The following is a 1,110,802-nucleotide window of genomic DNA, read 5'->3' on the forward strand; positions in this document are numbered from 1 at the left end:
TCTATAGGTATGGCTGTGGGAGGTGGTGGGTGTGGGGGAGCGGCAGCGGGGGATCATTTGTTATTGTATCTGAAATCTAAATATAAACTCAAATAAAACTTACAGTTTAAAAAAAATTGCAACTAGCAAAATTAATAAACATAAACTCACCAATATCTGTCTCCACCACCACATATAGCTCAGGAACTCCAGCAAGCCCATTGGCTAATGCAAACAATATAGGCTCCAGTAAAATAATCTGCTTTATTTAAAATCCATTAAATTATCAATATGGCAGGACAATAAAATGAAATGTTGACACTTTTCGACCCTGCGTTCTTAATCATAATATATACAACATATTCCATTAGATCATTTATAAAATCATCATCTATGACTTAATAAATTACGAACATATGTGAAACAAAAGATTTAGAACACATTCAAAATACATACAGTCATAATTCTTTTCAATAAATATACATTTAATTGTTACGATAGTTCAATCCCTGTGGCGATCTCATATTAAGTTTCATATTCCACGATGCTTTGTCTCTAAGTAAAACTTTTCCAGTCTCTTCCCAATTTAGGTTTGTTAACCCTAACAAAGCCAAAATAGGTAAATAAATTCAAACTACCTGCATGTTTTTTCTGAAAAATGTTTTTCAGTACCAGAAGTATTTATAAATTATTTATTTATATTGGCAATATGCGTCTAATTCTATTTCTCAGTTTTCTAGTAGTACAGCCAATGTACATCAAACCGCACTGTGTGCATACCATTGCATATACAATATGTGAGGTATCACAACTAGTAAATGAATTAATCTGAAATACTTTGGAATCCCTGCTTTTTATTGTATTAGTTTTAACAGTATATCTGAACACAGTGCATTTACAGTAGTTCCTCCAAATTTGAAAAATCTCATTTGGGATAACCATGTTTTTCTATGATGGTAATAATTTTCATGTAGGATAGGTGATTAAATATCCCTCAGAGATCTCCCCTTGTTGGCAACAAATCCAATCCTGTTTAAAGGGGTTGTCCGATCAAACTCTGTGTGACTGTAGACTTATGAATCCCCATAGCGCATGCACTGTGCTTCGGGGATTCACAGGTTTCAGACCTGGGAATGGAGGGTATGAGCTATACGTACCCCAGGGCAGTGGGTGCAGCCTCGCTTCATACACTTCTATGAAGCCGAGGCCACTCCCCGACCAGTGACACGGATGGCCAGTGGGGGTGTCTGACTAGAGTAGAGAGCGCAGCCTTTCTTCATACAAGTGTATGAAACTAGCAAATCCCTGCAGCGCACAGTGCGTGCACCGGGGGGATTTATAAGTCTGCAGTCACACAGAGTGACTGCAGACTTATCGGTTTTGACCGGACAACCCCTTTAAGGATTTTTTCCAAAATGTCATCTTGATTCAAAATGAGTAAATATTTTACAATTATGTGCCTAGTAGAATTGAATTGTTCCCTGTAAGACGTGGTAAAAGTCAAACAATTGGGGACACAATTTCTACTTCTAGTTGGATGATAGCTTAAATAAAAAATCTCTCTCTTTAAAGCAGGGCTGTGGAGTCGGTAAGGCAAACCTGCGACTCCGACTCCTCAATTTCCCTTACACAGACTCCGACTCCATGACTCTGACTCCGACTCCCACATGTATTGCTTATATTTAAGTGAAAAATTTATTGTAGTACAATGTGAACATCAGACATTTAATCATTTTTATGATACAATAATCAAGATATTTAGATAGAATATAATGATGGATAGCTGGAGGGATAGATGAATGGATAGATAGATAGATAGATAGAGGGATGGATAGATAGAGGGATGGATAGATAGAGGGATGGATAGAGGGATGGATGGAGGGATGGATGAAGGGATAGATGGAGGGATAGATGGAGGGATAGAGTGTGATAGACAGATGACAGCTACAGACAGCAAATAGTACATTGCACATATCGCATATATAGTTCACACACATTGTACAGAGAGCACATAATAATCATCTACAATATTAGCATTAGTTACCTTCCTGTGACAGAGATGAGCAGTAGTACTTTCATTTTCTCCAGCTCGGGGCCCAGGAATCGGATCCTGTGCGCGGTAGGCACCCCTCCCCCTCCTCTCTCTGGTGAAGACCGCAGAAGACAGGACAGAGGAGGGGAGATTGCCCCCTGCAGTCTGGAGCCAGTGCAGGACGGGAGCACTGCAGCATACAAGTGAGTTTTGATAGGTGCGTGCCCCTGCTTCTAGGGGGGGGGCAGCTGCCACCCCCGCCCCTCGCTGGCTACAGCCATTATTCACACACAGCGTTTTTGCGGATCCGTTTTTTGCAGTAAAATGCAGTGTCTCTGGGCATCCCAGCAAAGTCAATGGCTTTCAAAATATGACATTCAGACACATTGTTTTGTGAGGATCCGTTTTTGGGCTCAAAAACGGATCCTCACAAAGAATGAGCATGTCAGTTTGTTCAGCGTTTTTCTAATCTGCTTTTGCTATTGAAAACATTATCTATGAGCTCAAAAACCTTTCAGGTGATGCGTTTTTTTAAAAAGCTGATCTGCTTTTGCAGCTGAAAAACGTATCCTCAAAAAACGCAGCAAAAACGCTGTGTGTGAATGTAGCCTTAAATCAGGAATAGAACAGCCATTTATAGGACATTTCATAACTTTCCCAAATTCCTATGAAAAAATATTCCCCACAAACTGCATTGATCTACTGCACCCAATTTATTACATATTTTAGGAGTCGGAGTCGGTCCATTTTATACACCAAAATGAGCACCAACTCCGACTTCACGACTTCGACTCCACAGCCCTGCTTTAAAGTTCGGGTCCGCTCATCCCTACTGATTACCATTTATGTATCAATAAAAATTGTTGAGTTTCTGGTGTATAACCTATATGTCGCAAGATAATGGGTAATGGCTGTAAGTGCCATATGGTGAGGAATAGTTGCCTATATATTAACCAAATCATATGTAAAAAATTATATATTATCTGACCATACGAAACTATCAACATTTCTCACTACTTCAGAACCATCCTTTAAATAACTTGGAATGATAATGACCAATGGATGTAAATAAACATCAACCAAGGCACTGAATCTCTCATTGAGCCTGAGATGATGGGTCTCATTGGAGATGGAAACACATCCTTATGGATCTTAGGTAGGCCATGAAAAATGGCCATTATAGAGTGCTCCACAAATAGATATAAACACCACAGTCACAACCATATGTCAAAAGTTTAATGTTACCCTAATGGATGACATCAGATCCTGTGTTAACTTGTGATATGTAAGAATATCATCCGATATGCACAAAACCTGTTTGTTATAGAGGTCTGCATTAAGCACCACTGCAGAACCAGCTAACCAATAGCCAAGTTTTAATTTTTTCATTTCTTTGATCTCATAAGATTCTTTGTTACGTAAATAATTACCACAGTGTAACTCTTTCAGCTCTTTTTCATTTTGCATCTGGAAGTGATTACAAGTAAGATTTAGTTTGAATAGGATAATATGTTGGATTAGGAGTTTTGAAACTAAGCTGTTTAAAGGGAACCTGTCACATGCCATAGCCATAGATAAACTGTTGCTTTCTCCTACGTCTTCCACAACACAGTCTTTATGTTACTATACTACTTGCTATGTCTTACCTGTATTATATTTCTCTTTTTTTTCTTTGTTTAAAAAAACAAAGTAAAATAAAGTGAAGGAATAGTGTTTGGGCTCAAAGATTGCTAAATGGGATGCAAAAATACACATAGAAAAGCTATGGGTATTTACAGTATGCCAATTTTTAAAATATATTTTGAATAAATATTATATTCTATGGATGGACTAGTTACTCCACGCTTTCTTCTGTATGAAAGGGTATTTACAGTAAGTTCATCTTTAGTGTATCTCACTTCATATCGGTGAGTACAATGTTCATCCTTGAAGAGTCTTTGTTGTTACAATTTCTGTAATGTTCCAGTGAGGTAAGCAGTCACATCGTCACCAATTCCACACTATTGCATTCAGTTTACATTGGTCCTGAGTGGTTGTGAAAGTCCCTGTTACCTCATTGTGTTCTGTATTGGTAAGAGACTTTGCAGTCTTCAGTATCATCATATTTCTGTGGGGTAAGAAGGATAGAAACAGATAATGTACATTTGTGTATACATATACAATATATATTATATATCATACTAAGTTCACTACAGATATAAACATAAGGAAAAATGTAGCTAAAGAGATCTTGGATCAGTGGGAAACCTCTGCTAATATACATAATAAAGCTGGAATACCAGGCACTGACACTTGTACAGCCAAGGTAATGTGCCTATGTAAATAATGAAGGTGAAGCATTGCTGTCAGGAGTGTCCGTTCATTGTGCTGATTGTCTCAAATCCCGGGTATAAGGACCTCACTGATCAATATTAATAATTAGGTCACAGAAAATCACTTTTATACAAATCACTACAAGTTATTTATGGGTCACTTTTATTGTTTGTTCGGCAAAACAAATAATCTCAAACAATAAATCACTCACAGGTAATAATCATCATCAAATGTCTGCTCTCAGCTCTACTGATAAAAGTTTTAGTCCAGAGCTTTTTTAACCATTGGCGATTATAAACTTAGCAGCTATAACTAGAATATTGCTCAATTTATCTTTTATTTGTCTCTACAAATTACAAAATAAGTCAATTATGTTGTTAAACAAGATCTGTAACCAGATTTCACAATATACACTGTGTAGGATATGAAATGGATCTCAGACCTGAGGAGGATAGTTTTCTTACTTTGGAAATCCATGGCTGCATAATCCTTAACATTTTATGGGTCCAGAGAGAGAAAGAACTCATAAATCCAAATGTGCTCAATTTCTGCCCACTCAGCCTGATTGACAGCTGTATGTTGTGCTGGGGAGTGTGGGATTTCAGCAGTTGGAGGGACATTGAGGAGTTGTCAATTAGGATAGGTGGATGGAGATTTTACTTACCTATCCAGGCTCCAGCACCAGGCTTTGTGTGCTTCCCCTATGGCTGATCCCCTCTCTAGTAGCCTGCGAGTATCTTTGATGTCATCATCCAAGGCATTTTAAGGCTTGCTTGCTAAGGTGGCTGTGCACTGCCTGAACATTGAAGTAGTATTGCACTCTGCAACCATGTGTTTTCCTTAGTTAGGCCACACTTCCCACTTAGTTCTGTTCCACCTAGGTGTATGATTATCTTTTCTGCTGCTCCAGACTGCTATACGTCAACAAGCTACTACTACAAGCTCAAATCATGGTATTCTGGTGCCATCTGCATCTTCAACTCAGCTATCAATGAACTTGCAAATAAAGTAATCTCTGCTATTTCTGGTGTTGTTCACATCTTCAACTTTGTTGTGTCAAGTAACCTGACAACCATCTCCTCTCACTATTCCTGGTTCTCACCGCTGACCACATCTTCCTCTTTGCTGTTACTGTCTTCTTCTGAATGCACATGGGTACACAATTCATCAAGATTCGCTGCTGGCAGCTCCCACTGCAATTGTTGACCAATGATGTCCTACACATGCTCAATGGTAGACAAGTCTGTAGATGCTGCAGTTCATGGTAGCATGTTTAAGCCGCACAAAATGATAACAGTAGTATTAACATCATCTGGCCTAGCATTATAGTATTGAAAAACTGCTCCTGCATCACTTTTGCAATCCCTTGTTATGGTGTCTTCTTGGAGTTGCCCATGTGGTCTCCAGCTCAATCTCCAGCTGTTGTTGTGTTCAAGACAAAAGGGAGCCTCAACACTGAAGAGGCTAGACCTCCATTAAAGCCTCCATTGCCATCTTGCTCTGAACCATGATACTCTTTGAGAACTGTGGTGTGAAATCAATAGAACACCTGTATCCTGTTGTCGGCTATGAGCCAAATACGTTCAAATAGTTTGTGTAGACATTGTTAGACACTGTTTGACATCTTAGGCCTGGTATGAGACAACCAATCTCACTTGCGGTACAGAATGGATTAGACTCCATTCTTCAAATCTGACAAGGTTTTGTGGACAATGCCATATATAGGCCTTCTCGAGGGAATCTCACATCAGTACTACTCCCAGGAGTATGGTGTGGTGTGCCATAATGTAAATTAGCTGAACCCATCTAATCATCATTCGAGATATACTAACAGTTCAGTACTACATTGTTTTCATCCTGAAACCAGTGGTATGGCCACTTCTACAAAATGTTCCAGGAGTCTTTGTTCCACACAACAATGCCAGGCCTCAAGTACCGTATTTTTCGGACCATAAGACACACTTTATATCCCCCAAATTTGGGAGGAAAATGCGGGGTGCGTCTTATGGTCCGAACGCAACTTACCGGTGGTGGTGGAGCGGGATTTCAGGGCTGCGGCGGAAGAAGAGGTGAGGCGGGCCGGTATCTGGCTGGGGGCCGTGCCTGGCCGGGTACAGGAGCCGGTGTCTGGCTGTGAGGAAGAGCAGAGTGAGCGGCTTTCCGGTGGCCGCGGCCATGTGCCTGAAGCTGTGATCTACAGGAAAATGGCCGTCGGAGCCGGCACATGCGCTCTGCCGCCCCGGTGGCCATTTTCCTGTAGAACACAGCTTCAGAAAGATGGCTGCGGCGACCAGAAGCTGCTCACTCTGCTCTGCCACTCCGCTCACAGCAAGACACCAGCACCAGGTCACCAGCACCCCAGGCCACCAGCACCAGGGCACCAGGCCACGAGCACCAGGTCACCAGACCATTAACACTCCAGGTACTAGGCCACCGGGAAGGGGTTAAAATGTGTATTTGTTAGTCTTTGCACTATTGCTGTATATGGTAAAAATGACAGTCTCCTTGATGGCCAGCTACAGAAGAGATGACATGAGAGGTATGTGGGCATTCTGCCAGCCCCCGGCTGTCATAATTGATCATCAGCTCCCCTCAATTGTATCGCAGGAAAGGGGGGGACAATCGGCGCCTGAACTAATGTTTAGGTTGGATTATGGCTCTTCAATGCAATGTCGATGATTGACAGTGGCATTAAAGAAGTTAACAGCAACGATCGGCAAGCGTGCTGGTCACTGCTGTTAGTTGCAGGTGGCAGTTATTTAATATAGCCGTCTATGGAGCAGACTCTGCTTTTGAGCCTGCTTCAAAGTCCCTTCAAGGAGCATGAAGGGGTTAACAGTTGATCAGTGGTGGTTTCGAGTGTCAGATCCCCATATGTCTGATATTATTAGGATAGGTCATCAATATTATATGCCCTGAGAACCACTTTAATTATGAATCAGCTTAAATTAGATTCCCTCCTACATTATCTGCCATAAAAATTTAAGAAACATCTCACCTCTTCCTGCTGATTTTGCAGATACTGTGAATGCTTCAGTTCTTTTATTTTTTTCATTTCCACTAGTTGGCTGGATTCTTGCATATGTGATGTCTTAAAAGGAAGTTTCAAAATTGTCTTAGTAAATGTGGTAGAAAAACCTACATGTACAACCATTATAGGCCAGCTTCACACCATGTTTTGGCTATGCGTCAGTCGGGGCTTCCGTCTGCATCCCTGAAAAACAGTATATGGGTGGAAGCCCAGACGATGCCATTAACTATAATGAGACAGATGGAATCACTTTGTGCAAGAGTGTATCTAATGGGGTGAGTGGGGCATTTGCCCTAGGCACAGACGGCAGGGGGGTGCTGTCGGGACACCTGATGTATTTTGCGGCCCCCGGAGTGGGAGTTAGCCACTCTCTGTACCGGCTGTCAAGCTGACAGCCGACTCAAGAGAACCAATCAATTGTACTCGTGTCTCTCACATGAACACCAGCACTTCCGGGTCAGGGCAACGTCAGCAGAGTGACCAGGTCATCTGATCACTCTGCTGACATCCCTCTCCAGCGCCGCAGAGGCGCAGTGAACATTGGTCTGGTAAGTGCTCCCCTGTAGATGAAGAGATTTATTGTAATTGGGGAGGGGGAGGAATTTAAGCAGACATGCCGAGCAAGACACACACAGTATTGGTGCGGACACAGTATATAGAGTGGGGATTGGTGCGGATGAAGTATGAGGAGTTATGGGAGGATTTCTGTGGGCACACTATAAGGAGCGGGGTGTGGATTGATGTGAACACACTGAGGGAGGGGGTCAGGGGATTGGTGTGGACACAGTATGTGGAGGAGGTGGGGGACACAGTATGAGGAGTAAGAAGGTTTTATGAATGAGGGGTGAATGTGTGAGTAGACAGTTAAGAGGAATAGTGTGAGGGGACAGTATGGGGGGAAAAAGTGTGAGGGGGCACATAATAGAGACTGGGTAGTGTGGGAGAGCAATATAAAGAGGGAGGAGCATTAGGGGGAGTGTCTGAGGGCACAGCAAGGAGGGGACAGTATACAGAGGAGCACCAATTGACTTTTGGAGTGCAAAATTGACTGGAATCGATTGCATTTGCAGAGCCCCTGTTGTGCCTAAACTGTGGAAACCCCCCACACGTGCCCCCATTTTGGAAACTACACTCCTCAAGGACCTTATCTAGAGATGTGGTGAGCACCTTAAGCCCACAGGGGCTTCACTGAATTTGATAACGTTGAGCCGTGAAAATGAAAAAATACATTTTTCCCACAAAAATGTTGCTTCAGCCCCAAATTTTTCATTTTTACAAGGGTAACAGAAGAAAATGGAAAATGCAATTTGTTATGAAATTTCTCCTGAGTACACCGATGCCCCATACAGTAGTGTTCAAAATAATAGCAGTGTGTTCAAAAATATGAGTTAAGCACAAAATCTTTACACCAGTTTTTATTTCCATGCATTGGGAACATTGCACACTGTTTTTTAAGGCTGAGTGCACACGATGCGGTTTTAATGCGTTTCCGTGGCAGTTATTCCGCCGCGGAAACGCATTGGAATCGCTTGGTAAGAGGTCTGCCATGTATACCAATGATAATCCGCATGTGCTGTGCACATGATGCGGAAATTTCCGCTGCGGATTATCACTGCAGCACAAACCGCAGCACAACCAATTCAGGCACGATTTCACGGCAAAATCACGCCCATTGACTTGCATTGAATCGCAGCAAACCCACATGTATAATATCTATACATGCAGATTTGCTGTGTTTCAATGTAAATCAATAGGTGCAAAATCACGCCGGAATCGCGCCGCGGCTGGTACCCGGGTCGGGAGAGGAGGCTTCTACTTCTCTCATCCGACGGCTGGCTGATAACAGCGAGATCAACGTGGATGGGAGAAGCAGCAGCCTGCTCCTCCCACCCCGCGTGCCAGCGGCAGTTAAAAAAGAATAGAAAAGTGAAAGTTAAAAAAAACCTTCATACTCACCTATCCGGCGGCCCCCGGTGTTGACCTCTGCAATATCGTCTCTTCGGCGGCTCGCGGTACACTGCTTGCGCCCCGCCATGTACTTCCAGGACCTGTGGTGACGTCACTGATCACCTGATGGTCACACGACCATCAGCAGATCAGTGACGTCAGCGATCACCTGATGGTGGCGTGACCATCAGCTCATTGCTGAAGATGGTAATCAGCTGATCGGCATCATGACCGATCAGCTGATGCTTACCGTGGAAACCTTCACAAGAAGGTGCCCACGGTCTCTAGCTCACCGGGGCTCATCAGCTGATCTTCAGCTGATGAACCCCAGTGACCCCCTGCATCACTGTATACTAAGAGGGGTGATTCTACACCCCTGTCAGTATACAGTACTGTATTCTACAGCTGTGACATCAGTGATGGCTGATGTCACAGCTGTAGAAATGATCCGGATCATCATGGGACAGTCGTGATCGTGGACTGCGTCGTTGATGGCGGACAGGTGAGGGATATTGTTGTTTGTTTTTCTATGTTTTTTTCAGGAGATCGAGGGCTTCGCGGAGGCTTGTAATAAAAAAATTGTAGAACCGTGTGTTTTATTTCATTAAAATATTTTATTCTGGCCGTGTATTTTATTGAAGAAGCGGCGACCATTTTACCACGCGGTTAGTAATGGGGGCGTCTTACGGACGCCCTCCATTACTAACCTGGGCTTCACGTCAGCCGCCAATACAAGGCTGACGTGAACCCCAAACCCATTACCCCCTGCCACCGCTGCAGGGCAGTATGGAAGAGCGAGGCTAAGCGCCAGATTTGGCGCATCTTATGGATGCGCCATTTCTACGACTGCTGAGGGGTGATATTGATAGCCGAGGAGGGGGTTAGTATTCATGGCCACTTCCATGGCTATTAATATCAGCCCGCAGCTGTCTAGTTTAGCCTTTGCTGGCAATATTTTATAGGGGGAACCCACGTAAATTTTTTTCTGGGGTCCCCCTGTAATCTATCCAGTAAAGGCTAAACAAACAGCTGTGGGCTGATATTAATAGCCATGGAACATTGTTGGCTAATGGCCCCTTCTGCGGCAACTAATATCCCCCAGCGGTCGGCTTTCCCTCTGCTTGTTCTAAAAATGACACGGGAGCCCATGCCAATTTTTTTTTTAATTTTAGGCTTTGTGCCCACAATTCAGGTGTAGCACCGCTTTGGACGCTAATTTTTGCTGCATCCAAAATGTTGCATTCTATTGAATGCAGGTAAATTCACATGTGTTCGCTGAACCATGCGGATTTACCGCATTCTATACATTCTAGTGGTCAAATTTCTGTTGTGGAGACTAGCGACTCCACAAGAGTCGCTAGTCTCCACAACAGAAATTTGACATGCTGTGGTCCTGAAATATGCACCGCATGTCAGTGTCCGCGGGTGATTCGCAGCCTCAGATGCACGCATAGCAGACATGGGATTTCTAGAGATCCCACCCACTATGCTGTAACATCTGGACGCTGAGGGTTTGACGCTGTATAAACACGCAGCGTCAAAACTGCAGCGGCTCCTGACCGTGACCACGTACCCAAACTCACCCGCAGCATGTCAACTTCTGTAGCGGACACACTAGTCTCCGCTGCAGATTTTGACCGATTGCAGTGTAATTATATGTGGTGGATTCACATGTACCGACAACAAAAGTGCGGTATTAGAGCATCACGTTTTGGACGCAACAATATACGTTTTATCCAAAGTGCTGCTGAGTGCTGATTGGGAGATGTAGTGGCTAATGAACCATCTGTGAGATGTTATTTAATGGCCAGGGAAATGTTTGCCTAGGTGCACCTTCCCAGGCTAAAAAAAACAGCTCACAGCAGCCGCATAAATTACATGAATAGAAATGCTAATGAAGAATGGGGGAATGGGACTAGCTGACACCAAGCTCTTTTGTTTGATGATGTCAAGGTGTCAATCAGACCTTTTCATGACCAAACAAAGTAAAGAAACACACAGGCACAGTGTAAATACTTAATTTGAAATGCAACAGACCCATTCTTTAATCATTTAAATGAACCAATATACTCACCCCAGTTCTTATGGTAATCCAAGGGCTTAAGCAATGTTCCACCAACTTTATTATTAGCTCCAAAAATCATTCATTGATGCTCAAAAAAACTTAAAAAAACGCTTAAAAAATGCATGTAAAAAAGCATCAAAAACACATGTAAAAACTGCATGTGTTTTTTTCTGGCAAGGAGAGACAAAAACGCTCAGGAAATTTCTGCTTCAAATCTGCCTATAGGCACATACCCTAATTCAAAACATGAAGAGAAATGTATATAATTTTTAACTACTTTTACAGAAAATAACAAAAAATGAACATTGGGCTGTTCTAAAAAATAGCACAGGATTTAGGATTCCTGTGAATCACTAACCCAATATTTAGTTGTATACCCACAGTTTTTTAGAACTGCTTCACATCTATGTTGCATAGAGTCAACCAACTTCTGGCACCTGTAAACTGTTATTCCAGCCCAAGATGCTTTGACTGCATCGCACAATTTTTTGGCATTTGTTGGCTTTGCCTCAGAAACGGCATTTTTGATGTCACCTCACAAGTGTTCTATCGGATTAAGGTCTTGGGATTCGGCTGACCACTCCATAACCTCAATTTTGTTGGACTGGAACCAAGATTTTGCTTGTTTATTGGTGTGTTTAGGGTCGTTGTCTTGTTGAGACACCCATTTCAAGGACATATTCTCTTCAGCATAAGGCAACATGACCTCTTCAAGTATGTTAATGTATGCAAACTGGTCCATGATCTCTGGTATGCAATAAATAGGTCCGGCACCATAGTAAGAGAAACATGCCCATATCATGATGCTTGCACCACCATGCTTCACTGTCTTCAGAGTGTACAGTGGCTTGAATGCAGAGTTTGGGGGTTGTCTGAGGAACTTTTAGCGGCCCTTGTACCCAAAAAGAACAATTTTACTTTCATCAGTCCACAAAATGTTTCTCCATTTCTTTTTAAGCCAGTTGGTGTACTAAGAGGATACCACTTGCCAAAGAACACATGTCTTTTTTTTATCAGTGGGACTTTGCGGGTACTTCTTGCTAAGAGATTAGCTTCACACAGGCATCTTCTAACTCTCACAGTACTCACAGGTAACTTGAGACTGGACAGTTATCCTGGAGCTGATCATTAGCTGAGCTTTTGCCATTCTGGCTATTCTTCGATCCATTCGAATGGTAGTCTTCCGTTTTTCTCCACGTCTCTCTGGTTTTGCTTTCCATTTTAAAGCATTGGAGATCATTTTAGCTGAACAGCTTATCATTGTCTGCACTTCTTTATAAGTTTTACCCTCTCCAATCAATTTTTTAATCAAAGTACGCTGTTCTTCTGAACAATGTCTCGAATGACACATATTTCTCAGGCTTTCAAGGAGAAATGCACGTACAAAATGTGCTGGCTTCACCTTTAAATAAGGGCGACCTGATTCACACCTGTTTCTTCACAGAATGATTGACCTCACTAATTGAACTCCACACTGCTATTATTTTGAACACACCCCCTTTCAATTAATTATTCAAATACACAGACTCAAAAACATGCAGATAATGAATGCTGAGTCTGTTGGTTTTCTTAGAATCTACTGCACCAACTCGTAAATTGTTTGACATGTGGTAATATAATTTATATCAAAAACAGTGATTAATCTGGTTAGTCATACTGGACTGCTATTATTTTGAACACTACTGAAAGAGGCATAAAACTACAGTTTGGGCACACATCAGGGCTTGGAAGGGAAGGAGCGCCAATTAAATTCTGGAGCGCAATTTTGGCTGGAATACATTGTGGATGCCATGTCACATTTGAAGAGTCCCTAACATGCCAAAACAGCAGCACAAAATGGTACAATTTGTTACACAATTTCTCCTGAGTACGCCAAAGCCCCATATGTGGTCAAAAGCTATGTCATATTTTAAATTTTTTTTTTAACTTTTTTACTTAGTCCCTCATGAGACTAACTTTTATCAATCTGATCGTTGGTATAATGCATTGCAATGCACCAGAATTGCAATGCTTTTTACCTGTCAGTGTTACATTGACAGATGCCTCTTAGACCATGCTCCTGTCATGGTCTAAGCAGGCTACAATCGCTGGCAGACCCGGAGTTCGTTATGATGATCTCTTGTTGTCATGACAATGACTGGGTCTCAAGATGACGTCGCCAGGGCCCCGATCGGATGGGAGAGGGAGTCCCCTCCCTCCCCTATCCTCCTAAATGTCGCGATTGATATAGAAAACGGCATTTAGTGGGTTAAACAGCCGGGCACTGCTACTGGCTGTGAGAGCCGGGGCTCGATTACCACGTAAGCCAAGCTTCCAAAACATGCAATATTCATACTTTCAATCACTTGACAACTAGCTTCTCTTCCTGCTTCTCTCAGTGAAGCAGGGGCGTGACTCTACCTATCTCATTAAAGTGAATGGCCTCGTTGGGGTTTCAGAAGGAGCCACTAACTTGTGGCCCAAAGACATTGTGAACTCGGCCTTATAGAGCTGCAAAATGACACACTTTAGTTGTTTTCTTCAGAAGCAAAGGCAATAATAAAGTCATTTATAGAACTGCAAAGAACCAGGGACGTAACTACAATAGGTGCAAGGGTTGCAATCGCACCCAGGCCCTGGAGCCTAGGGGGCTCACATTTATTCTTATTGCTTTTTATAATTATACTTTTTGTATGATAACTAATTATATAGATTTAAAAGTTGAATGAAAAGTTTCCTGTATTCATAAACACAAATGTTACGTCGGCTTACCATATCCAATACACTATGGTTACTGCAGCTCTTTTTCTGCTTCTGTATATGCAAAACAGCATCATGGGTAGTCAGGAAACAAACGTCAGTCTTGATTGCGTCATTAAAGAAACAGCATCTTTCCAATTGTCTTAATACATTATCTGTTATAGAGTGAAAATCAATTGTTATAGATCACTTGTAACTTTAAAGCAGATACAAGAAGATACGCAGAGGGCACCACCAAATATATATGAGCGATCAGCCTAAAGCATGCCAGACAAAGTCAATGCAAATAGAGAAAAGAAATCCATAGCTGCAAACCTAAAAACCAATGATGAACATGGAGAAGCAAAAGGATAATTTGGGGTCATCTAGGTAAAGATAGATAAATAGAGGAGGGAAAAAAAAAACTAAGCGTATCGCCACTGGCGTTGTGGCTTCCTCAGGGGTAAATAAGGAAGCCACAATGCCAGTGGTGATACCCGTGTTTTTTTTTTTCCTTCCTCTATTTTCCTCTCCCACATTATGCTTGTACAACCCCTGGCAAAAATTATGGAATCACCGGACACGGAGGATGTTCATTCAGTTGTTTAATGTTGTTGAAAAAAAGCATATCACAGACATGGCACAAAACTAAAGTCATTTCAAATGGCAACTTTAGGGCTTTAAGAAACACTAAAAGAAATCAAGAAAAAAAATGTGGTACTCAGTAAGGGTAATTTTTTTCAGACCAAGCAGAGGAAAAAAATTATAGAATCACTCAATTCTGAGGAAAAAATTATGAAATCATGAAAAACAAACACACAAAAGAACACTCCAATACATCACTAGTATTTTGTTGCACCACCTCTGGCTTTAATAATTTTTTGCAGTCTCTGAGGCATTAACTTGATGAGTGACAAACAGTACTCTTCATCAATCTGGCTCCAACTTTCTCTGATTGCTGTTGCCAGATCAGCTTTGCAGGTTGGAGCCTTGTCGTGGACCATATTCTTCAACTTCCACCAAAGATTCTCAATTGGATTGAGATCCGGACTATTTGCAGGCCATGACATTGACCTTATGTGTCTTCTTTCAAGGAATGTTTTCACAGTTTTTGCTCTATGGCAGGATGCATTATCATCTTGAGAAATGATGTCATCATCCCCAAACATCCTTTCAATTGATGGGATAAGTAAACTGTCCAAAATAGCAATGTAAACTTGGGCATTTAGTGAAGATGTAATGACAGCCATCTCCCCAGTGCCTTTACCTGACATGCAGCCCCATATCATCAATGACTGTTGAAATTTGCATGTTCTCTTCATGCAGTCATCTTTATAAATCTCATTGGAACGGCACCAAACAAAAGTTCCAGCATCATCACCTTGCCCAATGCAGATTCGCGATTCATCACTGAATATGACTTTCATTCAGTCATCCACAGTCCACAATTGCTTTTCCTTAGCCCATTGTAACCTTGTTTTTTTCTGTTTAGGTGTTAATGATGGCTTTTGTTTAACTTTTCTGTATGTAAATCCCATTTCCTTTAGGCGGTTTCTTACAGTTCAGTCACAGACATTCACTCCTGTTTCCTCCTATTCGTTCCTCATTTGTTTTGTTGTGCATTTCCTGTTTTGGAGACATAATGCTTTAAGTTTCCGGTCTTGACGCTTTGATGACTTCCTTGGTCTACCAGTATGTTTGCCTTTGACAACCTTCCCATGTTGTTTGTATTTGGTTCAGATTTTAGACACAGCTGACTGTGAACAACCAACATCTTTTGCAACATTGCGTGATGATTTACCTTCTTTTAAGAGTTTGATAATCCTCTCCTTTGTTTCAATTGACATCTCTCCTGTTGGAGCCATGATTCACGTCAGTCCACTTGGTGCAACAGCTCTCCAAGGTGTGATCACTCCTTTTTAGATGCAGACTAACGAGCAGATCTAATTTGATGCAGGTGTTAGTTTTGGAAATGAAAATTTACAGGGTGATTCCATAATTTTTTCCTCAGAATTGAGTGATTCCATATTTTTTTTCCTCTGCTTGGTCTGAAAAAAATTACCCTTACTGAGTACCACATTTTTTTTCTTGATTTTTTTTAGTGTTTCTTAAAGCCCTAAAGTTGCCATTTGAAATGACTTTAGTTTTGTGCCATGTCTGTGATCTGCTTTTTTTCAACAACATTAAACAACTGAATGAACATCCTCCGAGCCCGGTGATTCCATAATTTTTGCCAGGGGTTGTAGTATATCTTCATTGTAGTTAAGATTCTCTGCAATTGTCTTTTCAAATATGACAACATACAGGAGGTTCTTCATGCTGCGATTCTCCAATGTGCATATACTATATATGCTGATTCTGTTGTGTGTTTCCATGCCAATAACAATGTATGTACCTCATTTTGGGTCTAATGTAATTGGTAATATTGTTCTTTATCATCGTATGTTTTGAGATACTGCATTAGGTACGGCAGCTGAGTTATAGCATACTTTGGTTGTCTATTTATTGGAAATGTACTCATATTAGGGGTCTTAAATGGCATTAGACTTTAGACATTAGCTCCGTTATGAGAATGAGATTGTGTTTCTATACCCTTTTGGGTTTTTTAATCGTTTTTATATTCATGAGATGTCTGTCTTTTCTTATAAAAAATGTTTTGATATTTCATATAAACAATATTTGTCATTTTGAAGGTGATCCCTTTTTTGGTATGGTTCTTTCTTTCTCTATTAGCATTGTAAAGCAGATACAATAGCACTTTTTTCTATAACCACTTGTGCCGAGCTGGGAAAGGAGTCAATCAGCAGCACAGTGGCTCAGTGGTTAGCACTGTTGCTTTGCAGCGCTGGGGTCCTGGGCTCAAGGCCCACCATGGACAACATCTGCAAGGAATTTGCTATTTACCTTCAGTTATAGGGTTAATCTGCAAGTAAATAGCATTAAAGGGACTCAAAGTGCTGGGGTGTGATTACAGCCACACTCTCTGTAATCACACCATAATGATTATTACTGTATATTCTAAAACACATAATAAGGCTCATTATAAAACTACTGGCCTATGCAATTATTTTTATGGTATACAATATCATTTATTCTGATGTGGACACACTGACCAAAATTGAATTTAGCAGCAGAGATAACTTACCATCATACTCTGCTATATATACATCTACATCAATCCTCTGAAATTCTTTAAATATCTGAAAAATACATAGAATTACTCCTTATAAATACACTTCAAAATCAAGTTTCCAATAGATTATTTAGACTAGGACAAAACAATTTCATAACAAGAATTTTTATATTTATATTTTACATTTTTTACGGATATCAGGGAAAAAAATTAAAAACGTGTCTGTTTTTTTTTTTTTTAAAGACCACAAAGCGCAACAATAATATAATTTAAATTGTGTTTTCCTTTCCATTACAAGTGTTTTTATATTATCAGATATATGTTGTTGTTTTTTTTAGGCGGCGGAGGGACTTGGCTAGTAATAAATCAGCGTCTGCCTGCTTAAATGAACTTCCATATTGTTTTTATCTCATCCACGTGTCTTCAGAGCAAAGCTTGGGATATATGACGGCTTTGGCTATTGTCACTATGACAATTCTGCATCACAACCTTATCATGATGACTGTGAATCTACATAGTCTTGTTGTGATCTACAAGTAACCAGGACTGACAAACTCAAGTCGCAAGTGATCCAAATTCTCTGGAATTCTTATGACTTGCATGTCACGCCAAGTTGTGGGTTGTATACAATCACATTTACTTTCATTATGGTTCTATGTAGCATTGCTATAGTGCAGCCTTTGGCTGCTTGACATGTGTTGGGGTCAATATTGCCAGCTAATCCTAACCTCATAAGAAGAAGAAGAATATGCATTACTTAGTGGTAATTAAGGGAACACATAATATATTACATTGACACAAACCTGTAAGTGCCCACGATGCAGAAATGCTGCAGATTTTTTCTGCATCTCCCTGGCAGGAAAAACGCATGCGGATTTTACATGGATTTTTCCTGCCAGGTAGAAGCGTTCTTCACATGCATTTCAGCATGCGGGTTATCAAGCGCTTTTCCAAGCGATTTTAGCATCACTTGGAAAGTGCTTGAAAACTTGGTCACATTATATAAATCCATGCAACCAGCATGAATTTATATAGTGTGACCAAGTTAATAGTTAAAAAAAGAATAAAAATGGTAAAAAATAAAAAAACAACAACATTATACTCACCTTCTGATGGCCACAGTCTTCTCTCCGGTGCGTCAGGTCTCTTGTACGGCTCCCGGTGGTGTAAAAGGACCTTCCATGATGTCATTTAGTCATGTGACAGGTCACGCGACCGCCGAAGTCAGCAGTCGCGTGACCTGTCATATGACTAAATGACATCAAGGAAGGTCCTTTTACACCATCGCAAGCCACAGGGGAGCCAGGACACACCATAGAGGAGAGTGGGGAAGATCGGAAGGTGAGTATAATGTATATTTTTTATTTTAAATTCTTTTTTTTAACAGGTACTATGGTACCCAGCTCAGGAGGAGAATCCGCACATTGAATCGCTTAATATCCACAAGTGCACACGTAATCATGCGGATATTAAGCAATTCAATGCAAGTCAATGGCGTCAATTACGCTGCGTGTCCACAAAATTAATGGACAAGCTGTGGATTTTTCCACAATGATAATCCGCAGCGGAGATTCCCGCAGCATGTGCACAGCACATGCGAATTATCATTGGGGACCATGGGACATGTATTACCAAGCGTTTTTTAAGCGTTTTCACTGCTGAAATTCTGCGGCAAAAACACTTGAAAAACGCATAGTGGGCACGCAGCCTAACTTGGCTTGATTGCATTTTCGCAGTTCTTTGAAACCTACTTTCTATTTTTTACATTAAAATAACGACTGCACAACCTACCCCATTATAGTTAATAGGCGGCGCTGCTTGTGTCTCTCATTAAACGGATCTGTTTCTTGAACCCTTACTTTTGTGACATCTGTTATTTGCACCTTCTACCCCTCCCTTCCACACATAAGCAGGAAATCAAACTTTTCATCTTCCAGCCTGACTTTAAACAAGTGCTGAACTCTGAATACATATATACTTCTCTCAGATAACTTTTGTTGGAGGAGGAATTAATTTTACTTACTCCTTTCAGACAATCCACAGCGACCACATCAAGGAAGCACACTCGTCCAAAATCAAAAATTATACTGTGAATGGTAACCACTGGGATAGACACACCGTCAGGGAATTCTGTATCCCAGTCTACTTGCATATTTAAGTCATGTGCTTTGATCTCTCTGCCATTATAAGTATCCATGTCATCGTCTGATTCTGCATCTTCATTAGTGGTGGAGTTTCCTTTGTTCCCATTCTGAAACAATATATAAAATCTACTATAAGAATCTGTTAGTGCTTGAGTATAAATCAAAGGTCTAGCTTATGTTCACTTTATATGAGCCCTTCTAAACAGGCCGGAAATCACCTGACCAACGAGCAAAACAATTGTTCACTTAGTGCGATGATTTTTATGCTGGTATAAAAATTGTAGTCAGCAGCACATCTTGTGTAAATGAGTGATGTGCTGCCGATAACATGATCTTGTATGCTCATAGAATATTCATGTTAAAGGGGTTGTCCAGTCTAAAATGATAAGTGTGCAGTCACTCTAGTGGGCGTGGCCTTTCTCAATATAAGGCTATGTGCCCATGATGCAGAAATGCTGCATATTTTTTCCGCTTCTCCCTGGCAAGAAAAACGCATGCGGATTTTACATGCGTTTTTCCTGCCAGGTAGAAGCGTTTGTCAAGCGTTTTTGCATACTGGTTATCAAGCGCTTTTCCAAGTGATTTTAGCATCACTTGGAAAAGTGCTTGACAATTTGGTCACACTATATAAATCCATGCAACCGGCATGGATTTTTAAATAGTGTGACCAAGTGATAGTTAAGAAAAAGAATAAAAATGGTAAAAAATAAATATAAACATTATACTTACCTTCCGATGGCCCCCGGTGTTTTCTCCGATGCGTCCTGTCTCTTGTACGGCTCGCAGTGGTCTAAAAGGACCACCGGCGGTCGCGTGACCTGTCACACAACTAAATGACGTCAACGCAGGTCCTTTTAGATCACCGCGAGCCGTACAAGAGAAAGGACGCACTGGAGAAAACACCGGGGTCCATCGGAAGGTAAGTATATGTTTATTTTTTATTTTAAATTATTTTTTTTAACAGGTACTATGGTACCCGGCTCTGGAGGAGAGTCTCCTCTTCTCCAGACCCGGGTACCATCCGCACATTGAATCACTTAATATCCACAAGTGCACATGTAGTCATGCAGATATTAAGCGATTCAATGCAAGTCAATGGCGGCAATTACGCTGCGTGTCAGCAAAATTAATGGGCATGCTGCATATTTTCCGCAATGATAATCCGCAGTGGAAATTTCTGCAGCATGTGCACAGCACATGCGGATTATCATTGCGGCCACGTATTAGCAAGCGGTTTTTAAGCGTTTTCGCTGTGGAAATTCCGCGGCAAAAACGCTTGAAAAACGCATAGTGGGCACGCAGCCTAAGTGTATGGAGCAGATGTTTAACAGCATGAACCGGCTCCTCTAAATGGGCCATTAGTTTTAGTGATCGTAAATGCATTTAGATTTATTCTATAAACTTTGTCACTAGGTCATGCCTTACCTCATTTGCCAGTGACTGCTTTTTTTTGAGAAGTTTATTTAGTTTTCGTTGTGCCTTTGTTCTTTTGTTGAAAACTTCAACAGCATCAAACCCAACCTGTGTAAAATGATTATTAAAATTTTCTAAATTGCTGTCACAATGTAATAGCAAAAAAAGACAAAAATCTGTAAAATCCACATGGAGCAAAATATGCAATTACTAATATATTTGCACTTTTGATATAAACATACTCACAACTGACTTAATGCCATCTTTCAGACTTTCGACATTGCCATAGAATATAGGACTAGCGAATCTGATTATTTTAATTCCTTCTGGTTCATCAACCTTTGAAAAACAAAATACTTGCATGAATATGTAACTACTATATTTTATTACAGTGGCGGGGAATCTTTTTTCCTGCCAAGGGTCATTTGGATATTTATAGCATCATTCCCAGGCCATATAAAATTATCAACTTAAATATGATCCTGCTATATTTGGTCAAACGTTTAAAGGGGTGTTCTGAAGGCCAAAGACATTTTAATCTAAATCTCTATCTTTTTAGTGCCGTAATCTAAATTAATTTCTAATATACTTGCATAAAAATTCCATACCGTTCCCTAACTACATTATCTAACTGTAATTGTACTTTTTTCCCTATTTCCTGTGTGATGATGCTTCGTTTGAGAATCCCAGTGCATGCTGGGATACTCAAACAAAGCATCATCAGAGCAGGAGGCAGAGGCTGCGATCACTGTCACAGCCTCTGCCCCCTCCCTGAAACGAAGCGTCATCAGAGACGCTAGTTTCAGGGGCTGGGCTAGTCCCTGCCTGCTGTTACTGTGCGATGTGCACAATGACACTGTGCTCTGTGTTGCTGGTTCAGACCAGTAGTAACGAGCTAGCAACAGAGCAGCACGCACTGTCACTTGCGGGCACAGCACTTGTCTCTGAACGCTGGGTATCCTGACATCATGCACTGACACTATGCGCTGCTCTGTTGACGGCTTGTTACTATTGATCTGAGCTGCACGCTGTGGTTGTGCACATCACACAGTGACAGCACGCAGGGATTAAAATTACTTTGATCTTTGGTCCACCCCTTTAATTAACTCACCCCTAATGCGATGGTGAGGCGCGTGATTCTTGGCGGTATTAATGATGTTGCTATTCGCAACTCCTTTTACAAGTTTGTGTAGGTCAGTCTGCAGCACAGTTGACACTTTGCAATAGTAAGTTTTGAAAAGAGCTGCTCACAGCAGTAAGTTGTACTGAACACAGATGTATATTTCAATGCATGTCTCCTTAAAGTGAAAAATTCATCACGGCTCATGTAACATTATAGAATTCAAGCAGTGGGTCCTCTGCTGTATACATCACATAGGATACACTGATACTGCTGTATACACATCACATAGGAAGCTGCTGTGGTGCCATTCTATGAGGACAGAATTAGTGCGCTCTGCGCTTCTACCTGAAATGTATGCAGCAGTTGCAGTGTCTCCTATTTGATGTTTGCAGCAGTCGCAGTGTCTCCTATTTGATGTATATGAAGCATAGTTTTAATGTATCATATGTGATGTATAGATAGCAGTCTCATTGTCTCCTATTTTATGTATCCAGCAATTGCAGAATCTCCTATGTGATGTGTAAATACAGCAGTCTCAGGGTATCCTGTGTGATGCATATACAGTGGGTACGGAAAGTATTCAGACCCCTTTAAATGTTTCACTCTTTGTTTCATTGCAGCAATTTGGTAGATTCTAAAAAGTTCATTTTTTTCTCATTAAAGTACACTCTGCACCCCATCTTGGCTGAAAAAAAAACTGAAATGTAGAAATTTTTGCAAGTGTATTAAAAAAAAACATGAAATATCACATGGTCATAAGTATTCAGACCCTTTGCTCAGACACTCATATTTAAGTCAAATGCTGTCCATTTCCTTGTGATCCTCCTTGAGATGGTTCTACTCCTTAATTGGAGTCCAGCTGTGTTTAATTAAACTGATAGGACTTGATTTGGAAAGGCACACACCTGTCTCACAGTGCATGTCAGACCAAATGAGAATCATGAGCTTAAAGGAACTGCCCAGGGAGCTCAGAGACAGAATTGTGGCAAGGCACAGATCTGGCCAAGGTTACAAAAGAATTTCTGCATTACTCAAGGTTCCTAAGAGCAAAGTGGCCTCAATAATCCTTAAATGGAAGAAGTTTGGGACCACCAGAAGTCTTCCTAGACCTGGCCATCCAGCCAAACTGAGCAATCATGGGAGAAGAGCCTTGGTGAGATAGGTAGAGAAGAACCCCAAGATCACTGTGGCTGAGCTCCAGAAATGCAGTAGGGAGATAGGAGAAAGTTCCACAAAGTCAACTATTACTGCAGCCCTTCACCAGATGGGCCTTTATGGCAGAGTGGCCCGACAGAAGCCTCTCCTCAATGCAAGACATATGAAAGCCCACATAGAGTTTGCTCAAAAACACATGAATGACTCCTATACTATGAGAATTAAGATTCTCTGGTCTGATGAGACAAAGATAGAACTTTTTGGTGATAGTTCTAAGCGGTATGTGTGGAGAAAACCAGGCACTGCTCATCACCTGCCCAATACAATCCCAATAGTGAAACATGGTGGTGGCGGCAGCATCATGCTATGGGGATGTTTTTCAGCTGCAGGGACAGGTCAACTGGTTGCAATTGAAGGAAACATGAATGCGGCCAAGTACAGAGATATCCTGGATGAAAACCTCTTCCAGAGTGCTCTGGACCTCAGACTTGGCCGAAGGTTCACCTTCCAACAAGACAATGACCCTAAGCACACAGCTAAAGTAACAAAGGAGTGGCTTGAGAACAACTCTGTGACCATTCTTAACTGGCCCAGCCAGAGCCCTGACCAGAACCTAATTGAGCATCTCTGGAGAGACCTGAAAATGTCTGTCCACAAACGATCACTATCCAACCTGACGTAACTGGAGAGGATCTGCAAGGAAGAATGGCAGAGAATCCCCAAATCCAGGTGTGAAAAACTTGTTGCATCATTCCCAAGAAGACTCATGGCTGTACTAGCTCAAAAGGGTGCTTCAACTCAATACTGAGCAAAGGGTCTAAATATGTATGACCATGTGATATTTCAGTTTTTCTTTTTTAATAAATTTGCAAAAATTTCTACATTTCTGGTTTTGTCAAGATGGGATGCAGAGTGTACTTTAATGAGAAAAAATGAACTTTTTAAAATTTACCAAATGGGTGCAATGAATCAAAGAGTGAAAAATTTAAAGGGGTCTGAATACTTTCAGTACCCATTGTATAGCAATCATCCTGTGTGATGCATATATAGTAATCATCCTGTGTGATGTATGTATAGCAGTCTTAGTGTATCCTATATGATGTATAAACAGCAGCCTCAGTGTCTCCCATGTAACATCCCTGGCGGTGTGCTTGCATAGTGCACCACCTCCCACTATGCAAGACAGCAATCTTACCCATGAGTCCAGCCTACAAACCTTGCTCCAATTCATGCTGTGTGCATGTCTCTTGTTTGATTGCTTAGGGCGGCGGCCTGGTTACTTCCTGATTCTTATAGCTGCTGTGGGCGCGCACCTAATGCGTCCCCAGCCTATTGCTGTGAGTCACTGGATATTTAACCCCCCTCCACCCAGAAGGAGGAGCCTGAGCAACACCTTCACTCAGTTTGTCTTTGCAACTGAATTGCCAGGTCCTGGCCTGTATCTTGTCTGTTTCCGCCACTCTGGGGGCTGCATACCCAGACCTGTTATCTCTGACTTCTAGTCTGTTTCCGCCACTCTGGGGGCTGCATACCCAGACCTGTTATCTGTGACTTCTAGTCTGTTTCTGCCACCCTGGGGACTGCATACGCAGGCCTGTTATCTTGTCTGTTTCCGACACTCTGGGGGCTGTATACCCAGGCCTGTTATCTCTGACTTCTAGTCTGTTTCTGCCACTCTGGGGGCTGTATACCCAGGCCTGTTATCTTTCACTTCTAGTCTGTTTCCGCCACTCTGGGGGCTGTATACCCAGGCTCGTTCTTGTATCTCGTTGCAGTAGCAGTTCCTGTCTGAATTGTATCCTACCCTGTTACCTGTTTGTCTCTATGTCCGTACCTTCCCCTTTCCTGCAGCATCTGAACCTGCACCTAACTTCAACTCGTTGTCTCTGTACTTCTGTTTGCAAGTGGACACAAAACTCACTACTTCATAGTAAGTACCTTGTGTGTATTTGGTTCTGCTTGTCCCTTTTCCCTTCCTCCGTATCTACTTCCTGTGTTCTAGCCATCTCCCTGTATTTTCCAGTCTGTTCCATGTGAACAGAGCCCTGTCCTCTCTGCCTGCATCTTCAGCCCTGTTCGGCTCTGCTTGCTCACCGCGCCAGCGGTTTCTCTCTGCTCTGACTTGCCCACCGCTCCGGCGGCTTCTCTCTGCTCTGCCTTGCTCACCGCGCCTGCGGTTTCTCTCTGCTCTGACTTGCCCACTGCCCCGGCGGTTTCGCTCTGCTCTGCCTTGTCCACCGCACCTGCGGTTTCGCTCTGCTTTGCCTTGTCCACCGCACTTGCGGTTTCGCTCTGCTCTGCCTTGTCCACCGCACCTGCGGTTTCGCTCTGCTCTGCCTTGTCCACCGCACCTGCGGTTTCGCTCTGCTCTCCTTGTCCACAGCACCTACGGTTTTGCTCTGCTCTGCCTTGTCCACCGCACCTGTGGTTTCGCTCTGCTCTGCCTTGTCCACCGCACCTCGGTTTCGCTCTGCTCTGCCTTGTACACCGCACCGGCGGTTCCTCTCTGCTCTGCCTTGACCACTGCTCCGGTGGTTCCTCTCTGCTCTACCTTGTCCACCACTCCGGCAGTTTCGCTCTGCTCTGCCTTGCCCACCGCACCTGCGGTTTTCGCTCCGCTCTGCTTGCTCACTGCACCGGCGGTTCCTCTCTGCTCTGCCTTGTCCTCCGCTCCGGCGGTTTCGCTTTACTCTGCTTGTCTACTGCATCTGCGGCTCTGTTCCTGTCTCCCAGTCTGTACTGGACCCTATCCAGCCTGCGCTCCAACCTGCTAGTACCTCCCTGTCTGCACTCCAGCCGTACTTGCCAGTATCTCCCTGTCTGCACTCCAGCCGTGCTTGCCAGTACCCACCTGTCCACATACCAGCAATGCTTGCCAGTGCCCACCTGTCTGCATACCAGCCGTGCTTGCCAGTGCCCCCCTGTCTGCATACCAGCTGTGCTTGCCAGTACCCCTTGTCTGTATACCAGCCGTGCTTACCAGTATCCACCTGTCTGCATACCAGCCGTGCCTGCCAATACCCACCTGCCTCTATGTCAGTCTAACTTGCCTGTTCCTGCATTCCCCAGTGTGGGTCAACAGGTGTGACCGGGTCTGACCTGGAGTAGCACCTGGTCCCTCTGCTCGGTTCTTCCTTGGTTCACGGAGTCGACTGAGCCGCTGTGCGACCTTGGTCGGATCGGGTTGATACTTAGTTACGCCCCTCCAGGCACTCCTCGGATCATGGTACAGTGGGATCACTAATCACGCTCACGCCAGTCAGTCCGGGCGCGAGCATAACATTCCATATGATGTGTACAGCAGGCTCAGTGTCTCCTATGGTGTTATAAACGTGTACACACACACGGTAACGAAAAAAGGGAAGTTCAACCACAGGGAGAAGCCACACCTACACCCTATTGGTCCCTGTACAGACTAGAAAGGCCCTAGCCGCACAACTAAAAACACCTCGGACCTAACTCCTTAAAAGGCCGTTGATGGGTCCCTTCTTCCTCCTAAGGAACCAGAGGGGAGGCAGCAACACACTGCAAACAAGGGAAGAGGAAAGTGTAAAGTAAAATACGAAAACCCAGGGTGAGAAAGTAAAGCAAGTTCATATTAAGTATTAAGGGGAAACTAAAGAGAACCAAAATAAAAGGGAGAAGTGACCTCCCAGAAACTTAACAGTGATAAAAGGAAAAGGTGCTGATTAGGCAAGCAAACACACTCACTGCAGGAATACAGCTGGAGTTTATCAAACAAGTTAAACCCCTTAGCTGAGGGCTGGAACTCCTGGATACACATCTACCAAGAGGTATAGCCAGCAAGGAAGTGCAGTGAAGGGTGAATATATAACACCCAACCAAGAATGTGATGGCAAAACAGGAAAATACGAAACACCTGAAGAGAGGCAAACCAAGAAGGGAAAACAAATGTTTGACCAAATATAGCAGGATCATTTTTAAGTTGATGAATTTGTATGGCCCCCAAATTATGTTATAAATATACAAATGGCCCTTGGCAGAAAAAAGCAGTGTCAAACAGACAAAGATATCGCCAAAAGAGTATGCCAGTCACAGATTTCCTTTAAGGTGCCACCCTACATTGGCTGCCAAAAGGAACATCTCTCAAGCCCTCTTAAATTCCTATTTACTTGAGGCTTCCAAAATTTTAAAGCTTGTAAGACATCTGCCCTAAATGTGCAAGGCTTGAAAAAGTTCCAGTGACAACATAATTATACACAAAGATTTACAGTCGTTTCCCTGAAATGCATTTTTCCTGGTAGGCATTGGTCCAGACCACGGGAACATTCAGCCTAAGTAGCAATATGCAATGACTTCACTAATTTTCTCTATGTTAATAAGGGATACAATTAAAAGTCATTTTCTACATACATTTCTGTAGTTCTGGATATCTTTATAAATATCCGTACCAGGAATATTTCCAAGAGAACTGTATGATGGACTGAAAAAGAGAAACAGAATTGAATATATTAAAGGGAACCCGTCATGTTCCCAAATACTACTATCCTGCAGATTAATAGCGTTTTAAAGCTGTGCTGCCCCCACACTAAAAGCAGGGCTACCCGGAGGCAATGAACTTTATTCCTCTCAGCAGCCTCTGGCTTTCAATCATAGATGTCGCTATTAATCTGCAGATATGGGATTAATCTGCAGGTTAATAGCGTTCTAAAGCTGCTCGGCCGCTGCACTGAAAGCCCGGCTACTAGGAGGAAAAATTCTTTCCGGCAGGCACAGAGAAGCAGCTGGCGCGGCTTTAGTCACTGCTCACTACACAGTGGGTGGCGGCTGTAACCACGCCCTGGCACATTGTCTGACAGCTGTTTCAGCATTAATACACTGCAGAGCCTGCTGTCAGTCAACTGCCAGGATGTGTATTGAGCTGTGACTAAAGCCGCGCCGGCTGCTTCTCTGTGCCTGCCGGAAGGAATATTTCCTCCTGGTAGCCAGGCTTTCATTGCAGCGGCCGAGCAGCTTTAGATCGCTATTAACCTGCAGATTAATCCCATATCTGAAGGTAATAGCGACTGAGGACATGATAGGTTCCCTTTAAAAGCCAAAACAATTCCACAGCAATACTACAAATTGTACCAATGTATTATTATTATTATTATTACATACTACAATATATTATTATTACTATTATTACTTTATTATAGATAATTTACATTATCATAATATTTTCTAATATTTAATCACACCTTAATTAAACAGGATCTCTAAGACCTCCTTCACACATCAGTGTCTAAACACGCATGTGAAAAAATGGTACTGGTGTCATCAATATTTTGGATCAGTGTGTCATCTGTGTGTTCGTTTTTACCGTGGCCATCAGTGCTTTTCCAGTATGGTTAAAGAAATTACAAAGCTTCTCCTATACTTTGCAATGTTAAACATGGACGGCATACATACAGCACATGAAAATGTATATAGCACCATAGGTTATAATGGGTACATGTGGTGTCCCTGAAAAAAACGGATTCCACGCGTACTGGAAGCATGGACATGTGACGTCATAACATATTTACTTTCTTAAAACGGAATGTATCATAAAAGAACAGATACTGAGGCATATATTTTTAATCTGTTTTTATCCAGTGTTATCTGCCTCCAGCTTTATATTCTAATAGAGATGTTACCTTTTCTTGTAATACTGACTGTGATAATAATGAGGTGACTACCGTTTTTTTGGACAATAAGACACAAAAATTTGGGAGGAAAATGGGGATGTGTCTTATAGTCCGAATGTAGTTACCAGGGGGGCAGCGGCAGTGGAGCGGGGTCACAGGAGGCAGGGTCACTGCTGCACGAAGCCGGCGGCGGCAAGAGTGGGGTGATGCTGCGGGCCCTGGGCTGGGAAGAAGGGGTGATCCCGGCGGGGAAAGGCTGCAGGCCATGGGCTTGGTGGTGAGGCAGGAGCAGAGTCCTCTCTCTTTACATTTATTTTCCGGCAGTGGGCTTCAGGAAAATGGCCGCCGGAGGTGCCGCATGCGCAGATTTAGATCTCGGCTTGTCATTGATCTTGACTCGGTTTGCAGCCACATTCCAAAGCCATACTGATAGGGAATGTAGATTGTGAGCCCCATTGTGGACAGTGACGATGATCTCTATAAAGCTCTGTGGAATTAATGGCGCTATATAAGTGAGTAAAATAAATAATATCTTTCTCTTTTTCTTTCTCTTTTGTTTCTATTTATCTCTCTTTCCCTTTTTCTCCCTTTTCTTTCTTACTCTCAATTTCTTCTGATATAAAAAGAAGTAATCAATTTTTTTCATTTGTCATATAATATATTGTTCTTCTTGGTATACTTTGCCAATAACAGAAACTGTCATACTCACTATTGAATACGCAGAATAACAGTAAAAAGTCCAAACAGGATGCCAGCGAGTAATCCCAAATCAATGTCCAAAAGTAGAGAAGCAAAAAATGTGAAAAGCCAGATTGCCTGGAAAGAAACGTGTATATATAATCTTCATGTTCATTGGTTTGTGCCAATAAATAAATTATTCACAGTACAAACCTATGTGCACAAAACAAGGGTTTTACTTACTAGACATTCTGATAAGCATGAGAATTTATAGGCTACCACATTACTGATCCATCACCTAGATCCACCACCAAATTGGATGAGGTCATTAGATGATGTCTTTAGGGGTCTTAAATGTACCCTCTATACAGTATGTAGACGATTCACTGTGGCGGCACATACAAAGTTACTTACTGTTGGATTTTCTATGAATTAAACAGACAAGAAAATTTTGAAACGTTTGCAACTAGTATTATATAGCTATTTTCCCCTATTAGCAGTAACGGGTACCAGACAGATGCTATATAGCACAGGGAGTGATCGCAGCTCCATAGTACAAAGCCACAAGGGCTACCGTGTGCCTCTGTACAGCCCCTGCTGAAATGATCCTACTGTTAGGTTTGCGTCAAGTTCGCTAGTAAGAATTTCCTGAGAGGGAAACCTGGCCTCTAAATTGGTTCAAATATATTCATATATGTTAGTGAAGGGCAATTGTCAGTAAAAATATAACTACTGTAGCAATTTAAGGGAAAAACAATGCTACGAGATAACAGGAAAGAGTAAACAGAATAACAACTTACGGTATCCCACTTGTTTTGTCTCCATAAATGAGGAATATCAGACACTTGCCAGAACATCCCCTTAAGGTTAGCTATAACTATGGCAGCCAAGACCGACTGTAATAAGAAGGAACTCATCTTATCAGTTTATAAGCTACATTACTTCAGTATTTTTAATAAAAAAATGTGTTATTCTACAGTTGAGTTATATAGTTCATCACAAGGCAGTGTAATGCTGAATACAGTGCTGTCCAATGCCATATTCACCATTATTGCCTCGTTTGTACAATTAGGTAAAGGAAAGCAAATTCAAGATACTGTTTTGAAATTAGTATAGAGTTTTATTTAAAGGGAACCTATCACAAGAAAAAACGCTATTAACCTGCAGATATCAGGTTAATCTGCAGGTTAATAGTGTTACTAACCTGCCCTTAGCTGAACACTGCGGGGAGAAAATGAACTTTATTCCCTCCGGTAGCATTCAGGCTTCAGTCACGGGGGCGGCGCGGGTTCAGTTACCGTCCTGAGTATACAGAGTGGCCACTGTAACCGCACCCCCTGCACTGACTGATATTGGTTCTGTATTGGGGTTGGCTGTCAGTCAGTGCTGAGGGCGCAGTTACAGCAGCCACTCTGTATACTCTTGACGGTAACTGAACCCGCGCCGCCCCCGTGACTGAAGCCTGAATGCTACCGGAGGGAATAAAGTTCATTTTCTCTCCGTAGTGTTCAGCTAAGTACGGGCACCGGGCAGGTTAGTAATGCTATTAACCTGCAGATTAACTCCATATCTGCACATCTCCATATCTTCTAGTGACAGGTTCCCTCTAAGTATCACAGAATGGTCGCAGTATACAGTCTCTCCCTTCAGTTGGCTCCACCTTGTACATTCGGATTGGTCACAGACGGACCACCTGGTGTGCATATTGCACTTTGTGTGCTGTGCCGCTACAGGAACCTTTAGACACACCTTGACTCCTATTAGGCTTATTGTGCTCTCCGCTCGTCATCGTGATGCTACCTGCTGTCTGCCAGAGTAGTTTTGGTTGGATTTCCCTGCTGCCTGCTAACTGCTGTCTGGATATATGAATGTGATATAACTTAACCCCTTCCCGACATATAATGTAATGGTATGGGATGTCATATGTCTGGTCCTGTTCTTTGATGCAGACTCAAGAACTGAGCCCGCATCTTTCCCAGCAGATGATCGCTGTGTTATCAAGTGGCTCTAACAATCATGCCCACAGCTGTTGACCTGTTAAATGCTGCTATCAATCTCTGACATCGGCATTTATAGAGTGGTCTGTTGGACACCCAGTCCTAAATGCCTAACGCCCTACCCGCAAAGAGAAAGAAGTGTGCCGATGGTTTGCCATGAAAGGAGGAGGTTTCTGAAGACTTCCATGCCTGTTATACCGATACTCATATGAAAGCCAGCCTGTGGCTGGTGTTTATAGGAGACCATGATTTTTGCTATGTACAACAATACTATGGTATTGTTGTATATAGTACAAGCGATCGTCTGATCACATCATGAAGTACAAAATGCAAATAAAATTTAAAATAAAGAAATCTAAAAAATACATATATACTGTATATATATTGTCCATAAAAGTGCAATATATCAAAATATAAAATTAATGAACTCGATCTGCAAATTACATAATTAAAATGTAATAAAAATGGCAGAATTTAGTTTTTTCGACCTCCACAACACTGCAAAAAAATGCTGTAAGAAACGATCAAAATATATTATCTACTTAACATGGTATCAATGAAAACGTTAGCTAAACGGCACAAAAAGCAAGCCCAAATAGAGTCCCATTGACTGAAAAATGAAAACTGGGAAAATGACAACACAATCAAACTTTGTTTTTTTACTATTTTCTGAAATTTTTTCACCACTTAATCCGTTCAATATTCAGTGATTTTCTGTTTTTTTTTTTTTGTTTTCATTATTTTCTTCCCTTCTTCCAAGAGCCATAACCTTTTTATTTTTCTGACCATTTAGCCATATGAGGGCTTTTTTTTTTTGCGGGTTGTAATTTTAAATTACTCCATTCGTTTTACCATATAGTGTACTGGAAAAGGGGAAAAAAATTCCAAGTGCGGTGAAATTGCAAAAAAAAGTGCAATTCCACAATTGTTTTTTTCTGTATTTTATTTGCCATGTTCACTATATGGTAAAACTGACCAGCCATTATGATTCTCCAGGTCAGTATGAGTGCGCAGATACCAAACATGTATAGTTTATTTTATTTAAGTGGTGAAAAAAATTAGTAAATTTGTAAATAAAATAAATTTGCTGTTGTCGGCATATTCCAAGACCCAAAACGCTTTCATTTTTCAGGATCTAGGACTGTGTGAGGGCTTATTTTTTGCACCCTGATCTGAAGTTTTTAATAATACCATTTTGGAGTAGATACAATGCGATGTTGCCGTGGCCAAAAATAACTTTCTGCCGTTTTGATTTTTTTTTCTCATTATGGCGTTCACGGATCAGATTAATTTACTTTATATTTTGATAAAGTGGACATTTCCGAATGCAGCGATACCAAATACGTGTATTTTTTTATTGTTTTATTTTTAATGGGGCAAAAAGTGAGGGGGGGCTATTTGAACTTTGTTTTTTTATTTTTTTCAGATTTTAAAAAATTATTATTTTTTTTTTTTACTTTATACTGAATTTAATAGTCCCCTTAGTAGACTTGAAGCTGCAATCATCTGATCACTTGTGCTATATGTATAGCAGTGCTTCAGCATGAACGCCGGTTCGTGATGACAGGCACGGGGGTAATCAGCAGACCCCCGGCTGTCATGACCACCCATCAGCGCCCCGCGCTCACATGACGAGGCGCCAATGGGCGGGATGCATAGGCGGGTTATAATGAGGGCAATCTGCGCTACCGCCCGGGGCCCAGGGGCTCCAGGGGGCCCGGGGCTCCGGGGGGTCCATGGCCGGATTGCGCTCATTATAATATGTGCGGCGCCGCTGCACATACCGGCAGTCAGAGGCGGGGGGCCCCTGGACCGCTCCCCCAGCAGCGGCGCACGGCCGCTACTTCTTCTTCGGCCGGGCCAGCACTGCACCTGTTAACTTCCCTGTGTGCTGGCCCGGCCGCGTCACTGCTAGGAGACACGGCCCTGTGCGCGGCCGTGTCTGCTAGTGTGACGTCACGCAGTGGGCGCTGCACTGCTGCACCGAAGAGGAGCTGGAGGACTGGAGCCGAGCCGGGGGATGGTGAGTGTGTGTGTGTGTGAGTGTGTGTGAGTGTGTGTGTGTGTGTGTGAGAGTGTGTGTGAGAGTGTGTATGAGTGTGTGTGTGTGTGTGTGTGAGTGATTGAGTGAGTGTGTGTGTGTGTGTGCAGGCAGATATCATTGTGTGATGTCTGTTTATATGTATTTTTGTGTTTCAAATGTGTTTATGCGTGTATGTACAGTACAGACCAAAAGTTTGGACACACCTTCTCATTTAATGATTTTTCTGTATTTTCATGACTATGAAAATTGTACATTCACACTGAAGGCAACAAAACTATGAATTAACACATGTGGAATTATATACTTAACAAAAAAGTGTGAAACAACTGAAAATTTGTCTTATATTCTAGGTTCTTCAAAGTAGCCACCTTTTGCTTTGATGACTGCTTTGCACACTCTTAGCATTCTCTTGATGAGCTTCAAGAGGTAGTCACCGGAAATGGTCTTCCAACAATCTTGAAGGAGTTCCCAGAGATGCTTAGCACTTGTTGGCCCTTTTGCCTTCACTCTGAGGTCCAGCTCACCCCAAACCATCTCGATTGGGTTCAGGTCTGGTGACTGTGGAGGCCAGGTCATCTGGCATAGCACCCCATCACTCTCCTTCTTGGTCAAATAGCCCTTACACAGCCTGGAAGTGTGTTTGGGGTCATTGTCCTGTTTAAAAATAAATGATGGTCCAACTAAACGCAAACCGGATGGTATAGCATACCGCTGGCAAGATGCTGTGGTAGCCATGCTGGTTCAGTATGCCTTCAATTTTGAATAAATCCCCAACAGTGTCACCATCAAAGCTCCCCCACACCATCACACCTCCTCCTCCATGCTTCACAGTGGGAACCAGGCATGTAGAGTCCATCAGTTCACCTTTTCTGCGTCGCACAAAGACACGGTGGTTGGAACCAAAGATCTCAAATTTTTTCTCATCAGACCAAAGCACAGATTTCCACTAGTCTAATGTCCATTCCTTGTGTTCTTTAGCCCAAACAAGTCTCTTCTGCTTGTTGCCTGTCCTTAGCAGTGGTTTCCTAGCAGCTATTTTACCATGAAGGCCTGATGCACAAAGTCTCCTCTTAACAGTTGTTGAAGAGATGTGTCTGCTGCTAGAACTCTGTGTGGCATTGACCTGGTCTCTAATCTGAGCTGCTGTTAACCTGCGATTTCTGAGGCTGGTGACTCGGATAAGCTTATCCTCAGAAGCAGAGGTGACTTTTGGTCTTCCTTTCCTGGGGAGATCCTCATGTGAGCCAGTTTCTTTGTAGAGCTTGATGGTTTTTGCAACTGCACTTGGGGACACTTTCAAAGTTTGCCCAATTTTTCGCACTGACTGACCTTCATTTCTTAAAGTAATGATGGCCACTCGTTTTTCTTTACTTAGCTGCTTTTTTCTTGCCATAATACAAATTCTAACAGTCTATTCAGTAGGACTATCAGCTGTGTATCCACCTGACTTCTGCACCACACAACTGATGGTCCCAACCCCATTTATAAGGCAAGAAATTCCACTTATTAAACCTGACAGGGCACACCTGTGAAGTGAAAACCATTTCCGGTGACTACCTCTTGAAGCTCATCAAGAGAATGCCAAGAGTGTGCAAAGCAGTCATCAAAGCAAAAGGTGGCTACTTTGAAGAACCTAGAATATAACACATATTTTCAGTTGTTTCACACTTTTTTGTTAAGTATATAATTCCACATGTATTAATTCATAGTTTTGATGCCTTCAGTGTGAATGTACAATTTTCATAGTCATGAAAATACAGAAAAATCTTTAAATGAGAAGGTGTGTCCAAACTTTTGGTCTGTACTGTATATGTCGGTATATGTTTGTGTGTGTGCGTGACTGCGTGCGGCCTCCCGCTGTGTATAGATGATGCCATGCGGCCTCCTGCTGTGTATAGATGGCGCCATGCGGCCTCCTGCTGTGTATAGATGGCTACGTGCGGCCTCCTGCTGTGTATAGATGGCTACGTGCGGCCTCCCGCTGTGTATAGATGGCTACTTGCGGCCTCCTGCTGTGTATAGATGGCTACGTGTGGCCTCCTGCTGTGTATAGATAGCTACGTACGGCCACCTGCTGTGTATAGATGGCTACGTGCGGCCTCCTGCTGTGTATAGATGGCAACGTGCGGCCTCCTGCTGTGTATAGATGGCTACGTGCGGCCTCCTGCTGTGTATAGATGGCTATGTGCGGCCTCCCGCTGTGTATAGATGGCTACGTGTGGCCTCCTGCTGTGTATTGATGGCTAGGTGCAGCATCCTGCTGTGTATAGATGTCTACGTGCGGCCTCCCGCTGTGTATAGATGGCTACGTGCGGCCTCCTGCTGTATATAGATGGCTACGTATGCTCAATATTATGCCATATAATTAATGTAAGGCTATGTGCCCACGATGCAGAAATGCTCCGGATTTTTTTTGAGCGTTTCTGCTCTCCCTGGCAGCGGATTGTACATGTGTTTTTCCTGCCGGGACAAGCGGATGTGAAGCGTTCTTCACATGCATTTCCGCATGCGGGTTGTCAAGCGCTTTCCAAGCGATTTTAGCATCACTTGGAAAAGTACTTGGCAACTTGGTCACACTATATAAATCCATGCAACCAGCATGGATTTATATAGTGTGACCGTAAAAGAATAGTAAAAAAATAAATATATACTTACCTTCTGATGGCCTGCCGACGTCAGCGGTCGCGTGACCCTTCACATGACTAAATGACGTCACCACAGGTCCTTTAGTCTACCGCGAGCTGCCGGCAAGCCAGGATGCATCGGATAAAGACACCGGGGGCCATCAGAATGTAAGTATAATATTTATTTTTTATTTTATTCTTTTTTTAACAGGTTCTATGGTACACGGGTCCGGAGGAGAGTCTCCTCTTCTCCAGACCCGGGTACCATCCGCACATTGAAACGCATGGATTCTGCATGTACAGATGCAGTTATGCGGATTCCATGCGTTCCAATGTGAGTCAATGGCGGCGGAAATGCCGCGCTTCCGCAAAATAATTGGTAGTGCTGCAGATTTTTCCGCAATGATAATCCGCAGCGGAAATTTCCGCAGCATGTGCGGATTATCATTGGGGAACATGGCAGACCTTCTACCAAGCGCTTTTTAAGCGTTTTTGCAGCGGAATTGCCGCTGCGGAAACGCTTAAAAAACGCATAGTGGGCACACAGCCTAAAAAAAATTATTATAATTAATATATTAATATTGTGCCAAATTAATTTCACGTGAACTATCACATGATCTATCACAGGGGATCATGTGACATGTGATACATCAGGTGTGTGTGTTGGGGGGGGGGGCGCGTCTTCTAAACTGCCCGGGGCCCTTGCTACTCTTAATCCGCCCCTGGCGGGATGGATAACGCACTTCCGGCCATTCATGTGGCTAGACCCTAGCCCTAGATTATCTGATTCTTTACCTATAACCTGTTAAACTGTATACATATATTTAATTTTTCAATAAAATTCCATTTATTATTACATGGTGGATTTATGACTCCATGTTTTTGTAGGATTTATATATCATATTGGAGTTTCCCCCTACAGTGACCAGCCCTATTTGGGCCTATGACTTTCTTCCTTTATTCTGGTATTACTATATCAGTTCGGATTATATTGATTCTATACAATTTATTTGTAGATCTGCAATGTCTGTATGTGAAAACATGTACTAAATGAGAATCTGAAGGAATACACCTACTGTATATAGCTCTGTATAGATCTGCATAGAAAATGTACAAATATTCTGTCTTTCTTTTTTGAAAAACATTACAAAAAGTATTTCCACCTCTTTGTGCCTTTCTAATGACAAAATGGAACATGAACTACAGTATTCTGATATGTTCAAAATTATACAACCGTAATTAGACTTTCTAATACGATATAGACATAGATTTGAAAAACAAGAAGGCTGCGCAATAAAGCTAGACATAAATCCACAAAATAAAAATCAGGTACCTTCTGAAGGGGCTCCAGGTATACGCCAACTGACAGCAAGCAAATCATAACTACTCCAGCGGTAATTAAACCTGCAATCTAAAAAAAAGGTTGATATTACCATTAATTAATACATGGATACACATAGCTGAATGGTATGCAGCAAGTGATTACACAAACATGAACTAAAGGGATTGTCCACTGTATCTTTATTTTAACAAATGTGTTGGGAACATGATTTTGTAGCACTTACGAACAGAATATTATAGTATCAACCTCTTTGTGAAGTTCTACCCACTTGTTACTACAGTCTTTGTCAAAGATTGCACAGTATTCCTATTCTCGAAATGGCAGTGACTAGACGAGACGAGAAGAGCATGAAACTAGACCTGTCCATCAGCTCCTTCCAAGTAAAAGACACTGCTATTCAGAGATATAATTCACTTATAAGTGGCTGAAGGACAGTTCTGGTCTCTTGCCCTCCATCAGTAGAAGGCTAGGAGCAGTATTAAATGGAGCAATGGAGCAATAGTGCACTTGTGTGTCCACCATTCCATCCACAGTCTATTCGAGCGGTGGCCACATATGAACAATACTTCTCTATCATAGTTGCCAACTGTCCCAGATTTCCTGGAACACCTTGATGAGTTTGAGGTTTATATTAACCCCACATGCATGGGGGTAGATCAGGTCATTACCAGGAGTGATGGGGAATTCTTGGGAGTGGCAGCATTGAGAGCAGGGCTTTAACTACCCCAGAAATATTGACAAGCGTACTGTATTTGCATGAAACTTTAGGACTCCCATTCTTGGGATTGGTTGGGGTCCCAGCTTGGATTCAATACACTAAATAAAAAGCGTGGACCATTTTTCACATATGAGGAAAAAGTCCCTTCTAGTCTTTCGTACCTGTTCCCATCTTCAATATACCAGAAATAGCTAGAAAAGTCCTATCAAACAAATACTGGCCAATATATAGTATCAGTTAAAAGTTTGGACACACTTATTCATACAATAGTGTTACTTGTTCTTATTGAAATGTGCACATTGTAGATTCAGACTGAAGTCAGCAAAATCACATATGGAAACAAGGAGTACAGAAACAAGGAGGAACACATGGAAATAAAGAGTAAAACATAAAAACATGTGAAACAAAACAGAATGTTTGTTAAACATAAGGGGGGCAATGTATTAAGGTGTTAATGCAAGAATTTTGATATAAAACACCTTAATAAGTAGCAAAATGTTTGTGCACAGTGGCGTACCGCCAATGGCGGCAGACCACGCCACTGCTATGGGGCCCGTGACCGCGGGGGGCCCGTGAGCCGAGGGGCCCCAAGCAGCGGGGGGACCCAAGCAGCGTGGGGATGAGTTGTATAGGTGAGTATTGGTGGATAGTAGTGGGGGGAGGGAGGTTGCGGCGGAGCGGAGCACACACAGTAGCCGCTGAAGCAGCTATCACGTGTGCCCGCTGCTAAAGGGACATGAATATTCCCTCTTCTCCACTCCCATGGGCATGGAGAAGAGGGAATATTCATTCTCTTTAGTAGTGGGCACGGAGGAGCGCTGAGTCGCAGCTCCTGCTGACAGTGCCTGCTACTAAAGAGAATGCATATTCACGCTTCTCCACGCACATAGTCCTGGCGTGGAGTGGAGTGAATATGCCGGCAGTAGCAGCTCACCTCGGGATCTGAGAATGCGCGTTGCTCAGATGCCGACATGAGCTGCAGCAGACAGGACGCAGCGCTGGAAGAGAGGTGAGGAAGGAAGGTGAGTATTAGTGTTCATTTTTTTTTTGAGTGTGCAGTGATTGGGGGATGAGGGGGCCATATATACCAGAATTGGGTGTTTGGGGGGGCCACACATACCAAGATTGGGGGATTGAGGGGACCACATATACCAGGATTGGGGAATTGAGGGGGCCACGCATACCAGGATTGGGGGATTTAGGAGTCCACGCATACCAGGATTGGGGGATTGAGGAGGCCACGCATACCAGGATTGGGGGATTGAGGAAGCCACACATACCAGGATTGAGGAGGTCACACATACCAGGATTGGGGGATTGAGGAGGCCACACATGCCAGGATTGGGGGATTGAGGAGGCCACACATACCAGGATTGGGGGATTGAGGAGGCCACACATACCAGGATTGGGGGATTGAGGAGACCACACATACCAGGATTAGGGGATTGAGGAGGCCACACATACCAGGATTGGGGGATTGAGGAGGCCACACATATCAGGATTGGGGGATTGAGTAGACCACACATACCAGGATTGGGGGATTGAGGAGGCCACACATACCAGGATTGAGGGATTGAGGAGGCCACACATACCAGGATTGGGGGATTGAGGAGGCCATACATACCAGGATTGGGGGATTGAGGAGGCCACACATACCAGGATTGGGTGATTGAGGAGACCACACATACCAGGATTGGGGGATTGAGGAGGCCACACATACCAGGATTGGGGGATTGAGGAGGCCACACATACCAGGATTGGGGGATTGAGGAGGCCACACATACCAGAATTGGGGGATTGAGGAGGCCACACATACCAGGATTGGGGGATTGAAGAGGCCACACATACCAGGATTGCGGGATTGATGAGGCCACACATACCAGGATTGGGGGATGAGGGGTGCCATACGTACCAGGATTGGGGGATGAGGGGTGCCGTACGTACAAGGATTGGGAAATTTACTATTAGCTGCTGCATTTCCCACCCTAGGCTTACACTCGAGTCAATATGTTTTTCCAGTTTGTTTGTAGTAAAATTAGGGGCCTCGGCTTATACTCGGGTTGGCTTATTTAAAATATACGGTATTTAAAAAATCAGTGAGTATGTGGTGCCCATAATACTGCAGGACTGTGGGGTGCATTATACTATATGGGGGCTGCATTTTACCCTATGGGGAGTGAATTATATTTTATGGAGGACCATGGGAAGTTCATTATACTATATGGAGGAATATGGTGGGTGCATTATACTATATGGAGGATTATGGGGGCGCATTATACTATATGGAGGATTATCAGTGGCGCATTATACTATATGGAAGGCTATGTGGGGCCATTATAATATTTTGAGGGCTATGTGGCGGGCCATTATACTGTTTGGAGGGCTAGTGCAGGCCATTATACTGTATGTAAGCCCATTATAGTGTATGGAGGGCTCTGTGGGGGTCACAGTTGGGGGATCATACTGTATTGGTGTCACCATACTTTGCCTTGGGAGTTGAAGTGGGGTACTGTAGGGTCATTATACTGTGCATGTGGAGGCTAATGTGGAGGAATGCACCATGGGGGTATCATACTGTGTTTGGGGGGCACTTTTGTTGGCATCATACTTTATGGGGAAATTAAAGAGGGATCTAGGACTTTAGCAGGAGGAAAATTACTATGTAAAGGCTGGAAAGTTGTGAGATCTGCTCTTGTGTGACACAGACAAATATTTATTTATTTATTTGGGGGGGGCCCAATTAGAGCTTCTGCTATGGGGCCCCATAATTTCTATGTACGCCCCTGTTTGTGCAACTTGGAAGTTGCCCAAAAGTATTGTGACTTTTGACGTTTTTACTCCAGTCCCAGCCATCTATGCCAATATGGGATGAGCATAGGTGGGACTGGGCATAGCTACACCCACCTGTCAAATTCATGAAAAGTTATTCCACTTTACTGGCATAACTCACTAATGAAATATACTTTAGTCCATGACTGAAGTACATTTCTGGCGGAGGTGCAACACTAATCTTAATGAATCGGCCCCCATATTTCTCCCCCATATAGTGCCTCAATATTTACTCTTATGAAAGCTTTACAAGCTCTTAAAATTCGCTGAAACAGTCTTGAATGATTTCCCAGAGGTGCTGAGCATTTGTTAGATTCTTTGCCTTCACTTTGCAGTCCAGCTCATCCAAAACCATCTCAATTGGGTTGAGGTTAGGTGATTGTGGAGGCTATGTCATTTGACGCAGCACTCCATCCCTCTCATTTTTGGGTTATATAGACCTTACATAGCCAGGAGGGAGTGTTTTGGGTCACTGTCCTTTTGCAACACAAATAATGAAATCACTAAGTGCTAACTTAATAGGATGACAAGTTGTTACAGAATGCTGTGGTAGTAGTGCTGAGTAAGTGTTCCTTACATTCGATGAAATCACCAACAGTGTCAACAGCAAGACACCCCCCCTCACCCACCAACACATTCACAACTCCTTCTCCATACTTCACTGTGGGCAGTACACATGCAGAAACCATCCAATCACCTTTTCTGCATCTCATGAGGCCATGGCAGTTAATACCAAAAATCTAAAATTTTGACTCATCTTTCCATAATTCAGTTTGCACTGATCTACAGTCTAGTCATTGTGTCGTTTGGCCCAAACAAGTCTCTTCTTCTTGTTTTGGTCCTAAATAGTGGCCTTTTTTGCAGCAATTCCACTATAAAGGCATGCTTCTCGCAGTGTCTTCTTGACAGTTGATGTTGAGATATGTCTTCTACTTGATGTCTGTGCATCATTTATGAGGGCTGTTATCTGACGTGCTGTGAATTTGGGGTTTCTGAGGCTGGTAACTCAGATGAAATCTTATCCTTTGCAGCAGAGGTAATTGTTGGTCTTCCTTTCCTGAGGCAGTCCTCAAGAGAACCACTTTTATCAGATATCTTCAAATCTTTAGCAATTTTTCCAGATTGACTTATCTTTGTGTCTTAAAGTAATGATGGACTGAAGTTTATGGATAATTTTTACTTATTTTAGTGGTTCTTGCCATATGCTGGCTTAGAACAGTTTTGTAATAGGGCTGAGTCAGCACTGTATAGAACTGTGTACCAACACTAGCTCTCCAAAACACACTTTCTGAAGGTAAGTGATTCCACAAATGAACTCTTGATGAGGCATACCCGTTCATTGGCAGCCATTCCTGATGAAGCTGTTAATAGAATGTCAAGGGGGTGTAAAGCTGTTATTAGAGTAAAAGGAGAGAACTCTAAGGAATCTAAGGTTTAACACATATTCTGGTTTTGTTTCACACGTGTTTCTTTATACCTTTCATATTGCTGTCTTCAGTCTGGATCTACAATCTGCACATTTTAAAAAAAAAGTAGCTAGTGATTGACTGAGTGAGAATTTTGGGCCATTTCCAGTACGCCAGGGATGATACATGGAAACACAGACCATGATGGACTGGGTAAGTGTTGGAAAAGGAGGTATCTCAAAGTTCAGCGCAACCAGATTACATCTATACTCTCCCTCACAGGGTATTGCCCTATTTTGTGCGCTCTGTTCCCATTGTAGTATTTCATCAACAGTACAATGTTGACGCGGTGTGAATGAAGCCTTACTACATGGATCTTTTTGCTATGTAATCACTTCAAGAGAGTAGCTGACGTGCTAGTGCAAGGTCATCTAAGGCATGAAATAACTATGTCTCTAATTAATCATTGCTGCTTCTCCAGTAATATGCTCATTTTAAATAACTTTAGTATTTGCGCCTTATTTGCAATACGTTTTGCAACACTTTTATGTTGTCTTTCTTTTCCTCGACAGCTTTGCTAATCCAGATGGTTTCAACACATTGACGAAATCCAGTTTATACCAAAAATTGCATTTTTTGTGCATCTCCCTCAAGCCCCCTAAAACCCATGGAGTAGTGTTTCTGGGGTCTTTAATTTGGTGCATTTTTGCTGCTTTTGGTTCTAAAAAGCAAAAAACGGTAAATGACAAAAGTGAAGAGAATTTTTGATTTTGCATCAAATTCAGGAATCGCATGAGTCATTTTGAAGAATTTGGTGCAAAAAACATGAGCAAACACCACAAGATAAACAAAAAAGTGACTTATATCAGAAATAATGAATAGGGATCCATGTGTTTGTATTCTCACCTGGGTTTTCCCCCCAGTACTTTCTTGCACCGCAGTACGCGAAAGGGCGGTAGAAGCACAAAAGCAAGAGAAACAACCACTGAATATATTACTGACTCCAAATGCAATGAATTCCTGTAAATACAAAGTAATGTGAAATATTTATACACTACTTTTTGGTATATTATGGTCTCTATTCTCCACTTTCATTACAAAAACAGTGGCTTGCGATATTCAGCCCCCTTGGCTTTTTACCTATTTTGTTACATTACAACCTGTGTTTAAATATTTTTGTAATCTCATTTGTGTTTGATGCATCAGCAGCACTAAATAGTCTAATTTGGTGAAGTGAAGTGAGAAAAATATAGGCATAAATTAAATTTATGGGATCAAATAACTAAACATTGACTTGTGCATATGTATTCACCCCTTTTGCTATGAAGCCCCTAAAAATTTCTGGTGCAAGCAATTATCTTCACATGCTTAGCCACATGCTTAGAGAAAGGAAGTCCACCTGTGTGAAATCTTAGGCTGTGTGCCCACTATGCGTTTTTTAAGCGTCTCCGCAGTTGCAAAAACGCTGCAGAAACGCTTAAAAAACACTTGGTAGAAGGTCTGTCATGTTCCCCAATGATAATCCGCATGTGCTGTGCACATGCTGCGGAAATTTCCACTGCGGATTATCATTGCGGAAAAATCCGCAGCTCTACCAATTATTTTGCGGAAGTGCGGCGTTTTCGCCACCATTGACTTGCATTGGAACGCATGGAATCCGCATCATTGCATCTGCAGATACAGATTCCATGCATTTCAATGTGCCGATGGTACCCGGGTTTGGAGAAGAGGAGACTATCCTCCGGACCCGGGTGCCATAGTACCTGTTCAATAAAGAATAAAATAAAAAATATACATTATACTTACCTTCTGATGGCCCCCGATGTCTTTATCCGATGCGCCCCGGCTTTCCGGCAGCTCGCGATGGTCTGAAAAGGACCTGCCATGACATCATTTAGTCATGTGACGGGTCATGTGACCACTGACGTCGGCAGGTCCTTTAGTCTTCCGCGAGCTGCCGGCAAGCCAGGACGCATCGGATAAAGACATCGGGGGCCATCAGAAGGTAAGTATAGATTTATTTTTTATTTTTTACCATTCTTTCGGTCACACTATATCAATCCATGCCGGTTGCATGGATTTATATAGTGTGACCAAGTTGTCAAGCACTTTCCAAGTGATGCTAAAATCGCTTGGAAAGCGCTTGTCAACCCTCATGCGGAAATGCATGTGAAGAACGCTTCACTTCCGCTTGTCCCTGGCAGGAAAAATGCATGTACAATCCGCATGCGTTTTTTCTGCCAGGGAGATGCAGAAACGCTCAGGAAAAATCGGGAGCATTTCTGCATCATGGGCACTTAGTCTAAGTGTCGCTTGGTCTGACAGTATATACACACTTTTTCTGAAAGGCTGCAACTCCATTAATCAAGAGGCACCACTAACCAAACAATACCATGAATACAAAGGAGATCTCCAAACAAGTCTGTTGAGAAGCTGTTGAGAAGTATAAGTCAGGGTTGGGTTATAAAAAAATAAAAGTCCCAATCTCTGATGGTCTCCGGGAACACCATCAAAATCCATTATTATCGAATGGCAAGAACCACAACAAACCTGCCAAGAGAGGGCTGCCTACCAAAACTCTCAGCTCGGGCAAGGAGGGCATTAATCAGAGAGGCAGCACAGAGACCAATTGAAACCCTGAAGAAGCTGCAGAGTTCTCAAGCAGAGACTTGAGTATTTGTCCATACAACCACAAGGAGCTGTACACTCCATAGAGGTGGCCTTTATGGGAGAGTGGGCAGAAAAAATCTTTAACTTGCACACAAAAATTGTAAGGCTCATTTTGAGTTTGCCAAAAGACATGTGGAAGACTCCCCAAATGTATGGAGGAAGATGCTGTGGTAGGATGAGACCAAAATTTAATTTTTTGGCCACCAAGGTAAACGCTATGTCAGGCACCAAACCAACACAGCACATCACCCCAAGAACACCATCCCCACAGTGAAACATGGTGGTAGCAGCATCATGCTATGGGGATATTTTTTCGGCAGCAGGAACAGGGAAAATGGTCCGAGTCGAGGGGAAGATGGATGGTCCGAAATACAGGGATATTCTTCAGCAAAACCTGTTTCAGTCTGTCAGTGATTTGAGACAGGGATGAAGTTTCACCTTCCAAGAAGACAATGCATTCTGCTAAAGCAACACTCAAGTGGATTACGGGGAAACGTGCAATTTTTTTGGAGTGGTCTAGTCAAAGCTCAGACCTTAATCCAATTCAGAATCTGTGGTCAGACTTGAAGATTGCTGTTCACCATAGGAAAACATCAAACTTGAAGGAGCTGGAGCAGTTTTGCCTTGAGGAATGGGCAAAAATCCCAGCGGCAAGATGTGGAAAGCCCATAGAGACTTATCCAAAGCTACTTAGCAATTGTAAGTGTTGCAAAAGGAGGCTCTAAAAACTACTGACTTTAGGGGGATGAAAAGTTATGCACACTGAAGTTTTCAGTTATTTTGTCCCATTTGTTGTTTGGTTCACAATAAAAAAGAAAACCAAATGTTCACAGTTGTAGGCATGTTCTTTACAAGAACTGATGCAAGTCCTCAAAAAAACTGAAATTCCAGGTTGTGAGGTAGCAAAACACAAAAAATGTCAAGGGGGTGAATAGTTTTGCAAGCCACTGCATATTTTTATGTATATTTTAAATAGTACATGTTACTATAGTGTTGTATTACGGACTGTAGATATTGTATAGTAATTGTAATGATCATTGTCTTAGTAAATAGCTACAATTACATTATTATTATACTTTACCTGATTTCCATCAATCTCATAGTTATACTTTGTAGCATAAACTTTTCCCAAAGAAACAGCAAGGGCGTATCCTAAAATCCCAATGGAGAAAGCTGGCACAAACAATTGAGAAAAGAGACTGACGTCTGGTGCCACGGGTGGAAGGAAGCTTAATTTTCAAACACAGAAAATGTTTTTTTCAGAAATTATTGAAATTTTATACACAGTACAAAACTTATCAAACATTTCAAGATACTTCGTCCTGTGGAATAATGACCGCTCCTGCTATAATGTACTGAATAATAAATGAATTGTTCCTTCTGTAACAATGCAATTACCTATTCTCTATGCCATGAGGTTTTATATATATTGACATATTGAAAAATACTGTGCCACTTGTACTCCCTAAATATTTATTTTTTTTAACAATCAAGAACAATAGGAATTCATGACCTCGCATGAAGCATTTGAGTATTTTCCCTGAAACACTTGATAAAGCTTTAGGCTATATTGCCATGATGAGCTTTTCATGTGTTTTTGATGCTGCAGAATTTCTGCACCTATTATTTAAATTAGGTTACGTGCGGTTTTTCATTGCGTTTTTTATATATGCTTTTTTATGGCGTTTTTTGACGCTGCGGTTTTTGTCTTTTTGGTTTGTCATGCTTTAACATTGCTTATTGTTTATACTTCCCGGTATTTGGCTTTGACAAAACCTCATTGACACTCAGGTGCGGATTACATGAGTTTTTGATGTGTTTCTGCTGCGGAGACACACTTAAAACACATGTGCGTTTTTTTACCTGTGGAGTTTCCTCACCTAATGCAAGTCTATGGGGAAAATCATCACAGAAACCTCTGCAAGAGAAATTAACATGCTGTGGATTTGAAATACGCACCACAGGTGAGTTTACGTAGAGTTAAAAAGAAGCACCGTGGGCAGGAGATTTATATAAATCCCATCCACTTTGCTGTAACTGTAAGAAGCTGCGTTTTTTGAGGCACCAAAAATACGCAGCATCATAAAAACAGCAAAAATTCATTGTGGGAACATAGCCTAAGTGTTCCATTTTATTCTTGCCTACACACTGTTCCCCCTATCCAACACTTGTAATGATCAGAAGATTCTACGAGGTTTTATAGAAGAAGAAATGGAAACAAAGGGACACTTTAAGGGCTCGTTCAGGCGTGTGCTGACCAAGTAAAAATCGGACAACACACTGACCAATGTAATTCAATATTGCAGTTCAGATGACAGTTTATTCACTTGGACTGAGTGTACGTGTGAGAAAAAAACAAAGCATGCACGTATATTGGACAATTCTCACCCATTCAAGTCTATGGGTGCGCAAAAAATATCAGATCCCATATATAGCACCTGATTTTTACAGATATATTTCCATTATTATCCTAGGAAACCATATTTGATCATGTACATTTTAAATTGTTGATGTATAAAAATCGTATGTCAAAATAAGGACACCTGGATAGCATGCGGATAACAATGTGAATAAAAATCGTCCACGTTTTCTGGATGAAAATCCAACGATTTTTCATATTTTTCATATGCGTGTCTGAACCCAGCCTGGGGCTAAGATTCACACATATCATATTTGGTGTGGATTTTCTGCATGTAAAATCTGCAGTAAAGTGGATGACTTCTGACTTAATCTCATCCACATTCTGTATTTTTTTCCTTTTTTTGTGCAGAATCTACACATAAATTGTCCATTGTTGCATCTTTTAAAGTAACAAGACATTTCCAAAAGTAAGCAGTTTTATTAAAAATAAGAGGACAAAAAACGGAACTGAAAAAACTGCAATTAAAACATACAAAAATGCAATGAAAAATATGCAAGTAACCTAATTTAGGTAATTAAGTGAGAAATGTTGCAGTGAACTTAGTGTTTGTCTGCCAGTAGCTTAATTTTACTATAATGATGGGTATTTTCGTAGTAACATTTCATTATACTCTTTCTATGATTCTACATTCATAGGACACAATAACTGACTTGGTATTTGAGAAATAGAAATAAATCTGCAATATGTTTTTTTCAGGCTATGTTCACATCTGAGTAAGAGCCTCTGTTGCAGTTTATGTCAAAACAGCAGAACCCAGTGGACCCGTTGATAATCAGTAGGGTCTGTTGAGTGTTGCTGATGTCAGTCTTTTCAGGACTCCAGTGCTATGTTGTGGTTTCCAACAGAACAGGGCATAAGATTTTTTACTTACCCACTTGGAACATTCTTCACAATGGCAGCATTATAAGTCTCCTCCAAGTTAACTCCATATGAAATCCCTGTAGCAACCACTGCCTGAGGATTAAAGCAAAGGGAATGAGAATTCTTAAAGACAAATGGATGACATTCACTTGTAATTTTACACACAGTGAGGAAAAGGTTTAGTAATTAAACGTCCTGTAATTGCTACAGCTATAGATGGAGAGTTCTGATATTGTCACTCCCCTATTATCTGTTATCTGTAAGAAAATCGACATGAACTTTATAGAAATGGGAAATCATTTGTAAACTCAAATTTTTAGCAAATACAGTAACTTGTAAATCTTTAATGCTAGTTTCTTGAAATGGATGACATTCACTTGTAATTTTACACACAGCGAGGAAAAGGTTTAGTAATTAAACGTCCTGTAATTGCTACAGCTATAGATGGAGAGTTCTGATATTGTCACTCCCCTATTATCTGTTATCTGTAAGAAAATCGACATGAACTTTATAGAAATGGGAAATCATTTGAAAACTCAAATTTTTAGCAAATACAGTAACTTGTAAATCTTTAATGCTAGTTTCTTGAAAAAGTTATCCATTTTTGTAGGGTATTAACAGCTCACCAATTTCTACAAAAATAGACTAAATCTGATAATAAATGACCAAGGCTCCCAACTATTCTAATGCTGTGTTCACACCACCATATTTTTGGTCTGAATGCTATCCATGGAAAAACTGACATCACGCGGACTGCTCTACAACCAATGTTTTTTAATAGGGCTGTTCTGATGACCATCTTTTACATGGACTGAACGTCCGTATGGAAAAATCACAGCATGCACTAATCTCTTCCATATATTGGACAAGACTCGCTTATTCAAGTCTATGGATACACAGAAAAATTGGATCCCATATGGATCAACTGTATAGCATCTGATTTTAACGGATACATTGTCATTATTATCATAGGAGGCTATATTTGGTCTTGAAAATTTTATTCACTGATGTATAAGAATGAATGCCATTCAGAAACAATATAGATGAAAAATCATCCTATTTTCATCCAGAAAAAAACAGACAAATTTTTTTTATACACCTGTGTGAGCTTAGCCTAAGGGTGCTTTTACAAAAAGCACTTTTAGGAAAAACAACATTTTTTATGCATTGTTTATCATGACACTTTTTAGAGGATTATTTGTGATTTCTGTGTATTTTTCAGGTCCATGACATATGTTTTTGAAAATGCTGCACGCTCTAGGAGTAATAATTTTTCCAACATTTTACAATAAACTTAAAAAAATATCGGAAAAAAGTGCATGTTAAGGAAGCACTCATCATATTATATGGCACAAAGGCTAATTTTTCCTTTCTACCAAGTTAATTTTTCTCTTTTCCATTAGGTCTATGGCGTCACATGATTAAAAACAAAAACTGACTAGCTGAATCCTTCTAAGCCCTATGTAGAAACAGGAGGTCCATTTTCCTTGATGAATCATCACTGAAAAAGTCCCTGGCAGGGGATGAAGGCAGCAGCTTGGTCAGGAGTTGAAGAGAGAGATGACTCATTCAGGGAAAGGAGACTTATTCTTTCTACATAGAACAGGGAAAATAGAAAAGTGAAGAATTAAATGGGTAGAATGGCAAAATGAACAATAGTAAGTACACAGTGCTATATAATATGATTGTAATTTATTAAAAGGATAAAAATGTTGATAAGAGTGCTTCATTAAATATGGATGAATAAAACGTCTTGGGAAAAAATGCAAAACAGTCATAGCATTTTTACAGTTCAAAATAAACTACAAAAAATGAATAAAGGAAGTCTAGCAGCTGTATATTAATTGATTAAACCTTTACTTTCATGCATAAACACATTGTATTTTGGAAGACCAATACCCTGATCTTACAAAACAGTAAATAGCCTCATATTTAACTCTTCCAATATTTACTGCATGTGAGGAAGGTTGTGAAAGTAGTAGGGATAGCTCAGATCCATCACAACACCTTCTCTTTGCTATTTAAAATGTTATCCTGGATTACAGACTGAGTAAATTACAGCCTGCAGTCAATGTTCAGTCCTTTGGCTGTCTCTGTCCAGCCCACGAGGACGGGAACCCCAGGTGAAATGAAGAGGCAATGGCACCTGAGGGATGATTACTGCTGCAGATAATGTTGATTAGTGGCTACTGCTAATATATGTTACTAACATTTATAGAATGAATACGAGTACTTTCCCAATACAGATGTCAGCTCGGTCACATTAATAGAAGTTTAGAAGATTTCCACTAGAGGGCAGTCTTATTCTCCATAGGTCCTATTGCTTCCCTAAGTGGCACATCTTCGGAAACTTAAAGGAAACTTGACAGCTGATACATGCTGCCTGATCCACAGGTAGCATGTATCAGACACTGGCTGTATAATCTCAGCCAGGTATGCAGAGAAAATAATACCGTATTTTTCATATTATAAGGAAAACCTAGGTTTTAGAGGAAGAAAATAAAAAAAAATTGAGCAAAAAATGTGGTCATGATGCATTGTTATGGGGGAAGGACTGCTGCTGACACTGTTATAGGGGAAATGTCACCCAATTCTGTACTAATATCCCCCATCCTGGTGGTATATATGGCCCCCCTGTCCTGATATATATGATCCCCATCCTGGTATATATGTCACCATCCTGGTATATATGTCCCCATTGTGGAATACATGACCCCCCATCCTGGTATACATGCCCCCCATCCTGCAATACGTGGCCCCCCCATCCTGGTATACACGGCCCCCTTCCTGGTATATATGGCCCCCCATCCTGGTATACATGGCCCCCCATCCTGGTATACATGAACCCCATCCTGGTATACATGCCCCCCCATCCTGGTATACATGGCCCCCCCATCCTCGTATACATGGCCCCCCATCCCCATCCTCGTATACATGGTCCCCCATCCTGGTATACATGATCCCCATCCTGTTATACATGGTCCCCCATCCCCAACCAGGTATATATGGCCCCCCATCCTGGTATATATAGCCCCCATCATGCTGCACACATAACAAATTAAACAATTTGAATCACCTTTCCTCTGCTCCCTCTCAGCCAGTCATCCTGTTCTATTGCCAGCAGCTGATTTCAGTGTGTAAGCAGCACATGATGTCACTGCCATGCGCCCTCACACGCTGAGGTGAGCTGCCGGAATATTCACTGCTCCCCATTCCCGAGACTATGGGAGTGGAGAGGAGTGAAGATTCATTTTCTTTAACATCACACTGTTAGCCGCAGCCGCCGTCTCCTGCAGCTACGTGTGCCCACTATTAAAGAAGATGAATATTCACTTCTCCCATAGTCCCGCCCACATCTCGGCGCCGGCTTCAGTGCATAAAGGTGGGAGGGATTATAACCGTGGGGAGCAGTGAATATTCATTTTCTTTAACTGGGGGCACAGTGTTAGCTGCAGCCGCTGGCTCTTCCTCTTGCGCTGCCTCCCCCCCCCCAATCCACAGCCAGAGTCAGACTATATGACGCACCCCCCCACTTTCCACCAAATTTTTGAGGAAAAAAGTGCGTCTTATACTCAGAAAAATACTTTAACAGCTGCAGGGGAGACTAGTCAGACAGGTCTGCTTCTCCCCATCCGCTCCCCTTGAGTAACAGGTTTCTTTGTGTGTGTATTTTTCTCTAAAAGCCGCAATGTTTCAGGGTCAAGCATGCCTGGCTGAAATCTTGCATGTTATCCGTTGATCTGGCAACATGTATCAGCTGTCAAAACACTCTGTCAGCATATAAATGTGAACCATTTAATCATTTACTGTATGGTAATACTATTTTGGTATTTGACTAATATTTCATGTGCTTTGTACCTTTTATTGCTGGACTTTTTTTCTAGATAAATGTGATGCTCTACAGTACTTGGTACAGTTGGACCTGCCTCTTTATAGATATATCCTCCTCCACCCTCTGTTCCTATGTGTCTCCAGCACTGCTGTCCGTGTTATTATATAGTACTCTGCATTGTTGGACTTGTCCGCTTATAGATATAACCTTTTCCTTCCCTTGCTCTCACATGCTTCCAGCACTGCTGTCTGTGTTCATACATAGCACTCTGCACTGTTGGATCTACCTGTTTATAGATAAATCCCTTTTTTTTTTTTTTTCCCCCCTTGTTCTTATATATCTCTAGCATTGCTGATTGAGCTTTTTTGTACAGTACTTTGCATTTTTTGACTTTCTTGTTTGTAGATATATTCTTTTGCATCTCCTGTTCTCACACACCTCCAGTGCTGTTTTGTGCTGTGGGTGTATTCCTGCACCTTCTTCCTATTGGTCCACATTCCTGCCTCCCCTCCCTTGCCAGTGCCTCCAATGTGGAACACATGGCTGAGGTGATTTATTTCCTGTCTCTGCCCCTGTGTGTCGTCACTTCTGGGATTCCCCTGGTCACGTGCATGTACTGATACATGTGTGCTGGGAAATCCCCTATTTGCCTGGGCTCTTCCTGGTCTGTGTGTGTGTGGTGGTGCGCTCCACTGTGAACCGCACGCCATCCCCCTCCAGCCAGGTGCCGACCTCATTATGAGACACAGTCTGTTTGCACATGTTCTCAAAGGGGAATACTAAAACATGGATATGGGACTATTTCCTGGGATTCTCTCATCACTGCAAGATATGTGGACTTTGAGACTACCTTAACCTTGCATAATCCATCTCACACTTTGTCCTCAACCTCTCTACTTTGTCCATTTGGGATTTTTGACTTTCCTTCAGTATATATACCTCCAGCATCTGGGACACCAACATCACACCCCCTGATGAAGCCATAAGTATTTGGCGTAACGTGTAGGTTATTTATACTTTTTCCTTTTCTCTGTGCATCTTTATTTTCTGGTACTCTCCTTATTACTATATTGCTTTATACTTAACTTATTTGTGGGCTTGATAGTGGAGCATAGATATTTTCTACTATGCTCTCTTACCAATTGATTTATCTATAACATGCCATATATATTTTAGCGATATTTGGAATTATGTACCATTGTTATTGAAGTACATTTATCTTGCACAGTTGTGTAATACATCTTTGACATATCTATTGATGATTTTTTTCCTTCTTTGTCCTGTGTATGTTTTTTAATGTCCTATGTAGTGTGCTTTGAGACTAATAAAATTTTGTATATTTTTGTAAATTAGTGTCTTTATATCTATTTATTAATTGTATTTGGTGCCCTGGATTTGTCCCAATCCCCCTTGTCTTTTTCTTATGCTTGTTTGCATTCATGGGGACATAATTAATATTTAGTGTGGTGCTAGGTCTGCCCCTTACTTCTTACTTATGTATCAGCTGTCAGGTTCTCTTTACGTGTCTACCTAGGTTACACCGTGCCTGAATTTCTTCTATGAATCTTATTAGAAAGCACAACTAGCTAACAAGATCAGACTATTTCTAAATATAATTTGACATCCAGAATGACAGTACAGAATTCCACTTACCACGATGACTTCAATGGGAATAGGAATGCGAAAAATATGTTTATATCTCTCATTTAAGTCTTTCACGACCAAACATAACACTAGAGTTATCAATCCAGCCGTAAGATCTGCAAAGTTTGTTTTACTAATTTTTGCAAAGATATCAATGACTGTCTAAAAAACAAAAACAGATACTTAGTATTGCACCAACAAATATACAGCATGAAATTTCATTTGACACATTTCAGGATGACACAATACATACTTCTTTTAAGCACAATATACTGAGTAATACAGGTCAATATCATGTGAATATAAAATGAGTTTTTCTTCTGGATACAATGTGTAAGATATATAAGAGGACTTGGTGTAATACTGTAGAATTGGACGTAACCACCGCTCAGTAACAGGACTTACATAAACTATTGACAGTACTCCGCTGTAGTTTATTGAGGGGATGTTGAAAATCAGTTTGATCTGTGAGATGAATACTTGGAAAGCAGCAGCTGTGGTAAATCCTCGAACTAATGGATCTCCCAGGTACCGGACAACAAAGCCAAACTGCAGTGCTCCCAATACAAGCTGGTGATGAAAAAAGAAAAACTCAAAGAACAGTTAAATCTCCAGCTATGTCTGTAGAAAATACTGCATGAACAATATGCATGCTACATAGGTTAAAGGGAACCTTAAAGCGCATACATGCTGCTCGATCCACGGTCAGCATGTATCAGGCACTGTCTATATGATTTCAGTCCGATATGTTTGACTCTGAAATGCTGCGGTGTTTCAGAGAAAAAATATAGCTTAATAGGAGACTTGTTGAACAGGTGGATCCCCAGCGGGTTCTCCCCACCCGCTTCCCTTGAGTGACAGGTCTTTCTTTATACTCACATGCAGAAAGAGACCTGTTACTCCAGGGAGGCAGGCGGAGAGAAGGCACTAGGAACCCGCCTGTCCAACTCGTCTCCCGTGCGGATTGGTACCAAGTGGCTTCTAAGCTTGTTTTCTTCTGAAACGCCACAGCATTTCAGAGTTAAACGTATACGTCTAAAGACATACAGCCAGCATCTGATACATGTTGCCTGTGTATTGAGCAGCATGCATCAGCTGTCAGGTTCCCTTAAAGGTGTCCATACACCCTCAAAAGCTGTGGTCAACCTCTCTTTTGGCCAGTAGGTATTTCTCCCGACTCCCTCATATACGTAACTGCACAGTTTGCTGAGTGTGCATGTGTTCTCTATAGGAAGAGGGGAATGAGACATTGCCAGACTACTTTGGCAGCTGCTTGTAACCTTTAAAAACCAAGGGTTTAGCATTGAAAAGATATCCAACACTCCTAGAGTGGACTAGTGGACAGTTTTGCTGACTGAGCTGTCTTGTCTTTATGTTCCTGAAATAAATTGAAAATTTTAGCTCACTTGCGGAGTGCCGGATATGTTTTCACCGTTAACATCTGACAAGCTCATGTGCCCGTGTACCTGTAGGAGGTGTCATGTATCTGAGTTCAAACCCTGGAGCCTGTGCTTTGTGGTTGGCTTCTCTGTCCGTTGAGCCACAGCAGATACACCTTTTCTCTGGGTGTTTAGTTTCTGTCATCCTTGCTTCAGTCTTTTTAGGGTAACAGGTGTTTTCATTTATTCATTTGTCTGCCCTTTCGGTGCAACATTATATACTTTCCCCTGCTGGTGTTTCCTGCTGGTGATAGTCTCATTTGGATGTCCAGGCATACTTCTGTAGTTTAAGCCACGCAGTGAAAGACCATCTAGGGCAGTGTTTCTCAACTCCAGTCCTCAGGACCCCCCCAACAAATCAGGTTTTCATGATCTCCTTAGTATTGCACAGGTGATGGAATTATTATCAAGGCAGGATCTGTTCAATACTAAGGAGATCCTGAAAACCTGATCTGTTCAGGGGTCCTGAGGACTAGAGTTGAGAAACACTGATCTAGCGTTTATCTCTCTGCTGTTTATGTTCTTTTACCCTGCACCTATCTTCTGTTTCTTTTAAGGAAGTAGGTGGCGTATTCTCTAACATTACGTATTTAATCCTTTATTTTGTATTTCCTGTTTTGTTTTACTCACTCTGGGATCTCTTTGTAGACTCTCCTCTGTCCTCCGGTTCTCTAGGAGGAACGTGAAGCGCTCAATGGCATTTCAGGCAGCATAGTTTCGAGTTGCCATCATCTAGTCTGTAGTTAGGGCTATCTCAGCTCATGCAGGAACTGCGGGGTCAGGATCTCTAGTCTGTACAGGAACCGGCAGAGTCAGCGGCAGTTTTTAGTGTGTTACCTATTTTTTCCGTTTGAGTAGGTACACTATCATAACAGTAGGATTATATTGCAAGACTGATGAGCATTCAAATCTTCATTCAAAGAATCTAGCTTGTTGAAATTCTACATGGCTCAATATTTTTTTAAACGTGCTGCTGGCGCATCATTTGTGCTGTCTGTGCACAGAAGAATAAACTCTTCGCCAGCTTAGATCTGCTGTAGATTCCAGGTGCAATCTAGAATTTTGCACATATACCACATTTGCAACTTTATGACGCCAGAAAACAGGCATGAATGGGATAATGAGGAAGTGAAGATGGATACAGCTGACAGCCAGTGTTCAAGAGTTTTTCACTCGAAACACGTATGGTATATTTTATACACACCACCCCATAATATATGCTTTGTCGTCTGAGATGTCCATTTTTTGTCTTTTCTACAAGTTTTTAAAAGGATTTGCCAATAAAGATTGTTGAATTTTAAATAATTGCCGGTGTGTTGAGCTGGATCCATCTTCACTTCCTCATTGACCCAGGCACTGTGCAGCAGCGAGGACGCCGTGCTCCATGCCGGACTGGGATTACATCTCAGGGGTGAGCTGAAATTTTCGCTTTATTCATGAAGGGGATAATAAATTCCCACCATATCCTCCCATCCTGGCTACAAGCTCATGAAGCTGACACTTCACTGTTCCTTTAGTTGCTGCCAATAAACCTTTCACAATACGATAAAAAATAAAAATTACTTCTTTAGTAGAGCAACTGAAAAAACAAACAAAAAAAGGAGCGCCAGCCGAAGAGCATGGTAGGTCCACACGGGTAGTTGGGGAGTTGAAGGATTGAAACTCCACTTACTTAGTAGGGGGGAGGAAGATTCATATCCCCCTTCTTCCAGATTAACCTCTCTTCCTGGCACACCGAACAATGCAGTGGAAGTTAAATCATATAAGCGAGTGATTGCCAATCCAGCAAGAGACTTGCATAATTAATTTCATAGATAAAAAGACTTTTACAACCCAATAACAAATAAACAAACAGAGCCAAATATACCGGTTTCAGGTTCCTCCTTCATCAGGATAGACAAATAACTTTCTAACTGCTTTATATACTACAGCACATGGCTTCCTGAGATGTCTCTGACAGGAAATGATATATCTTCATTCTGGCAATCACTCCCGTATATGGTTTAACTTCAACTGCATTGTTTAGTGTGCAAGGAGGAGAGGCTGACCTGGAAGAAGAGGAGATAGGACTCTTCCTTCGTCCTACGAAGTAAGTGGAGCTTTAGTCCTTCAACTCCCCTTGTGGACCTACCTTGCTCTTCGGCTGGCACTCCTGTTTTTGTTTGTTTTTTCAGCTGTCCTACAATACGGCACCTGATTAGGATGTCTGGACCTGGCAGCAACAGGCTGATTGAGCTGTAACAAAGTTGTCTACATTCAAGATATCTATCTAGTGTGTTTTGTTGTTTTTTCTTCCCCTCCTCCCTCCTCAGAAGCACTCCTTTTCAGCCTTTTTTCTTGCTTTTTCTTTGGTAGAGCAACATCCTTTTTTTCCTCCATGAAGACAGTAAATTGACTCCAAATTGAAAAACAAAATGGCTACATTGCCAAAAGGTTAATTAATAAAAAACAAAAGCTGCATAAAAATACATTTACATGCAGCAAATTATTCTACTGTGGATTTAAAGACAAGAAGCACATTTTAAAAATTGGAGCATGCCTTTTATGTTGCAGATTTGCTGTGCATTTACTCATCTGTAATGCAAATTTCTCTGCAGATTATTCTGAAGAATCTGACCATACTTGGACAATGCAGAAATAATGAGAACAATTGTATTGTTTAGGTGATTATCAGAGATATAAAATGTACTACCTGTATTATTCCTATTAAGAAGCACAAAGTGCTTGATATGACAACTCTTGCAGCATCCCGGGCTTCATAATCTATCTGTGTTTCATTGAATGTAGAATTTGCTATTCTGAATTTTTCATCAGGAGCCAAAGCAAGTACAACTTGTCCAACCATTAAACAGATAACTGGAAATGGTCCTGTTGGCATAAATGTTTATATTTATGAATTAAAACATGTTTTTGAGATTTATATAAAAAATGTTCTGTGTATGGGAAATGGGTACTCATCAGGGGTTTAGTGTAACTGCTATATTTGGTTGAATCTATCTCCTCTCTTGGGAACCCAACACAGGGGATGTCAACATAAGGTTGTTTCTAAATTAAAAGCAAGTATTGTTCTGAAAATGGATTGTATAAGAACTTACCAACTGAAATGTGCCGAGATGTTCCCAAGAAGAAATATGTCAAGATGGGAAAGAAGGAGGAATATAGTCCATATCCCACTGGAACCTCAGCAAGTAGCGCAAATGCCAAACCTATAAACACATGGAACACTTTGTTGGTTTAAAAGAGATTATACTTACAGCAAATTTTACATAAATCAATAGTACAGACAATTATAAGAAACTTTGGTATCTAATAAGAAAAATCTATGAGAACTTATCAGACACTTCTTCCCCTCACCTCTTAACACCCCCCTACTCTTCAACTTTGCATCCATTGTGAAATAGCAGCTCAAGTCTGTCTTGCTTACAATATTGTCTCTGCATACCCACAGTTGATTATGAATATTTAAAGAGGTTGTCCACTATTTTAACATTGATGACCTATCCTCTGGATAGGTCATCAGTTTCTGATCGGTGGGGGCACCTCTGCCAATCAGCTGTTCTCAGTGACGGTGGCAGCCAGAACTGACCAGTTACGAAGCTGCACAGCATAGCTCCATCTACTGTATAGTGGCCGCTGCCGGGTACCGCACATCCGTCTCCTACTGCACATCCGCCTCCTCTTGATTTGAATAGGGGGCAGATGTTCAGCACCCAGCCACAGCCAATATACACTACACAGAGCTGTGCTGTCAGCTCTGTAACTGGTCAGTTCCAGCCACCGATACCAAGAACAGCTGATCGGCAAGGATGCTGGGTTTTGCACCCCCACCGATCAGACATTGATAACACTGGGGAACAATTTTAAACATAAGTTTTGTTAAGTTTGATTTGATTTTTCTGCTGATCTAGACTAAAATAGGTATGCTGATTTCAAAACTGCAGTTTTTTTCTATCATGTCAGTTTTTTTCTCTACAGCTTATCTTAATGCGATTACTCTAGGCTGGATCGAGGGTATAACTAGTGCTCTCCTACTGGCCAAGAGTGACCTGCCCTCGAGTGCGGAGTGGTGGAGGATGACCTTGGTGACCGACAACAGGTTGTTATTTGTCTAGGCTATTCAGTTATATGTGAGACAGTGTGCAAGAGATTGTGTGCCGCTCTATATACAGTAGTGAAATGTATTCTGAACATCTGTATACAAGGGGTTAGCAGAATACATTTTTTTATTTACACACTTATTTCCTTTCTTTCAGATCACGTCGGTCTCTGCTATTTCTTGTCGGAACTGCCCTGATTCTTTTTGTTATATCTGTGGCAGTTTCACGATTCACAGTCAAAGGACAAACACCATCACATTCATCAATCAACCCTATTTTGCATATTTCAAAGTAAAACTTGGTGACCAAGAGTCTTGGGCCCATCACAAGGTGTGCAAGCAATGTGTCGAGAGTTTACGAATGTAGGTGAAGAGAACACGCAATAGGATGCCATTTGGTATACCTATGGTTTGGCGAGCGCCAAGAGATCATTCCAGTGACTGTTACTTTTGTAAAGTGAAAATTTCAGACTATAACAAGAAAAATAACTATAAAATAGAATATCCTAGTCTACCATCAGCTATACGTCCAGAGTCTCATTCAGCTGAAATCTCAATGCTAGTTTTCCTTGAACCACCCTCTTTTCAAGAACAACACTATGGTGAAGAACAAAGTGACAACAGTGATGAAGAAATTGAAATTGAAGATGTCTCAGTTCGTAACGGATTTGACCAGCATGAGTAGAACGATTAGGCACAAGATTTGGGACTATCAAAAAAGGCTTCTGAGCTCCTAGCATCAAGAATGCATGAGAAAAACTTGCTCGAAAAAGGAGCAAAGGTATCCTACTTTTGATCCACAGAAAGTGCGTTTCTGCAATACTTTAGAAGTGACAGTGGCTTTGTGTATTACCATAACATACATGGCTTAATTGAGGAATTGGGAATTCCAATCTATAACTCAAATGAATGGCGACTGTTCATTGATAGCTCAAAGCGGAGCTTAAAGAGTGTCCTCGTCCACAATGGCAGTTTATGTGGTGCAGTCCCAAGTAGCTATTCAGTTTCTCTTTGTGAAGAATACGGAGACATAAAGAGAGTCATTGAGTTGTTGCAATATCACAATTGGAACATCTATGTTGACCTTACAATGGTATGCTTACGTCTTGGTCAGCAATGCGGATACACCAAGTATCCTTGTTTTCTGTGCATGTGGGACAGCAGAGGTTGTGAGAAGCATTAAGCTGAGAGGAATTGGCCTCTAAGATCTGAGCTTTGGTGATCCAAATATTCTTCATGAGCCACTTGTTGACAGAAATAAACTTGTTGGGCCCACTTGTTGGGCCTCATGAAGCAATTCATTAAAGCAAAATGGCCATAAAAGAGAATTATCTGACTCTGAAACGTCAAAAATTATTAGAAATCTTACAAAAGGATGCGGCACTCCATTTTGACTGATGCTAGCAAGGTGGAGGTGGGGTACTGGGCTGGTATTAATACAAATAAACTATTTGGACCTTTTCAGGTTGAAGAGGGTCTCAAAATGGACTCCCAAACCTACTGCCAGTTCTTAGAAGACACTTTGTTCAAGCAGTTGTACAGGAAAACGTTTGTATCTTTCTAGAAAACTATGATTTTTATGCAGGACAATGTTCCATTATATACATAGAAGTATCCACTGCTCGGCTGGCCAGTAAAGGCTTTAAAGATGAAAAAATAATAACCTGGCCCCCTTCCTCACCTGACCTAAACCCTAATGAGAACGTGTGGGCCCTTTTTAAACGGGAGATTTACAGTGAAGGAAAACCATACACCTCTCTGGTAGGATTTGGCTGGTGCTGCCCAAAAAGTTGAGCGTCAACAGATTAAGAAACTGACAGACTCCATTGACGGGAGACTTATGACTGTTACTTAGAATAAGGGTGGCTATATTGGTCACTGATGTTTTTGAAATGTCAGAAATGTATCTTTGTATATTTTGAATTGTTTGGTTATTAGTTTCACTTTAATAGATGAAAATAAGCAACGCAGATGGGAAAATGTACATTTTTCACTTGCATAATAATTTTGCACACTAAGGCTATATGCCCACAATGCGGAAATGCTCTGGATTTTTTGCTGAGCGTTTCTGCATCTCCCTGGCAGAAAAAACGCATGCGGATTGTACATGCGTTTTTCCTGCCAGGGACAAGCGGATGTGAAGCATTCTTCACATGCATTTCCGCATGCGGGTTGTCAAGCGCTTTCCAAGCGATATTAGCATCACTTGGAAAGTGCTTGACAACTTGGTCACACTATATAAATTCATGCAAATGGCATGGATTTATATAGTGTGACCCAAGAGAATGTAAAAAAAAATATATATATATATATGTATATTGTAAGGCAGCGCTAGTCATCATACTGGGGGATACTCGCTGCACCGGGTAAATTAAGCACACGTGCAATGTCCTTCCGGTATTTTCTCAATACAGCAGTTTATTATGTTATCATAAACCGCTGTTCACACACGTAATGTCTGCGAGCCTTTCCAGTGGCAGCTATGCCCACTTGGTTCCAGGTAAACTATAACACTTGGCTTCAGCAAATTATAACAATGTCCATATATTACAATGTCCCTATAATGTACCGCTTTTACCTTTTGCAGGGTCTTAACGGGTTCAGGTTTAGTTTGCTACCACTTCAGCTTTTAGGCTTCCCAGGTGGGGGTCTCCAGCCCTCGTACCTTCGAAGGCTACTGGTATGTTTTCACTCACATCCAGCCTGCGCCTTTCAGGACTCTTCAGCAAGCCTCTGCCTTCCAAGGCCACTAGCATCCACTCACCGGATCCAGGCTCGACCTTTCAGGCACCAGGCTTCACTCAGCCTCACTAGGCCTCACACGAACGGTGTCCCACACATATGGGGAACAGGCCTCATGCCTCTCTCACAGAACACCTGTCTCCCATCAAGCAGGGTTTATATATGCATCCCGTGCACACACACACACACATACTGACAGGACCTTAACTGTGTGCATAAGGACCTGTGTGATGTCACGGCCATGTGACCAGTCAGTTAAAGGGGAAGGTACATGGTCAGGTAAAACACATCCTGGATCATTTACAGTAATGCTAGCAAGCTGCTGCATTACAATATATACTTACCTTCTGATGGCCCCCGGTGTCTTTATGCGATGCGTCTCGGCTTGCCGGCAGCTCACTGTACACTGAAGGACCTGCCGACGTCAGTGGTCGCGTGACCCGTCACATGATTAAATGACGTCACCGCAGGTCCTTGAGTCCATCACGAGCTGCCGGCAAGCCAGGACAAGCACACCGGGGGCCATCAGAAGGTAAGTATAATATTTATTTTTTATTTTATTCTTTTTTTTACAGGTTCTATGGTACCCGGGTCAGGAGGAGAGTCTCCTCTTCCCCAGACCCGGGTACCATCCGCACATTGAAACGCATGGAATGCGCATGTACAGATCCAGTGATGCAAATTCCATGCGTTCCAAAGCAAGTCAATGGCGGCGAAAACTCAGGGCTTCCGCAAAATAATTGGTAGTGCTGCGTTTTTAGGCTGTGTGCCCACAATGCATTTTTTAAACATTTCCGCAGCGGCAATTCCACTGCAGAAACGCTTAAAAAACGCTTGGTAGAAGGTCTGCCATGTTCCCCAATGATAATCCGCATGTGCTGTGCACATGGTGCGGAAATTTCCGCTGCGGATTATCATTGCGGAAAAAACGCAGCACTACCAATTATTTTACGGAAGTGCTGCGTTTTCGCCACCATTGACTTGCATTGGAACGCATGGAATCCGCATCACTGCATCTGCAGATGCGCATTCCATGCGCTTCAATGTGTGGATGGTACCCAGGTTTGGAGAAGAGGAGACTCTCCTCCAGACCCAAATACCATAGAACCTGTAAAAAAAAGAATAAAATAAAAAATAAATATTATATTTACCTTCTGATGGCCCCTGGTGTGCTTGTCTTGGCTTGCCGGCAGCTCGCGGTAGACTAAAGGAGACCTGCGCTGACGTCATTTAGTCATGTGACGGGTCACGCGACCGCTGACGTCGGCAGGTCCTTAAATCTACCGCGAGCTGTCGGCAAGTAGAGACAAGGACTCCGGGGGCCATCAGAAGGTAAGTATATATTTATTTTTTAACATTCTTTCGGTCACACTATATAAATCCATGCTGGTTGCATGGATTTATATAGTGTGACCAAGTTGTCAAGCACTTTCCAAGTGATGCTAAAATCGCTTGGAAAGCGCTCGTCAACCCGCATGCGGAAATGCATGTGAAGAACGCTTCACATCAGCTTGTCCCTGGCAGGAAAAAAGCATGTACAATCCGCATGCGTTTTTTCTGCCAGGGAGATGCAGAAACGCTCAGGAAAAAATCCGGAGCATTTCTACATCGTGGGCACATATTACCAACACAGTTCCACACATGGAATTCCGAAAGTTTATCATAGGTTACCAAACTCATATACCATATGCACTTTTTCCTTTCTCAAATAGGACACTTGTCCTCCAAGAAAAGACCTGAAGCGAGTATTTAAACCATAAAATCCATATTTTATTGACACATATTAAAATAGAAAATTAAAACAAATCACAGTGCTTCAATAATGCAAATGGGCAAATATTAGTATTAAATCCTACTGATACTCAAGGTATAATATATTCCGGTTTGCAATGTGGCTCACAATCAAAACCTATTGCTGTCCCCACACAATAAACTGTATAGAAGTATTAAATATTGCTTATAGCACCTTTTTGTCTCCAATTGCTATAATAAATTCATGTGGTGATAGTTACCATAGGTATACAGTAAACAGTATACAGGAGACAAGAGAATGCTATTACTAGCATGCATGAAGGGGCTACTCTAATAAGGGTTGTGAATTCATAAGGAAGTATCCCAAAACAAATTAAAGCAGGGAACCGACTGTCCACCATAATGTAGCCCGAAAGAGGGGGAGCCAAGGGGGAGCCAAGAATAGGAAAAAACCGATTGAAATACCTGAGTCAGTGTACTGGTACTATCGCCCATCCGTAACCCCGACGTACGTTTCGAATATTTCTTCCTCAGGGAGTTCAAGTTTATTGGTCGCGTGGTGGTATATATATGTGGGTCGATCACCGGTGAATGTGTGCGCTGCTACTTCCGGTCCTCTCTGACCTCCAATGGCGCATGCGCACAAGTGACAACCTCCAAACCGGAACTTCCGTTACCGGCCGGTGAGACGCAAGCTGAAGGTTGCTACGCAACACTTACACGCTCGCGGGCACGGAGGCCGAGTCGGGAAGAAACCAGGAAGTGGCCCTCATGCGCATGCGTGCCGGTCCGAGACAGGACAGATGTGTACGGAGTTATTAATAAAGTGCTGTGAATGAATAGATAAGTAAACCCTGAATAAATACATAGTGTATGTAGTGTACAAAAAAAGGGAAGTAATAGTATGTATATTGTGCAGTAAAAGAAAACAAAATTGTGTATGGTGTGCGTATGTGTGACGAATGTGAATGTGAGATAAAGAGAATGTGCATATTTGTGAAGACTGTTGTGTGAAAAAGTGTATAGTGTGTAGATGAGAGAATAAATATGAATAATACGAGTGTGTGATGTTGTGGAATGTGCGGAACAAAACAATGTGAAAAAGTGAAGGGAATGAAAGTGATACAGGATGCATTGTGTGCTGAATGAATGTGACTCAGGTGTGATTGATGCCAGGTTATGTATTAAACAGTGTGAAAATATTTGTATTTGTATATATATTCGGGTGGAAAAATAATTTCGTACCACAAATGAATGTGTACTAAACATATAAATACATTGACCTCACAATATTCATGATAGGCGATTACATACATAGCATTAAATATTAATCATAAAATACAGATGAAATCTTTGTGATAAAAATTAACATGACAAAATTTAGACATTAAATATCAAAAGCATTAAATATGAAATATGAATATTGCATGTTGGCATTCAGTCCAAACATCATCGACGTAAGTATTGTAACAATAATAGATATTTGTGAGTCCCTTTATATTGCCATACACCATCATGATTATTCATAGGGATTGATTAAACTGGAACCTCATGAATACCGACAGCGTCACAGTCTGCGATACGTTCCCACCGATCATGTGTGACCAAGTAAATATACATCTGTGTAAGATAAACTTGTGTTAAAACCACATAAAAAACAACGTTTAAAAACGACAATAAAAACGTAAACTCAGAATGGCGAATTTTGGAGACCGTCAGCAAGCTTCACAAAAAAGAACTGAACCCAAAGTTCTCATTTAATCCGTATGGGGAAATAGTGTTTAGGCGATATATCCACCTACTCTCTACCTGTGCCAAAGTCCTAAACAGGTCACCACCTCTGGTGCCCAACGATACCTTATCAATAGCTTTCATCTTTAGACCTGTTGTGTCGGAGTCGTGAAATGCTTTAAAATGTCGCGGCAGAGTTTTGAGATGTTCGATATCTACAGCATTTTTGGACTTTTCGATGTCACGTACATGTTCACGCACTCTCACACGAAATTCTCTAGTGGTCATGCCCACGTAAATCTTATTACATGGGCATTCCGCTACATATATCACTCCTCTAGTGGAGCATGTGAGGAATTGTCTAATAAGAAATTCACGATCTCTTGCTGCATTGTGAAACACCTTACTTTTTACCATGTTGGTGCAAGCCTTACACTGTCCACACGGACAGAAACCCTTTATTTGGTCCATGAAGGATGCTGTCTTATTTGTTGTGGGTTTGTATTGGCTTCTCACCAGGAAATCCTTCAAATTCTTAGATCTTTTGGCTGTAATACATGGTTTAGATGGTAAGATTTTGCCTAGAATAAGATCAGTGTGGAGAATGCTCCAATGTTTTTGAATAATTTGCTGGAATTGATTCCATTGACTATTATATGGGGTAATTAGTCTAATTTGATTATTCTCCTGATTACATTCCGATTTTTTGTTAGAATAGAGTGTCTGATCTCTCTTCAACGCTTTGGCTCTTTTGTAACCACGTCTGATCTGCCTATTTTTGGGAGCATGGGAGAGGGACATCTTCCAATGTTTTCCAATTGTGGGTATTGAGAAAACCCACAATTGGATAAGATATATTGATGACATTCTGTTTGTATGGGAGGGTTCGGAATTGGAGCTCCATGAGTTCATGCACAATGTCAATAATAACAATTTAAATATAAAATTGACCTACCAACATGGACGTAGAGTCAATTTTCTTGACATTGATATTGAGATCACACCGGACGGAATGATTAAAACGGATATATTCCGTAAACCGACGGCTACGAATTCTATTTTGAGGGCCGATTCTTCGCACCTACCTTCCACTATACGGGGTATACCCACTGGCCAATATTTAAGAGCAAGGAGAATATGTTCAACAGAAGCAGCTTTTGAAAGGCAGGCCACTGATCTATATAGTCGTTTCAGAGAGCGCGGTTATGGACATAGGCAGATCAGACGTGGTTACAAAAGAGCCAAAGCGTTGAAGAGAGATCAGACACTCTATTCTAACAAAAAATCGGAATGTAATCAGGAGAATAATCAAATTAGACTAATTACCCCATATAATAGTCAATGGAATCAATTCCAGCAAATTATTCAAAAACATTGGAGCATTCTCCACACTGATCTTATTCTAGGCAAAATCTTACCATCTAAACCATGTATTACAGCCAAAAGATCTAAGAATTTGAAGGATTTCCTGGTGAGAAGCCAATACAAACCCACAACAAATAAGACAGCATCCTTCATGGACCAAATAAAGGGTTTCTGTCCGTGTGGACAGTGTAAGGCTTGCACCAACATGGTAAAAAGTAAGGTGTTTCACAATGCAGCAAGAGATCGTGAATTTCTTATTAGACAATTCCTCACATGCTCCACTAGAGGAGTGATATATGTAGCGGAATGCCCATGTAATAAGATTTACGTGGGCATGACCACTAGAGAATTTCGTGTGAGAGTGCGTGAACATGTACGTGACATCGAAAAGTCCAAAAATGCTGTAGATATCGAACATCTCAAAACTCTGCCGCGACATTTTAAAGCATTTCACGACTCCGACACAACAGGTCTAAAGATGAAAGCTATTGATAAGGTATCGTTGGGCACCAGAGGTGGTGACCTGTTTAGGACTTTGGCACAGGTAGAGAGTAGGTGGATATATCGCCTAAACACTATTTCCCCATACGGATTAAATGAGAACTTTGGGTTCAGTTCTTTTTTGTGAAGCTTGCTGACGGTCTCCAAAATTCGCCATTCTGAGTTTACGTTTTTATTGTCGTTTTTAAACGTTGTTTTTTATGTGGTTTTAACACAAGTTTATCTTACACAGATGTATATTTACTTGGTCACACATGATCGGTGGGAACGTATCGCAGACTGTGACGCTGTCGGTATTCATGAGGTTCCAGTTTAATCAATCCCTATGAATAATCATGATGGTGTATGGCAATATAAAGGGACTCACAAATATCTATTATTGTTACAATACTTACGTCGATGATGTTTGGACTGAATGCCAACATGCAATATTCATATTTCATATTTAATGCTTTTGATATTTAATGTCTAAATTTTGTCATGTTAATTTTTATCACAAAGATTTCATCTGTATTTTATGATTAATATTTAATGCTATGTATGTAATCGCCTATCATGAATATTGTGAGGTCAATGTATTTATATGTTTAGTACACATTCATTTGTGGTACGAAATTATTTTTCCACCCGAATATATATACAAATACAAATATTTTCACACTGTTTAATACATAACCTGGCATCAATCACACCTGAGTCACATTCATTCAGCACACAATGCATCCTGTATCACTTTCATTCCCTTCACTTTTTCACATTGTTTTGTTCCGCACATTCCACAACATCACACACTCGTATTATTCATATTTATTCTCTCATCTACACACTATACACTTTTTCACACAACAGTCTTCACAAATATGCACATTCTCTTTATCTCACATTCACATTCGTCACACATACGCACACCATACACAATTTTGTTTTCTTTTACTGCACAATATACATACTATTACTTCCCTTTTTTTGTACACTACATACACTATGTATTTATTCAGGGTTTACTTATCTATTCATTCACAGCACTTTATTAATAACTCCGTACACATCTGTCCTGTCTCGGACCGGCACGCATGCGCATGAGGGCCACTTCCTGGTTTCTTCCCGACTCGGCCTCCGTGCCCGCGAGCGTGTAAGTGTTGCGTAGCAACCTTCAGCTTGCGTCTCACCGGCCGGTAACGGAAGTTCCGGTTTGGAGGTTGTCACTTGTGCGCATGCGCCATTGGAGGTCAGAGAGGACCGGAAGTAGCAGCGCACACATTCACCGGTGATCGACCCACATATATATACCACCACGCGACCAATAAACTTGAACTCCCTGAGGAAGAAATATTCGAAACGTACGTCGGGGTTACGGATGGGCGATAGTACCAGTACACTGACTCAGGTATTTCAATCGGTTTTTTCCTATTCTTGGCTCCCCCTTGGCTCCCCCTCTTTCGGGCTACATTATGGTGGACAGTCGGTTCCCTGCTTTAATTTGTTTTGGGATACTTCCTTATGAATTCACAACCCTTATTAGAGTAGCCCCTTCATGCATGCTAGTAATAGCATTCTCTTGTCTCCTGTATACTGTTTACTGTATACCTATGGTAACTATCACCACATGAATTTATTATAGCAATTGGAGACAAAAAGGTGCTATAAGCAATATTTAATACTTCTATACAGTTTATTGTGTGGGGACAGCAATAGGTTTTGATTGTGAGCCACATTGCAAACCGGAATATATTATACCTTGAGTATCAGTAGGATTTAATACTAATATTTGCCCATTTGCATTATTGAAGCACTGTGATTTGTTTTATTTTTCTATTTTAATATGTGTCAATAAAATATGGATTTTATGGTTTAAATACTCGCTTCAGGTCTTTTCTTGGAGGACAAGTGTCCTATTTGAGAAAGGAAAAAGTGCATATCGTGGGCACATAGCCTAATAGTTGCCCAATAATTCTGCATACATACATATTCTCCTAGGAAGGACAAAAATTCACTTTTACTTTCATAAATCTTGAGGTTTATTAACAACATTGTCTGATTGTCTGACAGCACTTTTAGTAGTCCTTCATTATTTCCCTAACCAGACTACTGTATTGTCAGGACTATTACGCTTACGAGAAATAAGGTTTTTTGGTGAGACCTCTCTTTATTTTATGTAAAATTCATTCTTTAATAAAAATATTTTTTATTCATACATAGTGGGTATTCTCTTTTTTTTTGTTATCTTTTAAAAAATATTCATAGTGGGAAAAATTTACCTTGTAATGTGCCAACAAGCCCTGTACATAGTCCTGAGATAATATCATGGACAAACCACTCTTTCCATCGGTATTTTGGCAACCAGTTAAGAACTGGGAAAAATTGCTTGAGCTTTAGATGAGCTGTTGTTGGAGTACAGCTGTCAGAAAGAGAATAAACAAGTACAATTACATTTGCTATTAGTAGAAAAGTAGTAATTTACTAATATCAGCATCAGTTATTAAATCCTATTGCCCAGAGACTGATCTTAACAAGACATTGTGGAAACATCTACAGTATGTAATGGTTTATTGCAAATGCTGCAATGAAAAGTTGCGGCGTTTGGCTGGAATCACATGTTTAGTGACTGATTTATTATGACTGGCGTTACGCACATCAGTCTTAATGAAGAGCTCGCTGGAGTTCGATGCGTTGAATATATTAAGAGGTGAAGACCACTTACTGAATTTGGCACATTTTGCCAGTGTGCACCTTAGTGCGCCTCGCTAGAAATGACACTCCTGCCATGTTTTAATGTCACAACTTGTCTTGCTCCTCCTCCTCTCTGCTCATTTTGCCGGACTTGGCTAAATCTCGAGTGAAAATGTTAAAACGTTGCAAAATTCTTGCACGACACTGTGTTAAGAAAAAAAATTGTGACTTTTCAAAGTGTTTTATGCCAAAATAATTTGCATAAACACTTTGATGGATCGGCCCCTTAATCTTTTTTTCTGGTAGACAGATATTTTTCTTTTTTGTATCTATTTCTGTTCGGCTCAAAAACTGCCAACAGTGTTGGTCACAATGGTCAGCAGTAGGACCCTTGCTCATATTCAGCAGATTGAATCAGATTTCTAAGTAATTCGTCTGAATTGGAATAGTTACAGTAAGCCTCTCCTAGATAATATCTTTTCTAATGGCAGAATACAAATTTAGAGCTCAGAATAAGTTCTAGAGTTACATTAGTTTTATGCAAATTCAACCATCTTACATAAAAACAGAAAACTTGTGATTAAGAAAATTATTTTAGAATTTTATTTTCAACCTGCAGTTATTTTTTATTTTTTGTGAAATACTTTTCTGTACAAGTTCTGTCTTCTCATTTTCCTCTTGGAAAGTTGTTTCAGAGTATATGGTTCGAGATACATGATACTGTTCACACACAGGCACGTCCATCCTGTCTTTTATCACCTGTGAATGACACACAATAAGACTTTCACTTAACATGTAACTGCTCATTCATATCACTTTTTAGTATAACCTGTCATGGGTATATACATGAGGAATAGTGCTATTTGTGGCCATAGTAGATCTTGTATTCTGCAATTTTAGCAGTTTTTTCCTTTGCATTAGAAGCCTTAGCTTTTTCTTATTGTATACCCTGCCTATTTCCACCTCCAGCTTCCCCTCCTTCTCTAGAGACTATTATAGGCACTTTGACAGATGTAAACAGATTTGTTAACAGATTTAAATAGTAACTGTAGTTTTATTAAACTTTGCATAAATCAATAATACAAATGAATATAAAAAACATTGTTATATATCCTCTCAGAGAAATCTGCTTCTGTCTCCATTTATGAGCTACTTCTTCTTCTTCACTGTGCCTCCTGAACTCACCATCCACTTTTTAAAAAAAGCAGCTCAACTCCGTTTGGATCAAGACAACAGATTGGCAGCTCAGAGAGGTGTCACATAACACATTACATGTAACATACCTGGCGGCGTCCTTGCATAGTGGTCCATCTCCCACTGTGCAAGAGCGCGCTCTTGATTTCAAGTCCAGACTGCCACTTTGGCTTCTTTCCATAATCTCTGCTTTGCTCTGCTCTGGCTGCTTAGGGCGACGCCCGCCGAACTTCCTGTTTCTTGTAGCTGCTGCAGACACACCCCTAATGCGTCCTCAGCCTATTGCTGTCTGCCACCTGGTATTTAAACCAGCTCCTCCTTGGAATCCATGCCTGAGCATCTTGTTCTGTCAGTTGGCTTCTTGTCACTGATGTGCCAGGTCCTGTCTATGTTTCCTGCCTTGCGGTATCAGTTCCCGTGTCTGAACTGTGTCCTGTCTGTGCACTCTAGCCAACTGTCTTTCTGCCTTTCCTGGAGGCTGTATTTCCAGGCCCGTGTGAACACGCTCCTAGCCTGTTCGTTTCTGCCTCTGGGGGCCGCATACCCAGACTCGCTCCTGTATCTCGCTTCAGTAACTGTTCTTGTCTGAACTGTCTTCTAGCTTCTTACCTGTTTTGTCTTTATGTCCGTTTGCTCCCTTTTTCTGCAGTGTCTGAACCAGCACTTGGCTTTACCTAGGCTCGTTCCTGCATTTTGTTGCACTAACTGTTCTTGTCTGAACTGTCTCCTAGCTTCCTATTTGTTTTGTCTTTATGTCCGTTTGCTCCCTTTTTCTCTAGAGTCTGAACCTGCACCTAACTTCTACTCGTTGTCATTGTACTTCCGTTTGTGAGTTGGAGTCCTTTTGCTACTTCTTTGCAAGTACCTTGTGTGTATCTGGTTCTGCCTTTCTTTTCCAGTCTGTTCCGTGTGAACAGAGCCCTGTCCCCTTTGCTTTGTCTTTGTTTACCGCTTCGGCGATTTATCTCTGTCCTGTCTTACTTACTGCTCTGGCGGTTCCTGCCCTCTCAGCCTTGTCCACCGCACTTGCGGTTTCGCTCTGCTCAGCCTTGTCCACCGCACTTGCGGTTTCGCTCTGCTCAGCCTTGTCTACCGCGTCTGCGGTTTTGCTCTGCTCAGCCCTGTCCACCGCATCTGCGGTTTTGCTCTGCTCAGCCTTATCCACCGCGTCTGCGGTTTTTCTCTGCTCAGCCTTGTCCACCGCGTCTGCGGTTTTCCTCTGCTCAGCCTTGTCTACCGCGTCTGCGGTTTTGCTCTGCTCAGCCCTGTCTACCGCGTCTGCGGTTTTGCTCTGCTCAGCCTTGTCCACCGCATCTGCGGTTTTGCTCTGCTCGGCCTTGTCTACCGCGTCTGCGGTTTTGCTCTGCTCGGCCTTGTCTACCGCGTCTGCGGTTTCGCTCTGCTCAGCCTTGTCTACCGCGTCTGCGGTTTCGCTCTGCTCAGCCTTGTCTACCGCGTCTGCGGTTTCGCTCTGCTCAGCCTTGTTTTCCGCGTCTGCGGTTTTGCTCTGCTCGGCCCTGTCCACCGCGTCTGCGGTTTTGCTCTGCTCGGCCTAGTCTATCGCGTCTGCGGTTTCGCTCTGCTCAGCCTTGTCTACCGCACCTGCGGTTTCGCTTTGCTCTGCTTGATTACCGCATCTGCGGCTCTGAACCTGTCTCCCAGTCTGCACTGGACCCTACCCAGCCTGCGCTCTAGCCTGCCTGTTCCTGTATTCCCTGGTGTGGGTCAACAGCCGTGTCCGGGGTCTGACCTGGAGTAGCACCTGGTCCCTCTGCCCGGTTCCTCCCTGATGCACTGGCGTCGTATGCCGTCGTGCGACCTTGGTCGGATCAGGCAGATACTTAGTTACGCCCCTCCAGGTACTCTCTGGTTCATGGCACAGTGGAATCACTAATCATGCACACGCCAGTCAGTCCGGGCATGTGCATTACATTACACACATATAATACTCTATAAAGAGGGGGTAGTGTAGAAGGAGTGAGGAGCAGAGTGAGGAAACAAGCAGAGGGAAACGGGTTGATCGTGCTGAGCTTTCTAACAATTCTTTTACCTCAACCTAGAGCTGGACTCACAACTACCTTGATAAGTAATGCTATATCATTTCTTCCAATTTGCAGCTACACCTGTCTTTGTGCTAATAAAGGAATGAAGAGCATGAATCCCTCTCTATGTGCTGCGCTGTATATGGGACTTGAAAACGTGTTGATTATGATGTCAAACAGAAGGAGGATGTCAAACAGAAGGCTGAAGCCACATAGGGTGCCCAATTGCCAAAGTGACATCAGCTAATCATCAATCACAAAAGAATTATTAAATTAGTAAGTAAATAAATATGCAGTTAGCATAACAATAAATCTTCAGAAAAAAAGAATGCCAAATGGCAAATTCCAAAAGGATATCAAAGCATAAAAGCAGCATAATAAACCCAGTGCTTCATGAGAATAGACCATGGAATGAATTTCTATGAGTTCTATGCAGGTACAACTTGAGAAATTGTGATGTATATTAGAGATAGCAAAAATACTAAAGAAAAGCTAAGTAAAAAGTGACTGATGCTTCAGTAATTATGAAGTACAGAGCAGAGTCAAGAAGGACAAGACCTGTGTGGGAATCAGCCAAGAAGAACACCCCTGACTCACGTTTCGCGCACAGCTTCTTCCAAGGGGTGTTCATCTTGACTGATTCCCACACAGGTCTTGTCCTTCTTGACTCTGCTCTGTACTTCATAATTACTGAAGCACATTTTATGTGTTTTTTACCATGGTTGTATTTTTCATTAATAAACATTTATTAATTTTAGCTTGGCTGATGTTTTTTTTTTTTATCTCCACTAAAGAGATTTGAAGGGACTGAGACATTGATGCAAGCACTGCAATCTATTCAATGCTTGCACTGCTCTGTATGCCTAAAGTCTGTATGCTTATTAGCGACCCTCCTGGTGGTGGCACTGTTGCTCTGTTTACTTCAATGTGGTAACATTGCAATACCAACCACAGTCACAGCTAAGTCAATGGTGTGTAGGTATCCAGAGGAGTAAATGTTGAGGAAGCTGCAGCACTTGCACGAGTGTCATGGCCCCTTCAAACAAGCGATAATCAGGAGGAGAATCCCCTAAGGATGGATCGGAACCATTTTTATGTGTACAGAAGGTAAAAAAAACTCTTAACAGTGTCCGATTACCTATTTTTGGCCATTTGGCACAATAGGTATATAGGTATCCTCAATGGATATATCTAAGATTTAAATAAACACTAATATAACTACAACTTACCAGAGCTTTCGTAACAGTTAAGAACAGCAATTTTAAATTTTAGCCTCTAGGTGTCACTGTTTTCACCAATAAATTTCAAGATATCATAAACTTCCATTACGTTTATTATGTAAGCATTATCTAAAGATTGTACATGAGTAGCGGATATATAAATATATGTTACAGACTATTACAACAAACGTTGTTAAATCAATACTAACCATAGAAATAGCTAACAGACGGGTGCAAAGTCAATGCTGAAATGCATCTTTTGTGGTCCTACATACACTTACTTTTGTATATACGCAACATTATTTAGGTCCTCATAATATATGTACAGGTCAAATGTGTAAATATACAGAAAATTGTTTAAAGGGGTTTTCTGGGACTTTGATATTGTTGATATAAGAGTTAATGGAAGATCAAGAGTGTAATGAGTAGACAGAGGTCACATTGTGTGCCATGCTTTCTCATGTAGCTGCAATATTTTCACGGGAAATTCATACAAGTAGATATGTTTGTCCTATCATCTACATTTTTAAAAAAACATTTATCCCAGCAACTTTCATCAGCAAGAATAGCGCTGCAGACTAGTCTACTTTTGTCATAAGGATTTAAACACAACAGTGATGTGAATACGTTTCCAGAAAAATAATTAGTTGAGACTCTTGTAGCATAAAGTGTTAAAAATATGAAATTCTCTTCACTACAAAATTTATCCTGATATGTTCAGGTAACTTTATGATAATTCTTATATTTTCTAAGAGATGTAACAGAATTAAAAAAAAACTTTTCTTTTTGCCTATATTAATATAAATGTATATTTTCATACATATCAATCTTCCAGAACTAATTCTTTGGTAAATACAGACAATTGCCAGTATAATATAATAATATAATATTTATAACATTTGCAAAGTAAAGCTTATTACTATACCGGACTGTTTCCAGCACCCAGGAGCCTTAGACTGAGAGGTGTAAAACCAGAATGTATAAGAATCAGAATACATAGACCCTATAGCCTGAGGAAAGCAGCGTTTTTGGAAAACCAGTTTAGGTAAGAATAAACCTGTCAGTTGACACCAGCATTCTGATCTTCATAGATTTCCTCTGCAACAGTTAATCCTTCAATCATTAATACCAGTAGATGTATGTAGAATGGATGAATATATACAATCAGTAGCTGCCAAGGATTCAGGCTTCGAAATCTGTAAAGCTACTGAAAGAAGTGACCTGACCATTTTTGAGGAGGCTTATGCTTGGAAGACGCAACTATCCTCTACATGAAATTAAAGAAAAAATCTGTCTTTCCTGCAAAAACAATGCAAATACATCAAAGAAGACACTTCAGAAAAAACACTGCCAGTATTTTCCTGAAGCATCTTCGGCTTCACAAACGATGCCTAAAAGATGCTGTGTGCAAATACATTAAAGCTAACACACTCTGATAGGTTTTGGAGGAGTTGTAGTCTGAAAAAAACATACTGGTGGGACTGTCCATACTGGTAAGACTGGTGTTAGGTATTTAGAATTATTAGCACTTTTATAGATTCCCCAATGCCTCCACGTACCTCTATGTAAAATCACGGTTTCATATCTAATTGTGGCTTAGGGACGCCTTGAGTGACAGCTCCCTATGGGATCTGGAGTGTGCTGGACTGTCAGTGTTGTGAGTGACAGTCCAGTCATCCAAACTGATGCAGAAGCATGCTGGGCTGTCAACACTTTGATTGGCTCAATCTGGTCTAGTATGCGGCCATTTCCCTAGGTACCTCCTATCTTTCATTTTTTGCAAGCTATTTACCTGGGTTGTTGTCTGCAGCCCAGTGTCAGATGTAGCTTTGCTTCAGTTAGGTGTGTGTACTTGCTCTGTGTCTGACTTCTTGATCTTGTTGCTGACCTCGAATTTGTTGTGACTTTTCGTGTGGATTATCATTTCTGTTTTTGATGCTTTCTGACTTCAAGTATCTGACTTAGCCTCTATCTGTTTGTTGTACTGCCTGGTCTTGACTTACCTCCTGGCATTTGACCCCAGACTGTTACCTGACCACATCTTTATCTTACCCCTCTGTACTTCGAGCCCTCCTAGTATCGGACCTTCGGACTACCCTGTCTCACGGCTTTCCCATGAGTACTGACTCAGTGTCACAAAATGAATGCTCAAGGGTATACTGGGCATATTCAGATATCTACAGTAAGTGGCCTGGTCAACCTTCATTAAAGGGAATCTGTCATTAGATTCATGCAGCTCCAACCACAAGCTGCACAAATCATAGTCTGGCTGCACAATTACCAGGCTGTTTCTTGAAATGCCAGCCTGGTACTATAGGAAGAGATCTGATGATGTATTACTTTTGGCTGCAGACACCATATACTTTTAAAGACAAGGTCTATATATTTTATTGTATCTATTAAAGGTTAAGTCTTGCTGGTCTTGCCAAAGCGTGAAGTTCTCTTCACTCCAATACTTATTCTGATATGATCCTGTAACTTCATGACAATTTTTATACTTTCTAAGGCAGTGTTCCACAACTTCAGTCCTCAAGAACCACCAACAGGTCATGTTTTCAGGAGAATGGCCTTAGTATGGCCCAGGTGATGGAATTATTGGCTGTGCTGGTGATGCAATTATCACCTGAGCAATACTAAGGAAATCCTGAAAACATAATCTGTTGGTGGTTCTTGAGGACTGGAGTTGGGGAACACTGTTCTAAGAGATATAGCAGAATAAAAAGGACATAGCTCGACTCTGCATTTTGCTTTTATTGAAACAAATTCATATTTTCATAAATATTAATGTCCAGGAATTGATTCTTTTGTTAAACTAAAGAATTGAAAGAAATGTTACAACATTTCAAAGTAGAAACTTCTTATAATAACTGATTCGAGCCACCAGGAGCCTGAAAACAAGAAAAGTAAAACGACGATGTATAAGAATTAGTATATATAACTTTGTAGCCCGAGGAAAGCAGTGTTTTGGGAAAACAAGTTTAGGCAAGAATGAAGCTGTCAGCTGACACCTCATTCTGATCTTCATAGATTTCCTAAGTTTAGAGAGAGGGAGGTTGGGTACTCGTCTATTCCACTGGTATTGGAACCTTAGCTGCACTTCATAAATGCGTGGTCAGGTTGTGCCTACAGTAGATGATGTGTAGTTTCTGGAGGGCATTGCGATAGAAATCATGTTTAGTGATAGTTTACAGTTGGTATTGGTAACCTTTTAGATTATTAGTTGAATTTGGTCCAGATCCACCAAAGATGGGAAGACGAGTCAATATGCGTTAAACATCTCCAGCATTTGTTTGAGTCAGATAATTTATAGACGAAGCGAAAGTCTGGCGTTCTATACCATCTAGATAAAATAGTTTTTTCATATTCTCCGAGAAGTACACTATCTTGACTGAAAATATGGTTGCATAAACATACTCTAACAAAAATCATATTCACCTTACCTGCACCCCGGTGATGGGCCAAAAACTCACCTTCTCTCTGCAGCCTGCGTCTGGGTGCAGGTGGCGCAATGGTGTAACATGATCACGCCGCCTGCGCCAGCTGCAAGCTTCAGGGAGAAGAGGGAGGATCTGACCACTCTTTGTCTTTGTGAGTTTTCTTTTAGTTTTATGGTAAATAGAATCATGGGGACATCATTAATGGAGGCAGGAAAGTCACATATCTTTTGTATGGGAGAATAAAAAGGGCATTATTATTATATGGGGAAAAATTTATGTATGGGGTGCAAAGGGCAATTATTGTATGAGGGGCACAAGAGAGGGATTATTATTACATTGGGACACAAAAGGGACATTATTATTGTATGAGTGCGCAAAGAAGGGCATATTGTTGATAGAGGTGCAAAAAAGTATTATAATTGAAAGGGAGTGCAAAAGGGGCATTATTATTGTATGGAGGTGCTAAGGAGATCATAATTACTTTATGAGTGTACAAATAAAAAATTTGCAAAGGGGGCATGGCTTCTCTGTGAGGGCATTATAAGTATGTTAAGGTAGAAGGGGTTTACTGTTAGTTGTGGGGCACACAAAACTGGTGTACAGCAATGGACAGTTAAATTATTACTATGCAGTTTGTTTAGAAGTGGTTAAAAGTGTTGATCCAAAGATTTCTGTCTTTTACATTCTGCAGAACAAAGTGGATGGAAGAAGTTGCAATGTTAGTCTGGGACAGATGTGGAAGAACATGGGGAATGAATGACAATGATCAGAGAGAATGTCAGCAGTAAGTCACTGCATGTACAGTGGTGTGAAAAGGTGTTTGCCCCCTTCCTGATTTCTTCTTTTGCATGTTTGTCACACTTAAATGTTTCAGATCACAAAACAAATTTAAATATTAGATAAAGATAACACAAGTAAACCCAGAATGCAGTTTTTAAATGAAGGTCTTTGTTTTTAGGGAAAAAGAAATCCAAACCTACAGGGCCCTGTTTGAAAAAGTGATTCACCCTCCCTCCTTGAAACATAAATTAACTGTGGTTTATCACATCTTTAGGAAGTTGAGTACTATTTCCCTAGCCACACACAGGCCTGATTACTGCCACACCTGTTCTGGCAATTTTTCACACCACTGTATGATACAAATATCACTGGTGAGCAACTCATATCTACCACTATATTGTCATAGTTTGTGGCAATATCAGTCTTGGTATAGCGGTTTTTGTTAAAGTGTAACAGTCATTTTATAAAAGGTTTTATATATGACAGGCGCTATACATGGCTGCTCATCGGTCAGGATGTGAGAGGGTAATGAATAGACAGGCAAATTATAGTGTATTTTGTAGAACACTCTGGGCCTATAGGTTGTGCAGCACAGGGGTCCTAGTCGACTCTAACTAGGTGTGTATGAAACGTTACTGTGTTTTCCTTTTTGTTGTTTGAGGAACTCAGTTGCTGTTTGCAGTAAAGAATAGTTCCTTCACAAGTTGTTTGGTCATGTCCTTTGTCCATGGCCCACTGTATCCTGGCGCGAACACCCCGGTACACAGTCTGCATGGAGTTCGCAGCTCCTGACTGAATTGTGCGAACAGAGCTGTGTACAGGCTCAATAGTAAGTCTATGGGTCTGTATATTCACTCTCACAGAGCTGTCTATGGACCCATAGACTGTCTACTGAGTCTGTAAACAGTTCTGTGCACATAGCTCATTCAAGAGCTGTGGACTTCAGAGCAGTCTCAAGACCTGGAACCCAGCAGCACTGTGCAGAGCCGGTCATATATAATAATGTTGTTGCATTTTAATGATCAGTATGGTGGTAATATTCAGTTGCTATGTGGTTGTCACATGTGGTCATGTTGTGAAGGTATTATACTACATTTTATAGTGGTATTGTTGGTACAATTGGTGTTAACACGACGTAGAACCCCTTCACAACCTATGACGTATAGGTACGTCATAAGTTGTGTCTCTCCCTTTGATGAAGGCTCCGGGGCTGAGCCCGCATCTTTCCTGGCACATGGCAGCTGATCTGATCAGCTGTCATGTGCCTCTAGCAGCTGCGGGTGGAATAGCGATCGACCTGTGGCTGTTAACATGTTAAATGGCACTGTCAATCTCTGACAGCTGCATTTAACTCGCGCCCAGCGGAAGTGTGTCACAAGACACGCCTATCGGCGCCCCTGTCACATGATCGCTGGGCGCCGATGGGTTGTCATGACAGCCGGGGGTCTGCAGGTTGTGGTTTTTATTGCCGGTCTGCTATGAGCGCCGCCCCATGGCCGGCGCTCATAGTAGATGAGAATTTCTGATACACACAGCAGAGCGGAAGCCCAAGCGATCAGATCGCAGCTTCAAATCTCCTAAGGGGATGATTGAAGCAAATAAAAAGTAGGAAAAAAATGTTTTAAAATAAATTAAAAAAATATAACAGTTCAAATCACCCTCCTTTAGGCCCATTCAAAATAAAAGAATAATAATAAAAATAAAAATTGGTATCGATGGGTTCAGAAACACCCAATCTATCAAAATGTAAACAAAATTATTCTAATCGTAAACGGCGTAAAGAGAAAAAAAATTGAAACGCCAGAACTACGATTTTTTGGTCACTGCAACAGTGCAATAAAATGTAAAAGAGACGATCAATACATTGTATCTACCCCAAAATGGTATCAATTAAAACGTCAGATCGGCGTGCAAAAAATAAGCCCTCACCAAGCCACAGATCCAGAAAAATGGAGACGCTACGGGTTTTTGGAGTTTTTTTTTCACCATTTAAATAAAAAGAACTTATACATATACATGTTTGTATCTATGAACTCGTAATGACCTGGAGAATCATAATGGCAGGTCAGTTTTAGCATTCAGTGAACGTGGTAAATAAAAAATGCAAAAAACAGTTGTGGAATTGCACTTTTTTTGCAATTTCACCACACTTGGAATTTTTTACTCCGTTTTCCAAAACATTATATGGTAAAATCATTGGTGTTGTTCAAAATTACAACTCATCCCTCAAAAAACAGGCCCTCAAGTGGCCATATTGATGAAAAAATAAAAAAATAATGGCAAGCAAAGAACGAAAATGCAAAAATGGAAAATCGCAAGGTCGCGAAGGTTTTTTTTCTTACTTTAATGCATGCAATTGGGGCTAAAAATCATTTTTACAATTGGGTTTCAGTGCCACAAAATCATGCCCTCAACACATCTGTTAAAATAAAGATAATATGGCTGACCCCATCAACTCATTCTGCAGCCAGCAACAAACTGTGTTATACAGCGGCTATAAGAAGCAAATGGTGCAATATTTTTAATGAAACCCAATTGTAAAAATTATTTTTAGTTCCAATTGCGTTCATGTAAGGAAGAAAAAAAGTGGTTGACAAAGGTTGACAACCCCTTTAAGGACATTAGTTGATTTTTTTTTAATTTTTAGATGGACTAAAATACTAAATGAAAATTTGTAGGACAAAAAAATGTCCATAGTCTTTATGCTGGCAATGCTACATTATAAAGGAGAAGTAAAGTAAATACTAAATTGTTCTTGCTATATATTTCCATGAAGGGTGACCTATATTCTCATTGCACTACAAAAATGTGTCAGAACATCTTGAGTATTGGATGCAAAAATTGTTATTTAAAAAAAAATCTAGGAAAGATATTGATCAGTTTTACAGGCCTCACATAAAACATTGTATCTTTGAAACAATTAGTGAAAACATAATGGAAGAGATTGATAAAGGTAAATATGCAAAGTGTTTGAAACACTTTTGCACGTTGTTTGACAGGAGGGTGTGGTAGCGGCTTCACTATAAAGGGGCATGGCTTGGCATGTATGTGTTGTGTAACTTAACTTGCGACACCATGGGCAATAAAATGCACCAACATTTTGCTTCAATTTTCTAGCAAAAAGTCAACTAATAGACGGCATAAACTTAGAGTAGACAGTGTAAAGATGAGCCAGATTCATCAAACAAAATGAATCATTATGATATATTTGGCATATTTTAAGTCTAAAACATAATTAATATTGGTATATATGCCCCATTATTTTTCTAAAAAATAAGGTGACTTTACAAGGACTGGCATACAAGTGCAGTTATTTTTTTAGTCTGATAGAGCATTGTATTGTAATTTGTAATAATTCATAAAGAGCCTGGTTACAGATGAAGTCACGCTGGTCTGACACTATGAAATGTCTATAACAACAGACCTATATTAATTAAATGACATCAGAAGATTATACTTTGCTGTATTTCAATACATCTATAAAACCTTAATAATATAGCTGGCATAAATTGACTCAGCAAACAGTAACATCCAATATACTCATTAGTGTATATTGGATGTTACTGAGTTTTCCACCACTCCTGAAAGTGAACCTGTCACCAGGTTTTTACCATATGAGGTAAGACCACCACCTTTAAGCCCTTATATACAACATTGTATAATGCTGTATATAAGCCACCGAGCCGACCTGCAAGATGAGAAAAAGACGTTTTATTATACTCACGTGGGGGGGGGGGGGTGGTCCGGTCTGATGGGCGTCGCTCATCTTTGTCGGTCACCTCCTCTCATCTAGCAATGCCATCCTTCTTGCTTAGTGTGGATGACGCGTCCCGTACATCATCCACACAGTCTCCTTGGCATCGCGCTCTTGCGCAGGCGTACTTCTCTGCCCTGACCAGAGCAGTGTGCATGCGTCGGGGCTCTTTCACCTTTTCTGGAGACTGTGCACTGCAGTACTTTACTCTGCCCTCGACATGGCAGAGAAGTACGCCTGCGCAGGAGCGCGATGCCGGGGAGACTGTGTGGATGACGTAGCGACGTGTCATCCACACAAAGCAAGAAGGCATCACAAGAAGAAGGGAGGCGCTGAACCAAGACGAACGACACCCCTCAGACCGGGCCGTCCCGCAGGTGAGTATAATAAAATGTCTTTTTCTTGTCTTGCAGGCCGAATTGGGGGCATATATACAGCATTATAGAATACTGTATATCAGGGCTGAAAGGTGGTGGTCTAACCTCATATGGTAAAAACCTTGCAACCAATCCCCTTTAAGTAGCAAACACATTGGTATATTTTAGGGGTTTTAAGCTTATTTGTAGCAAAAACATGATATATCTCAAGTACCAAGTACTAGAGTTCAGCAAATCGATTCGCAGGACCGTGATCCAGTAGTCAGGTCAGTATTCCATGACCGCTAAATTGGAGCACTACAACCCGCATCCTACCTAATGATGCTGATCCTCTTTTGAGGACACAAGACTTCGTACAAAGCCAGCTAATCAAAAGAAAGGCCATGGATGCCAGAAAGTAGGATGTGGTTCTTAGGGTTCCCGTGGTGCAGCCACAGAGTGCTGACCTGGTTTCAATATTTATTCACTCATCTCTTCCAAGATAGATATAAGTAAAATTGCAGACATTGTATGACATTGAGTCCATGCTTCAGCACCTACCTTTTTTAATGAAAATCCCTCTTGCTTGTAGGAATCTCTACAAGTTCCAGTGTAAAACAAGGACTTGCAAACTGCCTGTCCCAAATGTCCTAGCCAAGCAGCCTCAGTTCTACAAGAAGCAGTTGCAGCTATCCCCAATTACAGGTCATCATGACATCGTAATGTTATCCAGTAACTACTCAATTCAGTTATTATGTTATGTATTATCTACTTTTGTAAGAAGATTGCAAACATTTTTTAATGGATTTCACATCAAGATATCTAGTAAAGCCGAAAAAAAAATATTTTGCTCAATAAATTTAATTTCAATGTAAAACTGAAATGCTAAATGTGTGCAAATGGTCAAGTGCCTTTGTATGTCCTCTGCATTAACTGGAAGGACGTTGATAATGCGAAAATACAAAAAATATACTATGGTAGAGACTGTATTGAAGAGAATAAATTAAATAAGGTGGGGAACATTTATTAAAAGTGTCTAACTTTTAGACAATGAAAGATTAGACTAGTCAGACTTAAATTGTATCATATTTATCATAGTGTTTCACGCTGTTTTATAAATTTCATGCATTTTTAGACTTTCTTGTCTAAATTTACACCAACATTTTGTCTCGATTTATGATTTGGTGGATGACAGCAGGGTCAATAGGCCTAAGGGTGGGAGGTGGGTAAAATTTCTCAGTGAGCCTCCAGTCAGGTAGCCATGTTTACAAACATGGACATAATTTCACACAATACCTCAAAAATAATAGGCAGGATAAAATTGTTGGCACCCTCAACTTAATATTTGGTTGCACACCCTTTGGAATAAATAACTGCAGTCAATTCCTTCCTATAACCATCAACAAGCTTCTTACACCTCTCAACTGGTATTTGGACCACTCTTCTTTTGCAAACTGCTCCAGGTCTCTCATATTTGAAGGTTGCCTTCCCCCAACAGCAATTTTAAGATCTCTCCACAGTTGTCCAATGGGATTTCGATCCAGACTCATTGCTGGCCACTTCAGAACTCTCCAGCGCTTTTCCATTCATTTGCTTCTTGAAGTATGTTTGGGCTCATTGTCCGGCTGGAAGTGCCATGACCTAGGATGCAAACCCAGCTTTCTGACACTGGGCAATACAATCCTTTGGTAATCTTCAGATTTCATGATGCCTTGCACAGAGTCAAGACACCCAGTGCCAGAGGCAGCAAAACAACTCTAAAAAATATTTGAACCTCCACTATATTTACTGTGTTATTTTCTTTGTAGTCCTCATTCCGTTTTTGGTAAACAGTAGAATGATGACTTTTACCAAAAAGCTCTATCTTGGTCTTACCTATCCTCCACAAGACACTTTCCCAGAAAGATTTTGACTTACTCATGTACATTTTGGCAAACTGCAGTCTATCTTTTTTATGTCTCTTTGTCAGCTTAGCAATGGGCTCCTCCTGGGTTTCCTGCCATAGCGTTTCATTTCATTCAAATGTCGACAGATAGTTCACACTGACATTGATGAACCCTGAGCCTGCAGGACAGCTTGAACCTTTCATCAATTTTTCTCTGACGTCCACGTCCAGGGAGATTAGCTACATTGCCATATGTATTAATCTTTTTGATTATGTTGCGCACTGTGGACAAAAGAACGTCAAAATCTCTGGAAATGGACTTGTAACCTTGAGATTGTTGATATTGTTCTTGTTACGACTGCCTTAGCACATTCACACAGGTAATCTCCAAACCAGGAAGACAAATATCTGAACCTGACAGTTCCCTGTTCAGACTATGAAAAACCCTTCTCTAACCCTGGTCTGTCCCTGCCTAACTGCAGAAGTTGGCACCCTAAGGTAATGCAATGGCGCCCCCACTCGATTTCGGCTTATCCTGAATGTCATTAGCAGCTCCTAGTTTCAGTAGAATAGCAGTTCCCTAAGGAGAAAAGGAATCACACACAAAGCAATTGCAACCAAAACAAACTACAGCACAGTGAATGAATCAAACAAAGTCTATCACCAGCAGAAAACACCAGCAGGGAAAGGTATTTAAAGCTGCACAAAAAAGGTGATAGGACAGACAAGCAGAGTAAATGAAAAACACCTGTTACCCAAAATAAAGATAACAGAACTAAAACACCCAAAGAAAAGGTGTATCAGTTGTGGCTCAGCGGAAAGAGACGCCGACCACAGCATTAAGGGTTCGAATCCAGAAGCATGACAGTTCAACAATTTTGGTTCTCAAGTCCTCAGACAGTTCTCTTCTCCTCTTTCTGTTCTCCATGCTTAGTGTGGCACACAAAGACATACACTGAAAAGACTGAGTCAACTTCTTCCCTTTTTATCTGGTTTCAGGTGTGATTTTCATATTACCTACACCTATTACTTGCCACAGGTAAGTTTGAACGGGAATCACATGCTTGAAACAAAGTTGTTTACCCACAATTTTGGAAAGGTGCCAATAATTTTGTACAGCCCATTTTTGGGGATTTTGCGTGAAAATATGTCCAATTTGCCTTTTTTCTCATGTTTTTGTGTTGTTTATGTTAACCAATCCTATGCAATCCCATAAAGTGTATAGAAGGTATTCTGATGACTATATACAGGATAGTGTTAAGGTGAAATTGAGGACATGTTAGGTTATAATTGGTTTATTAAAATTATATATATAGCTTTAATTGGGTTTAAAAATGTATTACATTAAGAATGATAAATAATCAATCCAGAATTATATCCAAATTTATCTTTAAGTTCAATAGTCATAGTCAATGATTATATGTAATAAAATTAAATACACTACACTAATTTAAATCATATAGATCCATTCAACATAAATTACCCAAATTCATGTTTTTTTTACATATGACCCATAGTGAACAACCACCAAGATTTCAAATAACTCCACCAATATGACCAGATTTACAATCAGTTCATATTATAACAATTCTAAAGTAATATCCAATTATACTATCCTTATTAATTTTAATATGGTAAAAGGACACCTATGTGTCTCATGAGACCCAGCATAAGGTTCAAAACGAATAATACCGACTACAAAAATCAGCCAAAATTATAATTCTCATTTAGGCCGTGTGGATTAACTACGGTAAATTCATTAAAAAAATCCATTCAATTTCTTTGAACAGAATCAAGATTACCTCCCCTAATGTCCAGTTTAATTTGACATATGGCCCATCCCCGCAGATCTTTCCACAGAAGATTATGTTGGTTTCTAAAATGTTTGACAATAGGAGTTGGAGTAAATAATATTTTTTGTTCCTTGCATGTTTTTTCATTTTTCTCATAGTTAATAATGCTGTTAATATGTTCCCTAATACATGTTTTAAGGTCTCTTGTGGTTTCCCCATATATCTCAGACTACAGGGACATTCTAAACAGTAGATTACTCCTACAGAGGAACACTTAACTAGAGGAGGCCTGCGATGTTACGTGGTCCTGAAGATCTCTATGAATCAATTATGAAGCTCTTTTGAATATTGAATTTGAATAATTCAAAAGTAGAGCAATTTTAATTAGAATATATCATTTATGCTGGCTATGGTTTTATGGTTTACATAGTCAGTTTATATTAGAGGAACATTGGTTATGATTGAATAAAACTATATTGCTTTCTATATCACAATACTGAGAATTTTGTTGGAAGAATGCGGCAATTTTGAGTAAGCTGCTCATAACAATTAGATATTTCCAATAAATAGACACTAGTAACCTATTTTATTGATTAATTGTAATAGTTATTTAATAAAAGTTATATTTTAATTCACATACTTTCCCACCTTCCCCCTTCCCCATGTTATAGAATATAAAGGTGCCCATGGCAACAACACAGCAAGAAAAAAAACAGAAAGGTCTCACTCGTATCCTTTGTACTGGATGTAGCCCATTGAAAAAGGCGCTGGAGAATAGGGAGAAGGTAAAAAAGTGCACCTAATATCCCCTCTGGTGCCCCATACATAGACTCCTGCATTGACAAGTGGCACTATACCCTGATGAATGCACATGGGATATAGCCTCTACGATGAGTGTCCAGAGGCTATGATAGTGCAGGCACCTGTATGTGACGTCTGTTCTGCCGGGCACTCTATTATGTCAAAACAGATTTTGAAATTTTGGACGTCTATAATGGTAAGTATTTGTTGAGTATTGGATCCACTTAGAGTAATATCCAATGTCTTGCTAAGATAACATGGACTTCACGCTATATCAAGTTGCATGAACTGATGAATCTCCCCTTATTATTTATTTGTCCATGTGAGGGTCTGCCCGTTCTCTCTGCTCGCAGGTAGCCATGTTGAATAGAGTCCACCAAGTAACATTATTCTTTAAACCTCATCCTGAGATCTCTGCTTTTTCTTTGAAAAGATTCTTCATCTGTGCAGATTCTGCGCATACATAAAAATTATCCTATAGTAATGCCATTTATCAGATTTTTGGGATCTGAGGAAGTGGCATGCAGGAGTGTATTTGCCAATATATGTTTCTAAAAGACATCAGTCTGAGTAATTACTCTATTGTCCACCTGTTGTAGGATATCCAGAAACTCAAATGTTGGTTCTATCCATTTTGTAGGGTATGTTCATCTGGTTTTGGTTTAGATGAGTCATAAAAAAATTTAAGTCCTCGGCTGACCCTTGTCAAATACAGCAGATGTTGTCAATGTAGCGACCTCAGAATTGAACCTTTTCAGTTAATTGGTTCAGTGAAGATCTTCCTCTCCCAAAGCTTGAGGAACCAATTAGCATAGGAGAGGACACAGATCACTCCCTTAGCTGTGCACGGCAGCTGTGAGAGGAATTGATCTTTAAATTGGAAGAGATTGTGAGCAAGCATTAATTACAAGAGTTCCACAATTAAATAATGGAACTCACCATCATTGTTGGACATGAAGAAAAATTGACGAATAGCTTCTTTGTGTTGAATCGATGTGTACAAAAATTTGATGCCACTAAAAACAGGTCTTCTTCTAAGTGTAGACCATCGATCTTCTATAAGACATTACCTGTATCTTTGAGATATTATGGTAAACAGTGTCGGACTGGCCCAGTAGAGCATCGGAGGATCCTCCAATGGGCCCTCCCCCTTGCTTCTGTATGTTTGGAGCAGATTCACTTTGGCTGAAGTCTAGAGCATCATTTAAGTTAGTACTTGCATCTACATTGTGTCACGATTCCTCCGCTCAGTGTGTCTTGTACGCAGTGAGTGACAGCTCAGTCGTCCAATCAAGTGCAGGGGCGTGCTGAGCTGTCAGTATTTTTATAGACAGCTCAGTCATCCAGTCTAGTGCAGGAGCATGCTGAGCTGTCGATAGATAGCTCAGCCATCCAATCTGAGACTGGGAGGTGCTGAGCTTCCTTCAGGTGTTACCTGTTTAAGTGATTACCCAGCTACTTAGCTAAGCAGTCAGTCCCAGATCTCTGTCAGTTGTAGCATTTGCTCGGTGGTACATGTTTGCCCGAATTCCTGTTCTCTGTTTGTTGATTGATTGCTGCTTGACCTTGGACCTCATTCTGACCATCTGTTTGCCTAGCCCCTTTGCTCTTATCAGTTGTCTCCTGGGTATTCTGACCTCGGACCTTGACCTGACTACACCTTTGTCATTCCCCTTTAGTTTTCTATGTACTCTCTTGGTATCTGACCCCGAAACATTTGAATCATCCGTGAGTAGTGACTAACATCACACATTGAGTTCTGTAGTACTACCTTAATAAAACTCCCTTTGCCACCTTAATACCTCCTTCCTTCCACCTAACACACACACTTCTGTCTTCATTGCTGTAAGGGAAGATAGAAGGGTGGGGTATCCAAGCTGCAGCTACACAGAATGGAGCCTTTTTACCTACACTCAGCAACTCATCTGTAAAGTAAGGTTTTCTGTGTATATATTTATTTTGGTATGTGTTTATTGTGTACATTGTGTCAGAGTACTTATACTTACATAGAATATGTGTATAGCTATCAGTGTGAGTGAGAGGGGCCGTCATTCAATGAGGGTTGATATGGGTGGTGGTGGATGGACCCCCATCCCACAACACCTATATCATCTTTTACTGAATGAGTGCCCCTACACTCACACTGACAGCTATACACGCATTGTACATGAGTACAGTCATACTCCATATATATATGTACACACCCTGACAGCTTTACACACATTGTACATTTGTATAAAGATTCATTGTCACGGGTGTGTCAAAGGTGACAGACAGTCGCCCTGCAGTGGGTTGCAGAAGATCTCCACGTTTGGCATTACAGACAGCTGCTTAGATAGGAGGCTGTCTTTAGGACTGAGCGACTACTCTCTCTTGCTAATTTGCTCTCTGGCCTGGGTGTATATATACCTGGTGTGTCTGAGAGGGCGTCGCCGGTTATATTAATTTCTACTTATGAAACTTAGCAGGAGCTGTACCTCGTCCTCTCTGGAGCTTGAGGCCGTGTGCACATTTGGAGTTCATCTAAAGCTAAGCCATTTCCCCCTATTTTGTCTACCCTTGTTGACTTTAGAGTTTTAGTGGAGGTTGACTAGTGCTCATCTCCTTTCATCCCTAGCAGTAGCCTTTTGCAGTGTGTCTTCAGCAAAATGGCTCTGGACAACACGGTGTACAGCGTGAAAGGGATGAGGGGGCCACACATACCAGGATTGTGGGATGAGGGGCCCATGCATACCAGGATATGGATGAGGAGTGCCATGCATACCAGGATGGGGGTGAGGGAGCCATGCATACCAGGATTGGGGATGACGGAGCCATGCATATCAGAATTGGGGATGAGGGGTGCCATGCATATCAGGATTGGGGATGAGGGAGCCATGCATACCAGGATTGGGGGTGAGGGGTGCCATGCATACCACGATTGGGGGTGAGGGGTACCATGCATGCCAGGATTGGGATGAGAGAGCCATGCATACCAGGATTGGGGATGAGGGAGCTATACATACCAGGATTGGGGATGAGGGGTGCCATGCATACCAGGATTGGGGATGAGGGGTGCCATGCACACCAGGATTGGGGATGAGGGATGCCATGCATACCAATACTGGGGATGAGGGAGCCATGCATACCAGTATTGGAGATGAGGGAGCCATGCATACCAGGATTGGGGATGAGGGGAGCCATGCATACCAGGATTGGGGATGAGGGGAGCCATGCATACGAGGATTGGGGATGAGGGGGCCACACATACCAGGATTGTGGCATGAGGGGCCCATGCATACCAGGATAGGGATGAGGAGTGCCATGCATACCAGGATGGGGGTGATGGTGCCATGCATACCAGGATCAGGGATGACAGAGCCATGCATACCAGAATTGGGGATGAGGGGTGCCATGCATACCAGGATTGGGGATGAGGGAGCCATGCATACCAGGATTGGGGATGAGGGGTGCCATGCATACCAGGATTGGGGATGAGGGGAGCCATGCATACCAGGATTGGGAATGAGGGGTGCTATGCATACCAGGATTGGGATTGAGGGAGCCATGCATACCAGGATTGGGGATGAGGGGTGCCATGCATACCAGGATTGGGGATGAGGGGAGCCATGCATACCAGGATTGGGAATGAGGGGTGCTATGCATACCAGGATTGGGGATGAGGGAGCCATGCATACCAGCATTGGGGATGAGGGAGCCATGCATACCAGGATTGTGGATGAGGGGAGCCATGCATACCAGGATTGGGGATGAGCGGTGCTATGCATACCTGGATTGGGGATGAGGGAGCCATGCATACCAGGTTTGGAGATGAGGGGTGCTATGCCTACCAGGATTGGGGATGAGGGAGCCATGCATACCAGGATTGGGGATGAGGAAGCCATGCATACCAGGGTTGGGGATGAGGGAGCCATGCATACCAGGATTGGGGATGAGGGAGCCATACATACCAGGATTGGGGATGAGGGGTGCCATGAATACCAGGATTGGGGATGAGGGGTGCCATACACACCAGGATTGGGGATGAGGAAGCCATGCATACCAGGATTGGGGATGAGGGGTGCCATGCACTCCAGGATTGGGGATGAGCGGTGCCATGCATACCAGGATTGGGGATGAGGGAGCCATGCATACCAGGATTGGGGATGAGGGGAGCCATACATACCAGGATTGGGGATGAGGGAGCCATGCATACCAGGATTGGGGATAAGGGGTGCCATGCATACCAGGATTGTGGATGAGGGGTGCCATGCATACCAGGATTGTGGGATGAGGGTCCCATGCATACCAGGATAGGGATGAGGAGTGCCATGCATACCAGGATGGGGGTGAGGGAGCCATGCATGCCAGGATTGGGGATGAGGGGTGCCATGCATACCAGGATTGGGGATGAGGGGTGCCATGCATACCAGGATTGGGGATAAGGGGTACCATGCATACCAGGATTGGGGATGAGAGAGCCATGCATACCAGGATTGGGGATGAGGGAGCCATACATACCAGGATTGGGGATGAGGGGTGCCATGAATACCAGAATTGGGGATGAGGGGTGCCATGCACACCAGGATTAGGGTTGAGGGAGCCATGCATACCAGGATTGGGGATGAGGGGTGCCATGCACTCCAGGATTGGGGATGAGGGGTGCCATGCATACCAGGATTGGGGATGAGGGGTGCCATGCATACCAGGATTGGGGATGAGGGGTGCCATACATACCGGGATTGGGGATGAGGGGTGCCATGCATACCAGGATTGGGGATGAGGGGTGCCATGCACACCAGGATTGGGGACGAGGGGTGCTATGCATACCAGGATTGTGGATGAGGGGTGCCATACAAACCGGGATTGGAGATGAGGGGTGCCATGCATAACGGGATTGGGGATGAGGGGCGCCATGCATACCAGGATTCGGATGAGAGGCCATGCATACCAGGATAGGAATGAGGAGTGTCATGCATATCAGGATGAGGGATACCATACATACCAGGATAGAGATGAGGGATGGGGTACCATGCATACCAGGATAAAGATGAGGAGTATCACACATACAAGGATTGGGGATGAGGGGTGCCACGTATACCAGGATTGGGGGTGAGGGGTGCCATGCATACCAGGATTGGGGATGAGGGGTGCCATGCCTTCCAGGATTGGGGTTGAGGGGTGCCATGCATACCAGGATTGGGGGTTAGGGGTGCCATGCATACCAGGATTGGGGGTTAGGGGTGTCATGCATACCAGGATTGGGGGTGAGGGGTGCCATGCATACCAGGATAGGGATGAGGGGTGCCATGCATACCAGGATGGGGATGAGGGGTGCCATGCATACCAGAATAGGATGGTGTGGACAGGATGGGGACAGCACAAATATCAGGAGGGGGGCAGCACATACCAGCATGGGAGACCATATACCAATAAAAATGCTCGCCACCCGGGCGTAGAACGGGTTCGATAGCTAGTTTGATATATACATATGTACCTATATGTGATGTGCGCCCATTTTCATCATGTGTGTATATACCCCTCCTCTCCCCTACCTCTGGTCTTCTAATAAGCTTTAGTGCATTGAGTATCATTTATGGAAATTATATTGTTTTTCTTGTTTGTTTGCCCTTCTCTGTTTACAGACCTAGTATTTTATTACTATACTGGTCGCTCTGCTGCATTATTGGGTCCGTAGCGGATTGTGGGCCCATTCTATTAGATGGCGCCTTTGTGCTGTTCATATGTTGTCTTGTTTCTGATATGTATCATTAACGTTTGGAAATACATTCTGGAGATTGCATTTGTTAATGATCCCCTACAGTATATTTCATTCATGGTATATGTACTTCTGTTTTGAGTTATCTTCTAGCACTTACATTGATGACTGTGCTGAGCTCTGAACCTTTTAAGTAATGCAATATGAGATTTCTTTCATTCTTCTTATTGTCATGTTTTTCTAGGGCTTTTACTTTTTGCAGGTTTACAGTTTGGTCTACATTGGATTTGATGGACTACATTGGACCAGCATGGGGTCCATGTCTTTAATAAAATGATCACAGAGGAGTGGTTCCAGGAATTCAGTGGTTTCCACTGCTTCTCTTCTGCTGTGTTGATGGGGCATGACTTCCAACGTCATGCTGATTGACAGCGAACTCCCTGATGCATAACTGCAGTCAGCCGGTTCTCACTCAGCAGAACGTCAGAAGTCATGACCCGTCAACAGAACAAAGTGGAATAAAAACATCTGACATGGAGCAGCAGAATCGCCAGCAGGAGCGGTCAGTGACCGCTCTGAGCTGGCGCCGGGTAGAACAGGCAAGTAGTTAGCAATTACCTGTCTGTTAATTTCTAGGCCCATAGTAAAAAGAAATTCTGGATAACCTCTCTAACCAAACAAACTCAGGGGTATTGAGAAGAGCAGAGATACCCTCAGGGTTGGACCACTTCTGGGGTAACTGCTGGCTTTGTGTTTTCAGGGTGTGAAGGGATCAATATCCATGGAATTTTCCATCCTGCTAGCATCAGTTTGCTGCTGTCATTTTTACCTTGGTTGGTTATGTAAAATGAGAGAAACCCATGTTATTTTTGTTTTCTAACTCTTAATTTATGCCGAATCGAGCAGTCTGTATCCACTGTACTGGGGCCATTTATTGTTATTTATTTTGAATAGAAGTAGATCATTTTTGCTTTCTTGAGTCCTTGGTTATATTTTCAAGCTAACACAGGATAAAATATTAACATGTGAAATAACCTAATTTATTTACTCATTTTTTTATGTGGGTCCACATATTTTTATAACCGTCCCAAACACATAAACCAACACCAACAAACTGATCTTCTCAGGATGGGAAGGTCCTTAAATACTGGTTACTTTCTATTCTAAAAGTAATGGCTTGCAGGTGTCCCAGGCACAAACTATCACATTGAATGATTTGTTTCTGGGGGGGTAACCAACTCCTCCCCAGTGAAGTACTTTAGGGATTTTCAAAGTACCACTTTCTGATTGATGGATCGTATATGTCTGTAGAATTCATATATGTATGTAGAATAAAGTACTCCCCTCTCTTCTTCTTCCCCTCCACCCCCCCTTCTTTTCCTCCCTCTCCTCTCATTCCACCTTCTGATGATACAGGTTATAGTGTATTTTAGTGTTCAAAAATTCAGTTCCTTTGCCACATTGTACTCAAGGGATAGTGCACGTCTGTCAGATACCTCCATTACTAATGCTTTAATTGTTACAAAATTCAAAAATCACTACCTTACATCATCCCCCTTTGGTGGACATGTATTTTTATTATCTCATTTTTTAGCATGTGGAAGGGATTATGAGCCCGCTACCTGATCGAGGTAGATCAATCCCACTCTTTTCCACATACAGTGGTGGCCAAAAGTATTGGCACCCCTGCAATTCTGTCAGATAATACTCAGTTTCTTCCTGAAAATGATTGCAATCACAAATTCTTTGGTATTATTATCTTCATTTAATTTGTCTTCAATGAAAAAACACAAAAAGAATTAAGACCAAAGAACTGTCTGAGGACTTGAGAAACTAAATTGTGAGGAAGCATGAGCAATCTCAAGGCTACAAGTCCATCTCCAAAGACCTGAATGTTCCTGTGTCTTCCGTGCGCAGTGTCATCAAGAAGTTTAAAGCCCATGGCACTGTGGCTAATCTCCCTAGATGTGGACGGAAAAGAAAAATTGACGAGAGATTTCAACGCAAGATTGTGCGGATGGTGGATAAAGAACCTCGACTAACATCCAAACAAGTTCAAGCTGCCCTGCAGTCCGAGGGTACAACAGTGTCAACCCGTACTATCCGTCGGCATCTGAATGAAAAGGGACTGTATGGTAGGATACCCAGGAAGACCCCACTTCTTACCCCGAGACATAAAAAAGCCAGGCTGGAGTTTGCCAAAACTTACCTGAGAAAGCCTAAAACATTTTGGAAGAATGTTCTCTAGTCAGATGAGACAAAAGTAGAGCTTTTTGGGAAAAAGCATCAACATAGAGTGTACCGGAAAAAAAAAGAGGCATTCATAGAAAAGAACACGGTCCCTACAGTCAAACATGGCGGAGGTTCCCTGATGTTTTGGGGTTGCTTTGCTGCCTCTGGCACTGGACTGCTTGACCGTGTGCATGGCATTATGAAGTCTGAAGACTACCAACAAATTTTGCAGCATAATGTAGGGCCCAGTGTGAGAAAGCTGGGTCTCCCTCAGAGGTCATGGGTCTTCCAGCAGGACAATGACCCAAAAGACACTTCCAAAAGCACTATAAAATGGTTTGAGAGAAAGCACTGGAGACTTCTAAGGTGGCTAGCAATGAGTCCAGACCTGAATCCCATAGAACACCTGTGGAGAGATCTCAAAATGGCAGTTTGGAGAAGGCACCCTTCAAATATCAGGGACCTGGAGCAGTTTGCCAAAGAAGAATGGTCTACAATTCCAGCAGAGCATTGTAAGAAACTCATTGATGGTTACCGGAAGCGGTTGTTCTCAGTTATTTTGGCTAAAGGTTGTGCAACCAAGTATTAGGCTGAGGGTGCCAATACTTTTGTCTGGCCCATTTTTGGAGTTTTGTGTGAAATGATCAATGATTTGATTTTTGCTTCATTCTCTTTTGTGTTTTTTCCTTGCAAGGAAATTAAATGAAGATAATAATACCAAAGAATTTGTGATTGCAATCATTTTCAGGAAGAAACTGAGTATTATCTGGCAGAATTGCAGGCGTGCCAATACTTTTGGCCACCACTGTAGGACACCATTCCAGATATCACAGTTCAGTGAGGATTTTATTATGACAAAGTGGGGTGTGGTGTGGCTGTCATAGGAAGGGGACCGTAGCAACCTCCGTGCCTCACACCAGACCAGGTCATGCCTGATGATTAGGTATCGAGCAGAGACTTGTGGGGCCCTCGTAGAGTAGCATATGTAGTGGATGTGAGACCACTGGGTAGTAGTGATGGATAATCTCCCAAAGGACTCTCAGCGAATCCTTCCTTTTACCCCCAAACAACACAAATGAGAAAGCTGAGCAGCCCAGTAGTATAGTTTTGAGTCTCATCCAGGGATACAGCAATATCCGATGCCGGATCCTGGCCCTACGGCCCTGCCAGATAAATAAGGTGAATAAGGGGTTCTAGCACTTTCAAAATAACAATTAATTTAATTAGGCTGTTGCAGACCTTAGCCGATAAGGGCAGCTTCTCCCATCCCTTTATCTTCATCTAAATAAATGATGAAAGAGGAAGAATATTCAGTTTGTAAAAGTTTCCTAGGATCCTGGAGACCTGTTCCACCAGATAGAAAAATTGGGTTACCTACTTTAGTGGCAGTAAGAAGACATATTTAGAGGTGGCCATTAACGCAATGAGAAGGACACAGTATTTATCCAAGTAAATCAATAGGCTAGAGAAAATATCAATCTCATCTATTGTGTACAGAAGGAATACGTCGGCATCTTGTAGGAACAGGAGGATATCATCTGCATATAGACTACTGTAATTTTATCATGTAGCAGGCCATGAATGAAGCTTATGAAATCCGGGAGAGACTCGATAATGGATGCCAATGGCTCCATTGCAATAGCATATGACATTGGGGATAGTGGGCATCCCTGTCGGGTGTCCTGACGTAGAGGAGCATAGTCTGACACATATCCATTGACCCGTACGGGCACCACCAGGTCCTTATATAAAAGTTATTCAGTAAATACAGGTCCAAAACCCATCCTTCGCTTTGTCGCCCAAAGAAACTCCCACTCGATGGAGTTAAAAGCCTTACTGGCATCCAGGAAGATATGCACTCATCCCCCAATTTTCTCTAGTTGACTGATGGGACATAAATAGAGGTCACTTGTTAAGGGCCATTGATTTTTCCAGCATAAACCTAGTTTGGTCCCCATGAATAATTTGAAGGATACAAGACCGCAGTTGATTATCTAAAATTTTTGCTAGGATTTTGACACCAGATTGTAATAATCTATATGAAGCACAGCTTTGGGGATGGTAACAATTATTGCCTCCCACATGCCGCTAGAGAGCACCTCTCAAGAGGTTCTTCAAAGAGAGACTTTAGAACTGGAGGCAAACATTGCATGTATTGTTTGTAATTGTTATTATTGTTTGTCCCTGGTGAGCCTATGAGACTTGTTATTTGGTAAATCCGCTATAACCAATTCTATTTTTTGTTTAGTGATTGGTTGATCTGACGCGCCCCCTGGGCCTGTGTTGTGCAGGGAATACCCGGAGCCGGATCGCTGGGGGTTGTAGTCTCCGTGGCGCTGACCCGGTCCGTGCCCAGGGTGGTCAATTCAGTGGCAGTTTTAGTATTTTGATAATTGTCCGACTACGCCACCCGTGGATTGCGGTCAGTGGGGACCGCCGCTGCAGGGCAGACCGCTGAAGCTGGTATTATGTGTGCAGCTTAGAATGGGATGACTCCCCACGGGAGGAGTATAGCCTCAGGGCAGTTAGAGTGGATGATGGGAGTGATGGTGCACGAGCGTCCCAGTACTGATGGTGCTGGTGCGGCGATGAAACACAGAGACGTGTGGTTGCAGTTTCCAATGCTTTACTCACAGTTCTTTACTGGTCCTAGTCACCTCGGTACCGGCGGTGACTGCCCAAGCCGTGCTGCGTCCACCAGGCAAGGGGCTCGACCAACTCCCAGGCAATTCCAGAGCGTGGCACAGGGCTCCCTTCTATTCCTTTCTCTGGCCGTCCCCACCAGTGACCCACCTTTGTCCAGCTTCATCGGGCCTTCTCTTGGCGAAACCTATCTCCGGTTTCCCTGACCCTATGTGGTATGCTTTCCTGGTGGATGTAGTGAGGGGTCACACCAAGTTGTGGTCACAACCTCCGGTCTTTGGCTGAGGAATTTATTGCCTCCACCAATTTGGGTTTCGGTACCCTGTTCTGCCAACCAGTCACCCGCAATCTCCTGGGCCTATGGGGTTCCTTCTTCTCTCGTGTCTCTGGGCCTCTTTTGAAGTTCCTTTTCTTCTTTCCTTTCTGTTCCTTTCTGTTTCCGTTCTCTCTGGCTCCGGCCTTCACCCTAGGCCTGCCTCGTGGAGCTGGGCCCAGACTGAGCCACAGCTCCCTGTCAGCCCTCTCTGGCTGAACTCCTTCTCTCCTCTGACTGTCTGAACTTCTAAGATGGTGCCCACCTTATATACCTCCCTCTATGTGTGAGCCCAGGTGACTAGCAACCAATGGGCTCCTACCTATGCCCAGAGACCCACCCCTATCTGCTCCTACACCACTGGGTGTACTTTCCCCTCCCCACTCCAGCCAGGGACAGATTCTGTCGTGCCTGCACTTCTGTGGGAGCACCGTTGAGCTGTCCCTCGGAAATGGGGTGTGTGTGGTGCATGCAGCCTACCGAGTCCTGGTCCACAATCCATCCTTACCCGGGAGTGGAATATCACACCTCTGGTTTGAGGTGCAATACCCCTGTAGCAGCCGAGCCCTCGGGGTGCTACAGATCTAACAAGTCTCTTGCTTCCTGATTCAGGGAAGGAACAAATACCTGTGCCGCTTTTGAATTTACAAGGGAGATTGTATAAATAGTCTGCTGAAAGTACACAAACTTAGCTAGCACCCTCTTAAGTTCCCCTCCCACTCTTTCGGTCCCCACCACTCCCTCCCTTCCATCCTTAATCACTGTAATAACCAAAGGCTCTGAGGTGCGAATTGCCAAATGAGCTAGCAGCTTGAAAAAGTTATAGCCGTTTTTCAAAATATCCTGTCTCATATAGAAAGAGCTACATTGCTCCTTTTCTCTAATCAAAATTGACCATACCCTTCAGGGATAAGGGGGCATCCATGACCATAGTGAGGCATGGCATCCGAGTCCGATCCCTATTCTTGTCCCAGACATAATACTGTAGAAGTCCCCAAACCAGAACACCAAAATTATGCTGTAACATAACTCAGGTGTAAAAAGTGGGGAAATATATATTCCTAATAGACTATCAAGAGGTGTAAATATTGTGTAGTGTTCAAATATGTATCTGTCCTCTTTGTAGATTTCAAGGTCATGTGGTGGGAAATTTATAGAACGTCTAACAAGGATCAAAACTCCTAGAGTATATGCAAAAAAAAACTGAGCATTATGCTCAGCCCAACCATGACTTCTTAAAAAAGTGTTTTGGAACAGACTAAGGGGGTATCCTGCAGGCTTTTTTTGTTTGAAGATATCTTAATTTTAAGCTCCTCCTATCCTTATCTCCAAGTCCCTGCACATTCCACAAGAGGGAAGTGACAGATTTACAGCTACACCGATGGGGCTTTCATATTTCAGCCATGTGAATAAATAAGTGAAACTTATCAGGATGACAGTCCTACCCGGCCTGGCCCAGCTAACCACACCTCTGAGTGAAGTAGTAAATCGAACAGCAAAGACATCAAAAACATCACTAACCTCAACCCTCCCCATCTCACTCACCGAACACAGTGAGTCCTGCATCATATTTTTATAGTTCAGATAATTAAACACTCAGCTATATGAAATGTTATTTTTATTTATTTTTTTAGATTTTGCTTTTTGCATTTTTCTGTATATTTTTCTCCTCTACTTTTATAGTTCTACTAAACATTTATTATATGGTTATTTGTCCTGTATTGTCTAGAGTCTTAATTACCTTACAAAAGGTCTGATAATTGAATTAGCTCAGTTACCATCTGCAACCTGAATGTTTCCTTTCAGTGACAGTAAGCAGAGCAAGACATGTGGGGTGGATCTCATGTATACATAAGGCGTACATTAGTATTTCTGGCCTGCATCTGGTGGGGGCATGTGTGTATTTGTTCCTCTCTGCAGGGGGAATCCCTAAATATACAAAACCCTGAGGACAGGCTGGAGACTTGCTTCTGGAACATTCTTCATTCTTTGAACTAAAAACAAATGTTTAAGGGGGAGGGTGTGAACACCTCTGCCCATCCAGGAGACTTATCCCAAGAGGGGGAGAAGAATAAGCCACATGTTTAGTGAGACATAAGATAGATCCTTTGTGGGATGCTGATGCTAAGGCCAGCACCCCAGAGAGACTTGAAGAAATTCTGATTACCCTGCAAAATATTGCTGGAGAAGCCTATACGAAGAAGCATCTGGAGCTGCACTGCCATATCGATCTCTAAGCGGAGGATTGTGACCCTCATCTCCTGGGGCATTTATCCCATTACTTGGCTGTATCCGTGTTCCTGGACTATTTCATTCTCTGTGTGGTAGATTGTTTTATAGACCTTTGTATAAAATAAAGGCTCTTGGGACTGTTCACTCATTTCTCACTCTGTTAATTGTGTGATACCGGAGTAGGACCCTGTGACAAGTTGCATAGGCTTTTCCCTTGTTAATCCATCATCAATTAAACAGGTAAAAGGTCTGGAGCTGATTCCAGGTGTGGCATTTCCATGTAGCCAAAGCAGTTTTTAATGGAAGAGAAACAGACCATCATTATGCTGAAAAAAAAGAATAAACTCCATCAGAGAGATAGCAGAAATATTAGGAGTGGCCAACAGTTTGGTACATTCTGCAAAAAGAAAAAAGAGCGCACTGGTGAGTTTTGGAAGTCAAAAAGGCCTGGACGTCCACGGAAAACAACAGTGGTGGATGATCACAGGATCCTTTCCAATGTGAAGAAAAACCCTTTTACAACATCTACCCAAGTGAAGAACACTCTCTAGGAAGTAGGTGTTTCAGTTTCTAAGTCTACCATAAAGAGAAGACTTCATGGGAGCAAATACAGAGGGTTCACCACCCCAAGGTGCAGATCATTAATCAGCCTTAAAAACAGAAAGTCCCGATCAGACTTTGCCAAAAAACATCTAGAGAAGCCATCCCAGTTCTGGAAAAGCATTCTGTGGACAGATGAAACTAAGTTCAACCTGTACTAGAATGATGGGAAGAAGAAAATATGGAGAAGGCTTGGAACGGCTCATGAGACAGTGTGATGGCCTGGGCATGCATATGTAAGAGGGTGTATAGAGATATGTGTGTTGGTGATGACTGTGAGTGGAGGCCACACCTGTAACGATGACATCTGACCACTAGATGTCAGTGAAACTCACTATTGATCTAAATTTTATTAAGTGTTAACAAAACAATACTTGAATAATTTTATGAATGCTGCGATGCAAATAATAGACGAACTGTGCAGTGAAAATGCAATTTTGCTGCTTGAGTTATAAAATACTTTCATTGCATCATTGCTCCGCCACTCAAGCTGAGGATGGATAAAGTTTGTTTGGTGGAGAGGGGTTGGGTTGCCAGGAAGATGCAGCTGGTACGTGATGCGTGTGGTCTGAGAGCTCCTGGTGGATGAGAAAAAAAAGGAAGGTCCGGAGTAGGCGAACCTGGTTCCCCCTTGGAGTGCAGCGGTTTCGTGCTCCTGTGATTGGTGACGTCTGGGACAATAATCCTCTATTTCTGTTCGGTGAAGAGCGCTGGGAAGTGCAACAGTGGGATAACATTGAAAAGAGCCGGCTATCTTGTGAAGTGTGACACGGCGCCCGCGGAAGGTAAAGCACCCTATGTTTTAAACAAGGATGAGGTACCTCATGTTCTTCTTCTTATTTTAAATTCTCCCTGACCGGTCCAACAAGTTAGTTAGGGTCAGTTAGGTGTTGAGACCAATCTAAATGACTAGTCTCTATGAGACGGTGTCAGTGAGGCACGAACTGTTGATAGCGCGGTGCGAAGTTCAGAAAGGCCACAGTCCGTGGTGAAGCTCCCAAGGCACCCACTGTTTGGATTGAATTTCCCGCAGAATTTGCTATCATCTGTGTTCTTGTAAATGGGAATTGAATATGGTTGTTTATTTTATATATTATTCCTGTTAGGTGAACTTGGGCTGTAATACGCCTAGCTGTAAAGCTAAGTTTGGTCATATTGGGATCCAAGAAAGTTTATGGATTGGGAATAGTATTAAGATTGTGAACCAGGAGAAAAGACACATATTACGGCTTCCCCTTAGGAACTAGCCCTGTTTAAGTCCGGACACATTTAGGGGAGAAGGGTGGCATTATTGGCCCAAGGGAAGACATCCCCTTACTGGGACCAGGGATATGTGGCTGTTCTGGTAAGAAAAATAAAACACAATTCTTTTGTACGAGTTGTTGGATTAAAAATTTTACTGTTTATTTTATTCACTTTTCTTCCCCATACAAACAGGGGCGAGTTTTGTTACAATAAATCTTGTTATTGTTTTACCACCATTTTTCTTTTGAGCTGTATAAAAACGGAATCTTACCCCCGCCGTTAGTAGTCGGGGCCTTTTACACATGCATGGCTTCCAATGGCACTGGGTCACTAGTGTTTATTGATGATGTGACTGTAGACAGAAGCAGACAGATGAATTCTGAATTTCTACTTACATTCAACCAAATGCAGCAAGGTTGATTAGAGTCACAGTACAGATTGGCAATGAAACAAGACATACTGTGAAAGCAACCCAGGTTTTTTTTCAGGCAAAGAAGTGGAATATTTTCAGCAGTGGCAAGTCATTCACCAGATCTCAACCCCATCGAGCATGCATTTCATGGCTTCCAGACTTCAGGCATTGCCTGCAAAGGAACCTCTACAAAGTATTAAATATGAACATTTTATTTATGGTAAAGTTAATTTGTCCAATCACTTATGAGCTCCTGAAATGAGGAGGATTTGTAGAAAAATGGTTGCAATTCGTTTCACGGGATATATTATAAAGTCTGTATTTGACTTTCATTTTTCTAGTCAGCTTTCATTCCAACATATTAATACAAAAATTATTAACACTCTATGGGAGTTAACACCCAAGAGTTTCCATAATTGATCCCATGTCTCTAAAGATTATTTTTAGAAATTAACATTGCATTGTAATCCTGAAGCAAATATGCCACTTGCACAGATTATCTAAATATGTATTAGATAGGATTCTATGGTGTTTTATGCTGCGTTCAGTTGATCTTCTTGTAGTTCAGGTTTTGGAGATGTAAAACAAACTTCATTAACCCAAAGATTGAAATGTTTATCTTCTGACTTGTTTTTCAATGTTAGTAGAGGAGTGGCAAGGCATAGAGGAACCGGTTACATATAGATATAAACATAGTTTCATAGTTTTAAGATTAAAAGAAGACATAAATCCAATAAGTTCAACCTATGACCTAATATGTTGATCCTGAGGAAGACAAAGTGCCCATGAGGCAGATGCTAATTGCTCCATATTAGGGGAAAAATTCCTTTCCAAATCCACATACAACAATCAGACTAGCTCCCTGGACCAAAATCTAGTTCTCATATAACCTTCAAAGCTGTAATATTATTTTTTTTCAAGATGGTATCCAAAGCCTCCTTGAACTTGTTTAGTAATTTTGCTGACACTGTCATTGTTGCAGGTCTAGGTGTAAAAAGATCCTCAGAAACATCTCTGTACTGTCCATTCATATATTTGTACATTGTAGTAAGATTGCCCGTTAAATATTCATTTTTCCAAACTGAGTACTCCCAAGGTGAATAACCTGGACATAGATGCACACTCTCACAAACTTTAAACTCCACAAAATAAAAGAAAGCCACCAGGGAGAGTATCAAATCAAGTCTCCGACAACAAGAGACATAGTGGCTTAATGGCAAAAAAAACTTTACAGAACTGACCAATTCGCCAATAATTCTGGTGGTATGTTGGGTAGCTTGCAATAGCACTTTTCATGTGCTTCTCTATCTAACCTGTTCTAGGGGTATCTGGACAATAACATTAACAGCACCTCCTCATGCCCTGCACTACCACATCAGGGTCCCCTTCCCAACTTATCTCAGGCATGACAATTGGGTGTCCAGACTGGCCTTCCTTATCTCCAGTCATAGCTCCTTCAAATTCTTTCTTTCTGCTGTTGCAATACATCTCAGACCCTCTGGTCTCAATATCAGCAATGTACCCTATGACTTGACAGTGGATGCTCAGCTTCAGGCACAGATCCCCAGTCAGAGGGTTAGAGCATACCCTTCTTGCATATGGTGGGAAATGCAGTCCCAAAACTCAGGAACACCACTGGTTCACACTAGCAATGCTTACTTTGTTGGATCTGAGGTGAGAATGGCGTCACCTTGGGTTTGTGCAAAAAATGTGACTTTTCAAAGCTTTTTTCAACAGATTTCTGGCGAAAAAGCTGTGATTAATCACCCCCCCTACATAATCCTTAAACATAAATGATAAATACAATTAGCCTGCGGCACATTACTAATATACATAATAATACATAATGACATATTGTATCCAGGGGCATCTCACTAAATTAGAATATCATCAAAAAGTTTATTTATTTCAGTTCTTCAATACAAAAAGTGAAACTTATATATTACAGTGGGTACGGAAAGTATTCAGACCCCTTTAAATTTTTCACTCTTTGTTTCATTGCAGCCATTTGGTAAATTCTAAAAAGTTCATTATTTTTCTCATTAATGTACAGTCTGCACCCCATCTTGAGTGAAAAAAACAAATGTAGAAATTTTTGCAAATTTATTAAAAAAGAAAAACTGAAATATCACATGGTCAGAAGTATTCAGACCCTTTGCTCAGACTCTCATATTTAAGTCACATGCTGTCCATTTCCTTGTGATCCTCCTTGAGATGGTTCTACTCCTTCATTGGAGTCCAGCTGTGTTTAATTAAACAAATAGGACTTGATTTGGAAAGGCACACACCTGTCTATATAAGACCTCACAGCTCACAGTGCATGTCAGACCAAATGAGAATCATGAGCTCAAAGGAACTGCCCAAGGAGCTCAGAGACAGAATTGTGGCAAGGCACAGATCTGGTCAAGGCTACAAAAGAATTTCTGCAATACTTAAGGTTCCTATGAGTACAGTGGCCTCCATAATCCTGAAATGGAAGAAGTTTGGGACCACCAGAATTCTTCCTAGACCTGGCCGTCCAGCCAAACTGAGCAATCGTGGGAGAAGAGCCTTGGTGAGAGAGGTAAAGAAGAACCCCAAGATCACTGTGGCTGAGCTCCAGAGATGTAGTAGGGAGATGAGAGAAAGTTCCACAAAGTCAACTATCACTGCAGCCCTCCGCCAGTCCAGCCTTTATGGCAGAGTGGCCTGACGGAAGCCTCTCCTCAGTGCAAGACTTATGAAAGCCTGCATAGAGTTTGCTCAAAAACACATGAAGGACTCCCAGACTATGAGAAATAAGATTCTCTGGTCTGATAAGACAAAGATAGAACTTTTTGGTGATAATTCTAAGCAGTATGTGTGGAGAAAACCAGGCACTGCTCATCACCTGCTCAATACAACCCCAACAGTGAAACATGGTGGTGGCAGCATCATGCTATGGGGGTGTTTTTCAGCTGCAGGGACAGGACGACTGGTTGCATTTGAAGGAAACATGAATGCGGCCAAGTACAGAGATATCCTGGATGAAAACCTCTTCCAGAGTGCTCTGGACCTCAGACTTGGCCGAAGGTTCACCTTCCAACAAGACAATGACCCTAAGCACACAGCTAAAATAACAAAGGAGTGGCTTCAAAACAAATCTGTAACCATTCTTGACTGGCCCAGCCAGAGCCCTGATCTAAACCCAATTGAGCATCTCTGGAGAGACCTGAAAATGGCTGTCCACCAACGTTCACCATCCAACCTGACGGAACTGGAGAGGATCTGCAAGGAAGAATGGCAGAGGATCCCCAAACACAGGTGTGAAAAACTTGTTGCATCATTCCGAAGACGACTCATGGCTGTACTAGCTCAAAAGGGTGCTTCTACTCTATACGAGCAAAGGGTCTGAATACTTATGACCATGTGATATTTCAGTATTTCTTTTTTAATAAATTTGCAAAACATTTCTACATTTTTGTTTTTTTTCAGTCAAGATTGGTTGCAGAGTGTACATTAATGAGAAAAAAAATGAACTTTTTAGAATTTACCAAATGGCTGCAATGAAACAAAGAGTGAAAAATTTAAAGGGGTCTGAATACTTTCCGTACCCACTGTATATAGAGTCATTACAAACAGTGATCTATTTCAAGTGTTTATTTCTGTTAATGTTGATGATTATGGCTTACAGCCAATGAAAACACAAAAGTCATTATCTCAGTAAATTACAATACTTTATAACAACAGCTTGAAAAATATTTTTAAAATCCGAATTGTTGGCCTACTGAAATGTGTGTTCAGTAAATGCACTCAGTACTTGGTCGGGGCTCCTTTTGCATCAATTACTGCATCAATGCAGCGTGGCATGGAGGCGATCAGCCTGTGGCACTGCAGAGGAGTTATGGAAGCCCAGGTTGCTTTGATAGCAGCCTTCAGCTCGTCTGCATTGTTGGGTCTAGTGTCTCTCATCTTCCTCTTGACAATACCGCATAGATTCTCTATGGGGTTAAGGTCAGGCGAGTTTGCTGGCTAATCAAGCACAGTGATACTGTTGTTTTTAAACCAGGTATTGGTACTTTTGGCAGTGTGGACAGGTGCCAAGTCCTGCTGGAGAATTAAATTTCCATCTCCAAAAAGCTTGTCGGCAGAGGGAAGCATGAAGTGCTCTAAAATTTCCTGGTAGACGGCTGCGCTGACTTTGTTCTTGATAAAACACAGTGGACCTACATCAGCAGATGACATGGCTCTCCAAACCATCACTGATTGTGGAAACTTCACACTAGACTTCAAGCAGCTTGGATTGTGTGCCTCTCCACTCTTCCTCCAGACTCTGGGACCTTGATTTCCAAATAAAAATTGGAACTCTGGGACATTGTGGAGTGTGTCAATAACTGCCTTTTGGATATCTGTCAAGTCAGCAGTCTTCCCCATGAATGTGGAGCCTGCTGAAACAGAGTACGGGACCTTTTTAAATGCTTAGGAAACCTTTGCAGGTGTTTTTTGTTAATTAATAGTGTTGAGCGAACATGCTCAACACTGCTCGGTACTCGCCCGAGCATCACGCTACTCGGGATGTTCGGCGAGCACCGAGCATTTCCGGGTTACTCGGGCGGGAGCTCGGGTCTCTGCCCTGCATGTTTGGCGCTCTTTACAGAGCCAATGAACATGCAGGGATTGCCAGCCAGTCACTGTAATGCCGCAGCCATGTTGTTTGTGGGCATTACAGTGATTGGCTGGCCGCACAGCGTCACCTCGAGTATTTAAAACCGGGCGCCGCCATCTTGGACACAGTCGCTCCGGATCAGACAGTGTAGGGACAGCGCTGCTGATTTAGGAAGAGATATATCCTGCAAAATAGTTAGTGTAGGGTCTGTAAAGGCTGCCAGATCAAACAAACAGTCCTTCTCAGGACTAATATCCATCCCAGGTATATCAGGCAGGCAGGCTGTATAGGAGACGCAGTGGTTATACCAGCAAACGCTGCATTACAGTCCTGTGTGCTGCTCCTGTTGCTGAAATTGCTGGACTTAGCTCCAGGTCCCGGGGGCCAGGAAAAATCCTTTTTTTTAATCTAAATCCTCTTTTTTTTTCCCTCCTTCACAATGTACAAATACCCATCTTATTAACCTTTTGGTGCCCCCCCCCCCCCAAAAAAAAAAAGTGTACCTCTGATTTTTCAGACACAAATATATTTGTTGAAAATAGTCTGGTGTAGGCCAGAGAAATAGAAGTGTGGTTTTGCAGTTCTATGGGCCATTTGTATCTAAAAAAAACAGTTTGAGTGTGTCGCTCACTGTTCAGCCGCAAATATATATATATTTTAAAAAGCCTGGTATACACCAGTAAATTATTACTGTGGTTTTGATGTTCCACGGTAAAACATCTCTATTATCCTGTTTTTGGCATTTTTTGCTGTATAAAAATAATAATAGTGTCTCCCTGATTTTTCAGACACAAATATATCTGTTGAAAATAGTCTGGTGTAGGCCAGAGAGACAGAAGTGTGCTTTTGCTGTTCCACGGTAAAAAATCTCTATTATCCTGCTTTTTGCATTTTTTGCTGTAAAAAAAAAAAAAATAGTGTCTCCCTGATTTTTCAGACACAAATATATCTGTTGAAAATAGTCTGGTGTAGGCCCGAGAAATACAAGTGTGGTTTTGCAGTTCCACGGTACAAACCTCTGTATTATCCACTTTTGGGCCATTTGTATCTAAAAAAAACAGTTTGAGTGTGTCGCTCACTGTTCAGCCGCAAATATATATATATTTTAAAAAGCCTGGTATACACCAGTAAATTATAACTGTGGTTTTGCTGTTCCACGGTAAAAAATCTCTATTATTCAGGTTTTGGTAGTTTTTTCCGTAAAGAAAAACAGTAGTGTCTCCTGACTGTTGTGACACAAAAATATATCTGTTGAAAATAGTCTTGTGTAGGCCCAACATCCCAGTGTGGTTTCGCAGTTCCACGGGTCAAATCGCTGTACTATCCAGTTTTGGGCCTTTGGTATCTAAAAAAAAAGCAGTTTGAGTGTGTCGCTCACTGTTCAGCCGCAAATATATATATATTTTAAAAAGCCTGGTATACACCAGTAAATTATAACTGTGGTTTTGCTGTTCCACGGTAAAAAATCTCTATTATTCAGGTTTTGGTAGTTTTTTCCGTAAAGAAAAACAGTAGTGTCTCCTGACTGTTGTGACAAAAAAATAAATCTGTTGAAAATAGTCTTGTGTAGGCCCGACATCCCAGTGTGGTTTCGCAGTTCCACGGGTCAAATCACTGTACTATCCAGTTTTGGGCCTTTGGTATCTGAAAAAAAGCAGTTTGAGTGTGTCGCTCACTGTTCAGCCGCAAATATCTCTATTTAAAAAAGTGTGGTATACCCCAGTAAACAATAACTGTGGTTTTCCTCTTCCACGGTTCTAATCTACTCTTTATTACCCTTTTTCCATTGATAGTGCAAGTGTAAGCTATTTTACTTCATTTACAATGGGCAAGGCGCGTGGCAAGGGACGTGGAAGTGGACGTTCTGGTGATGGTTCGTGCAGAGGACGGGGCCGTGGCCAAGGTGAAAATGTGCCACAACCAACAGCCACATCTTCTCGCTCCCACTTCTTGACCGAATTACTAGGGAAGCACAGAACAACACCAGTATTGAGAACTGATCAGTGTGAACAGGTTATTAATTGGATAGCAGACAATACTTCCAGTTACCTGGGCACCACCACCTCCGGTCTGTCTTCCACATGGTCAACTCTTAGTAGCCGTGAGTCTCGACCGCATACTCCTCCTCACCCTGATGCTCCTTCCTCCCACCATGCCGAGTGTTGTCAGACAGCAAGTGATCCCACACTTGGACACTCTGAAGAGCTGTTCACTGGTCCATTTCCATATTTGGGCCCCTCGCCTGATACGCTTGAAGTGGTGGAAGAGGAGATCCCATGTTGCGATGCCCAAATATTTGAACAGCCATGGCCACAGGAAGTCGATGTTGGCAATCTGTCACAAGAGGTGGACGATGACGAGACACAATTGCCAGGAAGTGAGGAGGAGGATCGTGGTGCGCAAGTGGAAGAGGAGGAGGTGGTGGATGATCTAGTAACTGACCCAACGTGGAAGGAGGACATGCAGAGTGAGGCCAGCAGCACACAGGGGGAGGGAGGCAGAGTACCCCAACAGGCAGGAAGAAGCAGTGTGGTGGCCGCAGACAGAAGGCAGGCAACCGTTCCCCGTAACACCAACACGAGGGACGTTGCCAGTACAAGCGGTAGGTCTTCCAGAGTCTGGAATTTTTTTAAAGACTCTGCTGATAACCCCAAAAAGGCCATATGTTCCACCTGCCATGCCAGCATCAGCAGGGGTGACAAAACTACCAGCCTGACCACCACCAGCATGATCAGGCACATGGCAGCAAAGCACCCGACTTTGTGGGGCGAAACCCAGGGTCCACGACCAGTGTCAGCGGGTGTCACCACTGCTTCTTCCACTGTTGTGCGTGCAATAGAACCCCCTGTTGTGTGTGCAAGGCAATCCCCTGTCCATACTGCATGTAAAGATGCCCCCTCCTCTCAGTCTTCACTTGTTATGGCAGTTTCTCAAGAAACAGCATCAACGTCCACGTCCCACCGCTGCGTTCAATTGTCCATATCCCAGACCTTTGAACGAAAGCGGAAATTCGCAGCTAACGCCCCACAGGCCACAGTCCTAAATTCGCACATTTCACGACTGCTTGCATTGGAAATGCTGCCTTTTAGGCTGGTGGAGACGGAATCCTTCCGCAATCTTATGGCGGTGGCTGTACCTCGGTACTCGGACCCCAGCCGACACTATTTTGCCCGGTGTGCCATCCCCGCACTACACAAGCACGTGTCCCAAAGCATCTGCCGTGCCCTCAACAACGCAGTTACTGGGAGAGTCCACCTGACAACGGATACGTGGACAAGTGCTTGTGGCCAGGGACGGTACATCTCTCTGACGGCACACTGGGTAAACATAGTGGAAGCCGGGACCCAGTCGGACCTTGGGACGGAACACATCCTCCCCACACCGAGGATTGCGGGCCCTATGTCAGTCAGAGTTGCCCCCACAGTGTACAGCTCCTGCGCATCCTCCTCCTCCTCCTCATGTTCAGCCTCCATCTCAGATATCACCACATCAGTTACAAGCTGGAAGCATTGCAGTACTGCCTCCGCCAAGCGGCAACAGGCTGTGCTGAAACTCATAGGCTTAGGTGATAAACCTCACACTGCTTGTGAGTTGTGGACAGCTGTGAAAGAGCAGGCAGATCTGTGGCTGAGACCGCTGAACCTACATCCCGGCATGGTCGTGTGTGACAATGGCCGTAACATGGTGGCGGCTCTGAGGTGAGGTGAGATCACACACGTACCATGCCTGGCTCATGTGCTTAACCTCGTGGTTCAGCGGTTTCTTAAATCGTACCCCGAGTTGCCAGATCTGCTCGTGAAAGTACGCCGCCTGTCAGCTCATTTTCGCAAGTCGGCTACAGCTTCCGCCGCCCTTGCTGTGTTGCAGCAGCGTTTGCAGCTTCCGGCACACCGACTGGTGTGTGATGTCCCCACACGTTGGAACTCTACCCTCCACATGTTGCAAAGGATTTGTGAGCAGAAGAGAGCAGTTGTGGAGTACCAGCTGCAACAAGGCCGTCGATATTCAGGTCAGACTCCACACATAAGACCTCAGGAGTGGACCTGGATGTCTGACATATGTACCATCCTGACAAACTTTGAGGAGGCCACCAAGATGGTGAGTGGCGATGACGCCATCATTAGTGTCAGCATCCCACCTGTCTGTCTTTTGCAACGCTCTCTGCAGAGAATTAAAGAGGAGGCATTGCAGCCAGAGTATGATGAGATGGATCAAGAAGCCGTAGCGGGCGATTACACACAGCCCAGCCTCATCTCATCCCAACGTGCATTGGGGGACAATGAGGGAGAGGAGGAGGAGGAGGAAGAATAGGAGCTGCTATCATGCGTTGTAGACGGTAGTACCTGTACAAGTGTCGTACCGTCGGTTCAGCGTGGGTGGCCTGAGGACAGGGGGGAGGAGGAAGAGGAGGAGGAGGAGGAGAGCATGGTCAGTCGTCATCTTACCAGTCTGGCACGCATGGCTGACTTTATGTTACGCTGCCTTAACCGTGACCCTCGCGTTGTCAAAATGTTGGGTGACAGTCATTACTGGTTGGTGACACTTGTAGACCCCCGCTACAAGGAGAACTTTCACTCTCTTATTCCTGAGGTGGAGAGGTCTACAAAAATGGGGCAATACCAGAAGGCCCTTGCTGCAGAACTCTTAAAAAAATTCCCATCTGAACACGCTAGCGGCAGAGGTCACAGTTCGTTGCAAAACCAAGGCGTACAGGCGAGAGAGATGCAACTCCAATCCAGCAGAGGCAGGGGAACACTGTCAACGTTCTGGGACAGTTTTCTGACATCCGCCCAGCTTACAGGCCCTGAGGCGCGGGGTACTCTCACAAGGAGTGGAAAGTTTCAAAAGATGGTGAGGGAGTACCTTGCCGATCGTACCAGCGTCCTCCGTGATTCCTCTGTGCCTTTTAATTATTGGGTATCCAAGCTGGACACTTGGAATGAACTCGCTCTGTACGCCTTGGAGGTCCTGGCCTGCCCTGCCACTAGCGTGTTATCGGAGCGTGTTTTTAGTGCCGCTGGGGGAATTGTAACTGATAAGCGCACTCGCCTGTCAACTGACAATGCTGACAAGCTGACCCTTATCAAAATGAACAAGGGCTGGATTGGGCCAGACTTCTCATCACCACCAAATGACAGCAGAGTAACATAAAGTCAAATCCACTGTGTTATTTCGGGAGGTGTATTCACATGCACCGCTTCACACCCACACATGGGTATACGCTTCCTCGTTTCGGCTGTTTAATCTTCTTCTCCTTAACCTCAGCCTCCACCACCACTATACCACCAGGGTGCCAGTATTGCAAGTTCCTCCGTCCTAATTTTTGGCAGCTTTTGCTGGGAAAGCATAAGCAAATACCATGGGACACCCACTCCCCAATAATGGGACTTATGTTTGTAATATGCTGTACTGCATGGCTCTTGTAAGGGGCATTGCAAGTTGCTCCGTCCTAATTTTTGGCAGCTTTTGCTGGGAAAGCATAAGCAAATACTATGGGAGACCCACTCCCCAATAATGGGACTTATGTTTGTAATATGCTGTACTGCATGGCTCTTGTAAGGGGCTTGCAAGTTGCTCCGTCCTAATTTTTGGCAGCTTTTGCTTGCAAGGCATAAGCAAATACTATGGGACACCCACTCCCCAATAATGGGACTTATGTTTGTTATATGCTGTACTGCATGTGACGCGCCCCCTGGGCCGTGTGTACACGTGTGTGGGATACCCGGTGCCGGGTCTCTGGGGTCTGTAGTCTCCGTGGCGTTGACCCGATCCCATGGCTCAGGCTGGCAATCTTTGTTAGGTTTTGAGGTTAATTGTCCGACTGCGCCACCCGTGGATTGCGGTCAGGGAGTACCACCGCTGCGAGGCAGACCGCTGAGGCTGGTGTTGTGTGCGCAGCATAAAATGGGATAACTCCCCTCGGGAGGAGTATAGCCTCAGGGCAGTGAGTGTGGATGATGGGGGTGATGGTGCACGAGCGCAGCAGGAATGACTCAGAGTCTTTGCAGTGCAGTTCAGGGTCTTTACTGATGATTATAAGGTAGACCCTCCCGGGAGTACTGGCTAGCATAAGAGGCCTGGTCAGTCTGTGAGCAAGCAGGAGTTCTCCTGGCCAGGTGGAGTTGTAGGCCTCCCCGTCTGTCTGCACTCTTCCTGGCTACCTTGCTGTAAGCGGGTAGAAGTAGCCCACGTCCCTGAGTGTACCGTGTAGTGCTCACCCGTATGGCTGGTGACTCGGGGCCTTCTGTTAACCTCCGCTCCACGACGGCGGTGCTGGTCCCTTGCTTGTGACTGAGCCTCCGGGCTTCTATGGCCAGAGGACCTGAAATCCCCTGCCGGCTGGTTTCTGCTGCTGGATATAGAAGTCCTCACAGCTTCGGACTCCTGTGTCCGGTTCCTATTGTCTTCTGCCAGGGCGAGCTCTGCTCAGCTTCCAGCCCCTCGTCTTTAGCTCCTAGCTCCTACAGAGCTCCTTGCTGTTACTTTCCCTTGCTCTCACTCTGACTCTGACTGTTCTCTGTTCTCTGACTCACTCAACCCCACCCCAGATCCAGTTTATAAGGGCAGAATTCTCCCCTCCCAGGACTGGGGCAGGAGGATGTTGCATGTTTAAGGGATCCTGACCAGGAAACCTCCCACTTGCTCTCCGACGTAATCTCTATTACTGTGGTGACCAGACCCCTGGGGTGCCACACATGGCTCTTGTAAGGGGCATTGCAGTACCTCATAATTTTTGGAAAGCATTCCATTCACTGCTTAGGCCAACAGTGCACAGGAGACCCAGTTGCTATAAATGGAAAAAAAGGTTTAGTTAACGCCCTCTGACCTCCATGTCTTTTCCAAGGGGCATTGGAGTGCCTCGAAATTTTTGGTAGGCATTGCACTCACTGTATGCCCTATAACTGTGTAGCTGAACCGCTCTTTTTGTTACAGAAACATATCCTACAAGACATATCTGGTTGACTGGCCTGATATTGATGTGAATGGTCCCTGTTCCTCCTGCTCTTTCTCCTTTGCCACTACCTCATTCATCATTTATCACCTGAAGCTTTGCTTTAACGGGAGTCATAGAACTTGGATAGTAGCAGGAAAACATCCAGCAATCCTCTGAGTAGGTAGGATATGCGCCAAAACGCTGACCTCCTCAGGCCTAGCCGCTACTACATACATGCGCTTGCATTACAACAAAACAAAGCAGATGCTAACTTCTATCATCCTCATCATGCTCCTCACCTTGGCACTCTCAACTCCCCTGATGGAGAAGCCAGGGCCCACCGGAGGAGTCTGATAGTCCAGTGGGCTCGGCCAATGCTGCCCTAAAGCAGGCCAGGCTAAGAAAAGTGTGGGAAAGGTTACCAGTACAAATAGGGGTGGCTGGGGACCGAGTATGGACACCCGGCCACCCCCTGGAGGCTGGGGAGCAAGCGGGGACACCCGGTCACCAGGCAGCTGGGGACTGAGTATGGATACCAGGCCGCCGACACAGCCATGGCGTGGTGGCCAGATTCCGCCTCCACATGCCTAAAAGGCCCAATTTAAAGTGCAAGCAAGCAGTATGGTATTGCAGCCTGGGGGTGGGTGGGTGGCAGGCTGCATACTTACGCTTGCATTGCAAGGAATGGGAGAGGTACAATTGAACACTGCTCTGGGACAAGGACTTGAATGGGGATAGTTGCAAGTCTGCAAAGACAGGTGCAAGGTGGGAGGCATCTTCGCATGTACCATGAACAGGGGTTTGGCATGCACACACTACAGCGGAATAGGCTCTCCTTCCCACTAAATGCACTGGGGAGGGTACAGGTAATGTTTTGGTATACGCGCTTAATCTTATGTATAAGGCACACCAGGACAAATAGGGGCGGCTGGGGACTGAGTATGGATACCTCGCTGCCGAAGCAGCCATGAGGTAGTGGCCAGCTTCGGCCTCCTCTAAACTAAAAGGCCCCATTTCAAGTGCAAGCTAGCAGTATGAATTGCAGTCTGGGGGTGGGTGGGTGGCAGGCTGCACACTTACACTTGCATTAAAAGAAAACATAGCAGATGCTAACTTCTGTCATCATCATCATGCTCCTCACCTTGGCACTCTCAACTCCACCGATGGAGAAGTCAGGGCCCACCGGAGGAGTCTGGTTCTCTGGTGGGCTCGTCCAATGCTGCCTAAAGCAGGCCGGGCTAAGAAAAGGGTGTGGGGGGATGTTCCAAGGAGAAATGGGGGCGGCTGGGGACCGTTTATGGACACCCGAATGCCCCCAGGCGGCTGGGGACCGTGTAGACACTCGGCCGCGGGGCGGCTGGGGACTGAGTATGGACACCCGGCCGCCGGGCGGCTGGGGACTGACTATGGATTCCAGGCCGCCAACACAGCCATGACGTGGTGGCCAGATTCCGCCTCCACATGCCTAAAAGGCCCAATTTCAAGTTCAAGCAAGCAAGCAGTATGGTATTGCAGCCTGGGGGTGGGTGGGTGGCAGGCTGCATACTTGCGCTTGTATTGCACGGAATGGGGGAGGTACAATTGAACACTGCCCTGGGACTAGAACTTGCATGGGGATAGTTGCAAGTCTGCATCTTCTGATGCGGCAAGGATCACTTATGATGGGCACACTTTTAGACAGTGACCTGGGAGTCAGAGATGCTTCCAGGGGTCTTCCCCATGCTGTTCCCATGTCTTTTCAGCACTTTATGCATGTGTCACACAGCACATGGCCTGATAAGGTTGTAAAATGTTAAAATGACATTTCCCGGTGAATGCATTTGTCATAGTTGAAAGCAATACAAAAGTGCTAAAACACATAAAAAATGCTACTTGTGAACATAGCCGAAGGTGTGGAGGAGTATTTTTGTTTTTGGTCATTTATTTTAACTTATATACAAGTCTTTTCCCTGGAAAGGATGTTCCTTAACATATTTCACAGGAAAAAAGTTTCACTTTCGTTTTATTGTGAGCCTGTAAAAGTGGCTTAATACCTCTGACCACGTTGTTGACAGCAGTGACCTGGGGGTCAGAAATGCTTCCTGGGGCGATCCCCATGCTGTCCCCATGTCATTTGAGCACTGTCACTATCATTTTGGGCACTTGTTAGGCTTTTAAAAGACTGCCGGGGGTGCCACCGCAAAAATGCTCAAGTCTCCCATAGACTAACATTGGGCTCGTTGGTCGGGTCGAGCACCCGAGTATCACGGCGAGCTCGGCCCGAGCTTCGAGCACCCGAGCATTTTAGTGCTCGCTCAACACTATTAATTATTTTAATTTACTGAGATAATGACTTTTGTGTTTTCATTGGCTGTAAGCCATAATCATCAACATTAACAGAAATAAACACTTGAAATAGGTCACTCTGTTTGTAATGACTCTATATAATATATAAGTTCCACTTTTTGTATTGAAGAACTGAAATAAATTAATGCTATTCTAATTTAATAAGATACACCTGTACATATGACATCTCCCCTGCAAGGAATACATTAACCCCAACATAGGCCGGTAATAAAGGGCATATACAATTAACAAGCAGACATCGTAAAACAAATGCAGATTTCAATCAACGATTGGAGGTCCCTCCACACATTACATTGTGCAAAAAACTTGTTCCCATTCATTGACCTCAATCAGTCTTGTTCTGCAGGGACAGACCTGAATTCTTTGTATACTAGTTTTGCTGTGAAGCGTCTGAATTCTTTGTACGCTACTTTGTACTTTCAGGTTAAAGTTGCTTGTAAAAAGAGCATAAAAGAATGTGATGTAACAGGCTGGGCAACAACATACAGTACATACTGGATGGTGAAAGTTGTCTCTGTAATATATAGTATATGAAGAAATTGCAAGGACTCAGATTGTAAAGCAAAACACTGCATATATTGCATGTAAGACTGAAGTGCTAAAAATTACCAAAGATTCTTACTACTGATACCATCTGCTCACTGCTGTTTCATGTTGACTTTTTAATTATTCTACAGTGGTGCTTAAAAATTTGAGAACTCATCAGAATTTTCCATGTTTCTGCATAAATTTGACCTAAAATTATATCAGACTTTCACACAATTCCAAATAGTAGACAAAGAGAACCAAATAATACAAATGAGTAAAAAATATTAGGCTTTTTTACTGAGGATGTATACTGAGGAATACATCACATATCTGTTAGTAGCAAAAGTATGTGAACCTTTGCATTCAGTATCTAGTATTACCCCCTTGTGCAGAAATAACTGCATCTAAACATTTTCAAAATTGTTGATTAGTCCTGCACATCAGCTTGGAGGAATTTTAGCCCATTCCTCCTTATAAAACAGCTTCAACTCTGGTATATTGGGGGGTTTTCTCCTATGAACTGCTCTGTTCAGGTCTTTCCACAACATTTCTATAAGATTAGGGTCAGGGCTTTGGCTTGGCCTTTCTAAAACTTTAACTTTATTCTTCTTTAACCGCTTCGCGACGGCCCACTGTAGATAAACGTCGGCGCTTGCTGGGCTCTGTGCAGCGCCGACATTTAAAAACGGTGGGTGGTCTCGCAGCGCTCAGGACCCCCAGGGTCCTGCAAGCGCTGCGATTCCGGTGCAGAGCGTTAGCTCTGACAGGGAACATCATCAGTGATGTTAACCCTTTGCTGTCCTCTATATGCCGCGATCTATCGTGATCGCGGCATATAGAAGACAGCAGGAGGAGAGGGGGTCGTCCACTTACCTCTCCGACGGCCCCCTTATACCTTCCAGGACCTGGCGTTGCTATGGCAGCTGGAGGTCACATGACCGCCTCCAGATCTGCCATATATGGTGTCCTGCCTGGCTCAGCCTGCAGCTGAAGCCTGGCAGGACACACTGACTGTGAAACAGTCAGCAAAGATCTCATGTAATGTAATACATGTCTATTACATTACATGAGATCAGTGATCAGAAAAATAAAAATTAATGTCCCATACAGAGACTAAGTAAAAATGAAAAAAAAAGTTAAAAAAAATGTTTTTAAACTGTTAAAAAAAAAAAATCACAAAATAAATAAAAATAAATAAATAAAATATTAAACCAATAAATCCGTATATTTATGCAAAACCAAAAAAAGTACACATATTTGGTATCGCCGAAACAACCCGATCTATAAAACTGTCACACTAATTAACTCCTTCTGTGCACACCGTAATAAAAATAAATAAAAAACGGAGCAAAAAAATATGCTTTTTCATAATATCGCCAAACAAAAAGTGGAAAAAAATGCGATCAAAAAGCAAAATGGAAATAAAAATGGTAACGCTGAAAATGTCATCTTGTTCCGCAAAAAAAAAGCCACCATACAGCTCCATCAGCCGAAAAATAAAAAAGTTATAGCGCTCAGAATAAAGCAATGCAAAAAAAATATTTTTTCTATAAAATTGTTTTATTGTGTAAAAGCGCCAAAACATAAAAAAAATATACAGTAAGTGTAGTATCGCTGTAAACTTACTGACCCGAAGAATAACGCTGCCTGATCACTTTTACCACACGCAGTACGGCATAAAAAAACCCCTCAAAAAACAATTCCTGAATTGTTGGTTTTTGTTAATTTTACCTCCCAAAAAAAAGGAATAGAAAGCGATCAAAAAATGTCACGTACCCAAAAATGGTACCAATAAAAATGTCAACTCGTCCCGCAAAAAACAAGCCATCACATGACTCTGTCGGCCGAAATATGGAAAAATTATAGCTCTCAAAATATGGCGATGCAAAAACTAGATTTTGCAAAAAAAAAAGCGTCTCTTAGTGTGTGACAGCTGTCAGTCATAAAAACCCGATATAAATCTGGTATCTCTGTAATCGCACCGACCCGAAGAATAAAGTAATCTCATCACTTATACCGCACGGGGAACGGCGTAAAAAATAAATAAAACCAATTCTTCACCTGCTACTGATTTGTTTATTATGTCTCCCAAAGATCGCAGTAAGGCTCTGCCCACATTTATCCTGCGCTGAGCACTTACACCAGAGTTTCCGTGTAAATCTCTGAAATACGTGATTCAGATGGAACCCATGACGGAAGATTCCCTGTAATGAGGCAGATATAGGCCACTGTGGATGCCGTCTGGCCTGTGATCCCACGGTGTCATTTGTTTTAGGCATGCATAAAAGTGCGGTTGGCCACAGTTTTGTGCACTTCAGAAAAAAAGGACACCGCTAAACAGAGGCCAGACGGAGTCCAGAGTAACTCTGCTGCCTCATTACAGTGAATGGATCCCGCAGGGGTTTCATCTGAATTACATCACTTGGAAATTTAGATGGAAACCCCAATGTAAGTGCTCTGCCTAGAGCGCCGGATAAATGTTACGTAAAATGTTCCCAATAAAAGCTTCAACTCAGTCCTCAAAAAAAGCTAGTCCCCACTCAGGTCCGTCATCTGTTAAAAATATTCCAAGTTACTGGTAGCAGAAAGGCTCTGGAAAAGCGAAATTACCCTTGCCCCCCAAAAGAAAATCAGAAAATTTTGTGCTCCCAAATCCAAATGCCTATTCTACAATAATTTGTTCTCCAATTGTGAAATCGCTCCGTTCCCCCCAGATCTCGCCGTATGGCTGAGCGGTATGATACAGCCACATATGGGGTATTGCCACTTTTAGAAGAAATTGTGTGACACATTTCGGCACCATTTTTACCCATTGCCCTGTGTGAAAATGTAAAATCTGAGGGTCAAACATTTTTTTGTGGTAAAAATATAATTATGTTTTCTTCACTGCCCAATGGTATAAATTTAAAAATTAAAAAATACTCACTACTTCCCTAGATGAATTCCTTGAGAGGTGTAGTTTACAAAATGGGGTCACTTGTGGGGGTTTCTGCTGTTTCGGCATGTCAGCAACTCTTCAAATGTGACATGGTGTCTGCAACCTATCCCAGCCAACATAGCGCTCCTTTCTCTTCCGAACCCTGCCGTACACCAAAGCAGTGGTTTTCCCCCACATATGGGGTATCGGCGTACTCAGGAGAAATTGCACAACAAATTTCATGGTGCAATTTATCCTGTTACCCTTATGATAATGCAAAATTACGGAATGAAAAACATTTTTTGTGGGAAAAATGTGAACATTTTATTTTTATGGCTCAATATTATAAACTTCTGTGAAGCAGCTGGGGGTGCAAGGTGCTCACCACACATCTAGATAAGTTCCCTAAGGGGTCTAGTTTCCCAAATGGTGGCACTTGTGGGGGATTTCCACTGTTTAGGCACATTAGGGGCTCCCCAAATGCGACATGGCGTCTGCTAATTATTCAAACAAATTTTACATTCAAAAAGTCAAATGGCGCTCCTTCCCTTTCAAACCCTGCCGTGCGCCCAAACAGTGGTTTTCCTCCACATATGGGGTATCAGCGTGTTCAGGAGAAATTGCACAACAAATTTCATGGTGCAATTTATCCTATTACCCTTATGATAATGCAAAATTAAGTGATGAAAAATGTTTTTGTGGGAAAAATGTGAAAATTTTATTTTTACAGCTCAATATTATAAACTTCTGTGAAGCACCTTGGGGTTCAAGGTGCTCACCACACATATAGATAAGTTCCCTAAGGGGTCTAGTTTCCAAAATGGTGTCACTTGTGGGGGGTTTCCACTGTTTAGGCACATCAGGGGCTCTCCAAACGCAACATGGCGTCTGCTAATTATTCAAACAAATTTTACATTCAAAAAGTCTAATGGCGCCCCTTCCCTTCTGAACCCCGCAGTGCGCCCAAACATTGGTTTTCCCTCACATATGGGGTATCAGCGCGCTCAAGAGAAATTGCACAAAAAATTTTGGGGTCCATTTTTTCCTGTTACCCCTGTGAAAATAAAAAAAATTGGGTCTAAAGTAACATTTTTGTGAAAAAAGTTAAATGTTAATTTTTTTCTTCCACATTCCAAAAATTCCTGTGAAGCACCTGAAGGGTTAATAAAGTTCTTGAGTGTGGTTTTGAGCACCTTGAGGGGTGCAGTTTTTAGAATGGTGTCACTTTTGGGTATTTTCTGTCATAAAGAAAGTGACTTCAAATATGATGTGGTCCCTAAAAAAATGTTTTTGTAAATTTTGTTGGAAAAATGAGAAATCACTGGTCAACTTTTAACCCTTATAGCTCGCTAACAAAAAAAAATTTTGGTTCCAAAATTGTGCTGATGTAAAGTAGACATGTGGGAAATGTTATTTATTAACTATTTTGTGTGACATATCTCTCTGATTTAAGGGCATGAAAATTCAAAGTTTGAAAATTGCTAAATTTTCAACATTTTCGCCAAATTTCCGATTTTTTCACAAATAAACGCAAGTGATATTGAAGAAATTTTACCACTATCATGAAGTACAATATGTCACGAAAAAACATTCTCAGAATCAGGGGGATCCGTTGAAGCGTTCCAGAGTAATTACTTCATAAAGTGACAGTGGTAAGAATTGAAAAAATTGGCCCGGTCACGAAGGCAAAAACAGGCTCTGGTGCGAAGTGGTTAATCATTCTTTGTACAACGACTTGTGTGCTTTGGGTCATAATCTTTTCCATAACTCACAATCTCTTTAGATTCAGCTCAGAAACAGATTTCCTCACATTTTACTTTAGAATTTTCTGTCCTGGCTCAGATGCAGCAAAATAGGGCCAAACCATGAAGCTACCATCACAATGTTTCACAGATGGTATGATGTTTTTATGTTACATTGCAGTGTTTTTCTTTATCCAAACACTTTTAAAGCAAAAAGCTTTATTTTGGTCTCAACAGTCCACAAAATATTGTTTCAATAGCCATCTAGCTGGTCCAGGTGATCTTGAGCAAATTTCACATGGGCAGCAATGTTCTTTGTTCTTGAAGTAATCTTTGTCGACCATTCCCAGGGAGGGTAATAATGGTCTTGAATTTCCTTTATTTATAGATTACCAATCCACAGTCAGGCAGGTTGAGTCCAAACTCTTAAAGGGAACCGGTCACCAGAAAAAACACTATTAACTGGCAGATATGGGGTTAATCTTCAGGATAATAGCGTTACTAACTTTCTCAGAGCCTGCACTTAGCCAAACGCTGCTGGGAGAAAATGAACTGACTGACACTTGCTTTGCATTGGGGCTGGCTGTCTGTCAGTCCCGGCTGGGGGTGCGGTTACAGCTGCTGCTCTGTAAACTCAGAGCGGTGACTGAACCAGCGCCAGTGCCATCCCCGTAACTGAAAAAGGGAATGCTGCTGGAGAGAATAAAGTTCATTTTCTCTCCGCAGCGTTCAGCTAAGCGCAGGCAGGTTAGTAACGCTATTAACCTGCAGATTAACCCTATATCTGCAGGTTAAAAGCATTTTTTTCCCCTGTAAAGTGATGATTTTGAAATCTTTTCCAGCCTGACGAGCATCAACAACTCTTCAGGCCCCGTCACACCTAGCGACGCAGCAACGATCCCGACAACGATACGACCTGTCAGGGATCGTTGCTGCGTCGCTATGTGGTCGCTGGTGAGCTGTCAAACAGGCAGGCTCACCAACAATCAGGGGAGCTGCGACATCATGGAAAGAATCTTTCCACGATGTCCTGCTCCTGGTTACCAGCCTGCTGAAGCAGGAGCAGGCTGGTAACCATGATAAACTTCGGGTTACTGGGGGCACACGCGCACCTAGTAACCCGTTGTTTATCATGGTTACCACTCTGCTGCGGTGAGCGGGAGGTTACCGCTCACTTTAGCAGGCTCGTAACCATGATAAACATCGGGTTACTAGGGGCACACGCGCACATAGTAACCCGTTGTTTATCATGGTTACCACTCTGCTACGGTGAGCGGGAGGTTACCGCTCACTTTAGCAGGCTCGTAACCATGATAAACTTACCGCTCACTTTAGCAGGCTCGTAACCATGATAAACAACGGGTTACTAGGTGCGCGTGTGCCCCTAGTAACCCGATGTTTATCATGGTTACCAGCCTGATCGCTGCTCCCGCTGGTCACACACAGCGATGTGTGCTGACCAGTGGGAGGGCAACGACCAAAAAATGGTCCAGGACACTTTGCAGCGATCAGAGACCTCACAGCAGGGGCCTGATCGCTGCAAAGTGTCACACATAGTGACATCGCTGGTGAGGTCGCTGTTGCGTCACCAAAACCGTGACACAGCAGCGATCTCGCTAGCGATCTCGCTATGTGAGACGGGGGCTTTCTTCTGAGGTCCTAAGAAGTCTCTTTTGTTTGTTTCATGATACATCTCCACAAACATGTGTTGTGAAGCTCAGACTTCACAACACATGTTCTGTAAATAAAACAGCTCTCCCACTCATGCCTGATTGTCACCCCATTGATTGAATACAGCACACTCTAATTTGATTTTCAAATTATCTGCTAATCCTAAAGGTTCACATAATTTTGCAACTCAGAGACATATGATATTGGATAATTTTCCTGTAATATTTTTAACATGTTTGTTTGATTTGGTTCACTTTAACTTGTGTGTGTTGTAGTTTTAGGTAAAATGTATGCAAAAATATGGAAAATTTTGATGGGTGCACAACAAAAAGTCTGCAGTCTTGTCTATGTGGCTATAGACTGCCAAATTTTGACAACATGCAATGCACACACTGTCACGATTGTCCTGTATTTGCAACATGAGTGGGCGGTCACATGACCACATGTATGATATTTGCTTCCCTCTACTCACCTGCTAACTAGAATCTCTCAATAGTCTGTGAATACAGTGGAATCGTGACAGTGTGCGTATTTCACACTGTCATGATTCGCCAGTCTCATAGAGTGACTGCAAACTTTTCTAACCAGGCTGGAAAACCCGTTTAAGAAAGTATCAATAATAACGTTGTGTTTCTGTACAATATGTACTTTGTTCCTCCAGCTACAATTTCTATTAGTACAGTTTTTAACTCCATCATTCCTAAGAATTTTGATATGTACTACCATGATCTATGATGAGTAACAGACCTACCTCACTCACAGCTTCTAGGCACCAGGAGCGCAGCAGTCACAAGTCTGTTATCGGGATTATGGCAATGGTAACAGCTTTCCCACAACACACTGTCACACTCCTGAATGAAGAACAGTAACTGCTGAGTATGTGCCAAGTCACTCCTTGTTAAGCTCTTATATGCCAGATCACATCTTCCCTTACTTGTAAAACTCCATTTACATTTCCAGTTGTCACACGTTGGTAACGAATCCAGAATTTATAAAAATCTGGACCTGTTAGAAATGAAGCAAAAACGAACGCACACATTATTTTCCATTTTGCATCCATTTTTTTGTTCAGTTTGTAATGGATCTGTTTTTACTATAGAGGGGTCTCTGAACACCTTTAGTGTTCTGCACATGGTCAGTTCAAAAAAATTTCAGATTTTTTGGCTAGACAAAATAGTTGTACAGACTACGCTTTTCAATCCAGCTAAAAAATCTGATTGCAGATGGATTGCTATCAAATGGAAGATATTTTAGGACATTTTTGTCTCCAATCAAATAGATCCTGTACTGGATGATTTTATTTTCATTTTTGTTATTCCTAATCGGTTCCAAGAGTGGAAATATATACTATACATACATGTGAACATATCACTGACCAATACGTGCCAATCACCCCTTTTATCCACTATGCTATTCACCAGATCACACCACCTTGTCTGGTTACATAGCATATTTCTGTGTGTTAAATATACTACTTTTTCTCACAAGTTCCTTCTCTAACTCTTCTATGTGCTGTAATACTCCAACACAACACAGTGAAATGTTAATGTCAAATTGATTTTAAGAAAAAAATGTTCATTCAAATGAATCATTTGTCTTTTAAGATGGCTGAACCTTCTGATTAGGGAGGCAGGCTCCCAACTATCAGATGTTGGGGTCAACATATTGGGTAAGGTAATGATAAATGTCATGAGGGGTCTAGCTAGGGCTGGCATCACCATCCGGCGCACCCGGGCAAGTGCCGGGGCCCTGGACAAACGGACAGGCCCACTCAGTGGCATACTGCCAATGGTGGCAGACCACGCGGTCGCTATGGGGCCCATGAGTCAGGGGACTCGATGCCAGCGCTAGCACGGGGCCGCACCCCCGCATCATACTTTCAACTGTTTCGCTCCCTCTCCCATTATTCCCCTTCTGTGTCTGAGCTTTGTGACGTCTCAGTGCAGAGGGTCAGAAGAGCGGAGACTGCAGAGACCGTAACAGCAGAGGAATCTGGAGAGGTGAGCATTTGGTTATTTATTTTTAACGTATGGAGCACTATATGGGACCCATTATACTGAATGGGGCAATATAAGGGGCCCATTATGCTGAATAAAGCAATATATGGGGCTCATTATACTGAATGGAGCAATATATGGGGCCCATTATACTGAATGTAGCAATATATGGGGCTCATTATTCTGTATGGAGCAATATATGGGGCTCATTCTGTATGGAGCAATATATGAGGTCCATTATTCTGTATGGAGCAATATATGGGGCTCATTATTCTGTATGGAGCAATATATGGGCTCATTATTCTGCATGGATCAATATATGGGGCCATTATACTGTATGGATCAATATATGGGGTCCATTATACTGTATGGAGCAATATATGGGGCCCATTATACTGTATGGAGCCATATATGGGGCCCATTATACTGTATGGAGAAATATATGGGGCCCTTTATACTGTATGGAGGACTATATGGGCATCATAAATTGTGGTATGTGTGAAAGTGGCTAAATGAGACTCTTTCACCCCACGAAAATCTGAAGCCAGCCCTGGGTCTAGCAGTACCTTTCTTCTATCTTACTATTTTAATAAATCTGTTCACTCTGCTGAGCTTGCATGTTAGGGCTCGCTCTCAGTTGCGATTGAATCAGACGATAAAAAATCGGATTGCATTTGTACCAATTTAATCCTATGATGGTGTGCTCAGTGGCGTTTTTTTCCAGCTCTGATCGGATTGCTTTCGGGCTGTAAAAAAATTGCAGCATGCTGCGATTGCATGCTGGCTTCGAATCGTACGCACCCATATAAGCCTATGGGTGCGTGTGAAACATCGCACTGCACACGGATATCACCCGAGTGCAGTGCGACTCCCGCCGATGCAGGCAAGAGAGATGGAGAAATTGATTTCTCCGTCCCCTCCGCAGCTGTGCTGAGATCCTCTCTATGCGAGAGGATGGGAGCACAGAGCACTGACACTCGGCTCCCGCTCGCAGCAGAGCAGGAGCTGAGTGTCATTAGCATCTCGCATCCGATGCCATATGTTACTGGGACCCCGGCCTTAATGATATAGTTGTGGAGAAATAGCTGTTGTCCGAATCCCAACAGCAATCTCGTAAATATGGTTTTAATGACAATTTTGTATGTGTATTGCTAATAAAAATATGGATATCTTATAGCCTACATATTGTAACATATTGTTTATATGCTTTGATAAAGTGTGGTCATTAGACCAAGTGTGGAATGTATAGCAAATATGGTTGTCTGAATCCAAGCACTATAATATTGCAATATACTGCAGTATAATATTGATATACTCTGATACTGAGAAACTAGTTCTTTCACATGAACTGTCCTTGATGCATGCTATCCACAAAGGGTTTGCTAGGTGTCAATACAGTAAGACAATGTTAATTGTTCTATGGTCTATGAAGTTGTGTGTTTCAAAGATTCATTTTCTTGATTTGTACACAAGTGACCACTGTGATATTTGCTTTGACAAATAGTGTTATTGTAACCAAAATACTGATTCAAATAATGTGTGTATACTTACCATTATGTTCCATGAGAAATACACAGATCTATTGTCTAAAACAATGTTTATGGGTAAACTTCTCGAGATTACAGAACCTGGCCAATTCTGTATTATCGACAAATCATACTTATAAACATTAACCAGTTTTATGCTTCCATTGTCTAAACCTTATAAAAGTCACTGGAATCATGATACAGACAGAAGCTTTCTTGTGTAGACTTCTCAGGGGTTCTCTGTCAATTAGACAGATGATGCTCATAAACTCCTAGATGAAGAAGCCATAAGTTGTATCTGCACTGATGTGTAGTGTTGTATGTACCTGCCCATGCAGTGTTGTGAAGACTTCCAGGGGTTTCTCTGTCTTGGTGAAATTGCTTCTCTGATCTTCCAGACGGATGATGTTTAAAAGCTCCTTGGTGATGAAGTGAGTATATATATATATATATATATATATATATATGTACCTAACCTTTGTATTATAACATATACAAAAATGTTCGCAATATCATCATATCATACTATTCCTTTAATTATGTATTTTACCTTTTAAATCAACTATTATAAATAAAATTGCGTTATATCGCAAAGGGTTGCCTTCTTTAAAGCCGTATCCGAACCTTAGTGTTAAAAACTTGGCAAAACAGTATGGCTAGAAATGGAGTGCCCAGGGCAGGACACCTTCTTCCAAAAGTGTTTTTTTCAGTTTTAGACCTTCTCTTGTGTTCACGTGATAAATTCACATTTTCATTCTCAGGATCTAAGCAATAAAAGGTTTTTATTGAATGAATGCAAGCAGATATGTTGTCAATTGTGATGTATTGGTATGCTATGTACATGACGCGCCCTCTGGGCCGTGGGCTACTCTGTAGCCAGGCCGGTCGATGCTGGGGGATGTCACGGTGGCAGTGACCCGGTCCGTGACCAAGGGCGGTCACTAAAAGGGGATAAGTAGTAAAAGGGGAATAAAGTTTCTAGAGATAATGTTCGTGATGCCACCTGTGGTATGCGGCTACATGAGGCCGCCGCTGCGGTGCATATCCTCTGGAGCTGATGGTGACGCAGCAGAGTTGGTTCAGCTCTCCACAGGCAGAGCTTAGCACCAGGGCAGTGTAAGATGATGTTGTGAGGTAGATGTTGTTGGTGAGGTGTAGTGCAGGGCTGGTGATGGCGCAGCAATAATTCCAGGACACAGTGGGGTGCAGTCTTCAAGTTTTACTCACGGTTGTTCAAGACTCCAGGCTACCAAGGCCAGTGTGTAACCTCCCACGTCATCCTGTGTTCACCAGCGAAGGGGTTCAGCAACTCTCAAGTCTCTCAGGAGTACTTAAACGGGACCCTGTTCTATGTTCCTTTCTCGGTCATCTTCCCTGCGCTGGCTCTCGCCCTTCTGCCCTGCGCCTCACAATCCCCTGGACCCTACGCGGCCACCTTTTCGGCGATGTAATTGTGGTAGTTGGCAGCTACACCTTGCAAGTACAGCAGCCTCCGGTTATCTAGCTGAGCCTGGTTGTTCTCCACTAGTTTAGGGGCCGGTCCCCTCCACGTCCATGTAGATTCGGGCGCATGGGTTGCATCCACACTCACCGTGCCCCTGGGATCCCCTCCGTCTCTGGAGCCTTCCCTCTGCTCCCGTCCTCTCTCACTCTCTCTCCTGGGCCTCTCAGACTAGGCCCCGCTCCTCTCTCTCTCCACTCAACTCCTGCTCCAAGCACTGGAGCCAGGAGCCTGGACCTCCTACACTGCTCTCCTGAGCAGGACTAGCTGTTTCTAGATGGTTCCCTTTCTTCTTATACTCTTCCTGACGGTGCACCCCTGATATGCTTCCTCCACCCACACTCCCCTATCTTGGTTCCCCCCCTTCCAACCAGGGACAGGGCTCAGCAGTGGATCAGGTCATCTTACCCCTCCCTGCTGGTCTGGAATGGTGTAGTGTTGGATGCAGGTGTGTGGGTCCTGGGCAGTACTCCCTCCGTAGCTGAGAGTGGGGTACCACACCTCTGGGTGAGATGCAGTACCTCTGTGGCGACTGAACCTGCTGGGGCGCCACATACATAACACCCAGTAGACTTGTGAAAGGTGAAGTGCAGATCTCTCTCTTGTGCATGTTCCTATCCGGTATTAGCAAATACTGAGTCCCCTGTCTCCTGGTCTTCTTCCACTGAACTGGACAGTGTTGTGTTACCCAGGACATCTGCCACTAAATATACAGCATGGTAGTCTATGGAGCTGTGCAACCTTCAGGGAAGGCAGAGCTTTTATGAAGCTAGTAAACTCACTGGAGCCTGGAGAGCACAAATCAATATTAGGGCGCAAGTCAGACGGCCGTATAACACAGACCACGATCACAACGCAACACTCGGACTGGCCGTCAGCTCTCCTGACCCGAGCATGACAGCTGCTTAGAAATACATGCTGTCACAATCGGGTAAGCAGAGCCGCTGGCCAGTCCGTGCACTGCGATCATCGTCTGTGTTATACGGTCATCTGACTGCGTCCTAAAATGAAGCAAAAAATGCTTAGTGCCCTCTTGGCCGCAGCCAAACATTTCAGGGCATCTTCTTACTAAAAATCTATTTTTTATTCCATCAAAACAGGTTAAAAATGAATAACTTGAAAGGCGAGAAGTGCAGCAAGACGATGGCTGTTTAAAGTGCGGTCACGTTTCCTCTGGACTCAGACCATTTGCAAGATCACTGTCATCTTGCTGGACCTCTGCTCTTTCATGCTGTTCATTTTTAAGCTGTTGTGATGGACTGGAAGCACTTTTCATCAGTCGCCACTTGTGTTTTTTTACCTGTATCATAGGAAATCCCAAAATGTCAACTTTTATGGAAAAAGAAAGTTAAAGAGTAAAGACATCATATCCACAACCAACGGGCGTTCCAGTAATAACTTTTCACCACACAAGAATTCCTTGTTATACAAACAGTCAAAGTGCACTTTAAGGATTAAATACATATTATAAATCTGAAAATGGTCATAGGCATGCTAGATGACACACCACCTCTGCCTGGTAAGAGTCATAATGTTTCATGTGAACCATACACCTTTTGTTTAACCCTTTCACTACCCGGCAAGTTTTTCATTTTCGATTTTTCCTCCCCTACTTCCAAGAATCAGAACTTTTTTTATTTTTCTGTACACATAACCGTATGAGGACTTGTTTTTTTTGCAAGACGAGTTGAACGTTTGAATGACACCATTCATTTTACCACAAAGTGAACTGCAAAAGGGGAAAAAAATTCCAAATGGGTTGAAATTGCAAAAAAAAGTGCAATTCCACAATTGTTTTTTTGGGCATTTTATTTACCATGTTCACTATATGGTAAAACTGACCTGCCATTATGATTCTCCAGGTCATTACGAGTACACAGATACCAAACATGTATAGTTTTTTTTATTTAGGTGGTAAAAAAAACATTTGTACATTTGTAAAAAAAAATTATTTTGCTTTTGTCTCTATTTTCTGAGACCCATAACGTTTTCATTTTTCAGGATCTAGGGCTGGGTGATAGCTTAATTTTTGCGCCCCGAGCTGACATTTTTACTGATACCATTTTGGGGTAGATACAACGTTTTGATCGCCTTTTATATTGCATTTTAGTGCAATGTTCCGGCTGCCAATATAAGTTTTGATGTTTTTTCTCATTAGGCTTTTACCGATCTAATTAACTTATTTTATATTTTGATAGATCGGACATTTCTGAACTCAGCAATGAAAAATATGTGTACTTTTATATTTTTAAATAGTTTTTTTTAATGGGGAGCAAAAAGGGGGTGATTTGAACTTTTGTGTGTGTGTGTGGGGGTTAACTTTTTTTTTACTTATTACTGAATTTAATAGTCTCCTTAGGAGAATTGAAGCTGTGATCGTTTGATTACCTGTGCTATATAATACATAGCAGTGCTTAAGCAAAAATGTATATGTATAGCAAAAATCACGATCTCCTATAAACGTCAGCCACCTACCGGCGTTCACAGGAGATAGTGATGACAGGCACAGGCATCAGCAGACCCCTGATTATCACGTCATGGGGGCACCGATGGGATTGACAGCGGAGATTGACAGCGGGATTTAACAGGTTAACAGCCCGCAGCTGTTGGAGTAAGTTGATGGTTGATTAAATGAGCCATCAAGTGTCGGGAAAGATGCGGGCTCAGCTTGTGAGCCCGCATCAAAGTCAGGGACACTATTTTTGACGTTCAAGTATGTCAAAGGTAGTGAAAAGGTTAATATACATATCGTAAGTAGTGTTGCATGTAATAAAGTTATTAAAGTCAAATAAGTAAAATGGGCAAAAATTTCAGCATTGCAATTACATAAACCTGCAAATAAAAACAGTAACTATTCTTGGTGGATCATTCTAAGTTTACAAGAGCTGCATCCATAGTGGTATTCTGATAATAATAAGTTTACTACTGTCAATCGATGGGTGTAAGCAGGGCTGGCTCCAGGTTTTTCTGGACCCCGGGCGAAAGAGTCTCATTGGGCCCCTTTAACACATACCATGATTCATGATGCACAGATACCGCAGAGAAATATATATTATGTAATACTCTATATTATATATATAGAGTACAGACCAAAAGTTTGGACACACCTTCTCATTTAAAGATTTTTCTGTCTTTTCATGACTATGAAAATTGTACATTCACACTGAAGGCATCAAAACTATGAATTAACACATGTGGAATTATATACTTAACAAAAAAGTGTGAAACAACTGAAAATATGTCTTCTATTCTAATTTCTTCAAAGTAGCCACCTTTTGCTTTGATGACTGCTTTGCACACTCTTGGCATTCTCTTGATGAGCTTCAAGAGGTAGTCACCGGAAATGGTCTTCCAACAATCTTGAAGGAGTTCCCATAGATGATTAGCACTTGTTGGCCCTTTTGCCTTCACTCTGTGGTCCAGCTCACCCCAAACCATCTCGATTGGGTTCAGGTCGGGTGACTGTGGAGGCCAGGTCATCTTGCGTAGCACCCCATCACTCTCCTTCTTGGTCAAATAGCCCTTACACAGCCTGGAGGTGTGTTTGGGGTCATTGTCCTATTGAAAAATAAATGATGGTCCAACTAAACGCAAACCGGATGGAATAGCATGCCGCTGCAAGATGCTGTTATAGCCATGCTGGTTCAGTATGCCTTCAATTTTGAATAAATCCACAACAGTTTCACCAGGAAAGCACCCCCACACCATCACACCTCCTCCTTCATGCTTCATGGTGGGAACCAGGCATGTAGAGTCCATCCGTTCACCTTTTCTGCGTCGCACAAAGACACGGTGGTTGGAACCAAAGATCTCAAATTTGGACCAAAGCACAGATTTCCACTGGTCTAATGTCCATTCCTTGTGTTCCTTAGCCCAAAGAAGTCTCTTCTGCTTGTTGCCTGTCCTTAGCAGTGGTTTCCTAGCAGCTATTTTACCATGAAGGCTTGCTGCACAAAGTCTCCTCTTAACAGTTGTTGAAGAGATGTGTCTGCTGCTAGAAATCTGTGTGGCATTGACCTGGTCTCTAATCTGAGCTGCTGTTAACCTGCGATTTCTGAGGCTGGAGACTTGGATAAACTTATCTAATTGTTTCTTTGTAGCGCTTGATGGTTTTTGCAACTGCACTTGGGGACACTTTCAAAGTTTTCCCAATTTTTCGCACTGACTGACCTTCATTTCTTAAAGTAATGATGGCCACTCGTTTTTCTTTACTTAGAATTTGTATTATGGCAAGAAAAAAGCAGCTAACAGTCTATTCAGTAGGACTATCAGCTGTGGATCCACCAGACTTCTGCACAACACAACTGATGGTCCCAACCCCATTTATAAGGCAAGAAAACCCACTTATTAAACCTGACAGGGCACACCTGTGAAGCGAAAACCATTTCCGGTGACTACCTCTTGAAGCTCATCAAGCGAATGCCACGAGTGTGCAAAGCAGTCATCAAAGCAAAAGGTGGCTACTTTGAAGAACCTAGAATATAAGACATAATTTCAGTTGTTTCCCACTTTCTTGTTAAGTGTATAATTCCACATGCGTTTATTCATAGTTTTGATGCCTTCAGTGTGAATGTACAATTTTCATAGTCATGAAAATACAGAAAAATCTTTAAATGAGAAGGTGTGTCCAAACTTTTTTTCTGTACTGTATACACTGTGTGCCGAATTATTAGGCAAATGAGTATTTTGATCACATGATACTTTTTATACATGTTGTCCTACTCCAAGCTGCATAGGCTTGAGAGCCAACTACCAATTAAGTAAATCTGGGGATGTGCATCTCTGTAATGAGGAGGGGTGTTGACTAATGACATCAACACTCTATATAAGGTGTGCTTAATTATTAGGCAACTTTCTTTCCTTTGGCAAAATGGGTCAGAAGAGAGATTTGACGGGCTCTGAAAAGTCCAAAATTGTGAGATGTCTTGCAGAGGGATGCAGCAGTCTTGAAAATTCCAAACTTTTGAAGCGTGATCACCGAACAATCAAGTGTTTCATGGAAAATAGCCAACAGGGTCGCAAGAAGCTTGTTGGCCAAAAAAGGCGCAAAATAACTGCCCATGAATTGAGGAAAATCAAGCGTGAAGCTGCCAAGATGCCATTCGCCACCAGTTTTGCCATATTTCAGAGCTGCAATGTTACTGGAGTATCAAAAACCACAAGGTGTGCAATACTCAGGGACATGGCCAAGGTAAGGAAGGCTGAAAAACGACCACCTTTGAACAAGAAACATAAGATAAAACGTCAAGAATGGGCCAAGAAATATCTTAAGACTGATTTTTCAAAGGTTTTATGGACTGATGAAATGAGAGTGACTCTTGATGGGCGAGATGGATGGGCCAGAGGCTGGATCAGTAAAGGGCAGAGAGCTCCACTCCGACTCAGACGCCAGTAAGGTGGAGGTGGGGTACTGGTATGGGCTGGTATCATCAAAGATGAACTTGTGGGACCTTTTTGGGTTGAGGATGGAGTGAAGCTCAACTCCCCGACCTACTGCCAGCTTCTGGAAGACAACTTCTTCAAGCAGTGGTACAGGAAGAAGTTGGTATCGTTCAAGAAAAACATGATTTTCATGCAGGACAATGCTCCATCACATGCATCCAACTACTCCACAGCGTGGCTGGCCAGTAAAGGTCTAAAAGAAGAAAAAATAATGGCATGGCCCCCTTGTTCATCTGATCTGAACCCCATAGAGAACCTGTGGTCCATCATAAAATGTGAGATCTAGAGGGAGGGAAAACAGTACACCTCTCGGAACAGTGTCTGGGAGGCTGTGGTGGCTGCTGCACGCAATGTTGATCGAAAACAGATCAAGCAACTGACAGAATCTATGGATGGAAGGCTGTTGAGTATCATCATAAAGAAAGGTGGCTATATTGATCACTAATTTTTTTGGTTTTTGGTTTTGCATGTCAGAAATGTTTATTTCTACATTTTGTGCACTGATATTGGTTTACCTGGTGAAAATAAACAAGTGAGATGGGATTATATTTGGTTTTTATTAAGTTGCCTAATAATTCGGCACAGTAATAGTTACCTGCACAAACAGATATCCTCCTAAGATAGCCAAATCTAAAAAAAAAAACACTCCAACTTCCAAAAATATTAAACTTGAATATTTATGAGTCTTTTGGGTTGATTGAGAACATAGTTGTTGATCAATATTAAAAATAATCCTCTAAAATACAACTTGCCTAATAATTCTGCACACAGTGTATATGTATGTGTATGTATATATATATATATATATATATATATATTATATATTATATATAGTATATAGTACAATGCCGAAGATTTCACTTCTTGCATTACATGAGTGATATCTATTGTAAATTCCACAATAGCTCAGAAACCGGCGAATCGCTCCACACAGTATACTGGCCCCCATAAAATGCTCCATACAGAATACTGGCCCCCATAAAAAGCTCCATACGGAATACTGGCCCCCATATAACACTCCTTACGGAATACTGGCCCCCATATAATGCTCCATACAGAATACTGGCCCCCATATAACGCTCCGTACAGGATACTGGCTCCCATATAATGCTCCATGCAGGCTGTTCCCCGCTTATAATGCCCCATGCAGGATGTCACCCCCCCATATAATGCCCCATGCAGGATGTCACTCCCCCCATATAATGCCCCATGCAGGATGTCACCCCCCCATATAATGCCCCATGCAGGATGTCACCCCTCATATAATGCCCCTTGCAGGATGTCACTTCTACCCCCCCATATAATGCTCTATGCAGGATGTCCCTTCCCCCCCATATAATGCCCCAAGCAGGATGTCCCTTCCCCCCCCCATATAATGCCCCATTCAGGATGTCACCCCTCATATAATGCCCCATGCAGGATTTCACTTCTCCCCCCCATGTAATGCCCCATGCAGGATGTCCCTCCTCCCCCATATAATGCCCCATGAAGGATGTCCCTTTCCCCCCCATATAATGCCCCATGCAGGATGTACCTTTCTCCCCCATATAGTGCCCCATGCAGGATGTCACCCCTCCTCTTTATAATGCCCCATGCAGGATGTCACCCCCTCCCCATATAATGCCCCATGCCTCCATACATTAAAAAAAAAAAATCAAATACTCACCTCACCTGCTGCCGCTGCTCTGGTCCGCACTCCAGCGTTGCCGGCGTCTTCCCGCTCTGCGCTGCCTGTGACGGCTCAGGGGAGGGCGCGGTGGAAAGACGTCACCGCACCCTCTGACCTGAGACGTCACAGGGAGCGCACAGCAGGAAGACAGCGGATCTGCAGAGGCACGGGGAGAGGAAAGTATCCGGCTGCCGGGGCCCTGAGCAGGAGGGGGAGAAGGGCGGGCCCTGGCACCACTCTCCTCCGCCCATAGCCCGGCGGGGTGCCCGATCATCAATGGGCACCCCGCCTGCTCAGGGCCCAGGCACTTGCCCTCGTGCGCCGGGTGCTGACGCCGGCCCTGGGTGTAAGTTTAATGGACTGACCACCATTTTATTGAGTGATCACTCAGGGTCTTTGGATCAATACCCCTTTCTGCGAATTACATTTTTTATGCAGTGAGTGCAGCACTCTGCATGCCTATGTAATGCCCCAAAGTTGCTGCGTATGTGCCTTTAAAATGTAGCAGAGCTGGCAGCTACCTCATTATGTTTGCACAATGTTCACATTTCCCTTTGCAGATAATGTACATGAGGATTCAGAACATATAAGTAGTTTATATATGCATAAAATTATGTACTTTTTATGCTCTGCTATCAGGAGGTTATAAAGAGTTAACAAAGCAGCCCTACTTTCCTTATATAGCCATGAGGTCTTAGCACTGAGAGAGAATGAGACATTTTGTGTACACTTTGCCTAGGAAAACTGAAGGAACAGGTAGGAAAGTCAGAGCTCCTGTATATGAGAAACCACAGCCTCAGCAGCAGATAGCTGTGTGATCAGGACTGTACAGATAAGCAGAAGCTGGGACTCAGGAATCACTGCACCATTTATATATCTGCGTTACTATACTGGGAAGTAACTGCGCTTGCTACATTGGAATTGAATCTGTTAAATCATTGTTTATCTGGATGTACCTGTGTATTTGTGCAACAAGTAAAGCTTATCAACAACTTCACTGGCCTCCCTGTTTTTTTAGACAATTTTCAGTGCACCACATTACTTCACATTACCAGGAAACAGAGATTAATTGAGTGCACCCTGGCGTCACAAACTTTCTTTTATTTTTGTCACTGCCATAGCGAAGTGCTAACATCTGCACACCACATGGTGTGTGACCCATAGTATAGTAGGGCATCCCGGCATTACATCTGTATCTGATAAATCCTTATGATAGAGGAAGAAACGGGTTGAAAAGCTATTTGGGGTACTGAATTATATTATTGACAGTCCTACACTTGGGTACTGCCGTTGTAAGGGCAGAAGCAAACACATGGGTCACTACAGGGAGGTTTAGGCAAAGTATAAATGTCACGGAAGGTTTGGGAAAGAGTGCAACACAAAGGGAAGAGGGAAAGGGAGCCCAGACTCTAGGGAAAAGGGGGAAAGTGGAGACCTCCTAGGTTGATCTATCGTCACCCTGTCTCCCTTAACGTCCCTGTATTGGCTCTTAGCCAATCGCCGCACACGTACCTCGCCCTGTCTTTCCCTGGTGTGGCACCCCAGGGGTCTGGTTTCCACAGTAATAGCAATATTACGTCTGAGAGCAGGTGGGAGGTCTCCTGGTCAGGAATCCTATGCATGCCACACCTCCTGCCCAGTCCTGGGAGGGGAAGAACTTCCCCTATATAAAACTAGGGCTGAGGCAGGGTTAGGGAGAAGAAGAAGAAGAGGAGTCCCAGACAGAGACACAGTCTGGTCTGGAGAGGAGTGGCTATAGGAAAGAAAGATCAGGAGCTCAGTGGGAGCAGTGCTAAAAGGCAGGGGCGGACACAGACTGTAGTGGGCCCCTGTGCAAGAAATTTTTGGGGGCCCCCCCCCCTGCGCTTCATAAGGCAACAAAGTTATGTAAACATAACCCCCCCATGTGCAGCTCTCATCCCCCCCATGTGCAGCTCACCCCCCGATGCATCTCTCATCCCCCCCGTGCAGCTCTCATCCCCCCATGTGCATCTCTCACCCCCCATGTGCATCTCTCACCCCCCCATGTGCATCTCTCACCCCCCCATGTGCATCTCTCACCCCCCCATGTGCATCTCTCACCCCCCCATGTGCATCTCTCATCCCCCCCATGTGCATCTCTCATCCCCCCCCATGTGAATCTCTATCCCCCATGTGCATCTCTCATCCCCCCCATGTGCATCTCTCATCCCCCCCATGTGCATCTCTCATCCCCCCATGTGCATCTCTCACCCCCCCATGTGCATCTCTCATCCCCCCCATGTGCATCTCTCATCCCCCCCATGTGCATCTCTCATCCCCCCCATGTGCATCTCTCATCCCCCCATGTGCATCTCTCATCCCCCCCATGTGCATCTCTCATCCCCCCCATGTGCATCTCTCACCCCCCCCATGTGCATCTCTCATCCCCCCCACTCCTAGTTAATTAATTGTATTTAAGAAAAATAAAACTTGTTATACTTACCCCCATGCGATCCCTGCAGAATCCTGGCGCTCGTCCACGTCGCTGCCACCAGGCTCTCCTGACGTTCGGCCATGTGACGGTGCCACATACATAGCCAACAGCTTTTGTTTTGGCCAAAAGATTTTTAAAGCCGCCACCACGATAAGGTAGACTCTTCTGGCCGGGCCCTACTCTAACCTATTAAAATTTTCTTAAAATATCCAATACTCTTTTTAGATATATTTTTATTTAGTTTTCTTTAAGGGAATGTGTCATATACATTTTTTTTTAAATGACCAATAATACCACATACAGGGAATACCGCCACACCATCACCAGACCACATATTACCACAACATAGTGACCGAATAATACCACACAGAAGGGAGAAAAACTGCTACACCATGACCAGACCACATATTACCACCACATTACTAATATTACCACCACATTACTAATATTACCATAAGTGTCATTATACACGGGAGTTCTATACATGGTATGTATAATGTAAGTGTCCAGGTAATCTAGTGATCACCAGTGACATTATACACAGGAGCTCTGTATATAGTGTCAGTGTACAGGTAATACAGTGATCACCAGTGACATTATACACAGGAGCTCTGTATATAGTGTACAGGTAATACAGGGATCACCAGTGACATTATACACAGGAGCTCTGTATATAGTGTACAGGTAATACAGGGATCACCAGTGACATTATACACAGGAGCTCTGTATATATTGTCAGTGTACAGGTAATACAGTGATCACCAGTGACATTATACACAGGAGCTCTGTATATAGTGTCAGTGTACAGGTAATACAGTGATCACCAGTGACATTATACACAGGAGCTCTGTATATAGTGTACAGGTAATACAGGGATCACCAGTGACATTATACACAGGAGCTCTGTATATAGTGTACAGGTAATACAGGGATCACCAGTGACATTATACACAGGAGCTCTGTATATATTGTCAGTGTACAGGTAATACAGTGATCACCAGTGACATTATACACAGGAGCTCTGTATATAGTGTCAGTGTACAGGTAATACAGTGATCACCAGTGACATTATACACAGGAGCTCTGTATATAGTGTACAGGTAATACAGTGATCACCAGTGACATTATACACAGGAGCCCGGTACATAGTATATAGTGTAAGTGTACATGTAATGCACTGACTCACTGGTGACGTCTCTAGGTGAAGTCCTTCAGCTACGCTTTTCTCCTTCATCCAGCACAGACCGCCATCACGTCTTCCAGCCAGGACTCGTCTCTGCATAAAATAACACAGTTATCTAGAGCACATTCCCCAACTTCTACATTACGCAGCTGAATACAGACGTGCATCCACCATCAATATATGGTTAGTTATTATGCAACCTACCATTCCAAATATAAATTGTAATCCACCACGGTGCCCCCATTAACTGTAAATAGGCACTTAATATATAATTTAATTAGAACCTCTACTCTATACTTCCTGCTCCCCACATTCATTATTTACATGCACCCCCTGCCCCAATTCATTATATCATGTCCGTGCTCTCCCCACCCCATCGTCATTTATCATTTACTCTCCCCCACCCCACATTCATTATGTGCAGCTCATTATCCCCCTACTCCTAATTCCCCCATGTGCAGCTCATTTTCTCCCAATTCCCCCATGTGCAGCTCTCACCCCCCCATGAGCAGCTCTCACCACCCCACCATGTGCACCTCTCTCATCCCCCTCCCCCACATGTGCCCCTCTCTCATCCCCCTCCCCCACATGTGCCCCTCTCTCATCCCCCTCCCCCACATGTGCCCCTCTCTCATCCCCCTCCCTCACATGTGCCCCTCTCTCATCCCCCCCATGTGCATCTCTCATCCCCCCATGTGCATCTCTCATCCCCCCCACATGTGCACATCTCTCATCCCCCTCCCCCACATGTGCACCTCTCTCATCCCCCCCATGTGCATCTCTTATCTCCCCCCCATGTGCATCTCTTATCCCCCTCCCACATGTGCATCTCTTATCTCCCCCCCATGTGCATCTCTTATCCCCCCCCATGTGCATCTCTTATCCCCCCCCACATGTGCACCTCTCTCATCCCCCCCACCCCATGTGCATCTTTTATCATCTCCCCCCCCCACGTGCACCTCTCTCATCCCCCTCCCCCCACGTGCACCTCTCTCATCCCCCTCCCCCCACATGTGCACCTCTCTCATCCCCCCCCACCCCATGTGCATCTTTTATCATCTCCCCCCCCCATGTGCATCTCTTATAACACACACACACACACACACACACACACCTCCCATTCCTCCCACTCCTAGTAAATTGTATTTTGAAAAAAACAAAACTTGTTATACTTACCCCCATGCGATCCCTGCAGAATCCTGGCGCTCGTCCAAATCGCTGACACCAGGTTCTCCTGACTTCCGACCATGTGACGGCGCCGTCACATGACCGGAAATCAGGGGAATCATGAAGGCGCTGCCGCAGGAGCGCAGCGCAGCGCTGAGATGTCCCGGACCCGGCGCTTAGCATGGGGCCGGGGGCCCCATGAGGAGAGAGACTCACAAGAGTGGGCCCCCAACGGGGCTCCAAGGAGGCCCCTACCGGCTGGGCCCCACACTGGAGTCAGGGCAGACATGCCCTGATGGCGGCCCTGCTGGAGGCTGGAGGGGCCCCCTCTCCCTCGGGGCCCCCGTTCAATGAACCGGCTGCACGGGCGGTAGTTCCGCCCTTGCTAAAAGGAATCAGGGGCTGGAAGCTGTAGAGCTCGCCCTGATTGAAGAGTTCTTACCGGACCCGGAGTCCGAGGCTGTGGGGACTAATCCTTACCCAGCAGCAGAAACCGCCCGGCAGGGGATTTCAGGTCCTCTGGCCAAGAAACCCGAAGGCACGGTCACACGCAAGGGACCAGCACCGCCGTCGTGGAGCGGAAGCTACCAGAAGGCCCCGAGTCACCGGCCATACGGGTGAGCACCACACGGTACACTCAGGGACGTGGGCTACTTTTATCAGCCTCTAGCAGGGTAGCCAGAAGAGTATGATTAGTTGGGGAGGCCTACAACTCCACCTGGCCAGGGGAGATTCCATCTGGTCACGGACTGACCAGGCCCCGATCGCTAGCCAGTACTCCGGGAGCGTCTACCTTGGCCACCAGTAAAGACCCTGAACTATACCGCACCGTCTCTGAGTGTTTCATCATCCACGTCCGCTGCCCTGAGGCCATACCCCTCCCGTTGGGGGTTATACCATCCCCGCTGCACAACCGTATCACCGGCCTCAGCGGTCTGTCCTGCAGCGGTGGTCTCATGACCGCATTCAACGGGTGGCGTAGTCGAACATTCTAACATCTACTGCTAAATACTGCCGCTCGGTTTGACTCCCTGGGCACGGACCGGGTCACCGCCACGAAACTACTACTCCTCTCAGATCCGGCTCCGGGTAGGCCCCCGCGTGCGCAATGCTACTCAGCACAGGCCCAGGGGCGCGTCAACTTTGGCGTAGTCGGCAGGATTTCGTGCCCGCAACCACCGGGTACTGCGTGCCTGAAAAAGAGACTTTTCAACTTACCTGTGGTGAAGATTCCCGCCATCCGACGCCATCTTCTACCTTCTTCCCGCCATCCGTGGAGTTTTCCCGCCGTTGGACGCCATCTTCTGCCTTCTTCCCGCCATCCGTGGAGTTTTCCCGCCATTGGACGCCATCTTGAAGACGCCGCGCGGGAAGAAGAGGGGCGTGGACTCCGAAAAGCCCGCGAGAACTGAAGCCCCGCCTCACGTCCGGACGTTGCGTAAGGTCCTGGAAGGAGCCCAGCAGACGCCGACGTCATAGGAGCGTGACGGAAGGTCCTCGACCCTGACGATCCACTGCGGAGCCGCGGCCTACGGAAGAGGATCATCGCAAGGTAGGCCACGGTCCACTAGGGGGGAGGAAGATGTCGGATACGGAGGAGAGCTTCACTGCCGCAGCCATCGCCAGCGCCACCGCTGCTGCGGTCATGCCTTTCACTATGCCCTATATCCCGGGGGCAGCCTGGCTACCCCAGTACTCAGGGGAGTCACATACCCTGAATGACTTTAGAGAAAAGCTGGATAGCCTCTTCCAGGTGTACCCCCTCACAGAAGAGCAAAAAGTGAGCATCCTGGTGGTCCAACTAACCGGGGCAGCCCAAAGGGAGGTAAAGTCCTGGCCACCTGGGAGGAGGACTGTAGCAGGGATATTAACCCTGCTGAAGGACACCTTTGATACCCGCACCTCAGCTGAGATTAAGCTTAGATTCTACGGGTGCAAACAGCGAGCACATGAGAATATAAGGGACTATGCACTAAACCTACAAGAGGCCCTGAGAGCCATTAAGCAGACCGACCCTGACGGCGTGGGAAACGAGGACAGGCTGTTGACCGAACAATTTATAGAGGGACTATATTGCAATGCCCACCGAACCCAGTTGCGGGCAATGGCCTTACAGGATCCTCATCTGGACTTTGCACAGTTCAAGGACAGAGCCATTCGGGTGCTCCGAGAACCGGCACCGGGTGGCGTTGTGGCCCACAGGCGCCCTACTACCGCTTACCACCAGGAGGCGGCGCCCTTGTCGGCAGGGCCTGTGGGAGCTGATGCGCAGGCTTTGAACAATGACCCGGCTCCAGACCTGCACCATCAGGTCCAAGAGCTAGCTAAAAGCGTTGCTGCGCTAACCCGAACTGTGCAGTCGTTACAGGTTTCTGCTCCAGGGAAGATCCAGCTGGCATCCGGACCGGAGGACATCCCGTGGCATTGATCAAGGAGGACCCCACCGGCCAGAGGAAGACCCAGCGACCGATACAACGAGGACGGACAACCCATCTGCCGCCGCTGTAATCAACCCGGACATATGGCAAGGTACTGTCCTTTAAACTGGCACAACCTGGGGTAGAGGGCCAACCACTAGGAATAAGATCACCAGGCCCATCGAACTGGCGTGACAAATATGTGGGAGGACGTCCAGTCTTGCCTGTGGTACTGGATGGCATTCCTATGAGTGCCCTACTTGACACCGGGTCACACGTCACCACCATCCCGTACGTGCTCTTTAAGCAGTACTGGAATGACTCGGATATAACCCGCTACCCTGACGACGACTTGAGTATCATCGCCAGCAATGGTCAACCCGTGCCACAGATCGGATTCAAAGAGATGACCATTAAAGTCGGTAGAGTCGAACTGGCAGCACAGGGACTGATCATTGTAGACATTGACAAGCGTGAGAGTCACCCAAAGATAACGCTAGGAACTAATGTGATTGAAAATTGTCTTGCAGAGGTGATTTTCATTTTACAGCAGGTTGCCAAGAACGCCAGCTCCGGCCAGCAGCGAGTGCTCCAAAAAGAGATCCGGGCACTGATGCGGCGGCAACAGGTGGAACTCTCCGGTGGTGAGATTGGAAGCGTGAGAATGTGTGACCCTTTCCCAATTGCCATGCCCCCAAAAAGTGAAATGATGATTTGGTGCCGGGCAGCTATTGGTCTAAGAGGTAGAGACTACCAAGCAATGGTAGAACCCGTCTACTCAGACAGTAGGCCCACCATTTTGACAGCACGGGGGGTGGTTGATGTACGCCATGGGAGGGTGCCCGTTCGCATAATAAACATCGGGAAGAGAGAAGTACACCTGCCCCGGTATGCCACGCTAGCTAAATTGTTCACCATAAACCAGAATTCTGTACAGGCCGTGGAACCCTTGCCTCCATCTCAACCAGAGGAAGGTAACGGCTCTAAGAAAACAATAGAGGACTGGTGTCAGCAACTACATTTGGGTACTGACTCCACTCCCTCACACCAGAAACAGGGAGTCTATCGGGTGGTTCAAGAGTACGAGAGAGTGTTTAGTAAACACTCGTTAGACTTCGGGCGAGTAAAGGGGGTAGAACACCACATCCCCACGGGAGACCATCCTCCCATAAAGGAGAGATACCGACCCGTACCCCCTGCACACTACCAACACGCCAAGGAGATGCTTAGAGACATGAAGGAGGCTGGGGTAATCAGGGATAGCTGTAGCCCCTGGGCAGCCCCACTAGTCTTGGTTAAAAAGAAAGACAACACCATGAGAATGTGTGTAGATTACCGGAAAATCAACCGTATCACACACAAAGATGCGTACCCCTTACCAAGGATAGAGGAGTCTTTGGCTGCTTTAAAATCTGCTAACTTCTTCTCTACTTTGGATCTCACTAGCGGGTACTGGCAGGTTCCTGTAGCAGAGGCGGACCGGGAGAAGACCGCATTCACCACCCCGATGGGACTTAGCGAGTTTACCTGCATGCCGTTCGGACTCTGCAACGCACCAGGAACCTTCCAACGGTTGATGGAATGCTGTCTGGGACACCGAAACTTCGAGACGGTCCTGTTATACCTGGACGATGTCATCGTCTACTCCAAGACCTACGAGGACCACCTGAAACACCTGGCAGAAGTGTTCGAAGCCCTGGCAAACTACGGCCTAAAGGTGAAACCCTCCAAGTGTCACCTCCTGAAACCAAGGGTGCAGTACCTGGGACACGTGGTGAGTGCTGACGGAGTGGCTCCCGACCCTGATAAGATCACCGCAATTAAGGAATGGCCAAGCCCCTCCAGCGTAAAGGAAGTGCGGCAGTTCCTCGGGTTGGTAGGCTACTACCGAAGATTCATTCCCGGTTTCACCAAAAAGGCAGCTCCTATGCAGGACCTCCTGATAGGCCAGTCCAGGAAGGCCAAGAACCAGAAGCCGCCCTTCAGATGGGAGAAGCTGGAAGAAGAGTCCTTCCGCCAGCTGAAGATGGCCCTCACGGGGGATGAAATCCTGGCGTACCCGGATTACAGCCAGCCCTTTATCCTCTACACCGACGCAAGTAACATCGGGCTAGGAGCCGTACTGTCCCAGATCCAGCAGGGGAAGGAACGGGTAATTGCTTACGCCAGCCGAAAACTGCGACCCACCGAAAGAAACCCTGAGAATTACAGCTCATTCAAGTTAGAATTCCTGGCAGTGGTGTGGGCAGTCACCGAACGCTTTAAGCACTACCTCGCCTCTTCCCGGTTCACCGTGTACACGGATAACAACCCGTTGACACACCTGGATACGGCAAGACTCGGTGCCCTGGAGCAGAGATGGATGGCCCGCCTGTCCAACTATGAGTTCACGATCAAATACCGGGCAGGACGCTCCAATATCAACGCGGATGCCCTGTCCAGAATGCCAAACCTACCGGACGTAGGGGAAGATCCAGAGGAATTGGAAGAAGTTGAACTCCCCGCGTTCCACCATCATGGGACTATCCAGTATTCCCACCGTGTAAGGAGTAAGCAATCCGCTACGTTCAATCCCTTACCTCATTACAACTGGGCGGAAACGCAAGACAGTGACCCCGCCGTCCGACTGGTGAAGGAGATGCTGACTCAGCCAGATGCCCGCCTTGACCCAGACGCTCCGGAGGAGGCCAAGCAACTGTGGATTGAGAAGAGTCGACTGTTCCTTTACAAGGGGAAGTTGTGCCGCAGAATGGTTAACTCCCGGACGCATGAACTGATCTGGCAAGTAGTGGTGCCAAGAAGAGACGCGTCTATGGTACTGGAGGCATACCACGACGGAGCTGGGCACTTCGGGTGGAAGAAGCTGGAGTTCCTGCTGCGCGGGCGGTTCCACTGGGTAGGCATGAGAGGAACCATCGAGAGGTGGTGCAGAGACTGTGGACCGTGCCACCTAAGAAGGAAGGACCGTGCCAGCCAGAAGACTCCCTTGCAGCCCATCATCACCCGACAGCCACTGGAACTGGTAGCCCTGGACCATGTGAAACTGGCTCCAAGCAGATCTGGGTATGTCTACGCCCTCACAATCGTAGATCATTACTCCCGGTTCCTGGTGGTGGTCCCGGTCAAGGACTTAACGGCTCAAACAGCAGCTAGAGCCTTCCAGCAGCACTTCTGCCGTCCACACGGATACCCAGAGCAGGTGCTGACGGACCAAGGACCTGCCTTTGAAGCGGAAGTCTTCCAGGAGTTCTGCACTCTGTATGGCTGCCGGAAGATAAGAACAACACCCTATCATCCGCAAACCAATGGACTCTGTGAGAAAATGAACCAGGTGGTGATAGACCTTCTGAAAACATTGCCCCTGGAAGAACGCAATCTGTGGCCTGAGAAACTGCCTGATCTGGTGGACCTATACAACCACATCCCGGTAGGTTCTACAAACTGTACCCCGGCTTACCTAATGAGAGCAAGACCTGGTAAGCTCCCTGTTGATCTGGAGATGGGAGTCCTGACACCCGAGGACACTTCACCAGAAGCAGACTGGGACACAGAAAGGCAGCAGCAGTACCGGAAAGTACAGGAGAGCGTGGAGCGAAGTCTCTGTCAAGCTAGAGAGAGACAGGAGAAGACTTACAACCAATATGCTCCCGCTGTTCCCCTGGTACCTGGAGAGCAGGTCTTGAAGAGGAAGAGACGGCTCCACAAGTTGGACGACCAGTGGGAGAAGGACCCGTACACCGTACTACCCTCAAGCCATGAGAACCCGAAAGTCTGCACAATCAGTAAGGACGGAGGAGAAACCACAGCCATTGTATCCAGAGATCACCTGAAGAAGTGTCCCGAACAGCTACGGGACCCTGAAGAAGAACAAGAAGACCCTCGACCCGCAGAGGAAAGGGAGGAGATGGTTAGTACTGTACTCGGAGACTTCCCTCGGTCTTGGACTCAAGTCAATGGCGCTGTTGTGGTACCCGTCCTCACCTTCCTCCAACCAGCATCGCAAGTACCTACGGAGAAACAGGTAGAGCTGGAAGAGCAGCCGGTCCAGGAGGCAGAAGACCCCACACAAGCAGACCAGGAGGATCAACCCTCTGCTTATAGTGAGCCTGCCGTACCCCTAGTGAGCCAAAGAGCCCGTAGACAGCTGCCCAGTTTATCTTTGACAGCTCCTACACCCCGTAGCTCAGGACCAGTCAGTCAGCTCCGTAGGTCCACTAGAGCCACTAGAGGCCAGTTGCCCGTACGTTGGAGGATCTAAGTGTTTAGACTGCTTTATTTGTATTTACCTGTTTATTGTTGCCTGTAAATAATTGTGTATTTTTAGTTATTTTATAGGTGTCGTTTAGGGATTATCCGGAATCCTTTGTACATATGTTTGGAGCGTAACCCAGGAATGGACTAAAGACTGTTAAGGACTCGGGGCAGGACAGACCCCTACCTGGTTACGGCTCCCTGTTCCTTGGTGAAATGGACACCCTTGTTTTCTTCAAAAACTGCACCCGGTTGCGGACACGCCGTGACCATCCTAATGTGTTTTTCTTTATTATGCTGTTTCTGTTTATACTTGTTATGTTTACAAAAATATGTTTAGTCCCGGAGTACTAAATTTTACTAGGGGGGAATGTGGCACCCCAGGGGTCTGGTTTCCACAGTAATAGCAATATTACGTCTGAGAGCAGGTGGGAGGTCTCCTGGTCAGGAATCCTATGCATGCCACACCTCCTGCCCAGTCCTGGGAGGGGAAGAACTTCCCCTATATAAAACTATGGCTGAGGCAGGGTTAGGGAGAAGAAGAAGAAGAGGAGTCCCAGACAGAGACACAGTCTGGTCTGGAGAGGAGCGGCTATAGGAAAGAAAGATCAGGAGCTCAGTGGGAGCAGTGCTAAAAGGAATCAGGGGCTGGAAGCTGTAGAGCTCGCCCTGATTGAAGAGTTCTTACCGGACCCGGAGTCCGAGGCTGTGGGGACTAATCCTTACCCAGCAGCAGAAACCGCCCGGCAGGGGATTTCAGGTCCTCTGGCCAAGAAACCCGAAGGCACGGTCACACGCAAGGGACCAGCACTGCCGTCGTGGAGCGGAAGCTACCAGAAGGCCCCGAGTCACCGGCCATACGGGTGAGCACCACACGGTACACTCAGGGACGTGGGCTACTTTTATCAGCCTCTAGCAGGGTAGCCAGAAGAGTACGATTAGTTGGGGAGGCCTACAACTCCACCTGGCCAGGGGAGATTCCATCTGCTCACGGACTGACCAGGCCCCGATCGCTAGCCAGTACTCCGGGAGGGTCTACATTTGCCACCAGTAAAGACCCTGAACTATACCGCACCGTCTCTGAGTGTTTCATCATCCACGTCCGCTGCCCTGAGGCCATACCCCTCCCGTTGGGGGTTATACCATCCCCGCTGCACAACCGTATCACCGGCCTCAGCGGTCTGTCCTGCAGCGGCGGTCTCATGACCGCATTCAACGGGTGGCGTAGTCGAACATTCTAACATCTACTGCTAAATACTGCCGCTCAGTTTGACTCCCTGGGCACGGACCGGGTCACCGCCACGAAACTACTACCCCTCTCAGATCCGGCTCCGGGTAGGCCCCCGCATGCGCAACGCTACTCAGCACAGGCCCAGGGGCGCGTCACTGGCACTTGGCTCAAGCTAGGAAAGGGAGGAGATGAGCACTCGTCGATCTCCACTAAACACTATAGACAACAAGGAAGGACAAACAGGGGAAAAGTGCTTAGCTTTAGATGACTCCAGACAAATGCACAAACACGTCCTCAAGCTCCGGAGAGGAAAAGGTACTGCTCTTGCTAAGCCTTCACAAGGAATAATGAATATCGCCAGCATCTCCCTCTGGAACACACCAGGTATTTATACTCCCAGGCCAGGGAGTTAATTAGCTAGAGGAAGGTAGCCACTGGGTCTAAGAAACAGCCTCTAAGAAGATGTCTGTAATGCCAAACGTAGAGATCTCCTGCAACCATTTGCAGGGCGACTGTCTGACACTTCTAACACACCAGTGACAGTTTCCCCCCTCTGCGAGTGGCCTCCGGACACTCAGGACGGGGTTTCTCAGGATAAGAGGTGTGGAATAAGCTAATCAACCTGGGAGCTTTCATCTCTGACGCTCAAATCCACATCATCTCCTCTGGACCATAGCCTTTCCAGTGCTCCAGTATTGTAGAGATCGACGTTGGAGACGAGAATCTACAATCCTCGAAATCTGGAACTCCAGCTTACCATCAACCATTGCTGGGGGCGGTGGTAGAGGCGAGGGCTTAAGAGGTTCCACATACTTTTTGAGTAAGGACCTATGGAACATGTTGTGGACCTTAAGGGCCTGAGGAAGTTCAAAACGAAATGCTGCTGGGTTAATGATGGCAGTTAATTTATAGGGACCAATAACCCTAGATCCCAGCTTCCAAGAAGGAACTATCAATCTTATGTTCCTGGTAGACAACCACACAAAGTCATTAACATCAAGGTCCGTACCTGGCAAGCGTTTTCTGTCAGCCATACGTTTATACCTGTCTCCCATGATCTTTAAATTACTCAGAACACTCTGCCATACCGAGAAGAGCGACGAAGCAAACCGTTCCTCCTCAGGAACTCCTGAAGCTCCTTCCCCACTAAAGGTAGCAAACTGTGGGTGATAACCGTATGCACCGAAGAACGGTGACCTGCCAGTGGATTCTTGAGGATGATTATTAATGGCAAATTCTGTCAGCAGTAAGTAGGATGCCCAATCCTCCTTATTTCAGAGACAAAACACCTGAGGTACGTCTCCAAATTCTGATTAACACGCTTGGTCTGTCCATTTTACTGAGGGTGGAAGGCAGAGGAAAAGGACAGCTGCACCCCCAGTCAAGAACAGAATGCCTTCCAGAACTTGGAAATAAACTGGGTTCCCGATCAGACACCACATCGGAGGGAACCCCGTGAAGCTTCACAATCTCATTTATGAACACCTGAGCAAGTGTCTTGGCATGCATGAAATGAACCATTTTACTGAACCTATCTACAACCACCAAAACCACCATTTTGCCTGCAGAAACCGGTAGGTCAGTAATAAAATCCATGGACAAGTGTTCCCATGGCCTACTAGGGATAGGTAGCGGAAAAAGAGCACCAGACGGATGGGTATGCGAAACCTTACAACGTGCCCAAATACTACAAGCAGCTACTGTACATGTTCAATCACACCCCGATTCAACCCCGGCCACCAAAAACGACGAGAGAGGAGGTCCGTGGTTGCCTTACCACCTGGATGCCCAGCAAGCACAGAGTTATTATGTTCCTTAATTACTTTGCAGCGTAGATCAGATGGTACAAATAACCTTTCTAAAGGGCAGGAGGCAGGGGCGTACCACTGATTCTCCAACATCTCACCCTCCAGTTCAGGAAACAGTGCCGAAATGACTACCCCTTTCTGTAATATCGGGGCAGGGTTCTCATGGTCACCACCACCAGGGAAGCTCCGGAACAAAACATCAGCCTTGAAATTTTTGACCCCTGGACGAAAAGTGACAACAAAATTGAACCTAGTAAAAAACAGGAACCATCTGGCTTGCCTGGGGTAAAGACGTTTAGCTGACTGGAGGTATGACAGGTTCTTATGGTCAGTAATAACAGTAATAGGATGGACAGCCCCCTCCAACCAATGTCGCCATTCTTCCAACGCTAATTTGATTGCCAAAAGTTCCCAATTACCCACGTCATAATTTCTCTCAGCCGAAGACAATTTTTTAGAAAAGAAGGCGCAACGACACCATTTACCAGGGGACGGACCCTGAGACAATACAACCCCAACCCCAACATTCGAGGCATCAACCTCCACAATAAAGGGTTGGGAAACATCAGGTTGACTGAGTATAGGTGCAGTGGCAAAATGATTATTTAAGGAAGAAAAAGCCTGGAGGGAAGCATCCGACTATTTGGAAAAATCAGACGCCTTCTTAGTCATGTCAGTAAGGGGTTTCACAATAACAGACCACTTCCCTCTGGAACACACCAGGTATTTATACACCCAGGTCAGGGAGTTAATTAGCCAGAGGAAGGTAGCCGCTGGGTCTTAGAGACAGCCTCAAAGAAGATGTCTGTAATGCCAAACGTAGAGATCTCCTGCAACCACCTGCAGGGCGACTGTCTGTAACTTCTGACACACCCGTGACAATAGACTGGCATTAACCTTCTAGATCCCCTAAATGTTCCTGGACATCACAGGTCTGTTCCTGAAAATTGGGCGAGATCAAACCATTTTTTATCATGCACTGTTTTTCATTAACTTTTTTTCCCATTGTTGGACTGATTTTCCTGCAACTGGTAGCCACCGTTTGTTACGACGTGAATCAGCCCCTTCTGGGAACACTGGTTTAATTACTCTAACCATTTCTGTATCTCCTAATAGGCCTTTAACCCCTTTCACAACATATAATGTATATTACGCTACATATCGTGTCCCTGCCTTTGATGCCCACACCTTGCCCTGCACTTGACAGCTGATTTAATCAGACATGATGTGCCTTTAACAGCTGAAGGAGGATTAGAGCTCCACCCGTGGCTGTTAACCACTTAAATCTCCCTGTCAATCTCTGACAGCGGGATTTAACACACGCCAGCCAGAAGAGAGTCATTCCGGCTGTTTATCAGTACCCCTGTCACGTAATAGCGGGGAGCCGATGGTTTGTCATGACAGCTAGGGGTCTGCAGAAGATCTGCCGGCTCGTGGCTGGCGTTCATAGGAGATCGTGATTTCTGCTATACATAGCAATGCTAAAGCACTACTATGTATAGCACAGGCGATCGGACAATCACAGCTTCAAGTCTCCTAACGGAACTATTAAATACAGTAAAAGGTGAAAAAAGTTTTTAAAAATGTGAAAAAAAAACACAAAAGCTCAAATCACCCCCTTTTGCCCCATTAAAAATAAAACAATTAAAAAAAAATACACGTTTAGTATTGCTGCATTCAGAAATGTCCGATCTATCAAATATAAAATTAGATCGGTAAATTGTGTAACGAGAAAAAAAATCAAAACCTCAGAATTACACTTTTTTGGCTGCTGCAACATTGCAATAAAATGCAATAAAAGGCGATCAAAACATTGTATCTACCCCAAAATTATATCAGTAAAAACATCAGCTCAGGGTGCAAAAAATAGCCCTCACACATCCCCAGATCCCGAAAAATGAAAACACTATGGGTCTCAGAAAATGGCGACATAGACAAAAACCTTTTTTTCATACAAATTTATTTTTTTTCACCTCATAACTAAAAAAGAAACTATACATGCTTGGTATCTGCATACTAGTACTGACCTGGAGAATCATATTGCCTGGTCAGTTTTACCATATATAGAATATCGTAAATAAAATACCCAAAAACCTATTGCGGAATAGCACTTTTTTTTGCAATTTCAAGGCACTTGGAATTTGTTTCCCGTTTTTCAGTACACAGTATGGTAAAATCAATGGTGTCATTCAATAGTAAACAACTCATCCCGCAAAAAAACAAGCCCTCATATTGCCATATTAATGGAAATATAAAAAAGCTATGGCTCTTGGAAGAAGGGGGGGGGGGGAATGAAAATGAAAAAACACAAAATGGTCATGGAATGTGACACTCCCCATTACCTACAGGTTGTTGGTAAATTATTTGGCTGTTTTTATGTTTTTACAGTGCTCAATGTACTGTAAAAATGACATATTAAATTTATTCTGTGCATGAGTAGAATTAAACCAATGCCAAGATTATATTTCTTTATGTTTTACTACATTTATAAAATAAAAAAAAAATAAAAAAAATATTTTATTGTTTGTGGTATTATTCTAATATTATAAAACTTTTATGCCCTAAAATGTCAAACATATTATAGGAGTGATACCATTTTTGGCTAACAAGGAAAATTATATTTTCAAGCTTTCTGAGCACAGTGGTTCCTTTGTCCTTTGTGGTATTATGAAATGTATAACCCGAGATGAGCAAAAAGATTTGTGGTGCCACGTTCCAAGCTTTAGTGCTGTCCTCTGTTGCAGGCGTACTTCATTACTACCGCCAGTATACTCGACCTGGTACTCCTTGGCCGACTTGTTTGCTTCCTAGCCTTTACAGAGTTGTGACGCTACATAGGCCTGGTCACTAGGAAGTGACAGAGGAAGCAACAGAGGAAATGCAGGGCCACGGATGGAGCGGTGTGCTAGAGTTCCTGCTTCTCAATGCTTGGGGTGGTTATAGGCTTAGGCACAGGATGCAAAATTCTAAAGAAGAAGAATTTCTTCCGGAGATGAAAGAAACATGTTAAATCAATTTGCACATCAAACGTTGGCTCTGTATAAACTGCATTCATGGCTGTCGTGGGATGGACACACTGATCACAGTTACACTTTAATGATAGTGAGCCGAGGAAAGGCTTGAAGGCTTAGGTTGAAATTTTGACAATCAATAATTACTAATCAGTAAATAATTTCAAGAATGAATACATGGTTATACATTTCAGTGTTTTAAGGGTTTTTGAACATTTAGAAATGTGTAAATTAGAATTAGCTATAGTCACCTATTTAATTCCCTGCCCCTCCATAGCGTCTCTTATCAATCACCTGTTTTTACATGTAGGACACTTGAGGCCAGTGATTTGCTGCTGGGGTCACGTGAATAATGTAAGTTATGCTATCACTGCATCACCGGCAAGAATTGGTGGGGACAAACAGATCAGCAGCACTAGATCGGCAGGGGAATGAAGTGAGCATTTCTTATTTTATATTTTTAACACATTTCCTGCTCTCACAAAGTTTTTCTTTAAATCTTGTACAAATACTTTAGCATAGATGCTTATCTAATCAAAAGGAGGATAAGTGGTGGCATTTATCTAACAAGAAGCAAAAGATTAGGCATGTTGATAAACATGATCTTTTTTTTACATTTTTTTAATTGAGACATTGTGTGAATCACTGAAATTGCCAGGATCCAAAGACATATTAAAGGTTTGTAGCCAGCTCTACATGAAGAGAGAAAAAAAAGCAACTTGTGTGGAAAATTGTAGAAATAATAATAATCTTTTTATTTATATAGCACCAACAAATTCCGCAGCGCTTTACAATTCAGACAATTTACAGACATCATTATCACTGTCCCCATTGGGGCTCACAATCTACATACCCTATCAGTATGTCTTTGGCGTGTGGGAGGAAACCGGAGAACCCGGAGGAAACCCACGCAAACACGGGGAGAACATACAAACTCCTTGTAGATGTTGTTCTTGGTGGGATTTGAACCCAGGACACCAGCACTGCAAGACTGCAATGCTAACCAGAAATCAAGAGAAATAGGTGAGAAATTATTGTAAATATTCATAACTATTAGAATATTTTTTAGCAAATAAGTTATTTGATGTATGTTAAAAGGTATAACATTTTATGATGTATTTTGTATAGCAAGTTATTGCAGTTTTAAGGTCTAAACTGATTGAATGATAATAGACTCCAATGAGATGAAAATGTGTTCCAGTAATGCGATGCTCCCCAGGTTTATAGCTGATTATTGTTACAGCATCATCAGATTATAGAAGAGCTCTTGACTGTTAATTTCATAGAAAATAAATGGAGATATTGTCATTATGAACCCTGTTCTAGTGATAGGTGGAGGTCCCGGCTGTTGGACCCCATTGCTCATAAATTTATCACCTATCCTGTGGACAGATAAGTACAAAATTAGTAGAAAAATAGATAAAAAACATAATTGAATTCAAATTCAGCTTCCACATTATTGTTTTTTTGCATTATAAATCTCAAGTGTTGTGTGGCATGTAACATTTAACTAGACAAAACCTAAGATAGAAACAAAATAAACATATAGCCTGCTGTAAGTAAAAAGCAATAGTGCTTTTAAATAACATAGGTTACTTAGTAAACACTGTTTTCAATAAAAAAAAGGCGTAAAGTCCACCCCAATTAGGAGTACCCAATCAGGATAATAACCTCTAGTATTACAACCTTATTGTGTGTCAAAAATCACCGCAATGTGAATAAGGGCCGAGCAGGACCGAGGCCTGACTGTGAACACTAAGCACTGGGAAGCTATATACACGTAACGCCCAGCTTATATCCACTATTGCTTTTTCACTTACAGCAGGTTATACAGTATGTTCATTTTGTTTCTATCGTAGGTTATGTCTGTTTAATGGTGTAACGGGTCTGGGAGGTGGAACCTCTGAGCAACTATACAAAGGGGCAGTCTTTGTAAGGAAGCAGGTGGCTCCCAGGGAAGGCGGGCAGGTAGTCACGGCAAGTGACAGGGACAGTCTCTGGGTAGAAGGGCAGGAAGTCACGGCAAGTGACGGGGACAGTCTCTTGACAGGCGGGTGGTCACGGCAAGTGACAGCAGGGTAAGAGTCTCTAGATGGGCAGGTGGTCACGGCAAATGACAGCAGGGTAAGAGTCTCTAGACGGGCAGGTGGTCACGGCAAGTGACAGCAGGGAAAGAGTCTCTAGATAGGCTAGCAGGCAGGTAGCAGGTGAGCGCTCCCAGGTGAGCGGGCAAGAGTCTCTGGACTGGCAGGTGGTCACAGCAAGTGACGGCTAAGCCTCCAGGTAGGCTAGCAGGCAGGTAGCAGGTGAGCGCTCCCAGGTGAGCGAGTAAGAGTCTCTGGACAGGCAGGCAGGTATCTGGCAGGTACTTCCTGGTCCGCAGGCGGACTGATCCATAGACAGACTGGCAGGTGCTGGTAGGCAGGCTGTCGAACCACAGGATAGCAAGCAGGTAAGCAGATATCAGGCAGGTATCAAGCAGGAATCTGGCAGGTAACTGGCAGGTATCTGGTAACGGGACCTGAGGGCTGAAGCAGAGTGATAGGCTTTGCAACAACATTGCTCGGGCACCTCCATTTTGGAGGCGGTGCCTTATATATGGTGAGGTCCTCCGGCCATTGGCCGGGGACTCCTTAGGACGGCGCGCGCGGCCCCTTTAAGAGAGGGGGAGCGCGCGCGCGCCCTAAGCACAGAGGCCGGGAAGCAGCGCGCGCTGCCAGCAGAGCGGGAGGAAGCCGCCGGGCACGGAGCGGAGAGGTGAGGGGAACGGCGTCCCTGTCTGGCAGAAGGCAGGGACGCCGACGCTACAAATGGCCAATGTGAACATGGTCCTACACATTGCAGGTATACCAACTGGTATTCCAGTTCAATTCTTTCAGAAACATTTAACTAGTAAATGTCTTAGGCTGTGTGCCCACTATGCGTTTTCTAAGCAATTCCGCAGCGGCATTTCCGCTGCAGAAACGCTTAAAAAACGCTTGGTAGAAGGTCTGCCATGTTCCCCAATGATAATCCGCATGTGCTATGGACATGCTGCGGAAATTCCCGCTGCGGATTATCATTCGGAAAAATCCGCAGCATTACCAATTATTTTGCAGAAGCATGGCATTTTCGCCGCCATTGACTTGCATTGGAACGCATATCATCCGCATCACTGCATCTGTAGATGCGGATTCCATGCGTTTCAATGTCCGGATGGTACCCAGGTCTGGAGAAGAGACTCTCCTCCAGACCCAGGTACCATAGTACCTGTAAAAAAAAGAATAAAATAAAAAATATACATTATACTTACCTTCTGATGGCCCCCGGTGTCCTTGTCTCGGCTTGCCGGCAGCTCTCGGTGGACTCAAGGACCTGCGGTGACGTCATTTAGTCATGTGACGGGTCACGCGACTGCTGACGTCGGCAGGTCCTTTAATCTACCGCGAGCTGCCGGCAAGCCGAGATGCATCGTATAAAGACACCGGGGGCCATCAGAAGGTAAGTATGATATTTATTTTTTATTTTTTACCATTCTTTCGGTCACACTATATAAATCCATGGTGGTTGCATGGATTTATATAGTGTGACCAAGTTGTCAAGCAGTTTCCAAGTGATGCTAAAATTGCTTGTGAACCCGTATGCGGAAATGCATGTGAAGAACGCTTCACTTCCACTTGTCTCTGGTAGGAAAAACGCATGTACAATCCGCATGTACAATCCGCATGCGTTTTTTCGGCCAGGGAGATGCAGAAACGCGCAGGAAAAATCCGCAGCATTTCTGCATCGTGGGCACCTAGCCTTACTTTGTCTCTAAATGTTAACCTTTTGTATGCGCCTTTATTCTAACTATTTTTATGTGTGATACATAGGACTTGGTTTTATTGTGTGAGATATTTATCAGTCCTTTCTACTGTAACTAGTGATGAGCGAGTATGTTTTGTTAACCCTTTCGCCTTGTATGCTCGGCCGAGCACCGAGTATTTATAGCGTGCTCGGGCTTTAAGTTTTCGTCGCTCCATGAACAGGCAACACGGTGGCTCAGTGGTTAACACTGCAGCCTTGCAGCGCTTGGGTCCTGGGTTCAAATCCCACCAAGTACAACATCTCCAAGGAGTTTGTATGTTCTTGTTGTGTTGGCATGGGTTTCCTCCAGGTTCTCCAGTTTCTTCCCACATTGCAAAGACATACTGATAGGCAATGTAGATTGTGAGCCCCAATGGGGACAGTGCCCATAATGTCTGTAAAGCACTGTGGAATTAATGGTGCTATATAAGTGAGTAAAATAAATAAATAAATAAACATGCAACTGTTTGACAGATTTAATACATGTGAGGAATGCTGGAAAAAACAGGCATTCCTCACATGTATTAAATCTGTCAAACAATCACAAATCATGTTCACAGAGCGAGAAAACTTAAAGTCCGAGCACGCTATAAATACTCGGCAAAAGGGTTAACAAAACATAATCGCTCATCACTAAATGTAACCTTTCATATTGGACCTATTGTAAGCTAAAATAGCAGTAAAAGAGAGACATGGCCAAAAAAACCACAAAGTTTTATTGTAATATGTTGCCTGGAAAACTTGCAGAGCTTATTCACTGTTGTCTTGCAGCATCTGGGCTAAGGTTTTAATACAATTTATCCATTCATACCAACCAGGCAGGTACATGACTTGGAGATTTAAAGAACACAGCATGGAAATATAGCAGCTGCATGGAAAATTACATTTAAAGGGAACCTGCCCTATGGGCTATGATAGCCATGAGTAAGACCGCATAGGTCGAAACGCTTTGGGTTTTCTTACCTGCTGGTGTGTACTACTGCCATGCCTTTTAACTTTTAATCAATAAAGGGACTTTTTAATCACATTTCATCCGCTGGAACTTCTACTTGTATTTTGGATTTCAAGCCCAGTTCCAGGCTTTCTGTGCGGACTCTTCAGCTGTATCCTGATACAATTGGACTGGTGAGCTAACTCTCCCCTTCCCCTCCTCCCGCATGAGTTTGTCACCAGAAAAAAACACTATTATCCCGCAGATACGGGGTTAATCTACAGGTTAATAGCGTTACTAACCTGCCTGGCGCCTGCACTTAGCCGAACGCTGTGGGAAGAAAATGAACTTTATTCTCTGCAGCAGGGTTCAGGCTTCAGTCACGGGGGTGGCACAGGCGCTAGTTTAGTCACCACTCTGAAAATACAGTGCGCCCGCTGTAACCGCACCCCCAGACCTGACAGAGAGCCAGCCGGAATGCAGAGTCAGTGTCAGTCAGGACTGTTATAGTGGCCGCTCTGTATTACCAGAGCAGTGACTGACCCAGCGTTGTTGCCGCCCCCATGACTGTAACCGGAAGGCTGCCAGGGGGAATAAAGTTCATTTTCTCCCCACTGTGTTTGGCTAAGTGCGGGCGCCAGGGAGGTTAATAACGCTATTAACCTGCAGATTAACAGCAATTTTTTCCGGTGGCAGGTTCCCTTTAAAAAATGATTTACTTTATATGATGCCGTTCAGTCCAAAATATGGCCGTAAAAATTCAGCCGAATTATGTTCATGTGGAATTGGCCTTAAAATGGTTGTCCAGGTTTATCACAAAAGTTTGCTGTCACTCTATGTAACTCTATGTAACTGCAGACTTGGAAATCCTCACATTGCGCACAACATGCGCTGTCAGGATTCTACAATGCCGGAGGTGAAACTGGGCAGTCTACGTCCGTCCACATTCCAACTAGACATGTGCAGCCTCATTCAATTCACTTATATTAACCGAGGCTGCACAAGTCTAGCCAGAATGTGACCAGAATTATGTATATCACATACTTGTGGTCACATGACCACCAGTTCCCATGCACTAGAAAATCCTGACAGCACATGCCATGCACGCTGTGAGATTTCACAAGTCTGCAGTCACAGAGTGACTGAAGATTTTTATGCCAAACCAGGACAACCCCTATAAACCGATATCTCTCCCAATTCAGGCATCCAGTCCAGCATCTGTGGCGCCCTGCTGCGCATTGGTGCCACAGAACCCAGAAGGGTGCATGGATGGACTTCTCCACAAGAGGCCCTCACACATTCACACACCTCCACCCTACCACCTCAGACCAGTAGAGGGAGCCCGTTAGGGATATATATAGGGAGGGTGGAGCCAGGCAGCTCAGTCAGGTAGTTAGTTCGTAAGTCAGGAGTCAGACGGAGAGCTGAGCAGAGAGCGTGCTGATGCTCAGAGAGCAGCGAAGAGGCAGCACGCTGGCTGCCGTGCTTAGGCGAGCCAAGGCCTACAGCACGAGTGAAAGCTTAGTGAGGGCCCTGAGTGTGGCCGAAGGCGAGAGGAGAAGGAAGAAGTAGCAAGGGGGCAGAGGAGCATACCAGGCTCTCCCCGAGATATATACTGGACACCGGGTCTGCGCCTACGGGGTCCCTTTATACCCAGTAGGGACCACCGGAACCCCTGAAGGACTACAGGTCCCAGGTTTACCAAACGATGACTACAGTATCAGGGCTAGGAGTCACGGAGGCCCCAGCGTCCAGGGAGATTGATCTCCAAAAGAAGGCCCTACCACCAGGTCAGCAGGTGCAAGGAGAGAGACCGTAACCAAGCTAGGCCTAGTTCCAGGCAGGCCAGAAGCTTAGCGAGTAAAGCCACGGATCAGGAGGCCCTATACCCGCTCACTGGGGAGAGTCCAAAAGTGCGCCCTTCGTCCGGAGTACCCTGGACCGTGCCTGCATCATCACCAGTAAAGGTACTGAAGCTTACCCCCGTGTGAGTGTCCGTCTTTCCTCCGGGACCGTCCTGCCGTCTCACCCCAGCATCCACCATATACCCCTACACTGCCCTGAGGCCTGCTCCACCTGTGGGGAACCGTCCTAACCAAGCTGCCCAAACACCTGCCTCAGAGGACTGTCGCAGCGCTGGTAATCCTTACCAGACACCACAGGTGGCGTCACGAACTTATTACAAACACTTTAAATCCCCTATAAATATCCCCCTTTTACTGACCGCCCTGGGTCACAGACCGGGTCACCGCCACTGTGGCATCACCCCCAGCATCTACGGGCCCGGCACCGGGTACCCCACGGCCCAGGTGCGTCACATCCTCTAGGAGAGCACCACTGCCCAGACTTAGGCCCCCTTTACTTGTCTGTGTTTCCAGTACGTGTGACATCCATTTTCACACTTACCGTTGACACATACACACGCAAACCCACCATAATAATAGACATGTCAGTTTTTTTTCCAGAAGCACTGATGACAATACGTATGTGCACATGTGCACACAGATGACATATGTACCACAATAGAATGCAGAAGAGAAATGACAGATTTTTATATGTTAAAGATATGCAAAGATAGAGATAGATAGTTAGATATGAGATAGATAGATAGCTATCATTATAGATTATCATTATACAAACCCTGGCAAAAATTATGGAATCACCGGACTCGGAGGATGTTCATTCAGTTGTTTAATGTTGTTGAAAAAAAGCAGATCACAGACATGGCACAAAACTAAAGTCATTTCGAATGGCAACTTTAAGACTTTAAGAAACACTAAAAGAAATCAAGATTTAAAATGTGGTACTCAGTAAGGGTAATTTTTTTCAGACCAAGCAGAGGGAAAAAATTATGGAATCACTCAATTCTGAGGAAAAAATTATGGAATCATGAAAAACAAACACACAAAAGAACACTCCAATACATTACTAGTATTTTGTTGCACCACCTCTGGCTTTAATAACAGCTTGCAGTCTCTGAGGCATGGACTTAATGAGTGACAAACAGTACTCTTCATCAATCTGGCTCCAACTTTCTCTGATTGCTGTTGCCAGATCAGCTTTGCAGGTTGGAGCCTTGTCATGGACCATTTTCTTCAACTTCCACCAAAGATTTTCAATTGGATTGAGATTCGGACTATTTGCAGGCCATGACATTGACCTTATGTGTCTTCTTTCAAGGAATGTTTTCACAGTTTTTGCTCTATGGCAGGATCCATTATCATATTGAAAAATGATGTCATCATCCCCAAACATCCTTTCAATTGATGGGATAAGAAAACTGTCCAAAATAGCAATGTAAACTTGGGCATTTATTCAAGATGTAATGACAGCCATCTCCCCAGTGCCTTTACCTGACATGCAGCCCCATATCATCAATGACTGCGGAAATTTACATGTTCTCTTCATGCAGTCATCTTTATAAATCTCATTGGAACAGCACCAAACAAAAGTTCCAGCATCATCACCTTGCCCAATGCAGATTCGCGATTCATCACTGAATATGACTTTCATCCAGTCATCCACAGTCCACGATTGCTTTTCCTTAGCCTATTGTAACCTTGTTTTTTCCTGTTTAGGTGTTAATGATGGCTTATGTTTAGCTTTTCTGTATGTAAATCCCATTTCATTTAGGCGGTTTCTTACAGTTTGGTCACAGACATTGACTCCAGTTTCCTCCCATTTGTTCCTCATTTGTTTTGTTGTGCATTTCCTGTTTTGCTTTAAGTTTCCGGTCTTGACGCTTTGATGTCTTCCTTGGTCTACCAGTATGTTTGCCTTTAACAATCTTCCCATGTTGTTTGTCTTTGGTCCAGATTTTAGACACAGCTGACTGTGAACAACCAACATCTTTTTCAACATTGCGTGATGATTTACCTTCTTCTAAGAGTTTGATAATCCTCTCCTTTGTTTCAATTGACATCTCTCGTGTTGGAGCCATGATTCATGTCAGTCCACTTGGTGCAACAGCTCTCCAAGGTGTGATCACTCCTTTTTAGATGCAGACTAACAAGCAGATCTAATTTGATGCAGGTGTTAGTTTTGGAAATGAAAATTTACAGGGTGATTACATAATTTTTTCCTCAGAATTGAGTGATTCCATAATTTTTTCCCTCTGCTTGGTCTGAAAAAAATTACCCTTACTGAGTACCACATTTTTCATCTTGATTTCTATTAGTGTTTCTTAAAGCCCTAAAGATGACATTTGAAATGACTTTAGTTTTGTGCCATGTCTGTGATCTGCTTTTTTTCAACATTAAACAACTGAATGAACATCCTTCGAGCCAGGTGATTCCATAATTTTTGCCAGGGGATGTAGTAGGGCATTTAACCGGTTCCCGACCGCCCACTGTACATAAACGTCGGCGCTGCCTGGGCTCTGTGCAGCGCCGATGTTTAAAAATGCTGGGTGGTCCAGCAGCTCTCAGGACCCCCAGGGTCCTGCAAGCACTGCGATTCCGGTGCAGAGCATTAGCTCTGACAGGGGACATCATCGGGACCTGATTGGATCAGGTCCCAATGATGTTAACCCTTTGCTATGTTCTATATGCCGCGATCTATAGTGATCGCGGCATATAGAAGATAGACAGAGGAGAGGGGGTCGTCTTACTTACCTCTCCGACGACCCCTGATACCTTCCAGGACCTGGCGTTGCTATGGCCGCTGGAGGTCACATGACCGCCTCCAGATCTGCCATATATCGTGTACTGCCAGGCTCAGCCTGCAGCTGAAGCCTGGCAGGACACACTGACTGTGAAACAGTCAGCAAAGATCTCATGTAATGTAATACATGTCTATTACATTACATGAGATCAGTGATCAGAAAAATAAAAATTAATGTCCCATACAGGGACTAAGTAAAAATGTAAAAAAAAAGTAAAAACAAAAAGGTTTTTAAACTGTTAAAAAAAAACACAAAATAAATAAAAATAAATAAAGAAAATATTAAACCAATAAATCCGTATATTTATGCAAAACCAAAAAAAGTACACATATTTGGTATCGCCGCGTCCGAAACAACCCGATCTATAAAACTGTCACACTAATTAACTCCTTCTGTGCACACCGTAATAAAAATAAATAAAAAACGGAGCAAAAAAATATGCTTTTTCATCATATCGCCAAACAAAAAGTGGAAAAAAATGCGATCAAAAAGCAAAATGGAAATAAAAATGGTACCGCTGAAAACGTCATCTTGTTCCGCCAAAAAAAAGCCACCATACAGCTCCATCAGCCGAAAAATAAAAAAGTTATAGCGCTCAGAATAAAGCAATGCAAAAAAAATATTTTTTCTATAAAATTGTTTTATTGTGTAAAAGCGCCAAAACATAAAAAAAATATACAGTAAGTGTAGTATCGCTGTAAACGTACTGACCCGAAGAATAACGCTGCCTGATCACTTTTACCACACGCAGAACGGCATAAAAAAAAACAATTCCTGAATTGTTGGTTTTTGTTAATTTTACCTCCCAAAAAACGGAATAGAAAGCGATCAAAAAATGTCACGTACCCAAAAATGGTACCAATAAAAATGTCAACTCGTCCCGCAAAAAACAAGCCGTCACATGACTCTGTCGGCTGAAATAGGGAAAAATTATAGCTCTTAAAATATGGCGATGCAGAAACTAGATTTTGCAAAAAAAAGCGTCCCTTAGTGTGTGACAGCTGTCAATCATAAAAACCCGATATAAATCTGGTATCTCTGTAATCGCACCGACCCGAAGAATAAAGTAATCTAATCAGTTATATCACACGAGGAACGGCGTAAAAAATAAATAAAACCAATTCTTCACCTGCTACTGATTTGTTTATTATGTCTCCCAAAGATCGCAGTAAGGCTCTGCCCACATTTATCCTGCGCTCTGCGCTGAGCACTTACACCAGAGTTTCCGTGTAAATCTCTGAAATACGTGATTCAGACGGAACCCATGACGGAAGATTCCCTGTAATGAGGCAGATATAGGCCACTGTGGATGCCGTCTGGCCTGTGATCCCACGGTGTCATTTGTTTTAGGCGTGCATAAAAGTGCGGTTGGCCACAGTTTTGTGCACTTCAGAAAAAAAGGACACCGCTAAACAGAGGCCAGACGGAGTCCAGAGTAGCTCTGCTGCCTCATTACAGTGAATGGATCCTGCAGGGGTTTTATCTGAATTACATCACTTGGAAATTTAGATGGAAACCCCGATGTAAGTGCTCAGCCTAGAGCGCCGGATAAATGTTACGTAAAATGTTCCCAATAAAAGCTTCAACTCAGTCCTCAAAAAAAGCTAGTCCCCACTCAGGTCCGTCATCTGTTAAAAATATAAGGGACTTCCAAGTTACTGGTAGCAGAAAGGCTCTGGAAAAGCGAAATGGCCCTTGCCCCCCAAAAGAAATTCAGAAAATTTTGTGCCCCCAAATCCAAATGCCTATTCTACAATAATTTGTTCTCCAATTGTCAAATAGCGCTCCGTCCCTCCCAGATCTCGCCGTATGGCTGAGCGGTACGATACAGCCACATATGGGGTATTGCCACTTTTAGAAGAAATTGTGTGACACATTTCAGCACCATTTTTACCCATTGCCCTGTGTGAAAATGTAAAATCTGAGGGTAAAACATTTTTTTGTGGTAAAAATATAATTATGCTTTTTTCACTGCCCAATGGTATAAATTTAAAAATTAAAAAATACTCATTACTTCCCTAGATGAATTCCTTGAGAGGTGTAGTTTACAAAATGGGGTCACTTGTGGGGGTTTCTGCTGTTTCGGCATGTCAGCGACTCTTCAAATGTGACATGGTGTCTGCAACCTATCCAGCCAACATAGCACTCCTTTCTCTTCCGAACCCTGCCGTACACCAAAGCAGTGGTTTTCCCCCACATATGGGGTATCGGCGTACTCAGGAGAAATTGCACAACAAATTTCATGGTGGAATTTCTCCTGTTATCCTTATGATAATGCAAAATTAGGGAATGAAAAACATTTTTTGTGGGAAAAATTTGAAAATTTTATTTTTATGGCTCAATATTATAAACTTCTGTGAAGCAGCTGGGGGTGCAAGGTGCTCACCACACATCTAGATAAGTTCCCTAAGGGGTCTAGTTTCCAAAATGGTGGCACTTGTGAGGGGTTTCCACTGTTTAGGCACATTAGGGGCTCCCCAAATGCGACATGGCATCTGCTAATTATTGAAACAAATTTTACATTCAAAAAGTCAAATGGTGCTCCTTTCCTTTCAAACCCTGCCGTGCGCCCAAACAGTGATTTGCCTCCACATATGGGGTATCGGCGTGTTCAGGAGAAATTGCACAACAAATTTCATGGTGCAATTTATCCTATTACCCTTATGATAATGCAAAATTAAGGGATGAAAAACGTTTTTGTGGGAAAAATGTGAAAATTTTATTTTTACAGCTCAATATTATAAACTTCTGTGAAGCACCTTGGGGTTCAAGGTGCTCACCACACATCAGGGGCTCTCCAAACGCAGCATGGCGTCTGCTAATTATTCAAACAAATTTTACATTCAAAAAGTCAAATGGCGCTCCTTCCCTTCCGAACCCTGCAGTGCGCCCAAACAGTGGTTTTCCCTCACATATGGGGTATCAGCGCGCTCAAGAGAAATTGCACAAAAAATTTTGGGGTCCATTTTTTCCTGTTACCCCTGTGAAAATAAAAAAAATTGGGTCTAAAGTAACATTTTTGTGAAAAAAGTTAAATGTTAATTTTTTTCTTCCACATTCCAAAAATTCCTGTGACGCACCTGAAGGGTTAATAAAGTTCTTGAATGTGGTTTTGAGAACCTTGAGGGGTGCAGTTTTTAGAATGGTGTCACTTTTGGGTATTTTCTGTCATAAAGACCCCTCAAAGTGACTTCAAATATGATGTGGTCCCTGAAAAAATGTTTTTGTAAATTTTGTTGGAAAAATGAGAAATCACTGGTCAATTTTTAACCCTTATAGCTCGCTAACAAAAAAAAATTTTGGTTCCAAAATTGTGCTGATGTAAAGTAGACATGTGGGAAATGTTATTTATTAACTATTTTGTGTGACATATCTCTCTGATTTAAGGGCATGAAAATTCAAAGTTTAAAAATTGCAAAATTTTCAAAATTTTCACCAAATTTCTGATTTTTTCACAAATAAACGCAAGTGAAATAGAAGAAATTGTACCACTATCATGAAGTACAATATGTCACGAAAAAACAGTCTCAGAATCAGCGGGATCTGTTGAAGCGTTCCAGAGTAATTACTTCATAAAGTGACAGTGGTCAGAATTGAAAAAATTGGCCCGGTCACGAAGGCAAAAACAAGCTCTGGTGCGAAGTGGTTAAGTAGGACCATGCAATGGTGATTTCCTCGTCTCAAACAATTTATTGAAACAAAAGCCAACAACAGTGGTGAGTATACCTCAACAAAAATGTCAATGTCTCAATAACTAGTCATGTGGCCTTGAGTGTCAATTACAGCTGTACAACGACGTCTCATGATGCTCACAAGTCGAGCTATTGACTGCTGAGGCATGGCATCTCACTCTTCTTGAAAGGCAGCCCTCAGGTCATTTAGTTTCTGGGGTACAGAATTACAAGCCTCTACACAGCGACTCAGCTGATGTCAGTTTTTTTTATGGGATTCAGGTCAGGAGAAAGTGCAAACCAATCCATTTGAGGTACCCCAGTCTCCAACAGCCGTTCCCTAATGATACAACCTTGATGAGCTGGAGCACTGTAGTCCGAGAGGATGAAATTAGACCTGTTTTGTCCATGCAGAGGCAGTTCTGTATTGACTAGACACACCTGCCCACACTAATACCACCATCATCAAAGGCTCGTCTGGTGACAATGGCTGATGCGTAGCGCTCTCCTTGACGTCTCCAACATCATTGGTGGCTATCATTTCTGCTCAGCGTGAATCGACTTTCATAAGTGAACAGCGCTGAGGCCCACTGGTCCTTCGCCCAGCGTAGATGTCGCTTGTCCCTGGTGGTGTGGTCAGGTACCCTTGCAGGTTGTCTAGCACACAGACCACGCTAATGTAAATGGTTTCAAAAGGCTTGAGATGACACTTGGGTGCCTCACACGTCCCATAAATGTTCCTGCAGTTGTTTGGCATGCATCATCCGGTTCCAAAGGGCATTGTTCACAATGAAGCAGTCATCAGTGTGGGATGTGGCCAAAACATGTCCACTTCTCTGCTTTTCAGTGAGTCTTCCAGTCTTTCTGTATCTCTGTTGCAACCTGCTGGTGACACACTAAGCTGAGTGGCCACTTTCAACTAAGAACATCCTACATGAAGCCTTGCAATGGCGAGGTACTGTTGATCAATTGTTAGGCATCATATTGGTCTCATGATGTCAAAATGTGAACAGCATGATGAGGAGGACTGTTTAATTCAAATTCTAATTGAACCCCAAAATTTATTGGCCAATTCAAGGATCAAACACTTGTTATGAATTTTGCCATTAAGCTCCTTGTTAGAGAACAGCAAGTTACACAAAAAAGTATTGAAACTTTGAACAGTTGGAGAAGTGCATTCAAAAGTTTAGAGATGATCACATTAACTTCATCTAAAAAGGTTAAAGTGCATTTTATATAACATAGGGAGAGGGGGAAAGGAAAAGTCCGCTCACCAATTGGTATATAGGCTCCTTGCTGGTCCGGGTGGGAAACGATGCAGAAAATTGGAAGAAATCTCTAGCGATCAGGAAATAAAATGTCTAAAAACTTTATTTATGAAAATCCAATAAAACCATAGATATGGAAATCAGCAACCACCAAGTGTCCAATATTAAGATTGACACTTTTCAACTGCACCAGTCTTAGTCATGATCTATTGTAACATGTTAGAAACCCCATTCTTACACTAAGGTAAATTCCCCCTACAAGCACATGTGAGCCAGGTTAGCAATTAGATCTGGAATCAAATCCATTGCATATGGAGAAAACATTGCAGCAACACATCAGCTGAACAACAGAAAATGGATACACTGGTAAACCAATGTGAAAATCTAAGATCAAATCCATTGCAAATGGGAAAGACATTGCAACAGCACATCAGCTGAACAACAGAAAATGACGCATTGGGAAGCAGATGTGAAAAAAAAGAAAAAAGATCACACATATTTAAAAACTGACAATCAGTAAAATACACTCTATATTAGCTAAGGAGAGAGAAAATCCCCCATCCCCCCATACTTACACCTTGTTTCTGGAGAAAGAATTTCTTTCTTAATATACCTCAGGGTATATTAAAGACACTAAAATGATTGTTGCTACTCTTTCTCAACATACTTGGCTCTCCTCTTTCAGCTGGTTAAGCTGTGATGTAATTAATCTCTACCTATCTATTCTGCACCATATAGCCATCACCTGTTTAAAAAAGTCCCTAAAAAAATACAGTACATATACATCATCTATCCTTGTCAGGTCAGTCACTTTTTTCTTAAGTCACAATTATTTTTCTTTTGACAAGAAATTCTTTAAAATAGCAACTAATCCCACTTGTATTTGTAGCTGTGTGTAGTGGAGCTCTAGGAGCTAGAGCTACCAGACATTAGTGTTTCTTTTTATGTATCTTATATCTACTGGTCATTGTCTTGCCTATTTTTTCCAATGAATGGTTATTAATATACACAGGGACACTATAATCAATTCCACATATTATTAAGAGACCAGCTCACCCTAAGTATGGCTGTTGGAATCCTCGGCACAGAAGAAGCCACTCCTGCCAGATGTGTCACTACGTAGATCAAGGTAAGAAATCCTCCAGCCGTGTTCCAAATAAAAGAAATAGTAAGCTTTATTCCAACAAAATTAAATGAGAGACATTCTCAAGTACATCCAAATGTTGCATATGATTTTCATGCGGGTTTCATACTGCAGCTCAATCCTTTGTCAAGGATTATCAATTGCCTACTTAATATTATTCCAAACAACAGCAAGCAGGTTTTCATATTTCTGCCAAGAATTGTATGTTTGACTTGCCAACTATGTATTAGCGTGGAAATTTACTGCAAAATTAAGCAGTAAGGCTATGTTCCCACAATATTTTTTTGCTAAGTTTTTGATGATGCATATTTTCAAAAAGATACAAGTAACCTGAATATCGGAATTTTGCTGAAAATGTTGAAAATTTCACAATTTTCAAACTTTCAATTTTTATATTCTTAAACCAGTTAGTGATGCTGTACAAAATAGGTAATAAATAACATTTCACACATTTCTACTTTACATCAGTATTACTTTTAAACAATATTTTTTTTTGTTAGGAAGTTAAAATGATTAAAAGTTTATCAACAATTTCTAATTTTTCCAACTTAATTTACAAAACCATTTTTTTAGTGACCACAACACATTAGAAGTGACTTGAAGGGGCCTATGTGACAGAAAATACCCAAAAGTGACACTATTTGAAAAACAACATTCAAAAAGTTTATTAACCCTTTAGGTGCTTCACAAGTATTAAAGCAACATGGAAGGAAACAATTAACATTTTAATTTTTCCCACAAAAATGTTCACTTAGTCCCAAATTTTGCATTTTTACAAGGGTAACAGGAGAAAATGAACTATACAATTTGTTAAACAGTGGAAACCCTCCACAAGTGGTCCCATATTGAAAACTACATCCCTCAAGGAACTTTTCTAGAGGCATTGTGAGCACCTTGAACCCACAGGTGCTTTCCACAAAAATGTTGGTTTTGTCACAAATTTTTCATTCTCCAAGGGTAACAGGAGAAAATTTGTTGTGCAATTTCTCCTGAGTACCTGAATACCCCATGTATGGGGGAAAACTACTGGTTGGGCACACGGCAGGGCTCAGGAGGGAAGGAGTGCCATTTTACTTTTGGAGTGCAAAATTGGCTGGAATAGACAGAGGACACCATGTTGTGTTTGCAGAGCCCCTGATATGCCTAAACAAAGGAAACCCACCACAAGTGACCCCATATTGGAAACTACACTCCTAAGGAATTTATCTGGAGGTGTGGTGAGCACTTTGAACCCACAAGTGCTTCACAGAATTTTATAAAGTTGAGCTGTGAGAATTAAAGAATACATTTTTCCCACAACAATGTTGCCTCAGCCCCAAATTTTTCATTTTCACAAGGATAACAGGAGAAAATGAACCATACAATTTGTTGTGCAATTTTTCCTGAGTACACAGATACCCCATATGTGGTGGAAAACTATTGTTTGGGCACACGGCAGGGTTTAGAAGGGAAGGAGTGCCAATTGAATTCTGGAGCACAATTGTGGCTGGAAAAGATTGCAATTGCCATGTCACATTTGAAAAGCCCCTAACATGCCAAAACAGCAGAAACCCCCACAAGTTACCCAATTTTGGAAACTACTCCTCTTGAAGAATTCAGCTAGTGGTGTAGTGAGCAGTTTTAATCCTCAGGCGATTCACAGAATTGTATAACATTGGGCTAGTCAATGGAAAATTAAAATTTTTTCAACTAAAATGTTACTTTGACCCCAAGTTTTCAATTTTCAAAAGGGATAATAGGAGAAAATGGACCACAAAATGTTACGCAATTTCTTCTGAGTACGCCAATACCTCATATGTGATCGAAAACTAATTTTGAGGCACAGTGGAAAGCTCAGAAGGGAAGGAGCGCCATATTGTAGTGCACATTTTGCTGGAATGGTTTGAGGATACCATGTCACATTGGCAGAGCTTCCGAGGTACCAAAACAGCAAAACCCCCCATAAGTGACCTAATTTATAAACTACACCTCTAAATTAATTAATCTAGGGGTGTAGTGATCATATTGACACCACATGTATGTCAGAATTTTATACCATTGGGCAGTCAAGAAAAAATAATTACATATTTACCACAAAAAAATTGTTTTAGCCACAGATTATACTTTATCACACGGGGAAATGGGTAAAAATGCTATCAAAATTTGTCGCACAATTTCAGCTGAACGTGGCAATATCCCATATGTGGCTGTACAGTACTGCTTAGCCACACGGCCAGACTCAGGAGGCCACACAGGAGCGCCAACGGGAAGTTAGGGAGGTGAATAAGTGGCTAAAGAGTTGGTGCAAGGCAGAAGGGTTTGGGTTCATGGAGAACTGGGCCGACTTCGCGGTCGGCTACAGGCTCTACCGTAGGGACGGGCTGCACCTCAATGGGGAGGGTGCAGCGGTGCTGGGGAAGAAGATGGCTAATAGGTTGGAGGAGTTTTTAAACTAGAGATGGGGGGGGGGGAAACCAAGGAAATAGGTGGGATGTGAGGCAAGCAAGAGGGAAGGGGAGAAGTGAATATAATGAGGGTGGAGAGGGGGGGGGATAGTACAGTTAGATCGTTAGAGAAGAATAGGATGCTAAATAACCCCAAAGTTTTATCTTGCATGCTGACCAACGCAAGAAGCCTGACCAATAAGGCGGATGAGCTGCAGGCGCTTATATCGGAGGAGAGGTATCACATCGTAGGTATAACAGAGACTTGGCTAGACGATAGCTACGAGTGGGCGGTAAATTTATTAGATTATAGTTTATTTAGAAGGGACCGGAAACAGGGGAAAGGCGGAGGAGTCTGCTTATATGTAAAGTCATGTCTAAAACCCAGACTAAGGGAAGATATAGGAGAGGGAGAAGAAGGGGTCGAGTCCATGTGGGTAGAGATAGAGGGAACTAAAAATAATAATAAAATATTACTGGGGGTCTGCTATAAGCCACCCAATATAACAGAGGAGAATGAGAATCTGCTATTAGGACAAATAGACAAAGTAGCAAAACATAATGAAGTGATTGTAATGGGGGATTTCAACTACCCGGATATTGACTGGGAAACAGAAACCTGTAGATCTCAGAAAGGAAAAAGGTTCTTGACAAATATTAAGGATAATTATCTCTCCCAACTAGTGCAGGAACGAACGAGAGGGAAGGCCGTGTTGAACTTAATATTGACTAATAGGCCTGATAGAATAACTGAGGTACAGATAGGGGGGCACCTAGGTAATAGCGACCATAATATTATCGACTTCAAAATGCCCTTCAGTAGGGTTATCAATAAGGGAACAACAAAAACATTAAACTTTAGGAGGGCGAAGTTTGATCAGCTGAAAGAAAGCCTTCAACTTATTGACTGGGACAAAGTTCTTAATCAAAGGAATACGAATAGTAAATGGGAAACCTTCAAAAGAATTCTGAACACTCAGTGCGAGAGATATATACCGTATGGGAATAAAAGGGAGGCACTAATGTGTTACAAGGAAAAAACGAGAAACTGTAAAAAACAAATAAAAATAGCGAAGGAGGAAACAGAGAGACGTATTGCTAGGGAAAGTAGATCAAATCCCAAACTGTTCTTTACGTATATAAATAGTAAAAGGATTAAATCGGATAATATTGGACCGATAAAAAGTGAGGAAGGCAAAATCATAGAGAAAGATGAGGATAAAGCTAATCTATTAAATAATTTTTTTTCGACAACTTTCACAAAGGAAATCGAACTAACAGGAGAAATGAGAAGTGACAAACTTAATCCTCCACTAAGTATGACAAATCTAACCCAAGTTGAGGTACAGAAACGCCTCAGTAACATTAAAATAAACAAATCACCAGGACCTGATGGCATACACCCACGGGTACTAAGGGAACTAAGTAATGTGATAGACAGACCGTTATATCTTATATTTAAGGACTCTGTTGAGACTGGGTCTGTGCCACTTGATTGGCGACAGGCGAATGTAGTGCCAATATTCAAAAAGGGAGCGAAAAGTGACGCCGGAAACTATCGGCCGGTGAGTCTGACGTCCGTTGTGGGCAAAATTTTTGAAAGCTTCATTAAAGAGGCAATTACGGAGCATCTTGATGCTAATAATCTTTTAATCCCGAACCAACATGGATTCATGAGGAATCGCTCCTGCCAAACAAACCTGATTGACTTCTATGAGGAGGTTAGCTCTCGAGTAGATCAGGGGGAACCAGTGGATGTCGTGTATCTCGACTTCTCAAAAGCGTTCGATAGCGTGCCACATAATAGGTTGGTATACAAAATGAGAATGATGGGGCTGGGGGAAAATGTCTGCAAGTGGGTAGCTAACTGGCTAAAGGATAGAAGGCAGAGGGTGGTTATAAATGGAATATACTCAGATTGGGTAAGCGTCACTAGTGGGGTACCACAGGGGTCTGTACTAGGCCCAATGTTATTTAATATCTTTATTAACGACATAGTCAACGGAATAAATAGTAAAATATCAATATTTGCAGATGACACAAAGTTATGTAAAACATTTAATACAAAAGAGGACAGTGCAGACCTACAGAGGGATTTGGATAAGCTGGGTAGGTGGAGCATTAAATGGCAAATGAGGTTTAACGAGGAGAAATGTAAGGTCATACATATGGGAAGGAAAAATGGAAGTCACCAGTACTCACTGAATGGGAAATCATTGGGGAATTCAGAGATGGAAAAGGACTTGGGCATCTTGATTGATAGCAAACTAAATTGGAGTGGCCAAAGTCAGGCCGCTACTGTAAGGGCAAACAGAGTAATGGGATGTATCAGAAGAGGTATAGCTGCAAAGGATGAGAACATTGTTCTTCCACTGTACAAAGCACTGGTCAGACCACACTTGGAATACTGTGCTCAGTTATGGGCCCCAATATATAGAAAGGATATAAATGAGCTTGAAAAGGTACAAAGGAGGGCAACAAAATTAATAAAGGGAATGGAGGGACTGCAATACCCAGAGAGGTTGGCAAAACTAGAACTATTCAGCCTGGAAAAGAGAAGGTTGAGGGGGGACATAATAAATGTGTACAAATATGTTAGGGGACAGTATAGAGATCTTGCCCGGGATTTGTTCAAAAGGAGGGATATTACGGTAACAAGAGGGCACTCACTAAGACTGGAAGAGAAAAGGTTTCAGCACCAGCATAGGAAGGGGTTCTTTACGGTAAGAGCAGTGAGAATATGGAATTCACTGAGTGAGGAGACGGTAATGTCGGATTCACTACACCAGTTCAAGCGGGGACTGGATGCATTTCTAGATACCAGGCAGATTTCAGCATATACTTAAAAATAAAATAAAATAGTAGGTTGATACAGGGATTTATTCTGGCTGCTGGTTTCAGAGTCGGGAGGGATTTTTTCCTCAGGTGAAGATTGGCCAAATCATTTGGGGTTTTTGCCCTCCTCTGGATCAACTTTAGCAATTACAGAACTAACAGGTCGAACTTGATGGATGCAAGTCTTTATTCGGCTTTACAAACTATGTTACTATGTTACTATGAAGGAGCGCTATTTGACTTTTAGAGAACAAATTATCGTAGAACAGTTTGCGGACTCCATTTACAGAACCCCTAAGTGATAGAAGAGCAGAATCCCCCATCAAGTGACCCCATTTTGAAAATTACACCCTTTGGGGAATTTATGTACACATGCAGTGACGATTTTGACTCCATGGGTGTTTGCCAGAAACAAAAAGTAGCGGTTGTTGCTGAGTGAAAATTGCAAATGTGCCATTGTATAAAGCTCATGCCTCTGGAGACATTGACCCCGTAAATTAAGCAGGCTCTCATCGTTACAGAAATGCCAAACGTGGATGCTAAGTGTGGTTTAGACACACCGTGGAGCTCAGAATAGAGGGGGGCATTTGGATTTGGGAGCGCAGAATTAGCTAGATTTCTTTTGGGAGCGAGAAGCCGTAGTGTTTTTCCAGAGTCTTGGTGCTACCAGTAGCGTGGAAGCCCCCTATATTTCCATTGACAGGTGATGAAACTGAGTGGGGACTTGCTTTTTTTTGTGGATTAAGTTGAAGCTTTTATTGGGTACGTTTTACATAACATTTTGGATGTTTATCCCGTGCTCTATGCTGAGCACTTACATCGGGTTTCCATCTAAATTTCCTAATGATGTGATTAAGATGAAACTCCTGAGGGATGCATTCATTATAATGAGGCAGCAGAGTTACTCTGGACTCTGTCTGGCCTCTGTTCAGCAGTATCCTTTCCAGAGGTGCGCAATACTGTGGTCGACCGTCCATTTGTGCAATCTTAAAAAGATGGACACCACCGAATCATAGGCCAGACAACGTCCACAGTGTCTTCATCTGCCTCATTATGGGGAATCTTCCACCGGGGGTTCTGTCTGCATCACGTATTTCAGGGATTTACATGGAAACTCCAGTGTAAGTGTTCAGCATAGAGCGCAGGATAAATGTGAACCAAGCCTTACTGCATTGTTTGGGAGGCAGAATGAAAAAATCAACAGCAGGTCAGGAATTGGTTTTATTTATTTTTTATGCCGTTTCTCGAGCTGTATAGGTGGTAAGGCAGCTTTATTCTTCGGGTTGGTGCGATTACAGTGATATCAGATTTATATTGTTGTTGTTTTTTGCAAAACAAATTTTTTGCATTGCCATATTTTGAAAGCTATAATTTTTCTATATTTCTCCCAATAAAGTCATGTGAGGGCTTGTTTTTTTGTGGAACGAGTTGACGTTTTTATTGGTACCATTTTGGGGCAAATAAAAAAAAAGTTATCGCTTTCTATTCTGACTTTTGGAAGCCAGAATGAACAAAATCCACCAATTCAGGAAATGTTTTTTTGGGTTTCTTTATGGTATTAACCTTGTAGTAAAAGCGATGAGTCAGTTTTATTCTTTGGGTCAGTAGAATTACAGCGATGCCAGATTTATATAATTTTTTTATATTTTGGCTCTCCTACACAATAAAAACTATTTTACAGAAAAAAGAATTGTTTTTTCATTGCTCTATTCGAAGAGCCATAGCTTTTTTATTTTCCGCTGACGGAGCTGTATGGCAGCTTGTTTTTTTGCGGGACAAGATGACATTTTCAAAGATACCATTTTTATTACCATTTGACTTTTTGATTGCATTTTATTCCACTTTTTGATCAGGGGTAAGGTGACAAAGCATAATTTTTTGCCACTATTTTTTTTATGGTGTTCACTGAAGGGGATAGCTAGTGTGACAGTTTTATAGGTCAGGTCGTTCCAGACGTGGTGATACCAAATATGTGTACTTCCTTGGTTTATTTTTATTTTACATAAATATAAGCATTTATTGGATTCATATTTTTTCATCTTTTTTCTTTATTTTGTAATGTTTTTTGGAAGTGCATTGGGCTGTAGGTTGGATTGCTGCTAAAGGGGAAAAAAAAAAAAACAAACTCTTTAAATCTTCTTCCTTAGTGAGTGTGACTGTAGCGTAAATGGAAGTAAGTGTGTGACTTGTTTTTCAGTGAATAGGTAATTTGGAATCGTGTAGAAAATACCTGTGTGAATTGCTGTAAGTTGTTGAATTGTGAACTGCTGAGTGCTTTTCTACCTGTTTAGTTTTTAAAACCTATTTTCTCGCTACAGTTTTACAGTCTCTTATTTTACTACCTGTGTATTTAAGGTTTAACTACATTGCACTTAGATCCTGAGGTGTAGCTATACTGCTATACGCTATACTCACAAGGGGTTAATTAAGGGTGAGGGGTCAAAATTAAGGGTTTATAAGGGGCAGCTGGTTGGGGCATCCAGTCCTTTGGAAGAGCATTTCAGCTGTAGGTTGGATTGCTGCTAAACGGGGGAAAAAAAAAAACTCTTTAAGGCTATGTGCCCACGATGCAGAAATGCTCTGGATTTTTCCTGAGAGTTTCTGTATCTCCCTAGCAGAAAAAAACGCATGCGGATTGTACATGCTTTTTTCCTGCCAGGGACAAGCGGATGTGAAGCGTTCTTCACATGCATTTCCGCATGCGGGTTGACAAGCGCTTTCCAAGCGATTTTAGTGACGCGCCCCCTGGGCCTGTGCTGTGCAAGGGGATACCCGGAGCCGGATCGCTGGGGGTTGTAGTCTCCGTGTGGCGGTGACCCGGTCCGTGCCCAGGGTGGTCAAACCAGTGGCAGTCTTAATGTATAGCAAATGTCCGACTACGCCACCCGTGGATTGCGGTCAGTGGGGACCGCCGCTGCGCTGCCGACCGCTGAGGCTGATGTTGTTTGCGCAGCCGAGTATGGGATAACTCCCCACGGGAGAAGTATTGCCTCAGGGCAGCTAATGTGGATGATGGGAGTGATGGTGTGAGTGTCCCAGTACTGATGGTGCTGGTGCGGCGATGAAACACAGAGACTTGTAATTGCAGTTTCCAAAGCTTTACTCACGGTTGTTATTCTGGTCACTTGTGCACATGAGGGACTGCCTGAGCCGTGCTGCGTTCACCAGGCAAGGGACTCGACCAACTCCCAGGCAATTCCAGAGCGTGGCACAGGGCTCCCTTCCTTTCCTTTCTCTGGCCGTCCCCACCAGTGACCCACCTTTGTCCAGCTCCCTCGGGCCTTCTCTGGGCACGCTGATCTCTGCGTCCCTGACCCTATATGGTATGCCTTCCTGGTGGATGTAGTGAGGGGTCGCACCAAGATGTGGTAACAACCTCCGGTCTTTGGCTGAGGAATCTGTTGCCTCCACCAATTTGGGTTCCGGTACCCTGCTCTGCCAACCCTTCACCCTGTATCTCCTGGGCATATGGGGTTCCTTCTGTCTTCGTGTCTCTGTGCCTTTCTCTGTGTTCCTTGCTTCCTTTCTCCTCTGTTCCAGTTCCTTTCTTACTTTCCTTTCCGTTCCTTCTCCTCTCTCTTTCTGCTGTTTCTGGCCTCCACTCCAGGCCTGCCTCTGGAGCTGGGCCCAGACTGAGCCACAGCTCCCTGTCAGCCCTCTCTGGCTGAGCTCCTGTCTTCTTCTCCTCCTCTCTGAACTGGCTGGACTCAACTCTGTCCTAAGATGGTGCCCACCTTATATACCTCCTTCTAACACCCGAGCCCAGGTGACTAGCAACCAATGGGCTCCTACCTATGCCCAGAAACCCACCCCTATCTGCTCCTACACCACTGGGTATTCCACCCCCCCGCCCCACTCCAGCCAGGGACAGATGCTGTCGTGCCTGCACTTCTGTCTAGTGGGAGCACCGTTGAGCTGTCCCTCGGAAATGGGGTGTGTGTGGTGCATGCAGCCTACCGAGTCCTGGTCCACACTCCATCCTTACCCGGGAGTGGAATATCACACCTCTGGTCTGAGGTGCAATACCCCTGTAGCAGCCGAGCCCTCGGGGTGCTACATTAGCATCACTTGGAAAGTGCTTGACAACTTGGTCACACTATATAAATCCATGCAAACGGCATGGATTTATATAGTGTGACCTTAAAGAATGGTTAAAAATAAAAAAATAAATCTATACTTAGTTTCTGATGGTCCCCGCAGTCTTGCTTCGCTCCTTTGGAAGCCTAGGTACTGGAACTAAATGAGCAGCAGGCAACACTGAGATCCATTGACAATATGGAAAGGAGTCTGCTGCTCACTGAGCAGCTGCTCACTGGGGTAGATGTGGGGGAGGGTGGTAGTAGGATGCTGAAGGACAGTGAGGCAGCTAGCTGGGTGACAGTTAGAAGGGGGGGTAGAGGGAAGAGTGCCAGGGAGGCTAGTCCTGATCTGGCACACCCCAATAAGTTTGCAAAGTTGGCAGATGAGGGGGGTGTCAGTACAGGGTTAGCACTGCTGCAGCAAGGCATGTCCTCTGAAAGCCGGAGGAGTGTCTGCTCCAGTAAGGGGGGGAATAGGAGAGCAGGGCAGGCCAGGCAGGTGCTGATAGTGGGGGACTCAATTATTAGGGGAACAGATAGGGCAATCTGTCACAAAGACAGGGATCGTCAAACAGTGTGCTGCCTACCTGACGCTCGAGTCTGGCACATTGCTGATTGGGTTGACAGATTACTGGGAGGGGCTGGTGAAGACCCAGCGGGCATGGTGCACATTGGTACAAATGACAAAGTTAGAGGTAGGTGGAAGGTCCTTAAAGATGATTTCAGCGAATTAGGCTGCAAACTTAAAGCAAGGACCTCCAAGGTGGTATTCTCTGAAATACTGCCCGTACCACGTGCCACGCCAGAGAGGCAACGGGAGATTAGGGAGATAAATAAGTGGCTCAGGAATTGGTGTAGAAAGCAGGGGTTTTCGTTCCTGAAGAATTGGGCCGACTTCTCAGTTGGCTACAGGTTCTACGCTAGGGACGGGCTGCACCTCAATGGGGAGGGTGCAGCTGTGCTGGGGGAGAAAATGGCTAGAAGGTTGGAGGAGTGTTTAAACTAGGGATTGGGGGGGAGGGTATTGATTTTATAAGTGGGGAAGATAGTGCAGATAGTGACCTGGCCACAAATAAAGAAATTGGGGGTGGGGTTAGAACAGTCAATATAGTAAGAAGGAATAGAGGTACAGAGAGATACATAAAATGCATGTACACTAATGCCAGAAGCCTCACCAACAAAATGGAGGAATTAGAATTAATTTTGTTGTAAAATAATTATGACATGGTGGGGATATCTGAGACATGGCTGGACGAGAGCCATGACTGGGCAGTTAATTTACAGGGCTATAGTCTGTTCAGAAATGATCGTACAAACAAGCGAGGGGGGGTCTGTGTTTATATGTAAAATCATCCTTAAAACCCATTTTGCGTGAGAATATATGTGAATCTAATGAAAATGTAGAGTCCCTGTGGGTGGAGATAAGGGGAGGGGGAAAAAATAAAAAATTACTGATAGGGGTTTGTTATAAGTCTCCAAAAATAATGGAAGCAGCGGAGAATATCCTCATAAAGCAAATAGATGAAGCAGCAACTCAAGGAGAAGTCATTATTATGGGGGACTTCAACTACCCTGAAATACATTGGGGAACAGAAAGTTTAAGCAAAGGTAATAGGTTTTTGACAAATATGAGAGACAATTACCTTTCACAACTGGTTCAGGACCCAACAAGAAGGGGGCACTGCTAGACCTAATATTAACCAACAGGCCAGACTGCATATCAAATATACGAGTTGGGGGTCACTTGAGTAATAGTGATCACAAAATAATAAGTTTCATGTATCCTTTGATAGGATGTGTAGTAAAGGGGTTACAAGGACACTAAACTTCAGGAAGGCAAATTTCCAATGGTTGTGAGATGATCTTAGTGCAATAAACTGGGATGATATCCTGAGACATAAAACTACACAAAGCAAATGGGAGACATGTATTAGCATCCTGAATAGGACCTGTGCACAATATATACCCTATGGGAATAAACATGCTAGAAATAGGAGGAAACCACTATGGCTAAATAGAGCTGTAAGGGGCGCAATTAGTGACAAAAAGAAAGCATTTAGAGAACTAAGGCAAATAGGTAGTGTAAGTCAGTGCTAGTCATCATGCTGGGGGACACTCGCTTCACCGGGTCAACTAAAGCACACATGCAACACCTTTCCGGTATTTCACAATCCAGCAGTTTATTATTTATCATAAACTGCTCATAACCAAGACCATCTCAGTGGCTCGCCGACATATTACACATATAATGTCCAAGAGCTTTTCCAGTGACATGAAATCCACTTGGCTCCAGATACAGCCTTCAGCAAGGTAACAATATAAATGTCCACATCAAGCAGTGTTTTACCTTTGCTGGTTTTTAGCTGCTTCAGATTTGTTCTGCCACAGCTGTGGCTTTACGGCTTCCCAGATGGGGGTCTCCAGCCCTCGTACCTTTATAAAACAGCATTTTTAGTGCCCAATATTTTTTCATGCTTTATTTTATTTTTTATTTTTTTTACAATTTTATTTCCCCCAATTGGCCACATACAGTAATATTGTCTTACAATTAGCATCATATAGTAATAATGGAAAACATCTTGTACTAATGTGCCCCATCCAGGTCCCCATCCTGTGGCTATGTGCCCCATCCAGGTCCCCATCCTGTGGCTATGTGCCCCATCCAGGTCCCCATCCTGTGGCTATGTGCCCCATCCAGGTCCCCATCCTGTGGCAACGTTCCCCATCCTGGCGCCCATCTTGTACTAATGTGCCTCATCCAGGTCCCCATCTTGGGGCAATGTGCCCCATCCAGGTCCCCATCCTGTGGCTATGTGCCCCATCCAGGTCCCCATCCTGTGGCTATGTGCCCCATCCAGGTCCCCATCCTGTGGCTATGTGCCCCATCCAGGTCCCCATCCTGTGGCAACGTTCCCCATCCTGGCGCCCATCTTGTACTAATGTGCCTCATCCAGGTCCCCATCTTGGGGCAATGTGCCCCATCCAGGTCCCCATCCTGTGGCTATGTGCCCCATCCAGGTCCCCATCCTGTGGCTATGTGCCCCATCCAGGTCCCCATCTTGTGGCTCTGTGCCCCATCCAGGTCCCCATCTTGTGGCTATGTGCCTCATCCAGGTCCCCTCTTGTGGCTATGTGCCCCATCCAGGTCCCCATCTTGTGGCTATGTGCCCCATCCAGGACCCCATCCTGTGGCTATGTTCCCCATCCAGGTCCCCATCTTGTGGCTATGTGCCCCATCCAGGTCCCCATCCTGTGGCTATGTGCCCCATCCAGGTCCCCATCCTGTGGCTATGTGCCCCATCCAGGTCCCCTCTTGTGGCTATGTGCCCCATCCAGGTCCCCTCTTGTGGCTATGTGCCCCATCCAGGTCCACATCTTGTGGCTATGTGCCCCATCCAGGTCCCCATCCTGTGGCTATGTGCCCCATCCAGGTCCCCTCTTGTGGCTATGTGCCCCATCCAGGTCCCCTCTTGTGGCTATGTGCCTCATCCAGGTCCCCATCCTGTGGCTATGTGCCCCATCCAGGTCCCCTCTTGTGGCTATGTGCCCCATCCAGGTCCCCTCTTGTGGCTATGTGCCCCCTGTGCTGTTCTTCACACACATAAAATAGAAAAAAAAAAAGATGATTCTCACCTGTCCTCCGTTCCCTCGGCGGCCTTCCTGCAGATGTGGCCCGCAGGCACCACAGAGTCCGACCCCTTGACGATCCCGACCTGGTCCAGGAGGAGCCGCCGACAGCAGCGCTGCATTGCCGCACAGAGACTGTCTCCCAGCACAGCATTTTCAATGTCAGCCGCCGGCCAATCAGAGGCCAGCAGCTGACATCTGCATATGGCAATGACGTCATACTCGCTGCACCGACACGCATATATCAGCTGCTGGCCTCTGATTGGTCAGCGGCTGGCATTGGAAATGCTGTGCAGGGAGCCGGTCTCTGTGCGGCAATGCAGCGCTGCTGTCGGCGGCTCCTCCTGGACCAGGTCGGGATCGTCAAGGGGTCTGTGCCTGCGGGCCGCATAAAGCAGCCTCAGGGGCCGCATGCGGCCCGCGGGCCGCGTGTTTGAGACCCCTGGTTTAGACCATCGGAAAAACATGAAACAAAACCCTATAATGATTGTCCGACAAACCGGCCATATTTAAAAAAAGAAACCTTTATTGAAACATAATATGTGGTGTCACAGAAAAGAGCATCCACTCCATAGCACAATTAGACTAAAAAATAATAATATAATATATATGAGTAGCCAAAGCGATTTGCAAAACCCAAAACAAGTACTAGCACATAGATGTATATATGCATATGGATATAGAGGTGTCAGAATATATACAAGGCAGCTAATAAATCACACGATAGGTAGAGGACACCAGGAAGTATTCATGGTAGCAAAATTGAAAAATATAGATAGGAATGTACAAAGATTTGAATGTAAAACCCAATAAATCAAGATATACCACAATAAATCAATGGTGTATGGCTAAATTGGTGTATAGTATATGGATTAAATTATCTCATACCAAAGTAAGGGCTTGGGACGCTGGCTCAGCTTGTGCTCCTGCTATGTATGTGGACAGCTCACCCAGACGCGCGTTTCATTTGCGTCCTTCCTCAGGGGGTGATAGCAGGTTGTGACAAATGTGTGTGTTATATAAAAACTGTCAGCCAATGGGGATGAGGCGACTGGATCACGTGATCACTACTGTCGCGCCGCTCCCCTGTGTCAGCCCGAGCCCGGCATCATGCAGCTAAGGAGACCGGAGCACGTGAGGGGTCACCTGTCCAGTCACCTAGGAGACGCGGTCACGTGGGAGACGCGACCGCAGGTCCTGCACTGCATAGAGACGCCGATCACGGTAGACACAGGAGAGCGCACGGAGGTCACGCGTCACCGCTCATCAACATGGGATGAGAGGAGAGGGAGAGGTAAGTATATAAATGTATAGCCTGATCAATGTCAGAGAGAAAAAATATTAGCAGAACTAATGTAATATAAAGTGAGAACGTGCTAAGGGATGGATTATGATTATTACTATAGAGGTAATAATCATGTGAAATTAATTACCAAGACTAATGTAAAATAGCAACTAATATAAAGTGACAACGTGCAAAAGGATAGATTATGATTATTACTGTGGAGGTCAAGACAGTCATATCAAAGCATATAAAAAAATGGCACAATATAAGTAATTCACAGTACGTACATAAATAAATATACATCCACACGAAAAAATAATAAAAAAATTATATATTAATACAAAAATAAAATCATATAATCAAATTACTACTACAGATATCAAATCAAGTCAAATCACAGATCATGTGAGTAAAAATGTGTGCGACTAAAGTGAAATAACAATGTAAGAATGCAAAATGCATATATAGCATAAAAGCAGATAAATACAAGTAAAGTGATAAAGTGCATGAAGGGATTGTATGTATAATGCATAAATATATACAAAATGTGTAAAAAAGTGTACGTGAAGTGCATGTGTATAATATAAGCATGTGTATAATGACGCGCCCCTGGGCCTGAGTCGCGCAGCGTTGCGCACGCGGGAGCCTACCCGGAGCCGGATCTGATAGGGGTAGTAGTCTCGTGGCGGTGACCCGGTCCGTGCCCAGGGAGTCAAGCTGAGTGGCAGTCTTTAGCAGTAGATGTTAGAGTGTTCGACTACGCCACCCGTTGAATGCGGCTATGAAGCCGCCGCTGCAGGGCAGACCGCTGAGGCCGGTGGTACGGATGTGCAGCGTGGATGGTATAACCCCCAACGGGAGGGGTATGGCCTCAGGGCAGCCGACGTGAATGATGGGGTTAGCAGAGTTGCACGCAGGCACCAGGAACCACTCAAAGACGGTGCGGTGTAGTTCAGGGTCTTTACTGGTGGCAAAGGTAGACTCTCCCGGAGTACTGGCTAGCGATCGGGGCCTGGTCAGTCTGTGAGCAGATAGGATCTCCCCTGGCCAGGCGGAGTTGTAGGCCTCCCCAACTAATTGTACTCTTCTGGCTACCTTGCTAGAGGCGGGTAAAAGTAGCCCACGTCCCTGAGTGTACCGTGTGGTGCTCACCCGTATGGCCGGTGACTCGGGGCCTTCTGGTAGCTTCCGCTCCACGACGGCGGTGCTGGTCCCTTGCGTGTGACCGTGCCTTCGGGTTTCTGGGCCAGAGGACCTGAAATCCCCTGCCGGTCGGTTTCTGCTGCTGGGTAAGGATTAGTCCCCACAGCCTCGGACTCCGGGTCCGGTGAGAACTCTTCAATCAGGGCGAGCTCTACAGCTTCCAGCCCCTGACTCCTTTTAGCACTGCTCCCACTGAGCTCCTGATCTTTCTTTCCTATAGCTGCTCCTCTCCAGACCAGACTGTATCTCTGTCTGGGACTCCTCTTCTTCTTCTTCTTCTCTAACCCTGCCTCAGCCCTAGTTTTATATAGGGGAAGTTCTTCCCCTCCCAGGACTGGGCAGGAGGTGTGGCATGCATAGGATTCCTGACCAGGAGACCTCCCACCTGCTCTCAGACGTAATATTGCTATTACTGTGGAAACCAGACCCCTGGGGTGCCACATTCCCCCCTAGTAAAATTTAGTACTCCGGGACTAAACATATTTTTGTAAACATAACAAGTATAAACAGAAACAGCATAATAAAGAAAAACACATTAGGATGGTCACGGCGTGTTCGCAACCGGGTGCAGTTTTTGAAGAAAACAAGGGTGTCCATTTCACCAAGGAACAGGGAGCCGTAACCAGGTAGGGGTCTGTCCTGCCCCGAGTCCTTAACAGTCTTTAGTCCATTCCTGGGTTACGCTCCAAACATATGTACAAAGGATTCCGGATAATCCCTAAACGACACCTATAAAATAACTAAAAATACACAATTATTTACAGGCAACAATAAACAGGTAAATACAAATAAAGCAGTCTAAACACTTAGATCCTCCATCGTACGGGCAACTGGCCTCTAGTGGCTCTAGTGGACCTACGGAGCTGACTGACTGGTCCTGAGCTACGGGGTGTAGGAGCTGTCAAAGATAAACTGGGCAGCTGTCTACGGGCTCTTTGGCTCACTAGGGGTACGGCAGGCTCACTATAAGCAGAGGGTTGATCCTCCTGGTCTGCTTGTGTGGGGTCTTCTGCCTCCTGGACCGGCTGCTCTTCCAGCTCTACCTGTTTCTCCGTAGGCACTTGGGATGCTGGTTGGAGGAAGGTGAGGACGGGTACCACAACAGCGCCATTTACTTGAGTCCAAGACCGAGGGAAGTCTCCGAGTACAGTACTAACCATCTCCTCCCTTTCCTCTGCGGGTCGAGGGTCTTCTTGTTCTTCTTCAGGGTCCCGTAGCTGTTCGGGACACTTCTTCAGGTGATCTCGGGATACAATGGCTGTGGTTTCTCCTCCGTCCTTACTGATTGTGCAGACTTTCGGGTTCTCATGGCTTGAGGGTAGTACGGTGTACGGGTCCTTCTCCCACTGGTCGTCCAACTTGTGGAGCCGTCTCTTCCTCTTCAAGACCTGCTCTCCAGGTACCAGGGGAACAGCAGGAGCATATTGGTTGTAAGTCTTCTCCTGTCTCTCTCTAGCTTGACAGAGACTTCGCTCCACGCTCTCCTGTACTTTCCAGTACTGCTGCTGCCTTTCTGTGTCCCAGTCTGCTTCTGGTGAAGTGTCCTCGGGTGTCAGGACTCCCATCTCCAGATCAACAGGGAGCTTACCAGGTCTTGCTCTCATTAGGTAAGCCGGGGTACAGTTGGTAGAACCTACCGGGATGTGGTTGTATAGGTCCACCAGATCAGGCAGTTTCTCAGGCCACAGATTGCGTTCTTCCAGGGGCAATGTTTTCAGAAGGTCTATCACCACCTGGTTCATTTTCTCACAGAGTCCATTGGTTTGCGGATGATAGGGTGTTGTTCTTATCTTCCGGCAGCCATACAGAGTGCAGAACTCCTGGAAGACTTCCGCTTCAAAGGCAGGTCCTTGGTCCGTCAGCACCTGCTCTGGGTATCCGTGTGGACGGCAGAAGTGCTGCTGGAAGGCTCTAGCTGCTGTTTGAGCCGTTAAGTCCTTGACCGGGACCACCACCAGGAACCGGGAGTAATGATCTACGATTGTGAGGGCGTAGACATACCCAGATCTGCTTGGAGCCAGTTTCACATAGTCCAGGGCTACCAGTTCCAGTGGCTGTCGGGTGATGATGGGCTGCAAGGGAGTCTTCTGGCTGGCACGGTCCTTCCTTCTTAGGTGGCACGGTCCACAGTCTCTGCACCACCTCTCGATGGTTCCCCTCATGCCTACCCAGTGGAACCGTCCGCGCAGCAGGAACTCCAGCTTCTTCCACCCGAAGTGCCCAGCTCCGTCGTGGTATGCCTCCAGTACCATAGCCGCGTCTCTTCTTGGCACCACTACTTGCCAGATCAGTTCATGCGTCCGGGAGTTAACCATTCTGCGGCACAACTTCCCCTTGTAAAGGAACAGTCGACTCTTCTCAATCCACAGTTGCTTGGCCTCCTCCGGAGCGTCTGGGTCAAGGCGGGCATCTGGCTGAGTCAGCATCTCCTTCACCAGTCGGACGGCGGGGTCACTGTCTTGCGTTTCCGCCCAGTTGTAATGAGGTAAGGGATTGAACGTAGCGGATTGCTTACTCCTTACACGGTGGGAATACTGGATAGTCCCATGACGGTGGAACGCGGGGAGTTCAACTTCTTCCAATTCCTCTGGATCTTCCCCTACGTCCGGTAGGTTTGGCATTCTGGACAGGGCATCCGCGTTGGTATTGGAGCGTCCTGCCCGGTATTTGATCGTGAACTCATAGTTGGACAGGCGGGCCATCCATCTCTGCTCCAGGGCACCGAGTCTTGCCGTATCCAGGTGTGTCAACGGGTTGTTATCCGTGTACACGGTGAACCGGGAAGAGGCGAGGTAGTGCCTAAAGCGTTCGGTGACTGCCCACACCACTGCCAGGAACTCTAGCTTGAATGAGCTGTAATTCTCAGGGTTTCTTTCGGTGGGTCGCAGTTTTCGGCTGGCGTAAGCAATTACCCGTTCCTTCCCCTGCTGGATCTGGGACAGTACGGCTCCTAGCCCGATGTTACTTGCGTCGGTGTAGAGGATAAAGGGCTGGCTGTAATCCGGGTACGCCAGGATTTCATCCCCCATGAGGGCCATCTTCAGCTGGCGGAAGGACTCTTCTTCCAGCTTCTCCCATCTGAAGGGCGGCTTCTGGTTCTTGGCCTTCCTGGACTGGCCTATCAGGAGGTCCTGCATAGGAGCTGCCTTTTTGGTGAAACCGGGAATGAATCTTCGGTAGTAGCCTACCAACCCAAGGAACTGCCGCACTTCCTTTACGCTGTAGGGGCTTGGCCATTCCTTAATTGCGGTGATCTTATCAAGGTCGGGAGCCACTCCGTCAGCACTCACCACGTGTCCCAGGTACTGCACCCTTGGTTTCAGGAGGTGACACTTGGAGGGTTTCACCTTTAGGCCGTAGTTTGCCAGGGCTTCGAACACTTCTGCCAGGTGTTTCAGGTGGTCCTCGTAGGTCTTGGAGTAGACGATGACATCGTCCAGGTATAACAGGACCGTCTCGAAGTTTCGGTGTCCCAGACAGCATTCCATCAACCGTTGGAAGGTTCCTGGTGCGTTGCAGAGTCCGAACGGCATGCAGGTAAACTCGCTAAGTCCCATCGGGGTGGTGAATGCGGTCTTCTCCCGGTCCGCCTCTGCTACAGGAACCTGCCAGTACCCGCTAGTGAGATCCAAAGTAGAGAAGAAGTTAGCAGATTTTAAAGCAGCCAAAGACTCCTCTATCCTTGGTAAGGGGTACGCATCTTTGTGTGTGATACGGTTGATTTTCCGGTAATCTACACACATTCTCATGGTGTTGTCTTTCTTTTTAACCAAGACTAGTGGAGCTGCCCAGGGGCTACAGCTATCCCTGATTACCCCAGCCTCCTTCATGTCTCTAAGCATCCCCTTGGCGTGTTGGTAGTGTGCAGGGGGTACGGGTCGGTATCTCTCCTTTATGGGAGGATGGTCTCCCGTGGGGATGTGGTGTTCTACCCCCTTTACTCGCCCGAAGTCTAACGGGTGTTTACTAAACACTCTCTCGTACTCTTGAACCACCCGATAGACTCCCTGTTTCTGGTGTGAGGGAGTGGAGTCAGTACCCAAATGTAGTTGCTGACACCAGTCCTCTATTGTTTTCTTAGAGCCGTTACCTTCCTCTGGATGAGATGGAGGCAAGGGTTCCACGGCCTGTACAGAATTCTGGTTTATGGTGAACAATTTAGCTAGCGTGGCATACCGGGGCAGGTGTACTTCTCTCTTCCCGATGTTTATTATGCGAACGGGCACCCTCCCATGGCGTACATCAACCACCCCCCGTGCTGTCAAAATGGTGGGCCTACTGTCTGAGTAGACGGGTTCTACCATTGCTTGGTAGTCTCTACCTCTTAGACCAATAGCTGCCCGGCACCAAATCATCATTTCACTTTTTGGGGGCATGGCAATTGGGAAAGGGTCACACATTCTCACGCTTCCAATCTCACCACCGGAGAGTTCCACCTGTTGCCGCCGCATCAGTGCCCGGATCTCTTTTTGGAGCACTCGCTGCTGGCCGGAGCTGGCGTTCTTGGCAACCTGCTGTAAAATGAAAATCACCTCTGCAAGACAATTTTCAATCACATTAGTTCCTAGAGTTATCTTTGGGTGACTCTCGCGCTTGTCAATGTCTACAATGATCAGTCCCTGTGCTGCCAGTTCGACTCTACCGATTTTAATGGTCATCTCTTTGAATCCGATCTGTGGCACGGGTTGACCATTGCTGGCGATGATACTCAAGTCGTCGTCAGGGTAGCGGGTTATATCCGAGTCATTCCAGTACTGCTTGAAGAGCACGTACGGGATGGTGGTGACCTGTGACCCGGTGTCAAGTAGGGCACTCATAGGAATGCCATCCAGTACCACAGGCAAGACTGGACGTCCTCCCACATATTTGTCACGCCAGTTCGATGGGCCTGGTGATCTTATTCCTAGGGGTCGGCCCTCTACCCCAGGTTGTGCCAGTTTAAAGGACAGTACCTTGCCATATGTCCGGGTTGATTGCAGCGGCGGCAGATGGGTTGTCCGTCCTCGTTGTATCGGTCGCTGGGTCTTCCTCTGGCCGGTGGGGTCCTCCTTGGTCGACGCCACGGGATGTCCTCCGGTCCGGATGCCAGCTGGATCTTCCCTGGAGCAGAAACCTGTAACGACTGCACAGTTCGGGTTAGCGCGGCAACGCTTTTAGCTAGCTCTTGGACCTGATGGTGCAGGTCTGGAGCCGGGTCATTGTTCAAAGCCTGCGCATCAGCTCCCACAGGCCCTGCCGACAAGGGCGCCGCCTCCTGGTGGTAAGCGGTAGTAGGGCGCCTGTGGGTCACAACGCCACCCGGTGCCGGTTCTCGGAGCACCCGGATGGCTCTGTCCTTGAACTGTGCAAAGTCCAGATGAGGATCCTGTAAGGCCATTGCCCGCAACTGGGTTCGGTGGGCATTGCAATATAGTCCGTCTATAAATTGTTCGGTCAACAGCCTGTCCTCGTTTCCCACGCCGTCAGGGTCGGTCTGCTTAATGGCTCTCAGGGCCTCTTGTAGGTTTAGTGCATAGTCCCTTATATTCTCATGTGCTCGCTGTTTGCACCCGTAGAATCTAAGCTTAATCTCAGCTGAGGTGCGGGTATCAAAGGTGTCCTTCAGCCGGGTTAATATCCCTGCGACAGTCCTCCTCCCAGGTGGCCAGGACTTTACCTCCCTTTGGGCTGCCCCGGTTAGTTGGGCCACCAGGATGCTCACTTTTTGCTCTTCTGTGAGGGGGTACACCTGGAAGAGGCTATCCAGCTTTTCTCTAAAGTCATTCAGGGTATGTGACTCCCCTGAGTACTGGGGTAGCCAGGCTGCCCCCGGGATATAGGGCATCGTGAAAGGCATGACCGCAGCAGCGGTGGCGCTGGCGGTGGCTGTGGCAGTGAAGCTCTCCTCCGTATCCGACATCTTCCTCCCCCCTAGTGGACCGTGGCCTACCTTGCGATGATCCTCTTCCGTAGGCCGCGGCTCCGCAGTGGATCGTCAGGGTCGAGGACCTTCCGTCGCGCTCCTATGACGTCGGCGTCTGCTGGGCTCCTTCCAGGACCTTACGCAACGTCCGGACGTGAGGCGGGGCTTCAGTTCTCGCGTGCTTTTCGGAGTCCACGCCCCTCTTCTTCCCGCGCGGCGTCTTCAAGATGGCGTCCAACGGCGGGAAAACTCCACGGATGGCGGGAAGAAGGCAGAAGATGGTGTCCAACGGCGGGAAAACTCCACGGATGGCGGGAAGAAGGTAGAAGATGGCGTCGGATGGCGGGAATCTTCACCACAGGTAAGTTGAAAAGTCTCTTTTTCAGGCACGCAGTACCCGGTGGTTGCGGGCACGAAATCCTGCCGACTACGCCAAAATTGACGCGCCCCTGGGCCTGAGTCGCGCAGCGTTGCGCACGCGGGAGCCTACCCGGAGCCGGATCTGATAGGGGTAGTAGTCTCGTGGCGGTGACCCGGTCCGTGCCCAGGGAGTCAAGCTGAGTGGCAGTCTTTAGCAGTAGATGTTAGAGTGTTCGACTACGCCACCCGTTGAATGCGGCTATGAAGCCGCCGCTGCAGGGCAGACCGCTGAGGCCGGTGGTACGGATGTGCAGCGTGGATGGTATAACCCCCAACGGGAGGGGTATGGCCTCAGGGCAGCCGACGTGAATGATGGGGTTAGCAGAGTTGCACGCAGGCACCAGGAACCACTCAGAGACGGTGTGGTGTAGTTCAGGGTCTTTACTGGTGGCAAAGGTAGACCCTCCCGGAGTACTGGCTAGCGATCGGGGCCTGGTCAGTCTGTGAGCAGATAGGATCTCCCCTGGCCAGGCGGAGTTGTAGGCCTCCCCAACTAATTGTACTCTTCTGGCTACCTTGCTAGAGGCGGGTAAAAGTAGCCCACGTCCCTGAGTGTACCGTGTGGTGCTCACCCGTATGGCCGGTGACTCGGGGCCTTCTGGTAGCTTCCGCTCCACGACGGCGGTGCTGGTCCCTTGCGTGTGACCGTGCCTTCGGGTTTCTGGGCCAGAGGACCTGAAATCCCCTGCCGGTCGGTTTCTGCTGCTGGGTAAGGATTAGTCCCCACAGCCTCGGACTCCGGGTCCGGTGAGAACTCTTCAATCAGGGCGAGCTCTACAGCTTCCAGCCCCTGACTCCTTTTAGCACTGCTCCCACTGAGCTCCTGATCTTTCTTTCCTATAGCTGCTCCTCTCCAGAACAGACTGTGTCTCTGTCTGGGACTCCTCTTCTTCTTCTTCTTCTCTAACCCTGCCTCAGCCCTAGTTTTATATAGGGGAAGTTCTTCCCCTCCCAGGACTGGGCAGGAGGTGTGGCATGCATAGGATTCCTGACCAGGAGACCTCCCACCTGCTCTCAGACGTAATATTGCTATTACTGTGGAAACCAGACCCCTGGGGTGCCACAATAATAAAGTAAGTGCATGTGTATAATATTAAAAAAAAAAAAAAAAAAGGGAACAATGCTAAAAAATGTGATAAGAGATAAATGACATGAAAGTGACAAAGTGCATAAAGTGCATGTGCAAAAAATGCCAATACATAATATGTGCGTGTTAATCAGGATAAAAAATATATAAAATGTATATCCACATATACGTGATATCCTATATAAACATAATTCATCCAAAGTTGATTCATCTGAGAAATTTGAGCACGTTGTCAGTATCCATGTTAGGCCAGTCCTTGCACTTCAATGGAAATAATCCTATCAATCCCTCTCACCTTGAACCCAGAAGCATCACATTTGTGAGCCATTTTAAAATGCCTTGGAATTGTTTTCAAGGTGAGAGGATCATCAATTTCCTTAGCTGCAATAATTAATATGTTCCCTAACTCTTACTTTTAGTTGACGGGTAGTCAGGCCGACATAAATTTTATTACAGGGGCAGGTCGTAAAGTAGATCACGGCTGTAGAAGTGCACGTAATATTGTGTGTTATTTTAAAAGTTTTGGTATTCATGCTATTGTGAAAAGTGTTGGTACGGACAATATTCGGGCATGCAAAACACTTGCCACAAGGTGTACATCCCCAAGGGGGTCTTGTATTGTTCAAAAATGTCAACCAGTCGTTCACATAGTGGCTTTTCACGAGTGCGTCGCATAAGTTGTTAGCCCGTCTAAAGGTAATGCTAGGTTTAGGTCCAAGATATTGTGCCAAAATGGATCGGCCAGAAGTATTGGCCAAGATTTCTCAATTAGCTTACGTGTGACGTCAGAGTTAGCATGGTATTGAGTTATAAGTCTCACCTCATTCTTTTTTACCTTATTTCTGTCAGTATTTGAGTATAATAATTCATGTCTAGGACTATACTTAGCCTGATTATAGGCCTTTTTAACAGATCTTTTACTATAGCCTCTACTGAGAAATCTTTCTTTGAGGTCTATAGATTGTTTTTCAAAGTCGTCTGTATTGGAGCAAATCCGCTTTAGACATAAGAACTGGCCAATAGGGATAGATTGGATCAGTTTAGCAGGAGGAGACGATGATGCATGGAGAAAATTGTTTACAGATGTAGGTTTGCGAAACAGATCAGTCTGCAAACAATTCTGATTGTCCCTGTATACCTCGACATCAAGAAAGTCAATCACGTTGGTGTCACAACGATAGGTGAGATGGATATTGTATTCATTGTGGTTCAGTTCAGTCATAAATTGATTTAGTTGAATATCTGAGTCCTGCCAGACAAAGAATACGTCATCGTTGTACCCCATCCAGAAGGGGACACGGTCCATCGATGCGTACCTGTCAGACAGGAAGAGGTCCCTCTCCCACAGCCCCAGGAACAGATTAGCACTTTATTGGCCAGTTCTTACGTCTAAAGCGGATTTGCTCCAATACAGACGACTTTGAAAAACAATCTATGGACCTCAAAGAAAGATTTCTCAGTAGAGGCTATAGTAAAAGATATGTTAAAAAGGCCTATAATCAGGCTAAGTATAGTCCCAGACATGAATTATTATACTCAAATACTGACAGAAATAAGGTCAAAAAGAATGAGGTGAGACTTATAACTTGGGGATGTACACCTTGTGGCAAGTGTGTTGCATGCCCGAATATTGTCCGTACCAACACTTTTCACAATAGCATGAATACCAAAACTTTTAAAATAACACACAATATTACATGCACTACTACAGCCGTGATCTACTTTGTGACCTGCCCCTGTAATAAAATTCATGTCGGCCTGACTACCCGTCAACTAAAAGTAAGAGTTAGGGAACATATTAATGGAATTATTGCAGCTAAGGAAATTGATGATCCTCTCACCTTGAAAACAATTCCAAGGCATTTTAAAATGGCTCACAAATGTGATGCTTCAGGGTTCAAGGTGAGAGGGATTGATAGGATTATGTCTAATATACATGGCGGGAATGTCAGCAATCGTCTGGCCAGATTAGAAACAAAATGGATCTGGGCCTTGGACACGGTTCATCCCCTGGGTCTCAATGAAAGTTTATGCTTCACTCCATTTCTATGAAGTGGTTCCACCATATTGGTTTTTCCTTTGTCCAATTGATATATTCTCATGTGTTTTAATTTTTAATTTGTTGCATTTTAATGTTTTTAGTGCTGTCAGTCATTTTCCCTGACGGTTGTGATGAGGTCTTCTATCTTCCATCCTTATTTCCATTGAAGTGCAAGGACTGGCCTAACATGGATACTGACAACGTGCTCAAATTTCTCAGATGAATCAACATTGGATGAATTATGTTTATATAGGATATCACGTATATGTGGATATACATTTTATATATTTTTTATCCTGATTAACATGCACATATTATGTATTGGCATTTTTCGCACATGCACTTTATGCACTTTGTCACTTTCATGTCATTTATCTCTTATTACATTTTTTAGTATTGTTCCCCTTTTTTTTTTTTTAATATTATACACATGCACTTACTTTATTATACACATGCTTATATTATACACATGCACTTCACGTACACTTTTTTACACATTTTTGTACATATTTATGCATTATACATATAATCCCTTCATGCACTTTATCACTTTACTTGTATTTATCTGCTTTTATGCTATATATGCATTTTGCATTCTTACATTGTTATTTCACTTTAGTCGCACACATTTTTACTCACATGATCTGTGATTTGACTTGATTTGATATCTGTAGTAGTAATTTGATTATATGATTTTATTTTTGTATTAATATATAATTTTTTTACTATTTTTTCGTGTGGATGTATATTTATTTATGTGCGTACTGTGAATTACATATATTGTGCCATTTTTTTGTATGCCTTGATATGACTGTCTTGACCTCCGCAGTAATAACCATAATCTATCCTTTTGCACGTTGTCACTTTATATTAGTTGCTATTTTACATTAGTCTTGGTAATTAATTTCACATGATTATTACCTCTATAGTAATAATCATAATCCATCCCTTAGCACGTTCTCACTTTATATTACATTAGTTCTGCTAATATTTTTTCTCTCTGATATTGATCAGGCTATACATTTATATACTTACCTCTCCCTCTCCTCTCATCCCATGTTGATGAGCGGTGACGCGTGACCTTCGTGCGCTCTCCTGTGCCTACCGTGATAGGCGTCTCTATGCAGTGCAGGACCTGCGGTCGTGTCTCCCACGTGACCGCGTCTCCTAGGTGACTGGACAGGTGACCCCTCACGTGCTCCGGTCTCCTTAGCTGCATGACGCCGGGCTCGGGCTGACACAGGGGAGCGGCGCGACAGTAGTGATCACGTGATCCAGTCGCATCATCCCCATTGGCTGACAGTTTTTATGTAACACACACATTTGTCACAACCTGCTATCACCCCCTGAGGAAGGACGCAAACTAAACGCGCGTCGGGGTAAGCTGTCCACATACATAGCGGGAGCACAAGCTGAGCCAGCGTCCCAAGCCCTTACTTTGGTATGAGGTAATTTAATCCATATACTATACACCAATTTAGCCATGCACCATTGATTTATTGTGGTATATCTTGATTTATTGGGTTTTACATTCAAATCTTTGTACATTCCTATCTATATTTTTCAATTTTGCTACCATGAATACTTCCTGGTGTCCTCTACCTATCGTGTGATTTATTAGCTGCCTTGTATATATTCTGATACCTCTATATCCATATGCATATATACATCTATGTGCTAGTACTTGTTTTGGGTTTTGCAAATCGCTTTGGCTACTCGTACCTTCAAAGGCTACTGGTATGTTTTCACACCTAACATCCAGCGTCTGCCTTCCAGGACTCTTGCCTTCCAAGCCTCTTGCCCTCCAAGGCTACTGGCATCTCTTACACATAAGGATCCAGCCTCTGTGTTTCAGGCCTCACCAGGCTTCACTAGGCCTCACTAGGCCTCACACTCTAGCGGTGTCCCACACAGGGAACAGGCCTCACACCTTTCACACCTGTTTCAAAACTACCAGGGTTTATATATCTTCCAATGCACACAGGACCTGTGCTGATGTCACAGTCATGTGATCAGACCTTCTGTGTGCACAGGACCTGTGCTGATGTCACAGTCATGTGATCAGTCACCTGAGGGGGAGGTACATGGTCAGCCAAAACACACCCTGGACCATTACAGTAATGCCGCAAGCCGCTGCATTACATATCCCCCACTCTGTTCAAACTTGTGGGGTTGAACACATAATATACACAATCACATTATAACCCACCGTTCACACAGAGACCATGTACTTGACAATTGCGCTGCTCAGCCCCTGGAACATTAGTCATCGACATTAGCCCATTCCTTAGGGACCTACCATCTGTCATTGTCACTGACTTTGTCAAGTCACATTTCCGGGTCGTAACCTTGTCAGACCTCCCCTGCTCCCAGCGGTCAGTCGTAACCTTGTCAGACCTCCCCCACTCCCAGCGGTCAGTCATAACCTTGTCAGACCTCCCCCGCTCCCAGCGGTCCATACAGCAGTGTGACTCACACGCCCTGGGATCTAAGGTCCGGTTCGACTCCGTACTGTCCCGTACTCTATTGGGTCATTTGTATGGGCCACTCAGACCTGAGTTACTGGAGGTCTCACTACCTCTAAACCCACGCCCACTATCCTCAGGACATCTTGAAAGGTCCCTAACTTCAGCTGTAGCTGTTCTGTTATTTAGGGGGCCCTTTCTCTGTCTGGTCTCACAATTTCTAGACGGCTGCCACCTTCTGCTGCTCAGGCGATGCTGCCTTTCCATTTGTAGTCTGGCGAGATTCAACTGTTCTACCTCTCGCAGGTAGGTCACTCGGTACTCCATCAGCATGCGTATATATGCAATATTTTCTTCCTTTCCTACAGCAGAGAATGACACCATGCCGTCTTCATCTGGTATCCAGTCCTGTCGATCATGTGGTCTGCTTACTTTCATCACACCAGACTTCTTTACCATCATTTGCATGGAAATGGAGGTGCCCGAGCAAAAGTTGATGCACAGTATACTTACCTCTGTAGCGTCGGCGTCCCTGCCTCCTGCTAGGCAGGGACGTCGTTCCCCTCACCTCTCCGCTCCGTGCCCAGCGGCTTCCTCCCGCTCTGCTGGCAGCGCGCGCTGCTTCCCAGCCTCTGTGCTTAGGGCGCGCGCGCACTCCCCCTCTCTTAAAGGGGCCGCGCGCGTCGTCCTAAGGAGTCCCCGGCCAATGGCCGGAGGACTTCACCATATACAAGGCACCTCCTCCAAAATGGAGGTGCCCGAGCAATGTTGTTGCAAAGCCTTTCAACTCTGCTTCAGCCCTCAGGTCCCGTTACCAGTTACCTGCCAGTCACCTGCCAGATTCCTGCTTGATACCTGCCTGATATCTGCTTACCTGCTTGCTATCCTGTGGTCGTACAGTCTGCCTACCAGCACCTGCCAGTCTGTCTATGGATCAGTCCACCTGCGGACCAGGAAGTACCTGCCAGATACCTGCCTGCCTGTCCAGAGACTCTTACTCGCTCACCTGGGAGCGCTCACCTGCTACCTGCCTGCTAGCCTACCTGGAGGCTCTGCCGTCACTTGCCGTGACCACCTGCCTGTCCAGAGACTCTTGCCCGCTCACCTGGGAGCGCTCACCTGCTACCTGCCTGCTAGCCTATCTAGAGACTCTTTCCCTGCTGTCACTTGCTGTGACCACCTGCCCGTCTACAGACTCTTACCCTGCTGTCACTTGCCGTGACCACCTGCCCGTCTAGAGACTCTTACCCTGCTGTCATTTGCCGTGAACACCTGCCCATCTAGAGACTCTTACCCTGCTGTCACTTGCCGTGACCACCCGCCTGTCAAGAGACTGTCCCCGTCACTTGCCGTGACTTCCTGCCCTTCTACCCAGAGACTGTCCCTGTCACTTGCCGTGACTACCTGCCCGCCTTCCCTGGGAGCCACCTGCTTCCTTACAAATACTGCCCCTTTGTATAGTTGTTCAGAGGTTCCACCTCCCAGACCCGTTACAACCTCTGCTTCAGCCATCAGGTCCAGTTGCCAGCCTGACTACTGTTCCAGTCCGCCAGTCTGACTACTCTCCAGCCCGACAGTCTGCCTTCCTTTCTACCCGCCAGTCTGTCTGTGGGCAAGTCCGCCTGCTTACCAGGAAGCACCTGCCAGTTACCTGTCAGCTACCTGCCATGCCTGCTAGCCCGCTCACCTGGGAGCACTCGCCTGTTTCCTGACTGTTTCTGCCCGTTACCTGCCTGCTACCTGCCGTGTCTGCTAGCCCGCTCACCTGGGAGCACTAACCTAGAGACTTCAGCCTGCTTGGCCGTCACTTGCCGTAGCCTACCTGGAGGCTCCTGCTGTCACTTGCCGTGACCACCTGTCTGTTACCTAGAGACTTCAACCTGCTCTGCCGTCACGTGCCGTGACCACCCGTCAACTATCCAGAGACTTCTGCCTGCCTGTTGTGTCCATCCGCTATACCGGTCAGTCCCAGTCTGCTAACCTGTGGGAGCCACCTGCTTTCTTACAAGGGCGTCCCCAGAGTAGCACCTGGTCCCTCTGCTCGGTCCCTCCCTGGTCACGGAGTCGTTAGCCGCCGTACGACCAGGGTCGGTCTGAGTTGATACTTAGTCACGCCCCTCTGGGTCCCTCCTTGCACCGCGGCACAGAGGTTCCAACACCCGGATCTGTAACTATTTGCTCGGGCCATGGAACCCGGTGGCCCCCAGACCCCCGCAATCTCCGACCTGCACCAGGAGGTCTTACGGCAGAGAGCTCAACAGGAGTCGGTCCTGACCTACCTGCGGTCTGTTAACTCTCGCCTAGGTGCATTATCCAATCCGTCGGTGTCCTTCTCTGGTCAGGCAGCGCCTACTTCCGCGGCACCACAACCTAGTCCTATTATGGCGTCCGGCTATGGACCCCGGCTCTCGGCACCTCCACGTTTTGCTGGCAACCCCGCCTTAGCTCGGGGTTTCATAAATCAGTGCACCCTGCACTTTGAACTCTTGGCACATCAGTTCATCTCCGACGGGGCCAAGGTGGCATTCATCATGTCCCATCTCACTGGGGAGGCACTGGCATGGCTAAATCCCCTGTGGGAGTGAGGGGATCCCCTGGTGTCCGACCTATCGTCTTTCCTCGCTGCTTTCTGGAAAGTCTTCGATGAACCAGGACGAAAATCCTCTTCAGCCTCCTCTCTGCTACGTCTCCGCCAAGAGAGTCTCACCGTGGGCCAATATGCCATACGGTTCGTCCCCTCGCTTCTGAGCTTGCCTGGGATAACGAGGCTCTGGTGTCCGTCTTCTGGGAGGGCCTTTCCGGCCGGATTAAGGATGAGCTAGCCGGTCGGGACATTCCTACCACCCTGGATGACCTGGTCTCACTCGCTACCCGGATTGATATCCGGTTCCAAGAACGCACCAAAGAGACCACCCGGGAGAGAAAATTCCTCCGCCTTGCTCCTACTTTCCAGAGACCCGCCTCTCAACCAGTCACTCCCCGGGCGCACTCGCCCAAACCCATGCAGATCGACCAGACCAAGATGGTCAAATCTCGCCAAGAGTCACGTCGAGCCGAGGGGAGCTGTTTCTATTGTGGCAGTAAAGAGCACCTGATCCGTTCCTGCCCGGAGAGGCCGGGAAACTTCAGTGTCTAGGACCGCTCGGAGAGGTCGTCCTAGGCAAAAGTAAGCCCTCTCCATCCCTGACTTTGTCTGTCTCTATCTCCTGGGGAGGGAACCGCCTCTTTGAAATTGCTCATCTGGATTCTGGAGCTGCTGGAAACCTCATTTCCCAGTCCCTGGTAGAGAGATACCGAATTCCCACCAAACCTCTGGCTGAACCATTGTCCGTCGCCTCCGTGGATGGAAGACTCCTTCCGGTGACCATCCTGCTCGTCACTGAGCCCCTAACCCTGCAGGTGGGAATGCTGCACTCGGAGAAAATCTCCTTCCATGTGCTGTCCGGACTCTCTCACTCCCTATTGCTAGGTCTACACTGGCTCCAGACACATGAACCCGTGCTGAACTGGCAATCCGGAGAAGTACTCCGGTGGGGGCAGGACTGCCATAGGACCTGCCTGATTCCGGTTCGCCCGACTCGTCCTCCACCTACCCCAGCTAATTTACTCGGTCTACCGGCTCCTTACTGGCCCTACGCGGATGTCTTCGATAAAAAGGAAGCAGAGACACTGCCACCTCATAGGCCATATGATTGCCCGATCGACCTGGTACCTGGCGCCACTCCTCCCCATGGGCGTATTTACCCGTTGTCGGCGGCCGAAACCCAGGCCGTGTCTGAGTACATTAAGGAGAATCTGGCTAGGGGATTCATCCGGAAATCTACCTCCCCGGCTGTAGCCGGATTCTTCTTTGTCAAAAAGAAGGATGGTTTGCTACGCCCCTGTATTGATTATAGAGGACTCAATCAGATCATGGTAAAAAACAAATATCCCCTGCCGCTCATCTCCGAGTTGTTTGATCGCCTTAAGGGCGCCAGGATCTTTTCCAAGCTGGATCTACGTGGAGCATATAACCTGGTCCGAATCCGTGAAGGAGATGAGTGGAAGACGGCATTCAATACCCGGGACGGTCACTATGAGTACCGTGTGATGCCCTTCGGTCTCTGCAATGCTCCCGCTGTCTTCCAAGAATTGGTCAACGACATCTTCCGTGATCTTCTTTACTCCTGCGTGGTGGTATACCTGGACGATATCTTGGTCTTCTCTCCGGATCTTCCCACACACCAGAGTTATGTTCGTTAGGTCCAGCTTAGGCTCAGGCAGAACCACCTCTATGCAAAATACGAGAAGTGCCTCTTCGAGCAGACCTCTCTTCCATTCCTGGGCTATGTTATCTCCCAGACAGGCCTACGAATGGATCCTGAGAGGCTCTCTGCTGTCCTAAAGTGGCCCCGTCCGGAGGGGTTGAAGGCGATTCAGCGATTCCTGGGCTTCACCAACTACTATCGTCTCTTCATCCCGCACTTCTCTTCTCGGACTGCTCCCACATCTGCGCTCACCCGTAAGGGAGCAAATCCCAAGGAATGGTCACCCGAAGCTGAGGAGGTCTTCCTTTCCTTAAAGCAAGCCTTCTCCTTGGCCCCAGTGCTGCACCGTCCGGATTGCAACAAACAGTTCTACCTGGAGGTTGATGCTTCCTCCTCCGGAGCCAGAGCAGTGCTCACCCAAAAGTCTTCTTCCGGGATAATGGTAACCTGTGGCTTCTTCTCCAAACTCTTCTCTTCCTCGGAGTGCAACTACTCCATAGGAGACCGAGAACTGTTAGCCGTTAAATTGGCGCTGGAGGAGTGGCGTTACCTGCTGGAGGAGGCACTATACCCGGTGATCATCTATACGGATCACAAAAACCTGGCATATCTCCAGAATGCCCAAAGACTCAACCCGCACCAGGCCCGGTGGTATTTGTTCTTCACCCACTTCGACTTCGTCTTACACTTCCGCCCGGCGGATAAGAATGTCAAAGCCGACACCTTGTCCCGATCCTTCCTGTCCTCCGATCAAGAGGAGGAGCCTTTGCACATCATCGACCCCTCCAAAGTGATGAATGTGGCCCCCTTGGATCTGACTCGTCTTCCACCCGGTAAGACGTTTGTAGCTGTACCAGATCGTGTGAAGGTTCTTCGCTGGGGTCATTCATCTAAACTAGCTGGCCATGCTGGCCAAAAGAAGACCTTCCTGCTCATCGCCCGGCATTACTGGTGGCCTACCCTGCGCAAGGATGTGGTAGACTTCGTCTCAGCCTGTTCGTCCTGTGCCCGCAACAAAGTTCCCAGACATCTACCAGCCGGTCATCTCCTGCCTCTTCCCATACCTGATGCTCCGTGGCAACACATTGCTATGGACTTTATCACAGATCTCCCTGTCTCTGCCGGTTGTACAGTCATTTGGGTGGTCACCGACCGCTTTTCTAAAATGGCTCACTTCATCCCTCTGCCTGGTCTCCCGTCTGCATCAGTGCAGTGCTAAGGACTTCTTCCTCCACATCTTCCGTCTCCATGGCCTACCCCTCCACATCGTGTCGGATCGAGGGGTTCACCTCTCGTTTCTGGCGAGCTACGTGTAAGCTGCTGGATGTCACCCTGGATTTCTCCTCCCCTTATCATCCACAGTCCAATGGTCAAGTGGAGCGGATCAACCAGATCCTTACCAGCTACCTCCGGCAGTTTGTTAACGCTCACCATACTGATTGGGTGGATCTCCTGCCATGGGCCGAATTCTCCTACAACAACCATGAGAGCGAATCATCTTCCAAGTCTCCGTTCTTTATAGTCTATGGTCAACATCCCCGGATTCCGTTTCCCGTCTCTGCTTCTGTGGACAACCCTGCCGCGGAGTCTCTGGTCAGCGAATTTTCCACCATTTGGGAGAGTATTAGGTCCGCACTTCTTCAGTCCTCCGAGCGGATGAAGAGACATGCTGACAAGAGACGTCTGGATCCGCCTCAATTCCGTCCGGGAGACAAGGTTTGGCTCTCCTCCAAACATGTTTGGCTCAAAATACCCTCCTACAAGTTGGGCCCTCGGATCATCGGTCCATTTGAAGTCCTTAAGCAAATCAATCCAGTGGCCTACAAGTTAAAACTCCCAGCCACCTTACGGATTCCCAACTCCTTCCACGTATCTCTCCTCAAACCAGTTGTCTTTAACTCTTTTTCCAACAATCCAGGTTCTTCCCCTGCTCTGGTTTCTGCTGAGGACATGTTTGAGGTAGAGAATATTCTGGCCACCAAGAGGGTAAGAGGAAAAACCTTTTTTCTGGTGGATTGGATGGGGTTTGGCCCAGAGGAGAGAACTTGGGAACCCAGGGAGAACATCCATGCCCCGCTTCTCCTTGAAAAATTTCTTTCTGGCCTAAAAAAGAGGGGGCGTAAAGGAGGGGGGGGTACTGTAGCATCGGCGTCTCTGCCCCCTACCGGGCAGAGACGCCGTCCTTCTCACCTCCCCTCTCTCCGCGCGGCGTCCTCCTGTGCTCCTCTTCCTGCTGCTGCCGTCGTCCTAAGGAGTCCCCGGCCAATAGCCGAGGGTCCTCCCATATATAAGGCACCTCCTCCAAAATGGAGGTGCCCAAGCAAAAGTTGATGCACAGTATACTTACCTCTGCTTCAGCCCTCAGGTCCAGTTGCCAGCCTGACTACTGTTCCAGTCCGCCAGTCTGACTACTCTCCAGCCCGACAGTCTGCCTTCGATTCTACCCGCCAGTCTGTCTATGGGCAAGTCCGCCTGCTTACCAGGAAGTACCTGCCAGTTACCTGCGAGCTACCTGCTGTGCCTGCTAGCCCGCTCACCTGGGAGCACTCGCCTGTTACCTGCATGCTCCTGCCCGTTACCTGCCTGCTACCTGCTGTGCCTGCTAGCCCGCTCACCTGGGAGCACTCGCCTGTTACCTGCCTTTTACCTGATAGCCTACCTGGAGGCTCCTGCGGTCACTTGCCGTGACCACCCGCCTGCTAACCTAGAGACTTCAACCTGCTCTGCCGTCACGTGCCATGACCACCCGTCAACTATCCAGAGCCTTCTGCCTGCCTGTTGTGTCCATCCGCTATACCGGTCAGTCCCAGTCTGCTAACCCGTGGGAGCCACCTGCTCTCTTACAAGGTCGTCCCCTGAGTAGCACCTGGTCCCTCTGCTCGGTCCCTCCCTGTTCACAGAGTCGTTATCCGCCGTACGACCAGGGTCGGTCTGAGTTGATACTTAGTCACGCCCCTCTGGGTCCCTCCTTGCACCGCGGCACAGAGGTTCCACCACCCGGATCCGTAACATTCGCGCAGTCGTTCTAGGTTTTGTTCATGCCCAGAAACTTCATCCTGCTGCGCCTCCTTCTCAAGCTTCAACTGCAAAACCTCCTCCTTGGTTTTGCGGCGGTCCTCCTTAATTTCCTGGAACATTTCCTTCCATTGGTTAATTTCCTCGTTGCTTCCCTCCAGGTCTCGCTGTAAGTTCCTCACAACCTGGTATAATTTCTGCCATTCAGACTCCAGGCTCCGCTGGTCTGAGGACACGTTCTCCAGGTTTTCCCATAGTTGCTGCACGTCACTCTGACACTGCTGCCTGATAGGCTCCAGCTCTTGGTCATGACTGGCCACCTCCTCTTTCAGGGCTGTCAGATCCTGATCCTTCTGTCTCAGTACTGTACCGGAGGTTGCTACTGGCAACGTCACCTCCTCTTCTGCCTCTAAAGGAGGATCCATACTTGAAACAAAGGCACACAGTACTACATTTTCTTTATTTTCACTTGCAGCAAAGACTACAGGAGCAACCTTTTTGTGGCCCTTGCGCTGTCGATGACGAGAGGGGGACTTTCTCTCCTCGTCTAACTCCTCCTGACTGAACTCTCCTTCTACTTTCATGGTGTCACCATCAGCTACGGGGTCTGTGTCACTCCCCATGGTTTTGTGGACTAACAGGTCACCTCCCACTTTGACGTCAACCCCTTCTACTGGAGCTACCCCGTTATCAACGGTCAAATTCTCATTTTTAGGCGGTACCAAACCACAACCAGTAGCAAATTTTGGTTTTCTATACTCCATGTTCTTTTGAAAATCCGCCCCCTTTTGAGGCTCCGCCCCCTTTTGGACACCCACACCTGTAGGGGGAATTTTACAAAAAAAATCAGCAATAGTCTTAGGACCCAGTTCACAACATCTCTTACCACCTCCCCGGGCACTCTGGGACAATACTGGCGCCCCCGGAGAGTTCACAGAATGGTCCACTGCCGCCATTCTATACGGTGCCCACAGCTCCTATCGTTCCTGCACCATGTCCTGTAGACGTTTCTCAAATACCTGCTGCGGTTTTAACCGGCACTTTAATCACTCAATAGGTTCAGTTTCATTTGCTGCTCCGTTCACAGCCATCACGGTACACTATTCACACTAGACACTTCACACCGCTCTCCCCGGAAAATTTTCGCGGCCCCGCCGAGCCACAGCAAACCAGGTTTGAGTGCGAGGACAATTTTCATAACCCTGCCGAGTTACTGCCAGATGCTTTAATCTTCGTGACCCCGCCGAGCCACAGCAAACCAGGTTTGAGTGCGAGGACAATTTTTGTAACCTCGCCGAGTTACAGCTAGATGCTTTAATCTTCGTGACCCTGCCGAGCCACAGCAAGATGCTTGTATCCACACGTCGTCCTGTGCCGTTACCCCTAGCAACCTGGCTGCAGTTGCCCCTAGCAACCGGGCTACAGTTGCCCCTAGCAACCGGGCTACAGTTGCCCCCTAGCAACCAGGCTAAAGTTGCCCCCTAGCAACCGGGCTACAGTTGCCCGCATTCTCCAACGACATGTAAGGCAGCGCTAGTCATCATGCTGGGGGACACTCGCTTCACCGGGTCAACTAAAGCACACATGCAACACCTTTCCGGTATTTCACAATCTAGCAGTTTATTATTTATCATAAACCGCTCATAACCGAGACCATCTCAGTGGCTCGCCGATATATTACACATATAATGTCCAAGAGCCTTTCCAGTGACATGAAATCCACTTGGCTCCAGATACAGCCTTCAGCAAGGTAACAATATAAATGTCCACATCAAGCAGTGTTTTACCTTTGCCGGGTTTTAGCTGCTTCAGATTTGTTCTGCCACAGCTGTGGCTTTACGGCTTCCCAGATGGGGGTCTCCAGCCCTCGTACCTTCAAAGGCTACTGGTATGTTTTCACACCTAACATCCAGTCTCTGCCTTCCAGGACTCTTGCCTTCCAAGCCTCTTGCCCTCCAAGGCTACTGGCACCTCTTACACATAAGGATCCAGCCTCTGCCTTTCAGGCTTCACCGGGCTTCACTAGGCCTCACTAGGCCTCACACTCAAATGGTGTCCCACACAGGGAACAGGCCTCACGCCTTTCACACCTGTTTCAAAACTACCAGGGTTTATATATCTTACAATGCACACAGGACCTGTGCTGATGTCACAGTCATGTGATCAGTCACCTGAGGGGGAGGTACATGGTCAGCCAAAACACACCCTGGACCATTACAGTAATGCCGCAAGCCGCTGCATTACAGTAGTGATGAGGTATTAAATAAATACAGAAAATTAAATAAATTCTGTAAAAATCAAATCAAGGTAGCAAAGATTGAGACAGAGAGACTCATTGCCAGAGAAAGTAAAAATAATCCCAAAATATTCTTTAACTACACAAATAGTAAAACACTAAAAAATGATAGTGTTGGCCCCCTTAAAAATAGTCTGGGGGAAATGGTGGATGAGGATGAGGAAAAAGCCAATATGCTAAATGATTTTTTTTTCAACAGTATTTACACAAGAAAATCGCATGATAGAAAACATGATCAGTGATAACAAAAATTCTCCATTAAATGTCACTTGCTTAACCCAGCAGGAAGTACGGCGGCGTCTAAAAATCACTAAAGTTGACAAATCCCCGGGCCCGGATGGGATACACCCGCGAGTACTGCAGGAATTAAGTAAAGTCATAGACAGACCATTATTTTTAATCTTTAAAGATTCCATAATAACAGGGTCTGTACCACAGGACTGGCGTATAGCAAATGTGGTGCCAATGTTCAAAAAGGGGACAAAAACCAAACTTGGAAATTATAGGCCAGTAAGCTTAACCTCTACTGTGGGTAAAATCCTTGAGGGTTTCCTAAGAGATGCTATACTAGAGTATCTGAAGAAGAATAACCTCATGACCCAATATCAACATGGGTTTACGAGGGACCGTTCCTGTCAGACTAATCTGATCAGTTTTTATGAGGAGACAAGTTCCGGACTGAACCAAGGAAAAGCAGTGGATGTTGTGTATATGGACTTTTCAAAAGCTTTTGATACGGTTCCACACAAAAGGTTGATACATAAAATGAAAACAATTGGGATAGGGGAAAATATATGTATGTGGGTTAAGAACTGGCTCAGTGATAGGAAACAAAGGGTGGTTATTAATGGAATGCACTCAGACTGGGTCACAGTTAACAGTGGGGTACCACAGGGGTCAGTATTGGGCCCGCTTCTTTTTAACATATTTATTAATGACCTTGTAGGGGGCATACAGAGTAGTATTTCAATATTGGCAGATGACACTAAACTCTGCAAGGTAATCAATACAGAGGAGGACAATTTTATATTACAGGAGGATCTATGTAGACTAGAAGCTTGGGCTCATAAATGGAAAATGAGCTTTAATGGGGATAAATGTAAGGTAATGCACTTGGGCAGAGGAAATAAAATGTATAATTATATGCTTAATTGTAAAACACTGGGCAAAACTGTAACTGAAAAAGACCTGGGTGTATTGGTGGACGACAAGCTCATGTTTGGTGGCCAGTGTCAGGCAGCTGCTGCAAAGGCAAATAAAATAATGGGATGCATTAAAAGAGGCATAGATGCTCATGATGAGAACATAATTTTAGCTCTATACAAGTCACTAGTGTGACCACACTTAGAATACTGTGTACAGTTCTGGTCTCCGGTGTATAAGAAAGACATAGTTGAACTAGAGCGGGTGCAGAGAAGAGCGACCAAGGTTATTACAGGACTGGGGGGTCTGCAATACCAAGACAGGTTATTACACTTGAGGTTATTTACTTTGGAAACACGAAGGCTTAGGGGTGATCTTATCACTATGTACAAGTATATAAGAGGACAGAACAAAGACCTTTCTACTGATCTTTTTACTCTGAGACAAGGGGGCATCTTCTACATCTGGAGGAAAGAAGGTTTAATCATAATCACAGACGTGGATTCTTTACTGTAAGAGCAGTGAGACTATGGAATTCTCTGCCGCATGATGTTGTAACGAGTGATTCACTACTAAAACTTAAGAAGGGCATGGATGCCTTTCTTGAAAAGTATAATATTACAGGTTATATATACTAGATTCCTTGATAGGGCGTTGATCCAGGGAACTAGTCTGATTGTCGTATGGAGTCAGGAAGGATTTTTTTCCCCAATGTGGAGCTTAGTGCTTGCCACATGTTTTTTTTTTGCCTTCCTCTGGATCAACATGTTAGGCTGTGGGTTGAACTAGACTTAGTCTTCCTTCAACCGTAAAAACTATGTTACTATGTAATATTTCTACAATTTAAAAAAAAATTATTTTTACTTTTTTACCTTGGCCTTGTACATCAACTTTCTGTGCCCTTATCGCTTATCTAATACTCAATACTTAGCTCCGTGCATCACAGGTAGGAGGCGTGTCAGCTCCTGTTCTGAGCAGGAGCTTGCAGGACACCGTACCTGGGTGACTCCGTGGCCATCTTTCAGCCCGGGGTCACCATGGAGACCATCGGCACCAATGCAATTGCAACCGCGTTGTGCCGATCGTAGCAGAGAGCGAGCTCCCTTCTGCTATGCAGATCGATGATGCTGTCACTATTGACTGCGGCATCAGAGGAGTTAAACACCCGCGATCGTCACTAGCACTGATCGAGGGCATTGCCACAGGGTGTCATTTCTCATATAGTGCTGGAACCTGTTTTTGATTGCGCTATGCCGCACATGCACGGCGGTTTGCAGGAATGCACCTCTCTATGTCATGAAGGGGTTAATGGTTTATGACTATTGTAAAGCAGCGGTGTTCACACCATGCAGTAACTGAGGCAGTGACCCAAGCAAGTCCAACATAAGCAGCTTTTATTCAGCAAAACTTACAGGTAAACAGAAAGTCCTCCGGTTCGCAGCCGGGTTAACACAAGTCCATAACAACGGTTGCAGTGGGCAACGGCCGCGTCGGGCCACTCAGAGCCTGACGGGTGCAGAGCCTTCCCAGGCGTGGGTTCAGCTGCTCACAGGCCCTCCAAGCTTTCCTGCTATGCTCCTAGCAGGTCCCAATACTGAACAACACTAATCCTTAATGCAGGGTTTTTAAAGAACCTGTGGCGAGAGCCACTGGAAAACCCGGGTTGGAGGGAGGAGGCCGCCCCACTGCCTTCCTGTAGCCTCCTCAAAGAAATGAAGGTCCTGCCGGGTTTTTTTAATCTGCCTTAGCCAGATAGCCTGACCAGGTCAATGCTCACCTTCATCCCTGCATTGCAGCCGCAGGTGAGTTTGTGACTCCAATGGGATTAATAGGTCTTTGTACACATTCTGGGGGATATATAACGTCCCTCGTATACGATCCCGGTCACTGCCTCACACTATGTAAATTTAGCTACAAAATACTCTTACCTAAAATGGACTCATTCATACATATGAAAAACAAAAATAATATTTACCTTTATTTACAGAACAAATAGATTGAATAAAATAGCTTTTGTAGGCTAGGTTCACATTCGCATTTGTTTCTTGTTTTCTTTGGTTTGTTTTTTGTTTTGTTTTTTTACAAAAAAATTGAAGCAATAATGGATCCAAACAAAATTAAATGGAAATCAGTGACACTTTCCCTGATGAAGCTGGCATATTAAGGAGCGATATGCGTGGGGTGCTGTGGGAGCAGACCTTGTGGGTTTGCCCATGGGTGATTGGTCAATACCATGGCCATGTATCCATGGCCATGGTATTGATGGTATCATACTTGATTTGCAGGCAGCTCTATTAGGATGAATTCAATAGATGCCAGGTTTATTATACCTCTTTTTGTGAAATCTAGATATATTGGGACCAGACTGAGCATTGTTTACGGATAGAGTGATTAGGGTTTGGGTATATATGACTAAAGCAGCATTGTGCATATATCATGCTTTGAGCTGTTGTATGCATATACATTGCATTTATTTATAAATACCGTATTTTTCTGACTATAAGACGCACTTTTTTCCACCAAAATTCTGGAGGAAAATGGGGGGTGCATCTTATAGTCCGAATGTTGGGGGGGTATATACAGTGGGGGAAATAAGTATTTGATCCCTTGCTGTTTTTGTAAGTTTGCCCACTGACAAAGACATGAACAGTCTATAATTTTAAGGGTAGGTTAATTTTAACATTGAGAGATAGAATATCCAAAAAAAATCAAGAAAATCACATTGTATAAATTAGATAAATTTATTTGCATTTTGCAGTGAGAAATAAGTATTTGATCCCCTAGAAACCATTATGAGTTCTGGCTCCTACGGACCAGTTAGACGCTCCTAATCAACTCGTTACATACAGTAAAGACTCCCACAGTAGTCTTTTATATAGACAGTCACCTGTATAAAATACTCCTGTCCACAGACTCAATTAATCAGTCAGATTCTAACCTCTACAACATGGGCAAGACCAAAGAGCTTTCTAAGGATGTCAGGGACAAGATCATAGACCTGGACAAAGCTGGAATGGGCTACAAAACTATAAGTAAGATGCTGGGTGAGAAGGAGACAAGTGTTGGTGAAATAGTAAGAAAATGGAAGAAATACAAAATGACTGTCAATCGACATTGATCTGGGGCACCATGCAAAATCTCACCTCGTGGGGTATCCTTGATCATGAGGAAGGTGAGAGATCAGCCTAAAACTACACGGGGGGAACTTGTTAATGATCTCAAGGCAGCTGGGACCACAGTCATCAAGAAAACCATTGGTAACACATTACGCCTTAAAGGTTTAAAATCCTGCAGTGCCCGCAAAGTCACCCTGCTCAAGAAGGCACATACGCAGGCCCGTCTGAAGTTTGCCAATGAATACCTGGATGATTCTGTGAGTTATTGGGAGAAGGTGCTATGGTCAGATGAGACAAAAAATGATCTCTTTGGCATTAACTCAACTCACCGTGTTTGGAGGAAGAAGAAGGATGAGTACAACCCTAAGAACATCGTCCCAACCGCAAAGTATGGTGGGGGAAACATTATACTTTGGGGGTGCTTTTCTGCAAAGGGGACATGACGACTGCACCGTACTGAAGGGAAGATGGATGGGGTCATGTGTCGCAAGATTTTGGCCAACAACCTCCTTCCCTCAGTAAGAGCATTGAAGATGGGTCGTGGCTGGGTCTTCCAGCAAGACAATGACCCAAAGCATACAGCAAAGGCAACAAAGGAGTGGCTTAAAAAGAAGCACAGTAAGGTAATGGAGTGGCCTAGCCAGTCTGCAGACCATAATCCCATAGAAAACTTAGATTTAGAGGTGATCTGCAAAGAGGAGTGGACCAAAATTCCTCCTGACATGTGCGCAGACCTCATCATCAGCTACAAAAAAACATCTGACTGCTGTGCTTTCCAACAAGGGTTTTGCCACCAAGTATTAAGTGTTAAAATAGTACTGGTAATAATTTGCACTGCACTAAGAGACAAGGACAAAGGAATGTAAAATAGGTAGATAAAAGTGGAGAGATACGAATAGAGTAAAACAGTATCAGTTTATTAGATTAAGTTTAAAAGTAGAGTATTAAAATAACATAAAATGAGGCAGGCAAATCACGAGCAGTAGTGGTTATGAGCTCGGGGTCTTGATTAAAATCCAATCTGTCCAAATATTTAGTAGAGTATGCACCAATTTTGTAAGGTAGTGATCTTCCCCTGTAGGGAACAGAAAAAGGGGGGCGGATTAATTGAGAAAATGTAACTCTATAGAGAGTGTGCATAGGTATTTTAAGTGCCAGCGGTTATTACCTGGATATCTGATATTTCTGATATATACCGGTGGCGGGTTCGTCCACACTTGCTTTTAAGGAGGTGCTGGTTGGAATAAATTAGGGTTATTATTAGATATAGCATAAATGGAGAAAGTGGTCTTTCGATTAGATTATTTTTAGAAAATGACAATAATTACCTGTCTCTGAGATGGGGCTGTGGTGGTAATTAATGTCCTGTTCATGAAAGTGGTTAGCAGAAAATTGAACAGGTATAGTAGTGGTTCCTGCTACAAATCTAGGTGGGTGAAAATAGGCAGATGTAGTGACAACCTAGTCAGGAATAATATATATGGAACCAATAAGGAATACCTGCTAATTTAGAGTTGGATGACAGATAGGCGTCAGGGTAGTTGAGAGTACTGAAGAGAGATGTTGGTAGTTGTGGTACCTGGCTAAAGAAGCAGATAAGTGTTAAGCCGGTACTACTGAACAGTTACCACTCAGAGTAAGATACATGGTGACTTACTGAAGTTGAGGCTGAGGAGAGTATTGGTAACTATGCAGGAGGGACAGTGGGCCGTGGGTGGCGCACAGGACCGTAATGGTGGGCCCTCAGGGAGGGTGTCTGTCTGGGACACTATGCACTGTGGGGTACCTAGATATATGGAATGTATGGGTACCAGTCGCGGTATCTACTCTAATGGTGATAGACGGTGGAAGGGTATGCCTTTAAGTCGTCTAGCAGGAGATATAAGGCTTACCTCCACTTCGCTATGCTGGAATCGCCAGATATGCCGGGTAGGCAGTGGATGTAAGGAGCGGTGCGTGCAGGAGCAGAGTCCCGGCCGGTGACTCGTGCTCTGGTAGTTCCTTGCGCAGCGGTACGGTGGTAGTGCAGGGCCTTGCAGGACCTGGCGTGACGTCACTGTCACGTGTTGAGCACGTGGCCTGGTTAGGTACGAGTGGCAGAAGGTCCAGCAGCGGCTTTCTTCATCAGGGATGGTATAACTTCTGCCAGTGGTTCTTTATATAGAAGGTGTCCATTAGTCTTAATTAGCAAATCATTCCTCATTAGTGAGTCAATCATTAGGCAATCATTACTCATTGAAAGCGAAGATCTCCATCTCGCTATTGAGTCCTTTTGGCTTGAGTATATCCAATTCAAATATCCAAAAACTTTCAGCGCTGGACATGCTCTTTATGTAATCACCTTTCCGCCAGTTCCTTGGTACAATTTTTATCCCCATTATCTGGGTACCTGCTGTGCTTCCCCCATGTGTCTCTGAATAATGTACAGATAGAGGGTGTCCAGTAAAATGATTTCTAATGTTGCGTAGGTGTTCGTTAACACGTTTGAACATGGGGCGTTTGGTACGCTCTATGTACATTTTATGTACACTTTAGACAGTAGGTGACACCTGGTGTAGAACAAGTTATAAATTCAGCAATAGGGTGTTCTTTTTGGTCCTTTTTGATTGTTTTTTGTTTGGTGGTTAATGAATATTTGCATGCATTACACTTTTTGCATGGAAAGAAACCCTTCAAGTCTTTTGTGAACATAGTGAATGTACTGTTGGAATTATATGATTTCTCACCGATGGAGCAATTATGTTGCCCAAATTTTGAGCCTTTCTGAAGACAAACCTCGGGTTTGGTGTTATTTTACTTCTCAAAATTTTATCGTCCTTTAGTGTGTCCCAATGTTTTTTTACGATTTTCCGGATAATGTGGGTATTAGAATTAAATTGCAAAATAATCGGATATCTACAGTGGTATCCTGACATACAGGGTGGGATTTAACATTTTTGTCTATCAATAATTGATTCCTAGGGATTTCCTGGACTCTAGTTTTAGTTGATTCCAGGAATAGTGCTTGATAGCCTTTCTCTAAAAAATTTTTTGTTAGAGTCTTCGCTTCCACTTCAAAATCTTGAGGATGTGAGCAGTTGCGGTGGAGCCTGGTGTATTGGCTCCGAGGTATATTCAGTAGCCATTGGGGTAGGTGGCAGCTATCTAGCGGAATAAAGCTATTTGCATCCGTCGGTTTTGAATAAGTCCGAGTATGTAGGAGCCCTTGATCTATGTATAAGTTTAGGGCCAAAACATTAATTTGTTCGGAGCTGGTATGAGATGAGAATTGAAGATGGAAATCGTTTTTATTGATGTCTACAAGGAATTTGTTAAGTGAGTCCTGGTCACCAGACCAAATGAATATGATAATGAACCTTTGCCAGAGGACAAGGTTCGCCCACAGCGTACCCCCAGGGCAGATGGCAGACTGTTCCCACCTGCCCACATACAGGTTAGCGTAGCTGGGTGCAAACCTGGTCCCCATAGCAGTGCCCCACTGCTGGGTGTAGTGGTGCCCCTCGTGTAGAAAGAAGTTATGAGTCAGAATAAAATGCATACAATCCCTTAGGAAGGAGATTTGCTTTGGTGGTGTTTGCCTAAGAGTATCTAGAAAATACGCTGCTGCTTCGCAGCCTTTATCGTACTGTATAACACAATACAGTGAGGTTATGTCTAAGGTGCCTAGTATGTAATTGTCCTTCCAATTGAGTAATTGTAAAATATGCTTACTGTCCTTCAGGTGCGATGGGAGTTTGGGAACTAGTTCTTGGAGATGGTAATCAACGAACCTAGATAAATTGGAAGTGAGGCACTATATGCCAGATATAATAGGTCTACCAGGGGGATTTGAAAGAGATTTATGGATCTTCGGTAGATAATAAAAAACAGCTGTCTTTGGGTAAGGGATATTAATGTATTCAAACTCCTTTTTGTTTAGGTATCCGGATTGCAGACCTTTTAATGTAAGGTTCTTCATTTCAAGTTGGTATATGTCAGTAGGATCATAGTCCAGGATTTTGTAAGTATGGTTGTCATTTAAGAGTCTGGAGGCTTCATTTTGATATTGGTGAAGGTCCAAGAGGACAATGCCTCCTCCTTTATCAGCTGGTCTTATGATAATTTGTTTATTATGCCATGCATACCAGGATAGGGATTGCTGTGCCATGCATACCAGGATAGGGATGAGGGGTGCCATGCATACTAGGATAAGGATGAGGGGTGCCATGCATACCAGGATGGAGGGGTGCCATGCACACCAGGATGGGGATGAGGCTACGTATAATAAGAAGGGGGGCATATATACCAGGATGGGGGATATTAACAGAATTGGGCGACATTACCCCTATACCAGTGTCAGCAGCAGACCCCCTCTCCCTTAACAGTGCTTCGTGACTACATTTTTTGCTTACATTTTTTTCTATTTTCCTCCTCTAAAACCTAGGTGCATCTTATGGTCCAGTGCATCTTATAGTCTGAAAAATACGGTATGTCTCAGTACTAATGCATATATGTACCAATACTTGTATCATATGGTTAAAACCATTGTACCTGCATTCATTCATCTGTTAACCCTATGTATTACAATATTCGCAATATATATCTTGGGTTTAGTGCAACATATTGTCAGCTACTTGTACGATTATTAATGGGCATTCCCACTATGCACTTTATTATATGTGTGTTTTGTCTGCTACGTTGTTGTTGGTTTTATTATGGTTTTATCTTGTCACTTATGAAATTTGTCTAAAGAAACATAGTTTATATTACTTAAGTGTGCACATTTTTAGTGTATTTCTGTTCTTTCATTATAGTCTAGTGTCTATACATAATTGGGTACTTTATATGTGCATGATGGTTGTGCATTAGTGATGAGCGATCATTAAAATGCTCAGGTGCTCGTCGCTCGGGTCAAGGAAATCGTAATGCTTGGGTGCCCGACCCGAGCAACGAGACCAATGTAAGTCAATGGGAAACTCAAGCATTTTTCCGGCAGTCACCCTGAAGGTCTGCAGGGGGCCTAAAAATTGACCAAATCGATGGGAACAGTGCTCAAATGGTATGGGAACAGCATGGGGAAGTACCCTGGAAGCATCTCTGACCCCCACGTCACTGCTGTGAACAAAGTTGTCAGAGTATTACGCCACTTTTACGGACTCACAATAAAACTTTCAAAAACGAAGCCAAAATGGATTTTCCTGGAAAAAATGTTAAGGAACATTCTTTACAAGGTAATGACTTGCATGTAAGGCAAAATAAATAACCAAAAACAAAAATTCTCCTCCACGTAGTGTTTTTGGTGCGTTTTTGCACTTTTGCATTGCTTTCAATGGTAAAAAATACATTCACCGGTAAATGTACTTTTAACATTTTACCACCTGTAAGGCGGCGGTGTTCAGTAACTGAGGCAGTGACCCAAGCAAGTCCAACATAAACAGCTTTATTCAGCAACTTACGGGTAAACAGAAAGTTCTCCGGTTCGCTGCCGGGTTAACATGAGTCCTTAAACAATGGTTGCCATGGGCAACGGTCGAACTGCGCCGCTCAGAGCCTGACGGGTGCAGAGCCTTCCCAGGCGTGGGTTCAGCTACACACAGACCGGCCAAGCTTTCCTGCTATGTTTCTAGCAGGTCCCAACACTGAACAACACTAATCCTTAGTGCAGGGTTTTTAAAGGACCTGTGACAAGAGCCACTGGAAAACCCGGGCTGGAGGGAGGAGGCCGCCTGACTGCCTTCCTGTAGCCTCCTCCAAGAAATGAAGGCCCTGCCGGGTTTTACTAATCTGCCTTGGCCAGATAGCCTGACCAGGTCAATGCTCACCTTCATCCCTGCATTGCAGCCGCAGGTGAGTTTGTGACTGCAATGCACTCCAATGGATTTAATAGGTCTCTGTACACATTCTGGGGGATATATAACGTCCCTCTTATACGATCCCGGTCACTGACTCACATATGTGGCCATGTGGTGTGTGAGACATGATCAAACGCATCCTGTTTCATTTATGAAGAGGGGGCCTTATTTTTGTTAGAGGGCCATCAGCTGGCTATGCTTTGTTGTTCCCATTATTAAGGAGTGGGTCTCCTATACTGTTATTGCGTATGCAGTGACTGCAAGGGCTGCCAAAAATTAGGACGCACTCCAATACCCCATAGAAGAGACGTAGAGGAGGAAAATGTTCATCCATTATTAAAAAGTGGGTCTCTTATAGTGGTAATGCCCATGCAGTGACTGAAAGGGCTGCCAAAATATTGGACGCACTCCAATACCCTTTTAAAGAGACGTAGAGGATGGCCTCATTAAAAAAAATTGTTTCCATTGTTAAGGAGTGGGTCTCCTATAGTGGTAATGTCCATGCAGTGACTGCAAGGGCTGCCAAAAAATTGGACGCACTCCAATACCCCTTTGAAGAGATGTAGAGGAGGTCCTCATTAAAAAAATTGTTTCCATTGTTAAGGAGTGGGTCTCCTATACTGGTAATGCCCATGCATTTATCCCTGGGGGATAAATAAACATACTGTATAACATACAGAATGTTAGAGGTAGGCCTCTAAAAAAAATTCCTACGGGCATCATAAACACCCTTAAAAAATTCTGTGGGTGTTGCATCACAATCACCCTGGTGATATGGTGGTGGAGGATGAGGAGAAGGAGGAGGACAACAGAAAATAGACAAAGTCAGAAAGCATATACCCATGTCTGGGTGTGAAGAGGTGCATGGAAATAGACCCCCCCACAAAAAAAAACACTGGATTTGACTTTATGTTCCGCTGCTATCATCCAGTGGCATTGAGAAGCCTGGCTCAATCCAGCCCTTGTTCATTTTTATAAGAGTCAGCCTGTCAGCATTTTCAGTTGACAGGTGGATGCACCTATCAGTTATAATACCCCCGGCGGCACTAAAAATCCGCTCTGACAAAATACTAGCGACAGGGAAGGCCAGGACCTTCAAGGCGTAGAGAGCCAGTTCATACCATGTGTCCAGCTAGGATACACAATAGTTATCAATAGTTATAAGGCATGGAGGAATCACGGAGGACGTTGGAATGGTCGGCAAGGTACTCCTTCAGTTTCTTCCAAAACTTTTCCCTCCTTGTCAGAGTACCCCGCGCATCAGTACCTGTATGTTGGGAGGATCTGAGAAAACTGTCCCACACCTTTGACAGTAATCCCCTGCCTCTGCTGCATCGTATTTGTGTCTACATCGCCTGTACTCCTTGGTTGTCCAACGAACTGTGACATCTGCTGCCAGCGTTTACAGGTGGGAATTTTTTAAATAATTCCTCAACAAGGGGCTTCTGGTACTACAACATTTTATTAGACCTTTCCAACATGGGAAGGAGAGATAGAAAGTTCTCCTTGTAGCGTGGGTCTAGAAGTCTGACCAACCAGTAATTACTCTTGCCCAAAATGCGTACAACACAAGGGTCACGGGAAAGGCAGCGGAACATAAAGTCAGCCATGTGTGCCAGACTGCCAACAGCCAAGACTTCCCTGTCCTGCCCAAAGGATGACCGTCCATACTCTCCTCCTCCTCCTGGTCCTCCTCCTCATTCTCCCTCTCCTCAGGCCATCCACACTGGACAAGCGGTATGACTGTTGTGTGGGTAGTACCGTCTGAAATGCAGGAAAACCGCTCCTGTTCCTCCTCCTCCTTCTCCTCCTCATTATCACCCAGTCCACGTTGAGATGAGATGAGGCTAGGCTGTGTGGCATCACCCTGCATAGTTCATTGCTCCATCTCATCGTGCTCCGCCTGCAATGCCTCCTCTTTAATTGTGAGCAGCGAATGTTTCAGTATACAGAGAAGCGGGATGGTGATACTAATTATGGCGTCATCGCTGCTCACTATCTTGGTGGAGTACTCAAAATTTTGGAAGACGGCACAGATGTCAGACATCCATGCCCACTCATGAGCTCTTATGTGCGGAGGCTGACCTGAATACCGACAGGCATGTTGAAGCTGGTACTCAACAACTGCCCTCTGCTGCTCACAAATCCTTCCCAACATATGCAAGGTTGAGTTCCAATGCGTGGTGACATCGCACACCAGTAGGTGAGCTGGAAGGTACAAATGCTGCAAAAGTACGGAGAGGGCGGCGAAGCTGTAGCTGATTTTCTGAAATGGGCAGACACGCGGCGTACTTTGACAAGCAGCTCAGGCAGATCCGGGTAGTTTTTGAGAAACAGCTAAACCACTAGGTTGAGCATATGGGCCAGGCATGGTACGTGTGTGAGGTTGCCTAGCTTCAAAGCCGACACCAGGTTCCGGCCATTGTCACACACGACCATGCCTGGCTGTAGGTTCAGCGGTGAGAGCCACAGATCTGCCTGCTCTGTTACAGCTGTCAACAATTCTGCAGCGGTGTGCGGTTTGTCCCCTAAGCATATTAGCTTCAGCACAGCCTGTTGCCGCTTGGTCGAGGCAGTGTTGCAGTGCTTCCAGCTTCCGACTGATGTGGTCATTTCAGAGATGGAGGCTGAAGAGGAGGAGGAGGAGGTGCAGGAGCTGTAGAATGTAGGGGCAACCCTGACTGACCCAGGACCCGCAATCCTCAGCGTTGGGAGGACGTGTTCCGTCTTAGGGTCTGACTGGGTCCCGGCATCCACTATATTAACCCAATGTGCCGTCAGTGAGATGCACCATCCCTGGACACAAGCACTAGTCCATGTGTCTGTGGTTATGTGAGCCTGCCCCGTAACTGTTTTGTTGAGGGCACGGCTAATGTTCTGGGACACGTGCTTGTGTAAGGCGGGGATGGCACACCAGGCGAAATAGTGGTGGCTGGGGACTGCATACCAAGGAGACGCCGCTGCCAACAGATTGTGGAAAGATTCCGTCTCCACGATCCTAAAAGGCAACATTTCAAGTGCAAGCATGGGTGGTTGGCTGCATATTTGCGCTTGCGTTCAAAGGACTGGGGTAGAGACAACTGAATGCTGAACTGGGACAAAGACGTGGACATCGTTGCTGATGGTGGTGGTTGCGAATGTGCAACGACAGGTGCAGGGCAGGAGGCATCTTTGTCTGCACCATGGACAGGGGATTGGCGTGCAAGCACAAAAGCGGTACAGGCAGTGGTGTCACCCGCAGACACTGTTTCCTGCCCCTGGTGTTTGGCCTAACTAATCGCGTGCTTTGCTATTATGTGCCTCAGCATGTTGGTGGTGGTCAGGCTGCTAGTTTTGCTGCCCCTGCTGATGCTGGAATGGCATATTTTGCAAATGGCCTTTTTGGGGTTATCTGGACAGTCTTTAAAAAACTCCCAGACTCTGGAAGACCTAAGAGTTCCAACTTCCCTCGTGTTGGTGTTCCGGGGAGCAGTTTGCTTGCCTTGTGTCTGTGGCCACCCCACTGCTTGTTCCTGACTGTTGTGGTGCTACGCCTCCCTCCCTCTCTGTGCTGCTGTCCTCACTATGCATATCACCTTGCCAGGTTGGTTCAGTCACTTCATCATCCACCACCTCGTCTTTCACATACGCATCCTGGGCCTCCTCCTGACTTGCTTGAAGCAGGCCGGGTGAGAGGCCCGAATCTATAAGTGGGAAAGTGAACAGCTCTTCGGAGTGTCCAAGAGTGGGATCACTTGTCTCCTGGCATTCGGCATGGTGGGAGGAAGGAGGATCACGGTGAGGAATATGTGGTCCAGACTCACGGCTACTGAGACTGTACCATGTGGAAAACAGGGTGGTGGTGGTGGTGGCAAACTGACGGGAAGCATTATCTGCTATCCAACCAACAACCTTTTCACACTGCTCTGGCTTCAATAGTGGTGTTCCGCAGCCCACTACAAAGTGGGACAGGAAGGTAAGTCAACATGATGTGGGTGCTTGTGCTTTTTCAGCAGGAACAATTTTAGCTTGCTCATGGCATCTGCCTCTGCGTGCACCATCACCATCACGTCCACTTCCCCGTCCCTTGCCACGCACCTTGCCCATTTTAAATGGAGTGTAATATTTGGCACGCTCCAAAAAATGGCACGGTTATTAACGCAGTTATATCGGATAACGTCTGATGACCACGGTTTTAGGCAGTGGCCTTATAGATGTGGTATTGGTCAGCGACCAAATGTGAATATGGTGAACAACACACAACTGGCCGACTATAAATGGAGGGTAATATTTAGCAGGCTCCAAAAAATGTCACGATTATTACTGCATTAATATCTGATAACGTTTGATGACCAAAGTTTTATGCAGTGGCCTTATAGATGTGGTATTGGTCAGCGACCAAGTGTGAATAGGTTGAACAACTTTTTTGTTAAGTATATAATTCCACATGTGTTAATTCATAATTTTGATGCCTTCAGTGTGAATGTACAATTTTCATAGTCATGAAAATACAGAAAAATCTTTAAATGAGGTGTGTCCAAACTTTTGGTCTGTACTGTACATTCTTCTTTAAGTTTAGGGAGGGAGAGAGAGCTGCAGGAGCAGGGAGAGTGACAGAATACAGTCTGTAGACAGATATTAGGTCTGTGCAGTCCATTGGCAAATATATTGCAACTTTTTTTGTGGGGCTGAAAAAATGGAATATATTTTGCTTTGAGGTCCTTTTTGTGTTACATAACATTCCCAAAAATCGTTGAAACATTTTCCTGGGTTCCATATCTCAGCCACACAGTGTAACTTGGTCTGTGAACAGTTCTGTGATCTGTAAAACTGAACAAAAGCTGTTAAAAATTTTTAGGGTTCTATTTCTCAGCCATACAGTGTAATGTGGTCTGTGAATATTTCTGTGATTTGGTAAACTGATCAAAAGCTGTTTTTTTAGGGTTTCATTCCTCAGCCATACAGTGTTACATGGTCTGTGAACATTTCAGTGATCTCTAAAACTAAAAAAAAGCATTGAAACATTTTTCTGGATTCAATTTGATTTTCATCCAAACACTTTTGCATTTTTTCTGTTACATTACGGTGGAGTAAACTCCCAAGAACCACTTTGATTGATGCAGGTGACCAATTTTTTTCTTTTATTAAAAAAAAACTTGGTTTCAAGAGACTGAGCAATCCACGGGGAAATGGAAGTTCTGATGATGGCGCACGCAGATGCCGAGGTCGTGGGGCAGGTGCGACTACCCCCATTTCTGGAGCACAAGAAACACGCCCATACACGACACATAGGTTCCTGTCACAGGGAATTCAAAATATAATTGGCGTGTACTCTGTCGGTGGCGAGGTGCTGATGCAATGGGCAAGTATTGACCTATTAACAGTTCAAGATCAATTCATCGCACTCTCTGCTTTTGAACATGAGAGGGAGCGTCGCTCTATCCACTCCTGCACCAGGACGCTGGCACCCTACAGAGCCCAAGAGCGCTTTTGTTCAAAAGGCTTGATTAACCGCGCATATGCCTGGGACCCACATAAGCCCCTCAGAATTGTGGATATTCCTTTGCCTTCATTCTTAACCTGACTTGCACACAAACCAAGTAACAATAGCGACAGAAATGATTAAGGCCAAAATAGGCTGAAACGTCTTCTATTAGCCTTCAACGTTTGGTTTGTCTATTTCTTTTGTGTGTAAATAAATGAATTTTGCATGTTCAAAGCCAGAGAGTGCGATGAATTGATTTTCAACACTGCAGGGAGGCACGGTAAACTACTTCTAAAGCCAGAGCAGTGCGAACAGGTGGTTGATTGGATAGCAAATAAGCAAATAATGCTTCCAGGAGGCTTGGCAGCGCCACCCAGTCTTCCACACGGTCCAATCTTACCAGCCTAAAGTCTGGATCACTTAATGTCACGCTGTTTCGGCGTTCAGGAGGTCAGGAGCCTATGCTGACCCTACACTGGGGCCCTGCCTAATCCCTCTACCTGGAGGTACTGTTGATGGTACAGAGGTCCAGGCCGCCAGCGTAAACCTACCTCCTGAGAATCCCTGAACCTCAGTAATCTAGTCCTGAGAAGGACCCCGATCACAACAATTGGGGACAGGACCGTATATGCCAAACACAGTACAAGACGAACGAGACAGTACAAGGGGCGAACCAAAAACCACCTCGCATACAAAAAACTTACACCACTACAACGGAGGGAACACCAACGGGTAAGGGGATAAAGAATAAAGCGAGGAAGGGAAAAAACCACACCGAGTACACTTCGCTCCTAACTCCACAATACCACGTATCACTCTGATAGTCTGCATGAAAAGCTTTCACCGACAACTACCCTATCAGAACGGCAGGTATTTGAAGGAGTCCCAATACTGCAGAATTAACTGCAGCTGGGCGAGGCTGGGCCTCGTCTAGCACAGAGAGAGAGAATTAACTCCCTCCCTGCCGAAAAACACCAAACACCAAAAACTCAGCTGCGAGAAGTCAGGCTGTGTAATCGCGACGATCTTCATGGCGACACACCCGTGACAGTACCCCCCTTCTACGAGGGGCCTCCGGACCCTCAGGGCCAGGTTTATCCGGGTGAGTCGTGTGGAAGGCCCGAATGAATCGGTCTGCGTTAATATCCGACGCAGGAACCCACATCCTCTCCTCAGGACCATACCCCTTCCAATGAACAAGGTACTGAATGGACCGGCGATTAAAACGTGAATCAATGACTTTCGATACCTGAAACTCCAAGTTACCATTGACCACCACAGGAGGAGGAGGTAAAGGTGACGGTATCACCGGCGCCACATACCTTTTAAGCAAAGATCTGTGGAACATGTTGTGAATTTTAAAAGTAGAGGGGAGGTCAAGAAGAAATGCCACTGGATTAATTATAGAGCAGATCCTATACGGCCCGATGAACCTGGGACCCAGTTTCCAGGAGGGAACCTTAAGTTTTATATTCTTGGTAGACAACCATACCCGATCGTTCACACTTAGGTCCGGACCAGACACTCTCTTCCTATCAGCCATACGTTTGTATCGGTTCCCCATAGAACTTAGATTATACAGCAACCCTTTCCATATCGAAGCAAGTGATGACGAAAATCGTTCCTCCTCAGTAACCCCCGAAGAGCCCCCCCTACTGAAAGTACAAAACTGGGGGTGAAAACCATATGCCCCAAAAAACGGGGACTTACCAGTGGACTCACTCCGCCTATTATTAAGAGCAAACTCCGCCAGAGGTAAGAAAGAAGCCCAGTCCTCCTGGTTCTCTGACACAAAACACCGGAGATATGTTTCCAAACTCTGGTTCAGACGTTCCGTCTGACCATTGGTCTGGGGATGAAAAGCCGAAGAAAACGATAAATGCATCCCCCGCCGAGTACAAAATGCCCTCCAGAATTTGGACACAAACTGAGACCCCCGATCAGACACCACATCAGAGGGTACACGGTGAAGCCTTACAATCTCCCCAATGAACACCTGCGCAAGAGTTTTAGCATTAGGAAGAGCAGGAAGAGCGATAAAATGTGCCATCTTGCTGAACCTGTCCACTACAACGAGTATGACCGTTTTACCCGAAGATGGCGGGAGATCCGTAATAAAGTCCAAGGACGCTCCGGGATCTCCAAAGGTAAGAGAACCCCAGATGGACGGGTACGTGGGGTCTTAGAGCGCGCACAAACCCCACAGGACGCAACAAAAGTTCCCACTTCCCTATGTAAATTAGGCCACCAAAACCGACGCGAAAGGAGATCCACAGTTGCTTTACTCCCTGGGTGTCCTGCCAAAGCTGAGTTATGGTGTGCCTCGATCACCTTTTGTCGCAACTGATCTGGAACAAACAGTCTCCCAGGAGGTCCAACAGGGGCGTCCCCCTGAGCCTCCAATACTTCCTCCTCAAGCTCAGAGAATACTGCCGACACCACCACCCCCTCCTGAAGGATAGGAACCGGGTCATCCGTATTCCCGGCCCCAGGGAAACTACGAGATAAGGCATCCGCCTTTACATTTTTTGATCCAGGATGATATGTGACGACAAAATTAAACCTGGTAAAAAACAATGACCACCTAGCTTGTCTGGAATTCAGACGTTTTGCGGACTCCAGATATAGCAGGTTCTTGTGATCGGTGATGACGGTGACCGGATGGATAGCCCCCTCCAAAAAATGGCGCCACTCCTCAAAAGCTAACTTAATGGCCAAGAGTTCCCTATTGCCGACATCATAATTCCTCTCAGCGGACGACAATTTTTTAGAGAAAAAAGCGCACGGACGCCATTTACCAGGAGACGAACCTTGTGATAATACTGCCCCTACCCCTACCTCAGAAGCGTCTACCTCTACAATGAATGGCTGTGATGCATCAGGTTGAATGAGTATGGGTCCGAGGCAAAACATTTTTTCAAGGAGGAGAAAGCTTGACAAGCCTTGTCAGACCACCTAGAAAAATCCGTCCCTTTTTTTGTCATGTCTGTGAGAGGTTTAACCATGGACGAGAAATTACGAATGAATTTCCGGTAATAATTAGCAAACCCCAGAAAACGTTGTAGTGCCTTAAGATTCTCTGGCAGATCCCACTCAAGAACTGCCCGCACTTTCCCAGGGTCCATACTGTTAGAACTCTCCTGTTAGGTTTTTTCTAGTTTGCTGGTCACATGACCATTTTTGCCTATTTAATCCGGCTCCTCCCTCCTGGCCTTGCTGGACTTCATTGTATTTACTACTCTTGAGCTAGCTTGGTGCTCTGTTACCGTTCTCTGTTAGTTTTGCTAGGTCTTCGGACCTCTATGTTCTTTGTTGTGTGTTTGTCTTTGACTGCTACAATTTCTGCTAGGAGGTGTCCAACTTTATCCCAGTCCCTAGTTCTTGTAGGGATCCCTCCCTTGCATCTATAGGTCTTCGTACAGACTAGCCGAGGACTTTAGCGGGTCTGATCGCAGGATCAGGTTCCCCGTTACATCGTAGGGATCCAGTTTAGTTCTATTGTAGGGACAGATCTCCTGTCTTTCCTTAGTGCTTGTAGCAGATCATAACAGTAAGTCCAGCCCAAAAAATTTCTTTAAGGAAAGACCTCCAGTTTCCATCATGGTCTCGGTTCAAGATTTGGCTCAACGCTTGCAGGGACTCTCTCTGGAGGTGGCCGAGCTCCAACAACACGTGAGTAGCTGTTCTGGAGCACATTTGGTAGAGCCAAAGGTACGTCTGCCTGATCTATTTTTTGGTGAACAACAAGATTTTTTTTCTTTTAAAAATGCTTGTTTATTGTATTTTCGTTTAAGACCCGGATCCTCTGGTGATGAATCACAGCGCATAGGGTTCATAATGTCACTTTTGCGCAAGGATCCTCAGGGATGGGCTTTTTCTCTCCAACCTAGTGATCCGTGCTTTAGATCAGCGGATAGTTTTTTTTCTGCTTTGGGTTTGTTGTACGATGATGCTGATCGTGTCTCATCTGCTGAGTCTGAATTGAGACGTTTGAGGCAGGGATCAGGTAATGTGGAAAAGTATTGTTCTCACTTCCGTCGGTGGTCTGCCCAGGTGGGGTGGAACGATTCAGCTTTGAAAAGTTTGTTTCTTGCAGGGCTAGGTGAAAGGGTTAAAGATTTGCTGATTGCTTATCCCATACCTGGAAACTTGCAGGAGGCAATGCAATTAGCTATACGGGTGGACAGGAGACTGCGTGCAAGGGTTAATGAGAGCAAATCCTCTGCTATGTCAGCTCCGAGTCTTGAGAGGGTCTGTGCTGACAAAGGAGAGCCGATGGAGATTGGGGCAATGACACCCCGCTCTCAGGAAAAAGACCGCAGGCTTTCTGAAGGTTTGTGCTTCTATTGCGGAAATTCTGGTCATTTTATTAAGAACTGTGTGCTTCGTATGAACAAAGAAAAAAAAATGGTCAGTTATGCACGTATAGCCTGTTTAAATACAAAGGGAGTATTCCTATCTGCTACTACCGCTGCTCAGGAAGAATTAATTTAATTTCGGGTATTTGTGGATTGTGGTTCTACTCTGAATGTGATTGATGGGGGATTCTTGGAAAAACTTACATTAAAACCTAAACCTTTGTCATCTCCTATTGCTGTGGTTTCTGTTGATGACTCTCCCTTGAAGAGTGTTACTCACAAGGTCTGTGAGTTTCCCCTCACTATTAATGGTGTTCATCAAGAGAATTTGGATTTGGTAGTATTGAATAATTTGCCTTCTCCAGTAATATTGGGGTTGCCCTGGTTAAAATTGCATAATCCTGTACTGGATTGGTCTACCAATGAAATTAAGTCCTGGAGCCCTAAATGTTATGACAAGTGTTGTAACGGACGTATTGCTGCGGTGGAAAAAGGGGAATTACCTGTACCTATTCAGGATTTTTGGAGAGTTTTTTCTGAGGAGGAGTCACAAATTTTGCCTCCCCATAGAGACTATGATTGTACCATTGAATTTGTCCCTGGAGCGATTCTTCCTAAAAGTCGTTTATTTAATCTTACTATTCCTGAGAGAAAGGCTTTGGAGGAATACATACAGACAAGCTTGGCCGCCGGTCACATTAGGCCTTCCAAGTCTCCTGTGGCTGTTGGATTTTTTTTTGTTAAAAAAAAAGATGGCGGTTTACGTCCTTGTCTGGACTTTCGCGAGATTAATAAAATTACTGTACGCAATCCCTACCCACTGCCATTGATTCCTGATTTGTTTAACCAGTTAGTGGGGGCCAAGTGGTTCTCTAAAATTGATCTCCGGGGGGCATACAATTTGTTGCGCATGAAGGAGGGTGATGAATGGAAGACTGCTTTTAACACTCCTGTGGGTCATTTTGAGAATCTGGTTATGCCTTTTGGTCTTACCAAAGCTCCAGCATTTTTTCAGAATCTTATTAATGACATCCTTAGACCTTTGATCAGCAAAAATGTGGTTTTGTATTTGGATGACATTCTGATTTATTCGCCTGATCTGGAGTCTCATTGGCGGAGCGTACGTGAGGTTTTACAGTTATTAATGGACAATTCGCTTTTTGCTAAGCTAGAGAAATGTGAGTTCGCTGTACAGAGAATTAGTTTTTTGGGTTACATTATCTCCAGTGAAGGTTTTGAGATGGACCCGGTTAAAGTTCAAGCTGTGCAGGAATGGCCTAGGCCTATTGGTTTGAAATCGATACAGAGGTTTTTGGGTTTCGCCAATTATTACAGAAAATTCATAAAAAAATGTTCTATTATTGTCAAACCGCTGACCGATCTCACTAGGAAAGGTGCTAATGCGGTTCAGTGGACTTCTGAGGCCATTGAAGCTTTTGTGTTTCTAAAGGAGAGGTTCTGCTCTGCCCCCATCCTTATGCAGCCTGATGTGACTAAGCCGTTTTTGGTTGAGGTTGATGCTTCTTCTGTGGGGGTTGGTGCGGTGTTGTCTCAGGAAAGCAAGGATGGAGTACATCCCTGTGCCTTTTTTTCAAAAAAATTTTCTGAGACTGAACTTAATTACGATATTGGTAATCGGGAATTGCTGGCTATTAAACTCGCATTTGAACACTGGCGTCATCTCTTGGAAGGTGCTGAATTTCCCATTCAGGTTTTCACTGATCATAAAAATCTGATCTATCTTGATGCTGCCAAGCGCTTGAATGCCCGTCAGGCTAGGTGGGCACTTTTTTTCTCGCGGTTTAATTTTTCCGTTACTTACATCCCGGGTACCAAGAATGTTAAAGCGGATGCTTTGTCTCGCAGCTTTTCTCCCATGGTCAGTGCTGAGGAGGAGGAGAGCATTTTACAAGAAGGTGTTGTGATTGCTGCTTTGGACTCCATTTTGGAGGATGAGATTCTTAAAGCTCAGGAGAATGCCCCATCTAACACTCCCCATGGGAGGTTGTTTGTGCCTAGGACCTTTAGGAGAGATTTGTTTGTTGAGTGTCATGAGTCTCGATTGGCAGGTCATCCAGGAATTTCTGAGACCAAGAGACTTGTGGGTCGCAATTTTTGGTGGCCTGGATGGCAGAAGGAAGTCATTAAGTGGGTGCGTCAATGTTCTGTGTGTGCTAGATCTAAGTCTTCGCATGCTCCTGCTGCGGGGTTGCTTTGCCATCTGGAGGTTCCTAGTGCACCTTGGACACATCTGGCTATGGACTTTATTACTGACCTTCCCCCCTCTGAAGGTTTCACGGTCATCTGGGTGGTCGTGGACTGTTTTAGCAAGATGTGTCACTTGGTTCCCTTCATCAAACTGCCTTGCGCTAAGACACTCGCTAAGGCCTTTGTCAAGGAAATTGTCAGACTACATGGCGTTCCTACTGACATTGTTTCTGATAGGGGACCTCAGTTCGTGGCTCGTTTTTGGCGTGCCTTTTGTGACAGGTTGGGAGTTCATTTGTCGTTTTCATCCGGATATCATCCTGAGTCTAATGGCCAGACACAAAGAAAGAACCAGGATGTTGAGCAGTTCTTGCGTTGCTTTGTGGCAGACAATCAAGAGGGGTGGTCTGAGTTTCTGCCACTTGCAGAATTTGCTCTTAACAACCATACATCCTCTTCTGCTGGGTGTTCGCCTTTTTTTTGTTGTACTGGGAGACATCCGTCTTTTGGGTCATTCTCCAAATTGGTATCGGCAGTGCCGGAGGAGGAGAGTTTTTCCAGTGATTTGGAGAGAGTTTGGACGGATGTGCGTGATAATCTTCAGGAGGCTAACAAAAAATCTAAGAGGTACTTTGATAGGAAACGGCAAGAGGTTTCGTTTGCTATTGGTGACATGGTTTGGTTGTCCTCTAAGAATCTGCGATTGAGGATTCCTTCGAAAAAATTGGGTCCCAATTTGTAGGGCCCTTTAAGGTGCTTCAGATAGTTAACCAATCTGCTGTTAAATTGGAGGTTCCTACCTCCTGGAAGATTAATCCGGTGTTTCATGTTTCTCTGTTGAAAAAAGCTGATGTGTCGGTTGGTGACGCCTCTGCCACTGTTCCTCCGGTGGTGGAGGACGGGGAATATGAAATTTCCCGCATCCTAAATTCTAGACGGTATAGAGGGAGTTTGCAGTATCTCGTCGCTTGGAAGGGTTTCGGACCCGAGGATAACTCATGGGTGAGGGCGGATGATGTTTCTGCTTCCAGACTTGTCAGAGCGTTTCACAGGAGGTTTCCTGATAAGCCCGGTCCTAGGGGATCCGGAGGATCCTCTTAGAAGAGGGGGTACTGTTAGTACTCTCCTGTTAGGTTTTTTCTAGTTTGCTGGTCACATGACCATTTTTGCCTATTTAATCCGGCTCCGCCCTCCTGGCCTTGCTGGACTTCATTGTATTTACTACTCTTGAGCTAGCTTGGTGCTCTGTTACCGTTCTCTGTTAGTTTTGCTAGGTCTTCTGACCTCTATGTTCTTTGTTGTGTGTTTGTCTTTGACTGCTACAATTTCTGCTAGGAGGTGTCCAACTTTATCCCAGTCCCTAGTTCTTGTAGGGATCCCTCCCTTGCATCTATAGGTCTTCGTACAGACTAGCCGAGGACTTTAGCGGGTCTGATCGCAGGATCAGGTTCCCCGTTACATCGTAGGGATCCAGTTTAGTTCTATTGTAGGGACAGATCTCCTGTCTTTCCTTAGTGCTTGTAGCAGATCATAACACATACGAAAACCAGACGCTGACACCAGGAAGCCTAGAAACTGGAGTTCCTGAACGGCGAACGCACACTTTTCCCACTTGGCGTACAGTTTATTATCCCGCAAGATCTGTAACACCTGCCTAACATGCTCCTGATGAGACACAAGATCAGGCGAGTAAATTAAGATGTCATCCAGATAAATAACAACAAACTGACCCACCAGGCAGCGAAAAATGTCATTAACAAAGTGTTGGAACAACGACGGGGCATTAGTCAGACCAAATGGCATGACAAGGTTCTCATAATGTCCCTCCGGAGTGTTAAAAGCCGTCTTCCACTCATCCCCCTCCTTCATCCTAATCAGATTGTACGCCCCCCTGAGATCCAATTTAGAGAACCATTTGGCGCCCACGATCTGATTGAAGAGATTGGGGATAAGTGGGAGCGGATACGGATCTCGGACCGTAATCCGATTAAGTTCACGGAAATCCAGGCAAGGGCGTAGGCCACCATCTTTCTTCTTCACAAAGAAGAACCCCGCGGCCACCGGGGAAGATGAAGGTCTAATATGCCCCTTAGCCAGACTCTCTGAAATATAATCCTTCATGGCCTGCCTCTCCGAACCAGACAAATTATACAACCTAGATTTAGGTAACTTGACCCCAGGAAGCAGTTTTACCGAACAGTCATACACGCGATGAGGAGGTAGCTCCTGACACCCTCTTTCCAAGAACACATCCTCAAAGTCAGCCAGAAATGGGGGCAAGACCCTAGGAGCGACCGTACCGATGACCGTATTCATGCAGTTTTTTTTACAGAATTCACTCCATTGGCTTATCTCTCTAGATTGCCAATTAATAACCGGGTTATGCTTAGTTAACCAAGGAAGGCCCAACACAATAGGAGTGGGAAGACCCTCCAACACGTAACAAGACAACAGTTCTTTATGTATCTCCCCCACCTGAAGATTTATGTTATGCACCGCTTACGAAAAACTTCCCTGACCGAGAGGCCTGGCGTCGATCGAGAATATGGGGATGGGTTTAGCCAACACACTCAATCGCATACCTTGAACCCGAGCAAACCGAGCGTCCACCAGATTAGCCCCGGCCCCACTATCCAGAAGAACAGATAACCTCTCAGTTCTCGTACCCACCACCACCTCCGCCGGTACAAGAAACTGAGACGAACCTAGGGACGAAATACCTACTCCCAGATTGCCGTCCACCACACAACCTGGGATCAATATTTTTCCGACGACTCTTTGCTCTGCGAAGGACGGGAAGGACACCCCCCAATAAAATGTCCCTTTCTCCCGCAGAAGAAACACCTTCCTGTCTTGTGGCGCACCGCCGGTCCCCTCCCCCAAAAGGATGTCCCTCCTAACTGCATAGGCTCCTCTGGACTGACCAGGGGAACCTCCATATAAGGGACCCTTGTAGAAGGTGGAGTCATCACAGGGGGTGGAGTTATCCCGCACCTCTCCCGAAGCCGTCTGTCAATGCGAATAGCTAGGGCCATAGCGGCTTCCAGCGACACGGGAGAGTCATACTGTGCCAACATATCCTTTAATTTGTCAGATAAACCTTGACAAAACTGGCTCCGAAGAGCCGGGTCATTCCACTGGGTGTCCGTGGCCCACCTACGGAACTCTGAACAGAATTCCTCCGCAGGATGATCTCCCTGCTGGATCCTACGTAACTTAGATTCAGCAAGGGAGATCCGATCCGGGTCATCATATACAAGACCCAGAGCAGAGAAAAACCCATTCACTGTCCGGAGAGCCCGGGGGAAGAGAGAACGCCCAAGATTGGGGGTCCCCTTGAAGGAGCGAGATGACTATTCCCACCCTTTGTTCTTCACTCCCCGATGACCGAGGCCGCAGCCGAAAGTACAACTTACATGCCTCCCGGAAAGCAAAAAACTTGTCCCGCCCCCCCGTGAACCTGTCAGGGAGAGCTACTTTGGGTTCTGATCCGGCTTGCTCCAGGGGATACAAAACCTTGGACTTAACGTCCGCCAGCTCCAAGGACAAACTCTGCAACTGCCGAGCTATATTGGCTACTGGATCCATGGTGGCTGGAGAGAATCTTTTAGTGGGTCGGTGAAAATGTCACGCTGTTTCGGCGTTCAGGAGGTCAGGAGCCTATGCTGACCCTACACTGGGGCCCTGCCTAATCCCTCTACCTGGAGGTACTGTTGATGGTACAGAGGTCCAGGCCGCCAGCGTAAACCTACCTCCTGAGAATCCCTGAACCTCAGTAATCTAGTCCTGAGAAGGACCCCGATCACAACAATTGGGGACAGGACCGTATATGCCAAACACAGTACAAGACGAACGAGACAGTACAAGGGGCGAACCAAAAACCACCTCGCATACAAAAAACTTACACCACTACAACGGAGGGAACACCAACGGGTAAGGGGATAAAGAATAAAGCGAGGAAGGGAAAAAACCACACCGAGTACACTTCGCTCCTAACTCCACAATACCACGTATCACTCTGATAGTCTGCATGAAAAGCTTTCACCGACAACTATCCTATCAGAACGGCAGGTATTTGAAGGAGTCCCAATACTGCAGAATTAACTGCAGCTGGGCGAGGCTGGGCCTCGTCTAGCACAGAGAGAGAGAATTAACTCCCTCCCTGCCGAAAAACACCAAGCACCAAAAACTCAGCTGCGAGAAGTCAGGCTGTGTAATCGCGACGATCTTCGTGGCGACACACCCGTGACACTTAATAGTTTAATAGTCACCTTTATCCTCCTTCCTCCCATGATATTGAGTCACAGGAGACTAGTGATCCCACACTAGGAGCTCTTTACAACATAATTTCTTGATTGTCGCCCTCAACCTGCATGCTCCAAGATGAACAGGAGGACATGCTGTTTAGTGATGCCCAAACCTTAGAGCAGCCACGGCCATAAGAACATGACGATGGGGAACGGCAAATTGATGTTGATGAGACACAGTTGCCGCTAAGTCTTGTTGTTGTTAAGTCACAAAGTCAGGAGGACCAGGGTGCAGTGATGGAAGGTGAGGTGGTGGATGACTAAGTCACCAACCCAACCTGGGAAGCTGGCATGTAGAGTGAAGCCAGCAGCGCTGAGGGGGAGAGATCAGCAGCACCGAAACAGACAGGAAGAGGCAGTTGGATGACTAAAGGGAGAAGGCATGAAACTGTTCCGCAAAGCACCGACACTCATGAATTTCTCCGTTAAAGAGTTAGGTGTTACCCAGTTTGGGACTTTTTTAAAGAGACTTCCGAGAGTAACAAAATGGTCATTTGCATGTGCCATGCCAAGATCAGCAGGGGCCTGACCACTAAGAACCTAACCACCACCTGCATGATCAGGCACATGTCATCTAAGCACCTGACTCGGTGGGCCGAACACCTGGGTCCACGATTGGTCCCAGCAGGTGACACCGCTGCCTTTTCCCCTGTGCTAGGTGCTTACCCATCCCCTGTCAATGACACTGGCACAGATGCCTCCTGCCCTGTACCTGTCCTTGCACATTATGAGGAATTCCAAATCCTTGTCCCAGCACAGCGTTCAGCTGTCACTACCCCAGGCCTTGGAACGAAAAAGAATGGGCATGTGCACAGCTCCATAGAATATCATGGGTACAAGTGCTGTCCGTGAAAACCACAGATAGCACTCGTCCGATATAATCGGTCGTGTGCATGAGCCGAATCGTCATTGTAACTGCCATAGCCAGAGCATGCTGTGTGCTGAAAGTGGAGTGGAGTGTCCTGTGTGTGTAAGTGATTTTAGGCAAAATTTAGCTCTGGGCGGAAGGGTCAAATTACCTTTTTTTCATTCATGGGTGGATGTGGTTCACTTGGAAAAACAAAGTAATTCATCCAAAACTACAGCTATTTGTAAAAGCATGCTTTTTGTTCACTGTGTGGTTTTAAAACAAAAGGCTGCAAAGGTATTTTGGATTTTACAACAAATGATAACAGTTTTCGCAGTTATTGGCAGCAAATATTTTAAAGGTTGTACAGTGCTCCGCTGGGTGCCCCATGTATAGAGATATAACCTGTGGCTCCCAGTGAAGTGTAATAATACTAATAATAATTTTTATTTTTATAGCGCCAACATATTCCACAGCACTTTACAAATTTTTGGGGTACTTATACAGTCAATACAGAATAAGCATCTCATATCGAAAGGAGTGAGGGCCCTGAAGTGTACAATGGAGCCATGATTTTTTCTGTATACTCGGAACAGTAAATACATGCACTTTTTAGGTTCCCATCACAGTTGTGTACAGTTAGTATATGGCTGCGACTTCACTCTCTGGTTGAAAAAAAAACATACAGTCATTGAAGCTAACTTAATGACTATGTGAGTCCACTACTCAGAACCCACATTACATAAGGAGCTTTTCATCTTGCAAAACACCTTAGTTTTCAATCTTTGAAATACACAAGTCCTGTTTTTTTTTTCATTCTCTGAGAAAACAGAAGTTATCTGTCTGTAACAAATTGACAAACATTTATGGAAAAAAAGCCTCTTTTAGGTCACTGATCTCTGAAGCAACTGATAAAACATTTACTGATTTACAGCCTGCTACTGCTCAATTTGCAGCAACTAATAGCGCCAAACATTGTTTTATCCAAAGATTGCATCTGTTTTATATTTAACCAAGTTGGTTAATAAATCATTATTAAATGTTCTGGAGAATAGAAATGTCACACATTGTTTCTGATACTTTATTGTTGTATAGATTACACAGTTTGAACTCTTGTAGCCAAATATACAAATACAGGCAGAAGGTAAAGCCAGAAGCCAGATTATTACCAGTGATCTCTATTTCCAAAAAGTCTGGTTTACAAGAATGCAGCCAGCTACTGCACTTTATTTAACCTCTGACTGACCAACTCATGAGCAGAAGTTGTAGTCCAGGAGAACAAACAAACCGGCCATACAGGACGGGCTGAACAGTGACTGGCGTGTTGTATTAACAGTATAAAAGTGAGGTTTTACAGGACATAGAATGTAGAATTTCAGGCCTGGTTCACATCATGTTTTTTGCCAATACATCAATGGCTCCTTCAGGGTTTAAATCTGGAATTCAGCAGCATTTGCCGACAGGGCCATTGACTAATGAAGCTGGAGTCACTTTGTGCTTTATATACAATTTAGAGTACTTTCACACTAGTTTTAAAAAACTGACGTTTTTCAAGCAGAAGATGCTCCAGGAATTGGGCCATTTCTCTGGCATTTTCTTGGCATTTTATTCTCCTGAAGTGTTTTTTCTTAATGTTTTTTGGTCGATTACTGAAGCAGTTTTTTAAGCCAGCATTATTGGTTATATTTTTATGCGCTTTTTCTACCCTTGCCATTTGCTTTTATTGTGAAGTATGGAGCATCTTCCTAGCAGAACAGAAATCACCTGAACAATGTACATTTCACTTCCTTTAAACACTTGCCGTTTCCATAAACATGAATAGAAAAATTACTTTGAACATTTTGTGAGTGATTTTTCGGCATTTTTCAGAGTGGACTTACATAAAAAAACCACAAAAAACATAGTGTGAACATAACCATACAGATCCAATGAACAAAACAAGGCAGATAGTCATCTTCAACATCTTAGTAGAACTATGTGGCCATTTTTAATCCTATCAATTGGAAGATCTGTAAGGCTGTGTGCCCACGTAGCGTTTTTCAAGCGTATATGCTGCGGAATTTCCGAAGCGTAAACGCTTGAAAAACGCATGTATATCCGCACCCCATGGTCCCCAATGACATTCCACAATGTCAATGCCCATGCTGCGGATTTTTCCGCAGCGAATATGCTGCGGTCAAAAATCCGCAGCATGTTCATTAATTTTGCGGAAGCGCTGCGGAATCAATGTGCGGATGGTACCCAAGTCTGGATGAGAGGAGACTCTCATCCAGACCTGGGTACCAAAGAACCTGTAAAGAAAAGAATAAAATAAAGTTTATACTTATCTTCTGATGTTTTCCCTCCGTCGCGCTGTTGTCTGAAGGACCTGCCACGTCATTGAGTCATGTGACCCATCACATGACTCAATGACGTCACCGCAGGTCCTGCACACAACAGCGTGAGCCGCTCAAGACTCCGGACGGGGCAGAGAATGCATCAGAAGGTGAGTATAAAGTTTATTTTTTTATTTTTTACCATTCTGAACAAGTTGTCAAGCACTTTTTCAAGTGATGCTTGGAGAAGTGCTTGATAACCCGCATGCGGAAATGCATGCAAAGACGCCTCACAAACGCTTCTACCTGGCGGGAAAACCGCATGTAATATCCGCATGCGATTTTCCCGCCAGGGAGAAGCGTAAAAAATATGCTTCAGGTCCGCAACGTGGGCACATAGCCTAAGAAAAACTAGGGTGCTGCAGAGGTAGCAGCCACATATGGGAACTGAACTATTTGACACACAAAAAAACACCAGTCTTAGGAAGACACATGGCATTTGGTGCACTGATTTCTGCTCTGGGGCTAACAAGCTTGAAGTTACTTCTCTGATAATAATAATAATCTTTATTTTTATATAGTGCTAACATATTCCGCAGCGCTTTACATTCATAATCATCGCCGTCCCCATTGGGGCTCACAATATAAATTTGGAGTGTGGGAGGAAACCGGAGAACCTGGAGGAAACCCACGCAAATACGGGGACCCCAGCGCTGCGAGGCTGCAGTGCTAACCACTGAGCCACCGTGCTGCCCTATCAGATCATTCAATTGCCTATACATTTTATATATATATATATATAGATATATATATATAGATATACAGTACAGACCAAAAGTTTGGACACACCTTCTCATTTAAAGATTTTTCTGTATTCTCATGACTATGAAAATTGTACATTCACACTGAAGGCATCAAAACTATGAATTAACACATGTGGAATTATATACTTAACAAAAAAGTGTGAAACAACTGAAAATATGTCTTATATTGTTGGTTCTTCAAAGTAGCCACCTTTTGCTTTGATGACTGCTTTGCACACTCTTGGCATTCTCTTGATGAGCTTCAAGAGGTAGTCACCGGAAATGATCTTCCAACAATCTTGAAGGCATTCCCAGAGATGCTTAGCACTTGTTGGCCCTTTTGCCTTCACTCTGCGGTCCAGCTCACCCCAAACAATCTCGATTCGGTTCAGGTCTGGTGACTGTGGAGGCCAGGTCATCTGGCGTAGCACCCCATCACTCTCCTTCTTGGTCAAATAGCCCTTACACAGCCTGGAGGTGTGTTTGGGGTCATTGTCCTGTTGAAAAATAAATGATGGTCCAACTAAACGCAAACCGGATGGAATAGCATGCCGCTGCAAGATGCTGGGTTAGCTATGCTGGTTCAGTATGCCTTAAATTTTGAATAAATCCCCAACAGTGTCACCAGCAAAGCACCCCCACACCATCACACCTCCTCCTCCATGCTTCATGGTGGGAACCAGGCATGTAGAGTCCATCCTTTCACCTTTTCTGCGTCGCACAAAGACACGGTGGTTGGAACCAAAGATCTCCAAATTTGGACTCATCAGACCAGAGCACAGATTTCCACTGATCTAATGTCCATTCCTTGTGTTCTTTAGCCCAAACAAGTCTCTTCTGCTTGTTGCCTGTCCTTAGCAGTGGTTTCCTAGCAGCTATTTTACCATGAAGGTCTGCTGCACAAAGTCTCCTCTTAACAGTTGTTGTAGAGATGTGTCTGCTGCTAGAACTCTGTGTGGCATTGACCTGGTCACTAATCTGAGCTGCTGTTAACCTGCGATTTCTGAGGATGGTGACTCGGATAAACTTATCCTCAGAAGCAGAGGTGACTCTTGGTCTTCCTTTCCTGGGGCGGTCCTCATGTGAGCCAGTTTCTTTGTAGCACTTGATGGGTTTTGCAACTGCCCTTGGGGACACTTTCAAAGTTTTCCCAATTTTTCGGACTGACTGACCTTCATTTCTTAAAGTAATGATGGCCACTCATTTTTCTTTACTTAGCTGCTTTTTTCTTGCCATAATATAAATTCTTACAGTCTATTCAGTAGGACTATCAGCTGTGTATACACCTGTCTTCTGCACAACACAACTGATGGTCCCAACCCCATTTATAAAGCAAGAAATCCCACTTATTAAACCTGACAGGGCACACCTGTGAAGTGAAAACCATTTCCGGTGACTACCTCTTGAAGCTCATCAAGAGAATGCCAAGAGTGTGCAAAGTAGTCATCAAAGCAAAAGGTGGCTACTTTGAAGAACCTAGAATATAAGACATATTTTCAGTTGTTTCACACTTTTTTGTTAAGTATATAATTCCACATGTGTTAATTCATAGTTTTAATGCATTCAGTGTGAATGTACAATTGTCATAGTCATGAAAATACAGAAAAATATGTAAATGAGAAGGAGTGTCCAAATTTTTGGTCTGTACTGTATATATGTATATATATATATATATATATATATATATATATATATATGCACACACAGTATATATACACATACATACATACATACATACACTCGACGGGTGAAATAAGTAATGAACACGTCACCAATTGTTTAATTAAATGTATTTGTAAAGGTGCTATTGACATGAAATTCTCACCAGATGTCGGTAACAACCCATTCAATCCACACAGGCAAAGAAATCAAACCATACATGTTCAAAAATGAAGTTATGTGTAATAATAAGAAATGACACTGGGAAGAAATATTGAACACATTCAGAAAGAGAGGCGCAAAAAGGCATGGAAAGTCATGACAACAGCAGAAATCTATCAGTAATTAGAAAGCAATCCTGCCTCTTAGTAAAAAATAATATCAGCTTGTTGAATTGATGGCCTATAAAAAGGTGTCTCATTACTAAGGTGCCACACAAGAAACATCTCATGATGGGTAAAACCAGTGAGCTGTCTCAAGACCTTCACAACCTGATTGTTGCAAAACATACTGATGGTATTTCTAAACTACTAAAGATTCCAGTGAGCACTGTTGGGGCCATAAACTGGCCATGACCGGGTGCTCCCCATAAGATTTCAGACAGAGGAGTGAAAATAATTATCAAAAGAGTTGTCCAAGAGCCAAAGACCACCTGTGGAGAGCTACAGAAAGACCTGAAATATGCTGTGTCATAGGAAATATTAAAATCTCTGAAGCCATTAGTGAAGGGACATTCACCCCCCCTCCCTCCTCCCTCCTCCCCTCTCTCCGACCCACGCAAGGTCATCACAGGGGTGTGTGGATGTAACTCAGATGCTGATAAACGATCAAGGCAAATTATGATCTGTTTATGCTGTATTGTTTTGTCCCCTTTGTAAAATCTTTCATATATTGTTTATAAACACTGCCTATCGTTTTGGATTAAATATAAAATTTCATAGTTCTGTTTCTTTTGTTCTGTAACCCGCACCCCAAAGCCATATGCTACCAGAACCAGAAACCAGGCCTCCAGTCAGCCTGTATAAAACACGACTGGTGGTTACAGCAAGTAGTACTTGGGTTATTGTGAAGTTCGCAGTAACCATATCAGGGGTATATACATGTATTCCAAGCATTGGAATCGGAGGTGTATATACGATACTCTTACTGTTGGTTTCCCGATAATTGGTCTACTAGTGGAAACAGCCTGCGGGCACCTCCGTTAATCATCCAGACGATAGGGGGCAGCAAAGAGCTGTTCGCTGCAAAGATAACATTGGGTAGGTTGACCTACAACCCCCCAGGCTGCAATCTTTGACAAATTGGCGGCAGCGGTGGGATTCTGCGTGATCTCTCCAGTGTCATCCTTGACAATTGGTGGCAGCGGTGGGATTCTTTGTGACCTCTCCGGTGTCATCCTTGACAATTGGTAGCAGCGGTGGGATTCTGTGTGATCTCTCCGATGTCATCTTTGACAAGCGGATACAATTGTTTAAAAGTAATGCACGCTACCTCCATGGCCTTTATGCACGCTCATCACGCAAGGCTCGATTGCTGAACAGAAAGCATATTCAAGCGCATTTAAAGTTTGCTCAACATCATTTAGACAAGCTTGTGAAATACTGGGAGAATATAGTCTGATCAGATGAGACCAATATTGAACTCTTTTAATGCCTTAATACATACCATGTTTGGAGGCCAAAAGGCACTGCATATCACCCCCAAAACACCATACCAACAGTGAAGTTTGGAGGTGGGAACATCATGGTGTTGGTCTGTTTTTCAGCATATGGCACTGGCAAACTTCATATTATTGAAAGAAGGATGAATGGACAAATTTACCGAGACATTCTTGTTAAAAATCTGCTGCCGTCTACCAGTATGATGAAGATGAAACGAGGGTGGACATTTCAGCAAGACAATGATCTCAAACACACAGCCAAGGAAACTCTTAATTGGTTTAAAAGAAAATAAAGCTGCTAGAATGACCCAGCCCATCAACTGACCTAAATGCAATAGAAAATTTATGGAAGGAACCAAAGCTTCATAGAAGGAGCCCACTGAACCTTCAGGATTTGAAGAGTGTTTGTGTGGAAGAATGGGCCAAAATCAAGCCTGAACAATGCATTTCTCTATACAAGAGGCATCTTGAACCAATCACCAACAAAGGCTTTGAAGTTTTAACCACTTCGCGACGCCCCACTGTAGATAAACGTCGACGCTTGCTGGGCTCTGTGCAGCGCCGATGTTTAAAAACGGTGGGTGATCCCGCAGCGCTCAGGACCCCCAGGGTCCTGCAAGCGCTGCGGTACCGGTTCAGAGCGATAGCTCTGACATGTGGCATCATGGGGACCAGATTGGATCAGGTCCCCATGATGTTAACCTGTTCCTATCTTCTAGATGCCGCGATCCATAGCGATCGCGGCATTTAAAAGATAGTGACAGCCGGTGGTCGGCCATCGGAACCCCCCACATACCTTAGCAGCGGCGGGGATCCCAGTGCTGTGACCTCTGACATCATGGATGTTAGAACCCTCCTGTTAGTTTTTTCTATTTTGCTGGTCACATGACTTTTTGCCTATTTAATCCAGCTCCGCCCTCCTGGCCTTGCTGGACTTCAGTGTTACATTTACTCTTAAGCTAGCCAGGTGCCTTGTACCTTACTCTGTAGTTTGCTTGGTCTTTTGACCACTAGTACTTTGTTTGTCTTTGCTCTGCTACAATTTCTGCTAGGAGGTGTCCAACTATATCCCAGTCCTTAGTTCTTGTAGGGAACCCTCCCTTATATCTATAGGTCTGCGTTCAGACTAGCCGAGGACTTAGGCGGGTCTGTTCACAAGGAACAGGTCCCCCGCTTTATCGTAGGGAATCAGCTTAGTCCTATTGTAGGGACAGGTTTCCTATCTTTCCTTAGTGTTTGTAGCAGTTCATAACAGTAAGTCCAGCCTAAAAATAAAACACTCTACGGAAAGAAATCCTGATTTCAGCATGGTGTCGGTTCAGGAGTTGGCTCAACCCCTGCAGGGACTGTCTTTGGAGGTGGCCGAGCTCCAGCAAAACGTGAGTAGCTGTCCTGGAGCGCATTTTGTCGAACCGAAGGTAAGACTGCCAGATTTTTTTTATGGTAAACGGCAAGATTTTTTTTCCTTTAAAAACGCTTGTTTATTATATTTTCATTTAAGACCCAGATCCTCGGGGAATGAATCACAGCGCATTGGGTTTATAATGTCACTTTTGCGCAAAGAACCACAGGGATGGGCCTTTTCTCTACAACCTAATGATCCGTGTTTTAGATCTGTGGAAGATTTTTTTTCTGCTATGGGGTTGTTGTATGATGATCCTGATCGAGTCTCATCTGCTGAAACTGAATTAAGACGTTTGAAGCAGGGATCAGGTGATGTGGAAAATTATTGTACATACTTCAGAAGATGGTCGGCTGAAGTGGAATGGAATGACTCGGCATTAAAATGTTTGTTTCTTGATGGTCTAGGTGAAAGGGTTAAGGATCTGCTGATTGCCTTCCCAAAACCTGGAACCTTGCAGGAGGCAATGCAATTAGCCATACGTGTGGACAGGAGACTGCGTGCTAGGAGTAATAAAGAGAAATCTACTGCTATGGCAGCTCCTAGTTTTCAGAGGGTCTGTTCGGAGGGTGGAGAACCGATGGAGATTGGGTCGATGTCACCCCACTCTCAGGAAAAAGACCACAGGTTTGCTAAAGGATTGTGTTTTTATTGCGGTAAATCTGACCACTTTATTAAGAACTGTGTGCTTCGTTTGAGCAAAGAAAAGAAAAAAGAGGTCCGTTACGCCCGCCTAGCTTGTTTAAACTCAAAAGGAGTATTTCTTTCTGGAAGCACCTCATTCCAGGAGGAGTTGATTGAATTTCGGGTATTTGTGGATTGTGGTTCTACACTCAATGTGATTGATGAGGGTTTTTTGGAAAAATTTAAATTAGAATCCAAACTTTTGTCATCTCCTATTTCTGTGGTTGCTGTTGATGGCTCTCCCTTGAAAGGTATTACTCACAAGGTTTTTGAATTTCCCCTCACCATTAATGGTATCCACCAAGAGAATTTGGATTTGGCGGTATTAAATAATTTGCCTGCTCCAGTGGTTTTGGGGTTACCTTGGTTAAAATTGCACAATCCTGTACTGGACTGGTCTACCAATGAAATTAAGTCTTGGAGTCCTAAGTGTTATGATAGATGTTGCAACGGTCGCATTGCGGCTGTGGAAAGAGGGGAATTACCTGTACCTATTCAGGATTTTTGGAAGTTTTTTTCTGAGGAGGAGTCGCAAGTTTTGCCTCCTCATAGGGACTATGATTGTACTATTGAGTTTGTCCCTGGAGCAACTCTTCCCAAGAGTCGCTTATTTAATCTTACTATCCCTGAGAGAAAGGCCTTGGAGGAATACATACAGACAAGCTTGGCCGCCGGTCACATTAGACCTTCTAAGTTACCTGTGGCTGTTGGATTCTTTTTTGTAAAAAAAAAAGGACGGCGGTTTACGTCCATGTCTGGACTTTCGCGAAATTAATAAAATTACAGTACGCAATTCCTACCCACTGCCATTAATTCCTGACTTGTTCAACCAGTTAGTGGGGGCCAAGTGGTCCTCTAAGATTGATCTTCGGGGGGCATACAATTTGTTACGTATGAAGGAAGGTGATGAGTGGAAAACTGCTTTTAACACTCCAGTGGTCATTTTGAGAATCTGGTTATGCCCTTTGGTCTTACCAATGCACCAGCGTTTTTTCAGAACCTTATTAATGACATCCTGAGACCTTTGATTGGTAAGAATGTGGTGGTGTATTTGGATGACATTTTGATTTATTCGCCAGATCTGGAGTCTCATTGGCAGAGCGTACGTGAGGTATTGCAGTTGTTAAGCGACAATTCACTTTTTGCTAAGCTGGAGAAATGTGAGTTCGCTGTGCAGAGAATTAGTTTTTTGGGCTACATTATCTCCAGCGAGGGCTTTGAGATGGACCCGGTGAAGGTTCAGGCGGTTCAGGAATGGCCTAGGCCTATTGGTTTGAAACCAATACAGAGATTTTTGGCTTTCGCCAATTATTACAGAAAATTCATTAAGAATTTTTCTATAATTGTTAAGCCGCTGACCGATCTCACCAGGAAAGGTGCGAATACGGTCCAGTGGCCATTGAAGCTTTTGTGTATCTCAAGGAGAGGTTCAGTTCTGCCCCTATCTTTATGCAGCCTGATGAGACCAAGCCTTTTTTGGTCGAGGTTGATGCTTCTTCGGTGAGGGTCGGTGCTGTTTTGTCTCAGGAAAACAAGGATGGAGTATATCCCTGTGCTTTTTTTTTAAAAAAAAAATTTCTGAGACCGAACTTAATTACGATGTCGGTAATCGGGAATTGCTGGTGATTAAACTCGCATTTGAACACTGGCGTCATCTCTTGGAAGGAGCTAAATTTCCCATTTTCCCATTCAGGTTTTTACTGATCATAAGAATCTGATCTATCTTGATGCTGCCAAGCGCTTGAATGCCCGTCAAGCTAGGTGGGCACTTTTTTTTTTGCGGTTTAATTTTTCTGTTACTTATATTCCGGGTACCAAGAATGTAAAAGCTGATGCTTTATCTCGCAGTTTTTCTCCCATGGTTGGTACCGAGGAGGAAGAGAGCATTTTACAGGAAGGTTGTGATAGCAGCATTGGACTCCATTTTGGAAGATGGGATCTGAAAGCCCAGGAGGATGCCCCATCTAACACTCCCCATGGGAGGTTGTTTGTGCCTAGGAACTTTAGGAGAGATTTGTTTGTGGAGTGTCATGAGTCTCGGTTGGCAGGTCATCCAGGAATTTCGGAGACCAAGAGACTTGTAGGTCGCAGTTTTTGGTGGCCTGGGTGGCAGAAGGAAGTCATTAAGTGGGTGCGTCAATGTACTGTGTGTGCTAGATCTAAGTCTTCACATGCTCCTGCTGCGGGGTTGCTTTGCCCTCTGAAGGTTCCTAGTACTCCTTGGACGCATCTTGCTATGGATTTTATTACTGACCTTCCTGCCTCTGAGGGTTTCACTGTTATCTGGGTGGTCATGGACCGTTTTAGCAAGATGTGTCACTTGGTTCCCTTCATCAAACTGCCCTGCGCCAAGACACTCCCCGATGTTACTATGCTAGGGCAAATTTATGGACACCAACTAATGACCCGGAAATAAAAAATATTTTAGGACTTACATTTGCCATGGGGCTTGTTAAAAAACCGAGCATTCGATCCAACTGGTCCAACCACCCTGTTCAAGCCACCCCTATGTTTTCAGTCGTTCTTACTAGGACCCGTTATGAAATGCTCATGTGGTTTTGGCATTTTAACGACAATAGTCAATGCCTGCCCAGAAATGCCCCAGAACATGACAGGTTATATAAAATTAGACCCATCATTGAAAATTTGTCAGAAAAATTCTTAAGGCTCTACACCCCAACACAAAATATTTCTATAGATGAGTCCATTGTAAAATTCAAAGGAAGACTGCACCTCAAGCAATTTATCCCATCTAAAAGGGCAAGGTTTGGAATAAAGATCTATAAAATGTGCGAAAGTTCAACTGGATACACATCCGCATTTCGCATATATGAGGGGAAAGATAGCCAAATAAACCCACCAGGATGCCCTACTTATCTGGGGACATCTGGAAAAATTGTTTGGGAGCTGATAAGTCCATTTTTACAAAAAAGCTACAATCTATATGTGGACAATTATTACACCAGCATACCCCTATTTAAAAGTCTGGCTGAACACAACATCGGGGCTTGTGGGACCATCCGTAAAAACCGTCAGGGGTTTCCACAACCATTGGTCAACCAAAAGTTTCAAAAGGGGCAGTCAGGGGCTGTACGCAACGGAGAGCTGCTTGCCCTGAAATATAGGGATAAGAGGGATATTTTTGTCCTCAGCTCAATCCACACAGATGCCACAAGGGCCACTGTAGAACTAGGATCCACCACTCTGAAGCAAAAACCTGTGTCAGTCATTGACTACAACAAACACATGGGGGGTGTGGACCTTGAAGACCAGGTTCTACAGCCATACCAGGTATCAAGAAAGTCCTATACCTGGTATAAAAAGTTGGTTATTTATTTGTTTCAGGTGGCCACATACAATTCTTTTGTGTTGTACAAAAAAGCAGGAAATTCCGATCCTTTTCTTGATTATCAAGAAAAGGTAATTGAAAATCTTGTTTTTCAAAGTGTTAGCCCCGCTCATCCATTAGAATCTGAGGATGTGAAAAGACTCACTGAGCGACATTTTATTGCACTTATTCCAGCAACGGAAACAAGAAGGAACCCCCAGAAAAGATGTCGTGTATGTACTAAGAGAGGAATGAGGCGTGATACCCGCTACTATTGCCCACAATGCCCATCATTGCCAGCCTTATGTAACGGGTCTGGGAGGTGGAACCTCTGAGCAACTATACAAGGGGGCAGTCCTTGTAAGGAAGCGGGTGGCTCCCAGGGAAGACGGGCAGGTACTCACGGCAAGTGACAGGGACAGTCTCTGGGTAGAAGGGCAGGTAGTCACGGCAAGTGACAGGGACAGTCTCTGGGTAGAAGGGCAGCAGACAGGTGGCTGGTGAGCGCTCCCAGGTGAGCGGGCGAGAGTCTCTGGACAGGCAGGTGGTCACGGCAAGTGACGGCAGAACCTCCAGGTAGACTAGCAGACAGGTAGCAGGTGGACGCTCCCAGGTGAGCGAGCAAGAGTCTCTGGACAGGCAGGTGGTCACGGCAAGTGACGGCAGGGCCTCCAGGTAGGCCAGCAGGCAGGTAGCAGGTGAACGCTCCCAGGTGAGCGAGCAAGAGTCTCTGGACAGACAGGTGGTCACGGCAAGTGACGGCAGGGCCTCCAGGTAGGCTAGCAGGCAGGTAGCAGGTGAACGCTCCCAGGTGAGCGAGCAAGAGTCTCTGGACAGGCAGGTGGTCACGGCAAGTGACGGCAGAGCCTCCAGGTAGGCTAGCAGGCAGGTAACAGGTGAGCGCTCCCAGGTGAGCGGGCAGGCTGGTCCATAGACAGGCTGACAGGTGTCGGAAAGCAGACAGTCGGACCGCAGGCTTGCAAGCAGGTAAGCGGATATCAGGCAGGTATCAAGCAGGAAACTGGCAGGTGACTGGCAGGTAACAGGCAGGAATCTGGCAGGTGACTGGCAGGTAACAAGCAGGAATCTGGCAGGTGACTGGCAGGTAACTAGCAGGAATCTGGCAGGTGACTGGCAGGTAACTGGTAACGGGACCTGAGGGCTGAAGCAGAGTGAAGGCTTTGCAATAACATTGCTCGGGCACCTCCATTTTGGAGGAGGTGCCTTATATATGGAGAGATCCTCCGGCCATTGGCCGGGGACTCCTTAGGACGGCGCGCGCGGCCCCTTTAAGAGAGAGGGAGCGCGCGCGCGCCCTAAGCGCAGAGGCCGGGAAGCAGCGCGCGCTGCCAGCAGAGCGGGAGGAAGTCGCCGGGCACGGAGCGGAGAGGTGAGGGGAACGGCATCCCTGCCTAGCAGGGGGCAGGGACGCCGACGCTACAGTACCCCCCCTTTAGGCCCCCCTTTTTTAGGCCAGAGAGAAATTAGCAAGGATGAGAGGGGCATGGATGTTCTCCCGGGGCTCCCATGTTCTCTCCTCAGGACCAAACCCCTTCCAATTTACCAAAAAAAAGGTCTTTCCTCTTACCTCTTAGTGGCCAGAATACTCTCTACCTCAAAGACGTCTTCAGCGGAAACCGGAGCAGGAGGAGTACCTGGATTGTTGGAAAAAGAGTTAAAAACAACGGGTTTGAGGAGAGATACGTGGAAGGAGTTGGGAATCCGTAAGGTGGCCGGGAGTTTTAATTTTTAGCCAACTGGATTAATTTGCCTGAGGATTTCGAAAGGACCGATGAAGCGAGGACCTAACTTGTAGGAGGGTATCTTGAGCCGTACATGTTTGGAAGAGAGCCAAACCTTGTCTCCCGGACGGAATTGAGGCGGATCCAGACGTCTCTTATCAGCATATCGCTTCATCCGCTCAGAGGACTGAAGAAGTGCAGACCTGGTACTCTCCCAAATGGTAGAAAACTCGCTGACAAGAGACTGCGCGGCAGGGTTGTCCACAGAGGCAGAGACGGGAAACGGAATCCGGGGGTGCTGGCCATAGACAATAAAGAACGGGGACTTGGTAGAGGATTCGCTCTCGTGGTTATTATAAGAGAAGTCGGCCCAAGGAAGGAGGTCCACCCAATCAGAATGGTGGGCATTAACAAAGTGCCGGAGATAGCTGGTAAGGATCTGATTGATCCGCTCCACTTGACCATTGGACTGAGGGTGGTAAGCGGAGGAGAAGTCCAGGGTGACGTCCAGCAGTTTACATGTGGCTCTCCAGAAGCGTGAGGTAAACTGAACCCCTCGATCCGACACGATGTGGAGGGGTAGGCCATGGAGACGGAAGATATGGCGAATAAAGTCCTTAGCCAGCTCAGGTGCAGACGGAAGACCAGGCAGGGGAATGAAGTGGGCCATTTTAGAGAAGCGGTCCGCGACCACCCAAATGACAGTACACCCGGCAGAGACAGGAAGATCGGTAATGAAGTCCATAGCGATGTGTTGCCATGGGGCAACAGGTATGGGAAGCGGCAGGAGATGACCGGCTGGTAAGTGTCTGGGAACTTTGTTGCGGCCACAAGATGAACAGGCAGAGACGAAGTCTACCACATCCTTACGCGGGGTAGACCACCAGTAATGCCGGGAAATGAGTAGGAAGGTCTTCTTTTGGCCGGCATGGCCAGCTAGTTTAGAAGAATGACCCCAGCGAAGAACCCTCTCACGGTCTGGAGGCGCCACGAACGTCTTGCCGGGTGGAAGACGAGTCAAATCCAAGGGGGCCACATTCATCACCTTGGAGGGGTCGATAATGTGCATAGGCTCCTCCTCTTGATCGGAGGACAGGAAGGATCGGGACAAGGCATCAGCTTTGACATTTTTGTCCGCCGGGCGGAAATGAAGGATGAAATCGAAGCGGGCAAAGAACAAAGACCACCGGGCCTGACGTGGATTAAGTCTCTGGGCATTTTGGAGATATGCCAGGTTCTTGTGATCCGTATAGATGATCACCGGGTATAGAGCCCCTTCAAGCAGGTAACGCCATTCCTCCAGCGCCAATTTAACGGCAAGCAGTTCTCAGTCTCCTATGGAGTAATTGCGCTCAGAGGAGGAGAAGATTTTAGAGAAAAAGCCGCAGGTTACCATTCTCCCGGAGGAAGACTTCTGGGTGAGCACCGCTCCGGCTCCAGAGGAGGAGGCATCAACCTCCAGGTAGAACTGTTTGTTGCAGTCCGGACGGTGCAGCACAGGGGCAGAGGAGAAGGCTTGTTTCAGGGAAAGGAAGGCCTCCTCAGCTTCGGATGACCATACCTTGGGATTTGCTCCCTTACGGGTGAGCGCAGATATGGGCGCAGTCCGTGACGAGAAGTGAGGAATGAAGAGACGATAGTAATTAGTGAAGCCCAGGAATCGCTGTATCGCCTTCAAGCCCTCCGGACGGGGCCACTTTAGGACAGCAGAGAGCTTCTCGGGATCCATTCGCAAGCCTGTCTGGGAGATAACATAGCCCAGGAAAGGAAGAGAGGTCTGCTCAAAAAGGCACTTCTCGTATTTAGCATAGAGGTGGTTCTGCCTGAGCCTAAGCAGGACCTGACGAACATCCCTCCGGTGTGTGGGAAGATCCGGAGAGAAGACCAAGATGTCGTCCAGGTATACCACCACGCAGGAGTAAAGAAGGTCACGGAAGATGTCGTTGACCAGTTCTTGGAAGACGGCGGGAGCATTGCAGAGACCGAAGGGCATCACACGGTATTCATAGTGTCCGTCCCCGGTATTAAATGCTGTTTTCCACTCGTCTCCCTGACGGATACGGACCTGGTTATATGCTCCGCGTAGATCCAGCTTGGAGAAGATCCTGGCGCCTTTAAGACGATCAAATAACTCAGAGATGAGCGGAAGGGGGTATTTATTTTTAACCGTGATCTGATTGAGTCCTCTATAGTCAATACAGGGGCGAAGCGAGCCATCTTTTTTTTTGACAAAGAAGAATCCGGCTCCAGCCGGGGAAGTAGACTTCCGGATGAATCCCCTGGCCAGATTCTCCTCTATGTACTCAGACATGGCCCGGGTTTCTGCTGCAGACAACGGATAAATGCGCCCACGGTGTGGAGTGGCACCAGGTACCAGGTCGATCGGGCAATCATATGGCCTATGAGGAGGCAATGTCTCTGCTTCCTTCTTACCGAAGACGTCAGCTTAGGGCCAGTAAGGAGCCGGAAGACCGGGTAAATTAGCTGGGATAGGTGGAGGACGAACCGGACGAACCGGAACCAGGCAGGTCTTGTGGCAGGCCGGCCCCCACCGGTGTACTTCACCGGAATGCCAGTTCAACACGGGTTCATGTGTATGGAGCCAAGGTAGACCTAGCAATAGGGAGTGGGAGAGTCCGGACAACACATGGAAGGAGATTACCTCAGAGTGCAGCATTCCCACCTGCAGGGTTATGAGTTCCGTGACGAGCAGGATGGTCACAGGAAGGAGTCTTCCATCCACGGAGGCGACTGACAAAGGTTCAGCCAGAGACTTGGTGGGAATACGGTATTTCTCAACCAGGGACTGAGAGATGAGGTTTCCAGCGGATCCAGAGTCCAGGTGGGCGAGTTCAAAGTGACGGTTCTCTCCCCAGGAGATAGATACAGACATAGTCAGGGTTGGAGAGGACTTATTTTTGTCTAGGGCGACCTCTCCGAGCGGTCCTAGACACTGGAGTTTCCCGGTCTCTCCGGGCAGGAACGAATCAGGTGCTCCTTACTGCCACAATAGAAGCAGCTCCCCTCGGCTCGGCGTGACTCTTGGCGAGATTTGACCAACTTGGTCTGGTCGATCTGCATGGACTCGGGTGAGTGCGCCCGGGGAGTGACAGAAGAGGAGACAGGTTTCTGGAAAGTAGGAGCTAGGCGGGGAAACCTTCTCTCACGGGTGGTCTCTTTGGTGCGTTCTTGAAACCGGATGTCAATCTGGGTGGCCAGAGACACCAGGTCATTCAGGGTGGTAGGAATGTCCCGACCGGCGAGCTCATCTTTAATCCGACCGGAAAGGCCCTCCCAGAAGACGGACACCAGGGCCTCATTATCCCAGGCAAGCTCAGAAGCGATGGTGCGGAACCGTATGGCATATTGACCGACGGTGAGACTCCCTTGGCGGAGACATAGCAAAGAGGAGGCAGATGAGGTCCTTCGTCCCGGTTCATCGAAGACTCCTCGGAAAGCAGTGAGGAAGACGACAGGTCGGACACCAGGGGATCCCCTCTCTCCCACAGAGGGTTAAGCCATGCCAGTGCCTCCCCGGTGAGATGGGACATGATGAATGCCACTTTGGCTCGGTCGGAGATAAACTGGTGGGCCAGGAGTTCAAAGTGCAGGGTGCACTGGTTTATGAAGCCCCGAGCTTGAGCGGGGTCGCCTCCGAAGCGAGGAGGTGCAGAAAGCCGGGTACCGGGGCAGGATGCCATGGTATTGGTGGGCAGCGGCGCTGCCGGGTTGCGAGTCATGACACTAGCGGTGGTTGCTGGTGGAGCAGTCAGAGTGTCCAGGCGAGAGTTCACATTCCGCAGGTGGCTCAGGATTGACTCCTGTTGGGACCTCTGACGGGACAGTTCGGCATAGGTCCGAGAGCGAGGGAGATTGGGTGCCACCGGGTTCCATGGCCCGAGCAAACTGTACCGGGTCTGGGAGGTGGAACCTCTGAGCAACTATACAAGGGGGCAGTCCTTGTAAGGAAGCGGGTGGCTCCCAGGGAAGACTGGCAGGTACTCACGGCAAGTGACAGGGACAGTCTCTGGGTAGAAGGGCAGGTAGTCACGGCAAGTGACAGGGACAGTCTCTGGGTAGAAGGGCAGCAGACAGGTGGCTGGTGAGCGCTCCCAGGTGAGCGGGCGAGAGTCTCTGGACAGGCAGGTGGTCACGGCAAGTGACGGCAGAACCTCCAGGTAGACTAGCAGACAGGTAGCAGGTGGACGCTCCCAGGTGAGCGGGCAAGAGTCTCTGGACAGGCAGGTGGTCACGGCAAGTGACGGCAGGGCCTCCAGGTAGGCTAGCAGGCAGGTAGCAGGTGAACGCTCCCAGGTGAGCGGGCAAGAGTCTCTGGACAGGCAGGTGGTCACGGCAAGTGACGGCAGAGCCTCCAGGTAGGCTAGCAGGCAGGTAACAGGTGAGCGCTCCAAGGTGAGCGGGCAAGAGTCTCTGAACAGGCAGGTGGTCACGGCAAGTGACGGCAGAGCCTCCAGGTAGGCTAGCAGGCAGGTAACAGGTGAGCGCTCCCAGGTGAGCGGGCAGGCTGGTCCATAGACAGACTGACAGGTGTCGGAAGGCAGACCGTCGGACCGCAGGCTTGCAAGCAGGTAAGCGGATATCAGGCAGGAAACTGGCAGGTGACTGGAAGGTAACAGGCAGGAATCTGGCAGGTGACTGGCAGGTAACAAGCAGGAATCTGGCAAGTGACTGGCAGGTAACTAGCAGGAATCTGGCAGGTGACTGGCAGGTAACTGGTAACGGGACCTGAGGGCTGAAGCAGAGTGAAGGCTTTGCAACAACATTGCTCGGGCACCTCCATTTTGGAGGAGGTGCCTTATATATAGAGAGATCCTCCGGCCATTGGCCGGGGACTCCTTAGGACGGCGCGCGCGGCCCCTTTAAGAGAGGGGGAGCGCGCGCGCGCCCTAAGCACAGAGGCCGGGAAGCAGCGCGCGCTGCCAGCAGAGCGGGAGGAAGCCGCCGGGCACGGAGTGGAGAGGTGAGGGGAACGGCGTCCCTGCCTAGCAGGGGGCAGGGACGCCGACGCTACACCTTATGCGTCACTGACTGCTTTAAAATCTTCCACACAGAACCACGTTTTTAAACTGTAAAAATGTATCCCAATTTGTCATTCAAACATTTGGTTCATTTAGTGAATGACACATTCGAGTAGAGCTCACTTAATTTCCATGGGGTTGCTTCTGGAAATCATCCATTGAGTTAAAATGGTCACTAAACCCATAGATGAATTCCCAGAGGGGTGTCATTTCCAAAATGGGGTCACTTCAGGGGGGATTCTTTAGTTCTGGTACTTAGTGCCTCTGAAAAGTGCCAAAACAGCAGAATCCCCCCTGAAGTGACCCCATTTTGGAAATGACACCTCTCTGGGAATTCATCTATGGGTTTAGTGACCATTTACCTATCTACTTATTTTCCCACCACTAGATTAATTTATACAGAGGAGTAGATTGTAAAATTCGGTCACTTGTTGGGGATTTCCTCTGTTTAGGCACCTCAGGGGCTCTCCAAATGCAACATTCCAGTCAAATTTCCATTCCAAAAGTCAAATGGCGCTCCTTACCTTCCGAGCCATGCCGTGCGCCCAAACAGTGGCTTTGCACCACATATGGGGTATCAGCGTGCTCAGGAGAAATTGCACAACACATTTTGGAGTCCATTTTTTCTGGCTGCCCTTGTGAAAATTTAAAATTTGAGGTTAAAGTAGCAGTTTTGTGAAAAAAAGTTAAATGTTCATTGTTTTCTTCCACATTCCAAAAATTCCTGTGAAGCACCTGAAGGGTTAATAAACTTCTTGAATGAGGTTTTGAGCACCTTGAGGGGTGCAGTTTTTAGAATGGTATCACTTTTGGGTATTTTCTGTCATAAAGGCCTCTCAAAGTCACTTCAAATAAGATGTGGTCCCTAAAAAAATGTTTTTGTAAATTTTGTTGTAAAAATGAGAAATCGCTGGTCAACTTTTAACCCTTATAGTTTCCTAACAAAAAAAAATTTTGGTTCCAAAATTGTGCTGATGTGAAGTAGACATGTGAGAAATGTTATTTATTAACTATTTTGTGTGACATATCTCTCTGATTTAAGGGCATGAAAATTCAAAGTTTGAAAATTGCAAAATTTTAAACATTTTCGCAAAATTTCTGATTTTTTCACAAATAAACGCAAGTGATATCGAAGAAATTTTACCACTATCATGAAGTACAATATGTCACGAAAAAACTATCTCAGAATCAGGGGAATCCGTTGAAGCGTTCCAGAGTAATTACCTCATAAAGTGACAGTGGTCAGAATTGAAAAAATTGGCCCGCTCACGAAGGCAAAAACAGGCTCTGGTGCGAAGTGGTTAAATTAATTTCAGTAAGCATGTTCAATACTTTTTCCATGTGTCATTTGTCATTATTACACATAACTTACCGTATTTTTCGGACTATAAGACGCACTTTTTTCCTCCAAAATGTTGGAGGAAAATGGGGGGTGCATCTTATAGTCCGAATGTTGGGGGGGGGGGTATATATACCGGTGTGGGGGGAGCGGTAGCGGTGGAAGAGCGGGGCACAGGAGGCAGCAGCCACCCGCTGCAGCCTACACTGTCCCCGCTGCTAAAGAAAATGAATATTCATGCTCCTTAATAGCGGCACACAGCTTAGCCGCAGCGAGGCTCCTGCTGTTGCCAGAATCGCGTGTGCCCGCTGTTAAAGGACATGAATATTCAACCTCTCTCCATGCACATGGCCATGGGGAGGGGTGAATATTCATACCGTTTAATAAGCGGGCACACGCGATAGCCTGGCAGCAGCAGGAGCTGCGCTGCGGCTACGCTGTGTGCCGGCTATTAAGCAGCATGAAGTCACTGCTCCCCGCGCAAACAGTTCCGGCGTGGGGAGCAGTGACTTCCAGCAGCTGATCTCTCCTTGTGAGAAGTGCATGGTAGTGACATCATGCGCGGCTCACATGGAGAGATCAGTGCGAGCAGACAGGACGCAGCGCTGGAGGAGAGAAGTAAAGTGAGTAGGAGTGTTTATTTTTTTTTTATGTGCAGCTTGATGGAGATTAGGGGGACCATGCATAACAGCATAAAGATGAGGGGGCCATGCATACCAAGACACGGATTAAGGGTGCCATGCATACCAGGACAGGAATGAGGGGGTCATACATACCAGGATAGGGATGAGGGGTGCCATGCATACCAGGATGGGGATTACTGTGCCATGCGTATCAGGATAGGGTTTAGGGGTTCCATACATACCAGGATAGGGATGAGGGGTGCCATGCATACCAGGATGGGGATTACTGTGCCATGCATACCAGGATAGGGATGAGGGGTACCATGCATGCCAGGATAGGGATGAGGGGTGCCATGCATATCAGGATAGGGATGAGGAGTGCCATGCATACCAGGATAGGGATGAGGGGTGCCATGCATACCAGGATAAGGATGAGGGGTGCCATGCATACCAGGATATGGATGAGGGGTGCCATGCATACCAGGATAGGGATGAGGGGTGCTATGCATATCAGGATAAGGATGAGGGGTGCCATGCATACCAGGATGGAGGGGTTCCATGCATACCAGGATGAAGGAATACCAGGCATACCAGGATGGGGATGGGGACCACGTATAAAAGGAAGGGGGGCATATATACCAGGATGGGGGATATTGTCAGAATTGGGGGACATTACCCCTATACCAGTGTCAACAGAAGACCCCCTCCCCCTTAAAAGTGCATCATGAACAAATTTTTTGCTTAAATTTTTTTTATTTTATTTTCCTCCTCTAAAACCTAGGTGCGTCTTATGGTCCGGTGCGTCTTATAGTCCGAAAAATACGGTAATTTATGGACATCTATTGTTTGATTTCTTTGCCTGTGTGGATTGGATTGGTTGTTACCGACATCTGGTGAGAATTTCATGTCAATAGCATCTTTTCATATGTACTTGGTGACGTGTTCAATACTTATTTCACCCACTGTATATAATACATATATATTATGTATATAGGGAAAACAGTCTGATGTGGGTGATATTTAGTATCATGGTCATGCTGCTAAGATTACCTAGGATAAATCTTCTTTTTAGTAACGTACTGCACAGTATATTTCAAATGTATATGTATTCACATAGTAGGCTACTGACCTCTGGTAATTTCACTGGCCCAATCGCGCAATGACAGTTCCTCTGGACACCTTTGCCTTTAGAAATGAATATCCAAATGTGTCCAATCCCTCTGAATAACCAACAGAGTAAGTTAAAATATAACTGTGCTTAAATAACATTAAAAAGGAGAAAAACAAACTTTTGTCCCCAATGTTTATGTACTTTTGCAGAGCATGATCCCTGGTCCAAGCTGTGATATTTCAATGCCAAAATAAATAGGGATAACACAATTTTTGTTGAATTATTTAAAGGAGTTCTCAAGGGTTAGAGAAAAGGGTAGTTTATTTGCCTGTTTCTGGTAATGCAGCTAAACCGCAGACATGTCTTCAGCAGAATAAAGCGTCTACTGCACCTCTGTTCTTCCAATTAAGGCGTTCTCTGTTGTTCTACACCATTAATCTTACATTGTTCATCTGTGCCTTCAATATATGGCATTAGGGGGGCACTGTGTGGCTGCCACTATTATGGGAAGATCTGCTGAACTGTATGTCTTCTATTTCATTTGACTTAAAGGACTGATCCAGGCAAAACTATTCCTACGTTTTGCCTTTTGTAGAGCATGTTTAGTATTTTCTCTTGGGTGTTGATTCCCTGTAACGCATAATCCTTAGTGCATGAGTATTACCCAAGGTTCTCCTTTAAATGGGCATATCCAGAGGATATACCTTATATACATTATTGGGAACTCTGGCAAGGAGAGGTGAGATGTGGCAGTGTATACATGCAGCTCTCCATTCTGGTTTACGGAAACTATGTAAAAGCAGTTTCCATAATTCCCACAGTATACAAAGGAGATAACAGTGTGCATGTGTGGCCATCTTGTCTCCTTTTCTTTTTAGCTACTAAAACAAGAACAGCACTGGTAGGGAATAAGTGATGGGCGAGCACTAAAATGATTGGGTGCTTGATGCTCGGTTCGAGCAAATTGGAATGTTCGGGTGCTCAACCCGAGCAACGAGTCCAATGTAAGTCTATAGGAAACTCGAGCATTCTTCAGGCGGCTCCCCCCGGCAGTCTGCAGAGGGCCTAAAAATTGCCTAAATCGATGGGAACAGTGCTCAAATGACATGGGAACAGCATGGGGAAGAACCCTGGAAGCATTTCTGACTCCCAGGTCACTTCTGTCAACAATGTTGGCAGAGGTATTACGCCACTTTTACGGACAATAAAATATATACTAAAACGAAACCAAAATGGATTTTCTTGGGAAATATGTTAAGGAACATCCTTTCCAGGGTAATGACTTGTATATAAGGCAAAATAAATAACCAAAACCAAGCATACTCCTCCACACCTTGGGCTATGTTCACACGTAGCGTTTTTGCACTTTTGCATTGCTTTAAACAGTGACAAATGCATTCACCGGGAAATGTAATTTTAACATTTTACAACCTTATCTGGATAAGTAAGGTTTTTAATATAGGCAGTATAGGTACCGTCCCAATTTAGGGTCACCTTGCCGCTGGTGGGACGGCTTGTATACTTTTTTTGATCAAAAATAGTTCACTAAGTACCCTATATTTATTATGCAATTTTGCTTTACATTTATATATAATTATGGTAGGGTATGAGATATATTTTTGTCTTGCTTCTTTTTTGCTAGTGTGAACATGCCTCCTTTTCTTGTATGTCTGCCATCTTAGACCTCAGTTCACATTGTCTGGTTTTTTGACTTGTTTGCATTCTGTGCAATTTAAGGGTGTGGCATGCCCTTTGTTGAGCTGATTGGTATATATGTAGCTTACCACGGGCCTAGGTGGTCTGGAGTTGGGACCCGGTCCTATTTGTCTACCCTTTTATATGCATTACTTCAACTTTGATATACAGTAAGGTTTTTAATATAGGCAGTATAGGTACCGTCCCAATTTAGGGTCACCTTGCCGCTGGTGGGACGGCTTGTATACTTTTTTTGATCAAAAATAGTTCACTAAGTACCCTATATTTATTATGCAATTTTGCTTTACATTTATATATAATTATGGTAGGGTATGAGATATATTTTTGTCTTGCTTCTTTTTTGCTAGTGTGAACATGCCTCCTTTTCTTGTATGTCTGCCATCTTAGACCTCAGTTCACATTGTCTGGTTTTTTGACTTGTTTGCATTCTGTGCAATTTAAGGGTGTGGCATGCCCTTTGTTGAGCTGATTGGTATATATGTAGCTTACCACGGGCCTAGGTGGTCTGGAGTTGGGACCCGGTCCTATTTGTCTACCCTTTTATATGCATTACTTCAACTTTGATATACAGTAAGGTTTTTAATATAGGCAGTATAGGTACCGTCCCAATTTAGGGTCACCTTGCCGCTGGTGGGACGGCTTGTATACTTTTTTTGATCAAAAATAGTTCACTAAGTACCCTATATTTATTATGCAATTTTGCTTTACATTTATATATAATTATGGTAGGGTATGAGATATATTTTTGTCTTGCTTCTTTTTTGCTGGTGTGAACATGCCTCCTTTTCTTGTATGTCTGCCATCTTAGACCTCAGTTCACATTGTCTGGTTTTTTGACTTGTTTGCATTCTGTGCAATTTAAGGGTGTGGCATGCCCTTTGTTGAGCTGATTGGTATATATGTAGCTTACCACGGGCCTAGGTGGTCTGGAGTTGGGACCCGGTCCTATTTGTCTACCCTTTTATATGCATTACTTCAACTTTGATATACAGTAAGGTTTTTAATATAGGCAGTATAGGTACCGTCCCAATTTAGGGTCACCTTGCCGCTGGTGGGACGGCTTGTATACTTTTTTTGATCAAAAATAGTTCACTAAGTACCCTATATTTATTATGCAATTTTGCTTTACATTTATATATAATTATGGTAGGGTATGAGATATATTTTTGTCTTGCTTCTTTTTTGCTAGTGTGAACATGCCTCCTTTTCTTGTATGTCTGCCATCTTAGACCTCAGTTCACATTGTCTGGTTTTTTGACTTGTTTGCATTCTGTGCAATTTAAGGGTGTGGCATGCCCTTTGTTGAGCTGATTGGTATATATGTAGCTTACCACGGGCCTAGGTGGTCTGGAGTTGGGACCCGGTCCTATTTGTCTACCCTTTTATATGCATTACTTCAACTTTGATATACAGTAAGGTTTTTAATATAGGCAGTATAGGTACCGTCCCAATTTAGGGTCACCTTGCCGCTGGTGGGACGGCTTGTATACTTTTTTTGATCAAAAATAGTTCACTAAGTACCCTATATTTATTATGCAATTTTGCTTTACATTTATATATAATTATGGTAGGGTATGAGATATATTTTTGTCTTGCTTCTTTTTTGCTAGTGTGAACATGCCTCCTTTTCTTGTATGTCTGCCATCTTAGACCTCAGTTCACATTGTCTGGTTTTTTGACTTGTTTGCATTCTGTGCAATTTAAGGGTGTGGCATGCCCTTTGTTGAGCTGATTGGTATATATGTAGCTTACCACGGGCCTAGGTGGTCCGGAGTTGGGACCCGGTCCTATTTGTCTACCCTTTTATATGCATTACTTCAACTTTGATATACAGTAAGGTTTTTAATATAGGCAGTATAGGTACCGTCCCAATTTAGGGTCACCTTGCTGCTGGTGGGACGGCTTGTATACTTTTTTTGATCAAAAATAGTTCACTAAGTACCCTATATTTATTATGCAATTTTGCTTTACATTTATATATAATTATGGTAGGGTATGAGATATATTTTTGTCTTGCTTCTTTTTTGCTAGTGTGAACATGCCTCCTTTTCTTGTATGTCTGCCATCTTAGACCTCAGTTCACATTGTCTGGTTTTTTGACTTGTTTGCATTCTGTGCAATTTAAGGGTGTGGCATGCCCTTTGTTGAGCTGATTGGTATATATGTAGCTTACCACGGGCCTAGGTGGTCTGGAGTTGGGACCCGGTCCTATTTGTCTACCCTTTTATATGCATTACTTCAACTTTGATATACAGTAAGGTTTTTAATATAGGCAGTATAGGTACCGTCCCAATTTAGGGTCACCTTGCCGCTGGTGGGACGGCTTGTATACTTTTTTTGATCAAAAATAGTTCACTAAGTACCCTATATTTATTATGCAATTTTGCTTTACATTTATATATAATTATGGTAGGGTATGAGATATATTTTTGTCTTGCTTCTTTTTTGCTAGTGTGAACATGCCTCCTTTTCTTGTATGTCTGCCATCTTAGACCTCAGTTCACATTGTCTGGTTTCTTATCTGGATATGTGGTGTGTGAGACATGATCAGACATATCCTGTTTCATTTATGAAGGAGGGACTCTGAAAGTCACAAAGCCTATTTTTATAGGGCTACCAGGTGGCCTTTACTATTCTTAAAGGGCCACCAGTCGGCCCTCGCTATTCTTAGAGAGCCATCAGCCAGCTATGCTTTGTTGTACCCATTACTAAAGAGTGGGTCTCCTATACTGTTATTGCGTATGCAGTGAGTGGCAGGTCAGCCCAAAATTTGGACGATCCCCAATACCCCTTTGAAACTTTGGAAGCACCCCAATACCCCTTTGAAGAGACTTAGAGGAGGGCCTCCTGAAAATAATGTTCCCATTATTATGAAGTGGGTCTCCCATACTGTTTGCCTATGCAGTGAATGCAAGTGCTGCCAAAAATTTGGACTTACTCCAATGCCCCTTGGAAGAGACGTAGCGGGCCTCATGAAAAAATATTCCCATTGGAAAGGAGCGGGTCTCCTATACTTGTAATTCCCATGCACTAAGTGTATGGGCTGACAAACACCCTGGGGGGTATACATGAACATACTGTATAAAACATTTTTTTACGGGCATCATAAACACCCCTTAAAAAAATTATGCATCACGGACCACGGTCACCCTGGTGGTATGGTGGTGGAGGATAAGGAGAAGGAGGAGGACAAGAGCAAATAGCCACAATCAGGAAGTGTATACCCATGTGTGGGTGTGAAAAGGTGCATGAGAACACACCTCCCAAAAAAAGACACTGTATTTGAGTTTGTTACGCTACTATCATTCGGTGGTGTTGAGAAGTCTGGCCCAATCCAGCCCTTGTTCATTTTTATAAGAGTCAGCCTGTCAGCATTTTCAGCTTATCAGTTATAATTCCACCAGCGGCACTAAAAACACGCTCTGATAAAACGCTAGCGGCAGGGCAGGCCAGGACCTCCAAGGCATAGAGAGCCAGTTCATTCCACATGTCCAGCTTGGATACCCAATAATTATAAGGCACAGAGGAATCACGGAGGACGTTGGTACAGTCGGCAAGGTACTCTCTCAGCATCTTGCCAAACTTTGCACTCCTTGTGAGAGTACCCCGCGCCTCGGGGCCTGTGCGATGGGAGGAGCTGAGAAAACTCTCCCAGAACTTTGACAGTGTTCCCCTGCCTCTGCTGGATTGGAGTTGTGTCTCTCTCGCCTGTACTCCTTGGTTGTGCAACAAACTGTGACCTCTGCCGCCAGCATTTTCAGATGGGAATTTTTTTAATAGTTCTGCAACAAGGGCCTTCTGGTACTGCCCCATTTTTGTAGACCTGTCCGCCTCAGGAATAAGAGATATAAAGTTCTCCTTGTAGCGTGTGTCTAGAAGTGTCACCAACCAGTAATGACTGTCACCCAAAATGTTGAGAATGTGAAGGTCACGGGAATGGCAGCATAACATAAACTCAGCCATGCGTGCCAAACTGCTAACAGGCAAGACTTCTGTGTCCTCACCAAGAGGACGACGGACCATGCTCTCCTCTTCCTCCTCCCTGTCCTCTGGCCATCCACACTGAACAGACTCCTGTTCTTCCTCCTTCTCCTCTTCCTCATTGTCACCCAATACACATTGGGATGAGATGAGGCTGGGCTGTGTGTAATCACCCTGTATGGTTCCTTGCTCCATCTCATCATGCTCCACCTGCAATGCATCCTCTTTGATTGTGAGCAGAGAGCGTTTCAGAAGATAGAGATGCGGGATGGTGACGCTAATTATGGCGTCATCGCCGCTCACCATCTTGGTGGAGTCCTCAAAGTTTTGGAGGAAGGTATATATGTCTGACATCCATGTCCACTCCTGAGGTCTTACGTGTGGAGTCTGAACTGAATACCGATGGCCTTGTTGATGCTGGTAGTCAACAACTGCCCTCTTCTGCTCACAAATCCTTCCCAACATCTGCAGTGTAGAGTTCCAACGTAAGGGGACATCACTCACCAGTCGGTGAGCTGTAAGCTGTAAACGCTGCTGAAGCACGGCAAGGGCGGAGGAAGCTGTAGCTGACATTCTAAAATGGGCACACAATACTTTGACAAGCAGATCCGGCAGTTCTGGGTAGGTTTTGAGAAACCACTGAACTATGAGGTTAAGCACATGGGCTAGGCATGGTACATGTGTGAGCTCGCCTCAGAGCCGCCACCAGGTTCCTGCCATTGTCACACACGACCATGACTGGCTGTAGGTCAGCGGTGTCAGCCACAGATCTGCCTGCTCTTTCAGAGCCGTCCACAACTCTTCAGCATTGTGCGCTTTGTCACCTAAGCATATTAGCTTTAGCACAGCCTGTTGCTGCTTGGCTGAGGTAGTGCTGCAGTGCTTCCAGCTTGTGACTGATGTGGTCATTTCGGAGATGGAGGCTGAAGAGGAGGAGGAGGCTGAGGAAGATGAGATGCAGGAGCTGTAGACTGTGGGGGCAACCTTGAATGACCTAAGGCCCGCAATCCTCGGCGTCGGGAGGATGTGTTCCATCCCAAGGTCCGACTCGGTCCCGGCTTCCACTATGCTAACCCAGTGTGCCGTCAGCGAGATGTACTGTCCCTGCTCACAAGCACTTGTCCACGTGTCCGTGGTTAGATGGAATTTCCCAGTAACGGCATTGTTGAGGGCACGGCTAATATTGTGGGGCATGTGCTTGTGTAATACGGGGACGGCACACCGGGAGAAATAGTGGCGGCTGGGGACCGAGTACCGAGGAACGGCCGCCGCCATCAGGTTGTGGAAAGCTTCTGCCTCCACGAACCTAAAAGGCAACACTTCGAGTGCAAGCAGTCGTGAAATGTAGGAATTTCGTAGTCTGGCGTTGGCTGCGTATTTGCGCTTGCGTTCCAAGGACTGGGGTATGGACAACTGAACGCTGCGCTGGGACAAGAACGTGCTTGCTGATGGTGCTAGTTGAGAGTGTGCAACGGCAGGGCAGCATGCATCTTTGCATGCAATATGGACAGGGGATTGTCTTGTACGCACAACAGCGGAAGAAGCAGTGGTGTCACCCGCAGACACTGTTCCTGGACCCTGGGGTTTGGCTCACAAAGTCGGGTGCTTTGCTGCCATGTGCCTGATCATGCTGGTGGTGGTCAGGCTGGTAGTTTTGCTAACCCTGCTGATTCTGGTCTGGCAGGTGGTGCAAATGGCCTTTTTGGGTTATTGGCAGAGTCTTTAAAAAACAACCAGATTCGGGAAGACCTAACAATTGTACTGGCAACTTCCGTCGTGTTGGTGTTACAGGGAGCGGTTGCCCGCCTTTTGTCTGCGGCCACCACACTGCTTCTTCCTGCCTGTTGGGGTGCTCTGCCTCCCTCCCCCTGTGTGCTGCTGTCCTCGCTCTGCATGTCCTCCTGCCCGGTTGGGTCAGTTACTATATCATCCACCACCTCATCTTCCACTACCGCACCATGGTCCTCCTACTGACTTTCTGGCAATTGTGTCTCATCATCGTCCACCTCTTGTGACACTTTCCCACTGTCGCCTTCGTATGACCGTGGCTGGTCAAATATTTGGGCATTGCTACATGCGATCTCCTCTTGCCCCGCTTCAAGTGGACCAGGCGAGAGGCCCGAATCTATAAATGGAAAAGTGAACAGCTCTTTGAAGTGTCCAAGTGTGGGATCAGTGGTCTCTGGGCACTCAGCATGGTGGGAGGAAGGAGGATCAGGTTGAGGAATATGTGGTCCATACTCATGGCTACTGAGACTTGACTGTGTGGAAGACTTACCTATCCAACCAATAACCTTTTCACACTGCTCTGTGTTCAATAGTGGTGTTCTGCGGTCCCCTATTAATTGGGACAGGAAGGTCGAGCGAGAAGATGTGGGTATTTGTTGTGGCACAGTTTCAGCTTGCCCACGGTCTCGGCCTCTGTATGCACCATCACGTCCAGTTCCCCGTCCCTTGCCCATTTTAAATGAAGGACAATATCTTCCACGCTCACTACAAATGGCAGAATATTCAGCGCAATTATATGTGATCTGTGTGACGGACAAACCACAGTTTAAATAGCTGGCTTGTAGGTAACTATTTTTAACAGTGCCGACCTCGTGTCAATAAGTTCGCTGACACACTGCAACAAAATTTCAATGGAGGCCAGAAATGGCAATATTTTCAGCGCAATTATATCTGATCTGTGTGTCGGACAAACCACAGTTTTAAATAGATGGATTTTTAGCGCTGTAATATGGAAAGGACCTGGCTGTATTCTGCAGTGCCAACAAGAATATGGCGTATAAAAACGGTGTTCTCTGGATTGCTTTTTAAGCAAATAATCAGGCTTAAGATAAAAAAAAAAAATTATTCCTGGCCCCTGATACCTGGGGCTATTTCTACAAATATCTGTAAAAGCACCAGCAGACAGAACTGGAATGGACCCTCTTGCTATGTGCACTGCAGTCTGCTATATACGCTGCCTGCCTGGGTTATAGGAAGTTTCGCCCCCACAGTTCGCCCCCAGCAGTTTGCCCCCAGCAGTTCGCCCCCAGGTACATTTCTCCCCCGCACATTTCGCCCCTATCATTTCGTCCCCAGGAAGATTTGCCCCCGGACGTTTCGCCCCCACACGTTTCACACCCGCACTTCTCGCCCCTGGATGTTTCGCCCCCGTATGTTTCCCTCCCGCACGTTTCACCCTGCACTTTTCGCCCCGGATGTTTCGCCCCCTAGAATTTCGCTCCCTCACGTTTCGGATGTTTCGCCCTCAGATGTTTCACTTACAGCATTTTGTCCCTGGATGTGCCGCCATCTGATGTTTCGCCCCTAGCATTTTGACCCCAGATGTTTCACCCTCAACTTTTGGGGTCAACATGCATGGAACAAAACATCTAGGGCTGAACATACCTGGGGATTAAATATACAGGACCACAATTGCTGGGTATGAAACTTTCTAAAACCTGAGCTCGGTGAGTAGCAGTGGCAGGCTGTAGAATTGTGCTCCAGTGGAATCTGTGGCTGCCTTTTCAGCAGCTCACCCAGTGACTCTTCTGGCTGGCCTTAAAGGAGTATTATCACACTAGAACACAAAAAAACTGACATACTTACCTGTCGCAGCTGCAGCTCCTTGGGTCCCGGAGTGCAGTCTAGCGGTTCCCCGTGACGTCTTCTCCTGCTTCCGACAGTCTTTTCATCTTGCCAGGATCACTGATCCATGAAGCATGATGAATGCTGCGGCAGTGAGGCCGAATGTCTCCCGGCCGCTCATTGACATGACGTCACTCCTGCCCCATTTATCAGTCAATCCCGGGGGCAGGATTCCTCTCCACTCACCAAGACACTGTTGCGCATGCGCAGTGCCGCGATGAGATCTGGTTACATTTAATGGCTTCTTTTTGTCATCCAGTACATATCATACTGTATCTAGTGATGAGCAAACCCGATCTGGAAAGTTCAGTGTTCGTATCAAACATTGTCTGCTCGAGTTCAACCACACCGACCCCAAACAGGCAATGTTCGGAGTTTGCTCATCAGAAAATAAAAGTCGCTTCTCCGGGGGCGAACTGCTGGGGGCGAAACATCCGGGGGCGAACTGCTGGGGGCGAAACATCCGGGGGCGAACTGCTGGGGGCGAAACATCTGGGGGCGAACTGCTGGGGGCGAACTGGGGGCGATATGTGCGGGGGCAAAACATCCTGGGGGCCAAATGCTGGGGACAAAATGTGCGGGGGCGAAATGTACCCGGGGGCGAATTGCTGGGGGCGAACTGCTGGGGGCGAAACATCCAATTCCCGCCTGCCTGCCTAGCCCTGATATCTCTGCAGCTGGATTAGTCCTCAGAAGGAGAGATGGATATGTAGAGAATCTTGCAGAATACCTACATTAACTAATAAACAAGCAAATCTCTCCCTAGCTCAGCAGCAGCTCTCCCTACACTGCCTGATTACGGAGTAGACTGACAAGCACGGCGGCGCCAGGTCTGATATAGACCTGATGACTCTGTGCGGCCAGCCAATCACTGTAATGCCACAACCAGCATGGCTGCGGCATTACAGTGTGTGGCAGACAATCCTTGCATGTTCATTGGCGCTCTAAAGAAAGCCAAACATGCAGGGAGGGGACCCGAACTCCCGCTGAGCAACCCCGGAAATACTCGGCGAACAGTGAGATGCTTGGGCGAACGCCGAGCATGTTCGCTCATCACTAGTAGGGAACTAAAACCCGTGTACAAACAAACTGTTTTGACCTCAGATACAGTTTACATTGCTAGAAAAGGAACTTCAATTGAGCTGGCAGGTTGACCAGTGTTCCCAATACCAGAAAGTGCTCTTGCTTGCCACAGTAAACCCTGCACAATGCTTCCCCTTGGACCTTCAATGAAGACTCTTTTGCCGAACGCCTTCAGCATTAACATTTTGTGCATGCACTGGGTATACTACCAGGTGTGGCCAATGAGCTTGTGTACTATGTGTACACTTTGTTTGGCTCAAGGCTGTTTCTTAACACTGGCAGGCTGATAAGGTGGGAAAGGGAGCCCCTCCATGTGAGGACACAATTGCTTTTGATAGCAGCAAAATAAGGGTCACATGTCTAGGATCTGAGCTTTCTGTAACCCCGGCCACTGTTGCAGCTTAGCGGATTTCAATCTAAGTCGTTCTCACAGGGAAATTCATGAGCACAATCACTGTGCCCCCAAAATCACAGCACTTACGGGGTTATATTAAAGCAAGTAGTTGCTTGATGGAACAATTCATACCCATGTATAGATGAAAATGGTCAGGAGTGTATAAAAGCACAAGCAAAAAAAAATCAAAATAATCTAGGCAATTTGATAAAAATGACCGACTGCATTGTGATTATAATTGCAGCGCAGATCAATGCGTCTCCATGGTAATAGACAACAAATGAACCCTGTGTATTCTGATCCTGCCGTCATATTCACTTTTACCTTTACCCTACTTCTTTTTAATCTACCAAATCTATTTCAGAAGGAAGTAATTATCCAGATATAAACTGGCAAAAAATAAACAGAAAATGAGTATAAGCACAATGGTAGTTTCTAGGTATTGAGCATATATGTCTGGATGCTTTTATCGTGTTATAAAGACCTGACATAGTGACATAAACTGGCAAAAACTCAGAGCCCAAAGCTAAAAATGCATTAGAAAATAACACAGGAAGTATCAACGTGGATTTACGACATATAAATAGAGGTTACATAACACAGAACTTGCACTGCTGTATATATTGTAGCACTTTTATTAAAGGGGTTGTCTGGTCCAAACCAATAAGTCTGCAGTCACTCTGTGTGACTGCAGACTTATGAATCCCCCCAGCGCATGCAATGTGGGCTGCAGGAATTAGCCAGTTTCCGACCCAGGACCGGAGGGTATGTATGAGTTATGCATACTCCCAGCCAGTGGGTGTGACCTCGCTCTCTATACACTTGCATGGAGTGATCCTTGTATGGACAGAGAAGAGGCTAAGCCGATGGAAACTCCAAGAGCTGGCAGAGATTCAGGAGTCTCTGCGGTCCAGAAGAGGTACACTGACGCCAATTCCAGCGCACTGGGCGCAGAAAGGCTGTAGGATCTATGTAATGAACCATGTGGAAGAGCGTTGGAAAGCACATTAGTATCTGAGCCGTAGATCCAGAAATGATAGATAGGAAAAAGTCCTCCACTGAACCAGGAGATAATTAGAGGGGTAAAAAAAAACCTGAGTGGCTAGAACAAGTAACGCAAACCTAGGAAGGAGATTTACCAACTCCCTTGTGAGTTGACCATGGAGAAATTTGAGGCTAGAACCCAAGTGCTGAAGAACGATAGTGCAGAGTAAAGAGCCAGATAAAAAAAAGCCTGGATGGTGAAAGGAGACGTTACTGATGAGGACTCTAGTCGTTATGATGACTGAACCAGCCTAAGGAAACAAATACCGATGACCAGAGGCATCCTGGGTAGCTCTTGACTGATTTGGACCCTGTTATTAAAACAAGAATCGATACCTGAGGCGTGTTGGTTAGCTCCTGACTGACCTAAACCATCTTGCACAGAAAGGAGCAAGGATCCTTGTATATGGAACCGCTTACCCTGACTTGAGCCACAACACGACAGATAATTGCAATGAAGATCGAGAATGTCGTCAGCTGTAAAGGAGAACCAACAATGGCATTATGGTCAGCGATGTCCGATCAATCGGAGGAGGGATCCCGGAGAAACGCCTGGTGCAGGTAACTGGAAGGTAAAGATAGACTCACCGATCAAACCAGCTGGGCACAGGTGCTGATCCTGCGAGAGCAAGAGTCTCGGTAAGGAGAAATGAATTATCCAAGAAAAACAGAGTAATCACCGGAAGGAGAAAAACAGAATTATGACTCTAAATACAGTGAAAGGATATAATTCTTGCCGAAGTAAGGACTCGTCTTCAAGATGTTCGGAAATCAGATCCGGGGTCGAAGAGGCTCCCGTATTCTTGGCTGTAGCTTGCTAAGAGCCAGGTGTTAACCAATCTCTATAAGAAAAGAGGGGTAAGTACCAACAAACAGACAAAAGGCTGATGTGATGAAGGCACTCTAGACCCTTTGGACCGCACTACTAACAACCATGGGGATCATGGTAGATGTAGGATTCTCCAGACAGTTCTGGCTCGCTGGATAGCGGTATAGGTCATTTGGACCTTTGCTGCAACCGGTTATGTAGTACAAGATACAAAGTGCGTGTGGACAGAAAAAGTGGAACGCTGCTGCAATCCACCATGTTGTAAGTCGTAGATGGTGTACCTGACTCACTGAAACGTGGACCACTGCTTCAAACAACCATGGGCATCTGGTAAATGGTGCCTCTGACTCACTTGTTGGTGGACAAGAAAGGTGGGCCACTGCTGCAATCAACCCTGTGGTATGTGGAAGATGGTGCATCTGACTCACTGGATAGTGGACAGGAAAAAACATGGGCAGTAAGAAGACTAACCTGGCACGTGGCCCCTTGTGTGTGTGATTTTATTATTTCTATTTTTTTTTTATATAAAACCAAGTAAAAACCAGGGGAGGTTTTCCTGGAGGGGGAGATGACAGGCTAGGGATAGTTGTGAGTGTGTGTGTGTGGTTCCCACCCTCTATACAGCAGGGAACCACACACAATTATAGAGCAGATGTACTTCCCACCCTTTGTGGTGCGAAATTGGTCTCAGGGGAAGATGGCACTAAGGAGGGGGAGGGGTTCCAGCTCGTCAGAAAGAGCGCACAGGGTTCCCGCGTGTCTGGGAAGCAAGACGCGCTGTGGTTGGCTGAGGACGGTGCGCAGGGAGTGCAGGAGAGACTGCGCGAGTGATTGGATGAAATGCCAGGGGCCGTGTCCCGTGCTGGAGCAAGCCCAGAATGGAGCAGGGGACTAAATTTTTGAAACCTGGCCACCGGGCAGGGCGGCATGTGAGTGGAGTGGGACCAAGCGCAGCGGCTAGGCCGCATAGAGAACCGGGTCCTAGATTAGGGAGGGAGGCCGGCTGAAGGAGTGAGAGAGGCGTGGGGATGACAACATGGCGCTGGCAGGGACATTTGTGTGCTGTAGGTACACAGAGCAACAAGTGCCCGGCAGAGCCTATAAAGAGTCCCTGCATTCCGTCGGGCCCCTATACAGCATCGGGGGAGCTGTGTAGAGGGACTGTGAAGAAGAAAGATGGATGGTGATGTGAGTCCGGCTCCTTCTTCTCATGTGCGAGGATGGCATGAGGAGCCTCTAGGGAGAGGTGGGTCACTGGCAGGGAATGGCATCCTCCTTCCTGCAGCGCCATGGTCCTAGGCGGTGCAGAAGACGGTGTCAACCCCTGAAAGGGGGAAGGTCACTACTGTGACCACAGTCTTCCTCCCAGCCCGCTCCGAGGAGGGGGCTGAGGTGGGGAACGGGCAAGGACCAGCCACGGGGAATCACCCTGAAGCACTGTGAGGGTATAAAAAGGTCCTGCCCAGCAGGTCCGAGAATGGGCGATGTGGGTGACACCACAATGCTCTCTCAGTCGCACCTTTGCAGGAAAACAGGGTGAGACATTACACCCTGTTACCCGGGGAATGAAAAATCTGAAAGAAAAAGGAAAAAGATTAAAGAAGTTGTCCACTACTTTCGCATTGATGCCCTATCCTTAGGGTAGGGCATCAATGTATGATCGACTGGGGTCTCGCACGCAGCACCACCGCCGATCAGCTGTTATAGGTACCAGCGGCGGCCACAAGTCCTTACCTGCTTGGCCGTCAAGTTGTAGTGACCAGCGCTTGTTACTGCACATACGCAGTAATGCCAATTGAATGGGAGGCGGATGTGCAGCAAGCCGTGGCGGCCACTACAGGTAGACGGCCAAGCACCGCAGGTAAGGATTTCCGTCCGGCAGCCGTCGGCACCTATTACAGCTGATTGGCGGGGGTGCCGCTTGCGGGACCCTGGACGATCATACATTGATGCCCTATCCTTGATTGATAGGGCATCAATGTGAAAGTAGTGGATAACTTCTTTAATAAAACACAGCAGGGTACCTAAAAGGAAAAAGATGGATGTGGGATCAGATCCAGGTCTGCCTCCTACAGACACTAACCTAAAACTTATCGGTTTGACTCCGGTTGGTGGGTGTACACTACTGAGGAGAAGCTAAGTTTTTTATTGCATAGTGTCAGCATCCTAGCGACAGCAGCATACACCCATGGTTTCCTGTGCCCCCGAATGAAGCGATAGAGAAACTTCAAATTCTGGAATAATTTCAATGATGCCAACACTTTCGTCCATGACTGTATAAATACAAGCACGCACACTGCAATATAATGAGAATAACGTTCTGCTATGGAGTCCACCCACAGGCAGGGCTTTACAGGAGGACCAAGATGGCAGTTACAGGGGGCCTTTAGCTATTAAAACAAGTGCCGTTCAACATAAATAGTTCATTGTGTTCATTTGTGGGCAGAGATCGGGCCGTGTAAATGGGCCTTCACTTTATGAAAAAATAATGTTGATATGTAGTGCTGATACATACTAATTACAAATAGAATTAGAATACCGGTAATTCGGTTTCTAAGACCCTCCACGACAGCACCAAACAGGAGGTTGCCTCCCCATCCTAATTAGGGACAGGAAACACAAGAGGTTAAATAGCCCTCCCCTTCCCTCTATCCTCAGTGTTTTCCAAGGACCACACAGTATCAATGCTTGAATTATTTATTAACACCAAGGAATTTTAAATGAACATGAAGTTTCATAGGGGGGGAAATTACCCGTGCTGTCGTGGAGGGTCTTAGAAACCGAATTACCGGTAAGACTAATTCTATTTTCTCTAATCCCCTCCACGACAGCACCAAACAGGAGTAATACCAAAGAATATTGTTAGGGAGGGACTATAGCCTGCAAAACTTTTCTGCCAAAGGTTAAATCTTTTACAGACACCAAATCTAATCTGTAATGCCTGGTAAAGGTATGGACCGAGAACCAGGTAGCAGCTTTGCAGATCTGCTCGATGGAAGCGCTGGCCCTCTCGGCCCATGATGCGGACATGGCTCTGGTGGAATGAGCTTTTAGCGACACCGGAGGAGGCAGGTCTTGATTTTTATATGCCTCTGTGATTGCTTTTTTGATCCAGTTAGCTAGAGAACTCTTGGAGGCTTTCTTCCCTTTGTTTGGTCCCCAGTACTGGACAAAAAGGTTCTGATCTTTTCTCCAAGGCTCCGTCTGTTGTAGATAGTGAAAGATGATTCTTAACATCTAGAGTATAGAACTCTGATTCTCTGTTGTCTTTTGGATTCTGACAAAACGATGGGAGAATTATCTCCTGGGACATGTGAAAATGAGAGGATACCTTTGGAAGAAAAGAAGGGTCTAGGCAGAGGATTATTCTGTCGTCCAGGATTCTCAGATAAGGTTCCCTGATGGAAAGGGCCTGGATCTCGCCGACTCTTCTCGCTGTTGTGACGGCTACTAATAGAGCTGCCTTCCAAGATAATTTGTCCATCTGAGTTTGAGACATAGGTTCAAAGGGCGGGATAGTTAGACCTTTTAGGACTATATTCAGGTCCCAGGTTGGAACCATGATGGACCTTCTTGGACATATTCTAGAGGCTGCTGTCATGAACCTCCTTATCCACAGGTGGTCAGCCAGGTTTTGGTCAAAGAATGAGCTTAGAGCAGAGACCTGGACTTTCAGGGTGCTGGGTTTTAATCCTTTAGATAGACCATCTTGTAAAAAGTCCAATATCCTGGCAATATCAGGATGAAAAGGATCGATGGGAGTAGATCCATACCACGTAGAGAAGGGCTTCCATATTTTTTAATAGATGGCATTAGTGACCTGTTTCCTGCTTTTCTGCAGGATGTCTATTACTACATCAGACTTTTTGCTTTCAGGATTAGGGCCTCAGAAGTCAGGCTGCCAGGCATAAACTGTGGGGAGCCTGATGAAATATCGGACCTTGATTGAGTAGATCGTGGTCTGGAGGCAGGATATATGGGCCTTCTGGGTTCAGAAGGTTCAGAGCCCCAAACCAAGTTCTCTCTTTGGCCATAGAGGGGCGATCAGAATGGTCCTGACCTTTTCCACTCTGATTTTTGGCATGGTCCTCAGCAGTAATGGAATTGGGGGGGATGCGTAGGCCAACCTGAAGTTCCATGGGTGAGAAAACGCATCTACCCTTGTATGGGTTTCCCTGGGGTCTATGAAGAAATATCGATTCACCTTTCTATTCTGTTGATTTGTGAACAGGTCTACATCTGTAAGTCCCCATTTCCTGGTTATTAGTTGAAACATCCTTGAACTCAGGCTCCATTCCCCGGGATTTATTTCTGTCCTGCTCAGGAAGTCTGCCTGAATGTTGTCGGCTCCTTTCAGGTGAAGGGCTGATAGAGACAGGAGGTGATGTTCTGCCCAGAAAAAAATTCTTGTCGAGACTTCTCGCAGGCTTCTGAACCTTGTACTGACCTGATGACGAAGATGGGCCACCGTTGTCATGTTGTCGGAATAAATCATGATGTGGAGAATAGGACCTGCAGCCTTCAGGGCCTCCCCTACCACTCTCAGTTCTCTGAAATTTGAGGATTGGCCATCCATCTCTTTGGGCCAGATGCCCCGGAAGGTTTTTTGGGATATGACTGCTCCCCAATCTCTTTTGCTGGATTCCGTTGTTAAAGAAGAGATCGGGTGCTGAATCCAAGCAATCCCCTTGGTCAAATTTCTTGGGTTGAGCCACCAGTTGAGAGATACCTTCACATGGCGGGAAAGAGATATTTTTGAGTTGAGCATCTCTGGGGACCTGCCCCAGCAGGAAAGGATAAAATTTTGAAGAGCTCTTGTATAAGCCTGGGCCCAGGGAACCGCCTGAATGCAAGCTGTCATTGACCCCAGGACCGACATGGCGAACCTTATGGATACCGTCTTCTGGCACTTTAGTATCTGGATCCTTGATCTCACATTTAACTGTTTGGATGTTGGTAATAAGTACCTCTGGTTTTGGGAATCTAAGAGGATTCCTAAGAAGACCTTTTGAGTTGATGGGGTAAGGTCTGATTTTTCTCAATTTACGTTCCAGCCTAAGGATTCTAGGGTCTGTAGGACTGACTGAAGTTGGCCTCTGAGAACGGGAGTGGAAGGAGCCATGATGAGGAAATCGTCCAGATACGTGACAATGCAGATATTTTCTTTCCTGATAAGTGCCGCTACTTCCGTCATAATTTTTGCAATTTTCAAACTTTCAATGACTATCCTTTTAATCCCAATAGTCATACCCAGGGCTGCCACTAGGAATTTTGGGGCCCCCTTGAGACTCCACCCAGGCTCCACCCCAACACCACAGTGAGAAATAGCCCTCTCACATGGGCCAGAAATAGCCCCCTCACAGGGCCAGAAACCTCCCCAGCAGCCTCCCCCAGTCCTCATACACCACCCACTGCTGCCGCCGCCGTGGCCTCCTCACTGACACAGACACACACAGACTGCCTACCTGCTGCCGCCGAAGTCTGCCTGCCTGTCCCAGGTCCCAATGCACATGTGGCACGCTGGTGCTCTGCTCCAAAATGAAAGTGAGCGCGCAGCGTGTCACATGACTGCCGTCAGGACCATGATGTACCTGGCGGCGGTTTAAAGGTATAGCGCTCATTTCCAGCCACCGGGTGCATTAAGGTCTCAACTGTTGCCCCTGACTACCTGAGGCCCGGTGAGTAGAGGCAAAGAGAGGCAGGGCCCAGGCTGGCCGCACCCACTCTTTTTCCTTCTGTTTACCGGGCCCCATACAGTTGTAAGGGCAGTAATGCCCTGATGGTGGCCCTGGTCATACCACATGAAAAAAAATGAAATAACATTTCCCTCATGTCTGCTTTACATCAGCACCATTTGTAAAGTGTTTTATTTTGTTAGCATTTTAGAAAGTTTAAAAATGTAGCAGTAATTTTTCATTTTTTCAAGGAAATTTACAAAACTTATTTTTATAGGGACCTGTTCAGTTTTGAAGTGACTTTGGGGGTCCTATATGTTGGAAACCGCCCAAAACGGATACCATTTTAAAAACTGCACCCCTCAACGTATTTAAAATTGCTTTCAGGTAGTTCATTAACTCTTCTGGTTAATTTCAGGAAGTAATAGAAAGTGGCATGACAAGAATGAAAAAGTTTATTTTTACCACCTAAATGTTGATGACTTCTGAACAGGCCGCTATAGCCGGCAGACTCTAAGGCCATTATTTGGCCATTACCTGCTATGGCAAACATCAGGACCACATAATCAAGATCTCAGGGTGCAGATGAGGTTAAAGAGGGAGCCGCCACACTCTGTTAACTATTTAGATTCTGTAGTCACTATTGACAGCAGGATCTAAGGGGTTAAACGTCCATGGTCTGTGCCAACACTGATCGTGGCTGATGCAGCAAGTTGTCAGCTATAAAAACGTCTTAAAAAGACGTTTATTGGTCACTAAGGGGTTAAATCCATTGTTTAATATTAGTGAGGAGTGAGCATGCTCCTTTAACCATTTCAACCGAGCATGCTCGGGTGCTTACTGAGTAGCTTTGGCGTGCTCTTATATTATGTTTGAATCCCTCCATATGCATGATTTACAGCTGTTGGACAGCCTCAACACATGCAGGGATTGCTTGTTTGTTAGGGAATTCTCAAGTGTTGAGGCTGTCCTTACAGCTGTAAATTATGCAAATGCAGGGACTCGAACATAATATAGGAGCACGATGAAGATACTCGGTAAGCACCCAAACGTGCTCAGCGAAAGAGTTAAATGAGCACGCTTGCTCATCACAATTTAAAATCTTAATAGCACAACCAATTTTCATTTTTGTGCCATCATTTTTTCCTACCCCTCTACACAGAGCTATAACTTTATTTCTCCATGTATATAGCCACATGAGGGCCTGTTTTTTGGCACATGAGCTATTTTTTTTAGCATATAATGTTCTGGAAAAAAAAAATCCTGGGGTGATATTCCCCCAGTCTACTGTTTTTTAGGGCTTTGTTTTTACGGCATCAAAGTAAAAAGACCTGGCAACATGATCATGGCAATACCAGATATATATATATATATATATATATATATATATATATATATATTACATGTATTTAGTGTCTTAAAAAAACTGTGAACTTAGAATCTGCAGGGAAACATACCAACAGGGACAACCCGTTTTTAGAAAAAGGGGGCACTAGGTGCTTATGAACTGTTCGGACTATGGCCCCTGCTTACTTGGTGTTTATGGCCATTTACTACATTGGCATATTACTATTTTCCCTGGCAGACTTACCCCTATGCTCTGTAGTCTCTTGGCACACTGTACCTTTTTCTCGTCCATTTTCTCTATACTAATTGACTGTTATGTATCATGTGTATGTATATCTACCGTATTTTTCGGACTATAAGACGCACCGGACCATAAGACGCACCTAGGTTTTAGAGGAGGAAAATAAAAAAATAAAAATTTAAGGAAAAAATGTGGTCAAGATGCACTTTTAAGGGGGAGGGGGTCTTCTGTTGACACTGGTATAGGGGTAATGTCCCCCAATTCTGACAATATCCCCCATCCTGGTATATATGCCGCCCCCCTTTCTTTTATATGGTCCCCATCCCCATCCTGGTATGCCGGCATCCATCCATCCTGGTATGCATGGCACCCCTCATCCCTATCCTGGTATGCATGGCACCCCTCATCCCTGTCCTTGTATGCATGGCACCCCTCATCCCTATCCTAGTATGCGTGGCACCCATCATCCCTATCCTGTTATGCATGGCACCCCTCATCCCTGTCCTGGTATGCATGGCACCCATCATCCCTATCCTGGTATGCATGGCACCCATCATCCCTTGCCTTGGTATTCATGGCACCCCTCATCCCTGTCCTGGTATGCTTGGCACCCCTAATCCCTGTCCTGGTATGCATGGCACCCCTAATCCCTGTCCTAGTATGCATGGTCCCCCTAATCCCCATCAGGCTGCACATTAAAAAAAAATAAACACTCATACTCACCTCTCTTCTCTCCTCCAGCGCTGCGTCCGGTCTGCCTGTACTGATCTCTCCATGTGAGCCGCGCATGACGTCACTGCCATGCACGGCTCACATGGAGAGATCAGCTGCCGGAAGTCACTACTCCCCACGCCGGGACTGTGTGCGCGGGGAGCAGTGACTTCACTCTCCTTCATAGCCGGCACACAGCGGAGCCGCGCTGCGGCTGCCGGCTACCTCCTGTGCCCGCTCATTAAAGGGCATGAATATTCACCCTCTCCCCACGCCCATAGTGTGGGGAGCAGTGAATATTCATTTTCTTTAGCAGCGGGGACAGTGTAGGCTGCAGCGGGCGGCTGCTGCCTCCTGTGCCCAGCTACTCCACCGATACCGCTCCCCCCACACCACACAAATATACACTCCCGCCCCCAACATTCGGACCATAAGACGCACCCCCCATTTTCCTCCAAAATTTTGGAGGAAAAAAGTGCGTCTTATGGTCCAAAAAATACGGTATATCTCAAAAAAATCTTTTTTTTGTGCTAGTCAAACTCTGATCCTCCTTTTCCTAGACATGTAGTCTGAGTTGGCATATTTTATGCCAGTGCCGATATGTATATACATATTTTGATTAGGTGCTTGGCGTCTTTTTTTGATACTATGCATTTGAACTTTTTTGTCTTACTAGTTTATACAGTACTAGAGATGAATGGACCAAATAGCGGGACTTTGGTCCATAGGCCAAATCAATAATCTCAGGTTGCTGGATGCCAGTCTCGAGAATCTCATCTTCATTGATCCTTTAGTAACTTTTGATAAGCTGGGCAATGATGACATTGCACCAGTATGGTTAGTTAAAAGCTGCGCCGGGTATCCTGGAAGGCAAGACATTTCCAAGTCACCCGTGATGACATTGTGCCAGCTGGTTAATCAAATGCCGCATCGGGGATCCTGAAAGGTAAGAGATTAGCAAACCTCCTACCCAGGGGCTAGAGACTACTGATCTGGCTGAAGGACCAGGGTCCAGTGATTCGATCTGACCATCACTATATAGTACAATTCATAAAAAAACGACATCGGCCAAAGACATCACAAAAAGTGCTCAGAAAATGACCGAAAATAAGATACCCTCATGTCCTCTGCGAATTTGTACACTTCTTAAAAATGTTGTATCCACAGCCAGCACCTACACTGTATGGAGTGGACCAAGCTCTTGGTCCTGCTCCAAACCCCCATCTGTAACCTACCTAGGCCGTACTATTATCTCCTGGGGAGGGAAAGAGTTACACATCAGATCACCAAAACCATGCTATTTTCAGTATCACCAAAATAAGTTTTTAACCCAATGAAATTAATCAGTGACAGGAGTGTCACAGGCTGCGTTAGATCTGTTGCTAGAGGATAGAAATTTGCAGCATGCTGTTTTTTGTGTTCTGTAGAAAAGGTTCTGACAAAATGGGTTTAGCATAGTTGATTCTATGATAAGACAATTCACATAAAAATAGAGGAGTCTTTGCATTTTCTGCACCGAGTTTGTATAAAAAAGCTTAGAAATATTAAACTGATTGTATTCTTCTATAAGGTCATAAATTGACGGCCAACTAACACCATGTTTCCAGACATGTCACATTACTTTACGGTTATGTTAAAACAGATCACAACTAATGGTTAATCATTGTCATTACACAATGCTGCATTCATCAATAATAATGTCTTATAAATATGACAATGTAATATGTTATATGCATCTTTCCAAAACTAAAACGAACTTTAAAATGACAACAATAAAAAATATGAGTAAAAGACAATGATAAAGCAAGTCATGTTGCCCCCTAGTGGCGTACAAAGAAAAGTGAATGTCATGCAAGCGAATAAGCTATCCCACACTCGTATAAGAATCAAATGAAGGAAAAAATACAAAAACTTTTATTTCAAAGAATATATGATTAAACCAGTTACAATAAAAATGGACTACTAGGTATGATATGAGACATACTAAAAAGTTATAAAATGCATTAAGGGATATGAGAACCTTTAGCTATGAATGAAGAAATATGAAGAGCGAGAAGGCCATCAACTCTGAATATTAATTAAAATACATGGTAAAATAAAATAGTAATAGATAGTTCTTGTGAAAGGAGGATCTGAGAAATTTCAAAATAACAAGAAACTTTCCTTTTTACAGACAAAAAACATTTAATATTAAAATGTATGAAAGCGAAATAGGAAAAAAAACAAAAACATGCATTAATATTCTTATTCTCAAGAGTCCAAATAGAGACCATTAATAGAAAAGGTAATTACAGCAGTAGCTCCATGGGAGCCAATCTATGTGTACTTCGACTTTATATGTTTCTTTTACACTAATTGTGTCAGAAATGCAAACAACAGGGTATAAATGTATGATCATTGGGGGTACGACTGTAAGGACCCCCACAATTCACAAGAATGGCAATCGCGAAGTCTCGTATGTGAATGGGGCGGGAGGGTATGGCTACTGCCCCTTTCATTTCTTTAGGCCTTACAAAGAAAGGTGCACCTTCAGTCCCCTAAATGAGCACTCACTACTGATCATTTCACACAGGGGACTTGGCAGTCATTCTCATGAATGGTGAGGGTCCTATCATTATAGATGATAGATGTATCTAAAATCCACTTTAATGGAGTTTAAAAAAAACAAAAATTGTAGTAAATTCTATTAAGAACCAATTCCTATCTGTATTCTAGCCTTCACCAACAATGGAAGCCACAAAGCTGTGCCAGGTCCGTTGTACAACAGAAACTATAAGTACTCGACAGATTGTCTTACAATGGTTCTGTCATGCAGTCCACTGCTCAGAGGCAAGACTAGCACTGCTCCCAGGTGACTAAGGCTCTCAATGGGACAGAATACAGCCTAATGGGACATCACACTCCATAAGAGTCTCTTAAATAATCTAACACTGCGGATGTGCTAGACAAGACGTTAAAGACCCTCTTCTCTTGCTTTGAGGTAATTCTCTCCATCATGTACATCAGGTGATGATGAAAACACGTGAATGGTGTTCCATGTTCCAGGGCAATGTCTACCCAGTCTTGAATACAGGCCATAGGCGTTTCCTCATATCCTGCAAACATGGCGGGGTTTGCCAAGAGGCCCCTTGCAGACATCACACCTGGAAATAAAAAAAAATCTGTGTGAGGTATATTCTAAATAACTAATCACTGTAAGACATCGCTCCACACATGATGAAGAGCCTGTGCTAAAATTACTATGCAGAGTGTGATCTATTTTTTATACTGTCGGTCAAGCCCCTTACTAGGCTATACCTGCTTAATGCTTGGACTATTACTTTTTACTAATATTCACATATTACAACAATATTAAATGTGTGTACGTCATATACAATGAAGGAAATAATTATTTGATCCCTTGCTGTTTTGTAAGTTTGCCCACTGACAAAGACATGAACAGTCTATAATTTTAAGGGTAGGTTAATTTTAACTTTGAGAGATAGAATATCCCAAAAAATCAAGAAAATCACATTGTATAAATTAGATAAATTTGCATTTTGCAGTGAGAAATAAGTATTTGATCTCTCTGGCAAACAACACTTAATACTTGGTGGCAAAACCCTTGTTGGCAAGCACAGCAGTCAGACGTTTTTTGTAGTTGATGATGAGGTTTGCGCACATGTCAGGAGGAATTATGGTCCACTGCTCTTTGCAGATCTCTAAATCATTCAGATTTTGAGGCTGTCGCTTGGCAACTCGGAGCTTCAACGCCCTCCATAAGTTTTCTATGGGATTAAGGTCTGGAGACTGACTAAGCCACTCCATGACCTTAATGTGCTTCTTTTTGAGCCACTCCTTTGTTGCCTTGGCTGTATGTTTTGGGTCACTGTGTTGCTGGAAGACCCTGCCACGACCCATTTTTAATGTCCTGGCGGAGGGAAGGAGGTTGTCACTCAGGATTTTATGGTACATGGCTCCATCCATTCTCCCACTGATGCGGTGAAGTAGTCCTGTGCCCTTAGCAGAGAAAGCCCGAAAACATAATGTTTCCACCTCCATGCTTGACAGTGGGGACGGTGTTCTTTGGGTCATAGGCAACATTTCTCTTCCTTCAAACACGGCGAGTTGAGTTAATGCCAAAGAGCTAAATTTTTGCCTTATCTGACCACAGCACCTTCTCCCAATAACTCACAGAATCATCCAGGTGTTCATTGGCAAACTTCAGACGGGCCAGCACATGTGCCTTCTTGAGCACTGCAAGATTTTAAACCTTTAAGAGGTAATGTGCTACAAATGGTTTTCTTGGTGACTGTGGTCCCAGCTGCCTTAAGATCATTAACAAGTTCCCCCTGTGTAGTTTTAGGCTGATCTCTCACCTTCCTCATGATCAAGGATACCCCATGAGGTGAGATTTTGCATGGTGCCCCAGATCGATGTCGATTGACAGTCATTTTGTATTTCTTCCATTTTCTTACTATTTCACCAACAGTTGTCTCCTTCTCACCCAGCGTCTTACTTATGATTTTGTAGCCCATTCCAGCTTTGTGCAGGTCTATGATCTTGTCCCTGATATCCTTAGAAAGCTCTTTGGTCTTGCCCAGGTTGTAGAGGTTAGAGTTTGACTGATTTATTGAGTCTGTGGACAAGAGTCTTTTATACAGATGACTATTAGTGTTGAGCGAGTATGTTCTATTAACTCTTTCGCCGAGTATGCTCGGGCCGAGCTCCGAGTATTTACAGCTGCTCGGTGATATGGTTGAATCGCTCCCGTGTGCATGATTTGCAACTGTTTGACAGTTTTATTACATGTGAGGGATGTCTATTTCTTACACATTCCTCACATGTAATAAAACTGTCAAACAGTTGCAAATCATGCACACGGGAGCGATTCAACCATATCACCGAGCAGCTGTAAATACTCTGAGCTCGGCCCAAGCATACTCGGACAGAACATACTCGCTCAACCCTAATGACTATGTAAGACAGCTGGCTTTAATGCAGGTAATGAGCTGATTAGGAGAGTGTAACTGGTCTGTACTAGCCGGAACGCATAATGGTTTGTAGGGGATCAAATACTTATTTCTCACTACAAAATGCAAATAAATTTATCTAGTTTATACAATGTGATTTTCTTGATTTTTTGGGGGGATATTCTATCTCTCAATGTTAAAATTAACCTACCCTTAAAATTATAGACTGTTCATGTCTTTGTCAGTGGGCAAACTTACAAAAACAGGAAGGGATCAAATAATTATTTACTTCACTGTATACAGTGTTCAAATGAATGCAATTCTCTAATGCATTACTTTTGTTTTACCATATGTAAACATATACTTTATCCAATTCGGAACCGAACCATTTTCACCCCTTCTTGACAGGAACATTTTTTTTTTTGCACAAGTGGTTTAATCCCTTACCGACATATGACGTACAGTTACATCATGTGCCAGCTTCCTGACTTTGATGGGTGCTCAGAATCGAAGTCCGCATCTTTCCTGGCAGATGATGGTTGTAATATTCGGTCATCATCTGCCTCAAAGCCAAGGGTGGTGTTAAATTCTGCAGTCAGGGTGTTGCGTTATTCTATGCGTCCATGACACGACTGTGAGGTGCCGATGGGTTGCCATGACGGCCTGGAGTCTGCTGAAGACCCCTTTGCTCGTCTTGACGGTTCCCCTGTTAAAGCCAGTCGATGACTGGTGTTCAGAGGAGACCGTGATTTTGTCTATACACAGCAGAACTGTAGTATTGCTGTGTACAGTACAAGCAATAGGATGATTGCAGGTTCAAGTCCTCTTATGGGACTAGCAAATAAATGAAAAAATTAAGGTTTTTAATACTATGAAAAGAAATATTTATATACAAGTTCAAATCACCCTCTTTACCCCCATAAAAAACACACACATTTGGTATTGCAGCGTCCGCAAAAGTCCAATCTACAAAAACATAAAATTAAGCTGATCAGTAAAAGGTGTAATCAGAAAAAAATCTAAAATGCCAGAATTAAGTTTTTATGGACGTCTCAACACTGCAATAAGAGGTGATCAAAACATTGTATCTACACCAAAATGGTATCAATAAAAATGTCAACTCAGGGCGCAAAAAATCCCTCACATGGCCCCGCTGACCAAAAAAGTTACAGATTTTGTAAAACGGCGACACGACCCAATTTTTTTTTTTTTTTAAATTTCCAAATTTTTTGTAGCCACTTAAATAAATAAAACAAACAAACAAACTATACATGTTTGGAATCTCCATAACCGTCCTGACTTGGAGAATCATATTGCCAGGTCAAATTTACCATAGAGTGAACATGGTACATAAAAAAAAACAACAACTGTGCAATTGAACTTTTTTCGCAATTTCGCTACACTCAAGGATTTTTTTTCCCACTTTCCAGTACACCACATGTTAAAATTAAGTGTCATTCAAAAGTACAACTCGTCCCACAAAAAACAAGCCCAAATATGATGGAAAAATAAAAAAAAAGTTATGAATCTTGGAAGAACAAGAGAAGAAACCGAAAACTTAAACAGAAAATCACCCAGTTGGGAAGGGGTTAACAAGCTGTAAAAAAAATATTGTTCAGATATTTAAATAATTTTTGCAATCCTTTTTGGGTTATACATGAGGTTTAATTTTTATCTTATTTTCATACTCTATTCTTCTTATATTTTTGTCCAATATTGGTAGGAAAATAAAGGAATAAAGGTGCCCGTTTTTCACATTTTTTTTTTAGTTCCACAAAAGGACCAATAAAATACATTATAAAATGTATTACCCTTTCTATAACAATTATTTATAGATATTGGACACTTTTTTGTGTTTTTTCTTTTTTAAGGGAGCAGGGCTAGAAAGAACAGTGTGGATTTGCAGTTGCCAAAATTATTTTTATTTATTTCACATTCTGGCAGCTTCCCCCCACCATAAAGTCATAAAAGACTTATGGAGGTCATTTCAACATTTAAATACTTTTTTGTTTTTTTTAATATGATTTTCCCTGTCACTTGTATGTTATTGGTATATTAGTCTCAGTTACAGTGGAAATACAGCCTTCTGGTTGCACAGCAGAGCTGACTGGATCTCCTAAAACCCAGCAGCTCCTGCATCCAGTGACCAGGTCCTCTGGATCCGGAGGAGGGGCCTTTAGCGCGTTCTATTACTGCATAGACAGCACTTCTTCAGTGCTATGTATATAGTGATAGAGAAGGCAGAGACGGTAATAAACCATCTGTGCCTTCTCTATGGGGAGCTCGGCTGTGTCTGACAGCCGTCTTCCTGCTCCTGCAGCTGAATGCTCACGTGCGGCTTATCTGCACTGACTATTTAGAGCATCGCTGCAGAGCAGAATGCGGACCGCCTGGACGTTTAAAGTCTATGGGTGCAGAAGTATTAAGCAAGTGATGATTTAGCTGACTTAAGTGCTATTCTGCTACATATAAAATAATGTTAAATTCAGCAGCAATTTACCATCTGTTCCAGTAATTTGATGAATACTCTCGGCTTCCTTTAAACTCTTGATGTCTCCATTGGCCACAACGGGTATGGATAAGCTGTCCTTAATGACTTTTATAGCATCATAATGCACAGGCTGATGCCTTTCTTCACACAGTCTCCCATGTACAGTGATCCAGGAAACACCGGCAGCCTCCGCTTTCCGACATAAGTCAACTGTTCTTGCAATATCTGCATGGATTCTAAAATCACACCAATCACAATGAGTGACATTGGGAATATCGATGTTTTTTCTGCACAAATAATTTCCTTTTAGTTCCTTTATCAGTTGGTGAATGGCCTACACTCACTGTCTGTGAGTCGTGAAAAGTAGCATTGGATTTGCCACATGTTCTATTCTGAAATACTTGACCTGTGTCAAACATGGATGTTAATACAGAAGACACATTTCATGAACTAGGAAAAAAAAAGCATATTCCTCTGGTAAACCATATATTTCATCTTTGTTGTTAATAATGGAACACCAGTAGGAGTTGGTGAGGCATACAGAGGGGTACTCCTCTTTCTTTGGCTACAGTAATCTATGGTCTAGTATTAGATTTGGGCAATATTATAGTTATGTTAATATTCTAAGGATGGGAGACAAATGATTAACTGAAATAAACTTTAATTTTGTTATGGATTTCAATCTTGAGTGGTGAGGACCAGATATTAGCATGTTCTGCCTGGTGAGGTCCAAAGTTGAGATGCCATGCTTTAGCGCTCACTGGCTGACATGGTAGATCAGGGGTGGGGCCCAATAACCTTTTATCCGTCCCCCGGGCATGTTCCCAGGTACCATAGTGCTCGGGCTGGCAGCTGATTTTTGACGTATTCTTGCATTTGACTGTATTCTTGCTCTGTGAGCACGTGCACACAGTGTTCACTACTGAATGCTGAGGCGCGTGCAGTAAGAGATTACGTCCTGACACCAGTGCCAGCGTCAGGACGTTCTTTGTGGGTGGAGTTAGTGTGCAATTTGTACGGCCCCCAAAGAATGGTATAAATATCCTAATGGCACTTGGCAGAAAAAATATTCCCCACCCCTGTGGAAGATGATCAAATTGTATTTCCTACATAGCTGCGCTGTCTATTCTCACCTTCGCTCCTGCTGTGAGAGCAATAGTTAATTGCAAGTATAGTTTGACTGTGTTCACACAGTCAATGGGGTTTTCATGTGACTCCCTTGAAATTGAGATTCAGATGCGCCCCAGACACATCTTCATTATAATGAGGCAGTCATAGTCACCTTATACTTCCATCTGGCCTCCATTCCGATAGTAGCAAAAAGATTTACTGTCACTTCCAAATCAGAAAACTGATGTGTACAGGAGCAAACGAAGAGTAGCCATCTCTATAAATAACAAACATACTCTATACATTCCAGTAGTGTCCATCTTTCTAAATGGTCACAAAAGCGGTTTACCATCCTATTGCATCCGCCTAAGGCTTTGCTCACACGCGCATATAACACAGCCGAGTGGTATCTGATGTTTTATCGCATAGCACTCGGCCCAGTATTATACTATGGGACAGTGCATATCTGCGATTGGCAGCGAGACTCAGCTCACTCGCACACATACAAGTCTATGGGTGCGTGTGAAACATCAAACTGCACTCGGATGTCATCCCAGTGCAGTCCAACATCAGTGGACACAGAGACAATGGAGAAACTACTGTACTTTCTCCGTCTCCTCCACACCTGTGCTGCGATTCTCTCATGCGAGGGGATCGGAGCACAGAGCACTGACACTTGGCTCACGCTCACAGCAAAGGAGGAGCTGAGTGTGATTAGCATATCACTTCTGATGCTATACCCTAGTGTGACTCCAGCCTAAAAAAGACAAACACCACCAGAATGGAAGCCAGATGTAGTATAAGTACAACGTAACTGAGTGTACCTCCTAATAGTGAAGGGCTCTGACTGTGACATGCCCGAATTCTTTTTTTGGGATTAACGTGAAACCCCAGATGGAGTCATGAACATATACACATTTACAGATGAGGGGGTATGTGTTTTGGGCTGACCATGTACCTTCCCCCTCAGGTGACTGGTCACATGACTGTGACATAGTGCAGGTCCTGTGCACACAGAATGTTTGATCACATGACTGTGACATCAGCACAGGTCCTGTGGGTGTGTACTACAGGATATATAAACCCTGATAGACTTGACACAGTGGTGTGTGTAAGGCGTGAGGCCTGTTCCTGTGTGGGACACCGCTAGAGTGTGAGGCCTAGTGAGGTCTACAGAAGCCTGAAAGGCAAAGGCTGGATGTTGGCGGTGTAACCATACAAGTAGCCTTGGATGGTACGAGGGCTGGAGACCCCCACCTGGGAAGCCTAAAAGCCACAGTGGTGGCAGACTAAACCTGAAGCAGGTAAAACCCGCCAAAGGTAAAAACACCGCGTTATATGGACATTTATGTTGTTGCCTAGCTGAGGGCTGTAACTGGAGCCAAGTGGACGTGTCTGTCGCTGGAAAGGCTCCCGAATGTTATGTGTGTAATATGCCGGTGAGCCACTAAGATGGACTGTGTGATAAGCAGTTATGAAGTGCAATAAACTGCTGAAGTGTGAAAACTGAAAAACGTGGCTGTTGTGCTTTAATTGACCCGATGCAGGGATAGATATATATATATATATATATATATATATATATAGTTGGCCTACCCTAGGAGAAAATTACATGTATTTGAAGTACTACTGTTTTATTCCTGAATTTTAAGCTCTGTTCATGCAATGTATCAATCAAAAAATAAATTGTAATCCATTAGAAATTTTTTTTTATCCTTTTCTGCAAAACTCCACAGAATCAAATACCATCTCAATGTTGGAAATTTTCATCCTCTAAATTATTTTTTTGAGTTTAGGAAAAAGCTAATCAGATGGGGCCAAATCTGAAAAATATGGAGGATGATCAAAAATTTTAAAGGCGATTTTCATTGATTTTTTTTTTTGCAGGACAATACGAGACCTGTGGGTGGGTGCAATATCCTGCACAAACAAGATGCCTTTGGAAAGTTTTCTTAAAATGAGTTTTCCCAGGAACAAAGTTAATTTTAATCAATAGATCTTTGGATAATAATAACTTCCACAATTGGATGTGTTTAAAAAAGTGTTCCTGTGCTGAGATAATCTTATAAATGTGCCCCTGCTGTGTACTGTGTAATGGCTGTGTCTGACCGTACAGGGATATGGTCTGATCATACCATATCTCCTGGGCAGGGGGTGGATGCAAAAGAGTATACAGACATTACAGCAGGGGATCACAGCTGATTCTGTGAGTTAAAACATTGTTTAATAACAGGCAGGGAAATGTTTTGCCTCACAAAAAGAATCAGCTGTGATCCCGTGCTGTCCTGTCTGTATACTCTTTTGCTTTCTCTCCTGCCCAGGAGATATGGTATGATCAGACCATGTTCCTGCACGGTCAGACACAGCCATTACACAGTAGGGGAACATTTATAAGATTATCTCAGCACAGGAACATTTTATTTAAACACATCCAATTGTGGAACTTATTATTATTCTAAGATCTACTGATTAAAATGAACTTTGTTCGTGGGTCAACCCCTTTAACCACAGTTTTAAAATTATATAACCTTTGCTGTTAAAACTTAGCAGGTGCACTTGTCAAAGTTAATACCACTTTCTATAACAATGGGATTTATTTATGTCTGCTAGAAATTTTCAAGGCCAACTATTTATAAGACCTGCTAAGTGTCTACACAACAAATGGACCAATCAGAATCAGCACCAGATTTGGCACCTAATTAAAATCTCTTTGGGAAACTACTAGAGAGAGATAAAATGTTATTAAGCATGCTCTGTAACCTTCAGCCATTGCCCATCTATTGAAGATAAAAATATATATGCCATTGCTACAGGGGAGATTCCATGCCGAACTACCAGATGTTCTTGCAATAACATTACAATTTTTCATAAAAAGTAATTTCATCAAATTCTCTCAGCCTGTCCAACTAATGTGTCCAGGGCTGATGGTCACTCATGCTCAGTCTCACCACCTGGCTCCTCTTGAACAGGCAGCAGAGCAATTAAACGTGTAGCAAAATACTACTTTTTACCTTTAACAAATAATGCCAGCAGCTATTCTACACCCACTCTTGTATATTGGCTTCATATCAGTACCAAATACATTTTTTAGCCACACAGACAAATAAAGCGTTAAACCAAATAGATCCGCCTGAAGCCGGGTAATTCTACTAGTATATTATATATTAATTCCCATTTGCTGTGTGTCCATGTTCGGGACCCGGTCCTGCACGGCCCTTATTCACACTGATGTCACTATGACGCATGGTAAGATTTTAATACTAGAGGATAGGACCATCCCAAATTTGGTACACCTGGACACTGGTTGGATGGCTTTTATGCTTTTTTTATATATGAAATACGGTGTTTGCCAAGTACCATATTTATTTATATGCACTATTGATTTTACTTATTTACTTATATCAGTGTATTTGTTCATTTTGTTTCTGTCTTAGGTTTTGTCTGTTTAGTGGCCAAAGTGAACATGCACCTATGGTGCATGCATACAACTTATACTCCAGTTCATTCTTTTAGTGTAGTATATTATATATTGATGAAACAAACCTTATTTTAATTGAGACAGAAAATCTTTCATTCTCAACTTGGCTGCGCACTTGTTTCACCATATCACTAACTAGCTGAGGCTGGTTTATTAGGCATGCTCCGTAACCTTCAGCCATTGCCCACCTATTAAAGATAAAAAATACGTCACTGATAGGGGAGGTTACACACTTCACCACTAGATGTTCCTGTAATAACAATTTTTCATAACCAATGATATCATCATTTTCTCTCGGGCGGTCCACCTAATGTGTCCAGTGCTGATGGTCACACATGCTCAGTCCTGGATCCGCCTGTACAGGTGGAAGAGTGATTATATATGCAGATAAATACTACTTTTTTCCGGTAGCAAATTATGACAGAAGCTATTCTACCCCTCTTTTTTCACTATATAATACCAGAAGATCACTGGCATTTCTGGTAGCTGCTAATTGTCATTAAGCCACAGTTGCAAAGGAGTTGTTTTTACTTTCTACGGATATGTGCACACAATGTCTGATTCAGGAGGATTCTGCCTGCAAAGTTCCTAAAAAAACTGCTAAAAAAAATGAACATATGAATGTCAAAATGACTTGCTTCTCATTTGTTCCATCTTTTGTAACTTCTTTTAACTGCTTCAGGGTTTGAAAGCTGTGAAGCGGCTAAAAGAAGTGATCAGTCCATTATTCTGATGGCTTCTGCTTAGAAGCTGCCATTATTTTATATATGCAATCTGAAAAAAATAAACACCGTCAGCAAACCCACTGCAAAAGCCATCTAAAAAGAAGTGACATTACACTACAGGAAAAACATCGCTGTTGTTTTCCTTAAAGGGATTGTCCACTACTAGGAGAACCCCTTCTTGAACTAAATGTTTTGCCCCGATAAAATAAAAAACCTATTATCGCCTCCCGTGCCAGCGCAGTTTCCGTGGTGTCAGCACTCGCATTCCCGAGTCTCTCGTGCAGTTGTTGCGACACGTGACCCCAGCACCCAATCATTGCTGGCTTCACGGGTCCCCACCTTCGTACGAAGTTGAACATGAAGAGGAAGTCAGGGATCAGCTGCAGCCCGGACCACCTCTTCATGTTCAATTACACAGAAGGCGGGACAGTGATGCCAGTGCTGTTTGGGCGCCGGGCACTACGTGTCATTCCACCGCACCAGAGCCCCGGGACCACGAGTGCCGACACCGCAAGAATGACGCCAGCACGGGAGGAGAGTATAGGGTTTTTTATTAGATCGGGGCAAAACATTTAGCTCAAGAAGTAGTAGTGGACAACCCCTTTAAGCATCTTCTGCTTCAAAAGTGACGCGGGTACAAAATGTTGTGTGCACATACCCTAAAGGGTCTGCCCCCCCCCCCAGTACAGACGACCTCTAGTACTCTAATGCCATTTCTTATTGAGCAGAGGCTCCCTCAGACTGGTTCCCAGGATTAACCATAATGTGTGCATATAAAGAGGATCTGTCGGCTCTCCTGACGAGTCTGTTTTAGTAAATAGTTGCATTCTATATAGGCCGAGTTTACAAGGGCGTAGAAATTGTCTGATTTTTATCCATAAAGAACAGATGATTTTTCATTTTTATTGTTATCTGAATGCCATCCGTTTTATACATCAGCAATTATTAAAATTTACAAGAGCAAATACAGGTTTCCTAAGTTAAAGAATTGTAATGTCCAATAAAAAATTTGCATTATTAAAAATGATTAATGTACAGTGGTGGCCAAAAGTATTGGCACCCCTGCAATTCTATCAGATAATACTCAGTTTCTTCCTGAAAATTATTGCAATCACAAATTCTTTGGTATTATTATCTTCATTTAATTTGTCTTCAATGAAAAATCACAAAAAGAATTGTCCTAAAGCCAAATTGGATATAATTCCACACCAAACCTAAAAAAGGGGGTGGACAAAAGTATTGGCACTGTTTGAAAAATCATGTGATGCTTCTCTAATTCGTGTAATTAACAGCACCTGTAACTTACCTGTGGCACCTAACAGGTGTTGGCAATAACTAAACCACACCTGCAGCCAGTTAACATGGATTAAAGTTGATTCAACCTCTGTCCTGTGTCCTTGTGTGTACCACATTGAGCATGGAGAAAAGAAAGAAGACTAAAGAACTGTCTGAGGACTTGAGAAACCAAATTGTGAGGAAGCATGAGCAATCTCAAGGCTACAAGTCCATCTCCAAAGACCTGAATGTTCCTGTGTCTTCCGTGCGCAGTGTCATCAAGAAGTTTAAAGCTCATGGCACTGTGGCTAATCTCCCTAGATGTGGACGGAAAAGAAAAATTGACGAGAGATTTCAACGCAAGATTGTGAGGATAGTGGATAAAGAACCTTGACTAACATCCAAACAAGTTCAAGCTGCCCTGCAGTCCGAGGGTACAACAGTGTCAACCCGTACTATTCGTCGGCGTCTGAATGAAAAGGGACTGTATGGTAGGATACCCAGGAAGACCCTACTTCTTACCCCGAGACATAAAAAAGCCAGGCTGGAGTTTGCCAAAACTTACCTGAGAAAGCCTAAAACATTTTGGAAGAATGTTCTCTGGTCAGATGAGACAAAAGTAGAGCTTTTTGGGAAAAAGCATCAACATGGAGTGTACAGGAAAAAAAAAAGAGGCATTCAAAGAAAAGAACACGGTCCCTACAGTCAAACATGGCGGAGGTTCCCTGATGTTTTGGGGTTGCTTTGCTGCCTCTGGCACTGGACTGCTTGACCGTGTGCATGGCATTATGAAGTCTGAAGACTACCAACAAATTTTGCAGCATAATGTAGGGCCCAGTGTGAGAAAGCTGGGTCTCCCTCAGAGGTCATGGGTCTTCCAGCAGGACAATGACCCAAAACACACTTCCAAAAGCACTATAAAATGGTTTGAGAGAAAGCACTGGAGACTTCTAAGGTGGCCAGCAATGAGTCCAGACCTGAATCCCATAGAACACCTGTGGAGAGATCTCAAAATGGCAGTTTGGAGAAGGCACCCTTCAAATATCAGGGACCTGGAGCAGTTTGCCAAAGAAGAATGGTCTACAATTCCAGCAGAGCATTGTAAGAAACTCATTGGTGGTTACCGGAAGCGGTTGTTCGCAGTTATTTTGGCTAAAGGTTGTGCAACCAAGTATTAGGCTGAGGGTGCCAATACTTTTGTCTGGCCCATTTTTGGAGTTTTGTGTGAAATGATCAATGATTTGATTTTTGCTTCATTCTCTTTTGTGTTTTTTCCTTGCAAGCAAATTAAATGAAGATAATAATACCAAAGAATTTGTGATTGCAATCATTTTCAGGAAGAAACTGAGTATTATCAGACAGAATTGCAGGGGTGCCAATACTTTTGGCCACCACTGTATCTGTAAAAAGCGAAGGCTATACTGTTGATCTGTACAGGATCTCATTTTATTGCTCACCCATAGACGAACAGGCTATTCATATCGGAGGTATGGAACAGACTGGTGCATGCTGCGATTCTTTTCACGCAGACAATTGGCAATGATTAATCGGTCCGAGTGCCGTCCGTTTTCACTGAAAATACGCCTATAGGATCTTAATCATAAAACAAGAATTCTAGAGCAGCATTTCTCATACCTTTTCTCTGATACTGGGTGTTACTGTTCTAAGCGTCATTAGGGTGTGACCCTACAGTCAGCAGTGATTGGACAGTGGTAGAGTATACAGAGACATACTCCAAACTGGTAACACCCAGTTGTCACTTTATCTATAAATGTCTAGGAAAGACAATTCAAAGTTCTAAGATAAGATGATTCATAATTGTTGTTTCATGGAGAATGCAATTATTTATTAACCCCTTCATGACTGCAGATGGTAAATAAACATTGACGCTTTCTTGGCTTTGTGCAGATCCCAAGTTTCTCAATGGTTGGCGGTCTTACAGCACTCAGAACCCCAAGAGTCCTGCAAGCGCTGTGATTCCGGAGCACAGCGATAGCTCTGACCGGCGACAACATTGGAACCTGATTGGCTCAGGTCCCGATGAGGTTAACTCTGTTATCTTCTAGATGTCACAATCAATAGCGATCATGGCATTTAGAAGTTTGTGAGAGGGAGAAGAGGGCTCCTTCTCTCATGCCTCCGGCCCCCATGCGGCAAATGATGACCTCCATGTCTGCCAGATACGGTGGCCTGTTAGACTCAGCCAGAAGCTGAATCTAACAGACGTTCTGTCAGTGTAAAACAGACAGTTCTCATGATCTGCAATACATACGTATTGCAATGCATGAGACGAGTGTTTAGAGAAATAAAAGTTCAAGTACCTATCAGGGGCTAAGCAAATAAATAAATAAATCACAAAATAAATAAAAAAATATATATATTAAAGAGAACCTGTCAGCAGGATTTAGCCCTATAAACTAAAGGCATGGCTATAATGGCGATGTGATGCTGATTAATCTGATACCTGATGTGAAGGGATCCGCTCAGTGGCTGCTGAATACTCACCTTGTGAAGTTTTCAGAAAATTATGTCTTGTGTGCTTCGGGGCAGGACATGGAGGCAGGGTCTTCTTCTTGTTCTCCACCCCCCGCAAGCCTCCTCTGTTTCGTGTGTAGGTCACTGATTATTCAGTAACCTGCCTCCTTTTTAAATTTCCAGACCGACGCCATCATTGTGTGGGCGGCGCGTGCGCAGAGGTAGCTGGCGTCCTGTGTGCAGGACTTCAATAAAATGGCTCCAGAGGCAGTGCATGTGCAGATCGAGATTTAAGCTCACTGCAGCAACCCTGGCGCCCAGACCTGCTGTCACTGTTCACCATCAATTACTGTGATCAGAGTGCTGTAGCCGGCAATGTTATGACTGCTCCGCTCTGATCACTGTAAGCAGCGGTGAATGGTGAAAGCAGCCAGCTTTGGGAGAGGGTGAAAAAACTACATCCCCTGTTCCTTTTAATGATTCTTCCTGTGTTATTATGGTCTGTAACTGCTGTTAGTCATATCTGTTTGTGGTAAGGCTGGGTGGCAAGCTTTCTCACGACCCAGCTTTCCCAGGAACAGGTAGGTTCTTCAGTCACTGTTAGTTGCATCTATTCCTGGGAAAGCCATCAATATATTATATATACCCCAAAATGGTATCAATAAAAACATCAGCTCAGAACTCTCACTCCGGCTAAATCGATGAAAAAATAAAGTTTAGAATATCAGAAAATAGGGACATAATTTACGTCTATTTTTTTCATCACTAAAATATAAAAGTTTGGTAGCGCTATAATTGTATTGACTTCAAGAATCACAGAGCCAGGTCATTTTTACCACATAATGAACGCTGTAAAAACCAAACCCAAAAAACAATGGCGGAATTGATTTTCTTTCACCATTTCATCCCACTTGAATTTTTTGTCCAGTAAACAATAGAGTAAAATGAATTGTGTCATGTCAAACTACAACTCCTCCTGCAAAAAACAAACCCTTCTATGGGTAGGTCAATGAAAAAATAAAAAAAAGTTATGTCTTTTGGCACAAGGAGAGGGAAAAAAACAAAAGAACAAAAAAAATGAAAAATCCTCTGGTCATTAGGGTTAATGCGATTAGAATTACCAAAGTGGTGAAAGAAAAAAAAAAGTGAATAAAATTTACTGAAGGTTCGAGACCTGGCCTCATTAGGCTCGCACTCTTATCAGGGAAGAGGAGTATTCTCTCATGATTAAAGTAGGAGATATTTGGTGCCTAACATGAATGTCTTATGCTTTTGGTGAAGATATGAGACCAATGGTATGTTAAGGGCAAGATTAAATTTGCCAGATAATATTAATAAGCAATGAGAAATGCGGTTTGTTATTTTGTTCTATGTATAATCTCTAATAAAATGAGTTTAAATAAAATTACTGAAGGTTCATAACTATAACAAATACAGCTAGAGATAAAATGTCGCCTCAAAATATTTCAGTTTAACAATGTTTTTCACCAGATAATTTTTTTTTTTCTGCTCGGTCTTTCTTTTTGGCTAATCAAATTCTAGGTTTAGGTCCTAATATTAGAATTCTTGTCCACTGATATCAGATAGGTAATAATGATACAGCTGGATGAGTATAGTCTACTCTTACCTCTGAGGACATCCACAATTGAGATCAATCCCTCCAGCAAAAGGGCAGACAAGAAGAGCTGCAGCAGCTAAAACCTGGGCATCTTTAGCAGCAAACTGTACAACAAGTGGCTGGTCTCCTAAAGTAACATGTTAAATAGGAATGTTATCAAGAAGACTAAATACCTACAATTAAGATTAAAGTGATAAAAATAAAGTAAAAAAAAAAAAAAATACAGTAAACATATGGAGAGTGGGATCATGGTAACAAAAGAATCTCTTAACTTATTATCACCAGTTTCTATTCTAATTTATAGTAATATTTATTATCAAGGAAATATCTCAAAATTAGTTACTCCAAGGAGTGATACTGATTTAATATCAGCAGGAATCGGCTGAGGAATCTTCTCACCACAGCTGGAACAAGTATTGGGCTCTACCATTGAGTATAATTCGATGATTCTATTAAACAATGATTGTTATGATCCCCGCAAGTTATTTGCCCCAGTACTTTTCTCTAGAAAATTTACAAAACTTCATTAACATTTTCTATACGGAGACAGTAGTTCTGACCACATCAGATATTACCTGAAGAACACAAGGAATTTTAGTGAGTATTTTCTGCATATTTTCGCTGCACAAAAAAAAGTAGCACATGACAGCTGCAAAGTGAATGGGAGTTATAGAAATCTCATGCTCAATGATTTTTTTTTTATTTTTTTATACACAGCATAAACTGACCTGTGGTGCGTTTTTGAGATCCACATGTCAGTTTCTCTAGTTGTAAATATACACTTTACTTACTTAGTTGCCAGAAATGCTGCAACAACAAAAATGCGCCAAATACTTAACATGGAGGCGCGGCATTAAAAGGGATTTTCTACCGATGTTCAAAACTAACCAGAAGACACTTTAAAAGCTGCTGGGGACCGAGCTGCACGGGAGACTAGTGCGGATGCTGGCGTTCTTTCCTCTTTTTTGCTGTATTACTGCCCAGGAGCCGGTGTGGCGTTTTTCTGTTGAGGTAATTTTTCCACAGTTGGTTAACTGATTGACCTCTCTCCTCTTCCCTCCGCCTGCTGCCCTGGAGTGACAGGTCTCCTCCTGTGTAAGTGTATAGGAAGAAACCTATCACTCCAGGAGAGCAGACGGAGGGAAGAGGTGAATCAGTTAACCAACTGTGGAAAAATTACCTCAATAGAAAAACTCCACACCGGCTCCTGGGCAGTAATACAGCAAAAAAGAGGAAAGAACGCAAGCATCCGCAGCAATGGGTAAAAAAAATTAAAACATGACTTTTAATTGCGACATTAAAAAAAAAAAATTATAGGAGCATAAACATAACCAAAATAAGTGAAAAAGAATAATATAAGAACACAGGTCTACGTGTTTCAAGCTAAACCGCTTTTAGTCAGGACTAGGAGTAGTTGAGCTCAAAACGAGTAGACATGTCCCCCCCCCCCCTTTATATTATTTTTTTCCCCTTATTTGGATCATGTTTATGCTCTTATAATTTGTATTTTTTTAATGTCGCAATTAAAAGTCATGTTTTAATTTTTTTTACCCATTGCTGCGGATGCTGGAGTTCTCCTCTTTTTAGATAGAGAGAAGAGGACCTGCCTGTCAGACAAATCTTTTTCGCAGCTCGGTCCCCGGTGGCTATGTTTTTCTCTGGAATGCCGCAGCGTTTCACAGTCAATCATTCATGGATGAAATAATGCAGCCAGCATCTGACGCACATTGCCCCTGGATCGGGCAGCATGTATTAGCTATCAGGTTCACTTTAAAAAAGAAAGAAATAAGTGTTACCTAGCAGTCTGACGCCCTGTCACTTCAGCACCCCCATTTGGTAATCGCTGCAGGGTGCAGTCACATAGCCATCAGTCACCTAACCCTGTAGCCAATCTGTACCTCAATATCCAGGTGACTGCAAGGTATGGCAGAGGTTTGGACTGGTCGGTAACACTTTATTTTCTAACAATTTCTTCTATCTGATCACCAGTTTTGAAAAAGGGGTGGTTACCCACTTTATTAGCAATAATGACTGCTATAATCAAGTTTCTGCATGCTATCATACAACCTTGTAATCATTTCACATTTACCTCGGTTTGTAGTGAATTCACTGTCTCTGGCTTTAGCAGATTTGATGAAGTCAGCAGCAACTATCATAGGTGTGTAGCACAAGTCACAGCCATACTTCCTCACCAGGTTCCTAAAGGCCAATCTGGCAGAGTAAAAGGAATAAACACCCATAAATACCAATATAGAAGGAAAAGGATAAAATGTAAGGCTCTACTCCAGACCTGGACAAAGTGTGGTAAGGGGGCTGTGTGGGGACATAGCACTGTGCAAGGGGGCTGTGTGGGGACATAGCACTGTGCAAGGGGGCTGTGTAAGGACATAATACTGTGCAAGGGGGCTGTGGGGGGACACAATACTGTGCAAGGGGGCTGTGGGGGGACACAATACTGTGCAAGGGGGCTGTGTGAAGACATCAATCTGCATGGGAGGCTGTGTTGGGATATAACACAAAGTAAGAATCTATGTGGGGATATCCTACTGCTTGGGGACATCACACTGTGTAAGAGGGTTGTGTAGGGACATCATACCGTGTAGGGGAGTTGTGTGGGGGCATTATACTGCACGGAGCTCTTTGGTGACATACTGTGTGAGGGGACACCATAGTGTGTAGGGGGCTTTGTGGGGACATTATACTGTGTGAGGGGATAACATACTGTTTGAGAGGCTCTGTGGGGATATCATACTGTGTGTGGAAACTGTGGAAGCATCAGATTGTGTTGGGAGCTGTTGATCAAGATAAACTGGCTAAATAACAGGAGCAGTGTGCTTTCTAAACTTAATTAAAAGCAGAATAAAGAATAAATTTACAATAAGCCCTATCGTAACATGTATTAAAGGGGTTGTCTGGGAAATTCTTTTAATTTTTTTTTTTTTTACTATGAGCCTAAAAACTGCCCAGCGCTGATCTCTGCCAGCTCAGAGCAGTCACAGACCGCTCCTGAATTTAATTCTGCAATTTCCACTGACGTCACGTCAACAGAGTAGCTACTTCTCTTCCGCTCTGCTCTGTTGATGGGGCGTGACTGCCAATGTCATGCTGAGTGACAGCCGGTTCACCACTGCGTAACTGCGGGTAGCTGGCTGTCATTCCCCATGATCGTTCTGAGCTGGCTCCATTTATAACAGGAAGGTAGTTAGCAACTACCTGTCTATTAGTTCTTGGGTCTACAGTAAAAAAATAAAATGGTCCCAGAAATCCCCTTTAACAGTAGCAGCAGTCAACAGACTTAATTCTATTCAATATTAAAGTGAATCTGTCACCAAGTTTTTGCCCCCTAATCTGAGAGCTTCATAATGTAGAGACGGAGACCCAGATTCCAGTGATGTATCATTTAGGCTATGTTCACACTAGGCGTTTTTTCAGTGTTTTTCTTTCTGCAGTAAACATTTCTTAGCAGTAAAGTTTCTGCCTCCAAAAAGCAGGTTTTGCTTGTTTTTTTGCTGCATTTTTTTCACTGTCCATTTGTCTCTTTATGCATGCTGATAAAGTTCAGTGAAAAAAATTACCTATTCAACTTCAAAACGTGCCAAAACCTGATACCTGTGATTTTGCAGCATTACTGTCACTGCCCATTACTTTCAATGGGTGAAAAACGCTCCAAAACCGCTGGAAAAACGCTGGAAGTAGTGACATTCTCTATTATGCAAAAAAAATCATGCAAAGCACAAGACACTGATGACACAAAACCAAGGTGTGTGCATGAGATTTCTGAGATCTCAGAGACTTTGCTGGTACTGTAAAGCGCAGCTGAAAATTTCCATAAAAAAAAACGATTAATAATTGCCTAGTGTGAACATAGCCTTACTGGGATGCTCAGTGTTGTTTTGCATAGCAAGAATCAGTGTCTCTGCCACTACATCATGCTGCTCTCAGATGGGGGAGAAAAACCTTCTGACAGATTCCGTTTAAATCAGGGGTCTCAAACTCGGCGGGGTATATGGGCCGCACATGGAAAAAATTTGAATTTGGGGGGCCGCATTCTTTGTTCAATGTGACATTTTTAGTGATACCATTTTTTTTGTATACACCTTTTGAACATTTTTGCCGTGTTTATTTTTTTATGGCTTGGGTCGTTATGGATGTGGCGATAATAAACGTGCACTTTTTTGTGTTTACTTTAGTTTACACATAAAACAGCATTTTTAGTGCCCAATATTTTTTCATGCTTTATTTTATTTTTTATTTTTTTTACAATTTTATTTCCCCCAATTGGCCACATACAGTAATATTGTCTTACAATTAGCATCATATAGTAATAATGGAAAACATCTTGTAGTAATGTTCCCCATCCAAGTCCCCATCTTGTACTAATGTGCCCCATCCAGGTCCCCATCCTGTGGCTATGTGCCCCATCCAGGTCCCCATCCTGTGGCAACGTTCCCCATCCTGGCGCCCATCTTGTACTAATGTGCCTCATCCAGGTCCCCATCTTGGGGCTATGTGCCCCATCCAGGTCCCCATCCTGTGGCAATGTGCCCCATCCAGGTCCCCATCTTGTGGCTATGTGCCCCATCCAGGTCCCCATCTTGTGGCTATGTGCCCCATCCAGGTCCCCATCTTGTGGCTATGTGCCCCATCCAGGTCCCCATCTTGTGGCTATGTGCCCCATCCAGGTCCCCATCTTGTGGCTATGTGCCCCATCCAGGTCCCCATCTTGTGGCTATGTGCCCCATCCAGGTCCCCATCTTGTGGCTATGTGCCCCATCCAGGTCCCCATCTTGTGGCTATGTGCCCCATCCAGGTCCCCATCTTGTGGCTATGTGCCCCATCCAGGTCCCCATCTTGTGGCTCTGGTCCCCATCTTGTGGCTATGTGCCCCATCCAGGTCCCCATGTTGTGGCTCTGGTCCCCATCTTGTGGCTATGTGCCCCATCCAGGTCCCCATCTTGTGGCTATGTGCCCCATCCAGGTCCCCATCTTGTGGCTATGTGCCCCATCCAGGTCCCCATCTTGTGGCTATGTGCCCCATCCAGGTCCCCATCTTGTGGCTATGTGCCCCATCCAGGTCCCCATCTTGTGGCTATGTGCCCCATCCAGGTCCCCATCTTGTGGCTCTGGTCCCCATCTTGTGGCTATGTGCCCCATCCAGGTCCCCATGTTGTGGCTCTGGTCCCCATCTTGTGGCTATGTGCCCCATCCAGGTCCCCATCTTGTGGCTATGTGCCCCATCCAGGTCCACATCTTGAGGCTCTGTGCCCCATCCAGGTCCCCATCCTGTGGCTATGTGCCCCATCCAGGTCCCCTCTTGTGGCTCTGGTCCCCATCTTGTGGCTCTGTGCCCCATCCAGGTCCCCATCTTGTGGCTATGTGCCCCATCCAGGTCCACATCTTGTGGCTATGTGCCCCATCCAGGTCCACATCTTGAGGCTATGTGCCCCATCCAGGTCCCCATCCTGTGGCTATGTGCCCCATCCATGTCCCCTCTTGTGGCTCTGTGCCCCATCCAGGTCCCCTCTTGTGGCTCTGTGCCCCATCCCGGTCCCCATGTTGTGGCTCTGTGCCCCCTGTGCTGTTCTTCACACACACAAAATAGAAAAAAAAAAAGATGATTCTCACCTGTCCTCCGTTCCCTCGGCGGCCTTCCTGCAGATGTGGCCCGCAGGCACCACAGAGTCCGACCCCTTGACGATCCCGACCTGGTCCAGGAGGAGCCGCCGACAGCAGCGCTGCATTGCCGCACAGAGACTGTCTCCCAGCACAGCATTTTCAATGTCAGCCGCCGGCCAATCAGAGGCCAGCAGCTGACATCTGCATATGGCAATGACGTCATACTCGCTGCGCCGACACGCAGATATCAGCTGCTGGCCTCTAATTGGCCGGCGGCTGGCATTGGAAATGCTGTGCTGGGAGACAGTCTTTGTGTGGCAATTCAGCGCTGCTGTCGGCGGCTCCTCCTGGACCAGGTCGGGATCGTCAAGGGGTCTGTGCCTGCGGGCCGCATAAAGCAGCCTCTGGGGCCACATGCGGCCCGCGGGCCACGTGTTTGAGACCCCTGGTTTAAATGATAACAATTAATATCAAATAATAATAATGAGCAGAATTAAGTTCAGTCCTCGACAACAGTCACAGTCTCATGTGAACCCTTGGAAAAATAAACTGCCCACTCCTGCTCTTCTCGCATTACTGCATATTGGCTTCTGTTCATTATGAGAGATACAATGCTATTAAGGCTCTGTCTCATAATGGACCTTATTTATGTCAGGGGGATGTCAGTTTCAGTATTTTCGACAGTAATAAATTGTCCTATGACTAATGTTCACACTGAAAATGATGTATAAGATTAAGGAAAAGTAAACCAATTTTTTTAAAGGGAATCTGTCAGCAGGTTTTTGCTATATAATCTGATGGCAGCATGAGATAGGGGCTGAGACACTGATTTCTGTGATGTGTCACTTATTAGGCTGTGTGCTGTTTACTTACAATGAAGGTTTTAATCAGCAGAATATCACTAGAGGGCTACAGCTCACGTGCATCCTGGTTCACCACCGACCCCAGCACTGATTAGAAACTTACTGTCAATATACAATGTGGGGTGTGGACAGCTTTCTGAGCTCTGCTTCATCTTAAAAACACTGACTGTGTCACAACTCCTGCACCTAGTAAACTAGTAAACAAAGTGACACATCACTGGAATGGGGGTCTATTTTTCTACATTATGCTTCTCACAAATTACATAGCAAAAATCTGCTGCCAGATTCCCCTTAACAGTCCCGAGCAGCACTTACTTAGAATACCGTACCATGGGTGCACAGATCTTTACTAGATTCTTAGAGCTGAATAAATCGGCCGGGTTCTGTGGCAGACATATTTGATTATCTCCTTGCTGAAGATGCATGGCAGCGGATAAAGCCTAGAGAAGAATAAAACACCAATCAGGAAACTTACAGATATAAAGGTAGGCTATAGGGATGAGTGGACCCGTGGAACTTCGGTTTCGGGTACGAGAACTCTACTCGAACCCCATTGAAAACAATGGGGACCTGAAGTTTGGAACTGGAAAATTGTCTCTTACGCTATGTGCCCACGTTGCGGAAATGAAGCAGAAAATTTCTGCTTCATTTCCGCATGTCCTCTCCCGGAAAAACGCATGCGGAATTCCGCAAGCGTTTATCACGCGTTTTCGACATGCGGAATTGCCTTGCGTTTTTATTGCATTGCACAAGGCAATTCCGCATGCGGAAAAGCAAAATTAATGAACATGCTGCGGATTTTTGAACGCAGCATAAACGCTACGGAAAAATCCGCATCATGGGCATAGAACTTGCGGATTCTCATTGGGGACAATGGGGAGCGGATTACCAAGCGTTTTACAAGCGTTTCCGCTGCGGAACATCCGCAGCAAAAACGCTTGTAATCCGCAACGTGGGCACGCAGCCTAACGCTCTCTCCTCCTGGGCTTCCCCCAGATGAGTTTTGTCATGTGGACCGAATGTCTGTGTGAATAAACAGCAGCCTGCACTAGTCTCTTCCATATTTCAGAGAGACTCGCCTATTCAAGCCTATGAGTGAGTAAAGAAAGAAAAATCAGATCCCATGCGGATCATCCATGTGCAGCCGACTGTCCCGAATACACTGCAATTATCCTAGTAAACTGTATTTCATCATATACATTTTAGACCGTTGATGTACAGGTGCTTCTCACAAAATTAAAATATCATCAAAAAGTTACCATATTTTTCGGACTATAAGACGCACCAAGGTTTTAGAGGAGGAAAATAAAAAAAAATGTAAGCAAAAAATATGTTCTCGATGCACTGTTAAGGGGGAGGGGGTCTTTTGCTGACACTGGTAGAGAGGTAATGTCCCCCAATTCTGACAATATCCCCCATCCTGGTATATAGGCCCCCCCCTTCCTATTATACGTGACCCCAATCCCCATCATGGTATGCATGGCACTGCTCATCCTTGTCCTGGTATGTATGATCCCCCTCATCCTTGTCCTGGTATGTATGATTCCCCTCATCTTTGTCCTGGTATGTATGATCCCCCTCATCTTTATCCTGGTATGCATGATCCCCCTCATCTTTATCCTGGTATGTATGGCCCCCCTAATCCCCATCACGCTGCACATAAAAAAATAAATAAACACTCCTACTCACCTTTCTTCTCTCCTCCAGCGCTGCGTCCTGTCTGCCTGCACTGATCTTGCCATGTGAGACGCTCATGGCGTTACTACCATGCGCGGCTCACAAGGAGAGATCAGCTGCCGGAAGTCACTGCTCCCCACGTCGGGACTGTGTGTGTGGGGAGCAGTGACTTTATGCTCCTTAATAGCTGGCACACAGAGCAGCCGCAGCGCGGCTCCTGCTGCTGCCGGGCGATCGTGTGTGCCCGCTATTAAAGGGCATGAATATTCACCCCCTCCCCACGCCCATGGGCGTGGAGAGAGGTTGAATATTCATGCCCTTTAACAAAGGGCACAGGCGATTCCACATTGCGGCTATGCTGTGTGCCGCTATTAAGAATGAATGAATGTTCACTGCTCCCCACACCCATGGGTGTGAGGAGCAGTGAATATTCATTTTCTTTAGCAACGGAGACAGTGTAGGCTGCAGCATGCGGCTGCTGCCTCCTGTGCCCCGCTCCTCCGCCGCTACCGCTCCCCCCCACACAGCATCTATATATACCCCTTCCCTCCAACATTCAGACTATAAGACGCATCCCCCATTTTTCTCCAAAATTTTGGAGGAAAAAGTGTGTCTTATAGTCCGAAAAATACGGTAATTTATTTCAGTTCTTCAATACAAAAAGTGAAACTCATATTATATAGAGTCATTACAAACAGAGTGATCTATTTCTGTTAATGTTGATGATTATGGCTTACAGCCAATGAAAACACAAAAGTCATTATCTCAGTAAACTAAAATAATTAACAAAAAACACCTGCACAGGCTTCCTAAGCATTTAAAAAGGTCCCTCAGTCTGTTCTAGTAGGCTCCACAATCATGGGGAAGACTGCTGACTTGACAGATGTCCAGAAGGCAGTCATTGACACTCCACAAGGAGGGCAAGTCACAAAAGGTCATTGCTAAAGACGATGGCTGTTCACAGAGTGCTGTATCCAAGCATATTAATGGAAAGTTGAGTGGAAGGAAAAAGTGTGTTAGAAAAAGGTGCACAAGCAACCGGGATAACCGCAGCCATGAAAGGATTGTTAAAAAAAGGCTATTCAAAAATTTGGGGGAGATTCACAAGGAGTGGACTGCTGCTGGAGTCATTGCTTCAAGAGCCACCACACACAGATGTATCCAGGACATGGGCTACAAGTGTCGCATTCCTTGTGTCAAGCCACTCATGATCAATAAACAACGGCAGAAGCGTCTTACCTGGGCCAAGGAGAAAAAGACCTGGACTTTCGCATAGTTGTCCAAGGTGTTGTTTTCAGATGAAAGTAAATTTTTCATTTCATTTGGAAATCAAGGTCCCAGAGTCTGGAGGAAGAGTGGAGAGGCACACAATCCAAGTTGATTGAGATCTAGTGTGAAGTCTCCACAATCAGTGATGGTTTGGGGAGCCATGTCATCTGCTGGTGTAGGTCCACTGTGTTTTATCAAGACCAAAGTCAGCACAGCCGTCTACCAGGAAATTTTAGAGCACTTCATGCTTCCCTCTGCTAACAAGCTTTTTGGAGATGGAAATTTCATTCTCCAGCAGGACTTGGCACCTGTCCACACTGCCAAAAGTACCAATACCTGGTTTAAAAACAACAGTATCACTGTGCTTGATTGGCAGCAAACTCGACTGACCTTAACTCCATAGAGGGAGGAAGATGAGACTCCAGATCCAACAATGCAGACGAGCTGAAGGCTGCTATCAAAGCAACCTGGGCTTCCATAACACCTCAGCAGTGCCACAGGCTGATCGCCTCCATGCCACGCCACATTGATGCAGTAATTGATGCAAAAGGAACCTCAATCAAGTATTGAGTGCATTTACTGAACAAACATTTCAGTAGGCCAACATTTTGGATTTTAAAATCATTTTTCAAGCTGTTATAAATTATTCTAATTTACTGAGATAATGACTTTTGTGTTTTCATTGGCTGTAAGCCATAATCATCAACATTAACAAAAATAAACACTTGAAATAGATCACTCTGTTTGTAATGACTCTATATAATATGAGTTTCACTTTTTGTATTGAAGAACTGAAATAAATTAACTTTTTGATGATATTCTAATATAGTAAGATGCACCTGTGTATATATACGGATGAAAATCAGGTAATTTTTTTTATAAGTTCGTTTGACCCCGGGATATGAGTGAGATAACGGACCTGTCTGTCGGAAGCAGCCGTTATGACATGGGCCTGAGGGCCTTTTATAAATATATTTTAGCGTTGTATAGCCCTGTATATGGCAGCAGAAAAGGTCATTCACATTCAACAATCGTGCTGCAGGGGGTCCTCTCCTCGAGACAACTCAGACAACTTCTGGAAGGACTAACCAATAGTGTTGAGCGAGCACTAAAATGCTCGGGTGCTCGAAGCTCGGGCCGAGCTCACCGTGATACTTGGGTGCTCGACCCGAGCAACGAGCCCAATGTTAGTCTATGGGAGACCCGAGCATTTTTGCGGCGGCACCCCTGGCAGTCTGTAGAAAGCCTAAAAAGTGCCCAAAACGATAGTGACAGTGCTCAAAAGACATGGGGACAGCATGGGCATTGCCCCAGGAAGCATTTCTGACCCCCAGGTCACTGCTGTCAAGAACGTGGTCAGAGGTATTAAGCCACTTTTATGGGCTCAAAATAAAACGTTCAAAAAGGAAACTGAAACGGTTTTCCTGTGAAATATGTTAAGGAACTTCCTTTCCAGGGTAAAGACTTGTGTATAAGGTAAAATAAATAACAAAAAAACAAAAATACTCCTCCACACCTTGGGCTATGTTCACAAGTAGCATTTTTTATACGCTTTTGCACTTTTGTATTGCTTTCAACCGTGACAAATGCTTTCACCGGGAAATGTCATTTTAACATTTTACAACCTTATCTGGCCATGTGCTGTGTGACACATGCATACAGTGCTGAAAAGACATGGGAACAGCATGGGGAAGACCCCTGGAAGCATCTCTGACACCCAGGTCACTGCCTAAAAGTGTGCCCATCAGAAGTGATCTTTGCCGCATCAGAAGATGCAGACTTGCAACTATCCCCATGCAAGTCCTTGTCCCAGGGCAGTGTTCAATTGTACCTCCCCCATTCCTTGCAATGCAAGCGGCGCAAGTATGCAGCCTGCCACCCACCCACCCCCAGGCTGCAATACCATACTGCTTGCTTGCACTTGAAATTGGGTCTTTTAGGCATGTGGAGGCGGAATCTGGCCACCACGTCATGGCTGCGTCGGCGGCCTGGTATCCATACTCAGTCCCCAGCCGCCCGGCGGCCGGGTGTCCACGCATGGTCCCCAGCCGCCTGGGGGCGGCCGGGAGTCCATATACGATCCCCAGCCATCCCTATTTGAAGGACAGCCTAACCACAAACACGTGAACAAGTGAATGTGGCCAGGGATGGTCCATCTGACTGACGCCTTCACACTGGGTTAATATTGTGGAAGCCGGGACACAGTTGGACACTGGGATGCAACACGTCCTCCAGACATAGAGGATTGCGGGTCATGGGTCAATCAGGCTTCAACACAAAGTTCAGAAGGTAGACAGCAGCAGTGGTCGGCCTCCTACACAACGAGTAAATTATTCATGATCACGAGGCCATCCATCTCCTTAGCTTTTTGTTCATTGGAATGCAAGCGCATGTATGTAGTATAAGCTAGGCCTGAGGTGGTCAGTGTTTTGGCGCATATCCTACCCCCTCCAAGGATTGCTGGATGTTTTCCTGCTACTATCCCAGTTCTATGACTCCCGTTAAAACAAAGCTTCAGGTGATGAATGAGGTGGTGGCAAAGGAGAAAGAGCAGGAGGAACAGGGACCATTCACATCAATATCAGGCCAGTCAACCACACATGTCTTGTAGGATATGTTTCTGTACCAAAAGGAGCGGTTCGGCTACACAGTTATAGGGCATACAGTGAGTGCAATGCCTACCAAAAATTTCGAGGCACTCCAATGCCCCTTGGAAGTGACATGGAGGTCAGAGGGCCTTAACTAAACCGTTTTTTCCATTTATAGCAACTGGGTCTCCTGTGCACTGTTGGCCTAAGCAGTGAATGGAAGGCTTTCCAAAAATTATGAGGAACTGCAATGCCCCTTGAAACAGACGTGGATTACAGCGTACTAAAAACCTTCTACCCATTATTGGGGAGTGGGTCTCCCTTAGTGTTCGTCTATGCAATGAAAAGCAAAAGCTGACTAAAATTAGGAGGAAATGCAATGCCCGTTGGAAGAGTCGTGGAGGTTAGAGGTAATTAAAAACAACATTTCAATGCCCCTTGTAAGAGCTGTGGAGTTCAGAGTGGTTTAACAAGACGGTTTTAATGCCCCTTGGAAGAGACGTGGAGGTCACAGTAGCTTAACAAGACAGTTTTAATGCCCCTTGGAAGAGTGGTGGAGGTCGCAGTGGAATAAAAAGACAATATCAATGCCCCTTGGAAGAGTGGTGGAGGTCACAGTAGCTTAGCAAGACGGTTTTAATGCCCCTTGGAAGAGTGGTGGAGGTCACAGTAGTTTAACAAGACAGTTTTAATGCCCCTTGGAAGAGACGTGGTCACAGTAGCTTAACAAGACAGTTTTAATGCCCCTTGTAAGAGTGGTGGAGGTCACAGTGGAATAAAAAGACAATATCAATGCCCCTTGGAAGAGTGGTGGAGGTCACAGTAGCTTAACAAGACGGTTTTAATGCCCCTTGGAAGAGCTGTGGAGTTCAGAGTGGTTTAACAAGACGGTTTTCATGCCCCTTACAAAAGCCATGCAGTACAGCATATTAAAAACATTATTCCCATTATTGGGGAGTGGGTCTCCCATAGTCTTTGCCTATGCCTTCCAAGCAAAAGCTGCCAAAAATTAGGACGGAGGAACTTGCAATGCTGGAAACACGGACTACGGTCACCCTGGTGGTATAGTGGTTGTGGAGGCTGAGGATAAGAGCAAAATACAGCCGAAATGAGGAAGAGTATACCCATGTGTGGGTGTGAAGCGGTGCATGGGAATACACCTCCCGAAATAACACAGTGGATTTGACTTTATGTTACTCTGCTGTCATTTGGTGGTGACGAGAAGTCTGGCCCAATCCAGCCCTTGTTCATTTTGATAAGGGTCAGCTTGTCAGCATTGTCAGTTGACAGTTGAGTGCGCTTATCAGTTAAAATTCCCCCAGCGGCACTAAAAACACGCTCCGATAACACGCTAGCGGCAGGGCAGGCCAGGACCTCCAAGGCGTACAGAGCGAGTTCATTCCAAGTGTCCAGCTTGGATACCCAATAATTAAAAGGCACAGAGGAATCACGGAGGACGCTGGTACGGTCGGAAAGGTACTCCCTCACCATCTTTTGAAACTTTCCACTCCTTGTGAGAGTACCCCGCGCCTCAGGGCCTGTAAGCTGAGCGGGTCTCAGAAAACTGTCCCAGAACGTTGACAGCGTTCCCCTGCCTCTGCTGAATTGGAGTTGCGTCTCTCTCGCCTGTACGCCTTGGTTGGGCAACGAACTGTGACCTCTGCCGCTAGCGTGTTCAGATGGGAATTTTTTTAACAGTTCTGCAGCAAGGGCCTTCTGGTACTGCCCCATTTTTGTAGACCTCTCCACCTCAGGAATAAGAGAATGAAAGTTCTCCTTGTAGCGGGGGTCTAAAAGTGTCACCAACCAGTAATGACTGTCACCCAACATTTTGACAATGCGAGGGTCACGGCTAAGGCAGCGTAACATAAAGTCAGCCATGCGTGCCAGACTGATAACGGGCAAGACTTCCGTGTCCTCACCAAGATGACGACTGACCATGCTCTCCTCCTCCTCCTCCCCCCTGTCCTCAGGCCACCTACGCCGAACTGACGGTATGACACTTGTACAGGTACTACCGTCTACAGCGCATGATACCAGCTCCTGTTCTTCCTCCTCTCCATCATTGTCCCCCAATGCACGTTGGGATGAGATGAGGCTGGGCTGTGTGTAATCGCCTGTTACGGCTTCTTGATCCATCTCATCATACTCTGGCTGCAATGCCTCCTCTATAATTCTCAGCAGAGAGAGTTGCAAAAGACAGACAAGGGGGATGCTGACGCTAATGATGGCGTCATCGCCACTCACCATCTTGGTGGACTCCTCAAAGTTTGTCAGGATGGTACATATGTCAGACATCCAGGTCCACTCCTGAGGTCTTATGTGTGGAGTCTGACCTGAATATCGACGGCCTTGTTGCAGCTGGTACTCCACAACTGCTCACTTCTGCTCACAAATCCTTTGCAACATGTGGGGACATCACACACCAGTCGGTGTGCCGGAAGCTGCAAACGCTGCTGCAACACAGCAAGGGCGGCGTAAGCTGTAGCTGACTTGCGAAAATGAGCTGACAGGCGGCGTACTTTGACGAGCAGATCTGGCAACTCGGGGTACGATTTAAGAAACCGATGAACCACAAGGTTAAGCACATGAGCCAGGCATGGTACGTGTGTGATCTCGCCTCGCCTCAGAGCCGCCACCAGGTTACGGCCATTGTCACACACGACCATGCCTGGATGTAGGTTCAGAAGTGGGAGCGAGAAGATGTGGCTGTTGGTTGGGGCACATTTTCACTTTGGCCACAGCACCATCCTCTACACGCACTATCACCAGAACGTCCAGTTCCACGTCCCTTGCCACGCGCCTTGCCCATTGTAAATGAAGTAAAATAGCTTACACTCGCACTATCAATGGAAAAAGGGTAATAAAAAGGAGATTAGAACCGTGGAACACCAGAATCTTTTAAACAGATATATTTGTGTCTGAACACTGAGCGAGACACTCAATTTTTTTTTTTTTTATGTAAAAAAGGCAAAAAGGTGGATAATACTGAGATTTGAACCGTGGAACTGCAAAACCACAGTTCTAGTTATCTGGCCTACACCAGAATCTTTTAAACAGATATTTGTGTCTAAACAGTCAGGGAGACACTATTACTGTTTTTTAAGTACGGAAAAAAGGGCAAAAGCTGGATAATACAGAGATTTGAACCGTGGAACTGCAAAACCACAGTTATAGTTATGTTGCCTACACCAGAATCTTTTAAACAGATATATTGGTGTGTGAGCAGTCACAGACACACTCAATTTTTTTTTTTAGGGGGGGGGGGGGGATACCAAAAGATTAATAAGACGTGTATTTGTACAGTCTGACTGAGGGAAAAAAAAAATACAGGATTTAGATGAAAAAGAAAGGATTTTTCCTGGCCCCTGAGACCGGGGGATAAGTCTAGCAATTTGACCAGCAGGAGCACACAGGACTGTAATGCAGTGTTTGTTGGTATAACCACGGCGTCTCCTATACAGCCTGCCTGCCTGATATCTGGGATGGATATTAGTCCTGAGAAGGACTGTTTGTTTGATTTGGCCGGCTTTAGGCTATGTGCCCACGATGCAGAAATGCTGCATATTTTTTACGCCTCTCCCTGGCAGGAAAAACGCATGCGGATTTTACATGTGTTTTTCCCGCCAGGTAGAAGCGTTTGTGAAGCGTCTTTGCATGCATTTCTGCATGCGGGTTATCAAGCGCTTTTCCAAGCGATTTTAGCATCACTTGGAAAAGTGCTTGACAACTTGTTCACACTATATAAATCCATGCAACCGGCATGGATTTATAGTAGTGTGACCAAGTTAATTAAAAAAAATATATAAGAATGGTAAAAAAAAAAAGTTTATACTCACCTTCCGGTGTCCTCCCGGTGTTTTCTCCGCTGCGTCCGGTGTCTTGCACTGCTTGCGCTGTTGTGAAGGACCTGCGGTGACGTCATTGAGTCATGTGATGGGTCACATGACTCAGTGACGTCATGGCAGGTCCTTCACAACAGCGCGAGCATTGCAAGAGAGAGGAAGGAGCGGACAAAACACCGGGAGGACATCAGAAGGTGAGTATAAACTTTATTTTTTTATTTTAAATTCTTTTTTTTACAGCTTCTATGGTACCCAGGTCTGGAGGAGAGTCTCCTCTCCTCCAGACTTGGGTACCATCCGCACATAGAAATGCATAATATCCGTGTGTACAAATGTACTGACACGGATATTATGTGTTTAAATGCAAGTCAATGGCGGCAATTACGCTGCGTGTCCGCAAAATTAATGGACATGCTGCGGATTTTTGAGCGCAGCATGGGCATTGACATTGCGGCTTGTCATTGGGGACCATGGGGGGCAGATTACCAAGCGCTTCCCAAGCGTTTATGCTGAGGAAATTCCGCAGCATAAACACTTGGAATACGCATAGTGGGCACACATCCTTAGGAGACCCTACACTACCTATTTCGCACTATATATCTCTCCCTAACTCAGCAGCACTGACCCTACACTGTCTGATCCAGGGCAACTGTGTCCAAGATGGCGGTGCCCGGTTTTAAATACTCGAGGTGACGCTGTGCGGCCAGCCAATCACTGTAATGCCCACAAACAACATGGCTGCGGCATTACAGTGACTGGCTGGCAATCCCTGCATGTTCATTGGCTCTGTAAAGAGCGACAAACGTGCATGGCAGAGACCCGAGCTCCCGCTCGAGTAACCCGGAAATGCTCGGTGCTCGCCGAACATCCCGAGTAGTGAGATGCTCGGGCGAGTACTGAGCAGTGTCGAGCATGCTCGCTCAACACTAGTAACCAACTCTTCCCTGGCATATGAGGTCGGGGAAGTTGAAATGTTCAATTTCAACACCTAAAGCTTTATTCCCACTGGGATAATCCCGTGCTTGAGCCGTCCAGCAGCGTATCGTCCTCTCCCCAGTGATAGGCATCTGCACGCTCAGCCAAACCGACTGTGCAAGTGGAAAGGCGGGAGCCTGAATCTCCTTTACTCCAGGCGGCTGCACACACAGAGCAGGACTGAGGTGTGAACAAAGGCCACAGTGCAAACAAAGCCTCACATAGCCGTGTGACCCAGTACTAGAGGTGACATTCGGCTCCGGTATATACTGCCCCGAACATTCAGCTCTGCTACATGTGTACAAGCCAGTGAACTGGACCCTACGTTATCTCTATGGAAAGATGGCGGCTGCTCCCAGTGCTCAGCAGGTTATTGCCTCCACCCTGTGTCCCCCAGCACTACCTGCCAGCAGCCGTCGCTCAGCCGCTAGTCCTGATCCTTCCCGAACACGTTGTTTACCCGTGACGTTCCCGGCGCCGGCTGATGACGTGTCCTCTGGTTGGTTGGCAGTGACAGCCTTCTGTATCCAACATGGAGGGCAGGAAGAGTTCTGCAGACTTAGGAGGACCGGCGTCCGTCAGGGAGATGATGCGGGACGGTGAGTGTGTATCAGTGCGGGGCTTGTGCAGACAGTACCGGACTCATTTACTGTGTCAGCCATGGAATGGCATCGGTCACATTGTGCGCTATTACGTGTATATTCTGATCTATGCTGTGTACCTGGCGCCCCACACCTCTGCTCTACAGCACTTACTGGCATCATAGAAGCTTTCCTATAGTAAGCATGTCACCTTGTGCTGTCACCGTCTAATTATTTTTCAGTATGTCACCTGTATGCCCGTCCGCCGCGTCCCCAGCTCTGCTGCGCGCCCGTCCGCCGCGTCCCCAGCTCTGCTGCGCGCCCGTCCGCCGCGTCCCCAGCTCTGCTGCGCGCCCGTCCGCCGCGTCCCCAGCTCTGCTGCGCGCCCGTCCGCCGCGTCCCCAGCTCTGCTGCGCGCCCGTCCGCCGCGTCCCCAACCCTGACTTCCTCATACCTCTTTGTTCCCAGTGATGAAAGGGTAGTTATCCAGCAACTCGTGAAATTGACTTAAAAAATAGCCTTTATTTTGAAAAAATTAATAACATGAGTGCAAATAAAAGCGTATGGAGGCTTACGCGTTTCGGATAGGCAGATCCTTATTCATAGCATAATACAATGTTGAAATGGAAAAACTTTTAAGGCATATGGAAAAAGTAGCCGCCCACCGACATCACCTGTTCAGAAGCTCAATTACACATGAGTCCAGAGTCTCAGAAAACTCAGTTTTAACCCTAAGGCTATGTGCCCACGATGCAGAAATGCTCCGGATTTTTCCTGAGCGTTTCTGCATCTCCCTGGCAGAAAAAACGCATGCGGATTGTACATGCGGATGGTACATGTGGATTGTACATGCGTTTTTCCTGCCAGGGACAAGCGGATGTGAAGCGTTCTTCACTTGCATTTCCGCATGCGGGTTGTCAAGCGCTTTCCAAGAGATTTTAGCATCACTTGGAAAGTGCTTGACAACTTGGTCACACTATATAAATCCATGCAAACGGACCCGAGAGAATGTCAAAAAATAAAAAATAAACCTATACTTACCTTCCGATGGCCCCTGCAGTCTTGCTGCGCTGGCTGCTGGCAGATCGCGGTACACTGACTGTGACGTCACCGCAGGTCCTTCAGTCCTGCGCGATCTGTCGGCAGCCAGCACAGGGAAGGAGTCCGGGGGCTGTCGGAAGGTGAATATAATCTTTATTTTTTATTTTATTCTTTTTTTTACATCTTTTAATGGTACCTGGGTGTGAAGGAGAGTCTCCTGTCCTCCACACCCGGGTACCATCCGCACATTAGAAAGCGCCAATTACGCAAGTACAGATACAGTGATGCGTAATCCATGCGTTCTAATGCAAGTCAATGGCGGCGAAAGCGCAGCACTTCCACAAAATAATTGGTAGTGCTGCGTTTTTTTCTGCAATGATAATAAGCAGCGGAAATTTCTGCAGCATGTGCACAGCACATGCGGATTTTCATTGGGGAACATGGCAGGCCTTCTACCATGCGTTTTTTAAGCGTTTCTGCAGCGTTTTTGCCTTTGCGGAAACGCTTAAAAAACGCATCGTGGGCACACAGCCTAAATGAACTGGCTGTTTCTATTTAAAAGGGGGAAAAAAAATAAATTTAAAAGTTGCCAAACAATTACAAACTCCATAAATATAAGTCACATAATTATTAACCTAGAAACAGACAGTTATAATGAATATAGCAGGAAATCAGCTAGTGTAAAATAGTGCAAGTGGAAATAACCGGAATATTAATACAAATACATTAATTCATTTCTCATATTTTAACCTGTTGGATATCTAGTATTTAATGTCAAAATCCACTGTGCTTCTTTTTTCCGTAATAATTTAACCCTGTCCCCACCACGATAAGATATAGGGACAGTTTCCAATGCACTTACACGTAAGCAGCAGATATTACCTCCATGTTCATGCAAAAAAATGCCTGGAGGCTCCTGACAAACTACTGGTAGTGGGATTTAGGACATCGTATATGTGTTCTGACAAACGTTTTCTCAAAGTGCGGCTTGTGGACCCAACATACTGTTTGTTACACTGTGTACAGAAAATCACATAAACACAATGACTACTGCCGCAGTTCATAAATGTCACTAGACTGTATATTTGTCCCTCATTATTAATTACCGATTTGTTATTAATCATGTACGGACACAAGCCACACTGCCTTTGTCCACACTTAAATGAGCCTTTTGTGGACAGCCAAGAATTCCCCTCTTTCTATGTTCGTTATTTCTAAATTCACTAGGAGAAGTAATGTTCCCCACTGTGCGTGACCTCTTTGGAACAAATTTGCATCCATTTTTCAAAATTTCCTTAGAGTACTATCAGTATAAAGCAATGGCAATTATTTCCATACATACCAATAACTTTATAATAATTTTTGTTATATGTGGTTGAGAATATCACTTTTCTCGGGAATTTATTTATTCTATTTGCATTTTTGGAACTCTGTGCTTAATATTGATCCCTGGTCTTACCATTAGCTTTATCTTTTGATGTTTCTATGGTTTTAGTATCATACCCTCGATTTATTAGCCTCTCTTTAATGATTTGATATTCCTGTTCATATTTGACGCCATCAGTGCAACACCTGCATTCCCTTATGAATTCTCCTGTGGGTATGTTGCTAATAACATGCTTAGGGTGCTGGCTCGAGGCGTGCAATATAGAATTGCCAGCAATTTTTTTTTACGAAAAAGGTTGCATTTCACCCTATGGTTATTAATATTACCCTTTATTTTCAAATCTAAAAAGGAAATTTCTTCCTTTCTTGCTTCAATAGTAAAGGATAAATTCAATTCATTAGTGTTTAAATAATTTTCAAACCCGAGAATGTCACTCTCCTGTCCGCTCCAAACAATTAAAATATCATCTATGAAGCGCATGTAATACTAGATATCCAACAGGTTTAAATATGAGAAATGAATTAATGTATTTGTATTAATATTCCGGTTATTTCCACTTGCACTATTTTACACTAGCTGATTTCCTGCTATATTCGTTATAACTGTCGGTTTCTAGGTTGATATTATGTGACTTATATTTAGCGAGTTATATTTATGGAGTTTGTAATTGTTTGGCAACTTTCCAAATTTTTTTTTTTTCCTTTTAAATAGAAACAGTCAGTTTATTTAGGGTTAAAACTGAGTTTTCTGAGACTCTGGACTCATGTATAATTGAGCTTCTGAACAGGTGATGTCGGTGGGCGGCTACTTTTTCCATATGCCTTAAAAGTTTTTCCATTTCAACATTGTATTATGCTATGAATAAGGATCTGCCTATCCGAAACGCGTAAGCCTCTGTACGCTTTTATATGCACTATGGTCTCATGTTTTTAATTTTTTCAAAATAAAGGCTATTTTTTAAGTCAATTTCACGAGTTGCTGGATAACTACCCTTTCATCACTGCCTAATGTCTCCCCGACGGGGATCTTTACAATCCGAGCACCGTGCCCCATGAGAAAGTGGGCCGAGCAGGCTGACGCAGGTGAGCTGAAATATATATATATTTTTTTTACATTACTCTTTGTTCCCAGCTATGTGGTGCTAGCACTCTCCATCCCCAGCTCTGCTACATGCGCACAGCACTACTGAGTGGCGCCAGAGTCCCCTGTTCTTGACTTTAAAGGGTAACTTAAATTTTAAACAATTTTGATTGATTCAATGTGGCTGTGCTGCCAATTGTTGGGGGTCCGGGTCCTGATATCCCTGCAGGATTAGTGGAAACTGCTCTGACGTGCCCTCACCTACATGAGCTAAACGTACACAGCTGTGTAGGATCTCAGTAGTAAGTCTTGGGGTCTGTACGCCTCCCACAGTGATTGTATACGGACCCATAGACTTACCATTGGGCCTGCACTCAGCACTGTGTGCTCAGCTCATGGCGAGGGGGGGAATGTAAATCTTTTTGTTAATATTATTCCATGAGAAATCCTATTGTATTTCAGATTGCTACACTGATTTTCTACGTGATGACTTTGATGTCAAAACCTACACTTCCCAATCTATTCACCAGGCTGTGATCGCAGAGCAGCTGGCAAAGCTGGCACAGGGCATCAGTCAGCTGGATAAGGAGCTGCATGTACAGGTGGGAACGTTGTGTAGTATGTGTGCTACTTTGCATATAGTTAATTGTTCATAGATGGACACTCTGGGCCTGATACATGGCGGACTTGATGTGCTGGAGTCAGCCGCTCCTGATTCATAAAGAACACCTCTCTGTCCGCTCACCACATATCTACTCCAGTCCCGGATTTGTGGTGTAGTGCAGCAGATTCATAACGTACGGCTGTCACCACGGCCCGTCCCGTCCCGTCTGCCCACTTTATTAGAGCTGGGCAAAAAATGGCGTGAGAATGACAAAAGTGGCATCATTTTAGAGCAGCCTCCAGTGGCCCCAATATTATGCGACCTTTCAAGTAGGCAGCATACATCATGCACACTCAAATTCCAGATGCCCTTTCTATGTTCATTAGCATATATTTTACAATAGTTAAAAATGCTATATTTCTTTTTATAAACCCTTCGCACAGCATCTCACCTATCGAAGCCTAGCCTGTACTGACAATAAGCAAAATCATAAAAACCGTGCTGTCTACAGATTGGAGCCGCTGCTTTTGCTGATAGCCTGAACCATCCATTGTCTTAAAGGATTGTTCCAGCTCGGCTTGCTTCCACATTGGCATCAGTAGATGTGACCTCACCACCCGGGTCACCTCCAATGTAGAAGTGAGCAGAACCAGACACTTTATACAGTCAGATGTTCTCCTACAAGGTGGCCACTTACTGCAGGTGCTTGAGATACAGGATTCTTCCTTCTGGAAGGAGTTGTTTCACATACATGGGTCTTATGGAAACTTTTTAATAGTTCTCAACTGGTGTTTTTTTCTGTAGCTTATTAGTGCAAATAGTCACTCGGAAACGCTATATTAATGTCAATCTTTTTAGGTGGTTGCTAGACATGAAGACCTTTTGGCACAGGCAACAGGAATGGAGTCCTTAGAAGGCAAGTTCTTGATTCTTGGCTTTATTTTTACCTATATATTGGATTAATTAATTTTGATGCCGTGTTATACAATAATTCTTATGGTGAAACTGTTGTGGAAAAGGATGCTTAATAACTTACTGTATATTCTATACATTTGTATCCCTGCTCTTTCTGTGCTTAGGAGTCCGGTGGGCTGTCCTACTTGGTGACCGAGGTTGACAGTACACTTTATATGCAGATATGCCCCTACTTCAGAGGCTGTCAATCACCGATTAGGACCGCCAACTCGACTTTCCAGCATAGATGGAGAAATATTTTCAATGAAGAAAAGTGCTTACCCTTTTGTTGCAAAACCATATATCCATATTTTCAGCTCCTCCTGATCTAGAACATGCTCCCTGCAGATCAGATGTCACATTCAGCATGACAGATTACATTTAATAATTCTTCCATGCAATCCAATTGCTTATAGGCGGCCTTAGATAAAAAAAAAAAATAATTGTTTGATAATTTTTCACCTTTATTTAAGGACTTGATGGAATTTTGGGTTGCATGAATTTTTTTGTATTGGATTAAGATATGATGTTGAGTCCCAGAATCAGGCATAGTCAGGTGTCTCCATGGCATCTGTATTACTTCCTCTAGTGCCAGGCCAGTATTTAGAATGAATGGGATCTAAGTTCTATTCACTTGAATAGCGCAGATCTTGTGATCATAACACAGACTGGGAAAAAAGTGCAAATTTCACTTTATTGTAAGCGTTCAGTCTACCGGTTCACAGGGAAACTGCTGGAGCTCCTCGGCAGCTTTATTGTAGATTGTATTGCTAACTACTATTGAATAATGAAAAATACACCCAAACGGGAGGACATGAGCTATATTAGTGTTCACATCTGCTTTCGAACCTCCATTACAGATTTCATAATTTGTGAAAGGTGAAACTCACAAAATGTTTTTTTTATCTCCTCAAAACAAAGGACACCTCAGCGACTGATAGATCAGGCACAATGTCTTGGTTTACTTTTATTTTACTTGCTTATATAGCGCCATCATATTTCACAGCGCTTTACAGACATTATCATTACTCTTAACATCGGGACTCACAATGTAAATTTTTTTATCACTATGTTGTTGAGAGTAACCCGGAGTACCTGGAGGAAACCCACGCAAACACGGGAAGAACATACAAACTCCTTGCAGATGTTGTCCTTGGTGGGATTGGAACCCAAGACCCCAGTGCTGCAAGGCTGCTGTGCTAACCACTGATTTGCCAATTTATAATATAGCTCTCTCAATTCACTTCTATGGGAGTTTAGAAAATAATTGAACGTTCTTGGGAATACTTGTTTAGAGGGTTTACATTAACCCCTGTAAATAGGATAGAACAGCGGTTGGCAATTGATTTTCTCTAATTATATTCAATTATGTAATTAACACATTATTATTTTACTGCTTATTGTTGAGCAGATAACAGCCACATCATTTACTGATGATTTTTTTTATTTTTTATAAAGTTTATAGAAAGCAGTAAAGCATACTGCTCCTGTTACTCAGCTCTTGTACTGTGATCAACAGTGTGATGTCACCATAGCCCCCACACACAGTATGATGGTCTCACAGCTCCCAACACAGTATACTGGTCCCCTTAGTCTCCAACACACAGTATTATGGCCCCCACATCCCCTCAAAAAGTATGATACCAGTAACAGTATGAATGCCCACACAGTCCTCCCACACAGTATGATCCCTAACAACCCCAAATACAATATGATGGCTTCCACAACTCCCCACACTTTATGATAGCCCTCACAGTCCTCAAAATAGAATGATCCCACACACAGAATGACCACACCCACGTAGTATGATCCCCTACAGTTCCCAATATGCAGAAGGATGACCCTAACAGTATGTTCCCCCACAGTCCCGAAATACATTATGATGGCCACTACAACCCCCAACCAGTATGATAGCCCCTATAGTCCTCCCATACAGTATGATTCTGCACAACCCCCCAATACAATGATGGTCCCCATAGCACCCTCAGCACAATATTAGCTACCACAGCCCCCACACAGATTAATGACCAGCACAGTATGATGGTCACCTCACACAGCCCCACAGTATGATCCCACACAGCCACCATCACAATAATGTCCCCCACAGTCCCTAAACACATAAAGATGACCACACATATTTCCACTGCAAGTGAAATACCATAAAAAACAAACAAACACAACTTACTTCCCCCCTGCTCCCCTGGCCCACTGCTGCGGTCTTTGATCTGCGCACCAAAGCTCCACAGCAGGCGCAATCTAATGACGTCATTGCGGCTGCTGCAGTGACACACTCAGTCACACAGGCTAAATGGTGGAAGATGAAGCCAGTGGTTCCCTCCTCCACCATTATATTCACCAGTGCCTGCATCCTGAGGAGACAGATGTTGGACGGAGATGAGGATGGCGGCCACAGCATGCGACCCACGAGCCACTGCTTCAAGCCCTTTTGCTGTTTTGGTACTTTGGCCAGATAGAAACAGCCAAAGGGTCAGATGTTGCCTGTGGGCAATAGTTTGCCCATGTTTTTATGGAGGATAACTTACAGATTGCTGGTACCCTAGCGATCCCAAGAACAGGGCTCTGTTTGAATGCAGTAGTAGTCTAACATTTGTACAGTATCTGTCAAAAGTTTAGACACACCTATTCATGTAATTTTTTTTTTTTTATTAATGTTATTGGAATGTGCACATTCTAGATTCGAACTGAATACTGCAAAACTATGACATGACACATGGAAACAAGAAAAAAAAGAAATCCGTGAGAAAATAGAATTTTTATTAAACCTTACATTCTTCGAAGTAACCCCCTTTTTCTCTGACAGCTTTACATACCCTCAGCATTCTCTCAAGCCTATTCATCTGGTTGTCATGTGGAATGGGTTATAATGAACAGCTATGCCTCATCAAGAGTTTTTGTGGAATCATCCACCTTCATAAATTGTTTGCGACCCTCAGTTGTGTTTTGCAGAAGCAGTGTTGGTACAGAATTTCATACAGGGCTGAGCCCTATTCCACAAAAGTTCTAAGTAAGAACCACTCAAGGAAGTGTAGAGAAATTACAGTATATAATTTCTTTAAGACATGAATGTCAGGCAATCCAGAAAATTGCAAGAATCTTGAAGGTATCCTCATGTGCAGTTATCTCTCATTTGGATGGACCAAGAATTACCTCTGCTGCAGAGGATAAGTTCATCACAGTTGCCTGTGTTAGAAACTGCAAATTGACAGAACATCAGATAACAGCTATTATTAAGGATGCACAGGTCTCAACTTCAACTTTAGAGAGGAGACTGCGATAAACAGGCCGTTATGGTCGAATTGATGCAAAGAAGCCACTACTTAAGACCACAAACAACAAGAAGAGACTTGTTTGGACCAAGCAACACAAGCACTGGACATGAAATGAGTAGAAATCTGCACTGTGGTCTGAAAATTTGAGATTTTGCTGATGACTTTGTTGGGGATTTATTCCAAATAGAAGGCACTCTTACCCTGCATGGCTTCCACTGCATTCTACTAGGACATGCCGTCCTTTCTACATTGCACCTAGTGGGACCATCATTTGTGTTGCAACAGGACAATGAACCAAAACACACCTCCAGGCTATTTAAGGACTATGTGACCATAAGGAGAGGGATGGAGCTGCTGCATCAGATTACCTAGACTCCACAATCAACTGACGTCAAACCAATTGATATGATTTGGGATGGGTTGGACCGCAGAGTGAAGGTAAAGCAGCCAACAAGTTCTCAGCAACTCTGGGAACTTCTTCAAGACTTTTAGATAGTGATACCAGGTGACTCCCTGATGAAGCTTCTTGAGCAAATGCCAAGGTCATGTTAAGCTGTCATTAGATTAAAATGGGGCTACTTTGAGGAATCTAAGGTTTAACATACATTCTGGTTTGTTTCACAAGTGTTTCTTTATTCTTTGTTTCCATATGTGTCCCTCTGTGGTTTTGTTGCCTTCAGTCTGAATTTACAATGTGTATATTCAATAAGAATAAAGGAAACCATTGCATGAACAAGTGTGTCCACACTTTTGACCGGTACTGTATGTACGCTTGACCACCACTGTGCTAAAATAAGGCTCTGCAGAGCCCTGTTCTCGGGATCGCTGGGGGTCCCAGCGATCTGTAAGTTTTCCGCTATCTTATTGATAACTTGGTACATCCCTTTAAAGTACTGTGATAGGAGCTGCTCTTTAGTAAATTGTTGTGGGTTGTGTTAAACTTTACTCTTATAAGATAACTAGAAGGAGAAAACAACAATCTTTTTTTGTCCTGATGAAGTCTGTAGTACTTCGAAATGCATAGACTAAAGAAAAACCACTGTTGCCACTTGTCTGGTCTTGGATCTGTTATATTGTTGACCAGCAGCACGGACCATCCATAAAATCCTCCTTATCTAAACTTTACTCTTAACAGAATATTTTAAACCAATCTTCCATTTAATGGCCGTTTTTTTCCATCTTCGTAACAGATGCGATACATCATATAATAAATTCTTTTCTCAACAGCAGGTGGCACTGTAACACTATAACTTTATTTTCTTACTTGCAGTAATATTATATTTTAGGAGAGAGAGATTTGTGGAAACAGTAAAGCTAGTTTGGTGATTTAGATTGGAGGTGTATCATTTTAGCTTAGACTAAGTTGGAGTCTGCATTGGAGCCTGTGTGAAAAGTTTCCAAAATTGTTTCAGTAACAATTAGCGCTAAGCTATTTTTTTTTTTTTTAAAAGACAGTATAACAGAAACCTGATGTATTTTTCAAGTCAAAAGGGTTTGTTATGTCACAGATCCATCACTGCCATGAGTTCCATTATTCTGTTCTCAATAGCAAACAGAATTATTGGTACTCGGCATGATAGTGTGAACTTAGTCCTAGGTCCGTTTCTCAGACATGGAATGAAGAAGTAGCAAATAAAAAAATCTACGGTAATTATTGTGGAGGACATACAGTCATCTTAAGACATCAAGACTGGATTCTCACATGCAGTTTTTAGCCCAGTTTTAAGTGCATTTTTTTTCAGACAACGCAAGGAAAGGATCCAAGAAGAAGGAAAATATGAAAGCAAAGATTTACACATGAACTGCACGTGTCATTCCAAAATAAGGAAAACTAAAGCATACATAATTTTGCAGCTAAATATATATATAGGTGTAAATGCTACATTGTAGTACGAAGCAATGGGACTTGTATGCAAACAATGGAAGAAATAAGACTTGTGCTGTTGTCCCTGGCCTGCAGTGTGTTTTTGCTTTTTACAAGTAAAGGTTAGAAGAAAAGGCTAAACCAGGAGCGGTGCACACACCGATAATAGCTGTATCTGCAGAGAACACACCTGGACTGGCTGTTACTCACAGAGGGGAGCTGCACACTGGTTTGTGATGTAATTGCCCAGATGGGAGAGGGGAGCAGTGAGGAGCAGCTCCTGTCACAGAATTACAAGTGTTCTAAAGATAATAGAAGTGCACTGGGCATCTCATATTTATAGTTTGAGGGCAGGGACAAATTTTTTATCTCCCCGGAGTACACCTTCAAAATCCAATAGAAGGTCTAAGTAAAAAAGTTTAAAAAAAAAAAATTGTAAAAATATCTAAAAAAAAAAAATCATACAATATATAAGCAAAAACAAAAAGAACATTTAACCAATTAATAGGTATATTTTAAAAAAAAAAAAAAAAAAAAAAAAGACAAATAAAATATACACATTTGGTATTGCCGCTTCCGGAACGACGCGACCTATAAGACTGCCGCTGCCACACTATTTAACCCCTTCAGTGAATTTCGTAAAAAAAATAAATAAAATAATTATGCTTTTTTATTATACCATCAAAAAAAATGGAATAAAACGCAGTCAAAATGTCAATTGTAAATAAATATGGTAGCGCTGAAAATTACATCTTATCCCGCAAAAAAACAAGCCACCATACAGCTCCGTCAGCGGAGAATTAAAAAAGTTGTAGCTCTCAGAATATAGTGACGCAAAAACAATTTTTTTCTATAAAATTGTTTTTCTTGTGTAAAAACGCCAAAGCATTAAAAAAACAATATAAATGTATCACTGTAAACGTACTGACCCGAAGAATAACGCTGCCCTATCAATTTTACCACACGTGGAACAGAATAAAAAAAACAATTCTTGAATTGCTGGTTTTTGTTCATTCTGCTTCCCAAAAATCTGAATAGAAAGCGATAAAAAAAAATGTCATGTGCCTGAAAATGGTGACAAGAAAAACATTAACTCGTTCCACAAAAAACAAGCCATCACATGACTCTGACAGAAATATACAAAAATTATAGCTCTCAAAATATGGCGATGCGAAAGCCTTTTTTTTTTGCAAAAAAATGGTGATTTAGGGTATGTGCACAAGATGCAGAAATGAAGCAGAAAATTTCTGCATCATTTCTGCATCTCCCTGGCAGAAAAAACGCATGCAGATTGTGCATGCGTTTTTCCTGCAGAATACATGCGGATCCACATGCAGATTCACATGCGTTTCCGCATGCAGATTGACAAGCGCTTTCCAGGCGATGTTAGCATCACCTGGAAAGTGCTTGATAACTAGGTCACACTATATAAATCCATGCAAACAGCATGGATTTATATAGTGTGACCCGAGAGAGTGTATATACTTACCTCCGATGGTCCGCGCTGTCCTGCTCACTCCGTTCTCCCGGCTGCCGGCAACTTTGAATTGAAAGACCTGCCGACGTCAGCGTCACGTGACCCGTCACATGACTCTGACGTCACCGCAGGTCCTACAACTCACTGCAAAGTGCCGGGAACCAAGCGGGAGCGCTGCGCGGGCCGACAGAAGGTAAGAATACATTTATTTTTTATTTTATTCTTCTTTTTACAGCTTTTTTAATGGTACCTGGGTGTGGATGAGACTCTCCTCTCCTCCACACCCGGGTACCATCCGCACATTAGAACGCACCAATTACGCAAGTACAAATGCTGTCTTGCGGAATTGGCGCGTTCTAATGCAAGTCAATGGCGGCGAAATCGCCGCGTTTCCGCAAAATTAATTGACATGCTGCGGATTTTTGACCGCAGCGTTAACGCTGCGGAAAAATCCGCACCATGGGCACAGCACATGCGGATTTCCATTGGGGAACATTGCTGCCCTTCTACCATGCGTTTTTCATGCGTTTCCGCGGCGTTTACGCAACTGCAAAAACGCCGCGGAAACGCATGAAATACGCATCGTGTGAACACAGCCTAAGTGTGTGACAGTTGCCATACATAAAAACCTGATATAAATCTGGTATCGCTGTAATTGCACTGATTCGAAGAATAAAATCACCCAATCACTTATACCGCACGAGGAACGGCGTAGAAAATATTGATTTCTTCATTCTGCCTTCCAAAGATCACAGTATGGCTTGGTGCACATTTATCTTGTGCTCTACGCTGAGCGCTTACACTGGGGTTTCCTTGTAAATCTCTGAAATACGTGATTCAGACAGAATCACTGGCGGAATCTATCTATATAATTGTCTTATCCCGTCTGTCTGTCTGTCTGTGCAGGAAATCCCGGGTCGCTGATTGGTCCGGCCGCGGCCAATCAGCGACGCGGCATTTCAGAAAAACATGGCGGCCATTAGCGGCTCATGTGCGGCACGGAGGTCAGCCGCGATGCAGCCAGGAGATGCAGCCGGCTGCTCGCAGCACAAGTCCCCCGACCGCAGGCGCCGCTAACCTAAATGCGGCTATCGTCGGAAGATCAGCGGCTACGGCCGCTTATCTACCGAGGACAAGTGTGACGCCCCTCCCCTCCTTTCCCCTCCTCTCCCCTCCCCTCTCCTCTCCTCCCGTCCCTCCCCCTGCTCGATCAGGACCCCGCACCCGGCGTCATACTTACCCCTCCCCGTGCCTGCGCAGCAGCTCCTGTGTCTTCCGCTGATGCTCTGTGACGTCTCAGGTCAGAGGGCGCAGTGACGTCTTTACACTGCGCTCTCTCCTGAGCGGTCACAGCGCACAGCGGGAAGATGCCGGCTACGCTGGAGTCCAGAGAAGCGGTGAGTATTGGATTTTTTTTTTTTTTGTATGGGGCCATAGGGGAGCTGCATGGTGCACTATGGGGGGATGTGACATCCTGCATGGGGTATTATATAATGGGGATGTGACAGCCTGCATGGGGCACTATGGAGAGATGTGACATCCTGCATGGGGCATTATATAGGGGGGGATGTGACATCCTGCATGGGGCACTATGGAGAGATGTGACATCCTGCATGGGGCTCTATGGAGAGATGTGACATCCTGCATGGGGCACTATGGAGAGATGTGACAGCCTGCATGGGGCACTATGGAGAGATGTGACATCCTGCATGGGGTATTATATAGGGGGATGTGACTTCCTGCATGGGGTATTATATAGGGGGATGTGACTTCCTGCATGGGGCATTATATAGGGGGGATGTGACTTCCTGCATGGGGTATTATATACGGGGGATGTGACATCCTGCATGGGGTATTATATAGGGGGGATGTGACAGCCTGCATGGGGCACTATGGAGAGATGTGACATCCTGCATGGGGTATTATATGGGGGGGGGGATGTGACTTCCTGCATAGGGCATTATATAGGGGGGATGTGACATCCTGCATGGGGTATTATATGAGGGGGATGTGACATCCTGCATGGGGTATTATATAGGGGGGATGTGACAGCCTGCATGGGGCACTATGGAGAGATGTGACATCCTGCATGGGGTATTATATAGGGGGGATGTGACATCCTGCATGGGGCACTATAGGGGGATGTGACATCCTGCATGGGGTATTATATGGGGAGGGGGATGTGACTTCCTGCATAGGGCATTATATAGGGGGGATGTGACATCCTGCATGGGGTATTATGTGAGGGGGATGTGACATCCTGCATGGGGTATTATATGCATGGGGTATTATATACGGGGGATGTGACATCCTGCATGGGGTATTACAGTATATAGGGGGGATGTGACTTCCTGCATGGGGCATTATAAGGGAGGGGGGGGGATGTGACATCCTGCATGGGGCATTATAAAGGAGGGTCGGGAGACATATACTAGAATACCCGATGCGTTAGAATCGGGCCACCTTCTAGTATTCTTTATAATGAGGCAGATGGAGGCACCCTGGACACCGTCTGGCCTATAATCCGGTGGTGTCTATCTTTTTAAGCGTAAAAGTGTGGTCGGCCACAGTTGTGTGCTCCTCTGAAAAGGGCAACGGTGAACAGAGGCCAGATGGTGTCCAGAGTAACTCTGCTGCCTCATTATTGTGAATGGACCTGTCGGGGGTTTCATCTGAATCGCATCATTCGGAGATTTAGATAGAAACCCCGATATAAGTGTTCAATGTAGAGCAGGATGGGGGCCATGTATCACAGGAAGGGGGAGCCATATATACTAGGATGGGGGATATTATTAGTACAGAATTGGGGGACATTACTCCTATAATAGTGTTAGCAGCGGACCCCCTCCCCATAACAGTGCATCATGACAACATTTTTTGCTTACATTTTTTTTTCTAGTTTCCTCCCCTAAAACCTAGGTGCGTCTTATGGTCCGGTGCGTCTTATAGTCCGAAAAATACGGTATCTTGGGTGATATAAAAATCTGGTTTAAGGGCATAAAAATTAAAAGTTTGAAAATTGCGAAATTTTCACCAAAAGTCTGATATTTTCACAAAAAAAACGCAAAAATTATCGGCCTAAATTTACCACTAACATAAAGTACAATGTGTTGCGAAAAAACATTGACAGAATCACTGGGATATATAGAAGCATTACAGAGTTAACACATAAAGTGACACTGGTCAGAATTGTAGAATTTGGCCTGGTCAGGAAAGTGACATCAGGCTGGAGAGTGACGGGGTTAACTAAAATGAAATAACTGAGATGTAATTGAAGTGTAGACTTTCAGGTTTAATTAAAGGGGTTGAACAAAAATATCCTGTAAAACGAATTGCAACCATTTTTCTACAAATCCTTCTCATTTCAAGGGGTCAGAAATAATTGGACACATTAACTTTACCATAAATAAAATGTTCATTTTTAATACTTTGTAGAGAATCCTTTGCAGGCAATGACTGTCTGAAATCTTTAAGCCATAGACGTCACCAAACGCTGGGTTTCCTCCTATGTGATGCTTTGCCAGACCTTTACTGCAGCTGACTTCGGATGTTGCTTGTTTGTGGGTTTTTCTGCCTTAGGTTTTGTCTTAAGCATGTGAAATGCTGCTAGATGGGGTTGAGATCTAGAGACTGACTTGGCCATTACAGAAAATTCCATTTCTTTGCCTTAATAAACTCCTGGGTTCCTTTCACAGTATGTTTTGGGTCATTGTCCATCTGTACTATGAAGCGCTGTCCAATCAACCTTGCTGCATTTGGTTGACTCTGAGCATAAAACTTAGCCCTGTACACTTCAGAATTCATCAGGTTTTTCTGTCTTCAGTCACATAATCAATAAACACTAGTGACCTTGTGCTATTGGAAACCATGCTTGCCCATGCCATCACACTGCCTCCACCATGTTTTACAGAGGATGCGGTGTGCTTTGGATCATGAGCAGTTTCAAGCCTTCTTGATACTTTCTTCTTACCATCATTCTGGTACTGTTTGATCTTAGTTTCATCTGCCCAAAGAATGTTTTTCCAGAACTGGCTTGGTTCTTTAGATGTTATTTGGCAAAGTCTAATCTGGACATTCTATTTTTAAGGCTGATAAATGGTTTGCACTTTGGTGAACCTTCTGTATTTTCTCCCATGAAGTCTTCTTTTTATGGTAGCCTTAGATACTGAAACACCTACTTCCTGGGGAGTGTTCTTCATTTGGGTGAATGTTGTGAAGGTTTTTTTTTTCACCATGGAAAGGATTCTGTGATCATCCACCACTGTTGTCTTCCATGGACGTCCAGGCCTTTTTGAGTTCCCAAGCTCATCAGTGCGCTCTTTTTTTCCAGAATAAGTAAAAATGAACAAGCAACAGCGGGCACCACCCTATAAATTAGAATAATGAGGGGTGCAATGGTAACCATGCAAAAAAGAAACTAAATGAAGAACAATTAGAGAAAGCTTGCACAGTAAAAAAAAATGCACACCCGAGACAATGTTTAGATAGAAAAAATATCATCCACCACTGTTGTCTTCCATTGACGTCCAGGCCTTTTTGAGTTCCCAAGCTCATCAGTGCTCTTTTTTTCCAGAATGTAACTGTTTATTTGGCCAGTTCTAACACTTCTGCTATCTCTTTGAAGGATTTCTTCTTTTTGTCAACCTAATTATGGTCTGTTTCTCTTCCATTGAGAGCTCCTTTGACTGCTTGTTGCGGGTTCACAGCAACAGCTTCCAAATGCCACACCTGGAATCAGCTCTAGACCTTTTACCTGTTTAATTGATCATGGGTTAATGAGGGCATAACCCATGCAGCCCATTAATGAGCTTTTGAGATAACTGTCCAATTACTTTTGTTCCCTTTTAAAAAGTGGCACCTACATATTAAAGAGCTGCAATTCCTAAACGCTTACTCCAATTGGGATGTTGACTACCCTGAAATTAAAGCTGAGAGTCTGCACTTTAAGACCATATTGATTATATAACTATATCTTTAATATGTCTTAGTAAACCGCTAAATGCCTTGTGTTTTTGTTCAGCAGTATATAATTTGATACCATTTTGGGGTCCATACTACTGTTTGAATGTTTTTTTTATTCCATTCTTTTTGTTGGGTGTGAGAAAGCAAGGTGATTGTAATTCTGTAAAAAAAAAATAACAGCATTTACTGTGCAGGATAAATAATATGATTTTGTGAAAGTTTGAGCTCTCGGCAATGCGAAATATGTTTATTTTTTATTACGTTTTTTTTTTTATTTACACAATGGGAAATGGTGAAAGACTTTTTTGAAAAGTGTTATTCTCTTCTTCTGTCTTTAAGACTGCTCTTCAGTCCCCTCGCTTTCTGCTCTCCGCGGGGATGGTGCGTTTCTCATCATTGGCAGTTTAGACCAGCGGCTTGGCTGCGCTACTGTCCAAACTGGTCACTCCGATGCGGCTGGAGGCTGATTTTACTCTGCAGCATTGGGGGTGTGCAGGGGATTTGAAGCTGTCCAGATTTATCTTACAACAATGTGCTCCTTTCTTAGGAAGCTGCCACCTCTAAACTACAGAGGTGGCTGGTAACCTAGGCAATGAGCATTAACAATCCTTCCATTCTTGAGAATGGAAAGGATTTTTACTACGAGATAAATTGCAAAGTTGCTTGTTTTTACAAGCACTTTGCAATCTTACCCATTTCAGAAGATGAGACAACACTTTTCACTTAAAAATTATTATTATTTTTTTATTAATCCCTTGAGGGGACTTAAACCTATGATGATTTGTTCACTTCTGTATTACAGTGTTTTATCATTTTAGCTATCTACCATTCAGCTCTGGCTATGGCAAGGCATCAGCATCCCGCAATCTACTCCCCCCATTGACCACTTAGTTGCCACAGTTACTATTGCTATTGACCGTATTGCCGCATTCACTATTGACTTTGCTGTCATAGTCAGTTTTTTTAGCAACGACATCTTACGTGACAAAGTGCGTACATTACAGTTTGGGAAAGGGTTAAAGCTGTCTAGTAGTGAATAGGAAAAAGTGTTTGGGATATTTTACAGCTTACTTTAAATGTTTATTAGCTTAACTCATAAATACAATTTATATTTATATTGGATTTCTCTTTTAGGTGTTCTTCAAATGATGCAGACTCGTATTGCAGCACTTCAAAGTGCCATTGATAGGTAAGTATCGTTGTCTTTTATTAATAATTAATGGACTTCCAAATATGATATATATTAAACGCTGCCTCTCTCTTTTCCAGAATCAGAACAAAGATTGTTGATCCATATAACAAAATTGTGTCCCGCACGGCACAGCTGGCACGTCTTCAAGTAAGTGCGGATTTTATTGCCCCACAATATCCTGCTGGCCTTAGAAGCAGCTGATTGACTTCACATGATGTTATTTAATTCATGATCTTTATGTATACCCAGATCCTTCTCTATTAGTGACACTCCTAATTTTATTATATAGTATCCCGGTGCGTATACATGAATTCTTATACACTGCTCAAAAAAAATAAAGGGAACACGTAAACAGCAGAATATAACTCCAAGTAAATCAAACTTCTGTGAAATCAAACTGTCCACTTAGGAAGCAACACTGATTGACAATCAATTTCACATGCTGTTGTGCAAATGGAATAGACAATAGATGGAAATTATTGGCAATTATCAAGACACCCTCAATAAAGGAGTGGTTCTGCAGGTGGGGACCACAGACCACATGCTTTCACACTCGTGGTAGCATGAGACGGGCTCTACAACCCACAGAAGTTGCTCAGGTAGTGCAGCTCATCCAGGATGGCACATCAATGCGAGCTGTGGCAAGAAGGTTTGCTGTGTCTGTCAGCGTAGTGTCCAGTGGCTGGAGGCGCTACCAGGAGACAGCCCAGTACACCAGGAGACATGGAGGGGGCCGTAGGAGGGCCACAACCCAGCAGCAGGACCGCTACCTCCGCCTTTGTGCAAGGAGGAACAGGGGAAGCAGTGCCAGAGCCCTGCAAAATGACCTCCAGCAGGTCACAAATGTGCATGTGTCTGCACAAACGGTTAGAAACCGACTCCATGAGGGTGGTATGAGGGCCCGACGTTCCGAGATGGGGGTTGTGCTCACAGCCCAACACCGTGCAGGACGCTTGGCATTTGTCACAGAACACCAGGATTGGCAAAGTCGCCACTGGCGCCCTGTGCTCTTTGCAGATGAAAGCAGGTTCCCACTGAGCACACGTGACAGACGTAACAGAGTCTGGAGACGCCGTGGAGAGTGATCTGCTGCCTGCAACTTCCTTCAGCATGACCTGTTTGGCAGTGGGTCAGTAATGGTGTGGGGTGGCATTTCTTTTGAGGGCCGCACAGCCCTACATGTGCTCGCCAGAGGTAGCCTGACTGCCATTAGGTACCGAGATGAGATCCTCAGACCCCTTATGAGACCATATGCTGGTGCTGTTGGCCCTGGGTTCCTCCTAATGCAGGACAATGCCAGACCTCATGTGGCTGGAGTGTGTCAGCAGTTCCTGCAAGATGAAGGCATTGAAGCTATGGACTGGCCCGCCCATTCCCCAGACCTGAATCCGATTGAGCACATCTGGGACATCATGTCTCGCTCCATCCACCAACGTCACGTTGCACCACAGACTGTCCAGGAGTTGGCGGATGCTTTAGTCCAGGTCTGGGAGGAGATCCCACAGGAGACCATCCGCAACCTCATCTGGAGCATGCCCAGGCGTTGTAGGGAGGTCATACAGGCACATGGAGGCCACACACAATACTGAGCCTCATCAGGAGCATCCCCAGGAGTTGTAGGGAGGTCATACAGGCACGTGGAGGCCACACACAATACTGAGCCTCATTTTGACTTGTTTTAAGGACATTACATCAAAGTTGGATCAGCCTGTAGTGTGTTTTTCCACTTTAATTTTGGGGGTGACTCCAAATCCAGGCATCCATTGGTTAATAAATTTGATTTCCATTGATGATTTTTGTGTGATTTTGTTGTCAGCACATTCAACTTTGTACAGAACAAAGTATTCAATGAGAATATTTCATTCATTCAGATCTAGGATGTGTTATTTGAGTGTTCCCTTTATTTTTTTGAGCAGTGTATTTTCCCCTAGTCCCATGGTTCTCATTTTATGTAGCAATCACGTATGTGGCACTATATATCAAATGGCTTTGAAAAGTCCAGATTTAAAAAATAAATTGTAATACGTATGTTATGTGTAGATACATTCTCTTATTAACTTGTGGGACATCACTTACATAGAAATCATTGCAGATCAACCACAGGCTAAATTAATCTTTTCTAAAGTATCCATTCAAATCAGTGGGTTTCTGTATATTGCAGGGCAAGTCCTTCCTAATGAGAGACTCTAATGTAACCACTTTGTAGGGTTGGGATCATAATGTCCTCCGATGTCACCATATTCTTTAATAGGATAGGCTATATGAAAAATAGCTCTGATCCCTGCAAAAATATATTAAAAAGAAAAGATAAACATTGCAGAATCTTCAACATATTTAGATTAAAATTGCACTTTTAAATCTGAACTTCTGAAAAAAAGCTGTCCGTTTTTTGTGTTACTCCCTGCAGAATATCTGTAACTAACTGTATTCGTTCTGAGTGTCCTCCTTATGTCTGGAGGGTAGGCTTCTACAAGTAAACTTATTATGCAAAGTGTACAAAAACAAACATGAGTATGATTATCCCATGAATGAAGACTATGCTCTAGCACTCACTAGGGGGCAGTCTGTCACTTTGTAGAATTTACAATATGACTGCCTTTAACCATTCCCACAGCATTGCCTCTCCTTGCAGTCCCTTTCTTATTTTTCTTTATTTTGCATTACTGTGTGTCATGGGGTTTTTATAGACTTATTGGTGTCGGGGGAAGCTTGACCTATAAGACCATTTTATGAATCTGTACTATAGCAGCCGTCCAGATCAGAGCAGTGTTATAGTGTCACATTATTTTAGCTCTCATGCTGATCTTACATTGTGTGCGGGAAGATGTAGGTAGCACGCTGGGTGGTACAGTTACCATGGCAACTGTACGTGCATGCATTAGGTGTTTAAGAGTTGTGACTATACAGGAGACTGTTCAGCAAGCCTAACTTCCAGAATACTCTGCCCCAAATGATTAAAGCACCACTCCAGCGGTTTTTTTATTTCAGCCCTGGAGTGGTGCCACTAATGAAAGTTCCTTTAGTGATTATACTAACTAGCCGCTCCGGTCCCGCTTTGCCATCAGGTGACTGCAACTTCTGAAATCATAAAGGTCACAAGCTCTCAGTGTAAGTCTATGAGAAGCTCATTCTGGCTTTCATAGACTTACATTGATCCGTGACCTCCGGCTCACACAGCAAACACTGTAGCGATCCAGCAGCTCACAATCAGCAGAAGACCTACCGGATCGGCGCTGGGAACAGATGAAGACGGCGGCTGGTGAGTATAAGACTGGGGGAGGGAACTTAGAGTAGTGATCTCACTCCAGCGATAAAGTAAAAAAAAAATGCTGAAGAGGTGCTTTAAAAAAATGTGGGTGTCAACTAGGTATTATAGTATTTTCAATGCGCACTGCCTCTCGACATTGTACTTTTCATACATTGTCCATGTGTACCATCTCAGGAGCCTAATGGAAAGTGAGTATAACTGGGAAGTGATTGATTATCTGTAAAACGTCAGATTGCTTACAGCAAATTTCAGAGCACAGAACGTCCTAGTTTATAGGCTGCTGACTACTTAGCTTAATCTGTTTTTTTGATGTGATGATGAGGAGAGGTCTATGCACATCACTAATTAGTCAGATTTTAGGCAGGAGAGTCCAGCATTAGGTGTATTCCTTGGCATACTAACTGTAATTGTGATTCATTGTGATTTTGCATTTTCTCTATATTGCTGACACAAGCTTTAACGTGTCTCCTATAATGTATTAAATCTCTTTTCATTTTCAGTCTGCTTGTGATTTGCTTCGGAGAATTATACGAATCTTGTATCTTAGCAAGAGACTTCAAGGTCAACTGCAGGGTGGTAGCAGAGAAATTACTAAAGCTGCTCAGAGTCTAAATGAGTTGGGTAAGTTTACTTTTTGCTTTAGTATGAAGAACATGATGAAAGATTTTTCTTTTTCAATTCTGTTACAGCACCACTTCAGCATTTAGTTGTTTTTTTTCAGCGCTGGAGTGCGGTCCCTGTCCCATCTCTTATACTCAACCTCCGGCGTCTACTTCACCTTTTTAGGTGCCGTTCCTGTCCCACGGCGCCATCTTGTGACCGTAGCTTCTGACTGGCCGGACTTCAGAAGATACATCATAAGCTCTCAATGTAAACCTATGAGAGCCAGAACAAGGCTAGAACGAGGCTCTCATAGAGATATATTGAAGAGTGACCTCTGGGTCACACCACAAAACACTGTAGCTATCCAGCAGGTCACAAACTGCTGGTGACCGACAGGAGCGGTGGTGACAACAGATGAAGACGCTGGAAGATGAGTATAAGACATTGGGCAGAGGACTTAGATTTGAAGCACTACTCGAGCGGTAAAATGAAAAAACAAACTTCTGGAGTTCTACTTTAAGTCTTATTAAAAATTGAACCTTGATGGGCCATTTAATATTTTGGAAGTTTACAGGCCCCTATTGCTACCATCATTGCTGCCGTCATAGGATTTCTCAAATCTGTTGTATACTTTCAGCTTGTAATTAGGTCTTGATTCTGAGCATCATTCAACCATGTGCGAATGAAGTGTGCAAAGCAAACCGTGAAGCCAGAGTGATTGCCAAATGTTTGCTGTGTCTGTACATGTTGCGCACTGACCGCCGGCCTGGTCTAATTCACACTTAATGAGCTGGAGGGCTTCTGAGACATAGACTGTCTGGCCTTCATGACTATTTTTGTGTTCCAGCATAACTCTGCACAAATTATTGTCAATAAAGACTTGAACCCCAATTAACACTTTTGGGAATGGAACATTGATTGCACTCCCTACCTTCAGTATCTGACTGCTTCGATGGTTTATACACTTTTCGATCTAAAAATGTTAGCTAAGTACCTTCCATTTTCTATGTGGATAGCAATAGTGGAGTTCATGTTTTCAGCAATCACAACGTGCTGACGCATAATGTGTGTATAAACATCAATATCTGACCGCAGAAATACTCCCCTGAAAACATGATCTGTTGGGGGCCATAAGGACTCGAGTTGGGGAAACACTGCTTTAAGGGATTAAAGGGGTATTTTCATGCAATTAAAATGGTATAGTTAGACAGCTTGAAAATAGTCAAGTTTGCAATTGACATTGACTTGCTTTTTCTATCTGCTGTTGTTATTCTACTATGAGAGCTTTTGTCTAACAACGATTACAGCTCATTGCCAAGGAGACCGACCACCAGAGACTGGCTGAGTATGCACTGTAGTTACAGTCCAAGCTAAGGAAAGGGAATCTGGCACCCTTTTTAGCTTTTTGAGTTAATATGGGCATACAGGTTGTATACAGCTGAAATTAGTCATATTTGTATGCCTCCTTTATGTGGCAAAGTTGAGTAAAAATCAGCTTTTATAGCTTCGACCTTCCAGGCTATGGGGGCCTATGCTGACCAGAAGATAAGACTGCTTCCGGTCTTCATTATACACGATTTCTCCTCCCCTTCTCTTCAGTGTCCCTTTGATGTCATGTGCGTGGCTGGAAATCCTGCGCATTCTGCTTGCCGTCGCTCCTCTGCACTGTTCTTTGGGCACTGTCTTCAATTTTGAGGTGTGCAGGCGTCAGAGAGTCACTGTAACTTCCGGTCGCAGAGATCTGCGCACAGTAAAGGTGAATTCCGCGCAATGCAGAACAGTGCACAGGAGCGACAGCAGGCAGAATGTGCAGGCGCGGGATTTCCGACCACGCACATGATGTCAAAGGGACACTGAAGATAAGGGGGAGGAGAAATCTTGTATAATGAAGACCGGAGGCAGTCTTATCTTCCGGGCAATCTACGCCCCATAGCCTGGAAGATCGAGCAGCCAATCCCCCCGTCCCCCCGTTTCTTATGATTGCTCATAAAAACCAGCCCTGATATGCCCTATTAACCCTCTCAGCACTATGTGTGCTGGAGCACTGTTTTACATCACTGAAGCTACTAACCTCAGCGATACAGATCTCCCCTCAAAGACATGCCCGGCAGCCATCTTACAGCCCATATTAATAACTCAAAGAGCTCAAAAAGGGGGTGACAGATTCCCTTTAACTCCTGAGATTTCAGTCACCTCTCTCCGACCCATTAATTTCCATACAGCAGTTAGACAGCTCACCTCCCCTGTCAGCTTCTGACCTGGAGCTGATGTAAAATCACCGGTTGAGATGCAGTCCATGTTTTGACACTGCTCGTTTATAGCCCACATTACCTGTTTCATCAGTTTGTGGTACTGTAGTTCTTCTGTGGAATCAAAGCTCCTTGGGTATCCTTTGCTCTGCCCCCCAAGATCACCATGTGTCCTTCCTTGAGCACTTTTGGTAGGAATTAACTACTGCATACATTGAGCATCTCACAATGACTGTTTGAAAAAGGCTCTAATGTAGTTATGTAGCCATCGCTTTTATACTCTGTCCAATCAGCTGCTCAGTTCCTTAGATTTCCTCATTATTTTTCTTCTTCCAACACATCAACTTCATTTGTTGCTTAATGTAGCTCAACCTCTGACAGGTGTCATTGTAAAGTACTTCACCTCACCAGTTAGGGATATATAATGTGTGTGTCCTGCCACAAATGGGTAATCCTACTGGTGGAATGGGTTACTCTATAACAAGCAATAAAATTAGCCATAGATAGTTGATGCCATTATTTCTAATTAGATGAAAAGCTGGCATGATAAGGGATGCCAGGAAGTGTAATAAAAGGTTATTGAGGTAAAGGTGATCCAGTCTCCTTGTTTGGGATGTTGACTACTTCTGAATGATATTTTCCATGATCTGACATGCATTTCAATTGTTGCTACTCTTAGGGCAGACTTGCACTATAACGCTCACTTATGTACAAGATTGGTCGGTTTCCTCAGAATCTGCAGTTGTTCTCTTCGCTTGAATATTGTTTCATTGTGATGTTTGTGTTTAAAGAGAACTTTTCTCTTGCTGAAAAAAATAAAGCTGAATATCTTGTAAACATGCCTGAGCTCCACTGATTGTGAAGCTCATTTCCGTTTTGCACTGCGTGACTCCATTGCAGAGATGATAACAATTTTTGCTCCTGGAATTCAGCATGTGAAATCTCTGTTCGTAGTTCAACTGGGCGTTTCTTCTGAGTATTCTTTTCTGATACACTGCTAGATCAGCTGCCGTAGTATGATTGGCAGCATCTAGGAGAGACAGATAAAGGCAAATTCTCCCAGAGAAGATTGTGAAGAAATGCCCAGTTGGAATGAAAAGCAGAGATTTCACATTCTGCACTCCAGAAAAAACGAACGTGAATATCTCTGCAATTGAGTGTCACAGCACAAAACCGAAAACGGCAGCAGAATCAGGGGAACACAGGGATTTTTACAACGTGTTTAACGCCCATTTTTTTTGAGCAAGTGACAGGTCCTCATTATCTGCGGTCAATATTATTGACTCTTCAGGATTGTGTGTAAATTGCCTTCATGTTTCGTGGAATTGAATGACTTATACATGTTTTTTTTTTTTAAGTTTTCGTGGATTACTTTTCTTTTATTGGTCTTTTAAACATCAAAACAACATATGTATTTCATTTTGAGCAAATAGTTTGGTAGGTGTAAATACTGGATTATTATATACTGCTGAGCTTTATAGACACACATTTCATAAATAATGGATTTCCATGGTGATAAGAAAGTAAAATATGTTCTCGGAGGCAGAGGCGTAGCTAGGGGTTCAGCTCAGAGGGGATAAACATCTGAGCGGGCCCCTAACTGGTAACCCTGATTACAACTATGGTGGTGACCCCTAGTAATGGGTATGGGAGAACCTCAGCAGATTACCTGACTACTATTGAAAATAAATTTCTAGTCTAAGACCAAAAATGATATTACCGCCATACAGTGACCATATAGTGGTAGATATCAGCCTTGCAAAACATATAAGAGATTACCGTACAGTTATATATGGTGACTTACAGCTGATGTTTGTTCTGATGGAGTCGTTCGCTTTTCCCGCCTTTTCCATCTGGCCCAGACCAACACATGACAACTTCTTCCAGCCAGGACTCGTCTGCAGGGATTACAACAAAGACACATATGACTTGTCACATTTCCAGCACCTGCTGTTTGGCACAATAACTGTGCTCCTCTTACTGACCCACATAGTAATATTCACCACTGTGCCCCTTACAGGGTAATAATGCCTCATTTGTGCCCTCTAGATGGTGAAATTGTCATTGCCCCCTAGAAAATATTAATGCCCTGTGCAAATGCCCTAGAAAATAGAGTGATGGACCCACAGCTCCCCTATACACAGTGTGATGGGCTCACAGCTCCCCCAAAACAGAGCATTAGCTCCCACACTGTATGATTGCCCCCACAGTAGACCCAAAACTGTATAATGGCATTCACGTTGTATAATGTCCCTCACACTTTATGAGAACCCCCCCCCCCACAGATGTCCCTACAATGTATGAAGGGCCTACCCACAATATGAAAACGGCCCACACATTAGCCACCACACTGTATAATGGCCCCCACACTAGCCACCACACTGCATAATGGCCCCTCATTAGCCCCCAGACTGTATAATGGCCCCTGCATTAGCCCCCAAACCGTATAATGTCCCCCGCATAATCCCCCAAACTGTATAATGGGCCCCCGCATTAGCCCCCAAGTTATATAATGCCTCCTGCAATAGCCCCCAGGCTATATAATGTCCCCCGCATTACCCCCTAAACTGTATAATGGCCCCCGCATTACCCCCTAAACTGTATAATGGCCCCCGCATTCCCCACTGAACTGTATAATGGCTCCCGCATTAGCCCCCAAACTGTATAATGACCGGTACAATTACAGCGATAACTCATTTATATAGCTTTTCTACATTTTGTAATTTTTGCACAAGAAAATGGCTTTTTAACGAAAATATATATTTTGTTTTTTTTGCATCAGGACCGGGTCCCAAACATGGTCACACAGCTAATGAGCTTTATAAATGTGATATCTAGCTCAAAGGAAGAGGCCTGTGAATTTCGGTCTGATCTGATCTCGGATCACAGTGCGCAGACTGGCCACGGCTCTCCTGGCCCGAGTGAGACAGCTTCATATATTTCTATGAGGCTGTCGTGCTTGGATCGGGAGACCCACGGTCAGTCTGTGCATTAGCAGTACGTGCTCAGACTGATTTGCACGGACATCTGCATGAGCCCTAAGGAGTTAAACATTGCGTCTAAGCTTTTATACCAACCAAAGGAAAAAGGGAAGCTATTCTATTGCAAAGTGTACTGTAGATCATACAGGTCAATCTCTGGCCCGTGGGCCAAATCTGGCCCGCGACGCCAGAACCACCACCTCTATGTGGTTCCATTATTCTGTATGTAGGACTAGGTGAGGCCATTATTTTATATGGAGGACTATGTGGTGCCCATAATACTGTATGGAGGACTATGTGGTGCCCATAATACTGTATGGAGGACTATGTGGTGCCATTATTCTGTATGGAGGACCATGCGGGACCCGTTATTCTGTATGAAGAACTCTATGGGGCCCATTACCCTGTATGGAAGACTGTGGGGCCCATTATTCTGTATGGAGGACTATGTGGGGCCCGTTATTCTGTATGGAGGACTATGTGGGGCCCGTTATTCTGTATGGAGGACTATGTGGGGCCCATTATTCTGTATGGAGGACCATGCAGGGAAATGTATACTGTATAGAGGACTATGTGGGGCCCATTATTCTGTATGGAGGACTATGTGGGGCCCATTATTCTGTATGGAGGACTATGTGGGGTCCATTACTCTGTATGGAGGACTATGTGGGGCCCATTATTCTGTATGGAGGACTATGTGGGGCCCATTATTCTGTATGGAGGACTATGTGGGGCCCATTATTCTGTATGGAGGACTATGTGGGGCCCATTATTCTGTATGGAGGACTATGTGGGGCCCATTATTCTGTATGGAGGACTATGTGGGGCCCATTATTCTGTATGGAGGACTATGTGGGGCCCATTATTCTGTATGGAGGACTATGTGGGGCCCATTATTCTGTATGGAGGACTATGTGGGGCCCATTATTCTGTATGGAGGACTATGTGGGGCCCATTATTCTGTATGGAGGACTATGTGGGGCCCATTATTCTGTATGGAGGACTATGTGGGGCCCATTATTCTGTATGGAGGACTATGTGGGGCCCATTATTCTGTATGGAGGACTATGTGGGGCCCATTATTCTGTATGGAGGACTATGTGGGGCCCATTATACCGTATGGAGGACTATGTGGGGCCCATTATACTGTATGGAGGACTATATGGGGCCCATTATACTGTATGGAGGACTATGTGGGCCCATTATACTGTATGAAGAACTATGCGGGGTCCGTTATTCTGCATGGCGGACTGTGGGGCCCATTATGCCGTATGGAGGACCATGCGGGGCCATGTATACTGTATAGAGGACTATGTGGGGCCATGTATACTGTATGGAGGACTATGTGGGGCCCATTATTCTGTATGGAGGACTATGTGGGGCCCATTATTCTGTATGGAGGACTATGTGGGGCCCATTATACTGTATGGAGGACTATGTGGGGCCCATTATTCTGTATGAAGGACTATATGGGGCCCATTATACTGTATGGAGGACTATGTGGGGCCCATTATACTGTGTGGAGGACTATGTGGGGCCCATTATACTGTATGGAGGACTATGTGAGGCAATTATTTTGTATGGAGGACTATGTGGGGCCCATAATACTGTATGGAGGACTATGTGGTGCCCATAATACTGTATGGAGGAATAGGTGGTGCCATTATTCTGTATAGAGGACCATGCGGGACCCGTTATTCTGTATGGAGGACTCTTTGGGGCCTATTATTCTGTATGGAAGACTGTGGGGCCCATTATTCTGTATGGAGGACTATGTGGGGCCCATTATACTGTATGGAGGACTATGTGGGGCCCATTATTCTGTATGGAGGACTATGTGGGGCCCACTATACTGTATACTGGTTGGCCCGCGACTTTGTCCAAATTTTTAATTTTTGGTCCTCTGTGTGTTTGAGTTTCACATCCTTGCTGTAGATGGAATGAGCTGACGTGATTGTGTTTGATATATTCTAGGTCACTGTGGTGTGTATTATTTGATAGATGTCATTCCTTCTCTAATTATACATCAGCACTGTGATTTTTATATCTGTCTCCAATATGTTATCCTCTGCTCTGGGACACTTTCTTTGAACTTGTTACATGGTTTGTTGCACTTATGAAAAAAAAAAAAAAAAGATTATAAATATTTAAAAATAGAATCAAAGCCGATGTATCTATAAAAAGCTGATCTAGAGATCTAGAGATCAAAGCGTTTGGGATTAGCTTAAAGGGGTATTCAGTCTCCAAGATCATATCCCAATGTGTAGTAGGCATAATAATATTAGCACATAACTCCAATTTGAATTGTATTATAGTTCTTCTGATTCGCTATGTCGCTTACCCAATGTGCAGGGCATTGCAGTAGCTTAGGTATCCATGGGCACGACCACTCATATAGTGTTAGTTAGTTGCTGGTGGTTGAAACCATGGATACGTAAGCTACTGCAATGCCTTGCACATGGGGTAAGCGAAATAATTTATCAGAAGAACTATACTACATTTCTAATTGGCGGTATCTGCTAATATTATTATTATTACACCTACTACATATTGGAATAGGATTTTGGAGATGGGAATACCCCTTTAAATATGCACCTGACCATTCTGTCATCTGCTGCACTTGTATTGTGGATGCTATGACATCCGTGGATTATTTCTACACTGATTACTTTCAAAAGAGAAGCCAATGTCTAAATTTTATTATGAAGGATGCCAGAACACTTCTCTGGGAAACTTTATGTAAATGAAAAGTGCCCGAACATCATAGCAGTGGAGATGTGACAGTTTACATAAATATCTGATTGCTAGCTGCAGTTCTGTGCCAACCAACAGCTTAAATTGCAAACACAAGGCTGGTCATTAAGAGTATTGTCCCAAATTGACCCTGTTTATATGAATATTTGCACCTATACAGTACAGACCAAAAGTTTGGACACACCTTCTCATTTAAAGATTTTTCTGTATTTTCTTGACTATGAAAATTGTACATTCACACTGAATGCATCAAAACTATGAATTAACACATGTGGAATTATATAGTTAACAAAAAAGTGTGAAACAACTGAAAATATGTCTTATATTCTTGGTTCTTCAAAGTAGCCACCTTTTCCTTTGATGACTGCTTTGCACACTCTTGGCATTATCTTGATGAGCTTCAAGAGGTAGTCACCGGAAATGGTTTTCACTTCACAGGTGTGCCCTGTCAGGTTTAATAAGTGCGATTTCTTGCCTTATAAATGGGGTTGGGACCATCAGTGGTGTTGTGCAGAAGTCTGGTGAATACACAGCTGATGGCCACTCGTTTTTCTATTCAGTAGGACTATCATTACTTTAAGAAGTGAAGGTCAGTTCGAAAAATTGGGCAAACTTTGAAAGTGTCCCCAAGTGCAGTTGCAAAAACCATCAAGCGCTACAAAGAAACTGGCTCACATGAGGACCGCCCCAGGAAATGAAGACCAAGAGTCACCTCTGCTTCTGAGGATAAGTTTATCCGAGTCACCAGCCTCAGAAATCGCAGGTTAACAGCAGCTCAGATTAGAGACCAGGTCAATGCCACACAGAGTTCTAGCAGCAGACACATCTCTACTACCACTGTTAAGAGGAGACTTTGTGCAGCAGGCCTTCATGGTAAAATAGCTGCTAGGAAACCACTGCTAAGGACAGGCAACAAGCAGAAGAGACTTGTTTGGGCTAAAGAACACAAGGAATGGACATTAGACCAGTAGAAATCTGTGCTTTGGTCTGATGAGTCCAAATTTGAGATCTTTGGTTCCAACCACCGTGTCTTTGTGCGATGCAGAAAAGGTGAACGGATGGACTCTACTGCCTGGTTCCCACCGTGAAGCATGGAGGAGGAGGTGTGATGGTGTGGGTGTGCTTTGCTGGTGGCACTGTTGGGGATTTATTCAAAATTGAAGGCATACTGAACCAGCATGGCTACCACAGCATCTTGCAGCGGCATGCTATTCCATCCGGTTTGCGTTTAGTTGGGCCATCATTTATTTTTCAACAGGACAATGACCCAAAACACACTTCCAGGCTGTGTAAGGGCTATTTGACCAAGAGGGAGAGTGATGGGGTGCTACGCCAGATGACCTGGCCTCCACAGTCACCAGACCTGAACCCAATCGAGATGGTTTGGGGTGAGTTGGACTGCAGAGTGAAGGCAAAAGGGCCAACAAGTGCTCAGCATCTCTGGGAACTCCTTCAAGAATGTTGGAAGACCATTTCCGGTGACTACCTCTTGAAGCTCATCAAGAGAATGCCAAGAGTGTGCAAAGCAGTCATCAAAGCAAAAGGTGGCTACTTTGAAGAACCTAGAATATAAGACATATTTTTAGTTGTTTCACACTTTTTTGTTAAGTATATAATTCCACATGTGTTAATTCATAGTTTTGATGCCTTCAGTGTGAATGTACAATTTTCATAGTCAAGAAAATACAGAAAAATGTTTAAATGAGGTGTGTCCAAACTTTTGGTCTGTACTGTAGATGTCCTAAAGGGGTGATGACCTCCTTCCCGAAGAGCTGTAGCTATACACTTCATATATACAGGTGCAAACAAAATTCTCAACCCCACAGAAAATTAGGTTTATTGGCAAAATTTACCAACTTTCTGCTTTTTGTAAGAAACAAAAACTGTTTAAATTCATCAACACAACTAATATACAAGTGGTTTCTCCAAATTTAACTCCAAATCCAATTCTTATTGACTCCTGCAGTGTCAGAATTTTTTTAACCATTTCATAGCAAGCATCATTAGTACTTATTAGAGGGCACTATGGCGGTTATGACCTATTGCAATTGTGATGCATAGCCAGACACCAACTTCTGGCAGCTTTCCTGAGGAATCGTAGCCTCTTTCTTCATGTGCAATGGCCAGCCATCTGCTAATATTCTTTGGTAGTCAAGAGAATGGTCCAAAAAGTTAAGAGAAGAGATCATTGCCTTGCACAAATACAGTTATATGAAAAAGTTTGGGCACCCCTATTAATCTTAAGCTTAATGTTTTATAAAATTTAGTTTGAATGCAGGTTGCACATTTTCTGTTAGTACAATAAACCTCATTTCAAGGCAGAAACATTACTGTGTCCAACAGTTATTACATATATCAAACTGAAATAGCTGTTGCAAAAACACCAATTTTTATAAAACATTAAGCTTAAGATTAATAGGGGTGCCCAAACTTTTTCATATAACTGTAACTAAAAGCATACAAAGATAGCAAAGGCATTGAATGTTCCTATAAATGCATTTGAGGTCTAAGAGGGAATGTTTCTCCTTGTAGAGACCGCCAAGCTAGTGTAAGGAGACTTATCAGCCATGCAATCCACCGCTAGGAATTTAAAGAGAACCTGTCATCATTATTTTATATCTCAAACTAAGGGCATGTATATAAAGGCACTTTTAATGCTGACTAAATCTCTATCTTAAAGAGTTGTAAATGCAATGGGTGGGCCCTGCACTTACAGTTCCCCTACCCCATCTACCTATTCCCACCCGCTGCTTGCCTCCTGTCTCTTATTGACAAGTCACTGAAACATATGGATTTATAGTTTGGTAATTGATAAAGATAAAACATGACACTTCTATTTTTAAAACTGTGGCCAAATATTTAAATGCACGTACCCACTTGATTGGTTTCCATTTACAGTGACTTGCAAAAGTATTGACCCTCCCTTGGCATTTATCGTCTTTTGCTACCCCACAACCTGGAATTTCAATGTTTTTTTTTTGAGGGTTTACCTCAGTTCTTGTGAATAACATGCCTACAACTGTGAACATTTATTTTTCTTTTTATTGTGAAACAAACAACGAATAGGACAAAATAGCTGAAAACTTCAGTGTGCATAATTATGCTTTTCCCTAAAGTCAGTACTTTGTAGAGCCTCCTTTTGCGACAATTACAACTGGAAATGGCTTTGGATAAGTCTCTATGAGCTTTCCACATCTTGCCACTGGGATTTTTGCCTAGTCCTCAAGACAAAGCTGCTTCAGCTCCTTCAAGTTAGATGGTTTCCTCTGGTGAACAGCAATCTTCAAGTCTGACCACAGATTCTCAATTGGATTAAGGTCTGGGCTTTGACTAGGCCACTCCAAAACATTAACACTTTTCCCCTTCAATCACTGGAGTGTTGCTTTAGCAGTATGCTTTGGGTCATTGTGTTGTGAACCTCAGTCTCAAATCATTGACAGACTGAAACAGGTTTTGCTCAAGAATATCCCTGTATTTTCGACCATTTTCCCTGTCTCTGCTGCCAAAAAACATCCCCACAGCATGATGCTGCCACCACAATGTTTCAATGTAGGGATGGTGTTCTTGAGGTAATGAGCTGTGTTGTTTTGGTGCCAGACATAGCATTTGCCTTGGTGGCCAAAAAAGTTAAATTTTGGTCTCATCTGACCACAGCACTTTCCTCCATACACTTGGGGAATCTCCCACATGTCTTTTGGCAAACTCAAAACGAGCGTCACAATTTTTGCGTAATTATAGCAGATTTATCAAACAGCATAAACCGCTAAGATAAGCCACATGTAAAAAAAACAACAACAAAAAAACAGACAAAATCAATATAATATTGGCAATGCTTTAAAGGAAATCTGTCAGCTGGTTTTTGCTATGTAATCTGAAAACATCAGGAGATAGAGGCTGAAACACAGAATTCAGTGATGTGTCACTTGTCAAAGTGTGTGCTGTTGTTTACTAACTGTGAAGGATTTACTACTAAGAGATTAACATTGCTGTTCGGCAACTAAGCAGCTCACTGTCTATGGACATTGTGCACAGAAAGCCTGGCATGGGCTGGGTTAGCTTTATCAGCTCTGCTTCATTATAGATCTAGAAGCTCTGATTGTACATAAAGGCTATTTTCTGCCCACTCTTCCATAAAGGCCACCTCTATGGAGAGTACTGCTTATTGTGGTCGTCTGGACAGGTAATCCAGTCTCTGGTTGGGAACTCTGCGGTCCTTCAGGGTTACCTTTGGTCTCTGTAATGCCTCTCTGATTAATGTCCTCCTTGCCCGGGCTTAGAGTTTTGGTGGGTGGCCCTCTCTAGCCAGGCTTATTGGGGTACCATGTTCTTTCCTTTTTGATGATAATGGATTTAATGGTGCTCCGGGTGATCATCAGAGATTTGGGATATTTTTTTATAACCCAACCATGACTTGTACTTCTCAACAACTCTGTCCCTGACTTGTTTGGAGATCTCCTTGGTCTTCATGGTGTTGTTTAGTTAGTGGTGCTTCTTGCTTACAGGAGTTGTCCACCTCTTGGACAACCCTTTCTTTATCCAAATGTTTGGCACGATAAAATAAAAAAGCTAACTTCGAAACGCGTACAGAATAAACCATATGGTCAAATTCCATTATTGTCCATTGGTTTCTTAAATCCAACATCGGCAGTGCAGGCTACCACCCCTAATCTCCCACTACTTGATCAAAGAAGAATGGCCATGGAGGTAGAGGGAAACTAAGTAGGCGGATGAGGATTCACTTAAATGTTTGGGCATGCCAATGATGAACCTAGGTCCTGTACCAGGTTTGAACAGTCATTCTGTGCTAACAGAGTCCCTTTAACAGGTAAATCCCTAAATCTCTTGATAACTGGAAATGTGTGGCATGGAGAAATTTCCAAACTGTAACTAAACTTATGCAAGTTTGCTAATTTTATTTTTTTGTTGATCTACTGTGAGAGTGGAAATGCTTGTGCGGAAGCCAAATGACACAAAACTATTGTTGACTATCCAAGCTGTTTTATCTTTTTTTTTTATTGATAATAGTTTTGCCATGTGTAAAAACAAACTGCTCTGAACAATTAAAATCTGCCCCATCATCTTGTACCACATTCTTTTTTTTTTATAATGGTAATATTTTTGAACGGCATGAAAATAATTAATCATGGGCTTTACACCATTTTTATGGCATAAAAAGTTGCAAATTTTGTTGCTCTTGAGGTCACACTTTTTGGCGGACTTTGGGGCATCATGTATCTGGGGGCAGGGCCGGCTTCAGGTTTTCATGGGCTCTGGGCGAAAGAGTCTCAGTGGGCCCCTTTAACACATACCACCATTCATAATGCACAGATACGGTGTAGAAATATACAGTTGTGCTCAAAAGTTTACATACCCCAGCAGAATTTTTCCTTTCTTGGCCTTGTTTCAGAGAATATGAATGATAACAAAAAACTTTTTCTCCACTCATGGTTATTGGTTGGGTGAAGCCATTTATTGTCAAACTACTGTGTTTTCTATTTTTAAATCTTAATGACAACCAAAAACATCCAAATGACCCTGATCAAAAGTTCACATACCCCAGTTCTTAATACTGTGCATTGCCCCCTCTAACATCAATGACAGCTTGAAGTCTTTTGTGGTAGTTGTGGAGAAGATTCTTTATTTTCTCAGATGGTAAAGCTGCCCATTCTTCTTGACAAAAAGCCTCCAGTTCCTGTAAATTCCTGGGCTGTCTAGCATGAACTGCGTGCTTGAGATCTCCCCTGAGTGGCTCAATGATATTGAGGTCAGGAGACTGAGATGGCCACTCCAGAACCTTCCCTTTGTTCTGCTGTAGCCAATGATAGGTCGACTTGGCCTTGTGTTTTGGATCATTGTCATGTTGGAACGTCCAAGTACGTCCCATGCGCAGCTTCTGGGCTGATGAGTGTAAATTTGCCTCCAGTATTTGCTTTACGTGCTGCATTTACCTTTCCTTCAACTTTTACCAAATTTCCTGTGCCTTTGTGGCTCACACATCCTCAAAACATCAGCGATCCATCTCTATGCTTTACTGTAGGAATGGTGTTCCTTTCATCATAGGCCTTTTTGACCTCTCTCCAAATATAACGTTTATGGTTGTGGCCAAAAGGTTTAATTTTGGTCTCATCACTCCAAATTACCTTGTTCCTGAAGTTTTGAGGCTTGTCTCTGTGCTGTTTGGCATATTGTAGGCGAGATACCTTGTGGCATATGCGCAGTAATGGCTTTCTTCTGGCGACTCGACCATGCAGCCCATTTTTCTTCAAGTGCCTCCTTATTGTGCATCTTGAAACAGCCACACCGCTAGCTTTCAGAGTCCTGAATTTCAGCTGATGTTATTTGTGGGTTTTTCTTTGTATCCCGAACAATTTTCCTGGCAGTTGTGGCTGAAATGTTTGTTGGTCTACCTGACAGTGGTTTGGTTTCCACAGAGCCCCTGATTTTCCATTTGTTAATCACAGTTTGAACGCTGCTGACTGGCATTATCAACTCCTTGGATATTTTTTTGTATCCCTTTCCTGCGGTGTACAGTTCAAAAGCCTTTTCCCGTAGATCCGTTGAAAATTCTTTTGCTTTCCCCGTGATTCACAATCCAGAAACGTCATTGGCTGGATGAAAGATGCAAGAATCTGTCTGGATCCCAGGAACTCACTCAGCTTTTATGCACACACACTGATTACAAGCAAACAGGTCACAGATGAGGATGTTCTCTTTAGTAGCTATTCAAACACATTTGTGTCAAATTATGTGCATATTATCAGGCCAAAGTCACCAGGGTATGTGAACTTTTCATCAGGGTCATTTGGATGTTTTTTGTTGTCATTAAGATTTAAAAAGAGAAAACACAGTAGTTTGACAGTAAATGTCTTCACCCAACAAATAACCATGAGTGGAGAAAGTTTTTTTGCTATCATTCATATTCTCTGAAACAAGGCCAAGAAAGGAAAAATTCTGCCGGAGTATGTAATTATAATTATTAATTTATATAGCGCCATTGATTCCATGGCGCTGTACATAAGGGGTTACATACCAAATACAGATATCACTTACAGTAAACAAACTAACAATGATAGACTGGTACAGAGGGAAGAGGACCCTGCCCTTGCAGGCTTACATTCTACATGTAAACTTTTGAGCACAGCTGTAGTTTTCTAGTGCATACTGATAGCCATATTTGCTCCTAATTTATTTAGCGTTGTGCTTCTGTTAATAAATGTGGCACATGTTATACCAGCAGTGTTTAGATTAAGAGTGGCTCCAGAAACTCTCAGTACTAAAAAGGAAAAATTGGTGTATGGGTCTGCAGTCCTTCAAAAAAAATATATATATATATAATGGAAAAATTAAAGAAGTTGTCCGCCTTTGGGGACATTAAAGATACTTAAATGCATGTATTTGGGTCTAAAAAATATTTTTTTCAATTGGGTGTCATTTTAAAATTTTGCACTGTTAAACTTTTACAGGCTCTTTGTTTCCCTGTACATTCAACTTTGATGTAGTCTGTGATTATAAATCAGCTGAGAGGAGCTCAGAAAAATAGGGTGGAAAACCTATTTTAAATTGCTTGTTAGTTTTTTTTTTACTGCTTACCAAGTGAATTTTTAACTTGGAAAGTTACTTCATAAAATGCTTCTTAGTAGCCAGAAAATTACAAACCAATAGGCAAACCGCCAACAATCAAATAGGGTAAAAATGTTTTTCACTATTGTCCAAGTGAAAGACATGCTGTATGCTTAATACGACCCCCACCCTGAAAAGTAACTCTCTATTTCTAATTAAATAGTTGTTTGTGGTGTCATTCATTTGCTCCTTTACTCAGATGGGTGTTGCAGTTCTCTTGCTCACAAAGTGACTACCGGAGTAGCGTGGGGAGTGCAGTGGTAAATCTATACCTTACCTTTCCTATACTATGGGACAGGAAAGATAAGGGAATAGTGGTTCAGACTTACCACTGGCTTCCCATGCCCTTGTGGCTGCCATCTTGGGAGCAGGAACTGACCACTGATCTGAGCAGAGAAGGTAGTGTGAGGCAAATGGAAAGCAGCAGATAGGGTGATTGTGTGTGATATATTGGAGGGTTGCTTTAAAGGAACTCATCAGCTGCCCTAGACTTCCCAAAACCACCGCCTTATGTAGCCTTTCCAACAAGCCCCTTTTTGTGGCTTAGTGATTATTGAAGACCATGAAATCAATGTTATTGTAGGTACCTGTATGCTACCTACTGGGAGACTAGCCTTGGGGGTCGTTGATTTCCCCAGATTAATCCTCCCTCTCATCATGCAAGGTCAATCCTGTGGGCATGAGTGACATGATTTGCAAGAGCAACGTCACCAGCGGCTCTTTGCAAGTCTCGCATGTTCTACGGCCTCCCTGGCAGTGCAGAGGGAAGCCATGCATAAACTCCCTAGCTTCATTAAGGCCTTCCTTCCCCGCCCATCCCCCCCGAAAAGTTTCCTACTAATTTGCATATTGCCACTGCAATTTTAAGACTGTTTTTATGGTTATTCAATAATCATTAAGCCACGAAGAGAGGTTTGTTAGAAAGCCTACATAAGGTGGTTTGGGGAGGTCTTGGGCAGCTGATAGAAAGTCTATATAGGGTACAATAAAAAACATGGTGGCGGTTTTGTGGGGCTAGGGCAGCTGACAGGTTCCATTTAAGCTTCATGTCCATGTCTGTGTTCACAATTCACACAGTAATTGGCTTGAAGAGACTGTAATATGTTCATGTCGGTGGAGATTTTCTATACACCCCGTGTTCCTAACATAAGGGAGATCAATCATGAGCTGTTGTCATGGGGATAGTAATGGTGGTCTTGTGTGTTTTTTGCCTCTAAGGGTAAGCATTGATAACCCGATGAAGAAATAGTTTACTAAATACACATTTTATATAGACCATGTACATTTATTGGCCTCTCATGTACTTTTGGCAGTTCTTGTTCTTTTTTTTTAATACCTGGGTGATTGCTTTTATTTCTGTGTAATGAGCTGTGACAGGCCCGTGACAAACTGTGACAGCACAGTATGCAAGAAGATCATTTTAATTGCAGTTGTAATCTTTAACCATTGGTGTGAAGTGCTAATATGTAAATCGAATGAGCTGACCGGCTGGGTCTCATTTTCTTGCTGTATTCCTCCATGCCTGTATTTAGTATGTGACTTTACATACCTTGCTATTAGGTGGCTGGTGAGCCAAACCGGATCTGGCTCCATATCCCCCCTAATTTGCACTCGCTGTTCTCCATGGGTCTGTGGAGGTGGTGTAATTATAATACTAATCATTTCCATTCTTTTTTTTTTTCTATTTTAATACCATGAAGAAAATGTTCCATGGTATTAGAGATCTTTTTGTACATAAATTCAATCATATCTGCAATTACAAAATAATGGATTGTTTCTATTTGTACATCCTTGTGATATATTGGTGAACACAATATACAAAATTGTATTTTATTGATGGCAGCAAAGCATATGGTAAAAGTAGGGTATAAGTTTTGGGGCCAGCAACGTTATCCCTTCCTATGAGAAAAGGCCTTGGAAAGAAATGTGAGGCTCCCAGCAAATCCTTGCATACTATATAAGTGTGAAGTCTATCTCCTAGATAAGATCAGCATCTAATAGAAATGCACTGGGATTGGAACCATTCCTTTTTAAAGTCTGTCCACTCATAAATATATATTGGAGATAATGAAGCTCCTACCGCGAAAAGTATCACATTAGCCATAGACAGTAAATTGCACATCATAAATAACAATCATGTAGCTTTACAATGACAATGGATATTAATTTTATTTAATAGTGTAAAGTGTGATATAGTGAGACACTCTAAAATACTTATTATATGAAGGTTAGATTCACAACATCCATGCCGCCAGTATTAGCTGGGTATTAAATCTCAAGGGTTGTATTTTCACTGCTGGTAGTATCGACCATTGTACAAGTTGCGCTACAACGCGTTGTAACATGCTCTTTCACTTTTAAAGACAGTGACAAAAGAATATGCAACCCATCTAACTATTCCCCGGCCTCTCCTCTCTGTCAATCTCTTCACTGGCTCCCCATTGCTCAGAGACTCCAGTTCAAAACCCTAACCATGACATACAAAGCCATTCACAACCTGTCTCCTCCATATATCTTTGACCTAGTCTCCCGTTACATACCCGCACGCAACCTCTGATCCTCACAAGATCTCCTTCTCTATTCCTCTCTTATCTCCTCCGCCCACAATCGCATACAAGATTTCTCCCGTGCTTCCCCCCTACTGTGGAACTCTCTACCCCAACATGTCAGACTCTCGCCTACCGTGGAAACCTTCAAAAGGAGCCTGAAGACCCACCTCTTCCGACAAGCCTACAACCTGCAGTAACCACCGCTGCACGACCAGCTCTACCCTCACCTAATGTATCCTCACCCATCCCTTGTAGATTGTGAGCCCTCGCGGGCAGGGACCTCGCTCCTCCTGTACCAGTCGCTGTCACATTGTGTTCAAGATTATTGTAATTGTTCTTGTATGTATACCCATTTTTCACATGTAAAGTGCCATGGAATAAATGGATCTATAATAATAAATAATAATGTAACAAATACACTATACCTTGTAATGTCATCGCAGTGGGATGTCCACTTTTGCTCCAAATGATCATCTCCTGTCAGCGCTTTTTCATGAAATAACATCAGTTACAGTCTGGACAGTTATGGAATATTTCTCTTATTCCTGTAATATGTGAGGATGAAAGTAGGACATGGAGTGAAGATATGTAGAAAAATCAGGTGAAGAAATATGCTAGAATGATGAAGTATTTAGTATTTGCGAAGGATGTATGCCTTACATTGCTTGGCTGTTTTGTTATTATAGTATGTAAAGAGATTGTATTATCTTCTTAACCCTTTCCTGCAAAAGGGTGTAACTATACATTCTAATTGATGTAGTTTACACCACAGTTATGTCCCAGGTATGACATAGGCACAAGAGTTGTGCCCATGCCATCCACAGCAGGAGCTTGCTCTAATACACAACTTTTCTTTACTGCTGGTGATATTCTCATTTGGATGTTCAGCCATTCTGCTGTAGTTTAAAACCAGTCAGTGTGTTTCCAACTTCCAGCTAGGGTTTGTCTCGTTGCTGATTCTGTTCTTTGCTCCACGCCTAGCTTCTGTTTCTTTTTAGGAAGTAGGTGGCATGTTTTCTAACAGTACGTACTTTATACTTTATTTTGTGTCTCGTGGTTTATTTTACTCACTTTGGGATCTTTCCTTTTTTTCAGCACACTTTCAGTTTTGTAGGTAATTCACACTCTGTTCTGACCTCCAGTTCTTTAGGAGGAACGTGATGCACTCGACGGCCTTTTAGACAGAAATAGGTCCAAGTTGCCATCTTCTAGTCTGTGATTAGGGCGATCTCTGCACACACAGAGACCACTAGGGACTGCGGGATACAGGAACAGGCAGGGTCAGTTGCAGTATTTAGATTTAGCTATTATCCCGAGTGAGTAGCTACACTAGCATAACAAGCAGCATGTAAGCACTTTGAGAGGGAGATCGCTCCCTTTGTCGCCCCATTTGCGCCTTCACAGTGTGATCGTGATGGTTGCTATGGCAGCAAGGAGGCTCTACAATGACCTTTGTCTGCTCAATACCTAACCCAGTTTATCAGATCCCACAGGAGTTATTACCTAGCCTTTCCAACACTGATAGACTAGGTAATACACCACACTACATGAGTAGTGCAGTGTATTATCACTGTATTTAAGTGTAAAAAAATTGTAAATATAAAATCCCCAAATCCCACTCTTAATAAAATATGGTTTATTTGTGAAAAAATCCCTGCAAAACAACACATATTTGGTATTGCCGTGTTTGTATCTATCGTACTATAAGACTGTTATTGTTTATCCCACATGATGAACACTGTTAAAAAAATTTATATAAATCTATGCTAGAATTGCTGTTTTGGTTAATCTTGCCTCACAAAAAAATAAAATTAAAAGCGGTGTAAAAGTTGTATGTGTCCCAATATGGTATCAAGAAAAACTACAGCTCGATGTGCCAAAAAGCTAGCCCTCATATAGTTCTGAATACAGAAAAATGGAAACGTTTGAGCTCTTAACATATTGCAACCCCTCCAAAAATAAAATAAAATTATTATACAAAGTTAATTCGATATAAATATAATATTATAAATATAAAATATGTATTATATTATAAAATGGGAGTTGCTGTAATCTGCAGAATAGAGTTAACATTTCAATTATACTCCCCAGAAAATTAAAGCCAGTATATATAAGAAACCATTCCAGATTTATTAATTTTTGTTTATACCTCCTACAAAAAGAAAGTTTAAAAAGTGATCAAAAAGTCCAAAAGTTGTGGGTACCCAAAAATGAAATCGGTAAAAACTACAGCCATCGCACAGCTCTGTCTATCGAACAAAAAAAAATGTGGCTATGATCAGAATGATGAGTCAAAAAGTACATATTTTCTTTAAAACGTCATTGTTTGTGCAAAAGTATCAAAACATAAAAAAAAAACCTATGCATTTTGGTATTGTAGTGATCATTTTGAAATCAATAATAAAAATAACGTGTAGTGTCTTGCAGTGCTTGAGGAAGGCTCAGGCTGCAGGTTCTTAGTTAATTGGGAAGATTTATTTTAGTCCATAAGTCTTCCAGAAGAAACAAAAACAAAAGAACTAGCTTTTCTCCCTCCGGCATAAAGAGAATGTGACCAACAAAAGATAAATGTAACGATTCTCCCAGCAAAATAGAACCACACTTCGTCAGTTTCTTGCAGACTGACCAAAGTCCCAGAAGTGTTTCCACCTCTATACTCCTCTATAGCTCAGCTGCCCTTTTATATCAGCTTCCCTTTTTATTTCTGCTGCCAGGCCTAGATCGGAGATATGGGAGCAGCCAGTCCCACCCAGCTGCTCCGAAAACCCGGACCCAAAATCCAAGTTCATTAAATAAACCTCTCAGGACTATCAGTGCTGGAGCCTTCTCTCCGGGTTTTACATCACCAATGCCAGGTACCTTGGTGACACATCTACTCCATCCGGCACTTGCCTGGCTATCATCTTAGACATGTCAATATATAAGTAAAATAAATATGCAAATAAATCATTCCTAATGGTGAATGGAGTTTGCAAAAATACAGTTCAGAATTGCTGTTTCTTTTGCCTCCTAGAATCTGAATTAAAAAGTGATTAAAAAGTCGCATGTACTACAAAATGGTGCCAGTGAACAACTAGCCACGCAAAAAAAAAAAGCTCTCATACAGCTCCATTGATGGAAAATTGTAAACCTTATGGCTCCTAGATTATGGTGACACAAAAACCTTATTTTTTCGGTGTGTATATATTGGGCAAAAATGCTAAACATAAATATTGGTATCAGCATTATCTTACTGTGCTACTGAACGAAGTTGACACTTTTTATGTAGCACAGGAAGCAGCATAAAAATTATTTTATTTATATTTCTCCCCACTAAGAGTTAGTAAAAGTTTGATAACAAGTTATATGTACCCCAAAATGATGGCGCTGAAGAAAAAAAAAAAAAAACCCTCATATATACAGTACAGACCAAAAGTTTGGACACACCTTCTCATTTAAAGATTTTTCTGTATTTTCATGACTATGAAAATTGTGCATTCACACTGAAGGCATCAAAACTATGAATTAACACATGTGGAATTACATACTTAACAAAAAAGTGTGAAACAACTGAAAATATGTCTTCTATTCTAGGTTCTTCAAAGTAGCCACCTTTCGCTTTGATGACTGCTTTGCACATTCTTGGCATTCTCTTGATGAGCTTCAAGAGGTAGTCACCGGAAATGGTTTTCACTTTACAGGTGTGCCCTGCCATCATTACTTTAAGAAATGAAGGTCAGTCAGTTCGAAAAATTGGGCAAACTTTGAAAGTGTCCCCAAGTGCAGTTGCAAAAACCATCAAGCGCTACAAAGAAACTGACTCACATGAGGACCGCCCCAGGAAAGGAAGACCAAGAGTCACCTCTGCTTCTGAGGATAAGTTTATCCGAGTCACCAGCCTCAGAAATCGCAGGTTAACAGCAGCTCAGATTAGACACCAAGTCAATGCCACACAGAGTTCTAGCAGCAGACACATCTCTACAACAACTGTTAAGAGGAGACTTTGTGCAGCAGGCCTTCATGGTAAAATGGCTGCTAGGAAACCACTGCTAAGGACAGGCAACAAGCAGAAGAGACTTGTTTGGGCTAAAGAACACAAGGAATGGACATTAGACCAGTGGAAATCTGTGCTTTGGTCTGATGAGTCCAAATTTGAGGTCTTTGGTTCTAACCACCGTGTCTTTGTGCGACGCAGAAAAGGTGAACGGATGGACTCTACATGCCTGGTTCCCACCGTGAAGCATGGAGGAGGAGGTATGATGGTGTGGGGGTGCTTTGCTGGTGACACTGTTGGGGATTTATTCAAAATTGAAGGCATACTGAACCAGCATGGCTACCACAGCATCTTGCAGCGGCATGCTATTCCATCCGGTTTGCGTTTAGTTGGACCATCATTTATTTTTCAACAGGACAATGACCCCAAACACACCTCCAGGCTGTGTAAGGCTATTTGACCAAGACGGAGAGTGATGGGGTGCTACGCCAGATGACCTGGCCTCCACAGTCACCAGACCTGAACCCAATGGAGATGGTTTGGGGTGATCTGGATCGCTGAGTGAAGGCAAAAGGGCCAACAAGTGCTAAGCATCTCTGGGAACTCCTTCAAGATTGTTGGAAGACCATTTCCGGTGACTACCTCCTGAAGCTCATCAAGAGAATGCCAAGAGTGTGCAAAGCAGTCATCAAAGCAAAAGGTGGCTACTTTGAAGAACCTAGAATATAAGACATATTTTCAGTTGTTTCACACTCTTTTGTTAAGTATATAATTCCACATGTGTTAATTCATAGTTTTGATGCCTTGGGATGTTGGGATTAATGGTATGTGCACACATTGAGTATTTGATTGCACAGATTTCTGCAACGTTTCTGCATCTCTCGGCAGCAAAAACGCTGTGGCAATAACGTGCATTTTTGGTGCGTTTTTGCATGCGTTTTTGTGTTTGTACATCAATGAATCCTTTTTGGAGCTAAATAAAGATATTTGAAAAAAGAAATGTGGGACATCGCTTTAACCCTTGGATTACCGTCAGACCTGGGTGACTATATTCGGTTAATTTAAATGATTAAAGAATGTGTCTGTTTTATTTCAAATAAAGTGTTTTATTCTTGGTGTGTGTGTTTATTTAACTCTCTTCTTACAGGCTTAGTAATGAGGGTGTCTGGCTGACACCTCTTCATTATTAAACGTAGGGCTTGGTTTCAGCGACACCTAATCCCATTACCCCAATGCAACTGCACCAGGGCATCAGGGAGAGCCTGTGCTAAGTGCCAGAATTGGCACTTCAAATATGAAGTGCCATTTCTCAGGCAGCTGAAGGCTGGTATTTTTAGCCTAGGAAGGGGCCAGTAGACCAACATGTTCCTTGGCTGTTAATAACAGCTCACAGCTATTTGTTTTAGCCTTTACTGGCTAGTTCACGGGGGGACCCCAGAAAAAAATTGACGTAGGTTCCCCTTAAAAAATCTAACCAGCAAAGGAGCCATGGATACTAGCTCTCTCCGAGGCTAATAACATTAGCCCTCAGCAGCCCCAGAAATGGCGAAATTTGAAATAAGAGTCCACGCGGTTTCACACATTTATTTAAAAGTAAAAAACAGTTATACTCCCCAAACGCCCCCAATCCTTTATGCTATTGTTCCCTGTAAAAAAAACAAACAAACAAAAAAAAAGCTACCTTATTCTTACCTAACACCCAATCCATTGAAGCTATTGTCCCCTGCAAAAAAGCAAAAAAAAAAACAAAAAAAAAAAAAAACATTCCCTCACCTGGCCAGCGTGATGAAATAATCCAGAGTGCCACGTAGCCTCTTTTCTACTTGCAATAATCGAGTGTCCCATGACTATCTGGATCAGTTGTAGAGCAGTCACATGAGCAGTCTTCAGTGACAGTAGGCTGACACTGACCAAGGAGTATAATCGCTCATGTGTCAGTGTATAGCACTGAGCTGCCGTGAGAGAAGTCACAGGAGTTCACAGCTGATGAGCTCTGGTGACCTCACTTTCAGCACCAGCGTTGCTTGAGAACTCCTGTGACCTCTCACACGGCATCTCAGCGCTATACTGTACACTGCGGGAGCGATTACGTTCCTGTCAGTGTGAAGCTGCCTGACGAATAGAGCAGTCACATCTGCTGATGTGACTGTAATGCAAATGATCCAATTGCCGTGGGACATTATGGATTATTTGGATTACGGCGGACAGGTGAGGGATATGGTATTTTTTTTATTTTTTATTTTTATTACAGGGGACAAGAGCTTCAGGGATCAGGTGTAGTTGAGTATAATATGTCTTTTATTTATAGTTCAATATTTATTTATTTGAACTTTTTTTTTCCTTTACTGTGAGCACAGGCGCCGGCTGATGGCCGCTCAGAGGCATCACGTGACCTGTCATTGATGCCACGTCAAGTGAGGTGTGACGCGCTCCCCGCGGTGGACTCTGGGCTGTGGGCGGGGTTACCCCGTGCATCACACCCAGCATCCACCACACGTTTTCCCAGTGAATGAGGAGAGGGAGAGTGTTCGGTGGATGCCGGGTGTGACGCGCGGGGTAACCCCGCCCACAACCAAGCAGCCACAGGTGGAATGCGGAAGAGGGACCCTCGGCTGCAGCCTGGACTTGTGGTGACGTCAGCGGATGTCAGAGCCGGCTGCAGCCGGAGGTCACTTGATGCCTGTGAGCGGCCAGTGACAGCGCCGCTCGCAGGCAGAAAAGGCACCACAAGGTATTTAGAGAAACACTTATGGGCCCTGGGGGAATACATTAGGGGATCATATAAAGTAGTGGACAACCCCTTTAAACTGAATGACTTGGGTCAAACATTTGGGATATCCTTCCACAAGCTTCTCACAATACTGTAGTTGGTCAGAATTTGGGCCCATTCCTCCTGCCAAAACTGGTGTAAATGATCCATGTTTGTAGGTCGCCTTGCTCGCACCTGCCTTTTTTCAGCTTTGCCCATAAATTTTCAATAGGATTGAGATCATGGCTTTGTGATGGCCACTCCAAAACATTGACTTTGTTATCCTTAAGCCACTTTGTTACCATTTTTCCAGTATGCTTCTGGTCATTGTCCATTTGGAAGACACATTTCCGTCCAAGCTTTAACTTCCTGGCTGATGGCTTGAGATGTTGCTTCAGTATTGCCACATAATCTTCTTTTCTCATGATGCCATCTATTTTGTGAAGTGCACCAGTCCCTCCTGCAGCAAAACAACCCCACAACATGATGCTGCCACCCCCGTGTTTCACAGTTGGGATGGTATTCTTAGGCTTCTAAGCTTCTCCCTTTTTCCTCCAAATGTGACGATGCTCATTATGCCCAAAAAGTTCAATTTTAGTTTCTTCAGACCACAGGACATGTCTCCAAGATTTAAGGTCTGTGTTCCTGTGTGCACTTGCAAACATTATTCTGGCTTTTTTATGTTTCTTTTGGAGTAATGACTTCTTCCTGGCAGAGTGGCCTTTCAGCCCATGTTGATACGGTACTCGTTTCCCTGTGGATATTGACACAATCTTACCAGCTTCCGCCATCATCTTCACAAGGTCTTTTGCTTTTGTCCTTGGGTTGTACCCAAGGATGAGCCAGACTTGTGCAAATCCACAATTCTCTTCCTAATATCTTGGCTGATTTCTTAGACTTTCCCATGATACTACACAAAGAAGCAGTGTGTTTCAGGTGTGCATTAATATACATCCACAGGTGTCTCTAACTCAGATGTTGCCAAAAAAACTATGAGAAGCTTCCAAACACATGACCTCATCATATGGGCAGTTCAGAATTGATTAAAGGCGTAGTAATCTTAGTGTATGTAAACGTTTGACTTTGCAGTAAGGAATAAAAATGCCTTAAAACATTCTCTCTCTCTCTAGTTATTCTGGCATTTGGCAAATATTAAAAATTATGTTAATCCTAATTGACCTAAAACGGGAAAGGTTTATTCTGATTTCATGTCAGATATTGAGAAAAACATAAATATGTGTCTTTTTATATAGTGTATGTAAACTTCTGGTTTCAACTGTATATGTGTATATACCAAACCTTGTAATGATCATCTATAATGATATTTTTTATGGAAATGCTATAAACACCTTGTTTAGAGGTAAAATACAAACTTAGTCTCTATTTCTGTTGTCTTTCGTTTATTACCAGTTGCCATTGACATTAATGGAATATTACAGTTTGCTATTTCTGGCACCTGTCACATACTTCCACTGACAATATACGCTCAGCATGGGACCTGATTATGCCGCATCCAAGCAGAATAGTCTCATTTTTTGTTCCCATGGGAATTGTGTGTGGAGGGCGGAAAGGGGTAAGGTAGAAATTAAAATTCTCCATGTGGGATGTGTCATTTGATCCAGTACCAGACATTAATTTATTAGATACTCAGAAGTTATGGCTGCTGGTCCTTCCCCAAAAGATTGCACTTGCTGTATGTTCAAAGCTGGGTCTGAGCTCTTCCAGTTGTAGTGGTGCGCAGGCTAAATGCATGAATGCGTCTACATGGCAGGAACGACTTGCCATGGGTGCACTCGACACTTCTAACAGCTGATTAGCCTCAAAGACAGTAATTCATATAAAACCTCTGGTTTTTTTCCTACTTTCTTACCCCAAAAATCTTTCTGTGAGATTGGGGATTTTTGGAGGGACTGTGCTTATATGTCCTTACAATAAAAGGAACTGAGCTGCAATGCCACACACAACAGATACTGCATTGTTTTTGGGGAAAAAGCAGCTATGATGTTCTTCTAATCTTGTATAACCACTTAAAGGGAATCTGTCAGCTGGTTTTTGCGACCTCATCTGAGAGGAGCATGATGTAGGCAAAGAGAAGCTGAATTCAGCGATGTATCACTTAGATTACTGGGTGCAGCTGTTCTGATACAATCAGAGTTCTTAGATTTAGCATGAAGCAGAGCTGATAAAGCTAACCCCGCCCACACCAGGCTTTCTATGTACAATGTCCATAGACTGTGAGCTGCTTTTTCTGGACTAGTCTGGCAATGTTAATTTCTTAGAGTTAAATCCTTCAGTCAGTAAACAGCACACACTTTAACAAGTGACACATCCCTGATTTCTGTGTTTCAGCCTCTATCTCTTAATGTTTTCAGATTACATAGCAAAAAACTGCTGACATTCTCCTTAAAGCATTGCCAATATTATTATAGTATTGTTGTTGTCTGTTTTTTGTTGTTGTTTGTGGCTTATCATAGCCGTTTATGCTGTTTGATTAATCTGCCATATTTTACAAATGTTTAAACTAAGCTTATACCAGCTATTAGGTGGCTTAACTTGTACCAGAAATTTGCATCAAAACTGGTGCATTTTTTCATGAACAGTGTTCTATTATGTCAAACCCCCTTTGTGGTAAACCACATCCGTTTTAATCAAGGTCACACCACGTTATCGGACGGGCACAGAAAATGTTTAAAGCATATAATAAATAGGGTGCAAGTCATGAAAAAGAGGGTTTTGTGGTGCAAATTCTGCCTGATTTCTGGCACATTTAGTTTGCAAAATATGTCCTGATGTGTTTAATTTTATATGGGTTGTTAAAGAATAACAATCATTTATTTATTTTCATAAATCAGTAGTATACATGAAAATATGAAATTTTGTAATATTTCAGAGAAATCTGCTTCTTGCTCCTCCTGGACTGATCTTTCATGCTTAACATTCTCAATTTACAGGCAAAATATGTATTCAGTGAATACAGTGTTTTCCATTACTGAGGTACAAGATGGCAGTTGGTGCTCATAAAGTTCTATGAAGAGGGGAGGAGAAGGGAGGGACTAGAGGCACACAGACATTCTGCTGCAAGTTCTATTGGAACGATAGTTAAACAGTAGCCATCATTTTCATTTTTACTTTACCTTGTAATATGATTTGATCATTCATTCTGAAAATTCTCAATTCAGTGAAGACATATTTTCCCATTACTGACATGGGAGATGGCAGCTGCTATTGATTACTTATTATAGAAGGGAGGATATGAAGGAGGAGCTAGTCAGAACCTCCTCCCCTTCCGATTTACATAGAATCTTTTCAGTACTAACTACCATCTCCTATCTCAGTAATGGAAAGTCTGTCTTCATTGCATATAGATTTTACCCATGAATTGAGAATTTTGACAATGAATAATCGTCCAGGAGGAGAAAGAACAGATTTCTCTAAAAAAAAATATATATTACAAAGTTGCTTATTTTTGTGTGTACTATTATTTCTGCAATAAAAATTAATACGATGGTTACGCTCTAAAGTGAGCCTGTCAGCAGGATTTTGCTAAGTAAACTAAAGGCAGTGTCATGTTGGGGCTTCGAGTTAAAGGGATTTTCCCACAAACAAAAGTTCATTTTAATAAATAGATCTTGGAATAATAATAATTTCCACTATTGGATGTGTTTAACTAAAATGTTCCTGTGCTGAGATAATCTTATAAATGTGCCCCTGCTGTGTACTGTGTAATGGCTGTGTCTGACCGTGTTCGGATCATACCACATCTCCTGGGCAGGGGAGGAAGCAAAAGAGTATACAGACATTACGGCACGGGATCACAGCTGATTCTTTTTGTTAGGTAAGGCGGAGTTCACACGATGCGTTTTTCATGCGTTTCCGCGGCGTTTTTGCAGTTGCGTAAACGCTGCGGAAACGCATGAAAAACGCATGGTAGAAGGGCAGCAATGTTCCCCAATGGAAATCCGCATGTGCTGTGCCCATGATGCGGATTTTTCCGCAGCGTAAACGCTGCGGTCAAAAATCCGCAGCATGTCAATTAATTTTGCGGAAACGCTGCTCTTTTGCCGCCATTGACTTGCATTAGACCGCATGGAATCCGCATCACTGTATATGTTGATGCGCTTTTCATGCGGTCTAATGTGCGGATGGTACCCGGGTGTGGATGAGAGGACTCTCATCCAGACCCAGGTACTTAAAAAAAAAATAAAGAATAAAATAAAAAATATATATATTCTCACCTTCTGACGGCCCGCGCTGCGTCCTGCCGGCTTCCCGGGCACTTCGGGGTTGAATGAAGGACCTTCGCTGACGTCAGAGTCATGTGACGGGTCACGTGACGCTGACGTCGGAAGGTCCTAAAGTCTTCACTGCCGGCAGCCGGGACCGATGAAGCAGGACACCGGGGGCCATCAGATGGTAACGTATAGATTTATTTTTTATTTTTTGACATCACACACTATATAAATCCATGCCGGTTGCATGGATTTATATAGTGTGAAGTTGACAAGCACTTTCCAAGTGATGCTAAAATCGCTTGGGAAGCGCTTGTCAACCCGCATGCGGAAATGAAAGTGAAGACCGCTTCATTTCCGCATGTCCCTGGCAGGAAACCGAATGTACAATCCGCATGCGTTTTTTCCTGCCAGAGAGATGCAGAAACGCTCAGGAAAAAATCCTGAGCATTTCTGCATCGTGTGCACATACCCTAATACTTGTCACTGTCTGTTTTTAAACAATGTTTTACCTGACAGAAAAAAAAACAGCTGTGATCCCATGCTGTCCTGTCTATACACCTTTTTTGCTTCCTCCCCTGCCCAGGAGATGTGGTATGATCAGACCATGTTCCTGTACGGTCAGACACAGCCATTACACAGTACACAGCAGGGGCACATTTATAAGATTATCTCAGCACAGGAACATTTTATGTAAACACATCCAATTGTGGAAGTTATTATTATTCCAAGACCTATTGATGAAAATCAACTTTTGTTCGTGGGAAAACCCCTTTACTGAAATACCCCTGCTCCGGGGCAGGAGTGTAGGCAGGGTCTTTCTTGACACTGACATGACACTGCCTGTAGTTTACTTAGCAAAATCTGGCTGACAGGTTCGCTTTAAACTTTAGGATGCCAGTTTTGCAGCAATACATGAAGATTTACGTCATCCATGTTGCCGGGCGAAATCTTGCGCCTACGCACAGAAATCGTGGCTTTCACCTGAGCACTACACTTTGGCCTACTGTGGGCGCATATACACTTATGGTTTTGACTCTGGTGACAGGTTCCCTTTAGTACTTGCCAGTCCCTGCTCCTCAGCTGCTGCCACTACTCTGTTGTGTATGGCTGCTCACATATAGTTGACCTATCAGATAAGTATTTTTCTGTCCATATGGTTGAGGGTCACAGAGAATGGCATCACTGGCCGCAGCTTGTGCATCCTTGCTTTAGATTATTTTGATGCAGCAGCTTTCCACCTGCAAGACTCCATATCATGGTTGAAAAATGAATTCTCTCACCCTGTATACGACTTTTCACCTTGCTTGGATGTGTAACGAGATGCATAGTGTTCAGCGACATCGGTTACATCACTTAGCACATGCTTGTCACCAGATGGAATTTTAGTCATTAAATTTTCACTTCAATTTTATTTGTTCTTGGCCGTGTAGTTGCTTGGCTCTACCGTGCTTCAGAAATCTCTTGTCTTTTTTATTTCTAATTTACATGAAGATAAATAATTAACACATGCCTACAATCAAAGTGAGTAGGTATTACATGGATGTTGCACATTCTTTGTGGCATTGGATGTGGGTGAAAGGTGTGACCAGTCCCGAATGTACTCAAATACAGCAAAACGAGATGGCGTCCTCTCAGACCTGTGGCTATGAAATCAAATCTGGTTATTTGTCCTTGAAATAGATTCTTTAGGTGTCAGATTATAAGGTTCAGTTCACCTCGGGAAGATTGATAACCTTAGTATATTCTTTAACACACGTATATACTGTAAGACAAATGGGCTTAAATAACATCAGTATGAATGTTGACAGTGGCAAGACATACAGTTAGGTCCAGAAATATTTGGACAGTGACCGAATCTTCAGAATTTGGACTCTGCAAGCCACTATTTTTTATTTAAAATGAAATAACTGAGATGTAATTGAAGTGTAGACTTTCAGGTTTAATTAAAGGGTTTGAACAAAAATATCCTGGGAAACGTTTAAGAATTGCAACCATTTTTCTACATATCCTCCTCATTTCAGGGGCTCATAAGTAATTAGACAAATTAACATTATAGTAAATAAAATGTTCGTTTTTAATACTTTGTAGAGAATCCTTTGCAGGCAATGACTGTCTGAAGTCTGGAAGCCGTGAACATCACCAAACGCTGGGTTTCCTCCTTTGTGATTCTTTGCCAGACCTTTGCTGCAGCTGACTTCGGATGTTGCTTGTTTGTGGGTCTTTCTGCCTTAAGTTTTGTCATAGGCATGTGAAATGCTGCTAGATAGGGTTGAGATCTGGTGATTGACTCGGCCATTGCAGAATATTCCACTTATTTACCTTAATAAACTCCGGAGTTCCTTTCACAGTATGTTTTGGGTCATTGTCCATCTGTCCTGTGAAGCACCATTCAGTCAACCTTGCTGCATCATTTGGTTGACTCTGAGCAGAAAGCCCTGTACACTTCAGAATTAATCTGTCTGGTTCTGTCTTCAGTTACATCATCAATAAACACTAGTGACCCTGTGCTACTGGAAACCATGCTTGCCCATGCCATCACACTGCCTCCACCATGTTTTACAGCGGATGTGGTGTTCTTTGGATCATGAGCCGTTCCAAGCCTTCTCCATAATTTCTTCTTCCCATTCTAGTACAGTTTGATTTTAGTTTCATATGTCTAAATAATGCTTTTCCCGAACTGGGCTGGCTTCTTTAGATTTTTCTTTTGGCAAAGTCTAATCTGGCCTGTCTATTTTTAAGGCTGATAAATGGTTTGCACATTGTGGTGAACCCTCTGTATTTTCTCCCATGAAGTCTTCTCTTTATGGTAGGCTTAGATACTGAAACACCTACTTCCTGGAGAGTGTTCTTCACTTGGATGGATGTTGTAAAAGGTTTTTTTTTAATCATGAAAAGGGCTCTGTGATCATCCATCACTGTTGTCTTCAGTGGACATCCAGGCCTTTTTGAGTTCCCAAGCTCAACAGTGCACTCATTTTTAATTTTTTTTTTTTTGCAGACTGTACCAAACTGTTGTACGTTCAGAGCAACAGCTTCTAAATGCAAATGCCACACCTGGAATCAGCTCCAGACCTTTTACCTGTTTAATTGATGATGAATTTATGAGGAAATAGCCCATGCAGCCCATTAAAGAGCTTTTCTGATACTTGTCCAATTACTTTTGGTCCCTTTAAAAAGAGTCAGTGACATATTAAAGAGCTGTAATTTTTAATCCCTTACAAAAATGAGGATGTAAATACCCTCAAATTAAAGCTGAGAGTCTGCACTTTAAGCCCATATTGATCATATAACTATATCTTAAACTTGAATATGTTTACAGTTAAAATGTCAAAACTTGTCACTGTCCAAATAATTCTGAATCTAACTCTAGATCCTTAGTATGGTCCTCCATTCCATGATATATTTTATGCTTCACATTGATGTTGTTAAGTTTGTTAAAGTGGTCGACAATATTCCATATTTGCTAATGTAGTTGTTTCCCCTCATAACCTCTGTGCATATGGTCTTTTAAGTCACATGGACGCATAAAATGGGGCTCCTCCTTTGTATGCCCACGGAGAATCACACTTGTGTATTATTAGCTTTGTGACTAGTCATTGCTTTCAGAATCTTCTTTAACACAAACACTTATGTTGTTTTTTTTTTTCAAACAAATCTTGTAAATGTTTTACTGCTTTTCCTAATATACTATACTTTGCAAAAGTGTTAGGCAGGTGTGGAAACATGCGGCATGATTTAAAAAATATTAGTGTGAATAGTTATTTTTATCAATTAACAAAATGCAAAGTGAATGAACAAAAGGGAAATCTAGATCACATCAATATGTGACCACTACCTTCAAAACGGCATTAAAGCATCAATTCCTCTAGGTACACTTGCACACAGTTTTTGAAGGAGCTCAGCAGGCAGGTTGTTCCACAAATCTTCTGAACCTGTCACATCCAATAACGTTATTAACCTGCAGATATAGGGTTAATACAGTTATGAATGTGAATGACAGCTCTACATACATCAGTGCAGAGCTGGCTGTCAGTCAGTGCTGAGGCGTACTTACAGCTGACGCTCAGTGCTGTGAGCAGTGACAATAATTACTACGGGCACGCCTGCATGACTGAAAGCCGGCGGCTCTCGGGAGGTATAAAGTTAATTTTCTCCCTGGTGTCTCACTTTCAGTACTGCGGCCGGGCACCTTCATAACTGTGTTAATCTGCAGATAAACCTATATCTGCAGGTTAATAGTGTTATCGGACCTGACAGGTTTCCGTTTTTTGCTCCCCTTCTTCCCAGAGCCATAACTTTTTTATTTTTCAGTCAATATGGCCATGTGAGGCCTTATTTTTTGCGGGACGAGTTGTACTTTTGAACTACGATACCATTAGTTTTACCATATCATGTACTGGAAAACTGGAAAAGTCAGGTCATTATGAATTTGTAGATACCAAACATGTATAGGTGCTTTTTTATTTAAGTGGGGGAAAAAAATCGAAAGTTTTGTTTTAAAAAAAAAAATCGCGCCATTTTCCAAGCGTCCCGGGTGAGGGCTTATTTTTTACGCACCGAGCTGACGTTTTTATTGATACCATTTTGGGGTAGATCCAATGTTTTGATCGCCCGTTATTTCATTTTTTGGCAGTGTAACAGCGACCAATAAAACGTAATTCTGGCTTTTTGAATTTATTTTTCGTTACGCCATTTACCGATCAGATTAATTCTTTTTTTATATTGACAGACCGGGCAATTCTGAATGCGGCGATACCAAATATGTGTATATGTGATTTTTTATTTTTTATTTTGAATGGGGCGAAAGGGGGGTGATTTAAATTTTTTATTTTTTTAAATATTTTTAAAAACCTTTTTTTTTACTTTTTGTATGCTTCAATAGTCTTCATGGGAGACTAGAAGCTGCAATTATCTGATTGCCTGTGCTACACACAGGCAATCTTAAGATCGCCTGTATGTAGCAGAATTGCTCACTTGCTATGAGTGCCAACCGCTGGGCAGTGCTCATAGCAATCTGGCAATGACAACCACAGGGGTCTCCTGCAGACCCCGGGTTCTCATGCCAACCCATGGGCGACCTGCAATCATGTGACGGGGTTGCTGATGGGTGGAGCCAGTGACGTGCTTCCGGAAGCACGAGTTAAATGCCGCTGTCAGAGATTGACAGCGGCATTTAACTAGTTAACAACCGCGGGTGCATCGAGATTCCACCCGCGGCTGTTAGGAGCACATGACACCTGTGCAGATCAGCTGTCATGTATCCGGAAAGGTGCGGGCTCAGTGCCGGAGCCCGCACCAAAGGGAGGGAGCCGACGTGTGTTGTACTATTACGACACACATCGGAAAGGGGTTAATGACACTGGCTATTTGCAAAGGTTGTCGTGCAACAGAATAAATTTGGAACCAATCAGATACCTCCGTGGATAAGGATCTGCCTGTATTTCTCAGCATTGAGGACACAATTAATCATGACCAAATTCCCAACTTCATTTTCTGAAATGCAGCTACAAATTTTAAGTGAACCTCCACCATGCCTCACTGTTGCATGCAGACATTCGTTATTGTACTGCTCTCCAGCCCGTGAGCAAACAAACTGGCTTCTATTACAGACAAATATTTCATATTTTGACTTATGAGCGTAGAGTATTTCCTAGTATTTTATGTACCCTAGTTCATATGTTTTGGTGCATCGCTGAGTCACTTGGCCTTGTTTCTGTGCCAAACGTATGGTTTTTGGCTGCAATTCTTCCAGGAAGCTACATTTGGCCAAACTTCTCTGAACAGTTGATGGGTGTAGCTGGATCTTCAGTCAGTGAGAGATCAGAGGAGAAACAGTGTGACAAGCGGTGCTGACAAGAGCTGTGTCATTCAGCTATCTTGTCACTGTGAAAGAGTTAAAAAAAACAACAACAAAAAAACAGAAAAATAAAGTTAGGGTTAGCCCAGGGTTGGGTTTAGCCCAGGGTTAGGATTAGCCTAGGGTTAGGGTTAGCCTTAGGGTTAGCGGTCAATCAGTTTCGTCAGTCAGTTTCGTCAGTTAGTCTCCTCAAAAAATATAAAAACCAATAAAATGGCCTGTCAGACTTGTACTGCAGAGGAGGCGTATGCCCTGCTATGTTCTGACAGTGACGACAGTGCAATGTCAAATGGAGATGTGGATTTTGAGGGCTTTAGTAGCGGCGACAGAGAGCTCAGAAATGAGCAGTGATTCTGTTCCATCCTCAAGCCCAAGGACCAGTACAACAATAGGGGCAAATAGCGCTACTGGAGAAACGTCTCCAAATCAGGGAACACTGCCCAGTACAAGCGCTGTCCCTGCTACTAGTGAATTAGCGCATGCCAATATACAAGGGGCTTTGCCACGTGATATAGCATTTCCTAGATGGGAGGCTTTGGATTCGGCTACTCCATTCAGCCCAGATTTTAACGCCATTACTGGTATAAATGTGGAGGTGGAAGATTTTGGACCAATTAATTTTTTTAATTTGCTTTTTACAGACCGCTTGCTAGAGCATATTGTCGTGCAAACAAATTTATACGCGTCCCAATTCATCAGCTAGAATCTCCGATCCTGTTATGCTAGGGCAAATTTATGGACACCAACTAATGTCCCGGAAATAAAAAAAAAATGTTAGGACTTACATTTGCCATGGGGCTTGTTAAAAAACAGAGCATTTGATCCTACTGGTCCAATCGCCCTGTTCAAGCCACCCCTATGTTTTCAGTCATTCTTCCTCGGACCCGTTATGAAATGCTCATGAGGTTTTGGCATTTTAACGACAATAGTCAATGCCTGCCCAGAAATGCCCCAGAACATGACAGGTTATATAAAATCAGACCCATCATTGAATATTTGTCAGAAAAATTCTTAAGCCTCTACACCCCAAAGCAAAACATTTCTATAGATGAGTCCCTTGTAAAATTCAAAGGAAGACTGCACCTCAAGCAATTTATCCCATCTAAGAGGGCAAGGTTCGGAATAAAGCTCTATAAAATGTAACATATAGTAACATAGTTTTTAAGGTTGAAGGAAGAATAAGTCCATCTAGTTCAACCCATAGCCTAACATGTTGATCCAGAGGAAGGCAAAAAAAAAAAACCATGTGGCAAACACTAAGCTCTACATTGGGGAAAAAATTCCTTGCTGACTCCATACGACAATCAGACTAGTTCCCTGGATCAACGCTCTATCAAGGAATCTAGTATATATAACCTGTAATATTATACTTTTCAAGAAAGACATTCATGCCCTCCTTAAATGTTAGTAGTGAATCACTCATTACAACATCATGCGGCAGAGAGTTTCATAGTCTCACTGCTCTTACAGTAAAGAATCCGCGTCTGTGATTATGATTAAACCTTCTTTCCTCCAGATGTACACTCCCTGACTGAAGTTATGTCGCTTATCCATGTTATGTAAATAGAAGCTTATAACCTGACGTTAAATTCATCCATTGAGTTTTATAAATTGCTCTTTTGAAAGCTGAAACCCTCCCAAATTTGGTTTATGTATAGAAAATAAATTGGCATCAATGCTGAAATATTGATCATTTAATGAACACAAAACTTTTGTCTTGCCAAAATCTGACCATTCTGTCGCCTGGTCATATAATGCACCCAATCCTAGTTTACATCCTCACCAGTGCTCAGTAAATGATCGGTTAATTAGTGGGTGTGTATAAAAAGAAATCCAGCACCCCAGACCTTCACTTGAACTGCAACTTGAGCTCTGACAACATGCCAAAAATCCACCCTGCGACCAAAGCCTTGATTAGTACAAAGAATTAAAAAAAGATTTGAAGAGACTGAAGATGTGTTTGACAAGCCCAGGTCTGGCAGACCCCGAAAGACAGCTGCTCAGGAGGAACGTTTGTTGGTTAGAAAATCCTCTTCCATTTGAGCAGAGCTCCAACAGGCCTGGACACCTCAAGTCCCTGTGTCAACTAGAACAGTTTGTAGGATTCTGTCTCGAAATGGCCTCCATGGTCGAATCAGTGCCCAGAAGTCAGCACTAAACAAAAAGCAAATTAAAAACCGTGTGGCATTTGCAAAGTTCCACAGCCTGCTAAACAGATGGACGCTGGAAAAGTGGCAGTAGGTGGATTTCTCTGATGAATCTTCAGTAGAATTACACCACAGCCGCCGCAAATGCTGCAGGAGACCTACTGGAGCCCGTATGGATCCAAAATACACCCAGAAAACAGTTAAATTTGGTGGTGGAAAGATCATGGTCTGGGGTTACATTCAGTATGGTAGTGTGCGAAATATTTGCAAGGTGGAAGGCAATATCAATAGCCTAAAATTTCATGAAGTATTAGCTACCTCTTACATTCCAAATCATAAAAGGGGTCAAATTCTGCAGCAGGATGGTGCTCCATCTCATACATCAATCTCTACAACAAAGTTCCTCCAGGCAAAAAAGATCAAGGTGCTCAAGGACTGGCCAGCCCAGTCACCAGACATGAACATCATTGAGCATGTTTGGGGTAGGATGAAAGAGGAAGCTTGGAAAACAAAACCGAAGAATCTAGATGAACTCTGGGAGGCATGTAAGACTGCATTCTTTGCTTTTCCTGATGACTTCATTAATAAATTGTATGAATCATTGTTGAACCACATGGATACAGTCCTTCAAGCTCATGGAAGTCACACAAAATATTAAATATGACTCTAATAGCACCACAACTTCATTCATCAATGTTATGCAACATATATTTGTATTTTAAGATAATTATTTGTTTGAATATCACATTACTTTCTGTGGGCGACAAAACTTTTGTCTTGCCAAAATCTGACCATTCTGTGTTCATTAAATGATCAATATTTCTGCATTAATGCCAATTTATTTTCTTAGCATAAACCAAACTTGGGAGGGTTTTTCAACTTTCAAAAGAGTAATTTATAAAACCAATGGATGAATTTAACATCAGGTTATAAGCTTTTATTTACATAACATGGATAAGCGGCATAACTTCTGTCAGGGAGTGTAGAAGATGCCCCCTTGTCCCCGTCTCAGGCCTCAGCTTAAAAAGATCAGTAGAAAGGTCTTTGTACTGTCCCCTCATATATTTGTACATAGTAATAAGATCACCCCTAAGCCTTCGTTTTTCCAAACTAAATAACCCCAAGTGTAATAACCTGTCTTGGTATTGCAGACCCCCCAGTCCTCTAATAACCTTGGTCGCTCTTCTCTGCACCCGCTCTAGTTCAGCTATGTCTTTCTTATACACCGGAGACCAGAACTGTACACAGTATTCTAAGTGTGGTCGCACTAGTGACTTGTATAGAGGTAAAATTATGTTCTCGTCATGAGCATCTATGCCTCTTTTAATGCATCCCATTATTTTATTTGCCTTTGCAGCAGCTAACCTGACACTGGCCACCAAACGTGACCTTGTTGTCCACAAATACACCCAGGTCTTTTTCATTGACAGTTTTGCCCAGTGTTTTACAATTAAGCATATAATTATACATTTTATTTCCTCTGCCCAAGTGCATTACCTTACATTTATTCCCATTAAAGCTCATTTGCCATTTATCAGCCCAAGCTTCTAGTTTACATAGATCCTCCTGTAATATAAAATTGTCCTCCTCTGTATTGATTGCCCTGCAGAGTTTAGTGTCATCTGCAAATATTAAAATACTACTCTGTATGCCCCCTATAAGGTCATTAATAAATATGTTAAAAAGAAGCGGGCCCAATACTGACCCCTTTGGTACCCCACTGTTAACTGTGACCCAGTCTGAGTGCGTTCCATTAATAACCACCCTTTGTTTCCTATCACTGAGCCAGTTCTTAACCCACATACAGTACAGACCAAAAGTTTGGACACACCTTCTCATTTACAGATTTTTCTGTATTTTCATAACTATGAAAATTGTACATTCACACTGAAGGCATCAAAACGATGAATTAACACATGTGGAATTATATAGTTAACAAAAAAGTGTGAAACATCTGAAAATATGTCTTATATTCTAGATTCTTCAAAGCATCCACCTTTTGCTTTGATGACTGCTTTGCACACTCTTGGCATTCTCTTGATGAGCTTCAAGAGGTAGTCACTGGAAATGGTCTTCCAACAATCTTGAAGGAGTTCCCAGAGATGCTTAGCATTTGTTGGCCCTTTTGCCTTCACTCTGCGGTCCAGCTCACCCCAAACCATCTCGATTGGGTTCAGGTCTGGTGACTGTGGAGGCCAGGTCATCTGGCGTAGCACCCCATCACTCTCCTTCTTGGTCAAATAGCCCTTACACAGCCTGGAGTTGTGTTTGGGGTCATTGTCCTGTTGAAAAATAAATGATGGTCCAACTAAACGCAAACCGGATGGAATATCATGCCGCTGCAAGATGCTGTGGTAGCCATGCTGGTTCAGTATGCCTTCAGTTTTGAATAAATCCCCAACAGTGTCACCAGCAAACCATCCCCACGCCATCACACCTCCTCCTCCATGCTTCACGGTGGGAACCAGGCATGTAGAGTCCATCCGTTCACCTTTTCTGCGTCACACAAAGACAAGGTGGTTGGTACCAAAGATCTCAAATTTGGACTCATCAGACCAAAGCACAGATTTCCACTGGTCTAGTGTCCATTCCTTGTGTTCTTTAGCCCAAACAAGTCTCTTCTGCTTGTTGCCAAGTCTCTAATCTGAGCTGCTGTTAACCTGTGATTTCTGAGGCTGGTGACTCGGATAAACTTATCCTCAGAAGCAGAGGTGACTCTTGGTCTTCCTTTCCTGGGGCGGTCCTCATGTGAGCCAATTTCTTTGTCGGTCTTGATGGTTTTTGCCACTGCACTTGGGGACACTTTCAAAGTTTGCCCTATTTTTCAAACTGACTGACCTTCATTTCTTAAATTAATGATGGGCACTCGTTTTTCTTTACTTAGCTGCTTTTTTCTTGCCATAATACAAATTCTAACAGTTTGTTCAGTAGGACTATCAGCTGTGTATCCACCTGACTTCTGCACAACACCACTGATGGTCCCAACCCCATTTATAAGGCAAGAAATCCCACTTATTAAACCTGACAGGGCACACCTGTGAAGTGAAAACCATTTCCGGTGACTACCTCTTGAAGCTCATCAAGAGAATGCCAAGAGTGTGCAAAGCAGTCATCAAAGCAAAAGGTGGCTACTTTGAAGAACCTAGAATATAAGACATATTTTCAGTTGTTTCACACTTTTTTGTTAAGTATATATTTCCACATGTGTTAATTCATAGTTTTGATGCCTTCAGTGTGAATGTACAATTTTCATAGTCATGAAAATACATAGTCTCATTTTATGTATCAGCCTTTTGTGTGGAACCGTATCAAAAGCTTTTGAAAAGTCCATATACACAACATCCACTGCATTTCCTTGGTCCAGTCTGGAACTTACCTCCTCATAAAAGCTGATCAGATTAGTTTGACAGGAACGGTCCCTCGTAAAACCCATGTTGATATTGGATCATGAGGTTATTCTTCTTCAGATACTCTAGTATGTCATCTCTTAGGAAACACTCCAGGATTTTTCCCACAGTTGAGGTTAAGCTTACTGGCCTATAATTTCCAAGTTCGGTTTTTGTCCCCTTTTTGCATATTGGCATCACATTTGCTATACGCCAGTCCTGTGGTACAGACCCTGTTATTATGGAATCTTTAAAGAATAAAAATAATGGTCTGTCTATGACTTTACTTAATTCCTGCAGTACTCGCGGGTATATCCCATCCGGGCCCGGGGATTTGTCAACTTTAGTGATTTTTAGACGCCGCCGTACTTCCTGTTGGGTTAAGCAAGTGACATTTAATGGAGAATTTTTGTTATCACTGATCATGTTTTCTGTCATGCGATTTTCTTGTGTAAATACGGTTGAAAATTTTTTTTTTTTAGCATATTGGCTTTTTCCTCATCCACCAACACTATCATTTTTTAGTTTTTTACTATTTGTGTAGTTAAAGAATATTTTGGGATTATTTTTACGTTCTCTGGCAATGAGTCTCTCTGTCTCAGTCTTTGCTGCCTTGATTTGGTTTTTACAGAATTTATTTAATTTTCTGTATTTATTTAATGCCTCATCACTACCTAAATACTTTCTTTTTGTCACTTATTGCACCCCTTACAGCTCTATTTAGCCATAGTGGTTTCCTCCTATTTCTAGCATGTTTATTCCCACAGGGTATATATTGTGCACAGGTCCAATTCAGTATGCTAATAAATGTCTCCCATTTGCTTTGTGTAGTTTTATGTCTCAGGATATTGTCCCAGTTTATTGCACTAAGATCATCTCTTAACCGTTGGAAATTTGCTTTCCTGAAGTTTAGTGTCCTTGTAACCCCTGTACTACACATCTTATTGACGGATACATGAAAACTTATTATTTTGTGATCACTATTACCCAAGTGACCCCCAACTCGTATATTTGATATGCGATCTGGCCTGTTGGTTACTATTAGGTCTAGCAGTGCCCTCCTTCTTGTTGGGTCCTAAAATAGTTGTGAAAGGTAATTGTAAAAGTTCAACCGGATACACATCCGCTTTTCGCATATATGAGGGGAAAGATAGCCAACTAAACCCACCAGGATGCCCTACTTATCTGAGGACATCTGGAAAAATTGTTTGGGAGCTGATAAGTCCATTTTTACAAAAAGACTACAATCTGTATGTGGACAATTATTACACCAGTATACCCCCATTTAAAAGTCTGGTTGAACACAACATCGGAGCTTGTGGGACCATTCGTAAAAACCGGCAGGGGTTTCCACAACTATTGGTCAACCTAAAGGGACAGTCAGGGGCGGTACTCAATAGAGAGCTGCTTGCCCTCAAGTATAGGGATAAGAAGGATATTTTTGTCCTCAGCTCGATCCACACAGATGCCACAAGGGCCACTGTAGAACTAGGATCCACTACTCCAAATCAAAAACCTGTGTTAGTCATTGACTATAACAAACACATGGGGGGTGTGGACCTTGCGGACCAGGTTCTACAGCCATACCAGGTATCAAGAAAGTCCTATACCTGGTACAAAAAGTTAGTTATTTATTTGTTTCAGGTGGCCACATACAATTCTTTTGTGTTATACAAAAAGCAGGAAATTCAGATCCTTTTCTTGATTATCAAGAAAAGATAATTGAAAATCTTGTTTTTCTGAGTGTTATCCCCGCTCATCGATTAGAATCTGAGGATGTGAAAAGACTCACTGAGCGACATTTTATTGCACTTATTCCATCAACAGAAACCAGAATTAACCCCCAGAAAAGATGTTGTGTATGTACTAAAGAGGAATGAGGCGTGATACGCTTTACTATTGCCCATAATGCCCATCATTGCCAGCCTTATGCGTCACTGACTGATTTAAAATCTTCCACACAGAACCATGTTTTTAAACTGTAAAAATGTATCCCAATTTGTCATTCAAACATTTGGTTTATTTAGTGAATGACACATTCGAGTAGAGCTCACTTAACAATTTCCAGGGGTGAGGGGAGGTTCTCCAGAATCTAAACCTTCCATTGCGTGCTTGTTTCTGGAAATCATCCATGGCGTTAAAATGGTCACTAAACACATAGATGAATTCCCAGAGGGGTGTTATTTCCAAAATGGGGTCACTTCAAGTGGGATTCTGCAGTTCTGACACTTAGCGGCTCTGAAAAGTGCCAGAACAGCAGAATCCTCCCTGAAGTGACCCCATTTTGGAAGTGGCACCCCTCTGGGAATTCATCTATGGGTGTAGTGACCATTTACCTATCTTCCTATTTTCCCACCCCTAGATGAATTCATACAGAGGAGTAGATTGTAAAATGTGGTCACTTTTGGAGGGTTCTGCTGTTCTGGCACTTCAGTGGCTCTGAAAATGTGACATGTCACCCAGAATCCATTCCAGCAAAATCTGCTCTCCAATATGGCGCTCCTACTCTTCTGAGATTTGCACTGTGGCTAAAACGCAGTTTCCAACCACATGTGGGGTATCAACGTACTCAGGAGAAATTGCACAACAAATTTTGGGGTCCATTTTTTTTTTTGCTGTCCTTGTGAAAATTAAGAATTTAGGCTAAAGTAGCAGTTTTGTGGTAAAAATGTGTTTTTTTTATTTTCACACCTCAACATTATACAATTCTGTGAATACCCTGGGGGTTCAAGGTGCTCACCACACTTCTACATAAGTTCCTTGAGGGGTCTAGTTTCCAAAATGGGGTCACTTGTTGGGGGTTTCCACTGTTTATGCACCTCAGGGGCTCCCCAAATGCAACATTGCGTCTGCTATTGATTCCAGCCAATTTTGCATTCCAAAAGTCAAATGGCGCTCCTTACCTTGGGCGCACGGCATGGCTCGGAAACAGTGGTTTTGGACCACATAAGGGGTTTCAGCGTGCTCAGTAGAAATCGCACAACACATTTTGGGGTCCATTTTTTCCTGTTACTCTTGCGAAAGTAAAAAAATATTGGGTCGAAGGTAAATTTTTGTGAAAACAAAGTTAAATGTTCATTTTTTTCCTTCCATGTTGCTTCAGTTCCTGTGAAGTACCTGAAGGGTTAATAAACTTCTTGAATGTGGTTTTGAGCACCTTGAGGGGTGCAGTTTTTAGAATGGTGTTACTTTTGGGTATTTTCTGTCATATGGACCCCTCAAAGTCACTTCAAATATGATGTGGTCCCTAAAAAAATGGTTTTGTAAATTTTGTTGGAAAAATGAGAAATCGCTGGTCAACTTTTAACCCTTATAACTTCCTAGCAAAAAAAAAAAAATTTGGTTAAAAATTGTGCTGATGTAAAGTAGACATGTTGGAAATGTTATTTATTAACTATTTTGTGTGATATATCTCTCTGATTTAGGGGCATGGAAATTCAAATTTTGAAAATTGCAAAATTTTCTAAATTTTCACCAAATTTCTGTTTTTTTCACAAATAAACGCTAGTAATATCGAAGAAATTTTACAACTATTATGAAGTACAATATGTCACGAAAAAACGTTCTCAGAATCAGGAGGATCCGTTGAAGTGTTCCAGAGTTATTACCTCATAAAGTGACTGTGGTCAGAATTGTAAAATTTGGCCCGGTCATGAAGGTGAAAACAGGCTCTGAAGTGAAGGGGTTAAGCTACTAGTGTGCAGTCACTCTATGTGACTTCAGACTTGTGATTCTCTGGAGAGTGAGCAATCAGGTGATCGCAAGTATGCGATTTGCATACTACCAGCCACATTCCAACTAGACTTGTCTGACCTCACTCAATACACTTGCATTGAGCGAGACTGTACCCATCTAGTCTGAACATGACCGCATGGATGCAAATCACTTACTTGCGATCACGCTTCCACCTGCACATAGAGTGACAGCAGATGTGTATCATAAGGCCAGACAACCCCTTTAAGCATGATGGGTCTTTCATCTGCTGCACTAAGTTTCTTTGGTCAACCACTGTTACTTAACCATCAGGCAGTGCCATGAGGCATTCGCCTGATTGGCTCCAAATTTATTCTGCAGCAGGACAATGATCCCAAACATACTGCTAAAGTCATTAAGAACTATCTTCAGCGTAAAGAAGAACAAGAAGTCCTGAAAGTGCCCACAGAGCCCTGATCTCTGGATCATTGACTCTGTGTAGGATTAAATAAAGAGACAGAAGGATTTATGCAACTCTGCACTCACAAAAGATCTGTGGTCACTTCTCCAAGATGTTTAGAAACAACCTTCTTTCTAAGTTCCTTCAAAAACTGTGTGTAGGTGTACCTAGAACAATTGATGCTTTGATGCTGTTTTGAAGGCAAAGAGCAGTCACACCAAATATTGATTTTATTTAGAATTCTCTTTCGTTAATTAACTTTGCAATTTGTTAATTGATAAAAATAGATGAACACTTCTATTTTTGAAAGCATTCTTACTTTGCAGCATTCCTAAAACTCTTGCACAGTTCTGTACATGTAATTGTGCTTATGTATATGTTTATGCAAAAAAAAATATATATATATACAGTACAGACCAAAAGTTTGGACACACCTTCTCATTTAAAGATTTTTCTGTATTTTCATGACTATGAAAATTGTACATTCACACTGAAGGCATCAAAACTATGAATTAACACATGTGGAATTATATACTTAACAAAAAAGTGTGAAACAACTGAAAATATGTCTTATATTCTAGGTTCTTCAAAGTAGCCACCTTTTGCTTTGATGACTGCTTTGCACACTCATGGCATTCTCTTGATGAGCTTCAAGAGGTAGTCACCGGAAATGGATTTCACTTCACAGGTGTGCCCTGTCAGGTTTAATAAGTGGGATTTCTTGCCTTATAAATGGGGTTGGGACCATCAGTTGTGTTGTGTAGAAGTCAGGTGGATACACAGCTGATAGTCCTACTGAATAGACTGTTAGAATTTGCATTATGGCAAGAAAAAAGCAGATAAGTAAAGAAAAACGAGTGGCCATCATTACTTTAAGAAATGAAGGTCAGTCAGTCTGAAAAATTGGGCAAACTTTGAAAGTGTCCCCAAGTGCAGTTGCAAAAACCATCAAGCGCTACAAAGAAACTGGCTCACATGAGGACAGCCCCAGGAAAGGAAGACCAAGAGTCACCTCTGCTTCTGAGGATAAGTTTATCCGAGTCACCAGCCTCATAAATCGCAGGTTCACAGCAGCTCAGATTAGAGACCAGGTCAATGCCACACAGAGTTCTAGCAGCAGACACATCTCTTCAACAACTGTTAAGAGGAGACTTTGTGCAGCAGGCCTTCATGGTAAAATAGCTGCTAGGAAACCACTGCTAAGGACAGGCAACAAGCCGAAGAGACTTGTTTGGGCTAAAGAACACAAGGAATGGACATTAGACCAGTGGAAATCTGTGCTTTGGTCTGAGGAGTCCAAATTTGAGATCTTTGGTTCCAACCACCGTGCCTTTGTGCGACGCAGAAAAGGTGAACGGATGGACTCTACATGCCTGGTTCCCACCATGAAGCATGGAGGAGGAGGTGTGATGGTGTGGGGTTGCTTTACTGGTGACACTGTTGGGGATTTATTCAACATTGAAGGCATACTGAACCAGCATGGCTACCACAGCATCTTGCAGCGGCATGCTATTCCATCCGGTTTGCGTTTAGTTGGACCATCATTTATTTTTCAACAGGACAATGACCCCAAACACACCTCCAGGCTGTGTAAGGGCTATTTGACCAAGGAGAGTTATGGGGTGCTATGCCAGATGACCTGGCCTCCACAGTCACCAGACCTGAACCCAATCGAGATGGTTTGGGGTGAGCTGGACCGCAGAGTGAAGGCAAAAGGGCCAACAAGTGCTAAGCATCTTTGGGAACTCCTTCAAGATTGTTGGAAGACCATTTCCGGTGACTACCTCTTCAAGCTCATCAAGAGTATGCCATGAGTGTGCAAAGCAGTCATCAAAGCAAAAGGTGGCTACTTTGAAGAACCTAGAATATAAGACATATTTTCAGTTGTTTCACACTCTTTTGTTAAGTATATAATCCCACATGCGTTAATTCATAGTTTTGATGCCTTCAGTGTGAATGTACAATTTTCATAGTCATGAAAATACAGAAAAATCTTTAAATGAGAAGCTGTGTCCAAACTTTTGGTCTGTACTGTATATATATATAGTGCTGATTTTGTTTTAATCTGTCCATCCATGGATGATTAATAATCAGCTTTACCATCTTATGATCTTGGAATAATACAGCTCTCTGCAAAAATGCCACATTCCAAGTCATTGCGGTTTTGCATACATAAGTACTAATGGCTTCATATTGCGTAATTGCTGCTACAGATGGAACAACAAGCTGTTATCTACTAGTACCTCCGCTTAAAATAAAAGCTGAATATTGAAATTCAGCCTTGCGATAAAGCAAATAAAGGGGAACTGGCACTAAGATGCTTATGACTTGTATGTGGGTTGACTTGAGTATGCTTTAGGCTGAGTTCACACGATGCGTTTTTCATGCGTTTCCGCGGCGTTTTTGCAGTTGCGTAAACGCCGCGGAAACGCATGAAAAACGCATGGTAGAAGGGCAGCAATGTTCCCCAATGGAAATCCGCATGTGCTGTGCCCATGATGCGGATTTTTCCGCAGCGTAAACGCTGCGGTCAAAAATCCGCAGCATGTCAATTAATTTTGCGGAAACGCTGCTCTTTTGCCGCCATTGACTTGCATTAGACCGCATGGAATCCGCATCACTGTATATGTTGATGCGCTTTTCATGCGGTCTAATGTGCGGATGGTACCCGGGTGTGGATGAGAGAACTCTCATCCAGACCCAGGTACGAAAAGAATGAAATAAAAAATATATATATTCTCACCTTCTGACGGCCTGCGCTGCGTCCTGCCGGCTTCCCGGGCACTTCGCGGTTGAATGAAGAAGGACCTTCGCTGACGTCAGAGTCATGTGACGGGTCACGTGACGCTGACGTCGGAAGGTCCTAAAGTCTTCACTGCCGGCAGCCGGGACCGATGAAGCAGGACACCGGGGGCCATCAGAGGGTAAAGTATAGATTTATTTTTTATTTTTTGACATCACACACTATATAAATCCATGCCGGTTGCATGGATTTATATAGTGTGAAGTTGACAAGCACTTTCCAAGTGATGCTAAAATCGCTTGGGAAGCGCTTGTCAACCCGCATGCGGAAATGAAAGTGAAGACCGCTTCATTTCCGCATGTCCCTGGCAGGAAACCGCATGTACAATCCGCATGCGTTTTTTCCTGCCAGAGAGATGCAGAAACGCTCAGGAAAAAATCCTGAGCATTTCTGCATCGTGTGCACATACCCTTAATATTTTTGTCAAAAGACTATCAGGAAAGTGTAATAATTTTTAGGGTATATCCACCCCCGATGAAAAAAATTGCAGCAAAGTCTGCACATGTGAATTAGATTTCACCACTGCAGAAAATCCACAGCATTTCTGCCTCTTGTGTGGATGTTCTGTCATTATAGACATAATTCTGTTTTGCGTTCTTTACCTCTCTTCTATGCCTCTTTAGTTCTCATTTTTCGTTTTCTTTTTGTTGGCATCACCTGTTCACAGGATACATTTGGTTGTTCCAGTCTCTGTCATCTTGTGCCTTGATTCCTTACCACTCACTCATACATGACTTGACCAGATTCCTAAGTGCCAGATTACTTGTCTGTGTGCTTTTGGATTTCTGTGAAATAAACAGGTCAACCACTCTGTAAATGTTTGCTGATCTATAAAAAAGCTAGGACATCCTTTTTTATGGTATAATACATCTAGCTTTAAAATACTGCAATTTATCTTGAGAAAACGATTACGTTTTAAGGTTAACATATGAATGACGGTAAATGGCTTTCCAGCTAAAAATACTGTAATTAAATGAACCTAAATTATGCAGATTTCTATATACTTTACATCTGAAAGGTGCTCCGATCTCTACTTAAAAGCCTGAAACTCAGGTCCTGGTATGTCCTCGTCTTGTTTGTGTACGGTACAGGACAGTGCTACCTGTTTTGGCACAAGACCAAAGCTAGATCTGGAGGGGAATGGCTCACTTCAATAGCTAAACCAGCCTCCTTCATTGGCGGAAGGAGACTGGCTTAGCTTTTGACACAAGCAGTCATCCCACTGTTCTGGTCTTGTTTCGACCCAGAAAACAGTGTACGGTGTTAGACCAAGCCGGCAGAGGACCTGTTAGGGCCCAGGGTCAGATCTTAAAACTGAACATTGGGGCACCTTTCATATGTAAATTATATATTCCTACTTAACCACAATTTTTGGCAACCAATTTGAGTGGGACTGTATACATTTTAGAACATAACTATTCAGAAGATTTGTACCATTTAAATAAGTTTTTCTTTTATGTAAAATATAATTAAACTTTATATTCTTCTATGCACACTCATTTTAATATAGTACTGTACATGGTATGAACTGTGCTTTCTTTCGTACATTTGTATTGTCCACAAAGCCCCTTTGCCACCACATCTTTTGGCCTATCGTTAGAGACAAAACTTCAGATAATAATGAGTATTTTTTTTCTAGTTGTTGCTTGGTTTCCACTGTATGGACTTGAGCTATATGAGATAAAAAAAACTAATTTTCCCCTCCGTGGTTAAAATTGTAGGAATGTTCAGTAGACAAAATAATCTTAATACTATTGGTAAGCAGAACAAGATTGACAACAAAGAACTTCATTGCTAATTTCTGAACATAATTGCAAAACATTGCAGAAAATAAGATTGTATATTGTAGAAAGTGTCATACCCCATAGGCCATGATGGAAATTTACACTGGTTACACTTCAAGATAATAAGGTTTTAAAGTCAGATGAAAGAAACTGAAGCAATCTCTTGTTGATCATAGAGAACAGGTGCACTTGTGGATTATCGGGATTCTACCTTCGTATTACTTTGGAAATAGTCTACTTTGGCCTATATATGTAGTATATTCCATTTATGTTTTATTTGATGCTTAAATTGAGTGTTAATGCTCTGTGTAATGGAGATGAGAAGCAATAAAATGTCTAAATTCTATCATAGTCTCATGTGCAGTTACAGATTACTATACAGTTTACTATGTGGATTATTGATACTTTAATATGTGCCCTTTATGTCGGCTGTCATCTTCTCTGCAGTTGTGTGGGTATTAATTTGCTTTTGGAATGTGTTTTGCTTTGTGATTGACATTGATGACATTTGGAGACTAATAAGAAGAAAGACTGTAATAAAGCAGAGCTGCATCTGTATCTTACTGTTAGGTACAAGTAATACAGCATTGTGTATTCATATGGGTTGTAGAATAACCAGAAAGGTAAAGGACTAATCCACAGTCTAATATTCTAATCACAGTATGGCTTACTATTTCAAAATAAGTAATAATTTTTGCCTCCTCTTGTTGGAATCCAATGGTCACTGATGATCCTCAGATGTGGTGTATTTAAGGATTCATAGGGCACCATCCACCAGGAGCATAGATAAGGGTATTTGCTGGTGCTGTTACCAAGTGTGCCTGGAAGGGGCCAACAAACCACTCTGTTCTGCCCACTTTATTAAGATAAAAAGCCACTTGCGACTGGCCGCTCATAGGTTATCAACAGGAAGTGAGAGTGGCGAGTGGCCGCTCATAGGTTATCAACAGGAAATGAGAGCTGCGACTGGCCGCTCATAGGTAATCAACAGGAAATGAGAGCTGCGACTGGCCGCTCATAGGTAATCAACAGGAAGTGAGAGCTGCGACTGGCCACTCATAGGTAATCAACAGGAAGTGAGAGCTGCGACTGGCCACTCATAGGTAATCAGCAGGAAATGAGAGCTGTGACTGGCTGCTCATAGGTAATCAACAGGAAGTGAGAGCTGCGACTGGCCGCTCATAGGTAATCAGCAGGAAAGTGAGAGCTGCGAGTAGCCGCTCATAGGTAATCAACAGGAAATGAGAGCTGTGACTGGCTGCTCATAGGTACTCAACAGGAAGTGACAGCTGCGACTGGCCACGCATAGGTAATCAACAAGAAAGTGAGAGCTTCGACTGGCCGCTCATAGGTAATCAACAGGAAGGTGAGATCTGCGACTGGCCACTCATAGGTAGTCAACAGGAAATTGAGAGCTGCGACTGGCCGCTCATAGGTACTCAACAGGAAGTGAGAGCTGCGACTGGCCGCTCATAGGTAATCAACAGGAATTGAGAGCTACGACTGGCCGCTCATAGGTAATCACCAGGAAATGAGAGCTGCGAGTGGCCGCTCATAGGTAATCAACAGGAAAGTAAGAGCTGCTTCTGGCCGCTCATAGGTACTCAACAGGAAGTGAGAGCTGCGACTGGCCGCTCATAGGTAATCAACAGGAAATGAGAGCTGCAACTGGCCGCTCATAGGAAATCAACAGGAAATGAGAGCTGTGACTGGCCGCTCATAGGTAATCAACTGGAAAGTAAGAGCTGCGACTGGCCGCTCATAGGTAATCAACAGGAAAGTAAGAGCTGCGACTGGCCGCTCATAGGTACTCAGCAAGAAGTGAGAGCTGCGACTGGCCGCTCATAGGTAATCAGCAGAAAGTGAGAGCTGTGACTGGCTGCTCATAGGTAAGCAGCAGAAAGTGAGAGCTGCGAGTGGCCGCTCATAGGTAATCAACAGGAAAGTAAGAGCTGCTTCTGGCCGCTCATAGGTACTCAACAGGAAGTGAGAGCTGCGACTGGCCGCTCATAGGTAATCAACAGGAAATGAGAGCTGCAACTGGCCGCTCATAGGAAATCAACAGGAAATGAGAGCTGTGACTGGCCGCTCATAGGTAATCAACTGGAAAGTAAGAGCTGCGACTGGCCGCTCATAGGTAATCAACAGGAAAGTAAGAGCTGCGACTGGCCGCTCATAGGTACTCAGCAAGAAGTGAGAGCTGCGACTGGCCGCTCATAGGTAATCAGCAGAAAGTGAGAGCTGTGACTGGCTGCTCATAGGTAAGCAGCAGAAAGTGAGAGCTGCGACTGGCCGCTCATAGGTAGTCAACAGGAAATGAGACCTGCGACTGGGCCGCTTATAGGTAATCAGCAGGAAGTGAGAGCTTCGACTGGCCGCTCATAGGTAATCAGCAGAAAGTGAGAGCTGCGACTGGGCCGCTCATAGGTAATCAGCAGGAAGTGAGAGCTTCGACTGGCCGCTTATAGGTAATCAGCAGAAAGTGAGAGCTGCGACTGGCCGCTCATAGGTAATCAACAGGAAATGAGAGCTGCGACTGGCCGCTCATAGGTAATCAGCAGGAAGTGAGAGCTGCGACTGGCCGCTCATAGTTAATCCACAGGAAATGAGAGCTGCGACTGGCCGCTCATAGGAAATCAACAGGAAATGAGAGCTGCGACTGGCCGCTCATAGGTAATCAACAGGAAAATAAGAGCTGCGACTGGCCACTCATAGGTACTCAACAGGAAGTGAGAGCTGCGCCTGGCCGCTCATAGGTAATCAGCAGAAAGTGAGAGCTGCGACTGGCCGCTCATAGGTAATCAACAGGAAATGAGAGCTGCGACTGGCCGGTAATAGGTAATCAGCAGGAAGTGAGAGCTGCGACTGGCCGCTCATAGGTAATCAACAGGAAATGAGAGCTGTGACTGGCCGCTCACTTCCTCTTGATTACTTATATGATTGAAGGCGTGGACTGTGATGCCAGCCTCACGTGAGCCCCAAGAACACGAGTGCCGACACTACTGGAACAGAGCCTACGCAGGAGGCAAATAGAAGTGTTTTTATTTTAACGGGGGCAAAGATTCAGAATGAGAAGGGGTTGTCCTTGCCAGGGGGGGACAGTGTGCTCATGATTAATAGTTTTGGGCCTGTGGCATTGCTGTACCTTTGGGCCAAGCTCTGTGTTTTGCCTTTGCAGCCTCAGAGTAGCACAAGGGGACTGAAAAGGTCAATCTGGCCAGCTTCAGAGTAGTGATTACAAGCTCTATAAAGAGATTATAAGCTATGAACTCCTTGCCTACTAGACCAGGCACCATTGATAGACCACACAAGTGGCCGTTAACTTAGGTAATGAGCAGTAAACCATACAATTAAAAGTTCATCTGTTCTGGAGAATGGAGAGGATTTTTAATGACAAATAAATTGCACATTTGCTTGTTTTACAAACATTTGGCAATTTCACCCATTTATGTTGATGAGAATAACTTTAATTTATTCCCCCAAAATGCATGTGTGGTATATAATAGGATAGTAAGATATTGCATCGGTGGTGCAAAGAGCGGTAGAATATACATGTCCTTGCTATACTTCCTTTAAAGAGTAATTTGAAATAATATGTACAGTATATGACAGTTGTAAGGTGTGTTATGTGTAAGTGCCTATACACGGTGGTTTCCACTGCTATATTACAGTAATAGCAGATTCTCACATGCATGTGTCGCAGTCCGAATACAGACCGTGGGGCATGTACTACATGCCTGTCTCCTGGCCCCAACTTGACAGCCATATGCCTATGATGATGTTGAGTTCTGGTGGGAAAATCCCTTGTCTAGTCCATGAATAACAGACCATGACATCCCTAAGGCCATGTCTCAACCTGTGTGGCCATCTGGCTTTAATCCAGTGAAACATCGGAGGAAAATTATCTTAAGAGCTGATAGTTTGCTATGAGATCATTCACATTCATATAGTGTTCAGTTTATTTTATCAATCTTGACAGCTTTGTTTTAGAAGCTTATGAAAAATCCTGATGACAACTGATGCCGTTTTGACATCAGTTGAGGCACAAGAAATCTGATCTCGATTAAATGCATATCTGGGAACCCAGCTGAAGAGTTTCATTATAGTTCTTTGGCTATGATCTAAATGTGTTTCTATAAACTTAAGATGCACTGGTATTTCTAAAATTGTTGTCTTTTAAACATTTGATAATACCTTTTTGTTAATCTCTGGGTCAGAAAATGCTACAATTGAAACGATATTATTAGACATAATAATCCTTGATGCGTCTGGATTAGAAGTCGCTTTTATATCTAATTTGTATAAAAGTCTGGTAGATTATTAAAGATGTGTCTTTCGACAGGAAAAGCAATGTTATTGTAATCTCTTGCTGATACATTATGATCTTCTTCACAATTCAGACCAAAGGAAATGCTACATGTCTCTCAACCAGCGAGTCCTCCACATTTACCGGACTGATGATCACAGTACACTGACATGGTGCGTGGCAACCAGTGACTGTGTAATCTGCGCCTTCTACCAAAGTCTCAGCTCTGAAATATAATGAAGCAAACTATGAGGGGCTAGATGGGAGATGTAGTAAGGCAGGTGCAACGTCTTGTGTTCTGATGAGCCGTCCATATTATTGGGCTCAGATTCTCTCCACACTAGGGTCATAACTCACATTTGTTTTATGACCTGTTATGATTCATTGTGATCCATTTGATTGATCTATTATGGTCCATTAGGTTATATTTTTATTTTCCACCATCGACTTATCAATTCAGCCATGGTGACGTCTCCAAAGTAAAGAACAAACGGGTTGAATTGAAATTATTATAAGTGAATAAAAGCAAATAAACCATTTTACCCTGTGTATTCCAATAGTATAAATGATATTATTGAAGGACGGTATATGTGGAAAACATCTAAACAAGAGATCACTTTCAAATACTTTTTAAACTTGTAGGCTAAATCTAGAAAGAGTAACCATATGAATAGTCGAACAACAATAGTATCACTGAAGTACTGCATTTTCAATAGTTTTCTCTCGGTACTCAAATATATCCCATAAGTAAGTGCAGTTAATTGAAGCCTTTGCTCTCATTTAAACATCACTTTACAAATAGAATTAAGCGGATTAGCCTACCCTAGTAATAAGATGACCAACCCATGTCTAACCTTTAGGGGGATTGACCCCTTGATAACCCTTTTAATGCCTGAAATAAAGGAGCCATTGGGCACTCTCCACTTTTCCAAAACAGGACCATGTCTGACCCAGATCTGTGTCTGACGTTACAGCACAACCTCCATCCAAGTAATTGGCAATTTCAACACTGTTGGGTCTGAATTAATATCATAGGGTGGTTGGTGACCCTCACAGATGGCTATCATCAGCTGAATACATTTAATCTGTCTTTGTATGTTATGTATACTGTACATATTAACAGCAAGATATATAGAAACTCTGACTTGAGAACCTTAGTCTCACAATAAGCTATATCCTGAGGTCTGAGAAGGTAAGAGGTACTCGTCTACCGGGTCTTTACACTAAATGCCTGATATACATTTTTCCGTGCCACCCCGTTGCAGAGAAGCAATAGTTTTCAATTCAACTATATCATTTAAAGAAATCCCATGATTTGTAGTGCATGTAAAATTCAAATTTGATTCCTGTGACCAGACTTTTGATATTTATGACTTGACTTTTTAGATAGATCATAAATATCAGGTTGGTGGAGATCCAATACCCCAACCGATCAGCTGTTATCAGCTCTGGCAAAGTGAGTGAGGAATAGGAGCTGATCTGCAGTTCTCAGCAGCGACCACTACACTGTAAATGGAGCAGTGCTGTTCACATTCATTCACTCTTAACATTCGCTGCCGTCGGAGCTGATCACAATTGATTGGTGGGGATACCAGACCGCCACTGAACTGACATTGATGCTCTATCCTATAGGATTTAAAGAAAACAAGTTTGTGTGCTTACATATTTTTACTTAAACCTTTGGATTGTCGGAAAGCAGCATTGGGGCAGAGTTACTAATTCTGTTTAATACTCTAAATAAAATTAGACTTGACAGTCTTAAAATGTGTATCACGGTTACTCTTCCAGATGGTAATTTTGGTGCATTTTTAGATGCATTTGTCTAATTTTATACCATTTATAGTTTAACATGGTTTACACAACTATTTCATGCAATTATGGTGCATGTTGTCACCTTTTTTGGCCTCACCCTTGTCTCACTAAGCCACAATCCCTTCTGTTATGCCCCAACCACTTGTTTCTTAGTACAATTCCCTTGTTTCTTGTAGAAACCGTGTCCATTATTAGCGGCATGGGTGGTGTGAGGTAGTGCCCAAGGCGGTTGCCTACTTCTGCCTTCATCCCAGTTGCAGGATAACCCTCTGACTTGTGAATAAGACATTTTCTGGGAGCTGGGGAAACTCAAAGCTAGTTGTGGATAAAAAACATGTAAGAACATTATAAAAATGTGCTAGTTGGTTTGTCAATCAGTCATTTTTAAATAGCTGAACATAGAAACAAAAAAATCTGACGGCACTTCCAATACAAGAAATAGGTGTGAACAGGTGCTTACTAGGAGAAGCTACTTCCATATACAATTGACAAATAAAGTAGCACTCTGCAATGCTGAGTATGTAAATCTGAATTATGAAAGCTTTGACTGAGCACTCCACCCTGATGCCGCCGGTGGTTTTAATTGCAATAGGATCTTACTTTCCCACATATAAGCAGACGGATGTCCCTTAGAGAGGTATTCACATGGTTAGGTCCTGACATTGAGAAACGCCTTATCGCAGCTACCAGGTACACATGAATTGGCCAATTTATGCGCTAAGATTTCTCATTTATTTCTATTTTCTACATCATTAATGCTATTCATATTTCATACTTCATATTTACATACTCAGCGTTGCAGAGTTCTACTTTATTTGTACATTTTTAAATAGCTGGTCACAATCTGTAAGTATCAAAAATACCTGCAAAGTAAAGCAAACTTGTCTTCAGGATTTTGCTAAGTAAACTACAGGCATTGTCAGGTTGGCGCCGTTACACTGGCCAGTGCCATTTTGTTGGAGCCAAATTTCATTTTTTCAAGACCACAATATTGACTGCACAGGTGCAGTATTTAAAATAGGACGTAGGTCGCTGCAGAATCAGTGACCTGTCATTTAAGCCCAGAATAATGACTATGAGGCCAGAGCACCAAATAAAGACCCTCTCACAGGCCGCCCCGGAGCGCAAGCATCTCATTAACTCCAAACTGCAAACACATATTAATCACAAGACGAATTTCATCAACCCAGGTATCATTTTAATCAGTGTAACAGCCCCAACATGACAATGCCTGTAGTTTACTTAGCGCAATCCTGATGACAGGTTCCCTTTAAGTATGTATAAAATGTAAAGTACTATGCTAAAATGTTTCTGTATCTGGAACGTTCACAGGTTAAATTCATTACCTACATTATGTTTTAATATTTAAAACCAGATGGTGCAGCTATTTTTTTATTATTTTTAAATCTAGTTATTCTCTATGTTGTATATGATTATAGGCCTCCTATCTTGCCAGGGTTTTTGCAGCCTTATGGACCATAGACATTAAATAGATAGCATTTGACCAATTGACTTGTACAGTAGAATTTTCTGCAAATTTTCTGTGTCCCGTACAGAGGCCATTGTACAGAAAGGTGGAATTGTGGCATCATATATTGCGAACGGTGCATCCTTTGTAATCCATATAAAAGTGTTACCCCTCATTGCCTATAATGATAAAGAGTTGACAAATATGATTTCTACAGAACAGGAAACGTCAGCCTGTTATAAGGCTCAGTAGCTAGAGTAAAAACTGGAAGATTTCAGTATGTTTTTTTTTGTTTTTTTTTTAAACTATAGATAGTGATATGTTAAATTAACGAAAAAATAAATATTTAGAAAAATGTTTTTCATAAAAGCTTGATTAAAACAATAGGTTATCTTCTGATTTAAACACTCCCTTCAAGTGTGTGATATAAAACCCAACCTGGTTTTATGTGTTTTTCATAGGAGTTCCTTATGCTTATTTAGTCATCTGTTCATGTCAACAGTTTCTCATGTATACCCGATGCCGGGTGCTTGTAAAAGTCCTAGTTAATGTGTTTCCTAGCTGAAGCCATGTAGCAGATCTGTCATATAATCAGGAATATATCATGTACTCAGCAGAGAGCTTGTCCCGATTCTTGTATTCAGGCCAGGTTATGTTTTAGAGTTTGCACAAGAATCTGTTACACATGAGAATGAGAAGTAGAATATTAGAGCCTTGAGTGACAGGTGTTTAATCACTCCTGTTCTCCCATTACCTGGTGTCTATGTGGCCGCTTATTTGTGCGTTTGTTATGTCAGGCTGTGAGGACCTTTTCTGTAATGTAATGCTAAATTCTCTTACCCAAGATTTATAATGTTTCTTATTGGTAAACTTATTTGGAAAATGGCAATTTTCACTTTCCCATTTCTATGTTCTCTCCTATTCATCAAAGCTTAGAATTCTAGTCTATATTGTATGCTTTAATTATACATTTATATTCTTTTAATACATCATTTTGCATTTTTCAGAAATGCTAGATACAGAGCTGGGCAAATTCCAGCAATCCGATTGCAATTTAGGTGCCAAAAACATTACTGTTAAGAATCATTTTCGTAACGAAGCCCAAAGATTTTTTTTTTTTTTTATCTTTCTCTCCAAATTACTTAAAAGATATATTTATTGTATAATTTTCTCTTTTTCTTAAAAAAAAATCTGATATACATTTATGTTTATCTGTGAACAAAATACTGACAAAGTATATACGATAATTTAACAGACTTCCATGCCCAATGAACTATAAGTAGTGAGGAAACTGAACACCTAGCCTAAATACAATGGATTTAAAATATACAGTGGATTATTCCATGTAAAAATAAATAAAAAAAAATGTAGGCCGTACGATTACTTTTCATATTCCTACCTGTTTTTGAATAGAAAAACAAAAGGTTTAACCTAGTCAGTGACCACCTGAGGTGCTAAACATTTCTGTCTAGCTTCATTGTCGTCGTTTGTGAGCTGCTTACTCCTTTTGGGTTCTATCCATGAGTTGTGGATCACTGCATTGTTAGGCATGGGATCAGCTTCCACAATTGAAACCACTCTTTTTTTCATTTTGCTCTTTAAAACTTTTTGGAATTTTTGTCTTGTGAATGCGTACAACAGAGGATGAAATATGGTGGTTCCATAAGCCATGACTAAAAAGCAAAGTCTGAGTTTAACCAAAAGGTCACTTGGGCCAAGACATAAAATAGTTGTATTCAATAAGGAAATAGGCGTCCAACAAAACAGAAAGGTCGAAATGATCAGAAGTGACATCTTGAAGACTCTCTTTTGCCTTTCCCGTCTCTCCCTGTGCCTCTTTACTGCTCGGCGTAAGGCAATAATAACAGATACAGAAGTCCTCACACCAAGAACCACGTTTCTACCTCCACTGCTTTGCGATATATCCGTTGTCTCATGCTGTGTAGCCAGAGAAATGGTTTTTTTCTTTCGGATTTTCTTTTTTTGCCCCGTTGAAAACCTTGTGCCTATGCGGATGTTGAGGGCTTGAAGAATTTTGCTGTATGTGATCAACATGACAACTATTGTGAAAAAGAAGATGGGAATCTGAACCAGAAGGTGATAATACATCCCGAGTTCCGTATGATATTCGTTTGAGCTGACACATAAAAGTGTTTTATTCTCCCACTGGTTTTCACTTTGAAAGCTAAAAAAGCTTACTTCAATAAAAGGAATCAGAAAAGCAAAGAAAGATACTATCCATGTGGATGTCATCAATATAACTGCACGGCCCATGGTCAGGATACGATTGGCAGGTTTGACAGAAATGTCATATCGATCCAGAGTAATGGCAAAGACGTTAACAGCGGTGGACACACTGGCAAATGAAACGCACGCTTCATGGAAGCAGCAGATCAGCGCACTATTGCTCTCCAGTGGCAGCAGTAGGATTACAATAGTTAGAGGGATACATCCTACACATATTATCACATCGAGAACATGGAGGTTCATAGTAATAATGTTGCTGACTGAATTGATCAGGTTGGACTTCATGCAGTAAAGAACCAGTACGGTAAGGTTACTTCCAAGACCCAGAACGATTTCCAGCATGAGGAAACAAGTGAGGGAGATTTGGAAGCTAAGCGGGTATGACAGCGGTTTGTACATGTTGCTGCTGACGTCATTAATCTCATCGCGGACTGTTATATTGGCTTCAGACTGCATGTTGGTTTCCAGCATGAAGGTGAAAAACATTGTTTTGAATTAGGAGGCATGAGTCCTGTAAAAAGCCAAAAATATCACATTTAGTTTGACTTATTTTATATTGCTTTTCCTATACTTATTCCATTCTTAATCCTAAGAAAACCATCACTACAAGAAATTCTGTATATGTAACAAATTACAGACAATTTATTAACGTGAATATGAGTAAAGTTTGTGACTTGTGCTCTTTTGTTGTATGTTTTTGTTAATACTGCTAACCGGACAAACAATTTAAGTATTTATGGGATCATTTCATTGTGTTAGCGAAAGATGCAAAATTACATGGATAGAGTGCCCCTCCCCCGGTGTTACACCAAAAGGGCAAATTGGGACAATAATGACTGCATAAAAGTGGTCCTGCTATGTTCTTCCGGTCCATGGTCCAGAGAAACATGTACTGACCGTACATATTCAGCTCTTCAAAAAGCCACTGTTGTGTCCACCTCAACCCAAATCAAACATTGAAATAAACTCTCTCTCAAAAAAGTCGTCCACACTTTAGTTGTACTTCCAGTAATCTTAAAAATATTGTCTATCTGCCATGTTATTTTTTTGTTTTCTCTTTCACTATGCATGTGTATATGTATGTATATATAATGTGTGTGTGTGTGTAATAAATATATATATATATAAATATATATATATATATATATATATATATATATATATATATATATATACATATACATTGCTCTTAATTTAGCTCCCACTGGTTTTCAGCCTTTGCAAGTCCCTTAATTTATGCAAATGTGCTTTAGTCTGCGCTGTAGTTGCTATAGCAACTAGCTGAAAGTTCTTCCAAGTTTAATGTTACTAAATATTTTTCTGCAATATTGTTGCATTTTTCTTACTTGTGATGGTTGCTTTCCAGTGAAACGTTCCTACCATGCTACAAGTCTAATACATATCGGCAGATCTCGCCCACTCCCACTGCTCTGTGCAGTCAATATTTGTTTCATATTGTTTTATTTTAGTGCTTATTGGGCATGTTAGTCCTTTTTTCAATATATAGAGACAAGACTGTAATGTCAACATATTATTGCAGTGTTTTTTACTGTTTTGGTGCTGTACAGTATGTAAGAACTTATCGTTTTATATTAGTAATGAAACACACAAAGCTTCCCTTCCGTGATTGTGGCTTTGTATATTTAGTGTAGATGCACTTGTGCTTTATTATGCGTTGTGTTGTGCTTGTGTCGGCTGTATCTACATTTTTGTGCCTCTATTATGTCATGTCTATTCCAACAACAGCTTTCCAGTGAAATTCTGCAGATCCTACATGGGGTCAGAACAGATTTATCTGGAGTAACACCGGGGGGATGTAAACGGCACTTGCTTTCAGAGTTGACACAATATTTTGGATACTTTTTTTTGTAAATCTTGGGAATTGAAGTAAATGTGGTACATACAAATCCAAAATAAGTGACCCATATAACAAATGCTCATTAGCAGAGGTAGTTGTAAAATAAATGAAACCTGAGTGTTACATCAGGTTCTTTTTCTGTTAAGGGGGCAAAAAAAATTACATTTTTACTTCTTTTATGTGTATCTAACTGAGAGTGTCTGCAGAAAATGGAAAATGTGAATGCTGCCAGATCTCACGCTGGCCAAAGATAAAGCATCAGTCCTGTGTCACAGGCATAACATTTCCTGTTACTTTAGAGGACATGTTGAGAGAAGGAGAGTTCATTAAATCAATTCATCTTTTGTAACTTGCAGTTGGGAGGTGGGCTGCCCAGAGCGGTCTACTGGGCGAATGTGTTTCTAGGCAGGGGAGATGTGTGGCTGAGCTTGGCATCATGCTGTTAAACACCTACCTGCTTCCTTCTGCCATAAGGGACCTTTACTTCTCTGAAGCATCTTTTTAGATATTGAAACATGATGTCATTGTCATTCTCTCGGTTGGCTGTAAAGATGTTCAGCAGCTCTGTTTTTCAGCAGGGGTGGAATCTATTTAGAGATGTAGTGGAGCTCGCCAAATGGATAGCAACTGACTGATGTTTAGTTATCCAGGCTGTTGCTCATGTTTTTCACCCTGCCATCAGAGATGCGAAGCTGAAACTTTCTTTACAGGCTAATGAGCGGCTGGGCTTTTTTTAGTTGTAATATGTAGCATAAAGGGAAGGGTGTTTGAGATAATTCATATTTATCCTTGTTGATGTAAAGCCAAAATCTACTACATTGAGGTCCCAAATTTAGAGTCTTGTGTTGTTTAATAAATAACATATTGATGAGTACAATATCCCAAATTTATAGCTGCTTAACATTTTTTCTGACATCTACTACCTAGTTGTAACAATAATTTACAGAATGTGAGTTGCCCCCCATTTTGATATCACGCACCTGCAATGAGTCAGAGTCTGGCTGGTGAGGGTCCTCCCAAAGTACTACTCTCCTTGTATTAAATACATGAAAGTTCCCACCATAGTCTCTGCTAATCCTTTTGTTTCTTTTAGAATTATCGATTATATGTAAAGTCCATATCACACTTGCGCAGCCTAAATATCACTCATTATGCGAGTTGTACTATTTCTTTGGCCTTCATAAATAAAAGAAGTGTTCTATATTACTAACCCTCAATTATAACTGTGGTGTGTAAGTAAAATAATAATAATCTTTTTATTTATATAGCGCCAACATATTCCGCAGCGCTTTACAATTCAGACAATTTGCCGACATTATTGACACTGTCCCCATTGGGGCTCACAATCTACATTCCCTATCAGTATGTCTTTGGAGTGTCGGAAGAAACTGGAGAACCCGGGGGAAACCCACACAAACCTACAAACTCCTTGCAGATGTTGTCCTTGGTGGGATTTGAACCCAGCACCCCATCGCTGCAAGGCTGCTGTGCTAACCACGGAGCCACCGTGCTGCCCTAAGTAAAAGCTTATTTCTCTGTGTGATTGTAACAGTATGTCATGGAATGTGTCTATACTCGCCTAGACAGATATGAATGTAGAGGATTCCTAGCTAACAGTTAGCGGATTTGATGCGGTGATCCCATTACACATTACCTGATTCTTCCTGTCCCCCATACACTGGCGATCATCTGATACTGTATGTTCACAGCCATCTAACAAGTAGTTTACAGCAGACATGGACAAATGAAGAAGTGCACATCCCTGAAATAATGGCACAATCCTGTCTGAAATTAATTCAACTGCTCCATAGCCCTTTAAATGAAGGCATTTGTATATTAATTTGTTTTTTTTCCCCACCCTTTTGAATATCACCTTGGATGCAATGCAAATAAGTTCTTTCATGTCTATTCTGCTTTTGTCACGGCTGTGTAAATAGGTTGAATAATTGTGGAATAATGCAAATGATATTACTAGCTGCAAAAACAAAGCCGAACCATAGAGCCGAGTGTCAGGATGCAAGTCCCACCGCTTTGTGTCTGTTATCTGATGACTGTGCAGTGACTTTTTCTGATTTAGCAGTTATGATGGAAGCGCAGAACCCAAATTTCTACCTATCCTCTCTAGTACACAAAGCCATATTGATATCAGGTCTTCCTACCTCCCCCCCAAATCTTATAGTTAGACGTGAAGGGTTATGCTGCATAGGGATAATGCAAAAACTCTGTGCCATGTGAAAAGTGTCTAGAAGCTCTTACCTGTGCCAAAAATTACAGATCCTTTGTGAGCCTCCTTTGGGTGCAATTGCCACATCTTGTTCACTTGTAGGCAGAGTATAGGGGAAGCCAGGTGCCACATATATCTCCAGAAAATGACCCTAATGAGAAGCTGTTCTTGGGCTGAGCCATTGTTTCAGCATAGTGCTATCATGCAGAGCATATACTGCTGCTCCCAGGCTGCTGCGGTCAGTCGCTCGCTCTGTCTTCCCACTGTGAAATCAATAAGCATCTGAAAATACATGATGAAAGTCATTTAACATAGTGAAGGCTGCAGCTCTCAGGAGATGCCAGGGAGCTCCTGTCTTTGAGGAGCATCAGTGTGGCTTGTTAGGGCTGCTTTTGCAGAATGACAGCTTGCTTCTGTGCTTCCCGTCACTGCAGAGAGATGCAGTGAAATCACTAATTTTCATTGGCCAGATTTGCTCAGCTTTGGGACAACATTGCATTTTTAAAATTCTCCTAAAGAACCTGTTCCTTCGCCTCCAGTCTGAGGCATTGTGATGTGTAATGTTCTTGAGTTGATGTAGACCTAGTTTTCTCATTATCATATGTTATTGTGTAAGTCAATCCAGCATCCCAATTTAGCTTGAAGCCATTTCTTATTAGGTCATATGGAAATATCAGTAGTCAGTAAATAGACCATATATGCATCTTAACCTTAGCCGTAATTTGATTGTGTTTTATAGCAATTAATGAGATCATCTCTTCTTTGTTTTGGTAAAAAATATATATTTGCATTGTACATGTCTGTGTAAACGTAGTTCATTTGCATCTTCACTGTAGGAAAATAATCTCTCAATATAAATCATTCTTAGAAAATGTACCTGAAGGGGTCATCTGTGACCTCAAAAAATGTAATAGTAAAAGCAGGTAACTTTGCAAAATAGAAAAATAATTTTTATAGCTGCTAATTTTCCTTTCCCCTTCAAATGGGTCACCCCCTGTTCCTTTTTACCATGTCCTGCAGTGATAATGTGCCATGTATTCTCCTATCTTCAACATCTTTTGGGCCTAAGGTGGTGAAAGAAATAAAAGCAATTGATACTCTCCTCCCAAACCAATACCTCCTCCGTCAGTCTGCTAGGATGATTATTCAGTATGGGCATCATGTGAATGCTGCAGCCAGTCAGTGGCCTCTGATTGGCTGCAGTGTTCACATTTTAAAGGGCATCATGAAACCACATGAAGTATGAGTCAAAGCTTGGCTTCATGATTGCTTCCAGGTACAGTACAGACCAAAAGTTTGGACACACCTCATTTAAAGATTTTTCTGTATTTTCATGATTATGAAAATTGCACTTTCACACTGAAGGCATCAAAACTATGAATTAACACATGTGGAATTATATACTTAACAAAAAAGTGTGAAACCACTGAAAATATGTCTTATATTCTAGGTTCTTCAAAGTAGCCATCTTTTGCTTTGATGACTGCTTTGCACACTCTTGGCATTCTCTTGATGAGCTTCAAGAGGTAGTCACCGGAAATGGTCTAACAACAATCTTGAAGGAGTTCCCAGAGATGCTTAGCACTTGTTGGCCCTTTTGCCTTCACTCTGCGGCCCAGCTCACCCCAAACCATCTCGATTGGGTTCAGGTCTGGTGACTGTGGAGGCCAGGTCATCTGGCATAGCACCCCATCACTCTCCTTCTTGGTCAAATAGCCCTTACACAGCCTGGAGGTGTGTATGGGGTCATTGTCCTGTTGAAAAATAAATGATGGTCCAACTAAACGCAAACCGGATGGAATAGCATGCCGCTGCAAGATGCTGTGGTAGCCATGCTGATTCAGTATGCCTTCAATTTTTAATAAATCCCCAACAGTGTCACCAGCAAAGCACCATCATACCTCCTCCTCCATGCTTCACGGTGGGAACCAGGCATGTAGAGTCCATCCGTTCACCTTTTCTGCGTCTCACAAAGGTGGTTGGAACCAAAGATCTCAAATTTGGACTCCTCAGACTAAAGCACAGATTTCCACTGGTCTAATGTTCATTCCTTGTGTTCTTTAGCCCAAACAAGTCTCTTCTGCTTGTTGCCTGTCCTTAGCAGTGGTTTCCTAGCAGCTATTTTACCATGAAGGCCTGCTGCACAAAGTCTCCTCTTAACAGTGGTTGTAGAGAGGTGTCTACTGCTAGAACTCTGTGTGGCATTGACCTGGTCTCTAATCTGAGCTGCTGTTAACCTGCAATTTCATTTATAAGGCAAGAAATCCCACTTATTAAACCTGACAAGGCACACCTGTGAAGTGAAAACCATTTCCGGTGACTACCTCTTGAAGGTCATCAAGAGAATGCCAAACGTGTGCAAAGCAGTCATCAAAGCAAAAGGTGGCTACTTTGAAGAACCTAGAATATGACATATTTTCAGTTGTTTCACACTTTTTTGTTAAGTATATAATTCCACATGTGTTAATTCATAGTTTTGATGCCTTCAGTGTGAATGTACAATTTTCATAGTCATGAAAATACAGAAAAATCTTTACATGAAAAGGTGTGTCCAAACTTTTGGTCTGTACTGTATATATATTTTTTTCTGAAATGGTCCGGCATTTCAGAGAACATATAGTTTGAATATCTGACAAGACTAGTCCGATACCGCCAACGGATGTCTTTACCCATAGTTGATTGACAGGTCTCTCTCTTATGTGAACAACAGGAGAGACCTGTCAATCACCTCTAGCAGAACTTCTCTGTCTATGGTTCTACACTTACTCTGAAGCCGTGGAGTGGTTTAGAGAAAAATATATCAGCCAGGCACTAATTCATGCTGCCCGTGGTTTGGGCAAGATTAATCAAGTGACAGGTTCCCTTTAACAGTGGTTTATATATATATATATATATATATATATATATATATATATATATATATATATATATATATATAATTTATATATTTATATATATATATATACAGTACAGACCAAAAGTTTGGACACACCTTCTCATTTAAAGATTTTTCTGTATTTTCATGACTATGAAAATTGTATATTCACACTGAAGGCATCAAAACTATGAATTAACACATGTAGAATTATATACTTAACAAAAAAGTGTGAAACAACTGAAAATATGTTTTATATTCTAGGTTCTTCAAAGTAGCCACCTTTTGCTTTGATGACTGCTTTGCACATTCTTGGCATTCTCTTGATGAGCTTCAAGAGGTAGTCACCGGAAATGGTCTTCCAACAATCTTGAAGGAGTTCCTAGAGATGCTTAGCACTTGTTATTCCTTTTGCATTCACTCTGCGGTTCAGCTCACCCCAAACCATCTCGATTGGGTTCAGGTCTGGTGACTGTGGAGGCCTGGTCATCTGGTGTAGCACCCCATCACTCTCCCACTTGGTGAAATAGCCCTTACACAGACTGGAGGTGTGTTTGGGGTCATTGTCCTGTTGAAAAATAAATGATGGTCCAACTAAACGCAAACCGGATGGAATAGCATGCCACTGCAAGATGCTGTGTTAGCCATGCTGGTTCAGTATGCCTTCAATTTTGAATAAATCCCCAACAGTGTCACCAGCAAAGCACCCCCACACCATCACACCTCCTCCTCCATGCTTCACGGTGGGAACCAGGCATGTAGAGTCCATCCGTTCACCTTTTCTGCGTCGCACAAAGACACGGTGGTTGGAACCAAAGATCTCAAATTTGGACTCCTCAGACTAAAGCACAGATATCCACTGGTCTAATGTCCATTCCTTGTGTTCTTCAGCCCAAACAAGTCTCTTCTGCTTGTTGCCTGTCCTTACCAGTGGTTTCCTAGCAGCTATTTTACCATGAAGGCCTGCTGCACAAAGCCTCCTCTTAACAGTTGTTGAAGAGATGTGTCTGCTGCTAGAACTCTGTGTGGCATTGACTTGGTCTCTAATCTGAGCTGCTGTTAACCTGCGATTTCTGAGGCTGGTGACTCGGATAAACTTATCCTCAGAAGCAGAGGTGACTCTTGGTCTTCCTTTCCTGGGGCATCCCTCATGTGAGACAGTTTCTTTGTAGCCCTTGATGGTTTTGGCAACTGCGCTTGGGGACACTTTCAAAGTTTTCAAAATTTTTCGAACAGACTGACCTTCATTTCTTAAAGTAATGATGGCCACTCATTTTTCTTTACTTAGTTGCTTTTTTCTTGTCATAATACAAATTCTAACAGTCTATTCATTAGGATTATCAGCTGTGTATCCACCAGACTTCTGCACAACACAACTGATGGTCCCAACCCCATTTATAAGGCAAGAAATCCCACTTATTAAACCTGACAGGGCACACCTGTGAAGTGAAAACCATTTCCAGTGACTACCTCTTGAAGCTCATCAAGAGAATGCCAAGAGTGTGCAAAGCAGTCATCAAAGCAAAAGGTGGCTACTTTGAAGAACCTAGAATATAAGACATATTTTCAGTTGTTTCACACTTTTTTGTTAAGTATATAATTCCACATGTGTTAATTCATAGTTTTGATGCCTTCAGTGTGAATGTACAATTTTCATAGTCATGAAAATACAGAAAAATCTTTAAATGAGAAGGTGTGTCCAAACTTTTGGTCTGTACTGTATATATATAATTTATATATACTTCCCTGTGCCTGAACATTAATATGTTTGTCCAGACAACTCCTTTAAGGTTTTGTCTTAAGAATGTTTGTTTTTTTCTTCATAAAAGTATTGATCTGCTTACAAATTCACACACAATAGGTATGTAGCATGCAAATTTTACAGAATGATCGCTGCAAACAGTCAAAAAGAGAAGGTCATACCCATAAATCATCAATATCAATATAAAACGACAGTATATGGAATAGAAAAATACCACTTATATAACTAGGATCTGCTTATAAGTAGTGTTGAGCGAGCGTGTTCGGTTAACCCTTTGACTGAGCACGCTTGGGTGCTGCCAGTATATTTTCGGAGTGCTCGACACCTATGTTCGAGCCTCCGCGGCTGCATGTGTCTCGGCTGTTAGACGGCTGCGACACATGCAGGGATTGCTTGTTTGTTAAGACAGCTGCAACACATGCAGAGATTGCCTAACAGCTGCAACACATGCAGATGCGACGGCTCGAAAACAGCTGTCGAGCATGTCGAAAATACTCGGGCAGCACCAAAGCGTGCTCAGTGAAAGGGTTAATTGAACACACTCACTCAACACTACTTATAAGCTGTTAATTCTTTCCAGTAACTATTGGGACTATGATTTTTAAAATACATACATATCATATCTGGGACTTGTGAACATTGATGTAAAGGGGTGGTCTGAAGTCCAAAGTTTTTTTTTCATCCTAAATCCCTCTAAATCACACTGAATATATTTAGGGCCATAACTATCTAACTGCTTTTCTTCTTTTTTTAATTCCTCTTTGATGACGCTTGGGTTGAGAATCCCAGTGAATGCTGGGATACTCCAGCGAAGCGTCATCTGCCCCCTTCCTGGTACGAAGCGTCATCAGGAACGCTTATTTCAGGGGCTGGGCTAGTCCCAGCGCGATTTACACTGTGCGATAATAACAGCGCGATCTATCACTGGCTCAGATCAGCAGTAACGAGCCTGCAAAGGAGCGTGTTGTCAAAATACCCTGCATGCTGAGACCAGTGACGTCACTTGCAAGGGCGGCGCTGCTTTCTGCAAATAGGGTATTCTCCCAATGCGCTCTGGTGCCAGCTCATTACTGTTGATCTGAGCCAGCGAGAGATCATGCTGTCATTGTGCACATCGTGCAGGGACTAGCCCAGCCTCTGAATTAAGCGTCACTGATGACGTTTGGTTTTAGGGAAGGGGCAAGGGTTGCAGTCACTGCCGTCTGGTAACGCTTTCTTTGATTATCCCAGCATGCGCATCATCAAAGAGGAAGTGGGGGAAAAACAGAAAAGCAGTTAGTGTACTTAGGGAACTTTTAATTCAAGTATATTAGAAAATAGTATAGATTATGGTATTGAATAGATATGGATTTAACTGCAGTTGTAGAGAAAAACAGAGAACTGACTTGTGCTAAAAGCCAAATACACTGTATGGTTAACTATTAGTGTAGAGCAAGTATGAATTATTAACCCCTTCGGCGAGCGCTCGCCTAGTATTTGCGGCGTGCTCGGCATCGTTGAAAGTGTCGCCGCACCTGCATGTGTCACATCGGTCATACACCTGTGACACATGCTGGGATTGCCTGTTTGTCAGGCTATCCATGCATGTGTCACAGCTGTCTAACAGGCGTGACACTTGCAGCCGCGGCGACAGTAAAAGAAATGCTGAGCATGCCAAAATACTTGGCAAGCACCCAAGCTTGCTCTTTTAAAGGGTTAAACGAGCACGCTGGCTCATCACTATTAACTATACTTTCATCTTCATAAAATACTACATAAGCATATTCTTGGGTTGTATTTTATTTTCCGAAATCAATCCCATCATCCTCACACAGCGGAAATGCCACTGTAGATAATGTTGTGAAATGGTTAAGCCATGCATTTCTCCTTTGGCAAAGCAATGAGTGAAATCCGTGGTAACATCCAAAACATAAATTGAGATGCTGCAGAATTTAAATCCACAGTTCATTTACACCGCAAATCTTCTTTACAACACTGGTAATGTGTCACACAACGGATTTTTCACGTGTTTTATCTCCGTAACAACATAATCTTAAAGAGGTTAACACCTTTCAGAAAACTTTTCCCTATATGTAGTTTATTGTAAAAAAAACAAAAAACTATTCTTTCCATACCTTCCCGGGGTCCAGTTTCTTGTTGTTTGGCTGCAGCGGGACATTACATTGACATAGCTGCAACTAATCACTGAGCTCGCTCTAAGTAGCTTGTGCTGTCTACATGGAAAGAGCCACTGAGCTTAGTGATTGGCTGCAGCAGTGATGATGTGATGTCACCACTTCAGCCAAACATTGGAAACTGGACCCAGGGAGGGTACATAAGGCAGGGTTTGTTTGATTTTTATCACAAGGCACTGTGCATATAGGGAGAAAAGTTTTCTGAAAGGAGACAACCCTATTGATAAATATATGCTTGTGTGTAAGGTAGCTTTTTCTATATAACCATGTAGTTGCGTTTTCTACATGCAAGGGATGTTTTGCTGCTTAAATACGAAGCCTCCTAAGTTGCGATGTGTTCGTTACTGTACATGTTCCGTTTGTAGAGTAGACACCATGTGTTAAGAATTCTCTACATACTTCTAAATATTATGCAGGTTATCTGGCAAAAGCTACATAAGAACAAGTAAATTGTTAGTACTGTAAAGTTTAAAGAAGCAGAGCCATAGGACATGCTGGAGACAATATTTAGAAATAGTCAACGTTTCAGTATTTCTGACTGACTGATAGTTCGCAAATTTTTGTGTTCGTAATCCACAATAAAATTACTCTTTATTACAGTCTTCTGGCGCCAAAGTCTTGCTTAGAATTCACTGTGGTCTATTGTATTTGGGATGTCTAAAAGGGCCTGTCCATTGTGCACTACAGAGATGGAAATGGAGATCCTGTGGAAAAGTAGAATTTTGAAGTCCAATTACAAAGTGGGGAAAAATAAAGCAAATGTTGGTCAGTAGTGTGATGTGCATAAAATGTCTTGGATCTAAGGGGTAAGGTTTCTCCTTGTGGAGAGTGACAAGCCAAGCCTGGCATGTCAGTGTGAGGAGACTTATATGCCATGCATGCTCCTCTGGCAAATTAAATATGCAAATTGACTCTTCAGAGAGGAAGAGGACCCGAACTCTAGCGCGCCACCTATTGGAAGTAGCAATCCTTAAAATCTATATCGACCCTTTAACGAGCCTTGTCATATGAGTTGAGATAAAAGCCAAACAAGAATCTCAATTTGCAGACACAATGTGTTGGGGTGTTGCCCTTCGTCTGTGCAAAGTATGAGATTGACTTTTAGGATTGCTACTTTCAATAGGTGGCACTAGAGTTCAAGTCCTCTTCCTCTCTGAAGAGACAATTTGCATAGAAAATGTCTTATATTGTATGTGCAATGGGTTGCACTTAAAGGAATCTGATTGCACAATCCAATTCTCCCAGCCTAAACTGTTTATATTATCATGTTGCTCTTTGAAAGAAAATGTCACCCATACCCTTACTGAAAAAGTTGCTGTTTTAATTCATATGCAAATAAGGCTTAAGTACACTGGTCATGATCAGAGCAGTTCCCTGGTATCTGTATCCCTGACTCTGTTCCCTGCTCATCTCCTCTTTGCTTTGCTGAGTGATGGCTTTAATTACACAGCCAGTGAGCTGTCAGTCAAGCAGAGGAAGGTGGGGCTGCGCTGGGAATAAAGCAGGGAAGGCAGAGGCTTTGGGACTGCTGTGATCATGTCCAGAGTAGTGATGAGTGAGCGTGCTCGTTTAACCCTTTAAACGATCACGCTCAGGTACTCGCCGAGTAGTTTCGGCGTGCTCGGCCTTTCAGTTACAGCCGCTGCGGCTGGATGTGTCGCTACTGTTAGCTGTGACACATGTAGGGATTGCCTGACAAACAGGCAATCCCTACATGTGTAACAGCTGCGACACAAGCAGCCGCGGCTTCTGTAACTGAAATCCCGAGCACGCCAAAAATACTCGGCGAGTACCCGAACGTGCTCGTTTAAAGGGTTAAAACATCGATTTTTCAGGGTGCAATAGATTGCATCAGTAAAGCTATGGATGCAATTAAGAGCAACATGACACAGTAACAGTTGGGGGTGAACGGATTATTTCGACAGCTCTCCTTTAAAAGCACTATGCGGAGTCAGACCTACAGATGTGTGTAAATCCAACATATCTGGAGATGTAATGGCGCTGGATATGGAACAAATGTACGGCACACAGATCTGCGGCCACCCATAGACCGTACTCAGGCCATGGTATACAGATTTGTGAAACCGGCCTTATTGTACTTCAGTAACAGCTCTGGGTAGACACCTCTGTATTTTTCAGGACTTCATTTAATACGACTATGGATATAACAGGATTATGTTTTTCTATATTTTTTTAAATAGCAAGGTGGTTATTAAAAAGGTGAAGTTATTGATTGGTTGTAAAGCAACAGCTCCGGTCGTTTTAATCCAAATTTTTTTTAGTTGAGAGTGTAATTTAGAGCGAATTCTAGAACAACACAAGAAATAGTAATAGAATAAATTTTTCTATTCCAATTTATGTTACTGAATTTGTAAAGCATGTCAGATTTGTCAGCATTACAGTGAATGATAAGGGTTATGTCTTATATTCTAAAGTGAAGCTTACTGATAACATGATTCTGGTCTGGGAACACAAAACCTTTACATGTTCATACATTCATATAGGTAGATAGATGCTTTCAGTAGGAGTCTCTATCTCTCTATATGCCTTTTACTTTAGTTTCTGTTGTATATGTAAAAAAAAAAAAGCAATTTTGCATAGTAGCTACAGTACACTGTTGCCATGGACACAAGGGCGGTGCTGAGCTGTACATCCTCGATACTGTCGCTCCTAAATCCTCACGACTAGGTATATGAAGAAGGATGTGAAGATGTCTTATATACATGTCAGTCTCAAAATGAAGATATTGGTATTATGAAAATGTGAATAAATTGTTTTATATGTTTGTGTAGACATGTTTGTATGTATGTGTGTGTATGTATATATATATGTATATATATATATATATATAATATATATATATATATAATATATGGTTTGTGTTTGTTCATATATGTTTATGTTTCTGCTAATCGTCAGCATGGAGATCAATGGTTAGTTTTGGTGATTCCAGGTTCAAATCCCACCAAGGACAACATCTGCAAGGAGTTTGTATGTTCTCCCCATGTTGCGTGGGTTTCCTCTGGGTTCTCCGGCTTCCTCTCATGCTCCAAAGACATACTGATAGGGAATTTTCATTGTGAGCCCCAATGGGGACAGTGATATGTCTGTAAAGAGCTGTGGAATTTGATGCCGCAATATTAACAAGAATAATGCAAAATTCATATTTACCCTAAGATGGTGTCATTATACCTACAACTTGTAATGCCTAGAGCTGTGTCTCCAGTGTACATCTGGACGTTACGCCTCATTCTGCCGTCGGTTTTTACTATCAGTGCTTCATTAGTGACTCTCGTATATGAAAAAAAAGTAAATAAAGAACAAATTTTCTCCTACTCATTGCAGCGTTAATCACAGACAGCACACAGACGATAATGCCATCCATGTGTTGTCTGTGATTTTCACGGACCTATAGATTGTGTATTGGTACTTTTGATTTGTGATGGAGATCAAAAACAGAAACGTCTCCCATATATTTTTTTTCCAAACACATTGTCCACAAAAACATGTACATGTGAACAGCCCAATAGACTATAATGTGTACGTGTTTTATCCATGAAAACCATGGATAAGACATGTACGTATAAAGTGGATGTCTAAACGAGGCCTAACCATGCATCTGTGTCCATTTTGGTGGAGTCGGTATAAAATGGACAGACTCCGACTCTAAAATATATAATGCACTGTGTTCCAAATTATTATGCAAATAATTTTTTCTCAGATTTTCCCAAATTACCTATATGAGTTGCAGTCATTGTAATTTTCCAGTCAAATAACTATTACAGTACAATTGAAAGGTTTTTGTACAAACTGCCTATGATAACAGGATATTTTTAAAAAAATAAAACACTCAAACTGCACTCAAAATGCATGTTCCAAATTATTATGCACAGCAGAGTTTTCAACCTTTTCATTTTAATAAAGAACAAAAAAATGGTCATTTTTGAAATTATAAGCATTAGCAGGTTATTACAAACTGAAATCAAACAGTTTTCAACTCAAAACTTTATTCTAGGTGATGTTACATTTGCACATAGGACCCCTTGTTCGAAAGGAGCTTCTGAACTCTCTCGTCCATTGAATTTGTCAGGTTTTGGATGGTTTCTGCTTCAATTGTTTTGCATGAGGACAGAATACCCTCCCAGAGCTGTTGCTTAGATGTGAACTGCCTCCCGCCATCATAGACACTCCTTTTGATGATGCTCCAGAGGTTCTGAATGGGGTAGAGGTCAGGGGAGCATGGGGGTCACACCATAAGTTTGTCCCCTTTTATGCCCATAGCAGCCAGAGATGCTTTCTTCGTGTATGAATTGTACATTCATTTTGTAATAGATCCATTTTTTACATAAATTCTGTTTCTCTGTTCCTGAAAGAGAACTCAGAACACAAGTGTGAACAGAGCCTAATTTGAGGGAAAGTTTTTGACCTGTCAGATGTTGTGTGCTCAAGTAACTACACCCTATCCATAAAGTTGTCACAGCTCTTGTGTTATCTGATACCATTACAGCAGTTTAAGAAGCGTGTCTTTAAATAACTTCTCAAAGTTGCCTCACGATTTATTTATTTCCATTGATATTAATGCCTTGCTGCTGGACAGATGTTGATAGGTTGCTGCTGTCTTCAGCTCTTCCCGGCACTGCCATCTTGTGAGTGCAACTTCTAACTGACCGCAAGTCAGAGGTAACCCCCACAAACTCTCAGTGTATGTCTATGTGAACCTCGTTCTGCCTCTCATAGACTTGCATTGAGTTGTGACTTCTGGATCGCCCAGCAAACACTGGAGCAATTCGGCAGGTCTCAACCTGCAGAAGACCGACTGGAGCCGCACTGGGAACAGATGAAGACGGCGACTGGTGTGTGAGACCAGGGAAAGGGAACTTAGTTTAGTAGCACCACTCCAGCATTACATTGAAAAAAAACTTCTGAAGTGGTGCTTTAAGACTTATGGGCTAGTTGTAATGAATTGGACCTTTAGTGTTTAGTTCTTGGTTGTACCCGTTCTTGCTCTTTTTTATTTGGGTCCTAGAAGATGCCATTTGAAAAGCCTATATGCTATTTGGATCTCAGTTGGCATTTCCTTCCACTGGCTAGTATTTATATTTTATGGTTTATGTACCACGTTGTACTTGTTTTACAATGTCGGTCGGTATACTCTAGTGAGCAATTTTGTTAATAAAAAACGACAAGTTTTTCATGAAAATGCTTTATAAATCATTATATAAGACCATGATCAAACTACCTTTTAGAAGCAACCGAAACACACATTACATCTATTTTATTATTACATTTGTCTATATAAAGCCAACATTGTAAATGTAGGCTAGTTACATAAAAGGATGTTAAATCTCTTTCTGTAAGGATAAATTGTTTTCTGCTTCTGTGCCTCGAATATCACTGATGGTTTTCTATGTACCATAAGCCTTACAGCATCAGCACACATTAGTCCTGCAAATTTCCAATACAAAAAGAAAGAAGCAGAGAACTTGACAAAAGCTCTTGCAATGATTTCAGAGAACCAAAACAGATGCGAGTCGTAAAATAATAATATAAATATATTCATGCCCAAAAGTGTTGGCACCCTTGAAATTGTTCCAGAAAATTAATTTCTCCCAGAAAATTATCACAATTACACATGTTTTGTTATATGCATGTTTATTTCCTTTGTGTGGATTGGAACAACAACAAAAAAAAACAAAAAAAAGGCAAATTAAGCATAATTTCACACAAAACCCCCCAAAATGGGCCGGCCAAAAATTTTTTCACCCTCAATTTAATATTTACTTGCACGTGCACACCCTTTGGAATTAATAACTACAATCAATCGCTTCCTAGAACCATCAACAAGCTTTTTACACCTCTCAACTGGAATTTTTGACCACTCTTCTTTTGCAAACTGCTTCAGGTCTCTCGTATTGGAAGGGTGCCTTCTCCCAACAGCAATTTTAAGATCTCTCCACAGGTGTTCAATGGAATTTAGATCCAGATTCATTGCTGGCCACTTTAGAACTCTCCAGCGCTTTGTTTCCATCCATTTCTGGGTGCTTCTTGAAGTATGTTTGGGGTCATATTTCTGCTGGAAGACCCATGACCTAGGAGGCAAACCCAGCTTACTGACACTGGGCACTACATTGTGACCCAAAATCCTTTGGAAATCTTCAGATTTCATGATGCCATGCACGTAGTCAAGGCACTCGGTGCCAGAGGCAGCAAAACAACCCCAAAACATCTTTGAACCTCCACCATATTTGACTGTAGGTACTGTTTTTTGGGTAAACAGTAGAATGATGTGCTTTATCAAAAAACTCTATTTTGGTCTTATCTGTCCACAAGACTCTTTCCGAGAAGGATTTTGGCTTGCTCACATACATTTTAGCAAACTGCAGCCTAGTTTTTTTATGTCTCGTGTGTCAGCAGTGGGATCTTCCTGGGTCTTTTGCCATAGCTTTTTATTTCATTCAAATGTCGATGGATAGTTCGCACTGACACTGTTGCAACCTGAACCTGCAGGATAACCTTGAGATTATTGATTATTTTCAACCATTTTGGTTCTCAAATTCTCAGACAGTTCTCTTTTTTGTTCTCCATGCTTAGTGTGGCACACACAGACACACATTGCAAAGATTAAATCAACTTCTTCCCTTTTTATATGGTTTCAGGTATGATTTTCATATAGCCCACACCTGTTACTTGCCGCAAGTAAGTTTTAATGAACATCACATGCTTGAAACAAAGTTGTTTACCCACAATTTTGGAAAGGGGCCTACAATTTTGTCCAGCCCATTTTAGGTTTTTGTGTGAAATTATGTCCAATTTGCCTTTTTTTCTCTTTTTTTGTGTTCCAATACACACAAAGGAAATACACATGTGTATAACAAAAGATGTGTAACTGCAATAATTTTCTGGGAGAAAGACTTCATTTTCTGGAGCAATTTCAAGGGGGCCAACACTTTCAGCCATAACTGTATATATCTGTGTGTGTGTGTGTGTGTGTGTGTGTGTGTGTGTGTGTGTGTGTGTGTGTGTGTATGTGTTTGTATATATACATATATAGAATCCTTCTAAGTATAAACAAAATGAGCAATATATTAAAAAAAACTCCAAAAATTCTTCCTTTGTTAGTTGATATACAGTTTTACTTCATACTAATTTTCAGAAAACTAGTGTTGTAGTTTTGGATGGTGGTGTGAGACTCTGCTTTAGTGAAATGCGGGGGATCCTGTTCTTTAAAGGGTTGTTCTAAAGTCTCATCTTCGGGAGTGCATTACTCTCCTGCCTTCCAGGTTCATGTTTGAAAGGGGGGTGGAGCACTCCTGAAGAGTGACATTTTGGGTCAGCTGCATGATTTCCCTGTGTGACGACAGTGGGTGTGAACCCACTGGCTAGTCTTACCCTGGAGGGGCGTGACTTTGATGGTGAGGATAGGCTTGGCCCTTAGGGTAGTTATCAGGTGCCACTCCAGGTCAGTGCCCGGATCTACGAGTCCAGGCAGAAATGCGAGGCACAAATGATGTAGACAGAGACGTGGTCAGGCAGTCCGAGGTCGGGGCGGGCAGCACTGGTTCAAAATACAAAGCCGGGGTCAGGAGTGGAGAGATCAGACAGAACAGGTTAATAAGCCAGGTCAGTAACAGGAGAGTCAAACAAGAATACACCTAGATAGGTTTTATTGTTAGTCTCCAGTTTCCAAAGTTCAGGCAAGGTGTGGAGGGAGGAGCTGCCTAATAAGGGTAAATATAATGTTAGAGTTGGAAAGGACCTTAAGGGTCATCGTGTCCAACGCAGGATTCAATAGACCATCACAGACAGATGTCTGCCCAGCTTTTGTTTGAAGATTTCTATTGAAGGGGAACTCACCACCTCTCGTGGCAGCCTGTTCCACTCATCGATCACCTTCACTGTCAGAAGTTTTTTCTAATATCTAATCTGTATCTTCTCCCTTTCAGTTTCATCCCATTGCTTCTCATGTTTCTATGTGCAAATGAGAATAAGGATGATTCCTCTATACTGTGACATCCCTTCAGATATTTGTAGACAGCTATTAAGTCTCCTCTTATTCTTCTTTTTATAGCTAAAAATTCCCCGATCCTTTAACTGTTCCTCGTAGGACATAGTTTCCAGTCAGCTCACCATCCTGGTAGCTCTTCTTTGAACTTGCGCCAGTTATTAAATGTCTTTTTTAAAATGTGGTGCCCAGAACTGGACACAGTATTCCAGATGAGGTCTGACCAAGGAGGAGTAGAGGGGGATGATTACTTCACGTGATCTAGACTCTATGCCTCTCTTAATACGTTCCAGAACTGTGTTTACCTTTTTTTTGCTGCTGAATCACACTGTTGGCTCATGTGCAGACTGTGATCTATTAGTATACCTAAGTCTTTTCCACACGTGCTGTTGTTTAGTTCTATTTCTCCCATTCTGTAGATGTACTTTTTGGTTTTTTTGCCCAGATGTAGAATCTTGCATTTCTCACTGTTAAATACCATGCTGTTAGTCGTTACCCATTGTTCAAGCTTATTTAGTTTCTTCTGCATCCTTTCTCTGTCTTCTTTAGTGTTTGCTATCCCTCCTAGCTTTGCATCGTCTGCAAATTTGGTTAGTTTACCTTAAGTTCCCTTATCTAGATCATTTATAAAAATGTTGAACAACACTGAGGCCAAGACAGAGCCTTGTGGTACCCCACTTAAAACACTCTTCCAATTGAATGTACAGCTATTTATTACCACTCTTTGAGTACGATTCATCTAAGCTAAGTCTTTCTTATTAAGCATTCATATTATATTATCTGAATTTATAGGGTCTGTGGCTCCTGATGAGTCGATTAGCTGGAGAAACGCGTCCGCGTCGAGTGATACATACCTGCATCTGTATTTGAACTTAGCGGTGTAGTTGAGGGGTTAGTCTATTTGCATTTCTGATCTTGTCCCTATGAATAGGAGGGTCCAAGAACACCTCCGTACTATATCTCTTGACTTTCTGGCTGACTAGTGAATCGTTTCATGCTTATTGTACTTCAAGATTGGTCTATTGTATATATTGGTATAAAGTGACATCTATTTTCTGGTTTGGTGAAGGATGCAAGAATATTCCCTGCGATAATTTTTGTTACTAATACACATATACTTGTTCTGTATTTACAGCCAGATTGAGATCTATATACAGTATTATTGATTGATATCCTCTTGAGTATCTGGGCCATTAAGATGACTGACTGTTAGGAAATGAGTACCCATTAATTTCCTACTTTTTGATTTACCACACCTGTACACTGCAGGTACAGTGGTGGTGGCCCATTTGTCTTGGGGATTGAATGGTGATTACACTTTTGCTTCCCCTTACACTGATAATTGACTCCCACCACTCTCACCTAATCAGGGACTTATAGGGTCCTTCAAGGTGAGCCGACAAGGAGCTGGCATACCAACCTCCGCTGTGAGGTAGGGACAGATTAGGGGTCAGTTTAGGGCATTGCCACTTCCCCACTTGATGATAATCTCTTTTTGGGCTGAGAATACTTTACAGCCTTTTAACCATTTTTGGTGTTTTTTTTTTTTTTTTGAGGGTCAGTTACAAATGAATTTTTAATGATCAACAACAAGACTACAAATATGAGGCATAAAGGCATCACTCTCCTTAGCAGTCTATAACCTGTATGCCCATATTAATTGTATAGATAGGTCAAATTTGGTGACAGATCCCTTTAATTTCTGTGTTGCACCTAAAGGGTTAATAAACTTCTTCAATGTGGTTTTGAGCACTTTGAGGGGTGTAGTTTTTAAAATGGTGTAACTTTTGGGTATTTTCTGTACCATAGGCCCCTCAAAGTCACTTCAAATGTGATGTGGTCCCTAAAAAAAAAAATAGGATTTATAAATTTTGTTGAAATGAAAAATTGCTGATAATAAACTTTTAGCCCTAACAAAAAAAATTATGCTTTAAAAAGTAGTCATATAGGATGTTATTTATTAACTAGTTTGTGTGATATAAGTATCTGATTTAAGGGCATAAAAGTTTGAAAATTGCAAAATTTTCTAAAAAATTTTTCATAAATAAATGCAAATCATATCGACCAAAATGTAAAACGAATATGAAGTACAAAGTGTCACGAAAAAAACAATCTCAGAATCACTGGGATACAGTATGTTGAAGCATAAAGTGACGCATATCAGATTTGAGATATGAGGCTCGGTCATTAACATACAAAGTGGCTCTTGGTCACAAAGCAAGCAAACAAATAAAAGAGCCATGGCTTCTTATACTGGCCTTCTAGGATGTATTATGAGTGCAGTTATTGACATGACTAGCCCACTTCTATCGCTTTACATACCGTAACCTAGAATTCCTTTAATAAATAATGGCTTCATAGTGCACATTGCTGTGACCTCCAGATCAGCACGTGCAGCATGATAAAAAATGTGCACTAAGGACCACCTACCTTATTGCGGATTTGTACGTAGCCATATTGCCACATAAGTTTATCTGTTTCTGAATGTGAGCAGTTTATTATGCCATGTCTTGGTTGAACTTGACATTTGAGAATTCAGTGACCTTTTATTTATACTGTCGTATGTTTTGGCTTTTCTTTTGTCACAGTAGAAGGATCTTTCAGGCAAGTCAGGCAGAATTGAAGCAGATTGCTGCTGTGTTCCTATGTTGATTTGTTACCTTACTGCCTTTTCGGTATTGAGTCCTATTCATGGTTTTTTTTCTCCAGTCCTTTCTGTAACTGTTCGGTTCAGATTGTGACACTGCAGATTGTTTTTGGAGCTCGCTGATTAGTACAAGCCACATTTCATTAACAGAAGGTGACGGGGCACCTGTGAAAGGCAGACATCTATTAAATGAATGGCCTCATCCTGTTCTGAAGCTCTTGTATCCCCAGGGGGGCACCTTGTCTGAACACTGAGAGGCTGACATTGTCAGACATGTACGCATTATCCACACACTCGCTAAACACTATTTTTAGCACTAGTATTGACCACTCATTTATTTTCAAGTTAATTAGAATTGCTTACTGAATAATTAATACAAGGGATCCCAATGAAAGGGGCTGTTCCACAGACATTTGGAATAATTTACATCAAGATGTTCCTGTGTCTATATATTACTGTTACAGACTCATTAGGGCGCCCCTGGTGGTCTTATTCCGCCTCAGAATGTCTAGTTAATCTGGCCAGTGCTGGTGGTAAACTATGCACAGTGGTTTAGTCCCACAAGGGCAGTGGAGTGATTGTTGTTATTGAGCCGGCCAGCCAATACAAATCAATGCACTAAAAGCAGCTTTTTCTCACTATCCCCATGCACAGCAAGCTGAATACATTGCTTTCTGCCATCTTTCTATCCTACCTAGCATTAACTTTTTTAACAATTTGTGCTGCAGTAGTTCTTCCAGAAGACTGGACCAGGCAGGCTAGCCTTTGTCGTCGCCCCCCCTGCATATCAATGAGACTCTGGCTTCCATTAGGTTTGGATTCAGTGCAATGGACTAAAATCTTGAGGACCTTTTACAGTATGTATAATTTGTGAATGGAGAAAGAAGGACATTGTGATGGCTATGCAGGGACCATAAAATCACTGGGAGAATATGATTGGTTCATGGCTGTACATGGCCTGGTTGAGGTAATTTATACCATTGTTTAAGGTTCATTGATGTTCTTACTGTGCCTTAAAGGGTTCTCTGATGCTCATTCCTTAAAGGTAATCTGTCACTTCCTGGCACATTTTTAAAGGGAACCTTTCACGTCTTAGTTACTATCATCACTGCCCCCATTGGTTTGTTAGTGATGCAATGTGCATCACTAACAAGCTGTTTTCATGAAAATCGGTAGTAGTATAATGATGTTATAACTTTACATATACTTTGTCCTACCTGCTCGTATTCAGTCATAGGGGTGTGATTCTCAGATTCAGTCATGGGCGAGCGCCGCATTCAGTCAGTGCTGGCACCACCCATGACATTTGAATACTGCTCCTGGCAAGCGCTATGTTTGTGAAGCGCATTTGCACACGTCGGGCCGCTGGTCTGGCGCGTGCGCACTGAGGCTGTGTGATTACCAGTTTCAGTGCGCACGCGCTGTGACCTGTGGCTCCCGGTATGTGCAGTCAATGTATCTTGCTGTCACCGCTGCAGTGTCACTGCGCATGCGGTAACCGTAAGGTACATTGTCCGCTCACACGCCGGGAGCCACAGGTCACAGCGCGTGCGCACTGAGGCTGTGTGATTACCAGCAGCCCAACGTGTGCAAATGCGCATGCACCCCACAAACCTAGCGCTTGCCAAGTATATAAAACGTTAGAAATGCATTATAATACCACCAATTTTCATCAAAGCAGCTTGTTAGTGATTCACGTTGCATCACTAACAAAGCAATGGGGGCAGTGTACATAGCAACTAGGACGTGACCGGTTCCCTTTAACCTTATAATATGGGCATACAGGTGATAGAATTGTTAAGAGGCATACAGGTATGATTATTTTATCTGTGGTCTTAATGTGCAGAAATCATCTTTTATCTCTTTACGGTAATGATTTCTTCCAGGCTTTAGGGCGTGCGATGCGCAGAAGAAAACTCTGCCTCCGATCTTCATTAGCGTACCACCCCCTTCCCATCAGCGTCACAATGCCCTGTGACATGTAGTGGTGGCCCTGGAATCCGACGCCTGCGCCTGCAATAGTGCAATTATACTTATCTTTTCCGCCCTTCTGTGGGCATTGGCTTCATTGTTGTTCTGCACAGGTGCCAGTGAGTCACTATAGGCACCTGCCCAGAAGACAATGAAGACAATGCCCATATAAGGGCGAAAAGGTACGCAAGTATAATCGTGCGAATGCAGGGCACAGGCGTGGGATGCCGGGGCCACCACTACACGTCGCAAGGCGCTGATGGGAAGGGCTCATCACTAAGATGGCATACATTTTGATTTTCGAGGTGATCTTAGCCACACCGCATCCCACCCCAGTTCTACCCATTTTGGCAAAGTTGCCTGGGACTGATGTGCATTAAATTGTGCCTTTTGGTTTTTTTTTTATAGCTGTGAGTGTTATGCATAATTTTTGCTAAGTTTTTTGTTGTTTTATGCCAGAATTCTGTCAAATGCTTTCATGAATTTGGCCAATAGGCCTTTAATCATTGGGGACAGGGTTATAACAAAAATAATATTTTTTATTTCTATAGCGCCTACATATTTTGTAGCACTTTACAATTCAGAAGGGACTAGGGCAGCACGGTGGCTCAGTGGTTAGCACTGCATCCTTGCAGCGCCTGGTGTCCTGGGTTCAAATCCCACCAAGGACAACATCTGCAAGGAGTTTGTATGTTCTCCCCGTGTTTGCATGGGTTTCCTCTGGGTTCTCCAGTTTCCTCCCAAACTCCAAAGACATACTGATCGGGAATATAGAATGTGAACCCTAATGGGAACAACGATGATAATGTCTGGAAATTGTCTGAATTGTAAATTGCTGCGGAATATGTTGGCGCTATATAAATAAAAAGATTATTATTATTATTATTATTATTATTATTAAAGGACGTGTACAAACAAAATAAGACATTACAGAGGAACACCTAATTCAGCACCTACCAAGAAGAGTGAGGACCGTGCTCACAAGCTTACAATCTAAGAGGAAATATCGATGACTCAAAAAGTAAAAAAAAAAAAAGTGCTTGTCATCTAAGGTCCAGCTATCAATATAGTAAATATGGGCATTCAATTAACTCTGCATGAAATGGTCACCAGCCAATATGTGTAAGTGCAGATGCAGAGTGGTACTGAGTGCATACAGGGTATGGAAACCGATTATAGGAGGGACCAGATTCTGAGGTAAAGTTACAAAGGGAGAACAGGGAATAGTTAGAATGAAGCCTCGTTAACTATTTGGTCAGAATTTTACCTCAGCACTTGCAAGCCAAACCAGGAGTGGGTGATCAATACAGAAGTGGTGACACGTTTCTATTATACTTTTCCTCTGATTGTTCTGGTTTTGGCTTATAAATACTGATGTAAAATACTGACCAAATACTGAACGTGTGAACGTGGCCTAATGAAGAGAGTTGATAGGTCAATATAAGGAAATGTGTTTTTATGGCATGCGTAAAACGTAAAATGTGTTTTTATTGCACACTTGATGGACCAATATAAAGAAATGTGTTTTTGTGATTGTGAAACAGCATAAGTTTTGGAGACTGGAGTGTTAGGTTCGCATTGTAATTGATGTTATTCTTGGGTCATTAGCGAAACGGAGGGTACGGGTAGGACAGTAGACAGATGAGGGAGGAGATGTATGGTGGGGAAAGACTGTGCAGAGCTTTGTGGGCAATAGTGATAAGTTTACATTGTACTCTGTATCGGATTGGTAACCAGTGCAACGACTGGCACAGAGTGAAGGCTGATAACAACTCACAGGAAACCATTTATGGGCCTGTGTAAACTAGACTTCTCAGCTTATTATAAGACTCGTATAAATGCTTTCTACATAATAATAATAATAAAGCAGTCATTATTATTATTATCAGGGCTGGAGATATTCCAGAAGGTAAGTAAGCCTATCTATCAATACATTTGCTCCAGATGATACTCTTCATCATTTACAGTTGATGTCTTCAAACATTCTCATTGCTTAGTCACCAAGAAGGTCAAATTGACTACTTTGTTGTATTCTCATCAATTATGTGTGGATATAGATAGATGTTGCTGAAGTATGCTGAGTACTATATCAATATAATTATCAAATTACTGTGCTTTTACTTGCTGAGTAAAAGTATTGCTAATTGCATCTTAAGATTGTTATCTGGAATACGAAAGGTCCTCTCTTCACTTGTTTTATTGTTAGTAGATGTTTTAGGTTGGGAACATGTAGACTCTATTGAGTCTTATCATCTTTAATATATGTAAACTGCTTTCCTAATATAGGCCACATGAAGATTTTCTTTTCTTTTGTGATAAGGTCGTTGTTGACTGTAAAGTTGAAGCACCCATTAAATAACCATTCTATAGCTGTAGAAAAATATCATAGACCAAGCATCCAAATAATTTACATTGATTTACTGTAGCTAAGTTAATTTTTTTCCCCAAAAATAAACATGACAATATAATGGATCTGTAATGGATCCCTGCTCTAAGTGCATCTCTGCATTACATACACTGCTGCCACAACACCATGCCTTCAGGGAGAGCCATCCAGGTGCCCATCAGCATTTCTGCTGCCAAGTAAATTTCTCTATTTTATATAAGTAAATTTCAATCCTAAGATAGGCTGCATAAAAATTATTTTTCCTTTGTGACTAAAGCCATTGCTTACTGTAAAGTCCTAGCTCTCATTATAATATTATACCATAAAGGGAGTCTGTCAGCAGGATTTTCCCCCGAAAACTATTTAAATGTACATGTGATTGTTTCAGTCCAGCAATACCTTTACATGGCAAGTTCATTCCTCAGTTACTGAAAAATCAGCGTTTTAATTTATATCCAAATCCAGTCTGTATATCTGAAGCCTCTGTCACTCCAGCTCTATTCACCCCTCCCCTCAGCACTGCCTCCTCCTGCTTGATTGACAGCTTCTTTGCTTGAAATTACACAGCATAGATGCTGAAAGTGACGCAGGAGGACGTGGGGCTGGGCGGGAAATTCACTCCCCTCCCCTTGAGAAAGCAAGACCATAATCATTCGAAACGCGTGTTGGGGACCGATCTCACTCTCGATTTTTCTATCAGCCTGGGCTCTTAGTCTACATTTTGTAAGATGAGCCATATTTCTATTTGACATATAGGATTGCATGCCTCAGACATTGTTTATTGCTAATTATGTATATTATTCATATCCTATGACACTCTTAATATCTTCCAGTGTATCTTAACTATTTGTATTTTGTTTGAGATTTCATATGCTCATACTTAGTTTATACAGTTATGGTGCCTGGGAAGCATTATTGATTGCCCACGGTTGTCTGTTTCTGCATGTCCTTTTCACTATTTTTAATTGTGTGTTTTAATTGTATATTCTAAATAAATTATTTTGATATATCTACCGATTTACTCAATTTTCACCTATTGCATAAGATATGTTTTGGAGTGGTCTTTTGTTTATGGCGCACAACATTTTTTGTATGATGCCGTAGGCCCACAACTAATATACTAATGGAATTTTGGTTGTTAGAAAAATAAAGTTATGGCTCTTGAAAGAAGGAAAGGAAACAACGTAGATTCAAAAAAGAAAAAAAAAACAGAAAATAGCCATGAAGGAAAATTCTTATACTTGCTATAGATGAGTCCCGTTCACCTCTCTGTTGTCGGTTCACACTTGGTGCAACCCTCCACATATAACTCTTTTTTATGTCTTGAAGAAGGCCCTGCTTGGCAGAAATGTTGTGATTTTTCTGTACCAGTTAAGTTACCAAAGGAGGATGTCTGGTGCCCTGGTTCCTGGATTTCTCCATGAAGGCAAGGGATTAATGAACATTCTTGATCTGGATTCTGAGTTTAGCATTTTTTTTTGTCTTTTGTGGCTTTGAATTTAATTGTTTGTTACTTTTTCCATATAAATAACTATATGCCAATATCGCATACAGATGAAATATATTTAAATTATGTAGTAGCAGCTATCCTTATTGTAATAAAAGGAAGGCGTACTACCCGGGTATATAAAAAGGCATGAGTATATTTAAATATAGCAGGCATTTAAGAACAATTTTATAACCGAAGAATGCCTTTTTTCCCACAGTCGCTTTATCTTTGTGAGAAAGTGTTAATTATATTTTGCTTTTAAAAGCCTCTTTATATTGGCTGGGGAAATGGTCATGACTTTAGTGTCAAATGAGCTATAAACAGAAATAATTGCTTGGAAAATATATTATTAACATATATGTGCATTCAGTAGGAAACTACATGGCTAACCGCTGAAAAAAAAAAGGCAATTCAGCTGTAAAATAATTTTTATCTTGCCCTAATTACGTAGTTATTATAATATGTGAAATTACTAAAAGCAGGTATTATTTTTAATAGTATTTTGTTGGAGCATTAGTATTAAATGTATGTATTATTAAACCATTTATTACTTTCTTATCGTCCATGAATAAGAGGTATAAAGATAACATCAGGAGACAAGCTATACTCCTAAGGATGGTCATACACCGTCAATAGCTGTTCGTTTGGACATTTTGCCTCACACCCCTATCGCAATAGGGAGAAGGGACTAAGCCCACACCAAATTCCTCCTGTGTTGGTGGCTTATCTCCCTTGAGAACAAAGCAATTAGGGGTTGAAATTGAACATGCCCTATCCTTTTTTTCTGGGAGAGTTGGTAGTGCTTTACAGGGATGCCACCAGAAATTTCAGGGCCCCCTACTGGCAAAATTTTCGGGCCCCCTTAAGACTCTGCCCAGGCTCCACCCCCAGCTCCGCCTCCACCCCTCGAATTTTCCACGGTCCCACTGCCCACTCTTGTAAAAACTGTACTTTTGCACCACGTCCTCACCAATCACACAATAACAGTTCCCATCGAACACCATATCACATACATAGCCATCAGCTTTTGTTTTGGCCAAAAGATTTGTTTAAGCCACCACCACCACCTTACCACCACAACAAGGTAGACTCTTTTGGCAGGGCTCTACATTACGCTAACCTATTAAACATTTCTTAAAATACCCAATACTCTTTTTAGGTATATTTTTCTTTATTTTTCTTTAAGGGAATGTGTCACATACATTTTTTTTAAATGACCAATAATACCACATATAAGGGACAAATACCGTCACACCGTGGCCGGACCACATTACCACCACATAGTGACTGAATGATACCATGTACAGTCATGGCCAAAAGTTTTGAGAATGACACCAATATTATATTTTCACATGATCTGCTGGCCTCTGGTTTTTATTAGTGTTTGTCTGATGTTTATATCACATACAGAAATATAATTGCAATCATATTATGAGTACCAATATGTTATATTGACAGTTAGAATGAGTTAATGCAGCAAGTCAATATTTGCAGTGTTGCCCCTTCTTTTTCAAGACCTCTGTAATTCTCCCTGGCATGCTCTCAATCAACTTTTGGACCAAATCCTGACTGATAGCAGTCCATTCTTGCATAATCAATGCTTGCTTTTTGCCAGAATTTGTTGGTTTTTGTTTGTCCACCCGTCTCTTGATGAGTGACCACAAGTTCTCAATGGGATTAAGATCTGGGGAGTTTCCAGGCCATGGACCCAAAATCTCTATGTTTTGTTCCATGAGCCATTTAGTTATCACCTTCACTTTATGGCAAGGTGCTCCATCATGCTGGAAAAGGCATTGTTGGGCGCCAAACTGCTCTTGGACGGTTGGGAGAAGTTGCTCTTGGAGGACATTCTGGTACCATTCTTTATTCATGGCTGTGTTTTTAGGCAAGACTGTGAGTGAGCCGATTCCCTTGGCTGAGAAGCATCCCCACACATGAATGGTTTCAGGATGCTTTACAGTTGGCATGAGACAAGACTGGTGGTAGCGCTCACCTCTTCTTCTCCGAATAAGCTGTTTTCCAGATGTCCCAAACAATCGAAAAGGGGATTCATCAGAGAAAATGACTTTGCCCCTGTCCTCAGCAGTCCACTCCCTGTACCTTTTGCAGAATATCAGTCGGTCCCTGATGTTTTTTCTGGAGAGAAGTGGCTTCTTTGCTGCCCTCCTTGAAACCAGCCCTTGCTCAAAGAGTCTCCGCCTCACAGTGCGTTCAGAAGCACTCACACCAGCCTGCTGCCATTCCTGAGCAAGCTCGGCACTGCTGGTAGTCCGATCCCGCAGCTGAAACAGTTTTAAGATACGGTCCTGGCGCTTGCTGGTCTTTCTTGGGCGCCCTGGAGCCTTTTTGACAACAATGGAAGCTCTCTCCTTGAAGTTCTTGATGATGCGATAGATTGTTGACTGAGGTGAAATCTTTGTAGCTGCGATACTCTTCCCTGTTAGGCCATTTTTGTGCAGTGCAATGATGGCTGCACGTGTTTCTTTAGAGATAACCATGGTTAACTGAAGAGAAACAATGATACTAAGAACCAGCCTCCTTTTAAAGTGTCCAGTGATGTCATTCTTACTTAATCATGACTGATTGATCGCCAGCCCTGTCCTCATCAACACCCACACCTGTGTTAATGGATCAATCACTAAAACGATGTTAGCTGCTCCTTTTAAGGCAGGACTGCAATGATGTTGAAATGTGTTTTGGGGGTTAAAGTTCATTTTCTGGGCAAATATTGACTTTGCAAGTACAGTAATTGCTGTTAAGCTGATCACTCTTTGACATTCAGGAGTATATGCAAATTGCCATTGCAAAAAATGAAGCAGTAAACTTTGGAAAAATTACTATTTGTCTCATTCTCAATACTTTTGGCCATGACTGTACAAGAAAGAAATTTCATCACACTGTGACCAAATCACATATTACTACCACATAGTGACTGAATAATGCCACATACAAGGAACAAATACCATCACACCATGACCAAACCACATATTATTAGCACATACAAGGAGACCTCTAGACCACGGGGGGTCCAGGTCTCGCTGGATATAAAACAAAAAAACAAACTCTTCTGAGGAGCTGCCGAGGCAGCGACTATCCTCTGAGACCTCAGATAAAAGACTGGAGAACCTGGCGGCTCTGTGTACCCCTTGAGGAGGTCCCCACAGAAGCCTGCCGGCCCCGAGGGATACAGGGCGCTCCCTGGCGGAGGCGCACACCACATCTGGGGGTCCCTGCATGTTCCGCCGTAGGGGGGAGCAAAGGGCCACAGCGCCACACATCCCTGAGGATCTCTGTGGCGTTCAGCCGGGTAAGTGCTCTTTTGTATAAGAGTGCCTTAACGGCTGCTTCAGCAGCTGCCTTTTTTATAAGTGTGACTGCCTGTGTGTTTTTGTCTATTGCAGACGCTGCCTTTACTGGGGGGAGCAGAGACGGAGGCCAGTAATGTTTATATGTGGCCCCACATTGCTTTTTGCATAAGCGCACATTTTTTCTTTAAGTTTTTGTCTTCCTGCCATCATTGGGGCAGGAAGCTCTCTTTATTAGCGCACGCTTTTTCTTTTCTTGCTTCCTGCCTTCATAGAGGCAGGAAGCTCTCTGTCTAGCGCGCTTTTTGCTTGAAAAGCGCAGGCTCTGTCGGGGGGCGTGGCTTAGCGTCTCCTGGCTTCCTGCCGTCATATCTCAGGCAGGAAGCTCTTGGTTTGGGCGCGCGCTGTGTCAGTCCCTGCTTCTCCTCCGGCTTCCGTGTTCCATCGGGCACCTCCTGCTCTCTGCTCCCCGTCCACTGCCACACACTCAGGAGGAGCGGTCGCCACGGTATCGGTGAGTTCGCTCTGCCTTTGGCAGAGGTTCCCTGACAGCGTTTTTCACTTTGGCTCACCTGCTAGGGAGACATAGTAAACGCTACCGCTTCTCTTTTGAAACTATTTACTTCGCTGACCTTAGTAGGCAGTGTAGTATTTTAGTTGCAGTGATATTAACCCCTTCTGAACAGAATGATTCTTTAGGGTTGTTTTTTCTTTTCCTGGGGAAACACCTTGTGTTGAAGGGCGCTTCTCCCAGTTGATTAAGTTAAATTATTTGCTCTGCAGCTCTGGGGTAGCTCTCTCTAAGGGTGAGCTTGAGGCATACAAAAAAAAAAAAGTTTTGAAAACAGGCTGTGCAATTTTCACACTTTTATTTGCCATCCTTATTGTAACATCCTGGCATCTGGTGTGGGTGGCATGTCGGATCAGGGGCCTGGGAGTGCGGACCGCTCTCCTGATCCGTTCCAAGTTCGGTCGCACGCTTCTGATACACCCAGGCCTTCCACGACGTCAAGTTCGACCCTTAGTGATGTTAAGGTGGAAGCGCTCACTCGCTCCATTGATAGACTTTCTAGCCTCCTGGGTCAGTGGGTGTCAGCCAGATCGCATCCGTCGCCACGAGGAAAAAAGCGCCGCAGGACTGTGGCACTATCTCCCTCGCACAGCGCATCAGAGGTTTCGGTTTCTCCAACAAGTTCGGTTGAGGAAATCTTTGATTCCGAGGAAGAGGATTGACGAGGTCGCTCTATTTCACTTTCAGGCCGCGTAGATGTGCTTATTAAGGACATGCGGGAACTGTTACTGCTGTCTGAAGAGCCGGCAAGACCGCCTAAGTCTGCCCGGCTATATCAGGAAACGCGCCATGCCCGTCCAACGTTGCCTGCGCATGAGGAACTTAACGAGGCAGTGGAGAAGGAGCGCCGGTGTCCGCATAAACGCTTCCAGGGGATGCGGTTTTTTGATGCTCTGTATCCCTGCGCTAAGTAGATGGTCACTGATTGGGTTCCTTCTCCCGAGGTGGATATATCCCTGTCTCAGCTGAGCAAGTCCTCCTTGCTTCCGGTTAAAGGGAAAGCCAATCTTCAGGATCCTCTGGACAGGAGATCGGAGTCAGCGGCGAAATCCATCTATGAAGCCTCAGGTCATGGTTTCCGAGTGGCCTTAGGGGCCATGTGGGCCGGTGAGGCTTCCCTGCGGTGGTTGGATCAGCTGCGAACGGCATGGCAAGATGGGACTCCGCGTTCAGAAGTGGAAAGGCTTTTTCAGTTGATGGAAGAAGCCATGTGTTATGGCAGGGATGCAGTACTGGACACTACTTCAATTTTGTCCAAGGCTCAAGCTTCGGCCGTCACAGTTAGAAGAGCACTGTGGCTTAAGCAGTGGACCGGAGATACAGTATCCAAGCAAGGTTTGCTTAGTCTTGCATATAGGGGTGGTCAGCTTTTTTGTTCAGACCTTTCGGAGCTGATTGACAAGGACAAGGATGTTTCCCTGCCTCTAAAGAAGGCAGCGGCATCCACATCTGGCAGGTCAGGGCCCGGTAGAGGTCATCGGTCCTTTCGGACCAGGGGACGATTCGGTCAGCCTTCTTGGAGATCAGGTCGTCCTTCGTCCTCCGGCAGATCCTAACAGAAATCTCGTACTCCTTGGAAGCAACAGTCCCGTCAGGACAGACTGGAGGTTGACAAAAGATCCGCTAAGGCTAATTGACGCCAGGGATCCCCCCGAGGGTTCTCGGGTGGGAGGTCGTCTGCTACAATTCGGGTCAATTTGGGCATCTCACATATCGGACGCCTGGGTGACCCGGGTTATGTTGGCAGGCTATTTCATAGAGTTTCATTCTCCACCTCCAGACAGGTTTCGTCAGACATGCATTCCACCCGTGCCAAGGCTGGCTGCTGCACTGTTACAGGAGGTCGACTCTCTCCTGCAGCAGGATGTGGTGGTTCAGGTTCCTCCGGAAGACCAGGGAAGGGGTTTTTACTCCAACCTTTTTGTGGTCCCCAAAAAGGAGGACAAGTTTCGCCCGGTACTGGATCTCAGAGATTTGAACATTTACGTCCGAACACGGAAGTTCCGCATGGAGTCTCTCCGTTCGGTGATAGCGACCCTGTCGCAGTACGATTTCTTGGTGTCTATCGACATCCGCGACGCCTATTTGCATATCCCTATCGGCAGGGCTCACTAGCGGTTTTTGCGTTTCGCCATAGGTCAAACCCATTACCAGTTTGTGGCCCTACCATTCGGGTTGGCCTCGGCACCCAGGGTTTTTACAAAGGTTCTGGCTCCTCTCATGGCGCTTCTTCGAAGACAAGCGGTTACGATCCTCCCCTACCTGGACGACCTGTTGATAGTGTCGCCCACAGCGGAGGAGGCGATAACAGCTCGTGACCTCTCCCTTCAGTACCTAATGGACTTCGGGTGGCTGATCATTTGGAAGAAGTCGTCATTGGAACCAGCGCAGTCCATTCTGTTCCTGGGGATGCATTTCGATACAGTTCGGGCAGTTGTGTCTCTGCCTCCTGTCAAACAGGCGAACCTTCGGCTCCTGGTCCAGGCTATGAGGTCGGCGTTGTCAATGTCCCTTCGGGAATGCATGCGCCTTCTGGGTTAAATGGTGGCAGCTATGGAAGCAGTACCGTTTGCACAATTTCATTCCCGGGATCTCCAAAATCTTATTCTGACACATTGGGATCGATCTCTGACTTCTCTGGATCGCTCGGTCGTTATCTCCCGCAGGGTGCGAGAGTCTCTGGGATGGTGGTTACGTCCAGAGACTCTATCCCTGGGGAAATCCTTCCTTCTCCCGAGGTGGTCGGTGATTACCACCGACGCCAGCCTGACGAGTTGGGGGGGGAGTTTGGAACGACCTCTGGGTTCAGGGGGTCTGGTCGTCAGAGGAGTCGTCTCTCCCGATCAACATTTTGGGGTTGAGAGCGATATTTCTCTGCCTCCAACATTGGACGGTCCTTTTGAACTGTCTACCGGTCCGGATTCAGTCAGACAATGCGACAGCGATCGCGTATATCAACCATCAGGGCGGGACGAGAAGCTCCAGACTCATGATGGAGGTCTCTCGGATCTTGGTTTGGGCCGAGTCCAGGATTCCAGCAATCTCTGCGATTCACATCCCAGGTGTGCTGAATATCTCGGCGGACTTCCTCAGTCGCGAGCAGGTGGATCCTGGGGAATGGAGTCTCCATCCAGATGTTTTTTCTCTGCTGTTTTCCCGTTGGGGGACTCCTCAGGTGGACTTGATGGCGTCCAGGCTGAATGCCAGGGTTCCAACGTTCATGTCCAGGGATCCGGAGGCTGTGGCGGTAGATGCTCTAGTAGCCCCGTGGGACCAGTTCGAGCTGGTCTATGTATTTCCGCCGATATCCTTACTTCATCTGGTAATCCGACGGATCAAACTCGAACGAGTATCAGTAATCTTGGTAGCACCGGATTGGCCACGAAGAGCGTGGTATTCGACGCTGGTATCTCTTCGAGCGGCACTTCCATTTCCACTACTCCTTCGCTCGGACTTGTTAAGCCAGGGGCCCATTCATCATCCGGACCTGAGGTCACTTTGTTTGACGGCGTGGCTCTTGAGACCGAGATCCTGACCCGTCGCGGGTTTTCGCCCGAGGTCATTGCTACCTTGCGGGCAGCCAGGGGTCCAGCTACGACTAGGATTTATCACAGAACTTGGGAATCTTTCTATTCATGGTGTTCTGGATCTTCAAGAAACCCGAGGGTTTTTTCCATCCCCAACTTCTTGTCTTTTTTGCAATATAGTTTGGCCAGGGGTCTAGCGGTTAGTACTGTGCGGGGTCAGGTATCTGTACTTTCCGCACTTTTTAGAAGGGCTATTGCCTCACGCAGGGATGTGTTTTCTTTTTTTCGCAGAGTCGCACGTCAGTTTCCGCCGCGGAGGGCAGTTGTGGCTCCCTGGCGGCTTAATCTAGTCCTGGAAGCCCTTCAGCATAGGCCTTTTGAGCCTATGGATTCTGCTAAACTTTCGTTACTTTCTTGGAAGGTGGTCTTCTTGGTGGCAGTCACCTCTTTGAGAAGGGTGTCGGAGTTGGCGGCACTATCTTGCTCGCCTCCTTTTCTGGAATTCCTTCCGGATCGCGTGGTGCTTCGTACCCGTGAAGATTTTTTACCTAAGGTAGTGTCACAATTCCACATTAATCAGGACATTGTGTTGCCTTCTCTTTGTCCAAAACCTAAGAATCCAAGGGAGCGGGCCTTGCACTCGTTGGACTTAGTGCGGGCATTGAAGTTCTATCTTACAATCACACAAGGTTTTCGGAAGTCGGACTCTCTTTTTGTGATTCCGGCTGGTCGTCGGCGTGGTCAACGTGCTTCCAAGGACACGATAGCTCGGTGGATCCGTTCAGCTATCCTGGAAGCGTACCGGCTCAAGGGCGAGCCTTGTCCGGTTAAAGTTCAAGCTCATTCCACGAGAGCCATTGGCTCATTGTGGGCTTTTCGTCAGGGGGCCTCGGCAGCGCAGCTCTGCCGAGCGGCCTCCTGGAGCTCCGTTCACACCTTTACTAAGTTTTATAAAGTGGACGTGATTGCTTCTTCTGATGCGGCCTTGGGACGCAGGGTCCTGCAGGCGGCGGTAGTTTAAGTTATCTCTTTATTGTTTATTTTTTCTTTATTCAGCGCGGTTTGCGCTCTTGCCTAAGTTGTTGGGGTGTTGGAGATTCTGCCACTATTTCCCACCCTTAAGTGAGGTACTGCTTTAGGACGTCCCACTAAGTAATGGATTTGTGTCTCCCTTCCTTCCCTTCTGCTGCTGAAAGTCGGATTTTGGTAAGAACTTACCTGTAAAATCCTTTTCAGCAAAGGAAGGAAGGGAGACACAGCACCCTCCCATGGCAGAAGTGGGTTTTTTGTGTTTCTAGTTGCAGCGCGTCTCCTTCCTGATGACGATCATCTGGACTGTGTTTAGCGCTCTACGGCTCTCCTTCCAGTATCGCCAGCTCTACACAGTTGTCAGGTCCAGTGAGTTATGCCTAGGACATAACCTGTTTTCTCTCATTTCTGAACTTTCAGAAGGGGATGTGTTGTTATGCTGGTGTTGTCTGCTCTTCCTTAGCTTGTGTACGGACTGGAGAACATGGGAGTAGGAGGAGCCTTTATACTGGAGGGGCCGGTCGTCACTTTTTCTAATCTGAGGTGAACTGTCCTATGGGGCTCCGCCTACCCCACTAAGTAATGGATTTGCGTCTCCCTTCCTTCCTTCGCTGAAAAGGATTTTACAGGTAAGTTCTTACCAAAATCCGACTTTTACGCCCTGGGGCCCTGTGAGCAGAACCACAAGACGGGGGGACACGGACTGGGTCCGGGCCCCCTCTTTACTTCTATTCACCTGGCCCCATACACCAGTAGGGGCAGTAATGCTCTTATGGCAACCCTGGTGTTTAACATGCTTAAGAGAATCCAACAATCCTTACAGAATAAGCAACTTTAGTCAACTTTTCCTTGTATTTCGGCATATTTACCCCCCTGCAGTCTTCCTTTAGAAGTTTTAGTTCTGCTACTTAGAGCAGTTCCAAAATGAACCCAGCAGTCACTGTGAGCCTTGGGTGAGCTTGTATCTTTAGAACTTAGTGAAAGCTGACATGGCTGAGCAGGACACAGTGACAGTCCTTCTCCCCTTTTTCTTTGGTAACCAATTGGAGAATTTTTGTCATGCACCGGTCTCGTCTAGGACAGACTTGGCTCCCTTCCCCTATGGCTGCAGCCCTTTGTTGTATGTTTTGTCCAATATTACAAGTTGCCCGGCTTGTTACTGTAATGCCATCCTCCTAAGCCTCTTAAGGCCCAGTTAGAGACACACTCATGTCTTAGTATTGAGAATCTGTTCACATTGTGCATTCATCTTACAAAACTCCTGTGACTGTTGCATACCTTCAGTCCTGTTGGTTAACCCCCTTCTTACTTCTTCCTCGCTAACCTATTGATTGCATTATATCATGTGCTGTTATTGCACTTTGTTCACATTGTGGATTCATTTTTGCAAAACTCCCATGGTTCCTTTGTCGTAAACTGTGTGCTCATTCGGAATTGCCATTTACCTCTTTGCCTCCCCCTCTTGGTTCTTTGGTTTCCACTGTGTCCAATCTCTTTCCGTGCTGCTCCGATCCCCTGTGTCCGTGTGTCCACTCTAACCTACTGCTTTGTTAATTCACCTTAACAGGGGAGCCTAACAGTTTATTAAAGGGGTTTTCCCAGAAACAAAAGTTCATTTTAAAAATTGTCTGTGTCTGACAGTGCAGGAACATGGTCTGATCATACCACAGCTCCTGGGCAGGGGAGGAAGCAAAAGACAATACAGACATTACAGCAGGGGATCACAGAGGATTAATTTTGTGAGGTAAAATATTTCACTGCCTGTTTTTAAACACTATTTTACCTCACAAAATGAATCCTCTGTGATCCCCTGCTGTAATGTCTGTATTGTCTTTTGCTTCCTCCCCTGCCCAGGAGCTGTGGTATGTTCCATACACAGTCACACAGCCATTTTTTTAAATGAACTTTTGTTCATGGGAAAACCCCTTTAAGACCATGGATCCCAAAGGTGCAGCAAGTACAACATCATTGCTGTGAGAACACAAAGGATTTGACCAACTTGCTATGAGCCAATGGGATCATGTCCAGGCCTTTCAATACCTCTCACTGCTTATGGGCGCACTGCCTCAGACTCTTGCACTTTCACCACCTAGTCCTCAACTCCTGCCGCAGCCGAATATTTTTCTGGAATATTCTGCTTGGTAAATGTTCCCTCATTTGCCTCCTCCAGCACATTTTTATGGCGAATTTAAGGCAAGTCAAGTTTATGTTACACTTTGAGTTATAGCCCCAGCAGTTTTTTCTGACCACTATTGGAGAAGGGAGATCCTTTGATGAATTCTCTGCCATCCTTCCCATCTGACTTCTGTAGAGTGTTCGATGGACCAGGTCACCTCCATTCCACCACTGATTTCATACTACGGCTCAGATTAAAGATGGCACATTATGTCATCCAATTCAGTGCCTTTCCTGCTGAATTGGCCTGGAACAGTGATGGTCTCTTGGCTATCTTTTTCGTTTTCCCTTGCCACCCAAGTGGACTTGCATTTTGACCCCTTAATCCCCAGGCCATTTGCCATTTTTGCGCTTTTGTTTTTTGTTCCCCTTCTTCCCAGAGCCATAACTTTTTTATTTTTCGGTCAATATGGCCATGTGAGGGCTTATTTTTTGTAGGACGAGTTTTACTTTTGAACAACACCATTGGTTTTACCATATCGTGTACTGGAAAACAGGAAAAAAATTCCAAGTGCGGTGAAACTGCAAAAAATGTGCAATTCCACAGATGTTTTTTTTACCATGTTCACTAAATGCTAAAACTGACCTGCCATTATGATTCTCCAGGTCATTACGAGTTCACAGATAACAAACGTGTATAGCAGGGGTCTCAAACTCGGCTGGGTATATGGGCCGCACACGGAAAAAAAATTTATTTGGGGGGCCACATTCTTTGCAGGACAAAGTGACATTTTTAGTGATCCAATTTTTTTTTCTATACACCTTTTGAACATTTTTGCTGTTTTATTTTTTATAGCTTGGGTTGTTATGGATGTGGCGATAATAAAACATGCACTTTTTTTGTTTACTTTAGTTTAGATATAAAGCAGCATTTTTAGTGGCAAAATATTTTTTCATGCTTTATTTTGAAGTTTTTCTGCGAAATCTTGTAGTAATGTCCCCCATCTTTGTCCACATCTTTTCGTAATATTCCATACTGGGCCCCATATTGTCGTAATATCACATACCGGTCCCCATATTGTAGATATGTCCTCATCTTGTAGTAATGTCCCCATCTTCTAGGACTGTCCCCAGCTTGGTCCCCATGTTTTAGGACTGTCCCCAGCCTGGCCCCCATGTTTTGGGACTGTCCCCAGCCTGGTCCCCATCTTGGAGGACTGTCCCTTGTGCCGTTCTACACATACAAGAGAAAAAAAAAAAGATTCTTCTCACCTGTCCTCCTTTCCCTCGGCGTCCTTTCTGCTCCTGTGGCCTGCAGGCACCATAGACCCCGATCGCGGCCCGGTCCAGGAGCTGCCGGCAGCTGTGCTTCAGTTCAGGGTATTGCTGCGCAGAGACCGGCTCTCTGCACAGCAATACCAATGGCAGCCGCCGGCCTATCAGAGGCCAGCAGCTGACATCTGCGCGTGTGAGTGACGTCATATTCTGCTGCACTGGGACGCAGATGTCAGCTACTGACCTCTTATAGGCCGGCGGCTGGCACGGGTATTGCTGTGCAGAGAGCCGGTCTCTGCACGGCAATACACTGAACTGAAGCGCAGCTGCCGCAGCTCCTGGAACGGGCCGCGATTTAGGTCTATGGTGCCTGCGGGCCGCATGTTTGAGACCCCTGATGTATAGGTTCTTTTTTTATTTAAGTTGTGAAAAAAAAAAATCAAAATTTGTTTAAAAAAAAAAGTCTCCATTTTCCGAGACCTGTAGCGTCTCCATTTTTTGGGACCTAGGGCCGGGTGAGGGCTTATTTTTTGTGCACTGAGCTGACATTTTTAATTAATACTATTGTGGGGTAAATGCAATGTTTTTATTGCTTGTTCTTGCATTTTATTGCAATGTTGCAGCAACCTTGCGTTTTGATTTTTTTTCTCATTACACCGTGTACCAATCGGATTAATTCTTTTTATATATTGATAGATTGGGCGATTCTGAATGCGGCGATACAAGATATGTGTATATTTGATTTTTTTTCTTACTGTTTTATTTTAAGTGGGGTAAAAGGGGATAATTTAAACTTTTATATTTTTTTTATTTTTTAAAAAAACATTTCTTTTTAACCTTTTACATGCTTCAATAGTCTCCATGGGAGACTAAAAGGTGCGATCATTTGATCGCCTGTGCTACACACAGGCGATCATCAGATCGCCTGTGTAGCAGAAAAGCTCACTTGCTATGAGCTCCGACTGCTGATCGGCACTCATAGCATCCTGCCAATGACAACCGCAGGGGTCTTCTGCAGACTCCGGGTTGTCATGCAAACCCATCGGCAACCCGCGGTCATGTGACACTGGCGTCGATGGTCGGGACTAGTGACATCCTTCTGCCATGGTCATGTTAAATGCTGCTGTCAGAGATTGACAGCGGCATTTAACATGTTAATAGCTGCGGATGGATCGCGATTCCACCCGCGGCTGTTAGGGGCACATGACAGCTGACCAGATCAGCTGCCATGTCCCCGGAAAGGTGTGGGCTCATCGCTGGAGCCCACACCAAAGGGAGAGACACGGCACATGTCAGAAAGGGGTTAAAGAATGGTCTAGGGGAAAAAGCTAGATTCCCGTATTCCACATCCAAAGCATCTTCAAAACCTCTTTCCTGAGTGGCTGTACCGGAATCCATGGAAATTGGTCAGAGGAGATTATTTTTGGATGAAAGATCCCGTTGCCTTACTGAAGAACTATGGACCAATTTATCCCAGAATTATCTCATTCACCACAATATAAACTAACTGAAGGCCAAGCAGGGAAACATCCGACCATAGGGGAAGAAAAAGGAATGACTTGGGATTGTCTATTCTCCACTAAAAAATGTGGACAGAGAAGGTGACTCTTCAGATTGGTGTCATTTTTTTAATTTTGTTGACGCACCAGTGTTTTGGGGACTTTCGTGGCTATGACTACATTTTTCAGTCATTGACTGGCTGTCCAACTAGATCGCCAGTGGGGATCATCTTGTTTTCATAATTTCTTCAAAGCTCTACCTCAACCACATTATCTGCAACTCTGTTCTGCATCCAGTGCCTACAGTTTCCTGACTTCTATCAGGACTTTTCAGATGTCCTCTTCAAGCAGAGGGCCAGGACGCTACCTCCTCATAGGCCGTATGACTGAGCCAGTTCTCTTCTTCCGGGTTCTGAACCATAAAAGAGGGAGAATTTATCCCCCATCTGTGAGAGACTGAGGCAGTGTTGACTACATTAAAGGGAACCTGTCAGGTCGGATGACTCTACTAACCTGTAGATATGGGTTAGTCTGCAGGTCTGTAGCGTTATGTAGGTATCCTTTTGCTTTGCTAAAAGTGGCATCGGGGAGAAAGTGAACTTTATTCCTCACAGGAGCTGCGGCTTTCAGTCATCGCTCACTATACTATGAGTGGCATCTGTAAGCACACCCGACTCTTTGACTGACAGCTCGTTTTGCATGAATGCACTGCTTGAAAATGTAATTTGCAAATTGCAATGCTGAATATTTTGGTGATTGAATACTAATGTTAGTCTCTCTATATTGCATAGGATGTTTGTCAGTATACTTTATATTTCGGGATTGTCCAGAGATAATTCTTTGGTGAGGCATAAAAATATTGTTTTGGACAAAATAGGCATTGTTTAGAATGGTTGACTTATCAAGTGACCTTTTTATCTGGACTCCGCAATAACCAGTATTGTAAATACTGTATGACATTCATACTCACTCATACCCAAGGTCAACCTATGGTCAGCTCATGGAAGGTGAGTCGGTATGCTCGGCATTTTATGAAACTGACAAATTCATGTAGCATTTAGCCATTGATTTTAGCTGAAATGAACTTTTATATCTGCATACTTTCTTGTCTAGAAATATTTAATCAGATTAATTCTATTTGTGTGGAATAACCCTATAAAGCCTTGTGCAGTTTTTGCCTCATGACTCATTTAGTACAAACAGATGCCAGCATGTTCTGTTTGTTTGAATTTCCATGCCACCAGTACAGGCTTTTCATGTGTTCCTCCTTTGTAGTCCTGCTGTGAATTAATGTCTACTCACATATATTGCAGTGCTTACAGCATGCAGTCAGTTTATTACCGGTATATTGACACTGTACAGATGAATAGACAGTGGCTTTTCATTATTAGTATTAAGCTTAATATTAGCAGTAGATTTAATTTCCAAACTAGTCAAGGGTGTGCACTTTTATTAACCCCTTTACCCCCGAGGGTAGTTTGCACGTTAATGACCGGGCCAATTTTTACAATTCTGACCACTGTCACTTTGAGGTAATTACTCTGGAACGCTTCAATGGATCCCCCTGATTCTGAGACTGTTTTTTCGTGACATATTGTACTTCATGATAGTGGTAAAATTTCTTCGATATCACTTGCGTTTATTTGTGAAAAAAGCGAAAATTTGGTGAAAATTTTGCCATTTTCAAAATTTGAATTTTTATGCCCTTAAATCAGAGAGATATGTCACACAAAATAATTAATAAATAGTATTTCTCACATGTCTACTTTATATCAGCACAATTTTGGAGCCAATATTTTTTTTATTAGGGAGCTATAAGGGTTAAAAGATGACCGGCGATTTCTCATTTTTGCAACAAAATTTGCAAAACCATTTTTTTAGGGACCACATCACATTTGAAGGCACTTTTGGTATTTTCTGTCATAAAGACCCCTCAAAGTGACACCATTCTAAGAACTGCACCCCTTAGGGTGCTCAAAACCACATTCAAGAACTTTATTAACCCTTCAAGTGCTTCACAGGAATTTTTGGAATGTGGAAGAAAAAAATGAACATTTAACTTTTTTCACAAAAATGTTACTTTAGACCTAATTTTCTTTATTTTCGCAGGGGTAACAGGAAAAAATGGACCCCAAAATTTGTTGTGCAATTTCCCCTGAGCACGCAGATACCCCATACGTGGGGAAAAACCACTGTTTGGGCGCATGGCAGAGCTCAGAAGAGAAGGAGCGCCGTTTGACTTTTTGAATGTAAAATTTGCTTGAATAATTAGCGGACGCCATGTTGCGTTTGGAGAACCCCTGATGTGCTTAAACAGTGGAAACCCCCCCACAAGTGACCCAATTTTGGAAACTACACGCCTCAAGGATTTTATCAAGGGGTATAGTGAACATTTTGAATCCAGAGGTACGACACAGAATTTGATAACATCAGGTCATCATATTGAATAAGTTGTCATTAGTCTTGAGTTCAAGTGCTCGCTACTTGAGTTTGCATCAGGTACACGGGTATGCACCATGTATCGCGTGTGCTTGAGGGACATGCTCGAGTCCCCGCTCGCATGTTTCATGGTTATTAGACACCCACACAAAACATGCGGGGATCGCTCGTGCATGGTAGGCAATCCCAGCGAGGTTTTTTTGGCCACGAAGCATATGGGGCAGAGACTCGAGCACCCGCGATGCTCAGTGCATACCCGAGCACCCGATGCAAACTGAAATAGCGAGCACTTGCGCTCAACACTAGTCACCATATCGTCATCTTTTTTTTTTTTTACTTTTGAAAAAAATCCCAACCCCATCACAACCCTAACCCTAGAGTTTATTTTTTATGCCGTTCCTCGTGCGGTATAAGTGATTAGACCACTTTATTCTTCGGGTCGATTTGATTACAGCGATACTAGAATCATATCGGGTTTTTATGATTGACTGCTGTCACACACTAAAAGACTCATTTTTTTTTGCAAAATCTAGTTTTTGCATTGCCATATATTGAGAGCTATAATTTTTCCATATTTTGTCTAACAGAGTCATGTGATGGCTTGATTTTTGCGGGATGAGTTGATGTTTTTATTGGTGCCATTTTTTGATCGCTTTCTATTCCGATTTTTGGGAGGCAGAATAAACAAAAAACAGCAATTCCAGAATTTTTTTTAATGTTTTTTTTTTTATGCTGTTCCGCGTGTGGTAAAATTGATAAGGCAGCGTTATTCTTCGGGTCAGTATGTTTACAGCGGTACCACATTTATATAGTTTTTCTATGTTTTGCCGCTTTTACACAATAAAAGCTATTTTCTAAAAAAAAAATTTTTTTTTGCATCGCTTTATTCTGACAGCTATAACTTTTTTACTTTTCGGCTGATTGAGCTGTATGGTGGCTTGTTTATTGCGGGACAAGATGATGTTTTCAGCGGTATCATTTTTATTTATATTCGTCTTTTTGATCACGTGTTATTTCATTTTTTGTTTGGCGGTATGATAAAGCATTGTTTTTTGCTTCGTTTTTTATTTTTTACCGTGTTCACTGAAGGGGCTAACTAGTGGGACAGTTTTAAAGGTCAGGTCATTCCGGACGCGATACCAAATATGTGTACTTTTATTGTTTTGTTTTGTTTTTCATAATATTTATTGATGGGTACATTATATTTTTATTTTTGGTGGATTATTTTTTATTTTATTTTTTTTTTAAATATTTTTACAATTTTTTTTTTCTATTTTTTTTTTATTTTTTAACACTTTTTGTACTTTTATTCTGTTTCCCACTCTGGGACTTTCACTTTTTTTTTATTCTGATCGCCTGTATAGCCAGGAATGCAGCACTATCCCTGTGCTATACAGGCTGTCAGTGCTGCACAGGGAGAAGATTCTTTGGTCATGCACTGCGCATGACCAAAGAATCTTCCTGCTGTCTGGTGACATCGGGTCGTCATGGCAACATCCAGGAAGCCGCGGCAGGCAGCGCTGGAGGCCGGAAGAGGAGGTGAGTATTGCGATCACCTCCACTTGCCACCGCAATGCTGCGATCGACTTCGATCGCAGCATTGAGGGGGTTAATGTGTCGGGAGCGGTGCGGGACCGCTCCCTGCACATAGTACCGGGTGTCAGCTGTGACTATCAGCAGACACCCGGCAGCGATCTCCCCGCACCTCTTGTGTGCGGCGCGATTGCCATATGACCTAATAGTACGTCATTGGTCCAATCGGCCCAGGTCACCAAGACGTACTATTAGGTCATACGTCAGAAAGGGGTTAAAAGGGTGGTCCGATGGTCAAATACATTTTAATCTAAATCCCTATCTATTTAGTGCCATAATCTAAACTAGTTTCTCATATGCTTGCATTAAAAATCCCTTACTCTTCCCTGACTACACTAGCTAACATCTATTGCATTTTTTTTCCTACTTCCTGTGAGATGACGCTTTGTCTGACTATCGCAGTGCATGCTGGGATACTCAAACGAAGTGTCATCAGGGGACAGAGGTTGCTTTTGGTCAATGTCACAACCTCTGCCCCCTCCCTGAAATGAATCGTCATCAATGGAGGAAGGAACAAATCCTGCACCGAAACGTATTGTTTTTTTTAACAAAATTCCTTTTTTTAAATATTTTGCTCAATCGTTAGCCAATTGGCATTGCCCGGCACCAGGCCCCGCTTCAATAGCTATTTTCTCTTTATGTTAATTTACCTATATCATACCTCTATACACACTAATCCCTTCAGAATACTTTCCCTTTGTAACTTAAATATATTTCCCAGATATTTTACATTTATCTCCCATGTGAGTGTACTAGGATCCATACAGTAATAATGATAATTTTTATTTCTATAGTGTCAACATATTCCGCAGCACTTTACATTAGAAGGGACTTGTACAGACAATAAAGACATAACAGAATAACACACAACTCAACATATACCAAAAGGAGTAAGGGCCCTACTCACAAGCTTACAATCTATGAGGAAATAGGGGAGACACGAATGGTGAAATGGTTAAATGTGTATTATATGGTGCAGCCATCAATATAAATTGAATATGCACAATAATGCTGCATGAACCGGTCACCAGGCAGTGTGTGCACAAGTAAAGACATAGAGGGCTACTAAGTGCAAGGAGGGTGTGTGAACAGATGCTACGAGGGTCTTGATTTTGAAGAAAAATTTGTATGACCAAAATGTGAATAGTTAGATACATGAGGTAGGGCGATAGGCCAGTCTAAAGAAATGCGTTTTTAGGCTACGCTTAAAACTGTGTGTATTGGGAATTAATCGAATTGTCCTGGGTAGTGCATTCCAGAGAGTTGGCGCAGAGTTAGGAAGTTGTGAAAGACCGAGAGAGGAAGTTAAAGATAAAAGGGGAGTTGAAGATGGAGAGAGGAGGTCATCAATAGGGATGTTAAAGTCCCCTGTGATGAGACAGGATAGAAAGTGTGGCTGTCAGGTAAACCATGAACAGACAGGAGGGGCCCAGAGAGCGATGTACAACTGCTGCTCACAAGGAGAAGGGCCGGAAGAGTCTGGCAGTGTGGTCTTCCAAAGAAGGGAAGATAAGTGAGGGTACTGGGGGGGATAACCTGAAAAGTATATTTTGTTGAAAGGAGCAGACCAACATCTCCACCTGGTCTCTTGTCAGGTCTGGCGCTTTATGAAAAATGTAGGCCTCCATACTATAGAGCAGCGGCGGCGGTGGTGTCTAACTGCTGAATTGGAAAGAAAAAGTCATGGATGTAGGAGATGTTGGTACACTCGGACCCTGAATTCCATAGGACACAGTTAAGAGACAGAAGGCATGCAAGGAACATTAATTGAGATTCACAGGGTTTCTGAGTGTAGCAGGGGAGGAGTTAAACTTACTACTACAAGAAGGGTTGGGGTTAGGAGAGATATTTCCTGCAACTAGGAGAAGAATAAAGAGTGAGCAGATGGTTGATTGATTTGTTAGAGTGTCTCTTGTGTTGGATGGTGGCAGTGAATGGATCTGTGCGGTTTGAGATTGTGAAAAGAGCATGGGAGCTGTACATAAGAGAGAAGAAGAGGGGCTGGTATTGATGGAGTGCACAGAGTCTGTGAAAGGGTGGTAGATGTGAGTGATTGCAACAGCTAGAACATAAATGATACAAATACAAGCACTAATTTAACTCGTTAACAATCAATCAACTATCTTAAGACAGCAGAAGCAACAAAATGCAGAGACAAAAACTTGCAGCCCAACATGGATCATAAACTGTAAGTAAGTGAGATGACTTTACAGCATCAGGGAACAAACACAGCAGATGAATGAAATATATATGCCATTGAATGATAGAGGTTTACAGACATGGGAGTGGGATGCAAGATTCAAAGGGTTAAACACAGCATACTGGTAGTTGGTACTTCTTTTATTTCCCAGTTCCTTAATTAGTAATGTAGCTTTGCTTATTTCACTCCTGTTTATTAAACTGCACGGGTATAGTCCACAGAACATGAAGGTTCTATGATAGTGGAATTGCTATTATTGTGAAGATTCTCTTCTGTTCATGGCAATGCCATCATTACATTTCAGTAGTGTGCTTATTTGATGAATTATTGGCTAGATCTAAACAAAGATTGGTCCAAACTATTACACATCATGGCTGAGATTCTGCTGGTGCACAGATGCTGCCAGGTTACTTTACAGTTCCCTTATAGTCTGGGTATTGTGTACATCTCTCTGCCAAGAACAAATGTGAGGAGGGAGGCTTAAACTGAAGAGGACACTAGAAAACCTGCACTTGTCAGACACTTTGGAAAATGTCATCTAAATGTAAAATACTTGTAATCTTCTTTAATAGATGAACTAGTGCATTTTTGCAAGCATTTCAAACTATGGCAAGTTCAAGGTTATGACTAGGTTAAGTTTTGGTCAAGGTTAAGTACGCTGTCTGGTGCTTTTGGTTTATGAAAATTTTAACATGTTTATTTAGACTTTAGAAGACATATTAAAGAGAACCTGTTGGCACAATTTTGTATTTTAATGTAGGGAAATGGCTGTAATGGGGCTGTAATATCAATTACATTGATACCTTTGGTGAAGAAATGCGCTTTCTGGTTCTTCTTTAATCAGCATTTGTAGTTTTCTGTTTAGATTTTGGTGCACAGGGCTGGATGGTGCACGGGGTCTTCTCGTCCCTGTCTATGATTCCCTGGCCCCTCCGCCTGCCTCCGGTCTGTGAATGACAGGTGACTGCTGAGATTTCATACAGAGGAGGCCGGTCATTCACAGACCGGAATCAGGCGGAGGGGTCGGGGAGTCACAGACAGGGACGAGGAAACCCCGGGCACAGTCCGGCCCCTGTACACTGAAATCTTATTATCAGAAAACTTCAAATGGTGATTAAAAAAGAACAACAACAAATCGGATTTCTTCGCCAAAGGAATCAATTTAATCAGTATTACAGCTCCATTCCAGCCACTCTTTACTTTACATTACAGGTTCTCATTAAACCAGTTCCTGACCTGATTGTTTTGATGGAGCTTTGGTAAGAAGAAATGAAATGCCATGAAGTCATTTATTAAAACAGCCTATGTTTGTCCCCCAGAATATATAAATCATACATTATAATATTGGGTAGATTCCTTTTTATGGTCAATACATTTTTGAGAATAGGAAATGGGAGATCCCAGATTAACTTTTGGCCAGCGAACATCAGATGAGTATTTAAAAACTAAAGAATGATTTCCCAGTACCTACTTCCTAAATAAAAAAAGAACCTTCTGAATTATTCAGCAGCATGAACTACAAGGGAAGAATTTGGCCTTTAAACACAAATGCTAAAACTTGTCTGCATTACGATGAGTTCTGCCCTTATAAAATGTATGTGTGAGTTCCGGTCTGTAGACTAAACCTTAAATATCTATTGTGTATGTTAAGATATAAACATTTGGTAAGAGTTCCCTCGATAAATTCATAGTAAGGAAATGCAGGATTGAAGATTTCATCAGTCACACATTTTCTGCATCTGCCTGGTGTTTATATGCGTAGCCGTGTTGAATTCATGTGTAAGAATGTATTCCAGTGATCCTGTCTGATTTGTGGCTCACTATAGTGCCTATGTGTGACTAGATGTAAGCGATATTTCTAGATGGTTCATGCCTAGCTCTGCGGAATAACATTTTTATATGTTGATTTCATCATTAATACATAAGATCATTGCATCGATGTTCACAATGGTGGTGTTTTTGTGACACCACTTCTTTACAGGAAAAATGCAATGTATAAAATGTCAGCTGTCTTCTCTAATCTCGCGCTCACAGGAGCTATGTTTAAGTGCTGAGATCTTTTTCAGAGGTTTAACATCTGAAGCATTAAGGCTCACCTCCAATGTGTCAGTACAATAATATCTCCTATTCAGAGCACTATGTCAGTAGCGGGGTACTTTTCATGCTGTGCTTTTCATGCTTTCCTTGTAGCTTGTGAGAGCTTTTTCTAGTAGCTCAATAGCAGCTGCAAACTGGGATTATGGTGCTTTATACAATTTCATGTAGAAGATTACTTTTTTATTTATGTCAGGCTCTGTTCACACTATCTTTTGTTTCTACATTATCCTCTTCAGTCACGTTTCCAGAAAGCATAGAGAACCATTTCTGTTAATGTTCCCCAGTGATTCATTCATTGGAATTTTTTGCTTCATTTAGAAATAGTATGGCCAGCTACTCTATTCTACCTGATGAAAAAGGTAGTGCTCGTGCCCAGTAAACCTTGTGCATGTAGGTAACCTCCACCCCCACCCCGACCCCCACATACACACAAACTGTGAACTATGGGGCACATTGAAAAATATATCCAAAATGGTGGTGACATAACTCATAAATATGGCACACATGGTTACAGCCACTCCAAAAGATGCGATTACTTATTTTTTTTGTACAGATCTCGAAATTATCATTTCACTATTTTATGCTGTTAGCAATATGAATAAGGAATGGTTGACTTTTGACAGCTTTAAAAGGGGTTGTTTGGTTTTATAGAAAAAAATTGGATCAAAAGCAGTATAATTTAATCAACTCCAGGCTCTCACTTTTTAGCTACATACAAATGTGACATTATCCTTAATCAAATTTATATAACAATGAACTTTGTAGATTGTTAATAAGATCCTTCCTTTGTCTGTACATAGTGATTGAAGTATATTGTGGCAAGTACTGATCACATAAGACGGTGGTAGCCCACTCTTGCACAGGGGCCCGCCAGAGGATTCTCCTGTGGGCCAGTCCAAGCCTGGTTGCAGCCAGTCACTGGGCTCTTTGCTCATGCCAGTGTAAAAGGCACAAAACTGCTGTGCCCAGTGTTGGTAAATTGTATTGTCTATGCATATGGCTGTTGGGATATGTATTTACAGTACAGACCAAAAGTTTGGACACACCTTCTCATTTAAAGATTTTTATGTATTTTCATGACTATGAAAATTGTACATTCACACTGAAGGCATCTAAACTATGAATTAACACATGTGGAATTATATACTTAACAAAAAAGTGTGAAACAACTGAAAATATGTCTTATATTCTAGGTTCTTCAAAGTAGCCACCTTTTGCTTTGATGACTGCTTTGAACACTCTTGGCATTCTCTTGATGAGCTTCAAAAGGTCGTCACCGGAAATGGTCTTCCAACAATCTTGAAGGAGTTCCCAGAGATGATTAGCACTTGTTGGCCCTTTTGCCTTCACTCTGCGGTCCAGCTCACCCCAAATCATCTCGATTGGGTTCAGGTCTGGTGACTGTGGAGGCCAGGTCATCTGGCGTAGCACCCCATCACTCTCCTTCTTGGTCAAATAGCCCTTACACAGCCTGGAGGTGTGTTTGGAGTTATTGTCCTGTTGAAAAATAAATGATGGTCCTACTAAACGCAAACCGGATGGAATAGCATGCCGCTGCAAGATGCTGTGGTAGCCATGCTGGTTCAGTATGCCTTCAATTTTGAATAAATCCCCAACAGTGTCACCAGCAAAGCACCCCACACCATCACACCTCCTCCTCCTTGCTTCACGGTGGGAACCAGACATGTAGAGTCCATTCGTTCACCTTTTCTGCGTCGCACAAAGACACGGTGGTTGGAACCAAAGATTTCAAATTTGGACTCATCAGACCAAAGCACAGATTTGCACTGGTCTAATGTCCATTCCTTGTGTTCTTTAGCCCAAACAAGTCTCTTCTGCTTGTTGCCTGTCCTTAGCAGTGGTTTCCTAGCAGCTATTTTACCATGAAGGCCTGCTGCACAAAGTCTCCTCTTAACAGTTGTTGTAGAGATGTGTCTGCTGCTAGAACTCTGTGTGGCATTGACCTGGTCTCTAATCTGAGCTGCTGTTAACCTGCGATTTCTGAGGCTGGTGACTCGGATAAACTTATCCTCAGAAGCAGAGGTGACTCTTGGTCTTCCTTTCCTGGGGCGGTCCTCATCTGAGCCAGTTTCTTTGTAGCGCTTAATGGTTTTTGCAACTGCACTTGGGGACACTTTCAAAGTTTTCCCAATTATAAGCAGTGACTGACCTTCATTTCTTAAAGTAATGATGGCCACTCATTTTTCTTTACTTAGAATTTGTATTATGGCGAGAAAAAAGCAGCTAACGGTCTATTCTGTGTATCCACCTGATTTCTGCACAACACAACTGATGGGCCCCACCCCATTTATAAGGCAAGAAATCCCACTTATTAAACCTGACAGGGCACACCTGTGAAGTGAAAACCATTTCCGGTGACTACCTCTTGAAGCTCATCAAGAGAATGCCAAGAGTGTGCAAAGTAGTCATCAAAGCAAAAGGTGGCTACTTTGAAGAACCTAGAATATAAGACATATTTTCAGTTGTTTCACACTTTTTTGTTAAGTATATAATTCCACATGTGATAATTCATAGTTTTGATGCTTTCAGTGTGAATGTACAATTTTCAAAGTAATGAAAATACATAACAATCTTTAAATGGGAAGGTGTGTCCAAACTTTTGGTCTGTACTGTATATTTGAATTGTATGAATCCATTTTCTTTTAAAAGAAACCTGTCAAATTGAACATGAAGTATAATCCGGTGGAAGAGTGTTATAGAGAAGGAGAAGATGAGCAGATTGATGCATAGGTTTGCAGAAAAATATTACTTGCATTTTATTAATTAAAAATCCCTATTAGAGATGAGCAGATCGCTTCACGCAACCCCGTTCCAGGTCAGTACTCTCTAGCCGTGGGTAGGAGCTTTGTGAATTTCCTGACCTTCTGAGATCCCGGGCTCATCTTATGATTTGCTGTGCTGGAGTGATGTCTCCTGTTCGCTGCATGGCGCACAGATAACGTCACACTCGGCTGATGGATCAAACTCCGCACCGAGGAACTCAGAAGGTCAAGAACTTCATTCAGCTTATTTCCATGGCCAGAGAGCCCTGACCTGGATTGTGGACCAGTGTTTCGTGTGAAGTGATCTGGTCATATCTAATCCCAACCCTTTCTATGCCCAGGAGTCTAGTGGACGGTCCTAATCAGCAGTTGACATCTATCTTTTTATACACAGTTATACAGTGGAGAAAATAAGTATTTGTTACACTGCCAATGTTGTAAGTTTTCCCACCTACAAAGAATGGAGAGATCTGTAATTTTTATCGTAGGTATACTTCAACTGTGAGAGACAGAATCTAAAAATAAAAAACAGAAACTCACATTGTTTGATTTTTAAATAATGAAATTGCATTTTATTGCATGAAATAACTGTTTGATCACCTATGACTGTCAATCTTCCTCAGTCTGGGGCTCCATGCAAGATCTCGCCTTGTGCTGTAAGGATGATTCTGAGAAAAGTCAGGAATCAGCCCAAAACTACCCGGGAGGACAACAATCTCAAACATTACCATTAGTAACATACTGCGTTGTTATGGATTAAAATCCTGTAGGGCACGCAAGCTCCCCCTGCTCACTCCAGCACATGTCCAGGCCCGTTTGAAGTTTGCCAATGACCATCAGGATGATCCAGAGGAGGCATGGGAGGAGGTTATGTGGTAAGATGAGACCAAAATAGAACTTTTTGGTATCAACTCCACGCACCGTGTTTGGAAGAAGAAGGATGAGTACAACCTCAAGAACACCTTCACAGCCGTGTAGCATGGTGGGGAAAACATCTTTCTTTGGGCGTACTTTTCTGCAAAAGGGACAGGACGACTGCACCGTATTGAAGGGAGGATGGATGGGATCATGTATCGCGAAATTTTGGCCAACAACCTTCTTTACTCAGTAAAAGGATTGAAGATGGGTAATGGCTGGTTCTTCCAGCATTACAATGACCCAAAACACACAGCCATGTCCACTAAGGAGTGGCTCCGTTAGAAGCATTTCAAGGTCATGGAGTGGCCTAGCCAGTCTCCAGACCTGAACCCAGTAGAAAATCTTTGGAGGGAATTGAAACTCAATGTTGACCAGCGAGAGCCCCGAAACTTTAAAGATCTGGAGAAGATCTGTATGGAGGAGTGGGCCAAAATCCCTGCTGCAGTGTGTGGTGCAAACTTGGTCAAGAACTACAGGAAATGTCTGACCTCTGTAATTGCAAACAGAAGTTTCTGTACCAAATATTAAGTTCTCTTTTTCTATCGTATGAAATACTTATTTCATGCAATAAAATGCAAATTAATTATATAAAAATCATACAATGTGATTTTCTGGATTTTTTTTTAAATTCTGTCTCTCACAGTTGAAGTGTACCTACAATAAAAATTACAGACATCTCCATTCTTTGTAGGTGGGAAAACTTGCAAAATCGGCAGTGTATCAAATACTTATTTTCCCCAGTGTACATAGAAGGCTGTCCCCTCGCTAAATAATAACACCTACAGCAAAGAAAGAGTGAGAGTTTATTGAATAAAATACAGATTACACTGAATCTTCTCCCACAAAACGATATATCAATCCTGCTCTATAACATGTTTCCCGGAGATCAGACTGCATATTCAATGTGACAGGTTCCCTTTAAGGAGCAACCTCTTCCAGCTTTGTGTGGCACAGTTTCTTCTTGCTCCATCCTCTTGTGTGAATATCTTTAAGCCTGGGGGTAGTTGTAGGAATGCCAGTTCTGCTCATTTGCTTTTGGGAGAACATGTGTCGCTGCAGGAGAGATGAACTGCGTGATTTCTTTTATAACAGGCAAGTGCACAGAATTCTAGAAGGAGTAGAAATCCGTTTCACTCCATTGACTCAGTTTATACCGGGGTACTAATCTTTCCTCTAATCAGCCAGATGTGGGTAGCTGGATACCCCATGAGAGGGCTGCTGTCACATTGTAGCATATTAAATTAACCCTCAGTGGATTTTGGTGCTTTCTCTGAGCTGGTCCTTAATGAAGCGCTGTGCTTTAATTAGGAGAATAAAGTGACAAAGAGCATAGGCATTATTGTAGATGGCTAATGATGTGCCAGCCTGTGTATAGGAAGAGGGAGAACATGGGTCATTTAAGGAGGGAGTAGAGAAAAGAACCCTTCAACTGCAAATGTGTGTTCATTTCTTGCTCATATGCAACGATGTGGTGTCTTAATACAATATTCTAAATACAAAAATAGTGACTAATTTAGATACAAATGAATTAGATATTACATAGACTAGTTGTTCAGCTCTGTTCATGACCTAACCTTATATCTGTAGATACTCTCTCATCCTTATCCCATATTGTAGGAGGACAATCCTAAGACCTCCATGTATGATTGGTTGACAGTGTTGACCTTTCTGATATTGGTTATTCTTATCATGTCCTTTCATGTCAACCTTCTGACATTTTTTCTGTTGGAATTTAGGGTCCATTTAAACTAGCTATTTTCGGCCCAGCGACATGTGATGATATACATGTGGATTAGCACTCACTAATTAGCTTGTTTATACAGGTTGACAAATGAAGCCAATGGAAACAGAACGATTGTTAATATAATTATTCTGTCCCCATACAGCATCATGTTGACAGCACATCCCCAGCTTCTAACGGGTAATGTGCTGCTGTTAATGATGATTTTTATGCCAACATAAAAGATTCAGTCACAAGATGAATGAGCATTTTTCCAATTTCTAGGGTGATCATGTCAATGATTTCTAAGGCTTATAATTATTCTTATGAATGCTTGTTCACTGGTCCCCTCATCTAAATGGACTTAGAGTGGTCACACATTACACATACAATACTGTGCAAACGTTTTAGACACGTGTAAAAAAAAAAAAAAAAATGTTGCAAAGTAAAATTTATCTTAAAAATTGATATGTTAATCCTTTATTATCAATTAACAAACACCAAAATGAATGAACAAAAGAGAAATCTAGATCAATTCAATATTTGGTGTGACCGCCCTTTCCCTTTAAAACAGCATCAATTCTTCTAGGTACACTTGCACACATTTTTTGAAGTAACTCAGCAGGGAAGTTGTTCCAGACATCTTGGAAAACTAACCACTGATCTGTGGATGTAGACTGGTGCAAATCTTTCTGTATCTTCATTTAATCACAGACACTCTATGATGCTAACATCAGAACTCTGTGGGGGCTATTTCATCTCTTCCAGGACTCTTTTTTTTTTTTTTTTTTTACACTAAAGATAGTTCTTAATGACATTGGTTGTATTTGGAGCCAATCATATGCCTCCCTGATGGTATTTCATGATACATAAGTATCTGCCTGTATTTCATATCATTGAAGATACCAAGAAATAGACAATGTTGATGACTGTAGACACAGTGGTCGGCCAAGGAAACTTGGTGCAGCATATCAAAGGCACGTCCTGCTGACCTCCTTTCAAAATTGGAACATGTCCATCAGTTCAATCAGCACCAGCAACCAGTAGGACCCAGCAACATCCATCTACTGTTCAGACAAGTCTGGCCAGAATTTTTCTTCATGGTAGCATTGGGGCTAAAAACAATACCTTTGTCATGGAAACAAGGCTAAGTACCTCAACTGTGCATGAAAACATAGGAATTGGGCTGCAGAAAAATGGTTTCAGGTGCTCTGGACTGTCAAATCAGAATGTAAAAGAAGGCACTTATAAGATTGGTATTGCACAATGATCTGAAGAATGTTACCATATTTACCACATAATGGATGCTGTAAAAAAACAATGGTATAGCAGAAAAGAGAAAAAGCACAATATCTGCATACTTGGAATTTTTTTCCTGTTTTTCATTACATTACATTGGTAAAGTGAATGGTGTCATCTGAAACTAGAACTCATCCTATAAAAATTAAGCTGTTGTATGTTGACAAAAAAACGTATGGCTCTTTGAAGGGAAGGGAAAAATTAAAGCTCAAAAATGGAAAATTCCCCAGTTATAAAGCCTTTTTGATTTACAATTGTTTATTCGGGGCAGATCCCAGGTGTCCCAAAAAGTATACTATTCCTCTAATGGAGGAGTAAAGCAAACTGACAGCTGTAACCAGAGATTCCAGTGACTACCTTCATTAACCATAATGCAATGAAGGAAGTATGTGCACCTACAGCAGATCAGGTCCTATGCTCTACATTGAAGTCTTCTAGCTAAACTGAATGCTGTATTTTGTAGAACCCTTTCAGCTTTTTAATTTTTCCCCTTAGTTACAGTTACAGCGTTCCTCGACTTTACCAAGAAAATGATTATAGTGCAGTACCCTTAAGTATAATAGTTTTTCTAAATCACACTCTATTAGCGATTTTTGTATGGACCGTAACTGCAGGCTACACTAAACACAGCAACGTCCTGCTTTGGCTACCATATGCATTGCGGGAGTGAGAGCAGTATAATCCTATGCCGGTTACTCCCACACTGAAGCCAGTAGACTTGCAACAGGACACTGCTTAGTTTAGTGCAGCCCTTAGCATAAACTTCAGGTGGTCTGTGCTGCAGTTGTCAGCAAAAATGGGTAATATAATGATTGACAAAAATTGTACTGTAGAGTCCTGCACTATAATAATTTTTTTGTGAAAGTAGAGGTATGATTTAAAATCTTGATCAATCCAAACTGAAGAGAATAGTTATTGTATTGTAGACTTTTAAAGGGAATCTGTCAGCACGTTTTTGCTATGTCATCTGAGAGCAGCATAATGTAGGCAAAGAGAAGCTGAATCCAATGATATATCACTTAGATTACTGGGGGCAGTGGTCCTCACACAGTGAGAGTTTTTAGATGTAGAATGAAGCAGCGCTGAGAAAGCTAACCCCCTCCCACACCAGGCTCTCCATGTACAAAGTCCATAGACAGTGAGCTGCCTATCACAGGAGGGGGCGTCTGGGACCAGGGCTCACATGACCAGCTAGTCCCATCAATGATCATCTCCTGGTACTAAAACAATTATTGTGAGCAAACAAAACCACAGAGCTTGATAAGAGAGGCATTGCTGAAATTTAACCCCAATATCATGCCATCTTCAGATTGCATAGCAAAAACCTGCTGACAGATTCCCTTTAAAAGCTGAAACATGATGATCTGGATGCTAGCGCGTGGGCTTGCACCATTGCTTGTGTACAAATCTTTGTGATATAATACTTACATGCCTTCCTGTCCAATGTCCTTCCATTCATCATAACTGCATACAGGGACCCCCTATTTTGTACTTGGAAGCAGTTTTGCAGGACCCTACTGAAATTTTGCTTGGCATGCTATTAGTTTTTCCACAACTGTATTTTTGCACTATTTGTTGAAAAAATAACTTATGATTTTTTCATGTCATATTCCTAATTTTTTTTTACTATGAAATCCTTTAATATTGCCTTTACACTTGATTGAGAAAGATGCAATTTTTACTGTACAATGTGTCTTAACAGTATACTTTGTGCTTCTTTCTATGCACTCTTCTGTTATGTGATTATGTTCAGGCATTTAACCCTTGTAACGCATCATTCAAATGGCATGGTTGCATATGTCATTCTAGCAGTTTTTCAGGTGAAATCACATATCACATCTGAATGAACGAAAGATTCAAGTTGAAAATATTTACTGATATATAAATTGTGTAATTTGTTGAGAAGAAAATGACGAAAACTAAAATCACCAACCTATTGACGGCTAAATATAAAATCACCTCAAAAATTAAAGTGGAAAATTGAAATTGTAGGCAGATCCAATTTGTATGAATTTCATCACGGCAACTCCTAATCTGACTGGGTAGTGTGTATGACCCCCACGTACTAGTATACAATCCTGACAAATGTCTGACCATGCTACTGATGAGACTACCGTTAATGTAGTCCAAAAGAAAAGATCAACAGCTATACGATACCTCATACAGAGGAGCAGATGGCAGTCCGGCTGCTGCGTTAATGTCCCTCTATGGCTCTATTCCACTTTTCTCCTGTAGTTGTATGTATCCTGGTATCTGCTCCTGAAAATGTCCTGGGGAAACACACCAAACCTTCTTGCTAAGGTATGAATGGTTGTGCCATTGTAGAGGAGCAGGACTACCGGTGCAGCCTGAATATGCTGTAGGTACTGCCTCATTCTACCGGAAGTGACAAGGACACTAGGAAAAAGCAAAACTAGAGAAGAAACTATCAGGCAAGTTAAGTAATAGATAAGTATTTTTGGTCTTTGTCTTGCAGTTGCCTCTCCTGTGCAAAAGTTACCACTTTCATTTGCCCCAGGTGAAATTGATTTACAATCGCTTGTTCTTCCTAACTGAAGTGACTGATGGCCCGAAGCTTTATTGACTTTGGGTTATACAGTAATGGTTAAAGGGAATCTGGCGCCAGGTTTTTGCCACCTAATCTGAGAACCTCATAACGTAGTTTCAGAGACCCTGATTCCAGAGATTTTTCACTTACTGGGCTGTTTAGTGCAATTTTGATAAAATTACTGTCTTATGAGCAGATTCTCACTAGAGGACTAGTAAACCTGCTACCGGGTAGTTAAAGCACCTGCATCAGGATTGTGCTCGGTAAACTACATGCACTGTCAGGTGGGCAACATTACACTGATTAAAATGATACCTTGGTTGATAAAATCCGTCCAGTGGTTCTTGTGTAATCTTTACTTTCAGTTTGGAGATAATGATTTATTCGTGCTTTGGGGCGGCATGTGGGGGCACTCTACCTGGTGCTCTGCTTAAATATTCATCTGTATGCTCTCATAACAGCTTACTGCTCCTTCACTGACTTGCCTCCTTTTTTTACCTAGCCCTGCACTACTAGATGCATTATGTAAAATAGGAGGCAGGTCAGGGCCGGATTGGGACAAAAATACAGCCCTGGCACACAAACCCCACCATACCACATACTATAAAACTCTCCACCCCCCCAATCAGTGAATTTTGCATTACTTGGCCATGCCCCTCACCACACTCTTGATGGAGTTATTTGAAGAGTCACATGTGAATGGCGCAGCAGTGCGAATGATCAACCACAGCTTATTTACATGGTGCTCTTCAGAGCTTTGCTTCTCCGGATCTTGGGTGATATCCAGAGGATAGGGGATAACAGGACAGGAGAAGTGGTACTGTGCATTGTGTATATATACAGAATATACACATACTGAGAATTACACCCAGTATACAGGACAGGAGAAGTGGTACCGTGCAGTGTATATATACAGAATAATACATATACTGAGAATTACACCCAGTATACAGGACAGGAGAAGTGGTACTGTGCAGTATATATAAACAGAATAATACAGATACTGAAAATTGCTCCCATTATACAGGACAGGGGAAGATGTACTGTGCAGTGTATACAGTAATGGCCGAAATCGTCGGCACCCTTGAAATTTTTCCAGAAAACAAAGCATTTCTCCCAGAAAATTATTGCAATTACACATATTTTGTTAAACACGTTTATTTTGTTTGTGTATATTGGAATAACACAAAATATCAAAGACTAAAAGGCAAATTGGACATAATTTCATACAAAACCCCAAAAATGGGATGGACAAAATTATTGGCACCCTCAACTTAATATTTGGTTGCACATCCTTTGGAATAAATAACTGCAATCACTCGCTTCCTATAATCATCAACAAGCTTCTTGCATCTCTCAACTGGAATTTTGGACTACTCTTCTTTTGCAAACTGCCCCAGGTCTCTCGTATTTGAAGGGCGCCTTCTCCCAACAGCAATTTTAAGATCTCTCCACAGGTGTTCAATGGGATTTAGATCTGGATTTATTGTTGGCCACTTCAGAACTCTCCAGCGCTTTGTTTCCATCCATTTCTGGGTGCTTCTTGAAGTATGTTTGGGGTCATTGTACTGCTGGAAGACTTATGACCTAGAACGCAAACTCAGCATTCTGATATTGGGCATTACATTGCAATCCAAAATCCTCTGGTAATCTTCAGATTTCATGATGCCTTGCACACATTCAAGGCACCCAATGCCAGAGGCAGCAAAAGAACCCCAAAACATCTTTGACCCTCCACCATATTTGATGGTAGGTACTGTGTTCTTTTCTTTGTAGTCCTCATTCCGTTTTCGGTAAATTGTAGAATTATGTGCTTTACCAAAAAGCTCTATCTTGGTCTCATCTGTCCACAAGACACTTTCCCAGAAGGATTTTGGCTTACGTACATTTTGGCAAACTTCAGTCTAGCTTTTTTTATATCTCTGTGTCAGCATTAGGGTCCTCCTGAGACTCCAGCCATAGCCTTTAATTCCATTCAAATGTCAATGGATAGTTTGTGCTGACAATGTTGCACCCTTACCCTGCAGGACAGCTTGAATTTCTTTGGAACTTGATTGGGACTGCTTATCCACCACCCGATCTATCCTGCGTTGCAACCTTTCATCAATTTTTCCTTGCCATCCACGTCCAGGGAGATTAGCTACAGTGCCATGAGTTGTAAACTTATTGATTTTGTTGCGCACCATAAACAAAGGAACATCAAGATCTCTAGAGATGGTGTTGTAACCTTGTGATTGTTAATATTGTTCAACAATTATGGTTCTCAAGTCCTCTGACAGTGCTGTTCTCTTCTTTCTGTTCTTCATGCTTAGTTTGGCACACACAGACACACAATGCAAAGATTAAGTCAACTTCTCCCCTTTCTATCTGGTCCAAGGTGTATTTTTCATATTGGCCACACCTGTTACTTGCCACAGGTGAGTTTGAGCGAGCATCACATGCTTGAATCAAAGTTGTTTACCCACAATTTTGGAAAGGTGCCAACAATTTTGTCCCGCTCATTTTTTTTTTTTTTTTTGTGAAATTATGTCCAGTTTGCCTTTTTTCTCTTTTTTTGTGTTTTTCCAATACACACACAGGAAATAAATAGGTGTATAACTAAACATGTGTTATTGCAATACTTTTCTGGGAGAAATACTTCACACATAGGAGACACGGAGTCTGGTATATATACACATAGGAGACACTGAGGCTGGTGTATATACACATTAGGCACTTACTGGTGTGTATACACTTAGGAGACACTAAGGCTGGTATATATACATATAGGAGGCACTGATGCTGGTGTATATACATATAGGAGGCACTGAAGCTGGTGTATATACATATAGGAGGCACTGAAGCTGGTTATATATTCATATAGGAGGCACTGAAGCTGGTTATATATTCATATAGGAGGCACTGAAGCTGGTTATATATTCATATAGGAGGCACTGAAGCTGGTGTATATACATATAGGAGGCACTGAAGCTGGTGTGTATATACAGTGAAGGAAATAATTATTTGATCCCTTGCACTTTTTGTAAGTTTGCCCACTGACAAAGACATGAACAGTCTATAATTTTAAGGGTAGGTTAATTTTAACATTGAGAGATAGAATATCCAAAAAAATATCAAGAAAATCACATTGTATAAATTAGATACATTTAGATAATAAGCTGGATGCTTATTATTTTGTGCTTTAAATATAAGCCCTACTTCAAAAATAAGCCCTAGTTACCGTCAGGACCGACATTTGGGGGAAGTGGGGTGGGCAAACTGGTCAATTGCCAAGGGGCCCCACTTTCTTAGGGGCCCTCAGCATTTCTATTCCAAGGTTAAAAATGTTTAAGGACTTTTGGTGAGATCATGGTCATTTGACCATGATCTCACCAAAAGTCCTTCAACTGCAGGAATCTAGAGGAACTGAAGAAGAGACAGGCTGATATATACTTTATGTGCAGTGTGTGTATATTTACATGTGTATGTGCAGTGTCTGTCTGTGTGTGTGATGACATGATTATATTTGAATAAATATTGATGATCTGAAAATAAGCCCTCACTCATCTTTCAGAGCAAAAAATAATATAAGACCCTGACTTATTTTTGGAGAAACACGGCAATGCATACATTTTTTTCCAGCAATTTGTAATACAGTACCTCTTCTGTGTGTAGCTTAGCTTGTCTAGTCTTTGCTTTCCATGTGTATCATTGAGTCATGGGCACCTATGACCCTGTCACTGTTTCACCTGTTGTCCTTCCTTGGACCACCTTTGTTAGATACCAGGGTTGCCAACCTGGTTTGTTATTTTTTTCTTCTCAATTTATTAAAAACAATTATAGACTGCAAACCTTGTTTTAGAGGCATATATTATAAATTATATTAAAATATTATAAAATTATAATATTTTAAAGATAAATGTTATTTTTCAGCCCAAATATAGTGACATGAACACACTAGCACCAATCTCAATAAGTTGTAATCACTGATAATTACAGTCAAATCTGTTCAAGCTCTTGCAGCTTCAAAAATTCATAGACACAGCACACGGGAAAACGGACCCCCATTTTTACAAACTCCACAGTAATTTAAGGCGACTTGATAACTTTGCTGTGAACGAACACTGCATACCTACAGTTGTGCTCAAAAGTTTACATACCCCGGCTGAATTTTTACTTTCTTGTCCTTGTTTCAGAGAATATGAATGATAACAAAAAAATTCTTTCTCCCCTCATGGTTATTGGTTGGGTGAAGCCATTTATTGTCAAACTACTGTGTTTTCTCTTTTTAAATCTTAATGACAATCAAAAACATCCAAATGACCCTGATCAAAAGTTCACATACCCTGGTGATTTTGGCCTGATAACATACACAGAATTTGACACAAATGGGTTTGAATGGCTACGAAAGGTAACATCCTCACCTGTGACCTGTTTGCTTGTAATTAGTGTGTGTGCATAAAAGCTGAGTGAGTTTCTGGGATCTACACAGACTCTTGCATCTTTCATCCAGCCACTGACGTTTCTGGATTGTGAGTCATGGGGAAAGCAAAAGAATTGTCAACGGATCTATGGGAAAAGGTAGTTGAACTGTATAACACAGGAAAGGGATACAAAAAAATATCCAGGAAATTTATAATGCCCGTCAGCAGCGTTCAAACTGTGATTAACAAATGGAAAATCAGGGGCTCTGTGAAAACTAAACCACGGTCAGGTAGACCAACAAAAATTTCGCCCACAACTGCCAAGAAAATTGTTCGGGATGCAAAGAAAAATCCACAAATAACATCAGCTGAAATTCAGGACTCTCTGAAAACTAGCGGTGTGGCTGTTTCAAGATGCACAATAAGGACACAGAAAAATGGGCTGCGTGGTCGAGTCGCCAGAAGAAAGCCATTACTGCGCAAATGCCACAAAGTATCTCGCCTACAATACTCCAAACAGCACAGAGACAAGCCTCAAAACTTCTGGAACAAGGTAATTTGGAGTGATGAGAACAAAATGTAACTTTTTGGCCACAAACATAAGTGTTACATTTGGAGAGAGTTCAACAAGGCCTATGATGAAAGGAACACCATTCCTACAGCAAAGCACCGAGGTGGATTGCTGATGTTTTGGGGATATGTGAGCTACAAAGGCACAGGAAACTTGGTAAAAGTTGAAGAAAAGATGAATGCAGCACGTTATCAGCAAATACTGGAGGCAAATTTGCACTCATCAGCCCGGAAGCTGCGCATGGGACATACCTGGACGTTCCATCATGATAACGATCCAAAACACAAGGCCAAGTCGACCTGTCATTGACTACAGCAGAACAAAGTGAAGGCTCTGGAGTGGCCATCTCAGTCTCCTGACCTGAATATCATTGAGCCACTCTGGGGAGATCTCAAGCACGCAGTTCATGCTAGACAGCCCAGGAATTTACAGGAATTGGAGGCTTTTTGCCAAGAAGAATGGGCAGCTTTACCATCGGAGAAAATAAAGAACCTCATCCACAAAAAATTTCAAGCTGTCATTGATGTTAGAGGGGGCAATACACTGTATTAAGAGCTGGGGTATGTGAACTTTTGACCGTGGTCATTTGGATGTTTTTGGTTGTCATTAAGATTTAAAAAGAGAAAACACAGTAGCTTGACAATAAATGGCTTCACCCAACCAATATCCATGAGTGGAGTAAAAGTTTTTTTGCTTTCATTCATATTCTCTGAAACAAGGCCAAGAAAGTAAAAATTCAGCCGGGGTACGTAAACTTTTGAGCACAACTGTATACAATAATAACATCTGTTTTGGAGTTGTCCTCATCCAGTCTTATAGTCGCTGAAATTTGGCACTTTTCAGATCTTTCTTTCCCTTACATCAACATCAAAAACTGTTCATTTATCTCACCCACAATAGATGCCATTGTCCGGTTTCATTCTTTATGTATGTGGCCCAGTTGTTTTGTATAGGAATTTGTTTCCCACTGTCAAATAATCTTTAAAAGAAACCTGTAAGGAAATTCATAATACTGGGACCACGGGCAGCATGAATCAGTCACTGGAGTTTCAGAGAAATAACTTGGAAAAGCTAGCATGTGAAAAGCATCTTAAATGACTAGTCAGATTCAGATCTCCAGCGACTTCTCCCTTTCCCGCGCCCCTAAAATGGCAGTCCTCTCCTTGTTTTCACAGATAGAGAGAGACCGGTAAGTCTAAGAGAATGGGTGAGAAACTGCTAAGGAATAGTCATCTGAAACTAGAGATGAGCAAATTTATTTAAGTTGAATTGAATTCTACTCGAATTTTACAATAATCTGTATTCTGGGGAATACATATATACATATACAGTGGGAAAATAAGTATTTGATACATTGCCGATTTCGCAAGTTTTCCCTCCAACTAAGAATGGAGCGGTCTGTAATATTTATCGTAGGTACACTTCAACTGTGAGAGACAGAATCTAAAAAAAATCCAGAAAATCACATTGTATGATTTTTACATAATTAATTAGCATTTTATTGCATGAAATAAGTATTTGATACAATAGAAAAACAGAACTTAATGTTTGGTACAGAAACCTTTGTTTGCAATTACAGAGGTCAAATGTTTCCTGTAGTTCTTGACCAAGTTTGCACACACTGCAGCAGGAATTTTGGCCCACTCTTCCATACAGATTCTCTCTGGATCTTTCAGGTTTCAGGGCTGTCGCTGGTCAACATTGAGTTTCAGCTCCCTCCAAAGATATTCTATTGGGTTCTGGTCTGGAAACTGGCTAGGCCACTCCAGGACCTCAAAATGCTTCTTATGGAGCCACTTCTTAATTGCCCTGGCTGTGTGTTTCGGGTCATTGTCATGATGGAAGACGCAGCCACAACCAGTCTTCAATGCTCTTACTGAGGGAAGGAGATTGTTGGCCAAAATGTCATGATACATGATCCCATCCATCCTCCCTTCAATATGTTGCAGTCGTCCTGTTCCCTCGGCAGAAATGCAACCCCAAAGAATCATGTTTCCCCCACCATGCTAATGCTTCATGATGAGACAGAGTTCTTGAGGTTGTACTCATCCTTCTTCTTCCTCCAAACACAGTGAGTAAAGTTGGTACCAAAAAGTTCAATGTTGGTCTCATCTGACCACATGACCTTCTGTCATGCCTCCTCTGGATCATCCAGATGTTCATTGGTGACCTTCATATGGGCCTGGACATGTGCTGGCATGAGCAGGGGGACCTTGCATGCCCTGTGATTGATTTAGTGTATGGACAGATGTTTCTTATACAGGTAACGAGTTCAAACAGGTGCAATTAATACAGGTAATGAGTGCAGAGTAGGAGGGCTTCTTAAAGAAAAACTAAGTTTTGTGAGAGCCAGAATTCTTGCTGGTTGGTAGGTGATCAAATCCTTATTTCATGCAATAAACTACACATTAACAGGGTACTTCGAGGAGATAAAAAAAAATTTTGTAGTGTTCCTGCGCTCACACACTATAAAGATGGGATGGTCAGTGCAGTTTTATGATGTTTTTAACCCTTGTAATTCAGTGTGACAGGATCTGCTCCTAACTGCTCTCCCCTCCCGTCTGGGTCATTACATCATACACAAGTGTTCAGCTCCCCCTGTAAGGAACAACCAGCCTGAGAAGAGGAGGCGTGACCCCTTCCACTGTTCTTTACAGAGAAACTGCTATTATTAGGAGACTGGCTGATAACTGCATGGAGCTGCACACTGCTGTAATGTCCCAGACCAAGGGGTGAGCAGTGAACAGCAGCTCCTGTCACACCATTCCCCTGATAATAGCTCCCTGTCTGCAGTCTGAGGTGAGAGGGGTGGTGGGGGCGTGGCCAAATCCTGGCTATTAGTAGCAGTAGCCAACCCCCTGATAATGTCTCCCTGTCTGTAGGACTACTAGCTGGGAGCAGGCCACACCCCCTCACCTGGACTTCTGACAGGGAGACCTTATCAGGGGGCTGGTGGAGCCATTATGAGGGGGGTGGTGAGACAGAAGCTACTTTTCACTGCACTGCTCACTTCTCCGATTGGGACATTACAGCAGTGTGCAGCTCGATGCAGTTATTTATTTATTTTACTCACTTATGTAGCGCCTTTATTCCACAGTGCTTTACAAACATTATGGTCACTGTCCCCATTGGGGCTCACAATCTAAATTCCCTATCAGTATGTCTTTGGAGTGTGAGAGGAAACCCACGCAAACACGGGAAGAACATACAAACTCCTTGCAGATGTTGTCCTTGGTGGGATTTGAACCCAGGATCCCAGTGCTGCAAGGCTGCAGTGCTAACCACTGAGCCACCTTTATCAGGCAGTCTCCTGATAATAGCTGTATCTTTGAAGAGAACAGTGGAAATGGCCACGTTCCCTCTTCTCAGGCTGGCTTTTCCTTACAGGGGCAGCTGAAGACTTTGTATGATGTAATGACTCAGATGGAAGAGGGAGCAGATCCTGTCACACTGAATTACAAGGGTTATAAAGATCATAAAACTGCACTGACCATCTCATCTTTATAGTGTATGAGTGCAGGAACAGTACAAAAAAAAATGATCTCCCCAGAATACCTCATTAATTATGTAAAAATCATACATGCGATTTTCTGGATTTTTTTTTTAGATTCTGTCTGTACCTATGATAAAAATTACAGACCTCTCCATTCTTTGTACATGGGAAAACAAACAATCTGGCTGCCATCTTGCTGAATAGTGGACACCCATCAAAAAATTAAAAAGAAAAAAACATACGTCACTGTTTACCTCTCCGACCGCCCCCACTCCTCCCTGCTCGCTGTCCTGTACTTCATACCGCATCTCTGTCCCAGTGTTCATTTTAGGCCTGGTCTTTTGGCTGCGAACAGGCCCTAGAGTTCACTGTTCTCGGGGCTTATTCAATGCCAGAAGTCACAACCCAGAGTGAACACCAGGCCACGAATCCTGGCCACCGGTCCTGAATTCTGGTCACAGGCTCCGAAGTGTGTATGCCCAGCTTCTTGTATGATTGATGCATCTACTTGCATTTGATATTAGATTCATTTTTTATTTGAGGGAAGGGGTAATTGCATATCACTTCTTTATCTCAGGCTGTAGTATTCTTTTCCCTAAATGTCAAATACCAGTAAGCTCTTGTAGAAATGGCTGTGATACCATCTTTAGTCAGGAAGCAAATTAAATTTTTTTCTCGGTAATTACAGTAGCAGATTTTTTGCAGCCTCCACTTTTGCTTAAGCCAACATTAAGAGGAAGAGTTTAATTAGCACAGGTGGCTGTCGAGTTTGTTCTGTATAGCATGCTTGCTATAAGATAAATGAATGACTCTTAAGAAAAGCTCAGTGTCTTCTTCTTGATTGAAGGAAATGGAAGTATAATTGATCAACAGCGTCACTGTATAAAGTGCTTACACTTCGAGATTCTCAACAACTGCAAATCCATGCCGTGAGAACCATGATCGAAGCAATTCATAATTCTGCAATGAATTCCTACAATCAGTCGGGAGCTTATTAATTCAACTGATGACACATGACCAAAATTCTCTAAATATAATCATAGATTGATAGCTTTCCCAGAAAAAAACTAATATTTCTGATTAAATAGGTAAACATCTTAAAACTTTTTTTTTCTCTCTCCATTTACAAAGGTTGAAGCTTAATTAAACTGCTATGTCCAGATTATGCTCCTTTAGAAGCTCCATTCAATTGCTGCTCAGCAAGATCCAAACACTGTTACCCAGATTCTTCTAAGTGTTTTTGCCAGAAATTTTTGTTAAATCACAACGTTCTGGAAAAAATTTCAACTTAGTGTATTTTTACGACCTTTTTGCCTAGTTCCGCCTCAATGGGACCGGGGTAAGATTTGTGGCGAGGCACACGCTACAGTTCAGATGCGCTGGATTCATTAAGAGGCTTATGCCTCTTAATGAGTTGTCTGACTTCAACACGCCCCCTCATCAAGAATGACATGAATTAAGGCCTAAATTCAAACAGAGCAAAGGAACTCCCCTGGATATGGGGGTAGGGAGCAGGAAGGCTCAGACAGGAAAAGTCCCATATACAGATTGTTTATATACAATGTAAAGATCTTGGCTGAGCAGCAAATGAAAGCAGATTCTAAAGGAGCAGAAATTGGGCTTTGAAAGGGCAATTCAGTATTGTGTTTGGGAGAAAAGAAAGCAAAATAAGTAAATGAAGTATATGGCAAATGTTCATAACTTAATAATGGATGGAGAATAATTAAATATTAAAGAAAATAATTGTATTTACTGTTTAAAAATATTACTCATGTATTGAATTCTAATTACTGTATATTTTCGGTTTAGAAAAGAATAATGTATATATTTATTTATTTTTTTTACATATTGTTGCTATTTTTATTTAAGCAGAAATTCGTTTTGTTGATTTTATTGGAATTTTACAACTTATCATCTAATGGAATTGCGTGGATTTTCTATCCAAATTTTTGGTTGGGAAATCTGAAGTGTTTTATAGCAGCAAAGTGGATCCACATGTTGGGGATATGTTCTTTGCAAAAGTGGACTTGTACTGCATTTTTTATTTTTATTTCTGTAGCATGTCATTTTCTTTTGCGGATAAATTGTGATCTTATGCAAAGCTTCTTAAGTGCTTTCAATAAGGAAGTCAAAATTCTCAATTTACTAGTGAGTTATCAAATCTGGAAAACTCATTTTAATTACTTGGCAGGTTATCAACTTTTGATTAAAACACTGCTCAGCAACTGATGTTTTAGTCAGTGCGATTTGATTTTGATAGTCAAGCCGTACAATTTGTTATAGTGATTCACACATTTCTACAAAAATTGGTTGATTCATGTTGTTATAGTGATTCAGCCTGCCATCTTCATGATGTTTTCTGTGAAACAGAACAAATAATACCTAACTGCTTGCTATTTTACAGAGTGTTAAGAGAGCCATTGAATCTATAGTGTCAGAGTGTTAACATGTCTTGGTATTCTTCTGAAATTGCTGGGTTTAATACATCTCATTAGTCATCTTAAGAAACACTTGCAATAAGTGTTCATACAAAGCAATCTCACTTATGAATGACTGCTATTATATGTAGAACTATTCTATTCATGTGGTCTCTTGGCTGACTTACACAAAAAGAGTAAAAACCCTGTTTGATACTATTCGATAAGACTTGGTGTTACTATAAAAATGATGGGCCAACAAGTAGATATTACATAATTATTCTGCTTATTCTTACCCAGCGAGATATGACTCCCTACTGAAATTTTCAAAGCATGTGTTGGAGCATATGTCCAAAGGAATTGTTAGCGTGACGCACATTACTATGGAATACCGAATCCTGTTATTTATGTTGCCACCACTTTTTCTGAAATAGATGTCAATATTAGTTTGTGTTGGGTGTTAAGCGTCTAAATAACTCAGACTTTAACTGATCTCTTTGGAGGAGAGGTTGTGAAGACAATATTGGGGAACATGGTGCATATTAGACAAATTCTTCATACTGGTATCTTCATAAAGTCATAGTAATTTGTGGTAATATTTTTGTCATTTTTTTTTTTTAAATCCTCTTAAAATTATTGATATTCTGTTCGTTTTTTATTTCATTCCATAACATGTACAACATTTAGGCCTCGATTTACCAAAACCGTCTATTTTCACACCGGTATTTATGAGGGGGCGTGTTGGAGTCAGATGCTTCTGACTAAGAGGCGAGAGCGTCTTAATAAATCCGATATCGCCTGACAAGAGGCTTGCACCGCCACAAATCGTACTCCAGTCAGCGACTGGAGTAAGATTTCTGGCATAAGGAACAGCTAGTCATGAATTAAACCAGCTGTGGTATCATGCCCCAGCTCCGACCACTTTGACGAATCTGGAAGAAATTGGCGAGGAAACACCAAAAATTGCAACATTTTTGTGCAATTCCGAGTTTTGCAGTTATTTTTGCAACTGTTCAAAACAATTTGTGCCAGAATTCTGTTGAAATTTTTTTAAGCTGGGCCTATGGGTATATGCACATGGACTGATATGCAGCCCGTTTTTCATAGTAAAATCCGCACAAAATCATGTGTTGTGTTTTTTTGGGTAGGAGGTGGTTGTGTACATGCTGTTGATTCGGACTTCTTAGCAAATACATATCATTTCAACTATAAAAACAAACACAATTTGGTGGAGATTTTGCTACATTAAATAGGTGGTGTATCTGCACTGCACTGCAGGTCTGTTTACTTTGCAGATGGTTTGGATGAGATTTCATAGAATCTTATCAACTTTACTGTACCGACCGCAGCTTTTCTATACACATTTCTAAGCAAAGAATATGCAGCATATCCATCCTGTGGGAACATAACCTTTCTGAAAATTAATAACATGCTTCTGAATCTGAGAATGCTCGAGTAGTCTTTCCCATTAATTGGCATTTAGACTTTAATTTAGTTGCAGCCAAATGCACCAACTGTTTCCGCTGCATTTTCTGGTCGTTGGTTGTGAAGGTGTCTGCCAGGGGAATAAGAAATACCATTACATAACAGAAGGATAAAGATATAAACTTTCCTGACATGATTTATTGTATCACAAGGGATTTTGAGGCCTCCTTTCATCTGTAAATGTGAAGCTAAAAGACATCCTGAAGTTGTTTTGTCATTTGATATTTTGACACTGCTGTTATCGTTACCTTTTGGAATGTAAATTATAAAATGGCTCTATTTTAGAATTCCTTCCGTTCTGTGAGTTGAGGAGATGTTATGATTAATCTTATTATCAAGCTCTGGGCACTTCATCCGCTGTCTATCTGACCACATGACAGAATTGTTAAGTGGGACCACAACACTAATAAGATGGGGCATCAAAATCCTTTAAAATTTCTATTGAAATCATTAGATTATTATTGGTGGTGCCAATTGAAATTCTGCATCAGTTTAATACTAAACATGAAGCCAAAGGAACAGCATAAAATTCCTCTGTGGTGGAATATATCCATAAGATGACCATTCGCTCTCATACAGCTGTCTATGAACATCAAGAAATGAGCAACATTGGAGATCATAGACACAATGGACAGCCAAGGAATCTTTGTGTAGCAGATGAAAGTCACATCGTGCTTTGATTTAAATTTGGAAGATGTTCAGCAGTGCCATCAGCTTAGAACTATCAACAACCTGTAGACCATGGTTATACTCCTCTTCAGTTCAGAGAAATCTGGCAGGAGTGGAAGAACTGCAACCAAAACCATACTTTCAGCATGGAAACAAGGCCAAGCAACTCAACCATGCACAAAACATTAGAAATAGAGTGCAGAAAAATGGCAATATGTGCTCTGGACTGATGAGTCAATATGTGAAGTATTTGGCGGTAATAAAAGGTAGGAGAGCTGGCAACAGACCAGGTCTGCAGTCAACAGTAAACCATGGTGGAGGCTCCTTGCAAGTTTGGGGCTGCATTTCAGCAAATGGATTTGGGAATTTAATCAGGATTATCGGTGTCCTCAATGTTGAGAAATACAGACAGATATTTATCCATCACGCAATATCATCAGGGAAGTGTCGGGCTCCACATTTTTTCTGCAGCATGACCCCAAACATACAGCCAACGCCATTAAGAACTATTTTCAGTGGAAATAATAAAACAGAGTCCTGGAAGTGATGATATGCCCCCCACAGAGCTCTGATCTCATCATCATCAAGTTTGTGTGTAGAGCATGAAGAGACAGAACGATTTGTACAAGCCTAAATCCATAGAAGATCTGTGGTTCGGTCTCCCAAAATGTTTGGAACAACCTCCCTGCTGAGTTACTTCAAAAACCGTGTACAATTGTAGCTACTAGAATTGATGCTGTTTTGAAGGCAAAGAGCGGTCACACCATTGATTTTAGATTTTTCTTCATTCAATTTGCATTTGTTTAGTTGATAAAAAAAAAAACTGTAACCCCTTTAAAGCCCATGACGTACTAATACGCGTCTGTGCCCTGGGACTTAAGAGCCTGACCCGTATTAGTACGTCATCGCGATCGTGCGGGCACACAGGCTGTGCGGGCGCGATCGCCGCCGGGTGTCAGCTGATTGTCACAGCTGACACCCCGTACTATGTGCAGGGAGCGGTCCCGCACCGCTCCCGGAACATTAACCCCCGCAATGCTGCAATCGAAGTCGATCGTAGCATTGCGGTGGCTAAGGGGAGGTGATTGCAATACTCACCTCCTCTTCCGGCCTCCAGCGCTGTCTGCCGCGGCTTCCAGGGTTTTGCCATGACGACCCGATGTCGTCATGACAACATCCGGGTCACCAGACAGCAGGAAGATTGTTTGGTCATGCACAGTGCATGACCAAACACTCTTCTCACTGTGCAGCGATGACTGCCTGCATGGCACAGGGATGGTGCTCCATCCCTATGCTATGCAGGCGATTAGAATAAAAAAAATTGAAAGTCCCAGAGTGGGGCAAAGTAAAAAAGTAAAATAACTTTCAGAAAGTGAAAAAAATAAATAAAAAAAAAATTGTAAAAATATTAAAAAAATAAAAAAAATAATCCACCAAAAATAAAAATATATTGTACCCATCAATAAATATTATTATGAAAAAAAACAAAACAATAAAAGTACACATATTTGGTATCGCCGCGTCCGTAACGACCTGACCTATAAAACTGTCCCACTAGTTAACCCCTTCAGTGAACACGGTAAAAAAAAAACAAAAACAAAGCAAAAAACAATGCTTTATCATCATACCGCCAAACAAAAAATGGAATAACACGCGATCAAAAAGACCAATATAAATAAAAATGGTACCGCTGAAAACGTCATCTTGTCCCGCAAAAAACAAGCCGCCATACAGCTCCATCATCCGAAAAATCAAAAAGTTATAGCTCTCAGAATAAAGCGATGCAAAAAATTGTATTTTCTATAAAATAGCTTTTATTGTGTAAAAGCGGCAAAACATAGAAAAACGATATAAATGTGGTACCGCTGTAAACGTACTGACCCGAAGAATAAAGCTACCTTATCAATTTTGCCACACGCGGAGCAGAATAAAAAAAAAAACAATTCATGAATTGTTGGTTTTTGTTTATTCTGCTTCCCAAAAGCTGGAATAGAAAGCGATAAAAAAATGTCACGTGCCTGAAAATGGCACCAATGAAAATGTCAACTCATCCCTCAAAAAACAAGCCGTCACATGACTCTGTCGGCCAAAATATGGAAAATGATAGCTCTCAAAATATGGTGATGCAAAAACTAGATTTTACAAAATATGTGTGACAGCTGTCAATCATAAAAACCCGATATCATTCTGGTATCTCTGTAGTCACACTGACCCGAAGAATAAAGCCATCTAATCACTTATACCGCACTAGGAACGGCGTAAAAAATAAACGCTAGGGCTGGGGTTGGGGTTAGGGTTGGGGTTAGGATTTTGTTTTTTTTCAAAAGTTAAAAAAAAAAAAAAGATGACGATATGGCAACTAGTGTTGAATGCAAGTGCTCGCTACTTGAGTTTGCATCGGGTGCTCTGGTATGCATTGAGTATCGCGGGTGCTCGAGTCTCCGCCCCATATGCTTCACAGGCAAAAAAACCTTGCGGGGATTGCCTGCCATGCACGAGCGACCCCCGCATGTTTTTTTGGGGGTGTCTAATAACCGTGAAACATGCGGGCGGGGACTCGAGCATTTCACTTGAGCACCCGTGATACATGGTGCATACCTGAGTACCTGATGCAAACTCAAGTAGCGAGCACTTGCGCTCAAGAGTAATGACAACTTATTCAATATGATGACCTAATGTCATCAAATTCTGTGTCGTACTTCTGGGTTCAAAATGTTCACTATACCCCTTGATAAAATCCTTGATGGGTGTAGTTTCCAAAATGGGGTCACTTGTGGGGGGTTTCAACTATTTAGGCACATCAGGGGCTCTCCAAACGTGACATGGCGTCTGCTCTCGATTCCAGCCGATTTTGCGTTCAAAAAGTCACACAGTGCTCCTTCCCTTCTGAACTCTGCCGTGTGCCCAAACACTGTATTTTCCCCACATATGGGATATTGGCGTACTCAGGAGAAATTGCACAAAAGTTTTTGGGGTCCATTTTCTCCTCTTACCCTTGTGAAAATAAAAAAATTGGGGCTAAAACATAATTTTTGTGGAAAAAGTTTGATTTTTTTATTTTCACGGCTCCATGTTATATTCTGTAAGGGACTTGGGGGTTTAAGGTGCTCACCACACATCTAGATAAGTTCCCTGAGGGGTCTAGTTTCCAAAATGGTGTCACTTGTTTAGGCACATCAGGGGCTCCCCAAATGCAACATGGCGTCCGCTAATTATTCAAGCAAATTTTACATTCAAAAAGTCAAATGGCGCTCCTTCCCTTCCAAACCCTGCCGTGCGCCCAAACAGTGGTTTTCCCCCACATATGGGGTATCTGCTTACTCAGGAGAAACTGCACAACAAATTTTGGGGTCCATTTTTTCCTGTTACCCCTGCGAAAATAAAAAAAATTTGGTCTAAAGTAACATTTTTGTGAAAAAAGTTAAATGTTCATTTTTTTCTTCCACATTCCAAAAATTCCTGTGAAGCACCTGAAGGGTTAATAAAGTTCTTGAATGTGGTTTTGAGCACCTTGAGGGGTGCAGTTTTTAGAATGGTGTCATTTTTGGGTATTTTCTGTCATAAAGACCCCTCAAACGGACTTTAAATATGATGTGGTCCCTAAAAAAATGGTTTTGTAAATTTTGTTGGAAAAATGAGAAATCGCTGGTCAAATTTTAACCCTTATAGCTCCCCAATAAAAAAAAAAATTTGGTTCCAAAATTGTGCTGATGTAAAGTAGACATGTGGGAAATGTTATTTATTAACTATTTTGTGTGACATATCTCTCTGATTTAAGGGCATGAAAATTCAAATTTTGAAAATTGCAAAATTTTCCCAAATTTCCGTTTTTTTTCACAAATAAACGCAAGTGATATCGAAGAAATTTTACCACTATCATGAAGTACAATATGTCACGAAAAAAACATTCTCAGAATCAGGGGGATCCGTTGAAGCGTTCCAGAGTAATTACCTCATAAAGTGACAGTGGTCAGAATTGTAAAAATTTGCCTGGTCATTAACGTGCAAACCACCTTGGGTTGTAAAGGGGTTAAAGCACCACTCCAGCTTTTTTATGTTATTTTACCACTGAGTGATGCTTCTAAGTTTCCTGCCCCTACTATTATACTCACCTGCCGGCATCTTCACCTTTGATCACCGCCCTCATGTCCGTCCCCAGGAGTTTGTGACCTACCTGATCGCTTCTGTGACTGCTGAAGCAAGCCAGAGGTCAGAACTCAATACAAGTCCATGAGAGCCTAGTTCTGGCTCTCATAGACTTGCACTGAGTGCTTGTGAAGTAACTTCTGACCAGTCAGAAGTTGCGATCACAAGATTGTGCCGCTGGATTGGAGCAGTATCAGAAAAAAGTGAAGGCGCCGAAGGGTGAATATAAGACCAGGGTAGTGACCTTAGTGGTGCTTTAATACTATTTTTAATTTTTTTTAAAACATTCTTACTTTGGCTTGCTCTGCACATAACCAGGCAAGGTTTTCACTCTGGTCTGTCAGCTGGGGGAAGCTGAGCAGAGTGGATTGGGATGGAGCTGGAGAGAGAGGCAAGCCAAAGTCCTCTCTGAGAAGATCTGCATAGAAAAGAGGGTTTTTTGTGGAAAATCCGCTCTGCTGGTGGGTAAAACAGTAAATCCAGGCACACACATTTAGGTTTGCATTTTTTGATATTGTCTATGTGTTTCCAAGTATACAAACTTCTTCAGGACACAAAGCCACGATTCACCATTTTACCCACTAGCAGCGTGGATTTTCCACAACCCCCCCCCCCCCCTTCTTTCTTTGTTGTATTTCTGGCCTGAGGACTTGTAGACCTGCAGCAGCTTGAAACCTATGCCTTAATATTGTTGTGTGAACACAACCTTACTAGGTTAGCTTAACCTTTATTTTGGCTATGTGCCCACGTTGCGGACCTGAAGCATATTTTTTACGCTTCTCCCTGGCGGGAAAATCGCATGCGGATATTACATGCGGTTTTCCCGCCAGGTAGAAGCGTTTGTGAGGCGTCTTTGCATGCATTTCTGCATGCGGGTTATCAAGCACTTCTCCAAGCATCACTTGGAAAAGTGCTTGACAACTTGTTCAGAATGGTAAAAAATAAAAAAATAAACTTTATACTCACCTTCCGATGCATTCTCTGCCCCGTCCGGAGTCTTGAGCGGCTCACGCTGTTGTGTGCAGGACCTGCGGTGACGTCATTGAGTCATGTGGTGGGTCACATGACTCAATGACGTGGCAGGTCCTTCAGACAACAGCGCGACGGAGGGAAAACATCATAAGATAAGTATAAACTTTATTTTTTCTTTTTTTTACAGGTTCTTTGGTACCCAGGTCTGGATGAGAGTCTCCTCTCCTCCAGACTTGGGTACCATCCGCACATAGATTCCGCTGCGCTTCCGCAAAATTAATGAACATGCTGCGGATTTTTGACTGCAGCATATATGCTGCGGAAAAATCCGCAGCATGGGCATTGACATTGCGGAATGCCATTGGGGACCATGGGGTGCGGATCTACATGCGTTTTTCAAGCGTTTACGCTGCGGAAATTCCGCAGCATATACGCTTGAAAAATGCTACGTGGGCACACAGCCTTAATCTCTACTGTCAAACTAGATAAGACCCCATTGCGCTTTTTTCTGCTCCTTAGTTCTCTCTCTCTGAGAAGAGTCTGCACATGCCGTGTGCACCAAACTGCAAGTATCAGTGGTTGTTTTGGACAATAGCCATTTTTTGTTTGTTACCAGACTGGGGCTAGCTAAACTGTGTATGAGTAGCCAGGGTCTATTTTGTTTAGTTAGCGCCTGGACAAGGCTAGGAATTTTGTGTTTATGGTTTTGTTTTCGGTGATGTGCAACCTGTGCAAATAAACTTCACATTGTTTTGACACAAGAATCCCATGCCTGTGTGAACGCTGCCTACCTGAGAGCGTGAATCCCTACAATATATAAAAAATGTGTGTATATAAATATACTGTGTGTGTATGTACATACAGTGCTAAGCATAAATGAGTACACCCCCTTTGAAAAGTAACATTTTAATCAATATCTCACTGAATACAACGACAATTTACACAATTTTGACAAGACTGAGTTTCATAGAACATTTTTTTAACCCACAACTTGAAATTAAAGTTAATATAACTTATTATAAAATCTTCAGTTTTATTCAAATTAGGTTGATGCTAAAATAAATGCACACCAAATCAAAAACTACATCTAGCATTTTGTATGACAGCCATGATTTATAAGGACAGCACCAAGTCTTCTAGGCATGGAATAAACAAATTGGCTACATATTCCATCTCTTTCCATTTTTCAAGAAAGGCCTCTTTTAGAGCCTTGATGCTGAATGGAGAGTGATGCTAACTCTCTTCAGAATTCCCCATAGGTGTTTGGGTTCAGATCAGGAGACTTACTTGGCCAGTGAATCACTTTCACCCTGTTCTTCAGAAATGCAACAGATTTGTGTTTTGGATCATTGTCATGTTGAAAAAGTGCACATCTACCAAGGGCACGGAGTGATGGTAGCATCTTCTCTTACATTATAGAGCAGTACATCTGTGAAATCATTATACCATCAATGAACACCAGGAGCACTCGTACAGCCCCACATAGGACACTGCAACCACCATTCACACACACACAAATCTACCGTATTTTTCTGACTATAAGACTCACCTTTTTCCTCCAAAATTTTGGAGGAAAATGGGGGGTGCGTCTTATAGTCCGAATGTTGGGGGGGTGTATATATATGTGGGGTGTGGGGGAAGCGGTAGCGGTGGAGTAGTGGGGCACAGGAGGCAGCAACCGCCCGCTGCAGCCCACACTGTCCCCGCTGCTAAAGAAAATGAATATTCACTGCTCCCCACGCCCATAGGGCGTCCTTAATAGCAGCACACAGTGTAGCCGCGCTGCGGCTCTTGCTGCTGCCGGAATCGCCTGTGCCCAATGTTAAAGGGCATGAATATTCAAGCCCTTTAATAAGCGGGCACACGCGATAGCCGGCAGCAGCAGGAGCCGCAGCGCGGCTACACTGTGTGCCGGCTATGAAGGAGAGTGAAGTCACTGCTCTCCGCGCACACAGTCCCGGTGTGGGAAGCAGTGACTTCCGGCAGCTGATCTCTCCTTCTGAGCCGCGCATGGCAGTGACGCCATGCGCGGCTCACATGGAGAGATCAGTGCAGGCAGTCCGGACGCAGCGCTGGAGGAGAGAAGAAAGGTGAGTAGGAGTGTTTATTTTTTTTTATGTGCAGCATGATGGGGATTAGGGGGACCATGCATACCAGGATGGGGATTAGGGGTGCAATGCATACCAGGATGGGGATTAGGGGTGCCATGCATACCAGGATGGGGATGAGGGGTGCAATGCATATCAGGATAGGGATTAGGGGTGCCATGCATACCAGGACGGGGATGAGGGGTGCCATGCATACCAGGATGGAGGGGTGCCATGCATACCAGGATGCAGGGGTTCCATGCATACCAGGATGGGGACCACATATAAAAGGAAGGGGGGGGGCATATATACCAGGATGGGGGATATTGTCAGAATTGGGGGACATTACCCCCCTATACCAGTGTCAGCAGAAGACCCCCTCCCCCTTAAAAGTGCATCATGAACTCATTTTTGCCTTAATTTTTTTTTTTTTCCTCCTCTAAAACCTAGGTGCGTCTTATGGTCTGGTGCGTCTTATAGTCCGAAAAATACGGTATATTGTGAGGCAGTGAGAGGGATCATATGCGAGCAATGGTATGTTTCTCTTAAGTTGTGCATAGAGGCATATTGAACCCGCTGGAGTGCATTGCAATCACAGAAACAGCAAGCAGACTTTCTTTTTATAAAATGGGTAGGTGATGCATCCTAGTGCCAAATATTGAAGATGATTTTTAGCTTTTCCTGATCCTAAAGTGTCAGACTACTGTAATGTATGAAGCGGGCATTGATGTTCACAGATGGATATGGCATTTCCCTTTACAAATATTTGTTTGCGTAGTTTTGTTCTGATTCATTGATTTCCTGACAAATGGTGTCAGCATAATAAGTGCTTCCTTAAGCGTGTTCCACATTTCCAGTGGATCTTTTAATGGGATGGATAAAGGGCTTACATTTCACTTTTCCAAAAATGAAATGTAACAAACGATTGTTTTACTGATGACCTAGTAAAAAATTGAATTCTTACCGGGCCGTGATTTTGATGGAGACGTTTTATACCCTGCTGATTGGCACTAAATAACAAAGTTGAAAACCAGGCACAAAGGATTCACATGTTGTTTTATGTTGTTATTTTTAGGCTACGTTAACATGTAATGGAAATTATGTAGATTTTCTGCTTTATGATTTGTTGGCCAAAAATCAGCAGCGTATTGTAGCAGCAAAGAAGATGAAACTTGAACACCTCTCACCTGCACACTATGGATAGTTAGGCATGTGTAAATGAACATGCAATGGAGAATTTAAATTCTTGGGAATTCATCACAAATGTGACGTGGATTTTCCGTATTAAATTCAAAATCTCAGATAAACCTGGGGCTTCATTCCAAATTCCACAAGTCCTTTTAGAATTGCCCCCCGATACTTCCCTGTCCGTCCTTCCTACAGCTGTGATATCCTTTAATAAAAGAAATACATGAAAAAGCTAGTCCACCATAGCGGGAGCTTGACACAGTCATCATGAAAGACAATCTAACACTGATCAAAAGCAAATGTAATTGAGACATGTACAGTTCGGTCTAGAAATATTTAGACAGTGACATAATTTTCAGATTTTAGCTTCTGTGCACCAGTGCAATGGGTTTTAAGCAAAATTAATCAAGATGTGATTTTAGTATAAAAATTCTGGCAGTGTTAGGTCTAATTGGACAATGTAGGAACACACCACCAATTGGTTACACCCAGTTATCAATTCATAAAATTCTAGGAGGAATAACAGGAATTGTAAAATGCAGTGTCTCGAGAAAACATGCTCTGAATTGCAAAACATTTTTTAAGAAAATCAGACATCTGTAGAGTTGGCAGGTCCTCTTTAAAATCACCTGTCTTATTTTGGTGAGAAGCTTAATGACTGATAATGAAGTTCCTGCAATGGTTGTCATCTACACAATTTAACTTGTTTAATAGTATAAAGACCACAATTTCTATATTTATCTGCTTGTAGAATATACCTGAATTAGCGATCTCCCCATAAGCTATCACTTAAAACATATTTTATGTTTTCTAGACTACCTTTCTCAAGGGGTGGACCTTTCAGGAATAGAGGTTATCAAGAACGATCTGCTTTTCGTTGGTAGAGCACGCCTTGAAGTCGAAAACCAGGCAAAGCGTCTGCTGGAGCAGGGAGTTGAGACCCAGGTAAATAACCCTTTTCACTGTCATTTGTATTGCTTTTCTACTTCTAACCCAATATAAAGTATCTTACACTTCTAAATCTCACCAAATATTCTTGCAATATTTTTGACAATACTTTATTGAAACAGTATATTTTGATAACACTATTTTGTCTGTCCTACAGTGTCGGTATCTTTATTTATGTTGTATTATAAATAAATGTAGCCCTACATATTTATTTTAATATTCTTTGTAGGTGCCTATACCTTCAGTATAAAAGGGTATTCCCATCTCCAAGATTCTATCCCAATATGTAATAGGTGTAATAATAATAATATTAGCAAATACCTCCAATTAGAGATGTAGTATAGTTTTTCTGATTCGCTATGTCACTTACTGCAATGCCCTGCACATGGGGTATCTTAGGTATCCATGGTTACTTCCACTAAAAATTAACTTACTCTCCTTATATGTGGTCAAAGCCATGGATGATTGTATGCTTGCCCACCTTTGCTAGGCATTGATTGGTAAAAAAATATTAATGTTTCAAAAACTGTTACAAATTTTAACAAACAACAAATTAAAAAATTACTATAACCTTCTTTGAAGATGGGAATAACCCTTTAAGGAACTTATTTATATGTAAGAGAGCTTGCATAAGATATGTAAGAGAGCTTTTATTATATTAAGCATCATGTTTTTAAAGACTCAATAACTCCTTTACTTAGTTTCTTAGTTCGAAGTTTCTACTTATTTAATTCCAAGTTTCGCCAAAAACAGCCTTGAAACCAATGCTAGGGCTAAGCTTTATGTAGACTTTTACTTGCCTCTGACTACTAACTTAAAAAGGGCACAATTCTTCTGTATAATGGGCAAAAGCTCAAGATCCAGTTATTTAAAGAGTTAGGCTGTGTGCCCACTATGCGTTTTTTAAGCGTTTCCGCAGCGGCAATTCCGCTGCAGAAACACTTAAAAATTGCCTGGTAGAAGGTCTGCCATGTTCCCCAATGATAACCCGCATGTGCTGTGCACATGCTACGGAAATTTCCGATGCGGATTATCATTGCGGAAAAATCCGCAGCACTAACAATTATTTTGCGTATGCGCGGCCTTTTTGCTGCCATTGACTTGCATTGAATTGCTTAATATCCGCATGACTACATGTGCACATGCGGATATTAAGCGACTTAATGTGTGGATGGTACCTGGATGTGGAGAAGAGGAGACTCTCCTCCAGACCCGGGTACCATAGTACCTGTAAAAAAAAAAAAAGAAAATTAAAATAAAAAATAAACATTATACTTACCTTCTGATGGCCCCCGATCTCCATAGTGATGCATCCTGGCTCCTCGGTGGCTCGCGATGGTCTAAAAGGACCTTCCATGACGTCATTTAATCATGTGACAGGTCACACGACCACTGGAATGACTTCATGGAAGGTCCTTTTAGACCATCGCGAGCTGCCGGGGAGACGCATCACTAAGGAGACCGGGGGCCATCAGAAGGTGAGTATAATGTTTATTTTTTAACTTTCTTTTTAACTAGTAACTTGGTCACACTATATAAATCCATGCCGGTTGCATGGATTTATATAGTGTGACCAAGTTGTCAAGCACTTTTCCACGTGATGCTTAAATCGCTTGGAAAAGCGCTTGACAACCCGCATGCGGAAATGCATGTGAAGAACGCTTCACTTACGCTTGTCCCTGGCAGGAAAAATGCATGTACAATCCGCATGTACAATCCGCATGTACAATCCGCATGCTTTTTTCCTGCCAGGGAGATGCAGAAACGCTCAGGATACATCCGGAGCATTTCTGCATCGTGGGCACATAGCCTTAATGGACACAATCTATATAGTAATATTACACCTGCGCTCAGTCAATGTAGGGGATAAAATAACTAAAATCAGCAAGTGGATATATACACCCGTTTTCATATATGCACTTGAGGTATACAATTATAAACCAAACCACTCCTAGGAGGATTAAAACTGAACTACACCTAAATACTGCTCAAATGGATACTAAAAAGAGCAAGCAACTAACACTTAAAAATTTTTTGAAGGAAAAGTGAGGTAGTGATTTTTTCTTCAAGAATTTTTTAAGTGTCAGTTGCTTGCTCTTTTCAGTATCCATTTGAGCAGTATTTTGGGGTAGTTCAGTTTTAATCCTCCTAGCGCAGTGGTTTTTGTTTATATTTAAAGAGTTATTCACACAATTGCATTATTTTTTTACAATGCATAGTAAATGCATACTTAATGTACAGACTAACCTACATAATGTTTCTTTGCTGTACCTTTGTGTCTTTTTTTTTTAATATTTATTGGCCCCTCTTTGCATGCAGCTTCACATAACTGAATGGGCGATCCTATTCATATCTGCTACAACTACATTTCCTAACACTTGTTTCTCCTTAGTGCTGCAGACCTCTTGATCTCCTCTCCTGTGTGCTCCATGCTAGCCCTACCTCTCTGAGTTATCAAGCTAATCTAAAGCCCTTCATTCACTTCAGATAACTGTCAGCCTAATAATGGTTGGACCTATCGTTCGGACTTCAGCTATCTCACATGCCTCTCCTATTCATAGGAGTGCTTGCTCTATGAGAGAGCAGACCCCTCCTCTCTCTCGTCTCCTGTGTGCTCTATACTATCCCTACCTCTCTGAGTTAGCAAGCTAATCTAAAGCCCTTAATACACTTTACATAACTGTCTGCCTTTATTATGATGTTGGACCTATCGTTTGGCCTGCAGCTATCTCGACTGACTCTCCCTACATAAAAGCACTCGCTCCATGAGATGGCCACTGCCAGACATCTCTGCAGGAGGCTTATTTCATGGAGAACAAAAGGATCGGCAGTCTAAAATCTGATATGCCAGATCCTTTACTCAATTGCTAATAATCTGTTTAGGGCCTAAGCGAATTTTATGTTTTGTCATCTACATAATTGTAGCTGCTTGTGTAGTTTTACATCATTGTTAGCTGGTTTTCAGCAGAGCTCAACTCTACTGCACCACTCCACAACAGATTGTATAATTAGTAGGCAGTGTAGAATTGTGTTAGTTGCTTGCTGCTGACAAATTGGTGATGTGGAACCGCAAATTCCACTCTATTGAAGCATATGGTAGAGGATAATCTTCTGTCATATGCAGCATATACTTTTTCCTGTGTCATTTCTCATTATTACACATAACTTTTATTTATGGACATCTATGGTTTTATTTGTTTTGCCTTTGTGGATGGAATGGGTTGTTGCCAATATAAATATATTTGCTAAGAAAATTGGTGACATCTTCAATACTTATTTCACCTGCTGTACTCGCCTCTTAGTTACCAGTACAAACACACACTATTGCTTCATGATATATGATATAAGCTCTGCACTGTAAAGAAGGAGGCTCTGCCCCTTCTAGTGACATCATCCCTCACAGGAGAAACTCCATTATAGACCCATTCCAGAGCAGAGTTATGCTCGCAGAAAGCCAGGTAAGGCTGTGTGCCCACGATGCGTTTTTTAAGCGTTTCCATAGCGGCAAAAACGCTGCAGAAACGCTTAAAAAATGCATAGTAGAAGGCCTGCCATGGTCCCCAATGATAATCCGCATGTGCTGTGCAAATTTCCGCTGTGGATTATCATTGCGGAAAAAAACGCAGCACTACCAATTATTTTGCGGAAGTGCTGCATTTTCGCCGCCATTGACTTGCATTGAAACGCATGGATTCCGCATCACTGCATGTGTAGATGCGCATTCCACGCGTTTCAATGTGCGGATGATACCCGGGTCTGGAGAACAGGAGACTCTCCTCCGGACCCGGGTACCATAGTACCTGTGAAAAAAAGAATAAAATAAAAAATAAATATTATATTTACCTTCTGATGGCCCCTGCTGCACTCGTCCTCCCATGCCGGCAGATCGCGGTGGACTGAAGAACCTGCGCTGATTTCATAGTCATGTGACGGCAGGTCCTTCAGTGCAGTGTACCGTGATCTGTTATTTTTAACCATTCTTTAAGGTCACAGTATATCAATCCATGCCGTTTGCATGGATTTATATAGTGTGACCAAGTTGACAAGCACTTTCCAAGTGATGCTAAAATCGCTTGGAAAGCGCTTGTCAACCCGCATGCGGAAATGCATGTGAAGAACGCTTCACTTCCGCATGTCCCTGGCAGGAAAAACACATGTACAATCCGCATGGGTTTTTTTCTGCCAGGGAGATGCAGAAACGCTCAGGAAAAATCCGGAGCATTTCTGCATCATGGGCACATAGCCTAAGAGAGACTAAATTTCGCACGATTGACCAAGAGCACTGGAACTACTAAAGGATGGTTTGAATGGCAATGAGAGGTAAATTGAGCCTGGATGGACATACTTTGGGGATGATATGTGCAAATAGTGGCAGATTTAAAATTGATTAATATTGGGACAAATGAAATGTATATGTACATTAATAGAAAACGACATTGTGATTTGGGTAATAAACATATAATTAGTAAAGCAAATAAAAGTGAAAATAGATTAGAACAATCCTGGGCAAACTTAGGGCGGCATGCTGCGTCCACCTTACACACCCCCATCTGATTCAACAGATATCTGCATCCTCAGAATGTGGCGACATCAGACTGTGATGCGGGGGCTGTGGACGATCATACTGTGGTGGTCATCATTCTATGTTGAGCGGCTGTGGAGAATCATACTGTGTGGAGGCCATCATATTGTGTTGAGGTCACACTTTTTTGCGGACTTTGGGGCATCATGTATCTGGGGGCAGGGCCGGCTTCAGGTTTTCATGGGCTTTGAGCGAAAGAGTCTCAGTGGGCCCCTTTAGCACATACCACCATTCATGATGCACAGATACAGTGGAGAAATATACAGTTGTGCTCAAAAGTTTACATACCCCAGCAGAATTTTTCCTTTTTTGGCCTTGTTTCAGAGAATATGAATGACAACAAAAAAACTTTTTCTCGACTCATGGTTATTGGTTGGGTGAAGCCATTCATTGTCAAACTACTAGGTTTATTCGGTCTCCCATGACAGCACCACGTGAGAGAGAGGATCCGCCCATCAAGGACAGGAAACCTACAGGTTAAAAAGGGCGGCCCTCTCTTCCCGCCTCAGTTTAGGTTTCCTGTCCATGATGGGAGACCTCGCAGGCTTACCTGCAGAAGATGGACTCCTGTCCCAGAGAGGGCCACAGCAGGTGGTTGGAGCCGGTCCGTCCCGGTCCTCTGGAGACGCCACGGTAGGGCTCAGTGGGGCGCCTCCGTGAGCGTTGCGGCAGGCGCGACATCGCCTCACGGGGAGGTAGATGTCCGCCAGGTGTGGGGCCGCTAGCGGGCTTCCTCCCCCTGCTACAATTTGCAGGAGATCCAGGTCGCACCGGCGGGGCACGTGACAGGCGCGACCTACTGACGTGACTTCCGGTGCGCCGGGCAGGGAGTCCCTGTGACGTCACCGGAAGGGGCGGAGCTCGTTTGAATTTTGCGTGCGAGCAGCTGAATGCCGGGGGATTAAGTGGCGGCGAGGATCCCACCTGGAACCCACCTGGCCACCTGGGGAGGAAGACCAAGGAGCAGGTAACTCCCTCCTAGGTAAAAAAAAAAAGAGCACACACCCACCCATGGTACTGGTATGGCCAGTATATAAAGGGTCTGGTAACATACAGAGGTGCTTCCCAGCCCATTCTTACACTGTAAGTTATGGAAGATTCACAAGAGCTGTCACCTAGGCAACAACATCTGCTGCAGGAGCAGCCCTCTGGGGAGCCCTCACAACTAGTGGCGCAGCGCCATTCCCGGCTAGGGTCTGGTCGTTCGGCTAGAAGAGCTGTCACTAAGAGCAGGAAGGACGGTCCGGTGCGGCGTGATTCCTCGCCATGCATGTTGGATTCCTCTGCTTCTATGGTACCGAAGGCTCTGTGGGGTGAGTGGAATCTTCGTGAAAGTTCTACTAATGTTTCCTCCTTCTTTCTATCTATAACTTTCTTTGAGAGCAAGAAATGTTCCTCGAAATCCAAGCACAGAGAATGTGCCTTATGCAGCTGTCCACTCCCTGATTCATATAGCAAGAGGTTATGCCAGCTTTGTATTAGCAAAATGATGTCGGAGGAAACCCCAGATTTTTCCCTAGGCCTAAGAACTTTAATAAGGGAAGAAATAGGCAAAGCATTGCAGGGTTCAGAGTCTGGGCATAAGCTGGGGACCCTAAGAGGGGGTTTCCATCAGTACCTCTACCCTCCTTTAAGAGATCGTACCGGAAGAGGAAATTTTTCCGGAAGAGATATTTCAGGGAGCAAGACAAGTCTAACGAAAGGGGTCGAAAAGGTAGAGGTCTACTCTTTGGTCCGTCTCCAAAAATTGAGCAGAAGCCAGGGGATACACAATCAGCCCAGCCCAGGTGGGAGGGAGATTGTCATTTTTTGTCCCAGCTTGGGAACAGATTTCTCATAGTAATTGGATTTTAAGCCTGATTAAGTATGGTCTTAAATTTCAATTTAAAGCATTGCCTCACAAACGATTCATGGTTGTTCCCTCCAGTTCTTCCCCAGAACGCCAGGCTGCCCTCGTTTCGGAAGTACAAACCCTAATAAGAAAGCACGTCCTGATTGAGGTTCCGGAGGCTGAAAAGGGTCTTGGTTTCTACTCCCCACTCTTCTTGGTTCTGAAACCGGATGGAAGTTTCAGGACAATCTGAAATCCCTGAATAATTTCCTTAAAATACACACCTTTAAAATGGAGTCTTTAAAATCCGTAATAAAGTTACTTTTTCCCCACTGCTATATGGTAGTGCTCGATCTCAAAGATGCTTATTACCATATCCCAATTCATAGTGACTATCAGAAATACTTGAGGCTGGCCATTGAAAATGACGGGGTGGTTAAACACTTTCAATACACTGCACTCCCCTTCTTTTTAGCTATAGCCCCGCGAGTTTTTACTAAAGTAATGGCGGAAGTTATGGCCCACGTAAGAGAAAGGGACATTCTAATTATCCCTTACCTGGATGATCTTCTGATAGTGGGGAACTCGTTGGTTCAGTGCGAGACCCACCTTCGGGAGACCATGTCGGTCTTAAAGAGCTTGGGGTGGTTTCTAAATTTCGAAAAGTCTAGACTATCTCCACTCAAGGTACAACAATATCTGGGGGTCATATTAGATTCCAGGAAACAGCTATGTTGTCTTCCGGAAGAAAAAATTGATAGAATCCGGGGGTTGGTAGCACAATGTATACGTAAACCTTCTATGTCACTCCGTAAGGCCATATCACTATTGGGAACCTTCACCTCCACTTTTCCTGCGGTTCATTGGTCACAATTACATTCAAGAGCTTTTCAGTGGGATGTGTTGTACAATAACGCAGCTTTAGAGGGGCATCTAGACCGTGAGTTTACGCTAGGTCCTCGTGCCATAAGGTCCCTTCGTTGGTGGTTGCGACAAGACAATCTTGCTAAAGGGGTTCCCTGGGAATGTAGTCCAACTGCAGTCTTGTCCACTGATGCAAGTGCTACAGGTTGGGGAGCTCACTTTGAAGGGAGATTAGTGCAGGGAACCCGGTCAAGCAGTGAGCGACAGTTGTCATCAAATGTTAAGGAGCTTCTGGCGGTGCAGCATGCGTTCAACGAGTTCCTTATATATTTACAGGGCCAGCATGTCCGTATACTCTCGGACAATCAAGTCACGGTAGCTTACATAAACCACCAAGGGGGAACCCGCTCAAGAAACTTGATGAGGGTAGCGAACGCACTTCTGCTGAAAGCCGAAGATCATTGTCCCTCTCTTTCGGCTACTCATCTAAAAGGGAAGGAAAACATCACAGCGGATTTCCTCAGCCTTACTTCCGTGAAAGAGGGAGAGTGGTCCCTAAATACGCAAATATTCTCCAGAATCGTAGAAATGTGGGGCCTTCCGACTGTGGACTTATTCGCAACAAGAGCCAATCGGAAAGTGGAAAATTTTTGTTCCTTAGACCCCAGAGAAGAACCCCTGGCAGTGGATGCCTTCATGGTTCCCTGGAGATTTCCTCTGGCATATGCCTTCCCTCCTATGATCCTGCTCCCAGCGGTGATAAGAAAGATTAGGGCAGACCGGGCCAGAGTGATACTCATATGCCCCTTTTGGCCTAAAAGACCGTGGTTCCCTTGTCTCCGGAAGATGTCCATATCAGATCCCTGGGTTCTTCCGGAGATTCCGGACCTCCTCACTCAGGGGCCACTTTCCCATCCTCCAACCCCGAGTCTACATTGACGGCGTGGAATTTGAGAGGGTGTTATTGACCAACAAAGGATTCCCCGCAAATGTAGTAAATACTCTCCTGGCTAGCAGAAAACCTGTTACCACCCGTATTTATGCCAGGACCTGGAGGAAGTTTCTGTCCTTTGCAGAAGTTAAGGTGCGCCCCCTATTGGGAAAATTCTGGAATTTCTGCAGCGGGGCTTAGAATTGGGTCTCACTACCAGTACCTTGAAAGTACAGGTGTCGGCTTTGGGAGCTTTATTTTCTTCCAATATTGCAGATAACTATTGGATAGCCCGTTTTATAAAAGCTTCTTTTAGGTGTAGACCCATTACCAAAGTAAGGATGTCTCCCTGGGATTTGAATTTTTTATTAGATGCCTTGACCAGTCCTCCTTTTGAGCCACTAGATTTAGTCTCCCCCAAAATTATTTTCCTAAAGACGGTCCTGTTAGTAGCCCTAACTTCAGCCAGGAGAGTCAGTGACCTACAGGCCCTTTCAATATGCCCTCCATTTACGCAGATTCTGGATGATAGGATTATATTAAAACCTGATCCAGCCTTTCTTCCTAAAGTGGCCACTCGATTCCATAGAACCCAGGAGATAGTTCTCCCGACTTTTTGCTTCCCGCCCAAAAATCAAAAGGAGGAGAGGCTTCACACTTTAGACGTTAGGAGGTGCGTACTAAAGTACTTAGAAGTATCACGTGGCTTTAGAAAGGATAAGTCTCTATTTATATGCTATCAGGGGGCTAGAAAGGGTTGTAAGGCCTCAAAGGCTACAATCGCTAGATGGATCAGGGAGGCCATTTCCCTCGCATACTCCTCAGGGGATAAAGAGATACCGGAGGGATTGAGGGCACATTCTACCAGAGCGGTATCAACCTCCTGGGCAGAGAAGACAGGGCTTTCCATTGAGGAAATTTGTAAGGCTGCCACCTGATCTTCTCCCTCTACTTTCTATAGGCACTATAGATTGGATCTGGGTGGCTCTGCAGATCTCACTTTCGGGAGAAGGGTGCTTCAAGCTGTGGTCCCTCCCTAATTTCCTTCGTCTCTGTAATTCTCTCACGTGGTGCTGTCATGGGAGACCGAATAAAGCCTTAGTTACTTACCGGTAACGGGATTTTTCGGAGCCCATGACAGCACCCGTATATTCCCTCCCTTCACTGGTGTTGTGCACTCCCGTAGAGTTGATTTCTTTTTGTGCACCCTTGCGGGAAATTGATGAAAAGTAATGTACTTAATGTGATTATGTTTTGTTGTAACTAACCTTGGCGGTACTCTCATGCTCTGTTAACTAAACTGAGGCGGGAAGAGAGGGCCGCCCTTTTTAACCTGTAGGTTTCCTGTCCTTGATGGGCGGATCCTCTCTCTCACGTGGTGCTGTCATGGGCTCCGAAAAATCCCGTTACCGGTAAGTAACTAAGGCTTTTCTCTTTTTAAATCTTAATGACAGCCAAAAGCATCCAAATGACCCTGATCAAAAGTTCACATACCCCAGTTCTTAATACAGTGTATTGCCCCCTCTAACATCAATGACAGCTTGAAGTCTTTTATTGAAGTTCTGGATGAGGTTCTTTAATTTCTCACATGAGAAAGCTGCCCATTCTTCTTGGAAAAGCCTCCAATTCTTGTAAATTCCTGGGCTGTTTAGCATGAACTGCTTGCTTGAGATCTCCCCAGAGTGGCTCAGTGATATTGAGGTCAGGAGACTGAGATGGCCACTCCAGAACCTTCACTTTGTTCTGCTGTAGCCAATGACAGGTCGACTTGGCCTTGTGTTTTGGATCGTTGTCATGTTAGAACGTCCAAGTACGTCCCATGCACAGCTTCCGGAGTGATGAGTGCAAATTTGCCTCCAGTATTTGCTGATAACATGCTGCATTCATCTTTTCTTCAACTTTTACCAAGTTTCCTGTGCTTTTGTAGCTCACACATCCCCAAAACATCAGCCATCCACCTCCGTGCTTTACTGTAGGAATGGTGTTCTTTTCATCATAGGCCTTGTTGACCTCTCTCCAAATATAACGTTTATAGTTGTGGCCAAAAAGTAAAATTTTGGTCTCCCTCCAAATTACCTCGAGCACAACTGTAGGTATACAACACAGGGCCCAGCCTGTCCCCTCATCCTACACAGTAGGCTGATATGCACGCACACACACAGTAGGCTGACATGCACACACACACATGCACATGGTACAGATATGTGCACATACACAAATACGTACACATACAGGCATACATACATATTTGAACACAAATTCTTAAAAACACACATAAAACAGACATAAATATATATACACTGACATACACACAGACACATTAGAAATATTTTTAATATTGGGATTGGGGAAGCTGGCAACAAGCCTCACTCAGCTGCCCCCAGTCTTGTCTCCAGTTCATCTCCTCTGTCATGTGGCTGTGCAGGGCTGCCGGCGTGTCACAGACATGGGGCCCTGGACCATCAGAGGAGCCCACTCACAGTTGAGGCCCAGGGTGCTCCCCCTCATCTGTGCAGGGCCTCCGGCGTGTCACAGACATAGGGCCCTGGACCATCAGAGGGGCCCACTCGCTGTTGGGTCCCGGGGCGCTCCCCCCACATCTGTGCAGGACCTACGGCGGTGTTTGATTGCCGGCACTTCAGACATGGCGGCGCGCAGTGTGCAGTGCGGCTGTGTCTGCTAGTAATGATGCGGCATGGGCGACACACAAGCAAAATTAAAGGTACACTGTCGCCCCTGCCGCGCCATTACTACCAGACACAGCCGCACAGCTATGTCTGGTGAAGTGCCGGCAATCAAGTAGTGCCGGCAATCAAGTAGCGCCGGCGGTCCTGGCTGCACAGATGCCGGGGAAGCTGCCCGGGCCCCGACAACTAGTTGGCGCCTCTGATGGTCCAGGGCCCCAGCCCTTGCCCGGGTGCTGACGCCGACTCTGTCTGCGGGCATCATACTGTATTGGGGAGGGGGGTTGTGGGGTGAAGCATACTGTGTGGGGAGCTGTGTGACCATCCCTCCAGTGTTTGGGACAATGGTGGTGTCATACTGTGTGTGGGTCCTGTATGAACGTCATACTGTTTTGGGAGAGCTGTTGATCATGGTACAAGGGCTGAATTATAGAAACATTGTGTCAATTATAGGGGTTTGATCTGCTCAATAACGAGCAATAAAATATTAATATAAAATAATATGTGAATGTTAATATTGAACAGAATTAAATTCAGCATATTGGTTTGGCTCTCCATAACAGTCGTGGTCTCTCATGTGACCTCTTGTGAAAATGAATTGGCTATCTCTGGGTTAGTATGATGAGCGTGTTCTATATGTGTGCATTTTATCACAAACAAAGGTTACAGAGCTTGTATTGCTATCAGATATATAGGCTGGTGCAACGACAGAATATTCAGATATGATGTGACATGTATTGAAAAGAGTGACAGAGCAACCTTGTCCTCAGCATATCAAAAGAAGCTGTGGTGGGATTTAGCCCAGCTGTGACTAGCTGACTAGTGATGATTGACGTATTGATTTAGCCCTCTTCTCCAGTCTGTCTGCTCATCTAGTTGTATATTAGATTGAGCTTCATCCTTTTGTTCCCCACTGTGCACCTCATTTATTATCTTTTAACACCACTTCAGATGTCTTCATCTGATGTTTCAGAACAGGTAATGATTGTACCCATGCAGCTATTAATGTCAGATTCTTAACCTTTTGTATCGGAACAGAATTTCAACATTTTCTCCTAGCAATGTACACAGTAGCGCAGTGAATTTGAAAAAGACGAAGAAATGTATTTGCTCTTATAAGAAGAGTCATAAATTATTAGTTTTATTTCACAAAGCTGATATGGTCACAAAATAAAATTACATTTGAAGCAATTATAGCTATAGATGTTCAATAGTTCTTCACATAGGTGTGTTTAAGGTGGATATAAAAAGTCTACACATCCCTGTTAAAATGCCAGTTTTTTGTCATTTAATAAAACATACCAAGAAGAATATCTTAGAACTTTTACACCTTCAGTGTCACCTATGATCTGTACGATTAAATTGTAAAATGTATTTATTTATTTTACTCACTTAGGCTATGTGCCCACGATGCAGAAATGCTCCGGATTTTGTCCTGAGCGTTTCTGCATCTCCCTGGCAGAAAAAACGCATGCGGATTGTACATGCGGATTGTACATGCGTTTTCCTGCCAGGGACATGCGGAAATGGAGCGGTTACCCACTGACATTTCCGCATGCGGATTGACAAGCGCTTTCCAAGCGATTAGCATCACTTGGAAAGTGCTTGTGACAACTAGGTCACACTATATAAATCCATGCAAATAGCATGGATTTATATAGTGTGACCCGAGAGAGTGGTAAAAATAAAAAAATAAATGTATACTTACCCTCCAATGGCCCCCGGTGTCCCGCTCACTCCGTTCTCCCTTGCCGGCAACAGTGAATTGAAAGACCTGCCGATGTCAGCGTCACGTGACCCGTCACATGACTCTGACGTCAGCTCAGGTCCTTCAACTCACTGCAAAGTGCCGGGAACCAAGCAGGAGCGGTGCGCGGGCCAACAGAAGGTAAGTATACATTTAATTTTTATTTTATTCTTTTTTTACAGATTTTTTAATGGTACCTGGGTGTGGATTAGACTCTCCTCTCATCTACACCCGGGTACCATCCGCACATTAGAACGCTTGGATTACGCATCTACATATACAGTTATGCGGAATACATGCGTTCTAATGCAAGTCAATGGCTGCGAAGACGCAGCACTTCCGCAAAATAATTGGTAGTGCTGCGTTTTTTTCCGCAATGATAATCCGCAGCGGAAATTTCCTCAGCATGTGCGCAGCACATGCGGATTATCATTGGGGAACATTGCTGCCCTTCTACCATGCGTTTTTAATGCGTTTCCGCAGCTGCGGAAACGCATTAAAAACGCATCGTGTGCACACAGCCTTATATAGCGCCATTAATTCCACAGCTCTTTACAGACCTTATGGGCACTGTCCCCATTGGGGCTCACAATCTAGATTCCCTATCAATATATCAGTGTGTCTTTGGAATGTGGGAGGAAACCGTAGTACCCAGAGGAAACCCACGCAAACGCGGGGAGAACATATAAACTCCTTGCAAATGTCCTTGGTGGGATTTGAACCCAGGACCCCAGCACTGCAAGGCTGCAGTGCTAACCACTGATAGACCGTGCTGCACAAAATAAACTGAAATATTATTGAATGGGAAAAAAATAAAGAACAAAAATGTTGGATGTATAAATATGCACACCTTTAAACTAATACTTAAAGTACATGTTGAAACCTTTCGGTTTATGACAGCATTCAGTCTTTTTGGGTAGAATTCTGTCAGCATGGCATATCTAGAGCTGGCAATCTTTGCCCACTTTTCTTTGCAGTAGCACTCCAAATCTGTCAGATTGTGAGGGCATTTCCTGTGTAGAGCCCTCTTCCAGTCACCCCCAGATTTTCAATTGAATTCAAGCCTTGGCTTGGAAATTCCAAAACTTTGATCTGATTCTTGCACAGTCATTTTTTTTGTAGATTTGGAGGTATACTTGGGGTCATTGTTGTGCTGAAAGGTGAAATTCCTTTTCAACTTCAGCTTTTTAGCAGAGGCCTTTGTTGCAAAATCGAATGACATTTGAAACTGTTCATAAGTCCCTCCACCTTGACTAAAGCCCCAGTTCCAGCTGCCGAAGAACAATCCCAAAGCATAATGCTGCTTCCACCATGTTTCACTGTGGGTATGTGTTCTTTTGGTGATGCGCAGTGTTGGTTTTGTGCCATCTTACCTTTTGGAATTATGGCCTCAAAGTTCAACCTTGATCTCATCCGACTTTGAGATGTTTTCTCCCATGTTTTTGGCAAATCATAGCTGAGCTTCGATGTTTTTCTTTGTAAGAAAAGACTTCTGTCTTGTCTACCCTACCCCACAGACCAGACATGTGAAGGATACAGTAGATTGTTGTCAAATAGAGTACACAACCAGTACTTGCCGTAAATGCCTGCAGCTCCTTTAATGTTGTTGTAGGCCTCTTGACAACCTCCCAGAATTATTTTCTTATTGCCTTTTCATCAATTTTAGAGGCACATCCATGTCTAGTTAATATCACTGTTGTGCCATATTTAAGCCACTTCTTAATGACAATCTTACATGGTATATCTAATGCCTTGGAAAAATGTTTGTACCGTTCTGGCTGATAACTTTCAACAGTGAGATCCATTTGCTGTGTTTGTAAGCTGTTTACAGACGATAGCTTTTGCTGTAAAATGTAACTGAGTAAAAATTAGGAAAATCCTACTAGAATACCTAAACTTTATATGGCATTAACCGTAATCACTTTAACCCCTTAACTACACGTGACATATTGATGTCATATGTCATGTCCCTGCCTTTGATGCAGGCTCACACGCTGAGCCTGCATCTTTCCCCACACATGATGACTGATTTAATCAGTCATCAGGTGCCTTTAACAGCTGCAGGCAGAGCTGCTCAGGTTCATTGTGGTTTGTTCTGATGAAGAGGTAGGATGACCTCGGAATGTGCTGACAAATAAAACCGCAACCATACAACCGCATCTGGCCTCTTATCATATATTGGACCCTTGGCAGCTCGGGTTTAGGTCCACTTCACCTCCAAGTTTGCACCTTTATCATTTGGTGGTTCTGCAGAAACAGTTTTTTGTACAGGCTAGCTAAGAGGTTGTGACTGTCACAACCCCTCCAGGTGAGCAAATCCCTTTTTCCTTTCTACTTTGTAATCCTCATAAAATCCTGTTACGGCTATTGTCATTCCTGGTGTCCTATATACTAATCTACTTTTTCACGTACTGCGCACAGAGTATGGGTGTATGCTACTTATCAGATGTGGTCTGATATATATATATATATATATATATATATATATATATATATATATATATATATAATATATATTTATACGAAAGCCTAGCAAACCCAGAAGCACCAGAATCTAGGTCCAGATCCCAAAGAAAACAGTCTGACGTTGATGTCTAGGATTTGTTTCACACTTTCTGCCTGTTGGATCTTGCATGAATGGTACAGAAAAAAAGAAATGACATTAAGGACAGGAATGATTCCCAGGCACCTGAAAATAAATGAATTTTAATGGAGTTATTCTTGGTTTCAAATTGACCCTTTGAACACATGCATAGTAATTAATCGCATATCCATTCATCTGTCATAGATCGTAAACCATATGTTCATAGCCTAAATAAATGCGGCAGTGTTACATTACTACTTATTTTCTGATTTTGCAAAATGTTCACTGAATCATATTCAACTGGGCATTCGTTTTGCAAATAAGTTTGTTTAGCGCATTCAGTGTAATATTTCACTTTTTTGACAAGCAAGTCTTGTAGGCATTTTTTTTTCTTCAATTAATCATAAGGCCACTTTCACACGACATTTTTTTGGTCCGTGTCTTGCATCATTATTTGTCAGCCTGAACCAGAAGAACATGCATGGAAAAAGCATATTTAAAACATTTGCCCGTGTTCTGTATTTTGGATCCTGTTTTTTTGGGGGGGGGGTTACAAATACTGATGCAGAATACTGACCATGATTCTGCCGTGTAAGAGTGGCTTACTGGCTCCAGAGGAAATTGGCTGTCAGCATTATCTACTAGGTAAAAAATCTTAAATTCTCTACACCAGTAGAAATTAAACTCGGGGAGAAAACATAACTAAAATGCTACATAATCAGGCAGCTAATGGACTTTTAGGATTGTGGGCTTAATGGTAAGTTGCTTTGTTTTGCATTTTCAACAATGAAAGCCCAAATGTGCAATTAAGTTGTGTTACAGAGTGACTTGTTTTAATATTTTATAGCTAGTGGCCCCAAGATATCAAAATTGGGTCCTATGCTATTAAAGCATGTTCTTTTATAATAATGCATTACAATTATCATACTTTAAAATGATCGGTAATACAATATGCTGATTCTGAAATCTTGTGCAGTTGTTTAATCGGGTGAAATTGCAATCGGACCCAACTTGTTTAAAGGTAACCCTACACTTTAAATACTTTTATCAATTGTACAATCAGATTTATATGTAAATCCTCCCACACACTTTAGAACGTTAAACGTTCTGTTGACTGAACAATGGTTTGTTCGACTGGCAGCTATCTATCCCAACTCTCCCATACACAGGAGTGCTCACTCTGTCAAGCTCTCCTGTCTTCTCTGACAGAGCCACTGCCAGACATCTGTGGCGGCTGCTTATCTGTAGAGACCAAAAGAATCAGCAGTCCAAAGTTGAACATGTTGGATTCTTAACTCGCCCAACAACCATCTGTCAAGGCCCCTATACACATTAGACTTTTGGCCAAGCCCTTGAATATCAGCATGTTCTTCTGATATTTTTCTATTGTGTATGGGTGCTTTTAGACACCCTTTTATATATATTTTTAAGTTGTCTGATACATTTTAACAAGTATTTATATTCCTTGACAAGTCCATTTTAACAGGGCTGTGGAGTCGGAGTCTGTTTAAAGTGGACCAACTCCAACTTCTAAAAATTGGGTACATTAATTCAATGCAGTTTGTGAGGAATATTTTTTTCATAAGAATTTGGGAAAGTTATGAAATGTCCTATTCCTGATCTAAGGGTCTATACTTTTACAGTAAATTTATCACTTAAACATGAGCCATGTATGAGGGAGTCGGTGGCGTGGAAATTGAGGGGTCGGAGGTTTGGCTTACCGACTCCCCAGCTCTGCATTTTAAACATCAGTTAAAAAGCTTGTATACATAGTAGATTGATCTAGGATGCTCTTATCGCAATCTGAATGTCTTGTGTAGGAATGAGCTGACTCGTGAACGTTCGGGTACCAGAACTGTACCCGAACTTAAAAGGATTGTCCAGTACTTTTAAAAATATGCCAATGTGTTTTAATGATAAATAGAAGCTTCTTTCTAATTACCTCCTGGTGCTGTTTCTGCCTGTGAGCGGCGCTATCGGTGGCAGCTCACAGGCATCACTTGACCCCCCGCTGACGTAACGTCAAGTGAGGCGTGACTCAGCGCTGGTGTCCCCGCGGTGGCTGCTGGGCTGTGGGTGAGGTTATTCCCCGCGTCACACCCAGCATCCACCGCGTGCTTTCCCAATGAATGGGGACAGGGAAAGCGCACGGTGGATGCCGGGTGTGACGCTCTGGGTAACCCCGCCCACAACCCAGCAGCCACCAGTGGAACGCGGAAGAGGATTGGACTTGTCGTGACGTCAGCGCATGTCAGAGCCGGCTGCAGCCTGGGGTCACGTGCTGCCTGTGAGCGGCCCCCGATAGCGCCGCTCACAGGCAGAAACAGCACCAGGAGGTAATTATAAAGAAGCTTCTATTTATAATTAAAACACATTGGCATATTTTTAAAAGTACTGGACAACCCCTTTAAAGGAAATGTGTCACCCCCCTGGACGATATCAGTCCTCTGCTATGGGCATACAGGTGATAGAAAAGTAAATCTATACTTACCTGTATGGCCCATACTAGAGGTCGGATTGCAGAGAAATCTGGTTTTAAAAAGTCTGTTTTCCAGAGGCTTGGCGTCCGGGGGACGGGAAGAAATCCCCTCCTATCTGCTTAATATTCCCCTAAATCGCCGCCTCTGTGATAAATTACCATATTCCCCCCCTCCCCTGCACGTCACAGGGCCCTGTGACGTGCCCTGCTCTGCCTCCCCTCCCGTGCTTTTGCAAAGCGCCCCTCCCTGGAGCGCGCTTTGTTTCCCTCCGGCCTCGTTGGGCTGCGTACTGTGCCGCAGCCTTGTATTGCGCAAGCGCCCGGGGAGTCACTGAGACTTCCGCTCCGCTGGCTGTACGCAGCCAAACGAGGCCGGAGGGAAACAGCACGCTCCATGGGAGCGGCGCTTTGCGCATGGGCGAGAGGGGAGGCAGAGCAGGGCACGTCACAGGGCCTGTCACAGGGCCCTGTGACGTGCAGGAGAGGGGGGGGATATGATAATTTATCACAGAGGCGGCGATTTAGGGGAATATTAAGCAGATAGGAGGGGATTTCTTCCCGTCCCCCGGACGCCAAGCCTCTGGAAAACAGACTTTTTAAAACCAGATTTCTCTGCAATCCGACCTCTAGTATGGGCCATACAGGTAAGTATAGATTTACTTTTCTATCACCTGTATGGCTATAGTAGACGTCTGATACGAGGGGGATGAGAGATTCCCTTTAAACCTGAACCCGAGAGTCTCTTCCTCTCCTCCTCGAACTGTAAAACGGACTTCCGTGTTCGGAGTTCAGCACCTTACAGTTTGGGTTCGCTCATCTCTAGCCTTGTGTCTTCTGTTTTTGGCTACCAGGGTTTCTTAGCCACTGCTAGGATATGCAATATTCCAAGATTTATTGTTCGAGCTCTCCTTTGCTGCTGGTATGTGACTATTGCAGTAAAGTTTGGTGTGTCGTATATTTCATTCACATCTTTCATATCTATCTTTATATTTGTGTTTTAGCTCTCCCTATTTCTCAGCTACTTATTTTGCTCCTAACATATTTATTACTCCGAGATATTGCGGCAGATTTCTCATTCCCTTTCCATAAAAAAAAAAAAAAAACACGATGTTTTAAATTTTAGAAGTTTGTCAGTAGTCTTTCATGGAAATAAAGTGTTATCCCACTATAAATCATGACAATCTTTGTTTCTACTACCTTGTATAAAATGCAAAATGACACCGGAATGTCGTCTGGCTTATATATCAGTCACCCGAACTGGCCCTTTCACTTCCTGCTATTACATTCTTTATTTTCCCTTAAAGGGAACCTGTCATCAGGTTCTTATACCCCAAATTAATGTCATCCATGTAAAGTCGCTGAAAATGTTGATTAAGTTCATACTTTTGTTTTAGAAATCATTGTTTCCATTTTTGAGAAATCAATTAGAAAAATGTTTATGCAAATGAGCGGCAAGTGCAGGCGGGCTGGCAATGTGCTTTTGTCTCCTCTGCCTGAGATCTGGCACACTTGCTGGTGTGGCGCATGTGAGGCTCTACCATCCGGCTCTGGCAACATCATTGATTCTTACGGTGCATACGCCTCCCCAGGGAATGACTGCGCCAGAGAGCGAGAATGAGTTTTGAAGACAAGAGTGACCTGTCAATCATGGTCAGGAGGCAGGCTGCAGGCGGGAAAATAGGGAGAGAGGCCCGGAGCTTCCCCACTGCACTTGTGGCTTATTTGCATAAAAGTTCACCAATGGATTTCTCAAAAACAATGATTTCTAAAAGAAAGGTATAGACTTAATCAACATTACTACGACTTTACATAGATGACATAAGTATAAAAAACTGCTGACCGCTTCCCTTTAAAATATTTCTTTCTTTCTTGAAAATAGGACCCCTACGTTTAATACAGACGCAAGTTGTCAGCAGACAATGCAGTGCGACTTGTGCGAAAATGGCTGATCAAAAGCCGCTTTTACCTGTCTAGGCTGCCCCCTGGCACTTTTATATTGATCGAGTAAGTGAAGCTTACTTGTCTTTCTATGTCAAGATTCCTTAAAAAACATTTTGTAAATTGATTTAAGCCATTCCTCTATCGCTTCTTTCTTTCATCCATCCATGGATAGTGTGTTACTTTGTGTATAGTTTATCTTCATACTTAGCTGGGTTATGTAAGGGTCACTGCGTTAAAGAAAAAAAAAAAAAAGCTATTTCTATTTTCAGATGCTTTTCTGGAAAGTGTGCAAGTTCATAAAGGATCTTTCTTCAGAAGAAATTCTGCGCAGTTTCCCTGAGACCCGCTGAAGGAGCAGGCATATTGCACAAGTGTGGGGGATGGGGGAAGTGCGAGCAGGCAATGTGGTTCAGCATGTGGCAGTGCGCAGTTCTCTCCCTGGTCCCCAGGCAGCAGATGGAGGTGCCTCTTGTTGAGACAATTGATTTTTCGATTGCACGGCTCTTCAGCAACATCAACAGTGTTTCAAGCTCAGCTCGTATTTTTCTGAACTGGCTGAGGGAAGCAAATATTGCTTGTAAGATATGCCGAGGTTATACTTACCATTTGCTTACATTAACTAAATTTCTTTTAACCCTTTAAGGACCAGGCGTAATTTAGCTTTTACGTCCAAACCTCTTTTTCCCGTCAACACATTCCAAGAGCCCCAAGGTTTTTTTTCTTTCTTTTTTTTTAGGAACGTAGACATACTACGCGTGGGCTTGTTTTTTGCGGTTTAATTGTGATACCAAAATTATATTGTTTTATTAACATTTTATTAATTTTCAACTGAGCTTTATGAGGTTGTATGCAGTTTTCATTGGTAACCATTTTTTTGGGCATGTATAGCATTTTGATCACATTTTATTTCATTTTCTTGCTGAGGCTTGGTGAACAGAAGCACCAATCCACCAATACCAGTCCAGAAACAATTAAAACAATCAAAGAATCAATGAGAACCCTCGAACACCTACTAATTAAAGAAATGAGGGACCTCTGGGAAGTAGCCACCCTAGAACATTACATAACCTTCGACATCATACCATCTGGCCTAAAAGTTACAAAGGCACTATCAGGTGATATTGGCGATCCCACAACCTTGGAAGAATGGAACTTAATGTTCCATGATTTTTCCAAACAAACCGTTAGATTTATTATAACTAAAAGGAAAAAACAACTCCTGGAAAACAAAACCAAAATCGATGCCTTGTTCAATGAAATTAAACCATACCAAAATCACCCAGAGATTTTAAACCTTACAATTAGTATAAAAAATAGAATAAATCAAAAAGAAATGGAAATAGTAGAAAGAAAAAAATCTAAATTTTGCAGAGATTCCGTACCCCTCCCGACCAAACAACCTCGGAAGGAACAACTGAATTTCTTTGAAACCCTAGACGAAGTAGTCGGAAGTCCAGCGAACTCTCATATTTCAATCGAGGACATTTCTATTCACCCGACATCTGATCATGGAACCCCCCAACCCCAAAATGAACCTAACTACAATCTAATGGAAAATGACTTTGATACCCCTATCAGCATCCAAAACAGGTTCCTCCCCTTAACGGTTACTAGTAATGACAATATCCCATCAACTACACCATCCCCAACCGAAGGACCATCCTCTCAACCAATCAACCCGCCTACTAACCCTCCCCTAATACCAGCTACCCCGGTACTTGCTTCCACATCACGTCCATCCATACGAAAACACACTAGCCATGTGGATTTTTTTCAGATGGCCAAAAGAAAAAACGCCAAAGAGGTACGAGAGGAGGGAAACTCGCCCAAAAGAAAAAGAACAAATCCAAAGAAATAACTAACCAGAAATCCATCTTTAATCTGAGCAAACATAATCTAACCAATAGTGAAATTGCTCTACTTAATAAAGGCCTCAAATATGCCCCTTCTACACAACTGGACAAATTCCAAGCCTATATAGGCATTAAAAAGTTCATGCGTCAGCTGGTATTAAGAAAGTACCACATCAAAAAAGACAGCGGGATTACTAGACCAGAACACACTGATCCACCACGATATGTGCACACCACTTTGAAAACCAAATCTACATTTCACCCCCTACAAGAATACTCAGAAGCCCTCAACACCTTTGAAAAGAATGTGACAGATGAAATCCGGAAACTCAAAAACCACAAATGTAAAAAATTCAGAAACAATCTGACTAAATCCGAAAAAATTGCTATGAAACAACTACAAAATAACAAAAATATAATAATAAGACCCGCTGACAAAGGGGGCAGCATAGTCATCCTCAATCAGGATGACTACCGTAAAGAGTCCCTAAGGCTCTTAGATGATACCAGAACATACCACATCCTTCCCTCTGACCCCACAAATATTTATCAGAAAGAATTACGAACACTAACAAAAAGAGGACTACAGGAGGGGTATCTCAACAAGAATGAATATGACTACGTCAATATTCAGTACCCGAAACTAGCTGCTTTCTATTACCTCCCTAAAATCCATAAAGATCAACTAAATCCGCCGGGAAGACCAATCATCTCAGGCATACAATGTCTAACAGCTAATCTTTCACAGTTAATTGATCACCATCTACAACCTTTAGTCCCCAACCTCCCCTCTTATCTAAAAGATAGCAAACACACTATCCAAATACTAAATAACATCCACTGGGAAAACCATTATATCATCGGCACCATGGATATAACATCATTATACACCAATATCCCGCATAACAAGGGTTGCGAAGCCGCCCTCCACTTCCTTAACCAAACAACACCACCGGAACAGAATGTATTCATTCGAGACTGCATGCTATTTATATTAAAGCATAATTACTTCCTGTATGAGGGGAGCTACTACTCCCAACAGTGGGGTACCGCCATGGGGACCAGGTTCGCACCAAGTTATGCTAATCTCTACGTGGGCCAATGGGAATCTTTAGCCATATACCCCGAGGGCCTTCTACACGCGAACCTGGTCCTATGGCGACGATTCATTGATGACATCTTATTCATCTGGTCGGGTGATCAACCGTCACTTAATAAATTCCTAGAAGAAATTAACGAGAATGAATTCTTTCTGGAATTCACCTCCACCACCAGTACCACCACAGTCAATTTCCTAGATCTGACCATCTATATTGAGGACAATCGCATTTTAACACGCACTTACCACAAACCTACTGATGCCAATGGCTACATCGCACTAGACAGCTGCCATCTTCCCAACTGGCTACTTAATGTCCCCCGTAGCCAGTATGTACGAATACATCGGAATTGTTCCAAACCTGAAGAATTCGATACGGAAGCACTACTTCTTACTACCAAATTCCTTGAAAAAGGCTACAATGCACAATTCCTTATGAACACAATAAATAAAGTAGCCGAAATACCACGAAACACTCTGCTAAAGGAATCTGGTACCACTAAATCGGAAACAAATCACCATAGATTTATCCCCATTATTACACCCTACTCCGCAAACACCCATCTTTTCAAAAAAATTGTCAACAATATTGGCACATATTACAGGATGACAAAATAATTGGGGATCAGATACCAAACCAGCCCACGTTCATCTTCAAAAAAGCACGTAATTTAGGATCCATAATAGCCCCTACTGTCAAATACAACACTATCCCCAAACAGCCACAAACCCCATTTCAACAAAAACTCAAAGGTTTTTATCCTTGTAAAAAATGTAAACTATGCAAAATATTAAAAACACAAAAACAGTACACCATCAGCCATCAAGGAGAAACGTACCCGATTACAGATTTTATTACATGTAACACTACAGGAGTCATCTATGGGCTTTCATGTCCATGCAAAAAACTTTACATAGGGAGAACCAAAAGAACACTGAATACCAGAATTAATGAACATATGCGCAATATTAAAAACAAATACCTAGACCACCCCCTTTCCAAACACTTTGCAGAAAACCATAGCGGATCCACTAAAGGAATCCAACTAACTGGTATTCAAATAGTGCATAAACATTGGAGACAGGGAAACTTTATTAAAGACATGTCCAGAAAGGAAAGCGAATGGATATTCAAATTAAACACTTTAAAACCACGGGGATTAAACAGTGAGATCGAACTATTTGCATTCCAGGACTGACAAGTATGACGTCACTGCCCCCTAGATATATAAGGACACATGAAACTGGGTATTGACATCCCTGATGAAGACAGCCGTAGCTGTCGAAACGCGTAGGATTGCACTTTGACCCAGCACAAGAGGCACCAGCCAGGCCTCCGTAACATCAGTACTCTGCGTACCACGTGACCGTTCGTCACGTCGCTTCTCTCTCGCGCGCTTTCTCCTGGAGCGTGCCCCTTTCCTCTCTCCTCCCCTCTCCTTCCCGCTACCCGGAACAGCGAACACGCGGCAGTCACCGGCCGGGACTCCGCATTCGCCCCGGATCACTGACACCACCCGACATCGCGGGACAACTTACTGTAAGTAGATTCGGGCCACGGCCCCACCGCACCGCACACCACAGTCTTACAGTGACGACTATTCTTCTCCTCCCAGAAGCACCTGCAGTTCCACTCTACCCCCTAGCAATTGGGATAAGCACTACTAACTGCAGCCTCCTACTGCACCATCCTGCTGCCATCCAGACCATCTTCTAGGTACTCCAACCTTACAATACCGACTAATGACCAACGTGCCAGCTCTATTTAACCTTTTTACTGATCTCATTTAGTCCGCCAGACGCTGACCACCTCTAGCTCAGTCAGAGCCTCCTGATGCAGCTGTAGCCCCGTACCTCACCTATCTCAGGCTAACAGTCTCAGAAATTACTACCTACTTGAGACATCACTCAGACCAGTCGCTCAATCCTATACCAGCAACCGGGCAGGTAATTATAACCGTATACCTCCAGATAAAGCATCCACTGTGTTAAACTTGGCTACTTCGCCAAGACTGACACCACTATACATTTATTGATCGCTTACTTATTTTTAGAACCAGAGCCTCCTGCTATATGGTAGTCTACTAAACTTTGACCTGCCTGGCCCATCCAGAGCCTCCTGGTGCAGTCTTAACCAGCTATTGAACCCACCTAAGGGGACAATATTCACAAGTCTAATTTTACTTTTCCTGAATTCTCTCTGGGAGATTCTTTGGACACTCCCCACCGTTTCTCCAGCATTACAGGTACCCACTCTATTTTTTCCCAAGCAATAGCTTACTATCGCTATACATATTCTTAATATTTTCCTTTCAGTACGATCTAGAACCATTTCCATTCTACTGGCGTCATCACCCTGGGAGGATCGTCCCATCTGTAACTATACTTCGAATCCTACCCCTCACTCCTCCTTTACAGGTACACCAACTAGACCAACCAAATAATCAGGCATCACCCATTATTCCTCTATTTTTATATCTCCTTTATTGTCCCTCCTAGATCCACTTCCATCAACAACCCCACTGGATACCTTGCGTACCCTCTACTACCTGCTGAATGCCACATCTATAGCAGGTATTTTTACAGTTTTTCATCCTATAACTATAATTTTATAATTTCATAACCATTTTCCTAGTGGGACCCCACCCACTATAATAATACTCCTTCTCCCCTTCTCTTGCTATAGGCATTACGAGAGTCCCTACCTATAAACAGGCCCAGCCGATCCTATCTACCCGTCACATCTGAGAAGGAAGATTTCTTATCTATTTTTAATTTGTATTTATTACTTTATTGATGTTCCATCTCCTCATATAATTAGCTTGGTGCACTCTAAAGCTATTGGTCCATTAATCTGAGTGATACCCATCACCTTTTTATATCCTTGTCCTCACCCTCATACATTTTATATCTTATATTTTATTTGCTTTTTATATCTTCTCAATAAATATTTTTAAATTATCTACCTCTGGCTTCCTTTCTCCAAACCCACTACCACTAGCGCGAATTTACACCTATTACATTAACCTGACTTTTACCTGGACACCGGTGGTTCCCTGTCCACTAATTCGCTGCTTTGCTAGTGTTTAGCCGGTAGCGCCTTCCAAACTTACTATTACTTTTATTAATTTTCAACTGAGCTTTATGAGGTTGTATGCAGTTTTCATTGGTAACCATTTTTTTGGGCATGTATAGCATTTTGATCACATTTTATTTCATTTTCTTGCTGAGGCTTGGTGAACAGAAGCACCAATTCTTGCATTGTTTTCTGGCATTTTCCTTCTTTTTCACCCTGTAGGCCAAATAATTATAAGGTTTCATTTTAACGGATCTGTATGGACACAGCAACACCAAATAGTCTGTTTTATTTTCTGGATTAAACTATTTTATACTGAGAACATTTTTTTTTCTTTACATTTATTTGTCCTACATGGGAACCTAAATATACGATCTACTGATCGCATTGATAATACTCTGCACTACAATACATTATCCAGCATGGGAGTGTCATACTGGCAGGCAGCCTACTAGGTTCTACCAGAGGCAGGATCTGATAGGCTTTGGGCTATCAAATGGGAATAGCCAAGGGTGTGCAGCCTTATAGCTGGTGCTACTAAGGAACGGACAAAAAAATCAAGTGATAAAAGGAAGGGGTAATTATTGGAAAAAATGAGCAATGCATTTTGGTGCAAGATTTGCACATTCCTCAGGTTCATTCCTGAAGAAGATGCAAATCTTGCCCAGAGATGCGTTTTTTTTGTGTGTTTTTCAATGAATTTTCCTTCCTTTTTATCACTTGCTTTCTTGTCAGTTCCATAGCAGCACCCAGCTCAAAGCTGCACACCTTTGGCTATTTCCTCTTGTCTGGATGACAATGGACTTCATAGGAACACAGCTGTACAGAGAGGTATAGGTTGTCCCAGCAACTCTGAGTTATGCCTATGTACTAGCACAACTTTATAAGGTTAGTTATTTACTGTGCACTTGCCTATTGAATCTTGAATCTTCCCCATCTATTTTTTATTGTCTCTCTAAGGTTTGGACTAAGGCAGACCTAGCCGCCATTATTAGACTTCCGTTTTCCATAGAAACTCACTGGTACCGAGCAATCACATTGTGCAGAGTCGATGGAAGAACAGAAGGAACTCCTTACGTGCTGCGGTCTCTATTAGCTCAGTTAATGCAGCCGCACTCGCCCGGATGTGTCTTTGCTCGCAATGGGAAGGTAGTCCTGGGATTAGATTGGCATCCTAGGGGAATAGGGGGCCAGCCTGTTCCATTGGAAGATGAAAACATGACCGGAAGCGTTTAATACAAGAGATCCATGGGCTGCAGTTTTTGTAGATTGTGAGCTTTACGTTTTCCTATGCTTTTGAATATATTGTGCTGTTTTCTTGCTTTTTTTAGAAATTGCAAGTGATAGATAAAATATTCCATTTATTCTTACCACCCTTATGGCCTCAAAGTCAAAATCAAGCGGAACTTACAAAGAGAAAACTATAACTGAATGATTCACACTTGTTCTGTGATTTGGAGATACTCCTTGTTTTTGCCTAGAGTTTGTTAACACACATTTTTTATTGTTTTTTTTTTCCATCTGCTTTCATAGGTTGGTAAAAACCCCATGTATTTCACGAGTAGTGGCAACGTGTTGTGTAGCCAGGGTGTGTGGACTGTCGGAGTGTGATTGCAGCTTGTAACAGAGGTTGAGTGCAAGATTGAGTATGAGGATATAAATTAACCCATACAAGCGCACCCCATGTTATGTACTGAGAAGTGTGTATGTGACCATTTGCACATTGTGTCTGCAGGTTGAGATTCTGGTTTGACTTTTAGGCTGTGTGCCCACTATGCGTTTTTTAAGTGTTTCCGCAGCGGCAATTTCGCCGCAGAAACTCTTAAACGCTTGGTAGTAGGTTTGCTATGTTCCCCAATGATAATCCGCATGTGCTGTGCACATGCTGCGGAAATTTCCGCTGCGGATTATTATTGCGGAAAAATCCGCAGCACTACCAATTATTTTGTGTAATTGCTTCGTTTTCGCCGCCATTGGCTTGCATTGAATCGCTTAATATCCGCATGACTACATGTGCACATGCGAATATTAAGCGATTCAATGTGCGGATGGTACCCGGGTCTGGAGAAGAGGAGACTTTCATCCAGACCTGGGTACCATAGTACCTTTAAAAAAAAAAAAAAAGAATTTAAAATAAAAAAACACATTATACTCACCTTCTGATGTCTCTGGTCTTCTATCCGGTACGCCTTGGCTCCCCGGTGGCTCGCGATGGAGTAAAAGGACCTTCCATGACGTCATTCAGTCATGTGACAGGTCATGCGAAGTCGGCGGTTGCGTGACCTGTCACCTGACTAAATGACGTCATGGAAGGTCCTTTTACACCACCGTGAGACACCGGGAAGACCGGACGCATCGGAGAAGGAGAACGGGGGCCATTGGAAGGTGAGTTTAATGGTTTTGTTTTTTTTTTACCATATTTATTTTTATTTTTTTACTAACTTGGTCACACTATATAAAATCCATGCTGGTTGCATGGATTTATACAGCACAGACCAAAAGTTTGGACACACCTTCTCATTTAAAGATTTTTTTTCTGTATTTTCATGACTTTGAAAATTGTACATTCACACTGAAGGCATCAAAACTATGAATTAAGCCACCTTTTGCTTTGATGACTGCTTTGCACACTCTTGGCATTCTCTTGATGAGCTTCAAGAGGTAGTCACCGGAAATGGTTTTCACTTCACAGGTGTGCCCTGTCAGGTTTAATAAGTGGGATTTCTTGCCTTATAAATGGGGTTGGGACCATCAGTTGTGTTGTGCAGAAGTCTGGTGGATACACAGCTGATAGTCTTACTGAATAGACTGTTAGAATTTGTTTTATGGCAAGAAAAAAGCAGCTAAGTAAAGAAAAACGAGTGGCCATCATTACTTTAAGAAATGAAAGTCAGTCAGTCGAAAAAATTGGGCAAACTTTGAATGTGTCCCCAAGTGCAGTTGCAAAAACCATCAAGCGCTACAAAGAAACTGGCTCACATGAGGACCGCCCCAGGAAAGGAAGACCATGAGTCACCTCTGCTTCTGAAGATAAGTTTATCCAAGTCACCAGTCTCAGAAATCGCAGGTTAACAGCAGCTCAGATTAGAGACCAGGTCAATGCCACACAGAGGTCTAGCAGCAGACGCTTCTCTTCAACAACTGTTAAGAGGAGACTGTGCAGCTGGCCTTCATGGTAAAATAGCTGCTAGGAAACCACTGCTAAGGACAGGCAACAAGCAGAAGAGACTTATTTTGGCTAAAGAACACAAGGAATGGACATTAGACCAGTGGAAATCTGTGCTTTGGTCTGATGAGTTCAAATTTGAGATCTTTGGTTCCAACCACCGTGTCTTTGTGCGACGCAGAAAAGGTGAACGGATGGACTCTACATGCCTGGTTCCCACCGTGAAGCATGGAGGAGGAGGTGTGATGGTGTGGGGATGCTTTGCTGGTGACACTGTTGGGGATTTATTCAAAATTGAAGGCATACTGTACCAGCATGGCTACCACAGCATCTTGCAGCGGCATGCTATTCCATCCGGTTTGCGTTTAGTTGGACCATCATTTATTTTTCAACAGGACAATGACCCCAAACACACCTCCAGGCTGTGTAAGGGCTATTTGACCAAGAAGGAGAGTGATGGGGTGCTACGCCAGATGACCTGACCTCCACAGTCACCAGACCTGAACCCAATTGATTTGGTTTGGGGTGAGCTGGACCGCAGAGTGAAGGCAAAAGTGCCAACCAGTGCTAAGAATCTATGGGAACTCCTTCAAGATTGTTGGAAGACCATTTCCGGTGACTACCTCTTGAAGCTCATCAAGAGAATGCCAAGCGTTTGCAAAGCAGTCATCAAAGCAAAAGGTGGCTACTTTGAAGAACCTAGAATATAAGACATATTTTCAGTTGTTTCACACTTTTTTGTTAAGTATATAATTCCACATGTGTTAATTCATAGTTTTGATGCCTTCAGTGTGAATGTACAATTTTCATAGTCATGAAAATACAGAAAAATCTTTAAATGAGAATGTGTGTCCAAACTTTTGGTCTGTACTGTATAGTGTGAACAGGTTGACAAGCACTTTTCCAAATGATGCTAAAATCGCTTGGAAAGCGCTTGACAACCCGCATGCGAAATCGCATGTGCAAAACGCGTGAAAAACACTTGTCCCGGGCTGAAAAAACGCATGTAAAATCTGCATGCCTTTTTCCTCCAGGGAGATTCAGAAACGCTCAGGAAAAATCCGGAGCAATTTCTACATCGTGGGCACATAGCCTTAGCCTATGTAATGTGACAAGGCTCGTTAAAGGGTGGATATTGACTTTTAGGATTGCTACTTCCAATAGGTGGCGCTAGAGTTCCAATCCTCTTCCTCTCTAAAGAGGAAGTTTGAATATGTAATTTCCTAGAGCAGCATTGCATGGCGTATAAACCTCCTTACACTAGCATGCCAGGCATGTCACTCTTCACAAAAGTTACCCCTTAGATCATAAACGCATCAAAAACACACACAATCTGCACATGACTATATCAAAAAAGTTTTGCCAAAACCAAATACCAGGAAGTATAAAAAACAAAGCCTCTTTCTTTACTACATGAAACTGAACATGAAACATGAACTGAACATGAGTCAACAGTGTGATGCAGCAGCAAAAAGGCAAATACAATTCTGGGATGTATTAACAGAAGCATACAGTCTAGATCACGTGAAGTCATTATCGGTCTTTACTCCTCTTTGGTCAGACCTCATCTGGAATACTGTGTACAGTTTTGGGCACCACATTTTAAAAAAAGACATCGACAAACTGGAGCAAGTTCAGAGAAGAGCGACCAGAATGGTGACTGGTCTGCAAAACATGTCCTATGAGGAACGGTTGCAGGATTTGGGAATGTTTAGCTTGCAAAAAAGAAGACTGAGAGGAGACTTAATAGCTGTCTACAAATATCTCAAGGGCTGTCACATTGTAGAAGGATCATCTTTATTCTCATTTGCACAAGGAAAGACTAGAAGCAATGGGATGAAACTGAATGGGAGGAGACACAGATTAGATATTAGAAAAAACTTTTTGACAGTTAGGGTGATTAATGAGTGGAACAGGCTGCCACGAGAGGTGGTGAGTTCCCCTTCAATGGACCTCTTCAAACAGAGGCTGGACAGACATCTGTCTGAGATGATTTAGTGAATCCTGCTTTGAGAAGGGGGTTGGACCAGATGACCCAGGAGGTCCCTTCCAACTCTACCATTCTATGACTCTATGAAAACATTATATACCAACAAGAGTCAAAAACCGCAGCGTCAAAAACATGATAAAAATGCATGAAAAAAAAATGCACTCAAGATTTTAATGAAAAAAACGCAAGCAATGAAATATACATATAGCAGATTTTCTGCAGCATCAAAAACTCACCAAAAGCTCATAATGCGAACATAGCCCAAAGCTCAGCACAAGTTCAGATGTAACACATTCCGCTATCAGTGGTTGGTTTAGGAGTTTACCCTGCTACCACTAAAAATAGATAGATAACACTTCATTTGAACAAGCACACAGCCCCGGACAGTGAGAGCCGAGAGCCATGATTAGGAGACCTGCTCTGGGAGCATTGTGGGCTGGTGATTTTGCAAGATTTATTACAGCAGCTTGTAAGGAGCTGAGCAGCTTCATTCTATAAAGAAATCAATGGACTGGAGAGAGGTGGCTGGTATGTTAGGAGGTAATTCCTCTCTTTGAATGTAGCTACTGCGCACTCTTGGCCAGAGTCTGGGCAGACACTAGTGGCTGAGCTCCATGGAAACCATCTGTATATAGGAGAATCCCAGCAAGCTTGACAACTTATGTCTTTAGTAATATCATGCTGGACATCATTTATAATTTTATTTTGTACCACATGCCACTTTATATAATCCCTTACAAGCCCCTCAAATTTGTTTTCACCCCAATGGATGTTAAGCTTATTGGTCTAATTACTCAAGAAAGATGATTGGAAGCCCTTTTTGAAAATAGGTATCACATTAGGTTTGCGACATTTGCTTGGCACAGTTTCCATCATTAAGAATACTTTAAAAATTATGAACTGGGGTAAAACAATAACTGAGCTAATCTCCTTAAAAACTTTTGGATGCAACCCATCTGGGCCCGGCCTCCTTCACATTGATTTTATTTAAACCCTTTCCCCTGTAGTCAGTTTTCACCTTCCTGAACCGGCCAAATATTTCAAATCTGATTTGTCATTTTATGTGGTAATAACTTTGGAATGCTTCTATATATCCAGGTGATTATGAGATTCTTTTTTTCAAGACCTATTATACTACTTTAGTGGTAAGTTTAGGTTGATACGATTTGCATTTATTTATGAAAATATTAAACATTTTACAAATTTAGGAAAATGTGAAATTTTTGAACTTTGATTTTTTTCTGCCCATAAACCAGATAATTGTATCACACAAAATGGTTAATAAATAACATTTGTCAGATGTCTACTTTACATCTACATCATTTTTTTCGTTAGGATGTTAGAAGGGTTAAAACTTTTCAATTTTTTCAAGGAAATATGCAAAAAACTATTTTAGGAACACTTCACTTCTGAAGTTTTTTTTTGAGTGGCATATATGTAAGAAAATAAGACCCCATTTTAAAAACTGCACCCTTCAAAGTATTTAAAACTACACTCAATATTGTTAACTCTTCAGGTGCCTCAGAGGAATTAATGCCAAGTGGAAGGTAAAATTAATTTATTTTTTTTACTAAAATGATGCTTTAGCCCCAAATGTTTCATAAAGATAAAAGGAAAACAAATTGACCCCAAAATTTACTGGGCAATTTACTTGAGTATATTGAGGTTCCATATGTGGTCGGAACCTATTGTTTGGGCACAAGACAAAACTCGGAAGGGAATGAGTACCATTTAATTTGTGGCTGGAATTGATTGCAAACGCCATGTTGCAATTGCAGAACCCCTAAAATGCCAAAACTGCAGACCCCATTTTGGAAACCACTTATATCAGGAAATTCAACTACAAGTGTCATGAGCATCTTGATCTCCAAATTGCTTCACAGAATCTTATAAAATTGGCCCGTGAAAATGAATTATTAGTTTTTGTTTTTTTTCCACAAAAATGTTGCTCTAACCCCAAATTTCTCACTTTCTTCCTGGTAAAAGGACTCCATAATCTGTTAAGCAATTTCTCCTGAATATGCCAGTACTCCACATGTGGTCGGAAACTACTGTTTTGGTACGTGGCAGGGGTCGGAAGGGATTTGACTTTTGAAGGACAATTTTTGCTGGAATAGATTTCTGATTGTAGCATGAGAAGAGCCACTTGGGATGATCTCAGTAGGGAAAGAGCGACATTTTGAAGTTCAGATTTTGCTGCAATGGTTTCCAGAAGCCCCTACACCACCCTCGATAAGTGACCCCATTTTGCAAACTACATCTTTTAATGGTCTCATCTAGGGTTGCTGTGATCATATTGACACCACAATTGTTTAACAAAATTTTATACCATTGGGCAGTGAAGAAAAAATAATAACATTTTTATCAATGAAGTGTTGTTTTAGCCCCAGATTTTACATTTTCACTAGGGAGAATAGCTGAAAATGGCTCCATCATTTGTTACATAATCTCTCCCAGATGCAATACCCCATGTGTGGTTTTACACTACTGCAATGATTAAGGACATAGCTCTGAAACGCGTTTGCGTGTATGATTTCTTCCGAGTTGTTTTACTGGTCTACAATAAAGATGCATTTTATCAAGCATGAGTCCTACTGCTGGATCTTCTTACATTCATTTGGCTGTGCTCCAAGTGTTTCATGCACAGGGCGTGCCTAACCTTCATTATTGGGGAATATATACTTCGTCTGACTTTGTTGTTAAGTTTACGTTACAGTACTGCTTGGCCAACGGCAGAGGAGCGCTTTTGTCTATTGAAATACAGATTTTTCTAGAATTTGATAGTAAGAGTCAATGCCTGCCTCCTTCTCTGAGTGTTGCACTCATTAGAACAATCTCCTGCAGTAGCTAATCTCTACAGTCAGTAATTTACAAGTTTTGACCCTTTCACTGCCATCAGCTGTACTCCAAATGAGTACATTTTGATATTAATGCAGCTAAAGGCAAACAAGTAAATGGGAAAATAAGAGGTTTGAAAACCACTTACAATTTTTTTTACAAAAATGAAGGAAATTAAGAAAAATCCCCTTTTGTAGCAAATTTCAAAGTTTCATAGGTCAATAATAATAATAATAATAATCTTTTTATTTATATAGCACCAACATATTCCGCAATTCAGACAATTTACAGACATTATCGGCACTGTCCCCATTGGGGCTCACAATCTACATTCCCTATCAGTATGTCTTTGGAGTGTGGGAGGAAACCAGAGAACCGGAAACCCCCGCAAACACGGGGAGAACATGCTGGGCAAAAATTATTTAACCCCTTTGCAACCCATGCCGTATTAGTACGCACATTTGCGTACCCCCCGTTCAGTGAGGGCTGCTGCGCTGAGCCCTCACTGAACCGAGCACATGTCAGCTGATTCTTACAGCTGACATGTGCCCGCAACAGCCGCGGCTGTTAACATGTTAAATGCCGCTGTCAATCTCCGGCATTTAACACGCGCTTCCGGGTAGCGCGTCATAAGCCCCGCCCATCGGCGACCCCGTCACGTGATCGCGGGTCACCGATGGGTGGGCATGACAACCCAGGGTCTTCAGCAGACGCCTGTGGTTGTCATGATCTGGTCGCTATGAGCGTCACCTAGTGGTCGGCGCTCATAGCACAGGACCATTTCTGCTGCATGCAGGGGACCTGCTCGTCCCCTGTATGTAGCAGAGGCGATCGGATAGTTGCTGCTTCTAGTCTCCTATGGAGACTATAGAAGCAAGCAACAAGTGAAAAAAAAACGTTTTTAAAATTATTAAAAAAATATAAAGTTTAAATCACCCCCCTTTCGCCCCATTCAAAATAAAATATATATATATAAAAAAAAAACTACATAGACATATTTGGTATCGCCGCGTTCAGAATCGCCCGATCTATCAATATAAAAAAAGAATTAATCCGATCAGTAAACGGCGTAACGAGAAAAAAATTCTAAACGCCAGAATTACGTTTTTTGGTCGCCGCAAAATTGCAATAAAATGCAATAACGGGCGATCAAAACATCGGATCTACCCCAAAATGTTATCAATAAAAAATTCAGTCCGGCGCGCAAAAAATAAGCCCTCACCCAGCCCCAGATCCCGAAAAATGGAGACGCTCCAGGTCTCGGAAAATGGCGCTATTTTTTTTTTTTTTTTGTACCAAATTTTGGAATTTTTTTTCACCACTTAAATATAAAAGAACCTATACATGTTTGGTGTCTATGAACTCTTAATGACCTGGAGAATAAGAATGGCAGGTCAGTTTTAGCATTCAGTGAACGTGGTAAAAAAAATAACTAAAAAACAACTGTGGTATTGCACATTTTTTGCAATTTTACCGCACTTGGAATTTTTTTCCCATTTTCCCATACACGATATGGTAAAACTAGTAATGGCGTTGAAAAGTACAACTTGTCCCGCAAAAAATAAGCCCTCACATGGCCATATTGTCCAAAAAATAAAAACGCTATGGCTCTAGGAATAAGGGGAGCAAAAAACGAAAAAGCAAAAACGGAAAAAGCTTTGGTCCTTAAGGGGTTAAAAGCAAAATAATAAGTTACTATTCAACTTGCCTTGGACCGTATCTACTTTTAGTCAACTGAAGATATTAGTTTATGCATTACGAGCACTGAGATCGAGTACAACAGCTTCTCTCTGTTCTATAGAACACGTTTAATAATTCTGCCTTTTCTTGATCCTCAATGACCACTTTCCAGTTACTATTATTTAGGGGACCACCTGTGCAGATTTTTTTTTATTTGTTTTAAATATTTAAAGTATTTCTTGGGTTTTGTTACTTGATTTCTCTTGAGTACAGCAGTACCCCATATGTGGTTATAAATTGCTCTTTGGACTCACAGAAGGTAAGAAACGCCATATTATTTTTAGGGTATTTACCTGGAAGTTTTCAGGTGCCATATTGAATTGGCAGAGACTCCGGGTTGCTAAAACAGTAGCAACAGCTAAGAAGTGACTGCATTTTAGAAAACTGTATATCTCAATGAATTCATTTAGGGGTGTAGTGAGCATTTCAACCTTATGGGTGTTTCATAGAATTGCAATTTTTAGTTTTTATAGCCCAGTTCTATTGGCTGAATATGCAACTTGATGTTAATGTCAGTTGTTATACACACGCTTGGACTGGCCCACGGGAGAACAGGCGAATCCTCCGGTGGGCCCCTATGCAGGAGTGGGCCACCACCCTCTCATATGAGCAGTACTTGGCACGATAATATACTTGAATCACTATGTACAGATAAAGGCAGCATCTTATTCATTTAACAATCTACCCAGGTCATTGTTATATAAAGTTGTGATTGAGGATAATGTCACATTTGCATGTAGCTAAAAAGTGGGGTCCTGGAGTTGGTTACTGTTGGGCTCTTGGCACCCCAGTCCGACACTGGTTATAGATGATCGTTTTACAGATATTTGGCAAGAATGGCTAGTTTACAAATACCAAGCTTGATACAAGTGACCTGCTGGACTTCTGAAATCTGGAATTAATCTAAAGATGATTACATTTAGCAGCCTAAGGTTTTGTTTTCTTGGTATTTTTTCTATCTTTTATTTTGTTTTCTTTGAAGGATTTACATTGTCGTGTTAGAAATGTCTTTTTACTCTTTTTTTCTGAAGTCATGTGATCCAATAAATACATTACATCCCCTTTCCTCTGCACATTTTTCTCAATCTCTGCTTGCCATCTGTTAACTTCGTTGATACACAGCACCAAACAAATCTGTTTCATAAAGTATTAAAATACAAGTATTTTTCTTTTTTTTCCCTACGTCATGTGAGTTTAATATATAGGTTAAAAATGAGCCTGCGGCAAAGTTCAGATATATTAATTTGTGTGTTAACTCAATGAATCATTTTTCTCTTGCAAATATAATATAACTTCCAATTTTATTAGGAAAAATAGGGTCATCTTGCAGAAAGGAAAGGATAATGGTAAGCTGGACCAATTTTTTAAAAATTAGGAAGTGCTATACTTATGTCTATTTTAAAAATTTCTCACTGGTGGTCTCCACTCAGCCATAGACCACCATCCCACATTTCAGTTTTCTAGCTCATAAAGGAAATTTTGTGAGACTTCCTCCTGGACTTATAAGCACATAGTCTGCATGTATTTATATTAATAAATTCAAAGTTATGTAGAATATCTTAAATAATGATAATACACTCTAGATTATGTATAGGATGTGATAGATAGGTAGATAGATTAAAATGGATAGATTTTAGATAGATAGGTACAGAGATGTAACAATTGCGGTCCCACAGGTTGCGACTGGGCCCGTGCGGGTGAGGGGCCCGCTGACACCACCGCAAACTTCCACTGGATGTGTGTCCTCGGACCCACATTCAGCTGAAGTGTATTGCGGTGCACTCTGCTAGGAATCATAAGCCAGCAGTAGATGTTGGTGTGCATGTGACTGAGGGCTCATGGCAGTGACGACATGTACTCCCATCGCTTGCACTCTGAATTCGGCTGCCAGCTTCAGAAGAGGATGCAGCGCGGGGGAGCGGAGGCAAGGTGAGTAGAATCATTTTTTTTTTCTATGCATTAAAGAACAGCGGCAGAATAAGTGAAATATATACCAGGATGGAGGGGATATACACTGCTCAAAAAAATGAAGGGAACACTTAACAGAATATAACTCCAAGTAAATCAAAGTTCTGTGAAATCAAACTGTCCACTTAGGAAGCAACACTGATTGACAATCAATTTCACATGCTGTTGTGCAAATGGAATAGATGGAAATTATTGGCAATTATCAAGACACACTCAATAAAGGAGTGGTTCTGCAGGTGGGGGCCACAGACCACATCTCAGTACCAATGCTTTCTGGCTGATGTTTTGGTCACTTTTGAATGTTGGTTGTGCTTTCACACTCGTGGTAGCATGAGACGGACTCTACAACTCACAGAAGTTGGTCAGGTAGTGCAGCTCATCCAGGATGGCACATCAATGTGAGCTGTGGCAAGAAGGTTTGCTGTGTCTGTCAGCGTAGTGTTCTGAGGCTGGAGGTGCTACCAGGAGACAGGCCAGTACACCAGGAGACGTGGAGGGGGTCGTAGGAGGGCAACAACCCAGCAGCAGGATCGCTACCTTCACCTTTGTGCAAGGAGGAACAGGGGAAGCACTGCCATAGCCCTACAAAATGACCTCCTGCAGGCCACAAATGTGCATGTGTCTGCACAAACGGTTAGAAACCGACTCCATGAGGGTGGTATGATGGCCCGACGTCCACAGATGGGGATTGGGCTCACAGCCCAACACCATGCAGGACGCTTGGCATTTGCCACAGAACACCAGGATTGGCAAAGTCGCCACTGGCACCCTGTGCTCTTCACAGATGAAAGCAGGTTCACACTGGGCACATGTGACAGACGTGTCAGAGTCTGGAGACGCCGTGAAGAGCGATCTGCTGCCTGCAACATCCTTCAGCGTGACCGGTTTGGCAGTGGGTCAGTAATGGTGTGTGGTGGCATTTCTTTGGAGGGCCGCACAGCCCTCCATGTGCTCGCCAGAGGTAGCCTGACTGCCATTAGGTACCGAGATGAGATCCTCAGACCCCTTGTGAGACCATATGCTGGTGCAGTTGGCCCTGGGTTCCTCCTAATGCAGGACAATGCCAGACCTCATGTGGCTGGAGTGTGTCAGCAGTTCCTGCAAGATGAAGGCATTGAAGCTATGGACTGGCCCGCCTGTTCCCCAGACCTGAATCCGATTGAGCACATCTGGGACATCATGTCTCGCTCCATCCGGTGGCTACGATGAAGAACCTAGAATATAAGACATATTTTCAGTTGTTTCACACTTTTTTGTTAAGTATATAATTCCACATGTGTTAATTCATAGTTTTGATGCCTTCAGTGTGAATGTACAATTGTCATAGTCATGAAAATACAGAAAAATCTTTAAATGAGGTGTGTCCAAACTTTTGGTCTGTACTGTGTATATATATATATATATATATATATATATATATATATATATATATATATATATATATATATATATATATATATATAGATAATTTTTTTTTTTTTTTTTCATATTTTACAACTTAAAAATTACAAAAAGGAAAATGGACTAATGCAAAAGTTTGGCCACCCTACATAGTTAGTACCTAGTAGCACACCCTTTTGAAAGTATCACAGCTTATAAGCGCTTTTTATAGCCAGACAAAAGTCTTTCAATTCTTGTTTCTTCCTTGGAAAATGTTTCCAGTTCTGTGAGATTCTGGAGTCGTCTTTCATGCACTGCTATTTTGAGGTCTAGCCATAGATTTTCAATGATGTTCAGATCTGGGGACTGTGAGGGCCATTGTAAAACCTTCAGCTTGCACCTTTTGAGATGGTCTATTGTGGATTTTGACGTGTGCAGGATCATTATCCATTTGTAGAAGCCATCATCTTTTCAACTTCAACTTTTTTTTACAGATGGTGTTATGTTTGCATCAAGAATTTGTTGAAATTTCATTGATTCCTTTCTTCCCTCTACCTGTGAAATGTTCCTCGTGCCATTGGCTGCAACACAACTCCAAAGAATGATTGATCCACACCTATGCTTAACCCCTTTATGACCTTGGACGTATGAGTACATTCAAGGTTTTCTCCCCGTTTGATGCGAGCTCCGGCGCTGAGCCCACATATTTTCCGGCACATGACTGCTGATCTGATCAGCTGTCATGTGCCCCTAACAGCCGCGGGTATAATCGCGATACAGCCTCCGCTGTTAAATGTTAAACGCTGCTGTCAAACTCCGACAGTGGTATTTAATATGGCCGCGTCATATGACCCGCCCATCGGCACGCCGGTCACATGATCACAGGTCGCCGATGAGTTGCCATGACAACCCCAGGTCTGAAGGAGACCCCTGTAGCTGTCATAACCGATCTGCTATGAGCACCACCCCGCGGTCGGTGTTCATAGCAGATGAGCTCTTTTGTTACACATGGCATACACCTATGTGGTTCGTCAAGTTCAGAATCGTCCAATCTGTCAATATATAAAACAATTCAATCAGTAAACGGCATAATGAGAAAAAATCAGAAAGTCAGAATTGCTTTTTTTTGGGTCGCCGCAACATTCCAATAACAGGCGATCAAAACATCGTATCTACACCAAAATAATATCAATTAAAATGTCAGCTCTACAGGCAAAAAATAAGCCCTCACCCAGCAGCAGATCCTGAAAAATGGAGACTCTACAGGTCTCGGAAAATGGCACCATTTTTTTTATTTTTTTGCAGACTTAAGCTGTGTGGCCACGATGTGTTTTTTAAGTGTTTCCGCAGCGGAAATTCCACTGCAGAAACGCTTAAAAAACGCTTGGTAGAAGGTCTGCCATTCTCCCCAATGATAATCCGCATGTGCTGTAAACATGCTGCGGAAATTTCCGCTGCAGATTATCATTGCGGAAAAATACACAGCACTACCAATTATTTTGCGGAAGCACTGCCTTTTCGCCGCCAATGACTTGCATTGGAACGCATGGAATCTGCATCACTGCATCTGTACATGCAGAATCAATGCGTTTCAATGTGCGGGATGGTACCTGGATCTGGAGAAGAGGAGACTCTCCTCTGGATCCGGGTACCATAGAACCTGTAAAAAAAAGAATAAAATAAAGAATAAATATTATATTTACCTTCTGATGGCCCCTGGTGTCTTTGTCTTGGCTTGCCGACAGATCGCGGTGGACTCAAGGACCTGCCGTGACGTCATTTAGTCATGTGACGGGTCACGCGACCGCTGACGTCGGCAAATCCTTTAGTGTACCGCGGGCTGCCGGCAAGCCGAGACGCATCGAATAAAGACACTGGGGGCTATCAGAAGGTAAGTATAATATTTATTTTTTACCATTCTTTTGGTCACACTATATAAATCCATGCCGGTTGCATGGATTTATATACTGTGACCAAGTTGACAAGCACTTTCCAAGTGATGATAAAATCGCTTGGAAAGCGCTTGACAATCCGCATGCGGAAATGCATGTGAAGAACGCTTCACTTCCGCTTGTCCCTGGCAGGAAAAATGCATGTACAATCCGCATGTACAATCCGCATGTGTTTTTTTCTGCCAGGGAGATGCAGAAACGCTCAGGAAAAAATCCGGAGCATTTCCGCATCGTGAGTACATAGCCTTAGAGATTTTTTTTTTCACTACTTAAATAAAATAGAACCTATATATGTTTGGTATCTGCAAACTCGTAATGACCAGTCAGTTTTAGCATATAGAGAACATGGTAAAAAAAAAAACTATTGTGGAACTTTTTTGCAATTTTACTGGACCCGGAATTTTTTTTCCATTTAACATCACATAATATAGTAAAACCAATGGTGTCATTCAGAAGTACAACTCGTTCCACAAAAAACAAGCCCTCACATAGCCATATTGAAAAAAAAGTTATGGCTCTGGGAAGAAGAGGAGCAAAAAACAAAAATGCAAAAACCCAGGGTGGTAAAGGGGCTAATGGTTGGCGAGATGTTCTTTTCCTGAAATTCTGTACCCTTTTTTCTCCACACATACCTTTGATCATTGTGGCCAAAGAGTTCTATTGTAGCCTCATTGGTCCACAGGACTTCCTTCCAGAATGCATTAGACTTGTTTAGATGTTCTTTTGCATACTTTTAACGCTGAATTTTATGGTGAGGATGCTGGAGAGGTTTTCTTCTGATGACTCTTCCATGAAGGCCATATTTGTGCTCATGTCTCTGCACAGTAGAACAATGTACCACAACTCCATAGTCTTCTAAATCTTTCTGAAGGTCTTTGCATTCAAGCAGGGGTTCTGATTTGACTCTCTTGCAATCCTACGAGCAGCTCTCACTGAAATTTTGCTTGGTCTTCCAGACCTTATCCACTATTCCTGTAAACTACCATTTCTTAATTACATTTCGAACTGAGGAAAGGGCATCTTGAAATCTTGTTATAGCCTTCTCCTGCCTTGTGGGCCTCCACCATTTTAATTTTCAGAGTGCTAGGAAGCTACTTAGAAGAACCCATAGCTGCTGTTTTTTGGCACAAGGTTAGAGGAGTCTGGGTTTTTATAAAGCTGGGAAATTTGCATTACCTGGCCTTTCCTAAAGATGATGGGATAGATACTGCTCACAATAACGGTAATTTTGACCAAGGGTGCCCAAACTTTTACACAACACTGAAAGCTCCTTCCTCCACCGTTCAATCTCAGCAAAGACTGAAGATCCTGCCAGGATCTTAGGGCCACATGACAGACTCATGTGACTGGAAGAAAGAAATATAGAAGCTGCTGCAGAACCCCAGGTAGGAAAAGGCTTCTACATAGGTGAGTATAATGTGCTCTGTCTCTCTAGTATCTATCTAGCTATCTACCCCATATATATCTATCTATGTATCCATCCATCTATTATCTACATATCTATTTATTGTGGTAGATCGTCTCACTCGGCTGCACATAGAGGTAGACACAGTTACACTGTCCATTTAAATCTTCCACTGGCTTTATTAAAAATACTGCATAAAACCAGGGCAACATTAGCACAACAAACACTGCCTTCCTAGCCTAACAGGAAAACAAAAACACTACGTATGGCACAGTCCTTGTTGCTATGGGAATCCGCCTGCTTCAGGATCAACACAAGGCTCAGCTTTCCCTAACTTAAAAACACAGCTCCAGAGCTTGTACCTTCAGGCCCACTCGCACACACTGCTCTAGAAAGCCGAGTATTTATCCTCTGGACTCCTCTCACTCTACATTTGTTCAATCATCCTAGCACTAAACATGGCTGATTAATCCCTCTCAGCACTTAGTGTGCTGGATCATTTTTCCTAGGTTTATATTACTGAAGGCAACAACCTCAGTGCTACATATCTCCCCTCTAGTTCATTGCCAGTGACTTTTCACATTATCTATATTTTATCTTTCTCATATCTATCTATTAGTGTTGAGCGAGTATGTTCTGTTCCGAGTATGCTCGGGCCGAGCTCTGAGTATTTACAGCTGCTCGGTGATATATTTGAATCGCTCCCGTGTGCATGATTTGCTACTGTTTGACAGCTTTATTACATGTGAGGAATGTGTAAGAAATAGACATTCCTCACATGTACTAAAACTGTCAAACAGTCGCAAATCATGCACACGGGAGCGATTCAGCCATATCACCGAGCAGCTGTAAATACTCGGAGCTCGGCCCGAGCATACTCGCCGAAAGGGTTAATAGAACATACTCGCTCAACACTACTATCTATAACTATTTATCTATATGTATAATATCTATATACCTATCTATCTCCTATTATCTATATATCTATCTATTATCTGTCCCATATACATTTTCTATATATATCAGTGTGTGTGGGAGGGCCTGGAGGTACAAGCTCTGGAGCTGTGTTTTCATGTTAGGGAAAGCTGAGCCTTGTATTGATCCTGAAGCAGGTGGATCCCATAGCAACAAGGACTGTGCCATACGTAGTGTTTTTGTTATTTTTAATAAAACCAGTGGAAGATTTAAATACAGTGTTCCTGTGTCTACCTCTATGTGAAGCCGAGTGAGCCGATCTACCATAATAAATAGATATGTAGATAATAGATGGATGGATACACACATAGATATATATGGGATAGATAGATAGCTAGAGAGACAGATCACATTATACTCACCTATGTAGAAGCATTTTCCTTCCTGGGGTTCTGCAGAAGCTTCTATATTTCTTTCTTCCAGTCACACAATTCTGTCACGTGACCCTAAGTTCCTGGCAGGATCTTCGGTCTTTCTCGAACTGTCTCTGCTAGTGTGGAGGTTTCACCAATTTAAGATACACCAGGTAACTGCTCTCCTCCAAATTAAATATGTCCGAATGCATGCAAAGAAGCTAATTAACCACATTTGCTAATCTGGGTGAAAAACTTCACTCAGAGACTGAACCACGTAAAATGGCATACTTTATTACGTACACATAAAAAGGGTTAAAAAGTATTCTCCTTCTAGGTGGGATTAGTAAAATTCCTTGCTTTTTCTGATAACTCAGCACACTGCTCATCCATGTATCTCTTGGTCTGAGTAACGCCTTAGGAATTCCGATGGGAGGGGGTGAGTTTGTCTCTCAGCGCCATCTTTGCCAATTCGACATGAATCAGCCATGCACATGCATACGTCATTCCCAGGAAATCATTTAGTTGGTCGTGTCTACAATAAGAATAGAAACTGTTAGTTATATATTCATTAACTATTAACATAATCCATGTGCATATACACATTTGCATACATACATACACATAGATTATTCCATCATCTCTATATTAATTCACATTGATTAAGTAATCTTTTAAAAGAAACTAACTGATTTTCTATAATATATTTATTTTACCTTGACACTAGCAGCTGATTGACTTGGTTAGTCCAGTCAGCTGAGACCTGGCACTGCTGGTTTACACAGTGTGTCGGCATAGGGAGGCTGGAGCTGGAGGAGGGTCTGACAGAGGCTGGGGCAGTGGTGCCTGTTGTGAGGTTACTTTCAGTCTCTGCCAGATAGGATGCTATTCCGGTGTGAGCAGCTCCTCCAGAATCAGGAGAGAGCTGGTTACATCTGCAAGTGTGGTATGTAGGCAACAGTGCAGAATCCTGACAGGGAGCATATTACAATCTGTCATTATTCTGCAGCCTAGGTAGACACACAGAATAGGTAAAAAGCCCGGCCATCCACTTTAAATTTTGCTTATATATTTTTTCTGAAATCTGCATGTGAACCATTATGAAAAGTCACTGGACTTCGAAATTTTCTTTTCTTATATTTTGTATATTTTTTTTTTTTTTGCCAAATAAGCTGTTATAAGTGTAAAACATTTGGATCTGGAGAGTAAGAAAAGAATATTGCTTTTAATGCCCACTGATATTGACTGGTTCGGCTGCGTTTTTTTAACTCTTCCCGACATGAGCCATATATACTGGTGCATCTCACTAAATTAGAATATCATCAAAAAGTTAATTTATTTCAGTTCAGCAGATGACATAGCTCCCCAAACCATCGCTGATTGTGGAAATGTCACACTAGACCTCAAGCAACTTGGATTGTGATCCTCTCCACTCTTCCTCCAGACTCTGGGACTTTGATTTCCAAATGTAAATTGGAACCCTGGGACCTTGTGGAGTGTGTCAATGACTGCCTTCTGGACATCTGTCAAGTCAGCAGTCTTTCCTATGATTATGGAGCCTACTGAAACAGAATTAGGGACCTTGTTAAACGCTTATTAAGCCTTTGCAAATGTTTTTTGTTAATTATTCTAACTTACTGAGATAATGACTTTTGTGTTTTCATTGTGTTCTCACTGTAAGCCAAAATCATCAACATTAACAGAAATAAATACTTGAAATAGACCACTGTTTGTAATGACTCTCTATAATATGAGTTTCACTTTTTATATTGAAGAATTGAAATAAATGAACTTTTTGATGATATTCTAATTTAGTGAGATGCACCTGTATATGTTCCCCCAAAGCGCCGTGATCACATAGGCTCACACTGAGCAACACTGCAATTTAGTGCAAATGTCAGCTCTATGTGAGAGCTGACACCTCGCAGCAACGGCCACGATCGGTGCTAGCACCAATCACGGCGTTTAACCCCTATGATGGTGCTGTCAATAGCGGTGTTCGTCTTTTTATTAGGCGTGCATAAAAGTGCCGTCGGCTACAGTTTTGTGAACTTCTGAAAAGAAGGACAACACTGAACAGAATCCAGACGAAGTCCAGACTAACTCTGCTGCCTCATTATAGTCAATGGATCCCTCATGGGTTTCATCTGAATCGCATCACTCGGTGATTTAGATAGAAACCCCGAAATAAGTGCTCAGCATACTGCGCAGGATAAATGTTAACCAAATGCCATGTTAAATGTTCACAATAAAAGGTTTAACTTTATTCACAAAAAAAGCCCCCACTCAGGTCCATTATCTGTTAACGGAAATATAGGGGGTTCCATGTTACTGGTAGCACAAAAGCTTGGGAAAAGGTAAATGACTCATCGCCCTTCCAAAGAAATCCAGCGAATTCTGCACTCCCAAATCCAAATGCCTTCTTCCCTTCTGAGCACATGTCTGGTATTTCGGTAGTGATGATAGCCAGCCTAATTTATGGCTGCATGTCTCCAGGAGCACGAAATGAGCATAACATACTGATCACTACAACGGCAGTTTGCAATCTTCACTTGGCAACATTCACTGCTGATTGTTTCTGGAAAACACCCATGAAGTCAAAATCATCACTACACCTGTAGATAAGTTCACCAAGGGGTATAATTTCCAATATGGGTTCACTTGAGGGGAATTCTGCTCCTCTAACACTTAGGGGCCCTGTATATGGAGTCCGCCAACTATTCTAGGAGGCCAAAAGCACTCTGTCCCTCCCGAGGCTCACCGTATGGCTAAGCAGTACTGTACAGCCACATATGGGGTATTTCTAAATTCAGCAGAAATTATGGGACACATTTTTGTGTCATTTTTACCCATTTCTCAGTGTGAAAATGTAAAATCTGGGGCTAAAACAAAATTTAGGTGGTAAAAATGTAATTATTTTTTCTTCCCTGCCCAATGGTATAAAATGCTGTGACACACCTGTGGTGTCAGTATGATCCCCTAGATCAGGGGTCCTCAAACTTTTTAAACAGGGGGCCAGTTCACGGTCCCTCAGACCATTGGAGGGCCGGAATATAGTTTTTAAAAAAAACTATGAACAAATTCCTATGCACACTGCACATATCTTATTTTGAAGTAAAAAAAACAATACAGGAACAAATACAATATTTAAAATGAAGAACAAGTAAAGTTAAATCAACCGGTATTTCAATAGGTAGGTAACTGTACCCAATAGGCAGCATAGGTCCCCAATAGGCTGGTAAATGTACCCAATAGGCAGCATAGGTCCCCAATAGGCAGCATAGGTCCCCAATAGGCAGGTAAATGTCCCCAATAGGCAGGTAAATATCCCCAATAGGCAGCAAAGGTCCCCAATAGGCAGCAAAGGTCCCCAATAGGCAGCATAGGTCCCCAATAGGCAGCATAGGTCCTCAATGGGCAGGTAAATGTTCCCAATAGTCAGGCTGTTTCCCCCTTATAGTGCCATATGCAGGCTGTCCCCCCCCTTATAATGCCCCATGCTGGATGCCACCCCCCATATAATGCCCCATGCAGGATGTCTCTTTCTCACACCATATAATGCCCCATGCAAGATATCACTCCCCTGTCTTTATAATGCCCCATGCAGGATGTCCCTTTCCCCCCCATATCATGCCCCATGCAGGATGTCACCCCCATATCATGCCCCATGCAGGATGTCACCCCCCATATAATGCCCCATGCAGGATGTCACCCCCCCCATATAATGCCCCATGCAGCATGTCACCCCCCCATATAATGCAGCATGTCACCCCCCCATATAATGCCCCATGCAGCATGTCACCCCCCCCATATAATGCCACGCGCAGGATGTCACCCCCCATATAATGCCACATGCAGGATGTCACCCCCTCATATTATGCAGCATGCAGCATGTCACCCCCCCATATTATGCAGCATGTCACTCCCCCCATATTATGCCCCATGCAGGATGTCCCTTTCCCCCCATATCATGCCCCATGCAGGATGTCACCCCCCCATATTATACCCCATGCAAGATGTCACCCCCCCATATTATACCCCTTGCAGGATGTCACCCTCCATATAATGACCTATGCCTCCATACATTAAAAAAAAAAAAATCCAATACTCACCTCACTTCTCGCTTGTTGCCGCTGCTCTGGTCTGGACTCCAGCGTCTCCGGCGTTGTCCAGCTCTGCGCTGCCTGTGACAGCACTCGGGAAGGCACGGTGTAAAGACGTCACCGCACCCTCTGACCTGAGACGTCACAGGAAGCGCAGAGCACGGAAGACAGCTTATCTGCAGAGGCACGGGGAGAGGTAAGTATCCGCCTGCCGGGGCCCTGAGCAAGCGGGGGGAAGGGCGGGCAATGGCACCGCTCTCCTCTCCTCCGCCCATAGCCCGGCGGGCCGGATGAAAGTCCTCCGCGGGCCGCATGTGGCCCTCGGGCCGTATTTGAGGACCCCTGCCCTAGATGAATTCTTTGAGAGGTATAGTTTGTAAAATGGGGTCACTTATGAGGGAATTCGGCTCATCTGGCTCCTCAGGGGCTCTGCCAATGTGAAATGGCATCCTCAAACCAATCCGGCAGAAACTCAACTCCAATATGGTGCTTCTTCCCTTCTGGTCTTTGCACTATGCCTCAAAAGTAGTTTTCGACCACATATGGGGTAGCTGGAGAAATTGCACAACAAATTTTGGGGTCCATTTTCTCCTGTTACCCTTATGAAAAGGCAAAATTTGGGGCTAAAAAATATTCTTGCGGGGAAAATGTCTTTTTTTTTTTTCTTTATTTTCACGGTTCAACATTATAAACTTATGTGAAGCACCTGGGGTTTCAAGGTGCTCATCACAACTCTCGATAAGTTCCCTAAGGGGTTTAGTTTCCAAAACGGTGTCACTTGTGGGGTGTTTTCACTGTTAAGGCATATCAGGGGCTCTCCAAACGCAACATGGCGTCCGCTAATTATTCAAGCAAATTTTGCATTCAAAAAGTCAAATGGCGCTCCCTCCCTTCCAAGCCCTGCCATGCGCCCAAACTGTAGTTTTCCTCCACATATTGAGTATCAGCGTACTCAGGATAAATTACACAACAAATTTTGGGGTCCATTTTCTACTGTTACACTTGTAAAAGTAAAAAAAAATTGTGAAAAGTAGTTAAATGTTTATTTTTTTCCTTCCACGTTCCATTAATTCCTGTGAAGCACCTGAAGGGTTAATAAACTTCTTGAATTGAGCACCTGAAGGGGTGCCATTTTTAGAATGGTGTCACTTCTGGGAATTTTCTGTCATATAGAAATCTCAAAGTCACTTCAAATGTGATGTGATCCCTAAAAAAATGGTTTTGTAAATTTTGTTGTAAAAATAAGAAATCGCTGGTCAACTTTTAACCCTTATAACTTTCTAACAAAAAAAATTATGTTTACAAAATTGTACTGATGTAAAGTAGACATGTGGGAAATGTTTTTTATTAATTATTTTGTGTGACATGACTCTGATTTAAGGACATAAAAATTAAAAGTCTGAAAATTGCTAAATTTTACACGATTTTGAAAAATTTCCAATATTTTCACAAATAAAAGTCATATCAAATAAACTTTACCACTATTATGAAATACAATAAGTCACGAAAAAACAATCTCAGAATCAGCGTTCCAGAGTTATTACCCCATAAAGTGACACTGGTCAGAATTTAAAAAATTGGCCTGGTCAGGAAGGTGAAAATAGGCTTTGGGGTGAAAGGATTAATGTGTATGGAGGTCTTAAAGCTTTCCTCTGGCACTTATCAATGGAATATACCAGCCTAATAAAGTTATTTATTCACTGGATATGTGATAATTGTTTTTGCCACCATACACACTAGATTAAAGTTGTCCAAACATCACTCTCAGATGATGATGGTGAGGAAAAGAAGATCCAGTCCATTGAATTTTAGCAACCGATTTTTTTTTTGTTTGATGCCAAGATAGGCCCATGCTAGAGTCTAGCAGTAGCTGTGTAAGGGCTTGCTTTGACTAGTTTATAACAGGGCCAAGTGCTTTCCAATGTTTTATCGGATAGCACTCTGCACAATGTTTTATCATGGGGAAGTACTGATCTGCAATTTTTACTGCATTGTTTACTTTGGTCTGCTTGTGCGAACAGGCACTTAAATGACCTTCAGGTGGTAAAAGCTTACAGATCGGCGATTGTATCCTGCTGCCGGTTGGTCAATGTAAATAAAGTCTTATGGATCTCGTCTGCGCATCCCATGGGTATTTGCACCTTTGGTCTAGAAGTTTTTACTCCACAATACCTATTCACGCACCATATCTTAATTTGCTGCAATAAACAGTGTACCAATGTAGACCTGTATTGTACATGAATTAGTTTGGACAAAATATCATGTAGAAGTAATGAGGGTGGGTTTAGGTTGGGGTTTGTGCTTTGTTACGAATCCAAATATATTTTTTTAAAAAAGCATAAAAAAAAAACTTTGTATGCAGGAATACTTTTGTATTTTATTTTTCCCGTTAATATATTATTCATGGTTAACTTTGAATAATTGTTCAACGTGCGTCTCCCATCAAGCTTCCAAGAGCTCTTCATAGAAATGAAGCAATTTTTAAAGTAATCCAATAAGCAGCGCATGCAATAAAATAATAGCTCAAGAACCTATTTATAATCCTTTGCTTTTTAAAAAAAATCCTAGTATTTCTACTGGTATTCAAGGGGTTTTTATTGTCTATTTTAATTACATTGTTAAATAGTTTTATTTCTCTTGCCAGGAAAAAAAAACAACTTTGTAAGTCCTTGGGCCCACACACACGTACAGATTCTGGTTTGTATTCATATATTGAAAATTTTAATACTCTAGATCAGGGTTGGCAAACTCATATACACAGAGGGCCAAAATTAAAAACTTGAGCCAGTTTTGATATTTATTATACAAAATTTCTAAAATTGTGTAAGTTTTTCTTTATCTCCGAGAGAGCAGGTTTTAGCTGCAAATAGAAAGGTTTTTGCTGCATGTTAGCATAACCTTTAATTTGCATTTAAATTATTCCTGTGCCAGTAGTTTGGTCAACATATACATACACACACATATACAGGTTCATATCACTAAATTAGAATATCAAAAAGGTAATTTATTTCAGTTCTGCAATACAAAAAGTGAAACATATATTATATAGTCATTACAAACAGAATGATCTATTTCAAGTGTTTATTTCTGTTAATGTTGATGATAATGGCTTACAGCCAATGAAAACACAAAAGTCATTATCTCAGTAAATTAAAATAATTAACAAAAGCACCTGCAAAGGCTTCCTAAGCATTTAAAAAGGTCCCTTAGTCTGTTTCAGTAGGCTCCACGATCATGGGGAAGACTGCTGACTTGACAGATGTCCAGAAGGCAGTCACTGACACACTCCACAAGGTCGCAGAGTTCAAATTTTAATTTGGAGATCAAAATCCCAGAGTCTGGCCGAAAGTGGAGAGGCACACAATCCAAGCTGCTTGAGGTCTAGTGTGAAGTTTCCACAATCGGTGATGGTTTGGACACACCTTCTCATTTAAAGATTTTTCTGTATTTTCATGACTATGAAAACTGTACATTCACACTGAAGACATCAAAACTATGAATTAACACATGTGGAATTATATACTTAACAAAAAAGTGTGAAACAACTGAAAATATGTCTTATATTCTAGGTTCTTCAAAGTAGCCACCTTTTGCTTTGATGACTGCTTTGCACACTCTTGGCATTCTCTTGATGAGCTTCAAGAGGTAGTGACTGGAAATGATCTTCCAACAATCTTGAAGGAGTTCCCAGAGATGCTTAGCATTTGTTGGCCCTTTTTTGCCTTGACTCTGCGTTCCAGCTCACCCCAAATCATTTCGATTGGGTTCAGGTCTGGTGACTGTAGAGGCCAAGTCATCTGGCGTAGCACCCCATCACTCTCCTTCTTGGTCAAATAGCCCTTACACAGCCTGGAGGTGTGTTTGGGGTCATTGTCCTGTTGAAAAAGAAATGATGGTCCAACTAAACGCAAACCGGATTGAATAGCATGCCGCTGCAAGATGCTGTGGTAGTCATGCTGGTTCAGTATGCCTTCATTTTTAATAAATCCCCAACAGTGTCACCAGCAAAGCACACCCACACCATCACACCTCCTCCTCCATGCTTCACTGTGGGAACCAGGCATGTAGAGTCCATCCGTTCACCTTTTCTGCGTCGCACAAAGACACGGTGGTTGGAACCAAAGATCTCAAATTTGGACTCATCAGACCAAAGCACAGATTTCCACTGGTCTAATGTCCATTCCTTGTGTTCTTTAGCCCAAACAAGTCTCTTCTGCTTGTTGCCTGTCCTTAGCAGTGGTTTCCTAGCAGCTATTTTACCATGAAGGCCTGCTGCACAAAGTCTCCTCTTAACAGTTGTTGAAGAGATGTGTCTGCTGCTAGAACTCTGTGTGGCATTGACCTGGTCTTTAATCTGAGCTGCTGTTAACCTGTGATTTCTGAGGCTGGTGACTCGGATAAACTTATCCTCAGAAGCAGAGGTGACTCTTGTTCTTCCTTTCCTGGGGCGGTCCTCATGTGGGCCATTCGTTTTTCTTTACTTAGCTGCTTTATTCTTGCCATAATATAAATTCTAACAGTCTATTCAGTAGGACTATCAGTTGTGTATCCACCTGACTTCTGCACAACACAACTGATGGTCCCAACCCCATTTATAAGGCAAGAAATCCCCAACTGACAGGGCACACCTGTGAAGTGAAAACCATTTCCGGTGACTACCTCTTGAAGCTCATCAAGAGAATGCGAAGAGTGTGCAAAGCAGTCATACACTGCTCAAAAAAATAAAGGGAACACTCAAATAACACATCCTAGATCTGAATGAATGAAAGATTCTCATTGAATACTTTGTTCTGTACAAAGTTGAATGTGCTGACTGCAAAATCACACAAAAATCATCAATGGAAATCAAATTTATTAACCAATGGAGACCTGGATTTGGAGTCACCCTCAAAATTAAAGTGGAAAAACACACTACAGGCTGATCCAACTTTGATGTAATGTTCTTAAAACAAGTCGAAATGAGGCTCAGTATTGTGTGTGGCCTCCACGTGCCTGTATGACATCCCTACAATGCCTGGGCATGCTCCTGATGAGGTTGCGAATGGTCTCCTGTGGGATCTCCTCCCAGACCTGGACTAAAGCATCCGCCAACTGTTGGACAGTCTGCGGTGCAACGTGACATTGGTGGATGGAGCGAGACATGATGTCCCAGATATGCTCAGCCGGATTTAGGTCTGTGGAACAGGTGGGCCAGTCCATAGCTTCAATGCCTTCATCTTGCAGGAACTGCTGACACACTCCAGCCACATGAGGTCTGGCATTGTCCTGCATTAGGAGGAACCCAGGGCCAACCGCACCAGCATATGGTCTCACAAGGGGTCTGAGGATCTCATCTCGGTACCTAATGTCAGTCAGGCTACCTCTGGCGAGCACATGGAGGTCTGTGTGGCCCTCCAAAGAAATGCCACCCCACACCATTATTGACCCACTGCCAAACCGGTCATGCTGAAGGATGTTGCAGGCAGCAGATCGCTCTCCACGGCGTCTCCAGACTCTGTCACGTCTGTCACATGTGCTCAGTGTGAACCTGCTTTCATCTGTGAAGAGCACAGGGCGCCAGTGGCAACTTTGCCAATGCTGGTGTTCTGTGGAAAATGCCAAGTGTCCTGCATGTTGTTGTGCTGTGAGCACAACCCCCATCTGTGGACGTCGGGCCCTCTTACCGCCCACATGGAGTCGGTTTCTAACCGTTTGTGCAGACACATGCACATTTGTGGCCTGCTAGAGGTCATTTTGCAGGGCTCTGGCAATGCTTCTCCTGTTCCTCCTTGCACAAAGGCGGAGGTAGCGATCCTGCTGCTGGGTTGTTGCCCTTCTACGGCCCCCTCCACATCTCCTGGTGTACTGTTTCCTGTTAGCGCCTCCAGCCTCTAGACACTACGCTGACAGACACAGCAAACCTTCTTGCCACAGTTCGCATTGATGTGCCATCCTGGATGAGCTGCACTACCTGAGCTACTTCTGTGGGTTGTAGAGTCCGTCTCATTCTAACACGAGTGTGAAAGCACAACCAACATTCAAAAGTGACCAAAATATGAGCCAGAAAGCATTGGTACTGAGATGTGGTCTGTGGTCCCCACCTGCAGAACCACTCCTTTATTGTGGGTGTCTTGATAATTGTCAATAATTTCCATCTATTGTCTATTCCATTTGCACAACAGCATGTGAAATGGATTGTCAATCAGTGTTGCTTCCTAAGTGGACAGTTTGATTTCACAGAAGTTTGATTTACTTGGAGTTATATTCTGTTTAAGTGTTCCCTTTATTTTTTTGATCAGTGTATATACATACATATACAGGGTGGGCCACTTATGAGTACACCTAAATAAAATGGGAATGGGTAGTGATATCAACTTCTTATTTGTGGCACATTAGTATATGGGAGGGGAAAAACTTTTCCAGATGGGTGGTGACCATGGCGGCCATTTTGAAGTTGGCCATTTTGGAACCAACTTTATTTTTTGAATGGGAAGAGGGTCATGTGACACATCAAACTTTTTGAAAATGTCATAAGAAAAACAATGATGTGCTTGGTTTTAACGTAACTTTATTCTATCATGATTTTTTTACAAGTTTATGACCACTTATAAAATGTGTTCAAAGTGCTGCCCATTGTGTTGGGTTGTCAATGCAACCCTCTTCTCCCACTCTTGACACACTGATAGCAACACCGCAGAAGAAATGCTAGCACAGGCTTCCAGTATCCGTTGTTTCAGATGCTGCACATCCGCCACGGAAACGCATAAAAACCGCATCGTGGGCACTCAGCCTTAATATACAGACTCCACTGGATAGGGGGTATGGTCAGGTGACAGGGATCAGTCCGAGCCTGGATTCATCACAGCAGCAGGCTGTTAGTTAGTCTGGCTGTGGGTGGCTGAGAAACCTGACCCTGTACCGACCAGCATGAAGCTCCAAACACAAAGAGTCACTAAGTCACTCTAATCTCAGACTCTGCGACCATTCCTGCTGTGAAAAAGCTGGCAGGCAGCATGAAGCATTCTCACCTCCATCAGTAGAAGAGTCTTTGGGTGAGTGAGTGAGAACATGCCGTTCTGCACAGGGTGAAGGCTGGGAGGAGACTCTATGGTTGCAGTCTGAGGATAGCAGGAGCCGGGAGGAGGAGCAGCCTGCTTGCGTGGACTGAGACGCCTGTGTGTGAGTTCTGCTGAACTACACAGCATTGCTGTAGCTATCAAAGTGCCTAGCGACGCTTCTGACTTGCAGATCAAATGTAATCATCCTGCGGGTCAGAGCTTGACATATGTGCTCTAGAAAGTCTGATAATCCGATAGTAAATATAGAATTTCATGAATAGGATAGATCTGCCAAAGGGGTGCTACTAATACTTGGTGTGTGATGCCCATCTATGAATAGGATAGATCTGCCAAGGGGGTGTTACTAATACTTGGTGGTGTGTGATGCCCATCTATGAATAGGATAGATTTGCCAAGGGGGTGCTACTAATACTTGGCGGTGTGTGATACCCACCTATGAATAAGATAGATCTGCCAAGGGGGAGCTACTAATACTTGGCGGTGTGTGATGCCCATCTATGAATAGGATAGCTCTGCTCACGATCGAGCTACTGATACTTAGCCGTGTGTGATGCCCATCTATTTAATACATATAATTGTCTTATCCCGTCTGTCTGTCCTTCTGTCCAGGAAATCCCGCGTCGCTGATTGGTCCGGCCGCGGCCAATCAGCGACGCGGGATTTCAGAAAAAAGATGGCGGCCGTTAGCGGCTCATCTGCCGCACAGAGGTCAGCGGCGATGCAGCCGGGAGATGAGCGGCGCTAGCAGCACAAGGACCCCGACCGGCGGCGCCGCTGACCTCCATGCGGCTACCGTCGGGAGATCAGCGGCTAGGACCGCTTATCTCCCGACGGTAAGTGTGAAGGGAGGACCGGGGAACGGCGCCGCCGGTCGGGATGCTCCTGCTGCTAGCAGCCGCCCATCTCCCACCTGCTCGCAGCGGAAGTACCCGCACAGGCAGCGCCGCTCCCGGGCCCACACTAATACGACGCTGATTGGTCGCTGCCGACGGCCGCGACCAATCAGTGATATTGGCGCCAAATTATAACACCGCTGTGCTTATCGGTCGCCCCCGCCGGCCGTGACAAATCAGCGATATTGGCACCAAATTTAAACACTGCTGTGCTGATTGATCCCGGCCGCGACCAATCAGCGATATTGGCGCCAACTTTAAACACCGCTCTGCACAGAGGTCAGCGGCGATGCAGCCGAAGTACCCCGACCGACGGCGCCGCTGACCTCCATGCGGCTACCGTCGGCAGATCAGCGGTCGGGATACTTCTGCTGCGAGGAGACGGTCATCTCCCGCAGCGCCGCTCCCCGGTCCTCACTAATACAATTCGCTGATTGGTCGCAGCCGCCGGCCGCGACCAATCAACGATATTGGCGCCAAATTTAAACACCGCTGTGCTGATTGCACCCGGTGTCCCGCATACATATTCTAGAATACCCAATGCGTTTGAATCAGGCCACCGTCTAGTGACATTCATATGCTGTAATGGGACGTATGGGCAAGTATTGTCTAAGTGAGTTAGCCCCTTTAATAGTAATATATACTTTAATATACCCAGATGTAATGCAATCTAATATAAAGCTGGACATAGTAAGCATTAGTTGTGTATATCCAACAGCTCCTTAGTATCATTGCTGTGTACAATATTGATTAAAATGTATTTTCTACTTATGAATGGACTAAAACCAGTCACTCCGGCGCCTTTCTGGAGGGCTATGATCCTACCTGCTTAGGGAGTGCTTTATGATGCCGCTGTTCTCCTTCCTCCAGCTCATTTAATCTGTAGTCTGCCCGGCTATTACTGCCGTGTCTCAGTGTTCACAGACCGTGCGGAGAATCCTTTGGATTATACAAATATTATTCTGACATTCAGTGGACACTAAGAGGATTTTGAAGGATTTTAGCAATATTATGTTTGTGGATTTCCATTAGGGTCTTACTTTTCTGCTAAATCCTGGTTTCACTTATTCTTACTTGTGCAGAAAACAGCCGATGCACCAAACATTAGTAAATGTAAAGGATCGTATGGCCACTAATTGTGTGCTCTTCTTCTTTACACATGAAGGCTGGAACTGTCAATTGATTTCCTGTGATTTGTTTTTCCTTATCTGTGCAATGGTAGTTATCAATATAATATAGCTGGGTGGCGATAGGATAGTTTAACCTACTTTTCATATAATAAATTATGATTCCTTAAAGGATTTGTCCAAGATTTAAAAAAATATAGCCAAAAAATAATGAATGCCATACAATATCATAATTCTTCCGTCGATCTGTAACTGCACTTATGAAGTGCTGATCATAACGATGTGACGGCTATTCACTGGCCTCAGAGGTCACTGTGCTGCCATGATCGCTGAGCTCTGTGCTTCTCTGCAGAATTCACATGTAATTATCAGATGGGTGTCATTTATTTATTTTTGTTTCCCATATTTTGACACCATTTTTTTTATTATGTTGTGCTCCCTAATTATGTACCTCAATGGGTTGGCCTTGGACTTTCTTTACTTTAAAAAATGTGTTGCAGACATGATTTTGTGGCAGTGACTAATATATAGGTATTACATGTTCTCCTCCTTCCTCACATGCTGCACAGCTTTTTGGCCACAAAATGGCTGCTGATGGAGGACATCAAAAAACAGTGCACATGAGAGAACTGCTTTTTAATTGGAGGGAGCTGATGGACAGGTCTGGTCACATGCTCCTCTGTCAGCAGCCATTTTAAGAACAGGAGAACTGTGTAGTCTGAGGAAGGCTGCACTGAGAAGTTGATTGCACTTCATGAGAGGAGAACCTGTAATAATTACATAGAAAGTGCCACAAAATGTAATCCCCAGGACATTTGTTAAAATAAAGTGGCTTGCCCCCTTTATGTACAGTGTGTTGTTTTTTTGTCATCGAGCAAATGTGATACCACACATGGATAGCATCTGTGTTCTGTGCGTGTGCTCTACATGTTTAACATTGTAAAGTATGGGCGAAGCTTTGTCATTTCTTTTTTTTTTATCCATACTGATAAAACACTGATGATAAAAAGGGAGAGACAAATAGCTCACACTGATGGAAACAGTGATGGCACCTGTACCGTTTTTTCACATTCAGTGGCTTTCGAAGTTATTTTTCGTGTTTTGCTACCTTTTTTGAGGGTTTGCATCAGTTCATGCAAAGAACATGTCTACAACTGTGAACATTTGGTTTTCTTTTTATTGTGGAGCAAACAACAAATAGGACAAAATAACTGAAAACTTCAGTGTGCATAACTATTCACCCACCTAAAGTCAGTACTTTGTAGAGCCTCGTTTTGCTGCAATTGCAGCTGTAAGTCGTTCGGATAAGTCTCTATAAGCTTTCCACATCTTGCCATTGGGATTTTTGCTCATTCCTCAAGGCAAAATTGCTACAGCTCCTTCAAGTCAGATTGATTCCTCTGGTGAACAGCAATCTTCAAGTCTGACCACAGATTCTCAATTGTATTAAGGTCTGGGCTTTGATTAGGCCACTCCAAAACATTTACAAGTTTCCCCTTAATCCACTCCAGTGTTGCTTTAGCCGTATGCTTTGGGTCATTGTCTTGTTCAAGGTGAACCTCCGTCCCAGTCTCAAATCACTAACAAACTGAAATAGGTTTTGCTCAAGAATATCCCTGTATTTTGTACCATCCATTTTCCCCTCGACTCGGACCATTTTCGTTGTCCCTGCTGCCGAAAAACATTTCTACAGCTTGATGCTGCCACCACCATGTTTCAATGTTTCATTGTGGGTATGGTGCTCTTGGGGTGATGAGCTGTATTGGTTTGGTGCCAGACATAGCATTTACCTTAGTGGCCAAAAAGATCAATTTTGGTCTCATCTGACCACAGCATCTTCCTCCATATATTAGGGGAGTCTCCCACATGTCTTTTGGCAAACTCAAACCGAGCCTTACAATTTTTGTGTGTAAGTAAAGGCTTTTTTCTGCCCATTCTTCCATAAAGGTCACCTCTATGGAGTATACGGCTTGTCGTGGTCGTATGGACATATACTCCAGTCTCTGCTTAGGAACTCTGTAGCTCCTTCGGGGTTACCTTTGGTCTCTGAGCTGCCTTTCTGATTATTGCCCTCCTTGTCCAGGTTGAGAGTTTTTGAGGGTGACTCTCTCTTGGCAGGTTTGTAGTGGTACCATGTTCTTTCTATTTAATAATAATGGATTTGATGGTGCATCGGGGGATCGTCAGAGATTGGGATTTTTTTTTATAATCCAACCCTGATTTGTACTTCTCGTCAACATTGTCCCTGGTTTGGTCTTCATGGTGTTTGGTTAGTGGTGCCTCTTGCTTAATGGTGTTGCAGCCTCTGTGGCCTTTCAGAAAAGGTGTGCATATACTGACAAACCATGTGACACTTAGATTGCACACAGGTGGATATCCTTTCACTAAATGTGACTTATGAAGGTAAATGCTTGCACCAGAAATTTTTAGGAACTTCATAGCAAATGGGTGAATGCACATGCCAAATTTTAGCTATTTGATCCCATAAATGTAATGCCTCTATTTATTTACTTCACCAATTTAGACTATTTAGTGCTGATACATCACACACAAATTTGGATTACAAAAATATTTAACCACAGGTTGTAATGTAGCAAAATAGGTAAAAAGCCAAGGGGGTGAATACTTTCGCAAGCCACTGTATGTATATATACATTTATGTGTGTGTGTATATATACATATAAAATAGTCCCATGGCTGAAAGTTTTAGTATCCTTTAAATTATTTCAGAAAATGAAGTATTTCTCCCAGAAAGTTATTGCAATTACACATGTTTTGTTATATACATGTGTATATGCTTCGTGTGTATTGGAACAACACAAAAAAACTGAGAAAAAAAGGAAAATTGGACATCATTTCACACACAACCCCAAAAGTGAGCCTGACAAAATTGTTGGCACCTTTCCAAAATTTTGTGTTAATCACTTTGTTTCAAGCATGTGATGCTTGTTCAAACTTGCTTATGGCAAGTAACAAGTGTGGGCAATATGAAAATCACACGTGAAACCAGATAAAAAGGGGAGAAGTTGACTCAATCTTTGCATTGTGTGTCTGTGTGTGCCACGTTAAGCATGGAGAAAAGAAAGAGGAGAAGAGAACTGTCTACGGACTTGTAACCTTGAGCTTGTTGATATTTTTCAATAATTTTGGTTCACAGATCTTGATGTTCCTTTATCCACGGTGCGCAACATAATCAAGAAGTTTAGAACCCATGGCACTGTAGCTAATCTCCCTGGTTGTGGATTTCAGAGAAAAATTGATGAAAGGTTATGGTGGATAAGCATCCCCAATCAAGTTCCAAAAAAATTCAAGCTGTCCTGCGGGCTCAGGGTTCATCAATGTCAGCGCGAACTATCCTTCGACACTTGAATGAAATTAAAAGACAAGAGACCCGGGAAGACCCCACTGTCACAGAGACATAAAAAAGCTAGACTGCAGTATGCCAAAATGTATATAATCCAAAATCCATCTGCGAAAGCGTCTTGTGGACAAATGAGACCAAGATTGAGCTTTTTGGTAAAGCACATCATTCTATTGTTTACTGAAAACGGAATGAGGCCTACAAAGAAAAGAGCACAGTGCTTACAGTCAAATATGGTGGAGGTTCACAGATGTTTTGGGGTTGTTTTGTTGCCTCCAGCAAGGCATCATGCAATCTACAGATTACCAAACGATTTTGGGTCACAATGTAGTTTTCATTGTCAGAAAACTGGGTTTGCGTCCTAGGTCATGGGTCTTCCAGCAGGACAATGACCTCAAACATATTTCAAGAAGCACCCAGAAATGGATGGAAACAAAGAGCTGGAGCTAAAGCGCTAAATCCCATTGAACACCTGTGGAGAGATCTTAAAATTGCTTTTGGGAGAAGATACTCTTCAAATATGAGAGACCTGGAGCAGTTTGCAAAAGAAGAGTGGTCAAAAATTCCAGTTGAGAAGTGTAAGAAGCTCATTGATGGTTATATGAAGCATTTGATTGCAGTTATTTATTCCAAAGGGTGTGCAACCAAATATTACGTTGAAGGTGTAAACTATTTTGTCCGGCCCATTTTTTGAGTTTTGCTTGAAAGTATGTCCAATTTGCTTTTTTTCTGTTGTTAAAATACACACAAAGGAAATGCACGTTTTGTTATACATTTGTTTAAGTGCAATCATTTTCTGGGAGATAAACTTAATTTTCTCCAACAATTTAAAGGGTGCCACACTTTCAGCCATGACTATATGTATGTATGTATGTGTGTGTGCGTGTGTGTGTGTGTGTGTTTGTGTATATAGGCGTTAGGCCTTAGGCAGCGTTCACACAGGCAATGCAGTTTTGGTCCAAACGCGTACAGTTTTTATTGCTTTCCACAGGTTGCATAGCACCAAAATAAACTCTTACACACAAATTCCTAAGCTTGTCCAGGTGCTAACTAAACAGAACAGACCCTGGCTGCTCATACACGGCTGATCTAGCCCCAGCTTGGTCAAACAAAACAGCTATTGTCCATAGCAACCACTTATACTTGCGGTTCTCTGCACACGGCCTGTGCAGTCTCTTAACAGAGAGGGATTTTGGCTTTCCAACACTTTTCAGCTCCAAGACACATCCAGACTGGTGCCCACGGTCTGTGCATTCACGAGCCAACGCATTTGCCTCAGATACAGCAGACTGACTGACTCCTCAGTTATTCCATTCAGACAAAGACCACACCAAGTCTCTCTCTTAGCTACAACTCACATCTTGACTGGTCAGCTTCTCTTAATCTACTTCCTGATTCTTAGAGAAATCATGCAGGTGCTTCTAGTCAAAGACTGTAGAGCTGGGATTCAACTCTGTCTTTTCCAGCTATGCTGCATAATATATAAAATTTGTGTGTGTGTGTATATTATGAAGCAAAAGTGATATCACATTTGCTCGATGAAGAAAACATATAATATTAATATTTTATTCCTACTTCTACCATATCGTCAGTGAACATTGCTCATTCATTGTGAATTTTTCAAGGGTTCAGTACAATCTAAGACTATGTTCACATCTGCTTTGGATACTCTGCCTTCATCGCAGATCTAGACAAAATGGTGAAAATAAAATAACAGACACAATAACAGAAGCTTGACAGAAACTGGTTTCCATCATGGGATTGAGTGAAAGTATACAAAATGTAAAAAAATACATTATAGACGGACAGAGTGTTGTACTAATGTAGTCTAAAAGATGCCTTTTTCAGGACGAGCATAAAGAGCATTATAGAGTCAGTGTCAGTGAATAAAAATTTGGAGATTATGGTGGGGCACCGATTTCAGAGACAGAAACAGTGGTAGCAAAATGGAGGACATTAGGTATAGTGACTACTCATTAGAAATGTATAATCACATTTAATTTGGAGGTTTCTTTAAAGCTTTGCAAGTTAGAAATTAACATGATTAGGGCCACCACAGGGGCTTAACGATTGCAGTCCCAGAGGGTGCAACTGAGCCTATGCGGGAGGGTGGTCTGCCAGCACCAATTTCACCTGGATGTGCGTCCTCCAGCCAGTCATAGGCCAGCAGTATACATCGGCTATCCAGTGGGGCATAACAGTAACTTGAACACCAGCATGTGGGATATTATACCAGGATGGGGCCCAGCATGGTGGACATTATACCAGCATGGGGGACATTTTCCGTATAATTAAAAGAAAGCACATGTCTGATTTATACGCTCTTGTGCACGAGTCATAATGATAATCCATAAATTTTTAATGGTAGTATGGTATCTTTGGGTACAAATGTATCCAAATAATGCCTGAAGAGACAGCCAGTTCACATCTTTCACATTCATTTTTAGGAGGTTATCTAGTTGTTTTATTAACAATTGAAGAGGTTGTCCACTGCCCTAACTCATTTACTGGTTTTGCCATAGATGCTTAAGGATAATGCCCCTGAACATCCCCATATACATTTTCTGCCAAGTTTCATGTTGTTTTTTCTTTCTGCTCCGCTTTCTGTGCCCTGGCACCAGCTCTGTTGTCATAGCAATCACTTCCTGTTCAGAATCCTCTGCTCCCTTCTTATTAGATTTCCCATGATTCCTTGTGCTGGGTTACAAGCCAGCAGTGAGTCCAGACCTGTAACTCCATGGACACTCCTCCCCTAGAGTCACACACAGCATCAGCATGATCTCCTGACACAGGGAATAGAAGTAATGCATAAAGCACCATGACACCTTAACTGACAATATAGATTATCCCCGTCTCCCCTTCACTGACTGATGGATCATGGGATGGATGGATATATAGAAGGACTGATATATAGTTGGGTTGATGGGATACATGAATTGGATGGGGAGAGATCTGAATGTATTCATATTTTACAGGGAATTCAGCAGGGTGTATATAAAATGCACAGAGTATATAGCATTGTGTGCACATGTACTGTATATACACCCTGCTGTCTGTATACATACAGATACAGGAGAGAGCTGTATTTGCAGCAGCAGCGTTCACAGAAACATAGTGAACTCTGCTGAATGCTTTCCCGCCCACCTGCCAGTTTCCATAGCCTGGAACTGGGAAAGAATCTGAGGAAGCAGGAGATTCTCAGCCACAGATCATGAGACCAGGTTACAGCAGGATTTGTCATAGGAAAGTGTTCAGTGATGCTTATCTATGGCAGGTAGTAGCCAACCCCTTTAAGGTTTTTTTTCCAGTTGACTTCTACATATTATAGTTTAGTTTTCTGTTGTGGTTGGGTTGGTATTGTGTGGACTGAGTCTTATATAAATATTCCAGTTTTTGGCATTTATGGATGGTAAGTTAACAATATTCTTATTTTGTCATATTGTCTTCCAGTCTTTGGTGTTAAACCAGGGCATAATCCTATTTGCAGTTTCATTGCTGTCTGCTGATAGTTAACAGGTTCTGTTCTAATCTCTTTAGAGAGCTGCAGGATATATATCAAGCATTAGGATGACATCTGTATCTAGCTGTTAAGTCAGGAAAAAAACTCCAGTAATCAGAGAATCACATTCAGAGGGTTTGATTTAATTATTTGCTGATGGATATGAAAAAAGAAATCTGTCTGTGCAGTTCACATACAGACCACTATCTCATTGAATGGCCGGTGTTGGTCTTACAAACACATGTTGTCAGGACGCCTAATGTGACCTTCTCAGTTCTATATGGTGCTTTATTACATTTTGCTTGGATATCAAAATTATGTCCTCGATTCATCAAATTGTTTTAATATAGTTTGAAAAGTTGCAAAAAAAAGTTTTCAATATGTTTTCACACCAGATTTTATCAGCTCCACCAATACATTTGTATTGAGCGAGGCTGTGCCCACTAGTTGGGTTCTGGCCAGGAGTATGCATATTGTATACTTGACTGCCGTTCCCGACTCAGACACCTGCGAATCCTCGCAGCGCAAAGTGTGTGCTCTGGGAGGATTTATAAGTCTGCAGTCACACAGAGTGACTGCAGACTTGTTATTCTAGACCGGACAACCATTTTTACCACAGTATTAGATAGATCATTGTATTGAAATAGCAGTAAGAAGTTCCTAGACTGGAGCCCACTGGTAGAGTAGGTTATCACAAGCCAGCGACTCATGCATCAGGCAGCGGTACTTTGTTTGAACAGTCATTCTGTGGTGACAGAGTCCCTTTAAACCAGGGGTCTCAAACACGCGGCCCTTCAGCCTGCTTCATGCGGCCCGCAGGCACCATAGACCCCGATCGCGGCCTGGTCCAGGAGCTGCCTGCAGCTGCGCTTCAGTTCAGTGTATTGCCGCGCAGAGACCTACTCTCTGCACAGCAATACCAGTGGCAGCCGCCGGCCTATCAGAGGCCAGCAGCTGACATCTGCGTCCCAGCGCAGCAGCGTATGACGTCACTCACACGCGCAGATGTCAGCTGCTGGCCTCTGATAGGCCGGCGGCTGCCACTGGTATTGCTGTGCAGAGAGCCTGTCTCTGCGCGGCAATACACTGAACTGAAGCGCAACTGCCAGCAGCTCCTGGACCGGGCCGCGATCAGGGTCTATGGTGCCTGCAGGCCACAGGTGCAGAAAGGACGCCGAGGGAACGGAGGACAGGTGAGAAGAATCTTTTTTTTTTCTCTTGTATGTGTAGAACGGCATAAGGGACCGTCCTCCAAGATGGGGACCAGGCTGGGGACAGTCCTAAAAGATGGGGACCAGGCTGGGGACAGTCCTAAAAGATGGGGACCAGGCTTGGGACAGTCCTAAAAGATGGGGACCAGGCTGGGGACATTCCTAAAACATGGGGACAGGCCTAAAACATGGGGACCAGGATGGGGACAGGCCTAAAACATGGGGACAAGGCTAGGGACATTACTACAAGAGGGGGACCAGGATAGGGACATTACTACAAGAGGGGGACCAGGATGGGGACATTACAACAAGATGGGGACCAGGATGGGGCATTACTACAAGATGAGGACATATCTACAATATGGGGACCGGTATGTGACATTACGACAATATGGGGCCCAGTATGGAATATTACGACAAGATGGGGACAAAGATGGGGGACATTACAAGATGCAGACCAGGGTGGGGCACATTACTGCAAGATTTTGACAGAAAAACTTCAAAATAAAGCATGAAAAAATATTTTGCCACTAAAAATGCTGCTTTATATCTAAACTAAAGTAAACAAAAAAAGTGCATGTTTTCTTATCGCCACATCCATAACAACCCAAGCTATAAAAAATAAAACAGCAAAAATGTTCAAAAGGAGTATAGAAAAAAAAAATGGTATCACTAAAAAGGTCACTTTATCCTGCAAAGAATGTGGCCCCCCAATTAAATTTTATTTCCATTTGCGGCCCATATACCCAGCCGAGTTTGAGACCCCTGCTTTAAACGGACGGATGAATGACTGTTCATACTAACGCCGTTCGGTGCTTCACGGCGGACCCAATCATTTACATACACCTTCACACCTGCTTGTTTTCCCTCAGTCTCCACCCCATCTTCTTTGAATATCAACTCTAGCTTCATAGACACAAAAAAGGGAGGAGATAGATGGAAACCAAGCAGGTGGGAAGGTGTATGTAAATGATTGGCCCCTCTGTGAAGCACGAAGCGCCTGTACTTGGTTTGAACAGTCATGCTGTGCTGACAGAATCCCTTTAATCCAAACCTGGATCTGTGTGCTTCTAGGTGTTTCTCAATGTGATCATTTGGTCATGATGAAATACTGTGCTGCACAAGTGAGAGCTGGTTGATAGTGCAAGTACCTCTTGGGTTCTGTTAAAGGGGTGGTATTGCACCTAAAATGTATTTTCTAAATACCGTATCTATCTTTACACCCTAACCACTTTTGTAATTACAGAACACCATATACTTTTCCTATATACGTAATCTCTAAATGAGTTTTTTTTACTGTACTTCCTGTGTCGTTTTGTTTCAGAGGAGTCTTAAACGTAATGTCACAGGAGGCTGGGGCTGCACTCTCTCCCCGCAGCGTTCATCGCTCCTCCTGGACCAGAACATCATAGGGGGCAGCGTTGCAGTTACTCACTAATTTATTGCATCGCTATCCCCTCTGAAGATGTCCTGGATCCTGGGTGATTGACGCTGTGGCAGATGTGAGTGCAGAGTGCTCTCTGCTTCTGTTTCTGCTGCCGTAGCTTTTACGAATTTGGCTTCTAGCACCACCCTCAAATGAATCGTCATCAGGAGACGATGCAGGTGTCACTCACTGCTTCTATCATCATCCCTGATGACGATTCGCTTTGGGGTGTTTGTGGTGTCACTTCTTCTGTCTCCGCCCCTGTTATCTTCTTTCACAGAAACCATGGTGGCGGCAGAAGCAGAGTGCCCCCTCTGCACTCACATCTGAGTCATCTAGGATGTCTTCAGAGGGGACAGTGATGCAAGAAACTAGTGAGTAACTGCAGCGCTGTTCCCTGTTGACGTCCTGTTCCAGGAGCGACAATGGACTATTCGGGGAGTGAGTGCAGCCCCAGCCTCCTGTGTCATCATGTTTGAGACTCTATTCAAACAAAATGTCACAGGAAGCAATGTAAGGACAAAAACACATTTAGAGATAGATAAGGAGAAGTGTAGGGTGTTGTATAATAAAGCTAATTACAAAAGTGGTTAGGGTGAAAAGAGATAGTTAGAAAATACATTTTAGGTGCCTGCCTGCCCCATTTAATATTAATTTTCACTCCTGGGAAACTCCCAACATAAATCTTCAATTGAAGACTGTTCCCAATAGTCTCCCATATATAAAAAGAATGTGCTGCACAATAAGCTCCCTAGAATGTGCTGTTGATTTTTTTTTTGTTTCTTTTTTACTGGAGATCTGTATTTGGTATTTTGTAGTCTAGTATGCTATTGCATATTTTTTTTATCAATGCCCAACTGCCACTATTTTGGCTTCCTTCAGGCTAATAGAACCATATGGACTTTTTCTTTCTGGCTTACATGCTCAGCTGAGGCCATGTGCGGTATATGAACATGACTTTAGAAACTATTTGTGTAGGTGACTGATAACATTTATGGACTTCACTTTTTACTGCTTAATCTGAAATATGTTCATAAAAGTGATTAATTCATTCTCTGTGCATGCCAACACTACCAGCTAGAAACACTTTTCCCATCTTTGCAGTGGAACTTTTGACCATTAAAGACATTATTTGCAATGGCCATGTTTACTAGGTGTTCAAAATTCCTTGCGTAGTTTTCCAGCTTTTAGACCATTTCCTTCACTGTTGTACAATCACAAATAAACTCTGACTATGAAACTTTTTTTTGCTTGCTGTAAAACTTTGCGGCACCACTCTTAAATGGTATTTTGTAGCACTTTCATATTTTATAGACCAGAATTTTATAGAAATCCCTCTATAAACATTTGGAGGTGACTTACTGATCTGTGATGTTTACTTTTTAGGCGACATGCAGAAATAACAAGAGGAATCTGAAATCGCAAAAGCATCACTTTGAAACATATTATACTGCTTAACATTCTATTTTGGAATTGTTCTTTTTTTAAACTACTTTAAGGGGAATCTGTCACCCCAAACATAACTTAAACTAAGTACATACTAGTACTGGAGACTAAGCACCGAGCAACCTAATTTGCATATTGATCAAAAAGTGTTTTCTGAATATTAAATGTAAAAATTAATACATTAAATACATTATTTTTATAGAGGCTAAGTCCTCTATAAAACTGTTTCCTTAGTTTAATTTGTGTTTGGAGGAGCAGACTGACTGCTTTTAATATGAATTTGTAATATTTATTTTTATGTATGTTATTCATCAACCTGAATTATAACATACTACGTTAAAAGTCATAAAATACATGTGTGCACATACCCTTAAGAAGACAATACAACGTCTTTTTCAGGCGGGTTTGCTCTATATCCTGCCTGAAAAAGCGCTAAACGCTTAACAGAATGAACATACTGTGGATAGAAATTTCTAGTTGTATACTGTATGTGACAACAATTTCCTGTATACTTCATATGCCTGGCCTGTGGTGTAGGATAGCAAGGCGGAAACTTTTTCTTACAAAGAAAATCGCCCAAGACCAGCTATATTTTGCCAAAAGCTACTTCAGCTCTGCCAAAAGAATGTAGGAAAACATTTTATGTTCTGATGAGACCGAGGTTGAACTTTTTGACCATAATTCCAAAAGATATGTTAAGTGCAAAGCCAGCACTGCGCATCACCAAAATAAAAACATACCCACAGTGAAGAATGGTGGGGACAGCGTTATGGTTTGGGGATGTTTTTCAGCCGCTAGACTTGGGGCTTTAGTCAAGCTGGAGGGAATTATGAAGAGTTCCAAATATTTTTTCGACTGGATTCGGCTCTGACGGGGCCATTCCAAAATGTTAAACTTCTTCTGTAAACGTTCTGTATAAGTCAATTTTGCAGCAAAACTTTCAGGTCTCTACTAACCTTTCAGCCCAATAACGACCCTAAGCTTATCTCCAAATCAACACAATAAGTTTAAAAATTTTGGATTGGCCCCATCAGAGCCCAGAGCTGAATTCATTTGAGAATGTGTGGATTGACCTGAAGAGGTCTTTACATAGGGGATCCCCTTGCAATCTGAACAGATTTGGAGTGCTGCTGTAAGGAAGAGTGGGTGGAGATTGCCAATTCTAGCTGTGCCATGCTGACCGAACCAAAAAGACTGGATATTGTCATAAATTCAAAGGGCATTTCAACAAATTATTAGTTTAACCCCTTTCTGACGTACAACCTAATAGTACGTCATGGTGACCTGGGCCGATTGGACCAATGACGTATTATTAAGTCATATGGCGATCGCGCCCGCACACAAGCGGTGCGGGGCGATCGCCGCCGGGTGTCAGCTGATAGTCACAGCTGATACCCGTTGCTATGTGCAGGGAGCGGTCCCGCACTGCTCCCGGCACATTAACCCCCTCAATGCTGCGATCGAAGTCGATCGCAGCATTGCTGTGGCAAGGGGAGGTGATCGCAATACTCACCTCCTCTCCCGGGCTCCAGCGCTGTCTGCCATGGCTTCCCGGATGTTACCATGATGACCCGATGTCGTCATGACAACATCCGGATCACCAGACAGCAGGAAGATATTTTGGTCATGCGCAGTTCATGACCAAAATATCTTCTGCATCTGCAGCACTGACAGCCTGTATAGCACAGGGATGGTGCTGCATTCCTGTGCTATACAGGCGATCAGAATAAAAAAAAGTGAAAGTCCCATAGTGGGACAAAAAATAAAAGTAAAAAAAGTGTCAGAAAGTGAAAAAATAAATAAAAAAAAAGTGTAAAATATTAAAACAAAAATAAAAAAAATAATCCACCAAAAATAAAAATATAATGTACCCACCAATAAATATTATGAAAAAAAAACAAAACAATGAAAGTACACATATTTGGTATCGCCGCGTCCGGAACGACCTGACCTATAAAACTGTCCACCTAGTTAACCCCTTTAGTGAACACAGTAAAAAAAATAAAATAAACAATGCTTTATCATCATACCGCCAAACAAAAATGAAATAACACGCGATCAAAAAGACGAATATAAATAAAAATGGTACTGCTGAAAACGTCATCTTGTCCCGCAAAAAAACAAGCCGCCATACAGCTCCATCAACCTAAAAATAAAAAAGTTATAGCTCTCAGAATAAAGCGATGCAAAAAAATTTTTTTTCTATAAAATAGCTTTTATTGTGTAAAAGCGCCAAAGCATAGAAAACAATATAAATGTGGTACCACTGTAAACTTACTGACCCGAAGAATAACGCTGCCTTATCAATTTTACCACACGCGGAACAGCATAAAAAAAAACCATAAAACAATTCTGGAATAGCTGGTTTTTGTTTATTCTGCCTTCCAAAAATCGGAATAGAAAGCGATCAAAAAATGTCAAGTGCCTGAAAATGGTACCAATAAAAACGTTAACTTGTCCCGCAGAAAACAAGCCGTCACTTGGCTCTGTCGGCCAAAATATGGAAAAATTATAGCTCTCAAAATATGGTGAAGCAAAAACTAGATTTTGCAAAAAAATTTGTCTTTTAGTGTGTGACAGCTGTCAATCATAAAAACCCGATATGATTCTGGTATCGCTGTAATCACACCGACCTGAAGAATAAAGTCTTCTAATCACTTATACCGCACGAGGAACAGCATAAAAAATCAACTTTAGGGTTAGGGTTAGAGTTGGGCTAGGGTTAGGGTTGGGCTAGGGTTGGGGTTAGGGTTGGGCTAGGGTTGGGGTTAGGGTTGGGCTAGGGTTGGGGTTAGGGTTGGGCTAGGGTTGGGGTTAGGGTTGGGCTAGGGTTGGGGTTGGGGTTGGGGTTAGGGTTGGGCTAGGGTTAGGGTTAGGGTTGGGCTAGAGTTAGGGTTAGGCTAGGATTAGAGTTAAGGTTGGGCTAGGGATTTTTTTCAAAAGTAAAAAAAAAAAAGATAACGATATGGTGACTAGTGTTGAGCGCAAGTGCTCGCTACTTGAGTTTGCATCGGGTGCTCGGGTATGAACTGAGTATCGTGTGTGCTCAAGTGACATGCTCGAGTCTCCGCCCCATATGCTTCGTGGCCAAAAAAAACTAGCAGGGATTGCCTGCCATGCACGAGCGATCCCCGCATGTTTTTTTTTTGGGTGTCTAATAACCATGAAACATGTGAGCGGGGACTCGAGCATGTCACTCGAGCACCCGCGATACATGGTGCATACCCATGTACCTGATGCAAACTCAAGTAGTGACCACTTGCGCTCAATACTAATGACCACTTATTCAGTATGATGACTTAATGTTATCAAATTCTGTGTCGTACCTCTGTGTTCAAAATGTTCACTATACCCCTTGATAAAATCCTTGAGGGGTGTAGTTTCCAAAATGGGGTCACTTCTGATGGGTTTCAACGATTTAGGCACATCTGGGGCTCTCCGAACGCGACATGGCGTCCGCTCTCAATTCCAGCCAATTTTGTGTTCAAAAAGTCACAAAGTGCTTCTTCCCTTCTGAACACTGCCGTGCTCCCAAACAGTGTATTTTCCCCACATATGGGGTATCAGCGTACTAAGGACAAATTGCGCAACAGTTTTTAGTGGTCTATTTTATCCTCTTACCCTTGTGAAAATGAAAATTTGGGGCTAAAAGATCATTTTTGTGGAAAAAGTTAGATTTTTTTATTTTCACGGCTCCATGTTATAAACTTTTGTAAAGCACTTGGGGGTTCAGGGTGCTCAGCACACATCTAGATAAGTTCCCTGAGGGGCCTTTTTTTCCAAAATGGTGTCACTTGTGGAGTTTTTACACTGTTTAGGCACATCAGGGACACATCCGCTAAGTATTCAAGCAAATTTTACATTCAAAAAGTCAAATGGCTTTCCTTCTCTTCCGAGCTCTGCCGTGCGCCCAAACAGTGGTTTTCCCCCACATAAGGGGTATCGGCATGCTCAGGAGGAATTGCACAACAAATTGCTTGGTGCAATTTCTCCTGTTACCATCATGAAAATGCAAAATTGGAGGCTGAAAAACATTTTTGTTGCAAAAATGTGAAAATTTATTTTTACGGCTCAATATTCTAAACTTCTGTGAAGCACCTGGGGGTTCAAGGTGCTCACCACACATCTAGATAAGTTCCCTGAGGGGTCTAGTTTCCAAAATGGTGTCACTTGTGGGGGTTTTCCACTGTTTAGGCACATCAGGGGCTCTCCAAACTCAACATGGCGTTCGCTAATTATTCAAGCGGATTTTACAATCAAAAAGTCAAATGGCGCTCCTTCTCTTCCAAACCCTGCCGTGCGCCCAAACAGTGTTTTTTCCCCACGTATGGGGTATCTGCGTGTTCAGGGGAAATTGCACAACAAATTTTGGGGTCCATTTTTTCCTGTTACCCCTGCAAAAATAAAAAAATGGGGTCTGAAGTAACATTGTTGTGAAAAAAGTTAAATGTTAATTTTTTTCTTCCACATTCCAAAAATTCCTGTGAAGCACCTGAAGGGTTAATAAAGTTCTTGAATGTGGTTTTGAGCACCTTGAGGGGTGCAGTTTTTAGAATGGTGTCAGTTTTTGGTATTTTCTGTCATAAAGACCACTCAAAGTGACTTCAAATGTGATTTGGTTCCTAAAAAAATGGTTTTGTAAATTTTGTTGGAAAAATGAGAAATCGCTGGTCATCTTTTAATCCTTATAGCTCCCTAATAAAAAAAAAAAAAATTGGTTCCAAAACTGTGCTGATGTAAAGTAGTCATGTGGGAAATGTTATTTATTAACTCTTTTGTGTGACATATCTCTCTGATTAAAGGGCATAAAAATTTAAATTTTGAAAATTGCTACATTTTCTAAATTTTCGCCGAATTTCCATTTTTTTCACAAATAAACGCAAGTGATATCGAAGAAATTTTACCACAATCATGAAGTACAATATGTCACGAAAAAACAATCTCATAATCATGGGGATCCATTGAAGCGTTCCAGAGTAATTACTTCATAAAGTGACAGTGGTCAGAATTGTAAAAATTGGCCCGGTCATTAACGTGCAAACCACCCTCAGGGGTAAAGGGGTTAAGGGTGTGCAACCACATTATTTCATTTTTTGATTTTCAGACCAAAAATATTTCACTTTGTTTTTCAATTGGATAGTACAGATTATAGCTGATATTAAAGGTGGAAAAAGTTCTGAAATTATGAGGTTTTTTTACTTGACAAAAACCTGGCATTTTAACAAGGATGTAGACTTTCTATATCCACTGTATAGATTGCAATGTAAAAAATGACTTGCTATTTATATGTTTGTTTTGGAGCTTATTTTATCGATTTCACGTTATCAAAAGTAAAAAAAGAACAGTGGCATAAGCGTAAAAAAATAAAAAGAAGCGGTTTGAAGTGTTTTCTGCTTAAATAAACTCTGCGAGTACACACACATCTAAAAGACGTTGTGTGCACATGAGTTTATCAGGCAAGCGACCTTTTATTGCCACTTACAAATGCAAGTGTACTCAAAGAGCTGGGGTATATGTGACCATTGAACATGTGTATTTTGAACTGCATTACTGCAATATAGACTGTGCTCATAAATCTGAGGTACTTGGTGCACAGTTTAATTTAATTGTGTAAGTCTTTCTGACATTGGCAAGACCTCTCTAGAAGAGACTTAGACTGACTCTCCTGGGCCCAGGCCTACCAATTTAAAGGACAGCTAGGATACTACTCCTTAAAAATAAATAATTAAAACGAATTATAAAAATGAAAAACAAACTAGACTGCATAGAAAAATAAAATTGTCAGCCATCTCCTAGCAAAATGAAATAAATGTGTTAATACAGATCGATGTGACTATATTGAACTAGTTTGCAAACAAATAAAAACGCATTCTGTGAATGCTAAGGTATATTTATATTTTATGGGACAAGGTGTAGTTTTGAATTAGACCATTTATTTGAACATTCAAGGTTCTTTAAAATGGGGAAAAAATCCAAGTGTAGTAATATTGTGGGGAAAAAAATGTATTTCTACCATGTTTTTTGGGGTTTTGTTTTTACAGTGTTAATTCTTTGAGAAACAGAAAATTGCAATCCTAGGGAGTAATAAATGTAAATGTCCCCATAGAGAATCAATTCATCAAATATAACTGAAAAAAGAAAAATGTGTGCCAGAACAAAGTATGGTAAACAAATTACTATTAACATTTTTACAAACTTTATTGAAATATAAATACTAAAAGCAATGACATGCCAATGATTCCAGCAGTACAGACAAAGGCTAAAATTGGTGGGTGAACCACAGTGGGACCCCAAAGTAGTTTTTTTTAGATCACAAGGTACTATGTTCTATATAAAGAAGAGCAATATAAATATATAATTAATCAATAGTATATAAACACAAATACATACAAAAGTGTCTATACAAAAAGTACATCAGTACATAAAGGTACATATGCGCAGAGAGCTGGCATCATGGTCAAATATACCTTAGCGTCAGTGTAACCTGTACGTACTGAGCCAATTTTAGCCATTGTCTGTACTGCATAATGAAGCGATAATCGTTGGGAGGCCTGAGAGAGAATGATGATTGCTTGGAGCCAAAGGCATCGGAAGTGCTCTATCCCACCCAGAGTACTTTCAGTATTATTTGCATATGACTTCTAAAGTCCATTTCTCTGCAGCAGTGCAGCAATTTTGTTGAATCAAAATATGGGTTTTAATTGTGTTCTTATAACCTATACGCACACATTCGGTTTGGGGGGAGTAGAATGAGCTGACAGATTCCCTTGGTAGAATGTCTATCCAAATCGTAATAGTCAGGTTGTCCTTAAAAATAAAATGTCCTCCAGTTGAGATTTAGTTGATTGGTCAGATATTTTTAGAGAGCTGTGTGACCTTTCATAAATGTACGGTTCTAGAGCAGCTTATGGCACCTTTACTAATCTTGTATAACCTATCTAGGAAGTAGAGGAAGCAAACATGTATGGTATTCAACAAAGGAGATATATTATCAACATCCTGAGATCAACCTACAATACAAGCGAAATAGAGCTGGTGATGACCCAACATTGACTCCAGCAGAAGGACGGGAACAGCTGGTGTTTGTCATTTTCTTATAGCAACACTTGTACTATCCCAATGGAAGTTTAGGAATGTGATCCAAGAGGGGAAAAGGCTGCAACATGTTCCTAGAAAGCAGGATCTTTCCTGAAGAACACAATTGACCTGTTCTGTATTTATATAGGCTTTCCTTTTGTGCAATTGTTCAGTTTGGTAGAAATCTGACAGATACATAGATATCGACCTGTGAACAATCAATTACTAGCTTTTGCAAGCATCTCGTGTTTCTATACATTCCGATAGATGTTGCTTACATTTAGCAATGTGTATATTTTTTGCCATAGTTTATATATTGGGAAAGAAGATTTGGTAAATGTTAGATTTTTAAAAGTAAAATCATGGCCGGGTGGGACCTTCTGCAATACTAAATGGATCCTGTCTTCAGTTTTATGCTGCCCATCACGATTGATAGCTTTATCCCAATGCACAATATCCGTCAGCACGGGGAGGCTTAGTCCACAGCTCATGAATGTTGAAGATATGGCAGCAAAGCACTGGCTTTACATTGGGAGGATTCTCATCTTGGTTCCTACTTAGCTATTTAACAGTGATTTAAAAAAAAAAAAGACTGCACCAACAAACGTAAGTGACCCAGTGCTGGAATCACTACGTTATGGTGTCCTCACAAAAGGCAGTATAAACCTAGGGACAGATTCCCTTAAAACAGTTTGAACCAAGTTAATAAGTTATCTCCTATTGATGCGGTAATTGATGGCTTATTGATATCTGGGGGTCTACCAGTGGGAGCCCCAGTGATCCTGAGAACAGGTTTCTGAGAAGCTGTATCTGAATTAAGCGGAGGTGGAGCATGGACAGCTCCGCTGCTTTCCTTCTCTATGTGATTTCAGAATATAGCTGGAGGCTGTACTCCTTCTGTGGCAGCCCCATAGAGAATGAATGAAGTGGGGGTGTGCATGCTCAACCTCCGCAGCATTCATATGCTGCTCCCAGGATAGATGGAGGCTGTCAGGAAAATATTAATGTCAGGAAAATGTTCATCCATATTTGCCTGACTTGGATGTTCACCCCCCTCCCTTATTCCCCTTCTGCTCAGCACAAAAGCCCCAATTAACACACGCCTGAGAAATAGCTTACACAAACAATGCCAGTCAAGAACTGGTACAAGCTAACTAAAATGTAAATGTATTTCCTCTTAACACAGACCTGAGATGGATTGACTCCTTCTCCCAGGCCAGAGTTCGGAGGAAAGAGGAAATGGTTTGTTAAGTTCAAAGGCACTCGCAAACAATTCCCAGCCACCAGCCGTAGCCAGGCAGACTCCGATATGAAATATTGTGAGTTCCATACGTTCGACAGTAATGGGACCCATATGTTTAGTGACCAAATCAGCCCAGGAATGTATTTGTAGTTTTCCAGGGCTGTAAGCAGAATCAGGGAGCTGTAGCGCAAAAACACCAGAATAGCAGACTGCAGCTATGCGATGTGTGGTCTCTAAATAAAGATAAAATCATAAACGAAATAAAGCGATGAGTTATTGCCGAAGTTAGTGTTTGTAATTAAAATGTACAGGCTGGAGACCGGCCCACATGATGTCACCACAAGTGGCATGTGGCCAGATCTCCCCTTAGGTATAAGAGAACTCATGTACAGACAGTACAGAAACACTCATTGCCAAGGGTGAATAAGAATTATAAGCAACAGCTCCTGTTCAATAACAGCATAATCCAACTGGGGAGCCCCTCCTCCACCTATATTGAATCGTCTCCGTGATCGTATAGTGTAAGTTTTCCTTCTTTTATCCTGTTTATTTTATGTAACCGCTTATGTATTTATTTTATGTGTCCTTTGTAACATCCTTGTATATATTTTTCCTAAACACTGGCTCCCTTTTGGGTTTAAATATAAAATTTTATAGTTCTGTTTCTTTTGTTCTGTAATCGTTCCCTTCCCCGAAGCCATATACGCTACCAAAACTCAGGCATCCAGCCAGGCCTGTATTATATTTCAAACTCGGCCGGTGATGGCAGCGAATATTAATAATAATTGGGCTATCGCAAAGCTGACAGTGACCGTACGGAGGGCGATAAACACGGATTCCAGGCTTTGGAATCCCCCGAGGTGTGACGCCATACGGTCACTGGTCGCTTGCCGATATCCACGTAGCGAGTAGTCTGGATCGCGTGCTCGCGACTCTGGACGAAATACGGACAGCGTGACGGCATGGTGAGATATTGCGTGATCTCCCCGGTGTCGTCCAAGTGTGTGTGTTGGGATCGCTGACAGAGGCCCATAGTGATCATTAAGTTATCCACTACCCTATCGATAAAGGATAACGTAAACTTTTGTATAAACTTTTTAATATTATTTCGAAAGAGGTTGGTAATTGAACAGCATTTATAGCAGTGTTTCTCAACTCCAGTCCTCAAGACCCACCAACAGGTCATGTTTTCAGGATTTCCTTAGTATTGCTCAGGTGATGGGATTATTGGCTGTGCAATACTAAGGAAATCCTGAAAACATGACCTGTTGGGGTGGGTCTTGAGGACTGGAGTTGAGAAACACTGATTTATAGCGTTAGTTGGTCAAGATATGCCATAAATTTTTAATAGGCGGTGGTGCCTCCTCTGGAACTCCTACAAGAAAATGGGACAACTAGGTTTTTGCTGCTGAAATGCTGGAGATGAATAGTACCCCCCAAATACATCCAACTCATTGTGGAACCACATTCTGTAAATACACAGAAAGCAACAAATTATTACTTGCAACTTTCTTTATATTACCCTGTAGGTTTAAAATGCCACATTTCAGTTTCGAATAGGTCTTAATGCAGATTTACATTTCCACATTGCCTCTTATAGTCCACCCAGATTTCTCTTGTAGTATGTGAGGTTGATTTTGAACAAATCCATTACCTTTGATTGTAGGTACTTTTGGTACTTCTACGTGGTTTACTAATTTGCACTGAAGTATGTGACCGTCCCACCTCATCTGACCTTGGCTTCACTATTGAACTGGTTGTCACCAGCACATTTCACAGCCTGGCGATCAGTGCCGTCCAGCTAACAGCAAATTCATTAATGCATTTATTTAAACATGTGAATAGTACAGTACAGACGAAAAGTTTGGACACACCTTCTCATTTAAAGATTTTTCTGTATTTCCATGACTATGAAAACTGTACATTCACACTGAAGGCATCAAAACTATGAATTAACACATGTGGAATTATATACTTAACAAAAAAGTGTGAAACAACTGAAAATATGTCTTATATTCTAGGTTCTTCAAAGTAGCCACCTTTTGCTTTGATGAATGCTTTGCACACTCTTGGCATTCTCTTGATGAGCTTCAAGAGGTAGTCACCGGAAATGGTCTTCCAACAATCTTGAAGGAGTTCCCAGAGATGCTTAGCACTTGTTGGCCCTTTTGCCTTCACTCTGCGGTCCGGCTCACCCCAAACCATCTCGATTGGGTTCAGGTCTGGTGACTGTGGAGGCCAGGTCATCTGGGGTAGCACCCCATCACTCTCCTTCTTGGTCAAATAGCCCTTACACAGCCTGAAGGTGTTTTTGGGGTCATTGTCCTGTTGAAAAATAAATGATGGTCCAACTAAACGTAAACCGGATGGAATAGCATGCCGCTGCAAGATGCTGTGGTAGCCATGCTGGTTCAGTATGCCTTCAATTTTGAATAAATCCCCAACAGTGTCACCAGCAAAGCACCCCCACACCATCACACCTCCTCCTCCATGCTTCACGGTGGGAACCAGGCATGTAGAGTCCATCCGTTCACCTTTTCTGCGTCGCACAAAGACACGGTGGTTGGAACCAAAGATCTCAAATTTGGACTCATCAGACTAAAGCACAGATTTCCACTGGTCTAATGTCCATTCCTTGTGTTCTTTAGCCCAAACAAGTCTCTTCTGCTTGTTGCCTGTCCTTAGCAGTGGTTTCCTAGCAGCTATTTTACCATGAAGGCCTGCTGCACAAAGTCTCCTCTTAACAGTTGTTGTAGAGATGTGTCTGCTGCTAGAACTCTGTGTGGCATTGACCTGGTCTCTAATTTGAGCTGCTGTTAACCTGCGATTTCTGATGCTGGTGACTCGGATAAACTTATCCTCAGAAGCAGAGGTGACTCTTGGTCTTCCTTTCCTGGGGCGGTCCTCATGTGAGCCAGTTTCTTTGTAGCGCTTGATGGTTTTTGCAACTGCACTTGGGGACACTTTCAAAGTTTGCCCAATTTTTCGGACTGACTGACCTTCATTTCTTAAAGTAATGATGGCCACTAGTTTTTCTTTACTTAGCTGCTTTTTTCTTGCCATAATACAAATTCTAACAGTCTATTCAGTAGGACTATCAGCTGTGTATCCACCAGACTTCTGCACAACACAACTTATGGTCCCAACCCCATTTATAAGGCAAGAAATCCCACTTATTAAACCTGACAGGGCACACCTGTGAAGTGAAAACCATTTCCGGTGACTACCTCTTGAAGCTCATCAAGAGAATGCCAAGAGTGTGCAAAGCAGTCATCAAAGCAAAAGGTGGCTACTTTGAAGAACCTAGAATATAAGACATATGTTCAGTTGTTTCACACTTTTTTGTTAAGTATATAATTCCACATGTGTTAATTCATAGTTTTGATGCCTTCAGTGTGAATGTACAATTCTCATAGTCATGAAAATACAGAAAAATTTTTAAATGAGAAGGTGTGTCCAAACTTTTGGTCTGTACTGTATGTTGGACAAATCATAAATGCTGTGTATATTCTCATTCTGGTAAATGGTTTGCATAGGAGAATCTTTTCAGGATTTTGTCCTGAATTCCCACCTGTATTAGACCCCATTGTGGGATGAGTTGCGTCTTCCTGTGGATTAGTAATTATATAAATGTTGTAGCCAGTTGAATAAATCTGAAAATGGCTGACCCAGAAAAATGATGATCTTAGTTTAGTGCTTAACAGATAACAGGGATACCAGATATACAGCGTTTTGAACATGACTTGCTAAGCACAAAGTGTCTAGACTACAACGTAAAAAGTATTTAAAGGGAACCAGACAACTGATTAATGCTGCGCGAAGCACAGGAAGAATGAATGGGAAATCAGCTCTTGCATTATTTACAGACATCTATGCAGCACTCTAAACTGCTGCGGCTTTCAGAGAAACACATAGCGCAGCTGGTAAGGAGGTGACTAGTCCAAGAGGTATTTCCTCCCTTCCCCCAGCTTCGCCAGATTGACAGGTGTTATCACATAGCTGGGCGAGGTTTGGGGTCATGAATCCGATGACAAGTTACATTGAAATCTATTAAAAGATCATATTCCTGTCTTCTGCATTTCATAAGTGAACATTAGCAGCAGTATTGATTATATACCATGCAAATGTACTACATGCACTTTTTTGGATTCACGGTGTATTTCACAGTGGACATCACTCAGTGGTGAAATCCACTGCTGAATTTAACATGCTGCAGAATTCACACTGCAGGACTGATTCCTTTGCATAAAAAATGTATGTAGTATGTGCGTGAGGTTTGTAAAAACTCCTAAATCTGCATGCTGCTTACCGTAATTCACTGGTCATGTTACCTGCTCAATTCTGCAAGGAAAATCCACAATATTTCCACTCGAAATAGTCTTTTTTTTACTCTTATTTAATCAATGAGTGAATTGGTGGCATGTTGCTTATATCCTTCATTGTACTGTTCCTGCCACTGTTATTCAATATGTTGTGATTTAATCCAGATTTTTATCATGTGTTTCCAGCTAAAATGCACTGGGTCAAAAGTAGCAATACTGTAACATGACAAATAAGACATAAAGGCATCAGAAAATAAAATCATCTGCTTTCATCTCTGAAAATGTTACTCTTTTGGGTATAGCTTTAGTAGTCATATTGTCACAACTTATGTAGCATGTAATTGACATTCATATAGTTCATCCAGTTATACCCATAATATGGCTAAAGTGTGCCTGGTCCTGACTTCCCACCATTTTCCAGTGAATTTGTATTTGTTGCCATTGTCATTTTTTTTTTTTTGTATGGTTATTATTGCCATGTTTACTTCAAGGGGTTATTCACTACTGTACAACTTCTTAACTGTTTAAGTGCCCCACTTAGCAATAGATAGATGTCTGTACTGTGACTACCAGGGGTCACATGACATTATATCGCGTTAGCACTGCAGGTGATCAACTATGAAGGCTGACCGCCGGGAATCTCAGCGCGATATCTCAAAAGCGATACCCATTTGGGGAGAAAGTTTTTTTTTTTTTATGTAATGTGAGCCTCTGAAACAGTTTTGAAGGGGTTGTTCTATTGTGGACAACCCCTTTAGAGGTGATGTTTTATCAGTAGTTAGTACCTATTGTTTTCTTTTGTTTGTTTAAATTTTAATGTTAAATATACATGGATTTCTCAAAATTGTTATTTTCCATATCACTTTGTACCGTATGTGTTAAGAAAAATAAATAAAATTGCAATTTTACCTCTTTTCACTTATATTAATAATAGGCTGACACTTCCTGTTCTGTAGAGATCACTTTTCAACAGTCATCTCCTTATCACGGCAGGATTACAAAGTAATGTAAAGAAAAAAAGGGGTTTGGTACCGTGTTAGCCAGTTGAAAAAAGATTGCTCTCAGTGGGAAAAACAAGATAATCTTGTAGTTATGATACCTTTTAATGGCTAACAAAAATAAAATAACTTATGTTAGAAGACAAGCTTTCGGGACAACTTAGGTCTCTTCCTCAGGCATGGCATAACAAGATATATGAAGAAACACAAATATATGCTCACAAGAAAAAAAAGGTAGAAAGCAGATGCATGGCATAATAAATTGACATTTAAATAAACTAACAAACTGAGTTTAGAGAGTGAATCCTTAATTAGATTGGATTAGTGGTGTGAAAATTCCTCTATGTGGGAGAAACAGGACAGAAACTGAGAGCAAGGATGAGGTCTCATCGCCACGCGATTACAGATAAAAAAAAAAAGACCCATGTACCAGAGGCCAAACATTTTTGTGTCCAGGACGCAACTTCAACAATATGAAAGTTGTCATATTAAAAGTCAACTTTAAATCACAAAAACACAGAAGAGTTTGGGAATACAAACAGTTTAGAGTCTTTGACACCCACCACACAGGAATAAATCTGTAAGAAGGATTTATGTCTCACTACAGAATCTGAGAAATCTGCTCCAGAGGCAGTGAGGGCACCAGGCCTCTGATCTTACATGGATATTGGGACCATAAAACTTTTACACCACTCATCTAATCCAATCTGAGCTCAATTTATTATGCCATGCATCTGCTTTCTCCCTTTTTTTTATTTATTGTGTGTATATATTTGGGTTTCTTCATATATCTTGTTATACCATGCCTGAGGAAGAGACCTAAGTTGTCTCGAGAGCTTGCCTTGTAACATCATTTATTTTATTTTTGTTAGCCATTAAAGGGTATCATAACTACAAGATTATCTTGTTTTTTCACTGAGAGCAAAGTAATGTGACATACATGTAGATCTGATATACACATATATACCACGAGACCCACCATTCACAATAGATGGTGTTTTCCGCTCACCTCCCTGCCCTTCCTTGCACAATGACCTCTGCATACATTACAAGGCGCGCCTGGAAACACTCTCCCATCCAAATCAATGAACATCTCGAGACTACATAGTTTCATACATAAAATAAAAGATTAGAAAAAAAATGTTTCAATAAATGATAGTAATTATTACAAAATAATTTAAGTGATACATTTCCTTTAACCCCTTCACGACCTTGGATGTACAGATACATCCATAGTCGTGTCCCTGCCTTTGATGAAGGCTCCGGTGCTGAGCCCGCATCTTTCCCTGCACATGACAGCTGATCTGATCAGCTGTCAAGTGCATCTAAAAACCGCGTGTGGATTCACGATCCACCTGCAGCTGTTAATAAGTTAAATGTCTTAGTCAATTTCTGACAGCAGCATTTCACACGCTCTAACTGGAAGCATGTCACAAGACACACCCATCGGCGCCCCTGCCACATAATCGCGGGGCGCTGATTGGTTGTCATGACAGCTGGGGTCTGCAGAAGACTGCTGTGCCTGTCATAAATCTATGGACACCGACCTGTGGCTGGCGTTCATAGGAGATCATGATTTATGCTACACATAGCAGGGCTGAAACTCTGGCTTATGATCTTAAAATATAAAGGTTGTTTCCATGGGTTGATATCAGAGTTGAGCAAAAAGTTTCTGCTGCCACATTGGTAGTTCTGCTAACCTCCTCCTACCTGCCGGGATCCCCGATTACCAAGCCGGGCCCAACGTCATTATTGTGGCATGACACATGGATGACGTCATGCTGGACTTAAAAAAAACAAACAAATTAAAAAAAACAGATGAGGCACTTGGATGTCATCGGATAAGAGAAGGTTTTGAAGGACTCTGATCCGGAAGCCGTGTGCTACCTACATACCCGCTGTGACAGGGTCCTCTGAGTGTCTTTGCTCATTTCTAGTTAAAATTGTTTGGGGGGGAAACTGTGCAGTTTAGGGGCTGGACCTTGGGGCATTACACACCTATCATGCTAATTTGCTTCTCTAAACTACTTAACTCCAGGCAACTTCTTTATAAAGACTGTAATATTTTGTTCCACCTTATTTTATGTTCTTTACTTTGCTAAATATACAGGATAAGTGCTGAACAGTTTCCTATACGAAAAATAGAGCCATGTTTAGGGGTAAATGGTTACAGAAGTAAATCTTTAATACTTGCAAGGGCGCTGAAAATTTAGTACAGTTGGCATCTACTCAAAATAGAAACACTTAAACGATCTTCTGTTCTAACCTTTTCTATTTGTCTTCCTTAGAATCCAACACAGGTTGGGACAGCATTACAAGTTTTCTACAACCTGGGAGCTCTAAAAGACACCATTACCAGCGTGGTGGATGGTTATTGCACAGCACTCGATGAGAATATCAACAATGCTCTTGATATAAAGATTCTAACACAAACATCACAAGCCGTCCAGAGAGGTATGAAAGCAATTTTTACCACTTTTACAGACAAACATTTCATTCCAGCATTGTAGCAAACTGTGAAGGATGAGTGTTTATCTTGATAATGTATGCCTTTCTATTTTTGCACTGTATTTTTTTTTATATTTCTATTTTGTACGCTCAGCATGAACTTTGAAACAGGTGCATTTGCTTGAGGTTCAGATTGTCACACGTAATTCTGTTTTTTTAAAATGTATTACTATTTTTATGATCATTTTGTTATTGAAAAGCTGCCACAAGGCTTTCATGTAAATGTTCCCTATCTGCCAGATAATTTAAGGTGTTTTCAGTAGTGTGTCTTCCTGCATTTATATTTAATTAGCCTTTTATACTTGACTGGTATGTTCTATATTCTTTTTTATAGCATTTAACTACGTATTGCTTCAAAAGTCAAAAATAAGACCTGTTCTTTGAAGTCTATCATTGAAAATGAATTTTCATTGTTAAAAGGGGTTGCCTCACTTCCAGTCATCAGGAGCACGCTGCTCCCCTGCCTAGCTTCCCGCTTTCCGGGAGCCAATGCCCACCTGAAGATTGAGGGTATGTGCACACGGTCAGGAAACGCAGCAAACCGCAGCGTTCCACATTACAAGCAAAGTGGATGGGATTTCAAGAAATATCATGCCCACTGTGCGTCTCCGTGCACCTGCGGACACGGACATGCAGCACGTCGATCAGACTCGCAGCGTGTCAATTTCTCTCTTGGAGTCGCTGGTGTCCACATGAGAAACTAGATCAGTGCAATGTATTGATTGTGGTGAATCCGCACGGTTCAATGAACACAAGCGGATTCACCTGCGTTCAGCGCTTTGGACGCAGCTTAAAGTATACTGCGTTCAAAGCGCTGACAGTACTGACTGTTTTCACATACCCTGACAGTTCGGGCCAGCAGCATGGTAGAGACGCTTGCCCTTTGCACTTTCTGAGCTAGCAATAGCAAACTTTGTCTCCTCAGCATCAGAGGAGTTCATGGTACTTTGCCTGTTGGATCATGTGCAAACTTTTAGCAAGCACATGCTCCTTCCTTTAAAAAACAGCACTTTTGAAGTGTCAAGTAACCTTGTTAATTATAGAGTTAAAAATGTCTCCATACTTGAAAACTGAGAGGAATTTTAATAAATTTCAAATTTGGTTCTTTTCTTTTGCAAGCACTTTGGAATTTTACCAAAGTAAGGCTGAGTTCACACGATGCTTATTTAATGCGTTTCCGCGGCGTTTTTGCAGTTAAAAACGCAAGGTAGAAGGGCAGCAATGTTCCCCAATTGAAATCCGCATGTGCTGTGCCCATGATGCGGATTTTTCCGCAGCGTAAACGCTGCGCTCAAAAATCCACAGCATGTCAATTAATTTTGCGGAAACGCAGCGTTTTCGCCGCCATTGACTTGCATTAGAACGCGCCAATTCCTCAAGACTGCATCTGTACATTCTAATGTGCGGATGGTACCCGGGTGTGGAGGAGAGGAGAGTCTCATCCACACCCAGGTACCATTAAAAAAGCTGTAAAAAAAGAATAAAATAAAAAATAAATGTATTCTTACCTTCTGTCGGCCCGCACAGCGCTCCCGCTTGGTTCCCGGCACTTGCAGTCAGTTGTAGGACCTGCGCTGACGTCAGAGTCATGTGACGGGTCACGTGACGCTGACGTCGGCAGGTCTTTCAATTCAAAGTTGCCGGCGAGGGAGAATGGATTGAGCAGGACAGCGCGGGCCATCGGAGGTAAGTATATACACTCTCTCGGGTCACACTATATAAATCCATGTCAGCTGCATGGATTTATATAGTGTGACCTAGTTGTCAAGCACTTTCCAGGTGATGCTAAAATCGTCTGGAATGCGCTTGTCAATCCACATGCGGAAACGCATGTGAATCCGCATGTATTCCGCAGGAAAAACGCATACACAATCTGCATGCCTTTTTTCTGCCAGGGAGATGCAGAAATGATGCAGAAATTTTCTGCTTCATTTCTGCATCGTGTGCACATAGCCTAATAAGATGAGACAACCCGTAAAAACACCAGATCAAATATTATGTGTTAATAATTTTTCTAATATATCTTTATAGTGGATAGTTTTGCTTTTCTGATACAAAGATCCAAATCCCCTGTATAGATATAAAGTTAAAAGCTGCAATTTAGTCTGCCACCAATAAGGGGAGTCTGCTGTATGCTGTTATTATAGAAGAAAATTAACAGGTAAGCCTCCCCTAGTTTCAGCTGGAGGAAGACCGAATGGCCTCTTTAACTTTTATCTCTTCACTGGTAGATACAGGGAAATTGAAGCGTTGTATCAGAAAATTAAACTCTGACCACTCTAAATTTATATTAACTTTAGGAGAAACACTAGCCAAGAATAATAATTCATATTTTACTGAAATTGAAGGTGTTTAGCGGTTTATAGTGGTGCTTGAAAGTTTGTGAACCTTCTCAATGGCTAGACCAGATTGGGCAGCTGGGCTTCAATCAAAATGCTGACAGCTCAGCACGCCCAGGATCAGATTGGATGAGTGGACTGTCACTCTCAAAACCTACAGTCCAGCATACCACAGATCCCATAGGGCGGCTGAACTGTCACTCACAGCGTCCCTAGGCCATACTCCGTGATGAAACCGTGACAATATGTCTATGAGTGGCTAAAGTATGTGAACCTTTAGGATTACCAGATAATTTAAGATGGAATTGGAGTCTGGTATTTTCAGTCAGTGGGATAACAATCAGGTGTAAGTGGGTGACCTGTTATATTTAAAGAACAGGGAACCATCTAAGTCTGATCTTCACAACAAGTTTGTTGAAGTTTATCATGGCACAACAGGAGATTTTGGCAAACCTCAGAAGAGTTGTTGATGCTCATCAGTCTGGAAAAGGTTACAAAAGAGTTTAGACTAATTAACAATTACTGTAAACATTTAGTTGCAGTTATTCCTGCACAAGGGGGCCACATCAAATATTGAAAGCAAAAGTTCACATAATTTTGCTCCTCACAGACATATGATATTGGATCATTTTATTTATTCAAAATTACAAAATCAAATTTTTTTGCCTCATTTGTTTGATTTTCTTCTCTTTATCTACTTTTAGGACTTGTGTGAAAATCTGATGTAGTTTTAGGTCAAGCTTATACAGAAATATGGAAAATTTTGAAGGGTTCAAAAACTTTCAAACACCACTGTATATGTACAAACAGTAAAAAAGATAAATTATGAAAATGTATGTAATCTTACTTTTTATTTTATTTTTGCATGTAATATTTTTTAAAAGAAATTATGCTCATGAAATAGGAAAATAAGACAATTTTCAAACTGACTACATTGACATTGTTACTGTACTGCCATTCTTCTCAGTTACCTTGTAATGTCTGTATTCCTGATTAAATAAAGTCCATAACATACCATGTGAGTATGAAGCGAATACCTAGCCCAATTAACTTATGCCAGGCAAACTTGTGCCACAATAAGATAATTTTGGCATACCTTTGGCTATTAAAATCTGCATGAGCTTCAGCATATACAGTACAGACCAAAAGTTTAGACACACCTTCTCATTTAAAGATTTTTCTGTATTTTCTTGACTATGAAAATTGTACATTCACACTGAAGGCATCAAAACTATGAATTAACACATGTGGAATTATATACTTAACAAAAAAGTGTGAAACAACTGAAAATATGTCTTATATTCTAGGTTCTTCAAAGTAGTCACCTTTTCCTTTGATAACTGCTTTGCACACTCTTGGCATTCTCTTGATGAGCTTCAAGAGGTAGTCACCGGAAATGGTCTTCCAACAATCTTGAAGGAGTTCCCAGAGATGCTTAACACTTGTTGGCCCTTTTGCCTTCACTCTGCGGTCCAGCTCACCCCATACCATCTTGTTTGGGTTCAGGTCTGGTGACTGTGGAGGCCAGGTCATCTGGCGTAGCACCCCATCACTCTCCTTCTTGGTCAAATAGCCCTTACACAGCCTGGAGGTGTGTTTGGGGTCATTGTCCTGTTGAAAAATAAATGACGGTCCAACTAAACGCAAACCGGATGGAATAGCATGCCGCTGCAAGATGCTGTGGTAGCCATGCTGGTTCAGTATAACTTCAATTTTGAATACATACCCAACAGTGTCATCAGCAAAGCACCCCCACACCATCACACCTCCTCCTCCATGCTTCACGGTGGGAACCAGGCATGTAGAGTCCATCCGTTCACCTTTTCTGCGTCGCACAAAGACACGGTGGTTGGAACCAAAGATCTCAAATTTGGACTCATCAGACCAAAGCACAGATTTCCACTGGTCTAATGTCCATTCCTTGTGTTCTTTAGCCCAAACAAGTCTCTTCTGCTTGTTGCCTGTCCTTAGCAGTGGTTTCCTAGCAGCTATTTTACCATGAAGGCCTGCTGCACAAAGTCTCCTCTTAACAGTTGTTGTAGAGATGTGTCTGCTGCTAGAACTCTGTGTGGCATTGACCTGGTCTCTAATCTGAGCTGCTGTTAACCTGCGATTTCTGAGGCTGGTGACTTGGATAAACTTATCCGAAGAAGCAGAGGTGACTCTTGGTCTTCCTTTCCTGGGGCGGTCCTCATGTGAGCCAGTTTCTTTGTAGCGCTTGATGGTTTTTGCAACTGCACTTGGGGACACGTTCAAATTTTGCTCAATTTTTCGCACTGACTGACCTTCATTTCTTAAAGTAATGATGGCCACTCGTTTTTCTTTACTTAGCGGCTTTTTCTTGCCATAATACAAATTCTATCAGGACTATCAGCTGTGTATCCACCAGACTTCTGCACAGCACAACTGATGGTCCCAACCCCATTTATAAGGCAAGAAATCCCACTTATTAAACCTGACAGGGCACACCTGTGAAGTGAAAACCATTTCCGGTGACTACCTCTTGAAGTTCATCAAGAGAATGCCAAGAGTGTGCAAAGCAGTCATCAAAGCAAAAGGTGGCTACTTTGAAGAACCTAGAATATAAGACATATTTTCAGTTGTTTCACACTTTTTTGTTAAGTATATAATTCCACATGTGTTAATTCATAGTTTTGATGCCTTCAATGTGAATGTACAATTTTCATAGTCATGAAAATACAGAAAAATCTTTAAATGAGAAGGTGTGTCCAAACTTTTGGTCTGTACTGTATCTGTTAAGAAATGTTTACGGTCAGCTCAGCCTTCTTGACTAGTATTGACCTGAAATCTTCATAATCACTAGAGTGGAATGCAGGCTCATTGACAAAAAGGTTTGTGGTTTGAAAGAAATGTTCCTGAAGATTGGGTGAACATTTCCATACTAATGACTCTCCCAATCAGCAGGAACTTTTCTTCCATCTGAATGAAGTGTCATTGTTGTCTAGCATTGGCTTCCATCAATGGCTTGGATTGTAAATTTTGCTTTTGATCATGCTGCCGAGTATTATTATTTTTACAATGCCATGATAGATGGAGATCCACAATTAACAGCAGTCTCATCATTTTCTGAATTCACAATGGCCGAATAAGCAGCACGTGTAGCCAATTTTTTTTCATGGATCCGACACTCGGATCAAAATCGGACATGTCTCCAATTTTTTTCTGCGGATTGCTCGGTCCGAGGAAAAAAATCGGACATGTGCAAAGCCTCATAGAATATCACCGATAGCACTCTTACGAGAAAATCTGTTGTGTGCAAAGCACAGACCTCCACCGTTCAGGATCCAGCGGAACTGTCTTGAATTTGGGGCGCTATCCCACTGTCTTGCTGGAGGTTAAGGGAATGTCCCGACTTCAGATATGCCAGTTTTTCAGGACACAGATAATGCTGAATATAGCGCTGAAGCAGGGAACCATCACATCCTTCTCCACCAGTGTATGCAGAGACTGGAAGTACTGCCAGGACTCTTTGGTGCTTGGAATCAAGGTTGCCAACATTCCAGAAATTCCAGGACAGTCCTTAAAAATAGGGCTCTTTTTCACCCTGGCCTTAAAAAAAATTTAAGGCGTCCGTGATTTTTTTCATAGCTTTACAAACTTGTATAGATTATTTTGATTGTAATTATCATTATTTTACAGTTCACAGTGAATGCAGCTGACCATCAAAATTATGGTCTTTAGACATGGATCTCTGATAATCATAATTATTTATTATGGTTTTCCAATGTGTTCGTCAAAATATTGTCTGTCCGTAAATTTTTGATGAAGTGGTTAGAAAAAATAGTCAAGTTGGCAACCCTGGTTTGAATCCATCATTAGAAAAGCACAATACAGATGTTTTGTTTTTGTTTGCTGTTACTAGAGATGAGCGAACCTTTTAAATGTTCGGTTCGTCCCAGCTTGGCGAACTTCCCGATGTTTGCCAAATAGTTCGACGAACATACTGAAGCCCATTGGATTCAATGGGAGGTAAAACCAAATGCATACACAACACCTTCAAACGGTCCCAAAAGCTGCCAACATGCAACAGCGCAAGTTGCATTTATGCTCAGCCTACTGCTACAGGCAACACACATAAAGGAGACCCAACCAGGAGTCTCCCCATTTCCAAAAATTAGGGGCAGACACCACCAAAGTGGCACCGATTTCACTAGAGTAGAAATAGTATAATGGGGACCGATACCTCTTCCACTATAGCCAACCCAGCTGATGGAGACCCAATCAGGAGACTCCACATTTCCAAAAATTAGGGGCAGACAGCACCAAAGTCGCATCAATTTCACTAGAGTAGAACTAGTATAATGGGGACCGACACCTCTTCCACTACAGCCAACCCAGCAGATGGAGATCCACATTTCCAAAAATTATTGTTAACATCTGCAGCAGCAACCGCAGGCACAGAAGCCACGCCAAAGCTATCACAGACTGCAATTACGCAGCACACTAAAGACTACAACATCGCCTAGTCTGCAGAGTCTGATATTGGGATGCAAAATTTCTTGGAGATCCATGATTTGTTCATCTTGATGAACGTTAGACGGTCTACACTTTCAGGGGACTACTGGCTCCGCTTATCCGTCAGGACACCACCAGCAGCGCTGAAGACACGTTCTGAGAGAACGCTGGCTGCCGGGCATGATAAAACCTCCAAGGCATGATAGACGAGCTCAGGCCACTCTTCCATTTTTGAAGACCAAATGTAAAAGGGTCCAAATCCTCCAGGATGGTATTAATATTGAACTCAAGATACTCATGCACCATCCTCTCCAGTCGTTCACCACATGTGAGACATATACTCTGTTGTGCTGGTGCACAAGCTGGTCTAAAAAATGTGTGAAAGGACTCCCAGAAATTTCTTCTGCCACTTACACTGCTGCTGCTAATGTTATGGCATTGACGAATTGACGTTCCGGAGGTTGGAAGTCTAGAGCTGCTATGCACACTGTGTGCCTCACTGCTGTCTTGGGGAAAACCTCTCTTAAGGTTGTGTAAAAACGTGTTTTGATACTCTAGCAATCTGTGGGTCCCTTTCTAGGGCGGGAAGCATCTGGTAAAAATTAACTCTTATAACGTGGATCTAACAAAGTGGCAACTCAGTAGTCAGCACTATTTTGAATCCTAACTATACGGGGGTCATGTTGCAGATAGTTCAGCAAGAAGGCGCTCAAGTGTCAGGCTCTTCCATGAGGTCCAAGCTCATGGTGTGTTGGTGGTTGGGTAACACTGATGCTTGTTTCCTCCGTCCCCTCCCGCCAACCACGAACAACAGAGAGGGGATGATTATCCTCTTCATCTCCTGACTGTTGCTAGCCAATCACCTAATCCTCACTTTGTTCCTTGGCTCCTGCACCTTCACTAACAGTTTGTCTGGTATCACCAGCCCCCCTCGATCGCTGTAATCCACCCTCCCTTGGCACCCGCCTGTGTGACGACAGTCTGGAACCTTAGAGACATTGTTATCCCCTCCACATCCTACTCTGCTGCTTCCTCTTCCTCTGGGACCACCACCTCCTCCCGAAGGCTATTCAAAGTCTGCTCCAGCATGTAGATGACCGGAATAGTGATGCTGATGACTGCATTGTCAGCACTAACCATCTTAGTAGCCATTTCAAAACTGTGCAGAAGGGTGCAGAGGTCCTTAATCTGTGCCCATTCCGTAAACGTGATTTGCCCCACGTCCATACTGCGTTGGCACAAGCTATGCGACATGACATACTGCATTAGTGCTCATCACTGCTGATACAGTCGCTGCAACATGTGCAGAGTGGAATTCCACCATGTTGGCACATCGCATATCAACCGGTTAACTGTCACGAACTAAGACTTCTGTATCGATGCAACTCGATGACCTGAGGGGGCGAACGGCACTTAGATAAGTAATGGCGACTGGGCAACTGGTACTGGAGGACTGCGACAGTCATCAGCTTTCGGAAACCGTCTGTATCTACCAGGCGGAAAGGCAGCATTTCCGTGGCCAACAGATTGGAGATGGTAGAGTTCAACCGCTTAGCTTTGTCATGTTTAGGAGGAAACAATCTTTTACGTGACCACAACTGCGGGACCGAGGGCTGGCTGCAGTGCTGAGAGAGGGCAGAGTAGGGTGAACACAAACTGCTGGACCATGAGTGAGGTGCAGTCGGAAATGTTGTGGTGGATTGAGAAAGATGTGGTGTGCTCGTTGAAGCAAAACAGGTGGCATGTCAACTTCCGTTGCAGCTGACGGGCTCTCACTCAGCCTGACTGGAGCGGGTAAACAAGTGGAGATTCTGCGGTCTGAGACCTATGCGACAACACTTGGCATGGTGACAGAGGAGGAGGAACATGCTGCAGATGCAGTTGATGGGGCGGGTGCTGGTTGGTGAGGCCCCCTGGTCCGCATTTTATCGCACTGAGATTGCCAGAGTAACCCATGTTGATCGCACATGTGACAGTTCATGCATGTAGTAGTCAAATTATTGCACTTTTTCCCCCTACTGCAAAGTAGGCAGATAATGTGAGCGAGCTCTGCATACAGCTGAATTTCACCACCAGATAATTACAAGCTGAGATATGGCTTGCTGTATCCTGTTAGTAACTGGAACTATTAGATTTTTAATGGTATACTCGTACATGGAGCACCATAGAAGCAGTGCACAACAGAGTTCTATGCTGAAATGTGCCCTGCTGTCTTTGTCTGGACTTCACTAGCTGCACAAAAAAAAATCTGCTGGAAGGTCGATTTTGCAGCCACACAGGATCCTATCTATCTAAACTATCTGACTTAGAAGCAACCGCCTAGCTAACTATCTAAAATCGCTCAATATCCAGGGGCAGCGTCACGAGTATCCTCTCTGACCTGATATACTCACAAAATGACACTAAAACAACATGTCTGCTTATATATAAAGCGGGACATGTGACTTCAGCAGCCAGTGACAAAAGCCCTTGTGTCTGGACATTGTGGATGGTTCCTGCTTCCGCAATTTGCACACATTAAGTTAGGGGAAAAAAAATTAGATTAAAAGCACGCCGCTCCTCTGACCTCTCCCCACCCCTTCCCCTCATCAAACACGTCTCCCCCCGGTCATCATACAGCACCACTATCCTATCCAAAGTGCTGAAAATACTGTAGTGGAAATGCAATAATTTGCCCGACTTTTACAGAATTTTGCGATTTTTAAGTAAAATGCTCGGGTGTCCGATCACAAATCTGAATGTGCCAAGTTTGTGCCGAATTTGAAATTGGCGTACATGTTTCGAACATGTTCGCTCATCTCTAGTTGTTACGTGACATTCTCATATGATATAAAGGTCCTGGCAGGATATTCAGTTTCTACACAGACTGAACAGTGGTGGAAAGATCCAATGGCTAGTCAGCACAGATGAGGAGCAGGACACATTCAAGGTCTGTGTTAATGTAGCAGAGCTGTATGTTCACTGTGGGGACATCATACTGTGAGTGGGGCATTGTGGAGACCATGAAAATGGTACCATACTGGCTTCACTAGGAGCAGTACTTCAGTGTGGGCGCATGTAGAAGAGGGTGAAGTTAGGGTACTGACTTATCATAAAATAAATATTACCACGCAGCGGTAAGTGTCCCCCATTCTTCTCTTTCATACTTGGGAGTTATACAAGTGCCTATGAGGCTGTTGAGTTTAGGAGATCCACGGTTACCCAGTGCATCACGGTCCGTGCGACTGTAAAACACGGATGGCTTAATTTTTCACTAAGGCTTCATTCAGACATTCATATATCCCAGTCTGAAACTGCGATTTAAGGACTGACTGTAGGTCTCCTATCTCCTTAACAGTTTCATATATGCCTATGGGGCTGTTGAGTTCTGGCTAGAGGAGTCCAGCGGTAAGTCCAAAAAATCATGGTCCGTGCTGGAAACTTGATATGCGCATGTCTTAATTCAGTCTTAAGGTATGTTTAAACCAACTTATTTTCTGCCTGTGTGCTGCCAGATGTGAGCCTATGTGCTGTGAAAAAAATGGCAGCATGTTGTAATCTGGTCCGATTTACAGGTCCGACTAGCGCATATAAATAGCTGACTGTTCATGCACCCGTCAGCTATGTGAACTAGTGCAGGGAGCTGTACACAGAGCTATTCAATTTCTAAATTTGTGGACTTGACTGGCCCAAGCTTTACAATAGCTATGTTAAATATGAATATAGCATAAAAAATAGTAGATACACTAGGCCTCTGACTCAAAATAACTAGAATATCCCTCTAACGATTAGCAATAACCATTTACTAACCAGTTATCTGTTAATTTTTTAAAATATGGCTTTTAGAATTTCTTCGCACAGATTGTGGCTCCCAACTGTTTCTCAGAGCAAAATATGGCTCTTGAGGTAAAAAAGGTTGGGCACCACTGCTCTAAAAGATTATCATAGTGCAGAGCAAGACGGCAATGTAGGCTGGAATGGAGGTCTATTCTCTTTAGTGAGGGGAATCCTGTTTTTGTCTTGATGCAGCCTAGAGATTGGCCTGGAGACCAAATGGGCAACACCATAAAAAGGCCTTCACAAGGGAACCTTACACCAGTCCTACTTCTGTAGCCGGACCCCTCTGGTTTTTATTCAAGATATACAAACAGTTTGGTGTTACATTAATTTGGTTATGGAACCAGTGGTACGGACATTTCTCCAAAGTGTCCTAAGAGTCTTTTTTTCAACACGACCATGTCAGGCCGCATGTTTCTCATTCTACTGTGAGCAGCCTGCGTAGCTTCAACGTGCTGTAGTCTCCGGACTTGTCTCCATATTCCTCAGATAACCATTAATAACTTCATTTACAGCAGCCAAGGCGTATAGGGGCCTGTATTTCTGCATGTGGCTCTTATACTTGATACTTTATAAATCTGAAAATTTTTGTTCCATTTTTCATTATTTGCATATCATTAACTTGTCTATCGATCCTGTGATTTCCATAGTTGCACGACTTTTCTTTCTCGGTGTTACAATGTTAATATTGAGGATTGTATTACTGCAGGCCTGAACAAATCTTGTCTAGTCAATCGGCTTTAGGAGGCATTTCCTAAAAGTAAGCGAGCAACAATTATGTTCTCCACGGTTTACTGAAATGATAAAAAAAAAAACTTCTGAGGACATCTGCAAGATGCTTTTCCTTCATTGCACCCAAATCAAACTAGTGCGGACAGCAGCCAATGAACATTATTACATTTGGGATTAAAGTCTGGAATGGAGCAGGAATGGTATACTTGAATTATTTATTTTGTCAGACACTCCTAAAATGCTTTAGAAAAATAGATCTTCCGCTCTTGCAGTCCTAATTTCTGGAGCTAAAACAGGTAATATTTGGCATATACTTTCTGTGTAATAGGAAAATAAAGGAAAATGAGAAAGCTGACGGTGCCATCCTCATTAAATCTTCAGGGTGAACCGATTTATCTTTTTATCTGCCTACACATTTTGCAGGAGTTTTCTGTTTGCTTATCCACCTACCTCTATGCTGTGCTCTTGAAATGTTCGTGCATTGAAATGTCATTTTCTTTCTTCATTTTATTTTTATTTTTTTAGCAGAATTCCATTGCTATTAAGTTTTTGATATGCCTTTTCCCAACATGTTTTTTATGTCTTTGTTAATTCAGATTTTTAGTAATTTGACCTAAAATAATAATTTGGTTCAGATGGTGCGGATTATGCATATGCTTCCATTTACATTTCAGCCGTATATTGCCTTGTTCACAGTACTCCAAAAGTAGTTGTGTCTTGTTCACATAGTGCATATTCGATGCAGACATTTTTTCAACCAAACTCAATTTTGAATTCTAAAAAATGTGGGAGAAAGTAAATGCGTAATGGCAAAATTCACACATCATACACTATGCTAAACATCAGGACTTGTGCACATAACCATATTATGGCTATGTATTGTACACATCCATAATATAGGAACCCATAGAAATCCATGATCCATACCATACCTAACCATGCTTCGGCTTTCATATTGATTCTATGAGAAAAAAATGGAAATCAACATGTAGTGACACATTGACTCTCTACAGGAGGTTTATGATGCACAGAGTAAGGACAGCAAGTAACAAATGATACATGACGTGTAAATAACCATGTTTTTTCGGATTAGGAGCACCAGGTCGTGCAGCTATGCCTCAGCCAGGGAACACAGCAGCATTTCGCGCAGCCCTTTGGACTAATATGGAGAAACTAATGGATCAGATTTATGCAGCCTGTGTCCAGGTAACACAATGACTACAATGTTACTGACACACACCATACAGAATATGTCCTAATATACTACGTGCATTACAGGTGCAGCATCTCCAAAAGGTTTTGACAAAGAAAAGAGACCCTGTGTCCCATGTTTGTTTTATTGATGAAATTGCAAAGGTGAGTATGAACATCAGTCTTCAGTTAAGTAGAACCGCGCACGCAGTCTTAGCAGAAAAAAATCCCCGCTTTATATCAAATATGAATGCTGCAGTTTTTATGGTGTGAAATAAAAACAAAATACAACTTCTGCAAAATCTGAAGCTTACCGAAAACTTGGAATTATTCTTCTCTTCCCTTTTGGGGCCTCAAAGTAGGGACTACAGTTTTTTGTGACCTAGTGACAAAATTAGATTTTAAAATTTGAGCACAAATTTGTGTTAAAGGGAATCTGTCAGCAGGGTTTTTGCTATATAATCTGAGGACTGCATGGGCTAGGGGTTAAAATACAGATTTCAATGATGTGTCACATGTCCGACTGTGTGGTGGTGTTTACGTAGACTGAAGGTTTTATCACCTTGTGATCATCATTGTCTGGACTACAGAAACCTGTGAGGACTGGTCTGACTCCACCCCCTCCTGTGATAAGCCGCTCGCTGTCTATAGACTATGCACATACAGAGCCTTGTGTGGGCGGGGTTAGCTTTCTCAGCTCTGCTGCATTGCTAAATCTAAGAACTCTGATTGTGTCAGAACGGCTGCACCCAGTAATCTAAGTGATACATTGTTGGATTCAGCTTCTCTTTCCCTACATCTTGCTGCTCTCAGATGAGGTAGCAAAAACCTGCTGACAGATGCCCTGTAAAGGGGTTTCCCAGGAATGGAAAAGAATAAATAAGTAGAGGAAATGTCATTATAAATAAATTTGTAAATACATTTAATTAGCAAATCACATTTGTTTTGTCTAGAGGTAATCACTTTAGAATTAAAATGGCCGCCACCTTATTACACTCACAGAATCGTGTCCCAGAATGTTAGTACAGATGCCTGTGAGCATGTGCAGAAGGAAGCTGTACCTGGTGGGATGGGGTCGCGGTGGGGGAGTGACTCCACAGCTCTTCTAATTCATGACTAGCTGAGGCGTTCCCTACACCAGAAATCTTACTCCAGTAACTGATTGGAGTAAAATTTCTGGCATAGCGCACAGAGGCACATGCCATTCTTCAGACACTCCAGAATAATGAAGAGATGTGCACCTATTCATGAATTAGGAGCGTCTGACCCCAGCACGCACCCCTCATCTAGACCTGCATGAACAACACCGATCTTGATGAATCGGGCCCTCTGTTTATTGTGTCCCAGGGTTGAATCTTAGTTGTATGTAGTGTAGTTCCTATTTTTGACTTTTTTCCCCCTTCATATTATAAATAAGAGTGAGTTGACGTTTTTGACATGGTTTCCCTACTTAGCTTTTATGTATGGACTTTGGTTCCTTCATTAACCTCTACTGAAAAGTGTGGATATCTCCATAGTAAAAGCCTTTTTTTGGATGCTCTTACATATATGGATGTTATGATGAAATAAGTAACAATTTAAACTGCAAAATCCCTTTAATAAGTATAGCAACCAGTGTATTAGTCTGCTTAAGACAACCAAACCAATTACTACAACTTTTAATCCATTCACCATTAATGAGCTTGGCACTCTGTAAGCATGGAGGATGAAGATCAAAATATAATCAGATGCAGTTGTATCGCTTCAAAGTAAGGATTAAATCATATTGCTTGCCTTGTAGGGTAAATGTCTGTGATAATTGTAGCTTTGTGCCTAGGCCGGCGTTCGTAGAAGATCATGATCTATGCTACACATAGCAGAGCTGAAGTCCGGCTACAATATGTGTAGCACAGGTGATCAGACGATCGCAGCTTCAAGACTCCTAAGTAGACTATTGAAGCAAGTAAAAAAAACAACATAAGTTCAAATCACCCCCCTTTTACTTCATTGAAAATAAAACGAAAAAAATACACATTTAGTATCGCTGCATTCAGAAATGTCCGATCTATCAAAATACAAATTAAATTAATCTGATCGGTAAACGGCGTAATGAGAAAAAAAATCAAAATGGCAGAATTACTGGGGTTTTTTGGCTGCCGCAAAGTTGCATTGACAGGTGATCAAAACATCGTATCTACCCCACATTGTTAGCAGTAAAAACGTCAGTTCGGTGCGCAAAAAATAGGCCCTCACCCGGCCCCAGATGACGAACAATGGAGACGCTATGGGTCTTGGAAAATGGCGACTTTTTTTTTATTACAAACTTTGGATTTTTTTTTCACCACTTAAGTAAGAAATACATGTTTGGTATCTGCATACTCGTAATGACCTGGAGAATCGTATTGGCAGGTCAGTTTTATCATTTAGTCAACATGGTAAATTAAAAACCCAAAAGACAATTGTGGAGTTGCACTTTTTTTTGCAAATTCACTGTACTTGGAATTTTTTTCCCGTTTTCCAGTGCACTATGTGGTAAAATCAATGGTGCCATTCAAAAGTACAACTCTCATACGGCTATATTGATGGAAAAATAAAAAAGTTATGGCTCTGGGAAGAAAGGGAGCAAAAAATAAAAATGCAAAAACGAAAAATCGCAAGGTGGTGAAGGGGTTAAATAGTGCCTGTGTAGTGCTATAATATGTGAGGCCTGAGTAAGTCTTCGGTACGACACTGAAACTCTATCCTTGTAACCTGGTTTTGTTCATACAATAAGAGTGGTGAATTTTACCCTGAACTGATTTTCATCTTGTTTCTCATTTTTTACTTTTACTTTTTGCCTTTTTTTTAACTACTTTGCTATGAGATGATGATGTACGTGTATGGGAACATCGGAAATTAATATTCTCAGGATAAAGCGTTAAAACAGAGTTGTGCCTGATAGTAGCACATCTCTTCAAGGCATAGCATACTACTCTGCTCAAAAAAATAAAGGGAACATTCAAATAACACATCCTAGATCTGAATGAATGAAATATTGTCATTGAATACTTTGTTCTGTACAAAATTGAATGTGCTGACAACAAAATCACACAAAAATCATCAATGGAAATCAAATTTATTAACCAATGGAGGCCTGGATTTGAAGTCACCCCCAAAATTAAGGTGGAAAAACACACTACAGGCTGATCCAACTTTGATGTAATGTCCTTAAAACAAGTCAAAATGAGGCTCAGTATTGTGTATGGCCTCCACGTGCCTGTATGACCTCCCTACAACGCCTGGGCATGCTCCTGATGAGGTTGCGGATGGTCTTCTGTGGGATCTCCTCCCAGACCTGGACTAAAGCATCCGCCAACTCATGAACGGTCTATGGTGCAACGTGACGTTGGTGGATGGAGCGAGACATGATGTCCCAGATGTGCTCAATCGGATTCAGGTCTGGGGAACGGGCGGGCCAGTCCATAGCTTCAATGCCTTCATCTTGCTGGTACTGCTGACACACTCCAGCCACATGAGGTCTGGCATTGTCCTGCATTAGGAGGAACCCAGGGCCAACCGCACCAGCATATGGTCTCACAAGGGGTCTGAGGATCTCATCTCGGTACCTAATGGCAATCAGGCTACCACTGGCGAGCACATGGAGGGCTGTGCGGCCCTCCAAAGAAATGCCACCCCACACCATTACTGACCCACTGCCAAACCGGTCATGCTGAAGGATGTTGCAGGCAGCAGATCGCTCTCCACGGCGTCTCCAGACTGTCACGTCTGTCACATGTGCTTAGTGTGAACCTGCTTTCATCTGTGACGAGCGCAGGGCGCCAGTGGCGACTTTGCCAATCCTGGTGTTCTGTGGCAAATGCCAAGCATTCTGCATGGTGTTGGGCTGTGAGCACAACCCCCATCTGTGGACATCGGGCCTCATACTACCCTCATGGAGTCGGTTTCTAACAGTTTGTGCAGAGACATGCACATTTGTGGCCTGCTGGAGGTCATTTTGCAGGGCTCTGGCAGTGCTTCCCCTGTTCCTCCTTGCACAAAGGAGGAGGTAACGGTCCTGCTGCTGGGTTGTTGCCCTCCTATGGCTCCCTCCACGTCTCCTGGTATCTGCTTCATTCTCAGGACACTGTGCTGACAGACACAGCTACCCTTCTTGCCACAGCTCGCACTGATGTGCCATCCAGGATGAACTGCACTACCTGAGCAACTTCTGTGGGTTGTACTGTAGAAACCGCCTCATGCTACTGTACCTCTAGAGGTGAGAGCAATGGCAAAATGAAAAAGTGACCAAAACAGCCAAAAAGGATGAGAACAGAGAAATGGTCTGTGGTCACCACCTGCAGAACCGCTCCTGTATAGGGGGTGTTTTGCTATTGCCTATCATTTCTACCAGTTGTCTGTTCCATTTGTACAACAGCAGGTGAAATTGATTTAAAATCAGTGTTGCTTCATAACTGGACAGGTAGATTTCACAGAAGTGTTATTGACTTGGAGTTATATTCTGTTGTTTAAGTGTTCCCTTTATTTTTTTGAGCAGTGTACTTTAAGAACCTGTTTGTCTAATGGAGTGCCCTGTGTATACTGTATAAGAAGCTCTAACAGCGCTTCCTCCTCCAGATCCAGTGATTATGTGATTGCTGGGTGTTGGGTGAGGAGCAGAAGCTACTGGATCCTAGCAAACCCAGATCAGCTCTGCTGCTGTTCAGTCAGGAGGCTGAATTTACCCTGTAACTGGGGCTACTATACTACCACTACTTCCAGTTACAGGAGAAATTAGCAATATAAAAATGTATTTAAATGTTGAAATACTCCCCACCCCAAAAGTATGTTATGACTTTATGGCTGCATAATGTTTTGCATAAATGGAAAACAAAGCGAGTTAAAAAAAAATGACCAATATATAAGAATAAGAATGATTTCTACAGAAAGGAGAATACAATTTAAAGTGTTTTTTTTTTCTTCAAGGTCCCTTAAAGTCATAATAAATGTGAAAAATACATAGTGTCCTTTAAAGACTATTTTATGCATAGAATCTGAGTTTCTGTTTCTAGTAAATCCTGGTTATTTATGCTTTCCAAAACCGGAGCTGTAGTTTCATTCATTTTATTGTCATTCATCCTGCATATGGGTCTTTAAAAGGTGATCCAACTCCATTCTCTTCTGAATTGGAAGGTGAGTGGGCAGGTTATGTCATGTCTACTGAGATCTGCCAGGTTGTATCAGTAAACGTAACATCACTGGCCCCAATCAACTACTGATGTGGAAGTAAGTGGAGCACTCTGAAAGGCATAACTGTTGTTTCAGGTGTCTTTTTAGAATCTGCAATTATGCAAATGTGGCTCAGTGGATCGCACTGTTGCTTTGCAGCGCTGGGGTCCTGGGTTCAAATCCCACCAAGGACATCTGCAAGGAGTTTGTATGTTCTCCCCGTGTTTGCGTGGGTTTCCTCCAGGTACTCCAGTTTCTTCCGACACTGCAAAGACATACTGATAGGGAATGTAGCTTGTGAGCCCCAATGGGGACAGTGCCAATAATGTCTGTAAAGTGTTGCAAGTAAATGATGACGCTATATAAGTAAATAAAATAATAGATATGCGTTTACGTAATGAATAGCTAAAGTATCATTTCTATATGCATTTTCCATTTGATTTCCCCTCTGCAGACTCCATATAATTGCTTTTCATCAGCCGGAGTCCTGTGTGGGCACAGACTAGTTGATCTGATGGCTCTACTACACAGCACATTGGTGGCAGAGGAGATCTGCTCCCCTAACTATCTTTAGCACACTTAGAAGCAGGAGCAGTATGAAATGAATTATACAGAATTAATGAGAAGTGTTGCTTTGAGTTTATTATTGGTGTAAGATAATCATAACCGGTGTTGTGGGGGTAAACTTTGAAAAATGCTCAGAGTTCCCATAGTTATAGCGGCTTCCCGTGGGCTCCGGTGCACTGGAATTTTGGATCATTGCTGGAGGGTGTACCATGTTCAACTCCATCCACATCACAGTTAAAACCTATGTCACAGTAGGGAGCCATAGGCTTTCAGCCCTGCTTTCTCTCTTCCTTATTGTCCATAATGTGCTGCAGTCTACAAGTCTACCATTCAGAGGACGTCAGCACCCTACGGGGCAATGTTAGCACTGCTTGTGCTGCCAGTATAGCTTCCAGTCACTGTGAGGGGAAAGGAGTGGTTAATACTATTTGGGGCAAAAAAGATATTAAAACAGAATTAACAACCCCCATTTTTTTCCAACACAATAAAAAAAAATAACCACCTTTAATTTTTTTCTAGGGATCATTATCATTTTATTGGGGGCACATTGTTAGACATTAATTGAATTAAGGTGTGCACACAGGGTTCATTTTAACTGCAGACTAAGCATTATTTCTGGCAAAGTCACATTACTACTTTTTAGGGGAAACACCAGTGGACATTATTCCTGTGTGAGCCTCTGAGAGGGGCACTGTTACTGCGTAGGGCCTGAAAAGGGCATGACTGCTATTTGTAGGCACTGAGAAGATCTCAGTTGTGAGCCACTGGATTCAGCTGCGCTGTATTTCACATGTACCATAATATCTGGTCTGCAGAACACCTGTGTAAAACTGTTATCTATCAATACATGGTCACTGCATGGGGGTAACATTACTTTTTTGTATCATTTTTTTATTCAGTTAAGAATAGCTATATGGTTGGGTCTCTGTGAAATTGTAGTGGTCTTGTTGTGGTGGTTGTATTTAAATCTAGTATAGTGTTATATTGGTACCATTAGGGCTCAAACTCCTCTTCGTGTAAATCGGACCAGTGCAATCCGATAAAAAAATCAGATTGCTCTCTGACTAATGTTTTTCAATGATTCAGTGCTCATCTGTGATTTTTTTTCTCAGCCTGGATCAGTGTGAGAAAAGAATCGCACGGCACTCATACCATGCTCGTGCCTTCTAATTTTTACACACATATCTCATAGAAAACCTGACATTTCATCAGCCAAGTACACTGAAATTACAGTATGACCCATCAGAATAGAATAGATAGAAAAATGTCAGTATATCCTGGAATATCCCCATCCTGGTATGTATGTTCCCCATTCTGGGGTATATGTCCCCCTTCCTGGTATATATGACCCTTATCCTGGATCCTATCCTGGTATATACAGTGCCTACAAGTAGTATTCAACCCCCTGCAGATTTAGCTGGTTTGATAAGATGCAAATAAGTTAGAGCCTTCAAACTGCAAACGAGAGTAGGTTTTATGAACAGAAGCATAAATCTTACAAACCAAAAAGTTATGTTGCTCAGTTGAATTTTATTAAATTTTAAACATAAAAGTGTGGGTCAATTATTATACAACCCCTATGTTTAATATTTTGTGGAATAACCCTTGTTTGCAATTACAGCTAATAATCGTCTTTTATAAGACCTGATCAGGCCGGCACAGGTCTGTGGAGTTATCTTGGCCCACTCCTCCATGCAGATCTTCTCCAAGTTATCTAGGTTCTTTGGGTGTCTCATGTGGACTTTATTCTTGAGCTCCTTCCACAAGTTTTCAATTGGGTTAAGGTCAGGAGACTGACTAGGCCACTCCAACACCTTGACTTTTTCCCTCTTGAACCAGGCCTTGGTTTTCTTGGCTGTGTGCTTTGGGTCGTTGTCTTGTTGGAAGATGAAATTACGATCCATCTTAAGATCCTTGATGGAGGAGCGGAGGTTCTTGGCCAAAATCTCCAGGTAGGCCGTGCTATCCATCTTCCCATGGATGCGGACCAGATGGCCAGGCCCCTTGGCAGAGAAACAGCCCCACAGCATGATGCTGCCACCACCATGCTTGACTGTAGGGATGGTATTCTTGGGGTCATATGCAGTGCCATCCAGTCTCCAAACGTCACGTGTGTGGTTGGCACCAAAGATCTCGATCTTGGTCTCATCAGACCATAGAACCTTGAACCAGTTTGTCTCAGAGTCCTCCAAGTGATCATGAGCAAACTGTAGACGAGCCTTGACATGATGCTTTGAAAGTAAAGGTACCTTACGGGCTCGTCTGGAACGGAGACCATTGCGGTGGAGTACGTTACTTATGGTATTGACTGAAACCAATGTCCCCACTGCCATGAGATCTTCCCGGAGCTCCTTCCTTGTTGTCCTTGGGTTAGCCTTGACTCTTCGGACAAGCCTGGCCTCGGCACGGGAGGACACTTTCAAAGGCTGTCCAGGCCGTGGAAGGCTAACAGTAGTTCCATAAGCCTTCCACTTACGGATGATGCTCCCAACAGTGGAGACAGGGAGGCCCAACTCCTTGGAAAGGGTTTTGTGCCCCTTGCCAGCCTTGTGACCCTCCACGATCTTGTCTCTGATGGCCTTGGAATGCTCCTTTGTCTTTCCCATGTTGACCATGTCTGAGTGCTGTTCACAAGTTTGGGGAGGGTCTTAAATAGTCAGAAAAGGCTGGCAAAAGAGATCTTTAATCCACACATGTGAAGCTCATTATTCTTGGTGCCTGAACTACTTCTTAATACTTTAGGGGGACCAAACAGAATTCTTGTGGTTTGAGGGGTTGAATAATAAATGACACTCTGAATTAACTTTTAACGTTTTAAAAAAAAACAAAAAAAAAAAACAAAACAAAATTTGCTGCAGTGCATTTCCCACTTCCAGGCTGATCTACAGTACAAATGTCACAATGCCAAGTTAATTCCGCATGTGTCAACCAGCTAAATCTGCAGGGGGTTGAATACTACTTGTAGGCACTGTATATCCCCCATCTTGTTATATGTCCCTTTTTCTGCAGTTGTTCTTTAATGCATAGAAAAAATAAACAATTCTACTCTCCTTCCCACCGCTCCCCCGCCGCGCGGCGTTCTCTTCTGAAGCCGGCAGCTGACTTCAGTGTGCAAACAGCGGGAGTGCATGACATCACTGCCATGGGCCCCAGTCACATGCATGCCAACATCAGCTGCTGGCCTCTGACTAGCAGCATGTATTGCAAAGCACGCACCCGACTGGTCTCTGCACAGCAACACACTTTAGCTGAATGTGCGTCCGAGGACGCACATCCAGTTGAAGTTTGTACTGGCATCAGCGGGTGCCTCACCCCCACGAGCCCGGTTGTTAAACCCCTAGTTAGAGTGTAAAACGAAAAATTTATTCCAAGATCTGTTGATTAAAATGAACTTTGTTTATGGGACAACTGCTTTAAAGAGGTATTCCCAAGTTTGGAAGTTATCTGCTATCCTTACAATAGGGGATAACTTCCCAATCACTGGGAATCTGACTGCTGGGACCTCGTTGAGAACTGAAGCTCTGAAGTGCTCTGTGTGAATGGAGTGGTGGTCGATCATGCGCACTGCTGCTCCATTCATTCTTAAAGAGAATGAGACCAACAGAGATAGCTGAGAACACCACTCGGCTTGTCTTTGGAACTCCAGTAAAGAATGAAAGGAGCGCCAGTACACCTGATCGATCACCACTTCATTCACACAGATCTCCAGAGCCCCAGTTCTTGGAATCGGTGGTGGTTCCAGAAGTCGTCCCTCATCCCAGATAGAGAATAACGTCCAAACTTGAGAATTCCTCTTGAATTTCTTCTGCTTGGGCCTCTGCAGCATGGGTTGATTACATCCACTTTGACAATTAGTTTGTTACGCGGGATTTTTTTTAGCTGAGATTATACATTAACAATAATGTACTATTTTTACTTCAATTCCTAAGGCCGAATAATTTCTCTTGAGCCTTTATTCTTGATGTCGTAGAAATAGATTAGTGTTTTTTATGTTGTTGGGTGATAAATATTTTAATAAATTTTCTGTACAGCTGGTTTAAAGGCATGAATCAGAAAATGCCATCACTCATGTTGCTTTCTTTGTTATTCCTGAACTTCGTACTTATGCAGAACTGTTACCTTGGCAAAAGTGACCTGCAGTTGTTGGAAAGCTGCTAGTATGGAAATTATTTTAGAAGCTTTTCTCCTTCAATATAATATTTATTTAGGGGAAAAAAGGAAATGGCACCTGCAATACTTTAACCCCTTCATGACCCTGTGATTTTGCTCTTTAATTTTTTCCTCCCCTTATTCCAAGAGCCATAACTTTATTTTTCCGTCCACATAACTGTATGCGGGCTTTTTTTTTATTGGACGAGTTGTACTTTTGAATGACACCATTCATTTTATCATATGATGCACTGGAAACGGGACCAAAATTCCAAGTGTGTTGAAATTGGAAAAAAAGTGCAATTCCCAGTTGTTTTTTGATTTTTTCATTTACCATGTTCACTATATGGTAAAACTGATCTAACAATATGATTCTCCAGGTCAGTACGAGCATGCAGATACCAACATGTATAGTTTTTTTTATTGAAGTGGTGAATTTTTTTTCCGAAATTTGTAAGAACATTTTTTTCTCTTATGTCGCCGTTTTCCGGGACCTGTAGCATTTCAGTTTTTCGATATGTGGGACTCTGTGAGGGCTTATGTTTTGCACTCTGAGCTAACGTTTTTATTGATACCATTTTGGGGTAAATACAATATTTTAATTGCCTCTTACTGCATTTTATTGCAATATTGCAGCTGCCAAAAACATTATTCTGCCGTTTTGATTTTTTTTCCCCTTACATCATTTTCTGACCAGATAAATTTATATTGTATTTTAATAGTTCAGACTTTTACGAACACAGCAATACCAAGTATGTGTATTTTTTTAATTATTTTGTTTTCAATTGGGCTAAAGGGGGTTGATTTGAACTGTTATGCTTTTTTTTATTTTTTTCATATTTTTAAAAACTTTTTGACTTGTGACTGTATTTAATAGTCCCCTTAGGAGACTTGAAGTTGCGATCATCTGATCACCTGTGCCAAATATACCAGTGCATCAGCACAGCCATGTATAGTTAAAATCACGATCTCCCATGAACGCCGACCATGGGCCGGCGTTCACAGGAGGATTGTAATGACAAGCTCATGGGTCATCAGCAGACCTCTGGCAATCATGACAACTCATCGGCGCCCCGCGATCACGTGACAGGTGCTGATGGGTGGGGTGAATGATGTGCTTCCAGCAGGCGCGTGTTTAACAGTGGGATTTAACTGGTTAACAGCCACGGGCGGAGCACCACTCCACCTTCAACTGTTAAATCAGTCATCATGTGCAGAGAAAGATGTGGGCTCGGTACACAAGCCCACATCAAAGGCAGAGACATGACCTTTGACATAAATATATATCAAGGATCGTGAAGGGGTTGAAGGAAATCAGTAAGATTGACTATCCTCAGCTGTCTACATAGGCATGCAGGTCATAAAACATTAAATAAAATAATACCTTGATATCTGCAATCTGATGTTTTATTCCAGAGAAATCCACGTTTTTCCTAATATGTGAATGAGCTGTTAAGATCTATGGGCCACTCATAGATCTCCCTGAGAATCTGCCTCCAGAGCTTATTGAAATTGAAAGGGGGCATTACCAGTGTGAGACATGTAATGACTGACAGTCTGCTTCCCTGATCTCACTGCAGAGCTGTGTGTGATTACAACTAATGCCCCCTTCACACATCAGTGTCTCCAGTACATGTCGTGACAGTTTTTACATGTACTGGAGATACTTGCACATAGACCCATTCAAATCTATGGGTTTGTGCACATGTCAGTGTGTTTCCAAAGACCATGTGTCTGTGTGCAAAACACATAGACATGTCCATTTTTTTGCGGCCAGCATGGTCCTCAATACGTCCCACACACGTGCACACTGATGACATCCATGTGTCATCACTGTAACATGTACCGGCGTCTGGGAAAAGCTTTAAAGTTAGCGCTGTTCCCAGGCGCCGGGTGCTGAATCCAACTCTCATCATTGTTGCCTAGTCTCCCTGTGATCAGAGAGACCTGGCAATGCTGATAACAGTTGTAGTCAGTACCTGTCAACTGTGTATCATGCATATTAACCCCTTAAGCCCCGGAGCATTTTTTCGTTTTTGCATTTTCCTTTTTGCTCCCCTTGTTCCCAGAGCCATAGCGTTTTTATTTTTTGGTCAATATGGCCATGTGAGGGCTTATTTTTTGCGGGACGAGTTGTACTTTTCAACGCCATTACTAGTTTTATCATATCCTGTACGGGAAAACGGGAAAAAAATTCCAAGTGCGGTAAAATTGCAAAAAAAGTGCAATACCACAGTTGTTTTTTATTTATTTTTTTTACCACGTTCACTGAATGCTAAAACTGACCTGCCCTTCTCATTCTACAGGTCATTACGAGTTCATAGACACCAAACATGTATAGGTTCTTTTATATTTAAGTGGTGAAAAAAAATTCCAAAATTTGGTGAAAAAAAAAATAAAAAAATAGCGCCATTTTCTAAGACCCGTAGCGTCTCCATTTTTCGTGATCTGGGGCTGGTTGATGGCTTATTTTTTGCGTGCCGGGCTGACGTTTTTATTGATAACATTTGGGGTAGATCCGATGTTTTGATCGCCCGTTATTGCATTTTATTGCAATTTTGCGGCGACCAAAAAACGTAATTCTGGCGTTTAGAATTTTTTTCTCGTTACGCCGTTTACCGATCGGATTAATTCTTTTTTTATATTGATAGATCGGGCGATTCTGAACGCGGCGATACCAAATATGTGTATGTGTTTTTTTTTTTTATATATATATTTTATTTTGAATGGGGCGAAAGGGGGGTGATTTAAACTTTTATATATATATATTTTTTTTATATTTTTAAAAACTTTTTTTTTTTACTTTTTGCATACTTCTATAGTCTCCATAGGAGACTAGAAGCAGCAACTATCCGATCGCCTCTGCTACATACAGGGGACGAGCAGGTCCCCTGCATGCAGCAGAAATGGTCCTGTGCTATGAGCGCCGACCACTAGGTGGCCTCATAGCGACAAGATCATGATAACCACAGGCGTCTGCTGCAGACCCTGGGTTGTCATGCACGCCCATCGGCGACCCGCGATCACTTGACGGGGTCGCCGGTGGGCGGGGCTTATGACGCGCTACCCGGAAGCGTGCGTTAAATGCTGCTGTCGGAGGTTGACAGCAGCATTTAACATGTTAACAGCCGCGGGTGGATCGCGATTCCACCCGCGGCTGTTGCGGGCACATGTCAGCTGTAAGAATCAGCTGAGATGTGCTCCGTTCAGTGAGGGCTCAGCGCAGCAGCCCTCACTGAACGGGCAGTACGCAAATATGCGTACTAATACGTCCCCGGTAAGTAAGGGGTTAAAAAAATAATTAAAAAAAAAAGGTATGAGCTCCCCCTTATTTTTCCTAACCAGTGGAGGGAAAGCAGAAAGCTGTTGTTATTATTCTGGGAAAGGGCCTGTAGCCATAAAAGGTTCCAGGCCTATTAATAACAGCTCACAGCTGTCTGCTTAGACTGTACTACAACTGCCATCAGCATCACCTGGTCTTGCTGATCACAGGGAGACAAGATGATGATGAGAGTTGGATTCAGCGTCCAGCACCTGGGAACAGCACTAACTGTGCTGCTTTTTCCCAAATGCCTATATGTGTCAAATTGATGGTTCACACGGATGTTACACACACACACACTGATAACACTGGTACTTTTTTTTTCCAGTACCGGTATTATCAGGACGTGTGAAGGGGGCCTAACACAGTATTGCAGAGCTGAACTTTGTCTCATTACAAACACATCTGCAGTTCTTGCTCTCCTTTTATACAACCTCTGGCAAAAATTATGGAATCACCGGACTTGGAGGATGTTCATTCAGTTGTTTAATGTTGTTGAAAAAAAGCAAATCACAGACATGGCACAAAACTAAAGTCATTTCAAATGGCAGCTTTAGGGCTTTAAGAAACACAAAAAAGAAATCAAGATTTAAAATGTGGTACTCAGTAAGGGTAATTTTTTTTTCAGACCAAGCAGAGGGAAAAATTATGGAATCACTCAATTCTGAGGGAAAAATTATGGAATCATGAAAAACAAACCTCAAAAGAACACTCCAATACATCACTAGTATTTTGTTGCACCATCTCTAGCTTTAATAACAGTTTGCAGTCTCTGAGGCATGGACTTAATGAGTGACAAACAGTACTCTTCATCAATCTGGCTCCAACTTTCTCTGATTGCTGTTGCCAGATCAGCTTTGCAGGTTGGAGCCTTGTCATGGACCATTTTCTTTAACTTCCACCAAAGATTTTCAATTGGATTGAGATCCGGACTATTTGCAGGCCATGACATTGACCTTCTTTCAAGGAATGTTTTCACAGTTTTTTTTATCCTTTCAATTGATGGGATAAGAAAACTGTCCAAAATATCAATGTAAACTTGGGCATTTATTGAAGATGTAATGACAGCCATCTCCCCAGTGCCTTTACCTGACATGCATCCCCATATCATCAATGACTGCGGAAATTTACATGTTCTCTTCATGCAGTCATCTTTATAAATCTCATTGGAACAGCACCAAACAAAAGTTCCAGCATCATCACCTTGCCCAATGCAGATTCGCGATTCATCACTGAATATGACTTTCATCCAGTCATCCACAGTCCATGATTGCTTTTCCTTAGCCCATTGTAACCTTGTTTTTTTCTGTTTAGGTGTTAATGATGGCTTATGTTAAGCTTTTCTGTATGTAAATCCTATTTCCTTTAGGTGGTTTCTTACCGTTCGGTCACAGACATTGACTCCAGTTCCCTCCCATTCATTCCTCATTTGTTTTGTTGTGCATTTCCTGTTTTGGAGACATATTGCTTTAAGTTTCCGGTCTTGACGCTTTGATGTCTTCCTTGGTCTACCAGTATGTTTGCCTTTAACAACCTTCCCATGTTGTTTGTATTTGGTCCATATTTTAGACACAGCTGACTGTGAACAACCAATATCTTTTGCAACATTGCGTGATGATTTACCTTCTTTTAAGAGTTTGATAATCCTCTCCTTTGTTTCAATTAACATCTCTCGTGTTGAAGCCTTGATTCATGTCAGTCCACTTGGTGCAACAGCTCTCCAAGGTGTGATCACTCCTTTTTAGAAGCAAACTAAAGAGCAGATCTAATTTGCAGGTGTTAATTTTGGAAATGAAAATTTGCAGGGTGATTCCATAATTTTTTGCACAGAATTAAGTGATTCCATATTTTTTTCCCTCTGCTTGGTCTGAAAAAATTACCCTTACTGAGTACCACATTTTTAATCTTGATTTCTTTTAGTGTTTCTTAAAGCCCTAAAGTTGCCATTTGAAATGACTTTAGTTTTGTGCCATGTCTGTGATCTGCTTTTTTTCAACAACATTAAACAACTGAATGAACTTCCTCTGAGCCCGGTGATTCCATAATTTTTGCCAGAGGTTGTAGTGCTGTCTACAGTCATGGCCAAAAGTATTGAGAATGAGACAAATAGTAAGTTTTCCAAAGTTTACTGCTTCATTTTTTGTAATGGCAATTTGCATATACTCCTGAATGTCAAAGAGTGATCAGCTTAACATCAATTACTGTACTTGCAAAGTCAATATTTGCCCAGAAAATGAACTTTAACCCCCAAAACACATTTCAACATCATTGCAGTCCTGCCTTAAAAGGAGCAGCTAACATCGTTTTAGTGATTGATCCATTAACACAGGTGTGGGTGTTGATGAGGACAGGGCTGGCGATCAATCAGTCATGATTAAGTAAGAATGACATCACTGGACACTTTAAAAGGAGGCTGGTTCTTAGTATCATTGTTTCTCTTCAGTTAACCATGGTTATCTCTAAAGAAACACGTGCAGCCATCATTGCACTGCACAAAAATGGCCTAACAGGGAAGAGTATCGCAGCTACAAAGATTGCACCTAAGTCAACAATCTATCGCATCATCAAGAACTTCAAGGAGAGAGCTTCCATTGTTGTCAAAAAGGCTCCAGGGCGCCCAAGAAAGACCAGCAAGCGCCAGGACCGTATCTTAAAACTGTTTCAGCTGCGGGATCGGACTACCAGCAGTGCCGAGCTTGCTCAGGAATGGCAGCAGGCTGGTGTGAGTGCTTCTGCACGCACTGTGAGGCGGAGACTCTTTGAGCAAGGGCTGGTTTCAAGGAGGGCAGCAAAGAAGCCACTTCTCTCCAGAAAAAACATCAGGGACCGACTGATATTCTGCTAAAGGTACAGGGAGTGGACTGCTGAGGACTGGGGCAAAGTCATTTTCTCTGATGAATCCCCTTTTCGATTGTTTGGGACATCTGGAAAACAGCTTATTCGGAGAAGAAGAGGTGAGCGCTACCACCAGTCTTGTCTCATGCCAACTGTAAAGCATCCTGAAACCATTCATGTGTGGGGTTGCTTCTCAGCCAAGGGAATCGGCTCACTCACAGTCTTGCCTAAAAACACAGCCATGAATAAAGAATGGTACCAGAATGTCCTCCAAGAGCAACTTCTCCCAACCGTCCAAGAGCAGTTTGGCGCCCAACAATGCCTTTTCCAGCATGATGGAGCACCTTGCCATAAAGCAAAGGTGATAACTAAATGGCTCATGGAACAAAACATAGAGATTTTGGGTCCATGGCCTGGAAACTCCCCAGATCTTAATCCCATTGAGAACTTGTGGTCAATCATCAAGAGACGGGTGGACAAACAAAAACCAACAAGTTCTGGCAAAATGCAAGCATTGATTATGCAAGAATGGACTGCTATCAGTCAGGATTTGGTCCAAAAGTTGATTGAGAGCATGCCAGGGAAAATTACAGAGGTCTTGAAGAAGAAGGGGCAACACTGCAAATATTGACATGCTGCATTAACTCATTCTAACTGTCAATATATCCTATTGGTACTCATAATATGATTGCAATTATATTTCTGTATGTGATATAAACATCAGACAAACACTAATAAAAACCAGAGGCCAGCAGATCATGTGAAAATATAATTTTGGTGTCATTCTCAAAACTTTTGGCCATGACTGTACAACTGCAGTTGTCCTTGCATAATGCTGTCGTCTCTACTGCAGAGCTGTGCTTGATTTCAACTAACCCTTTTCTGCTTCCATCTCACAGACAGCCAATGTGGGTGGAGGGGCATACAACAGAGCTAACAACATTATGAGAGGTGAACTAAAACTGCAGATATGTTTGTAATGAGTCAAACTTCAGCTGTACTTCTCCTCCCACCCCACACTTGTTGTTTGTGAGATGGAAGCTGAAGATGTGTTAGTTTTAATCAGTCACACCTCTGTAGCAAAATTGAGAGCGCTATGAGATTAGAGCTACAGATGTGTTATGTAAGGAGACAAAAATCAATTCTGCTGAGTATGATTATTACTATCAGTCATTACATGTCTCACATTGGTTATGACCCCTTTTTATTTACAATAACCTCTGGAGTAAAATTCTCATAGAGATCTGTGTCCGTCCCATAGTTCTTAACCGCTCTTGTACATACTGAGAAAAGTGGATTTCCCTGGAATAAGATATCGGATCATAGAAATCAAGGTATCATTTTATTCAGCCTTCTGTTACCTACATGCTAAGATAGATGTCTTGAAATGGTTGATCCTATTGAAAGATTACTTTTTAAGGTTTCTGGTATGCATCAGTCTATACTGTGTGCAAAGTATTTCTGCTGCAATATTAGGGCATTACGGAATTTCCTTTACAATCCGTATATACACAGGGAAAAACTCCTAGCCCAGACATATCCCAAAAAGACTATACTTTTCTGGCGCAGATGTAAAACACATAGTAAAATTGTGATCTAAACCTGAATTGCACACTGCTTAGTTTTTGTTGGTTTCTTAGAAATCTCTGTTATTGACATATAAAATACGGATCTGCATTACATGTTAATATTTTTTTTTATTTCTGTTTAAATTCGTCATACCTTTTTTAATGTTTTTATCTTCTGTCAAGTTGATAATAAATAATCTTTTATTTTTAGTTAAACTTGTTTCTTTAAAAGTGGAGTAGTTGGAAGTAATGTCAAAATCATCATAACTGTTCTTACTAGTGCAGCATCCTCCTATATAGCCTTCCTTTTAACTCTTCTACACACCTCCAATAAATCTTCAACTCAGCTACTCAGTCAAGCCACTCTACTGTCTCTTCTTTCCGCCTCTTCATTCATTGGTTTTCCCCTTTGTTGCATAAATTATAAGTCCTCACGGGCAAGGACCCCTACCTTCTATACCTTTCACTGGGTAGGCACATGCATATTGTACTTCATTATTTATGGTTTATTATTAATAATTAAAGGATATGTCCTCTTTTTACATTAAATTTATATCACTCCAAAGTGTAAAAAAAATGAAGTTATTTTACAAACAATCAATAAAAATATCTTTTCACAGCTCCATTTCAGACCTATGTGTTTCCATGGTAACAGACTACAAAAAAGCCCTTTGTGGTCTACATTGGAGCATTAAATTAGTGCAAAAGTGCACATAGAATTTAAGTGGCAGTGCTTTGTAGATGAGAAAATAGTCTCAGTGTGGAACATATTTATCCGCCTTTCAACGTCTCCATTGCTTTTTCATATTTTTAGGATGGTCAGACAGATATTCTGTACACATTCTGGAATTCGGTTGCACGGATACTTTCATCTCATTTTGAAATGGCAACAACCTGTAAGTTTCATTTTTAGCTTTGTTAATCTATCAGATTTTAATCAAATATTTATTACCTAGTGTTAGATTGAGTTTTGTAGCTTTTTTTGGTTCTTATCAAATGAAAGATACCCGAGTCTATATCGAATTATGCTCATATCATGTGACCACTGGATATCCCCTAGCTTGGCAATGCTGCTGGGTCTTGTAAAACCCAAATCAATTCTGCCAATGACTGATTTCACAACAAGGGGCTGTTTCCCTCTGTAACTAGAGGTTTTGCCACAATAAGGATCTGTTTTCCTCTGTAACTGGCAGTTCTATTGATGCCCTAGTTTCAGTGGAAAACAGAAAAATGATCCCTGGGTAACATATATTAAAAATGTATAGCTATAGCCACCTTATCATCCATGACTATACCTACAACAATTCACAACAGAAATACAATCGGGACCCCATTCTTAAACTATATTTTAGTATGGATAAACAAGTTTAATAAATTTAGAAGTATTAAAAATTCCCATAAATTTAGCATTACCGCTAACAAAAAAGAGGTATTAGATAACAAAAAACGGTCTTTAAAATGCTTACTTAACTCCCGAATCAGTAGTCAAAATAGCACTGTTGTGTCACACGTGCCCTGCATCCTCTCAACACATGCCATCCGGCTGCAGTGCTCAAACTTCCATCTGACAGATGTAAGAATACTGCAGCTGATCAATTGCCACTGATTGGCCTAACTCTTCCTAACAATCACTTTTCTAATATACTTTTATTATTTGCGCTCCTTTTATAAGCGCCTCTCTGTGCGGGTCATATACATTTTTGTTGCCATCTAGCCACTTCCTCCTGCTCTGCTACTTCCGATCTGGGCTCCGGAATCGGAAGAAATTGCAAAAGGACGTCATTGATGGCGGTGGAGCTGCCTTTCAATGATTAACAGGAGTCTGAACATGCATGCTCTTATCACTGACTTCACTGTCCTCTTCTGCATGGATCCTGCTGATGCTTTGAAGCATCGGCCTATTCAGCTGACAAGCGCTTTGTTATGCTTTCTAATGATAAGCAGCACATTGCAGTGTTTGTCAGCTGAAGGGGCTGGTGTTCCAAAGCATCGTACACTACGCATTACCAAGCTCAGATAAGGCTTCACTGTCGTCCTCCTGCACGGATCCTGCCGATGCTTTGGAGCGCAAGTGGCAAAACGCATGCTTGTTAGAGGTGGGGCCTGGTCCTCCAAAGCATCGGCAGGATTCATGCAGAGGAAGACCGTGAAGTCCATGATCTGACCATGCATGCTTAGAGTCCTGTCAATTATTGAAAGGCAGTTCCGCCCCAATCAGTGATATCCTCTTGTCATTTCATCTGATTCCGGTGCTCAGATCAGAAGTAGCAGAGCAGGAAGCAATGACTACATCACAGCAAAAAATTATGTGAGGCGCATTATAGAAACAGTGCAGATAATAAAAGTATATTAGAAAAGTGATTGTTAAGAACAGTCAGGACTTTAAAGGGGGTTGAATAGTAGTGGACAAACCCTATAATCCGTTAAGAAGGGGTTTTCCAGTATTGGAAAACCCCTTCAAATGTATGTCAAAAGTCGTGTTTCTGCCTGTGCTGTGGGCTCGCATGCCAAACCCTCATCTTTCTCGGCAGATGATGGCTAATTTAATCAGCCATCATGTGCCTTTAACAGCCGCGGGTGGATCGGAGCTCCCCCGCTGCTGTTTACCTGTTAGATGCCGCTGTCAATCTCTGATAGAGGCATCTAACATGCGTCGGCAGGGAGCACCTCATTCCACGTGCCCATCGGTTAGCCCATGTCGTGATCTCGGGGCACCAATGAGTTGCCATGAGAACTCGTGGCTGGCATTCATAGGAGATCGTGATTTTAGCTATACATAGGAGTACTGATGCACTGCTATGTATAGCAAAAGCGATTAGACGATCCCAGTTTATTAAATACAGTAAAAAGTTAAAATAAAGTTTTTAAAAATATGAAAATAAAAAATAACACAAGTTCAAATAACCCCCCTTTTGCCCCATTAAAAATAAAACAAATAAAAAATACACATTTGGTATCGCTATGTTTACAAAAGTCTGATTTATCAAAATATAAATTCAATTAATCCGATCAGTAAATGGTATAACAAACAAAATATCAAAATGCTAGAATTAGTTTTGTGGTCACCACATCATTGCAATAAAATTCAATAAGAGGCAATCAAAACATTGTATCTACCCCAAAATGGTATCCGTGAAAACGTCAGGTCGGGGCGCAAAAAATAAGCCCCCCTGCACAGCCCAATATCCCGAAAAATGAAAACGCTATGGGTTTCGGAGAAATTGGACAAAAGCAGATTATTTTTTTTTTACAAATTTCTGAATTTTTTTTGTCCACTTAAATAAAAACTATACATGTTGGGTGTCTGCGTACTTGTACTGACCTGGAGAATCATATTGCCAGGTAAATTTTAGCATATAGTGAACATGGTATATAAAAAAAAACGAAAAACAGTTGTGGAATTGCACTTTTTTTTTTGCAACTTCAACAGTTTTTTCCTGTTTTCCATTACATCACATGATAAAATGATTGATGTCATTCAAAAGTACAACTCATCCTACAATAAATAGCATGACCTCATACAGCTATGTGGACAGAGAAATAAAATAATTATGGCTCTTGGAAGAAGGGGAGGAAAAAACAGAAGGGGTTTGCATTGTGATCACTTCACACAGAAAACTTGCCTGGAAAATTGCGTTTCGTTTTGATAAAATGCAGACGTTATGAAAAAAATACTAAAAACATCTTGAAAATTCTAGTCTCCTTGTGCAACCTTAACTTATTATATTCAACAATGTGAAAATGTACCAGCAATTTTTTTTTATATTCCTTGTGGATATAAAGATGTGATTTGAATAGAACAAGACAATCATTTGTTCTGTAACTTATTGTACATCTTCCTCAGAGACCACTTTCCCCATTTTGACATTGCCCACATTTCCGTCTTTTCTCCTAGCGTCCACCTTCCTGAAACAGGCGTTTGAAGGAGAATATCCTAAACTATTAAGACTTTACAATGACTTGTGGAAACGTCTCCAGCAATACAGTCAGAACTTACAGGGTTCCTTTACAAGTAGTGGCAACTCTGATTTTGTCTCTGAGATGCAGCAAATCGAAGATGACACACAAGATGTCTTCACAATGAAAAAGCTAGATCATGAGTAAGTATGCATGTGACAAGCATAATCCATTTAAGTCCATGGACATTGCTACTAAGGTCAGACAGTTCACATTAAAGTCAGCTCTAACATGATAATTATTTTGTCCATGCAAATCTGACAGCTTCTCTTCTATGTAACCACTTGTTTCACATCCTTCACTTGGTTGTGCTTAAACATTTTTTAATTACTAATAAATAGCTTTGCGGATTATGTTGCATAGGATTTAAATATGTATATACAGATATATTAGATATAAAATATATATTTATCATATAATCCTGTTTACTAATAGGTCAGCATTATGTTTAAAGAGGACTTTCCATCAGAGTTTTCATGTTGAACTGGACACACGATCTACTAGTGACTAGAGAGTGGAACTTTTTTTTTTTAAGTTCTCTTTTCTGTTGTGAAGATATTAGTAATCACAGTATTTGGTAACTAATGAGTTAACTTCTTTTTTTTTTTTTTTTTTTTTAAAGTACAAGTGGGTGTTAGCAGAAAGTGACACTGGGGGCGTGTACTCTCCTCCTCCCCTCCCTTTGTAATGCTGACCAATGACCAATCTTAAACAGGCAGCAACACTCAAAGGAAAGAAGAACACTCCCCCACCACTACCATAGCTCAAGTGTATGAGATGTAATGATACAGCCCTGATCTCCTGGTCTAACCTCCTGCACGAGTCAGTGTGGAGGGAAGGGCAGTGCAGCAGAGTTTAGTTGTGTCAATTTGCAAACCCCTCTATCAGCTCTCCTGATTACTGAGTTTGTTAGTAATCACACTTATGTCTGCAGTGCTGAGGCAACTTGAACTAGCTCTAAAGTGAGATCAGAGTTGTCATTATGTCTCACTCAGGACTAGCCTGCTTGCTTTGAGCTACTGTTGTGTGACATTTAATGACAGCTGACTCTGATTTCACTGCAGAGTGATTACAACTTGAGCACAACAGACAAAGGTGTGATATTGACACCTCTCTGGACAGAAAGTGTGGGGAGAGAGACAGTACAGCAGAACTGACAGTGCTAAGAGGGGAGGAGAGCAGGATTAAAGGGTTTGTAATGTGACGCAGCTAAACTCAGCTGTGCTTCTCCTCCATCCACACTGATTTATACAGGAGGTTAGACCAGGAGATCAGAGCTGTATCATTACATCTCACATACTGAGAAACTTGCTCTAAGGTATTGCTATTGTAGGGGCATGTTTTTCTTTCTGTTGCATGTTGCTGTCTGCTTATGATTGGTCAGCATCATACAAAGAGAAGTATATTCCACCAGTAAAAACTATTTGATATCACCTACTCGAACTTAACTTTTTGTTTAACTCATTAGATGCCAAATACTCTTAGGCAAAATAAAAAAAAAAAAAATGTATTCCTCTCTGCAGCCACTATTACATCCATCATGTGTCCAGTTCAACTTGAAAAATTTGGTAAAAGGTCCTCTGTAAGGTTGGCTGGGCTTTGTAAAGTTGGCTATTTGATAGATGAATGTAGTAAAGCAGAAACCAGTGAAACAAATTCATCACTGTATCCTATTCCTTCTACTCAGTAAATTCTCAGAGGTTACACAAACTATAAGAGATTAAAAGGAGACTTGATTCCCCTTATGGTTTTGAAAGGTTTGTAATATTATTCAATCATTACTGTTCTGCATCTAAAAAATTAAATGACAATCTATGCAGTGGCTAATTGTTTTTTGGAGGATTTTTTTTTTAGTGTTTTTGCTGTTTCCATTAAGAAAGTGAAAATTAGACCATCATTAGTGCCTACATTATCTTTTAGGCAGACTAATTGACTGATCAAGGTGACCATCACAATAGAACCTAGACTACTGAGATGATGGTCACCATGCTGGAAAATGCACTGTTGGTATGCAATGGGGAAGATGTGGATAATGATAGAAGAAACTTTTTCAGAAAAATGTCAGTTTTTTTTCTTAGAGGATGCCTTTAGAATAAAATGTGAGCTTCTCTAATCCGTGAACAATGTGGATAAGTCATGTACAGGATACCTTATTTGTTCAGACTTCACAAACTTTATACGTGAGGAGAAGATCTATAAAGTTTCCTCGGTGAAGGATGCATTAAGAAATAAGGTCATGGTTATTTTTACAGTTCATGGCTAATGATACGTGTTTCTTTTTTAGTCCAGAGAAAACTCTGAAAGACTCCCTGCAACCATATGAAGCTGCCTACCTGTCTAAATCCTTATCTAGGCTCTTTGACCCTATCAACCTGGTCTTCCCACCAGGAGGTCGAAACCCTCCTTCAGCTGATGAACTGGAGAGTATACTCAAAACTATAGCAAGGTATGTGGAATATAGGAAAGGTATAGCCATGTTTGATCAAAATTGTGCAGATATGTGTACATTTCTTAATTTTCAGCACATTTTATCTATTTTTTTTTTCCAAACTCAAATTTTCTTGTCCACTGCTCAGGCTCCCCTTTATTGGGAAAACATTTCTTGACAGATCACAATTCCATAGTCTTAACTGAAAGTGATATATGTTACAGCTATTTTCATTATGTACAGGGTGGGCCATTTACAGTATATGGATACACCTAAATTAAATGGGAATGGTTGGTGATTAGAGATGAGCGTTGTTCTACTCGAACTGTTCGCCAATCTCAAATTCGAGCTGTTTTGGGCGGTGTTCGAGCCGTTCGGCGAACACGAACGATTTGAGAAAAATTCGGCTGTTCGAGGTTATGTTCGATAACTGTTCGTGCACCAAAATCATAACTGGATTTTTTCTCAGTAATGATGAAAATTAATGTTAATACGCAGTTTGAGTGTACAGCGGGGGTGGGGGGAGGGGCAGGGGATGGATCTCTGCAGGAATAATGAAGATCTCCATTTTTTTTTCTCTTTCCCGCATTTACAGTGGGGAGGTGCAATCTGTCAGCCTATCAGCAGCGCACACACGGAGCGAAGTGCTTTTTTTCACACAAGCAAGGGCATGTGTCATTGGCAGTGTATGTCACATGTCCTTGCCCTATAAGACCAAGCCATTTTCCCCGTCGCCACCATTTTCTCACTGCTGCAGCTGCGTGTTAGACGGCACCGCTGTTGCTGTGTGCGCTATACCTTGTTAATTTCAAGCCAATTTTCGCACAAATCTACAGATAGCTTGGGAGTAGGGAATAGTTGTGATTGCAGTCCTTTTAAGGACTAGGTTACAGCATTTCCTACGACTTTTATCAGGCAGGTCTGTGCTCTTAAATAGATAGGTTGTGGGAGTAAAGACTAATTGTAATTGGAGTCCTTTTCAGGACTAGGTTACATCAGTTCCTATCAGTTTTTGCCAGGCAGGTCTGTGCCAGTGCTGTGCAAGTTTTTTTCACAGCATTTGGCTGAATCTAGCAAAGCTAATCCTTTTTGGCCTATTGCAGAGTGTGTTAGTCAGTGGAGTAGCCTATCTGTGTTGCAAGATATACCACCTGTGTATAGAATGCCAATTTTTTTACTGCACCTAGTGAAGTAAAATCTTTTGGGCATAGCATCATTCTATTAGTCCATCTATACTGACCTCCATCAGGTTGCAAATTGAATATAATTTTTTTCTGCATCTAGCTCTGAAAAAATATTTGTCCTTCTAGCAGTGTGTGGGACTTTCTCTATTAGTCCATCTATACTGACCTCCATCAGGTTGCAAATTAAAAATAATTTTTATCTGCATCTAGCTCTTAAAAAATATTTGGGCTTCTAGCAGTGTGTGGGACTTTCTCTATTAGTCCATCTATACTGACCTCCATCAGGTTGCAAATTAAATATAATTTTTTTCTGCATCTAGCTCTGAAAAAAATATTGGGCTTCTAGCTGTGTGTGGGACTTGTTGTATTAGTCCATCTATACAGACCTCCATCAGGTTGCAAACTGAATATAATTTTTTTCTGCATCTAGCTCTGAAAAAATATTGGGCTTCTAGCTGTGTGTGGGACTTGTTGTATTAGTCCATCTATACAGACCTCCATCAGGTTGCAAACTGAATATAATTTTTTTCTGCATCTAGCTCTGAAAAAATATTTGGGCTTCTAGCTGTGTGTGGGACTTTCTCTTTTAGTCCATCTATACTGACCTCCATCAGGTTGCAAACTGAATATATTTTTTTCTGCATCTACCTCTGAAAAAATATTGGGCTTCTAGCTGTGTGTGGGACTTGTTCTATTAATCCATCTATACAGACCTCCATCAGGTTGCAAACTGAATATAATTTTTTTCTGCATCTAGCTCTGAAAAAATATTTGGCCTTCTAGCAGTGTGTGGGACTTTCTCTATTAGTCCATCTATACTGACCTCCATCAGGTTGCAAATTAAAAATAATTTTTATCTGCATCTAGCTCTGAAAAAATATTTGGGCTTCTAGCTGTGTGTGGGACTTGTTCTATTACTCCATCTATACTGACCTCCATCAGGTTGCAAATTGAATATAATTTTTTTCTGCATCTAGCTCTGAAAAAATATTGGGCTTCTAGCTGTGCGTGGGACTTGTTGTATTAGTCCATCTATACTGACCTCCATCAGGTTGCAAACTGAATATATTTTTTTCTGCATCTACCTCTGAAAAAATATTGGGCTTCTAGCTGTGTGTGGGACTTGCTCTATTAGTCCATCTATACTGACCTCCATCAGGTTGCAAATTGAATATAATTTTTTTCTGCATCTAACCCAGCCAATAGTTTTGGCCTAATACCACAGTTTGGCCACTCAGCTCTGCTCGGTTCCCATCCATTGTTTTTTTGTGCAAACAACTCCAGAGTTGTGAATTAGTTAACCACCAAAATGAGTGGAAAAAGGCCTGCTGCTGGTGGAAAGGGGAATAGGCGTGTTGGGAAGGGGAAAAAAGGTTGTGTCCGTGGGGTAGGTGTTAAAGCAACAGTAACATCTGCAGAAGAAAGACCATCTTCCAGCCAAACTAAAATGTCTACTTCTTTTAGCGGACAATGTGATAAGATCCCTTTCTTACGGCCACGCCAATCGCTACAAATTCCAGATGAGGCACAAAAACAGCAGGTGCTTCAACGGATATCAAGTGCTCCTTTAAGTGGGCTCTCCTCCACATCAACTTCAACATCACAAATACTCCAGTCCTCAAAGGTGTCACCCCAATTGCACTTGCTTCCTCACAGCTCCCAAATCTCCAGCTGCCCGTCTGAGTATGAGGTAGAACAGATGGTTGAGTCTGCAGAGCTGTTTACTCATACTATAGCCTGGGAATCAGAGGTCGACTCCAGCGCTTCTGTGAATCCAGACGAGGAAATGATCTGCACTGATGCCCAGAATCTTTATGAGTCGGATCCAGGACCAGACGCAGAAGGTTCTGACCATAATGTAGACCCTCATTCCCAAACTGTAACTCCTGTTGGTGGAGACAATGAGGAAGACGATGATGAGACTCAAATACCTGATTGGAGCGACAACTTTAGTTTTTTGTCAGGGCAGGAACAGGTTGGCTCTGAGGACGACGGGTGTGATAACGCACAGGGTGATGATGATGAGGTTGGAGATCCCACTTACTGTCAACCCACAGTCAGCCAAGAGATGAGGTCAGCAGAGGAGGTGGAGGAAGATGCTAGTGACGACGAGGTCAGGTTGCGCCTTCCTGGACAGAGACGTAGTACTGGAAGCACGTCAACAACTGCATCCTCAAACACAACTCTGCCTCTCACCACAAGTCGTGGTGGCTCTTCAGGTCGCATGGGTGCTAAGCCTTGCATAGCCTGGGCATTTTTTCAGATCGATAAAGATGACCCAACTCGTGTTATCTGTAACATTTGTCAGCAAAAGCTAAGTAGAGGCCAAAAAATACATAGTTTGAGTACTTCATGCATGAACCGGCACATGGACATGAAGCATAAGTTGCAGTGGGAAGCTCAGTGTGCTACAATGCGGCCTAGCCGGCCGGGCCAACCACCGTCTGCCATATCTTGTGCATCCGCGGCCTCTTCATCCTCTGTGACTGGGGGGACAGCAGTCACACCTGTTTTGGGGCGCAGACCTGCCACCTCTTTACCCGCAACAGCCAGCGTGATTGGCAGGTCATCATTTTCTTTGGAGGTGGTAACACCAGCTGGTGTTGAGCGCTGTCCGACATCGATAGCACCACCTTTGGATCAAGGCAACCTAACATGTCCGCCTGCATCTTCCTCACAGACCGGCAGTTTGCCGGGGACACCCTTATCAACTCCGTCTAAGCACAATAGCCAGCCCTCGGTCCCTCAGATGTGGACAAGTAAAAGACCATTTCCTCCTAGCCATGAGAAAGCTAAGAGGTTGAATTTCACCATCTGCAAGCTCTTGGCTACAGAAATGCTGCCTTTCCGCCTGGTGGACACAGAGGATTTTCGAGACCTTATGTCCGTCGCAGTGCCCCAGTATCAGATGCCCAGTCGGCACTACTTCTCAAAGAAAGGTGTGCCTGCGCTCCACCAGCATGTCGCACACAACATCACCGCTTCTTTGAGAAACTCTGTGTGTGACAGGGTGCATTTCACCACAGACACTTGGACGAGTAGGCATGGACAGGGGCGTTACATGTCGCTGACTGGGCACTGGGTAACTATGGTGACAGCAGGACAAGGGGCTGCTGTCCAAGTCTTGCCGTCCCCACGAGTTGTGCGTCAATCCTCTTTATGTCAAAGTTCCTCCACTGCTTCTGCCTCCTCAACCTCCTCTCGGTCTTCCACCTGCACCCAAAGCCTGTCTGGTCATGCCACAAGCTTTCTAACTGCGCAGAAGGGATCCTGCACACCTCCTTACTATGCTGGCAGTAGGGCTCAACGTCATCAGGCGGTTTTTACTTTGAAATGTCTGGGAAATGTGAGTCACACAGCTGAGGAGTTGTGGTCAGCTCTGGAGAACCAATTTCATGAATGGTTGTCTCCACTGGACCTGAAACCAGGGAAGGCCGTGTGCGACAATGCTGCAAACCTGGGTGCGGCCCTTCGCCGGGGCAATGTCACACACGTGCCTTGTATGGCTCACGTGTTGAACCTGGTTGTCCAGCAATTTTTAGCCCACTATCCCAGACTAGATGGCCTTCTGCAGAGGGCACGGTCGCTGTGTGCTCACTTCCGCCGTTCGCATCCCGCAGCTCAGCGACTTACATCTCTACAGAAGTCGTTGGGCCTGCCACTTCACCGGCTAAAATGCGATGTGCCTACCCGGTGGAATTCAACTCTGCACATGTTGCAGCGACTGTGGCAGCACCGACAAGCCCTGGTGCAATATGTTCTGACGTATAGCCTGGGCCAACGAGATCCAGACGTGGGGCAAATCACGCTGGAGGAGTGGTCTCAGATCAGGGACCTATGCACCCTTCTGCACAGTTTTGAAATGGCGACTAAGATGTTTAGTGCTGACGATGCCATTATCAGCATGACTATTCCGGTGATTTACATGCTGGAGCACATGTTAAACAGAATTCGGAGTCAGGTGGTGGCACAAGAGGAGGTGGAGGAAGTAGAGGAGGAGGAGTTGTATGCGGAAGGGCTAACATCTGCAAGGTCCAGACGGTCGGCAGCACCAAGGCGGCAGGCATGTGAGGGTGGGGGAGATGGTTTTACCAGGGCGCATGGTAGCAGCCAAACTAGTGAGGAAGGTGCAGGAGCCCAGGAAGAAGTGGAGGACGAACTGATGGAAGACTCATCAGATGAGGGAGACCTTGATCACATTTCTGTTGTGCGAGGTTGGGGGGAGAGGACAGAGGAAGGAAGCATGATTGTTACCTCGCCACCAACACAACAGGGTCTTGGTGCTCCTGGATGCGCAACACACATGAGTGCCTTCTTGCTGCACTACCTGCAACATGACCCTCGAATTGGGAGAATTAGAAATAATCCTGACTACTGGGTTGCCACACTGTTAGATCCCCAGTACAAAAGTAAATTTGCAGAAATTATTCCTGCCATAGAAAGGGATGCACGCATGCAGGAGTATCAGCAGAGACTGTTGCAGAATCTTACATGTGCTTTTCCACAAAACACCAGTGGTGCACGTAGTGAATCTCACAGTTCCAACTTGCCAACCGTGGGACCGTCAAGTGTTCAGCACTCAAACCATAAGAGAACCACAGTATCTGCTGGTAACATCAATTTTGCGCAATCATTTCACCACTTTTTTAGCCCATCCTTTGCAAGGCCACAGGAGACAAGAAGTCTGACACATAGTCAACGCCTAGAGACGATGGTACAGGAGTATCTCCAAGTAAACATTGAAGCCATGACTGTGTCACTGGAACCTTGCTCTTTTTGGGCTTCCAATCTGGATAAATGGCCGGAGCTAGCCACTTACGCCTTGGAGATCTTGTCATGCCCCGCAGCCAGCGTTCTGTCTGAATGTGTGTTCAGCGCTGCTGGTGGTGTGCTGACAGATAAGCGCATGCGGCTCTCCACTGATAATGTAGACAGACTCACGTTCATAAAGATGAACAAATCATGGATCCGAAACGACTTTTCTACCCCTGTGTCATCCTGGGGAGAGTAAAAGATGGATGATTGGTTAAAATCACCCTACCAACTGTTTTAAGCTTTCAAATTACTAATCATGTTTATCTGTATCTTGGCTGGAAAATAATTTGGGCTTTGTAGCAGTGTGCAGCACTGATTCTATTAGGCCATCTATAATAAGCTCCACCAGATTTAAAATTACTAATCATGTTTATCTGTATCTTGGCTGGAAAATAATTTGGGCTTTGTAGCAGTGTGCAGCACTGATCCTATTAGGCCATCTATACTAAGCTCCACCAGATTTAAAATTAATAATAATTTTTAGCTGCATCTAGCCCGGAAAATAATTTTGGGGCTCCGAGATGCGCAAGACACATAAGTGCCTTCTTGCTGCACTACCTGCAACATGACCCTCATATTGTCAGAATATATTGTCATATATATATTGTTCAGAATTGAAGTAATCATGACTACTGGGTTGCCACACTCTTAGATCCGCCAAACTTTTCGATCAACCTTTTCATTTTAATAAAGACCAAAAAAATGGTCATTTTTGAAATTATAAGCATTAGCAGGTTATTAGAAACTGAAATCAAACAGTTTTCAACTCAAAACTTTATTCTAGGTGATGTTACATTTTCACATAGGACCCCTTGTTCGAAAGGAGCTTCTGAACTCTCTCGTCCATTGAATTTGTCAGGTTTTGGATGGTTTCTGCTTCAATTGTTTTGCATGAGGACAGAATACCCTCCCAGAGCTGTTGCTTAGATGTGAACTGCCTCCCGCCATCATAGACACTCCTTTTGATGATGCTCCAGAGGTTCTGAATGGGGTAGAGGTCAGGGGAGCATGGGGGTCACACCATAAGTTTGTCCCCTTTTATGCCCATATCAGCCAGAGATGCAGATGTTTTATGTGCAGCATGAGATGGTGCATTATCATGCAAAAAAATGATCTTGCTGTGAAATACACGGTTCTTCTTCTTGAACCATGGCAGGAAGTGCTGTTTGAGAAAATCCACATACATTATGGAGTTCATCTTTAGCGCCTTCAGGGATCCTAAAGGGGCCGACAATCTCTCTCCCCATGATTCCAGCCCAAAACATTACTCCACCTCCTCCTTGTTGGTGCTGTAGCCGTGTTTGCGTGGGGTGTCCATCAACCAGCCATCCTCCACTCCATCCATCTGGACCATCGAGCGCTGCACGGCACTCATCCGTGAACAAAATAGTTTTGAAATCAGTCTTCATGTAATGTTTGGCCCACTGGAGCCGTTTCTGCTTGTGTGAAGTGGATAGAGGAGGTCGACAGGATGGCGTATGCACAGCTGCAAACCTCTGAAGGACCCTGCATCTTGTTGTTCGGGGGACGTTGGAGGCACCAGCAGCTTCAAAAACTTGTCTGATGCTATGGCAAGGCTTTTTTGCCGCTGCTCTTTTAACCTGACGTAATTGCTTGTAGGAAAGAGTCCTCAATTTGCCCTTATCAGCACGCACACGTGTGTACTGTGAATCAGCTACATACTTCTTGATTGCCAAGACACTTCATCCTGATCATCGCACAATGTTGATTGTAGTCATGCCTTGACCTAAACACTCCACAATTTGTTGCTTCTCAGCAGCCGACACATCCTTTTTCTTTCCCATTTTGGCAGAAAATGTAGGCTGCTTAACCCCTTAATAACATCTGACGTACTAATACGCGTCTGTGCCCTGGGACTTAAGAGCCAGACCCGTATTAGTACGTCATCGCGATCGCGCGCGCACACAGGCTGTGCGGGCGCGATCGCCGCCGGGTGTCAGCTGATTGTCACAGCTGACACCCGGTACTATGTGCAGGGAGCGGTCACGCACCGCTCCCAGCACATTAACCCCCGCGATGCTGCGATCGAAGTCGATCGCGGCATTGCGGGGGCAAGGGGAGGTGATCGGCGATACTCACCTCCTCTTCCGGCTTCCAGCGCAGTCTGCAAAGGCTTCCCGGGTGTTGCCATGACGACCCGATGTCGTCATGACAACATCCGGGTCACCAGAGAGCAGGAAGATTGCTTGGACATGCGCAGTGCATCTCCAAGCAATCTTCACACTGTGCACTTCTGACAGCCTTCATGGCATAGGGATGGTGCTCCATTCCTGTGCCATGCAGGCGATCAGAAAAAAAAAGTGAAAGTCCCAGAGTGGGACAAAGTAATAAAGTGGATAAACTGTGTGAAAGTGGAAAAAAAAAAAAAAAAAAATGTGCAAAAATATTATAAAAAAATAAAAAAAATAATACACCAAAAATAAAAATATAATGTACCCATCAATAAATATTATTATAAAAAAAATAAAAAAAAAACAATAAAAGTACACATATTTGGTATCGCCGCGTCCGGAACAACCTGACCTATAAAACTGCCCCACTAGTTAACCCCTTCAGTGAACACGGTAAAAAAAAAAAAAAAAAAAAACAAGCAAAAAACAATGCTTTATCACCATACCGCCAAACAAAAAGTGGAATAACACGCGATCAAAAAGACGCATATAAATAAAAATGATACCGCTGAAAACGTCATCTCGTCCCGCAAAAAACAAGCCGCCATATAGCTCCATCAGCCGAAAAATAAAAAAGTTATAGCTCTCAGAATAAAGCGATACTAAAAAATATTTTTTTCTATAAAATAGCTTTTATTGTGTATAAGCGCCAAAACATAGAAAAATGATACAAATGTGGTACCGCTGTAAACATACTGACCCGAAGAGTAAAGCTGCCTCATCAATTTTACCACACGCGGAACAGAATAAAAAAAAAAAATAAAAAAAACAATTCCTGAATTGTTGGTTTTTGTTTATTCTGCCTCCCAAAAATCGGAATAGAAAGCGATCAAAAAATGTCACGTGCCTGAAAATGGCACCAATAACAACGTCAAGTCATCCCGCAAAAAACGAGCCGTCACATGACTGTCTGCCAAAATCTGGAAAAATTATAGCTCTCAAAATATGGCGATGCAAAAACTAGATTTTACAAAAAATGCGTCTTTTAGTGTGTGACAGCTGTCAGTCATAAAAACCCCATATGATTCTGGCATTGCTGTAATCACACCGACCCGAAGAATAAAGTCGTCTAATCACTTATACCGCACAAGGAACGGCGTCAAAAATAAACTCTTGGGTTAGGATTGGGCTAGGGTTAGGGCTGGGTTTGGGGCTAGGGTTGTGCTGGGGCTAGGGTTGTGCTGGGGCTAGGGTTGTGCTAGGGTTAGGGCTGGGGTTGGGATTTTTTTCAAAAGTAAGAAAAAAAGATGACGATATGGCGACTAGTGTTGAGAGCAAGAGCTCGCTACTTGAGTTTGCATCGGGTACTCTGGTATGCATTGAGTATCGTGGGTATTTGAGTGACATGCTCGAGTCTCTGCCCCATATGCTTCGCGGCCAAAAAACTTTACGGGGATTGCCTGCCATGCACGAGCGATCCCCGCATGTTTTTTTTTGGGTGTCTAATAACCGTGAAACATGCGGAGCAGGGACTCGAGCATGTCACTCGAGCACACGCTGTACATGGTGCATACCTGAGTACCCGATGCAAACTCAAGTAGCGAGCACTTGCGCTCAAGAATAATGACAACTTATTCAATATGATGACCTAATGTAAACAAATAATGTGCCGTACCTCTGGGTTCAAAATGTTCACTATACACCTTAATAAAATCCTTGAGGGGTATAGTTTCCAAAATGGGGACACTTGTGGGGGAGCTCCACTGTTTAGGCACATCACGGGCTCTCCAAACGCGACATGGTGTCCGCTAACAAATTGAATGGAAAATCGGCTCAAATTGTTAGCGCACGCCATGTTGCGTTTGGAGAGCCCCTGTGTGCCCAAACATTGGAGCTCCCCCACAAGTGACCCCATTTTGGAAACTAGACCCCCCAAGGCACCTATCTAGATGCATAGTGAGCACTTAGAACCCCCAGGTGCTTCACAAATTGATTCGTAAAAATGAAAAAGTGAAAATAAAACACTTTTTCATTTTTATGAATCAATTTGTGAAGCACCTGGGGTTCCAAGTGCTCACTATGCATCTAGATAGGTGCCTTGGGGGGTCTAGTTTCCAAAATGGGGTCACTTGTGGGGGAGCTCCAATGTTTGGGCACACAGGGACTCTCTAAATGCAACATGGTATCCGCTAACAAATTGAATGGAAAATCGGCTCAAATTGTTAGCGGACACCACATTGCGTTTGGAGAGCCCCTCTGTGCCCAAACTTTGGAGCTCCCCCACAAGTGACCCCATTTTGGAAACTAGACCCCCCAAGGCACCTTTCTAGATGCATAGTGAGCACTTGGAACCCCCAGGTGCTTCACAAATTGATTCGTAAAAATGAAAAAGTGAAAAAAAAAACACTTTTTCATTTTTATGATTCAATTTGTGAAGCACCTGGGGTTCCAAGTGCTCACTATGAATCTAGATAGGTGCCTTGGGGGGTCTAGTTTCCAAAATGGGGTCACTTGTGGGGGAGCTCCAATGTTTGGGCACACAGGGACTCTCCAAATGCAACATGATATCCGCTAACAAATTGTCGGCTCAAATTGTTAGCGGATGTCATGTTGCATTTGGAGAGTCCCTGTGTGCCCAAACTTTGGAGCTCCCCCACAAGTGACCCCATTTTGGAAACTAGACCCCCCAAGGCACCTATCTAGATGCATAGTGAGCACTTGGAACCCCAGGTGCTTCACAAATTGATTCATAAAAATTAAAAAGTGTTTTTTTTTTCACTTTTTCATTGTTACGAATCAATTTGTGAAGCACCTGGGGGTTCCAAGTGCTCACTATGCATCTAGATAGGTGCCTTGGGGGGTCTAGTTTCCAAAATGGGGTCACTTGTGGGGGAGCTCCAATGTTTGGGCACACAGCAGCTCTCCAAACGCAACATGGTGTCGCTAACAATTTGAGACAATTTTGCGTTAAATTTGTTAGCGGACACCATGTTGCATTTAGAGAGCCGCTGTGTGCCCAAATATTGGAGCTCCCCCACAAGTGACCCCATTTTGGAAACTAGACCACCCAAGGCACCTATCTAGATGCATAGTGAGCACTTGGAACCCTCAGGTGCTTCACAAATTGATTCATACAAATGAAAAAGTGTTTTTTTTTTCACTTTTTCATTGTTACGAATCAATTTGTGAAGCACCTGGGGGTTCCAAGTGCTCACTATGCATCTAGATAGGTGCCTTGGGGGGTCTAGTTTCCAAAATGGGGTCACTTGTGGGGGAGCTCCAATGTTTGGGCACACAGGGACTCTCTAAATGCAACATGGTGTCCTCTAACAAATTTAACGGAAAATCGGCTCAAATTGTTAGCGACACCATGTTGCGTTTGGAGAGCCGCTGTGTGCCCAAACATTGGAGCTCCCCCACAAGTGACCCCATTTTGGAAACTAGACCCCCCAAGGCACCTATCTAGATGCATTGTGAGCACTTGGAACCCTCAGGTGCTTCACAAATTGATTCATAAAAATGAAAAAGTGTTTTTTTTTTTTCACTTTTTCATTGTTACGAATCAATTTGTGAAGCACCTGGGGGTTCCAAGTGCTCACTATGCATCTAAAAAGGTGCCTTGGGGGGTCTAGTTTCCAAAATGGGGTCACTTGTGGGGGAGCTCCAAAGTTTGGGCACACATGGGCTCTCCAAACACAACATGGCGTCCGCTAATTATTCAAGCAAATTTTACAATCAAAAAGTCAAATGGCGCTCCTTCCCTTCCGAGCCCTGCCGTGCGCCCAAACAGTATTTTTTCCCCAAATATTGGGTATCTGCGTGCCCAGGGGAAATTGCACAACAAATTTTGGGGTCCATTTTTTCTTGTTACCCCTGTGAAAATAAAAAAAATTGGGTCTAAAGTAACATTTTTGTGAAAAAAGTTAAATGTTCATTTTTTTCTTCCACATTCAAAAAATTCCTGTGAAGCACCTGAAGGGTTAATAAAGTTCTTGAATGTGGTTTTGAGCACCATGAGGGGTGCAGTTTTTAGAATGATGTCACTTTTGGGTATTTTCTATCATAAAGACCTCTCAAAGTGACTTCAAATGTGATGTGGTCCCTAAAAAAATGGTTTTGTAAATTTTGTTGGAAAAATGAGAAATCGCTCGTCAACTTTTAACCCTTATAGCTCCCTAACAAAAAAAAATTTTGGTTCCAAAATTGTGCTGATGTAAAGTAGACATGTGGGAAATGTTATTTATTAACTCTTTTGTGTGACATATCGCTCTGATTTCAGGGCTTAAAAATTCAAATTTTGAAAATTGCAAAATTTTCAAAATTTTCGCCAAATTTCCATTTTTTTCACAAATAAACGCGAGTGATATCGAAGAAATTTTTCCACAATCATGAAGTACAATATGTCACGAAAAAACATTCTCAGAATCAGGGGGATCCCTTGAAGCGTTCCAGAGTAATTACCTCATAAAGTGACAGTGGTCAGAATTGTAAAAATTGGCCCGGTCATTAACGTGCAAACCACCCGCGGGGCTTAAAGGGTTAATAATGTGAGAGAGCCTTCTTAAGTAGTCTTGCCTTTCATTGGACACACCTGCCAAACTAATTAGCACAGGTGTCTGCAATTGCTTACAGTGATATAAAGAGCCCTGACACACATCACCATCAATGAGTTTAACTGACAAACAAACAAATTCTTCCCTTATCACTCCTAAACACTTTTTGCATAATAATTTGGAACACAGTGTACATGTGCTTTTCCACAAAACACCAGTGGTTCACGTAGTGAATCTTACAGTTCTAACTTGCCAACCGTGGTCTGTATGGAGTTGTCCAATAAAGGGCCCAAAATTAAGATAACATAGATGGGAGAGGTCTCTATGAATAGGAATTCCTAAGTATTTGATACCCTGTGAGGGCCAGGCAAAGGGAAAGTTGGACTGGATGGAATCCTATATGGATTTGGGGAGGGAGACATCGAGGGCCTCAGACTTCGCTGCATTGATTTTAAAATTTGACCATGTAACAAAGTGATCTATCTCAGCCATAACAGCATGGATGGATATATGTGATTGAGTGATATATACTAGGACATCATCAGCAAATAGAGAGCACTTGTACTCGGTGCCTCCCACCTCAATCCACCTAATATTGAGGTTATGGCGAATTGATGAGAGCAGGTGCTCCGTCACTAGGATGTATAAGAGAGGGGACAGAGAACATCCCTGCCTTGTCCCATTGGTGATTGTGAAAGGTGATGAAAATGTTCTGACGCGCCCCCTGGGCCTTGAGACACCCGGAGCCGGACCCTTTTTGGTGGATGCTGGTGGTTGTAGTCTCCGTGGCGGCGACCCGGTTCCATGGCTCAGGGCGGTCAAACCAGTGGCGGAACTATTTATGTGGTTTTGATGTTTAAATGTCCGACTACGCCACCCGTGGATTGCGGTCAGAGTGAACCACCGCTCCAGGGCAGACCGCTGAGGATGGTGTTGTGGGTGCAGCAGAGCGTAGCATAACTCCCCACGGGAGGAGTATAGCCTCAGGGCAGTGTATGCGGAGGATGGGGGTGATGGTGCAGGGCAGCAGCAGTAACGACACGGAGTCAGTGATGCAGTCCAGGGCCTTTACTCACAGTTCTTATTATCCAGACCACGTCTGCAGGTAACGGCTGCCCACGTCGTACTGTGCTCACCAGGTGAGGGGCTCAGACAACTCCCAGATAACTTTGGAGCGCTTCACAGGACCCCCTTTGTGTGTCCTTTGTCTGGCCTTTCTTACCAACCCTTCTGTCCGGCTGCCTCGGGCCTCCTCTTGGTAAACTTGGCGCCAGTTTCCCTGACCCTATGTGGTGCCTTCCTAGCGGGTGTAGCGAGGGGCTGCGCCACATAAAATGTCACAGCCTCCGGTTTCTAGCTGAGGGTCGTTTCCTGCCTCCACTAGTTTCGGGCACCGGTCTCCCCCTTTGGCCTAACCCCTCCACGCAGGTGGATTCGGGCGTGCGGTGGCGACTCGCCCGTCCGCACCCCTGGGATCCCTTCATTCCTCGTTCCTGGAGCCTTCTCTGCTCCTCTTCCTTCCTTCTCCCTCTTCCAGGCCTGGGCCTCTGTTACTAGGCCCGCCTCCGGAGCAGAGCTCATGCAGAGCCCCTGCTCCCTGCCACTTCTGCTCAGACTTCTCTGCACTGAACTAAGATGGTGCCCACCTTTTATACTCCCTTCTCAATGCACCCAGGAACTGCTTCCTCCCTGCTCCTGCACTACAGGGTTCCCCTTCCTCAGTGTTCCCTCCCCCCACTCCAGCCAGGGACAGGGACTGTCGTGCCCATCTCAGGGGCATATTGGTCGCCCTGCCCCACGGCAATGTGGTGTAATGCATGCAGGTGTCGGGTCCTGATCCACACTCCATCCTTACCTGAGAGTGAGATATCACACCTCTGGGTGAGGTGCAATACCTCTGTAGCAACCGAGCCCTCAGGGTGCTACAGTTCCATTTATCTTCAGCCTAGGTGACGTATTGCGATACAGGGCCGTGATTTTGGCTATAAAAGGGTCCCCTAGACCCCTACCCCAAGCTTTTTAAGAGAATCATATATGGCGTGCCAGGAGACTCTATGGAATGCTTTCTCAGCATCCAGCGAGAGTATCTAATTACAAATTTTTAACTGCATCTAGCCCAGGAAATACTTTGTGCCTAGTAGCAGTGTCTGCTAGTCAGCGGATTATCCCGGCTGTTAAGCGAGCTACACCACCTGTAGTTTTGACACTTAATTTTTTCAAAGGAAATGCTTCGGGACCACGGGATACTCAGTGAAGAGCATCAGGAGGCACCCCAAGGCATAGGGGCTGGGACTGGCAGTAGGATGCCTTGCGGTGGACAGCCGAGCTCGATCCTTATAAAAGCTTTTTAACTGCAGCAGCTTTAGTGGACGCTACTGGAGCTGGAATTACGCGGCTGCTGGCATGAGACTTGCCCTCCAATAGATCCTTGTAAATGGATTTAAAGTGTATTCATTCAAATTAGAGAGACAATTTAAATTAAAAAGCTTAGAGCTGCCTCCACCACAGGGGGGCTCGCTCGACCCACCAGCGGACAGGCACCAGTATTGGGAGAGGGGGGCTGGCCGTCAGGGTTCACCGCGGCTCTGGCACAAACCCGGCGACACGGAGGTGGCACGGGCAGGAGCGGACTGAACGTGTCGGCTTCTCACTTTTTGGATTTTAGAAGGGCATGACATGCCTATATCTGTGTCTCCCCCTCCTTTTACTCCTCCACCTCTTTTCTTTTCGCATGACTATATGTACTTGTCACTTTTCCATGTGTTAGTTGTGTCTTCAGAGCAGTTTGTCAGCTTTTGGACACCTTTGAAGGTGTTTTCTATGTGTTTCTATGTGTTTTTGTTGGCCTGCCATTGGTTTTAACGGTGTTCGAAGGTGTTCGACGAACAGTTCGGCGAACACACGGGTGTTCGACGAACCGAACCGAACTCGAACACTACGGGGGTGGCTCAACACTATTGGTGATATCAACTTCCTGTTTGTGGCACATTAGTATATGGGAGGGGGAAAACCTTTCCAGATGGGTGATGAGCGAGCACTAAAATGCTCGGGTGCTCGAAGCTCGGGTCGAGCACATTGGAATACTCGGGTGCTCGACCCAAGCAACGAGCCCAATGTAAGTCTATGGGAAACATTTTTCTGGCGGTCCCCCCCGGCGGTCTGCAGAAGGTCAAAAATTGCCCAAATCGATGGGAACAGTACTCAATTAAACGTCAGGCAGGCAAACAGGCAGGCAGGGTATATAGGAGGGTGCATGAAAAACATAGCAGGGCACTTGTAACACACTAGTACCCTCCTATTTTCATGCACCCGTCTCTTTAAAAAAGCCGGCCGGCAATTCATCAGCGGCATTCACCGGTACCCGACAATTTAGAACAGTATTACCCCCTTCCCAGGCTTCAAACATCTGCCCCAGCCGTCTGCTTAACCTCCGCTAGAGACTAAAATTACGGGGACCCCTACGCCAAATTTTTTTTTTTAATAAATCCTTTATTTTAACACTAAATGACAAGTACAGTAACTAACACTGTCACTGTACTTATTATATATGTGACTGACATGTTTCTATCTATCTAATCGATGTGTGATGCTTTATTCTTTCTGTTCTAAATTGTCGGGTATCGGTGAATGCCGCTGATGAATTGCCGGCTTTTCATGTTTGTGAGCACTGTTCCCATCGATTTGGGCAATCACTGTAATGCCACATCCACCATGGCTGTGACATTACAGTGAGTGGCAGACAATCCCTGCATGATTGGTGCTCTAAATAGCGCCAAACATGCAGGACGGGGACCCGAGCTCCTGCCCGAGCATCTTGAAAGTACTCAGCGAGCTCCGAGCATCTCGAGTACTGAGATGCTCGGGCGAGTACCGAGCAGTGGCGAGCATGCTCGCTCATCACTAGTGATGACCATGGTGGCCATTTTGAGTCAGCCATTTTGGATCCAACTTTATTTTTTTCAATGGGAAGAGGGTCATGTGACACATCAAACTTATTGAGAATTTCATAAGAAAAACAATGGTGTGCTTGGTTTTAACGTAACTTTATTCTTTCATGAGTTTTTTACAAGTTTTTACAAGAAGCCGCTCAAGCAGCGACACTCCCCAGTCCTCACTAATACGACGCTGATTGGTCGCGGTCGACGCCTGCGACCAATCAGCGATATGGGCTGAAAATTTAAACGCCGCGATTTTGGTGCCAAATTTAAACACCGCTCTGCTGATTGGTCGCGGCCGCTAGCTGCGACCAATCAGAGAGATTGGCGCCAAATTTCAATAACGCTCTGCTGATTGGTCGTGGCTGGCATCCGCGACCAATCAGCAGAGGGGTGTTTAAATTTGGCGCCAATATCGCTGATTGGTCGCGACCGGCAACCGCGACTAATCAGCAGAGGGGTGTTTAAATTTGGTGGCAATATCGCTGATTGGTCGTGGTCGCCGGCCGCGACCAATCAGCAGAGCGTTGTTTAAATTTGGCGCTAATATCGCTGATTGGTCGCGGTTGGCTGGCGGCCGCGACCAATCAGCAGAGCGTTGTTTAAATTTGGTGCTAATATCGCTGATTGGTCGCGGTCGGCTGGCGGCAGCACCCAATCAGCAGAGCGTTGTTTAAATTTGGCGCCAATCTCGCTGATTGGTTGCCGTCGGCTGGCGGCCGCGACCAATCAGCAGAGCGTTGTTTAAATTTGGCGCTAATATCGCTGATTGGTCGCGGTCAGCCGCGACCAATCAGCAGAGCGTTGTTCAAATTTGGCGCCAATCTCGCTGATTGCTTATTGGTTGCGGCCGCCAGCCGCGACCAGAGTGTTGTTGAAATTTGGCGCTAATCTCGCTGATTGGTCGCGGATGCCAGCCACGACCAATCAGCGAGATTAGCGCCAAATTTCAACAACACTCTGCTTATTGGTTGCGGCCGCCAGCCGACCGCGACCAATCAGCGAGATTGGCGCCAAATTTCAATAACGCTCTGCTGATTGGTCGCGGCTGACCGCGACCAATCAGCGATATTGGCGCCAAATTGAAACACCGCTCTGCTGATTCGTCGCGACCGCCAGCTGTGACCAATCAGCGATATTGGCGCCAAATTTAAACACCGCTCTGCTGATTGGTCGCGGTCGCAAGTAATCAGCGATTTTATCGCCAAATTTAAACACGCTCTCCGGTCCTCACTAACACAGTTTGCTGATTGGTCGCGGCCGCCACCCGCGACCAATCACCGATATTGCCGCAAAATTTAAATACCGTTTTGCTGATTGGTCGCGGTGGCCGGCCGCGACCAATCAGCGATTTTGGCGGCAAATTTAAACAAAGCTCTGCTGATTGCGCCCGGTCAGCCGCATACCTATTCTAGAATACCCGATGCGTTAGAATCGGGCCACCATCTAGTATTGTATAAGCAATACCATAGTATTTTAGGCCTACGTGGACTAAAAACTAAAGTAAAATAATAACCATGTTTCAAAAAATATAAATAATTTTTTTTTTTTATATAATTAAAGCCTATTTGATATTGTTGCATCCGTAAAAGTCTGGTCTTTCAAAACATAAAAGTAATTAACCAATATGATAAAAGCTGTTACAAGAAAAAAATCAAAACAACAGAATTTAGTTTTTTTCAGTCACCACCCCTCCCTAAAAAAAAATGCAATAGTAACCATAACATTGTACCCCAAATTGGTATCAAGCTCCCACACAGCTTAATGGATGGAAAAATAAAAATGTCACTGGCCTCGGAAATGGAGACCCAAACACAAAAATTTTTTTGCAAATATCTGCATTTCTTTCCACCACTTTAATAAATAAAAAATAAATTACCGTAAATCAACAAAACCAATGCATGTTTGGTTTTACCATGATCATACTACCATAAAGAATTATATTTTAAGGTCATTTTCACAACAGAATGAACACGAAAAATAAAAAAGAATTGCATTTTTCTCACCATTTCACCCCACTTGATTTTTTTTTTCACTGCTTTCCAGTACATTGTTTGGTAAAGGGAATGGTGTTGTTCGAATCAACAACTCATCCTGTAAGAAAAATTTATGAAAAAAAAATTGATAAGGAAATTAAAAAAAAATCTAGCTCTTGAAAGAGGGAAAGAGCAAAAAACTAAAAATAGCTGTGACCTTAAAGGGGTTGTACAACAATAAACTGATACAGGTGCCAAAATTGCCCTAACCCCTTTAAGGGGGTCTTCTCACAAAGTGCATTTTAATTAATAGATCTTGGAATAAAAATAAGTTCCACAATTGGATGTGTCAAAAAAAAATGTTCCTGTGCTGAGATAATCTTATAAATGTGCCCCTGCTGTGTACTGTGTAATGGCTGTGTCTGACTGTGCAGGGACATGGTCTGATCATACCACATCTCCTGGGCAGGGGAGGAAGCAAAAGAGTATACAGCCATTACAGCAGGGGATCACAGCTGGCTGTTTTTTTCATTAATTTTCCACATCCAGTTGTCTGTTATTGTTCCAAAATCTATTGATTAAAATGTACTTTGCTCTGTGAGGATTTGCCGGTTTCTGAACCGAGACTGGAGGGTATGTATGCATTATACATACTCCTGGGCAGAGACAGTCCAGTGGGCGTGGCCTCGCTCCATACATTTGTATGGAGCGAGGTCTCTCCCTCTAGTTGGCCACACCCACTGGTCGGCCGCGTCTCTTGTTGGGGCGCGGCCTTGCTCACTGGACAAGCTTTGGTCGGGAGTATGTAGAACGCATACCCTCCGGTCCCAGCTTAGAAACCGGCGTGCGCAGTGCCCAGTGCCTGCGCTGGAGGATTCATAAGTCTGCAGATACAATAAGTGACTGCAGACTTAACATTTTGGACCGGACAACCCCTTTAAGGCCAAGTATATGATATAAGCATTGTACAGCTAGGTCTACATGTATGCTATATGTATTACAGTACAGATGCACTGCTTACTGGCAAACACTATAAATATACTGTGCAGTGGCCGTATGATTTTATGCCTAGCGAACTGTCCATGTTATTTATCTTGCAACTGTTTTGGGTAATCCCTGCCTGAAAACTACTACTTACTGTGCTAAATCCAAACAGAGAGAAAGATGGATTATAGTAAATATCCTGCAGACAAATTTGAGCTAAAACCTGTAAAACCCCAAAAATCCGTTGTTTGCACTCTTGAATTCACTAATATAAAACTGAGCATCAATGCATGACATTACAAGGCAGAGATTGGTTTATTCAGATATTTTTCTGCATTCTTCATAAAATGCAAACTAGTTTAGTGTAGACATAGAGAAACTCACTATATAATTCTCCATTTTTAAGGTTGCATCTTCTACTACTGATTCATTCTGGGATTTGTCTTTGAAAACTGTATAAAAAACTTGAGCATTGTGTGTGTGTGTGTGTGTGTGTGTGTGTGTGGTATACTGTATGTATATACACAGTATTGTATAAAAGTTGTAGGTGGGTGTAGAAAAATGCTGCAGAGTATTTATTTATTTATTGTGCTCGCTTATATTATATCATATTTCACAGCGCTTTATAGACATTAACATCTTTGTTCCCATTGTGGTTCACAATTTAAATTCCCTATCAGTATGTCTTTGGAGTGTGGGAGGAATCTAGAGTACCCGGAGGAAACCCACACAAACACAGGGAGAACATACAAACTCCTTGCAGATGTTGTTCTTGGTGGGATTTGTACCCAGGACCCCAGCGCTGCAAAGCAACAGTGCTAACCACTGAGCCACCATGCTGCACTGTAAAAATAGTATAAAAAATGGAAATGTTAATACCGTATATTCCGGCGTATAAGACGACTTTTGAAGACTGAAAAATCTTCTGTCTAGTCTGGGGTCGTCTTATACGCCGGTAATGCTTTTGAACTTTCAGAAATTGACATGCGGGGATACTCTGGGGGTGTTAATAAGCTGCCGTGGCCGTATCCCTGCCATGTCGGAGTTAATATAAGGTGGAGGGAGTTAAAATACGGCGGCGGTAGGTCCAGACAGTCAGCGCTTCTGTGCTGAAACTGACACATCGCTGCGTATTCCCAGCTCCGGACACAGCGCAGGGCTTCTGTGCCGACAGCTTTCACTTGTCACAGAAGCGCTGCGCTGTGTCCGGAGCAGGGAAGTTCGCATCGCTTCTGTGACAATATATGAAAAGCCGGCAATTCAGCAGCGGCATAAGCCGGCACCCGACAATTTAGAATAGAAAGAATAGAGCTTCACACATAGATTAGATAGATAGAAACATGTCAGTCACATATATATGAAGTACAGTGACAGTATTGCTTACTGTACTTGTCATTTAGTGTAAAGGATTTATTAAAACAAATAATAGTGTTTTCATGCACCGTCTCTTTAAAAAAGCCGGCCGGCAATTCAGCAGCGGTACCCGACAATTTATAACAGACAGAATAGAGCTTCACACATAGATTAGATAGATAGAAACATGTCAGTCACATATATATGAAGTACAGTGATAGTGTTGGTTACTGTACTTGTCATCTAGTGTTAAAATAAAGGATTTATTTAAAAAAAAATTGGCGTGGGGTTCCCCTTAATTTTAGGCTCTAGCGGAGGTTAAGCAGACAGCTGGGGCAGATGTTTGAAGCCTGGGAAGGGGGTAATACCCACGGAGCTTCCCAGGCTACTAATATCAGCCCCCAGCTGAATACCTAGCCTTTACTAGCTATTAAAATGGGGGACCCCCCAAAAAAAATGACGTGGGGTCCCCCCTAATTTAATAGCTAGCAAAGGCTAGGCAGACAGCTGGGGGCTGATATTAATAGCCCAGGAAGGGAGCCATGAATATTGGCCCCCTCCCAGGCTAGAAACACCAGCCGTCAGCCGCCCCAGAAATGGCGCATCCATAGGATGCGCCAATTCTGGCACTTAGCCTCGCTCTTCCACGCTGCCCTGGTGCGGTGGCAGGGGGTAATAGGGTTGGGGTTGATGTCAGCTTATAATGCCAGCTGACATCAAGCCCAGGTTAGTAATGGAGAGGCGTCTATAAGACACCCCCATTACTAACCCCATAGTAAAAGTTAAAAAAAACACAAACACCCAGAATAAAGTCCTTTAATTGAAATAAAGACACAATTCTTTATTGTTCTAAATTAAACCATACTTACCATCACGCCCATTCCAGTTGAAGCCAACGATCTCCTGCAATAAAAGAAAAATAATAAACCAACATCATCCTTACCTTTCCATGGTTCCCACGACAGCTTCAGCTCTGCTACATCGAGATGACAGGCTGGACCGCAGCAGAACGCCGCCATCCAGCCTGTCATCCCGCAGACACTGAGAAGCGCAGGCATGCTTGCGCTCTGCAGTGTCTGGCTGTGACGGCATCCAGATGAGCCGACAATGAACTCAGCTCACCTCCTGGACGTCCGTCACTGACAGCGTGGGAAACTTCTACTGCGCATGCGGGGAGCAGGAGAATTTTCCCACGCTGTCAGTGACGTGCATGAGGTGAGCCGAGTTCATTGGACATGATCTCGGCTCATCTGGATGCCGTCACAGTCAGACACTGAGGAGCACAAGCATGCCTACGCTTCTCAGTGTCTGCCGCATGGCAAGCTGAACGGCAGCGTTCTGCTGCGGTGCAGCCTGTCATGTGAATGTAGCAGAGCTGGACCGGTCCTGGGAACCATGGAAAGGTAAGGATGAGGTTGCTTTATTATTTTACTTTTATTGCAGGAGATTGTTGGCTTCAGCTGGAATGGGCGTGATGGTAAGTATGGTTTAATTTAGAACATTAAAAAATTGTGTCTTTATTTCAATTAAAGGACTTTATTCTGGGTGTTGTGTTTTTTTTAATTACTTTACTAGAAATTCATGGTGGTCATGTCTAATATTGGCGTGACCCCATGAATTTCGGGCTTAGGGCCAGCTGATAATGCCAAGCTGGCCCTAACCCCTTTATTACCCAGTGAGCCACCGCACCAGGGCCCTGGATGAGTTGGGTACAGCGCCAGAAGATGGCGCTTCTATGAACGTGCCATTTTCCGGGGTGGCTGCGGACTGCAATTTGCAGCGGGTGGGGCCCAGAAAGCTTGGGTCTCCCTGCGCTGCAGATTCCAGCCCCCAGCTGCCTAGTTGTACCTGGCTGGACACAAAAATAGGGCGAAGCCCTACGTCTTTTTTTTTTAATTATTTCATGAAATAATTAAAAAAAAAAGGGCTTCCCTATATTGTTGTGTCTGGCCAGGTACAAATAGGCAGCTGGTGGTTGGCGGCAGCCCGTTCCTGCCTGCTGTACCTGGCTGGACACAAAAATATGGCGAAGCCCACGTCAACATTTTTGGGAAAAATTAATTACAAAATTAATAATAATTTAGGGACTGCATCTTTATTAACCCCTCAATTGTCATTTAGTGTTAAAATAAAGGATTTTTTAAAAAGAAAATTGGCGTGGGATCCACCATCATTATAGTCTCTAGCGGAGGTTAAGCAGACGGCTGGGGCAGATGTTTGAAGTCTGGGAAGGGGGTAATACCCACGGAGCTTCCCAGGCTACTAATATCAGCCCCCAGCTGAATACCTAGCCTTTACTAGCTATTAGAATGGGGGACCCCCCCAAAAAATGACGTGGGGTCCCCCCTATTTTAATATGTTTATGAGTGACAGTTTTCCTGCTATATACCTGCATGTCATAAGAATTTAAATTAAAAAAGGACCATGTTAAATTCAAATCTGTTTTTTTTTTATTTTTACCGGTGTTTGGTATGCGTTGGAAAAGGGGTAGTCTTATACGGTGAATATATCCTAAACTCTATATTTTAACAGGAAAGTAGGGGGGTCGTCTTATACACCAGGTCGTCTTATACGCCGGAATATACGGTAGTTTATTTTTGTCAGTTAACAAAATGAAAAGTGAAATCTAAATAAAATCATTATTTGGTATGACTACCATTTGTCAAAGCTTCCATCCCTCTAGGTACACTTGTACACCATTTTTGAATGAACTGTTCACAACCAAAGTTGCAAATATTTTTGAGAACTAACCACAGATCTTCTCTGGATGTGGGTTTGCACAAATCATTTTGTCTTCATGTAATACCACACAGATTCGATGATGTTGAGGAAACCCATGCAAACACGGGAAGAACATATAAACTTCTTGAACATAGAACAGATATAAATAGTTGCAAGACACTTTTACATTTAATTTTGAAAAAATTACCCAATTTAAAAATCTCTGGCAGGAACACATCTGAAAGAAATTGTGACAGTGTTAACAAAAGGCTGGAAAAGTAAGTAGTACTAATGAAAATTGACCTTTCGGCTGTGCGCCCACGATGCGTTTTTTAAGCGTTTCCGCAGCGGCAAAAACTGCAGAAATGCTTAAAAAAACACATGGTAGAAGGTCTGCCATGTTCCCCAATGATAAACCGCATGTGCTGTGCACATGCTGCAGAAATTTCCGCTGCGGATTATCATTGCGTAAAAAAACGCTGCACTACCAATTATTTTGAGGAAGTGCTGCTTTTTCGCCGCCATTGACTTGCATTAGAACGCATGTATTCCGCTTCACTAGATAAGCACATTCGGAATACATGCGTTCAATGTGCGGATGGTACCCTGGTCTAGAGAAGAGGAGACTCTCCTCTGGACCTGGGTACCATAGAAAACTGTAAATAAAAAAAAGAATAAAATAAAAAATGAATATATACTTACCTTCTGGCGGCCCCCGGTGCGCACCTCCTCTCATTCCGGCAGATCGCGATGGACTGGAGGACCTGCGTTGACATCATAGTCATGCATGTGACGGGTCACGCAACGCTGACGTCGGCAGGTCCTTCAGTGTACCACGATCTGCCGGCAGCCGGGACCGAGTGAAGCAAGACACCGGGGGCCATCGGAAGGGAAGTATAGATTTATTTTTTATTTTTTTACATTCTCTCGGGTCACACTGTATAAATACATGCTGTTTGCATGGATTTATATAGTGTGACCAAGTTGTCAAGCACTTTCCAAGTGATGCTAAAATCGCTTGGAAAGCGCTTTACACCCGCATGCGGAAATGCAAGTGAAGAACGCTTCACATCCGCATGTCCCTGGCAGGAAAAACGCATGTACAAACCGCATGTACAATCCACATGCGTTTATTTCTGCCAGGGAGATGCAGAAACACTCAGGAAAAATCCAGAGCATTTCTGCATCGTGGGCACATAGCCTCCAACTGTTTTTTAACTAAGTCATGACTGTAAAAAGAGCATGTTAGAAAGGCAGAGTCTCTCAGAAGCAAAGATGGTCAGAAGTTCTCCAATCTGTGAACAGCTGTGCCTAAAAATTGTGGAACAATTTAAGAAAATGTTCCTCAGTATAAAACTGCAAAGGCATTGAATATCTCTTCATCTACAGTACGTAATATTATCAAAAGATTCAGAGATTCTGGAGAAATCCATGTGCATAAAGGCCAAGGCCTATGGTCAATATTAACTGCTGGGGATCTAAGTGCCCTCATGAAACAATGCATTAAATACAGGCATGATTTGATCATGCAAATCACTGTATGGGCTCAGGAATACTTCCAGAAATCATTGCCTGTGATGTGCACAGTTTGCTGTACAATTTACAAATGCAAGTTAAAGCTCTGTTTTGCAAAGAAGTCATATATCAGCACAATCCAGAAATGCTGCCATCTTCTCTAGGCCAAAGCTCAATTATAATGAACTGAGGTAAAATAGAAAACGATTCTATGGTCAGATGAATCAAAATGTGAGATTCTTTATCGAAACCACAGACACTGTGTCCTTCCAACTCAGACTTGTTATAAGCGCCCAGTTGAAAGGCCATCTCTGATGATATGAGGTTACATAAGTGCCTTTGGCATGAGCAGCTTACACATTTTGAAAGACACTATCAATGCTGAGCATTGAGCCACGTTCACGTGTTCAATATTTGATCAGTATTTTACATCAGTATTTGTAAGCCAAAATCAGGAGTTTGTTCCTCTCCTGGTTTTGGCTTACAAACACTGATGTAAAATACTGACTAATTACTGAAAGTGTGCATGTGGCCTTATAGTGAGCTTTTAGAGCAACATATGCTCCCATCTAGACAATGTCTATTTCAGGAAAGGCCTTGTATATTTCAGCAAGAAAAGGCAAAATCACATACTGCACCCATCGCAACAGAATGCCTTAGAAGAAGAGTTCGGGTGATGAAGACCGCTCAGCAATAGAAAACATTTGCTGCATTATGAAATGACAAATCCAGCAAAGAAGACCCAGGATTGTTGAGCAGCTAGAACCCTACATCAGACAAGAATGGGACAACATTCCTCTCCCAATACACAAGCAATTGGTCTCCTCACTTCCCAGACATTTACAGACTGTTGTAAAAAGAAGAGGTGATGCTACACAATGGTAGACATGTCCTGTTCCAACTTTTCTAAGATGTGTTACTGCCATCAATTTCTGAATGAGTTAATTTTTTTAAAATGAAATGGAAAATGTCTAACTTTCAACTTCAGATCTTTGTTCTATGTTCTGTGGTGAATAAAATATGGTTATAAGAGATCTCCAAATCATTGCACTTTTGTCTTGTGCTTAGAATAAATGAGTACAACCCCTTTGAAAAGTAAGATTTTAATCAACATCTCACTAACATGGGAACCATGCCAATATTTTGACAAGACTGAGTTTTATAGAACATTTTTTACATGAAAGTAAGGTTAATAATATAACTTTCATTACAAAATCTTCAGTCTATTTCAAATTAGTTGATGCAAAAATGAATGCACCCCAAATAAAAAACTACTACATCTAGTATTTTGTATGACCTCCATGATTTTTAAGGACCGCACCAAGTGTTCTTAGGCATGGAATGAGCCAGTTGGCGACATATTACAACATCTATCTTTTTCCATTATTCAAGAACAACCTATTTTAGAGCCTGGACACAGGATGTAGAGTGATGCTCAACTTGTCTCTTCAGAATTCCCCATAGCCGTTTGGTTGGGTTGAGATCAGGAGACATACATGGCCGCTGAATCATTTTCACCTTGTTCTTCAGAAATGCAACAGTGGCCTTAAATTACACGTCTACCATGGACACAGAGTTATGGTAACATCTTCTCTTTCAATATAGTGCAGTATATCTGAATTCATGATACCATCAGTGAAATGTAGCTCCCCAACACCAGGCGCATCCATGCAGCCCCACATAAAGACACTGCCACCGCCATGTTTCACAGTAGGCCCCATACATTTTTCTTTGTACACCTCACCTTTGTGACGCCATCAGTTTCAGAGACTTTTTATCCTGGTGTCAATACTCAAGAGAATAGAACAAGTTACAGTTCCAAGGTGCCACCAATGGTTCTGATTTTCTTATGCCATGGTTTTTCTTATGTTCTTATGGAATCTTAAAGAAAAAAATATGACATTTGTTGCAATATTGTTGAGATATACCCACCTAAAAGTATTGCTCCCTCGATGTGCTGCCACATATGCTCATGTACACATGTACAAGCCTGTTGTATGTTTCACATTCCGCCTCCACCAAAATGGGTTTGCTGAACTGTTTTTTGAAAACACCCTGTAGCGTGTAATCGATCTTTGCAGTTTAGCATTCAAACAGTTACAAAGGCATTGTTGGCAACAAAAACTGGTGAAGACTGTAAAGTTATCCTCTAAGACCAGCTTCTGTTCGGCATTGTGAAAGTTAGTTTGAAAAATTTGAAAGATAATTTTCTAAAACTAAAAGTTTTTTATTTATCTTGTGGTAACTTTACAGTGAAATGAACGTGGCTGCTGTGGACCCAAATCTGTGCAGTGCTGTCTCCAAAAATGTTGCAAAGACCATACAGCTTTTTGGTGTCAAGTCTGAACAGCTTGTAAGTCATTTTACTTTTTAATTCAGAGTTATAGAGTGGCTAATGAACACTTGAAGTTTTCTTGTAATTTGGTTGTTAATTTTACAGAAATGCATATTCCTATATACAGTGGGGAAAAAAAGTATTTAGTCAGCCACCAATTGTGAAAGTTCTACCACTTAAAAAGATGAGAGAGGCCTGTAATTGACATCATAGGTAGACTTCAACTATGAGAGACAATATGAGAAAACGAATCCTGAAAATTACATTGTCTGATTTGGAAAGAATTTTTTTTCAAATTTTGGTGGAAAAAAAGTATTTGGTCAATTACATAAGTTCATCTCTATACTTTGTTATATATCCTTTGTTGGCAATGACAGAGGTCATAAGTTTTCTGTAAGTCTTCACAAGTTTGGCTCACACTATTGCTGGTATGTTGGCCCATTCCTCCATGCAGATCTCCTCTAGAGCAGTGATGTTTTGGGGCTGTCGCTGGGCAACACGGACTTTCAACTCCCTCCAAAGGTTTTCTATAAGGTTTAGATAAGGAGACTGGCTAGGTCACTCCAGGACCTTGAAATGTTTCTTACGAAGCCACTCCTTCGTTGCCCTGGCGGTGTGCTTGGTATCAATGTCATGCTGAAAGACCCAGCCATGTTTCATCTTCAATGCCCTTGCTGATTGAAGGAAGTTTGCACTCAAAATCTCACAATACATGGCCCCATTCATTCTTTCATGTACAGTACAGACCAAAAGTTTGGACACACCTTCTCATTTAAAGATTTTTTTTCTGTATTTTCATGACTATGAAAATTGTACATTCACAATGAAGGCATCAAAACTATGAATTAACACATGTGGAATTATATACTTAACAAAAAAGTATGAAACAACTGAAAATATGTCTTATGTAACGGGTCTGGTAGGCGGAACCTCTGAGCTACTATACAAGGGGGCGGTCCTTGTAAGGGAGCGGGTGGCGACCAGGGAAGACGGGTAGGCAGTCACAGCAGGTGACCGGGACAGTCTCTGGGTGAACGGGCAGGAGGTCACGGCAAGTGACCGGGGCAGTCTCTGGGTGAACGGGCAGGAGGTCACAGCAAGTGACCGGGGCAGTCTCTGGGTAAACGGGCAGGAGGTCACAGCAAGTGACCGGGGCAGTCTCTTGGTGAACGGGCAGGAGGTCACAGCAAGTGACCGGGACAGTCTCTGAGTATAGGGTAGGTATGACCTGTGACGGCTGAGCCTCCAGGTAGGCTAGCAGGCGGATGACAGATGAGTGCTCCCAGGTGAGCAGGCGAGAGTCTCTGGAAGAGCAGGTGGTCACAGCACGTGACGGCAGAGCCTCCGGGTAGGCAGGCAGGTAGGTAGCGGAGGAGTGCTCCCAGGTGAGCGGGCAAGAGTCTCTGGAATAGCAGGTGGTCACAGCACGTGACGGCGGAGCCTCCAGGCAGGCTAGCAGGCAGGTAGTAGATGAGCGCTCCCAGGTGAGCTGGCGAGAGTCTCTGGAATAGCAGGTGGTCACAGCACGTGACGGCGGAGCCTCCAGGTAGGCAAGCAGGCAGGTAACGGAGGAGCGCTCCCAGGTGAGCGGGCAAGAGTCTCTGGAATAGCAGGTGGTCACAGCACGTGACGGCAGAGCCTCCAGGCAGACTAGCAGGCAAGTAGCAGAGGAGCGCTCCCAGGTGAGCGGGCGAGCTGGTCCATAGACAGACTGACAGGTGTAGGAAGGCAGACCGTCGGACCTCAGGCTAGCAAGCAGGTAGCAGGAATATCAGGCAGGAAACAGACAGCAAACTGGCAGGACTCTGGCAGGAATCAGGCAGGTAACTGGCAACGGGACCTGAGGGCTGAAGCAGAGTAGTGAACAGTGCAACAACATTGCTCGGGCACCTCCATTTTGGAGGAGGTGCCTTATATATGGTGAAGTCCTCCGGCCATTGGCCGGGGACTCCTTAGGACGGCGCGCGCGGCCCCTTTAAGAGGGAGGGAGAGCGCGCGCGCCCTAAGCACAGTGGCCGGGAAGGAGCGCGCGCTGCCAGCAGAGCGGGAGGAGGACGCCGGGCACGGAGCAGAGAGGTGAGGGGAACAGCGTCCCTGCCTAGCAGAGGGCAGGGACGCCGGCGCTACAGTACCCCCCCCCCTTTAGGCCCCCCCTTTTTTAGGCCAGACAGAAATTTAGCAAGGATAAGAGGGGCATGGATGTTCTCCCGGGGCTCCCAAGTTCTCTCCTCAGGACCAAACCCCTTCCAATCTACTAGAAAAAAGGTCTTTCCTCTTACCCTTTTGGTGGCAAGAATGTTCTCTACCTCAAACTCGTCCTCAGCAGAAACCGGAGCAGGAGGCGTACCTGTAGACTTGGAAAAAGAGTTAAGTACCACAGGTTTGAGGAGAGATACATGGAAGGAGTTAGGGATCCGTAAGTTGGCCGGGAGTTTCAATTTATAGGCCACCGGGTTGATCTGACTGATGACCTCCAGTGGACCGATGAACCGAGGCCCTAACTTGTAAGAAGGTATCTTGAGTCGGACATATTTAGATGAGAGCCAGACTTTATCTCCGGGACGAAATTGTGGAGGATCCAGGCGTTTTGTCAGCGTGTCTTTTCATCCGTTCGGACGACTGAAGGAGTGCGGATCGGGTACTCTCCCAAATGGAGGAAAATTTGCTAACGAGAGATTCCGCAGCCGGGTTGTCCACAGAGGTGGAGACAGGAAAAGGAATCCGAGGATGCTGACCGAAGACTACAAAAAACGGGGATTTGGAGGAGGATTCGCTCTCGTGATTGTTATAAGAGAACTCGGCCCATGGTAGGAGATCCACCCAGTCTGAATGATGGGCATTAACGAAGTGCCGGAGGTAACTGGTCAGGTTCTGATTGATCCGCTCCACTTGACCATTGGACTGTGGGTGGTAAGCGGAAGAGAAGTCCAGGGTGACATCTAGCAGTTTACAAGTGGCTCTCCAGAAGCGTGAGGTGAACTGTACCCCACGATCCGACACGATGTGGAGGGGCAGGCCATGAAGACGAAAGATGTGACGAATAAAGTCTTTAGCTAGCTTGGGTGCAGACGGGAGGCCTGGCAGGGGAACGAAATGAGCCATCTTGGAGAAGCGGTCAGCGACCACCCAAATGACCGTACAACCGGCAGAGACTGGGAGGTCTGTTATAAAGTCCATTGCTATATGCTGCCAGGGGGCAGCAGGTACTGGGAGCGGAAGGAGGCGACCGGCTGGCAGATGTCTCGGAACCTTGTTGCGGGCGCAGGACACACAGGCAGAAACAAAGTCTATTACGTCCTTGTGCAGGGTAGGCCACCAGTAGTGCCGGGTAATAAGCTGGAGGGTCTTTTTCTGACCGGCATGGCCAGCCAGTTTAGACGAGTGACCCCAGTGAAGGATCTTCTCTCGATCAGGTACTGATACGAACGTCTTTCCGGGAGGGAGACGATTTAGACTCACGGGAGCCACCTGCATTACTCTGACGGGATCGATGATGTGTTTCGGATCTTCCTCGAGATCAGACACCAGAAAGGATCGAGACAAGGCGTCCGCCTTGACGTTTTTGTCAGCCGGGCGAAAATGAAGAACAAAATCAAAGCGAGCAAAAAACAAGGACCACCGGGCTTGGCGCGGGTTAAGTCTCTGGGCATGCTGGAGATAAGCCAAGTTCTTGTGGTCAGTGTAAATTATTACCGGGTGAAGAGCCCCCTCGAGCAGGTAACGCCACTCCTCCAATGCCAGTTTGATGGCCAATAACTCTCGGTCTCCTATGGAATAATTGCGCTCTGAGGAGGAGAAGAGTTTAGAGAAGAAGCCGCAAGTTACCATCCTCCCGGAAGATGATTTTTGAGTAAGTACCGCTCCGGCTCCAGAGGAGGAGGCGTCAACTTCCAGGAAGAACTGCTTGTTGCCGTCCGGGCGATGCAGCACCGGGGCGGAAGAGAAGGCCTGTTTTAAGGAAAGAAAGGCCTCCTCTGCTTCGGGCGGCCACTCTTTGGGATTAGTACCCTTACGGGTGAGCGCGGAAATTGGGGCAGTCCGGGAAGAGAAGTGTGGTATGAAGAGGCGGTAGTAGTTGGCGAAGCCCAGGAACCGCTGAATGGCCTTCAACCCCTCCGGTTGAGGCCATTTCTCGATGGCAGACAGTTTCTCTGGATCCATTCGTAGGCCGGTCTGAGAAATAATGTAGCCCAAAAACGGAAGCGAGGTCTGCTCAAAGAGGCACTTCTCGTATTTAGCGAAGAGGTGATTCTGCCTGAGCCTGAGCAGGACCTGACGAACGTCCCTCCGGTGAGTCTGGAGATCCGGAGAGAAGACCAAGATGTCGTCCAGGTACACCACTACGCAGGAGTAGAGAAGGTCCCGGAAGATGTCATTGACCAACTCTTGAAAGACGGCAGGAGCGTTACAGAGACCAAAGGGCATTACCAGATATTCATAGTGGCCGTCCCGGGTGTTGAATGCCGTCTTCCATTCATCCCCCTGACGGATACGAACCAGGTTGTACGCCCCACGGAGGTCCAGTTTGGTGAAGATTCTAGCCCCTCTCAGACGATCAAATAACTCCGGAATGAGCGGAAGGGGGTACTTATTCTTCACCGTGATCTGGTTTAGGCCTCCATAGTCTATACAGGGACGGAGAGAGCCGTCCTTTTTTTTTACGAAGAAGAAGCCTGCTCCCGCCGGGGAGGTAGATTTCCGGATGAATCCCCTGGCCAGATTCTCCTCAATATATTCGGACATCGACCGGGTCTCAGCAGCGGATAATGGATAAATACGCCCACGGGGAGGAGTAGTACCGGGTAACAAGTCGATAGGGCAGTCGTATGGTCTATGAGGGGGTAGTGTCTCTGCTTCCTTTTTATTAAAGACATCAGCATAAGACCAATAAGGAATCGGAAGTCCAGGTAGATTAGCTGGGGTAGGAGAAGGACGGACGGGATGAACGGGAACCAGACAGGTCTTATGGCAGTCCTGTCCCCAGCGAAGGACTTCTCCGGTCTGCCAGTCAAGCACGGGTGCATGTCTCTGGAGCCAAGGTAGACCTAGCAAGAGGGCGTGAGAGAGTCCAGGCAGAACATGAAAGGAGATACTCTCAGAATGCAGCATTCCCACCTGCAGAGTAATGGATTCGGTGATGAGTTGGATGGGGCGTGGTAAGAGACCCCCATCCACGGCAGCAACAGACAAGGGTACAGCCAGAGGTTTGGTGGGGATGCGGTATTTCTCTACCAGAGACTGTGAAATAAGATTCCCGGCTGCTCCAGAGTCCAGTTGGGCTAGTTCGAAATAACAGTTCTCCCCGCAGACGATTGAAACTGACAGCAGCAGAGATGGAGAGGATTTATTCTTGTCTAGGTCGACCTCTCTGAGCGAACCTAGACACAGGCGTTTCCCGACCTCTCTGGGCAGGCACGGATCCGGTGCTCCTTACTGCCACAGTAGAAGCAGCTCCCCTCGGCACGGCGTAAGTCCTGACGGGTTTTGACCATCTTGGTCTGGTCGACCTGCATAGACTCAGGAGAGTGTACCTGAGGAGAGACGGAAGGAGTGATGGGTTTCTGAAAAGTAGGAGCTAGACGTGGAAACCTCCTCTCACGGGTGACCTCTTTGGCACGCTCCTGGAACCGTAGGTCAATCCGGGTGGCAAGAGTTATTAGGTCATCGAGAGTGGTAGGAATGTCCCGTCCGGCAAGTTCATCTTTAATATGGCCGGACAGACCCTCCCAGAAGACGGATACCAGAGCGTCGTTATCCCAGGCCAGCTCCGAGGCAAGGGTACGGAACCGTATGGCATATTGGCCCACGGTGAGACTTCCCTGACGGAGGCGTAGCAGAGATGATGCGGATGAGGTCTTCCGTCCGGGTTCGTCGAAGACTTTCCGGAAAGCCGTGAGGAAGGCAGGCAAGTCGGACACCAGGGGGTCTCCTCTCTCCCATAGAGGATTTAGCCAGGCCAGGGCCTCCCCGGTGAGATGGGACATGATGAAGGCAATTTTGGCCCGGTCGGAGTTAAACTGGTGGGACAATAGTTCAAAGTGCAGGGTGCACTGATTTATGAAGCCCCGAGCCTGGGCGGAGTCGCCTCCGAAGCGAGGAGGTGCAGAAAGCCGGGGTCCGGGGTAAGATACCATGGTATTGGTGGGCAGCGGAGCTGCCGGGTTGCGAGTCATGGCACTGGCGGTGGTTGCTGGTGGAGCAGTCAGAGTGTCCAGGCGAGAATTGACATTCCGCAGGTGACCCAGGATGGACTCCTGTTGGGACCTCTGACGGGACAGTTCATGACAGAGGTCCGAGAGCGAGGGAGCTTGGGTGCCACCGGGTTCCATGGCCCGAGCAAACTGTAACGGGTCTGGTAGGCGGAACCTCTGAGCTACTATACAAGGGGGCGGTCCTTGTAAGGGAGCGGGTGGCGACCAGGGAAGACGGGTAGGCAGTCACAGCAGGTGACCGGGACAGTCTCTGGGTGAACGGGCAGGAGGTCACGGCAAGTGACCGGGGCAGTCTCTGGGTGAACGGGCAGGAGGTCACAGCAAGTGACCGGGGCAGTCTCTGGGTAAACGGGCAGGAGGTCACAGCAAGTGACCGGGGCAGTCTCTGGGTGAACGGGCAGGAGGTCACAGCAAGTGACCGGGACAGTCTCTGAGTATAGGGTAGGTACGACCTGTGACGGCTGAGCCTCCAGGTAGGCTAGCAGGCGGATGACAGATGAGTGCTCCCAGGTGAGCAGGCGAGAGTCTCTGGAAGAGCAGGTGGTCACAGCACGTGACGGCAGAGCCTCCGGGTAGGCAGGCAGGTAGGTAGCGGAGGAGTGCTCCCAGGTGAGCGGGCAAGAGTCTCTGGAATAGCAGGTGGTCACAGCACGTGACGGCGGAGCCTCCAGGCAGGCCAGCAGGCAGGTAGTAGATGAGCGCTCCCAGGTGAGCGGGCGAGAGTCTCTGGAATAGCAGGTGGTCACAGCACGTGACGGCGGAGCCTCCAGGTAGGCAAGCAGGCAGGTAACGGAGGAGCGCTCCCAGGTGAGCGGGCAAGAGTCTCTGGAATAGCAGGTGGTCACAGCACGTGACGGCGGAGCCTCCAGGCAGACTAGCAGGCAAGTAGCAGAGGAGCGCTCCCAGGTGAGCGGGCGAGCTGGTCCATAGACAGACTGACAGGTGTAGGAAGGCAGACCGTCGGACCTCAGGCTAGCAAGCAGGTAGCAGGAATATCAGGCAGGAAACAGACAGCAAACTGGCAGGACTCTGGCAGGAATCAGGCAAGTAACTGGCAACGGGACCTGAGGGCTGAAGCAGAGTAGTGAACAGTGCAACAACATTGCTCGGGCACCTCCATTTTGGAGGAGGTGCCTTATATATGGTGAAGTCCTCGGGCCATTGGCCGGGGACTCCTTAGGACGGCGCGCGCGGCCCCTTTAAGAGGGAGGGAGAGCGCGCGCGCGCGCCCTAACCACAGTGGCCGGGAAGGAGCGCGCGCTGCCAGCAGAGCGGGAGGAGGACGCCGGGCACGGAGCAGAGAGGTGAGGGGAACAGCGTCCCTGCCTAGCAGAGGGCAGGGACGCCGGCGCTACATCTTATATTCTAGGTTCTTCAAAGTAGCCACCTTTTGCTTTGATGACTGCTTTGCACACTCTTGGCATTCTCTTGATGAACTTCAAGAGGTAGTTTTCTCATTTTGTCTCTCATAGTTGAGGTCTACCTATGATGTCAATTACAGGCCTTTCTCATCTTTTTAAGTGGGAAAACTTGCACAATTGGTGGCTGACTAAATACTTTTTTCCCCACTGTATATAATCTGTGCTATTCTTCCCTTTTTTGTGCCACCTCATTGTTCTTATGCCTCACCCATCTGTATGATCCTCTGACAGCACTTCTTGCAGTTCTTTCACGAGCAGGAGGTGTCTACTATGCTGGCTAGCTCCAACTTCCCTTCCCTTAATTCTCACAATGTGTTGCTTGAATTTACACCGCTGATGAGTGCTACAAGAAACAAGTAGGCAAGTGGAGTAGACATGGGGAGATAGTTATGTATTGCTATTAAGCCTGGGAGAAGAGAAGACCTAATCTGCTATGAGGAGGCAAGTGGAAATCCCTCCAGGTGGAGAGAAGGAGGGAAGCTTGTAAGGAGATAAGGCGGAGCAGGCTTGTAAGGAGATGAGGCTGAGCAGGCTTGTAAGGAGATGAGGCGGAGCAGGCTTCTAAGGAGATGATGCGGAGCAGGCTTGTAAGGAGATGATGCGGAGCAGGCTTGTAAGGAGATGAGGCGGAGCAGGCTTGTAAGGAGATTCTCACTCTTTCTGTAATCCATCTTGCTTGTCTGTAACTATTTATGGATCAGTCTAGGCAACAGACAGTGAGCAGCAAGTTGCAAGGAAGGGAGATGTCTAGTGGCCATAAGTTTAGAACAGTTTTACAACCCACAAAAAGCCAACATATTTGGTAAATGTGGGACATTATACTGTTGATAGTAGCTGCTCTTGCAATTTAATAAGCTTGTTTGTTTAAATGAATGTGACCATTTAAAGAGGTTGGCAACCTTTTGGGGACTTTTTTTTACCCTAAGAATCTGTCTTAAGGAAGGTTTGTAACTCTATCTCTTTATGACCAAAGACTACATTAAAGTTAAATGTACAGAAAACAAAAGAGCCTTTAAAAGTAAAACAAACCTAAATCTGTCATTAATCCGAATTTAAAAAAATATTTTTATCCAAAAATACATGCATTTAAGTGAAATAAAAAATTGTCCCCAAAGTTAAAGAAGTTGTCCACTACTTTTTTTAAGATTGCCCCAATGTATTAACCCTGTGATTATAAGACTTTTTGTAATTACCTTTGGTAGTCTTTATTGCCTGTGAGCTGCGCTATCCTTTGGCGTTCACAGTCATCATGTGACCCCCTGCTGATGTCAAGTGAAGTGAGGCATGACAGCAGTGACGCACGCTTTCCCAATGAATGAGGAGAGGGAAAGTACGTGGTGGATGCTGGGTGTGACGCGCCTAGTAACCCTGCCCACAGCCCAGAATCCACTGTGGAATGTGGCACTGAGTCACGTCCGGCTGCAGCTGGGACTTGACTTGACATCAGCGGATGTCAGAGCCGGCTGCAGCCGGGGGTCATGTGATGCCTGTGAGTGGCCAAGGATAGCGCTGCTCACATGCAATAAAGTCTACCAAAGGTAATTACAAAGAGTCTTATAATCACAGGGTTAATACATTGGAGGAATCGGAAAAAGTAATGGACAACTCCTTTAATCAATCCCTTTAACCTTTTCCCGACCGCCTACTGTACATAAACGTCGGCGCTGCCTGGGCTCTGTGCAGCGCCGACGTTTATGAAAGGTCGGTGGTCCCGCAGCCCTCAGGACCCCCAGGGTCCTGCAAGTGCTGTGGGTGCGGTGCAGAGCGACAACTCTGACAGGGGACATCATCGGGACCTGATTGGATCAGGTCCCAATGATGTTAACCCTTTGCTATCTTCTATATGCCGCGATCTATAGTGATCACGGCATTTAGAAGATAGTGAGAGGAGAGGGGGTCGTCCACTTACCTCTCCGACGGCCCCCTGATGTCTTCCAGGACCTGCCGTTTTCATGGTAGCCGGCGGTCACATGACTGCCTACGGATCTGCCATGTATGGTGTCCTGCTAGACTCAGCCAGCAGCTGAAGTCTAGCAGGAGACACTGACTGTGAAACTGTCAGCAAAGTTCTCATGCAATGCAATACATGTCTATTGCATTGCATGAGAACAGTGATTAGAAAAATAAAATTAATGTCCCATACAGGACTAAGTAAAAATGTAAAAAAAAGTCTAAAAAATTTTTTCAAATTGTTAAAAAAAAAATCACAAAATAAATAAATAAAATATTAAACCAATAAATCCGTATATTTATGCAAAAACAGAAAAAGTACACATATTTGGTATCGCCGCGTCCAAAACAACCCGATCTATAAAACTGTCACACTAATTAACTCCTTCTGTGCACACCGTAATAAAAATAAATAAAAAACGGAGCAAAAAAATATGCTTTTTCATCATATCGCCAAACAAAAAGTGGAAAAAAAATGCGATCAAAAAGCAAAATGGAAATAAAAATGGTACCTCTGAAAACGTCATCTTGTTCCGCAAAAAAAAAAGCTGCCATACAGCTCCATCAGCCGAAAAATAAAAAAGTTATAGCGCTCAGAATATGAATAACGCTGCCTTATTACTTTTACCACACGCAGAACGGCATAAAAAAAACCTCAAAAAACAATTCCTGAATTGTTGGTTTTTGTTAATTTTAGCTCCCAAAAAAACGGAATAGAAAGCGATCAAAAAATGTCACGTACCCAAAAATGGTACCAATAAAAATGTCAACTCGTCCCGCAAAAAACAAGCCGTCACATGACTCTGTTGGCCGAAATATGGAAAAATTATAGCTCTCAAAATATGGCGATGCAATAACTAGATTTTGCAAAAAAGTGTCTTTTAGTGTGTGACAGCTGTCAATCATAAAAACCCGATATAAATCTGGTATCTCTGTAATCGCATCGACCCGAAGAATAAAGTAATCTCATCACTTATACCGCACGAGGAACGGCGTAAAAAATAAATAAAACCAATTCTTCACCTGCTACTGATTTGTTTATTATGTCTCCCAAAGATCGCAGTAAGGCTCTGCTCACATTTATCCTGCGCTCTGCGCTGAGCACTTACACCAGAGTTTCCGTGTAAATCTCTGAAATACGTGATTCAGACGGAACCCATGACAGAAGATTCCCTGTAATGAGGCAGATATAGGCCACTGTGGATGCCGTCTGGCCTGTGATCCCACAGTGTCACTTTTTTTAGACGTGCATAAAAGTGCGGTTGGCCACAGTTTTGTGCACTTCTGAAAAAACGGACACCACTAAGCAGAGGCCAGACGGAGTCAAGATTAACTCTGCTGCCTCATTACAGTGAATGGATCCCGCAGGGGTTTCATCTGAATTACATCACTTGGAAATTTAGATGGAAACCCCGATGTAAGTGCTCAGCCTAGAGCGCCGGATAAATGTTACGTAAAATGTTCCCAATAAAAGCTTCAACTCGGCCCTCAAAAAAAGCTAGTCCCCACTCAGGTCCGTTATCTGTTAAAAATATAAGGGACTTCCAAATTACTGGTAGTTGAAAGGTTCTGGAAAAACGAAATGGCCTTTGCCCCCCAAAAGAAATTCAGAAAATTTTGTGCTCCCAAATCCAAATGCCTATTCTACAATAATTTGTTCTCCAATTGTCAAATAGCGCTCCGTCCCTCCAAGATCTCGCCGTATGGCTAAGCGGTACGATACAGCCACATATGGGGTATTGCCACTTTTAGAACAAATTGTGTGACACATTTCGGCACCATTTTTACCCATTGCCCTGTGTGAAAATGTAAAATCTGAGGGTAAAACATTTTTTGTGGTAAAAATATAATTATGTTTTCTTCACTGCTCAATGGTATAAATTAAAAAATGTAAAAATACTCACTACTTCCCTAGATGAATTCCTTGAGACGTGTAGTTTACAAAATGGGGTCACTTGTGGGGGTTTCTGCTGTTTCGGCATGTCAGCGACTCTTCAAATGTGACATGGTGTCTGCAACCTATCCCAGCCAACATAGCGCTCCTTTCTCTTCCGAACTCTGCCGTACACCAAAGCAGTGGTTTTACCCCACATATGGGGTATCGGAGTACTCAGGAAATTTGTTGTGCAATTTCTCCTGGTGCAATTTATCCTGTTACCCTTATGATAATGCAAAATTAGGGGATGAAAAACATTTTTTGTGGGATAAATGTGAAAATGTTATTTTTACGGCTCAATATTATAAAATTCTGTGAAGCACCTGGAGGTTCAAGGTGCTCACCACACATCTAGATAAGTTCCCTAAGGGGTCTAGTTTCCAAAATGGTGTCACTTGTGGGGGGTTTCCACTGTTTAGGCACATTAGGGGCTCCCCAAATGTGACATGGCGTCCGCTAATTATTCAAACAAATTTTACATTCAAAAAGTCAAATGGCGCTCCTTCCCTTCCAAACCCTGCCGTGCGCCCAAACAGTGGTTTTCCCCCACGTATGGGGTATCTGCGTGTTCAGGAGAAATTGCAGAACAAATTTCATGGTGCAATTTCTCCTATTACCCTTATGATAATGCAAAATTAAGGGATGAAAAATGTTTTTGTGTGAAAAATGTGAAAATTTTATTTTTACAGCTCAATATTATAAACTTCTGTGATGACCCTGGGGGTTCAAGGTGCTCACCACACATCTAGATAAGTTCTCTAAGGGGTCTAGTTTCCAAAATGGTGTCACTTGTGGGAGGTTTCCACTGTTTAGGCACATCAGGAGCTCTCCAAACGCAACATGGCGTCTGCTAATTATTCAAACAAATTTTACATTCAAAAAGTCTAATGGCGCTCTTTCCCTTCCGAACCCTGCAGTGCGCCCAAACAGTGGTTTTCCCTCACATATGGGGTATTAGCGTGCTCAGGAGAAATTACACTACAAATTGTGTAGTCCATTTTTTCCTGTTACCCTTGTGAAAATAAAAAAATTGGGTCTAAAGTAACATTTTTGTGAAAAAAAGTTAAATGTTCATTGTTTTCTTCCACATTCCAAAAATTCCCGTGAAACACCTAAAAGGTTAATAAACTTCTTGAATGTGGTTTTGAGCACCTTGAGGGGTGCATTTTTTAGAATGGTGTCACTTTTGGGTATTTTCTGTCATAAAGGCCCCTCAAAGTCGCTTCAAATAAGATGTGGTCCCTAAAAAAATGTTTTTGTAAATTTTGTTGGAAAAATGAGAAATCGCTGGTCAACTTTTAACCCTTATAGCTTCCTAACAAAAAAAAATTTTGGTTCCAAAATTGTACTGATGTAAAGTAGACATGTGGGAAATGTTATTTATTAACTCTTTTGTGTGACATATCTCTCTGATTTAAGGGCATGAAAATTCAAAGTTTGAAAATTGCAAAATTTTAAAAATTTTCGCCAAATTTCCGATTTTTTTCACAAATAAACGCAAGTGATATCAAAGAAATTTTACCACTATCATGAAGTACAATATGTCATGAAAAAACAGTTTCAGAATCAGGGGGATCCGTTGAAGTGTTCCAGAGTAATTACTTCATAAAGTGACAGTGGTCAGAATTGAAAAAATTGGCCCGGTCATGAAGGCAAAAACAGGCTCTGGCGCGAAGTGGTTAAGGGAGAAGTACAACTTTATACAATTTATCACAAAGAGCTGTCAAGGGTGCAAAATAACAAAAAAAAAAGTAATGCTCACTAGACGGATCACCTACTGGTCAATTGCCAATGTTTCCCTGACCCCACCTTTGGTCCAACTCGGCAACCGCTGGAGCCAATTACTCACCACAGCATTGATCTCAGCGGTGCAAACAGGTGACTTCTACAGTGGTCATGTGTCATAGTGCCTGAGATTGGCAGGAGGCAGGGAAAGCTTCATCAGGGGATTGATAAGGTAGCTGTAACTTTTTGTTGCTGTTTCAGACATTTGGCAGATTTTTGAATCTATGGGTTTGGACGGTTCCTATATAATATTCCATGCCAGTCTACTTTTTTCCATTTTGCTTGAGTTCCAACCTCATTAAATGTTCTGAGATCCAGCATATATGTCTTGATTTTTTTCCGTCAGTCTGTGTTATATACTTTTTTTTACTTTATTCTTATTATAATTCCAAAAAATATAAAAAGATTGATAAATAACAATGGGACTTTAGAAAAGGAAATTGTAATGGATCTTATAGGCATAGTTAGGATTACGAGAAAGCAAATGGTTATGATCGCATCTCATTGACTTTTCAGGAAACATGTTATAGGATGTTGGTGGTTAAAACATATGTTGATATGTATATATTTGTCTCCTCATTTTCAGAAGCTGTGTTCTTTTTACTTTTCCACTATCTTATATATCATATTCCTCAAGTCGATATGTGACTCTTTAACAGGTCATGTAATATGACTAGGGATATTAATCATGCCCGATACCCATATACAGGGAGCTGCAGTATTGTCACCAGACGTAATGCTTTGCATGTTGTTCTACTGTCGTAATATCCATGAATGATAAGGTTCCCTAGGTAGAACGGCTTTTGTTATGCAAGATACTGTATGCTAGCTCTAATTATATTGCAATGAATTGCCTTTAATAACATTGCTTCCTTGGCTAGGATTATATATCTTTGACTTTGCTAAGGGGGATTAAACTGGCAATGAATTTTTATCTAAAGCTGCCTAATTGGCTGCATATAGGAGTATTGCTGTGAAGAAACACATAATTGTAATATATATGTTTGTTTACATTTCTTAAAAGATTTTAATATTTACTTTAACTAAAACATTCAGAATTGTTAGTATAAAGTATATTAACTTTTTTCAGCAATGTGTTTGCTATAAAATGAGCTGTAATTTTCATGTTTTTCCGCATTTGTAGTGCTTAACTCTTTGCAGATGTCTAATACACAGTTCATAAACCCGCCTTGATGTTTTTAAATTGGACCATATAATTACAGTGAGAGCAAAATATTATCTTCTTAAAGCTTCTATGCCAAGAAAAAAATGAACCGCTTAGAGGAAGTTCTGATTTTAAAAAACGTAGTCGGTTTCCAAATTGTAAAGGTGGCAAACCCTCTTTAATCTCTTATCTAATATATACATAATCTCTTATCTAATATATAATATTTATAATATATACATAAAAACATAAGTTGTGTTTCTGAGAGCAACTTGTGGTTGACGTTCCATCAATACTGAAAATAGGGGACACATGTTCCCCGAATAGAGCAGCAGTGTTCTTCTATCTCATTTTGTGCCATAGACTTTGAACAGAGCAACACCACGCACCCATGACCACCACACTGACATAACTTAGAGTCCTTTGGGCCTGAGAGCAAAATTTTGACCTGGGCATCCTTCATCCCCAAACTCTCACACACACATGCACACACATACTACAATAACATGTTGCTCAGTTGCATAAGCCCCAGAAGCATTGATAGTCTGTGTTAGCCGCACATAAAAAAGAATAATATAAATAAAATATATACTTTAAATGTGGCAGAAAAACACAGAAACAAAATCATTTTCTATGTGGTATTTCTAAACAATACAGTAACACTTTAAAATTTCCTCCAATATAGCACCCATTTGGTAGTATTGTCCATCTATTGTGCCCCGATACTGATATAACATCACTTTTTATGGCCTCGATATAGTAGTGATATACACCTATGGGCCCCATATGTTAACAATGTCCCCCTAAGTGGCCCCCATATATTAATAATGCCTCCCATGTGGCCTCTATCTAGTAGTAATGTCCCCAAAGTTTTGGCCCCATAAATTAATAATGCCCCCCATTGCTGGGACCTCTTAAATTAATAACATCCATCTATGTGGCCCCATATTATAATAATGTCCCCCCATTGCTGGGACCTCTTAAATTAATAACATCCATCTATGTGGCCCCATATTATAATAATGTCCCCCAATTCTGGCCCTCATATTGTAATAATGTCCCCCAATTCTGTTGCTTGGGCGCAGCTTCAGTTGAAAATATACACCCTTATAAGCATGGTCGCACCCCTACGACCTCAATCATTACACCCCTTGGTCCTAGCAATCGGACACCTGTTCCTTATCGTATGGATAGGTGATAAATTTGTGATGTTGAGAACACCCATATAATCCCTGTTCATAATTCAGCAATTGATCGATTTTAATAAATTTCGCAACAGACCTTGACAGATTTAGCAAAGGCCTTTTTCATGAGACTGTCCATTTACTCCATGCGCTGTCCCAGTGCACAATGGCTTGCACTCAGTGACCCCATTCATGAGCCATTTTTCACAGGTATTGTCCCTGCAGAAAAAATCACAACTTGCTCTATCAGACTCCATTCTATGGACTATGAGATGGATGGTTGAATTTGGCTGAATGACACATGGGTGTAGTACAGAACTCCCCACTGATGGAAAACATTTCCGATTCTACTGGACAGGCCACAGCAAATCTTCAATGTGGTCTTGTGAATTATGCCTTATTAAAGGGTTTGGCCACTACTTTTTATTGGTGGCATAGGCCATCAATATCTGATCAGTTGGGGTGGAACACCTGGCACCTCCGCTGATCTGCTGTTACCGTTGCCGGCAGGAAGTTCTAAGATGCTGCCGGAACATAGCTGCTTCGTCATTTCGATAGTGATCGCAGCCTGGTACTGCAAATCCTCCTCTATTCAAACGTACCCAGCCTCAGCCACTATATCGAGAACTTCCGGCTGGCTTTGGTAACAGCTGATGCCGGGTGTCGCACCCTCACCTATCAGATATTGATGGTCTATCTTAAGTAAAAAAGTAGTGGCCAAACCCTTTTGTGTTGAGGTTTAGACTTGTCTTTACTGGTGTCAGATTGTCTTTTTAGAAATGATGCTCTTTATGTAATTGCCCGCAGGATAAATAATGTGTATAAATATGTACAGGTTTATTTTGGACTTGGCTGTTTTGCATATTTCTACACAAAAATGATTTTCTGCTGCCATAAAATTCATAAACTTGTTTGAAATTCATATCCCTCGTGGATTAAGCCTACTTGTGTTGCTGACTAATGCCACTATAATTTGAATTTCTTTTATTAGTCGTGTGTAGAGCATGAACATCCTACGTGCCTTCAGAAATACACATTTGTTGTCATCTTTCTGATTTTAATGTTTAAAGTGCTGCTTATATGTTTTACTGTTGTATTTATACAGTCCTATAAATTACGTTGCGAAAACAAAAGCCGCTCACATCAAGCATGTAATTCACCCTGACAATGGTGTACTACATTTTAAGATTGATCTCTTTTTGTTATTGTAGCTGTCTACTCAAGGAGACGCAAGTCAGGTGATTGGACCTCTCACAGAAGGTCAGCGAAGAAATGTGGCTGTGGTCAATTCACTTTACAGACTTCATCATTCCATTCTAAAGGTGGTAAGATATCGGCAAGGGTGAATATAGTAGAACAAAGTAGTTAAAGGGGTTATCCAATTTCAGGAAAATGGAGAGCAAACGCTCTAAAATAGCAAATAGGTCAGGTACTCGCCCTCCTCGGATCCAGCACCTGCTCTCCGCTGCTGCTTGGTTTTTGGTGTTTTGCCTGCAGTGGTGACAAAAAACACATATTTTGTATCATTATACACAAAAGGCATAGTGCAATGTTTTATGAGATCATGTTGACGTGTCATCAATGGTTTTTGCAGGGTTTGATTACCTGAAATAACAAATTTTATTATTTATTTCTTTTTAATAATTGTAGAACTCGGCAATAAACTGGAAACACCCCCCTACCCACCCCACCATCCATATCTGGGTACATCCGGCTATGTAGAACTGCAAATAATGTGTTCTGGAGAAGTTTAGTCTTCCACATTTTTTCTGTGGTCTACAAAATAATGTGACGATATTTACAATTTTCAAAATTATCATTTCCATTTTAAATTTCAAATACATAAGTGTGTTTTAGATCATATATTGCACTAGCTATTGAGCCCGTTCTACGGGTGGCAAGCATTTATTGGTATATGGTCTCCCATGCTCCCATGCTGGTATTTGTGCTGCCCCCATCCTGATATTTGTGCTGCCCCCATCCTGTTCCCCCATCCTGTTATGTGCTGCCCTCATCCCTATCCTGGTATGCATGGCACCCCTCACCCCCAATCCTGGTGTGCATGGCACCCCTCACCCCCAATCCTGGTGTGCATGGCACCCCTCACCCCCAATCCTGGTATGCATGGCACCCCTCATCCCCAATCCTGGTATGCATGGCACCCCTCATCCCCAATCCTGGTATGCATGGCACCCCTCATCCCTATCCTCTTATGTATGGTACCCCTCATGCTGGTATGCATGGTACCCCTCATCCCTATCCTGGTATGCATGGCAGCCCATCCCTCATCCTGGTATGCATGGTACCCCTCATCCCTATCCTGGTATACATGGTACCCCTCATCCCTATCCTGGTATACATGGTACCCCACATCCCTATCCTGGTATACATGGTACCCCTCATCCCTATCCTGGTATTCATGGCCCCTTATCCGAATCCTGGTATGCATGCCCCCCCCCCCAGATCCCTATCCTGGTATGCAAGGTACCCCTCATTCCTATCCTGGTATGCATGGTACCCCTCATTCCTATCCTGGTATGCATGGTACCCCTCATTCCTATCCTGGTATGCATGGTACCCCTCATTCCTATCCTGGTATGCATGGCACCCCTCATTCCTATCCTGGTATGCATGGCACCCCTCATCCCCAATCCTGGTATGCATGGCACCCCTCATCCCTATCCTGGTATGCATGGTACCCCTCATCCCTATCCTGGTATGCATGGCAGCCCATCCCTCATCCTGGTATGCATGGTACCCCTCATCCCTATCCTGGTATATGTGGTACCCCTCATCCCTATCCTGGTATACATGGTACCCCTCATCCCTATCCTGGTATTCATGGCCCCTTATCCGATTCCTGGTATGCATGCCACCCCCCAGATCCCTATCCTGGTATGCATGGTACCCCTCATTCCTATCCTGGTATGCATGGTTCCCCTCATTCCTATCCTGGTATGCATGGCACCCCTTGAAATGTATTACTCACAAGGTTGCTGCATTTCCCCTCACTATCAATGGAGTTCACCAAGAAAGTTTGGACTTGGTTGTATTAGATAATTTACCCTCTCCGGTCGTTTTAGGTTTGCCTTGGTGAAAGCTGCACAATCCTTTGCTGGACTGGTCTACTAATGTGATTAAGTCTTGGAGTCCGAAGTGCTATGATAAATGTTGTAATGGTCGCATTGCGGCTGTGGAAAAAGGGGAATTACCTGTACCTATTCAAGATTTTTGGAGGGTTTTTTCAGAGAAGGAGTCGCATGTTTTACCTCCTCATAGGGATTATGATTGCGCCATTGAGTTTGTTCCTGGAGCTACTCTTCCCAAGAGTTGCTTGTTTAATCTGACTATTCCTGAAAGAAAGGCCTTGGAGGAGTACATACAGACTAGCCTGCTGCTGGTCACATTAGACCTTCTAAGTCGCCTGTGGCAGTTGGATTTTTCTTTGTTAAAAAAAAGGATGGGGGTTTACGTCCATGTCTGGATTTTCGTGAAATTGATAAGATTACCGTACGCAATTCCTACCCATTGCCGTTAATTCCTGACTTGTTTAACCAGTTGGTGGGGGCCAAGTGGTTCTCTAAAATTGATCTCCGGGGGGCATACAATTTGTTACGAGTGAAGGAGGGTGATGAATGGAAAACTGCTTTTAACCTCCGGTAGGTGATTTTGAGAATGTGGTGATGCCTTTTGGTCTTACCAATGCACCTGCATTTTTTCAGAACCTTATTAATGACATCCTGAGACCTTTGATTGGTAAGAATGTGGTTGTATATTTGGATGACATTTTGATTTATTCACCAGATTTAGAGTCCCATTGGCAGAGTGTATGTGAAGTTTTACAGTTATTGAGTGATAATTCACTCTTTGCTAAGCTGGAGAAATGTGAGTTCACTGTGCAGAAAATGAGTTTTTTGGACTACATTGTCTCCAGCGAGGGCTTTGAGATGGACCCGGTGAAGGTTCAGGCTGTGCAGGAATGGCCTAGGCCTATTGGTTTGAAATCTATACAGAGATTTTTGCAGGAAATTCATTAAGAATTTTTCTATAATTGTTAAGCCTCACCAGGAAAGGTGCGAATACGGCCCAGTGGACTACTGAGGCCATTGAAGCGTTTGAGTATCTCAAAGAGAGGTTCAGTTCTGCCCCTATCCTTATGCAGCCTGATGAGACCAAACCTTTTTTGGTCGAGGTCAATGCTTCATCGGTGGGGGTCGGAGCAGTTTTGTCTCAGGAGAACAAGGATGGAGTACATCCTTGTGCCTTCTTTTCGAAAAAAATTTCGGAAACCGAACTGAATTATGATGTTGGAAATCGGGAGTTGCTGGCTATTAAACTCGCGTTTGAACATTGGCGTCATTTTTTGGAAGGCGCTAGATTTCCTATTCAGGTTTTCACAGATCATAAGAATTTGATCTATCTGGATGCTGCCAAGCGCTTGAATGCCCGTCAAGCTAGGTGGGCACTTTTTTTTCTTGGTTTCATTTTTCTGTTACCTATATCCCTGGTACTAAGAATGTTAGCCGATGCTTTATCTCGCAGCTTCTCTCCTCCGGTCGGTGCCGAGGAGGAGGAGAGCATTTTACAGAAAGGAGTTGTGGTGGCGGCATTGGACTCCGTTTTGGAGAATGGGATTCTGAAAGCTCAAGATGATGCTCCATCTAACACTCCCCATGGGAGGTTGTTCCCCTCCCTATCCTGGTATGCATGGCACCCCTCATCCCTATCCTGGTATGCATGGCACCCCTCATCCCTATCCTGGTATGCATGGCACCCCTCATCACCAATCCTGGTATGCATGGCACCCCTCATCCCCAATCCTGGTATGCATGGCACCCCTCATCCCCAATCCTGGTATGCATGGCACCCCTCATCCCTATCCTGGTATGCATGGTTGCCCATCCCCCATCCTGGTATGCATGGTACCCCTCATCCCTATCCTGGTATGCATGGTACCCCTCATCCCTATCCTGGTATGTATGGTACCCCTCATACTGGTATGCATGGTACCCCTCATCCCTATCCTGGTATGCATGGTTGCCCATCCCTCATCCTGGTATACATGGTACCTCTCATCCCTATCCTGGTATACATGGTACCCCTCATCCCTATCCTGGTATACATGGTACCCCTCATCCCTATCCTGGTATTCATGGCCTCTTATCCGAATACTGGTATGCATGGCCCCCCCCAGATCCCTATCCTGGTATGCATGGTACCCCTCATTCCTATCCTGGTATGCATGGTACCCCTCATTCCTATCCTGGTATGCATGGCACCCCTCTTCCCTATCCTGGTATGCATGGCACCCCTCATCCCTATCCTGGTATGCATGGCACCCCTCATCCCTATCCTGGTATGCATGGCACCCCATCCCTTATCCTGGTATGCATGGTACCCCTCATCCCTATCCTGGTATACATGGTACCTGTTATGATCTGCAACAAGTACTAAGGAAAGATAGGGGAACGTTGTCCCTACAGTAAGACTAAGCTGAATCCCTACGATGTAGCGGGCTGACTCTTCCTAGCGAACAGACCCGCCTTAGTCCTCGGCTAGTCTGAACGAAGACCTATAGCATAAGGGGAGGGGTCCCTAAAAGAACTAAGGACTGGGGCAAAAATGGGACACCTCCTAAACAGAGAAGTTGTTGCAGAACACAAAAAGACAAACTGACCAAAAGGTACTAGTGGTCCCAGAAGGACCAAGCGAAGTGACAGAGAAAGGCATCGAAGCACCTGGCTAGAGAAACAGTCAAACACTGAAGTCCAGCGCAGCCAAAAGGGCGGAGCTGGAATATAAAGGCAGATGGTCACGTGACCACAAAACACAAGTTGGAAAAAACAAACAGGAGGGTTCCAACAGTACCCCTCATCCCTATCCTTGTATACATGGTACCCCTCATCCCTATCCTGGGTATGCATGGCCCCTCATCTGAATCCTGGTATGCATCTCCCCCCAGATCCCTATCCTGGTATGCATGGTACCCCTCATCCCCCAATCCTGGTATGCATGCCACCCCTCATCCCCCAATCCTGGTATGCATGGCACCCCTCATCCCCAATCCTGGTATGCATGGCACCCCTCATCCCCAATCCTGGTATGCATGGCACCCACCATCCCCAATCCTGGTATGCTTGGCACCCCTCATTTCAAATCTGGTATACATGGCACCCCTCATCCCAATCCTGGTATGCATGGCACCCCATCTCTCATCCTGGTATGCATGGCACCCCATCTCTCATCCTAGTATGCATGGCACCCCTCATCCCAAATTTGATATACATGGCACCCCTCATCCTAATCCTGGCATGTATGGTACCCCTCATCCCCCAATCCTGGTATGTATGGTACCCAATCCCTCATCCTAGTATGCATGGCTTTCTCATCCCCAATACTGGTATGTATGGCACTCCTCATCCCTATCTTGGTATGCATGGCACTCCTCATCCCTATCCTGGTATGCATGGCACTCCTCATCCCCCAATCCTGGTATGCATGGTACCCCTCATCCCCCAATCCTGGTATGCATGGTACCCCTCATCCCCCAATCCTGGTATGCATGGTACCCCTCATCCCCCAATCCTGGTATGCATGGTACCCCTCATCCCCCAATCCTGGTTTGCGTGGTCCCCTCACCCCCAAATCCTGGTATGCGTGGTCCCCTCATCCCCCAATCCTGGTTTGCGTGGTCCCCTCACCCCCAAATCCTGGTATGTGTGACCCCTTCATCCCTCAATCCTGGTATGCATTGTACCCCTCATCCCTTTCACGCTGCACACTTATAAACACTTATACTCCCCTTTCTTCCCTGTGTTCCAGCGCTGCTGTGTCCTGTTCTGCCGGGGGAGGAGTGTGGCGCCGGAGTACACGCGTGCCCATACCGCGCTGTCCGGCGCCATTTTGCTGAAGACACACTGCAAATGTGTCTTAAGTAAAATGGCACCCGATAGCACTATGCGAATGCACCGATTCCGATGCCTTCACTCCGCCACCCTGTCTCCGGCGAGAAGAGAGGCGCCGCGGCAACGCTCCTCCCGGTCAGGTAAGTATGGCGCCGGAGATCGCAGTATGCGTTCAGTGTCTACTCATAGCTCGATCTCCGTCGCCATACACACTCCTCTTACCTGTAACGGCTCCATGCGTGCTTCTGTCTGGAGCCAGAATGCACAGGCGTGTCGCGCTTGCGCAGTCTATAAAGGCTTCAGAGAGAGACACGCATCCCCGGTTATATTATAGATGACTTATACTAATGTGAAGAAAAATCCAGCAAGAAGCAGGGAGTGTAAAAACACTCAGAGTATACATTGAAGAGCCAGTAAACACATAAAGCAGAACATGAAGGTAAATGCAAAGCACGAGATGCAACACAACCCCACAAAAACGTGAATAAGCAGTAATACATAGTAGTGAATATATGGTTAATATACACTGACAAGAGGAATATAAAGTAAAATCCTGGAAAAAGCAGCTCTCAAGGGCACACCGAATAGCCAGCAAGCATAAGAAGCAATTCACAAAGGTTAATACAAGCCACGAGATGCTGCACAACCCCCGTCATATGTTTCGCCCGTAGCTTAATGTGAAACGTTTTTCACATGCATTTCTGCATGCGGGTTGACAAGCGCTTTCCTAGTGATTTTAGCATCACTTGGAAAGTGCTTGTCAACTTGGTCACACTATATAAATCCATGCAAACGGCATGGATTTATATAGTGTGATCTTAAAGAATGGTTAAAAATAAAAAAATAAATCTATACTTACCTTCCGATGGCCCCCGGAGTCTTGCTTCGCTCCGTCCTGGCTACCGGCAGATCGCGGTACACTGTAGGACCTGCCGTCAAATGACTATGTCGTCAGCGCAGGTCCTTCAGTCCACCGCGATCTGCCGGCATGGGAGGACGAGCGCAGCGGGGGCCGTCAGAAGGTAAATATAACATTTATTTTTTATTTTATTCTTTTTTTCACAGGTTCTGTGGTACCCGGGTCCGGAGGAGAGTCTCCTGTCCTCCACACCCGGGTACCATCCGCACATTGAAATGCATGGAATGCGCATCTACAGATGCAGTGATGCGGATGACATGCGTTTCAATGCAAGTCAATGGCGGCGAAAACGCAGCGCTACTGCAAAATAATTGGTAGTGCTGCATTTTTTTCCGCTATGATAATCCGTAGCGGAAATTTCCGCAGCATGTGCACAGCACATGCGGATTATCATTGGGGAACATGGCAGGCCTTCTACCAAGCGTTTTTTAAGCGTTTCTGCAGCGTTTTTGCCGCTGCGGAAACGCTTAAAAAACGCATCGTGGGCACACAGCTTTAGAATTACTTTGAAAATCACTTCTCTGAAGTTCTGATTAGGTTTAATATTGAGCAGCCCTGTGTTTCATCAATGAGCCTAATGAGTCCATTTTTCATTAAAATGCTTTTCAGAAACTATTATTTTATTAAAGTATTATCTCTTATTGTTTGAAGTATTAAGTAATTTGCTAATCTGTCGCTGTTTGCTAAGCAAATGCTTGTGTCAACAAGATGCGAAGTTTTGTTTGGTGGTTCTGTACCATTCATTGTCAAAAAAATGACTAAGAAACTGAGGGAAAAGTTAAAACTAGTGGAGAAATAATGTTAGCTTTTTCTGCTTACCTTATTTTTTTCTGTTGCTTTGGAGATTTAGGCCCCAATTCATCAAACTGATCACGCCAGAATTCTGGAGTTAATTCAATGTAAAAATTGCGATGTTCTAGCGAAACACAGAGTTGCACAAAAAGTTTTGTAACTTTTGCCGTTTCTGGCAGTTTTTGAGTACAGGAGCTGTTTATCTAATTCTTAACAAACTGCTGCTTACCTTACGCCATAAATCTAGAAATTTAACTCTAGGCCCTGACTGGAGTAAACTTTGTGGTGAGACTCACACAATCAGATGCTTCTGATTCATTAAGAGGGATGTGCCTCTAAAAGGGACCTCCGCAATAACAAAGTACATTTTAATCAATAGATCTTGCAATAATAAGTTACATAATTGGATGTGTTAAAAAAAAGTTCCTTTGTTGAGAAAATATTATAAATTTGTCTATGCTATAGTCCTGTTATTTGCTGTGTCCGACCATGCAGGGCTGCTCCAGTTTTCTGGTTGGCTCATACCACAGCTCCTGGCCATCGGAGGAAGCATAAGTCACTTATGATAAATGTACAGACAAAACAGCAGGCGCACTCCGCTAATACTTTTTCAGGTAACATGTTTGACTGCCTGTTTTATCACAAAGCCAGTGTTTCTGCAGCGTCTCCAGTCCTCTAAGCTGACTTGATTTATGATGAGATCAGATGGCTGGAGACGTGTCAGAAAAACTCACTCCTGTGATAAAACAGACAGGCAGGGAAATGTGTTCCCTCACACAAACAAACAACTGTGAGCCCCTGCTATTTTGTGTGTCTTACTCCAACACACACCCTTATTAAGATTGGCGTTGTACATGCTGATCTTGATAAATTAGGGCCTAAGTCTACTGGGATAAGTGTGTAAGTTAGAATAATGCATTTAACTTTTTTAAGGTTATTAAAGAAAGCAATGTCTATACATAGGGATGCCTGTTTTAGAGCAACCTTCTACAAGCCATTAATTTAGTACAAATTGATTCTACTTGATAAAAAAACACATTTCACTGCCACAAATTGATGCATTTCTTTAGTCGTACTCTACTAGCTAAAACCAAGAAAGACATCTTCCACTGTAACTATTGGCTTTAAAGAACTAGTCCTTAGTTTCTGTGATGTCCATAGAAAACATTTCCCTCTGCTTTTTATTCTGATAACACCAGGTTGTCTGAGGCCTCATACAGCAAGACCATCTCAAAATCAAACTCGAGACCTTCTCAACCAAAAATGTCTTCAATGATATGTACAATTATAGATTTCCCTTTAAATGCTGAGTATGTTCACGCAGCGTTTTTTAAAGTGGATTTTTCTGGAGATGAAAAAGCCAGCATGGTTTTTCCACATGTTTTTTTGTTCACAACACTTTTTTTTCTGCTTTTATTGTTTCAGTAGTTAAATCTAGAGCCTTTTTTTCAAGCAGAATCACCTCAATAATTGATATTGCTTTTTTTATCCATGCTGAATAGGTATATGGCAAAAATCTCCATGTACACAATTGCTCAGTTTTCCCATAGAAATCTTATACAAGTTATTCATAATTATTTTTATTACTGGAAGCTCATTAAAAAGCATTGGAAGCAGTATTTTATATTGACTTTGGAGCAGAATCCACTTCAAAATCCATGTCAATGAACGTTTTGTGAACTTGCCCAAGCACAGCACAAAACTTTAACATGTAAATTGGTTTTCAGAGAATTTTAAATTATTTAAGTTCGGAAACCTTGGTTAGGCAGAGATGCACCTCATATTATTGCATTTTTTCAATAATAAACCTTGTTTAGGCAGTAATGTGCAGTAGTGCAGTAATGTGAATGAAGCATGGTACGTAACCATCTGCTGGACTAGCAAACCACCAGAGTAGATGAGCTGAAATCGCAAAGGATTTGAGTTTTGTTAGGCTGGGTTCACACCATGGTCTGATCCCATCTCAGCCCACCATTGGGGGCTTCCATCTAAATGCACAAAAATAAGTATTTAAGCCTCCCACAACTGAGCTTTTGTATTCAATTAATCAAACAAAGCCTAAAAGATGAAGCTTTGGACACTGTTTGACCTCCTTTTTGGAGGTATCCTCTTTTTCCGCCTGGACATAACAGCATTGTGTAATATGCCATTCTGTCCTGCTGAAAAGATGTGTGATGGAAAAGCAGTCAAATGATGTCAATAGTTTTTATATTTTAAACTCCTTGTTTTACTGAAGCCATAGGTACAGTGGGGAAAAAAAGTATTTAGTCAGCCACCAATTGTGCAAGTTCTCCCACTTAAAAAGATGAGAGAGGCCTGTAATTGACAGCGTAGGTAGACCTCAACTATGAGAGACAAAATGAGAAAACAAATCCTGAAAATCACATTGTCTGATTTGGAAAGATTTTTTTTTTCATATTTTGGTGGAAAATAAGTATTTGGTCAAAAAAAGATAAGTTAATAAAAAGCACAAACATTTTGAATGATCCTCTGTTTCCCTTGTTAGAACTGAAGAAATAAAATATAGCTCTAGTTAGCCACTTTTGAAAATGTCTCATGTATAAAATTATAAAATTAACTAACCCATAAGGTAAATGCTGGAAAGAAAAAAAATCAAAACTGCAGAATTGCAGATTTTTTTGGTCACCAAACTTCTTTAAAAAATGCAAAATCAATATACTGGGAAATGTAATACACGTTAGCTCATAGTGCCTGTATATCACCAAATGGGGAACACTGCAGGTAATACGTGCTCAACGTGCCTGGCACCTCATGCAGATCCAAATTGTATGTGGTTCTGCTCTGCAAAAAGGACATCTTGGAAATAGAACACTACCTTTGTAATTACTAACTTAAAGTGGTATTCTCAAGTTCTCTATTAAACAGCTAATAGCTCTGCAGTTCCCCTACTTTCCTCCTGGTTGCTTGGCGCAGGTGCTCCTCTCTAATGATTAGTGATTAACTTCATTCTGCTCCTACACATTAATGGTGTGTCAGTGTTTGTTCCGAACTGTGCATTGTTCTCACTATATGTTTACATATGGAGATAACAAGGCCTTTGAACAGGCACTCTGCTTAGGAAAGTGAGAGTCCTTATTAGGAGAACTGTTCTGGAAACTGCTGATGCTGGGTGGTGGGGGATTGTGATTATTCAGGACTTTATAAAAGCCCCGTCAGGAACAGAGTGGCAGGGGAAGGGAGGTGAGCAAAGAACTGCTGCATAGAAATCAATGGGATGGAAAGGGCTGGTATGTTAGGAAATTACTCTTCTCCTGGAATGTAACTACTGTGCATACTCAGCTAGTCTCTGGTGGCCGAGTGCCTTGGAAACAAGCTGTACAATATATAAGATAAAAGATATAAGATAAAAGCTCTTACGGCATTTTAATGGAAGCAGACAGAAAAAGTAAGTCAATTGCAAACTTGCTTATTTCCATATTATCGAAATATAGCAACTTAATAATATGAGAATACCCAATTAACACAAAATTGAATGTACACAATACACTGTTTGAAATTCTACCACAATAGACAGAAAATAGTCCAAAACTTGTAAAGAAATTACTGTTGTATATCTTCCCTTTTGCACGTAAATAAATATTACATTGTTGGATAGCAACTTGCACATCCACAAGCAGACTGTTCTGAAAAAAAATCTCATTTTTTTGCAAAGATTGAAATTAATCATCTGTTCTATAAGAAAAAAAGAATTAAACAGTGCTTTTGGGAATTTGGATAAACATTCAAACAACTACTTCCAAACTATGTCAGAACTAAATTAAAGGGAGGCTGTCACCCCCAAAATGCCAGTTAAACTGCATTAGCATTTATATATGGGACTTAGCCTCTATAAAAATCATACCAGGGATATATAGTTTAATATATTATTTGCTGAAAAAATCTACTTTTATTTAATAAGTAAATGAGGGCGCTTCAGTGCATTCTTGGCGTGGCCTACACCTAGGAGCACCATTATGCCCTTTCATTTGCATATTAAATCCAGACCCTTAAAATTGATGTGAAAACGCAATAGATTTGTGGAATATTTACATCTTCTGGCAGAATAACACATTCATGATGTCAGTCTTTGTGGTACCAGAAGCAAAGCTTCTCTGCGAGCTATGGCATCTTCATACTTGAGCAGTCCATTTACTGATTTTCTTCCTAGGTGTTAGAAGATTACACTGGAGGAGTCTGTAAGTCCGTTCTGCTCTGCTCTGAGATTTCCATCACAGGAAAACTGTGACACAAAATTCTAAACAAAAGATCACACACATGAATAGTGCTTTACTTAGAATATTCACCAGAGATTTCCAGTAAATTACGTCTGTGACGCGGTTTAGGGGTTCCTATAGGGTAGAATGCCACTATAAAGCAATGCAGTGCTAAGCTCTGAAGATATATTATAGTCACACGCTTCATGGATGAGCTCCTAGGACATATACCTTACTTTCGTCTGCATCATCCTATGAGTATAATGCCTGTAGTAATATCATTGTAATTCTTTACATCTTCATGCTGGACCACGGGTACCAGATTTCTATCATTTTAGGTGATTCTTTACAGGACTGGTGTATATATAGCGAGAGCCAGTCCTCTAGCATATTGAGAAAACCTGTTATTAGTACCAAAAGAGTACTAAGTAAGAAAATCCTCCAGCTGTGGTTTCAAGTAAAATCAGAATTTTATTCCAACAAGGTTAAGAGTGATATCCTCCGGGACATTCAAGATATAATTTGCGACTTTCCTACGAGTTTCAGACTGCAACCCAGTCCTTATTCATGGATAGCGCACATGAAATATATTCTCTGTTTAAATAAAGGATGTAGCTACCGTTTTGCAGGTGGAGCCTCTGGTTGATGAATTGCCACCATATGTGATGTGAAGATTGGAGCATGTAGCTCCGAAGAATGCTTCTTACAAAATGGTACTATATTATCTACATCAGTGTTCCCCAACTCCAGTCCTCAAGGCCCACCAACAGGTCATGTTTTTAGGATTTCCTTAGTATGGCCCAGGTGAGAGAATTATTGCCTGTGCAGGTGATGGAATTATTGCCTGTGCAGGTGATGGAATTATTGCCTGTGCAGGTGATGGAATTATTGCCTGTGCAGGTGATGGAATTATTGCCTGTGCAGGTGATGGAATTATTGCCTGTGCAGGTGATGGAATTATTGCCTGTGCAGGTGATGGAATTATTGCCTGTGCAGGTGATGAAATTATTGCCTGTGCAGGTGATGGAATTATTGCCTGTGCAGGTGATGGAATTATTGCCTGTGCAGGTGATGGAATTATCACCTGGGCAATACTAAGGAGATCCTGAAAACATGGCCTGTTGGTGGGCCTTGAGGACTGGAGTTGGGGAACCTTGATCTACAGGATGCCCTGTGTGTGAACACCCTAGTGTGCACAGCAATCAAATAGTTATTACAAGTGTGTTAACACGGAACTAAGATTAAAACACAACAAAATGTATACATCTATTGCAAAAAAAAACTAATAGAATATAGCAAATTAAACATGAAAAATAAACATGGCTGACACTGCATTAGAAAAATTCATGAAAAAAATACATGGAAAAAAACTCCTAATAATAATACCTGGAGTACAAACTGTGCCAAACTTATAGACAATAATTAGTGGACCAAAAGGGTACTGCCAGAGATGCCAACATATCATAGTTATCTGCCCCTATTGCTATATTTCCCTCACTTTGTAATGCTGTGTGTGCCATCACAAGGCATATTACTATACTGTAAGTGGTGCCAGTGCCTGTTGATAAGACAGGTTGACATCAGATGAGTGCATATCATGATCACCTGTCAGGATCTATTTGGCCGCCTGCCTGTATATGTCTTTTCTGGCTTTGAAAGACTTTTATCCAGTGAGAACAAGCTAGAAAAGAGAAGCATAGACAGATTTAAGAGCAACAGGACAAGCTCATTCATTTTAAGATACTGCGGGTGTTTTTGGTTGAAATGTTGTTCCTGTATACTTTGTAATTTACACTGTAGAAGAAGGGCTTGACCTTCGGCTGCTCCAAATCTAAATCTAATTATGCAGCTTTTAGTAGTTGCTGCTGGAGAAAATGTAATTATGCCGCTGATCTCATTGAAATGAAGTCTGTAAATTCAAGCCATATGAGCCTTATGATAAATGAGGTTCTTCTCCATGCTTTATTATCAGTATAAATAAATGTAATCAAAAGATGAACATTTGCAACACTTATATGCACGGTTACTGGGCATGGTTTATTATCTCTATTAACAAAGATAATTTTGTTCTCTAAATGATGTTTAACCAGTACAGCGTTCACATTATCACATCATGACTTTTAATACCTTGCTTACCTGTGTAACTTCTGCACAGTATTAATTGTCTGCAATGTGGATCTGTCTATAACATTTTAATGATAACATATGGATTACCAATGTGCAGTTCTGGTATATAGTAAACAGTAGGGCTTCTCATAATTCTTGTGAAATGTAGCAGTAGAATTGCTTATTTGTGATTGATTTCTATATAAAACAATAAGTCTCTATATGTAAAATGATGACCCACATTTACTAAGTCTCCAGTATACTACATCAGTCTGAGACCGGAGATAGTTGCAGTGATTTGCAAAACAGGCACAAAATTGAGACTGGTTAAAGGAATCTGTGAGCATAGGGCTGCATTATACTATATGGGGGCCTGCATTATACTATATGGGTGCTACATTATATGGGGGCTGCATTGTACTATATGGGGGTACATGATACTGTGCATTGTACTATATGGAGGACTATGAGGAGTGTATTACACTCCCCATAATCCTCCATATAGTATAATACACTCCCTGTAGTCTTCCATATAGTACGAATCATGGTATCATGTAGCCTCCATATGGTATATTGCAGCCTTATACAGTATAATGCAGCCCCTTTATATTATATCGGGGCTACAATATACTATATGGGGCTGCATTATACTATAATGTATAGGGCGCATTATACTATATGGAGGACTATAGGCCGTGTTATACTATATGGAGGACTAGGGAGTGTGCATTATACTATATAGATGACTATGGGGTGCATTATACTGTATAGAAGACTATGGGGTGTACATTAGTCTATATGGAGGACTATGGGGCACATTATACAATGTGGAGGACTATTGAGTGTGCATTATATTATATGGTGGACTATGGGGTGCATTAATGATGCCCGTTCAATGAGTGATTGGGTTTATGCCGCAACAAAAATAATTATTCTCAGCAGCACATCACCAGGTCATGTGTGTGGATACAGATACTGTACTAGTGATCAATCTGCTGATACTTCCCCCTTGAAACAATCTAATGGTACAATATATATACCTGCTGTCTGTCATCTGCTGCTACTTTCCCCTTGAAACAATTTAATGGTACAATATCTCTACTTCATATTTCTGCGTTATCTATTACATTACATTCAATACTCACTGATATGTCTGTCTTTTCCCCACTGTAGACTTTATCAGATGTTTAAAGGTGTTAAATTGCATATCCCCACATAGCCCTATCTCTGTCTTTGATCACCCAGCCATGTCCTGGTTAGCTGGCCAGCTGCTAATTTTTCCACAAGCAGCTCCCACAATGCCCCTCACCTAGTGGTTTCGTCTGACCTATAAATTTAGAAACTGCATAAAGGGTACACGCATGTGGTGTGGATGCACATGTCTTCTTCCACAAAGTGTGTCTTTGTCACCAAGTGTGGGCAGTTACTTCAGAGGCAGTTAGTTAGGGCAGGACTTAGGTAACTCACACTTTGACTGCTTACTCTCTTTTAACCCTAGAACGCATACCTGGGGCCTCGCAGGCCCGCCCTGTTAATTGTTTTCTATTTTCTGCAAGATTACTTTAGTTAGAATTTTGAAACTCTAGGTAATCCTCAGGTATATAGTTTGTCATTTTTGTTTGAGTTATTCCATGTTATTTGCACACGGGCCTAAAAGGCCACAGGTATGTGAAAATGTAGATTTTTATGGTCATGCGTTCTAGGGTTAACTATGTTTTTGTTAGTTTTCACTCTCTCCTCCATAGTCCTTCACCTTCTACTAACCCCTCTAATCCCTACTCCAAGTAGGGGACTGGTCATCTCTCTCTCCATCATCCCCATCCATCTCACCTCCTCCTCAGAACTATTCCTCAACATTCAATCCTCTGTCTCCAAACACAGACAAGCCACCTCATGCTCTCCCCTGCTCTCACCTGCTAACACTTTATCTGCTCCTTCTCACTGCTGGCGACATCTCTCCAAATCCTGGTCCTCCTCACTGCATCCCCACAGTCACTTCCGCCTCCTATCCATGATCAGTCACAAACTGTCGCAACCCAGTGTCGGACTGGGGTGTCTGGGGCCCTCAGGAGGAATTGATCCTCGGGTCCCATCCTACAGCTATATGCAAATAACTGTTAGCCGATATCCCCAATTTAGTAGAGTGTCGACTGTAAATCACAGGTGGCTCCTGCACATCTATTGTGCACATGCTATAACTGGAATGTACAATTCCGGTAGTTTGCATTAAAGGGGTTCTTTGGTTAAAACAAGTTATCACCGATCAATGGGATCCACAGGATTGGTGATCACTTATTGATTGTTTGGGTCCGAACAGTGGAAAATGCACCTATCGGAAGAATGGGGAAGTTTTATCCCTGTCAGGACACTTGTCTCCATTTTAAAATGCAGCGGCAGGTGGGACGTCTGGCCACAGCCTCTTTTGTTCTCTTTGCAGACGTTGCTTCCTCTTTATATAACACCACAACAGCTGCAGCTCTCGATTCGGTCGCCCCTCTCACACATACCAAAGCTTGCACAATCAATAGGCAACCCTGGCACACCAACCTAACTAAAGAACTGCGACGGGCCTCAAGGGTTGCTGAGCGGAGATGAAGAAGGTCTCACTCCAATGAACACTTCATCGCATTCAAACAGTCCCTCACTACCTTCAAGTCCACACTCAATGCAACAAAACAAACCTACTTATCTCTCCTTTCCTCCCTGTCTCACAACCCTTAACAGCTATTCAGCACTTTCAATTCGCTCCTCCGTCCCCCAGCGCCTCCTCCCTCTCCTCTCATCTCAGCTGAAGACTTTGCCTCATTCTTCAAGCAGAAGATTGACATCAGACAAAGCTTCTGCCTTAAATCCCCACAGCCCCTCCTTATATCTACCCAACCTTCCTCCTCCAAAACCAGCTTCTCCACCATTACAGAAGATCAAGTTTCCTCTTTATTCTCCAAATCACACGTCACCACCTGTGAACTCGACCTAATCCCGTCCCACCTCATCCCTAACCTAACCACAGTCTTCATCCCAACCCTAACCCACCTCTTCAACCTGTCACTAACAACTGGCGTTTTCTCCTCATGTTTCAAACATTCCTCAATCACACATATCCTCAAAAAGCCCTCCCTTGACCCATCCTCTCTGTCTAGCTATCGCCCCATATCACTCCTCCCCTATGCCTCAAAAGTACTGGAACAACGTGTCCACCTTGAACTGTCCTCCAACCTCTCCTTCTGCTCCCTCTTCGACCACTTACAATCAGGCTTCCGACCGCACCACTCCACTGAAACTGCCCTGACTAAAGTCATCAACGACCTATTAACCGCCAAATCCAAGCGCCACTAGTCTGTCCTCCTCCTCCTGGACCTGTCATCTGCCTTCGACATAGTGGACCAATCCCTCTTTCTACAGACTCTATCTTCTCTTGGCATCACAGACTTGGCCCTATCTTGGATCTCTTCATACCTAACAGAACGGACATTCAGCGTCTCCCACTCACACACCACCTCATCTTGCCCTCTATCTGTTTTTGTCCCCTAAGGTTCAGTTCTAGGGCCCCTGCTCTTCTCCATCTACACCTTCGGCCTGAGACTGCTCATAGTCTCATGATTTTCAATATCACCTCTATGCTGATGAGACACAGATCTATCTCTCTTAACTCCTTACTAACCAGAATCCCACAATGTCTGTCCGCTATTTTATCCTTTTTCTCTGCCAGATTTCTAAAACTAGACATGGATAAAACTGAATTCATCATCTTTCCCCCACCTCACTCAATCCCCCCATCTGACCTATCCATCAAAGTTAATGACTGCCCACTCTCCCCAGTAACACAAGCTTGCTGCCTCAGTCTAACCCTGGACTCTGATCTCTCCTTCAAACCAGATATCCAAGCCCTTTCCACTTCCTGCCGACTCCAACTCAGAAATATCTCCCGGATCCACACATTCCTCAGCAAAGACTCTGCAAAAACACTAGTGCATGCCCTCATCATCTCCCGCCTCGACTACTGCAACCTCCTGCTCTGTGGCCTCCCTTCTAACACTCTCGCACCCCTCTAATCTATCCTAAACTCTGCTGCTCGACTTATCCACCTGTCCCCCCGCTACTCCCCGGCCTTCCCCCATCTGTCAATCCCTTCACTGGCTCCCCATTACCAACATACGTAGTCTGATCCTGCGCTTAAATTTTTGCTAAATTTTAAGGGGTAAAATAATATTAAATCGGAATGCAGTACAATTCTTGTAACAGATTTGTCATTCCCTGTAGAATCAATTCTCCGTTTTGGGGAAGAAATGCCATAACTTGCCATTGTCAACAATCCCAATATTGTCTTTTTTAGCTCAAGCTTAGTTAACCAAAGAACTCCATGCTACATTTTCACAGATTAGTATTTTGTAGATAATGTGGGTCATGTGAAAGTCAGTGTTAATTATAGGCCAGGGTGTGAAAATTATAAAGAGAGACTCAAGCTCAAGACCCTAACCTTGGCATACAAAGCCATTCAAACCTGTCTCCTCCATACATCTGTGACCTAGTCTCCCGGTACTTACCTGCACGCAACCTCCGATCCTCACAAGAACTCCTTCTCTACTCCCCTCTTATCTCCTCTTTCCACAATTGCATACAAGATTTCTCCCATGCATCCGCTCTACTCTGGAACTCTCTACCCCAACGTATCAGACTCTCGCCTACCGTGGAAACCTTCAAACCTGAAGACCCACCTCTTCCGACAAGCCTACAACCTGCAGTAACCACCGCTCCACCATACTTCTGCACAACCAGCTCTATCCTCATCTACTGTATCCTCACCCATCCCTTGTAGATTGTGAGCCCTCACGGGCAGGGTCCTCGCTCCTCCTGTACCAGTCGCTGACTCGTTTTGTTCAAGAATATTGTAAGTGTTTTTGCTACGTATGTACCCCTTTTTCACATGTAAAGCGTCATGGAATAAATGTCGCTATAATAATAAATAATGATAGTAATAATAATAGTTCTGTCCCCATCATTCTTCCTCAGCCGGTGTAAAGAAGCTGGGAAACAAGCGCCGAACGACTTCAATATTGTTGATCACGCACATTTAATGGCCTGAACACAGCACATGTAAATGAAACCAAAATGTTTTTATGATGGTGCAGTGTGTGATCATTTAGGTCACCACTTTAAGCTTTTGCCTATGGCCCCACTTTGTCTAAAACCGGCCCGGCCTGTCAGCCTAGCTTTTTGCTGATCCTATTTCCACCATAAAGCATCTTTAACTATGTATAGGTATACTGAGCCTGTGCCATAAGTTGTCAATACATCATAGCACTTATTTTAATATTCTTGTACTCTGTTACAGCCAAGAGCATTATTTTAGCTACATTTACAGTTCTGCAGATCGATATTGCACACACTGGGCACCCTTAGATTTAGATAGCTAGAAGAGGAGGTAGCATTTTTCATATCAGGTTATTGTTCAGAGCCTGATGTAAATTGTACGCTTCCTAGAAAGGCGGTTCTGTGCATTAATATAACAAACAAGCAATAAAAGAATGGAGATTACAGCAAAGGTTTCCACAGAATTATAAGTACAACTGTGGACTATAGTGCAGGCTGTAACTCTCAAACATAATTCTCACTATAGTCAGCTTTTAATAGCACCATATACAACAGAAAGATAAAAAAAAAACAGGAAGAGTGCAAAACTTATTGAAATAAAATAATGATTTTATTAATCAATTAAAAAAAACTAACTTGATAGTCAAAAATACAGTGCTATGAAAAAGTTTTAGGCAGCTTTGGGAGAAAATGCTGCAACATAATGCTTTTAGAAAATAGAAATGTTAATAGTTTTAAATCAATTAACATATTGCAAAGTGAATGAACAAAAGAAAAATCAAAATCAAATCAATATTTGTTGTTTGTTCCAGGGGCAGACATACATTGCTGCAACCTTTGCAGCCGAACATGTTCAGCTTCAAAGGACTATAATGAGATATTGGACTTGAAAGGGCCATAGATTGTGATTGTACAGGGGCCCTCTTTTGCCTGTGCCCACCCTTGGTTTGTTACAAATTACTTGGAGAATTAAGCAAACATCTTCTGTCGGTGTACAGTACTGCTCACCATTATTGGTACCCCTTCATTTTTTCATAGACTGTACAATATCTTCAGAAATAAATGGAAATGTACCAAAGTTATATCCTCAGGATTTTTTAATTAGTGGTCCAAAGTAATACAACAATAAAAATTGTTTTTCAACTTCCAAGTTGCAATTTCAAAGAAGAAATAGAATAAACAGCATGTGCACCAATAAAGGCACCCCCCATTAACACTTGGTTGCACACCCTTTGGCATTGCTGACAGCATCCAAACGTTTCTTGTAGCCATCTATAAGTTTCTTGCACTTCTCAGTTGGAATTTTCTTCCACTTTTCCTTTGCAGTTTGTTCAAGCTGTTGAATCTTTGCAGGGTTCTTTTTCTCAATGGCAGACTTCAGTTCACCCCAAAGATTTTCAAAGGGATTGAGGTCAGGACTCATTGCTGGCCATTTTAAAACGGTCCATTTTTTCTTTTTCAACCATTCCTGTGTACTTTTGGATGTGTGCTCTGGGTCATTGTCTTGCTGGAGGACCCATGATCTTCGACTCAAACCAAGTTTTCCTACACTGGGTAGGAAATTTCGCTCTGGTATCTCTTGATAATTTTCTGATGTCATGATTCCTGTTATATGGTCAAGGCCCCCAGTACCAGACGCAGCAAAGCAACCCCACATCATTATGGATCCTCCACCATGCTTAACTGTTGGTAAGGTGTTCTTTTCCTTATAAGCTTCATTGCGGCATCTCTATACAAACTGTTGCTTTGCATTGCCAAAATGCTCTATTTTTGTTTCATCTGTCCACAGAACATTTTTCCAGAAGGATTGTGGCTGGTCAGGGTACTCTTTGGCAAAGATCAGTCATTGCTTTTTATATATTTTTTTCAGCAATGGTTTATTCCTTGGCCTTCGCCCATAAAGCTCTGCTTGGTTTAGTGTGCGGCGTATGTTACTTGTTGAAACAATAACCCCAGGCTGTTCCAGGTTGGCCTTCAAGTCTTTGGATGTTTGATGTGGTGTTTTTTCCACCATTCACACCAAGCTTTGAAGACCTCTCTTGTCAAGTTTCCTCTTTCTCCCACGTCCAGTGAAGTTCTTGGCGGTTCCATGCTTGGCCAGCTTCTTAATAACATTGTGCACTGTTGAAACTGGGATACTAAGGTCTTTGGAGATTCACTTATACCCTTTGGAAGTCTTATGTTTGCTATTAATAGCGGTTTTGATGTCCTCAGACAGCTCCTCTGTCTTCACCATTGTGACAAAGGAACAGGGCCTACCATATGGCTTTTTAAAACAGTGAAGTCATCATTCATTGGCTAATTCATGTCACATTGGCACCGACAATCACAGGCGAATTTCTTTTGTGATTTACCACAGACAAATCAAAATGTGTTTCCATATTAAATTGTTTTAAATTATTGTCTATCATTTGTTTTTTTGCATTTAGCACAAGTGGTCTATACAAAAAAAATTGTTTCACTTGATTCATTTTTTTCACAGATATTCCACAATATATACTTTAAACTTCATGGGTGCCAATAACGATGAGCCGGACTGTAGGCTTGCGTCTCCTTCTGTCTGTTCATGTAATCCCAATGACTTGATGATGTTGAGATCAGGGCTGTATAGAGGCCATATCATCATTTCCAGGGCTCATTGTTTTTTTACGCTGAAGATAGTTCTTAATTACGTTGGCAGTGTGTTTGGGATTGTTGTCCTTCTGCAGAATAAATTTGGAGCCGTTCAGATGCCTTTCTGATGGTATTGCATGATGGATAAGTATCTGCCAGTGTTTCTCAACATTGAGGACAGCATTAATCCTCAACAAATCCCATCTCCATTGGCTGCATTGCAGTCCCTAACTGACAAGAACCCTCCACCATTCTTCACTGGTGCCTGCATACAATCATTATTGTACCGCTCTCCAGATCTTAAGCAAACAAACAGCCTTTTGTTATCGCCACATATTTCAGAGTCCAGAGCACCTGCTGCCATTTTTGTGCACCACAGTTCCTATGTTTTTGTGAATAGTTAAGTCGTTTGGCCTTTTTCCATGTCAAAGGCAATACAGGATTTGCACAAGCCTAAATCCACAGAAGATCTGTAGTTAGTTCTCCAAGACATTTGGAACTAACTCCCTGCCAAATTATTTCAAAAACTGTGCATAGAAAGATTGATGCCTTTTTAAAGGGAATCTGTAAGTAGGATGAACCCTCTAAACCATCTCCATGGGCATGCAAGTCATAGAAAGTTAAATAAAATAATACCTTGATATCTGCAATCTGATAGCTTATTCCAGAGAAATCCATTTTTTTTTTTCATTATGTAAATGAGCTGTTAACATATATAGTCCGAACATAGATCTCCTTGTCAATCTGCCCGCAGAGCTTATTTTAAATTAAAGGGGATGCTACCAGTGTGAAACATGTAATGACTGACAGTCTGCTCTCCTGAGCTACATGTCTCACACTGGTAACATCCCCTTTCATTTAAAGAAGCCCTCCCATTCATTTTTTTTCATTAACTGTGTGTTTATGTGTATTGTATGTAGTGTGAGTGTATTAATATACTCGCCTACCGCTGTTTTTATCCTCTTCTAAGTTATGTCACCGCAATTCAGACTATCCGGCTCATTCTATCCTCTATGCGCGAGATGGTAGTCATTTTTACAATGTAAGCCCATGGAGCCTCGGTCACACAGGAACAAAGACCTTAATTTTTGGAGACGTGTCCTGTGATCTGATGAAACTAAAATTTAACTTTTTGGGCATAATGACCATTGTTATGTTTGAAGGAAAAAGGGAGAAGCTTGGAAGCCTAAGAACACCATCCCAGCTGTGAAACACGAGGGGAGGGGGCGCATCATATCATGGGGTTGTTTTGCTGCAGGAAAGACTGGTGCACTTCACAAAATAGATGGCATCATGAGATAAGAAGATTATGTGGGTAATACTGAAGCAACATCTCAAGACATCAGCCAGGAAGTTAAAGCTTGGACAGAAATGGGTCTTTCAAATGGACAATGACCCGGAGCATACTGCCAAAATGGTAACAAAGTGGCTTAAGGATAACAAAGTCAATGTTTTGGAGTGCTCATCACAAAGCCCTGATCTCAATCCTATTGAAAATTTATGGGCAAAACTGAAAAGGCAGTTAAACCAGTTTTGTCAGGAGGAATGGGCCAAATTCCAACCAACTATTGTGAGAAGCTTGTGGAAGGATATCCCAAACGTTTGACTCAAGTCATTCAGTTTAAGGGCAATGGTACCAAGTACTAATGAAATGTATGTAAACTTTTGACTTTGCAGTAAGTAATAAAATGCCTTAAAACATTCTCTCTCATTATTCTGTCATTTGACAAATATTAAATATTATGGTAATCCTAATTGACTTAAAACAGGAAAGGTTTATTCTTATTTGATATCAGATATTGAGAAAAACATGCATATGTGTCTTTTTATATAGTATATGTAAACTTCTGGTTTCAACTGTGTCTACATCACAAAGGATACACAGGCTTCTGTATTTATTACATAGGAGACCCTGCGACTGCTTCCTTCATCGTTGAAACTTGAGTGCAAGGTGGTAGCTCTGCCTACAAAGAATGCCCTGATGCTGGCAATGGCCATTATCTGCATGTAATCATTCTGTTAATGCGCGCAGTGAACGCTGCGTGTGCATACTCATGGTCCAGGGAGGAACTAAAGGGTCACCGGCCCTAGCATTTTGGTCTCCGTGAATATGCCCAGGGGCTGGAAGAAATGATATCCACCCCTGCCATAGGGAAAATATGTAGGAAAATGTATACTGTATAAAAGTAAATAGCTTAATATCAGTATAAAATAAGTCCTAGTGTAATAATGGACCTTTACAGTATATAGTGCATATATACATAACAGACACTAAAAGGTGATAAAAATGTAATATTACCACAAAAGTCCCTTATGTGCAGGCAGCCGCCCTCACCCGATGTGGGTGCACCATTTGATCTGGATGTGGCTGTAACTCTAAAATGTTGTAAGACTGTATATATCAGTTAGATCCCCTCAGTGAGAACCAGTGCTCCCCCTATCTGTGTTAATTTATTCTAATGATTACAAAAAACTAATTTACGGTACTTTCTAAAGAAAATGTGCTAGTAAGATTTTTTTTCTCCCTAAGGTCATAGCGGTTACACCTGCTTCATGTCATTGCTTTGCATTGATCCTTCATACTGCATTAGTCCATTGGATGAGCTTGTACTAGAATCTCCAGGGATTCTTTCATACATGACTAAACCCTACAGGATAGACTCTTGAATCGGATGCTCACATACCTACATTCACTTTTTCATCTCTGACAGATTGGAGTGTTTACACAGTAGGATTTTCACTCTCTACCTGTGAAGTGTTGGAAGGTGCCATTTAAGCATCAAGGAGTTTTTAACAAGTTGCATCATTGCTAATCATGTAAAAGTAAAGGAAAACCCAGAAATCATATTTATATTGTGAAATGGTAGACACAAGGTATATACTTTATTTCCATGGTTAATTTCCATAGAAAGCTGATTTATTTTTCTTCAATTCTATCCCAGATTAATTGGCAAAAAATTCATAAGAAGTAATAAAATAGAATGATACAATATTACATACAGTACAGACCAAAAGTTTGAACACACCTTCTCATTTAAAGATTTTTCTGTATTTTCATGATTTTGAAAATTGTACATTCACACTGAAGGCATCAAAACTATGAATTAACACATGTGGAATTATATACTTAACAAAAAAGTGTGAAACAACTGAAAATATGTCTTATATTCTAGGTTCTTCAAAGTAGCCACCTTTTGCTTTGATGACTGCTTTGCACACTCTTGGCATTCTCTTGATGAGCTTCAAGAGGTAGTCACCGGAAATGGTCTTCCAACAATCTTGAAGGAGTTCCCAGAGATGCTTAGCACTTGTTGGCACTTTTGCCTTCACTCTGCGGTCCAGCTCACCCCAAACCATCTCGATTGGGTTCAAGTCTGGTGACTGTGGAGGCCAGGTCATCTGGCGTAGCACCCCATCACTCTCCTTCTTGGTCAAATAGCCCTTACACAGCCTGGAGGTGTGTTTGGGTCATTGTCCTGTTGAAAAATAAATGATGGTCCAACTAAACACAAACCGGATGGAATAGCATGCCGCTGCAAGATACTGTGGTAGCCATGCTGGTTCAGTATGCCTTCAATTTTGAATAAATCCCCAACAGTGTCACCAGCAAAGCACCCCCACACCATCACACCTCCTCCTCCATGCTTCACGGTGGGAACCAGGCATGGAGAGTCCATCCGTTCACCTTTTCTGCGTCGCACAAAGACACGGTGGTTGGAACCAAAGATCTCAAATTTGGACTCATCAGACCAAAGCACAGATTTCCACTGGTCTAATGTCCATTCCTTGTGTTCTTTAACCCAAACAAGTCTCTTCTGCTTGTTGCCTGTCCTTAGCAGTGGTTTCCTAGCAGCTATTTTACCATGAAGGCTTGCTACAAAAGGTCTCCTCTTAACAGTTGTTGTAGAGATGTATCTGCTGCTAGAACTCTGTGTGGCATTGACCTGGTCTCTAATCTGAGCTGCTGTTAACCTGCGATTTCTGAAGCTGGTGACTCGGATAAACTTATCCTCAGAAGCAGAGGTGACTCTTGGTCTTCCTTTCCTGGGGCGGTCCTCATGTGAGCCAGTTTCTTTGTAGCGCTTGATGGTTTTTGCAACTGCACTTGGGGACACTTTCAAAGTCTGCCCAATTTTTCGCACTGACTGACCTTAATTTCTTAAAGTAATGATGGCCACTCATTTTTCTTTACTTAGCTGCTTTTTTCTTGCCATAATACAAATTCTAACAGTCTATTCAGTAGGACTATCAGCTGTGTATCCACCAGACTTCTGCACAACATAACTGATGGTCCCAACCCCATTTATAAGGCAAGAAATCCCACTTATTAAACCTGACAGGGCACACCTGTGAAGTGAAAACCATTTCTGGTGACTACCTCTTGAAGCTCATCAATAGAATGGCAAGAGTGTGCAAAGCAGTCATCAAAGCAAAAGGTGGCTACTTTGAAGAACCTAGAATATAAGACATATTTTCAGTTGTTTCACACTTTTTTGTTAAGTATATAATTCCACATGTGTTAATTCATAGTTTTGATGCCTTCAGTGTGAATGTACAATTTTCAAAGTCATGAAAATACAGAAAAATCTTTAAATGAAAAGGTGTGTCCAAATTTTCGGTCTGTACTGTATTACAGGCTGTTATATTCTCACAGACCTGACACTTTTAACTAGATGTATTCCTGCCTTGTGTTCACTGTTGCCACAGAGATATTGTGTGAACCAGTTGCTCATGTATATTATTGGCCGCATCCTTGCTTTTTCTATTCAGATCGATTTTTTTTAGTAACTGTAAAGAGTTTAGTAGTGCCATTCCAACATACGTAGTCTGATCCTGCGCTTAAATTTTTGCTAAATTTTAAGGGGTAAAATAAGTTTAAATTGGAGTGCAGTAAGATTCTTGTAACCGATTTGTCCTTCCCTGTAGAATCCATTCTCAGTTTTGGGGAAGAAATGCCATAACTTGCCATTGTCAACAATCACAATATTGTCTTTTTTAGCCTCAGTTTAGTTAACCAAAGAACTCCATGCTACATTTGCACAGAATAGTATTTTGTAGATAAAGTGGGTCATGTAAAAGTCAGTGTTAATTATAGGCCAGGGTGTAAACATTATAAATATACATATACAGAGGCTGTTTCATTTTATTTTCAGTTGCAATGTACACTCTCTTCCTGTATTCTGCGAACTGGTTTCATCTCTTTCAACCAGTTATTTCAAATGTGATTAAGCTCAGTATTTGCAGTGCGGATGGTGCCAATTTATACATTTTATGATATTCTAACTTCTGTATTTGAGTTACGTTAAGCCTAGTTAAAAGTGATCCTGAAATCTGTGAATGCAAATATTTCTAGGCTTTTTAGTATTTTTGTAAAATTACTGTACAAGTCAAATAGTTTCATGGTTTTAAGGTTGAAGGTAGATATAAGTCCATCAAGTTCAATTTATAAGTGCATTTCCATCACTAAAAGCACTGGCAAAACTATCTGTGACTTGACAGTCTTTTTACTGCTTCTTAAAGAGGAAAATGACATGAATTTAGCGGGCACCTTTTTCTTTACTAGTCATACTAGCCACATATACAGTATCTATAAGGGGATCACTTTAAAAATTACACCTGCTGTGGTTGGTGCCTATTTCTCCTGTCCAGTGGGATATAAAAATCAATGACTGTGTGGCCAATATGCACACTGTCAAGATTCTTTTCTATTTCTAGCTCAAGCAGGCGGTCACATGACTACAAATATTCAATTTGCATACATATAGTCATATCCCTACTTTTATTAAGAGCGCTGGATGAGAAGAAAGTCAGCACATGACCGCAAGTATGTAAATCGCATACTTAGTGTAATGTGACTGTTTACTACAGCTGTAAATAGAGGCAAATCCTGACAGTGTGCATAATCACTTAGCGTGACTGCAGAAATTTAGTTGAGGCCCAAAAAGCTCCTTTAATGCTGAACATGTTAGTTGTATTACGTTTAGGGGAATGAGTTTATTATTTTCACCTACTATCAAATAAAAAGCTCAAGAGAACTTAGTCTAAACCCTGAATAGATGTGAAAAAACTTAAAATTGTTTCTGACCTTGAGTAGAAACCTGTTTGTGTCTGTGTGAATTTATGTATTGCACTCGTTCATATTTACTAGCATTATTTTTTTTTCTAGGAAGTTGCTATTTTTGGATCTTGTATCTCAATTTTCATCCTGTGATCTAGCAATAGAAATGTCTAATACGAGTGCATTTTCTTCTATTTGAAGGTTGTATCAGGTCAGAGTTCACTTCCAGCAGCTGCAGAACAGAATATAACTGCTGCCATGAAGGTAATAAGGTCTCTGGATTGTTTGTCGTCATGAATGAGTTCAATAAAAATTATAAAAAAAAACAGATTAATGTTTGTTTTGCTTTTTGGCTCTTATAGAAGAGCTGAAGACGGCAAATATTGGAACAGAATGTGACAGATGTGTGGTGCTATATGTTATTTTATTTCTGAAAGAGTCTTGGATTTTTGTGCACATAAAAGCCATGCATCACTAATCCAAATCAGTTCTGACATTTGCTGTATCAGCATCAAATTTACCAATGATTATGAACTGCATTTAAAAGTCAAAAGCCACATTTATTTGTACTTCTGGTTATGCCGTCGTACCAATCAAATGAAGCTGTGTTTAGATACAATCGCTCTGTGGCCAATACATGTGTATGTTTAGCATATATTATTAGACACTAAGAGCAATTGTTGTGCATAATAGTCACACAATAGTAAGAAATATTTCAGATCAGACTGAGACACAATCAAAAGTGTTATGTTAAGGCCCCCATAGACATTCAACGTTAAAGTGGTTGTCTGGTCTTAAAGCACCACTCCAGCATTTTTTTTCATTGCTCCGCTGGTGTGGTGCTTCAGAAGTAAGTTCCCTATTCCCTTTCTCATACTCAATTGTCAACCCCTTCATTCTTTTCCAGCGTCGCTCCTGTCCGTCTCTGGCGAAAAGTGACCTGCCTGCACGCTCCAGTGTCTTCTGGAGCCCGTCGGAGGTCAATTTTCAATACAAGTCCGCTCGCTCACGGAGCCGACTCCGCATAGTGCACTGTGCGCAATGTGAGAATAAACAGTTCTGCAGTCACATAAGGTGACTGCAGACTTGTAGCTTAAGACCTGTCTTTACTTTTATATGCACAAGATTGGCCAACCGACTGTGTATAGGGGCCTCCTGACTGTCCGCTGACATCACCTGTATTATTATCTGAATTTCAGCGCTTGATCCTTTTGTTCTCCAAGAGATAAGCCTCTGCCAGAGGATTCTAGCTGCAGCTTTCTCATGGACAACACAGTCTGACGAGCCAAGTGCTCCTGTGTATGAGGAAGTCAGGAGAGATAACTGTTGGGTAGACGAACAGTAATTTGGCCAGCAGCTATCTAATGTGTATGGGGGTCCTTAAGTGGTTAAGACCTCTGATTTATCTTCTACCTTTGAGTTTAGACATCACAATACAGCTCTTTAGCCCATGTCTACATTCCTTTTTCTCAATCTGAGTCCCTTATATAAAATTACCCTAAGAGTATGTGCACACATCTTTAAGACGCCGACATACTCACCGGGTTTTCCAAGCAGAAGACAATTCTCGAATTCGCATCTGGGTTTTCCTGAAGCGACTTTTTTTGTTGCCTCTTTTGAATTTTCTCTTTTTTGCATCACCTTCAGCTGCCTGAAGAATGGTCTGGTCACTTCTTTTAACAGCTTTGTTGCTATCGAAGCCTGGAGTGGTTAAAAGAAGCTTAAAAAGTCTGAACATATGGCCAGCAAGTCATTTTAACATTGTAGTGCATATCTTCATTTTTTTTTTTTTTTTTTTAGCATTCTTTAAAGGGAGTCAGTCAACAGAGAATGACTGTTCAAACCAAGTACAGTCGCTCGGGGCACCCTTGGTGTGGCCAAACATTTAAGTGCACCATCCCACCTACTTGTTTTCCCTGTGTCTCCACTGCCCCTCTTCTTTGATTGACAGCTCTGGCTTCATAGAAACAAAGAAGGGCGGAGATAGATGACAAAATGAAGTAGGTGGGAAGGAGCACTTAAAGATTAACCGTCGTTTTAAATTATATTTCATGAAAATAAAAGACTTTGTAATAGATATTATCAAAGACATCTGCTTCTTTCTCTTCCTGGACTGATGGTTTATTCTCAAAATTCTCAATTTATGGGTAAAATCTGTGTTTAGTGAAGACAGATTATCACATTACTGAGATAAGAGATGGCAGTTGTTTTTATAAGATTATAGATAGAAGGGAGAGGAGTTGAGGAGGAGGAGCTCTACCTTTAGCACCTCCCTTTTCCTACCCCGCCATTCTACATAGAATCTTATCAGCAGCATCTGCCATCTGCTATTTCAGTAATGTAATAATCTGACTTCATTGAATACAGATTTTACCCATAAATTGAGAATTTTGTGAATGAAAGATCATTCCAGGAGGAGAAAGAAACAAATTTCTCTGATCAGATATATTAAAAAGTTTCTTATCTTCATGTTCATTATTGATTTATGAAATAAAAATTAAAACGACAGTTACAGTCTAAATGTTTGGTCACACCAAGGGTGCACCGAGTCACTTTACTTGGTTTGAACAGTCAAGCTGTTATGGCAGACTCCCTTTAAGCCCTTTTGCAGGCAGATTTTGAAGGGGATCTGCCTGAAAAGGATGTCATGTGCACAAACCTTAGGATGAATTTATTGAAGGGACTGCTCATCCGCTTCTTTCCATTAGACTTGTGTGTATTAATTGTTACCATTTGCATATAATATACATTACAGACCAAACGTTTGGACACACCTTCTCATTTAAAGATTTTTCTGTATTTTCATGACTTTGAAAATTGTACATTCACACTGAAGGCATCAAAACTATGAATTAACACATGTGGAATTATATACTTAACAAAAAAGTGTGAAACAACTGAAAATATGTCTTATATTCTAGGTTCTTCAAAGTAGCCACCTTTTGCTTTGATGACTACTTTGCACACTCTTGGCATTCTCTTGATGAGCTTCAAGAGGTAGTCACCGGAAATGGTCTTCCAAAAATCTTGAAGGAGTTCCCAGAGATGCTTAGCACTTGTTAGCCCTTTTGCCTTCACTCTGCGGTCCAGTTCACCCCAAACCATCTCGATTGGGTTCAGGTCTGGTGACTGTGGAGGCCAGGTCATCTGGCTTAGCACCCCATCACTCTCCTTCTTGGTCAAATAGCTCTTACACAGCCTGGAGGTGTGTTTGGGGTCATTGTCCTGTTGAAAAATAAATGATGGTCCAACTAAACGCAAACCGGATGGAATAGCATGCTGCTGCAAGATTCTGTGGTAGCCATGCTGGTTCAGTATGCCTTCAATTTTAAATAAATCCCTAACAGTGTCACCAGCAAAGCACCCCCACACCATCACACCTCCTCCTCCATGCTTCACGGTGGGAACTAGGCATGTAGAGTCCATCCGTTCACCTTTTCTGCGTTGCACAAAGACACGGTGGTTGGAACCAAAGATCTCAAATTTGTACTCATCAGACCAAAGCACAGATTTCCACTGGTCTAACGTCCATTCCTTGTGTTCTTTAGCCAAAACAAGTCTCTTCTGCTTGTTGCCTGTCCTTAGCAGTGGTTTCCTAGCAGCTATTTTACCATGAAGGCCTGCTGCACAAAGTCTCCTCTTAACAGTTGTTGTAGAGATGTGTCTGCTGCTAGAACTCTGTGTGGCATTGACCTGGTCTCTAATCTGAGCTGCTGTTAACCTGTGATTTCTGAGGCTGGTGACTCGGATAAACTTATCCTCAGAAGCAGAGGTGACTCTTGGTCTTCCTTTCCTGGGGCAGTCCTCATGTGACCCAGTTTCTTTGTAGCGCTTGATGGTTTTTGCAACTGCACTTGGGGACACTTTCAAAGTTTGCCCAATTTTTCGGACTGACTGACCTTCATTTCTTAAAGTAATGATGGCCACTCGTTTTTCTTTACTTAGCTGCTTTTTTCTTGCCATAATACAAATTCTAACAGTCTATTCAGTAGGACTATCAGCTGTGTATCCACCAGACTTCTGCACAACACAACTGATGGTCCCAACCCCATTTATAAAGCAAGAAATCCCACTTATTAAACCTGACAGGGCACACCTGTGAAGTGAAAACCATTTCCAGTGACTACCTCTTGAACCTCATCAAGAGAATGCCAAGAGTGTGCAAAGCAGTCATCAAAGCAAAAGGTGGCTACTTTGAAGAACCTAGAATATAAGACATATTTTCAGTTGCTTCACACTTTTTTGTTATGTATATAATTCCACATGGGTTAATTCATAGTTTTGATGCCTTCAGTGTGAATGTACAATTTTCAAAGTCATGAAAATACAGAAAAATCTTTAAACGAGAAGGTGTGTCCAAACTTTTCGTCTGTACTGTATATATATATATAATTTGCATATAGAATATCTTCATGATATTTAGCTTAAAATAAAAAATAAAAAAAAAAGAAAATATTTCTAATATTAACCCCTTAATAACATCTGACGTACTAATACGCGTCTGTGCCCTGGGACTTAAGAGCCAGACCCGTATTAGTACATCATCGCGATCGCGCGCGCACACAGGCTGTGCGGGCGCGATCGCCGCCGGGTGTCAGCTGATTGTCACAGCTGACACCCGGTACTATGTGCAGGGAGCGGTCCTGCACCGCTCCCAGCACATTAACCCCCGCGATGCTGCGATCGAAGTCGATCGCGGCATTGCGGGGGCAAGGGGAGGTGATCGGCGTTACCTCCTCTTCTGGCTTCCAGCGCAGTCTGCAAAGGCTTCCCGGGTGTTGCCATGACGATCCGATGTCGTCATGACAACATCCGGGTCACCAGAGAGCAGGAAGATTGCTTGGACATGCGCAGTGCATCTCCAAGCAATCTTCACACTGTGCACTTCTGAAAGCCTTCATGGCATAGGGATGGTGCTCCATTCCTGTGCCATGCAGGCGATCAGAAAAAAAAAAGTGAAAGTCCCAGAGTGGGACAAAGTAATAAAGTGTATAAACTGTGTGAAAGTGGAAAAAAAAAAAAAAAAAATGTGCAAAAATATTATAAAAAAATAAAAAAAATAATACACCAAAAATAAAAATATAATGTACCCATCAATAAATATTATTATAAAAAAAATTTAAAAAAAACAATAAAAGTACACATATTTGGTATCGCCGCGTCCGGAAAAACCTGACCTATAAAACTGTCCCACTAGTTAACCCCTTCAGTGAACACGGTAAAAAAAAAAAAAAAAAAACTAAGCAAAAAACAATGCTTTATCACCATACCGCCAAATAAAAAGTGGAATAACACGCGATCAAAAAGACGCATATAAATAAAAATGATACCGCTGAAAACGTCATCTCGTCCCGCAAAAAACAAGCCGCCATACAGCTCCATCAGCCGAAAAATAAAAAAGTTATAGCTCTCAGAATAAAGCGATACTAAAAAATATTTTTTTCTATAAAATAGCTTTTATTGTGTATAAGCGCCAAAACATAGAAAAATGATACAAATGTGGTACCGCTGTAAACGTACTGACCCGAAGAATAAAGCTACCTCATCAATTTTACCACACGCGGAACAGAATTAAAAAAAAAAAAAAAAAACAATTCCTGAATTGTTGGTTTTTGTTTATTCTGCCTCCCAAAAATCGGAATAGAAAGCGATCAAAAAATGTCACGTGCCTGAAAATGGCACCAATAACAACGTCAAGTCATCCCGCAAAAAACGAGCCGTCACATGACTGTCTGCCAAAATCTGGAAAAATTATAGCTCTCAAAATATGGCGATGCAAAAACTAGATTTTACAAAAAATGCGTCTTTTAGTGTGTGACAGCTGTCAGTCATAAAAACCCCATATGATTCTGGCATTGCTGTAATCACACCGACCCGAAGAATAAAGTCGTCTAATCACTTATACCGCACAAGGAACGGCGTCAAAAATAAACTCTTGGGTTAGGATTGGGCTAGGGTTAGGGCTGGGTTTGGGGCTAGGGTTGTGCTGGGGCTAGGGTTGTGCTAGGGTTAGGGCTGGGGTTGGGATTTTTTTCAAAAGTAAGAAAAAAAGATGACGATATGGCGACTAGTGTTGAGAGCAAGTGCTCGCTACTTGAGTTTGCATCGGGTGCTCAGGTATGCATTGAGTATCGTGGGTATTTGAGTGACATGCTCGAGTCTCTGCCCCATATGCTTCGCGGCCAAAAAACTTTACGGGGATTGCCTGCCATGCACGAGCGATCCCCGCATGTTTTTTTTTGGGTGTCTAATAACCGTGAAACATGCGGAGCAGGGACTCGAGCATGTCACTCGAGCACACGCTGTACATGGTGCATACCTGAGTACCCGATGCAAACTCAAGTAGCGAGCACTTGCGCTCAAGAATAATGACAACTTATTCAATATGATGACCTAATGTAAACAAATTCTGTGCCGTACCTCTGGGTTCAAAATGTTCACTATACACCTTAATAAAATCCTTGAGGGGTATAGTTTCCAAAATGGGGACACTTGTGGGGGAGCGCCACTGTTTAGGCACATCACGGGCTCTCCAAACGCGACATGGTGTCCGCTAACAAATTGAATGGAAAATCGGCTCAAATTGTTAGCGGACGCCATGTTGCGTTTGGAGAGCCCCTGTGTGCCCAAACATTGGAGCTCCCCCACAAGTGACCCCATTTTGGAAACTAGACCCCCCAAGGCACCTATCTAGATGCATAGTGAGCACTTGGAATCCCCAGGTGCTTCACAAATTGATTCGTAAAAATGAAAAAGTGAAAAAAAAAACACTTTTTCATATTTATGAATCAATTTGTGAAGCACCTGGGGTTCCAAGTGCTCACTATGAATCTAGATAGGTGCCTTGGGGGGTCTAGTTTCCAAAATGGGGTCACATGTGGGGGAGCTCCAATGTTTGGGCACGCAGGGACTCTCTAAATGCAACATGATATCCGCTAACAAATTGAATGGAAAATCGGCTCAAATTGTTAGCGGACACCACGTTGCGTTTGGAGAGCCCCTCTGTGCCCAAACTTTGGAGCTCCCCCACAAGTGACCCCATTTTGGAAACTAGACCCCCCAAGGCACCTTTCTAGATGCATAGTGAGCACTTGGAACCCCCAGGTGCTTCACAAATTGATTCGTAATAATGAAAAAGTGAAAAAAAAAACGCTTTTTCATTTTTATGAATCAATTTGTGAAGCACCTGGGGTTCCAAGTGCTCACTATGAATCTAGATAGGTGCCTTGGGGGGTCTAGTTTCCAAAATGGGGTCACTTGTGGGGGAGCTCCAATGTTTGGGCACACAGGGACTCTCCAAATGCAACATGATATCCGCTAACAAATTGTCGGCTCAAATTGTTAGCGGATATCATGTTGCATTTAGAGAGTCCCTGTGTGCCCAAACATTGGAGCTCCCCCACAAGTGACCCCATTTTGGAAACTAAACCCCCCAAGGCACCTATCTAGATGCATAGTGAGCACTTGGAACCCCTAGGTGCTTCACAAATTGATTCGTAAAAATGAAAAAGTGTTTTTTTTTTCACTTTTTCATTATTACGAATCAATTTGTGAAGCACCTGGGGGTTCCAAGTGCTCACTATGCATCTAAAAAGGTGCCTTGGGGGGTCTAGTTTCCAAAATGGGGTCACTTGTGGGGGAGCTCCAAAGTTTGGGCACAGAGGGGCTCTCCAAACGCAATGTGGTGTCCGCTAACAATTTGAGTCGATTTTCCATTCAATTTGTTAGCGGATACCATGTTGCATTTAGAGAGTCCCTGTGTGCCCAAACATTGGAGCTCCCCCACAAGTGACCCCATTTTGGAAACTAAACCCCCCAAGGCACCTATCTAGATGCATAGTGAGCACTTGGAACCCCTAGGTGCTTCACAAATTGATTCGTAAAAATGAAAAAGTGTTTTTTTTTTCACTTTTTCATTATTACGAATCAATTTGTGAAGCACCTGGGGGTTCCAAGTGCTCACTATGCATCTAAAAAGGTGCCTTGGGGGGTCTAGTTTCCAAAATGGGGTCACTTGTGGGGGAGCTCCAAAGTTTGGGCACAGAGGGGCTCTCCAAACGCAATGTGGTGGCCGCTAACAATTTGAGCCGATTTTCCATTCAATTTGTTAGCGGATACCATGTTGCATTTAGAGAGTCCCTGTGTGCCCAAACATTGGAGCTCCCCCACAAGTGACCCCATTTTGGAAACTAGACCCCCCAAGGCACCTATCTAGATGCATAGTGAGCAGTTGGAACCCCCAGGTGCTTCACAAATTGATTCGTAAAAATGAAAAAGTGTTTTTTTTTTCACTTTTTCATTTTTACGAATCAATTTGTGAAGCACCTGGGGGTTGCAACTGCTCACTATGCATCTAGATAGGTGCCTTGTGGGGTCTAGTTTCCAAAATGGGGTCACTTGTGGGGGAGCTCCAATGTTTGGGCACACAGGGGCTCTCTAAACGCAACATGGTGTCCGCTAATTATTCAAGCAAATTTTACAATCAAAAAGTCAAATGGCGCTCCTTCCCTTCCGAGCCCTATAGTGCGCCCAAACAGTGTTTTTTCCCCAAATATTGGGTATCTGCGTGCCCAGGGGAAATTGCACAACAAATTTTGCTGTCCATTTTTTCTTGTTACCCCTGTGAAAATAAAAAAAATTGGGTCTAAAGTAACATTTTTGTGAAAAAAGTTAAATGTTCATTTTTTTCTTCCACATTCAAAAAATTCCTATGAAGCACCTGAAGGGTTAATAAAGTTCTTGAATGTGGTTTTGAGCACCTTGAGGGGTGCAGTTTTTAGAATGGTGTCACTTTTGGGTATTTTCTGTCATAAAGACCTCTCAAAGTGACTTCAAATGTGATGTGGTCCCTAAAAAAATGGTTTTGTAAATTTTGTTGGAAAAATGAGAAATCGCTGGTCAACTTTTAACCCTTATAGCTCCCTAACAAAAAAAAATTTTTGGTTCCAAAATTGTGCTGATGTAAAGTAGACATGTGGGAAATGTTATTTATTATCTCTTTTGTGTGACATATCGCTCTGATTTCAGGGCTTAAAAATTCAAATTTTGAAAATTGCAAAATTTTCAAAATTTTCGCCAAATTTCCGTTTTTTTCACAAATAAACGCAAGCGATATCGAAGAAATTTTTCCACAATCATGAAGTACAATATGTCACGAAAAAACAGTCTCAGAATCAGGGGGATCCGTTGAAGCGTTCCAGAGTAATTACCTCATAAAGTGACAGTGGTCAGAATTGTAAAAATTGGCCCGGTCATTAACGTGCAAACCACCCGCGGGGCTTAAGGGGTTAAAGTCTTAGTCCTTGTTGATGCCATATGTCATCAAATGACCACGTGGTCTATGTGGCACTAGAAGATGTACCATATGTTTGGACAGATTTTCTACCAGGATTATATTATGTTTCCTCTCTTTTTGTTATGTGTATGAGATTTTCAGAGCGTTCTTTATTAGTTATAACATAACAGTAACATTTATGATGCTCTCTATAAAATCACAGTATATGTTGTTTAATATTTTTTTTTATATTGGACTTGATGAAGAATTGCACCAGTGTTATACTTGGCTCTATATAAACTTGCTCACTGCTTTGCTTTTCAAAGCAATTGTATATAATACGAATAACTTTTTTGGGAACATCTCCTTGTTTTGTTTTGTTAAACACCTGTCCTTAGACTAATGTACCATTACATAGGATTGTCTCTGGCATTGAAATTTATATTAGAAATTATATGTCCATCAGTGTTATGATCGTCTGTCCTAATTTCCATACTGCCCTCACTTATTTCTCAGACTATCGATAATCTTATGGGAAATGCTGTGCAGCCTTTAATTAATTCCGTGGGTGATTCTGTTGAAGCCATTATCATAACCATGCACCAAGAAGACTTTTCAGGGTAAGATTTTGCTGTTTATTTTTTATGATTTTTTTTTTTTATTATTATTTATGGATTTCTTTTTTTTAGCACTTTATGCAGTTTTTTGTGTATGTAGAATTTGTATTGAGGTGTGATGGTACTAGTCTGGAAGGCATGTTAACCACATTGACGACATAGCAATTTGAAACACAATCATATTTCTGTAAAACATGAGCATAGTTTTCTATTTTATAGCATACAGTATATGTTAGTTATGCACCAGGACAACAGTTGAATATTTAAGTGTTAAGGAAGTATCAAGCATGTCATAACTTAGTCATATATGTGTTTTTCACACTCAGACATCACATTCGGGGGGGGGGGAGTGGAAACTAAATACGATTAAATAATTAAAATAGATGTGACACAGGACAAAATACATAAAGATATGGGGCACATGTTATATAGACTGAAATAGAAAGCTGTGTTACTTGGAAATTGAGGATATAATACTAAAGCATTGAGCACACCAAGCCGCAAGTGAGATCAAGATGAGCAAAGGAGTTATCCATGTCCTTCTTTGGTGAAATCAGACTTTGTTTTGTCAATGGATACAAAGTATGTAGCTATCCATACATATTGCTGAAAATAAGGAAATGGCAGTTCATAAACAAATGTTCTGCTGAAAAATTAACAGACATTTGGAAATATGACTCCTTCCACAGTCCATCAATCTTATTTTTTGGATCACAGCTCTTATAAAGATAGTTATTCTGATAATATATATATGGGATACACATAGTGCGTACAATTCCTTGATATAGAAGGGTAACTTAAAACATTATTGAGCTGACTTCTCTGCACTTATATTCCTTGGGCTGCGTTAACACATTATTTTGTCACAATGGCAGTTAAAACCGCAAAGTCTTGCTTCAATTTTTGAAAACCGCACTGTGTGACTGCAACCTTAAAGAAGTTGTCCAGGTTTGGGATGAAAGTCTGCGGTCACTCAATGTGACTGCAGACTATTGAATCCTCACAGTATGTGCACTGCATGCTGTCAGGATTCTCCGGTGCCAGCTGTGAGAGTGGGCCCTCACGTGACTGAAAGTATGTAATTTGCATACATGTGGTCCTGTACCCGCTAGATGTGCTCGGCCTCACTCAATTCATTTGCATTGCGTGAGGCCACGCGCGTCTAGTCAGAATGTGGCCAGAAGTATGAAAATCATATACTTGCGGTTGCATGACTGCCCACTCTCACAGCTGGCACCGCAGAATCCTGACCGCATGCAGTGCACATACTGTGATTTAAAGATGGTCTCTCACACCCACCAGCCCTTTAGGACAGGATCGTGGATTACAATGGGGTTGCCATGACAGCCAAGACTTGTTGACGGTCCCTAAGGCTGCCATCTCAATACTCCTGTGAAGCTCGGCCACATGCTGAGCTTCAAAGGAAGCTTCCATTTTTTCTATATATTGCAAAACTTAGGTATCACAGTATATAGAACAAGCAATGAAACAATCGCCGGTTCAAGTGACATAAGAGGACTAAAAAATAAATGCATTTAAAAACATGAACAAATCTAAAAATTAAAATCTCCTCACTTCCCCCCCATTATTCCAAATGTATAAAAATATAAAGTATATTAACCCAAACTGTAAATGCCGTAATGAGAAAAAAAATCAAAACAATAGAATTGCTGCTTTTTGGTTAACACGTCTGTAAAAATACAATAAAAATCAATCAATACAACATATGTCCCCCAAATTGGTATCAAGAAGCTAGTCTACTTGTCATGCAAGAAAAAAAGTCCTCACACAGCTGAATGGGCAGAAAAATAAAATCATTTTGTTTTGGAAAATGCGACTCACAGAAATTTATAAAAAAAATAAATAATTCTGTTTTTTGTTATTTTTTGATTACTCAAATTAAAAAAAAATCCTTCCAACTTTGGTATTGCAATAATCGTACTGAACTGGAGAGTCATGTTTACAGGTTATCTTACGATGAACACAATAGCAAAAAAAACAATGGTGGAATTAAAGGAAATCTGTCAGTTCCCCATGCCCTCCAACCCAGCAGCATTCACATGTATGACTAAAGTCCCTGCCTTATCCAGCTCTGTATAATGTTATCGAGTGAAAACAAGGTATAAAAAAGGCATTTATAATGTCCCTGTTTGCTAATGAGGGTTTTGACTGGTCGATGGGGCGTTAGTTCCCCGGACTAGTCGGTCCTCTTTCCATGTTATCACGCTCCTGTGGGCGTGATAACATAATTTGCACGAGTGGCATCACTCATGTGTTCCTCTCATTCTGTCAGCGCCTCTGAAGCCTGGTGTACACTTCCCGACTTCAGAGGCGCCCACTGCCCAGTGCTTGCCGGAAGTTTAGAAGATTAGCACTAGTGATGAGCGAGTATGTTTTGTTAACCCTTTTGCCGAGTATGCTCGGGGCCGAGCACCGAGTAGTTACAGCTGCTCGGTGTTATGTTTGAATCGCTCCCATGTGCATGATTTGTGACTGTTTGACAGTTTTATTATATGTGAGGAATGTCTATTTCTTACACATTCCTCACATGTATTAAAGCTGTCAAACAGTCGCAAATCATGCACACGGGAGTGATTCAAACATAACACCGAGCAGCTGTAACTACTCGGTGCTCGGCCCGAGCATACTCGCCGAAAGGGTTAGCAAAACATACTCGCTCATCACTAATTAGCACATTATTCTAACGTTATACAGGGCTGGTTAGGCAGGGAATTTACTCATACGTAGGAGGATGCTGGAGGGCATGGGGGACCTGACAGGTTCCCTTTAATTTTTTTCATCATTTCATACACCTGGAAGTTTTTCCTGTTTTTCAGTACATTGTATGATCAAATGAATGTTGTCATTCACAGCTACAATATTCCCTACATAAAAGAAGTCCTGGCCATGTTGATAGAAAAATAAAAAATATATGGCTCTTGGAAAAAGGCGAGGAAAAATGAAAGAACAAAAATGAATAATTGACCTGTTCTTAACTCCTACCCTCATTTGGGGGATGGATGATTTATCATGACAGCCGACTCCGGTTGCTGCCTCCTTAATACTCCATGAGCCTGTAGTATTACAGTATATAGTGCAAGCGATATAATGATAACCGGTTCAAGACCCCTAAGGGAACTAAAAATATAATGTAAAAAAAATATATATAAAGTACAGACCAAAAGTTTGGACACACTTTCTCATTTAAATATTTTTCTGTATTTTCTTGACTATGAAAATTGTACATTCACACTGAAGGCATCAAAACTATGAATTAACACATGTGGAATTATATACTTAACAAAAAAGTGTGAAACAACTGAAAATATGTCTTATATTCTAGGTTCTTCAAAGTAGCCACATTTTGCTTTGATGACTAATTTGCACACTCTTGGCATTCTCTTGATGAGCTTCAAGAGGTAGTCACTGGTGTTATGCACACGCCCGGGCTAAGCGGCGTGTGCGTGTGATTGGTAGTGATTCCACTGGACCGTGCCGGAGAGTGAATGCCTGGAGGGGCGTGACTAAGTATTCACCCGATCCGACCAGGGTCGCACGACGGCATACGACGCCAGTGCACCAAGGAGGAACCGAGCAGAGGGACCAGGTGCTACTCCAGGACAGACCCCGGACACGGCTGTTGACCCACACAGGGAAATACAGGAACAGGCTGGTAGGCTGGCACACAGACTGGAGGGTATAGGCAGGCACGACTGGTATGCAGGCAGGCGGGTATGCAGGCAGGGGGGTAAAGGCAAGCACAGCTAGAGTGCAGACAGGGAGGCACTAGCAGGTAGGAACACAGGCGGGATAGGACCCAGTACACACCGGGACTCAGGAACAATACAGGCAGAGGGTTACAGGCAAGCACAGCTAGAGTGCAGACAAGGCTGAGCAGGGAGGACAGGGCTCTGTTCACACGGAACAGACAGGAAGGGAAAGACAGAGCCAGATACTCACACAGTACTTGCAGAGACAACAAGCAGGAGTTAGGTACGAGTTCAGACTCTGCAGAAAAAGGAAGGGAACGGACATAGAGGCAAAACAGGTAAAGGACAGGAGAGAGTTCAGACTGGAACTGAGTGTACGGAGGAGACCGACACTGCAGAGGGATACAGGAGCGGGTCTGGGAATACGGCCCCCAGAGAGGCGGAACGAACAGGCAAGGAGCGTGTTCAGACAGGACAGACCAGACACAGGAGCGGGTCTAGGAAATCGGCCACTAGAAGGCGAGAGGAACAGGCTAGGAGCGTGTTCAGACAGGACAGACAAGAGAACACAGAAAGGAGTCAGTTCAGACACGGGAGCTGATACCGCAAAGCAGGAGACATACAGGACTCAGTTCAGACACGGGAGCTGATACCGCAAAGCAGGAGACATACAGGACTCAGTTCAGACACGGGAACTGATACAAAAAGCAGGAGACAAGAGACGGGACCTGGCACCTTCAGAGTGCAAGCACACACTGAAGGAAACACTATGCTCAGGCAGGGATAGAAGGGAGCTGCTGAGCTATATACCAAGTGACAGACAGCAATAGGCTGAGGACGCACAAGGGGTGTGACCCACAGCAGGTACAAAAGGCAGGAAGTGATCGGGCGCCGCCCTTAAGCAGCAGAAACAGACACAAACAGACAGCATGGAGGGAAGCCAGAGAGACATTCTGGACAGGAGATCAAGTGCGCCCTCTTGCACAGTGGGAGATGGACCACCATGCAAGGACGCCGCCAGGTATGTTACAACTGGAAATGGTCTTCCAACAATCTTGATCGAGTTCCCAGAGATGCTTAGCACTTGTTGGCCCTTTAGCCTTCACTCTGCGGTCCAGCTCACCCCAAACCATCTCAATTGGGTTCAGGTCTGGTGACTGTGGAGGCCAGGTCATCTGGCATAGCACCCCATCACTCTCCTTCTTGGTCAAATAGCCCTCACACAGCCTGGAGGTGTGTTTGGGGTCATTGTCTTGTTGAAAAATAAAAGAGGGACCAACTAAGCGCAAACAAGATGGAATAGCATGCCGCTGCAAGATGCTGTGGTAGCCATGCTGGTTCAGTATGCCTTCAATTTTGAATAAATCCCCAACAGTGTCACCAGCAAAGCACCCCCACACCATCACACCTCCTCCTCCATGCTTTACGGTGGGAACCAGGCATGTAGAGTCCATCCGTTCACCTTTTCTGCGTCGCACAAAGACACGGTGGTTGGAACCAACGATCTCAAATTTGGACTCATCAGACCAAAGCACAGATTTCCACTGGTCTTATGTCCATTCCTTGTGTTCTTTAGCCCAAACAAGTCTCTTCTGCTTGTTGCCTGTCCTTAGCAGTGGTTTCCTAGCAGCTATTTTACCATGAAGGCCTGCTGCACAAAGTCTCCCCTTAACAGTTGTTGTAGAGATGTGTCGGCTGCTAGAACTCTGTGTGGCATTGACCTGGTCTCTAATCTGAGCTGCTGTTAACCTGCGATTTCTGAGGCTGGTGACTCGGATAAACTTATCCTCAGAAGCAGAGGTGACTCTTGGTCTTCCTTTCCTGGGGCGGTCCTCATGTGAGCCATTTTCTTTGTAGCGCTTGATGGTTTTTGCAACTGCACTTGGGGACGCTTTCAAAGTTTTCCTAATTTTTCGGACTGACTAACCTTCATTTCTTAAAGTAATGATGGCCACTCGTTTTTCTTTACTTAGCTGCTTTTTTCTTGCCATAATACAAATTCTAACAGTCTATTCAGTAGGACTATCAGCTGTGTATTCACCTGACTTCTGCACAGCACAACTGATGGTCCCAACCCCATTTATAAGGCAAGAAATCCCACTTATTAAACCTGACAGGGCACACCTGTGAAGTGAAAACCATTTCCGGTGACTACCCCTTGAAGCTCATCAAGAGAATGCCAAGAGTGTGCAAAGCAGTCATCAAAGCAAAAGGTGGCTACATTGAAGAACCTAGAATATAAGACATATTTCAGCAGCAGAAGGGAAGGAAGGGAGACACAGATCCTCTACTTCGTGGGTAGGCGGAGCCCCATAGGATAGTCACCTCAGATTGGAAAAAGATGACCGACCCCTCCAGTATATAGGCTCCTCCTACTCCCATGTTCATCAGTCTTTTTATCTGAGGTCTCAGAGGATAGTCGCTGCTTCGGCAGCTCCTCAGAAGAGTTGTTATTTTATATCCAGCGCGTCCTGGACCCCCCGTGGTCTAGAGGTCTCTGGGGGTCTCGGCGCTGCCGAGACCCCTGACCCTCCCCTGGCAGCTCTGTGTACCCCTTGAGGAGGTTCCCACTTATGCCTGCCGGCCCCGGGGGATACAGGGCGCTCCCTGGCGGAGGCGCACACCACACATCTGAGAGGGTCCCTGCGTGCTCCGCCATAGGGGGGAGCAAAGGGCCATGGCGCCACACATCCCTGAGGATCCCTGTGGCGTTCAGCCGGGTAAGTTCTCTTTGGTCTAAAGAGTATCTTTGACGGCTACGGCAAGTGTACTGCCTGTGTGTTTCTTGTCTATTTCAGACGCTGCCTTGACTGGGGAGCAGAGACGGAGGCCAGTCATTTTTATTTTTTATTTGCGCATGCTTTTTCATTTTTGCTTCCTGCCTTCATTGAGGCAGGAAGCTCCCTGTATTGGCGCGCGTTTTCTTGCTTTTATTGACTTGCTTCCTCCCTAGGAAGTTTTCTGCCCTCATTTTTTGTTTGAATAAGTCGGGGGCGTGGCCTAGCGGGGCGGGGCCTAACAGGGCGTGGCTTAGCGTCTCCTGGCTTCCTGCCGTCATTACTTAGGCAGGAAGCGCTTGGTTGAGCGTGCGCTGGCAGTCCCTGCTTCTCCCTCCAGCGTCCAGCGGCGCCTCCTGCTCTCTGCTCCCCGTCCGTCCAAACACTTAGGAGGAGCGGTCGCCGCAGTACCGGTGAGTCCCCTCTGCCTCTGGCAGGGGTTCTTTGTCAGTGCTGTCTCTCCAGGCTACCTATTAGGAGTCCTCGTGAGCACTGCCGCTTTCTCTCCTAAAGCTATTTACTTCACTGACCTTTTAGGCTGTGTAGTATTATAGTTGCTGTGATGTTAACCCCTTCTGAAAAAGTGGAACTTTAGGGGAAACACATGGTGTTTAAGGGAGTTTCCCCCTATTGATTTTTTGCTCGGCATTTCTGGGGTAGCTCTTTTCTAAGGGTGAGCTTTAACCCTTCAGAGCCTGTCGCATATATATATAAAAAAAATAAATAAATAAAAAAAATAAAAAAGTTTTGAAAACAGGCTGTGCAGCTTTCACACTTTTTTGCCATCCTTGTTGTACATCCTGGCATCTGGTGTGGGTGGCATGTCGGATCAGGGGCCTGGGAGTGCGGATCGGTCTCCTGATCCGTTTCAGGTTCAGTCGCACGCCTCTGATACACTCAGGCCTTCTACTACATCAAGTTCAACGCTCAGTGATGTTAAGGTGGAGGCGCTCACTCGCTCCATTGATAGTCTCTCTAGTCTCCTGGGACAGTGGGTGTCAGCTAGATCACACCCAATGCCACGAGGTAAAAAGCGCCACAAGACTATGGTGGCGTTGTCTCCCTCGCAGAGCGCATCAGAGGCTTCGGATTCACCAACAGATTCGGTTGATGAAATTTCTGAGTCCAAAGAGGAGGATCAACAGGATCGCTCTGTTTCTCTTTCTGGTCACGTAGATGGGCTTAAGGACATGCGGGAAGTATTAGAGCTGTCTGAAGAGCCGACAAGACCGTCTAGGTCGGGCCGTCTGTATCAGAAGATGCGCCGTGTTCGTTCTACATTACCTGCGCATGAGGAACTTAGCGAAGCGGTGGAGAAGGAGTGTCAGTGTCCGGATAAACGCTTCCGAGGAACGCGTTTTTTTAATGCCCTATATCCCTGTGCCAAGGAGATGGTTACTAATTGGGTTCCCTCTCCTGAGGTGGATATATCTCTGTCTCAGCTGACCAAGTCTTCCCTGCTTCCTGTTAAAGGGAGAGCCAATCTTCAGGATCCTTTGGACAGAAGATCGGAGTCAGCGGCGAAATCCATCTATGAAGCCGCGGGTCATGGTTTCCGAGCGGCCTTGGGGGCCATGTGGGCCGGTGAGGCTTCTCTGCGGTGGTTGGATCAGCTGCGTGCGGCGTGGCAGGATGGGACTTCGCGTTCAGAAGTGGAAAAGCTTTTTCAGCGAATGGAAGAAGCTATGTGTTATGGCAGAGATGCAGTACTGGACACTGCTTCAATTCTGTCCAGGGCTCAGGCTTCGGCAGTCACGATTAGAAGAGCTCTGTGGCTTAAACAGTGGACCGGGGATGCAGTATCCAAACAGGGATTGCTTAGTCTAACATATAAGAGCGGTCAGCTCTTTGGTTCAAATCTTTCGGAACTAATTGCCAAAGCTAAAGCTAAGGATGTTACTCTGCCTGGGAAAAAGGCAGTGGCATCCACATCTGGCAGGACAGGGCCCGGCAGAGGTCTTCGGTCCTTTCGGGCCAGGGGACGATTCCGTCAGCCTTCTTGGAGATTGGGTCGTCCTTCATCCTCCGGCAGATCCGCCCAGAAATCTTGTACTCCTTGGAAGCAACGGTCCCGTCAGGACAGACGGGAGGTTGATAAAAAGTCCGCTAAGGCTGACTGACGCCAGGGATCCCCCCGAGGGCTCTCGGGTGGGAGGTCGTCTGCTACAATTCGGGTTGATCTGGTCATCCCACATAGCAGACGCCTGGGTGACACAGATTATGTCGGCAGGCTATTTCATAGAGTTTCATTCACTGCCTCCAGACAGGTTTCGTCTGACGGGCATTCCGTCCGTGCCAAGACTGGCTGCTGCACTGTTTCAGGAGGTCGACTCTCTCCTACAGCAGGGTGTGGTGGTTCAGGTTCCTCCGGAAGACCAGGGAAAGGGTGTTTTTCCAACCTTTTTTGTGGTCCCCAAAAAGGAGGACAAATTTCGTCCGGTGCTGGATCTCAGGGATTTGAATATTTATGTCCGGACACGGAAGTTCTGCATGGAGTCTCTCCGATCGGTGATAGCGACCCTGTCGCAGTACGATTTCTTGGTGTCCATAGACATCCGCGACGCCTATTTGCATATCCCTATCGGCAGGGCTCACCAGCATTTCTTGCGTTTCGCTATAGGTCAAACCCATTACCAGTTTGTGGCCCTGCCTTTCGGGTTGGCCTCAGCTCCCAGGGTTTTTACAATAATTCTGGCTCCTCTCATGGCGCTTCTTCGAAGACAGGGGGTTACGATCCTCCCCTACCTGGACGACCTGTTCATAGTGTCACCCACAGCGGAGGAGGCAATAGCGGCTCGCGATCTCTCCCTTCAGTACCTGATGGACTTCGGGTGGCTGATCAATTGGAAGAAATCGTCATTGGAGCCAGCACAGTCCATTCTTTTCCTGGGTATGCAGTTCGATACTGCTCGGGCAGTTGTGTCCCTGCCTCCTGTCAAACAGACGAACCTTCGTCTTCTGGTCCAGGCTATGAGGTCGGCGCTGTCAATGTCCCTTCGGGAATGCATGCGCCTTCTGGGTCAAATGGTGGCAACTATGGAAGCAGTACCATTTGCACAATTTAATTCCCGGGATCTCCAGAGCCTTATTCTGACTCATTGGGATCGATCGCTAACTTCTTTGGATCACTCGGTCATTATCTCCCGTAGGGTGCGAGAATCTCTTGGATGGTGGTTACGTCCGGAGACTCTATCCATGGGGAAATCCTTCCTTCCTCCGAGATGGTCGGTGGTGACAACCGATGCCAGCCGGACAGGCTGGGGGGGAGTTTGGAACGACCTCTGGATTCAGGGAGTCTGGTCACCAAAGGAGTCGTCTCTCCCGATCAACATTTTGGAGTTGAGAGCAATATTTCTCTGCCTCCAACATTGGACGGTCTTATTGAGCGGTCTACCGGTCCGGATCCAGTCGGACAACGCTACGGCTGTCGCGTACATCAACCACCAAGGCGGGACGAGGAGTTCCAGTCTCATGTCGGAGGTCTCTCGGATCCTGGTCTGGGCCGAGTCCAAAGTTCCAGCAATCTCTGCAATTCACATTCCAGGGGTGTTGAATATCTCGGCGGACTTCCTCAGTCGCGAGCAAGTGGACCCTGGGGAATGGAGTCTCCATCCAGAAGTGTTTTCTCTGCTGTGTTCCCGTTGGGGGACTCCTCAGGTGGACTTGATGGCATCCAGGCTGAATGCCAGGGTTCCGACGTTCATGTCCAGGTACAGGGACCCAGAGGCGGTGGCGGTGAATGCTCTAGTGGCCCTGTGGGGTCAGTTCAAGCTGATCTATGCGTTTCCGCCGATATCCTTACTACCTCTGGTGATCCGACGGATCAAACTCGAAAGGGTATCAATAATTCTGATAGCACCAGACTGGCCGCGGAGGACATGGTATTCGACGCTGGTGTCTCTTCAGGCGGCACCTCCGTTTCCGCTGCCCCTTCGCCCGGACTTGCTCACTCAGGGGCCCATGCGTCATCCGGACCTGAGTTCCCTTCGTTTGACGGCGTGGCTCTTGAGACCGAGATCTTGACCCGTCGCGGTTTTTCGCCCGAGGTCATTGCTACCTTGCGGGCGGCCCGGAGTCCAGCTACGTCCAGGATTTATCACAGAACTTGGGAGTCTTTCTATTCATGGTGATCTGGATCCTCAAGAAACCCGAGGGTTTTTTCCATCCCCAACTTCTTGGCCTTTCTGCAATCTAGTCTGGCCAGGGGTTGGGCAGTTAGTACGGTGCAGGGACAGGTATCTGCTCTTTCCGCACTTTTTAGGAAGACTATTGCCGCTCGCAGGGATGTGCGCTCTTTTTTTCGCAGAGTCGCACGTCAGTTTCCGCCACGGAGGGCTCCATGGCGGCTTAATCTAGTCCTGGAAGCCCTTCAGCATAGGCCTTTTGAGCCTATGGATTCTGCTAAACTTTCACTACTTTCTTGGAAGGTGGCCTTCTTGGTGGCAGTCACCTCTTTGAGAAGGGTATCGGAATTGGCGGCACTTTCTTGCTCACCTCCTTTTCTGGATTTTTTTCCGGATCGCGTGGTGCTTCGTACTCGTGAAGATTTTTTGCCTAAGGTAGTGTCACAATTCCACATTAATCAGGACATTGTGTTGCCTTCTCTTTGTCCAGGACCTAAGAATCCAAGGGAGCGGGCCTTGCACTCGTTGGACTTAGTGCGGGCATTGAAGTTCTATCTTACGATCACCCAAGGTTTTCGGAAGTCGGACTCTCTTTTTATAATTCCGGCAGGTCGTCGGCATGGTCAACGTGCTTCCAAAGACACGATAGCTCGGTGGATCCGTTCAGCTAGCCTGGAAGCGTACCGGCTCAAGGGCGAGCCTTGTCCGGTTAAAGTTAAAGCTCATTCCACGAGAGCCATTGGCTCATCGTGGGCTTTTCGTCAGGAGGCCTCGGCAGCGCAGCTCTGCCGGGCGGCCACCTGGCGCTCCGTTCACACCTTTACTAAGTTTTATAAGGTGGACGTAAGTGCTTCAGCCGATGCGGCCCTGGGACGCAGGGTCCTGCAGGCGGCGGTAATTTAAGTTATCCCTTTACTTAGTTTTCCGCTATTTTAGCGCGGTTTGCGCTCTTGCCTAAGTTTTGGGGTATGGAAGCTTCTGCCTCTATTTCCCACCCTTAAGTGAGGTACTGCTTTAGGACGTCCCACGAAGTAGAGAATCTGTGTCTCCCTTCCTTCCCTTCTGCTGCTGAAAGCCGGATTTTGGTAAGAACTTACCTGTAAAATCCTTTTCAGCGAAGGAAGGAAGGGAGACACAGCACCCTCCCAGGGCAGAAGTGTTTTTTTGTGTTTCTAGATGCAGCGCGTCTCCTTCCTGATGTCGATCTTCTGGACTGGGTTTAGCGCTCTACGGCTCTCCTTCCAGTTTCGCCAGCTCTACACAGTTGTCAGGTCCAATGGGGTATGCCTAAGACTGTGTGTTTCTATTACATAACCTGTTTTCTCTCATTTCTGAAATTTCAGAAGGGGATATGTTGTTCTGCTGGTTGGTCTGCTCTTCCTTAGCTTGTGTACGGACTGATGAACATGGGAGTAGGAGGAGCCTATATACTGGAGGGGCCGGTCGTCTTTTTCCAATCTGAGGTGACTATCCTATGGGGCTCCGCCTACCCACGAAGTAGAGAATCTGTGTCTCCCTTCCTTCCTTCGCTGAAAAGGATTTTACAGGTAAGTTCTTACCAAAATCCGGCTTTTCAGTTGTTTCACACTTTTTGGTTAAGTATATAATTCCACATGTGTTAATTCATAGTTTTGATGCATTCAGTGTGAATGTACAATTTTCAATTCAGGAGAATACAGAAAAATCTTTAAATGAGAAGGTGTGTCCAAACTTTTGGTCTGTACTGTATGTATATATATATATATATGTGTGTGTGTATATGTATATACATACGGTATAAATAATTCATATCACCTTGAATTTTCCCCATTTAAACTTAAACTGAATCTGTTTTTTGCTTTGTAATCTGAGAGCAGCATGATGTAGGGGCAGAGATCCTGATTCCAGCAACGCATCACTTACTGATCTGCATGCTGTCATTTTAATAAAATTACAGTTTTCTCTGCTGCACATCTACCGGTTATTTAAATACTGAGCTCTGCATAACCTGCCCCCCACTGTCGGCTTCCTGTGTGTAGTGTACATAAACATAAAGCTGCTTATCAATGGTGGGGGCGGGGTTACACAACTAGAAGAACAGACATCTAGTCCTATAGCGATAATCTCCTGCTGACAGAACATTGATTTTATTGAAATTGCAACAAGCAGCCCAGTAAGTGACACATTACAGGACTCAGGGTTTTTGTCTCTACAGTATGCTGCTCTCGGATTACATAGGGGGAAAAGTATACATCTTTCGTATTGTCAAATCCATAAAAGTCCGGTCTATCAAAATATAAAATCATTAACCCATATAATAAACACCGTAAAGACAAAAAAATCAGTTAGTTTTTTGGTAATTTAATTCTCCTAAAATATTCAATAAAAAGCAATCAAAACATCTTATTTTCCCCCAAATTGGTATTAACAAGAACAACGTCTCACCTTTAAAAAAGCAAGCCCTCACATAGCTCCACTAACAGAAAGCCAAAGAAGGGATGAGTCCTGGAAAATGGCAACACAAAGCAAACATTTTTTTTGTCACTTAAACAGAAAACCATGGATGCAAGTTTGGTATTGTCATAGTATTACTGACCTGGACAGTCATTTTTACTGCAAAATGAATTCTGTAAAAAATAAAAACCCCAAAAATAATGGAGGAATTTAATTTTCTTTAACCATTTCATCCCTCTTAGAGTATTTTTCTTATTTTTCAATAATTTTGCCATAGAATATACTGGTGTAGTTCAAAACAACCGCTTGTACCACAAAAGCAAGCCCTCATACATCTATGTTGACAGAAAAGTAAATAAGTTATGGCTCTTGGAAGAAGACGAGCAAAGTACAAAAGTGCAAAAACAAAAGATTACGTGTTCATTAAAGAGCCTAGGCGTTAGAATACACGTTTTTATGCTGAATGGCTATGATGACTATGACAAATGCCATTTTCCGGCCACTAATTGTTACTGGATAGTGCAAGTTCCTGCTTGTTTGGTATAATGATAAATTGCATTGCTTAACACAATACAAGAGCTGAGTAGTAGAGATGAGCGGATCTTTTGAAATTTGAATTCACTGACTTTGCCAACTTTTTCACAAAAATTAAATTCATGGCAAATAAATTTGCTCAAATCTTAATACTTAAAAACTTGTAATTGCTCGAAAAAAACATTTTGAGGAGAAGAGAGCTGACTTAAGAGCTTACACTCTGTGGTAGAGAGAGGAGACCCCACTGATCATGCAAGCTTACAATCTACAGGAAAGAGAGCCCTGCTGACCATAAGAGCTTACCTTCTCCAGGCGATAGAGAGAGTGGACCTTGTTGATCATAAGATTATACTCTGCAGATGAGAGAGAGAGGACCCTTCTAATGATAAGAGCTTTCACTCTACAGGAGAGAAAGAGAGGAACCCACTGACCATAAGAGCTTATACTCTACAGGGGAGAGAGGATCGTGGTGATCATAAAAGCTTACATTCTCCAGGCGATAGAGGGGACCCCACTGAAAATAAAAGCTTACATTCTACAGGAGAGAGAGAGGACCCTACTGAAATTAAGAGCTTACACTCTACAGGAGAGAGAGAGAACCCTGCTGACCATAAGAGCTTACACTCTGCAGGAGAGAGAGAGAACCCTGCTGACCATAAGAGCTTTCACTCTGCAGGAGAGAGCGAGAACTCTGCTGACCATAAGAGCTTACACTCTGCAGGAGAGAGAGGGGACTCCTCTGGCCATATTAGTGTACACACTAGAGGCCAGGGAGACTTACTCAGTGACTTTGGAGATGGAAAACGACTCTGTCGTACAAACTGTGCTCCACTAGTACCCACTGCTCTCAGATGGTCCCAGTACTGACCACCACAATACAAGGTATGATAATCCTCTAGATTTCAGAGCTGCAGGGCATTACGGGGAAACCCACTCTCCAATGCTAAATTTCGTTGGCGAACTCTCTGATGTGTCAGCAGTATGAGGAATGGTGTCGGGCAAGGTTTTTTTTTTGTTTTTTTTTGTGTGAACCGCTAGTCGATTCTCAAAATATTCGACTTCACGTGAAACCACAAATTTCTGAAAATTCAACTTGAACTCCATCAATCTGCGCATGTCTACTAAGGAAATAACACATCTGTAGATCTGATAGAGGCTGATAGAAGGTATAATACATAACTAGAGATATGCAGCCTGATGTTCCTGATTTGACACAATAGGTATTTGTGGCTATAGCTGGTACTATGCTGGGTTGTTTTTTTTTCCTGGGGAAGTAATATTTCAAATTTGACATAAATAAGAATCTTACTCCTCTGGGATCATATTGGCTGATGGGTCATTTGGGGCTCGGCTGCGCCCTCTTGTGGATCAATAAACACATTTACAATTAATTACATGGAGAAATTAATTAATTTCATCCTTAGTAGATTTGTACTATTTGACGTGGACCTGTCATCAGATTTTGTAGAAGAGGCTGCAGGCAGCATGATATACATAATAAGGGAGCCTGGATTTAGTTTATTAACGTATTGAATGACACCAGATTAATCTATTTCCGCCCCATATATCTTCATGGTGCCGTCATGCTTGAACAGTCATTTCCCAGGGAGTGATTGACAGTGCTCTGCTGTAGTGTCATCACTCACTCTCACAAAGGCTGACAGCTAATCAGTATCATGGATTCTCACTCACAGGCCTTGTAATCAGACCTCTCAGATCATCATAACTAGGGCAATGATGGACACTAATCACTCTGTTCTTGTGCAGCATTTAGTGCTGATTTTTCTCGGAACTGCATGTAAGTCACTTTCCTATGGAAGACTGAGGGACTAATACTCTCATATACACTCTGACTTCCTCCTATGGACTCTGTTTTTACTGATCATTACAATACATATGTGCACATTCCCTGCTCTTTATGTAATATCTATATGGTCCTGCCTTCCGTTTTGATAGTCAAAGCTCAAGTTTAAAGTTAAAGGGGTATTCCTATCTCCAAGATCCTATCCCAATCTGTAGTAGATGTAATAATAATATTAGCAAATACCTCCAATTAGCAATGTAGTATAATTCTTCTGATTCACTATGTCTCTTTCCTTATGTGTAGGCATTGCAGGACCTTAGATATCCATGGTTACAACCACTAGCAATCAGTGGTTGTAACCATGGTTACCTAAGGTCCTGCAATGCCTGCACATGAGGAAAGAGACATAGTGAATCAGAAAAAGTATACTACATTTCTAATTGGTGGTATATGCTAATATTATTATTACACCTACTACTTGAAGATGAGAATAATCCTTTAAGCTCAATTTTAAAAAGCAATTCCCTAAAATAGGATTATAAATGACTTCTGATAGCTAGATCACATTGTAACCATACATCAGGAATTTCAGTATATACTTATTTTTCAGAAGCCCAATGAATTCAGGAAAGCCGGACGTGCCATGCTCCTTGTACATGAAAGAATTACAGGGCTTTATTGCAAGAGTCATGAACGACTATTTTCGCCACTTTGACTGCACTGATTTTGTGTATGATAATACTGAAGCCATTGCCCAAAGAGCGATCGAACTGTTCATACGAAACGCAAGTCTATTGAGGCCACTTGGTGAAGGAGGCAAGATGAGACTGGCAGCCGACTTTGCTCAGGTAAGAGTAAAAATATAATTTAATTAAAGGAGGTTTTCAGTTTGTAGAAGCCCTGTTTCCTGGCACAGTTAATTTTGAAAAAAAAAGTACTTTACTCAATCTCCCCAGGTCCTGCGCTGAGTCTCCTCCTCTGCTCCTGTCTGCAGCATTGGCATCACGTCAGTGAGCTCAGAGGCTCTGACTGAGCATCTTATGGCGTCTACTCTGGCAGAACCGCTGAGCTCACTGATTGACTGCATCAGGAGCAGCGGCGGAGTCTTAGTGCAGGACCCAATGAGGGTGATTAAAGCACTTTTTTTTTTTTAATCATCTGCGGTCAGAGGTTATCTGAAACTGAAAACACCCATTAAAAATATGATTTTATTATTTTGTGTAAATATATAATACATATTGCTTACATTTTTGTACACCCAAATTGCTGATGTGGCCTTGATATGAAGCAGTGTTTTGGAGGATTTATGGTATAAAAGGCTTAATATGAGATGTTCTTAAGTAAATAAAGAATACATATGGGGGGTAGAGAGCAGTCTCCAGAGTTCTTTTCCCTTTATTATTATAAATTAGACTCCAGTATTATAGCCCATGGACATTTGGCACATAGCTGTCTTCGCTACAGACTAAATGACTCTCTTGCAATGGACAGAAGCCTATACAGAAAAAGTAAGTCAATGAATGAATATAAGAGCAGAGAAGATAAGAGCTTGTTACCGTCTCAAATTCCCTTTCTATATTAAGTAATTGCATAATCATTGAGTAAGCCATACATATGTATTACCCGAATCAGTCTTTTTACAAGAAGCCATGATCCAAAAATAGGATTGCAGGACTGATTCCTCAATGATGCCTGCGAATGTTTCCGCAGAATGCTGACTGTATTCAGTGGTTCAGATTCCCTTCAGCTTTCCTGCTCCGTTATCTGTATATCTTCATTTGTAGGCTGTACACTGCTGATCATCCTGTGCAAAATCCTTCAAATGAAATAAGAACGCAATAAAAAGTTACTGTAGTGAATTATTTACATTTACTTGATGGATAGACAATGCAAGTCAACGCTATAGATAGTGGTCAGTCCTTCCCGACATCTGCCGTACATGTATATGCCTGCCCCACAAACAGTAAATGGCAGCTGTGTTATACAGCCAGCAACAGCAGCAGCTCCTGGAGCTGGCTCCGATTACTAGTGTTTGCACCACTTGACAACTGCATTTAAATGGTTAATCAGGGTAGCGCAACAAATGGGGTGCCCATTGGCCCCAGAATGAGGCTGTTACAGGATACCGATAGGTTGTTGCCATGTTTGTGCATGTTTCGAATGGACTTCATAGCAGATCGTCATTTTATCTACCTACTGCAATACTTTGGTATTGCCGTATACAGAACAAACAATAGAGGGACTAAAAAAAAGTTTAAAGAAAATGTGTATCACCTTTTTTTCCCCAGTTAAAAGCAAAGTAATAAAAAAACAAAGTCCTATCTATAAAAATATAAAATGATTCAGCCTATACAGCAAAAGCCGTAAGGCAGGAAAAACTAAACGCCAGAGGTGCCATTTTTCAGTCCCATTGCTTCCCCAAAAATTGCAATAAAAAGTGATTAAAATATTGTATGTACAGTATGGCAAGATGACTCATTCGGCAGCTTCCAGAAGTAGACTCCGGACACGGTTTCCTCTGCAGGTTTATTGTATGGCATAAAACTCTGCAGATGCAACAAAGTAAACACGGCCTTCCAGGCATAACAGAAAGAAAAAAAAGATAAATGATAGCACAGTCCATACGAGTGCGGGATTCGCCCACAAGGTTGTAGCACAGCCTTCAGCTCCTCCTGACCTATAGCTTTCCAGTCTGGAGATCTTGCCTCTCCAGACACACCACAACACCGAAAAAAATAGTGACTGAGCATTTAACTTAGCTCAGCCACACTCTGAGGGGAGGTAGGGTGAATGACTTCCCACCCATCTCTATGCCATTCACACAAAACAACACCCTTTTTAGGTGAATTAACTCCCAAAATATAATATGCTGGAGAAAAGTTGAAGGTTCAGTTCACACAGGCTAGCAGCCGTAGTGTCATATACCTCCCCTCGCACATAACACCAATGACTCTGTCACATATTTTCCACCTCTGCCCAAAGCTGGGGGTTTGGGCACCTTCAGACATCAGGCAGGGAATTTTAGAGAGGGCATCAGCGTTCCCTTGTAACTTCCTGGGCCTATGCTCCACGTGAAAATCAAAGCCCTGGAGACCTAAGAACCATCTAGTTACCCGGGCATTTTTACCCCTCTTTTCCCTCAACCATCTCAAATGGGCATGGTCTGATACCAATTTAAACTTCCGGCCTAGTAGGTAGTACCTCAGTGTATCTACGGTCAATTTTATGGCTAAGAACTCTTTTTCTACTATCGCGTAGTTTTTCTCACAGGACGAGAGCTTCCAGCTCAGATAGAGCATGGGATGTTCATTTATCTCTTGATAGAGTACAGCCCTGAGGCCAACTTCTGGAGCGTCTGTCTGGACCACAAATTCTTTCTCAAAGTCTGGTGCCACCAGGATCGGCTGCTTACACAGTGCTAGCTTCTGTTAGAATCTGTTTCTTTGGGACCATCTGCCATTTTGTTGTGGTTTTCTGGCTGTTGGTTTTTTTCCTCTGGTGTTGGTTTTGACTAAGGTCAGGTGATTGTATCACCCTTTATTACCCAGCACCTGCCTCCTAGTTCTTGCTGGACAACAGTGTTAATCCGCGAGAGTTCTGGCTAGGAGGTTTGGTAGTAGTTCTTTCTGTGTTTAGTTTTGTGCAGTTCTAGGATCCTCTAGTTCTGCCTGCTGAAGATTACTTTATTCCCTTTTTCGTTTCTGCAGCTTACTCTAGTTTCCTGTTAGGAGGTCACCTGTTTGTTTTTTCCCAGTTCTTAGTTTTTTCAGGGTCTCCTTCCCCTCTTTCTTTAGGTCTTCTTTTGAGTTTAGTCTAGGAAACGTCGGTGGGTCTATTTGCTAGGAATAGGTTGCCCACTCCACCGTAGGGCTTCAGTCTAGACCTAGTGCAGGGACAGCTTTTCCCTCTTCTGCACTAGTGTGGAGTTGCAGTTTCGTAACAGTTTGTCCGGCCTGAACATATAAAAAAAAAAAAATCCTCATTCGGATTCCTTCAGTATGAACAGCGTCCAGGAGCTTGCTCAGTGCCTGTAAGGGTTAACTCTGGAAGTAACCAGTCTGCAACAGCACGTCAGTAATTGCCCTGGAGCTCACCCTGATGAACCGAAGGTAGGATTACCTGAGTTTTTTTCTGGTAAACGGCAGGAATTTTTTACGTTTAAAAATGCATGTTTACTATATTTTCGGCTTAGACCTGGGTCCTCAGTTAGTGAATTACAGCGTGTGGGGATTATGTCTTTATTGCGAGGCGAACCCCAAATCTGGGCATTTTCTTTACAGCCTAATGATTCTTGTTTGACGTCAGTAGAAGCATTTTTTACTGCATTGGGGTTGTTATAAGATGATCCTGATCGGGTCATATCTGCTGAGGCAGAGCTCAGACGGCTTAATAAAAGGGTTCTAGTGAGGCTGAGAAGTATTGCACCCTGTTCAGACGATGGTCCGCAGAGGTCAGATGGAATGACCCAGCACTCAAGAGTCAGTTTCTGGCAGGTTTGAATGAAAGGGTTGAAGATTTGCTCATTCCATATCCTGCACCTGCCACTTTGGAAACAGCTGCAGCTAGCTATCGCAGCTAGCTATCCGTGCGGATAGAAGATTGAGAGCCAGGCAGAGTGAAGAGAAGGCTCTTTTAATGTTGGACCCCGTCTCTCAGGCTAGTCATGCCTCAGCGGGGAACCGATGCAAGTTGGGGCGATGTCCTCCCGTTCCCAGGAGAGGGAGAGGAGGTTCTCTGGGAGGCTATGTTTGAATTGTGGTAGGGCTGACCATTTTAGTAAGCAATGCGAGGATTGCATAAGGAAGGGAAAAAAAAGGGTCAGCAGGAGCAACTCTCCTGTTCGTATAGCATTTTTACATTCCGCAGGAGGGTTTTTATCTGGTAATACCACCTATCATGGTCATTCCATTGATTTTCAGGTAATGGTTGATTGTGGAGCTGCTCTTAATTTGATTGATCATCAATTTCTAGTCAAGTATAAGTTTGTTTCTGAACCTTTGTCGTCTTCTTTCCCTGTTGTGGTGATTGATAACCCTCCCCTGGAGCATGGGCGCATTTCTCGGAAGGTCACCGGTTCCCACTAATTATGAATATGGAACATAAAGAGCATATAGACTTATTTGTACTTGCTAATTTGCCAGCTCCAGTGGTCCTGGGTTTACCCTGGTTAAGGGTGCACAATCCATTGTTGGACTGGTCGTCTAGTACCATAGGGTCCTGGGGACAGGGGTGTTATGGTAAATGCTTTAATGTTCACATTGCTGCAGTTTTGAAGAGGGAGCTTCCTGAAGCCATTCAGGATTTCTGGAGGGTATTTTCAGATGTTGAGTCGCAAGCTCTACCGCCCCCATAGAGAGTACGATTGCGCTATTGAGTTCGTCCCAGGTACTACACTCCCTAACAGTCATTTATTTATTCTGACGATTCCCGAGAGGGAGGCTTTAAAGGAGTACCTACAGACTAGTTTAGCTGCTGGTCATATAAGACCCTCTAAGTCCCCTGTGGCTGTAGGATTCTTTTTTGTTAAAAAGAAGGATGGGGGTCTTAGGCCGTCTTTGGATTTTCGGGAGATTAATAAGATCACTGTGCGCAATCCTTACCCGTTGCCGCTGATTCCGGATTTGTTTAATCAACTAACCGGAGCGAAGTGGTTTTCTAAGATTGACCTTCGTGGGGCATATAATTTGTTGCTGGTGAAGGAGGGTGATGAATAGAAGACAGCTTTTAATACCCAGGGGGGCCATTTTGAGTGTCTGGTGATGCCTTTTGGCCTTACTAGTGTGCCTGCGTTTTTTCAAAATTTCATTAATGACGTTCTGAGGCCATTGATCGTTAAGAGCGTTATTGTTTATTTGGATGATATTTTGATCTATTCAACCGATCTAGTGTCGCATTGGCAGAGAGTCCGCGAAGTTCTACAGATTTTGAGTGAAAACACTCTCTTTGCTAAGCTAGAGAAGTGCGAGTTTGCTGTACAGAAAATTATTTTTTTGGGGTACTTTATCTCCGGTGATGGGTTTGAGATGGACCCGGTGAAGGTTCAGGCTGTACTGGAGTGGCCTAGGCCTGAATGTTTAAAGTCTATTCAGAGATTTTTAGGATTTGCTAATTATTACAGAAAGTTCATAAAGAATTTTTCTGTTATCGCTAAACCTATAACTGATCTCACCAAGAAGGGTGCAAATATGGTCCAATTGTCTACTGAGGCAGTTAAGGATTTTGAGCATCTCAAAGAGAGGTTTAGCTCTGCCCCTGTTTTAATCAAGCCAGATGAGACCAAGCCATTTCTGGTAGAGGTTGATGCCTCATCAGTAGGGGTAGGGGCAGTTTTGTCCCAGGAGGGAACAGGAGGGAAAGGATGGGGTGCATCCCTGTGCTTTCTTTTCTAAAACAATTCTCGGAGATGGAGCTCAACTATGATGCTGGGAACCGAGAACTGCTGGCAATAAAATTCGCGTTCGAGCATTGGTGACATTTTTTGGAGGGGGCTAGACATCAGATACAGGTTCTTACTGATCATAAAAACCTGATATATCTGGATGCTGCTAAACGTTTGAATGCCCGTCAAGCTAGGTGGGCACTGTTTTTTGCCCGGTTCCATTTCTCCGTAACTTATATTCCTGGGACAAAGAATGTTAAAGCTTGTGCCCTGTCTCGTAGTTTCACTCCAGCAGTTAATACGGAGAAGGAGGAATGTATTTTACAGAGGAGGGTAGTGGTAGCAGCATTGGGTTCTGAGTTGGAGAATAGCATCCTGGGGGCCCAGAATGCTGCACCAACAAACACTCTGTATGGTAAATTATTTGTGCCTTGAGTAGAGCTTTGTTTGCTGAATGTCATGAGTCTCGGTTGGCGGGTCATCCAGGGATTTCGGAAACTAGAAGGTCGATTGGTCGAAGTTTCTGGTGGCCGGGGTGGCAAAGAGAAATCGTCAAGTGAGTGCGTCAGTCTAGTGTGTGCGCTAGGTCGAAGGCCTCACATGCCCTGGCTGCGGGGTTGCTGTGCCCTTTGGAGGTCCCTAGTTCACCATGGACGCATCTTGCTATGGATTTGATTACCAATCTGCCGTTCTCTGAGGGGTTTTCTGTCATCTAGGTTGTTGTGGATCGGTTTAGTAAGATGTGCCATCTGGTCCCTTTCAATAAACTACCCTGCGCCAAGACTCTAGCTAAGGCGTTTGTGAAAGAGATTGTCAGGCTCCATGGTGTTCCCACAGACATTGTTTCCGACAGAGGACCTCAGTTTGTGGCTCGCTTTTTTGCTTGCTTTCTGTGACAGATTAAAGGTTCATTTGTCATTCTCGTCTGGGTATCATCCAGAGTCCAATGGAAAGACCGAAAGAAAGAACCAAGCAGTTTTTAAGATGTTTTGTAGCAGATAATCAGGAGATGTGGTCTGAATATCTACCACTAGCTGAATTTGCTCTTAATAACCATACATCTTCCTCGGCAGGGTGTTCTCCTTTTTTTTGCTGTACAGGGAGGCATCCATCTTTCGGGCCATTTTCTAAAATTAGGGCGGCGGTGCCTGAGGAGGAGAGTTTCTCGGAAAATGTGGAAAGGGTTTGGACCAGGGTACGCCATAATCTTAAAGAGGCGAATAGGAGGTCCAAAAAATATTTTGACAAGAAAAGAAGGGAGACATTGTTTGCAGTTGGGGACATGGTCTGGTTGTCCTCTAAGAACCTGCGTTTGAAGATCTCCTCTAAAAAATCGGGGCCTAAGTTTGTAGGACCCTTTAAAGTGGTTCAAGTGGTCAACTCGGCAAGGGTGAGATTAGACATTCCCTCATCCTGGAGAATTAATTCAGTTTTTCATGTATCGTTACTGAAGAAAGCGGACACGCCAGATAAGGAGGCGATGCCGACTGTCCCTCCAGTTGATGAGGACGATGAATTTGAAATTTGATGCATTTTAGATTCTAGGTGGCTCAGAGGAGGGTTACAGTATCTCGTGTCCTGGAAAGGATTCGGTCCCGAGGATAATTCTTGGGTGAAAGCTGAGGACGTCTCGGCCTCAAGGCTGATTAAAGCTTTTCACAGGAGATTCCCGAATAAGGCTCGGCCGAAAGGATCCAGAGGATCCTCATAAAAGGGGAGGTACCATTTTGTTGTGGTTTTCTGGCTGTTGGTCTTATTCCTCTGGTGTTGGTTTTGACTAAGGTCAGGTGATTGTATCACCCTTTATTACCCAGCACCTGCCTCCTAGTCCTTGCCGGACAACAGTGTTAATCCGCAAGAGTTCTGGCTAGGAGGTTTGGTAGTAGTTCTTTCTGTGTTTAGTTTCGTGCAGTTCTAGGATCCTCTAGTTCTGCCTGCTGAAGATTACTTTATTCCCTTTTTCGTTTCTGCAGCTTCCTCTAGTTTCCTGTTAGGAGGTCACCTGTTTGTTTTTTCCCAGTCCTTAGTTTTTTCAGGGTCTCCTTCCCCTCTTTCTTTAGGTCTTCTTTTGAGTTTAGTCTAGGAAACGTCGGTGGGGCTATTCGCTAGGAATAGGTTGCCCACTCCACCGTAGGGCTTCAGTCTAGACCTAGTGCAGGGACAGCTTTTTCCCCTAATGCACTAGTGTGGAGTTGCAGTTTCGTAACAGCTTCAACCGTTGGAACGCTGTCTGTTTCCTGTGTCCATTTCACCAACATTGATCTGGTGCCTTTTAGGAGATCCGTAAGTGGCGCGGCCATCATGGAAAAATTTTGGATAAATTCCACAATTGGTAATATCCCACAATTCCCAGGAACTACTTCTTGGGAGAGCAGTTGCGACCAGTTCTGGATCGCCTCCACTTTATTGACTTGTGGCTTTATTTTGCCTCTCCCGATGACATAGCCCAAGTACTTGGCCTCCTTCTTTCCAACAGCACATTTTTTCAGATTTATAGTAAACCCTGCCTTCCTCAGAGCATCCAGAATCGCCTGTACATATGTACACACATATACATCTGCATATAACCCAGGCACACACTGCATAGTTACGTTAGGTGAGTTCCTACTTTTGCCTTGTCCTGGCCCTGATTGTATTGTAGCTTCTCCCGACTCTTTCTTCATAACCATGATAATAAAGCATTTCCATAATTTCAGTTTTATTTTTTGTTTTGTTTTCTCCTAATATGAAACTTTTGTGAGTCCATCTGTCCCTTGCCTGTTCTTTTTATTTGTATCCTGTCTATGTGACATTTGAAATCTTGCAGTCATCTGTAACAAACCCATATGAATACATTCTCCCGCTCATCCATCTTCTGCACGGTCTTTCAATCCATCTCTCCAGTACATTGTCTCTGAGGTATAGTTTGGGCCTGATCTACTTCTATTCCCTTAATCCAGACACAATTACCAGAAAATGTCACCTTGAAAACTCAGTGTACACATTGATTATTGCAGGCAGCATGTCCTGTGGTGGTTAGCGGTGTGGGAAAACTCCTCTACTAATTGAATAAGCATTATTGCTTTTATTGTGAAGCGGATAGCTTGGCTAGTGTAGTGCCCATTAGGTTGCCTGGCCTGCAGTGTCTTGTGGTTATTTTGTGAGGGTTTTTTCCCCACTTAATTTGTATGTAATCCACATTGGATTTCATTTTACAGTAACATATTTACTGATTATGTTTAATTTCTAACATAACAGTAGTTCTTAATAGAATTCAGCACAGAAAACTGTAAAAGGATAATGGATATACTAATGAACCCTTACGTTACAGCACACTCGTAATAAATTTACTGCGTCTTTGTACTTTACAGTTACCTGGCGCGGAGCTGTCGTTCCCATCTCAGAGCTGACAAAAGATTTCTGCTATAATTTTAAGCCATTTTTCTTCTAATGAATTTATGGTGGCCTGTGTGGATCTGTCCCGTTTGCTAATTCGCATTCACTTTTGAGAAAATATCTGGGCATGCTCAAAATGGAAAACTATTGCACATTTTTTTCACAAAAGTGGCTTGCAATTTTTTTTTTATACCAGAAAATTGCTATATGATCAATGATAAGGCTTCAGGTTGTGGAAGGAAACTCACACAAACAGGAAGAACAGACACACTTCCATGCAGGAGTCGTCCTTGAACTCCAGATCAGCAGACCCTGAGATGTGGCGATCTTTCCTGTGCCAATCTCTGCTGCCAGAAGCTCAAATGGAAGAAGTCCTTCAAGCACAAGTAATTTGTTTAGTCCCTCTTTTTAGCAGAGAGCTGCGTTGTTCAGTGATGGAGACAAGATCTTCCTGAATTCTGGACATTTGTTCGTCATGGGCTTGGGATCAGGAGTAGCACAATAAACACAGAGAAGTAGTATGTTTCTAGAGGCACATTGTGGTTCAAATAGTATATTTACAGATATTTAGATCAGTTCCCAGCAATACAGTTACATGCGGTGGCTGCGTCCAAGTGTGATTGTTTTCTTGGGTTCTCTTTAAATCCTCCAAAATCATCCTATCATCAGGCTCGGACTGGCCTGGCGGGGTGCCGTGAAAAAAAAAAGTGGTCGCGGGCCCTTTAAGGGCGCACGCACTCTCACCGCATAGTTGTAGGTTTATGCGATATAAAGGTATATGTGGCTGACCTGACATTACAATTGATGGTGGTTCAGATGATGTATTCATGTACTGATGTGTTTGTGCGCGTCTGTGGGTGTGTGCGCATCTGTGTGTTTGTGCGCGTCTGTGTTTTTGTGCGCGTCTGCGTGTTTGTGCGTGTCTGCATATCTGGAATAATATGTATTTTTGTAAGATGCGTGTATGTAACAGTGCATTGCGGTGTGTAATAACATTCATATGCTTGAGGCACCTTTACTAAATCTATTAGGACTCTTTCACATGTGTTAGGGAATTCCATTTGTCTTTCCACATTTAGGAACAAACAAGTGAAATTTGCTATTCCTGACATAACTGTCACCATAGGGATGTGCTTGTATGGAGCGGGTTTAGGAGCTGAGCCTGCTCCATACCGGGCAGATGTAGGCTGTGTTACATAGCCGGCGTCTGCCTGTTACAGCAGTGATCAGAGTTCGCCTTGATTGCTGCTGTTTTGAGTATTTAAGTGCCCTTGTCAATTACTGACAGCGGCATTATATAGCGCGATGGCCGGTGCATGCAGTCACCTGTTCCCTTCAGCCCCCTGTGACACAGTTGCAGGTTGCTGATGGGTTGCCAGTAGTGCTGAGTGAGTGTGGTCGGATAAGGTGTGATCCCAGCATGCTCGGGTGTTATCCAGGTATCTTGTAGTGCTCTGCTAATATGATCGAGTCCCTGCGGTAACATGTTTTGCGGCGGTAGACAGAAGCAACACATGCAGGGATTACCTAACAGACAGGCAATTCCTGGATGTGTTGCGTCTGTCTACCGCCGCAAAACCTGCTACCCCGGGGACTCGAGCATATTAGCAGAGCACTACAAGATACTCAGATAACACCCGAGCATGCTGGGATCACACCTTATCCGACCACACTCACTCAGCACTAGTTGCCAGGTGCTGCTGCCATGTTAGTCATTCAATGAAGCTCAGCCTGAGGTTGGGCTCCATGGAAGTGTCACAATCAAGGTGCCGGACGTTATTGCAGCACCCTCACTTTGTAGTTAGCGGTGACTGTAATATCTCCCTCCTTGCACCGACCCTATAACAGGAAGCGAGTGGCGGCAGGGAGAATAAAACGTAATTTTCTCCGTGTAGCCAATGCTTTTCCATTAAGCCGTTTAACCAGGCTTTAAACCCTATTTACCTGCAGATTAACCCGATATCTGCAAATAAATAGTGTTTCTCAAGGTGACAAGTTACCATTAAAGGGACTCTGGCAGTAAAGAATGGCTGTTCAAACAAAGTCCTGTCGCTTGGTGCTCCACAGCGCGGCCAATCATGTAACTATAGTACATTATAGAAAAGCATAACAAGTAATAAAACCGTTTATGCTGTCTATAGTGTGGGCCTCTAGAGTCAGTTCCCCTGGTGGGCCCTAGGCACCGCAGTCCGACCCTGCCTATCATCACTATTTTGTAATTTAAAGTAAAGACATGGTTGTAATAGAGCTGTAATACAGATTATATTGATTCCTTTGGAGAAGAAATCCACTTTGTGTTTCTTCTTTAATCACTGTTTGAAGATTTCTCCTAATTAGATATTGGTGCACAGGGACGAGACTGGGTCTTCTCCTCGCTGTCTGTGATTCCCGGCCCCTCCGCCTACCTCCGGTCACTGCTGAGATTTCAAAAAGAAGAGCCAGGTCATTCACAGACCGGAGGCAGGCGGAGGGGTTGGGGAATCACAGACAGGAAGGAGAAGACCCCATGCACAGTCCGGCCCCTGTGCACCGAAATCGAATTACTAGAAAACTTCAAATGGTGATTAAAGAAGAACCATAAAGTGGATCTCTTTGCCAAAGGTATCAATTTAATCAGTATTACAGTTGCATTACAGCCATGTGCTTAGTTTATTATAAAGTACTATATGTCACTCCATGTGAGTTGCAGTGTCTGAGTAGGGATCCAGTCCGTAACACAAATAGAGGAAAAACTTGGCACTCTGAGGTTGAGTAGTAGAATAGTGAAAATATTTTAATTAGACAATCCAATAGCACAAAATATTAACGTAACATTTCAGTCATAGACCTCTGAAACGTTAATATTTTATGCTTTTAGCTATTTTCGCTATTCTACTACTCAACCTCTGAGTGCCGAGTTTTTCATCTATATACAGTGGTGTGATGTGATTAAGCCACTCCAAAGTCATAATTTTGGTTTTCTTAAGCCATTCAGACGTGGACTTGCTGGTGTGTTTTGTATCATTGTCCTGCTGCACAACCCAAGTGCGCTTCAGCTTGAGGTCACGAACAGATGGCTGGACATTCTCCTTTAGGATTTTTTGGTAGACCGCAGAATTCATGGTTCCATTTATCACCGCAAGTCTTCCAGGTCCTGAAGCAGTAAAACAGCCCCAGACCATGAAACTACCACCACCATATTTTACTGTTGGAATGATGTTCTTTTTCTGAAATGTGTGTTACTTCTACGCCAGATGTAATGGGACATACACCTTCCAAAAAGTTCAACTTTTGTCTCATCAGTCCATAGAGTATTCTCCCAAAAGTCTTGGCGATCATCAAGATGTTTTGTGGCAAAACTGAGATGAGCCTTTATGTTCTTTTTGCTCAGCAGTGGTTTTTGTCTGCCACTCTGCCATGCATGCCATTTTTGCCCAGTCTCTTTCTTTTGCTCGAGGCATGAACATTGACCTTAAATGAGGCCTGCAGTTGTTGTGGGGTCTTTTGTGACCTCTTGGATGAGTCGTTGCTGCGCTCTTAGGCTAAATTTGGTCGGCCGGCCACTCCTTTGAAGGTTCACCACTGTTCATGTTTTCGTTTTTTGTGGATAATGGCTCTCACTGTGGTTCGCTGGAGTCCCAAAGCTTTAGAAATGGCTTTATAACCTTTTCTAGACTGGGAGATCTCAATTACCTTGTGTCTCATTTGCTCCTGAATTTCTTTGGCTCACAGCATGATGTCTAGCTTTTGAGGATTTTTTGGTCTACTTCACTTTGTCAGGCAGGTCAATTTAAGCGATTTCTTGATTGAGAACAGGTGTGGCAGTAATCAGGCCTGTGTGGGCCTAGGGAAATTGAACTTCGCTTCCCAAAGATGTTATAAACCACAGTTAAATAGTTTTAAGAGTGGGGGCAATCACTTCTTCACACAGGGCCCTCTAGGTTTGGATTTCTTTTTCCCTTAATAATAAAGACATTCATTTAAAAAGTGCATTTTGTGTTTACTTGTGTTATCTTTATCTAATATTTAAATTTGTGTTGTGATCTGAAACATTTAAGTGTGACAGACATGCAAAAGAAGAAGAAATCAGGAAGGGGGCAGACACTTTTTCATACCACTGTAATGATGTCCCCCATCCTTGGCTCCTTCCTGGTATAATATTCGTTATCCTGAGCCCCTTACTGATATAATGTCCCCCAGCCTGGATCTCTTCTTAGTATAATGTCACGCATCCGGAGCCCCTTCTTATAATAATCTCCCCCATCCTGGGCCCCTTCCTGGTATAATGTACCCAATCTTGGGCCCCTTCCTCCTATAATGTTCAACATCCTGAGCCCCTTCCTGGTATGTTTCCCATCAGGGCCACTTCCTGGTATAATGTCCCCCATCCTGAGCCCCTTTCTGGTATAATGTCCCCCATTCTGGGCTCCCTCCAGTGATAATGTTCCCCTTTCTTCTCCAACACATTTTTTTTTTAAATATTATTATTCCCTTCCTTTGCTCCCATGACATGCAGTTTCCTCTTCTATAGCCTGCAGCTGACTTTGGCTTGCCCGGCATGTCACTGCAATGCGCAGCACCCTTGACAGGCATGCCTGCCTCTATTTGGCCGGCAGTATGTATTGCTGTGCAGGGAGCTGGTGGGTCTCTGTACCACAACTACATTTTCATTTCTCTGGTGCACATCCAGCTTATTTAGACTCTGGTGTCGGCAGACCCCCCTCCAGCAGGGCTTCGGTTGTGGTCACAACCTCCCACCCCACATCCATCATGATTTTTACGTCCCTGACTGTGGTAAAGTGAATGGTCTCATCCAAAATTTCAACTTATCCCTTAAATAACAAGCCCTTATGCATATATATGGACAGGAAAAATAAAAAAGTTATGGCTCTTTGAAGAAGGGAGGGAAAAAAAAGAAAATGCAAAAATGGAAATTGGCCATGTTGGAAAGGGGATAAAAAGAGGGGCTGGCTTGCGATCTCCATTCTAGTTCATCCTAACAGTGTATGATAGGGTTATAATCAGTCTCGTGCAGGCCATTCAAATTCTTCCACACCAGACTCACCCAACTATGCCTTTATGGACCTTGCTTTGAACATTGGGGCACACTAATGCTGGAGCAGAAAATATTTTTTCCCCAAACTGCTGCCACAAAGTTAAAAGCATACATTGGTCTAAAATGTCTTTTGTATGCTGAAGTATTAAGATTTCCATTCAGTTGATCTAAGGCGCCTAGTGAAACCTCTGAATAAACACCCCACAGGATTATCCTTCCTGCACTTTGGCAGATAACTTTGTCCTGGCATTCGCCAAACCCAGACTCCTCCAATAGACCTCCAGATAGAAAAGTGTGATTCCTCACTCTTCCTCAAGAACACGTTTCAACTGTTCCAAAGCCCAGTGGAGGTGTGCTTTATACCACTCCATCTGATGCTTGGCATTCATCTGCTCAGTCGTGGAAACCCATGCCATGAAGCTCCCAGTGCTCAGTTTTTGTGCTGATGTCAATGCCTTGGGGAGGTTTAGAACTCTGCAGTTATCGAGTCATTAAAGTGTTGGCAACTTTTCTGAACTATGCGTCTCAGCATTCGGAAACCCCATTCTGTAACTTTCCGTGGTCTGTCACTTTGCGGCTGAGTTGCCGTTGTTCCTAAATGCTCCTACTTTTCAGTAATACCACTCACAGTTGGTCATGACATGTTTAGGAGGGAAGAAATTTCACAAACTGACTTGCTGCAGCTGTGGCATCCTATTAGTGTGCCACACTCAAATTTAGTGAACTCTTTAAAATGACCAATTGTTTCACAAATGTTTGCGAAGGCAGACCACATGGTTAGGTGCTTGATTTTATACAGCTTATTGCAATGGGACTGAATGAATGAAAAAAACGGAATTAATTTAAATTCTTGGATCTATAAAAAATAAACTAAATATACTCGTCTATTGGCACCCACCTGAATCCATCACAAGCTGCTCTGTGGTCTGTGCCGAGCCAAGAAGATGAGACGTCACCATTCCAGCAGCAGGATCAATGTGGCCAGTGATTGTGTGGAGTGGTCAGGTGACTTGAGCTGTGCATCATGGAATGTCTTTCTGATGATGCACTGCTCCAGTAACCTGATCGCTGCAGCCAATCACAGGCCGCAACGGCACGGCTGCTGATGAAACTGTGATGTCTCCTCCTCTTGTCTCAGCACTGTCTGTGCAGGATTCAGGTGGGTATTGGTAGGTGAGTATCGATTAGTTTATTTTTTCAATTAGTTAATTTTTTACAGAACCAAGCCCCTGAGAATCCTTTTTTTGCCCAGACAACCCCAATACATTTGTCCATATAGTGTATCGCGTTTTCTGTAGATATACTGATTTGGGCTGGATTTTGTCTTAGCCAGTCTAAAACTCTTGCTGCATGAATAGGCTTAATTTATGGTCATGGACCAGGAAGACTTACACATTCTCTGTTGTCATTTCTAGCTAGTATGTGGTAGGTCAATCATTGCTTTTGCTCCTCTAAAGAAGAATTTAACATTTGGTCTCCTGAGAATAAGAATAAGCTCTCATAACTAGAAAATATACTCAGGGGAGGTTTAATGGTCTTCTTTACTCCTTCTGTTTAAAATGTACAGTCATGAAGAAAAAATAACAACATCGATTTTGAATTCTATGGTTTAAGGTATCACAACATAATGTTAATAATAATAAAAATATCTGTTTCTGAAACGGTCTGAAAATTAGGTAACTACAACTTCAGATGAAAAATAACACATGAAACATTACACTTTGTCATTATTTATTTAACAAAAAATAGGCCAAAATGTAAAAGTTTATGAATAATTAAGTAAACCCTTACTACTTCCATAGCAATTAAGAGGTTAAAGAGAAATTGTCATCAATTTTACCATGTTAAACTGGCTACATCAAGGAATAGTGGCTACAGAGCTGAATAAAGCTTACTTTTTAATTTCTAATCTCTGTTGCAGAGCTATGAGCTTGTAAAGTTTAGATTCTAATTTCTGCTAAGAGCAAGAGGGCGTCAGCAAAGTTTCATCTCTGGGAGCGTATATTATTTCCCTTCTCGACATTTGACTAATCATAAGCAGGAGATGACATACCCCCAGAAAAACTTAGAACAGGCTTTTTCTGTGTGAGACATGTAATGACACACAGCCCTACTCTTGTCCAGGATCACTGAATTTACTGTGTAGCGTACAGCAGAGCTAGGTGTCATTACAAACACTTCTAGCAGTTTTCATTGACCTGAGGTGAAAGCTGCAAGAGGTGTTTGTAATGACATATAGCTTTTCTGTACACTGCACAGTTGGTGCAGAGATCATGGAGGAGATCAGGGCTGTGTGTCATTACTTGTCTCACACAGAAAAAGCTGGGTCTCACATTCTTTAGGGACGTGTTCTTATTTTATTTGGTCAACGTCATACAGAGAAAAAAGTACTTGCCAACAGAGATGAATCTATGCTACCGCCTCCTTGCGCTTAGCAGAAATTATCAATTTTATATTTTACAAGTAATTTCTCTGCCACGTTGATAAGAAATTACAGTACAAATTAAAAAATGTTTAAATGTTTTCCTGAACTACTTAAGCCACCATGCCATGATGTAACCAGCTTAGCATGGTTAAACTGGTTTAAATTCCTCTTTAAGTAGTAGCCGGGTGCTGCTCATCAAATTCCCTTGATTAATTGTTCATCAGCAAGTGGGACCACTTCTATAAAAAGCGGGTGTTTTGGCAGTTTGCTGGTCTAGAGGATTCAAGCGTTTAACACAATGCCATGGATGAAAGGTGGTTCTACAAGCCATTCATTCATGAGGTGTACTTAATTTTCCTCATACTGCTTCTACATTTAGGCCTAGTTTTAGAATTGAGCAAAATGAATTATGGGAGTCTGTCAGCACAGAATGTTCAAACTCAGCACAGGCACACAGTGCAATTTTGCCGTGGCCAAACATTCAGATGCACCTTCTCACCTATTTGTTTTCCATCTACCATCGCCCTTCTTTGCCATGAATCAAATTTGGCAAACCATTTGAATTTTAGTTTTAAAAGATTCTCATCTCTACCTAGTTTTGTTAAATAAATGACAGGTGTAATTTTTCATGTGTTGTTCATCATAGATTACATTTACCTAATTTTAAGACTTTTTAAGAACCTGATTAGAGATGGTGTGCAAATTGTTTTGCTAGATCCGATCTAGCAGCCACATCAGTAATCTGAGGACTATTTTTCACCTCCCAGCATCCACGGCTCTTCATGTGCTTAGCCAATCCATCAAGCCGTCACATGTACTGTACAGACCAAAAGTTTGGACACACCTCATTTAAAGATTTTTCTGTATTTTCATGACTTTGAAAATTGTACATTCACACTGAAGGCATCAAAACTATGAATTAACACATGTGGAATTATATACTTAACAAAAAAGTGTGAAGCAACTGAAAATATGTCTTATATTCTAGGTTCTTCAAAGTAGCCACCTTTTGTTTTGATGACTGCTTTGCACACTCTTGGCATTCTCTTGATGAGCTTCAAGAGGTAGTCACCGGAAATGGTCTTCCAACAATTTTGAAGGAGTTCCCAAAGATATTGGCCCTTTTGTCTTCACTCTGCGGTCCAGCTCACCCCAAACCATCTCGATTGGGTTCAGGTCTGGTGACTGTGGAGGCCAGGTCATCTGGTGTAGCACCCCATCACTCTCCTTCTTGGTCAAATAGCCCTTACACAGCCTGGAGGTGTGTTTGGGGTCATTGTCCTGTTGAAAAATAAATGATGGTCCAACTAAACGCAAACCGGATGGAATAGCATGCCGCTGCAAGATGTTGTGGTAGCCATGCTTGTTCAGTATGCCTTCAATTTTGAATAAATCCCCAACAGTGTCACCAGCAAAGCACCCCCACACCATCACACCTCCTCCTCCATGCTTCACGGTGGGAACCAGGCATGTAGAGTCCATCCATTCACCTTTTCTGCATCGCACAAAGACACGGTGGTTGGAACCAAAGATCTCAAATTTGGACTCCTCAGACCAAAGCACAGATTTCCACTGGTCTAATGTCCATTCCTTGTGTTCTTTAGCCCAAACAAGTCTCTTCTGCTTGTTGCCTCTCCTTAGCAGTGGGTTCCTAGCAGCTATTTTACCATGAAGGCCTGCTGCACAAAGTCTCCTCTTAACAGTTGTTGTAGAGATGTGTCTGCTGCTAGAACTCTGTGGGGCATTGACCTGGTCTCTAACCTGAGCTGCTGTTAACCTGCGATTTCTGAGGCTGGTGACTTGGATAAACTTATCCTCAGAAGCAGAGGTGACTCTTGGTCTTCCTTTCCTGGGGCGGTCCTCATGTGAGCCAGTTTCTTTGTAGCTTTTGATGGTTTTTGCAACTGCACTTGGGGACACTTTCAAAGTTTGCCCAATTTTTCGCACTGACTGACCTTCATTTCTTAAAGTAATGATGGCCACTCGTTTTTCTTTACTTAGCTTCTTTTTTTCTTGCCATAATACAAATTCTAACGGTCTATTCAGTAGGACTATCAGCTGTGTATCCACCTGACTTCTGCACAACACAACTGATGGTCCCAACCCCATTTATAAGGCAAGAAATCTCACTTATTGAACCTCACAGGGCACACCTGTGAAGTGAAAATCATTTCCGTTGACTACCTCTTGAAGCTCATCAAGAGAATGCCAAGAGTGTGCAAAGCAGTCATCAAAGCAAAAGGTGGCTACTTTGAAGAACCTAGAATATGACATATTTTCAGTTGTTTCACACTTTTTTGTTAAGTATATAATTACACATGTGTTAATTCATAGTTTTGATGTCTTCAGTGTGAATGTACAATTTTCATAGTCATGAAAATACAGAAACATCTTTAAATGAGAAGGTGTGTCCAAACTTTTGGTCTGTACTGTACGTCACACCGCTACTATGACATCGCACTGGGCCGACTAATCAAAAAAATAGTTTGCTGTCTGATTAGAGGCAGTACGCAGGACTCCTGTCCAGCGGCCAAACATTAACGACTTGACCACTAGAACAGGTCCTGTTAATTGGTTCTCACCATCTTTAAACTTAATACGAAAAAAAAAAACATAAAATTAAAATAGGGCATATTTAGTTTTTCTCATGATTGTATTTCCCATCAGGCATGAGATTCATCAAGTGGTAACTCATACTTGAAAATTTGGATTAAAAAAAAAATCCTGTTGGTATATGAAAGGGTCAAAAGAAGATGAATTCTGAATAAAAAGAAGGTCAATAGACAAAACACATTGCCACCTCATTATATATATATTTATGTATATGTAATTTCCTCTACATCATGTATGTGTTCTTTATGATCATTAATGGCTCATAATAGGGATGTAAGTAACATGGAGTCTGCTGGGAATATTGGGAGAGATGCTGTGAATTAGGTGGAAGAGAAGAAATTGGAAGCATCTGCTTGTATCTCCGGAATATTCAGTCGATAGACCTTTGGCCCTCAGGCACTCTAGTGTTGTTAATAAACATGATATATCTCATTTGTGAATCAATGTGTTATTGCCAAGTGTGAATCTGCACCAAGACAAACAAAGCTCATAAGTGTGATGCTCCATGATGATGTAGTGTCAGTCACAAGAGATTCATTTGAAAAGGAAGAGTATATCTATAGTGTGTGTCCATGAAGTTTAGAGTAACATTCCACTAACATTAACGCCTACAGAATTTGTTGCGCTGCAATAAGCAAGGGAACAAGATGAAGACAAGGCAGGAGGATTGCACAGACTTCTGTGTAGACGTTGATTTTCCGCCTTATCTCATTAGCCTACAGTTCTGAAATTACTATGTAATACATTATCTCACAGGATACCCCAGTGCATGAGCTGCTTATGGAAAAGGGAGTACTAAAAAGTGGGGACAAAATCTAAACATGCTGTATTATGAGTAATTATTAGTGATGAGCAAGCATGCTTGTTGCTTGAGATTTACGAGCATGCTCGCTTGTTTTCCGAGTATCTTCAGCGTGCTCGGGTGTTTCCTGAGTTTCTTCAGGAAGCTCGGGTGCTAGCAGAGTATCTAAAGCGTGCTCGGGTGTTATGTTTCAGTCACTTTGTGCGCATGATTTGCGACTGTTTGACAGCTTTAATACATGTGAGGAATGCCTAAGAAACAAGCATTCCTCATATGTATTAAAACTGTCAAACAGTCGCAAATCATGTGCACGGAGTGACTAAAACATAACACCCGAGCACGCTTTAGATACTCTGCTAGCACTCGAGCTTGCTCGTTGAAAGGGTTAACAGAACATACTCGCTCATTACTAGTAATCATCACTTTTAGGCTTCACACCCAGACTCTTCTCTGTGTTTTCCCCCATACTTTACACCCGGTCTGCCTTGTCTGTTTGCTTTTCAGCTGTAACCTTTTTACTTTGTGCAGTCAATCTGACCTGCCTTCCATGAGGCCATCAAAGATTCTTTGACATTTATCTGGCATTTTAATAGACACTAAATGAAGCATATGTTTTTTCTATTCATTATAGAGCCATCTGTCAGTATTAGTATTGGTGACTTAATAGACAATTACACAACCTTCCAAAAATCCTAGGTTTAGCAATGCTCATGGTATCAGAGCTGCCCTTTCATGACTTCCTTTGTGCTGATACTTGGTAACGTCTGTACAATTCACATCTAAGGGAATCCAATAGATTATGATGATAATACTGATAATATTATGCTAATGGCAATATTCTTTTTTTTATCAGGGGCACAGAGTGTGTGGCATCATGCCATTTGGAGAGGTGGCATCTGTAATTAGCATTTAAAAAAATGCATTACTGAGTAACTGGATTAAACAGTGTTTCCAATTACAAATATATCTCATTAGCATTCTCATTTGCACCGGGCCGGCATTTCAGATCGAGTTAAAAATAAACACAACTGATTTATTGATTCTCCGATACACAATATAAAAGCCTCACTCTTATTGCTGTTTGCCAGTTCTAAATGTTGATATCATTGCCAGATTAGATGTGCCATAGCGGCTAATTACAAAAGTTACACTTGTGCTGCCCAGACTGACACAGTTAATGGGCAGATAGCAATAATGTCAGGAAATGTTTGTCCTTAAAAATCATTTGGATCATGGTTACAAGATTCCAGAACTTCAGAACGATGCTACCAAAATATCTGAAAAATAGTCAGCACGTATAAAACTAGAAGTTACTAAAGAGGTTACCCAGCCCTAAGATAGGCTATTGATATTAGATCTGTGTACTTCTGCAGATCAGCTGTATGAATGACCATGGTGCCACCCCAGCATCCACCGCCAAGGGCACATGTAACGGTAATTTGTCCACCTCATGTCTAGGGCAGATATTCATCTGAATGAACAATTCTATTGGATTATTAAAGTATATTGAAAATTTGTAAAAAAAAAAAAAAAATTAAATATCCCATGAAAGGGAACCTGTCACTAGATTCCTGCTGCCTGGTCTTTGGGCAGCAGGAATGAGAGCATGGCTACCAGATTGCAGCCAGGCATGTTTTATTCTGAAATAACATGGTGTTTCAGAAAAAACATAGTTTGAAAAGAAATCTGGGGACCCTAGGGAGAGACCTGACTAGTCCGATATGGTCCCTGGATGACGTCTCCCTGCCCTGCTCCAGCTGATTGACAGGTTTCTTCCTATGTACAGTACACACATGGGAGAGACCTGTTCCTGAGCGGGTGAAGAGAAACACTGGGGGCCACTCACATCTCTCCTAATAGCCACCAGTCTTTCAAACTGTTTTCTCTGAAATGCCGTGATATGATAGTGTTTTTTTATGATCGTGCTTTTAGGCTCTCATTCATGCTGCACATGGTTCGGGCAGGATAAATCTACTGAGAGGTTCCCTATACGTATGTATGCATGAGAATGCCTTGTTAATTGGATATTTCTGTATGTTACCGTCAAGGTTGAGTAAGGGTGTTTGTAAACGACACTATTTAGTGATATTATCACTAATATACTAGATACAACTGATGCGACTTCATGTCCAGCAAATAATTTAAAGGGAACCTGTCAGGTGACAGATGCTGCCAAAACGGTGGGCAGCATTTGTCAACCACTGGCTGTACGATCACAGCCATGTATGTTTGTCTCTGAAATGCAGAGGCGTCAAAAGAAAAACATGCTGCCGGGGACCAAGATGCGTGGGTGACTAATCGTACAGGCGGGTACCCAGCAACTTCTCCCTGCCTGCTGACAGTGGCTGACAAGCCTCTGACAACTATGTGCATGTATAGGAAGAAGCTTGTCAGTCACTGTCAGCAGGCGGATAGAAGCCGCCGGGGACCCGCCTGTACGACTAGTCACCCGCGCATCTCAGTCCCCGGCAGCTATTAAAAGCATGTTTTTCTCTGGACACTAGAGTGTTTCAGAGACGAGCATACCTGACTGAGATCATCCAGCCAGTGCCTGATGCATTCTGCCCACGGTTGGGCAGCAATTATCCCCGGTCAGGTTCCCTTTAATTTCTTATTCTCTGGCTTCAGCATTTTCTCAAGTTTTCTAAGCTATGTTATTTTTTTCATATACTACTTGTATGTCATGTATGTGTTGGAATAAATACACATGTCCACACATGACACGTATCACCAGACATGTACATTAAAGGATATCATCTGGATAAATCCATAACTTGTCGACCTTTATACATTTTGTATCTCATGTGTTCAGTTGTGTTGTTAGATGCTTTTGGAAAAAAATGTCTGCAAAAGACAATTGTATACATATTACTTCTCATAAACATCTCAATGTTAAAAATAGAAGGACATCCTTGTTCTTCTTTACACTGAAGATAGCGCTTAATAACTTCAGCTGTGTGTTTGGGGTCATTGTCCTGCTGGAGCCAGTCAGAATAATGACTCTGAATAATTACATGATGGATAAGTACCTGCCCATAATTCTCAGTATTGCGGACACCATTAATCCTGGCCAAATCCCCATCTCCATTTGCCCCAAACTGGCAAGGAGCCTCCACCATGCTACACTGTTGCCTGCAGACACTCATTATTGTACAGCTCTGCTCTCCTACAGCTAACAAACTGCTATCTGTTGTAGCCAAATATTTCAGACTGACTCATCAGTACAGAGCACCTGTTGAGCTTTGTCTGTACTCAATTCATATGTTTTTGTGCGAAGTTGTGATTTGGCCTCATTTCTATTTCCTTATTTTTTGGCCACAATTCTTCCATGAAGACCACTTATGTCCAGCTTCCTCCAAACAGTAGAGGGCAGACATACCATTGGTGCAACCTGTGCAGCCACACAGGGGCCCAAGAGGCAAGAGGGGCAACTTCTACCTCCAGAGGAGATGTAATTGTGTATTATGATGAGCTATTGGACTGCAAAGGACCAATATATTATTCTTGCACAGGGCCCTCTTCTGCCGGTGTCCGCCCGTGTGTTGCTTGGTTCCACTGGTTTCTGCCCGTTCTGAGCTGATGGCACCACTAAACATCTGATTTTGAAGGAAAGTAAACAAAGTTTCCTTGGCCGATCACTGTGTCTATGGTTCTCAACATTGCCCTTTTCTTTGTGAAATAAATGTTTAGAATTCCAGGCAGATACTTGTCCAATGTGCAATACCATCAGGGAGGCTTCTGATTGGCTGCAAATTTGTTCTGCAGCATTACAACGACCCCTGATATACAGCCAATGTCATTAAGAAGTATCTTCAGTGTAAAGAAGAACAAGAAGTCCTAAAAGTGATGATGACATGGCCCCCACAGAGCCCTGATCTCAACATCATTGAGTCTGAGATTACATTAAGATAGGAGGATTTGTGGGAGCCTACATCAACAGAAGATCTGTGGTTACTTCTCCAATATATTTGGAACATCCTGCAGAGTTTCTTCAAGAACTGTGTATACCTACAGGAATTGATGCTCTTTTGAAGACCAAATATTGACTTGTGTTAGATTTCTGTTAGGTGACAAAAATAAACTATTAACGCTTATATTTATCTATTTTTAAAAACATTCTTATATAAAACAGAAACAGGTATATAAATGAGTAATGCAGTGTATTTAGTAATATCTAATATCTACGTGGAGATAGATATTTATACATACGCATTTGTTTAATTCACTAAATGCATTGCAATTACTCCTCTTGTTTTGATCCTTAGTTAGTAGCTGTGCTATAAAGTTGCATTCACCATTCTGCAGGCTTTAGAGCTGAAATCTATTATTCTGCACAGAGCTTGATCAGGAACGGATCAGGATTTAGCTTTACATCAGGACTGTATTGTAATGTAACATTGTCAGAATGCAGTGCTGATATTTGTGCCTTATAGGAGCTTGGCTATAACGCTATATCAGGGATGTTTTGTACCTTTACTGGATATCCACCCAAGGGAGGGAAAACATGAGTAATTGAAAAGATTTGTATTCTTCAAATACTGGTAATTCTCAGATCAAACCTATATCTATCGGTCTTTTCATAGATGGAATTGGCTGTGGCTCCACTCTGCAGAAGAGTTGCTGACCTCGGAAGGTCATACAGGCTTTTGAGATCCTTCAGGTAAGTATCTGCTTTGAAGAGAACTTGCAGAAGAACATCTGTGTCCGCCTCCAGCTCCCCCCTCCCCTATTCATAGAATTTTATAAGCACCAACTGTCATCTCCTATTTCAGTAATGGGAAGGTCTGTATTCATTGAAGACAAATTATACCGGTGAATTGAGAATTTTGACAATGAAAGTTTAGTCTAGGAAGAGAAAGAAGTGAAGTAATATGCTTTATTAAAGTTTCTTATTTTCATGCTTAGTATTGATTTATTAAAAAATACAATTTAATTAAACTCAAATAATGTAAATATGATGATCTTGTTTGTCTGAATAAGAATCTTTGTAGATCTCTATTTTTGGGATCTTTTGGAGTCTCGGTGGTTGTTCTGCTACTTATTTATCTTGATGGCATATCTATATTTTTGCATGTTTTTTTCTGTTAGGTATATGCGCTACCTTTAATAACACTTTTCTAATATTTTTTGGTTACAAATCGGAAACCAGTTTGCTTGAAATTAGAAATTAAAAAGGAAATCATGTAGGGTGAAATACTGTTTGAAATGACATTGGACATAAATGCTGCTTGGCATATACAGATCATTGCAAGATTTTGGTGCCTCTTATTTTTTTTTATTTTGTTTCCATAATTTATTTTTTTCACACCTGTTTGACAATGACAGGTAGGTAGACGCTGCTACGCAGAAACCATTTATATCAAACCTTTTATCTGGTTCAGTTTTTGTTTGTGAGAGTATAACAATTAGAAGTTCATATGGAACACTTTTTTTGCTGTGGTATACTATATAAAAAGTTTAAGGGTATCTGTAACCAGATCAGATTTTTACTACCCAATCGAAGAGTGGCATGATGTAGGGGCAGAGACCCTGATTCCAGCGATGTGTCACTTACTGGGCGGCTTGCTGCAGATCTACCAGTTCTCTGAATGCTGAGCCCTGTATAACTCCGCCCACATGACTGATTGGCAGCTTTTGTGTACACTATGTATAGGCATAAAGGCGCCAATCAGTGGTGAAGGTGTGATTGGACTACCTGGCAGCAGGTTTACTAGTCTTCTAGTGATAATCTCCTGCTAATAAAACAGTGATTTTTCTCAAAACTATAGCAGGCAGCCGAGTAAGTGACACATCACTGGAATCAGGGTCTCTGTCCCTACATCATGCTGCTCTCTGATCAGGTAGCAAAAAAGTGGTGAAAGATTCCCTTTGAAGGGGTTGTCCAGTTAAAATAAGTTATTGTTTATCCACAGTATAGTTCATAACTTGTTGATTGGTGGATGTCCGAATTCTGAGACCTACATTGAGCGGCAGACTGCCACTCTATTCATTCTTTATGGGGTTACTGAAAAAGCCAAGTACAATGCTTGACAAACAGTATGTGGATGCGGTGGTGCCAGTGAAAGCCGCGTTTCCTCCAGGAAGAGGCAGTATGATGGGTTGATTTGAATCTTTTATTGAAAAGCTACAATACTACGCGTTGGTCGGACGTCCCGTCCGCTTCTTCAGGTACATAGCTATGCATCCACATACTGTTTATCTCGTTGAGGATCCCTGGAGATTCGTGCCTACTGCAGCACCTCCTCGTTTTATATCTCTTCAATGAGTTGTGCATGTCACAACCCTGAAAGGTGAGCAATTTCATTTATTATTTTCACGATTGGTTAACGGATTTCAGCGCTATTGCGCACCCAATTTTCTTTACTACTTCAAGTGCAATGCTTGGCAGCCCCATAAGGAATGAATGGAGCAGAGGTCAAACATGCGCACTGCCACTCCATTCTAATGGGGATATAAGTTCATGGGGGTCTATAATACATTTATCACATGTACCAGGTGGTTTTTACAGTACATTTGTCAAATTGACACATCGCGTCTATAGTAATTACATGTATTAGTCACAAAAGAAGTATGTACAGAATCAGCCACAACTAGGCATAGGACATACATAGCAGTATAGGCCATCTTCCCTGTAATAGGGGGCTTCAGCCTGTATACCGTCCAGGATTTCCTCAGTAAACCCTCTTCAATAAGAGGACCCCACTTCCATCTATTACATGGTCCAGGCAAGCTGTTATAGTGACTACCTCCATGGGAAACAAAATTTGGCAGCCAATGTGTTAACATGATATTCCCAATTCTGCACTGTAAAGCCTACAGTCTGCTCAGTATTTGGGACACTAGGCATGGAATAGTGCTTATTTTAAGCATTTTTGATTTTGCCTCTAATGAGACATTTTTTATTCATTTCGACTCATTATATTCAGTTAGATGCATGGAAATCGTAGACGTATTAGAAGAAAGGCTAAAAATGGAGGCAATGTACAATTATAGCACAATTAGTCTGTTTTGTTAGTCGCAATCTTCTTGCCAACGCTGCTTTGACAAGACATTATTTATTTCAAGGATCAGCTTTCATTTATGAAGAAATGACATAGTTAATTTGTCCAAAAATGGCATTTACCGTCAGCTGAGGAGCGACTTCACGCAAAGCTTCTCTGATGTGGTCTCGTCCATGAAATCAGTAGTTCATGAGGCACGTCAGCTCACTCTTGGGTGGATGGGATCACAAGCATTGCATTATAATAAAATAGTCACGGTTGTATGATCTATTCCCATATTTGCATATGGCGTGATGAAATTCCTTCTACAATAGTCCCGTGCCGCATGTGTTATGTTATACATATGGAACAGGCTTTGGTAAGCTCTTCAAATAGCCAAATACATAAATCATTTTCGCTGCTATATTCCACAAGTAGAGTAAATAATATATAACAGTGGGATATAATATACCACAGCTCGCTCATATGTGCAGTAACTAGAAGTATTCTGCAGTCTGGTATTATATATAAGACTATGTATTTATATCTGTATTTGTTTACTTGTGTTTTTTGTTTTTATTGTAATTTTCTTCTAGGCCTTTACTGTTTCAGACCAGTGAGCATATTGCCAATAGTGCTTCTGTAGGAGACCTCATTCCTTACAGCATCATCCTCCAGTTTCTCTTCACCAGGGCTCCCCAAGAATTAAAGTCCCCCTATCAGGTAAGATGAATGTTCCCTATGGCCCTGTGCACCACTGTCCTCACAAGACAAAAGTGCCTGGTAGTGAAGATTTCTTTTGCATGCTATACATCTCAAATGTATACACTGTGAAATCATAGGAGCTCTAGCAAATAAGATTGGTCTCCTGACATCCAAGACAGAATTTATCATATTCTGAAAATATTCTACACCCCTGAAACGCTGATTCCTGCTGTCATTTTATCTATATGCCATAATATCTAACAATTTTTGCACTTTAGCATAGGGAATCCATTTGTGCGTCTTCCGTAACCATTGTACTCCGGATCCACATGTACCAGAGGAAACTTTACGGCTGAGTAGCAAGCAAGGAAGGCCCACATTACACCCATTACCTCCGCTGAGGAATATTGCTTTGCTCACAAGCAGATGCAATGACAAATCTACAGATTTTGAACCATTATTTTCTTCTACAGATCTTATTTTATAAAGAGTGGAATACATGAAATATTCCATTTAACTTTGTTTGAATCATAGTGGTTCATGTTGGATAATTAATGTGGCGCATCTTTCAGACACTTGTCTAATAGACACCATTTATTGTTTGCCTTTCATTTTGCAAAAATTTGAGGCAAGATGTTGCCGCATAGTGCTACTTCTTGAATTCTCATTTTACAGTGGATCACATTCCTTTTACCGCTAAACAATGCCCCTTGTCAAGCAAGGCACAAAAAGTATGTAAAATATATAATTAAGGTGGTGCCTCTTGAGTTCTTAAAACAAAAAAAGGATCAGATTGGTACTTATGACAAATACTGCTTGTCCCAGAGGTCAAAGTACTTCTAACTGAGCTGTATTTGTGTGTTATGTTCTCCAGAGGGCTGAATGGTCGATTGCTCGCTATTCCCAGTGGCTGGATGATCACCCATCTGAAAAAGACAGGCTGGTTCTAATCAGGTAAAAAATACTATCGAGGAATTAGCACATTGAAACCAACTTGGTCTAACATGAACACTTGTATTAATCAACAGTTTGTACTTTTTTTATGGACATGGATATTAGAGCTAGATTACGTGGGTTAAGTTACAGAGTAGCCCCTTCCCCTTAAGAAGCCAATTTTCAAACTAGGGTTTAACATTAAACAGCAAATTTTTCACCATATTCCAACTGTATAAATTCCTAAAATTCAGCAACCAACGATGTTCAGAGTGAAAACAGAAGAGTGGCAGTGACGTTGGACCCCATATCACACCGAGTATTGAGTTTTAAATGGGATGCAATATGTTATTGGAGTAGGCTTCCCCTGTATCCAGATACAGCTACCACAATTGTACGACAATAGATGTTGCTGCCCGCCACTCCTACACCTATATTGTTACTGAGATCATCACCCATTCTGGGACCTTAAAGAGGACACATCAAGCCAAAGTCACTGACCGTGTCAATTATGACATTACCATATGCATTGGTTCCCCCTGATGACAGTTATCCTTAGGCCTGGTTCATATTGCATTTAGGCCACACGTCAGTGGCTCCATTGCGGCTCCCGCCTGAAAAACAGTTAATGGTTTGGGGCGAGAACCCCAAACGGACCAACTGACTTTACTGAGGCAGACTGAGTTATCTTGTGCCATCAGACTTGCGCTTCTGTAGTGTTCATCTTCTTAAGACGTTTTTGTGCCCATCTCAAGAAGGCAGACACTGCCAAAATGGAGTCCAGACAGAGCACAAAGTGACTCAGTCTGCCTTATTAAAATCAATGGACATGTCAGATGTGCCACCTGAATCCTGTTTTTTAGTGCTTCAGATGGAAGTCCTGGTGGAGCCACAGGCATGGCAAACACGCATTGTGAACATATCCTTTGTAAGTCTTTGCAACGTCCTGATCCATAATCTGTGGCCACTGGGTGGGAGCCCTGAGACCCCCCTCTCAGGACCCGAGGCTCTTCTTATGATTGGCCTCTTGTAATTTTACTGCCAGCCATAGTTCAAGTCTAGAGTCCTATGAAAATTTGTGTGGACAAAGTGTTTCCATAGCAACCAGTTACATTTCTATTCTTGGTTTTTTAGGTTCGGAAAATAAATTGGTCTGATTAATTACTGTGTGTTGTTGCTTTGGTTTTGTTGCTTCAGGTTCTGATTCTGTCTGATTCTTTAAGTTCTAGATGTCTCTTAATGTAGGTAATAAGATTTTTGCAAGTGAATTATTTTCTGTATTTTAGTGCTGTGAGATAGTTTCCTTTGTTCTGTTTGGTTTTATAAACTGCTTCATATGCACCATAAGCTTTGCTTTAGTGGTGGTTTGATGTCTCCTAAAAAGTGGTGTCTGTAGATCTGCCGCCTCCTCATCAGAAGGAGATTATTGTCTCTTATTTTTCTAGGTGTCTGACCCTTTTTGTGATTTCATTATAATCTAAAGCAATCCACTCCACAAACAAATGTGCTTATTGTGATAGACGTGATCTTCCATTTGTCTAGAGCAGAAATCTTTGATCCTTCTCTGCTACATGTTAAACGTCACCGAGCAGTGAAATAACAATAATGGATTAGTAATTTAATGGTAATTGTGTGGAATATGCTAATTTCTGTCAGTCGGATAGTACTGTACTACGGTCTCTTGTATCTGATAATACACTTGGTTTTATTTTTAAAGTATAGCACTCATCCTCCCAAAAAGTAGCAAAATGAGAAGAGCATGGCTCACCCACAGTCCATTCTGATTGGTACAGAAGTGAGCAGGAAAGCTTAGTGATGTACTCCACATAACCGCGCATAACTTACTGTCCTCCTAGAGGCTAATAAAGGAAGGCTAATGTACATGTTTGGAGGTGAGATTTTCTCTTTAACGGCACTTTGTTTAGTGATCTTTCAGGTCATTTTCTATATGCAGGAGAAATGTGTCCTAAAATCTACCATTACAGCATATAGTTGGTTTGGTAATGGAGAATGATGTACTTTTTTCAGAGCAGCTTTTACATGTAACGAGATCAGACTAAGTCCTTACTGTAAATGATCCTCTCATTTCTACTATATCTTTTTAAGGCTGCAAATTTAAGAATTATATTTTCTTAGATTTTTTTATTATTATTAAATTGTAGTGTTAAACTGGGATAAGTCCTGGTATATGCTACTTATTATGACAGCTGTGACATTGTGTTTATCTGCTTGTGTGATTTTAGTGGAGAATAGATTGAGGTTTATGATAATGGACCATTGAATGCATCATGAATAAAACAAGTTCTTAAGGTTACCACTCCTAGAGGTAGCAATGCAGCCTCACAACATTATGGATCCTTCACATTGCACTGTTGGAAGGGTGCACTTTTCATTTTAGGCTTCATTTCGTCGTCCATAACTAGAATTCTGGTAACATTGCAAAAGCTCTAGTTTGGCTTTTGTCCATAGAACAATTTTCCCAGAAGGATTGTGGTTTGTCAATGTGACTTTTGGGTCCTCCTTGGATTTTGCCCAGAGAGCATTGTTTTCTTCAGTGTATGACTTATAGTACCTGTTGAGCTCACCAGTCTAGATTAGTGATGAGAGAGTATGCCTCATTAACCCTTTCAGTGAGCACACTCGGGTGCTCGCCGAGTATTTTGGCGTGCTTGGCGTTTCATTCATAGTCGCTGCGCCTGAAAGTGTCACAGCTGTCTGACAGCTGTGACAACAATGAATGAAACCCCAAAATACTTGGCGAGCACCAGAGTGTGCTCGCCGAAAGGGTTAATGAGGCATACTCTCTCATCACTAGTCTAGATGTCTCCAGCCTAGTCTGAAGATCTTTTGATGCTGTATGTGGCTTCTTTGCCAATTTTCAAATCAAGTTCCGTTTGGTTCTCTCATCAATTTTCCTATTTCCACCTTGTCCTGGAATATTTTTGAATGTTCGATAAGTAGGAGACATAACATTTTTAACTGTGCCAAGGTCTTTGGAGATTGTCTTTACACTTTAGACTGCTTGTGCTTTGTGATAATAGCATTTTCTGTTCTTTAAACATCAAAGTCACCATTGATAGGCCAATTAAACCAGCATGGATTTATATAGTGTGACCAAATTAATAGTTGAAAAAAAGATTAAAAATGGTAAAAAATAAAAAAAAAACATTATACTTACCTGCTGATGGCCACCGGTCTTTTCTCCGATGCGTCCGGTCTCGCGGTGGTGTGAAAGGACCTTTCATGACGTCATTTAGTCATGTGACCTGTCACATAATTACATGATGTCATGGAAAGTCCCTTTAGACCATCGCAAGCCGTCGGGGAGCCAGGACGCATCACTAAGGAGACCGAGGGACATTGGAAGGTAAGTATGTTTATTTTTTATTTTAAATCCTTTTTTTTAACAGGTTCTATGGTACCCGAGTCTGGAGGAGAGTCTCCTCTTCTCCTGACCCGGGTACTATCCGCACATTGAATCGCTTAATATCCGCATGTGCACATGTAGTCATGCGGATATTAAGCGATTCAATGGCGGCAATTACGCTGCGTGTTCGCAAAATTGATGGACATCCTGCGTATTTTTCCGCAATGATAATCCGCAGCGGAAATTTCTGCAGCTTGTGCACAGCACATGCGGATTATCATTGGGGACCATGAGGCACGTATTACCAAGCGTTTAAGCGTTTTCGCTGTGGAAATTGTGAGGCAAAAACGCATAGTGGGCACGCAGCCTTAGACAGAAAAAAACAAAGACAGAAATACAATACACAAATATGCGTAATGCCAGTCCACAGATTAACAGCTTCATAAATGTAATGTCAGACGGGTTTCAGGATCTATATTACCGTATCAGAAGGAAAGCTCATTGGCGCAGCACATAAATGTTCTACAACTACAACACTCAGAAATGAAGAAAGCTAAGGAATGATGTAGAATATCCATTTCCTGTTACTAGAGTTAGGCCTAAGCCGTCACTTGTCAGGAGACTTTATTTATACTTTACTGTCAGTTCTCAAGGACAACAGTCAGAATAATGAACACAGCTATGTGTAAATGGATGGAGAAAGACATGATGTAACCAACTCTGTTCTCCTTATCCGGGACAGTTATCCAATACTTATGTACTATGATTTAACATAAGGTTCAACGTGAAGTGTAACCTTCCTGTCTGCCCTCACATTCAGCAGTATTGGAGGGGGCATTACTATGTACTGTCAGCTGCTGCCAGTGTAACAAAAAAAAGTCTGAAATGGCAGAACTGTCTTTAGTGAATCCTTTGCAAATCTGATACTCCAACATTGAAATTAAGAATGCATGGTTGCTTTGGTAAGTCTAGCAGCTCGCATCTATAATTGTTGTATTACAATATCTCCTCCACCTATTTGTTCTAAGTATATCATATATATTAAAAATTACTTTATTTTCTTCTTTTTACAGGGGTGCATTGGAAGCCTATGTACAGTCAGTGAAAGCCAGAGAAGGGAAAGAATTTGCACCTGTGTATCCAGTAATGATCCAGCTTCTTCAGAAGGCAATGTCATCTCTACAGTAACTTCAAGAATAACACTGTTTGTCCAATTATTCTGATCATGGCTTGTAGACTATCTGACAATATCCATCTATGAAAATGGGAATAATCACTTTTGAAATGTACTGCTTATTAAAATGTCCAGCCTTTGAGATAACCCTTTCTGTGTATAGCTCGTTGCCGAGGAGATAAGACCAGAGCTGCTGTCTAGCGTATAAGTAATGTGATGAAGCTGGCTGGGATTAGCAGGTAACAGCATGTTCTAGGAGTGTGGGCTAGCTTCAAAACAGTGCTTACAAGCGCAAAAGAAAAGAGCTTGTAGGCACTGTGCATATCCTACTTTCTAGAAGTAGTGGTCTGTTGCCCAGGCAACAAGCTGTAAACAAAAGAAAAGTGTGTCAAGAATGGCTAAAAGTTAAATAAGCAGTAAATTGCCAAGGTGGCTTGTATTTACAAGCACTATCCAACAATACCCATTTATGAAGATGGCAATAACCATTTAAGGGTAAGTTTACACTGAGTTTCTTGAGGAGTTGAAAAAACATGAGTTTTTCAAGCAAAAACAGCTTCAGAAAACTCTTGTTTTGGAGAGTTTTTTTCTTTTCCTGAAGCGGTTTTGAAGAGTTTTTTTGGAAGTGTTTATGTTCAAACAACTGATATGCACTTTCTTTTTTCCCCTAATCAGTTTTTCTAAACCTCTTCAGGAGGGGAAAAAAAATTCCAAAACGCCTTCTATAAACAGCAACCTAGATGTGCCATAGACTGGCTGTGATGAAAGTGTTTTTTTTTTTTACAAGAGTTTCTGCGCCAAAAGCGCCTGAAAAAAAAAAAAAAAGCCTGTGTGAACACAGACTAAGGTTGCTAGAGTTCAATTTGAAATAAGGTCTGGGAAAGTTATAGAAACTAAACACTAGTTATAAAAGCTGTATTATGCCTCCCTATTCCGATGCTTTCTTAGGTGGCGTTCACACATACTGTAATAATTTGCACCAAAGCACTATCCAGGGATTGTATGGATGCTGCGCTCATCTTTTGTAGTATGTCTGCGCAGTGATCTTACCGCCTGGTCTGCTTGGCTGGTTGTAAACCAGACACCTCATATGATGACTCAACAGCTCTAATTACTATAATAATCATTCTGATTTTTATGTAAAAGAATAGGATATCAGTCTCAAAATAGTGGACAACACCTTCAAATATTACATTTATCATCTTACAGATCAAGCCATCATTTTTCAGTTGTCTAGATATTGTTACATGCGGGTTTTGGCGCCCCCTGGTGTTCTGTTTTTTCCTCTTAGCAGCTTTGGAATTACTGCTGCTACTGATGAATAAGAAACTGTAGTTCAATGAGAATAATTTCATAAAACAATTCTTTCCTTTGTATTTTGGGTTGTGTGTCATTTGGTGCGACCACTTCAAGGACTGTAAACACGACCATTTCAACAACATTTATTTGAAATATACAAGAATATAGTGTGCAAAAATTACTGGGGCAATATGATGCTGACAAACTGTATATTACAGCTGTGATTCAGGAGCCACGATTTCCACACATCACAGTCATATAGCTGCAATATAAAACAATATATGCATCTGAATATTCCAAGAAAAAGTAAAGTGCAAGTGTTGCACCAGAGTTAAGTGCAAAGTCACCCCTCCCCCCATCATAAATGACATTTTTTTCATAGCAAAATAAAATCTATCTGTAGATTCTGTCGCAATCTAAATCACTAAATCTTATGCTTCAACACCTTGGCATTTGGAGGGGTATGTAGGAAATTGCTGGCCCCTCGGTCTATAAGGAAGCTAATGATCCAACTGCCAACAATATAAATGTAGCTCAGTGGCAATGAATAGTCAGTTAGTGCTCATGCACCTTGCATTAAAATATCACGTCAGAAACATACACATTCTAACGTAAAGATAATTACATTTGTGCAATACATATTAATAAGCAGTAGGGTCGATAAACAGCAGTTATATGTTCTATAAATTCCCATTATTTTTTTTTTATTAACCTGGTTGTTTTAACAACAGTATGCTGATACACTCCTCATGTAGCACCACAGGATATCGATTTTTCAAGCCTATATTACCTGATATATAATTTTTCAAAAATAAGGCGATTTGGTTTAAAATATTGATATTTTTTGCATATGTAATGCTATATTTAAAACAAGAAAACTTTTAGTCATGTCCGATAATTTCGGTGACATTGCTGCTAGCACGGTCCGATCGCACATTCACAACATTGTGATGTCCGACTTTCTTCTTCCATCCAGTCGCACAGCATGTTCCGACACCATATCCCACTACATTCATATTTAATGTTGCTGTGAGCCCTGAAAATCAGAATTTCAGAATTAATCACCCATAATTAGTATCTCTTGTCAGACGGCGCTATAATAAGAACACAAAAAAACGTTTCTTCCTCAGATGTTTTCAAACTAGATTTTGGAAGTTTGTGTGATAATATTAAAAAGTCTTTTATCAGGCTGTTAGTGTGGACATCATACCTCTATTTCCACAAACTAACCATACTCATTTATTTTTAGATACCAGCCTTAAAATGCTGAATAAATGCTAAGTATCTGAGTGCTTATAGGGAAAATGGTATCTGATCTGCGGTCAAGATGTTCTAGAGCAGGAGGAGCTGATCAGATGGATGGAGCACGTACCCATTACAGTCTATGGGGCTCTTCACATGCCTGTCTCTTGTGGACCATGTGTCCATTCAACAAACAGATGTATTAGTTTATCAGCCTCATGGATGAAAAATACCAATACAAGTCTATGGGTCTGAGAAAATGACGAACAGCATCAGTGTGTATTGCAAAGGATAGGATAAGCTTTGTATTTATTTATCAAAAAAAAAGAAAAATCACTGATGAAACTCTGATCTTAAACTATAACATTGACGAAACACTTATGGCACTCAGAACCAAAAAACGGATGTGTAAAGTAAATAAGGCCTAAAACGGGTTTCATTAATTGAATTCCCTGGTGTTTGTATGCATCCAAGTGTAGTGGGTGGTCCTACTCAGTGGTTGACCGTTTTGCCCATGTGACTGTGCATGCAGAAATGAGAGGATTTGATATGAATGCTCAACACATCCATAGTCCATACAGTGTCTCTTGGCTTAATGTGTATGGGTGCCAATGCTCCAGCAGTCCGGCCACTTTACAACCAGAGAAAAAGAGAGGAATGTCTAGATTTCGTTCCTTGGCTGTGCCGCTCTTTGTCTATATGCGTGCATGCCGAGAATACTGTCAATCACGGAGTTAGAGTCACCACCTGGACTCGTGTTTTATCCCTGTAGTTTTATGCGTGTAAGTTATACTGAATTTTTTCCTACAAACCTATACAGTCTGCTTAGCTTCTCCTTCTCTACACTATACCGTTATGCTATCCACATGACCGCTTCCCTCATATCTTAAATAGCTGTGAGCCAAATAATTGTTTGACTAGCAGCTAACGCTTCCATGTCTCAGCCAAGCATTCATGTTTCAATTGGGATCGATTATAAAGCTGCTGCATACAGTAGAGCAGCATGTGAATGCAGCTTTAATACATAATAAATGTGGTGCAAGTCTGGCAAGGTTAGCATAGTAATTAGTGATGAGCGAGCGTGTTCTGTTAACCCTTTCGGCGAGCATGCTCGGGTGCTCGCAGAGTATTTGCGGCGTGCTCGAGTGTTATGTTTGAGTCAGTGTGTACATGATTTGCGACTGTTTGACAGCTTTAATACATGTGAGGAATGCCTAACAAACAAGCATTCCTCAAGTATTAAAGCTGTCAAACAGTCTCAAATAATGTACACACAGTGACTCAAACATAACACTCGAGCATGCTCGCTCATCACTAATAGTAATGTGTTTATTCTGTATATAATTTGGAGGCATATGACATATATAGGCTGAGATCTGCAGCGTACTCCGATGCTTGCAGGCAGTGACCAGATCAGTTTATATTCACATTGCTGCCTGCACAGCTATCTCTTAGCAGACAAAACAATTCTCTTACAATACATAAAAAAGAATGGACATTCAGAAATCAGATCCATAAACTGAGGGAAGAGAATATAAAGTGAGACTACATACTGAATTTGTTCTTTTCCTCTTCCAACAGTCGGGGTTTAAACGTTTTTGTTCTTCAGCCAGAGCTTTAGCTTCTATTGTGTATATTCTTCTTTCCTCATTCTTCATCTTTTTCCATCTGTCGCCAAGGATCACACTTATGGCTCTGGAAGAGAAAGCATGTCAGAGCACTTCAGATGCAACTCGGGCTGTGTACAAAGCATGCTTGCACAATGCTTCTGATGGAGATTTTTCTATGAAAAATGGATATTGTAAATCCTGTGTCATTCTATGGGGCAAATCTTCTACTACAGTTCACTCACACTGCTATATTTGAAGCCTCTGGCTTGTCTGTTGGAATGACGTGCACATTGTGACATGTAGCAGGCTTTCAGAGAATTAGTGATTAAATAAACTCAATCATGTAACCTCTTCAGCTAGTGCCGGTACATTTATCTGACATGAACTATTTGACCTGATGCAATTGGCCATTTCTATAATCAACATAATTCCCGCCAGGATGTTGGGTAATAATGATCTTGCTTTAAGGTCACATCAATGGACCGCCCTTTCATTTGTAATGAACCCATCGTATACTGGACAGTCAGGAATAAACCCACATATATAAGGACTGTATAACAGTTATGAATAAGTGTGCTGCAACCCACAATTTCAGAAGAAAGATGTTTATCAGAACACAAGAATTTGTAAGATGCTCCATTGGATGCCATATTGTGAAGATATTGTACTGAAATCCAGTACCGTACAGACATGGCACGCATGAAGCGTACCCGCAGATATACACACTGTACAGTGCTGCGTACCGTACAACACCCTGCAAGTTACAGAGCCATGTTTGTTCTACCTGCTATGATAACTGCAAACGCCATGCAACTTTCATTTATTGATAGAGAAGTATAAGAAATGAAAGCCGAGCTATCGGTTGCTATGACCAAACTAATTTCTCAGTTGGGCTGGATTCACACGTGTGGAATATGGGATGATGCTGTTAGCTCAGGTAATTAGACCTGGAGTCGGCCTGGGATTTTCTAGCACGCTAACATGCTCCCATATTATCCATCACTTGGGGAGTGCAGGCACTCCACCGACATTTTCTGAAAGCCCAGGGGGCCCGCCACAGCCTCGCACCACCGAACACCCCCCTCCTCCCAGCCCGAGGTCCGCAGCATCGCCCCACTCCTGCCACCACTGCCAGTTTCTTGCAGCAGTGACCCTGCCTCCTGTGACACCGCTCCACTGCAGCCGTAAAATTGGACTATAATACTGTGTGCACACGTTGTAGATTTGGTGTGTTTTTATCGCGTTTTTTTTTTTTCTGCGCGGATTTGTGACAAAACCTGAAGCAAGATCTAAGGGTATGTGCACACGTTGAGTGTTTGCAGAAATTTCTGCATCTCTTGCCAGGAAAACGCAGCATCAAAAACTTTGTTTTTGCCGCAATTTTGCCTCGGTTTTTTTGCATTCAATGGATGAAAACGCAGACAAAAATGCCCAGAGAATTGACATGCTGCAGATTATTTTCTGCACCAAATCTGCAAGTCAAAAATACTCAACGTGTGCATGACCCTTCAGGTTTCTCATTCACTATGCTGGCATCAGGTTTTGTCGCATTTTTTTTCTGCGTGGATTTGTGACAAAAACGCACCAAATCTGCAACATGTGCACACAGCTTAAGACACATCACCATTTTAATAAAAAAATTAAAAATTTTTGGTTCCAGTGTAATCCTATAGTTCACAAAATACGGTAATTACCTAGATAAATTTGTCACTTTTGTTCTATTTTAAAAAGGTGGCATTTTTTAAAAAAAAAATTGTGGCGAGGAAAAAAATGTCTGTTCTGCACTTTTCCATTGTAATAAGGTCAAATGATATGGAGGATATTGCCCTGCATATGTACAGTCACAGAAGCGGGGCATGTCTAGTCTTCAAGGGAACCGAACAGTGCACACATGGTGCCTCATCCCAGGGCAACATGTATCAGGCACTGGCTGTATGATTTCATCAAAGTATGTTTCACTCTGAAACGCTGCAATTATCCGTTTCAAAATCTCAAGTTATTTAACAATCTGTCTTCACTGAATACAGATTTTACCTCTGAATTGCAAATTTTGAAAATGAACGATCAGTCCAGAAAGAGAAACAAGTGGATTTCTCCGATAAGATATATTACCAAGTTTATTTCCATGTGTACGAATAGATTTATGAAATAAAAATTAAAACAAGTTACTTTTTAAGATACTGCTAGCATTGTGCATCATGGGATTCATTATGTATATTAATCCCTTCTCCATGTGCACATCACACTCTGATAACACAAGCCAAATTGTCTTCATTAGGGCTTCGTCACACCTTCAGGATTTGGTCAGTATTTTACATCAGTATTTGAATGGTGTGATTCAAATTGCCAGCATGTCCCGCAAAAAAACAAGCCGTCATACAGCTACAGTGGATATAAAGAGGCTACAAACCCCTGTTAAAATACCATGTCATATTTTGTCATGCAAAAATATAATACCAAGAATCATTTCAGAAATGTTTCCATTTTTAATATCACCCATAATCTGTACAAATCCATTGTGGAACAAACTGAAATCATTTTGAGGGGGAAAATCATAACACAACTAAAATAATGCAGCTGCACAAGTGTGAATACCCTACTATAGTTGGGGATTTGGTTGTGTTCAGAATTAGCCAATCACATTTAAACTTGTATTAAATAATATTCAGTACATTTATAGTGATCTTATAAACTCCCAATAAAGTTTAGCTAGGATTTTCTTAGTTGCATTTTACAGCAAAAGCGATGGTCTCTAAACAGCTTACAACACAATTGTTGAAAGTTATCAGTCAGGAGAAGGGTAGAACATTTTTTCCAAGGCATTGTATATACCTTGTAACACTGATGACAGTCATCGAGAAGTGGCTTAAATTTGTCACAAAGACATTACCTAAAATTGGATGTCCCTCAAAAATTATTCATTATAACCTTCGGGCCTTTGCTAAAACGCTGAAGATGACGAACAGTTTCACCTTTCAGCACGACAATGACCCTAAGCATACCTCCAAATCAACAAAACAATGGCTTCGCCAGAAGAAGATCAAAGTTTTGGAATGGCTCAGCCAGAGCCCGGACCTGAATCTAATTGAGAATCTGTGGGTGGCCTGAAGAGTAGTGTTGAGCAAATTTGTTTGGCATTTCGAGTTCGTGTTCGGGGTTCCAGCTTGTTCGCGCCAAAAAAAATGGCTCCGCCCACGAACATCCCTGATTTGACACTACTGAAGAGGGTTGTACACAGGAAATGTCCTCGCAGTCTGACTGATTTGCAAGGAAGAGTGGGCAAAGATTGCCTATTGAAGATGTGCCATGCTGACAGACTACTACCCAAAAATACTGAGCAATCTCATAAATTCAAAGGGTATTTCAACACAGTATTAGTTTAAGGGTGTGCACATTTATGCAACCACATTATTTTAGTTCTTTATTTTTCTTTTTCCACTAGCAAAAAAAATGCAGTTTTTCAATTAAATTATAGTTGACATAAAATATGGAAAAAGTTTTGAAATGACTCTTACTGGTATGATTTTTTTTACATGACAAACCTGGCATGTTAACGGGGAATGTAGATTTTTTATATCCACTGTATGTCAATAGAAAAGTGCAAAAATTAAAATTTACTCTGTCAAGAAGGGGTTAGTAAGTGGATTGATACATACTCTTTATTAAATTGTCTGCTCAAAATGATAACTCGGGACATATTTACAAATCTTCTATTCAATAACACTGACTGTACATTAACTAATTGGATTTATATTGCTTCTTACTTTATCTTGGGACTTTCAGAATGGAAAAGACGAAAAAAAATTGGTATTTGTTGTGCAGTTGGCTTCTGAAAGATGCACTATTTTGCTGGCAGGCTTCATGTAAAAATGGTCTTTAGCACTTCTCTCTGAACGGCATTGCACAAAAGAAAAGGGGATCTCCCTTTGCATTTCAAGAATGTACAAATCTAATAGCACGGAAAAAATGTACAATTTGGGAACAGACTTTTTTTGTTGATTTACTTTTTACTGAATAAGTAATTTGTGCTTAATGTTGAGTTTGTGCTTAATTTTCCATCTTTCCATCACACCAGGGACTTTTTTATTCTCTTCTTTTTAAGGTATCGTTATGCAAGTGTAATGAAACCAGTAACATACTCAGCGGTCGCCGTCCTCTCCTGGTTGTCAGCAGCACTCTGGTCCATTCCTGCACCATGTGACCGCATCTGTAAGCTGATGGATCACTGTGTGGTAGGGCGGGAAGGCCAAGTTCACACGTCCAGTATTTGGTAAGTTTTTTACCTCAGTGTCTGTAAGCCAAAATCAGGAGTGGGACAGTCAGAGGAAAAATATAATAGAAACACGTCACCACTTCTGTATTTATCACCCACTCCTGGTTTTGGCTTACAAATACTAATGTAAAATAGTAAAATGTAAAATAGTAAAATAAAATACTGATCAAATACTGAACGTGTGAACGTGGCCTTGAAGGGAACCTGCCACCAGTTTTTTCGCTTCTAAACTATTCCCATCACCTTTAAGATCATAAGAATAAGGTTCCTGCAACCCCTTTATATTCTCAGACGTGCCCCTGCATGTACCTCAGAAAAAGTGTTTTATACTTGTCCCGCGCTGTATGTAAATTGCACGGTCCGGTCAGATGGGTGTCTCCACATTTTGATCAGCGCCGCCCCGGTCCTTTCAAACGTCGCTTCTTCTAACAGCATGTAAGTGGATGACGTCTCTCCGTCATCCACCTAGTACCTGAAGTCTCGGGCCTGCGCAGTGGAATCACTGGCTGTTCAGTAGGTCACACTGAGGCGCCCGTCCAGATCTCCGATTCCACTGTGCAGGCAAGAGACATCGGCCATTACTTGGATGACGCAGAGATGTCATCCACTTACATGCTATTAGAAGAGGCAGTGTGGGAAGGGACCATGGCGGCGTTGATCACAATCTGGAAACACCCACCGTACCGGACCGTGCAATTTACATACAGAGCGGGACAAGTATAAAACACTTTTTCTGAGTATATAAAGATGTTGAGGAACCCCATTCTTATGATATTAAAAGGTGATGGGCAGGGTTAATAAGCTTAGTGACAGGTTCCCATTAACCACATAAGAGTGCCAGCAGAATGACTCCAATAAATAAAACCTATAGTGCTGGCACTCGCTTATTAAATTGGGGTCAAATCCTCTGCTGCCCATCACAAAGCCACCACTAGAGGGAGCTAACTAAAGGATCTGAGTATAGCTACTACTAACAACAATGACAGCATTGTATATTGTGGACTAAAGTTTTGAGTCTGACACAAATTTTGGTTTCCACAATATTTGCTGCTTCAGAATTTTTAGTCAGAGGTTTAAGCATGTCATAAGTTTTTCAACTTTGACAAACACTTAAATGAATGCAAAAACTCATTATTTCCGGTGTTTTCCTTCATTTTCATGACTGCTTACAGCTGGAAATCAGCTTCTGGGCCAAATCCTGGCTGATGAGAACCCATTCTTGCCTAATCAGTGTCGGGGTTTATCACAATTTCTGTGTTTTTGATTCTCCACTGCTTTTTGAGGATTGACCACAGGTTCTGGCATTGAGATCCGGGGAGTTTTCTGGCAATGGACCCAAATTGTCAATGTTTTATTCACCAAGCCACTTGGTTATCACTTTTGCCTTGTGCCATGGTCTCCATCATGCCGGAAAAAGCATTGATCATCAAATTGCTGGGAGAAGTTGCTTTTGGAAGATGTTTAGTTCCCAATCTTTATTCATTGCAGTGTTATTAGGCAGAATTGGGAGTGAGCCCAGTCCCTTGGATGAAAAGCCCCCCACATGCATGGTCTTAGGATGTTTTAATGTTGGCATGACACAGGGATCATAGCAGCGCTCACCTTTCTTTTTTCTCTGGCCAATCACTCTTCAAGATGTCCTAAACAGTCTGAAGAATGATTGTCCAGACAATAAAATGTGAGCGTTACCACGAGTCCGGCATCATGCCAACAGTGACGCATCCCGAGACCATTCATGTGTGGGGGCTTTTCAGTGACAGTAATCTGGATGAGAATGGGCACAAGCTTAAATAAAATCTACACTGAAAATTGACATGTGGTGTGGAATTTCAATGATTTCACCCTTTCCAATGCAACAATTTGATCCAGAATTCTCTGGAAATCACCATCTGTAAACAAAAGGGCTCATCTGAATGTGGCCTTATTGTATGTATATTGTTCTGGAGTGGAAAATCAGCTAAAATATCTGTACAAACAGAGAACAGCAATGCACAAGTGGTAAAAATACAAGCAATGTTAGTGCATGTGTTGTGTTTGTCTCAGTTTTCCTAATTGAATTCCAGGACAGGCCGCCCTATAGACAACTTCCTCGACCTTCAAATAAATAAATCAATAAAAATCAGCTTGTATCACCGCTGTAAACTCATTAATATGGCTTCCTTACTATGATATAGGTACAGCTCGCTGTTGCATGGCCAATATGCACAAACATTGCTTTATACCTGTCTGATAATAACCTTCTGCATTAAACACATGCAACTTTATTCTATAGGTACAAAGATCACTTATCAATTACCGGTTGTCTTTTCCTGGGTACATCTGTGTGTATTCAACTCTATATTTTTTGGCAAAAAGCATGAAGGCGTTCATTGGTCTTTTGCACTTATTGGGAGATGTGGCCATCACAGAGTTTGCAGTCCCTGAGCTGTGACTTCTGCCAGTTTTATTGTACAATGAAGTGTAAGAAGTCTGTGGAGACGCACAGTCCTTGCTGTAATCAGATCTCTCAGAATCTGGGCTGCTTGCGCCACCATTGGATAAAGAAGCCCGGCGCTGACGTGCCATACTGCTCAACACATACACAGCAGAGGAATCCATTGGGGTGAAATCATAACTGCAATTGAAACAAAGGCAAAATAATATGTAGTATATAGCACAATATACAATCAGTCCCATCTATACAACTGTGACTAGTGGAATGGAGCCGATGCCCTTTATTGAAGGGAATCTGTCACCAGGTTTTAGCTAAGAAATATGAGAGTAGCATGATGTAACGGCTGATACCTTGAATCCAGTGATGTGTCACTTGCTAGTCTGCATACTGTCATTTTGATACAATCAGTTTTCTCAGCTGTATATGTAGCAGAGCTCAGAATGCGGAGCCCTCTATAACGCTGCCCACACCTCTGTATGGCAGCTTTCTGTGTACAGTGGTGGGGGCTGGGTTACATAGAGCAGTTGGCTAGGAAGCACAAGACCCCTCATCCTGTAGTGATAATCTTCTGCTGATTTTATTGAAACAACAGCATATATTCTAATAAGTGACACATCGCTAGAATCAAGCTCTCAGTCCCTACATCATGCTGATGTCAGATTACATAGCAAAAACCTGCTGACAAATTCCCTTTAATAGACACACACAAGTAAGTCAATGATTGAAATTTACCTTTTAAATGTATCAAATACACCAGAATCATCAAAATTTATGGCATCAGGATGTCCTGGAGGTAGACATAGATCACCGATGTGCATCTCATAGCAGGGAATGCCATGCTGAACCACTGTTAGACTTGGGTAAAATGACGACCAGCCTGGAAATAAAACAGAGTTATGTTACTTTTCTGGTCTATACTCCAAAAAAGACTCAGCTTTAAAAATTATTTTGAGGGTCACTTACCCATCCTGAAATCTTACAAGGCTCCCATTACCTGCTTCTTCAGCAGCATTACTACCATAGGGTGGTTTCATTACCAATTATCTTAAAGGGACTGTGTGGGGTCTTAACAGGAATTGTAGACCAACATAACCAATAGCGACCTGTTAAATGCCCTCCTGTTACAGCGCTGATGTCCCTGTGGTCCCCGCCAGTCTTTGTTTTTCTGCAGTGACTAAGATCACATGGATGATGTGTCTTTCCATGAGGCCTCCGCCATGATGCTAGTATGTACAACATGACACTGCTTAAAGGGAAGCTATTATCAGAAAGAGATTTCTTGTTTAAATCACATTTTTGTGTTAAGTGTATTTAAAAACAAAGGCAATTTCTTTATATAGTTTGTATTAAAAAAAAAAAAAATTTTGAAACTTTGCTTTTTTTTTTCTTCACACTAACTTCCAGTAGTTTAATGAAAGAACACATGTACATAACCACAATGGTTGTTCCGACCCTGTCTTTTGTATTGAAGTGTCTAATGAGCATGTGCAAAGGTCATTGTGAAGATGGTGAGGTGGGGCGAGGTCAGCCGTGTCATCACCTATTGTGAGTGATTGGTGGATGCGGTGTTATCAGCCTTATATAGAGGTGTTACCTGGCATTGTAATCCAGCCTGTGATAATATGGAACCTTGTTGTAAACTTTTTCTGAAAGGGCCAGACATACGAGTCTAAAAATGCCTCAAGTAACATTAGTAATCGTGTAATTACTAATTGTGTTTCTTGATATTCATTATAACATAAAAAAATTGGCAAAATTGTTTTTAAATAAATACATGTAACACAAAAACCTGATTTAAACAATAAGTCATTTTCTGATTATGGCTTCCATTTAAGCCAATGACTGGCTGCAGCGGTCACATCGATGTACAGCATGTCCTTGTGGGAAGTAAACAAAGACTGCCAAGGAACCTTGCATTGGTGGGGTATTTATCAGGTGTGTTAGTCTTTTATTTCATCACATTGTCTGTGGGGAAAATCGAACATCAGGCAAACAGTCTGCATGAAGAAAACAGCAGTGTGCACTACTTTGGCCTGACTTAACAGAGCAGACCAGTGCATGTAAATAACAGATAGCTCCAGCAGTCGTCCGACATGCGGAGAAACACACGGAGCTAGTCATATCTGTAATTTGCAGAATTGACTAGCCCATCCTACAAGGACTAGGATGCAGTGCACACATAGAAGCAGGTCAGCAGGACACAGTAGGGTTTTGAGTGGCAGGGGATCACAACTGCCATACGTGAAGTGCCAACAATAATGAGTGATTCATAGTGGCCTTACCTTTATTTTTTACATAGAATGGGTGATCCAGTTTGCACTCAGCGGTAAGCAAGCCTTCTTGTGTGCCGGGGTCAAATGTCAGCTGGAGAACAGAGTCGCCACAAGACACACTCTCTTCATGAGAAATCAATTTCAGACCGTCTGATCCATAACCCTAGAAATTATACAATATGGCACGTCATGAAAGAAAACGCCACTGTGCTGGAGAATTTATCTATTATGTCCACAGCCTGGACAAAGGACAGAACAACCACATATAACGGGAACATTTTACAGTCAAACTAAAAAAATAGTATAAGGATGGCTATGTGCAAGCACAAGTGACATCTACAAGGGCACAGTACCTTCTGGGAGCCGACGCTGGCACCATGCTCAGATCTACAGCGCACACTTTTGGAGAAGTCTTCCACATCTTGCCATACTTTCTTGCGTCCTTTATGAAAACACAGACGTGTTCCTGAATAAGATTCAAGAGGAGAAAATTGTCAGGCTCCTGCAGAATGAAGAACGCCATGAAGGCTATATATAGACAGGGCCACCTGGGGAGATATTCTGGTACTGCTATTTCACATTCATTATGACCCCATGCTGGTGATGTTCTCATTGGGCTAAGTACAGCAAAATGGAGGCAGCGATGGTTCAATCAAGCGGTAGTTGTACTTGATAGTGATTACTTGATTGTCTAGTGCATCTCTCCAAATAATTACACTTGGCATATGTGCACATAATGGGCTGATTAGTCTAATTGGCAGCTAAGGGCTGAATTTTACATATACTATAGTCCAAGTGCTCTGTTGGTGAGGATTGGCTGATGGTAGGACAAGTCACCTACAGGCCGCTGCAGAATCACAGACGTCATGGTGGTTTCTTATCTGCAATGGTTAACAGCTAGGAATCCACACATTTCGTTCACCTCTCCAAATCATATTCTAGTCAGTTATCCTTATTATAGCGTAAAAACTATAAAACGTCGTAGAAGCAAACAACGTGTTCCATGACCACCACCAAAAAGAGAAACTAATGTAAATGCTGCTTAAACGGAACCTGTCACCTCGGAAAATGCTATTTACCTGCAGATATGGGATTAAAGTGCAGACAAATAGTGCTACACTGTTACCCAGCCGCTGTACGGAAAGTGCAGCTAACTTATCTCCTTCCGGGAGCCACCAGCTTTCAGTCATGGGTGCGGCTACTAAATTGTGAGTGGCAACTGTAAGCATGCCCTGCACTTTTACAGCTCGCTCTGCAGCATGTATGTGCCCAGCAAGCTGTCAATCAAACAAAGTGCCGTGGCGTGTTCACACTCACAATATAGTGAGCCGTGCCGGGAGCAGTGACTGTAGCCGCTCTATGCACACCTCCATGACTGAAAGTCAGTGGCAACCTGAAGGAAATAAGGACATTTTCTCCAGCAGTCGTACTTTCAGTAAGGCGGTCGGGCAGCATTGTAATGCTATTTATACCTGCAGATATAGGATTAAGTTTCAGGTATAATATTTTCTGAGGCTACAGGATCCCTTTAGTAAGTAGATGCTCTGTGAATATATTTCTATAAAAAAATATAGGACTCTAATAATTGTTTAGGTGGGCAGGATATGATATAAAACACTGTACAAAAGCGCCCAGGTACAGAATGACACAATGCTATAAGAAGCTGCCTGTAAATGGCCACACAATGTCTAAACAAGTAACCAATGTTCCCTCATCACAACCTAGCACATTTTTTGCTTTGTGTCATTACTCACCTTTTAAAAAACAGTGCCAAATCGTATGAGGCCATGAATGACACCAGCCTAAATCATCATCATCCGAAAATGAGGACATGCAGAAAATGCCAGATTCTGACTCACTGTTGGCCTGAAATAAGTAATATTAATAATTTCATATTAAAGGCAGGTTAGGTTGATATTAAATTATATTACTTAAACAATAAGTGAGACAGGTACCAAGTCACATTGGTGCCACCATCATTACACTATATTCTAACGGGGTTCTCATTTCGGTTTCTTCCATCTAGATAGTATGTCTGTATAGATTAGTTATGTCATGCTTTATATGACAGGGACAATATTACAAATTATTTTTTTCACATCCTTCTCTTTATTCTCACTCAGTGTATGCTGGTGACCCAGCCTATTCTGTGATGCCCTTTTACCACTAAGGCTTTGCATTTTACAGCATGCACTCCATAGTAGAATGGCTTTTGTTATGTTTAAGAAAAATATGTTTTTGGAAAAGTACCTATGCGAAATATGAAGAGGGGACACTTTCCTGGTAACAAATATACTTAGAGTTGTTGTCCAGCCATAAAACAAAAAAAATCTGATAACAGCTCAGGACTAGTGATGAGCACAAGTGTTCCTTACTCGAGTTTGCCTAGGGGGCTTGCTTATGCACAGAGTATCGCGGGTGCTCGAGTGACGTGTTCGAGTCCCTGCGGCCACATGTTTTGCAGCTGTTAGACAGTCACAAAACATGCGGGGATTGTCTGTCAGGAAATCCCTGCATGTTTTGTGGCTGTAACAGACGTGAAACATGCGGCCACGGGGACGCGAGCATGTCACTCGAGCACCCGCGATACTCTGTGCATATCTGAGCACCCTAGGCAAACTCAAGTAACGAGCACTTGCACTCAACACTACTCAGGACGTTACAAGATGTCACACACTTAACCAGACCATATTACTAGAAGAGACAACTCACTCGCTCGTGTCTTACTGGTGCTTCTTTCCAATGACTTTTGGATACATTTGGCTCATCATCTGTGGATACTGGTGGAGGCCGGGCATAGGAATGTAAACTTTTGCTGGTAGCTATTATGTGAACAGGTGATGATCTACAATAAGGAACCAACCACATAACTCAAGTCAAGCAAGGACTTACAAAATCGATCAAATATAAATTAGCTAAATTGCAGAAACTGCATTTCTAACATTAAATCTATGTAGTCCAAGAGTATTGTCTAAAACCTAATTTCCTGTTTGAGAAGTGTATTACTGGAGTACCCTCTTAGGGTGAAGGAGCCAGCAGGTCTTTTTGTTTTTAGTACACTAGGAGTGATCTACTATGAAGGCCCTGTGAAGACATGGGGTCTTCCGTGGGCGTACTACCACTCAGACAGCACAGGGTAATGGTAAAACAGTGTGGCACTACTTTATTGAACCACAAAACAGGACAAACAGATAGAATAGTCCCAGAATAGTCCCAGAAAATACCCAAGATTGTACAACATTACACAGTCCTCACCCTTCTGGGATAGAACAGCTGTGACTTTGAGACTTCCAAGGCCAACTACCTCAACCAATGGCCCCCCGCTTCTGGCAGGCCCCCACAGAGAGAAGGTAGCAGCAAGCTTAGGAAGCTGACAGTCCATCGAGGTACAAGGCCAGGAAACCCGAGGCTCCCACCCTGACCTCTCCAAGAGTTTCCATGGGGCCAGATGACTGGAGGGTCCCAATCTGGCTTCTCCAAATGTCTCCATGGGTTCCAGGCAACCGGAGGGTCCCACCTGATAACCCCAAACATATCCATGGGGCCAGGTGACTTCATCGTCCCAACCTGGTCTCCCCAAATGTATCCATGGGCTCTCTGATGGTCAATGGAGCAGATCCATATCTTTCCAGTCAGGGCCATATATCCTGATATATGTAACAATCATATGTCCCCATACATCGACTTGACTATATTGTGACTCATTATGTACAGAAATCAGCCCATGTAAACCTGCCTTTACAGGTCTTTGAACTGAAACCAAGATTTTCCTTCATTGTTACTCCCATTAATAAGATTTTGTACATATACATTTAGGTAGTAAACCATTTATTGGAGAAATTAAGAAAAGGATTACTAAAAGTTAAACTTTCCCTTGTGTTAACCACTCACAAAGAGAAAATTTGATAGAATCCCAATTATTAAATATCCCATTCATCTAGGGTTTTATATTGATTATGGGTACTTTTAGATGCTTGGTAGAATGGACAAGACTGAATAAAGGCCTTACCTATTATAGAATGAACATTGCATTAAAGGGCTTTGTGGACTTGTGGCGATATTGGCCAGCTCCGTTAACCAGTTCATTCCGTTTCCGCATGAATAGGCACTTTCTGACATATTTGAGGTATTTTGACTCCATGAAGGCACTGAATATTCCTGATGTGATACATTTGCCTCAAGATGGAAAATGTCTGGTGAAGATGTGGAGTCTGTGTGAACCGCCTGTAGTTCTGGAAGGTCATCTATAAAGAAGTCAAAGTTTAGCTTAAAGCACAAGCACAAACCTATATAGTCATTATAGAAAAATATCAACTCCCCACAAATGAAAAATTTTATTTGACTAACTCAAACTCTTTTATTAAGCATACCTTGTGATGAAATGTCTAATTACAAAGTTTCATTAAAAGTTTAGCTAACCTGAAACGCTGAATATTAGCATCTGATTAACTCTACACATCATCTAGTCATAAGGCATGCCCAGTAGGCCAAACAGTAGTCTCATTGGGTGTAAGATGCAATTATCGGGCACTAAATGAGTAATGTGTGTGGAGCACAGGCGCTCTATAAAGTGGCAAACAGCCAAAAGATTTCTGGGGCATTTAATGTCTGAATCAACTTCAATGAGTAAAAAAAGCACCATAAAAACAAAGCATTTCTAAAGTGCATTTACTATAAGATTAGTTCAGTGAATACTTTAGTCTAGATTTAACCCAGCACAAAGGGAATCTGCCACATGCAGCCAGGTATGTTTTTCTCTGAAACACTACAGCGTTTGAGAAAACATAGTCTGAAGATCTGTCAAGGGATTATAGGAATAGATTTGAACAGTCTGCCCAGTTATAGTTGAATGACAGGTCTCTCGCTATGGACACACAGGAAAAGACCTGTCAATCACCTGGAGTGGTGCAGGGAGAAGCCCCTGGAATAATCTGCTCTTTCCTTATAGTCCCTCATGTTCAAATAAGATTACCTCTGAAATGCAGGAGCAATTCAGAGAAAAACATACCTGGCTGCAATCCAGCAATGAGGCTCTGATTCACGCTGCCCGTGGTTTGGGAATGTATATAGTGACAGGTTCACTTTTAAGTCGAAATATGTGAAAGGCGGTCGATCATTTTGGACACACACTTTTCTTTCATTGATCCCCAATGACAGGCTGATTAGGGGGTTCCATTGCTAGGACCCACACAACCTACTGTTAACAGCTGAGAAACATTCAATGCTCGTTTCTTGCACAGCAAAGTGAACATTACAATGTATATCCCATATCCAAGTACTCAGCCGTCCATTGATGCAAGTGGAAACTCTGATGAGTAAGTTAAATACTTAGATGTCAGGAGAAGAGTAATCTATCCTGGGAAATCATGACAACATATGTTCTATAAGCAATCTGGAAACTTCAATGACTCATATCACACACAGCTTTCTAATAAAGACCATATTCATACATAGGAAACCCCATACCAAGTTCCATGTGGTCATCAGAAGACTCGTATCCTGGAGAAGACGGGAGCCGTTCATCACACTTTAGCACTTCCAGGGATTCATTCATGGCTGTAGGCCTGTTGTCCATTACCAACTGGATTTTCTGTACAGTATTGGGCATGTCCTTAGTCTTTACTTCCCACACCATATTATAGCACTTAAACTAAAAAAGAGCATAGACAAGGAAACAGAAGCGTTAACCGGATGTACTTTATTCATGTGAAGTACAAATGATTCCATTACATTAGCACAGATGTATACAGCTTTCATATACATGGGCAGCACGGTGGCTCAGTGGTTAGCACTGCAGCCTTGCAGCGCTGGGATCCTGGGTTCAAATCCCACCAAGGACAATATCTGCAAGGAGTTTGTATGTTCTCCCTGTGTTGGTGTTGGTTTCCTCCAGGTTCTCCGGTTTCCTCCCACACTCCAAAGACATACTGATAGGGAATGTAGATTGTGAGCCCCAATGGGGACAGTGCCCATAATGTCTGTAAAGTGCTGTGGAATTAATGGTGTGATATAAGTGAGTAAAATAAATAAATATTCTATATTGTATCTTCCCTGGCGGTTCCTTATAAAGAAGTACCCACAACAGTATGCCACACATCCGGAAGAATAGACATGCTCACAGGTCATGTAGACGAAGTCTGACAGTAAAGGGCGGCTGTCATGTTTGGGACATGCAGTATTACAAGCTATTACGGGTTGGCTCCACAATGAGGATATTTATAGACAATGTATTCAGACATTGTGATGCCACTCCCTCCATAACACCGCCACGGAGAGTCATATTACCCACCACCCTAAACACAGGGAAGACGGCAGCACAGCTCCTGTGTCCATCACACCACGGGGATTTTTCATCTACTAGAAGTGAATAACCAAGGTTACTCCTCAATGACAGCATGCAGAGACGTCAGAAACCAAATGAAATTGATATCGATAGAGATTGGAAATGTTCATTAGATAATGAATAACCTTTGGTTGCTGAAACCACGATACTCCTTCCATGAGTTAGCAGGTTCTGGGCATGAGCTGCTGATTTCAGGAGAGAAAAGGATGTGACTATTCACTTAGAAGGGTTCTAATGCTCGGCCTTTCTACGAAGACTATTTATAACAGCCAGACATTTTTTAGATTTGGCATATAACAGTGTAACATACATACATACATTATATATAAATATATATATATATATGTGTATGTACAGTGGTGGCCAAAAGTATTGGGACCCCTGCAATTCTGTCAGATAATACTCAGTTTCTTCCTGAAAATGATTGCAATCACAAATTCTTTGGTATTTTTATCTTCATTTAATTTGCTTGCAAGGAAAAAACACAAAAGAGAATGAAGCAAAAATCAAATCATTGATCATTTCACACAAAACTCCAAAAATGGGGCAGACAAAAGTATTGGCACCCTCAGCCTAATACTTGGTTGCACAACCTTTAGGCAAAATAACTGCGAACAACCGCTTCCGGTAACCATCAATGAGTTTCTTACAATGCTCTGCTGGAATTGCAGACCATTCTTCTTTGGCAAACTGCTCCAGGTCCCTGATATTTGAAGGGTGCCTTCTCCAAACTGCCATTTTGAGATCTCTCCACAGGTGTTCTATGGGATTCAGGTCTGGACTCATTGCTGGCCACCTTAGAAGTCTCCAGTGCTTTCTCTAAAACCATTTTATAGCGCTTTTGGAAGTGTGTTTTGGGTCATTGTCCTGCTGGAAGACCCATGACCTCTGAGGGAGACCCAGCTTTCTCACACTGGGCCCTACATTATGCTGCAAAATTTGTTGGCAGTCTTCAGACTTCATAATGCCAGGCACACGGTCAAGCAGTCCAGTGCCAGAGGCAGCAAAGCAACCCCAAAACATCAGGGAACCTCCGCCATGTTTGACTGTAGGGACCGTGTTCTTTTCTTTGAATGCCTCTTTTTTTTTTCCTGTACACCCTATGTTGATGGTTTTTCCTAAAAAGCTCGACTTTTGTCTCATCTGACCAGAGAACATTCTTCCAAAACGTTTTAGGCTTTCTAAGGTAAGTTTTGGCAAACTCCAGCCTGGCTTTTTTATGTCTCGGGGTAAGAAGTGGGGTCTTCCTGGGTATCCTACCATACAGTCCCTTTTCATTCAGACGCCGACGGATAGTACGGGTTGACACTGTTGTACCCTCGGACTGCAGGGCAGCTTGAACTTGTTTGGATGTTAGTCGAGGTTCTTTATCCACCATCCGCACAATCTTGCGTTGAAATCTCTCGTCAATTTTTCTTTTCCGTCCACATCTAGGGAGGTTAGCCACAGTGCCATGGGCTTTAAACTTCTTGATGACACTGCGCATGGAAGACACAGGAACATTCAGGTCTTTGGAGATGGACTTGTAGCCTTGAGATTGCTCATGCTTCCTCACAATTTGGTTTCTCAAGTCCTCAAACAGTTCTTTGGTCTTCTTTCTTTTCTCCATGCTCAATGTGGTACACACAAGGACACAGGACAGAGGTTGAGTCAACTTTAATCCATGTTAACTGGCTGCAAGTGTGATTTAGTTATTGCCAACACCTGTTAGGTGCCACAGGTAAGTTACAGGTGCTGTTAATTACACGAATTAGAGAAGCATCACATGATTTTTCAAATAGTGTCAATACTTTTGTCCATCCCCTTTTTTAGGTTTGGTGTGGAATTATATCCAATTTGGCTTTAGGACAATTATTTTTGCGTTTTTTCATTGAAGACAAATTAAATGAAGATAATAATACCAAAGAATTTGTGATTGCAATCATTTTCAGGAAGAAACTGAGTATTATCTGACAGAATTGCAGGGGTGCCAATACTTTTGGCCACCACTGTATCTGTCGTTGTTCATAAGCGATCATCATTTCATCATTGCTGACAGTTTGCAGTTTGGCTGTCATTGTGGGGGTGAAGTTGAATTTCTTAATAAAAGTTTACAGAGCACATGTTACATATACCAGACCAGGAATACAAAGTCAGTTTCCCACTTTTATGTGATTGATAGAGGTAGAGGCTTACATGTAGTAACCACGATGTGTTGCAGTACAGGTATGGACCAGCCATGTGGTCTCCTGCCCTGCACCTAATAGGATTTTTTTTTACACTTACAAAATGCTTTTAAACATTTACCGTATCAAAAATAATTTTTGCAGTTACGTTTCATTAACCATTTTGCGCCGTTCGGCTTTTACAGACTCTGTGTCCCTACATATAGTTTTTCAATTTGGCCTGTGGTTGTAAATCACCTGAGAGGAGCTCATAAAAAGACGAGAGTTACAAACTCCCCGCCAGACCGCTGTTCATGGTGTGCTGACTGATGAATTCTCAGTTACCTTATTCTGCAGCCAGTGCAACACATGCCTTATAGAAGGCAAACACATTTTAAATGAAACTTAATTGCAAAAAATTATTTTTAGCTCCAACCACATGCATTTTGTCCAATAATGTATTTTGTCCCTGCAGGTGGACAACTCCTTTAACAGCCTCATAGGCACATACAAGGCTGTGTTAAATTCGGCTGAGGAGACCCGCGGCTGATCCGTACCTGGACCGCGACATGGATGTTTGTATCTGGCCTAATTCTGGGTTCCACATTCAGGCTCTTTGAGGCAGTTTGAAGCAAAAGCCAGAAACAGATCATAAATGGAAGACATCTGCAAATAAATGACAGATTTCTCTTTATGAATCCACTATTGGGTTTGGCCCCAACAACTGCAACAAAACCCCTGAAATCTTACTGAAAGAAAATGTAGACCGTAAAAAAGAAAAATGTAATATTGCCTGTAGAAGTCGCATCTACATTCAACTTGTGACGGGCTGCACAAATAGGAGTGACTTCTTTGCACTCACTTTCCTTTACTAAGCCCAGAGACAAGATTTAGTGATAGCATCAACTGTTACAGACAATACAAGGCTGGGGCAATCATCCTCACCCTACAGGCCCCTAAACTACATATAGGTTGGGCTTAAAACTACTGTAAAAATACACAACTTCTGCAAATGTAATGTTTCCTTGCCAGTAGCTACACCTAGTGGTTCATTTTCATTATTACATGTTGAGGTTTTTAATCCCCAAGACAAGTTTGGATTAATGCTATCCAGTTGCCATAAAATTCATTAAATGGCTGATTGTTCCTGCACATAATTGAGCTTCATGTAACGATATAATGAACCTCATTTATACGGCAAGCTTGAAAGTAGAAAACTCACGTGTGATTAAAGGGTTAAAGGGCGTAGTCACCGTACAGTTCTCATGCAGTCATTTATATTACTAGACTTTCACATCACTTAACTCTTATATTAATTAAATGCTAAGCTGGTCAGTAATGACAATAAAATAATATTTTGTTCTAAAAACAAACACTTTATCTGTCCATGGAAAATATCTGGTCCTCCAGGTCTTCTCCACCATCCAGATCCAGCCTGGATGGCACGTCTTATGATCTACATGCGAATCATTTGGCCTAGATATAATAGTCTTTATAATGTGGTGGTAATATAGCTGACTCCGGTCACAAAGCCATTGTACAGCTCAATGTATGAGTTTGTTATTCTGCTGGGATTTGTAATTATTCGTTGTGGATCATGCCACAACATTACAAAATGTGACCTACCCCATCGTGTGAGTGAACCATTGGCTAATGTCTGCTCTTCCCAAAGCTTTACCTGACCCCAAGATTGGAAAAGAATTGAACAATACAATTATTTGTTTGATTTTTGTTTTCAAGGCAGGGAATGCATGGAGATAAAAAAATAAAGTAAACTTGTCCATTTAAACCCGTGATGCTTCGCCCTGGTGTCCTTTTACTTCCCTACAGCTTAACACATGCCATCTAACCACATGACCGCTGCTGCCAATCACTCAGTGGTGTTGTCCCATACATTCAATCTAAGAACGGCAATATATTATTGGTGCCCACTCCCAGTAGGAGGATATTGAAGCCATGGAAACTCCAAAAAGTGTTAGTACAAATGAAAAACGTATTGTTATATCACAGACATTTAGGACATCTTTATATGTTCAGACTAGTAATACTTAAAGGGACTCTGTTAGCACAGGATAACTAATGAAACCAAGTACAGGCACTCAGTGCATCATGGCAGGGCAAATCACTTTCATACACCTTCTCATCTGCTTGTTTCCATCTATCCTACCCTTTTCTGGCTCCATGAAGCCAGAGCTGTCAATCAAAGAAGGGGATAGATGGAAAACAAGCAGATGGGAAGGTGTATATAAATGATTGGCCACACCTTGAAGCACCGAGCGCCTGTACTTGGTTTCAACACTCATCTTGTGCTGACAGACTCCTTTACGGGATTCTCCACCTCTCTTTGAAGACCTGTCAGATGGAAGGGATCTTTTTGAAATAAAGGTCATTTATACTCAGTGTACATAGCACCTGAGCCGATGGTAAGGGATATAAACAGTGGGCATACTCTGGATAGATGCCTAGGCATTCAGCCAAGATAAGGAACCAATCCAAAAAATAAAGATAGAATATTTTTTACATTGGCCCTGTGTATAGGAAAGTCCAGTCTGCTGCACTTTCCACCCAAACACAATCGTTTAGCCCCTGTCTGGTGACTGGGGCAATGTTGAAGTATAGGTCGGTAGTTTTTCCAGCATATACTTTCAAACTAAGCGCACAGCCACAATCTGCAGTTGTTGTGATGTTTATGCTGGAATTAGCTGTGGGTTTTCCTTCAATATATAGGCATCGCTGCTAGGGACAGTGAATGGCTCCAGCAGTCACAGGAGTTAACATGCTAACAGCAGCGAGGGACTGAGAAAAAAACAACATATCTTCGACAACCCCTTAATAATTACAAGACATTTTGTATATTATTGCATCAAAGAATATGTTTTGTGCCATTTGGAGTTTGTGTAATGACAGGTCTGGACATGAAAGATCCACCTGGAGAACCTTAGGAGCCAACAACATAACAATAGTCAGCTCAGACTGTCAGCACTAGAACGGGTTGTGCGAGATGAAGAGGAACGTCTGCTCAGCTTCTGCCATCAGCCCCATTCACATCCACTTCATGTGTAACGTGCCTACATATTGGATTATCCACATGCTAATGTCCCCACCTGAGTGACCGCTATAAGACAGGCTTCTTCCCTGACGCGATGCCAAGTGGCCATAACAACCACAGCAGCACTTTATAATGGTCCCAGCCAAACCCCCTGCTGATCAGATGTCAATGGCATTGCCTGCAGCTATACATGAGGGGTAACTTTCTTACCCCCTTAAAGGGAATCTGTCAGTAGTATCCGCCCTCCTAAGAAGTCTACATTGGCATGTAGGTAATAGGAAGCTGAATAAAATGACACCTTGGTATCTGTGATCCGATGAATGGTTCCTGAGAAATCCACATTTTTAACATGTAAATGAGCTATTAAGATCTATGGGCCGGACATAGATCTCCACAAGAATCTGCAGCCAGAGCTTATTTAAAATTAAAGTGAATATTGCCAGTGTGAGACATGTAGATCAAGAGAGCAGACTGTCAGTCATTACATGTCTCACACTAGTAATGCCCATTTTCATTTAAAATAAGCTCTGGATGCAGATTCTCAGGGAGATCCGTGTCCGGCCCATAGATGTGAATAGCTTATTTTATATTAAGAAAAAAACGTGGATTTCTCTGGAATAAGACATCAGATCATAGACATCGAGGTGTCATTTTATTCAGCTTCCAATGACCTCTGTGCTCGTGTAGATGGAATAGAAGGATTGACCCTACTGACATATTCCCTTTAAAGAGAACTGGTCATCTGAGTTCTTCTTAATCAATGAATGCAATGATAGTACACTGCTCAAAAAAATAAAGGGAACACTTAAACAACAGAATATAACTCCAAGTAAATCAAACTTCTGTGAAATCAAACTGTCCACTTAGGAATCAACACTGATTGACAATCCATTTCACATGCTGTTGTGCAAATGGAATAGACAATAGATGGAAATTATTGGCAATTATCAAGACACCCTCAATAAAGGAGTGGTTCTGCAGATGGGGACCACAGACCAAATCTCAGTACCAATGCTTTCTGGCTGATGTTTTGGTCACTTTTGAATGTTGGTTGTGCTTTCACACTTGTGGTAGCAAGAGACGGACTCTGCAACCCACAGAAGTTGGTCAGGTAGTGCAGCTCATCCAGGATGGCACTTCAATGCGAGCTGTGGCAAGGTTTGCTGTGTCTGTCAGCGTAGAGTCTAGAGCCTGGAGGCACTAACAGGAGACAAGCCAGTACACCAGGAGACATGGAGGGGGCCGTAGGAGGGCAACAACCCAGCAGCAGGACCGCTACCTCAACTTTTGTGCAAGGAGGAACAGGAGGAGCACTGCCAGAGCCCTGCAAAATGACCTCCAGCAGGCCACAAATGTGCATGTGTCTGCACAAACGGTTAGAAACAGACTCCATGAGGGTGGTATGAGGGCCAGATGTCCACAGATGGGGGTCCACAGCCCAACACCGTGCAGGACGCTTGGCATTTGCCACAGAACACCAGGATGGGCAAAGTCGCCACTGGCGCCCTGTGCTCTTCACAGATGAAAGCTGGTTCACACTAAGCACATGTGACAGATGTGAAAGAGTCTGGAGACGCCGTGGAGAGCGATCTGCTGCCTGCAACATCCTTCAGCATGGCAGGTTTGGCAGTGGGTCAGTAATGGTGTGGGGGTGGCATTTCTTTGGAGGACCGCACAGCCCTCCATGTGCTCGCCAGAGGTAGCCTGACTGCCATTAGGTACCGAGATGAGATCCTCAGACCCCTTGTGAGACCATATGCTGGTGCAGTTGGCCCTGGGTTCCTCCTAATGCAGGACAATGCCAGACCTCATGTGGCTGGAGTGTGTCAGCAGTTCCTGCAAGATGAAGGCATTGAAGCTATGGACTGGCCCGCCCGTTCCCCAGACCTGAATCCGATTGAGCACATCTGGGACATCATGTCTCGCTCCATCCACCAACGTCACGTTGCACCACAGACTGTCCAGGAGTTGGCGGATGCTTTAGTCCAGGTCTGGGAGGAGATCCCACAGGAGACCATCCGCAACCTCTTCAGGAGCATGCCCAGGCGTTGTAGAGAGGTCATACAGGCACGTGGAGGCCACACACAATACTGAGCCGCATTTTGACTTGTCTTAAGGACATTACATCAAAGTTGGATCAGCCTGTAGTGTGTTTTTCCACTTTAATTTTGGGGGTGACTCCAAATCCAGGCCTCCACTGGTTAATACATTTGATTTCCATTGATGATTTTTGTGTTATTTTGTTGTCAGCACATTCAACGAGAATATTTCATTCATTCAGATCTAGGAGGTGTTGAGTGTTCCCTTTATTTTTTTGAGCAGTGTACAATGCAATGAAATACATTATTAATCGTGCCCATCTGTAAATCAGCAGTTTGGGAGAAAATGTATTCATGACTGCTCCACGCTGCTCTGTACCAGTCATCTGGGTGGAGCTGCCTCAGAGAACAGGCCATCTAATAAGTGTACAGAGCAGCACTCCGCACTGACATACGTTTATTTTCTCCCTGCCAGCTGATTTACACATGTTTTAAAAGATCTTATTACACATTGCCCCATCATGGCATTATTGAATAAGGCTACAATTTACTGTAGTTTTGCCTCACTTCATAACGACCGTCAGAACTAGCTTTTACTGACAGTTATATCTGGTATGATTGAGTTGTACAGTTTTTTTTAAAGCGCAACTGTCGATTTTATCCAATAATAATGAAGAGCAGGTGATTTGAATAATCTTTCAAATATGCCTTATAAATGAAATCCGAAAGAAAACCTTCTAAAAATATGTCCCCCTAAGCCATTTCTTTAGAAAATCCATATTCAGTTCCACACACACTGAACATGGCCTCTAAGGGTGGGGGTGAAACCTATACAGTGCACGCTCCTGGCTGAATCCCATGTACCGTATGTCAGTGCATTAGCAGATCACCTCACATAGCTTACAGCTCATGTACTGTTAGTCGTTGGCAAAGCTCCGCTGTGTTCAGTGACATCGGCACTTCTCAGTGTATAGCACAGACACACAGGGCAATCAGCTGACCGGGCAGAAGGAGCTCTCCTCTGTGCTCAGTGACATCGGGCATTGCTCAGTGTATAACACAGACACACAGGGCAATCAGCTGACAGGGCAGAAGGAGCTCAGTAACATCGGCAGTTCCCCTCAGTGTTTGCCAGACAGCTCGTCTGCCCTGTCAGATGGTTCCTATTGGCTCAGTGACATCAGCACTTCTCAATATAAAGCACAGACACACAGGACAATCAGCTGACAGGGCAGAAAGATTTCCTTTGTGCTCAGTGACATCGGCACTTCGGTGTTATTCGGTCAGCTGCTGGCTCCTGAGCTGCCTGTGAGTAATGAAAATTCCAGCAAATGTGCCTCAGGACGATCAATAACACTGAGAAGTGCCGATGTCACTGAGTGCACAAGAGCTGTGTGCTGACAGAGCTGGTGCACTGAGGTAACCTGCTGATGCACTGACATACAGTGCATGAGATTTAGCCAGGAGAGCGCACTGTGTAGGCTCTGCCCTCATTCTTAGTGGCCGTATTCAGTAACTCTGGCACTGAAGCCAAATTTGCTTCAGAAACAGAATAGGGGGACGTCTTCAAGGTTTTCTTTTGGATTTCATTCATAAAATATATTTGAAAGATTGTTAAAATCGCTTGCTCTACATTATTTATTAAAAATAAAAACAACAGTCACGCTTTAAGCTATTACTCCAGTCTACCTTTTTTTATGCCATCCATTAAAGGGATTGGTCAATTTCTCTTATTAGTGCAGCTTTCCTCACACTGGACCAGCACTTATGTCCATACAATGGCTGCTGGTGGAGGAGCATGTGACCAGACCAGTCCATCATCCTCCTCCAATAGTAAAAACACATCACAGGGAAAAGCTGCTTTTCTATTGGAGGAGGATGATGGACTGGTCTGGTCACATGCTCCTCCACCAGCAGCCATTGTATGGACAGAAGTGCTGGTCCAGTGTGAGGAAAGCTGCACTAACAAGAGAAAGTGCCCAAACCCTGTAAAGAAAAAACTATCTTTGTTATATGTGTTTATACATTTAATGAAAAAAAAAGTGTTTAGCTTGTACAAATGAATAACATGAGTAATTATTGGGGCATACCCCTACAGCTAATATTGCTAAACAGCCCTGAGGGCCAAATTTAGGCTCAAACTTCGCTGTCAGCATGAACCCCTTCAACTGTGAATTGCAGTATCAGGAATAAAACAGAGGAAGCCCATTCCTGTTTCCAATGCACAATGTGAGGTGATCCAGCATGGCACTACTTATTTTCATTAAGTCTCTATTATCAGGGCTTAAGATACTTCTATCGTTGTTTATCTATTAGAAATAATTGTGACATTCCCCTTCTGCTTGTACTCAAAGTTAAGCAAAAACCTTTGCAGGACCCTGGTCCAGTGGCCATCAGACCAAAGCCATGCGCACCTCCTCCTACCTGCGGTCAGCCCCAACACTTCTCTAGATAAGTAGGCCTGGTGGCATCATTGCAGCACAACATTCGGATGACATACCGCCCACGTACAAAGAGGCACCAGGAATGCCAGAAGGTAGGCAGAAGTTCTCAGAGCACTGGTATGGTGTCCACAGACCTGCGATGTGACCGCGGGACCAGGGTCCTGCTAATCATTTTGCTTTAGTATTCAACCATCCCCTTGTTATATCCATTTTCCAAAAATAACAGGAAATCGCAGCCATTACAGGGGCTGTCACCACTGCAGCAATCACATGCCAGCCCGACAAGGAGAGGACTCATGAAGACTGTCATTGAGCTCCAGCAGTTTTAGAAGGGGAATCAGTAATGTATTATATTACACCTTGTTGTAAGGTTTTTAGAAAACGATTCAGGGGTCAACAGCCATATAAAGAGGGATTTTATATAATATGGATTTAATAAATTGCAATCTGAAAAGTTGCAGCCAAAATGCTCCATACTGTGCAGTTAGAGGACCTTCACCAGATTTTACATGTTGAACTGAATACAAGGTGTAATAGGTGTTGCAGAGCAGAATAAAACTATTTTTTTATTTTTCCTCTCTATTGCAGAGATATGAATTAGTGATCAATAGACTTGGCACCTAAACAGGTTTTTTTTTTAGTCCAAATGGGCATTACCCATTACTTTTGCCTCTTTCGGACACTGACCAATCATAAGCAGGTAGCAACACTGAGGAAAGAAGAACATCCCCTCCCCCCCCCCCCTCAAAATAACTTAGGACAGGCTCAGTGTGAGACATGTACTAACAGTCTGCCCTTGTCACTGCAGAGTGATGATGTGCTGGAACCCAGCAGACTAACAGAGCGTTCACCTCCAACAGTCAGTGTGGGGGGAGTCGCATTCTAGTAGCCCCCCTCTCATAATGTTGCCAGCTGTGCCAATTATAAGCAGGCATCCATATACAATGAGAAAAACGAACATGCCCCCACTATAGCGTAGCACATGCTGTGTGTGAGACATAACAGTCTGCTCACTGCAGAGTGATCACCGGTGCCACCAAGATTAACAGCTTTCTGCTCCAGCAGTTAGTGTGGGGGGAGGGGCGGTACAGCAGAATGGCAGCACTACATTCGCTTTGGCAATGCTAATAAACTGCATTTGAATTTGAGAGGAAAGCTACTAGAAGTGTTTATAATGAGACTTAGGAGAAATCACTGAAATAGGTGAAAAAATAAAAACAGGAACATTTTTTTAAAAAGCCACTACCAATCTAAATCACTTACATCATCAAAAAAAAAAGTGTCTGATATATAAAATGGTTAATGAAATGGGACAGGATGTAAAATGTATTCCAGCAGTCCTTTGTGGCTACAAAACAAATATATATATATTTATTAAAGGATGTGAAAAACCAATACATATGTTTCATATTTTCCCAGTTATTAGCAAAAAAAAAAAATGAAAGCAAAACATATGCCCCACCTACCCCAAAAAAGATGCAAGATACAAATGAGAGTATTTTTCACAGCGTTTTAAACCACATGTACAAAAAAAAACACGCTAAAATATGCCTGATCAGGAATGGGTAGAAATGACCTGGCCTAACTTTTCAAAATGGTTGCCCACAAGTATTTTCTTAAATGCATGTTATTGGGACTTAAAATCATTTATTTATGCAATTGCGCTTTATAAAAAAAAAATAATTGTGCAAAGTTTTACTTTTCCAGGCTCCATTCACCTTTGATGTGGTCTGTGGTCATCAATCAGCTGAGAGGAGCTCAGATTAAGAAGTTACAAACTTCCCATCTGCCCTTCATAGTGAGCTGAGGAAACAAGACCCTTCACGGCGAAGAGGAAAACCCCTACCAGCTCCCCTGGTCACGTGAGCGCCCTGTTTATAACCTGGCCGCGCATGCGCACAAGCCTCCTCCATTCATTCACTGGAAAACAGCGCTGTCAGTGAGAGGCAGCGCCAGTATAACGCCGCCGCCGCCAGCACAAGGGGATCATTCCTGTGTCAGCCGCTTCCACACAATTGTATAACACACACTAACAACTGTTATATAAGCGAACCCCTGACAAGCCCCTGCACAGCGCCCCCTATGGCAGAAGTGCGCACTACAGCTCACAGGCCATTGAAAGGCAAAAAATGGCTAAAACCAGTGTATTCGGAGACGGCGGCCATGAGCCCGGCCAGCACCGCAGGCTGCACACACACAGGGGGAGACAGCAGGGACCGGCGCAGGCTCCGGGGATGAATGAGCCGCCAGCTGTGAGGAGAGCACGTCTGTGTGGAGGAGTCGGACCGCCGCACACAGCCGTACACCGGGCGGCCCGACACTGCCGGAAATGAATGAACTTTCCCAGCCAGAGACCACAACACTGACAAAAACAATGAACGTCACAGGCTGCGCCTCCAGCGCCCCCCTCCGGCCGCCTGCCCTGTCCCCGGTCTCCTCAGCGCCCCCCTGCGGTGTGCACAGCCCGGCCCCCGCCAGCCGCCAGGTGTCATGCCCCCCACTCCACTGTCAACACAAACTTTCTTTCTCTACTTACCAAACCCGTCGCCATTACCTAATCGCTACCCCCATAAAATGCCTTGGGGGGGCAGGCGCTACACGAGAACTCGAACTCCCATTGGTTGCTCAGTAAATCAATCAAGCAGATTACACTTCTTATTGGTGAAAAGTTATGCCTGTCAGTGATTGGTTACCAGTGTGACGGAGAAGACGTCCATTCATTGGCCGAGCTGCGTGACAGTCACCTGCACTCTCGTCATGGGATTGGCTCGCTTAGGAATGTTTTGTCATGTTGATCAGAGTTTTCGGGCCTCGGGGCTCATGGGGATTGTAGTCTGTTTATGGCTCCACATGTATATGTTCATGAAGAGCGAGAACTACATGTCCCACAATGCATTGCGGGCGAGGTTACTGATTGTAAACAAGAGTCACTGGGACACGTGTATAAGATTGTGCTTGTTATGATTCTAAGAATGAGCTGGAAGAGGGCGCTGCTTGTACATTGCTTCATAGTTTCCACTGTCACTAAGCGAGGGAATAACAGCTGTCACTGTGCTGCCATCAGCTTAAAGCTGTAGCCCATGGACAGACAGAGGTGGATTCAAGGCGTTTACACCAATTTAGGAGAAATGACATCAATTGTAGTGTGTACAGTGATTAATCCTCATCCATGACGTCATTGTCCTCCGATCTACAGGGCTGTCCAGCCTCAGGGTTTGCCCCCCCCATTGCCCATTCCTGTCCATGACAAATGCTCTCATGGAGTTAAAAACTGTTGTACAGAAATGTATAATCCCTTATGGCTGATTGCCAGCGCACTACTGTGCAGGGAGAGGGCTCGCTGAGATAGCCACAATGTAGGTGTGTGGTAGTGTTTGTATTACAAGAACATGTAACTATCCTAGTAAAGGAGAACGATAGTATGTGAACATATAAACCCTCTAAAACAAAGATTATTAAAACCCACCAGGCGCCCGTGTAATAAAAAGATAATTGGATGAGTAGTGATCCTATGTGGCACAGACCACAATAAAGATATACAGATAGCACACCATAAAGGAATAAACTTATGATGTCCTATGATAGTCCTGCCTGACGCAGAGGTTGGCACCCTAATAACGAGTTTGGTGCCCCCGCTCACCGACGCCTGTCCCTCACTCTCCCTGTTAGGCCCTGATATGTGAACTAAAACAGAAAATGGGTGATTGTCTAATCGAATACAGATATAGTCAGTATTTATGCAGAGGACTTATAGTGAGGCTGCGTGCCCACGATGCGTTTTTGCTGTGGAATTTCTGCTGCAGAAATGCTTGAAAAATGCTTGGTAATCCATGCCCCATGGTCCACAATGACAATCCGCATGTTCTGTGCCCATGCTGCGGATTTTATGTGTGGAAAAATCCACAGCATGTCCATTATTTGTGCGTTTACACAGGCGGAATTGCCTACTCAATGCATTAGAAAAACGCATGGCAAATCCGTACGTAAAAACGCTTCATAAACGTGTCAAAAACTTGTTATTAGGGTGCCAATCTCCACGTTAGGCAGGACTATCTTAGGACATCATTAGGGCATCATAAGTTTATTCCTTTATGGTGTGCTATTTGTATATCTTCATTGTGGATCTGTGTCACGTAGGATCACTACTCATCCAATTGTCTTTTTTATTACACTAGTGTCTGGTGGGTTTTAATAATCTTTAATAAAAGTTATTGGTTTTAGAGGGTTTATATGTTCATATAGTATTTGTATTACACCCACAGGTCCCAGCCTGATTGTGAATCTACGCGGGTTGTGAACTTGCGTAGCTTAGCCAAAATGTCAACCAATACCTCATGTTTTTTTTCATCTCTTGCAGGGTGCAGCCAAGCCCTGTAGCATTAGTAGGGGGCTATTGAGGTGTCTGTACTTGTGGGGTGCACTTAAAGCACTAGGCATCCCATCTTATCTAATAGTATGAGCTTCATCAATAAGCTGTAAGCAGGGCCGGCGTTAGGGGTAGGCAAACTAGGCATTTGCCTATGGCCCCCACTCACCCAGGGTGTTTGTAAGCATGGCGGCTATTTTTTTGTGATGTTTTTTGGATTTGACAACCTAAGCTAGCAGCATCATAGATTGTTATGATACACCCTCGATGCTGTTAAACTGGCCATACACATTAGATGGCTGTGTCACGGGTGTGTCGCCACGAAGATCGTCACGATTACACAGCCTGACTTCTCGCAGCTGACTTTTTGGTGCTTTGTGTTTTTCGGCAGTGAGGGAGTTAATTCTCTCTCTCTCTGTGCTAGACGAGGTCCAGCCTCGCCCAGCTGCAATCAATGCTGCTGTAGTGAGACTCCTTCAAATGCCTGCTGGTCTGTTAGGGAAGTGTCGGTGAAAGCATTTCATGCAGACTAACAGAGCGGATCGTGGTATTTGGAGTTTCAGAGATAAGTGTATTTGGAGCATTTTTTCCCTTCCTCGCTTTATCATTTATCTCCTTTTCCGTTGGTGTTCCCTCTGTTGTAGTTGTGTAGTTTTTGTATGCAAGGTGGTTTTGGTTTTTCCCTTGTACTGTCTCGTTCGTCTAAGTACTGTGTGTGGGCATATTATTACTTGTCCCCTTTTGTTGTGATCGGGGTCCTTCTCAGGACTAGATTACTTAGGTGCAGGGATCCTCAGGAGGTAGGGGTTACGCTGGCGGCCTGGACCTCTGTACCTTTAACAGTACCTCCAGGTTGAGGGATTAGTCAGGGCCCCAGCTTAGGGTCAGCTTAGGCCCCCTACCTCCAGTATACAGAGACAGCGTGACATTTTCACCGACCACTTAGTTTTTCTCCAGCTACCATGGATCCAGTAGCCGGTCTAGCTCGGCAGTTGCAGAGTTTGTCCATGGAGCTGGCGGACATTAGGTCCAAGGTTTTGTATCCTCAGGAGCAAGCCGGACCAGAACCTAAAGTAGCTCTCCCTGACAGGTTCACTGGGGGGCGGGACAAGTTTTTTTGTTTTCCGGGAGGCATGCAAGTTGTACTTTCGGCTGCGGCCTCGCTCATCGGGGAGTGAAGAACAAAGGGTGGGAATTGTCATCTCGCTCCTACAAGGGGACCCACAATCTTGGGCGTTCTCTCTTCCCCCGGCTCTCCAGTCAGTGGATAGGTTTTTCGCTGCTCTGGGACTCGTATATGATGACCCAGATCGGATCTCCCTTGCTGAGTCTAAGTTACGTAGGATTCAGCAGGGAGATCGTCCGGCGGAGGAATTCTGTTCGGAGTTCCGTAGGTGGGCCACGGACATCCAGTGGAATGACCCGGCTCTTAGGAGCCAGTCTTGTCAAGGTTTATCCGACAAATTACAGGATGTGTTGGCACAGTATGACTCTCCCGCGTCACTGGAAGCTGCTATGGCCCTTGCTATTCGCGTTGACAGACTGCTTCGGGAGAGGTGCGGGATAACTCTACCCCCTGTGATGACTCCACCTCCTACAAGGTCCCCTCATATGGTGGTTCCCCTGGTCAGTCCAGAGGAGCCTATGCAATTAGGAGGGACATCATTTCGGGGGAGGGGACCGGTGGTGCGCCATAAGACAGGAAGGTGTCCCAATAAAAGGGACATTTTATTGGGGGGTGTCCATCCCGTCCCTTGCAGAGTGAAGAGTCGTCGGAAAACTGTTGATCCCAGGTTGTGTGGTGGACGGCAATCTGGGAGTAGGTATTTCGTCCCTAGGTTCGTCTCAGTTTCTCGTACCGGCGGAGGTGGTGGTGGGTACGAGAACTGAGAGGATATCTGTTCTTCTGGATAGTGGGGCCGGGGCTAATCTGGTTGATGCTCGGTTTGCCCGGGTTCAAGGTATGCGATTGAGTGAGTTGGCTAAACCCATCCCCATATTCTCGATCGATGCCAGGCCTCTCGGTCAGGGAAGTTTTTTGCAAGCTGTGCATGACGTAAAACTTCAAGTGGGGGCGATACATAAAGAACTGTTGTCTTGCTACGTGTTGGAGGGTCTTCCCACTCCTATAGTGTTGGGCCTTCCTTGGTTAACTAAGCATAACCCGGTTATTAATTGGCAAACCAGAGAGATAAGCCAATGGAGTAAATTCTGTAATAAAAACTGCATGAACACGGTCATCGGTGCGGTTACTCCTTGGGTCTTACCTCCATTTCTGGCGGACTTTGAGGATGTATTCTCGGAGAAAGGGTGTCAGGAACTACCTCCTCATCGCGAGTATGACTGTTCTGTAAAACTGCTCCCTGAGGCCAAGTTACCTAAAGCTAGGTTGTATAACCTTTCTGGTCCTGAGAGGCAGGCCATGAAGGATTATATTTCAGAAAGTCTGGCTAAGGGGCATATTAGACCTTCATCTTCACCGGTGGCTGCGGGGTTCTTCTTTGTTAAGAAGAAAGATGGAGGCCTACGCCCTTGCCTGGATTTCCGTGAACTTAATCGGATTACGGTCCGAGATCCGTATCCGCTCCCACTTATTCCCGATCTCTTTAATCAGATCGTGGGCGCCAAATGGTTCTCTAAGTTGGATCTCAGGGGGGCGTACAATCTGATTAGGATGAAGGAGGGGGATGAGTGGAAGACGGCGTTTAACACTCCGGAGGGGCATTATGAGAACCTTGTCATGCCATTCGGTCTGACTAATGCCCCGGCGGTGTTCCAACACTTTGTTAATGACATTTTTCGCTGCCTGGTGGGACAGTTTGTTGTCATATATCTGGATGATATCTTAATTTACTCGCCGGATCTGGTGTCTCATCAGGAGCACGTTAGGCAGGTGTTACAGATCTTGCGGGATAATAAACTGTATGCCAAATGGGAAAAGTGTGTGTTCGCCGTACAGGAACTCCAGTTTTTAGGCTTCCTGGTTTCAGCGTCCGGTTTTCGTATGGACCCTGGGAAAGTGCGGGCAGTTCTTGAGTGGGATCGGCCAGAGAATCTTAAGGCACTACGTTTCCTGGGGTTTGCTAATTATTACCGGAAGTTCATCCGTAATTTCTCGTCCATGGTTAAGCCTCTCACAGACATGACTAAAAAGGGGACGGATTTTTCTAGGTGGTCTGACAAGGCTTGTCAAGCATTCTCCTCCTTGAAAAAATGTTTTGCCTCGGCACCCATACTCATTCAACCTGATGCGTCACAGCCATTCATTGTAGAGGTAGACGCTTCCGAGGTAGGGGTGGGAGCAGTATTGTCACAAGGTTCGTCCCCTGGTAAGTGGCATCCGTGCGCCTTTTTCTCTAAAAAATTGTCGTCCGCTGAGAGGAATTACGATGTCGGCAATAGGGAACTCTTGGCCATTAAGTTAGCTTTTGAGGAGTGGCGCCATTTTTTGGAGGGGGCAGTCCATCCGGTCACCGTCATCACCGATCACAAGAACCTGCTATATCTGGAGTCCGCGAAACGTCTGAATCCCAGACAAGCTAGGTGGTCATTGTTTTTTACCAGGTTTAATTTTGTCGTTGCATATCGTCCTGGGTCAAAAAATGTAAAGGCGGATGCCTTATCTCGTAGTTTCCCTGGGGCAGGGAATACGGACGACCCGATTCCTATCCTTCAGGAGGGGGTGGTGGTTTCGGCAGTATGCTCTGAGCTGGAGGAGGAGGTATTGGAGGCTCAGGGGGACGCCCCTGTTGGACCTCCGGGGAGACTGTTTGTTCCAGATAAGTTGCGACAAAAGGTGATCGAGGCACACCATAACTCAGTTTTTGCAGGACACCCGGGGAGTAGAGCAACTGTGGATCTCCTCTCGCGTCGGTTTTGGTGGCCTAACTTACATAAGGAGGTGGTAACTTTTGTCGCGTCCTGTGGGGTTTGTGCGCGCTCTAAGACCTCACATACCCGTCCGTCTGGGGCCCTCTTACCTTTGAAGATCCCGGAGCGTCCTTGGACTCATCTGTCTATGGACTTTATTACGGACCTCCCTCCGTCTTCGGGTAAAACGGTCATACTCGTTGTAGTGGACAGGTTCAGCAAGATGGCACATTTTATCGCTCTTCCTGCTCTCCCTAATGCTAAAACTCTTGTGCAGGTGTTCATTGGGGAGATTGTGAGGCTTCACGGGGTACCCTCCGAGGTGGTGTCTGATCGGGGGTCTCAGTTTGTGTCCAAGTTCTGGAAGGCGTTTTGTGCACGGCGGGGGATGCATTTGTCGTTCTCATCGGCTTTTCATCCTCAGACCAATGGTCAGACGGAACGAATGAACCAGAGCTTGGAGACATATCTCCGGTGTTTTGTGTCAGAGAACCAGGAGGACTGGGCTTCTTTCTTACCTCTGGCAGAGTTTGCTCTTAATAATAGGCGGAGCGAGTCCACTGGTAAGTCCCCGTTTTTTGGGGCATATGGTTTTCACCCCCAGTTTTGTACTTTCAGTAGGGGGGGCTCTTCGGGGGTTCCTGAGGAGGAACGATTTTCCTCATCACTCGCTTCAGTATGGAGAGGGGTGCTGAAGAATCTGAATACTATGGGGAACCGATACAAACGTATGGCTGATAGGAAGAGAGTGTCTGGTCCGGACCTAAGTGTGAACGATCGGGTATGGTTGTCTACCAGGAATATAAAACTTAAGGTTCCCTCCTGGAAACTGGGTCCCAGGTTCATCGGGCCGTACAGAATCAGTTCTATAATTAATCCGGTGGCATTCCGTCTTGACCTCCCCCCTACGTTTAAAATTCACAACGTGTTCCACAGATCGTTGCTTAAGAGGTATGTGGCGCCGGTGGTACCGTCACCTTTACCTCCCCCTCCAGTGGTGGTCAATGGTAACTTGGAGTTCCAGGTATCGAGGGTCATTGATTCACGCTTTAATCGCCGGTCCCTTCAGTACCTGGTTCATTGGAAAGGGTATGGTCCTGAGGAGAGGATGTGGGTTCCTGCGTCGGATATTAACGCAGACCGATTAGTTCGGGCCTTCCACAAGACTCACCCGGATAAACCTGGCCCTGAGGGTCCGGAGGCCCCTCGTAGAAGGGGGGGGTACTGTCACGGGTGTGTCGCCACGAAGATCGTCACGATTACACAGCCTGACTTCTCGCAGCTGACTTTTTGGTGCTTTGTGTTTTTCGGCAGTGAGGGAGTTAATTCTCTCTCTCTCTGTGCTAGACGAGGTCCAGCCTCGCCCAGCTGCAATCAATGCTGCTGTAGTGAGACTCCTTCAAATGCCTGCTGGTCTGTTAGGGAAGTGTCGGTGAAAGCATTTCATGCAGACTAACAGAGCGGATCGTGGTATTTGGAGTTTCAGAGATAAGTGTATTTGGAGCATTTTTTCCCTTCCTCGCTTTATCATTTATCTCCTTTCCCGTTGGTGTTCCCTCTGTTGTAGTTGTGTAGTTTTTGTATGCAAGGTGGTTTTGGTTTTTCCCTTGTACTGTCTCGTTCGTCTAAGTACTGTGTGTGGGCATATTATTACTTGTCCCCTTTTGTTGTGATCGGGGTCCTTCTCAGGACTAGATTACTTAGGTGCAGGGATCCTCAGGAGGTAGGGGTTACGCTGGCGGCCTGGACCTCTGTACCTTTAACAGTACCTCCAGGTTGAGGGATTAGTCAGGGCCCCAGCTTAGGGTCAGCTTAGGCCCCCTACCTCCAGTATACAGAGACAGCGTGACAGGCTGTCTGCCAATAGCCGTCCCTCAGTACACCCCCATTTACAGGACTACTTTGCTGAGCTTATGCTCTGCCAGACCAATAATGTAAAACAACATCTGTACTGATATAGATGGCAGGAGCTACAGTCACCCAGGCAGTGTGTACAGGGGCACATTGTGGGCAGAAGACATTCTAGGTCAGTGCTGGAGGCAGGTAAAAGACAAAAACTATCGCACACTGTAACATACCTGGCGGCGCCCTTACATGGTGGTCCATCTCCCACTGTGCAAGAGCGCGCACTTGGTCTCCGGTCCAGAATGTCTCTCTGGCTTCCCTCCATGCTGTCTGTTTGTGTCTGTTTCTGCTGCTTAAGGGCGGCGCCCGATCACTTCCTGCTTTTTGTACCTGCTGTGGGTCACACCCCTTGTGCGTCCTCAGCCTATTGCTGTCTGTCACCTGGTATATAACCCAGCTGCTCCAATCAATCCCTGCCTGAGCATTGTGTTTCATTCAGTGTGTGCTTGCACTCTGAAGGTGCCAGGTCCCGTTCTGTGTTCTCTTGTCTGCCTATCCTGGAGGCTGTATTTCCAGGCCTGTCTGAACACGCTCCTAGCCTGTTCCTCCCGCCTTCTAGGGGCCGATTACCTAGACCCGCTCCTATATCTTGTCTGTCCTGTCTGAACTCGCTCCTAGCCTGTTCCTCCCGCTATCTAGGGGCCGATTACCTAGACCCGCTCCTGTATCTTGTCTGTCCTGTCTGGACACACTCCTTGCCTGTTCGTCCCGCCTCTTTGGGGGCTGTATTCCCAGACCCGCTCCTGCATCCCGCTGCAGTGTCGGTCTCTTCCGTACACTCAGTTCCAGTCTGAACTCTCTCCTATCCTTTACCTGTTTTGCCTCTATGTCCGTTCCTTTCCTTTTTCTGCAGAGTCTGTACTCGTACCTAACTCCTGCTTGTTGGCTCTGACTCCTTTGCTCACCGCTCCGGCGGTTCTAGCCTGCTCTGACTCCTTTGCTCACCGCTCCGGCGGTTCTAGCCTGCTCTGACTCCTTTGCTCACCGCTCCGGCGGTTCTTGCCTGCTCTGACTCCTTTGCTCACCGCTCCGGCGGTTCTAGCCTGCTCTGACTCCTTTGCTCATTGCTCCGGCAGCCTTGCTCCGCTCTGACCCTTTTGCTCGCTGCTCCGGCAGCCTTGCTCCGCTCTTATCCTTTTGCTCACTGCTCCGGCAGCCTTGCTCCGCTCTTATCCTTTTGCTCACTGCTCCGGCAGCCTTGCTCCGCTCTTATCCTTTTGCTCACTGTTCCGGCAGTCTCGCTCCGCTCTTATCCTTTTGCTCACTGCTCCGGCAGTCTCGCTCCGCTCTTATCCTTTTGCTCACTGCTCCGGCAGTCTTGCTCTACTCTTGCTCACCGCTCCAGGCGGCCTCGTCCTGCCCTGCTCTTGCTCACAGCTCCAGGCGGCCTCGTCCTGCCCTGCTCTTGCTCACCGCTCCAGGCGGCCTCGTCCTGCCCTGCTCTTGCTCACCGCTCCAGGCGGCCTCGTCCTGCCCTGCTCTTGCTCACCGCTCCAGGCGGTCTCTTCCTACCCTGCTCTTGCTCACCGCTCCAGGTGGTCTCGTCCTGCCCTGCTCTTGCTCACTGCTCCGGGCGGTCTTGTCCTGCCCTGCTCTCGCCCACTTCTCTGGGCGGCCTCACTCTGCTGTGTTTGTCCGCCACATCTGTGGTTCTGTTCCTGAGTCCCGCTGTGTGCTGGGTCCTGTCCCGCCTGTGTGCCTTCCTGTCTGCACTCTAGCCATGCTTGCCTGTACCCCCCTGCCTGCATACCCACCTGCCTGCATACCAGTCGTGCCTGCCTATTCCCACCAGTCTGTGTGCCAGCCTAACCAGTCTGTTCCTGTATTCCCCTGTGTGGGTCAACAGCTGTGTCCGGGGTCTGTCCTGGAGTAGCACCTGGTCCCTCTGCTCGGTTCCTCCTTGGTGCACTGGCGTCGTATGCCGTCGTGTGACCCTGGTCGGATCGGGTGAATACCTAGTTACGCCCCTCCAGGCATTCACTCTCCAGCACGGTCCAGTGGAATCACACGCACACGCCGCTCAGCCCGGGCGTGTGCATTACAGCATGCTCAGGCCCAGGAAGGCCATTATGTCTAGGACGATAGAATCCTATGCGTCCCATAGGGGAATGATCCAATTCAAGGCATCACCCGCTAGGTAAGACATCATGAATCCCACCTTAAGCCGATCTGTGGGAAAACATAGAGGGTAGAACTTGAAGTGTAGCATGCATTGCTCCACAAATGCACGACTCTGTCTTGGATCCCCATAGTAACGTGGCGGATCCGCAGGAACGAGAGCTGATAGATCCATCTGGACGGAGTCGTGCATTTGTGGAGCAATGCATGCTACACTTCAAGTTCTACCCTCTATGTTTTCCCACAGATCGGGTTAAGGTGGGATTCATGATGTCTTACCTAGCGGGTGATGCCTTGAATTGGATCATTCCCCTATGGGACGCACAGGATCCTATCGTCCTAGACATAATGGCCTTCCTGGGCCTGAGCATGCTGTAATGCACACGCCCGGGCTGAGCGGCGTGTGCGTGTGATTCCACTGGACCGTGCCGGAGAGTGAATGCCTGGAGGGGCGTAACTAGGTATTCACCCGATCCGACCAGGGTCGCACGACGGCAAACGACACCAGTGCACCAAGGAGGAACCGAGCAGAGGGACCAGGTGCTACTCCAGGACAGACCCTGGACACAGCTGTTGACCCACACAGGGGAATACAGGAACAGACTGGTTAGGCTGGCACACAGACTGGTGGGAATAGGCAGGCACGACTGGTATGCAGGCAGGTGGGTATGCAGGCAGGGGGGTACAGGCAAGCACGGCTAGAGTGCAGACAGGAAGGCACTAGCAGGCAGGAACACAGGCGGGACAGGACCCAGCACACAGCGGGACTCAGGAACAGAACCACAGATGTGGCGGACAAACACAGCAGAGTGAGGCCGCCCAGAGAGGTGGGCGAGAGCAGGGTAGGACGAGACCGCCTGGAGCGGTGAGCAAGAGCAGGGTAGGACGAGACCGCCTGGAGCGGTGAGCAAGAGCAGGGTAGGACGAGACCGCCTGGAGCGGTGAGCAAGAGCAGGACGAGGCCGCCTGGAGCGGTGAGCAAGAGCAGAGCAGGACGAGGCCGCCTGGAGCGGTGAGCAAGAGCAGAGCAGGACGAGAACGCATGGAGCGGTGAGCAAGAGCAGAGCAGGACGAGAACGCATGGAGCGGTGAGCAAGAGCGGAGCGAGACTGCCGGAGCAGTGAGCAAAAGGATAAGAGCGGAGAAAGGCTGCCGGAGCAGTGAGCAAAAGGATAAGAGCGGAGCAAGGCTGCCGGAGCAGTGAGCAAAAGGGTCAGAGCGGAGCAAGGCTGCCGGAGCAGCGAGCAAAAGGGTCAGAGCGGAACAAGGCTGCCGGAGCAGCGAGCAAAAGGAGTCAGAGCGGAGCAAGACTGCCGAAGCAGCGAGCAAAAGGAGTCAGAGCAGGCTAGAACCGCCGGAGTGGTGAGCCAAGGAGTCAGAGCAGGCTAGAACCGCCGGAGCGGTGAGCCAAGGAGTCAGAGCAGGCTAGAACCGCCGGAGCGGTGAGTAAAGGAGTCAGAGCCAACAAGCAGGAGTTGGTAAGAGTACAGACTCTGCAGAAAAAGGAAAGGAACGGACATAGAGGCAAAACAGGTAAAGGATAGGAGAGAGTTCAGACTCGAACTGAGTGTACAGAAGAGACCGACACTGCAGCGGGATGCAGGAGCGGGTCTGGGAATACGGCCCCCAAAGAGGCGGGACGAACAGGCAAGGAGCGTGTTCAGACAGGACAGACAAGATACAGGAGCGGGTCTAGGTAATCGGCCCCTAGAAGGCAGGAGAAACAGGCTAGGAGCGTGTTCAGACAGGCCTGGAAATACAGCCTCCAGGATAGGCAGACAAGAGAACACAGAACGGGACCTGGCACCTTCAGAGTGCAAGCACACACTGAATGAAACACAATGCTCAGGCAGGGATTGATTGGAGCAGCTGGGTTATATACCAGGTGACAGACAGCAATAGGCTGAGGACGCACAAGGGGTGTGACCCACAGCAGGTACAAAAAGCAGGAAGTGATCGGGCACCACCCTTAAGCAGCAGAAACAGACACAAACAGACAGCATGGAGGGAAGCCAGAGAGACATTCTGGACCGGAGACCAAGTGCGTGCTCTTGCACAGTGGGAGATGGACCACCATGCAAGGGCGCCGCCAGGTATGTTACACACTCCTGATTAATACTTGGTGCACGGGTAGGGTACCAAGCCGAATACAATATATTAGAAAAACCCGGCACTCAAGATTTTAGTGAAAAATTATATAGAGTTTTTAATGAAGTAGGTACAATAAAATTGACAAACGTTTCGGTCCCTCGGGACCTTCATCAGTGTACTACAAAGAAAAGAAAAAAACAGACAAACAATTACATACAATACAAATTGTGGTCATTTTTCTGAAAACGCCGATTCACAAAATAGGAGGAATACATAACCAAGTGCAGTTCCTGTGAGCCGCAAATGTACCTTAATGAGGCGACATAGGGGAGGGATATGGGAGGAATTGGAATGGATGTCCCGTGGGAGATATAGAAAAAAGAGTAAGGTAACATACCAAGGCAAGGGTCATGAGGGTGGATAAAATCCACTACGGTTGCTGTAGAGGAAAAATAATTCCGTTAAGTGAGACCCATGTGTGTTACAAAGTAAGAGGTGGATGCTAAGGAAAAAGGCATACCTGAACTGAAAACTGTTAATGTATACTTTGGAGTATAAATCAGAGATAGTATGTTCGTGGCAATGGCTGTAAAGGATATAGAATAGGTGAGAGAGACAAATGCTATAAAACCCCAGACACAGGGAGCATGTGGTGGGAGACACATACCTGTGGTGTGCTGACCTGTAGAACGCGGTGTCCACCGCTTGTTCAATGGTGGTGCAGTGAAAATGGTCCGAACCCCAGGGTTTATATATGGTGGGGGGTGGGGTGGAAATGTGTGTTGGGAGAGGTATTGGTGGCAGTGGGACGCTGAGAAAGCGCGCTACTGTGAGGACCCGAAACCGGAAGTGACGCGAACGCGCGTCATCGGGTCATGTGACGGTCACATGGGCGGAAGTGCCTCTGTTTGCGTTCCACGAGCTGAATGGTGCGTTCCACTGCGTGCTGGCGATGTGTGGCTGGCTAATAGAAGCAGGTAGATAGTGAAATCCAGAAGGGGGACATCCATAGGGAGCAGGAGAAGAGGTAGAGGTCTAGGTAGGTTGCTGGGGATAAAGAAAACCAAATCAGTAAAACATGCATATACATACAAAAGTAGTTAGTAACGAATATATGGCATGATTATCCCTCCAGGTACAACCTTAAACCGAACATATATTATCTATAACAGACCATGGTATTTTTATTATACCTAAAGAGTGAAGGTCCACTGGCTATATGTGTTGTGAGATGGGAGAATCCCAGAGTAATCAGAACCTGATGTATATATGTATTTTAAATAAAAGAAAGCAGATCATAATCTCGATTGAGACCTTTGGGAGTTAATGTTTGTAACTCGTGAATCCAAAAGGATTCACGGCGTTTGAGCATGCGGATGCGGTCGCCACCTCTTCGTGGTATGGGTACATGGTCTATTACCTGAAATTTAAGCTGTGAAACAGTGTGTCCAGCGGATGAGAAATGATGTGGTATGGGTAGTAATAGATTTTTGCATCGGATGGTGGACTTATGTTTTGAAATACGGTCTTTGATCGGTTGGGTAGTTTCTCCAATATAGATAAGACCACATGGGCATTTAATGAGATAGATTACAAAGGAAGAATTGCATGTGAAGTAATCTCTAACGTGGTATTGTTTGCCGGAATGTGGATGATGAAACGTACTACCCCTGATGACATTGTTACATTGAAAACAGTGGAGACAGGGAAAGGTCCCCGTCTTGGGGTTTGAGAGGAATCTTTGTCTAGGTATGGGAGGGCTGGTATGCAAGTCAGCTCGGATCAGGCAATCTTTAATATTGGGGGCTCTTTTGAAGCATGGGAGGAAAGGGTTTTTGAATTCAGGGACCGATGGGTATGCCGTTTGTAAAATTTTCCAATGTTGACAAATCTTTTTATGAAGGATGCGTACTGCAGGGTGGTATGCATGGACAAAAGGGAGTCCGTCTATGCTGGTTTGACGGTTTTGGGTATCTGGGTTGAGAGATTTTTGTAGGAGAGCTGGGGGATATCCCCATTCCAGAAATTTATGTTGCATGTCTCTAAGCCGAATGTCCCGTGTGGTAGTGTCACTTACTATACGTTTCACCCTGTGGAACTGGGATTTAGGTATGGATGAAATTGTGGATTTGGGGTGTAAACTATCGAAACGAAGTAAACCATTTCTGTCAGTTGGTTTGACATATAAATCTGTGGATAATAATCCCTCCCTATTCTTTATGACCTTAGTGTCCAGGAAATTGATGGATTCAAGACTGGATGTGATGGTGAAACTGAGGCCCTCCCATGCCGTGTTAATGGTATTGAAAAAGGTGTCAAGGGTTTCCAACGGGCCCCCCCATATACAGAAGATGTCATCTATGTACCTCTTCCATGCAATTGCATGTAATTTATACAGATCGTTCGAGTAGACGACATCCTGCTCAAATTCCGCCATGTAGCAGTTGGCATACGGAGGTGCTACATTTGAGCCCATCGCGGTCCCCTGTTTTTGAAGATAAAAGGTGTTCCCAAACAGGAAGAAGTTCTTTGTGAGGACTAGGGCCAATAGATCTATACACAGATTTTGTGTGTCGATGGGTGTATCAAATCTGTTTAATAGGTTGCCCACACATTCTATCCCTTTGTTGTGTGGAATAGATGTGTATAAACTATTTACATCCAGAGTGACAAGAAGAGCAGTAGGCGGTATCTGGTGGATAGAATGAATTGTCTCTAGGAAAGCCCCGTATCCAGTAAGTAAGATGGGCTTTTCTGCGTTAGTGGGCTCAGTACCTTTTCCAAGAACATGGATAAGGGGGACAGTATTGAATCTGTTGAGGCCACAATGGGACGACCTGGAGGGTTTTCAAGGTTTTTATGGATTTTAGGAAGAATATAAAATACCGGCGTGTTGGGAAATTTTTTTATTAGAAAGTCTCGTGTTTTGAGATCAATTGTTTTTTTTGCTAGATAATGGTCAACTGTGTTTAGGATAGAGGTACTGATGTTATGTGAGGGATTGCTTTCTAGTGTTGAATACACCTTAGTGTCATTAAGTTGACGTTGTATTTCCAGAGTATACTTATTTTTATCCATGACTACAATTGCCCCTCCCTTATCAGCAGGTTTGATTATAATTGTTTTATCAGTTTCAAGAGTTTTAAGAGCCTGTTTGTCTACGTTTGACATGTTGTGGTGATAGTGAACCAAACCTTTTTGCATGTCACCCCTTAATTGTTCAAAGGAACTGTTAATAAAACCTATAAAGGTTTCTACCGCATGTTTGTCTCGGGGTGGGCGGTATGTACTTTTGGACTTAAGACCTAGGCTAGCTGCAGTGATTTCAGCTGGGCCTGGTGATGGAGCGCTCTGAGTGCTCGGAGGTGTAAGTTCATGTGAGAAATGAGCTTTAAGACGAATGGAGCGGTAGAACCTTTGAAGCTCCATATCGAGCATGAACGTGATACATCTGCCGGAGGGGCAAAAATTAAGTCCTTTCTGTAAAGCGGAGATCTCAGCAATGCTGAGAGACCGCGAAGAAATATTGACTACTAGCGTTGTAGTACCTGTGAGCGGGTAATTTGGATGAAGTCCGTTTTGCTTCTTCCGGGCACCTCCTCGTCTGGTCCTTTTCTTCTGTTGCTCTTCTTCTGTGTGCCTAAAAAACGAGTAGAAGAGATAGGGGCACGCCGTTCTGTCTCCGAGCCTGAGGTGGAGGGATCTGATGAGTAGTTTCTGTAGTGTGTATAGTTGCGCCTGGGGGCTTGTCTGTCGCGCCATCTATAAACTTTGTCTTGCTGGTAGTCTTCTAAATCTCTGGCGAACTTAATTCGTTTTCTACTCTCCGTATCTCGTCTATGTTGTTCGATGATGGTGTCCGTTTTCCTTTTCAAGGTTTCCAATTCTTCAGATGAAATCAACGTGGAGAGTTGTGTCTCAATACTGGAAATTTGTTCTTTGGATGTCACGATATCTCTCTGTAAAAATTCAACAGTAAGGGTCATAAGATCAAATGAACATTTGTTTAGTATTTTTTCGAATTTAGTGCAGTATTCCTTCTTATCGCTAAATAAAGTTGGGCGCAGAGGAACCCTTAGGCCTCGTGGGATACGCTGGACACGGATATATTCAGATAAAGTTGCGCAATGAAGTTCAATGTTGGTAAGGTGTCTCAATTCTCTCTCCCAGTCCTTCCCTCTTGTTTCCTTGGGTGGAACTTGGAGAAAGTCGCAAGGAAGGTTTGCTTGTGAGATAATTTGAGTAGTTTCCTCAGCATTGTATGAAAAAATATTTGTAGTGGTCATGACCTATCAGGGTGCTGATATATAGGAGGCATGTAAAAGACAAAAACGATCGCACTCCTGATTAATACTTGGTGCACGGGTAGGGTACCAAGCCGAATACAATATATTAGAAAAACCCGGCACTCAAAATTTTAGTGAAAAATTATATAGAGTTTTTAATGAAGTAGGTACAATAAAATTGACAAACGTTTCGGTCCCTCGGGACCTTCATCAGTGTACTACAAAGAAAAGAAAAAAACAGACAAACAATTACATACAATACAAATTGTGGTCATTTTTCTGAAAACGCCGATTCACAAAATAGGAGGAATACATAACCAAGTGCCGTTCCTGTGAGCTGCAAATGTACCTTAATGAGGCGACATAGGGGAGGGATATGGGAGGAATTGGAATGGATGTCCCGTGGGAGATATAGAAAAAAGAGTAAGGTAACATACCAAGGCAAGGGTCATGAGGGTGGCTAAAATCCACTATGGTTGCTGTAGAGGAAAAATAATTCCGTTAAGGGAGACCCATGGGTGTTACAAAGTAAGAGGTGGATGCTAAGGAAAAAGGCATACCTGAACTGAAAACTGTTAATGTATACTTTGGAGTATAAATCAGAGATGGTATGTTCGTGGCAATGGCTGTAAAGGATATAGAATAGGTGAGAGAGACAAATGCTATAAAACCCCAGACACAGGAGGCATGTGGTGGGAGACACATACCTGTGGTGTGCTGACCTGTAGAACGCGGTGTCCACCGCTTGTTCAATGGTGGTGCAGTGAAAATGGTCCGAACCCCAGGGTTTATATATGGTGGGGGGGGGGGTGGAAATGTGTGTTGGGAGAGGTATTGGTGGCAGTGGGACGCTGAGAAAGCGCGCTACTGTGAGGACCCGAAACCGGAAGTGACGCGAACGCGCGTCATCGGGTCATGTGACCGTCACATGGGCGGAAGTGCCTCTGTTTGCGTTCCACGAGCTGAATGGTGCATTCCACTGCGTGCTGGCGATGTGTGGCTGGCTAATAGAAGCAGGTAGATAGTGAAATCCAGAAGGGGGACATCCATAGGGAGCAGGAGAAGAGGTAGAGGTCTAGGTAGGTTGCTGGGGATAAAGAAAACCAAATCAGTAAAACATGCATATACTTTGTAATCTATCTCATTAAATGCCCATGTGGTCTTATCTATATTGGAGAAACTACCCAACCGATCAAAGACCGTATTTCAAAACATAAGTCCACCATCCGATGCAAAAATCTATTACTACCCATACCACATCATTTCTCATCCGCTGGACACACTGTTTCACAGCTTAAATTTCAGGTAATAGACCATGTACCCATACCACGAAGAGGTGGCGACCGCATCCGCATGCTCAAACGCCGTGAATCCTTTTGGATTCACGAGTTACAAACATTAACTCCCAAAGGTCTCAATCGAGATTATGATCTGCTTTCTTTTATTTAAAATACATATATACATCAGGTTCTGATTACTCTGGGATTCTCCCATCTCACAACACATATAGCCAGTGGACCTTCACTCTTTAGGTATAATAAAAATACCATGGTCTGTTATAGATAATATATGTTCGGTTTAAGGTTGTACCTGGAGGGATAATCATGCCATATATTCGTTACTAACTACTTTTGTATGTATATGCATGTTTTACTGATTTGGTTTTCTTTATCCCCAGCAACCTACCTAGACCTCTACCTCTTCTCCTGCTCCCTATGGATGTCCCCCTTCTGGATTTCACTATCTACCTGCTTCTATTAGCCAGCCACACATCGCCAGCACGCAGTGGAACGCACCATTCAGCTCGTGGAACGCAAACAGAGGCACTTCCGCCCATGTGACCGTCACATGACCCGATGACGCGCGTTCGCGTCACTTCCGGTTTCGGGTCCTCACAGTAGCGCGCTTTCTCAGCGTCCCACTGCCACCAATACCTCTCCCAACACACATTTCCACCCCACCCCCCACCATATATAAACCCTGGGGTTCGGACCATTTTCACTGCACCACCATTGAACAAGCGGTGGACACCGCGTTCTACAGGTCAGCACACCACAGGTATGTGTCTCCCACCACATGCCCCCTGTGTCTGGGGTTTTATAGCATTTGTCTCTCTCACCTATTCTATATCCTTTACAGCCATTGCCACGAACATACTATCTCTGATTTATACTCCAAAGTATACATTAACAGTTTTCAGTTCAGGTATGCCTTTTTCCTTAGCATCCACCTCTTACTTTGTAACACACATGGGTCTCCCTTAACGGAATTATTTTTCCTCTACAGCAACCGTAGTGGATTTTATCCACCCTCATGACCCTTGCCTTGGTATGTTACCTTACTCTTTTTTTCTATATCTCCCACAGGACATCCATTCCAATTCCTCCCATATCCCTCCCCTATGTCGCCTCATTAAGGTACATTTGCGGCTCACAGGAACTGCACTTGGTTATGTATTCCTCCTATTTTGTGAATCGGCGTTTTCAGAAAAATGACCACAATTTGTATTGTATGTAATTGTTTGTCTGTTTTTTTCTTTTCTTTGTAGTACACTGATGAAGGTCCCGAGGGACCAAAACGTTTGTCAATTTTATTGTACCTACTTCATTAAAAACTCTATATAATTTTTCACTAAAATCTTGAGTGCCGGGTTTTTCTAATATAGTGCTGGAGGCAGGGCAGAGCTATGTTGGCAGGAAGCCAGCTAAGACCTCATTCACACATCAGTGTTTAAACACATGAAAAAATGGTACCTGTGTCATCAGTGTTTTCATCCATGTGTCCGTTTTTACTATCAGTGTGTCATCAGTGTTTTTCATCCATGTTTCCGTTTTTACTATCAGTGTGTCATCAGTGTTTTCATCCATGTTTCCGTTTTTACTATCAGTGTGTCATCAGTGTTTTCATCCATGTTTCCGTTTTTACTATCAGTGTGTCATCAGTGTTTTCATCCATGTGTTCGTTTTTACTATCAGTGTGTCATCAGTGGTTTTCACGTATGGATAAGTAAATAAATTGCAAAGCTTATCCTATCCTTTGCTATGTTAAATATGTATATACACCACACTGATGCCATCCGTGTCCTGTACGTATTTTTCAAGGATGCATAGACTTGTATTGGCCCTTTTCATCTGTGATATTGGAGAAAAGCGGACATGTCAATGCGAGTTTTGCATGGACACACGGTCTGTGAAAAGACACGGGCATGTGAAGAGCACCATAAACTATAATGGGTATGTGTTGTATCTGTGAAAAACACGGACGTTTGGATGAGGCCTTATTCCACGTTCACACCTTCGGTATTTGGTCAGTATTTTACCTCAGTATTTGTAAGCCAAAACCAGGAGAGGAACAATCAGAGGAAAAGTGTAATAGAAACACGTCACTACTTCTGTATTTATCACCCACTCCTGGTTTTGGCTTACAGATACTGAGGTAAAATACTGACCAAATACTGAAGGTGTGACCATGAGAGACTGCACTGAGTGTGATTAACCAGGAGTTCTGGATACAGCAGGACGGATCCACCAGCAACTGGACAGTACATAGATCCTGCAGAGGCATCATTTCGGGGGATGATCTGAGCAAAATGAGACAGGTTTAAAAATGAGTTGTTTTGTCACAAATGAATAAATATATGTGTGCATTATTATAAGGCCACATTGTGATTTTGTGAATAACCTTCTAAAATATGGCGCAACTACGATCAACTAAATGAGGCCAAAGACTGTGAAGAGACCGCAGAGCTTAACTGGAGATCCAACCCCTTCATTCTCAGCATTTATTCTAGGTTCCAGAAGCTGGTCCCCAGAGATCATAAAGTGATGGCATCATTTAGTGAAAAAAGAATACCTTTCCCAAGGTTATAGGGAAAAAAAAATCCTGTGGCAATAAACAAGGATTCATTTAGAGGTCCGCACATTTTCATTGCGTTTTTTTATGCAATTTTTCACCTGCCTTTTAGGGTATGTTCACACAGCAGGGTTTTGGTGCGTCTTTTTTTTGTGTGTGTGTTTTTTTTGCAAATTTTAAACAGCGTTTTACAGTACTAACAAAGTCTATGAGATTTCAGAAATCTCATGCACACAGCTTGTTTTTTTTTCCTGACTTGTTTTTGCATAATGGAGTATGTCACTTCTTTCAGTGTTTTTGCAGCGTTTTTCACCCATTGAAAGCAATGGGTGGTGCAAAAAATTCAAGTACAGCAGTATGTGAAACCTATTTATTTTTGTGATTTTACCAAATTTACCATCTTGTCTTGGTCACCTGAGATGGCAGTTAGTATTAGTACAGTTTAATTCAATTAGTGATGCGTACAAAGTAAACATTGGCCGCCCAAGGGGTGAGATTGACCAATACCTGTGGCTGACCAAGGAGAGAAATTGAACAATGCCTGAGCAACTCAATAGCAGACCAAAGTGTGAAAGTAAATAGTGTCCTACAAACTCAATGCACTGCAATTGGTGACCTGTGTTCATGCTTCTGTGGTGAAAGCAAAGCTGAACTTTGGGATCCTGAAAAATGCACCAAAAATGCACCAAAACCTGCGTATTTGATGCTTCTTTTCGGCCAAGAGAACAGGTTTTCCTGCAGAAAAAAGCGCAGTAAAAACGCGCAATGTGTGAACATAGCCTTAAGGTAAAAATGATGGAGTCTTTGTAGTGGAGGCTCCTTATGGAGTCTCTAACGCAAATGTGAACTTATAAGTGAAAAAAGAAGAAAAAGACCGGCACTATTCTGGCCGCATACCTTTCTTGAGATCAGCGGATACTTGATGCAGCTGGCCAACGCCGTGACAGGCAGGTTCTCAACCCGAAGGAAGCGTATCCTATGTTCGGTGAAGAGAAGATGAAGGTGGCACCCTGACACATGGTACATGCGTAGAAAAGCTTTATTCTTTAGGCACACATTTAAAACGTGGAGCCGGGGAAGCGGGGATCCTGATGGACGACTACCGTTTCACGTACCTGGAACTGTTGAAGCGTCACTCAGACGCAAAACGGCCGTCGTTCATCAGGATCCCCGCTTCCCTGGGTCCACGTTTAAATGTGTGCCCAAAGAATAAAGCTTTTCTGCGCACATACCATGTGTCAGAGTGCAGATGTGAACTTAGCCTTGTGATTAAACGAAAGGGAAAGTAAAGAGAAAGCCTTTGTGAAGACGGCTACTGTCAGGTAAACATTTCCATCTTGCAATGTCCTGTACCCCAAAGATAAATAAAAATAATAGTAAAGCTACAATGGCATAAAAAGAATCAGATCATTTACACCTATTTGGAAGTTTAAAGGAACAATCTGGGCAAATATAGTGTGCAGACGGCCATATTTTCTGTCCGAAAACAAAACAGTGGATCGCACTCGGACCAATATTATTCTATGGGGCCGAGCACATGTCCGCGCATAAGAATATTTGCCTTGCAATTGCAATGCATTTTTATTATTGACTATTCCATTCATATACTCTGATGGCTGTTTTTATGCTTGTTTTTCAATCTGTGTTTTGTCTATGTAGTGTCACTATGGTTACGTAGGTTGGACAAGTAGGAGGAACTAGAAGTGGTCCACAAATGATTCACTATAAATAGCATCTGTTTTGTGTCATGTGTATATGTACATCTTGTTTTTGGCTTGAAAAGGCCCTGTGTGGCCGAAACGTCTCATCTATGTTTTCTTATGTGTACACTGGTGCCAATAAAAGTTTTTTGAAGGATACTACCCATTGCCTTGGATCCTTGGATTGTTCAGTAATTTTGACCAAGGGTGCCCAAACTTTTACATGCCTTGTAGATAGAATAGATAAATATGATAGATCGATTTGTACATAGAGGTCAATGAGATATATAATTAGAGCATGTGTAGTTTATTGTACATGTATTTATCTAATAAATATATAAATGAAAAAAATTACGTGGGGTCCCCCCTTATTTTTAATACCCGGCCAAGGGAAAGCAGACAGCCGTGAGCTGATCTTATTATGCTGGGAAGGGGCCAATATCCATGAACCTTCCCAGCCTATTAATATCGGCCTCCATCTGTCTGCTTAGCCTTTAATAATTATTAAAAAGGGGGGACCTTAAAAAATATGATATGGGGTCCCCCCTATTTTTAATAATCAGCAAAGGCAACACAGACAACTTTGGATTGATATTAATAGGCTGGTAAGGTCCATGGATATTGGACCCTTACCAATCTAATAATATCAGCCCGCAGCTGTCTGCTTTCCCTTAACTAGTTATGAAAAATAGGGGGAACCCACGCTATTTTTTTAAATTATTTATTTAACAGATGAAATAAGGCTAAACACCCATTAGTGCACTAAAGGGTGTTAGTTTATTATATGTAGGGAGCTTGTGATATTAAATTTCTACGTGACATCTATCAATTCTAGTCTGACTTTTCGGGCTGAGAATTTACTGTACTTGGCTGATGAAATGTCAGGTTTCCTATGAGATGTATGAGTAAACATTGGACACACATTCATGGTCCGTGTGCCGTGCGATTTTTTTTCTCGCTCTCATTGACTTGCATTGGCAAGTGCAAACAGATTTCCACAATCGCCGCATGCTGCAATTTTTTTCTCAGTCCGATCTGAGCTGAGAAAAAACTCGTAGCTGAACACTGACTCATTTAATAACAATGGTCAGAGAGCAATGCGATGTTCTGAGGCATTGCACTCGTCTGATTTATACTCTTGCGTGAGCGAGCCCTAAGAGCAATAAATAGGATTGAGCTGTAATACTGGATGCAGCCGTGACTATATGTTTTATAGTCATGTTACACTCACCTCACTTCTTGTAGCACAAAGATATTACACATTCACCACACAAGTGGGTCTGTGCACATTCAAATGCCAGGGCTGAATTTTAATCCCAGTTCGCCCTGGTAGGTTGTGATTGGTTGGCTCAGTATTTTGCACCTGTGCTGCCTCCATCTTTATAATACGGGTTTGCTGCATCCTGATGCATTCGTTCGGAGACCTGGCCAGGTAAATACCGCTGCCCTTTATTGCTGTGCTAATTCTTATCTGTTTCCTCTCCAGTTTCACTCACCTCCAAAAGAGGTACTTGAAATTCCTACCAGTCATTTTGTACAAATTAAGCATTATTGTGCCATTTATTTTAAATAACCTTGCTGGAGTACGGTAAATCTTAGTTAAAGCGGTTGTTTGACACTTGAATACATTTTTTTTCTAGGCATGAATGGATTTAAAATAATAAACAAAAGCATCGTCCGCTTTCTGCACCACGGTGGGACCAGCATAGGTGGCTCTGGAGGTCTGTGCCAGCCCTGGAAGCAATGACTGTTTCATTCGGATATTACCAAGAACACTGCAGCCAATTACAAGTGACTAGAGGAGTGCATCATTGGATATTTCTCTTATGACATTCTCTTCTAGTCTCCTGACCGCTGCAGCCAATCACAGGCTACAGCAGTCCTGGTAACTTCCAAACATAGCAGACATCACTTTCAGACACAGCACAAAACTCCGAATCCATCTCTGCTGGCTCCATTGGGGTGCTGAATGGTGAGCATAACTCCATTTTATGTTTTAAAACCGGTGATGCCTAGAAGTATTGGATAACCTCTTTACATATATTTTTTTCCATTGGCTATCGTATATCCCATATCTGCTGCAGAAGTATTGTAGGATTACATGGTGGCCACGTATATGCATGTCCATCCATCTAATGGTTGGCTTACAACCTTCTGAGCAGAAGTTGCAGCTAGTCAGCGGTTTTCTGCTATAGCTCATAGAGGGAGACCCTACTCACTGATGTCCATGTGTCTTGATTGGACAATCCCTCTAAATCACTAAATTTCTGATAATAATAATAATAACAACAAAAACTTGATTTAAATAATATACAATTTTCAGATTATACCATTCACTCTTTAAAAGAGGAATGACAATTGTCATGCAGGTTTAATATTCCTTTCTTGTGTGTTTTAGGAATAACTAAGAAAGTCCAGAATGAACAGGGCAGTAAAAATCCCAATGCAAACCTAAAACATTGCTGACATTCTTTCTACATGTTACATACTTGAACTATTTCCCACCAGAGCATGGCCTAGTTTTAACTAGCTGATCTGGCAAAATAGCTTTCAGCAAAATGACATGTCAGAAAACCTAGCAGTTGTAATGTCTGTGGAGACTTTAGTCAACACGTTTGGTAGCTGTAGAGGAGAATATATTATTGGACATATCTGACAACAGTCACAAACTTTTGTAATGTGTGTCTTGTATGAGGCTCAAAGCGCAGCCTGGTAATAATCTGATCAGTTTGTTATTTACCCTCCACTGCCAAAATAAATAGGTGTATGTAGGTAGGTTTTGACTTCCAGAGAGTGGGGGCTGTATGGCAGAAGGCTGTCACACTAAAGGCCCAATTCATCAAGGCTTTCATGTCAGAATTCCAGCATAAAAAGCTTGGAAAAGTGACAGCGTTTTGGTGCAACTCGAGACTGAAATTTAGTGACTTTTGCCATTCTCACACCAATTTTCGCCCAACTCCGACAAAGTGGGTGAAGCTGGGGTGGAACGGCAGGGTTCGCTATACCACAAATCTTACTCCAGCAGGAAATAGAGTAAGATTTGTGGCGAGGCGCACACAGAGGCACATGCTTCTTGTCAGACACTCGTGATTCATTAAAAGGTGTGCATTAGTGTTGATCGAGTGTATTGTTAACCCTTTTGGCGAGCACACTCGAGTGCTCACCGAGTATTTTCGGCGTGCTCGGCATCTATGTTTGAGCCGCCGCGGTTGCATGTGTCATGGCTGTTAGACAGCTGTGACACATGCAGGGATTGCCTATTTGTTAGGCAATCCCTGCATGTGTCACAGCTGTCTAACAGTTGCGACACATGCAGCCGCGGAGACATTAACATAGATGCCGAGCACGTCGAAAATACTCGGCGAGCACCCGAGCGTGCTCGCCGAAAGGGTTAACAATACACACTCGATCAACACTAGTGTGCATCTTTTAATGAACCAGGAGCTTCGCAATCCACCTCGCCAATCATCAAGACCAGCATGATCACCTATCTTGATAAATCGGTGCCTGAGTGTTTTATGGTGGATCCTGGCTACCAAAATTGTATTCTTGCCTGTTCATGTGAGAGAATAGCAAGGAGTATGGGGCTTCAGTAAGTTTTTCAAAAAACTAGGACCTAAGTTATATTTTGCTTTAAAGGGAATCTGTCACTATGTTTTTGTTCCCCCACGTGAAAGCAGTATAATGTAGGGGCAGAGACCTTGATTCTAGCTATGTATCAGTTATTGGGCTGCTTGCTGTCATTTTGATAAAATCACTGTTTTATCTGCTGCAAATATAACAATTATTTGAATGTTGGGATCTGTATAACCCCACCCACACCACTGATTGACAGCTTTCTGCCCATATACAGTTTGCACAGAAAGAGCTGCCAATCAGTGGTGGGGGCGGGGTTATACAGAACTCATGAATATGCTTGACTACCTGGGAGCAGGTTTACGAGTCTTGGGGAACCAGAAAATTGGTGCCTTAGATATTTAACCTCTTTTTTTAAGTCCGTTTTTGTCGTTGATTCTAAATCTGTGTAGCGCTGGCGTCCCTGCCCTCTGCTAGGCAGGGACGCTGCTCCCCTCACCGCTCTGCTCCGTGCCCGGCGTCCTCTCCCCGCTCTGCTGTCAGCGCGCGCTCCTTCCCGGCGTCCTCCTCCCGCTCTGCTCTCAGCGCGCGCTCCTTCCCGGCCCCTGTGCTTAGGGCGCGCGCGCGCTCCCCTCCTCTTAAAGGGGCCGCGCGCGCCGTCCTAAGGAGTCCCCGGCCAATGGCCGGAGGACTTCATCATATATAAGGCACCTCCTCCAAAATGGAGGTGCCCGAGCAATGTTGTTTGCACCTGTGTCTCACCTGTGCTTCAGCCCTCAGGTCCCTTTGCCAGTTTCCTGTCAGTTACCTGCCAGTTTCCTGCCAGTTACCTGCCTGATTCCTGCCTGAATACTTGTTACCTGTCTGCCAGTCTGAGGTCCGACGGTCTGCCTTACTACTCCTGTCAGTCTGTCTAAAGGACCAGCCTGCCCGCTCACCTGGGAGCGCACATCAGCTACCTGCCTACTTTCCTGAGGTCCGACGGTCTGCCTTACAACTCCGGTCAGTCTGTCTATGGACCAGCTTGCCCGCTCACCTGGGAGCGCTTCTCCGTTACCTGCCTGCTTGCCAGCCCGGAGGCTCCGTTGTCACGTGCTGTGACCATCAGCTACTTCAGACTCTTGTCCGCTCACCTGGGAGCGCTTCTCCGTTACCTGCCTGCTTGCCAGCCCGGAGGCTCCGTTGTCACGTGCTGTGACCATCAGCTACTTCAGAGACTCTTGCCCGCTCACCTGGGAGCGCTTCTCCGTTACCTGCCTGCTTGCCAGCCCGGAGGTTCCGCCGTCACGTGCCGTGACCACCTGTTATTCCAGAGACTCTCGCTTGCTCACCTGGGAGCACACATCTACCATCTGCCTGCTAGCCTACCCGGAGGCTCTGCCATCACAGGTCGTACCTACCCTTTACCCAGAGACTGCCCTGATCACTTGCCGTATCTCCCTGTCCGTTCAACCAGAGACTGCCACCCGCTCCCTTACAAGGGCTGCCCCCTTGTATAGTAGCTCAGAGGTTCCGCTTCCCAGACCCGTTACAGTTTGCTCGGGCCATGGAACCCGGTGGCACCCAAGCTTCCTCGCTCTCGGACCTCTGTCTTGAACTGTCCCGTCAGAGGTCCCAATAGGAGGCCATCCTGGGTCACCTGCGGAATGTTAATACTCGCCTGAACACTCTGTCTGATCCACCAACAACCTCCGCCAGTGCCATATCTTGCAATCCGGCAGCTCCGCTGCCCACTAATACCATGGTATCCTACCCCGGACCCCGGCTTTCTGCACCTCCTCGCTTCGGAGGCGACTCCGTCCAGGCTCGGGGCTTCTTAAATCAGTGCACCCTGCATTTTGAACTTTTGTCCTACCAGTTTAACTCCGACCGGGCCAAAATTGCCTTCATCATGTCCCATCTCACCGGGGAGGCCCTGGCCTGGCTAAATCCTCTATGGGAGAGAGGAGACCCCCTGGTGTCCAACTTGCCTGCTTTTCTCACGGCTTTCCGGAAAGTCTTCGACGAACCCGGACGGAAGACCTCATCTGCATCATCGTTGCTACGCCTCCGTCAGGGGAGTCTCACCGTGGGCCAATATGCCATACGGTTCCGTACCCTTGCCTCGGAGCTGACCTGGGATAACGACGCTCTGGTTTCCGTCTTCTGGGAGGGTCTGTCCGGCCGTATTAAAGATGAACTTGCCGGTCGGGACACTCCTACCACTCTCGATGACTTAATAACTCTTGCCACCCGGATTGACCTACGGTTCCAGGAGCGTGCCAGAGAGGTCACCCGTGAGAGGAGGTTACCACGTCTAGCTCCTACTTTTCAGAAACCCGTCACTCCTTCTGTCTCTCACCAGGTACACCCTCCTGAGCCTATGCAGGTCGACCAGACCAAGATGGTCAAGACCCGTCAGGACTTACGCCGTGCCGAGGGGACCTGCTTCTACTGTGGCAGTAAGGAGCACCAGATCCGTGCCTGCCCGGAAAGGTCGGGAAACGCCTGTGTCTAGGTTCGCTCAGAGAGGTCCACCTAGACAAGAATAAATCCTCTCCATCCCTGCTGTTGTCAGTTTCAATCGACTACGGGGAGAACCGTTATTTCGAACTAGCCCAACTGGACTCTGGAGCAGCCGGGAATCTTATTTCACAGTCCCTGGTAGAGAAATACCGCATCCCCACCAAACCTCTGGCTGTACCCTTGTCTGTGGCTGCCGTGGATGGGGGGCTCTTACCACGCCCCATCCAACTCATCACCGAATCCATTACTCTGCAGGTGGGAATGCTGCATTCTGAGAGTATCTCCTTTCATGTTCTGCCTGGACTCTCTCACGCCCTCTTGCTAGGTCTGCCTTGGCTCCAGAGACATGCACCCGTGCTTGACTGGCAAACCGGAGAAGTCCTTCGCTGGGGACAAGACTGTCATAAGACCTGCCTGGTTCCCGTCCATCCCGTCCGTCCCTCTCCTACCCCAGCTAATCTACCTGGACTTCCAATTCCTTATTGGTCTTATGCTGATGTCTTTAATAAAAAGGAGGCAGAGACATTACCCCCTCATAGACCATACGACTGTCCCATCGACCTGTTACCCGGTACTACTCCTCCCCGTGGGCGTATTTATCCTTTATCCGCTGCTGAGACCCGGTCGATGTCCGAATATATTGAGGAGAATCTGGCCAGGGGATTCATCCGGAAATCTACCTCCCCGGCGGGAGCAGGCTTCTTTTTCGTTAAAAAGAAGGACGGCTCTCTCCGTCCCTGTATAGACTATAGAGGCCTAAACCAGATCACGGTGAAGAATAAGTACTCCCTTCCGCTCATTCCAGAATTATTTGATCGTCTGAGGGGGGCTAGAATCTTCACCAAACTAGACCTCCGTGGGGCGTACAACCTGGTTCGTATCCGTCAAGGGGATGAATGGAAGACGGCATTCAACACCCGGGACGGCCACTATGAATACCTGGTAATGCCCTTTGGTCTCTGTAACGCTCCTGCCGTTTTTCAAGAGTTGGTCAATGACATCTTCCGGGACCTTCTCTACTCCTGCGTAGTGGTGTACCTGGACGACATCTTGGTCTTCTCTCCGGATCTCCAGACTCACCGGAGGGACGTTCGTCAGGTCCTGCTCAGGCTCAGGCAGAATCACCTCTTCGCTAAATACGAGAAGTGCCTCTTTGAGCAGACCTCGCTTCCGTTTTTGGGCTACATTATTTCTCAGACCGGCCTACGAATGGATCCAGAGAAACTGTCTGCCATCGAGAAATGGCCTCGACCGGAGGGGCTGAAGGCCATTCAGCGGTTCCTGGGCTTCGCCAACTACTACCGCCTCTTCATACCACACTTCTCTTCCCGGACTGCCCCAATTTCCGCGCTCACCCGTAAGGGTACTAATCCCAAAGAGTGGCCGCCCGAAGCAGAAGAAGCCTTTCTTTCCTTAAAACAGGCCTTCTCTTCCGCCCTGGTGCTGCATCGCCCGGACGGTAACAAGCAGTTCTTCCTGGAAGTGGACGCCTCCTCCTCTGGAGCTGGAGCGGTACTTACTCAAAAATCTTCTTCCGGGAGGATGGTAACTTGCGGCTTCTTCTCTAAACTCTTCTCCTCCTCAGAGCGCAATTATTCCATAGGAGATCGAGAGTTATTGGCCATCAAACTGGCATTGGAGGAGTGGCGTTACCTGCTTGAGGGAGCTCTTCACCCGGTAATAATTTACACTGACCACAAGAACTTGGCTTATCTCCAGCATGCCCAGAGACTTAACCCGCGCCAAGCCCGGTGGTCCTTGTTTTTTGCTCGTTTTGATTTTGTCCTTCATTTTCGCCCGGCTGACAAAAACGTCAAGGCGGACGCCTTGTCTCGATCCTTTCTGGTATCTGATCTCGAGGAAGATCCGAAACACATCATCGATCCCGCCAGAGTAATGCAGGTGGCTCCCGTGAGTCTAAATCGTCTTCCTCCCGGAAAGACGTTCGTATCAGTACCTGATCGGGAGAAGATCCTTCACTGGGGTCACTCGTCTAAACTGGCTGGCCACGCTGGTCAGAAGAAGACCCTCCAGCTTATTTCCCGGCACTACTGGTGGCCTACCCTGCACAAGGATGTAATAGACTTTGTTTCTGCCTGTGTGTCCTGCGCCCGCAACAAGGTTCCGAGACATCTGCCAGCCGGTCGCCTCCTTCCGCTCCCAGTACCTGTTGCCCCCTGGCAGCATATTGCAATGGACTTCATAACTGACCTCCCACTCTCTGCCGGTTGTACGGTCATTTGGGTGGTCGCTGACCGCTTCTCCAAGATGGCTCATTTCGTTCCCCTGCCAGGCCTCCCGTCTGCACCCGAGCTAGCTAGAGACTTTATTCGTCACATCTTCCGTTTTCATGGCCTGCCCCTCCACATCGTGTCGGATCGTGGGGTACAGTTCACCTCACGCTTCTGGAGAGCCACTTGTAAACTACTAGACGTCTCCCTGGACTTCTCTTCCGCTTACCACCCACAGTCCAATGGTCAAGTGGAGCGGATCAATCAGAACCTGACCAGTTACCTCCGGCACTTCGTTAATGCCCACCATTCTGACTGGGTGGATCTCCTACCATGGGCCGAGTTCTCTTACAATAATCACGAGAGCGAATCCTCCTCCAAATCCCCGTTTTTTTGTAGTCTTTGGTCAGCATCCTCGGATTCCTTTTCCTGTCTCCACCTCGGTGGACAACCCGGCTGCGGAATCTCTCGTTAGCAAATTTTCCTCCATTTGGGAGAGTACCCGATCCGCACTCCTTCAGTCTTCCGAGCGTATGAAAAGACACGCTGACAAAAAACGTCTGGACCCTCCTCAATTCCGTCCTGGGGATAAAGTCTGGCTCTCGTCCAAATATGTCCGGCTCAAGATCCCTTCCTATAAGTTAGGGCCTCGGTTCATCGGCCCACTGGAGGTCATCAGTCAGATCAACCCGGTGGCCTATAAATTGAAACTCCCGGCCAACTTACGGATCCCTAACTCCTTCCATGTATCTCTCCTCAAACCTGTGGTACTTAACTCTTTTTCCAAGTCTACAGGTACGCCTCCTGCTCCGGTTTCTGCTGTGGACGAGTTTGAGGTAGAGAACATTCTTGCCACCAAAAGGGTAAGAGGAAAGACCTTTTTTCTGGTAGATTGGAAGGGGTTTGGTCCTGAGGAGAGAACGTGGGAGCCCCGGGAGAACATCCATGCCCCTCTCATCCTAGCTAAATTTCTGTCTGGCCTAAAAAAGGGGGGGCCTAAAGGGGGGGGTACTGTAGCGCTGGCGTCCCTGCCCTCTGCTAGGCAGGGACGCTGCTCCCCTCACCGCTCTGCTCCGTGCCCGGCGTCCTCTCCCCGCTCTGCTGTCAGCGCGCGCTCCTTCCCGGCGTCCTCCTCCCGCTCTGCTCTCAGCGCGCGCTCCTTCCCGGCCCCTGTGCTTAGGGCGCGCGCGCGCGCGCTCCCCTCCTCTTAAAGGGGCCGCGCGCGCCGTCCTAAGGAGTCCCCGGCCAATGGCCGGAGGACTTCATCATATATAAGGCACCTCCTCCAAAATGGAGGTGCCCGAGCAATGTTGTTTGCACCTGTGTCTCACCTGTGCTTCAGCCCTCAGGTCCCGTTGCCAGTTTCCTGTCAGTTACCTGCCAGTTTCCTGCCAGTTACCTGCCTGATTCCTGCCTGAATACTTGTTACCTGTCTGCCAGTCTGAGGTCCGACGGTCTGCCTTACTACTCCTGTCAGTCTGTCTAAAGGACCAGCCTGCCCGCTCACCTGGGAGCGCACATCAGCTACCTGCCTACTTTCCTGAGGTCCGACGGTCTGCCTTACAACTCCGGTCAGTCTGTCTATGGACCAGCTTGCCCGCTCACCTGGGAGCGCTTCTCCGTTACCTGCCTGCTTGCCAGCCCGGAGGCTCCGTTGTCACGTGCTGTGACCATCAGCTACTTCAGACTCTTGTCCGCTCACCTGGGAGCGCTTCTCCGTTACCTGCCTGCTTGCCAGCCCGGAGGCTCCGTTGTCACGTGCTGTGACCATCAGCTACTTCAGAGACTCTTGCCCGCTCACCTGGGAGCGCTTCTCCGTTACCTGCCTGCTTGCCAGCCCGGAGGTTCCGCCGTCACGTGCCGTGACCACCTGTTATTCCAGAGACTCTCGCTTGCTCACCTGGGAGCACACATCTACCATCTGCCTGCTAGCCTACCCGGAGGCTCTGCCATCACAGGTCGTACCTACCCTTTACCCAGAGACTGCCCTGATCACTTGCCGTATCTCCCTGTCCGTTCATCCAGAGACTGCCACCCGCTCCCTTACAAGGGCTGCCCCCTTGTATAGTAGCTCAGAGGTTCCGCCTCCCAGACCCGTTACAATCTGTCCTTATTTTTCTTCCATCAGCTCTAGTTAAACAGATGTAATATACCCTATGTATATGCATATGACCGATGAAACACTAGGAATGATGTCTACTAAACATTTGTGACATGCAGAAGTAGTGCTGTTGCTTTAAAAGCATTCAGCAACTATCAGAAGTAACACAAGCACATGAGACAGGAAGGGTTGTGCTCCAGAAGCATCCAGCAACTAGTGGGGTTAACACAGTCACAGGAGAAGGGGAGTGTTTTAGCAGAGCCCCAGGGGGATTGTGGGGAAGTTGTTTACTGTCTGGCTGGAACCGAAGAGAAAGGTGGTGTGTGTGTTCTGGATCTGACAGAAGTGCCCCTGCAAGTGAAAAGGATTCAAGTCAGGAGTGAAGCTAAGCACAGGTCAGGTAGAGTTCATGAACTAGCAGTGCAGAGTATTGTCAAGCAGAAAGATAAGGACAGTAAGAAATGGTGTCACAGGGATCATCTCCCTCAGCAAACCCCCCCCCTCCATCTTACTGTGCTGTAAAAAATGCTGTGTTCATTAATGTGCCTTTGCATTAGAACTGTGCTGTCCTATACTACTGGGAAGACTGTGAACTGCTGTGCAGCTAAGGAAACTGTACTGTTTGTCACTGGAGCCTGTTGCTCATAGGACTTAACTTGCACTGGCTCTGCGGCTTCTTATTAAATGCTACTGTTCTACCGTTTATGAGGACTCTTGTCAAGTGTGTCTGGTCAGCAAGTGAAACAACCTACGTGTCTGTGCCTGATGGTCAATTACCCTGTGTGCCTGAGAGAACCTGCAGCACATGGTCTATGGTCGCCCTGAGTAACGATTCCCCCAGGATTCCAAAGAATTCATGTAACCTGTCTCGCCCCTATCTGAACCTAGCGGCGTGCGTGTAACACATTGTTATTTTTGCCGCCTTGGTTATTAAAACGAATTGAAACATGTAGATTTATTTTATTTATGAAGAATTTACATCACAGAATAAGAATTAAACATGCATAAAAAGTTGTCATTGATACACTGATCATTTACTGAGATACCTCTCAAAAGCAGCCCATTAAAGATTTCTTGCGGTGAGTTGCGCCAGGACAATCACTTTGAACAGACCAGCAGTAATCCGCCATCATGTCAGTATCCCAGTGTCCTCGGTATCTCTCTTCTATAGTTCTTAAATCTTGGTGGAACTGTTCACCCTGCTCTTCACTTAGGTCACCAAGGATTACTGGGAAACCGTCCAAGTGGCTGTTGAGATAATGCACCTTGATACTCATTGTACTGCCAAGATGACGGAAATAAGATAGCATTCTTTCTACTAGTTCAGTGTAATTATCTGCTTTATAGTTCCCAAGAAAATTCTGTCCAACCATAGTGAAAGACCATGCCTCAGCTTCGTTCATCAATGAATCTTTTAAGTGTGGATCTTTCATGAGTCCTCTAATTTGAGGACCATCAAAAATACCCGCCTTTAGCTTCTCCAAGGTCAGCGCTTTAAATTTTCCGCAGATGTAGTCGAAGCATCTTCCCTCTTTGTTTAGAGCCTTTACAAACTGCTTCATTAAACCTAATTTGATGTACAGTGGTGGTAAAATGATCTTATTATTGTCAACCAATGGTTCTGCAATTACATTTTTTTCTCCTACTACCATGTGTTCTTTCAGAGTCCATTATTTTTTCACCCAGTGATCATTTTTTGATCTACTATCCCAGAGACAAATAAAACAGGAATGGTTAGTGTATCGACTCTGCTGTCCATGAAGAATATCCAGCATGTTTAGATCCACACAGATTGGCCACTGGTGATTGTAGTATGATATTTTCTGTAGGACCAGAGCAATTGTGTTTTGCTCTTGAGTCATCATGGTTGAGTGACCTATGGAGATTAATCCATCTTTGATTCTATAATTAATAAACCTGTCGAGAAAAAATCCCAAATTCATGTGTGGGCAGCTGTACATTATCTCAAAAAGTAGAGCTGTTACAAAAAAATGAATGACATATTCTGATTCAGAGAATTGAATATATCTAAAATCAAGCCTAATACCTGAGGCACCAAAAAAATTTTTTCATTTGTTCCTCAGTCTCCTGCTGATTAAATATTGATTTTATCAAAATTTGACCAAGCAGCCCAGGAAGTGACACATCAATGAGATTAGGCTCTCAGCCTCTACATAATGCTGCTCTCAAATTGCATAGCAAAACTGGTGACAGGTTCTTTTTAAAGGATGGCAAGCAAAGCTATTTTCTATTTCATGAGCAGCCAGCGCAGCATGCGACAGATTGGAGCTACAGAAGCAAGTCACTGTTGCTTGGTGTAAAGAGGTTGTCCAACTTCCCCAAAAATTTTGGAAAGGCTGGGCAGATAATAAAATAAAAGAAGCTCACCAGCACTAATCCCCATCACTCCAGCTGCTTTGGTGGTGTTCATCTTCCAAAAAAAGCAATGACCTCCTATTCTTCATCACCTCCTATCCTTCATCCCATTCATGGAGTCTGTCAGTTTCTTAAACTGTTGACAATCAACTTTTTGGGCAGCACCAACCAGTGGTGTACTGTTTTCCTTCACCGTAAATCTCCCATTTAAGAAAGGCCCAGAAGTTCTCAATAAGGTTAGCAATTTCAAGTGTGTTGCAGTCCTCTATAAGGCCGGAGTCACACGACCATCGATTCTCTCATGCGAGAGAATCAGCTCGATTATGGTAATGACACTCGACTCAAACTCTGTCAAAGATTGAGCCGAGCGTCATCTTAGCGTGATCTGATTCTCTCACATGAGAGAATCACAGCAAGGGTGCGGAGAAGACAAAGCGCTTAATCTCTCCATCTTCTCAATCCTCTGAGTCTATGGATGTCTGACTGCATTCAGATGACAGCAGCAGGGCTGCCACCAGGAATTTCAGGGCCCCATACTGACAACATTTTCGGGCCCCCTTGAGACTCCGCCCAGGCTTTACCCCAGCCCCACCTCCACCCCTCGAACCTTCCACAGTCCCACCACCCACTCTTGGAAAAATTCCACTTCTGCACCAATCACACATTAACAGTTCCCATCGAACACCATATTACATACGCAGCCATCAGCTTTTTTTTTGGCCAAAATATTTTTTCAGACGCCACCACAACAAGCATAATCACCAATGTCCAAAACGAATCAATACTCTTCAAAAAGGTTTAATATTTCAACACTGTGTTGGGCCCAGAAAAATCGGCACAACAAACAAGAAGAGAATTTATTATTGTAAAAACATTATTTTTATTCAAGTGTATTAAAAAGTCACAAATATCAATCAAAAACAGAGAATTAATAAAAAACGTCAACAAGACAGATCCATCATAAGTTGATAATAAGATCTAATTTATAGCAGCGAATAGTATCACTTCTCACTGGACAAAAAACAAAAACACCTATCCCCATTAGGTTCTGGGAAATAGAAAACTGATTCTTTGAGAATAGCCGAGTCCCTTGTAAGGCATTGTTATATCAAGCCTACATATTAATATATACCCCTTATTTTTATGAAAGTGCTAGTGCGTTGGACAAAAGAGTTTAGGGTTATATGTGTCTCTATATGTACCCCTGTTATATCCCAATTCTAGAGATGCAAAAAGTGCAAACTTAAAAGAGATAACAGCAATGAATCTAGAAAATCTGTCACTGCAATATTTCCCCAGCTAAACGCTGGTGTGTATCCCTTTGAAAAAGTTTTTGTATAGTCTCTAGTACGCAGGAGAGGCTTAGGGTCATACAGATGAAGGCATATGTGTCCATATGTGAACTACCTCAAAGGTTGGACTCCCTGAAAAGTTGAATGAACACATTGTCATAGGTAGGATAATATGATTCACAAAGCATGTGGGAGAGATGATTGGTAGAGGGTTATACTCACTGCTAATGGTGGATCTGAACATGCATGAACCCCGATGCCGCCGTTTCGCCTGATGCTTCTTCCAAGGGGCGTTAACAACTGAAGGGGAAATGCTCTTTAAATACCTAGTGGTCCGAATCTGACCAATCACGCAGACGTTGTCCCAGCCAGGAGGCAGTGCATGGAGCACTCGGTGGCCGCCCACATACAATGTGACCCTGGTCTGAGGCGCTGCGGAACGCATGGTGGAACGCATGCAGCTCCCGAAGCACCGGACCGGAAGTCCGTGGGCGCCACGGGTGCGCATGCGCACTAACTGGAACAAGGAGATAACTGTAATGTGGCTGACATATACCGCTAGAAGTACCAAGGGGGCGTTGACAAGTAAAGAGAAAGTGCTCTCCAAATACCTAGTGGTCCGAATATGGCCAATCACGTGGACGTTGTACCAGCCAGGGGGCGACGCATGGAGCATCCGGTGGCCGCCCACATGTAAAGTGACTTCCGTCTGCGGCGCTGTGGAACGCATGGTGGAACGCATGCAGCCCCTATAGCGCCGGACTGGAAGTCAGTGGGTGCCACGGGTGTGCAAGCGCACTAACTGGAACAAGGAAATAACTAGAATGTGGCTGACATATACCACTAGAGGTACCGAAGGGGAGGGGACTAGAGGGATTCGAAAACTAATGTAAGAAATAATCCCAACCCAAAACTGAAGTACAATAAAAGCATAAAAAATAAACAAAAAAATTAATAATAAACACACAATGAAATAATAGTTTCGAAAAGACAATTATAAACCAAAACAGAAAGAAGAAAATCTAAATAATTATAACAAAAGGAGCAAAGGTCTCTCTTACTCTCCCAGGTCCCAAATAGATCCGCCCTATATTCCTGTCATGGTCCTCCCACCAATGGGTATGTGTATTGAAAGGAGGAACATGCTACCAACTAATCAAAAATAGCAAGTAATGTTCTTTTTCAATATTTAAAATGAACACCTGGAACCTGGAGTTGTAAAACCCAGCAGAGTTCCCCAAAAATGATTCATGACATTATGTGTGTTCGTTCCACATATATCAGTTGGTGACGTATTCGGGCACCATCAAAGGTACAAAGAGAAGTTGTCAGGAACAGTCATACTTCATGCGGATAAGAAGGTGTTGTCTGGAACAGCCATTTTTCATACAGATACCGGTGATTGCTCGAATGGGTCAGGTGCAGCTAGTCTTGGTACACGTTGCCAGTAGACGAAATGTGGGCACAATAGACATCTTCAGATATCCCAGATCCACTATGGTAAACAGAGCAATAAAAAGTAAAAATATGTACAAAGCATATATAGAAAAACGGATTAAAAGAGAGGTACCCAAATGTTCCCTGAGACCAACAAAGAGAATAGGAGAAGAACGCGATAATAAACCATAAGCAGATTACACAAAGAAGTGATATGCACCATAGATGTGTAAAAATGCATGTTAAAACACAAACCCGATTTGTATTCACCCATCCTAGCAAAAATCTTTAAAGGCGGAAGACAGTATTTAGACCGGTAGTACGCATCAAAGAAAGGAACCAAACCCCAATATCTCATTTAGTCCCTGTGGTGACAGGGTCCCTAATCTAAAAATTCATCGACTTTCTGTCTGAGCCAGTATCTTCCCTAGATCACCCCCTCGTGGGCCAAGAATTACTTGGTCAATGGCTTTAATTCTCAAACCATCTGGTTTGCAATTGTGCCAAATCTTAAAATGTCTGGGAAGAGTTTTCAATGTATATGGATCTTCTACTGTAGATGCTTTTTCTATATCTCGGACGTGTTACCTCGTCCTAACTCGAATCTCCCTAGTGGTTAGGCCAATGTACATTTTGCCACAAGGGCACATGGCGTGATATATTACGCCCTTGGAAGTACAATTCAAGTATTTCCTGATAGAAAATTGGCGAAAGCCATCCTGATTGCAAAAGTATTTGTCCTTTATTAGTTTTTTGCAACCTTTACATAAACCACATGGATAAAAGCCAACTACGGGATGAGTCTTATTCACGGAATTTAAAGAGGGGGAGTAGTGACTATGCACCAAGGTGTCTTTGAGATTCCTCGATCTTCGAGCCACAATTGACGGTTTTGGAGGTAAAATTTTGTTCAGGACCGGATCTGTGAGTAATATACCCCAATGTTTCCGAAGAATATGGGTAAGCTCACCCCACTGCTTGTTAAAAGTGGTGACCATACGAATGGTTTCCTTTTTTGGTGTAGTTGATTTGAACTCTCCGTTTCTACCATGTAGTAATTCGTCCCTTGAAGTCTTGATTGCTCTATCAAAGCCTCTTTTGATGCATCGTGAACTATACCGCCTATCTCTGAATCTCCGTGTCAATTCCTTAGATTGTTGAAAGAAGGTCTCATCAGTACTGCAAATTCTTCTGATTCGCAGGAACTGGCCGATTGGAATTCCATTAATTGTGTTGGGCATATGGGAAGATGTGACATGCAACAAAGAATTTGTGGAGGTAGGTTTCCGGTATACATCAGTGATGATGTGGCCATCTGGGAGGGTTGACATCAGTAAGTCAAGAAATTCCAATTTACGTCCATGTTTATACGTTAGTTTAATATTGACGTCATTGTTGTTAAGCCGTCCCATAAGATCATGTAGCTGATCCATTGGGCCATCCCAGATGAACCAAACATCATCAATGAACCTCATCCAGGCCTGTACATTCTCCATCCGGGGATATGGACATTTTGAAAAATGTAACGCTCCCATGCGCACATAAACAAATTGGCATATGAGGGGGCACATGCGGCCCCCATCGCAGTTCCCTGCAATTGTAAAAATATTTCATTTTTAAAGATAAAGATGTTATGTTCTAATACAAACTGTAATAGTTCTAGAATCAAAAATCTGAGGGGTCTTTCCAAATTGCTAAATTCCAAAACTAATGAAATTGCTTGTAGGCCATCATTATGTCTAATGGAGGAATAAAGGGCCTCCACATCCGCCGTAACCATGGTCATCCCCTCGTCCAATTGCAGATTGTTAATTCTTTGTAATGCTGCCGTAGTGTCTTGAATGTATGACGGTAGGGTTTGAACCAACGGTTTGAGAAAATAATCCAATACCAAGCAAATAATTTCACATAGTCCTCCATTCCCGGAGACTATGGGTCTCCCGGGTGGGTCTATTGGATGTTTATGCAATTTTGGTAAGAGGTAAAAGGTTGGCAATCTTGGATGTATTTTTCTAACAGTTTCAACCATTCTTTTAGGGATCATTTCTGACTCATAAGCCACCACAACAAGGTAGACTCTTTTGGCAGGGCCCTACTCTACTTTAAGCTATTAAAATGTCTTAAAATATCCAATACTCTTTCTAGGTATATTTTTATTTATTTTTCTTTAAGGGAATTTGTCACGTACATTTTTTAAAATGACTAATAATATCATATACAAGGGACAAATACTGTCACACCATGGCTGGACCACATATTACCACCACATAATGACCGAATAATACCACATACAAGGAATACCGCCACACTATGACCAGACCACATACTGCCACCACATAGTGACCGAATAATACCACATGCAAGGAACAAATACTGCCACACCATGACTAGACCACATATTACCACCATAGTGACCGAACAATACCACATACAAGGAACACATACCTCCACACCGTGACCAGACCACATATTGCCACCATATAGTGACCGAATACTACAATACTGATCATTAATAAAAAAACACAATACTAATATTACCATAAGTGCCATTATACACAGGAGCTCTGTACATAGTATACAGTGTATAGTGTCAGAGTACAGGTAATACAGTGATCACCAGTGACATTATACACAGGAGCTCTGTATATAGTGTACAGATAATATAGGGATCACCAGTGACATTATACAGAGGAGCTCTGTATATAGTGTATAGATAATACAGGGATCACCGGTGACATTATACACCAGAGCTCTGTATATAATGTATAGTGAACATGTAATACAGTGATCACCAGTGACATTATACACAGGAGTTCTGTATATTGTGTCAGTGTACAGGTATTGCAGGGATCACCGGTGACATTATACACAGGAGCTCTATAAATAGTGTCAGTGTACAGGTAATACAGTGATCACCAGTGACATTATACACAGGAGATCCGTATATAATGTACAGGTAATACAGCGATCACCACTGACATTATACACAGGATCTCTGTATAGAGTGTCAGTGTACAGGTAATACAGGGATCACCAGTGACATACACAGGAGCTCAGTATATAGTGTACAGGTAATACAGGGATCACCGGTGACATTATATACAGGAGCACTGTATATAGTGTCAGTGAACAGGTAATACAGTGATCACCAATGACAATATACATAGGCGCTCTCTATATACTCTACAGCTAATACAGGGATCACCAGTGACATTATACACAGGAGCTCGGTATATAGTGTCAGTGTACAGGTAATACAGGGATCATCAGTGACATTATACACAGGAGCTCTGTATATAGTGTGTAGTGCACAGGTAATACAGGGATCATCGGTGACATTATACACAGGAGCTCTGTATATATTGTCAGTGTACAGATAATACAGTGATCACCAGTGACATACACAGGAACTCTGTACATAGTATATAGTGTATAGTGTACAGTACTGTATAGTGTCAGGGAACAGATAACACACTGACTCACCAGTGACGTCTTTAGTTGAAGTCCTTCATCTTCACTTTCCTCCTTCATCCAGCGCAGACTGCCATCACTTCTTTCAGCCAGGACTCGTCTCTGCAAAAAATAATACACAGTTATCTTGAGCACATTCCCCAACTTCTACACTACGCAGCTGAATACAGACGTGCTCCCACCATTAATATATAATTAGTTATTATGCAACCCACCATTCCAAATGTAAATTGTAATCCACCACTGTGCCCCCCACTTACTATAATTAGCCACTTTCCCCATTTAATAAATATATACAGGTGCTTCTCACAAAATTAGAATATCATCAAAAAGTTAATTTATTTCAGCTCTTCAATACAAAAAGTGAAACTCTTAAAATTCTAAATGTTGGCCTACTGAAATGTATGTTCAGTAAATGCACTCAATACTTGGTCGGGGCTCCTTTTGCATCAATTACTGCATCAATGTGGCATGGCATGGAGGCGATCAGCCTGTGGCACTGCTGAGGTGTTATGGAAGCCCAGGTTGCTTTGATAGCAGCCTTCAGCTCGTCTGCATTGTTGGGTCTGGTGTCTCTCATCTTCCTCTTGACAATACCCCATAGATTCTCTATGGGGTTAAGGTCAGGCGAGTTTGCTGGCCAATCAAGCACAGTGATACTGTTGTTTTTAAACCAGGTATTGGTACTTTTGACAGTCTGGACAGGTGCCAAGTCCCACTGGAGAATGAAATTTCCATCTCCAAAAAGCTTGTCGGCAGAGGGAATTATGAAATGGTCTAAAATTTCCTGGTAGATGGCTGTGCTGACTTTGATCTTGATAAAACACAGTGGAACTACACCAGCAGATGACATGGCTCCCCAAACCATCACTGATTGTGGAAACTTCACACTAGACCTCAAGCAGCTTGGATTGTGGCCTCTCCACTCTTCCTCCAGACTCTGGGACCTTGATTTCCAAATGAAATGAAAAATGTACTTTCATCTGAAAACAACACATTGGACCACTGAGCAACAGTCCAGGTCTTTTTCTCCTTGGCCCAGGTAAGACGCTTCTGGCGTTGTTTATTGATCATGAGTGGCTTGACACAAGGAATGTGACACTTGTAGCCCATGTCTTGGATACGTCTGTTTGCGGTGGATCTTGAAGCAATGACTCCAGCAGCAGTCCACTCCTTGTGAATCTCCCCCAAATTTTTGAATGGCCTTTTCTCAACAATCCTTTCAAGGCTGTGGTTATCCCGATTGCTTGTGCACCTTTTTCTACCACACTTTTTCCTTCCACTCTACTTTCCATTAATATGCTTGCATACAGCACTCTGTGAACAGCCAGCTTCTTTAGTAATGACCTTTTGTGGCTTACCCTCCTTGTGGAGTGTATCAATGACTGCCTTCTGGACATCTGTCAAGTCAGCAGTCTTCCCCACGATTGTGGCGCCTACTGAAACAGACTAAGGGACCTTTTTAAAAGCATAGGAGCCTTTGCAGGTGTTTTTTTGTTAATTATTCTAATTTACTGAGATAATGACTTCTGTGTTTTCATTGGAGAACTGAAATAAATTAACTTTTTGATGATATTCTAATTTTGTGAGAACCTGAACTCTTTCCCCTAATTCATTATCAGTCACACTCCGTCATCCTCAACGTCCCCCACTCTCCCGATTCTAATATTTACATGCCCCCCTCCGCCCCAATTCATTTTGTCATGTCCTCACTCTCTCCCGTCCTCACTTCATCATTAACTCTCTCCCACCCCAATTCATCATTTGTTGTTTCCCACCCTTAATTCATTATCATTTGCTCTCTCCCTCCACCCTTTTGCTCTCCCCCTCCACCCTCAAGTCATTTGCTCTCCCTACCCACCACTCCCAGTTCATCATTTGCTCTCCCCACCCTCCACTCCCAGTTCATCATTTGCTCTCCCCACCCCCCACTCCCAGGTCATCATTTGCTCTCCCCACCCCCCACTCCCAGTTCATCATTTGCTCTCCCCACCCCCAGTTCATAATTTGTTCCCCCCATCCCCCACTCCCAGTTCATCATTTGCTCTCCCCACCCCCCACTCCCAGTTCATCATTTGCTCTCCCCACCCCCAGTTCATAATTTGTTCCCCCCATCCCCCACTCTCAGTTCATCATGTGCGTCCCCCACCCCCTACTCCCAGTTCATCATGTGCTCTCCCCTCCCCCCACTCCCAGTTCATCATTTGCTCTCTCCACCCCCCACTCCCAGTTCATCATATGCTCTCCCCAACCCCCACTCCCAGTTCATCATGTGCTCTCCCCACCCCCCAAGACCATTTAACTAATTCTATTGAAGAAAAAAAGTTTTCAGACTTACCGCTCATACGATCCCCAACATCTCCACTTCTGGACTGACATCCTGGCGCTCAATGCCGGCGAGTATGCAATGACATAATCGCGTACGCGCCGTCTCTAGTGTGTCACAGAAGAGGCGCAGGGACTCCTTTGGAGCTGCACGGCCGTTCAGTTTTGATGGCCGTGAGAGCTACAAGGCTCCATGCGCCGAGATGTACGCCACTGGCGGCGGGGCCTTGGCACACGATACCCCAGGGCTCCAACACAAGATCCCCCGGGGCCAACGGCATAAGATACCCCGGGGCCAATGGCACAAGATACCCCCGGGGCCAACGGCATAAGATACCCCGGGGCCAATGGCACAAGATACCCCAGGGCCCAGTGACCAGAAGCACAAGAGGGGGGGCCTGGGTCCCCCGCTCTTTACTTCTGTTCACCGGGCCCCATACAACTGTAAGAGCAGTAATGCCCTGATGGTGGCCCTGAACAGCAGACTGATTTTTCACACACCCCCATAGACTTGTATGGTTGTGATCCGAATATCGGGGCATGAGACAAACAATGCTGATCTGCACTGCCCTATACTATAAAATTGGGCCGAGCGCTATCTGATAAAACATCGGATAGCACTCGGCCGTGTTATATGACAGTATGAGCAAGCCCTCAGACTCAACAAGTTTTTACTTCAAGCACACCATCCGTCATTACACAAATACACATCACCTGATCTGCTTCATCCAATAAGCATTCATGTTCATATAGCTTGCAGTTGGAAAATATGCATACAAATAATGATATGGTCAAAATACTCTGATAGTTATGCACACAGTGTGCAAATACTACTGTCAGATTGATTTCACCTGTCACTTTCTAAAGGCTCATTCAGATGTCCCAGATTGGACTATAAGGTCATGGCCCCACTATCAGTATTTGGTCAGTATTCGGTCAGTATTTTTTTTCAGGAGTGGGAGCCAAAACCAGGTGAGGAACAATCAGAGAAAAGGTATAATAGAAACAAGTCACCAATTCTGCATTTATCACCCACTCCTGGTTTTGGCTCCCACTCCTGAGAAAAAATACTGACTGAATACTGACCAAATACTGATAGTGGGGCCGTGGCCTAATGTACAGACTGGCTGCGGCTCTCCCGACCATGTGGGACAGCCTCATAGAAATACATGAAACTGTCAGGTCGGGACAACTGCGGCCAGTCTGTGCATTGTTGTCTGATCTTGGACCGAAATGCACACACGTCTGAATAAGCCTTTAGCTTTGAACTTCAACACTGCACTATTTTCTGTTATTTTCTGTGCTACTTGCTTTACACTGCTGTTCTCCCCGGACTCACTGACAGGTCATATGAAGTTTGATAGCCCATGACCTTTAAATGTATTTGGCTGGATACTGAGATGCGGATGTGGTACTATATGTATACAGGTCACTTGGTGATATTATTTAGCAGTGCTGATGAGTTTTATCTGCTGGCTAAGAATATTAATTCTGTCTGAATCATGCCAGTTTCCGCTATACTTAATAAATCATCTGCTACACTGGACTTTAGTCACATGTTTTCCAGGCACTGGTGATTGCTAAATCATTCCGGTATTTCCAAACTGAAATGTATTTCTTCTTTCATTTTACTGACAGTAGGAATTTTGCTGCATGTAAAACATACAGGCTTCATTTTCATTTTCTATACCTCTAGCTTCGTTATGAAAAAAATCCAAGTAAATTACCTTCCAGAACATTGGAAGCCGTAATGGGACCTAATCTGACCTTCAGGAACTGTATGACAAAAGAAATTCTAAAGCCTTTAACCCCTTAACGACAGCCAATACGCCTTTTTATGGCGGACGTTAAGGGCCTTTAATCTTCAGCTCTGCTTTTTCACATCACTGAGAATTAAGTGTATAGCACCCGCGAGCGTGCAAAAATGTATGACAGCAGGCACCCTGTGGCATTGGCCTTGACCAGTTCTGTAACTGATTGAGGCAGATTAACCCCTTAAATGCCGCTGATAATCATGACTGCAGCATCTAAGTGGTTAACTGACCGTCATTGCTGGTGCTGATGGTTGTCATTGCAGCCCGAGGTCATCTGATGATCTCAGAGTATAGTGGCCTGTTAGATCCTGCCATAAGCAGAGTCTAACAGGCTGAGTCAATGAGATACTGACAGGTCTGAGGCAATGCTGTACACAATAACTGCAGTGTATGAGACCAACAATCAAATATTCATGTCCCACAGTGGGACTAAATGGAAAAAGTTAAATAAAGTGAAATAAAAATAGGTAAAAAAACACACACAAAAAAGCACAAAAACACGAAAACCCGTTTCGCAACTAATAACACAGCTTTTGTGTTAAAACAAAAATAAATAAAAACGTACACATTAGTATTGCCACGTCCAGAAAGACAAGAAATATAAAACTGTCACGTTATTCATTCTGTATGGCGAACACTGTAAAAAAAATTATTAAAAGCACGCCAAAAATGTAGCTTTTTCATCATTCTGATACACAAAAAATAGAATAAAAACGATCAAAAAGTCATAAAGTGCTATCAACTAGAGAGGGTGCAGAGAAGAGAGACCAAGGTTATTACAGGACTGGGGGGTCTGCAATACCAAGATAGGTTATTACATTTGTGGTTATTTACTGTGGAAAAACGAAGGCTTAGGGGTGATCTTATTACTATGTACAAGTATATGAGGGGACAGTACAAAGACCTTTCTACTGATCTTTTTACTCTGAGGCCTGAGACGGAGACAACGTGGCATCTTCTACGTCTGGAGGAAAGAAGGTTTAATCATAATCACAGACGCGGATTCTTTACTGTAAGAGCAGTGAGACTATGGAACTCTCTGCCGCATGATGTTGTAATGAGTGATTCACTATTAAAATTTAAGAAGGGCATGGATGCCTTTCTTGAAAAGTATAATATTACAGGTTATATATACTAGATTCCTTGATAGAGCGTTGATCCAGGGAACTAGTCTGATTGTCGTATGGAGTTGGGAAGGAATTTTTTTCCCCAATGTGGAGCTTAGTGTTTGCCACATGTTTTTTTTTTGCCTTCCTCTGGATCAACATGTTAGGCTATGGGTTGAACTAAATGGACTTAGTCTTCCTTCAACCTTAAAAACTATGTTACTATGTTACTATATGTAAAAAGAAAATAGAACAAATGAAAACGCTAAATTGTCCACCCAAAAAAATAAGCCCTAATATGGCTCATTCGGCAAAAAAATAAAAAAGTTACAGCTCTCAGGATATGGTGACGACAACTTTTTTTTTTTTTTACAAAAAAGCATTTTCATCATATGATAGTAGCAAAACAAAGAAAAATCTGTCTAAATCCCAAAGATTGTGATTCAGACAAAACTCTCGATGGAACCACTCACTATAATGAGGCCTATGCAGTTACTTTGGACTCCGTGTGGCTCCTGTTCCGACGGTGTACTATCATTTTAGGCATCTTTTTAGCTCGCAAGTGTGGTCGACCTCAGTTCTGTATATGCCTAAAAAGGTGAATACCACCGGAAAACGCGAGTCCAAAGTGTCTACATCTGCCTCATTTGAGTGAGAGGTTCCATTGGGGTTCACATCTGAATCGCATTTTTGTGGAATTTACATGGAAACCACAACGTAAGTGTTCAGCGTAGAACACAAGAATGTGGTCCTAACTATATACTGAAAGCGATCAAAAAATATATCAATAAAAACCCTAACTTATCCTGCATAAAACCAGCTGCCACTCATGTTCGTTATCTGCCACTGGAAATATTGGGGATTTCTACGTTACTGATAGAACAAAGACTCTGAAAAACTGCCACGGCTTCCACCCCTCAAATAAAATCCAGTGAAATCTGCTATTCCAAATCCAAATTCCCCCAATATTTCTGAGCCCCACTGTGCCTAAACGCAGTAAGCAATCACATGTTTGACATTACTGTACCAGGGAAAGTCCACCTAACAATTTACGGGATATGTCTCCAGATGCACAAGCTGGACACAATGTATGGGCACTAAACTGGCATATTTGCAATGTTCCAGAATAAAGCATAGCATGGATGTTGCAAAGTGAAAGCATCTATGGGGCCAAAATAGTCACTGCAGCCGTAGATTAATTAATTGAGAGGTGCAATTTCTACAATGGATACTTCAGGGTTTATTCTGCTGTTCTAGCACCTTCAGGGCTCCACAAATGTTGCCCACAAATTATTCCAGCAAAATCTGGGCTCCAAAAGCCAAATAGTGCTCCTTTTTTCTCAGCCTCGCCATGTGGCCAACCAGTAGTTTCTGACAACATAAGGGGCATCACCGCATTCAGTAAAAATTGTGCAATAAATTGCGGTGTCCAGTTTCACCTATTAACCCTTGCGGAACTGACAAATTTGCAGCAAATACAACGTTATAAAATTCTGTGATTCACCTGTGGGTTCAAAATGCTTACTACATCACTAGGTGAATTCCTTAAGCAGTGAGGTTTCCAATATGTAATCACTTGTGGGGAGTTCTGCTGATCTGGCACCTCAGGGGCTCGGCTAATGGAGCCCACAATCTATTCAAAAGGAATTTGCATTCTAAAACCCAATAAGCACTTCTTCCCATCCGATCCCTGCCATGTGTTCAACAGTGGTGTGCAGCCACATATGGGGTACCGCTACATTTGGTAAAAATTGCTTAACAAATAGTCCTATTTTACCTGTTACCCCTTGTGTGAATTAAAACTTTAAGGCTAAAATAACATTTTAGCAGAAAAACCCTATCTAAAATTCTGTGATATAGTTTGTTGGTTAAAAATTTTCACCACACCCCTAGATGAATTCATTATGGGGCTTACTTTGCCAAATTGGGTCACTTGTGGGTGTTTCTGCACCTCAGGGGCTCTGCAAATGCAACACAGTGTGCAAATTTGCGTTCCAAAAATTAAATAGCATTCTTTGCTTTCCAAATTTGCCATGTGCCCAAACATAAATTTTTGACCACATATTGGGTATCACGAAATTCAGGAAAAATTGCATAATAAATTATGTGGTATATTTACTCATATTACCCCTCGTAGAAATTATAAAGTTAGTGCTAAAGCAGTATTTTAGTGGAAAAAATGTAATTTTTAGTTTTACATCTAAATGTTATAAAGTTCAGTGAATCACCTGTAGAGTAAAAATGCTCAGTACACCCATAGATGATTTAATTTCCTTGAGTGATCTAGTTTCCAAAATGCAATCTATTCCAGGCGAATTTACACTCCAGCTACCAAATGACGCTTCTTCTCTTCTGAGCTCGACCATGTGCCAAACAACAGTTTTTCACCACATATGGGATATTACCACAATAGGGAAAAGTTGCATAGCAAGTTATGGGGTCCATTTTCTTATATTACCCCTTGTAAAAAATTACAAACTTGGGGATAAAATAACATTTTACTGGAAAAAAACATAATTTTTCATTATCATACCCAAAGGTAATAAAGTTCTATGAAGCTCAAAAAGCTCAACACACCCCTAAATGAATTCATTGAGGGGGGTTTCGTTTCCAGGATGGAGTGACTTATGGGGCTTTCTGCTGTTTTGGTACCTCTGGGACTCTGCAAATGAGACATGGTGTCTGCAATCTATTCCAGCCAAATTTACACTCCAAATAACAAATGCCATTTTTTCCCTTCCTAGTCGTACACCTAAACAGCAGTTTTTGAATATAGATGGGGTATTGCCACGTTCGGGAGAAATTGCGTAATACATTTTAGGGTTTCAGTTTTTTATTACACCTTGTGAAAATGAAAAATTTGCTAAAGCAATATTTTAGCAGAAAAAAATACATTTTTCATTTTTTTCAGTCCACTTACAATTAAGTAATACCTGTATAGCACCTGAAGAGTTAACAAATTTCCTTACAACAGTTTAAAATAATTTGAGTTGTTCAGTTTTTAAAATGTTATCACTTTTGTCCGTCCCCCCGTCCTCCGATATATAGACCTCTCAAAGTCCTTTCAAAACTGAATAGGTCCATTAAAAATTGGACTTGTAAATTTTCTTGAAAAAAATGAAAAATTTCTGCTAAATTTTAACTTTTCTAATATTGTAACAAAATAAAATCATGTTTGAAAAATGATGTTGACATAAAGTAGGCATATGGGAACTATCACGTTACGATATAAGCATTCAAAACTTAAAGATCACACATTTTTCAACATTTTCATAAAATTTTAGATATTTTTCCAAAAAACATAAAGACATATCAACCTAAATTTACCACTAACATAAAGTACAATGTGTCACGAAAAGCAGTCTCAGAATCACTGGGATATACAGTGGGGGAAATAAGTATTTGATCCCTTACTGTTTTTGTAGGTTTGCCCACTGACAAAGATATGAACAGTCTATAATTTTAAGGGTAGGTTAATTTTAACATTGAGAGATAGAATATCCAAAAGAAAAAAATCAAGAAAATCACATTGTATATATAAATTAGATAATTTTTTTGCATTTTGCAGTGAGAAATAAGTATTTGAACTCTCTGGCAAACAACACTTAATACATGGTGGCAAAAACCTTGTTGGCAAGCACAGCAGTCAGATGCTGGATAAACTTCTCAGCAAGCACAGGAACTGAAGGGAGACCGGACAAAGGAGTAAAATGGCCATCTTTGAGAAGCGATCCACAACTACCCAAATGACAGTACTTCCAGCTGAGACTGGAAGATCGGTAATGAAGTCCATCGCGATGTGCTGCCAGGGAGCTGATGTTACGGGCAGAGGAAGTAACCGACAAGATGGAAGCTGTTTCGGAGTCTTATTCTGGGCACAGCACAGACAGGCTGAGATTAAATCTGCAATATCTTTGCGCAGGGATGGCCACCAATAATACCGAGAAAGGAGAAGAGCCGTTTTCTTCTGTCCGGCATGACCAGCCAATTTAGATGAGTGACCCCACTGAAGAACCTGCCTCCTATCTGGTTATGCGATGAAGGTCTTTCCGGATGGAACCCGAGACAAGGCCACCGGAGCGACAGTAAGCATCCTGGAGGACTCAATGATGTGTTTATTCTCCTCCTCCTGGTCAGAAGACAGAAAGGACCTAGAAAGTGCATTGACCTTGACGTTGTTTCTGACGGCCGGAAATGGAGAACAAAATCAAAGCAGGCGAAGAACAAAGACCACCTGGCTTGACGCGGATTTAGCCGCTGTGTGGACTACTGATAGGTTAAATTCTTGTGATCAGTATAGATAATTACTGGATGAACCGCTCCTTCAAGTAAAAAGTGCCGCTTATCCAAAGCCAATTTAAATCGCCAACAGTTCTCGATCACCTATCGAGTAGTTGCATTCTGGAGCCGAGAAGGCTTTGGAAAAGAAACCGCAAGTCACCATATGTCCGGTAGGTGACTGCTGAGTAAGAACGGCACTTGCCCCAGAGGAAGAAGCATCCACCTCCAAAAAGAATTGCTTATTACTGTCAGGTCTGTGCCGCACTGGATCTGAAGAAAAGGCCTGTATTAGGGAGGCAAAGGCACTTTCAGACTCCGCAGTCCTTATCTTAGGGTTTGCACCCTTATGGGTCAAGGCAGAAATTAGGCGGTCCAAGAGGAGAAATGTGGAATAAACTGGTTGTAGTAATTAGCGAATTCCAGAAACCGCAAGGCCATCAGAACGGGGCCACTTCAAAATGGCGGACACTTTCTCGAGATCCATCCTTAATCTGGTCTCAGAGATTATGTATCCTAGGAAGAAAAGAGAGGTTGCTCGAAGACTCACTTCTCAAACTTGGTGTACAAACGGTTCTTCCTCAACTTCTGCAGGACCTGGTGGATATCCCTCCTGTGTGTGGGCAGATCGGGGAAGAACATCAGTGTGTTGTCCAGGTAAACCACCATCCAAAAGTAGAGGAGGTCCCAGAAGATATCGTTCACTAGTTTTTGGAAGACGGTTGGGGCATTGCAGAGCCCGAACTGCATTACGCGATACTCATAATGGCCACCCCGGGTATTAAAGGCAGTCTTCCATTCGTCCCCCTGTCGTATTCAGATCAGGTTTTATACCCCCGCAGATCAAGTTTAGTAAAGACTCTGGAACCTCTGAGACAATCAAACAACTCTGAGATGAGGGGCTGAGGATACCTATTCTTGATTGTTATCTGGTTGAGGCCCCTACAGTCAATACAGGGATGGAGTGAGCTGTCCTTCTTCTGCCTGGTACAGAGGGTAGATACGGCCTTGAGGGGAAGAAGAACAAGGATGAAGGTCTATAGGGCAGTCATACGGCTGGTATGGAGGTAGCGTTTCCACTTTCTTCTTATTGAAGATGTCCGCGTAGGTCCAATAAGCGGGAGGCAAGCCAGGTAAATTTGATGGAGAAGCCGGAAGTCGAGCAGCACAAATGGGAACAAGACATTTCTCGTGACAGGTCTGACCGCAATGAACTTCTTCTCCGGATCTCCAATCCAAGACAGGCTTGTGTGCTCGTAGCAAAGGTAGGAACAAGAGCAGAGAATTGGAAAGACCTGGTAGCACATAAAAGGAGATCTTTTCTGATTGCAACATTCCTACCCGATGTTCTACAGGCTCGGAAACTAAAAGAATGGCTTCGGATAGAGGTCTCCCATCCACGACTGATACCACCAAAGGACTCTGTAGACGTTGGATAGGGATCTGATACCAATCAACCACGGTCTGTTGTATGAAATTTTCTGCTGAACCAGAGTCCAGATAGGCTTATTTAAAGATATGGGTGTTGCCACAGGAAACGTACACCCAGTGTAGCTTCTCCTACTGACACTAGGTCTTTGAGTTTCCCGACTTCTCAAGACAGGGGTGAATTAGATGTTTGGGACTACCACAGTTGAAGCACCTCTCCTCAGCATGATGGACCTGCTGACGATGCTTGGCCAGCTTCACCTGGTCGACTTGCATAGATTCGGGGGGGGGGGGGGGAGTGTCGAAGCTGAGGTCTGCGGCATGATCAGCCTTTGGAAGGTATGAGCCAAGCAAATAGGTCTTTTCTCTAGGATCACCTCCTTGGAGCGCTTCTGAAACCTGAGGTCGATCCGGGTAGCCAGGAATACCAGGTCATCTAGAGAGGTGGGAACAACTCAAGCAGCCAGCTTGTCCTCCCCGACCGGCCCTCCCAGAAGGCGGTTACCTGGCAGTGCCTCATTATTGCAGGCGAGCTCGGAGGACAGGGTATGAAAATGGACTGCCTACTGGCCCACAGTGTGATTTCCCTGGTGCAGTCTGAGGAGGGAAGATGCTGCAGAGGAAGCACAGCCTGGCTCATCAAAGACCTTGTGGAATGCTTCTATGAAAGCCTGGAGGTTGGAGACTAGTGGGTCCCCTCTCTCCCATAAGGGATTGAGCCATGCAAGAGCTTCGCTACTAAGATGGAAAATAATACAAGCCACTTTGGCCCAGTCAGATGAGAACTGATGTGCCAATAGCTCAAAGTGCAATGTGCACTGACTGATGAAACAGCTGCATTGTGTAGGATCACCGTCAAATCATGGTGGGGCAGACAGACGGGGTCCGGAACCAGCAACATAGTTTGTAGACTGGAGAGTCACAGCTGAGGTTGCTGCAGCTTGGACAGAGCGGATGCGGCCGCAGATGTCAGCGGGTCAAGTGGGTGCTCACAGTCCACAGACAGGACATGATTTTGTTCTGCTGGTCCTTCTGATGGGAGACCTCCTTGTACAGGTCAAAGACTGGAGGGGATAGAGAGGCAGCGGGTTCCATGGCCTGAGCAATCTGTAACTTACTTGGTAGTGGAACCACTGTGCCGTGGATCGAGGAGAGCAAGGAAAGGCCTTGACTAGGTGAACACCTGACTCTTCGCTAGAGCCCCTAAAGGTGTGGTTACACTGGGCTCCAGATGGACGTCAGGTGCTACTCCAGGACAGACCTCGGATACATGGTAGCTGACCCCAAAGGGGTAGGAAGCTGGAACAGCCAGGAATGGGTGGGCACGGCATGTACAGGCAGGCATGGCTGATATACAGGAAGGCACAGCAGGTGTACAGGAACGCATGGCAGATGCTGGTAGGTGCGGCTGGTATACAAGAAAGCACAGCTGGTATACAGGAAAGCAGGACAGGTGCATGTAGGCACGGATGGTATACAGGAAGGCACAGCAGATGCTGGCAGGTACGGCTAGTATACAGGAAGGCACGGCAGGTGTAGGCAGGCATGGCTGGTATACAGGAAGGCACGGCAGATGCTGGCGGGTAATGGCAGGAACAGGTAAGTACAGGCAGTTATACAAGAACAGGGGACCTGACAACTAGCAAGCGTTCAGACAAATTGATAGAACACGTTGCTCAGGTACCTCCCAACAGGTGGAAGTGCCTTACATAATAAGTGAATAAGTGTCTCCCAGCCATAGCCTGGGGACACTTTAGGACGATTCGCGCTGTCTCTTTAAGAGACTGGGAGCATGTGCCATAAACGCAGTGACCGGGGATCTGCCAGACGTGTGCAGACCCCGGGAGACCGCAGCAGCGGGAGGAAGCGTGGGTGGAGGGCCGGGGTGGTGAGTGAGTTGGCGTCCCTACTGGTGGAGAGGAGGATGGGAATCGCACAAGGACGCCGACGCTAAAGAGTGTCTCCAAAACACAGGACAAGTGTCAAATCTTTCAATTATAGTTTTTCTCTGTAAGTTCCACTCCTGGCTTTGGCTTACAAACACTGATGAAAAATACTGACATGTAAATGAGGCCTTATTGTGTTAATAATACAGTTGGTTCAACCCAATCCCTCTCAGAGAAGGAATAGGAATATTTTTAAACCCCTAGTTTTTTTCCCAAATTCTGGAAGCATGGCTATAAAAATAGAGGATCAATAACGTGAATTAATTTTGTTTTATTATTTAATAGCTTTCTGGGTATTTTTTTTTAAATAAAATTCAGGGGTAGAACACCTTAAATTTTTTTTTTTTTGCAAATAACCTTTAGGGCACAGTCAGACAGCTGTATAGCAGGGACGACGATCACATCTCAATGCTTGGACAGAAACAGATCGTGTTAATTTGCAGGTAAGGAGTTCTTTTTTTTTAAGGAGGAAAAATCCAACATGGTCTTTAAGTAAAATCCAGGTCAGAATCCATGCAGTTCTCAATTAGTTTTTATGCCACCTATATAACTTCAATGTTACTTGGGTATGGATTTAACAAGGAAATCACATGAAAGAAGTGACATGGTACCTTCACTGACTAACAAAATAAAATAGAACCTTTATTTATATTTGCTAAAAATTAATTTCCAAATCTACTGTGCTATGTAGAGTCTATCCACTATAGCCCTACACACACCAGGGTCATATTATGAACACTAATACAGGGTAAAAACATTATTCTATTGTAAGTAGATTACTCTAAACTTGTACAGGGATTTCACAAACATTAGTCAGAATTCGTAATGTCTCTTATATCATTATTATAGTTCTAAAGTCCTAAAACCCATTCCTTACTATTTATATTCAAATTCAAGTAAGATTCAAACCTATTTTAATCTGAATGGTAAACTGGCTATATTGCTGGGTGAGTATCAGTATGGAAGAATAGACACCCCCTATCCTTATCATGTACCAACCCCACAGTAGTCTGGGATTAATTCAATTAAAAGATGATTATATAGTCATACCAACCCCATCACTATCACAATTCATTTATCACATAGGAATACATAGACAGCCTCAACACATGTGAGGATTGCCTGTTTGTTAGGGAATCCTCACATGTGTTGAGGCTGTCTAACAGCCGCAAATAATGCAGACGCAGGGACTCGAACATAATATACGAGCACGCCGAAGATTCTCGGATAACACCCGAGCAAGCTCGGTTAACCCCTTATCCGAGCACATTCGCTCATCACTAATGGTGACTTTTACACTAAGAAAGACTGTTTGTCACTATTGGTTTTCTAAATATTACTAAAGTTACCCATACGGTCTATACGAATCAGGACATCCAAAAAAGATATCTTATGTTTGTCAACGACAGATGTTAATGTCAGGCCCACATTGTTGATATTAAAAATGGAGACAAACTCTTCAAATTGTTGTACAGTTCCAGTCCATGAAATAAGGACATTGTCTATATATCGTAACCACAAGGGCACCTTCGACATCCATTCCTCAGTCTCATTAAAGATCAGAACTTCTTCCAACCAGCCCAGGAATAAATTTGAATATGTGGGAGCACAGAGGCTTCTCGATAGCTGTACCCCTGAGCTGGTGTAAGTTTCGCCCATCAAATAGAAAACAATTATGCAAAAACACAAATTCCAGGAGATCCATTATAAAAGTGTTGTGTTTCCACAGATGCGTACTCCTTGTCCTAAAAAAATGCTTGACAGCCTCACAACCAGCTTCATGTTATATTGAACTATAGAAAGCTTCTATGTCCAAGCTGGCCAAAAGTACCCCTTGTTCAACTTGGATACCCTCCACCCTTCTTAGGACGTCCATTGTGTCCTGGACATAGGAAGGGAAGCCCAGTTCAAAGGGTCTCAATATTGCATCAATGTACAGTACAGACCAAAAGTTTGGACGCCCCTTCTCATTTAAAGATTTTTCTGTATTTTCATGACTTTGAAAATTGTACATTCACACTGAAGGCATCAAAACTATGAATTAACACATGTGGAATTAGATACTTAACAAAAAAGTGTGAAACAACTGAAAATATGTCTTATATTCTAGGTTCTTCAAAGTAGCCACCTTTTGCTTTGATGACTGCTTTGCACACTCTTGGCATTCTGTTAATGAGCTTCAAGAGGTAGTCACCGGAAATGGTCTTCCAACAATCTTGAAGGAGTTCCCAGAGATGCTTAGCACTTGTTGGCCCTTTTGCCTTCACTCTGCAGTCCAGCTCACCCCAAACCATCTCGATTGGGTTCAGGTCTGGTGACTGTGGATGGTCCAACTAAATGCAAACCGGATGGAATAGCATGCCGCTGCAAGATGCTGTGGTAGCCATGCTGGTTCAGTATGCCTTCAATTTTGAATAAATCCCCAACAGTGTCACCAGCAAAGCACCCCCACACCATCACACCTCCTCCTTCAAGCTTCACGGTGGGAACCAGACATGTAGAGTCCATCCGTTCACCTTTTCTGCGTCACACAAAGACACAGTGGTTGGAACCAAAGATCTCAAATTTGGACTCATCAGACCAAAGCACAGATTTCCACTGGTCAAATGTCCATTCCTTGTGTTCTTTAGCCCAAACAAGTCTCTTCTGCTTGTTGCCTGTCCTTAGCAGTGGTTTCCTAGCAGCTATTTTACCATGAAGGCCTGCTGCACAAAGTCTCCTCCTAACAGTTGTTGTAGAGATGTGTGTGCTGCTAGAACTCTGTGTGGCATTGACCTGGTCTCTAATCTGAGCTGCTGTTAACCTGCGATTTCTGAGGCTGGTGACTCGGATAAACTTATCCTCAGAAGCAGAGGTGACTCTTGGTCTTCCTTTCCTGGGGCGGTCCTCATGTGAGCCAGTTTCTTTGTAGCGTTTGATGGTTTTTGCAACTGCACTTGGGGACACATTCAAAGTTTGCCCAATTTTTCGGACTGACTGACCTTCATTTCTTAAAGTAATGATGGCCACTCGTTTTTCTTTACTTCGCTGCTTTTTTCTTGCTATAATACAAATTCTAACAGTCTATTTAGTAGGACTATCAGCTGTGTATCCACCAGACTTCTGCACAACACAACTGATGGTCCCAACCCCATTTATAAGGCAAGAAATCCCACTTACTAAACCTGATAGGGCACACCTGTGAAGTGAAAACCATTTCCGGTGACTACCTCTTCCGGTGACATTCAAGAGAATGCCAAGAGTGTGCAAAGCAGTCATCAAAGCAAAAGGTGGCTACTTTGAAGAACCTAGAATATAAGACATATTTTCAGTTGTTTCACATTTTTTTTGTTAAGTATATAATTCCAATGTGTTAATTCTTAGTTTTGATGCCTTCAGTGTGAATGTACAATTTTCAAAGTCATGAAAATACAGAAAAATCTTTAAATGAGGTGTGTCCAAACTTTTGGTCTGTACTGTATGTACTAATGCCCCGAGTGATGCTTCCTATGCCCGAGACTATAGCACGACCCCTCAGGGGATTATATCCCTTATGCACTTTCGGAAGACTGTAAAACATCGCAACCTGTGGATACTTTGGCTTAGGAAAGGACATTTCTTTTTTATGCGTCAGTTTGCCTTCTGTTGCCTGTGTTAACAGATTGCTCAGTTCCTGTAAAAATTCATCTGTGGGGTCACTTTATAAGACTTGATAACATTCATGATTTGCCAAGATATCTAAACACATATGTTTATACTGTGGCCTATCCATTATCACGATGCTTCCCACACGATGGCACTCGCTTCTGGATTTACAAGATCCCCTGAATTCCCATTCTTCTCTCATAGAGTATAATGCAGCCGCCCCATAGAGTATAATGCCACCCCCTCATAAAGTATAATGCAGCCCCCTCAGAGTATAATGCAGCCCTCCCATAGAGTATAGCAGTCCCTCATAGAGTATAATGCAGGCCTTCATAGAGTATAATGCAGCACTCCCATACAGTATAATGCAGCCTTCCTCATATAGTTTATTGCAGTCTCCTATAGAGTATAATACAGTCACCATGTACTTACAGATATACATAAAAAAAAACGATACTTACCTCTCCTCGTTACCCCGCTGCACCGGTCTCTGCAGCGCATCTACTCAACAGCTCCACTGCCCGGGACAGCATGGGGCACGATGAAGTGATGTCATCGTGTCCACTGCACAGATGCAGAGGGGGAAAGATGGGACCGGGAGCATCACCTGACGCTCTCTCCTTCATCATTGCTTTCAACTGTATCGGCTATTAACGGCATGCCACTGGCTGGGGCCCCCTGGGTAAATGCCTAGTCTGCTTGCTCCTAACGCCGGCCCTGGGTAAGTGGGCCACTACCATCTCAAAGGTAGCAACCAGCTTTTCTCACAAACATATTATTGGACCGCAAAGGGCCCTCATAATGTTCTTGCGCAGGGGCCCTCTTTTGTATGTGTCCACCCCTGCGGGAAGCAACGGTATATAATATAACAGCATCTACACCCAGACACAGACCACACATAAGGAGCCACTGACCCCAGCAAAAGGATAAAGCAATATACTAAAGGCTGCAGTGGTAGATTATAATAATATATCACTGCAGACCAGGGGCGTAACGATCGCAATCGCAGGGGATACAACCACGACTGGGGCTGGAAGGAAAGGGGCCTGCTTTTAACTGTATCCACTTTTTCATGATGCGGATAGAGTTTCAACACTTTGGTGGAGCAGAGAGCTCTTGGCTCTCTGCTCCGTCACTAGCTCTGATGCTTGACAGGCTGCTTAAAGGGGTTGTCCAAGCTTTTCACAAAAGTAAGCAGTCACTCTCTGTGACTGAGGACTTGTGAATCTTCACATCATGTGCAGCCCACACTGTGAGGATCCTCTGGTGCCAGTGGTGGCAAAACCGAGCTGGCATGTGATTGCAAGTCAGCGATATGCCTGCTACTGGCCATATTCCAACTAAACATGCGTGGCCTCTCTTATTTATTGTATTGGGCATAATGTGGGACTCAGGGACACAGGACAGGCAGGGATGAGGGATAGGAAGGGTAGGCACACGCCTAGGACACTGCCTCCCCGAGGGGGACGCACTTTGAAGAGAAAAAAAAGTGCCATGGCTGAATACCTGCGGCTGCCCAGCATCTTCAAACTTCAGACTTATCCAAAGCAACTTGCAGTTGTAATAGCCTCAAAAGGAGGCTTTACAAAATAGTGACTTTAGAGAGGCGAATAGTTATGCACACTGAAGTTTACAGTTATTTTCTCCTAATTATTGTTTGCTTCACAATAAAAAGAAAACCCAATGTTCACAGTTGTAGGCATGTTCTTTACATGAACTAATGCAAACCCTCAAAAAAACAGTGAAATTCCAGGTTGTGAGGTAGCAAAACACAAAAAATGCCAAATGGGTTAATACTTTTGCCAGCCACTGTAGAAATAAATCTTAAATAACTCAGTCGTTTAATTTTCCCACCTTGCCACTAAGGATGCCAATCTTCCTTTTTTACTTGGGAGAATGGGGATTCTCAAACCCCTTGGAACAATTTTATGCTGTAAATAATTCTGTCGCCCTTGGATCCCCCAGTACGACAAATACAATCCTTATAAACCGAGGTCAGTTTTTTAAACGCTACATTCATGGATACGGATAAAGGATGTTTAATTGCGTTTCTGCACCATTTCTGCATCTCTTGGCAGGAAAACGTAGCCTCAAAAATGTTGCTTTTTTGCTGCGATTTTGCTGCATTTTTTTGCTTGCGTGCATTCAATGGATGAAAGATGCAGGTAAAAATGCACAGAGAATTGACAAGCTGCAGATTATTTTCTGCACCAAATCTGCAAGTCAAAAATACTCAAAGTGTACATGACACTTCAGGTTTCTCATTCACATTGCTAGCATCGGGTTTTGCAACCAAATCTGCATGGCAAAAATGCACCAAATCTGCAACGTGTGCACACAGCCTATAAATGACCATCACAAGTTTACTTTATATCTAACAGTTTATTATTTTGGCTGAATATATCTTGTGGACCCACAGTAAGACTAAGGCCACGGCTCCATTATCAGTGTTCGGTCAGTATTTTTTCTCAGGAGTGGGAGCCAAAACCAGGAGTGGGTGATAAATGCAGAATTGGTGACTTGTTTCTATTATACCTTTTCTCTGATTGTTCCTCACCTGGTTTTGGCTCCCACTTCTGAGAAAGAATATTGACTGAATACTGACCAAATACTGATAGTGTGGCTGTGGCCTAACAGTAAGTGCAGCCTTCCCAGGCCAAATCTGTAATGTTGAGACCCTTACAACTTGTTATCATGAATAGTTACTATAAATGGAAAGTAAATGAGGCAGGACAATGGCATAGTAAGGTGATGCAGAAGATGGCAGCTACAGCACAGACTCGAAACCAAAAGTTGAGAACAGACTTAGGCTGTAGTCACATATCTGGGATCCAAACTCCACAGCCTCATTGACATATTTGAGGCTGTCAAGTACAGGTCAGAAAAACAGCGGCCAGTCTGTATATCATTAGGATGCCACACTGCTCCTAGGCATTAAACTCTAGATACTCCGTTCTTCTTCAATGATAGCTTATTTTGTTGATAAAATGTCTGCGTGTTTCTGGATTATACCGACCCCTTCGTCAGGACTATTGATGATTAATTTGAATGAATTTCAGACATAGGGATATTGGGAAATCTATTAGGCTGTTATGGACCCAAGTATATTACAGTGTTCATGGCTAACATTATTGATATTAACGATATATGTTTCCTTTCATTTACTGATGTTCTTTTCCATACTGTTTAATAGAAAATTTAAGTCATTAATAAAAACTTGAAGTCATTTATATATTGAAAAGGGACTGTATGATGTAGAAAATCACTTAATTAAAAGAAACATATACAGTAGTTTATATCAGTAATCTGAGTCAGACTAGATAGCAGCAGACTAAATTCCCTGGTATCGCTATGCTTGAAATTCATTATGACTTACCTGGATCCCAGTGAATTTAGCTTTCCCTCACACAGCTCACGGAAACGTTCCACATATCAATCTTGCATAAACGTAAAAGACATAAGGGAACCAATATTACTCTTGAGACACTCATGTATCCTCCTCCCCAACCGCAGCCTCCACATCTAAGACGCTAATCTCTGTAATACTGCATATTGTTAATGAAAAAAATCCCAAAACGGAGGTTAAAGGGAACTCGTCATGTCCCAAAATGATGTTATACGGCTCATATGGGGTTAATATGCAGGTTAATAGCATTCTATAGCTGTGTGGCACAGGTACTGACAGCCCGGCTGCTGGGAGAAAATGAACTTTATTCATCCCGACAGCCTCTGACTTGGGCCACGTTCACATGCTGACTATTTGGTCAGTATTTTACATCAGTATTTGTAAGCCTAAACCAAGAGTTGGTGAAAAAGTGATAAATACAGAAGTGGTGACGTTTTTCTATTATACTTTCCCTCTGATTGTTGCACTCCTTGTTTTGGTCTACAAATACTGATGTAAAATACTGATCAAATACTGAACGTGTGAACGGGGCCTTATAATAATAGAGGAACGGCTTCAGACACCGCTCAGTACATAGTGACTGACTGCTGTAATGATGCCCCGGCACTGACTGACAGCCAGGAGTGCATCAGTACAGAGCCAGCTGTCAGTTAATGCTGGGGTGTGGTTACAGCCACCAGTCACTATGTACTGAGTGGTGCAAGAACGGACACAGACAAAAGAGGGCCCCATTGCAAGAAAAATATATAGACTAATTGCAGTCCAATAGCACAATTCCACCTGAGGGATGAGGAAGAAGTGGGCCCCTCATCCCTTGGGACCCTCTGCGGCTGCACAGGTTGCCCCAATGGTATGTCTGTCCCTGGACTGGGGTGGTGACTGAAGCCGCACAAGAAATATCTGCCTTGTGAACCGGGAAAGGAAAAGGAAATTTAGATAGATGAAAACACAATAGCAAAGTTTCTATCATAAAAGTGCTGTTTATTTATACAGTAGATATTTATCAATGATAATGAAAATTCTTCATTATGGTGAGAGGCAGAATACTCCTGTAATCCAGTACACATATTTCTTTAATGCACAGATGAACTATAATAAACAGAAATTTAGTGCTATAATATACAATATTTCTAATAGGCATATGAATGAATGGATCAGTTATTACATTTCTAGTCTCTTAGTGTACAGAAGCTAACAATTGTAACAATGCTGTATTCTGTCAGTTGCTTGGCTCCGAGTGATCTAATATTCTGCACACCATTATCATCTTTTCCAGGACAGCTATAACCTGTAAAGAACATAGGTGCACAGTGAATGGAAATTGTTATAAACAGATTGGAAAAAGTTCAGTAATCTGATTTTCTGCTGTTGGGTAACATCACCATTAGTACTAATGCATTAGGCAAAGTATTTTTTATAGAATAGTCTTAACATAATAGGAATCATTATGGAGAATATAGCCTTGTACTTTAAGGCCACGTTCACACGTTCAGTATTTGGTCAGTATTTTACATCAGTATGTGTAAGCCAAAACCAGTTGTGGGTGATAAATACAGAAGTGGTGATGTGTTTCTATTATACTTTTCCTCTGATTGTTCCTCACCTGGTTTTGGCTAAGAAATACTGATGAAAAATACTGACCAAATACTGACCGTGTGAACGTGGCCTTAAGTAGTTGATTTTCCACCTTACTTTGTACCATATGCTTAGGTGCCAGGTGAATATCTTTCTTTCACTTTGTACTTGTGTAGGCAAGTACCGTAAATGTCAAGTCTACAAATGAATAATGTACTCATTCCTTCAAAAGTGGATAAAAAAGCAATTTACCAATGAAAAAAAATCTTACATATTTCATGATATGAATTCAAAGTGCATTGTTGTCAGCATCTGAAAGTGGTTAATGTTCCCAATTTGTAGTACTTGGTTATACTCGTCCTGAGATGAGAACACAATGGACACCCACATCCATACAATATGGACTTCTGAACGGATGTGACACATACACCTATTTAGCTGATATTTAAAAAACGGAATTAAAATGGAATATACTTTACAACATTTTGATGCTTTGTGTGCTAAAATAGAAGCCGTTTCAAAGTAATGAATTACCATTAGTGTTGAGCGAGTATGTTCTATTAACCCTTTCGCCGAGTATGCTCGGGCCGAGCTCCGAGTATTTACAGCTGCTCGGTGATATGGTTGAATCGCTCCCGTGTGCATGATTTGCAACTGTTTGACAGCTTTATTACATGGGAGGAATGTGTAAGAAATAGACATTCCTCACATGTAATAAAGCTGTCAAACAGTCGCAAATCATGCACACGGGAGCGATTCAACCATATCACCGAGCAGCTGTAAATACTCGGAGCTCGGCCCGAGGGTACTCGGACAGAACATACTCGCTCAACACTAATTACCACCTTAAGTGATACCCTGACATAACGTAGTTGCCGGTAAAATTCCATGAGGCTGATACCGCCTCACATATTTTAGAAGCTTCCTAATGGCTTTATATACTTGTCAAATAACTTACATTTAAGATTGCAAACCAACTTCCATAATTCTTTGTTACCTTTACACTGAATAACTACTGCCATGGGGTCCAGGAGGTAAGTGTTTGGCTTTGGTATTTACTGCGGTTTACCATGTGCTTGCTGCAGGTCATCACTCTCTTTTACAGCAGCAGTTTTCACAAAAAAATGGCATGTTAGAAACCCACATGTTCAACCAAGAAATCATATTTAGGATAAAAAAAGTGTTTAGAAATAAAAATCATAGGTAAATGGGGCAAAACTATGATTTACTACAGTATATCACTGAAGGGAGATTTTTACATTATACATCATGACAGTGATTGTGTCTCGCCACATAGACCGGCTCCACCCTTGATATGTGACAGCTCCATGCACCTACTAATAGCTGTTTAGATGATTTAACAACTTTATCACAATATTCTATCTGTACATTATTCTTATACCCATAACTATTTATGTGAAAAATTTAGTGCAGTTAATCTCAATTTATAAGTGATTGCTGTGGCACAAATACAAAACATGTTATCCAGTCTAGCTATCAGTTTTCTATACCAAACTACACATGAAAGTCTTTGTGGGTTGAACACAAAAATCCACATATTTTTGGGCAGCCTATATATATATATATATATATATATATATACACTCTTGATATCGCTCCTCATACACTTTGGAGAGATGGCGGTACCACTGGTCAACCACCAAATCAATGTAACGCCAAGCTGTTAGTATACTTGCAATGGCAGGATACTGTACATGATGCCACTTCACATAATCCCAGGAGTAGGATCAGTGTGACCTTGCCTCGTGAAGGCCTCTTCATGGCGTTGCCCATGTGGTTTCCAAATGGAGACCAGAGTCTGGAATAGAGCAATGAAGGTATATCCTCTTCAGTGGAGTTCCTTTTTTGTTTTAGATGCACAGGACATTCTTCTGGAGATCATACGGGCATGCTTGGAATATTCCTTCGCAAGGGAACATCAGTTCTACTCCCGGGATTATGTTGTCGGGTGGCATAAGCAGCTGGACACCACTAGTCTTCGTTCCAAGTACACTAACTGCTCAGCTTTACATTGATTTGGTCATGTAACCAGTCGTGCAGCCATTTCTCCAAAGTGTCTCAGGAACCATTTTTCAACACAATGCCAAGCTGCATTTTGCTCATTCTACTGTGAGCATCCTGTGTGGCAGAAACGATCTACCATGGCCTGTAACATATCCACACTTGTCTCTCATCAAGCTGGGACTTTATTGGTCAAAAATTGTAACGGGAGCTGCCAGCAGCAATCTTTATGATTTGTGTGTCCAAGTGCATTCAGCATGGTAAAACATTCCTTAGACAACCATTACTAACATCATTGATAGCATGCCAAGGCATGCAAGTGTGTGTATTTCAGTGTGTGGTGGTCATACTCAATACTGAATAAATCCAGATATTTTGAAAATTTTGTTTCCAGATTTTCAGCATTTGCAAATCTAAAAGGGAATCTGTCAGCAGGTTTTTGTTACCTCACTTGAGAACAGCCTGATGTAGGCAAAGAGACCCTGAATCCAAAGATGTATAATATAGTTTACTGGGTGCAACAATTCTGACACAGAGCTTTTCGATTAAGCAATGTGGCAGAGCTCAGAAAGCTAACCTCGCTCAGACTAGGCTCTCAGTGTCCATAGTCTATTGATAGTGAGCTGCTTATCACAGAAGGGGGCGGAGTCAGGCAATTGCCCATGTGCCTGACAGTCACAGCAATGTTAATCACAAGGTGATTAAAGCTTCAGTCTCATTAAACAACACCACATAGCCAGACATGTGACACATTGTTGAATTCAGCATTTTAACCCCTACCTCATGCTGTCATCAGATTACATAGCAAAAACCTGCTAACAGATTCCCTTTAACATGTCTCCCATCCTGTGATTTCCAAAATAGCCACAAATTTTTGTTCTTGGTGTCGCAATTAAAATGTTGAGGGGTGTATATATTTCTTGTTACCCCTATTCTAGACAGTTAAACATACATTTTCTCTTCTGCACCTTTCCTTCAAATATTAATGTAATATATAACTTCTCTATTTATTTGATATGTTGACTTACATACCTTTAATACTTTACCTTTCTTTAGGATCTAAAATGAACCTCAAAAACACTCATTTCAATTGGTATTTCATCTGCCGAATAGAAACCTATGATGATGTAATGTACAATGTCCTGTCAGTGATTTCTGGTCAACAGTTTACTATAGAAAGAATGTCCCAATTACTTCTCTCCCATGAACCCATCTTATAAATCTGCACACAGTTAGAGATAAGAAGCACAAAAAAAGTATGTTGTGACACAGTTTGTAACATTTGCTGTCATCTGCAGGAAGTTACCGTAACTCTGCACCCAACATGGTAAATAATAGTATTCTGGCAGTAAGGCTGTGTGCCCACGATGCGTTTTTTAAGCGTTTCCGCAGCGGCAAAAACGCTGCAGAAACGCTTAAAAAACGCATGGTAGAAGGCCTGCCATGGTCCCCAATGATAATCCGCATGTGCTGTGCACATGCTGCGGAAATTTCCGCTGCGGATTATCATTGCGGAAAAAAAACGCAGCATTACCAATTATTTTGCGGAATTGCTGCGTTTTCACCGCCATTGACTGGCATTAGAACGCATGGATTATGCATCACTGTATATGTAGATGCGCATTCCATGCGTTCTAATGTGCGGATGGTACCCAGGTCTAGAGAAGAGGAGACTCTCCTCCGGACCTGGGTACCATTGAAAACTGTAAAAAAAAGAATAAAATAAAAAATAAATATATACTTACCTTCCGGCAGCCCGCGGTGCGCTCCTCCTTGCTTAGCAGCAGTTCGAGATGGAATGAAGGACCTGCGCTGACGTCAGAGTCATGTGACGGGTCACGTGACGCTGACGTCGGCAGGTCCTTCACTCTACCGCTGCCGGCAGCCGGGACGGAGGAAATCAAGACTGCGGGGGCCATCGGAAGGTAAGTATACATTTATTTTTTTATTTTTTGACATTCTCTCGGGTCACACTATATAAATCCATGCTGTTTGCATGGATTTATATAGTGTGACCAAGTTGTCAAGCACTTTCCAAGTGATGCTGAAATCGCTTGGAAAGCGCTTGTCAACCCGTATGCGGAAATGCATGTGAAGAACGCTTCACTTCCGCTTGTCCCTGGCAGGAAAACGCATGTACAATCCGCATGTACAATCCGCATGCGTTTTTTCTGCCAGGGAGACGCAGAAACGCTCAGGAAAAAATCCTGAGCATTTCTGCATCGTGGGCACATAGCCTTAAGGCCACCAAACAGATTAGATGGTTGTCAGCCAAACAATGGTCTGGCTAATCTTTCGACCAGAAGTCATCTCGGCCAGCTATCCAATATACAGGAGCGCTCATTCTGCGGAGTGCTCCTGTGTCCTCCATGACATATCTAGTGACAGCTTTTCTCCAGGAAACAATTTGATTGGCAGTCCGAAATTGTTCATGCTGGATAGATATTTAGATTGTCCGGAGTTCCCATACACATTAGACTGTCGTCTGAACCCATTGATATCGGCAGGCTAGGCCGACATTAGTCTAATGTTTATGTGGGCTTTAGCACATGTGAGCGTTTCCAAAACCTCTCCTTGTCAATGATGCATAATAATATCTGTAGATGGCAATAGATCAGTACAAGTCATTGTTGGGGTGTACAAGTCATTGTTGGGGTATACAAGCCACTGGTTGGGTTAAAAATTGGAGGATCAATTCGCGGGGCTCTGGTCCATCGCCCAGGTCAGTAGTCTCTGGCCGCTGGATGGGAGGCTTGCAAATCTTCTAACTTCTGGGATCTCCAGTGCGGCTCTTGATTAGGTTAGCTTGACGTCATGATTGAAGCATGACGCACAGGTGACATCACACCAGCCCAGCTAATCAAGAACTGTGCCAGAGTTCCCAGAAGGTTAGAGATTCGTGAGCCTCCCGTTCAGCAGCTAGAGACTATTGACCTGGCAATGTATCAGAGTCACATGAATCAATCCCCCATCTCTAGTTGGGGATTACCATTTAAATGATCGATTCTTGGTTATTTAACACTGACCTATTCGGCAGCGCTGTGCAGAGATTGTCATCACTCACAATAGTTCTTGTTTATAAGGTTGTGTGAAGTTATATGTTCCATTATTTGTGGGGGGGGGGGGTTCATGACTCTTTTATGAATCAATATTTTATTTAAATCCCAACCAATGTATAGAATCAACATGCCATTTGTTCAATATGTCTTGTAATATTTATTGTGCTCTTTATGTAGATACTTATCATACATGTAACCAGAGAAGGCCTGCAGAACATCTTTCACAGGTTGTCCAAGGACAGAAGAAGTGGATGGTCACCATATGGCCCTCTAAGCCATGAAATAGGTAGATTCGGCTTATGAGTTTGGCGTCATGATGATCAGCTGTGCTTGTCTGCCAACATTTACATTCTGCACACTTTTGGTTTTATGTGGTTTGGTAGATTCCTGACAAGAAGCCTATAATTATCTGGGATAGACCTCACTAGGACACAACGCAGATGTGATAATATGGGAACCTTGTGAAGACAGAACTAGGTCATTTCTCAAATGAGATGGAAAGAAAGCTGTCACATGCTCTATTCTATACAAGTCTTGTGCAATGTGCCTATTCATCCACTGGCAAACTAATTACACTAAGACAAAGAGAAGGTGTTACTTTTCTATGTGGTCACTGGAAGACTCATGCAGCTTGTTATTGATGTTCTGCTGGCAGAGAAATGGAATAGCAGCTTTATTGTGTTCCCTATATTTCTGCACTGTGCTGCACTTAGATTTTATTCTGTGCAACAGTTACTAATTCATGTATACGCCATATAACTTTGAAGGTGTTTTATGTTAATCATTTCAATTTACTGAGATAATGACTTTTGTGTTTTCATTGGCTGTAAGCCATAATCATCAACATTAACAGAAATAAACACTCAAAATAGATCACTCTGTTTGTAATGACTCTATATAATATATGAGTTTCACTTTTTGTATTGAAGAACTGAGATAAATTAACTTTTTGATGATATTCTAATTTAGTGAGATGCACCTGTATATATGAAAATACACTGCTCAAAAAATAAAGGGAACACTCAAACAACACATCCTAGATCTGAATGAATGAAATATTCTCATTGAATACTTTGTTCTGTAAGAAGTTGAATGTGCTGACAACAAAATCACACAAAAATCATCAATGGAAATCAAATTTATTAACCAATGGAGGCCTGGATTTGGAGTCACCCCCAAAGTTAAAGTGGAAAAACACACTATAGGCTGATCCAACTTTGATGTAATGTCCTTAAAACAAGTCAAAATGAGGCTCAGTATTGTGTGTGGCTTCCACGTGCCTGTATGACCTCCCTACAACGCCTGGGCATGCTCCTGATGAGGTTGCGGATGGTCTCCTGTGGGATCTCCTCCCAGACCTGGACTAAAGCATCCGCCAACTCCTGGACAGTCTGTGGTGCAACGTGACGTTGGTGGATGGAGCTAGACATGATGTCCCAGATGTGCTCAATCTCATTCAGGTCTGGGGAAAGGGCGGGACAGTCCATAGCTTCAATGCCTTAATCTTGCAGGAACCGCTGACACACTCCAGCCACATTAGGTCTGGCATTGTTCTGCATTAGGAGGAACCCAGGGCCAACCGCACGCACCAGCATATGATCTCACAAGGGGTCTGAGGATCTCATCTCGGTACCTAATGGCAGCAGATCACTCTCCACGGCGTCTCCAGACTCTGTCACGTCTGTCACATGTGCTCAGTGTGAACCTGCCTTCATCTGTGAAGAGCATAGGGAGCCAGTGCCGACTTTGCCAATCCTGATGTTCTGTGGCAAATGCAAAGCGTCCTGCACGGTGTTGGGCTGTGAGCACAACCCCCATCTGTGGACGTCAGGCCCTCATACCACCCTCATGGAGTCGGTTTCTAGCCGTTTGTGCAGACACACGCACATTTGTGGCCTGCTGGAGGTCATTTTGCAGGGCTCTGGCAGTGCTGCTCCTGTTCCTCCTTGCACAAAGGCGGAGGTAGCGGTCTTGCTGCTGGGTTGTTGCCCTCCTACGGCCCCCTCCACGTCTCCTGGTGTACTGACCTGTCTCCTGGTAGCGCCTCCAGCCTCTGGACACTACGTTGACAGACACAGCAAACCTTCTTGCCACAGCTCGCATTGATGTGCCATCCTGGATGAGCTGCTCTACCTGAGCAACTTCTGTGGGTTGTAGAGTCCGTCTCATGCTACCACGAGTGTGAAAGCACAATAACATTCAAAAGTGACCAAAACATCAGCCAGAAAGCATTGGTACTGAGATGTAGTCTGTGGTCCCCACCTGCAGAACCACTCCTTTATTGAGGGTATCTTGATAATTGCCAATAATTTCCATCTATTGTCTATTCCATTTGCACAACAGCATGTGAAATTGATTGTCAATCAGTGTCGCTTCCTAAGTGGACAGTTTGATTTCACAGAAGTTTGATTTACTTGGAGTTATATTCTGTTGTTTAAGGGTTCCCTTTATTTTTTTGAGCAGTGTACTAAGCTAATTAAAGATTAAAATCAACTGGGACTGATATCACGTCCTTGTATTACAGATAGGTGGCAACTTCTTCCGAATGTGATTTTTATTGACTTTGGCTCCGATTAATCAAGATTGGTGTTTTTCATGCCAGCCTTGATGAAGAGTATGCTGGAGAAAGATTAGCCAAGTTTATTAAGAGGCGAGAACATTCTAATAAATTTGGCGCATCTTTCAGCTGCCATTCAGCGCTACAACAAATGTACTCCATTCAGAAACTGCAGTATATTTCTGTCGTCATTTATTCTGCAGATTTTATGATTAATGTGTTGTCCCTGCTAGGTCACACCCTTTCTCGTATACGCTCCATCCACTTCTCGTAACGTTGCCTGAGGTGGCCAGGACTGGCATAAAAATGTCAAAAGTTGCAAAATGTTTACACAACTGTGACTTCTGCAAAAATGTTGCAACTTTTGAAACAATTTTACTCCAGACTTCTGGTGAAAACAATATGATGAATGGGTACGAGGTTAATGAGGTTTTTACATTGCGTCAGAACTAAAACCAATGACATGATAAAGGAACTTGCTTCCGCATAGGACAGAGTCCTTAATCATAACATTAACCCTGTGCGAAACACATAGAAAACGGTTTTTAGTCATATGATGTAATCGTGGATTTTAGTACTGAAGATATAAAGTCAAGTTATAACAGTCTGAGCTATTATTCTTTTTAGGACTTGTCATACCCTGGACATAATGATGCACAAGACCCTCAATTGCAACACTTTTATTGGGGGAGCTGCCATTTCCTTTATGCCTGTATCTGTCAATGATTCATATCACTGTGGATCCAACCCTCTTTTTGCTCTTTGTATGTGTAGCTTTGTCCGTGTGTTGGATACTTACACTAATATAGGTTTCGTCTTTATTCTTTGTTGTGTTGATGCCATATTAGTCCCTTATAAAAACTAATCCTGTCCTGGAAACAATGTAAAAATCAAGCAAAGTAGAGTCACGCTCTATAAAAACTCTAGAAAATGTTGTCGTGTAGTCAATGGGGTGACATGCTTACTGTTTCATTAACTTTCATTCTAAATGAGGCAGTGTACAAAACCATGCTAAGCCTACCCGATTAATAGAACTGCTGAGGTCCTTGTGGGAGGGAAGCCATAATGTATGATTACCCTACAAGTAGCGTATGTATTTGATCCTTTAGCTTAGCATCTACAGCTTGGAGAAGACATAGCACTGATCCATCTATATCAGAATAATGATTTTTTTTGAAGAATAACTGTTTACTTAGGAAGAATTGCAAATTAGGTCAATCTTTCTATAAAATCACAACTTTCCTCACAGAGAAACCTGCTTAATAACTTAAAAAAAAAATAAAAAAATATCACGACGTTAAGTGTGGTCAGCAAGCTATTGCAAAGCAGTCATGGATTGCAAGCTCTTCTGCCACTAAGGGGCTTATGTTTTAAAAAAAATAAAATAAAGTAAATCACAGAATATGCTTGGCATCTACACAAAAAAACAGACACATTCTCTGTGGACTGACCACAACTGTGCTATTTTTTTCTCTCGCCATCTTCTCCAATGCCGTTTTTGTTACTCAGGAACTTGGGTCACTTATGTCCATGTTTGTTCCGAACAGTGCAACCAGCTGTTCTTCATAATTTGCAATGTTCCTTTTCATTATCTCCATACAGGGTCCCAAGAGCCTTTCAAAAGCTTGCACGTCCATGGCTGGGAGAGAGGAAAAGACACAGTGGCTAATTATTCAGTAGTACTTTGCCACAAGGCAAATATATTACCTAGTTTAATATAAAAAATTGTTTCTCTTTCTCTCTAAACAATTATTATTTTTATGTGGTACTTATATAGCACCATTAATTCCACAGCGCTTTACAGACATTATGGACACTGTCCACATCGGGGCTCACAATCTACATTCCCTATCAGTATGTCTTTGGAGTGTGGGAAGAAACCAGAGAACCTGGGGGAAACCCATGCAAACACGGGGAGAACATACAAACTCCTTGCAGATGTCCTTGGTGGGATTTGAACCCAGGACCCCAGCGCTGCAAAGCAACAGTGCTAACCACTGAGCCACCAAGCCAGATCCTATCCCCTAAAATAGCTAACTAGGACACAAATAACACTTTAGTACAAGATAAAAATATATGTTACCTAAGCATTTTACACTTCCAACAGCGTATGCAGAGGCAGCTCGGGGTTTGTTGGTCACCAAGGCAAGCTCTCCAAAATACTGCCCCCTGGAATACCGAGCAATTTCTACTGCTTCGTTCTGTTCTACATCTGCTTTACTCTAAAAAAAAAAAAAAAAGGAAAAGTATTAAAGATTTCAAATATGTAAAAATAAAAATATCTAAAAAAATATATGTAATGTAATATCTATTCTCATATATAAAATACAATGTAACAGCACCAAAATATTTAGTTATGGGTGCAAGGTCTTTTGGATAAATACCCAAATCATCCAACACGATATAGAAAAAGAAAAAGGGCAGCACTCCAACAAACTGGGCAAAAAAATAGACATTTATGACTCCGCGTGGCTAATTAAAGGTGGACTTTTTTGCAGTTTGTTGAAGTGCTGCCTCCTCTTTTTCTGTATCGGCCGACAAAAAGCAGCATAACAGGTCAAATGATAGCAACACTAGGGTACTAAACCATGTTCAGGAAAAACAAATTATTCTCAATTGTTAAATATATGAGAAAAAATAAACATTCATGTTTTATTCTGATGCAACTTCCTTCTATGCATTTCAAACAATAGCCCTTTATCATGAGTACATGACATGACACAGAGGCATATGGGAGGTGTAGACTTTATGATGTATTTTTAAACTGTACCTCCCATGGAAAAACAAGCACATTGTAATCAATGACTCACAGTAGCAATATAAAGCAGTACAAGCTGTGTGCACATTTTGAGCTTTAAATGACAATGTGTAGCATGCCTGGGACCCCCATATTATGAGAGCAGACTGGAAGGAAACACTAACTAATTTATCTTATAGTATATGGTGGATTTCACGTCTTTAGAGCTGGATAAGGTCCTTCCCATATTTGTTTTTGGAGCCCTATTTTGCTTAGCATGAAATACATTGCCATACAGCAAGAATTATTTTACCTGACAGACTACATGGGTCCAGCTGAATAGCTGGGCTACCCCACCTTGTGGGTGTGGAGGTGACATTACTGCCCTGCGCTCCAAGTTGGCCCTTCAAGAGGGCTTATACGATTTCATAAAAAGAATATACCAAGAACCTCATGATCAGCTTAGAAAAATGTTGCTTAAAGGGGTTGTCCACTGGTGCCAGCATCATTCCAGCGGGCTCTCTTGGGGCTTGTGTTGCATTGTAATGTCACGCAATCCCTGCAACCAATCAGTGGCCGCTTCACTGGCCCTTCCTTCTGACGTAATTGACGTCTGGAAGAAGTAAGAACTGTGGCTGCTTTCTCACTTCCTCTGGATGTAAATTACGTCCGAAGGAGGGGAGAGTGAAGCGGCCGCTGATTTCTCATAGGGATCATGTGACATAACAATGTCATGCAAGCTATGGGAGAGCCATTGCAGACACTGCTGGAACGGCGCCGGCACCAGAGGTGAGTATAGGTGTTATTATTTTACTGGGGGGAATCTAGTGATTCAGAAGTGGTTGTCCAAGTAGTGGACAACCCCTTTAACAGCAGATCACTGGAGAACAATGGAGAAATTTACTACTTATATTGAACGATACATGCCGTGCACAACATTTAGCAAGTTTTAAGTAAACACTTTTTATTCCTTGTTTTTACAAAGGCGTGTGACTTTATGGAAAAGGTGATTTAATTTACTGGATGCACAAAATTTATCATTCAGCATGAACGCATCTACTCTCCTTTTAATTGTCTAACTTTAGAATAGTATCAATAAACCTGCCCCAATGTCTTTCTTTCTTTTTTTTTTATGTAACTAAAGATTAGGGACAATATAGATAGCTAGAACTAAGAATTTATGACACACCTTGCCTCTGAGTTAGTGTATAATTCCTTTAACATTGCGAATGTGAACTCATGCAACCTCTCTATCTTATTGTCTTTACATTTCAAACCACATATTACTGCTATGTGACCACTATGTCCTCCCCTATTATGTCTCCCTCCGGTTCAGCAACCATCGCAGAATGCTATTCACAAACTACAGAAATTGCAATCTGTGATCTTCTGACAGATCCTAAAGAAACACATATATTGTAGTTTGAAATCTCTTAGTAGCCCTTATCTTTGTCTGAGTGACCGCTACATTTAGGGTTCGCTCACACTAGCGTAGAAAAAAATCAGTCCCATTCTCATCCAGAAAAGTTGGACGAGTGGAATCCATATGATTTACCTTTTGTCATGCGGGTGATATGTGAGTGTGCGATTATTTTCTTGGTTCGTATCCGTATGCAATAAGTTTTTAACATCATCTTTTACATACTATAATGCTCTATGTAAACTTAAAAGCTAACTGACAAAAATAAAGAAATCTTATATAAAGATATAGGTAATAAACACGGGGATAACGAATCTAACTATGAAAAAGCTGCACAAACCCCACCCGGTTCCTGTACAGACTACAGTATCCAGTAACGCAGGCCTTAGTGGTAAAACTAGAGAAGACAACTTTGACCTAGCTGCCTAAAAGGCCGTTGAGTGTATCAAGTACCTCCTAAGGCAGGTATGTCAAACTCAAGCAGACAGAGAGCCTCAAACCACATATCCAAGCCCTTTCCACTTCCAACTCAAAAATATCTCCCGGATCCGAACATTCCTCAACCACGAATCTGCAAAAACACTAGTGCACGCCCTCATCATCTCCCTCCTCAACAACTGCAACCTCCTGCTCTGTGGCCTCCCTTTCAACACTCTTGCACCCCTCCAATCCATCCTGAACTCTGCTGCCCGGCTAATCCACCTGTCTCGCCACTATTCCCGGCCTCTCCCCTCTGTCAATCCCTTCACTGGCTCCCCATTGCTCAGAGACTCCAGTTCAAAACCCTAACCATGGCATACAAAGCCATCCACAACCTGTCTCCTCCATACATCTGTGACCTAGTCTCCCGGTACTTACCTGCACACAACCTCCAATCCTCACAAGATCTCCTTCTATACTCCCCTCTTATCTCCTCTTCCCACAATCGCATACAAGATTTCTCCCGTGCATCCCGCCTACTCTGGAACTCTACCCCAACATATCTGATTCTCACCTACTGTGGAAACCTTCAAAAGGAACCTGAAGACCCACCTCTTCCGTCAAGCCTACAACATGCAGTAATCCTCGCTCCACCATACCGCTGCACGACCAGCCCTACCCTCACCTACTGTATCCTCACCCATCCCTTATAGACTGTGAGCCCCCGCGGGCAGGGTCCTCGCTCCTCCTGTACCAGTCGCTCTCACGTTTTTTTCTAGATTATTTTAATTGTTTTTGATAAGCATACCCGTTTTTCACATGTAAGGTGCAGTGGAATAAATTGCGCTATAATAAATGATAATAATAATAATGAAAAATTTGGACAAGGCCCCTCCATACAGAATAATGGCCCCACATAGTCCTCCATACAGAATAATGGGCCCCACATAATCCCTACATACAGAATAATGACTCCACATAGGGTTGGTGGTTCTGGTTTCGAGGGCCAAATAAAACCACCCTGCGGTCCAGATTTGGCTCACGGGCCAGAGTTTGACACGTATGTCCTAAGAAATCGAGGGAGTGTAAGAAATAAACCCCAGTAGTACACTTAACTGACTGGCATAGATACTCAGAATTAGGACTGGAACTCCAAGCAGAATCCACCAAAGACTACTACCAGCAAGGGAAAGGTTTAAATAGTAGAACCTGCAGTGTGATAGGACAGGCTAGATAGCAAATGAAAAACACCTGCTGTCCGAAAATAATAGACAAAGGCAAAAGGTAATCAGCATCTGGACAGCGACAGAACCTGCTGTGACTCAGCGGACATAGACTCCGACAGAAGAGCAGGGGACCGCCGTAGAGAGTCCCAAGGCAAGACAAATAATTCACGAAGCGCAGTGTGATCTGGCGACTCTGATGAGCGGTGACGTTGGTAATGTGTTCACAGTTGCCAGGTCTTGCGGAGTGCAGTGTGAGCCGGGAGTGGCTGCGGCTAAAAGCCTATTGAGCTTCAGAACAAGGTGTCATAGGCTTTGGATGACGGAATTGTGGGAAGCGCTGGACTACGTCAGAGCTGCGTGGGACCATTTTTTTTATAATAAATTGATTAACGAGAGACAGTGTGTTGTTTTACCGCTCTTTTTTTTATGTTTTTCAAGTATCCATTTGTGGACTATTTTGGATTCTCTGGACTACGTCGGACCTGCATGTTTTTTTTTTTTTAAATATATTGGTGAATCAGGGAAAGTGTCAAGTGTTTATTAAAATAAATAATTTTTGTGTGTGTATTTTTTTTACTTTTTAGTACTGTGTTAGTAATGGGGATGTCTGATAAGACTCCTCTCCATTACTAACACCACAGCTTGTTGTCAGCTGTGTTTTTGGACAATTCACAGCTGACATCAAACCCATTACCCCGATTTCCAACGCACCAGGGCAATCGGAAAGAGCAAAGGCGAATCTCCAGCCTTGGAGAATCTAATGTCATACGCCACTTGTGGGGCGGCTGTGAAGAACCCAATAACCATGGACCTTCTCAGCCCCATAATATCAGGTCACAGCTGTCTGCTTTCCCTTGGCTGGATTCATAAAATACGGGGAACCCAACGTCGTTTTTTTAATTAATTAATTTAAACAAGCCTAAAAACTGTAGAATAAACTACACATGAAAGGCATTAAAGGGTGCAAGTTTACAATATGGAGGGGGTTGTGAAATTATATATCTGCAGGATATCTATCTATCTATCTATCTATCATCTATCTATTACATAATCTAATATCGTCTTATCATCTAGCTATATCTTTATAGAAGTTTTTTGTTTTTTTTATTGGTTGCAAGAGGGTTCTGGCTCTGAATTTCCTGTGCTTGGCTGATGCAATTTCCTGGTTCCTTTGAGATGTGTGTGTAAAAATCAGACGCCATACCCATGGTCCATGTGCCATCCGTTTTTTTCTCGCTCCGATAGACTTGCATTGGCGAGTCTCGTCCGGTTTATGCGCCCATAGCATGCTGCAATTTTTTCCTCAAGCAGAATACAGGTGAGAAAAAAATAGATTTGCACTGCCTCATTGAATAACATTGGTCCAAGCGCAATCCGATTTATACGCTAGTGTGAATGAGCCCTTTAACAAAGTGATTAGAATGAGATCATATTAAAAATTGCTATTTTATTAATTACTTAATATTTAGTAAAATATGGCTCCAAACATGAAAATTCTCTATAGGGGAGTTTTCTACTATTAAGATATATGGCAATTCATGTTGATATGTCATTAATCTCCGAAGCACTCAGTGAGGCCACTCATTGACCCTGGAGAGCCTGCCCTCCCCATAAGTCTGCCGTGCATGATAAAGCATTCTCCATAGAACACCATGGGTGATATGGAAACTGCCAGATATGCTAATATGTTTCCAATAGTTGTATACACAATATTTCTCTATACTCTTGAGGTTCCTGCAATCTGCCCTATTCCTATGAGACATTTTGTCGCATGAGAACTATATATATGGATGTTCGTTAAAATAATATCACATTTTACTGTAAAGATCACAAGTAATGGTAAGAACCATATAACTCATTGGGTTTGTTTTTAACAGAAATGAACAAAAGCCATTTCAACAATACCTTGCTTTTCATTGTTATTTTCACTTCTCCAGTCTCGACAATGAAAAAACTGTCAGCTCCATCGCCCTGTGGAAAAATATAATGCACTGTGGATCAAACTTCTGGCGGAAACACAATCAATCATTATTAATAAATACTGTGCAGTGACAACACAATTACACACTCTCACAACTACACTCTCATATATATATATATATATATATATATATATATATATATACTGTATATATATACATATACACACAGTGAAGGAAATAGTTATTTGATCCCTTGCTTTTTGTAAGTTTGCCCACTGACAAAGACATGAACAGTCTATAATTTTAAGGGTAGGTTAATTTTAACATTGAGAGATAGAATATCCCAAAATAATCAAGAGAATCAAATTGTATAAATTAGATAAATTTATTTGCATTTTGCAGTGAGAAATAAGTATTTGATCCCTCTGACAAACAACACTTAATACTTGGTGGCAAAACCCTTGTTAGCAAGCGCAGCAGTCAGACGTTTTTTGCAGTTGATGATGAGGGTTGCGCACATGTCAGGAGGAATTTAAGTCCACTCCTCTTTACAGATCATCTCTAAATCATTCAGATTTTGAGGCTGTCGCTTGGCAACTCGGAGCTTCAACTCCCTCCATAAGTTTTCTATGGGATTAAGGTCTGGACACTGGCTAGGCCACTCCATGAGGCCACTCCATGACCTTACTGTGCTTCCTTTTGAGCCACTCCTTTGTTGCCTTGGCTGTATGCTTTGGGTCATTGTCTTGCTGGAAGACCCAGCCACGACCCATTTTTAATGTCCTGGCGGAGGGAAGGAGGTTGTCACTCAGGATTTTACGGTACATGGCTCTATCCATTCTCCCATTAATGCGGTGATGTAGTCCTGTGCCCTTAGCAGATAAACACCCCCAAAACATAATGTTTCCACCTCCATTCTTGACAGTGGAGATGGTGTTCTTTGGGTCATAGGCAGCATTTCTCTTCCTCCAAACATGGCGAGTTGAGTTAATGCCAAAGAGCTCAATTTTTGTCTCATCTGACCACAGCACCTTCTCCCAATAACTCTCAGAATCATTCAGGTGTTAATTGACAAACTTCAGATGGGCGTGCACATGTGCCTTCTTGAGCAGGGGGTACTTGCGGGCACTGCAGGATTTTAAACCTTTAAGGCGTAATGTGTTACCGATGGTTTTCTTGGTGACTGTGGTCCCAGCTGCCTTGAGATCATTAACAAGTTCCCCCGTATAGTTTTAGGCTGATCTCTCACCTTCCTCATGATCAAGGATACCCCACGAGGTGAGATTTTGCATAGTGCCCCAGATCGATGTCGATTGACAGTCATTTTGTATTTCTTCCATTTTCTTACTATTGCACCAACAGTTGTCTCCTTCTCACCCAGCGTCTTACTTATGGTTTTGTAGCCCATTCCAGCTTTGTGCAGGTCTATGATCTTGTCTCTGACATCCTTAGAAAGCTCTTTGGTCTTGCCCATGTTGTAGAGGTTAAAGTCTGACTGATTAATTGAGTCTGTGGACAGGAGTCTTTTATACAGGTGACCATGTAAGACAGCTGTCTTTAATGCAGGTAACAAATTGATTAGAAGCATCTAACTGGTTTGTAGGAGCCAGAAATCATAATGGTTTGTAGGGGATCAAATACTTATTTCTCACTGCAAAATGCAAATTAATTTATCTAATTTATACAATGTGATTTTCTTGATTTTTTATTTTTTTTGGATATTCTATCTCTCAATGTTAAAATTAATCTACCTTTAAAATTATAGACTGTTCATGTCTTTGTCAGTGGACATACTTACAAAAACAGCAAGGGATCAAATAATTATTTCCTTCACTGTATACACATATATAATCACATTAAGCATCCAGCATCTAAATTCCCAGGTGAGATAGGAGGTAGTTAGTGATGAGCGAGTATGTTTTGTTAACTCTTTCGCCGAGTATGCTCGGCCGAGCACCGAGTATTTATAGCGTGCTCGGTGATATGTTTAAATCACTCCTGTGTGCATGATTTGCGACGGTTTGACAGCTTTAATACATGTGAGGAATGTGTAAGAAGCAGACATTCCTCACATGTATCAAAGCTGTCAAAAAGTCGCAAATCATGCAAACGGGAGTGATTCAAACATATCACCGAGCACGCTATAAATACTCGGTGCTCGCCCGAGTATACTCTGCGAAAGGGTTAACAAAACATACTCATCACTAGAGGTAGTATATTTATTAATAAATAGTCACAAGGAGAGTAAATGGTTATAATAGCTAAAATGACACAGAAGTTTAAGAGTAGCATTTTATAAGGACTAGGGTCTGGTCTCCTACTAGTCCAAACAACAGAAAAACATGTTGTGCCGTTTGACTACTAGAAGAACTGAAAGCATACACATGGCACATATTTATCCAGAGTATTCAAGAGGAAAACAACCACATCTCTCCTCACCCTCCACACAGTGACTGATGGCCGGCTAGACTAGTTTATAAAATCCCCACTGTCAAACATTCATAGTACTGTGTTACAGCAAACTAGTTTCACTTTGCAATGGATATTTACTGTATGAAATAAGACCTGATTCTGATAATAAAGTGTTAAATACCTGAGCAATAATTTGATCTCCGTCACTGTAGGCTTTGGTGTCTATGACATCTACCACCTTTAAACGTTCTGATAACTGAGCATACATAAAAAAAAAGGAAATATAATTGTTGTAAGGTCACGCTAAATACAGATATTCTTTTCCTGCCCCAAAAACTTACTTCTAAAGACTTTAAGAATGGTAGGGACTCAATGAAGTTTTCATACGTTCTTCTCTTCTTAGCATTGTTTTTCACAATAATTCTTCGGAAAGTTACTCTGTCCTTCAATTCAAAAAAAGAAAATAAAGATAATTCATTTAGTCTTAAATATTACATCTGTATGACAATATAGGGAAAGCTGACTTACTAAATAATAAGCTAACTATAACCTGGAAAAATTCATTATCTAAAAGAAGACCAAAATATAAAAGTTTTCTTCAATATACTATATATAATTATGAAAACTAAAACGTTCCTGTCAAATATAGTGATAATAATTCTGGTCCTTTAACCCCTTAAGCCCCGAGGGTGGTTTGCACGTTAATGACCAGGCCAATTTTTACAATTCTGACCACTGTCACTTTATGAGGTAATTACTCTGGAACGCTTCAACGGATCCCCCTGATTCTGAGATTGTTTTTTCGTGACATATTGTACTTCATGATTGTGGAAAAATTTCTTCGATATCACTTGCGTTTATTTGTGAAAAAAACGGAAATTTGGCGAAAATTTTGAAAATTTTGCAATTTTCAAAATTTGAATTTTTAAGCCCTGAAATCAGAGAGATATGTCACACAAAAGAGTTAATAAATAACATTTCCCACATGTCTACTTTACATCAGCACAATTTTGGAACCAAAATTTTTTTTTGTTAGGGAGCTATAAGGGTTAAAAGTTGACCAGCGATTTCTAATTTTTCCAACAAAATTTACAAAACCATTTTTTTAGGGACCACATCACATTTGAAGTCACTTTGAGAGGTCTTTATGACAGAAAATACCCAAAAGTGACACCATTCTAAAAACTGCACCCCTCAAGGTGCTCAAAACCACATTCAAGAACTTTATTAACCCTTCAGGTGCTTCACAGGAATTTTTTGAATGTGGAAGAAAAAAATGAACATTTAACTTTTTTCACAAAAATGTTACTTTAGACCCAATTTTTTTTATTTTCACAGGGGTAACAAGAAAAAATGGACCCCAAAATTTGTTGTGCAATTTCCCCTGGGCACACAGATACCCAATATTTGGGGAAAAAACACTGTTTGGGCGCACGGCAGGGCTCGGAAGGGAAGGAGCGCCATTTGACTTTTTGATTGTAAAATTTGCTTGAATAATTAGCAGACGCCATGTTGTGTTTGGAGAGCCCCTGTGTGCCCAAACTTTGGAGCTCCCCCACAATTGACCCCATTTTGGAAACTAGACCCCGCAAGGCACCTTTCTAGATGCATAGTGAGCACTTGGAACCCCCAGGTGCTTCACAAATTGATTCGTAAAAATGAAAAAGTGAAAAAAAAAAACACTTTTTCATTTTTACGAATCAATTTGTGAAGCACCTAGGGGTTCCAAGTGCTCACTATGCATCTAGATAGGTGCCTTGGGGGGTCTAGTTTCCAAAATGGGGTCACTTGTGGGGGAGCTCCAATGTTTGGGCACACAGGGACTCTCCAAATGCAACATGGTATCCGCTAACAAATTGAATGGAAAATCGGCTCAAATTGTTAGCGGACACCACGTTGCGTTTGGAGAGCCCCTCTGTGCCCAATCTTTGGAGCTCCCCCACAAGTGACCCCATTTTGGAAACTAGACCCCCCAAGGCACCTTTCTAGATGCATAGTGAGCACTTGGAACCCCCAGGTGCTTCACAAATTGATTCGTAAAAATGAAAAAGTGAAAAAAAAAACACTTTTTCATTTTTATGAATCAATTTGTGAAGCACCTGGGGTTCCAAGTGCTCACTATGAATCTAGATAGGTGCCTTGGGGGGTCTAGTTTCCAAAATGGGGTCACTTGTGGGGGAGCTCCAAAGTTTGGGCACACAGGGGCTCTCCAAACGCAACATGGTGTCCGCTAACAATTTGAGCCGACAATTTGTTAGCGGATATCATGTTGCATTTGGAGAGTCCCTGTGTGCCCAAACATTGGAGCTCCCCCACAAGTGACCCCATTTTGGAAACTAGACCCCCCAAGGCACCTATCTAGATTCATAGTGAGCACTTGGAACCCCAGGTGCTTCACAAATTGATTCATAAAAATGAAAAAGTGTTTTTTTTTCACTTTTTCATTTTTACGAATCAATTTGTGAAGCACCTGGGGGTTCCAAGTGCTCACTATGCATCTAGATAGGTGCCTTGGGGGGTCTAGTTTCCAAAATGGGGTCACTTGTGGGGGAGCTCCAATGTTTGGGCACACAGGGGCTCTCCAAACGCAACATGGCGTCCGCTAACAATTTGAGCCGATTTTCCATTCAATTCGTTAGTGGACACCATGTCGCGTTTGGAGAGCCCGTGATATGCCTAAACAGTGGAGCTCCCCCACAAGTGTCCCCATTTTGGAAACTATACCCCTCAAGGATTTTATTAAGGTGTATAGTGAACATTTTGAACCCAGAGGTACGGCACAGAATTTGTTTACATTAGGTCATCATATTGAATAAGTTGTCATTATTCTTGAGCGCAAGTGCTCGCTACTTGAGTTTGCATCGGGTACTCAGGTATGCATCATGTACAGCGTGTGCTCGAGTGACATGCTCGAGTCCCTGCTCCGCATGTTTCACGGTTATTAGACACCCCAAAAAAAACATGCGGGGATCGCTCGTGCATGGCAGGCAATCCCCGAAAAGTTTTTTTGGCCGCGAAGCATATGGGGCAGAGACTCGAGCATGTCACTCAAATACCCACGATACTCAATGCATACCAGAGCACCCGATGCAAACTCAAGTAGCGAGCACTTGGGCTCAACACTAGTCGCCATATCGTCATCTTTTTTTCTTACTTTTGAAAAAAATCCCAACCCCAGCCCTAACCCTAGCACAACCCTAACCATAGCACAACCCTAGCCCCAGCACAACCCTAGCCCCAGCACAACCCTAGCCCCAGCACAACCCTAGCCCCAAACCCAGCCCTAACCCTAGCCCAATCCTAACCCAAGAGTTTATTTTTGACGCCGTTCCTTGTGCGGTATAAGTGATTAGACGACTTTATTCTTCAGGTCGGTGTGATTACAGCAATGCCAGAATCATATGGGGTTTTTATGACTGACAGCTGTCACACACTAAAAGACGCATTTTTTGTAAAATCTACTTTTTGCATCGCCATATTTTGAGAGCTATAATTTTTCCAGATTTTGGCAGACAGTCATGTGACGGCTCATTTTTTGCGGAATGACTTGACGTTGTTATTGGTGCCATTTTCAGGCACGTGACATTTTTTGATCGCTTTCTATTCCGATTTTTGGGAGGTAGAATTAACAAAAACCAACAATTCAGGAATTGTTTTTTTTTTTTTATTCTGTTCCGCGTGTGGTAAAATTGATGAGGTAGCTTTATTCTTCGGGTCAGTACGTTTACAGCGGTACCACATTTGTATAATTTTTCTATGTTTTGGCGCTTATACACAATAAAAGCTATTTTATAGAAAAAAATATTTTTTAGCATCACTTTATTCTGAGAGCTATAACTTTTTTATTTTTCGGCTGATGGAGCTGTATGGCGGCTTGTTTTTTGTGGGACGAGATGACGTTTTCAACGGTACCATTTTTATTTATATGCGTCTTTTTGATCGCGTGTTATTCCACTTTTTGTTTGGCAGTATGGTGATAAAGCATTGTTTTTTGCTTCGTTTTTTTTTTTTTTTTTTTACCGTGTTCACTCAAGGGGTTAACTAGTGGGACAGTTTTATAGGTCAGGTTGTTACGGACGCGGCGATACCAAATATGTGTACTTTTATTGTTTTTTTTTTGTTTTTTTATAATAATATTTATTGATGGGTACATTATATTTTTATTTTTGGTGGATTATTTTTTTTATTTTTTTTTATATATTTTTGCAATTTTTTTTTTTTTTTTCCACTTTCAGACAGTTTATACACTTTATTACTTTGTCCCACTCTGGGACTTTCACTTTTTTTTCTCTGATCGCCTGCATGGCATAGGAATGGAACACCATCCCTATGCCATGCAGGCTGTCAGCGGTGCACAGTGTGAAGATTGTTTGGAGATGCACTGCGCATGTCCAAACAATCTTCCTGCTGTCTGGTGACCCGGATGTTGTCATGACGACATCGGGTCGTCATGGCAACACCCGGGAAGCCTTTGCAGACTGCGCTGGAAGCCGGAAGAGGAGGTGAGTATCGGCGATCACCTCCCCTTGCCCCCGCAATGCCGCGATCGACTTCGATCGCAGCATCGCAGGGGTTAATGTGCTGGGAGCGGTGCAGGACCGCTCCCTGCACATAGTACCGGTTGTCAGCTGTGACAATCAGCTGACACCCGGCGGCGATCGCGCCCGCACAGCCTGTGTGCGCGCGCGATCGCGATGACGTACTAATACGGGTCTGGCTCTTAAGTCCCAGGGCACAGACGCGTATTAGTACGTCAGATGTTGTTAAGGGGTTAAGAAAGAGAAATGGCTGTTGGGCTCTCTGCTTTCTCACTGTTTGACAGCTGTATGAGACTTCCTGTTTTTAATTTGGGAGACACCACAGTGTCAAGTGGAGATTGGGCATGTGTAACATGTTACAGAGGAAGTGCTGTTATCCTCATACACAGGGGAGGTGCTGTTATCTTCATACACAGGGGAGGTGCCGTTATCTTCATACACAGGGGAGGTGCCGTTATCTTCATACACAGGGGAGGTGCGGTTATCTTCATACACAGGGGAGGTGCTGTTATCTTCATACACAGAGGACGTGCTGTTATCTTCATATACAGGGGAGGTGCTGTTATCTTCATATACAGGGGAGGTGCTGTTATCTTCATATACAGGGGAGGTGCTGTTATCTTCATACACAGGGGAGGTGCCGTTATCTTCATACACAGGGGAGGTGCGGTTATCTTCATACACAGGGGAGGTGCTGTTATCTTCATACACAGGGGAGGTGCCGTTATCCTCATACACAGAGGAGGTGATGTTATCCTCATACACAGGGGAGGTGCCGTTATCCTCATACACAGGGGAGGTGCCGTTATCTTCATACACAGAGGACGTGCTGTTATCTTTATACACAGGGGAGGTGATTTTATCTTCATACACAGGGGAGGTGCTGTTATCTTCATACACAGGGGAGGTGCGGTTATCTTCATACACAGGGGATGTGCGGTTATCTTCATACACAGGGGAGGTGCTGTTATCTTCATACACAGGGGAGGTGCGGTTATCTTCATATACAGGGGAGGTGCGGTTATCTTCATACACAGGGGAGGTGCGGTTATCTTCATATACAGGGGAGGTGCGGTTATCTTCATACACAGGGGAGGTGCTGTTATCTTCATACACAGGGGAGGTGCGGTTATCTTCATACACAGGGGAGGTGCTGTTATCTTCATACACAGGGGAGGTGCGGTTATCTTCATACACAGGGGAGGTGCTGTTATCTTCATACACAGGGGAGGTGCTGTTATCTTCATACACAGGGGAGGTGCTGTTATCTTCATACACAGGGGAGGTGCGGTTATCTTCATACACAGGGGAGGTGCTGTTATCTTCATACACAGGGGAGGTGCTGTTATCTTCATACACAGGGGAGGTGCTGTTATCTTCATACACAGGGGAGGTGCGGTTATCTTCATACACAGGGGAGGTGCGGTTATCTTCATACACAGGGGAGGTGCTGTTATCTTCATACACAGGGGAGGTGCTGTTATCTTCATACACAGGGGAGGTGCTGTTATCTTCATACACAGGGGAGGTGCGGTTATCTTCATACACAGGGGAGGTGCTGTTATCTTCATACACAGGGGAGGTGCTGTTATCTTCATACACAGGGGAGGTGCGGTTATCTTCATACACAGGGGAGGTGCTGTTATCTTCATACACAGGGGAGGTGCTGTTATCTTCATACACAGGGGAGGTGCTGTTATCTTCATACACAGGGGAGTTGCTGTTATCTTCATACACAGGGGAGGTGCCGTTATCTTCATACACAGGGGAGGTGCTGTTATCCTCATATACAGGGGAGGTGCTGTTATGTTCATACACAGGGGAGGTGCGGTTATCTTCATACACAGGGGAGTTGCTGTTATCTTCATACACAGGGGAGGTGCTGTTATCTTCATACACAGGGGAGGTGCTGTTATCTTCATACACAGGGGAGTTGCTGTTATCTTCATACACAGGGGAGGTGCGGTTATCTTCATACACAGGGGAGGTGCTGTTATCCTCATATACAGGGGAGGTGCTGTTATGTTCATACACAGGGGAGGTGCGGTTATCTTCATACACAGGGGAGTTGCTGTTATCTTCATACACAGGGGAGGTGCCGTTATCTTCATACACAGGGGAGGTGCGGTTATCTTCATACACAGGGGAGGTGCTGTTATCTTCATACACAGGGGAGGTGCGGTTATCTTCATACACAGGGGAGGTGCTGTTATCTTCATACACAGGGGAGGTGCTGTTATCTTCATACACAGGGGAGGTGCTGTTATCTTCATACACAGGGGAGGTGCGGTTATCTTCATACACAGGGGAGGTGCTGTTATCTTCATACACAGGGGAGGTGCTGTTATCTTCATACACAGGGGAGGTGCTGTTATCTTCATACACAGGGGAGGTGCGGTTATCTTCATACACAGGGGAGGTGCTGTTATCTTCATACACAGGGGAGGTGCTGTTATCTTCATACACAGGGGAGGTGCTGTTATCTTCATACACAGGGGAGGTGCGGTTATCTTCATACACAGGGGAGGTGCGGTTATCTTCATACACAGGGGAGGTGCTGTTATCTTCATACACAGGGGAGGTGCTGTTATCTTCATACACAGGGGAGGTGCTGTTATCTTCATACACAGGGGAGGTGCGGTTATCTTCATACACAGGGGAGGTGCTGTTATCTTCATACACAGGGGAGGTGCTGTTATCTTCATACACAGGGGAGGTGCGGTTATCTTCATACACAGGGGAGGTGCTGTTATCTTCATACACAGGGGAGGTGCTGTTATCTTCATACACAGGGGAGGTGCTGTTATCTTCATACACAGGGGAGTTGCTGTTATCTTCATACACAGGGGAGGTGCCGTTATCTTCATACACAGGGGAGGTGCTGTTATCCTCATATACAGGGGAGGTGCTGTTATGTTCATACACAGGGGAGGTGCGGTTATCTTCATACACAGGGGAGTTGCTGTTATCTTCATACACAGGGGAGGTGCTGTTATCTTCATACACAGGGGAGGTGCTGTTATCTTCATACACAGGGGAGTTGCTGTTATCTTCATACACAGGGGAGGTGCGGTTATCTTCATACACAGGGGAGGTGCTGTTATCCTCATATACAGGGGAGGTGCTGTTATGTTCATACACAGGGGAGGTGCGGTTATCTTCATACACAGGGGAGTTGCTGTTATCTTCATACACAGGGGAGGTGCCGTTATCTTCATACACAGGGGAGGTGCGGTTATCTTCATACACAGGGGAGGTGCTGTTATCTTCATACACAGGGGAGGTGCGGTTATCTTCATACACAGGGGAGGTGCTGTTATCTTCATACACAGGGGAGGTGCGGTTATCTTCATACACAGGGGAGGTGCTGTTATCTTCATACACTGGGGAGGTGCTGTTATCTTCATACACAGGGGAGGTGCGGTTATCTTCATACACAGGGGAGGTGCCGTTATCTTCATACACAGAGGACGTGCTGTTATCTTTATACACAGGGGAGGTGATTTTATCTTCATACACAGGAGAGGTGCTGTTATCTTCATACACAGGGGAGGTGCGGTTATCTTCATACACAGGGGAGGTGCTGTTATCTTCATACACAGGGGAGGTGCGGTTATCTTCATACACAGGGGAGGTGCTGTTATCTTCATACACAGGGGAGGTGCGGTTATCTTCATACACAGGGGAGGTGCTGTTATCTTCATACACTGGGGAGGTGCTGTTATCTTCATACACAGGGGAGGTGCGGTTATCTTCATACACAGGGGAGATGCTGTTATCTCCATACACAGGGGAGATGCTGTTATCTTTATACACAGGAGAGATGCTGTTATCTTCATACACAGGGGAGGTGCGGTTATCTTCATACACAGGGGAGGTGCCGTTATCTTCATACACAGAGGACGTGCTGTTATCTTCATACACAGGGGAGGTGCTGTTATCTTTATACACAGGGGAGGTGCTGTTATCTTCATACACAGGGGAGGTGCTGTTATCTTCATACACAGGAGGGGTGCTGTTATCTTCATACACAGAGGAGGTGCTGTTATCTTCATAAACAGGGGAGGTGCCGTTATCCTCATACACAGCGGAGGTGCTGTTATCTTCATACACATGTGAAAGGGAAATGTATGGACATTGCGGCGGTATCAGCCTCTATTGTGAACTTGATGCTGTTTGAGTCAGAGAGAGCAAGGAGTGAGGAGAGGAGGCAGATGGTGGTGCTGCATCCAAAAAGCTCTGTACGTGCAGCGTGCTGGGAGCGGAACAGAATTTTGAGTGAAGGTGAAACTTTGCCTGTGACTCCGGTCAAAGAGAAAGAATCACTTTGGGGGGACGACTACAGTTGGATGCAGAGTTGGGTTCCCCCCAAGGCAGCTGAGTGACGTGAAGGGCCTTCTGCTAGTCTGTGAGACTGAAACTGCGCTCCTGTGACAAGGTCAAGACACTCTCCTCGGTATCCCAGCTAAGTGACTCCACAGCCCTGATTAGGCGGAACCACTGGTTAGGCAAATTATAATTCATCTGTTAGCACATCCTGGTCCTGTCAGTTGTGGAGCTCAGGGGTCCTAGCCGTTCTGAGCTAGGTGAGTGTGAAGTTTCTTTGAGTTCCTTTCTTGCATTGCTGGGGCAAACCAGTTTCTGTTCTTAGTAAAAAGGTGTTCCCCAACAAATTGACTGCTAGTATCCTTTTTCCTTGGCCCGCAGTATCTGAGAGAGACCTCCCCGGTACACGGTCTACACACAGGAGAGGTGCTGTTATCCTCATACACAGGGGAGGTGCTGTTATCTTAACACGGGATGTAGTTAGGCAGAACCACATGTAGAGGGCTAGAAATAATTATATTAATAGAATACAATGAAATCTAAGTTATATCCACAGTCTTAGGGTTCTTTTGCCACTTTATGCAATATGGTTATGAGAAATGATTTTTTAAACAGGTACGCAGAGTTTATTTTACAAGAAATTTGTGAGATGAAAATATTGTGGAGTGCTCCCTCCATGCTTTGCTGTGTGTATGAGACCTTGCATTTATTTTTTTAAATCCCAAATGACAATGTAATGTTACACACAACAACCACCAGGGGGCGTTCAATAATCGTCCTAATACTAGTCCAGAAAATATTTGATGTGTATTGGAAGGTCTCATTTACCTGCAACACTAATCCTAACAATGTATTCATTAGAATTTTACAATTCAATCTAAATGTAGGAAAAGATCAATGACAACACTGCTGTTTATGAATGATGATCAAGACTGATTATAAAAAGTTATCATAAGAGGTACTTTACCAGTAAATGTCTCTCTTCCATTATTTACAGTACATATACCACTATGACTGAACTTGCATGTAAAATATGGCAGTATAGATATATAGATATACATACACACATACACATAGTGATTACACTAATAAAAATACTCATTTTGAGATGCTCTATACCATTACTGCCAAATGCTGCATATTATTTTCTAGGTAATGACAAATTAATAATTCATTATTCATCTAATTGGTTCAGTAGTTTCCTGCATAAATGCAGCCAATGTAATAAACATCATTACAAGGTAACCCCAATAGATTATCTATTGGATTTTATGATACAAAGTAAAATAGATTCCACAGCAAATCCAGCTGATGACATTGTGAACAGGTAATCTATAGGTGATCTATCAAACTTCATAATATATTAAAAGTCCAACAACAACATTTTGTAACATTAGTTTTAGAAGTCTAGGTTGTTCAGAACACTCACAGTTGTTATGGCACTACAAAACCGACCCTTATGGGATAATAGATATTCTAATCACTTCATGTGTACTGACAAATAGTTTCTTTTAACCTGTTGGGAGTATCACGACGTGCATGTACAGGTGCATCTCACTAAATTAGAATATCATCAAAAAGTTAATTTATTTCAGTTCTTCAATACAAAAAGTGAAACTCATATATTATATAGAGTCATTACAACCAGAGTGATCTATTTCAAGTGTTTATTTCTGTTAATGTTGATGATTATGGCTTACAGCCAATGAAAACACAAAAGTCATTATCTCACTAAATTAGAATACTTTATAACAACAGCTTGAAAAATGTTTTTAAAATCCGAAATGTTGTCCTACTGAAATGTATGTTCAGTAAATGGTCTCAATACTTGGTCAGGGCTCCTTTTGCATCAATTACTGCATCAATGTGGCGTGGCATGGAGGCGATCAGCCTGTGGCACTGCTGAGGTGTTATGGAAGCCCAGGTTGCTTTGATAGCAGCCTTCAGCTCGTCTGCATTGTTGGGTCTGGTGCCTCTCATCTTCCTCTTGACAACACCCCATAGATTCTCTATGGGGTTAAAGTCAGGCGCATCTGCTGGCCAATCAAGCACAATGATACTGTTGTTTTTAAACCTGGTATTGGTACTTTTGGCAGTGTGGACAGGTGCCAAGTCCTGCTGGAGAATGAAATTTCCATCTCCAAAAAGCTTGTCGGCAGAGGGAAGCATGAAGTGCTCTAAACTTTCTTGGTAGACGGCTGCGCTGACTTTGGTCTTGATAAAACACAGTGGACCCACACCAGCAGATGACATGGCTCCCCAAACCATCACTGATGGTGGAAACTTCACACTAGACCTCAAGCAGCTTGGATTGTGGCCTCTCCACTCTTCCTCCAGACTCTGGGACCTTGATTTCCAAATGAAAATTGGAACTCTGGGACATTGTGGAGTGAGTCAATGACTGCCTTCTGGACATCTGTCAAGTCAGCAGTCTTCCCCATGATTGTGGAACCTACTGAAACAGACTAAGGGACCCTTTTTAACCTTTAGGAAGCCTTTGCAGGTGTTTTTTGTTAATTATTTTAATTTACTGCGATAATGACTTTTGTTTTTTCATTGGCTGTAAGCCATAATCATCAACATTAACAGAAATAAACACTTGAAATAGATCACTCTGTTTGTAATGACTCTATATAATATTTTAGTTTCACTTTTTGTATTGAAGAACTGAAATAAATTAACTTTTTGATGATATTCTAATTTTGTAGAGATGCACCTGTATGAAGCATAGACATGGGCAGAATTAAAGGAACCCTTCCCTAATACTTGGTTGCACAACATTTGGCAGCAATGACAGCCTCCAGAGATTCTTGTAGCCTTGTGCAGCCATTATGGTGATCACAGAATTTGGTGCTTTAACAGTGGAAGCCTGGTGGTGAGTGAGCTCCAGCCTTCTGCTGTAATTGCTATTACCTAGTCCTATAACCCTTTAGATGCTGTGGCCAATAGCCTCCGCAATCATATACTGTACGCTTATAAGGCTCCGTTTATGAAGCAGAATACAAGCCCTCATACTGCTTGCATACATAAAGTAAAGCGCCACTCCGGCTTTTTTTCTTTACTTCATCGCTGGAGTGGTATCACTAATGTATGTTCTCTGCCTGTAGTAAAATTCTTACCAGCCGCTATCTTTTCCTGTTCTTGACGCCGCTTCGGTCATCTTCTGCTAGTTGTGCCCTGCAGGATCGCTCCCGTGTCTGCTGGGAAGTCACTGCTCAAGGTAAGTCTATGAGAGCCAGAAGGAGGTGCCCATAGACCTACACTGAGAGCTTGTGACTTGTTACTTCTGATCAGTCACAAGTTGCGGTCACAAGATCGTGGAACGGTCAGTAATAGTAGAAGACGGCAGCTGATAAGTATTTTACTAGGGGCAGGAAACATGCATTAGTGATACCACCCCAGTGATAAAATAAAAAACAAAACAACGCCGACATGGTGCTTTAACCTCTTCTTCGCCTCTTCTGTGAGAACTGACTAAAGCAGCTGAATTAGATAGAATAGCTCATTTGAGGGTGGCTATTTTACCTATCTGCTGGAAAGAGTTGGTAGTTAGGGTTCCACCAGTTGTACCCCTATGGATCCATCAATAATGGCAGAGAGAGTCTATCAGTATATTTAATTAAATTCATACATGGCAGAATGACTTTGCAGAATGAGTTCTATTGGCAGCACTTTGGGGTATATAGAATTAAATTAACTTTTAGGAAACTTTTATTGGAAGGGGGTCATAATCTTTACTTTATGGGTTGCATGATTACAGAAATACCCTATTTTATAATTTGTGCCAATTCCTCAAAAAGTAACCATCAGTGGAAACCTAGTGGTAATTGACCTCCAGCCTTCCGCTGTAATGGCTATTTCCTAAACCTAAACCCCTTTAGATGTTTTGTTGAATAGCCATGGCAACCATATAAGCTTATAAGGCTCAACGCATGCAATTGTAAGGCAACTCCTCCAATTCCTCCCCTTTTTGAGGTGCCATGGTTGCTATCGACCATAGCACCTAGGGGCAGGAATAGTCTAGATCAGAGTTACTTCTGATCCTGGTTGGTTATTAAAGTGTTACGCTGTTTGTATAATAAAACCGACAACGCCAAAATTATGGCATAGGGACAGTTCTTGTGTACACAACATCATAGCACCGTCACAGGAATGCCATTCTATGTAATGTACTATTACAGTGCAGGAACATAATGGTAATAACACACAAAAAAATACAATCCAAAATTTGATCATTAAAAAATGAATAATCTGGGAAATGTGTGTAAAAATGTGTCCTCTGTTGCTCCACGGCAAGCTCTGCTGCCTAGCACAAGCTCCCATGAACTGCTCTGAGGAACACAAAGCCATGTAAATTACTGTTTACAGCACACCGCATGTACGAAAAATGCTGCAGCTTCTATCAGAGTACACACAATATAGCACAAAGAAGAGGAGGGAGAGAGAAGTTGCCTATGGCCAGTTTCATGCATTCGTGTTTTGTGGCCCAATGCATGGACTTGTGCAGGTATCCTGACCCAAACTCACCAGTCCTATATATGCTTATGAGACAGCTGAGTTTGGGTCAGGAGATCTGCGGCTAGTCCATACACGGATGGCAGAACATGGATGTGTGAAGCCGGCCTTACACTGAGCGAACTAACCTAGTAATGTAAGGAAATGTATGATGAAAACTGCTTTGATAACTTCATGACCGGATGAGAGAGGTCTCGTGTTAAAGAAGTTCTGATTGAAATGAAACAGTTCTACTTAATAATATCACGTCCTTGCAGATTTTTACAGATACGGTGGGTTACATTTCCCATTGTGTTATAGATGTAAAACTGGGGTAAGGCCAAGTTCATATTGTGCATTGGGTTGTAATGTATGCATAGATAAAACCCACACAACACTTTTCAGGCACAATTCCTTGTATATATTTAGGACTGTAGGGCCCGATTTCTTAGGACTGGAGTTGTGTACGCCAGACTGGTGGGCGGGATTTAGGATGGGCCTAAATTTGGCACATTTTAGAACTGGGGTGCGGCTTTGGTCTGAGACTGGAGTAACATTTCTTGAACTTTTCATGAATTTATCAGGCGGACTTTGCCATGCTCCAGCTTCTCCCACTTTGGCAGAGCTAGCCAAAACTGGAGTGAAAATGCCAAAAGTTGCTATGTTTTTGAGCAATTTCATGTTATGCCAACATTTTGTGACATTTGAGAGTGTTTTACGCTGGAATTAACATTTATAAATGGGGACCGTAGACTACTATAATCAATGCGGCCTCAAAATGGACAGTGTAGTAAAGTGTTAAATCAATTACCTTTCATTCACAAAAAATTAATTTTAGATTATTTATTTTCTTCTTTTGAAATTAAATATCCTTCTATTTATTTCTTAAAGCGGTACTCACCAGACACCATATTGATCCAACAGATGTAGCCACAATTGTAGCAGCCCTAGGTGTGTTGTACATTAATGCCAGCTCCCCAAAACTTCCTCGGTTGTCATAGCAACCAACGCATTTTCCCACACCATCTACCTTTACATAAATGTCATAGGTCCCCCTGTGAAAGTAAAACTCAGTTAGTCACACTAACAACGTCTAACGGTATATTCCTGCATTGTGGTTGTTTTGCAAAAGCAAAGAATTTTTACAATAATTTTTCACAGTTTTTGAAAGACTGGAATTATGTCATATATGGACACAATATATATCCCTATAAAGTACAATAATCGCCATGACAGATACATTACCATAAGTGGATAAAGGCAGAAGTACACAATTCCACCATCTGCTACTATAGAACTATCAGTGTATAAATGAGTGAGCTCAATGCCCTAAACGCAAGATCGTTGCACTTAAAGGAGTTGTCCGGCCTTGGTGTATAAGTCTGCAGTCACTAAATGTAACTGCACACTTGTGAATCCTCACAGCGCATACACTGCGCTGTGAGGATTCTCCAGAGTCGGGAGCGATTTGCATACTTACAGCCACATTCTGACTAGACGTGTCACACTTGCATTGAACAAGCGTGTGCATGTCTAGTTTGCACATGACCGCATGTATGCAAATTGCATACTTGCAGTCACGAGCCCGGCTCCGGCATTGGAGAATGCTGGCAGTCTGAAGAGCATGCTGTGAGGATTCACAAGTCTGCAGTCACACAGAGTAACTGCAGATTTGTAGCCTAAGGCCGGACAACCCCTTTAAGGTTTTGCTATATAGTTTTATATGGACAAAAGTATTGGGATGCTCCTCTTAATCATTGAATTCAGTCTTTTCATTTAGTCCCATTGCCACTAGTGTATAAAATACAGCCCCTACCCATGCAGTCTGCTTTTACTAATATTTGTGAAAGAATGGGTCTTTCTAAAGAGTTCATTGAATTGTCATCAAGGCCCTCTCAACCAACATCAATGTTCTTCTCGATGAATAGGCAAAATGCTCTCCTGGATAAGAGGTTGCAAATGCCAACAAACACACTCCAATATCTTGTAGAAAACATTCCCAGATGAGTGGAGGCTGTTTTAGCTGAAAAGGGAGGACCAACTCTATATAACATGCCTATGGATTTCGAATAAGATATCATAAAATATTTTGTTGGCATGTGTAGGTTTCCCAATACTTTTGTTATATACAACACTGTGTGAAAGGTTTTAGGCAAAATTCTTTTAGGTACACTTGCACAAAGTTAGACTTTTTGTAGGATTATAGTCATGAGTATGAGTAACCAATTATACCAAACAGGTGATAATGATCATCATTTTCATTTATAGGTTAAAACACAGTAATTAACTGAAACAGTTGTGTAGGAGGCTGAAACAGTTGTGTAGGAGGCTTAAAAATGGGTGGGGAACAGCCAAACTCTGCTACAAAGGAGAGAATGTCATACACAAGTCATACACCAAGGTAAGACTGTGTACAGCAACAAGACACAAGGTAGTTATACTGCATCAGCAAAGTCTCTCCCTGGCAAAGATTTCATGCAAACTGGGGTTTCAGACTGAGTTGTTCAAGCTCTTTTGAAGAAGTATCAAGAAATAGGTAATGTTGAGGACCGAAGATGCAGTGGTCAGCCAAGGAAACTTAGTGCTGCAGATGGAAGACACGTCATGCTTACTTCCCTTCAAAACTGGGAGATGTTCAGCTTTGCCATCAGCTCAGATCTGCCAGCAACCTGGGAGACCCATTTACTGTTAAAATTGAAACCAAAAATGTATACCTTCGATATGGAAACAAGGTCGAACAATTCAATTATGCACTAAAACATATGAATTTGGGACCTGAAAAAGCATGTATTCTGCAAGGACAACGTAATGGTAGTAACAGCAGACAATAACAGCTTTTAAAAAAGGGCTGGATAATTTCCCCAGTATAACAGTGTGGGTTATAGTTAAATTAATGACAAAATGTATAATTGGTGGAGAAAGGTTGAACTTGCTGGACCTAGATTTTTCTTCAACCTATGTAACTATGTAATGTCTCCAAACCTACAGCTAATGTCATTAAAGGGGTATTCCCAACTCCAAGATCCTATCCCAATATGTAGTAGTTGTAATAATAATAATATTAGCAAATACCTCCAATTAGAAATGTAGTATAGTTTTTCTGAATTGCTATGTCTCTTTCCTCATGTGCAGGCATTGCAGGACCTTAGGTATCCATAGTTACGACCACTAGCAACAAGCTAACTAACTGTCACTATATCAGTGGTCGTAACCATGGATACCTAAGGTCCTGCAATGCCTGCACATGAGGAAAGAGACATAGCGATTCATAAAAACTATACTACATTTCCAATTGGAGGTATTTGCTAATATTATTATTACACATACAGCATATTGTTATAGGATCTTGGAGATGGGAATACCCCTTTAAGTATAAAGAAGATAAGGAGTTCTGTAAGTGATATGGCCCCCATATAGCCCCGATCTCAACATCATCAAGTCTGTCTGAGATTATATGAAGAAGCAGAAGGATTTGCGCAAGCCTTTATCTAGAGAAGAGGTGTGTTTATTTCCCCAAACCGTTTGGAACAACCTCCATACCGAGTTACTTCAAAACTGTGTGCAAGTGTATCTAGAAGAATTGATGCTGATATGAAGACAAAGGGTGGTTCCATCAAATATTGCTTTGATTTAGATTTCTCTTTTATTCATTCACTTTGCATTTTGTTAATTTATCAAAATTACCTATCAACACTTCTATTTTTGAAAGTATTCTTACATTGCAGCATTTTTTCCACACCTGCCTAAAACTTTTTCACAGCACTGTAGTGTATATATAAATAATACACTGCTACTAAGAAGCATATGCAACTGTAGTTTTTCTCTATGCATATACATGTATGTTTGGAATGACGGCATCAGTATTAATATTCCTTTCCTGAAGTGTTAAGAACGTTGTACCTGTCAATAACATAAAAGTTGTCCCCGTCATCACCTTGATCAATTATGTGGTCTCCACATTTAACCAACTTCTCGAACATTGCATCTAAAACCTGAGACATCTGTTCCTAAAAATAAATAAATAAAAACAAACAAATCAAAAACCTATACAGTGCAACAGCAAGGAAAGATTCATATGGTATACACCATGCAATCTTCCTCAAATTTAAAACATCATTTTTAGCTATACTTCAGTTTAGGACTATATTATCATATAGCAAGAAAAAATCTTGGTAAAAAGTCCTTGCATCTTATAGTCCGTGGTAGGTGCAGCAAGGCAATGCCAGACCTCCCTAATCGCTACATTAAAGGGGTTGTCCAACAGAACAAAAAGTGTTTTAAAATATTATTAGCAACAAAAATTAGCCAGTCAGCCAGCCCCCTTCATACACTGCCCTTACTAATGTGCTTGTTTTGTAAGGGCTTATTTTAAAAGTTCAGTTGGTTTGATTCCACAATTGAAAAAAGCCTGCAAGGGTCTGAAACGTCTTGTTGTAGTTTTCCTACATGTGGAATAAATGAACTGATCGAATACACGTGAGTGCCGGGATTTCTTCATTTTGGTTTGATTCCTAAACTTCAACATTCTCAATTTCAGCTTTCATTTAGCTTTATGGAAGACGGAGACCAGGTAGTGCAAGGTGCATAGGCACGTCTAGAGAAAAAGGAAATTTCAAAGTGTTCATTCAGCTCAGTGTTTTCTCAGACTGATAAGTCCTCCGTTTAGACAGAGGCTTCAACAACACAAGGGGGATGTCATAATGTTTCAGGGACATAAAAGTTAGAGTTAGACAAAGAATAGTGGAATCCATGTGAAACTGCAGGATGCAAAGATTACTTTCATACAACTGGGCTTCTGGGTGGGAGAGTGGGGTGGGAGTTTAGGGGGAGGACTCCCCCTGATATCGAGACTCAGTAATATGTTACTTGTCTGGTTAGCTGTTGATAATATTGTAAAAAAATATTGTAAAACTGTTACGCTCATGCCCGGACTGACTGGCGTGAGCGTGATTAGTGATCCCACTGTACCATGAACCGAGGAGTGCCTGGAGGGGCATAACTAAGTATCAACCCGATCCGACCAAGGTCGCACGGCGGCTCAGTCGACTCCGTGAACCAAGGAGGAACCGAGCAGAGGGACCAGGTGCTACTCCAGGTCAGACCCCGGTCACAGCTGTTGACCCACACCAGGGAATGCAGGAACAGGCAGGTTAGACTGGCATACAGGCAGGTGGGTATTGGCTGGCACGGCTGGTATGCAGACAGGTGGGTACTGGCAAGCACGGCTGGTATGCAGACAGGTGGGTACTGGCAAGCACGGCAGGTATACAGACAGGTGGGCACTGACAAGCATGGCTGGTATGGAGACCGGTGGGTACTGGCAAGCATGGCTGGAGTACAGACAGGGAGATACTGGCAAGCACGGCTGGAGTGCAGACAGGGAGGTACTAGCAGGTTGGAGCGCAAGCTGGATAGGGTCCAGTACAGACTGGAAGACAGGAACAGAGCTGCAGATGCGGTAGACAAGCAGAGTAAAGCGAAACAGCCGGAGCAGAGGACAAGGCAGAGCAGAGAGAAACCGCCGGAGCGGTGGTCAAGGCAGAGCAGAGAGGAACCGCCGGAGCGGTGGACAAGGCAGAGTAGAGCGAAACCGCAAGTGCGGTGGACAAGGCAGAGCAGAGCGAAACCGCAGGTGCGGTGGACAAGGCAGAACAGAGCGAAACCGCAGGTGCGGTGGACAAGGCAGAGCAGAGCGAAACTGCAGGTGTGGTGGACAAGGCAGAGCAGAGCGAAACTGCAGGTGCGGTGGACAAGGCAGAGCAGAGCGAAACCGCAGGTGCAGTGGACAAGGCAGAGCAGAGCGAAACCGCAGGTGCGGTGGACAAGGCAGAGCAGAGCGGAACTGCCGGAGCGGTGGGCAAGGCAGAGCAGAGAGAAACCGCCGGAGGGGTGGGCAAGTCAGAGCAGAGGGAAACCGCTGGCGCGGTGAGCAAGCAGAGCCGAACAGGGCTGAAGGTGCAGGCAGAGAGGACAGGACTCTGTTCACATGGAACAGACTGGAAAATGCAGGAAGATGGCTAGAACACAGGAGGTAGATACGGAGGAAGGGAAAAGGGACAAGCAGAACCAGATACACACAAGGTACTTACTATGAAGTAGCGAGTGGACACAAAACTCACAAACAGAAGTACAGAGACAACGAGTTGGAGTTAGGTGCAGGTTCAGACACTGCAAGAAAAGGGAAGGTATGGACATAGAGACAAACAGGTAACAGGCTAGGAGACAGTTCAGACAGGAACTGATACTGCAACGAGATACAAGAACGAGCCTGGGTATACAGCCCCCAGGGTGGCGGAAACAGACTAGAAGTCACAGGTAACAGGCCTGGGTATACAGCCCCCAGAGTGGCGGAAACAGACTAGAAGTCAGAGATAACAGGTCTGGGTATGCAGCCCCCAGAGTGGCGGAAACAGACAAGATACAGGACAGGACCTGGCAATTCAGTTGCAAAGACAAACTGAGTGAAGGTGTTGCTCAGGCACCTCCTTCTGGGTGGAGTGGGTTTAAATATCCAGTGACTCACAGCAATAGGCTGGGGACGCATTAGGAGTGCGCCCACAGCAGCTATAAGAATCAGGAAGTAACCGGGCCGCCGCCCTAAGCAATCAGACAAGAGACATGCACACAGCATGAACTGGAGCAAGGTTTGCTGGCTGGACTGACAGATAAGATTGCGGTCTTGTATAATGGGAGGTGGTGCACTATGCAAGCACGCCGCCAGGGATGTTACAAAAACTTTTTGATATAGTCTGCATCTTTCTACCAGCCGGACTATCCTGCGTAGCAACCTTTCATCATTTTTTCTCTGCCATCCATGTCAAGGGAGATTAGCTACAGTGCCATGGGTTCTAAATTTCTTGATTATGTTGTGCACCATGGACAAAGGAACATCAAGATCTCTGGAGATAGACTTGTAACCTTGAAATTGTGGATATTTTTCAACAATTTTTGTTCTCAAGTCCTCAGGCAGTTCTCTTTTCCTCTTTCTGTTCTCCGTGCTTAGTGTGTCACACACAGACACACAATGTAAAGATTGAGTCAACTTCTCCACTTTTTATCTGGATTCAGGTGTGATTTTCATATTGCTCACACCTGTTACTTGCCACAGGTGAGTTTGAAACAAAGTTGTTTACCCACATTTTTGGAAAGGGGTCAATTTTGTCCAGCCCATTTAGTTGTTTTTTTTGTGAAATTATGTCCAATTTGCCTTTTTTTCTCTGTCTTTTTTTCACAAAGGAAATAAATATGTGTATAACAAAACATGTGTAATCGCAATACTTTTGGGGGAGAAATACTTAATTTTCTGTAACAATTTCAAGGGTGCCAACATTTTTGGCCATGACTGTATACAAATATATATATATATATATATATATTTATTTATATATATATATATATATATATATATATACACATATATTTATATATATATTTTTCTTGCTTGTAGTTTTCATTATAATTTCAGTAAACTGTATTACTACTTTTCGCCATTGTGTGTGAATCCAATTAGTCTTGCATCGTCGTATCCAATTTAAACATACATAATTTTATTAACAGTGCCCTCATGTCCCACTGCCCTGGTCTCAGCAACTCCAATTACCACTGTGGTCGACACAGGTAAACAGCTTCCTGAGTAGGCACATGATCAGTGCAGTGTATGAAGGGGGCTGGCTGACTGGCTCTATCTTGTTGCTAAGCTAGCCTTCTTTCGACTGATAAGCAGAAAAGGGGTCTGGCTTAACACTGTAATAGGATGACTTTCACCCAATTGTAAAGACATAATCTATTACCAAATTAAGTTACAGACTGAGACCTTAATTTATTCTTCATAGGTACATTTTGCCTTAAGTAAATTTACAAAGGAATACATTTTTAACAATAGTACACAGCCTTGAACCAGCCTTATGCCTCTATTTGTCATCAAACCATGCTTGTCAATGCTGTATGTATGGAGTTATTACGTAGACGCAATATTTGGTGGAAAACCTACATACATAAGGCATCTAAATGACTGTACCATGATTTTTTTTCTGTTGGCTTTTTACAAAATCAGACAAAACAATCTTGTATGAAAATGGAAGTATATGGATATGTAAGGAAATATTCATAGCCACCTGTATAAGAGCCATATAGTAGTTTAGTACAAAACAGAGCCATAATGTGGCTTTGTGTAAAAGACTTAAATGGAAGTATCACTTCTCTTGTATCTGTAGTAAAAAAAACATCTCAGACTCTCACCATTTGACCATAGCAGCGAGTATTGGAACACGTTTTGTTACGCCACCATTCACCAGGGCAATAGCGTTCGATTACCTTTGTGTTTCTCCGTACATTAAGAGACATTTAAAATTAGGTTGCATGACAAAGCCCGCTTTACGTCTGATTAATTTAACTGAAACTAACTAGACTTACTTGATCCAAGCTCTTAAACAAGAGGATGTCTTTACAGGCTTCTTGCAATCTGTGTCGCTGATCATCTGTTTTTGGGTTGATAATCTAAATAAACAGTAAAATATATAACGATCAATTGTTTTTTGACCCGTAGACAGATCAGCAGTACTGACTTTAGCCCAAAACCTTCATCTAATACAGCAGTGGCATTTTTTCATACTCCCAACTGAGCAGGCATTACATATAGTTGAAACCAGAAATTTACATGCACTATATAAAAAGACACATATGCATGTTTTTCTCAATATCTGACATGAAATCAGAATAAACCTTTCCCATTTTAGGTCAATTAGGATTACCATAATTTTTAATATTTGCCAAATGCCAGAATAACGAGAGAGAGAGAATGTTTTAAGGTATTTTTATTACTTACTGCAAAGTCAAAAGTTTACATACACTAAGATTACTATGCCTTTAAACAATTCTGGATTGCCCATATGATGATGTCATGTGTTTGGAAGTTTTTGATAGGTTTTTTGGCAACATCTGAGTTAGAGACACACCTGTGGATGTATTTTAATGCACACCTGAAACACACTGCTTCTTTGTGTAGTATCATGGGATAGTCTAAAGAAATCAGCCAATATATCAGGAAGAGAATTGTGGACTTGTATGAGTCTGGCTCATACTTCGGTAAAATTTCAAGATACCTGAAGGTGCCTCGTTCATCTGTACAAACAATTATATGCAAGTACAAACAAGATGGGAATGTGTCTTTTTATATATTGTATGTAAACTTCTGGTTTCTACTGTATATGCAAGTAAAGTATTTTCTAATAAACACAAATAAATGCTGTGTACTTTACCCTTTTTTCTGTTTCATCGTCTTCTTCATCTGGATTATACGCTTCTGCACACACTATAATACAAAAAAAGATCCGAAAGAATTACACATAAAGTTCCACATTTCCCCCACGTTCTATAATAGCAGGCATTAGCTCTTTAACTGAATGAATGGACAAACTACTACAGTCACTAGTAGTAAGCGCCTCTGGCTACATTAAAAGGCAGCACAGAAAAGTTTTTAGTAATTTGAATATTTTTCATTATTATTTACTGTTTTTCATACATAATTCTTTACTTTTGATGGTATATTACGAACAGTATGAGGGCATGTAAAATGGGAGAAACATTCTTGCATCCATAACAAAACTATACATATGGTTTTGAAGTGAGAAATGAATTTATTGCAAGGACAATGCCTTTTTTGCAAATATATGGGTGCTATAACTTTTAGCAGTTTGTGACGGCAATGTGGTGTCTATACTATAGGTTATAGAATACATAAATTGCAATGGATATAGTTTGAGATTCCCCAGTTACTCCAATTGGAGTGACTCCGTTATAAGTATACTTTTAAAGGAAATCTGTCAGCACTTTTGACCACACCAATCTGCTAACATTGCAATGTAGCAGTATGTAGCTGATGATACTGCTAGACTAATATAGGAAACAAAGTTTTATTGAGTTGTCAATGAAAACATGGGGCAGTCCTGAACAAAGGAAGAATCCTGGCTTCAGAAATGCACTGTGTATAAAACAGCATCAAGCATCTACGTATAGTGTCTGACACTTGTAGTGTTTGGCCAGAAACCTCTTGTGTCCAGTGTCATCCATTGATTGATACCAGCACCACCACCCCACGTCAATGGTGGACGGCATGCAGTGCAACACGAAGGGGCTCTACGTAGTGATCAGTGTTCTGTACTATCTGATTGTACAATAGATCTCTGGTGTCATCACTATGTCTCTCTGACATCACATTGGCCAAATTCAATAGGTCATCTACATAAACCTCTTTCTAAGCACAAACAGCTGCCAGAGTATTAGGTCTCTTCCATACTCCAGCACACAAAATTGTTATCAATGAGGCTGCCTATTTGTGCACCTCACCTTTGATTGTTACGATATGTGCACAATGAGTCTTTCTGCTGAGTTGTTGTAACAGAAACTGAGCAGGAATACAAAAACTTTTTGAGGAGATTTAGAGGAGCTCAGTGTGAACCCCCAGACGAAGTAGGGTTGAAATGCGTGTCAGGGTCTGAGGTGGAGGCTGATGTGGTAACACATTTTATTAGATTGTAAGCTTACGAGCAGGGCCCTCGCTCCTCCTGTAATTGTTGAACTAATTGTCACGCAAGGTGTAGAAAAGACTAAGTGCAACACAAAGGGAAGAGGGCAAGGGGGCCCAGACTCTAGGGAAAGGGGGTAGTGGAGACCTCCTAGGTTGACCTGATATCACCCTGTCTCTCCTAACGTTCCTATATTGGTTCCACACCAATCGTCGCACAGGAACCTCGCCCTGTCTTTCCCTGGCGTATGGCCCTGGCTAGGGAAGGGAGGGGATAAGCGCTAGTCGATCCCCACTGACAACTAAAGACAACAAGGGGGAACAAACAAGGGAAGATAGCTTAGCTTTTAGTTGACTTCAGAGAGATGAACACACGTCCTCTTAGCTCCAGAGAGGAAGAAGTACTGCTCTTGCTTAAGCCTTCACAAGGGGTCGTGTGAATATCACCGGCACCACCCTCTATCAACAGACAGTATTTAAACACCCAGCCTGGGTGTCAATTAGCCAGAGGGAGGGCAACTGCAGAGGGAGACTGCAGGGCAACTGTTTGTCACATCTGACACACCCATGACATTAGTATTGTATTTCTTTTCTGGACATGGACATATTTTCTGGACATGTCCCCACTTAATTGTAAAGTGCTGCGGAATATATTGGCGCTATATAATTAAAAATTATTATTATAATTATTATTATTTTTTGGGTGTGTATGATTATAATCAAACACCCCCCAAAAAAATAAATAAAATAATTGTACCTTATCTTTTCACTATTGATTTTGTTTTCGTGTCTTACATTGCACCGAATATCTAACTCGTTGAGTTGCATTGTAATTAATTTTGTGGATATCTATATGTGCCTATACATATTATCATCACTTCTTGGTAGTATTATGCCATCTTCTGGCTACCCTTAGCATTGCTCTTTTATTTTTACTATTTTGTGTCTCCCATTGGCCTTTTCTTGCTTTCATATTTTTATTAACTTTTACATTTATTTTTATTGAGTAGTTGTGCATCAATAAAATATTCATTGCATATATATACATTTATCTGATTTCGGATTAAATTAGAGTAACACTTACCATATTTGCCGGCGTATAAGACGACTTTTTTGCCCTGAAAAACATGCCTCCAAGTGGGGGGGTCGTCTTATACGCCGGGTGCACTTCAGTGTTGGGATGTGCTGGGTAGATGCCGGGGCCCTGAGCAGGCGGGGGGCCCACTTGCGGTCGGGCACCCCGCCGGGCTATGGGGGGAGGAGAGTGGTGTCAGCGCCCGCCCTTCTCCCCCGCTTGCTCAGGGCCCCGGCAGCCGAATACTTAACTCTCCCCGTGCCTCCGCAGATCCGCTGTCTTCCTGCTGTGTTCTCCCTGTGACGTCTCAGGTCAGAGGGTGCGGTGACGTCTTTACACCGCGCCCTCCCCTGAGCCGTCACAGGCAGCGCAGAGCGGGAAGATGCCGGCGACGCTGGAGTCCAGACCAGAGCAGCGGCAGGAGGAGTGAGGTGAGTACTGAATTTTTTTTTTTAATGTATGGAGGCATGGGGCATAATATGGGGGGTGACATCCTGCATGGGGCATTATATGGGGGGGTAACAGCCTGCATAGGGCATAATATGGGGGGTGACATCCTGCATGGGGCATTATATGGGAGGGGGTGAGTATATAACAGACTCTATATTTTGAGTGGAAATGTTGGGGGGTCGTCTTATACGCCGGCAAATACGGTATATGATATTTTACTTAAAAGCCCCCAAGCACATAGCCAAAAAATCATTTAGAATAGCTATCTCTCCTTACTCCACTATACATAGGAACAGTTAGCTTGGCCAAGCTTTCTTGCGTTCTCCATAAGGGAGACGCTGCCAGACTCCTATGGGAGTGGCTTATCTCAGCACTGAACAAAAAGATTGGCCATTGAAATTCAAAAGGTCAGATCTTTTTCTCCCGAAACATCATCTAATGGAGAGGAGTCCAGAAGTTCCAAACACACACTAGAAAGTCAGCTGATCCCACTAAAATCAGTGGATTCAGACAACTTTTATCTAATGTCTATAGGATTCTTAGGATGCACTGCCAGCAGAGAGTCTCTGAAATTTAGTTGATGTAAAGTGTATAAAACAATTCTTCCATTACAACACGCTTTGAGAATTATATGTTCTGTTCATTAGCTCCAATCTCAGGCTATATGCCCACGATCAGGCTATAGTAGCATTTTGGACAGAGTGTATTTTCGCTGCGTCCAAAGCGCTGCATCCGATCACGCAGGTAAATCCGCATGTGTTCACTGAACACGTGCGGAGTTACCGCACCCTATACATTCTATTGCGGAAATTAGCGTCTCTGCAACAGAAATTGGCATGCTGTGGCTCATAAACCAGCGCCGCGGGTGACTTTACATCTATAAATCCCATCCACTGTGCTTCTACTGTACAATGCATCATTTTGTCAGGTGAGCTGCGTCAAAAACGCACACACAACACGAGCAATTGTTACAGCAGCATAGGGAGCAGCAGCAGCAACAAATGGCGCGACAGAACACAAGTAAGCTGCTTATGCAGCAGCTCCAGCTTTAGCAGCAGCTCCAACAGGACCAGCACCATCAACAGCAGCAGCAAATTGGCATGGCGACAGCTCCGACAAGGTCAGTGGGCGACTTTTCCATCCGGAAGGTGATAAGGGGAGCCCTGCAGAAAATGACCCCGGTAGATGATATAGAGGCCTTTTTGACGGTGGTTTGAAAGGGTCACCGAGAAGGAGAGACTTCTGACAGAGCAGTGGGCAAAGGTGCTGGCGCCATACTTGACGGGGGAGCCCCAGAAACTTTATTATGACTTGGACTTGCAGGACGCAAAAGAGTATGGCAAGCTGAAAACGGAAATTCTGGTGCGCTTGGGGGTGACGATGACTATCAGGACACAGCAGGTCCACCGCTGGGCATATTACTGTGACAAACCCCCTCGCTCCTAAATGTTTGAACTTTTGCACCTGGACCACAAATGGCTGCAGCCGGAGTCCTCTATGCCTGCGCAGATGGTAGAACAAATGGTGATAGACCGGTTTGTGCATTCCCTGCTGAGGCCAATACAGACTTGGGTTGCTCAGGGTGATCACAGGAATGCCGATGAACTGATCGGACCGGTCGAGAGATATCAGGGGGTTGAGGGTTCCTTAGGAAGGCAGCCCACTCCATACTGGGGATCCCAATAGGGGACGGAGGCCCAAAAGAGGATGGGGCATCCAAGGTCCAAAGGGGCGGGGAAGGTAATGCCAAAGGGTGATATCATATGCTGGAAATGCCATGGCCCAGGCCATATTGCCTCCCTTTGTCCCCTTGACTCCCAAGCAAATGGACTGCAGCCTGGGACACCGCTGTTCATACTATGCGTATCCGGCCTGCAGTGTGAACTGTCCACCCAGCGAAGGGCCACAAGCTTGTCCAGTGAAGGTAAATGGTTGGCAGGTAACTGGACTGTTAGACTCCTGGAGTCTGGTGAACCTTGTGACGGCCACACTTCCTCTTCAACTGATCCCAGGGAAGAAGGTTGGCGTCCACTGCATTCATGGTGATGCTAAAGACTATCCGGTGGCCAGAGTGAACATTGAAACGGCCCACGGTACTGAGTCCCACGAGGTCGGCGTCGTCTAGGACTCGTTGCACCCCATTATTATAGGCCAGGACTTTTGTTTGTTTAGGGATCTGTGGGGGAAGGGTTAAGGGTTCGTTGGCTCGGATATGATACCAGTTATGCCTGTGGAGGTATCACCACACCCAGAGTTGGACGGTTTTCCCTTCTGTGTTCTTGTGGGGTATGAGGAGTTAGTGTCCCCTGAGACTGACATTCCTGAGTTAGGGGTGACCAGTGAGAATTTTGGGTTCGCCCAACATAGGGACCTAACTCTGAGGGAAGCCTTTAACAATGTTACAGTCATAAATGGTATTGCACAGGAGTCGGGGGCTGACACAAGATTTCTCTATTTTATGTTGAGTGGGGAGTTGTTGTACTGGCTTACGAAAGTGAGGGAGGAGCTTGTGGAACAGTTATTGGTGCCGGGACCCTATAGACAGAGGGTTTTGGACATGGCCCATTCACATGTCTTGGGTGGCCATCTAGGAGTGGATAAAATGCTGGAACAGATCGTGCAGAGGTTCTATTGGCCCAGATATCACTGGGAAATCTTAAAGTATTGCAGGTCCTGCCCTACATGCCAGTTAACCGCCCCCACCTCTCACTTTCGAAGTCACCTCATTGCCCATCATTGAAGTGCCGTACCAGAGAATTGCTATGGACTTGGTTGGTCCCCTGCTCGTGGGCATCAATATATATTGGTCATCTTGGACTATGCCACCCACTATCCTGAAGCGATCCCCCTGAGAAACTCCTCTGCCAAGAGTGTAGCTCACGAATTGGTCCACATTTTTTCACGGACAGGGTTACCAAAGGAGATCCTGACCGACCAGGGAATACCCTTTATGAGTAAGGTGATGAGGGAATTGTTTAAGGCCCTGCAAACCTCCCAACTGAGAACATCAGTATACAATTCTCAGACAGATTGCCTCGTGGAAAGATTCAACAAAAAGAGTATGCTGAGGAAAGCCATAGAAAAGGACAGTAGAAACTGCTACTGTCTACTGCCTATCTGTTGTTCTCTATCCGAGAGTTTCCACAGGCCTCTACTGGGTTCTCACCATTTGAACTCCTGTATGGCCGACATTCGCGGGTCTCCTAGTTATAGCAAAGGAAACCTGGGAAGCCGAAGTCAAGCCCCACTGGAGCGTCATCGAGCACGTCGCACTGATGCAGGAGAGGATTGCGAAGGTGATGCCCATCGTAAAAGGACATCTCCTCTAGGCACAAGAGGCTCAGGGAATGGTTTACAACTGGTCAGCCAGAGTGAGGCAGTTCAATCCCGGAGGCCGAGTCCTCATGATAATTCCTACCGTAGAGTAAATTCTTGGCCAAGTGGCAAGGGCCGTATGAGGTGGTGGAAAAGCTTGGTGAAGTGACCTATAATATTCATCAACCAGGAAGACGTAAACCATACCAGATCTACCACGTCAATCTCATCATACCATGGCAAGACAGAGAGCCTGTTGAAACTCTGTGCTTGCTGGGCCAGCCAGAAAGCGAGGTGGGAGGAGTTGCAATAGCGGAGACGCTGTCGAAAGTATCCATTTTACCATAATTGACATTTTTCCTTAGTCCGTCACGGCCTAAGACGAGCAACCACTTCACTGGATCATTCTTCGTCTTCTATCCCCCCACCACCCGGTAATGTTGTCATATCTCCCCCTCTATCAAATACTCATTGCCTTACACTTTTAATCTAATCTATCTTCCTTTTAACTACGGAAGAATACACCACCTGGTACCTACCATCTACTGGTAAGATCCAGCTCAACACAGAAGAAAACAATCACCCCCTTCAGCAGTTCCACCACGTCAACATCCTCTTGAGACTGCATCTCTTCCCTCTCATTTTTAATCATTGTACATGTATTTTAACTACCGTACATATATATTTTTAATCAATAAATTTAAATGTTTTACCTTTATATGTCTATCGTTCTTTCCTCCCTTCATTGCCTAGATCCAGTGCAAGTTATTACTTATTTTATTAAATCTATTCCTGACATATTGTAGTAACTCTCTTACTTGCTACAGGACCCACTAGGCCTACCTACGAGCGCCACTATTTAAAAAAAAAAATAAATAAAAAATAAATATATATATATATATATATATACACAGTTGAAACCAGAAGTTTACATACACTATATAAAAAGACACATATGCATGTTTTTCTCAATATCTCACATGAAATCAGAATAAACCTTTCCCGTGTTAGGTCAATTAGGATTACCATAATTTTTAATATTTGCCAAATGCCAGAATAATGAGAGAGAGAATGTTGTAAGGCATTTTTATTACTTACTGTAAAGTCAAAAGTTTACATACATTTTATTAGTATTTGGTACCATTGCCCTTAAACTGAATGACTTGGGTCAAACGTTTGGGATATCCTTCCACAAGCTTCTCACAATAGTTGGTCGGAATTCGGGCCCATTCCTCCTGACAAAACTGGTGTAACTGATACAGGTTTGTAGGTCGCTTTGCTCGCACCTCCCTTTTCAGCTTTGACCATAAATTTTCAATAGGATTGAGATCAGGGCCACTCCAAAACATGGACTTTGTTATCCTTAAGCCACCTTGTTACCATTTTAGCAGTATGCTTTGGGTCATTGTCCATTTGGAAGACCCATTTCTGCCCAAGCTTTAACTTCCAGGCTGATGTCTTGCGATGTTGCTTCAGTATTGCCACATAATCTTCATTTCTCATGATGCCATCTATTTTGTGAAGTGCACCCGTCCCTCCTGCAGCAAAACAACCCCACAACATGATGCTGCCACCCCCGTGTTTCACAGCTGGGATGGTGTTCTTAGGCTTCCAAGCTTCTCCCTTTTGCCTCCAAACGTAACGATGGTCATTATGCCCAAAAAGTTCAATTTTAGTTTCATCAGACCACAGGACATGTCTCCATTTATTAAGATCTTTGTTCCTGTGTGCATTTGCAAACATTAATCTGTCTTTTATCTGTTTCTTTTGGAGTAATGGCTTCTTCCTGGCAAAGTGGCCTTTCAGCCCATGTTGATACAGTACTCTGTTTCACTGTGGATATTGGCACAATCTTACCAGCTTCCGCCATCATCTTCACAAGGTCTTTTGCTTTTGCCCTTGGGTTGATATGCACATGTCGGACCAAAGCATGGTCATCTCTGGGACACAGAACCTGTCTCCTTTCTGAGCTGTATGATGGCTGGACATTTCCATCTTGTTTGTACTTGCGTATAATTGTTAGTACAGATGAAAGAGGCACCTTCAGGTATCTTGAAATTGTACCTAAGGATGAGCCACAAGTCCACAATTCTCTTCCTGATATCTTGGCTGATTTATTTAGACTTTCCCATGATGCTACACAAAGAAGCAGCGTGTTTCAGGTGTGCATTAAAATACATCCACAGGTGTGTATCTAATTAACTCAGATGTTGCCAGAAAACCAGATCAGAAGTTTCCAAACACATGACATCATCATATGGGCAGTCCAGAATTGTTTAAAGGCATAGTAATCTTAGTGTATGTAAAGTTTTTACTTTGCAGTAATAAAAATGCCTTAAAACATTCTCTCTCTCATTATTCTGGCATTTGGCAAATATTAAACATTATGTTAATCCTAATTGACCTAAAATGGGAAAGATTTATTCTGATATCGTGAGATATTGAGGAAAACAAGCATATGTGTCTTTTTATATAGTGTATGTAAACTTCTGGCTTCAACTGTATATATACATATATATATATATATATATATACAGTACAGACCAAAAGTTTGGACACACCTTCTCATTTAAAGATTTTTCTGTATTTTCATGACTATGAAAATTGTACATTCACACTGAAGGCATCAAAACTATGAATTAACACATGTGAAATTATATACTTAACAAAAAAAAGTGTGAAACAACTGAAAATATGTCTTGTATTCTAGGTTCTGCAAAGTAGCCACCTTTTGCTTTGATGACTGGTTTGCACACTCTTGATGAGCTTCAAGAGGTAGTCACCGAAAATGGTCTTCCAACAATCTTGAAGGAGTTCCCAGAGATGCTTAGCACTTGTTGGCCCTTTTGCCTTCACTCTGCGGTCCAGCTCACCCCAAACCATCTCGATTGGGTTCAGGTCTGGTGACTGTGGAGGCCAGGTCATCTGGCGTAGCACCCCATCACTCTACTTCTTGGTCAAATAGCCCTTACACAGCCTGGAGGTGTGTTTGGGGCCATTGTCCTGTTGAAAAATAAATGATGGTCCAACTAAACGCAAACCAGATGGAATAGCATGCCGCTGCAAGATGCTGTGGTAGCCATGCTGGTTCAGTATGCCTTCAATTTTGAATAAATCCCCAACAGTGTCACCAGCAAAGCACCCTCACACCATCACACCTCCTCCTCCATGCTTCACAGTGGGAACCAGGCATGTAGAGTCCATCCGTTCACCTTTTCTGCGTCACACAAAGACACCGTGGTTGGAACCAAAGATCTCAAATTTGGACTCATCAGACCAAAGCACAGATTTCCACTGGTCTAATGTCCATTCCTTGTGTTCTTTAGCCCAAACAAGTCTCTTCTGTCTGTTGCCTGTCCTTAGCAGTGGTTTCCTAGCAGCTATTTTACCATGAAGGCCGGCTGCACAAAGTCTCCTCTTAACAGTTGTTGAAGAGATGTGTCTGCTGCTAGAACTCTGTGTGGCATTGACCTGGTCTCTAATCTGAGCTGCTGTTAACTTGCGATTTCTGAGGCTGGTGACTCGGATAAACTTATCCTCAGAAGCAGAGGTGACTCTTGGTCTTCCTTTCCTGGGGCGGTCCTCATGTGAGCCAGTTTCTTTGTAGCGCTTGATGGTTTTTGCAACTGCACTTGGGGACACTTTCAAAGTTTTCCCAATTTTTCGGACTGACTGACCTTCATTTCTTAAAGTAATGATGGCCACTCGTTTTTCTTTACTTAGCTGCTTTTTTCTTGCCATAATACAAATTCTAACAGTCTATTCAGTAGGACTATCAGCTGTGTATCCACCTGACTTCTGCACAACATAACTGATGGTCCCAACCCCATTTATAAGGCAAGAAATCCCACTTATTAAACCTGACAGGGCACACCTGTGAAGTGAAAACCATTTCCGGTGACTACCTCTTGAAACTCATCAAGAGAATGCCAAGAGTGTGCAAAGCAGTCATCAAATCAAAAGGTGGCTACTTTGAAGAACCTAGAATATAAGACATATTTTCAGTTGTTTCACCCTTTTTTGTTAAGTATATAATTCCACATGTGTTAATTCTTAGTTCTGATACCTTCAGTGTAAATGTACAATTTTCATAGTCATGAAAATAAATACAGAAAAATCTTTAAATGAGAAGGTGTGTCCAAACTTTTGGTCTGTACTGTATATATATATATATATATATATATACATATATATATATATATATACATACATATATACATATACATATATATAAAGTACTTGCCCTTTGCTGAGTCATAGGTCTGGCAAATATATAACACATTGTAATAGTTCAAATAGTTCAAAATCACATAGAGAGTATATCATGAGAAACAATGCAAGAAAATGTACAAACTGATTGGAGTCATGGAACTTGAAAAGTGGGAGGCATTTTAGAGAATTAATTAGATACTAATTATCTGTAGAGTTTGACCTATGAAACAGATCTGATGCATCATTAGTGATTTATTTGGAAATTCCCACATGCCAAACTGTTAATAGAAATGACTTCTTTTAGTTTCTTTTTGTATCGCTTTAGTCATTTACATAATCATTTTATTGATTCCCTTACACTAATGAGATTTTTAAGAGAACCCGTCAGCAGATTTATGCTACACTAACCACGGGCTTCATAAAATCCAGACAGACTCCTTCTTTATAAAGAACCGTGTTTCACAATAAAATGCTGCAGTGTTTCAGAGTAAACACAATTTTAAGGGTCACAGAGCCACAAGGCTTCAGGCCTGCTTCTCCCTGCCTTGGTGGGCTTTATTGACATTTCTTTTGCTATTTGTGTATAGTATGAGACCTGTAAATGAAGTCGAGCCTTGCAGGTAGAAGATGGAGAAAAGCTGCCCAGTGGACGCTTGACATTCCTTGCTCTCCTTAAAACTATGGCCCCGATTCATCAATTACATTTTTACAGTCACTTTTCTTTTCTGTCTTGAGGTTTTTGTTGCCGGATGTTGGACCAAATTTTTCAAAATGATGCATGTGGTTCATGAATTTACAGGTGCTTCTCACAAAATTAGAATATCATCAAACAGTTAATTTATTTCAGCTCTTCAATACAAAAACTGAAACTCATATATTCTATAGAGTCATTACAAACAGAAGAATCTATTTCAAGTGTTTATTTCTGTTAATGTTAATGATTATGGCTTACAGTCAATGAAAACGCAAAAGTCATTATCTCAGTAAATTAGAATAATTACTAAAAAACACCTGCAAAGGCTTCCTACACGTTTAATAAGGTCTCTTAGTCTGTTTCAGTAGGCTCCACAATTATGGGGAAGACTGCTGACTTGACAGATGTCCAGAAGGCAGTCATTGACACACTCCACAAGGAGGGTAAGCCACAAAAGATCATAGCTGAAGAAGCTGGCTGTTCATGGAGTGCTGTATCCAAGCATATTAATGGGAAGTTGAGTGGAAGTAAAAAGTGTGGTAGAATTAGGTGCACAAACAATAGGGATAACCGCAGCCTTGAAAAGATTTTTAAGAAAAGGCCATTCAAACATTTGGGGGAGATTCACAAAGAGTGGACTGCTGCTGGAGTCATTGCTTCAAGAGCCACCACACACAGATGTATCCAGGACATGGGCTACAAGTGTTGCATTCCTTGTGTCAAGCTACTCATGACCAATAGACAACACCAGAAGCGTCTTACCTGGGCCAAGGAGAAAAAGACTTGGACTGTTGCTCCGTGGTCCAAAGTGTTGTTTTCAGATAAAAGTAAATTTTGCATTTCATTTGGAAATCAAGGTCTCAGAGTCTGGAGGAAGAGTGGAGAGGCACATAATGCAAGCTGCTTGAGGTCTAGTGTGAAGTTTCCACCATCAGTGATGGTTTGGGGAGCCATGTCATCTGCTGGTATAGGTCCACTGTGTTTTATCAAGACCAAAGTCAGCTCAGCCATCTACCAGGAAATTTTAGAGAACTTCATGCTTCCCTCTGCCGACAAGCTTTTTGGAGATGGAAATTTCATTCTCCAGCAGGACTTGGCACCTGTCCACACTGCCAAAAGTACCAGTACCTGGTTTAAAAACAGTATCAATGTGCTTGATTGCCCAGCAAACTCGCCTGACCTTAACCCCATAGAGAATCTATGGGGTATTGTCAAGAGGAAGATGAGAGACACTAGACCCAACAATGCAGACGAGCTGAAGGCAGCAATCAAAGCAACCTGGGCTTCCATAACACCTCAGCAGTGCCACAGGCTGATCGCCTCCATGTCACGCCGCATTGATGCAGTAATTGATGCAAAAGGAACCCCTACCAAGTATTAAGTGCATTTACTGAACATACATTTCAGTAGGCCAACATTTCGGATTTTAAAATCATTTTTCAAGCTGTTGTTATAAAGTATTCTAATTTACTGAGATAATGACTTTTGTGTTTTCATTGGCTGATATTTTAATTTTGTGAGAAGTACCTGTAAGTCCTTATTTTTACTTTTAATTTGCTTTGCAACTTTTCAGAGCAAAAAATGACTCCTTTTTAAAAATCAATCTGGGGAGGGGGAGCTGGAGTACATTTGCGACAAATTTTGCAACTTTTTAAACAGTTGCAATTGATAAATCAGCCAAAAACATCTGCAAACTACAAACTCTGCCCATGATGGCGAACATATAAAAAATAGACAATCACATAAAACATACTTTAAAAATGGCACAAATTAAAAGTATTAGGTACAAATGAAAAAAATGATGAAAAACACCACAAACTAAACATTGAACAGGCACAATGTAATAATGAATGAGGGCCTAGGTTTTATCTGAAATGTTGCAATAAAAAACGAGTTGATTGTAATAAGGATGTCCGTGGGCAGCATGTATCATCTCCTGGCAGCTTCACTTTCATAGAGTTGTGTGGGAGTTGCTCAGTATGCTATTTAAGTACTAATGTGCTCTGATAAATGTAAGCGTATGCTCTTCTCTTTTACTACGTCTGTGATTCTTCTTTTTTATTGGATCTTTGTGAGTAAAATAAATGTTATACTAGAAGTGCTTGTTGTCAACTTTATTTGAAAATTATTTGTGAACCAGTGTTAGTGGGATCTCGATCTGCGCATTTCAAGAAAAGACACAAGTCTAGTTTAAATAGGTAGCTAATCGAAGGTGAGCTGACTTTCTATTAACGTCACATTGGAAAACACTATTTACCTGCAGTTATAGGGTTAATTTACAGGTAAATAGAGTTAGGCCGAGGTCACACGAGCGTATGAAAAATCCAGGAGAGTTGGAAGAGCAATGGTATTACCATATGGTAATCCGTGTGTAATGCGAGTGCAATCCGAGTATGCAATTGATTTTTTATTTGAATGTATCTGTATGAAATCCGTATAAAATGCAATTTTCAACACGTGTTTGCAACCAAAAACCCTAAAAAATGAAGGTCCTCAATGCCTGTAACCCTATAAAAGCACACTCCACAAGGCCTCACATTGCTGGCACAGTCACATTTTTTGGACATCCCTTCGAATATTACCTGAGAGCCTTGTTATCTTTGGCTTGTTTACTAAAAACATATCTTTCCACCTCACATTTATCAAATTGAGTGAGTCCTTCTCCACTGGGTGTTGTCTGCCGGTTTGGGGAGCGCTACCCAGTTATTGTAGATTTGAGAAGGTGGTGACGATTCTGTGTCCATCCGCTCCTCAGACGAGGGGCCACACAAGGCCACTTTCAGCATCTGTATGGGGTCCCAACGTACGAATTATCCTGCAGATTTATGATTGTCTTTTGGAGGACCTCAGACCCGGAATATCCTACCAAAATACTAACATGCGGTGAACTATTTGTGCCGAGGAGCGGCTCTTGCTTACCCAGTGGTATGTTTTTGTTTTTTTTTAAATTTTAGTTACAACATCTAACTTAAAGCTGGGTAAATGCTGTGTGCATACGGTCTCACAAATTCTTGTCATAAACTCAATGCCATGATTGTTTGACCTTTAATATGTTGCTGTAGTATTTGTGTTGGGGAAGCACGCCATCATTGGAGGGCAGCTCCTGATTTTTCCGGGTGAAAAATGTGGCATGTGTCTGTTGAGGGCACTTGGCTTTAGATTACCACTCCCACAAAAGTTTGAATGTCTTAAATGTGTGTGTATGTGCATGCAATGTAGCGAGAGTATCTTAACACACTCACACTACATTACAAGTACTTACACACACATTTATTTTCTTGAACAATTAGTGTTAGTGTTTATATACTTAAACTCTGTCCTTATTCTATTCAAGACAGCTCTGCTATGTCGCTTTAAAGGAAGTAGTATGATTTGGCATGATAGCTAGTGTTACCTTTCATGTTTATTAAGTGTGGAAGGCTCCCATAAAACATTAATTTTGCAGTCAATGATGCTGATGTGCCCAAACATTTGTGGCGTAATGTTGGTAAGGTATGTTTCTTCCATGTCAGCCATATTTCCTTTGTTGTACTGCTAAACATATATTTTACTGGTTCTTGCATAGCAAGTGCCAAACTGTTCCTCCAACACAGCTGTGTGAATGACCCTGTGTCACATATTGTTATTTTTCCTGTTATTGTACAACCCCTAATTTGTTTGGCCCACAGTAGCAATTGTAGACCTTGAAGCATTTATTTTTTAAAATATGTAATGTGGCTTATTTGGCTAGGTTACCTATAGGTTTCTCTCCACTGGACTTTTCTATGCCGCAATTCAATTGGAGTTCCTCCTAGGCAAATCCACAATTTCTGAAATTGTCCAGTAAACTTGCATGGAGATCTGGGACCAGCTACATACATCAGTAATGCCTGAGCCAAATCAACAAGATTGGCTGCGGATAGCCTGTGGTTTTCACAACAAATGCCAGTTCCCCAACTGCATCGGAGCCCTGGATGGGAAGCACATCTGCATTTGCAAGCCTCCAAACTCAGGGACCCAATATAGTACTTTTCTATGGTGCTGTTGGCCTTAGTTGACAGCACATACAGGTTTTTAATTGTTGATATTGGGGCCTGTGGAAGAACTGGAGATTCAAGAAGCTTCAATTCTTCCATAATGGGTTGGCGGGTTGGCGGCTTCGAAATGACTTGTGTGTCCCACCCCCATGGCTATTGGGTTATCCCTGGTTCCCGGGCCAAACCAGCACCTTATGTTGTGGCTGGGGATGAGGCATTTTCAGTTAACCCGTAATGTCATGAGGCTCTTTCTACTGTGAGGGCTGGACTACCGTCGGCGCATTTTTAACTATCACTTGTCACGAGCAAGATGAGTGGCTGAGTGTGCCGTGACAACACTGCGTTTATTCTTAATTATGCCAGACATATTATTCAGTAGGCCCAGGGACATAAGCTATTGTTCATATGAGCCTGAACATTGGAGGTTGAATTGATGTTTGTTGATTTGTTGAATGGCTGCTGACTATCTATTGTATCAGCCTCTGCAGCTTATTGTACTGCTATATATATATATTTTAGTACATTTTTTGGATCAGCTGTTCCTTCATAACTCTTTAAAGTCTACAGGAATACAGAGTCCTCGTCTCTGGGCTTCTCCCATCAGGGAGTTGGTAGGATCTGATAGATCATATGAGAGAAGCTCAAGGACGGAATGGGGATTGTCAAGTTTATTTGCAAGCAAGACATGAAATATGCTTTGAGGAAACTGGATGATACAAAGTTTGGTTCTCATGAAGTTGAAACCTCTTACATTAGTGCCTGTGTTGAAAGAAATGCTGATGGACTATCCCCGACAAGTGGAAAAGGATGATGAGAAGCCTATCACGTGTGGCTAACTAAGAATCGGAAAGAATGTGACGACATCATGTTTATTCTTAATTATGCCAGAACTATTATTCAATAGGCCCAGAGCCATATGAGTTCATATAAGCCTGAACGTTGACTCTTGTTGTAGGTTGAATTGATGTTTGTTGATTTGTTGAATGGCAGCTGATTGTATCATCCCCTGCAGCTTATTGTTCTGCTATCCTTGAGGGACAAAGGCGCAGGTTAATTGAAGAAATGAAGTTTGTTAATTTGGTGAATGCCTGGTGACTACCTATTGCATCAGTCCCTGCAGCTTGTAGTTCTGCAAACAATGAAGGACAAAATAAGTAGGTTAATTGAACACCTGAACAATGAGGGATTACCTCCTTCCACCTCCCCCCAAACCTGTGGATAATGCCCTGAAGGATAGCTCTGTGTATAAAAAGGGACCTCTCTCCTTCTACAGACAGACTCTACAGGACAGCAGCCAAGGCACCATGGCTCCAACCGGAGGAACACAGATTTGCTCTACTGCCCATCACTGAATCCACGGAGACATTTGGAGAACCCAGGTTGGGACAATCAGGTCACCTGGCCACATACCTCATTGTACTCTGTTAACTTCCTAAGCTTGCTGCTACCTCCTCTCTGTGGGTACCCAACAAAAGCGGGGCGCCACTGGTTGGGGTAGTTGGCCCTGGAAGCCCCGAAGTCACAGATGTTCTAATTCCTGGCGAGCCAGTGCAAGGATGAGATTCTGTCATTTGCATCATCTTGTGTATTTACTGTGACTGTACTATATGTTGTTGATTGTTGGTGATCCAATAAATTATTCTCTTAGTGTGTTACCCTCACCCTCTGTTGTCTGAGTAGTTTTCTGCCCACGGGGAAGAAGTGTGGACGTTGAGTGGGATGAGCCCAGGTCCATGTTGTCTTTCTAAAGACAGCCAGGCCAGCGGATGAGATCACCCACAGACCCTCGTGTCCCCACATGTGCATTTGGCATTCTGTAACCAAAATGGAGGGTAATGATGTCTGCCCTCTAATTAAGCACACAGAATGTAAATAGTTTCATAAAGGCATGTGTGATCCTCCATAACTTTACCCGGATACACGAATGTCCAGAAAATGTTGGAGAAGATGGAGGCAAGAGACCCAATCCCATATCAGTACCATCTGTTGCCACTAGACAGCATCAGCCTTATGGACTGAAAGTTTGTGACATTTTTAACCCCTTAGTGACCACCAATATGTCTTTTTACTGACCTGCGAAATAGGATAGTAGCATCCTCCGACAGGTGACAATCCTGTAGCTGTCAGCTGTACACTATAGCTGACAACTTGGTGCATCAGCCATGATCAGTGTTGGCACCGACCATGGTCATTTAACCCCTTAGATGCTGCTGTCAATAGTGACTACACAATCTAAATAGTTAATACAGTGCGGGAGCTTCCTCTTTAACCCCATTGGCACCCTGAGCTCTTTATTGTATGGTCCTGATGTTTGCCATGGCAGCTCATGGCCAAATAACAGCTTTAGAGTCTGCTGCCAATAGCGGTCTGTTCAGAAGTTATCAAAATTTAGGTGGCAAAAATAAACTTTTTCATTCCTATTATGAAACTTTGCACTAATTCCTGAAAAGCAGCTGAAGGGTTAATTAACTACCTGAAAGCAGTTCTGAATACGTTGACTGGTGCGTTTTTTAAAATGGTATGACTTTTGGGTGGTTTACAACAGTGATTTTCAACCAGTGTTCCGCGGCACACTAGTGTGCCGCGACACATGGTAGGGTGTGCCGCGGGGAAAGTTCCCCAAACTATGGTGCCCCCTGTGTTTTGTTTCCCGGCAATGCGCTCGATGCGCAGTCACGCCTTCTTACAATGTAGGAGACGTGTACAATAGCACATGCGCAAGCTTTGAACCTCGCGCGACTAAATGACGTCACCGAGGCCGGCGCGTCATCCTGAGAGCGGAGAGACTCTCGCATTTGCCCGCCGCCAAGGTAATGCCCGCCAATAATGCTGACTATATGAGCTTTTGCCTGAGTATATGAACTGTTGGCAGAATACTCAGCATATGAGCTGGTACTTTTAGTACTCCAGCAGTATACTGCATATAACAATGAGAAATGTAAAATGAGAAATACTATAGTCATGAGGCTGGAGTACTACAAGTACCAGCTCATATGCTGAGTATATGAGCTGGCACTTGTACTCTGGCCTCATGGCCATAGTACTTCTCATTGTACCCCTTTATATTGCAGTATATGAGCCACATAATAATCAGCACCATATACTGTGGCGCTGTACAGTGCACATCACCACAGTATATGATGCTGATAATCATGTGCTCATATACGTGGGACTGTATTTATGAGGTTACATGGGATTGAATATATGAGGGGGTTATCCTTTTTTATTTCACTTTTTTAAAATAAATAATTTTTTGAAAGGACCTCTGCCAGGCATATTTCACTCTTGAGGGCTAAAAAAGTAGCTCTTATGGTGGTAAGACGCTGATTTAAAACCCCCAAGAGTGAACTCCGTGAGAGTTGTATGTATGGAATAATAAATGATATTAGTACCGTTCTTCAGCAGTCATGTCCTGCTTGAATTGACTCTAGTGGCGTAGCACTTGGCAGCCGGCTCTATTCTACTTATAGAGAAAGCTGAGTGCTACGTCACTAGTGTCAATTCAAGCAGGAAATGCAGACCGTAGTAATATAAGTTATTATCACACACATAGAGCTCTCGCGAAGTTCACTCTTGGGGGGTTTAAATCAGCTTCTTGTCACCACGAGAGCTGCTTTTTAAGCCCTCAGGAATGAAATATGCCTAGCAGAGGTCCTTTAAGTGTGGCAGATAATGTAATACTCTTCTATTTTAGTGTGTGGCTGCGCACACTATCTCAGCAGTGATGGAGAAGTATTTGAGAATGGAAAAGGCAAATGCCGAACAGGACCCTGGACACAATTCTAACCCAAATGAAGGCCCTAGTATGAGAGTTCGACAAAAGAAAAAAGACAAGACGGTGAGCTCAAGGCAATACAGTGAAAGCTATCTTTCATTTGGATTTACTTCCACTGGGGATGCGACAGCACCAACACCACTGTGCTTGGTGTGTGGTGAGAAGCTTTCCAATAGCGCTATGGTGCCAAGCAAACTTAAACGCCATCTCCAAAAGAAACACCCTTCCGTTCAAAATAAACCGATGGAGTATTAAGTACGCTTACGTACAATGAGAAAGGGGCAACTTTTTTGAGAAAAAGCACAAAGGTAAATGAGAGAGCCCTCAAAGCTAGCTACCTTGTTGCTGAACTCATAGCTAAATCAAAAAAGTCCCACACTGTGGCAGAAACATTAATACTACCAGCTTGTAAAGCTATTGTAAATGAGATGCTTGGCCCTGAAGCAGCTAAAGAGATAGCTAAAGTGCCTCTCTCTGATAACACAATTGCCAGACGGATTGATGACTTGTCTGCGGACATTGAAACAGTTGTTTTGGAAAAGGTGCGCATCAGTAAGAAATTAGCCTTGCAACTTGATGAGTCGACGGATATCAGTGGACATTGTCAGCTGTTGGCTAATGTGCGTTTTGTGGATGGTGAAGCCATTAGAGAAAACTTCCTATTTTACAAGGCACTGACAGAAAAATCAACAGGAGGGGCAATATTCCAAGTCACATCGGAATATCTTGATAAAAGTGGACTTACATGGGAAAACTGCACAGGAGTCTGCACTGATGGAGCCGCAGCCATGGTCGGGCGCATCAAAGGCTTTGTAAGTAGGGTTAAAGAAAGAAACCCAGATGTTCTTGCTACCCACTATTTCTTGCACCGTGAGGCCCTCGTTGCAAAGACCTTACCAGCAGATCTAGCTCCTGTGTTGGATGATGTTGTGCGCATAGTGAACTTTGTGAAGACGCGACCTTTGAGATGTCGCTTATTTGCGTCTTTGTGTACAGAAATGGGAGCGGAACATAAAATCTTATTGCTCCACAAGGAGGTCAGGTGGCTGTCACGCGGCAAAGTGCTGGCCCGTGTGTATGAGTTGCGAGAGGAGCTTAAAATATTTCTTACAAACGAGATGTCCGATTATTCAAAGCTGCTTGCAAGTGATGAGTGGTGTGCAAATCTGGCATACCTGGCTGATATATTTCAATATCTGAATGAACTAAACACACGGATGCAAGGTCGAAATGAAAACCTGCTTACAAGCACTGATAAAATGAACGGATTCCGTTTAAAGGTGCAGCTCTGGCAACAACATGTGCAGGGTGGCAACCTTCAGATGTTCCCACTCACTGAGAAACTGCATGATGACAATACTGCTGCAATGTGCGAAGCGATTGGCAGACATTTGAAAACTCTTGAGGAGAAGTTATCGTTCTATTTCTCTTCAGCCTTCACAGAATGCCTTGACTGGGTTAGGGACCCATACAGCTCATTATCCGTTGCTGGAAAGGACATGACTTTAAAGGAGCAAGAGGAACTCGTTGAACTGAAGCAAGATCGCGGTTTAAAGCTAAAGTTTGCTGATCTTCCTTTGGACAGTTTTTGGTTATCTGTTGCCAAGGAGTTCCCCATTCTGGCCAACAAAGCTATTTTGACATTGCTCCCATTTTCAACCACATATCTATGTTAGCTGGGCTTCTCAAGCTTGACTGCGATAAAAACTAAAAACAGGGAGAAACTGAGAACTGTTGAGGAAGAGCTTCGTGTGTGTCTTTCCACCATTCCTGCCAGGATATCCCTTTTGTGTTTATCGAAACAGGCCCAGGTTTCACACTGAGTGAGTAAAATAAATTTAGAATCTATATTATTAACTATATGTATAATATGACTGTTTTAGTGTCATTTTGTGCTATTTTGGTTGGTGGTGTGCCCCAGGATTTTCTAAGTATAAAAAGTGTGCCGCGGCTCAAAAAAGGTTGAAAATCACTGGTTTACAATATATAGGACCCCCAAAGTCACTTCAAAACTGAACAGGTCTCTATAAGAATAAGTTTTGTAAATTTCATTGCAAAAATGAAAAATTACTGCTACATTTTTAAACCTTCTAAGGCTGTGTGCCCACGTAGCGTTTTTCAAGCGTATATGCTGCGGAATTTCCGCAGCGTAAACGCTTGTAAAACGCATGTATATCCGCACCCCATGGTCCCCAATGGCATTCCGCAATGTCAATGCCCATGCTGCGGATTTTTCCGCAGCGTATATGCTGCGGTCAAAAATCCGCAGCATGTTCATTAATTTTGCGGAAGCGCAGCGGAATCAATGTGCGGATGGTACCCAAGTCTGGATGAGAGGAGACTCTCATCCAGACCTGGGTACCAAAGAACCTGTAAAAAAAAATAAATAAATAAAGTTTATACTTATCTTCTGATGTTTTCCCTCCGTCGCGCTGTTGTCTGAAGGACCTGCCATGTCATTGAGTCATGTGACCCACCACATGACTCAATGGCGTCACCGCAGGTCCTGTACACAACAGCGTGAGCCGCTCAAGCCTCCGGACGGGGCAGAGAATGCATCAGAAGGTGAGTATAAAGTTTATTTTTTTATTTTTTACCATTCTGAACAAGTTGTCAAGCACTTTTCCAAGTGATGCTTGGAGAAGTGCTTGATAACCCGCATGCGGAAATGCATGCAAAGACGCCTCACAAACGCTTCTACCTGGCGGGAAAACCGCATGTAATATCCGCATGCGATTTTCCCGCCAGGGAGAAGCGTAAAAAATATGCTTCAGGTCCGCAACGTGGGCACATAGCCTAAAATGCTAACAAAGTTAAACAACATTTTACAAATTGTGCGGATGTAAAGAAGACATGAGGGAAATGTTATTTATTAATGTTTTTGTGTGGTCTGACTATCTGAATTAAAGGGATAATCATTCAAAGTTTAAAAATTGCAATTTTTTTTCAAATTTGTCAAATTTCTGATATTTTTATAAACACAAAACATATCAACCTAAAAGTACCAAAGTATAATGTGTCATGAAAAAGCAATCTCAATATCACTGGGATATGTTGAAGCGTTCCAGAGTTATTACTACATAAAGTGACACTGGTCAGATTTAAAAAAAAAAATGGTCCGATCACTAAGGGGTTAAAAACTATTTTGTAACACCAGAGGAATCTATTCCCTGGCAAGGTGCTGTTGTTGCTATGCTATAATTTGTGTTTGTTCTTTATCTTTATAAAGTTGTTTTAAAAAAAAAAAGTGTATACTCATCTTTGGGGGTATTAGGATCCACACCAAAGTGGCCAACTGCAATTGAAATAAACAAAACACACTTCTTTGCAAAAACATTTTATTAAAAAAATATTAGCCAACAAGGCAAATCATGGCATCTGCAATTCATATGCTCAAGAGGGAAACAAAAAAATATGTGTCTCCTGTCAAACAAAATGTACAAAAAATTTGACGGATACAAAGACAGAAAATTTTAAAAACAAAATGATGGTAGGTGGATGAGGTAGTGGTTAAAAATAGATATTTATAAAAGGCATTTTAGGTATCGGACAACCCCTTTAATAGCTCATAATAATAATAACCAGAACCAGGAACCATTTAATAGCTCTGACTCCCATCAGGGGCAGGGCCTTATCCGACACTACTGAAATTACGTCAAAGTCCAAATTTAAATTGGGACTACTGCAAATATTCTGGGCTAAGTTTTATCTTCCCTGCAAGTTTGCTGGACACAGAGTAGAGATTCATGAGCCATAGGATAGGGAAGAAGTCTTACTGCACCTCTGCATATGGCCAACAGCAGAAATATACATCAAACAGAAGAATTTCCAGCTAGATTACAAAACAAAACCTGCCATGTTCCACAGAATGCAGCATTAGAGATGTTGTCTTCTGAAATCTCAATCTGTGCATGCGCCGCCTCCATTGGCCATTTTCCCAAAGCCTACCACCAGGAAATCAATGGAAAGTGCAAGGACTCCGCTCACCACCAACATGTTCTGAAAGCCCAGGGGCCGCATCCTCGCACTGCCGGGACACCCCCTCCTCCCAGTCTGGGGCCCGCAGCACTGCCCCACTCCCGCCAGCTTCCTGCAGCAGTGACCTTGCCTCCTGTGAACTCACTCCACCGCCTCCCGGTAAGCTATCGTAAATTTGAACTATAAGACCATTTTATTAAAAAAAAATTTTTTTCCTATTTTCCTCTCCAAAATTTGTGGTGTGTCTTATGGTCCAGTGTGTCTTATAGTCCGCAAAATACGGTATAGCCATTACATATCCATATTTGTTATTAGGCAGCGTGAATATGTCTCCAGCTCTTTTATCCATCTATTCCTGGACAAAGTACTTACAAATAATCTCTATCTTTTTAATCTAATTTCCAGAGGTCTAAAATAAGTGACCTAAAATGAAGCCTTTCAGTCAGAAACATAATTGTTAAATTCTCTACGTTATTAGTTCTAAAGCTCTGAGCCTCTTAGTCTCCTTAAGCAGAAGAAACTAATTCCTGTAAGAGATTGATCATCCTTTATAAGATACATTACAGGAAAAGAGACAAACAAATGTTCAGTTTCCTAAAAAAAAATTCTACATACCCCTATTAAAATGCCAGGTTTTTGTCAATAAATAAAATCATACCAAGAAGAATTATTTCTGAAAATTTTCCACCTTTAATGTCACCTATCTGTACAATTCAATTAAAAAAGAAACAAATCTTTTCAAATAGAAAAAGAAAACTAAAGAACTAAAGTAATGTGGTTGCATAAATATGCACACCCTTGAGCTAGCGGCAGGCGACTGTGTATTCTCTCATTCGAGCTTGATCAGAGGGTCAGCATAGTGTGATCGGATTCTCTCAGGTGAGGAGAAGATGGAGAAAATTTTTTTTTCATCTTCTACATTCTATAAGTCTGTGGAAATCGGACTGCACTTGGATGTCATTCGAGTGCAGTCCAATGTTTTCCAGGCACTCATTGCCTTGCATGTTTAAATACTGGATCAAACTCGGGCATGTTGCGATTTTTTTCCCCGGGCCAGCTCTGTTCGAGGAAAAAAATCAGACATGCGCAACGCCCCCTAGCATAACAATTGGTCTGAGCAATCCGCTGTTTTGTTGGATCACACTCGGACCGATAATATGGCCATGTGTACGAGCCCTTAAATACTTTGTTGAAGTACCCTTTGAATTTATGACAGCATTCATTTTTTTGGGGTAGGAGTCTATAAGCATAGCACATCTAGAATTGTCAATCTTTGCCTACTCTTCCTTGCAGAAGTGCTCCAACTCTGTCAGATTGCAAGGTCATCTCCTGTGTACAGCGTCCTCTTCAGGTCAGCCACAGATTTTCAGTTGGATTCAGGACTAGGCTCTGGCTGGCCAATTCTAAAACCTTGGTCTTCTTCTGGTTGATTTGGACGTATGCTTAGAGTTGTTGTCGTGCTGGAAGGTGAAATTATTTTTCAACTCCAGGCTTTTAGCTGAAGCCTGAAGGTTTTGCTGCAAAGTGGACTGATATTTGGAACTGTTGATAATTGCCTCCACCTTGACTAAAGCTCCAGTTCCAGCTGATGAAAAACTACCCCAAAGGATAATGCGGCAACCACCATGCATAACTCTGGGTTTGGTGTTCTTTTGGTGATGCAAACCGTTGGCTTTCCACCAAACATACCTTTTGGAATTAAATACAAAAAGTTCAACCTTGGCTACATCAGTCCATAACACATTTTATCACATACTTTTGGAAGATTTGATGTAGGTTTTGGCAAATCATGGCTGAGCTTGGATGTTTTTCTTTGTAAGAAAAGACTTCCACCTTGCCACCAGACACCACAGGCCAGATACCACGGGAGATTGTTGTCACATGCAGTAAAGAACCAGCACATGCCAGAAACTCCTGCAGCTCCATTAATAGGCTTGGTTCGTGAATGTCTACATCTGGAGCCAGGGGGAAAATAAGCGTGCCTAACTGAGTTCGGGGATCCCCAGTTAGGCGCTCAGGTACCCCTAACACAGAAATTACTTTTACATACTGTTATCACATTTAGCAGTAAGAGTGTGGAGGGTTATGCTTTTGTTGATTGCGGGGCTGAGATAAGCTTTTTAAATGCTGCCGTGGCCAAGGAGTTGGAGGTTCCTCTTATCTCCTTGGGTGCTTCTATAACATTATCTTCTCTTGATAATTATCCCCTTGCCCAGAGTATTGGGTATCGTACCGCCGAACCAGTATCTATCATCACAGGATGCCTACATAAGGAAGAGGCATGTTTTTTTTATTTTAGAACAGAAAATCTTGGGAGCTGAGATCTGAACCTTCGCATGCGCCGCCTCCGATGGGTATTTTTTTTCCAAAGCCCACTGCAGGTAAATCAATGGGAAGTGCGGGGACTCCACTCACCACAGACATTTTCTGACAGTCCTAAGCAAGCAGCATCACCCGACTCCTACCTCCACCGGCCTCCTGCAGCAGCGACCCAGCCTCCTGAGACCCCGTTCCACCGCACCTGACCCCTACATAAGCTACATTTGGATTATAAGATGCACCCTAATTTTCCTCCCAAATTCTGGAGAAAAGAGTGCGTCTTATAATCTAAAAAATACGCTATATATACAGTGGGTACGGAAAGTATTCAGACCCCTTTAAATTTTTCACTCTGTTTCGTTGCAGCCATTTGGTAAATTCTAAAAAGGTTTTTTTTTTTCTCATTAATGTACACTCTGCACCCCATCTTGACTGAAAAAAACAGAAATGTAGACATTTTTGCAAATTTATTAAAAAAGAAAAACTGAAATATCATATGGTCATAAGTATTCAGACCCTTTGCTCAGTATTAAGTAGAAGCACTCTTATGAGCTGGTACAGCCATGAGTCTTCTTGGGAATGATGCAACAAGTTTTTCACACCTGGATTTGGGGATCCTCTGCCATTCTTCCTTGCAGATCCTCTCCAGTTCCGTCAGGTTGGATGGTGAACGTTGGTGGACAGCCATTTTCAGGTCTCTCTAGAGATGCTCAATTGGGTTTAGGTCAGGGTTCTGGCTGGGCCACTCAAGAATGATCGCAGAGTTGTTCTGAAGCCACTCCTTTGTTATTTTAGCTGTGTGCTTAGGGTCATTGTCTTGTTGGAAGGTGAACCTTCGGCCAAGTCTGAGGTCTAGAGCACTCTGGAAGAGGTTTTCATCCAGGATATCTCTGTACTTGGCCGCCTTCATGTTTCCTTCAATTTCAACCAGTCGTCCTGCCCTGCAGCTGAAAAACTTCCCCATACTGCCACCACGTTTCACTGTTGGGATTGTATTGGGCAGGTGATGAGCAGTGCCTGGTTTTCTCCACACATACCGCTTAGAATTATCACCAAAAAGTTCTATCTTTGTCTCATCAGACCAGAGAATCTTATTTCTCATAGTCTGGGAGTTTTTGAGCAAACTCTATGCGGGCTTTCATATGTCTTGCACTGAGGAGAGGCTTCCGTTCCATAAAGGCCCGACTGGTGGAGGGCTGCAGTGATAGTTGACTTTGTGGAACTTTCTCCCATCTCCCTACTGCATCTCTGGAGCTCAGTCACAGTGATCTTGGGGTTCTTCTTTACCTCTCTCTCACCAAGGCTCTTCTCCTACGATTGCTCAGTTTGGCTGGACAGCCAGGTCTAGGAAGACTTCTGGTGGTCCCAAACTTCTTCCATTTAAGGATTATGGAGGCCACTGTGCTCTTAGGAACCTTGAGTACTGCAGAACTTCTTTTGTAACCTTGGCCAGATCTGTGCCTTGCCACAATTCTGTCTCTGAGCTCCTTGGGCAGTTCCTTTGAGCTCATGATTCTCATTTGGTCTGACATGCACTGTGAGCTGTGAGGTCTTATATAGACAGTTGCATGCCTTTCCAAATCAAGTCCTATCAGTTTAATTAAGCACAGCTAGACTCCAATGAAGGAGTAGAACCATCTCAAGGAGGATCACAAGGAAATGGACAGCATGTGACTTAAATATGAGTGTCTGAGCAAAGGGTCTGAATACTTATGACCATGTGATATTTCAGTTTTTCTTTTTTAATAAATTTGCAAACATTTCTATATTTCTGTTTTTTTTTTCAGTCAAGATGGGGTGCAGAGTGTACATTAATGAGAAAAAAATTAACTTTTTAGAATTCACCAAATGGCTTCAATGAAACAAAGAGTGAAAAATTTAAAGGGGTCTGAATACTTTCCGTACCCACTGTATGTACTGTATATTATATACACAACCTCAGTTCCGAAAAAGTTGTATATACAGCAGGTGAAATAAGTGTTGAACACATCACCAATTTTCTAAGTAAATAAATTTTTAAAGGTGCTATTGACATTCTCACCAGATGCTAGTAACAACACATCCAATCCACACAGGCAAACCACTGATGTCCATAAATTAAGTTATGTGCAATAATGAGAAATTATACTGGGAAAACATAACACATAAAGAAAGAGAGGTGCAAAAAGCCATGAAATGTCATGACACCAGCTAAAATCTATTAGTAATTAGAAAGCAAAAGGGGAGAAGTTGACTCAATCTTTGCATTGTGTGTCTGTGTGTGCCACACTAAATGTGGAGAACAGAAAAATATCAACAATCTCAAGGTTACAAGTCTATCTCCAGAGATCTTGATGTTCCTATGTCGACGGTGCGCAACATAATCAAGAAGATTACAACCCATGGCACTGTAGCTAATCTCTCTGGACGTGGAAGGCAGAGAAAAACTGATGAAACATTGCATTGCAGGATAGTCCGGATGGTGGATAAGCAGCCCCAATCAAGTTGCAAAGAAATTCAAGCTGTCCTGCAGGCTCAGGGTGCATCAGTGTCAGCCAGAACTATCCGTCGACATTTGAATGAAATAGAACGCTACGGCAGGAGACTCAGGAGGACTTCACTTCTGACACAGAGACATAAAAAAGCTAGACTACAGTTTTCCAAAATGTATGTAAGCCAAAACTCCTCTGGGAAAGCATCTTGCGGACAGATGAGACCAAGATAACCTGTTTGGTAAAGCATATCATTCTACTGTTTATAGAAAATGGAATGAGGTCTACGAAGAAAAGAACAAAGTACCTACAGTTAAATATGGTGGAGGTTAAAGATGTTGTAGCGTTGTTTTGCTGCCTCTGGCACTGGGTGCTTTGACTGGGTCCAAGGCATCATTAAATCTGAAGATTACCAAAGGATTTGGATTGCAATGTAGTGCCCAGTGTCAGAAACCTGGGTTTGCGTCCTAGGTCATGGGTCTTCCAGCAGGACAATGACCTCAAACATACTTCAAGAAGCACCCAGAAATGGATGGACACAAAGCGCTGGAGAGTTCTGAAGTGGCCAGCAATGAGTCCGGATCTAAATCCCATTTAACACCTGGGGAGAGATCTTAAAATTGCTGTTGGGAGAAGGCACCCTTCCAATACGAGAGACCTGGAGCGGTTTTCAAAAGAAGAGTGGTCAAAAATTCCAGTTGAGAGGTGTAAGAAGCTTGTTGAGCTTGTTGATGGTTATAGGAAGCGACTGATTGTATTTATTAATTCCAAAGAATGTGCAACCAAATATTAAGTTGAGGGTGGCAACAATTTTGTCCGGCCCATTTTTGGGGGTTTTGTGTGAAATTATGTCCAATTTGCCTTTTTTCTCTGTTTTTTTTGTGCTGTTCCAATACACACAAAGGAAATAAAAATGTGTATAACATTTTTCTGGGAGAAATACTGTACTTCATTTTCTGGAACAACTTGAAGGGTGCCAACACTTTCGGCTATGTCTGTGTACATGTGCGCACAAAATATTCATATTGTTGTCTGCTCTTGGTGTTTTTTTCACTTATTAATACAATGATAATTCTAATGTGTCAGTAAAACCTTATACTCTTATACATTTAATACCTTATTAATATACTTGATTTACGATGGTGCATACACAAGCCATGGTTGGTATAGAGTAACACAGTAGACATTGTAGCAACATTTAATATTGGATTTCCATCTTCATGATAAGAATCCCTTAAAATACACAGTGGCATAGTCACAGCATGTGGGGTACCTCAGATTTCTGAATAATACATGATCTTTTCTCCTGTCAGCAGGCAATTCAACAATTAACCCCTGGCTGTGCAAGTTTTACCTCTATAAAACTGTACTACAGAAAATCAGCAATGAACTGACCATTCTGGGGTTTGCCTTGTACAGTTCTCAGCATAAATGAGTACACCCCCCCTTTGAAAAGTAAGATTTAATCAATATCTCACTGAACACAAGAACAATTTCCAAAATTTTAATAACACTGAGTTTCATAAAACATGTTTAACCCATAACATGAAAGTAAGGTTAATAATATTACTTTCATTACAAGATCTTCAGTTTTATTAAAATTAGTTGATGCAAAAATGAATACACCCCACATCAAAAACAACTACATCTTGTATTGTGTATGACCTCCATGATTTTTAAGGACAGCACCAAGTCTTCTAGGCTTCAAATTTATGAAATATTGTAAAATCTATCTTTTTCCATTCTTCAAGAATGACCTCTTTTAGTGCCTGGATGCTGGATGGAAAGTGATGCTCAACTTGTCTCTTCAGAATTCCCCATAGGCGTTTGATTGGTTTCAGATCAGGAGACATACTTGGCCACTGAATCACTTTCACCTTGTTCTTCAGAAATGCAACAATGGCCTTAGATTTGTGTTTTGGTTCATTGTCATGTTGGAAAAGTCCACGTCTACTAAGGACACAGAGAGATGGTAGAAACTTCTCTTTCAATATAGGGCAGTACATCTGTGCAGCTGGTGTAGCTCCCTGACACCTGGAACACTCATGCAGCCCCACATAAGGACACTGACACCATCATGTTTCTCTGTAGGCACCATGCATTTTTCTTTGTACTCCTCCCCTTTTGCGATGCTATACAGTTTTGCAGCCATGATTTCCAAAAACAATTATCTTGGTCTCATCACTATAGAGTATAGAGTCCCAGTAGTCTTCATATTTTTCAGCATGGACCCTGACAAATTGTAGGTGCCTTTTTTGTGCATGGGCTATAGGGGAGGCTTTCTTTGTGAACGACACTCATGCACGCCATTTCTCTATACTGTGTCATGAAAAACACTCTCCCCAGTTTGGCTTTCTTCTTGTGTGGAAGGGAGGGGGCAGAAAGAAGGAGCATATTGATACACAGGAAGGGATGTACACACAGTTACTGGTGCCATTGTCTAGCAAATTATTAAGCTTATCCCAGTGCTGGATTCACAGCTACACTACTTAGTCTTGCTGTATAATGTAATCTATGCTGCTGTTGCTTCTTTGTGTTATAAAGAGAAAGAGGAGCAGGAATCCTTCTCTGTGTGCTTAGTGTATGTGAGACAGCATAGCAGTTAGTCTCAACCCACTAGCTAAAAGAGAACTGGAAGTGACAGTCTTCATAGGAATAACTGGTGAAAATTACAAGGTACAAGTCATATAATGGCCAGAAATAGTATTATTTCTCTTGTACACACATAGGGCAGCTTATTCTGAAAAGTTATTTAAAATGACAAGGTAGGCTTTAAGAATTTTAAAAATATTAGCTACTATGTAGTGACACAATCACTAGCACCCATTTCACATCTATTAGCCAGTACCAACATGCTGCAACATTAAACTGATAACTGGAAAGAAAACATTAACTATATTTTAGATGTCTATAAATAATTGAAGTCTTAAATTATTGAGGATCTTACTGTAGTTGAAGATAATATGTGTGCATTGTAACTCCAGCTTTGGTCCTGCTACCATTTTAACACTTTCATGTAATTACCAAGCTAACACTTTCGTGTGCTACCAATTTAACACTTTCATTTAAATGTTTTAAAAGTTTATAGAAGATAAACAAATTGTTCTCTTTGTGACCAAAAGATGTGATAATAGCAGTGCAGCAGTTATGCAATAAAATGAGATTTTAAGAAAGCAGTCTGGTGACAGGTCCGCTTTAGTCATCTGAATGATGGAACAGTAGGCTAAATGAGGAGTTCATGAAATTTCTTAGCGTGTCTCTCTTGGAATACAAGCATTGTGCAGATGGCTTGATTAGCAAAACATGTTCTATTGGAAGAGAATTAATGTGTTTTCAAATGGAAACCCGCAATAAGAATTCTAAATATTTGTATTTTTCTTTCTAGGAGGTCAAGAGGAAAACTCTGTTTACTAACATGCCATTCTGGAACACCAGTTCATGAATAGTGCGCACACTAAATTTACATTGATCAAATGATAACTGCAGATTAAGAAGTGATGTGAGCAATTTCTAATTTTTCTCTGTGACATACAGTGGGTACGGAAAGTATTCAAACCCCTTTAACCAAGAAGTCTTCCTAGACCTGGCCGTCCAGCCAAACTGAACAATCGTGGGAGAAGAGCCTTGGTGAGAGAGGTAAAGAAGAACCCCAAGTTCACTGTGGCTGAGCTCCAGAGATGCTGTAGGGAGATGGGAGAAAGTTCCCCAAAGTCAACTATCACTGCAGCCCTCCACCAGTCGGGCCTTTATGGCAGAGTGGCCCGACGGAAGCCTCTCCTCAGTGCAAGACATATGAAAGCCCGCATAGAGTTTGCTCAAAAACACATGAAGGACTCCCATACTATGAGAAATAAGATTCTCTGGTCTGATGAGACAAAGATAGAACTTTTTGATGATAATTCTAAGCAGTATGTGTGGAGAAAACCAGGCACTCCTCATCACCTGCCCAATACAATCCCAACAGTGAAACATGGTGGTGGCAGCATCATGCTATGGGGGTGTTTTTCAGTTGCAGGGACAGGACGACTGGTTGCAATTGAAGGAAACATGAATGCGGCCAAATACAGAGATATCCTGGATGAAAACCTCTTCCAGAGTGCTCTGGACCTCAGACTTGGCCGAAGGTTCACCTTCCAACAAGATAATGACCATAAGCACACAGCTAAAATAACAAAGGAGTGGCTTCAGAACAACTCTGTGACCATTCTTGACTGGCCCAGCCATAGCCCTGACCTAAACCCAATTGAGCATCTCTAGAGAGACCTGAAAATGGCTGTCCACCAACGTTCACCATCCAACCTGACGGAACTGGAGAGGATCTGCGAGGAAGAATCCAGGTGTAAAAAACTTGTTGCATAATTCCCAAGAAGACTCATGACTGTACTAGCTCAAAAGGGTGCTCAATACTGAGCAAAGGGTCTGAATACTTATGAGCATGTGATATTTCAGTTTTTCTTTATTAATAAATTTGCAAAAATTTCTACATTTCTGTTTTTCTTCAGTCAAGATGGGGTGCAGTGTGTACATTAATGAGAAAAAAAAGAACTTTTTAGAATTTACCAAATGGCTGCAATGAAACAAAGAGTGAAAAATTTAAAGGGGTCTGAATAATTTTCGTACCCACTGTATACAACAGAGAAAATGCATTAAAGGAGTACAGACAAAACTTGTAAAGCAGTCTCTTTATCATTGACAAGTCCCTAATTAATTATTGCGTATGCGCCTTTTTGTCTAGTTTTTCATTTACACCTTATATTTCTTTAAATTTGCGCCTTTTTTAATGTCTATTTTATATGTGTTCGTCTGTTTTTTTTTCTTTTTTAATGTTTGTTATTGTGTGCATGGTTTGGGATTTTCAGATGTTTGTGGCTGATTCATGTGACTTTTGAAAAGCTTGCACAAATGTATTCTGAGGCTCCCCTTAACTGCTTTTATGTACGGCTGAAATTTCTGTGCAAATTTTGCAACATTTTAGCTCAACATACAACTTTTTTTTCTCCAAAAAGGCACAAAATTCATAACCCCCCTGCACCATTTTGAAGAATTTGGCACAAAAAAGTCAACGAATATCCAGAAGGGTAAAAAAAGAAAAGTGACTTAAACAAATTGCAATTGACCCTGTATGTGTGTTTTGACAAATTTGGCCTTTTAGAGTACTGTTCACACCTTGGCTGGGTTTTATCTCTTAAAGAAGTTATCCACTACTTGGACAACTCCTTGTCATATCCCACGTTTGGCCCTATAAAGTAAAAAAGCCAGTAGCGTAGCCATCGAGGGGGCAGAGGGGGCCATGGCCTCGGGCCCCACGTTCTGAGAGGACCCATCCGGAGCACGCCGATACAGTTACAATCTGGGGCAGAGCAGGGAGACTGCACTGCCCGGCAGCCACTACGGGGTGCTTGAGCAGGAGGGGGGCCCCCGGTGCCAGCATCAGGCCCCCCCCGCCCGTCATCACAAGTTAAGTGGTGAGAGAGGGAGCACGACGCTCCCTCTCCCATCAGTCTCCTCTGCGACTGACGTCATCATTTGGCGCCCGGCCCGCTGTTCTGAAGATGTGCGGGCGCTCGGAGCAGCAGGGGGACGAGGAGGAGAGGGAGTATTGTGTTTATTCATTTTTTGCAGGGGAGGGTGGGGGCATTATGCTACAGACTCTCTCTATGGGGGGGGGGAGCATTATACTACAGACTCTGCCTATGGGGGGGGAGCATTATAGTACAGACTCTGCCTATGGGGGGGTATTATACTGCAGACTCTGCCTATGGGGGGAGCATTATACTACAGACTCTGCCTATGTGGGGGGGCATTATACTACAGACTCTGCCTATAGGGGGCCATTATACTGCAGACTCTGCCTATGCGGGGGCATTATACTACAGACTCTGCCTATGGGGAGGAGCATTATACTACAGACTCTGCCTATGGGGGGAGCATTATAGTACAGACTCTGGCTATGGGGGGGGGGGATTATACTACAGACTCTGCCTATAGGGGGAGAATTATACTATAGACTCTGCCTATGGGAGGGCATTATACTACAGACTCTGACTATAGGGGGGGCATTATACTACAGACTCTGCCTATAGGGGTGCATTATACTACAGACTCTGCCTATGGGGGGAGCATTATACTACAGACTCTGCCTATGGGGGGAGCATTATACTACAGACTCTGCCTATGGGGGGAGCATTATACTACAAACTCTGCCTATGGGGGGGCATTATACTACAGACCCTGCCTATGGGGGGGCATTATACTACAGATTCTGCCTATGGGGGGCATTATACTACAGACTCTGCCTATGGGGGGGCATTATACTTCAAACTCTGCCTATGGGGGGGGTATTATACTACAGACTCTGCCTATGGGGAGGAGCATTATACTACAGACTCTGCCTATGGGGGGGGGAGCATTATAGTACAGACTCTGGCCATGGGGGGGGAGCATTATACTACAGACTCTGCCTATGGGGGGGAGTATTATACTACAGACTCTGACTATGGGGGGGGAGCATTATAGTACAGACTCTGGCAATGGGGGGGGGAGCATTATACTACAGACTCTGCCTATGGGGGGAGCATTATACTACAGACTCTGCCTATGGGGGGCATTATACTACAGACTCTGCCTATGGGGGGAGCATTATACTACAGACTCTGCCTATGGGGGGGCATTATACTACAGACTCTGCCTATGGGGGGGCATTATACTACAGATTCTGCCTATGGGGGGGGGCATTATACTACAAACTCTGCCTATGGGGGGGCATTATACTTCAAACTCTGCCTATGGGGGGGTATTATACTATAGACTCTGCCAATGGGGGGAGCATTATACTACAGACTCTGCCTATGGGGGGAGCATTATACTACAGACTCAGCCTATGGGGGGGCATTATACTACAGACTCTGCCTATGGGGGGGCATTATAATTCAAACTCTGCCTATGGGGGGGTATTATACTGCAGACTCTGCCTATGGGGGGAGCATTATACTACAGACTCTGCCTATGGGGGGAGCATTATACTACAGACTCTGCCTATGGGGGGGCATTATACTACAGACTCTGCCTATGGGGGGAGCATTATACTACAGACGCTGCCTATGGGGGGGTATTATGCTACAAACTCTGCCTATGGGGGCAGGATTATGCTACAGACTCGGCCTATGGGGGGTGCATTATATTACAGACTCTGCCTATGGGGAGGAGCATTATGCTACAGACTCTGCCTATGGGGGGGAGCATTATAGTACAGACTCTGGCTATGGGGGGAGCATTATACTACAGACTCTGCCTATGGTGATGCATTATACTACAGACTCTGACTATGGGGGGCATTATACTACAGACTCTGCCTATGGGGGGGGCATTATACTACAGACTCTGCCTATGGGGGGCATTATACTACAAACTCTGCCAATGCGGGGGCATTATACTACAGACTCTGCCTATGGGGGGGCATTATACTACAGACTCAGCCTATGGGGGGCATTATACTATAGATTCTGCCTATGGGGGGGAGCATTATACTACAGACTCTGGCTATGGGGGGAGCATTATACTACAGACTCTGCCTATGGGGGAGGCATTATACTACAGACTCTGCCTATGGGGGGCATTATACTACAGACTCTGCCTATGGGGGGGGCATTATACTACAGACTCTGCCTATAGGGGGGCATTATACTAAAGACTCTGCCTATGGGGGGCATTATACTACAGACTCTGCCAATGCGGGGGCATTATACTACAGACTCTGCCTATGGGGGGGCATTATACTACAGACTCTGCCTATGGGGGTCATTATACTATAGATTCTGCCTATGGGGGGGAGCATTATACTACAGACTCCGCCTATGGGGGGCATTATACTACAGACTCTGCCTATGGGGGGGCATTATACTACAGACTCTGCCTATGGGGGGCATTATACTACAGACTCTGTCTATGGGGGGCAGCATTATACTACAGACTCTGCCTATGGGGCGGAGCATTATACTACAGACTCTACCTATGGGGGGCATTATACTACAGACTCTGCCTATGGGGAGCATTATACTACAGACTCTGCCGATGGGGGTGCATTATACTACAGACTCTGCCTATGGGGAGCATTATATTACAGACTCTGCCTATGGGGGGCATTATACTTCAAACTCTGCCTATGGGGGGGGTATTATACTACAGACTCTGCCTATGGGGGGGCATTATACTACAGACTCTGCCTATGGGGGGCATTATACTACAGACTCTGCCTATGGGGGGCATTATACTACAGACTCTGCCGATGGGGGGGCATTATACTTCAAACTTTGCCTATGGGGGAGCATTATACTACAGACTCTGCCTATGGGGGGAGCATTATACTACAGACTCGGCCTATGGGGGGGAGCATTATACTACAGACTCTGCCTATGGGGGGAGCATTATACTACAGGTTCTGCCTATGGGGGGAGCATTATACTACAGACTCTGCCTATGGGGGGTGCATTATACTACAGACTCTGCCTATGGGGGGTGCATTATACTATATTTAGGACTATGGGGGTGCATTATATTATATAGAGGACTATCTGGTGCATTATACTATATGTAGGCTATTTATACAGTGTGGGCATTACAGTTAGGGTCATACAGTGTGGCAGATAATGTGGGGTCTTTGCACAGTGTGGGGGCCATCATACAGTGTGGGAGATAATGTGGGGTCTTTGCACAGTGTGGGGGCCATCATACAGTGTGGGAGCCATCAGTTTGGAGGCTACAAAGGGGTCAGTATACTGTGTGGGGGGTACTATACAGTGAGGGGGAATTATACTATGTATAAGAGAGCATCATACTGTGTAGAGAGGAGCTGTACATGGGGGAGACTCAGGACATTATTAAATGTTAAGTGGGCATTTATTGTTGTAGAGGAACTCAGATTATTATGACTGTCAAAGAGGCAAACAGAGGGCATTATTACTTTCTAGGGGGCAAAATGTGGGCACTGTTTTCTAGGGTACTTGCACACGCCATTACTATATTCTAGAGGTTTGTTTTATCATCTAGAGGGCACACAGTAGGTGCAGTAACAGGGACACGGCAGCAGCGGCTCAGTATTGGGGTATCAGCTGGATGAGGAGTTTGTGCAGGTTGGAAATAGATGGGGACGATGCCTGAAATGTAAGGAGTCAAATGTGTCTTTGTTGAGATCTCTGCAGACCTGAGACTCTGACTTCTGGAGAAGTCGTTGTGTCGGTCTGTGCCAGATGGAAAAAATGGGAAAAGTGAACAATTTAATCAGAAAGAAGGTCAGCTGTAAGTTACTATATATAACTGTGCTGTGATCTCTTATATGTTCTGCAGGACTGGCATCTATCAATATATGTCACCATATGGCGGTAATTTCAGTGCTGGTCTTTGTATAAAGATTATTTTCAGTAACAGCGCGGTCATCTGCTGAGGTTTTCCTATATCCACTATATGGGTGCGCCACCATAGTTGTAATCAGGGTTACCTGGTTAGGAGCCCACTCAGAAGTTTCGCCCCCCTCCGAACCAAAACCCTAGCTACGCCTCTGAAAAAAGCTTATACTCACCTCCCATGCTGCTGGTGCTGTTCCAGCGGTGTCGGCACTCACTCTCCCCGGGGCTCCCGTGCTGTTGTTGTGACACGTGACCCCGGCGCCTAATCAGTGCTGGAGTCATTGTCCCCGCCTGCTGTCGAATTGAACATTAAGAAGAAGTCAGAGATCAGCTGCAGCCCTCTTCATGTTCAATTTGTCTGAAGGAGGAGACAGTGACGCCAGCACTGATTGGATGCCGGGATCACGTGTCACAACAATTGCATAGAGGCCCCAGGGAGAGCGAATGCTGACACAGCTGGAACAGCGATGGCACGGGAGAGGTGAGTATAAGCGCTTTTTTTATTTTATCGGGGCCAAACATTTACATAAAGAAGGGGTTGTCCTAGTAGTGGACAACCCCTTTAAGTTTTTTGCAGTCACAATACACTATTCTAATCAAAATGAAAAAAGTTCATATAATCACAAACCATGGGTTATAATAGCAGGATCATGGATACAGATCACAATTGTTTCCATGTAGCATTTTTTTTTTTACACAAGGCTACATTTTTTTACGGAAATGTACCCAGGGCTACAGACTATACAACTTATTACTCTAGATTGAGATACATGTATTCTGTTGATTAATAAAGTGTATGCTGCATTAGGGTAGAAACTGCTGCACTGCTAGATCTGTGGCACGACGTTAAGAAATCTAATTTTTTCTTTAAATTATATGCTCTTTTGAGCTTTTAAATCACTGCAGATGGATGTTTTAGAAATTACTTTAAAGTCTATAATCCAATCCATCATCTGTGGGTTTGTTTAAGTCACTTCTTTTCTTTCTTTCATTGATGTTTTTTGAGCCAAATTCTGGTTCACATGGTTCACAAGGTTGAATTTTACGCAAAATGAAAATGTTCTTTATTTTTGTCCCTTTTTTTTAAAGCATAAAGTTGCGTGTACCATTAAAATGTCTCACACAAATCTACCTTTTGAGCAAAAATTTCTTCCGCGCAAAAAGAAGGGTGACTGGAGTACATATTATCAAAAATTTAGTGATATTTTAAAAAGTTGCAATTGATAAATCAGCTAAATCATGTCCAAATCGACAAGTCTGCAGTCACTCTGTGTGACAGCAGATTTATGAACCCCCCCCAGCGCAGGCACTGTGCACTGCTGGGATTTGCTCGTTTCTGAGCCGGGACCGGAGGGTATGTATGTGTTATAGTGGGCGTGGCCTCGTTACCATACACTTGTACTGAGCGAGGCCGTGACCCGACTAGTGACGCGGCCGTTCAGTGGGTGTGGCCAACTAGATGGCGCAGCCTCGCTCAATACAAGTTTATGGTAGCGAGGCGGCGCCCACTATAACTCATACATACCCTTTGTTCCCGGCTCAGAAACGGGCATACAAGTGTATGGAGAGCGAGGCCGCTCCCACCGGCCGGGAGTATGTACAGTGGGTACAGAAAGTATTCAGAGCCCTTTAAATTTTTCACTCTTTGTTTCATTGCAGCCATTTGGTAAATTCTAAAAAGTTCATTTTTTTTCTCATTAAAGTACACTCTGCACCCCATCTTGGCTGAAAAAAAAACAGAAATGTAGACATTTTTGCAAATTTATTAAAAAATAAAAACTGAAATATCACATGGTCATAAGTATTCAGACCCTTTGCTCAGACACTCATATTTAAGTCACATGCTGTCCATTTCCTTGTGATCCTCCTTGAGATGGTTCTACTCCTTCTTTGGAGTCCAGCTGTGTTTAATTAAACTGATAGCACTTGATTTGGAAAGGCACACACCTGTCTATATAAGACCTCACAGCTCACAGTGCATGTCAGACCAAATGAGAATCATGAACTCAAAGGAACTGCCCAAGGAGCTCAGAGACAGAATTGTGGCAAGGCATAGATCTGGCCAAGGCTATAAAAGAATTTCTGCATTACTCAAGGTTCCTAAGAGCACAGTGGCCTCCATAATCCTTAAATGGAAGAAGTTTGGGACCAACAGAAGTCTTCCTAGACCTGTCCATCCAGCCAAACTGAGCAATCGTGGGAGAAGAGCCTTGGTGAGAGAGATAAATAAGAACCCGAAAATCACTGTGGCTAAGCTCCAGAGATGCAGAAGGGAGATGGGAGAAAGTTCCACAAAGTCAACTATCACTGCAGCCCGCCACCAGTTGGACCTTTATGGCAGAGTGGCCCAATGGAAGCCTCTCCTCAGTGCAAGATATATGAAACCATTCATAGAGTTTGCTCAAAAACACATGAAGGACTCCCAGACTATGAGAAATAGGATTCTCTTGTCTGATGAGATGAATATAGAACTTTTTGGTGATAATTCTAAGCGGTATGTGTGGAGAAAACCAGGCAATGCTCATCACCTGTCCAATTCAATCCCAACAGTGAAACATGGTGATGGCAGCATCATGCTATGGGGGTGTTTTTCAGCTGCAGGGACAGGACGACTGGTTGCAATTGCAGGAAACATGAATGCGGCCAAGTACAGAGATAACCTGGATGAAAACCTCTTCCACAGTGCTCTGGAACTCAGACTTGGCAAAAGGTTCACCTTCCAACAAGACAATGACCCTAAGCACACAGCTAAAATAACAAAGGAGTGGCTTCAGAACAACTCTGTGACCATTCTTGACTGGTCCAGCCAGAGCCTTGACCTAAACCCACTTGAGCATCTCTGGAGAGAACTGAAAATCGCTGTCCACCAACGTTCACCATCCAACCTGACGGAATTTGAGAGGATCTCCAAGGAAGAATGGCAGAGGATCCCCAAATCCAGGTGTGAAAAACTTGTTGCACCATTCCCAAGAAGACTCATGGCTGTACTAGCTCAAAAAGGTGCTTCTACTTAGTACTGAGCAAAGGGTCTGAATACTTATGACCATGTGATATTTCAGATTTTCTTTTTTAATTAATTTGCAAAATTTCTACATTTCTGTTTTTTTTCAGTCAAGATGGGGTGTAGAGTGTACTTTAATGAGAAAAAAAATTAACTTTTTAGAATTTACCAAATGGCTGCAATGAAACAAAGAGTGAAAAATTTAAAGGGGTCTGAATACTTTCTGTACCCACTGTATAACTCATACATACCCTCCGGTCTAGGCTCAGAAACCGGCGAATCCCCGAAGCGCACAGTGCACACAGAGTGACAGCAGACTTATTAATTTGTACAGGACAACCCCCTTAGAATAAGAAAATGGGCAACTGTAACACATAAAATAGACTTAAAAAATAAAATGCAAATTAAAAGAAGTCTTTGGTGCAAATCAAAAATAGGCTTAAAACACTAAAAACTAGACAAGAAAAACAGGCACTAATGCAATAATAGCTCTTTTTTCTGCCTTTTCTTTACCATAAAAGTTCATATAATTTAAACACAGCCTATATTAATTCCTAGGTTGTGCTTAAGAGGGAGAAAAACAAGATTTCCCATCATACACCAGAAGTGTAAAAATTAAAAAATGTCTTTTTACCCGTATCATTCTTATTAGTGATAAGCGAGTATGTTCTGTTAACCCTTTCGGCGAGCATGCTCTGGTGTTTTCCAAGTATCTTCAGCGTGCTCGGGTGTTATGTTTGAGTCACGCCGTGCGCATGATTTGCGACTGTTTGACAGCTTTAATACATGTGAGGAATGCTTGTTTCTTAGGCATTCCTCACATGTATTAAAGCTGTCAAACAGTCCCAAATTGTATCATCGGTGTCTCTGCCTCCTGCCGGGCAGAGACGCCGCTCCCCTCACCGCCGTGGTCCTGGTCCGGCGCCTTCCTGCTCACCTGCTGCTGTGGCGCGCACCGCGCGCAGCTTCCCGGGCACTGCGCTTAGGGCGCGCGCGCTCCCTCCCTCTTCAAGGGTCCGCGCGCGCCGTCCTAAAGAGTCCCAGGACAATGGCCGGAGGACTTCTCCTATATAAGGCACCTCCTCCAAAATGGAGGTGCCTGTGCAAGGTTGTTGTTCTGTGTGCTAATACTTGCTTCAGCCCTCAGGTCCCACTGCCTGTCAGTCCAGCCCGCCAGTCAGTCTAACAGTCCAGCCTGCCAGTCTGTCTTCAGTTCAGCCCGCCAGTCTGTCTAACAGTTCTGCCCGCCAGCCTGCCTACCTGGAGCACCTGCCAGTTACCTGCCGTGCCCGCCAGCCTGTCTACCTGGAGCACCTACCAGTTACCTGTCGTGCCCGCCAGCTTGCCTACCCGGAGCACCTGTCTGGCTATCCGCCGTTCCCGCCTGCTTGCCTACCTGGAGCACCTGCCTGACCATCTGCCGCACCTGCCTGCTGATCTACCCGGACCACCCGTCTGCCTTCCTGCTGTGCTCATCCGCTGTACCGGTAAGTTCCTGTCATCTGACCCGTGGGAGTCACCTGCTCTCACACAAGGTCGGTCCCAGAGTGGCACCTAGTTCACCTGTCCGGTCCCTCCCTGGTTCACGGAGTCGATTAAGCCGTCGTCTGACCTGGGTCAGGCCGAGATAGGCACTTAGTCAAGTCCCTCTGGTTCCTCCTTGCACCGAAGCACAGAGGTTCCACCACCCGGACCCGTAACACAAATCATGTGCACTAAGTGACTAAAACATAACAGCCAAGCACGCTGAAGATTCTCGGAGAGCATCCAATCATGCTCGCTGAAAGGGTTAACAGAACATACTCGCTCATCACTAATTCTTATATCTTTTCTTACACACTAAATAAAGCATCGATCACAAAAACCAACAGGTAAACAAGACTCAATTTTTTGGGGTATGTTCGCAAGTCTTTACGCCAAGTTTTTCAATGCAAAGGAGTTTCAGGAAAACCCTAGTGGTCATTTTCATGAATCGTCTTCTGCATAATATTATCCGTCGTTTTTGTAGCAGCTCCGCCGCAATGTCTTTTTGTTTATTTTAACCTATAAACAATGAGCACCTTCCATAATGCCCAAAGATTGAACACGCTATTTCTTTCAACCACTTCCAGATTTCAAATCTTGAAGCGTATAAAAGAAGTAACAAAAGACGGAACATATTCACAGCAACTCATATTGACATTACTGTGCATTATGTTCACTCTTTGTAGTGGAATCCGCATAATTAATCATATTTTTTGGTAGAGCCAAAGAAAGTGGAATCAGTGGAAAACTGGAAACGTTTACAAATATCATCTTTCTTCTTAAATATTTTTGTTAATCATTATGAATTCTTTACTCATTCAATTATATCTAGTGATGGGTGAGCGTGCTTGGAACTGCACGATACTCGATCGCGCATTGGGGTGCTCGATAGAGTATCGAGCAATGTTCAGTATCGCGTGGTGCTCGAGTCTCATTTGAATTATCTGAGCTGGGCGATGGAGAGGAGAGAGCGATTCCTCCGGAAAAATGCTCGAGTTTGCCTTTCCCTTCCATTATGCTCGCTACTCGAGTAGAGCACGTCCGAGCATCCAATGTGCTAATTCGAGTACCGAGCCCTCGAGCATTTCAGTGATCAACACTAGCTATAACGTTTTAATACAGGCCAGGCCTCAGTTAAATGAAGGTTTTGTTTAGTAATGGGGAACACACATAGTGAGTAGAATCTGCACCACAAGGCGTCTTATTATAGTTACTGACATTTCTTAAAGAACAAAACAGAGGCAGTAGAATTAATTTAATTCTGGACCTAATATGAGAAATATTTTATCCAACACTACATACACATTCCTTTTTCTACTTCTATCAAAATAGTGATAGAACTACACATATAAGTATTAGTAAAAATATATCTTTGTACTGTGTTAGCCAGTAGATAGAAAATAATCATATTTGAGAGTCCTCAGTGGTTGATACCTTTTAAATGGAACCCATCAGGTGATTCATGCTGCCGAACCAGGGGCAGTATGAATCGCAGCTTGGCTCCACGATTGTAGCCAGGTATACTTTGAAGATCCGGCCCCCAGTTTGTTCTTCCCGGTGCTTCTAGATGTGATTGACAGGTCCCTCCCTGTCTACTCATGAAGGGGAGACCTGTCAATCAACTGCAGTGGCGTTGAGAACAGCTGGCTGGGGTCAGAGTCAGGCAAGTCTCGTCTTTGCCTATGGTCCCTGGAAGATCATCAAAGTATATTTCTCTAAAATGCTGGACGCTTTCAGAGAATAATATCCCTGGGTGAAATCGCGCAGCCAGGCTGCCATTCTTGCTGCCCACAATTTGGGCAGCATGAATCGCCTGACAGATTCCCTTTAATGGCTAACTGAAAAGATGATACATTCGTAAGTTTACTATTTGTTATCATCTTTTCTGCTAGCCATTTAAAGATATCAACTACTGAGAAAGTAAGTATTGCACAATTAAATATATTTTATTTTGTATGTAAATTGTACTTAGTCCTTACCAGATGCGCGCCTTGAAAACCGGCTTATGACTGGAGCTGTAAAAAAGAAAAAAATATATATATTAAGAATTGTATGTAACTAAAAGCTTAGTTGTACTTTATTGGGCATCACTTGTTCTAATGGAAATGGTTTTTTTGGGGGAAAAAATTGTGGCACATGTCAGCCCAGCACTTACAGAATACATGGCATAAACAGTCTATTTACAAATCTCAGAAATACTGTACATTATACAACTGTAAGGCTGTGTGCCCACTATGAGTTTTTTAAGCGTTTCCGCAGCGGCAATTCCGCTGCAGAAACACTTAAAAAAAGCTTGGTAGAAGGCCTGCCATGTTCCCCGATGATAATCCGCATGTGCTGTGCACATGTTGCGGAAATTTCCGCTGCGGATTATCATTGCGGAAAAATCCGCAGCACTACCAATTATTTTGCGGAATCGCGGCGTTTTCGCCGCCATTGACTTGCATTAAATCGCATAATATCCACATCACTACATGTGCTCTTGAGCATATTAAGCGATTCAATGTGCGGATGGTACCCGGATTTGGAGAAGAGGAGACTCTCCTCCAGACCCAGGTACCATAGTACCTGTTAAAGAAAAAGAATTAAAATAAAAAATATACATTATACTTACCTTCTGAGGGCCCCTGGTCTCCTCAGCGATCCGTCCTGGCTTCCCTGAAGCTCAAGATGGTCTAAAAGGACCTGCCATGACGTCATTTAGTCATGTGACGGGTGACGTCGGCAGTCGCGTGACCCATCAAATGACTAAATGACGTCATGGCAGGTCCTTTTACATAACTGTGAGACACCGGGGAGACCGGACGCATCGGATAAGGACACCGGGGGCCATCAGAAGGTAAGTATAATATTTATTTTTTATTTTTTACCATTCTTTTACTGTCACACTATATAAATCCATGCCGGTTGCATGGATTTATATACTGTGACCAAGTTGACAAGCACTTTCCAAGTGATGCTAAAATTGCTTGGAAAGCGCTTGACAAACCGCATGCAAAATCGCATGTGCAAAACGCTTCAATTACGCTTGTCCCTGGCAGGAAAAACACATGTACAATCCGCATGTACAATCCGCATGCGTTTTTTCTGCCAGGGAGATGCAGAAACGCTCAGGAAAAATCCGGAGCATTTCTGCATCATGGGCACTTAGCCTAACAATATAAGTATTGGAAAATGTTTCAGTGAGCCCTCATTTTATTATTCCAAAGGATGTATCCAATGGAGTATAGAAAATCCGTAATAAAATCTGCAGTGACAAAAACCAATGGGATTTGGTTGAGGAAATTCTACTTTACATTGCAAAATGTGAAATCTGCTTCACATCTGCGCATAAACTGACATGTTGTAAATGTCGTTACGCTTTTCCATACAGTTGGGTATGTTTACACAGACTTTTTTACTGAGGTCAAAAACTATGAGTTTTCTAATGGAAAGAGCTTTAGGAACACTCCTTTTTGGGGAAGTTTTTGAAGGAGTTTTCATTTCCTGAAGTGGTTTTGAAGAGCTGAGTTTTCTTCTTGAAGCATTTTTTGCAGCCTTTAGCTCAGGTGCCTAGTATCTAGTGTTTTCCATCAGGTGATGCTTCAAAGAATTGACACCCACTTTCTTTTCTCTCACTAGACGTTTTTGAAGGCACTCAAAATCATGAGCTTATGAACAGCTAGTCATTCTTTTCCATAGAAATTGATACTTTTTAGTGTTTTGTTAGAGATTTTTCCAGTGATTTTAGAAGTGTCGGAAAAAGCGGGTATAAAGAATGCTTGAAGAATATGCGTTTTCAATATTTAATGCCCCTTTAAAATATGAAAAAAAGAAGAAGATTTGTTAAACTTGTTTCAGCAGTATGCAACCGGATACCATTATATGTTATTTTGCATCAAGCGCATGCTACAAAGTTTTCTGACTAAATGTGATTTGAGCCTTCTATAATGGGAGTGGGGATTTGTGATTTCAGGTCGATTCTGAAAAGCATCACATATAGCACAATTTCTGCCCATTGTTACAGGGCACCCCCCAAACCTAAGGCATTTGAATCACAAGTAGCGCATAAATCCCACTTCATCACAACCCAAAATGAAAATAGAACCAAGATCAGACCCCCTAAACTAATACTTACCACAGCATAAATATAAACCCTAAACAACTACAGACCCCACAATTATCACACTATGCAAACCGACAAATGCAGACCCCAGACCAGACCCACTGGGATCATACTGGTCCCAGGCCCTTTCCCGTGACTTCCCACTAGCAGACAGGCCGTTTGGGACCTGAACCTGGAGTGACATCTTGTATTAGTGCTGCTGTAATGCTCCAGTGGACAGGCACAGGTCTGGTCTTGGGCTGTCGGATACAACGAGAACCAGGGCTGTGGAGTCTGAGTCGCAGAGTCGGTATCCATTTTGGACCGACTCAGACTCCTAAAATATATAATAAACTGGGTACCGTAGTACAATGTAGGATGTGCTGTAAATGTTTTCAGAGTAATTTGGGAAAGTTATGAAATGTCCTATAAATGTCTGTCCTATTCCTGATCTAAGGGTCTCGGCTTTTTGATGAGATGAATCTGTGCTGCACTTTATGTACATGCTTAGTAGTGAGGCAGAGCTGTGGAGTTGGAGTCGTAGTTTGAGTCGGAGTCAGGTAAATTGAAGAAGAGTCGTGATTTGGCTTACCGACTCCACAGCCCTGTCGGGGACCCTAAGTAGAAGCGATTCATCTTTGTCTCCTCTCTTTTGCCATCTACTTAGCACTCAATGAGCAGTAAGTAGTGAACAGAAGCACTGGCAATGCTGATAGGACGAGCAATCACATGACTGGAAGGTGTCTGCCAGGCATACTATGTCCTGGAACTGACTTCATAGATACAGACGACAGACCCCTGGATAAACATTGTAAAAATATAAACTTGGGTGGAGAAGGGGCCTAATTAGACCTGTTGCTATAGGGCCCTGTGATTTTATGTACGATCCTGTTTAAGCAGCTATAAGATCAGTTTTTAATGTGTAATTCTAGGTAGCTTAGTAATTACATGGTCTCCTAATGCTGGACCTTCACTTTTGCCAGTATTTCTGTAAAAACCTGTCTAAATATACAGTATGTGGTGGTATTCTATATTATTCTTCTATAGGAAAACAATAATAGCACTATTACACTACTGGATATACTTTTAAAGAATGTGTAAATTGAGAATAAGTAGAAATATATATAGAAAACAGTTCCAGGCTGTGTGTATAATAATGCATCAAATACAGCCGCCTTGTGATATTACATGCTTAGTCTGACATTACCTTGTCCTTATCTGTGAATTCAGGGTAAAAAACAAAGAGACCTGGGTCCCACTACCAGTAAACGGAGGTTGCTGGGGATAGCCATGGTCAACAAAAGTTTTATTACATGGCCAACTTTTAGATTAAAGTCCCACTATGCAATACAAGGACATCTCAAGTCCTCAAGAATGGAAGCCACTCTTACAAAGTGGCTATCTGTTCTGTTGATCTGGCTCTATGGCATCTATACGACCCAAAAGGTCATATGGGCATGAGCTGTCTTCATGAGGCAAGCCCATTAATAACAGTTATTCATGGAATGTTATTATCATTACTATGAATATTGGTTGATTATCAGTAAGCTCCTCCATATAAGTGATATTGAAAATATCCCAATAGGTCTATTATATAATAATAATAATCTTTATTTCTATATAGCGCTAACATATTCTGCAGAACTTTACATACATAAAGCATTTTGGAAGTAATAGTACATGTTTAGGTGTGTGTCCCCAAGTAAAAAGAAATACATTTTTGTGGAGATCTGATTTGTGAGTATTGAGAAGTATGACACAGAAACTATATGCAAATTAAGCTGGAAGTGCAATGTGGGCAGATCAATGCACTTGGCAGAAGCAGTCCAAGACTACCGACATGTCCCCAATATTGTTCTGTAATTGTAATATGGCCATAACTCATGTCAACCGATCAACACTAGGAGAAATTGACAACATAAATTGGTCCTCTGTAATTAACTAATAATTTGCACCTGTTAAATAATATAAGAGCAATTATGTCTCATGCAATGATAGAGGACGGGTGCGAGTTCAGTGTGGACATTCAGTCATTTCTGTATTGTCCTGATGACAGTGCTGCTAAGCATTTATGTAGACTCGTGTTCCAATTCACAAAAAAAGATCACACCTCAGTTTTCTAAAAATTACCAGAATGAATGGACCCAAAAAAGTAGTTAATAGAAAGATTTTAATTATAAGGTCATCTAAAAAAAAAGAAAGCAAATTCTCTAACTGGAGGAAAAGTAATCATTCTCTAACTGTGAAAAGGGTAATTTACTGTAAGAGATATTAGGCTATAGAATAATCCAGCTGAGACCCTCAAAGTCTCTAGAAAGACATGATACAAGCTCTTTGCTGAGCTCTAACAAATTCTGTTCCCATAATTAAATGACAGTAACCCTTTAAAGGGAATCTGTCACCAGGTATTTGCTATGTAATCTGAGAGCAGTATGATGTAGGGTCTGAAACCCTGATTCCGGTGATGTGTCACTTAATGGGCTGTTTGGTGTCATTTTGACACAGTTTTCTCTAGTGCAGATCTAGCAGTTCTCCGAATACTGAGCCTTGTATAATCCCGCCCACACCCCTGATTGGCAGATTTCTGATACACTGTTTATTGACAGATAGCTGCTAATCAGTGGTGGGGGCGGGGTTACACGGAGCAGCTGACTAGGAGGCAGGAGGCATTGATAACTAGCTAATGTCTTCTAGTGGACAATATCAATATGGAAGACTGTAAGAACTATGTGGCATTGATAACTAGCTAATGTCTTCTAGTGGACACGTGAGTCCACAAGTAGAGCAATTAATAGGAACCACTGGGGAAATTATACCATCTATAACACATTTCTCATAATAAAATGCCATTTCATACATTGTAAAGTAAGTAAGGATGACATTTTCTTTCAAAACAACAAAAAAAGTGACTAGGATTAGTGGAAGAAATCTGGTCCAACAAATTCCCACAGTATTATTTATATTGCAGCAATGTCAAACATGCAAAGTTGTAAACTTGTAACATAAGGCCTGACGTCAGGTTCTTTAAAAAGAAAACCTACACAGATGCCTTTCAGGAAATGACAGACCAGATGACCGATGTCTTCAATAAGAACAATTTTCATTTTTCATCATCTACATATGAAAGAGCAAATAAACAAAGATTGGGGCCGTGCTTACAAGCTGTGGCCAAACTGCAAGTTCTAACAAAATGCCTAATATGTGGCATGAATGCAGTGGTCCCGAGACGTCATGAACAGCACTATCAGCGCAATCTGGGTAACGATTATTGCATTCCCTAACCAGGGCCGGCCTTACGATGAATGGTGTCCAGGGTAAAATTGCCCTTTGGTGCCCCCATTTCATTGATTTTTTTCCCTCAGTTCGCCTAAGACATATTTATTGCAAAAGGTGACCTTTTATATCCTAGGACAGTGATGGAGAACCTTTTAGAGACAAAGTGCCCAAACTGCAATCCAAAACTCACTTATTTATAGCAAAGTGCCAACACAGCAATTTAACCTGACTACTGAGGTTTTAGTTTAGAAAAACAACTCATACATTAGCGCGCTATAGAGTCTATAGCAGAGAGCTTGTAAGCACTGCACTCCAAGCCTAAAATACTAACCACCGATTGCAGAGGAGGTCTGTTCTTGAGAAGGGAGAAGATTTTTAATCAAAAGTAAAATTGCAAAGTTGTTTGTTTATTTCAACCTCTTTGCAATTGTAACACTTTATCATGGTGAGAATAACTCTTTAAGCCAGGGATGTCAAACTGAAAAACACAGAGGACCAAAGTTAAAAGCTTGGACAAAGTCGCGGGTCAACCTTGATATTTGTTAAAAAAATGTCTACAATTGAGGAAGTGTTTCTTTATCAAATAAAACTATTAACTTTTGAAACTATAGTGGAATAATATAATACGTTATATAAGAGCTGTAAAAAGCATTATGGCCTAATGTCCTAGTTTAAATATGTAATAACAAAGGATAAAAAACCTTGAATAAAACAGATAATAAAGTATGATGCAAACAAAAGTGCCCCCAAACACAGTATGATACCCCCACAGTGAAGTCCTCCACACGCACAGTATGATTCTCCAACTGTAATCCCCACGCAGCCCTCCATACAGCATAATGAGCATAAAAAGTCCTCCATACATTGTAATGGGCCCCACATAGTGATCCATACAGAATAATGGCACCACATAGTGCTCCATATTGTATAATGGCCCCGCATAGTGCTGCATATTGTATAATGGCCCTGCATAGTCCTCCATACTGTATAATGGCCCCACATAGTCCTCCATACAGAATAATGGGCCCCACATAGTCCTCCATACAGTATAATGGGCCCCACATAGTCCTCCATACATAATAATGGCCCGGTATAGTCCGCCATACTGTATAATGGCCCCATCTAGTGCTACATACAGTATAATGGCCCTGCATAGTCCGCCATACAGAATAATGGCCCTGCATAGTGCTTCATACTGTATAATGGCCCCACATGATGCTCCATATTGTACAATGGCCTCGCATAGTGCTCCATACTGTATAATGGCCCCACATGATGCTTCATATTGTATAATGGCCCCGCATAGTCCTCCACATGTTGCCATGACATGGCAGGATGGCTTTTACATTATTTTGATCAAAATTTATGTTAACTAAATACCCTTTATTATTTATCATTATTGTTATGCACTGTGAGATTTATCCATTTACTTTTAGGTATTTGTGTATTTTGTTCTCGTTTTTTTTCTGTCTAATGGCCTATGTGAACATGCATTTACATTTTGCATGCCCATCAATTTACATTTCAGTTCAGACTCCCAGGTTTTTTCTTTGTAGTCTAATGTGCTTTAGTGCATATAAGGGTGTGGCTGCCCTTTGTCTGAACTGAAAGGTTCATTCTGCCTCTCAGGTCCATGCTTCTACTAATGGTTCAGTCTCTCTGCCCTTATCCATATGTATGCCACTTGACAAATCGTAAGGTTTTCATATTAGAGTTACGACTGTCCCATAAGGGTTACCGTGACGTGGCGGGATGGCTTCTACATTATTTTGATCAAAATTTATGTTAACTAAATACCCTTTATTATTTATCATTATTTTTATGCACTGTATGATTTATCCATTTACTTTTAGGTATTTGTGTATTTTGCTTTTGTCTTTGGTATTTTTCTGTCTAATGGCCTATGTGAACATTCATTTACATTTTGCATGCACATCAATTTATGTTTCAGTTCAGACTCCCAGGTTTTTTCTTTATAGTCCTCCATACTGTAAATTGGCCCCGCATAGTGCTCCATACTGTATAATGGCCCCGCATAGTCCTCCATGCTGTATAATCAGCCCATATAGTGCTCCATACTGCATAATGGCTCCACATAGTGCTCCATATTGTATAATGGCCCCACATGGTGCTTCATACTGTATAATGGACCCACAGTGCTCCATACTGTATAATGACCCCACATGATGCTCCATACTGTATAATGGCCCCAAATAGTGCTCCATACAGTGTAATGGCCCCCCATAGTGCCCCATAGTGTACAATGGCCCCACATACTGCTCCATACTGTATAATGGCCCCACATGATGCTCCATACTGTATAATGGCCCCACATGATGCTCCATACTGCATAATGGCCCCACATGATGCTCCATACTGTATAATGGGCCCACATGATGCTCCATACTGTATAATGGGCCCACATGATTCTCTATACTGTACAATCGTCCCACATGATGCTCCATACTTTATAATGGCCCAGATTAAAAAATTAAATAAATACTCACCTCTGCCCATTCCAAAGCTGATTTGGTCTCCTTCATATATCGCGCTCCTACCCATCTCCTCAGCACTACTGCCGCCACTCTACTCAGCCTGTGCGCCATCCCCTCACTCTCCTCAGCACGTGTGCTAGCGCATCACTAGAGCCGAGGCCACTCTCCTCTGCACTCGCCCCCTCCCATCAGGCCGCATGCTCTGATGGGAGGGCGCACATGCAGAGAGTAGCTGCGGCGATAATGAAAGGGGGATGGCGCGCGGACTGAGGAGGGTGAGGGGACGGCACGCGGGCTGAGGAGAGTGGTGGCGGCGGCAGTGCTGAGATGGCGAGCGCGCCCACCGGGAGGGTTCTGCGTGCCCCATCTGGCATGAGTGCCATATGTTCGTCACCACTGTCCTAGGAAAACTGATTTAGGCTTTCTTCACAAACAGATTTTTTCCAGCCATGAACTGACCTACCCCACAGTTATTGTACTATACATTGCTGTGAATATGTGATGTGGAATTTATATCTGAAATCAGTAAAAAATCCACCATGCCTGAACTCACCCTTAAAGGGGTATTTCTATGTCATATAGTTATGGCATATCAATGTAATATGCCATAAAAATATAGTAGGTGCAGATTGCACCAATGGGGCCTGCATCTATCTCAAGAATGGTGCTCTATAGCGCACAGCTTTTCATTAAAGGTGCACTGAAGAGTGAGCTGTCAATTATGGCACCGCTCCAGCATTTTTTGTTATTTCAGCGATGGAGTGGTGGCACTAATTTCAGTTAGATGCCTCTAGTAATATACTTACCAGCTGGCGTCTTCAGCTCTTCCCAGCGTCGCTCCAGTCCCCCACCATCTTGTGACTGTAACTTCTGACTGACCGGAAGTCAGCGGTAACAGTTACAAGCTCTCAATGGACTTAGATAGAGCAGTGACTTCAAGGTCGCCCAGCAAACACTGGAGTAATCCGGCAGGTCATAACCTGCTGGAGGCCATCTGGAGCTGTGACGATAACACAAAAAGACAGAGGCTAGTAAGTATATTACTAGGAGCAGGGAGCAGTGATACCACTCCGGTGGTGAAATAAAAAAAAGCTGGAGTGGTGTTTTACACTGCTGGGACATGCTTACAGCTGCCACTCACAGTATACAAAGCATTAACTGTGGCTGCCTTGTGCGTGCCTCTATGACTGAAAGCCGGAGGCTCCTGGGAGAAATAAAGTTCCTTTTTCCCCTTAGCTGCATTTTCAGTAAGGTGGCCGGACAACATTGGAACTACTACCTGGCAGATTATCCTTATATCTGCTGGTTAACAGTGTTTGGGTTCCCTTTAAGAGGTAGTCACAATTCCTATACAAATTATTGGATATTATGCTTATCTCTTGGCTATGAGTGGCGAGCGTCAGGGCCTCATACTCAAGATACATGCAGATCTGATTGGTGCAATTCACATCTACTATATGACATCAATGAGAAACGAGAATGAGAATACCTTTTGAGCTGCTGATACATGTAGGCTTGCAGACCTGCTCTGCATTTACTCAAGACTAAAGCGAACCACAAAAAACCTCACCTTCCCCCATGCATCAAATATTGCAGATGTTAAAAGTGCAGTACAACATACACAACTTGTAGACAACTGTGGTGCTGTTTTTGGAAGAAAACAGACTGGTTATTCCTGAATAACTTCCTCATTAATAAGCGTGGCTTCACACAACGTCAGATAATTTTGCAACAATTCCAACCAACAATTTGAAGGGAAATCTTATTCCTCTGGATATTATTTTTGCTGCTGTTGATTTTCTTCAGTGAAAATAAGTCAATGATTTTGAATTCAGCAGCAAAATATACAATAATTTTGTACCACATCCCATAATTCAGGGCTGTGGAGTCGGTAAGCCAAACCACCGACCCTGACATCTCAATTTCCCTGACTTCCGACTCCACAGCTCTGCCTCGCTACTGAGCGTGTACATAAAGTGCAGCACAGATTCATCCCAACTAAAAGCCGAGACCCTTAGATCAGGAACAGATCAGACATTTATAAGACATTTCATAACTTTCCCAAATTCTTATGAAAATATTTACAGCACATCCTGCATTGTACTACTGTACCCAATTTATTATACATTTTAGGAGTAGGAGTTGGTCCATTTTATACTGACTTCAACTCCACCAAAATGGACACCGACTCTGACTCCAACTCCACAGCCCTGCCCCATATACTGCAGAACCTAATAATGTACAACTCATTTGCCGCAAAACCTCATTATAAGCACCTCAGCTGCTGCAGATCCTCATTATAGGCACCTCAGCTGCTGAAGATCCTCATTATAGGCACCTCAGCTGCTGAAGATCTTCATTATAGGCACCTCAGCTGCTGAAGATGCTCATTATAGGCACCTCAGCTGCTGCAGATCCTCATTATAGGCACCACAACTGCTGGTGATCCTCATTATAGGCACCACAGCTGCTGCAGATCCTCATTATAAGCACCACGGCTGCTGCAGATCCTCATTATAGGCACCACAGCTGCTGCAGGTCCTCATTATAGGCACCACAGCTTCTGCAGATCCTCATTATAGGCACCAATGCTGCTCCAGAGCTTCATTATAGGCACCTCAGCTGCTGCACATCCTCGCTATAGGCACATCAGCTGCTGAACATCCTCGCTATAGGCACCTCAGCTGCTGCACATCCTCATTATAGGCACCTCAGCTGCTGTAGATCCTCATTATAGGCACCACAGCTGCTGCAGATCCTCATTATAGGCACCTCAGCTGCTGCAGATCCTCATTATAGGCACCTCAGCTGCTGCAGATCCTCATTATAGGCACCACAGCTGCTGCAGATCCTCATTATAGGCACCACAGCTGCTGATGATCCTCATTATAGGAACCTCAGCTGCTGCAGATCTTCATTATAAGCACCTCAGCTGCTGCAGATCCTCATTATAGGCACCTCAGCTGCTGCATATCCTCATTATAGGCACCTCAGCTGCTGCATATCCTCATTATAGGCACCTCAGCTGCTGCATATCCTCATTATAGACACCACAGCTGCTCCAGATCCTCCTTATAGGCACCACAGCTGCTGCAGATCCTCATTGTAGGCACCACAGCTGCTGCAGATCCTCATAATAGGCACCACGGCTGCTGCAGATCCTGATTATAGGCACCACAGCTTCTGCAGATCCTCATTATAGGCACCAATGCTGCTCCAGAGCCTCATTACAGGCACCACAGCTGCTGCACATCCTCGCTATAGGCACCTCAGCTGCTGCAGATCCTCACTATAGGCACCTCAGCTGCTGCAGATCCTCATTATAGGCACCACGGCTGCTGCAGATCCTCATTATAGGCACCACAGCTGCTGCAGATCTTCATTATAAGCACCTCAGCTGCTGCAGATCCTCATTATAGGCACCTCAGCTGCTGCATATCCTCATTACAGGCACCTCAGCTGCTGCATATCCTCATTATAGACACCACAGCTGCTACAGATCCTCCTTATAGGCACCACAGCTGCTGCAGATCCTCATTGTAGGCACCACAGCTGCTGCAGATCCTCATAATAGGCACCACGGATGCTGCAGATCCTGATTATAGGCACCACAGCTGCTGCAGATCCTCCTTATAGGCACCACAGCTTCTGCAGATCCTCATTATAGGCACCAATGCTGCTCCAGAGCCTCATTATAGGCACCACAGCTGCTGCACATCCTCGCTATAGGCACATCAGCTGCTGCACATCTTCGCTATAGGCACCTCAGCTGCTGCACATCCTCGCTATAGGCACCTCAGCTGCTGTAGATCCTCATTATAGGCACCACGGCTGCTGCAGATCCTCATTATAGGCACCACAGCTGCTGCAGATCCTCATTATAGGCACCTCACCTGCTGCAGATCCTCTTATAGGCACCTCAGCTGCAGCAGATCCTCATTTTAGGAACCTCAGCTGCTGCAGATCCTCATTTTAGGCACCTCAGCTGCTGCACATCCTCGCTATAGGCACTTCAGCTGCTGCACATCCTAGCTATAGGCACCTCAGCTGCTGCAGATCCTCATTATAGGCACCAATGCTGCTGCAGATCCTCTTAATGCAAATATCAGCTGCTGCACATCCTCGCTATAGGCACCTCAGCTGCTGCAGATCCTCATTATAGGCACCAATGCTGCTGCAGATCCTCTTAATACAAATATCAGCTGCTAACATCAAATTAAATGACTAGATTCGCTTTTCTTTCCACATTAAACCACCAATTTCATGGTGATTTGGTTTGGAGATTGAAGTGATATAAGCAATTTAACTTATAAAGCTTTCAAGGTTCGCCATGGATTTAAAAAAAACGGAATCTGACATGAGATTCATGCTGCCCTAACCTTGGGCACCATGAATTAGACACTTGCTGCGTTATTTCAGCTGTGTTTGTTTCATTGTGAAACGCTGTGACATTTCAAAGAAAAAATTGTCTTGAAATGATGCAGCTAGGAGGACTAGCCCAAGAGTCAGGTCTCTGGTGGCTTCTCCGCACCCCACTCCCCTAGACTTACAGGTCTCTGCCTATGTGTTTGTGCTTCTGAAAGCTGACATCAGAAGCAGACAGTAGTTTTCTTCACTCTCATGTCAGACCTGACATGAGGGTTTGTAACTGCTATTACGTTGTCAGGAACCACAATCCGACAATAGGAAACTTTACAATTTACCTAAGGGGGTTTTCTGGGCCAGGCAGCAATGACTGTATCACAACGAATCTTACCTGTGTGTACGAGCTGTCATATCTGATACCTCATATCTGATTTACATACTTGTGGTCACGTGCCAATTGGATTCTCTTCCTGGAACATTAAGAGAAATGAATGTGAAGCCAGTTGGCACGTGACCGCAAGTATGTAAATCCTATATGAGCAGTTACGCGACGATTGCTCGTACCGTCATAGGGCTCTAGGAGAGCAGTATGTAGAGAGGCTGAATACTTGGCACCATTCTGTCTCCTCAGCTCGGCAGTGAGGCTGTGTGCCCACTATACGTTTTTCAAGCGTTTTTGCCGTGGAATTTCCGCAGCGAAAACGATTAAAAAACGCTTGGTAATACGTGCCCCATGTTCCCCAATGATAATCCGCATGTGCTGTGTACATGCTGCGGAAATTTCCGCTGCGGATTATCATTGCGGAAAAATACGCAGCATGTCCATTAATTTTGCGGACACGCAGCGTAATTGCCGCCATTGACTTGCATTGAAACGCTTAATATCCGTGTTAGCACATTTGCGCACAGGGATATTAAGCATTTCCATGTGCGGATGGTACCCGGGTCTGGAGAAGAGGAGACCATAGTACCTGAAAAAAAAAAAATTAAAATAAAAAATAAAGATTATATTTCCCTTCCGATGTCCCCCGGCCTCCTCAGCGATGCGTCCCGGCCTCTTGTACGGCTTGCGGTGGTGTGAGGACCTGCCATGACGTCATTTAGTCATGTGACAGGTCAAGCGACCGCTGATGTCGGCGGTCGGGTGACCTGTCACATGACTCAATGACGTCATCGCAGGTCCTTCACACCACCGCGAACGATACAACACACCGGACGCATCGCTATGGAGACCGGGGGCCATCGGAAGGTAAGTATAATCTTTATTTTTTACCATTCTTATTCTTTTTTTTTTACTATTACTTGGTCACACTATATAAATCCATGCCGGTTGCATGGATTTATATAGTGTGACCAAGTTGTCAAGCACTTTCCAAGTGATTCTAAAATCGCTAGGAAAAGAGCTTGATAACCCACATGCAGAAATGCATGTGAAGAACGCTTGACAAACGCTTCTACCTGGCGGGAAAAACGCATGTAAAATCCGCATGTACAATCCGCATGCGTTTTTCCTGCCAGGGAGAAGCAGAAAAAATATGCAGCATTTCTGCATCGTGGCCACATAGCCTGAAGGTGCCCTACACCTCTCCATGGTTTGGACTGCAGATCTGACGGGGGGAGGTTTGGCAGATGGTGCCTTGTGCAATTACATTACATAGGTCGCACATAGCTAAAGTCGGTCATAATCCTAACCAACATATATCACTGCACTGTGATGCACATGTCCACTAGGATGGAACATTCTGGTACTAGGAGGGTATATTATGTGTCAGTAAAAGTGCATCATTAGTAGCAGCTACATTTCATATATGCCTTAACACAGAGCCTAACAGAAGTATTGCTTGTTTAATATGAGCAATCAAGTTCATAGGATGTATCTAGGCCAAGGGTGGGGAACCTCAGGCCCTTGGGCTGTTTACGGTCAGCAATGACCTTTTCTCCGGCCCCTGGGCAGATTCCTGGTGATTGCAGAGCTCGGGCCAGCAGCTGCGTTTTGACGGCTGCCAGCCCTTTAATTTCTTCTTGCTCTGCGAGCGCGAGAACGTACACGCAATGTTCACTACTGAACGCTGCAGCCCATACAATGAAAGATCACGTTCTCGCCAGTGCCAACGTAAGGACGTGGTTTGTAGAGTTATCGTACGATGTGCTCTCATCCACAGAAGACCACAGCGTCAGCTCCATATCTCCTCCTGTGATGTATTATCGCAGCCCCCTGCCTCCTCCTGTGATGTATTATCGCAGTCCCATGTCTCCTCCTGTGATGTATCATCGCAGCCCCATGTCTCCTCCTGTGATGTATACACAGAAGCCCCAGTGTATCCTATGTGATGTATATACTCCAGACGCAGTGTATCCTATGAGAAGTATATACTCCAACCCCAGTGTATCTTATGGGATGTATATACTCCAGCCCCGGTGTCTCCTATGTGATGTATATAGCAGTCTCTGTGTCTCCTAGGTGATGTGTATAGAGTAGTCTCTGTGTCTCCTATGTGAGGTATATACAGCAGTCTCAGTGTCCCCTATGTGATGTATACTGCAGATCTCCCACTGCTTGAGTCAATATAAATTTGTGTTCAGTGAACTGACTACTGCAACTTTTTTACAAAACATATAAGCACAAAGAGTTGACTGCGCTCCAGACCTACACAAACCTGAAAAAGCAGGTCGGAGTAGCAACATCATCCATACCACCTAACATCACACGTCTCACCAAAGAGAAGCAGTTTCAGCCATCACATTAGGGGTGAGTTAATTAAATATTTGATCAAATATAGCAAGTTAACTTTCAAGTTGATAATTTTATACAGCCCCCAAAGGATGGTATAAATATCCAAACGGCCCCTGGCAGAAAAAAAAGTTTCCCATCCTCGATCTAGACAAACCATGTTTTACAAAAATTATCCTCAAGATAAATTGCGTTTAAAATGTTCTTTTTACTGCAATAAGACCTGTAAATTGCAGGCAGTGGAACGTATCCTTTAATGAATCCTTCCCCTAATACTCTATACCACCCAATGTAAATTTATAAAGTGCATAACAATAAAGTCTTGTCATCTCTACAATCATGGACATAAAATATTTGAAGATTTGGAGTTATAACGTATTAGTGTCCAGTAATTGCCCAATACTGTCTTGGATAGACCCAGCTGCCTTTGCTAATGTGTTAATTAGCAGAGTCGTCAAGACCAGTGTATGGTATCGGAAGGAAAGTAGTTTCATAGATCGCTCTGTTGCTGCGCAGAGCATAGCTGATGCCCAAGGGGCAATGCCAGCTGCTCTGCAAACATTTAGTATCCAGAAGTGCATATCGAAAAAGAGCAAACGAATGATGAATTATTCTACTTCTATTCCAAGGGTAACAGCACTCAGGAGTTCTTTTGAGGAAGTCAAAACCCACAAGTTTTCTAGTGAAAAACCGCTTCAGGAATCCCTCCATCTCTGGAGTTTTTTTTTTAAGTAGTTTTGGGCTATGTGCACACCATGTCTTTATCAGGTAGATCCTTCTTGCTGTGTATACAGGACCTGTGCTACCTAGAACAATGGCAGCCTGTGCGCACAGAACAATCTATTCTGAATTGCTTTGTGCACTAATATATTAAGCAACCACCGATCGCGATCGGCAAATATCTACCGAACGGAAGTAGTATAATGCCGCTGCTTGGGTGGTGTAAACCCATTTTTGAGTCATACATTTTTAACAAACTTATTTTCATGCATTTTGTTCACAGCCCTATTGAGAAGCTGATGTAAAAACATGATACAGCACTGATATACACTAAAAGTAAAAAATAATATAAAAAAATAGTGCTTGTAGTGCGGTTTTTACTTCCCTTTTGACTTACAGCTAAGATGTGTCCGTAGCGTTGTTTTAAACTAAGACTCACAGAAAAAAAAGGCGAAATTTAAAAAAAACAAACACATTTTAAAGCGCACCTGTCAGCAGGATTGTGCTCATTAAACTACATAAACTGTCAGGTGGGCGACATTACACTGATTAAATTGATACCTTGGTTGATATAATCTGTCCTTTGGTTGTTGTGTAATCTTTACTTTCAGTTTGGAGATAATGATATGCTCGTGCTTCGGGGCGGCCTGTGAGGGGCGTTTTATCTGGTGCTCTGCTTACATGTTCATCTGTATGCTCATATGACAGCTCACTGTGCCTTCACTGACCTGCCTCCTATTTTACGTAATGCATCTAGTAGTGCGGGGTAGGTAAAATTGGAGGCAGGTTAGTGAACGATCAGTGAGCTGTCATAAGAGCATACAGATGACTATGTAAGCAGAGCACCAGATAGAGCGCCCCCCTCACCGCCCTGAAGAACGAGCATATCATTATCTCCAAACTGAAAGTAAAGATTGCAAAAGAACAATAGGACAGATTTCATCAACTAAGGTATCATTTTAATCAGTGTAATGTCGCCCACCTGACAGTGTATGTAGTTTACTGAGCACAATCCTGCTGACAGGTGCACTTTAAATATGCAGTGTTTTTCCTAAAAATGCTATGTATGAAACAATACCATGCCTATCTACATATTGTTGGAATCAGAGACTAGAGTATAGTGTGGAGCATTTTTCTAATATTTTATAGCGCTGTTTCTCTGTGATAACCAGAGAGCAAATCACAAAGACTGACAACATGAAAGCGCTGCTTCAGAAATGAAGCTCATGAGAAATGCTTCTTTCAATTTTTTTGTCCTAAATTTGAACAACAAACTAGATTTTACATTGAAATCATTGGGAAGAGGATTTCACCACAAAATACATTCCAAAATCTGCAGATGAACAAACTTTAATTTTTATCATGTAAAGTGTTGTTAAAGGGAACTTGTTAGGTCTTCTGTTCCAAGCTGCCATTATAATGCTACAAATGCCAATTTCTATACTCTAATACTGTCTTTTTTGTGCCACACTAAAGCTGCTGTCTTTTAAAAATTAACATTTATTCTGCAGCTGAGCATATGTAAAGGAGTCAGGACTAGTCCAGAGGGTGGCAATTCTCCCATACTAGTTCTGCCTGAGATCCTCTAATCACAGCCCATTTGGCATGTCATGGTAGGACTGGTGGTCAAACCAGTATTGGGATTGTATCAATGTCAATCACACCCAGGGAGGCATGAATAGAGGTTCTGAGGCAGGATTAGTCTTAAGGAGGTGACACCCTGCTGAACTAATCCGGAATCATTTGCATATTCAGATCTTTAGAATAAAACTTCATATTGAAAGGACAGCAATGTTAGTGTAGCAAAAAGACCATATTTGAATACAGAAATTAGCCTATATAACCCTAGAATTTCAGTTTGGGATTGTTAGGGGACCTGACATATTCCATTTAAGCAGAGCAAAAACTGGAAAAACAGCGAACAAACAATCAATGCAGATGGGTGCCATATAAACTAAAAATGTCTTTAAATTTGATGATGACAGCTTTCAAGTAGTCTAATAGTTTGATGCAGTATGTAATATAAATAATTAAGAAGCCATTACAGTAATTACACAGTTATTTGTACAGGAAAGCTCACTGACAAAGTGACATCATTTGTTCCATAACTATTATGAGTGCTTGGAAAAAATATGACTACTTAAGGTTGGGCAACCATATCATATTGATAGAAGTCTGACTCCAGGTACTGCCACTGATTAATTGTTTGAAGGGGCCCCGGTACACCGCCAGTCCACATGTTAACTACTTCCGGACTGCCATAGACTTTAAATGTCTGGGCAGTCAATGTTCTACTCTACAGTGATGCTCTATAACTGTCACTGCCTAGTAAAGAAGCTACACGTGATTGTGCAGCTGTGGAAGAGGGGAGTCAGCTGTCAGACACAGCCGGACTTGACTTACAGAAGGCAGAGACGATTTATTACCATCTCTACATTCCTGATTATTGTATGCAGAGCTGTATGTATGCTGTATGCAGAGCGCTAAACAAGCGCTGTGTATACAGTAATAAGAAGCGCTAATGGTACTTCCTCCTCTAAACCCAGGAGTCATGTGATCACTGGGTGTAGGGAGGGAGCAGGAGCTAAGGGGTCCTAGGAGGCCCAGTCAGCTCTGCTATGAAGTTAGGAGGCTCAATTTCCTCTATAACTGGGGCTACAGTCAGTCGCCAGTTACAGGCAAAATCTGGTAAAGAAAAAAGGATTTAAATGTTGAAAAGCCCCACAAAGTTCTTTTATAAATAAATAAACAAATAGATAAAAAACAGGAATAAATGAATGAAAGAAAGAACCTCTGCCAATCCAAATCATTAGTAGTAGCCCCGCAACAGTCAAAAATAAAAATATATATACACATGGACAAAACTGTTGGTATCCTTCTGTTATAGGAAGAAAAATGTATAGTGGTCACTGAAATAACTTGAAAAATGACAAAAGTAAATTTCAATTCAAATTAACTGAATATCAACTAATGCAAATCAGACATTGCTTTTGAATTGTGGTTCAACAGAAAAAAAAACAAAAACTGATGAAAATGGCCTGGACAAAAATGATGGTACCCCTAGAAATGACAATAGTTTGACCATAGGGACATGTGAAACTAAGGTGTGTTCTGTAATAAGCATAACAGGTATCTACAAACTTGTAATCAGTCATTCTGCCTATGTCAAGGGTGAAAAGTAGTCATTGTACTGTTTGGTATCATGTGTGTACCACACTGAACATGGACCAAAGAAAGCTAAGGAGAGAATTGTATCAGGAGATTAGAAAGAAAATTTATAGACAAACATGTTAAAAGTAAAGGCTAAAAGACCATCTACAAACACCTTGATCTATCTGTTACTACAGTTGCAGATACTATTCAGAAGTTTAATGTCCATGGGACTGTAGCTTACCTCCTTGGACGTAGCCACAAGACGAAAAATGATGAAAAATTGAAGAGGCAGATAATGCAAATGGTAACCAAACAGCCCCTAGCAGCTATGGATAGGGGGCATCTTTCCAACTGAGTACATACCCTTAAGGCTTTATTCACACATCAGTCCTTTTGATCAGTTTCATCAGTATTTCTATGCCAAAACCAGGAGTGTCTCCAAAACACAGACTATGTGTCAATCTTTCAATTATAGTTTTCCTGTAAGTTTCACTCCTGGTTTTAGCTTACAAACACTGATACAAAATACTGATCATATTCTGACATGTGAATAAGCCCTTAAGTGTAGTAGATTAACATACCACCAGATATGTCAAGACCGACCCACATACCAAAGTGCATAGGGCCTTCTAGGTCATGCCTGCATGTTTTAAGAGAGATTGGATGGGAATCCTGTTGGCCATCTCATTGACAGTACAACTGAGTTTTATGGCAAACTCAATGCCATTATAATTATTACAGAGGAAAGATCACTGACAAAGTGGCATAATTTGTGTCAACTATTTTTAGTACTTGGAAAAATATTACAAGCAACATTAAGTCTAAAGGGTTACTATGACAACTAAAACATTTATATGTATATGTGCTGAAAAGTATAACAGTATTTTTCATTGTATTGAGGTATTTTTCATACACTGCATGGTGTTATTCATTTTGGCACTATTCAATCATTTAGGTTGGTACTATATTTAGTCACAATAAAGTAATGTAATTTGGTCACTATATGGCCTCTTTGTCACAGTATTGTGGCATTATTACAATCCTAGCACAAAGTATACTTGAAAAAAGACTTATGTCCAGCAAGTTCAAAAGAGGGATGGGAGAGGGTAAAGGGAAGGCGTATAGGTACAAGTATAATGCATGAAAGAATCAGGAGCAAATTTTCCCTTCCCACCCTAAGTGTCGATGAGTTGGAAGAAACATTCAGGACAAGATTTTTACATACATAAATAAGTATGTAAGGCCTGATTCATCAAAGCTTTAACGTGGAAAAAGTTTTGAAATCAAAATTTTGGTACAATGCGATTCTGCGCTAAAATGTTGCAACTTATGGCGGTCTCACGCCACTTTCGCCCAGCTAAGACAAAGTGGCAAAGCTGAGGTGTGGCAAGCAATGTTTATCAAATTCATGATAAATACAGCGGCATTCCTTATGCCAGAAAGCTTACTCTATCAGTGGCTCCCACTGTTACCAGCTCCTGAGGTAGGATGTTCCACAGAATAATAGAACTCATGGTAAAGATGCCTTGTCTCCTCAGGAGATGTAACGTTTTTTTCTCTAGAAGGAGGGAATGTCCCCTTCTCTATTGAGGGGATTCTACATGAAACAACTTTTGACTGTATTGTTGTATGAGTCATTTATGTACTTGTACAGGTTAATCATGTCCCACATTAGAGGTCTCTTGTCAAGACTAAATAAATGTAATTCTTTTAATCTTTTCTCATAGATAAGATCATCCAAGCCCTTTTATTAGTTTTGTGGCCTTTTTTTAACTATAGGGCATCCTTTCTCTGAACTGGTGCCTAGAATTGAGCTGCAAACTCCAGATATTCCACTAATGCTTTGTAAGCTGGTAGTTGGTAGTACATCCCTGTCCCACAAGTCCATATCTCTTTTATTACTTGACAATATCCTGCTGACCTTAGAAGCAGCTGACTGACACTGCATGCTGTTATTTAGCCTATGATCTACAATTACACTCAGATCCTTCTTTATAAGTGACTCTCCTAGTTTTACTCCCACCAGAACATATGATGCCACCAAGACGCAAAACTTTACATATATCCACATAGAATCTCATCTGCCATATGGATCTTCTATAGAATGCACATTAAAAAATGTATATTCTCTAGCAAAAAGCATTTTAAGTGTTGAGAGTTCTCACAAGAATATTTTTTATGTAGGCATATATCTAAAGCATACTCTAAAGATGTCAAAGTCACTGCTTATTGATGAGGAGACAAGCCTATGAAGATCTGTCTGCAACACCCACAGAACGTGTTAACCCATGAAAAACATTAATTATGTATTAAATGGGTTGTCTGGGATTAAATTGTTAAGAATGATGGGAGTCCGACACCCTGCACCACCATTGATCCTCTCAAATCCGATCCAACAGTGCTGGTGTATAGGACAGAACACTGAACAAGAGATAAACAGCAGTACTCTGCAGTGGCCACATACATACAATGGCTTGTGAAAGTATTCACCCTCTTGGCATTTTTCATGTTTTCCTACCTCACAACATGGAATTTCACAGTTTTTTTGTGAGGGTTTGAATCGGTTCATGTAAAGAACATGCTTACAACTGTGAACATTTGTTTTCTTTTATTGTGAAGCAAACAACAAATCGTACAAAATATCTGAAAATTTCAGTGTGCATAACTATTCACCCTCCTAAAGTAAGTACTTTGTAGAGCCTCCTTTTGCGGCAATTACAGCTGCAAGTAGCTTTGTATAAGTCTCTATAAGCTTTCCACATCTTGCCACTGGGATTTTTGCCCATTCCTCAAGGCAAAACTGCTCCAGCTCTTTCAAGTTAGATGGTTTCCTCTGGTGAACAGCAATCTTCAAGTCTGATCACAGATTCTCAATTAGATTAAGGTCTGGGCTTTAACTAGGCCACTCCAAAACACTGACATGTTCCCCCTTAAACCATTCAAGTGTTGCTTTTGCAGTATACTTTGGGTCATTGTCTTGTTGGAAGTGAACTTCCGTCTTGGTCTCAAATCACTGACAAACTGAAACAGATTTTGCTCAAGAATATCCCTCAATTTTGCATCATCCATCTTCCTTTCGTCTCTGACCATTTTTCCTGTCCCTGCTGCCACCACCATGCTTCGCTTTGGGGATGGTCTTCTTGGGGTGATGAGCTGAGTTGGTTTGGCACCAGACAGTGTTTACCTTGGTGGCCAAAAAGTTCAATTTTGGTCTCATCTGACCACAGCACCTTCCTCCATAAATTTGGGGAGTCTCCACATGTCTTTTGGCAAACTGAAAAGAAGCCTTACAATTTTTGTTTGGAAGTAAAGGCTTTTTTTTGCCCACTCTTCCATAAAGGCCACATCTTTGGAGTGTACGGCTTATTGTAGTCATATGGAAAGATACTCCAGTCTCTGCTTGGGAACTCTGTAGCTGCTTCAGGGTTACCTGTAGTTTCTGTGCTGCCTCTCCGATTAATGCCCTCCTTCCCGGGCTGAGAGTTTTGGTGGCCGGCCGTCTCTTGGCAGGTTTGTTGTGGTACCATGTTCTTTCCATTTTATGATAATGGATTTGATGGTGCTCTGCGGGATCATCAGAGATTGGGATATTTTTTTTAACCCAGCCATGATTAGTAATTCTCAACAACTTTGTCCCTGACTTGTTTGGAGATCTCCTTGGTCTTCATGTTGTTGTTTGGTTAGTGGTGCCTCATGCTTAATGGTGTTGCAGCCTCTGTGGCCTTTCAGAAAAGGTGTGTATATACTGACAGACCAAGTGACACTTAGATTGCACACAGGTGGACTTCCTTTCACTAAGTATGTGACTTATGAAAGTAATTGCTTGCACCAGAAATTTTTAGGTGCGTTATCGCAAAAGGGGTGAATACATATGCACATGCCAATTTTTAGTTATTTGATCCCATAAATTTAACTTATGCCTATATTTTTCTTACTTCACTTCACCAACTTAGACTATTTAGTGCTGATGCATCACACACAAATCAGACTATAAAAATATTGAAACACATGTTGTAATGTATCAAAATAGGTAATAAGCCAAGGGGGGTAAATACTTTCGCAAGCCAGTGTATGGAGTAGAATAGAGCAGCTCTGTACAATGCTTAGTGGCCACTACCTAGTACTGCTGGTTAGCTTGCATTCACTAGGTTCCATTCGCTTATATCCGATTGCTGCCGAAGCAGATTCAGCTGTTCAGTGGTAGTGCCGGGTATCGGACCCCACAAATCCATATTGATTACCTATTCTATAGATAGGTCATTAAGAGTTCAGTCCCAGGCAATCCCTTTAATCTATTTACCATCCACAGGATAACAAATGCATGGTCACTGGGGCTCTATCAATGGGACTTTCACTGATTACTAAAATGGGGTTCTGTCAGGCATACTATAATTCCACAGTCCACCTCTTATCCAACTATTTTGGTGATCTGATATTAAGTTAGTTTTTTTTTGACTCCTCAACTAGCACTTCTTTCACTCAATCCTGGTTTAATCTCGGTAATTAAAAGCACCACTCCAGCGTTTTTTTTATATTTCATTGCTGGAGTGGTGCTTCAAATCCAAGTCTCCTGCCCCCTGTCTGATACTTACTTCTGGCCTTTTCATCTGTTTTTGCTGCTGCTCCGGTCCATCTCCTGCAGACAGTTTTGTTATGGCTCTCATAGACTTGTATTGAGAGCTTGTGACGTAGCTTCTGAGTTCCGGCCATCCAGAAGCTGCGCTCACAAGATGGTGCCGCGGGAATGGACTAGCGCTGAAGAAGGGTGAAGACACCGGAGGGTGAGTATATGACTGAAGGCAGGGGACTTACACTTAAAGCACCACTCCAGCGGTGAAAAAAAACAACCGCTGTAGTGGTGCTTTAAAGAAGGGTGTCTTTGGCATTTCCTAACAGCAGCTTGCATAGTTATAAAACTCCTGTGCTTCCTATAATTAGGTGTCCAAAATAGATTTATTGGAGCAAGTGGAATCGCTCATGGGGGAATACTATTACAAATCTAGAGAGGTTGCACTTAACTAGTTTTCCCCATCAGATTTCAAGGATGGCCTTTTCTCTATTTGGTTGACCTGGGTCCCTCTTGCACTAAGGGAGCGATATAACTCAACTTCCTTCACTGTAAAGTCAAAATCAGCTAGAAATTATTTTATATTATTTACTCTGATTAATGCCACATCTTCATTTTCTCTTATGGTGGGAAGTTGTGAATCTTGTAGGCAAAACTATACTTTTTTATTTGCCCCCCTGTAATCCCCCTTGTATTTTTTTTCTCTCTTACATTCTTCCATTTTTATTTTTCGGCTCATTCACATAATGCAAATTAATGCTTATTCTGCACTCTTACGTCTGATGTTAATATCACTGCTATTCCTATTACACATTACATCAATGTTGACAATCTTAAATGCTCGCATTTCATGAACTTATTGTTCTTGTAATTTTCTTTAATGGTACATCTTGTACATGGAGTTAAATTTCACTCTGATCTACTTATTGCTCCAGCACACTGTAATTGATACTTTTGTTCTTTATCCTTGTACCATATTGTCTATATACATAATTCAGTCCAAGGATTGTCTTGTCTATAGTGTAAATGTCCCTTTAAGAGGCAAAACTGATAAATCAAGAAATCCTATCTCTTAGCTGTAACATTTAACAAAGAGTGGCAATTCACATACACAGCTATTGAAACTGTCTTCTAATCAGGGACCTGATGAGACTTCTTCATAAATTCCAGGACCGTGTCATGCTGTGAAGATAGTACGTTATGACGAGTTGCATCTAATGTCCCTGTGCTTTTAAGTACACTATCCACTCCCCGGTAGTATTGGTACAACAGGAAGTGATTTTCTACCTTACAATTTATCTCTAGTTTTAAGGGATTACTCCAGTTATTTTTTCCCCTTTGTTAAGGGATCATGTGTGTAAGTTTTACAAAGGTAGTGACATACTCACCAGTCGCCGTCTTCTCCCAGTTTCAGCGGGGCTCCAGTCCACTGCAGCACCATGAGACTGCATTGGTGACCTGCCGAATCACATAGTGGTTGCTGTGTGGAGCATATAGCGGTTTTTGAATTTTCTTAATGCAAGTCTACGAGACTTTGAAGGAGGCTGGAGAGCCTTGTTCTCAGTCTCAAACTAAGGCTTCGATCACACATTCAGTATTTGATCAGTATTTTGCATTAGTATTTGTAAGCCAAAACCAGGAGTGGGTGATAAATACAGAAGTGGTGATGTGTTTCTATTATATTTTTCCTCTGACTGTCCCACTCCTGATTTTGGCTTACAGACACTGAGGTAAAAAACTTACCAAATACTGGACGTGTGAACTTGGCCTTCCCGCCCTACCACACAGTGATCCATCAGCTTACAGATGCGGTCACATGGTGCAGGAATGGACCAGAGTGCTGCTGACAACCAGGAGAGGACGGCGACCGCTGAGTATGTTACTGGTTTCATTACACTTGCATAACGATACCTTAAAAAGAAGAGAATAAAAAAGTCCCTGGTGTGATGGAAAGATGGAAAATTAAGCACAAACTCAACATTAAGCACAAATTACTTATTCAGTAAAAAGTAAATCAACAAAAAAAGTCTGTTCCCAAATTGTACATTTTTTCCGTGCTATTAGATTTGTACATTCTTGAAATGCAAAGGGAGATCCCCTTTTCTTTTGTGCAATGCCGTTCAGAGAGAAGTGCTAAAGACCATTTTTACATGAAGCCTGCCAGCAAAATAGTGCATCTTTCAGAAGCCAACTGCACAACAAATACCAATTTTTTTTCGTCTTTTCCATTCTGAAAGTCCCAAGATAAAGTAAGAAGCAATATAAATCCAATTAGTTAATGTACAGTCAGTGTTATTGAATAGAAGATTTGTAAATATGTCCCGAGTTATCATTTTGAGCAGACAATTTAATAAAGAGTATGTATCAATCCACTTACTAACCCCTTCTTGACAGAGTAAATTTTAATTTTTGCACTTTTCTATTGACATACAGTGGATATAAAAAATCTACATTCCCCGTTAACATGCCAGGTTTGTCATGTAAAAAAAATCATACCAGTAAGAGTCATTTCAAAACTTTTTCCATATTTTATGTCAACTATAATTCAATTGAAAAACTGCATTTTTTTTGCTAGTGGAAAAAGAAAAATAAAGAACTAAAATAATGTGGTTGCATAAATGTGCACACCCTTAAACTAATACTGTGTTGAAATACCCTTTGAATTTATGAGATTGCTCAGTATTTTTGGGTAGTAGTCTGTCAGCATGGCACATCTTCAATAGGCAATCTTTGCCCACTCTTCCTTGCAAATCAGTCAGACTGCGAGGACATTTCCTGTGTACAACCCTCTTCAGTAGTGTCAAATCAGGGATGTTCGTGGGCGGAGCCGATTTTTTTGGCGCGAACAAGCTAGAACCCCGAACACGAACTCGAAATGCCAAACAAATTTGCTCAACACTACTCTTCAGGCCACCCACAGATTCTCAATTAGATTCAGGTCCGGGCTCTGGCTGAGCCATTCCAAAACTTTGATCTTCTTCTGGCGAAGCCATTGTTTTGTTGATTTGGAGGTATGCTTAGGGTCATTGTCGTGCTGAAAGGTGAAACTGTTCGTCATCTTCAGCGTTTTAGCAAAGGCCCGAAGGTTATAATGAATAATTTTTGAGGGACATCCAATTTTAGGTAATGTCTTTGTGACAAATTTAAGCCACTTCTCGATGACTGTCATCAGTGTTACAAGGTATATACAATGCCTTGGAAAAAATGTTCTACCCTTCTCCTGACTGATAACTTTCAAACAATGAGATCCCTTTGTTGTGTTGTAAGCTGTTTAGAGACCATCGCTTTTGCTGTAAAATGCAACTAAGAAAATCCTAGCTAAACTTTATTGGGAGTTTATAAGATCACTATAAATGTACTGAATATTATTTAATACAAGTTTAAATGTGATTGGCTAATTCTGAACACAACCAAATCCCCAACTATAGTAGGGTATTCACACTTGTGCAGCTGCATTATTTTAGTTGTGTTATGATTTTCCCCCTCAAAATGATTTCAGTTTGTTCCACAATGGATTTGTACAGATTATGGGTGATATTAAAAATGGAAACATTTCTGAAATGATTCTTGGTATTATATTTTTGCATGACAAAATATGACATGGTATTTTAACAGGGGTTTGTAGCCTCTTTATATCCACTGTAGCTGTATGACAGCTTGTTTTTTTGCGGGACATGCTGGCAATTTGAATCACACCATTTATTTTACCAAACAATACAAAACATAAACAAAAATCCAAATGCGGTGAAATCACGAAAATCTGGCGAAACCACAATTTTACCATTTTATTTGTTTTCGTTTTGTGGTGTTTATTGTGTGTTAAAATTAATCAAACTGGATTCTTCAGATCAGTATGTAAATAGAGATGCTAAACTTTTATAGATGTTTTTTATTATTTTAGTAGTAAAAAAAGAAATCATATATTTGTTAAAAAAAAATTGGTTTGTGTAGCCATTTTCCGAGAAATGTAATTTTTTTATTTTTTTATCACTTGAGCTATGTAAGGGATTGTTATTTGCAGGGAGAGCTTACATTTTCATTGATATCATTTTTTGATACATAAACTGTTTTGATCACCTTTTTTTTACACTTTTTGCTGAGATATGGCGACCAAAAGATGGCAAATCTGGCATTTAGTGCTTTTTTTTTTACTTTCAGCATTTATTTTATAGGTTAAACAATTTTGTGTGTTGATAGATCGGACTATTATAGACACAGCAATACCGCATGTTTATACTTTTTATTTTCAACTTTACTTTGTATCGCTAATATTAATGTATCATATTGTGTTTTGATGTGTTTGGACAAATTAACATATAATTTTAAGATTGTTGTTTCTATAGTAATGTCTTTATATAGGGTTTCAGGCAGTCTACATCAGTACAAATGAGGAAGGGGGTGTCTCCTCCTAAAACGTTGCCTCATGTAAGATGAGAAATATGACCGGCACGACACAACCTTATTTGTTGTTACCACTGAAAAATGTAAGATAGGACTTTGTCCTGTGAAAACTGCAAAGCTGAGTTATCTGAGTATTTCAAAAGTTTCTAAGCAATTGCCCAAGAGAGCCTACGTGTGTTGTTCCTTCTCTAGCATGTCTCTATGAAGAGGTTAGGCCGGCCCAGGTTAGTATGCATGAGAAAGTAATGTGTACCCCTGAAATGTTGTGTCACACAAGACGAGAATTGTGAGAGACAAGGTACATCATTATTTGTTGTTACTGCTGAATAAAGTAACAGAGGACTTTGTCCGGTGAAGACTTCAAAGTGTGGGCAACTTCTTCCAAATTTGCTGAGCAATTGCCCATGACACCCTACATGTGAAGTAAGTAATGAACCAAGATGGTGATGGCTTGGAGTCAGGTGTTGGTTTCTACATATGGTAACCTTAAGAGGGTTAGAACTATGTGCTATATTGGGGATTTCTATTATCAAGTTGTTCTTACCACTAATTTGAGAATTGATGACAAAATGTCTTTTGAAGAGATATCAAATATTACTTAAAATTGTGCCTATGTCGTCTCATTTACGAAGCGTGATCAAGCTAATACATTGCAGCTTGGAAAAACATGGTGGTCTGTCTGGAATGAGAAATGCATGTGGTGCGAATTGTAGCAGAAGAATCTAAAAAAACATAAAAGAATGTGAAAAAGTTTATAAAGATATTGGAGAGAACATGGAAAAGCTGAGGAATACTTTACTAAAAGGCAAGTTATCTAAGACTGAAGGAGACACAAGAGACTATCTCCACAATAGGGTGTACACCAGCGCAGAAAAGAGACTACAAATTTGGAGCGTTCTACATCTAGTGATACCATCTTGTGGTGGTAAATAGTTTTCAGAGATTAAAAAAAAAAACAGAGATCATTGAGAAAATACAAACGAAAATATAAATATAGAAGAAGGAACGTCTGTAAAGAAGAAAGAAGATATTATGAAGAAATATAAAATTTGATCGTGGGAGTGGCCTATCCTCAACGTCAGGAATCACTTGTCAATATTTCTAAGAGACCATTGAGTGATAGTGAATACAAATCTTTAAACATGGGACTTGGTTTTGTTCTGATGTATTCTAATTCTGAATTTTTGACTTTTACAAATTTTGTACACAGATTAATTTTAAAATGTTTTTTTTTAATGTTAACAAAAAAAATCATCTGAAAATGTTCCAGACAATATGAAAGTTATAAGTACTGCAGATCCAATTTGGAAGAATGAAATGCTTGATGTTTTCCAACAGGTACTCTCCAACAGAAGTGCTAATGTTCCACAGTCTAAAAAATAAGCTAAGAATAATTGTCCGATGAAAATATTTTCAAGTACCACTTTACAGTTTAAAAAAATTAATTTGTTACACGCACGCCGCCTAAGTTCAGATAGGGGCGAGACCGGTACATGAATTCGTTGGAATCCTGGGGAAACAGTTACTCAGGGCGACCATAGACCCTGTGCTGCAGCTTCTCTCAGGCACACAATAGATTCAGTTGCTGACCAGACACATCTGACAAGAGTCTTCATAAACGGTAGAACAGTAACATTTAATGAGGCACGGCCAGTGCAATGCAAATGTCTCTTTGAGCAACAGGCTTCAGTAATAACAGCACAGTCTCCTTTGCAGCACAGCAGTACACAGTCTATTATCCGGTAACACAGTACAGCACAGCACAGGTTTAAAGCATACACAATCACAGGCTTTTCCTTCACAAGGACTCAATAGTACACAGCATTCTTTATCCTGCATGGAGATGGAGGGGGGAAGGGTGTGATGAGGGACATGATCTCTATGACAGGCTTCCTTCCAGTCCTTATCTTCATGGCCGATAATACTCCACACTGTTAACTCAGGGAGTCTAACTGACCTTTGTTTAGCTTCCCTCCTGATCTGAATTCTGTTCCCTTGTCTTCTGTGAGATACAGATCATAAGCCACCTTTCTCTTTGGCTCCAGCCAGACAGTAAACAACTTCCCCACAATCCCCCTGGGGCTCTGCTAAAACGCTCCCCTTCTCCTGTGACTGTTAGCCCCTCTAGTTGCTGGATGCTTCTGGAGAACAACACTTCTTGTCTCCTGTGCTTGTGTTACTTCTAATAGTTGCTGAATGCTTTTAAAGCAACAGCACTACTTCTGCATGTCACACTCTGCAACAGCACTACTTCTGCATGTCACACTCTTCCCTCCTTTTTGAATGTTGTCCTCGACATTCGTCTTAATTGGTCAATCTGACCAATTCTGAAACAGTGGTGAAAGTTTGATAACTTTATATACAAATTGGCATTGTGAAATTGGTATAACATTCATAAACATTGATAAAAACCTAATCTTACGACCTTTTTCTTGTAGGATGCCTATAAGAAATAAACACTTAACACAATTAAAACAATCAGCATCACTTCAGCTGGAGCTTTTCGTACGTCTTCAACCAGCTCTCTCTCTCTATGTTTTAACAGTTCTTTGTTTCTTCAAAGTTTTTTAAGGAAAATCAAAGCATGAAAACAAGTCTTTCTACCAGGCAACATCTTCCATACTGCCTCTCGGTGGTGAATACCACTCAAGTGGGCTTACCTGGTCCTCAGACAGAGATACCTGTTTCCAGTTGACAGTCCTTGGCAATTGACTCGGTTCACCAAGTGTCTCATACGTCAGCATCACCGGCCTCCTCACTTCTCGAGTCGACATCCTCCTGGTGGGTTGTTCCTCAAAGACCACGGGTTCTTCGGTCACAGAAGTTTCTTCCGTCGCACTCATTTCCCGTGCTTCCTCAGATGCTCTTGGAGCTGCCTCTGTATGTTTCTGTACTTCTCTTGAGTCGCTTGTTTCCGCACGGTCTGGTAATTCCGCTCCTCCTGAGTGTCGATCGGTCTCTTCAGGGGCCGGTGTTCAATCATCAGATCGGAATTGGACTTTATAACCAACAGTACAACAGAACAGAACAACCTCAGTTCATAAGAAAGATCCCCTCCAACCTGAATATGTCCAATCACGAAAAATAGAGGGAGCAACAGATCTAAATAATTTATATAGCAAAATTTTATTAGAAAAATATGTTAAAAGTAGTTATACAAATATTAAAGTATACATTAAAATCGGACGTGGCACAGCACCAAGGCAACCGAAGACCAGTGAGCAAACCTATACAGCGATGTAACTTCACCCCTAAGTCTCAGATATGAAAACAGTAAATGATAGTGTCAGTTCTATAATCTGCCCTATGATCACCATAATAGATCCGATCAAGTAAGTATGGATAATAAGAGCATAGACAATGTAATTATATGGATACATCAATAGGCATAGTTAAGGAATTCATTACCTGTAGACATGGTGGGTGGCCGTGAATAGGAAGCTCACTTGCAACCTCTAGTCCTGAATTGGACTTTATCTGTACTCCTTGGTATGAACTCTGGAGCCTCAGGACTTAGTTCACTCTCCTGAGGATGGCACATCCCTCGCCTTGCCGGTCCGAGAAATACAACGGTGTGTTCTTCTCCATCAGAGCTTTCAAGGTCACTATCCACCTCCGGAGCTTCAGTCTGCGGTGGTCCCTTAGTCGATTTCGGGCGATGTCGGTCTACTTCTGGGAACTTTGGTTGTGGTGGGAGATAATCACAGGGTAGTAGTAAATTCTGATGGACAATTCTGGTTTTCTTGTCTCCAGTTTCCAATCGGATTTCATACACTGAGCTGTCATCAGCTTTACTCCTTACGACCACATACACCTTGTCTTCCCAGTACGAACAAAGTTTTCCTGGACAGCCTTTCTCACGTACGTTCTTGACTAGCACCCAGCTTCCCAGTGCCAATTCTGCATAACATTTTCGATCATAGCATTCCTTACTCTAGCCCTGTCCTTGTGTAACCACTTTGGACGCTATGTTGTATGCTTCTGCCATCCGTTCCTTCCATTTCTGAACATGATGTTGATTGCCAGTCTTGGCGATCGTCCATACAATAGGAAAAAGGGTGAGTAACCTGTTGCATTGCTCTTTGTACAATTATAGGCATGTATCACTTTTGACAGAGAACTCTTCCAGTCTTTCTTCTCATCAGCTGTAAAAGTGCGCAACATCGACAATAATGTTCGGTTAAAAAGTTTCACTTGTCCATTACCCTCTGGGTGATAGTGTGTTGTGTGGGATCTCTGAATTCTACAGTACTTTCCTAACTTGGCAAAGAGCTGGTTCTCAAATTCTCTTCCTTGGTCTTGGTGTAACCTCATAGGGAACCCAAACCTCAAAGCAAAATCAATGAAGATCTTCTCTGCCGCGGTTCGACCCAATTTATTTTTGGTGGCATATGCTTGAGCAAATCGAGTGAAATGGTCCATCACCACCAAGATGTATTCGTAACCACCCTTGCACGTCTCGAGATGTAGAAAGTCTATTGAGGCGATCTCAAAAGGATACATAGTTTGGATGTTGCCCATAGGTGCCCGGGTTGATGTGTTGGGACATTTATCTTTCAGACACCCACACTCCCTGGTCACGTACCTCTCAATATTTCTCTGCATGTACGGCGGCCAGAAGAAATGTTCACGGATCAAATTTGTTGTCCTTTCCACTCATAGGTGTCCCATGTTTTAATGGAGTTCTTTGAAGACTAACCTACGGAATACTCTGGGTAGTACCAACTGCCGGTTTTGTCCTCCTCTATGATACAGGATACCATCTTCATGGAGGTAGAGCTTCGTCCATTCTTTAATTAAAACAGATACTGCTGATGACTCATTGTCTCTCTCCCGTTTACTTGGAAACCGATTTTGGTCAACATAAATTACTATTCTACCAATTATCTGATCTTCCCGTTGTGCTGTACGGATTTTCCCTTTTGGTAGTTGTTGAATAGACCGGGGGTGATCTTGTTCTCTCACTTTTATGGTGGTTTCCACCGTCAACGGACACCACAATGGTGTGTCTTCCTCCTGATAAGCTTGCACTGCTTGGGTAGTGCTCTCAATTGCTTCTAGACTGACTTCCTCCGAGCATTCTTGCATGAACTCCTCAGGATCTAGTGGCATTCTTGACAATCTGTCAGCATCCACATTGCATTTTCCTGGCCTGAAACTGAAGTCAGCTAGTTCAGCGACCCATCTCTGACCTGCTGCATTCAGTTTGGCTGTACCTCTTGAAGCTCATCAAGAGAATGCCAAGAGTGTGCAAAGCAATCATCAAAGCAAAAGGTGGCTACTTTGAAGAACCTAGAATATAAGACATATTTTCAGTTGTTTCACACTTTTTTGTTAAGTATATAATTCCACATGTGTTAATTCATAGTTTTGATGCCTTCAGTGTTAATGTACAATTTTCATAGTCATGAAAATACAGAAAAATCTTTAAATGAGAAGGTGTGTCCAAACTTTTGGTCTGTACTGTAGGTCAAAGGGTTGTTGTTAGTGTATACCTCAAACTCTTTGCTGTAGTATAGATAATCTCCAAATGGTTCACAGATAGCCCATTTCAATGCCAGGAACTCCAATTTTCCAGAATGTAGATGGTAATTCTTCTCGGCGTCTGTCAACATTCTAGAACCGTAACCGATGACTCTCATTTTTCCATCTTGATGCTGATACAGGGCAGCTCCCAGTCCTACTTGAGAAGCGTCACAATGAAGAACAAATGGTAAACTGAAATCAGGATATCCCAAGATGGGTGGTTTTTCCAGGTAGTCTACTAGTTCATCCAATACCTCCTGGTGGTCTGCTGTCCAGAGAATGGGCTGTTGGGATGAAAAGGCATTGTTTCTTTTAAGCCCGGTTCTACCCGCGTTCTTCTTTTTCTCCGTGGGTGTTGTTGTCTCTATTGTCCCCCTCAAGAGGGGGTATAGTGGGGCGGCAATCCAGGAGTTCTGAATGTAAGTAGGATAGTAGGAAAGGAATCCTAATATCTGCCTCAACTCCCCGACGGTAGAGGGCCGCTTGTCTTTTAAGCCAGTACCGGAGCGATTTCTACTGGGTCCATGGTATATCCTTCTCTGGACACAATTTTCCCTAGAAATCGGACTTGTCTTTTGAACAGTTCACACTTCTTTGGGGTCAACTTAACTTCGTGTTGTTGATCCTCACGTGTTCAACATGCTCCCGGAAGGTTTTGCTGTGTACCACATTGTCATCCAAGTATGGCTGGCAGATATTGTCCCTCAATCCTTCTAAACATGTCTCAATGCTCCTCTGGAATTCTACTTGAGCTGAACTGAGCCCAAACAGTATGCGGATCCACTCATATAATTCCCACGGTGTGATGAATGCTGTCAAGGGTCTACTGGATTCTTTGACAAACCCTTGGTGGTATGCCTTACGCTGATCGACGACAGAGAACCAGGTGCTTCCTGATAGGCTATCTAGCATATTTTGTATCTTTGGTATCGGGTGTTGATCAGATACTGACTTTCGGTTTTGTTCCCGGTAATCGCAACAGAGTCTCAACGTACCGTCCTTCTTCCTAACGCAGACAATAGGAGAGGAATAACACAACTTTGACTTTTGGACCCAACCTCTGTTGATGAGATCTTGTGAATATTCTTTCACTTCACGATGTAATGGTTTTGGCACAGACATGTAACTTCCGGTTACTGGGGTCGTGTCTTTCAAATTGATTTTCAAATGCAATGACGGGATACAACCTACATCAGAGTCATCTTTGGAGAACGCATGACACTATTCTCTCAGCATCTGTGTTGCTACCGTTAGATCTTCAGCACACAAGTGTTCCAGAGGTACTGGGCGATCCCAGGACCCCGAGGTGGGTTGCGCAATTTCCTCCCCTGGGCAACTCCTGTTCTTTGGTGGGGAGACTGAATTCACTGTAGACCTCTGGGCTGGTCTCACACTGGCTGGATATATCGTTTTCAATGTGACCTAACACAGTCTTGGATCCAGTCTAATTTTGTGTATCGTACTATTCATCACCAGTAGGAATCGTAAAGACAGTCTCACCTTGAACTAGGCCTTCTGGAAGTTCTGAGGAGTCTTTTGGCACGAACAGTCTTTTCTGGACTTTTCTTCCTGGTTCTACCCGGACTCCACACCTCACCCCCACCATTTGGTTTGCAGGGATGATGGTTGGGCGCAAGCCTACCTTGACTTCTTTTAGGTCCATTGTATTGTTCTTTCTTTACTCTATGAATCATGTTATCCGCCACGGCGTTGGGTATAGCGAGCGATGTGGTGATTGCATCCACCACCAGTGCCCCTTCCTTATGTTTCGTGATGAACTCACTGATTACATTATAACCCAGGATAGGATCCTCTGCCACGTTCTGATCACTGGTCACAAGAAAAGGTACCAAAAGCTCGATGGTGTTGCTGTTCTTCGTGGCCCTGAGTTGGAAAGTCACTTCCACCCAGCCTATGAAAAGGGATTCCGGTCTGGTTGACGGCTTTGCCGTGGAATTCCACTGGTCCCAAGAGTTCTTTTAGTGACCGAAGGCAAGTGTGTGGCAGGTAGCGCCTTCTCCATTCTTCATTTAAAAGGCTCACTTGGGCTCCCGTGTCCCACAGTGCTTTTACTAGGAGTCCATTTAGCTGGCACTGTATAAAGCACCTTTCACCGATTAGGCTGATGAGGCTATCTTTACTGACCGAGGAATCCTCCTCCAAGGAGTACATCGTTTGACCTCCGCACTGGGCATTAAGTAACTAATGCCCCTATCTCCCTTGTAGCTGTTGTAGACGGGAACACACTTGGGGATAGTACTGACACAGCCGTTTTACCTCATGCACCGTTCTGGGGTTTGGTGAGATTTGGATTTGCTTCTGGGGCCTCCTCCGTGTCGAGGTTACAAGTCGCTCTGCACTGGTAACCTCCTGTCTTTTAACCCAAATGACCGTGACCATTGGCATACCTTGGCATAATGTCCTTCCTCACCACATTTTAGACAGTGGACACACACCGTACTCTGATTTGATGAATGGCACGCTTCACAACCCGGGTATCTTCTGTTTTGGAAACCACTCCAGGTTCTGAGGGATACCGGTTCTGGCCTGGAACAAATCAACTTTTTCACCTCAATCAACTAGGATCGCAGTTCTCCTATTACTTCCTCCCAGTCAGCGCTGACGGTCCTCTCTTTTGTTGGTGATTTAAGGTTCCCTCTCGGAGGTGGCATTGGAGGATCTCTATGATGATCTTTCGACTGGCCACTGGGGGTATCCAACTTCAGCTGACTAATTTTGGTGATTTTAGGAGCAGAGCCTTTCTTTAACTTCTGTTCGCTCTCTGACTCCAAAGTAGCGGTCTCATTCATTTTTTCAATTAGGACTTAGTCAACAATGCCAGGATCTTCTAGGTATTGTTTCAGCTGCAACTTGATATCTTTGCTGATTAATCCCGTTCCCAATGATCTCAAGAACTTCTTCTGGACTAGTCCAGCATCAAACTTCCCTTCTGCTTCTACATCTCTGGATGTAAACAACAGTCTATCCTTCAGTTCAATTGCTCTGAACAAGAAACTTTGGGGTGATTCATTATTTTTCTGTGAGAGGTTAATGAGTAGGTGGAATAATTCTGAAGTACTCTCTTTTTTATAGTGCCATTTTAAAATCATCTTCAGCTGTTGCAAGGTTAATTGACTTTTCATTTCTAGCATACTACGGAGGTTCAGTCCTAGGCTGATCTCTTTCACCACCCCCTTAACGATCTCATCTGGCTGGTAGCCTTTCTGTAAGCCTGCATCGATCTGGTGCAACAAATTCCTATAAGACAGTCTCTCTTTCTGTTCACACTATCCAGTCTGTCCCAGGATCTTGAATTCTTTCCTTATGGTGATTTGTGGTGTTAGAGAGGACTGTCTCCCTGATTTATTTAACCCGAGCAGGTTAAAGGTCCTGTCTGAGTCTATCACCCGTTCAGAGGTTTTGGTCGATTCCTGCAGGGCTTTGAATTGTTCTTTCAATTCCTCTAGTTCAGTCTGTGGACGGAGATTCCCGCTTTTGGCAATTGGTGCTGCCCCTCCATCCTACAACTTCAACCTGGTTAGAAACTGTGTTAGTACCTAGAGGAATGTCTCCATGACGTCTTCAGCTTCTTTCTCCCCCAGCTCATCCATTTTTGCATTAATGGCAGCTAACAGTTGCCTGCGGTTGTGTGCTTTGGAAATCTGTTCTACTGACATCTTTATATGTTCTGCTGGGGCTCTGCTAAAACACTCCCCTTCTCCTGTGACTGTGTTACCCCCTCTAGTTGCTGGATGCTTCTGGAGCACAACACTTCCCTTCTCCTTTGCTTGTGTTACTTTTAATAGTTGCTGAATGCTTTTAAAGCAACAGCACTACTTCTGCATGTCACACTCTGCAACAGCACTACTTCTGCATGTCACAAATTGATAGTTTTATTTCTGATTATGTAGTTGATGGTATAATCTCTGATAAGATCCAAAACTGTCTAACTGTGACTCTGCCTAGGATACCTGGTCTTTATCTACTTCCAAAAATTCCTAAATCTTAGCTAAATCACCAAGGTTGCCCTTTAGTTTCTAGTTTGATCCTTTGTTACAGACGCTTGCTATTTATATAGATTCATTATTTCAGACTATGGTTAAAGATCTTGATAGATGTCTTAAACATACATGACTTTTTGAATAGAATTTAGGATCTTCTGTGACATATATCTGTATGCTTGACATAAAAAGCCTTTCTACAAATATACTAAAAAAATAAGGGAGATAGGTGTGTCAGGGATTGACTGTGTAGATCATATATTGAGTAATAAATCGGTGATGTTTTTAGTAGTCTTTTTAGAGTTGGTGTTTTCAAGAAATAATTTCAGATTTGATGATTGCTTCTTCTTGAAGCTGCAGGGGACTTTGATGTGGTCCCCTGCAGGTATAGGAAATATAACTATGGATACTTTAGAGAATGATTTTTGAGTTCTCTTTGAAGATCATGAAATTACATAGTTATGTTAATGAGATGTTCTTGATATGGACAGATGATGAGCAAACTTTGATGTACAATTAACCAAATCTGATAAATTGGATTGCTCTTTGTTTTCTAAATGTACAGATAAAAACAAGATATTACCGTATATTTTGTTTTGATAACTGAGTATGTCATTTTAAAATTGTTGATTGTTTCTGCAGTAACATTTCCATGTAACGGAGTTCAGCTGGTCCACATCAGGACGAATGAGGACGTGGGCGTCTTCCCACCCCAGAACATTGCACCATGTGAGACGAGAACTGTGAGATACACAGGACATCATTATTTGTTATTACCACTGAAAAAGAGAGGACGACTTTGTCCTGTGAAGACTGCAAAGCTCGAGCAGTTGGATTTATTCAAGACTTGCTGAGCAATTACCCTGATATCCTACATGTGTTGGGAGGTAAAAATGACCTGGCAACATGATTTTTAAGGTTTATATAATTACGGCACAAACTTGTATACTTTTTTTTATTTTAGCTGTGAAAAAAAAAATTAAATTTGTAAAAAACAAAAAAAAATGTGATCAATATTTTCTGAGATTCATAACTCCTTTTGTTTTTACATTTTTAATATGTTTTAAAATTTTTTTTTTTTTTTAACTTTTTCTTAATTTTATTAGACTCCTTGGCACCATGCAATCGCGTCACCGCGGGGCCATGCTCCCTGAATGCCACTGTCAGAGATTGACTGCGGAATTTAAAGGGATAACAGAAGAGATAAGAGCTCGTCTCCAATCCCTACTCTTACAGGCATAAACTGGCTAAGAAACACAGCAGGCATCTGATAGGTATGGTGCAGGTTCAGATACTAAGACTGTTCCATAAATGTACGGCGGATGTTGGGAATGTATTACATGGAATCTGTCAGTAGGATCAACCCTCCTAAGCCGTCTATATGGGCACGTAGGTCATAGACAGCTGAATAAAATTACACCTTCACATCTGCGATCTAATGTTTTTATCCAGTGAAATCCACGTTTTTCTTAATATGTCAATGAGAATCTGTGTCTAGAGTTTATTTTAAAGGAAAGCAGACATGTAATGACTGACAGTCTGCTCTCCTGTTCTACATGTCTCACACTGGCAATGTCCCCTTTCATTTACAATAAGCTCTGGAGGCAGATTCTCATGCAAATTTGTGTCCAGCCCATAGATGTTACAGTTCATTTACATGTTAAGAAAAATGTGAATTTTTCTGGAAAAAGACATCAGATCGCAGATATCAAGGTATAATTTTACACTACTTTCTATGACTTGCATGCCCATATACATAGGCTAGGAGGGTTGATCTACTGGATATTCCCTTTTAAAGGGGTTTTCTAAGATAATTTTTTAATATACTTGGGAAGGTTAAAAAAAAAAATTGCCATGATCACTCATTGCTGCTTCCTTGATGTCTCTCCTCTGCTGCTACTAGTCTTTGACAGACTGCAGTGGTGATGTCATGACTACACTCTATGTGACTGCTGAAGCCAATCACTGGTCTCAGCGGTCTTATGCCATCTACATCGACATGACTGTTAAGCTCAGTGATAAGCTGCAGCAGTCACATGTGATGTTGTCTTGACATTGTAGCTGCAGTCTGTCAACAATTAGTGAAGCAACGATGGTTGAGTAAATTCTGTTATGTGTAATGCATGTCATATGCTGAACCCGCACCATACCTGGTAGACACTCCTCCAGACCCGGGTACCATAGTACCTGTGAAAAAAAATAATTTAAAATAAAAAAAATTATACTCACCTCCTGATGGCCCCCGGTCTTCTATCCCGTATGTCTTCGCTCCCCGGCGGCTCGCTATGGAGTAAAAGGACCTTCCATGATGTCATTCAGTCATGTGACAGGTCACGCGACCGCTTACGACAGCGGTCGTGTGACCTGTCACATGACTAAATGACGTCATGGAAGGTCCCTTTACACCACCGCGAGACACCGGGGAGACCGGACGCATCCGAGGAGACCGGGGGCCATCGGAAGAGGAGTATAATGTTTTGTTTGTTTTTTTTTTACCATTTTTATTCTTTTTTTTAACTAACTTAGTCACACTATATAAAATCCTTGCCGGTTGCATGGATTTATATAGTGTGACCAAGTTGTCAAGCACTTTCCAAGTGATGCTAAGATCGCTTGGAAAGCGCTTGACAACCCGCATGCAGAAATGCACGTGAAGAACGCTTCATATCCGCTTGTCCCTGGCAGGAAAAACGCATGTACAATCCGCATGTACAATCCGCATGCACAATCCGCATGCGTTTTTTCTGCCAGGGAGATGCAGAAACGCTCAGGAAGAATCCGGAGCATTTCTGCATCGTGGGCACATAGCCTTATGCTGCCAACAGGATGCTCCAGAAGCTCGGAAGGCGTCTGTATTCAACTGGAAGGAAGGGAGGTAAAGCAGTAGGGTACCCCCTCCCTCTACCAGCCAATCACCAGGGCATTCTGCATCTACTTCTTATGGGGACCCTGGAACTAAACACAATTTTACTGATACACGCCAATGCTTTACATGTAGCGTAGTGGGACATGTTAGTGTCATTTGTCATGATTAGAAGAAAAGCCCCACTACTACTACAAAGCCGTCTTGGTCATCACCTTCTGCCCTAGTTGTGGATGGGACTGAAGTGAAGAATAAAGATCACTTTCAATCTGTCACTGTGGGGAATAGAGTTACAATTGGCCTCAAAGACACAGAAGCAGAGGTAACCCTTGTGCTTCCAGAGATGGTGACCTCTGATGATAAAATTCCATAAAATACCATGTCTGCAACCAGAGTTGGGGGAGTCAGCAAGAGAATACAACATATACAATTGAAGCAAATGACCCACAGAGGTTCTGTGTAATGATTTGGTGAAATGTACTGACTTGGAGGGAAGATCAAAAATAGACATCCAAATAGATATTGCAATGGACCTGCATAGAGGACAATTTTGGGGAATATGCTAATGTAACAGATGTGATTCGCAGTCAGAATGCTTTTTCAGACTCAACCCCAGGTGTTGGTGAATAAATCCTAGACAGAGCACCATACGGCCTGTCTGCATCCTACAAAAGATGAAAGAATACATGATGTATTAATGTATTAGTAAAATGGGGGTCTGCTGCATCCTGTAGTATAAGTAAGGCCGGGGTCACATGGTCGTCGATTCTCTCATGCGAGATAATCCGGCCGATTCTACAAATGGCACTTGGCTCAAACTCTGCTGCGAGTGTGAGCTGAGTGTCAGTGCTCCGAACCCCTCACATGAGAGAATCACATGACAGGTGCGGAGGAGACGGAGAAAGTAATTTCTACATCTCCATTGTCACCATCCGTGGTAATCAGACTGCACTCAGATTGCAGAGTGCAGTCTGATTTTTCATTCGCACCCATAGATTTATATGCACCTGCAGAATGCTGTGATTGTTTTTTCATGCCAAATCAGCATGATAAAATAATTGGAGATCTGCACTGCCCCATAGTATAACACTGGGCTAAGTGATGTACAATAAAACATGGGATAGCACTCGGCCGTGTTATAAGCCAGTGTGAGTGAACCCTAAGGCTGCTGTTTTTCTGTGCTATGTGATTTTTTTGGGAGATTTTAAGTCCTTTTCAGTGAATTGCTTTAATTTTAGGCTACGGAATTGCAAGACAGTGAGGACCCTTGAGGCAGGTTTTGATGTTGCGTATTTTGGTCAAAAATATCAACTAATATCTCATATATTTCATTTATCTTCAGCAAAATGGAGCCTGGACATAAAGTGTTGGTTTTGGAATGGGGAAGGGCGAGTTGGGGTATCTGTCCATGTGGGGTACACTTATAGAGTCTGATCTAATAATATGGGTTTGACCAACAGGCTATGTGACTGCCACCATATGAAAGCCTTATCCATGAGCATTTATATTACTTAGCAAACCCCCACACCACCACCATGATTGGTATGTGTGTGACTAGTTGTTTCATCAGTATTTTGCACTGATGCTGCTTGCTCTTTTATCATGAGAGCCTCCTGCATTCTGTAGTGCATTGGTATTGTTATCTGGTATTGGTTACTATGGCTGCATTTCTTCTGTGATTGTTTTTGGATTTGATATCCTTTAAGTGAATTGCTTTCAAAGAGGTTGTCAACTACCTTAACTCATTTACTGGTTTTGCCACTAATGCCTAAGGATAATGTCTCTAAAGAATCACATATACCTTTTCTGCCAATTATCATGTTGTTTTTTGCCTTTCTGCTTTGAATCCTTCGCCCTGGTATTGGCTGTTCCTATAGTCATCACTTCCTTTTCAGAATCTTCTGCTCCATTTTGACTACATTTCCCATCATCCTTTGTACTGGGCAGCAAGAGAGCACACCCCTGTAAATCTGCCTAAATCCCTCCTACTCCTCCTCCAGCTACACATACAGCCTCAGCATTATCTCTTGTCCAGAGAACTGATGCAGGCAAGTCACTGATACAGTGCACAGAAGTAACACAAAGCAACAAAACTCCAGCCCTGGCAATAAAGATGCTTCACCTCACTGACAATTCATGTATACATATTATAGTGGGGGTTTCAGCTCTCTAATAGTTAGGTGGATATGCACATGCACAGGGTTCTTATATCAAAACAGAATAAAGATTATTGTCCTTCATAAACTTTACAGTTTCAAAATGAAAACAGCCTTTCTTCAGAACAAGTGAATAACATAACAGTCCTTTCTTCAGTACAAATAAAGAACATAACAGTCCTTTCTTCAGCACAAATGAATAACAAAACATTCCTTTTCTCTGGATAAGACAAAGTCAATCAAACAGTCTCACCAACTTGGTATTACAGGAACCTTTCAGGCTGCAGTACAGACTATCCACCAGCTCTGTCATTCTCCAACCTCAGCACACTACTTCTACCTGAGCTAGACGAGGTGCATTTTATTAGGCTAGTAAGACCCAGAATGGAGTATGAGAGCGACCTTTCCCACCCTGGCTCTTTAGGTCGCTCTTAAATCTCGGAACCCAAATCCAGTCAAAATAAAACCATCTTGGTAACACATACCTGCCATCCAGGACTTTACCACCTGCTTTCTTACAATATATATACAGTATACTTTGTTGTATACATACAGATACAAGGGAGAGTTCTGGAGGGAGAAATGTGCAGGAAAATGGGAGAACCTTATGAGGAACCTTAATACGAATTGCGATCAGTTTTTTTATTATGGGGCTGCCTGCATCCTGCATTGCATTATTATTGTGCACTGTTATTGGTAAGTATGACTGTTTTTTTCTGTTGTTTTCTTAATGAATAGAGTCATTCAAAACTATAACTCATCCTGCAAATAAACAAACACTTACGGATACATTGAAAGAAATAAAAATGTATGGCTCTTTGAAGAAGGGGACAAAAAATGAAAGTGCAAAAAGGAAAACTGTCTGCGGTGGAAAGAGGTTAACCTACATAAGCCAATAGAAAAAAAATATTTGATTCTGGAAAAGCCCTTTAAAGAAAGGAGACGTCTATTGATGTTTTATGTGCCATCTACCCACTCTATAGCCAGTCACTGGAATGAGTGGTCTTGTGCTGCCAACCACATGGGCCAGTGGTAACGCTGGTGCTTTAGCACCAAGGGATTTATCAGGTAAGTAATGCTTTTTAGCTCCTCCTTTCTGCTCTTGAGTGCTATCTCTACCATCAAATTGGGCGACTGCTAGAGCCGTCACTCACAGCAAAGCCGAAAAGTGTTCAATTTAAGAAGAGACCATTGCACTGCACATGGACGGACAAACTTCGAGGGACTTGCAATTGTGAAATAAGGAGAATTAAAAGTTCTTGTTCTCATTCATGCTGATAAATGGAGTATACACAAAGGTATGTTTAAAGGGGTTATCCACTACTAGAACAACCCCTTCTTAAACTTATTGTTTGGCTCCAATAAAATAAACAACAAACTCAACATGAAGAGGAAGTCCAGGATCAGCTGCAGCCCGGAAGTCCTCTTCATGTTCAGTTTGTCCGAAGGCGGGACAGTGACGCCAGCACTGATTGGATGCCAGGCATCACGTGTCATTCCACCGCATAACAGCCCCGGGACTGCAAGTGCTGACAACGGTGGAATGGAGCCAGCACTGGAGGTGAGTATAGGTTATTTATTTTATCGGAGCAGAACAATAAGTTTAAGAAGGGGTTGTCCTAGTAGTGGACAACCCTTTAAGTAGCTTTCCACGTCTCTTATTTAGCTAACACTGTCAAAACTGCTAGCAGACCTCTTTTTACAATCAGAAAAGATATATATTATTGAAAAGAGGCGTGATATTAAAACATTAGAAAATAGTATAACAAACAGCATCAGAGCCTAAAACAATTATCAATTTGCACTGTTTCAGGTAAAAATAACAAGAAAGATCATTTTCAAGATTTAACATAGCTTTTCAATCTTCCATCTTAAAAAAGGCCACAAGTCATCTGTTATATTTAAGCCTTATATTGTCAAAATTACTTTTAAAGGGAATTTGACAGCATGATGTAGGGACAGAAACCCTGATTCTAACAATGTATCACTTAGTTTACTGGGTGCCGCAGTTTTGATAGAATCTCTGTTTTCTCTGCTGCAGATCTAGCAGGGCTCAGAATGCTGAGCTCTGAATAACCCCGCCCTCAGTACGGATTGGCAGATTTCTGTGTACACTGTATATTGACAGAATGCTGCTAATCAGTGGTGCCCGGGAGTGGTTGGACTAAGAGGCAGGAGTACAGGTAATCTCCTGTTGATAAAACACTGACAGTATTGTAACAGCAAGACACAGCACAGTAAGTGACACATTACAGGAATCAGGCTCTCTTCACCTACATCATGGTACTCTCCAATTACATAGCAAAAACCTGCTGACTCATGTTATAAAAAGAATAAAACAAAAAAAACAGTACTTCTCCAAACCAGTGGAATTATACAGAGGCTAGAAAAGCCAGGTTATTTACATGGAGAGAAAATAGCCTTTACTTTAAAGCTCTTTCCTCATTGCAGGGAGCACAGGAAGCCGCAGAACATAATAGCAAAGAAGAGCTAAAGAGCAAATATGGCCAGTGACATTTACAGACTGTCACAGCAAGCATGGCTGAGACTCATGTTGTGATAATCCATCTTTGAAGCAGACCTACTTATGGCCTTGTGCAAATCATATTATTTTATATGCATATGTGGCATAGGTAATGCAATTCATCTTTTAATTAATTGAGAGTTTAATTAAACATGTTACAATGGGTTCCAAGGTTTACAGAAAAAAAGTGTGAATGCTGAAAACAATGCAGAAGGGCTCCACTCTATGGTGTAAGAACTGAGAAAGAAACAAAGCTTATACAGGTGCTAGAACATGACAAAAAAAGAGATTATAGGGGCACCCAGCAAGCGCATCACAATATATTCAATATATGGTCAATACTTGATACATATTTTGATTTTTGGAGAAGTGAGAAAGTTTAATTTTTTTTGGACTAGAGCAGGGATGTCAAACTCAAATGCACAGATGGCCAAAATTAAAAGCTTGGACAAAGTTGTGGGCTAACCTTGATATTTATTAAAAAAAATGTCTACAATTGAGGAAGTTTTTCCTTATCATCAAATATACCTATCAACTTTTTCATATGGGTTTCCTCCGGGTTCTCTGGTTTCTTCCATACAGTAAGATGGAGTTCTTGTTAGAACCCTCCTGTTAGTTTTTTCTATCTTGTGTTTTGCGGTCACGTGACCATCTGCGTATATACTCCAGCTCCGCCCTTATGACTTTGCTGGACTTCAGTGTTGTTTGACTGTTTTGCTAGCCTGGTGCTTCGGTGCCTATCTCTGTCAGTTTGCTTGGACCTCTAGTACTATTTGTCAGTTTGTCTTTTGTGTTCTACAACAATTTCTGTTTAGGAGGTGTTCCATTTTTGTCCCAGTCCTTAGTTCTTTTAGGGACCCCTCCCTTAATTCTATAGGTCTTCATTCAGACTAGCCGAGGACGAAGGTGGGTCTGTTCACAAGGATCAGGCAGCCCGCTACATCTTAGGGATTCAGCTTAGTCTTACTGTAGGGACAGCTTTCCCCTATCTTTCCTTAGTTCTTGTTGCAGATCATAACAGTCCTGCATAGTCCTCCATACAGAATAAAGGGGCCCTGCATTGCCTTCCCTACAGTATAATGGCCACAAAAAGTGCTCCATAAAGTATAATAGGCCCCACATTCAAAAAAAAAATACTCACCTCTGCCCATTCCCCTGCTGATCCGGTCTCTTCATGAGGTCTTCAGATCCTCTGCACTCCTTGGTACAGCGGGCGCGTTGTAATGACTTCATCACGCCCACTGTGCTGAGACATCAGATGCAAAGGGGGAATGATGGGAGAGGGAGTGTCAGCTGACGCTCCATCCTCCATCATTGCTTTCAACTGCATCAGCATCTAGGATGCTGATACAGTTGAAAGTGCAATGTCGGGGGGGGACCAAATATACTTGGGGGACCCGCCCGGCGTCGCGGGGCAAATAAATTCACCCTGTGGGCCAGAGTTTGATATATGTCGGCTAGAGTCATGTTTTAAAAAGTTCTACAGCTAGAAGCAGAGAAAAAAGAAAAAAAATATGGCAGAAAGAATCAGGTAATAGTAAAGAGTTTGAGCAAACAAGCTCGCTTCCCTCTTCTTTGCCCTTAGCTTGATACTCAGCATGAAACTGAGCTGAAGACCTGAGTATAGCTAATGCAAACTGGAGTAGCAGTGTTAGACATAGGCCACAGCCCCACTATCAGTATTTGGTCAGTATTTTTTCTCAGGAGTGGGAGCCAAAACCAGGTGAGGAGCAATCAGAGAAAAGGTATAATAGAAACAAGTCACCACTTCTGTATTTATCACCCACTCCTGGTTTTGACTCCCACTCCTGAGAAAAAACACTGACCGAATACTGACCAAATACTGATAGTGGGGCCGTGGCCTTAAAGAAGTTGTCCAGTACTTTTGATAAATACCCCAATGTATTTACCTTGGGCCCATAAGTGTTTTTGTAATTACCTTGCTGTGTCATTATGGCCTGTGAGCGGCGCTACAGGGGCATTAAAAATACGCACAAGAAGGCATATTTCTGACGCCAATAACAAATTAAGGGGTAAAAGTTCTGCAGCCTCCAAACACTTTATTGATCTCCACAATGGCGATACTAGCACACTTAAAATTGTAGCTATTGAAAAAGTCCATAGACCTGCTTGTGGGGGTGATTATAAAAGGAAACTCATCAATAGGGAGTCTTGGTGGATATATGTGTTAAAAATACTGCAAGGTATGAACATGCCCCAAGATATTATACACCATTAGGAGTGAGATTTGTATATTTGACTCTTTGATTGTGGATATTTTTTAGTATTTTGTATGTGTTTTTATTGGATCTAATTCTATATACAAGTCCTTATATATATGTATGTTGTTTGCAGTGATTCCGCATTATAGAGATTTTGACCATAAGAAAACTTCACCCAGCAGGGTTAAATGGTGAACAGATGGTAAATGAGTAATTAGAGCTGCATTCCTTCAGGACATGACCTGTATATAGTTTATCTAGTTTTAGTTTAGAGTATGTATCCAGTGACTAAGGACCTAACCGTCTGAAACGCATATGCGATTGCTCTATATCTGGATTTTTTATGGATTTGCAATAAAGAAGAATTTTTTATGAGGACCCAGCACTGGATGTACCTTCCTTTTCTCTTCAATCCCTCATTAAGGCTGTGTGCCCACGATGCGTTTTTAATGCGTTTCTGCAGCGTTTTTGCAGCTGCGGAAACGCATTAAAAACGCATGGTAGAAGGGCAGTAATGTTCCCCAATGATAATCCGCATGTGCTGTGCACATGCTGCGGAAATTTCCGCTGCAGATTATCATTGCGGAAAAATACGCAGCACTACAAATTATTTTGCGGAAGTGCTGCGTTTTCGCCGCCATTGACTTGCATTAGATCGCACGGATTACGCATCACTGTATATGTAGATGCGCATTCCATGCGTTCCAATGTGCGGATGGTACCCGGGTGTGGAGGACAGGAGACTCTCCTCCAGAACCCGGTACCATTAAAAAATCTGTAAAAAAAGAATAAAATAAAAAATAAATGTATACTTACCTTCTGGCGGTCCGCGGTGCACTCCTCCTTGCTTCCCGGCACTTTGCGGTGGATTGAAGGACCTGCGCTGACGTCAGAGTCATGTGACGGGTCACGCGACGCTGACGTCGGCAGGTCTTTCAATCCACTGCTGCCGGCAAGGGAGAACAGAGTGTAAGGACACCGCGGGCCATCGGAGGGTAAGTATACATTTATTTTTTTATTTTTAACCACTCTCTCGGATCACACTATATAAATCCATGCCGTTTGCATGGATTTATATAGTGTGACCTAGTTGTCACAAGCACTTTCCAAGTGATGCTACTCGCTTGGAAAGCGCTTGTCAATCTGCATGCGGAAAGGTCAGTGAATAACGCTCCATTTCCGCATGTCCCTGGCAGGAAAACGCATGTATAATCCGCATGTACAATCCGCATGCGTTTTTTTCTGCCAGGGAGATGCAGAAACGCTCAGGAAAAATCCGGAGCATTTCTGCATCGTGGGCACATAGCCTTACTCCATCTGCAATATTTTAGTAGAAAAAATGTACATTTTCATTCCATTCATGCCACTTTGTGTTCATTTTCAGAAGCACCTGAAAGGTTAACAAACTAACAGCAATTGACAGCAATTTTGAATACTTTTAGGGGTGCTATTTTAAAATGGTATCACTTCTGGTTCTTTTACGATATATAGACCCCTCAAATTCACTTTAAAAGTTAAGCTGTTTCAAAAAATAAGTTTTATAAATTTCCTTGAACAAAAAAAAATTGCTGCTAAACTTTTAACTCCTCTAACATCCCAACAAACTAAAATGACGTTTGAAAAAAATGATGCTCATATAAAGTAAACAATTCATAAATGATATTTATTACATTTTTTGGGCAGTGCGGCTATGTGTTTTAAGGGTAGAAACGTTTACAGTTTGAATACTGCTGTTTACTTTTACATTTTCATCAAATTTCTGATATTTTTATACTTAAACGCAGAACATATCGACCGAAATTTACCAGTATCACTGTTGAAATATTCCGTTTGAATACTGTTTGAAAAATTGGTCTTGGTTACTAAGTGGTTAATAGGTTGCTTCAAGGTGTTCATCATTTTACTTGAAAAAAGGCACCATTCTGCACGATTTTATCTGGAAATATACGGAATCTGCAATGTAGCCTCCACAGCAAATATGAATGAACAGAGCCGTAGCTCTATAGCTACTTGTCCAAGTCCAAACAAGTACAACTGGTATTTTGAAAGCTGCATTTACAGTGCATGGACAGAACAACCTCACATGTGGAATAAGCTGTGACACATCAAATATTACACTATGAAAATCCTAAAAAATATTTGCCAAATAGCATATATGTTTATAAAAATAGGATGCCAGGTTCATGCCTCTAAAGCCATTCATTTCTGCTGAGAATTAACAAAAATGGGTTGAGGATAAGTATTTATTTCTGTATGACTTAGGTGTATATACCAGTATATATACTGATGCTGTGGACACAATGAAGCTTGCAGTGATCATTGTGAAAAAGTTCATCGTGACACCAGACGGTATTCTATGTGTTCCACCAAAATCAAGTTAAAATGAAACATAATAGTTGCTCTGTTAATACTAGTAGCTAGTAGAGTTTTTTTTATTTTAGTAAAACTTAACAGGTATTCTAGGTATGCTGTGGTGACAAGATCAAATAACAAATGGAAAAATTATAGATATTATATGTGCGTGTATATATATATATATATATTTCTAACAAAAAAAAACAAAAGGAAAAAGATACTTTTTTCTCCTCTTACCAGATAATGTCCAAGAATAACCAGAGGGCTTAATTCAGTAAAGCTCCGGATTGATGAAATAAATAATATTAATTGTAACAACAGACGCATCCACCATAATAAGATAACAAAAATGTTTCCTATTCTTTCTTCCCGACATACAAATATTTATGCAAGACTAAAAATGCAGAATTGTGTAAATTGATAATGAGTAAGGATAACAGAGATGCCGTATGCCGAATAACAACATTCCCCAGAGAACCTTAATCTGCCAGTCTGGAGTTTCACTCTGCACTCACCATTTGATGGGGTGTCCTTTTTCATGCTGTTAATTCCAGATTTCGAAGTCATTTTTAATAGTAGAAGGGTACAATAGCATTGATGCCGCCAGCATGATCATTACTCTTTTCACATCAATGCCTGTATCAGGTTTGCAACTGCATGTAGTGACGTAGTCAAACCTAACTGTGTCTAGAATCAGCAGGCACGTACCTGCCGGCCAATCCTAGGCCCAGGATGCTCATTAATTACATACCTAACACAATGACAATACAGGAGCAAATCGCTGCCAGAAGAATCTGCCTGCCTCTCTGGGAAGCATAAACTGTCAAGTGGGGCTTGTTCAATATTTCCTGCACTAAATGTATTTTTAGCCAAGGAGAACTCAGGTTACACATCAATAACAATAGGATGATACATCTTGTGAAGCCTGGACATTTTGTATCCTCTCACAGGGATTATCATATGATCTAAATGGAGGATGTAAAATTGATACAATTTTCCAGCAGAGACAGATATGACATAAAGCTGCAGGTCTTTAGGCTATAAAATTTGGTTATTTATCACTGTAAACTAAACATGTGGAACTGTATCTACATGTTCCAGTTACCCGAAGGAGGCCAACAATGTATCTGTTTGCATTGTATATGCGGTATCAACAGCACTTTATAGACATTGTCATTGCTGTCCCCATTGGGGCTCACAATCTGAATTCCCTATTAGTATGTCTTTGGAGTTTGGGAGTAAACTGGAGAACCCAGAGGAAATAACATAAACTCCTTGGTGGGATTTGAACCCAGGGTCCCAGTGCTGCAAAGCAACAGTGCTAACCACTGAGCCACCGTGCTGCCCATATGCCATGGTATGCCTATACAATTGAAGATCTTGCCAATCTATACCTCCAAACTGGGTGTACACAGAACCTCAAACTTGTGCTTCTTCCAATATAACTTATGATTTTACTGCCATTAAGCGGTTCTGTTATATGTAAGTTATTTCTATGTGACTATATGATGCAATTTTGGGAAATAAATGTATAACTACAGTAACAGCCATAAAAGCAAAGTACAAATATTCCTATCTACTATTTTAACCTGTGACTAAAAGCTGTAAAAGCAAATTGTACTGAAATATGTTTTATGTGCATTATGATATACTCATCAGCAATATGACGTCACACTTGAATCAAAAGATACTTCATAGTAAGGCTGTGTGCCCACGTATCGTTTTTCAAGCGTATATGCTGCGGAATTTCCGCAGCGTAAACGCTTGAAAAACGCATGTATATCCGCACCCCATGGTCCCCAATGGCATTCCGCAATGTCAATGCCCATGCTGCGGATTTTTCCGCAGCGAATATGCTGCGGTCAAAAATCCACAGCATGTTCATTAATTTTGCGGAAGCGCTGCGGAATCAATGTGCGGATGGTACCCAAGTCTGGATGAGAGGAGACTCTCATCCAGACCTGGGTACCAAAGAACCTGTAAAAAAAAGAATAAAATAAAGTTTATACTTATCTTCTGATGTTTTCCCTCCGTCGCGCTGTTGTCTCAAGGACCTGCCACGTCATTGAGTCATGTGACCCATCACATGACTCAATGACGTCACCGCAGGTCCTGCACGCAACAGCGTGAGCCGCTCAAGACTCCGGACGGGGCAGAGAATGCATCAGAAGGTGAGTATAAAGTTTATTTTTCTATTTTTTACCATTCTGAACAAGTTGTCAAGCACTTTTCCAAGTGATGCTTGGAGAAGTGCTTGATAACCCGCATGCGGAAATGCATGCAAAGACGCCTCACAAACGCTTCTACCTGGCGGGAAAACCGCATGTAATATCCGCATGCGATTTTCCCGCCAGGGAGAAGCGTAAAAAATATGCTTCAGGTCCGCAACGTGGGCACATAGCCTAAGGCTGTGTGCCCACGATGCGTTTTTGGTGCGTATTTGCAGCGCGTAAACGCTCCAGAAACGCATTGCATACCTTATCCCATGAATTCCTATGACATTCTGCAAGTTCTGTGCACATGGTCAGGATTTTTTCTGTGCAGATTTTACTCGCAGAAAAAATACGGACATGACCAATTCTTGTGCGTTTCTGCATGCGTATTTGCCTATACAATGCATTGGAAAAAAGCATGGCAAATATGCATGCAAATACGCGTCAAAAACGCATGTAAAAACCGCATGCGTTTTTCTGCCAAGGAGATGCAGAAATGCTCAGGAAAATGTCTGCTTCATTTCTGCATCGTGGGCACTAAGCCTAAAAGCTGGGCAAAAGTAATAGAAGTGAGGTCACTGGGCTCTGTCTGTCACTATTCATACACTTCTTCGGAGAGGCCACGGGTAGGCACTGCAGAGGCACCACTGCTCTCCTATTCTGCTTGAGGTCAAGGCTGTACCAGGGGACAGAGTTCTCTTTGTCAGCGCCCCCTTCAATGCATTTCGCACAGGCGTAAGCAGTGAGCAGAAAAATTCACAAAAAGAAGTTCTGTAAAGGCAGATGCCAGAATGGATATTTTACATTATTACTTTTGAATTTTAAGCCTTTCCCATATAACCAGTATTGGGGTCCTCAAGCGGATGTTCTTGTTATAAAAAAGTGACCAGTTGAAATATATTTACAGTGCCTTGAAAAAGTTTTCATACCCATGAATGTTTCCACATTTTTTTCACATTAAATCCACAAACTTAAATGTATTTTATTGGGATTTTATGTGCTATACCAACACAAAGTAGCACGTATTTGTGAAGTGTAAAGTAAATTATACATTTTTTTCTAATTATTAAAAAAAATATAAATCTGAAAATTATGACATACATTTGTATTCAGTCCCCTGTAGTCTGATACCCCTCAATAAAATCCTGAGTGACAAATTACCTTCAGAAGTCACATAATTAGTAAATTGAGTCAACCTGTGTGTAATTTATTCTCAGTTTTACTACAGCTGTTCTGTGAAGGCCTCAGAACATTAGCGATCAGACAGCATCAAGAAATCCAAGCAACACATCAGACAGGTCATGGATAAAGTTGAGGAGAAGAGTAAACCAGGGTTAGATTATAAAAAATAGTCCAAGCTCTGAACATCTCAAGGAACACTGTTCAATCCATCACCTAAAAATGGAAGGAGTATGGCACAACTGTCAACCTAAACTGACAAGAGAAAAAGCAGTCAAGAGGCCCATAGTCACTCTGAAGGAGATGCAGAGATCCACTGCTCAAAACAACTAATGGCTGTACACTTCACAAATCTGGCCCTGGAAGAGTGGCAAGAAGAAAGCCATTTTTTAAAGCAAGCCATAAGAAGTCCCATTCAGATGAGACCAAAGTAGAACTTCTTGGGCTAAATGAAAAACGCTATGTTTGGCGGAAAACTAACACTGCACATCACTCTGAAAACACAATCCCTGCCATCAAACGTGGTGGCAGCATCATGCTGTGGGGATGCTTTTCTTCAGCAGGGACAGGGAAGCTGGTCAGAGTTCATGGAAAGATGGATGGAGCCAAATACAAGGCAATCCTGGAGAAAAACCTGCTGCATGCTGCAAAAAACTTGAGACTGGGGAGTAGGTTCACCTTCCAGCAGGACAACAACCCTAAATATACTACGAGAGCAACAATCGGATGGTTTAGATCAAAGTATATTCAAGTGTTTAAATAACCCAGTCACATTCCAGACCTAAATCCCATTGAGAATCTGTAGCAAGACTTGAAAATTGCTGTTCACAGATGCTCACCATCCAATCTCATAATAAGATGCAAAGGGTTAGCATTAGAATTTTTACAACTTAACAAAAAGGTGTTGCAGGGGAAAAAATCATATAGAAAAGGTAGAAATAATATTTGGTTTGCTGAATTCCAATAAATGTTTCAACAGTATCTACTTAAGACAACAAATTTGCCACATTTACGAACGTGACTTTGCCTTCAGCATAATATATGTGTTGGTCAGCGACATCTTACATCATCCTTCGCATTCTCTTCTGTGGCAGAAAGAATTGTACGATGATTCTACCAAATACTGCGCATTATGAGGGAGATTTACTAATGAAAATTGCAGCAGAATTTGTTGTCAACTCGAGTCAGAATTCTGGCATAATTTATTAAGGGTTTTCGACACCTTTTCTGCATCACTAGAAATGTTTTTTATAAAGTAACAAATTTACTGAAGTGTGTTCTTGATTTTTAACTTAAAAAGAACTCTGACAGCTTCCCTAGGAACCCAAACCACCACCATGTATTTATTGATTACTGCATATGCCAAAAAACTTATTTTATAATCGCGGTGGTGTTATACTAATTAGTGAGTGACTAGCTGTGGAGGACTAGTTTTCCCCAGGCTAATCATCCCACTAATCATGTTATCACGCCCCTGAGAGTAGAATGATTAGCAAAAACGATGTCACCACCACCTCCCTGACAATGAGCAGTAAGTCAAGTGGATGCACTCCGGCTTCATCGCCGCATGCCCAGGGATGCCAAATTGATGCAAGACATGGTCAGCTTCGAGATTTGCAGAGCTGGAGGTGACGGGTGGCTGAGCCCTGCGTCACCATTGCCCTCCTGGGCATGCGCAGTGTGCCTATGAAGCTGGGTGTGCACACGCGGCATAGCGCGCATAGTCAGGGAGGCAAAAATCTGCAAAGAGCCGGCAGTGATGCCGATCTTGCAAATCATCCTACACCCACAAGGGATTGATAACATGATTAGTGGAACAATAAGTCTGGGAAACACAACACCCCACGACGAGTCACTCACTAATTAGCATATAACCACAGTATCTACAAAATTGGTTTTGGTACCTTCAGTGACCAATAAGAGAATAAAATGGGCTTGTTAGGGAGGGTATAAAGGTAGTAATAAATACATGGTGTTGGTTCTGGGGAAGTTATTAGGTTCCCTTTAAAAAAGTGGTCTGAAAATGACCCTGATGAAGGAAGCCGAACGCCTCCTAAACGTGTAGGAATTTTGGTCCTCATGTTGCTCCGTCTTCAGTCAGTCATGTGGGCATCACGTGACCGTGACGTCACGCAGGTCCTGCACCGCTAAAGCGTCAGGATCATCCAGAGCACGAGTCACCGACCAGGACTCTGCTCTACAACGTGCCACTCCAGCTGTACCAAGTACCCATCTCGCTACAGCCCAGGGTCTACCACCCGACGATGCATCCTCAACAAGGTAAGCCACCAACTGGCAATTCACCAGCCGCATCCTGTGACCATCTACCACAGCAAAAGAAGGTAAGATCTTCTGACACGGAATTAAGATTGTGCCTATAGACTTGAAAGCTGCAGCAAGGCTAACGCCACCTACAGTCTCCTAATCCATCAGGACCGTGGTACTACAACGCATCGCCCTGCTACATTTCAGGCACCACCAAGGTCGCAGCACTGACCAGCCTATTTCTATCTGCACATGTGTAGTGCACCGCACCAAGTGCATATTGGGGACATCACCAAAAGCACATCTGTCCATTCACAGGACCAGATTTGAGTGCTTACCACATGTACATTTATGTTAATCCCAACATCTACTTACTGTCAGTAGGTACCATGTCTAGTTCTCATATCTACAGGATTAAAATAGATGAGATTACCAATCTATAATCTATCTGCCTTCTCCATCTAGGTTATTAAGGGGCCATATCACCTTGCCTAACATTCTTTCCTTGTACCAACCTCCCACTATTCCTAGGAGGTCCATGGACACTGCCCTGTCAGCCAGGTATGGTCATCTATAACCACTAGGTCTACATCACCTAGTTAATTTAGATCTTATCCTTGTGTTTCTTCCTTCTAGTATCCCCCTCAGTGGGTTCACAACGCCCTACGGGACCGTTCCACTACATCTAGACCCTAGACCCGTCCCAGGTATAAATAATGAATCACAGATCCAATTATCTTGGAATATAACTAACAAAAATCTCTAACCTACCTTCCTCTCTGTTATTCAAGGAATGACCACTACTTCAACCTAAATTCTCCAGTATTCCAAATAGACCTCTACGTGACCTAACTACTAACCACTGCTAACATCTACCCAATCCAAAACAGGACTTCGTCCCTGGAATCAGGACCATCCTCTACACCCCCTCCCCTTACCTTATTTATTATCTACTATTTTTTATTCCTCATTGTATGTCATTTTAATCTTAATAAAATATTTTTAATTGTACTACTTTTCACTCCTTCCTTTACTCTCTTAGTCCAGCACAAATTACCTTATTCCATTTTTTATTTGATTTCTCTATCAGATACTATTTGGGTACTTAGTGGCTAGTGTCCCAATTTGCAGCAGGATTATTAGACTATCTACCAGCGCCACTGTATTCCTCATTGATGGTCTGAAAATAAGCCAACTAAGAGATGGAGTAAAGTTGGACTAGACAGTCACAACGTTTACCACATTTATCATCCAGCTTTAGTTGCTGTGATCGTTTTGGTGCATTTTAAGATTGCCTAGTCTAAATTTACATTATTACATATACCTGATTAATAAACCTGCCCATATGTAAATTTATGCAAATGAAGATTTTTTCAATATTACAAACTATTACTGGAAATGCATGACTTCCTTTCCCCAACAATGTACATGTGGCCTCTGCAATGAAAAACTACCATAAACAACTTCAAGTGAACATGGGTGGGTGAAATCCCATTTTTAGAACAGTAACTTGCTTGAGAGCTGTAGACAAAGTGTTACTTTCCATGCAATTCCCCTCCCTAAAAGCTTCCTTACTTAATAAGATACAGATAGCAGAGTCTTAGTCATTGCTGTCTCATTCGGGATAAAGTCTTTTAAAGGGAATATTTGAAGAGCATTGGTTTAGAGAACAGCCAAAAAATCTTCCATCTCACCAACACAACTTGCACTTGACAAGCTCTTCAAGTGGATAAAGTCCAGTTTTAGACCTTTATTTTACACATGCGGTTAGTTACCATTTGTCTCTAACAAGAAATATAAGTAGGAGAATAACGTTCTTTGTACAGCAGGAGATAAGTGCAAAAATGTAATTTTGCCACTGTTTTATATTTAAAGGGGTATTTCCATCCTCATGCATCTAAGGCATATGCGCAGGATATGGTATAAACGTGTAGTCAATGCAAGTCCTGCCAATGGGACTTGTATCTGTCATGAGAATTGGGCTATGACATGCACTGCTGTCAGGGAAGAGGGGGTCAGAATTCCCATTCACTTGTGTGAGCATTCTGGCCACCTCTTCACTGAAGGCAGCTTTCATCGGGGCTCCGTTCTCAAGATGACTGCAGATCCCAATTGTAGGATTTCCATTGACTATACATTTATGGCATATTCTGTGGATATGTCATAAATGTAAAAAAATGGGAACACCCCTTTATATTTGAAATTCGGCACCACTCAAAATGCACCACAGTGGCGTTCAATGGGATTACAATTAGAGATGAGTGGATCACTTCGTGCAACCCCGGTCCACAATCCAGGTTATTGCTCTCTGGCTGTGGATAGGAGTTGTGCAAATATGACCTTACGGGTTACTCGGTGCAGAGTTTGATTTGCCGGCCTGGTGTGAGGTCATCATAAGACGAGCTCGAGATATTGGAAGGTCAGGAAGTTAGAGCAGCTCCTGGCCAGAGAGCACTGACCTGGACAATGGACCAGAGTTGCACAAAGTGATCTGCTCATCTCTAATTACAATAATTCTACATTTTCATTTTATTTCAGCTACATAGTTAATACACTTGAAAAAAGACAAATGTCTATCAAGGTCAACCAAGGAGTGGGAAAGGACAAAGGGAAGGAGCACGTGCACAACCACAATGCATGATCCGATCTGTCACAAACAAAGTAAATCTTTCATTACTGATCCCAATTGTTTATCCACTGGACCAAACATTCAGAAAATAACTTTCCCCATTTAGATTATGTGCGCACGGTCAGGATTTGATGCAGAAATTTCCTGTGCGATTTTCAGCGCGTTTTTGATGCGTTTTTTGCATGCGTTTTTTTTAAGCATTTTTGTCTATCAATGAATGCTTTTTGGAGCTAAATAAAGTTATTTGGTGGGACATTGCTTAAACCTTGGATTATCATTAGAACTGGGTGAGTATATTGGTTAATTTGAATGATTAAAGAATGTGTCTGTTGTATTTCAAATAAAGTGTTTACTCTGTGTCTGTGTGTTTATTTAACTCTTTACTTTAATTAGGTTTGGTCATGAAAAGGTCTGATTGACACCTTGACATCACCAAACAAAAGAGCTAGGTGTCAGCTAGTCCCATTCACCCAATCTTCATTAGCATTTCTATCCATGTAATTTATGTGGCAATCTATTTTTACCTGGGAAGGTGCCTTTTGCAAACATGGTCCCTGGCCATTATTAACAGTTCACAGCTGTTTCGTTAGCCACTACATCCCCCCGATCAGCACTCAGCAGTGCTTTGGACGCAACGTATTTTTGTTGCGTCCAAAACGCGGTGTTCTAATACCGAACTTTTGTTGTTGGTACATGTGAATCCACCGCATATAATGATACTTCAATCGGTCAAAATCTGCAGTGGAGACTAGCGTGTCTGCTACAGAAATTGACATGCTGCGGGTAAGTTTGGGTAAGTGGGCACGATCAGGAGCCGCTGCAGGTTTGATGCTACGTTTTTATACAGCGTCAAACCCGCAGCGACTACATGTTACAGCATAGTGGATGGGATCTCTAGAAATCCCATGTCCACTATGCATGCATCAGAAGCTGCAAATCATTCGTGGACACTGACATGTGGCGCGTCTTTCAGGACCGCAGCATCTCAATTTATTTTGTGGAGTCGCTAGTCTGCGCAACAGCAATTTGACCACTAGAATGTATTGAATGCTGTAAATATGCATGGTTCAGTGAACACATGTGGATTTACCTGCGTTCAATGGAATACATTTTGGACGCAGTAAAAAATTTGCGTCCAAAGCGCCATGTCCGGATCGTGGGCACAGAGCATAAAATTAAAAAAAAAATGGCATGGGCTCCCGCGTCATTTTTATAACCAGAAGAGGGAAAGCCAACCGCTGGGGTTGATATTAATAGCTGGGGAAGGGGCCATTAGCCAACAATGTTCCCTGGCTATTAATATCAGCCCACAGCTGTTTGTTTAGCCTTTACTGGCTAGATTACAGGGGGACTCCAGAAAAAAATTTATGTGGGGTCCCCCTATAAAATCTCACCAGAAAAGGCTGAACACAGCTGCGGGCTGATATTAATAGCCAGGGAAGGGGCCATGGATACTAGCCCCCTCAGCAGTCCCTGAAATGGCACATCCATAAGATGCGCCAAATCTGGCGCTTAGCCTCCGCTCTTCGCACTGCCCTGTAGCGGTGGCGAGTGGGGTAATGGGGTTGGGGTTCACATCAGCCTTGTATTGGCGGCTGACGAGAAGCCCAGGTTAGCAATGGAGAGCGTCTATAAGACGCCCGCATTACTAACTGCGTAGTAAAATGGTCGCCGCTTTTTCAATAAAATACAAGGCCAGAATAAAGTATTTTAATTAAATAAAAAACACACGGTTCTACAATTTTTTTTATTACACTCCGTCTGCAAAGCCATCGATCTTCTGAAAAAAAAACAAACAACCAAATCCCTCACCTGTCCGCCGTCAACAACGCAGTTCACGATCACCGCCGAATGTCCCACGACGATCCGAGTCTTTTCTACAGCAGTGACATCAGCAATCACTGATATCACTGCTGTAAAAGACAGCAGTGAATACTGACACGGGTGTAAAATCACCCGTCAGTATACATGCTGCTGCAGGGGGTCACTGGGGTTCATCAGCTGAAGATCAGCTGATGAGCCCCGGTGAGCTCTTGCCGCAATCACCCTGGGAACTTTCTTCTGAAGGTTCCCACGGTGACTTCACGCGAGCGACCAGCTGATCGGTCACGTGACTGATCAGCTGATCACTCATGTCATCGCAGGTCCTGGCAGCTCAGTACACTGCTCCCGCAGTGTACCACCGGGTGCAGCGCATCGCCGCCGGGAACCAGGATGACACCGCGGGCCGCCGGACAGGTGAGCATAGAGGTTTTTTTTCCTTATTTTTACTTTTTATTTCTTTTTTTCACAGTGGACATGCGGGCTGGGCAGAGCAGACTACTGCTCCACCCAGCCACGCCGCTCTCGCTGTTATCAGCGGGTGCGGCGGTCGGATGAGAGGAGTTGCAGTCCTCTTCTCCCGACCTGGGTACCATACCATTGCTATACCTGGCAGACCTATTAACAAGCGTTTTCGCAGCATTTCCGCGGCAATAAAACCACCGCGAAAACGTATCAAAAAAGCTTTGTGTGCACATAGCCTTACAAAAGCATGTTATTTTTTTCTAAAAAAAAAATAGTTCCCAAGCCTTTTTTGAAACTATCAACGGTTTACACTGTAATCAGTTCTTGAGGTAGACTATTCCACAGATTATTAGTTCTTATAGTAAAGAAGCATTGTCTCCTCTGGATATTGAACCTTTTTCTCCATGCTGATGGAGAGCTTCCTTGTCTTTTGACAGGTCTTTGCATGAAACAGCTTTTGACATTATTTTTGCATGAGCCATTTATGTACTTGAGCAAGTTAATCATATCTCCCCTTCTGATGCATCTTCTCAAGATTAAATACATTTAATTCTTTTGTTCTTTTCTCATAACTAAGATCCTCCATGCCCCTTATTGGTTTTGTGGCTCTTCTTTGTACCTTTTCTATGAACTGGTGCCTAGAACTGAACTGCATATTCCAGATGAGTTCACACTAATGATTTGTAAACTGGTAGTATTAAGTCCCTGTCCAGTGAGTCCATAACTTTTTTAATAAATGACAATATCCTACTGGCCTTAGAAGCTGCTGACTGACATTGCATGCTGTTATTTAGACTGAAATCTACAAGTACACACAGATGCTTCTATACCAGTGACTCTCCTTTACGACGCTTAGAACATATGGTTCCCACGAGTTATTAGTGACAAGATGGAAAACTTTACATTTATCCACATTGAACCTCATCTGTCACATGGATGCCCAAACACCCAGTTTGCCCAAGTCATCTTGTAACTTATGAACATTTTCCACAGACTGCGCTATAGTAACCAGTTTGGTGTTATCTGAAAAAATAGAAACAATAGTCTAAATCCCGTCATTTATATCATTAATAAATAAGTTGAAAAATAGCAGACCAAGCACGGAACTTTGGGGTACGCTAATGATAACTGGAGACCACTCAGGAGTAGCAGTCTTTTACCATTTTTCGATCCAATTAACAACTTTACTTTCTAATTCTATGGACATTAATTTACCCTATAGGCATCATATGTGGCAGAGCCAAATGACTTTGCATAGGCCAAAAACACTATGTCCACAGCTACCCCACTGTCCAGGTTTCTACTCACTTTTCCATAAAACCTAGCTAAGTTTGACAACTTCTGTCCTTCATAAAACCACGCTGGCTATCATTCAGAATATTTTCTATCACTTACTCCTCTGTATAGTCCCTTACAAGCCCATCAAATATTTTTCCTACAACGGATGTTAAGCTTGCTGGTCTATATTACTCTGGAAAGACCTAAAGCCCTTTTTTAAAATGGGCATCACACTGGCTTTGTGCCAGTCGCTGGGCACTGTTTGAGTCACTGAAGAGTCTCTAAAAACAATGTACAATGATCCAGCAATAACTAAACGGAGTTCCTTAAGAACTCTTAGATGCAGCTCACCTGGGCATAGGCCCAGTGTTCTCACTGATTTTATTTAGCTTCACTTGGACCACATTAACCAACTGGGTATATTAGATTAGGGTTCCCCAACTCCAGTCCTCAAGTCCCACTAAAAGGTCATGTTTTAATGATTTCCTTAGTATTGCACATGTGATGGAATTAGCACTTGTGCAATACTAAGGAAATCCTGAAAACATGGCCTATTGGTGGGCCTTAAGGATTGGAGTTGGGGAACCCTGTATTAGATGACATATTAAAAGCATGAGGGTCATCTGTAGCTCTCTGTTCTTGAGTGTATACAAGGGTAAAGATCCCATTTAATAATTCTGCCTTTTCTTGATCCACAGTGACAAAATCCCCACTAGCATTATATAAAGGACCCACCTGTGTGGATCTTGTTTTTTTGCATTTATATATTTAAATACTTTATTGGGATCTGTCTTCCTTTTCTTGGATACCTGATGTTTATTTTATAATTTAGCTGATATTACTTTTTTACATATTCTAATCAGCAGTTTGCAGTTTTTAAATGTTAGAGGTGACCCTTCAGACTTACAAACATGGTCAAAATTGTTGGTACCCCTCGTTTAATGAAAGAAAAACCCACAAGGGTCACAGAAATAACTTGAATCTGACAAAAGTAATAAATTAAAAATCTATGAAAATGAACAAATGAAAGTCAGTCATTGCTTTTCAACCCTGCTTCCACAGAATTTTTAAAAAAATTTAACTCATGAAATAGGCCTGGACAGAAATGATGGTACCCCTGAAAATAATGTGACAAAACGTACATGTTAAATCAAGTTGTGTCCACTAATTAGCATCACAGGTGTCTACAATCTTGTAGTCAGTCAGTGGGCCTGTATATAGGGCTACAGATACTCACTGTGCTGTTTGGTGACATGGTGTGTACCACACTCAACATGTACCAGAGGAAGCAAAAGAAAGAGTTGCCTCAGGAGATTAGAAAGAAAATTATAGACAAGCATGTTGAAAGTAAAGGTTATAAGACCATCTCCAAGCAGCTTGATGTTCCTGTGACTACAGTTGCACATATTATTCAGAAATTTAAGATCCATGGGACTGTAGCCAACCTCCCTGGACGTGGCCGCAAGAGGAAAATGGTTGACAGATCAAAGAGACAGATAATACGAATGGTAACAAAAGAGCCCAGGAAAACTTCTAAAGAGATTAAAGGTGAACTTCAAGCTCAAGGAACATCAGTGTCAGATCGCACCATCCGTCGTTGTTTGATCCAAAGTGGACTTCATGGGATACGATCAAGAAGAACACCATTGTTGAAAAAAGCCAGACTTGAATTTGCCAAACTACATGTTGACAAGCCACAAAGCTTCTGGGAGAATGTCCTATGGACAGATGAGACAAAAATGGAAGTTTTTGGCAAGGCACATCAGCTCTATGTTCACAGACGGAAAAATTAAGCATATCAAGAAAAGAACACTGTGCCTACTGTGAAACATGGAGGAGGCTCAGTTATGTTCTGGGGCTGCTTTGCTGCATCTGGCACACGGTGTCTTGAATCTCTGCAGGGTACAATGAAATCTCAAGACTATCAAGGGATTCTAGAGAGAAATGTGCTGCCCAGTGTCAGAAAGCTTGGTCTCAGTCGCCGGTCATAGGTCTTGCAACAGGATAATGACCCAATACACACATCTAAAAACACCCAAGAATGGCTAAGAGGAAAACATTGGACTATTCTGAAGTGGCCTTCTATGAGCCCTGACCTAAATCCTATTGAGCATCTTTGAAAAGAGCTGAAACATGCCGTCTGGAAAAGGCAACCTTTAAACACTAAACAACTGGAGCAGTTTGCTCATGAGGAGTGGGCCAAAATACCTGTCGAGAGGTGCAGAAGTCTCATTGACAGTTACAGGAATCGTTTGATTGCAGTGATTGCCTCAAAACGTTGTTCAACAAAATATAAGTTAAGGGTACCATCATTTCTGTCCAGGCCTATTTCATGAGTTTAATATTTTTTTTAATTCAGTGGAAGCAGGGTTGAAAAGCAATGTCTGACTTTCATTTGTTCATTTTCATAGATTTTTAATACATTATTACTTTTGTCAGATTCAAGTTATTTCTGTGACTACTGTGAGTTTTTCTTTCATTAAACGAGGGGTACCAACAATTTTGACCACGTGTGTATACATTCCAAATGTCCTGTTTTGTCATCAATGGCCTTTTTTACAGCAGGTATAAGCTATGTGGGAATATTTTTTGTTGTCTATACTTATTACACATAGGAATATATTTTGCAGTCTGATTGATCATTATAGACTTAACCCCTTCACACAAGGGCCATATGAAGGCTTTTTTTTTGCGGGACGATTTGTACTTTTGAAAGGCACCATTGACTTTATCATATAGTGTACTGGAAAATGGGGAAAAAACATTCCAAGTGAGGTGAAATTGCAAAAAAAGTAAAATTCCACAATTGTTGTATGTTATTTACCATTTTACCTCTATATCGTAAAATGTCCTGGCAATACAATTTTCCAGGCCAGTACGAGTATGCAGATACCAAACACGTACAGTTTTTTTATTATTTAAGTAGTGTTTAAAAAATGTTGAAATTTTGTATGAAAATGTTTGGTTTTTTTTTGCCATTTTCCAAGACCCTCGGTGGTTTCATTTTTCAGGATCTGGGGCTGTGTGAGGGCTTATTTTTTGCGCCATGAGCCGACGTTTTTATTGATAATGTTGTGGAGGTGAAAAAAATGTAATTCTGGCATTTCCATTTTTTTTCTCATTACCCTGTTTACCGATCGGATTAAAGGGGTATTCCCATCACCAATATCCTATTCCAATATGTAGTAGGTATAATAATATTAGAAAATAACTAATTTCCTAATATACAATTAGAAATGTATATAGTTTTTCTGATTTGCTATGTCTCTTTCCTCATGTGCAGGCATTGCAGGACTTTAGGTATCTATGGTTACAACCACTAGCAAGTTAGCTAACTGTCGGTATATCAGTGGTTGTAACTATAGATACCAAAGGTCCTGCAATGCCTGCACATGAGGAAAGAGACACAGCGAATCAAAAAAGTATACTACATTTTTAATTGGAAAAATTTGCTAATATTATTATTACACCTACTACATATTGGGATGGGATCTTGGACATGGGAATACCCCTTTCATTTATTTTCTATTTTGATAGATCAGACATTTCTGAACGCAGAGATACCAAATATGTGTATTTTTATTTTTTTTAATTGCTTTATTTTCAGTGGGGAAAAAGGGGGTGATATGAACTTTTTAAAAAAAAAATTACTTTATTTAAGAGTCCCCTTAAGAGACTTGAAGCTGTGATCACCCGATTGTCTGTACTATACAGTCATGGCCAAAAGTTTTGAGAATGACACCAAAATTATATTTTCTCATGATCTGCTGGCCTCTGGTTTTTATTAGTGTTTGTCTGATGTTTATATCACATACAGAAATATAATTGCAATCATATTATGAGTACCAATAGGTTATATTGACAGTTAGAATGAGTTAATGCAGCAAGTCAATATTTGCAGTGTTGCCCCTTCTTCTTAAAGACCTCTGTAATTCTCCCTGGCATGCTCTCAATCAACTTTTGGACCAAATCCTGACTGATAGCAGTCCATTCTTGCATAATCAATGCTTGCATTTTGCCAGAATTTGTTGGTTTTTGTTTGTCCACCCGTCTCTTGATGATTGACCACAAGTTCTCAATGGGATTAAGATCTGGGGAGTTTCCAGGCCATGGACCCAAAATCTCTGTTTTGTTCCATGAGCCATTTAGTTATCACCTTTGCTTTATGGCAAGGTGCTCCATCATGCTGGAAAAGGCATTGTTGGGCGCCAAACTGCTCTTGGACGGTTGGGAGAAGTTGCTCTTGGAGGACATTCTGGTACCATTCTTTATTCATGGCTGTGTTTTTAGGCAAGACTGTGAGTGAGCCGATTCCCTTGGCTGAGAAGCAACCCCACACATGAATGGTTTCAGGATGCTTTACAGTTGGCATGAGACAAGACTGGTGGTAGCGCTCACCTCTTCTTCTCCGAATAAGCTGTTTTCCAGATGTCCCAAACAATCGAAAAGGGGATTCATCAGAGAAAATGACTTTGCCCCAGTCCTCAGCAGTCCACTCCCTGTACCTTTTGCAGAATATCAGTCCGTCCCTTATGTTTTTTCTGGAGAGAAGTGGCTTCTTTGCTGCCCTCCTTGAAACCAGCCCTTGCTCAAAGAGTCTCCGCCTCACAGTGCGTGCAGAAGCACTCACACCAGCCTGCTGCCATTCCTGAGCAAGCTCGGCACTGCTGGTAGTCCGATCCCGCAGCTGAAACAGTTTTAAGATACGGTCCTGGCGCTTGCTGGTCTTTCTTGGGCGCCCTGGAGCCTTTTTGACAACAATGGAAGCTCTCTCCTTGAAGTTCTTGATGATGCGATAGATTGTTGACTGAGGTGCAATCTTTGTAGCTGCGATACTCTTCCCTGTTAGGCCATTTTTGTGCAGTGCAATGATGGCTGCACGTGTTTCTTTAGAGATTACCATGGTTAACTGAAGAGAAACAATGATACCAAGAACCAGCCTCCTTTTAAAGTGTCCAGTGATGTCATTCTTACTTAATCATGACTGATTGATCGCCAGCCCTGTCCTCATCAACACCCACACCTGTGTTAATGGATCAATCACTAAAACGATGTTAGCTGCTCCTTTTAAGGCAGGACTGCAATGATGTTGAAATGTGTTTTGGGGGTTAAAGTTCATTTTCTGGGCAAATATTGACTTTGCAAGTACAGTAATTGCTGTAAAGCTGATCACTCTTTGACATTCAGGAGTATATGCAAATTGCCATTACAAAAAATGAAGCAGTAAACTTTGGAAAAATTACTATTTGTCTCATTCTCAATACTTTTGGCCATGACTGTACATAGCAGTGCATCAGTCCTGCTATGTGTAGCAGAAATCACGATTTCATATGAACCCTGGCCACGAGTCGGCATTCACAGGAGTATTGTAATGACAGGCACAGGGGTCATCAGCAGACCCCCTGCTGTAATGACAACCCATCAGCGCCTCGCGATCATGTTACGGGTGCGCCGATGGGCGCATGGAATAACGCATGCCCCTGTTGTCGTGTGGTAAATCCCACTGTCAACAGACATGGGTGGAGCACTGCTCCTCCGCCTGTGACTGTTAATGTCACATGAAGGCTGATTAAATCAGCCATCATGTGTCGGGAAAGATGTGGGCTCACAAAATCAGGGACACGACATATGATGTAAATATACGTCATATGCCGTGAAGGGGTTAAAGAGCTCCCATTTATAACTTGTATCACTATCTGATAGTAGCTGCTTCCAGTCAATATGAAAAGCATTCTTCAACCTGGGAAAATTGGAATTTTTAGGCTAAGTTCAAGTCCAGTGTTTTTTTTCTGCTTTTTTTTATGCAAATTAAAAGCTGATTTTTACTGTACCAGCAAAAGCCATGAGATTTCAGACACCTCATGCACCAGTTTGTTTTCTCCTGACTGAATTTGAGAATTTTGTTTTTTAAATCTGCAGAATGTCAATTCTTTCAGCGTTTTTTTTGCCCATAGAAAGCAATGAGAAAGTGAAAAAATACTGCAAAAAATTCAATAAATGTTTTTCCAGCATTTTTCACTGCTTTTTTTAAGCATTTTTGGTTAATAAAACTAACTTTATTAAACATACAGTAGACAAAGCACACATGTAATATGCTCCCAAAAAAATGTAACAAAAAGGTGGTGAAAATGGCAAAAAACATGCGTGTGTACATAGCCTTAAAGTTAAAGGGGTATACCCATCTCCAAGATCCTATCCCAATATGTAGTAGGTGTAATAATAATAATAATATTAGCAAATACCTCCAATTAGAAATGTAGTATAGTATTTTTGATTTGATATGTCGCTTACCCCATGTGCAGGCAATACAGGACCTTAGGTATCCATGGTTACGACCACTAGCAGCTAGCTGTCACTTCACCAGTGGACGTAACCATGGATACCTGCAATGCCTGCACATGAGGTAAGTGGCATAGCGAATCAAAAATACTATACTACATTTCTAATTGGAGGTATTTGCTAATATTATTATTATTACACCTTGGGATAGGATCTAGGAGATGGGTATACCCCTTTAAGTGATTTTGCCCTCCTTATCCGAGTATATTTTTTACAGTTTAAGCAAAATTCTATGATATTGTGGTCAATAGTGCCATGATTTTCACTAACACGGACATCTCCAACAAGCTCTCCATTGTTAGAAATGACCAGATCCAACAGAACACCACATCTTATCGGGTCTTCCTTGAACTGACCCATAAAATGATCTTGCACCAAGCTGAGGAAATGTCTCCCCTTTGCAGTTGCTGCACCATCATAACCCCAGTCAATATCTGGGTAGTTAAAATCTCTAAGGCTATGTCATGTAACACAAAGACTTCATTTAAAGGGAGTCCGTCACCCCCAAAATGCATTTTAAATAGGCTATACAGTGTTATAGGGGATGTAGACCCTGAAACAACCATATTAGCACTGTACCTGCTACTGATACAGTGCCTGAGAAAATAACTTGTAATCCATATGAAAATGAGGAGGCTTCCATGCACCCTGGCGTGGCCAAGAGTTTGGTGCACCGTTACTCCTCCTTATTTGTATATTGTATATATTCCTCCGCTTGTGATCGACAGTACTCGCTTCCCATAGCGAGCAGTGTCTGAATGTTGCTGACGTGTGTGTGACTGCACACGTTTTCCTCCCTGAACCTTTTCTTCTGACGTTCCTCACTTCACTTCCGGATGTATTACAGTAACGAACGGCATCAAAAGACAGGCGGCAGGGAGAACACGCGCGGCCATAGTGTGCGCTCTGTCACACACACGCTGTTTAGTCTGCTCGTTTATGAAGGGAACACATCTGCTACTGTAATCCTACAGTGTACACGGACCTTTAGGGTCTGTGCACACGTTGCCTTTTTTTCTGTGCAGTTTTGTTACAAAACTTGAAGGTTTTCCTATTACCAGCAAAGTGAATGAGATTGCTGAAGTCTCATGCATATGTTGATTAATATTTCCTTGCAGATTTCAATTGTCAATTCGTTTAGTGTTTTTGCTGCAGATTTCTCCCATACTTAGGCTGCGTGCACACGATGCGTTTTTCAGGCGTTTACGCTGCGGAAATTCCACATTAAAAACGCTTGAAAAACGCATAGTGGGCACACAGCCTAAAGAGTAAGGAAAAATGCATATAAAAAACGTGCCATTAATGCATTTATTTTATACTTTATTTTTTCTGCCAAGAGATGCAGAAATTTCTGCAGCAAATCCTGAATCTGTGTAGAAAAGAGTTTACACACATTACTTGATCACATAATTGTTAGATTTGACTTGATTACAGATCACTAGTTAGGGCTCTGGTTTGTGTAGCTTTTGTGTCAGTAGTCTCTAAAACAACTGATTATGTTAATTTGCTGGTTCAAAGGACTGGCCCACAGCTACACAAGTATAGCTAAGCTCTGACCCCAACAAATGGAAAGCGGCAAATGCATATAATTATGTACCTATAAAACAGCTTATATTTCTAGTATTGTGTGACCTATTTCTTGGCACATGAAAAACTAATTATATGATGATGCACAAAAAATGCTGTGCTACGTGCTCAAAATCGATCAGTTTTATCCTATACAAGTTAAAGAGTACTGTTATTTTTAATAAACCAGAACATGAAACTTTATGATATATCTATTTGGGCATCTTTCTCACATTCTAGAAACTTGCATTGGGAGCAGAGAATTTGCTGAATTTCTTTTGGGGGGCAAGGGCCATTTTGCTTTTCCAGAGCCTTTGTGCTACTTGTAACGTGGAAACCCCCTATATTTCCGTTAACAGATAACGCACCTAAGTGGTGACTTGCTTTTTTATGAATTGAGTTGAAGCTTTTATTGTGATTGTTATCCAAAATGTTATGTAAAATGTTTCCATTATCCTGTGCGCTACGCTGAGCACTGATATTGGGATTTCCATTTAAATCTCTGAGTGACGTAATTCAGATGAAACCCCTGCAGGATCCATTCACTATGAGGCAGTAGAGCTACTCTGGACTCCGTCTGGCCTCTATTTAGCGGTGTCCCTTTTTTCAGAGGTGAAAAGCTCAGAAGCTTCCAAACACATGACATCATCATATGGGAAATCCTGAATTGTTTAAAGGCATAGTAATCTACCTTTGACTTCGCACTAAGTAATAAAAATGCCTTAAAATATCATCTCTCTCATTATTCTAGCATTTGGCAAATATTAAAAATTATGGCAATCCTAATTGACCTACAGGGGAAAGGTTTATTCTAATTTTGTGTCAGATATGCATATGTGTCTTCTTATATAGTGTATGTAAACTTCTGGTTTCAACTGTATATATATATTTTTTTTATTATTATTTTGTGATTTGTTTTAAATATTTTTAAACTTTTTTTACTTTTTTACTTAGTCCCAATATGGGACTTTAACTTTCTGCAGTCTGATCGCTGCTGTAAGGCATAGCAGTGCAGGGTCACAGCTAGGCCTTATAGCTGTCAGCCCTGCAGACGCAAGATACTTAGATCATGCACTGTGCAAGATCTAACTATCTTGCTAGTGCCTGGTGACCCAGATGTCGTCATGACAACATTGGGTGAACATGGCAACGATCGGGACCCCGTGATGACGTCGCGGGGTCACCGATCTAGGAGACCGCTCGCTAAATGCTGCGATCGCAGCATTTAAGGGGTTAAAGTACTGGGAGCGGTTGCAGGCACTGCTCCTGACACTGAGTGCAGGGTGTCAGCTGTCAGAATCAGCTGACAACCGGCGGCGATTGCGCACGCACTGCCTCTGTATCTATAAGTACCTGGTCATTACGGTCCAGGACACAGGGACGTATAGATACATCTCACATCAGAAAGAGGTTAAAGATTAATTTCTTACATTCGCATTTAGACTTTTTTTCCACCAAACTGTGGAGCAGTGAGCGATGATCACAGACAGAGATTTCACCAAGATATTGCACCTATGGAGAAAAGATATCAAGGAAAATGGAATCCATCAATGCTTGCAGACTACTGTTTGACAACTGCAAGAGATGATCCAAAGCAGGAGTACAAGAGACAAGCAAAAAAGAATTGTCACTGAATGAGGACCAAATTTTATAGTGCAATTTCTGTAACTGTTTACAATTTGCAATAGTGTTTAGACATGTTTTAGTTATTTGAATTGTTGCTAAGTTTCCTCTAAATAAATATCAGAAAATTGGCATAACAATATATTCTGCATCTTTATATTTGCAAAAATAAGGATTTCAACTACCAAAACTTTTATGTATTAATTATATGTAGCAGTAAAAGGAAAACTATTTTATATAGAAACAAGAGCCAACTAAAAATATTCATTGTCAGATTTGAATTCAGGTCAAAATCATTAAAAAATGGCTCGTTTCATTAAGGTATCAAAAGACTCAGTGTCACTTCCAAACAGAAAACAGGTGTGTACAGGTGCTTACTAGGAGTAGCCATTTCCATATATAATTAACAAATAAAGTGGCACTCTGCAGTGTTATAGCATGCAAACATGAATATATGAAATTTTATTTCATAACTGAACCTGACAACTTTAGAAAATATGTAGAACAGTGTTATATTACAACAGAATACAGTCTAGTGCCATATTGATGAAATCAGTGTCTCAGCCCCTACCTCATGCTGTCCTCAGATTACGTAGTAAAAACCTGCTGACAGATTCCCTTTAATATTCCAGAGAGACTCTTGTGTTCTAGGTAAGAGAAGACGCTCCTAGGCATGGTGGTACAAACTGTATTATAACTGCAGCTTCTACCCCGTTTATAGAGTAACTTCGAAGAGATTGTCCTGTCAGATAGAATTCCTTTTAAAATGTGATTGCCCGAGCAAAAGGCTGATTTCGCTAGGGAAAAAACACAGCCAGGCATTTCCATCGTAATGTAGCTGCAATAGTAATGTATTATTGTGATCTGTCAGATTATTCAGATGAAAGACTGTCCATGTGATACAGGGAGGGCTCTCTGTTCAGGTTCAGAAAGAGAGGTCCGCAGCAGTGTACCCCTCTCTATAATGTTCAAATGCCATAGAAGGGTGTATGGAAATAGGATGTTGTCATGAAATAACCCATTTAAGGCTAGGACAAGCACAAGGGAAAAATCTTACATTGTTGCTTCATCAAACAATTTATATTCAGACTATAAACATTTTAGAGCAGTTTATGTAGCAGCTGGTGTGGTAAAGACAACATCACACACTATTCCAGGCGTAGGACTCCACACAATCTCCATGATGTACTCCACGTACTAATACAGAGTATGTCAGGAAGTGTTTTTAAAATACTTCTATATTATCCTGTGCTCACCCTCCTAGCTAGTCAGGACATAGACTAAACAGTAACTAGCATTTTATTTTTTGTCATACAGTTAGGTCCAGAAATATTTGGACAGTGACCGAATCTTCATGATTTGGGCTCTGCATGCCGCTATTTTTTATTTAAAATGAATCAACCGCTATGCAATTGAAGTGTCGACTTTCAGGTTTAATTAAAAGAGAATAACAAAAATATCCTGGAATTGCAAATATATTTTACAAAGCCTCCTCATTTCAGGGGCTCGTAAGTAATTGGACAAATTAACTTTACCATAAATAAAATGTGCATTTATATACTTTGCAGAGAATCCTTTGCAGGCAATGACTGTCTGAAGTCTGGAAGCCATGGACGTCAGTCACCAAACGCTGGTTTCCTCCTTTGTGATGCTTTGCCAGGCCTTTACTGCAGCTGACTTCAGTTGTTACAAAAACCAAAAGCAATGAACTGGAATATAAGTTGGTATTAATGCAGCGAATAGGCGCAGCGTATATGGCCACTAAACACGCAAAACCTAACATAAAAACAAAACGAACACATACCCTGCAGTAAATGAATAAATAGCAATAGTGTATGAAAGTAATATGGGGTACTTGGTTAACATAATTTTTATCAAATAAAGGTAAAAGCCATCCCATCACTTTACGGTGACCCTATTTGGGACGGTCCTAACCTCTAGTATTAAAACCTTACCATGTGTCTAATAACTTGAATGTGAATAAGGGCTGAGAAGCACCGAGGTCCCGACTAATGGACACCCAGCAATGGGGAGCTATATAAACGAAATGTCCAGCTCAAAGAAAAGAGAGGCCATGCCTTTATTTGCACAGAGTGCAAAAACTGAAACAAAACCTAACCTAGAGGTTAGGACTATCCCTAATAGGTCACCGTGACGTAGTGGGATGGCTTTTACGTTTTTTTGATCAAAATTATGTTAACCAAGTACCCTATATTATTTTCATGTGCTATTGCTATTTATTTACTGTATTTGCTCATTTTGATTTTATCTTAAGTTTTGCCTGTTTAGTGGCCAGTGTGAACATGCGCCTACACGTTGCATGCACACCAACTTATATTCCAGTTCATTGCTTTTGGTTTTTGTTTCAGGTTTTTACACTCTGTGCCAATAAAGGTGTGGCCTGGCTGTTCTGCCGTGTGCCGATCTCTCCTGGCTCAGAGTGGTTCACAGAACCTCTCCTGGTGGTGATTCTCTCCCTTTCTGATGTCGACAAGACATCACTGCCGGCATCATGTTGATTGATATCCGGCTTTCTGTTGCCTAACTCAGCATGGGCGAGCTGAGTTAGTGCAATTAACACTGCATTAGATTAGCAGTGCAATAAACTCTGCAAGTGACTTATCTCATTACACGTGACATCATAGGAAGTGGGAGAATCGCTGCCAGGGGTGGTTCTGTGACTGGTCTGAGCCAAGAGAGGTCAGAGTATAGAACAACAGACATGCAGTTAGCAAATACCTGCCACTAAACGCTTATCACAGTACTAGAAAAAAAAAATCCCGGATAGTGCCTTTAAGTAAGGCTTTTGTGTTAAGAGTGGAAATTATGGGAAAAACATGGAGAACTAATGTGGCCTCCAATATTTGTGAAGATCCTGTCTAAGTTGAAAATTAGGATATAAGACATATTGATAATATCACAATATATTCAGAAACGCATAATTCTGTTGTGTCACTTAAGGAAAGTTAGTAGATGTTACATATTAAAATTGTGGGGTATATATAAAAAGATGAGAAGGATACATACAAGTGCATCTCACTAAATTAGAATATTATCAAAAAGTTAATTTATTTCGGTTCTTCAATACAAAAAATGAAACTCATATTATATAGAGCCATTACAAACAGAGTGATCTATTTCAAGTGTTTATTTCTGTTAATGTTGATGATTATGGATTGCAGCCAATGAAAACACAAAAGTCATTATCTCAGTAAATTAGAATACTTTATAACAACAGCTTGAAAAATGATTTTAAAATCCGAAATGTCGGCCTACTGAAATGTATGTTCAGTAAATGCACTCAATACTTGGTCGGGGCTCCTTTTGCATCAATTACTGCATTAATGCGGCGTGGCATGGAGGCGATCAGCCTGTGGCACTGCTGAGGTGTTATGGAAGCCCAGTGCATTTACTGAACATACATTTCAGTAGGCCGACATGTCGGATTTTAAAATCATTTTTCAAGCTGCTGTTCTAAAGTATTCTAATTTACTGAGATAATGACTTTTGTGTTTTCATTGGCTGTAAGCCATAATCATCAACATTAACAGGAATAAACACTTGAAATAGATCACTCTGTTTGTAATGACTCTATATATGAGTTTCACTTTTTGTATTGAAGAGCTGAAATAAATTAACTTTTTGATGATATTCGAATTTAGTGAGATGCACATGTATCACATGTGAGATAAATGGAAAAAAAAAGAGCACCGAGGGCACCAAAGGGTTAAACTTTTACAATTAAAATCTTTTTTTGGTGGTCAAAGATTATAAAACAGGAACGTTTTGAGCAATACTGAAAGAAATACACATTGGGGTATTGAACAATTGGGTGTTTTGGGCCACATTATTAGAAGCTGAATATTACTAGGATATAAGATTTCAGATATGAATGATTAATGGGTTTATGATGGCCTAAAGAGAACCTGTCATTTGATTCATGCTGCTTAAACCTTGGAAGAATCAACAGCCGGGCTGCATGATGGCAGCTAGGTGCATTCCTCACTGAAATGCCCTGGCGTTTTAGAGAAAATAAACATTAAATATTCCCAGCACTGCTCCTGGTGATTGACAGGTCTCTCCCTATGTACACACAAGGGAAAGACCTGTCAATCATCTCTGGCGGTGGTGAAAACATAGTTTAAACAATGGAAAGCAACCAGTGTTATATATACTGATTGTGGATAAAAAATGGGTAGCACCCCTCTGGCTACCATGTACCCAAATAAGAGAGAGACCTGTTCATTATAGCAAGCTTGTTGGGGACAGATCGTTCTATCTGAGCCCGGCACATATCAAGTCTATAGCGAATTAATCTATTGCATATCTCGCCAATGCTATAATTATTATTATTATTATTATTTATTTGTAGAGCACCATTGATTCTATGGTGGGGTGCATGAGTAGGAGTTACATACAAAATACAAATATAATTTATGGTGAATAAACTAACAATGACAGACTGGTACAAAAAGGAGAGGGCCCTGCCCTTGCCTGCTTACAGTCTACAGGCCATGTGAACACACTCTTACAAAGTTACCATTAATACAATCAATTAGCTCACTCTGTTAAGGTACACGGCCATGGAAAATCTGCTCTGGTTTTCATTGGAAGTTCGGACACTCTGGAAAATATCCACAGAGTAATTTTATGCTGTAAATGTTCCTGCAATGCAAATGGTGAAATGTGCAGCTTGACCATACAATTTGTACAACAATATCTGTAGATATCCATGGGAACTTACTCTAAAGCCTCCCATACATCTTAAATGGAACCTGTCACCAGTTTTTTTCCATATAACCTACTGACTCCACCTTTTCAGCCCCGTAGGTGGGTATAACATAAAAGGTACTTTTTTGTTTTGCAGGGCGGCTTGGAGACTTATATACAGCATTCTAAAATGAGAAAAACCTGATGAAAGGTTCTTTTTAAATGGCTGTCAGTCAAAAGATGACTGGCCGGCAGCTATCCCGACCATCTCTCCCATACAGGAGAACTTGCCCTGCTGAACGCTACAGTGTTCTCTGGATGTGGCTTTTCACAGGTAGAATAAAAGGATTGGAATCAGAAATCGGGACATGGCAGATCCTTAATTTTTCCGACAATCATTTATCAGGGACCCCATGCACATTAGACTGTCACCCAAACCTGTCGATATCGGTGAGTTTGACTGACGTTAAGCCGCCGTCACACTAAGCGAGATCGCTGCTGAGTCACAAGTTTTGTGATGCAACAGTGACCTCAGCAGCGATCTCGCTATGTTTGACACGTAGCAGCGACCAGGTGTCACGGGTGTGTTGCCACGAAGATCGTCACGAGTACACAGCCTGACTTCTCGCAGCTGACTTGTTGGTGCTTTGTGTTTTTTCGGCAGTGAAGGAGTTAATTCTCTCTCTCTCTGGGCTAGCTGAGGTCCAGCCTCGCCCAGCTGCAATCAATGCTTCTTTAGTGAGACTCCTTCATATTCCTGCAGGTCTGTTTGGGAGGTGTCGGTGAAAGCTTTTCATTCAGACTTACAGAGCGGATCGTGGTGTTTGGAGTTGCTGAGATAAGTGTATTTGGAAGTGTTTTTTCCCTTTCCTCGCTTTATCATTTATCTCCTTTCCCGTTGGTGTTCCCTCTGTTGTTGTTGTGTAGAAGTTGTATGCAAGGTGGTTTTGGTTTTTCCCTTGTACTGTCTCGTTCGTCTAAATACTGTGTGTGGGCATATTATTTCTGGTTCCCAATTGTTGTGATCGGGGTCCTTCTCAGGACTAGATTACTGAGGTGCAGGGATCCTCAGGAGGTAGGGGTTACGCTGGCGGCCTGGACCTCTGTACCTTTAACAGTACCTCCAGGTTGAGGGATTAGTCAGGGCCCCAGCTTAGGGTCAGCTTAGGCCCCCTACCTCCAGTATTCTGTGACAGTGTGACACCAGGCCCCTGCTGTGAGATCGCTGGTCGTGTCGGAATGGTCTGGACATTTCTTTGATCGTTGAGGTCCCGCTGGGTAGCATGTATCGCTGTGTTTGACACCTTACCAACGATCTTGTTAACGACCCAGACACAGAAACACATAGGCGTGCATCGTTATACAGATCGTTACGGGTCGCCGCATCGTTGGGAAGATCTGACTGTTTGACATCTCACCAGGGACCACATAGCGACGCAGCAACGATCCCTGTCAGGTCGTATCGTTGTCGGGATCGCCGTAGCGTCGCTTAGTGTGACGGGGCCTTTAGTCTAATGTGCAAGGAGGCTTTATAGGTGCCTCTACATGAAAAGAATTGTTTGACACAATGTTGTATGCAAATGACCAATTAATCAGATTATAATCTGTCTTTTCTGCCAGAAAACTGATCTAATGTGCTTCTAAATCTGTCTTCAAATTACAATAACTATCTGAAAGACAACTCTATTATAAGGAAATATAAAATAGCAATATATATATATTGTATATGTATCTCCTGATACAATCTATATATCTAAAGCAGAAAATCTGTGTGTGGTAGCCCGCTGAATACAAAACCACATTTTTCACCCTCTTTGAGTGAAATTTTGCATGGCCTGTCTTTAACACCAGACTAAAAATACTGCGAACATTAAAACTCAAAATCCCCCCCCTTTCAAGAGATTTGGTCCCCCGAATTTAGGATCTATAGAAATAAATCAGAAAATGGGTGTCTGTGTGTTGAATGCAAAACCACAGTTTTTGCCCAAAGGGTCTTAAAGAACTAAAGCGACAGCGCCCACAGAGACGCTCTTAAAGGGCCAGTCGCTAAAGTCGCTAAGTTGGGGTAACCTGCTAAGCCACTCTAAAGTCAGTAATTATGTTGCAGAAGTAACTGGGGCCTCAGGTATGAGAATTGCCTCACAGTACGATCGTTCTGGTTGCCTACAGCAACCAGAGTGCATCTTTCAGCATTGAAGCTGCTGAGTGAAAGCTGAGCTCTGATTGGTTGCTACGGACAACTAGGGCAGTCAAGCATTTTCTGCTTTATATATAGATTCACCTATTAGATCTCTGATCAGTGTGATGTGATTACTAAGGGTTATAATACTGAGGACTGTTTTTTAAAATAGCGCCCAAAAAACGACCATCTATTGGGCAAGATAATCCAAAAGCCAAGAAAGCAAAACTGTCTCAAACAGCTGAGACAAGTGAACGCGAGTCCCGGCTTGATAGGTTAACAGCCATGAGAGGAGCACAGCTCCACCCGCCGCTGTTTAAGGCATGTGCATCATTTGCAGGGAAAGATGCGGGCTCAGCATGCGAGCCCTCATGAAAGACACGCACACGACATATGACGTAAACATATGTGATGTCGTGAAGGGGTTAAAAAAAAGTCAGTTTATTTGCCGATGGACTGGAGAGCGGTACAATAGTGAGTGTCTGCAGGCAACATGGTGGTGGGTCCTTGTAAGTTTGGGGCTGCGTTTCGGAAATGGAGTTGGGAATTCGGTCAATCATAATGGTGTTCTCAATTCTGAGAAATACAGGCAAGTACTTATCCACCATGCAATAGCATCAAGGAGGCGTCTGAATAGCTCCAAATTTATTCTGCAGCAGGGCAATGACCCCAAACATACAGCCAATGTCATTAAGAGCAATCTTCAGCGTAAAGAAGAACAAGGAATCCTTGAAGTGGCCCCCAAAGAGCCCTGATATCAATATCATCAAGTCTGTGTGATATTACATGACGATACTGAAAGATTTGCACAACTCTACATCCACAGGAGATCTATGATTCATTCACCAAGATGTTTGAAACAACTTCCTTGCCGAGTTTCTTCAAAAGCTGTGCGCAAGTATACCTACAAGAATTTATGTCGTTTTAAAGGCAAAGGGCAGTGACACCAAATATTGATTTGAAGTTAGATAAGGTCTGATTTGAAATGGACAATATTCACATAGGTGGTCACCACCAAATATATACAGTGCCTACAAGTAGTATTCAACCCCCTGCAGATTTAGCTGGTTGACACATGCGGAATTAACTTGGCATTGTGACATTTGTACTGTAGATCAGCCTGGAAGTGGGAAATGCACTGCAGCAAATTTTGTTTTTGCTTTTTTTTTTTTTTTTTTTTTTTTTTTAAAACGTTAAAAGTTAATTCAGAGTGTCATTTATTATTCAACCCCTCAAACCACAAGAATTCTGTTTGATCCCCCTAAAGTATTAAGAAGTAGTTCAGGCACCAAGAATAATGAGCTTCACATGTGTGGATTAAAGATCTCTTTTGCCAGCCTTTTCTGACTATTTAAGACCCTCCCCAAACTTGTGAACAGCACTCAGACATGGTCAACATGGGAAAGACAAAGGAGCATTCCAAGGCCATCAGAGACAAGATCGTGGAGGGTCACAAGGCTGGCAAGGGGTACAAAACCCTTTCCAAGGAGAAGGGCCTACCTGTCTCCACTGTTGGGAGCATCATCCGTAAGTGGAAGGCTTATGGAACTACTGTTAGCCTTCCACGGCCTGGACAGCCTTTGAAAGTGTCCTCCCGTGCCGAGGCCAGGCTTGTCCGAAGAGTCAAGGCTAACCCAAGGACAACAAGGAAGGAGCTCCGGGAAGATCTCATGGCAGTGAGGACATTGGTTTCAGTCAATACCATAAGTAACGTACTCCACCGCAATGGTCTCCGTTCCAGACAAGCCTGTATGGTACCTTTACTTTCAAAGCGTCATGTCAAGGCTCGTCTACAGTTTGCTCATGATCACTTGGAGGACTCTGAGACAGACTGGTTCAAGGTTCTATGGTCTGATGAGACCAAGATCGAGATCTTTGGTGCCAACCACACACGTGACGTTTGGAGACTGGATGGCACTGCATACGACCCCAAGAATACCATCCCTACAGTCAAGCATGGTGGTGGCAGCATCATGCTGTGGGGCTGTTTCTCAGCCAAGGGGCCTGGCCATCTGGTCCGCATCCATGGGAAGATGGATAGCACGGCCTACCTGGAGATTTTGGCCAAGAACCTCCGCTCATCCATCAAGGATCTTAAGATGGGTCGTAATTTCATCTTCCAACAAGACAACGACCCAAAGCACACAGCCAAGAAAACCAAGGCCTGGTTCAAGAGGGAAAAAGTCAAGGTGTTGGAGTGGCCTAGTCAGTCTCCTGACCTTAACCCAATTGAAAACTTGTGGAAGGAGCTCAAGAATAAAGTCCACATGAGACACCCAAAGAACCTAGATAACTTGGAGAAGATCTGCATGGAGGAGTGGGCCAAGATAACTCCACAGACCTGTGCCGGCCTGATCAGGTCTTATAAAAGACGATTATTAGCTGTAATTGCAAACAAGGGTTATTCCACAAAATATTAAACATAGGGGTTGTATAATAATTGACCCACACTTTTATGTTTAAAATTTAATAAAATTCAACTGAGCAACATAAGTTTTTGGTTTGTAAGATTTATGCTTCTGTTCATAAAACCTACTCTCGTTTGCAGTTTGAAGGCTCTAACTTACCGTATTTGCATCTTATCAAACCAGCTAAATCTGCAGGGGGTTGAATACTACTTGTAGGCACTGTAACTATTAGAAAATAGGAAGGGTACCAAGGAGGAAAAGAATGTGAATAAAATTTAACTTTTAATAATAAAACTAAAAATATTGATAAAACAGATTATCATACATACAATGTTTTATCAATATTTTTAGTTTTATTATTAAAAGTTACATTTTATTCACATTCTTTTCCTCCTTGGTACCCTTCCTATTTTCTAATAGATATATTTGGTGGTGACCACCTATGTGAATATTGTCCATTTCAAATCGGACCTTATCTAACTTGATCTCTATAGTGTTCTGCTTGGACACATTTCGGTCTGATTTTTAGACTCTGATTAGTAACAATCAACATATTTGACTATTTTGATATAGACCTATGTAACATCTTTTTGAGACAATATGGCCACATCGAAAATTTCTAGCTAGTTACAATCTAGATCAGCACGATAGAAGGATGATATGAGAACAGTCTTTAATGAGGACTTTTCAGTCAGAGGGGAATCAGTGGTAGAAAATTTGGAAATGGATGATCTCCTTAAAAAATTTAGAGATATCCAAATTAAGCATCTGCAGGCAACATGGACTAAGCGAACCTGCAAAACGCGCATCGAGGCCTGCAGGTTCCACACTGGACTGCTCCTGCCTTGTCCCCTTGCCCCCCCTTTGAGCGTCCCCAGGCGATTATACTGGTGAGTGTATCCTCTATTATGGATTATACCTACTCTTGCCCCACTGTGGGAAAAATGTGATATTTATCCAGTATTATTTGAATTATTGACATCCTTCTACATATACCTCTCCTACTTTGTCATCAATTAACACATGTTACCCTTGGGTTGCTCTTTCTTCTCCCCCTCTCCATACTATCCTGCTACATTTGTTAGCTGTGGATATTTGTTACGTGCTTTTTTGTATCCGTATCGCCTCCCCATCTGCATCTATTTATTATACATGTAATATTATGTATTTATACTTTTACTAATAAAGTTTTTCTTATATGCCGTACACTTAGTTTCTTCTTGTGTTTTTACACCCATTTTGACTAGGCAGGTTTTTCCTGCGACTATGGGGTGTGAGTTGCGGCTCTTCCGCACTCCATACTCGTGATCTCTATTACGCTGGCCGAAGTGTTTATTATGGACTAAAATGAGTCTAGAACAGGGACTCATATCTAGAGGCCGGCGTGTTTCCATCTTTCCCTCATATGAACTTACAAAACCCAATCTGAAGGATAGATGGGAAGCGACTCTTACTGATTGTTCACGTAAATTGATGAATCTTCTTATTGAAGATGAGATACACATCATAGAGAAATTAGAGAAGGATCTGGATGAGATTTTTCCTAAAATAGAAAGGCTAGAAGGTAAAACTGATTTTGAAGAAAGGTTTAAACAGACATTGCAATATGTCGATAAAATCGAAACTAAAATTAAGACACGCAAGAGGAAGAAGTACTTGAGAGACAAATTATATTATTCTAAAGGTGAGGTTTATAATTGGGGCAAGAGTCTATCACAACGTGTCAAGAAACAATCTTATAAAAAAAGAGAGGACCAAAGAAGTGAATTTTCTGGCACGGACGCAGAGAGTAGTAACATGTCAGAATCTGATTCCGAATTTCCCTCTTATGGAAATAAAAGAGCGGACCAGGATAACAACCGTAATCCTACGGGGCCTTTTTTACGGGACAGAGGCAGATGGGGATTCAGGGGTTCGACCAAGAACAGAAACAGAAGGAAGTGAGAAATTCAGTCACAACTGACACTAGTTCTTTGAGAATAATTAATTTATCTAAACATACCATTACTGGGTGCCAGGCAAATGTCTTAAAGAAGGGTCTCAATTTTTGCCTCCCAACTCATCTGAATAAATTTAACATTATCAAGGATCTACACTTATTTGGAAGGAAGTTAATCTTCAAAAAAACGTTCTCACGTCGAGTGGACAATCGTATCTCCTCCCAGGATACAGAATCCACTCCTAGTCTTTCTAGTCAAGAATTACGAACCTTAGAAATATTGGAAGAATTGGACACAGCCAATCAAGTAGAGGAGGTGGAAATTGAGAATACATCAGGTTCCAATTGGAAAAAGAAAATTTTAAAGCCCAGGTCTACCAATATGCCGACATTGCAAATTTGCCCTGCCGTGAAGGTTTTTGTGGATTTGGTCACGAAGGACACTTTAGCCTTACCAGATGGAGATTCTAGATCAAGTCCTGACTTTGAGGATAGACGAATAATTGATGAACTCAAACAAATGGAGGACGTTGTCTTCAAGTGCAGTGACAAAGGCGGCAATATTGTCATCTGGCCGCAGGATAAATATATCCAGGAGGCTAAGAGACAACTTACCAACAAGGAATGTTATAAGTCTCTCTGGAGTGACCCCAGCAACCAATTCCTGGAAGAGTATACTAATCTTGTAACCCAGGGATGGGAAAGTGGAGCAATTGCCAAACGTGAGAGGGACTTCCTGGGGGTTAAGAGCCCAAAGATAGCAACATTCTACATGCTACCCAAGGTCCACAAGGACCTATTGTCTCTGATATAGGTAACCTGACTGAAAAAGCTAATTAGTGGATTGACCAGGAATTAAGAGGATATGTATATGATCTTCCCTCCTATACCAGGGACATCATGCAAGTTTTGCAAGAATTGGAGGGTAACAAACTTGACCAGCAAGAACTACTTGCAACATGTGACGTCGAAAGCCTATACACATGTATAGACCAGGACATGGGCTGCAAGGCCGTAAATTTCTTCCTATTCAAAAATCAGGATTTTAATCCAATACGAAAGGATTTTCTTCTTGCCCTTCTTAAATTTATTTTGAAAAGAAATTACTTTGTCTTTGATGGTCGTTTTTACCTTCAAACGCGGGGGACCGCGATGGGGGCGGCGGTCGCACCCAGATTTGCAAATCTCTATTTAGGATGGTGGGAAGAGGAATTTGTCTTTGCAGAGGATATGTCCATCTATGTAGATCAGATTGTAACTTGGAAACGTTACATAGATTACATTTTGATCATCTGGAAGGGCACGGGAGATACCTTGATCAACTTTATCGATATCCTCAACAATAACCAGCTTAATTTGAAGCTCACACTCTCCTTCCATAGGGATCATGTTCCATTCTTAGACATCATGATCCATAGAGATGCAGAGAACATGATCCAGACAGATCTGTATAGGAAGAAGACGACCACAAAGAGCATCTTGGATGCTAAGAGTGCACATGCATCAGCAACCATTAGAGCTATTCCTAAGGGGGAATTTTTAGCGGCTAAACTGCAACTGTTCCACCTTTGAGGGATTTAAATTGAGAGCGGAAGAACTAAAGGAGAGACCGCTTGAAAGAAATTACTCAAAGAAAATAATTAAAAAGGCATACAATATTGCCTTGAGAACAGAGAGGAAGGATCTTCTGACCCCAAAAAAGTGAGACCGACATCAGAATGATAATAACTGAATATCATAAGGATTGGGAAATAATGATGAACATCTTTAACAAGCATTGGGGGATTTTGAAGTCTGATTGTGACCTTAACCGATGTCTTACACATAGGGCATCTGTAGGATATCGTAAAACTACTTCTATCTCCAGCCTTCTAGTTTCAAGTCATTTTAAACGTAATAACAAAGCCACGACTGTAAGAGATCCAGGTTTCTTCCCTTGTAAGATGTGCAAGGCTTGTCAAGTTTTGATTCCTATCAAATCTTTCAAAGATGCCTCTGGAAAATTTTTTACTATACATCAACATCTTAATTGATCGTCCACTGGAGTGATATACTGCTTGGAATGCACCTGTGGACTAAGATATGTGGGGAAGACTACCAGAGATCTGAAAACGTGCGTTAGGGAACACATTAGGAGCATTATTAATTTTGACAAAGATGAACAAACAAGTAAAGAGCAACAAAAAATGTTTGCTCCCACTCCCATCGCCAAGCATTTTAAGCACAAACATGATCTGCGATGGAAAGAACTTAAAGGGTGGGCCATCCTTCAGCAAAAATTGGATATTAGAGGTGGAGATTTGGACTCAATCCTCCTGAAGAAGGAAAGCAAATAGATATTCCGGCTAAATACGGTCAATCCTTATGGATTGAATGAGAATTTTAATTTTGGTTGCTTTCTATAATGTCTTTCCTTTATATCTTGAAACATTGTATCTCCTTTTGATGTTTCTTGCATCTAAATATTATGGTCCAAAAACTTTGATAAGAATTTTTTGAATATATCTCTTCTTACAGTAAACAAACATGTGGTCTATCTTGTCTCTCATAGTGTGGTATATGGGCATTGAATATTACACTATGGATAAATATTAATTCCGGCTTATTCCTATTATGTGGGGATTATATCTCATATATCTCCAATCACTTAGGATAGGTTTTCCCTTTATTAGCACATTGAATACTTGGAATTATTGTGAAATATCTATTGAGTATCAATAGGCCTATACATATCAGCCACAATAATTCTGATAAGAATTTTGATTACATCTTTTTTTGCAGCAAATGTTATATGTGGTCTGGTATGTTTTGTATAGTGTAGTATGTGAGCATTGAATCCACTAGTTTTTGGAATCTAATAGGTCTATACATAGCAGAAGATTGTTACAATTTAAATTATCAATGCACAGTACAGACCAAAATTTTGGACACACCTTCTCATTTAAAGATTTTTCTGTATTTTCATGACTATGAAAATTGTACATTCACACTGAAGGCATCAAAACTATGAATTAACACATTTGGAATTATATACTTAACAAAAAAGTGTGAAACAACTGAAAATATGTCTTATATTCTAGGTTCTTCAAAGTAGCCACCTTTTGCTTTGATGACTGCTTTGCACACTCTTGGCATTCTCTTGATGGCTACTTTGAAGAACCTAGAACCATCCGGTTTGCGTTTAGTTGGACCATCATTTATTTTTCAACAGGACAATGACCCCAAACGCATCTCCAGGCTGTGTATGGGCTATTTGACCAAGAAGAAGAGAGATGGGGTGCTACGCCAGATGACCTGACCTCCACAGTCACCAGACCTGAACCCAATTGAGATGGTTTGCGGTGAGCTGGACCGCAGAGTGAAGGCAAAAGGGCAAACAAGTGCTAAGCATCTCTGGGAATTCCTTCAAGATTGTTGGAAGACCATTTCCGGTGACTACCTCTTGAAGCTCATCAAGAGAATGCCAAGAGTGTGCAAAGCAGTCATCAAAGCAAAAGGTGGCTACTTTGAAGAACCTAGAAGATAAGACATATTTTCAGTTGTTTCACACTTTTTTGTTAAGTATATAATTCCACATGTGTTAATTCATAGTTTTGATGCCTTCAGTGTGAATGTACAATTTTCATAGTCATGAAAATACAGAAAAAATCATTAAATGAGAAGGTGTGTCCAAACTTTTGGTCTGTACTGTATATGCCTCCTTGGGTATGATTACTTTAATATTAGTTATGTATTTATAAGATTGGGATGACATTTGGGAACCATGCATTGGTGCTTGATTGACTGTCATACCTGTCAATCTTACCAGGGTGTATAAGAATCCTGAGGAGGCGGTCAATATCGCCCTTAGAAAAAGCCAGTAACCCCGGCGAAACACGCGTCAGGGACGACTATCCTGTCAATGTCTTATGCGTCAGCACACTAGAGATGTCTATCGGTCTCGCTTCCCAAGTGTCTCATTATATGATTAGCAATATACAACATGATGTTTGCTGCGTTGCTCCTGCTACTTGAATATATCTAACGGCACTGACCGCGTGCGCACCACCTGCACAAGATCAGTCTGGAAGTTCAGTGTGGGAGACCGCTCTAACTTATGTGCGGTACCTTCGCATGTGCAGGCGAGATACCGACACATGTACTGGCGATTCACCTACCCAATTGTGGGGTGTCAGTTGTCATCGCCGACATAACTTTGGCATGCGTAAAAACTCCCCACTATAGGACCACATCGCTATAATAGCGATTGCGGATAATGATATATTTGCCGTCTTTTCACTTACTATAGACATAAGTATATCAGTCCCACAGAACTGATATATAACAAAATATGAGTTTGATGGATGGTGGTCCTTATACTAGCCACCTTTCATATTGAGGATGTTTCTCATTATACGGCACATTTAATAAAAATAAAAATAATTTTTGACAGGCAAAGATGGGGATAGATGGGATCCCTAGATAGGAGATTTCTATAACACCCAACCATCTAATTGTGGGGACATTGGTTGTGGAATATTTTGTATTGGTGCTGTCACACTGAAGTCAGGACTTTGTGGGTCATAGCTGTTCATAATTCACTACAGCAGTGGCCCAATATACATCCCTTTGGATGTATGATAATCTGTTTTATTAATATTTTTAGTTTTATTATTAAAAGTAAAATTGTATTCACATTCTTTTCCTCCTTGGTACCCTTCCTATTTTCTAATACAAATATTGATTTGGATTTTTATTTTGCTCATTCACTTTGCATTTTGTTAACTGATAAAAATAAACCATTAACGCTTCTATTTTTTTAAAGCAGTTTTACTTTGCAGCATTTTGTAGACACTTACTGTTATACTGTTACACTTAACACTTACTGTTATACAGCACAGCACAGTACATAAAATCAAGATTGAGGGGAAATCAGAAATGAAATTCAGAAATAATACTATACCAGCCTTAGCTTTCCATAATTTTCTTTAAGAGTTCCAAAGCAATTAAATCACATTTCAAAATGGAAGCTGGTCTTCTTTCGGGGCGTACAACATCAATGGGCAGAACATGCACAGTATCACGTTGAAGTTGATGTCCTCAGAAGGGCACCTTACAGTGCAGATGCAAGGACCAAAAAGATATGAGCATGCGCAAAATTTCCTGCTGGATGCCAGACATCACCGAGATATACAGCCATCAATCAAAAGAGAGAGGAAGACACTAAAGATGTAAATGACCTGAAGTCGTAGACTTTCATTAGGTGCTCAGGATGGGAGAAAGCATCTAATGTTTCACTTGCATATTTATAAAATCATGGATTTTTCTGGAATACCGCAACACAGAGAAATAGGTATCAATGCATTTATCTTTCAATTACTTACATGGGCATATAAAAAGTTAAGGGGGTTAATACTGCTTAAGTAGCAATGAATCAAACTTTAATAACAAAGAAACATCATCAGAAAAACATGACTGTGGCAGACTATTGTATCACATACTCCAAATCTAACCAAATGCAGAAAATGACCGGTAGAAGAAGAATCCTGACCTGGTCATGCGCGCAGCAGGCTGCACTAAAGCACACTTATGGGAGACATAAGTGCAATACAGCGCATGTGTGCATGTGCAGTTAATGTGCTGGTGGGCACTTCTTGAATCTTTTGTCTACCTCCTGCAAAGCTCTGTAGAAAGATGCCAGCTATACCGGAGGCCAGACTGAAACACCTTCTTCCACTCTTACCTATACTTCATAGCATGGTAACCAAGAAGCCTGAGATCATCATATTAAGAGCGGGGTTCACTAACCAGTTATCAATAAGACGGGACTCAAATATGTGTGTAATAATTTATGTGTATTTACAGCAGATGCATATAAGGAAATGCCGAGAGGTTGTATATTGCAAGGGTCTGGAATAGCTTTACAAGGGTGGGCTCTTGTGAATGACAATACCTGCCCACACACTGTTCTTGACCTGTGAATCTCTTGGAAAATTGGGAGTGGTAAATTTCGACACATTGTGCTTACAGCCTGAAGCATGGTGTCACATACTATTATAGTGAAAGCACTGCAATAATACATTAAATACATTGTCATGGCCACTGAATTCTTGCATGTACTGACACTAGATAGATAGATAGATAGATAGATAGATAGATAGATAGATAGATAGATAGACAGAATCAGCATTGTCATGATCACACTGAACCACGTCATCCCATTTATTTTAATACATTCACTACAAGATAGTCCATATGCCATAATGTAATGGGCATGGTCCCTTGTAATAAAACACATTGTCATGATCCAACAACACATACAGTACAGACCAAAAGTTTGGACACACCTTCTCATTTAAAGATTTTTCTGTATTTTCATGACTATGAAAACTGTACATTCACACTGAAGGCATCAAAACTATGAATTAACACATGTGGAATTATATACTTAACAAAAAAGTGTGAAACAACTGAAAATATGTCTTATCTTCTAGGTTCTTCAAAGTAGCCACCTTTTGCTTTGATGACTGCTTTGCACACTCTTGGCATTCTCTCGATGAGCTTCAAGAGGTAGTCACTGGAAATGGTTTTCACTTCACAGGTGTGCCCTGTCAGGTTTAATAAGTGGGATTTCTTGCCTTATAAATGGGGTTGGGACCATCAGTTGTGTTGTGCAGAAGTCAGGTGGATACACAGCTGATAGTCCTACTGAATAGACTGTTAGAATTTGTATTATGGCAAGAAAAAAGCAGCTAAGTAAAGAAAAACGAGTGGCCATCATTACTTTAAGAAATGAAGGTCAGTCAGTCAGAAAAATTGGGTAAACTTTGAATGTGTCCCCAAATGCAGTTGCAAAAACCATCAAGCGCTACAAAGAAACTGGCTCACATGAGGACCGCCCCAGGAAAGGAAGACCAAGAGTCACCTCTGCTTCTGAGGATAAGTTTATCCGAGTCACCAGCCTCAGAAATCGCAGGTTAACAGCAGCTCAGATTAGAGACCAGGTCAATGCCACACAGAGTTCTAGCAGCAGACACATCTCTTCAACAACTGTTAAGAGGAGACTTTGTGCAGCAGGCCTTCATGGTAAAATAGCTGCTAGGAAACCACTGCTAAGGACAGGCAACAAGCAGAAGAGACTTGTTTGGGCTAAAGAACACAAGGAATGGACATTAGACCAGTGCAAATCTGTGCTTTGGTCTGAGGAGTCCAAATTTGAGATCTTTGGTTCCAACCACCGTGTCTTTGTGCGATGCAGAAAAGGTGAACGGATGGACTCTACATGCCTGGTTCCCACCGTGAAGCATGGAGGAGGAGGTGTGATGGTGTGGGGGTGCTTTGCTGGTGACACTGTTGGGGATTTATTCAAAATTGAAGGCATACTAAACCAGCATGGCTACCACAGCATCTTGCAGCGGCATGCTATTCCATCCGGCTTGCGTTTAGTTGGACCATCATTTATTTTTCAACAGGACAATGACCCCAAACACACCTCCAGGCTGTGTAAGGGCTATTTGACCAAGAAGAAGAGAGATGGGGGTGCTACGTCAGATAACCTGGCCTCCACAGTCACCAGACCGGAACCCAATCGAGATGGTTTGGGGTGAGCTGGACCGCAGAGTGAAGGCAAAAGGGCCAACAAGTGGCAAGCATCTCTGGGAACTCCTTCAAGATTGTTGAAAGACCATTTCCGGTGACTACCTCTTGAAGCTCATCAAGAGAATGCCAAGAGTGTGCAAAGCAGTCATCAAAGCAAAAGGTGGCTACTTTGAAGAACCTAGAATATAAGACATATTTTCAGTTGTTTCACACTTTTTTGTTAAGTATATAATTCCACATGTGTTAATTCATAGTTTTGATGCCTTCAGTGTGAATGTACAATTTTCATAGTCATGAAAATACAGAAAAATCATTAAATGAGAAGGTGTGTCCAAACTTTTGGTCTGTACTGTACATTGCAATGAACTGTACCTTAGACAGTCATAGTATTCAAATTTTTAGTCATCTGAATTTCACAAAATTATCTATTCAACAAGAAGACGGTTTTCCATGTTTGACCAATGTGATGAAGATGCTAGATGTAGCTTCCTAGTCGGCGTCTCGAGGCTGATGTGAATGTAGATGATTCTGGTGATGATGGATTACAAGCTGCTCATTTATCTATTCCGTGTATGTATAAAACACAACACTAACTGTTCAGCTTACTGTAGACATTTTGAAGGCCATAGAAAATACAAATGACACACATACCTTACACATATATATCATAGACACATACATACAGTATATGTAGATACATAAAAACAAATGTACAGGCACACACATGCATATCACATACAGACATCACACATAACCTACAAGTCTATTTCATACACATATACTGGATAAAAAAAATCATGAACTAATATTCACCCTCACAAAGCCCATGCTCCAACACTATCCCAGTCCCTACTGGTCTCTACCTTCCGGTCCCATCTCGACACACTGGTAATGACTGAAAATACTGCTTAGCCATTGATGGGACCGGGAAACAGAAAATGATGGAGACTGGATAAGCATTGGAATTGAACATGCGGGGCATCGGTGAGGGTGAGTATCCAGTAGCATCATGTTAGCAGCAGGTACTTAAGTCCTGTAAGTCATGAGATATGACCTCAATGGATTGGACTCGTTTTTCCACTTGTCACAGATGCTCTATTGGATTGAATCTTGGGAATTTGGAGGCCATGTCAGCATCTTATCATGTTCTTCACTCTGCCTCTGCGAATTATCTTCTTTCCATAATGCACCTGGCTGTCCTCTAATTATGAAAGAAAACTTGATTCATCAGACCAGGCCATCGTTGTTACAGTTCTGATGCTCACATGCCCATTGTAGGTGCTTTTGTGCTTTTGGCTGAAGGGCGAGGTCATTATCCTGGTCTACACAGCCCCAAAAATAGCAAGCCGAGAGGCGCCAAGTGTTTTTTTCACCAGTTTGACAAGACAGGTTAGCCACAGCTCCTCACATTTATCAATGAACTTTGGCAAGCAGGTGCCTGTTGCCAGTTCACCAGTTGTCATTTCTTGGCAGGCACTATCCAATGCACATTACACATATGTATCATATATACATACACACGTGGTCAAAATAGTTGGTACCCCTCGTTTAATGAAAGAAAAACCCACAATGGTCACAGAAATAACTTGAATCTGACAAAAGTAATAATAAATTAAAAATCTATGAAAATGAACAAATGAAAGTCAGACATTGCTTTTCTGCTTCCACAGAATTTAAAAAAAAAAATAACTTATGAAATAGGCCTGGACAGAAATGATGGTACCCCTGAAAATAATGTGACAAAAGGGACATGTTAAATCAAGTTGTGTCCACTAATTAGCATCACAGGTGTCTACAATCTTGTAGTCAGGCGGTGGGCCTGTATATAGGGTTACAGATACTCACTGTGAGGTTTGGTGACATGGTGTGTACCACACTCAACATGGACCAGAGGAAGCAAAGGAAAGAGTTATCTCAGGAGCTTAGAAAGAAAATTATAGACTAGCATGTTAAAGGTAAAGGTTATAAGACCATCTTCAAGTAGCTTGATGTTCCTGTGACTACAGTTGCACATATTATTCAGAAATTTAAGATCCATGGGACTGTAGCCAACCTCCCTGGACGTGGCCGCAGGAGGAAACTGATGACAAATCAAAGAGACAGATAATACGAATGGTAACAAAAGAGCACAGGATAACGTCTAAAGATATTAAAGGTGAACTTCAAGCTCAAGGAACATCAGTGTCAGATCGCACCATCCGTCATTGTTTGATCCAAAGTGGACTTCATGGGAGACGACCAAGGAGAACACCATTGATGAAAAAAAATCATAAAAAAGCCAGAGTGGAGAATGTCCTATGGACAGATGAGACAAAAATGGAAGTTTTTGGCAAGGCACATCAGCTCTATGTTCACAGATGGAAAAATGAAGTGTATCAAGAAAAGAACACTGTCCCTACTGTGAAACATGGAGGAGGCTCTGTTATGTCCTGGGGCTGCTTTGCTGCATCTGGTACAGGGTGTCTTGAATCTGTGCAGGGTACAATGAAATCTCAAGACTATCAAGGGATTCTAGAGAGAAATGTGCTGCCCAGTGTCAGAAAGCTTGGTCTCAGTCGCAGGTCACAGGTCTTGCAACAGGATAATGACCCAAAACACACAGCTAAAAACACCCAAGAAACAGGAAAACATTGGACTATTCTGAAGTGGCCTTCTATGAGCCCTGACCTAAATCCTATTGAGCATCTCTGGAAAGAGCTGAAACATGTCGTCTGGAAAAAGGCAACCTTCAAACACGAGACAACTGGAGCAGTTTGCTCATGAGGAGTGGGCCAAAATACCTGTCGAAAGGTGCAGAAGTCTCATTTACAGTTACAGGAATCGTTTGATTGCAGTGATTGCCTCAAAAGGTTGTTCAACAGAATATTAAGTTAAGAAGAACCATCATTTCTGTCCAGGCCTATTCCATGAGTTAAATGTTTTTAAACATTCTGTGGAAGCAGGGTTGAAAAGCAATATCTGACTTTCATTTGTTTATTTTCATAGATTTTTATTTTATTATTACTTTTGTCAGATTCAAGTTATTTCTGTGACCATTGTGTGTTTTTCTTTCATTAAACAAGGGGTACCAACAATTTTGACCACGTGTGTATATCATATACACAGACACATTTTATAGCTGTACACACAATATGCACATATATACATATCAACACATACATATTATAGACGCACACACATTAAACACATATACACATCATACACACATACATAAAACATATACGTATACACATATACGTATCTGTGTACACATTATGCACATACACATCATACACACAAAAGTATTATACACATACAGTGTATAGAAGACACACATACATGATATATACAGTGTGTACGGAAAGTATTCAGACCCCTTTAAACTTTTCACTCTTTGTTTCATTGCAGCCATTTGGTAAATTCTAAAAAGTTCATTTTTTTCTCATTAGAGTACACTCTGCACGTCATGTTCACTGAAAAAAACATAAATGTAGAAATTTTTGCACATTTATTAAAAAAGAAAAACTGAAATATCACATGGTCATAAGTATTCAGACCCTTTGCTCAGTATTGAGTAGAAGCACCCTTTTGAGCTAGTACAGCCATGAGTCTTCTTGGGAATGATGCAACAAGTTTTTCACACCTGGATTTGGGGATCCTCTGCCATTCTTCCTTGCAGATCCTCTCCAGTTCCGTCAGGTTGGATGGTGAACGTTGGTGGACAGCCATTTTCAGGTCTCTCCAGAGACGCTCAATTGGGTTTAGGTCAGGGCTCCGACTAGGCCAGTCAAGAATGGTCACAGAGTTGTTCTGAAGCCACTCCTTTGTTATTTTAGCTGTGTGCTTAGGGTCATTGTCTTGTTGCAAGGTGAACTTTCGGCCAAGTCTGAGATCCAGAGCCCTCTGGAAGAGGTTTTCATGCAGGATATCTCTGTACTTGGCCGCATTCATGTTTCCTTCAATTTCAACCAGTCGTCCTGTGCCTGCAGCTGAAAAACACCCCCATAGCATGATGCTGCCACCACCATGTTTCACTGTTGGGATTGTATTGGGCAGGTGATGAGCAGTGCCTGGTTTTCTCCACGCATACCGCTTAGAATTATCACCAAAAAGTTCTATCTTCGTCTCATCAGACCAAAGAATCTTATTTCTCATAGTCTGGGAGTCCTTCATGTGTTTTTGAGCAAACTCTATGTGGGCTTTCCTATGTCTTGCACTGAGGAGAGGCTTCTGTCGGGCCACTCTGCCATAAAGGCCCGACAGGTGGAGGGCTGCAGTGATAGTTGACTTTGTGGAACTTTCTCCCATCTCCCTACTGCATCTCTGGAGCTCAGCCACAGTGATCTTGGTGTTCTTCTTTACCTCTCTCACCAAGGCTCTTCTCCCACGATTGCTCAGTTTGGCTGTACGGCCAGGTCTAGGAAGACTTCTGGTGGTCCCAAACTTCTTCCATTTAAGGATTATGGAGGCAACTGTGCTCTTAGGAACCTTGAGTACTGCAGAGATTCTTTTGTAACCTTGGCCAGATCTGTGCCTTGCCACAATTCTGTCTCTGAGCTCCTTGGTCAGTTCCTTTGAGCTCATGATTCTCATTTGGTCTGACATGCACTGTGAGCTGTGAGGTCTTATATAGACAGGTGTGTGCCTTTCCAAATCAAGTCCTATCAGTTTAATTAAACACAGCTGGACTCCAAAGAAGGAGCAGAACCATCTCAAGGAGGATCACAAGGAAACTGACAGCATGTGACTTAAATATGAGCGTCTGAGCAAAGGGTCTGAATACTTATGACCTTGTGATATTTCAGTTTTTCTTTTTTAATAAATTTGCAATAATTTCTACATTTCTGTTTTTTTCAGTCAAGATGGGGTGCAGAGTGTACTTTAATGAAAAAAAAAAAGGCTGCAATGAAACGAAGAGTGAAAAATTTAAAGGGGTATGAATACTTTCCGTACCCACTGTATACCGTGTAGCATATGCACATATATACACATACATATTAATGGATGTACACACATTATATACATATTATAGCAGTACACACACATAGATATCATATATACACAAATGTATTATAGCGGTACACACATTATACACACATATCATATACACACATACATATTATAGCTATGCACACATTATACACACATGTATCATATATACACATATCATACACACATCAAACACATATATACACATACATATTATAGCTATGCACACATTATACACACATTTATCATATATACACATACTATACACATATATACATATTATAGCAGTACATACATATATATGATATATACAGGTACATATTATAGCCGTACATACATTATACCCACATATATCATATATGTATATACATCATGCACACATCTAACATATATATACACATGTACATATTATAGCCGTACACACATATCATATACACACGCTTATATATTATAGCCGTACATACATATATATGATATATTCACATACATATTATAGCCGTACACACATTATACACACATATATCATATATACACATCATGCACACATCAAACACATATATACGCATACGTATTATAGCCGTACATACATATGCATGATATATACATACATATTATAGCCATGCACACATTATACACATATTTATCATATATACACATACCATACACACACCAAACACATATATACACATACATATTATAGCTGTACATACATATGTATGATATATACAGGTACATATCATAGATATGCACACATTTATCATATATACACATCATGCACACATACATGACACATATGCACATACACCCACACATTACATACCCATCACCAGTGACACTCACCAACAAATTCCTCTTCGTCGTCGTCCTCGTCGTCCCCGTTCTCAGAGTCGGTTTGCATGGGTTCCTCAGCAAAGTTAACCCCTTTAAAATGCCTGAAGTCCGCGCCATGGCTGAGGGCAGCCCCCTGGCTCTGGGACTCCTTCAGCTGGGTGAAGTACTGCAGGGCGAACTCCAGGAGGTCCTCCGGCTGTGTCCTCAGCACCTCCACCGTGAAGCGCTGCAGCAGCTCCGTCAGCCCCTCTGGGATTTCTATACTCATCCCTGGGGGCCGCTCACAGGAGGACTGCAGGGGCACAGGGGAGAAGAGATGTGTACTGGCCCAGCAGAGGAATGGATGGAGGTATACAGAGGCAGTACAGAGGCTGCACAATGGCAGCTCGTCCAGGTGATGAGTGGCAGCACTGCAATGGATGCTCTCCTGCCTTTACCTGCTCGGCATGCACCTTTGTTTTAGGCAAGATACATACAGATATATACAAATCAGCTAATGAGTGCTGTCCTGCGGCATCACTACCATACAATGGATGTGCTGAAGTTACACCGGGTCTGGAAGAAGCAGGCCTGAGGCGTCTCAATCCATACAGCCCCTCTGCAGAAGGCACGGCAGCGGAGGGCAGCAGCACACGAGCACAATCCAGCGGCTCCGAGGAGGGGCAGCAGCTAATGAGGAGTGCACGCCGCTCACCACATACTTCCCAGGGAGACGCTGTCAAAGAAAATCCGCGGGAGGAGACCACAAACTGTATTCAGAGCTCAGCATCGTACTGAGGGGCGATACCGAGGTCTGCACACCCGCCCGCGCCCTGTGAAAAAGAGCGTCCTCCGCCTACCGCAGCCACCGCCGTATTGTGTCAGCCAAAGAGGAGCCCGCAGCTACATGTGACCCCCAGAAACCATGACAACCACCATCTCTAAGTGGTCGCTTCTACTATCCAGTAGCCATAGCTCGGGGGTCTGGGGGTAGAAGGGCGAGGACGTGGCAGCACGTTATATCTGTGTGACTGGTTTATTACCATGTCATGACAGGAGGAGGGATACATACTTTATCATGACTGGAAGGTGATCACATACACTGCTCAAAAAAATAAAGGGAACACTCCATTAACACATCCTAGATCGGAATGAATGAAATATTCTCATTGAATACTTTGTTCTGTACAAAGTTGAATGTGCTGACAACAAAATCACACAAAAATCATCAATGGAAATCAAATTTATTAGCCAATGGAGGCCTGGATTTGGAGTCACCCCCAAAATTAAAGTGGAAAAACACACTACAGGCTGATCCAACTTTGATGTAATGTCCTTAAAACAAGTCAAAATGAGACTCAGTATTGTGTGTGGCCTCCACGTGCCTGTATGACCTCCCTACAACGCCTGGGCATGCTCCTGATGAGGTTGCGGATGGTCTCCTGTGGGATCTCCTCCCAGACCTGGACTAAAGCATCCGCCAACTCCTGGACAGTCTGTGGTGCAATGTGACATTGGTGGATGGAGTGAGACATGATGTCCCAGATGTGCTCAATCGGATTCAGGTCTGGGGAACGGGCGGGCCAGTCCATAGCTTCAATGCCTTCATCTTGCAGGAACTGCTGACACACTCCAGCCACATGAGGTCTGGCATTGTCCTGCATTAGGAGGAACCCAGGGCCAACCGCACCAGCATATGGTCTCACAAGGGGTCTGAGGATCTCATCTCGGTACCTAATGGCAGTCAGCTTACCTCTGGCGAGCACATGGAGGGCTGTGCGGCCCTCCAAAGAAATGCCACCCCACACCATTACTGACCCACTGCCAAACGGGTCATGCTGAAGGATGTCGCAGGCAGCAGATCGCTCTCCACGGCGTCTCCAGACTCTGTCATGTCTGTCACATGTGCTCAGTGTGAACCTGCTTTCATCTGTGCAGAGCACAGGGAGCCAGTGGCGACTTTGCCAATCCTGGTGTTCTGTGGCAAATGCCAAGCGTCCTGCACGGTGTGGGGCTGTGAACACAACCCCCATCTGTGGACGTCGGGCCCTCATACCACCCTCATGGAGTCAGTTTCTAACCGTTTGTGCAGACACATGTACATTTTCGGCCTGCTGAAGGTCATTTTGCAGGGCTCTGGCAGTATTCCTCCTGTTCCTCCTTGCACAAAGGCGGAGGTAGCGGTCCTGCTGCTGGGTTGTTGCCCTCCTACAGCCCCCTCCACGTCTCCTGGTGTACTGGCCTGTCTCCTGGTAGTGCCTCCAGCCTCTGGACACTACGCTGACAGACACAGCAAACCTTCTTGCCACAGCTCGCATTGATGTGCCATCCTGGATGAGCTGCACTACCTGAGCAACTTCTGTGGGCTGTTGAGTCCGTCTCATGCTGCCACGAGTGTGAAAGCACAAACAACATTCAAAAGTGACCAAAACATCAGCCAGAAAGCATTGGTACTGAGATGTGGTCTGTGGTCCCCACCTGCAGAACCACTTCTTTTATTAAGTGTGTCTTGATAATTGCCAATAATTTCCATCTATTGTCTATTCCATTTGCACAACAGCATGTGAAATTGATTGTCAATCAGTGTTGCTTCCTAAGTGGACAGTTTGATTTCACAGAAGTTTGATTTACTTGGAGTTATATTCTGTTGTTTAAGTGTTTCCTTTATTTTTTTGAGCAGTGTACTTTATCATGACAGGAGGATGGTCACATACTTCACCATGACAGGGAGGTGGTCACATACTTTATCATGACATGACAGGAGGATGGTCACATATTTTATCATGACATGACAGGAGGGTGGTCACATACTTTATCATGACATGACAGGAGGGTGGTCACATACTTTATCATGACATGACAAGAGGGTGGTCAAATACTTTATTAATATATCATGACAGGAGGGTGGTCATGTATTTTATTTTCATTTCAGTAGGAGGGCCACATACTTTATTACCATATCACGACAGGAGGTGGGGCTCATATTTTATTAGGATTTCATGACAGATGGAGGGTCATATACTTTATTATCACTTCATGACAGGATGGTCATATACTTTATTATATCATGACTGGAGGAGGGTCACATTATCATAGCATGAAAAGAGGAGGGTCACATACTTTATTACCATCTCATGACAGCTGGAGGGTCTCATACTTTATTACCATATCACGACAGGAGGTGGGGCTTATACTTTATTATGATATCATGACAGGAGGATGGTCATATACTTTATTATATCATGACAGGAGAAGGGTGACATACTTTATTACCACACCATGACTGGTGGAGGGTCACATACTTTATTTTCATATGGCAGGAGGAGGGTCACATACTTTATTACTATATTATAGGAGCCTCTTCACATACTTTATTACAATGTCATGACAGGAGAAGGGGCTCATATTTTATTATGATTTCATGACAGATGGTGGGTCGTATACTTTATTATCACTTCATGACAGGATGGTCATATACTTTATTATATCATGACTGGAGGAGGGTCACATTATCATAGCATGAAAAGAGGAGGGTCACATACTTTATTACCATCTCATGACAGGTGGAGGGTCTCATACTTTATTACCATATAACGACAGGAGGTGGGGCTTATACTTTATTATGATATCATGACAGGAGGATGGTCATATACTTTATTATATCATGACAGGAGAAGGGTGACATACCTTATTACCATATCATGACTGGTGGAGGGTCACATACTTTATTATCATATGGCTGGAGGAGGGTCACATACTTTATTACTATATTATAGGAGCCTCTTCACATACTTTAATACAATATCATGACAGGAGGAGGGGCTCATATTTTATTATGATTTCATGACAGATGGAGGGTCATATACTTTATTATCACTTCATGACATGATGGTCATATACTTTATTATATCTTGACAGGAGGATGGTCATATACTTTATTATATCTTGACAGGAGGATGGTCATATACTTTATTACCATCTCATGACAGGAAGAGGGTCACATACTTTATTATCACATCATGACAGGAGGATGGTCATATACTTTATTAATATAGCATGACGGGAGGATGGTCACATACTGTCACGCAAGGTGTGGGAAAGACTTAGTGCAACACAAAGGGAAGAGGGAAAGGGAGCCCATACTCTAGGGAAAGGGGGAAGTGGAGACCTCCTAGGCTTATCTACTATCACCCTGTCTCCACTAACATCCCTATATTGGTTCTTCACCAATTGCCGCACTCGTACTTCGCCCTGTCTTTCCCTGGCGTTTGGCCCTAGCTAGGGAAGGGAGGGGATGAGCGCTAGTTGATCCCCACTGAACACTAAAGACAAGGGGGAACAAACAAGGGAAAGTCACTTAGCTTTAATCGACTCCAGACAAATGCGCAAATGTCCTCTAGACCAAAGAGGAAGCAGTATTGCTCTTACTCAAGCCTTCACAAGGGGTAAAGTGAATATTGCTGGCACCTCCCTCTGGCACACAGCAGGTATTTATACACCCAGATCAGGGTGTTAATTAGCCAGAGGAAGGTAACCAATGGGTCCTAGAGAGAAAGCACCAAAGAAGTTGTCTGTAATGCCAAACGAAAAGATCTCCTGCAACCAACTTCAGGGTGACTGCCTGTCACTTCTGACACACCCGTGACAGTACCCCCCCCCCACCCTCTACGAGTGGCCTCCGGACACTCAGGACTGGGTTTCTCAGGATAGGTGTGAAATGAACAAACCAACCTGGGAGCGTTCACCTCTGATGCTGAAACCCACATCCTCTCCTCTGGAACATAGCCCTTCCAGTGCACCAAATATTGTAGAGAACAACGTTGGAGACGAGAATCCTCAAAATCTGGAACTCCAGATTACCATCAACCATTACTGGGGGCGGTGGTAGAGGTGAGGACTCAATAGGATCCACATACTTCTTGAGTAAGGACCTATGGAACACGTTGTGGACCTTAAGGGCCTGAGGAAGTTCAAGACGAAACGCTGCTGGGTTAATGACGGCGGTTATTTTATAGGGACCAATAAACCTAGGTACCAGCTTCCAAGAAGGAACTTTCAATCTTATATTCCTGGTAGACAACCACACAAAGTCATTCACATTCAGGTCCGGACCTGGCAAGCGTTTTCTGTCAGCCATACGTTTATACCTGTCTCCCATGATCTTTAAATTACTCAGAACACCCCGCCATACCGAGGAGAGCGACGAAGCAAACCATTCCTCTTCAGGAACTCTCGAAGCTCCTCCCCCAGTAAAGGTACCAAATTGTGGGTGGTAACCGTATGCACCGAAGAACGGTGACCTGCCAGTGAATTATTTTCGATGATTATTAATGGCAAATTCTGCCAGCGGTAAGTAGGATGCCCAGTCTCCAAATTCTGATTGACACGCTCGGTCTGTCCATTCAACTGAGGGTAGAAGGTAGAAGAAAAGGACAGCTGCACCCCCAGTTGAGAACAGAATGCCTTCCAGATCTTGGAAACAAACTGGGTCCCCTGATCTGACACCACATCGGAGGGAACCCCGTGAAGCTTCACGATCTCATTTATGAACACCTGAGCCAGTGTCTTGACATAAGGAAGTGCAGGTAATGCGACTAAGTGAACCATTTTACTGAACCTAACTACAACCACCAAAACCACTATTTTGCCTGCAGAATCCGGTAGGTCAGTAATAAAATCCATGGACACGTGTGTCCATGGCCTACTAGGTATAGGTAACGGAAGAAGAGTACCAGACGGACGGGTATGTGAAACCTTAGAACGCGCGCAAATACTACAAGCAGATAGGTGTTCAATCACATCCCGATGCAACCCCGGCCACCAAAAACGACGAGAGAGGAGGTCCGCGGTTGCCTTACCACCTGGATGACCAGCAAGCACAGAGTTATGATGTTCTTTGATAACCTTACGGCACAGATTGGATGGTACAAATAACCTTCCTGGATGGCAAGAGGCAGGGGCAGACCCCTGAGCTTCCAACACCTCACCCTCCAGTTCAGGATATAACGCCGAAATGACTACCCCCTTCTGCAATATAGGGGCAGGGTTCTCATGGTCACCACCGGGGAAACTCCGAGACAAAGCATCAGCCTTGACATTTTTGACCCCTGGACGAAAAGTGACAACAAAATTGAACCTAGTAGAAAACAGGGACCATCTGGCTTGCCTAGGGTTGAGACGTTTAGCTGACTGGAGATATGACAGGTTCTTATGGTCAGTTAAAACAGTAATAGGATGGACAGCCCCCTCCAACCAATGTCGCCATTCTTCGAATGTCAATTTGATCGCCAAGAGTTCCCTATTACCCACATTATAATTCCTGTCAGCCGAAAACAATTTTTTAGAAAAGAAGGTGAATGGACGCCATTTACCAGGGGACGGACCCTGTGACAACACAGCCCCAACCCCCACATTCAACGCATCAACTTCCACAATAAAGGGTTGGGAAACATCGGGTTGACTGAGTAGAGGTGCAGTGGTAAAATGATTCTTTAAGGAAGAAAAAGCCTGGAGGGAAGCATCCGACCATTTGGAAAAATCAGACCCCTTCTTAGTCATGTTAGTGAGGGGTTTCACAATTACTGAGTAATTTTTGATGAATTTCCGATAAAAATTAGTAAAGCCCAGAAAGCGCTGTAGAGCCTTCAGGTTCTCGGGACGGTCCCAATCAAGGACTGCACGGATCTTCTCTGGATCCATCCGAAAACCCGAAGATGACATCAAGTACCCCAAAAACTGCACCTTCTGAACAGCGAAAACACATTTTTACAGGTTATCATAAAGTTTGTTACCCCTTAATATCTGGAGCGCCTATTTAACATGCCCCCAACGTGTCTCAATGTCAGGTGAGTAAACTAAAATATCGTCCAGATAGACCATCACAAACCTCCCCACCAAATGATGGAAAATATAATTTATGAAATGCTGGAATACCGCAGGTGCATTAATCAACCCGAAAGGCGTAACCAGACTCTTTCAGGGGTATTGAATGCTGTTTTCCATTTGTCCCCTTCTCTGATTCTAACCAGATCGTAGACTCCCCTTAAATCCAACTTGGAGAATACCTTAGCTCCTACAACCTGGCTGAAAAAATCAGGAATCAGAGGAAATCTAAACAGGGACGTAGACCACCATCTTTTTTCTTCACAAAGAAGAATCCTGCCGCCACGGGCGAAGATGATATGTCCCTTCTCCAGACTTTCTGCAATGAAATCCTTTATGGCTTGGCAGAAAGATTATACAGTCTAGGCTTTGGTAGTTTAGCTCCGGGGGTCAGGTTAATAGGACAGTCATATGCACGATGAGGAGGCAATTCCTGACACCCGCTCTCAGAAAAACGTCCTCAAAACCAGACAGAAAAGCAGGTGATATTTCTGTAGAGACAGTAGCAAGGGAAATATCTAAACAGTTCTAATGGCAGTAATCTCCCCATTCAATGATCTCCATGGCTTGCCAATCCACTAACGGATTATGTTTCACCAGCCATGGAAGACCCAGTACAATTGGTGTGGGAAGACTGTCCAGGACATAGCAAGGGATAACTTCACAATGAACCGACCCCACCCTCAGTTTTACATTATGTACAATCTGAGTAAATGCTTTCTGTGCAAGTGGCGCTGAGTTGATGGCGAAGATGAAAATAGGCTTAGCTAAAGAACAGCAAGCAAGGATATGAGCTTTTGCAAACTCAGCATCAATCATGCTGACTTCCGCACCACTGTCAACAAACACAGACATTTTCTCGGTTTTGCTCTCTAGCACCACCTCTGCTGTCAGGACAAACTGGGAACTACAGGTTGGCTACAAATGCACCCCTTGCTTATCTAACTCCAGACTACCAAGAGTTAATCGAGTCTCCTTTTGTTTAGGAGTTGAAGGACAGGTCCCAATAAAATATCCCTTTTTCCCAACAAAAAAACATACACCTTTTTTCTTGCGAATCTCCGGGGAAATGTATGATGTAGAGACACCCTCTAACTGCATGGGTTCCTCCACCTCCCCCAGTACTGGTTCACCACCAGACCGCTCCCCCGGCAGAGGTACATAACCCCGACAAGAAGGCCCCAGAGAAGGTGGTCTTACCTGTCTATCCCGAAGGCGTCTATCAAGACGTATGGCCAACGACATGGCAGCCTCCAAGGACTGAGGGGTTTCAAATACTGCGAAGGCATCTTTCAACCTTTCAGAAAGACCCTCACAAAATTGGCTTCTAAGGGCTAAGTCATTCCATTTAGAATCCATTGCCCATCTACGGAATTCAGAACTGTATGTCTCCACTGACCAATTCCCCTGCTGAAGGCAAAGTAGCCTAGACTCAGCCAAGGCGACTCGGTCAGGGTCATCACAGATGAGGGCAAGAGCCCCAAAAAACCCTCAACAGATTGGAGACAAACCAAATTCTGTGGTAAAGAAACCGCCCACGATTGAGGTACTCCCTGCAGTAGAGAGATCACAAACAATTCCAACCCGTTGTTCCTCACTTCCGGAGGAGTAGGGACGAAGTTTAAAATACAGTTTGGAGGCCTCCTTAAGTACAAAAAATTTGTCCCTACCTCCTGAAAACCTGTCCGGGAGGGCAATCTTGGGTTCAGGCTGGACAGGCCTACCTGCAGAGACCCCCACATTGGCGACCTGTAGCCACTGCTGAACCTCAAAGCGAAGGTCATTCACCTCCAGAGACAGACTGCGCTGCCGCTCTGCGAGCTCTTCAACTGAACCCATACCAAGGAGAAAAAAAAAAAGCACACCCGAAAAAAAAAAAAAGCACACAATTAAACCCAAGTGTCTGTTTTTTTTTCCTTTTCAAAATGTGCTCGGACAGCGATAATGTCACCAAGGTGTGGGAGAGGCTTAGACAAAGGGAAGAGGAAAAGGGAGTCCAGACTCTAGGGAAAGGGGGAAGTGGAGACCTACTAGGCTGATCTACTATCACCCTGTCTCCACTAACGTCCCTATATTGGTTCTTCACCAATCGCCGCACGCGTACCTCGCCCTGTCTTTCCCTGGCGTTTGGCCCTAGCTAGGGAAGGGAGGGGATGAGCGCTAGTCGATCCCCACTGAACACTAAAGACAAGGGGGAACAAACAAGGGAAAGTCACTTAGCTTTAGTCGACTCCAGACAAATGCGCAAATGTCCTCTAGACCAAAGAGGAAGAAGTACTGCTCTTGCTCAAGCCTTCACAAGGGGTAAAGTGAATATTGCCGGCACCTCCCTCTGGCACACAGCGGGTATTCATACACCCAGGTCAGGGTGTTAATTAGCCAGAGGAAGGTAGCTGATGGGTCCTAGAGAGACAGCTTCTAAGAAGTTGTCTGTAATGCCAAACGAAGAGATCTCCTGCAACTAACTGCAGGGTGACTGCCTGTCACTTCTGACACACCCATGACACATACTTTATCATAGCATGAGAAGAGGATGGTCAGATACTTTATTACCATATCGTGACAGATGGGTAGCATTTCATACTTTATTCCATATCACAACAGGATGTGGGGCTCATACTTTATTATGATATCATGAAAGGAGGATGGTCATACACTTTAGTATCACATCATGACAGGAGGATTGGCACATAGTTTATTATTACTTCATGACAGGAGGATGGTCATATATTTTATTATATCTTGACAGGAGGAGGGTCACATACTTTATTACATTATCATGACAGGAGATAGGTCGCATACTTTATTATCATATCATGACAGGAGGATGGTCATATACTTTATTATATCATGAGTAAAAATAATACATGGAGACTATAGCAACTTAATGCAACACATGCCAAAATTAGTATACAGTTAGGTCCATATATATTTGGACAGAGACAACATTTTTCTAATTTTGGTTCTAGACATTACCACAATGAATTTTAAACAAAACAATTCAAATGCAGTTTAAGTTCAGACTTTCAGATTTCATTTGAGGGTATCCACATCAAAATTGGATGAAGGGTTTAGGAGTTTCAACTCCTTAACATGTGCCACCCTGTTTTTAAAGGGACCAAAAGTAATTGGACAGATTAAATAATTATAAATAAAATGTTCATTTCTAGTACTTGGTGGAAAACCCTTTGTTGGCAATGACTGCCTGAAGTCTTGAACTCATGGACATCACCAGACGCTGTGTTTCCTCCTTTTTTATGCTCTGGCTTCTTGCCCCCAAAAGAAATCCAGCGAATATTGCGCTCCCAGATCCAAATTCCCCCCTCCCTTCTGAACCCCACAGTGTGTCTATAGCATCCACATGTTTGCCATTTCTGTATCAATGATAGCCCGCTTAATTTAAGGGGTCCATGTCTCCAGTAGTACGAGCTGGGCACTACAATGAACTGGGCGCTGCAATTTACTGGGCACTGAAATGTACTGGGCACTACAATATACTGGGCAAAGCAATGGCAGATTTGCAATTTTCATTGAGCAACATCCACTGCTGCTTGTTTCTGGAAAACACACATGAAGTCAAAATCGTTACTACACCTGGAGTGTAATTTCCAAAATGGGGTCACTTGAGGAGAGATTCTGCTCTTCTGGAGCATAGGGGTTCTGTATATAGAGTCTGAAAACTATTCTAGGAAAATCTGTGCTCCAGGAGGTAAATAGCACTCCGTCCCTCCTGTAATGCAGCGACTTGCTGGCATTACGGTAATGGTCCAGGATGTGTTTTACCTGACCATGTACCTTCCCCCTCAGGTGACTGGTCACATGACTGTGACATAGCACAGGTCCTGCGCGCACAGAATGTCTGTCTGATCACATGACTGTGACATCAGCAAGGTCCTGTCTGTGTGTGTGTGTGTGTGTGCACGGGATGGATATATAAACCCTGCTTGATGGGGGACTGAGGTGTTCTGTGAGAGAGGCGTAAGGCCTGTTCCCGTGTGTGTGGGACACCGACCGTATGAGGCTTAGTGAGGCCGAGTGAAGCCTGGCAACCTGAAAGGTCGAGACTGGATCCTGTGAGGGGATGCTAGTGGCCTTGGAAGGCAGAGGCTTGATGAAGAGTCCTGAAAGGCAAAGCCTGGATCCTGTGTGGATGTCAGTCGCCTTTGAGGGAACGACGGCTGGAGACCCCCACCTGGGAAAGCCTTAAAGCCACAGTGGTGGCGGATTAAAAGGACTGCAGCAGCTAAAACCCGGCAAAGGTAATACACTTTGTTATATGGACACTTGTATGGACATTGCTAAAGTATTACCTTGCTGAAGGCTGTAACCTGGGCCAAGTGGGCCTGTCTGCCACTTGGGCTCGTGGACATTATATGTGTGAACTGTGGTTTATGAAGTGCAATAAACTGCAGCATTGTGAAATACCGGAAAGACATTGCTGGTGTGCATTAATTGACCCGGTGCAGCGACTATCCCCCAATATGATGACTAGTGCTGCCTTACACTCCCGAATCTCGCCGTGCGGCTAAGCAGTACTTTACAGCCACATATGGGGTATTTCCACGATCAGCAGAAATTGTGTGACAAATTTTAATTAGTATATAGTAGCCCAATACTATAAAATTCTGTGACACACCCGTGGGTGGTGTCAATATGATCACTGCACCATTAGATGAATTAATTGAGAGGTGTAGTTTGTATAATGGGGTCACTTATGGGGAGTTCTGCTGTTTTGAAACCTCAGGGGCTCTTCCAGTGGGTTACGGCACCCGCAAACCATAACAGCCAAATTTGCACTAAAATATGGCGTTCTTTCCCTTCTGAGCCTTACACTGTGCCTGAAAAGTATTTCCCGATTAAATGTAGGTTAGTGGTGCACTCAAGAGAATTTGCACGACAAATTGTGAGGTCCACATTTTCCTATTAGCTCTTATAAAAATAAAAAACTTGGGGCTAAAACAACATTTTAGTGGTAAAAATGTAATTATTCTTTCGTCATCGCCTAATGGCATAAAATTATGTGAGGCACATGTGGTGTCAATATGCTCACTGCATCCCTAGATAAATTTATTGAGAGGTTTGTTTGTAAAATGGAGTCATTTATGGGGGGGGTTGTTGTTATGGCACCTCAGGGTCTCTGTCAATGTGACATGGCACCCTCAAACCATTCCAGCAAAATCTGAGCTCCAACATGGTGCTCCTTCCCGTCTGAGCTTTCCACTGTGCCTCAAAAGTAGTTTTGGACCACATATGCGGTATTTGCGTACGCAGGCGAAATTTTTAACAAATTATACCTTACATTTTCTCCTATTATCCCTTTTTGAAAATTAAAAATTTAGGGCTAAAATAACATTTTAGTGGAAAAAATTAAATTTTCCATTGCCTCAGCCCAATGTTACACAATTCTGTGAATCGCCTGAGGGTTAAAAATGCTAGATGAATTCCTCAAAAGGTGTAGTTTCCAAAATGGGGTCACTTGTGGGGGTTTCTGCTGGTTTGGCACGTCAGGGGCTCTTCAAATGTGACATGGCATCCGCAATCTATTCCAGCCAAAGTTGCACTTCAGAATTCAATTGGTGCTTCTTCCAACAGTAGTTTTCCACAACATGTAGGGTAGTGGCATAGTCAGGAGAAATCGCACAACATATTTTGGGGTCCATTTTTCTCCTGCTATCCTTGTGAAAAGGAATATCTGGGGCTAAAGCAACATTTTTGTGGGAAAAAAATTATTTTTTAATTTTCACGGCTCAACATTATAAAATTCTGTGAAGCACTTGTGAGTTCAAGGTGCTCACCACACCTCTAGATAAGTCACTTGAGGGGTGTAGTTTTCAAAATGGGGTCACTTTGAGAGGATTTCCACTGTTTAGGCACATCAGGGGCTCTGCAAATGCGACATGGCGTTCGCTATCGATTCCTGCCAATTTTGTGCTCCAAAAATCAAATGGTGCTCCTTCTGAGGCCTGCCGTGTGCCCAAACAGTAGTTTTCCACCACATATGGGGTATTCGAGTACTCAGGAGAAATTGCACAACAAATAGTTTCCAAAATGGGGTCACTTGTGGGGGGTTTCCACTGTTTAGGTACATCAGGGGCTCTGCAAACTGCAAAATTTGGGGCTAAATTAATAATTTGGTGGGAAAAAGTAAAATTTAAATTTTTTCCTTCCACAGTTCTTTAATGCTGGTGAACTCCCTAAAGGGTTAATAAACTTCCTGAATGTGGTTTTGAGCATTTAGAAGGCAGTTTTTAAAATGGTGTCACCTTTGGGTTTTTCCTGTCATGTAGGGTTCGTAAATTTTGTTGGAAAAATGAGAAATTACTGATCAACTTTTAACCCTTCTAACTTCCTAACAAAACAAAATGATGTGAAATAGAAATGTGGGAAATGTTAGTTATACCACACAAGATAGATAATAAATATCTGGTTTAAGGGCATAAAAATGTAAAATTAAAAAAAAAAAATTGTAAAATTTTCGATATTTTCATAAATAAACACAAATCATATCGACTTAAATTTACCACTAATTTGAAGTACAATATGTCACGAGAAAAATATTCTCAGAATCACTGGGATATGTTGAAGCTTTCCAGAATTCTTACCTCATAAAGTGACAGTGGTCAGAATTGAAAAAAAATGGCCTGGTCAGCAAGGTGAAAACAGGCTGAGGGGTGGGCCCTAATTTTTATACTTCATTGCCATATCACGACAGGAGAGGGTCCATACGTTATTACCATATCATGAGAATAGTATGGTCCTTAACCCCTTCGCGACATTCGTAGTATATGTACAGTGCTGTGGGAGCTGCGTTCCCACAAACTGCCGTACACTAGGAATTTCGGGGCCCCATACTGTCAAAATTTCCGGGCCCCCTTGAGACTCCACCCAGGCTCCGCCTCCACCCCAGCTCCACCTCCATCGCTTGAACCTTTCACAGTCCCACCGCCCACTCTTGGAAAAACTCCACTTCTGCACCACATCCTCACCAATCACACATTAACAGTTCCCATTGAACACCATATCACGTACATAGCCAGCAGCTTTTATTTTGGCCAAAAGATTTTTTAAGCCACCACCAGGATAAGGTAGACTCTTCTGGCCGGGCCCTGATCTACTCTAACCTATTAAACATTTCTTAAAAATATCCAATACTCTTTTTTTAGGTATATTTTATTTATTTTTCTTTAAGGGAATGTGTCACATACATTTTTTTAACCTAATTGTAACCAGATTGTGATCATTTTCTTTTATAATCTGTATTTCTGATTGCAGATTGCATCAATCATTCCCTCCCCAACCAAAATGTATAAGCTACTGGAGAATCCTGAGCGCTGCTGCCTGATGTTGTAATTGGGCATTTGGTTTTGCAGCATCGCTCAGGATCATCCAGTAGCTTATAAATTTTGGTTGGGGTTTGGAAGGGGGGAGGGTATGATTACATCATACAATCACGTACTGAAATGGTGGACAAATTAATACATGGAATACACAGGTTTATGCCATGACATTGTCAGTGACCAAGATTGTGTATCTCTCCTTAATCTCAAACCTGACTTCTATTTTTAAGCACTAGTGTAGCACCCCGAGGGCTCGGCTGCTACAGGGGTATTGCACCTCAGACCAGAGGTGTGATATTCCACTCCCGGGTAAGGATGGATTGTGGACCAGGACTCAGTAGCTGCATGCAACACACACACCCCATTTCCGAGGGACAGCTCAACGGTGCTCCCACAGAAGTGCAGGCACGACAGCTTCTGTCCCTGGCTGGAGTGGGGCGGGGAAAGGAATACCCAGTGGTGTAGGAGCAGATAGGGGTGGGTCTCTGGGCATAGGCAGGAGCCCATTGGTTGCTAGTCACCTGGGCTCACACATAGAGGGAGGTATAAAAGGTGGGCACCATCTTAGAACAGAGTTCAGTTCAGTTCAGTGGAGACAGTCTGAGGAGAAGACAGGAAGCAGAGCCCCTGCATGGGCTCTGCTCTGCAGGCAGGCCTTGTCAGGAGGCTGGAGCCTGAGAGAGAGAGAGAGAAGAAGGAACAGAAAGGAAAGTAGGAAAGGAACTGGAACAGAGGAGAAAGGAAGCAAGGAACACAGAGAAAGGCCCAGAGACACGAAGGCAGAAGGAACCCCATATGCCCAGGAGATACAGGGTGAAGGGTTGGCAGAACAGGGTACCGGAACCCAAATTGGTGGAGGCAACAGATTCCTCAGCCAAAGACCGGAGGTTGTTACCACATCTTGGTGCGACCCCTCACTACATCCACCAGAAAGGCATACCACATAGGGTCAGGGAAACCGGGAGAGGTTTCGCCAACAGAAGGCCCGAGGAAGCTGGACAAAGGTGGGTCACTGGTGGGGACGGCCAGAGAAAGGAAAGGAAGGGAGCCCTGTGCCACGCTCTGGTATTGCCTGGGAGTTGGTCGAGTCCCTTGCCTGGTGAACGCAGCACGGCTCAGGCGGTCCCTCATGTGCACAAGTGACCAGAATAACAACCGTGAGTAAAGCTTTGGAAACTGCAATTACAAGTCTCTGTGTTTCATCGCCGCACCAGCACCATTACTACCGGGACACTCACACCATCACTCCCATCATCATCCACATTAGCTGCCCTGAGGCAATACTTCTCCTGTGGGGAGTTATCCCATACTCGGCTGCGCAAACAACATCAGCCTCAGCGGTCGGCAGCGCAGCGGCGGTCCCCACTGACCGCAATCCACGGGTGGCGTAGTCGGACACTTATTATAACACCAATAGACTGCCACTGGTTTGACCACTCTGGGCACGGACCGGGTCAGCGCCACGGAGACTACAACCCCCAGCATCCTACAACAGGCCCGGTTCCGGGTTCCCCTGCACAGCACAGGCCCAGGGGGCGCGTCAACTTTGGCGTAGTCGGCAGGATCTTTACCAACCCGCCACAAGCGGGTATTGCGTGCCTGAAGAAGATTGTGCATGTACCTTGAAAAGAAGTCTCCCGCCATTTCCAGAAGTTTCCCGTCGTCCGGAGTCGTTTCCCGCCATCCGGAGCCGATTCCCGCCATCAGACGCCATCTTGGACCGTTTCCCGCCATCGGACGCCATCTTGGGTCGTTTCCCGCCGTCTTCCCGCCATCCGCAGTCGTTTTCCCGCCATCGGGCGCCATCTTCGGGACGGCGCGGGAAGAAGAGGGGCGTGGATGCCGAAAGCGCGCGAGATCTGAAGCTCCGCCCCACGCACTGACGCTGCGTAAGGTCCTGGAAGGGAGAGGGAGCGACGCTGACGTCACAGGAGCGCGACGCAAGGTCCTCAACCCCGACGATCGACTGCGGAGCCGCGGCCTACGGAGGAAGATCAACGCAAGGTAGGCCACGGTCCACCAGGGGGGAGGAGGACACCAGGAACGGAGAGCAAGATGGCGGACCGGCAGCAGACCAAGCTGCCCAGCATCGGCAGTGCCTCAGCCGTCGCGGGCCCCGACCAGCGCCAGGAGAAGACGCGTGATGCAGGAGCGGTCGCGGGAGCAGGTAAGAGGAGTCTCCCTGTCCCGGACGCTTCCAGCGTCAGCCTGCTCCCGGGCCCCCTGGTGGAGCCGCCGATCCCAGGCGCTGAAAACACCGACCTGCTCCAGACCCCGCAACAAGCCCTGCTGCCGAGCCCTCCAGCCCTGGTCACTGCCGCCACCAGCCCGCGCCCAGGCCCAAAGTCGCACCCTCTGACCCCGGGCGTCATTAACAGCGACCTTCTCCAGGCCCGGTCGCAAGGCCTGCTACACAAGGGCGCAAAGGGACTGTATGCCCTCCATGTCCACCATCTAACAGAGGAGGAACTGCGGTACCGCCCAGACATGGACTACCCTGAGGGCCCGGACGGGTCTGAAGAGTACAAGGAGGAAGGAGCATCAGGAGGACACCGTTACTAATGAACGGTAAATTGAACTGTACATAGTTACCCGTCAGGGTACAAGAACTGTTATGAGAACTTGCTGAAACTGTTAAATGATTGAAGTGTGGTCCCCGTTGGGACTAGTGTGGAGTTATTAAAGGGACTGTTACCTGTGTGCCCCTAATCCCTAACCAGGCTGAGGACTGTGAGCAGCCATTCCCCTATCCTCACTGGCCGAGGACTGAGAGCGGCCACCCCTGTAAATAGTTGCGCTTCTTAAAGCGCCCCCTACTGGTTTTATACAAAAACTGCAACGCCTACCTCGGAATTAAATGGACTGTTGCACCTTTACCTGGTCGCAAGTTGCACAGTGGCCAGTGAAGAAGAGAATCTACTAAAATGTTTTACCAGAAAAAGTTTGATATGCTGAATAGTTTTATATGCTGCTAGAAAATGTTATATGACAAAAGAGTTCCAGTAATATTAAAAGTGCAGTATAATGTCTAGTAAAGAGAAAGTGTTTCCCATAAAGGGAAGTTGAATAATGCCGGCCGGTTTCTAATGTGAAAAGTTTTGAAAAAGTATTGCATGTTTTTGAATTGTCTTTGCTCTTTTCCAGCCCGGGGACGTGCTGTGATTTACCAGGGGGGAATGTAGCACCCCGAGGGCTCGGCTGCTACAGGGGTATTGCACCTCAGACCAGAGGTGTGATATTCCACTCCCGGGTAAGGATGGAGTGTGGACCAGGACTCGTTTAGCTGCATGCACCACACACACCCCATTTCCGAGGGACAGCTCAACGGTGCTCCCACAGAAGTGCAGGCACGACAGCTTCTGTCCCTGGCTGGAGTGGGGCGGGGAAAGGAATACCCAGTGGTGTAGGAGCAGATAGGGGTGGGTCTCTGGGCATAGGCAGGAGCCCATTGGTTGCTAGTCACCTGGGCTCACACATAGAGGGAGGTATAAAAGGTGGGCACCATCTTAGAACAGAGTTCAGTTCAGTTCAGTGGAGACAGTCTGAGGAGAAGACAGGAAGCAGAGCCCCTGCATGGGCTCTGCTCTGCAGGCAGGCCTTGTCAGGAGGCTGGAGCCTGAGAGAGAGAGAGAGAAGAAGGAACAGAAAGGAAAGTAGGAAAGGAACTGGAACAGAGGAGAAAGGAAGCAAGGAACACAGAGAAAGGCCCAGAGACACGAAGGCAGAAGGAACCCCATATGCCCAGGAGATACAGGGTGAAGGGTTGGCAGAACAGGGTACCGGAACCCAAATTGGTGGAGGCAACAGATTCCTCAGCCAAAGACCGGAGGTTGTTACCACATCTTGGTGCGACCCCTCACTACATCCACCAGAAAGGCATACCACATAGGGTCAGGGAAACCGGGAGAGGTTTCGCCAACAGAAGGCCCGAGGAAGCTGGACAAAGGTGGGTCACTGGTGGGGACGGCCAGAGAAAGGAAAGGAAGGGAGCCCTGTGCCACGCTCTGGTATTGCCTGGGAGTTGGTCAAGTTCCTTGCCTGGTGAACGCAGCACGGCTCAGGCGGTCCCTCATGTGCACAAGTGACCAGAATAACAACTGTGAGTAAAGCTTTGGAAACTGCTATTACAAGTCTCTGTGTTTCATCGCCGCACCAGCACCATTACTACCGGGACACTCACACCATCACTCCCATCATCATCCACATTAGCTGCCCTGAGGCAATACTTCTCCCGTGGGGAGTTATCCCATACTCGGCTGCGCAAACAACATCAGCCTCAGCGGTCGGCAGCGCAGCGGCGGTCCCCACTGACCGCAATCCACGGGTGGCGTAGTCGGACACTTATTATAACACCAATAGACTACCACTGGTTTGACCACTCTGGGCACGGACCGGGTCAGCGCCACGGAGACTACAACCCCCAGCATCCTACAACAGGCCTGGTTCCGGGTTCCCCTGCACAGCACAGGCCCAGGGGGCGCGTCACTAGCATTGTATCTACTCTCAATTTAATTCTGACTAGCATGGCCAATTTCATTTAATCTAGAAAAGGGTGCTCTCATCCGCTTGCCCGAGACCGCATAGACAAGGGCTCATCCCACTGAACGCCTGCTCTCCTTTCCCATGGGAATAATACTACTCAGACAACACAAGGTGAGAGTAAAACAGTGCGGCAATACTTTATTAAACCACCCACAGACAATAACATATAGAACAGTCCCAGCAAATACCCAAGATGGTGCAAATTACAGAGTCTCCCCCTGACTCGCCGGGATTAGAGCAGATGCGACTTTGGGGCTTCCAGGGCCGACTAGCAGACAATAAGCTGCAACAAACATCAACTCAAGAGTCAACGTTCAGGCTCATATGATAATAGTCTATGTTTCTTGACCCGCCAAATAAATACACATACAGTACAGACCAAAAGTTTGGACACACCTTATCATTTAAAGATTTTTCTGTATTTTCATGACTATGAAAATTGTACATTCACACTGAAGGCATCAAAACTATGAATTAACACATGTGGAATTATATACTTAACAAAAAAGTGTGAAACAACTGAAAATATGTCTTATATTCTAGGTTCTTCAAAGTAGCCACCTTTTGCTTTGATGACTGCTTTGCATACTGTTGGCAAAAGGTGTCTACTTTGATGAATTTAGAATATAAAAAATATTTTTAGTTGTTTCACACTTTTTTTGTTAAGTATATAATTCCACATGTGTTAATTCATAGTTTTGATGCCTTCAGTGTGAATGTACAATTTTCATAGTCATGAAAATGCAGAAAAATCTTTAAATGATAAGGTGTGTCCAAACTTTTGGTCTGTACTGTAGATTCAATAGTCAAGATTCAGACAATAGTCTATGTCTTCTGGCCTACTGAAAATATATGTCCATAATATGTATGCTACAATGTGGCTGCATTAGACCATTGGAAACATTCCTAAGGAGACAAATACCAGGATAGCAGCAGGAGACTACAGTGAACAACATGTAAACAATTAAACGTATGATTACTGATTATCTTCATGACTACTTATAATAAATGTTCTCTATCGTTATCTTTTATCTGTAAAGGAAATTTTCTGCTTCAATTTGTTTAGTAAATGCTACTTATAATTTTTACATATCTTTTATGAGGCATTAATGACGTTGAAGACCATTTAGTAGTTAAAACCCTTGGGTTCCTTTCTGATCTCAAGGACTATTATATGCCTCTAGCTCTTGGAGTGATCTTTGTTGATCGACCACTCTGTTGCTCTGCCCTCCAGGTCCTTAGGAGGAATGTGAAGTGCTCGACGGCCTTTCAGGCAACAAAGGTCTGAGCTGCTATAGTTTAGTCTGTTGTTAGGGCTATTCCAGCCCACATAGGAACCACTAGAAAGTGTTTTACCTGTTTTCCCGTGTGAGTTGTTACACAATCATAACAATAACAAAGCATGTAACCATCCTCCTGTCATAATAAAATAATGAAGCATGTGACCCTCCTCCTGTCATGAGATAATAAAGCATGTGATCATCTTCCTGTCGTGATAATAAAGCAAGTGACCATCCTCCTGTCGTGATAATAAAGCAAGTGACCATCCTCCTGTCATGCTAAGGTATTAACCCTTTCACCCCCGAGCCTGTTTTCAGCTTCATGACCAGGCCAAATTTTGCAATTCTGACCAGTGTCAATTTATATGGTAATAACTCTGGAACGCTTCAACGGATCCCACCGATTCTGAGAATGTTTCTTCGTGACATAGTACTTCATGTCAGTGGTAAAATTTCTTCAATATGACTTGCGTTTATTTGTGAAAAAAATTGGAAATTTGGCAAAAATTTGTAAAATTTAGCAATTTTCAACTTTTAATTTTAATGCCCTTAAATCAGAGTTATGTCACACAAAATAGTTAATAAATAACATTTTCTACATGTCTACTTTACATCAGCACAATTTTTGAAACATAATTTTTTTTTTGCTAAGACATTAGAAGGGTTAAAAGTTGACCAGCGATTTGGATTTCTAATTTTCCAACAAAATTTACAAAACCATTTTTTTTAGGGACCACATCACATTTGAAGTAACTTTGAGGGGTCTAAATGACAGAAAATACCCCAAAATGACACCAATCTAAAAACCAGGGCTGTGGGGTCAGGAAGGCAAACCTCCGACTCCTCGATTTCCATGACACCGACTCCAACTCCGACTCCACGACTCCGACTCCCTCATACATGGCTCATGTTTAAGTGATACATTTACTGTAGCACAGATTCATCTTAGCTAAAAGTCTAAACCCTTAGATCAGGAATAGGACAGACATTTATAGAACATTTCATAACTTTCCCAAATTCTTATGAAAAAATATTCCCCACAAACTGCATTGAACTACTGTACCCAAATTTATTATATATTTTAGGAGTCGGAGATGGTTCATTTTATACCAACTCTGACTCCACCAAAATGGGCTCCGACTCCACGACTCCGACTCCACAGCCCTGCTAAAAACTGCACCCTTCAAGGTGCTCAAAACCACATTCAAGAAGGTTATTAATCCTTCAGGTGCTTCACAGGAGCTGAAGCAATGTGGAAGGAAAAAATGAATATTTAACTTTTTTTTTTTACAAAAAATTTACTTTAGACCCATTTTTTTTCACAAAGGTAACAGGAGAAAATGGACCCCAAAATTTGTTGTGCAATTTCTCCTGAGCACGCCGATACCCCATATGTGTTGGAAAACTACAGTTTGGGCACACGGCAGAGCTTGGAAGGGAAGGAATTAGCGGACACTTTTAGAGAGCCCCTGATGTGCCTAAAGAGTAGAAACCCCCTACAAGTGACCCCATTTTGGAAACTAGACCCCTCAAGGAACTTATCTAGATGTATGGTGAGCAACTTGAACCCCAGGTGCTTCACAGAAATTTATAACGTTGAGCTGTGGAAAGAAAAAAAAATCTAATTTTTCCCACAAAACTGTTCTTTTAGCCCCATTTTTTTTATTTTCACAAGGGTAAGATGAGAAAATGGACCGCAAAATTAGTTGTGCAATTTCTCCTGAGTACGCCGATACCCCATATGTTGCGGAAAACTACTGTTTGGGTGCACTGCAGGGCTCGGAAGGGAAGGAGTGACGTTTTTGAAAACAGAGTTTGATAGAATGGTCTGTGGGTGTCAATTTGCGTTTGGAGAGCCCCTTATGTGCCTAAGCAGTAGAAACCCCCAACAAGTGACCCCATTTTGGAAACTAGACCCCTCAAGGAATTTATCTAAATGTGTGTTGAGCACCTTGAACCCACAGGTGCTTCACAGAATATTCAAATGTTGATCTGTGAAAAAGAAAAAAGTTTTCCCACAAAAATGATGTTTTAGCCCCAAATTCTTTCATTTTCACAAGGATATCAGGAGAAAATGGACCCAAAGTTTGTTGTGCAATTTCTCCTGAGTACACCGATAACCCATATGTGGTCGAAAACTACTTTTTAAGGCACAGTGCAAAGCTCAGAACGGAAGAAGCGATATATTGGTGTTCAGATATTGCTGGACTGTTTGAGGGTGCCATGTCACATTGGCAGAACCACTGAGGTGCCAGAACAGCAGAACCCTCCGTAAGAGACCCCATTTTGCAAACTACACCTCTCAATGAATTCATTTAGGGGTGCAGTGATCATAGGTGTGTCCCATAATTTTATACCATTGGGCAGTGAAGTAAAAGTAATTACATTTTTATCACCAAAATTTTGTTTTTGCCCCATTTTTGCCATGGGTAAAAATGGCACCAAAATTTGTCCCACAATTTTTGCTGAATGTAGACATACCCCATATGTAGCTGTACAGCACTGCTTAGCCACGTGGCAAGACTCGGAAGGGACGAAGCGCTAATTGCCTCCGGGAGTGCAGATTTACCTAAAATAGATTGCAGACTCCATATACAGAGCCCCTAAGTGCTAGAAGAGCAGAATCCCCCCTCAAGTGACCCCTTTTTGGAAATGTTACCACTTTGAGAATTTATTTACAAGTCTAGTGACGATTTTGACTCCATGGGTGTTTTCCAGAAACAAGCAGTAGTGGATGTTGCTGAGTGAAAATTGCAAACTGCCACAGTAGTGCCCAGTATGTTGTAGTCACCAGTATGTTGTAGTGCCCAGTACGAGGTAGTGCCCAGCTCATGCTTCTGGAGACATGCACCTGTAAATGAAGCGAGCTTTCATCGCTACAGAAATAACAAACATGTGGACACTAAATGTGGTTTAGGCACACTGGGGCTCAGAAGGGAGGGGGGCATTTGGATTTGGAAGTGTAGAATTCACTGAATTTTTTGGGGGGAGCGAGGATCCGTAGTGCTTTTCCAGAGCCTTTGTACTACCAGTAACATGGAAGCCCCCAATATTTCCGTTAACAGAAGATGGACATAAGTGAGGTCTTGCTTTTTTTGCAGATTTAGTTGAAACTTTAATTGGGAATATTTTACATATTTGGGATCACATTTATCCGGCGCTCTACGCTGAGCACTTATTTTGGGGTTTCCATCTAAATCTCCGAGTGACGTGATTCAGATGAAACCCCGAGGGATCCACTCACTATAATGAAGCAGCAGAGTTACTCTGGACTCCGTCTGGCCTCTGTTCAGCATTGTCCTTCTTTTCAGAAATGCACAAAACTGTGGTGGACCGCGCTTTTATGCACATCTAAAAAGATGAACACCGCTGGATCAAAGGCCAGACGGCATCCACAGTGCCTCCAACTGCCTCATTATAGGGAATCTTCTTCCGGGGTTCCGTCTAAATCACGTATTTCAGAGATGTACACAGAAACCCCGGTGTAAGCGCTCAGCGCAAGATAAAGCCTTACTGCGATCTTTGGGAGGCACAATGAAAAAATCAACAGCAGGTGAAGGTTTTATTTATTTTTTTACACTATCCCTTGTGCTTAGTGATTAGACGACCTTATCCTTCGGTTCGCTGCAATTACAGTGAAACCAGATTTATATTTTTTTTTTTCTGTTTGGATGCTGTCATACACTAAAAGACGCTTTTTATTACATCCCCATATTTTTATAGCTATAATTTTTTCTATATTTCAGCTGACAGTAATGTGAGGGCTTGTTTTTGCTGGGCAAGTTAATAAGGCAGCTTTGTTCTTCGGGTCAGTACGATTACAGCGATACCACATTTATATCATTCTTTTATGTTTTGTATTTTATAGAAAAAAATATTTTTGCATCGCTTTATTCTGAGAGATATAACGTTTTATTTTTACACTGACAGAGCTGTATGGCGGCTAGTTTTTTCATTTCCATTTCATTTCCATTCGTCTTTTTGATCACGTTTTATTCCACTTTTTGTTCGGTGGTATGATGATAAAGGGTTTTTTTTGCCTTTATTTTACGGTGTTAACTGGTGGGACAGTTTTATAGGTCAGGTCTTTTCAGACGTGGCAATACCAAATAAGTGTACTTTTTATTTTATTTTTGTTTTTACATAAATAAATGTGTTTATTAGATTAATATTTTTTAATTTTTTTGTTCCTTATTTTGTGACTTTTTAAAAAATATTTTTATAATTTATTTAATTTTTTTTTACTTTTTACCCTGTCCCAGTATGGGACATCAACATTTCCTGCCCTGATTGCTGATGTAATATTCTGAAACTGGGCTGCCACTAGGAATTTCAGGGCCCCATACTGTCAAAATTTCCGGGCCCCCTTGAGACTGCACCCAGGCTCCACCCCAGCTCCGCCTCCACCCCTTGAACCTTCCACAGTCCCATCACCCACTCTTGGAAAAACTCCACTTCTGCACCACATCCTCACATATTAAGGCTGTGTGCCCACGATGCGTTTTTTAAGCGTTTCCACAGCGGCAATTTCGCTGCAGAAATGCGTAAAAAACGCTTGGTAGAAGGTCTGCCATGTTCCCCAATGATAATCCGCATGTGCTGTACACATGCTGCGGAAATTTCCGCTGCGGATTATCATTGCGGAAAAATTCGCAGCACTACCAATTATTTTGTATAATCGTTTGTAGTCATAATATGCATGCTAAAATGTGACTGCATTAGACCATTGGAAACGTTCCTAAGGAGACAAATACCAGGATAGCAGCAGGAGACTACAGTGAACAACATGTAAACAAAGTTATGATTACTGATTAGCTTCATGACTACTTATAATAAATTGTCTATTATTATCTTTTATCTGTAAAGGACATTTTCTCTTACAATTTACTTAATAAATGATACTTACCGTATAATTTTCACATCACTTTTGATGAGGCATTAATGATGCTGAAGACCATTTAATAGTTAAAATCCTTGGGTTCCTTTCTGATCGCAAGGACTATTATAAGCCTCTTGCTCTTGGAGTGATTTTAGGTAGGGTAAAAATTATATTGAATTTCTTCCATTAGTACACAATCTCTCTGACTGTGGATCAGTGAAGTTCAAACTTTAGTAATCTTTTCCAGCCTGTTGAGCATCAACGACTGTTCTTCTGAGGTCCTCATAAATCTCCTTTATTTGGGCCATGATAAACTATCACTAACATGTCTTACGAAGATCAGACTGATAGATCCCTGTTCTTTAATTATAACAGATCACCCACTCACACTTGATTGTTATCCCATTGACAGAAAACAGCAGACTCTTAATTCCATCTTCAAATTATCTGCTAATCTAAAAGATTCACATACCTTTGCCATTTACAGACATATGATTTGGGATTATGTAATGCACACGCCCGGGCTGAGCGGCGTGTGCGTGTATATGTAGTGATTCCACTGGACCGTGTCGGAGAGTGAATGCCTGGAGGGGCGTAACTAAGTATTCACCCGATCCGACCAGGGTCTCACGACAGCATACGACGCCAGTGCACCAAGGAGGAACCGAGCAGAGGGACCAGGTGCTACTCCAGGACACACCCCGAACACGGCTGTTGACCCACACTGGGGAATACAGGAACAGACAGGTTAGGCTGGCACACAGACTGGTGGGTATAGGCAGGCACGACTGGTATGCAGGCAGGCGGGTATGCAGGCAGGGGGATACAGGCAAGCACGGCTAGAGTGCAGACAGGGAGGCACTAGCAGGTTGGAACACAGGCGGGATAGGACCCAGTACACACTGGGACTCAGGAACAGAACCACAGATGTGGCGGACAAACACAGTAGAGTGAGGCCGCCCAGCGCGGTGAGCAAGAGTAGAGCAGGACGAGGCCGCCTGGAGCAGTGAGCAAGAGTAGAGCAGGACGAGGCCGCCTGGAGCGGTGAGCAAGAGTAGAGCAGGACGAGGCCGCCTGGAGCGGTGAGCAAGAGTAGAACAGGACGAGGCCGCCTGGAGCGGTGAGCAAGAGTAGAGCAGGACGAGGCCGCCTGGAGCGGTGAGCAAGAGTAGAGCAGGACGAAACCGCCTGGAGCGGTGAGCAAGACTAGAGCAGGACGAGACCGCCTGGAGCGGTGAGCAAGAGTCAGAGCAGAGCGAGACTGCCGGAGTGGCGAGCAAAGGGTCAGAGCAGAGCGAGACTGCCGGAGCAGCGAGCAAAGGGTCAGAGCAGAGCGAGACTGCCGGAGCAGCGAGCAAAGGGTCAGAGCAGAGCGAGACTGCCGGAGCAGCGAGCAAAGGGTCAGAGCAGAGCGAGACTGCCGGAGCAGCAAGCAAAGGGTCAGAGCAGAGCGAGACTGCCGGAGCAGCGAGCAAAGGGTCAGAGCAGAGCGAGACTGCCGGAGCAGCGAGCAAAGGGTCAGAGCAGAGCGAGTGTTATGTTCTGCTACCAGAGCTAAGGAAAGAGAGGAGATCTGTCCCTACGATAGAACTCAGCTTAATCCCTACGATGTAACAGGGGACCTGATCCTGCGATCAGACCTGCTAAAGTCCTAAGCTAGTCTGTACGGAGACCTATAGATGTGGGGAAGGAATCCCTACAAGTACTAAGGACTGGGAGGAAAATGGGACACCTCCTAACAGAAATAGTAGCAGACAGACGAACAAACAAAATATATAGAACAAAGAGGTCCGTAGACCAAGCAAACTAACAGAGTTAGATACAGAGCACAGGCTAGCTAGAAAGTAGTTAAACAATGAAGTCCAGCAAAGCCAGAAGGGCGGAGCAGGCTTAAATAGGCCAACAAGGTCATGTGACCAGCAAAGGAAAAAAAAACTAAGAGCAAGGTTCTAACAGTACCCCCCCTTATAAGAGGATCCTCCGGATCCCCTAGGACCAGGCTTATCAGGAAATCTCCTGTGAAACGCTCTGATAAGTCTGGACGCGGAAACATCATCCGACCTCACCCAAGAGTTATCCTCGGGTCCGAAACCTTTCCAGGCCACAAGATACTGCAAACTACCTCTATACAGTCTAGAGTTAAGGATGCGAGAAATTTCATATTCCCCGTCCTCCACCACCGGAGGAACAGAGGCAGAGGCGTCACAATCCGATACAACAGCTTTTTTCAACAGAGAGACATGAAATACCGGATTAATTCTCCAGGAGGTAGGAACCTCCAACCTAACAGCAGATTGGTTGACAACCTGAAGCACCTTAAAGGGCCCTACAAACTTGGGACCCAATTTCTTAGAAGGAATCCTCAACCGCAGATTCCTAGAGGACAACCAAACCATGTCACCAACAGCGAACAAAACCTCCTGTCGTTTCCTATCAAAGTAGTCCTTAGATTTTCTGTTGGCCTCCTGAAGATTACCACGCACATCCGTCCAAACTCTCTCCAAATCACCGGAAAAATTCTCCTCCTCAGGCACGGCAGATCCCAACTTGGAGAACGACCCAAACGACGGATGTCTCCCAGAACAACAAAAAAAAGGCGAACAACCAGCAGAAGAAGATGTATGATTGTTCAGAGCAAATTCAGCAAGTGGCAGAAACTCAGACCACCCCTCTTGATTGTCTGCCACAAAACAACGCAAGAACTGCTCAACATCCTGGTTTTTCCTTTCTGTCTGGCCATTAGATTCAGGATGATATCCGGACGAGAACGATAAATGAACTCCCAACCTGTCACAAAAGACACGCCAAAAACGAGCCACGAACTGAGGACCCCTATCAGAAACAATGTCAGTAGGAACGCCATGAAGTCTGACAATTTCCTTGACAAAGGCCTTAGCGAGAGTTTTAGCGCAGGGCAGTTTGACGAAGGGAACCAAGTGACACATCTTGCTAAAACGGTCCACGACCACCCAGATGACAGTAAAACCCTCAGAGGGGGGAAGGTCAGTTATAAAGTCCATAGCCAAATGTGTCCAAGGAGCACTGGGAACCTCCAAAGGACAAAGCAACCCTGCAGCAGGAGTATGTGAGGACTTAGATCTAGCACATATAGTACATTGACGCACCCACTTAATGACTTCCTTCTGCCATCCAGGCCACCAAAAACTGCGACCCACCAGTCTCTTGGTCTCAGAGATTCCGGGATGACCTGCCAACCGAGATTCGTGACACTCAACAAACAAATCTCTCCTAAAGGTCCCAGGCACAAACAACCTCCCATGAGGAGTGTTAGATGGGGCATTCTCCTGTGCTTTAAGAATCTCATCTTCCAAAATGGAGTCCAAAGCAGCAATCACAACACCTTCTTGTAAAATGTTCTCCTCTTTCTCAGCACCGACTATGGGAGAAAAACTGCGAGACAAGGCATCCGCCTTAACATTCTTAGTACCAGGGATGTAAGTAACGGAGAAATTAAACCGCGAGAAAAACAGTGCCCACCTAGCCTGACGGGCATTCAGGCGCTTGGCAGCATCAAGATATATCAGATTTTTATGATCCGTAAGAACCTGAACGGGAAATTCCGCACCTTCCAAGAAGTAACGCCAGTGTTCAAATGCGAGTTTAATAGCCAATAATTCCCGATTACCAATATCGTAATTCAGTTCAGTCTCCGAAAAATTTTTTGAAAAAAAGGCACAGGGATGTAATCCATCCCCGTTATCCTGAGACAATACTGCGCCAACCCCCACAGAGGAAGCATCAACCTCAACCAAAAACGGCTTATTCACATCAGGCTGCATAAGGATGGGAGCAGAGGTGAACCTCTCCTTGAGATACACAAAAGCTTCAATGGCCTCAGAAGACCACTGAACCGCATCAGCACCTTTCCTGGTGAGATCGGTCAGAGGTTTGACAATACTAGAAAAATTTTTTATGAATTTTCTGTAATAATTGGCGAAACCTAAAAACCTCTGTATCGATTTCAAACCAATAGGCCTAGGCCATTCCTGTACAGCTTGAACTTTAACCGGGTCCATCTCAAAACCTTCACTGGAGATAATGTAGCCCAAAAAACTAATTCTCTGTACAGCGAACTCACATTTCTCCAGCTTAGCAAAAAGCGAATTGTCCATTAATAACTGTAATACCTCACGTACGCTCCGCCAATGAGACTCCAGATCCGGCGAATAAATCAAAATGTCATCCAAATACACAACCACATTTTTGCCGATCAAAGGTCTAAGGATGTCATTAATAAGATTCTGAAAAAATGCAGGAGCATTAGTAAGACCAAAAGGCATAACCAGATTCTCAAAATGACCCACAGGAGTGTTAAAAGCAGTCTTCCATTCGTCACCCTCCTTCATGCGCAACAGATTGTATGCCCCCTTAAGGTCAATTTTAGAGAACCACTTGGCCCCCATTAACTGGTTAAACAGATCAGGAATCAATGGCAGTGGGTAAGGATTGCGTACAGTAATTTTGTTAATCTCACGAAAATCCAGACAAGGACGTAAACCGCCGGCCTTTTTTTTTACAAAAAAAAATCCAACCGCCACAGGAGACTTAGAGGGTCTGATATGACCGGCGGCCAAGCTTGTCTGTATGTATTCCTCCAAAGCCTTCCTCTCAGGAATAGTAAGGTTAAATAAACGACTTTTAGGAAGAGTCGCTCCAGGGACAAATTCAATAGAACAATCATAGTCTCTATGGGGAGGCAAAACCTGTGATTCCTTCTCAGAAAAAACTCTCCAAAAATCCTGAATAGGAACAGGCAATTCTCCCCTATCCAAAGCTGCAATACGCCCGTTACAACACTTGTCATAACATTTATGGCTCCAGGATTTAATTTCATTGGTAGACCAATCCAGTACAGGATTGTGAAATTTTAACCAGGGCAATCCCAATATTACTGGAGAAGGCAAGTTATTCAAAACTACCAAATCCAATTTCTCGTGGTGAACACCATTAATAGTGAGAGGAAATTCACAGACCTTGAGAGTAATATTCTTCAAAGGGGGACCATCCACCGAAACCACAGCAATGGGGGATGATAAAGGTTCGGGTTTTAAATTGAGTCTTTCCAAGAATCCCCCATCAATAACATTCAGAGTAGACCCACAATCAACAAACACCCGAAATTCCATTAATTTTTCCTGAGCAATCGTGGAAGCAGCTAAAAATACACCCTTGGAATTTAAACAGGCAATACGAGCATGACTGACCATTTTTTTTTCTTTCTTGATACGAAGCTCACAGTCTTTAATTAAATGACCAGATTTTCCGCAATAGAAACACAAGCCTTCAGAAAATCTGCGATCTTTTTCTTGAGAGCGAGGTGCCATCGCTCCAATCTCCATCGGTTCACCACTGTTAGTACACACATTCTCATAACCAGAAACTGACATAGCAGAGGATTTGCTCTCATTAACCCTTGCACGCAGTCTCCTATCCACCCGTATAGCTAATTGCATAGCCTGTTGCAAATCTTCAGGTGTAGGATAAGCAATTAGCAGGTCTTTAACCCTTTCACTGAGCCCAGCAAGAAATAGACTTTTCAGAGCAGAATCGTTCCACCCTGTTTGAGTAGACCATCGACGGAAATGAGTACAATATTTTTCCACATTACCTGATCCCTGTCTCAAACGTCTTAACTCAGTCTCAGCTGATGAGACACGATCAGGATCATCATATAATAGTCCCAAAGCAGAAAAAAAACTATCCACTGAACTGAAGCATGTATCACTAGGTTGCAAAGAAAAGGCCCACTCCTGAGGCTCTTTGCGCAAAAGTGACATTATAAACCCTATGCGCTGGGAATCATCCCCAGAGGACTTGGGTCTCAAACGAAAATACAATAAGCAAGCATTTTTAAATGAAAAAAATTCTCGGTGTTCACCAAAAAATAAATCCGGCAAACGTACCTTAGGCTCCAAGAAATGTGCTCCAGGACAGTTACTCACGTGTTGACGGAGCTCAGTCACCTCCAAAGAGAGTCCCTGCAGGTGTTTAGCCAAATCCAGAACCGACACCATGATGGAACAGAAAAAATCTTTCCTTAGAGCATTTGCTGGGCTGGACTTACTGTTATGTTCTGCTACCAGAGCTAAGGAAAGAGAGGAGATCTGTCCCTACGATAGAACTCAGCTTAATCCCTACGATGTAACAGGGGACCTGATCCTGCGATCAGACCTGCTAAAGTCCTAAGCTAGTCTGTACGGAGACCTATAGATGTGGGGAAGGAATCCCTACAAGTACTAAGGACTGGGAGGAAAATGGGACACCTCCTAACAGAAATAGTAGCAGACAGACGAACAAACAAAATATATAGAACAAAGAGGTCCGTAGACCAAGCAAACTAACAGAGTTAGATACAGAGCACAGGCTAGCTAGAAAGTAGTTAAACAATGAAGTCCAGCAAAGCCAGAAGGGCGGAGCAGGCTTAAATAGGCCAACAAGGTCATGTGACCAGCAAAGGAAAAAAAACCTAAGAGCAAGGTTCTAACAGCGAGACTGCCGGAGCAGCAAGCAAAGGGTCAGAGCAGAGCGGAAACCGCAGGAGTGGAGAGCGAGGCAGGGCAGAGGGGACAGGGCTCTGTTCACACGGAACAGACAGGAAGGGAAAGGCAGAACCAGATACCCACAGGGTACTTGCAGTGAAGTAGCGAGTGGACCACAAACTCACAAACGGAAGTACAGTGACAACGAGCAGGAGTTAGGTACGAGTTCGGACTCTGCAGAAAAAGGAAAGGTACGGACATAGAGAAAAACAGGAAACAGGCTAGAAGAGTATTCAGACAAGAACAGACACAGTAGCAAGATACAGGAGCGGGTCTAGGTATGCAGCCCCTAGAAGGCGGAAGGAACAGGCTAGGAGCGTGTTCAGACAGGACATACGAGATACAGGAGCGGGTCTAGGTATGCAGCCCCTAGAAGGCGGAAGGAACAAGCTAGGAGCATGTTCAGACAGGACAGACGAGATACAAGAGCGGGTCTAGGTATGCAGCCCCTAGAAGGTGGAAGGAACAGGCTAGGAGCGTATTCAGACAGGCCTGGAAATACAGCCTCCAGGAAAGGCAGGCAAGCAAACACAGAAAGGGACCTGGCACATTCAGAGTGCAAGAGCACACAGAACGAAACACAATGCTCAGGCAGGGTTTCTTGGGAGGAGCTGGGTTAAATACCAGATGACAGACAGCAATAGGCTGAGGACGCACAAGGGGTGTGCCCGCAGCAGGTACAAAAAACAGGAAGTGATCGGGCGCCGCCCTTAAGCAGCAGAAACAGAGGCAAGCAAACAGCATGGAGGAAAGCCAGGCTAGCAGACTGGACTGGAGATCAAGTGCGCGCTCTTGCACAGTGTGAGATGGACCACTATGCAAGGACGCCGCCAGGTATGTTACAGATTATTTTCCTCAATAAAGAAAAATGACAAAGTAGAATATTTTTTAGTCATTTGTTTGTGTAGCGCCCCGAGGGTTCGGCCGCTACAGGGGTATTGCACCTCTGCCAGAGGTGTGATATTCCACTCCCAGGTAAGGATGGAGTATGGACCAGGGCTCAGTTAGCTGCATACAGTACACACACCCCATTTCCGAGGGACAGCTCAACGGTGCTCCCACTAGACAGAAGTGCAGGCACGACCGACTATGTCCCTGCCTGGAGTGGGGAGGGGTTGGAACACCCAGTGCTGTAGGGGCAGATAGGGGTTGGTTCCTGAGCGTAGATAGGAGCCCATTGGTTGCTGGTCACCTGGGCTCATGGTCAGAGGGAGGTATAAAAGGTGGGCACCATCTTAGATCTAGGTTCGTTCGTTCAGTCAGTTCAGCCAGAGGAGAAGACAGGGAGTAGAGGCTCTGTAGGAGCTCTACTCCAGGAGGGCCTAGTGAGAGGCCGAGGAGGAGGAGAAGGGGAGCTGGGATTTTGGCTCATCTCAGCTCCAAGAGAACGGAACAGAAAGGAACAGAAAGGAACAGAGAAAGAGAAGGAGAGACAGAGAAACAGAAGGGCTCAGGAACAAGAAGGTGGAAGGGACCCTAAGAACCCACGAGAATCCAGGATGCAGGGTCAGGCAGATTAAGGGTACCGGATCCCAAGTTGGTGGAGGAGAAACAACCCTCAGCCAAATACCGGTCGTCGTGATCATCTATTGGTGCGACACCTCATCAAACCTGCTAGGAAGGCACCATATAGGACAGCGGAGGACGGGGCCCACGTTTAACCGCACAAGTCCGCGGCAGCTGGACAAAAGTGGGTCACTGGTGAGGCAGGCCAGAGAAAGGATTAAAGGGGGTCCTGTGCCATGCTCTTGACTGCTTGGGAGTTGACCGAGCCCCACACCTGGTGGACGCAGCACGGCTCGGGCGGTCACTACCTGTACAGAAGTGACCCGGAACAAATGAACTGTGAGTAAAGACCCTGGACTGTGACTTGTCTGTGTGCTCCTTCGCGCCTCCAGCACTACCGGTACTGGGACTCTCACCACCATCACTCCCACCATCCACTACACTGCCCTGGGGCCGCACTCTTCCCGTGGGGAGTCACACCATCCCAGCTGCATTCATCATCGGCCCCAGCGGACTGCCTTGCAGCGGCGGTTCCTAATAACCGCAACCCACGGGTGGCGCAGTCGGACATTATCAACATCACGTAGCAGACTACCATTGGTCTGACCACCCTGTGCCGGGCCGCCACTACTACCCCCATCGTCTCCCTATCGCCCGGATCCGCGTGCCCCACGGCCCAGGGGGCGAGTCATTTGATTTTACCCTCATTTTCTAATTTTAGGACTTGCATAAAAATCTGGTGTAGTTTTAGGTCAAATTGATGCAGAATTCTGGAAAGTTATAAAGGGTTCACAAAATTTCAAGCTCAACTGCATATACATTGTAATAAAAGGCATATATTTTTGTCACATAAATTACTTAGGAGAAAAAGGTTAAGCATATTTGTTTTATAACTAGCAAGAACATACATTATACCTATGAATGAATAATGTATTTATGTGGTTAACATTTTTATCATTCTTTGAATGATGACACATGGAGCGATCAGTATCAGGGATTATGCATATTACAATCCTTTAATCTTACCTGATAAGAGTTTAATATCAATTCAGTCATTATTGTAATGGCCTTTCTTTCCATGATCCACATTTGCTTATTACGCTCTTCAAATGTAACCCCTTAACGACCGCCGTAACGCATTTTCACGACGGTAGTTAAGGGTACTTATTCCTCAGTGCCGTGAAATTGCGTCGCTGAGGAATAAGGCTGTAGCGCCCCCCAGAGTCGGAAACTCCCTGGGGTCTCAGCTACCGGGGGTAGCTGAGACCCTCGAGAATATGATCAGGGCATTTTTTTACAGTCCCCTGTCATGTGATCGCCGTTATTCACCGAATAACGGCGATCACAAAAAAAAGTGTGCCCGCGGTTTACAATCATTTCTCTCTCCTCTGACATGATATATACGTGTCAGAGGATGGAGAAATGAAGCCCCCCGAGCCCTTCGGTAGCTCCGCCATCCTCTGATCACCTCCCCAGATCTTCCCTGGCTCCCCGGCACTTTGCAGCAGAAAAAAATGGCAGGCGCATGTGCAGTGTGCCCGCCGAGATCTACCGGCCGGTGCCCGGCAACAACAAGGAATTTTCCCCATTGGTTTATTTTGATCACTGTGATAAACCCTATCACAGTGATCAAAATAAAAATAAATAAATAAATCAAACCCTCCTTTGTCCCCCCCTTAGGTAAATAAAAATTATAAAATAAAAAATATAATTTTTTGTTAGCGTTAGGGTTAGCCCAGGGTTAGGGTTAGGGTTAGCCCAGGGTTAGGGTTAGCATTAGCCCACGTTTAGGGTTAGTCCAGGGTTAGGGTTAGGATTAGCCCAGGATTAGGGGTAGCCCAGGGTTAGGGTTAGTCTAGGGTTACGGTTAGGATTAGGGCTAGGGTCTTGTTACGGTTGTGTTGGGGTTGGGATTTTTTCAAAAGTAAAGAAAAAGAAATGATGATGATATGGCAAGTGCTCGCTACTTGAGTTTGCATTGGGTGCTCGGGTATACACCGAATATCGCGGGTGCTCGAGTGACATGCTCAAGTCCTCACCCCGCATGTTTCACGGTTGCTATACAGCGTGCGCAGGAGAAATTGCACAACAAATTTTGTGGCCCATTTTTTCTTGTTACCCTTGAGAAAATAAAAAAATTGGGGCCTGAAGTAAAATTTGTGTGAAAAAAAGTTAAATGTTCATTCTTTCCTCCCACAATGCTTCAGTTCCTGTGAAGCACGTGAAGGGTTAATAAACTTCTTGAATGTGGTTTTGAGCACCTTGAGGGGTTCAGTTTTTAGAATGGTGTCACTTTTGAGTATATTCTGTCATGTAGACCCCTCAAAGTCACTTCAAATGTGATTTGGTCCCTAAAAAAATGGTTTTGTAAATTTTGTTGGAAAAATGAGAAATCGCTGGTCAACTTTTAACCCTTATAACTTCCTAACAAAAAAAAATTTGGTTCCAAAATTGTGCTGATGTAAAGTAGACATGTGGTAAATGTTTTTTTAACTATTTTGTGTGACTTATTTATCTGATTTAAGGGCATTAAAATTCAAAGTTTGAAAATTGAAAAATTTTCTTTTTTTTTTTTTTTACAAATAAACGCAAGTTAAATCGAATTTTTTTTACCACTATCATGAAGTACAATATGTCATGAAAAAACAATCTCAGAATCCACTTAAGTGTTCCAGAGTTATTACCTCATAAAGTGACAGATGTCGGAATTGTAAAATTTGGCTTGGTCATTAAGTACATAATTGGCTCGGTCCTTAAGGGGTTAAAGCACATAGACTGAAATATTAGTTTTTAAAACTAAAAATAAAAATACCAAGTGCATTTAAATGCCCTTCATGGAGCAAAGTGTAAATGGGTACAAAATAATTTTGCAATTAGAGATGAGTGGATCAGAGAAAATTTTGAATTTGTTTGTATGTTTTTTCCTGGGAAATTCGAGTGTGGAGAAGTTATTCTCCACAAATTACATTTATTATGCCCTGGGGTCTCTCCAGTCCCATAAATAACCATAATATGTAAAGGAAAAAAATTGTTTTACCCACCTCACCACTGACCTCTCTGACCCCTCTGCTACTCACTGCCACCTCTCCGTTCTTGCTGCATCTTCAGATCCCCTGCTATTCGCCATGGACTTCTGGGTGTCATGTAGCACCCTGAGGATTCGGCTGCTACAGGGGTATTACACCTCAAGCCAGAGGTGTGGTATTCCACTCCCGGGTAAGGATGGAGTGTGGAACTGAGCTCAGTAGGCTGCATGCACTACACACATCCCATTTCCGGGGGACAGACCAATGGTACTCCCACTAGAGAAATGTGCAGGTACGACAGTGTCTGTCCCTGGCTGGAGTGGGAGGGGGGTGGAACATCCCAGTAGTGTAGGGGCAGATAGGGGGAGCAGTCTGGGTAAAGCTAGGAGCTCATTGGGTGCTGGTCACCTGAGCTCACACATAGAGGGAGTATATAAGGTGGGAACCATCTTAGATCAGGGTCTTTGTAGAGGTTTGGTCAGTCAGTCTTTGTGCAGAGTCAGAGGAAGAGAGCAGAGGAGAAGAGCAGCTCCAAGGCCCAGAGAGAGAGAGGAGAAAGAAGGACCCAGAGAGGGTGAAGAGTTGGCACAAGGGTACCGGATCCCAAGCTGGTGGAGGGCACTAATCCTCAGCCAGAGACCGGAGGTCGTGGGCAGGATCTGCCACGACCACCCACTAAATCCACCCGGAAGGCAGACCAGGAATAGGGTCAGGGAACCCAGAGACAAGGGTTTACCAACAAGAGGCCCGAGGGAGCCGGACTTAGGTGGATCCCTGGTGGGGAAGGCCAGAGAGAAGGAACGTTAGAAAGGGAGCTCAGGATCACGCTCCAGAATTACTTGGGAGTTGGCCGAGTCCAGGACCTGGTGGACGCAGCACGGCTCGGGCGGTCACTCAAGGCCGGAGTGACCAGAACAACAGCGGTAAGTAAAGACCCTGAACTGCACAGCCCGACTCTGAGTCTCATTACCATCCTCCCTGCACCTCCACAACCACCATCCTCTACACCTGACCCCCTGAGGCTATACCCCTCCCGTTGGGGGTTATACTATCTGAGCTGCACACACATCACCAGCCTCAGCGGACCCTGCTGCAGCGGCGGCCGTATTGACCGCAATTCAACGGGTGGCGTAGTCGACACAAAAGAACATCCAGCAACATCTGTAGGACTGCCACACACTGAGCTTGACACCGTGGGCACGGACCGGGTCACCGCCACTCGGAGACTACAACCCCCATCTGATCCTGCTCCGGGTATCCCCCAAACAACACTGGCCCAGGGGGCGCGTCAGTCATGGCGCCCAGGAGGGCCTTATGTATGTTGTGACACCCAGAAGTCCTGGCACAGCATGGCAGACACCAAATTTATGTTGCAAGAGGCAAGTGATCCGTAGATACGGCAAGGACCAGACAGATGGTGGTAAGAGGCATGGGGGCCAGAGAGGTCAGCAGTAAGGTCAATATAACGAATTTTTAATTCTTTGACATTTAGATTGTACTTTATGGTTTAGAAAAATGGCAGCCAGAGTCCACCAATTTGCTGAATTTTGGCTGATTTTAATACAATAGGTGGCACTATAGAGTTCACGTCCTTTTTTTTTTTCTGAAGCGGCAATTTGCATATTAAATTTCCCAGAGGAGCATTGCACGGCAAATAAGCCTCCTTACCTTGACATGCCAGAGCCGGTATGTCACTCTCCACAAGGAGAAACGTTACCCCTTAGACCTCAGTCCAGAGCCTCTCATCGAGCCAAATCAGTTCTCATACTTTGCACTGATGAGGGCCAACAACCCGAAACACCGTGTCTGCAAATTGAGATTCTGATTTGGCTTTTATCCTAAGTCATATTGCACGACTCGTTAAAGGGTTGATCGTGACTTGTAGTGTTGCTGCTTCCAATAGGTGGAGCTATAGAGTTCAAGTCCTCTTTTTGTCTGAAGAGGCAATTTGCATGTTACACTTCCCAGAGGAGCATTGCACGGCGAATAAGCCTCCTTACCTTGACATGCCAGATCCGGTATGTCACTCTCCACAAGGAGAAACGCTACCCCTTAGACCTCAGTCCAGAGCCTCTCATCTAGCCAAATCAGATCTCATACTTTGCACTGATGAGGGCCAACAGCCCGAAACACCGTGTCTGCAAATTGAGATTCTGATTTGGCTTTTATCCTAAGTCATATTGCACGACTTGTTAAAGGGTTGATTGTGACTAGTAGGATTGCTGCTTCCAATAGATGGCGCTATAGAGTTCAAGTCCTCATTTTCTCTGAAGAGGCAATTTGCATATTGCATATCTTTGTACAATTCGAGTAGGATTCAGTTCCGCTTTAATTTATTTTCTCATCTCTAGTTGGAATGTAGTAGACAATAAGCACCATTAAAATTCATGACTGTTTACTACTTACATTTGTTTCCAACTAATTTTTTGTTTAGGTATAACAAAAATATAAAATCAATGTATTTGCAAGCAGTGTTGATAAATAGGCACCTACAATTTTGTGTCTACAATCGTGGCGAAAAGTTTCGAGACTGACACAAATTTTGATTTCACAAAACTGCTGTAGAATTTTTAAATCTATTAATCAGATATTTATAATTATAAGCATTTATTTATTTTACTCACTTATATAGCGCCATTAATTCCACAGCGCTTTACAGACATTATGGGCACTGTCCCCATTAGGGCTTACAATCTACATTCCCTATCAGTATGTCTTTGGAATGTGGGAGGAAACTGGAGAACTAGGAGGAAACCTACGCAAACACGGGGAAAACATACAAACTCCTTGCAGATGTCCTTGGTGGGATTTGAACCCCAGGATCCCAGCGCTGCAAAGCAACAGTGCTGACCACTGAGCTTCATAAGTTTTTAAACTTTTATTGACAAATCCTGACAAATGACAACTCATTCTTGTTTAATCAGTGCTTGAAGTTTATTACAATGTCTGTGTTGTTACTTGTTCATCCGCTTTTTGAGATTTGACCACAGGCTCTCAATGGGATTGAGATCACGGGAGTTTCTTTTATGTACCATGGACCCAAAATTTCAATGTTTTGTTCACTGAGCAACTTAATTATTACTATTTCCTCCTTGTGACACATGCTGGAAAAACATTGTTCATCACCAAATTTCTTATGAATCATTGGCAGAAGTTGGTCTTGAAGGATGTTTAGATCTTAATTTTATTCTTGGCAGTGTTCTTAGGCAAAATTGTGAGTGCGTCCATTCCACACCCCTGGATGGAAAGCAACTCCACTATGAATGGTCTCGGAATGCTTTACTGTTGGTGTAGCACCCCGAGGGCTCGGTTGCTACAGAGGTATTGCATCTCATCCAGATGTGCGATATCTCACTTCCAGGTAAGGATGGAGTGTGGATCAGGACCCCGACACCTGCATGCATTACACCACATTTCCGGGGGGCAGGGCGACCGATATGCTCCAAGTAGAGCACGACAGTCCCTGTCCCTGGCTGGAGTGGGGGGAGGGAACACCGAGGAAGGGGGGACCCTGTAGTGCATAGGAGGGAGAGGGCAGTTCCTGGGTGCACCTAGAGGGAGGAATAAAAGGAGGGCACCATCTTAGTTCAGTGCACAGTCAGAGAGAAGGAGTGACAGAGCAGGGCCTCTGTGGGGCTCTGCTCCGCAGGCAGGCCTAAGAGAGAGGCCGGAGCCTGGAGGAAGCAGAAGGAAGGAGAAGGAAGGAAGAGGAGCGGAGGAGGCTCCAGGAACAAGGAACGAAGGGACCCCAGGGGTGTGGACCGGCGAGTTTCCACCGCACGCCCTTATCTACCTGCGTAGAAGGGTTAGGCCAAAGGGGGAGACCGGTCCCCGAAACTAGTGGAGGCGGGGAACTACCCTCAGCTGGGAACCGGAGGCTGTGACATTTCACGTGGCGCAGCCCCTCGCTACACCCGCTAGGAAGGCACCATATAGGGTCAGGGAAACTGGCGCCAAGTTTACCAAGAGAAGGCCCGAGGCAGCCGGACAGAAGCGAGGTCACTGGCGGGGTATGACAGGCCAGAGAAAGGACACACAAAGGGGGTCCTGTGAAACGCTCCAAAGTTATCTGGGAGTAGGCCGAGCCCCTCACCTGGTGAGCACAGTGCGACGTGGGACGTTATGACCAGCTGTAGTAACGTGGATAAAGAACTGTGAGTAAATACCCTGGACTGCATTACAGGACTCTGTGTCGTTATTGCTGCTCCCGCGCACCATCACCCCCAACATCTCCACTTGCTGCCCTGAGGCTATACTCCTCCCGTGGGGAGTTATACTATTTCCTGCTGCACTCACAACACCAGCCTCAGCGGTCTGCTTTGCAGCGGCGGTTCATTCTGACCGCAATCCACGGGTGGCGTAGTCGGACATTTAATATTATAAAAACCACATAAATAGACTGCCATTTGAGTTGACCACCCTGAGCCACGGGACCGGGTCCCCGCCACGCAAGGACTACAACCCCCAGCATCCACAACGGGTCCGGTTCCGGGTATCCCCACACACGCGCGGCCCAGGGGGCGAATCAACTTTTGGCGTAGTCGGCAGGATTTCGTGCCCGCCACTAACGGGTACTGCGTGCCTGAAAAGAGACTTTTTCACTGTATTGAATGTGGCGCCCGCCCCAGCAGAACGGACGCCATAATGTGCGCGCCAAAAGACAACAAGAAGCCACCTCCCATCGTGGGCCAGGTCCCAGAATGGCGCCAAAGAAGGAGCCCACCCCCAACAGCCTTGAGTGCGGCTGTAGAGATGTCCATCTTGTGGGGGGCTGCCCCAGAGAGTGATTGTCAGCAGGTTGCCCCGGGACCACCCCCAACAGGGGCGGAAGGAGAAGAAAACCGGGGAGGCAGGGTGTGGTTTGGATCAGTCTCGGCAGACCACACCCGGAGATGGCGAGCAGCACCGACTCCAGCACCCTGACGGGTGGCTTGCTGCAGGCCATCTCGGCTCCGTACAGCCTCAGGGAGCTGATGGCGCAGCTCCCTGGAGAAGACCCGGAGTTCCTCCGAACTGCGTTGGAGGATTTGGACCGGAGGATGGTCCAGGCGCAGCGGGAAGCTGTAGCAGAATGGAGAAAGGAGATGGCCCGGCGGGTCGCGGCCCAGCAGCACGGGACGCCGCCAGCACCGGCCAGCGAGCCAGCCCCTGAGGATGAGGAGCGGAGGCCGGAAGCTGAGAGCAGCGCAGCCCTGGAAGCAGGTAAGGTGGACACCCCTGCCACCAGCCCTAATGCCACCAACCTGCCTCTGGACCCTGTCGCTGCGCCAGACGTTCTGGGCGTCGCTGCGCCTCCCCCGCTCCCGCCGCCGGCACGCAAGCCCCAAGCTGTGAGCACCGTCGCCGGATCAAGCCCCAGGCCGTGCCCCCTGACCCCGGGTGCGGTCGGAAGTGGCCCACTGCAGGCCCGGTCGCAAGGCCTGACCTCCCCAGGCGCCTCCCAACCGCGTGCGCCCCCGGTCCCGAAGCCACCACCCCTAGGGACCGACCTGTACAGCCAGCTTGCCGGGCCCGATGGAGTGCCGGTCCCCGTACCAGAGGGATGGGTTCACCCCAGTCAGCGGAAGAACCTGTCCGCAGAGGCCGAGGCTCCGCTTGCTCCGCTCCTGCCCGTGCCACAGCCAATCGCCATCCCCCAGCTCCCGGAGGAAGAGGTCCAGATCGAGTGGGACCAGACCGGGGAGGATCTGATGGGATTTGAGCAGGAAACGCGGGCGGCCGCAGCTCACAGGCAGGAGTTCTGCGAGCGGGAAATCAGGCAGCTTGAGAAGGAGGAGCGGGCGCGGCGCCAGAAGAGGGAGCAGCTGCAGACCCGGAGCGCGGAGGAGAAGACACGAACCCGCCGAAACCCCCAAGCTGCACGCGGTCCTAAAATTGCAGGGACCGTGGTAAAGTTCCACCAAGAGAAAGGGTGGGGGTTCATCCGGGACTCAACCACAGCCACAATCCTCTATGTTGACAGGAGGGATGTGGAAGGTCATCTGCCAAAGGGACACCCGAAACGGGAGTAGTTCCCGGGAGATCGGGTAACATACACCTGGCATCGAGGCCTGAAAGGGTGGTACGCCCTCAATGTCCAGAGGGTAGAGGAAGAGCACTACCGTGAGCACTGCTACCCAGAGGACCCGGACGGGTCTGAAGAGTATGGCGAGGAGGAAGAGAGTCTACAAGGACATCGCTACTGATGAGCGACAGCCTAACTGTAAATAGTTACCCGCCTGGGTGAAAAATTAAAGGACATGCCATCTTCCGGAGTATGAGAAGTTTGCCGGATTACAGAAAAGTTTACCTGGTTAAGGGTTGTTGCAAAAGTTTGTGTGTTTATTAGAGTTACCCGAAAAGGGTCTGTGAGTAGTAGCCGGCTGAGGACTGGGAGCAGCCAACTTTTGTGAACTATCCGGCCGAGGACTTGGAGCAGTCAACTTTGTAAATAATTGCACTTCTTAAAGTGCCCCCTACTGGTTTTATAAGGAACTACAAGAACTGACCTCAGAACAAAAATCTGTAGAGGTGGCCGAAGACGAGGTCCAGCAGCTGGATCAACCACGCCGTGCAGCCACCCCAGGGCCTACGTTGAGGGTTTAGGATGGGTCCCTCATGTTCATCTGTTGCCTGTTTGCAAGTTTGCAGCTTATTAAAAAAAAAATGGACACCTGGTCGCAAGTTGCACCGCGGCCTGTACAAGAGAGTCCACTTGAAAATGTTTTATATGAAAAGTTTTATATACCGAAATGCTTTATATGATGCTTTATATGATGTTTGATAAAAGAGTTCCCGTGATATTAAAAGTGCACTTATAATGTTGAAGAGAGAAAATGTTTCCCATAAAGGGAAGTGATGTGCAGTTGACAGTTAAAAAAAAAACAATTTCTTTGCATGTCCTAATTTGCATTGTCTTTTACTCTGTTCCAGCCCGCGGACGTGGTGTGATTTACCAGGGGGGAATGTAGCACCCCGAGGGCTCGGTTGCTACAGAGGTATTGCATCTCATCCAGATGTGCGATATCTCACTTCCAGGTAAGGAAGGAGTGTGGATCAGGACCCCGACACCTGCATGCATTACACCACATTTCCGGGGGTCAGGGCGACCGATATGCTCCAAGTAGAGCACGACAGTCCCTGTCCCTGGCTGGAGTGGGGGGAGGGAACACCGAGGAAGGGGGGACCCTGTAGTGCATAGGAGGGAGAGGGCAGTTCCTGGGTGCACCTAGAGGGAGGTATAAAAGGAGGGCACCATCTTAGTTCAGTGCGCAGTCTGAGAGAAGGAGTGACAGAGCAGGGCCTCTGTGGGGCTCTGCTCCGCAGGCAGGCCTGAGAGAGAGACAGGAGCCTGGAGGAAGCAGAAGGAAGGAGAAAGAAGGAAGAGGAGCGTAGGAGGCTCCAGGAACAAGGAACGAAGGGACCCCAGGGGTGTGGACCGGCGAGTTTCCACCGCACGCCCGAATCTACCTGCGTAGAAGGGTCAGGCCAAAGGGGGAGACCGGTCCCCGAAACTAGTGGAGGCGGGGAACTACCCTCAGCTAGGAACCGGAGGCTGTGACATTTCACGTGGCGCAGCCCCTCGCTACACTCGCTAGGAAGGCACCATATAGGGTCAGGGAAACTGGCGCCAAGTTTACCAAGAGAAGGCCCGAGGCAGCCGGACAGAAGCGAGGTCACTGGCGGGGTATGACAGGCCAGAGAAAGGACACACAAAGGGGGTCCTGTGAAACGCTCCAAAGTTATCTGGGAGTAGGCCGAGCCCCTCACCTGGTCAGCACAGTGCGACGTGGGACGTTATGACCAGCTGTAGTAACGTGGATAAAGAACTGTGAGTAAATACCCTGGACTGCATTACAGGACTCTGTGTTGTTATTGCTGCTCCCGCGCACCATCACCCCCAACATAGCCCTGAGGCTATACTCCTCTCTATTTCCTGCTGCACTCACAACACCAGCCTCAGCGGTCTGCTTTGCAGCGGCGGTTCATTCTGACGGCAATCCACGGGTGGCGTAGTCGGACATTTAATATTATATAAACCACATAAATAGACTGCCATTTGAGTTGACCACCCTGAGCCACGGGACCGGGTCCCCGCCACGCAAGGACTACAACCCCCAGCATCCACAACGGGTCCGGTTCCGGGTATCCCCACACACGCGCGGCCCAGGCCCAGGGGGCGCGTCATTGGCATGCCATAAGACTCATGGCAGCGCTCACATTTTCTTCTCCAGACAACCATTCTTCCAGATATCCTAAACAGTACAAAGAGCCTTCATCAGACAAAATAACTGCAGGAAGTACAGAAGCATGCTTTAGACTGGAAGCAGCAAGCTTTGTGAAAACCAAAATGTGTGTCAGTCTCAAAAATCTTTGGCTGTGACTATACAGCTCATACAGTCTTGTGTATTAAACTCACTGAAACAGGCTCTAGTTTTGGCTTGGCACTTATCCCTTGACATGTTGCAAGGCTCATTTAATGATCAGATATTTACTTATACGGTAACAATGTTGCCTACATGTTACTTTACAAGATAGGCTCTTTTGTTCTGCAAGAGAGGTATTGTGCATATGTATTTTCCATTGAGCAATGCCTGTACGACTTGATACTTGGCTGATCACTTTAGGGTTAATCAGTAATTCCATCACGTGGCCCCAACGGCATGACACTCAGCAGGCCAGACTTAGTTCTACACTGATGAGGAGCAAACACCCTGAATCAGGCTGACTGTTGAGTTTTTGGCATGGCACGTATTCCTGGTTATGTTGCAAGGCTTTGTAAGGGATTGGACATTCACTTATACAGTGGCTTGTGAAAGTATTCACCCCCTTGGCTTTTTACCTATTTTGTTACATTACAACCTGTATTTAAATAATTTTGTAATCCGATTTGTGTGTGATGCATCAGCACTAGTGTTGAGCGAGCACTAAAATGCTCGGGTGCTCAAAGCTCGGGCCGAGCTCACCGTGATACTCGGGTGTTCGACCCAAGCAACGAGCCCAGTGTTAGTCTATGGGAGGCTCGAGCATTTTTGCGGCGGCACCCCCGGCAGTCTGTAGAAAGCCTAAAAAGTGCCCAAAATGATAGTGACAGTGCTCAAAAGACACAGGGACAGCATGGTCATCGCCCCAGGAAGCATTTCTGACCCCCAGGTCACTGCTGTCAACAACGTGGTCAGAGGTATTAAGCCACTTTTACGGGCTCACAATAAAACGTTCAAAAACGAAACTGAATCTGCTTTCCTGTGAAATATGTTAAGGAATTTCCTTTCCAGGGTAAAGGCGTGTGTATAAGGTAAAATAAGTAACCAAAAACAAAAATACTCCTCCACACCTTGGGCTATGTTCACAAGTAGGATTTTTCATGGGTTTTTCCACTTTTGTATTGCTTTCAACCGTGACAAATGCATTCACCGGGAAATGTAATTTTAACATTTTATAACCTTATCTGGCCATGTGCTGTGTGACACATGCATACAGTGCTGAAAAGACATGTGAACAGCATGGGGAAGACCCCTGGAAGCATCTCTGACTCCCAGGTCACTGCCTAAAAGTGTGCCCATCAGAAGTGATCCTTGCCGCATCAGAAGATGCAGACTTGCAACTATCCGTGCAAGTCCTTGTCCCAGGGCAGTGTTCAATTGTACCTCCCCCATTCCTTGCAATGCAAGCGCAAATATGCAGCCAACCACCCACCCACCCTCAGGCTGCAATACCATACTGCTAGCTTTCACTTGAAATGGGGCCTTTTAGTTTGGAGGAGGCCGAAGCTGGCCACTACCTCATGGCTGCTTCGGCAGGGAGGTATCCATACTCAGTCCCCAGCCGCCCGGCGGCCGGGTGTCCACGCTCGATCCCCAGCCGCCAGGGGGCGGCCGGGTGTCCATACTCGGTCCATTTGCTTTGTTTTCTTTTAATGCAAGCGTAAGTGTGCAGCCTGCCACCCACCCACCCCCAGGCTGCAATGCCATACTGCTAGCTTGCACTTGAAATGGTGCCTTTTAGTTTGGAGTAGGCCGAAGCTGGCCACTACCCCATGGCTGCTTCGGCGGCCTGGTATCCATACTCAGTCCCCAGCCGCCCGGCGGCCGGGTGTCCATACTCGGTCCCCAGCCGCCCCGCGGCCGGGTGTCCACACTCAGTCCCCAGTCGCCAGGGGGCGGCAGGGTGTCCATAAACGGTCCCCAGCCGCTCCTATTTCTCCTGTCACCTTCCCACACACTTTTCTTAGCCTGGCTTGCTTTAGGGCAGCATTGGACGAGCCCACCAGAGAACCAGACTCCTCCAGTGGGCCCTGGCTTCTCCATCAGGGGAGTTGAGAGTGCCAAGGTGAGGAGCATGATGATGATGATAGAAGTTAGCATCTGCTTTGTTTTCTTGGAATGCAAGCGCATGTATGTAGTAGAAGCTAGGCCTGAGGTGGTCAGCGTTTTGGCACATATCCTACCTCCTCCGAGGATTGCTGGATGTTTTCCTGCTATTATCCAAGTTCTATGACTCCCGTTAAAACAAAGCTTCAGGTGATAAATGATGGATGAGGTGGTGGCAAAGGAGAAAGAGCAGGAGGGACAGGGACCATTCACATCAATATCAGGCCAGTAAACCTACATGTCTTGTAGGATATGTTTCTGTACCAAAAGGAGCGGTTCGGCTACACAGTTATAGGGCATACAGTGAGTGCAAAGCCTACCAAAAATTTAGAGGCACTCCAATGCCCCTTGGAAGTGACATGGAGGTCAGAGGGCCTTAACTAAACCATTTTTTCCATTTATAGCAACTGGGTTTTCTGTGCACTGTTGGCCTAAGCAGTGAATGGAAGGCTTTCCAAAAATTATGAGGAACTGCAATGCCCCTTGAAACAGATGTGGATTACAGCGTACTAAAAATCTTCTACCCATTATTGGGGAGTGGGTCTCCCTTAGTGTTCGCCTATGCATTGAAAAGCAAAAGCTGACTAAAATTAGGAGGAAATGCAATGCCCGTTGGAAGAGTCGTGGAGGTCGCAATAGCTTAACAAGACAGTTTTAATGCCCCTTGGAAAAGTGGTGGAGGTCACAGTAGCTTAACAAGACAGTTTTAATGCCCCTTGGAAAAGTGGTGGAGGTCACAGTAGCTTAACAAGACGGTTTTAATGCCCCTCGGAAGAGACGTGGAGGTGGCAGTGGCTTAACAAGACGGTTTTAATGCCCCTTGGAAAAGTGGTGGAGGTCGCAGTAGCTTAACAAGACGGTTTTAATGCCTCTTACAAGAGCCATACAGTACAGCATCTTAAAAACATTATTCCCATTATTCGGGAGTGGGTCTCCCATAGTCTTTGCTTATGCCTTCCAAGCAAAAGCTGACAAAAATGAGGACGGAGGAACTTTCAATAATGGCAACACGGACCACGGTCACCCTGGTGGTATAGTGGTGGTGGAGGCTGAGGATAAGGAGAAGAACATAAAACAGCCGAAATGAGGAAGCATATACCGATGTGTGGGTGTGAAGCGGTGCATGTGAATACACCTCCCGAAATAACACAGTGGATTTGACTCTATGTTACTCTGCTGTCATTTGGTGGTGATGAGAAGTCTGGCCCAATCCAGCCCTTGTTCATTTTGATAAGGGTCAGCTTGTCAGCATTGTCAGTTGACAGGCGAGTGCGCTTATCAGTTATAATTACCCCAGCGGCACTAAAAACACGCTCCAATAACACGCTAGCGGCAGGGCAGGCCAGGAACTCCAAGGCGTACAGAGCGAGTTCATTCCAAGTATCCAGCTTGGATACCCAATAATTAAAAGGCACAGAGGAATCACGGAGGACGCTGGTATGGTCGGCAAGGTACTCCCTCACCATCTGTTGAAACTTTCCACTCCTTGTGAGAGTACCCCGCGCCTCAGGGTCTGTCCGAAGGGAGGGTCTGAGAAAACTGTCCCAGAATGTTGACAGTTTTTCCCTTGCCTCTGCTGGATTGGAGTTGCGTCTCTCTCGCATGTACGCCTTGGTTGGGCAACGAACTGTGACCTCTGCCGCTAGCGTGTTCAGATGGGAATTTTTTTAACAGTTCTGCAGCAAGGGCCTTCTGTTTCTGCCCCATTTTTGTAGACCTCTCCACCTCAGGAATAAGAGAGTGAAAGTTCTCCTTGTAGCGGGGGTCTAAAAGTGTCACCAACCAGCAATGACTGTCACCCAACATTTTGACATCGCGAGGGTCACGGTTAAGGCAGCGTAACATAAAGTCAGCCATGCGTGCCAGACTGGTAAAGGGCAAGACTTCCGTGACCTCACCAAGATGACGACTGACCATGCTCTCCTCCTCCTCCTCCTCCCTGTCCTCAGGCCACCCACGCTGAACCGACGGTATGACAGTTGTACAGGTACTACCGTCTACAGCGCATGATACAAGCTCCTGTTCATCCTCCTCCTCCTCCTCTCTCTCATTGTCCCCCAATGCACGTTGGGATGAGATGAGGCTGGGCTGTGTGTAATCGACCGCTACGGCTTCTTGATCCATCTCATCATACTCTGGCTGCAATGCCTCCTCTTTAATTCTCTGCAGAGAGCGTTGCAAAAGACAGACAAGAGGAATGCTGACGCTAATGATGGCCATTCACCATCTTGGTGGACTCCTCAAAGAGTTTGTCAAGATGGTACATATGTTAGACATCCAGGTCCACTCCTGAGTAGTGTTGAGCCACCCCCGTAGTGTTCGAGTTCGGTTCGGTTCGTCGAACACCCGTGTGTTCGCCGAACTGTTCGTCGAACACCTTTGAACACCGTTAAAACCAATGGCAGGCAAACAAAAACACATAGAAACACATAGAAAACACCTTCAAAGGTGTCCAAAAGCTGACAAACTGCTCAGAAGACACAACTAACACATGGAAAAGTGACAAGTACATATAGTCATGCGAAAAGAAAAGAGGTGGAGGAGTAAAAGGAGGGGGAGACACAGATATAGGCATGTCATGCCCTTCTAAAATCCAAAAAGTGAGAAGCCGACACGTTCAGTCCGCTCCTGCCCGTGCCACCTCCGCGTCGCCGGGTTTGTGCCAGAGCCGCGGTGAACCCTGACGGCCAGCCCCCCTCTCCCAATACTGGTGCCTGTCCGCTGGTGGGTCGAGCGAGCCCCCCTGTGGTGGAGGCAGCTCTAAGCTTTTTAATTTAAATTGTCTCTCTAATTTGAATGAATACACTTTAAATCCATTTACAAGGATCTATTGGAGGGCAAGTCTCATGCCAGCAGCCGCGTAATTCCAGCTCCAGTAGCGTCCACTAAAGCTGCTGCAGTTAAAAAGCTTTTATAAGGATCGAGCTCGGCTGTCCACCGCAAGGCATCCTACTGCCAGTCCCAGCCCCTATGCCTTGGGGTGCCTCCTGATGCTCTTCACTGAGTATCCCGTGGTCCCGAAGCATTTCCTTTGAAAAAATTAAGTGTCCAAACTACAGGTGGTGTAGCTTGCTTAACAGCGGGGATAATCCGCTGACTAGCAGACACTGCTACTAGGCACAAAGTATTTCCTGGGCTAGATGCAGTTAAAAATTTGTAATTAGATACTCTCGTTGGATGCTGAGAAAGCATTCCATAGAGTCTCCTGGCACGCCATATATGATTCTCTTAAAAAGCTTGGGGTAGGGGTCTAGGGGACCCTTTTATAGCCAAAATCACAGCCCTGTATCACAATACGTCACCTAGGCTGAAGATAAATGGAACTGTAGAACCCTGAGGGCTCGGTTGCTACAGAGGTATTGCACCTCACCCAGAGGTGTGATATCTCACTCTCAGGTAAGGATGGAGTGTGGATCAGGACCCGACACCTGCATGCATTACACCACATTGCCGTGGGGCAGGGCGACCAATATGCCTCTGAGATGGGCACGACAGTCCCTGTCCCTGGCTGGAGTGGGGGGAGGGAACACTGAGGAAGGGGAACCCTGTAGTGCAGGAGCAGGGAGGAAGCAGTTCCTGGGTGCATTGAGAAGGGAGTATAAAAGGTGGGCACCATCTTAGTTCAGTGCAGAGAAGTCTGAGCAGAAGTGGCAGGGAGCAGGGGCTCTGCATGAGCTCTGCTCCGGAGGCGGGCCTAGTAACAGAGGCCCAGGCCTGGAAGAGGGAGAAGGAAGGAAGAGGAGCGGAGAAGGCTCCAGGAACGAGGAATGAAGGGATCCCAGGGGTGCGGACGGGCGAGTCGCCACCGCACGCCCGAATCCACCTGCGTGGAGGGGTCAGGCCAAAGGGGGAGACCGGTCCCCGAAACTAGTGGAGGCAGGAAACGACCCTCAGCTAGAAACCGGAGGCTGTGACATTTTATGTGGCGCAGCCCCTCGCTACACCCGCTAGGAAGGCACCACATAGGGTCAGGGAAACTGGCGCCAAGTTTACCAAGAGGAGGCCCGAGGCAGCCGGACAGAAGGGTTGGTAAGAAAGGCCAGACAAAGGACACACAAAGGGGGTCCTGTGAAGCGCTCCAAAGTTATCTGGGAGTTGTCTGAGCCCCTCACCTGGTGAGCACAGTACGACGTGGGCAGCCGTTACCTGCAGACGTGGTCTGGATAATAAGAACTGTGAGTTAAGGCCCTGGACTGCATCACTGACTCCGTGTCGTTACTGCTGCTGCCCTGCACCATCACCCCCATCCTCCGCATACACTGCCCTGAGGCTATACTCCTCCCGTGGGGAGTTATGCTACGCTCTGCTGCACCCACAACACCAGCCTCAGCGGTCTGCCCTACAGCGGCGGTTCACTCTGACCGCAATCCACGGGTGGCGTAGTCGGACATTTAAACATCAAAACCACTTAAATAGTTCCGCCACTGGTTTGACCACCCTGAGCCACGGAACCGGGTCGCCGCCACGAAGACTACAACCACCAGCATCCACCAAAAAGGGTCCGGCTCCGGGTGTCCCAAGGCCCAGGGGGTGCATCAGAACATTTTCATCACCTTTCACAATCACCAATGGGACAAGGCAGGGATGTCCTCTGTCCCCTCTCTTATACATCCTAGTGACGGAGCACCTGCTCTCATCAATTCGCCATAACCCCAATATTAGGTGGATTGAGGTGGGAGGCACCGAGTACAAGTGCTCTCTATTTGCTGATGATGTCCTAGTATATATCACTCAATCACATATATCCATCCATGCTGTTATGGCTGAAATAGATCACTTTGTTACATGGTCAAATTTTAAAATCAATGCAGCGAAGTCTGAGGCCCTCGATGTCTCCCTCCCCAAATCCATATAGGATTCCATCCAGTCCAACTTTCCCTTTGCCTGGCCCTCACAGGGTATCAAATACTTAGGAATTCCTATTCATAGAGACCTCTCCCATTTATGTTATCTTAATTTTGGGCCCTTTATTGAACAACTCCATACAGACCACGGTTGGCAAGTTAGAACTGTAAGATTCACTACGTGAACCACTGGTGTTTTGTGGAAAAGCACATGTACACTGTGTTCCAAATTATTATGCAAAAAGTGTTTAGGAGTGATAAGGGAAGAATTTGTTTGTTTGTCAGTTAAACTCATTGATGGTGATGTGTGTCAGGGCTCTTTATATCACTGTAAGCAATTGCAGACACCTGTGCTAATTAGTTTGGCAGGTGTGTCCAATGAAAGGCAAGACTACTTAAGAAGGCTGTCTCACATTATTAAGCAGCCTACATTTTCTGCCAAAATGGGAAAGAAAAAGGATGTGTCGGCTGCTGAGAAGCAGCAAATTGTGGAGTGTTTAGGTCAAGGCATGACTACAATCAACATTGTGCGATGATCAGGATGAAGTGTCTTGGCAATCAAGAAGTATGTAGCTGATTCACAGTACACACGTGTGCGTGCTGATAAGGGCAAATTGAGGACTCTTTCCTACAGGCAATTACGTCAGGTTAAAAGAGCAGCGGCAAAAAAGCCTTGTCATAGCAGCAGACAAGTTTTTGAAGCTGCTGGTGCCTCCAACGTCCCCCGAACAACAAGATGCAGGGTCCTTCAGAGGTTTGCAGCTGTGCATACGCCATCCTGTCGACCTCCTCTATCCACTTCACACAAGCAGAAACGGCTCCAGTGGGCCAAACATTACATGAAGACTGATTTCAAAACTGTTTTGTTCACGGATGAGTGCCGTGCAGCGCTCGATGGTCCAGATGGATGGAGTGGAGGATGGCTGGTTGATGGACACCCCACGCAAACACGGCTACAGCGCCAACAAGGAGGAGGTGGAGTAATGTTTTGGGCTGGAATCATGGGGAGAGAGATTGTCGGCCCCTTTAGGATCCCTGAAGGCGCTAAAGATGAACTCCATAATGTATGTGGATTTTCTCAAACAGCACTTCCTGCCATGGTTCAAGAAGAAGAACCGTGTATTTCACAGCAAGATCATTTTTTTGCATGATAATGCACCATCTCATGCTGCACATAAAACATCTGCATCTCTGGCTGATATGGGCATAAAAGGGGACAAACTTATGGTGTGACCCCCATGCTCCCCTGACCTCTACCCCATTCAGAACCTCTGGAGCATCATCAAAAGGAGTGTCTATGATGGCGGGAGGCAGTTCACATCTAAGCAACAGCCCTGGGAGGGTATTCTGTCCTCATGCAAAACAATTGAAGCAGAAACCATCCAAAACCTGACAAATTCAATGGACGAGAGAGTTCAGAAGCTCCTTTCGAACAAGGGGTCCTATGTGAAAATGTAACATCACCTAGAATAAAGTTTTGAGTTGAAAACTGTTTGATTTCAGTTTCTAATAACCTGCTAATGCTTATAATTTCAAAAATGACAATTTTTTTGGTCTTTATTAAAATGAAAAGGTTGATCGAAAAGTTTGGGGGATCTAAGTGTGTGGCAACCCAGTAGTCATGATTACTTCGAATTCTGACAATATGAGGGTCATGTTGCAGGTAGTGCAGCAAGAAGGCACTTATGTGTCTTGCGCATCTCGGAGCCCCAAAATTATTTTCCGGGCTAGATGCAGCTAAAAATTATTATTAATTTTAAATCTGGTGGAGCTTAGTATAGATGGCCTAATAGGATCAGTGCTGCACAGTGCTACAAAGCCCAAATTATTTTCCAGTCAAGATACAGATAAACATGATTAGTAATTTTAAATCTGGTGGAGCTTATTATAGATGGCCTAATAGAATCAGTGCTGCACACTGCTACAAAGCCCAAATTATTTTCCAGCCAAGATACAGATAAACATGATTAGTAATTTGAAAGCTTAAAACGGTTGGTAGGGTGATTTTAACCAATCATCAAGCTTTTACTCTCCCCAGGATGACACAGGGGTAGAAAAGTCGTTTCGGATCCATGATTTGTTCATCTTTATGAACGTGAGTCTGTCTACATTATCAGTGGAGAGCCGCGTGCGCTTATCTGTCAGCACACCACCAGCAGCGCTGAACACACGTTCAGACAGAACGCTGGCTGCGGGGCATGACAAGATCTCCAAGGCGTAAGTGGCTAGCTCCGGCCATTTATCCAGATTGGAAGCCCAAAAAGAGCAAGGGTCCAGTGACACAGTCATGGCTTCAATGTTTACTTGGAGATACTCCTGTACCATCGTCTCTAGGCGTTGACTATGTGTCAGACTTCTTGTCTCCTGTGGCCTTGCAAAGGATGGGCTAAAAAAGTGGTGAAATGATTCCGCAAAATTGATGTTACCAGCAGATACTGTGGTTCTGTTACGGTTTGAGTGCTGAACACTTGACGGTCCCACGGTTGGCAAGTTGGAACTGTGAGATTCACTACGTGCACCACTGGTGTTTTGTGGAAAAGCACATGTAAGATTCTGCAACAGTCTCTGCTGATACTCCTGCATGCGTGCATCCCTTTCTATGGCAGGAATAATTTCTGCAAATTTACTTTTGTACCGGGGATCTAACAGTGTGGCAACCCAGTAGTCAGGATTATTTCTAATTCTCACAATTCGAGGGTCATGTTGCAGGTAGTGCAGCAAGAAGGCACTCATGTGTGTTGCGCATCCAGGAGCACCAAGTCCCTGTTGTGTTGGTGGCGAGGTAACAATCATGCTTCCTTCCTCTGTCCTCTCCCCCCAACCTCGCACAACAGAAATGTGATCAAGGTCTCCCTCATCTGATGAGTCTTCCATCAGTTCGTCCTCCACTTCTTCCTGGGCTCCTGCACCTTCCTCACTAGTTTGGCTGCTACCATGCGCCCTGGTAAAACCATCTCCCCCACCCTCACATGCCTGCCGCCTTGGTGCTGCCGACCGTCTGGACCTTGCAGATGTTAGCCCTTCCGCATACAACTCCTCCTCCTCTACTTCCTCCACCTCCTCTTGTGCCACCACCTGACTCCGAATTCTGTTTAACATGTGCTCCAGCATGTAAATCACCGGAATAGTCATGCTGATAATGGCATCGTCAGCACTAAACATCTTCATCGCCATTTCAAAACTGTGCAGAAGGGTGCATAGGTCCCTGATCTGAGACCACTCCTCCAGCGTGATTTGCCCCACCTCTGGATCTCGTTGGCCCAGGCTATACGTCAGAACGTATTGCACCAGGGCTTGTCGGTGCTGCCACAGTCGCTGCAACATGTGCAGAGTTGAATTCCACCGGGTAGGCACATCGCATTTTAGCCGGTGAAGTGGCAGGCCCAACGACTTCTGCAGAGATGTAAGTCGCTGAGCTGCGGGATGCGAACGGCGAAAGTGAGCACACAGCGACCGTGCCCTCTGCAGAAGGCCATCTAGTCTGGGATAGTGGGCTAAAAATTGCTGGACAACCAGGTTCAACACGTGAGCCATACAAGGCACGTGTGTGACATTGCCCCGGCGAAGGGCCGCACCCAGGTTTGCAGCATTGTCGCACACGGCCTTCCCTGGTTTCAGGTCCAGTGGAGACAACCATTCATGAAATTGGTTCTCCAGAGCTGACCACAACTCCTCAGCTGTGTGACTCACATTTCCCAGACATTTCAAAGTAAAAACCGCCTGATGACGTTGAGCCCTACTGCCAGCATAGTAAGGAGGTGTGCAGGATCCCTTCTGCGCAGTTAGAAAGCTTGTGGCATGACCAGACAGGCTTTGGGTGCAGGTGGAAGACCGAGAGGAGGTTGAGGAGGCAGAAGCAGTGGAGGAACTTTGACATAAAGAGGATTGACGCACAACTCGTGGGGACGGCAAGACTTGGACAGCAGCCCCTTGTCCTGCTGTCACCATAGTTACCCAGTGCCCAGTCAGCGACATGTAACACCCCTGTCCATGCCTACTCGTCCAAGTGTCTGTGGTGAAATGCACCCTGTCACACACAGAGTTTCTCAAAGAAGCGGTGATGTTGTGTGCGACATGCTGGTGGAGCGCAGGCACACCTTTCTTTGAGAAGTAGTGCCGACTGGGCATCTGGTACTGGGGCACTGCGACGGACATAAGGTCTCGAAAATCCTCTGTGTCCACCAGGCGGAAAGGCAGCATTTCTGTAGCCAAGAGCTTGCAGATGGTGAAATTCAACCTCTTAGCTTTCTCATGGCTAGGAGGAAATGGTCTTTTACTTGTCCACATCTGAGGGACCGAGGGCTGGCTATTGTGCTTAGACGGGGTTGATAAGGGTGTCCCCGGCAAACTGCCGGTCTCTGAGGAAGATGCAGGCGGACATGTTAGGTTGCCTTGATCCAAAGGTGGTGCTATCGATGTCGGACAGCGCTCAACACCAGCTGGTGTTACCACCTCCAAAGAAAATGATGACCTGCCAATCACGCTGGCTGTTGCGGGTAAAGAGGTGGCAGGTCTGCGCCCCAAAACAGGTGTGACTGCTGTCCCCCCAGTCACAGAGGATGAAGAGGCCGCAGATGCACAAGATATGGCAGACGGTGGCTGGCCCGGCCAGCTAGGCCGCATTGTAGCACACTGAGCTTCCCACTGCAACTTATGCTTCATGTCCATGTGCCGCTTCATGCATGAAGTACTCAAACTATGTATTTTTTGGCCTCTACTTAGCTTTGCTGACAAATGTTACAGATAACACGAGTTGGGTCATCTTTATCGATCTGAAAAAATGCCCAGGCTATGCAAGGCTTAGCACCCATGCGACCTGAAGAGCCACCACGACTTGTGTTGAGAGGCAGAGTTTTGTTTGAGGATGCAGTTGTTGATGTGCTTCCAGTACTACGTCTCTGTCCAGGAAGGCGCAACCTGACCTCGTCGTCACTAGCATCTTCCTCCACCTCCTCTGCTGACCTCATCTCTTGGCTGACTGTGGGTTGACAGTAAGTGGGATCTCCAACCTCATCATCATCACCCTGTGCGTTATCACACCCGTCGTCCTCAGAGCCAACCTGTTCCTGCCCTGACAAAAAACTAAAGTTGTCGCTACCAATCAGGTATTTGAGTCTCATCATCATCTTCCTCATTGTCTCCACCAACAGGAGTTACAGTTTGGGAATGAGGGTCTACATTATGTTATGCACACGCCCGGACTGACTGGCGTGTGCGGGTGTTGTGGTTCCACTGGACCATGAACCGGAGAGTGCCTGGAGGGGCGTGACTAAGTATCTGGCCGATCCGACCAAGATGGCACGACGGCATACGACGCCAGTGCACCAGGGAGAAACCGGGCAGAGGGACCAGGTGCTACTCCAGGTCAAACTCCGGACACGGGGGTTGACCCACACAGGGATTACTGGAACAGGCTGGTTAGACTGGCGCACAGACTGGAGGGTATAGGCAGGCACGACTGGTATGCAGGCAGGCGGGTAAAGGCAAGCGCAGCTAGAGTGCAGACAGGGAGGCACTAGCAGGTAGGAACACAGGCGGGATAGGACCCAGTACACACTGGGACTCAGGAACAATACAGGCAGAGGGGTACAGGCAAGCACAGCTAGAGTGCAGACAGGGAGGCACTAGCAGGTAGGAACACAGGCGGGATAGGACCCAGTACACACTGGGACTCAGGAACAGGCAGGTTAGGCTGGCACAGACTGGTGGATGTAAGCAAACACGGCAGGTATGCAGATGGGTGGATACAGGCGAGGTACTGGCCGAAAGGACGGGCTGGAGCACAGAAAGGTTAAGACCCAGTACAGACTGGGTCACAGAACCGCAGATGCGGTAGACAACCACAGCAGAGAGGGAACGCCCGAAGCGGTGGGCAAGAACAGAGCAGGACGGGGCTGCAGGAGCAGCGAGCACAAGCAGGGCAGGACAGGACTGCCGGAGCAGCGGGCAGAAGCAGGGCAGGACAGGACTGCCGGAGCAGTGAGCAAAAGGGTCAGAGCGGAGCAAGGCTGCCGGAGCAGTGAGCAAAAGGGTCAGAGCGGAGCAAGGCTGCGGAGCAGTGAGCAAGGAGTCAGAGCAGGCTAGAACCGCCGGAGCGGTAAGCAAAGGAGTCAGAGAAGACTAGAACCGCCGGAGCGGTCAGCAAAGGAGTCAGGGCAGGCTAGAACCGCCGGAGCGGTGAGCAAAGGAGTCAGAGCAGGCTAGAACCGCCGGAGCGGTGAGCAAAGGAGTCAGAGCAGGCTAGGCTGAGTAGGGGGGACAGGGCTCTGTTCACACGGAACAGACAGGAAGGGAAAGGCAGAGCCAGACACCCACAGGGTACTAGCAGAGAAGTAGCGAGTGGACCACAAACTCACAAACGGGAGTACAGAGACAACAAGCAGGAGTTAGGTACGAGTTCAGACTCTGCAGAAAAAGGAAGGGAACGGACATAGAGGCAAAATAGGTAAAGGATAGGAGAGAGTTCAGACTGGAACTGAGTGTACGGAGGAGACCGACACTGCAGCGGAATACAGGAGCGGGTCTGGGAATACGGCCCCCAGAGAGGCAGGACGAACAGGCAAGGAGCGTGTTCAGACAGGACAGACAAGATACAGGAGCGGGTCTAGGAAATCAGCCCCTAGAAGGCGGGAGGAACAGGCTAGGAGCGTGTTCAGACAGGTCAGACAAGATACAGGAACTGGTCTAGGTAATCGGCCCCTAGAAGGCAGGAGGAACAGGCTAGGAGCGTGTTCAGACAGGCCTGGAAATACAGCCTCCAGGATAGGCAGACAAGAGAACACAGAACGGGACCTGGCACCTTCAGAGTGCAAGCACACACTGAATGAAACACTATGCTCAGGCAGGAATAGATGGGAGCAGCTGAGCTATATACCAGGTGACAGACAGCAATAGGCTGAGGACGCACAAGGGGTGTGACCCACAGCAGGTACAAAAAGCAGGAAGTGATCGGGCGCCGCCCTTAAGCAGCAGAAACAGACACAAACAGACAGCATGGAGGGAAGCCAGAGAGACATTCTGGACTGGAGATCAAGTGCGCGCTCTTGCACAGTGGGAGATGGACCACCATGCAAGGACGCCGCCAGGTATGTTACAGTACCCCCCCCCTTACGCCCCCTCTTCTTCAGGCCTGCCAGAATCTTCCGCAGGGAATTCGAGGACCAGTCGTTCACTTCAAGGAGATCACTTCCACTGTCTACAGGAAAAACTGATCTCATCTGGTTAGCTAGGATGCTACCTCCTATCCAGCCATCCTCAGCAACAGACGAAACGGGTGGAGTACCAGGAACAGCACACAAGGAAGTCTCTCTCCACATATTTTCAGGTGGCACCCCAGAGGGTACAGGAGACAACTGGAAGTCCTTCACCGGGTTGGAGGGGGACAGAGACTTGGGGGTAATCTCTGCTTCGAGGTACATCTTGTCAAGCTCACAGGAAGAAATAGACGGGTTATCAGGTACATAATGAGGAAAAGTCACTGTCTCTTTGTTATCTGGTGGTACCCCGGAGGATTCAGGAAACAACTGGAGGTCCTCCGCCGGGTCAGAAGAGTGCAGAGGCTCAGAGAAAACATCTGCTTCAGAGTACACTAGGTCGGACTCACTGGACGAAGCAGGCGAGGTATCAGGTACAGAGTAAAGGAGAGTCTCTGTCCTTTCGCTACCAGGTAGCACCCCGAAGGGTTCTGGAGACAACTGGAGGTCCTCCGCCTGGTCGGAGGGGTGTAGAGACTCGGGAGTAACCTCTGCTTCGGAGTACACTAGGTTGGACTCACTGGACGAAGCGAGCGAGGTATCAGGTACAGAGTATAGGAGAGTCTCTGTCCTTTCGCTACCAGGTAGCACCCCGAAGGGTTCTGGAGACAACTGGAGGTCCTCCGCCTGGTCGGAGGGGTGTAGAGACTCGGGGGTAACTACCACTTTGGGGTACCGATTGTCAGGCTCACAGGACGAAGCGGACAAAGTATCGAGTACCGAGTGTAGAGAAGTCTCTCTCCATTTGTCATCGAGTGGTATCCCGGAGGATTCAGGAGGCAACAGGGGGTCCTCCGCCAGGTAGTAGAGGTGCACAGACTCAGAGGTAACCACAGCTTTGGAGCATCCTTGGACATGCACACCGGTTAAAGTGGGTGAAGCATCTGATGCCGGGTGCAGGAAGTTCTCCTGTGTGGAGTCTGGATGGGCAGAAGTCTCTTCGGGCAGGAGAACCGGAGCACTACCCACGCACATTACCCGTTGGGGCTTCTCCGGGATACAGGGAGATGAAGCTTCAGTAGGGACTTCAAGGTTGGGGTCAAGAGGTCTCAGGGAGGACAGACCCTGGCGTGACGGCTTGCCTCTACGTCTAGCACGTCTGGACTGCCTCTTGAGGTTGGGAGATGTATTCCGGAAAGCGTAGTCACCCTGTGAAGATTCTGGGTGGACAGTAGTCTCATTGGGCTGGAGGACTATTGCGCTACCCACACACATTACCCATCGGGGCTGCTCCGGGATATTGGGAGGTGAAGCTTCAGCAGGAGCCTCCGGGTTAGGATCATCGAAGACCATTAGAAAGGCCACCAGGAAGGCCATTAGGTCCAGGAGGATCGGATCCTGTGTTTCATATAGGGGGTTGATCCATTCCAAGGCATCACCCGCCAGGTAAGACATAATGAATGCCACCTTAACCCGATCGGTGGGAAAACATAGAGGGTAGAACTTGAAGTGTAGCATGCATTGCTCCACAAATGCACGACTTTGTCTTGGATCCCCATAGTAACGTGGCGGATCCGCAGGAACGAGAGCAGATAGATCCATCTGGACGGGTGCGTAATTCGCCTGGAACTCAGCTGAGAAAAAAAAAAAAAAAATTTATTTATTTATTTTTAATGCATGTATTCGCTGGAAAACTTCTCAGAGAGCGAAGGCCGTGGGGCTCAACGGGAACCATGGCCTGAGCATGCTGTTATGCACACGCCCGGACTGACTGGCGTGTGCGGGTGTTATGGTTCCACTGGACCATGAACCGGAGAGTGCCTGGAGGGGCGTGACTAAGTATCTGGCCGATCCGACCAAGATGGCACGACGGCATACGACGCCAGTGCACCAGGGAGAAACCGGGCAGAGGGACCAGGTGCTACTCCAGGTCAAACTCCGGACACGGGGGTTGACCCACACAGGGATTACTGGAACAGGCTGGTTAGGCTGGCGCACAGACTGGAGGGTATAGGCAGGCACGACTGGTATGCAGGCAGGCGGGTAAAGGCAAGCGCAGCTAGAGTGCAGACAGGGAGGCACTAGCAGGTAGGAACACAGGCGGGATAGGACCCAGTACACACTGGGACTCAGGAACAATACAGGCAGAGGGGTACAGGCAAGCACAGCTAGAGTGCAGACAGGGAGGCACTAGCAGGTAGGAACACAGGCGGGATAGGACCCAGTACACACTGGGACTCAGGAACAGGCAGGTTAGGCTGGCACAGACTGGTGGATGTAAGCAAACACGGCAGGTATGCAGATGGGTGGATACAGGCGAGTATGCAGGCAGGGAGGTACTGGCCGAAAGGACGGGCTGGAGCACAGAAAGGTTAAGACCCAGTACAGACTGGGTCACAGAACCGCAGATGCGGTAGACAACCACAGCAGAGAGGGAACGCCCGAAGCGGTGGGCAAGAACAGAGCAGGACGGGGCTGCAGGAGCAGCGAGCACAAGCAGGGCAGGACAGGACTGCCGGAGCAGCGGGCAGAAGCAGGGCAGGACAGGACTGCCGGAGCAGCGGGCAGAAGCAGGGCAGGACAGGATTGCCGGAGCAGCGGGCAGAAGCAGGGCAGGACAGGACTGCCGGAGCAGCGGGCAGAAGCAGGGCAGGACAGGACTGCCGGAGCAGCGGGCAGAAGCAGGGCAGGACAGGACTGCCGGAGCAGCGGGCAGAAGCAGGGCAGGACAGGACTGCCGGAGCAGTGAGCAAAAGGGTCAGAGCGGAGCAAGGCTGCCGGAGCAGTGAGCAAAAGGGTCAGAGCGGAGCAAGGCTGCGGAGCAGTGAGCAAGGAGTCAGAGCAGGCTAGAACCGCCGGAGCGGTAAGCAAAGGAGTCAGAGAAGACTAGAACCGCCGGAGCGGTGAGAAAAGGAGTCAGAGCAGGCTAGAACCGCCGGAGCGGTGAGCAAAGGAGTCAGAGCAGGCTTGAACCGCCGGAGCGGTGAGCAAAGGAGTCAGAGCAGGCTAGGCTGAGTAGGGGGGACAGGGCTCTGTTCACACGGAACAGACAGGAAGGGAAAGGCAGAGCCAGACACCCACAGGTTACTAGCAGAGAAGTAGCGAGTGGACCACAAACTCACAAACGGGAGTACAGAGACAACAAGCAGGAGTTAGGTACGAGTTCAGACTCTGCAGAAAAAGGAAGGGAACGGACATAGAGGCAAAACAGGTAAAGGATAGGAGAGAGTTCAGACTGGAACTGAGTGTACGGAGGAGACCGACACTGCAGCGGAATACAGGAGCGGGTCTGGGAATACGGCCCCCAGAGAGGCAGGACGAACAGGCAAGGAGCGTGTTCAGACAGGACAGACAAGATACAGGAGCGGGTCTAGGAAATCAGCCCCTAGAAGGTGGGAGGAACAGGCTAGGAGCGTGTTCAGACAGGTCAGACAAGATACAGGAACGGGTCTAGGTAATCGGCCCCTAGAAGGCAGGAGGAACAGGCTAGGAGCGTGTTCAGACAGGCCTGGAAATACAGCCTCCAGGATAGGCAGACAAGAGAACACAGAACGGGACCTGGCACCTTCAGAGTGCAAGCACACACTGAATGAAACACTATGCTCAGGCAGGAATAGATGGGAGCAGCTGAGCTATATACCAGGTGACAGACAGCAATAGGCTGAGGACGCACAAGGGGTGTGACCCACAGCAGGTACAAAAAGCAGGAAGTGATCGGGCGCCGCCCTTAAGCAGCAGAAACAGACACAAACAGACAGCATGGAGGGAAGCCAGAGAGACATTCTGGACTGGAGATCAAGTGCGCGCTCTTGCACAGTGGGAGATGGACCACCATGCAAGGACGCCGCCAGGTATGTTACACATTATGGTCAGAACCTTCTGCATCTGGTCCTGGATCCGACTCATAAAGATTCTGGGCATCAGTGCAGATCATTTCCTCGTCTGGATTCACAGAAGCGCTGGAGTCGACCTCTGATTCCCAGGCTATAGTATGAGTAAACAGCTCTGCAGACTCAACCATCTGTTCTACCTCATACTCAGACGGGCAGCTGGAGATTTGGGAGCTGTGAGGAAGCAAGTGCGATTGGGGTGACACCTTTGAGGACTGGAGTATTTGTGATGTTGAAGTTGATGTGGAGGAGAGCCCACTTAAAGGAGCACTTGATATCCGTTGAAGCACCTGCTGTTTTTGTGCCTCATCTGGAATTTGTAGCGATTGGCGTGGCCGTAAGAAAGGGATCTTATCACATTGTCCGCTAAAAGAAGTAGACATTTTAGTTTGGCTGGAAGATGGTCTTTCTTCTGCAGATGTTACTGTTGCTTTAACACCTACCCCACGGACACAACCTTTTTTCCCCTTCCCAACACGCCTATTCCCCTTTCCACCAGCAGCAGGCCTTTTTCCACTCATTTTGGTGGTTAACTAATTCACAACTCTGGAGTTGTTTGCACAAAAAAACAATGGATGGGAACCGAGCAGAGCTGAGTGGCCAAACTGTGGTATTAGGCCAAAACTATTGGCTGGGTTAGATGCAGAAAAAAATTATATTCAATTTGCAACCTGATGGAGGTCAGTATAGATGGACTAATAGAACAAGTCCCACACACAGCTAGAAGCCCAAATATTTTTTCAGAGGTAGATGCAGAAAAAAATTGTATTCAGTTTGCAACCTGATGGAGGTCAGTATAGATGGACTAATAGAACAAGTCCTACACACAGCTAGAAGCCCAAATATTTTTTCAGAGGTAGATGCAGAAAAAAAATATATTCAGTTTGCAACCTGATGGAGGTCAGTATAGATGGACTAATAGGGAAAGTCCCACACACTGCTAGAAGGCCAAATATTTTTTCAGAGCTAGATGCAGACAAAAAATTATTTTTAATTTGCAACCTGATGGAGGTCAGTATAGATGGACTAATAGAGAAAGTCCCACACACTGCTAGAAGGCCAAATATTTTTTCAGAGCTAGATGCAGATATAAATTATTTTTAATTTGCAACCTGATGGAGGTCAGTATAGATGGACTAATAGAGAAAGTCCCACACACTGCTAGAAGGCCAAATATTTTTTCAGAGCTAGATGCAGACAAAAAATTATATTCAGTTTGCAACCTGATGGAGGTCAGTATAGATGGACTAATAGAACAAGTCCCACACACAGCTAGAAGGCCAAATATTTTTTCAGAGGTAGATGCAGATAAAAATTATTTTTAATTTGCAGCCTGATGGAGGTCAGTATAGATGGACTAATAGAGAAAGTCCCACACACTGCTAGAAGGCCAAATATTTTTTCAGAGCTAGATGCAGACAAAAAATTATTTTGAATTTGCAGCGTGATGGAGGTCAGTATAGATGGACTAATAGAACAAGTCCCACACACTGCTAGAAGGCCAAATATTTTTTCAGAGCTAGATGCAGAAAAAAATTATATTCAGTTTGCAACCTGATGGAGGTCAGTATAGATGGACTAATAGAACAAGTCCCACACACTGCTAGAAGCCCAAATATTTTTTCAGAGCTAGATGCAGAAAAAAATTATATTCAATTTGCAACCTGATGGAGGTCAGTATAGATGGACTAATAGAATGATGCTGTGCCCAAAAGATTTTACTTCACTAGGTGCAGTAAAAAAATTGGTATTCTATACACAGGTGGTATATCTTGCAACACAGATAGGCTACTCCACTGACTAACACACTCTGCAATAGGCCAAAAAGGATTAGCTTTGCTAGATTCAGCCAAATGCTGTGAAAAAAACTTGCACAGCACTGGCACAGACCTGCCTGGCAAAAACTGATAAGAACTGATGTAACCTAGTCCTGAAAAGGACTGCAATTACAATTAGTCTTTACTCCCACAATCTATCTATTTAAGAGCACAGACCTGCCTGATAAAAGTCATAGGAAATGCTGTAACCTAGTCCTTAAAAGGACTGCAATCACAACTATTCCCTACTCCCAAGCTATCTGTAGATTTGTGCGAAAATTGGCTTGAAATTAACAAGGTATAGCGCACACAGCAACAGCGGTGCAGTCTAACACGCAGCTGCAGCAGTGAGAAAATGGTGGCAACGGGGAAAATGGCTTGGTCTTATAGGGCAAGGACATGTGACATACACTGCCAATGACACATGCCCTTGCTTGTGTGAAAAAAAGCACTTCGCTCCGTGTGTGCGCTGCTGATAGGCTGACAGATTGCACCTCCCCACTGTAAATGCGGGAAAGAGAAAAAAAATGGAGATCTTCATTATTCCTGCAGAGATCCATCCCCTGCCCCTCCCCCCACCCCGCTGTACACTCAAACTGCGTATTAACATTAATTTTCATCATTACTGAGAAAAAATCCAGTTATGATTTTGGTGCACGAACAGTTATCGAACATAACCTCGAACAGCCAAATTTTTCTCAAATCGTTCGTGTTCGCCGAACGGCTCGAACACCGCCCAAAACAGCTCGAATTTGAGATTGGCGAACAGTTCGAGTCGAACAACGCTCATCTCTACTCCTGAGGTCTTATGTGTGGAGTCTGACCTGAATATCGAAGGCCTTGTTGCAGCTAGTACTCCACAACTGCTCTCTTCTGCTCACAAATCCTTTGCAACATGTGGAGGGTAGAGTTCCAACGTGTGGGGACATCACACATCAGTCGGTGTGACGGAAGCTGCAAACGCTGCTGCAACACAGCAAGGGCGGCGGAAGCTGTAGCCGACTTGCGAAAATGAGCTGAGAGGCGGCGTACTTTCATGAGCAGATCTGGCAACTCGGGGTACGATTTAATAAACTGCTGAACCACGAGGTTAAGCACATGAGCCAGGCATGGTACGTGTGTGATCTTGCCTCGCCTCAGAGCCGCCACCAGGTTACGGCCATTGTCACACACGACCATGCCTGGATGTAGGCTCAGCGGTCTCAGCCACAGATCTGCCTGCTCTTTCACAGCTGTCCACAACTCACAAGCAGTGTGAGGTTTCTCACCTAAGCTTATGAGTTTCAGCACAGCCTGTTGCCGCTTGACGGAGGCAGTACTGCAGTGCTTCCAGCTTGTAACTGATGTGGTGATATCAGAGATGGAGGCTGAACATGAGGAGGAGGAGGAGGACGATGAGCAGGAGCTGTACACTGTGGGGGCAACTCTGACTGACATAGGGCCCGCAATCCTCGGTGTGGGGAGGATGTGTTCCGTCCCAAGGTCCGACTGGGTCCCGGCTTCCACTATGTTTACCCAGTGTGCCGTCAGGGAGATGTACCGTCCCTGGTAGAGATGAGCGTTGTTCGACTCGAACTGTTCGCCAATCTCAAATTCGAGCCGTTTTGGGCGGTGTTCGAGCCGTTCGGCGAACACGAACGATTTGAGAAAAATTCGGCTGTTCGAGGTTATGTTCGATAACTGTTCGTGCACCAAAATCATAACTGGATTTTTTCTCAGTAATGATGAAAATTAATGTTAATACGCAGTTTGAGTGTACAGCCGGGTGGGGGGAGGGGCAGGGGATGGATCTCTGCAGGAATAATGAAGATCTCCATTTTTTTTTCTCTTTCCCGCATTTACAGTAGGGAGGTGCAATCTGTCAGCCTATCAGCAGCGCACACACGGAGCGAAGTGCTTTTTTTCACACAAGCAAGGGCATGTGCCATTGGCAGTGTATGTCACATGTCCTTGCCCTATAAGACCAAGCCATTTTCCCCGTCGCCACCATTTTCTCACTGCTGCAGCTGCGTGTTAGACGGCACCGCTGTTGCTGTGTGCGCTATACCTTGTTAATTTCAAGCCAATTTTCGCACAAATCTACAGATAGCTTTGGAGTAGGGAATAGTTGTGATTGCAGTCCTTTTAAGGACTAGGTTACAGCATTTCCTATGACTTTTATCAGGCAGGTCTGTGCTCTTAAATAGATAGATTGTGGGAGTAAAGACTAATTGTAATTGCAGTCCTTTTCAGGACTAGGTTACATCAGTTCCTATCAGTTTTTGCCAGGCAGGTCTGTGCCAGTACTGTGCAAGTTTTTTTCACAGCATTTGGCTGAATCTAGCAAAACTAATCCTTTTTGGCCTATTGCAGAGTGTGTTAGTCAGTGGAGTAGCCTATCTGTGTTGCAAGATATACCACCTGTGTATAGAATACCAATTTTTTTACTGCATTTAGTGAAGTAAAATCTTTTGGGCATAGCATCATTCTATTAGTCCATCTATACTGACCTCCATCAGGTTGCAAATTGAATATAATTTTTTTCTGCATCTAGCTCTGAAAAAATATTTGGGCTTCTAGCAGTGTGCTGGACTTGTTCTATTAGTCCATCTATACTGACCTCCATCAGGTTGCAAACTGAATATAATTTTTTTCTGCATCTAGCTCTGAAAAAATATTTGGGCTTCTAGCAGTGTGTGGGACTTATTCTATTAGTCCATCTATACTGACCTCCATCAGGTTGCAAACTGAATATAATTTTTTCTGCATCTAGCTCTGAAAAAATATTTGGCCTTCTAGCAGTGTGTGGGACTTGTTCTATTAGTCCATCTATACAGACCTCCATCAGGTTGCAAACTGAATATAATTTTTTTCTGCATCTAGCTCTGAAAAAATATTTGGCCTTCTAGCAGTGTGTGGGACTTGTTCTATTAGTCCATCTATACAGACCTCCATCACGCTGCAAATTCAAAATAATTTTTTGTCTGCATCTAGCTCTGAAAAAATATTTGGCCTTCTAGCAGTGTGTGGGACTTTCTCTATTAGTCCATCTATACTGACCTCCATCAGGTTGCAAATTAAAAATAAGTTTTATCTGCATCTAGCTCTGAAAAAATATTTGGCCTTCTAGCAGTGTGTGGGACTTTCTCTATTAGTCCATCTATACTGACCTCCATCAGGTTGCAAATTAAAAATAATTTTTTGTCTGCATCTAGCTCTGAAAAAATATTTGGCCTTCTAGCAGTGTGTGGGACTTTCTCTATTAGTCCATCTATACTGACCTCCATCAGGTTGCAAATTTAAAATAATTTTTTGTCTGCATCTAGCTCTGAAAAAATATTTGGCCTTCTAGCAGTGTGTGGGACTTTCTCTGTTAGTCCATCTATACTGACCTCCATCAGGTTGCAAATTAAAAATAATTTATATCTGCATCTAGCTCTGAAAAAATATTTGGCCTTCTAGCAGTGTGTGCGACTTTCTCTATTAGTCCATCTATACTGACCTCCATCAGGTTGCAAATTAAAAATAATTTTTTGTCTGCATCTAGCTCTGAAAAAATATTTGGCCTTCTAGCAGTGTGTGGGACTTTCTCTATTAGTCCATCTATACTGACCTCCATCAGGTTGCAAACTGAATATATTTTTTTTCTGCATCTACCTCTGAAAAAATATTGGGCTTCTAGCTGTGTGTGGGACTTGTTCTATTAATCCATCTATACAGACCTCCATCAGGTAGCAAACTGAATATAATTTTTTTCTGCATCTACCTCTGAAAAAATATTTGGGCTTCTAGCTGTGTGTGGGACTTGTTCTATTAGTCCATCTATACTGACCTCCATCAGGTTGAAAACTGAATATAATTTTTTTCTGCATCTAGCTCTGAAAAAATATTTGGCCTTCTAGCAGTGTGTGGGACTTTCTCTATTAGTCCATCTATACTGACCTCCATCAGGTTGCAAACTGAATATATTTTTTTTCTGCATCTACCTCTGAAAAAATATTGGGCTTCTAGCTGTGTGTGGGACTTGTTCTATTAATCCATCTATACAGACCTCCATCAGGTAGCAAACTGAATATAATTTTTTTCTGCATCTACCTCTGAAAAAATATTTGGGCTTCTAGCTGTGTGTGGGACTTGTTCTATTAGTCCATCTATACTGACCTCCATCAGGTTGAAAACTGAATATAATTTTTTTCTGCATCTAGCTCTGAAAAAATATTTGGCCTTCTAGCAGTGTGTGGGACTTTCTCTATTAGTCCATCTATACTGACCTCCATCAGGTTGCAAACTGAATATATTTTTTTTCTGCATCTACCTCTGAAAAAATATTTGGCCTTCTAGCAGTGTGTGAGACTTTCTCTATTAGTCCATCTATACTGACCTCCATCAGGTTGCAAACTGAATATAATTTTTTTCTGCATCTACCTCTGAAAAAATATTGGGCTTCTAGCTGTGTATGGGACTTGTTCTATTAATCCATCTATACAGACCTCCATCAAGTTGCAAACTGAATATCATTTTTTTCTGCATCTACCTCTGAAAAAATATTTGGGCTTCTAGCTGTGTGTGGGACTTGTTCTATTAGTCCATCTATACTGACCTCCATCAGGTTGCAAACTGAATATAATTTTTTTCTGCATCTAGCTCTGAAAAAATATTTGGCCTTCTAGCAGTGTGTGGGACTTTCTCTATTAGTCCATCTATACTGACCTCCATCAGGTTGCAAATTAAAAATAATTTTTTGTCTGCATCTAGCTCTGAAAAAATATTTGGCCTTCTAGCTGTGTGTGGGACTTTCTCTATTAGTCCATCTATACTGACCTCCATCAGGTTGCAAATTCAAAATAATTTTTTGTCTGCATCTAGCTCTGAAAAAATATTTGGCCTTCTAGCAGTGTGTAGGACTTTCTCTATTAGTCCATCTATACTGACCTCCATCAGGCTGCAAATTAAAAATAATTTTTATCTGCATCTACCTCTGAAAAAATATTTGGCCTTCTAGCTGTGTGTGGGACTTGTTCTATTAGGGTATGTGCACACGATGCAGAAATGAAGCAGAAAATTTCTGCATCATTTCTGCATCTCCCTGGCAGAAAAAATGCATGCAGATTGTGCATGCGTTTTTCCTGCAGAATACATGCGGATCCACATGCAGATTCACATGCGTTTCCGCATGCAGATTGACAAGCGCTTTCCAGGCGATTTTAGCATCACCTGGAAAGTGCTTGACAACTAGGTCACACTATATAAATCAATGCAAACAGCATGGATTTATATAGTGTGACCCGAGAGAGTGTATATACTTACCTCCGATGGCCCGCGCTGTCCTGCTTTACAAAGTTCCCGGCTGCCGGCAACTTTGAATTGAAAGACCTGCCGACGTCAGCGTCACGTGACCCGTCACATGACTCTGACGTCAGCGCAGGTCCTTCAACTCACTGCAAGTGCCGGGAACCAAGCGGGAGCGCTGCGCGGGCCGACAGAAGGTAAGAATACATTTATTTTTTATTTTATTCTTGTTTTTACAGCTTTTTTAATGGTACCTGGGTGTGGATGAGACTCTCCTCTCCTCCACACCCGGGTACCATCCGCATATTAGAACGCGCCAATAGCGCAAGTACAGATGCTGTCTTGCGGAATTGGCGCGTTCTAATGCAAGTCAATGGCGGCGAAATCGCCGCGTTTCCGCAAAATTAATTGACATGCTGCGGATTTTTGACCGCAGCGTTTACGCTGCGGAAAAATCCGCATCATGGGCACAGCACATGCGGATTTCCATTGGGGAACATTGCTTCCCTTCTACCATGCGTTTTTCATGCGTTTCCGCTGCGTTTACGCAACTGCAAAAACGCCGCGGAAACGCATGAAATACGCATCGTGTGAACTCAGCCTTAGTCCATCTATACTGACCTCCATCAGGTTGCAAACTGAATATAATTTTTTTCTGCATCTAGCTCTGAAAAAATATTTGGCCTTCTAGCAGTGTGTGGGACTTTCTCTATTAGTCCATCTATACTGACCTCCATCAGGTTGCAAATTAAAAATAATTTATATCTGCATCTAGCTCTGAAAAAATATTTGGCCTTCTAGCAGTGTGTGGGACTTTCTCTATTAGTCCATCTATACTGACCTCCATCAGGTTGCAAATTAAAAATAATTTTTTGTCTGCATCTAGCTCTGAAAAAATATTTGGCCTTCTAGCAGTGTGTGGGACTTTCTCTATTAGTCCATCTATACTGACCTCTATCAGGTTGCAAACTGAATATATTTTTTTTCTGCATCTACTTCTTAAAAAAATATTTGGGCTTCTAGCTGTGTGTAGGACTTGTTCTATTAGTCCATCTATACTGACCTCCATCAGGTTGCAAACTGAATACAATTTTTTTCTGCATCTACCTCTGAAAAAATATTTGGGCTTCTAGCTGTGTGTGCGACTTGTTCTATTAGTCCATCTATACTGACCTCCATCAGGTTGCAAATTGAATATAATTTTTTTCTGCATCTAACCCAGCCAATAGTTTTGGCCTAATACCACAGTTTGGCCACTCAGCTCTGCTCGGTTCCCATCCATTGTTTTTTTGTGCTAACAACTCCAGAGTTGTGAATTAGTTAACCACCAAAATGAGTGGAAAAAGGCCTGCTGCTGGTGGAAAGGGGAATAGGCGTGTTGGGAAGGGGAAAAAAGGTTGTGTCCGTGGGGTAGGTGTTAAAGCAACAGTAACATCTGCAGAAGAAAGACCATCTTCCAGCCAAACTAAAATGTCTACTTCTTTTAGCGGACAATGTGATAAGATCCCTTTCTTACGGCCACGCCAATCGCTACAAATTCCAGATGAGGCACAAAAACAGCAGGTGCTTCAACGGATATCAAGTGCTCCTTTAAGTGGGCTCTCCTCCACATCAACTTCAACATCACAAATACTCCAGTCCTCAAAGGTGTCACCCCAATCGCACTTGCTTCCTCACAGCTCCCAAATCTCCAGCTGCCCGTCTGAGTATGAGGTAGAACAGATGGTTGAGTCTGCAGAGCTGTTTACTCATACTATAGCCTGGGAATCAGAGGTCGACTCCAGCGCTTCTGTGAATCCAGACGAGGAAATGATCTGCACTGATGCCCAGAATCTTTATGAGTCGGATCCAGGACCAGACGCAGAAGGTTCTGACCATAATGTAGACCCTCATTCCCAAACTGTGACTCCTGTTGGTGGAGACAATGAGGAAGACGATGATGAGACTCAAATACCTGATTGGAGCGACAACTTTAGTTTTTTGTCAGGGCAGGAACAGGTTGGCTCTGAGGACGACGGGTGTGATAACGCACAGGGTGATGATGATGAGGTTGGAGATCCCACTTACTGTCAACCCACAGTCAGCCAAGAGATGAGGTCAGCAGAGGAGGTGGAGGAAGATGCTAGTGACGACGAGGTCAGGTTGCGCCTTCCTGGACAGAGACGTAGTACTGGAAGCACGTCAACAACTGCATCCTCAAACACAACTCTGCCTCTCACCACAAGTCGTGGTGGCTCTTCAGGTCGCATGGGTGCTAAGCCTTGCATAGCCTGGGCATTTTTTCAGATCGATAAAGATGACCCAACTCGTGTTATCTGTAACATTTGTCAGCAAAAGCTAAGTAGAGGCCAAAAAATACATAGTTTGAGTACTTCATGCATGAACCGGCACATGGACATGAAGCATAAGTTGCAGTGGGAAGCTCAGTGTGCTACAATGCGGCCTAGCCGGTCGGGCCAACCACCGTCTGCCATATCTTGTGCATCCGCGGCCTCTTCATCCTCTGTGACTGGGGGGACAGCAGTCACACCTGTTTTGGGGCGCAGACCTGCCACCTCTTTACCCGCAACAGCCAGCGTGATTGGCAGGTCATCATTTTCTTTGGAGGTGGTAACACCAGCTGGTGTTGAGCGCTGTCCGACATCGATAGCACCACCTTTGGATCAAGGCAACCTAACATGTCCGCCTGCATCTTCCTCACAGACCGGCAGTTTGCCGGGGACACCCTTATCAACCCCGTCTAAGCACAATAGCCAGCCCTCGGTCCCTCAGATGTGGACAAGTAAAAGACCATTTCCTCCTAGCCATGAGAAAGCTAAGAGGTTGAATTTCACCATCTGCAAGCTCTTGGCTACAGAAATGCTGCCTTTCCGCCTGGTGGACACAGAGGATTTTCGAGACCTTATGTCCGTCGCAGTGCCCCAGTACCAGATGCCCAGTCGGCACTACTTCTCAAAGAAAGGTGTGCCTGCGCTCCACCAGCATGTCGCACACAACATCACCGCTTCTTTGAGAAACTCTGTGTGTGACAGGGTGCATTTCACCACAGACACTTGGACGAGTAGGCATGGACAGGGGCGTTACATGTTGCTGACTGGGCACTGGGTAACTATGGTGACAGCAGGACAAGGGGCTGCTGTCCAAGTCTTGCCGTCCCCACGAGTTGTGCGTCAATCCTCTTTATGTCAAAGTTCCTCCACTGCTTCTGCCTCCTCAACCTCCTCTCGGTCTTCCACCTGCACCCAAAGCCTGTCTGGTCATGCCACAAGCTTTCTAACTGCGCAGAAGGGATCCTGCACACCTCCTTACTATGCTGGCAGTAGGGATCAACGTCCCCGGTACAAAAGTAAATTTGCAGAAATTATTCCTGCCATAGAAAGGGATGCACGCATGCAGGAGTATCAGCAGAGACTGTTGCAGAATCTTACATGTGCTTTTCCACAAAACACCAGTGGTGCACGTAGTGAATCTCACAGTTCCAACTTGCCAACTGTGGGACCGTCAAGTGTTCAGCACTCAAACCGTAACAGAACCACAGTATCTGCTGGTAACATCAATTTTGCGGAATCATTTCACCACTTTTTTAGCCCATCCTTTGCAAGGCCACAGGAGACAAGAAGTCTTTCACATAGTCAACGCCTAGAGACGATGGTACAGGAGTATCTCCAAGTAAACATTGAAGCCATGACTGTGTCACTGGACCCTTGCTCTTTTTGGGCTTCCAATCTGGATAAATGGCCGGAGCTAGCCACTTACGCCTTGGAGATCTTGTCATGCCCCGCAGCCAGCGTTCTGTCTGAACGTGTGTTCAGCGCTGCTGGTGGTGTGCTGACAGATAAGCGCACGCGGCTCTCCACTGATAATGTAGACAGACTCACGTTCATAAAGATGAACAAATCATGGATCTGAAACGACTTTTCTACCCCTGTGTCATCCTGGGGAGAGTAAAAGCTTGATGATTGGTTAAAATCACCCTACCAACCGTTTTAAGCTTTCAAATTACTAATCATGTTTATCTGTATCTTGGCTGGAAAATAATTTGGGCTTTGTAGCAGTGTGCAGCACTAATTCTATTAGGCCATCTATAATAAGCTCCACCAGATTTAAAATTACTAATCATGCTTATCTGTATCTTGACTGGAAAATAATTTGGGCTTTGTAGCAGTGTGCAGCACTGATCCTATTAGGCCATCTATACTAAGCTCCACCAGATTTAAAATTAATAATAATTTTTAGCTGCATCTAGCCTGGAAAATAATTTTGGGGCTCCGAGATGCGCAAGACACATAAGTGCCTTCTTGCTGCACTACCTGCAACATGACCCTCATATTGTCAGAATTCGAAGTAATCATGACTACTGGGTTGCCACACTCTTAGATCCCCCAAACTTTTCGATCAACCTTTTCATTTTAATAAAGACCAAAAAAATTGTCATTTTTGAAATTATAAGCATTAGCAGGTTATTAGAAACTGAAATCAAACAGTTTTCAACTCAAAACTTTATTCTAGGTGATGTTACATTTTCACATAGGACCCCTTGTTCGAAAGGAGCTTCTGAACTCTCTCGTCCATTGAATTTGTCAGGTTTTGGATGGTTTCTGCTTCAATTGTTTTGCATGAGGACAGAATACCCTCCCAGAGCTGTTGCTTAGATGTGAACTGCCTCCCGCCATCATAGACACTCCTTTTGATGATGCTCCAGAGGTTCTGAATGGGGTAGAGGTCAGGGGAGCATGGGGGTCACACCATAAGTTTGTCCCCTTTTATGCCCATATCAGCCAGAGATGCAGATGTTTTATGTGCAGCATGAGATGGTGCATTATCATGCAAAAAAATGATCTTGCTGTGAAATACACGGTTCTTCTTCTTGAACCATGGCAGGAAGTGCTGTTTGAGAAAATCCACATACATTATGGAGTTCATCTTTAGCGCCTTCAGGGATCCTAAAGGGGCCGACAATCTCTCTCCCCATGATTCCAGCCCAAAACATTACTCCACCTCCTCCTTGTTGGCGCTGTAGCCGTGTTTGCGTGGGGTGTCCATCAACCAGCCATCCTCCACTCCATCCATCTGGACCATCGAGCGCTGCACGGCACTCATCCGTGAACAAAACAGTTTTGAAATCAGTCTTCATGTAATGTTTGGCCCACTGGAGCCGTTTCTGCTTGTGTGAAGTGGATAGAGGAGGTCGACAGGATGGCGTATGCACAGCTGCAAACCTCTGAAGGACCCTGCATCTTGTTGTTCGGGGGACGTTGGAGGCACCAGCAGCTTCAAAAACTTGTCTGCTGCTATGACAAGGCTTTTTTGCCGCTGCTCTTTTAACCTGACGTAATTGCCTGTAGGAAAGAGTCCTCAATTTGCCCTTATCAGCACGCACACGTGTGTACTGTGAATCAGCTACATACTTCTTGATTGCCAAGACACTTCATCCTGATCATCGCACAATGTTGATTGTAGTCATGCCTTGACCAAAACACTCCACAATTTGCTGCTTCTCAGCAGCCGACACATCCTTTTTCTTTCCCATTTCGGCAGAAAATGTAGGCTGCTTAATAATGTGAGACAGCCTTCTTAAGTAGTCTTGCCTTTCATTGGACACACCTGCCAAACTAATTAGCACAGGTGTCTGCAATTGCTTACAGCGATATAAAAAGCCCTGACACACATCACCATCAATGAGTTTAACTGACAAACAAACAAATTCTTCCCTTATCACTCCTAAACACTTTTTGCATAATAATTTGGAACACAGTGTACATGTGCTTTTCCACAAAACACCAGTGGTTCACGTAGTGAATCTTACAGTTCTAACTTGCCAACCGTGGTCTGTATGGAGTTGTTCAATAAAGGGCCCAAAATTAAGATAACATAGATGGGAGAGGTCTCTATGAATAGGAATTCCTAAGTATTTGATACCCTGTGAGGGCCAGGCAAAGGGAAAGTTGGACTGGATGGAATCCTATATGGATTTGGGGAGGGAGACATCGAGGGCCTCAGACTTCGCTGCATTGATTTTAAAATTTGACCATGTAACAAAGTGATCTATTTCAGCCATAACAGCATGGATGGATATATGTGATTGAGTGATATATACTAGGACATCATCAGCAAATAGAGAGCACTTGTACTCGGTGCCTCCCACCTCAATCCACCTAATATTGGGGTTATGGCGAATTGATGAGAGCAGGTGCTCCGTCACTAGGATGTATAAGAGAGGGGACAGAGGACATCCCTGCCTTGTCCCATTGGTGATTGTGAAAGGTGATGAAAATGTTCTGATGCACCCCCTGGGCCTTGGGACACCCGGAGTCGGACCCTTTTTGGTGGATGCTGGTGGTTGTAGTCTTCGTGGCGGCGACCCGGTTCCGTGGCTCAGGGTGGTCAAACCAGTGGCGGAACTATTTATGTGGTTTTGATGTTTAAATGTCCGACTACGCCACCCGTGGATTGCGGTCAGAGTGAACCGCCGCTGCAGGGCAGACCGCTGAGGCTGGTGTTGTGGGTGCAGCAGAGCGTAGCATAACTCCCCACGGGAGGAGTATAGCCTCAGGGCAGTGTATGCGGAGGATGGGGGTGATGGTGCAGGGCAGCAGCAGTAACGACACGGAGTCAGTGATGCAGTCCAGGGCCTTTACTCACAGTTCTTATTATCCAGACCACGTCTGCAGGTAACGGCTGCCCACGTCGTACTGTGCTCACCAGGTGAGGGGCTCAGACAACTCCCAGATACCTTTGGAGCGCTTCACAGGACTCCCTTTGTGTGTCCTTTGTCTGGCCTTTCTTACCAACCCTTCTGTCCGGCTGCCTCGGGCCTCCTCTTGGTAAACTTGGCGCCAGTTTCCCTGACCCTATGTGGTGCCTTCCTAGCGGGTGTAGCGAGGGGCTGCGCCACATAAAATGTCACAGCCTCCGGTTTCTAGCTGAGGGTCGTTTCCTGCCTCCACTAGTTTCGGGGACCGGTCTCTCCCTTTGGCCTGACCCCTCCACGCAGGTGGATTCGGGCGTGCGGTGGCGACTCGCCCGTCCGCACCCCTGGGATCCCTTCATTCCTCGTTCCTGGAGCCTTCTCCGCTCCTCTTCCTTCCTTTTCCCTCTTCCAGGCCTGGGCCTCTGTTACTAGGCCCGCCTCCGGAGCAGAGCTCATGCAGAGCCCCTGCTCCCTGCCACTTCTGCTCAGACTTCTCTGCACTGAACTAAGATGGTGCCCACCTTTTATACTCCCTTCTCAATGCACCCAGGAACTGCTTCCTCCCTGCTCCTGCACTACAGGGTTCCCCTTCCTAAGTGTTCCCTCCCCCCACTCCAGCCAGGGACAGGGACTGTCGTGCCCATCTCAGAGGCATATTGGTCGCCCTGCCCCACGGCAATGTGGTGTAATGCATGCAGGTGACGGGTCCTGATCCACACTCCATCCTTACCTGAGAGTGAGATATCACACCTCTGGGTGAGGTGCAATACCTCTGTAGCAACCGAGCCCTCAGGGTGCTACAGTTCCATTTATCTTCAGCCTAGGTGACGTATTGTGATACAGGGCCGTGATTTTGGCTATAAAAGGGTCCCCTAGACCCCTACCCCAAGCTTTTTAAGAGAATCATATATGGCGTGCCAGGAGACTCTATGGAATGCTTTCTCAGCATCCAACGAGAGTATCTAATTACAAATTTTTAACTGCATCTAGCCCAGGAAATACTTTGTGCCTAGTAGCAGTGTCTGCTAGTCAGTGGATTATCCCGGCTGTTAAGCAAGCTACACCACCTGTAGTTTGGACACTTAATTTTTTCAAAGGAAATGCTTCGGGACCATGGGATACTCAGTGAAGAGCATCAGGAGGCACCCCAAGGCATAGGGGCTGGGACTGGCAGTAGGATGCCTTGCGGTGGACAGCCGAGCTCGATCCTTATAAAAGCTTTTTAACTGCAGCAGCTTTAGTGGACGCTACTGGAGCTGGAATTACGCGGCTGCTGGCATGAGACTTGCCCTCCAATAGATCCTTGTAAATGGATTTAAAGTGTATTCATTCAAATTAGAGAGACAATTTAAATTAAAAAGCTTAGAGCTGCCTCCACCACAGGGGGGCTCGCTCGACCCACCAGCGGACAGGCACCAGTATTGGGAGAGGGGGGCTGGCCGTCAGGTTTCACCGCAGCTCTGGCACAAACCCGGCGACACGGAGGTGGCACGGGAAGGAGCGGACTGAACGTGTCGGCTTCTCACTTTTTGGATTTTAGAAGGGCATGACATGCCTATATCTGTGTCTCCCCCTCCTTTTACTCCTCCACCTCTTTTCTTTTCGCATGACTATATGTACTTGTCACTTTTCCATGTGTTAGTTGTGTCTTCTGAGCAGTTTGTCAGCTTTTGGACACCTTTGAAGGTGTTTTCTATGTGTTTCTATGTGTTTTTGTTTGCCTGCCATTGGTTTTAACGGTGTTCGAAGGTGTTCGACGAACAGTTCGACGAACAGTTCGGCGAACACACGGGTGTTCGACGAACCGAACCGAACTCGAACACTACGGGGGTGGCTCAACACTAGTCCCTGGCCGCAAGCACTTGTCCACGTGTCCATTGTCAGGTGGACTCTCCCAGTAACTGCGTTGTTGAGGGCACGGCAGATGTTTTGGGATACGTGCTTGTGTAGTGCGAGGATGGCACACCGGGCAAAATAGTGTCGGCTGGGGACCGAGTACCGAGGGACGGCCACCGCCATAAGGTTGCGGAAGGATTCCGTCTCCACCAGCCTAAAAGGCAACATTTCCAACGCAAGCAGTCGTGAAATGTGCAAATTTAGGACTGTGGCCTGTTGGGCGTTGGCTGCGAATTTGCACATTCATTCAAAGCTCTGGGATATGGACAATTGAACGCTGCGGTGGGACGTGGACTTGGACGTTGATGCTGTTTCTTGAGAAACTGCCATAACAAGGGAAGACTGAGAGGAGGGGGCATCTTTGAATGCCGTATGGACAGAGTTTGCCTTGCACACGCAACAGGGGGTTCTATTGCATGCACAACAGCGGAAGAAGCAGTGGTGACACCCGCTGACACTGGTCGTGGACCCTGGGGTTCACCCCACAAAGTCGGGTGCTTTGCTGCCATGTGGCTAATCATGCTGGTGGTGGTCAGGCTGGTAGTTTTGTCACCCCTGCTGATGCTGGCATGGCAGGTGGTACAAATGGCCTTTTTGGGGTTATCAGCAGAGTCTTTAAAAAAATTCCAGACTCTGGAAGACCTACCGCTTGTACTGGCAATGTCCCTCGTGTTGGTGTTACGGGGAGCTGTTGCCTGCCTTCTGTGTGCGGCCACCACACTGCTTCTTCCTGCCTGTTGGGGTACTCTGCCTCCCTCACCCTGTGTGCTGCTGGCCTCGCTCTGCATGTCCTCCTGCCACGTTGGGTCAGTTACTAGATCATCCACCACCTCCTCCTCTTCCACTTGCGCACCACGATCCTCCTCCTCACTTCCTGGCAATTGTGTCTCGTCATCGTCCACCTCTTGTGACAAATTGCCAGCGTCGACTTCCTGTGGCCGTGGCTGTTCAAATATTTGGGCATCGCTACATGGGATCTCCTCTTCCACCACTTCAAGCGGAGCAGGCGAGGGGCACAAATCTGGAAATGGACCAGTGAACAGCTCTTCAGAGTGTCCAAGTGTGGGATCAGTTGCTGTCTGACGACACTCGGCATGGTGGGAGGAAGGAGCATCAGGGTGAGGAGGAGTATGCGGTCGAGACTCACGGCTACTAAGATTTGACCGTGTGGAAGACAGACCGGAGGTGGTGGTGCCCAGGTAACTGGAAGTATTATCTGCTATCCAATTAATAACCTGTTCACACTGAAACCACAGTTATAATTTACTGGTGTATACCAGACTCTTTTAAACAGATATATTTGTGTCTGAACAATCAGGAGACACTATTACTGTTTTTCTTTACGGCAAAAAATGCCAAAAGCAGGATAATACAGAGATTTGACCCGTGGAACTGCAAAACCACAGTTCTATTTCTCGGGCCAACACCAGACTATTTTCAACAGATATATTTGTGTCTGAACAATCAGGAGACACTATTACTGTTTTTCTTTACGGCAAAAAATGCCAAAAGCAGGATAATAGAGATTTTTCACCATGGAACGGCAAAACCACAGTTATAATTTACTGGTGTATACCAGACTCTTTTAAACAGATATATTTGTGTCTGAACAATCAGGAGACACTATTACTGTTTTTCTTTACGGAAAAAATACCAAAATCTGGATAATAGAGATTTTTTACCGTGGAACTGCAAAACCAAAGTTCTATTTCTCGGGCCTACACTAGACTATTTTAAACAGATATATTGGTGTCTGAACAATCAGGAGACACTATTACTGTTTTTCTATACGGAAAAAATACCAAAAGCTGGATAATAGAGATTTTTTACCGTGGGATGGCAAAACCACAGTTATAATTTACTGGTGTATACCAGACTCTTTTAAACAGATATATTTGTGTCTGAACAATCAGGAGACACTATTACTGTTTTTCTTTACGGCAAAAAATGCCAAAAGCAGGATAATACAGATATTTGACCCGTGGAACTGCAAAACCACAGTTCTATTTCTCGGGCCTACACCAGACTATTTTCAACAGATATATTTGTGTCTGAACAATCAGGAGACACTATTACTGTTTTTCTTTACGGCAAAAAATGCCAAAAGCAGGATAATAGAGATTTTTCACCATGGAACGGCAAAACCACAGTTATAATTTACTGGTGTATACCAGACTCTTTTTAACAGATATATTTGTGTCTGAACAATCAGGAGACACTATTACTGTTTTTCTTTACGGCAAAAAATGGCAAAAGCAGGATAATACAGAGATTTGACCCGTGGAACTGCAAAACCACAGTTCTATTTCTCGGGCCTACCCCAGATTATTTTCAACAAATATATTTGTGTCAGATCAATCAGGGAGACACTATTACAGTTTTTTTTTACGGCAAAAAATGCCAAAAGCAGAATAATAGAGATTTTTTACCGTGGAACGGCAAAACCACAGTTATAATTTACTGGTGTATACCAGACTTTTTTAAATAGATATATTTGCCGCTGAACAGTGAGCGACACACTCAAACTGTTTTTTTTAGGTAAAAATGGCCCAACAGTGGATAATACAGAGGTTTGAACCCTGGAACTGCAAAACCACACTTCTATTTCTCTGGCCTACACCAGACTCTTTTAAAAAAAATATATTTGTGTCTGAACTGTCACAGACACACTTTTTTTCTTTTTTTGGGGGGGGGGGGCACCAAAAGGTTAATAAGATGGGTATTTGTGCAGTGTGAAGGAGGAAAAAAAAGAAAAGAGGATTTAGATGAAAAAAAAAAGGATTTTTCCGGGCCCCCGAGACCTGGAGCTAAGTCCAGCAATTTCAGCAACAGGAGCACACAGGACTGTAATGTAGCGTTTGTGTTAGAACTCTCCTGTTAGTTTTTTTCTAGTTTGCTGGTCACATGACCATTTTTGCCTATTTAATCCGGCTCCGTCCTCCTGGCCTTGCTAGACTTCATTGTATTTTCTACACTTGAGCTAGCTTGGTACTCTGTTACCTTTCTCTGTTAGTTCTGCTAGGTCTTCTGACCTCTATGTTCTATGTTGTGTGTTTGTCTTTACGGCTACAATTTCTGCTAGGAGGTGTCCAACTTTATCCCAGTCCCTAGTTCTTGTAGGGATCCCTCCCTTGCATCTATAGGTCTTCGTACAGACTAGCCGAGGACTTTAGCGGGTCTGATCGCAGGATCAGGTTCCCCGTTACATCGTAGGGATCCAGTTTAGTTCTATTGTAGGGACAGATCTCCTGTCTTTCCTTAGTGCTTGTAGCAGATCATTACAGTAAGTCCAGCCAAAAAAAAAAATTCTCTAAGGAAAGATCTCCAGTTTCCATCATGGTCTCGGTTCAAGATTTGGCTCAACGCTTGCAGGGACTCTCTCTGGAGGTGGCCGAGCTCCAACAACACGTGAGTAGCTGTTCTGGAGCACATTTTGTGGAGCCAAAGGTACGTCTGCTTGATCTATTTTTTGGTGAACAACAAAATTTTTTTTCTTTTAAAAATGCTTGTTTATTGTATTTTCGTTTAAGACCCGGATCCTCTGGTGATGAATCACAGCGTATAGGGTTCATAATGTCACTTTTGCGCAAGGATCCTCAGGGATGGGCTTTTTCTCTCCAACCTAGTGATCCGTGCTTTAGATCAGTGGATAGTTTTTCTTCTGCTTTGGGTTTGTTGTACGATGATCCTGATCGTGTCTCATCTGCTGAGTCTGAATTGAGACGTTTGAGGCAGGGATCAGGTAATGTGGAAAAATATTGTTCTCACTTCCGTCGGTGGTCTGCCCAGGTGGGGTGGAACGATTCAGCTTTGAAAAGTTTGTTTCTTGCGGGGCTAGGTGAAAGGGTTAAAGATTTGCTGATTGCTTATCCCACACCTGGAAACTTGCAGAAGGCTATGCAATTAGCTATACGGGTGGACAGGAGACTGTGTGCAAGGGTTAATGAGAGCAAATCCTCTGCTATGTCAGCTCCGAGTCTTGAGAGGGTCTGTGCTGACAAAGGAGAGCCGATGGAGATTGGGGCGATGACACCCCGCTCTCAGGAAAAAGACCGCAGGCTTTCTGAAGGTTTGTGTTTCTATTGCGGAAATTCTGGTCATTTTATTAAGAACTGTGTGCTTCGTATGAACAAAGAAAAAAAAATGGTCAGTTATGCACGTGTAGCCTGTTTAAATACTAAGGGAGTATTCCTATCTGCTACTACCACTGCTCAGGAAGAATTAATTGAATTTCGGGTATTTGTGGATTGTGGTTCTACTCTGAATGTGATTGATGGGGGAATCTTGGAAAAACTTACATTAAAACCTAAACCTTTGTCATCCCCTATTGCTGTGGTTTCTGTTGATGGCTCTCCCTTGAAGAGTGTTACTCACAAGGTCTGTGAGTTTCCCCTCACTATTAATGGTGTTCATCAAGAGAATTTGGATTTGGTAGTATTGAATAATTTGCCTTCTCCAGTAATATTGGGGTTGCCCTGGTTAAAATTGCATAATCCTGTACTGGATTGGTCTACCAATGAAATTAAATCCTGGAGCCCTAAATGTTATGACAAGTGTTGTAACGGACGTATTGCTGCGGTGGAAAAAGGGGAATTACCTGTACCTATTCAGAATTTTTGGAGAGCTTTTTCTGAGGAGGAGTCACAAATTTTGCCTCCCCATAGAGACTATGATTGTACCATTGAATTTGTCCCTGGAGCGACTCTTCCTAAAAGTCGTTTATTTAATCTTACTATTCCTGAGAGAAATGCTTTGGAGGAATACATACAGACAATCTTGGCCGCTGGTCACATTAGGCCTTCCAAGTCTCCTGTGGCTGTTGGATTTTTTTTTGTTAAAAAAAAAGATGGCGGTTTACGTCCTTGTCTGGACTTTCGTGAGATTAATAAAATTACTGTACGCAATCCTTACCCACTGCCATTGATTCCTGATTTGTTTAACCAGTTAGTGGGGGCCAAGTGGTTCTGTAAAATTGATCTCCAGGGGGCATACAATTTGTTGCGCATGAAGGAGGGTGATGAATGGAAGACTGCTTTTAACACTCCTGTGGGTCATTTTGAGAATCTGGTTATGCCTTTTGGTCTCACCAATGCTCCAGCATTTTTTCAGAATCTTATTAATGACATCCTTAGACCTTTGATCTGCAAAAATGTGGTTGTGTATTTGGATGACATTCTGATTTATTCGTCTGATCTGGAGTCTCATTGGCGGAGCGTACGTGAGGTTTTACAGTTATTAATGGACAATTCGCTTTTTGCTAAGCTAGAGAAATGTGAGTTCGCTGTACAGAGAATTAGTTTTTTGGGTTACATTATCTCCAGTGAAGGTTTTGAGATGGACCCGGTTAAAGTTCAAGCTGTGCAGGAATGGCCTAGGCCTATTGGTTTGAAATCGATACAGAGGTTTTTGGGTTTCGCCAATTATTACAGAAAATTCATAAAAAAAATTTCTATTATTGTCAAACCGCTGACCGATCTCACTAGGAAAGGTGCTAATACAGTTCAGTGGACTTCTGAGGCCATTGAAGCTTTTGTGTTTCTAAAGGAGAGGTTCACCTCTGCTCCCATCCTTATGCAGCCTGATGTGACTAAGCCGTTTTTGGTTGAGGTTGATGCTTCTTCTGTGTGGGTTGGTGCGGTGTTGTCTCAGGAAAGCAAGGATGGAGTACATCCCTGTGCCTTTTTTTCAAAAAAAATTTCTGAGACTGAACTTAATTACGATATTGGTAATCGGGAATTGCTGGCTATTAAACTCGCATTTGAACACTGGCGTCATCTCTTGGAAGGTGCTGAATTTCCCATTCAGGTTTTCACTGATCATATAAATCTGATCTATCTTGATGCTGCCAAGCGCTTGAATGCCCGTCAGGCTAGGTAGGCACTTTTTTTCTCGCGGTTTAATTTTTCCGTTACTTACATCCCGGGTACCAAGAATGTTAAAGCGGATGCTTTGTCTCGCAGCTTTTCTCCCATGGTCAGTGCTGAGGAGGAGGAGGAGAGCATTTTACAAGAAGGTGTTGTGATTGCTGCTTTGGACTCCGTTTTGGAGGATGAGATTCTTAAAGCTCAGGAGAATGCCCCATCTAACACTCCCCATGGGAGGTTGTTTGTGCCTAGGACCTTTAGGAGAGATTTGTTTATTGAGTGTCATGAGTCTCGGTTGGCAGGTCATCCAGGAATTTCTAAGACCAAGAGACTTGTGGGTCGCAGTTTTTGGTGGCCTGGATGGCAGAAGGAAGTCATTAAGTGGGTGCGTCAATGTACTGTGTGTGCTAGATCTAAGTCTTCGCATGCTCCTGCTGCGGGGTTGCTTTACCCTCTGGAGGTTCCTAGTGCACCTTGGACACATCTGGCTATGGACTTTATTACTGACCTTCCCCCCTCTGAAGGTTTCACGGTCATCTGGGTGTTCGTGGACCGTTTTAGCAAGATGTGTCACTTGGTTCCCTTCATCAAACAGCCTTGCGCTAAGACACACGCTAAGGCCGTTGTCTAGGAAATTGTCATACTATATGGCGTTCCTAGTGACATTGTTTCTGATAGGGGACCTCAGTTCTTGGCTCGTTTTTGGCGTGCCTTTTGTGACAGGTTGGGAATTCATTTGTCGCTTTCATCCGGATATCATCCTGAGTCTAATGGCCAGACAGAAAGAAAGAACCAGGATGTTGAGCAGTTCTTGCGTTGCTTTGTGGCAGACAATCAAGAGGGGTGGTCTGAGTTTCTGACACTTGCTGAATTTGCTCTTAACAACCATGCATCCTCTTCTGCTGGGTGTTCGCCTTTTTTTTGTTGTTCTGGGAGACATCCGTCTTTTGGGTCATTCTCCAAATTGGTATCGGCTGTGCCTGAGGAGGAGAGTTTTTCTGGTGATTTGGAGAGAGTTTGGACGGATGTGCGTGATAATCTTCAGGAGGCTAACAAAAAATCTAAGAGGTACTTTGATAGGAAATGGCAAGAGGTTTCGTTTGCTATTGGTGACATGGTTTGGTTGTCCTCTTAGAATCTGCGATTGAGGATTCCTTCGAAAAAATTGGGTCCCAAGTTTGTAGGGCCCTTTAAGGTGCTCAGAAAGTTAACCAATCTGCTGTTAGGTTGGAGGTTCCTACCTCCTGGAAGATTAATCCAGTGTTTCATGTTTCTCTGTTGAAAAAAGCTGATGTGTCGGTTGGTGACGCCTCTGCCACTGTTCCTCCGGTGGTGGAGGACGGGGAATATGAAATTTCCCGCATCCTAAATTCTAGACGGTATAGAGGGAGTTTGCAGTATCTCGTCGCTTGGAAGGGTTTCGGACCCGAGGATAACTCATGGGTGAGGGCGGATGATGTTTCTGCTTCCAGACTTGTCAGAGCATTTCACAGGAGGTTTCCTGATAAGCCCGGTCCTAGGGGATCCGGAGGATCCTCTTAGAAGAGGGGGTACTGTTAGAACTCTCCTGTTAGGTTTTTTCTAGCTTGCTGGTCACATGACCATTTTTGCCTATTTAATCCGGCTCCGCCCTCCTGGCCTTGCTGGACTTCATTGTATTTTCTACTCTTGAGCTAGCTTGGTACTCTGTTACCTTTCTCTGTTAGTTTTGCTAGGTCTTCTGACCTCTATGTTCTATGTCGTGTGTTTGTCTTTACGGCTACAATTTCTGCTAGGAGGTGTCCAACTTTATCCCAGTTCCTAGTTCTTGTAGGGATCCCTCCCTTGCATCTATAGGTCTTCGTACAGACTAGCCGAGGACTTTAGCGGGTCTGATCGCAGGATCAGGTTCCCCGTTACATCGTAGGGATCCAGTTTAGTTCTATTGTAGGGACAGATCTCCTGTCTTTCCTTAGTGCTTGTAGAAGATCATAACAGTTTGCTGGTATAACCACTGTGTCTCCTATACATCCTGCCTGATATCTGGGATGGATATTCGTCCTGAGAAGGATTGTTTGTTTGATCTGGCAGCCTTTACAGACCCTACACTAACTATTTCGCAGTATACAACGCGTGCAGAATTATTAGGAAAATGCGTATTTTGATCACTTTGATACTTTTTATACATGTTGTCCTACTCCAAGCTGCATAGGCTTGAGAGCCAACTACCAATTAAGTAAATCTGGTGGTGTGCATCTCTGTAATGAGGAGGGGTGTTGTCTAATGACATCAACACCCTATATAAGGTGTGCTTAATTATTAGGGAACTTCCTTTCCTTTAGCAAAATGGGTCAGAAGAGAGATTTGACGGGCTCTGAAAAGTCCAAAATTATGAGATGTCTTGCAGAGGGATGCAGCAGTCTTGAAATTTCCAATCTTTTGAAGCGTGATCACCGAACAATCAAGCGTTTCATGGCAAATAGCCAACATGGTCGCAAGAAGCGTGTTGGCCAAAAAAGGCGCAAAATAATTGCCCATAAATTGAGGAAAATCAAGCGTGAAGCTGCCAAGATGCCATTCGCCGCCAGTTTTGCCATATTTCAGAGCTGCAACATTACTGGAGTATCAAAAAGCACAAGGTGTGCGATACTCAGGGACATGGCCATGGTAAGGAAGGCTGAAAAACGACCACCTTTGAACAAGAAACATAAGACAAAATGTCAAGAATGGGCCAAGAAATATCTTAAGACTGATTTTTCAAAGGTTTTATGGACTGATGAAATGAGAGTGACTCTTGATGGGCCAGATGGATGCGCCAGAGGCTGGATCTGTAAAGGACAGAGAGCTCCACTCCGACTCAGACGCCAGAAAGGTGGAGGTGGGGTACTGGTATGGGCTGGTATCATCAAAAATGAACTTGTGGGACCTTTTCGGGTTGAGGATGGAGTGAAGCTCAACTCCCAGACCTACTACCAGTTTCTGGAAGACAACTTCTTCAAGCAGTGATACAGGAAGAAGTCGGTATCGTTCAAGAAAAACATGATTTTCATGCAGGACAATGCTCCATCACATGCATCCAACTACTCCACAGTGTGGCTGGCCAGTAAAGGTCTAAAAGAAGAAAAAATAAAGTCATGGCCCCCTTGTTCACCTGATCTGAACCCCATAGAGAACCTGTGGTCCATCATAAAATGTGAGATCTACGGGGAGGGAAAACAGTACACCTCTCGGAACAGTGTCTGGGAGGCTGTGATGGCTGCTGCACGCAATGTTGATCGAAAACAGATCAAGCAACTGACAGAATCTATGGATGGAAGGCTGTTGAGTGTCATCATAAAGAAAGGTGGCTATATTGATCACTAATTTTTTTGTTTTTTGTTTTTGCATGTCAGAAATGTTTATTTCTAAATTTTGTGCACTGATATTGGTTTACCTGGTGAAAATAAACAAGTGAGATGGGATTATATTTGGTTTTTATAAAGTTGCCTAATAATTCTGCACAGTAATAGTTACCTGCACAAACAGATATCCTCCTAAGATAGCCAAATCTAAAAAAAAAACACTCCAACTTCCAAAAATATTAAGCTTGGATATTTATGAGTCTTTTGGGTTGATTGAGAACATAGTTGTTGATCAATAATAAAAATAATCCTCTAAAATACAACTTGCCTAATAATTCTGCACACAGTGTATATCTCTCCCTAAATCAGCAGCGCTGTCCCTACACTGTCTGATCCCAGCCGTCTGTGTCCAAGATGGCGGCGCCTGGTTTTAAATACTCGAGGTGATGCTGTGCGGCCAGCCAATCAATGTAATGCCCACAACCAACATGGCTGCGGCATTAGAGTGACTGGCTGGCAATCCCTGCATGTTCATTGGCTCTGTAAAGAGCGCCAAACATGCAGGGCGGAGACCCGAGCTCCCGCCCGAGTAACCCGGAAATGCTCGGTGCTCGTCGAACATCCCGAGTAGCGTGATGCTCGGGCGAGTACCGAGCAGTGTCGAGCATGTTCACTCAACACTAATCAGCACTAAATAGTCTAAGTTGGTGAAGTGAAGAGGGGAAAATATAGGCATAAATTATATTTATGGGATCAAATAACTAAAAATTGTTATGTGCATATCTATTCACCCTTTTAGCCTAAACATTTCTGGTGCAAGCAATTACTTTCATAAGGCACATGCTAAGTAAAAGGAAATCCACCTGTGTGCAATCTAAGTATCACATGGTCTGCCAGTATATACACACCTTTTCTGAAAGGCCACAGAGGCTGCAACACCATTAAGCAAGAGGCACCATTAACCAAACACAATGAAGATCAAGGAGATCTCCAAACAAATCAGGGACAAAGTTGTTGAGAAATACAAATTAGGGTTGGGTTATAAAAAAATATCCCAATCTCTGATGATCCCCCGGAGTACCATTTAATCCATTATCATCAAATGGAAAGAATATGGTACCACAACAAACCTGCCAAGAGAGGGGCAACCTCAAAAATGCTCAGCCTGGGCAAAGAGGGCATTAATCAGAGAGGCAGCACAGAGACCAAAGGTAATCCTGAAGGAGCTGCAGAGTTCCCAAGCAGAGACTGGAGTATCTGTCCATACGACCACAATAAGCCGTACACTCTATAGAGGTGGCCTTTATGGAAGAGTGGGCAGAAAAAAAGCCTTTACTTACACAGTAACTTAATACAAATCAAAATTACATAGAATTATAGGAGATTTGCTGGACCTGGCACGTTATAAAAATATGCAATTTGATTTGCGTGAATTGAGAAAAAATGCATGCTGCCATTTTACACAAAGTAGAAGATTGCAACTTGATAATGGCTTGCGACTATAACATCACATGGAATGGCACAACCAATCAGGAGAGACTACGATATTCTCTGCAAATTGTCAGCCCTGGGCCCACTTCCGGAGGACACAATACTAGCCACCATGAGTGTAGAGTCTCTCTACTCCAAGATTCCTCATGAGGATGGGATTGCAGCATGCAAACCTTTCCTACATAAAAACAATCTGGCCACAGAACCAACTCTGCAATTCATCAGGTTTGTGCTCCATCACAATTATTTCTCCTTTGGGAACAATTTATACCAACAATGTATGGGCAGCGCCATGGGAAGCAAAATGTGGCCATAATATGCTAAACTAGAGGAGAAGTTTTTGTCATCTTGCTCTATTAAACCCCTAGCATACTTCCGCCACATTGATGATCTGCTAATAATCTGGACAGGCTCAAAAGATGATCTGCTGACCTTCCACAATAACTTCAACAGGTTCCACTCAACCATCAAGCTCACCCTCAATTTCTCAAAATCTCAAATACATTTTCTGGACACGATCATATACATCAAAGACAACACCATACAAACATCAATTTACCATAAGCCCACAGGACGTCCGGCATATCTTAGATGGAACAGCTTTCATCCAAGACACACAAAAAAATCCATCATCTACAGTCAAGCTCTGAGGTACATTCAAATCTGTTCAGACAGCAAGGATAGAAAACTGCAGCTACTATCACTGACGAATACATTCCCACAACAAGGATACCATCCACTGGTAATAGATGAACAGATTCACAGAGCTACAAGAATACAACAACAGGGTACCTCTTGTGGTCACATACAACCCCCACATGAACATCCTAAGGAAAATTGGTTCTGATCTCCAACCCATATTCCACAGAGACCACAAACTGAAATAAATATTCCCAGAACTACCACTTCTCTCCTACAAACAGCCCCCTAACTTAAGGAATCTCCTTGTCAGAAGTGTCCTCTCATCACCATCAGTGACGGGCACATTCCCATGTAAAAACAAAAAATGCAAAACTTGTATCCACATATTACCATCAAATACAGTACAGACCAAAAGTTTGGACACACCTTCTCATTTAAAGATTTTTCTGTATTTTCATGACTTTGAAAATTGTACATTCACACTGAAGGCATCAAAACTATGAATTAACACATGTGGAATTATATACTTAACAAAAAAGTGTGAAACAACTGAAAATATGTCTTATATTCTAGGTTCTTCAAAGTAGCCACCTTTTGCTTTGATGACTGCTTTGCCCACTCTTGGTATTCTCTTGATGAGCTTCAAGAGGTAGTAACCGGAAATGGTCTTCCAACAATCTTGAAGGAGTTCCCAGAGATGCTTAGCACTTGTTGGCCCTTTTGCCTTCACTCTGCGATCCAGCTCACCCCAAACCATTTCGATTGGGTTCAGGTCTGGTGACTGTGGAGGCCATGTCATCTGGCGTAGCACCCCATCACTCTCCTTCTTGGTCAAATAGCCCTTACACAGCCTGGAGGTGTGTTTGGGGTCATTGTCCTGTTGAAAAGTAAATGATGGTCCAACTAAATGCAAACCGGATGGAATAGCATGCCGCTGCAAGATGCTGTGGTAGCCATGCTGGTTCAGGCTGCCTTCAATTTTGAATAAATCCCCAACAGTGTCACCAGCAAAGCACCCCCACACCATCACACCTCCTCCTCCATGCTTCACGGTGGGAGCCACGCATGTAGAGTCCATCCGTTCACCTTTTCTGCATCACACAAAGACACGGTGGTTAGAACCAAAGATCTCAAATTTGGACTCATCAGACCAAAGCACAGATTTGCACTGGTCTAATGTCCATTCCTTGTGTTCTTTAGCCCAAACAAGTCTCTTCTGATTGTTGCCTGTCCTTAGCAGTGGTTTCCTAGCAGCTATTTTACCATGAAGGCCTGCTGCACAAAGTCTCCTCTTAACAGTTATTGAAGAGATGTGTCTGCTGCTAGAACTCTGTGTGGCATTGACCTGGTCTCTAATCTGAGCTGCTGTTAACCTGCGATTTCTGAGGCTGGTGACTCAGATAAACTTATCCTTAGAAGCAGAGGTGACTCTTGGTCTTCCTTTCCTGGGGCAGTCCTCATGTGAGCCAGTTTCTTTGCAGCGCTTGATGTTTTTTGCAACTGCACTTGGGGACACTTTCAAAGTTTTCCCAATTTTTCGGACTGACTGACCTTCATTTCTTAAAGTAATGATGGCCACTCGTTTTTCTTTACTTAGCTGCTTTTTTCTTGCCATAATACAAATTCTAACAGTCTATTCAGTAGGACTATCAGCTGTGTATCCACCTGACTTCTGCACCACACAACTGATGGTGCCAACCTCATTTATAAGGCAAGAAATCCCACTTATTAAACCTGACAGGGCACACCTGTGAAGTGAAAACCATTTCCGGTGACTACCTCTTGAAGCTCATCAAAAGAATGCCAAGAGTGTGCAAAGCAATCATCAAAGCAAAAGGTGGCTACTTTGAAGAACCTAGAATATAAGACATATTTTCAGTCGTTTCACACGTTTTTGTTAAGTATATAAATCCACATGTGTTAATTAATAGTTTTGATGCCTTCAGTGTGAATGTACAATTTTCATAGTCATGAAAATACAGAAAAATCTTTAAATGAGAAGGTGTGTCCAAACTTTTGGTCTGTACTGTATATTAACAAGCGAATTTACTAAATAGCACCAAAAGAAAAAATCCCCTAAAATCACAATTTTATTTATTAACAGTCCTTGATTGGGACCGTCCCGAGAACCTCAAGGCTCTACAATGTTTTCTGGGCTTTACTAATTTTTACCGGAAATTCATCCAAAATTACTCAGTAATTGTGAAACCCCTTACTGACATGACTAAGAAGGGGTCTGAGTTTTTCCAAATGGTCAGATACCTCCCTCTAGGCTTTTTCTTCTCTAAATAATTATTTTATTTTATTACTGACCTACCGGTTTCTGCAGTCAAAATGGTGGTTTTGGTGGTTGTAGATAGGTTCAGTAAAATGGTTCACTTTGTCACATTACCTGCACTTCCAAATGCCAAGACACTCAAGTGTTCATAAAAGAGATTGTAAAGCTTCACGGGGTTCCCTCCGATGTGGTGTCAGATCGGGAGACCCAGTTTGTTTCCAAGTTCTGGAAGGCATTCTGTTCTCGACTGGGGGTGCAGCTGTCCTTTTCTTCTGCCTTCCACCCTCAGGCGAATGGACAGACCGAGCGTGTCAATCAGAATTTGGAGACCTACCTCAGGTGTTTCGTCTTCGAAAATCAGGAGGATTGGGCATCCTACCTACTTCTTGGAGAATTTTCCATTAATAATCATCATCAAGAATCCACTGGAAGGTCACCGTTCTTTGGTGCATACGGTTACCACCCACAATTTGGTACCTTTAGCGTGGGAGGAGCTTCAGGAGTTCCTGAGGAGGAACGTTTTGCTTTGTCGCTCTCCTCAGTGTGGCGGGGGGTTCTGAGTAATTTAAAGATCACGTGAGACAGGTATAAACATATGGCTGACAGAAAACACTTGCCAGGTCCGGACCTGAATGTGAATGACTTTGTGGGTTTGTCTAGCAGGAATATTAAGTTTAAAGTCCCTTCCTGGAAACTGGGACCTAGATTTATTTGACCCTATAAAATAACCGCCGTCATTAAACCAGCAGCGTTTCGTCTTGAGCTTCCTCAGGCCCTTAAGATCCACATTGTTTTCCACAGGTCCTTACTCAAGAAATATGTGGAACTTCTTGAGCCCTCACCCCTACCGCCGCCCCCATTAATGGTTGATGATAATCTTAAGTTTCAGATTTCAAAGATTGTAGATTCTCATCTCCAACGTCGTTTCCTACAATATTTGGTGCACTGGAAGGGTTATGGTTCAGAAGAGAGGATGTGGGTTTCAGCATCAGAGGTGAACGCTCCCAGGTTGGTTTGTTCATTTCACACCCCTTATCCTAAGAAACCTGGTCCTGAGTGTCCAGAGGTCACTCATAGAGGAGGGGGTACTGTCACAGATGTGCTAGATGTGACAGACAGTCGCCCTGCAGTTGGTTGCAAGAGATCTCTTCGTTTGGCATTACAAACACCTTCTTAGATCTGTCTCACTCTAGGACCCAGCGGCTACCTTCCTATTGCTAATCAACACCCTGGGCTGAGTGTTTAAATACTTTTAGTATGCAATAGGGAGGCGCCGGTGATATTCACATGACCCCTTGTGAAGGCTTGGAGCAAGTGCAGTTCTTACTTCATCTCTGGTGCTAAGAGGACATGTGTGCCATCTCTGTGAAGTCGACTCAAGCTAAGCTTTAAAAAGACAAATGTAAATAAAATGGTACCGCTGAAAACTTCATCTTGTTGCACAAAAGACAAGCTGGCATACAGCTCCATCAACAGAAAAATAAAAGTTACAGCTCTCAAAATTTAGGTACATCAGCAGCTCTCCAAACGCGACATGGTATCCACTAATTATACTAGCAAATTTTTTTTAAATCAAATATTTTTGTTATTGTTAAAACTTTTTTTGTAACACAACAGCGAAACAAATAAAACAACCCAACTAAAGAAGGGACCCAGTCCCTATTCTGTCCCTCCCCCCAAAACACATTGCCCTTTCAAACAAAACATTTTGAGTTAAATGTTCCACAGTTCTGTCCACAGCAAATTAACAATCTTACAGTATGAATAGTCACAATTGTATTAAGAGGTATCTAACTCTTGCTTTGGAGCAGTTGTATACGTGCCTAAAGCAGTCCAATGTAGGATTTTGCACCTGTCAAGTAATCTATACACCAATCATAGCCGACCAAGTCGAAATCTATGCAGTTCTCTGGATGCTAGGCCGGAGCAGTCAATCCATGGAGCCCATATTTTTTCAAATTTGGAGATGGCCTTCCTTTTCAGATATATACCGTATTTTTTGGACTATAAGACGCACCAGACCATAAGACGCACCTAGGTTTTAGAGGAGGAAAATAAAAAAATAAAAATTTAAGCAAAAAATGTGGTCATGATGCACTTTTAAGAGGGAGGGGGTGTTCTGCTGACACTGGTATAAGGTAATGTCCCCCAATTCTGACAATATCCCCCATCCTGGTATATATGCCGCCCCCCTTCCTTTTATATGTGGTCCCCATGCCCATCCTGGTATGCCTGGCATCCTTCCATCCTGGTATGCATGGCACCCCTCATCCTTATCCTGGTATGCATGGCGCCCCTCATACCTATCCTGATATGCATGGCACCCATCATCCCTGTCCTGGTATGCATGGCACCCCTCATCCCTGTCCTGGTATGCATGGCACCCCTCATCCTTATCCGGGTATGCATGGCACCCCTCATACCTATCCTGATATGCATGGCACCCATCATCCCTGTCCTGGTATGCATGGCACCCATCATCCCTGTCCTAGTATGCATGGCACCCCTAATCCCTGTCCTGGTATGCATGGCACCCCTAATCCCTGTCCTGGTATGCATGGCACCCCTAATCCCTGTCCTGGTATGCATGGCACCCCTCATCCCTGTCCTGGTATGCATGGCACCCCTCATCCTTATCCGGGTATGCATGGCACCCCTCATACCTATCCTGATATGCATGGCACCCATCATCCCTGTCCTGGTATGCATGGCACCCATCATCCCTGTCCTAGTATGCATGGCACCCCTAATCCCTGTCCTGGTATGCATGGCACCCCTAATCCCTGTCCTGGTATGCATGGCACCCCTAATCCCTATCCTGGTATGCATGGCACCCCTCATCCCTGTCCTGATATGCATGGCACCCCTCATCCCTGTCCTGGTATGCATGGCACCCCTAATCCCTGTCCTGGTATGCATGGCACCCCTCATCCCTGTCCTGGTATGCATGGCACCCCTCATCCCTGTCCTGGCATGCATGGCACCCCTAATCCCTATCCTGGTATGCATGGCACCCCTAATCCCTGTCCTGGTATGCATGGCACCCCTCATCCCTGTCCTGGTATGCATGGCACCCCTCATCCCTGTCCTAGTATGCTTGGCACCCCTTATCCCTGTCCTGGTATGCATTGCACCCCTAATCCCTGTCCTGGTATGCATGGCATCCCTAATCCCTGTCCTGGTATGCATGGCACCCCTAATCCCTATCCTGGTATGCATGGCACCCCTCATCCCTGTCCTGGCATGCATGGCACCCCTCATCCCTGTCCTGATATGCATGGCACCCCTCATCCCTGTCCTGGTATGCATGGCACCCCTAATCCCTGTCCTGGTATGCATGGCACCCCTCATCCCTGTCCTGGCATGCATGGCACCCCTAATCCCTATCCTGGTATGCATGGCACCCCTAATCCCTGTCCTGGTATGCATGGCACCCCTCATCCCTGTCCTGGTATGCATGGCACCCCTCATCCCTGTCCTAGTATGCTTGGCACCCCTTATCCCTGTCCTGGTATGCATTGCACCCCTAATCCCTGTCCTGGTATGCATGGCACCCCTAATCCCTGTCCTGGTATGCATGGCACCCCTAATCCCTGTCCTGGTATGCATGGCACCCCTAATCCCTATCCTGGTATGCATGGCACCCCTCATCCCTGTCCTGATATGCATGGCACCCCTCATCCCTGTCCTGGTATGCATGGCACCCCTAATCCCTGTCCTGGTATGCATGGCACCCCTCATCCCTGTCCTGGTATGCATGGCACCCCTCATCCCTGTCCTGGCATGCATGGCACCCCTAATCCCTATCCTGGTATGCATGGCACCCCTAATCCCTGTCCTGGTATGCATGGCACCCCTCATCCCTGTCCTGGTATGCATGGCACCCCTCATCCCTGTCCTAGTATGCTTGGCACCCCTTATCCCTGTCCTGGTATGCATTGCACCCCTAATCCCTGTCCTGGTATGCATGGCACCCCTAATCCCTGTCCTGGTATGCATGGCACCCCTAATCCCCATCAGGCTGCCATGCGCGGCTTACAAGGAGAGATCAGCTGCCGGAAGTCACTGCTCCCCACGCCGGGTCTGTGTGCGCGGGGAGCAGTGACTTCACTCTCCTTCATAGCCGGCACACAGCGGAGCCGCGCTGCGGCTGCTGCTGCTGCCGGCTATCTCCTGTGCCCGCTCATTAAAGGGCATGAATATTCACCCCCTCCCCATGCCCATGGGCGTGGAGAGAGGTTGAATATTCATGCCTTTAACAGCGGGCACAGGAGATAGCCGGCAGCAGCCGCAGCGTGGCTACACTGTATACCGCTATTAAGGAGCATGAATATTCAGTGCTCCCCACGCCCCATGGGCGTGGGGAGCAGTGAATATTCATTTTCTTTAGCAGTGGGGACAGTGTAGGCTGCAGCGGGCGGCTGCTGCCTCCTGTGCCCCGTTCCTCCACCGATACCGCTCCCCCCACACCACACATAAATATACACCCCCCCCAACATTCGGACCATAAGACGCACCCCCCATTTTCCTCCAAAATTTTGGAGGAAAAAAGTGCGTCTTATGGTCCGAAAAATACGGTACTTAACAAAAAAGTGTGAAACAACTGAAAATATGTCTTATATTCTAAGTTCTTCAAAGTAGCCACCTTATGCTTTGATGACTGCTTTGCACACTCTTGGCATTCTCTTGATGAGCTTCAAGAGGTAGTCACCGGAAATGGTTTTCACTTCACAGGTGTGCCCTGTCAGGTTTAATAAGTGGGATTTCTTGCCTTATAAATGGGGTTGGGACCATCAGTTGTGTTGGGCAGAAGTCAGGTGGATACACAGCTGATAGTCCTACTGAATAGACTGTTAGAATTTGTATTATGGCAAGAAAAAAGCAGCTAAGTAATGAAAAACGAGTTGCCATCATTACTTTAAGAAATGAAGGTCAGTCAGTCCGAAAAATCGGGAAAACTTTGAAAGTGTCCCCAAGTGCAGTTGCAAAAACCATCAAGCGCTACAAAGAAACTGGCTCACATGAGGACCGCCCCAGGAAAGGAAGACCAAGAGTCACCTCTGCTTCTGAGGATAAGTTTATCCGAGTCACCAGCCTCAGAAATTGCAGGTTAACAGCAGCTCAGATTAGAGACCAGGTCAATGCCACACAGAGTTCTAGCAGCAGACACATCTCTACAATAACTGTTAAGAGGAGACTTTGTGCAGCAGGCCTTCATGCTAAAATAGCTGCTAGGAAACCACTGCTAAGGACAGGCAACAAGCAGAAGAGACTTGTTTGGGCTAAAGAACACAAGGAATGGACATTAGACCAGTGGAAATCTGTGCTTTGGTCTGATGAGTCCAAATTTGAGATCTTAGGTTCCAATCACCGTGTCTTTGTGCGACGCAGAGAAGGTGAACGGATGGACTCTACATGCCTGGTTCCCACCGTGAAGCATGGAGGAGGAGGTGTGATGGTGTGGGGGTGCTTTGCTGGTGACACTGTTGGGGATTTATTCAAAATTGAAGGCATACTGAACCAGCATGGCTACCACAGCATCTTGCAGCGGCATGCTATTCCATCCGGTTTGTGTTTAGTTGGACCATCATTTATTTTTCAACAGGACAATGACCCCAAACACACCTCCAGGCTGTGTAAGGGCTATTTGACCAAGAAGGAGAGTGATGGGGTGCTACGCCAGATGACCTGGCCTCCACAGTCACCAGACCTGAACCCAATCGAGATGGTTTGGGGTGAGCTTGACCACAGAGTGAAGGCAAAAGGGCTAACAAGTGCTAAGCATCTCTGGGAACTCCTTCAAGATTGTTGGAAGACCATTTCCGGTGACTACCTCTTGAAGCTCATCAAGAGAATGCTAAGAGTGTGCAAAGCAGTCATCAAAGCAAAAGGTGGCTACTTTGAAGAACCTAGAATATAAGACATATTTTCAGTTGTTTCACACTTTTTTGTTAAGTATATAATTCCACATGTGTTAATTCATAGTTTTGATGCCTTCAGTGTGAATGTACAATTTTCATAGTCATGAAAATGCAGAAAAATCTTTAAATGAGAAGGTGTGTCCAAACTTTTGGTCTGTACTGTACGTTTTATATTTTGAAACATTTGACTTACTTGTTTGCTTATTTTATTTTTATTTTTTTATTTATTTGGAGGGGACGTGACTATGCAATCTCTTGATCACTTCTATACTTAACTTCTGAATTGCAGTGTGTCCTGTACACACTGTTCCACCATGTGATGTGGATTTCCACTGTGAAAGGGTTAAATAATAAAATTCAATCCGCCTGCAGCCACCAGTATGAAGAAGCTTATTAAAGCCATTTCTAGAGTTAGGGCTCGCTCACATGAGCATATAACTCGGATGAGTGCTATCCGATTTTTTTTATAGGATACTGCAGCTCACTGACACACGTTATTCAATGAGGCAGTGCAGATGGACGATTTTTTTCACTGACAAAATCTGACTGTGATGAAAATTGCAGCATGCTGCTATTTCACTCCGTATTCGGCTGAGTGCACAAAAAAATCGGATGTCTTACGGACCATCAGTATGGCATATGATTTTTATGGATACATTACAATTCTGTAAGATGGGAAACTGTAAATGGCCCTTTAAATAACTAATAGCTGCTGAGTAAAAAAACATTGTATACGGACAGCACACAGATGACAAGTGAGGAAAAAATAGTCCCACTTTCCTGAATGAGAATGGGACTGATGTTTTTATACACTTGTGTGACCCTGGCCTTACTGAAAAACTCATGTTGAATAAGGTCAAAACCATAGGTGGATTATAATGAGGGCAATCCGGGCTACCGCCCGTGGCCTCGGGCCTCCAGGGGGCCCGCGGCTCCAGGGTGTCCATGGCCAGATTGCCCTCATTATATGTGCGGCGCTGCGGCACATACTGGCAGACAGTGGTGGGGGGCCCCCCGGACCGCTCCCCCAGCAGCGGCGCACGGACGCTGCTTCTTCTCCGGCCGGGCCAGCACTGCAGCTGTTAACTTCCCTGCGCTGGCCCGGCCGCGTCACTGCTAGGAGACACGGCCCTGTGCGGGGCCGTGTCTCCTAGCTGTGACGTCACGCAGTGCGCGCCCGGCCTGCACTGCTACTTACCACCGGAGAGGAGCAGGAGCCAGGAGGACTGGAGCCGAGCCGGGGGATGGTGAGTCTGTGTGTGTCTATGTGTGTGTGTGTTTGTGTGTGAGAGAGTGTGTATGAGAGAGAGTGTGTATGAGAGAGAGTGTGTGTGTGAGAGAGTATGTGTGTGAGAGAGTGTGTGTGTGAGAGAGTGTGTGTGTGTGAGAGAGTGTGTATGTGTGAGAGAGTGTGTATGTGTGAGAGTGAGTGTGTATGTGTGAGAGTGAGTGTGTGCGTGCAGGCAGATATCATTGTGTGATGTCTGTTTATATGTATTTTTGTGTTTCAAATGTGTTTATGGGTGTATGTATATGTCTGTATATGTTTGTGTGTGCGTGACTGCGTGCGGCCTCCCGCTGTCTCTGGGGGGGGCGCCGTGTGGCCTCCCGCTGTGTATAGATGGCGCTGTGCGGCCTCCTGCTGTGTATAGATGGCTTCGTGCGGCCTGCTGTGTATAGATGGCGTTGTGCGGCCTCCTGCTGTGTATAGATGGCTATGTGCGGCCTCCTGCTGTGTATAGATGGCGCTGTGCGGCCTCCCGCTGTGTATAGATGGCGCCGTGTGGCCTCCTGCTGTGTATAGATGGCACCATGCGGCCTCCTGCTGTGTATAGATGGCTACGTGCGGCCTCCCGCTGTGTATAGATGGTGCAGTGCGGCCTCCTGCTGTGTATAGATGGCTACGTGCGGCCTCCCGCTGTGTATAGATGGCTACGTGCGGCCTCCCACTGTGTATAGATGGCTACATGCGGCCTCCCGCTGTATATAGATGGCTATGTGCGGCCTCCCGCTGTGTATAGATGGCTACATGTGGCCTCCTGCTGTGTGTAGATGGCGCCGTGCGGCCTCCTGCTGTGTATAGATGGCGCCGAGCGGCCTCCCGCCGTGTATAGATGGCTACGTGTGCTCAATATTGAGTCATACAATTAATGTAAGGCTATGTGCCCACGATGCAGAAATGCTCCGGATTTTTTTTGAGTGTTTCTGCATCTCCCTGGCAGAAAAAACGCCTGCGGATTTTACATGCGTTTTTCCGGCCAGGGACATGCGGATGTGAAGCGTTCTTCACATGCATTTCTGCATGCGGGTTATCAAGCGCTTTTCCAAGCGATTTTAGCATCACTTGGAAAGTGCTTGACAACTTGGTCACACTATATAAATCCATACAACCGGCATGGATTTATATAGTGTGACCGTAAAAGAATGGTTTAAAATAAAAAATAAATATATAATTACCTTCTGATGACCTGCCGATGTCAGCGGTCGCGTGACCCGTCACATGACTAAATGACGTCACGGCAGGTCCTTTTCAGACCATCGTGAGCTGCCAGCAAGCCAGGTCGCATCGGATAAAGACACCGGGGGCAATCAGAAGGTAAGTATGATATTTATTTTTTATTTTATTCTTTTTTTTTAACAAGTACTATGGTACCTGGGTCTGGAGGAGAGTCTCCTCTTCTCCAAACCCGGGTACCATCCGCACATTGAAACACATGGAATTCGCATGTACAGATGCAGTGATGCGGATTCCATGCGTTCCAATGCAAGTCAATGGCGGCGAAAACGCCGAGCTTCCGCAAAATAATTGGTAATGCTGCGGATTTTTCCACAATGATAATCCGCAGTGGAAATTTCCGCAGCATGTGCACAGCACATGCGGATTATCATTGGGGAACATGGCAGACCTTCTACCAAGCGTTTTTTAAGCGTTTCTGCAGCGGAATTGCTTAAAAAACGCAAAGTGGGCACACAGCCTAAAAAAAATATTATAATTAATATTGTGCCAAATTAATTTCATGTGAACTATCACATGATCTATCACAGGGGATCATGTGACATGTGATACATCAGGTGTGTGTGTGTGTGTGTGTGTGTGTGTGTGTGGGGGGGGGGGGGGGGCGCGCCTTCTAAACTGCCCGGGGCCCTTGCTACTCTTAATCCACCCCTGGTTAAAACATGTCCTTGTTGGATTGTTTTATTATATATCTCTGCATTTCACGATTAATAGAGTTATCGTACAATACAGTAGTATGAAAAAAAAAAATTGTCTGCCCTGTTCAGGACACTTAGGACAATGTATTCGTTTGCCCAGCACCACAATTTAAGACCAGCTTAGAAAATTAAAAGACCTTGAAAGGAATCCAAAGTAGAAGCTATAAACCACTTACTTGTAATTTAGCACTGTCACACAGAATCATTGTCTACTATACAATGAACTGCCTTGACACTATTTGTAACTCACATATGAAAACGACAATGAAAAGCAAAATCTCTTTGGAACATTGCCTACATATGCTTCAGTACTTTTATGAAGGTAAAATCAACAGCATTTTTGTCTAGTATCACACCTAATATGGATGTGATGAGATCTTCGAGAATATGTTGTGTGGGTTAACCCTTTTACATACATGCATGATGGCTGTGGGCTATCACTTTATGGAGAGGGCTCAGGAGTAGGGATGAGCGGACAGGTGGATGTTCGGGTTCGTCCGGACTTTAGTTCAAAGTTCTATTCGGGTACCAGAACTCTCCCCGAACTTGAACCAGAACCCGAAGCCCATAAAAGTCAACTAGGACCCGAACTTTGGTGCTGTAAAATGGTCGTAGTGAGAGCTAGGTCTCTCTCCTTCCAGAACTCCGAACACTAAAACGGACTTCCGGGAGAAGTCCGTGTTCGGAGTTTGGCACCGGACACTAGGTGTCCGGTATGAACTTCGAACTTTACAGTTTGGGTTCGCTCATCTCTACTCTGGAGCTGAGCCTGCTCCATGCAGCGTACATAGCAGGCACCCGACAGTAGCAAGCTCCAATTTCATCATTTTAATCTCTTAAATGCTGCTGTCAAACATGACAGCGGAATTTAAAAGCCTTCAACATGTCGGCTTATGAAATCTTTTATAACCACTAATATCTAAAAAACCTGTGTAAGTTCGGTATTGCTGTATAGGTACTGACCTGAAGAATCATATTGTCAGGTCATTTTTACTGCATTATGAACGCAGAACATAGCGGAATTGCTATTTAACATCACTTGGATTTTTTTTTCTCAGTTTTCAGTCCATCATGTGATGAAATTAATGGCGTCAATCAAAATGAATATCGGCTTGCAAAAAAACTTGCCCTCATGGTGCTATGTCAAAGAAAAAATAAAAAATGATGGCTCCTGGAACAAGGAAGGTAAAAAACAAGAGCACAAAAACAATAAAATGACCTGGTCCCTAAAGGGGTAGGGGTATTTTATTCAATGGACTTAAAATGTTGCTAAAATAGGGGTTAACAATCAAAGCACTATTGTGCTTAAACAAATGTAATCTAACTGATAGCACAATTAGGTGGCTTGAAATAAGCTGATTACATTGTTGCATCCTTGTATCAAGATCTAAGGGCTTTCATAAAGTATTAATAATGGACAATATTACAATAACACACATTTGTGCTTTTAGGCTCCATCCCAGATTCTGCTGTTCTTAATGGGAAAACTACAACCCCTGGCAAAAATTATGGAATCACCTGGCTCGGAGGATGTTCATTCAGTTGTTTAATGTTGATGAAAAAAAGCAGATCACAGACATGGCACAAAACTAAAGTCATTTCAAATAGCAACTTTATAGCTTTAAGAAACACTAAAAGAAATCAAGAAAAAAAAGGTGGTACTCAGTAAAGGTAATTTTTTTCAGACCAAGCAGAGGGAAAAAAATATGGAATCACTCAATTCTGAGGAAAAAATTATGGAATCATGAAAAACAAACACACAAAAGAACACTCCAATACATCACTAGTATTTTGTTGCACCACCTCTGGCTTTAATAACAGCTTGCAGTCTCTGAGGCATGGACTTAACCCTAGAATGCATGACCATAAAAATCTACACTTTCACATACCTGGGGCCTTTTAGGCCCGTGTGCAAATAACATGGAATAACTCAAACAAAAATGACAAACAACTATATACCTGAGGAATACCTAGAGTTTCAAAATTCTAACTAAAGTAATCTTGCAGAAAATAGAAAACAATTAACAGGGCGGGCCTGCGAGGCCCCAGGTATGCGTTCTAGGGTTTGAGTGACAAACAGTGCTCTTCATCAATCTGGCTACAACTTTCTCTGATTGCTGTTGCCAGATCAGCTTTGCAGCTTGGAGCCTTGTCATGCACCATTTTCTTCAACTTCCACCAAAGATTTTCAATTGGATTGAGATCCGGACTATTTGCAGGCCATGCCATTGACCTTATGTGTCTTCTTTCAAGGAATGTTTTCACAGTTTTTTCTCTATGGCAGGATACATTATCATCTTGAAAAATGATGTCATCATCCCCAAACATCCTTTCAATTGATGGGATAAGAAAACTGTCCAAAATATCAATGTAAACTTGTGCATTTATTGAAGATGTAATGACAGCCATCTCCCCAGTGCCTTTACCTGACATGCAGCCCCATATCATCAATGACTGTGGAAATTTGCATGTTCTCTTCATGCAGTCATCTTTATAAATCTCATTGGAACGGCACCAAACAAAAGTTCCAGCATCATCACCTTACCCAATGCAGATTCGCGATTCATCTCTGAATATGACTTTCATCCAGTCATTCACAGTCCACGAATGCTTTTCCTTAGCCCATTGTAACCTTGTTTTTTTCTGTTTAGGTGTTAATGATGGCTTTTGTTTAGCTTTTCTGTATGTAAATCCCATTTCCTTTAGGCGGTTTCTTACAGTTCGGTCACAGACATTGACTCCAGTTTCCTCCCATTCGTTCCTCATTTGTGTTGTTGTGTATTTCCTGTTTTGGAGACATATTGCTTTAAGTTTCCGGTCTTGACGCTTTGATGTCTTCCTTGGTCTACCAGTATGTTTGCCTTTAACAACCTTCCCATGTTGTTTGTATTTGGTTCAGATTTTAGACACAGCTGACTGTGAACAACCAACATCTTTTGCAACATTGCGTGATGATTTACCTTCTTTTAACAGTTTGATAATCCTCTCCTTTGTTTCAATTGGCATCTCTCGTGTTGGAGCCATGATTCATGTCAGTCCACTTGGTGCAACAGCTCTCCAAGGTGTGATCACTCCTTTTTAGATGCAGGTTTACGAGCAGATCTAATTTGATGCAGGTGTTAGTTTTGGAAATTAAAATTTGCAGGGTGATTCCATAATTTTTTCCTCAGAATTGAGTGATTCCATAATTTCTTCCCTCTGCTTGGTCTGAAAAAAATGACCCTTACTGAGTACCACATTTTTTTTCTTGATTTCTTTTACTGTTTCTTAAAGCCATAAAGTTGCCATTTGAAATGACTTTAGTTTTGTGCCATGTCTGTGATCTGCTTTTTTCAACAACATTAAACAACTGAATGAACATCCTCTGAGCCCAGTGATTCCATAATTTTTGCCAGGGGTTGTAGAATTGCTTTTTTTCTCCAATCAAAACCACAGACACCTTGGCAGAATCTGCGGAACCCACAATTTAGGCCAATGGGCTCAGTAATGTGCCGCTCATTTCCGTTGTGCTACAAATCTCTAACAGCACTGTGACTTCAGTTATGAACGGAAGCTACCAGAAAAAAATTAAGCTATTAATCATACACAGCATTTGTGAAATGCATACTATCTGTTAAAAATGTATTCACTCATGTCTGTGGACCTGAAAATTCAGAGCTCGGTGAACTTTCCCTGTGGACCTTGCTCTCTTTCTTGCTTCCTTCCTTTTTTAAATGCTTGAGCCTTTGTGTCTTTGACTCCTCCAACATCTTTCTCTCGCACTAGCAAGACTGTCCAAACTGGGAAAATACAACTGACAAATGTCCTCTGAGATCTGTTGTGTAACATTCAGCGTTAAAATAATACTGACCTGCTCTAACCTCATGAGTATGTTAGCAATAATAAAGCATGGGATTGGCACAGTGTTAAAATCTGGATTACAGAACCTGTGCCTTCCATAGTTTGACCTAGGATTAATTGTGTCATTCTGGAATTGCACATGGACCATGTTTGTATAACCTTTTGCTGATTCCCTGGTGAGTTAATTACTCTGTTTACAAGTTATTACATTCATGTAAAACGTTTTTTAAACATTTTGTTGGTATAGACCTCTCGTGGTTTTACTTTTTTTTTTAAACAATTTTAATGCGTTTTACGTACGTCTTAAAGGGAGTCTGTCAGCAGGTTTTTGCTATGTAATCTGAGGACAGCATGAGGTTGGGGCTGAGACAGAGATTTCAGGGATGTGTCACTTATTATGCTGTGTGCTGTAGTTTCAATACAATGAATGTTTTATCACCAGAAGATTATCATTAATAATAATACTAATAATTTTTATTTATATAGTGCCAACATATTCCGCAGCACTTTACAATTAAGCGGGGACATGTACAGACGATAAATTAAATACAAGGTAAGACAGTTTTAACAGTTACATTAGGAGTGAGGTCCCTGCTCGCAAGCTTACAATCTACATTGCCTGGACTACCCTCCTGGTCTGACCACGCCCCCTCCTGAGTAGCACAGAAAGTTGGCTGAGGTGTGGGTGGGATTAGCTTTCTAAGCTCTGCTACATCTAAAAACTCTGTCACAACTGCTGCACCCAGTAAACTAAGTGATACATCATTGGAATCAGGGTCTGTATTCCTACATCATGCTGCTCTCAGATGAGGTAGCAAATATATTGTGACAGATTTCCTTTAATAATGACTGACATTATGTTAAATTATTAAAAGACTACCCTTTAGAAAGGGTTAGACATCTATGTGCTTAATGTCCATCTTTTACACCCAATACCATGTGGAATGTTATTGGTGTAGCTGTTCATATGAACAATTAATCATAGTGCTGCTTGTCTGTGTGTAGTCAGTTCCAGTGTAGTGGATCCAGTGAACGATTCTCATGCACCAATGGTTACTCCAAGCTGGTTCGTAATGACCCCTACAAGGTCCAAGGCATTGCAAATTCCAAAAAATTCCGAGGCACCAGAGAGTTTGTATAGGGTGTCACAAAGTCACTGGTAGTGTCTCGGAAGGGAGATATGTGTCGCTGAGACTCTTAGCCTCAGTGATGTAAAAACAGAAGTTTCTCCTGCACATTAGGTGCAGAGAGAGTTAACATGACCACGTTTACAAGGGAATGTTTTTAGTGAATAAGGAAATGCAGTGCGGGACGTTATCCACCCTATCTCCAATCCAGGGAGTGTCTGGGCTTTAACCCCTTAATAACATCTGACGTACTAATACGCGTCTGTGCCCTGGGACTTAAGAGCCAGACCCGTATTAGTACGTCATCGCGATCGCGCGCGCACACAGGCTGTGCGGGCGCGATCGCCGCCGGGTGTCAGCTGATTGTCACAGCTGACACCCGGTACTATGTGCAGGGAGCGGTCCTGCACCGTTCCCAGCACATTAACCCCCGCGATGCTGCGATCGAAGTCGATCGCGGCATTGCGGGGGCAAGGGGAGGTGATCGGCGATACTCACCTCCTCTTCCGGCTTCCAGCGCAGTCTGCAAAGGCTTCCCGGGTGTTGCCATGACGACCCGATGTCGTCATGACAACATCCGGGTCACCAGAGAGCAGGAAGATTGCTTGGACATGCGCAGTGCATCTCCAAGCAATCTTCACACTGTGCACTTCTGACAGCCTGCATGGCATAGGGATGGTGCTCCATTCCTGTGCCATGCAGGCGATCAGAAAAAAAAAAGTGAAAGTCCCAGAGTGGGACAAAGTAATAAAGTGTATAAACTGTGTGAAAGTGGAAAAAAAAAAAAAAAATGTGCAAAAATATTATAAAAAAATAAAAAAAATAATACACCAAAAAAAAAATATAATGTACCCATCAATAAATATTATTATAAAAAAAATAAAAAAAAAACAATAAAAGTACACATATTTGGTATCGCCGCGTCCGGAACAACCTGACCTATAAAACTGTCCCACTAGTTAACCCCTTCAGTGAACACGGTAAAAAAAAAAAAAAAAAAAAAACGAAGCAAAAAACAATGCTTTATCACCATACCGCCAAACAAAAAGTGGAATAACGCGATCAAAAAGATGCATATAAAAAAAAATGATACCGCTGAAAACGGCATCTCGTCCCGCAAAAAACAAGCCGCCATACAGCTCCATCAGCCGAAAAATAAAAAAGTTATAGCTCTCAGAATAAAGCGATACAAAAAATATTTTTTTCTATAAAATAGCTTTTATTGTGTATAAGCGCCAAAACATAGAAAAATGATACAAATGTGGTACCGCTGTAAACGTACTGACCCGAAGAATAAAGCTACCTCATCAATTTTACCACACGCGGAACAGAATAAAAAAAAAAAAAAAAACAATTCCTGAATTGTTGGTTTTTGTTTATTCTGCCTCCCAAAAATCGGAATAGAAAGCGATCAAAAAATGTCACGTGCCTGAAAATGGCACCAATAACAACGTCAAGTCATCCCGCAAAAAACGAGCCGTCACATGACTGTCTGCCAAAATCTGGAAAATTATAGCTCTCAAAATATGGCGATGCAAAAACTAGATTTTACAAAAAATGCGTCTTTTAGTGTGTGACAGCTGTCAGTCATAAAAACCCCATATGATTCTGGCATTGCTGTAATCACACCGACCCGAAGAATAAAGTCGTCTAATCACTTATACCGCACAAGGAACGGCGTCAAAAATAAACTCTTGGGTTAGGATTGGGCTAGGGTTAGGGCTGGGTTTGGGGCTAGGGTTGTGCTGGGGCTAGGGTTGTGCTAGGGTTAGGGCTGGGGTTGGGATTTTTTTCAAAAGTAAGAAAAAAAGATGACGATATGACGACTAGTGTTGAGAGCAAGTGCTCGCTACTTGAGTTTGCATCGGGTGCTCTGGTATGCATTGAGTATCGTGGGTATTTGAGTGATATGCTCGAGTCTCTGCCCCATATGCTTCGCAGCCAAAAAACTTTACGGGGATTGCCTGCCATGCACGAGCGATCCCCGCATGTTTTTTTTTGGGTGTCTAATAACCGTGAAACATGCGGAGCAGGGACTCGAGCATGTCACTCGAGCACACGCTGTACATGGTGCATACCTGAGTACCCGATGCAAACTCAAGTAGCGAGCACTTGCGCTCAAGAATAATGACAACTTATTCAATATGATGACCTAATGTAAACAAATTCTGTGCCGTACCTCTGGGTTCAAAATGTTCACTATACACCTTAATAAAATCCTTGAGGGGTATAGTTTCCAAAATGGGGACACTTGTGTGGGAGCTCCACTGTTTAGGCACATCACGGGCTCTCCAAACGCGACATGGTGTCCGCTAACAAATTGAATGGAAAATCGGCTCAAATTGTTAGCGGACGCCATGTTGCTTTTGGAGAGCCCCTGTGTGCCCAAACATTGGAGCTCCCCCACAAGTGACCCCATTTTGGAAACTAGACCCCCCAAGGCACCTATCTAGATGCATAGTGAGCACTTGGAATCCCCAGGTGCTTCACAAATTGATTCGTAAAAATGAAAAAGTGAAAAAAAAAACACTTTTTCATTTTTATGAATCAATTTGTGAAGCACCTGGGGTTCCAAGTGCTCACTATGAATCTAGATAGGTGCCTTGGGGGGTCTAGTTTCCAAAATGGGGTCACTTGTGGGGGAGCTCCAATGTTTGGGCACGCAGGGACTCTCTAAATGCAACATGGTATCCGCTAACAAATTGAATGGAAAATCGGCTCAAATTGTTAGCGGACACCACATTGCGTTTGGAGAGCCCCTCTGTGCCCAAACTTTGGAGCTACCCCACAAGTGACCCCATTTTGGAAACTAGACCCCCCAAGGCACCTTTCTAGATGCATAGTGAGCACTTGGAACCCCCAGGTGCTTCACAAATTGATTCGTAATAATGAAAAAGTGAAAAAAAAAACACTTTTTCATTTTTATGAATCAATTTGTGAAGCATCTGGGGTTCCAAGTGCTCACTATGAATCTAGATAGGTGCCTTGGGGGGTCTAGTTTACAAAATGGGGTCACTTGTGGGGGAGCTCCAATGTTTGGGCACACAGGGACTCTCCAAATGCAACATGATATCCGCTAACAAATTGTCGGCTCAAATTGTTAGCGGATATCATGTTGCATTTGGAGAGTCCCTGTGTGCCCAAACATTGGAGCTCCCCCACAAGTGACCCCATTTTGGAAACTAGACCCCCCCAAGGCACCTATCTAGATGAATAGTGAGCACTTGGAACCCCTAGGTGCTTCACAAATTGATTCGTAAAAATGAAAAAGTGTTTTTTTTTTCACTTTTTCATTATTACGAATCAATTTGTGAAGCACCTGGGGGTTCCAAGTGCTCACTATGCATCTAGAAAGGTGCCTTGGCGGGTCTAGTTTCCAAAATGGGGTCACTTGTGGGGGAGCTCCAAAGTTTGGGCACAGAGGGGCTCTCCAAATGCAATGTGGTGTCCGCTAACAATTTGAGCCGATTTTCCATTCAATTTGTTAGCGGATACCATGTTGCATTTAGAGAGTCCCTGTGTGCCCAAACATTGGAACTCCCCCACAAGTTACCCCATTTTGGAAACTAGACCCCCCAAGGCACCTATCTAGATGCATAGTGAGCACTTGGAACCCCTAGGTGCTTCACAAATTGATTCGTAAAAATGAAAAAGTGTTTTTTTTTTCACTTTTTCATTATTACGAATCAATTTGTGAAGCACCTGGGGGTTCCAAGTGCTCACTATGCATCTAGAAAGGTGCCTTGGGGGGTCTAGTTTCCAAAATGGGGTCACTTGTGGGGGAGCTCCAAAGTTTGGGCACAGAGGGGCTCTCCAAACGCAATGTGGTGTCCGCTAACAATTTGAGCCGATTTTCCATTCAATTTGTTAGCGGATACCATGTTGCGTTTAGAGAGTCCCTGTGTGCTCAAACATTGGAGCTCCCCCACAAGTGACCCCATTTTGGAAACTAGACCCCCCAAGGCACCTATCTAGATGCATAGTGAGCACTTGGAACCCCTAGGTGCTTCACAAATTGATTCGTAACAATGAAAGTGTTTTTTTTTCACTTTTTCATTTTTACGAATCAATTTGTGAAGCACCTGGGGGTTGCAAGTGCTCATTATGCATCTAGATAGGTGCCTTGGGGGGTCTAGTTTCCAAAATGGGGTCACTTGTGGGGGAGCTCCAATGTTTGGGCACACAGGGGCTCTCTAAACGCAACATCGTGTCCGCTAATTATTCAAGCAAATTTTACAATCAAAAAGTCAAATGGCGCTCCTTCCCTTCCGAGCCCTACAGTGGGCCCAAACAGTGTTTTTTTCCCCAAATATTGGGTATCTGCGTGCCCAGGGGAAATTGCACAACAAATTTTGGGGTCCATTTTTTCTTGTTACCCCTGTGAAAATAAAAAGAATTGGGTCTAAAGTAACATTTTTGTGAAAAAAGTTAAATGTTCATTTTTTTCTTCCACATTCAAAAAATTCCTGTGAAGCACCTGAAGGGTTAATAAAGTTCTTGAATGTGGTTTTGAGCACCTTGAGGGGTGCAGTTTTTAGAATGGTGTCACTTTTGGGTATTTTCTGTCATAAAGACCTCTCAAAGTGACTTCAAATGTGATGTGGTCCCTAAAAAAATGGTTTTGTAAATTTTGTTGGAAAAATGAGAAATCGCTGGTCAACTTTTAACCCTTATAGCTCCCTAACAAAAAAAAATTTTGGTTCCAAAATTGTGCTGATGTAAAGTAGACATGTGGGAAATGTTATTTATTAACTCTTTTGTGTGACATATCGCTCTGATTTCAGGGCTTAAAAATTCAAAATTTGAAAATTGCAAAATTTTCAAAATTTTCGCCAAATTTCCGTTTTTTTCACAAATAAACGCAAGTGATATCGAAGAAATTTTTCCACAATCATGAAGTACAATATGTCACGAAAAAACAATCTCAGAATCAGGGGGATCCGTTGAAGCGTTCCAGAGTAATTACCTCATAAAGTGACAGTGGTCAGAATTGTAAAAATTGGCCCGGTCATTAACGTGCAAACCACCCGCGGGGCTTAAGGGGTTAAATAGCCAGCCCTGACACTCAGGGGTGTTCAGTACCTGGGGAAATCTTGCTCCAGAGAGGAGTTAACACGTGCTGTGTTGAACCATGAGAGCTTAATTGTGAATGGCCAGACCTTGGCCCGAGATACGGACTATGCTGTAAGTTTTGTATTTTGTTTTTGTCTCTTTAGCCGAATGGGCTGTGTTTTCTTTATGGACTCCAGAGTAGTTTATGCCTGCTGAATAAACTAACCCCAAAATTTAAAGAGACAGTATCCTTTGCTTGCCTCTGCATACATCCGAGCTTGTCGCTTTACCACATGGGATAAAATGAAGCTTTTATTCCATCCTTAAAATCACATAGCAAAGGTACAAAAATGAGGTAGATAATGCGACGTTTCAACAATAATAGGCCTTTCAATGTGTTTCAGATGGGAGTCTTTAATCAGTGCAATCAAACGTAATGATTAAAGATTCCCGTCTGAAACGCGTTTGCTAATCTATCCCCTTACAGATGTTGTGACTTTTAATATATTCTTTATACTTACCTAATAAACTTGTGATTTTATTGAAGATCCTGACGCTGGAATCCTTTTCTTTTACAATGTGATTAAGACTGCACAGATCAGCATGTCTGATGTAAATTTTATTAGTTAAAAGGGACCTTTCACCAAATTTTTCATGTTCAACTGAACACACTAGTTTTCACTGGTAGCATGTACAGTTGAAACCATAAGTTTACACACACTATATAAAAAGACACATATGCATGTTTTTCTTAATACCTGACATGAAATAAGAATAAACGTTTCCCTTTTTAGGTAAATTTGGATTACCATAATTTTAAATATTTGCCAAATGCCAGAATAATGAGAGAAAGAGAGAATGTTTTAAGGCATTTTAATTACTTACTGCAAAGTCAAAAGTTTACATACATTTCATTAGTATTTGGTACCATTGCCCTTAAACTGAATGACTTGGGTCAAACGTTTGGGATATCCTTCCACAAGCTTCTCACAATAGTTGGTCGGAATTTGGGCCCATTCCTCCTGACAAAACTGGTGTAACTGATCCAGGTTTGTAGGTCGCCTTGCTCACACCTGCCTTTTCAGCTTTGCTCATAAATTTTCAATAGGATTGCGATCAGGGCTTTGTGATGGGCACTCCAAAACATAGACTTTGTTATCCTTAAGCCACTTTGTTCCATTTTGACAGTATGCTTCGGGTCATTGTCCATTTGGAAGACCCATTTCAGCCCAAGCTTTAACTTCTTGGCTGATGTCTTGAGATGTTGCTTCAGTATTGCCACATAATTTTCTTTTCTCATGATGCCATCTATTTTTTGAAGTGCATGAGTGCCTCCTGCAGCAAAACAACCCCACATGATGCTGCCACCCCCGTGTTTCACAGTTGGGATGGTGTTCTTAGGCTTCCAAGCATCTCCCTTTTTCCTCCAAACGTAATGATGGTCATTATGCCCAAAAAGTTCAATTTTAGTTTCATCAGACCATTGGCCATGTCTCCAAATATTAAGGTCTTTGTTCCTGTGTGCATTTGCAAACATTAATCTGTTTTTTTATGTTTCTCTTGGAGCAATGGCTTCTTCCTGGCAGAGTGGCCTTTCAGATCATGTTGATACAGTACTCGTTTCACTGTGGATATTTAAACAATCTTACCTGCTTCCGCCATCATCTACACAAGGTATTTTGCTTTTGTCCTTGGGTTGATATGCACATGTCAGACCAAAGCACGTTCATCTCTAGGACAGAGAACCTGTCTCCTTTCTGAGTGTATGAAACCTGGACATTCCCATCTTGTTTGTACTTGCATATAATTGTTTGTACAGATGAACGAGGCACCTTCAGGTATCTTGAAATTGTACCCAAGGATGAGCCAGACTTGTGCAAGTCCACAATTCTCTTCCTGATACCTTAGCTGATTTCTTTAGACTTTCCCATGATTCTACACAAAGAAGCAGTGTGTTTCAGGTGTGCATTAAAATATATCCACAGGTGTGTCTTTAATTAACTCAGATGTTGCCAAAAAAACAAACAGAAGCTTCCAAACACATGACATCATCATATGGGCAGTCCAGAATTGTTTAAAGGCATAGTAATCTTAGTGTATGCAAACTTTTGACTTTGCAGTAAGTAATAAAAATGCCTTAAAACATTCTCTCTCTCTCATTATTCTTGCATTTGGCAAATATTAAAAATTATGGTAATCCTAATTGACCTAAAACGGGAAAGGTTTATTCTGATTTCATGCCAGATATTGAGAAAACATGCATATGTGTCTTTTTATATAGTGTGTGTGTGTAAACTTCTGGTTTCAACTGTACTTCTTCTCCCTGCATGATGCTGACTAATCCTAAGCAAGTAGCAACACAGCTGAAAAAGAACACACCCCCACCATAGTTTAGAGCAGGTTTCTCAGTGTGTGAGATGTAATGATACAGCCCTGATCTCCTGGCCTAACCTCCTGCTTAAGTCAGTGTGGAGGGAGAGGCAGTGCAGCTGAGTTTAGCTGTGTCACATTACAAACCCTTCTATCTTACAAACCCTATTGTTACTCATCTGTCTCGACATAAGTGCTGGACCCATTTCCCTTCTCCTATGGCTGCCTTCTTTTGGAATAGTCCATACCGGGTTTTCTCTAGTAATCTAGCAAACTCCTCTGACATTATCACCCCAGGCTTTTCAGATACTAAGAAGCATTGTCCACAGTTGCCTCAAGTTGGTCAGGATAAATAGTTCTGCTTTAATTGGTTGAGCTCCAGTCAGATGTTTATCATCTCCTCAGTTTCTCCTTTCAAGCTACAACCAGCATTATTTAAGAGCTATCCGACTTGCTAAGTGTTGTCCAAACCGACCTCTTAGTTACCATCTAGTCACAAGGGTTCTCCGTCCTGTTCACAACTGGTCCCTGAAATCAAAATAGCACATCTTCTCAAGCATGTCTGCAGTATGCATTTATGTATGCTCTCCTTCTCTCCTAGCATGGTCAGTACTGTCCCTTCCCCACAATGCCTGTCCAGAGATGTGTCAGTAATCGCACTTATGTCTTTTGTGCTCAATCTGTACTAGTTCTGCAGTGAGATCAAAGCAGAGTGTCATTACATCTCACACAGGAGTAGTCCAGAAGATGTAATGACAGCTGATGTCACTGCAGAGGGGTAACAAATTGCCCTGAGCACAGCAGACATAAGTGTGATTAGATCTCACACATTAAGAAACCTGCTGTAAGCTATAGTGGGGACATTTTCTTCTCTCCATTGAGTGTTGCTGCCTGTTTATGATTGGTTAGCATCATAAAGGAAGCAGAAGTACACGCCCCAGTGAAAACTGTCTTTGGATTTCAAAAAAAGTTAACTCATTAAGTGCCAAATACTTCAATTGCTAATATCTTCAAAATGGAGAGACAAAATTAAACCAAAAAGTTTTATTCTGCTTTGCTGCCACTATGATGTGCTGGACACATTGTGTGTCCAGTTCAACATGAGAAATTTAGTGCAAGGTCCTCTTTTAGACCCATCACAATTGGATACAACAGAAAATGGGCACCTGGTCAAGAACAATAAATGGGCCTTTGGCAGTTCAATAGCCGATCATAATGCACAATTTCACATGC

At 43.3% G+C, this 1,110,802-nt stretch overlaps 6 protein-coding genes and 2 long non-coding RNA genes across 30 annotated transcripts; 3 read left to right on the top strand and 5 right to left on the bottom strand.

Annotated features, from left to right (window-relative positions):
• Window positions 1-229: 229 nt before the first annotated feature.
• LOC141166004 (pendrin-like) lies at window positions 230-254,636 on the bottom strand. 11 transcript variants are annotated; one of them, XM_073652190.1, is made up of 24 exons: window positions 254,528-254,593; window positions 180,290-180,375; window positions 124,380-124,450; window positions 124,197-124,296; window positions 70,660-70,805; window positions 69,635-69,774; window positions 58,285-58,395; window positions 57,882-58,057; window positions 54,156-54,320; window positions 53,760-53,912; window positions 48,285-48,367; window positions 46,073-46,220; window positions 43,228-43,341; window positions 37,360-37,437; window positions 30,162-30,257; window positions 29,393-29,499; window positions 27,428-27,497; window positions 21,022-21,114; window positions 20,788-20,883; window positions 19,242-19,469; window positions 17,231-17,285; window positions 14,119-14,261; window positions 7,323-7,415; window positions 230-4,118 (listed from the first exon to the last, which is right to left on the bottom strand). In XM_073652190.1, the coding sequence occupies exons 5-24, from the start codon at window positions 70,788-70,790 to the stop codon at window positions 4,065-4,067; spliced, it is 2,334 nt and encodes a 777-aa protein (XP_073508291.1). In that variant the 5' UTR covers window positions 70,791-70,805; window positions 124,197-124,296; window positions 124,380-124,450; window positions 180,290-180,375; window positions 254,528-254,593; the 3' UTR covers window positions 230-4,064. The 11 variants fall into 11 exon arrangements, with proteins under 11 accessions (XP_073508291.1, XP_073508290.1, XP_073508292.1 ...); XM_073652189.1 differs by lacking the exon at window positions 180,290-180,375 and having other exon boundaries at window positions 254,528-254,636; XM_073652191.1 differs by lacking the exons at window positions 180,290-180,375; window positions 254,528-254,593 and adding an exon at window positions 168,518-168,740.
• Window positions 74,229-83,838, top strand: LOC141166006 (uncharacterized). The gene is made up of 3 exons (XR_012251233.1): window positions 74,229-74,389; window positions 78,631-78,723; window positions 83,422-83,838. It is a non-coding gene; the product is annotated as an uncharacterized lncRNA (long non-coding RNA).
• Window positions 254,637-277,061: 22,425 nt separating the features above from the next.
• DUS4L (dihydrouridine synthase 4 like) lies at window positions 277,062-310,642 on the bottom strand. Of its 2 annotated transcripts, none has more exons than XM_073652214.1 (7): window positions 310,524-310,642; window positions 300,082-300,206; window positions 295,377-295,498; window positions 293,297-293,414; window positions 287,260-287,382; window positions 282,616-282,842; window positions 277,062-278,306 (listed from the first exon to the last, which is right to left on the bottom strand). In XM_073652214.1, the coding sequence occupies exons 2-7, from the start codon at window positions 300,189-300,191 to the stop codon at window positions 278,059-278,061; spliced, it is 948 nt and encodes a 315-aa protein (XP_073508315.1). In that variant the 5' UTR covers window positions 300,192-300,206; window positions 310,524-310,642; the 3' UTR covers window positions 277,062-278,058. The 2 variants fall into 2 exon arrangements, with proteins under 2 accessions (XP_073508315.1, XP_073508316.1); XM_073652215.1 differs by having other exon boundaries at window positions 300,096-300,206; window positions 310,524-310,542.
• COG5 (component of oligomeric golgi complex 5) lies at window positions 310,580-724,743 on the top strand. Of its 7 annotated transcripts, none has more exons than XM_073652205.1 (22): window positions 310,580-310,719; window positions 314,672-314,811; window positions 315,672-315,729; window positions 328,495-328,549; window positions 328,630-328,699; window positions 332,321-332,441; window positions 472,045-472,175; window positions 555,669-555,834; window positions 568,345-568,457; window positions 568,530-568,607; window positions 586,882-586,963; window positions 589,963-590,167; window positions 592,309-592,470; window positions 619,874-619,973; window positions 636,820-636,933; window positions 664,508-664,570; window positions 674,097-674,200; window positions 690,190-690,427; window positions 714,792-714,868; window positions 717,785-717,911; window positions 718,768-718,847; window positions 723,267-724,743. In XM_073652205.1, exons 1-22 carry the CDS (start codon window positions 310,653-310,655, stop codon window positions 723,379-723,381), a joined length of 2,466 nt encoding a protein of 821 aa, XP_073508306.1. In that variant the 5' UTR covers window positions 310,580-310,652; the 3' UTR covers window positions 723,382-724,743. The 7 variants fall into 7 exon arrangements, with proteins under 7 accessions (XP_073508306.1, XP_073508308.1, XP_073508307.1 ...); XM_073652207.1 differs by having other exon boundaries at window positions 690,193-690,427; XM_073652206.1 differs by having other exon boundaries at window positions 636,820-636,930.
• Window positions 380,407-396,117, bottom strand: GPR22 (G protein-coupled receptor 22). Of its 4 annotated transcripts, XM_073652202.1 has the most exons (3): window positions 395,608-396,117; window positions 390,646-392,004; window positions 380,407-380,661 (listed from the first exon to the last, which is right to left on the bottom strand). In XM_073652202.1, the coding sequence occupies exon 2, from the start codon at window positions 391,977-391,979 to the stop codon at window positions 390,678-390,680; it is 1,302 nt and encodes a 433-aa protein (XP_073508303.1). In that variant the 5' UTR covers window positions 391,980-392,004; window positions 395,608-396,117; the 3' UTR covers window positions 380,407-380,661; window positions 390,646-390,677. The 4 variants fall into 4 exon arrangements, with proteins under 4 accessions (XP_073508303.1, XP_073508302.1, XP_073508304.1 ...); XM_073652201.1 differs by lacking the exon at window positions 380,407-380,661 and having other exon boundaries at window positions 390,385-392,004; window positions 395,608-396,116; XM_073652203.1 differs by lacking the exons at window positions 380,407-380,661; window positions 395,608-396,117 and adding an exon at window positions 395,006-395,156 and having other exon boundaries at window positions 390,385-392,004.
• Window positions 497,103-497,665, top strand: LOC141166013 (uncharacterized). The gene is made up of 3 exons (XR_012251235.1): window positions 497,103-497,191; window positions 497,273-497,347; window positions 497,460-497,665. It is a non-coding gene; the product is annotated as an uncharacterized lncRNA (long non-coding RNA).
• Window positions 724,744-724,793: 50 nt separating the features above from the next.
• On the bottom strand, window positions 724,794-755,147 carry HBP1 (HMG-box transcription factor 1). Its single transcript, XM_073652212.1, has 11 exons — window positions 755,054-755,147; window positions 741,965-742,148; window positions 740,508-740,742; window positions 739,211-739,343; window positions 738,253-738,364; window positions 736,852-736,964; window positions 736,508-736,661; window positions 734,958-735,102; window positions 734,088-734,405; window positions 727,462-727,603; window positions 724,794-725,702 (listed from the first exon to the last, which is right to left on the bottom strand). Exons 1-11 carry the CDS (start codon window positions 755,066-755,068, stop codon window positions 725,685-725,687), a joined length of 1,569 nt encoding a protein of 522 aa, XP_073508313.1. The 5' UTR covers window positions 755,069-755,147; the 3' UTR covers window positions 724,794-725,684.
• A 61,493-nt stretch (window positions 755,148-816,640) lies between these two features.
• On the bottom strand, window positions 816,641-997,398 carry PRKAR2B (protein kinase cAMP-dependent type II regulatory subunit beta). 3 transcript variants are annotated; one of them, XR_012251236.1, is made up of 12 exons: window positions 996,522-997,398; window positions 901,062-901,097; window positions 857,587-857,639; window positions 856,742-856,825; window positions 852,230-852,336; window positions 849,231-849,384; window positions 835,313-835,414; window positions 835,153-835,227; window positions 832,543-832,608; window positions 826,918-827,056; window positions 826,286-826,473; window positions 816,641-816,909 (listed from the first exon to the last, which is right to left on the bottom strand). XR_012251236.1 is itself a non-coding variant. In XM_073652218.1 (11 exons), exons 1-11 carry the CDS (start codon window positions 951,086-951,088, stop codon window positions 826,340-826,342), a joined length of 1,002 nt encoding a protein of 333 aa, XP_073508319.1. In that variant the 5' UTR covers window positions 951,089-951,185; the 3' UTR covers window positions 817,928-826,339. The 3 variants fall into 3 exon arrangements, 2 of the variants coding, with proteins under 2 accessions (XP_073508319.1, XP_073508318.1); XM_073652218.1 differs by lacking the exons at window positions 816,641-816,909; window positions 996,522-997,398 and adding an exon at window positions 951,037-951,185 and having other exon boundaries at window positions 817,928-826,473; XM_073652217.1 differs by lacking the exon at window positions 816,641-816,909 and having other exon boundaries at window positions 817,929-826,473.
• Between the last annotated feature and the right edge of the window lie 113,404 nt (window positions 997,399-1,110,802).

This window comes from Phyllobates terribilis, unplaced genomic scaffold (assembly GCF_046119375.1).
Source record: "Phyllobates terribilis strain yellow unplaced genomic scaffold, ASM4611937v1 Scaffold_11__3_contigs__length_659146591, whole genome shotgun sequence".
In the NCBI taxonomy this organism is placed as follows: Eukaryota; Metazoa; Chordata; class Amphibia; order Anura; family Dendrobatidae; genus Phyllobates; species Phyllobates terribilis.

Bases quoted from the DNA above. Each gene is read 5' to 3' on its own strand.
- LOC141166004 (XM_073652189.1), bottom strand. From the start codon at position 70,790: ATGGACGTGCCTGTGTGTGAACAGTATCATGTATCTCGAACCATATAC. The intron at 69,775-70,659 runs GTTGAAAATAAA...TCTTTCTGACAG, and splicing joins AAAATAAAAAATAACTGCAG to CTGTACTCCAACAACAGCTC. The intron at 53,913-54,155 runs GTAAGTCCTGTT...TTTGTTTTTTAG, and splicing joins GAGTACTGTCAATAGTTTAT to ACAGTCATTGATATCTTTGC.
- DUS4L (XM_073652214.1), bottom strand. From the start codon at position 300,191: ATGCATCTTCAGCAAGGAGATAATCAAATATGTCTGCCACAGAACCCG. The intron at 282,843-287,259 runs GTTTGTTTCATC...GTGTGATTTTAG, and splicing joins TCTGTCTCAATTAAAATAAG to AATCCATGCAGATATTGCAA. The intron at 278,307-282,615 runs GTAAATTGCTGC...TTTTATTTCCAG, and splicing joins TCAAATTACTGGAACAGATG to GTGTGATGTCTGCAAGGGGC.
- COG5 (XM_073652205.1), top strand. From the start codon at position 310,653: ATGGAGGGCAGGAAGAGTTCTGCAGACTTAGGAGGACCGGCGTCCGTC. The intron at 328,700-332,320 runs GTAAGTGCGGAT...TTTCATTTTCAG, and splicing joins CACAGCTGGCACGTCTTCAA to TCTGCTTGTGATTTGCTTCG. The intron at 718,848-723,266 runs GTAAAAAATACT...TTCTTTTTACAG, and splicing joins GACAGGCTGGTTCTAATCAG to GGGTGCATTGGAAGCCTATG.
- GPR22 (XM_073652202.1), bottom strand. From the start codon at position 391,979: ATGTTTTTCACCTTCATGCTGGAAACCAACATGCAGTCTGAAGCCAAT.
- HBP1 (XM_073652212.1), bottom strand. The intron at 738,365-739,210 runs GTGAGTTGTCTC...TACTTATTTCAG, and splicing joins CACCAGTAAGACACGAGCGA to GCCAACAGTGAGTCAGAATC. The intron at 727,604-734,087 runs GTAATTGATAAG...TTTCTCTTCCAG, and splicing joins TACCCAGGAAAAGACAACCG to AGCCATAAGTGTGATCCTTG.
- PRKAR2B (XM_073652217.1), bottom strand. From the start codon at position 996,780: ATGAGTATAGAAATCCCAGAGGGGCTGACGGAGCTGCTGCAGCGCTTC. The intron at 901,098-996,521 runs GTGAGTGTCACT...TCTTTTTTACAG, and splicing joins CGACGAAGAGGAATTTGTTG to CTCCAGTCATAAGCCGGTTT. The intron at 827,057-832,542 runs GTATTGTTGAAA...TTTTTTTTTTAG, and splicing joins AAATAACAATGAAAAGCAAG to AGTAAAGCAGATGTAGAACA.